General features: G+C 41.5%; 2 protein-coding genes and 1 non-coding gene across 9 annotated transcripts; 2 read left to right on the forward strand and 1 right to left on the reverse strand.

The window, feature by feature from the left end:
• Window positions 1-56,564: 56,564 nt before the first annotated feature.
• On the forward strand, window positions 56,565-120,942 carry LMBRD1 (LMBR1 domain containing 1). Its single transcript, XM_063125007.1, has 16 exons — window positions 56,565-56,671; window positions 60,930-61,106; window positions 66,638-66,698; window positions 74,914-75,011; window positions 76,880-76,947; window positions 79,469-79,557; window positions 80,776-80,849; window positions 95,504-95,629; window positions 96,222-96,374; window positions 99,219-99,283; window positions 100,349-100,451; window positions 102,813-102,917; window positions 105,004-105,153; window positions 106,695-106,773; window positions 116,892-116,983; window positions 117,119-120,942. The coding sequence occupies exons 1-16, from the start codon at window positions 56,606-56,608 to the stop codon at window positions 117,236-117,238; spliced, it is 1,626 nt and encodes a 541-aa protein (XP_062981077.1). The 5' UTR covers window positions 56,565-56,605; the 3' UTR covers window positions 117,239-120,942.
• LOC134398565 (small Cajal body-specific RNA 15) lies at window positions 116,680-116,811 on the forward strand. Its single transcript, XR_010025433.1, has one exon. It is a non-coding gene; the product is annotated as a small Cajal body-specific RNA 15 (non-coding RNA).
• An 80,382-nt stretch (window positions 120,943-201,324) lies between the features above and the next one.
• ADGRB3 (adhesion G protein-coupled receptor B3) lies at window positions 201,325-747,232 on the reverse strand. Of its 7 annotated transcripts, none has more exons than XM_063125008.1 (31): window positions 747,077-747,232; window positions 743,659-744,427; window positions 564,277-564,387; window positions 553,430-553,591; window positions 547,894-548,058; window positions 543,267-543,431; window positions 539,565-539,729; window positions 524,717-524,818; window positions 524,165-524,271; window positions 507,079-507,273; window positions 488,611-488,679; window positions 485,553-485,661; window positions 455,051-455,197; window positions 453,035-453,110; window positions 445,236-445,338; window positions 431,328-431,371; window positions 344,447-344,573; window positions 342,730-342,833; window positions 338,512-338,614; window positions 266,672-266,822; window positions 265,679-265,748; window positions 262,710-262,776; window positions 257,569-257,654; window positions 254,429-254,527; window positions 253,914-254,085; window positions 245,764-245,859; window positions 240,624-240,663; window positions 236,852-237,495; window positions 212,194-212,229; window positions 202,819-202,923; window positions 201,325-202,272 (listed from the first exon to the last, which is right to left on the reverse strand). In XM_063125008.1, exons 2-31 carry the CDS (start codon window positions 744,410-744,412, stop codon window positions 202,081-202,083), a joined length of 4,566 nt encoding a protein of 1,521 aa, XP_062981078.1. In that variant the 5' UTR covers window positions 744,413-744,427; window positions 747,077-747,232; the 3' UTR covers window positions 201,325-202,080. The 7 variants fall into 7 exon arrangements, with proteins under 7 accessions (XP_062981078.1, XP_062981079.1, XP_062981080.1 ...); XM_063125009.1 differs by lacking the exon at window positions 747,077-747,232 and adding an exon at window positions 745,179-745,245; XM_063125010.1 differs by lacking the exon at window positions 564,277-564,387.
• Window positions 747,233-1,153,433: the final 406,201 nt, after the last annotated feature.

Consider the following 1,153,433-nt stretch of genomic DNA (forward strand, 5'->3'; position numbering starts at 1 on the left):
ATTTCATTTAGGGCCTTCTTCCTTTTCCTCTGCAATCTGAAGGCTTTTTTTGAAGGCCAATTTCAGTGGGGCTGTGAATCCATTCTGGGTTCCAGTCATAACCAGACAGACTCCAGAGGAGCTATCCAAAGTGCTGGATTCTTTCCCCAAAATGGGTTCAGCACTGTAGATGGCTACTTTAGAGTTCTGCCTGACATCCAGAATAGATTCACAATCCCACTGAAATTGGAGCCACCGCCATCACTGCTTTTGGGCATGTCTAAGCCTATTGAAACCAATGGATCCAGGTGCAGCCAATTCTGCACATGATACAGCCTGACTCTTTTGTTTATCTGATAGCACCATTAGCATTCCTTGCAGCAAAAACACAAGAAAAAAACCCCTTCGAAATGTGTTTCTTCCCCCCCTTTTCTTTTTTACTATTTAAATTTTATAGAATGTTTGCAGTGACAAAAATATCACATCAACCTAGGAACATTCTCTTGATCTATAACATAGCTAGGTAATATAAAACCTGCAGAATTATGCACACATATATTCTTTTACTTATAAACATATCTAGAAGCACATACATGAGAAAAACTGAGGAAAAAAGGGGATGAGCAATTAACAAATTGTTAGACAATTCTCTGCTATGTTGATCTAAAAATGGAGTCAAAGGTTTTTATGGAGTCCAAATGTCCTGATGATCAGAAGCATTTTTTTTCTTAATCACTAGATTTAATCAGTCCTCTATCCAGTCTTCTGCATAGGGAAGAGTGTAAAATTTTCACTTTTTTGAGAAGTATGTGCTTGGTTGTATCTGCTGTTCAGAAGAACCTCCTAGTTCCTGCCCTTTATAATTATCTTTTGAATAATTTCTTTTTAAAAGAGATGTTATTTTTGCTTTCCATGAGGGAAAACTAATTTATATAGGTTTCATGTTGTCAAATGACTGTTATGGACATTTTCAAATTCAGCATGTATTGGTTTGTTTTAATTATGTAACATTTCAGTAACTTTGCATATTGAAATGGCCTATGGCCATTTAAGCTGAACTGAACTTTATTTTCTTTTTTCCATCCCCTAAACTGAACCTCTAACTCCTGCAGAATCTCAAGGATTTGTGGAGAGAGAAAAGAGAGTCATCAGTCAAACACAATGTGTATCATTTATCAGTGTAACAAAAACACTGGTAGGAGGAAAGTTTACAGGCTAATTTTAATCTTATAAGGCAGCAATAAAAAATATTTCTCAGCTACTTAAAAAAAAAAGATTAATGAATAATGGATTTCCAAGCAGCTAGGCTAAACCACATATACTGGTCAAAAAACCACTAAATTATAACTGATTACTAATAGCTAATTTACATTTTTATTTTGGATTTTTAACCTTTTGTGCTTCAAGTTAAACTAGACACTCCCACTATGAGCAGAATGAGTGAGGCAGTCATTATATTAAACTGAGATGTCTCATTCCTATATCTAGACATTTTTTAAAAGGACAAGCTTTTCTGCCTCTCAAATCATGCAAATGAGAGGGGCAGTGTGTTCCTTTTTTGAACTGCATAAAAAAAAGAATTTAATGTATCTAACAAAATACCTTTGTCCTCTGAACACAATCAATGGTTTCTTCTGAGTCAGTTATAATGAATAAGGAAGCATGATTCTAGCAAAGGACCCCCCCCAAAAAGTAAAAATAAATATTGTTCCCTAATAAAGGATGATATAACCCGATAAATACAAAAATGAGCTCAGAGGTGTGTGTGTGGGGGGGGGATACTGCTGCTATTTCTGTTCCATTGGTGTCATCTGTACTCTTTGCTCACATTAAAGTTGTCTTTATAAGGGAAACTGTATAAGTGACTGTAGTTAGAATAACTAAAATTGGGAAAGAGAAAAAAAGGTGCACTCCAGATAAAGCTAAATTCTGTTTGAGTCCCTCTGGAATAAATGGATTTTAAGAGCATATATGCCTACATTCTATTGCTTTTCTCTGGGGGTGCTTCCAGATAGAGTCTCTGAGTACTATTAATCAAAAGTCATTGTGCAGCTATTACATCTAATCTTCCTTAACATATTTTTTTTCTGTTACAAAAAATGGCAGAAGCAGCAGTGGGAAAACATGGGAGGGCTTCAAATGGAAGATGATGTCGATGCATCCTCCACAAAATTCCATGAATCACGGCAGAGCAATTTCACACTATGGATTGCACTCAAGACATCAGCAGGCCTTTCCCATACATGACACTAACATACACCTAGGGTGGTCATGTGTCCTACTTTACAGAGGACAGTCTTCTATTTGAAGGTCTGTCAGATGACAGTCTTCAGGTTGAAGTCTATTTAAAGGTATGACAAATCTGCCCCCTCACCACATTCTTCAATGCATTCCAGACATGACCAGGCATTTATAGGTAGCAAAACTTGCACTACTACACATTCAACTCTCCTCCCATGACTCATCCCATGACTTTACAAGATACATGCCGGAAGCACCTGGAGCACGCATAGCCAGGTTATCTCAGGGTATTGATGGATGAGTTTGAATTTCCAACTTCTTGATGGGAGTTCCAACACTCCATAAAGAATACTTTTGATACTGAAATCTTGCTTTGCCTTCAAGGGTTTGATGAAGAATAAAGGCTAGACTCTTCCACATTACAGAACCCCAGATGTCCGTCACCTGCATACCGCTTTGGCAAGTTATTCTTACGGTTTAGGTTCCTCATAAACTGGAATAGGGTGTTGATTGAGAAACAGCAGAAGGATCAAAGATTAAACATCTCCTTGTCAAGCACTACAGCTGTGAACAAACTAGCAGCCCCCTGGAGCTGCATTTAAGGTTTTAAAAAGTGCTGGGTGGTCAATTACATTCTCCAGGTGTAATGAGTAGGGGTGTGCACGGACCCCCCGCTCCGCTTCACTTGCAGATCCGCCATTTTTCGGAGCGGGTCGCTCCGCCCCGCCCCCGCTCCGCCCACTTCCGCTCCGCTCCGCCCGGAGCTCCGGATCGGATCCGGAGCTCCGTTTTTGCCCCCCCATAGGCTTGCATTGAAAGCTAAAAAAGTAAACAACTTTTTTTCCGTTGAAGTTAGAAACCTCACGTTTGGCACCATGACACCTCATGGGCGTATACACACACACGCCAAGTTTCAAGGCAATCCCATCATCCCCTGATTTTTGGCGAATTTTTGAAAATCGGGCACCCCATTCACACCCCTTGGGATAGCTCCGTCAATTTGCATGTTACAAACCTCAAACTCGGCACCAGGGCAGCTTATCCATGTGTCCACATGCACGCCAAGTTGCAAGCAAATCCCATCATCCCCTGATTTTTGGCGCGGCTCTACCCTCTAACGCACCTCCCATAACCCTAATTCACACCCCTTTAGATAGCTCCGTCAATTTGCACGTTAGAAACCTCAAACTCAGCACCATGATAGCTTATCCACGTGTCCACATGCACGCCAAGTTTCAAGGCAATCCCATCATCCCCTGATTTTTGGGGAATTTATGAAAATCGGGCACCCCATTCACACCCCTTGGGATAGCTCCGTCAATTTGCATGTTAGAAACCTCAAACTCGGCACCAGGAGAGCTTATCCATGTGTCCACATGCACGCCAAGTTGCAAGCAAATCCCATCATCCCCTGATTTTTGGCATGGCTTAACTCACCCCAAATTGTCCCATTCTACAACTACGTCAATTTGCACGTTAGAAACCTCAAACTCAGCACCATGATAGCTTATCCACGTGTCCACATGCACGCCAAGTTTCAAGGCAATCCCATCATCCCCTGATTTTTGGGGAATTTATGAAAATCGGGCACCCCATTCACACCCCTTGGGATAGCTCCGTCAATTTGCATGTTAGAAACCTCAAACTCGGCACCAGGAGAGCTTATCCATGTGTCCACATGCACGCCAAGTTGCAAGCAAATCCCATCATCCCCTGATTTTTGGCATGGCTTAACTCACCCCAAATTGTCCCATTCTACAACTACGTCAATTTGCACGTTAGAAACCTATCCTTTGGTCCCATGACAGCTTACCCATGTGTCCCCATGGACACCAAGTTTCAAGGCAATCCCATCATCCCCTGATGTTAGGGGAACTTTTGAAATTTGAACACTCCAGTATGTCAGGGATTTAAAGTTGCAATTGCAGACAGCTCAATGGGGCCAGTTCCAAGGCAATCCCAACATGCCACGAGATAACCCTAAATCTTCTGGCACATTTGAAAAAGGGATTATTGAATTTGATAAAGTCTAAGTGAGCGCAGGAAGGACTTCTCCCCTTAGTCAAAGCAAGACACATACACCATCGCTGCAAGGCGGGAAGGGGAGAATTATTATTATTATTATTATTTATTTATATAGCACCATCAATGGAAAGCAGGCAGGCAGCATGCATTGTAGTGCCGCAAGGATGGCTTGAGCACTAACGCATAGCAAACCAACCCATAAGTGGGCGCAAAGTGAGGCAAAGATGGCTGGTTGTTTCTTTCTAAGCCAGCAGTTACGCCTTGAGGGGCACAGAGGAGGACGATTGGGAGCAAACCAGGCACCAGGCGGGCAGAGAGGCAGGCAGAGTAGGCGAGGAGTCAGTCCTGGCAGATGCCCCACCACAGCAGCACCCCGGGGGAGGCGGGCAGGCAGGCAGGCAGGCTGCGGGCATTTCTGGGGGCACAAGGAAGTGATGGCTGGTTTCTAAGCCAGCATTGCAGTTAGTCACGCATTGCAAACGCAAACCATCCCAGCGAGTCGGTCACCGAGGAGGACAGGCTAGCAGAGGGGCAGGCAGAGTGACATGTCATAGATCTAGTATTGGGGAGGAGTCAGTCCCGGCAGATGCCCCAACACAGTAGCACCCTGGGTGGGCATTGGAAAACGCCATCTTGTGGGTCAATACTTCCCCCACCCCATGTCCTGCAGGGTTGCCTGCCTAACCCTTGTGGGGATGGGAGATGGAGAGCTTAGAGTGGCAGTGCCAGCAGCAGCCTTCGGCTTTCCCCTGGAACCAGTCGCCTTGCCCGCCTCTTTCCCCAGCAAGATCGCCTGGTGCTGCCTATGAAGATGCATCTTCATGCTGCTGGTTCCATAATGCCCTGTCGATGAACCCCTGCTTAGGCTGAGTTTGCAGTGGCGACAGACAGCAAAGCGGGGATCCGCTCCCAACTCAAAGTGGTCCCACACGATGCTTGTCTTTCGTTTCTGTGGTGACACCACCAATTGCCCGCCTGAGCTCTCTGGTGTTGCCACAGAAACAGGGGTGTGGGATGAGACTGGGGAGAGAGCCTCGGCCTGCTGCTGCTCCTCCTCAGCCCCCACATCCTGGAGGCCCACCGCCTCCTCCTCCTCCCCCCCCTCCACTGTGCTGAGGACCTCGTCTAGGTCCATCAGCGGGCTCGTGGGCTGAAAGGAGAATGAAGGAGTTGGGGATACTCCTCCTCCTCTAATGGCACTGCTGCCACGTGCCTCTTGCAAACGGGCACTTTTCCCATTCCCACCCTCAAAAAGAGAACGCCGGGCACAAGTTGCAGAAGAGAGTGGCTCTGCCTGCTGCTTGTCCTGCTTCTGTTTTGGAGCAGTCAGCCAAGGAGTTGCCCGTTTGAGTTTCACAGGAGGAGAGGAAGCCCTGCTGGCAGACTGAGCCTTGCTGCTTTCAGCACGCCTGCTTTCTCTTTTCATGATGACTAACAAAATATTAATACTACTAATACTATGTATAAGGTACTACTAAGAATATGTATAAGAAGAATATAATATGTTTAAATGTAGGGAAATGGGACAAGAACAATAAAATATACTACTACTAATATGTATGAGAATATACTACTAAGAATATCTACAAGAATATAATAATATGTTTTAGAATATTACTAATAAATGTAGGGAAATGGGACAAGAAATGGGACAACCACTACTATAAGAAGAACAAAATATGAATACTACTACTAATATGTATGAGAATGTATACTAATAGACTACTAAGACTATGTCAAAGAATATAATAATAATATGTTTAAGAATAGGGAAATGGTGTGCGTATGCTTTCCCCAAAATGCTCAATCTGTGGCTGCCTGTTGAACTTGACAAAAGCAGCCCACTCCGTCGAAGTTACACAGAGAAGAAAAAGAGAATCCAATTTTTTTGGTATATTTGGTATATAGAAGATAGAAGGAAACACAATCAGGATTTAAGAGAGGGGAGGGGGAAAAAGAACCAACCACTACTATAAGAAGAACAAAATATGAATACTAATATAATATGTATGAGAATATATACTAATGGACTATGTGAAAGAATATAATAAAATATGTTTAAGAATATAAATGTAGGGAAATGGGACAAAAAGTGTGTGTATGCTTTCAAAAGAAAGCTTTCACAAAAGCAGAACAGTCAGGCTTTAATACAGGGAAGGGGGGGGGCAACCAACCCAACCACACACTCCAAAATTCAAAAATAAAGTTTATATTAAATCAAAGTAAGGGGAAAACACAGGGCAAACTAAGCTACAAGTCAGAAAGAAGCAAACAAACACACACACGCGCCAAACTAAACCTATATTAAATTAATCTATCTCCAAAGCAGGAGCACTAGCTAAGTAAGTGTTCCCTCCACGAACGCCAACCCACAAAGAGACACAAAACAGAAAGTTCTCAGGGTGGGTCTGCCTTAGTCCCCCCTCCAACGCTGGGATTGGAGGAGGATGCTTTCTGAGGAGATGAATTCTCATCAGGATTGGGAGTTGAATGTGCCTGTCATCGCTTCCAAAAAAATAATAATAATAAAAAAAAAAAACCCAAACCCCGATTTTTAAAAAAATATTGCACGTGAACCACAGCACGCAGAAAGTTGAGAGTGGTCTCAAAATGACCCCCATCCACGACTCTCTGTGCACAAGAATTTTCAGAACGATAGCTTAAACCCCCCCCCAGTTATCCCCGATTCTTTCCCTCAATGCAATCCTATGGGCGAAAAGCCGAAACGGAGCCCCGCGGTTGACCCTATTTTTAAAAAACTTCTAGCCCGCGACCCGTACGATGCAGAAAGTTGAGAGTGGTCTCAAAATGACCCCCATCCACGACTCTCTGTGCACAAGAATTTTCAGAACGATAGCTTAAACCCCCCCCCAGTTATCCCCGATTCTTTCCCTCAATGCAATCCTATGGGCGAAAAGCCGAAACGGAGCCCCGCGGTTGACCCTATTTTTAAAAAACTTCTAGCCCGCGACCCGTACGATGCAGAAAGTTGAGAGTGGTCTCAAAATGACCCCCATCCACGACTCTCTGTGCACAAGAATTTTCAGAACGATAGCTTAAACCCCCCCCCAGTTATCCCCGATTCTTTCCCTCAATGCAATCCTATGGGCGAAAAGCCGAAACGCAGTTTGAGCCCCGCGGTTGCCCCGATTTTTAAAAAAATATTGCACGTGAACCACAGCACGCAGAGAGGTGAGAGTGGTCTCAAAATGACCCCCATCCACGACTCTCTGTGCACAAGAATTTCCAGAACGATAGCTTCAAAAACAACGTAGTTATGCGCGATTATTTGCCGCAATGCAATCCTATGGCGAAATGTTTTCAAGATGGCGACCGGAGCGCTCCGACTGAACTCGGAGCTCCGAAAAATGGTCGCTTCTCTTCGCCTTGCTTCTAGGGGGTCCGCGGTCCGCTCCTACTCCGCCTCTGGGTAAGGCGGAGCAGGCCAATCCGCTACTGCTTCTACGCTCCTAATCGGAGCGGAGCACATCCCTAGTAATGAGTAGTTTGATCCTAAGAGGCAACAAATCTTGGACCCTAAAATGTTCTTCTCAATCTTGAATGTATCAATCTCCAAAGCTTAGTTTTCTGTATTAGTTTGCATCGCATTGACCACTTTAGATATTTTTTAAATAAATAGATATGTTGTAAAGAAACTGTGTGCATATGTGTGATTAGTGGAATTTCAACACTACTTTCGTATCATGTCACTCTAAATCTGATTGAATGTATGGATCCTTGCCACATTTATGATTCCAGGAAGTTTGATTTTTTTTTTTTTAACATTGAGAGGTATTTGCTGAGATGGAGAAGGATGGCAAAGTCATGTTAAACCTACTGATGCCACTACTGAGTTCTACATAATTATCTACTACCGGTTGACTGCAAACATTCTTTGCATTATTGATAGATTGCTTCATTCTTTGCATTTCTGAAGGAGAAGAAAGTAGGAGACAACATTTGGTGGCTCCATCTTTGTTCCCAAAAAGCTACTGAACGTGATGATAAAACTGTCATCCTACTTGCCTGTGAAATCTACTTGCAATTATTATTATTATTATTATTATTATTATTATTATTAAGCAGAAATAAGAAAGTAAGCAAACAAAGTTGACAGGCAATTAAGTGGGAAAGAAGGATATGGTCACAGTACAATCTACTGCCATTCTGATGCATAATTTCTAAACCAAAAGGTACTAGAACTCATATGTGACCAAAGGCTATGATGTACAGCCTATAAACACTACCACCTAATCTGTTTGGGAGTAAGCTGTATGCTTGGCTACTCACAGATGATGATGATGATGATAATAATAATAATAATAATAATAATAATAATAATAATAATAATTCTTAACCACCTCCCTCTGGATCAAGGCGAGGAACAACACCAAATACAAAACACCATAAAATACATTAAACTGATTAAAAACATATAAAACTAATATATTATTAAAAGGCATCTTAAAACTGGGTATGCCTGCCAGAAGAGTTCAATCTTGATGGCGTTCTTAAACTCAGCAAGACTATTAAGTTGGGCGACTCTCTCCCAGCAGGCCTTTCCACAGTCTGGGAGCAGCAGAAGAGAAGGTCCTCTGGGTAACGGCTGCAAGCCTAGTTTTTGCTGACTTCTTCCCAGAGGACCTGAGTGTGCAGGGCGGATTGTATGGGAGAAGGTGATCCTGCAGGTAACTTGGACCCAAACATGTAGGGCAGATGAGAGGAAAGCAACTCTGCACATGCACAGAGGTATCATTTCACAGGCTTGTCAACTTTTTTTTCCAAGCAGGGCTCGCATTTGATAGCTGCATGTCATGCAAAATTTCAACAAGTAAAGTTGCATCCACATGGTCAATTGAATTTCTGCTTCAATGTCATTGAAAGTGCTGGTATTAACATTCATAGCACTAAATGGCTTGGGGCCAAGATATCTGAAGGAACGCCTCTTCTCATATGTATCTGCCTGGACCCTAAGGTCATCCTCCAGGGTCCTTCTCTGGGAGCCCCTGCCGAAGGAAGTGAGGCAGGTAGCTACCAGGAGGAGGGCCTTCTCTGCTGTGGCACCCCAGCTGTGGAATGAGCTCCCTAGAGAGGTTCGCCTGGCACCTACACTATACTCCTTTAGATGCCAGGTAAAGACCCTTTTATTTTCTCAGCATTTTAACAGTCTATCAAATTAATTTTAACTTTGCTCTTTTAAATTTGTATTTTAAATTGGTATTAATTTCTGAATTGTTGCTTGATTTTATCCTGGCTGTGTTTTTATATTGTATTTTATATTATGCTTTTATACTGTTTGTTTTATATTTTGAATGGTTTCCATTGTTTTAATTTTTGTAAACTGCCCAGAGAGCTTCAGCTATTGGGTGGTATAAGAATGCAATAAATAAATAAATAAATAAATAAATAAAATTGAGCTGATACAAATAACAGTTCTGGCATGAGGTGGGGTAGGGGAGACAGCTGGCAAGCCTATACCTTTTGAGTTACTTTCCATGTTCCACAGCTGAGTTCTACCACTGGAAACAGATCTAAAGGCAATGTTCAGGCCGATTCAAATTAGCCCCAGAAGTGCATCCACTTCCCTAATTGGATGGAAATGCATGCAGGGGCCTGCGGATTCCCTGCCTTCCTTTTCTCTATAGCCCAGCCCCAAGCTCCAGCACTCCAGTCAGTGTTGATTCCTTTTCCTATTGCCCTTCCTTCTTCCACTGCAAGCTCGCAGGCACCCTATGACCAATGTTGGATTGGAAAAATGATCAGTAGCCCAGCCTCTCTCGAAAAGCCCCACCCTGGGCTTTGCACTCATTTCACAAGCAACGCGAAGAGTGGGTGGGCCCTTTCCATGGGCTTGACTGCCTTCCCCCTCCCCTGAGTTCCCTGGCAGTTTCGGGCAAATGGGCACTCATAACACCAATAAGGAGACCAACGAGCTAAAAGGCAGCCAACCTAGACTGGACCACTTATTTCTATCACGCAATAGATTCATTATCTGCATCTACTGATCCCTAAACCACATTCTCTCTCTCTCTCACTCACTCAAACACACACACTCACACTCGAGATTCAAGAACATATTGGGCCTGTTCAGACATACTAAGCCATGGTTAGGCTGCTAACCCTTTTGCAGCAAATGGTTAGAGAGCATGTTTAAACCATGGTTAAGTAGCCACCATGGTTAGGAATGGTTCATGTAGCATGCTAAGTCATGGTTCACATGACACACTAAGCCAGAATCTTTAGCTCAAAATGCTTAGCCACCATGGCTTAGCGTGTCATCTGAAGAGGGTCATACTAGACTTTTATCTGTGCTTCTTCTCAACCTCCACAAGTGTCTTATCCACTCCAAAGCAACTTAAAATGCCTAGCCCATACCTATCTCCCACACATGTGAAAGAGTGACTCCTCTCAGAAACCTTTGCTCTGAGAAGAAGAAAAGAGAATTACCTTCAGAGATAGGAAAGTTCTATATTACCTACTTTGAGTGATGAATTCCCACTTTGGACTGGTCTACACAGGTAGCAGACAGAGGTGGTGATAAGGTGGCAGAATTCTGAGGGGGCTGAATGGACAGTATTTAAACTGCAGTGGTGGTGGGGAATCATATATTTTAATGCTTTTCTACTTTTAACACACACACAAACACCAGGAAAAAAGTCCTTCCAAATAGTGGTGTGGTGCTAAATGTTGAAGCTCAGCTGCTCATCATGGCAGTCCCCATAGCCATGTCCCCAAGTAGTGCCCCAAAATTTAGGTGATGTGTTGATCTACATCATCAAATCAGTTCTAGCAGTGTTCATCTCCACCAGGAACAGGTGTTTTTTTTTTGGTAAAGCAAATGGGTCATACTTGCCCATTCAAGACCAAGACCACACCAAATACTTTGCATCATAACAGGGGAAAATATACTGTTTCTAGGAAGATTCATTTCACCCCAGTTACTGTGAGGATTGCAGTGAAGCACTAAGCTCAGAGGGAACAGGGCAGTCTGTGGGGTGGAGGTGGCAGATGACATCAGCATCCCTGCTGATAAAGAGGTGCCTCCCTGTGAGCTCTGGATCCACTACAACACTGCTTCCCAATAGACAGCTAGCAAATCTGGGAGAGGGCTGGACTCAGGCTTCAGCCACTTCGTTTTGCTGCATTTGTACAGGCTAGGTCTTCAATGTATAAATATGTACTCCCAGCAATGAGCAGGTTGGCTGGGTCAGTTCAGTCATGTTTCCTCTGACCCTTTAGCCAGTAGATGGTACGATTATGAGGTTTTTGCCAGCCCACTCCTCTGCTTTTACTTAGCATATAAAGCTTCCCTCCACTACCACGTATCTCCCTGGCAGGAAGGTCTTTACTTTAGGGTGACCATATGAAAAGGAGGACAGGGCTCCTGTATCTTTAACAGTAATGTAGAAAAGGGAATTTCAGCAGGTATCAATTGAAGAGGGTGAAATTCCCTCTTCATCACAACAGTTAAAGCTACACTAGCTATAGTAGAATGGCCAGATACAAAAGAGGGCAGGGCTTCTGCAGCTTTAACTGTTGTGATGAAGAAGGAATTTCAGCTTCTTCAATTGACACCTGCTGAAATTCCCTTTTCTACATTACTGTTAAAGATACAGGAGCCCTGTCCTCCTTTTCATATGGTCACCCTACTTTACTTACTAAAGACCTACATGTCAAGGCCCAGAAGCGAGGCCAGGGGAAAGGACGGCACCCTTAGCTGCAAGTTATGTCAGAGTCCGAAGCCAGTGCTGCTTGTTGTGGCTGCTTCCCTGCTTACACATGGGATAGGACCTTGCTATTTCTATTTTAAGCCTTTCACATCCTGATGAACAACACCCAACACCTTTTCCATGGGGAAACTGCATCCTCTAATGCTCTCATAAGGGCCATTTGAATGTCACAATGTGAGCAGATGGTCCAAATTCAGGGTGGCTTCAGCCATGCATTTCCCAGGTCAGAGAAGTGTGAAGCGTGTGCTCATTCGTAGGGACTGTAAGGGCTAAACTACACGCTACGTTAACTGCATAGCATGCTGCTGATCTTCATCATTTTGTTTATCTTAATATAAGTGTGCAGAGGCTTGATCCAGATTGGGTCCAAACACCCAAGTAGGGGAGGTTTAAACTTTTCCATCCAGCCACACTCTCACCCCAAATGTTCCCCCTTACTGTGGGAATTAACAACAACATCCCTCCATTGGCAGCAAAGAAGTTTTTCTTCTATATAGACCCGAGGTTGGGTGCGTGGGTGGGTGGTGAGCAGCTGGGTGAGAAGGTTTAACCCTACCCTACCCATGCATGGTGGTCCCAATCCAGATCAGGGAGCCCATGCGCGTACACTAAGGAAACAAAATGGTGAGGATCAGCTGCACGCTACATATTTAACATAGCATATAGTTTCCCTTATGGCAATGCAGCTCTCAAATGAGGAACCAGCAGAAATATACAATTCAAAGGTTTGTTTGGGGCATAACGGGAAGCAAACAAAACAATGGCTCATGCCATAGTAAGGGCACGTCCAAAGCCTCCCTTACTTAAAAGCTAAGGGAATTCACTCTTGGGAGAATTCAGAGCTGAAGACAGAGCTGAATTCAGAGCTGAAGACAGAGGGCAAAATGGGAAGACAGGAAGGTTAACGTTGTTTAGCTCCCCCCCCCTCCCCAGTGGGCCTGATCCATAGCTAGGATAGCATAGTGAGGCGGACTGTAAGATGGGAGAGAAGAGGCTGGAGGAAAGCGGGAACTGTGAGTACCTTCAGAAGTGTATGTTCTTTGCTTTTTTTAAAAAAGGAAATCGCAGTCTTAAAGCAGCTTTACCCATTAGGAGTGGCAGAAAAGCATAAGGGCCTGCCTTTTCTGTTTTCTACCACAACTCATAATGGGCAAACTGGGGCCATCAGCCCTAACTGTACCTGAACAACACACCTTCTTATGTCTGGTTGCCTTTGGAGAAGTTATGAGATATGGCAGAAAGTGGAAGTATGATATCATGCTAAACCTTGGAATATGCAAAGTCGCTCTTAATCAAACCTTTTAACATGCTTTATTTTTCTTAACTAAAACAATAATTTAGAAAGGCGCACAATCTAACCAAACATCTGCATCTTTAAGTCCAATTGGTTTTAATGGAGCAGCTAAGCATTGTAAGTGTGAGCTTAAAATCTCTCCCATTCCCATTAATGGGACTCTAAAAAAAGAAAAAAACAGGGGAGGGGGGAGAAGCAGTTTTGCTGGAACTTGTCCTAGATACGTATGTGATTATGTTATGACAGCAGTCTAACCAAATATTTAAGCATTCAGAAATAATAGTGCAGATATGGAAAGAAAGCATTTTCATTCAGAACAAAAGTAAAACAGAATCTTATTGCATCTTTGATCAGGGTGGGGCGGAAAGATTCATTTTCAAGGGGTAATGCTCTCCCAACCTGCTCGCTGAGGTGTGCGTCTGGGAAGGGAAAACATTTTCTTGGCCCAAAAGATACGAACTCTAGTAATATAACCGAAGAAAATATTCCCAACAGAGAGAGTTTCTTAATCCAGTAAAATGCAGAAATGCTACAGTCCCTCATGGGAGCTAGAAGCCTTTAACATTTCAGGATCCCACTAAGACTTTATTTTCTCTCACTATGCACTCATGTTCACATGCACGTTTCAGGTGTTCACAGACCCGTTTCAGTGGGATGGCCCCTATATGGGCAGAGCAAGGCACACACATACACACATGCTCACACTGATGGATATTTCCTTTTCTGTAGAAACACTGAACAAAAACTACCCACAGCCTTGATTACCACTGAATCAGCTCGTACATGTTCAGCCTGGGTTTGCATGCCATTCCCTGTGCATTAAGAACAGGAGGTTTATTTCAAGTCAATGTACCTGTTCTCCCATCACAGAGCTAGCTGTTCAGTCGAACAACAACGCTAAGCGAAAGCTGTACAGCGTAACGAGAAGAAGCCCCAGCACAGAATGACTGCTGTCTAGCTATCAGCACACAATCTATCACACAGTTTATAGAGAGTTCTGTTAACACTGGCAAAACCAGAGGAAAAACCGCCAGCAGAGCACGCAGCCCTTGCGGAGTGTGCAAGGCGTAAATCAGCTGATGGCAAAGGAGAGAGGCTCTTACCTTCAATTTTTATTTATTAAGTTCTCCCCCAGAAGCACAGCAAATGCCTGCACAAAGCTGCTGGAGTTGCTGGAGTCTCTAAAGAGTGGGAGACGGGGGATGCAGCTCTGTCCTTATTAGTCTCACACAGTGTGACCCTCCCACTCAGCAGGCACAGAGCACACAACTGCAAGGCAGGACGGCCCCCAGCTCAGGCGCCTGGGTGTTTGGGTTTGGTGGATTTCTTTGCCCAAAGCAGATGCTAAGAGGTTGCAAATCTGGGAATAATATGAAAAGGGTTCGGTCTGGATCGTCGAAAGCTGTGTTACAGATAAGGCTGCCGGGGGTTTGACTGCATGAATGAAAGGGTGTCTGGTTTCAGCGCACTGGCTCTGAAGTACTGTACATGATACTAGCACAACAGCAGGGGAGTACATCTCCCACCCACCCCACTCCCCGCACATTAAGTGTAGCCACATCTCATTAATTTTATATACTTTATCGTAAATTTAAAATCAACCGGCCAGGGGAATGCACCTATTTATGGCACCGATGCTACAGAGAACAGTGGACGGCTGGTATTTAGCTTGCCTTTTTTAAGCTTGTCATATAAAGCCGGAGTGTTCTTACACTGCAATATCAGCTGTCTGTGATAAAAATTGTGTGACACTCAGCCTTCCTGCTAATTCTCCCTTGAATATGCTAAACTGTGCCTGCTTGCTTGGGCCCTCAGCGTGTTCTCCTGACAGCTTCCAGTGTCGCCTTTAAGCTTTTAACTCGAGGATAAAAGGATAACAAGAAAAAAAGAAAAAAAACACGGATGCAGCATCGACAGGGGAAGAAGAGAGGGCAGGATCTTAGCACACATAATTTATACATCATTTAAATAATTCTTCCTCAAATGTCCCCTTTTGCTATAACCCTGCTCCACAAACAAATACCAGTGACCCTTGACTCTCTCTGGCCCACTCTTTTTTTGTTTTCTGTACACTGCTGAAATTTGGATTGTAAGCTCCTTCGGGCAGGGAACTGGCTTTTTACTTGTTTGCTTTTGCTTATAGTACTTTGGGAAGAAATATGTACTCTGATGGCATTACTTACATAAGTACAGCATCATCATCATCGATTCCCCTTGGATGGCTATGTAAACCCCCTAAGTGATTATTTCTGCTTTCCTAATTTTAATACTTGTTAGCACTTTCGAGTGCAAAGTGCTTCATGTATATTATCTTGTAATCTTTACAACAACCCTGTAAGGTAGGTCAGTATTATCCCCATATTACAGACGGGGTGTGGAGGCTAAGAGAGAGTTGGGAGCTGTCTATACGAACTCAAAGCCCCGTGGTGGCTGTAAATTGGTGCTACTTCAGTTATACGATGCAGATTCACAGACTTACCCCTACTTTCTCAATGGGTGTGAGGTCATTCCGGCTCTTCTACCATCTGACCTTGCTCCTCGGTCAATCTGAGGTGGCATTCCGAGAGGATGGCAACTGGCGATTGGTTGCCGGAAGCCAGGAAGAAGGCAAGGGGCTGGCGGCTCCAGTACCCGGATGACCGTCGAAAACCTGGCGCTCCCTCCTTGGTGTGGGGATTACCAAGTACAACCCTGCAGGAGCAAAACCGCAGGGTTTAGGAGGAATGTGGCGCCAGTGCAGTGCTGTCAAGGCAGCCCTGGCTTACCTGAGGCTACTAAGGGAGTTCACAGCAGAGCTAATGTTTGAACTGGGAACTTCTTGATTCATGGCTCAGTCTCAGGATGGTATCAGACTTCAGGGGATCCTCACACATGGTGCGGACCCTGGTGGTAGCAGTGGTGGTTCTGTGCCAGGCCTCTGACCTGCAGGTCTGGAGTTCCCTGACCCTTCCATTGCTGTCACCTCTCCCCATGAACTGGAAAAGTTTTCCCAATGGACAGCAGCAGCCCTCCTGAATGGGACCCAGGTTGGTGCCTCCTATTAAGAAGGCCATTAGCAGAGAGAGAGAGAGAGAGAGAGAGAGAGAGGGTGGAACAGAATGAGCATTTGCCAGTCCTACGTACACACAAAGCTAAAAAAAGAGGTGATGCCTGTTCTTTAGTGAAGAAAAGAAAACAGCTTTACTGACAATCTTTCATAAAAATGCAGGTACACTGTGTAGTTTCAAGCAGAGTTAGTTCAGTCCATTTCCTTGTGGTCTATAACTCTGGCTGGAGCAAGAGAGAACAAGCCCGTGTACTCCCAGCAATGGAGAAGTTCAGACAGAGAGAGGGGAGGGGAGGAAATGGGAGAAGTAGGAAACCACACTGTCAGCTATAGAGATCCTAAGGCTAGGTATGTCCCCAAATCCCCTTGCATTAACTAACTGCAACACGGCCCCTTTCTCATAACTTGCAGATAAGCTTGCAGTATTCCCAACAGGCATTGGATGGGGCACTGCATTTCTAAGGCAGCAGGTGGCCATTGCAAAGCTGAGCGCAGACTAGGATCCCATTCAGAACTACCACCGCCTGCAGAGATGGCATGGCTGGGGATGGGCCCTTCTGAGCCTGGGGAGCCTGAAGAGCTGCCCGACCATGCTGACTCCTGACACCAGCCCTGCACAGTCTCATAGCCGTTGCATTAGCTCTCATAGGTGGCAATAATATTTTGCTTGTTGCTACTGAAATTAATTTCTATTAGTCAAGTTCAAGGCCAAACTAGACCTGATGCAGGAGATCAATAAGTGGTGAGGTCACCTTTTTACATTTGTTGGGTATGTATTGGTGATGCTGGTTGGGGCTGATGGGGGTTGAAGTCCAAAACACCTGGAGGGCAACAGGTTGGGGTAGGCGGCTCTAGAGAGTAGCGGTCAGGTCTGTGGGGGGTGACTTTAGCAGTGGGAGGAGAAATGAGTAGGGTTGATCAGCGTTTAGGTTTCTGAAGGAGCCTGGGCTATTTCTTTTTAGTAGATTTCACATTGTTTAGTAGTTTTCACTTTGTTTTTACACCAGCTAACTATACAACTTTTGCATGGCTTGAATTTTGAACTGCAGCAATATTCTTTTAGAATTGCATATTTTTCCTGCACATTATATAAAAAAAGTCCTGATAGCATCAGAGAAAAGGTCCACCATTTGTGGAAGACCTGGTTGAGCCTGGGCACCATGTCTTCTAAGATAGACTTGGGCTCTGAGAAATTTGTATGCTGTTATTTCTCAATGGTGTCTGAACAATGTCTTTCCATCTGCACTAAAACACTCAGTTTATTTATTTATTTATTTATTACGCTTATATACCGCCCCACAGCCGAAGCTCTCTGGGCGGTTTACAACAATTAAAAATAATAAACATTAAAAGTATACAAAAATTAAAAAAACATAAAAATAGTATAAAAACAACAGTATCCATTTAAAAACAACAATTCTGGGGTCCATTAAAAGCAAACTTAACGTTGTTAAATGCTGTTTTTACAGATCTTTTCCTACCTTTATGATCCTTGGGCCAACAGCCATAATAGAGGTGAAGGGTAATATCTTTAATGTTTATAAACTCAGGAAAAAGAATTATTAACAAGACCTGAGTTAGGAAGATCATGGATTCCTGTCTTTGCTCCTACCTTTTGTTTTTGGGTAGACACATACTGCCCAATCACAGCCATCCTAAACTCCTGGATTTCTAAATGGTTTTTATGAGGCTGCAATTACGTCCTAACAGGGAAGGCCCCAAAAGGCTTAAAAATGAACCAAGAAGTTCCTTCTCCTGGCCCCCGTCTTTACAACCACACTTGCCTTCCTTCCTGGCATCTGCACGGGAAGGAAGGCAAGTGCAATTTTTCCTGCCCAGTGCCTCTTGAAAAGTTAAACAAAAAACAAAAAATGTGGGGAGGAGGAAAGGAACGAGGCCGTTCCTTCCCCCCCTTTTTAATTTAATGAGCTCTATCTGTGGAGCTCCGCAGATTCATATAAGGAAAAAACCTGGGGGGAAAGGAACGAGGCAGCAGAGGAGGACACGAGAGGGACTGAACACATCTCCTCCCTCTGGCTGCCCCCCCTTGTTTTAATTCTATAAACTCTACCTGCAGAGTGCCGCAGATTCATATAATTAAAAATAAAAATGGGGAAAGGAACGAGGCAGCCAGAGGAGGACACGAGAGGGATTGGAGACGAGCAGCGTCTCCTTCCTCTGGCTGCCCATTCCTCCCCACCCGCCTGCATTTATTTTTATTATTTGTTTCTGCGGAGCTCTGCAGATAGAGATTATAAAATTAAAAAGGGGGGAGGAATGGCCCCCTTCCTCTCCCCCTCCCATTTCCTTTTCTAGAGGCGCAGGGCCGCCTTTGCTGCCAAAAGAGTGGGGGTAAGTGCCTGGCTTTTTAGGGGCGTAGTTTCCAGGTCCCCCCCCCCCCGGCTTCGCAATAGTGGCTGTGTCATGTAGATGACGTGCCTCTACTACGAAGCCACCCCGGGGCAAACCTTTCATGTAGACATGCCCATGGTTTCATTCATTGGCTAAAAGCACTGAAAGGCAGGCTAGTTTTTCACAAAACAGATGGGCAGAATAGTGGCTGCACATTTTGCCTCATATCTTGGGTTCTACAAGTGCTAGAGACTTGCTTGTCTTTTCTTTTTTTCTTTTCTTTTAAAAAGCTGCCCTTTCCTGCAGATGCTATTAAATTCAGTAAACACACGAGATGAAAGTTGGCCAGAAAATCTAGCCATCTAATTTCAAAAGAGGAAATATTATCCAGAAAATTAATTTTAATTTTTGTGAACCGCCCAGAGAGCTCCAGCTATTGGGCGGTATAGAAATGTAATAAATAAATAAATAAATGAATAAATGACAGGATTAGCTAAGGAAGGTGAAAAGGAGATCGGCTTCCTTTGGAAGCCTTGACAGTTAGCTAAAACCACTGTCATAAAATGAATATTACAGATTAGTAGAAAAAGAAAAGACAAATAGTCTAGAAGAATGTCAATTCAGTTAAGCAGCCAAGTACAAAAGCCAAGAAGGCATTTACCCAAATGAAAGGGGCCATGATGGAGAACACATACCCTGGCAAAAAAAAAAAAAAAAAAAGGGGGGGGGAGTTTACAATAAGGTAAGACAAAAATGAATTTGAGAAGCAAATAATTTAAAATCTAAACATTCTTAAGAAAAGTATCTGAACATACAATAGAAGGAGGAAACAAGACAGAGAATCAGAAGAGCCATTAGACAGCAGTGGGGCAAATCCGTATCAGAAGAAAGGGAAACTGTAGAGAAGCAAAATGAAGTTGAAGGCAGACATGATATTTTTAGAGCAGTGGGATAACTGTGAAAGCACTAAGAGTGTTCAGTCCAAGCAGCCCAGAACAGCACACATTAGCTCGGTGAGTTTTCAGCAACAGAAATAAGCTGCACACAACTTCTGAAAGTTGCCAAGAAACTCTGCCTTCAGTCACTAGGGTAGTTCCTTTTAAAAATATAATTTCTTTCTTTTTAACTAACAAAGTGACTAATAGTGGACGTTCATGCAATGAATTGCTTTTCATTCTTTCCCACCCACCCCTTTTTTTTAAAGAAACGCAGGAAGCCCACTTGAAGCATGAGAAGAGGGCATGACAGACAGCAGAATCAGCATTCAGGTCATTTCAGTTACAAAGGCAAGAGGTCCTTGGTCACATCGGAGAGGTTTATTTTTATTCAAGCAAACATGAGTAGAACCCCTGTTCAGACCATGAGCTTCTTTAAATGAGTGATTTATAGCAAGCTCATTACTGGCTACTCACAGATGTTCGTGGATCCTTTTGACGATGTAGCCAGCCTCTGCGTGTCTCTCACTCCTTTTCTCAGTTTCAGCGTCACAAAATCAACCACAGAAAACCCGACTCTTTTGAGGTTGGAAGTGTACAGGCCATGTAGTTGCTGCTCTCTTCCCCATGCAACGTTCCCTTCAGCCAATCAGTGTTGCTTCCACCAGCCCGTACCAAAACCGGCTTAGGTTACACAGACTCTCAAACTGCACTGAATCCACAGTGATCACAAAATGAGGGGTTTTTTTGGTGTGTGTGTGGGAAAAATTTAGGGTAAGAAATGCTGCACCAGCTTCAGAGAGCGAAATGTGTCATCTGACGCGATTGACTTGGGGTGTTGAGTAGAACTGGGGTAAAAGCTCTGTGTAGCTCTGTCACCCCCAGGTGACAGTTGGGGGAAGACCAAAGGCAATTTTTAAAAAAGATGACTATAGTGGTGGGGGCAGAATATGATGGAGGTTGATGAAATTATGAATGATATGAAGAAAAAGAAGATTGAGTTTTGCTTATTAGGGCCACCCAATGAAACTGAACAGACAAAAAGTGGTAGTATTTCAATGTTATCAATGGATCTGGTATCTCAAGTCAAACCAATGGAGTGGCTCTTGTGTCCCATCTTTCTCTTTGCCATAGCCTGGTGAAATGGCTACTGATAGATGATGAGCGAGGGAGGGAGTTGGTTCTGCTATATAGAAGCTGGGGAAGCCAGGGACCAATCACTTGGTCGCTGGCAGAGATGGTGGTAATGGAATCAACAAACCAAGCAGCTAATGAGGGTAGTGATGGAGCAAAACAGCTGCTCGTAATTCACCACCCCAGAGGACATTTGGCCCGGGGAGCCCTCAAATTTGGAGACGGCCCTGTTAGGAATTGTGATCTTGAGTGGGAAAACGCCTGGAAGGAAAAGTTAAGCAGCTGCTTCCCTCCCACACACACACCTATTACTTTTGTTGTTGTTGTTGTTGTTGTTTTAAAAAAGACTCACAACTTGTTTGGGACATACAAATTGGAATAAAGTTGTATACAGCTCTGCCAACTAAAAAGTCCATCAGTCTCTAATGTTACTCTTTCACAAGTTCCTAAGACGGCAGCCAGTAGGAATGTTTTTTGACTAGCATGGCTTGACCTGATAGATGCTGCTTATATTACTTCTGCTTTTTGAGCAATTGTTTCTATGTTCAACAACAACATCAACACAACATCAACAACAAACACATGACATACTTTCTGCAGGAAATTATAGATGACCCCTCCTACAATGGTTACAAATTGCAATGCAGAGAGAAATGGGATATGTCTCTTGCCTAGCAGAGACCAAAACATTCACAAGTAGCAACATGCAACCTGTTTTACTAATGGCAACAAGTTTAAATAAGGTTCAAAGGTGAATTCTTCATGTTCATCTGATAAAGACATTTCACTTATTTCCTCTAAAAGAATAGAATATCAATGGTTAACCAGGTACATTATGATTTACAAGCACGTTTAGGATTGCACTTTTAATGACTCTATGAATTACATTGGAGCAAATCTACAGGTAAGAATCTTCATGCTATTTATTGCTCTTTTTGCAAGTAGTGATTAATCATCTATAGGACAGCATTTAAAAAAGGCTTAGGTTGTGTTGGAGACAAAGCCTCTGGGAAAAGATGAGAATTTTTACAGGAGGAAGCGTTCTGTAACAAAATGTAAAAGTTCCTTCATATAGGTGCAACATCCAATAAGACAGAATAAGTAAACAAAGCTAACAATTCTGTGTTGTCATTTCCTCAAGTAGCAAACTAAAACATAAAACACAATTTAGTTATTTCTCATTTAAAATATTTGAGAATTTCCATATGATAAATGTCACTTTATATGACATTTTAGATCAGTTTATCTCTGGCTCTTAATTGCATCATCGTCATCATCATCATCGAAAATAAGCAAAGTAAATTCATAGAACAAAGGATATATCTCATAAATTACATTCTTATGCTACTTTGCTGCAATAGATTGAATGAAATGTGTCAAATCAAATTATAAATGTCGCTTGTATTCCCAATAGATAATAAAGGTAGACCAATTTCTAGTAAAATTATTATATTGCTAACACAAATAAGGCTGCAATACTAGATATGCTTAGCAGGTTGTAAGTCCCATATAACTCAATTGAACTTACCTCTGAATAGACATGCATAGGATTGAGCTGTAAAGCTGGTAAGTTTATCCATCATTACATGTACATTTTTTATTGTTTAAAAGTTATTTTACTACATCTATACTGCTTTTCATCCAAGAAGCTCAAGGGAATATACATGGTTCCTGCCCCTCCATTTTGTCCTGACAACTGCCATGTGAGGTAGGTGCAGATGAAAGAGAATGACTGGCCCAAGGTCACCCCATGAACTGGCCAAGCAAGGATTTGAACTCAGGTCTTACCAATCTAGTCCAGTACTTTTAGCTACTACACCACACTGTTTTTCCCATTTGGATGATGGAGTTGATGCCACCATGTGCTGCCTTTAATTGGAATGCAACATTCAAACGCATGGCCTTGGGAGCAAACCTGCTTTATTCACATATCCTTTAAAACATATTCAGTTGATTTAACGAAAAGAAATTATTTCTTTACGGGGAGCAGGCAACTGCTGACCAACACTAGGAAAAAGTGGCAGGTTGCACAAATGTGAGTGAGATTTAAAAGGTTGCACAAAAGTGGGAGAGATAGAAAGAGAAGCAGCCCCCTAGTCTGTGAGCTTTTGGAAATGGTATCCCAAATGTTTGATGGTCTGGCCATGTTAGCCTATCACAGGGGTGCAGAACCTCTTTTAGCTGGAAGGCCAAATTCCATTTTGGAAAAACTCTCGGGGGTGGGGGAGCGCATTCCAGTGGCGAGCAAGTCAAAAGGCAGAAGAGGCAGGGCCAAAATACCAAAATTCCAGAATATTTTAGCTTGAAGCTCTTAGCACCAGTAACTAAGGCTTAGAGCATCTCTACATGAGAGGGAAAACCCACACCCTTACCATTTTTTCTTCTTCTAGTTTTTTTTCTGCGTTGACTACGCCTCCTTTGGAAAGTGACCAATGGCAACCATGTGATTTGTAATTGAAAACTTCCCCTCTTGGCAATGCTCCATAAAGTTAAATGAAAAAGTGTCATCTAGTGGCCGGCGGTATTCCATGATAATTTATTATATCTGATCTTTTTTAAAGTGAAATTACTGGGGGAAGGTGGGGGAGACAACGTCATGCAAATGTCTGTGAATGGCTAATCATAAGCATGCGATAAATTGCTCATACAGAGAAACTTGAAAGAGATGTTAGAAGCAAGTGTAAGAGTCACTTTTTTTGTGCAATACTGCTGCCAGACATCATTAGAGCGCCTGCACTCCAGTATGTGAGCGTGGGCCCATTCAGAAGACACCTTAAACCATGGCTTTAACCATGGTGAATAAGGCTTTTTGCTTTATTCACCATAGTTAAAGCTGTGATTTAAGGTGTCTTCTGAACACGGCCTGGTTTTCTGGCTTAACTACTGTGGCTAAAGCCATGGTTTAAGCCATGGTTTAAGGTGTCTTCTGAACAGGGGTGGGAAGAAAGTAGATCTCATGATGTTTGGGATTTCAACTCGTAGAAGCCTCTGCCAGCATGGCCAATGGTCAAGAATGCTGTAGCCTAAAACATCTGAAGATCTAATTTCTGTCCACCTTAGGCCTAGGGTGTACTTTGTAATCATGTGACATACACATCTCTTATTCGACTTACCCTTGCAAGTAACAAGTTCCATGAATTTTATGATTTTCCAGTAGAGAAGCAATATAAACTGCCCAGAGAGCTTCGGCTATTGGGCGGTATAGAAATGTAATAAATAAATAAATAAATAAATAAATAAATAAATAAATAAATAAATAAAATTGTTATTACGTTCTGTATCAAACTCTAGCTTACCTTTTGCCATTTCTAGGAGAAAAGCTTGCCAAACGAACTGCTATTGTTTGAACTACAAAAGAGCTGTAAACCATTCTAACATCGTACATTGTCTTTAAAGCAATCAGACAAAAATTGACAGTGCAGTCCTGTATGTCCACTCAAAAGTAAGTTCCATTGAATTCAATAGGCCTCATGCCCAGGTAAGTGGGTATAAGGCTGTAGCCTCAAAGACCTTAACTTGAAGCAGGATTTGCTGTACCATTTTATGTCTTGGTGCCATCCTCGGATGGAAGAACCCATTTCAGTGGTACTCTTGGCCTTCAATTACATGGGAGTTAACATTTCCACGTGGAAGAAAATCTGAACATTGCTGCGTTCACGTGCTGTAAACTGACCTACTGGCCTACACCCACAGTAGATCAATGCCACAAGTAAGGCTGTTTATATGGCTATTTTGAGGCACCCAGGAACTTGTATACTAATATACTGTGACAGTTACATATATCACATGTCAACTTTGAGGGAAATGTGATTGTTTGGGTCCACTTTCAGTGAGATTAAAATTAGACTATATAAAATCCCTCAACTCCTTTCATTTTATTAAATTATTTGATCTAGTATTCACATGTGAGTTTAATTTACTCCATATTTTGAAAAGAACCCAGAACAATGTTTTTTTGTTTTGTTTTTAACATAAGAAGTGTCATGCTGGATCAGACTGAGGGTCCATCTAGTCCAGCACTCTCCTCACACAGTGGCCAATCAGCTGTCAACCGGGGACCAACAAAGCAGGACATGGTGCAACAGTACCCTCCCACCCATGTCCCCCAGTAACTGGTGCACACAGGTGCCATGCTGGATCAGACCAAGGGTCCATCTAGTCTAGCACTCTCCTCACACAGTGGCCAATCAGCTGTCAACCGGGGACCAACAAAGCAGGACATGGTGCAACAGCACCCTCCCACCCATGTCCCCCAGTAACTGGTGCACACAGGCTTACTGCCTCGGATACTGGAGGTAGCACATCAACATCAGAGCTAATAGAAATTATATTTTAATTTGAACTGTTCCCAGCAGCACAGATTTATTTGGCAATCCTATGGCCTTGGGGAGGGCATCCCAAGGGCCACAGAAAGAGTCAGAACTTCCCCTTCAAGGGCACACAGAGACCCTGCTCAGACAACTCACTAAGCCATGGTGATTGAGCTAAACATTATGGCTTAGTGTGTCATGTGAACCATGACTTAGCATGTCATGTGAACCATTCCTCACCATGGTGGCTACATAATCATGGTTTTAACACACTCACTGACAATTTACTGTAGAACGATTAGTGGCCTGGCTATGGCTTAGCATGTTGTCTGAACAGGTCCAGGAAGAGAGAGTGGTTTGCCCTCAGATTCAAAGATCCAGCTGCAGAACGCTCCCCCCAGCAGCCTTGGAAGCCTTCGAGGCTGTTCCTCCCCTCCCTGATGTCAGAAATGGGACATGCTGGGGGCATGCTAGTGAGCGTGTTGGGAGAGGCTACGGATCTGCAGCTCTCCCAGGCCCCAGGCACCACTTCCAACTGGCTGCAGATCTGGAGTGGACATTAATGGGTAGAACACCTGGATTTTTTGGGAGGTGGGGTTACGCAGAAGGTCCCAGGTTCAACCTTCAACATCTCCAGGTAGAGCTGGAAAACGCCCTGTTTGAAACCCCAAGAGCACCTGCCAGTCAGTGTCAACAATACTGTGCTAGATGGAGCAAGGTCTTGACTCAGTATTAGGCAGCTTCCTAGGTACCCATGTTTTGTAATGGGGAATTTTGAACATGATCAAAGTGCAATTTCTAGGATTATTTGGTGGAGGCCATGAGAGTTAAACTGCGGTACAAAATGAATATAGTTTACATGGGTTCTTAATCCTCCTACTGCTTAAAAAAGGAAGCAGACATAATCTCATTGTGATTAAAGTTCAACTCAGAGGCCACAAATTCACGCAGGATGACTTAAACCCATTTAAATCATTGGGCTTCAGAATGCCTAAAGTTGCTGGAGAGGAGCCAGATCCTACAAATAGGGTTGTTGTTTTTTTTTTGCATGTTTTGACAAGCAAGAATGACAAATGGGATACTTCAGATCAGCCTTAGTGACTTTGTGTCTTTTTCTATCATGACAAAAGCTTATAGAGCAATCAACTGAAAGAAAAGCAGCTGTTTGGGGAGTCTAAAATTCTGTAAGTGATCATCATGGCTGGTGCAGAATATCTAGTTTATAAATGATAAACCCAAGAGCCAGACATGCACCAATTTTCTTACTGTGTCCCATTTCAAAATGAGTCTTAAACATCATTCTTTATTTGCGCCTTTCTTGTGTCCTTTTGAATAGGATTCCAAACAATATCAAGGGACTTATGGCAAAGCTTTTGGCAAAACTTCTCCCTGCTCTATAGAACAGCATCCATCAGTATAAGGCACAAATATTTCAATAGGTGTATTGATCTGCTGCACAGATGATATTAGAGTATAGTAATGGGTAAAGGTACAAAGAAACACGTAAGTTTAGATGTAAAATATCCAGGTCTACAATGCCTGGAACAATATCTCATCAAACCTTTGGAAATATGAGCAAGTTTTCTTGTTTTTCCTTTTATTACCTTAGATGCCTCTGAGGTTTTACCAGCCCAAGCCGTTTTGTGGCCAGGAGCAAAGAACAAGCTGGTGCCCTCCCATTCCATATACAGAAGTCGACTGGACTAGCAGCTGAATCTTACTTCAACATGGGTATGGGACAGTGTCCTCCACTGTACCTGAAGGCAGCAGATTATCTCAGGGGGCTCAGGGTAGGTTGCACAGCACACACCCTTCTGCCCTCCGACACCTTAGTGCTGCTCATGCATCACCCAAAAAGAGGATGCTGATTTGCATAATATCTGCATATTCTAATGCAGGGGCGGCATCAAGGATAGTCATGGTTGGGCACCTGCCAAGGGCCTCCACCCTAACAGGGGTCCACTGACAAGAGTTCATTGGATTTGCTCCTCCTTTTCACCATTGCAACTTGTTTGTGCGCTTCCCTCTCATCCTGGCCCACACGATGGTGGTGGTGAGAAGTAGGAGCAGTAGATGCCTTGGCCTACTTACTCATTGTTCCTTGCGTGTCAAGCAAACAAGAATACCAATAATGAGAAAAAGGTTGAGGAGCAACAGCAGTTGATGAGAAGGTACTTAGAAGGTAGACTCACTGAGGGAGGGGGCCCATGGAAGGTGTCTTCCCCAAGGGCCCTCCAAAACCTGGACCTGCTACTGTTTTAATATATATGTGCAGGTAAAACTGTAGAAACAACTCCCTGCATGTTCATCTCCTCCCCCATACCTGGATGGACCTTAAGATCATCCTCAGCAGTCCATTTCTGGGAGCCTACATCAAAGGAAGTGAGATGGGTAGCTACTAAGAAGAGGGCCTTTTCTGTTGTGGCACCCCAGTTGTGGATTGGTTTCCCAGAGAGGCTCGCCAGGCACCTACATCATACTATTCTTAGTGCCAGGTGAAGACCTTATTTTCCCAGGCATTCTAGTCTTTCAGTTTCTGTTGTTTTAAATCTGTCACTGTCTTTTACACCTTTACACTGCTGCTAGGTTTTATTTGGTTATTTCCCCCCCAATAAGGAAAAAAAAGCTTCACGCTTTTACTTTGCATTTTATCATTTTGCATTTTATGGTTTTAATTGGCATGAGCCACCCAGATAGCTTTGGCTATTGGGTGACAGCAATTAAATAAATAAATAAATAAATAGAAATAAATGGAAATACAGTAGTGGTGAAGACTGCTCAGTCTGCTGCTTAGATGTTAACTGTTGATGGTCAGTTTCAAGGCACTTGTTTCCCCTTCTTATGGACTGGACAACCCTTTAAATAGAGCTGATGTGGGCAACTTCTGGCCTTTCAGATGTGTTGGCCTACAACTCCCATGATTCTTTACTATTGGTTATGCTAGCTAAGGCTGATGAGAATTGTGGGCCAGAACACCTGGAGGGCCATAAGTTACCTACCACTGAAATAGAGGATGCTTTAAAATAGAGGCCGACAGATTAGAGGACTGCCCACTTGAAAGTTGGACACATGGCCACCTTAAGCCCCCAACATCTGCCACCAGAGGCAGCTACTTGACTGTCAGTCCTGGCATTACTATATATTTGTTGATGAAGGCAGAGGAACAAATAAAAGTCATTCTCACAAAGTAGTTGTAGACAAGTATACTTTATTTTTATTTATTTATTTTATTTATTTATTACATTTTTATACCGCCTGTGAAGGACATGGGGCCTTGCTGGCTTGCGGGCTGTACTGGCTCTTTAATTGTATTATTCTTTCTGTTCTGTATCTGTTCTGGTATGTGTTCTGTAGCTATGATGGTATGTTAAGTGGGGGTGGGAGTGTGGAACTCTCGGCGCCGAGACTCCAAGGTCAGATTGAGCCTCTCACCTGCAGGTTATCTCCCTGGTCGTTAGGATGATTGGGTTTAGTTGTGAGAGAGAGGGTGAAGCCCTAACTAGGAGGGGAGGGTTGTTAGGAGCCAGGCAGAGCTGGTGGTTGGTTCAGAGAGGTCATGGGGCCCTAAATTCCAAAGGGGGATAAAAAGGGTATCCTGTTTGGGATGAGCATCTTCTGTTCTGGTTTTGGAGGAAGAACACCCAAGTTAGCATTGGACAGCTGCTCGGAGTAAGCTAGGGTCTTGTGTTTATTTTAAATGTCTGGATTTCCTGAGACAAGGCTAGCCGCTTTTATGGCTGGGGGTGGGTTGTGTGTTTGAAGGTTTTAGATGGAGCCTTGGCTTCTAGTACATTATCCTTTTGTTGTCCTTCCTTTGATTCCCCTCCCTTCCCGTCCTCTTCTTACCCCAATTCACTGCTACCTCTGGCCAAAATCTTACGTGTTTTAGCTGAATGGTATTAAACTTGTTTTGGCCCTTAGCTGAGTGTGTGTGTTTTTATTCCAGGAATCTCTGGCTCATCCCGGTTGGGAAGAGGGCTAGGGTGAGGGGTGGCCGGGGACGACAGGACGTTTGGTCCGGGGCCTACCTTGCAGGAAGGTTGGATTGACTCCAACCTTCATGTACACCACCCAATAGCTGAAGCTCTCTGGGCAGTTCACAAAAATTAAAACCATAATAAAACAACCAACAGGTTAAAAACACAAATACAAAATACAGTATAAAAAGCACAACCAGGATAAAACCATGCAGCAAAATTGATATAAGATTAAAATACAGAGTTAGAACAGTAAAATTTAAATTTAAGTTAAAATTAAGTGCTAAAATACTGAGAGAATAAAAAGGTCTTCTGCCGGTAACGAAAAGAGTACAGTGTAGGCACCAGACGGACCTCTCTGGGCAGCTCATTCCAAAGCCGGGGTGCCACAGCAGAGAAAGCCGTCCTCCTAGTAGCCACCTGCCTCACTTCCTTTGGCAGGGGCTCACGGAGAAGGACCCCTTTATCTGGGAAAAAAAAGACTGTATTATTAAAGGCTCACACTCTTACCAGAAGGCCTTTACTAGGAAGTAAATTGTGTTAAGGTCAATGGGATTTATTTCAAAATCGTGTGTTTAGGACTCACCAAACATGTTGTTACACTGTCTCCTTATTCAAACAATCAAATTTGGAAATCCTTTCTCAAAAGAAGAGCCACAACTTTTCATTCTAACCGAGGAGGAGCTTCTACAGTATACTATTAAGATCTTCTTTTAATTCACATGAACATTCAGATAAATCCCCATTAGAACAGGAGTAATTTATGCAATACAGAAATACAATATGTGCACCCTCTGCTGCCCAAGACATAAAATACCCCTGGCATATACAACAATCCTCCTGTTAGGTAGGGTGACCAACTGTCTGGATTTCCCCGGATTTGTCCTGGTTTTTGTTCTTTCCATGGTGTCAGGGGGGATTTTCTATAATTTTCAATAATGTCCTGGAATGACACACCTTCCCCTTTAAGGCTGCCATTAGCATGGCAGGAGGGAATGACATGTTTTCTTGAGGCACATCATTCCCCCACCCCGAGCTCCAATTGAGGTCTTAAAGGGGAAAGTGGGTCATTCGTGGAAATTATAGAAAAGGCCCCAATTGGAGTGGATGGTGGTGGTGCAGAATGAAATCCTTTCCCCTCCTCCACTCCAATCGGGTTCTTTAAGGTGGAGGGAGAATAACGTACTTTCTGCAGGACTCAGAAAGCTGCTTCTCCACACACACACTAGGTGTCCTCTTTTTTGGTTTCCCAAATATGGTCACCCTACTGTTAGGGTTCTATGTAAGATTTGTTTTCTATTGGATGGTGGTGGTTAGAAGCAACTTTTTTGTTCTATGTAAGATCTGTTTTCTAAGGGGTGGTGGTGGTTAGAAGCAACTTTTTTGTTGCTGCTATGGTGCTCACAGTCCTGAACCTGGCTCAGATATCTTGCAAAGAAAAAGGCTGAAGTCAGGCAAACAGGCCAAACACTACAGTACAGAGGAGGGCTGTGGTGACCTCACTCAGCAACACATTTCTCATAGGGAAGGAAGACACCCAATTTGGGAGTGACTTCCCAGACTCTGTCGTCCTTCCCAAAACGTCTCGCCTTACTGGGAAACAATAAAGAGGCCTGCCACGTAACCCACAAAACTTTATACAGGCAATAAACATCTCTTCCCACCTGAAGAGGGTCCAACCTCTAGAAACTTTGCAAACTAAGCAAGACAATTGTCCTTTCAAGAAGAACGGGAAGCCTTTTCCCAGAACGCTTTGACTTCAGGACCGACCTTCTCTCACCTTCCTTTAGCTCTGCCCATTTTAGTCTGCGGAGTACTCTGGGATCAGCTAGCCTTTCAGTGCCCTCCCCCTCAGAAGAATACTGATTTCTCACAGACTGTGTTTTGTTTACACTTTCAGAGATAAGGCCTGGCGAAAGTTTATTCCCAGCTGGTGAAGAGCCTGTGATGGTCACCTCCTCCACTCCCCGTATAGGCTGGAATGTTTCTGGTTCTGTCTCCTCTGCTTCAGAATCTGTTTCTGATTGATCGCCTGAAACACCTTCCCCCTGCCTAAGGGGAACAGACCTAGTCATGACAGACTGGTAGGTGTTTGGGCTGTTGTGTGTATGTTTCAGCTATAATTACTTTGCAGTTCCTTATGTTCCAACAGTCCCTCTTTACCAGGGCACCTGCCCCAGCAGAACCAGTCCCTTTGTAAGGCTATCCTCCCTACACAATGAAGTTTCTCTTATCCCCATTATCTTTGCATGGTGGTTTGCGCACACCATTTTCGTAGGCTATCATTTAGCTCATGCAGTGACTCCCTGCACTGATGGTTCAAAGAAGTTACCATTTATTTCATTCATTTCTATACCTCCCAATCTTTGAAGCTCTCTGGGCGATTCACAAAAACTAAAACCACAAGGGACAGTGTAAAATATAAAATATGAAAGCTTAAATACACAATATAAAAGTACAACAAGAATAAAACCAAGGAGCCATGCAGAGATTTAAAATACAGATTTAAAATAGAGCTAAAAGACTAGGATGATACAATACTGGGGAAATAAAAAGGTCTTCATCTGGCACCGAAAGGAGTATAATATGGGTGCCAGGCAAACTTCTCTAAGGAGCTCATTCCACAGTTAGGGTGCCACAGCAGACAAGGCCCTCTTCCTGTAGCCACCGACCTCACTTCCTTTGTCAGGGGTTCATAGAGAAGGACCCCTGAGGATAGGGTCTGGGTGGTACATATGGGAGGAGGCAATCCTTCAGATAACCTGGTCCCAACCCATTTAGGGCTTTGAATGTTAACTATGTAGTGCCCATCAACATTTTAGAAATACAGTCATTCTCGTGAACATAGAACTCAAACAAGGCAGACAAGCCATACTCTACGGATGAAATGGGGCTGGGGACCTTTAGCGGCCAAACAGTTAAACAATTTTTAGTTGATTAGTCATATTTTAGGCAATTAAATAAATCTAACCAATTAACTAACTTTCTACACCTAAGGATTATCCCAGGAAAATGGAGGGATCATCCCTGCCTACTCCCAGGATCCCATGTGTGTCGTTTGGATGCACAGGGATGATCCTGGGATGATCCTGGGGAGCGGGGGGGAAGGGCAGGTGTAGAAATGGCCTATGTGGAGATGCCCTCTGATTGAAGAGGTGTCGCTCAAATCTGGTTTAAAGGTAAAGAACCATGAGGAGGAAGAGCAGCAGGGGCCTTGTAGTAGCCCATCCAGAATTAGCACCTGGACAACAGATTGACCAGCAGGCACCCAGCTCACCTAATCAATCTTCTCCACTACGGTGAGATGCATTGTACCTTTATTTAAATCCTTTGATGGTCATGTTTTTTATCTTTTTCAGCAATGCAAAAGTGCCCACCCTAGATTAAGTAGAGCTGTCTCTCTGCTGGTGGAGAGAAGTGCCTGTGGTGGGGAGGAGACTCTATCCACCCTAGTAGCCATGTGCTGTCCACAGAAGTTCCACAAGTGGAGAACTACCACCAGAGAACGCTCCCAAGTGGGGTGCTTTTGGGGCAGGGCACCAGCAGCTTTGGATTCACTGGATCCAAAACTTTGAGGATCCCCCTCCCCCCCACACCAATGTGCCCAGTCTTCAGGCCACTCAGTTTTATGATAGGGGGAAAAGGAGTGGGAGACTCTCTCCCTCTTCTGCTCTAGCACGGGCGACCCAACAGGGGTTGCGATGTACTAGCTCATTCCACTTTGGATTGCTCTGGCCGTTCATTTACTGAGATTAGAAATTGCTTAAAAAGTACACAATAGCAGCTTAAATCAAATTTGTTTTGTGGATTCTTTCCAAGGCTAAGCTATATGTTGCAGCCATCATGGTTAATTTAAATGAATGTACATCTATAAAATTTATTTTTTACAGTTCTAATTATCCTTTACTAATTATGCTCTTTTCTGTTTACTATTTTATTAACAATCGAGTCTTTATCATTCTGTTTCTATTCATAAAATGTTGATAAATGCAAAATGTGCAAGGCCTTTTTGGGAAAAAGAACATTTTTGTAAGCTTTATAACGTTTAAAAATAAAAATCTTTAATAGTATGTATGGTGATGTTTGGTTTCATAACATGCATAATTAATTACCAGTAATGACATTAAGGGAACCATTTTCTCCTGGTGATTTAATATTTATAAATTGCTGATGTGAAATTCAAAAGATTCCAGATCGGCTATATATAAAAATAACTAGTAGTTTTGATTTGTTTAGAAATAATGTATGGGGGAAATATGCATTATACACAATACTGAAAATGAAGCAGTCTTTTTTGTTGTTGCAAATTTAGTGGATTTTCTGCTAATTTTAATTCTTGTTCATTACTAGTTACTAACAACAAATTTACTATTGTAAAATATGTAGAATATGGGACTAATATAAGGCAGTATCCTATTGTGCCCATGACTGCGCAATGGGGATTTTTCAGTTCTACAAGCAACCAGAAAGGAGTGAAAATGCTCATTTCCAGAACGCGGCAGGTGAGCATTGCTCACAGAAGGTAGTTCTGCTGGTCTATTTCGATCCAGAAAAGAGTGTTTCCACTCATTTCCAGGTTTTTATTAGAACTACAAAATCCGTTGCACAATCGTCACTCCTGCTGACACAAAAGAAACCATGGCAGTGCAGTGCAGTGGGTATGGAATACTTATTGAATGACTATTGAGTGTGTGTGTGCAGAAAACTGGGGGACGGGAAGGATGCAATGGAATATCTGGAAATGGACATGGCTGGAAACTTGAACAAGTACAATCCACACTGGAGCAGTTGTTGCAAGTCCCACTAGCTCTTCCTGTTTGTTCTCTATTCCACTTCTTCTCTATCCATTCCAAGTTATTGATGGGATTATTTGGCAATGATCGCTCCTGTTAGAAATGCAATTAGCAGAGAAAAAGGAAAAGGTAAAACAAAATGAGCTTTTACCAGTCCCGTATGCACACAAGGCTATCATAGCACAACAAAGGACACCACACCTTTCTTAAGTGAAGGAAAGGTAAAAAGGCTTTACTCACAAATCTTCTTACATATACAATGCAAGTACAGCATAGAGTTTCAAAAAAGAGTTTGTTCAGTTTATTTTGTGTTCCATTACATTGGTAGGAGCAAACACCAGCAATGGTGGAGGTTGTGGGGGAGGAGCCAAAAGAAGAAATCGCTGGAAACCACATTTTATTATTTATTTATTTATTTATTTATTAAACTTATATACCGCTCCCATAGCCAGGGCTCTCTGGGCGGTTTACATTGTAGGCTATTGAGTTCCTAAGGCTAGCTATGGCCAAAATTCCCATTAACTAACTACAGCATTGCCCCTTCCAATAACTTGCAGATGAGGCTGAAATGTTCCCAGCAGTTATACAATACATTTATTTGGGGATATTATATTGCTTTAAAAGGAGCTTATCTTCAAGCAAGAGGTCTTTCTATTGAAGCCCAAGTGAGGAAAGTAAAAGAACAAGACCTTCTTTTACTGTGACCCTGATTGTCACAGAGTCTCCCTATCCCATCAACACACTCATTTTATTCCCTTTCTGAGGTTGGAATTCCAACCTTGGTGTGGGGAGGGGGAGGAGCCATTGGGGAGGTGTCCATGATGGCCTGCAGGAGCAGGGGTCTGCAATCAGATCTCCTCCTCTGAGGTTGGAGCTCTGTCTAGCCTCAGAGGTGGAAATCCAGTGAATCCTATGGGACCCTGGGACACTGTTAAGGGGCCATGGGATGGCTCTCTAAAATTCAGATTCCTAAACTGAAATATAAATACTAGGGATGGACAAATATGTATTTCCATCATGGTTAACTGATAATTTTGTCACGTTCCTGCTTTTAATCCTCTCAAAATACATACGTATATTGTGTTTTAATTTGTATTAAATGTGCATTTTCTCTCAAAATATGTATTTTTAGATACACATTTTGATATGTTTAAACTGCCCAAAACTGTGTCACAACATTCAGAGGAAGATACCTATATTCTCATCCACAGGTCATTTTGTATAGGAATTAGCAAAGTATGAATTCTCCAAACATCCCTAATAAATATTCAGTTTGAACTGATTTTTAGATCACAGACTGTGGTCCACATATCCTCAAATCAGTGGATTGCTTTAATACAAATTGTACACTGTAATAAAATGTGGTCAAGCACAATGCCATAGAGGTTTGTGCCTTAATTATGAGCTTATGTACAACAAAGCCATGGAATCTAGTCACCAGAGCAGGGCAATCAATAATGTGTTTATGGCTCTGTGGTCTAAATCAATGCTGATGCTGGGTCATCCACAGGATGATCTTCCTGTCCCTTAGAAGGATAAAGATGATTTTCCTGTCCCTTAGAGAGATGCCAATGGCATGCCCTTGGATTTTGATAGTGTTTTTAACAGCACTTTGGCAAACATTTGGGGTGAATGGTTTGGATACAATTAATTTCCACATAAATCCCCCTGCGGCTTTAATTGTAGTACTCTGCAGGACGGACTGTACTATTTAGGCAAAGTGAAGTGGCTGCCTTAAGCAACTTGATTTTGGATTGCATGAAAGGGAAGCAAACGGTTACATATTGTATTTATTATTGTTGTATTTTTATTGTGAGGAAAGGGAAGGAGCCTTTGTGAGATTTTCTAAAACAGCTTCATAGTACTATGCGCCTTCACTTGAGGGAGGAGGCGCCATTTGCTGCTTTGCTCAGATAGGAAAATGTCTTGGGCTGGCCCTGGTACTCTGGTTTAAACCAAATCAGCATGGTCATACAGTTTAATGTTGTGTGCTATATGTTTAAGAAAAGGAATAAAATAAACAAGTCTTCTTAGCCAATGAAAAATTAGTTAATTCCATCAGAAGAACAGCAATTTTAGAAGGCAAAGGACAGACAAATATCTGAGGAGGATAAATCCAGACACATATTGACTTTCCTTTTTTAAAAAATCCCCTGACTTAACCCTCAAGGATTCATCTTTGGCCACAAGATGCCAGAGGAACAGTATCTTCTTCCCATAACTCAAATACTTTTCCTGAAAGGATATCACTAGTAAGAACTGAAAGAGGAGAACATGGGTTCGGTTCCCAATTGAAAACTATCCTGTACGTGCTTCTTTTTTTCTTTTCAAGCACAGAGAGAAAACATGTAACATCATTTTAAAATCTCCAGGCAAATAGGCGTCATGCATTATAAGGACCAGAGAACATCTACCTAGGAGATTATTTGCAAAGTCTGTTAAAAGCCAAATAGGTTCAGAAAGAACATAAACACTTTGGAGCCCCCAGGAACACTTTGACTGGGAAAGAAATCCAAATAGTGCACGCACACGCACACGCACACGCACACGCGCGCGCACACACACACACACACACACACACACACACACACAAAATGCTGTGGTGTTTTGGAACTCTGCAAAAGACAATACTGTAAGTGTAGAGTTGTAAAACAGCAAATAGGATTCCAGATTTAAAATAGTCTGTCATGACTGCAATCCTATGTATGCTACATTGATTCAGTGAGGCTTACATTAAAGCAACCATGCATGGGATGAGCTGACGAACCCATTTCAATATACTTTTCAGTTATTTCATCATAGCCTTCGATTCTCACTTCCTTGCCAAGAGGTAACGTTTCTGCATGTCTGCTATTACTCTGCTTCTACATCTTCAAGTCTGCCAGAGGCAGACGCAAAAACCCATATGGAAACTAAAAGGAAAAAAGAGCAGATGTGTGGGTGGGTGTATATTATGTACTGTGCACGCACAGTGTCTCCTTGCAGGCTGAATGTGCCAAGCCGGTTGCAGAAGCTGTAAATTCTTTACCTTCCAGCTGAAGAGAGGACACTCCCAGTGGCATCGCATATACATTCCGTCTTCACATAGAAAAACTTTGGAAGGTTACATTTCTTTTCCTTTCTAACCTGTGATGTAAGATTTTTGTGGGTAATCCAGAAATTCCATGGCTATATGGTCAGAAAAACAACTCTTCCTCAGCATTGTGCTGTCACAGAAAAGTAGTAACACACAGTGGTCCCGTTCAGAAGACACCTTAAACCACAGCTTTAACCATGGTGGTTAAGCCAGAAAGCTGGGCCGTGTTCAGAAGACACTTTAAACCATGGCCTTTAAAGCCATGGTTTAAGGTGTCTTCTGATCATGGCCCAGCTTTCTGGCTTAACCACCATGGTTAAAGCTGTGGTTTAAGGTGTCTTCTGAATGGGGCCAGTCTGAGTTAAGACTTCCCCTCCATAGTGATTCATGTCTGTGCCATGAATTAACATGTCTGGAGCGTGTTTAGAGGAGGGCAACCAGGATGATCAGGGGTCTGGAAACAAAGCCCTAGAAGAGAGACTGAAAGAACTGGGCAAGTTTAGCCTGGAAAAGAGAAGATTGAGGGGAGACATGATAGCACTCTTCAAATACTTAAAAGGTTGTCACACAGAGGAGGGCCAGGATCTCAATTCTCCCAGAGTGCAGGACACGGAATAACGGGCTCAAGTTAAAGGAAGCCAGATTCCAGCTGGACATCAGGAAAAACTTCCTGACTGTTAGAGCAGTACGACAATGGAATCAGTTACCTAGGGAGGTTGTGGGCTCTCCCACACTAGAGGCATTTAAGAGGCAGCTGGACAACCATCTGTCAGGAATACTTTAGAGTGGATTCCTGCATTGAGCAGGGGGTTGGACTCAATGGCCTTGTAGGTACCTTCCAACTCTGCTATTATATGATTCTTTTTTTTTAATACTATTTTTATTGATTTTCAAGGACAAATACAATAAACACACAGAGTAAAAGAAAACACACAACAACAATATAAATGTTCCCACAGCACCACTATAAAAAAGCATGGGTGTTCATTCCTTCAATAAGCACTTAGTACAGAAAAAGATGCAGGTTAAGTTAGAACCTCTGACCAAAAGGATTCCTGAGTCATTGGGGGTCTAGGTTCGCCAGGATTCATATTAATAAATGTGAAAAAGTCCAACCAGGAGGGAATCTACACGTCGTACTGAAGGCGCATGCATGCGCCCCCAGTACGCCCCCAAAACGATGGTGTAGATTCTGCCTACCTGCAGCCCAGAAGAGACGGAGGAGGTGGCTGGGGAATCCGGCCGCGTCCTTGCTGCCTCCTCCTCCCCGCCGGCCTCCTGCTGCTGGGGTAAGAGCGACCCAGGTCAGAGAGGTCAGCTTGCACTTCCGCCTCCACCGAGCTCTCCAACCCGGGTGGCTCTTTCGCCGGCAGCAGGAGGCCGGTGGGGAGGCGGCGGCGGCAAGGACGCGGCCGGATTCCCCAGCCACCTCCTCCTCTGTCTCTTCTGGGCTGCAGGTAGGCAGAATCTACACCATCGTTTTGGGGGCGTACTGGGGGCGCATGCATGCGTCTTCAGTATGACGTGTAGATTCCCTCCAGTTTTCCACAAATGTGTCTGATGTTATTTCTCCTCTTGCTAACCTGCTATGTTGTGTCAATTTATCATTTAAAGCTAGTTTCCAAATCTTATCAAACCAGCGTTGATGGTCAAAAGGTCTGTCGCTTTTCCAGAATTGGGCAATTTCCCACCTGGCTGCAACCAGCAAATGGGTGACCAAGGCTTTGGGAATAATGTTTCTATTGGCATTCCTAAAAATAGAAAGTAGAGCCAGTGCTGGATCAGTTTCTACTTCAACATGAATAATGTTTGTAATGGTTTGGAAAACCCTTGACCAAATTTTTTTGACCTGTTGACATTCCCACCAAAGATGAATATAAGTGCCAGGAACTGAGCAAACACGCCAACAGAGCAGGGATATATTACCACTAATATGGTGCAGTCTAACAGGGGTGATATACCACCTGTGAGTGATTTTCAGAGTTAGCTCTTTAATTTTTGCTGATATTGTTTTATAGGGCGCTGATTGCCATAAGCTTTTCCATTCACCTTCAGTGAAACTGGTGCACAGATCATGTTCCCAAATCATTTTTAACCCTCCCTTATCTGGGAATTGACAATTCAACATCATGCGATATATATCAGAAGCTCCCCCTTTAACCTTTCTAGAATAAGTCAGGCAAGCTTTCTCAAATATAGTAAGCGAGCGTGGAATGTTATGGAACTGATATAGAGCATTTGCAAAATTTATTTATTTATTTATTTATTACATTTTTATACCGCCCAATAGCCGAAGCTCTCTGGGCGGTTCACAAAAGAGACTATTTTCATTTTTTGAGCCAGCTACAAGGGAGTGGGCTCAGTTTTGCCTCTAGTTGTTGCATTGATATGATTTTTCCTTGTATAGAGATCACGAATATGGAAAAAACCTTTTTCTTCCCAACCTGCAAATTGTCTATACTTGCTATTCTATGATTCTATGATTCTATGATTTACTTAGCTTCCCTTCCTCCTCTCCCAAGAAACTTTTGTGGAACAACATCTCATGTTTGCCTTTCTTTTCTTACTGTGCTCTGTATAGGTCTGGCTCTTCTTCCCCTTTTAGAATAGGACAAAGCATTATTACGATCGGCTGTTACTTCTACCCCTTTTAAGGCAGCCTCTAGCGGAGAAACAATCTAGGTTCCCATGACATACTGATATAAGTAATAGCATCATTGTGAAAACCCAGTGCTAGCGCCAAAATACACATTTTCTATAAAGGTAGGCCCCTATCTACTCCTAGCAATCTTTCTTAGTTAATAGGGAGCAATTCTAACAGAACTAGTGTGAAGCCCATGTTGCCATGGGCTCTAGTAGTCCTACTCATTTCCCGCTTTTTTGCCCCTCAGTCCCCTCACCACAGGAGGGCTAATAAATAATGCAAATGTGGCTCATGCATAGTGAATCCCCCCTCTGAAATTTGCATACAGCCCAGTCCCTTCCTCATGCACCCTGATTGGCTGCCTCCATCCCCTTCCCCCTCCTTTCTGGTGGAGACAGCTAACCGTACGGCTGCACCCAGGGCCCAGAATGGCCCTTCTTGATTAGCCAAGAAGGGATGTCTGCTATCCTGCTGGCAGAGGGGCTACCCTGCCAATTTGGATCAAAGGAAATTAAGTGCCATTGCAGCTCGAGCTTTGAACATTTTTGAACTTTCAAAATTTTCTGCATGTCTACACTGCCCAAACTTCATTTTAAAACAAAAATGAGCAAAATTGGTCTGGTAGATGTCACGTAATAAGCCTTACACTACCATATTCCAACTTTATTATCCCAATTGTGAGGCATATATTATTTCAATAATATTTTTATATTTTCTTTATCTAGTTTAAAGATTGGCTCAGTTTTTGTTACTTTTTTAAAAAACACTTTTATTAAGGAATTTCTGGTCTGTACTGCAGAGTAAAAACTAGGGCTGTGCAAGCCTTGGGGTCAGAAGTCCGAAGCACGGAGGCCATTTGATGGATCTACCATTTTCTTGCACAGACCTAGGCTGGTAGGCCCCCATGCAGTTATCATATGCCCATGGGGGATAAGACTGGAAAACCAAGAGAGTAGTAATTCTGGCATGTATTTACTATAGTTGGTTATCTCAGAGACCAGTGGCTCTGAGCTTGATAAATAAAGGATCAGCAGGTGGGTAACAGCTACTTATTCCTAGTCTTATGTTGGGTTTCATAACTGGAACAAAGTTGGAGTAACTAACCCTGTTTGCCTGATATGGTGCCATAGAAATGATATAGTATGCTTAATATTCCAGGCTTTTTCTTCATCTAGCAGCTTTGCATGTACCACCTGTTCTTCCATATGCTTATAGAGACTTGTTCTCTGGTGCTGAAGTCTGACTTGTGGAGTACAATTGCACTTGTTGTGGATGTTGTCTATCTTCCCAGACTGACCCTATTTTCTGCACAGAAACTTTGTTGTGGTTTCATTTTGCTCTTTTGTTCTTTCTTAAATTGTCCTTTGAGTCCCTCCTCTCTTTGAACCCAGGGACCTTGCATTAAGAGTGCCTTTAAGGCCCCAACTGTAGCACTGGGGGGTGGGAAAGTGTGCTTTCTGGAGGCTTTGGAAAGTGGGCAATTCCCCCGTGCATGCTAATAGCAGCTGCCGTTAAGAGTGCCTGGGGGAAATGTGCACTTCCCAGAGCCTCCAGAAAACATGCTTTCCCAGGGTGCACCCGTGCCTGGGTGCTTGTAGATGCTCACAAGTGCTCAGATATGGGTCCGTGCTCACACTGGGTGCATCTGGTTGGGTCCATGATGGCTGGATGTGAGGGGGTCCACTGCCCTCACAGACCGAACTGGATGCTTCCACCAACCCTACAAGGGGCCTCAGAGCTGGAATAGGATGGAAAAAGGGGTAACTTCCCTTCCCACATCTTAGATTAGGAAGTACATGTGAATCACCCAACTTTCACTTCTGATTTGGAGGGGACAGTCCTGGAGGCAGTCTCCATAGAAACAAAGGACAAAAAGAAGCAACTTTCTACTGCTAAAAACTAGGCCAAAGCCACTTTGTCCTTTTGAGCCACCCAGCACAGCTACAAGCGGAAAAGTCACAGGGATATTAAGATCCATTTGAAGAACCTCTATTCTTCTCCACAATGATTCTCCTCAGCTGGAACCTCAGGACATTCATTTTCATTCAAGCACAGGAAGAAAAAGAAAGCATGATGCCATCTCAACCCACTGGAAATATTGGGGTTGCCCCTAGGTCTTCATACACAAATAGGAAGAATCCACCAAAATGCCAAGACATGCTTGGGAGAATACAGAGAGGCACAAAAATGGATGGATCAAGTCTTGAGATCAAATGATTCTCAGAAGTACTTGGCAATCTTAGTGAATATCTGGCATCTCTTGGACATCAAGGTAATCAAATCTGTTCCCTGTTCTCGACATCCCTTCAGGGATTAATTCATTGTTTTAACCATGCTCAAAAGAAAAGAGATGTGAAAGCAATACTGGATCAAATGAATCTCCACACATGCCTTCAGAGATATTTTCATTGGATATCCTGAAATCTATTTTGGTGGCTCTATTCAGTGGGGATTATCTGGCATCCTTGATCCTCTCAGAGGTCTGCCTTTTTATTTTGATCATGCCCATCCTGAGACTCCCTCTTCATTATCTTTCAACAAAATATACTATAGGAATAGAGCCCTGCGAATTTGTTTAACTTTGGCTCCCAGAGTGTTTATGAAGATTTTGGTAGCCATAGCGGCTTGGCTCTGAATGTGGGCAGGTTTGCCTTCCCTTTCTAGACAAACCTTAAAAAACTCACTAATTCTAGTGTGAGCTCAGGAGGGCATTCAAATTACTATCACTTGCTTTGGAGAATCATGGTGAAGTCATAAACATGGAAAAGAACTCTCTGCTTCTGCAGCAGCAAATAGATCACTTGGAAGTCATCCTAGACATGCTTCAGGACAGAGTGTTCGTTTTCTAGGAGAAGCAACTGAAGGGGACTTCTTTCACCAAGAGTGTCAGATACATATTATCGGCAGATGTGATGGAGTTGGCTCAGCTGCTGAAATGCTGGTATCTTGCCAAGAAGTGGTAGAATGACCAGGTTCCACATCCAATCTGTACAGAGGCTTTTTCTTGATAACCACAGAATCCTTTTAATGATGTATGCTGATCCTTTAGATGAATGCTAATCTTTTAGAATGGGGATCTCATCCTGTGGATGATGTAGCACAAGAAACATGCTCAGCATGCTAGATGTTTAGAAGTATCAACAAATTCAAGCTCTGAGCCATATGACTAGAACTCCAGGCTTTAGAGCTCAAGATCAAGCATGTTTTCGGATACACAGACACAAGATTGCAGAAGAATATATATGTAAACATTTGTGAACATTGTTTATTAGGAAGATTAGCAATGTAATAAATAAATGGATGAATAAAATATTCTAAACAAATAGAATGCATGATGGTACCTGGAGGCTGCTGCACTCAAAGTGGCTTGCAGCCAGTTAAGGTTAATGTGGTGCAGGTATTACATTTCTTACAGGATGGCCTTCAGATTAGGGTGACCACAAGAAAAGGAGGACAGGGCTCTTGTATCTTTAACAGTTGTATTCCAAAGGGAATTTCAGCCAGTATTATTTGTATGCATACAGCAGCTGGTGAAATTCCCTCTTCATCACAACAGTTCAAGCTGCATGAGTTTAGCTAGCGTGACCAGATACAAAAGAGGGCAGAGCTCCTGCAGCTTTAACTGTTGTGATGAAGAGGGAATTTCACCAGGTGCTGCATGCATACAAATGACACCTGCTGAAGTTTCCTTTTCTGTTCAACTGTTAAAGATACATGAGCCCTGTCCTCCTTTTCATATGGTTACCCTACTTCAGACAGGACTTAGTACTAGTACCCTAAAGAAGGAGCCGTCCTCGTTAAGTGGCATTTTGAGGGGTAAGGGCAAGAAATCCTTGTACACTTCCCCATCTTTACTGATTCATGAAATGATTTGCTCTACAAAATTCACCTCTATCTACCTGTTTACTATTCAGATCGTAGCTGACTTCACTAATGTCCCCGGAACCCTTAGCCAAGGATTTGCCTGAAGGAGCTCACTCTCAAAACCTTAGTACCCATTATATCAGTTTATACGGTTTTACAGCAGGAAGTACCTCGTTTGCCCACACACACACATGCATAGTTCATTAGAGCACATGCTTAAACCAGATTCTTCATTTATGACAAATAATAATAATAATAATAATAATAATAATAATAATAATAATAATAATAATTCTTTGGTCTACAGGATACAGCAGTTAGTCCTCCCAACTTTCTGCCCTAATCCCACACAAGGGGTGTGGCATAACTGGTGTTTCTGAAGGGTTTTGAAAGCCTATGTTGACAGGACCCAGGGTCAAGAAAACAGTCTTATTTGTATCATACAGCAGCCCTCCCTGGGCAAGAAGGTTCCATGGCAGAACTGTCCAGGTGGCTAAAAATACACCATTGTGATGTTATCACAACTCATTCATCTATTAGGCAACTATCAACCTTTGCTGGTCACTTTTCTATAGGACAGATCTCTAGAGAACCAGGGCTTCTGTGCATGCTTTTGCAAGACATGTCAAGGTCAAGGTCATCCATGGGAGAACAATTTTGGAGATGGGTAATTCAAATTGTCTTGATGCCTTGGGAAGTGGCCTTAAAGCCTCACATAGAGGAATGGCAATTTATGCATTCTAGAGTTGAAGGCCCTTTCTAAACCATACTGGTGTAGAGGGAGGATCTCATGATATTCTGATTGCGAGATTCTCCCCTTAGTCCAAACGCGTGCGTGACATCCCAGGAGGAAGGAGGGATGTTGCATCCGCCATTTTTTTATTTATTAAACAGAAGATGAGCGCATGTGCCCTCCAACTAAAGGTAACATTAAAAAAAAATGCTCCCACTCCACCCCCGATGGGCACAGAGCGCCTGAAGAGCCCAGTGCCAGTTTCCGGCCTCCTTGCATTTACTCACAAGGAAGCGGGGCTAAGCTGGGATGAGTGCCCACTCATCTCCCACGGTCTCGAGATGATCCTGAGACCGCGGGAAGAACCAGGTTTTCCCCGGGAGTCCCTGTGCGTCATTTAGTTAGTTGTGCAAGGGTCAAGAGGGCTTCTGCTCAGCCAGGCTTAGTTTGTGAGGGTTGACCCTGCCCTTCACAAGGAAGAGGCACATCTCCAGGATTGTCCTCCATTCAGTTTTAAAAATGGAAATTTATGGTGAGTCAATATGTCCGTATTTATTCATGGAAAGAGAACTTGGGGACAGTTCTGTATATAACAAGAACCTTAGACCTTTAAAACATTAAATAGACTGCAAGAATGACTAAGGAAAATGACAGAAAATAATATAAATATCAATATCAACTATATAAAACTAAATCAATACTGCAGCCTGCTAAGTCTTTAGCTACTTGGCTCATTCTGGTAATTCCACTGAGCAGAACTGAGAAAGGTACAGAGAAAAACAAAAAATGTGATACTGTAGCATAGATGGAGTATTTTCATACAAAATGTTAAAAATACGACAGCTCTTCAGCTTAAAAAAAGAGATAGTTAACTGGAAATATGATAGAGGTATATGAAACCATAAAAGCTCTTGAAAACGCTAACAGGGAACAGCTGTTCACTGTTCTACACAAATATAGAACAAGAGGGCACCTGATGGAATTAACAAAATGAGTATATATTTTTTATTTTGGTCACATAACATGCAGCTGATATGAAATATACTGTGCATCTGGATGTGACAATGTCCAATAAAACAAATGAATCATTGAAGGATAGGAATGGATATGGATCCAGAGCCAGAGATTGCTTCTTTGGCAATTCATGAAGAAAATCTTTTAATTATATGATTTACGATGCCAGCAACCCCTTTCCCTGAAAACGCTTGCAAGATTTGTCTTTTCCACTTTTAACTTTCCTTTTTACAAATATGATCATTATAATTATTAGGGCTGCCTTAATGAAATTTCAAAATTAAAGGGTGCTTTTATTCAATGAAGCTGCCGTCAGCTGAATGCAATGGGAATATGAGAATCGTCCATTATGTTCTATGAGCCTTTGAAGTTCTGAAATCCAGAATTCCTGATTTTGATTGGTTACAGCCTTTGATTAGTTCCCCAAATCTGGAAAATAGTAAATAAATGAGTACTTGTCCATAATCATTTGCAGTGTGCAAAGTTGGCACAACAGATGGGAAAAAAGACTACCCTTTTCTCTCCTTGTCTTCTCCTTCAGAAACAAAGCATCAAAGCATGCAATAGATGTACTGCATTCCTGAGCACAGTCTTTGTTCTTCTTTCTCCCCCACCCCTCTTTTTATTGAGCTTAACCAAAAAAGAAAAAGGGAAAAAAAGGGCGGGGGGAAGCAAGGTAGAATCTCGCTGAATATGTTAGGTCTTCCCTTCACAGTGTATGCAAGCCTTTTCACTCTCAAGCCCATAGCTTTTGTCCTAAGGTCACTGAATACTGCCCATGAATGCAGTCCTAAAACTGCATAGTTGAAGGCACAACAGAGCAGAAGCAAGCACCTCTCCATGTATTAGTGTCTTTTCTTTCTCGCAAAACACCACGGTTGTTAGCTCCTGAAGCATTCAGTTCCAAAATTGCAGTAAAATAGAGGAAAAGTAGATCAGGTTGTGTGAAACCAGGTGTTTTTTAAAAGCAAATTTTCCAACTGTGCAAATGCCCTGTCAATCACTCCCCCCTCCCCCCGCCCAAGCCAAACACATTATTTCTCTTTCACGACTGGACAGATTATCACCAACACTAGTAGCACCTTAAACTTAAAGACAGAGTGACAGGGCCATACGAATACCCAGGAAGGACGACAGACCAAGAGGACTACACCACTGGTTCTCACCTAAAGCCCCCAATTGAAACCACTGCAAGGGATCATCAGTGAACTCCAACCCATCATCAGCACAGACACTTCTCTCACAAGCCTTGGGAGGCAGAGCAGTTCTGGCCTACAGACAACCTCCCAACCTGAAGCAGATGCTAACCAGCAATAGCACACAGGACAGAGACACAGACAGAGGGACTAGATCATGCAGTAGACCCAAGTGCCAACTCTGCCCCCACATCTATTCAGGTAACACTGTCACAGGACCCAACAACATCAGTCACACCATCAAGGGGTCTTTCACCTGCATCCTTATATAATTTGTGTTACATGCCATCCCTGACTTTGTCTATTGTTAAGTTCTTAATTCCATTTTTGGGCAAGGTATTGGAGCGTGTGGTGGCCTCCCAACTCCAGGGATTCCTGGATGAGACGGATTATCTTGATCCATTTCAATCTGGCTTCAGGCCTGGTTATGGGACAGAAACAGCTTTGGTCACCTTGGTGGATGATCTTTGCCAGGAACTGGACAGGGGGAGTGTGTCCCTGCTGGACCTCTCAGCGGCATTTGATACCATCAACCATGGTGTCCTTCTGGGCCGCCTTGCTGGGATGGGACTTGGAGGCACTGTTTTACAGTGGCTCCATTCCTTCCTGGATGGACAGAGCCAGAAGGTGGTACTGGGGGACTCCTGATCGACTCCTTGGCCGTTGGCCTATGGAGTCCCTCAGGTTTCTGTTTTGTCCCCCATGCTATTTAACATATACATGAAACCGTTGGGAGAGGTTATCCAGAGTTGTGGGGTGTGGTCTGTATGCTGATGACACCCAACTCTACTACTCCTTTCCACCCAATTCCAAGGAAGCGGTTTCTGTGCTAAACCGGTGTCTGTTGGCAGTAATGGATTGGATGAGGGTGAACAAATTGAAGCTTAAGACAGATAAGACAGAGGTGCTCCTGGTCAGTTGAAAGGCAGATCAGGGAATAGGGATTCAGCTTGTGTTGGATAGGGTTACACTCCCCCTGAAGACACAGGTCCGCAGCTTGGGTGTACTTCTGGATTCAGCCCTAAGCCTGGATGCCCAGGTTTCAGTGGTAGCCAGGAGTGCATTTGCACAGTTAAAACTAGTGCGTCAGCTGTGCCCGTTCCTAGAGATGTCGGACCTGGCCACGGTGACACATGCCTTAGTTACATCCTGTCTGGATTACTGTAACACGCTCTACATGGGGCTGCCTTTAAGGAGTGTTCGGAAACTCCAGCTGGTCGAAAGAGCTGCAGCCAGATTGCTGACAGGGTCTGGTTACAGGGAGCATACAACTCCCCTGTTAAAACAGCTCCACTTGCTTCCAGTCTGTTTCTGGGCACAATTCAAAGTGCTGGTTATGACCTATAAAGCCCTATATGGATCAGGTCCAGGTTATTTGAAAGACCGTATTCTCCCTTATGAGCCTGCCCGTGCTTTAAGATCTTCTGGAGAAGCCCTTCTTTTAGTCTCACCATCTTCACAGGCGTGCCTGGTGGGAACATGGGAGAGGGCCTTCGCGGTGGCTGCTCCAATGCTCTGGAACTCTCTTCCCAGGGAAGCTAGACTGGCTCCCTCCTTGATGGGCTTTCGGAAGCAGGCTAAAGCTTGTTTTTTCCAGCAGGCCTTTGGAGAGTAATTTGGTCCTTCATCTATGTTAATGATTTATAATTTTGTTGTGTATTTTAAACTTTTTTTTTTTTACATTTCTTTCCCTAGGTTTTACAATGTATGTTTTAAACTTTGTAAGACTGCCTTGAGGCCCAGTATTGGGCAAAAGGCGGGATACTACTACTACTACTACTACTAATACACATACACATAACACGTGTCTTTTTTTCACCACTTCTTTCAACTGCACATTATGATTTCCAACTGCATTTTCCCCCACTGCACATTTTATGTCCAACTGCACACTAAAAAAAAACAACCTGTGAGAAACCTAGGAAATTCTGAGAACTGTAGCCTTTCTTCGTTGCAGCCATTGTCTTCTTTGGGGCAGATCTGAGAGAAAGCAACAGCAGTTTCCTCTTCTTCCTGTGCTCTTGTGGTCCTTCTTTATTGACAACATGCTATGAACTTCTTTCTATATATTACAGGCTAATTTGCTACTGGCCTGCTCACTCCAGCAGAGTGGGGCTACTACTGTATGCTTCGCTTATGGCAGGAGTTTGGACCTGATGATCTTTGGGCCATTGTTTTTCATTCTCATGGTTGTGGCCTAGTCCCTTGCCTGCTTTGAGGGAAGGTTCATTCTATAACTTTTTTTTTAACAAGCTGGATGGCTGCAGGTTGCTCACCTCAGATGTACATGTATTACTAATTTAGTGCATGGTCATTGTGACTGATTGAGGCTATTTCCCAGAGTTAGATGCAAAGACAGTCTGATACAAATAGCATTCCATGCAATAATGAACAGATCTTGGCAGACCTAGTAGGATGATTTGTTTGGGATCCCAAAAACTTGTGTTCAGAAGCACACCAATGTGATAAGAATTCACCCTTTAATCTGCTTGCATTATCTGGTGCCATGAGGAAAGCATGCATGTGTTGCCCCCAGTTAGCTAGTTGGGGGTGGAGGGAAGGTGGGATGGTGGTGTTCTGACTGTTGTGTTGGGGGGCAGGAAAACATGCAAGGATCAAGCAATCTTTTCAAACACAATTGTTCTTTATTGCTACATAACACACCTAGCTTATTTATTATTTATTGACTGCATTTCTATACTGCCCAATAATTGAAACTCTCTGGGCGGTTCACTACAGCAAGCAAAACTACAGGAGTTCAAGGAGGCCTCCTGGAACACATAAACCGTGCCCCTTAGCTGAGGCCATAGCTAGACCTAAGGTTTATCCCTGGATCATCCAGGGGTCAAACCTGTTCATCTAGGTGACACACAGGGGATCCAGTGCTCAGGCAGGGGCGAACCCTGGATGATCCCAGGATAAACCTTAGGTCTAGTTGTGGCCTAACACAAATTTTTAACCAATGAGGGGCTATCCTTTCTCAGGGCTTTCTCTGTGTTTTACTGACAGGTTTAAAAATACCAGGTGACTCTGCTTCAAGAACTGTTTCAGGCAGAAAAGAATGACTGCTTCCTTCAGTTAAAAGCTCTGGTAAGTCTACAGGAGATGTGGCAGGAACATTGACTCCAGATTGCTCTGGACGAAATACTTCTACATTTGTCAACTCACTCTGGGAGGAACGCTTTTTCAGTTGATCAACATGGTGATGCCACAACAGCCCATTTGCGCTCTGGACCTTGTATGACACAGTCTCAGTGACTTCACTGGTGGTGAAAGAAACCCACCTTGATCCATGTTCTAGTAAAACTGGTTCTTTTGGTGAAAAGAAATGAAGAGTATGTGCTATGTTCCAGTTTGCCTGTTAAGCCCCCAGCTAAATCTGGATGCAGACAGTCGAGGCAAGTCTTGAGACATTACTCCATTAGTAGCTCGGCAGGACTGACTCCTGTTGCTGAACATGGAGTGACATGTTGAGCGATGAGGAACTTGGCAAGTCCTGTTGGCTGCTCTCCTCCAAAAATCCACTTCCGGTCATCCTTTGTTATCTCCACCATCTGTTCAGCCTGGCCATTTGCTTGAAGTTGACAAGGTACAATGGTGACAGCTTGGATAAGGTTTCTCTCTACAAATTATTTAAAATCAACTGTTGTAAATGCAGACCCTTTGTCAGAGATTATAGTGTCTGACATTCCATGTGTTGTAAGTCATTGATGCAGGATTGTTAATGCTGCAGCTGAAGTTTGTGACTGGACTATGAGCACTTAGAGCCATTTTGAGTAGGAGCCTGCTCCAATCAAAAAGTTGTTCTCCTGGAATGGTCCAAAAAAATCAACGTGGATTCTTAACTAAGGCTTCTTGGTCACTTCCCTTGGGAACAGGGGTGCTTTCAGTGGGTTATGCCAAGTAGCCTGGCATGTACTGCACTCATTGATAGTCTTTTCAATGTCAAGAGTTGATTCCAGGCTACCAGACATAGCTTCTGGCCTATGCTTTCATGTGTACAATTCTTGCATGTGCTGCATGCAGTGTGGCCAAAATGATTTGATGACTGCCTTCTGGAATGATAACACTGTTTCTCCATAAAAGGCATTCTTTATGGGCAGACAACTCACGTTGACAGCTTGTCAATAGTTTGTATTCCTCGGGCAATTTCTTTACTGGCCACCCCCTGAGAATGTAATCTTGCCATTTGATCAGCCTGAGGAAGTACATCTAGGAGAGCATCTGACATCAAAACTTCCACTTGAAGTGGCACATCATATTCTGGGATCTACAGTACAGTGGCAGACAGTTCAGGACATCAGCATTAGATGTTGTTCTTCCTGGCTTGTTGCAAGTGTACAGCCACCAGTGCTGAGTAAAAGGTTCCAGTGTTGCATAGGTGGTGAAATAATTAAAGATGTAGACTTATCTTTAGAAAAGAGTCCTAAAATAGGCTTGCGATCAATACAAATTTCAAAGGCATAGCTATAGGGAAGTTGTGGAACTTCTTGGCTCTCACACTAACAAATGTAGGCTTCTTTGTTAAGTTCCATTCAATGGATGACTTAGTTCTTGAGTAATAAACAGTTGGTGGCAATTTGTATCTAAATTTGACTCCAACACCATAAGGTGTGAAGCATCAGTGCTAAGAAACAGCAGTTTCTGATCACTGTAATGTACTCAGTGATCAGACATCAATAACTTCTTAATGTTCTGGAAAGCATCCTCATGCTTGTGAGTCCAAATCAAAGGAATTCTCTTTCCCAGTAGGTGATGAATTTGCTTTATGGAAGAAAAACATAGTAAAAATTGAGTAGTCCCAGGATAGCTTGAAAACTCCTGCTTTGTTTTTGAGGTAGGTGCATCATGGCTTGCATGGATCTTGTATTTAGTGGGTTGAATACCAGAAACATCAATGTGGTAGCTGAAGAAAGTTACATTTGAAGTCCTGAATTCAGAATTCTCTTTTTGTACTTGAAAACACATTTCTGCAAAATGAGGAAGGACTTACGGTGAAGTCTTTCAGCAAGCTCATGGTCAGGATTCATCAAAGTATAGTTTGATACCTGGAATTGTAGCATGCATGAAACATTGGAAACATTAGAAAATTCCATGGGGCAACAGAAATTCCAAATAAGAAGCACAATTTTGGTGTAGGAAAAGGATAATATAGATTTTATATTAAAAATAAAATAAAATGCGCATCAGAAACCATGTATATGCCCAGCTGGCTGCCCCCTAACTATAAAAAGGTTTTTGAAAATAAGAACACAGAAAGAATGTGCAGTGAGTCCCAGTGGAGCTGTTTCCACTGCCCCTATCATCTGATGTTCTCTGGGTAGTCATTCAGCAGGGCCCTGGGCTTTGGCTCCAAGGCTGAGCCCTAACTGCACCACTGTGTCCTGGTGCTGGCATTGATGGACTTCATCATGATCTTTATTTACAAGTCAATCCTGCAATTTGTCATCTAGGAAACCCGCCCCCCCCAAATTGCAGTATTGAGAGAGATGACACACCTCTGCAATGTAAGAAGAAATCCCTTGCCAAGCAGTTGCTTCCATTTACGAAATTTATGGAATTTAATTCCATATTAATTCCAGGAAGCAGGCTGGATGACATCAGACTCTTCAATATGTCCCAAAGCAGCGATAGGCAATAGGGATGTATCAGGAGTCTACGGGGGGTGATGGTGGTGGAGTCCGATGGACTACCCGGATCCCATTCGCTGAGCCACTGCCACCCACCACATTTGTTTACCAGGTGCTTGTGTGATCCGTGAGCTACCGGCAGTCACCCATCCCCTTAGTGAGCCTCCAGTTTGCAAAAAAAATGGCTGCTTGGGTATTTCCATTAATCTAATGTTATATAAATGGCAGCCGGAATGTTGGATAAGTGGCCATTTTGCAGCTCTCATTTTCATAACGTTAGATATTTGGAAAACATGAGCAACCATTTTTATGCAAAATGGTGGCTCTCTAATGGGAAGGGTGGCCACAAAGCCAGGGCACTCACTGGGCCATCCAGCTGCTTGCTCAGCATAGGAAGCGGGTGTGGGCTGCAGCAGTTCAGTGAACATCCGGCAAAACCAGACCGACGTGAGTCGTCTGATCCTAGGAGGTATCCAGGTACCATCCAGATGCTTTGGACTACAACTACTATAAGCCCCAGCCAGCATTATTGGAGTTGTAGTCCAAAACATCTGGAGAGAACTAGGTTGCCTCCCCCAGCCCCATAGCATCAATTTTAAGCATAGAGTCTGCTCAGCTTCCAAGGTGGAGGTCGTATTATTCACAGTGCTTACTAGTAGTATTTTGAGAGTGGATTCACACTGCCTGTTGATTCTTTAGCTCCAGGAGGGTTCACCTTCATTGTGACAAATGCATTTGTTGTGGTAACCGGAAAACACCAAAGGATCAAATAGGCCTTTCAAACAAAACTGGCATTTACTGCTACAAGGCCCAAAAACACTAACATTGAACCATAGATCCCTTTGGCATACATAAAACTGACCCCATGCTATTTTTCTGCATTGAAATTAACAATACACCCTCTCCTACACCTCTGTAACCCTCCAATATAGGCTTCAGTTGGACGCCTAACAACCCCCATTAGAAGATAGATAATACTTTTGACTGCAAGGAAATTTTTGAAGACATCAGAATAGCAAGTGATATAAAATCCTAAAGATTACTGACAAAGGTAAACTAGGTTTAACATCATGCTCACAGTTAAGAAACTTGTATTTTCGTCACAGAACATATTTCCTCTTAAATTGCTACCCCAAGGAAGCCATCTATGTAATTAGAAAACTTGGCATATTGAACACTGTGTTGTCTCTGACAGAAGGTTCAGCCATTTGGAAGTTATTTAGGATAGTTCTCTTACCATTGTAACAGCTTACTTAGAAGTTTTTGAAATGGGAGATCTAAGATAAAAAATATTCATGTTTAGAAGTAAACTATGAGTCACCTTAGTGTTAGAACTACACCCACTCAATCAAAGAAGTTCCATAACACCGAAAGGAAGCTCAAAACCTGCTTCGATGACACATTGGTCAAACAGAAATTGAAAGGAAAAAAAAATCTATTTATGACCAGAGAATCTGGGGGATGGTCATACGTTTTAAAAGCCCCGCGATAGGTGTGTGGTGGGGCTGCATCAGTTATACAATGCAGCTACCAATTTGCTGCTACGGCAGGGCTTTCCTGCGAAGCTGTGCATTTAAAAAAGTCGGAGACTTAGCCTGACTTTTATGCCGGAACGAGGTCACCATGGCTCTTCCGCCATCTGACCTCACTCCAACATAGAGCTGGGGGTATTCCTTGGCAGAAGGCAACCTCTGATTGGTTGCTGGAAGCTAGACAGAGGGCAAGCCCGGTGAACTGCACAGCTGCCAGAAAGCCCACACTGCCTCCTTTTGTCAGGATTACCCATGCCCGCCCCCCACAGCAGCAAAAGCATGTTTTTTCCCCCCAAAGCAGTGGCAACGAAGCACTGTGAAGGCAGCCCCCTATAAGTTCAAACTGAGATAACAGGTCAAACCCAGAATGTTGTTAGCAACAGATAAAGAGCTGATGTCATTAAGCTGATATTAAACCTTTTCATCTTTGAGGGTATAGATTAGCTGACAATCTCATGTACAACAGCGAAAGTAGTTAAGGGACACAAATTGAATTTGGCATAGTTGGGGTGTTTCTTGGTTTAACCTGCAATATTCAAATCTGTGGTTTTCAACAATAAAGAATAGCCAAGCTCGAGTACAGTTAATTAGGCTGCAATCCTACACCAACCTTGATGGGAGTAAACTCCGTTGAACTCAATAGGACTTGCTTCTGAGCTGACATATCCAGAATTATGCTGTCAAACTCTTATTTGCCAACTATTAGTAGAAGTAGAGCCATTTTAATAGTCTTATTTCTCAATGTTGAATTGCGCACCACTAGGGTGACCATATGAAAAGGAGGACAGGGCACCTGTATCTTTAACAGTTGCATAAAAAGGGGAATTTCAACAGGTGTCATTGGTCTGCATGCAGCATCAGGTGAAATTCCCTCTTCATCACCACAGTTAAAGCTGTAGGAGCTATACTAGAGTGACCAGATACAAAAGAGGGCAGGGCCCCTGCAGCTTTAACTGTTGTAATGAAGAGGGAATTTCACCAGGGGTTGCAGGCATATAAATGACACCTGCTGAAATTCCCTTTTCAATAGAACTGTTAAAGATACAGGAGCTGTTTCATATGTTCACCCTACTCCTGCCCTCAAAATGTGTGTGACTCACACTCCAATGACAAATCCACCACCTATCTAGCAATTTCCCAGCCCTGCATCCACCCAATGTTTTAATCCTATTCTATTATCACCCCCAAAAATGACTGTTCCAAAGAATGGGGGAAAGTAGTGCCCTTTCAAAGCAGCTCCAGTGCTCACTGTATAGCTTTGTTGGTGCTCTATTATTTATCTGTTTAAAGTAATTTTCAGCCACTCGTCAGCCAAAAAGGCTCCCATAGAGTAAGACAGATTGTTCCTGCCTGCAAGCTTACAGTTTAAAAAGTCAGGACTCACAAGGAAAAAGGAATGAGAAGGGAAGAGGGAATAAACCAGCAGTGGGAAATCTACTTTGCTTTTCACTTGGTCTTTAGCTGGAGCCAGGGGCAAATTAGTGGCTGGGGTGAGATTCGTTCTCAGAATTTAGGATGGAAAGTTCCTCTGAGCATATCCTGAGCTAGCTACATGGCAATAACATAATTTGGTGGGACGGTGTAAAAGCTGGAATGGAGCAGAACGGAATAGTCCCTTTGTTTAAGGAAACTATAATAAATAAAAAATAAATAAAGGGGGTGTTCCAGCCTGTTCCATTCCATCTTTTACACCATCCCAACCTATCATATTGAATATGCTCAGAATTAGGAGTTTAAACAGGGCAGGATCAAGCTCACGTAGCTTATCAGTTGTTAGGCTATATCATTCTAGGTTGCAGGCTCCCCATGTCACACACACCATGCATATTTAAAACTAGGCTGCCAGGAAGATTCTTTTCCCTGTGCTATTTTTCTACATGCAGGGAGTTTTTGACGTGAGGAAGTAAGAAGCTTAACACCGCAGTCTGAAATGGGACAGTACCCGTTGAAGGCTGAAAGAGACACATTTACATAGGAAGGGGCGTTGATGCTATCAATCTGGTGCATCTCTTCTATAAAAGCGACTCCGTAGAAGGTAGTGTTCTCAGGATAACAACCAGAAGCAAAGATGGCGATGTTTATGGCTATATCGGACTTGACCGCGGGCTGGTGCTTCTTTAGCGCTGCTTTGCTGGTAGGCGGCTGCAACAACTCATTTGTATGTGAGTTTTCCTCCCGATCCCGACTAGCGGGAATGGCACATTCTACTTTCCTTTCTCGCTCCCTCCACGCTTTACTAAGCTACTTCTTCCCCCTCCTCCCCTCCCGGTACTTGCAGATGCACACACCTGGGAGTGATGAGCCCCGTTGACCTCAATGAAGCCTACTTTGAATAGATATGTGTAGGTTAGCGCAGTGAGAATGCATAACTATGTAGTTAAGTCTGGGTTAAGTAACATTGAACTCAACGGTGTTATCTTATGTATCTGGAACTAAACTCGGAAAGTCTGGCCCTGCCCCGTCCCCATTCTTCACATGATTGTTCTAGGAGCAGCTGCACTTCTCTCTCACTAGCAATCCTATGCAAAATCACTTCGGAGTCAGCCCAACTAGGGCTTTCTTCTGTGCATCGTATCGAACTGAAGTCCTTTCCCCCAACCTAGTGCTCTCCAGATGTCTTGGACTGCAATTCCCACTATTCGTGATCATTGCTCATGTGGCTGGGGCTGATGGGAGCTGAAGTCCAAAGCACCGGAGGCCACCGGTTTGGGGAAAGCACAAGGTCCTTAGATCTTGCTGCGAAGCCTTGTTGTCGCCCACCTTACCGGAAACCTCCAATAGGCCTCCTGCTAACAGGAGGATTCAGCGCCGCCAATTAGAAACCGCTCCAGCCTCGGAATTAACCCACCGAGGCTTGGGAGCCCTACGGAGCTGGGTCTCCTCCTCCTTCATTGGCTCCTTATGCAGCGACGCCAGCCAATCGCGACGCTCCGAGCGCTCGGTAAGTCTTCTGGGTGAGGCTGTTGTTTGGCGGTTGCTACGGCAACGGCCCCGGGGTTGGCCCTCGTTTCGCCGCGCCCCCTCTCTCCCATTAGCTCCTCCCCTTGCGGCGGCGCTGTCGCTGCCGCTCTTCGTGTCTGCGTTGTTGCCGGAAGTTAAGATGGCGGCGTTTACCGCCGAGACGGACCTGGTCACGGGCTGGTGTCTCTTCGGCATCGCTTTACTGGTAGGGGCCGGGCGTCTGCGGCTCTGCTGCTTCCCTTCCTAGGCCGGGCAGCTCCCTTATCTAACTCCCCGCCCCCGCCCCCATTCCTACCCTCATCTGCTACGCGGACAGTAGGCTTCTGCTCCCCAGTTTGGGGGGTTATGGAGAGCGGGAAGGTGGAGGTCTGGCCCAAAGGGCTCCTTCCTATTAATGAAATGGAGTGTGCGTGCGTTCAATCCGATCTGTAGTTGCTTCTAGACTTAAATGCCTGTTGAGCTTGAATGAGACTTTTGCTCTCTAGTAAATGAGCCCAGGAGCACAGCCACAGTGTGTAGGAGGGAGAGGAGCCAAGCTTGTTTCCCTTCGCCCTTACTTTCCTCGAAAGTGTGCGCGCGTGCGTGGGACCCTGTGGGATTCCCACGCAAGGCCAGCGTGTCGTTAACATGGGCTCGTGGTTTAATGGTCTCTTGGCACCTTTCAGCGATCCTGCCACACATCCCGGAGATTAAAGTTAGAATGTGGCTGTTGGGTGGGAGGAGATGGGTCTCCGTTGCGATGCTGAGCTGGATTGCCAACTGGTCTATTATTATTATTATTATTATTTATTTATATAGCACCATCAATGTACATGTTTCTATGCATCACACAGAATAAAGTGCTGTTATTGAACAGTGCATCTTGAAATTGCACATACATTTGCAGTACTACACTGCAACTAGTACATTTCAGAGTAGTTTAGTATAGCCCTCTCCCTTGATATGCTAGTTTACTAAATGAAGAAGAGGTTTCTGAATTAGGGTGCATATATGAGATCTCCAAATGAACATAAGATCTATGCTGGATCAGACCAACAGTCCATTGAGTCCAGCATTCTGTTCACACAGTGGCCAACCAGCTGTCGACCAAGGACTCACAAGCAGGACACGAGTGCAACCACACCCTCCTGCCCATGTTCCTCAGCAACTGATGTACATAGGCTTACAAGTACAATCTTGAAATGGTACCTTCCAGAATTCTGTTACTAAGAATCTATCAGCAGGGAGATTGTATTGTGGAGATGATTTCATGTATAAAATACTGATGAGAAATCTAGAAGACTAAGGGAGACATTTTTCTTCCTCTCTCAAAATACTAGAACCCAGGGTCATCCCATGAAACTGATTGGTGGGAGATCCAGGACAAATAAATGGAAGTACTTCTTCACACAGCGCATAGTTAAATTATGGAACTCACTACCACAAGATGTAGTGATGGCCACTAATTTGGATGGCTTCAAAAGGGGGTTGGATAAATTCCTGGAGGCAAAGGCTATCAATGGCTACTAGCTCTGATGGTTGTGAGCTATCTCCAGTATTCGAGGAAATAAGCCTGTGTGCACCAGTTGCTGGGGAGCATGGGTGGGAGGGTGCTGCTGCACCATGTCCTGCTTGTTCATCCTTGGCCGATGGCTGGTTGGCCACTGTGTGAACAGAATGCTGGACTAGATGGACCCTTGGTCTGATCCAGCATGGCACTTCTTATGTTATTAAGGTACTTAATAGTAGAAAGGGGTTATTTATCAATATATCTATTACTTAAATGGGGCGGTGTGGGAGGAGCAGAAACATTTAAAATTCTCCATACATTGTATATGCTAGATGTATGATATTGTTACTAAATCCAAGCTAAATATGGTTCCCTGGTTCCATACTTTTAGTAGTTAATGCAGTCTAGCATTCCCACTTTGCCTTTCAGCATGCGTTAAAAGACTGGAAATTGTATGTTATTGCCGAAGTGTTTTGGAGATGTTCATTGCTTGTGTGTATTTGGGTGGGTGTGTGTGCCCCTGCCCCCATGATGTAGCCAACATCCATATGTACATCATTTTAGGGGTTACAAGCATAGCCCCTGTGGAAATATGAGTGTGTGAGAAGGTTGAGGAGGCAGGACTAGCTGGAATGATCCTGATCCTCCTCTTCTCTGCCCCCGTCTAGCCTGCACTGAACATCTGCATTGGGATTGATTGCAAGTAACAAACTGTAGTTATATGTTAAGGGGATGTAATCTGCTTTGTAATATTTAGCATATATTAACCTTCAGCATCCCTCAGTATTGACCATGCTGTTTGGCACTTTGGGAGTTGAAGTCCAAAATATCTGGAGGGCGCCAGGTTCGGGATGGCCGATGGCCCTAATTACTGTAGTCCCTCTGAAATTTTAACCATATGATTTGCTTACATTTGATGTTTGTCTTGACTGTGGGAGGCAGTCTCATGTAGTCGACAGAGTGTTGGACTTGACTTGGCCTCATTTCTCCACTGAGTCATGAACCTTACTAGGTACCTTGGACAAGTGGTATTTGTTGTGTCACAGGGTTGTTCATAATTTCTTTTAAAAAATTAACTTATTTTTATTGTAACATTTCAACAAAAGAAAAGAAAAAAGAGGAAAATGTTAGTATTTAGATTGAATATATCAGTTTCCATGCATACTTATGAAGTGTATGTGTGTGTTCAAACACATACTGTACATATATGAAAATATATGTTTCTAAGAACTATACGTCAACTTCAACAAAAGCAAACCAAATATCCAATAATCCTTTTGCAGGGGCATCTCTGCACCACCCATTCAAATTGAAAGTGTTGCAAGGTCTCCAATCCGTTGCATTATGGAAGGTGAACATTTATCCTTCCAATCTTGTAGTATCAGTCTTTTAGCTGTGAGAAGGGCATGAAGAATCCATTTGCCTTGACCATGTGTTAATTTCCAGGAAGCAAGTAGATAGTTTAAAAGAGTATGTACATCAGTAAATATTAAGGTGTGTTCCAATACAAATTTATCCATATAATGACCTCTTAAAATGGAGCAACTACTGGGCATTGCCAAAATTTATGCTTAAAAGGAGCATTAGCTGCATTATGTCTCCAACAACTAGCTGGCTTAGGCAAGCCCTTCTTTAAAAAGTGTTGTAGTGTCTTAATAAACATGAAACAAAAGCTTTTGCTGAATAAGACACAACCTGAGATCTATAGATGTATCGGATACAGACGCCAAGGCGGTGATCCATCAATTAGGGAAAATGGGACAATCCAGTTCCCTATTCTACTCCTGCTTTAGACTCTGTATATCTTGTTTATTCACCAATAATAAGTATTGATAAATGTACATCGTAGATCAATTTCCCTGATCAGCCTTGATTAGTGCTTCCAATAGCGAGGGAGATGCTGAAGGTTTAAAAGCAGCAGGGCCAAACCTAGATACTAATAAATGTTGCAATTGCAAGTATTGCCATTCAGCTATAGTTGGGAAATCAGATTTAGTCCACAAAGTACCGAATGACAAAAACTCATCATCAGCACTCACCATTGATCCAAGGTAAATGCTGCCTTATCTGTCTGTGCCTGTCACAAAAACATTTTCTTACTAATGTTGAAATCAGGATTTCCACATAACATCAATTTAGCATAAGAAAATGGATCAAAATGTAACTGATGTGACATTATCTGCCACATATCTCTAACACCTGTAACGGTGGCAGGAACCCTATCTGTTCTAGTATGCTTAGAACCTAATGCCACTGATTTAGAGAGGTCCAGACAACAAGATTCCAAAGGTGACAAAGGAGAAGAATCTGTACTAAACGCAAAAGACCAAAATTTAATGCAAGTCAACAAGTAAACCTGATGCTATAAAGCAAGATCTGGAAAACCAAATTCACATTCTTTAAATGGAAGCTGCATCCTCTTCAAAGGTAGTTGTGGGGAAGAGGTGCTCCACTGAGCCATGAAACTCATTAGGTAGCCTTGGACATGTGGTATTTGTTGTCACAGGGTTGTTAATAATGAGATGACCCCACATAAGCCATCCTGAAGCCTAGTAGATAAAGCTGGTGTTTGCATTGAATCTATTGATGAATTCCCAAATCAAGAGTTCAGGGAAGCCTGCATGAAGCAATTCTGTTAAGAACCCTATGCTATAATGACATCTTTTTATAGCAAAACCTGCTGGGTTGAGATGGAGAAGTTGCTTAATTTAAAGGCTTACCAGACTTTAAACGATTGAATCTGCAGTGAAATAATGTTCATGTGATCTTCTAACCCAGTACTGCAAATGGAAACATTTGCTATGGAAATCAATCTCTGTCCCGACAAAAAGGAAACTCCCCAAATAAGCAAAAAGTGTCCAAAGGTGCAGAGACCTTTTCCATAGATTGCTTTTATATTGAGAAATAAAATTATGGCAAGACTATGATACCTTGCACCTGAGTTGCAGTAACTTTTCTGTTTTTTTCTTTTTAGGTTATCCTTGCTTTCTGCTGGGTTTATGTCCGCAAATACCAGAGTAGACAGGAAAGTGAAGTAATTTCTACTATAACATCTATTTTTGCTCTGGCAATTGCACTTATTACATCGGCACTCTTACCAGTGGACATTTTTCTTGTTTCTTATGTGAAGTACCAAAATGGTACTTTTAAGGTATGTATTGATTATTCCTTCTTATTACCAATTATGTATCTTTTTTTTTTTTTAACAAAAGTCTTTTTCTGTTCCCGGCTCTGTTGGATGAATTCTTCTGTTAAAAGTACCAAAGCAAGTTACCCAAAAAGTATAGGCACTTGGGCTATAATCCTAAATACACTATGGAGTAAGCTTTATTGAGCAATAAGACTGATGTGTGAGTCAACATGAATAGGATTGTACTGTTGACCAACTAATAAGGAGAAGGCTGCTACTTGTTTCTTCATCTGTATGGCAGTATTAAAACAATGTCTATATATAGAATATGCATTTGCTTAAAAGCTTCTGGTCTCCAGAACAAACTCAAAGAACTTCATCTGATTCCAGCAAAGTTGAATGTCATGTGTTTGTGGAGTGCAAATTAATCAAAATGTTTAATAAAATGTGGATTAAAAGACTAATCAAGCAAGACATTTCCTAATACTGCAGATATTCTAATGTAAAGTGTAGGGATTAAATTTATTTCCTTGGATGTATTTTTGAAAAATGTTTTCCTTCCTTCCTTTGTATATGCCGTTGAAGTTTTAATACTGTTTCTTAAATAAATGAAATGGTTTGTACATTTAAGAGAACAGAGGAAGATGGTCATGCTCAAACTCAAGTGGAAGACAATCCACAAGTGTGGTCTCATTAAAATGTAATATTACCCAATCTCCTCATTTATGGCTAGGAAATCAGAAGCGTCCTGCAGGTGTTGCTCATTCCTTCTCCTTGGGCTTGCACTCTCCTTCCCCCTCTTTGCCCTTGTAAGCATTAACTATTGGGCAGTGTTATGTATGCGCTGGCATAATCATAGTTACTGCTAACACTAGCCTTTTGAACCACAGACTGAAAATAGGAAGCTGATTTTTCTAACTCAGAAGTGCATATTTTTGGCTCCCAGTGCCGCTTGTGATGCTGGGTTGGGGCGCATGTGCACACAGACACCCATGTACGAATATACACATGTGCATGCATGCACACAAACATGTGCGTGAACATCCTAGTAGTCTGTATGAGGATTTCTGGGGAAGGAGTGGAAAGTACAGGTGGCAGGAGATTGTGTACCCTGATCTAATTAATGTTAGTGGTAACTATCATTACACTTGCGTTATGCATAGTAAATATTAACCATAGTTAATGCTAACTAGGGAAGGGGGAGGGAAAGAGTATACAAACCAGAAGATGATAAAAGTGATCCTGTTCAGACAACACGTTAACTACTCCAAACACCAATAAAAGGTGATAATTATCAAATAACCCATTTATTTACAATTTATAAGAATATATAAAACCAACTGATGTGTCTCAAAGTGGTTAACAATCACAATGTTGGGTACTATAATAAGCCATAATATATATCATACATGCAAGAATACAAATCTAATACAGTCCAACAATATTACAGACTTTTATAACATTTAGCACCTGAGACAATACCATCAGAATAATATATGTACAGAAATAGGGTTTCTTCTCATTTTCTATTCTTATCAGCATTGTCAATGTATTGAAAGTGTTTTGAGCTAAACATTACAGCTTAGTGTGTCATGTGAACCATTCCTAACCATGGTGGCTACATGGTTTAAACATGCTTACTAACCATTTGCTGCAAAAGGGTTAGTGGCTTAACCATGGCTTAGCATATCATCTGAACAGGCTTAGTGTGTGTGAGCTTGCAGGGAACTCCTGATCTCCTATCCGTAGTTAGGAGACTTAGTATTGCATCTGATCCAAGCCTATGTGTCAAATAGCATACAGGAATATCTTAAACACTTCAGGAGGAATGCAGTATTGCAAAATATACAGGGTAAAAAAATAGTTGGCAATTTGTTTATTTTTCCAGTCTTGCACAGAGAAGGAATTAAGATAAGGTATGTATATAGAGTTGGAAGCAGAAGTATCAGTTCGTCCTTGATGGTGATTCAACGTTGTTTTTGTGTGTGTATTATCTGGGCTTGGATAAAAACAGAGTTAATGACTTAGCCCCTATTCAGACAACGCGCTGCTACTGTGGTTAAGCATTTTGAGCTAAACATTATGGCTTAGTGTGTTGTATGAACTATGACTTAGCATGTCATGTGAACCATTCTTAACCATGGTGGGTACGTAACCACAGTTTAAACTTGCTCACCAACAATATGCTGTAAAAGAGTTAGCCGCCTAACCATGGCTTAATGTGTTGTATAACAGGTGCAGTAATATTCTGAAAAACAGATAGTGGTACTGCTTGTTGAAAAGGCAGAAATTGAAATGGATATTTCTTTAAAATATTTCTTTACTACGGTTCACCAACATGAGTCCCAGAATGTTGTACACTTGATGTCATAACAATAAAAACACGTTTAAAAAAATTGCAGCTAAAACAGAACTATTGGCAAGATCTTAAAATGTTTAAAACCCAAGGCTGCGATTAGAAAACTGTGGCCCTCCAAATGTTGCTGGACTACCCCATCCCTCGCCATTTTCCAAGTTGGCTGAGGCTGATGGGAGCTGTAGTTCACCGACAAGTAGAGGGCTACAGTGGGCCCCACCCCTGATTTAAAGTATGAGGGAATTAAAAGGGCAAGTATCTCTGTGGAAAGGCCCTGTCTCTCGTTGCCCTGGTACCTTAAATAAAAGTTACATTAATGGTTAAAATTATGCTTTAGAGGATTAACACTTTCAGGCCTGGTTTGCACTTAATGACAAACCCAAAGTATGGGTTGTTGATTTATGGGTTGTTATTACATGCAAACCTTGCACTATGCTTTAACTATGGGTTGTTAACCATGTGCTACCCAGAGTTCACAACCCAACAGAAAACCATGGCTTCTCTTCCTTGGTTATTCATGGTCAACAACCCATAGTAAAACTGTAGTGTAGGGTTCACACATAACCCACAATTCAATAACAACCCATAAGTACTGTGGGTTGTCATTATGTGTGAACCAGGTCATTGTCTTACTAAGTGTTCTCTTTCAAATCCTTAAACCCTACTAGTCAGTTTTGTAAAAAATGAAATGACTTGCTTTCATCTTGTTGTTTTTACTCTTCCCCTCCCCCTAGTAGTTCTTGCAATACAATCTGTTCTCATAAAGTTCCCAGAGAGCTTCGGGAACCGCCCAGAGAGCTTCGGCTATTGGGCGGTGTAGAAATGCAATAAGTAAATAAACGTTGATATTGTAAAATTTGATATAGCTTAAACTGGTTTTGGAGTGATGATGCAGATTGATATGAGTGAGTTTGCTAAGCATGTTTAACAAAACCTCAGACCATGGGTTTCTTCTCCCCCACACCTTCTTACCCTGGTAACCACCCCCTACCCCATTTGAACCACAGTATAAAACTCTAGCAACCAAAGCTAGGAGGGTATTTTATGTGGGAAACTAGTTTTTCTTCCTTGTGTTAGAGCTGTAAACAGAAAGTTTGCTGTTATTGTTCATACAGCGTTTATTTTAAACTGGTATCAAGGAAACTTCCTTTCCATAAGTAAAATACTCTTATTTCTGCTTCTTGTTATGGAGCGTTTTCATTGTGTTACTTCCCTTTTAGTAAGGACACAAATGTTTTTAATGGGGTTTGAGACTATGTTTTGAGATACCTAATGGAAATCATTGAGTTACATAATGGAAAGCATGCCTCCCGTGTCCCCAAGCCTAGGATATTAGAGCTCTATTCTAACTCGTGAGCAATTCTGCTTCCAACACTGGCAATTTTCTTCCTGATGGCTGTAGTGTAATAGTTTCCCTGGCTGAATCAACACAAATTTGTATGGGCACTGTTGTGCCATTATTAAATGCTGTGTTTACCGACTTGACTTGACTTTCAGAACCTGCATTTCTGAGGAGAAAGGACTGTATAACCTTGCTGTAAAGACATGAAGGAACAAAGAACAATGCTATTTATGCATAAATGACACAAGTTAAAAGTAGCTTGTTATTGCCCACTACCATATTAAACGTTTTTAACCTGTTGGTTGTTTATTATGGATTTAATTTTTGTGAACCGCCCAGAGAGCTTCGGCTATTGGGCGGTATAAAAATGCAATAAATAAATAAATAACTACAGAAATTGAGTTTACTCGGCATCCATGCTATGATATTTATAAATGTTGAGGTTGTTTTTGTTTTTCGGGCATCAAGCTGCCTTGTGTATGCTGAGCCATAGAAGTTTGTATACTCCAATGTCTTCTGGTTTACAGGCTGTGGAATGGAGTGGTGTATACTTGACTGTCTCTTCCTGAAGCTTTCTGGCAAGCACAGTAAAGCACTTGATAACAGAAGTGCTCTGGGCAGTCTTGTTCCTGAATGTGTTCTCTAGACATGTGTGCACATTCCAAGACATGCATCCATTAAGGAAACTTTTTAACCTTGGCAGTAGTGCTTCTTGGCAGGGATTACTCAGTGATACCTACACAGGTTTTTTGTTTTCCCCACCCTCTTTTCAGAACAATGAATTTTAACACGAGAATCAAATATAAAATAATTTGGGGAAATCTAGGAGTCTGAGAAGTCTTTACAGAATTCAAAAATGTCAGCTGTGAGTCCATAAATTGCAGAGTAAATCATTGAAAACAATTAAGAAATGGAAAAGAGGTGAAATCTATGCACTGGGTTTGAACGGTGGGGAGATTGGCTAAAGACACTGCTTGGCAGCCAGACTGAGGGTTGAAGTGCACAGATTAGGCCTTAGAAATGCGGGATTGAACTGGGTGGGCTGGGTTTATAGTTATGAGGGACGTTGTGGAGATTGTGGCGAGGTAAATTGGGGCTCTGAGGCTAGTGGAAGAGGAAGAAGGGTTTTGAGGTGAGCTTGCAAGAGCGGAGAGAAGTGAAAGATTGTGCAGTACTTTGGCTATAAGAGTGAGCTGTGCTCAAGACTAGTCCCTGTGACAAAGGAAGAGGTCAGGACAGGGGTAACTTGTAGCTATTTCACACACACACACACACACACACACACACACACACACACACACACACACCAATTTCCAACACCTTGTCCTCCATTTCTCCTGGCCTGTTATTGAGAACTGTATTATTGAGAAATAGCTTGCACTGAGGTAATCTCTCAAGAATTTGTCTTGGTTGCAACTATATTGATGCAAGGACAGGAGAGATCCAGAGGCCCAATGCAGCTCCTGGGTTTTCCCCACCCAGCAAGTTTCCTCTGCTGTTATCTCCAATCAGAGATAAGAGAGTATGCAAAGGCATTTAAACTTTAAATACCCTACTCTTAAATACGCTGCAGAGAGTTGAGCTATATTTTGCAGGCCTGAAAGCTGTTGCACTTGATCGTATTCCTGAGTAGACATACATAGAGTTGATCTGTGTTGTTTGGGCCTGACTGGAAAATGCCTTTAATTTCTTTTGTTCAGGTGATTAATCATGCAGGTTCAACAGCCTATCTATGTGTATGCAAAGTAGCAGAAGCCGATCTCTTTTTCCTTTAAAAATAGCTCCTGTACACAGGATACAAAAATTGCTATTTAATCTATACTTCTGTTTTTTCTCTCCTGTTGACATTTTCAGGACTGGGCTGATGCAAATGTTACAAGACAAATTGAAGACACAGTATTATATGCATACTACAGTGAGTATTGTAGAATAACACACTATGTTCATGCAACGTTATATCCTGCTAGTGTTAAACTTGTGTCGCCACGGGGGCTAGCAGCTTAAGAACAATTGGATACAAATATGTTTCCCTGTTTCCCTTGCGATTGGAACAACTTTACACTTTTAAAATAAATATACTAGAAATAAACCAGCAAAGATAAAAAAAAACCTTTTTAAAAAGATCATTTACCATTTCTTGAAGTTTGTTCGTTTATGTTCTCCTGCTTGTTCACATTATTTCCCCCCCAGGATAATCTTCTTAGATAGGGTTGGTTCTAGAATAGCCCTTCTGTGAACAAGGGTGCTTCAGTTCTCAGAAGGACCCCTTTGTTCACAGAAGAAGTTGCCGCTATGGAGAAAGCCCGCTGTGAGGTTCTTTCGTTCATTTTGAGATGACCAGCAAGACATCCTCTGAAGATATTAAATGTCATCTGGGTGTATATAAGGGAAGGCGGTCTGCTAGGTATCCTGGTTCCAAGTTGTTTAGGGCTTTATAGAATAATAGCATAACCTTCTATGTGGCTCAGTAGCTAATAGGCAGCCAGTGTAGCTCTTTTAACACAGGTGTTATATGAGATTAGCTAGGTGTCTTCGTGAGCACCCTAACTGTTGCATTCTGCACTAGCTGCAGCTGCCAAACCATGCACATGGGTAGCCTCACATAGAGTGCATTGCAGTAATCTAATTGTGAGGTTACCAATGCATGGATAACTGTGGCTAGGCTATCCCTATCCGGCAACAGGCATAGTTGGCGTACCAATTGAAGTTGGTAATGAATGCTTTGGGACACCAAGGCTACCTGCACCTCCAGTGGGAGAGATGGACCAGGAGCACCCCCAAACTGTGGACCTGCTCCTTCAGAGGGAGTAAACCCCATTCAGAACAGGCAAACACCCTAATTCTTTGATCTGGGAACCACCAACTCATAGAGTCTCTGTCTAATTGGGATTCAGCTTCAGTTTATTGGCCCTCATCCAAGCCATAACTGTATCCTTGCACCAGTTCAGAATGTGCACGGCCTCTCCCGATCCAGATGTCACAGAGAAACAGAGCTGGGTATTGTCAGCATACTGGTGACATCTTGCCCCAAATCTTCTGATGACCACTCCCAAAAGCTTCATAAAGATATTAAATAACATTGGGGACTAGATGGTGCCCTGTGGTATCCCACAGTTCAGCTGCCATGGGGCTGAGGTGCAATCATCCAATGCTATTCTCTGGAACTGACCCTGCATGTGGAGTCGAACCACTGAAAAACAGTGCCTCCAACTCATAAAGGCGGTCCAGGGGGATACTGTGGTCAATGCTGTTGAAGGCCTGTGAGAGTTCAAGAAGTAATAACAAGGTTGGACTCTCTCTATCTCTCCAGAAGAAGGTCATCCATTAAGACAACAAAGGCTGATTCTGCCTCAAAACTGGGCATGCTGCTTTTGCTAAACTTCAGAAAAGCTGTCCACACAAACTACAGATTGCATAACAATATTCTTGAAAATTGGCTTTCCTAACATGTGCTCAACATAATGTGCTGAGAGTTGCATCTGGATTTCTGCATCCCTGGTTAAACGTTGATTTTGCTTTGCAAGGGTCTGCATTTTGCCCCCCTGCCAGTTGAAGGATTTAGTTATATAAATGTCCCTTTCTAGTTAAGTAAGTGCAACAAGAGAAGACTTCTTCATTCAAAGATCAGTTCCAATTTGGATGACATGCATTCAACAGAAGCCTAATGTTAGAGCTATGGCTTCCTACTTGAAGTTTTCAACTTCAGTAAATACAAATCTGTTAGGGTTTTCAGAATTTCCAGAAACTGGGGCTACTTTGGACACAGTAACCTCAGATTATTGCTCAAGTAGCACATAAAATGTGTATGTGGAGGAAGTGAAATTGTATATGTGGAGGAAGTGAGGGCTATATATGTTGCTGAGGCAGGATGCTGCTTTCTGGAAATTTGGCATGCCTCGGTGAGATTTGAGGCTTATAAAAATGCTGAGGTACCTTGTGCTGCAATCATCCTTCCTCAGAAGGTGATTCCTTTGGTTCTCTAGCCTTGAACTAACCTGAGAATGACAATGATTTTTATGATTAGTTAAAACGTTTGAGAAAACATTGTACTTCAACGCTGCTGTTTCTGTGAATTTGTGAATGTAGGTATAGTATTGACATATTGGATTAATGTGAAGTATTGTCATGGAATCAAGTTCTTTCATTTTCATTGTCATCTCTCTGACTTTTATCTATTTCACCTAGAATATATTGCATTCGGAATGGGCATCTTGGCTAATAATTTTGCTAGGGTTATAGACTATTAACACACAAATCCCAGTATCTAGTTGAATCCTTTAAGGTTTAATCTTTCCATTTAAAGACCCATGTATTTGGAAGGAATTGTGCAGACAAGTGTGTGTATGTATGTGTGTGTGTATGTGTGTGTGTGTGTGTGAGAGAGAGACTTGTACACTGGGAATGTCACCTAAGTGGAATTTCCCATTTTCATTTTCTAATTCAGACTTACGTGTGTAGAAACAACCACCTGAGTTCACTGTTGGTATATATGCTAATTAAAGTTAGGCAAGGAGTGCCCTGCTGGATCAGACCAAGGGTCCATCTAGTTGAGTGTTCCATTTTGCACAGCTGTCAGTCAAATGCCTCTGTCCCATAAGCATGATATGAAGACAACAGCCCTCCCTTGTTGTACGTTACCTACACCTGGTATTCAGAGGTATAGTGTTTCTGAATATATTTGGTTTCTAATTAGTAAGTTTCCACCTTTAAAGGCAGCCTAGAAATAATTTTAGATAGAAACTAAAATTGTGATATATGCATTTGGTGTTGTTGTTTTTTAAAAAATGCCATATGCTGGCTAGCACCTCAGCCACACACAGGCTTGTGCTGTCAGTGTTCCCACTCTTAACTTGCTGAAAATCCTGAACTAATAGTGTCTGTGGTGAATGGTGAAAGCTGTGTTCTCTTCTTAATCCAGGACCTTAACAGCATGTATAGTTTTACCCTTAAAAGGCAGTCAAAAAGCAATTTTAATGAACTAAATTGTGTGTTATGTAATTTTGGTTTAGATAATGATCAAAAAATAGAAATTAGACAAACAGGTAACTTCTGCTACCCTTGCTGCTTCACCTTCAGTGCTGTGGTAGTAACAGCAGAAAGCAGGCTTTCTGGGGGTGTATTTTGGGGGTGGATCAGGGCAGCCCTAGGAAATGTTAGATTTGAAGCCTCATGTGCAGGGTTTGCTAGCCTTGGAACCTGCATATTTCTAACTACTGTAACACGCTGTAACATGTGGAGCTACCCATGTGTGTGGTTCAGTAGCTGCAGCTAGTACAGAATGCAGCAGCTAGCTCTGCTCATATAAAACCTGTATTGAAAGAACTGCACTGGCTGCCTGTTAGCTACCGAGCCACATACAAGGTAAACATCTTGGGACCAGGATACCTAGCAGACTACCTTCCCTTATATGCACCCGGACGACAACTACAATCCTCAGAGGAGGCCCTGCTGGCTGTTTTGAGACAGAATGCTGCCATGAAGAACCTAGGCGGCGGGCCTTCTCTGTGGTGCCACCCATTCTCTGGAGGACCCTCCGTCATGCGGTTCGGGAAGCGGAAAACATATCTTTTAAATGCCTCTGAAGACATACCTTTTTACATAGGCTTTCCCTGGTTTTTAATGTACCTGGTTTTATATTGCCTTTTAAACTTTTTAAAGTTTTAAATTTATACTTCCTGTATTTTATGGTTTTTAATGGTGCACTACCCAGAGAGCATTGGCTGTTGGGCAATATAAATAAATAATAATATAAATAAATAATAATGGGAGGGAAAATGTAAAAAAAAAAAAAAAGAGTGGGTTGTAGGGAAGAGGCTGACAAAAAAGAAAAAACCCTATCTCTGCTCCGCTGGCATAAGTCTAGTAGGGCTTTTAATTCGGGGTTCTGTGCCATGATGTCAGCATAACCTGATCCCATAGGCATGCTATGTTAATTAAGTTAGACCATACTGGATGGAAAACTGATCCATGGTTGCACCAAAGGCTGCTGGGTGGAAGAAATGTGGATGCTGTCCCTTTTGAAAACTTTGCACATACTGCAGTTGCACTGGTAGAAATGCACAGAACCCTTATATGGAAGAAAGCAATAATGTAGAACAAATAGTCCTTGTATATTCAAAAAGCTGAAGCTTAATTTGGAATAGAAGCCCTATGGCATGCCCAGTAAGCCAAGTCCTCTCATTAGGTGGCAGAAAGTCAATGTTTTCCCATTCTGGGACCTTCCCTGAGTAACCAAATTTGGTATTCTTTAAAATATACAACAATTACATAAGATCAAAGCTAAATTTGGATGATATTCAATGAATTCTAATTTAGCCATGTTTAAGAAAGACAATCTCCCTCATAAACCCATGGACTGCAGAATCTATCAGAGCCATATCTTTTCAAATAATATGTTCTTGTGAGTCTTTAGGCCGAAGAATGGCCTTCAGATTAACAGGAAAAGCATTCCTCTTTATATGATGGGGTGCTGTAAATGTCTAGCATAATGCCATTAGACTGTGAAAGTGAAATGTCCACCCACATATTTTCACTGGTAATATTCAGCTGTTATGAAAAATATATTCATTTGAGACTCTGATGTGCTGAAGTTGGAAGCATGTTAGCTATTGAAAGAATGCAGTACAAATGTGGGAAACTTAAAGTTTCTAGTGGGTATATGAAACCGTTCAATAATAATAATAATATTTTTTGTTACCCGCCTCTCCCTCTGGATCAAGGTGGGGTACAACACAAATGCCAAACACCATAAAATACATATAATTGATGAACCTATACAACTAATATATTATTAAAATACATTATTAAAAAGCGGCACATTATTAAAAGGCATCTTAAAATTCAACATTAAAGCTATAAATACCTCTCCTATTTTGGAAGTATTGATATCCTTTTATTTAGATACAAAGGTAACTGTCTCCATCTTAATGGAAACATTTTGCAGTATATAAACTTGATGCTGTTGCAGAAGCCAGCCTCCAGATGGTGGTAATGATTTAAGTATAAACAGAAAGCATAACTTTCTTCCTATTTTAAATAAGTCAGATTAATGAGGAAGTTCTCATTTGGACATTATATATTGAGCCAAAACCAAAATTTAACAAAATGGCTACTGAAATATGTTAAAAAGAAAAAGGGAGGGTAGGGAGAACACAGCTAAAGATTAAAGCAAATAATTTCCATCATGGATGAACATTGTTCAGCTCTAAGTTCTATTTTTTTTTAATCCAGAATGTCAAATTATTTGTAGTTGGGCTTGCTTTAGTCTGACCACAGTTGACTCCTTCTCCCTACACTTTTCTTATGTTCAAAGAAAGAATCTTGATTTTTAGATGAATCAGAAGGACTCTGGGCTGCATACTAGTTGGTTCTTGGGTCTGCTCTTACATTTTCACTTGATTTCTTGTTTAGGATTATCAGTGGCTGGTTTTATAGATCAAGAAAATGTTGGCAAGCCATTTACAGTCTGTAGGCTGTGTTAGAATATTGGGGAGATTGTTGTTCCTCTTGCCCAAAGATGCGTAAGTTTGACTGGAGGTACAGTGCAGGTTTGGGATCATTTAAGAACAGAAGATGACACAACTGGACTGATACATGGGCACGGAAGGATGTTTGAAGATATGATCTCTAGGGGCAATTTCTGAGAGAAACTATTTTGAACCCTTGGAGAACTCTGCTCCCTGAATTTGGGAGAGCAACCTGCTAATCACATTCTACCCTCTCCTCCCAAGATAGATTTGGAGTTTTTATTTTCCCTAGGCCAGTAGTGGAGAATGTGAGGCCACCCAGATATTGTTGGACTGTAACTTCTTAGAGTCCTCACCAACATAGTAATGGTGAAAGATTATGGGAGTTGCATTTCAAGAGCATCTGGAGAGCCACACATTCCCCATTCCTGCCAGAGGTGAAAACCCCTACTTTACACATTGCCAGGATATGGACTCTGTATTAGAAAAAGGCTAAGATGTGGATAAAGGTGTGCACGATAGATTGACGTAACTTGTGTTTTCATTCTTCCTTTTTGTTTGGACAGACCTGGGACTAGTCAATTGACAACTTCAGTTAGCATTAACCTGCCTATAAAACATCTGCTCTTTGTTTTTGTCTGGGTCTTTTAGCATCGGAAGCTTTGGAAAGCAGAACTTCCAGAAAAGTTCTACTTACAAAATTGAAATTTGCATGGCATCATCCTTATTAAGACTGAATTTGCTAGATTTGCTTTGATGTAACTACTTTGATATGATCACTGAAAGAGATGAGTCTTGTTGACTAACTCGCAGGATCTAATTCTTAAGATTCTAAAGAACCAAAGGATGCTGAAAAATCTGTTATGCATTTTAAAGTTCATGCTAATGTTTCTGTGCCTAATCAAGGTTCCATGTAGCTCATACTCTTGGAGATATGTAGCTTCTTAGACTAATGCTATTTAGATTTACGTTAAGTTCTAATCTTAATACGCATTACATACTATATACCTAATTCTAGCCTAAATACCTACATTATTTTAATTTTTTTTGGCACTTCACAAGTTCTCAAGCACTTCTATTGAATCCCAACAAGCCCTGGCTGAAAATGCTACATGGTGTATGTGGTTTTGGTAAAGTTATACATGCCCTGGAAGTGAACTTGATAGCATAGAACAATGATTGGAGTGCTTAAAGTCTATACTTGTATACTAGAAATGAAAACAAATTGGATTACTTTCTAATGTGCACATTTTCTCCATTCACATTTGATCAGTGGGTTGGAGAACTGTGAGTTGAAATTATTAAGAACTCACTCCAGTCCAGAATTCTGCATGTGCATATGGGTCTTGCTCAGTCATATCAGTTGAGGGACCCAACCCACATTCCACATATAGATCTGGTTCCTGCATTCAAATGAATTGGTGAATTCTTGGTTGTGGGGGAGAACATATATTTATTATTTATTTATTTATTTACATTATTACATTTCTATATAACCGAATAGCTGAAGTTCTCTGTATGGTTCGCAGAACAAAACTTAAAACTGTAAAATACAAAATAAAATAAAACACCTCCATGTGTACTCCAAATAAACAGTCGATGTAGTAAGACATGTGTCTATAGAAATATTCTATAATTGTATGTAGTGTCTGCTTTTTTGACTAGCAGAAGCTTAAATCTTATTGGTAAACCCTCCATTTTATTCTCAAGACTGTTTAGCAAAAGTCTGTTTTGTATGAGGAAAGTATCACTTCTAAAGAACCTTTGGTAGAGATAAGACAAAATGACTGTAGAACAATGCATGCTTTGTTCCATGTATGAACTGCAGGATGATTATATCTGGATTTCTTGTTTGCTTACCAGTGTTTACCTTTATTAAATACACGGCTATGAAATACTTCACACTTGACAAAGACAAGACTGAAGCCTTGTTTTGTCACTTGTAATTTTTCAATAAGAAAATGGAAGTGACTAACATAGCACTGTTTGGGGGGGGGAACTCATCATTCTTGTTGCTTGCTGATAGTATGAAAGGGCTGTTGTGCTAAGTGCTGGTTATAGGGCCACTGCTGTGTAATACAGTTATAGTAGAAAACTGATTTTCTGCTATTAACTGCGTCTCTCACTTAATCGGCACTACACCTGCAATCCTACTGAATTTTTAGTTTCCAAGACTTGTGCACAAAATGGTGTAACAATAAAGAAGACACATAATAACATTATATTACTCATTGAGCACTTCTAAAGCCTTCTTGTTTGTAGCTGTTCATAGCTGTCTCAAAGGTGGGATTTATTCAAGCTTATTGATGGTTCTAGAAGGAAAACTGTATGTATAACAGCACGTGTTGGCATTTATTCCTCGTTATTGCCTCTGCCTCCCTGTGTCCCACTTGCTTACCTTTCCATCTAAATTCAGACTGTAAACTCCTCAGAACGGGTTTTGCCTCCTGGTTATATTAGTCTGTGAAGCACTGTGTATGTTGATGGCACTTGAGAAATAAATCACATGATTTTGTGCCTTTCATAGTGAAGCTAGAGAGCACTACTTTAACAGGGCTTTTAGTTGTCACTCCAATATTGTTTTAATAGAATAATGTTGTAGTAGTAAATGACAGTTAATAGTGCTAATTTCATTCTGAAACTTCTTTCATTCTTCCACTTTAGCACTGTATTCCATCATATTGTTCTGTGTGTTCCTATGGATCCCTTTTGTCTACTTCTACTATGAGGAGAAGGATGAAGATGATGGCAACACATGCTCAGTAAGATGCTTTGCTTGGCTGGATATAGAAGGAATAAAATGATTCTGGTTCCCTTGTTCTCAGTTGAAATAAAACTTCATCAAATGTTGTCATCAAATGTTCTCTGACGCTAAAAGTAAATTGTTCCACCTTGTATAGATTGAAACTGATATTGCCAATTGCACGGACTGAGATCCCCAACCCCACCCCAAGCTGGGATATCTTCATAGGAAGACACACAGCTGCCTTTATATCCGGTCAGAGTATCTGGCCATCTAGTACAGTATTGTCTGCTCTGCCTGGCAGTGGTTCTCCAACCTGGTCATCTTAGCTGAAAATGTCAGGGATTGAATCTGGCACTTTCTGCATACAAAGTGTGTTCTCTGTCATAGACATCTTTCATTCCTCATGACAACTTGCAGGCTTCTTAAATATTTTAAAACAAAAAAATTGAAAACTAAGGTTTCTAGACATCATGTTAATCAGATAGCATTAAATTTCTGCAAGTCTTCCTGAAGGGGTGGGTGGGTGGGAATGGTGTCTCTCTCTAGAGAGGCAATATTGTAGAGGAGTAAATTGACTACTGTCATTTCAAGATGTAATAGAGAGGGGCTAATGCTAGTGAGATCACAAGGAATGGCTGGCAAGGCTTTTTGCTACTCTTGCCAGGCAGCTCTCTCCCTCAACTCCTGCTGAAACAACTCTGTCAGGTTCCGACATCATGACAAGCCACCCTGAAAACAAGCCACCCTAAACAATCCCACTACAACCCCTGGGTTCTCATGAAAAACAGCAGACAGAAAATCAGTGCCAGGTTCAGACTACATGCTAAGCCACCCTTCCACCACCTAGGGTGACAATCCACCATGGCTTGGCATGAAGTGCGAATCCAGTTACTGTCACAGAATAGAAATGAACACTTGCTTTATAAATGCTTGAGTAAGTCTATTTTTGTACACCAAGACCATCATCATCAGTATGTTTATAGCTGTAGAACACTTGTAATCCCTTAGGGTAACTGCTCCTTTTGTCTTTTGGCAAGTGTGCATGTTGAGGCAGAATCGTAGAGGAGAAAAACATTAATGCAGTAATTTTTCATTTTTGCTCTATAATTACAATAATAAAATGCCTTTAAAATGGCTCTTAGAGAGAGCAGCTGTGGCCTCCACATGTGCTTCTCTATAAGCTATGTTTGAAGGTATTTTATCAGTGTAACTGTAAAACAAGAGAAGAATCTACTGTATTAAATCATTCTGGTTGGTCTCTTTGACTTGGCAATGATGCCCGTGGAGCCAGAAAGAGTACCATGTATTTCCCTATTGAGATGGTGGAGATAAACCTATTATCTTGAAATAAAACTATATATAGATGATAAAGCAAGAAGTAGGGCTTAACAGAGCTAGAAACAGAATAAAATCTCTTTGTAGCCGAGGGCATAAAGGTGTATACTGTGGAAACTCATTTTTTATTTTAACTTAAAGAATCTAGAAAGCTATTCGAGTAACGAGTGCTCTCCCTTCACCATTAAATAGTAGGCATCTGCAGTTGAAATGGCTGGACCAATTCTAAAGGAGGTCTTGAGTTTAATGTGCAGAAATGGTGGAAACACAGTAGGAAGAAAATTGATGCCTTTTGATGTTCTAGCTGCATGAAACAGCATGCCTAATGCATATTGGACACTTAAATTGTACAGCTTATGGAAAGTTCAGACTTAAAAGATAATACTAAAATGAACTTCTTGATCTACAGGAAGAAGTCCCAAAATCCTTCTAACAAATTCGAATGTAAACCAATGTTTATTTTGAGGGAATTCAGTCATGTTGAATTAGCAGGAAGATTGTATGTGTCTCTTATGTTTCTCTATATACTTTCTACTTTCAATTTTACAGCAGGTTAAAACTGCATCCAAGTATACACTAGGATTCCTCCTGGTTTGTGCTGTTCTTCTACTAATTGGGTAAGTGGGTATGTGTATATATTAGAATATCACTGTGTGTAGTATTTCAAACCTGCCAAAATGATCAGGTCTCTTTCTCTCTTCCATATATCTACTAATTTAACCAAGTCTTCTTTCTAAAAACACTTGATAATCTTGCTGTTATCTCTCCCTATCTCAGCCTGCTCAGTTCTTCCTGTCTGCTCCTTGCCCAGATTTCTTCCATCGTGCAATTTTCCTTTCTTCCTCTTGCTTCTTGTTTAGTTTATATAAAAGAAATCTGTAAACTCTATTAAATACATATTCCTCCTGTAAGTAAAGATATAGAATAATAAACTGTGTGCATATTAGTCTCTTTATTTGTCACATAAGCAAGTTGCGCCTAGAGTGCTGACTCTTGCTCATATGTCTGCAAATATTGTGTGGCCTTGGAAGCTAGCCCGAACTAGTGGTTGGTGAACCTTGCACCTCCCCCATCGTTGGGGTCTTACCTCTGAGGTCATGTCCTGCAGGAATTTGAGAATAATCCCGTTAGTTTGTTTGTTTGTTTATTTATTTATTTATTTATTACATTTTTATACCGCCCAATAGCCGAAGCTCTCTTGGCGGTTCACAAAAATTAAAACCATAATAAAACAACCAACAGGTTAAAAGCACAAATACAAAATACAGTATAAAAAGCACAACCAGGATAAAAATTTCTATTTCAAAGCTCATTAGAAGATCTGTGGCTTATCTCTATTGTGCTTAATAGCATGGCACAAATGAGTTTCCACCCTCCTCCTGACCTGGGGAGAGAGTGTAGGATACTCATACTCTCATAGAAAAGGGGGAGGGGCTTTACTATAGAGTAATGAATTTTTTCCCTCCCCTTCTCTTACCATTCTTTTTCCTGTTTATTGGGTCATAACGTCTGGCTTTGAGGGTTCTAATTTCTCTCCTAGAACACTTTTAAATACTTAATTTTATTTAGTAAATGATAAATGAAGAAGGAAAATGTAACATCTTTGAAATGGAATTGTAAGAGAACCTTGGGTCTCTTCATAAGAATTTTTGCTTTCTCAGTTTCTTGAAGAATGCCTGAGGCACCTAACCCACTCTTTAACCTAGCTTGCTTGCAAAATGGGAGCTATTAGTATCCAGTGCTGCTGCTCCACTTACACCATTGATGGAGCTTTAGTGTAAGCAATTTCCAGTGCAATGCCAATAGAATACGCCGGCATGACAGATTTACTGGTGAAACCCATCATGCCAGTATGCACTATTGCTGTTGTGCTAGAGGTCACTTATGCTAGAGCTACATCAGTGGTGTAAGCGGAGTGGCAACATTGGGTACTTCCCATTTAGGGTTGTATCTAATGGAGAAAGTGCTTCCACATGCACAAATTGTGGCACCTAGTTTTAACTGATCTTCCATATGAAGCCCACCAGCCCCGCAAACCTGCTTCTGAGGCTTGAGGGGACTCCCCACAACAGAATAGGACATGGAGGACTGCAATAGGTGTAGGGGATTGGCAAGACTCAGTTGTCTTTATTGTGTTGGCCGAACCCAGCTGCACTAACAAACCATGGTTTGTTAACTATGAACAGGGGCTATGGGAGGGGGACCATTTTGCCAGCTGACAGTCAGGGTTAGATACAACCCTCTATTTTTAATTTTAGGGAATACATTTGGCTATATATTCATATAGATAGCATCAAGACTTTAAGTTTTAAAAGCCTATCCTATATATTTCTTGTTAGTTGACAACTAATCTTGAAATGCTTAACTCTGCAATTTTGACAGCAGGGCTCAGATACTGATGTTTTAAGCTTCATCTGATCTCCATGATAGGCTGCAATCCTATACATACTTGCCTTAGAGTAAAGTCCAATGAAAGTAATGGGACATTTAGGATTGTACTGTTACAAAACTTGGTATTACATATACATCCTTATGATATGTTATCTGTTAGTAAATTGCATCAATTTTCTCTCAGGTAACTCTCTAGAATAATTTAGGGCACACACCTATAGATTTTGTGTCATATGGAAATACTTAAACTTCTCCTTGCTATCTACCCCCCCCCCAAAAAAAAAGTCCCTACACGCCTTCCAAATCTGCTCTGGAAGGTCCCCCAAATGAAATTGCTGTGAGCTTCATTTTAACATTTTTTGCTCTTTTTGCATTCTCTTAAATTTGACATGAAATGTATTAACATTCAACTTATCCAAGACTGTATTAGCACTATTAAATAGTTCACATTCTCTGTATTTAGCTAGCTTTTCATAAGCCTTTGATTTGTCATAAGTCATGTGACAAATCACAAGATATTATGGAATCAAGTTTTAAAAATCGTATATTTGGAACAGAGAAATTTCTCCCTGAAATAAAATGAATTGCTTTTCAATTTGGTTCAATTCTCTAGGATTTTTCATTGTAATTTGACTTCAATGCATCACCATCCCAAGTTTATAAGGACATTCATAAAGCTTTATCTGGTATGTTTTGGAAGGTAACTTTCAGAGGATAAAATTTATCTCCCCCACCTTCCCATTACAGAGCCTTTGTTCCATTGGATATTCCCAACAAGAACAATTCAACTGAATGGGAGAAAGTGAAACTTTTATTTGAAGAACTTGGAAGCAGCCGTAAGATATTATTTCTCCTATAAATTGTATCATCAATCAAAGACATTGCCATTGATCTTCCACTGGGGGTACAGAGAGGAAAACAGTGCTTATGACTTTCAGGGGAGGATTTAAGGAGCTTTGAAAATGTTGGGTTAAGGATGGTATCAGCTCATCTGAAATCAGAGAGCAATGTTGCTTGGAGATCTAGATGTTGTAGGGAATGAGGACAAAAATATGAGAGAGAAAGGGAAGGAATGTGGCTTCTCATGTTATCTTTGAATTTAAAAGTTATTCCTAATTCCTTTGCAGACAGGGATCATTTTGTGTTTACTCCAGTTGATTCAGACTCCTTTGAGTAATGCAGGCAACAAATACAAATAAACAATTCTGGATAGAACACTTGAGTGGCACAGAGGTTTGTTTTACAAGTTGGTCTTCTAAGCTTTGTTTTACAAGTTCTTCTTCTAAATATTTATTTATATATTAATTAATTACATTTTTATACTGCCCAATAGTCGAAGCTCTCTGGGCGGTTCACAATATGTCAGTCTTGTAGATTCAGGCTAGATGTATTGAGTTATTTAAAATATTTATATGCTAGCTTTTAGGACATGGCCCCAAGAAGGCAATGTACAACAGAGGGAGAACCGATTGAGATATATTTGAATGGTCTTAACACAGGACTCCAGCATCATAAGAAAGCATCTAGTTACAAGTACTTGGCGGCATAAAAAACAAAAAAGACAGACTGGAAAATCAAATGTTGGTCATATGATAATCTTAAACCAAAAACACTCTGTTGAAAACTGTTGCTGATATTGATTTAAACTTCTAACTCAAAGATGGGGTATCTGTGGCCCTCCAGATGTTGTTGGACTCCTGCTTCCCCAGCCAGCATTACCAAAGGCCTGCAGTGATGGGAATTGTAATCCAAAAACTGGAAGACCACAGGTTCCCCGCCCCTCTATTAAGGTCATGATTATATACTCCTTTTATTTCCCCTATTTCCAGTGTGTTGCACAGTGGTGACACATTTGCGTTGTACGTATCACTTCAATATCTAGGATAATTGATATGTAACTAACTTTCTGTAACTAAGTTTCTGCTTTGATCTATGTGTGTTATATTAGTTTAAGGTGCTTTTTCCCTAAAGATGACCAAAGCAAAATATGAAACTTTGATTTAGTGTTCATAAACGGGCATTTCAGCAAAGCATTTCCTTCTTTTGTCTTACAGATGGTTTGGCTGCTTTATCCTTCTCTATAAGTTCCTTGACCCTTATTGGAATGGTGGCAGCTATTACCTATACAGTAAGCATCCAACCTCTTGCCTTATGTCCATTCTAAGGTTTGCTTCAGTTGTAACCGTCTGCAGTCTTACAGCACCTTAATTCATGCTGAAAGCCAATGCTCTCACTGGTGTTAAGGGATAACAATTGTGACTTAGGCTGCAATAGTATATGTACTTACCTGCATGTGAGTCCCATTGAACTTAGTGATACATGATTCTGAATAGATATGCATAGAAGTGTTCTGTGTATCATGTGTTAGATGTTCTGAGATTTAGGTTGTTCCATAAATAGGACAATATGCATTATTTTTTAGCCTTTAAAAGAAAAGGTCTAGAACAGAGGTGGGCAACCTGTGGCTCTCTAGATGTTTGACTCCAATTCCACTATCCCTGACCACTGGCCATGCTGGTTGGGCTTCACTGGAGTTGGGAGTCAGTAATCATCTAGAGAGCCACAGGTTGTCCATCCCATGTCTAGATTCTGCTATCCTTTTGGCAAGGCTAAATACTTCTCATTTTAAAAACTGTTCGAAACACTTTTCAAAAAATTATGAATTCTTGCAGCATTTTTTTAATATGTTGAGTGCCACTGTGTGGAGACTGTTTAACAGTGCACATTAGGACCTGGGAACCTTCATGGCCATCATACTGATAAACCTAATTTTAATATGAATTTTATGGAAATGTCAACTTTTTAAATATCAGATTTGGCTTTTAAAATTTTAGTTAACACATTAATCTAAATTGGCCTAAATACTTGCTACGTTCATGATTTGAACATTTTTTCGGTTAGTTGACCAGAAGTGGTAGTAAACTACTATTGCAGTTTCTAAAAAGTTAGTATCCTGGCAGAGATGGGTTTTAAAATGAATTGTGCAGATCTGGTGTGTCTTCCTGACTCAACACTGTAGTCAGCAGAAGTTTGATGCCATCTCTAAGTCAATGTGTCAAAGCTGAGGGTATGAAGTGGGATTACTGTTATAGATCTTTCTATCCTGGATATTGAACTTCTCAGCAACTTGGCCCAAGTCCTTTCCTCATTAAAAGCCTTCACTATAGACAGTCCTGTTTTCATTAAAATAATCTTTTAATTCCTGCATAAACAGTTAACAACGATAACTGTTCCTTCCTCAAGAGAAAAGCGATTCAGAGAACTTCATTAGCCTCTTTGGCCATCAGCATTTAGTGTTCTGAATGAGTTGTCCGCTAAAGAAAGACAGTCAGAAAGTGATGATTATGTGCATACTGGCCTACCTTGATAGGACTCTTGTATGTATTATAAATGATACTTACGATACAAAGCACCATGTCCTGCTTTTTTGGTCCCTGATCAATAGCTGGTTGGCCACTGTGTGAACAGATTGCTGGATTAGATGAATCCTTGGTCTGATCCTTCATGACACTTCTTAATATATGTGAAGCACCTAAATACTTATAGTGGACTTTTAAGATGTAGGGTTTACTTGAGCACCTGAGCACATAGGAAAGATCCATTCGGTTAGTGCCACCCATATGGTTATTTAATACATGAGTTCCCCAGCGGCTTGGGAAATGGCTCCTATGGCTCCGTTCACATGTACAATTGTAGAATATATTTTCCTTAAATTTAGGAGGGAGAAGGATAAGCTAAACTTAACATTGATCCTCAAAACATTGATCCTCAAAAGCTCCACAAACCCTAGAGCTCGAACGTATTGTTAGAAGCTGGTTCACAGATGTAGCTTTGTTTAGTATATCATGCATTTAAATGATTAACATATCTTGCATTTAAATGATTTTATATAGCCTTGGGTAAAAAATAGAGCTGATGACAGCTTTTCTGTGTTGCTATTTGAAGTCAAGGTAAAATAGCGTTGCTCTTGCTATGACAGGCAGATTAACCTGAGTTTTTCTTTCTTTTCTCATTTAGTATGGCCTTCAAGGATGAGTATAATTGGCTCTGTAATTTCCCCAAAACATTTCATGAGTGTTACTGTCATGTTTGCATCTCTATGCAAGTGTCATTGTAGTTCACTTGCTCTGATTCTTAATAAAAACATGTAAAAGTAAGGAACAGTGCATTTGAACATATACGCAGCAACTTCTTTGCAAGCCTTGTACATCTGCATTACAACTTGCAACAAAGCAATTAAGATTTCAGGGGGTTTATGTATCTCAAAGCCTTCTACAAGCCACGTCATTTGACATCAGCAAAGTTCAAAATTATTCAACTAGTTACAGCACAGCTCTATTAATGATCACGAGATTTCAAATTACATGGAGAAAATATTGTGTAGTTTTCCTTTGAACCAATGAAGTTTGGGGGAGTACATATGCCTTCTATATAGCTTTGCGATTGCCCAAATCACTAACCAGGCTGCTTTGAATTGATGCTCCTTCTCAGAGGGCTGCTGAAATATTATAGGCAGGAATGGACATCTAATCATATTGTAATTGAATCTTGTGTCTTCTAAGTAAAGTATGACACTGCTTGTAAGCCAGTATGATTTCTGTAATGCACATCTGCTGTTTCAACTGAGCTCCTCAATCTTTGGACTCTAACCTCTTTTGATTATATTATTTCTTCTGTATAGATACATACCTCTTTCTGTCTGTATTCAAATTCCAGGTGGATTATTTCCATTCTTTCTAGAACCTGAAAGCTTTCCTACTTCAAGTGGCTGTTGCTGCCACATGAGAAAACAAAGATAGTGTGAAGTTGAAAATAGCAGGATATTTTACTACTGCTGCATTTATGTAATGTTTTGCCTAGTGCCTAGCATATGAATGCTACAGTGCTTGTCCAGAACTACACTACCAGCAACACACATTTGCTTTTTAATAATTGTTGTTGCTTAAGGCTACATAAGATTAATAATGAGAGCTCCCCGTGCAGACTTGCAATCTAAATAAACACAAGGAGAAGGAAGGTGGAAGAGTGGGGAGAAAAGACAATGAAGATCAATTACTTTCTTTTGTTGAATGAATCTCAACGTTTTGAGAAACTAGCCTTTGTTAAGATGCAGTGACAAGCATTGTGTTTATGAACAGAATAACATTCTGGATGGCAATCTGTTACTCATTCTCTTAAAATAAACAAGATGGGAAACGCTAGGAAAAGTTGTACAGCAGAGATGTTGGAAAGCAGTCCAGGGTAGTTCCTTATAAAAAAAAAATCCAGAGAAGTAGCCTTTTTAGACTATTGCGGCAAAAACAATAGTCTACTTTGTGGCACCTCAAAGACAAATTTATTACTGCATAAGTTTTGCCGTCTACAGCTTGCTTTATGCAGTACATGAAGTGTTACCCTGTCATTGACATGGGTATGTATGCACAGTTGGGCCAGGGGATGAATTGTATACAGGGAGGCTGGAGGGAATTGAAATGCAGGAAGTATAAGTTATAATTGGCCATTTTACCACAAATTATGCAGTCAAGATTTCCACATTTGGAGAAATTGTAGGGATCAGCGCACTCAGAGTACAATGGATGAGTAGGATATATGCAGAAGGCTTAATGAATGCGCAGACAGCAGTTGCAATAAACAGTCCGTTAAGACTTATGGTAAAGGTAAAAAAGAAAACAATAAGCAGCTTTATTCCAAGTAAAAATATACACGCGTCATCTTCTCAGGTACCAAATGCTGGAGAAGCAAAAAAACAAACCTCATTCGAAAGCGAGGAGGTAAGAGATAAGAATGGAGGAGTGAAGGCAGAGCAGATTAGAAAGGGAGTGGTCAAGATATAGGAGCGGAAGAAAGGGCAGAAGCAATTAAGCCAATAAAGGCAAATTAAAGGATGGTTAATCAGGTTAACCCTTTCCAGACAAACAAGCGTTGTTGCCCATTTCCAACACGCCCTGGGAAAACCACCTTCATGATCGTGGTATCTCTCCTGTGGTTGATAACAGATAACCTTGCAGTGGTAAGCAGATGAACGCATGTATATGATTTTAAGGTCAGTGATTGTGTTCTGAGAAGTTGAAGTGTTTTCCCACTAGTTTTTGAATGTTGCCAGTTCTAACGTTCGGCTTGTGTCCATTTATTCTTTTTTATAGCGACTGGCCTGTTTGTCCTAAATAGAGTATAGTGGTATATTGCTGGCAAATGATGACAGTTATATGTGCATGATATTATTAAGTCCTCTTGGGAGTTGGTATCTGAGACTTCCATGTGGTCTGGTTCCTGTGTCTGTATCTCTTTTGGGTGCTCTGTTACTGGTGAATATTCATCTTAAGTTAGGCAACTTAAGCAAGTACAAATGTACCACCCAAGGGTTGTGAGAGTGAAGTGTTATTGCCCAAGACAGGCTGTAGATCATTCATTCATTACATTTTTATACCATCCTGTAGCTAAAGCTCTCTGGGTGGTTCACAACACAATAAAATATAATATAAAACCTTTAACATTAAAAAATGTAAAGCAGTTTGAAAACAAGTTTAAAAATATATACTACCACGACCCAATAGAAAAACTAAAAGGCCCCATCATATGCCATGGAAAGTATCATTGATACATTTGAGTGGTTTTAGCTGGGAATCGTTGGTGACATCAAGTAATGTTTGGTTTTCTCTGTTCCCGAGTAGTTTACTCTTGGGTAACAGTCTGTTCCTGTTCATCTGTGTTTTCACTTTCATTATTGTAGTCTTTAAAATGCCCAATTTAAATCCTTAAGTTGTGAGTCTGTCTAAATTTGAACAAAATGCAGGTGTATCTTAGGGCTTGGCTGTAGGCAATGGATTTTATGGTATGTTCTGGGTGGCAGCTGGAAGCATGTCTGTATGTATAATGATTAGCAGGTTTCTGATACAAGATGCTTCTAATATGTCGTTAGGTAGTTGCGCAATAATATCCAGTCAGCGAACCTTTTGTGTGGATTGGTATAGGCTGAGGTTGATGGTGGGATGAAAGTTTTATTGAAGTCCTGGTGGAAATTCTTCTGGGCTTCCTGTCCATGGGTCCAGATAATAAAGATGTCATCAGTGTACCTTGGGCAGGTAAGGAGCTTTTGCAGGCAGGAGCTGAGATGATGATGTTCTAATTCAACTATGAAGGAGATGTTGGCATACTGTGCGGACGTGCAACTACCCATGGTAGTGCCATTAATCTAAAGATATGTTTTCTCAGAGCTCAAATAACTGTGGGCAAGAACAATGTGGCAGAGTTTGGTGAATGGATATGCAGTAGCATCACCATTGACAATATTTATGATGGCTTCTAGCCAATCTTCATGGGGTATGTTGGTTTAAAGCCCCTCACCAAGTTTATGTATATATCTGTATCATGTATCTGATTAAATGGGCTGTAGTTCATAAAAGCTTGTGCAGTAATAGATTTGTTAGTATTTAAGGTGGCACAAATCTCTTTGCTTTTCCTTCAAAAAGAAAAGGAGACCACGAAACATAAGTAGCCTCTGACGTCTTTATTTTCTGCACAAACTGTTGAAAGAAATGCTGAACAGATTACTCCACATAAGTTACATAGTAGAAGAAACAGGATATATTCATTTTTCTCTGTTATTCTGCTAGAAAGCTAGCATTGACATATTTCAAGATGGGGAAATTATGAACTGCTTGATGATAATATTCATGAAGTATAATCTATAGATATTCAGAAATGGCATCCTTTTCCTACTAGAGGAACTAGTAGCTGGAGTAGCTAGTAACTAGAATAACATTGCTGAGACTATTCCTAAATAGAAACTTCCAGCACATTTAAAGAACTGACACAACTCGCATAAATCAAATGTGAATAAAATCAGAGTCACAACTTTCCCCCATCTGTACTACTTGTGTATTGCGTGTGATTTCACTAGGGGGCAGGAGTAGGCAAGCAAATATACTGTAGGCAAGGTATTGCATCTTAAAATTCTTTTGACTTAGGCTTAGTACTTTTTTTAAAGTCTAAAATGGCATGTTATGCATTATCAAAATTAACAAATGATCCACATTCATTTTAAAACACAACATTTATAGCTAAGAAGTAACTGTGCTTGGAGTTATAGATTTAATTAACAAGTGTCACTTTGACTACCCCGTTTTTGGAAAAATGCATTATTTGGAGCTATTGGTACTTAATTATTATGGCATTTACAAGTGATAGAGCAAAAAGCATAAATATGGCACCTTTAATCAAAACTAAGTGGTAGCTGTTAACATTACCAAACATTATTTATCATGCTCTAAATCGGAAGTTTTCAAGCTAAGTTCACAGTCCAGCTTCCCTCAGGTAGGAATTGGGATGACGAAAGCTCTGTTTCTGTCTGTTGGCATATTTACTCCTTTAAAAACAAATAACATTAGGAACAAAACACAATAGACATGACAATATTAGCTCAGAAAATACAAGTACATCTTACAGCTTAGATGTTAATTCAGTCTATTTTACTACTTGTCATGATATCCATTGTTGCTAATTCTCCAGGTCTATATTGGTTCCATTACTTAATACAGTCTGATTGACTTCTTTACTCTTGGCTGGTAGTCGAGTCTACTTTAGCTCCTTTCCCCTCCTCTCTGAAGGGAAGACCCTGTAATATCTGTCATCAGCTGCTATATACACATATATCCCTTAGATCTTCAATTGTAAGCTTTTTTGAGACCTAATCAGCTGAAAGGTGAAGTATGAATATAATAAATTCTAGGGAGCCCTGAGGCTCTTTTTAGGAAAACCTGAATACTATTACTGACTTCCTCAAAGACAATTTGCCCATGACAACCAATTTTTCACGCAGAGCATAGACCTAGAACACACATTTCACGGAATAACACAGTGAGGCTCAACAGGCCTGGCCAGATCTCTTTTCTATGGTTGTGTTTGAGACTTGCATTTCACAACTGTTTGTGTAGTGACATGAGGCGGGGAGAACTGGTGTTCAAAGAAAAAATGCAGCTTTGGCAGGCTTAACCTTGGATATTAAAGGAGTTCTTTTGATTATTGCTTTGAACTCTGCCAATTCACTAATCTTCGAAACTAATTTGAGTCAATTAATGGTGTCATGAGATATAGCTGTAATTCGCTGATTAATGTCAGTGTATTGAACAAGTGTGGGAGGGACCAATGAATTTTCTTTTTGAGCGAAGGGGGCAGGGAATGTGTCTCTTTTGTATTACGTATATTTTTAATCCCACATTAACACCATGGTTTCAAGGCAGCTTGCAATAAAAGCAAAGTGAAAAACCATAAAAGTAGCAGTGAGAAAAATGAGAGAGAGAGAGAGAGAGCAGCTGCAGGAGCCAATTAAAAATGGCTGGTAAAACCAGTCAAACATCAAAACAATCAAGACAGTTGAATCTCTGTTAAAAGCTATTTGAAGGTATATGAGAACACAATGACCTTCATAGGGTGCTTAAAAAACAGTAATGAAATCTCCAGGTACTTGTGTCAAGGGAAGTGAGTTCCCTTGTTTGACCCACTCTCTGGTTGCCACAGGCTTAGCCCCAGTAGGTGGGAGGAGGTACCCAAAACAGAGCCTCTGAAGCAGTTCTTAGCTGGTGAACAGATTCATATGAAAGAAGGCAGCTCTCTAGATACCTATATCTCAAGCTGCTTAAACGAGTACTGGTGCCTGGAGGCTTACTGGTAGCTGGTATAACTTATAGCACTGATATGATTTGCTTTCTGCAGTCAGTCCCAGGATGTAAAGTCTTACATGTACAGTCAGTCTTAAGATGTAAAAACTTCTGGAAATTTTGAAGCCATGGAAGAATACCATTTTATCCCCAGGAAAATTTGGGGAAAATTGAAAAATAATCAATACTTATGTTTTTGGCTCTCTTTACAGATCTAAAGTCACTGACTAGTAACTCTGCTCTAGATCCTTTTCAATCCGGATTCCGTCCTTTGCATTCCACTGAAACTGCCCTTACTAAGATCACCAATGATCTTCTTACTGCCAAGTCTAAAGGCCTTTATTCCATTCTTATTCTCCTTGATCTAACTGCAGCCTTTGACATGGTTGATCATGATCTTCTCTTAGATTCCCTTCATGACCTTGGACTCCGTGGCTCTGTCTATAATTGGTTTGCCTCCTGTCTAGCGGGTTGCTCTTTCAGCGTGTTGGCTAATGGCAGCTCGTCTTCCTCTTTTCCCCTTTCAGTAGGGGTTCCGCAAGGCTCGGTGCTTGGCCTGTTGCTGTTTTCTTTATACATGTTGCCCTTGGGTAAGCTTATTCAATCTCATGGCCTCCAATATCATCTGTATGCCGATGATACACAATTATATCTTTCATCTCCGGAACTTTCTCCTGATGTTCACGATCGTATCTCAGCATGTCTCTCAGATATCTCAGCCTGGCTGCTTCATCGTCGTCTGAAACTTAATATGGCAAAGACTGAATTGCTTGTTTTTCCGCCTAAACCTTCTCCTCATCTTTCATTCTCTCTCACTGTCAATGATGTTATGCTTACTCCAGTCAAGGAAGCTCGTAGTCTTGGCTTCATATTTGACTCATCGCTCTCCTTTATTCCTCATATTGAGGCAGTAGCTAAATCCTGTCGTTTTTTCCTGTATAATATTGCCAGGATTCACTCATTTCTGTCTTATCTCTTCTGCCAAGACGCTTGTTCATGCACTGGTTATTTCTCGGTTGGACTACTGCAACCTTCTTCTCTCTGGCCTTCCTTCTTCTCACATCAGTCCACTGGTTTCTGTCCACCACTCTGCCGCTAAGATCATCTTCCTGGCTCGCCGCTCTGACCATGTTACTCCGCTTCTGAAATCTCTTCATTGGCTTCCAATTCACTTCCGAATCCAATATAAACTTCTCCTGTTGACCTTCAAAGCTTTTCACGGTCTAGCTCCTTCCTATCTCTCCTCTCTCATCTCACACTATTGCCCTGCTCGTCCTCTTCGCTCCTCTGATGCCATGTTTCTCACCTGCCCAAGGGTCTCTACTTCCCTTGCTCGGCTTCGTCCATTTTCCTCTGCTGCCCCTTACGCCTGGAACGCTCTTCCAGAACATCTGAGATCCACAAGTTCAATCGCAGCTTTTAAAGCTCAGCTGAAAACTTTTCTTTTTCCTAAAGCTTTTAAAACTTGATGTTGTTTGGACTTTACACTGTTAGTTTTACCCTACCCTGTGCCTGTTTACCCTACCCAGTGCCTGTTTACATTCTCTTCCCCTCCTTATTACTTTACTATGATTTTATTAGATTGTAAGCCTATGCGGCAGGGTCTTGCGATTTACTGTTTTACTCTGTACAGCACCATGTACATTGATGGTGCTATATAAATAAATAATAATAATAATAATAATAATAATATCATTCCCCCTACCTGGTGCCCTCCAAATATTTTGGATTTCAGCTCCCATCAGCCCCATCTAGCATGGCCAGTGGTCAAGAATGCTGGATGTTGTAGTTCAAAACATCTGGAGGCACCAGGTTAGGAGAGGCACTTTAGGGACATAAATTATTTCTTTTATAACTTGTTTTGCTCGAAGTTATTATTAAAATAAAAACTTTAAAAAGTAAATTCAGTTAGTGAACTTGTAGTTACTATCTGAATAAAACTGTACTTTTAAATTTAATATATCGAACATGATGATTTTATGAGCAAAGCAAGTTACGCTTAACACATTTTAGGTACCTATTTTATGTTTCACCGGAGTGGTCCCTGAAATATCTGAATCATCCAAGCTAGAAGAAGCAGGATGAACTGGAGGCAGGGGAAGACTGGGGTACAGCATCTGTTCCTGTTTGTAAGGAAGTTTAGGGAAATTCTTAAACCTGTTCCTGAGGTGGAGTTTAGGGGAATCTGGTCTGAAGGAAAAGGAGCTAAAATTTTATTTAACTGAGAAGGGCTCAATTTAGGACTGGTAAGCAACCATATTTAATTTAAGAACCTTTAAGCAATCTCAACCTATTATGTGAAGAGTGACATTTGATTCACTTTTGTAAATAATTTCCATTAATGAACTTCTTATTTTTTGTTCATATCGGAAGGTAGTCTCTAGTGGTACTGTCAAACCCATCTCTATACCATAGGAACCAGGCTACTGAGTATCTTTTAGGCAGAGAGGATTTATTCTAGTGGCAAGAATTAAAAAAAAACATTATAGCTGTGGCGTGGTCTAATTGAGGACTTTATTAAAACTATGGCAGTGAGTTCTATAGACCCAACCCTCAGAATTAATTTAAAAAAGAAAAGAAATATAAGTGCTGTTTCTTCACATCTAGTGGAAGTGGTGGGATAACCTACAGTGTTTCTCACATGTGGGTTTTAAATTAGAATTACATTAATCGACTGCTTCAGCATCTAACCAGAACAAGCCCATAAACACAGGACTTCATAGAACAAAACGCAAGCTGTCAAGAATGCACATTTTCTTCTATATTATTATATGGTGACTCTACTCATGTGTTGGAAAACTGAGCATAACTTAGAGCAGCCCTAAAATACCCTTAATAAAATATACATTAGAACAATACTTTTAATAAGGAATGAAATAAATAAGTATGTTGGGAATCTTGCAGAGAGGATTTAAAAAATATGCCTCTACCCCCATGGCTTCTTTATTTCAAGAAATTTTACATCTCTAGGCTTTCTATAACAGTCTTGTTATTACATAGTTTTTAGAAATGATTTAGTAAGGGGAATAAAGGCTAAATAACAATATATAAACACATTGTCTTGAATGTTTTATTACCATTCTAAAAGAAAATGTTTTATAATCCAAAGCTGTTCAGATTTGTTGTTGTTGAAAAAAACAACTCTCACATTATTTTTTGTTTTCTCTCTAACTAGTCTAATGTCCACGTACTGTACCTGCTGTAGTTTCCACACCTCTTCAAAGACAGCCCTACATATAAAGTAATTGTCAAGGAAAGAACCTAAGCTTCCTTGGGCTACATTTCCCCCACCCCCCCGATCTTTCTTTATTTGGCATAGACCACACATTCTTGTAACAGCAAAGGCATCGTCATCCTCTTTAATGGAGGAATCAGGTGGTGATTAACAAATTGCAACAGGGCCATTAAGAAACATGAGGGACATAGTGGCTTGCTCAGGGGAACACCAAAGTTTGCAGAAGTACATAACTTTTAGAGTATAAAACACAAGTGGGGAGGGGCTATAGCTCAGTGGTAGATCACATGATTTGCCTGCAGAAGGTCTGAGGTTTGATCCCTGGCATCCTCAGTTAGGGCTGAAACTCTGGGGAACTGCTACCAGTAGGTATTGACAATATGGGGCTAGATGGACCAATGGTCTGACGTTCATTAAGGCAGCTTCCTGTGTTCCCCCTCAAAACAGCCAGATGAGGGCTGAGCATGCTCAGTCAGCATAGCATTGAATCTGTTCAGAGGGGAACAGAATGGAGTATCCAAAAAAGAGAGCATGGCTGGCTAGAACAATGGCAGGAGCATTCCACACTACAACTTTTTATTTCAGGTCCCATTTTTCTTTTTTAGTGTTTTGTGTAATTGTTGCTTTTCTAGTTCTGGGACAGGGTAGTAGCTGTGTAGGGCTCTGAAGCCCCTTCCCTTCCCAAGGGAAACTTTATCCAGACCCCTGACTGGATTCTGAGATTGCAGGAGGCTACTTGGAAGCATATCTCAGCTCTTAGGGCTGGGTATTGTGGTGTATTTTGATTTTTTTCTTTCTTTTTTTATGAAGCTTGTTCAAGAAACTGACTTCTGCATCTCGTGTCACATTGTGTATTTCTGTAGAACCGTGGAATACACACAGCCCTGCTTTTAAGTAACTGACATTCTGGTTTACTATTCATGGTAACCTTTTATCTGTTAGAGTGATTACATTCCATTTCACTTTATAACATGAACTGCCAATTTAATTCAGTGTATCAGAGCTAGGAAATACTTCCCTGACTTCCAACTTTTTGTCTTGGTCATCAGGTTGCCTTTTGTTTTTGTGAAACACTATTTTCTTCTATATCGACAAGATAGAATCTATATTGCTGAACATATTCAGATAGGACACATGTTTTATGTTGACACCTTTAGTTTATAGGTACAGGTGAATTTTTCAGATTCCTGCTTGCTGGCCCTCAAGGAATCTGCCAACAAAGATGTGGGTCAATGAAAAAGATTCCTTCTAGTAAAATGTTGCATTCAGAAGGTCAGTAGTGAACTCTAGCTGAAAGACTTTCTCTTGCTTGCTGCATCCTATCGGCTGAAGCCACTGTGGCACTAGAAGTATGACTGCAATCTTACTTAAAGCAATGTGTGGTGTAGTGGCTAAGGTGTTGGACTGGGAATCGGGAGATCCGGGTTCTAGTCCCCACTTGGCCATGGAAACCCACTGGGTGACTTTGGGCCAGTCACAGACTCTCAGCCCAACTTACCTCACAGGGTTGTTGTTGTGAGGATAACATGGAGAGGAGGAGGATTATGTACGCTGCCTTGGGTTCCTTGGAGGAAAAAGGGTGGGATATAAAGGTAATAAATAAATAAATAAAGTGGTACACAGTGGTCGGTCATGATTTTTAATTTTTCTTGTACTTGTGCAAGTCACACTCCTGAGTTGGATTATAAATGTCAGATGGAAAAAATGTCTTATTGGTCAAAAGGTTTAGCTTTGGCTTCCCTTGCTCTCCCTAAAGGTGACCAAACTTTGAGACTCCACATAGTGGATATTCCAAGAGTTGCAATACACCCGCACACAACACACACACACACACACACACACACCACTCTACCTCAACTCTCCAGTCTTTGAGCTGGTATAGATCATATATCTTACAGACATGAGAACATAAGAAGTGCCCTGCTGGATCATACTGAGGGTCCATCTAGTCCAGCACTCTGTTCACACCGTGGCCAACCACTGTCCTGAATCTCCCACTACTCAGCTTCATGAGATGATCCTGAGTTTTAATGTTATGAGGGAGGCAGAAAAATGTCTCCCTATCCACTTTCTCCACACCATGCATAATTTTATATACCTCTACGATGTCTCCCTGTACTCAACCTTTTTCTAAGCTAAAAAGTTGCAAATGTTGTAACCTTTCCTGGTGGGGTGTTTCTTCAGCCCCTTTCATCCTTTTGGCTGCTACCCCCACCCCCCTGCGCATTTTTAGCTCTACATTGTCCTTTCTGAGGTACTGGCCAGAATTGTACCCAGTTTCCAGGTGTCTCATAGATTTGTATGAAGTCATTATAACGATGGCATCATGATCTCCAGCATGGAATTTGCCTTCGTCATAGTAGCTGTTCACTGGATTGATTTCCCCCCCAAGTTGTCTGCATTCCCAAGATCCCTTTCCTGGTTAGTTACTGCCAGGTCAAACTTCATCAGTGTACATGGGATGTTTCCACCCAATTTGCATCACTTTAAGCTTTATTACTTTGAACCACATTTGCTCTTTTTAATGCCTTTTTCTCAAGTTTGAACAAATAGTTTTGGAGCGCTTTACTGTTCCTTCTTGTTTAAAGTACCTTAAATAATGTGGTGTCATCAGAAAATTCCACCTCCCTGCTCATCTCTAACACCAGGCCATTTATAAACAAGTTTAAAAGTACTGGCCCTAATATAGATACTTGGGATTATAAACTGGCTTCTAGAGCTATTAGTATGGTCAAACTTGTATCATTACCTTGGAGAAAGGGTAGCAGGTTGGTGTACATGGGGGCATATTATTTTATACTCTGTATAACCCTGTAAAATAGTATATCTTTAAAAAAGCTAGTCATGGTTGTTCATGACAAAAATAAAAAAATCTACAGTTGGGCAATACTTTTGGGGCCAAGCAGAATGCAGCAAAACTCTGCAAGCTTTCGGGTTCTCCATAAATCTTCATCAGGCTAAATGGTATAAAAAGCAGGGGATGGGGAAAGAAACAGAACAGAACAAAACAAATCAGGTCAAATGTTTTGGCCATGAGGTCTGTACTTTCGACCCAGATTCAAAATGTCCATTTTAAGGGTGAATGAATCAGTCACTAATAGGCATTGCAGGTATCAGATTACGCCTAGCAATGCATTCTGAGACAGAGAAGCAATGCCTGATTTCCATTTCTGAAAACAGAGGGCAGCTGTAACCAGTATGTAATACTCACAATTCATCTTCAGTTAACTTTTCTACTTAGTGCACCACCTAAAATTAATCCCTGGCTTTGCTACTACAAGGACTGTCATGTTTCTCTGTACTTCTGCTCTATGCTGACTTGGGAGCCTGTATGTTTTGTGCAAGGCCAGAGGCAGTTCTGACTTACAGCCAGCCTGTATGTTTTTAGGAATGGAAATCAGCTACTGAGTCTCTGTCCCAGAATTGGCCTAAAGGCCAATTTTCTCCCACCACTCTCCCTAGTATTCAAGTCTTTTACTTTGTTAGGATTTTGTTCATGCACACGGATGTTTGTGTTCCTTTTTGTGGTTTTTAAACAAAGTATTTATTTTTGTACTTGGGAAGCCCTCCTCTACTCCCCCTTCCCCTTGCTCTGCCGTGTGCCGTGTTTGTGGGTGGCTTGGTTTTACTTCCTGGTTTGCACAGGGCCTCCAAATTCCCTATTAGAGGGATGACTAGCCCAGGGCCATTCTGTAACCTTCATGGCTGATGAGATTTGTGCAAAATCCTCCACTACTTTGTCTAGTACCATATTTATTGTATTGCTCTGAGAACTCTACATGGCATTCAGTACGTGGATCCAAGGTACTTTTTGTTTTTTGGTTTTTTTGGTTTACAATAGTCATTTAGAATTGATAGGTTCAATTAATTCCTTGTTGCATTTTTCTCTAGGCTTATGGCATGTCCGCTTTGCCTCTAAACCTAATAAAGGGGACAAGAAATGCTAGTTATGAACGCTTGGAAAACACTGAAGATATTGAGGAAGTTGAGCAAAGCATACAAAGGATTAAATCAAAGGTTTGGTGTTGTTTAAAACATTACTGTTGGCTACTATCATAATTTAGAGATTTTGGACAAGGGACAGTGTATTTGAAAATCTTTAAAATGTATAATATATATTAATATGAGAACTTCCAAAATCTCAGTTTGATTGAAATAGGCCGGTTGCAGTTAATCCTAATCATTAATCACTTGCTACTCCTGCATAGTTCTTTGGATCATCCCTGGTATTCCAAGTGTTGATCATTTTATTACATATACAAATACAGAAGAGTATTAAGCATGTACAGTTTCTGGTGTGGCAGTTAAAACCCTAAGATTTTGAGGGTTTTTTTAAGCCTTGATAACTGGACTGATGCTCTTGAATCGGAAAACTGGTGTCTCTTTAACTTTACCTACTAGAATAAGTTGTTTACCGAGTTGAACCTTTCCTTAAATGACACTGAAATGAAATGAAAGCTAACTGAGTTTTTAAAAATACGGAAAATATGATGCTAAACGAGAGCCTTTTTTGGCTGAGGAGCGGGGTATAAGTATGATAAATAAATAAATAAAAATAAATAAACATGAGATTTTGCACCCTTTTTTTGCTACACTTTCCTCCTGTTAGTGTAAAGATGCCCGGCCTTTACCAAGTCGGGATAGGCGAACGCTGCAACAACTTGAAGATAAGCTAAGAACCCTTCGAAGGAGAGGGCGGCGTCTGGAATACATTGAGAAGAGCTGCTGGACAAGATTCTGTGGAGCCATGAGGCCGCTAAAAGTAAAGGCATTTGCATTTTGTACTGTAGAGAAACGTTTTATACATACCAGTATCTCATAGCATTCATAATTGGTTTAGAGGCAGAAATTTCAGTTATCCTTCACTATATTTCTGCTCTTTTTCTAGTTTAAAGAATATTATGGTTCAGAAATGCTGCTAAAATCACGATGTGGAAAATTCTATTATAGTCTACTAGATAACTGTGACCCACTAGTTCTTAATTCTTACCTGGAAGTAAGTTCTGTTGATTTACTTGAAAACTAGGACCTCCTCAGATATGCTTAGGCATGCAGCCGTTGACAGATGAGCAGTGCCACAGGGTCAGATTCTATTTAATAGCTATATAAACTAACTTGGAAACAGGAGCAAGATTTATGGTTGAAGTTACTGATAAAATTGGACAAATAGTGGATCAAATTAAGATGAGTAGACAGTTGGAGAAATGTGTGAATAGACTTGCACAATGCACAAATAAGCCACAAATTGAATTTAGCGTTTGAAAAACGTCAGGGCATGAGTGTGGAGAAATGGAGGTATGTAGCAGAACATACAAGTGAAAACCTCAAAGCACCAGGAATTTTAAACTTACGTTAAGCAGGGTTGTACTGGAATAGTAATGAAAGTTCACTGTTGCTTCATAGAGGACATGCTGTGTACCCAAAATCCTTTTAGCATGTCTGGCTTATTTGCCACCAGAAAAATGTTCTTTCACCCTAAAGATAACCTCTTCACATCTAAAAGTGTAAAGGTTATATGCAACAGAAGGTGACCTTGCAATATCCGGCTTCTTTTGTTTGAAACAGTGAGATGGAATTCAAATTGCAAAGCTTGCCAGTTTCTATGGCACTGCATAGCTGTCAAGAGCCCTTAGATGTATTTTAGTGTGGAGGTCAGATCCAAGGTATTGACAATACTGGAGCTAATCTTTTTATCAAGTGTTCTGGAAACCTGCAGTGCATGCTGTGATGTACCAACAGATCCTTATAGGCTTGGAATGTACCTTGTGTCCTTTAAGAATTTCTTCTTTACAGCAAATGCAGGGGGTTGGGTTCAGAAACTTCCTCCACAGATGGAAGAGCTCCTTCCATCCAGGGGAAGCTTCTGATCCGGCAGAGGAATCCTGTTGGTTGAAAGGTGAGGAGGCAATCATTGTTAACTTCACCCTACTCTTCAGTCCCCGTGCCCCACCACCGCCACTACCACACACAACTGCATCAGAGGGTTGAGGGACCTTCCAGAACAGTGGCAGAGGTGGCACTAGGAGCTGCGACAGAAGGGCGGAATAGACTCCGCCCACCTCTTTTCCGGAAGTGGGAGCATTCTGAGCTGAAGTCAGTTCAGGGAATGTTCTCTCCAGTGGAGAAGAAGCTGGATCCAGCCCAGAATATTGTGTTAAGAAAAGTGTTAAATAGCCTTTCTAATGATGTGAACTGTCAGAGCCACAACCCCAAGTACTGGTTTCTTAAACGAGAAGATATTAAAAGAACCCAGTTAATATTCTATTGAAAAATAAAGCATAAACTAGTATAGTTGGTTTAAATGAATATATGTCTGCTGTATGTACAGATAACATGCTAGAAATCCGCATTAAATTGCAGTAAAATATGTACTTGCATTTGTTGAAAGTTATGGCTGCTCTGCATGTTATATCAATGTAGGAAAATGCTTTTATGGAAGTAATCCTTGTTTACAAAGGATATTTCCTATGCTATTTTCCTTTTACATGCAACAAACTGAAATTGCATGAATATGCCCTGCATGAGGTTCTCTGCGACTTTTTTGTTTTGTCAACGTTTGCTTTTTAAGCAATGTATAGTAAGTTTGTAAAAGTTAGCGAGAACTAGGAATATTGGTTCCAAATCCACTTCGGCCAGAATGTTCCTACATAAGCAAACACTATATTTCTTGGATAGTGGCAGTCATTCTTAATAGCCATACATACTTGATTATCTGCGGTATGTATGTGTGATTTTTTTTTCCATTTCAACATGGATAGTTGTTTTCTAATTTATAAACAGTTGAGAATAACAATGGGAATATTGACTGCTACTCTGGATATTTTTAGCTCATTAAGAACTACCATTCAAAAATTAACTTGAAAATAGGTATTTCATTGCACATTACTCCTTTAATTCAATCAGTCAATCTTGTAGTCTTAATTGCTCAGAGAAAATTGATTTAAAAAAAATCAGTATTGCCAAGTAGCCAGGCTCTATACCTCCGTCTTTGTGACATGGTCATCTTACTATGTAGATTTGACTTCTAAGATGTGCTTTAGTTGCTTCCTTCCCCATCACCATCTTGGGCCTTTCTTGTTGAAGGTAGGTTCAGACGTACAGTTTCCTCGAATAGATGTTCCCCTGAATTAAAACAAATACCTTACATTGCAAAATTGTTTAAATTAGTGACAAGATATGCAAAGGATTTGTGTGTTTATGTGGACAGAACACTTTTGTGTTTGCCTATTACAGAAGGGATATTTTAGCAATACCCCATTTTATTATTTTATTATTTTGTTTAATTTACTTGCATAATGTCACCTGTACACATTTGTGGAAGATATCTTCCTAGCAATGTGTTTTGTTTATTCTTATTGTGCTTTGCTCCTTCTTACTTGTGAAATTAAAAACAGCTTCTGCTATTGGTGGAGACCGTAGAAATAGACCTATGAAGTAAAATGAAGATGTTTCTTTTTTAATATTATTGAAATGTGAGGAGAAAAATCCCCAACCAAGTTCTTACATTCATCTTATTAAACATGTTACATTACACATTAAGTAGCTCTTGGCTAAGAAACACCAGGAAAACATGTTAATCTGATTTTAAATATCATTTGTTTTTTAGATTGTATGGGGAATATTTTTCATCCTTGTGGCCTTGCTGTTCACAATTTCTCTCTTCTTGTCAAAGTAAGTATATAGTGTATGTTCTATATAATAAGGCATGGCAGCATAACATTATACAACTTCTAAAGTGAAATTCATGCCAAATCTTCATGTGAAGTTGGTTCTGGTTTAACCTAGTTTTCTCCATCAGCTTGTTTCCTGCCCCTCCCTGCCCCCCCTCAAACTCAACATGTGTTGAATTATGTACATAAGCCAGAATTCAGTCAACACTAAGTCACATCATCTTTCTACCCTGTTTTCCTTATTGTAATACATTGAGCTCTGAACAAGCACTTGATTTAATTCATTATGATCTTGTATTTTGAAGTAAAATATTCAGTGTAAAGCATGCACAAACTGATGCTGACATAATAATAAAAAAGTTGAATACCTGTGCACTCCTCTCTTGGCTGAAGAAAGTTCTAGAAAACCATTCCTGCCTTGTTGGTACTGTGGCAGTACTGAAATGCTGAATATGTATAAATGGGAAGCTGTTACTTATGAAAAGAATTTGCAACAAATTATGTCTTTAAAACAGTTGTCAGTGACATAATGAGCATAATTTTGCCTTGTCAGAAATATATGGGATGCTGGTAGAGAAATGTGGGTTGCGATAATACACTGGGACTACAATAGAGGCTCTGAACAGGCAGGGAGAGTGTGGAATGAAAAAATATATGGCTCAGTGACATTTTCTGGTTTCTGGGATTCTTGGAGGTGTTGCTCCTGCAGTTCTCCACACTAATCAGGAATTGAGGTTATATTAAAAAAAAATTGGAAGAGTTCTGACAATATGGCCAGGTAAAATCCAGACTAATGTTTTTCCTTGGTGTCTGTGTTTATGAGAGTATTCTGCAGTTATATAAGCGAGTTAACATGGAACCTACGGTAAGTAGAAGATTGAATCTTCTCCCTTATGCAAGTGAAAAGATAAAATTGGAGTTGTGTTAGATTGGTGTACAGAATGTCTTCTCAACAAAGACATTAAGCTTATATTCGAAGTTCTCTACAATGTAAATATATGTAAAGCGTCTTGTTTTTTTAAAACACACACCAAGAGATAACATTTTATTTCTGAAATCACTACAGCTTGGATAAAGCACTACATTCAGCTGGCATAGATTCTGGATTTATAATCCTGGGAACTAATTTGACCAACCCACTCAATATGCTGTTACCGGTTCTACAAACTGTAAGTAAAAGATAACAGGAGCTGTAAAGACAATGGGGAATCCTAATATGGGGAAATATTAATATGCTTTCACTGAATATGAAAGGACCTGAATTTCTACAATAAAACTCTTGAGTTCATTTTTAAACAAATATAGATGTGTTCCTTAATTTCATACTAAACAACTATGAGTCAATGATGTATGTTGTGGAAGCAGTGGGGCCCGATAAATGAAGTGGTAGATTTTGTTAAAAAACATTAGAAGGAGATTTTTTTTGTAAATTATAAAATGGCCTTAATGAATTCCAGCTGTTTAGAAACAGGGGGCAGAATCTAGTGTTGCGGGAGCAGAATTGCACTTGCACAGCAGGACTTTTTCTTGTTGTGTTACCCCCTGCAGGCCCCATACGTGCCACACCAGTATCTACTCTGGAGTGTCCCCCAGGGGTGCACAGTGGGCTACAGTGGTAGGTGGAATGACCCTTCCTCCTGGTTCTGCTGACAGGTGTAGTTCCATCAGCATTCAGCCCTCATTGGATTTCATGCATGGAGCTCCTTGATAACTCTGACCCTGTTCAGACAACACACTAAGCCATGGTGGTTAAGCGTTTTGAGCTAAACATTATGACTTAGCATGTTGTGTGAACTATTCCTAGCCATAGTGACTACATAACCATGGTTTAAACATGCTCACTAACCATTTACTGCAAAAGAGTTAGTGGTCTAACCATGGCTTAGCATGTTGTCTGACAGGCCCATAAACTCCCAAATTTTCATTTGAAGAGTTGAATAGTTTAGAAGTTCTAGTTTAAAAAATAGAAAAACATGAATGCTTTAAGAATCATGTGTAACCATAAATCCCTTAGAATTGATGGTATTATTTTTAAATGGTTAAAAATTTAAATGAATCCTTTGGTACATACAATAAACAAAAATCTGGCTGAGTTTAGACGTCTTGCTAAATGATATATTTATCTAAACAGACAAACTGTAGTTAATGTTAACTATGTTTGTTTGAAACAAGTCCATGAAGTCATCTTGAAGCAATGGCAATTTGGCAACATGTGGATTATGGACATTCAGTTAGGGAATCTTGAATTTAATCCCCCCCCCCTTATGCTGCTAACATTAGCTTAACCTGAAATCAAACTGAACTAGGGTCTGCAAAAATTTACTGGTTGTGTTAGTTGACAGAACCTTGAACGAAAGTTCTGTCGGATATTCCAAATGACCAGGCAAGTGTTCAACCTGTTTTACATAGATTACTTCCTCATATAAAGGATAACAGCTGGAGGTGCTGTTAGATCTGATCCATGGTTTGGATCAAGCAGGTGTTGATGACACAAAGCACTGTTCAACAGATTAGCTTGATGAATCAGTTACAGCTCCTCATGAATATAAAGCCTTGCCACTGACATCCGTGCCTGAATAACATCTTGACTAGATTACTGAATGTGTTATACCTGGTGTTGCATTTTGAAGACTACTCAAACTTCAATTGGTTTGGAATGCAACAACCAGATTAGTGACGAATTCACTAATTGGACTGTATCTTGCCAGTAGGGTTTTTTTTTAATCCATTTTTTTTCCTGAATGCAAATCAAAGTGTTGGTTTTGATCCGTAAAGCTCTTATGTGGTTTGGAACCAGAGTAATCTGAAAGAGCAAACTTTCCATATAAAACTGTTTGTAGAGGTTTTAATTGGAAGTTCTACTGGTGCCCCACCTTCAGATGTTAGGTGGATGGTGACCAGCGAGAGCGTTCTTTGTGCTGTTGCCCCCTCACGTGAAGAACCCTTTTTGAAGCACACCTACTCCGTCTTTTAGGAAACTGTGTAAGTTTTATTCTCCTAAACTCTATGGATAGTGTAGTTCTTACTCTGTTGCTCTGTTCATCTTGTTGCTCGTTTTTGTTGTATGTAGATTTAATAACTTCATTTTTGATTCTGATTTTACTGTTTGTGAGCCACATTGAGAGCTTTGTACTGAAAGGTGGCATATAAATATTTTAAATCTTTCCTGGTCATGAAGTTTGTATAAAACCATCAAATGGTGCTAACCTTGCTAAACCAAGTTTAATCAAGTGGCGCTCTATAAGCTTTGTAGTACACTCTTGAATATTTCTGAGATAAAGTGCCTTATTTTCAGCTGCTTTTTTGAAGTGTCTTCCAATTCTCAAAGGTGTATGTATCCTCTTGCATGGGCAGACTCTTTCAGCATAAGACATATAACGGCATTGCTCTTTTTGCTTTCATTGCTTCAAGTGCAGTGAAAACAAAATGTTTATAATGATCAGTGTTCATTTTATTATCTTGCTATTTCTGCAGAAAATAGAGAGCAGCATTTCCTGTAATTGGCCATAATAAATATTTTTGCCTTCTAGGTTTTCCCTCTCGATTATATCCTCATTACTACTATCATCATGTACTTCATCTTCACCTCAATGGCAGGAATTCGAAACATGGGTATATGGTTCTTCTGGATAAGGGTAAATATTGATTACATTTATACCTTGCCCTTCTTCCAAGAAACTCATCTTGCTGCTCAAATACTTCCACTTCAGTAAAAAAAATAAAAATGGAAATGCACATAAAATAGAGAAAATGTAAGAATATACAGGGAGCTGAATACTGTGTATAAAACCAAATCAGTCAGATACATACATGGTCCATTTATAAGCAGGCCCAGATTAACACTTCTCTGCACATGAACCTAAAACAAGCAGCAGTCTTTTAGGAACCTAAAGGCTGTGATGATTTGCCACTCCACTCCCTGGCAATAATGTGCCTCCAATATAAAGCCCATGTATGTGCATGGCCAATCTTGCCCTATTTATAATGCTTTATTTCAAAAAGTAGCTATTTCCCCCCTCTTTATGCTGTTTAACTGATGCATTTCATAATGTGCAATTGTTGAGTCATGATTCACCTTCAATGTATTTCATACAGATTCGGTTCATATATCACAACAACCCAGAGGTATTGAAACCCTAGCTTGTTGTGAACCAGGGACACTTAGTCCCTGAGTTATTAACAATGCGTGAACTGGAATTTCTGGGTTGTTGGAGGAGAGACAACCTAGAGTTGTAACCCATGGTTAAACTATTAGCACCATATTGTTACATTCTAATTTAAACTGTTTGCCCACCATGAGTCTCTAGACCTCTGATGGAAACATGTTGTCATACTGTGGAGCTCTTGTTATACTGTAAATGGCTTTGGAATGGAAAAGGATCCATTGTTAAGATTCTTTGGCAGGCTAGATTTATAACATGTAAACATGATGGTATTTTTGCTTGTCCAGTTCAAATTGCCCTTAGCCACATAAATTTCCTGTTTCCTGAAAAGACTCCATCAGTTCTCCCGTTCTGCCTTTTTGTCTGGAACTTCCTCCCAGAACACTTATGTTGAATCAAGTCTCCTCCCTCCTGGCCTTCAGACTGGAGCATGTCCAGAGGAAGGTGACAAAGGTGGTGAGGGGCCTCAAAAACATGTATTTGGGGGAATGATTGAAAGAGTTGGGTAAGTTTAGCCTGGAAAGAGATAATTAGGAAACAATATGATCGCTATATTTAAGCATTTGAAGGGCTGTCACATAGATAATATAGCAAGTTTGTTTTCAGTTGCTCATAGAGGGCAGGACCTGAACCAATGGGTTCAAATTACAAGAAAGAGGCATTTCAAGGAAGAGGCTTTTGTTAGAGAGCCTTTCCTGGTTGTATGAGCTATTCAACAGTGGAACCGATTGCCTCTGGTGGTCTCTTCTTTGTTAGAGGTTTTAATATGGGCTGAATAGGCAAGTAATAGGGATGCGGTCGCAATGGAAAGTTGGACTAGATGACATTTGAAATCCCTTCCAACTCTGTGATTCTATCTTCCATAGAAAATCTGGGAGAAACATTTATTATAATCCTTTGGTGGAGTCCTCATCGCCATGCATACGTATTGAGCTACATAGCACATGCTCTCATTCATCCCTTCCTACAGTTTTCTCTCTCTTACCACCTCTCAAGAAGCCTGAGCCTACCAAGACTGACGTTTTAGTTTTTCAGACTGCGGCTGGAATAACAGCTTCCACTTGGGGCCCAACCTGCCAGTCTCATCCTATCTTGCAACCTCTCAGATACACAAAGCAGTGTAGCGGGAAAGGGACAATCCCTTCCTTGCCAACTCTTACCTACCTAAGGTAAACGTGGGTGCTGTTTGACATGTCTCCACTGCTAATGGGGACATGTCAAACGCACAGAAACACTCATTTCTGGAATGGGCCAAGTCAGCAGAGCTTGCAGAAGAAAGCTCTGCTGACCTGTCCCGATCTGGAAAGAAGCGTTTCTGCTTTTTGAACTGCTAGTTTTCTGTTGTGTGAGAGTTGGGTCCCACTTGCAGAGCAGAATAAGTGCTCCAACAAGATGAAGTATGTTCTTAAAGATTTGCATGCTCCCTTGAGCCTTGGATAGGTGACATAGAAATAGTTTAAGTGAAGGACAGGAATCATGTCAAAAGCATATTTTGGTGGAATTCAAATTTTAATTTCAAGTGTAATTTATGACACATTACTATTTTTTTTACTTTAAGCTGTACAAGATCAGACGGGGGAGGACACGACCACAAGCACTTCTCTTTCTCTGCATGATACTTCTATTGATAGTTCTTCACACCAGCTATATGATCTACAGTTTGGCCCCTCAGTACGTTATGTACGGAAGCCAAAAGTATCTAATTCCGGTAAGATTACTCACGAGTGGGGAAGTGAGGTCTAAAACAAAGTGCATTTTGAAATGTAAATATTCTCTTGTTTTTAGAGGATCTTTACTTATCAGGTAACATCTAGTATCTGAGTGTGTGATACTTGAAATGTTCTAGTTCAACAAATGTGATGCCACAACATCACAGACACCCAGAGGGATATCCCCAACATGCCTGTTGGGCTCTTCCGCTGAAGGAGTCCACATAGAATTGGGAATGGGACTGAAGGAGTCTGACTGCTTCAGCATAGGTCCATTTCACAGTTCAACCCATGCTAACCATTCCATCACTCCAGTGGCTTCCAGCGGCTTTGTAATACAGTTCAGTGACTTGAGCTAGAAGCTGGGTCCATGCTCAAGCTGTGCCATGACTGCTGTGTGTTAGGTTTAATACTGTGCTGCAAATACTATGTCTATAGATGCTTAGCCTAGAAGTCGTTCTGTACATTTTGTGTGAAAAAACAGCACAGAGGGTGAAAAATTCGTAATAGGCATTTTATTCACTGCTTGAATTCGCCACAAAGAGTATCATTAGTCAAAAGTACCTTGCAGGTTTACAAACTGGATTTTTTTAAACATCCCCCCCCCCCTCAGTTAGGACCTTCCTTGTGACCTAGCAAAATGGTATTTTTCATTATTGTGATCACTTTGATGTGAAAGTCTCAAAAAATATCTCTTCCTAATAGTCCTGGGTGATCAAATCCTAGGCTGAGTTTAGGCACAGAGCCAGCTTGTCTGGGACGTCAAGCGGGACAGCCTCAGAACTGGTACAGCCTGCCGCTGCTGACACCAAAAGACACAGCACGTGTCGTCTCTGCAGTTTGCACAGGAAGCAGTGTGTTTCGTGTGCTCAGTTTGTGCGTCCTACTTTGCAGTTGTGAAATGTGATTGTCCATAAGCTGCCCAAGTAACATGTGCTGTGGTTGCATTATCTGTGAGATTTTATGTTACTTTTAATTGAGAATTAATTACTGTTGTATTTGTTATACTTGTGCAACACATATAATTATATCATATGTATGTAAATGTTTAAAAAGCATACCATTTGTGTAGGTTTTTGTACTTTACGTTGTGGAGCATTATTGGCCACTTATAACAATATATATGCAACTATATTGTTTTACTGGAAAAGGAAAGGTCTCAAAGGCACTTTTTTTACTTGCAAATAGTGTCATGCTCAACTTCTATCAGGTATTTTATTTGATTGTCTTCCTTGGTCTCCATTGACCCCAATATCAGATTGATACAGTCATTTTCTCTGTTGATGGAGGTTAATCATGAAATAGCATAAGGATTGTTTACAAAATTGTTTGCACTCCTGATAGTAGGGTGTTGACAGTTTGAAATATAATAATGGTGTAGTTCTTCTAAAAGTACACGCAATCTAAAGAGCTCTTTCACAAGCAAAACTAAGTAGACTGTTCTTGTGGCCTTCATGCTAAAATAAATAATATGTCTGTAGCAATGGTATTCTAACTGCTATATGAAATAATCTTCAATGAATATGTCTTCTTCATGCAGAATAATATGACACTTGATGGACATATGACAAATGTGACCACAAATCTATCAAAAGTCTGCGATGCAGATGCCCCAGAAGGTAAGAGAACCTTATGTTCAACTTCAGTTTTTAGCCAAAATTAAGCTACCTAATATGCTTCTGCCAAAACCAATGAAAGTTTACTTAGCAATACCAAATACAAATTGGAATGTTTATGTCTTGCATAGAAGAGTGCTTTAACATTATTCAGAATGGCCTTGCTACTTGACAGTAGCATCCAGTTGTCAGAACTTACCTTGCAGTCATTATTAAGCTGTACCTTTTTGTTCCCCTTTAATTTGCTTGCAAGAATGTGACTCCTGGTATAGATCAAAGGCCTAAATGAGGCACTTGTCACGTTTTCCAAGATAGAAAGCTAACTTCTGTAATATACAGCAAGTGTTTCTCTGTAAGAAAGTGTATTCTTCTGATGAAGGTGCATAAAGGCTTTCACTCTGAGCCATCACAATTACCTTGAAAAAGGTTACTTACCTAAAGTGTGGAATAAGAAAGAATGACTTATGGGGGGGAAACACAGTGCTCTCCTATATAATAGTATCCAATTGTGCCCCAGCAGTAACGAAGTGCTGGTGTAAACCAACATTTGCACAACATAACTAGCACTTGGCTAGGATAATGGAAAAAGGCAGCTGTTTGTTGCTGGAATTTGTTGCCTCTGCCACCGTAATTCAGCAGAAAACTGCCGCTTTTTGCCATAACTCTAGCAAGCAGTAGCTACATAGGTTTATGGTAGCGCAAAATCATTAACACTAGTGCTGGGGCACAGCTAGATACTTCCCATAATACCTGGCTTATATGAAAAGTAGCCTCATTCTAAAAGGTGATGTTTAATTAAAATATCACTACAGACAACAGGGTTTCTCTCCACATTGACTTCTTCGTTCTTTTCGAAACAACAGCCAGCATTCACAGCAAGATTGCCACTGAGCTTCTGTTTCTAGTTTTGAATTGACAAGTTTTGCTCTGCTCCAGCATATGCGTAGAAGAAATATTTTATATAATACACAATTCTGAACCAATTTGTATAGATTTAGCTGTATGCTGTTTCGCAGACAGTTATCTTGCTTATAATATTGTTGCCATCTGTTGATTGAGAAGCTCTCCTCTCCATTCAATCAGAGGCAGGTTCTATTAGAAAAGGAGTTTGCAAGCTTTGGACTAGAAGGCACCTTGCACTTCCTCTCTAGTATTGAAAGATTTTTAGATCGAAATTGGAAAAAAGTGTTTCATAAACAAATCAGCAAATTTGACTTAATGAAACAGGCTGCAGTCCAAAGTGTGCATATTTGACCCAAAAAGGGCAAGTGTGCCTAGGATTGGGCCCTTCTTAAAAACTATACCTATTCTAACTTACATAGTTTGGGACCACAATACCTGACGGAATGCCTCTGCCGACATGAACCTACCCATACGCTGCGCTCAGCATCTAAGGTCCTCCTCCGAGTGAAGCTTGGAGGATGGCAACAAGGGAGAGGGCCTTTTCAGTGGTGGCCCCCCAATTATGGAATCATTTCCCTGATGAGGCTCGCCTGGTGCCAACATTGTTATCTTTTTGGTGCCAGACCAAGACCTTTTTCTTCTCCCAGGCATTTCACAACATATGCTAAGTTTGTTTGTTTTTTAATGGGCTCCAGAACTGTCGTTGTTTAAAATGGATTCTGTTTTACACTGTTGTTTTTATATTTTTGATGGTTTTAAATTTGTATACTTTTTAATGTTCACTGTTTTAACTTTTGTAAACCGCCCAGAGAGCGTCAGCTATGGGGCGGTATATAAATAAATAGAAATGAGCCTTTGGAGATTAATTTATTACTTTTTTGCACCAGCTTATGAGAAACAATGAAACAGAGATGAGGGAGTCTTTAATAAGTCTGTACTCTGATCCACTTGTAATAAACTGTTTTGGCTATAACTACTTGTACAGCTAGAATTTTCTCTTAAATGCTTTCATTCTTTGCTGTCATATATTTAGCAATCCAATTTAGTGCTTTATTTACATTCTCCTACAACTCCTTATGGGTTTAGATATAAAGAAAGTTATTGGAAATAAAAAGCCACTGCTGACATGATTGCACGAGTTCCAGTTTCTTCAGTAGTTAAAGGAAAGCCTGAGTGAGAGGTTGTTATGGAAACTACATTTCTAAAAATAATCTCTGGAACATAAGAGCCCTGCTGGATCAGACCAAGGCCTATTTACTCCAGTATCCTGATTGCTACAGTGGCCATCTAGATGCCAATGGGAATGTAACCTTCTCACACTGTTTTCCAACAACTTGTATTCAGAGGCATGGCGCCTCTGATCCTTGAGGTAGCACATAGCCATCATGACTAGTAGCCATTGATAGATGGATCAGTGGAGGATAAGACTAATTCCCTATTAACATTGTACTGTAAGAACTACCTTTGTTAGTCTTGAATCTCCCATGATTTAGCTTTATTGGATGTCCCTGGCTTCTGGTTTTATATGAAAGAGGATATTTCATATAAAGTTGGGACTTTAGCATCTTAAGATGGCAGCAGGATGTTGCAGACTTTTGCCAAGCTAGATGGACAAAAGATAAGCCTGAGGAAGAGAGATCCAGTCAGATCTGCAAAGGCAAAAAGAGTATAAACTTCTGGCATAAAATATTTCAGTCCAGTATGGTCTAGTGAGAATTGGAGTACAGGCTGAACTACAATGGTTTCTTTTAATATTATATGTAGTTTTTTTCAGTGCAACATTGATGTATATAATCAGAAGGGAGTCTGTAGCCTAGTATTTATTTATAAGAACATAAGAAGTGTCATGCTGGATCAGACTGAGGGTCCAGCTAGTCCAGCACTCTGTTCACATAGTGGCCAACCAGCTATTCTTTTATTTATTAAAATGTTTCTAACCTGCCCAATAATGGAAGGTCTCACTGTGGGATGTAAGCAGTAAAACAGTGTAACATAAAATCATAAAACTACAGCAAACCCATAAGCCGGTATAAAATCAGCAACAGTAAGTCAAACCAAGCTGTGATCCTAGAGCCACAAACTTGGATGAAAAGACAGGTCTTGACTTGGTGACGAAATGAAGTCAACATTGGGGTCAGCTGGGTCTCCAGGTATTCTATAACTGGGACACCACACCTCTCACATCTCCATGTAATGTACTGCTCTCACAGTGGGATTCAGAGAAAGGCCCCCTCAGCAGATTGTAATAGTTAGGCAGGCTTATACAGGGAGAGGGGCTTCCTCAAATACTGCAGTCCCAGGCCTTTTAGCGCTTTAAATAGCATCAGTAACACCTTGAACTTGGACTGGGAGCGAGTGCATGCCTCTATCATTTCTGTATGTGGCAAGCAGATGTTAATTACGTAGCGATTCTACGAGATTAAGCAGCATAGAAGTACAGTAAATAAAAATAATAATAAATGGCCCCAGTAGCAATCTAGTTCATGCATTCTGCACTAACTGCAGCTTCCTTGTCATCTTCAGAGGCTGCTCGACTTAGAAGTGGTCTGGGAGCATTTGATGCTATAGCATTGTTGAAGCTAAGCAGGTATTGATTGACCTCATAATTTCTTAGGCGGGAACCTCCGAGAGCCCCGTGAGAGTTCCAAATGAAGGGCAGGATAATAATGAATAAAGTAGAAGAGCTTTCTTTGAAACTTTTCCTACCATATGCAAAGCAATCTCTTCTCTGGATATTTACAAACTTTGACATATCTACATGGCACTGCTGCAGGAAAAAGGGGAAAAAACAATGAATTGCTTCTCAGCTTCACTGACCTTTATATTGTTGCAAAGGCTGCTAACAAGCTATATTAGAAATATAAGCCCTTTGGGTCAGTCCCACAAGGCTGTTCCCACTGTGTTCTATATAGGTTTAGCTTTAATTGTGTCATTCTAGGGCACATGCTGTGCCCTCAATTTTATGTTAGATTTCAAGGCAGAAATGTGCAAGAAGTAGTGTAGGAGCCAAGATAGAATTTGCCCATTCATTTTACTTTTCATAATGAGGCACAGATCAATAAAAAAACCGGCCAGTTGCACAAAAAGATATCCTCAAAACTAATGGGCAAACCTTTGTTGCCTCTTGAATCTATCAAGATCAGTCCAAATCTAAGCCTGGTGCAATTTTCAAACTAGCTTGGCACAAGGGTTTTAATAGGCACCTTTCTCAGCATAAGGCTCTTACAGACTGTTATCTACTGACTTTCCACACATGTTTGTGAGGAGGAACACTTGCCTTTAGTATACAAATCTTCATGTATTTAGGATGACATGTTGAATTTTGTTTCGGACATGGGAGAATTGTGGATATTGTTGGATGTAATATGCATTGTAAGAGATTCAGATTTTGATAATGCATGGTTCTTATTATGTTAACCTGTGAACCTGCCTTATACTAGGTCAGATTATTGGTCCATCTGGTTGGCAGTACCTAGTGATACATCTCAGAGATTTGAGGCAATCCATGGCTTGTCTAGTGCCAAAAGAACAAAATAATCTTAGTGTTTGGAATGTTCATTCTTATACATCAAACTTACAGAAACGTTTGGGGGTATAAATAGTCTCCTATTGCATAATGCCCAGCAAATGCCATTGTCACCTAGGGGAAAAGCAAAGACATTGTAAATGAGATACTGAACTAGTGTCGGGTTTCATTATAATGTTTCATGAAGGTCAAACAGGTCCAAGATATCTGCTATAATGTGTTTAGTCAGATTACCATAGAGAGCCATCTGTAGGTCTGTTTGTTGCTCTTTAATTCAGGTGAGCAGCTGGAGGGGTTGCAGATGGTGCTGAAAAATGTGCTGTCCTGATCTACTAATTAAATGTTTTATTTCCTCTTCTCACATAGGGCATAGTAGTTGACTCAGGAGGCAATCTGTTTCACAGCCAAGTTAGATCTCAACCTATATTTTCTCCTTTTCTTAGTCACGTTTATTTATATCCCACCTTTTGAACTCTGGAAAAGGGCTCACTAGGTGGCGTACAACTTTAAAATCATATAATACCAAGAACAATAAAAAGAGGGCAATCAAAACAGAGCAAAAATGCAGGTAAGGATTTAAAACAGTTCAGTGGCTTGGAGAAAAATGCTCTAACCACTCCCCTAAATCATTGGTGAGGTAGGAGACTCCCCACAGTCAGGATGCTGCAACTAAGAAGGCTGAGCCAGTTCAGTACATCAGCTCAGTCATGCCTTGACAGTTCTATAGCAAGGACTGTTGGACCTTATGCCAGCAGCTGATGAAGTAGTTGTGAGATGTTTATCAAAGGACAAGTACATCTTTCAACGATCGTAGGTAATTCCCGTGTTTGATGAGGAGCCAGCTAACATAAATAAGACACTGTCCTGGTTTGCACAGCACACTGGGCTCATCGGGGAGTTTAAACCCTGATAAGCTGGATTTTTAAAATATACAACTGTGGGTCATTCGAGGATTCTTTAACTCTCAAATAACCCATGATGCAAACCTGGCCACCATGGGTTATTTGAGAGTTAAATAATCCTCACATGACCCTAAAATAAGCCACAGTGGCCAAGTTCACAGAACATGGCAAAAAAAGCTGCCAATATTCAAAATTTTGCCTGGCATGCACTGCAGCTCATCAGGATTTAAACAGTCCCAACATGTCATGCTAACCGAGTCACTGAAACCTCCTGAGAAATGGAGTAATGTAGCCTGGGGGCTGATGGGTGGGGGAGCTGGAATTGGGAGCTCAGTATATATATTCAGAATATTAGCCTGACACACACCCCAAAACTTCTGGTATCTCTTTCTCTCTGCATTGAGGAAAACAGTATAACATGGTATACCTCTTTACATGGTATAAAGAGGCATACCACCTCTGATAAGGATTGTGCAATTCAGGGGGAAAGGCGGGATATAAATGTATTATTATTGGTGGTGATGATGATGATGATGATGATGTTTCTTCTCACTGATTCAAATGGGCACTTGCTCAGAGCAGCATTCCCAAAGAAGGGGGTTGGTTGGGGATACCCAGTCTGTTCTTTAGAACTAATTGGGTCTTTGAATTAAACCTAATTGGAATAGATTCCCAAATTCACTCAGTAATTATTGCCACACTAAATCATTTGTCTTCCTAATACTTTTTCTTACATAGAAAGCTGAATAATATACTGGAAAGCTTGAAACATTTTACATAACATTATATACATGAGCAAGTATCGGCCTTGCAGCCTGAGCTCTGTGTTAGAAAAAAGCATTCATTATAGAGAAATTTTGCTTTTGGATTAAGCCTTCAGTTAAGAGCCTTTCCTTTCCAGTATCTGTGTTTTAAGAGGTAAAAAGCATGTGACAGTCTGTCTAAAACAGTCATTTCAGTCTGTTTCCACCATGCATCATTACTGTAAAACGGGGACTTGAGATGATACTACATGCAATATTTTCCTGACTTAGCCCCTATATCAGAATTTACAGGGTGGTTTCACAAGTGTCTCCTAAAAGCAATTGTGAATGTCATCTGCCTGTAAATCAAAATCTATATTTTTAAAAAATGTATTCCATTAAGAAGACTCTAATGACATTTCACACATGGGTTATACCACTCTAAAGCATTGTGTATCACTTACAAAGATCTTCTTAACAGGGCTCTTTGTGGATTTTCCCCCTTTCCTTGTGGCTTCAAAGGAGGCAGCATGTCAGATCATCACTGCCTTGGATTTATTCCAATACTTCAGAGTATATATTTGTTTGATTGTGTGAACTGGCCCATTGAGTTTCTTTTGATGCAACTCTGGCTGGTGAGAACTTAATGGTTTCCCACCACCCTGTTTAAATCTTGCTGGAATTACTGGCTTGGTAGGCCTCAGCTTCTGCTACAGCTGCCTAGTTTCAGAAACATCTGCATCTTTGCCTTCTTATTTGGGATAATATCCTGAGGAATCTGTCACAATCCTCTGTAAGCAATTCAGGTTGTCATATATATACATGGCGTTCCAATACCTAATGGAACGCCTCTCCCGACATGAACCTACCCGTACACTGTGCTCAACATCTAAGGTCCTCCTCCGAGTGCCTACTCCAAGGGAAGCTCGGAGGATGGCAACAAGGGAGAGGGCCTTTTCAGTGGTGGCCCCCCGACTGTGGAATGATCTCCCCGATGAGGCTCGCCTGGCGCCAACATTGTTATCTTTTCGGCGCCAGGTCAAGACTTTTCTCTTCTCCCAGGCATTTTTAACAGCATTTTAACAGCATTTAACAACGTTAAGTTTGTTTTTAATGGACCCCACAATTGTTGTTTTTAAATGGATACTGTTGTTTTTATACTGTTTTTATGTGTGTGTTTGTGTGTTTTTAAATTGTATACTTTTAATGTTTACTATTTTTAAATGTTGTAAACCGCCCAGAGAGCTTCGGCTGTGGGGCGGTATATAAATGTAATTAAATAAATAAATAAATAAATAAATAAATATATATATGTCCTCTTGCATTCATACCCACCAAACAGCACTTTTCATAACACCAAGTTGTGTATATTAAATATATTTTTATTTATTTATTTTCAGTATTTATATACCACTCCCAATTCAAAATTTCGGAGCGGTGTACAAGATAAAATAAAACAGATTAAAAACACATTAAAATAGATTTTTAAAAGAAGCAAAATGCAAATTGAACCATGGCTGGTCATCAAGAGAAAGCTTCCTAGAACAACAACGTTTTCAGGAGGTGCTGAAAGGAATACAAAGTTGGCGCCTGCCTGACCTCCAGAGGCAGGGAATTCCATAGGAGGGGGCTATCACACTGAAGGCTCTTCCCCTGGTTGTCTCCAGTCGGAGAATGGGTCTATGTGGAACCACCAGGAACATGCCCCCAGATGACCTAAGCCACCGGGCAGGCTGGTAGGAGAGAAGGCTCTCTCTCAGGTATCCTGGTCCCAAGTTGTTTAGGGCTTTGTACGCTAGTGCAAGAACCTTAAACCTGGCCCGGTAGCAAATAGGCAGCCAGTGCATTTCCTTCAGCAGAGGAGGGAAAGAGGCATCTCCGGACAACAGCCGAGCTGCAGCATTCTACACTATCTCCAGCTTCTGGAGCAGCTTTAAGGGCAGCCCCACATAGAGCACATTGCAGTAATCCAATCTTGAGGTTTCCAATGGCTGGACCACCGTGGCCAAACTATTCCTGTCCAGGAGAGGCCATAGCTGCTGAACCAGCCGAAGCTGGTAAAAGGCATTCCGAGCCACCGTGGCCACTTGAGCCTCCAGCAACAGAGATGGATCTAAGAGTACCCCCAAACTACAAACCTGATCTTTCAGAGGCAGGGCAACCCCATCCAGAACAGGCAGTGAGCCGATCTCCCAGACTCGAGAACCACTCACCCACAAGGCTTCTGTCTTGCCAGGATTTACTTTCAGTTTATTGGCCCTTTATCCTGGTGAGAGTGAGGAAAATTTGATCCAAGCTGAGATGCAAGCTAGGCAACAGAGAATCTTTTCAGATTATTTTTTCAGGTTTTCCAGGATACTGTTCCATTTAAATCATGCATGACTATTGAGGGTGTTCTGCATTCCCATGGCAACAGCTCCTTGCTCCTTTTTGGATCTCCATTGTTTAAGTAAAGAGAAAAAAATGTAATCAAGTTGAATTTCTCATTGGCTGATTGGTAGGGGAAGATAAAATAAACTGAAATGTCATTGTTTACTGTAACAGATTTCCTGCTGAAACTTGGATGCCCTGAGCTACATAGGCATCTGAAGTTGTGAACAGCCTGTCACTCAGGATACTCTCTTGTGGGAGTGGGTGATCTGTGGGTCTGTTGCATGGCAACAGTTTGTAAGTCTTTGTGAAGCACCAAGGGGGAAAACAATAGCCAAGGTTGGGGGAAACATAGCTGTCAGGTTGAAGCTATAGAAGATGACTGGAGAAAGATGAGCAAGAGGCTAGAAAATAATCCAAGGCTAGGTTAAAGGAAGGCCCATGTTTATTAGGTTTACTTCTATTGATAGACGTTGGGTGCTTAATCGGTTTAAAGCTTTTTCTTCGTATAATGTATGTTATGTTGCAATGTCTTAAAGTACCACCAGAAATAATTCACAGCAATTATGGAGAGCCATTCTAGTTGGAATTTCAGACTTGGACCAGGGAGACCCTGGCTCAAATCCTCTCTCAGCCCTGAAGCTCGCTGGGTGACCTCAGACCAGAGATTCTCAGCCTAACATATCTCAGTGGGTGGGTGAGAATAAAATATTGGGGAGACGATATAAAAATATTGATTTTAGATTCCTGGGTTCCACTCCTCAGTGATGCAGCATGTTGTAGGCCTTCGTGATTGTGCTCTTGCTTTCCCCCTTGTTTGTACCCATGGTGACCCTGAACATTGCCTCGAAAGCGAATTGCTTGCTGTTACTGTGGCAAGCTCTTTCCTGTTCTTTTTAATGGAAGTTTCCTGTGATGAAGCTTGAGATGCTTCCCTTGATCTGTGAACACGAAGCAGAGAAAGGTGGAATTTGCTTGCAACACAAGAGTTCCAAGAATTTGAAGGGATCAGCAGCAGGCTGTGGAGAAAGCAAGGTTTTGGATTTTGATACCAGTTTGGGTGGAGATAAGTTTAATGCAGACAGTGCTGTCAGGCAGTACCGAAAGAATGCTTAACAGTGGGCTACAGGAGATGCTTCTGGCCCAGATGAATCCTGTGTCACTTCAAAAAAATTACAGATCCAGCCAGCAAGCTGTGGTGGCTTGTGAAAGCTAAGGCACAGCAGTCTTACCTGGGATGGGCTGTGGTGGTGGTGGTTGGGGGTGGGGTGGGGGAGAATGGGTATTTTGGTGTTGTCCTGAAAGAGAAATTAAGAGTATTTTGAATATGAGTACAATGGGTTCAATTACAGCACTGTATTTGCTATCATTTCCCCTCACACAAATGGCTTAATTGGAAACAACTGTTTCTATAGGAAAACGTGCACTTCATGTATACAATCTGTAAATAAAGTTCTAAACACTTCTGGAGGACTAAGAAAGTAGAACCAGTGAAGTCAGTTGGTTCTTCTGATACTATCCTCCTAAACTAAATGGCAGAAGAACAAGGTCTTGTCTGTGAGATGTACCTAGGCCTTACTGCTATCTTCCAACAATGTCCAATTTTAAAAAAAAATCAATGAGAAGGGAGGAGTGTCTTTTACAGGATTTATAGGTTGTTGTTTTTTCCCCTTTCAGACCAGTGCACTGTTACCCGAACTTATTTATTCCTTCACAAATTCTGGTTCTTCAGTGCTGCGTATTACTTCGGCAATTGGGCTTTTATCGCAGTGAGTAATCTTATTTGGAGGTCATTATAAATCCAACTTAGTGGTTTAACATAATTGCAATTATCATATAATCTGTTACTTCCATATTCCCTCAACTGATCAAGAATAATGCATTATGCTGATTTGAATTCACAGGTCTTCTTAATCGGATTAATAGTGTCCTGCTGCAAAGGAAAAAAATCTGTCATTGAAGGTGAAGTAGATGAAGATGATTCAGATATAAGTGACGACGAGCCATCGCTCTATTATGGTTGACAGCCCGTACTCCTGAAGGTTGAAGGATGCAATGTAAAACTGTGAAAATGTCATTTTGGTTTGGACTTTATTCTTGGAGAAGTTCACATTTGCCAATGTTGAAAGGGGATAAGTGATGTAAAGCTGAATTGGGAATTTTTGAGCATCTTATTACCCTATGATTAATCAAATATGTACATATGTAACCACAAAAGAGATAATTTTATGCAGGAATGATTAAAAAGTACTATTTTTGAGTATATATTGATGCTGTGAAATCATTTAAGTTAGCTTTCTGTTAAACTTTAGTTTTAAATTACTTTATGCTTTGTTCCCCATGATAAGGTAGAAAAGGCATGTGTCTTACAGGAACCTGAAGCTTACATTTGCCAGTGCTTGTTGATATATAACTATTAGTGAGTAAAAGCACAATACTGTACTGTTCCCTCCCATGTCATACACAACTGTAGTATACTGGGACCAAGACCCAGGCTTACTGGATGCCTTCCCTGTAGAATATAATTGAACTGGGAGATCTCACATATATTTGAACATGTTTCTTCCTATAACTCTGCAATATAGAACATGCTTATTGCAGGGTTAAGGAAATCCTTCCTTCAGGTAAATGTGGGATCTCCAAGTACAGTTCTTAAAATATTCAGTGGGACAGATGCAAGAGAGAATACCCATGCCTTTCTCAACCCTAACATTCATGGGAAGGGGTGGGGTGGAAAAAGTGGTGTAGCCTGTACACACCCACATATTGAATATACCCAAAAGGTTCTCTGTCCAAAGAAGAACATAAACGAAGGTACAGATTCCATTCTTTCTGTAGTTTGGAGATTGCTGTTCCTCCATCGTCTAATCTAGAAGTATGTGTGGATTTTTAAAATATGTTGAGTATTACTCACCAAGATTAGTTATTGTTTGCTTTTTACCATCTCCCAGCTGATTAATACCAAATAAGTTGAAGTGATTTTTTTTAAACAGTTGAAATTTGTATACATTGTCATTTTGTTTAGATGTATAACTAAATGCAATGTCTGCTTAAAATCATGCAAAGATTTTCTGTATCATTTTGTAAAATAAACTAATCAGGAGCTTGACTACATGCAACTCTGAAACATTCTTGTAACCTGAAATCTGATACTTAATTTTAACTCTGGTCTTTGCTGTTTTAGACTTAACTTTCCTCCTTAAATTATTACAGTTAAAACAAATGCTTGTAAATGACAGTTTTCCATGCTGCAGCAATTTTGAGTATTGTCTCAATATTTTGTAAAATAATATTTAAGGTTCATCCTTGCTGCTTAATTATAACGGCATGTGAATTATTTGATTTAACCTGTTCTAGTTTCTGGATTTCCAATTACAGTAGCAATTGTTGTTTATTTTCTCAAAACAATGGTCTGGCCTTCGGGGAGAGAGAAAAATGGGCTAACAGCACCATCCTTTTGGGATGGCCCATATGTCTCCGAACTTGAAGGCTTATGGCCATCCAGTGCAGAGTGAGAGGAGTGGCAGAGGCAATCTCCGCCTCCCTGCTTCTCTCACTCTATACTTTAGCTAGATGGGCTTTTTCACCCATCTAGCTGGGGTGAGTCAGAGGGGGAGGGAAGGATGCTGCAGAGACCTGGGGCTATAGCATAACCCAGCCTCTCCAGAACACTCCCCATCACTAGAATTTCCCCTTTGCCCCCTCTCCAAGGTAGCTTTTGTGATCTCAGAGAAGGAGCCAGCACGGTTCTTTCCACGCCAGTTCTGAGAAGGCAGGGAGCAGGGATTCTGGGCTCTAAGGTCGAAGCGCTGTCTCCAACCTCTGATCCAGGAATCTAAAATATTCTATCCCACCCACCCCAGACGCTGTCTAGGTACCATAGGATTGCTCACTCTGTGTGTGTGTGCGTGTGTGTGTTGGAAGAGGCATATGAAAGGTGTAGCCTCCTTAACTTTAATGTATCTTAGCACATTTCTTATTGCAGCACAGTAAAATTTCATTATTTGCTATTCTGCTTTCCTTATATTACCTCGCTTATCTTCATTGCTTGTCAATGCAGGTAAAATACTTGACCACAGATTAAAGGAAGCTTGTGGTGGTCCTTAAAAACAAATACCTAAAGGCCTGGCTGTGACTTCTGTGTGATTCTACATAATTGGAAATAAAACAATGAGCCATCTTAAAGAAACTGACATTTATTGCATACTTTGCATATCAATGTGTATTTAAAGGGGTTTCAATCATAAAGGCATGCTCTAATATGCAGAGATCTGTATCAGCTCTTGCATACAGACTGGCCCATTCATTTCAGGAAAGGATTTATAAACACGGTTCTTTTAGCATCTTGGGCCTGTCTATTGAAAAGAGCAGGAAGGGTACTTCTGCATCAGAGTTCCTGCATGTGGTATAATTACAATACTTATCTAATGAACTTGCTGACAAAGCTCTTAAAATACTCAATGCCCGTGATTCTTTTTCTATGGTTGACAACCAGGTTGCTGAGCACTTTTTCATTTATTGCCCTGTATAAATCTTAATTGGCATTTATCTGAGCTGTGTTAACAATTGTAAATGGGTCCTTGTTTTTCATTATTTCACTTTGCCACTACATTCTGCTGAAGATAGATTGTGCCCTTTGACATGACCATTAATTTTGGTGCATAGGTATGAGTGCACTCTTGGAGTGCCAGGGAGGAGCACTCTCTCAGTATCCAATATGTCCTTCACATTTCTAAGACGCATAGGGTTCTTCTTTAAGAGCCAAATGGCCATTAATTCTTCTATTCATTCTTTGCTTCCTTGATTCTAAGAGCACTTCAGAATTTGGTTTCACATCACGACGTTGAGGACTTACAGCAGTATTGCCCTGAAATTCATATGTTTCTGTCCTACATTTCACTAGATATATTTCATCAAATATGTTAGTGTCACTCAAGCACTATTTCATTTATTAATGCCAGGCTTTGGGAGATGGTGTCTGTCTTATGAATTTTTTTCTCCCAAACATTTGGCAAAGTAAATCAAGACATGGAAACCTGCTGAAATGTAATCGTAAAGTGCAAGTTGCAAGGAAGTATTTCAAGATTTTAGGCTTTATGTAGAGTATAACCTTCAAGAAGCTTTCTGGCTTAATTAACTTTGCTCATAATGGAGAATGACTGGAAGCCTGCCTCTGTTTCTGTGTGGATGTTCGCATGTCCCGACAGCCTCCGTGGGTTATTTAACCCAAGGTGAGGTTGCGGTGCAAATGTGTGTGCATGTGTGTGTGCCATTTTGTTTAACCCTCACATAACCCATGCTCGCTGGGTTCGATGACATAACAACCCCTGAGAAGCGCATCATTGGTTAAATAACTCACAACAAGTTTGTCATCACAACCTTTGTGTGTGTATATATAAAATGCCATTTTGAAGAATACTGATTCTGTGAGAAATTTATTTCTAGTTCTATTTAAACTTTATACTTGGCTCTGTTACTCTGTACAAACAGTAAGAGCACAGACTTTTTATCCCATGGAGTCTTCCCAGATTTGTTTTTTTTAAAATATATAAAGTGTAATGGTGAATTAAGAGGATGAAGTTCATTTGAAGTTTACATCAAGTGTTCAGAACTGAAAGCTGTTTTGTTAACTACCATTCCTTATCTGTATTTTCACGGGAGATCATGTTAGTGATTTGCTATTCTATTATATGCATATGTCTAAACAATAAATATTTTACATACCTTTTTAGAAGAGTGATTACTACCAACATGCCTGTGTGCTATCTGATGGAGTAGAACTAAGTCATTGGCCTCACCTACGTGCTGCTTTCATACATCAGTTCTTGGACTAGAAGCTATGGGGAAGTAACTTCCAACGCTACTTTATATTTAGAATTTGCCAAAATTCTTCCCCTGGGGACTACTTTATTATTGTATTTATTTGTATCCCACCTTTTCCCAATACTGGGACTCAAGGCAGCTTTACAAAATTGAAACACATACAAAAGTTAGTGCAAAAGTTACTAATAGAAGATGCATTAAGAGGATTTCCTCTTACAGCCATAATAGTGAGAAACATACAGTTCATATGTGGCTTTCAGACTGACTGTATTCTCAGGATTCTAAACTGTTAAATGTTAAGCATTTTCTACTTCAGGGTTGCAGAAGTGTGTCTGAAAATGTGATGGCAAAAAAAAAAAAAAAACCCCTAAGGAAGCATGCATAAAGCATTGATTCCTGACCTTTCAATTCTCTCCCGATTTTGAGGCCATTATATCAATGCTTTCAAGTGTTCACTCGTGTCTCTGTGTAATTTTAAAATAATGCCATTTTTGAATAAGTGCGACATGTCGTGCAGCTGTAGCTTTTAGTTTGATAAATATAGCCAGCTATTGTGTAAATATAGCCAACTGTTGTGTAATATCTGCATATTAAGCACACAAGATGCAAACACTAGTTGCAAAGTTCAAGCTAAGGGGCTTTGTTTTTATGAATTCTGTGTCTTTTGTAACCACAAAGGCCTTTTCAAAGATGATTTAATCATTATTAAATTTATTTAAAACATTTCTTGGCAGAAGCCCTCCCAAGGTGGCTTACAGCAGTAAAATATATAAAAAACTCTGTTTGCTGTATGCATAGTTCACTGGTATAAATATTCTTAGATCAAATATGCTTCATTTTCTTTAGGAGGCAAAGGATGAGAACCAACTTAATATCCTCAAATAAATATCCAATTCATTCCTAGTCTTGTAGCTGTACAAGTCCCTCTGCAATGATTTTGCACCATGTAGTCAAAAGGATGACATGACAGAAATGGGACAAGGACGTGGTGTAAAATGTTGCCCTGAAATGTTGCATTAGCCACCTTTTGTCATGTGTTATTAGTACAAATGTGATAGCATTACCCCTGTGATATGTAAGAAGACTGTTGGAACCAATTGTGTCTGTGAAAATTATGCTGTGAAGGGTGGGGTGGTAAGGAAACTTACAGTGCTTAAAAGCAATTGCCAAGGTAAGGAACAATACTGTCGAACAAAAAACTAACATGACCCCAGAGTATATGTCTAATGAAATAGTACAGTTTTACTAAAAGTTTGCAGCAGCACAAAACTTGGCCACTTTATTGTAATCTGAGAAAACTGATCCAGAAAGAAGAACAGAAAGATAAAATTAATTTGACCTGCCTGGCATTTTTGGTAAAATAGGTATAATAAAAGCACAGCACATTTCTTGATAAAAAGAACCATATAATAGAACATGCCCAAGAGTTTCTACTTCTCCTTCATCATAGAAGCATATCTGTTAATGGGATGGGACTCTTATCATCCCACCCCACTCCTGTCTGTCTAGGAAGACTGCAGCCTATCACCCTACCGCACCCAGGCCTGGGTGTCATCTTTTGAAAAATGGTGTAGTGGTTACAGAGTACCAAAAGGGTAAAAATTAGCTTATTTGCAAGTAATTCTGACTATTTTGCCACCCTGTGGCACTACAGATGCCAACCCATTTTTTTAATTTAAAAATATTTTAGGGGAAGCAGGGGCAACATGTTGCCCACCCCAGTTCTAGCTTTATCATGGGCAAACCATGCCATGGCTACAGTACCTGAGTTAAGTGGCAGAGAGGTAGACATGCACAATTTAGAGTCTGATCTTGCCTTACTGTCTTCTTCTACACACTGAACTGCAGCAGGCCAAGATGGAACTGTGAAACACTCAGTGCCAGTGTGGTGTAGTGGCTAGAGTGTCAGATTGGGAGTCGGGAGATCCGGGTTCTAGTCCCCAGTCAGCCATGAACCCCACCAGGTAACTTTGGGCCAGTCACAGACTCTCAGCCCAACCCACCTCACAGGGTGGTTGCTGTGAGGATTAAAGTGGTGAATAGGAGGATTATGTATGCCGCCTTGGGTTCCTTGCAGGAAAAAAGGCGGGATATAAATGCAATAATAAATAAATACTCCACAGGGAGATGATGACCAATTGCCCGCCACTTCTGCCTCTGACCTTTATGCCAGAAATGAATGGAGCTTTTCTGGAGCAGACCCACATATCTCACCCCTGATACCTTTTGTTAAGTATTTATTTATTTATTACATTTCTATACCGCCCAATAGCCGGAGCTCTCCGGGCGGTTCACAAAAATTAAAAACATTCAAAGTATAAAACAACAGTATAAAACAACAGTATAAAACCATAATATAAAATACAATATAAAAGCTCAACCAGATAAAAACAGCAGCAATGCAAAATTACAAATTTAAAACACCAAGTTAGAATTTATTTATAGACTGTTAAAATTCTGGGAGAATAAAAAGGTCTTCACCTGGCGACTAAAAGCATATAATGTAGGTGCCAAGCGAACCTCCTTAGGAAGCTCATTCCACAGCCGGAGTGCCACAGCAGAGAAGGCCCTCCTCCTGGTAGCCACCTGCCTCACTTCCTTTGGCAGGGGCTCACGGAGAAGGGCCCCTGAGGATGACCTTAGGGTCCGGGCAGTTACATATGGGAGGAGGCGTTCCTTTAGGTAACCTGGCCCCAAGCCGTTTAGGGCTTTAAATGTTAATACCAGCACTTTGAATCGGGCCCGGACCTGGACTGGCAGCCAATGAAGCTGGAAAAGGACTGGTGTAATGTGGTCTCGTCGGCCAGTCCCTGTTAGTAAGCGTGCTGCCCTGTTTTGTACCAGTTGAAGTTTCCGGACCGTTTTCAAAGGCAGCCCCACGTATAACGCATTGCAGTAATCCAAACGAGAGGTTATCAGAGCATGGATAACTGTAGCTAGGCTATCTCTGTCCAGATAAGGGCGCAGTTGGTATATCAGCCTAAGCTGATAAAAGGTGCTCTTTGCCTCTGAGTTCACCTGTGCCTCAAGTGACAGTTCTGGATCCAAGAGCACCCCCAAACTATGGACCCGATCCTTCAGGGGGAATGCAACCCCATCCAGGACAGGGCAAACATCACCTTGCCGGACAGATGAACCACCCGCTAACAGTACCTCCGTCTTGTCTGGATTGAGTCTCAGTTTGTTAGCCCTCATCCAGTCCATTACCGTGCCCAGGCACTGGCTCAGAACAGCCACTGCCTCACCTGGGTTTGATGAAATAGTATTCATGTTCTAGTATTCTAATATTCTAATATCTAATATATCTAACATGATATTCTAATATTCATGTTCTAGTATTCATGTTCTAATGACATAAATGGTGTGCAATTGCCCCCATCCATCTCTAGGCAAAGTCTGTTAGCTGAGGCTATGAGTACCATAATTGGCACTCCAGAAATAAATGGCAGCCATATCTTTTTAGAGCAAGAGAAGGACCGCAGCTTTCTCAATAACCTGTTCCCCAATATACTGTAGCTATGGCATCTAAATCCAGGACAGAGGTGGTGATGGTTTTCCTTTTTAAAGATGAATGAAAGAGCTGCAGGTGTCAAACAGTCTGGTGCCCCAATTTCCTTGGATGTGGAATTTAATACCTGCATTCCCTCCAAATAGGCCTTCTCTAGCAGCGGGCCTAAGGCAGTCCTCTTATACCCCTGAAAATTTGGGGCAGATCTACACTAATGGTTTATAATGTTAAGGAAGGGTTCCGATAACTTATCGAGTCACATGACACTCAGTTTTTAACACTTTATCAACGTTGTATTCTCCTTTATTCTTTCATTTTATTCATTCCGTTGTTACGTTTAAATACCGTTGGAAGTGTTTGTATGTGGCGGTGTACGTCGTAATAGTTTTTGCTGACTGACTTTTGAATCATCGCTTGTCAGCCAATCGCTTTCAAGGGGGCGTGGAAGCTTCGTTTCGGTGCCTGAATCAGAGCACAGAGATAACACTAAATAGGGAGGAGGGAGAATGGAGGAGAAGAGGAAGTGGGCGGAGCATGGAACAAACCAACGCTGGGAACCTCAAATGTACAGCGTGAGAAGACACAGTGTGACTCACCTTAATGAATCAATAACGGGAAGGAGAAAGGCAAGTAGCGTAATAATGACGGTGTGCTCCATTTTAAACCGGTACAACATACTACGTTATCAGAGGAACTATACTACATTATAAACACTGGTGTAGAACTGCCCATGGTTTACTTTATGGGAGAAATACATTTTGAAGCCAATCCAAATACACAAGATAACACTGAATCTCTGATGCTTCAGACTCTTCACTCTAAATTTGGAGCAGCAGTTCCAATGTCGATTGGAATGCAAGCGGTTTTGTTCCAGATGGAACCCCTACACTTTCACCTGGAACTGCTGTATACTAGTTTTGTGTGTGTGTGTGTGTGTGTGTGTGTGTACGGAGCGAATATTTGATCAATAGGGTTGTTTTTATTTGATGCAGCTGCAAAATGTCCTTCAGGGCATATCTGAGGCATAAGGTTAGGACATTCTTTATGTCAAAAACCAAGGAAGTAAAACAACAAAAACAACCCTTAGACAAAACAAAAACAAAAAAAAGATTGAGCTGTGCCTCACTTTGTGCCAATAGTAAAAAAGAAAAATGAGTGAGTGTGAATGCCTTGTTTAGTATAATGTTTAGGGTGACCGTATGAAAAGGAGGACAGGGTTCTTGTATCTTTAACAGTTGCCTAGAAAAGGGAATTTCAGCAGGTGCTATTTGTATGCATGCAGCACCTGGTGAATTTCCTTCTTCATCACAACAGTTAAAGCTGCAGGAGCTGTACTAGAGTGACCAGATACAAAAAAGGGCAGGGCTCCTGCAGCTTTAACTGTTGTGATGAAAAGGGAATTTCACCAGGTGGTGTTTGCATACAAATGACGCCTGCTGAAATTCCCTTGAAATTCTCCACCTTGAAATTTGATCCAGAGCCCCGCTGAGGTGATTCTCTGCTCAATTTCGGAGTGGCTCCCCTTACTCTTCCCTGTCGGATTACCCATCGGAGCCTTATGGCAATACAGGACCAGTACAATGTGAAACTTCTTTGTTGGTCCCAGGCACTCCACCCTCCCCTTCTCAATTTGGGCCTGAAAGACCCAGGAAATGTGTGGGTGCACGGAGAGTAAGCACAATTTGCGATATTGCCCAACGTCATGATGGATCACTGGGCATGTCTGTTAAGGCATCAGCCTTAGCTTCCATTTCCCTGGGTTTGTGGAGCTTGAGCCAACATGAGATAGTCTTAACTCCTAAATCGGCATTTTTTTTTAATCATTGAATTAATTTTAACGTATCCTCTTTCAATGTGCTTCAGTACACATTGCATGTTGTCCTAATGTACATTTCTCTATACTGTAAGGAAATTTATCAAGGTGCTTTTACTGTATTTCTCAATAAACATTTACTGAGATCCAAAGAGGTATTTTGGTGTGGTCAGTGTTTTGTTTTTTAAAAAAACCCACCACCAGCACCAGCACCTTTTTCCTTTGAAAGATATGGGGGGCTGACATATTGCAAACTATTTTGAAAGCTCCCTCACAAAAGTGGATTGCCATGGAGCTTAAGGGGGTAAGCTGGAATTTAGGAAATAAAAGCCCAATGGTCTTTGGATGTTCAGAATTATTCAAATATGTATCACTGAAACTTTTGCCAAATTTGTATTTATGAATGAAATTGGCTCTAGCAGGTACTTTGTATAATCATCTCAGTACTTTATTCCCTTGGGCATGTCTACACCATGCCTTTTCCCTGGGATCGTCCCTGTGCATCCACATGATGCACAGGGGATCCCGGGAGCATAGAATCATAGAATAGTAGATTTGGAAGGGGCCTATAAGGCCATCAAGTCCAACCCCCCACTCTGTGCAGGAACCCACCCTAAAGCATACCTGACAGATGGTTGTCCAGGCAGGGATGATCCCTCCATTTCCCTGGAATTTCTGGGACCACTTTTTCCCAGTTTTTCCCATGATCCTGGGACAATCCCGAGGACTGTAGGCGGTGTGGGCACCCATTCTGGCTTCTTTCCTCCTCCCCTCAAGTAGCAGGGTTCAGCAAAAGGAAGGAGCCAGGATGGAGGGAGTCCAGGGATATCGGGGGTGGGGGGAGTAGGGGGGTACTTGCTTTTTCGCTGGAGTCCAGGTGCGCTCCAGCTCCTATCTTTTCTTTTTTAAAAAAATGGTGGGTGCGACAGCCCTTTTCTCTTTTGTGACACCGCACATCCATTTTAGATGGCCAGGGATGATCCCGGAAGCAGGTAAGTTCAGGATTGTCCCCCCCTCACTCTCTCTACACCCTATGGTGTAGACATGCCCCTTTACTCTAGATAATGTGCATCAATTTTGCATAAATATTGAGTACATTTTTCATTGAAGAAAGCTTTCAAGGGATTTTTTGTGCTTTGTGTTTTAGTAGCATCAATGTAGTTAGAACTATGTACCTTTTATTTATTTGTCCATTCTACTGGGTTCAATGGGATATGCTCCCATGTACATGTGCATAGCATTGCATGCTTGCAGCACAACTCTGATGCACGCCTACTGAGATGTCAGTTCAGTGGAATTACCCCCTCATCAAATATAGGAATACAGCCTTAACTGATTTAATTTTTAACTGAAAATACTTTTCTTGCTATAAATTGAAATGTGGTATTTTGAAGCAATGGATTACTTCAATAATTTCACCTTATGCTTTTGTACACAACATTAGCCACAAGCATAAACCCTTAAAATATATTTAAAGAATATGTAATGATTAGGCTACATAAACATTCTTCAAATTGGCATTTCCATATGTGATTCTTCAAGCTGAATATCCTAATAGTTAAAGGCAGTCATGTTCAAAACAGCTTGCATTAAAATCTTAGCACTGCTATTTTGACTTCTTTCTTTCTGTATAAATTTAATCTAAGTTTAGAAAAGTTGTATTATTCCAACTTGTGAGGAGCTGTGTATGAACCTCTTTTAAAATCCAACTTTCAATAAGTTAGCTAGTGACCTCTGAATATGCTCTTACATTCTGATCAAGGAGAACCATGAAGCAGAGTTGCTATGGTGATGAATTCACGTGGATTTTTGTAGATCTGCTTACAGAAATCAAACCAAATTGCTGTTCTGAAATTGGCTTTCCATGACCATTCACATTGGACAAAGCACAGATGTTTTGAGAAGAAGCTTTACACATTCTTTCCTGTAATACATTTGCTTGGCTAACCTGGAGTGGTTCTTATCACCTGGCATGGCTTCAAAATACAATAGTAACATTTAAAACCTAGTTAATTTAAGATAAATTATGGTGTCTTTTTAAAAACAACAACAACAACAACACATGTCTCTATTATTTTCAGGGGGGAAACAACTCTGTACAGCACCATGTACACTGATGGTGCTATATAAATAAATAATAATAATTACAATAATGGAAGGGATTCCCATCAACCCAGCTGTCTCAATAATACATCAGTCCAGCAAGGCAGTTGGTTCAGAGAGTGTTGATTAACAGAGCAATCCCAAAAAAGATAAGGGAGACGAACTGTAAAGTCCCAAGCCCTGCTGGGCTCATAATGCAAGGCGGAAGATGGGGGCGGCTGAATGGGAAATACGTACAACAGCACACCATTAAGGAAGAGCTTTGGGGAAAGGGGAGGGTTTTGGATCTAGCTGGCCCAAAGACTCACCAGATCCACCACGATACAGCCCCAGAATGCCACTTTATTCCAATACTGCTGTGGAGTGGCAAGGGTGATGAAGCTTTCCATACCAGTGAGGAAGAGGCTTGTGTGGGTGGACCTCTCTGTGCCTGTGCCCCCCTCTCCCTTTCTCTCTGTAGAGAAAGCCCCTGAGATGCTCTCCCACGGACCATTGTATCACAGAATCACCCAAAAGTTCTCTTGCTATGTTCCAAGTGTGTCCAGAGGCTACATATGCCCATTTTTTTTGTATCCATAATAAAACAGTAACATCTTTCAAAGAAATTATCTGACTGGGTGTCCTGCTTCTTCTTGTTGTTTCATTAGTTTTTCAGCTACAACAATATTCCGTATTTGATTATACCAACTGTCTATAGATAAGTCTTTTCTTGACTTCACACTTCTAGGTTTTTTTGTTTTGTTTTTTGCTGCTACAGTCATAAATATTAACATATCTTTATATAGTAAGTCCTTGTTGGGTCCTTCAGAGATTGAAAGTGACATTATTTTTGGATTACATTACCCCTGTTTTCCTAAGTATTTTACTACACTGTTCAAAAATGTTAAGCCACAAATTTTTACTCATTTCACAGTCTCCATATGAAAGAATGAACCAGTGTTTTCACTACAACACTATCATAAAAGTTTTTCACTACTACACCAACATACTGAGGGGGGGGGGTAATCTGCACCAAGCAGGATATTCCACTATGAAAGTGGTATGAAAGCGGTATATAAAAGGCAGGAGCCACACTACTGCTTTCTAGCGGTATTGAAGTGCACTGACAACTGTTGGGGCCCATTGACACATTCCATATACCACTTTCATACCACTTTCATAGTGTTATATCCTGGTTGAATGATCAGTGCACTTCAGTACTACTATAAAGCAATAGTGTAGATTCTGCAGTGCACTTCAGTGCTGCTATAAAGCAGTAGTATGACTTCTTCCTTTTATATACTGTTTTCATACTGCTTTCATAGTGGAATATCCTGCTTGGTGTAGATGAGCCGAGAGAGAGAGAGAGAGAGAGGCTTAATGTTAGAAGACAGAGGTACCATCTCTATACTCTTTTCATGTATTTGTTCCACATTGCTTTCTTTTGTTCAGGGTCTCTTTTCTCCCACTCCCATACTGTCCCCCTAAAACTTCTTGTTGATTTCAAGCCTAATAATTTATAAACATTTGAGATGGGACTAGCAGGAGTTGGAAAGAAGTAAAAAGTGTTCAGATGCAGGGTGCTTTCGGATGAGACTTGTATCGGGCGGTTTTTGAAATAAAGGTGGTGGTGAAGACTGGTACTTCACTTTGCAGCATGTTAGCCTTCCAGTTAATTGTTTTAATTAAAAAAAAAATCTGAAGGGGCAAGGAACTTCATGGGCTCCAAGAGACGTGTCTTCAGCCTATGGGCACCACATTGCAGACCCCAGGATGAGAATGAAAAGTAAGATCATAAGAGCCATGCTAGATCAGACCAAGGGTCCATCTAGTCCTGCATTCTGTTCACATAGTGGCCAACTGTCGACCAGGAACCCACAGGCAGGACAAGGGTACAACATTGCCCTCCTGCCCATGTTCCCAGCAACTGGTCTATATAGGCTTATTGCCTCTGATACTGAAGGCAGCAAATAGCCCTCAGGACTGGTAGGATTATTGCTCCCTTTCACTGGGGATGAATAATGGATTGTGGTGTTGTATTTTTCCAATAAAACCAATTTTTTTCCTGCATAGCGGTATGCAGGAGCACAATAGCAGCATCTATTAGCAGACCACGAGCATTATGACACATAATACTTAAAACATAAGTTAAAGCTAGTGTAGGCAGCCTGCTACCCTACAGATGTTTTGGATTACAGCTCCCAGAATCCCTGACCGTTGGCTGGGGTTGATGGGAATTGTCCAAAATATCAGGGAATGATGACACCCCAGCTTGCCTTCCCCCTTGTTAAAGGATGTGCACACATAGGGGGATGGTTATGGGGGAAAGAAATCACTTCTATGTTTCAGTCCATGGATCCTGTATTATACAGAAGCCTGTAGCCCAATCCAAGTAATTGGTTACAGAAAGACAGCCTGATAATATAAATTTACCTTTGATTTTGATTCTACATGGAATTAAACTACCATTTTAACTTATTAGTAACATATTTGAAGCAGGGGGAAATTCGTTAATTTTCCTTCCGCTTCACCTCTCCTTTGCACATATATTGTAAAGGCTCAACATTTGGACCTTATTTATGTAGGGATGGATTCTGACTTAGTCGTGCTTAGGGAAGAGCCATTGAAATTAATGGGGCATAGTCATGACTAACTTGTCTGGTTTGTTTCAAAGGGGGCTGCTCTAAGCATGACTAGGTCTGGATTCAATCCAATTGATATTAGTGGATTGTATTAAAATGCTTCCATGAATTAAATGGGAAATTATTCTGATACTTTAGAAAAGCGCTATATAGAATTAGCTTGGTAGTCAGAGACAATAATAGTAGAAGTGGAAACTGGCTTCAAACCCTAAATCACTGATTTTCACGTTTATCTTCTGCAAAATGAGAGTTTAAATGGCCTGCCTCATGGTTTCATTTTGAAGATGAATGTTGCAGCAGTTGTGAAGGACTCTTCAGGCTAAAAGAGCTAGACATACAATAAGTGAATGCGGTACTTTAATTCAGTTGCTTGCCCTGACAGTGTTATAAATTTCAGGGTCAAAGCTAAGAAATTACAGATAATATACTTGTTAATATTGACAAACCTAGATGCTGCCTGAATATGGTTCAATTACCTTTTCTCCTTTAAATTGAGGCAACCTGTAAGAGCACAAGAAAGTGACAACCTCTTTGCTGCATCTGTCTTGGCCAGCATTTGTTTCCAACCGTGGCCAGCCAACTTTCTGAGGCCTCACAGCCTGGGCAAGATGGTAATGGCCGTTCCCTCTTTGTCTCCCACATCTAGGATGCAGAGACATTCAGCATCCCAGGCTAAGCATGAGTACACAACACCTTTGGGCAGCAGCCAGCTCTTATGTCCCAATGGGACCCACCATGAAGGACCTCCATTGTTCCAATCAGTGACTAGTAGCTAGGGTGTCCATAAAGAAAGGGAGGACAGGTCTCCTGTCTCTTTAACAGTTGTATTGAAAAGGAAATTTCAGCAGGTGTCATTTGTATATGGGGAACCTGGTGAAATTCCCTCTTCATCACTACAGTTAAAGCTGCAGGCGCCCTGCACTCTTTTAAATCTGGTCACTCTAGCATAGCTCCTGCACTTTAACTGTTGTGATGAAGAGGGACTTTCACCAGGTTCTCCATATATACAAATGACACCTGCTGAAATTCCCTTTTCTATGCAACTGTTAAAGATACAGGAGCCCTGTCCTCCTTTTCATATGGTCACCCTACAAGTAGCTACCTCTGGGACTTCCATTTTAATTTCTCAAAATTCCCACAATCCCCAATGTCAGTAATGTTGTGGGAAATTAAAATGGCAACTACTAACCACTTGGTGCAGTCAGAGTGATGCTGCCTGCCGCTGCCAGGGCTCACCGGCATAAAAGTGGGCACACCAGAGGCATTTTGCTTGGTCTGAAGCATCCTCAAACATATTCTCTCTCTCTCTCTCTCTCTCTCTCTCTCTCTCTCTCTCTCTCTCTCTCTCTCTCTCTCTCACACACACACACACACACACACACACACACACACACACACACCATCTATATAATAGCCAGTTCCCAAGATGTGTTCTTTCTCTCTCATTCTCTTAAAGGCTCCACATTTGACCACACTCTAGGACTTCAACTCCCAAATGCCCCAGCCAACATGGCCAATGGTCAGGAATGCTGGGAGATGTCATCCAAAACATCTGGAGGTCATCGGGTTGAGGAAGGCGCTTCTATATCTATGTATCTAGATTTTAGTTAATATATAACCAAGAAACAGAAAGCAGGGGCAGAAATATGTGGATGAATGTGTGGAGCTTTGTGGGACGGACGCAAGAAATAAGAGACGACACAAGTGCTGGAGTTAAACTGGGCCACTTTTATTCAAGATCTGCAAAGGGGGTTCTCCTCAGGCATCCAGCCAGGCCTGCGTGCAGGCCTTTCTAAGTGAACGGGCGAGCTTTCCTGGTCCAGCAGGTGGCGCTCGGTTTCGCCACCCTGCTGTCCATCCCCAACCAGGGGTAGGGAGACCTTCCCTTGTCACCCCCCAACCCCTGCCCCCACGGGCTCAAGGTGGGGTGAGCGAGGTCGGCCTCAAAGGTGGTCCTTATCCCCCGGCCTGGCCACAGGGCTCAACACCGGGAGCCCTCGGGAGTCACCAATCACTGAAACAGTGCCTTGGAATCTCGCCATTATATTCCCTCTGGATGCCTTCTCTACCTGCCACAGGGGGCGGCAAGCCACTTGCTTAGTCGCTCCCCCCCCATCGCCGTAGGACGCCCTGAAGTCCCCTTTGCAGATCATACAGAAATAAGTCGTTACCAATGTCAGACAGGTGTACGCCGTCCTGTCGATATAGCTCCCTCCGGGCCAGTATAATCGAGGGGTGCCTGATGCTGACATCCCCATGTTTAATCAGATCGCGGAAGATTTCGCCATTGACACGGCGGCGCGCCCTCACCATTGGCTTGATCTCACCAGATCGCCACGCAAACCTGGGCAGGACGCAGGACCAGATTATGACTATGCCAGGCCAAGAGGGCCTGGAGGGGTCAGGCGTCCCCTGATAAAGGTGCCCAACCCCTCCCAGTTCCCAGAGGCCCTGCCAATGCAGGGTGGCCACGTCTCAGGCTTGCCCCGCCCACAAAACCCTCCCCATGCCCAGGCTTTGCCGGGCATGGCAGAATGTGCCTTGCGAACAGATCCTAGCTCAGTTCTCAGTGGCTCTGACACAATTTGATGAAACAAAACAAATGGACTGCAATCTGATACCCAGTGAACAGAAGGTTAAACCTGCACCTCTGACATTGGTTTCCTGTGCTTTATGTGCTGGGTTGCTAAATGCTGGGAGTTTCCTTTAAAAAGGGGAGCATTCAAAAATATGACCCCACCCAACCTCTGCTCCACATACTGAAGATTTACAATCCGTTTGGTATACTGTGTTTAGTAGCTGTCATTTGACTTCTCCCAGCAATAAGGGGGGGGGGGAGTAAATAAACATTAATAAACAGATATCCTGCATATATGAGATCCCAACAAGCCCATGAGTTATCTCAAAGAACCCCTTTGAATTTCATAGCATACAGTGAGTTTTTTCCCACTCATGGGTACAATAAATGCTAATTTCCAGGCTTCTACTAATTAGCTATTATCATAAATTCCCATAATTATGGCCCGAGAGTACTCTTTCATTTTGGAACAAACCTTTTGACCTCAATATAGAGATATGCATTTATCTCTATATTCAATTGTAAATTAACGTGCTGCAGGAACAGGTCGATTCAATTTTAGGATGAGATGTTAAGACCCTTTAGGAACACATCCATCCTTGTCCAGAAGCAAAAAAAGGAGTGTAACTTCCAGTAGAATGTTATGTATTCTATTTCCTCTTTGTGCCAGAAAGCACAATTTCTGTTCATTAGAAATGTTATGTAGTCATTGATGTAAATCCTGTTTTAATGTCTATCATAAAATATATTTAACCTTTCTTTCTTAATTTTTTTTAAAAAATAAATTGGTGCTTATGAGCAAGGCATTAGAAATGAATGACTTCCCCAGGGTTCACTGTGGAGTGACTTGGAAAATAAGTTGAGCTACTAACTACCCCAGAAAATCAGACATCGCTTGGCTCATTTTGCACACCAGTTCAACTCTGGCTCTTAGTAGTAACCTATGCAGCATGCCAGGACACTGAAAAGGAGGAGAGGAAAGAGACATGTAAATGTTCATCAGACGAGCATTTTATTGCAAGCTCGCTACTGCCGACTTATGGATGTGCACGCATCCTTTAGATGTTGTCGTCTGCCTCCTGCGTGCCACCTGCTCCTTTCGCTCCTTTTTCCATTGCAAAATAGACCCCTTTTAATCTGACTTTTTGAAAAAAACAGAATGTGCTACGATCTCCTGCTGTGTGCAGGAAAAGCAGTGTGATTAAAACAGCCCCTGAATGGCCCACGTGGTCTTTGTTTACTTCCTCTTTCCCCTCTGGGCATAAAGAGGAAGTAATGAGGGACAAAAGCCAGTGTGGTGCAGCGGCTAAAGTGTTGGACTAGGAGTTGGGAGATCTGGGTTCCAGCCCCCACTTGGCCATGGAAACCCACTGGGTGACTTTGAGCCAGTCACAGACTCTCAGCCCAGCCTACCTCACAGGGTTGTTGTGGTGAGGATAAAATAGAGAGGAGGAAGAATATGTACGTCACCTTGGGTTTCTTGGAGGAAAAGGTGCAGTAATAAATAAATGTAGTAATAAATAAATAATAAAAAACAGGGGTGGAGAAGTGATGACGCTCCTATTCTCTTTCTCTCTCCTTGTGGATGGATCAGAATGCTACTAGTGATACTATTGTTCCATCCATCACCAGCTCAGCCAAGAAAGTCAGATTTAAAAGGAAGGGGGTTTGGGATGTGTATGCATATCTACTCAGCAGTAAGTCTCACTGAGTCCAGTGGGGCTTGCTCCCTGGTAATTGGGTATAGGATTGGAGGTTAAGCCAGGAGATAGATATATATATATATATATATATATATATATATATATATTCTGGATCAGATTTTTGTCCACAGAACATGAATGCCACTTTAATGCCTTCAATAACAGCATCAGCTAAGGATAGTGTGTCTCCTCTGAATGAATGCTTGGAGGCAGTAATGGGCTGGATAAGGGAAAACAAACTGAAGCTCAATCCAGACAAAACAGAGATGCTTGCTGTCAAGGGCTCTGACCTAGGTTTGGAGGTGTGTCAGCCAGTTCTGGATGGGGCTACACTATCCCTGAAAGACTGTGTTTGCAGTTTGGGGATGCTCCTGGATCTGTCACTCCAAATGACAGCCCAGATAGATGCGACGGCCAGGAGTGCCTACTATCAGCTTCGGCTGATACGCCAGCTGCGCCCCTTCTTAGAGTCAGAAGACCTAAAGACAGTAGTGCACGTGCTGGTAACCTCAAGGCTTGACTTTTGCAATGCGCTCTACATAGGGCTACCATTGTACCTAGTTCGGAAACTTCAACTAGTTCAAAATATGGCAGCCAGGTTGGTTACCGGTACACCTAGGGGTGACTACATTATACCAACATTAAAATCACTCCACTGGCTGCCAATTAGTTTCCGGGCAAAGTACAAAGTGTTGGTCATTACCTTTAAAGCCCTAAATGCTTTGGGTCCAGGTTACTTGCGGGATCGCCTTCTCCCATATAGTCCGTCCCGCACACTCAGGTCCTCTGGGGTGAACTTACTTCAGTCAGCTAAAACTAGGCTGACATCAGTTTCCCAGAGGACCTTTTCTTCTGTCGCCCCCAGATTGTGGAATGGCCTGCCGGAGGAGATTCGTAAAATTAACTCTGTGTGATTTTAAGGCGGCTTTAAAGACTAGCCTTTTCCGGCAGGCCTATCCAGATCAATGTTAAATCATGAATTTTTAAGATGTATTGATTCCTGTTCTAATGTTGTTCCCCGCCTCGATCTAAAAGGAGAGGCGAGTAAGAAATACATTTATTATTATTATTATTATTATTATTATTATTATTATTATTATTATTATTATTATTATTATGGTGGATTCCTGCATTGAGCCGGAGGTTGGACTTGATGGCCTTATAGCCTCCTTGTGACTCTGCTATTCTATGATTCTATGAACACAGTGGTATTGCTGAAAGTATTAAGCCATTTAAACATTATCGATTTCCCCTGTAAATTATTTCTTGTACTGTTATGTTTAGAGCTACACATTTAAGTCCAACACAGGGAAAGATTTCTGATACTGGTGTTCCTCATGCCTTATATTGATTGGTCTAAATTTACAATCGACACCCCAGACAATGATTAGAGGATGGGTCCTTCACACAAACTGCCATCTCAAACTTGGAAATGCTACAAATGGATGACTGTTTGACTCTCTTCACGATAATGCTATTGCATAGGTAGAAGACCGTTTTCCCACCCACCCCACCCCCCGCCGCCGATAATGATAAGCTTCGTAGGTACTTATTCATAGCCTCTATAACTTTTATTTAATTCAGAAGATGGAATGGCAACTTCTCCATTCCCCCTCTTTCAGGAGAAAACCCAACCAGTGTGAACAGTGCCAATTATATACTATAATGCTTGAGACTTTGTCCCAAATTAAAATTTGTGGCCACGGCATTCTAGTTAGTTTTCTGCTCAGTGAACTGAAATAGCTTTTCTTGTTTACTGTTAGCAGGAGTCCAAAGCTGCAAAATAAGTAGGAAGTCTTGTTTTTACTTGGCTGGGGGGAATGGCGGTTGCTGTCTTTTTATGAAATAGACACACACACACACACACATCATGCAGTTGCAAATATTGATTTTTATACCATTGCTTTGCTAGATTCATAACGTTTGTCAATTTTTCTTCTTCTTGACTTAGATATTTACTGGAAGATAACTATCACGGATGAGTTATTATGGTCGCTCTTCCAAGGAAAATAAAAGAGAATTATATCTCTTCTGTAATGACACTCTGTCTTATTCATTTATTTTCCTTACAGGAAAGCAAAGTGTCCAGGATAAACATGAAGGGTGTACTTTAGAGAGAGGTTTTGTACTGACATCTGTCATCTTTGGGCCTGTGAGCGCTGCAAAAAAAACACTTGCTGGTGCAGGCCCAGCTGATCTTCTTCTAAACTCTAATATCCAACTTTTCATCACACTTGGGTAACCCATGGACTTCATTCTGTGTAGACTTTATCTTCTTTCTTCTACCCCATTGCAATGATTTTGTAGTCTGAAGAGCTCTAAACATTCCAACCATGCATTGTATCCAAATTTTTCCTATGCCTTTATTCACTTTGTTGCAGCTGTTCACAAGGGCACACTTCCTTTTTGCATGAGCCATATTAATTTTAAAATATAATTTTAATTTTTAAAATTAATACCCGAAAGAAAAATATCTGGTTCAAATTATCTTGAGAGATGAGAGCTTTAGCACGTAAGGGATTAAAGGCATCATAAGGCAATTAATTCTAAATATTAAAAACAAACAAACCACAATCATAGTACATTTTATCAGTTATGTTTTTCTTATGTATTCCCTTAATTGGGATAGATAATCAAGAAAGGTGGGGTGTAAATGTCTGTTTGCCAAGCTAGTTCCATACTCTGCTCATGAATACAATAAATGGGGCATGGTTAAAAGGCAACAACTTTGCTGATACTGGGATTCATCCTTACTAGGGTTTCTTCTTCTGGAGTCTTTCCATGTTTACGATTGGCACCTTTAGATGGCGTTCATGTGATTTTGAATTGAAACTTCCTCTCTTGACAATACCATTCTGTTCAATGAAATAGTGCCATCTAGTGGTTGAATTATAGCACTGGGGACATCCTCTGATAATATTAAACACTGCATTTTGATTTTTTAAAAAGCAAGATTACTTGGGAAAAGTCTGGGAGACATCCTGAAGGCTAACATCATGTAAAGGACTTCCACGAGTGCCCAATCACTAGAATGCAAGAAATCGCTTGCGTAGAGAAGAACTTGGTGTGCAGGCCTAGCTTGAGGTTAGTCGGGCCCTAGGAAAGCTGCCCTTGGTGGGGCTCCTCAGCACCAACTGCTGCCATGTGTAACTGCTGCCAACTTTCCCTGAGTATTTTGTATTTACTGTTGTTCCCTGCCTCGATCAAAATGGAGAGGCAGGTAAGAAATTATTATTATTATTATTATTATTATTATTATTATTATTATTATTATTATTTATCTGCCTAATCAGTGCTGGAAATAATGCCATTCTTTTGGCTCTGGTGTCTTCTGCCTTGTCTCCCAAATCTTGCCCTGTGATTGATGCTCTGTGCTACCAATTCTTAGACTCCTGCTCAACTGTGCTTCTGAACTGTGTAATGTATCTGACCACCTAACTGTATTTTGACCTCTGCCTGTTATCTTGACCACTCATGCCTTAGTCTGATCCCATGAATCTGACTCCTTGCCTGTGCTTTGTCCTTTGCCTTCAACCTTGACTGCCTCTGCCTTAGCCTGAATCCCATCAGACTGAATCCTCTGTGCTTAAACATTTCTCTGTTTCCTTACCTCAGTGTTTAGTTAGTCCATTTATTCAGAGTCTGCTGCATTCAAAGTCATCCAGTGAACTTCATGGTCACATGGGGACTAGAATCCAGTTCTCTCAAGTCCCATACTGGCTGCTGGGTGTTGTAGTTCAACACACCTGGAAGGCAAGAGCTTGGTGAAGGCTGCTCTAACCACCGCAGTGGCTTTCTGGAGTATACCACATCTGACTTCAGTTGGGGGATCACATTTTTTTATACTGCCCTACATTTTAAAAAATCCCTGCCAACAGAAAACTAGCACAGAATGGGAGAAGATGGGCTTGAACCTTCCTCCACAATGTACTATGGTTTTGCTTATGTATTTGTTTTAACTTGCAGAGAGATTTGACAGAGTTGTGAATCCAGCAACAGCATTTCTCACCTGCAGGCTGAAGTGTTGCAGTCTACTTTACCACTTCAGGATTCTATTGCATCATTATTTGTCGTTACTGGAATTTCTTGTGAATATGCTCAGTTGAAGCAGTTATTGTTAGTTTATGAATAGTACTTAACATTTCCTTCTTTTTGGCTTCTTACAACACATTGTGCAAATATTTCCAGAGATTATTTGCTGTGCCTTACAACTATTTTTACAACGTAGTTATGTTTGCAAAGTGCTTGATGATACTTTGGCGAATTATAGAAAGGGATCATACATTTTTGATGAGGAATGGGCCTTGGGAAATTTGTGTTTCTATATGGCCTTGGGCAAAGTCCTCCTCCTCCTCTACATATTGCTTGCTCTTCTGCATAATAGGATAAACCTTCACTTTCCTGAAATTTCCTGTCTAATCTACGCAGAGCTGCTCCACGGACATGCATCCCAGCCTCCTGAACGTTAGCTGCCCAAAATGGCTGCTAAGCAGTTGTGCTTCCATACAGGAGCCACAATCTGTAAGCCTCTAGTTGTGTGTTCTACCTTGACTATGTGAAGCACAGGGCTGGCGAGGGTTGGTCAAGTGTCTGCTGAGGGCTCACACTCTAGGATTCCTGCCTCCCGGACTTCTTCCCCATCTTTGCCATCACAACCTGGCCAGATCTATACCAAGCAGGCTATGACACTTTGAAAACGTTTTGAGAACCGTATATGGAGTGTGTCCTGGGCCTCAACAGTTGTCACTACTGTTATAAACCGTTTTAAAGCAATAGTGTAGATCCTGCTCTGCTTGTTCATTTGCCTCTTGCCCCGGCCCAGACCACGGTGGTGGTGAGAAGGAGGCATGCTAGATCCTCCTGCCTATTTGCTCTCTGCCTGTTGAGCAAGCAAGTGGTAGTAATGCTGAGAAAGAGAATATCAGTGTAAGAAATAATAAAAAGAGAATAAGGAGCAATAGCAGCTGGTGACAATGCTGATGGGAAGGTAGATTCTCTCAGGGAGAGAAGCACTGAAGGTTCCTGCTGACCTCTGTACCATTTAGTATCTTCATAGAGCTGAAGGTGAATTGAGGCTCACAATTACTTCAAAGGCCTGTTTACCCACAAAACAGAGAGAAACACCTACTGGGAACATTCTACAGGCTCAGCCACTGCAGTCTTCAGCTTGTCCTGTGGGAGCACCTTCAAATAAGCCACTTTTCATATGAAAACTAATGTGGTATAGTCCCTTGGGAAGAGTTTAACAATTCTGCCAGAGTGCCAGTGCATATTTAGACTGACTCTGAGATAGTTTTTTTTTTTTTTTTTTTTAAGAGGGGGCTATACTACCTAGATGATGTGTTAGCTTCTAGAGGAATGCTTTTGTATGGTCAGATCTTGATGACACAATCAATCTGCTTCAACCAATTAATGGTAAGTTCCCAACCAATTAATGGTAAGTTCTAATGGTAGTTCACTGGGGCTAGGTGATAGGATGAAAGCTAGCCAAGTGAACTAAGTGAGCCAAATGACTTGAGGTTGTATTGCACACTTTACCACTGTAGTAAAGTGTCACCTAAATGACACCTGTTTTGCTTGCTAGGGACTCATGGGCCATAGCTAGACCTAAGGTTTATCCCTGGATCGTCCAGGGGTCAAACCTGTTCATCTAGGTGACACACAGGGGATCCAGTGCTCAGGCAGGGGTGAACCCTGGATGATCCCAGGATAAACTTTAGGTCTAGCTGTGGCCATGGTTCCTTAACTACCATGTCTTAGTCTCTTCCTCCATCCCATCCCCTATATAGGAACATAAAAAGAGCCATGCTGCTGTGTGAACTGAATGCTAGACTAGATGGACCTTTGTTCTGATCCAGCATGGCTCTTTCTCTTCCCATACTTGCCACACTCAATTTAGGATTTTTATTTTTCATTTATTTGTTTCATTTATTTTCTGTACTTTTAATTTCTACAGTAACCAGAGTTCTCTACGCAGTGTACAATATCTTAAAACACACACCATACAGTACAAACATTAAATCAAAACAACAAAACCAAGGGCTGATCTACACCAAATAGGATATAACACTTTTAAAACGGTATGAAAACTGTATATGTAATGTGTCCTGGGCCTGAACAGTTGTCATAACCATTATAAACTGTTATAAGCCGTAGTGTAGATCCTGCCCAAGAGAAAAACAGCAGCAAAGAATAAAACCCGTTATGACACCATACAAACCAAAGTAAAATTAGCAGCAGAACAGAATATTGAAGGCACTTAAAACAGTTCTTAATATGCCTAGGAAAATAAAAGATCTTCCCCTGGCTTTAGAAAGACCATAATGTAGGTCCCAGGTCAACCTATCTGGGCATTCTGCAAATGGGAGGCCACTAATGAAAATGCCTTCTCTCTTGTAGCTATTCACCTCCCCTCATTTGGTGGGGGCACCAGAAGAAGGGTGTCAGACAGTGATTTTAATATCCGGGTAGGTGAATATGGAGGAGATGTTCCTTCAGGTAACTTGGGGCCAAGCCATTTAGGACTTTTAAAGGTTAAAACCAGCACTTTGAATTGGGCCTGGAAACAAACTGGCAGCCAGTGCAGATGCAAGATATTCATACTGCTAAATAAAGATTTAGTAGTATGAAGTGTGTGTGTGTGTGTGTGTGTATTTAAAAAATTTAAACTTAATGATGCATTAAGGCTTAGGTTAACCTGTCTGTTTAAAGTGATCCATTCATTTTGAAGAGTAAGAGGTGGTTTTTTTTTTCTTAATCTGAAACGCTTATAAATAGAGGAATTTCACTCTTGTTGGTTCAGTCATGAATCTGAAATTGAGCTTCAGTCTCCTGAACTTGTTGATCCATATATCAAATGCTGGACTTGGAGGTAAAAGTTTATGTCTGAAGTCAAGCTCAGTTAATTGGTACCCATGAGCTGAATCCTAAGCACCTCACAGTCTGTCCTAATATATGATAATAGTGATTAATAAACAAGGTGGCTAGACTAGAAACAGACAAAGGGCATTTAAAACAAAACAAAACAGGTAAAGCATGTGGAGATGCAAGCTGTTTGGAGCTTTCTACAGAAATGATTACACCTGCAATGGGGGTGAATTAGACAAACTAGTGTCTACCTGGGACTGTCTTCAATGCTTCATATTTGTGTTGATCCAAAGCATTATTTCTATAACAAAGTGGTCAAGGTTATTTATGGGCCAAACCTTTGAACCATACTGAAATTGTGAAACAGGATAGATGGATGGATGGATAGATGGATGGATGGATGGATGTAAGTGTAAATAGGGTGACCATATGACTTTGTCTGTGGGTGTCTTTACATTAATGGGAAATTGCATTGCTTACCTGGGACATTTGTGCTTCCTGCTTTTTAGTGCAATTGTTATGGGCTTAATTACATGGACAGAGAGGGGCAACCATGTGGTTTGAATTGAATACTTTCCCTCCGTTCACTTCAATTGAGATAGCACCGTGTAGTGCTGAAGATCCCATGGTGTTTTTTGTTTTGTTTTAGGATGTTACCATTTTAAAAGCGGTTCTTTTCGTGATGGAATTTGCAAGGGTTCCTGTTGGAGACCACCTAGTTGTTCACAATGTCGTTTAAAAGACCCACAAACTTCCATGAGTGGCCAGTCATGAGTGTGTTATCATTTGCTCATTTAGAGAAGCCCTGTGTTTCTGGGAGCCTTTTCAACAGTAGTTGTACACCCCATGCATTGTGGGCTCCATCCCTCTACCCACCTTTTCTCACATACGAGTGGCATCATGACACTTCCTTAACCCACAGGCTTTCTTCGGTAGAACAGTTGAAGATCCTTTGTCAAACTGTTGTTAAGGTTAAGCTCTTTTATCATTCAACTTTTTGATCAGGCAAGAGGTTAAAACCTTTCTTTTACTTCAAGGATTGTACTGGATGAACAGCGGTTGCTGCTTTTATTACCTTGCTTTCTCTGTCTTTATATTATTTTTGACTGCTTTTGCTGCTGCAGATTTGTAGAAATGTTTGTGTGTTTTTATGTTGAAACCATTTGTATACTTTAATTGAAAGGCAATATAAATAAAGCAATTAAAAATAAAACTCTTTTGCAGCTAGGATGTGTTACAACCTTTTTACCACTCAATTATACTTTATTTTCTCTTTTCTTTTGTTTCTTTTTCTGTACCCAGACTTTTCTTTCTTTCTTTCTAACAATATCTGGCTGCTTCTTCAGCCTACATTTTTAAGTTTTCTTTTTCTTTGTTGAATGCACTAACAATGTAGGTGTGGGATAGAAAAGTCATCTCTGCTTTCTCAGCTTCTTAAACATTCAGTCAAAATCTTAATACAGTTATAAAAGCATTGGCTAACTAAAATTAAAAAAAGGACATGTTACCACTGATGGTGACACTAGGCTCTCACGGATTTCTCGGAGGTCCCTCACATGATATTGTCTCCTCTCGCATGCCTTCTGGCCTTCCTTGCACCGCACGAAAAACCAGAAAAAGTCCGGTTGCTGCTCTCTCCTGCTGTGTGTGGGAGAAGCAGCAAGATTACAATTCCTGATTGAATGGGCGTTGTGCTCCTTGTTTACTTCCTGTTTTCAAACAGGAAGTAACTGAGTAACGACAGAGAAGTGACAGTAGCCAGCGTTTCTTCCTAGTTGTGATGGAGCTCTTTATCTAGATTGGGGACATAGGGGGCGGGGCGGGGAGAGATGATAGATTGGGATCTCCTGATAGATCCCTGGATTGAGTTGTTTAACAAGAGCAACATCCCTCCCTCCAATATATACTTGTGCATACAGCTCTCTACAGCATGGCTCACAATGAGCAATAAGTAAAAGGCTCTACGCTCTTGGCCACCATTTTTCACCTGGAGCTGTTTGGTGAATCTGGTGATCCTGGTAAAACAACAACAACAAAGTAGACCCCACAAGCCTGTAGTCTGCCCACAAGTGATCCAGGTTACCCTTAAATATTGTCATTTTATTTATCATTTTTGTAAGAATCCATCCTTTTTCCAAAGAGCTTAGTGATATATATGAGGTCCCCTACATGGTCTCCTGCATAAGTTATGGCAATACACTACACCTGCTTAGCTTCACAGATGGAACTGTAACAGAGGCCTTCACACTAGTCATCCATAATGTTCACTTAAGCAGAGAACTGGGGCGGGTGGGGAGCCCTGGGATGGCTCCGCAGTGGCGCTGTGTCATTTATATGATACAGCAGCCATTGTGAAGACATGCCAGGGCTTTTCCCCAAAGCTCTGAATTTTAAAAGTCAGGGCCTTACCCCAACACTTTTTGGTGGAGCAAGGTGAAGATGGTGTAGCGGAGGAATGGCTGGCTGATGGTGACCCCTGATTGGTCACCATTGGCCAGACAGGAAGGAGGGGGTGGGCCAGCGAGCCGAATGGCTGCCTCTGCACCTTCTCTGGTTTGGGGTGAAGGGCTTGGAAAGCCCCACGAGGTAGGATGAGGAAGCAGCGGAGCATGGGGAGGCAGTGGCTCTTCTTCCCCCTGCCATTAATGGCTACTCCATGTCTCCCCTCCCACTCACTGGAATACTCCATCCTCTTCCAAGATGCAACCTTGGAAGAGAAGTTTCCACAGTGCTATCTGCAATGGGCAGTGGTGATGGAAGAATCCACGTTCAGATTCCCACCACCAAGGTCATAGCTGTGTCTACAGCCTTGCAGGTGGGAATCCCTACCATCTTATGACCCCTCAGAGGCCACCTGAGGTGAGACAGGATTCCTCTGCCACAGAATTAAGTTGGTTTAAAAAAAGAAAGAAAAAAAGAAAGAAATCATGGAGATTGGATGACGCAAATTACATCAATCTGAAGGAAGAATATCTTATTACAGTTTCCACTTCTCCAAGAGATAGGGACAGCTTTTTCAGGGACGATTTCAGAGGCAAGAAGATGGGAGGTGGTGCTTTTATAATATTGTATGTCTATAATATTCAGATTGGCCAGAGTGGGAGGTGGAGGAAACACAGGTGGAGGAAACACGCAAATACACAAACAAGCGCTTCTAGGTTTTATAGCAGCATAAGTGGTCTAAAAGTAAACACACACACACACACACACCAGTATATGGCTGCTTCTTGCCTGCCAAGTTCTCTGGTTAGATTCAAACTGCAAAACTGTTTTTTTTAAACTCCATCTTGGCAGGAGGATGTGACATGTGTTCCAGCTTCTTGGAACATCAAGTGTCTACCAATGCCCACTCTGTACGTATCATTAGTTACAAAGTTCTACAAAAGTTCAGAGATTAGTCCCCTTTTTGGTTTACAGAACAGAACACCATGGTTATGATGGCTCAATCAGAATTGGTCTGTGTGTATCTGATGAATATAACAATAGATAAATAATTCCTTTGCCAAAAACAAATTGTCCATCTTTTTCCCTGCCAATCTAAAACACAATTTGTCAAGATCCTCAAGTTCCTTGAAGATTATAAACTTGCTGTAGAAAGTTAATTAGGAAATTAATAAGTATAGGTTTCTATGTGCCCAGTGTGATTTTTACAGAAAGATACACTTTGAGCTCCATTACACCAGCGATTTAGTGCACTCTCACCATGCCTGGTGTGCGGATTTGCAGCACGGTACTCACATGATGCCATGCCTGTCCTGCTGACACCCTGCCTCTTTCCCAGCCTTTCCTAGAACACCTAAAGTCTGGGTTATTTCCCAAAGCGTGTTTAATGCACCCTTAAGCCTCCATGTAGTGCTGTATTCACACTTTCCATTGTTGGGTGTGCATGCTGTGATGGGAGATTTACTGTTGGTTTGAATGGATTGCATCAGATCCTGGTAGGGAAAAGCGATCACTCCCAGCAGACAGCTCCAAGCCTCAATATAAAACCCAAACCTTGCATCCCAGGCTAGAAAGCGTGTTTTTTTAAATCGTACAATGCCTGAATCTCTGCAGATACAGGATTGTACTCCTTCAATGCCTCCAAAGAGCCAGACTAAAGGGTCATTCCATTTTTGCTGGGCAGAAAGGCAGTCTGGTTGAAGTACTCTGCTGAAGTACTATAAGTATATTTATTTTTAAATCTGATTATTAGAAAAGAAATTAATAAAACATTAGAGCATTTATTTTAACACCATGAAGCCTAAGTTGTATTAAAAACATAATTATTCCTGTAAATAGTTTTCAATATTGTTTTGTAATGTTAAACCACACCTTTCTTGGTCTTGGGGGTAAAAGAAACCACAAAGGCTGGTGAGATACACACTCACACACAAAGAGGTTTAAAGTTCCCTCTTAAAAGGAAGCGCGTGGTGGCAGCATAATAAGAGTGGAGATAGCATCACAGAAGCTGGTGACACCACAGACTCCAATTCCCATCAGCCCCAGTCAGCATGGTCAGTGGTCAGGGTTGATGGGAGTTGGAAACCAAGAGTGGCTGGAGGGCCACAGGACTTCTATCTTGGTGTGATCACTTCTCCCGAGAGATACACTACACTTTGCATACTTTCCTTTGTTACATTCAGTGCTATCTCTTTGGTAATGAATTGTAAGTAAATGTTTAAATATTGTATTTCTACCACACTGGAGAGCTAGTGTAGTGTAGAGGTTGGAGCTAGGGTATTGCTTTGCTTCGGTCCCGACCCTTGAATCTGAGTTGAAGTGGGCCAATTTGGCCTGCCTTGATCCAAATCTGGTTCGGGACTGGAGTGGGCCACCTTGGCCCGAAGCAGCCGAAGTGCTTTGGGCTGATTTGGCCTGATGGCCAGCCACTGCCCCCCACCCACCCACCGTGGGACTTACCTGAAGCCTCCGTTAATGCTGGTGAGACACCCATCCTCCAGGAGAGCCACTCTCACCTGCCATAGATCTACCATTGTAAATTACAGTGTCCAGAAAGGGCAAATTCCAGTCACTATAGTTTACAACAGTAGATCTACAACAGTCAGAGCAACTCTCCTGGAGGACAGGCACTCACCAACACGAGTGGAGGCTTCAAGTAAGTCCTATGGGTAGGGGGCAGCAGCTCGCTGGGTCCGGGTGGCAAGTGGGAGGTTAGGTGTGTTCTGCGTGGGAAACTGCAACAGCTGACCTGGTTCGGATTCAGAACCAAATCCGAAGTGGGCCACAGTGGTTCTGAGGTGCCCCAAGTTGAATCAGGGCTGATTTGGAAGCTTTGAACCAGCTCCAAGGTGAATTGGGGGAGGGACTATGCACTACTCTAATTGGAGCATTAGACTGGGTCTGGGGAGACCTGGATTCTTATCCCTACTCAGTAATGGAGCTCGCTGGGTGACTTTGGGCCAGTCTCTAACCCTTAGCTTAATCTCCATCACAGGGTTGTTGTGAGAATAATATGGAAAGGAGGAAGTCTATGCGAGTCACCTTGGGTTTCTTGAGAAAGGAAAAAAGGTGGAAATACTAATACTAATAATATTATTATCTATTTATGTATACGTAATGCTGTATATAGACTTTGTGAAGCCCCTCAAGCAATTTGTTAACACAGCTAATCAATCAGTGGTCCAAGATCATTAGAAGTCTTCTGATAGAATAGAACATGTATTCTTATCAATAAACCTTCTGCAGCAGAAATTCCAGCTTGATTATTCTGCAAGTCTTCCAACTCTTAGCCCTTCCTAGTAGGCCCCTATTTTCTCATTAAGAATAACAGCTTATAATGGAAATGCCTCCGTTCCTACAAATGATTACTTCTATTTAAAAAACCCTGAAAATCGGAGAGAGACAGAGAGAAATATCTCAGGTTACTGCAGCTACTTTTTCTCCTATTCTCAAGGACTGATATGCTGCAGATAGGCTTCACTGAGCTTATTAAATTCTTCTCTTGTAATTAGAACATTAATATTCCCACTCTGTTATGGCTTTGCACCAATGCTGGTTTTAATTCTTTCCCCTTCCAGTAACATGGCCAAATTAAGAATAATAAAAAAAATTAAGATGAAAATTAATACGCAAAACAGATCAAAGTCTATATTACTATTTATAGACTAGATCATACAATGGATAGATTAGGGGGGTGTTTCTCTGGGTCACTAGGGGCATGCACACACAAAGGGTTTGCCCTGGGGTGGCTTTGCAGTAGCGGCACGTCATCTACATGACGCAGCCGCCATTGTGAAGCCATCTGGGGGCAAACCCTGGAAACTCCACTCCCCAAAAGTCAGGCACTTACCCCGACATTTTTTGCAGTGGAGGCTTGTCATAGATTGGTCGCTATAGGCTGGACAGGGAAGAGGGCGGCCCCACTCCTCTGTAAAAGTAAAAATAAAAAAAAACAACAACCAGGAGGGAGGAGAGGAACGGGGCTGTTCTTCCCCTCCTTTTTATAATGTTATTATCTGCATCTGCGCAGCTGCCTGGGGTAGAATGGGGCCTCAGTAGAGCATAGCTGGGCCAGACAGAATGAGTGGACCACCGGAATGGTTTGCCTACTCCCTTTGAGCGGTTGAGAGGATGTCTCCATTACCTCCCCAAACATGAGGCTTAAGCCTAAACTTTAAACCTTTAAACTTTAAGCCTAAACTTTAAGCCTAAACTTTAAGCCTAAACTTTAAGCCTAAACTTTAACTGCCACTGAGAAATCCACGCAGCCACTTAAAGATCTAAGGACTAGCGATCTGTGATGGGACTTCCTGCAGCCATACTGGTGTCGAGAGGGACCCACCGTCAAGAGCCCTGGAGCAATTCCTCAGACAACAGTGATGGTGAGAAGGAGGAGCAAGGGATGCCACGGCCTCCTTGCTCACTGGCTCTCTGCCCGCCAAGCAAGCAAGTGCAAGTAATGCTGAGAAAAAGAATAAGGAGCAATCACAGCTGGTGACAATGATGGTGAGCAGGTAGACTCACTGAGGGCGTGTCTTGCCCAAGAGCCCTCGAAAACCTAAAGCCTGCACTTTCCTGCAGTTAAAAAGTTAATAGCAGCTGTAGCGGGGTCAGATTGGAACTCTGGTTCTCTCTCTCTCTCTCTGTGTGTGTGTGTGTGTGTGTGTGTAGGAGAGTGTTCACCCATTTCCCATTGACTGTGCTGGCTGGGAATGATGGGAGTTGTATTCCAACACATCTAGAAGGGCATCAGGTTGGGAAAGCTGACTTAGGCAAGTCCCTCAGGGGAATGCCCTTTTAAAGGCACTTTTAGAGTTTCCAACATTTTTGCCTCTTCTAAATAAATAATTTAAAAAAGCAACACGGAGTAGATGAAGGGTGTTGCTTAGCAACCATAATGCTGCAAGCTGGAACGGCTTTGGTGCATTAAATTAAACGAGGGAGCCATGACTGAGGATAGATTCATACAAACCCACAGGTGTGTAGCTCCCCACACATTTAACATGTCATTATAAACCTTTGAAATGTAAATGGGAGAAGCATGCTTTGATCCGGGTGCACGATGAGGCAAGCACGTAAGATAAGTGGTTCGCCGTGACCGAATAGTCAAGGCATAATTCACCATGGTAAAAGGGTTGTGTGAATTGGTTTACTATTTAGCAATGCCATGTGCTGAATGTCAAATATTTTAGTATTGCCTAGGCGAGATGTTGTATAGCTGGTGTTTGTTGTTTTTAGGAATTTTCACTGTTTTATCACTGCATCAGTTTTTACTACATGGGATGTTATTGTTGTAAGACACCTTGGGAGAACTCCTGTCTTGAAAGGGAGCCTAGAAATATTCAAAGTAAATAAAAATGAATAATAATTATACAATTCTATGGTGCGACTACACATAGAATACTGTGTACAATTCTGGTCACCACACCTTAAAAAAATTGTAGAAAAAGTGCAGAAAAGGGCAACTAAAACCATCAAGGGGCTGGAGCATCTCCCCTATGAGGGAAGGTTAGAACAACTGGGATTGTTCAGCTTGGAAAAAAGGAGGCTGAGGGGAGACATGATAGAGCTGTACACAATTATGCGTGGTAAGGAGAATGTGGATCGGGATAATACTTGAACCCAGGGTCATCCCATGAAGCTGTTTGGTGGGAGGTTCAGGACAGATAAAAGGAAGTATTTCTTCACACAGAGCACAGTTAAACTATGGAATTCACAACTACACAAGATGTAGTCATGGTCACCATTTTGGATGGCTTTAAAAGGGGGTTGGATAAATTCCTGGAGGCGAAGGCTATCAATGGCTAATAGTCCTGATGAACATGTGCTACGTCCAGTATCAGAGGCAGTAAACCAGTTGCTGGGGAACATGGGTGGCAATGTGCTGTTGCACCCATGTCCTGGGGAACATGGGCAGGAGTCGCACCTGTGTCATGCTTGTAGGTTTCTGGTTTACAGCTGATTGGCCACTGTGTGAACAGTATGGGTCTAGATAAACCCTTCATCTAATCCAGAATGGCTCTTCTTATGTTCTTATGGAGCATTGTCCACCTGGTTTCACTAAACTGAATAGACTGATGAATGGTTATGCACCAACAAAGTGATGTTTCAAAGATCATGTAGTACTAAGGAAGATGGGTGGGTGAGAGTTCAATCCCATGGAGCTTGCTCCTAGAAACAGATCCAGTTTTTAAGCTTGTTTTTTGGTGGGAGGAGCCTGTTTGTGACACCAAATCCAATAGCAAAGAGAGTCTACCTTTACAGATAGATAGATAGATAGATAGATAGATAGATAGATAGATAGGGCCACTTTGACATCAGAGCATATAAATCATTAAAAGAAAAGCAGAAATAAAACAGACTGCAAGGCCTCAAGGGGGATTTAATGATGGCGATGACCCATTATAATTTTAAGACATGTAAATAATTGCCATGCTCAGTATCATAAGGTTTGTGATCCACCAGGGAGTAAGAATGACTCTCCCCCAGGGCTAGCCCAAGTCATTTTGCTGCCTGAAGCAAAGGACAAGATGGCACCTCTCCCCACTTGATGTAGAATAGTCAACCAGACAAGCAGGCTAAGGTCAGCACATTAGTTTGGTGTGTGTGTGTCATGGCAGGCTGTGTGGTACACACACACATCTGTCCTCCAGCACCTTGACAACATTTCCCACCCAACGTGTTCTGCAACCTGAGGTGACTGTCTCACTCTGCCTAATGGTAGGGTTGGCTCTGCTGCTCCTCTGGGGCTACTTAGACAGACATACCAAATAAAGCGGACATGGAGCCTGGCTCAGTGCAAAGCCTATCCAGTTCCACGAATGTTGCTAAATATATATTTTCTCTACTTTGTCTGCTAGTTCAAGAATGTTGTTGTTCATAATTTGCCCCACTTTTAAGATGATAACAAATACAGCTCCACTGCCCAAAATACACTCACCGTTTTGCCCATGGTGAGTCCATGCTTTAACTTGTGGGAGGGCAGCATCAGAATGGACCTCTGTTCATCTCCATGTACAAAAGCTGTGGAAGGGCTTTCCTGAAGTTTTCCATCAGTGAGTTAGAAGGCAGGAGTTCAAAGCAATTTTTGGAAGCTTTGAAGACATCAATTGCCCTTAATCACGGGGAAAGTCTCAAAATGTGTGTGGGAACTGAAAACATTGGCATAGCTGCCTTTTGCTTTGCTTTTGCTCCTGTAGATGCCACTCTGAGCCTTGGAGAGACACAGAAAGTAGTCAGACTCCTGACTGCTGAGGCACAGCATGGCAGGGATGAGCCCTTGTCCCTCAAGACCTGGAGAAGTGGGCAGGATATTGCCACTCTGGTGGTCACCCAGGTTTTTGGACACTGCATGAAACTAAACAAGAACCTGCTACTCTCCATGTAGGGTGGGCAGGCTCATGGAGAGCACACACATGGGCTGGCTACCAAGACTATCCAAAATTTGTGCACCTCTGCCCAAAATCTAAGTGAAGGAGAATGTGTGGCCTTGTGGATAATGTTTGGGGCTCATTCATGGGAGGGTTGGGTTTAAGTTACCAGGCATATGACAGGATCTTGCAGCATTCCCTACAAGCAGGTCTGTTCTTTAGAGGTACCATAAAGAGAATGGTCGGGAACTTAGTTTTGAGCTTGGAACATCAGGGTGGTAGCAATAGTGAGAAGGAGCAGCAGCAGCAATGGCTTCTAGTGACAACGATGGTGAGAAGGGACACTCACTGAGGGAAGGGATGGCAGTATCATTCTCTGAACTAGTGTAGGGTAAAGTCTTTGCTATGTTATGAGGTGAAAAGACAAGGGGTAAAAAAATGAAAAATTTGGGAAGTGATTCTTTCAGTTACCCAAGGGATCCAAAGGGGGGCGAGAGAGAGGGGGGGGAGAAGGAGAAGGAGCAGCAACACCTCACATTGGGTGTCTGCTTTGAAGTCTCCATATAACTGACTCTCTACAATAGATGTGGGTGTGTGGAGGGGGCAGAAGAAAGACTCCTTCTCTAATTCCTCAGTTTGTGTATTCCATTTGTGGTAGCTGCTCTCTGGGTGTGCTATTAATCACCACCACCACCCCACACACATACCTTGCTCCATACCAGATTCACTATGCACCATTAAATGTCTGAAGCAATAGCCCTGCAGTGATGATTTTCTTTGAAATCCTGCTGAGGAAAGTCAATAGGGCATGTTGGCTTCAATGCAACGCTTTCCCCAAACTTAATTGTACTGTATGGGTGTCAATTTCAGCAAAGTCTTAACCTGGTGCTAAAAAATTAACAATGATGCAATGGAGGCTGGTAGCTCCCATTTTAGTGGGACTGTGAATCCATTCTGGGCATCACTCAGAACCAGCCAGAATTTGAGGTTCAGCACCTTGAACAGCTCCTTTAGAGTTCTGTCTGAAACCCATAATGGATTCATAGCCCCACCGAAACCAGAGATACCAGCCTCCACTGCAATGTTGGCACCAGTGTGGAGAGCATTCCACAATTGAGGAGCAACCACCAAAGAGGTCCTTGTTGCCATCCTCAGAGCCTTAGAGGTAGATCTTAGCATCCAGACAGGTTCATCTGTGTATATCAACAGACTGAGAAGTTTGAACAAGCTTCAAATCTCACTTGGAAGTTAACCCCACTGAACACAGCAGGAGTTACCTCAGAGTAAACATGCATAGGATTGTGCTGGCCATGTGCTAGTGGTTATTGTCCAGTCAGAAATGTGTACAAAATTGTACATCTTCTAGGTGACAGTCAGTATAGGCACTTAACATTCCAGGCAAGGGTTATTTAACACTAGGCAGATATCGAGAAGATGAAATCTGCAGTTTGTTTTAAGTCTCTCTCCTCCACTCCCTGTTTTCTGGTTGTGTTCCTAGAAAGTATCAGGATGTGGCAAGGAGACAGAAGTGGTGGAAGCTTTTCCTGTTCGGAGCCAGTTAAGTCTTTTCCCTCTGGAACAGCTGCCACAATGTATTCCTATCTGATAGAAGATGAAGGAGTTTAATATTCTCTGATCTGTTTGGTAGTCCTTCCTCCTCTGTAATTCTGTATGAGTCACTGTTGTAGGCGGGTTGGCAGGTAATTTGGCTGTTTCTCTACATTGGGAGCAAGTGAGCGACTGAGCCAGCATGATGTGGAGATATGGCAGAATTACCCGCCCTCAGCAGCCTCAGCTTAAAAAGAGGAAATGCAGACCACTAAATGATAGAAAGATGAGGTGGGCCACTTCCTCTGTGGGTGTTTCCTTCGGTAAAGGGTCACACAGGAGACCCCTTTTAAAAATAATAATATTATTATTATTTTGCAGCACACTAGAAGTTCTCCCAAAGTTGCAGCACAACAATTTAGAAATCCCTATTATGAATTATCACAAAAAGAGCTGCAGTTGCTAGGGTGTATTAGAGATCAATTAAGGGTACAATCCTGTGCATGTTTAGGCAGGAAAAAGCCCTATAATTATGCTGGCTGGGGAAGGCTGGAAGCTGTAGGACTTTCTTCTGATGAAACCTGCATAGGACTGCACCCTAAATTGTCATGGTTTCCCCACCCTCAAAGAATCCTGGGAATTGCAGTTTGATGATGGTGCTGAGATGTGTCTTTGTTAGGAATCCCTAGAGCTCCTACCTCCCCTGTGCTATAATACTCAGAGTTCCCTGGAGAGATGGAATAACTGTTAAACTCATTTGAGTGTGTAAAGTAGAGGCATTGTCTTGGAAGGAGGATCTGGCAACCATATAAGGAACAATCAATGAGTATTCAAAACCTGCATTCCCTACCAAAAGCTGGATGAATAGATAGCCTGTTTGCAGCCAGTGTGAGCACCTCATAGCAAGACCTGATGAGGCCTTTTCTTTGGCCCAGTAACAGAAGGAGCAGGCAACAATGAGGTTCAAAACTGAGGGTGTCTCCTCTTTCAAGCAGCCTTTCTCAAGGCTGGCCCTATCAATAGGCACAGGGAGGCAGCTGCCTCAGGCAGCAGATGCTGAGGGGCAGGGAGTAGGTGCAAGGTGTTGGAAGACAGAGCTGTGTGCCAGCAAGTGCTGGTTTCAAGTCTTGGAGGGCCTTGGGTTAACCCTAATCCTTTCAATGGGCCTCCTCCCTCAGTGAGAGTTCCTTCTCACCACCATTGTCTTTAGCTGCTCTTGCTCCTCATCCTCTTTCTCATCATTAACACCACTTGCCATCTTGTCAGGAAGAGACCTATGATCAAGGAAACAAGTGGGCATCTACTGTTCTTCCTTCTCACCACCACCATCATTGTGAGGCAGATGAACAAACAGCTTGGAATAGTGAAGAGGAGGAGCAACTCCAGAGAACTCTTGTCAGTGGAGCCCTCTACAGGTGCACTGACATGCCTACCCTTGATGGCAGCCCTGGAGCCTGCCTTGGTGCCTGTCACCTAGCCTCCTGCTCAGTGTGGTAGAAGATGCTGTCACATTTCCAGTGCTGAAGTAAGATTCAAGTGCCAGATTCAACAGAAGAGGCACCCTCATGTCTTTTGCCTCAGGCAGCAAAGTGTCTCAGGGCGTCCCTGTCCTGTTGCCTGGTCTCATCACACTCTCTTGAGGTTATGAAGGGAGGGAAAGGAGGGTGGCAAAGCCGGGAGGGCTCCTCGTCATCTGTGTTGCGTTTGTGGCTTTGAAGCTCACATCATTCAGACTTCCACAGACTTTCTGCTTGGGATGTTGTTTGGATCCGTCCTAGGGCATAACTAGATGGTGCGATATCCCAGGGATGACACCGGGCTCATCCCTGTGCGTTCACATGAATCACAGGGGATCATGGACGCAGGATCCCTCCCTTGGCCCAGGATATTGCCCTACCCTTTTAGCCAGCTTTTTCCGTGGAGACCGCAGAATGTGTGGCCAGACATTGAGGATTGTCCTGGCTCCTCGTGAATAACCATCGGGGGTGGGGTGGGGTGAGTGGGGATTTTTTTTTTTAAAAAAGAAAACTTACATTTTTCAGTCAAGCACTCATGCACTCCTTCTTTAAAAAATCAAAACAAAATGGCGGGCGTGACATCCTCTTCCTTCTGGGACGTTGTGCGCCACATGTAGACAGAGGGGAAGATCTCACGATAACCATATCGCGAGATCCTCCTCCCTCCGTTGCGCTAGACCCAGTACCCATACCTTTAAGAGTTACATAGACGTGGGAATATTACCAGGTGCTGTCCCCTCCCTCCCCACACAGTGTTGCAGCAATGGGCGATGCTACCTCTGGAAGAATTATTCCTTCAATTTGGCTTTTAGCAGTTCAGGGGTTCTTTCACAGTCCTTTCCAGGGTAGCACACCTGAGGGCAGCAGGCTAGTTTAGGGAAAACAAGGCAAGCTGCAGGGCTGGCATCAAGGGTAGGCATGGTGGGGCATCTGTTGTGGGGCCCACTCACCAGCAAGGCCCACTGACAACACCTTCAGGTAGTGCTAATATCCTCTGGAAAGGCTGCTGGGCTGAAAATGCAATGAGCCTTATTCTTCGCTAGAGGTCACTTTTCATGGGGAAAAATAAGTAACTTTCTGTTGTATTTTGTGTTAGCTGTATAACATCCCTAGACATCATGAAGAGGATGCAAATTAAATACATACACCTTTGGAACGATCTCTCCGACGAGGCTTGCCTGGTGCCAACATTGTTATCTTTTGGGCACCAGGTCAAGACTTTTCTCTTCTCCTGGGGATTTAACAGCATATGTTGAGTTTTGAAATGATAATAATAATATGCTGTTCTCTCTCTTCCCTGTCAAGGAAGCCTCCAGTTCACCTTCCTTTGCCATTTATGTTTGGTATTTGTTGTTTAATATTTATATATAATGGATTGGATCCAGACCTAGTCATTCTTAGAGCAGACCCATTGAAATCAATGGTTCAAGTTAGTCATGGCTAACTTAAGCCCATTCATTTCAATAGGTCCACTCTAAGCATGATTCATGCTTGCAATTCTATGCGCACGTACCTGGGAGTATGGCCCGCTGAACTCAATGGTGCTAACTTCTGAGTAGACCTGCATCCGATTGCTTTATAAGCCTGGTTCCATCCCAATGTCATTGCTGTACATGCTGCTGTAAGAATAACAGAAGTAAAAAAAAAAAAAAGAATAGAAAAAGAAAAGGCTGCCCCAAGGAGCTTACATTCTAAATTGCGAGAAGACCATAAAGAGGTAAGGAAAGGGAGATACAAGGATAGCAAGGTAAAACTGATTTCTGTCACCCTTTTTCTGAATACATCAGTAAAATCTGCAGTGGGGGGAGGGGTCATTGGTAAAAGAAAAAATATGGCTTGTATAGCTTTCTAAAACATAGACTATTATATTATTTCATCCTAGCACTTTTATATTTTCTCTTATGAGCTTTTATGAGGCTGTCCTTCTTTGCGTCTTTCATGTGAGCAATTTTCTGCGTCTCGCATCAGCCACCGATAATCCCAGATGGGGGAAGTTACTTGATTTTCATTCAGCTTAAAGAAAGCACTTTCTTGCCTCTTGTGAGTTGCAGTGAGCTGTAATGAACTATTCTGTGGTTCCAAGGGAGAAGAAGGGACTGTTCATGTGTTAAAAGTGGATTTTTAAATGTTCATAAATGGCAGCTGGAACCCTGGCAAAAATGTCTGAGCCACCCTCGCAGAGAAGTCTATGCATAAAAGCTAGAAGCAATTATGTGACATGCCGCATTGCTCTTATCCAGGAAAATGAAATTAGAGCTTGGGTTTTTCTGAGAAAGTGACATGTCTTAAGAACAAAACACCTTGCTTTCATTTTAATGCTATCTTGTGTTCATCATTTCACACCCACCCAGTGATTGTCTATTTTGTTGCCAAAGACAGTTTTATGTCTTGCATTGAAACTACACTGAATTTGTAGACTCTTATGAGAACTTTCTCTCACATATATGAATGCTTGTTATAAATATATGTAAAACAACCCGTCTGCCAGCAAAGTTTTAAAGTATCGTAAAGGCTTAATCGATACCTTTGGGATGTTACATAACAAGTGTTCCATTTGTAAAGGACTTGAAGGAAGGGGACACTGGTGTATCCTGGTGTCATTATATACTATGAAGATACAAAAATCATTGAAGTGATAGCTGTGGTATTCAAGTTCAGAGAGATACTGCCTGTGACATACGTAGAGTATTGTAGTACCTGTGTTTTATACAGAAATATTTTCATTTGTTGTGGATTTGGCCTGCATTACCCCATCTTTGCTCTGAAGGTTCTTTATTATTTGATCGGTTAAGGGAGCAACCGTAAGATCCCACCAAGGCCAGCTGAGGAGCCATCGGATGTAGCAGAAGTACTGCTCCACCAGGGGAGAGAGAGGTCCATTGGTGGGTTGGCACTTGTGCCCCAGAGACCCTCCAATTCAATTGGGAAACACTCTGCAGGTATAGATGAACCACTGGTGGTATTCCCATTAATGGAGAGACTTGAAACTTGGGTGTACTGGACACATCTAAGAGATGGGCTTGGATCCTCATGATCCAAAACATCCTTGTTCCCCTGAGACACCAACAGAGCATACCCGAAACTACAGCAGCCCCCAAAACGGAGTACCAGTTAATTTCCTTTCTGTTATAGTCAAGGGGAAGGAAAAGACTCAGCAGAACACTGGTGAAGGGGGATGTATTGGATTTTTTTTCGGAAGAATGACGAGGACTCAGGTATGAATTTGCACAGAGTCATATGCAGTGTCTAGTGGCATATATAAACTAATTTGGTAGAGCAGTTGGCATTTTTTAAAATCAAGCTGGAGTTGGTTCTCATAGTTGTATTCGCATACAGTGAAGGCCAGCACTTCTTGTTACCAATACAAGAGTTAAACAATGCACAGTAGTTGCTTTGCATAGTGGTTGTATGGTTGTATCTTCTAGTTGATGAGGATGCTCTTCCTATGCTGTGAGAAACTTACTTTTGTGCCAAGAGAGGTCCGCCTGGCGCCTACACTGTACTCCTTTCGTCACCAGCTGAAGACCTTTTTATTCACTCAGTATTTTAACACTTAATTTTAACTTAAATTTAAATTATACTGTTTTAACTCTGTATTTTAACCTTATATCAATTTTGCTGCGTGGTTTTATCCTGGTTGTGCTTTTTATTCTGTATTTTGTATTTGTGTTTTTAACCTGTTGGTTGTTTTATGATGGTTTTAATTTTTGTGAACCGCCCAGAGAGCTTCGGCTATTGGGCGGTATAAAAATGTAATAAATAAATAAATAAATAAATAAATAAATAAATAAATAAGAGAGAGAAAGGCCTTGGTAAAGAGGGTGAATGGGGAGGCTCTCTCTCTCTCTCTCTCTCTCTCTCTCTCTCTCTCTCTCTCTCTCTCTCTGTGTGTGTGTGTGTGTGTGTGTGTGTGTGTGTGTGTGTGTGTGCACGTGCCTTCTGACAGTTTTCTAACTCAGTAAGCCGTGCTCTATAAAACCCTGAGCAGTTTGGCCTGTTGCCTGTTCTCATCTGAGAGGGGTAAAGTGCACCACCTGCTCAGATAAACAGCCCCAGGATAGTGCCCATCACTTCTTGGGAACCAGAGAGACTGCAGCTGAGAACTGAGGGGCATATGTAAGCTTATCTTTGCTTCTATCTGCATCCATTTTGTATCAACAAACCATCATTCTTTCGCACAAGTGGACTTGAGTCATATTGGTACCTTTGAATCTATTTAGTGTGTGGTCCTGGGTGGACCAGCCCCCCAATTTAAGACGGGAAAAAGCTGCCTCCTGTCCTGGCTGCAGTGGGTTGAACAGGCTATGGCTATGGTGGGTGCTGTGCTGTGTATCTCTCCTCACTGGCTATATGACATTGCTGTACCAGAGCAGAGTTGCTATTGAAACGATGAAGTTCCAAAATTGGATGTAAAACCTCTGTTGGAATATTGAGGGAAGTTGGAGGAATTTCAATAAGATTTGCTTGAGTTCTGTCTGCATTTACAAGACTAAAAATAAAGCAAGAAAAATAAATAAAACTTGATTTTATTTTTCAAAACATGTAGCAGCAAAAGCAAGCATCAAGTGACATTACAGAGAGAACCCAAAGATACCCTGAAAGACAAGAGTAATGGAAATATTGCTTGCTTTAAAGCAACATCTGGCACCCTTTACTCTTGCTTTTGGCAGGTGCTGGGAGAGGACTCTAGAATGTTCTACTTTGGGCTCAACTACACCTGAAGCCCTTTGTGGAGTGGGAAGGGATGATCATGGAGCTTTCCACTTCTGGGATCATCCCTAAGGGGCCACATACCAGCGAGTTGTCCAGGAAGTAAAGAAGGATGTTCCGGGGCACTATTTATTTTTTTTCAAAAAAGAGAGGTGCATCCTGTGCAAAAGTGAGTTGTGTTTTTTTTAAAAACACCCACACACAAACAACAAACTTGGTGCTGGAAGATGCCAAACGCCATTCCAAAGATGGCGAAAATGTCCCCCCCTCACCCCCAATGCCCATGGAGTCCGTCCCCCCAGCTCTGTGCCAGTTTCGTGAGCCCTGCTATTCATTGGGAAGAGGGAGGACCCCAGGAGGGAGAGCCACACTGCCCATGGAGCTTGGGATGGTCTCCAGACAGCAGGAAAAAATGGGAAAAAAGTTGTCCCAGCTATCCCAGGAGAATTGAGTTCTCGTTCCCGGTTCACCCCAGGATCAGCTGTGTGTCACTTGGACGTGCAGGGACGTAAATGGCAGGTGTAGTTTAGGCCTTTTTACTTACAAATCTGTTCTCTTCTTTGAAATTATCTGGAGAGCTCCATATGTGAATTACAGCCTCATACATGCAAGGAATTGGTAGATTGGAGTAGGGATGTGCTCTGCTCCGATTAGAAGTGGAGAATCAGAAGCGAATTGGCCTGCTCCACCTTGCCCAGAGGCGGAGTAGAAGCGGACCGGGGACCTGTAGAAGCACGGTGAAGAGAAGTGGCCATACGCGGAGCGCTTCTCTTTTCGCGGACCGATCCGATCGCCATTTTGAAAAATTTCGCCCATAGGATTGCATTGCGGAAAAGAATAGGGGATAACTGTGTTGTTTTTAAAGCTATCTTTCTGAAACTTCTTGTGCTTAGAGAGTCATGGCTGGGGGTCATTTTGAGCCTACTTTCAGCTCTCTGTGTGCTGCGGTTCGCTTGCTAGAATTTTTGGAAAAATCGGGTAAAACAGCGGGAAAATAACTTTTTCGAAGGGCTGAGGGGCAGAGTCAACTCCCGGTCATGATCACATGATCCCAAAGTTGGAGGAGGGGATAGGCAAAACGGATAACGGGATTCTGGGAACTTCTCTTTCTTAATCTGAACGGACTTTTCCCAGTGTTTTTTTAAAACAGTAGCCCTACCCACCAAATGCACAAACACAACCTGAAATCATATACTAAGCCAATAATAAGAGATAGAAAAAGCACAGCACTGCTACCCACCCTAACTTTGGGGAACAACTGAATAGATGTGGTGCAAGGGGATGAGCTCCCCTAGGTCATGGATGTGCCCTGTGCACTCTCCTGTCCTTGGAGGGCCATCAGAGCCCTCCAAAGGTAAATCAGAGAATGCCTATCATGAGTTGAAGTGATCATTTGCTTCTTAAAGACTTGTACCTAGACAGGATCAGTCAAATTGGCAGATGATTCCCCCTCCTCTTGGGCACGTCCACTCCCCTCTTACTGGTAAAAGACAGATATAGCCTTTTTAAAAAAATTCTTGTTGTTTATTCAGCAACACTGCTGCTTTTAATTCCACCCCTCCTTTATTTATTTATTTATTTATTCCATTTTATATGCATTACTGGCTTTGAAACTATCCTTGGCTCACTTCCTTGTGCCCCCAGAAATGTCTGCTGCCTGCCTGCCTTCCCTCCCTCCTCCCCTGCCCACCTCACAGGGATGGTTTTTGTGTGTATTGCTTTGACTCAGGGGAGAAGTCCTTCCTGTGCTCAAGTTCCAAATCAATTTTTCAAGTGTGGAAGAAGATTCATATTTAGGTTTATCTCTACTCCCCAATTCATGGCATGTTGGGATTTCCTTTGAAATGGGCCCATTGAGCTGTCTGCAGATACTGGGGTGTCCGACTTTCATAAATTCCCCCAAAATCCGGGGATGATGGGATTGGCTTGAAACTTGGCGTCCATGTGGACACATGGGTAAGCTGTCATGGGACCGAAGGTGAGGTTTCTGACATGCAAATTGACGTTGTTGTAAAATGGGACTTGATTTGGGGTTAGTTTAAAGGTTAGAGCCCCGCTAAAAATCAGGGGATGATGGGATTGCCTTGAAACTTGGCGTGCATGTGTATCCCTGGATAAGCTATCATGGTGCCGAGTTTGAGGTTTCTAACATGCAAATTGACGGAGCTATCGAAAGGTGTGTGAATGGGGTGCCCGATTTTCAAAAATTCCCCAAAAATCAGGGGATGATGGGATTGGCTTGAAACTTGGCGTCCATGTGAACACATGGATAAGCTGTCATGGGACCGAAGGTGAGGTTTCTGACATGCAAATTGACGGAGCTATCGAAAGGGGTGTGAATTAGGGTTATGGGTGGTGCGTTAGAGGTTAGAGCCCCGCCAAAAATGAGGGGATGATGGGACTGCCTTGAGTCTTGGCGTGCATGTGTATCCCTGGATAAGCTATCATGGTGCTGAGTTTGAGGTTTCTAACGTGCAAATTGACGGAGCTATGGAAAGGGGTGTGAATGGGGTGCCCAATTTTCAAAAATTCCCCAAAAATCAGGGGATGATGGGATTGGCTTGAAACTTGGCATGTGTGTGTATACCTCCATGAGGTGTCATGGTGCCGAACTTGAGGTTTCTAACTTTAACAGAAAAAAAGTTGTATACTTTTTTAGCTTTCAATGCAAGCCTATGGGGAAAAAACCGGAACTCTGATCCGGAGCTCCGCAGCGGAGCGGACATAGGCAGAGCGGGGGCAGAGCCGCAAATCGCGGATCTGGAAGTGAAGTGGAGCGGGGGGTCCGTGCACACCCCTAGATTGGAGCAACTGAAAGAACAGAAGAAGAAACAGCATTATTTCTCTGTCAACAAATATCTAGTCTGCTCCCTTTTGTTCTACTTACCAAAGTACTGAACTTACCTCAGATCTATAGGGAACAATAATGGAACTTTATGAAATTTTATCAGGTCTATTCTATCTTAAGTGAATGCTGTTGATTTTGAAAAACCACCCGGAATTAACAACTTGTGATATCTCTGGGATTCTATCAGTGCAATTCTGTACAAGTTTATTGAGATATAAATCTTATTGTGTCCAGTGGGCCTTAATCCCAGGTAAGCATATTTAGGATTGCAGTCTAAGCATACTACTACAATCATGCCCAATGAAACCCAGTTGATAAAACAACACCCCAAAACTACACTGATCCCTGAATTTTCAAGTCTCTGGTGCAATAAAGTAGATGAAACTGAGGCCTTAGCTAGACCTAAGGTTTATCCCGGGATCGTCCCAGGGTCATCCCTGCCTGCTCCCGGGATCTCCTGTGTGTTATTTACATGAACAGTGTTGACCCTGTGACGATCCCGGGATAAACCTTAGGTCTAACTAAGGCCTAAATCTTAAAATACATAATAAAGGTTTATTTGAGAAATGTAGTACTTTCCTGTTATCTTTATATATACCCCACATTCAATATGCAGGAGTTTTCAAGCGCTGAGAGCTTTCCTCAGTCAAGGATAAAACTAGTTGAGCCTCCCTAGGCAAAGACTATTCAGGTGAAGTAAAAACGTAGAGAAATGATATTGAGCCCTACTCAACAACATATCTGTGGAAGAAAACATGAACTGTAGAATGTTTGTTTCTGGGTTCAGGTGAGGTTAGTTGATTTGGGCTGCCATTGCCTCCTTTAGGTGTTCCACTAAAATCACACAAGGGTTCTTATTTTAACCTTCACACAACAACCATACTATAAATAAGGGCTTATAAACGGCAATACAGAGGTTTATTCAAATTGTCAGTTGCTAAGACACCAATACATGCTCTTAGCTCTATTGAATTCCTTGCAGTCAGTTACCTGAGCAATAGCATTGTAATTTAATTAATTACTGTCCAGTCACCTACCGCTACGCTTTATCTTATTAAGTTAGGTAACTGTGCTTTCTTAAAAGCTCGGCTACCATTCTGGAGTAGGGAGTTAGTTAACTCAATCTGAATCCTTTTACAATGAGTATCACATTCATTTTTCACCAATAAAGAACTACCAAAGAAGTTGCTGCTGCTGCTGCTTCTTCTTTTTCTTCTTCTTCTTCTTCAAATATCTTTTCTCACTGATATATCTTTGTCTCAGCAAAATAAGGAACCGAGCTTTGTAGAGCTTTTCTAAGGGGAAGCCTTAAATTGCTTAAGTCCTATTCCAGGAAGATACATGAAAAGAATTGCATTTGTTCTTTATAGTTCCACAGGGAAAACCCCCACCCAGAATAGTTTTGCAGGAGTTGCATGGTATAATGTTTGTTATTTAGTGATACAACTGTGCAGCCACTACTAAAGCTCAATGGGATTGGGGAAGGGCCCTAGTTCAGTAATAGAACGCATGTGAGGCATGTGAAAGGTCCCAGGTTTGATCCATATCTCCAGGTAGGGCTGGGAAAAGTCCCCTGTCTGAGGCCATAGCTAGACCTAAGGTTTATCCCTGAATCATCCAGGGGTCAAACTTGTTCATCTCAGTGCCACACAGGGGATCCAGTGCTCAGGAAGGGGCGAACCCTGGATGATCCCAGGATAAACCTTAGGTCTAGCTGTGGCCTGAGACTCTGGAAAATGGCTGCCAGGCAGTGTCAACAAAATTGGGCTAAATGCACCAATGATCTGACTTGGTTAGGGTGCCGTGTAAATGGCTCTGATCTTGGCAAAGGAAGAGTGGCGTTCAAGTGTAATAGATAAACGGGTTGTTGTGTATTGGATGCCTTCAGGCAGGCCTGGTCCACCGGATTCTTCGCAAATGTGAAGGTTCTCTTCACTGGGAAAAAAATGCTGGTTGTTGATGTCCACTCCATTAATAGCTTTATTGTTACAACAACCATCTGGAAATGATGTGTTCCTCTTTAGAACAAGGGGAGGTGATTTGTGTTATTTCCATCTCATGTTCTTCTGTAGATGTATTCAGTTCATAACATACAATGTGCAATAAAGAACTACACAAAGGAGGTCTGATGATTGTTCCAGAGAATGCAGGGTATGCAAGAAGTCCCAGGTTTGATCCCTGGAATCTCCAGGTAAGGTTGGGAACACTGAGCTAGATGGTTTGCTGTAACAGCCTTCCCCAACCCGATGCCTTCCAGATGTTTTGGACTATGACTCCCTGCATCCCTAACTATTGGCCATGCTGGCAGGGGCTGATAGGTGTAGTAGTCCAAAACATCTGGAGGGTATCAGGTTGGGGAAGCTGTTGTAAGGTGGCTTCCTATGTTCCTAAAGTGGCTCGCTACTGAGCAAACTGGTAATCAAAGGATTGTAGCAGTGCTGCCAGACTATCAGTTTCAGATCCTCATCTCGAAATTTATGGCTTATTAATCACCTGTGCAAATGAAAACCCAATCAGAGAGAGAGAGAGAGACTAAGATTTGCTCAAGGCCATTCACTGAGTTTGTGACTAAACAGAGGCTGGACGATGAATCAATGAGTTAGGTGCAAAACTTTCCCATTTATTTCTCTGGATATTTCTGCCTTTGCAAATACATGAATTATGTTGCCCTACTGCGGATTTTGGAATAAAGTTATCTACAAAGGCAAATGTGTGGATTTTTTCAGTGGCAGATGTGTGTGCTTTTGCATTTAAAAGCACACTCAATTACCATTTGACTGCCTGTAAAAAGAGACTTTGGTGCTGTTTGCCAGCAGAGGAAAGCACTTCTCAGTAGTCCTTCATGGGCTCAAGTTGCAAGGGAGAATTAAACCTTTCTATGCCTGGATGCAGTTGCTGGCAAGTGGTCGTGTGGAAGCAGCAGCATTTTAGGAAAACGCCTTAAAAGAAACCTTTCCTCCATTCACCGCTCCTCCCTGTCCTGACCTGATGAAGAACAGCAACCCTAAGCCTCTCTGTCCACTGAGACCAAAGAGATCTCCTCCTTCCCCTGCCCTGCCTTGTAAGCTCCCATATCCCTCTAGTAACAATCTCCCCAATCACAGGGGTCTTTGGGGGCTCATTTACAAACACTGCATTCAACATAGGCCTAATCTACACCAAGCAGGATATTGCACTATGAAAGTGGTATATAAAAGGCAGGAGCCACACTACTGCTTTATAGCGGTATTGAAGTGCACTGACAACTGTTGGGGCCCATTGACACATACCATATATCGCTTTCATACCACTTTCACAGTGCTATGTCCTCCTTGTTGTGGCTCCTGCCTTTTATATACCGTTTTCATAGTAAAATATCCTGCTTGGTGTAGATCAGGCCTTAGAAGGCCCCCAACCTCATTCAGAACCATGATTGGTTTGGATGGGAAACATTATTATTATTATTATTATTATTATTATTATTATTATTATTGCACCCAGATTGTGGAGCCCCCCTTCTTAGAGAGGGTCTGTGGGCTCCCTCTTGTTTAAGCTTCAGGCAAGCCCCTTGGAGCTTTTAATTTCGCCAAGCTTTATGTGTGAGTTAACATTCTGTCTCCCCATTATTATGGTGAATTGTTTTGTCCTGCTCTTAGTTTTAGAGACTCATCACACGGAAAATCCTGTTTGCTTACCGGTTGCTTCTGCGCCCATGCATTTGTCCCTCATTACATCCTCTTTTGAAAGATGAAGTAAACAATGTGCACGTGGGCCATTTTGATCCCATTGCTTCTCCTGCACACACAAGAAATAGCAGCGACTTCGGTCTTTAAAAATAAGTTGGACTTACTGGGGTGTTTTTTGTTGCGCAAAGGCTAGAAGGGGCAGGAGGCGCATGGGAGGCAGATGACGTCATGAGAAGGTCCCACGATAATGCGTGAATTCCCAGTAACGAGCGTGCAATACAATGATTGTCTGATGGAGCTCTTACTATATGGAAGTTTTATGTATTCAGTTCATGTATTTTAGTCTTGAGTTTTATGTATTTTATGAACTTTTGAGTGTCTTCAGATGGATGTTTTTTCATCATGGTTTGGCTACTGGTTTTCCTGTGCAGTTTACACATCGCCTTCGCTGTGCAGTTGTTGTCTTATGTATTCCCCTACTTTTTGCATGATATTTTGCTATGAGGAAAATGTAGTATTTTTTGCAGTCATGCAATGAAACGCTCAGCGTCTCCCTGTGTAATCCTCCCATCGCGCTATGTCCTGCTTTGTGTGGGCGGGTGTTGGGCTGTGCAGCATTGACATCAGGATCAGTTGAGTGTGTCTCCTCCATGCCTCCACTCCTCTGTGATTTCATTCCTGTTTGGCTCCGTATTTTCAGGAATTCCAAACAGATGGGCAATGGGGAGGGAGGTGGTGGTTGCCATGGACATGAGCACATGCAACCCATTAATCCCATCTCCCAGGGTATACTCAAAGGAGAAAAGTGTTATTGTCACTTTTACATGGACAATTTGCACGTGAGGTTGGGGGAGGCAGACCGCTGAAGATGCAGACTTCTGAACTTGCGAAGCATCAGTGTTTAACAATGGGGTGGAGGCTGCACATGCTGCCCAAAAAACGTTTAACCCTTTCTAATCAATCCCCATGCACACACATGGTAGAGATGTGTAACCGCCTTCCACTCAATCTCCTCACCCAGTGTATACACAAATGAGAAAAGTGTTACCGTTGCTTTTACAGGGACATAACTGACTTGCATGGTGTGTGTGTGTGTGGGGGTGGATCTCCAATGACACAGACTTCTGAACTTGTGAGGAAGTGTTTCATTTCATGCTGAGAGAGGGGGAGGGGCTACACCAGAGGGGGGAGACAACCAATGACATCCTGCCAGGCTCCACCCACCCTTGTAAATGGCATATAGCGTTATGGATAAAAAGAAAAACCAGCTGTATAAAGACCCCATTTAAGTCCCGAAAAGAATCCTGAACAGGAAGAAGTGGTAAATCACAGGAGAAAACGGCCATCTGAAAATGGCCTTTGTAAACTGCTTGAATTTATTTCATATAGAGAAACAGGGTAGAAATGTTAAAATAAATGAATAAATAAATAAATAAAACTAGTCTTCCCAGGGGGACAGAAGAATGTTTCCCCAAGTATTATGGGATTAGGGGTGACTGCCATCTTTATTTGCGTTCAAAATAATGGTTTTGGAGCTCAGACCTCCATATCAATCTTATGAACATAAGAACAGCCACAGTGGCCAACCAGCTGCCCACAAGAAACCCACAAGCAGGGTGTGTATGCAGCAGCATCGTCCCACCCATGTTCCCTAGTGACTGCTGTACATAGACATCTTGTCATTTGTTTCTTGGACAAGTTACTTTTCTTTTAGTCTCACCAGTTTGGCTTCTCGGAAATGAATATTTTGGGACCAGCCTTGCCCAACATGGCAGTCCTTTAAAGAATAGGCAACTGTCCCATGGCAGCCATTTTGTGAGAGTGCAAGGCGGGTGACCATCCAAGATGTACACAAAAAGGGAGAAAAGTCTCAGGATGCTATAGGAATTTTTTATTATTAAACTCTGCAGAAATTATTAACAACAAAATTTGTCTTGCCATGGCGACCATCACAAGACAAATTTTGTTCTTAATAATATCAGCAGAATTTATAACGACCCCTGAAGAAGGCCCCAAAAAACAAGAGGCTGAAATGCATCAGGCTTTTCTGTAATATTTTTTCCCTATAGCATCCTGAGACTTTTCTCCCTTTTTGTGTACATTTTGTGAGAGCACCTACAGCAGTCTCTGAAAATTCCAAATGTGCTCACTGTCTCAAAAGGACTAGGGACCCTTGAGATATAGTTTTACTGAGCTTCCTCCACCTTTACCGGTGAAAACCAGTGCTGTGGAACTAGGACAGGGAAACAGACTTTGTAATGATGTCAAAAGTCAAGGCACAAGGTAAGTTGTGTTATGTGTTATGGAATGGGTGGGAACAATTAAGGATTGGGGTGCTGGCTATAATGGCAGCCACATGTTTCTTATCTATATTTCTGTCCATAAAGTTAAATTATCAAATAAACAACCATTTAATCAAGTTTAAAGAACTGTTTTCGCTGATTAACATAAATATCAGTGAAAAATATAAAACACTTTTAACATTTGTGCCTGCTTTGAAGTTATTTTCCCTTGAGGAATGGTATTTATTTACTCTGATCTATATACTAACCATTTACTTGATTTATTATGGAAGTCTTTGACCTAAATTGTTTTAAGGAAGAAAAAGAAGACATGGAAATATTGAACCACTCCATTAGAAGTAAATTGTTCATTCCTGTCTGAAAAACCTTTTTCGATGAAAGGTTACAGATGATGTAATTTTTTTTATGGTTGCAGGCAAAATAAGGACACAATCCTATATTCCAGATCTGCCAGCAGACGGGCTCTAGAATTTGGAGGAAGCCTTGTTACACTGGTAGAACTCAAGATATGCTACCAACGCAACATATATGCTGGACAGACTTCTCACATATACTGATGGAACACTCAACTGGCAGAGCTAGGGTGACCATATGAAAAGGAGGACAGGGCTCCTGTATATTTAACAGTTGTATTGAAAAGGAAATTTCAGCAGGTGTCATTTTTGTATATGGGGAACCTGTGAAATTCCCTCTTCATCACAACAGTTAAAGGTGCAGGAGCTATACTAGAGTGACCAGATTTAAAAGAGGGCAGGGCACCTGCAGCTTTAACTGTTGTGATGAAGAGGGAAATTCACCAGGTTCCCCATATATACAAATGACACCTGCTGAAATTTCCTTTTCAATATAACTGTTAAAGATATAGGAGCCTGTCCTCCTTTTCATGTGGTCATCCTAGCAGAGCCATTCTGCTGGTAGAGGTGGTAAAATGGCTGACTTGGGACCAAGTCTTGTGGGGGACAGGAGTTTCACCTCATAGCTCATATAATATAAGTGTGTTTTGTACTCAAGTATCTGTACCCAAATGGAAAACTATGGGTAAAATCCTTTACGCACCTGGGAATAAGTCCCATTGAACCCAGTTGGACTTATTTTTGAGAAACATATATAAGATTGTAGTATGAGAAGCTGCCCTGCAATTCTATGTTTTCAAGGAATGACTGGAAAGCCTCGTTTTTGGTTTTGTTCTCATGTGTGGTGCCTCTAGGTGCTTTGGCCTGCCCTGATGTTTTATTCAATTGACAATAATACAACCTTAGATATTGGCAGTTGTAATTTTATGTATAATGAAATCCTTTTGGAATGCGTGAAGTTTTTTTTTATATATAATTGTACAATAATAAAATTGAAGAAATGAAGAGGCCATTTAATGCAGTTTACTGATGAGAGGAAAGATCATCTCACCTTTACCCCCTCACCCACCAATCCAAGATCAGCCTGTACTACTAGGGTGACCATATGAAAAGGAGGACAGGGCTCCTGTATCTTTAACAGTTGTATTGAAAAGAGAATTTCAGCAGGGAGGGATCTACACATAGTCGTGAAGGCGCTTGCGTGCGCCTGCAGTGCGCACCAAAACTCCTTGTGTAGATCCTCCCCTATCCTGGCCAGAAGAGGCGGTGGTGGTGGAGGAGGAGGCAGCGGCCCTGCATCGCCCCTTGCGGGGACGAGGCGAAAAGTTTCCGGGCTCGGCTGGGGAATCCGGCGGCGTCCTTGCCGCTGCCCACCTCCCCGCCGGCCTCCTGCTGCCGGTGAAAGAGCCACCCAGGTTGGAGAGCTCGGCGGAAGAAGCCGCCGCCCCGCCTTCTTCCGCCGAGCTCTCCGACCCGGGTGGCTCTTTCACCAGCAGCAGGAGGCCGGCGGGGAGGTGGGCGGTGGTGGCAAGGACGCGGCCGGATTCCCCAGCGGAGCCCAGAAACTTTTTGCCCCGTCCCCGCGAGGGGTGATGCTGGGCCGGCTCCGGCTCCTCCTCCTCCTCCTCCTCCGCCTCTTCTGGCCAGGATAGGGGAGGATCTACACAAGGAGTTTCGGTGCGCACTGCAGGCGCACGCAAGCGCCTTCACGACTATGTGTAGATCCCCTCCCGGTGTCATTTGTATATATGGAGAACCTGGTGAAATTTCCTCTTCATCACAGCAGTTAAAGTTGCAGGTGCCCTGCCCTCTTTTAAATCTGGTCACTCTAGTATAGCTCCTGTACCTTTAACTGTTGTGATGAAGAGGGAATTTCACTAGGTTCTCTATATATACAAATGGCACCTGCTGAAATTCCCTTTCTATGCAACTGTTAAAGATGCAGGAGCCCTGTCCTCCTTTTCATATGGTCAACCTAGCCTGTACAAGCTAGGCCATAGCCTGCCACACACAGGAAATGGGTATGCTGCAAAGCAAATTGCTCCTGGGGATTCATGTGGCAGGTGCAAGCCACATTCTACAAGGGAAAGCCGGTCGTGGTGGGTGAGTAGTGGATAAGCAGAAATCAGGGGAGAATTTGACCTCTAGGATGCTGTTAAATTGCTGATCGTTCAAACTGCAAGAATAAAAAGTTGTGTCATCTTCTTGTTAGAGTTCCAGAGCCATAAATAAGTCAGGCTCTTATGTGACTTGGTGCTTGTTGAGAGCCATTTCAAGAATGCACCAAAGGAAGAAGGAGTGATTATAAATAGTGCAACACAGCAGTGCAGGGAGACATCACTGTTCAAAACATACGTTAGGGTATAGTTACGTGTAAACGCCTAATACTAAACTATGAATATGTTTTAAAGATAATTCACTTCTTTATTAATGACCCATTGGAGTGATAATTCTCCTTTCTGTCTGGCTTTCAGCATATGTTGTATTGATCTATACTGGTTCCGTAAAACAATTTCATTTGTGTTTAATACATGCAGCCTTGAAATGAGATGAACGCTCTGCGGCTGAAATTAAGGTAGATTAAGGGTAGGAGCTACTTCCAAGTTCTTCCTTTATAAAGTGCCAGCTGTGCACCACACTCAATAGTTCAAGCCAAGCCTGTCTAAAAGTAGCAACATAGAACACACAGTTTTTCTTTTTTTCTAGTCTTACACTCATCTTTATTATGCTGGTTTCACCTGCAATGGGAAGGCATTTTGATAGTTTCTAGTTGAATAAGGAGAAATCAGGCATTTAAAAAATGTGTATTGGCTACCCTCTGGGAATTGTGTGGAAGGTTATTTCAGTGCTCAGAGTATCCTGCCAAAGAATTGGTCAGCCAGTTGAAATCCATTTGTAAGATCCAGGCCACCTCACCCTCTCTATACATTTCTTCTTGCAGTTTGCTACCTTTTTAAAGTTGCCAAGTCACATTGATAGGAGAAGCCAAAAGACAGAATCCCCTTTCCCCCAACCTATTATTTATTTGTTTATTTATTGCATTTGTATACCGCCCCATAGCCAAAGCTCTCTGGGCAGTTAACCTAGTGCTCTCCAGATGTTTCAGACTACAACTCCCATCAGTCCAGCCAGCATGGACAATGGCAAGCGATTGTGGGACTTGTAGTACCAACCATTGGACAGCACTAGGTTGAAGGGAAGCTAATTTAGATTCTCTACCTAACAACCTACTTTCTTCTTGTCTCCAGATTTTCAGCTTTGCAGGTCAATGCATTTAGCCACCCTCCCTCTTAACGAAACTCACCACACCTCTTTTCTTCCACCCTGGTATATAGACCATCCTGCTAATTTTCTGCAGAGCTCTCTCTCTCTCATTAGCTCCTTTTTGCCCTACTTCTTGCTCTCTCCCATGACCAGTTCCCCAAGCCATATTCTCCATCTACCCTTCCTTCAGGTTCCTCTTCTCAGTCCATTGCCTAATCTCCACCCGTTCTTTGCCTCTGTGCTCCCTAACAATTAGTTTTCCCCTGCCTGGGACCTCTTCTTAGCCTTCATCATGTCCCTGTGTGAAGTTTTATCCATGCAAACTAATAAATATTCTCTACCCTCAGAGAATTACAGGATATTTGTCATTAAGGGATAAAGGAAAATGAGAGACTTCTGTTATTTCAATAGGTACATTTATTTAAAAATGTAAGTGGGCATGTTGAAGTTATGAGTTACATTTTCATCCCACCCTTCTTATGAAAAGCCCAGGACAGCATGCCTGGTTCTTCGTTCCATTTTATTAACAAAACAATGCTGTGTGGTAGTATAGCCTGTGTGGGAGAGACTGGCCTAAGTTCTCTCAGTGAACTTCATCATGGCTGTGTGGATTAGAACCCTAGTTTACCACTCTAACCAATACACTTCATTAGCTCTGAAATTAGATTTACCAAATTTTCCATTGAAAAATTACTAGTCTAGGGTTTGATTCTGGAAAACTGGACCTTTTTGGCTTTTCAGACCCCAGTACCAGTTACTTGACAGAACACTATTTTATTGGTTGGACCAGTAAAATATTGGCTTGTCTGCAACCAGAGTTGAAATGAAACCACTTTGCATAGTCAAGAACCTTCCAATTTAATTCTGTTTGGGAACACAAGTTGAAAAGGTGACAGTATTCATCTGCTTTCATTTATCTGGCTCCCTAGAAGAACATTAGAGTTTTCTGGCATCTCACCATAAGTACTACATGAACTGTTCTAATTTAAATCTGTTTGAAAAGAGCAAATTGAGGTGGAAGGGTCCTTTTCTGAGTAGATTTAAACCACCATTTTTTACAGGACTTATTTTCATTATATTACATCTGCAAATCTTCCTAAGAGTCCTGCAAAGGTCTGGTATGCATGATTGAATGCGTCCTTATTCCATACCAAACAAATTGAAGTTATTTCAATAGATGGGATGATAACATTTTCAAAGGTCATTTGCAGTACTGCAGTGGAAGGCAATGCTTCCTCTTTTTTCACATTGCCAGTTCAGGAGCAGACTAATCAGGGCACTGTGTATACCGTTGTGTTCCTAAATAAAGTTCTATAAGCAGAATCTTTCTATGAATGTGTTCACCTTGTTTTTATAGGGTTGATCTTTGCTTGTGTGCTAAGATAATAAGGACGCAGATGGCCCTATAATGTTCTGTTTTTGTAGATTGGGTTTGACAGTTGGGGGAAGGCAGAGTAAAATCCACAGTGTTACTAGATTTGAAGAGCATTTAAGCATGGTTAACTTTCTCTGGGATGTGGAAATTAAATCAAGGGTATGTACATGAAGTTTGACACCTTTACATAATATACTACCCATATGAGCCTTGCGTCACAAGATGGATAATCTCAAGTGGTGCCTTTACCTACATTCTAGAAACGTTAATGTCTAGTGTCCACTGATGAAATTACCATCTCTTGCATAACTTGTTTGCTTGTTAATGTTAGCAGAGCTGAGAAAATCAATCAGTCTCATATGGAGCCGAGTCATGGTTGCACACACACCACTTTCCCAAGTAGTGAGAAGTTTTAGGGGAAGCACCTACCTAGGTTTGATTCCTGTTGGAAAGAAGGATCACTGGAGACTTGTATGAGTGTCATCAGATGAGCGTTTTATAGCACACTCATTACTGGCCCTTTACGGATGAAAGTGGGTCCTTTTAATGACGCCGTCTGCTTCCTGCGTGTCTCCCACTCCTTATTTTCTGCGACAAAATAAGACCCAGAAAATCTCTTTTTTTTTAAATTATTGAAGCAAAACTTGCCTCCATTTCCTGCTGAGTGTAGGAAAAGCAGTGATTTACAAAGACTCACTGAATGGGCCACGTGGTCATTGCTGCTTCCTCTTTCTTCCCCGTGTGAAGAAAGAGGAAGCAGCTCATTCCTATTGTGGGACAGAAAAGTGACGGTAGGGAAACACAATTTCCCCCTGTCTGATGACACTCTTAGGGTGTTTTGCAAATGTTTGCATCTATTATACCAGGTGAGCTGGATGGAGGGAAATAGCTTAACACTCTTAGCAGCTGCAAATCCACTGCCCTACATCAGGTTCCCTGTAAGGCACTCAGCACCCCAAGATGCATTTAGCCTTCCAGAGTTGCAACCTAGCTCTCATCCTGCCTCCTTTCTGTGTTAACCTTTCTCTCAGGTAGCACTTTCTCTTTTGTTCCCTTTCAGTCCTAGATTATATCACCTTTAGCTGTGTATTTCTGCACTAGGGCCAGATCCCAGGGCACAGATCCAGTTCCCTGCAGGCTGGGGAAGGGGGCAAAGGCAGTTGTCCCAATGTATTTTAAAAATAAACTTCAGAAGATTTCAGGTGTGCTGAGAAATGAAAAAGGCAAGGTAAGGGAGAAAGAGCAAGAGACCATCTCTGGCACTGCCTGATAAAGGGGTGTGGGGAGAGTGCATGCTGGTATGAGGGAAGCATGGGGGTGTGAAGAGAAATGGGGAAACAGATCCTGGGAGTTGGGAGAGAATGAGTGCTGGGGGGGGGGGGTGACAGGAGAGCAAGTGCTGGTGAAGGGAAAGGGAAGAAACCAGGGAGGTGGAACATCTAGGAGTTTGCAGGGAGCACCATTGGCAAGGGTTGGGACGGAATACCAACTTCTCCCCTTTTGCTTCAAGAGTTCCCAACAAAAGATGCGCCTGGCAATTTCACTACTGACCACTATGGACCGTTAAGGAAGCCTTCTGGCCCTATTGACCTTTTTGTTCGAGCCCCAAACTCTGATCTAGTTTTGCCACAACAGAACAATATCTTCCTTCCACCACCACCCCGTCCCAGATATGAAAGGGCACTTGGTTCAGCTCTGTGAATTTCTTCGAATACCAAAGTTGAGCCCTAGATCAGCCTTTCCCAATCTTGTGCCCTCCAGATGTGTTGGACAGCCAGGTTGAGGGAGGCTGTGTTTGATCGTGATGCAATAATGTGGTCCACCACATGAATAATGGCATGTTCCTCTAAGCATGCACAAAGTACATTCCCTTTCATCCGTCATAGCTTGTTTCTATCCATCTGGAATTAGGGAGCATAGCCTGACTTCCTGGCAGTTCCTCTCCTCCTGAATAACCTCAGCCCCCATCCCCAAACTTCTAGGGCAGTATCCTATGCTGCCCACATGCCAACAGGGCCCAGCGCTGGTGCAATGGGGGAACTAGCAGTTCTTAAAGCAACTGGAAATGAGTGGACACACTTGTTTCTGGAATGGGAATGAGATAGAGGAGCTCCAGAAATGAGCATTACCTCTTGTTTCCAGGGTTGCTTTGGGCAGCATTAACTCTCTGTTGCACTCGCAGTGCGGCCCACTGGCACAACGGAATGAGAGGAAGTCCATCGACAGTATTGGATGCTGCCCCTGTTTCCAGATTATAGGGTATGGGAACCTGGCAAGCCTGAAAACTGGTACCTTTCTCTTAAAATAGGTTAGCCCCTGGGAAAGAGAAGAAACAGATGGGAAGTTGGGAGACAGATAACCTCTAGCTGAGACTTACAGTTAGCCAGAGTTAATGGGCACACTGTATTTGGGTATTTGTTTTCTTATTTTGCCCTCAATCTAATCAGAGCTCAAATATGATGGAATGGGAAAGTTTTAAAGCACCTGAGCTTTAAAAATAAATTACTGCAAGCGCTTGAAAAGATAGAGAAAAGCCACATCAATCACTAGGGTTGGTTATTACCCTGCTACTTCGGACTACGAGGAATTGCTTTTAGGGTTTCTCTTAGGTAGGTGAAATATCCATGCTCATGCTGAATTACACTCCTTAATTGGAAATAGACTATTTTCATTAGCTTTATGAAGGCTGATCAAGGGATCCATTATAGAATAAATTACTTCTCTCCCTTCTGAATATAAAATTTAAACATTTCAGTTTCACCTTCAAATATGTGCACTTCGATCGTAAGCTTGTAACTAATACCCGAATCATATTCCATGACATCTATGTGCTGTTTAAAACAAAAAACAAAACAAAAACAATGTTCTTCTCCCAGAAGTAACATGCTCTTCCCCCACCTTCCCCTTTCAGCCATGTACGGCTGATGATCTGGAGCTATGTGGGCAGCAACAGATTAGCTGTTCTGGGAAATAAAAGGACTGGGAGGGAAGAAGAGATGTGGGGAGGAAAGAAAATAAAGAAGCAACTAAATAGAGAGTTGGGGGATAACTGCATACTACTATTTAAAACAGCAGACCTAAAAGACTAGGATGGTAAAATGCTAAAATACTGGGAAAATAAAAAAGGTCTTTACCTGGCACCAGAAGGAATACAACGTAGGTGCCAGGCAACCCTCTCTAAGGAGCTTATTCCACAGCCAGGGTGCCACAGCAAAAAAGTCTCTTTTCCTGGTAGTCACCTGCCTCACTTCCTTTGGCAGGGGCTCATAGAGAAGGACCCCTGAGGATAATCTTAGGGTCCTGGCAGGTACATACAGAGGAGGCATTCCTTCAGATAACTTGGCTCCAAGCTGTTTAGGGCTTTGAATGTTAATATCATCACTTTGAATCAGGCCCCAACATGAACTGGGAGCCAGTGCAACTGGAAAAGGACTGGCACAATGTGGACTCATTGGCCAGCCCCCCCTCCCCCTATTGCTTCTTTGCATAGACAACTATGTATTAGTTGGTCTGTGCAAAAGGAAGTACCTGAGAATTGCTCAAGGCAGCAAGTTTGGGGTGAAATTAAAGCAGGTTTGGGCCAAATCCAGTTTCAGAGAAGCAGTCTAGTGGTGAAGGGGAAAGAAAAAGGGGTGGGGAAAAATATGCCCCCCACCCCAGCTCAGCATATTGTAGCTTAAAGGTCTTACTCCCAACAGTTAAGTTTTAGGAGAAACGTTTCAATCTTTTAGAATGAGGAAAATACTACACAAAGACCAGGGGGCTGTCTAAACACTCAAAAAGCCCTGGGCTGGGTGCACGGTAGCGTGACATAGATTATACGATGCAGCTGCAATTGCGCACCCACCCAGGAGCTTTCCGGCAAAGCTGCAGAGAAAAAAGTTAGGGACTTACCTCAACTTTTTTCTCCGGAATGAGGCGAGAATGCACAACATGACGACAAGACAGCCCCTTGCCTCGCTCTGGAGTAGCAGTGGAGGTGTGGCCTGGTGGTGCCTGGTGGAAGGCAACCTGTGGTTGGTTGCCTTCCATCAAGAAGAGAGTTGGGGTGCCTTTGGTCCCTGGATGGCTGCCCAGAAATCCAGCGCTCCCTCCTTGGCATTGGGATTACCCGACACCACCCTGGGGGAGGGAAGCTGTAGGGTTTCCGAGGGACAAAATAAACCTGGTGCCATGAAGACGGGGCTGTGAAACCAGGGGACAGACCATCTGAAGAATCCTGAAGGGCCCAATTGGGACCCCAGGCCTGAAGTTCCTCACCCTTGTATTACGGAGGACAAAATTGCCTTCTGGGGGAAGGCAACATTTGGATCTCTTGACACAGGCACTAAATGGTTTGGTGACACCTCTGCTGATGGATTAAAAAAATAAAGATGAGAGATCACTATGCAGAGAAAAATACCTAAACGTAGGAACTAAAGGCCCAGTACAGAAGGGATATCCATGACTGGATCTCCCAATATTTTTTAAAGTAGCCATTTATTTATTAATAAATACATTTCTATATTGCCCAATAGCAGAAACTATGAGGATGAGTGGAATTGGGGGCAATTGGCTTGTGTCAGCAGTACTCAGGGAAAAGATGTTTAACCCATTCCAACCATTTCATTTTCTCAGGTGAAATGTTTTTCCCACCCCAAAGTGCTGATAGGCTTTCTGAGGAAAACACGAGCATGCAATATAGATATTTGGCTTTCTCCCCTCTTCCAAGCAGACAACTAGCAACTTTGATTTCAATTGAAAATATGGCAGGGTGGGAGAGATAAACACTCCTTCCCCCATTGTTACTCTCCTGAGACATTTTTTTAAAAACACACACACATGATTTTAAGTTTTATAAAAGATGTCAGGAGATTTGTTCATCATGGACCTTGCAAATCACATGTAGTTTGGCCATAGGGTCCCACAACACATTACATTTGCACACATAAAAACCCACACTTGGTAATACAAGAATCTCCTCATTAGCCTTTTCTTTGCCCTCCCTCACACATCTGGAAATATGAAAGAACATTACGTACGTATACTCATTGCGTCTGCATTCTCATAATATTTCAACCCTCCACATTATAATATTTTAATTGGGGCTGCCAGTTTAATTGGTATACAAATTAACTAAAGCTGTAATTGATTAATCAGTAGGGAACAGTTTTAATTAGTGAGGGCAAATTTTAATTGGTGAGGCTGAAAGTTAATGGAACAATTGTTTGTTTTTTTGCAGCTATTTTGTTATAGTAGGGAATAAAAAGTATTAAAGATGGTCTTTACGTCCATCAATGAATGCTAGATTTCATTAAATACCACATTTGCCCAAATATTTTAGTGCATTATCCATTGTATAGTGCCTCGTTTCTGTACCTTTTCTTTCCTATGGCTTCTTTTATTGTGTTTTATTTAATCTTAATCTATATGGAGTTATTCACAACTCTGCTGTGTGATTTAATGATACCTCTTTGCTACTGGGCCTCTGCTACAGGAATTGTTTGTGAAACTCAATTGTTAGTGGAAATGCATACATTCTGGAATGCAACCACAACATTTATCTGGAGATAATAGACGTATTTCTACCATGACTGTACCATATGAGTCAGCAATAATTTAGGGCAAAACGTTGGATTCCATGCCTCTGGTTTTTGCGGCACTAATAATCTGTAATCTATCTGAGCTTGCTGCATCTTAATCTTATTTGTTTGTGTGAGGTTCGATAAGAAACATTGATGTGACATGCAGCCTTCCTCAACCTGGAGCCTTCCAAACGTTTTGGAATTCAATTCCCATTAGCCACAGAATCCCTGACCATTAGCCACATGGCTAATGGTCAGGTATTCTGGGAGCTATAGTCCAAACCATCTGGAAAGCCTGTGTTTGGGGAAGACTTAGTTAATGAAGTGAACTGATATTGATAAATATAAAATACTTCCCCCGTCCCTGCTCCCACTTTTTTTGTGTGCTCAGACTCTTCACTGCAATTTGTTAGATGTTCTAGGCTTGCTAAAGGCCTTGCCTGCCAGGGGTGAGGTGGGAAGCAGGAGCTCACCTGTTGTGTTCTTCGCTGCTGAGCAAACACATTCGATGCAGTTGCCACTTATAGTGGAAGCACCAAACAACAACAACAACAACAACAACACACAGCAAAAACCCTTACTGAAAAACAATGGAGCTGTGGTACAACTCCTACCAATGGTGAGTCTTATCTCTGAGAAACTGTCAAGAATTTCTCCTCTCCCTGGAGAAGTTCAGTGAAATTGTACCCCCTCCCCATTTTTCTGCCCACAAATGCAGAACACAATTCCAAGGGGCCACTTGCACAGAGCTGTAGCTTGCATTCAGTTAAGGTGATAGGAAAGTGGTGTAAGGCATTTGTAAGCCATTGCTTGATGTAACACTCACCTGAGCATGCAAAGCTGCCCTATACTGAGTCTGGTCGCTGGTGTATCTAGTCCAGCATTTTCTACGCTTTCTGGCAGGAGCTTTCCAAGATTTCAGGCTCTTGTATCTGCAATCCGTCTTTAATTGGAGGTGCCAGAGACTGACCAGAGGATCTTGTGGATACAAAACATGTGCTCTAGCCCCTACTACTGAATTATGGCCTTTCTGTGATGTACATTCAGTCATCAGATGATATACATGCATACGTTATTTTATTATTTTTATTATTTATCATTACATTTATATCCCTCCTTTTTTCCTCCAAGGAACCCAAGGCGGCTTACGTTATCCTCCTCCTCTTCATTTTACCCTCACAACACCCAGTGAGTTTCCCGGCTGAGTGGGGACTAGAACCCGGATCTCTCGAATCCCAGTCCAAGACTCTATCCACTATACCACACTGGATCCCAATGTTAATCAATGATCTTTCAACTCCCACTAACTGTGCGCACACACATTTTTTAAAAAAGATTGCAGTTTTATAGGTTTGTTTCTCATTCAGTGATGACTATGGCCATGATCAATTTACCTGTTCTCAGTATTCAACAGCCAGCAGAAGGCTGGGGGACAGATTTTCACTGATTCATTGTCAGATTTGGCAGAACTTCATAAGCTAGTCTTGGCCACTTCCCCAATGCTTCCCTGTGAAGAGACAAAAGCAGTAGGAAACATGATTTGCCTGGCTCTCTCCGTCCCTTCCGCCAATCCACTCGATTTAACACCATGAAAAACAAACCTCCTGCCGCGTCGAATGTCAGTTCTCCATTTCTCCACTTATTCCCTTTCCTGGATACAAGTTTTAGTTCAAATGTGGGGGGTGTTTGTCTATACGTTGTTGTTTTAAAAGCCCCGAGGACATAATTATTTCATAATATATGGGCTCCTGATGACCTCATATAATGCACAAATTATACAGGTCACTGTACTCTTGCCAGTCTACTCCAACGGCACGGAGCTTGTTAACAGATTGGACAGAGACCCTGGCTGGCCCTCGTCATTTGAGAGCAGGCCAAGCTGGCCTTAAAACAGCAGGTGGGCCACGGTTAGCATCTTACCTTTTTAGCAATGCTGTCACAGAGCAATAGCATATAGCAACATTTTGGGCTAGGGTTAGGACACCGATCAATTGGCAGTTTAAATATTGTGATCCGGGCTGCTGATCATTTTAGTGTTTCATTAGAGCAGTTAATCAACTTTAAAAAATAGCATAAGTTATAGTTTTGCAAAATTAACCCTTTAATTAACTGGTTATCACTTAAATAGTCAGTTAATACTTCTCCTGCCACCCCCTCATTCTTTCTGATAGGCCCAAATACAGAGAAAGTTAGTTGTCCTTAAGTCCAGTTAAAATAAGGTGAGACAAGTTAGACAGGTTTAATGTAAGTCTCATTAATTATTATTATTATTATTATTATTATTATTATTATTTATATAGCACCATCAATGTACATGGTGCTGTACAGAGTAAAACAGTAAATAGCAAGACCCTGCCGCATAGGCTTACATTCTAATAAAACCATAATAAAACAATAAGGAGGGGAAGAGAATGCAAACAGCCACAGGCACTGGGTAGGGTAAAACTAACAGTATAAAGTCAGAACAAAATCAAGTTTTAAAAGCTTTAGGAAAAAGAAAAGTTTTTAGCTGAGCTTTAAAAGCTGCGGTTGAACTTGTAGTTCTCAAATGTTCCGGAAGAGCGTTCCAGGCATAAGGGGCAGCAGAAGAAAATGGACGAAGCCGGGCAAGGGAAGTAGAGACCCTTGGGCAGGCGAGAAACATGGCATCAGAGGAGCGAAGAGCACGAGCGGGGCAATAGTGTGAGATGAGAGAGGAGAGATAGGAAGGAAGGATTGCCCATGGAATTTAAATACAACCAACTGTCTGTGGTTTGGGTCTTTAGTCTGCAACCTTATATCCATTAAACTCTTAAGTAAGCACCACTGAACTCAGTGGGTTAGATTCAGACTTAGTCACTGGCATTAATGGGACGTTTGTTCTGACTGACTATCAATGGGATTAATGGTGGACAAGGTGCTTGGACAGGTCCGTGCGACCACCTCTGTACTGGATCCTTGCCCCTCTTGGCTAATAAAAGCTAGCAGGGATGGAACAGCAGGCTGGGCCAAGGAAGTGATTAATGCCTCTCTACAAGAGGGAGTGGTCCCAGACCGTCTGAAAGAGGCGGTAGTGAGACCACTCCTGAAGAAAACTTCCTTGGACCCAGAAAATTGTAGTAATTACAGGCCGGTAGCAAATGTTCCATTCCTGGGCAAGGTCCTTGAGCAGATGATTGCGGGCCAGCTCCAGACACTCTTGGATGAGACTGATTATCTGGATCCATTTCAGTTGGGCTTCAGGCCTGGTTTTGGCATGGAAACAGCCTTGGTCGCCCTGTATGATGACCTATGTCGGGAGAAAGACAGGAGAGGGAGTGTGACTCTGTTGATTCTCCTCGACCTCTCAGCAGCTTTCGATACCATTGACCATGGTATCCTTCTGGGACGACTCGCTGGGCTGGGAGTTGGAGGTACTGCTTTGCAGTGGTTCCGCTCTTATTTGGCTGGTCGGATACAGAAGATGGTGCTTGGGGAACATTACTCGGCCCCGTGGACTCTCAAGTATGGGGTCCCGCAGGGGTCGGTTTTGTCCCCCATGTTGTTTAACATTTACATGAAGCTGCTGGGTGCGGTCATCCGGAGCTTTGGAGTGTGCTGTCATCAGTATGCTGACGACACACAGCTCTATTTCTCCTTTTCATCTTCAGCAGGAGAGGCTGTGGATGTGTTGAACCGGTGCCTGGCTGCGACAATGGACTGGATGAGGGCTAATAAACTGAAACTCAATCCAGACAAGACTGAGATGTTGTTAGTAGGTGATTCCGCTGACAGGATGGGGGGTGTTCTACCGGTTCTGGATGGGATTGCACTCACCCTGAAGGAGTAGATTCGTAGCTTGGGGGTTCTTTTAGATCCATCATTGTCACTTGAGGCTCAGGTGACCTCAGTGGCACGGAGTGCCTTCTACAAACTCTGGTTGGTGGCCCAGCTACGCCCCTATCTAGACAGGGATAACCTGGCTTCAGTTGTCCATGCTCTGGTAACCTCCAAGTTAGATTACTGCAATGCACTCTACGTAGGGCTGCCTTTGAAGACAGTTTGGAAGCTGCAGCTCGTGCAAAATGCAGCGGCCAGATTGATTTCGGGAACCAGAAGTTCAGCCATATAACACCTGCTCTGGTCCACTTGCACTGGCTGCCTGTATGTTTCCGAGTCCAATTCAAGGTGCTGGTTTTGACCTATAAAGCCTTACACGGCTTGGGACCACAATACCTGACGGAACGCCTCTCCCGACGTGAATATACCTGGTCACTACGTTCAACATCTAAGCTCCTACTCTGAGAGAGGCTCAGAGTGTGGCAATGAGGGACAGGGCCTTTTCGGTGGTGGCCCGCAGACTATGGAATGATCTCCCTGACGAGGCTCGCCTGGCGCCAATGCTGCTATCTTTCCGGCACCAGGTTAAGACTTTCCTCTTTGCCCAGGCATATGGCGGCACATCTTAATTACCCACATGTTTTAGTTTTTTAACGGTTTTTAATGCTTTATGTGTGTATGTTCTGTGTTTTAGAATTTTAAACTTTGTATACTTGTTTTAATCTTAATTTTAGAATTTCTGTAAACTGCCCAGAGAGCCCTGGCTATGGGAGCGGTATATAAGTGCAATAAATAAATAAATAAAATAAATAAATAATCTTGGTAGGAAGTAGGCCTCAGCTAGACCTAAGGTTTATCCCAGGATTGTCCTGGGGTCATCCCTGTTCACGTAAATGACACACAGGCTATCCCGGGAGCAGGCAGGGACGACTCCGGGATGATCCTTGGATAAACCTTAGGTCTAGCTAAGGCCTAAATCTGGATCCAGCCCAATGGATTTTACATCTGAGTAGACATGCGTAGGACTTTACAGTTAAGGTTTTAAGGGATTTCACTTACACACTAATTCAATAATCATTACAACAAGTTATGAAGTTGGCTAGAGAGTTTGGGCTATTGGGTACTTTAGAAATGTAATTAACTTTTTATAATTGTAGAACATGTTTCCTCCCCTCACAAGCCTTAACCAAGGACTTACTGCCATGAATACTTAAATAATAAATAACAAAATAAATAAATACCTACATATTGCAGGTGGAGAGCTGAGCCTGAGAGACGGCTGGTCCAGTCCAGTTGGGGGGTGGCATACATGAAAGCAGGTTTTTTATATACTTAGCTTTACTTGCTCAAAGAAGAGGAAGATAAAACAACTGCAGTGCTTTGTACGGATGTTAAAAAGCCGCATATAGCCAAGGCTGCTAGATTATCAGTGAAAGCAGTGATAATCTGTTTGAGAAAGGGAAAGTGGGGTGGGGGGCTTGTCCATATATTGGTGTGATTTATTGTTGGATGAGGTAATTTTCACTTGCGTCTCTTTTTGGGTTCCAAGCTATGTGAGGACATTGCTACTTTAAGAGGGCTGTACTTAAATGTATTACTGGTTGAGGTAATTATAGGAGGTAATCTGGCACAAGATGTATTTGCTAATTGGATTTGTTTCCCTACACAGATGACACTATAGTATAATTAGTATAGTATAATTCTAAGTTTTTGTTGGTGTACTATAACTTGGGTCCCGACAGCTGATATTAAAAGTGTCTGACAAAGGTGGATTCAGCAAAACCATATTTATTACATTTATATCCTGCCTTTCTTCCTCCAAGGAACCCAAGGTTAGGGTGACCATATGAAAAGGAGGACAGGGCTCTTGTATCTTTAACAGTGGTATTGAAAAGGGAATTTCTGCAGGTGTCATTTGTACATATGGAGAATCTGATGTAATTTCCTCTTCATCACAACAGTTAAAGCTGCAGGTGCCTTGCCCTCTTTAAATCTGGTCACTCTAGTATAGCTCCTGCACCTTTAACTGTGGTGATGAAGAGGGAATTTCACCAGGTTCTCCATATATACAAATGACACCAGCTGAAATTCCCTTTTGTTTGCAACAGTTAAAAATCCGGGTGCCCTGTCCTCCTTTTCATATGATCACCCTACCCAAGGTGGCTTATATGGTCGTCCTCTTCCTTCCCATTTTATCCTCACAATAGCAACCCTGTGAGACAGGTTGGGCTGAGAGTCTGTGACTCGCCCAAAGTCACCCAGTGAACTTCCATGGCCTAGTGGGGACTAGAACCTTGATCTTCCGACTCTCAGTCCAACATTCCGATCACTACACCACAGTGGATCTCTTATTCCTGTTAAGATGATGAAAACCATAACTCACCCCAAGATGATGAAATAGGAGACCACAGAATGGTCTGAGAACATATGATACTGTTACATTATTAAAGCTAAGTGAGTCTCAAGTGAGACTGCTTAGAGCAGAATAACTGTGTAGGAGTTGCAAGGTATTATTAATAGGGTCTTATTTTGGAATAGGGTACAACACCTTGGATAGCTCCTTTAGAGTTCTGGCTGGTTCTGAATAAAACCCAGAATGGATTCACAGCCCCACCGAAATCGGAGCCATCAGGTTTGATCCATGGTATCTCCAGGTAAGGCTGGAAAGGTCCCCTGTCTGAGACTCTGGAAAATGGCTGCCAGGCAGTGTCAACAAAATTGGGCTAAATGCACCAATGATCTGACTTGGTTAGGGGCACCGTGTAAATGGCTCTGATCTTGGCAAAGGAAGAGTGGCGTTCAAGTGTAATAGATAAATGGGTTGTTATGTATTGGATGCCTTCAGGCAGGTCTGGTCCACCGGATTCTTCACAACTGTGAAGGTTCTCTTCACTGGGGAAAAAATGCTGGTTGTTGATGTCCACTCCGTGAATAGCTTTATTGTTACAACAACCATCTGGAAATGATGTGTTCCTCTTTAGAACAAGGGGAGGTGATTTGCGTTATTTCCATCTCATTTCACAAACATGTTCTTCTGTAGGTGTATTCAATTCATAACAGACAATGTGCAATAAAGAACTACACAAAGGAGTTCTGATGATTGTTCCAGAGAATGCAGCATATGCCATTAGTGCCAGAATGAGGAGGAAACAGGTTATGCTGTCCCGTACATGCTTGCAAAAACATTGCTTACTTTCTTACTCCCCCCACCCTCCTCCTCCTCCTCCTTTAATAATGGTGTGTCCATACATGGACTGGGAAGTTAAGGTAAATAGGGACTTATGGCTCTGGGCCAATTCTATTTATTTTTATTTCTATACTTTCCAGCCTGCACCTCTAGTGTCACATGAGCATTCCCAGCGCAACTTTCAATCTCAAAGGCAATCATTCAAGACAGAGGATATGTTGGATCCCCTCCTTCTGAAGGTGGAGGCAGAGGTCCGTCCTAAAAGGAGGAGATCTGACCTTGGAAACCCCTCCCTCCAGCCACTGGAAACCTACAGTATTCACAGCCCCCAATGGTCCCCAGACACACCTCCAATTCAGTGGCAGCTGACACTGATTTCAATGGGAGGGAATTCAATAAAACAAAGGCCATGGAAGGAGGTGGTGCATGGGAGTGTATGTGGAGAAGCAAACATGCCTCTCCTGCTTCACTTCTGCCCTGCCAGCATGAGCCCAGCAGAGTTTGGGGTATGCCAGTTCATCTGCCTGCACATGTCCCCAGTGCAGTAGGCAGGATTGCTTGGAAGGCTGAAGCTACACATTGTTAATTACGGTAACCTAGGATGACCATATGGGAAGGAGGACCGCCTGGCGCCTACACTGTACTCCTTTCATCGCCAGCTGAAGACCTTTTTATTCTCTCAGTATGTTAAACTTTAATTTAAATTTTACTGTTCTAACTCTGTATTTTACTCTTATATCAATTTTTGCTGCGTGGTTTTATCCTGGTTGTGCTTTTTATACTGTATTTTGTATTTGTGTTTTTAAACTGTTGGTTATTTTATTATGGTTTTAATTTCTGTGGGCGGAATAAAAATGTAATAAATAAATAAATAAATAAATAAATAAATAAATAAATAGGACAGGGCTTCAGTATCTTTAACTGTTGTTTTGAAAAGGGAATTTCAGCAGGTGTCATTTCTATGCATGCAGCACCTGGTGAAATTCCCTCTTCATCACAACAGTTAGGAGTCCTGTTCTCTTTGTAGTTGGTCAAGAGGGCAGGGCTCCTGCAGCTTTAACTGTTGTGATGAAGAGGGAAATTCACTAGATGCTGCATGCATAGAAATCCAGATTGGGACCATTGCATGCTGGAAGGGAGGTCTAAACATCGTCCCCACCCTGCCAGGTGCTTCCGGATCCTCTCCCCACCACCATGCAAGCAGATTTTTTTTTAAAGCCTCCATGGATGTGTGGGGTTTTTAGAGTGGTTGTGGTAGTTCCTATTGTTAATATGCAACTACGGGCTCCATCACACCTATTTTTCCCCTCAGCTTTGTCTGCACGTTTTTTACCTCCATTTCATAAGCGCGTCAAGGGCACTCTCACACGTGGGTTTTCACTTGTTTGCTCTTCCACTTCACCCTACTCCTTCTCCTTCCTCCTCCAGTTCATTGGTTGTGGTACTCTGATGGGCATGGGCTCTTGCTCCTCACTCACTCTGACTTTGTTATCTAGCAATTAAAGGTTTCATCTGGGCTCTGTTTCTGCGGACAATGAGGGTTTTGTGGGGGGAGCACTAAAAAGTCCATTCAACTGCCTAACAAGTCCCTATGATGACTGTGTTGGAGGACGAGAACCGCCTTGCCCTCCCCTTTCACCATCAAGACTTCATTAGCACAAGCCCCCTAACAAAGGGGAAAAAAATGAGAGGGCAAAATAACCCAGACTTTCTCCGCACCAAAATAAAACACAACAACGGTGTGTGTGTGTGTGGGGAAAGGTCGAGATGAATGCAGGACAGGGACGACGTCATGTGAGTACTGTGCTGCAAATCCACTTACCAGGCATGGCGAGTGTGCGATAAATCACTGGTGTGATGGAGCTCATTGCTTTCCTTCTCCTACTGATCTCTAGCAGCTTCTCCATTATACCCTCCTTTATCATGCGCCAAAGGGACCATTTGTGCACTGCAAGAAGTCGAGTCTATTTGCTGGAATCCCCTTCTCATATGACTCCATTATTGTGTCATGTGCAGGGAGGGAGGAATGCGGTGGTCAAGGCAAGTTAAACACACAACCCATAAGGATGGAGCCTTTGGGGCTTGTTGAAGTTTCACCGAAAGGAACAGGTTGTTGACCTTTTGTGGCAAAAACCTCCCCACTGGAATCGGATTCATTTTCGAAAGTTATCGTGTTACAGCTCAAGTAGACTAGCCTGAAATTGAGCCATGTTTTACTCAGACAGCATTGGGGGAACATACCCTTTTTGTGTAATGGAGTGGTTTATAAATCCGTGGTTGGATGCAGATGAGAAATTCATGCTTCATTCACATAGTGATAAGCTATGGCTAGGCTTTCCATGTGTGCACATGCGCTTACCATTTGAATATGCTAGAAATGCTACTGCAGAACCAAAAATGTTATGGAGATTTCAACCGCTGTCAAGGATACTGTGGTAGAAACACAATCAAAACCTGACAAAGACAACCTATGGAAATGTCTTAGCAGGGCCAGTGACAGCCGCCAGCATGCCATTGGTAAAGTACTGTGATAGGCCTCCCACATGCACTCCACCCCACTGCATCAGCCAGCCCTTGCGCCTTTTTTGTATTTTTACCTAGTGGTGGTAATATGTAGGGTGACCATATGGAAAGGAGGACAGGGCTCCTGTATCTTTAATGGTTGTATAGAAAAGGGAATTTCAACAGGTGTCATTTGTAGGCATGCAACACCTGGTGAAACTCCCTCTTCATCACAACAGTTAAAGCTGCAGGAGCTATACTAGAGTGACCAGATACTCCTGCAGCTTTAACTGTGGTGATGAAGAGGAAATTTCACCAGGTTCTCCATATATACAAATGACACCTGCTGAAATTCCCTTTTCCACACAACTGTTAAAGATACAGGAGCCCTGTCCTCCTTTCCATATGGTCCCCCTAGTAATGTGGGGGGCAGTGGCAGCAGCTTCTCCTCCCCCAGTTCTCTTTCTCCTAGCTCTGCTGGCGAAAGGAAGTTCCATGACAGCCAGCCAGTTGTGATATTTTAAAACAGAACTTTTTAATCTCAGGTTTTGATTAGCAGCGATCTGAACCAATCAGAAGCTGCCTTTGTTGGAGGGGCAGGAGACAAAAGTGAGGTGAAGGCATGGCCTTTTCACCACTCCTGTTCCGCTCCTGATGTACCCCCCCCCTGCAAAGGCAGCCTCTTCATGGTTCAGATCGCTGCTAATGGAAAATTAAAGTAGAATTAAAAAATATGTTTTGTAATAGTGGCCCTATTCGGAAGACACCATAAACCATGGCTTTAACCACAGTGGTTAAGCCAGAAAGCCAGGTTGTGTTCTGAAGACACCTTAAACCACGACTTTAGCCATGGTGAATAAAGCAAAAAGCCTTATTCATCATGGTTAAAGCCATGGTTTAAGGTGTCTTCTGCAATGCCTTCTTTTGCCAGGCAGGCTGGCTCAGTGAGCAGGTGGAAAGAGGATGACCAGCTGCCACCACAGCCATAGCAGTAGCAATAGTCTGGCTCTGGTGGCAGCTATAGCAGAGGCAGGGTTGGGTAGGCCTCAACCCTTTTCATTCTCTGGGCCCTTGGCAACGGCCCACCTATCTGACCCCTGATGCTTGGTCTGTATCTTGAGCTACAATGAGATAGAAGGCAGGAGGCCTAGGCGTTGCTTTGTAACACTGTTGGAAAAATAAAAGTGAATGGAATGACTTTGAAAGTGATGGTGTTGCATCAGTGCACACAAGAACTTCTATCTAACATCCCACTGATAATCTGTATCTTCCTGCTATGGCTCTTGTATCAGAGACATTGAAAGTTGAAGTGAATATTCTACATTAGTCATCTCAGACCATGAAGAGCCAAGGAGCAGTGTAGACTTTACTCTTAGCTTGGGACTGGGATAACCTCCTTTTTACTTGATTATGCATTTAATATGAGGACAGATTGGGATCCACTGGTAGATCTTTGGGTGGTTTATAATAGATCTCCAATAGTTCGCCAAGGACTTCTGACTTTAATTAGAGCATGGGCACAGAAACCCTTTGTCACGGCTGGATTCGTGCTAATTGCTCATCTCTTAGCCTCAGTGTTCCTCGTCCCAAAAATAGGCATATTAATGCTCTGCTGGCCAGTTTTAGAATATTGTGTTAGAATTCACATGTAGATATGCTTGTATATATCCCAGTTTATGGCTCGCAGGGTGTGGTAGATAACTGTAACCCCCTCAGCCACTATTTGTGTGTGTGTGTGTGTGGTTCTGGTTGGTAGAACTCAGCATTATAGTAAAAATCAAAATAGACTCTGCAAGATCAAAATCTGCCCACTCTTGATTTAATATATTTCTACCTTGCCTTTTATTAAGCCCTCACAAGGCAGCTTATAATGAAAATGATAAAAACAAAACAATTGACATATCACCTAAGAAAAACACAGCATCAGATAAAATCAAAGGACCAGCAAATAAACAAACAAACGGTAAAAATCTTGGTAGGATAAAAAGCATTTTATGGTCCTTTTAAAGTCTACAAGAAGAAAGGGATGCCAAGCACAATTCTTGGGGGAGGGAATTCCACAAGTGTGGAGCCACCAAGGTGATTGACTTTAGTGGCATGGCCAAGAGCTGAGCCTCCGAGGCTGATCTTAGGGCCCAGGCAAGTTCATATTCTATTGATTCTTTTTAAAGGATTTATAAACTGTACCTTCATCTAAAAATGGATCAGGGTAGTATACATAGAAAATTGAAATCAGTACAACATATCAAATAAAACGTTAACAACTATACAACAAAATTGAGAGGAATAAGAAGTATGCAGCCAGCTGAAAATACAATAATTTAAGATGCCAGGGCAAATAAAATTATTTTAACCTGGCACTGAAAACAATACAAGGCTGCCCCGGCTGTAGAATGAGCTCCCTAAGGAGGTTCGCTTGGCACCTACATTATATGCTTTTAGACGCCAGGTGAAGACCTTTTTATTCTCCCAACATTTTAACAGTCTATAAATACATTTTAACATGGTGTTTTAAATTTGTAATTTTGCATTGCTGCTGTTTTTATCTGGTTGAGCTTTTATATTGTATTTTATATTATGGTTTTATACTGTTGTTTTATACTTTGAATGGTTTTAATTTTTGTGAACCGCCCAGAGAGCACCGGCTATTGGGCGGTAAAGAAATGTAATAAATAAATAAATAAATACCTCCCTCAGGAGGGCAGGCCGAACTCAGGGTACCACCACAGAGAAGCCCCCCTCTTCTGTAAGTATGCAATGCAGTTCTCTCATAGATGGGACATGGAGAATTGCCTTGTCTGACAATCTTAATGAATGGGTAGATTGATATGGTGGATCTCCTCCAGATATGTAGACCTCAAGCCATTTAGGACTCTAGAGGTAAGCAGCAACACCTTGAAATGGGCTCAGTAGTAGGGTGACCATATAAAAAGGAGGACAGGGTTCCTGTATCTTCAACACTTGCATAGAAAAGGCAATTTCAGCCGGTGTCATTTGTATGCATGCAGCACCTAGTGAAATTCCCTCTTCATCACAACAGTTAAAGCTGCAAGAGCCCTGGCCTCTCTTGTATCTGGTCTCTCTAGTATAGCTCCTGCAGCTTTAACTGTTGTGATGAAGAGGGAATTTCACCAGGTGCCGCATGCATACAAGTGACACCTGCTGAAATTCCCTTTTCAATATGAATGTAAAAGATACAGGCACCCTGTCCTCCTTTGCACATGGTCACCCTACCCCAAGCTGCACACCTGCCTCTTCTAGAATGTAGGCAGGCTTTAACCTACACCCAAATTGTTCAGGGCTTTAAAGGTTAGTACCAGAGGTTCAGACTGATCCTGGATACCAACATGTGACCAATGCAAAACTGGTGTGATTTGATCAAACTGCTTAGCTCCCACAAACATTCTAGCAACTGAATTTTGCACTAGCTGAAGTTTGTGGATGGTTTATTACTACATAGAGAGAGCACTGCAGTAGCTTACTCAGGATGTAACCTGTGAATGTAACTGAGATTTGGTCTGCTTCCTTCAGAGAAAATTGCATCTGGTGAAACAGCCTAAATCGGTAAAAGTTATTGCTCCTAGTTCAGTCTACCCGAAACCTGGTACCCTCCAGATAAATTGGATTACAGCTTTCATAATTCCCAGCTAGCATGGCCATGGTGGTTGACAATTATGGGAGTTGTAGTCCAACTAATTTGGAGGACCGCAGTTTGCTGGAGGCTGTCCTAGTTTCTTTAAGTGTTGTGTAACTGTATGCCTCACTGGAATGAAGGGAGAACTCGGGAACAATAGAAAGGAGACATTTTATGAGATGATGCCCCTCCTGCACTAACAAGCCTATTACTGGAACTCCCAGCAAATGGTAATGCCTCATTAGCACTTAATTAGCAACTGTTCCTAGTGAGCAAGTTCAATTAATATCCCTCCATATGCAGCCTCTCCAAGCAACCAACTTCCTGCTAGGACACCTTTGTGTGTACAAGACATGGAGGTTATTATATGTACCAATATCATATGATGAGAGGGGTGTGAACTACTGCTTTCCAATACTCGGGTTTAGTAGCGGGGCTGGTGTCAGGAAATGAAATGATTTCTGCTGCTTCCACCCATTTCCCTCCACCTGGTGATTAGCAGTAATGAAATATGACTGCGAATCTTTATCCTCCTGCTGAAGCTTTTTGTATAAGTGATGCTTAAATAGAGCTTTTGTATTTCCTGGCCTGTGAATGGAATGATAAACTTTTTGTTAACTCAAACTTACATTTTAAAATGTTTCTCAAGGGAAGTGAAATTAGTATTCCAGGATGAATGTCTGCTCTCCATGTTCTCCCCTCAGCTGCTGAATGTTCATGTACATACCCAGACAATCTTCTCAGAATCTGATAAGTGGGCAGTTCACAGAAGGAAAGAAATGGAGACACCCTTAATTCTGTGAAAAATCTGAAAGTTTCCTTCCAAGGAAATGCTTTACAGGGCTATTAGTGGAGCATCAGTTAAAGAGCCTTTGCCCTCACAGCTAGACATAAGGACGAGCTCAAAATCAAAAGGACATTACCTCTTAAGTAGTGTGGTGTGGATAAATTTCAAAGTTTTTTTTTTTAATGCTCAGTTGGAATAGGCTTGTTACCTATAATTTTTTTACTCTGAATATATGCGGTCTTAAATCATTCAGTCAAACACAGGAGATATTTCTCCTCTACTTTTTTTTTTTTTTTGGTCTGAAGAGAAGTCTGACGTTGCTGAAATGCTGCAGGAGACCTACCGTATACATAAACACATAGACAGAAAAACTCTCTCAATTAAAGACTAGAGTTAAGGCTATATAATATTGGCTTGAGCTCCACAAAGCTGGGTAATGGAAAGCAAAGGGCAATGTCTTAATTGATGTGCCCCGTGATCAGTGAAGGTTTTGCATCACAAAGTCCATTCTCCTGCTCAACTGGCATGGCTTGGGCAGGAAGAGCGGTTGTTGTGGGTGAGGAGGAGGGGAATAAAGGCCTCACATGTAGGTACACATGGGCCATGTGAGGCAAAGGGAAGGCCAAGCCTATAAGGCCTTCCCCGCCTGACCATCGGCCTTTCTGGTTTCGGCTCCCTCCCTCCCTTCTTCTAGTATAGGACCCCAGTCGCTCCTTTTGGGGGCTGAGTAGGAATTTTTCCTCCCCATAAATGGTGGGGAGGTTTTTGCCTACTCCATACTGGAGGTATGGAGTAGGCATATTAGGAGGGTGGATAAATAGGTTGATTGGTTGGCAGGTGTGACGTAACAAACCCTTACACTAGGCCTGTCACATAAACCCTTCTCAGGCCAAGCACCACCACTTGAAAACTTGAGGGAGGGTTAATTAAAACCTTACCCCTAGCTATGAGGGAAACAGGTTTAATACAGGATCTGCTCTAAATGTACTGTGGGTATAATCTGGTGTGGGTGTTTAATAACTGTAAGGCAGGTAAATAATGCCAAGCTGACACATGGTATTTGGTAGCTAACAAAATAATAATAAGTTTATTGTTATTTAAAAACTTTAAATAAAAATATAATTCTTCCAATCCTGCCTAATCTAAACTCTCCACACACCAACCACCTCTGTCTCTTTACACCAATCCTAAGTCCCTCGAATCTAAACTCTTCTTACTTTACAAATAAAAAACCACAAGAAAACCAAAAATTAAACAACTCCCCAAACTCCCAACACACTCCTTATATACTCCTCTTCCCCTCTCCTACCTCTTACATCATAAACCACACCCACTCAGTTCTAACATTCCCTACTTACCAGACATACTAATTCCAGACATATACAATATAATCAATTGTGGGGTAATGCCACAGCGAGATATGCGAGAATTGGCTATAGCAGAAAAGGGACGGTGACCACTCTGGCACCTTTGGGTGATTGGCATAGCTGGAGGTCCTGCTCCTTGCTAGTTTTACGGCTCCTGAGTCAGGATATGGTATGCCTTTGGAGATCATCCTGCCTCATCTACTTGAGAGTTTTACAGCTTTGAGTGGGGGTGACGTGGGGTGGTCTCCCCGCACTTTCAAAAGTGTTGTATAAGAGAGGGGGCGGATTTACCCAACTCCTGGCTTATGAGAGTGGCTCGCCTATAATGGCAGGCAAGTGGCCTGAGATAAGGGCATATAGATACCCACACTTTCACATGCAGATCCTGGGAAGGGCTGAATCTCCCTTGTTGTTTAAATAAAGAGGCCCTGGTTTATCCCAAGCTCTGGTGTCTGTGTCTTTGTTCCATGCTTCCTTCTCCACTTGCAATTGAATATTTCTTCTCAAGTGACAGTCACACTCTGAAGAGCATAACTCTATATAAAATAATACTAGATCATAACACTGAACTATTGCTTCAAAGCCTCTCTTCAAATTTCTTTCTCAGCAAAGTTTATGGGGCTGATTATTCCCTTTTTGAGAGCGAGAGCGAGCGAGAGCACAAATATGCTTACTTCTTGAGAAACTGCGAGAGATGCTGAATTGTCCAGGAAAGATATACAAAAAAGGTAGCTCCCTATATAAATTTAACCCAATGAGCTTTACTAGATAAGGTTTTCATGGTGGGCTCACCATTCCTCACTCATGGTTGTTTACAGGCGCTTTAGACATTGCCATCCTCCTCCAGTTTTGCTCCTGTGCTTTTCCAAGCACTTTTGCAGGGGGTGGGGGTGGGGAATGGTTGTGGCAGGGAAGATCTGGTATTTTTTATTGTTGTGAAACAAATTGCAACTCTCCACAGGGTAGTTGTGTTTTTGTGCTTTGATCCACTATACCACAGTGTCACCTAGACGTCACGTAGCAGAAAGGACAGAAAGGCAGGAAAAGAAAATCACTTCGTGTAGAGATCTGATCTTAATTTGCTGAACAATCTGGATGCAGACTCAGTGAGTTAAACAGCCTTGTCCAGAGAAGCTCATTGTCTCCGCAAAGATAAATGCAGTTGTTGCAGAGAATATCTGATGAAGAAGCAGAAGATGCTGCCGTTGACTTTTAACTGAAAGAATATGGTGCAGTTACATTATGACATTGTAACCATGACATTAGCACAATGACCCACCTGCAGTTAGCTTTATTGTGGTCACAGTTACAATATAATGCCAGCAGACTGATTTACAGCACAATCCTATACATTACTTCAGTGGGGCTTATTTCCAGATAAATGGGACTGAGGTTGCAACTTTAGGGACTCAGCTCTTGCACTGAAATAAAAGGAACTTTAAAAATATGTAACTTTGGCTCAGTTGTATTACTCAATGTATATATTTAATGAGAAACACAGAGAACGAGGCACTGCATAAAACTAATTATAAAGAATTAATAGTGGATGGAGCAGAGGAAGCCTGAGATCTGTTTTTATCATAGGAGCACCAAGATGACGGAGGTTATTCCAGATTCTAAAGCAGGGGTGGCCAACTTGTTGTTGGTTTTTGGCCTACAGATCTCATGTTCCTTCACTATGCTGGCTAGGGCTGATGGGAGTTGTAGGCCAAAACATCTGGAGGGTGCCAAGTTGCCCACCTCTGATCCAAAGTAAGAATAATAGTACTGTTTCCAAAAATTGCCTGGTTCCCAAACAATAATAACTAACCCTTTTGACAATGGCTGTGCCACTGTAGGATGGAAACAAGCATTGTGGACCAGGTGCCAAATACAGATCCCCACATTGAAGGTTTTCAGATGGGGGGAAATCACGTTTCCTTACCATCGCTCTTGCTTCCTACCTCTCTTCTGCAACAGGGACGAGCCAAATCACACCGAGAAAGAAAGGGGAAGAAAAGAACAACCCCCATGGCCCATTCAGTATAGTAGGAGAGCGCCCTCTAGTGGGCATTTTACAGTGAACCTTCTCCTGCACATGGCAGGAAATAGCGACAAATGTTGCTATAGCCTAGAAAACTCACATTTTCTGAGTATTATTTTATAATGAAAAAAAATAGTGGAAGGAGCATGAGATGAGTGGGAGACACGCAGAAGGAACACGGTGTTGTCAAATGACCCGCAAACATCTGTAAGTGGCCAGTCACGAGCATGCTATAAATTGCTTGTGTGAAGAAGCTGTATATCTCTAGCGCACACAACAGAACAGCTCCGTAAGGAGCTGCTTCTCCATTCACTTTGGTGGTGGGGAAGCTTCCCATATGCACAGGGGGGACCTCCTGTTGCACCCATGGTTCCACCTAGTGCGTCTCGGTTACATTCACATTATCCAAGCATAGCAGATAATGGAGAAGATTTGGATGTTTTACCTTGCTGACAAAATGTGGAGAGGAGTCACATTAACAGATCATTCATAAGAACATAAGAAGAGCCCTGCTGGATCAGACCGAGGGTCCATCTAGTCCAGCACTCTGTTCACACAGTGGCCAGCCAGCTTCCCACAGGAAATCCATAAGCAGGACACAGGTGCAACAGCATTTCCCCCCCCCCCCCATGTTCCCCAGCAGTTTGTGAATATAGGCTTACTGCCTCTGATACTGGAGGTAGCATAGAGCTATCAGGACTGAGGGTTGTGGGATATTCCATGGTGGAGAAACTGCCACTGGTTAGAAGGTGGGTTGGCTCATTTTCGGTCCCCTCCCCTGTATTAATTAATTTATTTTATTACATTTATATCCCACCCCATAGCCGAAGCTCTCTGGGCGATTTGCAAAAGAAGTGCCACAGCTTTTGTACACCCATTCGGCCTTTAGAATTCCCTGCTGAACCAAAGACACTCCCAACAGCACCCCCCCCCCCCCGTTTTCACCCTCACTATCTGCAAAGTGCTGCCGACAGTATAATGCTGACAGTGGAGCTTTCTGCCACAGCACCAGGGAGGCCTCCACCCCATGGAAACGGAGATCCACAACCTCCAACGGCCCCCTCTGCTCCCTTAGGGCACAATCCTATGGGGATGGCCATAAATCTCTGAATTCAGTGGCTTACGGCCATCCAGTGCAAAGTGGGAGGAGCACTGGAGGCTGTCTTCCCTCCTCCTAACTCTGCATATTCGATAGACTTCATTTCCTCCCCATCTAGCTGGTGCTTTGGGTAGTGGGGTGGAAGGAGGCTGGGGAGGGGCTGGGGATATGGTGTCAGCTGGCTTCCTCTGGCCTCTCCCCTCCTTCCCCACAGTATCCCCCCCTTTCCTTCCTCTCCAAGGTCGCTTTTGTTTGCACTGGCTGTGAGGGGGTGGGAGAGGAGGCGGCAGGGAGCTCAGACATCTGGGTCTGAAGTCAGAGCGGTGTCTCAGATCGTGGATCATGGAATCCGAACTATCCTATGGCCCCCCAGATTCTGTATAGGGGCCATTGTTCTCCTTGTTTAGTACAACTTTCACAAATACAGCCACACCGCTCGACTACATAAGTGTGGAAAGCACGTGGCTTTATCCTGTATAATGAGTAATAAAAATCAGTTCAGCCTTTCAGTGTCTAAAAATAATGGTTAATTTTAACTTTTGTCTCAAATCTATTTCATTAAAATAAAAATAAATTAAAAAAAATATTAAAACATGTAAATAAACACTCCAGTCCACAGATTTCTCCCTCTGAAAGGCATCACTGAATTGGACTTCCCATCTCCTGATGGGGTGGGGGGCAGTAGGGGCAGGCACTCCACAAATGCCACAGCAGACGCACAGTTGTAGACCACTCAATAGTAACCCCCAGGAAGGCAGGGGACAGTATTGGGAGGGGAAATAAATTGGATCCCCATTTCCTCTCTCAAATAGCAGATGGGTGTTATTGAGCAGTAACTGATAGAGCTATGGGCACCTAGCCCCAGCTACTGTGCCTGGAGTTCCTATCCAGCTAGGGGTACGCGTACAGAGGTCTGCTTTCACACATGCATACTACCTAGGTAGATTAGCACACTCTGAGACAGAGTACAGCCTCGTTACTAAATAATTTAGATTTGGTGGTACATAACGCAGCTATTCATAAAATGCTCTCTTCTTCTTCTTCTTCTTCTTCTTCTTCTTCTTCTTCTTCTTCTTCTTCTTCTTCTTCCTCTTCCTCTTCCTCTTCCTCTTCCTCCTCCTCCTCCTCCTCCTCCTCCTCCTCTCTTTCTTGCATTGCACCACATTAAAAAAACACCACACCAAACAAATAGAAACACACTTTTAGTAACCATGGCTGTGTCCCTGAAGGCAGTACATTTTCTGGTTTAACTTTAAGCCAGGCAAATAAATAATTGAGAGCTTTGTAATCTGACATGCTTTTTAGAAAGCCCTACAAATATTGAATTTATTATAAGTACATTAATATATTATGATTATTTTGCAAGAGGAAAGCCAGCACAGTAAATGATTAGTGAAAAGGTAAATGTTGTAACCTTGATGAGTCTCAAGGTTGAATTGCACACATACATTACCAAATGAGCTACTACTGCGTCAGCAATCCATGACTTGAGGATCCAACTTTTCCATTGATAGTGTTATAAGAAGACCCATAACGCTGAGGGTTGAGGCTGGTGCTCTGGTGGTAACTAACAGGTGCAGTGTAGCCCAAGTTATGGCCCTGAAATGGGTAGCAACATGGCGGGAGCATGATACTTAATTATTGAATACTTCAAGAGTGGCATCTCATTGTGTAAGCTGCCTCCACTAAAAAATTGTGTGCACAGTGATGTTATATCTATCATAGCCCATTCACACATGTAAAATCATCGCTGGCTCTTGCAGTTACTGAGAGGTGAACGTGCAGGTGTGAACCAGGAATGACAGGCATCTTCAACAGACTATTCTGTGCACTTGCAGTACGTATGGTGGTGCTTCAGCTGTGAAAGCTATTCTGCTCCATCACCAGCTATGCCAATTGGTAGGACTGGAGTGTCTGTTTCTTAGGGTGGCCTCTAACACATCACCCAAAAAGAAGAAAATGTGTTGCCAAAACAGAGGACAAAAGAGGACACCAATTTGCATAACATCTGCTAATTTATATGCATATATGCAAATTTAGAAATAATTGGTATAATTTAATTAGAAATACAATACAGTGCACCATAATGGAGAAGACTGACTAGATGAACTGTGTGACCTTCTTAATCTACTGCTGTCTAGGTGCTCCCTGTGGATGGGAACCTCAAGGCCCATGATCTCCCTCCTTATTGTTCTTTGTCTACGACCCAGACTTGGATGGGACACCTCTTTCAATAGAGGGCACCATCAAATAGAGGACAGTCCTCTCCCAGATCTCCAAAACAGAAGGCTGTCTTCTGTCAAGTAGGACACTTGCCCCATGCTCCTGTTTCTGCCATTATTCAGTGCTGCTAAAAGATGCCAGAGACAGTAAGCCCAATGGGAACGCAACTGCTGACTTCCATTTGGCTTGCACTGGGAGTAGCGACAATTATAATAAAAGAATTCTCATCTCTCAGGGACCTCAGTGCTGAGGGCCAAATTAGTCTATTTATTACAATTTCAAGCATTTTCTCACTGCCCTCTAGCAAGAAATGATCCCAGAGCAGCTGACAGATCAGTAAAAACAAAAACAAGACACTGTTGCACAGGTTCAGGTCCAGGAACCGAGCCCTAAAATGGAATCACATTTTAGAACTTAGCACCACATTAGATGTGAAGTTTGTTATGTGTTTAGCCCTAGTGTGCATGCTTTTAAAATAATAAAGAGCCAGTGGTATGTGTGTGTATTTGTGTGTGAGCTGGATTGGGACTATGGTGTAAAGAGAAGGGCTTTAAGCCAAAGGTGTTTATCGTGTTGTCTGAACCCAGCCAGAGGCTTAAAGGCCCTCTCCCCACGCTTTGGTTCTGACTGGGCTCCTCCCATGCTATTTATTTATTTATTTATTTATTTATTTATTTAAAAAACAAGCATGCCAGGGCTAACTACATGAGTTTCAAAATACAGTTCTTTTAAGGCAGTGCAGGAGTCAGCTTCTGGACCTGAAAATATGGGACAGTGACTCTTAAAATAAAATAAAAATATGAGGGAAAGTCAAATAGCTATGCAACTCTCTGAGAAGAGTTCAAGAAGTAGGCCTTTCCCAATCTGAGGAAGCGTTAAAAGTAACAAGAACAATTTTCAGAATGACAGACATTTAGGTGACATAAACGGGCAGAGAATTTTACATTTGAGTCAACTTTTCCACTTATCAGCATATTTTCATTGCACCACACAGGCCATTTGGATAATATATTTATTCAGTACTGCTTTCTTTACATACTATAAAATCTGATTCATAATACAAAATATTGGGTAAAAATCTTAAGTCTGTTGGAGGTTAAGAGGTGATTTGCTATGTTCTTAGGTAATGGCCTGATATCCACCCATTGAAAGTTTTAATGAAATATATTCATTTTTTCTTCTAGCGAGTCATGCTATGTACCTCAGTCCTGAAGGAGGCCGTAAATCTTTGTTTGTTATAGAGGAACAAGAAGAAAGTATCCCAGAATTGCATTATATTATGGTCAAACTAAAAGGAGCATTTCTCTCAAGCTCTGTGCATTGAAACTTGCACAGTGTTGATCTAAAAATTGTCTTTCTGCAGCAAGATGGAAAAGCATAAAATTTACATATAATAGAACTAATGCTCTGACAAGTCTAATTTACATTGTATGTTGCCTTCATAGATTAGAAAAAATAGAACAGCTATGCAAACCTATTATTACATTTGAGAAATCATTAGTCTCAAAGGAGTAATAACAGTATGCTATTAACATCCTGAATACATTTTCAGCTTTTGTGTTGTTAAAGAAAACTTTATAAATATGCAAATTTCAGATCAACAAATCCAAAATAAAATGCACTGAAAATACTGATATGTAGACAAAAGTTTATTTACACCATACAACATTTTAAATATTTTATACACAGCTGCAGCAGGAAAAGCTACTCTGAGCCTCCCAGAGAAAACTGCAATAATAAAGATGTGAAATATATTATTCATATAAAAGTGAGATTATTACTTTATTGCATTTAAAGCAATGAAGAATGTAGCTCAACAGACATTCATTTAATGACGACAAAACTTTGCTTTTTTTATATTATAAAGTAAAAAGTGTAGTAATGGCCAAACAGACTGTTATAAACTTTAAAAACTGCATAAATATATACATTGTGCTTCATGGTGAAGTTTTTTGAAAACTAAACCAAATGAAGCTGTTACAACATGAACCGTTGCTTGAGGTTTATCTATAAAGATTTACCTTACAAATCCATTCCACGGGTACTTACAAGACACGATGGTAAGAATTGTACACCTGGGCTCTCCACTAGTTTTGCTAGTGGGAATATATCGTACGAAAAGAAGCCACTGACGTTTGGCACGTAAAGGTGCTGACACGCCTTCGCCACAATGTTCCAATTGGGCATGTCAGTCTTCCCAAGTCTCTGGAGTGTCAGTGCAAACAAAATTGTTCTATATTCTGCTTTCGCTTCAGTTTGTTTCACCTTTCATTAAACCTCCGTTTGAAAATCGCCTTCTTGTACATCTAGAGGCAAGTTCAGACATTTCTCCCATTCTGCTGGTCTTAGTTCTAAGGCATCTTTTGCCTCTGAATCTAATACGTTTATTGTGGTATAATGTTGGTATTCACCTGTGTTTTTGAAACTGTCCCAGGGAGCTTTGCTGACTGCTGTTGGGTTTTCCTGTGAAAATGAGGTGTGGGTCGGGGGAGGAAGAAACAAAAGAAAATTAAACCCTTTTTGCAGTTTGGATCACCCAAGAGATTACATAAAAAGCAGCCATGATGGCTTTAGCTTCAGTTTGTTTCACCTGGTGAGATATATTCCACTGACCAGTCCTATTCAAGTCTGGTGGTTGTATTTTGATTACTAACAGAATATACAATGCATTGCAGTAGTCAAGTCTAGATGTTCCTAGTGCATGGAACTATCCACGTAATAAACCTGGAAGTGGGTTAAGCCATGACATAATGGCTTGTCCAAAGTTATCCAATAAATTCATAGCTGAGCAAGGGTTTTGAACTGATTTCTGCATTCAGCCTCATCCTTCTAGCAACCGAACTTTGTTAATGGTTTTCTACTTCTTGGGTATTTCTCAGTAAAAAATAATAAATATGATCTAATTTTCAGATGGTCTTGCATTAAAAATCATGATTTTCTCAATAATTTTCAAACGATGAGATATTAAAAGTACATAAGAAAATGGAAAAATAATAATAATATACTTACCATACTACCTGATTTTGGTACATCTCGAAATCTGTCTAGTGTCTGAAATTTCTGATTTAATTCCTGAAACAATTCCATGTGCCTCTTCCTCGTATGCATGACCTTCTGCAAAATGGAATATAATTGCTTAATATTTTATAATGAATCATGGCATAGTTTTAAAAGAACCATTATTTCCTCCAACTTAATAAAGCAAATTGAATTTGGCTGGGCTGTCTCTTTCCTATAGACACAAGAAATGGAAATGAATCTCCCGATGCCCTATTTGATCTTTGTAACACAATTCTTGGATATGGAGTGTTGCTTTTTCTCCTCTTTCCTGAATCTCCAAACTGGTAGCTATTGCTTTTGTGATACCACAGATGTGTTATGAATATAGCAGCCACCACTATGGAAGATTTTCCTGGCTTATCACTCAAAACCATTTTTTAAAGAAATGAACTACATGGTGCGTTTTTTAAAACTTTGTTTTCCTTAATATTTAGTAGGTTGAACATGAAATGTTCAACAATCCTATATGTGTCTCATTAGAATGATATTTGTCTGGAATACAGCATCCAGAGTTGCTATTGTGACCTAAAGCCAAATTACTATTGTTTCCATTTCTTGCATTTAGATCCCACTGTTCTTCATAGGAGCTCAAGGGAGCATATATGAACTCCACCCCCCAATTTTACCGTCACAACAATCCTAAAATTAGGACAGTGACTGGGCCAACATCAAGCTGTTAACTTCATGGTTGAATGGGGATTTGAACCTGGGTCTCCCTGGTATCGCAACTCCTAGTCCAATAATCTAACCGCTATGCAACACTAGCTCCTAGTCTATAGTTGTGATCTGATAGCAGTTCTGTGGCTCAGTTCTGCTCTTGTTTACCCATTAGAAAATTCATTTCTATTACTAGTTGTGTGTGGCATATAAAATTGATTGCATTTTTCGGGAGCCATCCAAATTCACAGCACCAGAAGAAGAAGAATTCTCTTGGAAGAGTAGGGGTTTTACTAGTTATTTTGTTCTAGCATTGGAAAAAATAAACAAACACCTACATGTGATATTTTGTGTGATGGAATATATCCAGCCAGCAAATCATGAACAGAACTCATTTTACTATCCAAGTGCAAGTTCATAACGCAAGTAATGCAATAGTATTCTAAGAATCCATAGTAATAACATGTTCATTGATTCAGGCCAGCACCAGGGCAGAACCTCACTCCCTGTGGAGTTGAAGTAAGGAGCATGGCATCTCTGCTTAGTGGGGGGATTGGAGGGAATCCCCCTTTCTTGCCTCAACCTCCTGGGTGAAAATATTTGTATTTTAAATATCTGTTGGTGTGCTAGAACTGAACTATGTTCCTCAAAATTAAAATAACTTGGAAAGTGGTCCTCAACTGCCATGTGGACTGGCCCTGCAAAATTTTGTGGGGAAAACAATGTTATATGAAATCCTCTGTGGAGCCCCGTTTAAATTCCACTTCCAGCTGATAGTGGAAGAGCACTGTCTCAGTAGCATTAAATAGTCCTAGTGCATCATCAGAAGAGTGTTTTATCGCACACTCACTACTGCCCACTTACGGATGTTCGCACATCCTTTAGACGATGTTGTCTGCCTCCCGTGTACCTCCTGTGCTCCTTCCGCTTGTTTTTCCATCACAAAACAGACCCCTTTTAATTCCTTTTTTTTTTAAAAAAAGGAATGTGCTGCCATTTCCTGCTGTGTGCAGGAAAAGTGCCATGATAAAAACAGCCCCTGAATGGGCCACGTGGTTGTTGCTGCTTCCTCTTCTCTCCCCATGTAAAGAGACCGTCGCTATTGTGGGATAGCAGCAGGAAGCCATCGTGACAGTAGGGAAACATGAAAAACCACCTGTCTGATGATGCTCCTAGTGTGGAAGCAGCCACCGATTAGGCTCCATACAGGAGCAGGCCTTGTTAATGCTCTAATGCATTCGATTTTTATGATCCTGTGGAGGACCATAGACATGGAACACTGCAATATTCCTTGAGTAACATTGGGCTACAATGTTGTTGATAGCAGATAAAATCCATTGTGGATAATTGGTATTGGACCTCAAAATATTGAACCGTGAGAGTGTTTCCTCTTGTGATACGTGATAAGTATATGTGTATACATCCATCCACCTTAGAAAACAGAAAGATCAGAGTGCTTTTATTTGCAAATGATATGGTCATATTAAACTTGGCCAGAGGCTGTCACAAAAATCAGATGGACCGGCTGGCTCATTTTAGTCAGAAGTATTAACTTTACTATGGGCAGTATCCACCGGTGTCATTCTACAAACTCAAATAGCACTAGGAGATCTCTGCCAAATGCTTCCATTACACAAGTGGTGGCGCATTACGCTTGTGCAAATGGTTGTGCAACGGCTTGCAGAAGTGTAATGCACAACTGCTTGAGCAACATGTGCAAATGTAACTTTAGTTGGATTCCGCTCTTGCATATGGTTCAGAACCTAGCTTCTGCATTTGGCAAATTGGTCAATTTCTAATAACTCCATTTAACAGGTTAAGGATGCAACCCTACGCTTGTTTAGACAGAACCCCACCCACCCTACAATAACCAGCATTCCCCAGCCAGCAGAGTTGGCTGGGGGATGCTGGAGTTCTTTCTGTCTGAACAGGCATAGAATTGCACCCTAAATCATTTTGTTATTTAAATCATTTTGTTATCCAATTCTTCTTGGAAGGCCCAGTAGAATGCTATTCTTATTAAAGCAAGATGTATTGTAGGATTAGATTAGATTTCTGATGCCTAAAGAAGTGGCGACATGACTTGCAATATGGGCAAGGGAACATAAAAAAGCAATTATAAACCAATTAACCTCAGAAGAATTGTGGGGAGAGAACAGGAAACAGTTCTGCAGGATTCAGTGAGATCCTTCTTGCAAAGCATAAGTCGGGTAAGAGATAGCTGACCTAGATTTATGAAGGGAGCCTCGCATAAGCGACTTTCTGGAGATTTACAAGATATTAATCTTACAGTCGCTAATGCTAGGTAGCAAACTAAGCCCTACGCGCACACACATATTTCAAAAGGCTGGTTCCACTTTCAAAATGATTATTGACAAAAGGAGCCCTATTATAGGAAAGGAGCTTTAGAACAAACACTAGCAAGAACGCAGATTGTGGAAGAAAGCAAATGGATCCCTGTTTTGCAACAGGAATTGCTGCTGGGGGACGATGACCTGATTTGGATCAGGCCCATAGCAGGGAGGAAGGTTAACCCCCTCCTACCCCTATGCTAGGGTCCTAATCTGGATCAGGCCCTCTGCATCTACTGTATAGTAAAAATAATTAAAAAGGTAGCTGCTGGCTATGTCTTTAAAAGTGTCTGTTTTGGCTCTAACTTAACTTAATTTACAGTGCAGATGTATGCATGGCTATGTAGAAGCAAGCCCCATTGACTTCAATGGGACTTACTCCCAGGTAAGAGAGTATAGGATGGTAGCTTTAAGGAAGTTGACAGAAGGGAAGTTCCCTATATCTCCTCCCCTTCAAGTAACCACCAGAAAGTCTTTCTAGAGGGTCAGGGCGGGGTGGGGGTGGGAGGTTCTTGAACAACCTGGCATGGGCGTGGAAGTCTGAAGGGTGGGGGAGCAAGCATGGGATGGCAAGCTTTCCTTAAAGTTACAATCCTTCTGGCTGGGGCATGCTGGGAGTTGTAGGCCTTTCCCCCCATCTAAACATGCATAGGATTGCAGCTTTAAGAGCTCATGTACACCAAACAGGATGTTCCACTATGAAAGTGGCATGAAAGCGGTATATAAAACGCAGGAGCCATACTACTGCTTTATAGTGGTACTGAAGTGCACTGACAACTGTTGGGGCCCATTGACACATACCATATACCACTTTCGTACCACTTTCATAGTGTTATATCCTGCTTGGTGTAGTTGTGTCATGGGCCCCAACAGTTGTCAGTGCACTTCAGTACCACTATAAAGCAGTAGTATGGCTCCTGCGTTTTATATACCGCTTTCATGCCATTTTCATAGTGGAACATCCTGTTTGGTGTAGATGAGCCCTAAGTTAACTGATCTTAGGATCCAAATATGATTTTGGGCCCGTTCCCCAGCAGCCCCACCATATCTCACCCCACCTTGTTCAGGAGGCGTTTTTTTTTTTGTCCCTCCAGAGAGGCTTCTCAGGGGCTGCAGGTGACTGCAGGGAAGGAAAAAGGACAAGAGACTTTCCTTCCATGAACTTCCTTAGGTGAAACCTTCCTCAAAGCCAGTATGCATGTGTGTACTAGATTGGTCAAATAAAATCTCCATGCCAGCCAGTGGAACTCACATTTGTAGAACAAAAGTAGAACAAAGAAGCAGCAATGGGTGAACTTGGCAAAATGTGCATCTATCTTATAAACTATCTTTGTCAGACAATTGAAAATAATTAACAGGATGGCAGATAAAGGAGAACAGAATGTTTTGGACGTGCCCGATATCATCTGTATTTATTATCAGGTGCTAAAATCTGCTCTCTTAATGATAGGAAGGATGTCTTCAAATCAGTTGCCATAGCGAATTTTTTTAAGAAAGAGAACCACACTGAATATCTGACCTTCTAAATGGCACAGTATGACTCACAAGATTTGCTCAGTGCTCTGATTATATAATTTATCCTTATATACTTTAAGAAAAATATATAATTGCCTTCTGGTAGCTTGATTTGGATGTTAATGCGTCACAGTCTTCCTACTTGGTATGCGATTTTATAGAGTTAAGTGGATGCCTTTTTTAAAGTTTATTTTTCTTTAGGTACAGAAGAGAGAAAAAAAATCTGCGTAGTAAGGAGGCTTAATGACTCCAGCATTTGAAATGCTCCAGATAGTACTTGTAATCTCTCTCTGTTTAAAGTGGATAGAATTGCCCTGCGTAGGTGACTGCTCTGAGGGACACTAGGAGGGTGGGAAGGAAGGCAAGGGGAAAATGGGATCATGGCTGCTGGCCCTGACACCCAATGTCTATGCTGTGATGGGGTCGTCTGCACAAAGCATAGATACTAGACATCGCCCTTTCCCAACAGGTGCCCTACAGATGTATTTGACGACAACTCCCATTATCCCCAACCAGATGCTGGGATCAGGAGGTGGGACCTACAGGCAAAATCCAATTATCTCCTCCACCTCCCCACTAATATCTCCTGAATGGTCTACATAGGGATACTGATCCTGGGATCTGTTATTAAAGCTGTTTTGGGAAGGCTCAACCCTAAAAGGATCCTAAAAATGCATAAATAAATACATACAGTCATAGGGCAGAATTGAATTGAAGACAGCATCTTAAAATTCAGCCTTCCCTGACCTGGGGACTTCACCTCTAATTATTGCTAAGGAATGACCAGGTTGTTTATGATTGATGGGAGTTGTAGTCCAAAACATCTGGAGGCACCAGGTCAGGGAAGGCTGCAGTTAGGTGATAGGTAAACCAAAATGAAAGGAATATATGTGGAAAGCTCATCCTTATAAAGGAGTTTGGCTTTTACTAGCCTACCTGTGCTGCTGCCTCAGCTTCCTGGCAATGGTCCCATGTACAGTGGAGCCAGACAGCAACACCCCAAGTAGCTTTATAATAATTAGCCCTGCAGGTAGTTTGCAGTCTGAATTTTGAGGCAGTTGGGGAGCTTTGTCTTTGCCAGGCTAAACTTGTAACTATTGAATATGGGTTCCTCTGCTACTGACCTCACCTGTTAGGCATTCACAACCCCCCCAAATAGCTGCCTTTGGTTTCAGTATAAATGTTTAATGGCTTGTAACATAATGTCTTATGCTACAAGGATGCCACTGCTTACTGACATGAATGGTGGCCAGGCACTAGGATGGAGCTGGCAAAAGTGCCCTGCAGAGGGAAGAGGTCCTTCCATCAACTTTTATCCAATGGAGCTTTTCCAGAGGAGGAGGCAATCTTTGCCCATTCCTCTTCCCCCAGCGATGCCCTGTGTCTCCTGAAAATCCACGCTCGAAGGTTGGGGAACCCTCGGGAACCAGGGGTGGGAGAATCAGCAATGCTTGATCTCACCTAGGTTCTCCGAGCTCTACCTTGAATTTCGGATTTCCTCGCTCCCATTTTTTTTTTAAAAAAATTATATCTGTGTTTCTTTTCCTTTAAACAGGAGAACTCTGTCTTTTGGTATGCATTTTTGAAAGTGCCCACCCAGATGTGCATTTCTCTCTCTCCCCTCTATAGACTAAAGCATGAAAAAAATCAGCATTTTTAAAGTGCACATTTTTCTAGAGTATGCATTTTGTGAACATGAACATAAGCTTGGGAATGAACTGCACTGACAACTGTTGGGGCCCATTGATACGTACCATATACCACTTTCATACCACTTTCATAGTGTTATATTCCGATTGGTGTAGATGTGTCAAGGGTCCCAACAGTTGTCACTGCACTTCAGTACCACTATAAAGCAGTAGTGTAGATCCTGCAGTGCACTTCAACACTGCTATATAAAGCAGTAGTGTGGCTCCTGCCTTTTATATACCACCTTCATAGTGGAATATCCTGCTTGGTGTAGATGAGCCCATTAGCTCAGCGTTAAAGTGGAGATGCATTCTTAAGCTATATGTGATCTAGTATTAAGCACATGTGGTATGTCAATATCATTTCGGGGGGAAAGAAATAGTCACCATCTCTGTAAAATGCATATAGACAGAGTGCCTGATCCCTCCTCTGTTAGTCCACTCCCTCACCTGCATGGAATGCCTTTCTCTTACGTCTACCAGGCAAGTGCTTAAATGCAAGGCCTGATATAAGCTTACTTAAAATGACTGGCAGATTTACAGGGCAATTACAAATAATAATCAGTAATCAGCATTTTGTATATGCACCCTCATCCTCCCTCAATTTAATAGCACCTTCTTGATAATATTAATTAGACTTAATATAAATTAGACTTTACAATATATATTTCTTAGATTTGAAGTATTTATAAGAGCAGTCCGCAAGACAGTACCACGGCTTTTTTTAATCAGGGAAGTGAAAATGGTAAACCAGTTTCTTCTCTCAAATGCACAGAAGCTTGTTCACAGCATATGTGGCGTTATCTAGTGCTCTGGGCCCATTCACATTAATATGAATGATTTTTTAAATTATAGTTAGTACATGCTTCTCAAATGATGATAAAGTGGTCCTAAGTGTATATTGGCTATGCAAACATGGTGAGGTTTCGGCTGCACAAGAGGAACACATAATTAATTATATCAGAACGTTAACTTGCATGAACAGGAAGCTGATGCATAAACCAAGATTCCACAAATCATTAATATTCCACTGAACAGATGAGGGATGCTCTGATCTGAGTAGACGCAGGCACTCCCCCACCTTCTAAACATATTTAGGAACTCCCACTGAAACCAATGGCATCTACTTTCAAGGAGTAGGGTTGGGGTCAGGGTGTAAGGTGCTAATCCTATAAATTTCATGAGTCTCATAGGGATTACCACCCACCCTTTCACAGTCAGAAATTGTGTTTAGATTGAAGCATCACCATCAATGAAATTTCAGATAAAATAAATGAATACACTGACTATATCAACTTTCTGAAAATAAATCAGAATGTACGATTTAAAATGCCCCCAAGGAACTCAACCCCCCCAAAACCAAGTCCTTAGAAGAATGAGAACAGTAGATTGTGGGGAAGAGCCATAGCTCTGTGCTACAGCACACAGTCCAACTGCCTGCCAGGGGCACGTAAAAGATTCAGGGCCAAAGGCCATAGGTAGGGATGTCAATTGCTGGGAAATCTGGCCCTTTGGGGGCTCACTGGATTTCTGCAGCGTCTGCAACTAACCTTGCATTTGCATTTTCTCTGAACCCCGGGGACTATTTGCAAATATATATTTTTGTGTCGGATGTATTTTGCGCAAATCTCTAAAACTGTAACTTGCGCAAATAAAGATTTGCAGAAATTATGGCTGCAATTTGTGCAAATCATACAAATTTGTGCAATTTGTGACTGTAATTTGCGTGAATTAAAAACACCAAAAATCTTCCACTTGAGTCAACTCACTACAGACCAAGTCGGGCCACCTACCAAAAAATGAAATGAACGGGGGGGGGGGGGGGCAGCACGTGAGACAATGAAATTTATCAAGCTCCACTCCCCCAGCCGGATTCCTCTGGCTTCCCTACCTGTAGGACACAAATTTGCATAAAATCTGTATGTACTAATTTGTATCTCTATATGCAGACTTAGAATTAAATATTAGGATTTATTTAAATTTTACAGGAGGCAATGCTAGCCAATTAATTTCTCATTTGAATAATCTTAAATAAAAACAATTAATTTGCACCCTGCCCGAGATCATCCCAAATCAATGGGTGTTTCCCCCCTAAATTAGCTTGCTATGCAGGAGGAGATTTTAAGAGTGAAGCACTCAATGCCTTCTTCCTGGGTTTACAAAATTGTCCCTTTTGCTTTATCTCATATTTGAATTTTTTAAACTTCAAGTTCTTTCCATCCCATTTATGATGAACTTTGCAAATTTCAGTAAGTTCTTCTAAAAATAAATAAAAATGAACTGAACTAAATTCTTACCCATCCCTAGTCTGGGTATTGGGTTAGATGGACCCCAATAGTCTGATGCGGTATACAGGGCAAGCTCATACATTCATATTTTCTCCATACTTTATTACCTAACCCACCTGGTGGCCTGATCCCCACCCACTATGTGTACAATTACTTCCTTGCACATTCACAACAATCCCTTGGATTTCCAGAGGCCTGGAAGACTTCGGAATATTATAACGTGCACAGCACACAGCCACTGATCTCTCTGGAAAGGTCTAGGGTACACAGCTTTGGTCTAGATTGTTACAGCCATGGAAAAATAGATGTTGGTGGCTGGCCATTCGTTGCCCTAGCTGACAATTGCCTACTTCTAGCAGCCAAGGTTTCTTTTATCTCACTGTGCAAATGTTTAAACAGTTAGCATATGTAAACGAGTACTAGAATTTCTCCACCGACCCTCAGAGGGCGCCATAAGAAAGGCAGGAGTCCCAAAACAATGTATAGAGACTGAAACTACCAAGGGTAGGTTGCGGGGAGGGCAAGTGGAAAGATTCCGGTAACCACAGAGTGAGAACAAATGGAACAAGAAAGTGGAGCTGCAGAAATGTTGTTAAAATTCACTAAAGGTATTTTAGTAGTATCTTCTGGAAAAAGGCATATTTAATGCAAAAAGAAGCCATTTCAAAGGAATAGATTTAGCAAAGTACACACCATATAAAGTTTAGCACACAATTAAAACACACTATCTCCTATAAAAGCTGGCTTAAAATATATAAATTCACATTTGTCTAGCTTTAAATCAAATGCCATTTGGATAAGTAGAAATAATATAAGGAAACTTACTTCGAAGTCGAGGTCAGAATAACGTGATTTTCTTCTCTATTAAGCATTAAGGGAAAAACAAAAACAAAATTGCATATTAATATTTGTACATTAAGTTAACAGTACATATTCTTTAACTGAATATTGATATATTAAGAGTTACACCTTTTCAAAAATTTTGAAAGTATTTTCAGTTTAATCTTTGGTGGAAGATTGAATTGGATCAAAACATATTTAGTGTAGACCCATACTTTGAGTAGGCCCATTAAAATCAATTGGACTTACGTTACTCATAACTCTAAGTATGACTAACAAGTCCCATCAATTTCATTGATCTCAAATGCTCTACTCTAAGGATGACTAAGTCTGGATCCAACCCAGTATTGAGTGGAACCAAAGCGGTACTTGATCAGATTTTCCTTGTTCATCAGAGAGGGGACCTACACAAGAAAAGCTCTCCCCTGTAAAACTACTGCTCACATGTGTGCAAAAGCAAATGTTACTTATAGAACTCAAAATCAATCATGTTAGCATGGGCATACATAACTCCTTACATGCATCTTATGAATTTTATAATTGTTCAAGCTTGATTTTGTTTGATGCCTGATTTTTTAAGAAAATATCAGAATACATGAGAATCTCTACCTCTCTATTATGAGGTTAATTAGGGTGACCATATGAAAAGGAGGACGGGGCTCCTGTATCTTTAACAGTTGTATAGAAAAGGGAATTTCAGCAGTGTCATTGCATGCATGCAGCACCTGGTGAAATTCTTTCTTCATCGCAACAGTTAAAGCTGCAAGAGCCCTGCCCTCTTGACCAGATACAAAAGAGAGCAGGGCTCCTGCAGCTTTAACTGTTGTGATGAAGAGGGAATTTCACCAGCTGCTACATGAATGCAAATGACACCTGCTGAAATTCTTTTCTATGCAACTGTTAAAGATACAGAAGGCCCGTCCTCCTTGCCATACGGTCACCCTACATTGTACTGGCCCTCTTCTGACATTTTAGTTCTTTAAGGATTACTCATGCTTTAAAATGTATATACTTGGTTATCATGGAAATTTCAAAGCTTGCTTTCAGGCATATATACTTCCCAACATTTCACAGATGAAAAACTGGTCATATGGGTGGGGCTACAGGAGAGTTTGGCAGCTGAATATTGTGGTCTCGTTGGCAGTAGTGTGGCCAAAACAATCCAGTTCCAAATGTGCAACAAGTATAAAGCAGGAACTAAAGGAAGAAAGGAAAGGAACCTCTCGTGCGAGCACTTGAGTCATTGCTGACTCCTAGAGGGACACCTGCTTTCGCTGACGTTTTCTTGGCAGACTTTGTAGCGGGGTGGTTTGCCATTGCCTTCCCCAGTCGCAGTTAGGGTTTGCCATTGCCTTCCCCAGTCGCAGTTAGGGTTTGCCATTGCCTTCCCCAGTCGCAGTTAGGGTTTGCCATTGCCTTCCCCAGTCGCAGTTACCTTTCCCCCAGCTAGCTGGGTACTCATTTTACCAACCTCGGAAGGATGGCAGGCTGAGTCGACCTGAGCCAGCTGCCTGAGAACCAGCTTCCGCTGGGATCAAACTCAGGCTATGGGGAGAGTTTCAGCTCCAGTAACTGCCACTTACCACTCTGTGCCACACGAGGCTCTAAAAGTGCATGCAATCAAATGTTTCCAGGTGACAAAAGCAATGAGAAAACACAAATGCAACATGGCATGCCAAATACATAAAATATACATACATAAACTATATTTAATAAATATATTTCTTTATTTTTATTGATTACATTTTTATACTGCCCAATAGTGAGGATCTCTGGGCCGTTCACAAATAAAAGCATAAAATACAGCAGGACAAGACACAATATAAAACTTTTAAAAGCACCGCATAAAACCAAAGTAAAACCCGGCAGCACTTACAGCCCAGGGAAAGCATATGTGAAAAGGAGGCATTTCAAAGATATTACATTTTCTGCCTCTCAAACTGCACAAGGGAGGGTTTTCCAGAGGGAGGATGCCACTACAGAGAAGGCCCACCTTCGAGGTTCTTCATGGCAACATTCATTCTGTTAGTTTTGCAATGTCCAGCAAGATAATGGTTTTGGGACAATGGTCCCATTTTACAACTAAGAACACCAAGGCCATAGCTAGACCTAAGGTTTATCCCTGAATCGTCCTTGGGTCAAACCTGTTCATCTAGGTGACACACAGGGGATCCAGTGCTCAGGCAGGGGCGAACCCTGGATGATCCCAGGATAAACCTTAGGTCTAGCTGTGGCCTCTGTCACAGCAATGTGACTATTTGTTTATTTAGATATTTTAACCCCCTAAGGCAGCTTGGGTGACCAGCCCAAGATCACTCATGGAACCCATAGAACACCATTCTTAAGCAGAAACGATAGTTAAGTAACAGTAGAGTGCCTCTATGCATATGCAGAGGGCTTCCACTTCCTTACGGAAAAATTGCTGCCTCTCTCTCCCCCCAACTAGAATTAAAGAAGCAGAACTCACAGAGTGATGTGTATCACCCACACATATTAAAGATCCTACACCCCTCTCTTTAGTAATTAAGCACTGACCCCCACTTCCACTGCCAGCAAATTACAAGAAAACCCATATAGACCCATACCACAGTCCATTTCACAAAATGGCTTCTTTCTTTCCCACCATTTTCTCTCTCCCCCTGCTTTCTTGTTAAAAGCAAACCCAGGAGCTTGCATTTTAAACCCCAGGGCTGAATCCTGGGGACTGTCTACACGCAGGGCAAGTCCCAAGGTGGGTGTGGATCTGTGCCCCGTTGGTTAGACGACATAGGTGCAGGTTTGCAGCCACCACAAGGGTTCCCCACGATGCTGCGTTTTGAAAAAGTCAGGGACTTACTCCAAAATTTTCAAAGGGAGCAACGGCAACCCGGCGCTTCTGCCGTGCACTGTTGCTCTGCGGCGATTCCAGGGCCAATGCAGGGGTGGAGCCTGGTGGAAGGTGACTAGTGACTGGTCGACTTCCACCAGAAAGAGGGCAGGGGTGGCTCCAGGACTCGGATGGCTACCCAGCAACCCTGTGCATCCTCCTTGGCATCAGGATTATCTGATGCCACCCTGGGAGAGGGAAAACACAGGGAAAGCACAGGGTTGAAGAGGGAGGCAGCGCCAACCTGGCGCCATGAAGACAGCCCCCAGGAAGATGGGAATGAAAGTAATTCTAAGTATGACAAGAGTCCATTTCCCTAACTAATATATACCTGCAGTGTTCTACTCACCATGTATTTAGAATCCACGAGGAGGTTGTCCCTTAGCTCATGCTTAGGCAAGATTTCATTCTAAGGACTGAGTTTCCAATGCTCTTCCATATGAAGTTCCAACGAGCTTCCATTCCTGGTTCCATCTCACCACTCACAGTGCAATTTCTAAAATTAGGATTCCTTCCTTCCTTGGAATGTTTTTATTCATCTTGTTCTTTTATCAATAGATATAGGGAGAGGGTGGAAGGCCGAAACTCTTCCAGTTCTCCAGGCCCTTCCCCTGAAAACCTCCTCTACAGCCCTAGCTAGCTTTCTCCTAGCTAGCTTTTTAAACAAACAACTCTCTAGTTTGCATTTAATTGAGGTTTTTTGGTGGGAGGAGGGGGGGGGAGTCAGTATATATAGTGCATTGGTTGAGTTTCCCCCATTGACCACATAAACATAAGAATCAAAGCAAAGAAACTGGCAGAGAGAGAAAGAGAAAGAGAATGCTGGTTCCTTTGCTTTGATTCTTCCGTTTATGTGATCAACAGTTTTTGCAATGACCCAAAACTAAAATGTGTCACACACACACACACACACACACACACACACACACAGAGAGAGAGAGAGAGAGAGAGAGAGAGAGAGAGAGAGAGAGAGAGAGAGAGAGAGAGAGAGAGAGAGAGAGTTTATGGTGCTTTGTGGTGATAGCCTCTTGCTTTAGCTTCCATATATAATGTAAAAAGAGGGGAAAGAAACGGTTGCTTCTTGAAAAGTGGGATGATGACAATGTGTGAGGCCTTGAAAAACATGGCTGTCCTCACCAAATCAGGACAGTTGGAGAGTATAGGCAAACAATGCTTTCATTTATGCAGTCCCATTGACTTCAGTGCTGGGTTTGAATTCCATTCAAAGAGGAATTACACTGTTATATTAGCAATTAATTTTGCTGTCAGAAAGTTAAGAATTCACAATGTGATTCTATGCCGGTTCACTTCAAAGTAAGTCTTACTGAGTTCAATTGGGCTTACTCTTAAGTAAATCTTCAGAGGATCACAGCTTTTGAGTGTCTATTCAAAAGTAAGTCCTATAGAGTTCAATGGGGTTTACTCCCAGGTCAGTGGGATTTCAGCTCTAGTATTAGAAAAGAGGTTTGTTTGTTTTTAAACACACTGGCTGAGTTTGAACTTTTTCACTAACACTGACTGGAACAATGACATCACAAAAAGAAAAGGAAAAAAACCCGAAAAAAGGTTTAAGCATGAAGCATTATATGGTTTTACAAAACAATGATTTTACATAGGTCTACAATATCCTCAAATCAGAATGTCACTCACACCAGATTTGGCGTTATGGCCACAGCAAGAAAATAGCTGTTTCAACAGCTAATTAGACTACTGAAATTGTTATTTTAAAGCCTTCACATGTCTGTCAATTTGTTTTTACTCATTGCCTTGATAACCGTTACTAAATCAAAAGTAGAAGGATGTGGTCTGCTGAAGTCTAGACTTTAGGAAAAGAAACAGAAAGCGGTTGGAATCCTCTTTGCATTTGGCCAGCGTGTCTGCTTAAGAGCAACGGAAGGACTGCGGCACTCTGGATGTCTACGGGCAGAACTGAGCGATTAGGCTTAAGTGCCCACACAACTCCAGGGTCTGCTTAAGCTTTATGTTAAAGATGAGTAACTTACATACTGCACCAACTTCACTGCAGTGCAATACGTTTAGATAAAGGTCACGGCTGGAATGCACCATTTTCTTGGTGCTGTGACTTAGAAAGTGAAGCTAGTAGATTCATTTCAAGTGTTAACAGGATCCATTAGGAAGACACCCATTAAAGCAAAGTAGTCTAATATAGTTGGCCTTTCAAAGTTGCACAGGATGAGACAATGGGCCAGTTCTCCAAAAGACAAACGGATGAGTCGGCAGCTACAAGTCAGAATTGAAAAAAACATTTGCTGTAAGATTGTGATCCAGACTTCCCGAATCTGGGATGGACTACAATTCCCATCATTCCAAGCCACCATGTGCTTGCAGGAACAAACTGGGGGAGGGGGCTTTGCTTGTTGGAACAAACTGGTGGGGGCAGTCCTTGCAGACTTTTTAAATTTCACAACAAGTTATGTGTGTGTGTGTGTGTGTGTGTGTGTGAGTAATGGAACCAAGTGGAGAGACAAGGGCCATGGCTAAACCTGCTGATAGCCTGGGGATTGCCCTGGGATCATCCGTGTGCATTCACATGATGCACAGGGGATCCCGGTAGCAGGCAGGGATGATCCCTCCCTTGCCCCAGGATATCGGTATAGCCTTTTTTCCCTGATTTTTCCAGGGTCTTGGGATAATCCTGAGACTGCGAAACGTGTGGGCGGGCATTGCAGCTTGTCCTGGCTCCTTGCAAGTAACCACGAGGAGCTGGCCCCAATGCTATGCATGCTTAGGCAGAAAAGTCCTACAATTCCCAGCATTCCCCAGCCAGACATGTTGGGAGTTGTAGGAATATTCTCCGTCTAAACATGCTTAGGGTTGCACCCTTTGAGGCTGAGTGCTCCTTCACTTTATCAGCTATATCGATGAGTGATATGGAGCTCTTTAAACACATCCAAAACCAAATTCTAAACAGTATCAAGGCTGTTCCCTCTGTTTCTATCAATGGGCAATGACTGTATGAACATTTGAAGTCTCTTTTCCTATGCTTTATGATCTACAGTAGTTCTTTGGTCACTGTTTACTGCTGCTCTCTATAAACTTCTCAGCAGTGTTACACATTTATGCTCAATTGATACCCACTTTGTTATCTTTTCAGTGCCAAACAAAAATCGTCGTTATTCTCCCAGGCTTTAAAAGTTTTGAATTGTAATCTGGAATCTACTGTTTTAATTGCTGGTCGTCTCATGTGTGTTGATGTGTGATTTTATATTGACTTTATAATTATTTGTTTTTGATGTAAGTTGCTTTGGAAACTGTTTGCCCAAAGGGTGCTATATAAATGTACTAAACAAACAAAAGCCCCCCTTTTCTTGCACAATTGGGTTTGTTTATTTATTAATTACATTTACAATGTAAACAAATTGTCACTTATTTCTGTTGTATAGTGAACTAATTACCAGATATCAGATTCAAGGGCTCCCTAGAAGAGAATTTTTGAGGTATTTGAAGGGGTGTGTAGGAAAACTCAAACCTAGATGTGGTGACTAATTTATTATGAGATACAGTTTTATAGCTTCATAGTGGGAGAAGAGTATCCCTTCCTCTTTCACCTAATTCATTTTATAGAATTTGGGATGTGTCTACTATATACATGTGTGAGAGAAACAAATGTACGATGTTCCGTTTGCCAGAAAATAGATTATTTTTTAATTATATTTTGGAACACGATATGGAATGATGATATACGTCCATCTGCATTGTTCTCTTCGATTTTGTAGTGACTGTACAATTGAGAGTTACACTGCAATCCTATTCATGTCAATGCAGGAGTAAGCCCAACTGAGTCCAATGGGACTTACTCCCAGGTAATTTATTTATTTATTTATTTATTTATTTATTACATTTTTATACTGCCCAATAGCCGAAGCTCTCTGGGCGGTTCACAAAAATTAAAACCACAAAAAACATCCAACAGGTAAGTGAGTGCAGGATTGCAACCTTAATTATCTTTATCTAATGAAATATTAGCTTGTCTGGTTTTCTGTTTTTAAATAAAGATCAACCCCCTCTCCCATGTGTTATGCCTGCAAATACTACTTGCTGGGGAATATGAGGTAGAAGGTGCTGTTGCTTGTGGGTTTCCCATAGGCAGCTGGTTGGCTGCAGTGGGAACAGAATGATGGACTAGAGAGGCTTTTGGGTCTGATACAGCACAGCTCTTCGTATGTCCCTATATCATGTATACAGGACATGTCCCTGGCACGGCACTATCTAGCATTAAGAACAGCATTTGTGGGACTTTGGGTCTATTGTTATGAAACAAAACTTGGGTGAGCCTTGGGCTTGCGTGTTCTGCCTTTCCTTCTCTCTTCTAGCATGACCACAAGGAAATTGGAAACGTTTGCTCTCATTTAATGGACTACAGGTAAGCATTACATCCAAAATTGTGGTGGGTCTTAACTAGGGTTGATTGAAATAAGCCAACTGCTTTATCAATAAACCATAGTTAAGGTTAAACAGAAGTTTAGAGTTTGAACGTTAATATTAAACTGAGGTTAATGGAAAATAGCAGCAAAAGCAGGAGTTCCCAAATGTTTTGGGTTCATGGGCACATTTGAGCAACTGCTGTGGCCACCACCATAAAATGGCTCCCATGGAAGATGAGGCAAGTCACATAATGGCTGCTGTGGGGGTCTGGCTAGTTGAAAGTGAGCTAAAGAGGTGGTGGTGGGGAGAGATATAGAGAGGCTAGACGCTGGGAGGGAGGCGGAAACAGCAAGACAAAGCGGTAGAGGGGAGAGAAAGAGCAAGGTTAGCAAGCAGCTAGAAATGGAGAGAAGGAAGACTAACCTAATATTTTACAATTTTTTTTATTAAAACATATATATTTTTTGGAAGAGGACAGGGAGCGGAGAGCTTTGTGGGTGCTGTTGGAGACCCCTGATATAAAGTTTCCAAAGTCCTCCTCGTGGCTGTTCTGGAGGAGGAGAAAGAAGAGGAGAGTCCACAAACCTAAGGCTTCTTCACGTAATGATAAAATGAAGATGATTTGTCTGAATACAACTGTTGTCTCAGTCAAGAGGTAGAATAAAGGCACTAAACGGAAAATACACGTGTAGTTTAGTTTTAAGGAAATAACTATATGCAGCCTTTGCAAATAAAATACTGAACACTCTTAATGCACTGGGCCAGCGTATTTAATATGCTGTTGGTGATGTGTTCTGATTCAGCCATGCTGGAAGAATTAAAGTAAGAAGGTCTATGTAGGGTGATGTTGGATTCAACCTTTTCATAGCATCTCTGATATACTTTACATCGTGTGAATTCTCAAAAGTGTGTGCATGGATGGATGGATGGATGTGTGTGTTGGTAGTACTGCAGCCATTTGTCAATTCTGAGTTTGGCATCTCTGTGCTATTCAAATTGTGCATGGAAGTAATTAAAATATTTCATGCCAGCTTCTATTTCCAAAGGATCTTGTATAAATAGCGTAACTCATTGTTTCTGAGTGCTGTTATTTTCACAATAAGTAATAGTCTCTGACTGTGGCACAGTAAAGCTGACACTTTCTGCTAAAGCCCTTCACTATTACTTCTTGTTCCAGTAAGCAGTTGGACAACCTTAAGAAATAGTGTCACATATTGCTACAACTGGCTAAAATGTTATATCAACTAGCAAAGAGATAAACTCCACATACAGCTCTATATTTTAGGAGGCTAAGGGCTGCTTTACATGTGACATTTTTCTGCATACAGGGAAAAAGTAGGTCTGCACCAGAGTGCTTTTGCTCCTGTTCTTTATTGTTGCTGGAACAAAGTACTCTGCAAAGTGCCTTTTCCTTCATAGAGTTCAATCATCATTTACAAACTTGTCATTTAGGAAGTACGCTTTAACTATGGGCACAATCCAGCAAGAGTAAAGCACTTTTAAATGCCACTTATTTTCAAACTCTTATTTATTTACTCACTTGCTAACTAACTACTGTATCTCTGAAACTGACTGGGGACCTAAAGTACTAAACTTTGGATGGATCATGCCCAATATTTAGTTGGTGAGCTCATTGCTGCCCCCAAAATCCTGGCAACGGAATAATCTGCTTCCCATATGATGATGATGATGATTTATATAGCAGTCTACCCATAGGCTGTTTAAACCCATGTGTAGTCATGAACAAGCTGGAGCATGCAAGTGTACTGGCTCTCCCTTGCCTGCTTCCACTGAGCTAGCTAAGCAACTCAGGCACGCTCTATCCCTGGATTATTGATCATGACTTCCAAAAGCAGAATTGTGAATTGTTGGGGAAGAGGCAACCCAGAGCTGTAACACATGGTTTGTTTTGGGTTGCAACTCAGGGTTGTCTCTTCCCTGACAATCCACAATTCTGGGTTCAGATGACACAATCAAGAACTGAGGGACAGAGTGCCACCAAGTTGTCTAGCTCCACTTGGCTGTAGTGGGTGGAATGGAGCCACTTGCTTGTGGCTCACTCACAACCCAGGGTTTGAAAAAGCCCTGGGTTGTTGTGCTGTGAGAACTGGGTCAATAACTCGGTGGCAGTAATGCAAGTTGAATGGCTATACATACTCTCGCTATACATTCTCTCACAGACACAAAACAAACAAATAAATTGAGAAAAGTAACAATAAAAAAGAGGTAAAAGAAAGTTCAAAGAGCAATCTAGGTTTGGATAAACCACTGTTCTAAATCTGGAGGAAGCATTAGAAGTGAGTAAACATCAATTAATCAAAGTCATTAGGCATACATTAGGGTGGCTGATGGCTGAGAAGCTGCTTATTAAGAATAATGGGAAGGAATTAAGAAAAGAGTATCTAGGTTGAATGCCAGAGTAAAATATTCCCATTAGTTAATTTGGCTGTGGAACAGATTAATGTGGGCACATATTTAATATTAGGTTGGGCAGGTTCTTTGGGACAGGGGAGAGAGGTAAAATGTAATCTATTCACATTCCTGTGCTGATAGAAGATGACGTGATGGCACTTTTCCATCTCTTCTATTTCTACGTTTATACGACAACGATAAAATCCACATTAAGACTGAAAGCCGCATCCGCTGAAAGTTAAAATTAAAGGAGGAGGAGAAGGAGAAGGAGAAGAAGGTTGTGGTGGTAAAAGCCTGGGGAGATGAACACTGCACCAATAATTCATTTTGAGTCAATTTGGCTTTGAACTAATCATGTAGAACTTTCTCTGTGTAATTCCAGAACAACTTTGAACTCTGCTCACTGGAGGACAAAAATAGAATAGTGCTGAAGGATAATTTTCCTACATCAACCTGCACTAAGCTGCTGGCAGCAGGCAGAAGCAGCTCCCACCCAATGACTAATGCAATCCTTCTCCTTTGGTGAAAAGGGATGAATGCCGCTGTATTCCTTATTCTAATCGGCTACCTGATTAATTACATAAGATACCGCTCAAGATACATTAGGCAGAGCAGGCTATAATTGAAACAAGAGATATAATATTATGGTGAAACTTGTACCCGTGTTTCCATTAATATAAATCCTTATTATCAGGGGTTTATAATTTGCTCTAAGATTAAACTTGACATCCAGGATCCCAGCCGAGGAAAGGATTTCTTTTCCCCTTTACAAAATTAAAGAAATAAAAAAAGAAGTCTACCCTCTTTTGGCATTTTAGAGATTTAAAAGTACACTTGAATAGATGATTTCCTTTTTTCCTGCCTTAAATATCCTTTTATGTGTATATCTCTTTTTCAGAAGCCCAGCTTAAGAGGGCTGAATATAAGATTTGCAGGCTATTAGTCTCTAATATGGGCTAGTCATACAAGAGCGATTTGGTATGAATAAAAATACTACATATGTAATGGAGTCTCTTGAGTGCTGAAAAGTACCAAGCAGTTTTATTGTATCAGCTTACTATATGTCTGAAAAATTATACATGGGTAGATCAACTCAAAATAGTTCTGGGTACTATGTTAGGGACTTCCACGTATCTATTTCAGAAATGACTTACCTGGGTTTTGGTTAGGATGTATGGGGCTGTCTTCACGGCACCGGCCAAACCCCGTGCTATTGTTGGTGCATGGTGGTGGCCAGTTGTCCTTATGAGGGGAGGCAGTGTGGGCTTTCCAGCGGCCATTAGGCTCACTGGACCCACCATTCCCCTTCCTGTGGGTTCCAGCAACCAATGGGAGTTCGTCTTCTGCCTGGGAATGCCCCGGAGTGGTCTGAGCGAGAACAGACTAGTGGAAGAGCCAGGCTGACTTTGCTCTGGCTGGAAAAGTCAGGTTAAGTCCCTGACTATTCAACCACGGATCTTTGTCTCTTTGCCCCAGGGTGGTTTCAAATCTGTGGCTGCATCATATAACTGATGTGGCGTGGATTTGGAGCCACCCTGAGGCAAAGTTAATGGCAAGATAGCCTCTATTTCACTGTGAATGTCTGAAGTCGGTGAATGGTGGTAGTCAGAAAATCAATTTTTGGACATTTCCATAATATTCAAGTGAAATTGTTACATAGATGTGTCAATATTAATCAAATTTTGGATTTTCTCTCAACTTGCCATCATTTGTTCATTCACTTAAGAATGGTTCCCTGAAGTTCTCTTCACAGCTACCATAATTATCTGGTCTTAGCAGATCTTCATATACCCAGGACGCCTCTGCATTTTCTTCCAGATTCTTGCCTTTCTAAAGCTCCCCCATCCACCCACTTCCTTACTTCCACAGAAATGTATCCATCTCCTCCCCTGTAAACACCTTTGTTCTTTCAGGAGATAGCAGGTCTGATTTGAGGCCAGATGCCTCCATATTCCAATACCGTACTGCCTTGGGACGCTGCATTGTTAATAGACTGAATGAGCTTCATGTTCGATTGCAGGATGTGAACAACGGTTCTAATTATCCATACTTGCATTATTATTACTGGGACTGTTTGATTTCACTTTATGGTTCTGATTCCCCCCCCCCCTAAAATGAAACAGGTATTATTTTGGCACTGTAAAGTTGAAGGAGGTTTGGCCCTGATTATACATACAGCTGGGACCTGTGCTGAAACAGCATGGTAGAGGAGTGGCCCAGGCCATGTTTAGGCTTGGCAGGTATCTTACTTTACAGAGGACTGTCCTCTGTTTTGCTGGCAGAGGACAGTGTCCAGTCCATGTCTGGGTTAAAGTCATAGAAGCATAAAAAGGGTGAGCAGGGGCCTTGAAGCTACCCCATCAACAGTGAGCACCCGGACAAGAGACTGAGCAGGCACGCTGGCCACCTAGACAGTCCTCTCCATGATGATGAGATGTATTGTATTTCTGTTATTATTTCTACATTTGTACTTACACATATACATTTGCGTATGGAAATGTTATGCAAATTGGTACCTTCTTTTGTCCCCCTTTTTTGTGATGCATTTCTTCTTTTTTTGGCAATGCGTTACTGGCCACCCTAGTCATGTGTGAGGTAGGGCTGCTACGTGGAGGTCCAATTGCACAGCGGTCCAGTTCTTAAGATCTTTGCTGGCTTATTTGGGTGACGGGAGTGGGGGGAGTCAAACGCACTCTTGCATGATCAGCTGTTCATGTGAAGGGTCTGATTCACACTTGCCTCTATCTGCGTGGCAGAGGGGAGGGGCACAGGCTGCACCTCCGCTTCAACTCTTCATCACCACCAAGGACAAACATACAAACTGGACCCTGCTGCTTCTTAAGACAAGTTTGACCTGATGTTATTTTTGCTCATCTCAATACTAAACCCCTTTGGTAAGTCCTGTTGATTTTTAACAGCATATACATCCAAGCATGTTTGCTTGATCACATTCTTAATATCACAGCATTTTGTTGGGGAGTTTGTTTACACCACACTTTTTGAATGAGCTATTCTTTCTCCCCGAGGACGTCTGTGTGTGATACAAAGCTAGGAGGGAAGATATGTTCTTCCTTCCTTCCTTTTTTCTTTTCCTTTTTGGGTGCATTTTCCTACATCATTAGAAGAAAGAGATGTGCTTAATTTGGAGGTGCCTTGCAACGATCTACACCTTCTCCCAGATGCGTTCCCTCTCCCTTCATCTATTAATCAAAACACCTGGGAAGTCACTGCTTTCTTTCAAAGTAATTTGCTTTAAATAAGAACAGTTGTCTGGATGCACTCTTTCAAAGCACAACCCAGTTCAAAAGGATGCAAAATGATTTTGTCAGGAAAACTGAGCACTTTGAACGGAAGAAGTGCACTCCAAGTGATTTCCTTTGAAGCCGAGGAAGTTGAACCAGCTTCAATCCGTCAAGACATAAAATGGCCAGATGAGAGTGTGTTTGTGAAAAACAAGTGAACGCCAGTGCTGTGATGGCATGCCAGAAGGGCTTCCTAAGATCTCAAGTGCATTATGGTTTATGGGATAATGCAGTATGCTGTTTGTATTACACGCTACTCCTGAAATATGGACTAATTTGCATATGTCCAATGGAATTGCAAACTACCTCCTTGTTCTCACCATCACATGACTTGTTCTCAAACGAATCAAGATGTGCTTGACTACTACTGTTCTCTATGTGATTTCTTTTGGACCTATGGACCATATAGACACTCCTAGACATGGTTGTCAAGTGTAAAGTCTGTACTGCTTTTCTCCTTCTGTGACTGACTCAATATTTGGCTGGTATTAAACAGATGTGTCCACATTTGGACTAGGTGTTTTTAAACAATCATTTGCCTGTGTGAATATCACTTCAACACACTTATCAGTTTTTAAAGAATTACTCACAGGTGTATATTTTTAGACATGGCTGATTAATTTAGCATTTGACTGAGAGCTTCTTTAAACACACATTTTATAGCACGCTTGTGACAGGCCACTCACGGATGTCCGTAGCTCATTTTGACAACGATGTCAGCCTCCTGCGCATCTCCCACTCCATTTCCCCATTTTAGCATCAGAAATTAAGCCACAGAAACCCCAACTCTTTTGAAATGTTGGTATTTGTTGGGATTTCCTGCTCTGTGCAGGTGAAGCTGTGCTATAAAATGCCCACTAGAGGGTGCTGTCCCATTGAACTGTATGGGCCATGTGGTGGCTGCTCTCTTCCTTGTGTAATTTTAGCTTGTTGCAAATGCGGAAGAGAAGCAGGAAGCAGAGCTACGATAAGGAAACATGACCCCCCCATCCTGTCTAAAGGAGCTCTGAGTTGTTGGCAAAACAGTGTATATTGGCAATCTGTAGGTGTCTAGGTTAACCCATGATCCTTCTGTATTCAACAAATGTATACATTTCCTCCCATCAGCTATGTGACGAACAGTTGGTATGTAATATGTGGAGATGGCATGAGCGAAGGTTTTAGCCTTTAGTGACTCACAGAGTAATCCTGTGCTTCCTGGGAGGGCATACCAAGGGCTATCGAATGGTGTGGATTCTCACCTACCCACCCGGCCATTACCACAGCTAGGACCTTTTAGGCTCCTCTTCTGAGGCCACTGTTGCAACCTCGGAAAAGGGTCAGGCAGGGAGGAAATGGTGTGTAATGGTGGGGAGGATGGAGAGCGGAGAGGAGAGATGTGGATATGCTAGACCACAAGCCTCTCCATTGCCAGTCTTACCCACAGCAACATAAGCCCATCTAACTGAAGACTCGTTTTAAGGTGGAATGGGAGGCAAAAATGCCCCCATTGTTCCACCTGCCCGGCCTGGCTCAGGCTCTTGCTGGTCGGTCTTTGGATGGGCAGAAGGCTCTGGACTCAGACTCCTCCATCTAAAGAGCACCAATCGAGTAGGATTGCACTCTCTGGGACTGTTCAGACAACATGCTAAGCCATGGTTAGGCTGCTAACCCTTTTGCAGTAAATGGTTAGTGAGCATGGTTATGCCGTGGTGCGGAATGGTTCACACGACATGCTAAGCCATAACGTTTAGCTCAAAAGGCTTAACCAGTGTGGCATAGCGTGTCATCTGAACAGGTTTTCAGAAACGTAAACAATTTAACTGCAGTTTCTGAACTGAAAAGGTTGCTTTAACTCTATTGACAAGTGGCATCAAATGCACCCTAATATTATAAGCAAAACATTATAAAACATTTTTGGTCAGTCTTCCCAACTCCATGTTCCAGGTATCCCTCAAGCATGACAAGGTATGAATTGCTATGTGGTGTTTCAGGAGACCACCTCAATTCTACCCCTTTTGGAATGACTGGGGGCTCATCTACACCAAGCAGGATATTCCACTATGAAAGTGGTACGAAAGCGGTGCATTTAAAAGGCAGGAGCCACACTACTGCTTTATAGTGGTATTGAAGTGCACTGACAATTGTTGGGGCCCTTGACACATCTACACCAAGCAGGATATAACGCTATGAAAGTGTTATGAAAGTGGTATATGGTATGTGTCAATGGCCCCTGACAGTTGTCAGTGCACTTCAATACCACTATAAAGCAGTAGTGTGGCTCCTGCCTGTTGTATACACTGCTGTCATAGTGGAATGTCCTGCCCGGTGTAGATGAGCCCCGAGACAACTGAAAAGCCATGTGCATAAGGTCTTAAAGTTCAAAGTGACCCCACCAACTTCTGTTTAAAGTCATTATTAATTTGCCGTGCTTGCAGTTGGTTTGCTCCAAACCTGTTCTGTCTATTTAGTATGATACAATTGATATCGGGGTCAATGGTGCCCCATATGTTTATAACCCCCAGGGAAAGGGGTAAATCTTACTTCTGGTTTGATGGGAAGCTCTGATGTCAAAGCCTCTGAAAACACCAAAGCCCTGCTGGTCTAGGGCTGGCAGGGTAGAAGGGAGGGAGCAATGGCATTTCTCCCCCACTCTTTTCCTGTTCCAGATTTAAAAACAAAGCAAACAAAGACAGTTTCCCTCCCATAAGTTTGTAACCGTAACTTTTAAATTACTAGTAACAACAGCAACAAATCTCACAGACCTTGCAACCGTAGCACACACTACCTGAGCAGTCTACACACAATAACAACGTTTCACAACCGCACAGACAGGCAGACAACATGCTTATAGGAAGGACCTTGTTGCTGAAATCTTCTATCATTGCATCATTCACAGAGATGATACCTGGCCCTACTCTGGTGGGTCAGCAACAGGAGGCCCTAACAGTTCTAAGACTGCCTCTATTAGCATATAATTGGAATCTAGGCTAGACAGTGGTTGATAAACTAACACCACATTTTCAACGTTGCAGATGAACTATCGTAACATAACCTTTTCATTTCTGTGCCGCTAGCCAGGGAAGTTGCTAAAACAAAAATCTGACTCTGGTTGGCACTCTGAAAATAAACCAAACAAACAATCCCTGCTGCAAATCTGGAGGTATAAACAGCAGCATCCCCCCCCCAAGAGTTTTTGTTTTCTGACTCTTGTTAGTGATGTACCAGAGAAATGACAGTGATTCTTCTTTGTTCAATGCATAAAGATGAAGCTAGCACACTCAGACAACAAACCCAAGTCTGAAATCAACAATATTATAAAAAGACTAAAGGTGATGTGGATATCTGTGACCAGGTGGACTGCACATACACTTCCAAATGCATTTATTTATTTATGGCATTTGCATATAGCCAAATGTTCTCTGAACAGCTTACAGTAAATATAAAAAACAAACAGAGGCCAATGCAGCATATTTTTCAAATGTAGAACACATTGCATTTTTAAGTGCCTACATCGTTTGGAAGCTGAACGATCCATGATAGGGTGAATATCCCAAAGGATATCTCTTCCCAGTAGAACTGGGTCTAGAGTTGATCAAACCTTGGGTTGAGTCTAGGGATAGAGCCAGCTTGCCTGGAACCTTGGGAGGGGCAGCACCAAAACTAGCGCTCTGCCAAAATCTGTCCTCCCGTTTCCTGAAAGTTTTCTTCCTCTGTGGAAAAGGTTTCTGTTTTTCTGCCTCATTCTCAGGGTGCTTTAGGATTTTTTTGGGGGGGGCATTTCTTTTGGTGGTGTTTTTGAGCATAACCTGTTGTTGCAAGGTGGATGAAGGGGCTATATTTTTTTCTTGCACATTTTTCTATTGCTCTGCAGCATCCCTGGTTTACCTGTGCTTCCTGATCTGAAAAAGGCCCTGGGAGGAGTTACCTCATCATGATGTCTTTTCCTGGGGTTTAATGAAAGCATGGGGAGCTGAGATGTCTGCAGACTGCCAGAGAGATGATTGTACAATGAAAGATGGGACACTCACCCTCCCACACACTCAGCCTAGGGATGGGTGGTCTCACCGCTGTCCGGTCTTTCCAGGCGGTCACCAAGCTGCCTCATGTCCCCCCAACCTGCTTGCCAAGCCCCTGCACATACCTGGACTCGCTTGCCAAGATCCCATGTGCCTGACGAGGGGGAGCTGCCATTTTTTTTTAAATTTACAATATTTATATACCGCTCCCCATTCAAAGTGTCAGAGCAGCAAACAAGATAAAATAGAATAAAAACAGATAAAAACACTCTGAAAGTAGATTTTTAAAAAGAATCAAAGTGCAAAATAAATTGCAGCTGGTCGTTAAAGGAAGGCTTCCTGGAATGACAACATTTTCAGGAGGGGCTGGAAGGAATACAAAGTTGGCGCCTGCCTGACCTCCAGAGGCAGAGAATTCCACAGGAGGGAGGCCACCACGCTGAAGGCTCTTCCCCTGGTGCACTCCCAATCGGAGGATGGGTCTATGTGGAGCATGCCATCGGATGACCTCAGTGACCGGGCAGGTTGACGTTTTGCAGATCGGGCATTTCTGTAAAAGTAATGTTGCACAAATGGCAGCCGTAAATGGCCCCTTTAAGGCCACCATTAGTGGAACAGTACTTTTACGGAAATCCATGAACTGCCATTTTTATGCAAATGGTAGCTAGGTATGCAGAAGGGTGGCAACAGGACTCAGTTGCTGGGCATGCTTCTGCTTGGGAAATGGGTTTGAGAGTGCCCATGGCTCGGCAAGCGGGGTCCAGGAAGTCTTGGGGGAGGGAGTTCTTCAGACTCAGCCACCACTGTGGATTCAGCTGTTTTCTAATGGAAGTAAGTGCAAAAACCCCAGCAGCCCACCCAAGAGAATCTCACCAACATGTTCTTCCTTGGAAAGCATTTCAAATGCAACTTCTTTTCTATTAAATTGAATTAGAATAGCTGAAAAAAAATGCAGAAGGCGTATTTGCCGCAGCACTAGTTAAAACTGTGCCAGGGGCTCCCACTTCTGGCACTAAGAGAAGAAACAGGGGCCATCTCTCTGCAGTCAATACAAGAAACAGGTGGCTTTATGTAACGAGTTTGACTGTCCTCCTCATGAAACTGTGACATGTGGCGATTTTACAGAGGCTGCTCAGGGAGCATGGGCTAATGGCTACGGCTGCAAGATTAATGAGATTTGTTGTTGTTACCGGCAATTTATAATTCATGATTATTGCACTGTTTTGTAACTATTATGATTATGTTATACGTGTGTTAATGTTCCATTCCCTTTAGGTTTTAAAAACAGCGGGATCAGTTAGATCCCACATACTATTTGTGGAAGTTTTGTCCTTTACATCATGGAGTATTATTTACCGCAATGACTCCGACCTATGCCAAAATACAATTGAAATTATTCATATTAATGGTTCAACAACATCTTTAAAAACCCTGGGTTGGATTTGAAGGTGTCGTCTACTTACAGAAAGGCTGTTTTACACCTTGCATTAGAACACTGCATGAGACATGAAACTCAGTCTGATATATTCGGCTGCATGGCCATTGCTATACTTATTATAGCAGTGGTTGTACTCTTCCATTAACACTTACACAAGACTATGCAAGACAGCGCTAACATCTATTTTCCTTCTGCTGATGGTTCTTTGGATCCAGCGCAGTGATTATTATGTTTAGAACAGGATTGAAATGAATTCCAAATGACTCAGATTAGTGCCTTCCTGCCACCACCTCCAAACTCTGTATGTGAGTACAGTTATAGCAATAGGGCAACCAGGATGATCAGAGGTCTAGAAACAAAGCCCTATGAAGAGAGACTGAAAGGACTGGGCATGTTTAGCCTGGAGAAGAGAAGACTAAGGGGAGACTTGATAGCACTCTTCAAATACTTAAAAGGTTGTCACACAGAGGAGGGCCAGGATCTCTTCTCGATCCTCCCAGAGTGCAGGACACGGAATAACGGGCTCAAGTTAAAGGAAGCCAGATTCCGGCTGGACATCAGGAAAAACTTCCTAACTGTTAGAGCAGTGTGACGGTGGAATCAGCTACCTAGGGAGGTTGTGGGCTCTCCCACACTAGAGGCATTCAAGAGGCAGCTGGACAACTATCTGTCAGGGATGCTTTAGGGTGGATTCCTGCATTGAGCAGGGGGTTGGACTCGATGGCCTTGTAGGCCCCTTCCAACTCTGCTATTCTATGAGTCTATGATTCTATAGGCCTATATTTTTTCTGCAATAGGTCTAATTTGGCAAGGTCCATTTGATGCTTGCACTAAAATTACAAGATCAAAGAGGAGCCACTAACAACCCTTCAAATGAATGTTTGAAGTAATATTTGATCACTCCAACTTTATCAGTGTTCTGCCTGTAGGGATGTGAGAATTAGCAAAACCAGAGCTTGCCAAAATTCTCCAAATTCTATTTTGAAGATCATTCCAACTCGACTCTGCATCAGATTGTGAGCTTTGTTCTTTCTTCTCGCATGAAAATCCCTGCCCATTTTTGTGTGTATTTTCCCAATGAAAGCATAAATTGTCTGCGTTTTTGAAATGTACACATTCTTATTCCATTAATTCAAACTAATTTAGGCATTTTTCAAAAAGCATTCATTTTCTCATGGGCATTTTTTCAAATGTATGCATGATGTTAAACACATTTTTATTGATCCATGAATCACATTGCAAACTAGGGGCTGTCTTGATGTTGTCTTTGCCCCAGGGTGGCTCCAAATACGTGCTGCATCGGTTAGATGACGCAGTCACAGATTCGAAGCCACCCCGGGGCAAAGAGGTGAAGATGTGCAGCTTACCCTGACTTTTCCAGCCAGAAAGAGGTTAGCCTGGCTCTTTCGCCAGTCTGTCCTCACTTGGAGCCACTCTGGGGGCATTCCTGGGTGGAAGGCGATCTCCTATTGATCACCAGAAGCCAGCGGAGGGGGTGAGCCCAGTGAGCCTAATGACCGCTGGAAAGCCCGTAAGGACAACTTGCTGCCACCATGCACCAGAGATAGCATGGGGTTTGGTGGTGGAGCATGCCAGCCCGGTGCCGTGAAGACAGTCCCTAGGAAATGTATGGACTTCAGCCGCTGATTGCTCTTGAGTCTGTGTTTGGTTCAGAAGGTGTGAACTGCGTAAAGCCTGGTAAAAAATGATCTGAAACAAATTCATCTGCCTGTTGAAGTGGGAAATATTCTGAAGATAAACTGTCTCCAGAAAAGTCAGAAGTTGATCCGAGTCCCCACAGTAAATGGAAACTAGAAGGTCTATTTGTATTATGGTAGTTTGGTAAGTAATTTCCTAGTTAAACAATTCCCTTAATTGCCTTGGCAGTCTTTCCTCTCTTTTATTATGCTTCCAACAATCATTGGCATTGCATTTTCAGATTTTAAAATTGATGAGCAGAGGCCACAAATCACACAAGTGCCCTTTCCTGACATGACTAATTAATTACATGGAAGTGATGATAAAATGGCAATGTAAATTATGCAGAAAGCTATCATGATAGGAGAGGTTATGATTAGAATGAACATTGGGAACGCATCTTCTTATCATCTGTTCAATGACATGTTCAATGGCAGCTTCTGCCTAATGGAAGCAATTCTCTATCCTGGCTACAGAGAAGAGACCTTTCTGCAGATGAAGTGGACCAATCCATAACGCACGTAAGATGATATGGTTGATCCAAGCCATTTTATGCCAATGAAACAAAATGGGCCAAATTAGTTGAGATGTAAGTATTTCGAGTCTCCTGGCTTGTTGATTAAAATGTCTCATTACTTCTGGGACTACCAGGCCATATAGGTAGAGCAAAGCCATGGCCTGAGAACAGAATAAACTAAGGTGTGCCGGTGCAATTGAAATCTGAAGCAATGGGAAACAGGGTTGCTTCAGATCTCTCTATTTGTGCTGTTTGTTGCTTCCACCATCTTTAATTTTTACAGGATAGTGTCCATGAGCAAGCATAGAAAGGGATGTAATACAGATACAAATATAATGGCAACATTGTAGTTCTACCATGTTTATCTCTGGAAGTCAGGGACTTTTTACTGATGCTAATATGTGAACTGCACAGAATGTATGAAACATGTTTTTGAATATTTGGTGGACAAAAGAGGGAGATGTGGCAATAAAACGACTCCTTCCCTTTAAACCTACTCATGCTGCGTTGTTACTTTTCTCAAAAAGAAAACAAATGGTAAAGTATCAGAGATCAGAAGTCGGACTGTTAGTGAATTCTAGCCAGGCCGATTGTCATCAACTTGGAATCTCACAAGACCATCTGAAGTCCCCCCTTCAAAATGACTTATTTTAAGAAACCAATTAAAGCCTAAGAAATAGTAAAGCTAGACAGTTGCAATTTTTTAACAGTGAAAAGGAAAGGGGAAAAATGGAAAAACAAATTTGGCTATTTCATTAAAAAGTAAGTGCAGCCCCCTGAAGGCGGCATGACTTTGATTCTCCTGAAAATCAGATATTCTTCCGCTGTCTTTGTGGGGCAAGAATGGCCCTACAAAGGTGAGGAGAGGGATTCCTCCAAGCCCGAGACAAGGATGCTTCATCCTAGACCTAGCTGCTACCCCCTATTGAAATGGAAAAGAGCGTATCCAAGCCCTAGGCACCCTGAGCTATGGAACAGCTGGACACACAAAACCCAAATCCCTCACTTTCTGATGTAGTCAGAGCAATGCCTCACTCACTCATTGGCCAATGCCCATCGCCAAACACACCCACTTAGACTTGCCATCACTACCTCGTTTGCTCCCTACAAAATCCTGTTCAGCAGACATCTTGTTGTTTTACTTTTCTTTTCTTATTCTATAACTACTTTTGGACTAAGCCGACTTTCTGAGATCAAGGGGCTTTCTGTACACTCTTAAAGCGCTGTGCACGGTGGCACTGCGTCAGTTCTACAACACAGCAGCCACCTCAAAGCCACTGCGGGGCTTTCCTGCAAAGCTGTGCATATTTAAAGTCAGGGACTTACCCCAACTTTAGGCTGGAGTGTGGTGAACACGGCTCTTCCAGCGTCTAACCTCACTCCAGCGTCAATGCGGAGGTGTTCCCAGGTGGAAGGCAACCCCTGATTGATCGCCAAAAGCCTGGGCAGAGGGTGGGCTGGCAAGCCACATAGCCACTGGGAACCCCATGCCCTCCTGCTGCATCGGCATTAGCCACTGCCACCCTGCAGCAGAGAAAGCTCTGGGTTTTGCTTAATGTGGCAGCAACCCGGTGCTGTCTAGGCTTAAGGTAGACACTCACTCTTGGAAGCCTCTAGCTTCCAAGTTTTCACCCTTACACCTTTGCCTCCCACAATCCTGCCTGACTTTAACACTATAGTGACCTGAGAATACCTGCTCTCCCTGTCTTTGGATTCATCCTGCTTCTTGGAATACTCTGTGCATCTCAGTAGACATGACAATAGCTCATTTCCTCTCCTCCTTTTCACCTTTGCCTTCCCCCACCCTCTCTCCTTCAGCTTGCTGCAGCCCCCTCGAATTTCCCTCCCTCCCCTCTGGGAGAGGTTTTCGTAACATGACTGTGATTGTATCTCTTTATTGCCTTTTAATAAAAACTCTTTTTCTGGGTTAAGTCCCGAAGCCTGAGCTCTGTTTTCCCTTCTGGGAACTCCACAAGGATGATCCACAGCAAAGACCCCAAAGTTATACCTTTGCATAGAGTTACCCATGCTATAAATGGTTGTAGTTTCTGGGCTAACTTTACTAGACTGAGAACAGCCTGTCCTCTGACAGGAATAGATCCAGGGGTCACAGAGAGAAGAGATTCACCTTGAACCCAGTCTAATTTCCTCCAGTTTCTGAAAGGTTTCTCCTTTAACACGGAAACTCCAGTTTCTGGAGAAACTCCAGTTTCTCCTTGAACACGGAAATAGATTTCTTATACAAAGCTTCATGTCTGGAGTAAGCATTTAAGTACCGCACTCTGCCAATTATATATGTACTAGCTGTACCCAGCGTAACATACACCGTTGTAGCATATCTTAAAGTTTATTAATTAAATATCATCGCGGGGGCGCGGGCTGCTTGGAGGCCGCTGATACAGCACCATCTGGCAGACCTGGGGGCAGGGAGGTCAGGGGGAGGGGGAGCAGAGGAACCCTCTCCCCGGGGTTCCTGTCAGCCTTGGGCCACCCGCCCAGCTCTCAGCAGGCAAGCGGCCTCCCACCTGGCCACCAAGGGCCTCGGTCGTGCCTCCCTCATGATCCGGACTCTCTCCCTGGGGTTCCTGTCAGCCTTGGGCCCGCCCGCCCAGCTCACATGAGATTAGGCCGGGGCCTCGGCTCGCAGCAGGCGAGTGGCCTCCCACCTGGCCACCAAGGGCCCCTTCATGGGGGGGGGGAGCGAAGAGGCAGAAAGGGGGTAGGATTACCTTGGAAAGCCCGGAGGAGTCGGGCGAGGGGCTTAGCAACCTGTATCAGCTGACGTTACATGTTACTATTGCTTAGCAACCTGTATCAGCTGAAGCCTTTACGGAAACATACCTAAGTGTTTTATATATAGATAGATGTTTTGGGAAAGGGTGAGTCCTCTCTCCCACACCTCTATTTTCAATCACCCCTTCAAAAGCTGCCTTTAAAAAAAACGCAACTGTGCTTAATGCATAGTTAAACTCCAAGTAGGGAGAAATCAAACTCTAGCTCTCTGCAGGCCCAACAAAAGGAAAGGGGTGTGTTCATTTTAGAGTGCTGCGCAAATTCATGTATTTGCACTGAAGTCCGTGGATTGAACTCTCATCTTGTAGAAAGGGATTCTGGGGGGTGGGGTGGGGTTGATACTTTTTTAGCAAAGAACCTTGAATTCTTCAGAGGCAACTAAATGAACAAGAGGAAGCCACTGAAACGTAGAATGTGTTGTACCCTGACTCAATCCAGAGGGAGTGGCGGGTAACAAATAAATATATTATTATTTATTATTATTAGAATGTTGAAGTCCCAACAATGTTAAGCCAAACTGCATTCTAAAACATGATGGACTCTTTCCTCGTTTTCCCCATTTTCAGTATTACAACAGAGGCATAGACATGGCATTGCACAGCTGATGAAAATGAAATGCATCCAAATCACATCACTAAATGCACCCCTCAATGAGTAATAATAAGGTCCATTTACACAGATACCCAAGCAGTACGGAAGCCACTTCCCCATGGTACAAGCCTATGCCGCTGGTCTATGAATCATAGAGATATAAAAAGAGTCCTGCTGGAGCAGAGCAAAGGCCTAGTATCTAGTCCATCCTCCTGCTTCCCACAGTGGCCAACCAGATTTATCTAGTAAGTCCACAAGCAGGACATGAGGGCAGCAGCCCTTTCCTGCTGTTGCTCACCAACACCTGCCAGTTGAGAGGCATATGCCCCTGAATTTGGTGATGGCATAATAGCCAGTGATGAACTTATACTCCATGAGTTCATATAATTGACTAATCATGTAGATTTGATTGATTCTGTAGGACTCTTTCACCAGTTTAGTGCCCTGCTGGGAGGATGACTAATCCCATTCATGTGGTGGTGGTGGCTTTCACCCATATTGGCCAGCAGCATGTGATTGTACCACGAGGAATCAGCTGACATGCTGCTGCCTCTGTCTTTGGGGAATCAAAGAGCCATGAGTCTCTGTATTCAAAACACCTAGAACAACATGATGCATGCACTTAGTTGCTATACCACTGACCTCCAAAGAACTCATTGATATGGTCGATCCAGTTTCACTTCTTGCTAGTCCTGTGCTATCATCCATCTCTGAAGCCATGAAGTTCTTTACTGCTGTGCGGGGTTCAAAAGGCAAGTTCTGCATGTGTTCCTGGGTAGGGAGATGTTGATCTAAATTCATACTGAACTGGTCCATGACATTGGGGTTCATACTAAACTCAGGATTAACTTTGTAGTGCAAAAGCCTTTCATGAGGCAAAGTCTCCATGCCTAGATTCAACTTGCTGTCATCCTTCAGAGAAGCCTGTGGGTTCATGGAGCCTCTGGGCATGACAATATAGTCACTTTCCATCATTCGGTCCTGAGGGTGGACTACGTCCATATCAGCACCTCTCAGGTTGTCGTCAGTACATAAATAAACAGTCCGCCGCAACTCTGTGTTGTCTTTTTTCAGACACTGATTGGCCAGCTCACTCATGCTCATGGGCATATGCATGCCTCCAGACTGCTGAATGATGACTTTAGAAATTATATTCCCAGGCAATGTCGAGTAGCTCATTCCTTCTGGGTTGGCCGTTTTCTCCTCTTCATCATCATTTAGGGAGATTCTAGAAAGTGTTCCTGTTATTGTCGCTGCTCTGCATGGCCCAATGTCCTTATGGAGAACTGTGAATAAATGAGGAGGAACACATGTTTTAGAAGCTTTGGAGGCAAGAATACCTTCATACCCATTTATGTGGGGCAAGCTTGAAGCCATCCTTCTCCAATCTGGTGCCCTCTAGATATTTTGAATTACAACCCCATAGGAACATATGAAGCCGCCTTATACTGAATCAGATCATTCATCCATCTAGCCCAGTATTGTCAACACTGACTGGCAGCACTGGCTCTCCAGGGTTTCAGGAAGGATACTTTCCTTGCCTTATCTGCAGAAGCTAGGGATCAAACCTGGAACCTTTTGCATGCAAAGCCTGTGCACTATCACACTGACCTATGGCCCCTCCAATGGCCATGCTGGCCGGGACTGAGGCAAATTGTACTCCAAAACATCTGGAGGACACCAAGTTGGGGAAGGCAGCTTTAAACAATATAACACTGCCAATGTACACCAAGGAAAAGTATGATCATTTGGGGTTATGTTGTGAGAGGAAGAGAAATTCCAAAGGATTTGTTGGTTCTAGGATCTGTTCTTTCTGTTGGATAGCCGAAGTTAATAGAGGCCCAGATTGAAGATTTAAAATGTAAAAAAGATATGATGGAATTGATAACGAATTTGCTGACGGCAGCAAGATTGATTGTAGCTAGGAACTGGAAGATTCAAGGGGATTATTGTATTGAAGAATGGTATAAAGAAGTGTGGGATATAGCTATTAACGATAAATTGACTTGTAATATTAAATGGAGAAGAGGTATAGCTAAAACAAATGATTTTGAAGGAATTTGGAAACAGTTCCTAATATTTGTGTTTTCTAAGGGAAGTGGGAAATCACCAGCAGAAGAAAGTATGAGATTTTGGAATCAGGAATGAGATCCTGAGGTGGGGGGTGCACTTGTATGTTAAGTTTGATTATGTTATATAGATATGATATTAATGTTATTCCACATTTATGTAGTATGTTTTTTTTTATTGTAATGGTGTATGTTTAAGTATTGTAGAAAATATTTTTTTTTAAAAAAAAAAAATAGAGGCCCAGATGTTAAGACACGTTTCTCTACATGGAGATAGATATACATGGAGACAAACTCCTCTATTAAGACATATGTGATTGCCTTTCCACTTTCAATTAAACCAGCACTATTTGCCTTGAGGCAAAGGATATGTATGAAAGAGGCTAGGCCATTTCAAGCCTCCTTACAATGCAATGCTTAATGGAAATGGAGAAAATCCATTTTAGAAAATGCGAAGTAGTCATTATGCTGCAGCACACATGTCAAGCCACTTTACCCAGTCTTGTTCTATTAAATCTCTTATTTAAAAAGTCAAATTTAAATCCTTTTATTTTTATATATATCAAGGGCTAATCGTGTCTGCCCTAAAACGGCAACGTAACCCCCACCCCCCCAACCTCAGTTTCTAATCATGAATGCTTCGGAAAGAAATACTACATTTCCTCAATCATTAGGGAGTTGATCTGGATGCTTATGTTCTTAAAATTTACCTAAAAATCACAATACTGTTAAATTACTGAAGAAGGAGGACATAGGGCCTATTATTATAGGCATTATTGTGAAATACAATTAACACATTCTTATAGTCAAACTGGCAAGGCAGTTCTAAATATGTAAAATGGTGAACAACTGATGTCAATGTATCGTTTGCAATGTTGAACTAGCTCATCGATTGGAACAATTCGTGGCCCTACTATGTATTTCTTGACACAACAAGGCACAGGATTAGAATCTGTGGAATAAGCCAATTCCCTCCTTCTTACGCTTTATTAACTCGTTGCTAAAGCAATCTGCTGATCACAAACCTTTTTAGCTAGCACAAACAGAAAGGAACTCTGAACCATTTAAAATTCAGCAGGCTAGAATTCAGTGGGGGCAATTTGCATTTAATTCAGAAGATTTTATAAATATATTTCCATTTGGTGTAGTGTTAACTGTATCTTCAAAAAGATGCGAGTCTATGTATGTGTGTGTAGGTAGGGAAATGGGCAGGGTTTTAACTACTATTCCTATTACATGCAGCTTTTCCAGGGCTGCTTGCTAAATCACCATGATAGTTTAGTTTCATACAATAATGCTAATCCAGTGCATCCTTGCAGACCGAGAAGCTCTGAATCATACTGGCTGGGATGCTCTCTGTAGCTTATGAGAAGTTGTTTCTCAAGCTTGTTATATATAAGGATTAATGAGGAGATTGGGCATTTCTAAGACTATTTCTTTGTCTTGTACCTCAGGGCAAGGTGCTGTCGCTCAGTGGTGGAGTACCTGCTTTTCATTCAGAAGGTCTCCTCTCCAGGTGGGGCATGGGAAAACTATAAAGACTTACATGGCTTGGGACCGCAATACCTGATGGAATGCCTCTCCCGACATGAACCTACCCATACACTATGCTCAACATCTAAGGTCCTCCTCCAAGTGCCTACTCTGAGGGAAGCTTGGAGGATGACAACAACAGAGAGGGCCTTTTCAATGGTGGCCCCCCAATTATGGAATGATCTCCCCAACGAGGCTTGCCTGGCGCCAACATGGTTATCTTTTCGGCACCAGGTTAAGACTTTTCTCTTCTCCCAGGCAGTTAACAACATATGCTGAAGTTTTTTTTTAACTGACCCCAGAATAGTTGTTTTAAATGGATATTGCTGCCGTTTTTATGCCTTTGATGGTTTTAAATTTCTGTATATTTGTTTTTCATGGTCACTGTTTTTAACTTTTGAAAACTGCCCAGAGAGCTTTGGCTATGAGGCGGTATATAAATGTAGCAAATAAGTAAATAAACTCCTTCCTGAAACCCTGGCTGCCCGTCAGTGTCAACAATACTGGGCTAGCTGGACCTATGGTCTGGCTCAGTATAAGGCTCCGTATGCACCCATCTCACGTCCATGAAAATTTCTAGCAACTGAGTTGTTAAATTTTCTCATATTCATTTAGATGAATATGTCTAGTCTTGGTATGAAATATTTATATCCTGCTAAGAAACGTATATATCCATGTTGGTGAAACAACCATTGATATCAAAGGCTTGCAGGAACCTATATCTGCCGCTTTAGTTCAGAATGGCAAAGGTACTTGCATTTTAATTTTTTTCTGCGTTTACAAGCCTTTACACGGTGGTCTGACAGTCTTACCTGATCGACAGGCAATGTCCACATCTTTTTCAAAATCTGTCTGTAACAATAAGAAATAAATGTTAAATAAGATAACCATTATCAGTCACCAGCTGAAGGTCGAACTAGAAGTTGAACAGGTCACAGAGGTGCCACCTCAGCTCTCCTTCCTCATATCTTCTGATACAAACAATGTGTGGCAGGGCATCATTGTACAGCGCACTGCCAAAGCCCTGAAATGAGATATGGGCCAGGAGAAGTACAGTGCTGTGATGCCCTGCCCTGCATGTCTTTGCATTAGATATTATAAAGGAACAGAGGGTCAAGAGGTATGGAGTGGCAGCTACAAGTCTCTCTTATAAAGCCCTGTGCTATAGTAATATTTGCTCAGGTCTGCCTTGATAACTTTTTTTAAAAAGGGGATGACATAAAGTTGGTTCAGAACCTTATTCATACCTAGAGGCTGCCTTGATGGCACCAGGTTGCCGCTGCTTTTGGTGATGGCAGGTAATGCTGATGCAGGAGACAACATGGCTTTCTGGTACCAATTTGGCTTTCTGGGCCTGCCCTCTGCCCGGGCTTCCGGTGACCAATCAGGGGTCACCATCTGCCTGGGAATGCCTCTGCCTTGATGCTGGAGCAAGGTCAGAGAGCAGAAGGCCCATGGTCATCTCACTCTAGCGTAAAAAGTCAGGGTTAGTGCCTTACTTTTAAAATACACCACTTTGTGGGAAAGCCCTGCGGTGGCCACTGCATCATATAACTGATGCAGTGCCACCGCTCAGCCACTACAAGGCTTTTAAAATGTATAGACAGCACCCTAGTTAAAATAAAGTTTGAAGAGTTAAGTCAATTAAGAGTTAAGCCCTTGTTGAGTTCTGTGAACTGAACTGTGGCAAATCTGAGGAATTCAGCCTTGCTCTGCCTGTGGACAAGTCTACCACTTTTGTTGAAAGCAAGAGTTTAAATTCAGATCTCACAATTCAGACTGAATCCCATTTTTGTTGTTGCTGAGGTTAATAGAGGCCAGGTTTTTGACTGAGCTGGACTATGACTTAAATTACCTCCTCCTAAAAGTGGGCTTGCTTTTGGGAATTAAAGTCTGTGGAATTGTTGTCAGGGAATAGTTTGGGAAAGACCCAGTAGTGCGCTACCACTTGTACTACTGATGTTGTGCTAGCAGAAATCAATGCTTGCGCAATGTCAATAGTGCTTACTAGCTTGATGAGTTTCCTGGGAAACCTGTCATGCTACCAAGTGCTACTGATGTTGCACAAGTATTGGTTTCTGCTAGCACAACATCAATAGTGATAGCACACTGCTGGATCCTTCCCTTTCTTACCATCAAAATTATAAAATAGGATTTTAAAATATAACTTCTAAAAAAGAGGTAGCAATAACTTCGGAAGTCAGAAGAACAACCTCTACCATTATTGCTATTAATGCTTTTATGTAAGATTTGCTTAACCGTAACAATGCACAAGCACTGTACAGGACAGCGAATGGAAGACTCCCTTCTGCTCACCTATTTGAGTTTGCACATATAGCTAAAAGCAGTGGTTGCTCCCTTGGGGAGTGTTAGGTAAACATGCAAGAAACCTCAACCATGGGAGCAACCATGGAGGTGGGAGCAACCATATTGCCTGTGGTGTCTAATATGGAATATCCACTATGTTGGGAGAATCTCTTCAGGGTGTCCAATTCCTTACTCTGTGTGCTGGTGCTTATTCAAACTCAAGATTGAGCTGTTAATTGACTGGTTAATTAACCAGTGCCTTTATTCTATTTAGTCCTTACTTCTTCAATATAACCCATTGGATTGATGACTCCATTTACTTCAAATGTAGTTGAAAAAGCCAAGGGTGCTTTCATAGCGCAAGTGAAAGAACTCAGCAGGAGGCATGCTTTGTTAAGCGTGCCACAAGAAAAACCTTACTTATATGATAATACGACGTCCTCCTGTAATTCCATATTTACACAGCCACAAGGATCAGCTATACGAGAATTCCAAGCTCACTGTTGATGCTGGTTCAAAATGTTTCCACATTAAAAATGCCTTCCACATAAGGTATTCCATATAGTCTTAACTTTGTAGGCATAAATATACAGATACACATTTCAAAGCCAACAATTTGGCAAGATCTTCAATGGCATGCTGATGTCTTCACAAGATCTTATTTCAAAGCGCTTCAACTGTTCCATGTGGACTCACCATGTGTGCAAGGCATTATTTACACAGATAATTGGGTTATTACACAAAGCTTGCTTAAAGCAATTTGGCCAATATTAGTGTGGAATTCTAAGGGAGCTGCTGGGATTCGCCAAGTTCCTTTCTACCACAGGCTAGTCAAATGATTCTGCAGAAGATCATCTGTAAACTTGTTTCTTGCAGTCCCTTTCAACACTTCATAATTCTAAAATTTCCCACTGAGCGAATAGGAAAAGCAGGATATAAGTGTGGAGAAGGCTTGAGTTTAAATAGCTTGTTATTTTAAAAATGACCCATTTCTGGTCCAATAACCTAGTTTCTCCATTTCAGAGAAGTGGCCTGTCACATCTCAAATGTCTCTGAGATATACCGGCGGGAATTTTCATTTGATAGCTTACTTCCATTTTCCTTGGTTACAAAAGCATTAATAGCCCATTTCCTAAATACTCCGTGTCTATTGTACTGAACGTATCAACATTCCCTGCCACTTCAGATTAGAAGATTCTCCCTCCCCACTGTCAACCTCCTTCCCTGAGACTACAGGGATAAAAATGGGTTTTATTTCCAGTGGCGCCATCAGGGAACAAGTCCACCCCCCCTGCTCAGTTGAATAAGCAGAAGCCCCCCCACCCATGAAGCAGGGCTGTCTTGCCATATTTAGAAGTGAAACAATACACATTACCATTGAAAGAGCGACACCCCACCCCGCCCCACTGTAAGACCATTATGTCCAAAGCCTAAAATTACCTAACCACACCATTCTTTATTTCCTCTGCAATTTGTCGTACTTTTTGTCCAGTATCATCTATTTAGGAAATAAACAGTTTTCCTTCTTTTTATTGCTGCCTATCTGCTTTCTTCTCCATTAGCCCTAATCTCTCCTCCCAGCCAGTTAACAACATACGCTGAGTTTTTAACTGACCCCAGAATAGTTGTTTTAAATGGATATTGTTGTTTTTATGCCTTTGATGCTTTTACATTTTTGTATATTTGTTTTTAATGTTCACTGTTTTAACCTTTGTAACCCTCCCCCACCCCCCCAGAGAGCTTCAGCTATGGGGGTGGAATATAAAATGTAAATAATTAATTAATTAATTAAGCTCTTTAAAATTAGAAAAGCTCTTTAATATTTGGGGATTGGTTGTAGACTTTGGGCTTCTCCACATGACTGTTTCTTCCTGGAACTGTACTGTTGTTTCTGCTCCCTCTTTCAGTCATGGGCCCTTTACACTGGCTGGTTTTATCCTGGAACTTTCCGTTCCTTCCATTTACACAGAGAGACAGCACCTCTCCAGAGCAGCGGCATTGTTGTGAGCCAAACCTTTTGTAGGAACCTTTGACTCTTGCATTTACCTCTGTGGTTCATGCCTATTTCCCTCCCGCTAGCAGGCTATTGGTCACCTTGTCATGATTGACACAGCCTTGCAGTACAGGCAACGGGCAGCCCAGCCTCACTGTAAAACAACTACCCAGGTGCAAGGGAAATCTCGTGCTCTCAGAGGTAAGGCAAGTGGCAAATTTTGAGGGAGAAGAGGATAAAATGCCTCCCTGCAACAAAGGGAGGTAGATCTGATCTCCCACCGCACCAAGAGCACCCCTTTAAGCTCAGTGGAGCTTATTCCCAAGTAAGTGTGCTGAGGGTTACAGGCTTGCAGTGCGATCTTACTCAGAATTAAGTCCCATTGTGTTCAATGGAGCTTACTCCCAAGTAAGTACTGGCTTTCCTGGGGACTGCGAGGAAACAACACAGTCCCCCCGTCTAAATAACAAGCAGATAGAGGGTTTCTTGGTGGTGCCAAGGAACCCCACGACCCTGGTGGGCAGGCAGAATGGCAGCAACAGGAAACACATTGTGCTCAGCCATCCTTGTTCAGCCCTCCTACTGAACTGCTATGGAGAAACTCTTATTCAGCAATGACTGACCTGACCTGACTGACCTAACTGCAAATGTCGGCGGCAGAATTGCCTGGAATGGGGAGGTGGAAACAGTGCCCCGGTCACAGCCTCCTCAGCGTAACCGCACCTTTCAGTCCCGCCCACATGAAATGACATGGAAACAATACATGGGCTGGCAATGTCAGTCTGATGCCGTGAGCAGGAAAAATACCACATTTCCCCCGGTTTGAAATAAGGCCAGTTAGGCAAGGGGAAATAACGAGGCAGAAACTGTACAATGATGGCATCATGTAAAGCACCCAGAAAATTCCATGCCTGAGGAATGTCGATGTTGAGTACCCAAGCATTATTCCCTTGTGCTCCAGTTGGTTTGGAGGACTTAGCCTCCTCTCAGTAAAACCCACAGATCTTAGAGCTGCCCTTACTCCAGTTCTAGGCTCACAGAAAGGGCTGGTGGCAGCAAATGGGTAAGGGTTCCTGACTGCCCCATTCTGGAGGGAAGTTGGGCTCTTCACAATAAGTATAAGCAGATTCTGCCAAAGTAACTCCTAGTTTTAAGAAATGGGATCAAAAGTAACCAGCAGCATTGCAAAATGGCCAACAATTTCAACTAGGAAATGCCCATGAACTCATCTCAATGAAGCTAGTCTTCGCTGTCTTATTGGTCAATTTTACAGGTCTGAGGTATGGATTACTGAGATAATATATGCAAAGCATTCTGAAAACTTGAAATGTACCCTGTAAATAATGTTCAGGTGGTATTGTTGTTGTTGTTGTCATTATTATTGTTGTTGTTTTTAATAATAACAATAACAACAACAACAACATATTAATAAGATCCAAGGGGGTTCTTTTCTCAGAAATTTTCATTCCATCCAGGGGAGGAGGAAGGCATTCATAATATATACACACAAGAGGTTAAAATTAAAATATAAGTAATGAAATAAAGACAGACTTTTCTCTTTCTTTAAACCTGGACATACATCATTTTGTCTCACTGTATGTGTGCATGAGAACCACCCAAAAATAGCAGTTAAGGATAAAGTAAAAACTAACCATGATTTGAGCATGTCCATTAGGAAATGAGCTTGAAGAATCTGCGTTGATTGGGTCTTGGCAGTTTCTTAAACGACATCTAAATGCATCTTGAACCTGATGGGAGATATCAAGCATTTAGCATATTTCTGTAAAGAAATATAGTCATAGACAAAATTATTAAATTATACTTGCTTTATCTTGATTTTCTCAGTTGGTACAGAGTGGCATTTATGGTGCTATTTGTGATGATACAGTGCAGTTGACTAAATCAAACAAAATACTTAAATGGGGCCACAATTATAGTAGTATGCAGCATAATTCTATATGAGTCTACTCAGAAGTATGTCCCATTGAGTTCAATGGGTATTATTCGCAGGTAAGTGAATGTAGGCTTACAGTAATTGTTTGTTTTGTATAGAATACCCAAATTGCTGGTTTACCACTTCTTAGTTGTAGCCAGCCTTAAATGCAGCCAAACGTAATGAATGTTATGATTAAGACCACTTAGAAGATTAATGGGAAGAAATCCAGGAGGTTTATTTCCATAAAAATGGCCTTGGGTTGTTGGTAACTTAATAAATTCCGAGTTCCACAGCAATGCTAGAAGCGACGCCAACAGTGGACAAACACAATAGCACTACAGCAGTGCGTTAAGAAAAACATCTGCCAAGAAAAATCTGAACCCATTGTTCTCAAAAATCCTTTGGATGAATTGTGAACAATAATATCTTATATATCATGTAATATATAACAATTTTCTGTTATTCTCCCATGCGAGCTGCAAGTTTCCGGCTGCAATCCTAGACTCGGTGGGGTTTACTTCTGACCAAACATAAGATTTTACTGCACATGGATTAAATCTTATCAATGAAGCACTTAATTGCAGATTAAATGTTGCTTCCCCCATAATTGGAAGGGTTTAGACTGAAGAGCACACCTTTATCCTTTATTATCTCCTATCTTTTATTATCTCCTAAAAAGCACCTATACTGAGGTTCTGGTAATTGGAAAAAGTGTTCAAATTGAACTGCTATATCGTGCCTTCCTACACATGTCTACTCAAAAGTAAGCCCAATTGAATTCAGTGGGAGTTACTCCCAAGTAAGTGGATATAGGATTGTATCTTTAATTGGTTAAAAAACAGATCGTCGAACAACTAGCTGAGAGCCCTAATCCATCTGTGATGAAGAGATATGTCACAATGTGCACTGAGGACTGAGTGAAAGAATTTTTGAGATTCTAAAGCACCCGCCAGATGTTTTGGCCATCAGCCTCATCCAGCATGGCCAATGATCAGGAATGATGGGGTTGTATCTGGAGGGCACTAGACTGGGGAAGGCTGCTCTAGAGTCCAGATGTTTTTGCAGAAAACTAGAGCACAATTGCTGCGCTAATACTGGTATTGAGACTTGTTCCTGTTTCACTACTGAGGAGTGAAGCAGACTCTGTGAGTTGCCTCTGGCACCTTTTTGTAGCATGTGGGAAGACCAGTAAAGATGGAGCTGGGAGAGCCTTTTTTTTTGGAAGGGTAATTCCACAGCTGTGATGCCACAACTAAGAAAGTCCTGTCTTGAGTGCCTACCTTCTGTATTTGAAATGGCAGGAGACATAAAGAAGGGCCTCTGAGGTTGATTGTAAGTATTCATAACAGGATATAGAAATTGAACATTTATGCACTTAAAGGTAAAAGAAAACACCCAGCACTTTGAACTGGGCCTGGCAACAAATACAGATGGTACAGTATTAGAGTAATGCACTCCATGCACCTCACTCCAGTTTTGAACCAATGGAAGTTTCAGAATGCTTTTCAAAGGTAGCCCCACACAAAGCACATCACGCCAGTCATAAGGACATAAGAACATAAGAAGTGCCCTGCTGGATGAGACCGAGGGTCCATCTAGCCCAGCACTCTGTTCACGCAGTGGCCAACCAGCCGTCAGCCAGGGACCAACAAAGCAGGACATGGTGCAACAGCACCCTCCCACCCATGTTCCCCAGCAACTGGTGCACACAGGCAAATCTGCATGCTGCTAAGGCATGGATAAGGGTAGCCAAGTCTGACTTCTCCAGGAGAGGTTGCAGAGCAGGAAGCCAGCCGAAGTTGTCAAAAGGCCCTCATAGCCATTGCTGCCTCCTGGGCATCCAACTGGAGTGATGGGTCCTGTAGCACCTACAAGCTGCAAAGCTGATGCTCAATCAAATGAATGCTGTATAAGGCGAGAAGGAGAGAACTGCTGGGCAGTGTTGTTTGTTTGCCAAGCACAGGCAAAAAATTGCCACCCTGCTGTGAATGATCTCCATTATCTGAGCACAGTATTAAAAATTGAAGGAGGTGTGTTTTAAACTCTCCCGTGCAGTTCCTCTTGCTCTTCTCACAGTCAAAGATTCAGTGCTGATGGTATATTCCTTCAAAACATCTTCTTGATTTCCACCCCCACGACAAGAAGCTGCAAGATTGTCTCAGAGGCAGACAGAGCGAGAGAGACAGATGTGCTGAACGTGCCGGTACTAAGGAAGTGGTTTCCTTAGCAACAGTAACCAATTCAAAGCTCTTCTAACTTGCCCTCTCTCCTCACATGTGCTTCCCTCCCTTCCTCCCCCTCCTTTAGGTCCATGCCATTGAGATATGGTGGCGGGAAGGAGGGAGACTGTAGGTTTAGATGCTAAACATAGATTAAAAAGGGGGGGGAGGGGAATGCAGCCTGATAATCATGAAAAGAGAAAAAGGAGGAAACAAATGAATGCTCCTCCCTTTATCACCAATCTTATTTGGTTCAAATTAGGTTCAGAGCAGGCTGTGTTCACATATACCTTCTCTTTCTCTTTCTTCACAGTGTTCGGGTGTAATGTTAAACCACGGTTTAGTGCAGCACGCACACACATAGAAAGGAGCCTGAGCAAAGCCTCAGGATTGCGCACTCTCTTCCTTCCATGCGCCTCGAAGGCCGGATAAACCAGAATTCAGTTCCACTTTAGCAGATTCCTGGCTTGTTGTTACATACAAACCAGGAATTGTGGTTTCAAAATAGTTTGTTTGCCAGCAAAACAACCCAGGGTTTGCTGTCGGCTTGTCGGCAATTGGCTAGAATTTCTTTTAAATCACAATTCCTGGTTGAAAAGACTTCTGGCTTATTCCTCCCCTTCATCACATGAAACAATGAGAGGGGAGGGGTGCATGCCAGTCCGTTGTTTTCTGCAGGTTCCTTTCTGCTCATGCACAGAGCATTAAATTGTGGTTTAGCATTATTTAATCTTGCAAACACAGCCACATACTCTGAATGCAATATACCAGGAGTCCCCAACGCGATGCTGGCAGGCACAATAACACCCATGGGGATCTCCAACACAGTGTCCACAAAGCTCTCCACTCCTTGTCCCCATCAAAAAAAAAAATATTTTTAACAAAATAAAAACTTGTAGAATGTTAAGTTAGTGTTTTTTCCTGTCTGCTTCTAGCCTCTAGTCTTGCTCTTTCTCTCCCCTTCCTCCTAACTTGTAGCTTTGCTATTTCTCTCCTCACCTCTTTGCCTTATTGTTTCTCCTCCTCCCAACCTCTAGCCTTGGTTTTCTATACTTATTGGATTTGCTCTTTCACCCTCACACCTCACTGTTTCTTTCTCCCCTGCCACATCTTTAGCTCATGTTTGACTAGCCAGGCCCCAAGGCAGCCATTGGCCCTGTTCAGAAGACACCTTCATCCAGGATGGTTAAGGCAAGCCTTCACCACTGTGGCTTAAAGTGTCTTTTGAACAGGGCCATTATGTAACTAGACACATCCTTGATGGGAGCCATTTTGAGGTGGTGCCACAGAAGTGTCTCAAATTCCTAAATATGTGTATGGATCCAAAAACGCTGGGGACCCGTGCATTATACTCTAGCACCGAGCAATGTTTAAAAAAGGCAAAGCAAAGAGTGAACACCCTCACAGATTTTGACATTTACGAGGCTGCTCCTTTTGAGATGGTTAGCTTGTCATTTACAATGGCTGACCCTCTCAGAAGTAGCAATCTTCCTCACTAAAAAAGGTAGGTACCCTGTGTTGCTTCTGCACATTTAGGATGTTTCTAATGTTTTATGTATTTTATATCATTGCAATAGTATGAGCAGAGCAAAACAGATATGACTTTTACTCTAAGATGAGATATTATCTGTGACAAGTAATTTGACATTCTGATTTATAGTTTTGGCTTATAGAGACACATTCCATATTTCACATGAATGAATGGTAAATGTGACAAGCTGAAATCATTCTCTGTTAACCCAGCATTGCACACAAGTTGATAAAGTTTTACGAAATTGATGGGCCAACAAAAGCTATTTTCTGGGATTAGTTAAATCAACAGTGTTGGATTTTAGATGGATTTTCCCCCTAGATTCCAGCTGCAATTCTGAACACACATTAATAGAGAGTAAATTTCTACAATTGCACAACATGTGAATTATGTTGTGGCAGGGGGAACACCTTAGTGTGATCAGTTTTACTTGTGAAGTGGTTGATATGGCAACGTTTTCTTCACATATGTGAACAAAAGCTATTTGGTTTTTTAATTGAAAACGTGATACTAAGACCTCAAATCCCTTATTCTCTAGAACATTGCTACTTTATTTATTTACTCATTGCATTTATGTCCCAACTTTTTTTCCTCTTGGAAGGATCCCAGCATGGCTTATATGGTCCAACTCCTCTCCATTTTCCCCCTCACAACAACCCTGTGAAGCTGAAAGTCAGTGACAGCCCAGAGCACCCAGTGAGCTCCATAGCTAAGTAGAAACTAGAATCATAGAATCATAGAATAGCAGAGTTGGAAGGGGCCTACAAGGCCATCGAGTCCAACCCCCTGCTCAATGCAGGAATCCACCCTAAAGCATCCCTGACAGATGGTTGTCCAGCTGCCTCTTGAATGCCTCTAGTGTGGGAGAGCCCACAACCTCCCTAGGGAACTGGTTCCATTGTCGTACTGCTCTAACAGTCAGGAAGTTTTTCCTGATGTCCAGCCGGAATCTGGCTTCCTGTAACTTCAGCCCATTATTCCGTGTCCTGCACTCTGGGAGGATCGAGAAGAGATCCTGGCCCTCCTCTGTGTGACAACCTTTTAAGTATTTGAAGAGTGCTATCATTTCTCCCCTCAATCTTCTCTTCTCCAGGCTAAACATGCCCAGTTCTTTCAGTCTCTCTTCATAGGGCTTCGTTTCCAGACGTTTCTAGAACATACCATATCAATGCCAAGGTGAAAGCCAACATAGTAATATAATTTATCTGCCTTACATGGATCTCCTGAGTCAGTCCAACACTCTAAGAATGATTCCATTTGGTTGCCTCATCTTCTCTCTGTCACAACTACTGGCATCTTCCTGATTCACTTTATTCAAGTGAGCAAAGCTCCAGACATGCATGGCCTTGCATGTGCAAAACTGCCCCTTCTTTGTAGTGAAAGGAAACGCTGGTACATTAGAATCACTGTTATCACGCCACCGCTCACCCACTGCAGTAAGATGCTTCATCTATTATCTGCTGCAATTGGAACAAATTGATTATTTTAGAGAGCAGTAAAATTGTTCTCTCTGAAAGCATCACAAATGGAGCATGGGTGGCCCATGGCTAAAGTATGTTTGGTCTCCCCAAGGATTTGGCTGGTAGTACTTGTCTTCAGTTTGTGGGTTTACCAATGCACCAAACAAAAATCATCATGGGATAAACTTCAGACTGTGATGCATCGCTGTTATTTCAGCTGTGAAGCACTGCTGGAAAAAGCCCCAATCAAGAACAGAAAATTGTTCTGGACTGCATGATGACATTTAGTGGTGCGGATAGACACATGTAAGGCAGATAAATTATATTACTATATTGGCTTTCACCTTGGCATCGATATGGCTTGAAACCACCTGTAGAAACTGAAGTTGCTGGTTTGTTTATTCATTACACTAACCTGTATGCTCCTCTCTTTTTAAAGTGAATCTCTACATGGGCTTTGTTAACCCCAGAATGTTTCCAAGACAGATCCATAAGCAGAATCCCACATTTCTGGTGGCTCTGAAAAAGGTGTACAGACGCATGCTATGTGGGAGTTTGCAGCTCTTTTTGAGTACCAAATGTTGTATCAGATTCTGGCCTGATACTATGTTTCTCACTGCTGGTTTAAATGCCAGAGAGCCACAGATGTTAGAGTTACAGAAGAGCTTTTTGGAACTATTTCAAGGAAGAAAATAAAATGTTTTAACTTGTAGCACTATTTTGGTTCTGTTTGTGCTACATTTTGCACCCAAAATTAATCAGGCACAAAACAGACTTTACTTTAAATCTAGAGCCGTAGGAAATGTCTACACCAGGCGATATCATGGGGATCGTCGTGAGATCATCCCTGTGTGTCCGCATGATGCACAGGGGATCCCGGGAGCACGGAGGGATGATCCCTCCATTTCCCCGGGATATTGCCATACCCTTTTTTCTCGCTTTTTCCCACAGTCTCGGGGCAATCTTGAGGACCGCGAGTGGTGTGGCCAGCTGTCCTGGCTTCTTCCCTCTTCCCTGTGAGTAGTGGGGGACATGGGAGGGAAGGAGCTGGGCTCAGGAGAGTCCAGGGCCATCGGGGGCAGGGGACAGCGGGGTTGGGACTTTTTTCTCTTTTAAAAAAACTTACTTTTGCACTGGAGCGCAGGTGCACTCCAGGTCCTGACTTTTTTAAAAAATAATAATATGGTGGGCGTGACGTCCTCCTTCCTTCCTGGACGTCACACGCTGTGTGTGAATGCAGGGGAGGATCTCGCAATCAGCATATCGCGAGATCCTCCACCCTCCCTCCCAGATTGCCGGGAGGTGCAGACATGCCCCTAGTCAACCGTTCCTTTTCACTGTACAATCAATGCGTGAGCAGAAGGGAGCGCAGTAGCCCCACCCTACTCCTTGCATGTTTCTGTCACATTATACTTGAGGAGGGAGACAGTCTGAAGAGGAGAGCATCCTGTGCCTGTGGAGGCACTCTGTATGATCAAGAACCATGGTTTTCTGACATCCTGGATCATGTGGAGAGCCCTCACGGATAGGGTGAGGCTTTCTTCTTCAATAGAGGGCAATGGAAAAGTGCAAGGATGGAGGTGGGCCTAGAGTGCTCCTTCTCCTTGTGTGTTCATTGTACACTAAAACGTTTTGCCTGAGCAGGGCTTAGATTTAGCAGCATTGTTGTTGTTGTTGTTGTTGTTATTTATTGCATTTATATACCGCCCCACAGCTGAAGCTCTCCCTTCATTTTTACTGTAGAGTAGGCATAGGGCTCCCATCCAGAACTTAAAAGTACCCCAACTCTCCTCATGCTATGGTCAAAATCTGGATTGGACCACCTGCGACTTCTCTAGAATAAAAATGAAAACAAGATGGAGTTGCTAGATATGACTTTAAAGTGATATCTTCTCTGGCCCTCAGTCTTCTCTGGCCTCATCTGTGTTTACCCACCATCCATCTTTTTGACTTTAAATCTGTCTGCTTGCTCTTTGTAATGACACACCGGAGGGGGAGGGGGCATTTTCCTTGGTCTGCTGTCACACCTGTCTGTCTTTAAGACCCCTATTAAGTTGTCTTGCCTTTTATCCCAAATTTTTCCTTGATGTGCAACTGACAATGCAATGCTATAGATCATGGGTGGGCAGACTTCAGGTTTCACAATTCTACTAGAATCACAAGATCCACCAACCAGAACCAGGTGCAAAATGGTGGTTCAGGGGATTCTGTACACTTAGATTTAAGGGCCAGAGTGCCTCTGAGCATATGAATTTGTTTTCATCACCAGAATCAAACTTATTCCTTTCACACACACAAAAATCATACCTGGTTCCCCACCCCCTCCCAAGGTGTCTTCGTTCAAGCCGTCTAATTTAGGTGCAGAGAAAAACCTTTAGCTGTTATTGTTAAACTACTGGGAGGCAGAAACTCTTGCTAATAGACTGCAAATCACCCTGAGAATTCCGAGTAGATCCCAATCTACTTTCTGTTCTGTCCACATGCTATAGATGCCTTCTCAGAAGCAAGCCCCATTGAGTCCAATAAGACTTACTTCCAGGTAAGTGAGTATAGGATTGCAGCCTGAAGTTTGATTGAGCATCCTGTACTGTTGGAAAATGTCATAGTGGTGGGGACACAAAAGGATGAAAGATGCCCTCTGGAAGTGGTTTCTTACCTCCCTTCGGAGAATGCAGTGGACCATGACAATGACGAAGCCCTGCAACGAATCAAACACAGCAAAGAGTATCTGAAATAATATGGATCTCTTGTCGGTCATTGCCAGAACTGCAGACATCCAAGTCAGAGCCAGAAGAGGCAACACAACGCAGGAACTCCAAAGGGATGCCCTAGACAATGGCAGAGAGGAAAGAAAACAGCAACAACGGCATTGTAGAACTGTTGGTGGACAAATGCAAACCCTAACTTCATCTCTATATAAATCTTATTTAAGGATGGCAACTTGTTAGTTAACGTGAAAGCCAATGACAACGATATAGATATATAAAGATTCATATTTTATTTTCTAAATGTTACTCCAATTGAGTTAAAAAGTGTGGTTGCCATTTCTTTTCTTTTTTAAATTAACTATGTCCAGTATTAGTAATCATAACTTTTCATCACTGTAGTTTTTTTTTTCCACATGCACTGTATAAGATTTGTAACAAGAAGATGTAAATGATTAGGACTAACATGGCATTACTGGCGGTGGTGGCTGACAAAGCTGTTGTTGAAACTACTCCACACTTGGCACATTTGAGCGTCAAACCGCTATGAGGCTCACTCATCTGACTGCAAACAAACAGAACACCCACAAAAAAGAACAAAATATTGAATTTTTTGTCACCAAAAAAAGTCGCTACTGAAATTTAGCTTTTTTAAATATGATGTCATGCAAGAAAAAAAAATAGCAAGTAGACTTATTCAGGATGCAATGTTCTAATTTATCACAAAGCTCTATTTGTATCATACATTGTTTGTTTTACATTTTTTAGTATATATATATATTAATGCTATTTGGGGGAGAGAGGCTTCATTTCATGCAATGTCTAATTCTTCCATTTAAGTTTTCCCCCCTCTAAAGGCCCCCCAGTGTCCAGAGATAAATGTCACTTGATAACACAGAAATAAACAAGCATGTGCTAGTGTACAACGCACAAGGTGAAATTCCTCTATTCAGACCATTTAGAAAGCCAATATGCTCATGGTAGCTCAGGGTAGAAGAACAGGAGAAATTGGCAGGGCAGAACAGAATTGCCTTTAATTCATTAACAAGTGAAGTTGGAAAATAATGAAAAATCAAGATGGTTCTGTCATTCTGTCAATGGTATTATGGGAGTGATTATTGGAGCAGATTTGATAATATTGAGTATGCCCCTTCTTTGTTTACCCTGAATTTATGCTAGGCACTGGTCTGGATACAGGGTTTGAAATGTATGGAATTTAATGAAAATATTAATTCAGGCTAGAAAAATAACAGTCTTATTTCACTTTAATAAAACACAGTACACAAGCATTAAGATTCATACATACATATATTGGTACAGAATGCTTTATCACAATGCCCAGCAACCAATTCCATCTCCCTTTCCATACTATAACAAATGCATTGCCTGGGTATTTCCAGCCTTCTATTCAACCTAACAATGTCAGTATTGTCTAAATATATAATGCAAGGATTTTGACCAGCTAGCAGAAGTAACTGCATTTTTACATAACAAAGGAGAAAAACAGTATTTAAGATGAACGTTGTTTTGTTTTCTCAACCAGCCCATGAAATCTTACATTTCCCAAACTACCCATTCTATAAGATAGTCTTTACTTTAAAAGTTAACTGTTAAAGATGGTCTTAACATAGGGTGATCAAATATTCAGAATCAAAAGCCTAGTGTGATGGTCCTGCTACTTCTAGAGCTATGATGACCAACTTCCTTGAAGTACATATCTTTCCCCCAAAATAATTTTGCTCATCTGTTTTGAGATTCACTGACTGACATAGCGAGAGAGGTTTCACGGAAATGATTTTGCTCCACTATTTTTTAAAGTAATTTCTTTAATTAAAAATTATAAATAACCAGAGCTAAAAGTAAGAACAACATCAACATAACATGATAATATTCAATGTTTCATTTTATTTCATACACACACAAAATAGGTTGCTGGAAATAGGAATGATACGTTGTATAAAATAATGTTTGTGCCACTTTTTGGACAAAGGCCCACAAAGCAGCACACAAGAAAATTCAAATACACTTTTTTGTAAAAAAAAGTAGTATGTGTACAGCCCCTGAGAATACAGGTTAGCCTTCCCTGACCTGAGAGATGTTCAAGGTCACGATATATTAAGGAGGTCAAAACCTATGCTAAGCTTTTGATCTCCTTTTGCTGCAACCCTATGCACACTTACCTGGGAGTAAATCTATGTTCAAATCTATCACAACTGAGATCAACTCAGCAAGGACAAGAGAGCAATCCATTCATTTTAATAGAAAACTAAGGCTGCAACCCTTTACCCAGTTCCTTGAGAGTAAGACCCATTCAACTCAATGGGGTTTACTTTTGAATAGACGTGTATAGGATTGCACTGACAGTGGTGATCTGCTTCCTTTTAACATTAGAAAAACAAAATTTGATATATTATCAGAATCATCTAGCGATCCATGCGTGCCAAGTCTTCTTGGGATAGATCCAGAGATCCTGTGGATGGAGTTCTGTTCATGGAATGCTCCATGAACAGAAGAGAGGGAGGGAATTTTTGCCAGATCCCTTTTGTCTCGGCAGCTCCTTCTGTCCACCCAATCTGCTCTTGAACAGCGTGGGTGGTGGTGCAGGAATGGGCAAAACTTGCCTCCTCTTCCCCTTCTGTGACTGGTAGCCTCCACAGGATCCAACTCTAGCCTTGCATATAAGCGCTAGCCTGGTAGTCATAGGCAACTATGAATTCCATGCAGGCAAGTGAGTGGCTTGGTGGAGGAGAGATGGAGCCTCCTTCTCTGTTCCCAGCATCAGAATTCAATGGTCTCTTCCACAAACAGAAGGAACTCTTCCATTCACAGATCCTTCCAATCTAGATCCAAGTCCTTATATGATGAGAAATGCTCCATTTGTGAATGGGCATCTCCCATTGACAGACAAGAATGGGGAACTTCTGCATGCATTGGGAGCACACCCCATGCCTACAGAAAGCAGTAATTATTAATACAGTAATTCCACTATTGTCCAAATATCTTGCTTGCTTAGTGTTATATCCTGATACTTCATAAGTTTCATATTGAATACACCTGGTGGCAACTTGGCCTCCAGATGTTTTGGCTTACAACTCCCATCAGCCCTAGCCAGCATAGCCAATGGTGAGAGATGGTGGGAGTTGTAGGCCAACAATTAAACAGCTGAAATAACATCCATTTTGGCAATTCTAAAAGAGGAATATCTTAACTTGTCGATAAGTCTAAATGTCAATTCTGTACAAAGCCAATCTTGCTTTTACAAAGTCAAAGAATTTAACGTGTTAAATCATTATTCAGGCTTCTGAATGACTTAATACCACTTTATTTGACTTAATACCACTGTACGTGTGTTTTATTATTTTACTATTGCTCAGTCACATTTCGTCAGCATTATGTGACGGCAGTTGTGGTGATGAATAAAATCAGTTAGATTGTTAAATTAAGTAAAAAGGTTCAAAGTGCAATCAAATAAATTCATGTTTGGTGAATATAACTTATATATATATATATATTTAGAGAGAGAGAGAGAGAGAGAGAGAGAGAGAGAATAGAAAGCAAGTCACAGATTTTCAGTAGGCCTGGGAAAAAATCCCAACTTCTGCTTACCCCGCTCTGTGTTTGAGTTTTTTATCTAGGATTCCATCTCTGGAAACAAGTTTATTAAACACCAGAATGCCAATCACCATGTTGACCTGTTGAATGTAAAATAAACAGACAAAAAAACAAAACAGTTGCCCTTTTAGTGACACTGAATGGAAGATACTAATCCCAGCATCCTGAATATAGAGTTTTAAAACCCAGCAACATCAGGTAGGGTACACTGTCTTAGTCACTGGTTGGCCCCTGTGAAAAAGGATCCACCTTCTGAGTGTAAATATTGATACACAATGGTGGTTTGCATGAAAAAGTGAATAAATAAATAAATAAATAAATGTTGCTGTGGATTCACAAGGCCAATGTGAGTAGGATATTTTACATCTGCAATATCATCCTTGGCAATTCTTCACAGGACAGATGTGGTGGTGGTCCATCATCCCATCCAGCTTTTGATGCATATGAGAATGCACACCCATCCATGCATACAGGTGCCAACGCTAAACGTTTGCCTACGTGTGGTACCATTTATTCACAGTGTCTTGATGTATAATACCATCTCTGCATTGGGGCCATACATTGGGATTTTAACCTTAGATTAAAGGGCCATAGCTCAGTGGTAGACCATATGCCCTCCAAGCATAAGGTCCCAGGTTCAGTCCTTGGTGTTTCCAATTAAAAGGATCAGGTTACAAGTGGTGGGAAAGGCCTCTTTGCCTGAGATCCTGAAGAGCTGCTGCCAGTCAGAACAGACAATATTGGGCTGGATGGACCAATGGTCAGACTTGGTATAATCTATTTTGGATAAGGTCAAATGAATGCAATTAATATCCTACCTATTCAGAAAGCTCTAGGCAGGTTACAAAGGTAATGATGAAGACCAAATAGAAACACAACACTTAATGAGTACAAGACAAAGCAGAGATTAAAATAAAGTGATATCCAATCCATTTTAGAGCCGATTTTGATTATTATTATTTTTAAAAACCTCTTTAGTGAAATGCTACTTGCATAAGACCTAATATCTTTAGGCAGCAACGTTGATGCCTATAGAGTTTGGGAGCTTGAAACAACCTTATCTTATTGAGGTGCTGTGTTTTTGTTTTTAATTTCCAGCACTGAACAATAAGCATCATAAATTCCTTTTTGAGGTGGTCTAAATAACTGATCATCCTTCCAAAGATGCTTAACGAAACTTTTCAAACAGGTAAGCACATAAGATGAGCTATGTCGAATCAAACCAAAGGCCTCTCTAGTCCAGCATTCTGTTCACTCAGTGGCTGACAAACTACCTGTATAGAGCCCACAAGGATATTTTCTAGCCCACTTAAAAAACACAAAGTTCCACTTGCCACAAAAAGGTGAATCTCCAGCGATTGCCTCCTTGTTTTATATTTAAACCTAATCAATTGTATTTAGGTCCCAAGTAGGTAGCATCATTTATTCTTTATAACACTGGTCTCAACTGGGGTGTTACTGCCACAGACAAGACTTCCATCACCCAACACCACCCTGCAAGAGCATTGCTGCAGGATTTAGGAAAAACGTGGTTTTAGGAGAAACATGGCATCAACAAGGCGCCTTGAAGGCAGGGCCTTGGTCTGTAACTACAGGAACATCTTTTGAAGGCTATAAAATTTTACTTGGGCTTTGGGCATATAGTCTAATGCTTTTTCTAGAAATTTCTGTCACTGGAGAATGTAAATAGGATTGCAGGCTAAATAAAATGTGTAAATAGCACAATGGAAATTCAGTTATAATACAACAACAACATAATGTTCCCTTACTAAATTGTTGCATATTGTTTTTAAGTGTTTTAATCTTATGTAAACTGCCCAGAGAGCTTCAGCTATGGGAAAGAACTAGCCCTGGTCCAGCTCCTGCTGCATGAAAACCTTTTTGTCATGCAATTATTGGGGTAGCCAGCTTTGCTGCGGGGCTTAGCTGAACTTGTGTTTGCAGGTTTGTAGGAATAAGCAGTGTTCTGCAGTGCAACACAGGAGAAGAAAATAGGGATAGGCACTTGTGGCCCTCCAGATGTTTTGGCCTACAACTCCCATCAGCTCTAGCCACTGAAGCCAATGGTTTTGGATTATGGGAGGGCTATGAGTTAAGAACATAAGAAGAGCTATGCAGATCAGACCAAGGGTCCATCTAGCCCAGCAACAGTGGCCAAGAATCTGTTAACAAGCAACACAGAAGCAGGACCTGGATGCAACAGCACCCTACCACCCATGTTTCCCAGCAACTGGTGTATATAGGCTTACTGCCTCCGATACTGCACTACATATGCACTGTGTGAAGAAGTACGTCCTTTTATCTGTCCTGATTCTCCCACCAATCAGCTTCATGGGATGACCCTGGGTTCTAGTATTATGGGAGAGGGAGAAAAATGTCTCCCTGTCCACATTCTCCACACCATGCCCAAACCTGGTGTACAACATTCAAAGAACGAAATAAAAAAAAAGATGGGAGGAAAAGAAAATAATTTTAAAAAGAAAAAATAGCAGGTTACTTCTACAGGAAAGAAATAGCCTTGTTGATATTTGGTATAGATGTATATGGACTACACAAGCAGTAAAGGGCACAAACAATGCAATCATTACATGCACACACACAATTGTCTGGAGAGCTTCTGGGGCTTTTGTCCAGGTTTAAGTATCACTCTTGATATTAATTCAGGCAAGTAGCTTGATCAAGAGAGTTGATGCTGATGACATTCAAATGACCTAGATCATCTATTTGAAACTATGGGTGTATTTGGTTCTCAGCCAGGATAGCGTATTTTAAAGCCAAAGAAATTATGAGGGTGATATGTGTGCGCGCGCACACACACACACACTTCTGACAAGACATTGATGAAAAGAGGCATTGTTCTCTTTTCTTTGGATTAGTGAAATGTTGGAGATATTAAGGACGATCCCTTCTGTAGTGCCTTTAGTTACAAAGCAATCAGGCAGAGATATAGATTCTTTGGGGCCTGAAAGTGCTTCAGAGCCAATAAACATATGGCGGGTTCAGCACCACGTCAATTCACTTCAAAGGATTAGCCAAACTGGGAGGCAGATCTGCATTCAGTATATTCTGAGGTCGATACACATGCAGTCAGCATTTTGTGGGTGTGTGCGCAGGACAAAGCCGTCAGTATTAAGCAAGTAGGTGCCTGGAAGCTTCTTAAATTAACATTTGTGTGTTTTCACTAGGGCTCATTTTTATGAAGGAAGAGAAAATGCAGACTTGCATGCTTCCCTTGCTTTTCTGAATTTCACCACCACAATCTCTACAAGATAGGTTAATTACAACATGATGCTCATGCTATACTAGTACTCTGGGGCTTTCTCCCTCTCTGTCTTGTCGTCCATGCCACCCTTCATGCTGTCTGATGATCTGCTCCCAACGGGCAGATTTTGAGGATGTGGGGTGGGCCTGCAGGGTGGAGGGGGCATTGCCCCCCCTCCTGGTTTCACTGACAGAACTGCTGCCATCACTGGAATGACACCATTGGATACAATCCAATGATTTCACACCGAATTTGTGTTAATGGAACTGAGTCCATACTAGGACTACAGGCTAACAGAAGTTCAGTAAGCTTGCAAGCCTAAATGTATTTCCTAGGGAGAAAGCCCCATCGAAGGCAGTGAGAGTTACTTGGGAGTAAACATGCACAGAATTGTGCAGTAAACCTGATTTAGGGTGCAATCCTATGTTTAGACAGATAAAAGTCCTACAACTTCCAGCATTCCCCAGCTAGATTGTGCCTTTATTTAGTTTGTGCGAAACCCATGTACAGCAAGGTGGTGCCCTGAACAAATCTTTCCACATCCCTTCACAAAGTGAGGCTTTGGAGAGATGGGAGCAAAGTGTTTCACTCCATTTCTGAATTTGTGCCAGGAGGAGATCACCCGCACACCAATGAGAAACGGCAAGAATGCCGTACCTCTCTCTGGGGAAAGCGATATGATGACTGAAAGCTGCCTTGTTAGCTGGGTGAAATAGAAACACTCTTTCAACAAATGCTTTAAAGGTCCATGGCCCAGGGCTGGTTCACACAAGCAACAGTTATTTTCTTGCTGCAGTTTGGTACTCTGGGACACAAACACATGGAGAAAATGTGTAGTGTGAATTTGCTCCTTACACTGGATAGCTGTAGCAATTCCTACTGCTGTTCTTGTTCAAGTTGTTTTGATCTCAGAAATGGCAGAAACTGGAAAGCCCAACAAGCCATGGGTTCCTAAGGTGGTTTGTTCCATAAAAAAATAAACCACACTGCATGGTTAACAAGCCACCCTGTGGAAAACATGCTGCATTCAGACAACAGGATAATCCATGGTGGGTTAGCATGTTGTGTGAACCCAGCCAGTGAACAAGTGTTATTGCTTTGGGTACTGGCTCTGAGTTCATTCCAGTTTGGTCTCCTATCTTTCTTCCAGGGTGGGTGGGCAAATCCTATTTATTTGACTGAATCTAGAGGAGAGAAGTATTTTAATACACTGACTGATTATGATGTTTCAGCCATAAAATATAATCATCTGGAAGACTTTTGGTTATTGGGAGGGCAAGTCTCTATTAAGGGATAGGCTGGAAGGAACGAAATATATTAGAAGTGAAGAGGGTAAGGTCAGCACCAGAGACCAAGTGGGAGAGAACAGATCAGATGGTTTATTAAGATGGGACTGCTCTTGTAATAAAGCACAATAAAGTATTTCTTGTAAGCATAATGATAGTTTCATAATAAAAGGAACAGTGCAGTTGTCATAGTATTCTGACACAGGTTTTCGTAGAATTTCTTCCTACACAGAAATAAAATTGCATAATCCCTTTGAGTAAATATAAATGCAAAAATTAGACACATACTGAAAGACACAAACACTTTTAAAGGATGCAGTTCTGTACACTTTTACCTGGGAGTAAGTCTCAATGAACTCAATGGGACTTACTTCTGAGTAGACATGCAGAGGATTGCACCATAAGCCTCTGTGTACTCGAATAGATTCAGCAACTTCATCCCATATAGTAAACGCACATGCAAAATCAATCCGTTTTCAATACTTCCAGATTAAAATCAAGAACATGGATGTATTAGTCATTCAGTAATTCAGATAATATATATTACCATGGCTACTTAAAATACTGAAGGTGATTTTAATGTTTACCAGGACAACGGCAGCTGCAGGTCCAACAAAAGCATAGAGGAGCCCTCCTTCAAGAGACAGCCAGCAACTGGAAAGAACATTAGAAAAGAACTAATACAAATTAATAAGGTGTAGCATTTGTCTGTCTGTCTATCTGTCTGTCACGGAGCCTCATTGACTCAATCACTATTGCAGGTATCCATTTTTTAAAGACACTTTCACAACCAATAGAAAGCTAAAATTCAAGATGCAGCTAGGCTAGCTCAGCATGTCCTAATGACCAGCAAAGTCTGAAACTCGGCCATTTTACTTCTCTCCTTTGAAATGGGAGATATGTCTGACCACATAAAACAGGGGCCCACATGGCAGCATAGAGGGTCATGGAATGCTAGCCTGTAGATGTTCTAAAATGGCAGCCAGGAATATGAATATGAATCTGGTACTAGCCACACATGAATGGAACTTCCCTCATCACATGTTTTAACATTCTTAATAGTGGGGGAAGGGAGATGAGTGGGGGAAGGGAGCATCTTTAAATGAGCGCTTTATAGCACGCTCGTGACTAGCCATTCACAAATGTTTGTGGGTCATTTTGACAACACCGTGAGCCTCCCCTGCATCTCCCACTCCATTTCCTGGGTTTAGTGTTAAAAAATAAGCCTCAGAAAACCTGACTCTTTTGAAACATGTCGGGATTGGATGGGATTTCCTGCGGTGGGCAGGAGAAGTTGAGCTATAAGATGCCCACTAGAGGGTGCTGTCCCATTCAACTGTATGGGCCACGTGGTCACTGCTCTCTTCCCTGTGTAATTTCAGCTTGTTTCCAATGCAGAAGTGAAGCAGGAAGCAGAGTGACGGTAAGGAAACATGATTTCCCCCTGTCTGAACGTCCTCCTAGTGGCAGTCAGGAATGTATCTAGGCTTGCAGAATACAACCTGCATTTAAAATGCCAGCATAGAGGCATGGTTGAAATGTATTGCGTGCATTTCTTAATTGAATTAAGAACATTATTGAATTCTGTGTGGAAGAACACCATTTGTTCATTAATAATTTGTATTTTTGAGCTCACCAAACTTTAAAATAAGCTATCCACATTTTATTTTAGGGCTCAATCCTATGCATGTTTAGGCAGAAAAAAGTTCCACAACTCCTAACGTTTCCCAGGGAATGTAGGACTTTTTCTGTCTAAACATGCATAGGATTACATCCTTAGCGTATTTTCATTTAGCAGTTTCCATGTTATAATCTCATGATAAAGAAGAAATCCCCTTACTTTTAGGATTTCTTTCCCCCTTCCTTCCTTCCTTCCTTCCTTCCTGTTTGCTTTGTTTTTTGTGGTGGCTTATTTTAAAATACTTTTCAACTTAAAATTCTAATGCTCATTTCCCACATTCTGTTACATTGTACAGGATACAATGGATCTAAGGATTGTATTCAAAGATGGCCTGAAGAGAAGGCAGCTTGCACAACCAATTCTTCTTCCCCCTTCTCTATCTCCAAATGGATTCGTCCAATATCCCTAACTGAGGCATGAACTGCCTTCCACTTGCACAGCCACTGGGTACAAACCTAAGTATTTATGGCAGATTAACATGTCACCCTATGCATGTCTACTCAGAAGTAAATGCCACTGAGCAATGTGGCTTTCTCTCAGGCAATTGGGTATAAGATTGCAGCCTGAAAGACTCAATTTAAATATTTATTTTCTCTCTTATTGCTTCACTCATAAATCGCTATTCATAATACTTCATGAAGTAGACACCAATTTATTCAACTATACTTGCTAATAAGACATAATGAGGTTAAGGACTTCCACAGAATACATGTAGCACTTTCTCAAAGTGGGGAGCTCTTAATCCTTCTATAGTCCAAGGGCCTCTAGAGAGATGTTGGGTGCCCTCCATGCTCTGGGAACTGTAGTTAATGCACTCCGCCTTTGTGAAAGGAATGGCAGTAAAATGTCAGACTCGAACTCACTTTTCATCTAAGGCATGGAACGTTCCTGGACTTCTGCACCTTGATCCTTCAGCTGGGGCCAGAAGATGAAATGAATATCTGGGTGACTGACCTTTCCTCCAGAGAGCACAAAGGGGATACAGCTGCTTGTCTTACCTCTAAAAGTGCTATTTGCATAGCCCCATCTACCTCTAATAGGACCCTGGGTTGGACCCTGTTTCCATTCTCACTGCCTTCTTTTCTTGGATCTCAAGGGGTATGCAGTGCTCCAAAGCCTCCTGCTTCCAACTTGTGGCATTTTTTCCTACATTAAACCCGCTTTCCATCTTAAATCCCTACTCAGGGAGAAACGAGTGCTCCGATCCCAGTGCATTGGTGCTAATAATGGCTCACTAGTAGTACTTCCAGATGAAGTTTTTATTGTGCAGTCATGGTGGGTGGGGATGTGGTGCATATAAACACCATTGTCTTCAATATGTAACCCTCCCCTGCTTTCCCGCCACTTTCCCCATGCAAAAATATCCATTAAGGAATAGCTGCACAGTGCCTTGTGACAGTTAGGGATAGGACATCATCATCATCATCATCATCATCATCATCATCATCATCATCATCATCATCATCTTTGTTTGTATCCCACCTTCATACTAGGGTGTCCCTGGAAGGACAGGGAGGCAAATCTGGGAAGCCCTTTGTTAGAAACCATAGAAAAGTCCAGACTACCTGCACTAGGGATAAATGTGCCTGAGTTGCATTCTGTGAAGGTGAGGACATTTCTCATTCTGCAGAGAGCAATATACTCTCATATGATTGTTTGCTGCCACTAATGCATATTCCCCCTCAACTGAGCATGTAGATCTATCTCAAATTCATAACACAGGCAAGTATTATTCCACCTTTAAACAACCTCCATCTCAGCACAGATGTGAGAGCTGTAACACTATCCAAACACAGGCAGTGTGATAAAGCGGGATGGAGGAGCCGTCATTGAAAACAAGGTGTATTACTGGTAGATTATTACAGAATAACTTACTAGTTACTGGTTCCGTATCCTTTTGTCTTGGTGAAACCTATTGATATTGCCACCACCAATGCTGGTAAACCTGGAAGAGAAACCCCAGTGATTACTTCCCAGTGCAACTGGTGACATCAGCTCTTGCTTACAAAAGCTCATGCCACAATACATTTGTAAGTCTCCAAGGTGTCACAGAACGCTTTGTGGGCCAGGCTGCTATAGCCTAATATAACCATGATATGAGAATTTAGTCAGTAATCATTGCTTCTGAGAGCCACAATGCCTACTGCTTCTTTTTCTTGGATGTAAAAAACCAAAGCTTATGATATTGATCCAGCCGTCCCCAACCTGGTGCACTTCAGATGTGTTAGACTGCAACTCCTATCATTCCCAGCCACCATGACTACTAGCTGTACTGACTGGGAATTATGGGAATTGGAGTCCCACACATCTGGAAGGCACCAGGTTGGGGAAAAGCCTGTAGTCACCTATCAAGATCACACGGAAAGAGCCCTTTCACCAGCACAACTCAAAAGCACCCTTCTCCTACTAGTAGCTTGTCAATAGCTCTGCTTCCATCCCAGCATGCATCATTATGATGTTGCTAAGTGACCAGTGCATTTGACATAGTATACAATGAAGAAACGGCATGTAGATTTGAAGGATTTCAGTCAGGGTCACCCCCCGCCCCACCTGAAATGCTTTTGTTTTTGTATTACCATACTTTACAGAAAATCTGCTAAAGCCTATAAGTTACGGTGTGATAAACTCTCATAATCAATGGGACATTCATCATCAGCCATATCCTGAAGGAGATCAATAGAATTAAATTATATTCCTGTTTGCCATTCTATAGAAAATCTTCCAGGACTAATATTCGGTTTAGAAACTTTGCAATCTACTACCTGTCAGGATTATTGAAACAAGCATTCATGTTCCAAAGGTTATCCGTGCATGAAACATTAAGCTGAAAACAAAAAAAAAAATCTTAGCTGAGTCATAGGAGCTCACCCCATCCAAGGCATAAAAAGCGTTTCCTTATGAGTCGTGTCCTAATTTTTCCAGTAACAGCCATGTATGACTGCCATGCTTCCGTCAAAACCCAACAAAATGAAGCTAAGAAGAAGAAATGTAAAAATGCAGTGGTCGTGGCACAGATGCCCTGCAGAGAAGAAAGAATGGTTGCATTGAATACTCAGAGACAGTCAAAGGACTGTTAAATTCTAACAGTTTGACTTTTACTACAGAACAAACTCTGCCTTTATACCAGAGAAAGATAAAAGGTAAATGTATCATTATTCTATAGTTCCCCAGCCCAAATGTGGGGAGGGGAGGTAGAGGTCTTCTGATCTGAGTGTGGCCTCCTTTAAAATTACCTATATCTCAAAGCTATTCCTTGCCATACTGGTGGAAATAGTGGCCATGTTCCCACAACTGTGAAGAACATTGAAAATGCAGTGGCCGGCTAACAGTTGGAACAGGATCAGCACAATTTCTAATCCCGACATTTTTCAAGTATGGGAACAGGACCGGAAAAGCATACCTGGCTGATCCGTGGGCAAGAATTTAAACTCAAATGTGCAGAACTCAATACGTGTGAATAATGCTTCACATCACAAGCACCATGCACATGGGAAGATTGCACACATTCCAATCCTCTCTCTGACATGGCATCTTTCAACGTGCAGGGAGATCCTAATTTCAAGAAGTGTTCAAAGATGCAACCCTTCCTTGCACGTGTTTCTGAGTTGGTGCTGTCCCATGCGGACTGTCCCTTTGCTCTGCAGAATGTCTGAACTGGCTTTGGGCTATGACCCCTTTAGTCACAGCCAAAAGGGATGTGCCCCCCATTCTCTGCCCCCCATTCTTTTGACACAACACTGCTTCACGTCTCTTGTGTGAGCGGAGTATGTTTTTGGTTACCTGAAAAGGAACAGGCCAGCTCTATTCAAGTGTTTAGTCTGAGTAGGAAATGTACAGTAATAGCTCAAAGAGCAAGTTTCTTTTTTCCTGCATTTTGGCTATCAAACCTTATGAAACAGAAGCCATAGCACATTTCAGCTTCAGAATAGAATGCACACAAAGTAACAAGCCGAATTGTAAAAAAAAAACACAAACCCACACACACGTTATGCAGACAAATTGAAAGTTTAAATCTGAGCTCTGGGGGAAGATTAAACTTCTTGCTTTATATAGGATTTGGAACAGCTTAGGAAGAATTTCAAGTGATGGGAAGTTCTTTATACATTCACCTGCTATATCTACATTTATTCAAAAGTCCTGTTTAAGCAGCATAGAAACCTCTGCTATTATTTGGATTATTGTTCTTATGCATATCAACTTTTTGCCATTGAAGGGATTCTTCAAACCCATGAACAGAAGACTCCCATGACCTTGTATGGTTTAACTGAACCTGGCTCATACAAGTGAGCTTGACTTTTCGGTGAAAGTAATAAATGATGATCCATCATTTCCCCACTTTACATTCAGTATGGAGAACTAGATACAATATAGTACAATATTACATGGGAAGACACAATAGCACTCTAGCATCCGAAAAACACTGGTAATTTAGAGGAGACACCGCACAGTGTACATTTTCTGGTATGGATCAGTTGTCCACAACATAAGAATGCACATTTACAATTATGAAGAGTCCTTCTCCTTCTCAGTGTTTGGACTTCATGGTAAAACATAGCACGACAAGAACAAACTGCAGCAAGGTTTAGGCTTCATCCTCCTCTTCTGGTTTAGCCTTGAGGAAAATATTGGACGCTTTCACTGCCAGTTTATATTAACCACAGTTTGTCATGACATCTGAAGCAGACAAACTGGGTTTAATTTTAACTATGGTTCATTGGAAACAAGCCAACTTCAAATTATGTGTTATGAAGCTGACTTGTTTAAACAAGCAATAGTTAACATTAACCAGAGTTTAGTGATTGAACAACACATTAACCAGGGCCTAATCTACACCAAGCAGGATACTGCACTATGAAAGTGGTATGAAAGTGGTATATAAAAGGCAGGAGCCACACCAAACAGGATATAGCACAATGAAAGCAGTATATGGTATGTGTCATGGGCCCCAACAGTTGTCAGTACACCAATACTGCTACAAAGCAGTAGTGTGGCTCCTAGTATTTATGTACGCATTCACAAAAGGAGATTTACAATTTATGCAATTACGTATTTGTTTTTAAAAGCAGAAAAGCTCATTTCCCAAACTGCTACTTGTCTTTTAAGTATATGAACTGATGTAGGTGCCTGCAGCATTAGTTTAAGTTCATGACTTCTCGCAACACACAGAGAAGGGGGAATTATTCCTAACCATAATAGGAAAACAATATAAAGGTCAAAGAAAAACTATTAAAGTATTTCGGAATCAACTATATGCAAAACACGCACGTACATGCTCACTCACACACATATATGTGTAACAAACAAATGCTGCAAATTATCTTGATAAGAAATTTAAACATCATCCCCCCCCCCCGAACAGATGGTTGGCAAACAGTCTTGCAAGTTTTTATCAAGCAAATGAAAATGGGGGGCTGAGGCATTAGGTGCCAAAGCTCACACCACTGCAGTTCTAAAATAGCTTCCTTTGGATTCAGCCTTACAGCTTGGATTCAAACATCCCTTTGCATGAGTAGAAGGCACTTCTTCTCACAAAATTTCTGCTGATTCCACCCCTGGCTATAGGGGTTCATCATATGTGTCTGAAATCCCACATCCTTACTGAGGCTTTCTGTTTCCGGATTCTTTGTAGGATTAAGATCGAGTCCTTTACATGGGCGGACAAGTAGTTTGTATCAAGGAAAGTCCTTTCTCAGCAAGTTCTATATATTTCATTTTATAGCCACTGGCTCTGTGATTATAGCACAACGCTGTCATTTCACACTGCCAGTAGATTGGATTAACATCCCCTTATCACATTATCTCTGATCATTTTTGAAGTGGGATGAGGGGCCCTGGAGGTTGATGTCATCATTTAAAGGACCCTCATATTTCCAAGAGCAACCAAACTTGGTTGCACGATATAAGTCACATCTGGAGAAGCTCATAGTCTCCTCCCCCAATGTTCCATCATCTGGAGGTTCTCCCAACCTTCCAAAGCAGCTTTTCCAGGGGTGGGGTGGGATGGATGAGGGTTAACAACATGCAAGGTATAGGGTAGTCCTTTTTGAGCAAGTGTAACTCTGCCTGCATTTGTTTTTTGATCCATTGGTTTTGGAACTGATATGCATACAATTTGAAGGTATAATGAGGATTACAATACCAAACTGATTTGAACAACTAAGGCCTTAGCTAGACCTAAGGTTTATCCTGGGATCGTCCCGGGGTCACCCCTGTTCATGTAAATGACACACAGGGGACCTGGGAGCAGGCAGGGATGACCCCGGGATGATCCCGGGATAAACCTTAGGTCAAGCTAAGTGTCTTGTGACACCTTTAAGATTAACAAATTTATTTTGGCATAAGCTTTCATGGACATAGTCCACTTCGATAGATGTATTTGATGAAGTGGACTGTGTCAACACAAACTTATGCCAGAATAACTTTGTTAACCTTTAATTTACCAAAAGATTCTTTGTTGTTTTTGCTGCAGCTAAAACACCTAGAAAGTGATCTGAGAATCAGACTTTGCTGAATGTTTAGGCATAGCAATTTCTATCTAACATCCCATTTTAATCCCCCTGAAAACAGGGACAAAATTTTAATTGACTTTGGTGATAAGATTTAAGGCCAACATGTATACCTGCAAATACAGGCAATGACAGGCAGGGGGAAAGAGTCTATGGACTAAATTTACTAATTAGATTATTTTCAGAATAAGGAAGAAAAACAGAAAACAGGCCGGCTATAAAAGTCATATGTATACCCCAATGATCTTCAGAAGCAGCCATAGTAGGTAGCCATGGAGCCAAATTTCCCTTTATTACTGTTAATCCTCATATTTAACAGCTCCATAGTGATATCAAATCATCCCTTTCATGTTTTGCTTGACTGGGTGAGATATTGAAATATAAAAGCTTGCCCACATAAAGAGATGATGTTTTGAGAGCCAATCAAGGAAACAAAAATCCTATCGATGTAAGTATATACTTGAACTATTAAGATTATGATGAATAAAAAGATTCCAGCCTTTAGTTCAAACCCAGGGTGCAGATACTTTTGATAACATAAAAGAAAAGTGATGATTTTAAATATATATGATTAAATGTGCATTTCCTGATTTTATCATCCTTAGGGATACTCCTGCATTTGGTGTTGTTATCAGTAATAAAATGAAGATGTGCTCTTCTGAATGAGCATTCTGAGGAAAATTAGTATGTAACTTGACTACAAACATTACAATTTTATATAAACTCAAAATCAAAATATTGCTTATTTAATATGTATACAAATGCACATACACACGTGCGCACGCACACGCAGACACCCACCCACACCCCTTTTGTAGCCTGCTTGTTTCATTCAATAGTTCAAATGATAATATAGCCACAAGCCCGCTGATAAATTGGTTCTGGACCTGCTCTTTTCCCCATGTTCCGTAGAAAGAGACGTTTCTGGCAACGGGTGCTTCTGGACAAGTTTTTGTACAATTGCATTGTCTCATTCACAGAAGTTTATCCAGATATTGTCTTCAGTTTGTTCTCCTCCTGTGTTTTCCCACTGCTGCTTCTTCCATCTTTTTTCTTAACAGGAAAAAAAATCCATTCAGGGAGAAAAGATGGAAGCATAGCACAAGTGCCTTTAGACTTTTAGTGATAAGAGCCCTTTGTCTGGAAGCAACGAACGAATTCCCATACTCTGTGTCTCCCAGAACCTTGGGGATAGTTCCTTCACCTGGATAGCAGGCAGGGTCCAATCATGTAGATCTTTTTCTGGGAGAAGGGCTACCCTGCCCTCCTAGGCTGGAGTGGAGCCGCTTGTAAATTCTAAAAACAATTACTTCGGGGACAACAAGTGCCAATGTGAATGAAACACACAAGATCCAAACAATTAATTGGGACAAGATAGGAAGGAAGTTGCCCAGGAACCCCTTCCTACCTCTCCATACATATGGTGAGGCATACGCCTGGGGCAGGGGAGAATCATGGTCTACTGGAAGACACAGTGGCTGGTGGAATGCTCTCTGGGGGACATAGAGAATGGGAAATCGCAGTCAGAAACTTTCCTTTCTCTTGTGGCTTCCAGAGTGCATAAGATCAGTGCCATCCCAGGGTGGGCCTCCAAATGGGCCAGGATTAGCAGGGTATGAACTCCCTGGAGCGCTACCAAAGGAGCATCGGCAGATAAGGATACATTAGTTTTATAATGTTTTGAGGAGGTATGAAGAATAGATCCACATGGCTGCTTTGCAAGGTTGGTTTTTTTCATGGATAGGGTAGGCAAAAGCTGGGTGCTAAGCATGTGCTGCAATTTCAGTGCATCCAGTCCCCGAAATGTGTAGCCCTTGCGCTGAATGGGGAGGGGTGCAACTGCAGCAGGAGCAGCCTCCACAAGAACATCGCCCCCACCCAAATGAGCCCAGTTTCTCTCTTTACCCTAACTTTAATGTCTCGTTGGGGTGTGTGTGATCTCATATTTTTAACATTGGCATTGCCCACCTGCCCACTTTTGCTTTGGAGTGAGCAAAAAAAGCCAAAGGCGAGGGGTGGAACCAGGAGTTGTGTGTCTGAAAGGATTTATTATTGCTGATGCGTTTTGGACTAAATCCAGTCCTTCATCAAGGCAATCTAAAGGAAATTTTAAAAAAAGAGATATAGTTTTACAAAAGTAGGGAATTGTACAATCATAAACGCTCATACAATATGCCTTAAAACAGTTTTAAAAAGTGATTTTACACTGTTATAAGAGTAAATATTTTTATCTTTGTAATATGAAATATAACTTTTGATTTCACGTTATTTTAAAATATTTTAAAATGTTTTAATTATTTTACATGAATTGTTATATATCTTGGCGTCTCATCACAATGAATTTAGAAACTGTTTTAAGGCATATTTTATGAGCGTTTATGATTGTACAATTCCCTACTTTTGTAAAACTATGTCCTTTTAAAATTTCCTTTAGATTGCCTTGATGAAGGACTGGATGTAATCCGAAATGCGTCGGCAATAATAAATCCTTTCGGACACACAACTCCTGGTTCCACCCCACGCGGTCGGCTTTTTTTGCTCACTCGTTATCTGGAGTTTCCTTTCTCTTTCGGCCATTTTTGCTTTGGCCCTGCTTACTACTGCAACCTTCCCTCCAAGGAAATGCAGCCCTCAGGGAGAAGGTTCCCCCCCTGCTATACACACTTATCTAGACATAAATCCAATTGAAATCAGTGGGGCTTACTTCCGAATAAGCATGGGTAGGACTGCACTATAAGCGTGCTTTTACATTGCAGAGTTTTGCTGTAAAGGAACTCTTGCCCATACAGAGTGTTTTACTGAAAGATCACCTAGGAAACCTACATTGGATGAATAAAAAGCACACTGATTGTGTTCGGGGGGAGGGAAATGCATATATGCACACACACTGCACTGATGCAGAGACAGAATTTATGTTTATACACACACCACTTGAGAAAACCTGCCTTCTTAATTGAGTCAAAATGTTATATTTAAATGAACATGGGATGTGAATTAACCCACAGTATAGGTCTGTACTGAGAAGTGTTACAATGGTTGACTTGGATTTTTCTGGAAAACGGAGAATGATGATGATCTCTCATCACTCAGAAGGAATACGACACAGTGGCCTCCCTTCCCACAATTCTGAGGAAGTTGAATGAGGTATCTGAGACGAAAGCACTTTGCACAGTTAAAGTGGTGCAAAATTCATTGTATTAATAGGTGGTATTGGTTTCTATGTGGCTTCTGCAGACGTAGCATTTAGTGGATCGCATTTCTATTCTCTGGAATGATGTACATGGAAGGCTATGATCCCAACGGGACCCAGAACCTCAGGTTTAGAGTTGCAGGCAGCTTATCCTGCAATATAATAATCTCCTGGCAAAGGACTGTGGTGTGGTATCTTGTTCACAAAGTGATTTCTTTCAGTTTTGTTTTCTTCAAAAACCAAAAGAATGGCACATTTTAGCAGCAATTGTGTTATAATATCTGGAATGTAACACAAGTCAAGGTTTAAAAGAAATGTGTTGTGAAGTGCTTTTCCTCCACAAAATGTCTCCATAACACATACATATGAAGATCCAGATGCCATACACATTCATTCTTTTTCTCATGAACTGCAAGCTTCTCCCAAACTCAGAAGGATGGGACAGAAAAGGGCTGGCAGCTAGGACAATGTCTTTCTGAGAGCATTCCTGCTGTACCTTGTGGCGGCTCTGTCCCCAAGTGGGCAGAAAGTCTTGACTGACAAAGGGCTCAAGACCTGACACAGCAGCAAGGACACACGTGATACATTTCTCTCTAGAGTATACAAAAAGCACAGGGCTTCAGCAGGAAGCCTGGCTTCTAATTACATTATAGACCTGTCAGAGAGCAGAAGTATTGCTCCTTCTGAATGCAGGCAGCCTCGTTTGGTGTTTAGGCAGCAAGCAGACACTCACTCAGTCGGGAGTTTGATTGAACTCGGCAAGATATTTTATTATTCCCCTCATACTCTGACGACATACGTGGTTTACCCTCCTCCCACAATTTTATTATTACAACAACCCTGTGAGGTATGTTAGGCTGAGAAATTGCAACAAATGGGGGACATGAAAGTACACAGCAGCTTGTAAATCTTTTCTGGGAAGATTGAGAAGAGATTGTGGCTGTTGAGTGGTGTAGGACGTAATAAATGAAATGAAATGAAAACATCTCCTTCTCAGTTCCTAAGATTCATGGTAGATATTGACCTAATCTACACCAAGCAGATATTCCACTATGAAAGTGGTATGAAAGCGGTATATAAAAGATATATTTTTATCCCACTTTTCCTTCAAAGAACTCAGGGTAGCACACATAAGGCTCATCTACACCAAGCAGGATATTCCACTATGAAAATGGTATATAAAAGGCAGGATCTACACTACTGCTTTATAGCAGTATTGAAGTGCAATGATAACTGTTGGGCCCAATGACACATACCATATACCACTTTCATACCGCTTCCACAGCATTATATCTTGCTTGGTGTAGATATGTCATGGGAGCCAACAGTTATCACTGCACTTCAGTACCACTATAAAGCAGTAGTGTAGATCCTGCCTTTTATATACCATTTTCATAGTGGAATATCCTGCTTGGTGTGGATGAGCCTTATGTATGCTACCCTGAGTTCTTTGAAGGAAAAGTGGGATAAAAAATACACACACACACACACACACATTTTTTTGAAATAAACATGAAAGAAGTTTCAGGCTGATGAAACTTCTCAGAGAGGTTATCAGCATCAGACAGTCTTTCCTTGAGTCAACCTTCAGTAAGAGATAGAATGGGGTTAAGTGGTGGTCTTGGGTCTCTTTTGGCTTTTTTTTTGTTATGGCTGTTTTGGGGCTTGTGGTCATTTATAGGGCTTTGGCCTCCCACTGCTCTGTTTAGCGCACTCCTCAAGCAACTGTATTGGTCTGCTGGTGGCCCAGCCAAATTGTAAACAAGATGTAGTGAAAAGTTTCCCCATAGTCTCCCTCATAATGAGAAAGAGGGTGTAAAATAGAATGGGAGCCCACATTTGAATGCGACATTTCTCCTTGCATTTTCTAAGTGCTTCCTTGGCCAGGCCTGAAACCCTGGCAAGGTACTGCCAATCTCTGTCGACAATGCTGAGCTAGATGGACCAAGGGTTCGACTCAGTAGCTTCCTTAGGGTCCCCTTGGGGTCCCTTGCACCACACAAAATAGAGGTGCTGATCATCCCTGGCGCTGACCCTAATCTGAGAACAGCTTTGTGAAGTCAGATGATTCATTCTTCTAAAACACCAGCTTTGGCTGCTTCCAAGACTCAGCACACTGGATAACAATATCTAGCATAATTCTGGTTTGGCATGACGTTTACCTTGATTGGCAGGGAAGGGGCGGGGTGGGTGGGGAATGCTTACAGTGCCTTTGTTTAAGACAACCTGACAGTGAAAAGCTCTTTGGGCACTCTTCTTATCCTGCAGACATCACCCGGAGCCAGAGACTGACTTCGGTTTTTAGCCATTGCCATTTGCATGACTTCTCTTTTCAGTGCATCTCTATCTCTGGAAGGCTTAATTGAGCTTTCAGTGTTTAACTTGCATGAATATCTGAGTAACCTGCTTCTCCTCTCTTTAATAAACAATTTGCCTTTGAAGACAGGCGCTTGTGTCAGGTAGCAAATGATTCTGTTCTTTCATGCTTCTGGGAGATGCAGTCAGAGAGAGAGAGAGAGAGAGAGAGAGAGAGAGAGAGAGAGAGAGAGAGAGAGAGAGAGAGAGAGAGAGAGAGAGCGCTGCTGCAGCACAGCTCCAATATATAAATAACGAATAGTGGAAATCCAAAACAGCAGATTCTAAAAGCTTGCCAGGGTGAAGGGGTGGACAGAGATTTTAAATACTATCTCGAATGTTTGTTCATTTTGTATGCCAAGAGATTAAGTCCAACCAGAGAATAGCTTTACATCTCTCCTCATTTCACTCAAGGTGTTTGGACATCTCGCATTTTTACCTCTTCAGGGATTTTGGAATAATAGTATGAGCCAAACTCCAATACTAACAGAGAGATAATATAGGACATTTGGTTATTTTCTTTCCTATTTACTTGTTCTTTCAGCTCACAACAGCACAAAGCATATTTAGAGTCTCAAGAATCAAAGCTAGTAGTAAGGGTTAAAAACCACAACTGTCTTGCTGGTATGACAATTTTTTATGATATCCCTGCTCATGTCTCTTTAGAAACTTGAAGCTGAATTAAGAAAAAGAAAAAAGAAAAGAAAAGAAAATTTAACCCTATAGAAAATAAATGTGCCATGCATTGATATAGCCATTTGATCATCACATCTTTAAAATGGGGAAAGAAAGAAAGAAAGAAAGAAAGAAAGAAAGAAAGAAAGAAAGAGCTTACAGGTAGAGAATTTTGCAAAATTTCCACGTTTGGGGTGAAATTTTAATTTAATTGTCTTTGCAATGCTACAGCATGTAGTACCTTTTGCCCAATTCTGGCAGTGCCTGGAAAAGGAAGCTGTCTTAGCTGGTGGGAATTGAATGCACCAACTAATCTTTTGGGAGAAAGCAAGGGGTGAACGACTTGCTCATAAACCATTCTGCCTGCTTGGTGGCACAGAGGTAAGTTCTTCCTGCTCTCTGGTCCTGCAGTTGCTGATTTAAATCCTCCCACTGCTGCCAGAAGGACAAGGGAGGGACTATAACTCAGTGTTGAAGCACATGTTTGGCATGCAAATGGTCCCACATTCCATCCTTGTCTTCTCCAATTTAATAGGCCCAGGGGCTAGATATGGGAAAGATCTGCTCGACACCTTTGCAGTTGGAGAAACCAATCCTAAACTAAATGAACAAGGAATCTGGCCTGGTATAAGGGCAGCTTCCTATGTTCCACGGAGCACATTCTGACTCCAGAATATGGACTTCATTCCAACTAGTACTTAATCCAAGCAGAATGGCTGGGAATTACACAAAGTGCAAAAGCAAGGAAAATCCCATGGGGGAGTAAAAAATAGCCAAAGGCAAGGGTGGAACCAAGTAATCTTCAAACATAAATATTAGCAAAAGTTTTATTAAAGTGCCAAGGTGATATTTATGTTTGAAGATTACTTGGTTCCACTCTTGCCTTTGGCTATTTTTTACTCCCCTGGGAATTACACAGCCATGGGCCTCTGGCAAGGAAGGCACCCAAGGGTTCCCACGATGAGCATTTACCATGCTTATTCCACCTATGTCAAGTATTCCTTTCAAGAAAACCATGGACAAGCTCAATGGTACCCGTTGGACTTGGATACACAATTGGATTTCAGTGTATATGTACTGATTATATAAGTGATTTTTGGCTAGAGCATGGGCAGTATCCGCCCCTGCTGCTCTGCTTACACAGTGGAGTTAGCGCTAGCATAAACAACCTCTAGCGCTATGCCAATAGAGTAAGCTTGAGTGACGGGATTCCCCAGAAAACTCATTGCACCATCTTATGCTATTGGCATATAACTAGAAGTTGCTTGTGCTAGGATTACATCAATTGTGTAAGTAGAGTGGCTGTGCTGGATACTGCCCCATGAGTTTCTTTATGTATCTTTGTAATATATAGTACCGTTGATTTCTAACAGTAACAATATTCACTTCTCTCACTTGCCAGGGGTTCCATTGACTTTGTCTATGGTTTCCTTGCTATTTGGGGGACCCTCTCTTTTGTTATTGTCATTTCAGGGATCCCTTTCAGTTATCTTGGCTTGACTTGCATCACATACCAAAAAATGTGATGAAGTGGGTCAAGCTGTCCATCTCAAAATCAGGAGTGCAATGAATCATCCACACTTTCTAGATCTAATACTGTATCTTAAACAGTAAAACATTCATTAAGGGAAAACAACAATAACCATCACAGTAGGGAAAACATGTGCAGTCTCTAGATTCCTTCAGATGGAACAGGGAGCCTTCAAGCTCCTCCCTGCCCTTTTAAAGTCAGCCCTACATGTGTCTTTTGAAGGAGGAGGAGGAGGAGGAGGGGGGGAGAGGGAGGGGCGGCAGCAGCAGCCATGTGCACATCCTAACACTTTCCTTGTATGTCTCTGCTAATGCTACTGACTTTGATATCAATGCTATGCTTCATTGTTCTCAATCTCAGACCCCCCACCTGATCCCCTACTTTCCTCTGTAACTAGGGGATTTACAGCCATGCCTAAGGAGGTGCCCCTTCAGTTGGTTTGGACTACAACTCTCATCAATTCCAACCATCTTGGCCAATTGTCAGGGCAGATGGGGATAGTACTCCAAAACATCTTGAGGGCACCAGATTGGGGAAGGCTGGAGGACAGCATCAGGATGCTGAATTCACATTCTCTTTCTCTGAAAGGAAAAGGGAGTTTCCATGTGGCTTTTCTCCGTCCAAAGAAATGTCAACCTCGGCGTCCTGTATTGACTTTCAGAGAACGGACATGCTCTTGAACAACCTCAATTCTTCTCCAACTAGCATTGGTGTTTGGCTCAGGGCTGACCTCTCACCTTCTGAATCACCAGGCTACTGACTGGTATGTCAGAAGAAGAAAGAGAGTCATATCTCAGAAGCCAATTCCAGCAGGGGAGGAAGTGCCATTCAGTTACTTGTTATTGCTCTGACTGCAGGGTTTGGTGTGGCTCAAACTGAAGATAAACCCATTGGGAGGCAGGGGACTCTGCCAGGTTTCCCCCCCTTCCCTTTGACACAAGCTCAAAGAAAAATCTTGGCTTGCTTGATTTTGGGTTACAGAATTAAAATGTTTAGTACAGACTTTTAGAACACCCTTGGTTAAAAACGTTCACTTGAAGAGAGATTTAAAGTGAGCATTATGCGCTCGCCTTCACACTCTTGCTTGGGTAATATTAACAGTCCAGTCTTTCAGGAAACTCATGCAACCTCCCCTTGGGACTTTTGTTCCATTTGAGTTTCTGTTCCTTAAAGTCTCTGTTCATTACTTCAACTGCCAACACTTTTGTCGCATGGGCAAAGATCTGTTTGTTCATTTTCTTATCATGTTGTTTCATGTAGTGAGGGTGAGGTTTTGGCTGCATTTCCAATTACTGTTATATGAATGACTTTTCAGGTTCACACAGAAGAGCTTTATAGCAAAGCCAAATTTCTCAGGCCATTTAGTAGATATGGGGAAAATTTATTCCACAATCTGGATATGGATCTAATTATTACTCTGGATAGGCCTTTCCAGGTCACTCACCAGAGAGGTTGCTTGTTTCTCTTTGGAAAGTGAATGCATTTCTATTATTGTAGATGTATTTTTAGTGTTTAATTTTATGTTATGATGCAGCTTGTGCTGAAGAACAGCACACAAATTCCACAAAATGAACAACCACAACAACATCAATATGTACGTAGTGAGATCTGAATACTTTAAAAAAAGCTTCAAAAGGGTTAGTTTGCCTCCTACTTGGAGATGCATGAGAAATTGCTTTCAGTTCTAGTTGAGAAGATTTACCCAGTTTGCATCACCCAGAACCAAACATGGAGCTGAAGGCAACCTGCGGTCAGCATCCGTACATTTCTGAGCTTACAGTGTGGTTTGAGGAACAACAACAATTTTAAAAAAGCATTTGAAAAATGCTTACATTTGAAAAATGTGCAAGACAAAATACCTTCTTTTGAAAAAAATGCACACAAACACACTTTACTTCATGGGAGAAAATGAGAACATTTTTTTAAAAACCGCACACTAATGTGTAAACATTTTGTACCTTGTACAAAACACTGACAATCTGAAACTTAATCCAGACAAGATGGAGGTACTTTATGTATTTTACCATTTATTCTTGTTCCCCGCCTCGATCAAAATGGAGAGGAGGGTAAGAAATAACATCATCATCATTACTACTACTACTACTACTACTACTACTACTACTACTACTGTGGGTTGGGAAACCAACTACTTAAGATGGAGGTGGCAGCATCCATGGGCCTATAACAAATGCAAGACTGCTTAGACAGATTTCAGTGAGAAGAAGGCTGGCGTTTCAGTGAATGATCAAACCTACAACATTTGACCCCTTATTACTTAAAGCAGCTAGATATCATTGGTTGGGTCTGTCACTTGATCAAGTCATTTATTTTATACACTTAGATCCTATTTCCTTCTTTACTTTCATTCTTTGGAACTCAATGTAATATATAAAACACTGAGTTGCCAAGTGGTGTATCCCATCCATATAATGAGCCGATCTAACCCTGCTTAGCTTCAGCAAAGCTGCTGCATCATATGCCTCCAGACTATGCCATGGGTCTTATGAGAGGCAATACAAAATTACTAGGACAGGAATGAGTCATTGATGAAAGTATTTTTTTTAATATATCTATCAAAGGGCAGAGTGCTCAGTTTTGCTCAATTAATAAGCACTTTCAATGTAGGACACAACCCTTCATGCCTCCTATGTTAAACACTTTAGTCAACAAGGTAAATGTCAACTCCTTCAGAACAAAACGAATGTATGCAGCATGATAACGATGCCCTTGTATTAATCTGCTATGTTTGAAAATGGACACGACTCGGAGGAGCAAGCCCTTAGGGAGAAACCAAAAGAAAAAAAATACCGAGCCACAACTGGGAAGTTAAATACAAATTTAAAAAATAGCACATCCTGCCTGCCTAGATATCCCCATGTTGTGAGGATATCTGTTAATATTAAGCTAGAGAAAATTGGAGATGCAGAAAGGGTCGGGGTCATAATCATACATGATTTTGATACAATGCATGCTAAGAAATAAAGCAAGACTCCTGTCTCTGTCCCAGATACTTCTTTGTAAAATATATAGGTCAGTGGCAATATAATAATGAATAAAAAACATCCCTGCTTCTTGGGATGACTGATTCATTAGCATATTTCTGAAGTCCTGAAAGACATTTGAATGAAGTAGGTTCTACTGCACGTGCAAAATCGGTATGTAAAGTGAGGTTCTATGGGAGCCAGTAGAAATGAGGCAGCCTGGCCATAGTTTTTGCAGAGTTTTCTAGATGATAAATGCATACCACAGATTATTTTGAAAGCCATCTGTCAACATCTGTTTAATTCTTATTTCCTCTTAGATGTGATTGAAGGTCACTGCCATGGTGCAAGTGAAATATGCGCCTAATCAGAAGTTAAGGTGGCCACACAGGCATAAACAGGGGCTGACATAGAGCAGTCCTATGTATGTCTACTAAGAAGACGTCCCATTGGGTTCAATGGAGTGTACTCCCAGGTAAATGGGTATAGGATTGCAACCTTAATCTGTTATCATAAATGGTGTATGAGAAAGAAAACAAGCTCTACAGAATATCAGGATTGCTGCCCCACCCTCTTGAGGAAGTAGACAGAAATCTTTGAATTGAGAAAAGAGAGCTGAAATAAGTGAGATGCCATCATCAGTGAATGAAAATAAGGTTGTATTGCACAGGGGTTACAATCCAATAGGGTAAGCACAGAGCAGCCATGACTATGCACACATAGACCTGGTTCACACATCATTAATGAATTAACCCGTGATTTGCGGGACGTGCAGAGTGTGCGAGCCGTTTGCAGTTTCACTAAACAACCTACAAATGGGTAGGGTTCATTGGGTGTTAGTGTGACGGATGAACCCAGACACACTGTGCTGTTTGTGAATTTAAAAAAACCCTGGAGTTAATCCAGGTGGGCTGTTGTTGGGTCCAGCAGAGCCTCCCAGCTGAAGGAAGGGAGTGGGCTGGAGATTTTCACATCTTCCTCCTCCTCCCCCTGCAGCCCCCAGTGCCAACCCGCACACTGTTCTGGAGGGTCCCCCAACCCTTCAGAGTAGGGGCTACAGGGAGAAAGGGGAATCAGAAAAATAAAAAAAAATCATCCCTTCCTTCCACCCATGGGATCATCAGCTTTGTGGAGTTCTATCCTGGGCAATTCCAGATCCAACAGTTGTCCTTTAAAATAATAATCCAATATCCTTCCAAGCAAGTTTTTGGTGGGGGATAGAAAGACTGAATCCTCAATAGCTTATCCACAGGATTCTGGCTTTTTAAAAGGAGCTGTGACCCACTGAGCTGGGCTGGAGAGTCACATGGGCTTTGAGGCCCCTTGCAATTCTTCTTCATCCATGCAGCTAGGCATATGCACATGAACAACTCTTCCCGCATATATAAACCTTCTAACTGGATCAGGGCAGCAGCCATTTATCAAAGAATGCCACCCTTTCCCCCCACCCACCCCCTAACATTTTTTCAGGAGTCCCTCAAAGCACTCAAGACTGTTTTTGCTTTTAAAGGTAAAATGAAGCAAAGTGCTTTTGACAAGGCAACAGGCATTTTTAAAACAACACACACACACAGCTTCATAATTAAATATTAGGGCTCTAGATGGCTGACAATAGCATATTGGATGTGCGCCATAGCCTAGTTTGAATAATTGAATGAAGGGTTGCTGGCCTGCAAGATTCATAAGGAAAAGAGATGGTTGTATTAACATTTCACATAAACTAAATGCAATTCACATTAGAGTTTAAAACCAAAAGTATTTTCACAGGCTGCTTCTAGAAGGACTAGCCTAGTTGAAAAGTTTGATCCTTTTGAAATTAAGTGATTTTGTTCTTGATGTGACAGAATTGCATCGCAGATGCCAAGAGCTGAGGCCCTGAAGAATGATACAAGGGCACAGTTAACACCTGCAAGAGCAAATAAATATGCCAGGCACTTTAAATGGTTACAATTGATTAGTGGGACTTTTTTGTTTTGGTCCAGGAGATAGACAGACAGATAGATAGATAATCTCACTGCTGATTTTCAGATCTTCAATACTATCTTCAAAAGTCAGAAAAGCAAAGAATTTTGTGATAAGACATAACTGGCAAAATTGGTGTTATTGTGCATGGTCCAGCTAAAGTTGAGCACTTTCCTTTCCCATTGATTTCAATGCAAGAGATTGTGCTTAAATCTTTCCCATCGAAATGAATGGGTCTGAACAGTTCTTAACTTTGGCTGGAATATGGCCATTTTGTTGCATTGAATATTTAATTATTTAGATATGTGTGTCCTATCTTTCAACCATACAATGCCCTTGTATTATTTTCCCTCCTCTTTTCTGATTCCAAATAAGGAGAGGGCTTTCTCAGCGATGGCATCCTGGTTGTAGAATATGCCCTTCCCAGAGAGGCTCGCCTTCCTACATTGTATTCTTTTTGGCTGCAGGTGAAGACCAGCCTTTTTAGCCCTTCCATTTTTTTAAAAAAAATGTGTCAATGTATATTTAGAGCTTTCCACTGCTGCTGGCTTGGTTTTTACTTTGGTTTTATTCTGTTTAAAACTTATATTATAGTTTATGATGTTGTATTTTATGGCTTTCAGTTTTGTTTTGTGAACCACCCAGAGAGCTTAAACTATTGGATGGTAGATAAGCAGACACAGACAGACAGACAGACAGACAGACAAGCTCTCTTTCCCTACGTGTGATTTCTTTTGAAGTGGATAGAAGCTAGATGCAACCGTTTGATAGGGAAATGTATGTGTGTGTTTGGAAAAGATTGGTATTTCAAATGACTTTAGGTATTTAGTTTATCAAAATCTGAATCATCCTTTACAAATCTGAAGAAGGGGCATCAGCATTCTTTTAATTGGCATTCATCTTACATCGGCTGATACCAACTCAAGCCTCCTACTGGATCTTATGAACAGAAATTGTTGCAGTCTGGGGGCGTTTCCGTGGTAATCAAAATGATGGCTAGAAATGGAAAATCAGCAGCAATTTCATTTCTCACTATTAGTGATTAAAATAAGTTGAAGCAGCAGCAATCTGGTTTTATTGCATGGCAGTCTGCCATGGTATAAGATTAAAATAGTGTATTGATTTAAACTGCCCACTTTCCAAATCTTCTAACTAAAGAAGAACCAGTACCATTGACCCGGCAAAGGTCCATTTCAACACATTTTGCATATGTGATCATTGGAAGAACAGCTGTAATAAGAAATTATTCAATATCAGAAGTAATTGTCTGGCTAGCTGGAGCATACAATCTTCTTTGTATTTAACTCTGTTCAGGCCACAGGTGTTCAAGCTTTTCCATACTGTCTCTACTCTGCGGAAAGCCACATCAGCTGCCAGCAATGCCATTCAGTAGCTTACAACAGGATGGCCTCTGTTCAGTGACATAGTGGTCAATTTTGAAGTAGAGGTGCTCATTATGACAGTCCCCATAGCAACAGTAGCACCACTTCTAAATTATACAGCTGAAATAACAAAAACTTGGGGTAACCAGATGCAGATTCATGTGTGGATGCTAGGGATGTCAGAAAAATCTGCACAGGATTCAAATGCGTTCAATTTTCCATAAATCTAACCTGCATATTCTGCAGCGGACTGGCTTTGTCCGAGTTGAGCAGATTCTGCAGACTTGTGTACCAGTATTGCACTTTGGGGAGGGGGGACTGGACTAATTCTCATTATTATCACAATTAAATGAAGTTCTGATTTAAAAATTCAACTCTGTCAATGAACGAAGGACACCGCGAAAGACAGACGTATCAGGTTCAACAAAATCCAGACATCCCTAGTGGAGGGACTTTGAGCTCTGTTCAATTTCGGTACTCAAAACAATTCCTAGGATCTGAGTTCTTTTATTCTTAGGATGTGTCTTTTGCACAAGGCTCCAGTTGATGGATTTCCAGGTTCTAGTAGAAAAAGAAAAGAAAAAAGGTTCTGCAAACCTAAAGACTGCCCACCCCTGGCATATTGGACATTAAAAATGTTCAAGCAGTGGAGAACGCTCCACTAGCTGTGGCCTTGGATACTATCACCCTGACCTTTCAATTGATATGCTGAAACTTGCCCAAACAGATATCGAAGGACAGTAATTCAAGATAATTGGTATTTCTAATACATATTTCAGAAGACAACTATATTAAAAGCAGAAACAGAAACAACAACTGGGGACTGAGTTGAGTCCAGCACAGTGTGAAATTGCGTCTGCTGGTGAAAAAGGTTTTATTTTACTCCCCACTTTAGACAACAGTTCGATGTACCTATAAAAGCCCTTCAGAAAGTCAGGAGCCTGTTGGAACAGAGCTGTATAAGGTGAAATAGTCCGGAAAATTGAATATATAGAAGCACGTTTCACTCATGCAAAGGGGGTGGGGTTAGATCTAATTCATCAGTGGCCAAAACATCTTCAATTGGCCCCTCCCTCAGTGAGTCTACCTTCTCAGTGCCATTGTTACCAGTGCCACTGTCACCCTTGCTTGCTTGACAGGGAGAAAGCCAGTGAAGAAGTAGGCTGTAGTGTCTACTGCTCCTCCTTCTCACTGTCACCATTGGGCCAGAGCAAGAGGCAGGTGAACAAGCAGGTCGCAATTATGAAGATGAGGAGCAAGTCCAGGGAGCTCTTGTCAGTGAGCCCCTGCTGGGGTGCAGCCCCTCAGGAAATGCCTAGTCATGACGACCCTTGACTCCAGCTCTGTGGCAATGTTTTCTTGTTCCTGACCTCAGTTGGTGGGCACTTCCACCAAGTCACCTTCTCCCAGTATGCTGAGAAAGGCCCTTGACTGAGTGAGCAGGCATCGTGCCTGTGAATGTGTTGCTCTGTCCACCTGATGCATACTGGTGACACTAGGACTGTCTGACTGGGTGGGCATTAGGCAGAGCAGTGAGCAAGCAGAGGACAAAGGCCCTGCAGCCTGCCCTGCAACTCCTCACCCCCGCAAGCTAGCCTGTTGCCTCTCGTGCATCCTCACTGCTGAAGGAAGATTCAACTGCCAGGCGAGTTGTGGGGCACTATCTTTTCCTCCATCTCAGTCAGCAAAACACCCTCACTATTCGCAACGTCTATATGCTACCACCAAAATGAGAGACACCATGGCTCTGAATACCATTTTCAGGGAAACAACAGCAAGAGAAAATGATTGCCCTCAGGTTCTCCTTCTGCGCTTTCCCGTGGGCATCTGGTTGGCCACTGTGTGAAACGGGGTGTTGGGCTCTATAGGCCTTTGGTCTGATCCAGCGGTACTTTCCTAATGTTCTCAAAAACAGCCATTTCAGTCATAGCCTAAGTAAGCATTTGAATGCATACATCTCAACTTCAAAGTGAAGCCCAGTGTTTCTTCCGCCCCCGCCCCTGCCCCCCTCAAGAATCACTGCTGTGGAGTCACATAGCAGCCTTTATCTTACCTCCAAATTACAAGTAAGTGTCTATATTTGAAAAGTTGGGCAGAGTACAGATATTCCCTTGCCTTTCAAGGCTTTCTTGGTGCTTTATTGAAGAGATATGGCTGCTTATGTATGTATAAAGGCAAGAGATTCATGCTCAATAGGGAAGCGTGATTTGTGTCCCCTAATAAAGTGTATATGATCATTGCAGGGAGAGGATGTATTTGTCTTGTAGTTGCCCCTTCGCTGATAATTTACCAAAAAGAGAGAACACATTTAAATATCTTCTAATTTAGGACTTTTAAAGCATGCCTGATTTGGCTGGCTGTTTCTTATTTAGACTGCAGTCTCCTTGAAGAAAGACCAATTTCTCTCCTCTGCTGGTACATAGCAACCCGTTCCAGCAACATTCAATACATTTGTGTTATTAATCAGTGATGCTATAAATTAGGCGCTGATGTTAATTTTCGTTTCTCTTCCCTCGGAAGAGAGGGAAGAGAAATAGCAACATTTCCAACAAAGTCGAGGCCACAAGGCATCCACACAATTCCTGACGGTAGGCTTTATACATTATCCAGCCATTGCACACAACTTGCAGACCTTCCTATTTAGGTCTGCAGCATATGTCCAAATGAAGCCTGAATTTTCAATAGGTGCGTGGCTAACTCCATCACTGCCTAACCAATAACTCATTTGGGTTGGGTTTTTTGGGTGTGTGCGCCTCTCATCATTGATTTTTAATCCCCTTCTCCTTAAATATGCTGTTCTTCACCCTACTCCACTCCCCCGAGGCCTTTCCTCATTAATATTCCCTTCCCGATGCATGACAAGCATACCGTCGCAGGAGATAAATTGTTTTCAATCCTTCAAGGTGTTAACACTGTGACAGCTTTATGGTAAGCCCTTGTTACAAATTACTTTGAAAGTAGGGCTGCGGTAACATCTGGACGAGGCTGAGATTGTGCCTACCTCTCTCCCTTCTTTCCATAATTAACCTTGCTATTCTTAGCCACTGGCCACAAATCCCGAGTTGGGGTTCTTCACTGTCTCACGTTGTGCTGAACCAGCTGGCTGCATGATTGTTTCGTGCCCAGATTGCAGTGTTTTATCATCGGCTGATATCACTGTGGATGAATTGTCCCCCCCAACACACACACTTTGGTCTCTCCCAGTACTCTTATGCTGATGACATGCCACTCAGTTAATCAATTGATCTCAGTAACCCGCATTGGCAGAACCATTTCAACACTGCCTTACGAGTCTCCCCACTTTGACTCACAAATCACTTGGATGCTGAAGATGAAACCTTTAATTAAGGAAATTCAAGGTTTTAGCAGATTTGTAGCCGTCTTGCTAGCCACTAAAAGCCGGAATGCATTCTGGCAAAGACAAAATGCTGCACCACACTCTGGGATATATATCAATACCTCGTGTCAATCACTGGGGGGAAATGGGGAAATGAGACACAGCAGCCCACAATGTGATTTGCCAGTGATAGATACAGATGAGAAAAACAGAAGTTAAAAAAAAAAAAGCAAAAGGAAGAAAGAGAGGAGGAAGAGGAGAAGATGGAGATGTCATTGATAGCAGGCTGGGAACACTCTTGTGTAGAAGAGAAGATCAAATTATCAGTGATGAAGCAGATGGTGCTCATATGCTTAGTATCAGAGCAGTCAAGAAAGAGGGAGGATGGGAGGAATCCCATGACTTGGCTTCCCTGGAACCACACTGGTTGCTCTTTCCCTGTGCAAATCTCTTTACCCATTGGCAAGAATGCTGCACAACTCTCCCTTTCCTTGAAGACTTTAAAGAACGGTGAGGAGGGGCTTAGGTGTGGGGAGAAGAGTAAAGGTCTCAGGAGCTTTATTTCCCCAGAGCCCACAATGTGTAGAATTGGGGGGAACAAGTTCTCTTGACCACCTTGGAATTATTAAGCCATTCCAGATACAGTAGAGTCAGCTCTATGATCAACCTAGGGTCCATCTAGCCCAGTATTGCCAACACTGACTGGCAGCAATTCTCCAGGGTTTCAGGCAGAGTTCTTGCCTTGCCTTACCTGGGGCATGTTTACACCCCCCCGGATCCTCCCTGTGCATCCAAATGACACACAGGGGATCCCGGGAGCAGGCAGGGATGATCCCTCCATTTTCCTTGGATAATCCTTAGGTGTAGAAAGGGCCGAAAACCTCAATGAGCTCAGACATTGCATGTTGACCCATCCCTAGTCAGGACCTCTGAAAACAAAAACAGGGATATTGCAACAGAGGCAAACTAGCACACCATGAAGATGGCTTTGCTGATCTTTGACGTTATTTTGATTTCTGTAGTAGTCAAGGCAACTGTTGGATAAAGCCTCAGCAGGAACCATAATATGACCAAAACGGAAACAGCAGAAAAAGACAGAGGATTAGTATCTCGTTCAAAGTGTGCAAATTTAGATTAAAATGGACTTAAGTTGAACCCCTCCCCCAAAAATGTTACCTCAGGAAGCCACAGACAAGAGTGGGCTCTATAGAATAGGTTTTTATTTTCGTACATAGCAGTGTCATGAGAACTGTAGGATTCTCCACCCTTCTCTCCCTGGAGAAAAAATCACAGAAGAATGAAGTTCCTTTTCTTTCTGCTGTGCTATATTTGACTTGGATTTTTCTAAACAGAAAGTGTAACGTGGGTCTTGAAATCGCGTATAAATAAAAAATGCCGATGCACTGGCCATGATCCGAAGAGCCATGGGACGCATTCCATGACACCACTGGGGCCTTTCCATCATGCAGTTGTCACTGTGACTCTGTTCAGAAGACACGCTAAGCCATGGTGGTTAAGCGTTTTGAGCTAAACATTATGGCTTAGCGTGTCATGTGAACCATCACAGGGCATGTCATGCAAGCCATTGCTAACCATGTTGGCCACATAGCCACAGTTTAAACACATTGGCCCTGTTCAGAAGATACCTTAAACCATTGTGGTTAAGGTTTTTTGTTTTGTTTTGTTAACAATGGCTTAGTGTGTTTTCTGAACAGGCCCTATGCATAGTTAATTTCACCTGTGAATTTCCTTTTCCTCTTCTCACATCTGTGAGAAGATTCTTCCTTTCGTGTGCTCTATAGGTGATGTAAAACCATTCTGGCAGGGAACCATCTATTTTGTTCTCTGTACAATACTCAGAATATCATCATCATTATCCTGCAAGGAGTTGAAGATGATGTACATGGTTCTCTCTCACCCGGTTTTAACTTCACAATAGCCCTGTGAGGTAGGTTAGGCTGAGAGAGCATGTGACTGGCCAAAAGTCACCCTGGCCAAAAGTTTTAGGGCTGGGTAGGGATTTGAATCTAGGTCTCCCTGGTTCTAGACTAAGGCTTCAATCAGGACACCACAATGATTGACTACAACACACTGATAGAGTTGTGGCTAAGAGGCTGAACAATGACTTGGGAATTCCCCAGACCAGATTTTGCTTCTGCCAGGTAGCCTTAGGCAAGCCACTTGTAGACTCAGTTTTCCCCATCTTCAATATGTGATCAATAATACAGATTTACCTTACATGACATGCACTGTGAACACTTGAAAGCACTATACAAATGATGATGATGATGATGATGATGATGATGATGATAAAGTGCCAGTAAAAAGCCTCCCTCTAGATCAGAGGGCTAGTGAGGTGACAGTCTGGGGTGTCTGGGAAGTAAATGCACAGTGTTTCAGGTACATCTTAAAATTATGGACTGAACTAGATGTTTCATGGGCGTTTCGTAGCTTGGATCCAGAGATGTCTTGTTTGAGCAGAAAGACACTTGTGCAAAGCTGCCTCACCAAATTCTTTTTTTTTCTTGTCCCTCTGCAGCCCCCATCTCATTCTTTTCTAGGGGATTATTTAACTCTCATGAGTGGCTTTTTGGGGAGGGGGCAGAGAGAGCTGTAATGATGGGAGGGAGCAGAGGATCCAGGAAAATCCTGTTGACCAAGCCAAGTTCTGCTTGTCTGTCCTGGATCCAACCCCACGATTGGATCTCCCCACATCATTTTCTTCCTTAAAGCTGTTGTAGGGATCTCAGTTCAGAACAGGGTTGTAACCTCTTGCCAATGTGCTGTAGCCCCAAAGTAAATCCCCCCCACCCCCTGCCGGCCAGCTATTACCTGCAGAAGAGAAAACATATAGGAACCCATATTGATTTAGTTCAGGATTTGCGGTGTAGAGGAATGTGTTCGACCCTTTCTTCAAGAACACCGTATCCCAATCTAAACCCCCCTGTGGACATTTTTAGGAGAAGAAAATGATGCGGGGAGATCCAGTTTGTCCCTAGGATGCTGAGAGCATAAAGAACAACAGGCAAAATAGGACATTTACACATGTCACAATTTTGACAATTCTTCTGGTGATAAAAAAATACCATGGCCACATACCTGAAAAGTGCAAAATGTCTGTTTGTCAGGCACACGTCAAAGGTTTTTTCCTGCGCTGCCCCCAAACTGTGTCATGTGCTCTTTCAAGAATAACAATTAGCCCCACTCTCTTGGACTTTACAAAAGGTGTAAAGACACATCTTTTCAATTTAGCCTTTTAAAATGTGCATATATTTTTTTTAAAAAAAATGTTGTTGGTTTTTTTTTTTAGTGTTTTCATGTTCTTATTTTATTTAAAACACATTCTGTTGTACACTGCCTTGATGTTGTTAGCAGATAAGGCTGCATATACATCTTTGTAAACTGCCCAGAGAGTTTTGGCTATGGGGCGGTATAGAAATGTAATAAATAATAATAATAATAATAATAATAATAATAATAATAATAATAATAAGAAGTAGTAATAAATAAATAAGTGTTTCAGCAAGGGATAGCTATGGACTTATTCAGCACACTTATAAACCACTATGCAAGGGAACAGACAGGAGAGGACAGAGTCTTCTATTTCAAATAATGTGTGCCACATTGTTCATAATAAAGAAACACTCACTCCCTGGAAGCTCAAAATATACTTGGCAAATCCCTAATTAAAAATAAAAGTTCCCTCTCTCTGCCACCTTTGAATAGTTCTGCATCACCCACTGTTGCAACAGTTGTCAGAGGCTTTATTGAGCACTTAGCAAAGGCATGCTGAATTTTAGTAGTTTACTAGTTTTCACAGCTGCTGACACAGTTGAAATGGAATTAAGGTGCCAGTACCCAATCATTTAAATAGAGGTAGTAAGCCAAGGCATTCTGGGCTTTCATATTGAAACAAAGGGGACCAATTATTGTCATTAGTCAGGGAGGACCAAACAAGAAGCTTAAGTTACAGGGGAGAAAATTAGGTTAAATATTATAGGGTGAGGAACTCTTGGCAACAAAGCTGCCAAGACATATTGTGTATTTGTCCTTACTCTAGTCTTAACATTAATTCTCTCAGCGACAGCTTAGGAAGGATAAAATCAGACGTGATGAAGGATGATTGAGACAGTAACATGCCCAAAGGGAAATTTGGTGCACTAATTACTTAAGCAGCATTCAAGTACTTATGGGTGGTGGCCATGAAAGTCTCTTATGTTCAGATCCTCAAAAAGTTCTCTGCTGGCAGAAGCTCAATTAAGTGCATGAGGTTTATAGTCAAGGAATGCTGGTTTGACAGTCCAAATGCCACATTTTGTAGTTTCTCCCAATTAGAGAAATGTGGGTACTTGTAATGTGGGAATATTGTTGAATCATGGGATTTCCATGAAAATAGAAAAGGGGAAAATGAGGGAGATGAATGCTATAAAATTAAAATGGACTATTTTAAAAACAAAAACAAAAACAAAAACTCTGTCTTAAATGTGTTAATGAAAGGACAGCAAAGTGTAACACACAACATCCTTTGATGTTCGGTAATCCTTAACTCTCTTCTCGGTGTTCAATTTTCTTTTGTCTATCGGTGTTATCTCTTAAATTACATTTGACACATTTGCTTGTACCCTTCTTTGTGTTAAATTAGCTTTAATTTTCCAGTTCTTATTTAATAAAATACGTTAAAAAAATCCTTCAGTGAAAGTGTTTAAAATACAGTCTTCTTTGTTATCACATTCCCCACTTCCCAACCCTTGTTATCCTTTTAGCTTCACTTGCATTACACATGTTATTCCATCAGTACAGCACAACTTTGGTAGACTGAACAAAACAAAGCAAAATTAATTTCTTGAACAAAAAGAACAAGGTAGCTTTAAACATATTTTTTTCCACTACAACCATATTGAAGGCCTAATCCTGCCCATTGCCTACATGTACTTTACTCTGTACAGCACCATGTACATTGATGGTGCTATATAAATAATAATAATAATAATAATAATAATAATAATAATAATAATAATGCACCACTGTGTGTATGCAATCCTCCCACAAGTACAACTCTCTGGGGACAGGAGGGTCCTACCTAGTCCTACTTAGAGTAGATCTTTAATAGGCCTATTCTAAGTAGGACTAACACAGGACAAAACCTTGGATAAAACCTTAAGTTTTATCTCCTACTTGTCTCAATATCTTAGTGTGCAGGAAGACTTAAAATTGGGAAACCCAGGTTTTCCAAGTTCGTTACAAACTATTATACAAAATAAGAATTTATGCAAAAGTTGTTTGTATGAGCTCATCCATCAACCAAACTAATCTTTTTAAAGATACAAAGACTGCGTTCAGACATCATGATAAGCAATGATGGTTTAAATAGTCAACAGTGGGTTATTTAACCCACCATGGGTTATCGTGTTGTGTGGAGGGAGGTTTTTTAACCAACAATTGGTTATCTGGTCGAAATAACCAATGCAAATAACTAACACTGTGCAGAGTTGGTTATTTTAACCACCATTGGTTATTGTGTTGTGTGGAGGGCACTATTGGTTATTTCATCAGCCACAGAGTTGCAAGCCAAAAACAGTCAAAATGGTGGCTGCCACTCTAGTCCAACTGGCAGGATAGATTTTTGGCAGCAATGGCTGATGGGATATTAGTGGGAGGACTGAGGGGGAGAGAAGGCAGGGGATGGGTGAGTCAACTCAGCGTGGACTAACAGTCAATTCAAGCTGATCCTAATCTACACCACAGTTGATTATTATCATGTTCTGTAGGGAGTACCCTCTAGATAAACAACTGTCAAGTTGATTATTACTCCACCATTGACTATCATGTTGTTTGAATTCCGAAGAAGCAGTAACACTGGAGACATCACCCACACTGTTTGTTTAGGTATTCTGCTGTAAGGGTAAAATCAGTCCTAACTGAAAAATAAAATAAATGTAATAAATAGATAGATAAATAAATAAATAAATAAGAGGGGCTGGCATTTGCAGCTGGTAAGTGGGGAAAATAAAGGTGGGAAGGAACTCTTAAGAACCACCCTGAAAGGAATATGCTTCACTCTCAACTGTATGGACAGTAGTTTTGTTCTAATAGTAATTTATTTATTTATTTATTTATTTATTTATTTATTTATTACATTTTTATACCGCCCAATAGCCGAAGCTCTCTGGGCGGTTCACAAAAATTAAAACCACAGTAAAACACCCAACAGTTTAAAACACAATTACGAAATACAGTATAAAAAGCGCAACCAGGATAAAACCACACAGCAAAGTTGATATAGGATTAAAATACAGAGTTAAAACAGTAAAATTTAAATTTAAGTTAAAATTAAGTGTTAAAATACTGAGTGAATAAAAAGGTCTTCAGCTGGCGACGAAAGCAGTACAGTGTAGGCGCCAAGCGGACCTCTCTGGGGAGCTCGTTCCACAACCGGGGTGCCACAGCGGAGAAAGCCCTCCTCCTAGTAGCCACCTGCCTCACTTCCTTTGGCAGGGGCTCATGGAGAAGGCCCCCTGTAGATGATCTTAAGGTCCGGGTAGGTACATATGGGAGGAGGATTGACTATATCTGGATACAACTTCATATACATCAGAGTGTAGGGATTGTATCCAGGCGCTAGTTAATAACTTGTCAAAACAGACTTTACTTCCTTATTAGCAGGTCTGGGTGATCGGTCACGCCACCTGGAGTTTTACTGATGTGTTAGCTTAGGAGCCAAAACATTTGGAAATGACCTAGGAATATAAACACAAAGAGTTCCTTGAATTTTTAGAAGCTGCCCAAGGTCTGTCTGCCTCTTACACTGAATTATAATGGGTTCCTCTCTGCTAATAAGCATCCTTGGTTGTCACATACACAATGAACAAGCAATGGAGCCTGAGCATTGATATATGATTTCAAACAAAGCTAACTGGGTTGTTATGCCAGTCTCAGCAAACAACATTCCCAGAAGGTTAAGGATGACCTCTCATCCTTGTTAGAAGGATTTAGCATTTGAAACTGCAGCAGCCAATCCTGTAGAAAAGTCTTGAAATAGGAGTGCAGTTTTGTTCTAGACTGATTTCTTAAAAAAGAACAGAAAGAAGTTTAATTAAATTTGACTCCAAAAGGGGTAACCCCTGAAAGAGAGATCATATATGGAAGGCTTTGAATCAGGTAAGGCAACTGATCTCATTCAAATTCTAATCAACTAAATGTTTATTCTAAATGCCATTTAGCATTTAATGACTTTGCTTCTCTCTCATCTAATTACCAGACACAAGCATCACTGTGAAGCTGTTTGGTGTCTTTTTCATTGCTGTGTCTAAGAATTTAATCCAGGGAAATCTATTAGCCTTAGTAGAGGAGAGTAGCACCAAAGCATTTCTACCATTATGCTATATTTATCCAAAATAAAACCAATGTTTTTGTTTGTTCATGGTGGCAAAATGCCCAGTAAAACTGATACAAATACATTTCAACAATCCAGCACAATAGCTCTGGCATTAATGCATACTTCCATTATACTGCTGATGGCTCTTTGATTCTTGAGTGACTATTACTGCTTCATCTACTGAAGGCAATAGATAGATTGGTAGTAACAGCTGGTGAATCTAGAGAAGTTGTAGAACCTTCACAAGCTTCCACATATCCAGCTTTCTCCCAATGAAACTGATGCTGACTTTCTTTAGCTCCAAAATACCTTTATTTTGGATGCTAAACCTTAGCATCTTTATAAGTTAGTTGTGTTCTGAAATGGAGAAGGAACCTGGAATTAATCATTAGGCCTCCGGAGAAATGATTATGGATAAGGAAAGGCAATACTGGTTGCAGGGGTCCACAATTTTTGATTGGCCTTGATAGCCACATGGAAAATAGTAGTTGCAGATTACTCTCCCTGCCCCACCCAATGGCAGCAGCAGCTAGGGAAGTCTCTGCTCCACACTTTTCTGCAAGAGAGGGTAGCATGGACTCCGCTGGCTTTGGGTCTTGCTGCATGAAGTTTCCCAGCAGCAGCCATAGAAGCACCCACACCATCCTTTCCTGTATGAAAGAGAAGCACAGAGTGTGCCAGATTTGGCCGTGCTGTGTTGAGGCTAGGGTACAGATGCACGGATTTTTCAAAATCCATTCTATCTGCATTTTGTGGATCATCAGGTACGTTCCGTTCCATCATCTGCTTATTGACAGATTTATTTTTCAATTTCCTGCATTTGCAGAAATTCACATTTGTGCAAATACACAGTCCCCCTACAAAATGTGCAAATCTCCCCCAAATGCGCATTTTCATGCTTTAGGTAAATGTGCATTTTCAGCTCGTTTTTAAAATGTGTTTTTCTACGACTAAATTTGTGTAAAGTTCTGGTAAGTAAAAATAAATAAATGGTCCACATCTCTGTAGAATCCATGCAACTCAGGAAAAGCCTGTCCGCCATGGAATCTGCAGGTTGGATTAACAGAAATCAAAACTATTTGATTCTATTGCAGATATCTGCAACATTCCTAGAGTAAGGATGGGTGAAAATTTGGGGGTGGGCGGGCTGCATTTGAATGTGAGATTACCCAATCTGCATCTCCTGGACCCAAACATCATTTGCAGTGGAAAATCCGTATCTCTCTGCGTTTGCGATGCATTTCACAAAATAAACAAACAAAATGTGTTCAACATGTGCACATTTCAAAAGTGTGTGAGGGAAATGGGTACATTTCTAAAATGCATACGAACAGACTTCACCCAGTGGGTGCATGCATACCAAAAGGCGTATATTTGAAAAATGTGCACAAATTTGTATTTATTTATTTATTTTATTATTTATTTATTGCATTTATATATTGCCCCATAGCCGAAGCTCTCTGGGCGGTTTACAAAGATTTGTAAAAAGAAAAGAAAAACGAAAGAATGAGCCTAGCGGGTCAAGCTTTACAGATTTATCCATCCCTAGTGAAGGCATTCAGCATCTATATGCAGCAATGGCCAAGACCACCCTCTATGCCTCCCTTTCCTGTGGGTAATGGGCTTGGTGGTTCACTGGAAATCCTCTGGGCATGTTGGCCACACAGTTGCCAAGAGACCCCTAGCTTTCTGCCCAAGCTTGGAGCTGGGGAGGAGGTAGGAATCATTCGGCACCAACCAGATGATCCCTACTCACTTGTGCAGCTTCATGCTTGGGAGGAAGGCTTGTTGCTCATCATGCTTGCCATGGCAAACAAAATGGTCAGATCCTTACTGATAGGCTCTGATCCAACAGAATTCATGTAGAGCAGCTGGTTCTACATGAAAATGCCCCCTTTTAAGAGCCTTACTTTTGCATCAGTTGTTTATCAGAGGAGGGGGAGTGGGGAGTCTCCCCCTTCTCCAATGCAGTCCCCTCCCAATTTCCAGATGAGATGATTGGCAGAATTTGGGCATCTGGGCTTTGCCAAAAGGCTTTCATTATACTGTCCTTCCAGGGCTGCTGCATCAGAGGGAGGACTCACAAATACATACAACATGAGTTTGCACAAATGGTTTACCACCTAGATAGGGGTACTTCCATGTGCATAAACCCCCTAGCTGAATCTTGGTGACAATTTTTTCCCCTTCAGCCTCAAAGATCACACCAGTATTCTCAGAAGTTAGGACCTTCTTCACAAGATTTCTTCTCTTGCCCAATGGTTTTGTAAGGAATCCATCTCCTAACATACAGGCCTTAGCTAGATCTACCGGATAATCCTGGATGGAGGAGGGGTGATCTCGCATTGCGATTAATGTGAGATCTTGCCCTCGTTTACATGTAAGGCGCGGCGACCTCTGGAAGAGAGGTGTTGCGCCTGCCATTTTTTATTTTTAAAGAAGATGGAGCGCTCAAATGCTCGTGCGCAAAGGTAAGGCTTTTTTTTAAAAAATAAGTCATTACCCCGCTTGCCCCATCCTACCCCCAATGGGCACAGCACTCCTGAGGAGCACTGCGCGGCTCCGCACAAGGAATTGTGCAGAGCCGGGTAAACCCGCAGAAATGGGCCACACACTCACAGAAAAAGTGTAGGACTGTATCCTGGGGTCAGGGAGGGATGATCCCTCCCTGATCCCGGGATCCAATGTGCATCATGTGGATGCACAGGGACGATCCCGGGGTTCGCCCCGGGATAAGCGCTGGTCTAGCGTATATGAGCAGGCCCCTGGAGCGGCAGATCCTGGGAATCTCATAGCCGTTTCAAGGCTGAAGATGATTGGGCCTACAAATGTGGATGGGATTGAGAACTTAAGTGGTTGTCTGGACTCAACTAAGGCCTTATCCGAGGATCGTCCCAGGGTCATCCCTGTTCATGTAAATGACACACAGGGGATCCGGGAGCAGGCAGGGATGACCCCAGGACGATCTCGGGATAAACCTTAGGTTTAGCTAAGGCTTAAGTACCTTGTGTTGTACCTTGTTCACACAGTAACTGAAAATCATCAAACAAAACTGAGCTAATCGGTGCTCTGGACACATCCACTGACAACAATACATTAACTGAGGAATCCATAAGACAGATCCAAGCAACTTTACCCACCACTTGTCTTGCTAATACATTGCAGCACACTACAAAGGAATCTACCAAAATTACACAAGACCCTGCATCACTCAGAGAAGCTCAGCTGAACGATGCCGAGAAGATGCAGTAGTATAAGAGAAAGAGTGCTTCTTCGCCTCCATCATTGCCACAGAGTAGGCCCGATAGAGGGCTCTAACTTGTGTTTGATCAGACTCCTCATGGGTTTTCCTCTTCTTGTGTTCCAGTCACCTTCCAAATTGCTTCACTGTCCTCAGCTCAGGCATACACCAAGAAGCTGTACAACTTCTCCTCAATAGAATAAGCCACTTGGGGGTGATCATGTTAACTACTTGAGCTAACATTCCATTCAAGAAAGCAATTAAGGCTTCAACAGGAGCCCACCCATAACAGCTGGAAAATCCCCAAGAGCCGTCAGGAATCCATTAGCATCTATTAGTTTCTGGGGACCAACTATTTTAATAGGTACCCTCATCGTTGCATAGAGCTAGAGCTATTGACAGGAAGTGACCCAATCATGAGAAAGCAGTAGGCAAAAAAATTCTCTACTGTCATATCAACATCTTCCTGTCTAGCTGAGAAAACCAAAGTGTGTGTGTGTTAATAGATGTATTGGGCTGATGATACTTTGGGATAGGCACATGGTTGTCAAGGCAGCAATGAAGTTCTGAGCCACTCCAGACAAGATGGTCTCAGCATTGGTATTGAATAACCCTAAGACACTCACTGGGAGCCTCAAACACCAAATCTGACATCATCATCATCATCATCATCATCATCATCATCATCATCATCATCAATATCATCCCACCTTTTACCCAATGCTGGGCCTTAAGGTGGCTTTACAAAATTAAAACATTTACAGTTAAAACCTCCATCATATCATCTCCATCCTATCAGGCAGGGAGGTTGGGTTATTACGCTTAACAGAGAAAATGGCTTTGCTGAAAAAAAGCATTGTCAGTGAACACTATGGAAAACAGAGCCAGAGGAGTAAGTTTGCATCAGTTATCACTAAAATGAAATGCACATTAACATTCATGGTAATACATAGGTAATTTCAGCGGATTATAATGTTGTCACAGGATAATGGTCTCCCACCGCTGGATAAATCTTGAGGAGATTTTGCTTTCAAAGCAAAAGACATTTAGCCTCTGACAAAATACTTAATCCATTAATTAATTTTTACTATTCTAAGTGATTAGTCAAAGACGTAACAAGACTGATGGCTGATGGATGCTGGTGCAGTGGAATTGCACTCCCTGAATATGCCTTTTTGTGACAAGTTGCATTTTGTTTGTCTTGGAAGGCCCAGTCAGGCCCATCACTGCTATCAGCAAAGTTAGATCTAGGCCCTTTGAACACTGATGAAGGTCAGGTAGGAGGAGGGCCACAGCATAGTGTACGAACACACATTTTGCATGTAGAATGTCTCAGGTTCAGTCCTTGGCACCTACAGTTAAAAAGGATCAAGTTGCATATGATAGGGAAAACCTGGTCTGGATCTACACTAGTCTTATAATGTTGCTAGTGTCCGTTTCTAATGTGGTTCTCTGTATCGGTTCTCTGTATCACAGGGCACACTAGCGTTACTTATGTTTAGCTGTAACGGTACTTCAGGGCACACTGTTCAATCCTTTCCATTCTTCCTCTTCTCTGAGAGTAAGCAGAGCTGCTCAGTTTGCTCCGCCCACTTCCTGCCTCCTTCCTAGCCAGCAGTGCAGGGCAATAGTCATAAGTACACACAAACTCCCTCCCAAAACATCTTAACACAAGTCCCAGGGAATAGCCTGAATGCATAGGAGCCGGCCACTTTGCTGAAACTAAGAAGGTCTGGGTCTGGTCAGGGTTTGGATGGGTGACCAAACTGAAAAGTCTTAGCAGCACAGAAGGGGAGGCCTGTTTTTGGCAGCCCCAGCTGTTGGGATTATTTCAAACACACCATTTAAACCCCGCTGGTTAGTTTTGGACTGGTAGCAGAGAACCTTGTTAATTTACCTGCATGGAGCTACAGCGATCCTTTGCTTACCAGGAAGTGATTTGAGCGCTCCTCAGCTCCTTTGCAAAGAGGGGGGAAATGTTTAAAAAAATCATAAAAAATCAATGAATGACCCAATTCGATTCAAATTTGGTATGCTTAAAGCTCTCCCTAATATCTATTACTGTGCTGATTTTGGTGTCTTTATCTTTAAAGCTTATGCAGATGTAAGCATTTGTTTACAATCCTGCTCCTGCCCCCACAGCAGCGGCTTGGAATTAGGGCGAATCTTTTGCAAAAGGAGCACAATTAAGGCAGGATGCATGGGAGTACTTCACAATAAAAGCAGATTTTAAGGTGGAAAACTTCTGAGTCCTTTGCATGCAATTCGCAGTGACTGCACAGTATAACGCTGGTGTGATAAAGCTCCAACTGCTGTAGCAGATAAGATAGCAAATGGGGCGAAGGAAGGAGAACAGGAAGTGGGCGGAGCAAACCCAGCAGCTCTGCTACTCTCAGAGAAGAGGAAGAGGAAAATTACCAGTAGAACGAGGCACATGGATCAGTAGCAGTGCTGCAACTAAGCAACAAGAAAGGGGACAACGAAATAGAACCAGTAAGTACAACTCATTTACAACATTAGAGATACTGGGTCACGTGACGCTGTGCGTCATTTATTTATTTATTTATTTATTACATTTCTTTACCGCCCAATTGCGGAGCTCTCTGGGCGTCATAGTAACCCATTCAAAATGTTAGAATAACATCAGTGTAGATTCCTACTTGGAGAGCAGCTGCCAGTCCGAGTAGGCAATACAGGGCTAGATGTACCTGAAATAAGGGAGCTTCTTATGTTTGGGTGCTAGCTTACACTATGGTCCTTAACGTTTTCCCTGCCATCTGTCTCAAACACTAATATAAATGTCTGCAGAGCTCAGTGCTCAGTCCATCCCATCATAATTTTAATTTTTTAAATGTTTTGCTGGAGCATGAAGAGGAGGGGCCGTAGCTCAGTGGTAGAGCACCTGCATTGCATGCAGAACGTCCTGAGTTCAATCCCCAGCATCTCCAAGTAGGATTCAGGGAGAACCCTGCCTGAAACCTTGAAAAATTGCTGCCAGTCAGTGTCAACACTACTGGGCTAGATGCTGCCAGTCTGACTCAGTAAAAGACAGCTTCCTATGTTCCTAAGACTTACGCTTAGGCTGTACTGTTTTTGTGCTTAGCTTTTTCAATTGACAAGGGAAAACAAACAAGAGCATAAAAACCATGATTAAATATAAATCCATGCATGAGCAATAGGTTGTCATCTCGATCTAGAAAAAGCACTGGCATCTGAACATGGTTCCCTCGCTGGATAAGGAACCTCAAATGCAAAGACGTGCTGTATATGATGGTTCCTGACACTAGAAAACACCATGCAGCATGCATAGGCCTTTCCAGGTGATTGACAATGCTTTGATCATCTACCTGGGAAGAACAGGGCAGGGCAATTCAAAATAACCCCGTTCCTTCAACAGATCACCAGCACTGTCCCTGATGATTTAACAAGGAATCCATGCATCAGCTCTGGCTTCTTCCTAAGTCTAAGGAACTGCGGGTGCTGCAACTATTACAACTGGATCAGCCCCTATATAAAGGTCACTTTTTATTGTGTAATAGCCAGAAGAGTTTTTTTTTTTAGTATATTTGAAAGTATACACAATCCCCACTTTTAGCAGGTTATCACTTTCAGATTTATTTGCCTCTCTTAATTTATAATATATATGGCAGGTCTGAGGAACCTGTGACCCTCCAGATGTTGCTGGAATCCATTTCCGATCACCTGGACATCATGGCCAATGGTCAGGGATAATGGGAGTTATAGTCCAGCAACATCTGGAGGGCCACAGGTTCCCCACCCCTGATATATGGGGTCATTACATTTATCTGCACCCATCCAGGCTACAAGAATGGCATTGACATTCGTTAGGGTTTGGCTTGTTCCTCCACAATACAGGGTTTAAATAAGTTTGTTCTGTGTTTCTCAGCTATGCGATTATGTGATCTATGATAAAGGAGCAACATTTTAAATTATGAACACGTGGTGTTTCTACACTTTGATATTTCTGACCTGTCATATGCAGATGTTATTTATTCTCAGCTGTTGTGGGAACTGATTCATCATTATGAGCCTGATTATAAACACAAAAGCAAAGGGATAGCAGCAGAGACAACAGGGCTGAAAATATTTTGTTTGCTGAAACAAAAATGCTGACAGTTCATCAACGTGGATGTCAGCTGTACGCATAATGTATGAGAAGATGCAGGAATACGCACTGGAATATACAGGACAAAACAAAGGATAAATAGCTGATTATTCTAATGGCTGAACTGAATTGCTCCAGCTAATATTACCAACAGAAATCCTGTACAGATGCTGCTACATGTTCCTCATGGGCAACTCCAAGCAACCCAGCTGCCATGTCTTCCTTGCAACACTTTCTACACCTACCTTTCCCCCCGGGATCATCCCTGTGCATCCAAATGACTCACAGGGGATCTCGGGAGCAGGCAGGGATAATCCCTGCATTTTCCTGGGATAATCCTTAGGTGTAGAAAGGGCTCATGAATCGCACTGTCCTTATGGTTCCCCTCGCCCAACAACAAAGCGAGTGGGACACAATGCCATGTTATGAGGTTGGACCATTCAGAGGAGGCACTGCGGGGAAAACATGGCCACTGAGTTGTGCGGAGGAGCACCATTGCTGACTCTGCAACAACAATGACAACAACAACAATGAAAGGTTTTAGAAAGGAGGAAAAAGAAGGGGGAACCCGCTGCCTCTTTTCAAGCACAGCATTCTGCCTCACCAGAAATTGTTTAATTTTACTCCTGCTGCCCCTTACACTTCCATGGCCTGCAAATGGGCCTACAAATCTGGGACATCATTCTTGCCATAGCACTATCTATTTATTTATTTAGTCTTCGCCTACATTTCTTGTCTCACAGCCTGAAATATGCCATAGCAGCATTATAGCCACAAGAATGAGGGTAGGAAACAAAGAAAGACATTAATCTTAAGGGGGAAGTGTGGTTTACACATGTAGCACAATCAGGCTGTATTGGACTATGACATTGATCATCCCCAGCCACCGTACACTTCTGGAGGGCACCAGGTTGGGGAATGTGATGCTAGAGTATCAGGTGACATCTTTTCAACAGAGCTGACTTGTTTACTGGGGACTGTCTTTGATATTAGAGATGCTGAAAGCTCTAGTCAGAAAACTCTGAGTAATCTAAAACTAATTCCTGAGACGATTTCACTGCTGGGAGCCTAATTTCAAAATATCAGCCAAAGGGGAGAAGCCCATATATAATATGCTCATAACTAATTCATCACAATTTTTTTTAACATTCTGCTGTAAATGTCATAATGTTGAGATGAGTACGAGATGGTGTGAATAGGGGGGGGAGGTGGAATTTCACATAATGTGCTGCATGGAAATGAGGCTGGATAACAGTAACTGCGCTTTCCTCAGCTCGATGATATAACCCATAACCATGCCCTTGGTCTTTGTGGGAATCTTTACACCCTGAAGCACAAGAGTAACCTATGGAAAGACAGGCTGTTTCCTCAGTCTCTTTCTTTTCCATTCTGCCTAATTAGGGAGATCGGAGAAATCCACAACTGATTCAAATAAGTTTGTATTTCTATGAATCTGAATTGTCACCCAGATGGAATTGAGTTAACAAAACCTGTACATCCCCAGGCCTAGTGTGCATGCAATGTGCATTCCATGACAATAAGGAAAGACAGGGAAATCAAGAAATAAGAAGAGGCGGAGGGAAGGTGGAAAGGAAATGGAAGGTTGAAAATGTTAACAATAATAGAGCTACCTTCGTTTTGTTAAAGGAAATGCTCTTTGATAACTTGAGAAAAGGACACTCACACACCTCTAGGAATACTGGTAAGAATTCATCCAGCACTGCTGCAGAGCCTTGATTATTTCAATAAGAGAAGACCAGCAGCATGGCAAGAACAGCTGCAGTCAGTAGCACAGCAGGGATTGGAGTGGGGGATTATCTATAAGGTATATTGCTTGTTAAGGGAGAGAAGAAAGGGGGTATTAAAATTATTACACAGGAGGAGTTGCGCATCGGTTTAAAAAGGTGGTGGTAAAGAGGAAGGGTGTTAAAGCAGGCCTTTCAAAGTGTGACATATTTTACGGATGGTACCAGATTAACCTTTTCTCATCTATCAGTAAGATTGGTTGTGCACCCAGACTGAGGATTGTGGATCCTTAGACAACCTGGTCTGGGAACGGATGGATGACCCTACTCTTTTAATTGTACATAGATTGTCAATTATCTGTAGAACAGGAGTATCCAGGAACTGCAAGATTGCAGGCTTCATTTTTCATGCTTTGATTCCTCACTCATAAAATGGTGGTCATCATATACCAGAATAACAAGACAAATTATTATCTGCAAAGTACTTCTTCATTTAAAAAAATGTTCTCTATGAATTTGAAATATGGATCCAATTCTTACGGGAGTGGACATCCACTGACACAATGGGACTTCTGTTCACATAACAGAACTTCCCTGTTTTTTCCTCCTCCCTGCAGCTTCCTGTGGATATCCAAACTCTGCTCCAGAGTGCTCCTCCATAGTAGATTTGAGGGGTGCATGGCAGAATGAAGGGGGAGTAGGAAATCCGTTCTGCCACTGGTTCCCTTCCACTGGCGGGACAACACTACTGGAAACCACCCTTAATCTTACATGCAAAACCTCTCCAACAAAACTGTTTCATAATAGTGTAACCCCGTTCAGTCAAAGCAAACACTGATTAGTGTGTTGCTTCATCGATAAAAATCCTCAGGGAGATACTAAATATCACAGCCAGAGTTCTGGTTAAAGGAAAACAAAATCAATCCTTTCTTCTTAAAAGGTAAAGGTGGCATGGAAAATTAATTCATTTTCTATGGCACCTGAACATTCGTTAACGTATGGTAACTAAGAGCTGTAACTGAAGAGCCGCAAAGCGAAATCAGGTTCAGGTTTCATAGCAAATCAATAGAAAGTTTCCATTCCAATAATAGATCTCCTGTTGTGTTCTAGGGCTTTGGAGGCCCAAGGAACAAAGGACACAATTACTGTGGGGAACAAACCTGTCACTGTTCCTTGCAATGTGATTGGAATACCCACAATGCCTCAGGTGCCTGTATGCAAATCAACCTGCTCTGGCTTAACTGCTTTCAAAGGTTAGCATGGGAGCCTTGAGAGTATTGTGATGGTTCAGAGAAAAACTGAATGAGAAGAACAACAAAAAATGCAACTGGATATATTATGTCACAAACATTTAATATAAAATGTTATCTTGACTCTTTCGGTATACCCCCCAAACAAGAAAATTGTTTCGATCCTCTGGAATTGACAGGCCTAATGTCTAAAGTAGTGATTTCCAACTCCCATCATTCCTGACCTTAGAATAGTAGAGTTGGAAGGGGCCTATAAGGCCATCGAGTCCAACCCCCTGCTCAATGTAGAAATCCACCCTAAAGCATCCCAAACAGATGGTTGTCCAGCTGCCTCTTGAAGGCTTCTAGTGTGGGAGAGCCCATGACCTCCCTAGGTAATTGGTTCCATGTCATACTGCTCTAACAGTCAGGAAGTTTTTCCTGATGTCCAGCCGGAATCTGGCTTTCTGTAACTTGAGCCCATTATTCTGTGATCATTTGCCATACTGGCTGGGAGTGATGGGAATTTGAGTCTAAATTACAATGGCAGAAGTATCCATGTTTTTTTTAAAAAAGGGAGTTTGTACATGGGTGTCTGCAGGAAGGGACAAGGGGGTGCAATTGCCCTTTCGTGAATGAGCCATAATCTCCAGATTGCCAGCTTTCATTTAAAAAGAAGAAAGTCTCTAACCATTGTAGAACCTGAGATATGAGGCAAAATGTGCAGCCACTATTCTGCCTGTTTGCTTTGTGAGAAACTAGCCTGCTCCTGACTTGCATTGTTTTTAGCCAATAAATGGAGTCATAGGCCATGGCTAGACCAGGCCTATATCCCGGGATCATCCCTGCACATCCAAATGACACACAGGGGATACCGGGAGCAGGCAGGGACGACCCCTCCATTTGCCTGCGATAATCCTTAGGTCTAGCTAAGGCCATAGTGTGTTAATGTTTCTGGGTTTGTTAAGTCTTTTTGGGGGGTCTTTCCTGTTAGTAAATAATTGCAGCCCCATAAAAAAAGGCAATTTAGAAATGCAAAGGGTGTAGCTGGATTTGGGCAGTAGTAGGTCTACCAAAAAAAAAACATTTTTATAATGTGCAACCATACACATAATGAGCAGTTGCAGGACAAATATGCCATTCCAAAAGAACATTGCTGCAGTTCAAAATTCAAGCCATGCAAACGCTGCATTGTTACCTGGTATAAAAGGTGGCTGATAACAATGAGAACACTAGTAAAGTAAGTAGTCCAGGCTCCCCTAGAACCCTAATCTGTCATCAAGCATATCCATTTCTCCTCCCACTGCTAAGATCACTCCCCAGAGACTTGACTGCTACTCTCTAGAGCCGCCTTCCCCAATCTGTTGCACATCAGATGTTTTGGACTTCCAACTCCCTGGCAGCATGGCCAATATTCAGGAATGCTGGGAGTTGTAGTCCAAAACATCTGGAGGGCACCACATTGGGGGAGACTGCTCTAGACGGTGTTCACCAATGTTTCCAAGATGAAGGAAATCATTCCAGGCAAGTCACGTGAAGCTGTCAGTGCTATGAAAAGGGCAATGATGCTATAAAAATAATCGATACAAGATTCTTAAAGATAGCTGTACTGTGTTTGTGCATTTGGTTCCCCCCACCCCCACTTGTTCCTAGGTGTGTGCGTGCTTTAACCCTCACTTCAAATAAAGCTTTGCTGGAGTTCATGACGCTTCTTGAATATAAACTGTTCTGAATTAATGCTATTCAATTCTCAGGATCTTCTACTACCATGTGTAGACTTCTAAATGTCATGGAATATGAGGCTAAGCAACAAAGAGCACATGCAAAGAAAGTGCACAGGTGTGTTGTAGTGGCACATGTTATGCACATGAATTACAACCACAAACTATTCTGCCCAGCAAATTTGCCCACTCTACTTTAAAGCTTACAGAACTAAACAGTGTGAGCTAAAATGATAATTAAAGTATGAAGGTTATTGTTTTCTAGTTTATATTACAGGAATTACACCAGGAGGTTGCTATCATTCAGTAATATTGGCATGGCATGTAAAATTGGTACCAATTTGTACCAATTTGAAGATATATTGTTCCTATCACATTTGTACCCCCAAGATTAACACGGTAGAGTAACACTGTGAAAAAGATCTCAATGTGGGAAGAGGATCAATACTGAGCCCTTTTAGAGCACTAAGGTCAATAGATGATAGGCATCTATGAATACAGCACTTCCAGTGCTGTTCTGTAAACTGACATGGAATCCATTTAAGAGCTCCATCACACCAGCGTTATAGCCTGCTGTCATGGTGCATTGCATACAAAGGACTCAGATGACGCTGTCCATACCCTGCCCTGATCTCACCTCTCTCCCCCCCCCCACACCTTTGCACGGCTTCCAAGTGCAGGGAAGGAACGTTTTTTTCAGCAATGTGCTCGGCCCTCTACATATATTTTTATCCCATCGTACTCAATCCAATGTTCTGAGGGCGGGTGGCATTGCTGATGAAAGGGACGGGGCGTGCCAGGGCAAGGTGTCCCTGTGAAGAATTTATTTTATTTATTTATTTATTTATTACATTTTTATACCGCCCAATAGCCGAAGCTCTCTGGGCGGTTCACAAAAATTAAAATCATCATAAAACAACCAACAAGTTAAAAATACAAATACAAAATACAATATAAAAAGCACAACCAGGATAAAACCACGCAGCAAAATTGATATAAGGTTAAAATACAGAGTTAAAACAGTATAATTTAAATTTAAGTTAAAATTAAGTGTTAAAATACTGAGTGAATAAAAAGGTCTTCAGCGGGCGACGAAAGGAGTACAGTGTAGGCGCCAGGCGGACCTCTCTGGGGAGCTCATTCCACAACCGGGGTGCCACAGCGGAGAAAGAACCAATAGATTGTAAGTGGTGGTACAAATGAGATCTGCGGGGTGGGGGGAAACAGCGATTCTGAGGAGAGGTGTGAAGATGAATGAATGTAAGGCTTTCAAATGCTAAGTAAACAGAGGGGGATAATACAAGGGCAAATGTTCAGGTGTGATGGAGCTCACAGGGCTCATTACTTACACTCGTATAGACTCCTCTGAAGGAGATGACCAATAACCACAGTAAAACAGTATACACATTTGGCACTTGAACAATGATCTTATCTAAAACCCATATAATATCTTTAAAAGGACACACACAAGGAAAAGACAACAAGTTGGACTGGGACTACTATGTATAAAATGCAAAAAAATGAGCAGCAAATTAACGGACCAACGCCATGACAAGCACAAACTCTGCTTTTATGCTCCATCTGTCGCAATACATCTTTTATGACATTATCCACAAGTATGCAAAAGCGTGGCTTTCTGATGTTCTGCCTGAAGTGCTTCATGTTAGGGTACATCTGTAGGATCCGTTGCCTACGTTTATGCAAGTTTCTGAGCACTCTCCCATTCCTTTTCTCCCACGCTGTTCAGAAAACGCCTTTCATTTTTAAAGACACAGCAGCATTTGATTCTATGTTACTCCCATCTCAGCCAGAAAGCCCTTTCAGTTTAAAAGCCCAGAGCAAGGCTAAGGAAATACAGCCCTAAATAAAACCACTCCTTCCATGGGTTTGGAAACAGTCAAGTCCATCTCTCAACCATTCTGGAGAGACGATTGAAACCAATGGGAAAGTGACTGTGTCACAAGTATTTAGACAGCCAGCTATTGAATACCAGCTTGTGTGTCCAAATCTACTACTATGCATGGGCTGTTCTGAATTGCTCCAGTGATGCAAAACAGCCACAAAACTAGGCACTTAACCAGCCATTTAAGAAGAGTATGGTTTCTATGCATCAGCAGAGCGGTGAAAGGCAAGTGCTCAGGTGACTACGGAGAAGAGAAGATTGAGGGGAGACATGATAGCACTCTTCAAATACTTAAAAGGTTGTCACACAGATGAGGGCCAGAATCTCTTCTTGATTCTCCCAGAGTGCAGGACACAGAATAATGGGCTCAAGTTACAGGAAGCCAGATTCTGGCTGGACATCAGAAAAAAACTTCCTGACTGTTAGAGTGGTACAACAATGGAATCAATTGCTTAGGTAGGTCGTGGGCTCTCCCACACTACAGGCATTCAAGAGGCAGCTGGACAACCATCTGTCAGGGATGTTTTAGGGTGGATTTCTGCATTGAGCAGGGGGGTGGACTCGATGGCCTTATAGGCCCCTACCAACTCTGCTATTCTATGATTCTAAGTTTCCTTGAAAAGCAATGCAGGAAGAGGGAGTGGGGAATGAAAATTACCAATATGATGTTCCCAACCTCTGACAGTCCCATGTGTGAAAGCTTGAGTTTAGCCTGGAGAACTTGTTTCCCGTGTGGCCTCATCACAATACACAATCTGTTGATTTACTCAGCTGCAGGAACCACTTCCTTTACTTTAGTAGTAGTATTTTAATTACAAGAACTCCAAAATGGTTCAAGATACCAATCCATTAAAAAGTGGATCAGCTGGAAAGGAAGTAAATGCAACATTGCAAGGTAATTAAAGTATAACTTCATTTCAACTAGTAATCAATAAAAGGTCCCATGACCTGATAAACATAAGGGATGTTTTTGCTCAGCTTCATTGATTTAAATGGAAATCCGGTACCCGCCGATGGCTTTGGCAGGAAAATGGCCATTGCGGGTGGGGAGGAGCAGAATAGGGCACCTTGTGTGTTGCCACACGTATGCCATGTGAGGCAAGGGTGGGGTGAGCCCCTAATGCCAGGCGAGTAGCCTGAGGTAAGGACATTGATTTTTGCACTTTCACATGCAGATCCGGGGAGGGGTGAATCTACCTTATTGGTTAAATAAAGAGGCCCAAGTTTATTCCTAAGCTCTGGTGTTTATGTCTTTATTCTATGCTTCCTTCTCCACTCGCAACTATGTATTAATTGATCTGAGGCACCTCCAAAGGAAAGCACACATTCTTCACGCACCTCCCCAAGTCATTTTCTTTGTAATGGTCTTCCTGTCTATTGATGGCGATAAGGACACTGCCTTAACTAATAAAAAAAGCTGAGGAAAAACTAAATTAATGTGATGGAATTGGCGGACACAGGGCAGGGGACACATGACATAAACAAGAATACGCAGGCTCTACACTAGAAGTTCTCAGGGCAACATACATAACAAAAAACATAAAAGTAATGATAAAACCGATAATAAACACATCAGAAGGTATTGTTTTAAAAACAGCAATAGAAATTCAGTATTTAAAAGAGATAAATAGCTGAGCAGTTCAAAAAATAGAGAACGTTATTTTAAAATTCAGCATGAACCATATTAAAAATAAAACAAGCAGCAGTTAGAATACTCTGTAAATGACTGAGAGAATAAAAAGGCCTTTGCTTAATGCTAAAAAGTCAACAAAGTAGATGCCAGGAAGACCACTCTGGGGAGGGCATTTCATAATTTGGGGGGCATAGTGGAAAAAGGACTGCTCACGAGTATTTCAGTGTTTGTAGGCACTTGGAGCCTTAGATGCCAAACGCAGTGCATGAGCAGAAAAATATGGGAAGAGGTGGTACATTAGATTAGCGGGGACAGAAAGTAGATCTCCAGAGTTTGAAACTTCATCCCTGAGCACTGGCCATGCTGACAGGGAATTCTGGGAGTTGAAGTCCCAAACATCTAGAGGTCCACATCCCTACTTTAGATACTGTGGCTAAGAGCCATGAAGGGCTTTGTAGATTAACACTGACACTTTGAATTGGGCATGGAAATGAACTTGGAGCCAGTGAAGATGGTACAATACTGGTGTTATATGGTTGTAACATCCAGTTCTAGTCAGCAGCCTAGCTGCTATATTTTGTATAACTGAAGTTTCCAGACTGTCTTCAAGGACAGCCCCACATACAACCAATTACAGCATGGATCACTGAAGCCAGGTTATCACTACCCATTGAAGCTTGACTGGTGCCAATGCTACTATCATTTTGGCATTGGGATAAAAGTTGGATATTTACTCAGGCATTATTATACTGGATTTTTTCTCTGTTGTTTTTTATTTATTAATTTATTTAAAATTATTTTCTTTTTAGGCCACCTTTAAGGACCTCTCAATGTGGCTTTTTGTTGTTGTTGCTGCTTTTGATTTGCTTTTATTGTGACCTCATTATATGATGATTGTATTATTTTGTGGCATATTTTGGCTTTTATGCTTGATACCCTAGGATAAAGGGTAGGTTAAAATTATCCTAAAGTAAATAAATAAATATGATCTCTTGGGTTTTGCACCTCTCTGAATGTTGTGGTACAATTCTTCATTGGTTAAATGGATCAAAATAAACACCTAAATACGTATCGTGAGAAAAGATATACATTTAAGTATGTATTAATATGTATAAATAGGTAGATATTAACATGCATATCTAATTTGAGAGCATTTTTTGTTAAATGCACAGATTAATACAGAAATGGAATGAAACATGTAAAGACATGCAAAAGCAACATGGGGGAGGAATAGACAGATTCACCCACCACTAAATAAAGGATGAAGAGAACAGATACTATGAAATAAGGGATAGTACAAGGCACTCAAATATTGAATCCATTCTGAAGGTATATCTGTGTTTTAATGAGATGTTTATAATAATCCTTTGCCTTTTAAGTTGTAGTTCTGTTTTAATATATTGCTTAGAAAAGAGTCGAAGGAACTGCTCTTCTTGAAATAGAGGGGTTGTATCTAATGCTAGTCTACTTAGAGTAGGCTCATTAAAAGGAATGGGACTTAAGTTAGACAAACATACAACCTGAGGTATACCAATATATTTCAGAGATTAACACTGTTAGGAGTACCCAGCCATCACGAGCCAAGTAGGTCACTGATCTGTTCAGTAGATGAGGAAGTAGATCAGAGTGAAGCAGTCTGCCATACACACATGCACACAGACACAGCAAATCTCACAAGCAATCCTTGCAGCTACAGCACATGCTATTTGAGCAGCTTATGTACACTCTCCACATTTCAAAACTGCATGACGAGGACAGGCAAAAGGGTTACATGAATCACATCATGACAGCAGTTTTCTGTTATTGCGTCAACCATAGAGATGATACTTGCCCCTTCTCTTGGTGCCTGTTTTGATGTCCCTGACTATGTCCTTCAACTCAACCAGGTCTACTAGGAGCAGACATTTTGGGGGGACGTTCATACCATCTTGGGTTGTTCAGCTGCCAAACAATGTAGGCATTTAAACAGGCAATGTCCACTCTATTTGGAAAAGCATCATATCACTGGCCACTGTTAGTTTTTATGTTTACTAAAAGCCACTCAGAAAACGTTCTGCTCTTATTTATTCAAATGATGTTTAAATAAATAAATAAATAAATAAATAAATAAATAGTGTTTGGAAGTGTATATAAAGACAATTTGCTCACTGGTGTCTGCACCGCCTTTTATCACAATAATGGGTGTTCACAAGCTTGGATTTGTTGTCTGAGATTGCTATATACGTATGCATTGAAGAAAAGAGAATAATTTCTTTGGTACATAACTGACAAGTACCAAATCTTTTGGAAAACCAAAATATGCTGCTATTCCCATGTATGGATTATTTTTTTCAGTATGCTAACCAGCGTCAAGTTTTTCTTAGCTAGTTCCCTGGCCAGTGACACAGAGGTGAAAATGTTATATGTTGTTATAGTTCATCTGATACCCTATAAATGTGGAGGTACTTTATCATGATATTGAGCTGCTAGGGCATCATAACATATGGTGTTTAGTAATTGCAACATAACCAGAGTTTCATACGGGTTTGACTGGCACATAATGCCTTATTGGACATCTTTCTCTGAGTACCATTAATTGTTCATCAGTTGTAACATTCTTATACTTACAAATCACACATTCTTGGGGCCAAAATTGACTCCAAAAGCCAGATAAGTAAGTTTTGTTCCAAACAATAACTATGATGAAAAACCAATTTTGTAGAGTTACAAGGAAAGGTCAAAATGGATGATGACGATGATGATGAGTGTGTATGTGAAAAATCTAGGTCTGTAAAGGGTTTTTGTAAACTTGGAGGGTACAACTGACCTCTGGCACAGTTTATGGTGATTTTAGGGGAAACAGACAAAATATTATTTTCTTCATCCTCTATGTTCCTTTCTCACATAAAATGGGGAGAACAAGATCTGGGCTAAGCATCTGCAGATATGGTAACTGGTAGGGGTGTGCACGGACCCCCCAATCCGCTTCGTGGCCCGATCCTCTTCGCGCTGCTCCGCCCGTCTCCCGCTCCGCTCCGTGGAGCGAGATCCGGCTTCTCCGCCGTCGCTAAATGGACGGCGGCAGCGGCAGTGACGCAAAATAAGCCAACCCCCCCACCCCCTTACCTGCATCCGTCATGGGCTTCAATTGAGGCCCTCCTCCCTGCTCCCTTACCTGGCGCCGCCGCCGCCACCACCTCATGGATGGCGGCGCCAGATGAGTCCCCCTCCCACCCACTTACCTGCAGGCGAAGCTCCGGATTGAGGCGATCCTCTTCGCCTTGATCCGCAGCCCCCCTGACTCTCTTCGCCTCCGCCTTTTCCGGAATTAGGCCGCCTCGCTCCTGCTTCTCTGAACCGAAGAGAAGTGGAGCACATCCCTAGTAACTAGTATTATAATTACCATTTGATGGGGTCACTTGGACCTTTAACATCCTATGTGGATGTTTTTTCAGTTGTCCAAGTGCTTACAATAGAACTGGCCCCCAAGGACATAAGAATAAAAACATTATTTCTCCCCACTAAATTAAGGAACGAACCCCCTGAAAAACCACATAGTAATTGGTTGAGGACTACCTGAGACATGGAATAGGAAAGACTGCCACAAACATTTTATGACCCCACCCCCCAAGCCACCATGAGGACTATCGTTATTCATTTGACCTCACCTGTCAATGGAGAGGTAAAGAATATTACTGCAAGTCACGGCAAATACACTACTTATGTGCATTTGTATGCACAAGAGGGAACACAATATCCATCAACTTCCCTATCCCACCCTGCACTATAGAGTAGTAATGAATGTTTGAAGCCACCCTCAGTGTGAACGAACACTGCAAAGAGTAGGAAACAGACATTCATTTCTCTTCCTTGCATTACTAGCACCATAGGCTCGTTGGCACACATGGAAGTGACAGGAATGGCTGAAGGTGATCCAGTTCTATGCAGCATGGAATTCAATTCGATCTTTTACACTGGGCCAAGCCTACTGGTGGTTGTAGTTCCTTTTTAACTTGCAGCCATTAACAAATACCTCCTTACAGCTCCCATCTCGTTTGAATCTAACGGCTTCATGAAATATATAACCATAAATATGAAGAGACTTCAAAATTATGTGTGAGGACTTAATTAAACACTGAAAACTACAGGCCTATGATTGGTGGAAACTCAGATGGTGCTAAGCAGTGTTGGGTTGCCAGAGCTACTGTATTCCTTCCAACAAGTTGATCAGAGCCATACAATATCGCTCCTTATGACTCTCCCATATAACAACAGGCAGGATCAAAAGACAGCTGTAAATGCCAAAGTAAGCCCAGAGAGCGGGGGGGAGAGGGAGGGGGAGGGACGGCTGCACCAGTGTTGGTAGTTTTCACTGTGTTTCGAGAATTCCTCTTTATCAAGGGAGAGCAAGGTAGATATAATATGAAAGAATAGTCAAAAACGGACTTACACATCTTAAGAAAACAACAATAAATAAAGTATTAGAACTTAAAAATACCAACAATTATAGAGTATGACTCTTATATGGCACCAATGTTTCAAATACCACAAAACACATCAAAACTCAAAAGTTACTTCTTGATTTCATCCCAAACTTCCAAATGATGCTTAGAACGTCTTTCTTCTAACTCATGCATGGAAGGGGTCATCTCTGCCTGCTCCCGGGATCCCCTGTGTGTCATTTGGATGTACAGGGATGATCCTGGGGCGATCCCAGGATATAGGCCTGGTCTAGCCATGGCTTAAGTCACACGTGAGATACTGTCACACGTGACAATGTGTGAGACACTCATAAATCATATTGCCAGCTTTGCTGCAAATTCCATTATTTGACTCATACACACCTTTGTATGTATAAGGTCCCCAGATTCTACGGCTGCAAAAATCTTGGAAAGGATGGTAGGGAAAGACCTCTGTGTGTGGAATAGGAGGGTTTTGTCAGTCAGAGTAAACAGATGGACTGCTGGCCTAAAGAACTCCAAGGCTGATCTTCATTTATTCAGTCATTTAATGATATTAAGCATTTTATACCCCACCCTTCAAAAGACAGCAGTTACATCTCCTTATAAGCTTTGTGGTTTCTTTCATCCCATGGATTCCTCCTAAAATACAGATCTTCCTTCATGGCTGCTAGGTGGCTAGTGGTGGCTTGAGATCCCAGCCTGTTTCTATACTAGGTGCTCCTAGACACTCAGCAGCCACACACTCCTGCACACTGGTGAGCTAGGAGACCCTGCTTCCTTCTCCACCACAATGATCCCCTCTCCCTCAATTGCCACACAGCAGCAGAAACCCGTTCCCCTCCTGCAAATTATCGCATGAGGTGCTGCTGTAATTCAACCAAGAACATTATTCTTTCATAAACAGTCGATACAGGAGTGCTGCGCTCAGAGAACAGCATACCATGCAGCTATAAAACTATGTGGGCGTCTGTCTGGCCACAGTTGTAAACAGATTGCTGAATTAGCTAGGCATGTGGTCCATCTGATGTAGGAGAGTAATTCCCACTGTGGGAACATAACGCTGGACAGAATGGACCCTTGGCCTGACCTTTTCCAGCAAGATAACCTGTACAGTGTGATGTTAACTCCTTTGGTGAAAAAACAACAAGCAGAAGTAAAGCATTTTGAAATGAATCGGTGAGCTGTTAGCCTAGGTTCAGAAGCCAGTAGAGCTGCTTCCCATGGACTAGCATTACAGGGTTTCACAGGAAGCACCTTCCAAACCTCAGGAACTAGGATTTTGTGAATGGGGGCTGCCCTGATGTGTTGAAACTAAGTGGGGACAGGTAAATGGCTCCAACTAATGAGCATGAGCAGAAAGACATAGCATGTACTGGTTGTGAAAAACTGCCATGAATCTATGTGGCCATCCCCAAGTAGTGAATATCTGAAGTTAAACTTTCCTAAACGAATGTGGAAAACTCTGAACAAGCCTTTGAAACAAAACCCTGCATCGACCCAACACAGGTGCAAAAACGATTTGTTGCAGCAGAGTATTGTTGTTGCAAAATCCATCAAAAGAACTCAGCAGGAATAATATAAAAAAGGTAATTTCATGAACATCTATAATTGTCCATTTTCTATTCTCTGCTGCATTGTGCACCTTTCAGAAATCTCTAAACGTATTACCTAAGCTAGAATAATACTCTAATAGGGATTTATTTTATTTTAGTTGTTTGCTGTTATTTCTGGCTTCTAAATGAAGAACTGTCCATTTGTGCAGTAAAAAGAAACTTTAAAAAAATGATGAGGGAGAAAGAAGATGAAGAGGGCAGGGCTCCTGCAGCTTTAATTGTCGTGATGAGGAGGGAATTTCACCAGGAGCTGTCTGCATACAAATGACACCTGCTGAAATCCCCTTTTCTATACAACTGTTAAAGATACAGGAACCCTGTCCTCCTTTCCATATGGTCACCCTAGCTCAGAGCAAATAGGAGCTTGTGGCATGGAATGGCATGGGGTGAAATATTAACTCTGCCTCAGTGCTTTGGTCCCAAGCCAAATTCTCCCTCCCCCCATCTGTTTTTCACAACAATTTAATAGATGGGGAGGGGCTCCAATCACAGATCCCCAATGACTCTTCTAATCTGGCCCTGACATTGCACACTCAAATCTTATTGTTCTGACAAATGGTTTAATAAAGACTTCATGACATAAAAATATTCTTCTTATATATAAACATACATACTATGTTATTTATGCATGTACCTTTGTATGTAGGAAGAATAATTTTAACTTGCCTTTCAACCATAAAGTACCTAAAGTGGCTTACAAATTACAATGCTAAAACAATAATAATAAAAGATCACAGATAATCTACAATTACCCAGAAATGATTAAGCAACTGTAAAGCATCCATATGACTCCAAAATCCAGAGCTGGGCAATGCAAACCATCACAAAATAGTGGGCAAGCCTGCTGCTACATTTGCCTTTTATGTACATCAACATGCCTAAATTAATAATTCAAAATAGCTCTTGGAGGGGGAAGCAAAGTTGTGACCTGGTCCCTTACATGCAAAAAGTGGCAGTGTACAGCCAAGTGTTCTGTCTAAAGATGCAGTTTTAAGTTCCATGCAGATATACTTCTCAGAACATGATTTGAGAGCCTAATTGTGTGAGTTTATGCTACTGAGAGAGGTAGACCAAGGAACCAAACGCCAGATTTTTCAAAGCATTTTCTTTATCTCTTTCCTTTTTAATGCAGGCTGTTATTTCTCTCATTGGGGAGGCGGGTGCTGCAAGTACCTGCATTTCCCTTGGGGGCAAACAGCAGAAGGGTTGCTTTTGGAGGGCTGGGGACAATTTTGATCAGGAAAACAGCCTAGAGAAAAGGGTTAAAATACTCTAATCCCACTGCTTAGATAAAAAATTATCAGCCCTGCTGCACCTGAATTTCATTTAAAAAGATAATGTCGTGCACAATATGTAGTTTGGTTCTGAGATACCACCTACTCAGGGCTGGCTTGGGACATTTTGCTGCCTGAGTTGAGGAGCAAGATGTCAACCTCTTCTCCCATTCCATATATATAAGGTCACTGACTGGACTGCACAGGGGGTGCAGGATAAGCTTCGTGGCATATGCAGTTTTGCCCTCCAAAAGAAGGGAACCATGAAGAAGGCTCAGGAAAAACAGCCAGGGAGCACTGCTACCCCCCCCCCCCCTCAATACCTGGTGCCAGAGGTGATTGATTCACTCTGCCTAATGGTAGGGCCGGCCCCATTCACACTCATCTAAGTAGTGAACCCAAACTGCAGATAGCGATTTCGACATCTTATGCTGCAAACTCAACAGTAGCCAATGCCAGCCTTTTCTATGCATTTTTGCACACATTCTCGAAAAAAAGATGTACAGTGAAATCCTATACATGTCAATTCAGAAATAAGGCCAATTGAGTTCCATGGGAGGCAAGTATGTTTATGACTACTGCCCTGGAAGATTTACTTTTGCACAAAACACATGCAAGGCACGATACACAAATGAGTTTTCCTCAGGACTTGGTGTGCACAGATGATGCTGGACAAGATCTGCAAATCACGAAAGCCAACCTCCTTGCACATAAGCGGATTAAGTATTCTTTGACTGAACTCAGTTTACAATGGGATTAGAACGGGCTGTGGTTAACCACTAAAATTGAAGGATTTCAGATGAACTGTGTAGGGCTTGATTTCATGTATACCACCTTATTTATTATTTTATTTATTTATTACATTTATAGCCTTTTTTCCTCCAAGGAACCAAGGTGGCGCACATAATCCTCCTCCTCTCCATGTTACAACAACCCTGGGAGGTAGGTTGGGCTGAGAGTCTGTGACTGGCCTAAAGTCACCCAGTGGGTTTCCATGGCTGAGTGGGGACTAGAACCCAGATCTCCCAAGTCCCAGTCCAACACCTTAGCCATTACACTACACCACACTGGCTTAAATTCTTAAATTTGGGTATGGATTGGATCACTCACTAAGAAGCCAATCCATCCCTACCTTTAAAGACATGAAATGTCTGTTGCATAGCCAGGTACTGCATTGCTCTGCAGTGTTGGAAATAGAGGGGCTCAGGGTGGATTTCACCTTATGCTGCCTTCTCATCAGAGTCAGCCTCATAGGCATGGCTGGGCTATCCAGCAAGGTCCCACTGGCAAGAGCCCCCTGGACGTGCTCCACCATTGCAAAATGCTTGTTCACCTGTGTCTCTTTCTGGTCCTGACAAAAGTGATGGTGAGAAGGAGTGGATGCCAGGGCTTTCTTATGTGCTGGCTCTCTGTCTGACAAGCCAGCAGATGGTAGCAATGACGAGAAAGAGGATGAGGAACAACAACAGGAGCTGGTGATAATGGCAGTGAAAAGGTAGACTCCCTGAGGGAGGGAGGTCATGGAGAGTGTCTGGCGCTGCGTCCCACGTCAGCATTCCGCCAATTAAAAGAAATGGCCACACTAGCATGGGAAGAAGCAGCAGAGTTCAGTCCTTCAGTATGGCCACAGATTCCCAGGGTTCTTGAGTGAATTCAATAGCTGGGCAGAGGCAGGATTTCCTATTGCAAATATAATGCCCACTGTATTAAAAGAACAAATGTGTTCATTGCTGAACAAGGGTAGGCCTGGGTACAGGGTATTTACTGAAGTCGCATAGCTACTTTTAAAGCTTCTCATCTTCAGTGCCTTAGAATTCCCTTGCCTTTTTTAAAAATGCATGTTTTATTCATACATAAGCAATAGAAAAATGGTTTAATGACTGCTGGCTAATGAATACAGACATGGAATTCAGATATTTATGGAATTAGTTATTAATTCATTATGCAATTTTAAAAATCTGGGAGGAATATGTTTATATAGCCTCTGAAATGAATTAGCTGCAGGGTGGGCCTTTTAGCTAATGGGAAGCTTCTGTATTCTGTTCTTCAATGATGCTCTGAATTTAACCCATCCCCACCCCAAATCAGGGCAAAAAACAACAACACTGCTTTTCAGGAAGTTGTGAAATGTCACCTAAACAAAAAAACCCTTTTTGTTTTTTCTTCTTTGTGGATATTTCCAAGTTTCTCTGTTATTTTTATTTTTATTATTTATTTATTTATTTATTTATTTATTTATTTATATATAGCACCATCAATGTACATGGTGCTGTACAGAGTAAAACAATAAAATAGCAAGACCCTGCCGCATAGGCTTACATTCTAATAAAATCATAATAAAACAATAAGGAGGGGAAGAGAATGCACCAAACAGGCACAGGGTAGAGTAAAACTAACAGTATAAAAGTCAGAACAAAATCAAGTTTTAAAAGCTTTAGGAAAAAGTAAAGTTTTTAGCTGAGCTTTAAAAGCTGCGGTTGAACTTGTAGTTCTCAAATGTTCTGGAAGAGCGTTCCAGGCATAAGGGGCAGCCGAAGAAAATGGACGAAGCCGAGCAAGGGAAGTAGAGACCCTTGGGCAGGTGAGAAACATGGCATCAGAGGAGCGAAGAGCACGAGCGGGGCAATAGTGAGAGATGAGAGAGGAAAGATAGGAAGGAGCTAGACAGTGAAAAGCTTTGTAGGTCAACAGGAGAAGTTTATATTGGATTCTGAAGTGAATTGGAAGCCAATGAAGAGATTTCAGAAGTGGAGTAACATGGTCAGAGCGGCGAGCCAAGAAGATGATCTTATCAGCAGAGTGGTGAACAGAAACCAACGAACTGATGTGAGAAGAAGGAAGGCCAGTGAGAAGAAGGTTGCAGTAGTCCAACCGAGAAATAACCAATGCATGAACAAGAGTCTTGGCAGAAGAGACAGACAAAACTGTTGCTTCTCCAGTGCCATTTTCATATCCTTCACCTTGTGATTGCAGCCAATTAGGGACCATATAGGGAGTGAGATGTCATGGCATCAGGTAGCCAATAAGATTTAGCTGCACAGCATAGTTGCAGAAAGCAAATGTAACAGAATTTATGTGACAATGGCGGGTGGGATGGAACATCCCATGTTGTCAAACCATCTGGGAGGGTTTGTGCTCCTTATCTTCCCGCACTGTACTATGAGGTAGTTTTATTTCTGGCCCTCAATTGTATAGCTCAGCAAAAGAAGGAGCATCAACTGGTTGCCTTGGCAATGTAGGGATGTACTGTTGTACTGTGCTGCAATAGCAGGCAACAAATCCACCCTAGCAGCTCAGAAGGAAAAGATAAGGACCATCACTTAGTTGCCTTGCTAGCACAGCTATGAATTCCATCCATCTGTGGAGGCACTTTGTCTACCCACAAAGCAGGCAATGGAACTGCCCTTGGAGCAGAGATGAGCGAACAGCCTGTTGCTGATGAGGCCCCTTGAGCATCTTTGATGGTTCCCCCCATGCTTTCAAAGGAGAAAAGGGTCCAACTGATGCCAGCCCACATCACCTGTGATGCCTTCCCCGTATCCCAAGGAGGGAAATGTCCACCCAGAAAGAAGGATGGGGCATCTCTTTCGGGAAAGTGATGCTGGCAGGGTCATTTCCCTACAGGGATCATGAGGTTTGTATTTCAACCCCAGGATTCCTAGCAGCAAAAGGCCTGGGCAGCATCACTTGCCTGAAGAAAGGGCCCCCCTCTAGTCCTCTTCCATCTTTGTTGGAGCCTTCCATCACCTGCCACGCCAGCCCCTTCCCCAAGATAAGTTCTTTTTGTCTTTGGTGAAGGGGGTACAGGGTAGCAGCTAGCAGAGGGATTGGGGTGTGAACACCATTGGGGCAGGAGCTGGACTAAGCAGAGGAGAGCAAAGCATTGTTGCTTTCAATTCTCACCCCTAACTGCCTGTGGGGAGACAGGGAAGTTTGCTCTACACTCTTAGCAATTGCAGGAATACATTGCCTTTTACCCTTCCATACATCTCATTGAGAGTCTCAATGAGACTCATGTATGAACCTGCATTCTGATGTGTATCTAGAGATATAAAATGTCTGGAAATTTTGAAGTCATTGACAAAACCCATTTTTTTCCAAAGGAAAAAATGGACATTTTCAGAAAAATTAAAAATAAGCATTACTATTTTTAGTGCACTTTACAGAACTAAAGTCAGTTTGTTGCTTTAGGACAGGCTTCTACTTGGTGCCCTCCAGATGTTTTTGGTTTCAGCTCCCATTAGCCCCAGGCAGCATAGCCAATGGTCAGGAATGCTGGGTGTTGTAGTCCAAAACTTCTGGCGGGCACCAGGTTGGAGAAGGCTGCTTTAGGAGCATAAATTATATTATGTATAACTTGGTTTGCTCATAAAATTATCACTGAAATTAATTTTTAAAAATAAACTCCGTTTGTTTGTAATTATTGCCTGTATAAATGATACTTCTAAATGTAATATACCAAACACAACAGTTTTATGAGCAAAGGAAATTATACATAATATAATTTATGTTCCTATTGTACGTCTGACCAGAGGGAACTTCAGCAAGTAGTCCTTAAAACATCTAAATCACCCTAAAAGCCAGAAGAAGCAAGAAGAATTAGAGACAGAGGAAGACTGATATACAGCACCTGTTCATGTTAGTAGGGAAGTTCAGGGAACTTCCTTTACCTGTTCCTGTTTGTGGGGTGGAATTTATGGAAATCTGGTCAGAAGGAAAAAGTATTGAGAATTTATTTAGCTAGAAAAGACTCATCTTAGGAATGGTAAGCAAGCATATTTAATTTTAGAACCTTTAAGCAATCTGAACGTATTATTTGAGGAGCGACATTTATTCACTTTTGTAAATAATTTCTTGTTAATCAAATTTTTTTTTGTTCATAATATTTTGCTAAGGTGCCATTTTTTGATTGATTGACTAAATTTCTTCATAAAGCTTCTTTAGGTGCTGCTGTACAGATTAAAACACAATACATTTGCACCCATTCTGTTCTGCTGTATGAATCCATTCCCCATTGTTGGGATGGTTTGGTTCAGTGACACATTACTACTATTCTTTATCAACTTCTGATCATTAGCAGCAAGCAACATGAGGCTTTTTAAAGCAGCAATTATAGTGGTAACACTCAAGCCTGAATTCTGATTGACATGACATAAGAGGTAGGCAGTCAAAGGCAGACACTCAAGAGCCCCTTGAAATACAAGATACATGAAAAGCCAGTGCAAAGAACAACAGATTTAAATTAATCCCACCTTCTTAAAACTCAAGATTCAACAGTGGTATGTTTTCTGACTTGCTGTGTTTAGTCATCCCTGAGAGAGCTCAGACAAAGAGTGTTAAAAGACAACATTTTGATTCTGCGCCCTCACCAAAGTATACATTAGGCTTAGGAAATTTACTCAGGCTCTGATGCTTTGAGAAATTATTTAATAAATACAGTATGTTTGGAGATTTAATCATCATAGGGTAGATAAAAAGTCCTGCTTCAAATTCTATGCAGTTGTTCTTTTTGGAGCCAGATTACATAACTACTTGCTGTTGGTTTACAATTTTATGCCAAACTCAATTGCATTTCCATCCAGCTGCCGGATCCCTTGTGCCAGACACACTTCAGTTTTCATCAGGGGAAAGATCTTAAAATGTGTTCTTTATCCTGGCTTTAAAACTCACTCGCCTGAACTTTCTGACACTACAGAAATTCTATCAGGCTAACAGCTTGAGGGCTTTTTATTATTATTCTTTTTTAAAAAAATTAAAGTTGCCCTACAGGGATCTGAACAATCTGCCTACTACAAGTATTAAGAAGGCCATGATTACTGAAAAAGTTAATGCTTCTTAACATTTACTATTTTCCTTTCACAATTTTTCTTTGGACAGTCACATACTGAGAACGGCACAACAGGACTTCATTATTTGCCTACAATATCCTTCTTTGTCGTACTACTGACAAGTGCAACAGTGGGGTAGGCAAAAACAAACACCCCAGGTGTTGGCCTATACTTTTGACCCTAGCTAAGGGCCAATACGGTATCCCTCATCATACGCCTGGTTCTCCTCCTTCCCCAGATGATAATCTATATAATAATGTACTCCCATCGGCCTTTGCAAATGCCAGCCATACTCATGACCACAGAATAATTTCGGGGTATGTCTTATGGTCCCTCTGTCACAGATGGAATTTCATGTGAGATTTGGAGTGTGAAAATAGCTCTACATGGAGCTGGCCTGGATAACAAAACTGCCCAAGGGTTAGCTCTCTTGTCCTGAATATCTGTGGTGAAATGTGAAGTAGAATGGTCATCTGGATGAGTTCCTGGTCTTGGCAGCACCACTGAAATCTGCTGATGTAATCCTTGGGTTTGAGAGGGATTCATTCCAATACAGGAGCAAAAGTTTGAATAAAATTAATGTGGAAATCACTATCTCTCTCTGACACATTTGTTTCCCATCATTCTCCAAAAAGCTCCAGATAGGGTAGAAGAGAATTATTCCATTTTATTTTCAAAGTGACCCTATGAGTTTGGTTAGGCAGAGAGACTCTGACCAGCCAAGCTTCACACTGAGTGAGGATTTGAACTGTGGTCCTTCATTTCCAATCCAACACACTCTCCATTATATCACCCTGGCCCAAGATGGCATCTTAGCTCAATGTAGAGCACATGTGTTGCATGCAAAAGCTCCCCATTTCAACACCTGGCATTTCCAGTCAAAAGGATCAGATATCAGATGATAAGAGAGTCTTGTGGTGAGGCTCCTGTGGTAGGGTGACCATATGAAAAGGAGGACAGGGCTCCTGTATCTTTAACAGTTGTATTGAAAAAGGAATTTCAGCAGGTGTCATTTGTATATATGGAGAACCTGGTGAAATCTCCTCTTCGTCACACCAGTTAAAGCTGCAGGTGCTCTGCCCTCTTTTAAATCTGGTCACTCTAGTATAGCTTCTGCAGCTTTAACTGTTGTGATGAAGAGGAGATTTCACCAGGTTCCCCATATATACAAATGACACCTGCTGAAATTCCCTTGTCTATACAACTGTTAAAGATACAGGGGCCCTGTCCTCCTTTTCATATGGTCACCCTACCTGTGGCCTCATCCTGGGAAGCTCTCCTGGCCCACTCTTTGGACAGGCTTCAGGTTGCCATCATGGTGGATTTGGCCACTTTTTACTCCAGATCTGCCCAACATCATTTCTGGCTCTGCCCACCATGACCTGTGGCTCCCTATTGTCTTTTTCCATGAGTCAATGGGCCAAGATCCTCCACCCTCAGACCAGAAAATGCTTAGCCAGATGGACCAATGATATAACCCAGTATAAGGCAGCTTCTTATGTTCCTATACTACCACTTTCCACATAAAGATGAAGCTACTTTACAATTAGCTAGTCATCCCTATTTGAAAATGGTGATCTTTGGTGGTGCTTGTGGTGATACGCGTGTGTCTGGGAGAATTCTCCCTACACAGCACAATAAATTTAGCTGAACAAAATTACCCATTAAATAAAACTCGGAGAAAACAGAACTGCTTGCTGCCAAGCTCCCAGAAAGCAGCTGCGACCAGACACTCTTAAGGCCTGAATAATGAACTAGACTGACCACATATCTTCCTCAGCATGACAACTCCATTATCAAGTATTTAGAAATAGTTTTCAGCTACTGCTCCTATACAAATGCCGGCACAAAAAGAGCTGCAAGAGATAGCAAAGACTCTTTGTAGCCTCAGGTGCCCAGCAGTGAAATCTGGCATAGATATGACACACACAAAGCTGTCACAATCTCTATGCTTGATCCTTTCAGCCTTTAAAAAAAATATTCACCAGCAAATCTGTGCCAAACACCAGAATCAGAGAACAGCCCACTTTGACATTTAGGGCTTGCTGTGTAGAATGGTGGAAGGATCCAGGATTTATTTGTCAGAAGTGTTAAAACAGAAGAGGGCAACTATTTTTTAGAGGGAGAAATATTATCCTCATATATCTAACTGGCATATTATTCCAGCTGTTATCTCACAGGCAGAAATTCTAATTGTCTTGACAATGTCCAAACAAAGCCTCGAATATAATCCTGAGAACGAAGAGTAGAAAACAATGATGAAGTTCTGTAAGCACACAACACTCCCTATATTGTTACATCAATGCCCAGATTCTCCATATGTTCACAAAGTTATGCAGACCCACAACTACCGGCAGTCAGAGAGTACAGATGGCACTCAATAGCCTTGCTGTGCTAAATTTGCATTTTTGTGCCATTCACAACTAGCCTTCAGAAAGGATTGTGTCATTCTTAACATGCTTTAGCACTCAGAAAAGTGAATTGTTTGAAGAGATTGATGATCAAAGAATGTTTTCTAAAAACCACTTTCCTTGCAAGTGTTTTTACCTGCCTCTGTGTAATATGGGAACTGTCAGGGGCCATCACTTCTCCGTTAAACAAAACTCCTCTCTCATGCAGCCAGATTGCCAAATAAATGGCCATCCAAAACGGGAATAATTATTTTATCTGCTGTCAATCATGACAGTATTTGCTTTTAAGAATCCTCATTCTTCTAATCTTTCTCTACTTTGCACAAGTTCAGGCACTATATTTCTTGTTGTTAATAGGGGTGCTGACTGAATAGGGGTGAAGCCTTTGTGTAACAAAATCAAAGCAAATTAAGAACATGTGAACCAAGCTATCACAGATATTGGCTGTCATCAGCTGAGATTGTGCCTCTCCTTCATCAGTTTACAGAAATTATTTTCAGCCTGGTCAATCACCATGATTGCCCAGTTCACACATTAGGAACATAGGAATCTGCCTTAGACCATTTGTTCCTCTTGACCAGTGATGTTCACACTTACTGGATGTGGCTTTCCATTGTTTCAGGCGGGGAGCTTTCCTTTCCCTACCTGGAGATGCTTGGGATTGAATCTGGGACCTTCTGCATGCAAAACATCTACTCTACCACTGAGCTATGGCATGGAAGTGCAGACCTAGGAGCAAGGATTATGGCTTATATGGATGAGAAAGGCAATGCCTGAATCAGTGTTTTAGAACAGGTGTGGGCAAAATGTAGATCAGGATTTATCAGGAGATTTCCAAGAGATTTTCAATTGAGTGGCAATGCTTTAACAACAGCAACAACTAAAAAGTTACTTCTCCCTAAATTAGGCTGCTGAAAAAGGAATGCTTGGGGTAATACCAGCAGTACATGCTTGCATGAAAAGACTTGTGAGATTGGTTCTAGTACTAATCACAAATTCCTGAGCTGAGCATGTGCTCAGAGGCATCCTGTTCCTTAATTCTTAGCAAATGGCCACCTGCCTGAGACAACATTTTGCATCTGCATCTCCAATTCACGGACCTCAGGGTGCTAATAAAAAACCCCAATGTAGATCCTGCAAGCCTGAAGTCTGTCCACCCGTTTTAGAACGCTGCTACCTTCTTTAAATACAGAAAGGCATGGTTATTTCAATGGATCAGGGTTTGCTCATTTTTCCTTTACTATTTTTGTTATTCAAACTGGAATCCAACCAAATGTAAAAGCAAGGGATGGGGATGGTGTGATGCCAGGAATAACTTCTTTGAATCATCAACAGATTGCCTGAAACTACTGTAACAGGTGTCTGTGAAAGGATGTGTTATTGATCTTCAGGGTTATAGTGTGGGGGTGATTTCCAGAAGAGAAAAACAATTAAAAATAGGTCCCTGAGAATGCACAGCAACAAATTCCATTTTCAGAATGGCATGTCATGACATGATTCCGAATCCAGGAAGAGTAAACTGCAGTAAAGCATCTCTGCGGCTCACTACAGAGGAGTCTTTGGTAAAGCATTTTCTCTACCAACAAAATTCAGAGATGAATGCCAGGTAGCTAAAATGGCACAATCCATGCACAAGAGGAGGGTGTCAGCACATTCCCTCCCCACTCCCAAGTATGCAGAAGTACAAAAATTATTTAGGAAACCAAAACTTTAAGAGGGGAACCCCCACCCCATCAAGGTTTTCTGAATTCCACTTCAAAGCTTGTTCTGACTCATGTCCATATCAGATTGCAAACTTTTTTTCTTTTCACATAAAACATATTTAAACATATTTCCCCAAATGTACGCATCAATTGTACCCATTTATGAAATTGTACACATTTTCTGATTGTAAGATTGGAAATGTATGGACTTCAATGGCAGATTGTATTTGGGTCCATGTTCAGGTTGGAAGATGCAAACTGGGTTAATTTTGGTAAAAAAACAAACAAATTAATTTCTCATACATCCCTACTGTGGGGGAGGGATGGAAAACTAGGTGGGAGGGAGAATGGAATGGAATGGAGTATCCTGAAAGAAGGCATTAGTGACTGGAACACAGAACAGGTGAACTCCATACTGTAGGTGTTGCACGACTCACACCCATCAGATTTTCAATGTTAAAACTTATACGTATCAAGATGTCCCATCTGCTTCCTACTACTACTAACAACTGAGTTTCAGAAACTATTTATGGGTTGGTTTCATCAAAGATGCTTAGCACTGGGCAGATCACACACATACGGAGAGAGGGGAGAGGGAGGGAGGGAGAAAGAGAGAGAGAGAGAGAGAGATGGTACTGGTCATAGTTTAAACATGGGAGTCAAATAAAAACTGCTTCAAAAAACCATTGACATATTGTAGAAAATTTATCTTCTTGTTGATGAAGTTAAATCCTATTATTTATTTCCAGGAGAAGTTCAACTATTGGGACAGAAAGACCACCTTTCCATCTGTGCTCCTTTTGCATCTGCACGCTCAGTGTCACATGTACAGTCTCTTTAAACATGCTCTGCTACTTTGAATGGAACAAGTTGAGCACCTCTTGCTCCTCCTTTTTCAGCGGGGCTATGAAGGAAATGAACTTCTAGAATTTTAAACCAGAGCTCCTAGAAAGGCAGTAATTTCTATTCAGAGGACATCTAGCTAAGGAATTGGTTGGTAAGGAAAACAGGGGGTCCTTCTCAGGTACCTATTTTCCATTGGTTAGCTGGACACCCTAAGTCCAAAATATCTAAAGCCATCCCAACTATGCAGTAAAGGAGGGAGGGAGGGAGGCTAGCCTTGTTTGCCAGTCTGACTCTGGATCAGGTCACACAGCTGTAAAGAAGAGCACACAGTGTGGTTGGCACTCTTGTGACTGTGAATAAAATACTGACCTAAGGGCAATATGATCTGAAAGGTGATGAATCTAAGGTGTTTCCCTTTACCCCAATTCTCACCCACCTTTGTCTGCTGTAAAAAGTAAAAATAAAAATCATCATCTGTATCCTAATCACATGATGGTGCTCACCTAAGCATAGTTAGAGAAACAAAGTAAAATAAAATATTGGGTTCTATCCAATGTAAGTCCCCTGGACACGACCCATTAAATTTCTCTCTCTCTCGATCAATTGATCGATTGTTATCAAAGGAACTAGATGAAACTCATGGAAAACTACACTCTCCAGAGAGTGAGACAGGACAGAAAAGGGCTGTATATCAGTTGGGAGAGCACACATACTTTGCATGCTGAATGTCCCAGGTTCAACCAAAGGTCAGACTCGGGCCTTAGCTAGACCTAAGGTTTATCCCGGGATCGACCCTGCCTGCTCCCGGGATATCCCGTGTGTCATTTACATGAACAGGGATGACACCGGGACGATCTCAGGATAAACCTTAGGTCTAGGTAAGGCCTTAGTATAAGGCAGCTTCCTATGTTCCTAGGAAAAAGGTACAAGATATTACTGTTGGTGGAGTGATGTAAGGGAGATTTGGAAGAGGAATTGTCAACTAATGGCGAACAGGTCAAATTTGGTCCTTTAATAAGTGCTACTTCCCCCAAGTTCACCATCCTCTTTTGTATGCCAGAAGCAGTAACTTCCATAATGTTCAGCCCGATGACCCAGAGGTGCATGGTCCATGAATCCGCCCTCGCCCAATAGCCTTAAGTAGAGCATAACAAATGCAAAGCTATAATTAGATGGGGATGATACAGTATTCTACATGTGTTGTGACAAGCTACCTTGCATTCTGCCTTTAAGGGATAATGTGTCATGCAAACTCCTTTAAGTCAGCAGGACATACCAGCAGACTGAAGCGTTTGCACAAGAAGAAACAGGGAAGGTGCGACATAATTAGGTACCTCCATCTGCCTTGATGCATTTTTCTGCCATTTATTTTAAATGGTGCAGTCTTGTTGTCTTTGCAAGGGAAAAAATAGGTAAACAGTGTTTTGTTTACTTCAGATGGGTAATGAGTTTTTATTTACATTGCCATTGCTAATGAAGCTGCAGGAGACAGTTTCAGAACATGAAGAAAATGAAATTAATAACACATATAAACACTTTCTATCTCTCTTTCTACATGTAGATGTCCGGGTTTTTATTTTTAGATATCCGTATTTTCTGTCCAACCCAGCTAGATGCAAGAATTGCGTGATATTGCATCAGTCACGCTAAAGGTCAAAGAGATTATTGCTTAATTGATTTAACGACCTGACAGGAGTGATTGATTGTCAATCAAGTTGTAAATTGATAGAGACAGATAATGCTGTGTATATAAGTCTTGTGTAGAAGCATAGCTGTACTCTCCTGTGTGACCATGACGTTCTGTGAGTATAACTGTATGATATTGTAAATATGATCTTGAAGTCTATGCCTCAGTAAAGTATTGCTGAAGAACTTCCTGTTGCTGTCGTTTATGTTTCTGGCTGTATTCCCTTTCTCTGAAATCTGCCAGAAACCGCTGTATGCTCTGCTAATCTCTCTTTGCTTGGAGAGGAATTTTATCAAAGACCCAACAGTAGACACTTCCACACACACATACAACCAATTCCACCATATTATAATCAGGCCAGCACCAATCATTGTCTCAGTGGGGGAAAGCTCACAATGTTTAATGCTAGAATATAATCAAACAAATGATAGTAGCAAGCAGCAAGGTTCAGAGCGTGTCAAAATGCAGTCATTTCTCTTGGTGGCATGGAAAGCAAAAGCAAGCAGCTAATAATAGAGAAAGGGTTCTGTGATATCGGTTGCAATCTAAAGCGCCATGCAGCAAACTCTGTTGCTGAGTGTACCTTTTCTGAAAGCGATGGAACTGAGGCGGCCCTCAGATGTAGGGGAGAAGAAATCAACGGGCATATAAATCCATGCAAGAGACTATCCGTGGTAAGCGGCAACAGCACTGAACAGTAACTATGGGGAAGAAGGAGCCACATCTTCACCGGCCACTGTCGCTGGGAGATAGCGGAGATGAAGGGCAGCAAAGCCAGCCGCAAGCCAAGCACTGCCACATGCTTGCACAGGGCTGCCACACCAGGCTACCAGCCGTACACCACTCTATTCCAAATCCAGTTTAGCTCGTTAGACATAAGCCCATTTACTCCCACCAATTTCAGCGGAATTTTATCAGCTTAAACCCAAATGCTGGGCTTATCCACACTGATGCAACTGTGTGCACTGAAAGTTGATGAGTACCATTGATGAGAGCACAGAACAGCAACACTTCACCATGTGCTTTGGGTCTCCCTCAAGTGTCACCGGTTGTTTTCCAGGTGGAGCTGTAGCCTGTCCACTGCGTCTAACACCAAAGTGCCCTACACTGCCTTTGCCTCCCTAGGTCCAGCATGAACCTTGGTCTCTGGGTATTTCCTCTGGGTCCAGTGAGTTTCCCAGAGACTACAAATATCAGTGCCAAGGTTATCAATTTCCCAGACTGTGCAATATGCCCTGCATAGCTCTTTCTGCATTCTAGAAACATATGTGGCTGATATGGTAGCTGGTATTACTTTCCAGGGTCCCTGGAACATCAGATGAAGCCACTGGTGTCTTTTAGTCTCTGGGTTCCTGGCTGCATTGGCCACAGCCAGAGTTTCCCTCTAGTACCTTCAGACATCATTATTTCAACATAAATGTCAAGAACAAAAATCTCCACAATGGCTTAATTACAGCTAGGTGAGAAATTCATTTCAGTTTGTTTTTGACCAGCATCTACCCAGTTTACACCTCCTGGAACAAAGTGCAATCTGCAGTCTGTACAATTCTGAGATTGCAAAACAATTCACACACCAGAATGTGTTTTCCCAAAATGCATACATTTGAAAAATGCACATAAAAATGCAAACATTTGAAAAATGCATACAAATATACTTTAGTCAATGGGATGTGTACATGCGAAAAATTGATGCATATGTTTGGAAAAATGCATATGAAAATATGCACACTTTTTCATGTGGACAAAAAAACTTGCAGTCTGATACAAACATAAGACAGCGCGGGCTTTGAGGTGGAATTTGGAAAACCTCAATGAACTGGAGTTTTGCTGATTCAGACATTCCTAGGTTTAATGCACTGACTAAACCTTCAACAAGGTTGCCCCACTTTTTTGGGGGGTGGGTGGGCTTACATTCAAGAAAACTGAAATTCTCCCTTCTGTCCTCCAGCAAACTGATCAACCTGCATGACTAAATAAAAAAGATATCCTTCTGGTCACAACGTATCTTCCAGTCTAAACCTCCTTGCAACCCATAACATTTCCCCCTTGCCCATACATAGCCCATCTTTTAAAAGAGCTAAAAATCTATGTGACCTATACTTTTGAAGCCTCAAGCTGAAATATCAGTTCACAGACTGAGAAAGAGAAAATGTCTCTCTGCAAGCAGTGTGCATTTGAAATTTGTAAAAGGTACTTCAGCTTTGAAGAATTCAAGGCAGTTCTGTAGGGCCCCCATTAAAACAACTTAGGCCTCCTCTTCCTGTGGTATCTCAACCTCGTTTCCACTGAAAAAGACAAGCGGTAATTCCGCCTGGTAAAAGTACTGTCTTTCGAAGTCCTTGAAACTTCATCTCAGCTTAATTCACACAGGGAAATTGTATAAACCTAACAGACACACAATTATAATGCCTAAGACATGAGGACTGATGTTTAATATCACCCTCAGCTTTTCCATTGCAAGGGCACCATCATAATTCCCCGCTGACCTTCTAAGATAACTACTTCCACTGCAGTCACTTCCTGCTATCTGGCGAGAACAGCTAATCTACAAGTTCCTCATACATATTAATTACCGGATTCAACTCTAAAAACATGCTTTAAAAAATAACCTGATTCAGTGTTTTAATAATCAAAGGTGGTTATCCAAAGTATCTGTTTGTTGTTTAAAGATATCTGGTAAATGTTCACCATAATGACAAATGTCCTTGGTGTTTGAAAACATGCTTTTCCTAGGATTGGTGATCTGCTTTTGGGGAAAGACTGAAAATGATCTGGAACTACTGGAGGCCTTGTTGATCTTCCGGGGGCAAATCCATGCAATAGTAAATGTCTATGTTAGGTGTTCTGGACATCCCTGGACAGAGCTATTCAGATGATGGTATGAATATAATACCGTATTTCTTCGATTCTAAGACACATTTTCCCCCCTAAATAAACAGCTCTAAAAATGGAGTGCGTTTTAGAATCAATGGCGTCTTAGAATCGAAGCAATATGGTAAGAGGAAAAGAGGAAGCTCCTGCAGCAGCCTCGAGCCATGCGAGCGAGAAGGAGCTGGTTGGGTAAGTGCCTGTTTTTTTGTTAGTCAAATTTATTCGTAAGTCCCATCGATTTCCATGGGACTTACTCGCGTGTCGTTGTCCCCTGGTGCACAGACAAGTAAAGAGCGGGACTGGAGAGTTAAGCGTTTTAGCTCCTTAATCGCGTCTTCTCCTCTCTCCCCCCGCCTGAAAATATTGTTTACTCTTTGTTTCAATGCCCCCTCTTCTTCCCGCGCAAACGGCGGTTTCTCCTCTCACAGAGGGAAAAAAGAAAAGGACACAACCATTAGAAGAAAGCGTGGAGGGGGGAGGGAGGAGGTTGGCTGGGCGGTGAGGGAAGTATTTCTTCGATTCTAAGATGCCCGTTTTTCCCAAATAAACATCTCTAAAAATGGGGTGCGTCTTAGAATCGATGGCATCTTAGAATCGAAGAAATACGGCACACCACAACAATTCCTTTGACAGTTGCTGAAAGCACTACAGCTTCAATCTTGGCAGTTGCTGTAAGCCCACATCTACAATTACCTGGTACAAACACTATATTTGTCCACGTGAGTATGTGTGACCAGTCAGGAATGATCACAGGAACAGAAAGAACATTGTATAGATTTGCTTTAAGAGGTTGCTTTAAAGAAGGGAGCAGAGCACAAAGTTATTGCTGAGACAGTCGAGAGGATCATACGTGCCTTTTTGCAGTACGGGAGGTCAGCTTCTCTAACTACAATCTATGGCAACAGACAGAACATTTGGGGACAAGATGCTCAATAACCCAGGAACGGTTAATTGTGCATCTCTCAAAAACAAACAAACAAACAACCCAGATTTATCTCAATGACAAGGAGTCAGAAGGGACAGCTAATTAAATGCATTAGCAAGAGCCAGCCAAAATATTTGGGAGAGGGTTGCTATAGAACTGTTTCCTGTTTAGCAGGCTGCAGGGAGCCTGATTCTGCTAAGAAACAAGAAATGTGCTCCCATAACACTATCCACCACCCCCTCCCGCCCAGCAAAATCACTGTGGTGTGGTGGCAGGACAGCCGTGGTGGTAATGGGGGGAGGGCAGCACAAATGGCCTTGACTGGCCGCATGTGCTGCCCACTCCTGCTCAAGGGAATGCAATGCAATGGCACTGGTTGATCATATGGAAATGAGGACAGGGCTCCTGTATCTTTAACAGCTGTATAGAAAAGGGGATTTCAGCAGAGGTCAATTGTATGCATGCAACACCTGGTGAAATCCCCTCTTTATCACAACAGTTAAAGCTTCAGGAGCCCTGCCCTCTTTCATATCTGGTCAAGAGGGCAGGGATCCATGCATACAAATGACCAGATACAAAAGGGCAGGGCTCCTGCAGCTTTAACTGTTGAGAATGATACCTGCTGAAATTCCCTTTTCTGTACAACTGTTAAAGATACAGGAGCCGTGTCCTCTTTTCCATATGGTCACCCTTTCTTTATTTTTCCAGGACTATTTTCCTATGAAAGGAGACTATTTTAAAAATAAACCTAACTCTACATTTTGAGGAGGAAGACTGGGGCTATATCTCTCTTTCAAAAATACTTACAAATTGTCACAAATGAAAATTTATTCATTATTTATTAAACTCACATCTTGCCTTTCTGCCAAAGATGGTATAACTGTTCTATTAAAAAAATAGATGCAATGTGAATACAACGCCCCGGCAACTGGTATCCTATATAAGAATTTGGTTCCTGTATTTCACACTCAATCTAAACTTGTCTATACATATTTTATTTACAGTCACCTTTGAAGTCAGGCTAGTTCCAGGCTAAATACTATCAAGTGTATAAATAAGTCATGTAGGGAAATACAAGCATAGATCTAGTTTTAACTCTACATTTTGAATTGTTAAACAAATCCTACTTTAGAAAAGAAAGGCAGCAACACACACACACACACACACACACACACACACACACCCCCAAACATAAAGCTTTGCTGAACTGTGGCCATATATGGCATTCTGGCATAAAATACACGAGGCTGCACAAAGCACAAGGCAGAGGCTGGGATCAGAATATATTCGCTAGGCAGTAAACAAAACTGTTAAAATCAAATTTTGCTAGTAATTAATGAAGACACATGTTGGCATAGAATGTCTTACTCTGTCCTTCATCCATGCAAACTACTTTCTCAGCAATTTGTACTGACGAAGAGTCATTATGGAGAGAGGAAAAAACACCTTTTGGTTGTTTTTTTATGCCGTTGCAAGTTTACTTTGATGTCATGGTGGAGTGAGGAAGAAATATATTGAAACATAGGGTTAAATCTCTTGCAGCTTTCTGCGATGCCTTGAAGTTAACTCTGGAGGAGTCCCTAGCCCTCTAGGAGCTGATCTGAGGGTGTGCGTGCATGCAGGGGTTGGTGATGGAATTGCTTCCTCCCAGTACTGCTGCCAGCACTGCTTCCATCAGCAGAGTGACAGCATCGGATCCAACCCATATAGTGTAAACCTATACAGCCATACGACTCAGAATAAACCCCACTGAGTTCAACAGGGCTTATTCTCAGATCAGCGGGGGTAGCATTGCAACCTTAAACTACTAATGGCAGGACATTAAATTTCAAAATACCTTTGCAGAAGTGGAATAATTAGTATTTACTCACTGCAGGCAAATGCATTACACAGGAGCTGCTGATCACATGAATAGATCAGGAGCATGGGCTTCCTTAATAAGCATACCCAACTGGCTTATACACACATCTAGCTGCTTCCTGCTGGCAAGGTGATGATTAGGTGGGAAAGACCCACACAGTTGGATCCACCCAATGTTCACACACAGTTTCTATGCCATAAGGAAAAGGCACCCACACCTCTGAGTGTGTGAAGGGGGCATAGAATGCTTTGTTTCTAGATATTTACATAAAGTGCTGACTGTTGCATTATGATTAAGAGCTCACATGAATAATCTACTTGGGTGAGCGGTAAAACATGGGAGGAGGAAACTCACCCAGTACCACAGCAGCAATTCTCACCAAATGGGGTTTCAGCTTTCTGACCCCCTCTGTTCACAGAGGTTGGTGCTGGAGAATGCTCCTTCTTCCTGCATTGCATTGCTACTTGTATGCGCTGCTAAATGCACAAAAGCAATGCAAGAACCAGACTTATGGCTTGAGATGCATCTGAATGAAGGCTAAGAAGAGTCATAGTCACCTAAAGAGTCACTACTTTATGACCCACCCACCCCCATAACTGCATAGTCAAAATGTTAGAAGTCAATGAATGCATTTCATTTCTCCTTCTTTGAGAACAATAAAGACACCTCATTGAAGTCAGTGTTAGAATTTCCATTGAGTTTAATGGATTGGAACAGCACTTTCCTTGAGTGTATTCCTGAGAGATATAATGTACTGTGTAAAAATAAAGGTTAGACGGCAACGGGTAAAATTAGTAGCTGCTGTTTCTATAGTATTACGTATATGTATATCCGCCATCAGCCTGAAACACGGTGTAGTTAAGGCCAAAGTACTGATCTTAGCTCTTCAGCTTCAATGGTATGGATACCACAGTCATAAACATTTGCCATGGATCATCCACTGCAATGCAGGATCCTTGCAACTTGGTTGTACTACCAGTGTTGTAATGACACAGTGCTAGATTCACCCTTTTAATTATGGATTTGATAATGGGATCAGATCACTAATCTGGGCTAGATCTACAGAACTGCTTTATAATGGTATTGAAGTGCACTGATAACAGTTGGGGTACATTACACATTACAGCTACCACCTTCATAGTGTTATTTCCTTCTTTTTATTCCACATTATCCAAAATACCGCAACAAATGTCATTGTATGTCATACAAAGTATAAATGAACAAGAGAAATATAGCGTTACCATGTGGTATCATAATGATTTGACACAAGGCTCTGATCATGGATCTCTCTCCTCAATTAATCAATTTGCCAACAACTAGAAATATCTACATGACCAGAAAACAGCAAAATTTAGAACAGGAAGATCAAAGATCAAAAGACTCACACACTAAACCCACATACAATCTTAAACACTGATTTTTTCCTAAACCTTTAAGCCATTGTCCTCTGAAATTTTCATTTGATGCTTGCACAAATGTCTAGCCATGACTCACAGCTTAGTTATCACTCCTTCGACAGGAGTGAATCCTGATCCATAAGCCAGTACCAAAATAAATGAAATTAAGCTAATTTATATGGTAACCTAAAAGAAATACATATAAGTAAGACTTATTGAATTAAATGTAACTGTTGTGTACTAGGTTTAGGATAGGAATGTACATGTCCTACTGTCTAACCCCATGTACTACAAGTCAACTAGATTGAGTCATGTCCAACAGCCATGACCCATTTCATACAAAGGTCCCATTTTTGTCAATATTCAGTACACACCATGTAGACAGAAAGCAACCTGTAAACAGAAGCTGAGTAATGTACGCACAGAACATACCAATTACCACTTATCATGACCAGTTGCATCTAGTTTAGTCTTTATAGCATTCACTTGGCGTTTAGGTCTATTCAAATTTTCAAGTATAATATTCCAACATCTATGTATTTCATATTTGGCTATTGAATGTCAGTATGCTAATAATAAAGACAAAAACATTGTAACACAATCCCATTACCACTACCATAATGAGCAAGAATCTGTGCTTTTGATGTAACATGTCTTTGAACTATTCTAGCTTTGAAATTTACACAAGTTTGCTACAGAAAAACACTAATTATCCAGAGGGAATGATACCAAATGGGAGTGTGGGGTAAGAAAAAATTCCTAGGAAACATGTTGAATCATTTCTTTGGCTCTTAAAAATATTACCAGTAAAACTGTCAATTTTTGCAAAGGTTTTTTCTTTTCTTTTTTTGCTAAAAAGAAAAAGAGAGAGAGAAAGAGAGAGAGAGGGGGGAGGAGAAAAGTACTCAGCTATACAGAAACAGATTGCAATTAAAATATAAAGGCAGTTTAGTCATACCTTATTATGTGTCTGTGTTTGTCCAACCAGTATAAGGATATTTGATGAGATAATCGATAGGCAGAAATTAATTAGAATGATAGACCTCTCAGATCTGATGTATCTGTCCAAGTTAAACACACACACAACAAAAAGTATTCTAAGTGCATTGCATACCAATATTGTAAATTCTTATTAAAAGTAAGTAACCATTAATCTGACAATTCTTTAATAGGACTTTTAAAACCTAAAGGCCTTCTATCAGAGGCCTGAAGTGAACTTTTGAAATCAAGCCTCATTATTTTTATTTGCACTGCACGGGCAAATAATTATTAATTACAGTGTTGCACAAAAAGATGCTCCAACAATGCCAAGGCACTAACCACACACGTATAGGGCTGTTAGTTTGTAGCCCTTAATTATTGTGATATGATATCACAATAATTAAGCCTGCACGATCTAGTTCAATAGCATCCTATGACTGGCTGCAGTTCACTGGGCACTGCATTTGTGCAAGCTTCAGTGGAATAAATGGACCTGATCTTTCTCAAGTAGACTCATCTCAATGTGGCATGCACAGGAGAATTCCTTGGAGGATTTTGCCCATTTTGTGCTAGGAATAAAATGTGGTTTAAATGCTTAACATGAGTGTAATAAAGTTTATATGGAAATTGTTTCTTCAAATGTAAACTCAGGTACTGTTAAGCCTAGTTTAATCCACTAATTAATCATGTTTGACTATTTTTTTTAACAAAATAATTTTGTGTATAGAAGCTAGAATAGAGATAATTCATTTCATTAAAAATAGTGAATTTTGTACAAAATTTAACTTAGAGGGCATCTTCAGGCAACACGCTAAGCCATGGTTAGGCTGCTAACTCTTTTGCAGCAAATGGCTAGTCAGCATGGTTAAACCATGGTTATGTAGCCACCATGGTTAGGGATGGCTTACATGACATGCTAAGTCATGGTTCACATGACATGCTAAGCCATAATGTTTAGCTCAAAATGCTTAACCACCATGGTTTAGCATGTTGTCTGAACAGGGTCAGTGTTAATAGCAGCTCATACCATCTACTAAAAACCATTGTAATTTCTTTTTAGAAGTACAATAGGATACTATTTCTTTTAGAATATGAAAATCTAAAATGTGTCCCTCTGCTACAACCTTACAAAATATAAATACAAATTTGAATTCTATTTGATATGGACAATCATTCTAATGAATGGAAAATCTTTGAAGGATCTTTTTTGTTGAACTTTCATCTTGCCCAGTACCTGTAAAGACTGATGGGAACTTGGGATAATCAGCGGTGCAGAAATTCAAGTATTATGTTTATAGCTTTTGTTTTGGCATGGTGGTTTCAATCCTATTGGTTGCCCAATTGTGTGAAAGGTTAGACTTTAAGAATCTGCACAAATGTTGCCATCTTCCAATCAATGACTCCACTTGTGCATGTTTCTTGAACCCAATCATTGCCAATTCCACTCTGCCACTGAAGCCGCCATACTTCACAATTCAGTTTTCTGGTGGTACTCAGGCCCTTGGAAGTGGCTTTTCAAGGGGCACCAGGGGATGCACAGGAGAGGAAGGAAAGTCCCATTGCACAAGCAACTCTTCACACGTATCAGCATTGATTCAAGCCACTCAGCCACCAATTTGGATGGCTTTAAAAGGGGGTTGGATAAATTCCTGGTGGCGAAGGCTAGGCTACTAACCCTGATGGTTGTGTGCTATCTCCAGTATTCAAGGCAGTAAGCCTGTGTGCACCAGTTGCTGGGGGACATGGGTGGGAGGGTGCAGTTGCACCATGTCCTGCTTTGTTGGTCTCTGGTCGACAGCTGGTTGGCTACCATGTGAACAGAGTGCTGGACTAGATGGATCCTTGGTCTGATCCACATGGCTCTTATTATGTTCTTAAATGTTCCAGAGTTCTTAGCATTAGTAGGTAGTTAAATAATGTAGCTGAAAATGGTGTGTGTGTGTGTGTGTGATCATTCTGAGGTGCTGTCCTTTAGGCAAGAAATAAACTGCAGCCTTTTCTACTGTCTCTTATAGTCCTGTAAAGTAGTAAAGCTTCCCTGAAGGAGAATCTATATCTATTTAGCTAGGGATATTTGCGCCTGTCCCAAAATACATTAGTCTTGAATTGCAAAGAATCTTAATTTTGTGTTAAGAAATCTCTTTTGAAGTAAAATGTGCAGGCAAACTAAGTGTGAAGTGGACATTAGCACTTCAGTGAATTATGAAGCTGCTATGTGATCTATTTTTATTGTGCAAAGGAACAGATTACCATGTCACCTACTCAGCTAATAATCTCAATCCCACACCTCTTCTAACAACAATCACTGTCAAACTTGGTGCATGCTTATTAAGGGAGCTTTAGCTTTATATTTTTTAAAGCCATGGGAGTAATTTCACAGGAGCAGGAAACCAAAATCAATTTGTTACAGGCAGGACCACTGCCATGTTTGTGGGGTACCTTGGGAAGGGATCCCCGAGGGATTCCCAGGCCGCTCTCTCTGCTGCTTTCTCTCCACCCTGTCACTGCCCTGGTTACTGTGCTCCCACCCCAGTTTAACAAGTAGCAGTGGATGCTAGGAAGGGGTACCATTCCCCCCCTTGTTAATATTTAGATGGGTTGAGATCTGGGTTGGGCTGGACAGCATGGATCTGGTCCTCAAAGCAATTTTATCTGCTCCCTGACAATCCTCCTGGATGTTCATCAAAGTGTGATAAATATTTATATTTTAACTGATAAAAAAACCTGTTTTGGATAAGTGTAAGAGACAGATATTCCACCCTTCAAACTTACACCTTTCTTTGAGTTGTATATGGGATGCCCTGTTCATGCCTGCCTGCATGAGCCCCATAACTGTGGAGCCTTTACTGCAAAGTGGTAAGACATTATTATAGCTGTCCACTGAGGAAGGTTGGGGTTAGTTTTGACAAAATAGACTTCCATCTTCTGGGGCACTGCTCAGTAAACAGAATGGCTTGTGAGAATATAGATGCTGTCATTCCCTCTTTTAAAGAAAACTCACTGGGCATAGGAATCCCCTCACCCAATGATATATTTTTTTTAAAAAAAAAATGAGGAGATGGTCAGTTTTGTTCATTTTCCATATTTGTGGATTATTAGCATTAGTATAGAGTAGAATGCACTCAACATTTATTTCCATTTTTTAAACTGACATAGCTGGGTATATGATTTATGGAAATAGCCACTACCAAGTTTGGTACTGACCTGAACCATATTTAGACCCCATCAAATGCTACAAAATGCACCTGGACATTATTCTGTTAAACAATAAGATATGAGGATAGTGGTGTATTACGTTTACTGTTTTCCCTTCCTGTTGTGATTGTGCTTACTACATTCATTTAGATAGCTGTTTGTGAAGGTGATCTCTGAGCCAGTCAATCTCTGGGCCAGTCAATTTCATTTCCACAAGATTATCTCAGAGGATGTATGCACACAATGCAAGATACAGAACCTCGGGCCTGGGTTTTGAATCTGGACCTTCAGGGTTTCCCTTAAGGCTACACTCACTTCCCTTGGACCCACCCTGTTTTCCTCAACCACCTGTCATTAGCCAGCCCCAGCACCCAATTCTAAAAGGCTGAAATGCCTCCCCTAAAGCTTCATTACTGGCAGTAAGAGCTTTAAGATATAAAAAAATATATACTGGTACTTTTGGCCCCATCCCTTTTGTCTTCAGCCAGGCCCACCACTGGAATGTGGCCTCCCTCCAACAGCTTCTACAAAATGGAATTTGGCCCTAGGGCTGAATGAGGTTCTGCATCCCTGACATAGTGACGTTCTTGCATGAACCAAGATCTCTATCTCCTCAAATTCAGCTGAGGAGTGGAAATCCCCATGGGGAATCTCTGTGTGAGATATTCTCTATGCAAAGGTACCCCTGGGGACACTTGGAGAGCATTATGTTAACACAAAACTGAATAGGTGAAGTACCCCAGGACAGAAGTTACCAAGGACCTTTTGAGTGATAAGCAAGAGTGGCATCTGAAAGAAGGGCATTTGAACACTTGTAAGCCAAGGCAAAACAGAAAGCCTGTCATCCTAGTAAGAGTTATTTGCAACTTCCAATGTTTGATTAACAACTTCTGCAAAAGAGTTGTTAGATTTTCTGGGGTTTTAAATAGAAAAGCTTCTTGAATGGCTTCTCAACTCCACATAATTGTACATTTCTACGAAGTACATGCCAGTTACATACCTCCATAGTGCTGCATAGACAACTGCTAGGGTGATCAAAGCCAAGCATGACAGGCCACTGCCTACTATAAGGGTTACTGAGGGAGCACCAGATGATTCCATGATCTGTGGAGTCATAACAAATACCTATCAGATGAAACCACATTCCAGTAACTAAAGCACAAAGCCAAGAGAGAGAGAGAGATGTCAATCTAACTTCATAAATAGATACTTGAGAATCCCCTCAGTGGTACTGGCAACAAGCAACTACTTCCTCCTACTTTAGCTTCACTTTGAACTCCAAATGTCTCTGAGGCCTTGGTACTTACAGAATACTAAGTTGGTATCCCCACAGGCCTTGAATAGTATCCACACTGGCCTACTTTACCCTACCAAAAGAGAGAAATTGAAAAATAAAAAGGCTAGTGACGTTAACAGCTAAATGGGAGTCCATACTAGTTATTGCCATTAAAAAGCAACCAAACTTATCTATCTATCTATCTATCTATCTATCTATCTATCTAATTTTCTACTTGACATATTTGGAAAGTAATGTATGAAACAAATAGTGTGGTTTATTCTGACAAATTAAATGCTGTGTAATTCCTTATTGGAAACACAAGATAAAACTTTCCGACTTTACAGTAACTTTGTTTTAAAGCCAGCATTCATTTCCCTTGTGTCTCTGGATGGATAGAAGAAATACGAATGAAAGAGGAAAAACACAAAATGCATAACACTGTTTGAAAGATACGGTCCTCCGAAACAATCATACTTCTAATGTTTCATATTTATAGGAGATGAAGAATAAATGACCTTGAGGCTGAAAAGCCTTCTTTGGTGACCCCAGAACCCACCCTTCATCCCACCTCTGCCCTCATACATGTGCATTTTCACCAATTTTGTGGGGCCCCAAAATGTACATGGCATTGGCTAATGCTAACAAAACAATTAGACCTAGAAGTTTGCAGTGAGGTGCTGCTTGATTTAGCAGTATGCTGCTGAAAAGTCTCCAGGCTAAAATGTAAACTAAATTTTATCAAGATATGATTTGTCATCCACGCAAGAAAAAATGTATATTTTACTCTAGATTCTAAGTTTATTTCAGCCAAACACTTCTACTTTACTACTAAGAGGATCTCTGACCAGACATTTAAAATCTATTAAGAGCTTCACAGGTGCTTTTAAAACCTATTTAATGGGCAGGATTTTTAAAAACTGTTTAACAGGCAGTAAGCCGTTTGAGTTCTATATTCCTCATTTAATATAGACAAGATTGTCTCTCTTACATGTTAATAGACAGCATAGATTCCCTGTACTGAATAGCCAATGCAGAACTGCAATCTATTTAACTAGAGTAGCTAGGTTCTTCATTCTACTAGCAACAACAATAATAAAAAATCCTTGCCCATTCCTCTAAAAAAACCAAACACACAACCCAACTGCAACACATTTCATTACAGTTGTTAAGTTTTCTCTATAAAAACAGAAGCTGCTAGACATTTGAAACTGACTACCATTTAGTTATATGGCAAAATTGCAATTCATTTCCATAACTAAGAGCTACTAATGGATCATAGAAGAACCAGCCTTTTCTCAACCTGCAACGTTGATACAATTGCTCAATACATACAACTGAAATATTTCTGGAGTTAATGTCGGACACATTAAAAACACATTTCTCCCAGCTTTTGCATTAAACTCAGGGTTTTTACAACCCCCCCTCCTTTGTTACTTACTATTTCTCTAGGTTGCTGAGCCAAAATGGCGAAGGTAGAGAGACGATCACATAAGCATTTCGTATGGGATGCATCGGTAAGCACAGTTTTACATCCCTGGGTGGACCAGGTTCCCAAAGAGTCGTTCCTGCAAGAAGAGAGAGAGGGAGGGAGAGAGACAGAGAGAGAGAGAGGGAGGGAGGGAGAGAGGGGGGGGAAGAAAGAGAGAAAATCGGGATAATTACGGCTGGCGGTCAATTCCGTGAAGAGAAAATGCAGTTTAATTGAGAGCACAGCCTAGTGTGGTTCCCGGACAGAAGAGATCTACTTGTTGTTGAATAGGGCTTAATTTAGATGCATCTCCAGCTGTACAGTAATGCGGGGCGTGGGGGGGGGGGGAGACGGTGAGGGAGGGGGGACAGAAAGCAAAGCAGGCAGCTCTGGTGCGCGCAGTGAGCTGTCCACAGCTCTTGGTGCTGAAACCACAGCCAGCTCTCTGGAAGAGCTCTTCTCTGCTAGCGCAAGGAGCGGAAGCCTTCCCCACTGCCCGCCGCTGCCTAACTGCTCAGATCACTGCAAAAAAAATCCCATCGTGGGGGGAATAAAACAAAAGACCCTTGTGGCTCCCCCCCACTCTTTCATTCCAGCTCAGCCTGGATCTGACTCCACGTTTATGTGAGGCTGTTACCTCTCTCTCTCTCTCTCTCTGGTGTATGCGTGTGTAATTTAAATGCAGATGGCTCTGAAATCTCGGTCTGATTAACAGTGGTTTAGACTAGACGATTCGGGGTCTTCTTTTTCTCCTAGCTAGGTTTTGTTGCTGTTGTAGATGTTTGGTTCGTCTTGTTCATTTTAATGCCCAGCCTTGCGGATTTCACCCTGGGAACCGGCATCAGCGGACGCTTCCTCCTCCAACTCTTCCCGGTATTTTGTTTTTTTGCCTGAGCTCCAGCAGAGGGGCGGGTTTCAACCAGGGGAACCCATCGTCAAAGAGACACCAGTTCGCCCTCCAGACATCACTGTCCAGCTCGCCCTCCGTCCGTCCCCTTTCCCTTTCCGTTGTGGTGGGTGTGGGTGTGGGTGGGTGTGCGAGGGCTTTACAAGCGCGAAGCGATCGTTGGCTGAGTGCCCCTACCACCACCACCACCAACCTTTTCGTAGAATAAAAATAAAATCAACGCCCCTGATTTGATTAGCCATTTACAAAGTACCAAAGCTCCTTTCTCAAATCCTCCCCGGCCGAACAATAAAATGGTACCAACCCACGTTTTCCTTGTGCGGAGAAAAAGAGCAAGGCGAGAGTTGCGGGTGTGTGTGTGCGGGGGGGGGGGGAGAATGAGGAGGGGGAAAGGAATAATTGTATGTTTCGTGTGCATCATCGGGGGAGGGGGTTTGGGGGTCCCTCCTAAAGGAGAACCTCTCGGCTTCCTTGAAGGCAAGACTGCGTTGGCACGTATTTCGGGTCTTGCATATTTGAACACGATTTGTTATTTTCCTCTCCCTCGCGTGCCTTCGCACAAGCTCTTCCTTCCCCGCCCCTTTCCACAACCAGGCTTCATATGCAGCGAGTCTGTGCATTGCTATCTGTGCACTGCTGGCAGCCGGTCTCCTCCCAGCAATAGCAAAGGCTGTCAATTTCACACCCGCACCCGCACCAAGCACTGAAGGGGGAAGAGGGGAGGAGAAACATAATAATTTCACGTTCAGGGTCCATCCCCTTTAAACCCCCTTCGAATCACCTCTTCTGCTTTGGACGTCCCATTTCGTTTCGCAGCGATCACTGTGTGCAGTGAATGGTTCCTGCACACTGGCCTTTTGTGCTTCAAAGTGCCCATCATCCCACCCCCACTGTGAGCTACTTGCCGATCAAACAACCTGCGAGCCTGACGCTTTTGCCACCACCATAAATGTTTGCAAAGCTGATTCATAAACAAAGCTGAGGAAAGCCCCCAAACCTAAGTCCTTAATGATCTCCTTTACGAGCCTGCCCAGCTGTAGCCCCCAAAGTCACACCCACACACAAAACCAGGAACGATTTTCTTAACTTAGATGATGATGATGATGACGATGACAATTATAATAATATTGGAAATATACCTGCTACTGATTAACCACACACATTCATTTCATTTGTTCTCCTGAATCTTGTCTTATTGTGACATCCCATTAAAGCCCAAATGAAATACATTTATCAGAGGCGATTAAATATTAAAGAAGATGGGAGCTTAAGGGAAACTGACATGGCTTTAATACATAAAGGCAGACTTATTATCCATTCTGAGAGTCATTTAATACATTTAGGGTAGACTGGCCATGGAAAAGACTGGGCAGATGCCTGGTGAGTGTTTGGGTTCTCAAATAAATAAGATTTTTGAAGAAGAAACTCTACATTTGAAGAATGGTAGGGAAAATTTCTGGGCAGGTCTGGCTTTTTTTTCCTTTTGTGCAATTATGCAAATGTGTAGAAAGTTAGACCAGCATACTGATAAAATAAGAAGAATAATTAAAGATGCATAATAACGCAAGTAATTAAATTTAACCCAAAACAGTTGCAACAAAATATATTAGTGTAGGGGAAGTGTATTTTTGTTTAAGTATCTAGAAAATCTTGAAATAAAAGAAGTTTTTGCCAAATTCCACATATATTTTACAAAGGAACTGTCTACAATCATAAATAAGCAAACATTATACAATTATACAACAACAAGAGGAAAAATCTGAAGCAAACGAAATGGTTGATAAATTTACTTCAAATTCAACTACTTAATTTTATTTGGTCCTATATCTATGCTTTTTTCCACCTATTCAACACTAAAATTGGTCCTATTTGATTATACAAAGCTTGTGCTAATTTTTCAATAATCTAGGCTTCCAGATTTTGGAATGGCTTAAAGGTCAGTCCCTATACTCTTCAACTCAGTTCCCTTTGAGTCAAGATAATGCAATGACATTACGGTACTTTTGGAGTTTACTCTGAAATACAATTTAAACTTAGGTGCAATTTAAACTTCGCTATTACCTCCATCTAGTTTTGAGCTTTCAAGGTATCTGAATACTTATGATAATTCCACCAGATTGACTCTCTTACCCTTTCCTGCCTGCACGGGAGGCTACCCTCCCATGCTTTCTTTTGTTCTTTGAACTTCCCTGGGGTTCCTCTACTTGAGTCACTGGCTCAGCCTTATAACTCTGACTTGAAACCACAAAAGCAGCCACTCCACTTCAATGTTCTCAGCTGGAGCCATCAGCCACTACAGGAGGCCCATCATAGACTTATGGGGATCAACTTGCCACCCTGACCTATCATTCTAGTCGCATTGCATAGCATTGCAAAGCATGATGCAGCATTTGTTGTGAATTCATTTGCTTTATAGAGACGTCTCTGGACTAAATGCAATCACGTGCATTTGTTTCTGAGCAATTTTGTTTGCTTCTTTTGGAACCAGGATGCAGTCCCAGAATGCATTTTTAAATGCTAGAGTGTATGAAGTGGAATGAAGCACATAAAGAGGAATATCAAAGTGACATAATTACTTGATAAACAAACACAATCTCCCTTAAAGGTGTCCTAAAAACATAAAAGAGGGCAGGATCCAATACACGCTCTGACCATGTCACTCCACTTCTGAAATCTCTTCATTGGCTTCCAACTCACTCCAGAATCCAATATAAACTTCTCCTGCTGACCTTCAAAGCTCTTCACGGTCTAGCTCCTGCCTATCTCTCCTCTCTCATCTCACACTATCGCCCCGCTCGTGCTCTCCGCTCCTCTGATGCCATGCTTCTCGCCTGCCCAAGGACCTCCACTTCCCTTACTTGGCTTCGTCCTTTTTCTTCTGCTGCCCCTTACGCCTGGAACGCTCTTCCAGAACACTTGAGAACTACAAACTCAATCACTGCTTTTAAAACTCAGCTAAAAACTTTTCTTTTCCCTATAGCCTTCAAATATTGAGTTTGTTCTGACTCTATACTGTTAGCTTCACCCTACCCGGTGCCTGTTTACACTTCCCTGTGCCTGTTTGCATTCTCCTCCCGCTTTATTGTTTACTACAACTTATTAGATTGTAAGCCTATGCGGCAGGGTCTTGCTATTTACTGTGTAATCTGTACAGCACCATGTACATTGATGGTGCTATATAAATAATAATAATAATAATAATAATAATAATAACTCAGCTTCCCCTGTTTCTGTTGTGGCAGCCAGACCCACTGTTAGTGCAACAGGAAACTAAAGAAGGGAGCAGAAATGTTCATTTCCAGAATGGGAAGGTCAGCAGAGTTCCCTTCTGTAAGCTCTGCTGACCTGCCCTGTTCTGGAAATTATTTTTTTTAGCTCATTCCTGGTTAATTCAGGATTTGCTAGCATCCAATCACACTAGCAGTGAGTCCTGCTAGTATGTGGGCAGTGTTGGATACTGCCCAATAATTTTAAATAAAGAAATAAACAAATAAAATTCTCTAGTGGTTCCTTTCCCAAGCATTCCTTCTTCTATTCTCCTAAGGCTACATTGAATTATAAAGTGGCATCTGGTACTATTAGATGCTGGACCTCTGCCCAGGTGAAAATTACAGATGCTTCAGCTAAATTTATTTGGCCAGGTTGACCAGTTTCAGGTAGTAGATTGCAATTCTTAGCCAGAACAGACTGGTGTGCATCTTCTTATGTATGTCATCTTTTGCCCAAGGCTAAAGTTAATACAATGCCCAGATGAGGAGGCCTTGATAAGTTGCCTTCCAGACATCATTAATTTTTCTCCTCTACCATGCACAACTGAACTGACACATATACAGGATTGCAATGGCTCAGGTTCATTGGAGGCTGGCCTACTTGTATAATTAAAAAATGCCAAAGAAGTGTGGGTTAAAAATGACAAAAAAGAATGATCCAAGTCTCTGAAAAGACAACAAAGTGTCTTGTGGTGTCTCAAATTTTGGCACAATAATGGCTTCTAACAGCAAATGGGTTTATAAGTTGTATGTATCTCCTTATGTTCAATAACACACAACATATATTTGAAAACTATCCCCATTACCAAAAAAAATATGAACTTCAGGGCCGCCTTTCTACATGATTAGGTTCAACACAATGAATGGACAGTCATCTTCCATTTGTTGCAGACAGTCCCAGCATCTTTCTTAGAGTTTATCCTTCTGTTCTGGGGATATTGCAGGTAGCCAAAACTGGGAATACAAGATTTGTACTCAGACAAATGCTATATCCCCCCTCCCCCCAAGTTACTCATCCTCTTCCTGTTTCTGATCAATCCATTAGCAATTTGACAGTCTGTCTTCACATACCAACAAAAGGACAATAAAATAAAATCATTTAAAAAGACAATATATGCAAAATAGAAGAATAAAAAGATGCAATGCACCCAAAGCCAGAGAGTTCTTGTTTACACATCACTAGACACTCCAATATAAATGAGATTTTGAACATGGGCATATTTAATTTAAAATAAATAAATATTTTGTGGATTTAGAAGTGATCTTATATCTTGAGGGGGGGAATAAGAAGATGAAATGCGATCTAAATTAAGAACTAATAATTTTTTATAAGTTAAGATAAGATAAACCAATCAGAGAAGCACATTCCCTAAAGAAGCAGATTTCAAACTAGTCCCCTCCAGATGTTTTGGATTTCAACTCCCACCAGCTCCAGACAGCATGCCAATGGTACAACATATTTGGAGCTGTAGTTCAAAGCATCTGGATGGCACCAGGTTTATTTCGCTATGGCATGAACCTGTACAAGTAGCCATCTTTCTCAGATTATTGCATGTGGCATTTCTGGTGTTAAAAACTCCTTCCTCTATTTTGTGAAATTTTATTGTTTATGTCCTCAGTGCCTGTGCATTCCCCTGCTACAAAATGCCTACAACATAGAGTGCTCATTCAGCCTTATACTTTCATGAATGTTTACTTTTTATTATTATTATTTTTTTAAAAAAATATTTAGTTCATCTGCTGGCTATGTGCTCTCCTGTTGTGCTAAGTCTGCGCTAGGAACAATCATCCAACTCCATTTGGGGCACACATTTCAGATTGAAATGAGTTCTGGCGCATGAAAATGTTACCTCTGAGCATTTGTATAGTAAGGATTATGCACAGAAATGCTGGCATCAAAACTGATCACAGGTAACCCCCCATGATGCTGCAGCCACATTTCCCTTATTCTGCAGCATACAGTATTTTATAGGTAACGTGACACAATATACCCAGGCATGATTGTTAAGTCTTGTTGAAATATATGGCAGAATTGTCATATTAACTGCAATGCTATTTTGTGTAATTAAAGTAATGATTACTAAGAATGTGCCAGGGCAGTACTGTAAAAACTATTCACGTAGCAATGCACTTATCACATAATGTACACCAATTACCACGTTATTCTCCTCTGAAGAATCCTCACCAATATAAGGGGGGGGGGAGGATTTGTTTATTACTGAGTGGATTGTTATTCCCTTACACTGTTGACTCCTGATCCTAGTTACTAATTTTCTGAGTAATTGCACACCAGTGTGCTTTCAGAATGGAAAGCCTACTCTTGTATGTGTGATGGGCTTACTTGAGCAATACAGGATGGTGGAGGCAGCTCCCACTAGTGTCAGGTTTTTATGTAAATGTATGCACAGGAAGACTGACTACCAAACTTTGGCACTGATTCCACATCTAAAGAAACATCAATGCCATCTTTGATTTCCCCATCAACCACCACTTAGAAGCTATGTGTTAATATGGAGAAAAGACATGGCTTGCTGAGAAAGATGGTTTCTTTCCATCTGTGTTTGGAAAGGACAGGCCAGGAGTCATGCCTCAGAATGGGAGTCTCACTCTTTCAGCCAGAAAAGCAATAACCTCCTTGTTCTCCTTATAAGAATTCAGCTGCGCATCCACAAACCCATCCATTCCGGCTCCTTTTCTCTTCAACTGCTCTGCATTAAACCTTCAACAGAGAGACTGGTCTGCTTATGGCCATTGAAATCAAGAAGAAGCTCAAATAAGCTGAACTGTGCAATCTTATACAAGTCTACTCAAGAAGTAAGTCCCATTGTATTCAATGGGCCTTACTCGCAGCTAAGTTTGTATAGGATTACAGCCTAGCTCTCTGTTGGATTGTGGCCACTGGACTGGATCCTGAGCCCAATTGCAGGGGAATTTGGGAAGGAGGAAAATATATTCATTCCTCAGGCCATAGCAGCTAAGAACATTTTATCTCAAAAGTTCATAGCAAAGCATTTTAAACTCCTGAGTGGCTCATTTGATTAACATCTTTCTTTCACTTTATTTTTTAATTATTATTTTAAGAACAAATATGTGAAAATGAAAATAAGTATTCTGCCATTCAAACACCCACTGAGTTTGTACAGTTTGGATTAGGATCTGCAGATCAAACCAGTTAGTCAGATTACCAATTAAAATATTTCCCCCCTCAAGTATCTAGGAGGATTTGAGCATTTTAGTAACTGTGAATAAACATTCCCCCCCCATACATACACTTGCCTAAATAAATAAATAAATACATAAATACATAAATAAATAAAAACCCCAGAGATTTTCTCTTGCTGATCTCTAAATCAAAAATTAATCCCATTTAATTTTTTTTTTAACAAAGCAAGTGTTCATCTGGGTTAGAAACTAAATTTTAACCCAATGAGATTTGAAGCAGTTCAGAAAATAAACCATGTGTGTGTGTGTAATCCTCTATATGGTTTATCACAGTAATGCTAAAGTAATGCGCATATGTTACTTATTGCACTAGTTCAGTAATAATGCCTGACCAGCCGAGCAAGGTCTTTCTATCAGCTTTGCTAGCTTCTATTTTGTATCAAATTGGTAGATATTTTCTCCTGACGTACAAAAAATTCATGAGGTGTGGATTCTGTATGGATATGGAACGCTGGAAAGGAAGTGACTGATGTTGTATGGATGAGTACAATCTAAATTTATGCTTCTGGCATTTTTCTATCATTTTCCATTCCAGAAGTAAACTGTATCCATGTTGCCTAGTTCAATGATGTTATGAGGCAAAGTCTAAGCATGGATTCTACGTGATGTCACTTTGCGGATCCCAGCAACCATGGCCCAACAAGGCCCTTGTGAGCAGAGGTAAGTGTTTTTTAAAATTTATCCCCCCCCCTGCTCCCCCCACCCTACTCCTGATGGCTGCTGTGCTCCTGAGGAGTGCTGCGCCCCATGCGCAGTTCCTGGCTCCACGCGAGGAATCACGCAGAGCCAGGTCAACGGGCCACATGTTCTGCGGTCTCAGGCTCAGCCCGGGACCGCGGAAAAACCGGGGCCAAAGTGGAGGGCGAGATCCTGGGGCACAGTAAACTGTTGTTTAAGAAACAAGGATAAGCCAAATATACGAGGGCATGAGGATCTTTCTGCTAAATGTTTGTTAGTTTTATATATTGGACTATTAAAAAAGTTTTCTCAGGATGGCGCTCAAACAGTTAAAACAGGTTTTAAATTTACCTTTAAATTTAGGAGCATTTCAGTTCTGAGATGTTTTGCATATTTTACCTTTGATCAGTCTACAAATTTTGGTCATTGGTTTCTCATAATCTTTCATGGTCTCTCATCATGTGCTGCCTTATTAAAGTGCTTATTGCCAGAGACCTAAAATAGAAACGTCAAAAAGTCTTCCTGGAAATTAAAAATTGTGAGTTTGCCAATGACTGGTGAAAGATTGCTGCTGCGGTTAATTTTTTCCAAATGGCAAGGATATTAAAAACCCTACTATGGATTACTTTAAAATTTGGCAGGGTGGGTAAGCCACTAATGTTGCACTTTAGCATAGTATAGGTGGGTATAAATTATAAATAGGCATGCGCAATGCACTGTGGACAGAAAGGATTATGCATTTTATTTCCACATCAGAGATTTCTTACATACTTCATGCTTTCCCCCCATTCTGCTTTTTCAAATATCTTGCCTAATAAAGAGGTCTGGAGAATTTTTGTAATCTTGTGGTTGACCTAATAAAGGTATTACACTAATATGGATTTCAGGATTTTTCTTATTGTCAAAATGGGAACCTTTGTTTTTTGTTTTCATATAGACAGGACCTAAGAATTTATGGCTTGTGGGGCATATTCTCCATGCAGACCACGCAATCTATGCTGCTGTTGTATATGCTACCTACAGCATCAGAGGCAGTATGCCTATGAATACCAGTTACTGGGGAACGTGGGTGGAAGGATCATGTTGCACTCATGCCCTGCTTGTGGGTTCCTGTTTGACAGCTAGGGACTGTCTATGCATCGAAAGCCCCATGGTGTGTGTATGGTGGTGCTGCGTCGGTTATATGACGCAGCATCCACCTCGAAGTCACTGCGGTGCTTTCCTGCAAAGCTCCACATCTAAAAAGTTGGGGACTTACCCTGACTCTTGAGGGTGCAGCGAGATGAACACAGTTTTTCTGCCATCTAACCTCGCTCCAGTGTCAATTAGGAGGCGTTCCCGGGCAGAAGGCGACCCCTTATTGGTTGCTAGAAGCCTGGGCAGAGGTCAGGGGGCAAGCCAGTGAGCCACGTGGCCACCGGAAACCCCACACTCTCCCTTTGCATTGGGATTAGCTGCCACCACTCCACTGTAGAGAAAGCTCGGGTTTTGCTTAATTTGGCAGCATGGCTCTTCTTATGTTCTTATAGAGACACCCTGGCCTTCCTTGGTAAAAAGCTTGCTTAGCAGTGTAGGCAACAATAGAATGAGGACTTTGTGTGTGACCAGTGTGTACATCCTTGTCTGCAATGGAATTTTGCACAGAGTGATATGATGGATCCATCCCTGGCCACTTAATGCCAAACTGCTGGAAGTTGCTTGATCAGAAAATTTGTGGCCTGTTTTTCCACTCTGCTGTGGTATGCTGCTCTCATTTCTCATCCCTTGTTTCCACTGCACATAATCCTTTTTATTGTTAAAAAGAAGTGGTTAACTACAGTGACGGGCTCCTGTACCTTTAACAGTTGTATTGAAAAGGGAATTTCAGAAGGTGTCATTCTTATGCAAGCAGCACCTGGTGAAATTCTCTCTTCATCATAATAGTTAAAGCTGCAGGAGCCTGCCTAGCGTAACCAGATACAAAAGAAGGCAGGGCTCCTGCAAATTTCACCAGATCATTTAATGCAGCCTTACCCAATCTGTTGCCCTCCAGATGTTTTGGACTGCAACTTCCATCATTCCCAGTAAGCAGTCCAACACATCTTGAGGACATCAGGTTGTGGAAGTCTGAACTAATGTACACTGTGCAGTGAATCTCTTTCCTCCAACCTTTGCTCCACAGACAGATTCTGATGGGATGTTTGCAACTCTTTTATGATCCTTTATGATCCTTCACACTAGACAAAGAAAAAAAAGAGAGAGAAAAAGAGAGCTACACCTGAAATAAGGAATCAAACCGACAACACATTGATTGAAATGTACAGTGACTGACTGGGATGGATATGAATTCCTGTGTTTGAAATCTCTCTCTCTCTCTCTCTCTCTCTCTCTCTCATCATTGTGGATTTCCCTGAGTTCAAAACATCCATAAGAAGACTGTGCAGGAATACATGCAGAATTTCAAGAAAGAAATCTATTACATTGTTAAATTACTCTGTCTTTAACATTTGTGCAGGCATTACTGTCTAAGATGATAATCTTCCAACAACCATGTGATTGGTGTCCCATCTACCTTTGCCTTTATGGCCAAAATAGACACAACAGGGGAGATCTATGGTAAGATGTCATGGCAACAGGGGACGGGGGTTAACCCTTTCCTCAGCACTATTTCCATGAGCTGAATATGAGCCAACAGTGCGATATGGCTGCAAGAAAGGCAAATGCTATTTTGGGCTGCATTAATAGAAGTATAGCTTCCAAATCACGTGAGGTACTGGTTCCTCTCTATTCGGCCCTGGTTAGGCCTCATCTAGAGTATTGCATCCAGTTCTGGGCTCCACAATTCAAGATGGACGCAGACAAGCTGGAGCATGTTCAGAGGAGGGCAACCAGGATGATCAGGGGTCTGGAAACAAAGCCCTATGAAGAGAGACTGAAAGAACTGGGCATGTTTAGCCTGGAGAAGAGAAGATTGAGGGGAGACATGATAGCACGCTTCAAATACTTAAAAGGTTGTCACACAGAGGAGGGCCAGGATCTCTTCTTGATCCTCCCAGAGTGCAGGACACGGAATAACAGGCTCAAGTTAAAGGAAGCCAGATTCTGGCTGGACATCAGGAAAAACTTCCTGACTGTTAAAGCAGTACGACAATGGAATCAGTTACCTAGGGAGGTTGTGGGCTCCCCCACACTAGAGGCATTCAAGAGGCATGAATCTGTCAGGGATGCTTTAGGGTGGATTCCTGCATTGAGCAGGGGGTTGGACTCGATGGCCTTGTAGGCCCCTTCCAACTCTGCTATTCTATGATTCTATGATAAACTGCCCCTTCTTAAAACTGCTATAAGCTCCAATGGAGAAATATACAGAAGCAACTGCACTCTGCCCCTGTTTTTTCAGATGACGAAAAGAGAAGGTGACCTTCAAATAGGTGCCAAGAATAAATTATTTTTAAAATTATGTTGTCCAATGCATTTCGATAAAATCTTCTCACGGGTGACACTTGAACATTCTCATGGAACAAAAAGAAATGTTAGGTTGGGTTGAATACTTTGGAAGCACCTTTTTTGCCTCAAGATAGATTTATATGAACATGTTGAGCAACTTGATAAAACTTAAATGTACTTTAGACATCGGCATGAGTGTCACCTCCAATTTTTTATTATTATTTTTTTGCTACTTTTGATGTTCCTCTCCATTTTTTAAAATTTATTTTTGCTTTGGCCTAGAAACTGCAGCATCTGAGGGCGATTTAGATAAGGGAAATAGCATGGCAGGCATGGGTTAACCTACCCACCCACCCACAGCCAGCGCTGGATTAAAATCTATGTAGGTCCTAGGCAGTCTTATATGCTTTTATGGTTCTAAATTTTGTATACCAATTTTGCATGTTCAATGTTTTAATCTTTGTAAACATCCCAGAGAGCTTTGGCTATGGGGCGGTATAGAAAGGTAATAAATAAATAAATAAATAATCATAACAATAACTGTAAGCTGCCCAAAGTAGATCTAATGACAAATGTTTACATTGTATAGGTCCCAAAATCATAGTTCCTGCTCTAGAGCAAGGGTGTTACTATACACCTACCGATCCTGAACTTGTATTCACAGATGAATTTTTATTGTTCACAAGTATGTATGCAGACATATCTGTGGCAGAAATTATCATTGCACAAATAACTGACACATTGGTGGCATGTATTCTAAATGTCAACGTTGCTTTTAGAACGTAACTTGCCATTTTTGAAACAAGCTGTGAAGGAGAACGCTCTTTTACAAAATAGAAATGTATAATCTTAGGTCAACCATGGGAGAGAAACAACTATCTTTATTTTTACCACTGTAAAAATAATGAGGGTTGTTGGGGTGTGTTTTTTTTCTGCAAAAAAAAAAAAAAAAATGAACTTGGAATATACATTTTGTGATTTTGCTTTTTTTAAAAAAAGCTGCAAAGTTAATGTTTAATTTACATTTACTTAAGACATATGATATTTTACTGATATGAGTAAACTGCTAAATCAAACACTAATGTGCTTTAATTGAATAGAACCTTTTTGATGCCCAAAACGTTTTGTAGGCCCTTGATAATTTCATAGGCCCTAAATACTGGGCCTATTGGGATTAGTGACTATAACACAGCCCTGCCCCCATCAATGACTCTTCAGTGAAATTAGCAACCTTTCACAACTGCTTTGAAGTACAGAAAAATATTGGGAGATCTCCCACATCACATCGGTTTGGCTGTTCCTCTGAATTTGTAGGAGTTACTTTCAGGAAGTTGGCATGCTCAGGCTTGCACAGTGAAATGGAACATGTGAAACATTGTCCTTTGAGGGAATACCGTCTCTGTACAGAAATAAATGAATTGCCTCCTTTGTTGTTGTTCAAGTAATTGACATTCGCCTGGGTTCTCCTGATTCGTGGTGGTTTGTGAGAGTGCCATAAAAACACAGAATGCAATTAATTTATATTAGGTTACTTCTTCTGAATTATATTTGGATTATTTAATATATGAAGTTTATTAACCTGAATAAATTTCCTTGCAAACTCAATAATGCTGAATATAAAATGGTGCTTGAGAAAGGCAGGAGGGTAGACATTACCCTCTGGGAAATTGCCCCCAACCCAAAATTGCTAGGAGGCAGGGCCATCTTGATGCGAGACATTTTCTCAAACAAGAAATTATAGTAACAGTTATAGTTTTGACACACTTTTGGCATTGACTGAGGTGGGGTAATCAGTTAGCCCAGCCACTGGGTCCCACTCCTTGTCCCAGGCATGACGGGATAAAAGATGAAAGCTCCAGGTAAAGGACAGGTGGACGTCACAGGCACCCTAACTAGAAGAAAATCTTCATGGAGGAGTGAGTTTTGAATAGGAGTTTAAAAGAGAAAAGGAAGTTGAAGGAGTGGGTTTTGAAAAGCAGTTTAAAAGAGAACATAAGAACTTAAGAAGTGCCCTGATGCTGGATGAGACCAAGGGTCCATCTAGTCCAGCACTCTGTTCACACAGTGGCCAACCAGCCATCAGCCAGGGACCAACAAGCAGGACATGGTGCAACAGCAACCTCCCACCCATGTTCCCCAGCAACTGGTGCACACAGGCTTACTGCCTCGAATATTGGAGATGGCACTAGAAAAGGAAGATGATTGTGAGAGATCCAGAAGCTGAAGGTCTCCCAAAGATTGGAGGGGATAGAGTGGATGTCATCATGGGACACACACCCCACCGCAATTTCCAATCTAAATAGGCTCAAAAACTTTGTCATTCTATTAACTTAGTTATCACAGCAAGGAAAGTATTTCTAGGTTTACTTTATTAATTGGAGGAGGTAGTTTATCAGAAATGTTAGTTCATTCTGCTCACGTAGGAGTCAAATTCTTATTGATTTCTGTGAAACCTAAATTAGGCCACCATAGCAGCTCTGCTGTGTGGCTTTTGCATTAATACTTCTAGCCAGATATGGCAGAATTGCTTGCTTTTGCAAACTGCTGCTGCATTGTTGCATACTTGTTGTATTTTTCCAAAAGGCAAAGGTACTATACCATCACATATTTCCAGTGAAGGACTTAAATGGAATAAAAATGGTGCAGATTGCAGAAGAACTACACCAGTTTTATTTAGAAGCCATCTAGATCAGCCTTCCCTATCCTGGTGCTCTCCAGATGTGTTGGACAAACTCCCAGAATCTCCTGGGAATTGTAGCACAACACATCTGGAGGGCGCAAGGGTGGAGAAGGCTGATCTGTAGCACCCTGCCTAAAGGTTAAATTCATATACAAAATACACTGTAGGCCAATTTCTACTTTCCATTTTGATCTTCACTCTGATTATCAAAATACAAAATATATGGGTACTCTAGGAGGTGTGAACAGTGAACTCACATAGAATAAGAGACGTCTCTTTCAAAAATCTTAAAATGGATAGTGTGATTCTTTCCAGCTTGCCTTCTCACAATTCTTTATAGAGATGTGAACTAAGGGTCAAAATACACTCTGTTAAGTATGTGCTTTAAAGAAAATATTCTTCAGAGTCATGCCTCCATGGAAGGCTTAAATGGACAAGTCTCAAGCCTGGGCATCACCCCCACTCCCCTGGTTCCCGCCCCGCCCTTGGCCCATACCTAAAAATGCCATTGCTTTGAAGTCCCATACCTGGCAGTCCTGCAGGGAACGAAGAAGCAACAGTGTAAAAGGAAAATTCTCCACTTCCTATTTTGATCTGCAGTGAAGCTTTCGACCTTGAGGGGCTGTGAGCAATCACATCTTAAGATTTGGCATTTTAAAGAAAATGTATAGAGAAAGAACTTTTACAGGAACTTTTTTTTTTTTTAGGTCATTCAAAACCTAAAATTTGTTGCCTTTGAATTCTGTATCATGGTGTTCTTGATGCCTAGAGAACTTAAACATCCCTGTTTGCAAAAATCCCAAAGGGACCATTCAGATACCATGGATACTGGTGTAGTTCCACTGTGATCGATAGGGCTACTTGAGTGCAAACCTTGGGGGGGGGGCTTGGAACCAAAAGGCACGGGATAAATGTTTTCATAAACAAATAGAAACAAATTGATAAGTGACCTGATAACTCATACCTAATATTCGTTGCACTAGCAAATAAGTCAGGACATGGAGTGAATTCTTCCAACTGTGATATGTATACCACCAGACCTGAAATTAGATGGACTTAGAGGACCAGCAGCAGCAGTTGGCTTGGTTGAGCATTTCCCAGGGCCCACACACCGGAAGGGGCACATCAGCAAAAAGATGGATCCAGCTGTTCGCTGCCTGCTGCACACTCACCCATTTCCCTCCCTCTGGTGCTTTCTAACCATACTTGCAAACTCACTGAGTTCCTTCTTCCAGCCTTATTTAGAAAAGTCATCTAAAAATGACAAAAGCAGGCGTGACTTCTTAAAATAAAATAAAAATAGGAAGGCCCAAAATTTTGCTAGACCCAAAAAGCGAGAGTGGGTCTAAAGATGCAGAAAAATAGATTTATTCTTTACAAAGAATATTTAACTTTAACTTATATTCCACCTATTGGTTGAAATGGATATGACAGTAGACTCTTTCCCCAATCTACTTATGATGTTTTCATGGCAAGAGCGGTTGTTTCAATACTGTCAGAAGAGCTTGAGAAGCAAGGTTCCTCCCAGGAAAAAAAAAGTGGGGTTATTTTTGGTGTGGAATAAATGCCCAGGTAATCCAAGTGATGTTTGTTTGTGTGTGGGTTCTTTCCTATTGTATCCAAACTAGGGGTGTGGAGGGGAGTGGTGCCAGGTAAGCCCCCCTCCTCTCCCTTACCTGCAGAGCCTGATAAGGGACCAAGGGGGAGGAGGGCTTTACCTGCGTCCGTCCGTGGTCCCTTGGATTCTTCAATTGAGCCTGTGGTTCAACCAGGAAGTCTGGGCCGCAAGTGCGGCCTAGACTTCCTGGTTGAGCCGCGGGCTCAATTGAAGAAGCCGAGGGACCATGGACAGACGCAGGTAAGGGAGAGGAGGGAGGGGGGTTTACCGTGCCCCACCGCTACCCGTGCGGCGATGGCGGCAGAGCGCGGTAAGGGACCAAGGGGGACGGGGGCCTTACCTGCGTCCGTCCGCGGTCCCTCGGCTTCTTCAATTGAGCCTGTGGCTCAACCAGGAAGTCTGGGCCGCAAGTGCGGCCTAGACTTCCTGGTTGAGCCGCGGGCTCAATTGAAGAAGCCGAGGGACCACGGACGGATGCAGGTAAGGGAGAGGAGGGGGGGTTTACCGGGCCCTGCCGCTGTCGCCGCATGGGCGACAGCGGCAGGGCCCGGTAAACCCCACTTACCTTTCTTGCGGAGCTCCGGATCGAGGCAAAGGATCAATCACCTCAATCCTCTTCGCAATGTTCCGCCGGCTCCCCAATCCTCTTCACCTCCGCTTTAAGGGGAGGCGAAGCACCCCGCTCCGCTTCTAATTCGCCGGTCTGATTAGAAGTGGAGCACATCCCTAATCCAAACAAGTTTTTACTTGGGAAAATAGTACAACAAGTTCTGGAAGGAGAAATTTGGAATGTTTGCATGTGAGTATGGGGGAGCTGGATGGTTCTGCCCAACTTGTCCCCCAACAGGTTGTCCCTGTGGTTCTTGTGGCACAAATGCCTACTAAAGCTGCAACCGTTAAGTGACAGCACAATATTTTTTATTCAAGCCATCTTTTAAAATGAGGGTAGGCCACAGATGTTTTGGACTACAGTTCCCATCAGCTCTAGCCAGAATAACCAATGTGGAAGGATCATGGGAGTTGGAGGCTAAAACATCTGGACAGCTACAAAGTGCCCACCCCTGCTTTGAACCATACTAGCATATGGTTTAATCAGCTTCGTGACTCACGGCCACTAGCATAGTTAATTCTTTTCCTCAATGAATGTATTCAGACATGACCTTTTCTGGTGTAATCATCCACTCTAGGGAAGAGCAACCTCTGGCCTTCCAGATTCCAACACCCATAATCCTTGACCATTGACTACGTGAGCTTGAGTTGATGGGAGTTGGGGGGGGATCACAGTGATTTTCTGTAAAAAAGTTCTAGTGATTCAATGCAATTAACTTGAAATTGGCTTAAAGATATGCAGAGGGCAATGTTGCTAAAGATGTAAAGTGGGAAAGGGATGAGGGATGTTTTTGCCCCCAAAGTAAGATGCTGTTTTTTGTTTCCTCTCAAAGAGGAGACCACTTTGCTTCCCCCTTAGCTTTCAGTCCAGAAAAGCTTGCTCTCACTAGATGAGCAAATATTATGTATGTGGGAGCTGCTTCCCAGATGTGAAGCTCTTCAGCCTCTTTGAGGTAAATTGCATCTAACAGCGTGGCAGTGACTCACAAGGTCTCTACTCCATGAAAAATACCTATAACTATATTAGACTGCAGAAATGCTTTCCTCTTTCCCCTAATCATATGCACCAGCTTTCTACATAACGTTCAGGCAGCTGTCTCACACCCCAGCTCTGGAGTCTCAGACATACAGTAAGATTAGGAATTTAAATGAATGGACAGGAGATTTACGCAGTTTTGGTCATTGAATTGGCATGTTCAAGGTACTAGTCACCCTGAGCTCTAAAAACAAAAACTTCCCCAGCGCCTCGTATTGCACAGTTTTCTGCATCAACCACAAACAGGGGCCAATTCAGAACTGTATTAATGTGATAAGATTCTAGAGGAGGATGTAAACCTTTCCCCATTTTACACAGTTTGCTTTTAGAGGCCCTCTGATTTTATTACTCCCAATTCTACGCTTTTTGGATGTATATATATTACAACTTGAGACGCATCCAGAAGGCAGTAGTTTCAGTCGTGGTGGTTCCTAATGCATAACTTTGCATTTTCCTTTGACAGCAGAGCTTTTTAGTGCTCTTTAATGATAGCAAGCTCTAAATCACACACTTGTGAACTGACAAGCTCCAATTTTCTTCAACACTTCCCCCCTCTTTTTTGTCATTTCCGTGGATGCAGCATGGTTTGAGTGGTGATAAATTGGTTCTTGGCGATTTTTTTTATCTCACATATGGTCCAGATGGAACACTCTCTCATCTCTAGAGTCATTTTAATACTTCATATTTGTACTCTTGTCAAGGTTTATTTTTATCATATGCTCTTTAGGATCTGGACTGCCATGTATATTTGCAGCGTGCTTGAGATAAGACGGGCCTTGGTGCATGGAGAGGTCTAATATCTGTGCTGAGGTCCCATAAGGCAATCATGTTTTTTTTTATTATTGAAGGGATCCAGAGGGCAAATAAAATAACCACTGACACTGAACTTACGACTATCTGAGTTTGATCTCAGTTTGAAAAAATATTGTTCATTATCTTTTAAGGAACCTCTGCAGGTGACTAACAGACAGAATGGGAGAGAGAGGGAAAGAAAGGGAGAGATAGGGAGAGAAACAGGAAGCAACTATGCCTTAGCTGGTTAAGCTGGCAGAATCCTCCCACAATGGATCATTTTTAGCCCATATTGGCCCTGTTCAGAAGACACCTTAAACCATAGCTTTAACCTTATTTACCATGGTTAAAGCCAAGGTTTAAGGTGTCTTCTGAACAGGGCCACTGACTTCAATGGGTGAATTAATCACATGCTCATTGAAACATCAGCTTAAAAGATTATAGGCAGCTAGAAATCTGATTAGTCTACTTATTCATCTAGCTAGGGGAGGAGGTCATGAGCACAATAATAATGTTTTTGTGTAGTCATGTCCTCCTGAATGAGTAGATTCCTGTAATATGAAACTAGAAAGCAAATTTCCTGGATGGCAATGATGGGGCCAAAAGTGGCAAAAGGTGCCAGGGTGGTGGTGGAGTACGCTGAAAATGATAAATTTTAACAGCAGCAGCAGATGCAGCAGGAACAACAACAACAACAACACCGTCAAGAGAATATCTTCCCAGAGAACATTAGTTATTGGACAGATTAGAAATGTAATAAATAAATAACTTATTAAAGTTCACTTCAAGGGTTCAAAGTGATTCACATATATTTTCCTGGCTATCTTTATAACAGCCCTGCAATGTAAGTCGGCATTATTATCTCCCAAATTGTTCAGCTCACCCTGTGTTGCCCACCCCCCCGGTCTATGGTAATCATCTCGAAGTTCTGGAGATACAGCCTATGGTAGCTTACTGCACGATATTTGTCAGCCTCTAAGGTAGAGGGGAGTGACTTGTGGGCATAGGCAGTACCATAGGGAGGGGGGAAAGCAGCACCCCTCCCTCAGACAAGTAGCTTGTCCCTCACCCACCCATCTCTGTGGAGATATCTTGAGTTACTTGAAGGAATAGCACTTTTCACACACAAATTGCAACTGAATCATAAACTGAAAATTAAAATATGGCTGCAACCCTAAATATGTTTACTTGAATGCCAATTTGGTGTCCCCCCCACTCCCATATGTTTTTTTTCTCTGGTGCCACCATTGTTTATGAGATTTATTGTGGATGATTTATTGTAAACATAAAGAGTACAGTGGCCACAAAAGAGGGTACTGATTTGCATATGCTAATATATGTGTATAGATGCACATTTAGAAATAATTATTATAATTTAAATAAAAATACAGTACATCTCACCATCGCGTGGAAGAACAATAACCAGGTGACCTGTGTACCTGCTGCTCAGTCTACTTTCCAGGTGCTAATGGCGAAGGGGAACTTCTGATGAGTGTTTACCTTTAAACCAGACCTGGATTGGACAACCAGGTCTGGTTTAAAGAGGTCACCTTTCAAACAGAAGACAGTCCTTTGACAGCCTTTCAAACAGAGGACTGTTCTCTTGAACAGAGGACATATATGGCCGCCCTAAGAGCACCAAGACAACTGGCACTAAGAGATGGGGCTTTCAGGATCAGTGTTTTCCTTCAAGGCATATTTAGCCCCACCACCTCAGTTTTTGCAAATTATGCCTCGCAGAGCTTTTGTTTTCGTTTTTCCACATAACAATTTTTGCAGGTGTCACACTGATTTTTAATCTGTGCATTTCATTCCCTGGTTTATCAAGACAGCCTTACATCTCTCACATTAATATGCTAGAGGCAAATTTATTGATGCTGTGTAGTGTACAATGATCTAATAATATTCCTTCTACCACATCTGTGACATGTGCTTGCCAAACTAATAAGAAGGTTTGAGTTCTAGAAATTTTCTATCAATTACCACGTGCAAAAATGAACATGCTGGAGACTGAGAGGCATCACCTTACATTACCCCCTTCTCATGAGCAATTTTTGTGATACTTTTGGAGGGTACTTTGGAATACCTATGAACTTTTAGGTCCAGATTTCACATTATGAATTTTTAGTTACAGGAGTGCAGGGGGTTAATGTGACTATCAGAATTCTTGGTTCTCATTCCTGCCACTTAGCTTCTGTTATGGCCTTCCTCAATAATTGAGGATGCCTTTTAGACGACAAATAGGCCTTAAAAGCGAGCAAAATTTATTTCTGGTGCATCCATAATGACTTAGGTATTCATTCTTCCTATCATTCTCATTCTCATTGCATTGATTTGCTCTCACATGCAGGATTTCTTACTCAAACACAAATGCCTGTGGCAAAGTGCCGCACCAGGGCTGCACTGGTAACCCTGTACTGGCAGACAAAAGCACAGCAGCAGGAATTTAAACTAAAACACAATATTATCCCTTACTTCTACTATCGGATCATATCTATTATAGCATCATATCACAGCAGAGATAGCAGGAAGAACATAAGGATTCCAAGGGAAAATTATGGACATTGCAAAGGGTTTTAGGATCCTGGGGAAAAAATAAAATAAAATAGTGATGGAAAAATCAGAAATGGAAAACAGCAAATCATTGGTAGATATAAAAAACAAAAGCACGATTCCCCCTGCCCATTTTAAGTAGATTTTCAAAGGCCTCCAAGGTGAATCCAAATGTTACTTCTACGACTGAACAGGAATAGTAGAAGTAATAAAGAATACGTTGTGTGTCCAATGATGTCTTTCCACCAGCAGAACACACATCACTAGCAGTTCAAACTAACCCTCCTTCTGCAGCCCCCTCCAGGCCCTCCAAATCTGCTCCAAAGGATCAGGGGATCCTCCAGAGAAGATTTAGAGGGCCATCTGGAGAGCTGCAGGGGGACGAGGGGAAGGGAAGCTCCTGTGACACAAGTGGAACTCGGCTTGTGTAACTGTCAAGCGTGACCTTGACCCGGGTCATGGTAACTCACCCTCAGATGAAGACCCCCAATATCACAAAGCCCAAAGAACCAATAGGGACCCCAGGCTCTAGTGCTACTCTAGATACCTGCTTCAATGATATTATTTACCTGAAAGTTAATATCATTGAACCTGAGAAGGAATGCATAGGATAGCACAGCATGACAAAAGTCATGGTTCATTTTCTATGTTCAGGAACATCTACTGAAACTTCCTTAATGACTATTGTTTTTTAAAATCCTCTTTCCTCATTTCTTTTCCAATTCTTAATAATCTAAATCTTCTTGACTTTCAATATTTTCAAGTTCAGGCTTTCAATGTCACATCAGGAATGTTCTACATTTTCATACATTTCTCTGCATTTGCAGCACTAACTTGCACTAATGTTCTTGGCTTTGCCTGCTATTTGCTTCACAGTTTGTCAAGCTGCGTTTGGATTTAGGCTGCCCCCTTGCATGCTGGCTTCTTAAATTCCAGGTCAATGGGAGTCAAGCAGACTGTATGCAGCAGTGCAGCCTCAGTTTTCCTTGCCTTTTGAATATCTTGTCTGTTATTTTAAAATCTACTTACTATCTCCCTCTTTCTACTTCTATCTTTGTCCTTCTATCTTCTATGCTATTTCATCTACTGTGATCCACATGTCAACAGTACACCCTTGCCCCTTCCTAGACTTTATTTCTCATCTTTGCAACCTTCACAATTTTGCCTGTGAAATAAGAAATTACAATCTTGACATAAAGGGTGCAATATAAATGTCAATATATTATTCTGGTGTGATCAAACTAAGGGCTCATCTACACCTAGAGCCCTTTCAAGAGAGGGGAAGGATGATCACGAAGTTTTCTGCTTCAGCGATCATCCATCACTAGGCACATGCCAGTGGGTTTGCCTGCAATTTAAGGAGAGCTCTTCTGGGGTGATTTTTTATTTATTACCACCCCTGACTCTTGTGCAAAAGCAGAGTTGCGATTCTGCATAAAGATGGTTTTTTAAAACACACACACACACAGAGTGCTGAAAGACCCTGAGACCCATCCAGAATGTGTCGACAATACTCTCCCCATGGGCTCGCTCCGCAGAGCTGGTTGCCTGTTTGCTGAGCCCTGCTACTCATGAGGAACAGCAACAGCTTTGCAATGGGAGCGCACACCAGTCACGCACCTTGAAATTTTTGCCACGGGGGAAAAAAACAGAACAAAAGCTGTCATCAATATCCCAGGAAAACTAAGCAGTCGCCCCTAGATCACCACTGGATCAGCTGTGCATCAAGTGGCGGAGTAAGTCCGGCTATGGCTAGGACGGGGTTGCACTCTCCCTAAAGGATCGGGTTCATAGTTTGGGGGTGCTCTTGAATCAAGAACTGTCACTTGAAGCACAGGTGAACTCAGTGGCAAAGAACACCTTTTATCAGCTTAGGCTGATATATCAACTATGCCCTTATCTGAACAGAGATAGCCTAGCTACAGTTATCCATGCTCTGATAACCTCTCGTTTGGATGACTGCAATGTGTTATATGTGGGGCTGCCTTTGAAAATGCTTTGGAAACTTCAACTGGTACAAAACAGGGCAGCATGTTTACTAACAGGGACTGGCCAATGAGACCACATTACGCCAGTCCTTTTCCAGCTTCATTGGCTGCCAGTCCAGGTCCGGGCCAGATACAAAGTGCTTGTATTAACATTTAAAGCTCTAAATGGCTTGGGGCCAGGTTATCTGAAGGAATGCTATCTGGATATGTACCTAACCAGACCCTAAGGTCATCCTCAGGGGTCCTTCTCTGTGAGCCCCTGCAAAGGAAGTGAGGCAGGTGGTTACCAGGAGGAGGGCCTTCTCTGCTGTGGCACCCTGGCTGTGGAATGAGCTCCCTAAGGAGGTTCACCTGGCACCTACACTATATTTCAGATGCCAGGTGAAGACCTTTTTATTCTCTCAGCATTTTAACAGTCTATAAACTTAATTTTAACTTTGCTGTTTTAAATTTGTATTTTAAATTTGTATTTCTGCACTGCTGCTGATTTTATCCTGGTTGTGCTTTTATATCATATTTTATATCATGCTTTTATCCTGTTTGTTTTATACTTTGAATGGTTTTAATTTTTGTGAACCACCCAGAGAGCTTTGGCTACTGGGTGGTATAAAATTCAATAAATAAATAAATGAGGACGACCTCGATACTATTCTGGAATAAATGGCTGGTGTGGATTAGGCCCAGGTCATTCAAAAGTTTTAGGAAGAGATTTGTCACTAAACTATAGCATATATAAGTGTTTCTCAACCTGAAGTCACTTAACATGGTGCTAGGACATTAGAACTGACAGCAATAGCAATGCATCAGATTGCAATCCTATGTATACTTACCTAAGAGAAAGCCCCATTGAAGTAAGTGGGACTTTCTAATTAGTAAACATGACTAGCATTGGGCTATGCATATATTTACTTTATTTTTATGAGCAGACCTTTTTGGGATGTCTGCATTTCAGAAATTCCAATCCTATACAATTTGTGTCTGGATGCTTAAATATATGCAAAAAGGTCTTCATTGGGACATGCATGACGAAACTCGGAAATACCTTGGTGATGACTACTAGGGTTTTCTGTTCCTATGGACGTAAAAGATATTATTTAATACTTAGATCAGATGCAATCACCATTTTTAGGTGTACACCTAAGATGTTTTAAAATGGGATTTGGTCATGACCATAATAGCACAATCCTATACATGCCTACTCAATAGTAAATCCCACTGGGTTAGATAACATTTATTCCCAGAAAATTGGATGTAGGATTATAACCCAATATTTGAATCCTATACATGTCTCCTTGGAAGTAAGTCTGATGGGATTCAATGTGATGTACTGCCAGGTAAGAATTTATGGGACTGCAATTTCATTTATTTCAATGGGGTATAGTTGTGGCATTTGCTAAATTATATCTAAAGTGTAGAAATAGTTCTGAGTCTCTTCTTAGAAGCTATGGTTTATGCCCAATGTAAATATTTTTTGTTCAGTGAAATGTATTGTTGTAACCAATGGCCATTACAATAAAAGATATAAATCTCTCTCTCTCTCTCTCTCTCTCTCTCTCTCTCTCTCTCTCTCTCTCTCTCTCTCTCTCTCACACACACACACACACACACACACATGTAAATATGTCACTACACAAATTCCCTTGTGTGTGTTTTTAACTGAGAAAAATAGAATTAAATAACCTAAACAAACTAAAATAAATCTGTCACTAGATTGTCTTTGGCAGGACAAAATAATAATTAAAATTCCTAGTTACCATAATCCTGTTTTTAGACATCAGCATCCAACTGTTCAGATTCTGACCCCAACGTAGGAATGGAAAAAATATTATACATTCCTACATTCCAACATCAAATCTTTAGGAGCCTGGAACAATTACAGAGAAGAGTTTTCTTATCAGAGTGCTCTCCCACCCCACCCTGCAAAAAGCCTTTTGTAAACTCCACCTGTGGCCATCATAAGATGAAGAGGAAGTTAATGGAGAGGTTATTTCTTTCTTCCCATTCTTTCAGATGATTCAGAGAACTGCTAACAGGTTGAATCAAATGTCAGCCAAAATCAATAACCTGGAGGTGAGAGTGTCTATGGACTAAATCAACGTTAGTGGAAGGAACAAAGTGGCCACAGGAGACAGAGTCCACTTAGAAAAACCAACGTCCTCCTCTGGCACTTAAAAGAAATTGCATCCTGCAGTTATGGATAGGTGCCATAGGTTAGGAAGGTTAGAAAATAGCCCATTAGACCCTATTGTCCAATCCCTTAACTGCAACGTGGACCTTTCTTGTTGTTAAAAGCATGTATGAAACATAATAAAACTAGACTGGGATTTCAAAAACTTCAATTGGAACGTAAGTCTGTAACCACTATGTTCAAAATGCTTATTGCTAAGGGATGCTGTCCTGCTCCTAGTTAGGCTGCTGAAATCCCTTCATTGGGATTTTTGCAGCCTTACTATACACATGATTTTAGGCAATGACTAGGATCTGAAGCAGTGTGAGCAGACAGAGTTCTCCTTGCGTAGGTGGGCTTTCCTGTCTACCTTTTCTTTTCACTGCAACCCCACCCCATGCACCACCCAAAAGACACACTTGAGGATTAGAGGACATTCCAGAATGGTGGTCAGTGTAGGGTGGGGCGTGCAGTTGCAGGGGTTAGAGCAAAAGTGGAGATAGAGGCAGGCACTACTGCTTGATAATGGTTTATTTATGACAGTATTGACAACTGCTGAGGCCCATGACACATTCCATATACTGTTTTCAAGCCGCTTTCATATCCTGCTTGGTGTAGATCTGGCTGGCAGAGTCCCCCCTTTCATGAGCAAGAGCTGCAAGTCAGCCAAAATAAGGTGTAAGGTTATGCTGTTACTCTCTGGGCACAACTCTATGCATGTTTAGACACCACATCTTACAATCTGTTTTTATTTTGTTTTGGAGCGCTGTATGTATCATGTACATTACATCGCCTGCATATTGGTTGGTTCATGTTCAGACAGAAAAAAAGTCCTACAATTCCCAGTATGCTTCAGCCAGTCATGCTGCCTGGGGAATTCTGGGAGCTATAGGGGTTTTTTTCTGTCTAAACATCCATAGGGTTGTGCTCTTAATTACTTTATACATAACCACCTTGAATTGAGAAGCAGTCTGCAAGAGCTGGATAAAAAGGGAGATGGACAAACAGGGCAATTTTCTCCAAGACCTCTACAAAGCAAGTGCTCCTGCCCCTGCTCCTGTGTGTCCTCTTGGCCCCTGCCCCAGCTTTGTCATATTATTACTGGAACCCTGCAAATCGTGGGTTGTTGTATCAGCCTGGCACAGGGTGCCCAACATCATATCTGCCCTTAGGACATATAAACCTGCTGGGCATCCCCTGAAGTTTGATGAGCCTGGACCCAGCTACATACACCTGTGGGCCTGTCAGTCCCCTGCGACTACAGCTTCTTGACTTATATTGATTGACTCATGTATGTTATCGTCCCTTTCAGTTTTAAAATCCCAAACACAGGTTTTACTTTCCTCTTCAACCAGAGGGATAGAGAGCTGTTTCACAGTAAAAAATAAATCAGAATCATAGGCATGCACAAGGGTTGTGCCAGGTGTACCCAGGCACACCCTAATGTCTCAAGTAATAAGTGCCAAATTGAGGGGGGCTTTGAGTAGGAGACCAGACACAGTGGTAGCAGTCCTCCAGCTGCCCTCTGGCTGCTCTGCCACCATGCCAAAGAACCGCTGCCTCCAAGAGAGCACCATTGTTCCTGGCAGCGGGAGTGAAAAGGAATCGCTCTGCTGGGAGCCTTTCTGCCAGGTGCCACTCTTCAAAGAGACCAGGAGGAGGGACCCCAAAAGCTAATATCACCTTGTAAGCCCCTCCTGCAGCTACTAATGGCAATGAGAAAGCCCCACCAATGCTACAGTTTGTGGAGTGCCTCCTCGTTCCCACCCCCCTCATCTGCAATGGCCCTCCTGCATCCAGGCAAGCTGATTGTGGAGTATGGCATCTGTGTCTACAGTGTTTAATAAAGAAATGAATAAAAATAATGTCCTTTATGTATTCAATAGTCACCTTAAAATAATAATCCCCGAGTGCATGTCCTAATGAAATGTGCTGTGGAGGCCAATGATCAGAATTGCAGTGAATTTAGAAATTAGCAGCACATGCTAGTGCAGTGCACACTGCCTGATCACTTCTTCCACTTGGCTCATCCTGCCAGCATGTTCATCTAAACAAGCTAGGAAACCTCTAGCACCGGATTGGTTAGTGTTACATTCAAACTGGATTCCTAGCTTTTCATTCTCCTAAAAATGCCAGCTTCTGAAACCTGGATTTGTTCCTGGCTTCTGATTTTTAGCTCACTTGGGAGCAATATGTCAGGAATCCCAGTCTGGACATAACACTACCAAAAAAACACCACTAGAGGTTTCCTGGTTTGCTTAGCCACTCCCACAGGAATAATTGGCCAATTATGGCTTCCCATTAAGTGTGAACTGGACCAGAGAGAGAGAGAGAGAGAGAGAGAGAGATTCACTATCCACCTCATGTACCTGAAGAATTAAGATCTTGCAATAAAAGTCCATATGAGCCAATGCGTTCATCTTTAAGGTGCCACTATAGTTGGTTAATTAGAAAGGCAAAGAAGTTAACATCTCATCAGAACTGTAATTATACAAACTGGCACTTCCCTTAAATGACAATGCCTGCAGTCTACAAGCACACTGAATGTGTGATAAGATCTGAAAAGTGCACACACACCCCAATTTCTACATAGCAACAGTTCCAGATTATAATTTGATAAAGAGAAAAACATTCACTGGAAAAATTGCATAAAAATAAAAGAACAAACTGTTTCATCAACCCTTTTGGTATTTTAGTGGAATGATGTGCAGAGAACATATTGTCATTTGCTTTAAGTTCCAACAAGTGTACGGAAGAACACTTCCCATTTTCCCTCTTAGCTGCTGCTCTGTCTGATGCAGATATGACATGAACACATGGTAGAGTAGGTGGGTGTTGCATACAGTTATCCGTATACAAAAGACAGGTACAGTTTGACACTGCAGTTCTGTTGTCCACAGAGACAATGTGTGCTTGCAAGCTAAGAACTACTTAGGAGGGTGGGATGTAATGCCACCCACACAGGATATTTATCAGCCAGATTTTCATATACTATGTCTCATTTATTTACTTGCATATTATATTTCCACCCAGCCCATTTCCAAGAGCTCAGTATGGCTTTAATTGATTTTTAAAAATAATTAGCAATTTAGAATGCATTCCAAAACTAAAGACATTTAAAACCAATATTCCACAAGAGGAAGGCAGTACAACCCAATTTTAAAGCATGGCTGTTTTTTTTTTTTTTTTAAGCAGCTATTTTATTTTGGCTCAAAAAAGCCTTCCTAAGTAAAAATAGGTTATTGTGTCTGAAAAAATAAAAATAAATTAATAAAAGTTGCAGTATTGGGCTCTGGTAGGCCTCTCTTGGAAGGGAGTTCCATACTTATGGGACTAAGACTTTGGGCCGAGGCGCACTACCGTTAGTGCGCCTCCCCCAGGCTTCCAGACGGCAGAGACGCAGGGAGGACGGAAGCCCTGCGTCGTCCGCCATTTTTTTTGTTTTGTTTAAAGGGGCCGCGTTTGGCCCGAAGACTCCGGAGACGGTAAGTGGCTTTTTGACTTATTTTTTTAAAACGGGGGGGGGGGGGGGGAAGGAAAATGAGTTCCTCTAAAGGTTTGCAGGTCCAAAGCCGCATAGCTCAGTGGCAGAGCACCTGCTTTGCATGCAGGAGGTCCCAGGTTCAATCCCTGGCATCTCCAGGTAGGGCTGGGAAAGAAGAGCTGCTGCCAGTCAGTGTCGACAATACTGGGCCAAAGGTCTAAGTCAGTATAAGGCAGCTTCCTATGTTCCTATGGCTTTATAGATAGTACCTAGAAGCTAAATGACAGCTAGGACAGTGACTGAAAATATTGGTGTTACGTGCTCTTCCAGCCTGCCTCCATCAGAAGATGAGCCACAACACATGAGCTAACTGGAGCTTACAAATGCTCTTTCTCAGCAATGCAATAATGATATCTTTGGCCTGATCCAGACCATCATGTGGTGCAGAGTAAGGGTGTACCTGTCTCCCCCACCCATCATAGACATAAAAGCCAACATGCATGGGCGATTCCCTGAAAAATATCTGCAGAATTGACCCTACGACGGAGTCCCTTGCAGTTTGAAAATTACTTCCATGGCTGGACTTGGCATGCACGGGGATGGCAGAGGCAAAGACAGCATGCTGGGGGAATAGGAAGGAAAGGTGTGCCCTTGCACTGCTTCACAGGAAGGGCTTGGTCAGCTTAAAGATATTGGCCCATAGGGTGTATTACAATCCACCCTATGGGTCAATATATGGTATCCAATGGAATCACTCTACAAACTGAAATAGGGCTAGCAGAGCTCTGATTAATCATTTTATTGCACAAGCGGTTGCACATTATGCTTGTGCAAACGGTTGTGCAAGTATTTGCATAACTGGTGCACAACGGGTTGCACAAGCATAATGCACAAGCGCTTGCACAACCATGCATGTGCAAACACAACTTTAGTTGGATTCTCCTCTTGCACATAGTTTGGAACCTAGTTCTAGCTAGTGGAATGCCATTTGCCTAGCGGAACGGCACAGTTGGATACTACCCATTGTTTCAGTTTGCTGGATAAATGCAGCTAGTCTCAATTACCAAGTGCTTCTGAATTTGGCCCTAATTTTAGAAGAACCATGACAGGTTAATCAATTTAAGAAGTGTTTTCACTTTCTGAAAGACTGTAGAAGAGCTCTTGCTTCCATCACTTCGCTAATTTAGGAAACAAATTACTTAAGATCCTGACAATGGTGACCTACTTTACAAAGCAATTGGGGCATACACTCAGTAGTCAGGCCCTGGTGATAAACTATAAAGGTGCAACCTCTCCATCCAAATATCCAAGCACCATCCTCCACAAAAACTAAGAACACAATCTTTACTGTTTCATGCTGTCATGTTGCAAAAGGCTCCTTATTGCTGAGTGAGTCCCTTTTGCATCTCCCGTTGCAACTTATGGGAGAAAATAGCTAACATTTCTTCTTGTCTTTCATGCAAAGCATTTTTTTCCTAAATGGAAGATGAACTGAAGATAGATGTTTTCAAAAGCAGAATATTCCCGAGAGAAAGATGCTTTATAAAACTCTCACGATAAAAGAATACACAAGCAGAATGCAAACTTGTCTGAGTAGGACCTGTGCAGTGTTTGTAAGTGCAGCCTGCTAAAATACCTAATTATCCATGCAACCAGAATAGTTGTGTTTGATTGCAACCCTTTGCTTGGAACATAAACTATAGTCAGCCTTTAAGGTTTCTTTCTCTAGACTCGGGGGACTATATTTTTGTTTTCTTAAAGTTAAAGTTCTTAGATTCTAAATGTTCCAATGACCTCGTAGAACTTTAACCATATGAAGAAAGCAGTTGACGGTTATTACTAGCAAACATATGGTCCATCTTTAGGTTCTAATCCTCTGCTAACGGGAAACTAAGGAAATTGTTCAAATCAATCAAAAGGTGGTATAAATAGCAACGCTTCTGGGCTGCAATTTGTATACTTTGATTACTTGGCAACAGTGAAACTAGTGACACTTCTGAGTATACATGCTCCCATAGGTTTGGTAAAATTTCCTACCTGTTGGCTGTATGTATAAAAGTGAAACTATACAACACAGCTGTTAGCCCTAATTTGGATTAAAAATAATGATATGCCATTATCATTAATATAAGTGAAACAGAAAATGGCTGAGCATGAACGCCAGAAAAGGACAAATGACCTTGATAAAAGCTTTCATGAAATGTTTTGAAACTATGGCTACTGTCCTCAAATTTCAATCTTAAACTTTTGTGAATGAGTTTAATTTCTAAGGCTGGGTGTGTTCAATAATTTCACCTGGTTAATCATTCACTTACAATGTATTTCAAATTAAGTGATTTGCTTGTCCAGAGCTCTGGACAGCAGCTTGATCACATGTGTGTCCTTCAAACATATTTTTCAGCATGGCAGTTCAAAAGAAAAAGGGATACAATAACAACTTAAAGCAATTCTGGGAGAAAGGAATTACATAGATGTCATTCCATCCCATACCACATTCTGTCCGGTGGTTTATGACAAAGAAGTCATATAATTTTCATGCCCCTGCAGTGGTGTCAAAGATTTGAAAGCTATCTCTTGAAAATGAAAAATAAAGGAGTTTGTTCTTTTAACTGAAAGAGATTGGTCGTTTTAGTGTCAGGATTAAAAATAAGTATTTCTTTCCTACCCCTCTTTACCCCTCTTCCAGTCACACAGAACAGACCACAGAAGAACACTGAACAAACATAGCAGCAAGAAATAGCTAATCAGTATTTATGTATATCACGTACATTTCCTCAAACCTTTGCCTTTAGTTGGTAATGTTAGTTGTGGCATTGTGTGTATGGAAGAAATGCCTGGTGCTACTTCATTTATAATACAGGGCAAAATCGCTCTTTGCAAATGGAATTACTCCGAACGGAAGCCCAGATGAAGGGACTGAAATAAAAGCACTGTGTTTTATTGGGTACTTCATGATCAGGTCTTATAATTTTAGGATGGAGGGAATGAAGGTGAAGAATTAGAAGTAAAAGAAGTCAAAGGATTTTAGCAACTTGGATCTCTAGACGTTTTAATCAGCTGCCAAAGTAAAGGTGGGTGCATTGATAGGCAGCGGACTCTAGCCAACATGGAAATAATAAGCACAAACTGCAGAAACCATTTAGTTCCTTGTTGCAGTTAATCACTTAGGCAAAGGATGGCTGAAGAGGAGCCGTAGTTATCAAAGGATGTGTGAGCACAGGAGGAAGACCATCTGGAGCCAATGAAGGGGCAGATCCTGCCTGCGTGACAAAGATTTGAAAGCTGTCTCTTGAAAGTGAAAAATGAAGGGGTTTGTTCTTCCTTTAACTGAAAGAGATTGGTTGTTTTAGTGACAGGATTTGAAATAAATATTTCTTTCCTACCCCTCTATACCTCTCCTCCAGTCACACAGAACGGATCACAGAAGAACACTGATCAAACGTAACAGCAAGAAATAGCTAATCAGTATTTATGTATATCTTGCACTTCTTTCTCTACAGAACCATTGAGTAGACCAGGATTGTAGAACATCAGCCAAACAGGACATATCCAGCCCTCCAGTGTTCCCTAGGTGACCAAACCTCCTTCTCCAGGTCCCACTCCTTCTCACAAATGCCAATCATGTGGCAGTTTATCAGCTTTTGGACAAAGTTTTCCCCATTCTAAAAGGTTTAAATTGAGGTATGCATGTTTAAATTGAGGTACGCCACCAATTTGCTTCAGAGGCTGAATCTGCCATGATTTGACTTGGGGTGCTTTGGGCCTGGGCTGACTTGCTTTGGATCTGGATCTGAAGCGAGATACAGACCCTCAAAGTGGGTTGGTTGTTGCAGGTTCACGGGCACCCAGAAAAGTTGGTTGGAAGGCCAACTGGGAGTCCATCAGACTCGCTCTCTCCCAAACCCAGAGCCACTGCCCCCATCCACCCACAGATTTAATACCTAATAAGAAACTATAGTAAAGTTATCAACAATTATCCAAGTACTTGCTCCCTTTTTAAGAAAAGTGTTTGGTGCCTCTGAGTTCGTGAAGTAGTAAATAGGCCCATTTAATTGTTTATACAATTGTGAGTAAGGATGAGATATGACTGAGCTAGCTGGGAACATAGGTGTTTCAGTCCTGAGGGACAGTCACATGTGAAATGAAACAAGGGTCTCATGACATCATTTTTAGATATTGCCCATAAAGCAATTTCCCTTCTTGGCTTATAACAATTTCTATAGGAACAAGCAAGAATATTCCAGGAGTGAGCTTACTAGTGCCATATAGTTTGTTTTATCGATTCTGCTACCTGCTGCTGTTTTATTATTATGTTTTATTGAATCTGATTGTTAGCTGCCTTGAAGCTTTGTAAAAAGGTGGGGAGGGACATAAATCCATAAAAATGGGCAGCACAATCCTGTTATGAAACTTTCAGGGATATAGCTTTAATGTGTGTAGCAGCCTTTATTGTAGCCATTGCTCATTTCCATCTACTGTGTCATAATTGTCTTTCACTCCCTCTAGCTTGTCTTGGTCATTCTCCTAAACTGATCAGCTTCCCCAGTCATGTGGAAGCGAACCTGAGTAGAGCTCCCATTCAGAAACAGCAAGGTCTGAACTGAGGGGGAAGGGATGTGATGATATGGGGTGAGGCCAGGGATGGCCATTACTGGGAAATCCTGTCCATTTTTGGCTTGACAGATCCCTGCAGCACCCCCAACTCAGTTTGCATTTCCCAGCCAAGCAGTGGTGTCCTGTTTACAGGTGGGTCATGCCCTAAGCCGGGTTGGCAAGCCAAGCAGTGCAGGTCCTTTCCGTGAAATTACAGTCAGGTATCGCAAAGCAGAAGCGAAGTCAGGTCAGTCCATAGTCTGTTGCCAAGAGGTCGTGGAGCCAAGCGTCAAAGCAGTCAGGGAGTGTCCAGAAAAGCAGTATCAGAAGCGTTGCTGAGGGTCTAGGAATCAGAGTTGTGATGCAGCAGGTCAAGAACCCAAGGAAACAGACAGTTTGCCTTCAGTGAAGTATGCCTGGGCCTGCTGTTAATTAGCACAGCTGGGTGAGCAAGGCCAGGTGTGGTACTTAAATGCTCTCTCCTGCTGTGATTGGCTTTTCTGCTTTCGCTGTTCCAGCCATTTGCTTTTTCTCCACTGCACTGGCTGAATACATCCAGCTCCGTCTCCTGCAACTCAGGGATCTCTGACAAGCAGCCCAATGTGCCAGGCTGCTCTTCTGCCTCCTGCACTTATGAAAGCTCTGGAACGCTGTCGGTCGGGGCCTCCACCCCTTCCTGTGCTTCTTGCTGTGGCACCATGAGCTGGATCTCTTCCTCTTCCTCAGAGGGCTCTTCTTCAAGGTGAGGCATGATAACTGGGTCAGTTCCCAAAACTTGGGAATGGTTGTTGTGCTCCCAAAGCTCGGGAACTTCTCAATTTTTTTTAAAAAAATGTGCTAGCCATGATTTGCACAAAATCATGGATCTAAATATTTGTGTAAATCATGATTTGTGCAAAAATTGTGGCTGTAAATAGTAGGGGTGTGTACTCCACCCCAGAATTATCTGGTAACCGTGAACATCTGCAGAGCATTCAATATTCCAGAGCAGAGATTGGCCGCTTCCAAACCCATCGATTAATATCAAAGTGGAGACGTGCCTATTCAGAGCTTCTAAAGTCTCCAGAATTATCCTGGTGTGTGTGTCTGAATTGAATATCTCCATATTTGGAAGATTCTGAGTGGGGTGAGGGGTAGCTTTGATGTTGACTTCTGTGGCTAACCAATTAGGAACAGCCACAGCACTGTCCCTGACTGTGTTCTCCAATCACAGTGTTCAGGGAAGTGGGAAACACTAACTGGCTGCTGATTCTGGCCATGGCAGGGGGAGAAAGGGACCGTGTTTCTGCTCAGACTCATAGAAGTCAATTATCCACATTTCCACAGTATGAAAGTGCTGCTGGGCTGGCTGGCATCATGACTGATAAAGCTTCTACATCTGAGTCAGGCACAGGCAAACTCTTTATTTCAGTGGCTGGGTGCAGGGGTGGGGTGGGGGGCTCCATCCAATAGATCTGAAGGGCACCAAATTGGAGAGGGGATTTTTTTTAAAAAAAAATCAAGGCATGAATGGATCTGTTTCAAACTTGGCATGCCTAAAGCCCTCTTTAAGAGATATAGGGGGAAAGTGGCATTTTGCCACTGAAAATTAGCACTGCAGTGACCAACCCCACACTTGGGCCCCATACTGCTGAATTTGGTGGCAAATCTCCACTTTTCCCCATTGGGCTAGCAAGCAATAATTACATTGCACAAGCCATGTGGTTTACACTAACACAACATTTTTAGGGCTAGTGATCTCCATTGGATACTACCTATTGTTTTGGTTTTCTCTTGCTCAAAAACTGCAAAAATCTTCCTTGCTATCAAACAGGAGAAACAGTGCTTATTTTCCTATGCAACTTCAAGTCTGAGTAAGAGCATCTGACTTGCTTTTGCTTAAATCCATATCTAGCTGTGGTGATATCCCTGAAATTGCGTCTCTTTCTCCTCTATCCAGACCATGAAGAACAAGCCTAGGAAGGAGAAACCTATGGACTTACTGAAATATATGGTGTAAGGCGAAGAGTTGAACAGCAGAAACAAAGGGCCTGTCAAAAGTTTTCAGAGTCAGAACACTGATGGCCCAGTGTTAGCTAAATCCTGTCGTGCAAGGAGCAATTAATTCCTCTGATGGTAGGAACCTCTTGCCATTCAACAGAAGTAACAGCTTTCCTCAGCCTGAGCAACGAAGTCTAGCTCTAGTGCTGCAGTTAAAGGTTGAGCAATTTACAATCTTGCCATTGTGGATGAAGCAGCAACTGGAATAATTTATGATCAGGGCTAAATCTACCTGCTACTACTCCCCTGATTTCCCCTCCTCTCTCTTCACATAAGCAACTGTTTCAGACAATTTCCCTCCAGGTGGTTTAGCCCTAGATACAGTAAGCATAGTACCATTTATTATTTCTACCAATATTTCCACTCTCTTCAGACCAATTTCTATTACTGATGATCACACTTTACAACTGCTAGCAATTAGCTATTACCTTGGTGTGTGTGTGTTTTTAATCATTAATGTGCTGTTTATGTTTTATTTCAGATCATTAATAAAGATATTAAATAACTTCCAGCCTTGGGACTCATCTCTGAACCATCTCTTTTGATGCCTCCTTTCAGACTTTAATGTTGCTTTTTATTTTTGTAGAGTCTTTTAAAGACATTTTTTGCATGACGTTAATCACAAATAAAGCCAATTATAACATGCAATTGAAAATTTGAAAAGACAGTGAAGCAATTGCTTCATGAAAACCTAAATATATTATGTATGCATTATTCCACACATCCATTAATTTTGCAATTGTATTCAAAAAGCAGCCACATCTGCAAGATGAGATTTAATCTTTATAAATCTTATTGCCTGTGATTCTGTGAGCCTAGATGTAGTTAATTTAAGGTTGCAATCTTATGCAGTTACTTGGGAGTCAATGTCATTGAACTTTCTGGAACTTACTTCAAAGGCAGCACACATAAGATCAGGCTGCACACTGGTTGTAAATGTAATTGCCAAGGTTAACATACTGTACTATAAAAAAATAAAACATTCTAATTTCTCCAGTGAACCAAAGCTTTTCAAAGCTAATTAAAAGGGGCTATAGCCAAGGAAATTTGCAAGAACATAGAAATATTTCATCCATACCTAATCATGTACATCTGTGAAACATGCACTTTAACATTCTGAAAATACGTTTTACAGGCTCTTCTTCTTTCTGTTAGAACTGTGCTATGATTCTGATCCTTGGAGCTTACCAACAATGTATTTTGAGCAGTGGAGTCCAATTTTTAATTTGAACTCGTTTATAAAAAGAGGCCAGTATCTCAGTTATTTTGAGCTATTACTTATTTCCTGTACCAGCTTTCTTGTAATACTGTTTTCTCTCTCTTAATATTGTTCAAAGGTCACTTTCAGTTATGCATTGGAACAAGAGAAAATAGATCTAAAAATTCCATATTCTAAATTTTGCTATTTATTTGAATCGATGTTTCATAATTCATTTATGTATTTACATATTCATAGGCTACCCCATAATATAGGGATCTCTGGGCAGCTGACAGTGAATAAGAAAAGAAACAATTAATGGCTGGCTGCAGGCTGGGAGTTGTAGGCCTTTTTTTCTGTCTAAGCATGCATAGGACTGTGCCCTTATTCACATATGTTCTTATGCCCAGTAAATGGACTTGGAGCACTTGATGCTATAGCACTGCTGAAGTTAATGGTGCATGGGTTGGAGGTCATTTGGAGTCCCACAGAAGACGCTCAGGCTTTCCAAAGAAGAGCAGAACAGAAATAAAATAAATACACTAATCATATAAACAAATCATATTCATTGTATCTATTTAGGTGCCAGGTTAAAATCTTCTTCTTCAAGCAGGCATTTAATCTTTAATCTGTTGCTCTGATAATGGATTTCACTGCTACTTTCTTAACGTTTTAAATATTTTAAACATGTTTTTAACTTTTAATACTGTATTACTTTGAGACTTTTATTGTTGTTGTTTTTTGTTTTTGCCACCCTCTTTGATTTTCCAATTGTAAACTGCCCCGAGGGCATTTGCCAGTTGGGCAGTATAAAAATCTAACAACTTAATAAATAAATATGCCACATACAACACTCCCAAAAATGCATGATTGTTTGTCATACAATTAACTGTGGTTTAGAACATATATTATTTACTATAAGGGTCATAAAATGGGGTATGAAGACTTAAGTTGTTTCAATAGCCTCAGCTGAAAATTGGTACGCATACATAGAACCAGGCAAAAAGACCTGAACTGGATGTGATATCACCCCTTTTATCCTTGTCCATCTTTGGCCACAGAATCCTACACACCTTTGCAATGTGAACCTGGGCAAGTAACAAGACCTGCCAACTTCTGGAGTCAGAATCCCATCACAACAAGAGAGAGACTTCCTGTCAAAGACTACACATGCTGGGACAGGAAGGAATAGCTCACCTTACTGAAGACTCCTGGTCAACAGCTAGAAAGGGTGGAAACTAGGAAGCAGCTTCCATGCTTGGACTGGCCAAACATAGGCATGCGGATGGCATGTGCCCAGGCACACCTTAATATCTTCAGGGCAGACTCCGCTCCCCCCCCCACACACACTGCTCCCATCGGCACCAGTGCGCAGCACTTTCCATAAATAAAGCAGGCACAGCTGCAGGGCCTCCAGTTCCGATCCCTGCCAGCTCCCTAAGGAAAGTCCAGGTCTTAAAGAGGCAGCACACACTGGCCTGCTAGGAAAGTCAGTCAGCGGGCTGGCAGGGTTGGAAGTGGGAGGCTTGTTTCCACGGCCTCCGGAAACAGGCCCCAGCCACTCTGCCCCCTCCCACAATTCTGTTCCTCACACATCCAAGAAAGGTGCAGCCAGCCACTCGAAGCATGCACAATGCCTTGTCTCGCCTCTCCTCCTGACCCTGTCTGCCCACTGTCTCATTCAGCCCTCTGATTCCCAGTGGGAAATACTAGGCTGCACCTTTTACATGTCTGAATGAAAACAGTCAGACTTGTACCGCCAACTTTGCTCCAAGGTAGGAGGTACCATCTGTCCTCATGTTCAGCTAGGCAGTAAGATTCTTACAGCATTGAAAAGTAAGCTTCCATTTAAGATGAGATATATGTACAGGTACAAATTTGTATATCAAAAAAGAGGCAATTTGATGTAAACATCATTCCCACTGACGTTTTCAAGCAGACAGTATTGGTACTCTTCGATTAGTTGAAGTTAATGTGCATGTAAAATGCATCGGCACTTATTATTTTTCTAGATGGCTTGTCATTTCTATAGTGTACTAAGTGGTTTATAATACTTAAAATTCCCAACTGTTCCTAGTCTTAATATAACAAGATGAAGACAAAAGGAATAGAGAAAGAAAAGGGAATAGAAAGATGTAATATCAAAGCTAGGAAAAAGAAGTAAAAAAAAAAAAGGAATCCTGAATTTCAGTTCTAGCACAGAGATAAGGTGGCCCACGTTCATCTAGAGTTTTACTGATGAGAAGAACATTCTTAAAACTTTATACAATATTAATAATGGAAGCCAGGAAAGAGAATAATAAAGGGGGTGTCATGGTGGTTAGAGCAGTGCAACAATGGAACCAATTACCTAGGGAGGTCATGGGCTCTCCCACACCAGAGGCATTCAAGAGGCAGCTAGGTCAGATCTACACTAATGCTTTAAAGCGCTTCAAAGCACTTTATAACAGTTTTGACAATTGTATATGGAGTGTGTCCTGGGCCCCAACAGTTGTCAAAACTTTAAAGCAGTAGTGTAGATCCTGCCCTGGACAGCCATCTCTCAGGGATGGTTTAAGGTGGATTCTTGAATTGAGCAGGTGTTTGGACTTGATGGCCTTATAGGCTTCTTCCAACTCTACTATTCTGTGAAAATTAAGTGTGTTTTGATTTCTGGTTCTTTTCCATCTGTTCATGCCCTATTTTCAATTTCTACTATTTTTCAAGGCACATAAATAAATAAATAAAATTCCCTGGGGGCACACCCTAATGAAATGTGCTGTGCATGCCTATGCTGCTGAAATTCATCCCTTGCCTCATGGCTGAGTTCCCCTATGCCATGTTCACTCTATAGGCCCCCAAAACATAGAGAGTGGCAATTCCAGATTGATACCATCATTAGAAGGCACAGTAGTCATCTTGCAGCATGGGACCATCCTTCCACAAGATCTGCTTTATAGGGTAAGATGCTGATTGAGATGAGTTCAAACATCAGGGCCACCAAGAAAAGTGAAGCTGAAACTGAAAGGCCTTCTAGAAGAACCTTCAGTTGATACCTGGCTTGTGATAGTACAACATCCGCAATTCCTATTTCTTTGTTATAACTAAACTACAGACAACTCCCCTGATGTTTCAGCAATCATGTCCTAACTTGGCTTCAATAGTAGGATTCCTTCCTTGCAGAACGTTCCTCCCTCTCCACAACTTGATTTGGCAAGGGTACCCAGAGGAGGGCCTCCAAAAACGACCAAAGATACATATGGGAGAATATATTCCTTTAGATAATCTGGCTCCAAGATGTTTACAGCTTTAAGGGTCAGCACCAATATCTTGAACTGAGTGAGGAAATGGACTGGAACCCAGTGCATCTAATAAAGCACTGGCATCACATGTTCATATTGGACAATTCCAGTCGGTAGCTAGCAATTCTGTTTTGGACTAACAGAAATTTTCAATCCCATTCATTCAGCAGGATGCCTCTGCTGGATCCCAGTTGTCTCCACGAATGAAAGGTGCCCTTCCATTTGCATAGGTGCAAGTCTGGATCAAATCCTATGTTTTAGCACATATAATAGGGGATCAAGCTGCGTTCTAAGAACACTTGCTAGGAAGTTCCTTCCTTAAAAGAAAACAAGCTCACTTGGTAAATTTTCCATGGGTCAGTTCACACAAATTTTCACCCCGTTTAAAATCAGATGGTAAAATGCTTGAACTGCTGCTTGAAACATCCTGTAAAATTTATGGTTAAATACTTCTCCCACACACACACTAATTACCCTCTTAACCTCTTCTTGTTTGGTGCTGAAGCTCTCCTACACTCCCACCCAGGTAGACAAGAGCAATATATCAACATCCTTGACAGATTGTTGATTTTTCTGAGTGGGAGTCGAAATGAGCGCTGATCTTGGATACTGTTCAGAGCCAAAACTGGAGGTGTTTTTCCTTAAAAACAAAACATTTTTTAAAAAATATTTTATGAGAGAATACAGTGTCAGGCTGGAAGTCGGGAGATCTGGGTTCTAGTCTCCACTTGGCCATGGAAACCCACAGGGTGACTTTGGGCCAGTCCCAGACTCTCAGCCCAACCCGCCTCACAGGGTTGTTGTTGTGAGGATAAAGTGGAGAGGAGGAAGATTATGTACGCCGCCTTGGGTTCCTTGCAGGAAAAAAGGTGGGATATAAATGCAATAATAAATAAATAAAAAATAAAACTGCCAATAGGGAGAAGCAAAATGGGATTTTAAAATGCCCCCTCCCAGCATCCCAATTAATAATAATAAATATCACTTTCATGACAGACTCATGTATGATCCAGTCAGAGTGAAGAACTCCTATGTCCCATTAAGGAAAGCTAAGCGAAGGAAGATAGATGCTTTTGAACTGTGGTGTTGGAGGAAAATTCTGAGAGTGCCTTGGACTGCAAGAAGATCAAACCAGTCCATACTCCAGGAAATAAAGCCAGACTGCTCACTTGAGGGAATGGTATTAAAGGCAAAACTGAAGTACTTTGGCCACATAATGAGAAGACAGGATACCCTGGAGAAGAGGCTGATGCTAGGAAAAGTGGAAGGCAAAAGGAAGAGGGGCCGACCAAGGGCAAGATGGATGGATGATATTCTGGAGGTGACAGACTTGACCTTGGGGGAGCTAGGGGTGGCAACGGCCGACAGAAAGCTCTGGCGTGGGCTGGTCCATGAAGTCACGAAGAGTCGGAAACGACTGAACGAATAAACAACAACAACAAAACAAATGCATAAATGTTTCTTAATGAAACCAATGGGACTTCAAAGTGTGTAATTTTGGCTGAATCCTCCTGTTGTTTTGTCTTATTTTAACCAGGAACTATCACTGGGGATATGTGTATCTTACCATAACAACTAACATTCATATCATTTTTTAAAATAAATATAAGGTCATACGTATGCAATTGCAATTGTTAAATATATATGACAATGAATTAAAACACAAATTCAAGATCTGCGGGGTGGGGGTGGGGGACCTAATGGACAATCTAAAAGTGCTCCTGCCTCAGTCGCTAGAGTCCTTCTCAATTCCTTGGCAGTTAAGAGGTGATTTTTAAAACACTGCATGAAGTATTTGCAAACTACAATAGCTTCCAGGTATGGTTTTACAGAGGCCAGATTAACAGAGGAACACAACTTCCATTATTTCTCAAAACCTTTCATAGTCTCGATAGTAAAACTAAAAACCTTATGGTGAAGACTGAAAGTAGCAACAGTAATCTACCCCTTCAATCCCAGCAGGATGCCACTACAGACATAACAAAGGAGTCACAGTGGATTTCAGGAAATAAATAGAAGGCATGCAGCTTTCCATATATGCTGCCTTTACAACTTCGCTTGGGAAAGCGCAGTGCTTCTGATAACATGCCACCTTCAAACAGATCAATCCCCACTTCAGTAACAGAGCTGAGAAATACAGACGGAGATGTTGAAATTGGAATTGTGCTGAATCAAACCTGATTGGCCCTTCAGCCTGCGTGGCATAGCTAAATATGGCAGGCATGGCTTTCCAACATGTCTAGTGGCCTGATCCCCTGAGCTGCTGCCCCAAGGCAGTGGCTGACATGTGCACCTGCAACTTTCTTTATTTCAAGGATGTAGCTTGCATGGGAGAAGTTCTTGAAGAAATGGCTCATACAGCTCAAGTTGCTTACACTGACCACACAACATGTTTCTCCTTCCCTCTTTATTGTTTACTACAACTTATTAGATTGTAAGCCTATGCGGCAGGGTCTTGCTATTTACTGTGTTATCTGTACAGCACCATGTACATTGATGGTGCTATATAAATAAATAATAATAAAAAAATAATAATAATGTTATTATTATTATTAATAATAATAAGACATCCTCTTCTCACTTAACCTCTGCTGTTAAGGAACGCCACTTTTCCTGTTCTTAGGTTGGAACATGTAGCTGCTGCTCAAAATAGCAATTCTATGATTAATTCCTCCTCCTCCTCCATCATCTTTAACAACTTACCTGTGCCTTGATGCCAAAGCACTGCACAAGTTTCTGCCTCCATCCCACACCATTGGTAGCTGCTGCCAGAGGCCAGCCAACATAGTGACATCAAGACCCAGAGGTGGAATTAAACATGCCATAGCCATTCCTAGTGAACAGTTTTCATTTAATGGGTGTCCAGTGCCCCGTCTGGTCATGTTTCCTGAGATCAGCTCCAGTTGGTTTGGGGCCAGTTTATTTGAAGGAACACCTCCTCCCATATGTACCTGCCCTTCTCCGTGAGCCCCTGCCAAAGGAAGTGAGGCAGGTGGCTACTAGGAGGAGGGCTTTCTCTAGTGTGGTACCCCAGGTGTGGAATGAGCTCCCCAGAGAGGTCCGCCTACACTGTACTCTTTTCGTCACCAGCTGAAGACCTTTTTATTTTCTCAGTATTAGTGGGTCCTAGATACTGAGCTAGATACTGAGCCCTAGATACTGAGCCCTAGATACTGAGCTCCACTTTTTGTCATTGGAGTCAGCTGGGGTGGTGAAGATGAGATCTGTTGGAGGAGCCCTCCCCTGTATCCCTCTGCAAGACATGCATTATGGTGGGACACGGGAGAGGGCTTTCTCTGTTGTGGCACCCTGGTTGTGGAATATCCTCCCCTTGGAGGCCCGACTGGCACTGACACTGGCCCCACAATTCCCCCTGCACCATCATCTGAACCCACTCAATGTTATTTATTTATTTATTTAATTAATTTATATACTGCCCCATAGCTGAAGCTCTCTGAGCAGTTTACAAAAGTTAATGCCATACACATCCTTCCACAAATGGAAGGTCTCCTTCCTTTTGGGAAACAAACTCTGATCCAGGGGAGGTTCTCATTGGAGGGTGATTCCCCTTGTCCCCAGCGCTCCCTCTGTCCCCTGAAAAGCTTCTTTGGAGGGCCAGAGGACCTGCTGGAATAGTGTGGAAGGTGGTGCTGGAAATGGCAAGAATCGCTTCCACCACTTTCTCCAGTGGAGCATCCCTTGAGCAGAGCTCCACTCACAGGAAGTGTCTGGCTCCATTCCATCCTTTCCTACCAGGCTTTGTTCTGCTCCCCTCCAGTCCTGGTTTTAGAATGCATTCCATTTTAATTATAAAGTGGTTTCTTTCTTTTCTGAAAGTTTTTCAAAAAAATAAAAGCTTTATTAGCCACGAAGAGCGATGAATAAAGTGGTAATTCATATACGGGAAAAGGGCTTTGCCTACAACTTGAAGAGGTTATTAAATTGGTGTGGAACTATAAATCTTGTTCTTCTTAACTGAACTTTGCTGTAATGATGGAAAGTCTCCCTCCTAATGGGGCAGGTGAAATACGTCTAAATCAGAGACTCTCTTATTCCACAGATACCTACGTCACCTACACTCAGAAGCTGGATCCTTTGTGGCTTTTACACGTCCTGGAGCTGCCCTGTGATGGTATTTGTTACTCTTTTTTTATCACATCCCTTCCTCCAGTGAGCTGAAGGCAGCATATATTGGTCCTCCCCCTCCATTTTATCATTACAACAATGCTGTGAGAGAAGTTAGCCTGGGAGAAAATGACTGGTCCAAGTGAGCTTCATGGTGAGCTTCATGGCTAAATCTTCATGGACCTTCTCTTCTGCTGCTCCCAGACGGTGGGAGCATTTAAGAAAGCTAAAGACTGATCTATTCCAGCAGGCCTATCCAGGGAATTTCAGGGTGTTTTATGATGTTTTAATAATGTATACTATGTTTTTAATCAGTTTTATGTATTTATATTTATTTATTTATTTAAGGATTTTTATGCCACCATTCAGCCAAAAAAGGCTCTCACAGCGGCTTACAAAAGTATTTCTTGACAGTCTTATACTTATTGTTGTTCCCCACCTCAATCCAAACAGAGAGACGGGTAAGAAATAATAATGTTGTTGTTGTTGTTGTTGTTGTTATTAATTTGAACCTCATCCCCATACCACAAGAGTGAGTATTGCTGCTACGTTTACAGAATTTTATAGCACAGGAGGGGTAAAATGCATAAGAACAGTGGACTGGCTATCTTAAATCCAGATACAGAGATTGCTAGATTCCTGCAACTCCTCCGCTTTCATTGCTCACTAAAGAAGGGACTTTGGAACCAATTCCTTTTGTACAGTTACTATATATTAACACTATCCCTAGGACTGCAATGCATTTATCAACATGGCTGTTGCATAATGCATTTCCCCTTCACATTAAAAATGACAGGCTTTCATAAAAGCCCATTTTACTTAAATGCATGTCATTATATTTAAACAAATGGCTCCTAGAATAAAACGTCTGTGTGTTCTGGTGAGATGCCTGCTCCTTTCTAATAGAACTGAGCATGTAGAACCCCATGTGAATTCATGGATGCATTGAGCAGAATCCAATTAGCTCATCCCACTAACAGTACGGCTTCCCCGGGAAGGGAGAGGATTCCCTCTCTCTGTTGGAGCCACCTGTTTGCCCACAAAATCTGTGCCAGAAGGTTGGGGAACCCTCCAGAGCAGATTTTGGGAGTGTGTGCACGTGCAGAGGCTGCAGGTGAGGGGAGAGGAGGAGACAGTCTCATTATGCAAGAGGAACTCTGCTTGTGATAGGGTGACCATATGGGAAGGAGGACAGGGCTCCTGGATCTTTAACAGTTGCATAGAAAAGGGAATTTCAGCAGGTGCCATTTGTATGCATGCAGCACCTGGTGAAAGTCCCTCTTCATCACAATTAAAGACGCAGGAGCCCTGCCCTCTTTTGTATCTGGTCACTTTAGTATAGCTCCTGCAGCTTTAACTGTTGTGATGAAGAGCTGCTGCCTGCATACAAATGACACCTGCTGAAATCTCCTTTTCTATACCACCGTTAAAGATACAGGAGCCCTGTTCTCCTTTTCATATGGTCACCCTAGCTTGTGACACATAAGAACACTGGTCATACTGGTAGGGATTTGTGGGAGTAGAAATCCAAAACATCTGGAGATCTACCTTCTGCCCACCCCTATTTTAGAATAGGACACTTCCTATAAGCACAATGGGAAATCACAGAATATTTTCTTCCTGCAAGAGGAAGAGGATAAATGCATACAGGTCTTTGGAAACATTCTACTTGTTATTACTTCCTTTATGGCACTAAAGACTAGTTGAGTATGTCAATTTCCAATGTTCATATTTTTATATGAAAAAACACCTTACATTTGACTAATCTACTTTAACTAATCTAGAATTATCCAAAACAACAAGAATGCTGGAAAATGTCACAAAACTTTCTATCAGAACACAGTTGTAACTGTAAATTCCACTGCCAGCTATTCCACTCCAATAAGGGAATTTATTGTTGCCTCTGGGTCTATAATGTACTTGTTTTCCAGATGGGATATTTGGGCTGGCTGACATTGCTAACTGTGACATTAGCTTCAAGGACAATGTTGATTGTTTTGACTGTATAATAACGATCAATGTTCCATTTGCACCAAACCTTTAAATAGCAAAAAACCACTGGCCTGTTTTGTCAGGGGTAAAAGGAGAAAGGTGCATCTCTGTGCTTCTGAGCCCACATGGGAAACAACGTGGCTGAAGAGCTGGGTTTGGCTCTGAGTAATCTGGCTTCAGATCTGACTTTGGCTAAGAGCTCCATCACACCAGCGATTTATCGCACACTCACCGTACCTGGTATGTGGATTTGCAGCACGGTACTCATGTGACATCGTCCCTGTCCTGCACTCATCTCCCCCCTCCCCCCTTGTTGTATTTTATTTTGGAGCAGGGAAAGTCTGGATAATTTCCCCTTCTTGCTTTTTCCTTTGTTAGGGGTGTCTGCTAATGGAGTCTTGCTGATGAAAGGGGAAGGCAGGGTGATTCTCCTTCTCCAGCATGGTTGTCGTAGGGAGTTGTTAGTAGGTTGAATAGACTTTTTAGTGTTCCACTCCCCGTCCCCCATTGCCTGCAGAAACGGAGGCCAGATGAAACCTTTAATTGTTAGATAACAAAGCCAGAGCGAAGGGGGCCGGGGAAGAGCCCACACCCATCAGAAGACCAAAACCAGTGAACTGGAGGAGGAAGGAGAAGGGGAGGGGGAGGCTGGAGTGGAAGAGCAAACAAGTGAAAACCCATGTGAAAGGGACCATATGTGAGGGAGCTCATGAAACAGAGGTAAAAAACGCAGACGTAAACCAGAGGGGAAAAAATAGGTGCGATGGAGCCCAAAGTTAACGTATCTCAGCCTAACCTACAATGCAAGGTTTTTGTGATGCCAAAATACCACTTAGGCTGGCTTTCAATCTTTGACAAATCAACCAATTCATCTATCCATCTGTCTGCTTCCCTATGCTTTAGAACAGGCTTCCCTGACCTTGTGCATTCCAGATGTGTTGGACCAGAACTCCTGTTACCTTTCTGTTAGCAATCACTTGGTAAGTGACCAACTTATATTCACAGACTGTAAGACTCAATCTGGCTTTCTAGTCTCCCCTGCTCCACGCACAGCAAATTGGCTGTCCTACAGGTGAGTTGTCACATAGCAATAGTGAGGGGAATGCAGCCCACAGGCCTTTTCTTGCTTACTCCTAAGGTAAGCACTTAAGCGCTAATGTTTTCTAGATTGCACCCAATGGATCTATTTCTTGTGCTTAGTATCTTACCATAAGCACATTTTAAAAGTATCATAAAGGCTCCCAATTATAATAACATTAGGGATCACAGAAAAAGATCCTAGAAGGTTTCAAATATACATCGAGTCCTTGCTATCCAGGAATATTTATGCATTCTGTAATGTCACCTAAGCATTGTAAATATGAGCTAAGAGGTTATACGGAAAAGGAATACTGAAAAAAAAACACCTCTTTGTTTCATGCAAAGCTTGAAGCGAAGAGATGCATGCATCCTTTTTCTTTCCTTTTGGCATGTCAAAGTTACCAATCCTAAAATCCAAGGGCAAGTAAAGAAGGACAATACGGCTTGGGCACTTCTGAAGCAGTCTGACCCTGAAACACCCCCACAGGCCACATCACAATTACCAGCATATCTCGAGCAGGAGCCAACCTCACAGCCAGATGCTCTTGCTGCTGCTGCTAGACTGAAGCCTTGCCTTTGGGTCTTGAAATGCCAATCAAGACTTATCGTATGACCTTGTCTACTGTCTCTTCCCTTGCTGGAGGTATGGAGGACAAAAAACAAAAGAAAAGTAAGCAGCGCTAGAAGCTTCTGCATCAGGCCCAACTGCTACTGCCTGCCTTTATTTGCTGGAATGCTGAGAAGCCGTACGGCTGAGATCCCTGTATGCTGGCAAGCTGAACATGGCAAACAGAGGTTTTTAATTTTAAAACAAGTCAATCATCTCAAAGAGAGGCATGGAGAAGCTAGCTTACTGTCCCATGGTAGCTTACTGTACCTGTTTGTTTGAGCTTTCCTTTGTAAGCAACCCAAGAATGAAAAATTAAAGAGCCCATTTCCTGGACTTCCATCCAGTGTGTTGTAGAGTTAATAATGCATTGAGTCAGGTAGTAAAATATCACAGCCTAGAAACCAGAATAATAATTTCCCATGCCTTGAATCTCAAGTGGAAGCTTGCTTCACTAGATTTAATTAGCTGATATCAACGAGATCTTTGCCAGTATTAACAGTAAGCACTCCTCTGTTTAAGACAGCAATCCAATGGACTCTTACTTGGGGGTAAGTACCACTTATATCCGCTGGACTTATTTCCAAGTAGGGCCAGGCCTCCTTTGCAGGGATTTGTTCTAAAACAATAATTAGCTCTAAACCAAGAAGACATCTACTGAGTACAGGGAGCTGATATTCCATCCATTGATTAAATGCACAAGGCAATATCTATGAATGAGGCACAAAACAGTGAGAAATTTTCCAGCGACACCCAGTAAGTAAGTAGGGTGACCATACGAAAAGGAGGACAGGGCTCTTGGATCTTTAACAGTTGAATACAAAAGGGAATTTCAGCAGGTGTCATTTGTATGCATGTAGCACCTGGTGAAATTGCCTCTTCATCACAACAGTTAAAGCTGCAGGAGCCCTGCCCTCTTTTGTATCTGGTCACTTTAGTATAGCTCCTGTAGCTTTAACTGTTATGATAAAGAGGTGCTGCATGCATACAAATGACACCTGCTGAAATTCCCTTTTCTGTAAACTGTTAAAGACAGAGGAGCTCTGCCCTCCATTTCATATGGTCACCCTAGCTTGTGACACATAAGAACATAAGGAGAGCAATCCTGGATCAGACCAAGGGTCCATCTAGTCCAGCATTCTGTTCTCACAGTGGCAAACCAACTGCCCTCATGAAACCCACAAGCAGGTATGAGTGCAACACCACCCTCCCACCCATGTTCCCCAGCAACTGGTGCTCCTAGACATACTGCCTCTGATATTGAAGATAACAAAGAGGCATCAGGATTAGTAGCCAATGATAGCCTTTTTCTCCAGGATTTTGTCTAACCCCCTTTTAGAGCCATCCAAATTGGATGACTAACATTGGATTCCACCCACTGTATGTGCACATGTTTGAAAAATAACTTTTCTATGCCCATTCCCTTTCACATTCCTTCAGTCATAGGCACATATCTGCACCCATTCATCCTACTGACATGCAATCTGCATGTACACACATGATTCAAACGTGCTTCTCTAACTGATGGCTTAACTGTTGACTGTCACCTTATCAGCACTGCCTCCTCCCTTCTTTGCTAAGCCATTTCCTGCCCAAAGCATGGAGTCTTATCATCCCTAAGTCTAAGTGCTTTACCTGTTTCAAGACTGAAATGTGAGCAACACAGTGATTATGAGGAGAACTTTGATATTTTATTTCTTTAGAGTTCTGTGTAATGTATCTGGAATCAACAGATACTTTACTAATAATTCCTACACTTCCTTTGCTTCACCACCATTATTAAAGGCCATTATTAGAGATTAACCAGCCATCAATCCAAATTATCTTCATATTAAAGTTAGTTTTTAAATATGGTAGATGATAAACAACTAATCAAAATTCCAAAAATAACTTTTGACCTTTAGTATGCACCAGTTTGAATACCCTGGCTTAATAAATAAATAAATATCAGCTTGGATTCAGAGAAGAATCAGAAGAAGGGGGTTGGCAGAAGACAACTTTCCCACCCTTTCCTCCCTCTGAAATAGTTCTCCTGAGTGTTGGGGAACCCTCCAGAATGAGGTGGGCTGTTGTGCAGAGAGTTGCAGTGAGTTTGGGGATTGTTTATAATTGGATGGAAGCTCCTTCCACTCATGGAACATCAGGTTATTTCCCCAACTAGCCCACTATTGTCTACTCTGAGTCATAGAGGTCTTCCCAGGATCTCAGGAAGAGGTCTTTATCATTACCTACTACCTTTTTTAAAAACACACACAACAACAACTGGTGCCAAGGATTAAATCTCGGACTTTCTCCACTGTAGACCAATTCCCCTCAAGCCTTCGAAGACTTCATTTTCTGTTTTTTTCACTGGAGGAGGCAGTTCTGTGTGCATATTAGACTTACCACCAAGCCCTGGAGTGGAGCTAGAAAGTTTAAGCAAACCATCAGAACTGACATATCTCTAAAAGAATATTGCTTATATCAGCTTTTGTAGATAATAAAAAGGATGCTTTGTATTTGCAGCAGTCTGAAACAGATGACTTTTTAAAAGAACTGATGATGCAAAATGTTTTCTGCTTCTATCTTCCTGAAAGTCTTTGACTCTCTTATGTGCTATCCTTAATATGTCATAGAAGGCCTACAGTAAAAAAAAAAAAGCAATACAAAAGAGGTCAATGAACTGAAATACCATACAATGGAACCACAAGAAGGGTCATCTTCAGTTCAATACAAATAAATACTGATGCACATGTGTGCATTGTTGGCTACTATATGTAGCCAATATGTAACCTTCTTGAGGCTGGTCCAATAATTCATCTCAGTATAACACCTTGGCTTGATCATGAGGACTAATAGTAGCATAAACTGATATATGAAGAATGTATATATATATATATATATATATATATATATATATATATATATACCGAAGACCAAAGATGATTAGTGGGTATAACAACTTCTTTCTGTCTTCCTACATCTCTGGGTGGGTCCTGAAACAAAAACAATGGCATGACTTCTAACTAAGATTCTGTGAATGGAAGGGTCCCTTCCGTTCACAGATGGGAATGACATCCTGTGGGTTATTATGTTAGCAGCAGGTGGGGGAGGTGATTCCCCCCCCCAAAAAAAAACCCCTACCCCTGAAGCACTTCTGATCGTTCTAGAGGACCACTCAAACCTCAGAAGCAGATTTTTTAGGTTTCAAGATGATACAGGAGAAAGGAGAATTAGTGGAAGTCACCGCTATCCTTTCTGTTGATGGGGACATCTTGAGAATAACCCTATGAAGTAGTTTAGGCTGAAACATCATGACTAGCCCAGGATCACCCAGCAAGCTTCATGGCTTCCTCAGTTCTAATCCCACACACTGTCCACAGCACTATACTGATTTTAAATAAATAGCCAACAAATTAATGGAGAAACTAGTAGATCACATCATGCGATGTGCTGGGCTTGACGAATCCAAGGCTGGAGTTAAAATCGCAGGAAGAAACATTAATAATCTCAGATATGCAGATGATATCACTTTGATGGCTGAAAGCGAGGAGGAGCTGAGGAGCCTTATGACGAAGGTGAAAGAAGAAAGTGCAAAAGCCAGGTTGCAGTTAAACCTCAAAAAAACCAAGATTATGGCAACCAGCTTGATTGATAACTGGCAAATAGAGGGAGAAAACGTGGAGGCAGTGAGAGACTTTGTATTTCTGGGCAGAAAGATCACTGCAGACGCTGACTGCAGCCAGGAACTCAGAAGACGTTTACTTCTTGGGAGGAGAGCAATGACAAATCTTGATAAAATAGTTAAGAGCAGAGACACCACACTCACAACAAAGGTCCGCATAGTTAAAGCAATGGTATTCCCCGTAGTAACCTATGGCTGCGAGAACTGGTCCATAAGGAAGGCTAAGCGAAGGAAGATAGATGCTTTTGAACTGTGGTGTTGGAGGAAAATTCTGAGAGTGCCTTGGACTGCAAGAAGATCAAACCAATCCATACTCCAGGAAATAAAGCCAGACTGCTCACTTGAGGGAATGGTATTAAAGGCAAAACTGAAGTACTATGGCCACATAATGAGAAGACAGAACACCCTGGAGAAGATGCTGATGCTAGGGAAAGTGGAAGGCAAAAGGAAGAGGGGCCAACCAAGGGCAAGATGGATGAATGATATTCTGGAGGTGACGGACTCAACCTTGGGGGAGCTAGGGGTGGCGACAGCCGACAGAAAGCTCTAGCGTGGGCTGGTCCATGAAGTCACGAAGAGTCAGAAGCGACTGAACGAATAAACAACAACTAGTAGATAACTATATATACTTGCTCATTCTCTTACTCACTCAAAAAGTATTCCTATGGCAATAAAATAATCTGGATATCTGGATAATCTCCTGTAAAGCAACAAGACTAATTCATATAGTGTGAGCTGCTAAAATTTTTGCAAAAAAAGATAGATATTTATAAAAACATACACCTTAAGGAAATACCAGCAACACAAGCTGCCTTATATTGAGTCAGACCATTGGTTCATCTAGCCCATTAATGTGAATATTGACTGACTGGTAACAGCTCTCCAGAATTCCAAGCATGAATTTTACCAGCCTTACCTGATATGCCAAGGAATGAACCCAAGAACTTTTGCATGCAAAGCATTTGTTCTGCCACTGAGCTATGGTCCCTCCCTAAAGAAGGATCTCATCCAGAGGCAGCAATTGCCAATATGGCAAAGACTGTTAGAAAGTTACAGAGATTTCCACAGCTTGTTCTGTGAAGCATTTATCACATATCTGCTGGTTCAGATTTTCTTGTTTTTGCTCATTGTTGGATCGGTGGGTCAGGCATTGAAGGCCTGAACCTGATTGCATGAGGGGGCACTAAGTGCATAGCCGGAGCCTTGCCTCCCTTACACCTCTACACTTTTGGTTGTTAGTAGTTGCCTGCTGGGTCCTTTCGAGTATTCTTTGGACTTCAGGAATGTGGGCAGTGTTTTATGTATACACCAGTTACTCTGTGTGAGACATGATGTCCAACTCATTCTAGGCAGTGCTTCACAGATTCTATAAAAAAACGAAATACTTTTTCTCAAGATAAATGGCAATTCATGCCTCAGTTGTCTTTTGCCATTATGCACTTCACAATGGCTGCTTTCGGATATCACATTTTCTCATCTTCCAAACCATGGAATGAGGCATACCATGGATTTGGAATGAGCCATGTGTGCACACATTCCCTCCTCCCCTCATGAACTCAGCTTCATAGTATGTTTCCTGGATTGTCAAGCCACAGTTTGCTGTGAGGACTGAAGCAAGACACTCTGGTTTGTGCAATCCCTGCAAAGCAGCATTGCAAACCAGGAGCAGAGAATGTGGTATCTGTGTGCAACCAGTATAAGCAGGCCAAGATACCTGGCAGTCCAAGAATGACTTTGTCATTCTTTCCTGATTTTTTGAGGAAACATTTTCCCTCAGATATGACTAAACCAATGTGAAATAGAAGTCACAGAGATACAATAATAAATATTGAACCCCTTGGCAGTACTTTTGGCTTAACCACTTTTTAAAGTAGAACTGCACTCTAAGCTTTATTAGATTAGCACAGTTTTTTGTGTTTAATTCTCCATAGTATTTGATAATGGACTCAGTTTTCTTTTTAAGGCACCCTGATGACAATTTTGTAGTTGTGCAGTTTTGCCTCATGAAACAGAAAATGAGGGTTGTGATGGACACTTAAGCTGCCTAGACAGAATTGGATTGTATATATTTCCTGCAAAAATAACCATCTATCATCAACTGAAGTTTTTTTTAAAAAAACCCAATATACTAAGAGACAAAAATACGCAGTATATTAAATCATTCCAGTGCTCCAAGCTTGCACTTGTCTCACCTATTTCCTGGTGTGGTTAAAGGCAGGCAATTCCTGTCATGACACTTGCTGACTGTAATTCTTTGAGATTGTGCTCACAGAGGGTTCTCAACATGGTAGCAGAAATACCACATCTTCTGAGAAAACAACACTTCTGTTTCTATGGCAACAGAGCTAGGGCATCACCCTTAAACAATGGGTTGGATCCAGATTTAGTCATAATTAAGTAGACCCATTGAAATGGGTCAGGAAATAATTTTAAATACTATTGATTTCAGTCAGTTTATATCTCATATGAGGATGCTATTGTGCAAGAATATTGTAGACAAGCTTTGTCTTACTAGATCTAGGCCACTGTTTATGTCACACATTCTCTCTTACTTGACCTGGGTAATCTGCCTCTGATAAGAAAAAATATACAGTAGGAAAACAATGAAAAAGTCTGCTCTTCTTACTCTATAAGGCACATCTTGAGATCTGCTGGGAAGGCCCTTTGGAATACCATCACCTAATGAAGTCCAGACTTCCAGAATTTGTAATCGGCCCTTCTAGTGGTGGCTGGAGAATACTCTCACCTAAGAAGTTAGACTTGGAATGACAATGATTAGCTTTCAGCACCAGATGAAAGCAATTCATTTTCAACAAGGCATTTGATTAAGTGCTTGGTCCTATGTATTAGAGCAAGGAAGTTGATGGGTGGTATATATACACTTTTTCATACCAACTTTTTATTAGTTTCATTTGTTTTAATGCTAAATTGTTTATTGTGACCTTTATTTTGTGATAAAGGGTGGAATATTATTTAAATAAATAAATAAATAAATATACACTGAAGGTCAGGGAGGTACTTCATCCACGGAAGCCTGGAGATTGTTAGGGGCTGTCACCACTCTAGCAATGTGCACACTTCCCCAAATCAGGTTTTGACTGTTCTCTTAGGCAAAATATCTGAAGGGTTTTGAGAGGTGCAAAAAAGAGTTTTGATAACAAACATTTTAAGAGGCATTCTGAACTTTCCTATCCCACAGAAGACATTCATGTAATTGTTATTAGAGCAATCCTGTGGGGTCTCAATTCCTGTCCACAGCATTGGATATTTTATTGGGAGCCCAAGGCTGGTGAAAATGCTCACCATCCATAGGGCTAAGTTTTGGGACTATAGATATTGCATTTTGCTTAAAGGAAACATTCAAGACAAATTTAGAGAAGCAGCCAAAGAATTCTGCAGTAACTTAAAATAGTTTTGATAAGAAGGAGACATTTCTTGAAGGACTATTTCATGTTCTACTTTGAGAGCCACATGTGTGGTGGAAGAGGAGTGTATTCCTATCGTAAATTCCATAACAAGGAATCCCTAGCATGTGTTTATGTCTCCCACTAATTCAAGAAATATTCACTCATTTAAAGGATAGATATTTTGGGTAAACAGTTAATGGTTTTATGCATGAATACTTTTATGGGTTTCAGTAAAATTTATTTTATCCCACTGGTTTAGCTAATTTGATTGTCTACTGCAATCATTAGATCTGATTTCAGAATGTGCAACTATTATTTGAATTTTAACTCATTCCCCTTTCCCTTTGAAACAAATACTATTAACATAAAGTCACTCATTTAATATGAAGGTGACCATATCTAATTCTAAATCACTGAGAATAGTTAGCCTATCAGTCATATCATTCAACTGGAAGTTGTGCATTAGTATTGCTATGGACCGTACACCCTAATAATTTATTAAGCATTTCTATAGCAATTCAGAAGGTCCAAAGTGCTTGTCAAACATGATCTTTGTTATCCTTACAGGATGTCCTTTAAGGTAGATCGATATTATACCCATAATGCAAATGGGGGTGGGGGTGTGAGGGTAAGAGATATCTTACCAAGTTCAAGTGAAGCAAAATTTTGGTTCAAAGGCCTTCTGTAACCTAGTTCACGATCTTAGGTCACAATGAGCATCATAAGATGGGGAAAATCGCGTTTCCTTACCATTGCTCCCCCCTGCTTCTGTCCCACAATACTTCTTTCTTCACACAGGGAAAGAAAGAGGAAGTAAACAATGACCATGTGTCCCATTCAGTGGGTGTTTTTATTGCGTCATTTTTCCTGCACACATCTGGAAATATTGGCACATTCCGTTTTTAAAATAATCGGATTTAAAGGGGTCAATTTTCTTGATGGAAAGAAAGGAAGAAGGAGCAGGAGATGCATGGGAGTCAGATGACGTTGTCAAAATGACCCGCAAACATCCATAAGTGGAAGGTAACAAGGATGTGATAAAATGCTCGCCTGATGACACTCAATATCTCTTAAAGTAGTACTGACAGTGCAATCCTATACAAATTGCATTCAATGAGGCTTACTCCTAGGTAGGTGGGTATAGGATTGTAGCCTGAACTATCTAGTACACACACAACAGAAGAGAAAATTTTGTGTGTGTGTGTGTGTGTGTGTTTTAAAAAATATATTATTATGCTAAATGTTATTGATTGCCCTTTTTACTACTCATGTATCATCTTGGAAATTCCAGCACAGATTTCATGGATTACATTACATTAACAGGAAAATATTCTTCAAACTAATATTATATATTTCTGGAAGAATGCATAAAATTTAATAAAAGAAGAAAAATGTGATTTAGTGCTAAACTAAATATACCCTCTCTTGCAAAGTTGGATGCAAAGTTTAAAGGATGACTGAAATGAGAATAGCCAACATCCTTTTAACTTTCAAGTATATTATGAATGTGAGAAAATGTGTGAAATAGAAAACCGGATTTTTAAATATTTGTCACAATGCAGTAAACTCTTGTTATAAAGGCTTGCAATAATGTTTTCTTGTTAATTAATTTCTTGCTATGTACTCCTGTCTGCTGACATAGGTAATCCGCATGCACAGAATGCTTGAAATTTAATAGGTTCCACTGTTTATCCATGAGCGTTATCAGCCCTGTTAAATTGATTTTAATATACAAGCAAATAAAGGTGGTGGTTTCTTCAGGGTTGGGAAGAGGAGAGAGAAGAAAAGTAAAGCAAGCCACTTCGTTCTAGTTGAATTTATATCTTTCAGAATATTAAGAGAGACAGCTGAATGGTTACTCAGTGAGCTTTCTGGCTTTTGGAGATGATTTAAGAGGCTATCAGAAATATTGAGATGCAATTGTTATTAATAAATCAGAGACGGTTGGACTCTTTTGCTTTTGTCACCAAGCAAAATGAGGCTGAATTTTCTGCTTCACAAATTTCAAGCCACCTCATTATTAAGAAAATATGACAAGGGAACCGTAAAGCTGGAATATTTAGCCTGATTGATTCTTTGCACATATAAACTGATAAATGGCGCACACTTGTTATGGCAGGTATTGAGGCCCAAGAGAACAACACTGTTGAGGGGAACACATAAAGGACTACCATAAAAGGCTTAGTACTTCCCAGATATCTATCCTTCAAGCCAGAGATTGGATCTATTTGCATGTTGGTAGTCCAGAGTGCAGAGTCTTACATCACTTTAAACATAATTTGACAGCTCCGTTGAATCCCAAGAAGGGAATTTGCAGAGGGCTACAAGATTGCAGTGTTCAGATTGCCAGGAAAGTGAATTAATATCTGACCACTTTCCATTCTCGTTACAACCGTTGTCATGCAAACGGATTGATAGTGTACTATTTTCCAATTTGCTACCATTTCTATTCTGTAACAGGGAACACATGATATCAAGCTAGCAAATGTTAAAAGTTTAAGCTTTGTAATTGTTCTCTCTCAGAGGAACAAAAAAATGTACAAAAGGGGAAGCAGCAGATCATGTGGAGTTTCTCAGGCAACCAGAAAATGCAGCACTCTTGCGTACCTTCTTGATAATAAATAACAGGTAGGCAAAATGGAATTGTGGTGAAGCATTATTATACCGGAGAGCTGTCTATCATCCCCACATCAAGATTTGGATGAAGAACCTTCTTGGCCTCATGGTCAAAGAACTTAATTGTCAATGAATGAGATGCTAATTTCCATAGGGCTGCAACCAAAGAACCATGAGTGGCAGGTAAGTAGCTGATGGCCCTGTTTTGCAAGTGCTTGCAAAATAGCATGCGCATGAATTCATGGCATGCTATAATAGGTAATTGCTATAGCAAGTGACCACACTTCTTGTGCAAGCTCTTGCAGAAGGCAGAGGATTTAGTTCGACTTTTCTCATGCAGTGTGAAGTGTAAACAACCCCAGGTTTAGGTTTGGGGGGGGGGGCTCTGGGCAAACTGTTCTAGGTGGGCCTAACCAAGATCCTGGCATTTGCTTGAGTATGCGTGAGTGTAAAGAAAAAACCCTTTTGTGAATGCAGGACATTTTCCACATGCAGAAGGAATTCTTTGGATCCCGTTGTATTCGGTATGTGTTCCTAGAGCTATATGAAGCACAAATATACAGCAAATTGTAATGCTCTCAATTGTCTCTTCCTTTTCTGCCATTCCTTCTTTCTTTATTTTCCCCAGCTTAAACCTGTGGTAGTTGAAATTTTGGTTAGGGAAGGAGGATGAGAACCAGGGGAAGAGGTTTGTACCTATGGTTCTCTTATACTTTCCATGATTCTCTTATACCTACATGACCAGCATTACACAAGATTATTCATACCTCAAATGCCAGTGCTAATGGCAGCTTTATGGCAGAATATGGCATACCATGGCATTAAAAATGGGGGCCTGACAGACAAGCCGTGATTTGGGCCACTAACCATTTTGCAGTGTGCAGTTAGTGATGGGAAAATGACCTACACATGACAAACTAAGCCATCATGGTTAGCTCAAAACTTTTAACTGTCCTGGCTTAGCATATTATTATTATTATTATTATTATTATTATTATTATTATTATTATATTTATTATTTTATTAAACTCTATTTAACAAAGCAGTTTAAAAAAGTTAAATATATATATAAAAACATACAAGTCAGACAGCGTTTCTAATAAATACACAAACACGATTTCTGTAGATGCCGAACCAAGCTTTTTTCCTTCAATTTACTGTGGTCAGAGGAAGATTTGTTAAACCGGAGTTGGATGCCACATCTGTACCATTGATGTAATTGAGAAAAGGAGACCATATTTCATTGAATGGGTCATAGCTAAGTTGGCCCGACGAGACTCTGCAGTGGTGGGTTAATTTTTCAGAGCAGGCTATATCCCACACTTTCCCTTTCCATCCAGTGAGTGTAGGGCCCTTCGGATCCTTCCAGTGTTCGGCGATTTCTAAACGAGCTGCCGTAAGGAGGATAAATACCAATTCTTTATGGGTAAGGGAGGGGTTTAGAGCATTGGGCAGGGCCAGCAGGGCCAGGCTTGGTTCTGGCAAGATTATCTGATCAGTGGCCTTAGAAATTATATTGAAGATAGTTTCCCAGAACTGCTTCAGGACCTTACACTTATTATTATTATTATTATTATTATTATTATTATTATTATTATTATTATTATTATATCCTGCCTTTTTTCTCTCCAAGGAACCTAAGGCAGCATACATAAACCTTATTCTCTCCATTTTATCCTCACAACAACCAACCTGTGAGGTAGGTTGGGCTGAGAGTCTGCGACTGGCCCAAAGTCACTCGGTGGGTTTCCATGGCCGAGTGGGGACTAGAACCCGGATCTCCTGACTCCCAGTCCGACACTTTACCCACTACAACACACTGGCATGTTATCTAAAAAGACCCAATATTTTCCCCAGTTTTCATAGTAACTGAACTGCATACCACATGTTATGACATTTTTTCATGTGATACTGACAGATTCTCATGTGCAGTGTTGAGAAGTCCATTCTAGTAACAAGCAGTAAAACCTGCAAGCAAAACCCTATGCATGATCATTTGGAAGCAAGGCTCACTGTGACTCATCCTCCAGCAGTGTTACTTAGAATTGCAGGCTTAAGACATAAGCCCTTAAAATGACAACTGCTGAATGCATCCACATAGCACCACTTATCACAGTAACAACCTATAAGTGAGGGGCTCTGTTAAATTGATCAGAAGTCACTTTGGGCCTGGGAAAAATGACTACAAAGATGCAAGAGCTTCATCTAAAGCATAGGGAGCTAGCAGATTATGAAGGTGAGTTCTGACAGAATGCAAGAAGTAGATGGGTAAGTGATGATAGCTAAATAATTTTTACCATTACAAACAGATTTAAGAAGGAATTCAGTTCCACCCTAAAGGATTCCAGTGGAACACAACTTGCTCATTCTCAGAAAAAAACAAAGAAGTCTTGAAGACTATCATATTTGAGTGTTTCGTTTGATACACGTGGTTTTAAAGCACTACATAGCACCTTGGGGTGAGGAGATAAGAGGCCACCACATCCTCCCATCATTAAGATAGACATGTCAATTTCCTCTGTTTACCCAGTGCTCAAAAAACTTTGCTGGTGTACGTATCTATGTATGTGCATGCACACATAATTTCGAAAGTGTTGGCAGCACCATCATGAAATTGCAATTAGGAAGCCCAGTGAAGAAGATTGGCTCTAATAAAATGACTAGTGTTGCAGCATGGTTTTTCCTCTGCAACCCTGAATCTGCAAGAGGGAACAATTTAAGATGGTTTCAGTGTTATTCGTTGAAGTAAAAAAGCCACAGACTTTGAGCTGCCCATTGTAGAAGACAAGCAGTTGTATCCAATGGTATCTGCCTGCCAGGGGAACAGATCCCCTCTTGTCCTTGTAGATCCCCACATACATACCCCTCAAATCTGCTCAAGAAAGTTGAGGGACTCTCCACAGTAGATTTTGGGTGTGTAGGTGAGGAGAGGAAGGGCAAGTCCCCTTGCATGAGTTGAGGTTCATTTGTATGACACTGAATGTCACCCAGATTTTTCCTAGAAATCAGGGACAGAGTTGAAGAAATGAGGTGGGAAAATGGGATGAAAGTTGGCAGGAAGGTTTATTTGATTTTAGCTGCTTGTTGCTAAAGGGGGGTTACTCTTCAGAGACACAGGGAAATGCAGAGAAGTGCTCAGGCAAAAGCAGGGTTTATATTAAAAATAACTTCAGTTTTTAACAAATATTTAGGGTGAGGCCTCCCAGAATCATGGCTGCCTGAGTTTTTATTCCCAAAGGATCTTATCTTGCATAGTCTGCATTAAAGTTTCTTATGCCCTGGGAAGAGAGAACAAACATTCTTCTGATTCCCTCCACCTCCTACCATAAAGGGTATGAGTTACACGAGTAAAACCAATTTCATTCCTCCAAACATGTGTTGAAACACATGTTTCCTGCACACATGATATGGTTCTGTGAACTCTAAAATTAATTCTAAAAGGCAGGATTCAGCTCTGAACAGTATAATGTGATTCTAGTGGCTAGATAAAAGTGTTGAGACCCAGGAGGTCATTTTGTTTTGTTCTTGTTCTAATCCCGGCTGTATCACTGCTTCACTGTATTTTTTTTTGTGTTTTTCTATTGGCTTCTGGTGACCCAGATTTGAGCATTTAGATATAAGAATAAAGCTCATAAGAAATGAAAGATTGCATGTGTGAAACTTTTTAAAGATAAATAATTATACAAAAGGAGGCGAGAAAGTGTTTGTGAAAAGACATCACCAGCAGTTTACAATATAATTGAAAAATTGAGTACTTATTTAACATAGCAGGTTTCTTCCTCTGCCCTCATAGCAAACTTGATGTAGAAGCATTTAAATGTACATTTTAAAAATAAAGCAATTTGTTCTTTACTGTTATCTAACTTTGTGTTACGAATACTTGCTGTCTGATCTATTGTGATAAACTGTATATTTCAGTATATATCAAGTAACATGGTAAACAGGGGGCGGGGAGAAAGCCCCATATTAATTCATGGTGCTTGGCATTGCTGCAGGCCATAAATCAATCTCTCATGTCTTTCTTTTTGATTAATTTCCCAACAAAACAGAATCCAGCATATGTGTGAGTGTTTTATCCACAAGCTCTGTTCCCTCTCTCTAGCATTAGATATTTCTGGATAACAAAACCATGAGCAACCTGTGATATACCATTTTTATGAGGATTTCACTGATCATTTTTTTTAATGAGGATTTCATGAGTGCTTTCACATGAAACTATGATGTGGTAGTTGAGAATCCAATGTAACTTTTTCAGAGATGATTCCATGAACTGGACCCAATAGAAATTTAGGATCGTGAGCTCACACGGGGATTGTTAGAATCCTCACTTAATGTTTCTTCTTTTAGACCTGTTTCCATATGATCCTTTTATAAATCTAATCTGAGGCTAAAAAATGTTATATTATAAACAGTTTTTTTATGTTTGTGGAAGTGGAAGGCAAAATAATGAGACGAGACAAAAGTATTGGGTTTAAAATAGGGCCACATTTATTAAATTGAGCGAAGGGTGATGGAGGCCTAAACGGGCATCCTGACTAGGCCACTTATAGGCCGTATTGGGATCGGGTGAGCCATTCGTATCCAGATAGGTGGTACTCGTATGTCTCCACCCATCCTGATTCCCCTTTTGGGGTAGGGAGGCCTTCCAATGTCACTCCCACTCACGTTGCAAAACTCTGAGTAAATGAGTAAGGTTGGCCTCAGAGGTAACCCTTATCCCATCATCTGGTGTCACAGGACTCCCAGGTGAGGGCCTCAGGTGTTACCAATCACCTCAATGGTGCCTAAGAATGCTCACCAACCCTAACCTTGCTCCTGATGCCCATACACCTGCCCCCAAGATAAATGTGACCAAATTGTACCAAATTAACCTAATTAATAATCCCTTGCTGTCTAACAATGTGAAGTAGGCGAAAAAACTCCCAATCTAAAATTTATTTAAGAGCAAAAAATTCCTACTTGGCCCCCCGAGGGGCAACCAGCGAACCCACACTGTCTACATGGAGGGAGGGAGGGAGCCGCGCCGAGAAGAGAAGGCTGGGAGGGGCGATCTCCTCTTAAGGAGGGAATCGCAGGCCCCTCACACACAGTGGCACCATGCAGAGGCCGCCAATTGCGCGCCTCCATGCCTCGCCTCACTCGCCCCCACCCGCAACTGCATCACCGCGCCCAGGCTGGGCTGGGCGTGGTCGTAATGCCTTTCTTATTGATAACTGTCCTTTAACAGAAAAGAAACAGGTGTTGGTCATATTGTGGAATAGATCTTAGGCTGAAGTCTCATACTGCATACTTTATCCTGTTCATTGTCTCAGTCTGTTAGAAGTCAATTTTATCAAGGTTTTTATTAAAATATCACTCCACAATGTTATACCTCAGTTCCACATTTGACAGCGGTATCTATTAAGTTTACCCGAAGTGAATGATTTGTGATGTGTTTTATTAATTATGAACATAGAAGAAATAAAATATCTTTCAGGTAAACATCTGCCTCCCCTTCAGAGAGATCTATCATATCATGTTTAATGTTGCTACAGAAAATAGGAGTACCAATTTCACACTGCAGAAATTTAACACCCTGTGTTATTATTGCCTATGAAATGACCTTGAAATCAGTCATGGTGTCTGCACATTATGGACTGGTTTAGATGTAATGCCAAACCCATACTTCCTTTCCACTGCAAAGCATAATGTGTTGTTACATCTGAAACATTAAAGTATGGTTTGGGCTTGTTGAACAAAGCAGAATTGCAATTCTAGTTTGGTGACCAAGTATAAATCATACTTTGCAGATTTAGGTGTAATAGCAAGCTTTAATTCATTGTGATAGGGAGGCAATCAGAGCATGTGAGGCGAGGAGTGAGTGTGCAAGACTCTGGCCTGCTGGCAAAACCCAAAATCATGGTTTGGCCCTACACCTGTGAACTGAACCAATATGACTCATCTCACCTATCACCACAGTTCAGTTTACATGTGTAGGGCCAAACCATGATTTTGGGTTATGCCAGCACGCCAGAGTCTTACACACTCACTCCTCTCCTCGCATGCTCTGATTGCCTTCCTTCTGCCTCTGTGGTGCACCTGCTTTTCCATGAAGCAAAATGTTCCTGTGCACAAGCTTGCTACACAGGTTGGTCTGATTGTATAGTCTCCTGCAGCCCATTACCAGAAATATTTGATGGCAGCAAGGAGACCAATCACATGGTGGGAGACAGATGTGCATACTGAGCCAGCATAGTTGGACCTGAGTAATGCATGGATGAAGAGCTACTCCACAGAGGCTGTTTCAAGCCACCTCTATCCCAGCCATATTGTGACAAGCACCCCTTCCTATATAAGCAGCATCAATTCCAATGGCTGCCCATGGACAGATGAGGTAAGTGCGGTTCTGGACTGGAATCTGGCAAGATGGCGCAAATGAACATTTTGCAGCTTGGATCACCTGCCACAGCATGAAAAGAAGCTTCCATGTGAATATCACATCGCAAGAAGAAGCCTTCCGGTGAACAATATTACCTATTAATTTTGCATTTCAAAATCTGCTTCAAGCTTTAGCATCCCTACTATCAATGGTATTATCCTTTTAAAATTAGGATTATATAAAGTTGACCAATGTCTCCAGCAACCTATTTCAGCTCAAAGGTTGAGCTGCAGGTTTAATGGAAGGCAAGCTATTTATTGTGTTTCTGTCTGGGGCACCAGATGACTTTTCATTATTCCATGACTTCAAAGGTGAACATTTTGTGTATGAATGTGCATCAGGAAGGAAATAGGTTCCTATTCAACCTAATATAGCAGCTCAATAACCCACCTGATGTCATGTATTCCCTTCCCCCTCAAGTGCCCTTATTTGCACATCTTGGAAATCGGTCCCAGATTGGGTTGACCCAGGGCTCTGCTTTTGATGTGCAAGTGTGCAATCTACTTCCGTCGACTAGCAATTGGGGACAAAACACCAAGCCAGCTGATGGGATACATCTTCAACATGAGCCTTGTTAAAATGCAGTGTTCCGTGGATTGTGTGCTATAAGGAGAAGCACAGCATGCAACGTTTGTAGAAATAACTACAGCATATGGGATTTAGAATGTTCTTTTCTTCAATGCTGAAACGTAATGGATTGGTACATATTATCCTCCAGCACAGACAATTCAAATATATGTGTATATTGCATTCTCCTAACTAGCTACAGAAGAAATATCATGTTAAAATCTCATTCAACATTATTCGGAAGATGGTGATAACATTTCTAAAAAAATCATCACAGTGATATGATGCTTTCATTCATATATATATATATATATATATATATATATATATATATATAAAATCTGGCAGTTATTCAAGAGGGTGCCTTTATAGTGAAATTGCTTCACTTGATGCTGCTCATCTGACAGTAATACCTTCTATTTAAATTGCTTAAATCCCAAGATACTTTTGTATTAGACTTACAAAATATGGCCATCCTGCATAAGCTTAACAAAGGATCTTCCAATCATATTAAGTAGTAAGTAGTGTGAACCTTTGCCTTTACTATCCTAAAGAAAATACTCTGACTAGATGGGGATAATAAATCAAAATGTTATTTAATATTTTTTCTTGCCAGATTTAATAGTTTCTTATGGGGGTGGGGGTGTCCAACTCATAGTCCTAGGAATATATTCCTTTTGTCTAACACTAGAGGACATAATCTTGGCCTCTAGTATTTATCTTTCAAAAGGAATTAAATCAGTCTAACCCACATAGAGAATATGAAACGATTTCAAAGAGAGGAGGGGGAGAATTACATGCAAATTGTATCTATTACTCCTGGGAGGCAGTGTAGTCTTAGACTAGATTCAGTGCAATACATCATAAAGCTGAACCACTATATAAAATGAAATATTCATTTAATAGTGATAAGATAAAAAGAAAAGAAAAACTGAATGCATTTTATTTGAATATTTTGGCAGAGCAAAGCAACAAAAATGAACGTGTGTCTTCAAGACATTGGTATAGAAGTCTCACATTTGTTTACTTGTTTAAAACGTTATGCATATTCTGTCAAGGTGTTGAGCAAAAGAGCTATTCTATGAAGTGGTCCTTGTGTCCCAACCTAGAGTTAGAGTAGATATTAATTCTGGGTTGTATCCAGAAAAATGAGGCAAGTGTTTCATTTTTGCATGGTTTACAAAGTAAAACTTTGGCCCTCTAGCTATAACAGAAAGAATGGCGTTTTAGCACTTGAATGGCCAGGGTACAAATTCTTTCACCACTGAAAGTGGGGTTACCCTCAATAGTATGTATACAACAAGTTCAACATCACACTGGGCTGGTCCGCACATCACAATAAACCATGATGAAAATAAGCTACAGTGGGTTGGTGGCTCATTAACCCACATTACTCCCAACAGACATTCGGGTGCTCTGCAGCTCGGCATGGTTTGTTTCCCCTTTAGTCCTCCTGCCTGCTCCTGGCACTTATCCCAGAGCCCTCATGGCTTCGCTAGGTCAGCAGCCTTTTTTTTAATTATTATTGTTGGTACATTTTGTGTGCTGAGGATGTTTTGCTTTTGCCGGCTCCAGGGGGAATCTCTCCCCTCTCCCCGGTCAGATAGCTACCTGCAATAACTTTTGGGAGACATAAGAGTTAAACCCAAGTTTGTTTTTTAAGTCTTTTGCTGCGCCTGCCAGAGAAGTGGCTTTCATTCACCCTCCTTCTCTTTTTTCATCCTCTGCCACCTGCAAAGAGTTCTCCAAGCAATAGGATTAAAAGCCTCCACAAACCCAGGCATGTGATTTCTTGCTTTAAAGCTTCTGAGTGCCCTTGAATAATAATAATAATAATAATAATAATAATAATAATAATAATAATAATAATAATAATAATAATAATTCTTCAAGCCCCCTTGGCTGCTCCTTGCAGCTAGGGACGAGTGATGTTCCTCTTTCATGCAGAACTACTGTATGTGTGTATGTATGATTGACTTACCTCTGGGTTAGCATGAACCACCCAATTCTGGACCATGGCGATTCAGGCGATCCTCCTCCTAAATCACCATGGTCCCAAATGGGGGCCGTAGATAAGTCAATCCCCCATACACACATAACTCTTCTAGGAAGAGGGACGTCTGGGTTCACAAGGGGAAAATGCCGGTCACTGCCCAATGAAGCACTGAATTGGAGGAGGAGATGGATGCAGAGGACACTAAGGAGGGAGAAGGGATGGAGGTGTCAGTAACCCACACTGTTGCCAGGCAGAGTTCAGCAAGAAAGATTGTGAGGAGTGGTTGGTTTTTCACAGCTCTTGCCAGAAGACTCTATAGTCCTTTTGAAGACACCCTGCTGGATCTGAATCTCACAACAAGCCACCCTGAACAATCCAACAGCAAGCAATGGGTTCTGAGGGTGGCTTGTGTGTGGTTAACAAATGCACCATAACATTTGAGCCTATCTTACCATGTAGCTCTAGGGTTTTATTTAAATGAATCATACTTGTTTTGCAAAACTGACTCCCATCCTGAAATCAGGATGGGAGGAGCAAATCTTGATATATATTTATTTTACAAAACAGTGCAAGATTTTTTTTTAAAAAAATGCAACTAATAAGTAGCTTGCTGATTCAGGAACTCATTTGAAATGCGAACTCCTGTATTAAAGAAAAAAACTTTCTTGACTTCTCTGTGCTTCTTAAAATATGCATGTTGCTTGAAACTCTCTCCATGTTGTGATGGCATGCAGTGAAGTGTAAAATTAACAAATACACTGCAGTGCAAAACTGTGCACCATTCAACTTACACATAAATCTTTTATATAAATCTTGTGATAATCCTGACGCTTACATTTTCATTCAAGGCTTCAGCCAATCTAGTTTATCTGCATTCATTTTCTTTTTTAGGCACTTCATTACTGTTAGCTTTATGTCTGATACTGATAAAAAATGAAATAAAATTGCAACTCTGTGTACAATCTCATATTTTAGCATTAAAACACATTATTCAAAATGCTATTATTATTATTATTATTATTATTATTATTATTATTATTATTCGTATGGCACATATTACCATCCTATGGCATGATCTTACCAAAGTGAGGCTTTTTAGGCTGCAATGTTATGTACATTTACTTAGGAGTAAGTCTCAGTGAATCATAGAATAGCAGAGTTGGAAGGGGCCTACAAGGCCATTGAGTCCAACCCCCTGCTCAATGCAGGAATCCATCCTAAAGCATCCCTGACAGATTGTTGTCCAGCTGCCTCTTGAATGCTTCTAGTGCGGGAGAGCCCACAACCTCCCTAGGTAACTGATTCCATTGTCGTACTGCTCTAACAGTCAGGACGTTTTTCCTGATGTCCAGCTGGAATCTGGCTTCCTTTAACTTGAGCCCGTTATTCCGTGTCCTGCACTCTGGGACGATCGAGAAGAGATCCTGGCCCTCCTCTGTGTGACAACCTTTTAAGTATTTGAAGAGTGCTATCATGTCTCCTCTCAATCTTCTCTTCTCCAGGCTAAACATGCCCAGTTCTTTCAGTCTCTCTTCATAGGGCCTTGTTTCCAGACCCCTGATCATCCTGGTTGCCCTCCTCTGAACACGCTCCAGCTTGTCTGCATCCTTCTTGAATTGTGGAGCCCAGAACTGGATGCAATACTCTAGATGAGGCCTAACCAGGGCCGAATAAAGAGGAACCAGTACCTCACGTGATTTGGAAGCTATACTTCTATTAATGCAGCCCAAAATAGCATTTGCCTTTCTTGCAGCCATATCGCACTGTTGGCTCATATTCAGCTTGTGATCTACAACAATTCCAAGATCCTTCTCGTTTGTAGGATTGCTGAGCCAGGTATCCCCCATCTTGTAATTGTGCCTTTGGTTCCTATTTCCTAAATGTAGAACTTGACATTTATCCCTATTAAATTTCATTCTGTTGTTTTCAGCCCAGCACTCCAGCCTATCAAGATCACTTTGAAATTTGTTTCTGTCTTCCAGGGTATTAGCTAGGGATGTGCTCCGCTCCGATTAGGAGCGTAGAAGCAGTAGCGGATTGGCCTGCTCCGCCTTACCCAGAGGCGGAGTAGGAGCGGACCGCGGACCCCCTAGAAGCAAGGCGAAGAGAAGCGACCATTTTTCGGAGCTCCGAGTTCAGTCGGAGCGCTCCGGTCGCCATCTTGAAAACATTTCGCCATAGGATTGCATTGCGGCAAATAATCGCGCATAACTACGTTGTTTTTGAAGCTATCGTTCTGGAAATTCTTGTGCACAGAGAGTCGTGGATGGGGGTCATTTTGAGACCACTCTCACCTCTCTGCGTGCTGTGGTTCACGTGCAATATTTTTTTAAAAATCGGGTCAACCGCGGGGCTCAAACTGCGTTTCGGCTTTTCGCCCATAGGATTGCATTGAGGGAAAGAATCGGGGATAACTGGGGGGGGGTTTAAGCTATCGTTCTGAAAATTCTTGTGCACAGAGAGTCGTGGATGGGGGTCATTTTGAGACCACTCTCAACTTTCTGCGTGCTGTGGTTCACGTGCAATATTTTTTTAAAAATCGGGTCAACCGCAGGGCTCAAACGGCGTTTCGGCTTTTCGCCCATAGGATTGCATTGAGGGAAAGAATCGGGGATAACTGGGGGGGGGTTTAAGCTATCGTTCTGAAAATTCTTGTGCACAGAGAGTCGTGGATGGGGGTCATTTTGAGACCACTCTCAACTTTCTGCGTGCTGTGGTTCACGTGCAATATTTTTTTAAAAATCGGGGTTTGGGTTTTTTTTTATTATTATTATTATTTTTTTGGAAGCGATGACAGGCACATTCAACTCCCAATCCTGATGAGAATTCATCTCCTCAGAAAGCATCCTCCTCCAATCCCAGCGTTGGAGGGGGGACTAAGGCAGACCCACCCTGAGAACTTTCTGTTTTGTGTCTCTTTGTGGGTTGGCGTTCGTGGAGGGAACACTTACTTAGCTAGTGCTCCTGCTTTGGAGATAGATTAATTTAATATAGGTTTAGTTTGGCGCGTGTGTGTGTTTGTTTGCTTCTTTCTGACTTGTAGCTTAGTTTGCCCTGTGTTTTCCCCTTACTTTGATTTAATATAAACTTTATTTTTGAATTTTGGAGTGTGTGGTTGGGTTGGTTGCCCCCCCCTTCCCTGTATTAAAGCCTGACTGTTCTGCTTTTGTGAAAGCTTTCTTTTGAAAGCATACACACACTTTTTGTCCCATTTCCCTACATTTATATTCTTAAACATATTTTATTATATTCTTTCACATAGTCCATTAGTATATATTCTCATACATATTATATTAGTATTCATATTTTGTTCTTCTTATAGTAGTGGTTGGTTCTTTTTCCCCCTCCCCTCTCTTAAATCCTGATTGTGTTTCCTTCTATCTTCTATATACCAAATATACCAAAAAAATTGGATTCTCTTTTTCTTCTCTGTGTAACTTCGACGGAGTGGGCTGCTTTTGTCAAGTTCAACAGGCAGCCACAGATTGAGCATTTTGGGGAAAGCATACGCACACCATTTCCCTATTCTTAAACATATTATTATTATATTCTTTGACATAGTCTTAGTAGTCTATTAGTATACATTCTCATACATATTAGTAGTAGTATTCATATTTTGTTCTTCTTATAGTAGTGGTTGTCCCATTTCTTGTCCCATTTCCCTACATTTATTAGTAATATTCTAAAACATATTATTATATTCTTGTAGATATTCTTAGTAGTATATTCTCATACATATTAGTAGTAGTATATTTTATTGTTCTTGTCCCATTTCCCTACATTTAAACATATTATATTCTTCTTATACATATTCTTAGTAGTACCTTATACATAGTATTAGTAGTATTAATATTTTGTTAGTCATCATGAAAAGAGAAAGCAGGCGTGCTGAAAGCAGCAAGGCTCAGTCTGCCAGCAGGGCTTCCTCTCCTCCTGTGAAACTCAAACGGGCAACTCCTTGGCTGACTGCTCCAAAACAGAAGCAGGACAAGCAGCAGGCAGAGCCACTCTCTTCTGCAACTTGTGCCCGGCGTTCTCTTTTTGAGGGTGGGAATGGGAAAAGTGCCCGTTTGCAAGAGGCACGTGGCAGCAGTGCCATTAGAGGAGGAGGAGTATCCCCAACTCCTTCATTCTCCTTTCAGCCCACGAGCCCGCTGATGGACCTAGACGAGGTCCTCAGCACAGTGGAGGGGGGGGAGGAGGAGGAGGCGGTGGGCCTCCAGGATGTGGGGGCTGAGGAGGAGCAGCAGCAGGCCGAGGCTCTCTCCCCAGTCTCATCCCACACCCCTGTTTCTGTGGCAACACCAGAGAGCTCAGGCGGGCAATTGGTGGTGTCACCACAGAAACGAAAGACAAGCATCGTGTGGGACCACTTTGAGTTGGGAGCGGATCCCCGCTTTGCTGTCTGTCGCCACTGCAAACTCAGCCTAAGCAGGGGTTCATCGACAGGGCATTATGGAACCAGCAGCATGAAGATGCATCTTCATAGGCAGCACCAGGCGATCTTGCTGGGGAAAGAGGCGGGCAAGGCGACTGGTTCCAGGGGAAAGCCGAAGGCTGCTGCTGGCACTGCCACTCTAAGCTCTCCATCTCCCATCCCCACAAGGGTTAGGCAGGCAACCCTGCAGGACATGGGGTGGGGGAAGTATTGACCCACAAGATGGCGTTTTCCAATGCCCACCCAGGGTGCTACTGTGTTGGGGCATCTGCCGGGACTGACTCCTCCCCAATACTAGATCTATGACATGTCACTCTGCCTGCCCCTCTGCTAGCCTGTCCTCCTCGGTGACCGACTCGCTGGGATGGTTTGCGTTTGCAATGCGTGACTAACTGCAATGCTGGCTTAGAAACCAGCCATCACTTCCTTGTGCCCCCAGAAATGCCCGCAGCCTGCCTGCCTGCCTGCCCGCCTCCCCCGGGGTGCTGCTGTGGTGGGGCATCTGCCAGGACTGACTCCTCGCCTACTCTGCCTGCCTCTCTGCCCGCCTGGTGCCTGGTTTGCTCCCAATCGTCCTCCTCTGTGCCCCTCAAGGCGTAACTGCTGGCTTAGAAAGAAACAACCAGCCATCTTTGCCTCACTTTGCGCCCACTTATGGGTTGGTTTGCTATGCGTTAGTGCTCAAGCCATCCTTGCGGCACTACAATGCATGCTGCCTGCCTGCTTTCCATTGATGGTGCTATATAAATAAATAATAATAATAATAATAATTCTCCCCTTCCCGCCTTGCAGCGATGGTGTATGTGTCTTGCTTTGACTCAGGGGAGAAGTCCTTCCTGCGCTCACTTAGACTTTATCAAATTCAATAATCCCTTTTTCAAATGTGCCAGAAGATTTAGGGTTATCTCGTGGCATGTTGGGATTGCCTTGGAACTGGCCCCATTGAGCTGTCTGCAATTGCAACTTTAAATCCCTGACATACTGGAGTGTTCAAATTTCAAAAGTTCCCCTAACATCAGGGGATGATGGGATTGCCTTGAAACTTGGTGTCCATGGGGACACATGGGTAAGCTGTCATGGGACCAAAGGATAGGTTTCTAACGTGCAAATTGACGTAGTTGTAGAATGGGACTTGATTTGGGGTGAGTTAAAAAGTTTAAGCCGCGCCAAAAATCAGGGGATGATGGGATTTGCTTGCAACTTGGCGTGCATGTGGACACATGGATAAGCTCTCCTGGTGCCGAGTTTGAGGTTTCTAACATGCAAATTGACGGAGCTATCCCAAGGGGTGTGAATGGGGTGCCCGATTTTCATAAATTCCCCAAAAATCAGGGGATGATGGGATTGCCTTGAAACTTGGCGTGCATGTGGACACGTGGATAAGCTATCATGGTGCTGAGTTTGAGGTTTCTAACGTGCAAATTGACGTAGTTGTAGAATGGGACAATTTGGGGTGAGTTAAGCCATGCCAAAAATCAGGGGATGATGGGATTTGCTTGCAACTTGGCGTGCATGTGGACACATGGATAAGCTCTCCTGGTGCCGAGTTTGAGGTTTCTAACATGCAAATTGACGGAGCTATCCCAAGGGGTGTGAATGGGGTGCCCGATTTTCATAAATTCCCCAAAAATCAGGGGATGATGGGATTGCCTTGAAACTTGGCGTGCATGTGGACACGTGGATAAGCTATCATGGTGCTGAGTTTGAGGTTTCTAACGTGCAAATTGACGGAGCTATCTAAAGGGGTGTGAATTAGGGTTATGGGAGGTGCGTTAGAGGGTAGAGCCGCGCCAAAAATCAGGGGATGATGGGATTTGCTTGCAACTTGGCGTGCATGTGGACACATGGATAAGCTGCCCTGGTGCCGAGTTTGAGGTTTGTAACATGCAAATTGACGGAGCTATCCCAAGGGGTGTGAATGGGGTGCCCGATTTTCAAAAATTCGCCAAAAATCAGGGGATGATGGGATTGCCTTGAAACTTGGCGTGTGTGTGTATACGCCCATGAGGTGTCATGGTGCCAAACGTGAGGTTTCTAACTTCAACGGAAAAAAAGTTGTTTACTTTTTTAGCTTTCAATGCAAGCCTATGGGGGGGCAAAAACGGAGCTCCGGATCCGATCCGGAGCTCCGAGCGGAGCGGAGCGGAAGTGGGCGGAGCGGGGGCGGGGCGGAGCGACCCGCTCCGAAAAATGGCGGATCTGCAAGTGAAGCGGAGCGGGGGGTCCGTGCACACCCCTAGTATTAGCTATCCCACCCAATTTGGTGTCATCTGCAAATTTGATCAGCGTTCCCTGCACCTCCTCGTCCAAATCATTAATAAAAATGTTGAAGAGCACTGGGCCCAGGACTGAGCCCTGCGGTACTTTACGTTTGAGTAAAGATGCATAGGATCAGGGTGTTAAAGTTGTTTGCTTCAATGGGGGAATCAAAGATATCTCTTTGAGGGTGCAATGCTATACCTGACTTGTGAGGAAAGGGTGGTCACTACGTATTGTGCAGCTGCCCCTCTTGTTTTTCATTGATCTATATTGAGCATGCAGGGTGCTGATCCGGACTGGGATCACTATGGGGAGTGGGGAAGCTTTCCCCTTGAAATTTACCCCATACAAACAGGGCAGGTGAAAATGTGCCAAAGAACAACAGCAGCAGCAGCAACAGTGGCCCCTACTTACACACTGCAAATTAATATGCTTCTTGTTTTGAGGAGCAATGCCTAAGAATTCAAGCTTTTTCACCCACTGTTTTCTTGATGGTTTCAGTAAACTCTGATGCTCTGTAGTCTCATCAAAAGCTGTTTAGAGTGGTTTTGTCTGCAATCTGCTGACAGGGACAAAATTGCCTTGGCCCAGAAGGTGTAATATGCTAAACGAACCTTACACTGCTCCAGTTATTTAAAGCAAACAACCCCCTCCTCAAAATGAACAGCCTTAGGAAAATTCCCTCATAAGAGCACAAAGATATCCCAAGGCAGGGTTGAAGGTAAATGGGATACCCAATGGGGTCTTGTTTGGTAGTAAGAAAAACATTTTGCCTTTCTCCTCCTCTGCTCCAATCGGGTCCTTTAAAGCCACATTTGGAGTGGAGGAGGAGAAAGTATGTCATTCCTCCCCACTACTCCAATTGGGGCCTTTTCTAAAATGTCCAGGAATGGCATTCTTTCCCCATTAAGGCCCAGTTGGAGCAGTGGGTGGGTGGGGAAATGATGCGCCTCTGGAAAGTGCATCATCCCCTGGCCACATTAATGGCAGCCTTAAAGGGGAAAGCATGTCATTCCCTGACATTATAGAAAATTACAGAAAATCCCCCTGACACCCAGGATAGAACAAAAACCAGGACAAATCCTGGGAAATCCCGACAGTTGGTCACCCTACATGGCCTGCTCCACATGATCTGACTAAATGTTACAAAGAGAGAAGGAAGAATCTGAGCTCCACAGGAATCCCACCCTCAAACTATCTGCCAATAGAAGCCCAACTTTGCTGCAAAGAAGCTTGGTTGTGATCTCATTCCCAGCACTGTGATCTCATTCCCAGTTATATGGGGATGCCCACATAACTGTGGTCACGGGTAGGGGGAGGTATGGTGCTAGGGGAGGAACAGGCCAGATGAGGAGAAGAGGGGATAGATTCCTTACAGCTATTCCCTCTTCTGGTTCCTACCCCAACCGGATAGTTCCTGGCGGCCTTATCAGCTTGCTAGGGATTCTGCTGGTGTACCGTCCACCCCGCTGCCCAACAGTCTCCCTGCCTGAGCTGACGGAGGTTGTCTCGGACCTCGTGTTGAGGACCCCCAGGATGGTGGTTCTGGGGGATCTCAACTTCCATGCCGAGGCTGCTGTATCTGGAGCGGCTCAGGACTTCATGGCTGCCATGACAACCATGGGGCTGTCTCAACATGTCATCGGCCCAACACATGCAAAGGGACACACACTTGATCTGGTTTTCTCGACTGGGCAGGAGGATGGTGATCTGGAAGTGGGGGAACTAACATCTACCCCCTTGTCATGGTCAGATCACTTCCTACTGAGGTTTAGACTCTCGGCGGCCTTTCCCCTCTGCAAGGGTGGGGGGCCTATTAAAATGGTCTGCCCCCGGAGGCTAATGGACTCTGATGGATTCCAGAGGGCTCTGGGGGATTTTCCTGCTGATATGGCCGGTGCGCCTGTCGAAGCCCAGGTCGCTCTGTGGAATGCAGAGATGACTCGGGCGGTTGACACGATATTTAAAAGATGCGGTAATTAGACCACTCCTGAAGAAGCCTAATCTGGACCCGGAGGATATTAACAACTACAGGTCAGTGGCTAATATCCCTTTCCTGGGCAAGGTGCTTGAGCGGGTGGTTGCAGGACAACTCCAGGCACTCTTGAATGAAACGGATTATCTAGATCCATTTCAATCGGGTTTCAGGCCTGGTTTTGGAACGGAAACTGCCTTGGTCGCCCTGTGGGATGACCTCTGTCGGGAGAGAGACAGAGGGAGTGCGACCCTGTTGGTTCTCCTGGACCTCTCAGCGGCCTTCGATACCATCGACCATGGTATCCTTCTGGATAGGTTGTCTGAGCTGGGAGTTGGAGGTACTGCGTTGCAGTGGTTCCGCTCCTACTTGGATGGCCGATTCCAGAAGGTGGTGCTGGGGGATTATTGCTCTGTGCTGTGGCTCCTAAGCAATGAGGTTCCGCAGGGCTCTATTTTATCCCCTATGCTGTTTAACATATACCTGAAGCCGCTGGGGGAGGTTATCCAGAGATGTGGACTGAGGTGTCATCAATATGCAGATGATACCCAGCTCTACCTTTCCTTTTCATCAAACCCAGGTGAGGCAGTGGCTGTTCTGAACCAGTGCCTGGGCACGGTAATGGACTGGATGAGGGCTAACAAACTGAGACTCAATCCAGACAAGACGGAGGTACTGTTAGCGGGTGGTTCATTTGTCCGGCGAGGTGATGTTTGCCCTGTCCTGGACGGGGTTGCACTCTCCCTAAAGGATCAGGTCCGTAGTTTGGGGGTGCTCTTGGATCCAGAACTGTCACTTGAGGCACAGGTGAACTCAGTGGCAAAGAGCACCTTTTATCAGCTTAGGCTGATATACCAGCTGCACCCTTATCTGGACAGTGATAGCCTAGCTACAGTTATCCATGCTCTGATAACCTCTCGTTTGGATTACTGCAATGCGTTACACGTGGGGCTGCCTTTGAAAACGGTCCGGAAGCTTCAGCAGGTACAAAACAGGGCAGCCCGTTTACTAACAGGGACTGGCTGGCGAGATCACATTACACCAGTCCTTTTACAACTTCATTGGCTGCCAGTCCAGGTCCGGGCCCGATTCAAAGTGCTGGTATTGACATTTAAAGCCCTAAACGGTTTGGGGCCAGGTTATTTGAAGGAACGCCTCCTCCCATATGTACCTACCCGGACCTTAAGATCATCTACAGGGGCCTTTCTCCATGAGCCCCTGCCAAAGGAAGTGAGGCAGGTGGCTACTAGGAGGAGGGCTTTCTCCGCTGTGGCACCCCGGTTGTGGAATGAGCTCCCCAGAGAGGTCCGCCTGGCGCCTACACTGTACTCCTTTCGTCGCCAGCTGAAGACCTTTTTATTCACTCAGTATTTTAACACTTAATTTTAACTCAAATTTAAATTATACTCTTTTAACTCTGTATTTTAACCTTATATCAATTTTTCTGCGTGGTTTTATCCTGGTTGTGCTTTTTATACTGTATTTTGTATTTGTGCTTTTAACCTGTTGGTTGTTTTATCATGGTTTTAATTTTTGTGAACCGCCCAGAGAGCTTCGGCTATTGGGCGGTATAAAAATGTAATAAATAAATAAATAAATAAATAAATAAATAAATAATAAAATGCACTAATCCAGCAACAGCTATGAGGATGATGCATGACTACTTCCTTTTCTGTGCTTCTTGGACTGCACAGTCAACCCTTAACTTTTTGACAGCAAGGGCAGGAGCACTACATAAAAAGGGCAGGGAAAATGTTCTTCCTGTATTCTAAACCACATATAATTATTCTTCTGCAGAACCTATATGACTATATCTCTGGTCAACATGTGGATTCTACATACTGAATAATGATTATTGTTATACACAAATAAATGGCCTTGTGTGTTAGTTATGAACCAACAAGATTTGTTCTTTTGGCAGATCAGTGCACACAACACAGAATGTGGGCCTTCTCAAGTGGCGTGCTTGGTTACACCGCTAACCTTTTGCAACAAATGGTTAGTGAGCATGTTTAAACCATAATTATGAAGCCACCATGTTTAGGGATAGTTCAGACAACACACTAAGTCATGGTTTACACAACATGTTAAACTATAATGTTTATTTATTTATTGCATTTTATACCACCCAAAAGCCAAAGCTGTGGCTTAGCGTGTGTTGCTATCATTGCTAGAGTATATAAAAAGATTAGCACAACAAATTCTCCTAAAACACATCTCCTTTTTTAATGCAATTAAACATTGCTGAATTTTGCATCTCACCCATAAATAGCATGTCTTCGCTTCTCCACTACTGAAATCTGAAAGGCTACTGCTAAGGAAGGGGGTCTCAATGCTGGTTTGGTGGGCATCACGACTTGTGCCATTGCAACTAAAACAGATCCTTAGGATCAGGCTCCCTCTATGTCACTATATATTTGATTCATTTTCCATAATTTGGCCTTGTAGTGGGGCAAGATAGCTGGGACCGAAATCACGGTGGAAGACCAGGCTATTTCATCATGACTATGACAGCAAGGAGGAACAGGAAGGAAGTGTGATGAGCTGCACTACAAGGAGACCAAGTAAATATGTACTGGATATATGTATGTGTACTGGATGGGTCAAATGGCTGAAAAGACAAAAAAGAACAGCTGGCGCAACCGCTTCATGGGCAGCAAACGGCTGTTGCTACTGTTTTCTTTTGTTTGTGTGTATATGATTACAGCAGTCTGCAAGCAGGATGGAGAATATTGTGTCTGCTTAGCTCATGCATCCAATTCACTGAGATTACCATTAATAAAGGCTGGAATCTGCTTGGCAACAAAGCCAACCTGCCTAATGCTTTTAGCAGATTTTTCAAAATGAAATGCCTACCCATTTGAGGAGGAAAGGTCTAACAGGCTAGGCTGCTCCGACTTTCATCACAATAAGCTTCATGTGTTATCATAAAACTGGGCATGAAAATATCCCATGTTCTGTCCAGAATACTGATGTTTTGGAAGATTAAAAATGCATGAAATTGCATGGCCAGTGGGAAAACATTTTATTATAAAAACAGCATGAAGGATTTGCTGTATTTTAGAGACTATTGCCATTGGATAAATATAATTGCAAGAGGTGGACATTTTTGAAACAATAGTGGCTAGTCTTTAACACAACCCCATGTCAGCCTGTTATGACCTATAAGGTTTATGCTTCAGAAGACAAATAATGCCAGTATGATTTATTATATGAACATATGAATCTGCCTTACACTGAATCAGAGCAGTGGTCCATCTCACTTACTGTCATGTATTCTGAATGGCAGCAGCTCCCCGAGGATTTAGGAAGGGAGCTTTCCTAGTGCTATCTGGGGCCATTTTAACTGGGGATACTGGGGACTATACCTGGAACATTATAGGTGCAAAGCACAAGTGGGGATAGTGAGAATTTAATTTCAGTTCCATTTTGAAAGGAATTTACCAAGATCCGCAAAGTTATCCTATTCGTGGCAAACGAAATCAAATGTGGGATAAAGAGCATCCTCAGATGAGTGTTTCATTGCACGCTCATTACTCCCTACTTACAGATGTTTGTGGGACCTTTTGATGATGTCTTCCACCTCCCATGCATCTCCCACTCCTTCTGGCCTTCTTTCCATCACAAAATAGATCCCTTTAAGTCCTTTTTTTTTTAATGAAATGTGCTGCCATTTCCTGCTTTATGCAGGAAAAATGGTGCGATAAAAACACCCACTGAATGGGCCACATGGTCATTGTTTACTTCCTCTTTCTTCCCCTGTGTGTAGAAAGAGGAAGTATCGTGGGACAGAAGCAGGGGGGGCAAGCGATGGTAAGGAAATGTGATCCCCCCTCCTGTCTGATGACGCTCAATGTGAAACTGATAGATTTGCTCATCTGCAGGCATGAGTAATGTGCCTGAGAGAGTCACCTTTGTAATAAAAGGATAGCAGTCAGATCTCATTGCCCTTGAGGAAGATTTCCAATTGAAACACATTCAATACTCAGTTGCTTTTACTCTGCCAAAAGAAAACTAGAGCACCCACATGTGGCTTCCATCTCCTCTTCTAGATTCAGTTTCTAGATTCAGTCCAAACTTTTTCTTAGATTTCACCATGATCTTCAAACCTGTTCAGACACCTGTATACACAGTGATCAAAATTATAGTGTTGTCACCATCTGGAAAGGGTGTGTGTGATTGGGGCCCATATTTGCCTCTGGCATAGATTGCAGAGAGGCACGTGATTGGACCTTGCAGTCTAAAACAGAGCCATGCTGGATCCAGCCTGGCAGTTATAACACACAGTGTCTGATTTGAACGGAAGAAGCACCAAAGGGATATTTGCTCCTGTGTAAGGTTCCTGAGTACAGCATAAGTCAACAGTGCAGAACTTCAGGCTTCCAGGACAAATCAACCTCAGGCTGGCAAACAAAATCTGGCCGTCTATAATACCTGGAACAGCAGCTTACCATTTAAACATTCACGTACCTCAGCGATGTTGAAACTCTGGCTCCAGGGCCAAATCCAACATGGCTGAGGTCCCAATCTGGCCCTCCTGAGTTCACCCCTTTACCTCAGCTTCCCTGGCTTTTGTGCAATTGCTTCCCCATTCTAAAAGGGTGAAATGCTTCTCCTAAGGCTTAGTTACTGGCAGTAAGAGCCTTAAACTGAAATATGCTGGTATTTTTTAGTATTTCGACCCTGCCCTTTGGGCCAGCCCACCACTGCAATGTGACCCATGAGAGGTTCTCTGAAATGGAATTCAGTTCCCAAATAGTTTCAACACCTCTGGCATAAGTGATTTCCTCTTTCCCTGGCCAAGCTGCTTTTGACACTGTGGTTCAGTGCCAAACAGAGAAAGCAGAGACAGTTTGCCTCAGTGCCAGCTATTTGTGGAAGCCCAGCCTTCCCATACGATCTCCCCTGAACAATGAGATAAGATCAAGTGCAGAAATATAACACGAAAGATCAGGCGAGGGGGGAAAAGAAGATGCCAAATGAAATGGGGCAGAATCAGTGTGAAAGCAAAGTGCAATCCATACTATTGAAATGCAAATAGCAGCTTCAGAGAGGAAAGTTTTACTGGGACTTTGGCTGAAAGAATTAACCTTCTCCTCCCCTTCCCTCCTCCATGGTTCTGAGGCAGCTCAGTCCCCTACCCTGACTAATATTTACACAACAAAATTCTGCATGTTAAATATATTCATGGAATTAATGTCATGTCTAATTTGACACTGAGGAGTGTCCCAAAACATCTGAAGAATAAAACATTATTCACCATTGAATTGCCTCTGAAGGAAACATCCCCCCCCACAACATTTTATTTATTTATTTATTTATTTATTTATTTATTTTAAAAATGTCTAATCTGCCCTTCTTTCTGACAGATTTCAGGGAGGTATAAAATGTTACATATACAATAGAATAATAAAAATCAGTACAATACATAAACCATCATGTGATAATAAAACTGCAAGGCCACAAGACCATAAAAATACCAAGAGCCAAAGCAATTTAAAATGGCCGAGCACATAGAAATCTTTTGACCTGATGCCAAAATTATTGTCATTTTGGCACCAGTAGAGCTTCTTTAGTGAGGGTGTCATTGGGGTGCCAACAGAGAAAAGGCCCTGTCCTCTGTACATACATAGCATGCCCACTCAAAGTACCTGGAGAAGGGCCTCATCTGAAGATTTTAATGTACAGCCAGGATGGTATTGCAAGAGGTGCTCCTTAAAGCCATTTTAAGGCTTAAAGGCAAACACCAGTACCTTGAATTGGGCTCAGAAGAGAATAAACTAATGTAACTCTTTAAGTATTGATTTGACATTGTCTCACATAGCTAAACCAGCCAGAAATCTAACTGCTGAATTCTGAACTAATTGAAGTCTTTGATGCAGCCCTACAATGCTTCACAATAATCCAAATGGGGAGCTTATCAGAGCATAGAGCTGTTCTTGTCCAAGAATGGTCGAAGTTGGCAAACCAACTGAAGCTGGTGCTTTCTGCCAACAAAACCATCTGGGCCTCCAGTGACAATTGTCATGTTTGATCTCCCCCACCATCCTTCCAGCTCTCCTTATTAAAGGGGAAAAAGACTTCAGCCAATGCTCTGTCCAAGGTCTTGAACAATTCTGCCTACTTTTAGCCTAGCCTTCCACACCCTGGTGCTCTTGAGAAGACACATCAGAAAGCTGCTCTCTTCTGAGTCCAGCTAAGCCCAAACCTTCCTGAATATGTCTTTTCTCTGGCCAAACTTCCCTCTGCTTTACCTACTGTAACCTGCCTTGAAGAATGTGATTCTTTCTCATGCTGCTATACCATCCAGCTATGAGGTACCACAATTACAGCTTCCACCCTTAGGAGTTCAGAGCCTAGCTTGCACAGGACAGGATAGGGTTATATAAGTGACTTTATCCTCAAAGTGCCTTGTAAACAACAGCTCTCTGTGGATCTGATATATCAGTTCCAGTCTAGATATAATAGTCCATTCACCACCTAGAAATGTTCTGCTGGATGGCTACTGGAAGATGCAGTGGTAGAGGGAGTGACTTCACCATTGTCACTATCATGAAGTAGTGATAATATACTTGATAATATACTTTTACTTGTGTCTGGTCATATTCATTATGAGACTTGCATCATCTGCATTCTAGTCATTGTCCATATTAAAACTATGCACAGCCTTCTAATGCATAACAAAGAATGCATGGCAAATCCTAGATACAGTTATGAATTCTTGTGATTATGGTTACCTAATGCAAGGGTTCCTATATGAGGAACAATTCACTTAAAGCTTTCACCAGTTTTCTAGCATCAGCAATGAATAATCAAGAACTCTTAACTAGAAAGGGACTGTTTTCTTGCTGGATTTGTCCCAAAGAGACGGCCAAATATGAGCTGCAAAAATAATAAAACTAAAATGTGATTCATTTTTGAAGGATGGGAGAACACCCTAGCTTTGTATGATTTATAAACAGTGGATCAGACTCTCAATATGCCATGTATGGAAAATTTGATGTTATAGAATGGAGGCTAAGTATAAGCATAGGGTGATAGAGACCTAGAAAAATACCCCAGTCCTACTATTATACATCTGTTCAATGGCACAATGCTGCACATTTTATTTAGATTTATAAATCCCAAGTATCCTTCCGTTCCAGCACGCTGGGAGCTTTCACTGTAATTTAAAATCTACAGTATCAGAATACAAATTCTGTAACATAATAAAACAGAGTAAAATACTCCATCATAAATCACTGCTGAGGGGAAAAAAAAGAGGGAGTAATGAATCATAAAACACCCTCAGTTAACGTTATGTCCCTACCTCCCCCCCCCCCCAACAAGAAGTTTAGAGAAAAAGCTAGGGCAAAATGTAAGGGGGGAAAAAGAATCCTTTTCTGACCTCTTGTGGGTGATCGGCTTAAGCTCTGAGGCAGGAGAAAAGCACACACGCCAGCCCCATAAAATGCATAAGCAGCATGCAGTGGCAATAGCCATGTGATAAATTACGGAACCGTAACAAATGGGACTTTGCATCAATCTTTTATGGTCCCACCTACTCTCCGATGACTAATACATCTCCTGGTGAATTGTTTCTATTATTGAAAATCTTTAAGCAGCTTCAAGGAACAGCCATTTTAAAACTACCAGTGAAATATTTCTTTACCTGGAATTTGGAACACTTTCATGCCATAAGTTATTTTATGTCATTTTCATGGATTTCTAAAATATATTACTGAAAGACAGCAGTACTTTGCCTGGGAGGAGGACAGAGGACAGCCAGATGCAGTAGCTTGTACAAGAGCCACTGTAGGGGTTACTTTAGCAGGGAGCTAAGTAGTGCAAGCTCCACACTCAGCAACCCCCTTTCTGTTAAACCAGCACGAACTGTTAAGAACTCTCTTCCTCTTCTTAGGCCTTAGCTAGACCAGGCTATATCCCAGGGCGAACCCCGGGATCATCCCTGTGCGTCCACATGACGCACAGGAGATCCTGGGATCAGGGAGGGATCATCAAGATTCAGGCAGGGTCTTGCTATTTACTGTTTTACTCTGTACAGCACCATGTACATTGATGGTGCTATAGAAATAAATAAATAATAATAATAATAATAATAATAATAATAATAATAATAATAATAATAATAACAACAACTTTGGGCCCAGTTTTTCTGCAATTGGCCCATTGCCGCGGCTTGACCTGGCTCCGCACAATTACTCATGCAGAGCCAGGAGCTGTGCCCATCGGGGTTAGGGTGGGGGGAGCGGGGAAACCAATTTAATCTTTTAAAAAAACTTACCTTCAGCGCACAAGCGCTTGTGCGCTGCCATCACTCTAAAAATTAAAAAATGGTGTGTGTGTGACGCCTCTCTTCCTGAGGTCGTTGCACCTTACATGTAAACGGGGGAGAGATCTCGCGTTAATCCCAACGCGAGATCTCCCCTCCTCTCTCCCGGAACAAAAGGTAGGTCTAGCTAAGGCCTGAATCTCTGGGTATGCTTTAAAAGTAGATGGGTACAGCAGACACAATTGCACGAACGGCTGCTAAATATATACACCAAACAATAGAATCCAACATTTCTTCAGAGTTGGTGGCTTTTTTTCAGCAGCACCCTAAATAGTGATATGGAGTTGTTTTTAACAGCATATGTTTAGCACGTCACAGAGGGGTGGTTTATGAGTCAGTTGTGGCAAAGCAACAATGAGCTCATTAGTTCTTAAGGTAACACAGGATTCTTGGATTTTTTTGTTTAGCAGCTTCATTCAAGGTTAAGTGAGAAACTCCACTTTACAAGAAACACAGCGCTGACACTAAAATGGCAGCCCCATGTCAAGAGAGCTTCGGCTATTGGGCGGTATAAAAATGTAATAAATAAAATAAATAAATAAATAAATAAATAAATAAATTAAATAAATAAGTTCTCCCTTTCCACCTATGTAACATAATGTATTCTGTGTCTTGGTATCATTATGCTATATATTTCCCCAGTCCTACTCCACCTTATTGGCTGCTTCTCTCTAGCTGGGAAATATGCAACATGCAGGGCCGGGCAAAGTTGGTAATAGGCCCGGGCCAGATGGGAAGTGAAGGCCCCATTTCAATATGCTCATTAAGCATTTTTAATCAGTTCTAAATACATGTGAACTAGAACGATTTATAAAAAAAAGGTAATGGCAAGTGATTTTATTCAAGATGTATATAAGACATCACTTCTTCACATTCAGAAATGCTTTACGTGCTTTTCTTTGGGCAAGTTCTTCATCAACAACAGAAAAATCAAGAAACTTTGCCTTGTCAATGTTAGTACTGCTCACTCAGAGGAGAGCTACTTTGTAACAAATCTTTACCAAAGGGTCCCCCTTTGCCTCTACCAGGGCGACTCAGAGTAGCCCCCCTCAAAATCGTAGGCCCATGCCAACTGCCCCCACTGCCCCCCCTCTGCCCAGCCCTGGCAACATGTGGCAAGTTGTACCATATGTTCCAAAGGTTAAATGGGGGACATGCAATGGAGCTCGGATTTCAAGTCTGCCCCATACTTCTTGCCCACAGACGACACTAGCAACAGGCTATTTTTCACATCATCTGTCTAGGGGAAAAGAAAACAGGCATGTATAGAAATTATTTCTGCTTAATCTCATCACTGCACTTAATATCAGTTTCACACTAATTCCCTGATATTGTTTCTAGGATCTTATATTTGAAACTGGAGCACTGAGAATGTATTCTTTTGAGTACCTGATCATTTGTGGGGAAAGACCTCTAATATAAAGGAATAATCATTGTCGTCATGCAGAGCAGAGCATTACAGAGAAGCCTTAATATGCACAGTGTGTATGCATGCTATGTGTCGTATACTAAGATGTGTGTATTCTGGCCTTTCCGTATTGTATTGCACTACATAAAATCTGCAACAAAAGCATGACGGAAGAAATTGCAAATCCTTCCTCAGCTGAATCATTTTCAGGACTTGACTTTGCTCCCTATGACCACAAGTTACTTCTGAGAAGAGGCTTGCAGGACTAACTGTCTCTTGCAGGTACTCACACTGCAAAACATCAAACAACACCCTGTTGCAAACGGGATCTAAAGGATAAAGACCATTCCATTGTAGTAAAGTAGGGTAGTTTACTAGTGTACATACAGAAAGGAGTACAAGGAGAATAAATGCATATTACACTTTCTTCAGACCCAGAATAATGAATAAAAATGTATCCCCTCATAACCGAACTTTTTACAATACAAGCCTGTGCATACATGTGCAAAAGTAAGACCCACTGTATTCCAATGGAGCTTAATGTGATGTTCAACGGCATTATACTGTAAATGTCCTGAAAGATTTTGCTGTTTATGCATTTATTAATATAAGTATTTAAAAGGTTAAAATAATGTTAAACAGTTAAAGCAGATATCTATGCCAGGATGTACTCACTGTGTTTAGATTTACAGGAACTGATGGTAAGGATAAGGAGGGGGAGTGTGTGGCCAGGATGAAAGCTAAGTGCTGATTGGCTGGTTTTGTGGAATGACTGGATTAGCTGGATGAGAGAATGGGAGGAGTTTGCTGACTGTGTGGGTATTGTGTATTGGATTGCTGTGGGAGCTGACCAGAGAGGTTATTGGGTAGAGATAAGGAGGAACTACATGTTTTGTTATTTTGGTGAATTAGTGTGTGGGAAGAAGAACAGAGTAGCCTAGAAGGGGCTGAGTAGGGCAGGTGAACTACTGATGTTATATTTGAAACATTTAAGAGGAATACTGAACTGAAACCATTACGCATTGTGCCTTTGTAACCATCACACTTTTGGAACTGTGGAAACCATTAAGCTTTTGTATATGAACATACTTCTTGTTAATGAATTACATTGCATTTAAACTAGTGTGGTCCTTGAAGTACCTGGAAACGGTGGCAGCGGAAGGGAGATTTGGGGGCTAGGGTACTGAGCTGTATAGTTGTGGGGCCTGAGAAGAGAGAGGTGTGTCACATGGATGGTTGCAATGTTAGCAACCTCCTTGACAACCATACCTTAGCTGGGTCCTTTGATTCAGAAGAGAAATAAAGGAGCAGTATTAGGTGGGGGGTGTCACACCTACTTCCAGGGGAACATGTATAGCTTTGCTGTCTTGCTGGTGGTTCTGATTCAGTGGGGCTGTCAATCCATTCTGGGTTTTAGTCAGAACCAGCCTGAACTCTAAAGGAGCTATCTAAGATGCTGAACCCTATGCCCAAAATAGGTTCAGCACCTTGGATAGCTCCTTTAAAGTTCAGGCTGGTACTGACTAAAATCCAAAATGGATTCACAGCCTCACTGAAACTGGTGCCACCAGCCTCCACTGTTTGCAGCACAAACCTATGCATGTATACTCAGAAGTGTGTCCCACTGTGTTTGACGGAGCTTATTCACTAAGTGTGCTTAGAACTGCAGCCCTTAGCTGACTCACTGAGTTTAATAACAAAAGGGCCAAACAACCCATTGTATTCACTGATGGTTGAAAAAAGTACCACAGTTTTGTACCACGAATCCAAACTATCTAATATGGGAAAAAGAAATGAACACCTCAGTGATGCTTGCAAGATGGATTCCTTTGCAATTTCTTTACAATGACACAGGGAGCTTTGCCTCCTCTCATGGAAGTTAACTAATCATTTATTTGATAAACTCAAGAGAGTTCACTAATAGATATGTTTAAGGTTATCAGTTCTGAAATCAATAACTGAAATCCATCTCATCAACCACAGGAAGTATTAGACTTGATTATTTAAAAGGTTGTCAATGTACTCAGTAATACGTTGCCCAGCAACGAACTCTCTGGTAATGATAGCAGAGACAAGCATTAATCCTGAGGAGTTATCTTGAAATCCATGGTTGTATAAAGATTTCCATGCATATCTATGGATTGTCAGGGACCACATGAGGATAATATGTTTCGAAAAGATCAATACCATAGTAAATGATGGCAGGCAAGTTTGTTAGGTTTCTGATATGTGAGCATTCCTATTGAAAGCAAAAACATGGTTTTGAAATCAGCAATGCAGTGTATCAGCAGCATTATGTACTTAATTCCATGCGTAGCACATTTCCTGCATCACATAATCAGGACATTTTATCTATTGGCTACTCAAACATTTCGATGTGATTTGGATTTTCAAATCCCAAGTAATAGCAGTAAACATCTGTTACTTACGTTTTTGAATCATCCCATAGTGCACAATAGGGATTCAACGTGCCCTGAAAAAAATGAACACCGTGTCAAAATATGTTCTTTATCCACAGAGACAACAAAATACACAGACATTTTTTATGGCAAAAACATCCTCTTGATTAAAAATGAAGAGCTGATTTACAAAGCCACTCATTTTATAGTCCTTACTTAACAAAGTAATATTGGATTTTTATTTTCCTGGGGTAGAAGTATGGAAAACCAGTTCCTTTTCTGATTCAAGCACCCAAAAGTCAATGTCAAATGTTGTCAAAACGTTGTCCATTATATGCAGAACCAATGGGGGTGAGGATGGGAGCATACTCTTTCTCAACGTTTTTGTAAAATGACACAAAATATTGTGACTGAACTTTTATGGGATAATCAGATTTATATCACCTACATGGTGCCAAACTATGCTTGCATTTTAAAACAAATTATACTATTGATTGAACTGGATTGATTAACATGGGTAGCAATTATTACCAGTGAAGATTTTAGATTATGGTATTGAAATGATTGATTTTATAAGTATTGTTAATGTATTTTTACAAGGTTTGATAGTAAATGTAACGTGCAGGTTGAGAACTTGCCATGGCTTTTGGTTATATGCAATAAAGCCATGTTTCATTTCCAAAAATATTGATGACATTAGACAGCAAGTTACTTGTTCACAAGAGATAAAATAAAATGTAAATAAACACAACCTTGTAAATCAGGGTTGCCCAGACTTCAGACTTGTGGCCTCTAGTTTTTTATTAGATCTCCAGGATCTACCAACCGGAAATTGGTGCAAAAGACATATACTTAGAACTAAAGAATTTTGAGCCCAGCATTTATGTTTTGAGTGCCAGAATTTGACTGAGCTCACAGTCCTTTCACACAAACACCCACGCCAGGTTAGTCTAAGTTTTCTTCATTTCAGCAACATAATTTAAGAATATAAGAAGAGCCATGCTGGATCAGACCAAGGTTCCATCTAGTCCAGCACTCTGTTCACAGAGTGGCCAACCAGGGACCCACAAGCGGGACACGGTGCAACAGCACCCTCCCACTCATGTCTCCTAGCAACTGGTGTATATAGGCATACTGCCTCTGATACTGTGGGTAGCACATAGCCATCAGAACGAGTAGCCATTGATAGCCTTCTCCTCCAGGAATTTAACAACACCCCCTCCCCAATCTAAAGCCATCCAAATCCGTGGCTATCACTAGGCATGTGCTCCGCTCCTATTAGAAGCGCAGAAGCAGGAGCGAATTGGCCTGCTCCGCCTTGCCCAGAGGCGGAGTAGAAGCGGACCGTGGACGCCTAGAAGCAAGGCGAAGAGAAGCGGCCATTTTCGGAGCGCTTCTCTTTCCGCGGAGCGCTCCGATCGCCATCTTGAAACATTTCGCCCATAGATAACTGGGTTATTTTTGAAGCTATCGTTCTGAAAATTCTTGTGCTTAGACAGTCGTGGATGGGGGTCATTTTGAGACTACTCTCACTTCTCTGCATCGTGCGGGTTGCGTGCTAAATTTATTAAAAAATCGGGTCAACAAACAGGGACAGCGCGGGTCAAACGGCAGTTTTCACCCATAGGATTGCATTGCGGAAAAGAATCGGGGATAACTGGGTTGTTTTTTAAGCTATCGTTCTGAAAATTCTTGTGCTTAGACAGTCGTGGATGGGGGTCATTTTGAGACTACTCTCAACTTTCTGTGTCCTTTGATTCGGGTGCTATGTTTTTTAAAAAAATCGGGTACATTTACAATACAAACGGTAGGGTAAACCCGGCTGCGGCGCGGCGGGGTTTATTTGAAGCGATGACAGGCACATTCAACTCCCAATCCTGATGAGAATTGATCACCTCATGAAGCATCCTCCAATCCCAGCGTTGGAGGGGGGACTAAGGCAGAGGCACCCTCAGAGCTTTCTGCTTTGTGTCTCTTTGTGGGTTGGCGTTCGTGGAGAGAGGAGTTAGTTATAGGTGCTGCTGCTGTGTTTGGACTTTGGAGATAGATTAGGATTTAGCTTGGCGCGTGTGTGTGTGTTTGTTTGCTTCTTTCTGACTTTTAGCTAAGTTTGCTCTGTGTTTTTCCCTTACTTTGATTTAATATAAACTTTATTTTTAAACTTTGGAGTGTGTGTTTGGTTGGTTGGTTGGTTGTCCCCCCCCCTCCCCTCTCTTAAAGCCTGGCTGTGTTTCATCTTCCTTCCTTCTATATACCAAAAAATACAAAAAAATACCAAAAAAAAATATTCTCTATTTCTTCTCTCTGTTACTTGGACTCTGTGTGTGACTGTGTGAGCATGCTGTGTGTGCAGTGCACTGTTTGTGAAGTGCAACAGCCACTGATTGAGCATTTCAAATCCTGTTTGGGCAAAGCATACACACACTTTTTGTCCCATTTCCCTACATACAGTAGGATTAGACACATGGATTAGCTTTCATGGTGCCAAGTTTGAGGTTTCTAACATGCAAAATGACAGAGCTATGGAAAGGGGTGTGAATGGGGTGCCCGATTTTCATAAATTCCCCAAAAATCAGGGGATGATGGGATTGCCTTGAAACTTGGCGTCCATGTGGACACTTGGATAAGCTATCATGGTGCCGAGTTTGAGATTTCTAACATGCAAATTGACGTAGTTGTAGAATGGGACAATTTGGGGTGAGTTAAGCCGCGCCAAAAATCAGGGGATGATGGGATTGCCTTGAGTCTGGGCGTCCATGTGGACACATGGATAAGCTCTCATGGTGGCGAGTTTGAGGTTTCTAACATGCAAATTGACGGAGCTATCCCAAGGGGTCTGAATGGGGTGCCCGATTTTCAAAAATTCCCCAAAAATCAGGGAATGATGGGATTCCCTTGAAACTTGGCGTGCATGTGTATACGTCCATGAGGTGTCATGGTGCCAAACATGAGGTTTCTAACTTGAACAGAAAAAAAGTTGTTTACTTTTTTAGCTTTCAATGCAAGCCTATGGGGGGGGGAAACGGAGCTCCGATCCGGATCCGGAGCTCCGAGCGGAGCGGAGCGGACATGGGCGGAGCGGGGGCGGGGCGAAGCGGCCCCATCCAAAAATCACGGATCTGGAAGTGAAGCGGAGCGGGGGGTCCGTGCACACCCCTAGCTATCACTACATATGTGATAGTGAGTTCCATAGTTTGACTATGCACTGTGTGAAGAAGTACTTGGTTTAATCTGTCCTGAATCTCCCACTAATCACCTTCATGGGATGACCCCAACTTCTAGTATTATGAAAGAGGGAGAAAAATGTCTCCTGATCCACATTTTTTACACCATGCATATCTTTATACACCTTTACCCTCCTTTTTTCCCCAAGCTAAACAATCCCAGCTGTTGTAAACTTCCCTTGTGGGGAAGATGCTCCGATCCCTTAATCATTTTAGCTGCCCTTTTCTGCCCTTTTCCCAGCTCCGGAATACCATTTTTTAATTTTTGGTGTGGTGATCCCAGGCTGTGTGTCCTTTTGTTGTTGTTAAACAAATCGGAGTCAGACATACTTGCTGATCTATTGCAAATCATCCAAAGTAGTTCCCAATCAGGGCTGGTCTAAGATAATTTTCTGCCTGAGGCAAAAGACAAGATGATGCCCCCTTCCCATTCCATGTGCAGTTGAAGATTATTTCAACACTTGTGATGGGATAGCATCCTTCACCACACCGAGGGAACAGCTCTGTCCTCCATCAGAGGAAAATAGCTGCAATATTAATAAGGAAGAGCCAGGGGGCTGCTACTGCAAGTGCCACCTGAGGCAGTCACCTCACTCTGTTTACTAGCAGGGCCAACTCCAATCCCAATCAACCTTCTGTCCAGTGCAGAATAAATCTCCAGTGCAGAATAAATTCTGCAATTTTGGGCCAACTAGCCATGCCCAAACTGCACTCTAAGTTATTTTTATTTGCTGATTGTTGTTTCCTCTTGCCTCCATTTACTAACAGCCCATTTACTTTACTAAAAGTGTTTCTACCTCAATGCAAACCAGTTTTTTTTTTTAAAGGAATGCTAAAGGAAGTGCTGGTGGATCAAAGGGTTGTCCAAACGGAGCAGCCTGTTGCCTCCTGTTTGACATGAAATAAGCCTCCCTTAGCTGCTGTTATTAAGAAACACTGCAGAAAAGGCACTTGTGTGTAAACAACTCCACACAACGTTCCATTTTTGGCTGTACAGCAGGTCAGTCTGACTCAGACTGCTGAGAACATGCTTGAAAACTTTCCTCAAGACTTTGCAATTGAGCTTTCTTTATTGAATAAACACTAAAGAGCTTTACAAAGAGCTCTGTAGTAGCACTTTCTGATTGGACTAATCAGAATAGGACTATCATGTCAGAGACATGATAGCGGTGTAAAAAATATATGGCTTTAAATGGGGCTTGGATCTATTCATGGAGAAAAAGGCTATCAATGGCTAGTAGTCCTAATGGCTATGTGCTATCTCCAGCATCAGAGGCAATAATCCTGTGTGCACCAGGTGCTGGGGAACATGGATGGGAGGGTGCTTTTTCACTCATGACCTGCTTATAGGCTTCCCAAGGGCCACTGTGTAAACAGAATGCTGGACTAGATGGACTCTTAGTTTTATCCAGCATGGCTCTTCTTACATCTTTATGGAACAGTACAGTACTGATGAGTGTGCCCACTATGATGAGAACTGAATTGGGCCCATAGGTGTATGTCCTAATAGGTGGTTGGCAGTATCAGCTTTAATTATGACCATCACCTGTTTGGGGAAAGGTTCTGATACAATCCCAGCTTCTCTCCTTTAAAATGCTAACAAGGATATCCCTCATTCAAATGTTGCCTTGGCCGTGAACTCTTTAGGACGGCTCTCAGTTTTAGCACCTCCATCTACAATGGAATTATAATAATACTGATCTATCTTGCAGGGTTGCTATAAGGATTCTTGAGAGAATGTGTATGAATCACTTATTTCAAGCATTTATATTAAAACTTCACAGTATTAAGTATGGTGATGATGATGATGATTAACATTGCAAAAGTTGACCAGCTGACAAACTTTAGTGGGTACACACTAACATGGACACGAAATATCTCTCATAATCTGTGGTATTAAAAATCCATCCCTAAAAGTGGCCTAAACATAATTTTAAATAAAACAAAAACCTATTTTAGCAAGTGCTCACTCTCTTATTTTTTGTGGAGACAATAGTTTCTGGAACATTTATTTAAGTCCTCTAATGCTCTTTAGATGAGCTCTTGTTATGTTACACCAATATAACATTCTACTTATGGATTACTTTCTCAGAGACCACTGAGCTTCTGTTTGGCTTTTGGTGTATGCTTTTAAGAATGTTATGATCTAGAATGCTGGCCAAACAAATCCACTGAGGACTCTGGAAAATGAGATGGTATCCACAAGATACGTCTGGACATTAATAAAGTGCTTCAACATACACAGAATCCTTTGCAGAAGCATCTCCTGCTTTATGGAAGAATATACAGTGGGAGAATTTATCTAGGTGGCATTAATTCATTTGGGGAGAACAATCAGTTTAATATATGAAGGGGCTAGTAAAGATTAGTGAGGTGCAGTGAGATATGACTTCTCTTGAGCAACTACTTCTTGAAGTGTCCTTCATGTGGTGACGATTAAAGTGGGCAGCACTATCTATATATAGAACCTTTTACTGAGCATGAATGGATAACGCATCCCAAAAAACCATACAGGGATGTGGCTGAACCTTCCTCAGAGAAGGAGAAGGTTATTCACCAATAAGGAATATTACGTAGGAGGTAGGAGATATTTGGGGCAGCTGAGGTGTACTTCTCTGAGGGAAAGGATGACCTCTCTTTGAAGAATATGGCTAGTAGTGTGAAGCCGAATATTGTATACACTTGGGAGGAAGTAAGGATGTCAAATTAAGCTGGCCTCTTCCTGTTGGAGTGGTTCACACGGATTATCTAGATTCCTTTCAGTCTGGTTTCAGCCCAAGTTTTGCACAAAAGGCACTTTGCTCAATCTGATGGATGGTCAGGGCCGGCGCTACCATTTAGGCCAGTCAGGCAGCCACCTGGGGCGCAGACTTCAGAGGGGCGTAGTACTGCCCTTTAAGAGTCACAGTTTTATACCATACGTGGGACAGGAGCAGTAAGCATTGCAGCGCCCAGGCCTGAAGAGGACACTTCGCTTCCTTCTTTTTCCCTCTCAGCCTTCCCAAAACAGTCGCTAGTTCTGCTGCTGCCACCGCCCCCATGCAGGAGCTTATCGCCAGCATCAAGTTCAACCTGGAGGCTGGAGATCGCGGTGAAGCAACAGCTCGGGGTGCAGCCGCAGCCCTTCTCGGGCATGGACAATACGGTTGTGAGGAGACAAGGGAAGAAGGGAGGGAAGGGAGAGACAAGGCACAGGCTGAACCGTGTGCCGATCCACCACCCTACCAGGCTTGGAAACCACTTTCCTTTCCTTTTAATGATTAATATTATGATTCTCTTCCTTTTGTTCGTTTAGGGCATGATCCTATATTGATTTAGACAGGAAAGAAAGCCCTACTACAGCACCCAGCATGCCCCAGCCAGCATGTTTACTTCTGAGTAGACATGCATTGGGCTGCAGTGGAGGTGGCCCTTTTGTCTCACGCAGCAGGGCTCTTCTTAGGGGTAAGGTTAGAACTAGGCCCAAGAGCTTGTGCTTTTGCGAACTCAGCTTGGCTACTCACTGGTAGCCAAGTTGCCAATATGAGATCCAGTAGCTTTGGCTGGTGCACCAGCTTCAGCCCATCCTGGACAGAGAGATCCTGATACCCAGAGGTAACCATGCCCTAATAACCTCCAGCTGTGAGCTGCCTTGGAACACTTCCATTAGTTCAGAAGGTCCTACGCTGCTATCTGGGAGCAGTTCGGGGGAACACATCTTGATAGTCTTGGAACGTTTCACTGATCACCAATTTGTTTCTCAGCACAATGCAAAGTGCTGGCATTTACCTTTAGAGCACATTGTGGCTTAGGACCTAAGTACTTCAAGGACCACTTTCCCCCACATGTTCCTGCCTGTGCATTAAGACCTTCATCAGAGGCCCTTCTTTGGGTACCACACTTTGTGAAGGTAGGCAGGTGGTAACTGTGAAGAGGGCCTTTTAGGCAATGTCACCCCATTCGAGCATATCACCTTCCTTTATATACACCCAGCTGACCTTTAAGATCATCAGAGGAGGCCTTGCTGGTTATTCCAAAACTAATGTAAAGCTACCATGTAATACCTCGATGGCAAGCCATATTGGTAGTGGCACCCACCCTTTGGAAAAACCTCCATGCAGAAAATATTATATTTTAAATTTTATTTTAATATTTATGTGAATTCCTTAGGAATTTTATTGTACTAAGTAGTACAGAAGTATCAAAAATAAATAAAATAATAAATAAATAACAGGCTCACTGGCACATTCTTTTTATGAGCTTTTGACACCAGGCAATGATTTCCCCCAGGTTTTTAAAGTCATTGAATGGTTTTAACTGATTCCCTCTTGATACGGTTGTTGTTGCTGTTGTTATTCTACTGTTCTCTTTACTTTACTATTTATTTTTTATTATTAAATCAGTTTTAATACTGAAAATACTTGCCAACCTACAAGTATTTTTCACTGAAGCAGCAGGATATAAACGATAACAAGCAATCAATCCTTCAATGGGATAAAATAGAAGGACTCAGCACTCGAGAGAAACCATCGCCTTAACGCATACAATGTATGACAGGACAACCAGGAGACTTGGCACCTTGCAAGGGAAATGCTTTCTGACAGTGAGATGCATATATCCATCACTGGGGATTGGGAGACTCCCAAAGCAGACCTCATTCCTCACACCTTCATCACCCTCTGAAGGAACAGCCATAGCAGAATTGTGCCTTGGATATGAAAGATGAATGATTTGTACAAGAAGGACATTGTGGCTGATCAGTCCACAGCAGGTTTCTTCCAAGTAAACCCACAGGTTTGACAGGTCAGTTATATTATGACTGGTGTTCTTCCATACAGTTATCCCTTCACTCAGATAATATTTATTTCTGTTAAACACAATTCTCACTATGGCTTTTTTTTTTAAAAAAAACCTTCGATGTTCTTAGACCTCTTACATACATCTGATCTTATCAGTCAAATTAAACAATAAAGGAATGATGTAACTAATCACATATCATGGCAAACTGTTATGCATGTAACATGATAAAAGAGTAATTGAATAAAAGTTCAGGATTTTATTTCTTATTCAGTAATTTAATTAAATAATTAGGCTGTTTAATTGGCAGCATGAACACGAGTGCTTTGTGAGCCATTAATGTAGAACATTCCAGGTCTACGGCTGAAGCAAAATTATCTTTACCTTATTAAATAAAGCACAAAGTTCAAAGACAAACTGTGCTGAATGAAGACATTTTAATTACAAAAATTACTATCTAGTCTTAAATTCAGGTAAATTATTGCAAAAGAAAAAGAGGAAATCATTAAGCAAGCAAGAGGGGAGAAAACGATACTGATTAATTAGCAATGGCATTTTCAACCACTGCTTTTAATCTGTCTCTCTTTTACTCTAGCAAAAATAACAAAACTCTGTTATATAAAGACAAAGCATGATCTCAATCCCAAAAGTTTAAATGGCCAGTTGTATTGGAGTGTTGGGACAGCATCAATGTAATTTCATTATAATTGTGTTATTTTGAATCTTTGGAGTGCTTCCAAAATTCCATCACCTGAAGTTCTCTCTAAACTTCTGAGTTTCAAATTATCTGGCCTTGTTTCTGAAGTGGAACTGATGTATTAGGAATTCTCCATGGGTCTGTTGTTTTTTTAATGTCCAAATATAGTACAATGCATTGTGCATGCACATGATTCATTTGTATCTGCCTCCCCTTCTACACCATCAATCTACATTGCAAAAAAGAAATCTTGATATGATTGTATGCATGATAACATCATGATTGTCCCCTTTCCCCCATAGTACAGTGCAGACACACATATCATGAATGAAGATGGGGACACTGAGGGCATGTCTAGATGATGGAATATCCCAGGGATCACCCCGGGATCATCCCTGTGCATCCACATGTCACACAGGGAATGTGTGACATCCACATGTCACACAGGCAGGGAAGATCCCTGCATTTCCCCGGGATATTGCCCTACTCCTTTGTCCCAGTTTTTCTCACAGTCCCAGGGTGACCCCGAGACCACAGGACGTGTGGGCAGCTGTCCCGGTTTGTCCTGGATCCTCGCAAGTAAACGCAAGGAGCCAGAAACCACGCACGGCGCTCCCATCGGGGGGGGGGGAGTGGGAGGTGTTTTTTAAAAAATTACCTTCTTTGCTGGAGTGCTCCTGTGGTAATTTTTTATAAAAAAACCCAAAACAAACAAAAAACAAAGTGGCGGGCACGATGTTCTCTTCATCCCGGGACATCGCATGCCGCATGTAGACTGAGGTGGAGGATCTCGCGATCAGCATATCATGAGATCCTCCCCTTCCACCCCCCTGGTGCAGACTTGCCCAAAGATGCAAATGGTCTGGAGGAATGGAACACTATGGCAAAATTAAAATTTAAAAATTCCCATGGCTACACCATTATTTAGGAGTGGAATGCAAGGCAGAGCGAACCAGAAGAACAGTATAGGAATGGAGGAAATGCTTCCATCTCTATTGTTGATGTGGTTCTGTTCGTATGACCCATTCCTATCACTTACATTGTGACACTGTAAGTGTAAGGGGGTTCTCCAGGTGAAGCTAAGTGTGGTATGCAACGGTGGTGTAGCACCAACTCTAATGATGTTATGCCAGCATAAACTAATTCTTGCGCATTGCCATTTGTGCTTGCTAGAGCAAAGGAAGAAGGTGGCAATTTCCAGCATCACACATTACACAGGGCTGGCAAGCGCTGATCCACCTCTGTTATGAGCTTTCTCTACTTAATAACTTACTGTGAAGTGTGGCATGGAGCCATGAAGAAGCAGTGATTATGGTGCTCAGGTAACATATGAACTGGTTCATAGAGAGCAAATTACAAATGTGGAAGATTTCAATAATGTTCTAGTATCACCTAGATATAGCCTTTGGGCTATATCCTAAAGAATATATATGAAGTTCTAAAGAATATATATGAAGTTTTATTCCAAATTGGTGACCTCCAGATGTTTTGGACTACAACTCCCATGGCCAATAGTCAGGAATCCTGGGAGTTATAGTCCAAAACATTCAGAGGGCATCACATTGGGGAAGGTTGTTCTACTCTACTGGTGTCAAAGAAATTAACTCAAGACTCCATGAAAGGCTGTGTTGATTATATGGAATCTGAAAGATACTAGCCAATAATTTCTGCATGGCTCGACTTTGCCTATAGGAAGTCTCCCGCCCCCTCTACTACTCATGGGCCTGAATACAAAATCAGACTGGCCATTGGCAGAAAATGGAGATTCTGTATTGGGGAAAACACACCCCTTCCAGGAGGATATTGACAAGGCATTTACTTTTCTGTCTTGTCAGCACTTCCTGGCCTTGTGCTAATGGGGTAGTCATGAATATCCTTTACAGAAAGGTGTGGACAAAGCCAAATGACAATCAATGCCCTGCAAGTTTTGCTGCCAGGATCAAGCTAATAAACATTTTAAAGAACTGGCAAAGAAGCAAACGCTATGTCAGTAGATTACTGAAAAGAACAGTAAAATAAACAAGCTTAAAAACACTTCCAAAAATGACTCTCAAAGACATTTATTTAACCTTCCCATGGCCTTGATGCTATTGTGCCATTTTTTTTAATTGCTTATCTGTTGACTCCAACATTGACAGACAGTTTAGTGACGGTGTTTGGACTACATCTTTCTTCTAATCTCAACGTGATGGCCAAAGTCATTACAACCTCTCCCCACCTTCTCACACTCTTGCTTCCTTGCAATTAAACCTTTTACATTACATAAGTATGATCCACTAATAGGTATCAGGGCTAAGCACTTTTTAAGTTTCATTGACTTCAATGGGAAAGTTAAGCATGTGCTTAAATTTCTCCCACTGAAAACTATCCAAAGTGCTTCATGGTGGTTGGATGGTGCTTTTACTGTGTATCCCTAAATGAGCACTCACAAAGCTCTGCCTGTGTATGCCAGCTGGGGTGGGAGGTGTGAGTTTGTCTTAGAGAGCAAGATCTACCTTTTTTCTTGTTTCTTTTTGGTTATGCAGTTTGTTTTTTAATCCTTCCCATTACTTCAAATGGGCAGTAAATTAGTTACACCAGCTTCAGGCTGAGGTGGAGACCAACCTGGAACCTCTTGGTGGTTGAAAGGGCTTTGGTGTGAACAGATTGAAGGTTGCCTTCATCCCATCCCATCCCACCTCTGCCCCAACACTGCTTCCATCCCATTTCAGGGACTAGAGGTGCCTACTGCCAGTAGTAACACTAACAGTGTGTGCCATGGAGCTTTCCTTTAGTGGAACTGCAGCCTCCATTCCCACCAGAGAGCCCCTCCTCGTCTCAACCCAATCACTCTCTGGCAGTCATCTGAGGTGGTTAGTATTGCTCTGTTACTTTTAAAATTAACCATCAGTAATAAGACCAGAATTGAAATGGATACAATTTAACCAAAACCAGTAGATTTCCATGAACCAATTTCTCTCAATACTTCATTGAGATAAATGGTATTTGGGGATTCAGAGTATGGCTTTCTAGGCTCTGTTGTCTACATTACATATAACAGGGGTGTCGAACCTCAGGCTTGAGGGTCAAATCTGGCACTCCAGGGGTCCCAAGCCAGCCCTTGAGGTTTCTATAACAGCCCATGCCCCTTTCCCTAGCCCCACCCCATTTCCCCAACCACCAATCGTTGAGTGGTTCCCAACTTTTGCACAGCGTATTTCTCATTCCAAAAGACTGAAATGTCTCTCCTAAAGCTTAGTTATTGGTAGTTAAGAACTTTAAGCTAAACCATGCTGGCATTTTTAGGTCTGCCCCTTTTGCCTTTGGGCCCTACTAATACGGGAACGTGGTCTCCGAGAGCTTCTCTGAAATGGAATTTGGCCCTTTCAGAATTGCTATATATACCTTCGGGTATACAAACTACTTCCAGATGTTACAAAACGTCAATATGGAAGGCACATCTGCAGTAAATAACATGCAACACCACAGGGCCTTGTGACAATCCTTCATATGTTTTTGTCTACTTTTTTCTTTTCTTTCTTTGCTATGGGAACACAAGCTGGAAAACCAATCCCAGATTCCCAGTGTGTGGAAACTGCCAGTTTATGCAGTGAATACATCGGTTTCAATCAAATTGCATTTTAATCCCTATACAGAATATTCCATGAGAATTATAGGTGAGGCAACCATAAATAACTGATAAAGGACCCCAATAACAACTCAAATCCTGGTGCTCCACCCTGAAGGCCTTATTCTTTAGTGAAGACTTCAGTAAAAGACTTTGGGGATATGAGACTTATCTGCAAAAGCCACAATTTAAGCATGCTACTTTGAGCATGAGGAATTTGTTTGCATATAGCAATCGGTTCCAGATTCTTTGCTCTTCTCACCAAACTTAGGGTTTGCATTAGAATTGAATCACTACCTGATAAGTGCCTAAATTACATCTATATATTACATTGTGCATTTTAAACTTGAGAGATCTTCCAGCATAAATATAATATATGGGTGTAATTTAGGCACTTCTCAGGTAGTGATTTTATTCCCATGGAAAAAGTGGTGAGTGGGCTGCCCCCATTCCCACCTGCTGTCACATGTAAACTTGATATGAATAATATTTTCCTCATACCTTTTTTCTTGTTTGAAGGAGACGAATACTGGGAATCGGGCCTTGTTGCATACAAGCCTTGACAAGGGTATTTGTGTCAAGGCCTGCATGCAATAAGGCTCGATTCCCAGGATTTGTCTCCCTCAAACAAGAAAAAGGTGTGAGGAAAATATTGTTCATATCAAGTTTACATGAGGAGACGTTTCTGTGTAGAGAGCCTGTAAAACACATCACATCATATGTTTTGGGGAGAAGGGACATGCATCAGCTTGTCTACTTTGGGAATTTGATTGCTGTGCCAATTCCAGTTATTCCATATATCAACGAAAAATTGATATAATACAAAAAAGATAAATCTTCACCACATCGTAAAGCCACATGACATAGAAATAGTCTAAGGAACATAGCAAGCTGCATTATATTGTGTCAGATCTTTGGTCCAGCTATCCCAGTATTGCTGACACTTAGGCCACAGCTAGACCTAAGGTTTATCCTGGGATCATCCAGGGTTCGCCCCTGCCTGAGCACTGGATCCCCTGTGTGTCACCTAGATGAACAGGTTTGACCCCTGGATGATCCAGGGATAAACCTTAGGTCTAGCTATGGCTTGACTGACCATGGCGCTCCAGGGTTTCAGCAGGATTCACTCCTAGCCTTGCCTGAAGATGCCAGGGATTGAATCAGGGACTTTCTGCATTCAAAACATGTGTTCTACTACTGAGCTGTATCCATCTTGTATTACAGTTGAGGGCAAAGACTCACCAAATCATGTAAGAGTCTTGCAAATAAATACATAAAAATGTTAGTAAGATTTCAAAATGCAACTTAGGCTAGGAAAATCTAATGTTCAAACAAAGCCATTCTGTTTACTTGTGATTGATTGAAAATGTGCTAACTTCGGCAGCCATGATCTTCGTATAATGGATGTGGTTTTGTACCATAAAATCCAATGTAAGAGGTAAAGTTAATATTGATTTCCCCATGGATCTAAAAACAACACTCCCAAGCCTATATTAGAGGAAAGCAAGGAAAGCAAATAAATTAATAAACAATTTATCCGGAGAATGCATACATGACAAAACAGTTTTTAAAATGTGTATTTTTAAAAAAATCTGCAGATAATTCCAATGAACTTCTATCATGTAAATACTTACATTCGCCAAATGAGCTAACTCTATCTCTAGAAAAGAATCAGATGTTTTGGGCTCAGGCCTTATGGTGACCACAATGATTTTGGAATTGACAATGGTGTAATTTCTGAAAAAGAACAGTTAACAACACAATGGTCATTAAAAACATAATTTGATGGAATCAAACAGAGAGAAATAGTGTGGATATTTTGAAAAGATGCCTAGCTAGACAGGAATTTAAATTAACTCTCTCCCCCCCTCCCCAATACTTCCAACCCACACAATTTATTGTAAATGCAATTGCCCCCGTTATCAGACACGTTAAGGATTAAAGAGAGCCACTGTACTCTTCCAAGTGCCATTCCTTAAGTATGATTCATTGATTAAAAAGACAGATTGACAACACAAACCTTCAGGCAAACCTTTAAACGGCTATACATTCATTTATCTCAAGGTGAACCTCGTAGGCCTGTTCTACACAAAACAAAATATATTTCTTGCAAAGTTCTGGCATGGCTGTTTTGCTGACTGCTAACTGAAAAAGTTAAGATGGATGATAGCAATGAGAGTTTCCTCAGAATCAATTTTTCTGATATACAACCTGAGAGACTTAAACATAATTTTGTTTCATATATGAATGAGCAACTGCTTCGTTCGAAAAATATCTAAGGGGTCAATTCACAAACGACTTACATCGGTGTGGTACCATTGGTTTCCTCTGGGATTCGTATTTGAAAGGCCAGGGCTTGACCTAATGCCCACTGGTATCATTGGAGGAGTTAATATTATCAGGTTTTTGGTCATTGGGTTGGTCCCTTAGGAGTCAATCATCAAACCACTTATACCAGAGCTGGCCCATTTGTGTTAGAGGTGCTTTTGTGTGGAAAGTATTTTAGGATAGCAGCTGTAAAAAGCTATTTTAAAGAGCCTTTGCCTCACATTTTGTCCCTTTTATTGCTTTCTACAGTTTATACCTAAGGGTGCTCTAAGGCAGCAGCTACTCAAGGGCATCATTTCAGGTAACGGTTGGGAATGGGGGGGTCATTAATGAGATTTCAGTAGTTGAGGGGGCAAGATTGAAAGGTCTGGTCTTGGGTATTTTTAAGATTCATTTGCCTAAAGAATAAAATAAACATATATATATATATATATATATATATATATATATATATATATATATAAATCTCTCATCCAAATTTCTCACTTGATGTTGGTGTTCTGATTTACCTGATTTTTGCATGAGGAATTTGCCATTTTTTCTTTATTTACTTTAAATGCTGTTCAAAGCACCATGCATATCCTAGATATATCTTTAGGTTTGGATCAAAGATGTTTTTAAATGGATGTTGTCTTTGTATGCTTTCTGTTTTACTTTTTTAGCATTTTAAATTTTGTATATCGATTTTTAATGTTTTAATCTTTTGTTAACTGCCCAGAGAGCTTTGGCTATGGAGCAGTATACAAATGTAAATAATTATAATTATTTATTTATTTATTACATTTACATACCACCCCATAGCCAAAGCTCTCTGGGCAGTTTACATATGGCCCTTCCCCCTGTCGATAATAAGCTGTTGGCTGTAGCTTTCAGTATCTTCGATATATGTGATTTGTGTTTTTCTCCTTCCCTCTACATCACCAATGCACAAGTGTGCATTGATTAGCAATACAAAAAGTATCTTGATGTAATCCTATCTATCGCTGCATCAAGATTCTTTTAAAGAAATCTAATGAAATTGTATGTATGATTGCATCATGATCCTTTCTGTGGATAAAGGGTTTCTCCCTGCAGAAGGGACAGAGGTCCATCAGAAGCTCTCACTGAAGGAAGGCAATTTTCACTTGTATTTCCCTTTTCCCTGTAGCCCTCAGTCCAACCTCCCACACTGTTTGAGGGTCTCCCCACGCTCCGGAGTAGGTTTTAAGTGGTCATAGGAGGGCTACAGGGGGAAGAATAAAAAATAATCTTTCCCCTTCTTTTGTAGAGTGTTCCACAGTGTTCTATCAGTTTATGTGTGAGCATCATTACTGTGGCAGGGTGGGGGAATTAAAAACCAACTAAAGGAACATCTAAAGCAAACTGTTGTGCTCCAATTTTGCAATTTGAGAAATTTTCCTAGTTAAGTCAGAATTCAGGAGCAGTTGAATTCTGAACGAGCTAGAGCAGCCTTCCTCAACCTGGGGCACTCCAGATGTGTTGGACTGCATCTCCCAGAATGCCCCAGGGGGCATTCTGGGAGTTGTAGTCCAACATATCTGGAGCGCCCCAGGTTGAGGAAGGCTGAGCTAGACGAAGAGTAAATAAATAGAATGGATGTGAAGGAAACCCCATCAGCCTTAAAGTTGGATATCTCATTCATATGAAATCCATAACAATGAGTCAATAATTTGGCTATAAATATAGGTATTCCTTAGGAATAATTGCATATGGTGTGAAATAAGTTGGGAGGGGCCTGACTTCCCTAAATGGTGCCCCCGTAGTTTTTTCAGTGCCAGAGTAGGAAGTGAAATAGGACAGCACTCTATATTATACGCTAGTACAGGCATTTGGCACTCCCATTATTCTTTTCATGCTGCCAATATCGATCTATTGATCTACATGAGGACTGGATTGAAGCTATCAGGGGTGCTCATATAGGCAGCACATCTGACATTTCCAGACTCCTAACTGAAGTGCTCTTATGTCTATTTTGCTGTGCTGGTCATTTTAGAATCCATCAAGATGTTTCCTACAAAACTGAAACACACTGTGAAGAAGTTGCAATGAAACATTCCATATCATGATACAGATCATGTTCAGAAGCAGTATTCAAACTAATACCAATTCTTGTCAGGAGGGGGCACAATAGAAAGGGATGGCAATGGAGAGGGATGGCTATAGCCTTCAAGCACTTCTTGTGGCCTTCTCAGAAGCACCTGTCTATCCATTGCGAGGAATAGGACGCTGGACTATAAAACTTTGGTCTGATCCACCAGGGATCTTCTTACGTAAAGTTGAAGATCCCTATCCTATTGGGTTTTTTTTAAAATGTTTTATCTCTTAGTCTTTCACTGAAACCTGCACCATGTTTTACTAAACTTTAAAACATACACACACAGACCAGAAGACAGGAAGCTGCAGCTCCTACATCATCAGTAGGAACAATGAGATCCGTTACTTTGGTAACATCCACAGAGTATCCCCCTCCCCATAAAACAGGTTTGATAGCAAATATTTGTTGGTTCCCTCCGCAACTGGGGAAATTTCTATTTGTCGTGTCTGAAATGAAATAAGGAGTTGCAGGGGAAAGCAGAGTTTAAAATGCAGAGAAAAGGAGAAGGAAATGTACCTATTTTGGGGGGAAAGTTGTGTGAAAATAATATTTCAGTTTCCAATAGCATCAAAATAGACACAGTAACTCCAAATCTCATGACCCTCTTTGGGTGCCAGTGCTCTGCATCTCACATAGTGCTCCCAAGTCAAGACCTTCCCTATTCAGTAAACACTTTGCAAAGATGACAGTATATTCTTTGTCCTGCCGAATCACTGGATATAAGCTTTGCGGTTATCTTATTTTGAACTAGTTTCCCCTCTTTTCAATAACACTATAAATTAATGCCCCAGAAAGTCAAATAAACATCTGTAGTAAGACATGTTTAATGATAAAAGGCAAATTTTCAGTGCTGTAGATAGAGGCAGTTGTGAAACAACCATTAGTATTATCATGAATTATTGCATCTAAATCTCTATGTGTTGTGTAGAAAGTGTCTTGGAAAGTGACTCAAAAGCATGCCATAAATAGCTGAGTACAAAAGCAGATTGGATGGCAATGCACACAGATTTCTTCCTATATATCATGGGGGTCATAAAATTGTCTGATTAGCCTTTGAAGTTTCCATCAGTTCTGTTCCGTTTCCATAAATGAGTGACTTGGCTGCTTATGTGGCATGTCAAACCTTATGACTGTGTAATGCTTTCTAGCTGAGGCTGCTTTGGATCTCACCTCCTTACGAATCTAGCCCTTTCATCAAAGTACTCAATGTACAATCCCGGTCCTGCTGAGTTTTGGTCTGTTTTTAAATAAAGACTGACATTTTAGTTATTCTGGAAGAGCTTCTGTTTAATGAGCCTCTACTTATTGTTTATGAGTTTGCGAAATGCCTCAAGACACTTCTGGCATCAAACTTATGTTAAACAGGAAACAAGCCTACACTGATTGCAAAAAACAGAACCTGTGGGTTCACTGATGCATTGGTAGGTACAAATTATGCCATGCTTCAATATTCTCAGGATTCATCTAAATTTGTCTTGTTGAAGGGAAATACACAGAGGTGTTGATGAAGGACCCTTGGCTGTCCAGACAGAGAAGTGCATGATAGCATCTAATTCCATGGTTGTTTATGCAGGGAAACCATCAATTACACGTCAGTGAAAGCTTTTCCCGAGTAAGGAAGATGGAGGGGAGAGGTTATGTCAGAGTGAGAGCTAAATAAAGGCAGCATGTGATATTCATTTCAAGTCTGAAATACAGGGAAGTCTAATCCAATTTCTAAATGCAATTATGCCAGTGAGAGGAGTTGCACTAATGAAGGATTTCTTTGTCTATTTACACTTAAAGCATTTCTAGACAGCCTTGCATCAAAGGTGTTCAAGGTAGTTTATAAAAAATGATAACCGTGAAATGTTTTAAAATGCCTGGTTTAATAATAATAATAATTCTGCAAAGTTTATTAAAATGTCTGGTTGAATAATAATAATAACAATAATAATAATAATAATTTTGCATGGTTTTTCAAAATGCCTGGTTTAATAATAATAATAATAATAACAATAATAATTCTGCAAGGTTTTTTAAAATGTCTGGCTGAATAATAATAATAATAATAATAATAATAATAATAATAATAATTTTGCATGGTGGCTAAAAGTCAATGCACTTGACACCAGGTAGAACAACAGCTGCACTCATGGACAAGGGGCTTCCATGAGTCCAATTCTCCTTCCATGAATGGAAACTCCTTTCATTTACAGAGCAAAAAATTAGGAACTAAGGCCATATGAAATAAATATTTATTTTTTATTCTCTTTCTACTCCACTTTTCTCCTCTCAGGTGGTATACCTGGGCTTCCCAGGTTATCCCCTATCCAAACACTGACCAGAGACAGACCTGCTTAGTTCAGAAAGGCTGGTATATCTGTACCTGCACTCCATGTCCTAGGCAGGGTGACCATATGAAAAGGAGGACAGGGCTCCTGTATCTTTAACAGTTGTATTGAAAAGGGAATTTCAGCAGGTGTCATTTGTATACATGGGGAACCTGGTGAAATCTCCTCTTCGTCACACCAGTTAAAGCTGCAGGTGCCCTGCCCTCTTTTAAATCTGGTCACTCTAGTATAGCTCCTGCAGCTTTAACTGCTGTGATGAAGAGGGAAATTCACCAGGTTCCCCATATATACAAATGACACCTGCTGAAATTCCCTTTTCTATGCAACTGTTAAAGATACAGGAGCCCTGTCCTCCTTTTCATATGGTCACCCTATCCTAGGGACCTGAAGTTTGGCTTGGGGTGGAACTACTTTTGCTCAGCAAGCACATTTTCCCCAAAGCAAATCTTCCTTTCCCACTGATTTTCCCCACAAACCTTCCTTTTCCTCATGGGCATCAAAACCTGATCAGGGCAGAAGCAGGGAACAAAATGCTCAAGAGACCAGGGATGTAGGAGAGAGATATTTGGTGGCCATTAAAGGATGTAACACTCTTTCCTGCCCATCCATTCTTACTCCCTTTCCCAGGATATGAAGCATCTCATACCCTACCTGGCACTTGATATGAAACCCTCACCAGAGGAAACAGACAGAGAAGAATACAGCCTACAGGACTTCACGGGTATTGCCTTGCTCCTTACTCTACCCGGCTTCTACTTCATGTTCACCCCCCTGGGGTTCCACAGCTGTGAGTGCCTGGTGCCTGGCATGTCTTGTGCAGCTGAACCATACAGCAAATACATCGGGGAGGAATGCTGCTGCTCATGGGGATATGCTCCCATATGCTTAGGAAATTAAGGAGCCTTCATATTGAATAGATCAACTGAGCTGAGATGCATGAAGATATTTTATAGATTTTCACCATTTCCTCTTACTATTCTTGTATAGATATAGCCATTGACATGGTTGACATGATCACTGCTGCTGTTTTGCCTCCGTGGCTTGCCGCATGTGCCAGGAAGTTCTTGCATAGTAAAGCCACAGCCATGGCTTGTTGTGTCATCTGAACCTGGGTGGCGGGTTTGCGCAAGCATTGAACAACCCTTGCATAACCTTAGAACATGCTCTGGGTTGTTTAATCCTCACACACGTCCTGCTGCCAGGGTTTGGACCACATGACAAGCCATAGCTTGAATATTCAAAATGGCCACCTGCATGGACCTACACCCTACCATGACTTAAAATAAGCCATGGAGAGCTGTTTGATCAAGTGATCTGGTGCCTTGCTGAAGTGCTCATGTTACATTGATGGTGGAATGTTCCAAATCTAAACACCTGTATAATTTTACAACTCCTCATCAGCTTACCTTTTCTTGAGGCTAATGCTTCATTTTCAGCTAAGACTTATTTTATACTGAGGTTACGGCTAGTGGAAATTAGATGGAAAACAGTGGAATTTACTTAGATGCCACCCTGATCAGAATTGCAACATGTGTGTAAGATGAAGTGTCCACTCAAATAAGGAACACTTTTGTGATTTATCAGTAAAAATAATAAGGATAGCTTTTGAGGGATTGCCAGCTTCAGAAGGATGGCTGTGTGGGAATTCTATAAAACCCTCAAGTCAGGAGCCAGTTAATTTCCTAACTTAGGCCTATCCTGGGATCGTCCCGGGGTCATCCCTGTTCATGTAAATGACACACAGGATATCCCGGGAGCAGGCAGGGATGACCCTGGGGAAATCCTGGGATAAACCTTAGGTCTAGCTAAGGCCTTAGTTAACTCAGTAGTGCCAAGAACAGTGTATGCACAGTGGCATTCCTTCACCACTAAATAACCACAACCAGCCCCTGCCACTGACTTCCTGGGACTGATTAAAATTAGATCACTGACCAAAGTGTCTTTTTTCATCTGACTAGCTTACACACATCTCAAGCATCTGGGCTGATACATTTGTTTGTCTAATTCTTTCTTTCATTCTCATTCTCTCTCTCCCATTCTCTCTTACACACTCTTTCTTTCTTTCTCTCCCTCCCTCCCTCCCTGCACCTCTTAACCATTCTTGTCAGCTCCTTTCTCATTACCCATTTATGGGCCAAAAAGGTAACATTGCTCAGCACCTGATGAACGCCTCCCTCCCATCACCTGCCACTGCCTTCTACAACTGTTCCCACAAAGACTCCCTTGTCCTCTCGCCTCCCAAGCCACTTCCCTAGATGCTCCAGTGTCTGTTGTCTCACCCTGTTTCTTGCACCCCACCTGTCTCTGGCTCTCTGTTGCCCACTCTCCTCAGACTGGTGCTGATCCCAAAGAGGAGTGGAGAGGCAAGCAGGAGAGAGTTCTGTTAGTGAAGAGGGACAGTGGAGCTGTGGTGGGCAGCTTGGGGGCAGGGGCAGGAAAAGCATATGATGCACTGGATCTGGTTCCCAGGCCAAGTGGGCCATCCTGGCTCTAGGCAGAACTCTCAGACTGCATAAAATGCATCATTATTGCTGTCCACGTTCACCTCAAAACAACCACCCAGGGAGCTTCGGCTATTGGGCGGTATAAAAATGCAACAACAACAACAACAACAACAACCTAAAAGCAAATTCGTGAAGTAATATGGATCACACTGTCTCCGAGAGTCATCACTTACCTTAAGGTGGGCAAAATAAGTTCTAAATTTTTGTATAGTACAGCTCCAAGCACAAATACGGTGGATTCATCTAGTTCTAAAATGAAAAGAGGAGAGCAAGAGAGAGAAAGAAGACAACATGTACATTAAATGTGCTGCCTTTTCAAGCCGTTCCAACTTAGTCAGCACACAGTACGTGGAATGGTATTTATCATCGTGGAAGAAGTTTTATCTTTAAGGAAATCATCATTGCAACATGAAATATATTTCCCCACATTCTGTCATAAAAATGTAATATGATATATTAAGGGAGAGAAGAAGAAAAAAAGCTCTATACAATTGGAACATCTCACAAGATTTAGAGCGCTCAGAAGACTGGCTGTTTTGTGAGATTCATCATTCGCTGCTAAACTGTGCCAGCAATTCATGATATATTTTGCCTTGATTATGAAAGATCCAGGGGAGTTATTTTTAGAGGGCTCCCCTCAACCCCGCCCCACTTTAACACTGAAGAAGGCAGACTCTCCACTACAGCAATTTGGCATTCTAATTGTCTAATTCTGGGATCGCAAACCAATGCATTTGTCCTTCCAGAAAGTCACTTGAGTAACAAGCCTCTACACTAATTCAGGAGATGTTGTAATGCTGTTTCACACATTATGAAAGAGGAAACCCAGGTTTGACAGAGATTGACATTCACGCTTTACTTCTTTAGGTGTATGCACCTAAAAAACCCAACAACATAGGGCATGATCCATTCACATTTGGAGAGGGTGGAACTATAGAGCTATAGGAGCCCTCACCCTTCCTTTCCTTCTCCCAGCTGACCCCCAAGGATGGGTGCATCAGGGAGTCCAGATCCAGTGGAGGCTGGAGGCTCCAATTTTGGTGGGTCTGAGAATCCATTCTGGGTTCCAGTCAGAACCAGCCAGAACTGTCAAGGAACTATCCAATGTGTTGGAATAATATCCCCAACATAGATCCAGCTCTTAGGATAACTCCTTGACGATTCTGGTTGGTTCTGATTGAAACCCAGAATGGATTTACAGCCCCACTGAAATCGGGGCCACCAGCCTCCATTGTTGAGATCTCTGCATTACTTTACATTGGGAGGTTGTTGTATGGCCACTGCATAGCACAGATCCACCCTGTTTTCTCCCCAGAGGCCTGGGGAGTCAGCTTGCTGATCCGCATGCACCCATGTCCTGACCCGGGGATCACCCAGGAATTGGGAGAGGGGAGGAATGGAGCGCTGCGGCAATCACTCTTAACATGCAGAGTTGTGCTTTGTGAAGAAGTGGGTTGTTCCTAGACTGTGTGAAGATGCCCACAGATTATAGCTGCAATGCAGTTCTGATCTCCTGACGTTGCTCGTGGTGCATGCACAAAAGGGCAGGGCCAGTCCCTCAGGCTCCCCCTCTGCCCTTGACTCCTCTTGCTGCACTGATTTCACAACAGTTTGGTCTGCTTGGAAACATAAATGCCAGCATGCACCTTAAAAGCTGTAGGAACTATTCTGGGGGACAATGAGAAGGTTGCAGTTACACCTCTCTCATCACTTTATAGTAGGGTAGCAGTGCGGATGCTTTTTGCAGTTGGGCACTGGATTGCTCCTTTGCCCCTGCCTGGCCTCCCGTGGTCTGGATGACATCAGGGGCCATGGAGATAACAGCGTGGATTCCCTCCAGGAGGGTTCCTTTGGTGGTGGGGTTGTATGCTAGGTACCACCCCCTGGAGGAAACCCGAAGGTTCTCCATACCAGACTGGACAGCCTAACACAGAGACCTGGTATGTTATAATGAGAGAAATCTGGCTGCAGATGGAAATCATTATGGTTTCCTCATCGTCAACCTCCTCTTCCACTTGACAAAATTAATTTGTATGGAAGAAGCCACTCTAAACTTGGATTTTTGGTGATCCAAAATACTGATAAAACAAACTTACGTTCACACAACTCAGTGATCCCATACTTTTCCCAGTGTGACTTATGTGAGTGTCCTAATAAGCTATAAGGATGGGATGCTTTTTAGTTTTTACCTGTTGACATAGGGGTGAAGATGTTTTTGGGAATGACAACCCTGTCTTCTGAGTTTCGTGCCCAGTCGACCATCCCTTTCCTTCCTTTCATGGGAAAATTGATGTCCGTTAGCACTGATGCAGCAGGAAGCTTCTGAATGCTAGCCACTATTAAGAAAAAAAAAGCATACAAAAATGAAGTCAAACAGAACTCATTTTACCCTTTACAGAAGTATTATTAAGTGAAGATCATACTAGGAAAATTAAATATGACTCAACATTTCAACTATGAGAAAAAGTAGTTAATAAAAAGGGTTTGTAGGCACATATCTATAATAATAAAAGAGGATGTGTCCATGAAGCCTGCAGTAACATCTTACGCCTCCAGGGATAGGACTTCCCTAACTAGCACATGGCTTTGCAATCCATAGAGTATCAAACCAGGGGAGATTAGTAGGCCAAGGGATAGAGTTATATGCTTGCTCCCCCCCACTCCTGTGGGGCAGCCTACCCTCTGGGGAATGGAGTAGGGATGGGAGCATCAGCTAAATTTCCCCCCAAATATTCAGTAGCTCACTTTGACTCGCTCCTATTTTCCTTCCCCCCACCCCTGTTTTTCAGCTCATTCAAAGAGGCTAAGTACATACTTTCCTCACATTGACTGAAGCGTGAAAATGCATTTTTTTAAAAAAACAAACACATTTTTTCCAAATGTGATCACAAATTTAGGAATATGCAGACATTTCTTGAAAAGAAGTGTTCCTACTCATGTTTGTGTTTGAGAATGGGGCACGTTCAAATGATATGCAAACAGAAACAAAGTTCTTATAGCAAGAATGGTCAGACCCTTCCCTCAGGGGGAGCTATAGTGGTGCACCTGGCAAGGGCCATGCTTAAGGGAACCAGTGGACATGGTGTCACTCAGTTGGGGTGGGCCAATATGTTCAACTCTACTAGGTGATAACACTGCTCGAAGGCTTTGCTGTGTCCAACTAAGGGCTATTTCAGCCTGTGTGAAGCTGAATTCTGTTTCCTAGGTTGAAATTTATTTATTTATTTATTTATTACATTTTTATACCGCCCAATAGCCGAAGCTCTCTGGGCGGTTCACAAAAAGAAGAGAACACGTGCAGGGCAATCCTATACATGTCGACTCAGAAGGAAGCCCCATTCAATGGGGCTTACTCCCAGGAAAGTGTGAATAAGATTGAAGCCTTGGACTGAGAAGACAACAAGCTTCTGCATGATTTATAGCTAGATTGTGGATGAATGTGATGGCCTTGATTCTCTCGCTTGTCAGCTAGATTCACTATCTTAATAGGGATTATTAACTCTGTTGGCTCATGCCCTGAAATTCACATGGAAGGACATAGTGGAACTGTGTCTACAGAGCATATTCTGAACTGATTAAAAATGACAGAACTAGGAAGAGGATGTTGTGAATTGCTCAGGGAGATATAACTTCTAGAACCAGACTAATAAAGCAATAACAATGCCGCTATCCCTTGCATAGGCATAATAAGATTTGAAAACAAGCCCCATTAAGTAGATTGACATATTAGCAGCCCGGAGTCTGCTACTGGACAAAGCAAAAACAGAACGAGTATCTCACAAGCCACTTTCCATTACTCTCACCATGAAATGTAATTATTACCATTTTATTACTCTTTTTGCTTAGCACCCTTAGCAAGCAGAACGTTATGGAAACATTATTTCATTATATTCACAATGACCCTTTCAATCAGGGAGCTGATAATCCCATTTTACAAATGGGAAAGTGAGAAGCTGAAAGCATGTGAATTGTCCAAGACTATTATTAATAATTTTATTATTCATTATAATACATCATCAATGTCTATTATCAATGGATATTATATAGAACCATCAGTGATGGTACATCCATGAATAAGCTGGGATATAAACTCAAGTTTTCCGAGGTTCATAGGACTACACTGGCTCACTAATTATAATTATATGGAATATTAAAAGTATTTTTACTTCTTTTTTTTAACAGTGCAATCATATACCTATTTACTTTGAGGTAAGTCCCAATGGCCCAGTTGAGATGTAACACTTAGCCATATATTTTTTTGAACCACGGTTTGTTGAACTAGCCAAGATTTAGCTCAGAGACATTGTGTTTTGCTTAATGCCTCATCTGCCAATGCCAAGCAACTACCACAAAGCCCTTTGCCTTGCCAAAAGTCTGGGCGAGGCAACACTATGTCACCAACTCTCTTTCCATTGGCCCATAGCAGAAACAGGGTGGGGAACACAGAGATATTCAGCTGCTCTTGGCACCCCCCCACCCCCCAAGCAATAAATATTTCTGAAGCTTTTCACCTTTCCCTCCATTGCTAAACAAACCCACTAAGGCTAGTTCTCTATGTTAACCCTTTCCCCCCACCCCTCATGAATAAAACCACTTCTTTCTGTCAACCTTCTGCCTGCACCCCCTTGACTGTTTTATGCAATCTGGTAGCAGCCTATGGTGGCTCTTGCTTCCTACAAAGGTGACAAGTCAGGAGTAGAAGGTTATGTAAAATGTTGTCCCTGTGTATGTTCAACCACCCAGCATTGGCTCTGCTAGCTCCCTTGCTCCCTCACAGCTTTAGTAATCCAATCCTTCCGCAAACTATACAAAAGGAATTTTCCCACATGTTTCCATCATATCACCCTGCAAACTCAGATGCCTCTTCCCATGGAACTGTTGCAGGCAATCCTCTTGGAGCTGTGAATAAGCATTCGTCTCTCTAAAAGAAAGCTGTGAGGAAAGAATTCTCTCCTGATGTGGCATTCCAAATGACCCATTCCTCTCCACCACCACTAACCCTTCCCAGGGCATTACTAGATGAGGCCTTAGCGCGCCTTCTGACCTAGTTTCCCTGCTGTGCGTCCAGATGACGCACAGGGGAATCCGGAGGCAGGCCGTGCTGAGGCCTCCTCCAACGCGCCATAAGTGAATGCGCTTATGGCGCGCCTTTTCCCCAGCTCCAGCCTCAGGCCGGAGCTGGGGAACGTCTAGGGACTTCCGTGGCTTTTTGCGGCTCCTTGCTTACTCGTGAGGAGCCGTGAAAAGCCGCGGACCTGCCTGGCACAGCGCTCATACGAGCGCTGTGCCCATCGGCCCGGGGGGGGGGGAAGAGAGGGGAGGGATTGCCTGGGCAAGCGCAGCTCGGCTGCTTGCTCAGGCGGTGCGTGGCGCGATCACACCCGCCCTCCCCCCTTGCCACCCACCCTGCCATCCTTCGCCCCCCCCATACAACCCCCCCCAAAAAACACTCACCGTCTCCGGAGTCTTCGGGCCGCACCCGGCCCCTTTAAGCAAAAAAAAAAAAAAATGGCGGACCCCGCAGGGACGCGACGTCCCTGCGCGTCTGACGTGTGGAAGCCTGGTGGAGGCGCGCAAACGGTAGCCCGCCTTGGCCCCGCCTCCCTGCCGGCGTAAGCCGTCTAGCAAGGCCCCCAGTACATCTGAACCAAACACAGCACCCAACGTCCTGTGAGCCAACCCAGAGCATATCTACACTACAAGTGTATGGGGGGAAGATCATGGACTTACTGGCTTCCGCGATCCTCCCTGGGTGTCTAGACAGCTGCATGACATCACTGGACGGATGTCGCGGCTGGCATTGTTTTAAACAACAACAAGATGAGTGCACTCGCGTGCCAGTGCCAAAGGTGGTGGTGGGGGAATGATCCTGCTCCCCACTGCCAATGGGCACGGACTGCCGCCATGCAGCTCCATGCCCATTTTTCGGTCCCTGCTACTCGCGGGGAGGACAGGACAATCCGGGAGCAGTGGCCACACAGCCCATGTTCCTCAGGATGGTCCTAGATCTGCAGAAAAGTCAGGTTTTCCGTGGTTTCTGGCATCTCGGGGTAAGTCCTTGCTAGTCCTGGGTTGCCCCAGGATCCCCTGTGCATCAGATGGACACACAGGGACAATCCAAGGACTACCCTGGGATATAGGCATGGTGTAGACATGCCCCCAGACTCCAACCCCTTCCGCAAACCATCTGACTCCATCTGTGTTCACTCTTTCAATAAAAAAAAATGCTGCCCAGGGTATTCTGTATATAGACAGGATATAAATTGAATAAATAATTAAATAAATACACACACCCTTTATTACAAAAGCTTTGTGTGTGAGCAATTTCAACTGTTTGTATAGCTTGCTAAGAGCGACCGTTTGCTTCTAAGATCCATCCATCATTAGATATGTCTAAATGCACCTGGGCTCCCATTAATCCCATCTTCCAGACTGCTGTGGAGATTGTCAGCTGGGCTGGAGAAGGAGAGCTCATCAACAAGGAGGTGGCTGGCGCAAGGAGCTTTTTGCCAGGCAGTGTGAGGAGGTTGGACAATGTCAGTGAAAGTGCAAGTGAGAATCTCTTAGCCAAGTGAGAGGTTTTATTTTTAAACCACTCTTCCCTTGCATTTCTGCAGGCAGGCAGGCAGTGAAGATGGAGCAATTGGCGGATTAAGCCAAGGTACCAAGATTGAACATAATGATAAATCACAGTTAGTGCAAGCTGAGATTCACAAAACAACCTCAATGCTCTGGTGCATACATCATGAACAAGACAATGTATTGGTGCATGCTGCCTGACCACTCCCCCTGCAAGTGGGGTTAGCTAAATAACCGAAGGATCCTTGGTCCCTGGGTTGTTCAACATTGCATCTGAACCTTGCCCTCTGACTTGTTTCTCTCCTGAGAAGCCAGAGAGAAGGGAGAGGGACAAGCCAAAGATCTAGATTTGGATGAAATGCTGATTAGCCGCTTCTGCTTGCAGTATGAGCAATTACACCAGCACATTGCCTCTTTAACAATTTGTGGGTTATTGTGACATGCAAACTGGGCCAATCTGTGGTTTATGATTCTGGTTTCCGGTTTCCAAACAAACCATGATTAATGAGCTTCATCAGGTTTAGAAGTAAAAACAAATGGGAGTAAAGCTAAACAAACCATTGTTTAGTGTTATATCTGAACTAGGCCACTATATTCAAACAGTATCAAAACTGGGGGTGGTCCCTAGCAACTGTGTTTAGCGGAGGATGCAATACTAAACACAGCTACTGGTGAGTAAGCTCCAATGAACACAGTCGGACTTTCTTTTGAGTAAACACGCACAGGATTGTGCTGTTAATTTTCTAAATCCAGCAAGCCCTCACAGTCAAGTTTTAAATGAGCTGTATGCAAACACATACCGGCATATCATGGCTCCAAATGCAATTATGTGGTATTTTTTAAAAAATGAAAATGCACACCCACCTTTTTATTATCATTACTACAGGGGTGGGAAACACCAGAAATAATAGCAGCCTCACGTTGAAAGAGGTAAGCTGAGATTTTAGTTACTCATTTCCCCCCTCCCCCCTGATTTGTATTGCAGTTGTTATCTAGAAATCATGTTTTATTGTGGCTTTAGCAATCTGGGTATGATTCCATGGCAACACTGCCAGTTTCAAGTAAGATTCAGACTACTTCTAAGCCTCTGACAGGCCTGTGCGGCATTATTCACATTCACAGAGATGATAAACAATCTGTTCAGGGCTCCATTTCTAATGTGAGCCAGGGTGATAATTGTTTCTTGCACACTGCTTTTTTCTAATCATTTTACAACAAGGGTAATAGAGTTCATGCCATTTGCACATTGCATCTATAGACAAGGATGTGCATAACCAATTTACTGCAAGTGCCCTGGAGAGGGGTAAAAGCGAAAGACAACAGGGACATCTCCAAAAGCAGTCACAACAGCAAAATTATGGCATAAACCATTTGGCCTCTCATAAGTGGATTTCATTTTAAAGGAAATTGTAATTCAAATCAAGAGACAAGGAGAATTAAGATGTTAACAATATTAGCTTTACGGAATCTATTGCTTGACAACTGGCTCTTAGTTCCAAATTAACCTGATTATGTATTATAGCAAGCTTGCAGTTCAGGCTCTTTCAGGCTTTCACTATTATATTTAGGTTTACTGGATCAACTCACATTCCAATAGGTTGCACTTGATCACAAATATCCCAGCCTCTCCCAGACAGCCCCCATCTCAAGAAGTATTTACATCTTTCCTTTGTTGAAGGGGGCATTAAGAAAAGCATGATGCTTATGCATAGTGGCATGATCAGGGTTTGGGGAAGGGACTGCACCCACATGCAGGTAAGGGATTGCATCACATAAGCAGCACCAAGCCACTACCTGGATTCAAGGAACAGGACAGTGTTGGCATCTAGCATTTAAGACCCAATGGTGGCCACAAGGACATGTAGCAGCAACAGAAAACCAGGAAGTAATGGTTCCATAAGAACTGGGAGTATTGGTTGTGGACATGCATCAGCCAAAAGACTGGAGTCACCCTGGCTGCATGCTGCTTCCTTCATCCCATGGCTCTCGGGAGCACCAACAACAATGGACCAGATGGGATGCTTAGGATTGTCATCAGAGTGCCTGCCTGGTTGCCAGAAGACTCTTTCAATTACTCTGGAGGAGGGGTTTACTTGGTAGAAGGAAGATCCAGCTATAGCCCATGAAGAAGCAGATCCAGCTGCAAGTGATGAATCAGGGACAGGATGAAGAATTTTAGGGGAAATCCCTAAGGGGGGGGGGATTCCAAAACAACCAAAGGAGATGAGCATGTTCAATGGGCATAGAATGCTGACTGATTCTGAGTGGTGTGTGTGTGTGTGTGCGTGAATGGAATAGAGTGGCTGGAACCTAGGAGTATTTCAGAGTAGGAGTATTTCAGTCACCACTAGTATGGCCTAACTCATTTCCAGTTGTATCAATTTATGAATGTATCCCCAAAGTGGTTGATCCATCTCCATTCAACCAACTTTTTGTAAATGCACGTCTCTTTGCTGGTCTGCACTGGTTTTCTGGTGGATCGTATTACTATGCATATAATTCAGGAAAATTTCCCCATATTCATTGTAATTTATTTTCTTTTTAGTAATTTGTTGCAATATACCTTTCTATGGGCAAATGTATAAATAAAAACGCTTTTATTTTGTTTATTTATTTTATTATTTTACTTTTCTATGTAATTATTTATTTATCTAATTTTTGCTTAGTGATTTTACTTGCATACATAAAACCTTTACTTTAAAATGTAGAACAATATGAAAAAGGGCGATCTTAAGGGGAAGGAATAGGTTAGGGGGAGGGAAAGGTTTACTGTTCCTTTTGAAAAATAAAAATAATTTCTAATAAATTCTTAACAGCAACAACAACACCATATTGATTTATTCACATACTGTAATAAGGATACCATCAGTTATCTGGAAGTAGTTACTAAGGAAGTAACTTCATAGTTGGAAAAATATATAGGAATGCCACTCTTCATCCTATATATTTGAAAACAACCTGTTTATTTCACACACACCCAGGGCAGATTACAATGCGTTTCTCTCTACATATGCATGTGGAGGAATATTCAGAGTGTAATGTTATGATAGAATGAAAAGTCCATAAAGCTCTCAGAGAAGAGATTCACAGTTTGGGGTCTTAAATTCCAGCTGACTCACAAAGTAACATTTTCTGTATGTATTATCCCTTGTATTCATCTGTGGAGGAAAAATGGCACACATAATCTGCCCTAAGCATAACAAATAAAATTGAATTAATTCCCTTTCAGTGAGCAACACTAGGCCTTGTGTGTATTTAAATTCATATAAAGCAGAGATTCAATCACTTACTGTAATACCCACATTGCAAAATGAAACAATATTAACATACAGTGATGTTATAGTACCGTAAGCATATTAGCTAAAATGGTGTTAGTTCTGATTTTATACTGCATCTCTGAATTGTAAAAACATTGCATATTTAAAAGGAGAAACTGAGTAAGAGTCGTATTTCAAATAGGATACGATTTATTATTTTGTGAAAGACTGGCACAACTTAGTCCTAGGACTTATAAAAAGATTTCACTAGTTTTCATTATTTATTCAAGAACAGAAGTAATGAGTTTGCTTTGCACATATGGAATGGAACAATCACTTTGTATTAAGTATTCACAACAAACATTTATATGGGAATACCTATCTAAATGAGAGACATAAAATAGCTAAAGATGGTATCTTTAATTAAAACTTTAGTTATTTCATATCTGCTGTAAGCTTTGGAATCAAGTTAGGGGTTTTAAATTGCCCTTTTCCAGGGGAAAAGAGAATAACAAAGATTTGGTGTGATCTCAATTTCTATATATCCAGATATCGTTCCTTGAAACCTGTTTTGATTCAGAACAAAATAAAATATTGGGGGAAATTATCATAGCTGCAATACAGTTCAGTCCAACTGAGTCACCTTTTGGAGCCTCCAAATCAGTCCCAGTTCAACTCGGGGTGCTTTGGGGCTTGGCTGCCTTACTTTGGCACCGAAGCCGAAGTGAGATTTGGGCCCCCTCCAAAGAGGGTCAATCTTTGGAGGGGTTCCTGAATTCCAGGAAAGCTGGGTGTAAGGCCGACCAGGAGTCCATTGACTTCCCGCTCACTCCTCCTACAAGCTCTCTTTGGAATAGATCTATGGTAGAAAACAAGGGGAAATGGCCCTTTATGGCCACTGTAGTTTAACAGCCATAGATCTATTAAAAAAAGAGAGGCCTTGTGATCTTACCTTTAAATCGCACCTCAGGTTTTAAGCAGGAAGATGTACAGCAAGTTAAGTCCCAGTGGCAACAGTGACAGGAGGTGACTGGGGAGGGAGGGGAGGGCGGGGGGGAGAGGAAGGTGAGTCCAATGGACTCACAGACAGCCTCATGCCAGCTTTCACTCACATGTGTGTGGGGGGAGCAGTCTACCACTACCCTGAATCAGTCTCAGGGCTTCAGGCTGGAGTGCCTCAGCTGACCCAGTACCACCTCAGATTCAGGCCCAGGAAGACCAAATCAGCCCGCCCCGCTCAGATTCAGGGATTCAGCCCTAGGCAGTGCACTGCTTTAGTTCCAAATCCACTTCAAATACAAAAGTCAGATAATTTAGATTTTTGGAAAATTCCAAATCTGGGGAGATATTTTGGTCAGCAGAAAATGGTGGCGCTGATTACAGTGGGGCTTTGAATCCCACTCTAGGTTCCAGTCAGAACCAGCCAGAACTTCAAATGAGTCATCCAAGTTCCTGAACCTATTTGGGGAATAGCTTTTCCACCCTGGATAGCTCCTTTAGAGTGCAGGCTGGTTCTAAGGCCTTTTCTATACCTAAGGGTGTAGAGGGAGGGAGGGGGGAGGATCACGGACTTACCTGCTTCCACAATCCTCCCTGGGCATCCAAACAGAAGCGCAACATCCCGGAAGAGAAGAGGGAAGTCAAGCCTGCCATTTTTTTTTAAAAAAGGCAGGAGCTGGAGCGTAATTGCACTCCAGTGAAAAGTTTTTTTAAAAAAAAGCCCCAACCCTGCTCCCCCCTTTGATGTCCCTGGATTCCCCCAGCCCGGCTCCTTCCATCTGCTAACCCCTGCTACTCGCAGAGAGGAGGGAAGAAGCCGGGATGGGCACTCACACCAACCATGGTCCTCAGGATCATCCCAGGACCATGGGTAACATTGGGATAACTGCAGAAGCAGTTATCCCAGGTAAATGGAAGGGTCATCCCTGCCTGCTCCCAGGATCCCCTATGTGTCATTTGGACGCACAGGGAGGACTCAGGGACAACCCCGGGGGAAAAGGTTGGTGTAGACATGGTCTAAGAATGGATTTGGTTCAGCACCTTGGATAGCCCCTTTATTCAGGCTAGTTCTGACTAAAACCCAGAATGGATTCCCAGCCTCCCTGAACTCGAAGCCACCAGACTCCCCTGATTTTGATTAGCAAATGTCAGAATTAACCCTGTAGCTACTGAAATGCAGAAATAAGTTTCTGCATGTTGGTCCATTGCAGGGGTAGAAGGAAGGGAATTCATATTCAGCAACTGGCTGGTGAGGATTCTTTTTAGCTCCTGTGGGAAGGGGGGATCTTGTATGGTGTGTGTGTGTGTGTGTGTGTGTGTGTGAGTGAGAGCGAGCGAGAGAGAGAGAGCGCTACTGTATCTTGACACCTTGATGCGGTGGAAACTCTGAAGCCTACAATCTCCCCACCACATCACCTATGAAACCGGAGGAGGAGGACTAGTAAACTAAGGCCACAGCTAGACCTAAGGTTTATCCTGGGATCATCCAGGGTTCACCCCTGCCTGAGCACTGGATCCCCTGTGTGTCACCTAGATGAACAGGTTTGACCCCTGGATGATCCAGGGATAAACCTTAGGTCTAGCTATGGCCTTAGACATCTCTGATAGTACCTCCCCAAGTTCCTTGTTTGGGGGAGCAGAAGAGAGGAGGAGTTCAGATGCTGTCTTTGTTTGAACTCTTTCCCCCTCACCACTCCAATTCATCCCCAGAGCAATCAGTCTTTGCAGTCCCAGCATTTTCATGGTTTGAAGGAAGAGTACACAGAGGGCAAAATTAAACCTGCTAGATAGCTCCTAAGATAGGGCTTCATTTGTAAATCGCAAATGTAACTTTAATTACATCATATTACCTACTGGTGAGAGAATTATGGAGCTGGCTCCTCTGAGAGCCTATTTGCACAATCACTGGGCTCGTGATGGGCTCTTTAAAATGAACTTTTAATTGCATGGGGCCAACTTACCATCAAATTTCATGTGCAATGGAACGCACCATGGCAACAATCCTAAGCAAACCTACCAGGAAGGAAGTCTCCTTGAATTTCTGAATGTTTAGTATGATTACAATCATATCATGCTGAATATAAACATCTTAAAACATGGTGTTACATTGAAAAAGGATGTGTGCGTGCATAAAGTTTATGGCATAACAAATCTGTTGAAGTGGAATCTAATATTTCTGCTAAGAAGTAAGTTCCACTGAATTCAATGAAACTTCCTGCCAGGAAAGTGTGCTTAGGACTGCAGGCTTAGTGTTTAAAATGCCACAAGATTCTGTTGGTTTTTTGGTTTTTTGGCACAAGAGCTATCCTCCTGGAAGTCTTTAATTCCTGAATGTCTTCATGATCTCTGTTTTCTTCCTTGTTCCTTCAGATATTTGTGTTCAGCAAAAATCAATTGGTCATAAAACCATTGGGCAGTATCCAGTGCTGCCCCTGCACTGGAGCTGATTGTATAATAATAATAATAATAATAATAATAATAATAATAATAATAATAATAATAATAATAATTCAGCAGGATCCACTGCTGGTGCAACATGAAGCAAGTGTTTCCTGGGACAACCTAGAGGTAGGCAAAACTTGAGTTTGCCGAAGTTCTCCAAATTCCATCTCGAAGCACATTCTGACTCAAGTCCATATCAGACTGCAAGCTCTGTTTTCTCTTTTAGCATGAAGATCTGTCTGAATTTTCATCCATATTTTCCAAAATGTACACATCAATTGTGCACCTCTTTGAGATGTATACATTCTTCTCCCAATGATTAAAGCATATTTGTGCACAATTTCCGAAAGTACATATTTTTCATGTGCATTTTTCCAATACGCGCATGTTCACAGACACATTTTGGAGGGTCCATGGATCACATTACAAACGTGGAAATGCCCAAACTTCAACTGTAGTGCGAACATCAACTGTCTCTGAGTCTGTGTCCAGTCTGAAAGCTGCAAACTAGATAAATTCTGATCAAAAATGAACTAAAACAAATTTCTCATAAATCCCCAAAGCAACCCTAGAAATGAGCTGAAATACTCATTTTGGAATAGGACAGCAAGCCGTGCTGACATGTTCTGTTCCAGAAACAAGTGTTTTGGCTCATTTCCAGTTGTTTTAGCTAGCACTAGCTTCCCATTGCACCACCAGTGGGACCCAGAGGTATGTGGGCAGCATTGGATGCTGGCCATTTGATTGATTGGATCTGGACTTAGTGGCATTACGTTTCTATTGAACTCAATGGGACCTCACTTAACCATGACTAAGCTTTCTCACTGATTTCAGTGGGACTGAATAATAACTGTAATTAAAATAGAAATGCAATACATCTCACCATAGTGGAGAAGACTGATTGGATGGCCTGTGTATCTGCTCAGTCTGCTGTCTGGGTGCTCACTGTTGATGGGCAACTTCAAAGCCCCTTACGTGCTCTCCTGCCTTATGGCTCTTTATATTTAAACCAGACATGGACTGAACAGCCCTTCAAAGAGTGGATGCTTTCAGATAGAAGACTGCCCCCTGCCTACTCTCCAAACTAGGGGACTGTCCTCTGTAAAGTAGGACACTTGGCCACCTCACTGTCTTTCTCCCCATCTCATTCTTCTTCACGTGTGAGGCCCTGTAAATCAGGTCTGAGTTGTCCCAACCTCTGAGTTATTTTTATATCATCATCATCTTTGAAAAATTCTTGAATGATTTTTGCCTCTAAAATAGCCATCTATTTCAGAAACTAAGAAAAGAAAAATCACAGCTGGAAAAATGCATTTAAAATCTGTATTCCTCCACAGTAGGTTCTCTAGTCTTTTACTGAATACAAAAGATCAGTTCATTCAACTCACCTGTGATGTACAGAGAGCAAGAGTCTCTTTAGCAAATAATCAAAGCAGCAGATGGATCCAATAATGGATAATAATCATAACAGAGATTTGCCTTGTATTCATAAAAAAACCAAGCCTTTCTATTTAAGGAATTCTAATCTTATTTATGTATTTTATTTCTAAATTATGCTCTGCCACATTACTCTTTCAGGGCTGAAAGTTTTAAGTAATAATGACAGCAAAAATTAAAATGTTCACAAATTTTCACTAAAACAATAGAATAATCTTCCCTCTATTTGCAAAGTGCAGAGTTGAATGCAATCCATATGCAGCCAAAATAGGAACATCTATGCACAAGAGGGATGTATCAGCTGGCGTGGAGGTACCCCAGGATTTCCAGAAGTACAAAAAAAATATCTTTTTGGGGGGGGAATTGTAAGCTGGAGGAACATCATCACAGTCTAAGGAGATCTGAGTGTGCTCAGGTGGTCCAGATACTGAATGAGTTAGAAAAGTATCAAGTGGAAGGAAAGGGAATTGACTGACTTGCTGGAAGTGACTGGCAAGAGGAGGGTGTGGCCAGAGCAGCCCCAAAAGCTTAAATATACCACTGATTAGCTGGCCAGTGGGCATGAGAGATTGTGTGCGAGAGAGAAAGCAGGCAGTGCATCGTGGGGATAGGGTAAAGGACAAAGAAAAGAATTAGTGGGAGGTCGACAGTGACCTCTCCGCACCTCTTTCCCTGTTGAGCTTCACTCCACTTGTCTCCTTTTTCCTCTTCCAAGAGAAACCGAATGAAAGACCAGGTTCAGGGACTGTGCTGAGGAAGCGTGGCTTACGACAGACCCATGGTGCAGTTAGTATTGCAGGACAGAGCTAGAAATGGAGCTAAGCCTGGTTACTTCTCAAGTTGCAGCAATGGTTAACCTACTTAAATTGCCCCCTGCCAGGTCAAATCTAGCACTTTGATGTGCAGGTGGTAGGGTTGCACTTTTAAATGTTCAAAAACTAAAAATAAATACATTTTACAAACCAAGTAAGATCTGTGTGAGAGCTGGGACACTTGTTTTATACATTTGTTACACCCCTCGGCCATAGGCTGAGGTAACAGACACACACATTATATATGTGGCCACATTTGCATGAAACTTTTCACTAGCTCTTAAAAATAAAACAAACAAAAGCAACTGGAGAGCCTGACATTTCAGTGGAGGAATAAAAGGAAGGGGATACTTAACCCCTTTCCTCACCAGACATTCTCCTCCTGATCCATTTACGCATATCGACTTATTGAGCCTGTTCAGCCATATTAAGCCATGGTTAGGCCGCTAACCCTTTTGCAGTAAATGAGTAGTGAGCATGTTTAAACTGTGGTTATGTTGCCATCATGGTTAGGAATGGTTCACATGACACACTAAGCCATAATGTTTAGTTCAAAATGCTTAACCACTATTGCTTAGCGTGTCATCTGAACTGGGTCAATGTCATGGCCCCAACCTTGAACAATAGCCAAGGTATGGAGACAGAGGACGATGAGCCAATCGAATCCAAGGCCATCATACTGTCTGCTGGAAAACAACCAGGATGTTGAAACGAAATAAGGCTGATCACTGTTGGACTATGGAGCAGGATCCAAGCACACATGGGTGCTTTTAGTAACAACACTTTTTTTAAAAATGGGTAAAGTTATACACCCCTGTGGGTAATATAGAGTACGGGCCTAAGACTGCAATCTTATACAAACTTCCTGCGTGTAAGTCCCACTGAAGGAAATGGGGCTTACTTCAGAGTAGTAATTCTGCTACAGGATTGTGCTGTAAGCTTTCTTTCATTACACACACTCAGAATGAATTTCTTTGACAAACTTGCAGTCTCTAAATTGATGTGAGACCACGAGGGGGCAGGAAAAGCTAAAAATGAATTTGTAGGCTAGCAAAATGTAATAGTGCAACATTAAAAATTGATCTTTCTGGAGGATGCTCGAGACATTTGCCTTCTCTCCAGGCTCTGCAATTCTGCGACCTGTTTGTTTGTTGGCAGTTAAGAGGAGTTTTGTATTACTGTTCATCATTCTCTGTGCTGTCTCTACTTACATGCATGCACTATATTGCTTTTAGAAGTACAAAAAAATAAGATGAAACATTTTGTAGTAAGGATGTGAATGTTTTCTAGCGTTAACATTCCTTGTTTCATATGTGTTTTTACTGTACAATGGCTTGCCATGCAGCATGTGATTCATTAATGGGTGGGGCGAGTATTACAAACAAATGTGTACCTCTTTAACAGTCCCCCCCCAAGTTTGGCCATTTGGGGAGGGGGATTTGACAGGTATAAACACATTTAAGGTAGTGTGGCCATATGGAAAGGAGGACAGGCTCCTGTATCTTTAACAGTTGTATAGAAAAGGGAATTTCAGAGGGTGCCATGTGAAATTCCCTCTTCATCACTACAGTTAAAGCTGCAGGAACCCTGCCCTCTTTTGTATGTGGTCACTCTAGTGTAGCTAGTGCAGCTTTAACTGTTGTGCTGAAGAGGGAATTTCACCAGGGTAGGATCTACACTACTGCTTATAATGGTTATGACAACTGTTCAGGCCCAGGATATATTACATATACTGTTTTCGTACCGTTTTTAAAGTGTTACATCCTGCTTGGTGTAGATTGGTGAGGCATGCATACAAATGACACATGATGAAATTCCCTTTTCTATGCAACTGTTAAAGATACAGGAGCCCTGTCCTCCTTCTCATATGGTCACGCTATTTAAGGGGAGGGGGAATATCCAGAGTTTTATTTAATCCAGACATTTATGCACAGACAAAGTAGATGCTGAAAATGTGATTTCAATGCACATTAGCAAACAGCAATAGTTTTTAAAGAAGGGTTTTTTTAAAAAAAATCCGCAATGACTTATACAGCCAGTTGTTTGCATAGCGTGGCATTTTTTAAAAAGGCTTTTGAGCAGAGTAATCTCATCCATGTTTACTCAGAAGTAAATCTCATTGCACTCAATGGGGCTTACAGGTAAGTGTACATACGTTGCACATTAGCATGTTCTTCAGTTCACAGTAACAGGACTGGAAAAGAGTGCTTACAATGTCGATCAAATTTTAAAAATGCTGTTGAAGTATCCATAGATTGGGAAACAATGGCTGCAAAGAGGCATGGAAAATGTGTACAACAATGGAAGACAGGAGTTCTTATGTGTGTGTTTTTGCATAAAATTGAACATTATAAAAAATGTAAATGTAGCACCAATTATTAATTCATGTAACTAATTCATGTAACTTTCCACAGCTTTCTTTATGACCCCAAATACATTTTATTTGTCCTTAGAACTTGGGGAAACAAATTGCATTTGTGCTTTACAGTGCAGTCCTATGCACATCTACTCAGAGGTAAGTCCCACTGAGTTCAATAGAACTTACTCTCGGGGAAGTATGTAAAGCTAAAATCCTACACCTATTTACCTGGGAATAAGCCCCATTGAACTCAATGGTATTTACTTCTGAGTAGACATCTGTAGGATTGCAGCTTTAGAAACATTGTGATGCCCACTAACAGCTTTAGCTTTATTTTTCATTATTTATATTTAAATTTATGAGATGCGTTACTGATTCAAGGCCCCTCAATAGCTTAACAATGCTAGGTTAACTATTTCAATTTATGCCATTATCAACTGTTACACATCCAGAACAGTGAGTTCTGGCAGTGGGCTGAATAAACAATTGAGCCGGATATACGTATTTTCCATGGACCAAAATATTCCACTGGAAAAATGCATTGCTTAAAAATCTCACATGTGACATGATGAAAAATATTCAAATAAACAGTGGTACAGACAGTGTAAGAAAGATTTTCAGCCTCCCCCCCCCCCCCCCAACACACATACACACACACCGCCCCATCCCTAGCTTACTCAATTCATGGAAATCAGAGGGGGAGGGAAAGTAATTTAGCCAAGCATAAACGTTTGGAAAGCCCTGGTAAACATCCATTACAAACAAACAATGAAAGCTTTGTTATCTCAAATAAGGAGATTATCTTAAAAGATCAAAGCCATTAAAATTGTTGTCTCAGGGGAAGATTTAGTGATCTAAAAATGGTAGGAGAACCATGGTTACAATTTATGTTCCAGACATTGCCACTGCATATTTGCTTAATTCACTTCAGTCGCTGAGAATCTCTCCATCTTCCCACCCCAGCTTTTATGGATATAATTGTGATTACAATTCATCTCTCATTAATGTTCTGCACAAGGCGACCTCTTTACATCTCGGCAATGGCTTTCCATGGCCTGACAATGTATTATGAAAAAAGCACAATCTCTTCCAAAGCTCACAAACATAAGGTACAAAAAACAAAAATTCCCTGTTACTCATTAGTACTGTAGTGATTTATGTGATAGCATTTGAACAGGGAAGGGATAACGGCAGGCGATTTTCTGCTTAGAGAGAGAGAGAGAGACTAGAATATTATGCATATTTACCCAGAAGTTAAAGTAAGTCCTGGTGTATTAAATACAGCTTATTCCCAAAAAACTCTGCATATAATTGCAAGAAGTTTGCAACCTCAATCTTTGAGACCTAATGGGTTGGAAGATCCAAGTGCAAACTCATCAGAGCCTTAGGAAATAATAAGGGCAGGAATAAGGAGTTCTCATAAAATGGCCACGTTTTAAAATTTTGATTTAAAAACATAAGAGTCATGCTGGATCAGACTGGGGCTTAACTGTTTCAGCACTATGTTCCTACAGTAGCCAACTAGATGCAGGTGGAAAGTCTACCAACAGGACATTAATGCAATAGCATCTTCCTGCTGCCTAGTAACTCGTATAGAGTAGCATGCTGTCTCTGATACTGGAGGTAATACATACTTATTTATCATTTATTAATTTTTTACATTTCTATATTGCCCAATAGCCGAAGCTATAGCATCAGCAGGCTGGCCCAAGGCAAGAAGCTACTACCACCCTCATTCCCAACTATGACAAGCTCACCCAACATCTCATGAGACTTCAGTCAGCCCTTGCAAGACTTTGGCTGGGTCTCATATGGCTTCGAATGAGCAGAGACGTACACTGGGAGGGTGGCTGCTCAAGAGAGCTATACTAGCTGTTCTCTTGCTGCAGCAAATGCCACAGTAGATGAGTAACTGGCAGGGCTCTTCTGGCAAGGGTAAGGGGGCACTGAGGCATAATTTACCACTCTTCCCTCTCTGCCACCTGAATCCTTTGCCCCAGGGCTCATCTACGCCCAAGCAGGATATTCCACTATGAAAGCAGTATATAAAAGGCAGGAGCCACACCAAGCAGCATATAGCAGTATTAAAGCAGTACATAGTATGGCCTTTGCTAGACCAGCCTATATCCCGGGGTGATACCCGGGATTGTCCCTGTGCGTCCAGATGACACACATGGGAACCTGGGCTCAGGCAGGGATCAACCCTCCCTGGCCCCCGGATATAGGCCTACCCTTTGGCCCTGCTTTTCCCCATGGTCTGAGCCTGAGACCGCAAACGTGTGGCCCGTTTCCATGGCTTTCCCCGGCTCTGCACCCATCGGGGCTAGGGTGGGGGGAGCGGGGAAATCAAGGTTGTTGTTTTTTTTTAAAAAACCTTACCTTGCTGGTTGTCCTCTCATGCGCAGCTGGCCCTTTAAAAGTTTTTTTAAAAATGGCAGGCGCGATGGCTCTCTTCTTGAGCTCGTAGCACCTTGCGTCTAAACTAGGGCGAGATCTCACGTTATTCACAACGCGAAGTCTCCCCTCCTCTCCCCCAGATTTTCAGGTAGGTCTAGCAAAGGCCTATGTCTCAATGGGCCCCAACAGTTGTCAGTGCACATTAGTGTGGCTCCTGCCTTTTATATACCGCTTCTATAGTGGAATATCCTGCCTGGTGTATATGAGCCCCCAGTCTGTCTAATAAGAAGGCTGGCCCTGACCATCAGTAGCCCTTGTCAGCCTTATCCTCCATAAATTGATCTCACCTCCTTTTAAGCCATTCAAGTTGGTGGCCATCATTAACTCTTATCTCAATTAAATTTATTAAATTCTTATCCCATCCTTTCCCCCAAATAACTCTAGGTGGCATACATAATTCTGCCAGACACCATTTTATCCTCACAACAATGCTGGGAGGTAGGTCACTTTGAAAGACCGTGACTAATTCAGCAAGTTTCATAGCTGCGTGGGAATTTGAACCTGGGTCTTCCAGTCCAAGTCCAATATTTTATCCACCTGCTGTGGTGGTGTGGGCCGCTATTGTACCTTACCATCTAGCAGAAAGTAATAGAATCAGGTTGTTAGTACCATGACAGATTCTGCATGATACCATTTGATCCTCAGTATTAATGTTATATTAAACAAGATGTGTATATAATACAATACAGTCATAATACAGTACCATGAAATCATATTAAAATGCTTTAAAGGCATTTAAGTGGGGGCAAGAAAGGAAAATATAGAAAAAGGATCAACACTGAATTATCAAAAAGGACCTGAAAATGGGGATGGGGTGGGGAATCAGGTGTCACTTAAAAGGAGAAGGGGGAAAGTGGCTATTGTAAGGAAGCAAAATGTTATGGTGAGGCAAAAACTTCTAAATGGAGATATGTTAGTGGGATATCCATATAATGAAAATGGCTGTACAGTCATTCACTAAGTTCAGGTTCCAGGAACAAGTCTCAAAATATAACCAGGACCTTCATCACAGCCACCTTGCGTCTATATGTGTGTGTCTAATTTCATAGTCCTCATAGCATTGGTCAGCATGACAAAGTCAGACTATGGCCACAGCTAGACCTAAGGATTATCCTGGGATCATCCAGGGTTCGCCCCTGCCTGAGCACTGGATCCCCTGTGTGTCACCTAGATGAACAGGGTTGACCCCTGGATGATCCAGGGATAAACCTTAGGTCTAGCTATGGCCTAAGAAAAAGATGGACTTTCCTTAACCAAATTGTGCTATTGATAAAGAACGGCATCCTTAAGCCATGGTTAATACTTGAGTTTTAATGACTTGATTTTATTAGAATGTAGAGAGTTTATTAGAATGTAAGCCTATGCGGCAGGGTCTTGCTATTTATTGTTTTACTCTGTACAGCACCATGTACATTAATGGTGCTATATAAATAAATAATAATAATAATAATAATAATAATAATAATGGAAAGAATTTAGTCAAGGATGACTTTTAATTCTGAAAAATTACCCAGCAGTACAAATATACATGGCAGCATTTATTCTTCATCAGCTCCCCTTGCTAAAAAGCCTTTAAAGAAATTCATTGGGAAAGGTCTGTAAACGGGAAAGTGGCAGTCCTGTCCTGTGCCTGTTGCTGTTGTTTTATTTTGGGCATGCATGCTATTCTTCATCTTCTTCAAGCAAGGTTAAAGCATTTTGTCAGCAATATAAACATACTTCTTATTCTTTTCCAGCCTCACTAAACTGTCAGTTTATCGGAAGCTGATTGATGTGGAGCTGTCTGCCATCTGGATCCACTTGCTCCTAAATAGGAACCTGCTGAGTTTCAAAGGAAATCTCTGACCAGAAGTGATTCTCTCTATAATGCAGAATACCAAGCAAAAGGGGAGCATTATAGCCATGGCCAACTTCTCAAGCCTAGTCCTAGTTCTTGTTTCACACACAGAGATAAAGGGCGTTTACTCAACACCCGGCCATCTTATTTGCCAATAATTTAGTTTGAAACCTTTCCAGGAATACCTATGTCAAAGTTGCCAGATTGCAACCTGGAGATCGACACTGTCCCTTTAAATTGCCTGCTGCAGTGGGAGGTGATGTAGTTGTATCTGACATAATGGCTGTTTATGCCGCATAGAAAAATCCTTTGTGGCTCTTCTTCACCTCTTAATTTGGAATTAACAAAGCACTTACTTCAGTACTAGGAATTAGTGAGAATTTAAGTCCTTTTGGTTTTTTAGATGATGAAGAAGAATTGAGTAAACTTCGCAAATTTCTTTATATTTTGGATGGAAAGAAGTTGATTTTTTTTTTAAAAAAAATGGAACTGACAGATTTCTGACAAACTTCCTGACTGTTAGAGCAGTACGACAATGGAATCAGTTACCTAGGGAGGTTGTGGGCTCTCCCACATTAGAGGCATTCAAGAGGCAGCTGGACAACCATCTGTCAGGGATGCTTTAGGGTGGATTCCTGCATTGAGCAGGGGGTTGGACTCGATGGCCTTGTAGGCCCCTTCCAACTCTGCTATCTATGATTCTATGATTTGTCCCACTTGGCTTTGAAAGCTTACTTCATACAAGTTTTGGTTTAAAACCCTGTGTATTCAGCCAGGTCATGGTGCTGAATTAGAGAAGCCACCTCTTCCTTTCTGACAGGCTCCTCATCCTTAACAGCTATATAGCAGACAGCTACAAAACTCTGGGAACAGCTGTGCCTACTGAATTGGCCAGTGCATATGGGTGTACCCAAATCCACAAATTTCTTCATATTTGGCATGCAATGGACCTTTTCATATTTGTATTCTGCAGTCCTAATGATGCAGAATTGTTTTTAAAATTTAGGTGTTGGGAAAAGCAAAGCTTACAGCCCAACTCAGAATATAGTTCCATTGGCTGCAGTTGAATTACATGGTTTGAGCTCATTGCTGCCCTTTTCTGAGTTGCCAAACCATCAGCGGTAAAGTAATGGCCTTCTGTGGTGCTGCATGTTTGGAATTTTCTTCCAGGTGGGTTTGCCAGGTATTCTCTTTTTGGTGCTCTCTTTTTGGTGCCAGCTGAAAATCTTTTAATTTGGACAGACATTTTATATCTGCTCATTTTACATTCTTATGCTGAAATTTTATAGCTTCTCCATTTTATTATGTTACTGTCTGACCGTGCAATTCTGCACATGACTACTCAGAAGCTAGTCCCATTGCATTCAATGAGGCTTACTCCCAGCAAATTCGGTGTAGGATTGCAGCCTTACTATGATATCCTCTACACACTTACATGGGAGCAAATTTCATTGAACTCAGTGGGAATTACTTCTGAATAGACATGCATTTCATGTCTCATAGGATTGCAGCTTTATATATTTTTATATTTGTGTTTATATTATTTGTGAGTCACTCTGACAACTTTGGCTAAAGAATGGCCAATGCAACACTCAAAATTATGGCTGAGTAATAAATTATAGGTTTTGAACTGGGTATTAAATTATAAGTTGGGGCAGACTATTTTAGACAGGATTATGATTTTCTTTGAGTCACAAACAGTATTAATAATATTTAATAGTTATGCTTTGTGTACAATTGATTTGTGTGTTGTTGTTGTTTTGGTTCAGAAATACTTCCGTGAAATAGCTCTGCCACCCCCACTCCATTTTGCATGTCTGCTGTATTCTCATGCCATTTTGGGGGCCATCTTGCATCATTATGTAGGCAGAATACAAATATGGAAAGGTCATTCTAGAATTTTTGAGTCAGTTACGAGTCGTGATTCAGCCAGCTTTCCAAGAATAAAACATTCCCACTGCAGCAAGACAATCAAAAAGCAAAATTGCATTTTGTCACCTTTATCCAGCACAGCTTGATTAAAGTAATGCTTCTTAATGAATAAGGTGTTACAAGGTAAAGGAGAAATTTTGAGCCTTATATTGTTCTGCTCCTCCCTTTCATGTTGTATAAGGGTTAGCAATATGAGGAATTTGTAAATAATATTTTTAGAGTTCTAAATAGGCTTTTCATCCCCAAATCCCCAAACATTTATGTGGCACTTGATTAGAAACAAAAATAAATAATGAATAACTGCACTCTAGCAGCAATAGTTCAAAAATATTTCCAAACCCAACAATAAGGGCTAGTATAAAGATATCTCTCTATTTGATCTAACTCCAAAGCAATGAAATGAGAGCAATATCAGATTGTTGTTATGTAATGGCATGCAGTCAGGCCCTATCCTTATCTAAACTCCACCTGCAATATATTTCTAAGTTATTTCAATCGTTGTGTTATTATGGAACATAAATGGAAAAGAGGAAGATTCCACTTCCATGATAATGGAAACATCCTCAAAAGATGATGACGATCATCAAGGGAGAAGGGGATCTTTTTGTACATGGGCTATGACAACAAACTGTTTGTGCAGCTTAGCAAAATAAAAATAAAAAATAATACATACCAGCAGCCACATAAAACATTAAGACACAGAAAAGAAATAGGAGCTAACCATAAGCGAATCAGGGTAGAAATTTTGTACAAGCATCAAACATTGATGCAGCTAGCGACATAAAATAATACTTAAGCATATGATTGTTTGCTCGACAAAAGGAGAATCATAGAATAGTAGAGTTGGAAGGGGCCTATAAGGCCGTTGATTCCAACCCCCTGCTCAATGCAGGAATCCACCTTAAACAGGATGACCATATGAAATAGGGTGACCATAGGTTTCAATATGAAAAGGAGAACAGGGCTGCTGTATCTTGAACAGTTGTATTGAAAAGGGAATTTCTGCAGCTATCATTTGTATATATGGAGAACCTGGTGAAATTTCCTCTTCATCACGACAGTTAAAGCTGCAGGTGCCCTGCCGTCTTTTAAATCTGGTCACTCTAGTATAGCTCCTGCAGCTTTAACTGTTGTGATGAAGAGGGAATTTCACCAGGTTCAAATGACACCTGCTGACATTCCCTTTCCTATGCAACTGCAGGAGCCCTGTCCTCCTTTTCATATGGTCACCCTACCTTAAAGCATCCCTGACAGATGGTTGTCCAGCTGCCTCTTGAAGGCCTCTAGTGTGGGAGAGCCCACAAACTCCCTAGGTAACTGATTCCACTGTCGTACTGCTCTAACAGTCAGGAAGTTTTTCCTGATGTCCAGCCAGAATCTGGCTTCCTGTAACTTGAGCCCATTATTCCGTGTCCTGTGCTCTAGCAAGATTGAGTAGAAATCCTGGCTCTCCTCTGTGTGACAAACCTTCAAGTATTAGAAGAGTGTTATCATGTCTCCCCTGAGTCTTCTCTTCTCAAGGCTAAACAGGCCCAATTCTCTCAGTCTCTCCTCATAGGGCTTTGTTTTCAGACCCCTAATCATCCTTGTTGCCTTCCTCTGAACCCCTCCAGCTTGTCTGCATCCTTCTTGAAGTGTGGTGCCCAGAACTGGACACAATACTCAAGATGAGGCCTAACCAGTGCCGAATAGAGGGGAACCAGTACCTCGTGCGATTCAGAAGCTATACTTCTATTAATGCAGCCCGAATTGCATTTGCTTGCACTGTTGGCTCATATTCAGCTTGTGATCTACATCAATTCTAATATCCTTCTCACTTGTAGTATTGCTGAGCCACGTATCCCCCATCTTGTAACTCTGCATTTAGTTTCTTTTTCCTAGGTGTAGGACTTGGCATTTATCCCTATTAACTTTCATTATGTTGTTTTCAGCCCAGCACTCCAGCCTATCAAAATCACTTTGAAGTTTTCTTCTGTCTTCCAGCTATCCCACCCAATTTTGTGTCATCTGCAAATCTGATAAGGATTCCCTGCACCTCCTTGTCCAAATCATTAATAAAAATGTTGAAGAGCACTGGGCCCAGGACTGAGCCCTGCAGCACCCCATTCATTACTTCCCCCCAGTTTGAGAAGGTACCACTGATAAGCACGATTCCATAGCCAACTTTGGATCCACCTAATAGCTGTTCTATCTAGCCCACTTTTAGCTAGTTTGTTAATCAGAATATCATGGGGTATTTTATCAAAAGCTTTGCTGAAGACAAGACATATTATGTCCACAGCATTCTCACAGTCCACAAGGGTGGTTACCTGATCAAAAACTAAGATCAAATTAGTCTGGCAGGATTTGTTCTTGACAAATCCATGCTGGCTTCTAGTAATCACTGCATTGTTTTCAAGATGCTTACAGATTGACTTCTTTATAATCTGCTCAAAAAAAAATTCCCAGGGATTGATGTCAGATTAACTGGTCTAAAGTTCCCAGGTTCCTCCTTTTTGTCCTTTTTGAAGATAGGAAAGCTAATTATTGAATGCCCTTGTGATCATCTCCTTGTACCAAAAGAAAAGTAACTAATGTAGAACTATTTTCAACACTGTATTCAGAAAACAATCATTTGAAAAGGGGTGAGGGATCAGGGTTCCGTCTTCCAGTAGCTCATTCCAGCTATCTACTTCTTTTCCACCTCCCCCTACATGCTACAGCTGTATGCAAACTTTGCAAGTGCTGTGATTTATGCACTTGCAAACATCTTACAGTATGTGAATAAGGGCTGTAGCCTTCTTGTTAAGCAAGTCATATCGAAACCAAATATGCTCCCCTGCCCTTATTTATCAGTGCCTGTATGTATATTCTGGGTCCTTATTCCTGATAAATTACTACCTGTTTTGTTTTGGGGAAGATATTTGGCCTTCAGAAGTTAAGGTTGTAAACCTATGCACACTTATTTGGGAGAATATCCCATTGAACTCTGTCAGGCATTTCTGCTATGGAGAAATAGCATTTCTGTTATTCTGTGGAGGGGAACTGAATTATGTATTCTATGGTTGTATGGTTGTTTTCTATGTATTCTATGGTTGTAGTTTACTGGTAATGGCACTGGAGTCTCTAAATAGAGAAATATTGGGGCTTTAATTAGGGTGACCATATGAAAAGGAGCACAGGGCTCCTGTATCTTTAACAATTGCATAGAAAAGGGAATTTCAGCAGGTGTCATTTGTATATATGGAGAACCTGGTGAAATTTCCTCTTCATCACAACAGTTAAAGCTGCAGAAGCTATACTGCAGCTATACTGTGACCAGATTTAAAAGAGGGCAGGGCAGCTTTAACTGTTGTGATGAAGAGGGAATTTCACCAGGTTCTCCATATACACAAATGACACCTGCTGAAATTCCCTTTTCAATACAACTGTAAAAGATACAGGAGCTCTGTCCTCCTTTTCATATGGAGGGGATCTGCACATCGCTCCCAGAGCGCTTCTATGCGACTCCAGTGCACCCCAAAAACGATAGTCTGACTTCCCTGTAAAAGAAACGATGAAGAGCCATCCATGCTGCTGCCGCCGCCGAGGAGAGCTCTCCGCCGGCGAGGAGAGCTCGGCAAAAGAAGGCGGGGTAGAGAGCTTCTTCCGCTCTTCACCACGCCTTCTTTTGCCGAGCTCTCCTCACCGGCGGAGAGCTCTCCTTGTCGTCATCGGCGGCATGGACAGCTCTTCGTCGTTTCTTTTACAGGGAAGTCAGACTATCGTTTTCGGGGTGCACTGGAGTCGCATAGAAGCGCTCTGGGTGTGACGTGCAGATCCCCCCATGGTCACCCTAGCTTTAACATGTATGAGAAGTATGCCATAATGCTACATTTTTTAAGTGTGTGGGGAAAGTGCAAATGTTCAGTTTTGAAAGCAAAGCATTCTGAATATATGTTCAGAGACACTTCATTGTTAATTACCCATTGTTTTTGCTTAGGAATTCTAGCCACAAATTCCGTGACAGTTCACTTACTGCTGTGCCTCATTGTTTTTCAGCTATAAAATGGGACCAATGCCCTTTAAATGAGATGCTTGCAATCTACTGCCTAGATGTGTATTTTATGTGTACGTCTTGCCATGTTGCATGTGGCTTGCCCCACTCCTTTTATCCTCTAGAGCCATCTGTTGACATGCACTTTTAGTACCTGCTCTCTACTTGATTCTAGATTTATTTATTAATTAATTACATTTATATACTGCCCCATAGCCGAAGCTCTCTGGGCGGTTTACAAAAGTTTAAAACAGTAAACACTAAAAGTATACAAAATTTAAAACCATCAAAAACATAAAAACAACAGATTGTGCTGGCCCCAAAATTGTCCAGCAAGCCACAGCATTCTTGATCCAGCTTCCATGTACAGCCTAAGGTGACCATATGAAAAGGAGGACAGGGCTCCTGTATCTTTAACAGGAATGTAGAAAAGGGAATTTCAGCAGGTGTCAATTGAAGAGGGTGAAATTCCCTCTTCATCACAACAGTTAAAGCTGCAGGAGCCCTGCCCTCTTTTGCATCTGGCCACTCTACTATAGCTAGTGTAGCTTTAACTGTTGTGATGAAGAAGGAAGTTCACTCTCTTCAATTGACACCTGCTTGCAATTCCCTTTTCTACAGTCCTGTTAAAGATACAGGAGCCTTGTCCTCCTTTTCATATGGTCACCCTAGCGCCTCACTCATTTATTTACAGACCATTCTCCTCTTTTTCATCTGTGAAATGGTGGAGCGTATGATATTTTGGGCTGGGATCCTAGGCAGATGTACTTCTGAATGAGCATCATTATCTACTTCTGCTTCTTCGATCCAACTTTACCGAAATTACCCAGAGTAGCAACAATTGGGCTGCAAGGCTCCTAAAACCAGTTTTAAACCTCACCGTGTATGCCTCCAGGTTTGTTTGTTTTTAAGCATAAGTGTAAGTAACTGACATAGCAATAACGTCGCTGCTACGTTTTCAGATATTCTGTGAATTCACACTCTTTTCCTACCAGCAGATGTTGTGAATATGCACATTAAATGTATCAGCACTTTGGCTACAGCTGTATAAACAAGCATCTTCTCAACTCTCTTTCTCCCGCCCCACCCCAAGCTTTTATTTTTTTTCTGTCCAGAGAAGCAGCTTCTCACCTCTTGTTATTCTGTCTTAATCAGTACTTTCACAACTCTCTTTGCCTCAGAATTGATTTTGCCGACCTTCTGAAAATTATGAAAAGTGTTTTTCAGTGCCAATTCTGCTCTTGCTGAATGACCTCTGATTGGTAGGTATAAGAGCAGCAGCCTCCAGCTCTTTCAGCACCAATGAAGCATTTTATATGATTGGACTTGTTGCTGTGTGCGGTATCTTTAACAGATGTTTCCTCTCCTTTTGTTTAACCTCTCCAATTCTCTGGCAATACTTATTGATTCTGTTAACCTCAAACATCCATTCAAGGACGTTCAAGTCCCAATCCAGCAGCTCCTTCTGTGTGTAGGATTGCCAAAACACAGATGGAGAGGCTGTGTCACCAACACCTTCTTCATTCACTTCACTGCTGCAAACTGTTCATCTTGGCTAGGGTGACCATATGGAAAGGAGGACAGGGCTCCTGTATCTTTAACAGTTGTATAGAAAAGGGAACTTCAGCAGGTGTCATTTGTGTGCATGCAGCACCAGCTGAAATTCCCTCTTCCTCACAACAGTTAAAGCTGCAGGAGCAGATACAAAAGAGGGCAGGGCTCCTGCAGCTTTAACTTTTGTGAGGAAGAGGGAATTTCAGCTGGTGCTGCATGCACACAAATGGGACATTGCCTTTTCTATACAACTGTTAAAGATACAGGAGTCCTGTCCTCCTTTCCATATGGTCACCCTAACATTGGCACCCCCACTGCATGCATGGAGATCTCCTCTATCTTAAAATGAATATGGTAGGTTACTAAAGCCCTATTCAGGCATTCTGTACCTGAATAGAGTAAAAATGCAATGAGAGGGACTGTTCCAGCCCTGCCCCTCTGCTTGGTCACATCCATCACCTTCTACTCATTGAGGGTGACTTCTGTAACTGTGGAGGCTCTCCATGTGAGCCAGAGCACTAAGAAAGCCAGCATTCTGGGCTATGTTGGGAGCTTCCATGGATACAGCAAACTTTCCTGTTCAGATGGTTGTCCTTCAGAGTCATCCCTCAATGTTCCAAAGAAGTGGGGCAGGCCTTTAGGTACAGAATACCTGAACAGGGCATCAGTGTAACCTAATTGAAAACAGCAATAATAAACCCAGATATCCAACAAAAGAAAGTGAAAACAAGTGTCAGTTTTGAGGCTGTGATTATGAAAAAAGGCCATCATTATTGCTGCAAATCACACTGGCAGGGCCAAGCCTACCTTGAGGCCACATGAGGTAATCGCCTCAGGGGACACACGTTGGGAGGCAGCAGCTAGGTGTCAGAGGAGAGAGTTGTCCCACAGCCTTCCCTGTGCCCTGTAAACTAGCTGTGTGTGGTGGTGAAAGACATAGCTCCATTGTCAGTGCTGAACTATGATTCAACTGCCAGCCCAATCAGCTTTTACCCATGGAATGGGAAGGGGACACCATCATCTTTGTCTCAGTTAGAAAAATATCTTGGGCCAGCCCTGCATGCTGGCTGCATATCCACCTCCCCAAATAATGGTTCCCACAAATGGCCCTTCCATGAAGTCTTCTGGAGGGAGATTTGAATGTTCAGGTACATAGGTCCAGTTTGCATCATCACCAGCTGGGGACACTGTATGCTTGGTTCCCACTCATAGATCATAGAATCATAGAATGGCAGAGTTGGAAGGGGCCTACAAGGCCATCGAGTCCAACGCCCTGCTCAATACATGTCAACAGGCCAGTAAGTGAACTCCATGCTTCTCACATATATGGCAAAACATGCAACACTATGTGTAGGTGTGAGAGCTCTGTGGCCATGTACAAAACACACATGCTGCTTGCAATGGGCCATAAAGCAACAGAGTACTATTCATTTCAAACGTCTAGCTAGGAGCTTTTGCCTGGCTATAGACTAGCTTCTTTGTTGACTTCAGTAACCTGGAGGGGACTGCTGGAGTCAGAAGGAACAGCATGCTTCAGCCTGAGGAGAGATTTTCCCTTCTGTTTCTTTTTCCATTTAAAGAAAGTCCATATGTTAATTTTTATGTCATGCAGTAGCAGAGAAGTATTTCTTACAGCCTTCCCCAACCTGGTGCCTTCCAGATGGGTTGAACTGCTACTCCCATTATTCCAAGTCAGTGTGGTCATGCTGGCTGAGAATGCTGGGAGTTGCAGTCCAACACATCTGGAGGGCACCAGGTTGGGGAAGGCTGTAATAAATCATACCTATTTATTTTATGTATTTTTATGTTATGAAATTATGCCCTGCCCTTCAATGTAAAAACATTTTCAGGGCAACTTATAGAAATCATGACAGAAACAACAGTAAAATTAAATAGATATTAAAGAAATTGACTCAACAATGGCTAAACAACAGAATAAATGCAACAGTTAAATCTGAAATGGCAGTCCTGTTATAAACTTTGTGAGGGGGAGGGTTGTGGGGTGGGTGGGATGAAGAGCTCTGCATGTAATAATTTAGCACCTTAAAGTCACATTTAGAATAGCACTAAGGGTGTACGATGTGTAAATTATTCCAGTCCAGCAGTGGGAGCTTTGACTCAGCCACATCCACACCTGAGATGTGATAATTAACCTTTGATTGATATTAGTGTGGAAATAGGGATCTTATTTAAACCATAACATCTCTGAATTAAAGGATCCTTTTATGTTAATGTTTTTAAACTAATGTGTGTTTCTAAAGCTGCAAATGTAGCTCTTGCACAGGAAACCACCCATTTACATTCATTGATGGGAATGCAAAGGCATAAGTATGATACCATAAAACTAAAAACCAACCAAAGTAGCCGTATAGTTACTGTTTAATATTGTGCATGCCCTGCTTAACTAGAGACCACTACATATATTGAATCAGATGGCTACTTCTTAGAGATCACTACATATAATGAATGGTAACAGTTGACTACTACTTAGAGTAGACACTGTTTATGCTGTCTATTTGATTTATTCATAGATGTCAAAATAGATATGCACCAACGGATGATATCCAATGTTGTGCAAGCAGACATCTACTTGTGCAATGGGACTTCCCCTCACCTTGTCCCCCTGCACCCCAAAAATCTGTTCCAGTTGATCTCCCAACCCTCCAAAGCAGATTAGGAATGATGCAAAAGTAACTTCAGGGCAAGATTCTCTGTTGCAGTTGCTTATAAAGGTGTGCCTATGTTGCATAATTCCTTGCCTGGGTTCTAATCAGCATAGGGTAAAATTAGAGATTAGAGTGACTACTTTACTTCCTAAGAACCACAATCCCTTTATCAGACATATCTATCAGGAATATTAGATAGATAGATAGAATACTAATAGCAAAAGTTAGGTTTGTAAGTGAGGGTGGCTCTCAATTTTACTTCTCACACAAATGTTGTTCATACAATGCATACTTGCAATTTTTCAACATAGCAAATATATGATAAAATAAATTCCTATTTCTTACCTACATTTCCAGTCATTAAGTATGAATTCTGAAAGTCCATCATCCCCATTCCAACAATGTGTATAAAATCTTCGATCACCTGCATTAGTTCTATTGAGCCTGGATAGATCTAAAAGAAATGAAGGTCAGACAAACAATAACCACAAGAGCTCAAAAAAGCAATGGAAATTCGATAACACACTCTTCCAGCATAACAACGTTAATACAACCTGGAACTGTTGTCAGTATTTAAATTATAATTGATTACAAAACACCTTTTTTGGTCTTTAGAATAGGTGTGAGCAGAAGGTAGATCTCCAGATGTGCCAGATTTCAACTCCCAGAAGCCTCTGCCAGCATGGCTAATGGTCAGGAACACTAGGAGAGTTGAAGTCCAACACATCTGGAGATCTACTTTCTGCACCACCACTCACCCACCCACCCTGCTTTAGAATAAAACATATAAATCCAAGCAGCAAGACAGCTTTGCTTTGGTCTGTGAATAATAGATTTTAGTTACTGTGAGATTGGGGCAAGGGAAGAAAGGGCTAACCACTCCTCTCCATGTGCCGCACTCCCTCAACCATAAAATCCTCCCTCTCCCATCTTATTCATTGTTAAAATAAAAAGATGAAACCAAAGATAGTACCTTTAGCGTCACGTCTAGTTTGGCCTTGACATATATTCACTTTAAACCTGCAGAGATTTTGCTGACAGTAGGAGGTGGGGAAAGATTTCAAACCAGTGTCTTGCCCTATCTGAAGACTGAAGTTGTTACAAATTGTTCCCACTCCATTTTTGGATCACTTCCATGCCACCCTGCATCAATGGGTACCATTGCACTCATGTCCTGCTTGAGGATCTCTCATCAACAGCTGGTGTGGCAGCCGCCATTGTAAAGCCAAACAGGGGCAAACCCTGGAAACGCCACTCCAAAAAAGTTGGGCACTTATCCTGACTTTTTTTTTGGACAGCGGAGCCCATGGCACCCCCTGATTGGTCACCATGGGCGACCCTGTGCCTGTAAAAGTTAAAACACACACACAATGGGGCCGTTTGTCCCCCTCTTTTTATTTTTTTATTATCTGTATCTGCACAGATACAGATAATAAAAATAAAAAGAAATGGATGAGAAGGAACGGGCAGCCAGAAGGAGTAGAGGTGATTCACCCCGAGTTCCTGCCCTCCCCGTGTTCTCCTCTGGCTGTCTCATTCCTTCATCCCCATTTTTTAAAAATTATCTGTATCTCCTCAGCTGCAAAGATACAGATAATATATTTTTTTTAAAAAAAAAGTGGGTGAGGAATGGCCCTGTTCCTCTCCACCCCGCCCCCTGGTTTGTTTGCTTTTTACTTTTACAGAGTGGGAAAGTTTGCACTTGCATTCCTTCCTGTGTAGATGAAACACAAGGAAGAAACACAAGTGTGGGAGCGCCATAAAGAAGGGGCTTGGTCTGATCCAGCATGGCTTTAGTTATGTTCTAAGGAGGAATCATGAAGATCACCTCAAGCATCCCCTTCAGAATTCTACTAAGCGCTCATCTGGATTCAACCCACTGAGCAGCAAGGCATTCTAAATTCAATGGAAGGGTTTGGTGAAAGTCCTTAGGCCAAGTTCATCATCTCAGAAGACATAAAATATGCATGTGTGGTTTATAACGGACAATGAATATTTCACCTAATCTAAACAATGGCAACTTGTGGAAAGTGAGCTGATTCCAGCTAAGCAATTTCATTCTGTTTTCTTTCAAGCACTCTAAATTAAATATGTGCAAACTGAGGAGAGTCGGATCCTGTTTTCTTTCCAGTGTGTGACATGATTTCCTTTTGCTCTGCAGATTGTGACTATGTGCAGCTTTGAGTCTGAGGAAGAGAGTGTTTTCCATGGTCTGTTGTGTTGGGGGGAAAAACCCTGACTTTTCCTCACAAATTTTATTGATTTATTTTGAAGCTCATGGTCTTTCCTTATACCCAGTAATAGCTCTCAGGGCAGCTTACAACAAAGCAAGAATAAAAAGATAAATATACAGACATTACCACAAAATTAAGAAAGAGCATCAGGAATAAAATGCTCAAGAGCACCTAGTCTTGACTGAGTCAACGCCTTGACTGAATTATTTCAAACTGATATAAATGCAGATCATCTCAGTTGTGAAGAGTGTGAGTGCAAACAAATGTGCGCGTGCGCACACACACACAAAACATGTGCATAATTGATTGCAACCTGATCTTTTGTTGATACTTGGTATTGTATATGAATATATTTCTACTAAAACTGAAGAAAACAGAGGTACACCTGGCAAATGTAATTTCATGGACGAGAGGTTGGATCCAGCCAACTCATTGCGCCTGCAGAACAGATAACACTGGCGGAACAGAATTTTTTCATCCTCCCTGTACACCCCCACACACACGCGCCCTCCAGAACTCCTCCAAAGGATCCCCCATATAACCTGAAGCACTGGCCCAGTTTGCATGTCACAAAAGCCCCACTTTTAAAAAAGGAGTCTGACACAGCTCAATCACTGGTGTTTAACTCATCTTGCCAGCAAGAGTGAATAAAGAATCCAGGGACACTGTGTTCCTGGGTTGTTTAGAGTGACATATGAACCTGGAACTCTGGCTTTTCTCTCCTGATTCCAATTCTGGCTTGAGAAGTCAAGAACCTTCCAAGTCTGGCTTGTCAGGGAAGATACGGGCTTTAGCTAGACCTAAGGTTTATCCCAGGATTGTCCCAGGGTCATCCCTATTCATGTAAATGACACACAGGATATCCCGGGAGCAGGCAGGGATGACCCCGGGATGACCCCGGGATAAACTTTAGGTCTAGCTAAGGCAATAAGCTGGAGTTCCAGGTTTGAACAACACATTGAACATCACATTAAGCCACTACTGCTGACAGGAGAAGCCAAGCAGGAGCAATTGAGTCATGTGAACAAACAATGGCTTATTCACAGTAACCCAGGCCTCTGGCATGTGAACTGGGCTAGTAACTTTTATATTTTCACTTAACCAATAAAAATAAGTAATGTTATTGGCCAGGGATGGCAAATGTCAACAGTGAATCTACACAGATTTACCTGCTGTGCGTCTTCCCATTTCTCTTTGTTCTCTTCATCCAGAAGGTTGCTAACTATTTGAAAGAAGTTCTGAAAATTCAAGAAGACAATCAGTTTCTATAAGAAGTCTCCATAGCATGCAACACAATAAAAGTTGAGTAGTATGTATGATGCAGCCTTATGTAAACTTTGTAGCCCAAACCTGGTCAGGAGTCTCCCTAGTCAAGAAAAAGTATTTACTTTTATGAGCTTTCACCTGATAAATAATAGAAACGTTACTACTACTGGTTTACACCTGATGATAATCAGATGTACTGGCCGCTGATATTTTATTCAATAGCTCTTTTGCGTTCTATTAGTTGTTGCAATTATCTTAACGTTAGTATGTGAGCATCTGTGGTTATAGATATGCTCAGCTGAGCTAGATTTACTAGGAAGCATGCCATTTATGGGTGGCTGGTTTGTTTGTTTTTGTTTTTTTAGATTTATGGGTTCAACTACATACATTTCAAAATGTGTATATTCCGAAAGAATATGACGCCACTTGTAGAGTTATTAGAGTCTTTATCAGGAAATCCTACATCATTTCCTGCCCACTCTGATTTGGTGGCTTTCAGAATATAGTTGCAGTGTTGTGATTGTAAAATAGCTAAAAATCAGCATGCCCTATACAAGCACAGATCTCAGCTCTTTCATAGTTGACAATATAAAACGTGTGGCTTCTGCGGTTTGCAAGCTCCCAGTACTTGTTTCTAATCTAAGGCATCCCCCTACTGGGACTCACTTTTCTGTACTTTTTGCATTTGCAAAATTGTCATGTTCTATAGACCACATGATGCATATTCAACTGTTATTTTTTATAACAGGTATTTTTTATAACGGGTGCCGCAGGGCTCAGTCCTGGGCCCAGTGCTCTTCAACATTTTTATTAATGATTTGGACGAGGAGGTGCAGGGAACGCTGATCAAATTTGCAGATGACACCAAATTGGGTGGGATAGCTAATACCCTGGAAGACAGAAACAAACTTCAAAGTGATCTTGATAGGCTGGAGTGCTGGGCTGAAAACAACAGAATGAAATTTAATAGGGATAAATGCCAAGTTCTACATTTAGGGAATAGAAACCAAATGCACAGTTACAAGATGGGGGACACTTGGCTCAGCAATACTACAAATGAGAAAGATCTTGGAATTGTTGTAGATCACAAGCTGAATATGAGCCAACAGTGCGATATGGCTGCAAGAAAGGCAAATGCTATTTTGGGCTGCATTAATAGAAGTATAGCTTCCAAATCACGTGAGGTACTGGTTCCTCTCTATTCGGCCCTGGTTAGGCCTCATCTAGAGTATTGCGTCCAGTTCTGGGCTCCACAATTCAAGAAGGACGCAGACAAGCTGGAGCATGTTCAGAAGAGGGCAACGAGGATGATCAGAGGTCTAGAAACAAAGCCCTATGAAGAGAGACTGAAAGAACTGGGCATGTTTAGCCTGGAGAAGAGAAGATTGAGGGGAGACATGATAGCACTCTTCAAATACTTAAAAGGTTGTCACACAGAGGAGGGCCAGGATCTCTTCTCGATTCTCCCAGAGTGCAGGACACGGAATAACGGGCTCAAGTTAAAGGAAGCCAGATTCCGGCTGGACATCAGGAAAAACTTCCTGACTGTTAGAGCAGTGCGACAGTGGAATCAGCTACCTAGGGAGGTTGTGGGCTCTCCCACACTAGAGGCATTCAAGAGGCAGCTGGACAACCATCTGTCAGGGATGCTTTAGGGTGGATTCCTGCATTGAGCAGGGGGTTGGACTCGATGGCCTTGTAGGCCCCTTCCAACTCTGCTATTCTATGATTCTATGATTCTATGATTCTATTTTATTTTATTTTAGTCAAAATACCATACAACCATTTTTTAATGTGGAAGAAATCATGTCCAAAAATCAAATCCATGCCCTCAAAGGGATATCTGGACATTAAAGTTTTGAACAACAGCCCCTCCCCTGAACACCACATATAAATGTTCTATGTTATGGGGCATGAAGGTCTCCTGTAATGGGGGAAATGACAAAAATCTACTAGGAATGTCAAAGCCTTTGAGTACCCCTAAGTAGTTCTTTGGATCTCTGGCACATTCCCAGAAGAAAAGTCCAAATATTGTTTCTTAGTGGGTGTGATGTTCAGATGCCTTAAATGTAAATATTTATTATTATTATTATTATTATTATTATTATTATTATTATTATTATTATTTTATTTATATAGCACCAACAATGTACTTGGTGCTGTACAAAATATACAAATAAACAGTGATATCCTGCCTAGAGGCTTACAATCTAAAATCACATTAAAACATACGAAGGGTGGGGGGAGGTGTTCACAAAGCAGAAATAAGAGAAAAATCATGGTAATAAGAACAGTAAATCAAGCTAAAATACCAAAAGCTATTGAAAACAAATGAGTTTTCAAATGCGTTTTAAAATCTACAATAGAACTCATGGTATGTAGTTGCTCTAGAAGAGCATTCCAAACAAATGGGGCAGCCAGAGAGAATGGGCAAAGCCAGGCAAGAGATAAAAACTCTTGGGCGGGAGAGCAACATAACATTTGAAGAACGGAGGGTACGAGGGGGATGGTAAAGTGAAATGAGAGAAGAAAGATAAGAAGGTGCAAGACCATGACACGCTTTGAATGTCAGCAAAAGAAGCTTATACTGAATTCTATATGGGATATTTGTAAAGTTATTGTCTATATTATGCATGCTGGAATATATATGTCTTTAAAAGGTTTTAAAATGCATCCAGTTCCAGGAAGTAAGTAGGCCTAACTGTACTTACAGTTTGTATTTACAGGTCAAGTAAGTATGGAACAGAAGAAGGGGGAGTGAATGCCTGAGGGCATGGCTAGATGGGGCGATATCCTGGAGATCACCCTAGGATTGTCCCTGTGCATCCACATGATGCACAGTGCATCCACATGATGCACAGGGCATCCACATGATGCACAGTGCATCCACATGATGCACAGGGCATCCTGGGAGCAGGGTGGGATGATTCCTCCCTTTTCCCAGGATATTGCCCTACCCTTCCATCCCACTTTTTCCTGCAGTCTCTGGATGATCCCAAGGCCACGGGACATGTGGCCCTCCGTTGCGGTTTCCCCCCGGCTCCTTGAAAGTAAAAGCAAGGAGCCAGGAACTGGGCACAGAGCATGAAGCTCCTTAGGAGTTCTGTGCCCATTGGGGGTGGGGTGGGGTGAGCACAAGTGTTTTTTTTTTAAAAAAAACCTCATGGTTCTGTTTGAGCACTTGTGCGCTCCTTTTCCTTAAAAAAAATCCAAAATGGCGGCCACGATGTCGCGTGCCACATGTACATGAGGGGGACGATCTCATGATGATAAAATCATGAGATCATCTCCCTACACCCCCCTCGTTTAGCCATGCCCTGAGTGCCGATTGGATGGCGGCAGAGGAGTGCTCGGATTGGCTGGCAGAGTGGGAGGAGCTGGAGAAATGTGTTCTATGTATATATAATCTGAGCTGACAGGAGTTGGGAGGAGAAAAAGAGATAGATGAGGGGAGAAAAGAGACATATGAGAAGAGTGAAGGAATATATGAGAGTGTATGAGAAAAAGGAATATATGAGAGGGGGTAAAGGGATTTATGAGAGGGTAGGAGAAGAGATTGTTGGATTGTAGAGTGTGAAGAGATTGAGAGGCAGATACTGGATAGGATGGATTGGTGTGAGATATTGTGTTAGGAAAATAGATATTAAAATAAAGATCAGTAGTATTCTATAGTGAAACCTATTAAGAGAGAACTTACTGAAACCAATACGCATTGAACCCTTGTAACCATAGGCACTGCACTTGAGGAAACCATTAAGCTTATTACATGCAAGTACTTATGTTAATAAATTCCAATTAATTAAAACAACTGGTGTGGGCTGTGGAAGAGTGCCTGAGGAGGGTACAGTTAATGGTGGCAGCAGAATGGGAAACTGAGGGCTGGGTTCCCGGGCTGTGGAGCTGTGGGGGCCTAAAAGAGTAAAGGCGAGACAGGAGCAGCAGCCTCACAAGTGTGATCAGCACAGCCCCGAGTGCGAGTGGCATAGATAGTCCTGTCAGGTAGCCTGTGGGTGGCACAGGTGAAGGCAAGATGTCACAGTGGGAAATGTGCAGGCTTAAACTTGAATGAATTCACATCTACCAGATTTTTCAAGTAAAAGAGCTATATTTCTAGAAACTGTCACTCAAAATAAAAATGTCTGTGCCATGCCAGAATAGCCCAAACATGTGTATTTAGTTACATGGGCTAGAGATGGGGGTAATTATTGTAATTGTGGGGTGGGGGCTCAGAAATAAACTTCCAGTGTGGAATTCCTGAGACCATTACGAGCTGAGCTCTGAAACCCTACAGAGTTCAGACTTTCTCAATGCCAGCCCTCTCCGTTGGCCATAGCTGCCCTCTTCTCTTTCCTACTCAGTGGCACAGGGTAGTGGTGGTGGAAGGGAAGGTAGTTCTAAGGCAGTGGTGGACAAGTTGTGGTCCTTCTGATATATCTCACATCATTGCCTATTCTGGCAAGGCTGATAGGACCTGCTTCTGACTGAGTATATGGAGAGTATATATCACATTGGGCTGTACGGTTGTCAACTGCTTGAAGAATTTTTAATTGTTATATGCTTTTAATCAGTGAATCACATGATTAAATCAGTTCACATATTAGCAAAACCTCAACACAGGTGCCTGTCTGCGAGACTGAGAAAAGTGAGAGTTCTCTTGCAAGTTATTAAGCAAAAGCTACAACACTGTTAAAGGAATGGTCAACTTTAATGTTTTGCTTTTTAGTTCATATTGTGTAACTTCTCCAGCACCAAAAATGGTTTACAAAGGTAAATAATTGCCTCCTTAAATCTCTGCTTCAAACTTTTTTTTTTAAAAAAAAACCCATCTCCAACAAATAAAATTGCCCTCCATTTATGAACTAAAGCTATTCTGCACAATCCTATGTATCTTTACTCAGAAGTATGCCTCAATGAGTTCAATGGTACTTACAGCCACATAAGTATACTTAGGAGTGCTGCCATGCAGACTAATTCCTATGCATGTTTACTCAAAAGCAAGTGGTTCAATGGTGCTTACTCAAGAGTTAGCACATCACATCTTACTTCCAAGTAAGTGGATACAATATGTAATGCTAAAATAATATGAACACTTACCTGAAAATAAGCCTAACTGAATACAGTAAGACTTCTTTTTTGAATAGCCATGAATAGAATTGTACTGCTAGCAATCCTATTCAATCTACCAGCTTCACCAGTGAAAGATCCCTGCCTAGCAAAAACCAGTACACACATTTGGGGTGGGGGAGAGAAGAAATTGAAATAAAAGAATAATTTTATTCTTAATCTCAAATATTTTGACCTCAAGCTCTTACTTTCTGTATTTCATTATCTTCCTCGTTGGAATATCTCTAAGTGAATCACATATCAGACACTTAGAATCAGACCAGACAGCTTTTAAATAACACATTTTCTTCCAATCTGAGTGCTTCTCAGAAGGTTCTTTCAAAATTCCTTCTAGCATAGTGCCACTTTTATCTTTATCTGTAAAAGCGGCACTCAGCTCAGATATCAATCCTTTTTCTTTTTTCCTTCACTTTTCAGTAATCCAGGTTTATTTGTAGTCTCTCAATTATCTTGCTACTTTTTTGCATTTTAACACAGAGGCCTTCAGCTTGGCCCAAGGTCAAGAAGGAGTCAGATCGAACTGTGTTTTCCACTGTGCTCTAACCAGAACTGAGCACAAAGGGTTGGATCTAGGCTTAGTCGTGCTTAGGTAGACCCACTATCATCAATGGGACTTTAGTCATGACTAACTTAAGTCCCATTGTTTTCAATGGGTCAACTACTGAAGTATGATTAAGCCTGGATCTACCCCCAATATTTCTTTTGTTCTATTCATCTTTTTTAAAAAATGAACATGGATGTTGCTAGATATCATTGACGGCTGAATAAGTCACATGGGAATCTGGGTTACTTCCTTAAGACTGCAAAGCAATGTGGAATGGAAAAGATTTGCAGGAAATAAGTGGATAAGGGGAGTACTTAACTCTTTGCCCACCTGCCTCTCTCCTCTGCAACTTTTCCCCAGGGTTACTTTTTTTTTTAAGTTTCCCTGTAACATAACAAACATAAAACCAGATATCCAGCCAGAGAGAAAGCAGCTGAAGGGAGAAGTTATGGGGGAAAGAGATGAGGATGGGAAGAATTAAGTGCCCCCCACCTTATGCTCGTGATGCTTAAACTAGGGTTTAATTCTTCAAAAAGTATGGCAGGCTGACATTCGAAGAATAAAATAATTGTTTACATGCCAAAATAAATCCAAATTTATGAAGACAGGACATAGTCTGGTCATCTCTTGTCTAGACCCTTTGTTGGCTATGTCACACTGGAGATTGTCAAACCTCTAATAAATTTGAGCTCAGATTCTGAACATTCCTCAGAGATTAGAACGCTTCCCTTGTGCATTGTGCAAAGGGATATTAATAATACCAACATTGCTATCTTTCATATTTTCACATCTCCACATGGGAGAAAGCAATTTACATAACTCAAAGAATTTGCCATACCAATTAAAGTCTCTACTCACATCACCCAAAACCAAAACAACCCCACCACAAGCAAACATAGATAGGTCCTCTGCACACTTGATCGTATGCGAGCCACTCTGGACAAATCTAACTCTGATTGGGATAATGTCCCGTCTAGCTGTGGCCACTGAAGCACTCATCTCATCTCAGTCAAGATAGACCTTCTGTGCCTCCTGGACTCTGCTGTGAAGCCAACTCCCTCAGGATCTTCCCTCCATCCACGGCCACATGCCCTCAGCCTTTCTATCAGGCAGCAGCAGACTGAGAGAAATGGAGCAAGGCTACTTTGTTGGCTCGGCAGGGAAGCCAGCAACTTTTGGCTTCTCCTGACTTTGAAATCTTTGCGCTCCAGCTGGCCATTATAAGATGTTTGAAATGAAGAACAAGTGGCTAAGTTTGCTTTCCCCCACCCTCTTCTCTCCCAATCCCTTTTGTGTTATGCTTTTCAGATAGTATGCCTAAGGTGTGGGACTATAGAAACATAAGAACATGAGAAGAGCCATGCTGGAACAGACCAAGGGTCCATCTAGCCCAGCATTCTGTTTACAACCAGCTGCTCACGGGAAACCAAAAAGTAAGCCTCGAGTGCAACAGCGCACACACCCCATCCATGTTGCGTAGTATCTGGTGTACATTGGCACACTGCCTCAGATACTGGAGGTAGTCCATAGCCACCACCAGGACTAGTAACCATTGATAGCCTTCTCCTCCAAAAATGTATCTAACCCCCTTTTAAAGCCATCCAAATTGGTGGCCATCATCATGTCTTGTGGTAGTGAATTCCATAGTTTGACTATGCGCTGTGTGAAGAAGTACTTCCATTTATCTGTCCTGAATCTCCCACAAATCAGCCTCATGAAATGACCCCGGGTTCTAGCATTATGAGAGAGGGAGATCTAATCTTATCTCTGTAAACCACTCAGGGAGCCTTTTTTTAGCTAAAGAGTGGGTTAAATATGTTTCAAACAAACCTCCCTTTCTCTCCCCATTGGTGGTATTTGCCTGTGTACACATTATTCCTTCTGCTAAAATTGTGATGGAAGAACGAACTGTCAACAGACAAAGTTAACTAATTAATAACAAAACACACCGGGCCTAACCAGGAGAAGGAAAAGTCCAAAGAAGGCAACAACAACAACAACAAGCTAGCCCAATAGCCATCAGGACAAGCATTAAAAATAACTTCTAGTCCCAGAAATAGTGACTAGGGATGCACTGCCAGCCTATCCCAGTTGGCATGGGAACATGTCATTTTATAGGCCCAGCAGGCACCATACACTCCAAAGTCCTGCAACACCCCATGCCCAGTCCTAGGCAGGATCTACGCTACTGCTTTATAAGGGTTTATAACAGTAGTGACAACTGTTTAGGCCCAGGACACACTGCATTTACAGTTTTCAAAACGTTTTCAAAGTGTTATATCCTGCTTGGTGTAGATCTGGCCCTATATTTTGGTGGTTTAGGCCTGAAGCCTTTGCTGTTACAAGGCAGAGACCCATGGGATATTCACGCCACCACAGCCATTCCTCCCCCCCTCTCCATAGGTTTTAGCTAAGGGAATGGAGCTGGTCCTTCTGGTGAGTGCTTATATAGCTATTTCATGCTCAGAAATAGGTATCAAAGGCATAAGCCATTTTTAAACATGGGGGGGGGGAAGCAGAAAAAAAAGGAAACTGAGTCTGACCATTGTTCCATCTAGCCCAATATTATCTATACCTGGTGTGGGCAACAGGTAGCTTGCGAACTACGCATACCCCCCAGCCTATGAAGTGGCCCCTGCTGCTGGGCTTCTGAAATTTGGTGGTGTGGTAGCAGCAGCAGCAATAAATGAATAAATAAAATGTTAAAAAATGGCAGGTTGCTTCCAAATTTCATCAGCAAATTGCTACAGAGACTTGAAAGGGACTTTAACTTGAAAACAGGTGAAATGTGTTCCTTCTACAATTGGCTGATCTTTTTGACGCCACTGCACCTCCAAATTTTGGCTCTGTGGTAGCAGTATGGTCTGGGGGTGGGAAGAAGGGGGCAGTAGCCCCAAGGCTGCTCACCTGCTCTGATTGGCAGTGGGTTTCAGACAGAGTATTTCCCAGCCCTACCTGGAGATGGCAAGTATTGAACCTGGGAGCTTCTATATGCAAAGAAGGCGCTCTCCCACTCGGCTATGGTGCTTCTCTGAAGTTCCTACCTTGCCTTTCAGTGGCATCATGGGTATGGGGTGTGGTAGGGGAGAACTTAATTAGAACATTTCTGAGTTCAAATACTGACAGATTATTACACAGACTAAGTAGAAACTGAACAGAAACAGCGGGGGGGATTCCTGATACCTGATCCAATATTCAGTGAGGGCCGTGAAAACTCTCGATTGCGTTTAGGAAAGTGATGAGTCAGATCCCCAAGATGTATGCCAGCCAATGTGTGATGCATCCCTCTAATATCCTTCACTGCATTGCTGGAACTGCAGTAATATATAGCCCATTATACAACAGAGTGTGAAAACAAGATGAGAAGGAACTTAACCTACAATATTCTTCCCACGGGGGAGAATTTAATTTCTATCATTCTTTCCTTCCCAGCACCTCTGGAAGCCTACAAGGTTACAAGGCTAACACAGACATCACCAAAAATGTGTCCATGCTTCTAAAAGGTTAATTAAAGGCCACAAAGCGAGGCTTCATGTTAAAAAAAAGTCTCAGAGGTTTTAATGATTTTAATATAGCTATAAATGTCTCATTAGCACAATCCAAAACATCTAAAAACTATGTAATTTTGGAAACCAACCTGATATTAAAAAGCAGAGTTAGTGGTGCTTTTATGACTCATATTTGTTTTGGTCCATGGGCCACTCATATGCTCAAATGTTGATGCTGTTTCCCTTCCTATTAAGCACATTGCAGCACCAAGGACAGCCATTGTACAAAACAAACATCCTAGTCTAGACAATCTCCTATTGAGGTAGTGGGATTATCCCACTCAACAGGCCTGACCCTCCTCCCCACCCTCTGGATATCCACACATGAATGTCTGTAGAAGGCCCACACAGATAGGGCAGCATCCAATGGGGCTGCTCTGCTGAGATTGTGGGACCTACTGCATGTGCGATGGGCCTTTCGCGCTTCTAAAACAGTCCTGAACAGCCTCCTTAATTTCTTTTTCTTTTCTCCCTCTTCCCTCCCCATCCCCTTTTCCTTGTGTTTCATGTCTTTTTTTTAGAATGTCAGCCTGAGGGCAGGGGCTGTCTCCTTTACTGATCAATTGTAAGCCACTCTGGGAGCCTTTTTGGCTGAGGTGCAGGATAAAAATACTCTAAATAAAATAAATAATAAAGAAAAATAATACTCATGTCCAGATTGGAATAGATCAGCAGAGCTCTCTTCTGCGGGCTCCGCTGATCTGCCACATTCTGGAAACAAGCATTTCTGCTCGTTTCAGGTTGTTTTCAGAACCACTAAACCCCTACTGTACAAGTGGTGAGTCCTGTAAGAACACAGGTACAATAGGATGCTACCCATAAGCTCCCACTTTGTTATCATATATTGTGCATTTTTGTTTTGCTTTTATTATTTCTTTGTAAATCACTTTGAACTACTTACAGTTGCATGAAGCAACTCATGTAATAGACTAAACCAACATGCATATGCTCAAATCATATAGTCATTTCTTCAAATTTTCCTTCCCAAACTTTTCAGCAGTTGACCTGCGTGTGTCAGATTTTCTGCATACAGCCCCCCTGCAAACATCACATCCATGCATGAAATCTGATTAACCTGGAGGCAAGGCAGCCACATTCAATGGTTGCATGTAATCAGGTTGCCTGCCACATATAGGTTCTCTTTGGCTGCTAAAGTTCCAGTACACACACTGTATTCTGCTGTCTGCAAGACTTTTTCATTCATTTCAGTCGGGGGGCTGCTCTGTGCACCAAAACGATGCACATGGGTGGACTTGCACCATTAGTGGGGTGCTCTATCTGCTTGCAGAAAACTAATAGAGCCTGCATCAAAAGCTGTGCATTATGTTATTTCAATAGAGGTGTTTTATATTTTGCTCCTAAGTTCCCACAGGCAATATAGGGGAAATAACACAGGTCTCCAGAATGACCAAAGTGCAAGGGTCTTCCCAAAGAAAAGGCTGAATTACGGAACAATTCTATGCATATCTATTCAGAAGTAAGTCTCACTGAGTTCAGTGAGACTTACTGCCAGGTAAGGATGTCAGAGAGAAATCCACAACAGAATCAAATGAGTTCTTTTCACGAGTCCCACTGATTCTGCGGACTTGCAGGCCATTTTTGCGTGTGTGTTGGCCTCTGCCATGTCAAGGGTTGGTCACATCATCGCCATGCATGTTGTAATGGAGTGCATATACATGGTAAGACTGAGTATCAAGGTCTCCCAGTCTCAAATATTTGCCCACACCACAAATAAGTGAAAGCCAACATGGCACACAATCTGTAATATGTGCCATTGACCCCATAGCGTATCAGATGTCTCTTCACACATGGAGAGGACACTAAAATACTTAACATGGTTCATATATATCCCAATGCTACACTGTACCTCCCTGCACATGTACAAAGACTGCAGACATATCACACATCCAACATAGTGTAATGATGTTGCATCTATCAGTTGTTCCAGAGCCTGTTTAAATACCCAGGACTGTTATGTAGGAATCTCCTGGATTCTGGGTCCAGTTCAGAATTTGAGTTAGAATCCAGATGACAGATTCTGATCTCTCCTGCCAAAATCTACCAGGGGCACAACAGGGTGGTGCCATCTATTTCTAAATGTCTATATAACGTTGGCAGAGTTTGAAACTTTGTCAGACTCACATAATTGAGAAGCAAAAGTGCTGGAATGAATTTGAACTTTGTAAATAGTCTGGGAAATGCATATAAGGAAAAACTGAGGACTACAGGTGAGATCATATCTATGCATGTATTGAAATAGACATACAAATTGACCCTTTTTTGTCAAATTCAAACAGTCCCTCGCCTGTACTTTTACCTTTATTTTTGCATATGGATTTCATGTTCAAGAATATTAACTGCGGATGGATTACGACAATGTCAAATGTCATCCTGAGAATACACTTGGCAGGGGAAAGGAATATGTAAACTTGTCTCATAGTTCAGGTTGTTCCTTTTTAAGATATCTGATTGGCATTCACTGTGCTTTAATGCTTTGCATAGAATGAAAGCTTTGAGCAACTCTATATAAAAGTGAATGGAAGAAAAGCTGCATGACTTTGGTAAAACAAGGAGATATGTATTCAAATCTGTTTAAGGCATTGCTTATACATTCATAAATTTGGCACCAGTATAGAGATCTTTAGGATTCCTGTAACTGCTTTGAGTAATAGCTAATCTGGCTTGGATTCTAAATTTCCCTTCCACAAAAAGAAGGGCTCCTTCTGTTCAGAGAAGGTTTTTGATTCATTGGAAGTTCCTGCCAGTGAAAGGGGGAGAGGTGAATTTTCTTTATTCTCCCTCCCTCCTCCCTCCCCACCCCCCTGCATCGCCCTCTGCCACCTCCTTCACTGCCCTAGAGGTTCTCCAAACTCTCTAGAGCTTGGGACTCAGGAGATCTGGGTTTATTAAGCTCACTGGATGACTTTGGGCCAGTCACTGACTCACAGCCTAACCTACTTCACAGGATTGTTGTGATGATAAACTGGAGAGGGCTCCTTGGAAGATGAAATAAATAATTAAATAAATAAATAAATATGACATTCATATGCAAATATGTGCTGATGAAGCTGGATAAAAATCAAAGCATAATTGAACATCTTGGTTGACTTTAACCAGCATTCTTCACTTTACCATGAATCATAAATAAAGTCTGTGCAGCAGGTGACAGAACCAGCTTACATCCTGAGTCAATTTACAACAACATCTGTTTCCTCTCTAGTTTCATTTTATGCCTCCAATATAAGGAAATGCTTGGAAATATTCATGACAGAGCAGTGACACCAATTTAAAACATTTAATTATGGGCTGGTATGAATTGTATGTGAAATATTTGACAATAGGGTACAGTGGGCCACTGCAAAGCCAACACTGCAAACTGCTTTAAACTGTATCATAGAATCATAGAATAGCAGAGTTGGAAGGGGCCTACAAGGCCAATGAGTCCAACCCCCTGCTCAATGCAGGAATCCACCCTAAAGCATCCCTGACAGATGGTTGTCCAGGTGCCTCTTGAATACCTCTAGTGTGGGAGAGCCCACAACCTCCCTAGGTAACTGATTCCATTGCCGTACTGCTCTAACAGTCAGGAAGTTTCTCCTGATGTCCAGCTGGAATCTGGCTTTGTTTAACTTGAGCCCGTTATTCTGTGTCCTGCACTCTGGGAGGATTGAGAAGAGATCCTGGCCCTCCTCTGTGTGACAACCTTTTAAGTATTTGAAGAGTGCTATCATGTCTCCCCTCAATCTTCTCTTCTCCAGGCTAAACATGCCCAGTTCTTTCAGTATCTCTTCATAGGGCTTTGTTTCCAGATCCCTGATCATCCTGGTTGCCCTTCTCTGAACACACTCCAGCTTGTCTGCGTACTTCTTGAATTGTGGTGCCCAGAACTGGATGCAATAATCTAGATGAGGCCTAACCAGGGCCGAATAGAGAGGAACCAGTACCTCACGTGATTTGGAAGCTATACTTCTATTAATGCAGCCCAAAATAGCATTTGCCTTTCTTTCTGCCATATCACACTGTTGGCTCATATTCAGCTTGTGATCTACAACAATTCCAAGATCCTTCTCGTTTGTAGGATTGCTGAGCCAAGTATCCCCCATCTTGTAACTGTGCATTCGGTTTCTATTTCCTAAATGTAGAACTTGGCATTTATCCCTATTAAATTTCATTCTGTTGTTTTCAGCCCAGCACTCCAGCCTATCAAGATCACTTTGAAGTTTGTTTCTGTCTTCCAGGGTATTAGCTATCCCACCCAATTTTGTGTCATCTGCAAATTTTGATAAGCGTTCCCTGCACCTCCTCGTCCAAATCATTAATAAAAATGTTGAAGAGCACTGGGCCCAGGACTGAGCCCTGCGGTACGCCGCTCGTTGCCTCTCCCCAGTTTGAGAAGGTTCCATTGATAAGTACTCTTTGAGTCCGATTCTGTAGCCAACTGTGAATCCACCTAATAATTGTTTCATCTAGCCCACTTTTAGCTAGTTTGTTAATCAGAATGTCATGTGGTACTTTGTCAAAAGCTTTGCTGAAGTCAAGATGTATGACATCCACAGCATTCCCACAGTCCACAAGGGAGGTTACCCTATCAAAAAATGAGATCAAATTAGTCTGACAGGATTTGTTCCTGACAAATCCATGTTGGCTTCTAGTAATCACTGCATTGATTTCAAGGTATTTACAGATTGACTTCTTTATAGTCTGCTCCAGATTTTTCCAAGGGATGGATGTCGGACTGACTGGTCTGTAGTTCCCAGGTTCCTCCTTTTTGCCCTTTTTGAAGATAGGGACAACGTTAGCCCTCCTCCAGTCGTCCGGCACCTCACCCGTCTTCCATGATTTTGCAAAGATAACAGAGAGCGGTTCTGAGAGTTCTTCCGCTAGCTCCTTCATTACTCGAGGATGCAGTTCATCGGGCCCCGGAGATTTGAACTCATTCAAGGAAATTAGGTGTTCTTTGACCATTTGTTTATCAATCTCAAACTGCAATCCTGCCGCCTCAACTTCTGCTTCACTTTTTCCAGGGGGGTCATAGACCCGCTTTTGGGAGAAGACTGAGCCAAAGTAGGAATTGAGCACTTCAGCCTTTTCTTTGTCATCTGTTATCAATTTGCCATCCTCATTAAGCAGTTGAACCATTTCTTTCCTCTCTCTTTTACTACTCACTTGTCTGAAGAAAGCCTTTTTATTGCTTTTAGCATCTCTCGCTAATCTCAGCTCATTCTCAGCTTTAGCCTTCCTGACGCCATTTCAGCACTTCTGTGCCACTTGTCTGTACTCTTCTTTTGTAGCCTGGCCTTCCTTCCATTTCCTATATGTATCCTTTTTTGTTTTCAGGTCATCTCTAAGCTTTTTGTGGACCCACATTGGTTTCCTCTGTTGTCTTCTATCTTTTCTCCTTGTTGGAATTGTTTGTAATTGTGCCTTTAAAATTTCCTTTTTTAAATACTCCCACCCACCCTGCACTTCTTTTCTCATTAGGCTCACTTGCCATGGGACCTTACTTATCATAGTTCTGAGTTTATTAAAATCAGCTTTCCTAAAATCCAGAGTACATGTATGGCTACACTCCACTTTTGTCTCCTTTATAATCAATAATTCAAGTATGATGTGGTCACTTTCCCCCAGAGTTCCCGTAACTGCCACTTTATCCACTAAGTCATCCCTATTGGTCAATATCAAGTCAAGGATTGCCGATCCTCTAGTTCCTTCCTCCACTTTCTGTAGGAGAAAGTTATCACCCACACATGTCAGGAATTTCTTGGAAGGGCCGCTTCCAAGATCCTGAGTTAATCTGGAGCATCAGTTGTCTTTCAGGTTGTAGAAAACTGAAGTGAGGAATTGTGATTAAAGAAGGGGGCAATCCTCAGTTATGATAGATAGGTGAGAATTTTGTTTTCAGGCTGGTTCTGATTAGAATTTACCAAAAAATTGCAAAGTGCTCCATATTCAGGACAAAAAACAGTGAATGTGGTAGAAACCAAAACGGATAGATTTGTCCATCCAGACCTAGGGCTTTGAGAGCTTTGCTCTTAAAAGTCTAGGTTTGAATCCTTGTATATTCAATCATATTAGTGCTGGATTAAGTCTGCCACCTCTTTATTTTTGACAGGTTCCTCATCTTTAACAGCTTTATGGCAGTCAGGTACAACATGCTGGGAATATCTCTACCTATTGAATTTGGCGGGTGCAGATGGGTGAGAATTTCATTTCAGTTTGTTTTTGATTAGAATTTACCCAAATTCACAAGGTTCTTCATATTCTGCAGAAAAAGAACTTGAAATTTAAGAGATTCATATGCACAAGTCAGCCAAATGGAGAGATGCACTTATCATTACCTGCAACCCCCATCAAATCATGCTAAAGCAATAAGCAGTGCTACACCTGCCTTGGGGCACCATAATTAAAGGCAGAGGTGTTTCTCTTAAAGAGCAGATCAAATGTTTAAAACAAGGTGGTATGAGAGTAGGGCTGCTGGAGAAATTTGACTAAAATGAGTTCAGATTCATAAGAATCTGATCTGCGGAGTCTGCTGCAGTCTGGCCTCCTCAGGCCATGCAATTTCTGTGGACTTTTGGTTCTTTTTCTTTTTACTTTCCCAAAATTTAACCAGGTTTATTTATAGGAAAATATGCACGTTTCTGCTGAGACTGCAAAATATACACAGGGAAAAGTTGAATGGAATAGGGGACAACATGCTAAATGTTACCTACTAACATAAATTACATACATTGTTCTGAATACTGTTAAGGAATTATTTGCATATTTTTCTCAACAATGAATTTTTTTTTTTGGAATCCGTCTGTGAACGGATACTGGAACAAACGACACTGCACAATCTACAAAACACATTTGGGATGGATTTCACAAAATCTGGGCATCCCTACATGTGAGAGGCTTTATTGCACATGACAAAAAACTCTGAATGGTAGTAATTCAAGATGAAATCTGAAATGATAGGCCTTAGCTAGACCTAAGGTTTATCCCGGGATTGTCCTGGGGTCATCACTGTTCATGTAAATGACACACAGGATATCCCAGGAGCAGGCAGGGATGATCCCGGGATAAACCTTAGGTCTAGCTAAGGCCATAGAATATAGTCAAATAATTTCCATTCTGAAGTGTTCTGGATGGACATGTAAAACGGTGGGGTTTTTTTAGTTCTTATCTCAGGCTGACAAGCAATAAAGACCAACACAGAAAACACAGAAAAATGCAGTCTGTATGTACAGGGTTCTTAACTTGCATAACATCCACCTCAATAACAGTTGCATTACCACCTTTTCATTAAAATTATTTATTGCCCTGACCAACAGTGGCATAATCTTCTTAACAGAATCAAGTGTTTTTGAGAAGCTTAATGAAATTTAAGACAACAGAATTTCTGCCCTTCTCGCCATCTGACATAGGCTGTTTCTACACCTGCCTTTCCCCCCTGAATCGTCCCGGGATCGTCCCTGTGCATCCAAATGACCCACAGGGGATCCCGGGAGCAGGCAGGGATGATCCCTCCATTTTCCTGAAGGGGAAATTTTAGATTTTAGATTTTGATGCAGGCAAGTGTGCTCAGGACAGATTACCCTGGTGTGCCTCTTGGTTTGTGATCATGTTACCCAGAGTGGCATTTTTAAAGAATGAAAAGAACTAGCTTCTTCTCAGTCTGTATCTGATTATAGAGTTGTCTTAAAGCAACCTTTGTTCTATTTTCTTTAACACTAATTAGGAAGTGGCTTTATCAGATAGAAGTACCAAGAATATATGGTTTAAAATTAATGATGTTGTCATTGTTATGTTTGCTTTTGTTGCAGTTTAACTGCTTGATACAAAGACTTTCTGAATCAGCACATTTGTTTAGAAGGTGCAATTGGAAAGTACAACCAGCTATCTCTCAGCTCAGTGACACAGAACAATTAATTATGCTGGTGTTGCAACAAATGGTGTTTCTACTGCAGAAGGTACTTTACTGCTAGCTAAAGGGTGTTAATTTTCTCATATCAAATATTATCTGTGAGTGAGAATGAAATGGTTATGCCTTTCATTCCAGTAGCCATTCACAATATAGTTTAGAAACTGATTGGGCTCTTTGGAAGACATAGCTAGCAGACTAATTAGTGTCATGACTCCCTCTCCCCTCCCCCTTCAATTAGACATTTATGCTATATTGATAAGCAAAAGAACTTAATTGACAACATGGAGCTGGGAGAACTAGATCCCCAACTCGACACAGCTACCTCCTACACCAGTGGTCCCCAACCATTTTGGCACCAGGGACTGTTTTCGTGGAAGACCATTTTTCCACAGACCCAGGGGGTGGGTGGGTGTTGAGGGGTTAAGGAGGCGCCAAGACCGCCCCTTTCCTTGCCAGCCGCAGCCACCCTCCCTCCCTCTTCCTCCCACCAAGCATCAGCCCAAGCTGCAACCTGCTCCGTATTCGGAGTGCCGACGGCTCCGTGTGCCTCCAGCTCATCCATGTGCAAGGCCCGCTCCTGCCTGCAAGCGGCGGCCAGGTTCGTGCCCGCCTGGTCCCCGAGAGGGAGGAGTGGAGCTGCGGCAGCCTCCCCACCCCTGTCGCCACACCCGGAAGCCACTCTCCCACAGCGGCTGTGAGAGATGCTGGAGCAGGTGGGCAGGTGTGGCTTTGCTTTGGCTGGGTGGGCGCCCAGCCGAAGCGAAGCCAGGACGCTGAGGTGGGGGAGGGCGGCTTCGGAACGGCACGCCCGGCAGTCGCTCTCCCAGAGCAGCTTCCAGCCGGGCGCACTGTTCCAAAGCCGCCCACCCCCACCTAAGCGTCCTGGCTTCGCTTCGGCTGGGCAGGCGAGACGGCGCCCCATGCCCAGGTACGCTGGGGTGGGGCTGGGTGGGTGAAAGCAGCTCACCTGCGCGGCCCAGTTCCTAACAGGCCACAGACCAGTACCAGTCCACGGACCGGGGGTTGGGGACCCCTGTTCTACACCACACTGTTAGACCATTGGCCGATTTAGCTCAATAGAATCTATTCTGAGTGCAGCTTCTCTTCAGGCAGTGGCCTTGCTCCCTGAGATCCTTTTAAACGCAGATGGCAGGGACTGAAACTGGGACATTTTGCAGCCAAAGTCTGAGCTCTACCACTGCTAGGCGCCCTTCCCATACTGTTCTACTACTGCCATTTCACATACCTGGACCCCATCCGATGCAGGGATGTAACTTGCTCTTTTAAATGTATCTGTAACGTTTCTGAGAATTTCCACAGAAACCAAGAGGTCCCCTGCATAAAAATTCTTCCTCTGAGTTAAATCCAGAAGGGTCTTGGTCACTTGGGACATTCCTTCACCAGCCAGTGTCCTCTGTCCTTTTGCAAGATGCTCTTTAATCTATGAAAATAAAAACAGCAAGATAAAATATTAGAACCTACACATTCGAAGGTGTCACCACCACATAAACTGAACAGATACTATGAGAATATTCTATAGTAATGGGAACAATTAGCAATTTAACTATGCTGTAGATTTGCAGCCAATGCCTGCTTGCATTGGCTGCCTGTATGTTTCCAAGCCCGATTCAAGGTGCTGGTTTTAACCTATAAAGCCTTACACGGCTTGGGACCACAATACCTGATGGAACGCCTCTCCCGACATGAACCTACCCATACACTGCGCTCAACATCTAAGGTCCTCCTCCGAGTGCCTACTCCGAGGGAAGCTCGGAGGATGGCAACAAGGGAGAGGGCCTTTTCAGTGGTGGCCCCCCAATTATGGAACAATCTCCCCGACGAGGCTCAACTAGCATTAACATTGTTATCTTTTCGGCACCAGGTCAAGACTTTTCTCTTCTCCCAGGCATTTAACAGCATATATTGAGTTTAACCCAGAATAGTTGTTTTAAATGGATATTGCATGTAATCTGTTTTTATGCTTTATATGTTTTTAAATTTTGTATATCGGTTTTTAATATTCAGTGTTTTAATCTTTGTAAACCATCCAGAGAGCTTTGGCTATGAGGAAGTATATAATAATAATAATAATAATAATAATAATAATAATAATAATAATAATAATACATTTGCAGTTTAGCTATGATGTAGATTTTACATAGCTGTTTTAATCTTTATAAACTGCCCAGAGAGCTTCGGCTATGGGGTAGTATATAAATATGATAAATAATAACAACAACAACAACAACAATAATATGTCATGGCACACATTTCGGGGAAAATAACACAACTAGTTAGAAAAGGGCTTCTTAGCAATTCTCACAGAAATATGCTTGGCCAGAATGATGCCAGAATGAATTGAAAAATCTGGAGACATATTATTAAAACCAACAACAACAGCTGCAGTCTTTCTACTTAGCTTTCATATATATTTTCTATGGAAACTTCAGACATGTTACACTGCTAAACTACATAAATAACCACATTTTGAGAGCAATCTACATTCCATTCAAGTCACTAGCAAAACATGGATTTATAGGTCCTTTTGTATTTTGATGCCTAAGAGATAAGCACTTCTCTGTGAAAAAGAGTATCACAATAGAATGTAACTGTTTTGGGCTCATTATGTTTTTGAGCAATTTACCGCTAAAGAAGAGCAACTGATAGGTTCAAAACATGCTGAAACTTATTTTGGCACAGCATGATAAGCTCTCTTTTGCACAGATGATTTTGTCGGATGTAAAGTCCCACTTCATTCCATGTAAGTTACAAATGAATGTATATATGACTTGTGCATATAAACATGAGAGTCTATTACTGAGATGAGCAACTTGTGGCCTTCCAGTTGTTTTGGCCTTTAACATGCATGCTTATTATGATTTGCACATCATACCGCATTTGCACATAATATTTATTTATTTATTGCAAATAAATTATTGCATTACCTAATACTAAGCCATAGTTTATTTTAACCATATTTGTTGCTTTAGCCATGAATTGTCTTGCGGATGAGCAATCAAACCACAACTGGTTTTCCCTATTTCAAGTTTGTTTTTCTCCTGCCCATTTTGCCAACCTTTGGAATGGTTTTGTTTTCAGGCTGCCCTTGCCTTTGATCCACAGCATGACAAACCATGGTTTAAACAAACCAGACTTCAGAAGCCAAACCCCTCCCCCAATAGGTTCTATTTGTGCTTTACAGCTGATTACGAAACCAGGATTTGTTTGTGGGCTGATCATCCAAACTCACAATGACTGAGTTTGGTTGATCATTGGAGGAAAACAAGCCGCTGTGGCTTCTCTTCCTCATTGATTGTTCACACCTGGCCAATGACAAACCAGATTTCAACAAACCACACTATGGCTTAACTCTATCTGTGAACCAAGCCACAGTTTATGAGCCACAAAATGTGAAATAAAGCAGTTTAGGCAGTATTCAGTTTCCATCTCACTCTTGCAAGCGACACAGGAGACATATAAACTGAAAATTGCCTTTCAGTACTTAGTGAATATTGATTTAGCATTCATAGTGACCTATTTTGTAAAAACACAAAATAAAGTTGAAATCTAAAGCTGAGTAAACAGCCACTTCTTTTCCAGTTACTATAGTTACTGAAAACCAAAGCCAGATAATAATAGTATTAAAAGTCTCTAAGGAATTACCACACTCATGAATTGTGAACAGTGTCACATGAATTGTGTATAATGTCCCTTTACTTCCTTTGTTCCTTTCAGGGTATTACCTGCAAAGAAAATTTGGTATGAATTCGTTACATAGGGTAACCATATGAAAAGGAGGACAGGGCTCCTGTATCTTTAACCATTGTATTGAAAAGGGAATTTCAGTAGGTGTCATTTGTATATATGGAGAACTTAGTGAAATTTCCTCTTCATCACAACAGTTAAAGCTGCAGGTGCACTGCCCTCTTTTAAATCTGGTCACTCTAGTATAGCTCCTGCAGCTTTAACTGTTGTGATGAAGAGGGAATTTCAGCAGGTTCTTCACATATACAAATGACCCCTGCTGAAATTCCCTTGTCTATACAACTGTTAAAGATACAGGAGCCCTGTCCTCCTTTTCATATGGTCACCCTATGTTAGACCTGAAGACCCTGGGGCCAAACTACATGTGATGCAAAGTGCATCAGTAGAAGTTGTGTGTCTCACATAAAAATTCTAAATAGTGAACGGGTGGGGCAAACAAGATGGGGACCACAATGAGAAGAAAGGGGGGTTTATTCCATCCAGCCTGCGGGAGTCCTGTAGAAAGTCCCACACTTCCAGTTTGCTGGGGGTGGTGGGCTCCAAAAGGGGTTTGTTCCTGAGCCAAACATCAGATGTGGGGAGAGGTTGACAGGGCAATAAAATGAGAGTAAATACCCATGTGCTGTGTTCCAATTCTGATCAACCCCCACCCACCCCTCGAAACCAAAGAGACAGTGCGGTAAACAGACAATTTTAGTGATACATTCAGTAAGACATATTGTTTGACCTTAACCAATGCCCCTCCAAAGCAAAATGAAAGGATGACCTAGGAGCAGTAAATAACTTAGAAACTGAAGATCTCAGGACACTTTTAAGAAGAGGTGTAATTTATTAGTGCTGTGCTGAAGCCTGCCCCCATCCCCCTATTTTCAGCAACCTTTTCTCTCCCTGTGAAAGAGGCATTGTTTTTTCTTCCTTTGTCATGGGGAGAGGGAGAACTCCTGGGCTGCCGGAAGTGCCGGGGGTGTTTTTCAAATAATAATAATAATAATAATAATAATAATAATAATAATAATAATAATAATAATAGAAAGAAGACCTCTCAAAACTTCGTACATTTAAAAAGGTACGTGGAAACCCTGCCTGCCTCCCCAAGGAGAAGATTCCCTGAAATTTTCACTTCTCCCAGACTCTTTCACCAGAGTTTTCATTCCACCCCCCAAGCCCACGAAATGCCAAAAATGGAATAATCGAAATTTTCATCACAGCCCCACTATTTATGTGCAAAATATTTTTGATTTTTTGATTTTGCTTTGTTTGACACCTGATAAAGTCTTGGAGAAAATTCATCCGAAATTGGATGCATTGGCTGCCTATACGTTTCCGAGCCCAATTCAAGGTGTTGGTTTTAACCTATAAAGCCCTACACGGCTTGGGACCACAATACCTGATGGAACACCTCTCCCGACATGAACCTACCCATACACTGCGCTCAACATCTAAGGTCCTCCTCCGAGTGCCTACTCCGAGGGAAGCTTGGAGGATGGCAACAAGGGAGAGGGCCTTTTCGGTGGTGGCCCCCCAATTATGGAATGATCTCCCCGACGAGGCTCAACTAGCATTAACATTGTTATCTTTTCGGCACCAGGTCAAGACTTTTCTCTTCTCCCAGACATTTAACAGCATTTAACAACGCTAAGTTTGTTTTTTAATGGACTCCCAGAACTGTTGTTTTTAAATGGATACTGTTGTTTTTATACTGTTGTTTTTATTTTTTGTATACATTTAATGTTTACTGTTTTTAACTTTTGTAAACCGCCCAGAGAGCTTCGGCTATGGGCGGTATATAAATGTAACAAACAAATATATAAATAAAATACAGAACAGTGGCATTTTACCTTGTTTGGATTCATACTGTCACTGAGATTCCACTGTGGCCTGCACATGAGCTTCCAACAGGCATCTCACTGGCCATTGTTGAAGACAGAAGCCTGGATCTCTGGTCTGATCCCGCAAAGTCAGTCTTATTTATCTATTTATTACATTTTTATCCAGCTGCCCTTCCAAGGACCACCATACCTGGTTCTCTCTTCTCCACATTTTACCATCCCAACAGCCCTGTGAGTTATGTTAGGCTGAGTGAAAGTAAGCATCCATGGCCACCATTGAGCTTCATGGGTGGGTTCATCTAGCTATGAGTCCTGCCAGTTCCGATCACTTCTCTCTGTCTGGGTCATTTCCAGTTGGCCTGGGAGGGCAGGAGCAGTGCCAGTTTCACGTTTTGGAGTGTTCATGGGCAAGAAACACCCAATGGGCCCCTTCTCCAGTGAGTCTACCATTTTCTCCCCATTGTCACTAGTTGCTACTGCTCCTCATCCTCTTTATTTTCATTGCAACCACTTGCTTGCTTGACAGGTAGAAAGACAGTGAACAAACGGGCAGTGGCAACTACTGGTTCTCCTTTCCACCACCACTGTTGTCCGGGCTAGAGCAAGAGGCAGGTGAAAAAGCAGGTTGTAATGGTGAAAAGGAGGAGAAACTCCAGGTTTTTTTTGTCAGTGAACCCTCCTAAGATGTGGGCCCTTGGCTGGTGCCCAACCATGCCTACCCTTGACACGGACCCATAGAAGAACCCTGCAGTGGCAAAGTCTACTCCTGCTTGAGGTGCCTAGAGACCATCAAGGTGGGGTCTTGTTAAGGGGTGTTGCTGGAGGCAACACTTTGTTTTGGATAAAATGCATTTTTGCTGCTATTTGGAGTGTGGTTTTGTATTTCTCTCACTCTGCCTCAGTATGAATTATGAGTGGATTATTTCTTTGTAGTGTATATTTATTCACGAGATGTTTGATTAGTCTATTAATATTCAAATGGCCATTTAAATGTTCTTATGTCCTGTAATTTTGGGTGAACTATCTTGAAAAGTTGCTGTAGTAACTTCCCGTTTAATTGTGTTCCACAGGCAGTTGATAACATTTCCCTTTAAACAAGCATTTGTTGTTGATTAACATTTATCAAATTATTGCTAGTTTGGGTTCTTTGTTTCTTTGTCTTTGCTGCTGCCTTTAGATGGTTGTTAATGTGGTTTAATTACTGGTTATTGTTTTTATGCTTATTATATTTTGAAAGCTTCTTTGAGAAGCTCTTTGTTTGGAGGAGTAGTGTGGGGTATATGTTTCTTAAATAATATAATAATATATCATGTAAACATTTCTGATATTGTGTCGTAAGCTGTTTTGCAATGGAAAAAAGTTTGCCATGGAAAAAAAGCATACAAATAAATGGATGATGATGATGATGATGTTCAGTGGAGATTTGAACTCAGGGCTCCCCAGTCCTAACCACTATACCACACTAGCTCTTTTTAGAGAACAATAGATTTAACATTTTTACAGCAGAACACCAGCTTGTATGTTCTTGTGAAATGAGGGGCAGGATACAGATGAGGGTAAACAGCAAGTCCAGGGGGTAAATGAAAGTGGGCTGGCATGAAGCAGGGCCAAGGATGGTGAAAATGGGGCACAGTTTGGAATTGGGAAGGGTACTGGGTTAGCATTCACCTACCCATTGGCGATGGCCTATTGTTACGACCATCTTTCTTCTGCATTTTACAGAACTTTGTGGGCACGTCCTTAGCCACTATTTAAGCACCATAGCCACTATTTAAACATTTTATTTATTTATTTATTTATTTATTTATTTATTTATTTATAATATTTATATACTGTTCCCCATTGAAAAATTTCAAAGAGGTGTACAAGATAAAATGAAAATAAAAACAGAATAAAACAGTTAAAACAAAATTTTAAAGAAGCAAAAACAGAGATTCAAGCCTGCATATTAAGGAAAGGCTTCTTGGAATAAAGATGTTTTCAGGAGGCGCCGAAAGGAGTACAAGGTCGGAGCCTGCCTGACCTCACAGGAGGGGGCGCCACCACGCTGAAGGCTCTTCCCCTGGTGGATTCCAATTGGAGGATGGATCTAGGTGGAACCACCAGGAGCAGGCCCTCGGATGATCTCAGTGACCAGGCAGGTTGGTAAGGAAGAAGGCGCTCTCTCAGGTATCCTGGTCCCAAGTTGTTTAGGGCTTTGAACACAAGTACAAGAACCTTAAACCTGGCCCAGTAGCGAATAGGCAGCCAGTGCAGTTCCCTCAGTAGAGGAGTTACATGCTGGAAAGGGGCAGCTGCAGACAGCAGCCGAGCTGCAGCATTCTACACTAGCTCCAGCTTCTGGAGCAGCTTCAAGGGCAGCCCCACATAGAGCGCGTTGCCGTAAGCCAATCCTGAGGTTACCAATGCCTGTACCACCGTGGCCAAGCTATCCCTGTCCAGGAGAGGCCGTAGTTGGTGAACCAACCAAAGATGGTAAAAGGCACTCTGAGCCGTGGTGGCTACTTGAGCATCCAATGACAGAAATGGGTCTAAGAGCACCCCCAAACTACGAACCTGTTCTTTCAGAGGCAGGGCAATCCCATCCAGAACAGGCAATGAGCCTGTCTCCCAGACTCAGGAACCACTCACCCACAGGGCTTCCGTCTTGCCAGGATTCAATCTCAGTTTATTGGCCCTCATCCAGCCCATTACTGAGTCTAGGCACTGGTCCAGGACCTGCACAGCCTCACCTGATTCAGTTGTCACAGGGAGATAGAGCTGCGTGTCATCAGCGTATTGATGGCATTTAGCTCCAAATCCCCTAATGACCGCTCCCAGTGGCTTCATATAGATGTTAAATAACATTGGGGACAAGATGGTGCCCTGCGGCACTCCATAGCTCAATTGCCAAGAGGCCGAGGACTGGTCACCCAATGCTACTCTCTGAAAACGACCCTTGCAGGAGGGTAGTAATGCCGTGAGTTCAAATCTCACCAGGAAATGGTCCGACCATGACAATGGGGTTACTTGGACACCCCCAACCTTCAGACTATCCATCTCACAGCTTGGAACAAAAACCAAATCAAGGGTATGCCCTGCTTCATGTGTTGGGCCAATGACAAACTGAGACAGCCCCATGGTTGTCATGGAGGCCATAAAGTCCCGAGTACGTTGATATTAACCAAACAAAATTATATGTTTTGCAGCTAGTCACTGATAGACTCAGGGATCTATTCTTAACTCTCGTTAATGGAGGACAGGGCTTTACCTTTAGCAGTTGCATAGAAGAGTATGACCTGCCACGTTGTAAGCTACCAATTTCTCTCTTGTAGGCCTAACAGGCTTGTCTTCTACTGCATCTATTTACCCTAACTGTTCTGCTTTAGTGCCAAAATAGCACAGTATGTGGGAACAAATAATGCTGAATTTTAAACTCTTTAGTAAGATAGATGGATGGATGAGAAGCTTTCTTCATGAAATATAGCACTTTGATATAGAAAGCTGCACTGTGCCCTCACAAAATTCTAAACAGTTTTGGGAAATGGATTTGTGAATATTTTATGATCTAATATCATAGAATGCTTACCAGCCCTTTCTGCTTTGGAAGCTGTTTTATGGATGTGACTGCTAATGCACAATGTTTTATGTCCTTGTTGCCACTGCCAGTTAGCAAGCATAGCTCAACAGGTGCATCAACTCCAAAAGCTCACCTGCCCCCGTAGTTTTAAGGCCTAAGCACACATGATGTTGAATGGATTGCCTGCAGCATAATGTGAGATTTTAAAAAACATGTTGTTGTTGTTGTTGTTGTTGTTGTTATTATTATTATTCTCCTCCTCCTCCTCTTCCTCATCATCATCATCTTTCTTTTCTCACTCTCTGAAACCGACCCCGTAGGTAGGACCGGAACCACTGTAACACAGTGCCTCCGATGCCCATCCCACAGAGTCGATCCAGGATGATATCATGGTCGATGGTATCAAAAGCCGCCGAGAGATCGAGCAGGATTAACAGGGTTGCATTCCCCCTGTCCCTCTCTCGATAAAGGTCATCCATCAGGGCGACCAAGGCTGATTCAGTCGCGTAACTAGATTGGAACCCAGACTGGAATGGGTCTAGATAATCAGTATCCTCCAAGTGTGACTGCAGTTGCTCCACCACAACCCTCTCAAGTACCTTCCCTAAAAAAGGGGTGTTTGCAACTGGGTGGTAGTTGCCTAATACTATCGGGTCCAGGGTGGGCGGTAGTTTTATGTCCTTGTTGCCACTGCCAGTTAGCAAGCATAGCTCAACAGGTGCATCAACTCCAAAAGCTCACCTGCCCCCGTAGTTTTAAGGCCTAAGCACACATGATGTTGAATGGATTGCCTGCAGCATAATGTGAGATTTTAAAAAACATGTTGTTGTTGTTGTTTTGTTATTATTATTATTATTATTATTATTATTATTATTATTATTAATATTATTCTCCTCCTCCTCCTCCTCCTCTTCCTCCTCATCATCATCTTTCTTTTGCTACTCTCTGAAAACGAGAGTAGCATCATCATCATCATCTTCCTCATCATCATCATCTTTCTTTTCTCACTCATGGCAGTTTTTCTACATGGACATGATGGACTTTGCCATGTCATGCTGCCTTTTATTGATTCAGAAATTCCGTGACTGTTGAACATGTTTTAAATATGATTCCTTTCTGGACGTTGGTGTAGATCAGTGGATGTATTTTGTTAGGCCCAGTTTATGAAGTTTTTTTGTAGTTTTTGATGTGATGCCGGTGACTGATGTGACTAACAGAATAATTGTGACCTTTTCCTGATGCCATAGTACTTTAACTTTGATAGCCAGTGGTGTATATTTTTCTCTCTTTTCCTTTTCTACATTTTTGTCATTAGGTATCGATATGTCAATGAGGTGAGTGTGTATTTCTCTCTTTTTTGTCTATAACTTTTATGTCTGGTCAATTGCAAGGTATTCTCTTGTCCGTATTGTCCCAGTATATTTTATGATCTACATTTTCTAAGATTGTTTCAGGTGAGTATGTATAGTATGGTGTTGTTTGTTTGATGAGGTTGAATTTGATGGCCAGTTGTTGGTGAATTATTTTTGCAGCTGTATTGTGTCTGTATAGTCCATTCCTGCCAAAATTTTACATTTTCCTATTACATGGTCTATTGTTTCTTGGAATTTATGCCATTTTCTACATGAATCTGTTGTTGTTACACTGTTATATTTTATGATGTACTTTTGGTAGTTCTTGCTTGCTATGATTTGATCCTGTATGACTATTAGGAATCTTTCTATTTCAGGAAATATCTCGCCCTTCCTGAGCCATTTGTACAATTATTCTTTTCTATTTGTGGGTTCATTATTTATTTATTTATTACATTTTTATACCGCCCAATAGCCGAAGCTCTCTGGGCAGTTCACAAAAATTATTATTATTATTATTATTATTATTATTATTATTATTATTATTATTTATATACCGCCCCATAGCCGCAGTTCTCTGGGGGGTTGTAATGCTTCCTGTGTAGTGCTTTTTGTGCCCATTTTTCTTTTTTCTCTGCGAGTGTGAGTGGTCATGTTTGGTCTTCATTTGGTAGTGCTAGGTTGAATGGGGTATAATTTTTATCTGCTTTTACTGTGGCTTTATGAATGGGGTGTGTTTTTAGTGTGAAAGAATTCTCTGAGTTATTTTATCTGTTTTGCGTGAATTGTGTCAATGTCCAGCACACCTTTTTCTCCTTTTTCATGCTGATTGTTATTCTTTCAATGCATGAATTGGAATGGAGCATGCAGTGTTATTGTTATTATTGATATTATTAGTAGTAGTAGTATAAGTGAGCTCAGGCTGCGTCTGTCCATTTTGAATCTGAAGAAACTGAACTGGAGCATGCAGGGACGGGAGGTTGAATCCTTCTCCACTGTGGTCCTGATAAAAATGGCCCCTTCCCTGCAATCAACAAGAGAAAAAGAAGCTCTCAACAGCTCCAATGAGAGCCTTTTAATTCTGTAGCTAATTTGCAATGTGGGAGTGATTTTTTATCAGGATTGCACCGAGGGAGGGAAAGGTCAAACCTTCCTTTACAGCATTTATATGATTTTTTTTAAAAGTGTTGCCTTTTAATACTTCAATTATCTATGATTAATTCTGCTGACACTGGAAAGTTGTGTGAAGAATTTGCCTGCTGCTGTTGTTTAACCATAGGGCATATCTTTAAGATGTTGCATTTTTCTCTCTCTATAAAATAACTTGTCATAGGGAAAGAATGAGGGTTCTGAAAGGCTTAGGTTGGTTTGTTTTTTAACAAAATATTTTGTGACAGACATAATATAGCCTGGAGTTAAATCTGATGAGTCTTCTTATTCAGGGAACTAAGGCTTGGGGTTATACACACTGAGTGCCCTTCAAATGAACTCTATCTTTTACATTGTGCCATTAGCCACTTTCAAATAAAGACTAATTATAGTCAGATCATAGAATCATAGAATCATAGAATAGCAGAGTTGGAAGGGGTCTACAAGGCCATCCAGTCCAACCCCCTGCTCAATGCAGGAATCCACCCTAAAGCATCCCTAACAGATGGTTGTCCAGCTGCCTCTTGAAGGCCTCTAGTGTGGGAGAGCCCACAACCTCCCTAGGTAACTGATTCCACTGTCGTACTGTTCTAACAGTCAGGAAGATTTTCCTGATGTCCAGCTGGAATCTGGCTTCGTTTAACTTGAGCCCGTTATTCCGTGTCTTGTACTCTGGGGGGATCAAGAAGAGATCCTGGCCCTCCTCTGTGTGACAACCTTTTAAGTATTTGAAGAGTGCTATCATGTCTCCCCTCAATCTTCTCTTCTCCAGGCTAAACATGCCCAGTTCTTTCAGTCTCTCTTCATAGGGCTTTGTTTCCAGACCCCTGATCATCCTGGTTGCCCTTCTCTGAATACGCTCCAGCTTGTCTGCATCCTTCTTGCATTGTGGAGCCCAGAACTGGACGCAATACTCTAGATGAGGCCTAACCAGGGCCGAATAGAGAGGAACCAGTACCTCACATGATTTGGAAGCTATACTTCTATTAATGCAGCCCAAAATAGCATTTGCCTTTCTTGCAGCCATATCACACTGTTGGCTCATATTCAGCTTGCGATCTACAACAATTCCAAGATCCTTCTCGTTTGTAGTATTGCTGAGCCAAGTATCCCCCATCTTGTAACTGTGCCTTTGGTTTCTATTTCCTAAATGTAGAACTTGGCATTTATCTCCAGCCTATCAAGATCACTTTGAAGTTTGTTTCTGTCTTCCAGGGTATTAGCTATCCCACCCAATTTTGTGTCATCTGCAAATTTGATAAGCGTTCCCTGCACCTCCTCATCCAAATCATTAATAAAAATGTTGAAGAGCACTGGGCCCAGGACTGAGCCCTGTGGTACCCCACTCGTTTCCTCTCCCCAGTTTGAGAAGGTTCCATTGATAAGTACTCTTTGAGTCCGATTCTGTAGCCTATCTGTAGCCAGATAGATGATAGATAGCAGCAGGAATAAGAAAATCTGTCAGTTTTGCTTTCTCCCACATTTGAACTTTCTTTAAATATGAAGAACTTTGTGGATTTTAGTAAATTCTTATTAAAAATGAACTGAAACTAAAGCGGTTAAATTCAGTAGGTACAGTTATTTCCAGCATGGAGAGGACCATGTTGTACCTGCTGCCATGTAGCTATTAAAGATGGATGAGCAGTCCATCAGAAAACAGAGGTGACAACTCTAATTAAACACTAACATGGTTGAATACACAGGGATTCAAACTCATACTCTCATACGCAAAACTCTCAGAGCTCTTGGCCTTGATAGACGAACCTGCATTGAGCAGGGGGTTGGACTCGATGGCATTATAGGCCCCTTCCAACTCTATGATTCTATGAACCTGTCAATTTTGGTTTCTTCCACATTCAAACATTTTAAATCTCAAGTTCTTTTTGTACCATATAGGGAGAACTTTGCATATTTTGGTAAATTCTTATCAAACCCAAACTGAACTGAAATTCTTACCCATCCCTAGATAGCAGCAATTACTCAAATCTGAGAAACCAGAGGATAGTGGGATGTGAACTTTTCAGTGGCCAGAGGGTGCAATCTCTGACTGCCGGGATGCTAACTCTTGACTGGTTCTTTTAAGCCAAGAGGTCTGAGGGACACTTTTGCCCCGATACCCTACTCTTGGTTTTTTTTAAAGAGTTAGTGCCAAAAATGTATTTTACCCCTTCTGGAACTCCATAGCCATTATAGACATAACCCCTCCTTTTTTTTTTAATGTATTTTGGTAAATTTTGGGCCCATGGGCTATGTGTTGCCTATCCCTGCTTTAATCTCTTCATTAGAGGATAACACCTAGAGAAAGATGCTATAACATGGGATTAACAATGTTGTTGTTGTTGTTGTTATTACAGTGTGCACAACATTTTACAGGGTAAAAGAGGACTGATTGCTGCTTCAAATATCATACAATCTACATGGCTATTGTGTTGACATGTTGACACTAGTGTTTCTTGCAGCAAACACATAAAATGTAGACAAAAGAGTTTTGTCCTTCAACACCCCTGTACACAAGCCTGGTTAAAGCATCACTATTTGAAGCTTGTACAAGACAAATATATTGCCGTACCCTTTTTCACAGTGTGGAGCCACTGTAAAAAAAATTTTTTAAATAAAATCCAGGGCTGATAGGTTTTGTTCTGAATCAAACCACTGGCATTGAATTAATGGACAATGCTTTGTTTCCCTTCCACCTTGGGGCAACACCAGACATTAGCTCGATTATAAGATCTCTTGATTCTTCTTCTTCTTCTATACTTCAAAGCACCCACGGGGACCTGATAACTGGATCAGGAAAGTGGGGTGGAATTTAACCTTTTCTCCTTCCAGAGGGTGCAATATGAGTCTCTGTATTCCAGACAGACAGCTAAGCTAATAGCATTGGGATGAGCCAAGACTGTTTCCTAATCAAATTAACACATCTTTATTGTTGGATTGAGTTAAAGAAAAAGATGCTGTGAGTTCGGAGTTCTCCAATTAGAGTTCTCATACACCTTCAGGACTAATTTCACCATTTCACCATCTTCATTTTTCTCACCAGAGTACAAAAAGAATAAAATATCATCCAAACCAACCACAGTAACTGTTTTTACACTATCCAAATTAAATAATGAAAATCTGCCTACACTATTTTTATGATAGCACAATCTGATTTCTCCTAGGGGTGTATATTCCCCCCTCCCCATCTACAGTCCTAATATGTATCTTTGTGCAGTTGGTGGTGCTTGGCACACTTTGCTTGGGAAGCACTTTCTTTAAAGATCCAGTATTCTTTGTAAAGGCACCAAGAAGATACAGATAAACAGCTGTTGGCACAGCAAAAGGCAGCGATAAGATTAAGAGTTTAAATATATGGATATGATAATGTGCTACAGCTGCTGCTTACTGAATGCCTAGCTAAGTTCCTGAAGCAGGTAAACTATCAAAGACTCTTGCCCACAAAATCGTATGTTACAAACACTGCTATCCTTTAGAATTCCACAGGACTTGATCCTTGTTTATACACACAAGGCTTAAATTGACTTTGACCCTCTTTCCCGTGGATGCCTGATTATTATTAATGCAGAAAAGAGAGCAGAAGAGAGACACCTATCATATGAATGGCCATTCTACTCAATGGAGTTTGTGCATTTCCATTATAAGCTGATTGAAACAAGAACAACGTTAGGTCTGAAAACACTCTTCCTAATCTACACCAAGCAGAATATTGCACTATGAAAGCGGTATATGGTCTGTGTCAATGGGCCCCAACAGTAGTCAGTGCACTTCAATACTGCTATAAAGCAGCAGTGTGGTTCCTGCTTTTTATACACCGCTTTAATTGTATAATATCCTGCTTGGTATAGATCAGGCCTTAGTTGCTTTTGCAGTTACCCTGGAACAGAGAAGACAGCACATTAAGTACTTGGGAGGTGGGTTGGGAGTGTCTTAGTACTGGGTGATGAATGCTTTTAAAAAGAAGTATTCAACTGCAAGTTTACAAATTGGTCCTCATTTAAGCCCCATGGGGTGTGAAGAGGAGGGTTTTGGAGCAAAGGCCAGTGGCAAAAATAAGGGGCTTTTGTTGGGAAGTGGAAGACTATAATTCCAAACTAGAATCCATTTAAAATAAAATAAAAAAAATTACAGCTGACTCCTATAATAAACTGTCTAGGGGAAGGAATAAATTTTGCAAGAGGAAGTCTTTCATTCCCAGCACTGGAACACTCATTTCAGTGAGTGGGAGAGAGGGAGAGAGAGACTGGATGATATGCGGCCCTTGTAATATAATTTGGAAAAAATTGAAATCAGCTCTAATGAGCTGCAGCTGAAGCAAATCATTATTCACCTCAGAGTTCTTTTGATCAAATTACATTTCATCTCAGGATTTGCAATAATGCGAGGGAAGAGTGGAAGCAAAATTATGGCCTGAACTTGTAAGGAGCACAGCAATCCTGGTTATAGGATAATATATATTTGTTGCCTTCATGGTTCTCAGCCTGTGAGGCTGAGGCCTTAGCTAGACCTAAGGTTTATCCCAGGATCGTCCCGGGGTCATCCCTGTTTATGTAAATGACACACAGGGGATCCCAGCAGCAGGCAGGGATGACCCTGGGACAAACCTTAGGTCTAGGCTAAGGCCTCCGATACTCCTTCAACTGAGAAGAGTTTTCTAGTCCACAGAAATGCTGTGCGCAATCCTGCCCTCCCAGATTTTCAGGAATTCACAGATTCCTTTCTCATTTCCTTTCCGATTTCATAGGGATGTGGACATAGCGGGCCAGTTATGATATAACATCTCTGGGTTAATAGTTAATCCATTACTAAGCCACAAATGACCTATCAGCCGTGTGCCCCCACTTGCTTTGCCGCCTCCCCTCACATGCTGGTTTCAGTCCTATGACCCTAGCCTTTTTTTATTTAACCCCCCCCCCCCATTAGATCTGAAATAGGGAGCTATGATTTAAACCATAGTGGTAGATAGTGGTAAACCAACATGAAACCACTGTTCCCTGTTTCGGATGTTGTGGGGCACTGTGGTTTAAAGAGTCCAGGTTTACTGTGCTGAAACTGGTGTGTGAGTGGAGGAGTGAAAGAGGAACTCACAGTCCTAATGCTTCTTCCAGGCTTCTTAAACCATGGTTTTGGAAGTGGGGAATATTATATCCCTAAAAGCTCAATATCTATGTTTCTTGCCTTACAAGATAAATTCCAAAAATTTGGAAGAAGAAGAAGAAGAAGAAGAAGAAGAAATAAAAAAGGTAATTAATAAATGTTTCCTAGTGCTACTTTCAAGTGCTTGATGCCAACAGAGAATGTAAACTGGAATTTTATTCTCCATTCATCTCTTGTAGGTTATTCAGCCAGTAAATTGACACATGGCTGGTGAATGCTCCCCAGTTGCTACAAAAAATAATAATAGCATATCCAGTTAAGGATGAAATTCTACTCATACTGCCTACAAAATTGTTAATTTTTTTTGGCAGAAGCTGAGGCAGTAGTAGGCAATATGATGAAATGTTCAACAAGATTTAGATTTTGTGAGAGTAGGGTGACCATATGAAAAGGAGGACAGGGTTCCTGTCTCTTTAACAGTTGTATAGAAAAGGGTATTTCAGCAGGTGTCATTTGTATGCATGCAGCACCTGTTGAATTTCCCTCTTCATCACAACAGTTAAAGCTGCAGGAGCTCTGCCCTCTTTTGTATCTGGTCACTCTAGAATAGCCTCTGGGGATGCCTTCCACACTTCAACCTCACTGCCGGCCTTGGTTGTGTGATACATTGAGCTTGTGATAGTGGCAAAGAAGTAGTCCAACACATATCTGTTTTACCCCCTTTCTGAGAACGGTTTAATGAGCCTGTACTCATGGTGGTCTTGTGAAAGATGAAATAATACCAGGAAAATACATCTTGGGGATGAAAACAAGGGGACTCCTGTCTATGAGAAATGTAGCATGGACTTACTTACTTTCTTATTTAAACTACTTACAGTATATACCGCTTAATATTTATAAACTGCTTTTTGCACTAACAGGCACTAATGCAATCCTTACAAGAAAAGAGACCAAAAGTACATTTATATTGGAGGAAAATTAGCTTGCATGTCATTACAGTTTGTAAAAAGAAGAAGAAGGGGGGAAAGTCTTTTTAATGCATTCAGCACTTCTACATACAAAGCTAGCTACTATTTCTCATTTTGTAATCTCCTCTGGTAATTTTACGCTGTCCTAGCTGTGCCCCAGCCGAAGTGGAACGTTTGAACAGAGAAAGACACGTCAGTGCCACTGATTTATGAGCACGGTTTTAAAGTGCTGAAAGAGTTATAAAATGCCCTACTGTAGCTCCAGTAAATCTAATTTATTCACGACCACGTTCCCCAATAAACCTAAATATGTTCTTTGCCTTCCACTCCCTATAAACATTTTATAAAGGGAATCATGAGAAGAAGTAAGGCAGAAATTGTGCAGTGCTTTTGAATAGTTACAGGAACTCTGATGGCGGTTAAAAAGAAAAAGAAAAGATAGGAGGCAAATAAACAGCATCTATTTGGTTTTATGTTCTTCATTTCTCCAGTCATATTTCTTTTCCTTTTACATCAGAAGGCCTGAAGGCTGGAGAGCAAACAGTTAATCCCATTAAGGCCCTGGTGTTTAGCAATGAATAAATGGAGCAAGTACTAAAGCTGGCTTTGCACCTACTGAATGCTGCAAGTATCTGTACTCATTTGATATGCATCGAGCAAAGCTAGGTTGTTCCCAGAAGGCCACTCCATGAAGACTGAGAGAGCAGCGTCTGCTAGTGGTGCCTGTGAGTCACAAAGAACAGAGAGAGAGAGAGAGAGACATTTATGGAACAGAAGCAACAGTCAGTGTCAAAGAAACATGTTCCAAATAATTCTGTATTCTTTTCAAGCATGTACACACACACACACACACAAATATAATTTCATGCAAGGAAGCATTAGCAGTCATTCAGGCTTCGCTGCAATGCTTGACCTTTAAAGCATTCTTTAATTTAAAAGTGTGCCACAATTTCCAGCAAACTGCCTCAACTGTAGACTGCATCAATTACTGTCATTACCGTTTAATTCACGGGGGCGGTGGGTGGGGAGGGAAGTGTGTAACATACAGAATAAACACATTTAGTTAGGATTGGGGGAAACTAGATGAAAAGTCAGTCACAAAAATATATAAGGGTGGGGGAAACCTGATATATCATGCAGGCTGAATATAAAACAAACCCAACGGTACCTGTAGCATTAAGAGGACACCGATTGAACGCCAGATCCCCTGCAGGGGTCCTTTTCCAGACCATCGATATCAAATAATCCTCAGGACATATTTCATAAGGTGCTGTAATTGAAAAAACGTGGAAGATGAATATAGGTATCGACAAATGTACATGCATATGTATTCAATTGAAACTGCAGCCTTAATCCTACTCATTAAGAGTTCGTCCTCATTTGCTTTTGGCACTGAAATCTAGGAATGCTTCCACTCTGATGCTGACATGGCTCAACTACCTACGATTTTCCTAAACTAACATTGGGGATTTTAAGAACAAAGAGTCCTGCAGCATCTTAAAAACTAACAAGCAGCCTGTGGAGCACTGGGAATTCTTAACAGGGACAATAACATCATCTACCACTGTCCCTGTTCCCCCTGGGCTGAGCTGCAATCCTCATTGTGGTTGGAAGGAAATAGGTTTTCCCAGCAACAATATACTGTTGTGAGCTATCCCTGTTCTAATGCAAAGTATTTTGAGGGTGGCCTGGTGTTGAATGGGCAATTAAGATAGGGTGACCATATGAAAAGGAGGACAGGGCTCCTGTATCTTTAAAGTTGTATAGAAAAGGGAATTTCAGGAAGTGTCATTTGAATGCATGCAGCACCTGGTGATATTTTGTCTTCACCATAACAGTTAAAGCTGCAGGCGTCCTGCCCTCTTGACCAGATACAAAAGAGAGGAGGGCACCTGCAGCTTTAACTATTGCGATTAAGTGCGAATTTCACCAGATGCTGTACGCATACAAATGACACTTGCTGAAAATCCCTTTTCTCTACAACTGTTAAAGATACAGGAGCCCTGTCCTCCTTTTCATATGGTCGCCCTAATTAAGAAGATCCATTCGCTTTACAAAAGGCCTGCTCCTAATGGAGAGGAAAACTGTGAGAACTGGTATTTTGATATAAATCACCACCAGTATTATGGGTACTGTCATGATGACTGCCTGCATTTCAAAGTTTACCCCTGTACCACTGGTAATAAATGTTATGATGGAGTGAACTTTGGCGGATTAGAGGAGTTCACTTCACCAGACAGTAGCCCATGAAAGCCTGTGCAAGGATAAATTGGTTAGTATATTACAGGATGCTTGGAGTCCTTCCAGAGGAAGTATTAGAGTGACCATATGGAAAGGAGGACAGGGTTCCTGTATCTTTTACAGTTGTATCAGAAAGGAAATTTCAGCAGGTGTCATTTGTATGCATGCAGCACCTGCTGAAATGTCCTGTTCATCACAACAGTTAAAGCTGCAGGAGGCCTGCCCTCTTTTGCATCTGAATTTTCTCCTTGGGGATAGGGGACAGCATTTCCACAGACCTTTTAAAAGTGTAGCTGGTTGTTTAGGGGTCTTTTTTTCTATTCTTTTATTTTTATTTAAACAACTACCACCCAGCACTTGGAGGAGCCTGGCAGTTCTTCACAAATGCCTATTGGATATGATGTGCCCTCTCCCTCTCCAATAGGCATTCAGGAAGAACTCCTGGGTTCCTGCAAGTGCTTGGGGTGTTTTTTTTTAAATTAAAAAAATAGAAAGAAAACCCCTCAAAACTTCCTACAATTAAAAGGTAGGTAGACACCCTGTCTCCTCCACACAACAGGAAAAAAATCTCCAAAATTGTTACCTCTCCCAGCCTCTTTTGCCAGAATTTTTGTTTCCCCACCCCACACACAAACTGCAAAAAAATAGAATAGAAATTTTTGGCACAGCACTAGTTTTTCCTAGGGCTGTGCAATGCTCAGTTCCAGATCCAAATCCTGAGGTGAAGCAGGCTGATTCAGACCTCTTTGGTTCATATTGGGATTGGGTCCAAATCGGACCGAAGTGGGGCGGAGTGGGTTGGATTGTGCCCAAAGCACTTTGGAGTGCTTCAGCTTGATCCAGGACAATGGTGAGCTGTTCCCCCTCTCCACCTGTCATTCTGCCAAGACTTACCTGACCTGTCCGCTTGTGCCCGGCAGCCTCATGTCTTGCATGAGAGCCACCATTAGAAGGCACTATGTCTTGTATGAGAGCCATCATTTCTAAGGATGATGGGGTCTCTCTGCTATTATAGATCTACTGTTGCAAACAATGGTGGCTCTAAAGGGCTGTTTCCAGGAGTGGCCCTTTATGGCTGCTGTCATTTGCAATGGTAGATAAAATCGTGTTCACATTTGGGTTTGCAAGCCAGATCATGTTCACTACTTTTCCAAATACGAACAAAAGTTTCATATATCCATGCTAGAGATGAATGTGGCTATCCATCTGGAAGCTTTTACCTAGGAATTTTGGGAAATGTGTGGGAGCTAAAGACCTCTTTCAGGGCTTCTTTGGGAAACACAAATGCTACAGTGATTTAAACCAAGCATAGGTTTGTAATGTAAATATTACTAATTCTATCAAACCCCCCCCCCCTTTTAATAAACTGGATAGCTAACACAGGCATACTGGGTGGAAAAACAAGGAAAGGGAGAGGAAATCTCTCCCTTTTATACAGCAAAACCTTGCATTTTTATAAAGAAGCCCTGCCCTCTATGCTGGTAAGGATGGAAAGCCATGTCAGCATGCTGCTTTTATGCTGCTAGCCAACAATGGTGGTAGAGGGAGTAGTGAGGAGCACCAAGGTCTCAGCTGGACAGGACTCAGCGAAAGGACTGGGTTTAAATGATGCACAGCTGAGGGTATGCAACCTCTGAACCCAACTCCCACCTATCTGTTCCTTTAAACAGTGCCTGAGACAAGCCACTGCCATGACTTCAGGGCCCAAGGCAGGAGAGAGAGGAGCAAGCTCTGCCTGACCCAGGAAGACCCCTTGAAAATACCTATCCAGAACTGCATTGTGGGAAAAGCAGATAGGTGGACACACATGGAGGGGGAAACAGCCAGCAGGAAAAAAGCTAAGCATCAACCCACCAGCCACCCACTCCTTTGCTTAAAATTGTAGCTTCTAGGACTGCATTTCATTTCACAAAAGAACAAACACAGTTGGGGCTTAATGACATGTATTGCATGTACTTGCTTTTTAAATGATATTTTAAAAGTAATTCATTTGGCACATTCAAGCAGTGAGTGTGTGTGTGTGTGTACACACATACAAATCATGTGTTCTTCTGTTGCAACTTTACTGGGCAACCGTTTTGCTATTTGTTCATTTTTAAGAGAAACGACCATGGCTAGCCTAGTTTGACCATTTGTTTCTTATCATACGGTTATTAACAGAGCAGGCTTCATGGAAATGAGCAAGACCTGTCACAGGATCAACTGAGTGCCTCAACAGATGACAAAAACGTCCCTGCAGATGTTTCAGCGATGCTGATACGAAGCACATAAAATAGGTTGCTAAATATGCTTCAGCATCAACACTCTCGAATCGTAAGTCAAGAAAGCTGACAGTGCCAGAAGAGCAAGAATACGCCTTAATGGCAAGCATTTAAGCAAGGGAATGCTTTTCACTTCCTGCCATAGAAGGAAATATTCTGAAGTGTTGAGAGAAAGAACTCTATGTTCTGTAGGGGTTCAGCCTCAGTGCTTTCTCTTAGGCCATGGCAAGACCAGGTCTATATCCCAGGATTGTCCTGGGATCATCCCTGTGCATCCAAATGACACACAGGGGATTCTGGGAGCAGGCAGGGACGACCCCTCCATTTGCCTGGGATAATCCTTAGGTCTAGCTAAGGCCTTATACTGACATTAGAGTATGAGTATGACTGCAGATAGTTCTTTAAATGTCAAGGGGCATGTCTAGACCAGGGGGCTGGAGGGGGAGGATCTCACAATATGGTGATCATGAGATCCTCCCCCACCCAGTCGACACACGACGTGCGATATCCTGGGAGGACAGAGGACGTCATGGCCGCCATTTTGGATTGATTTTTTTTACTCAAGTTGAGTGCTCGAGCACTCCTTCAAAAAGGTAAGTATTTTTTTTTAAAAAAAAAATTTTTTTACTCCCGCTCTCCCCCACCCCACCCCCAATGGGCACAGAGCTCCTGAAGAGCTCCGTGCCCCATGCCCAGGTCCTCACAGCTACTCGCAAGGAGCCAGGATGAAAACAGGATGCCTGGCCACACCTCCCGTGGTCTCGGGATCATCCTGGGACCGCAGGAAGAGCCGGGATTAAAGTGTAGGGCCATATCCCAGGGAAAGGGAGGGATCATCCCTCCCTGCTCGTAGGATCCCTGTGCATCATGTGGATGCCCAGGGATGATCCCTGGGATATCGCCCCATCTAGCCATGCCCAAGGATTGTTTTAACCTGGATGATGTGGAACTAAACTTTGTATGGTTTGATACATATTTTTTTCTTTTTAAACCATACCTTAGGAATGAATATGTGCACAGGGAGTGTTGTGTGCATAATCAGGCTTCAGGCTCAGAAATTGTTTGTCAAAGGGCTAATAATAATAATAATAATAATAATAATAATAATAATAATAATAATAATAATATCCCGCCTTTTTCCCAGTACTGGGAAAGTTGCCCACTGCCCGTGATTAGGAACATAGAAAGCTCATTTATACTAATTCAAACTATTTGTCCATTTGTTGTCACCAGTGCAAGCTCTAGCCTCTGGGGTCTCAGGCAAAAGTCTTTCCCATCAGCATGCATTGAACTTGAGAGGCCAGGGGTTGAAGCCGGAAATGTCTACATGCAAAGCATAGATCTACTGCTGAAGAGCACATTGCTGCATTTATTTTCTCATAGGCACAGTAATTTGAAAGAAGAGGGGTAAATGTGTCACATGATCCCCCTCCATATTGTAGAAGATCTTGTGGAAAACATAGTACTTTTTTATGCTTTGCTTACCACTAAACAGCTAGGTAAGGCCATAATCAGAAACTTGAGCCAGGATATCATGAAGACTCGATCTACTGATTGAGGCAGACTCTAGAACTGCCTGTGTGCAACAACATGAACACCATAACTACCGGCACAGCTGCATGTACGTATATATTGGATATATTGTGCTGGGTTTGTACACACATTGGCAGAGCCACATGTAGCAGCCATATGAATACACACATTGTCATCTCATTTAGTTGATAAGATATAGGAATAAAATAGTTTCTAAGTATTGCATAAGCATAAAACACACAAGGAAGAAACGGTAATAGGCTGACAGATACACATCCTTTTATTTATTTATTTATTTATTTCATTTATATACACAGCACAAGCAATAATAAAATACAATACCAAGCACAAGACATATGAAAACAATACTATTAAAACTCTAATAATTCATCAAATCCGACCATCAGCAAGATAAAACATAAGTCTCAAATGTCTCAACAAAACAGGGTTACTAACGAGACCTGATGAACATACACCCCACACACAATGATTTCTATACCAAGGGTGGCACAACTGAGAAGGCCCTTCCTTATTCAGATCACCACTCCCCAGACATTGTCCATAAGCAAAGATCTCCAAGGCTGGGCTGATACATACTAAGAGAGCCGCTCCAACAAGTACTTGGACCCTGAGCCATTTAGGGTCTTGTAAATCAATTGCTGCCACTTGATCCTCCAGTAACAATGCTTGATCCAGGGGTACCCTTAAGCTGTGCTCCTGCTCCTTCACAGGGTGTGCAGCCCCATCTAGAACAGGACATCTCCCTACTTCCTGGACCTGGGAACTGCGCACCAACAGCACCTCCATTTTGTCTCAGTCTATTGGCCCTCACCCAGCCCATTAACTGCCTCCAGATACTGGTCCAGCCCCAGCCCCATCTCACCTGATGCAGATGGAATGAAGATATAGAGCTGGGGGTCATCTGCATCATGAAGGCACCTCACCACAGAGCTCTGAATGAACATCTCCCAGTGGCTTCATATTTCTGTTCGCAAAAGCTTCAGTTGCTGTTTTTGCTAGATTTTATTTTCACATGTACAGCTGCCATACAGTAACCCCAACCAGTAGAGATGTCTTGAAATCATGCCTGTCTTTTCACCCATAAGTTATTTGGTCATGGGCTGATCCTGAAGGGAGTTGCTGAGTAGCTACTTACTAGGCCCCCCGATCAATGCAGCCACCCTACTTGCTGCCAGTGCAATATTATAGGAGGCAGCAGAATACGGAGGAGGAGTTGAGAAAAAGGCAGGATTGCCAGTGGCTATGCAAGTTCCAGAATGTGTAGGGAAGGATAAGAGAGCACAGGCTTGAGCCATGAGGGATTCAAGTGTCCATACTGTTCACCTGGGCCTTGGACTATTAAATGGCCACTCTTGATTGTCTGAACAGTTAGGAGGAAAGGAAGTATCTTCTAAAGAAGTCATGTCATGAAGTATCTTGCATGGGCCAGAATGTTGGGTTTAGATGTCGGGGACCCAGGTTCAGGTATCTCTTCAACTATGAAGCCTGCTAGATAGCAATGGGTAAGTCACATTCTCTTGCCCTACACTAGGCCTGGCCCTACCATTAGGCACAATGAGAAGTCTACCTCAGGCTGCTGATTTTGGGTGTCATGAAAGGACAGCAAATGTTTAGTTATTTACCTTATTGATATTATTCTATTTTTACTGCCAGGGAGGAGGGAAAGTGCTTGTGGGATTTTATATACTTATTTGTCTGTTTGTTTATGTGTAATACTTATATACTGCCTATTATAATAAAATATTTACGCAGTTCACATATAAATATTAAAAATTACATTTAAATACAGTATAAAAACAATGCCAATACAACAGCAATGGAAAACCATACAAGGGACAGTAATATGGAGCAATGTGTGATTAATTGCAATGAATTACAAGCCAGAGAAAGCCTGAGGGAACAAGCCCAACACAAGATACAGGGTGTCATACCCTGTCCCACAGACGAAGGGTTTCCTGGTGAGTGAGATTGTGCTTTTATGGATCATGGTGACTCCCCCTCCCCACCTGGCTGGCCCCTTGGCCTGGGCTTGTGTTGCCCCGAGTAACCAGGTAGGCAAAACTGGGTCATGCCTACACCACTCAGCTACACCAGGTCTTAGTGATGCTGCCAGGTCAGCTCCCTCATCCATGATCATATCAAGGATGAGTGAGATCTTGTTACGAACTGATCTTCTGCTTGAACTGTCCAAATAATTGGCTGGTCTTGTGGATTACGTACCTTAACTTGGATTCGAGGTACCATTTGTTGCTCTGCTTCAGGCAGAAAGGTATCTTGGGATGACCCTGGCTGAGAATAGAAGTCAGCCGGAGCTTTTCTGATAGGACAAAGAATTAATCAAATTGTCACCCAAGCTCTTGTGTCTGCAAGGAACCTCTAAACCAAGGCCACTGAGTCTTAGAATGTTTTCCCCTACATGCCATAATAATTATGGTTATACATGTTTTTGCTTTATAGATGCTACTCATAATTTATACTGCTAGAAATGTAATCAAATATTAATATTATGAAGCCCAAGTTGTGTATGTTAATAATAAAACAGAAAGATCACAATACAAAAAAGTGCATTCGTGGGGCAGAATTTCATAGCTGGATCTTTATTTTATGTACAGATAAAATGTTGCCTGTCTCTGTGCTCACAGCACCAGTGTCGTACAAGATGATCTGAGAAGGTTGTTTTTACTGGAATATGGGGCTTATATTTATATAAAAATAAATAAATGATGTTCCCAATACATGTGCTATACAGTTCCACATGCATGTATTGGTTTAGTTCCAGGGGCAATGAAATATTGAAAGGGCTTTCCTTCCCAAAATGTAAACTGTAGGTTTTCATTAGTATAGAGCAGAATTAAGGCAAATGATTAATAGGTTTCATATATGATGGTGTGATGTATGATATACATCTGAAGAGATGTAAATGTGATAGGTATGAACTAGGAAAAAATGTTTTCCTGGGTGGTTTTTTGGAGATGTGGTTAGATCCAAGGGCAATAGCATTTAATGAAAGCCCCACTATTCCAGATGTGCCACTGCCACGAAAGATACATTGGAACAACACTTCAGATGCTGTTGAAAAGTATATGCCAGCAGAATGGCCAAAACAGGGTGGAGTACATTGGCAGGGCCCACTTCTTCCAGGTCTTATACTCGATTAAGCTCTGTCGACATCACAGTTTTATGCTGGTGCAAAGAATTTCCCTCCCACTGACTTTAAGGGGAGGGAGGAATTAAAACAATCCATCCATGTGTCGACAGTTATCATGGCAGAGCACAGGATATGGCGTAACTCAGTTCTCAATCATGTTATACTACCACCCCACAACAGGAGAGCATAGCTCAGATGATAGGGGATGTGGCATGGGACTCTGTCTGGCCCCATGTTGTATATAGCTTACAAGGGACAACTCTGGAGAGGGGGATGATACAGAAAGGGCACTTTTCACAGACAGTCTGTCCCCAGAACAGAGACAGGGACTTGAGCACACTGTTAACACTTCTCTGCCTAGAACCTTACTGGTACTTTGCATTGGATTCCAGATAAAAACACCCAACTCCACTCCAGTGGTTAGGGATGCCACACAGGTAAGTGAGGGACGGGAGAGGAGGCTGCCATGGCGGTTTCCCATGTCCACCTCACCCCCTTTGATGCATGTTAATACTGTATCATCAGAACGGTTTCACTTGAGAGCACCCTTGCCTCCCAACAGGGAAGTGTTTCCAATGCAGAGCGAGCAGCTAAGCACCCCATATGCAGCTGAGCTCTCTCTTGGCCAAAGCCAGGCATACTGCTCCAACCATTGCCACTGCTGGCCAAACATTCATGAGCACTTCTGCCTCGCAGCATCGCTCCCTGGATGCACAGAACAGAGCAGGCTGTTGCCGCACACATGGGGGCCCACTGGAACCCCCATGGGGGTAAGGGTGACATGGACTCATGGGCCCTACAGTCTACCCCTCCCCACCAGGTGCAGGAAGGCTGAGGCATGGCCACTGGCTGAGCATTCGGGCTGCTCCATTCCCTCTTGTCTCGCACGCCCTCAAAAAGCATGGCTGGCACTGGGGTATGTCACTGTGTGGCTCTCAGCATGACCCGCTGCTCCTCCTCCTTCCAAGCTGGCTCCAGCCAGCCTGAGTGTCGAGGCAGGCCATGGGCTCTTCAGAGTCGCAGCAAGGAAGATGACAAGAGTGGGGTGAAGGCAGGTTCCCCCAGGCAGCAGCGGCACGGCGAGTGGCAGTGCTCTCCTGTTGCAGCAAGGGGAATAAGGGAAGAAAAGGTTGTCAATGGATACTTCACCTGGGCAGAGCTGTACAATCCACCTCAGTGAGCCCACCCCTGCTATCCCTTCCCACCCTCTTGTCTGCCCCTGTGTGCTGCTTGTTGCAGGCCATGGGTCTTTCCACCCACTCCCAGAGCATGACATCCTAGGAGTCAGGCTGGGCACTCTGTGGCATTCCCGATGCTCACACTCCTGGTGAAAGGCCAATTTCTCAGCCTTCTGCCAGCAGCATAGCTGGGCCAAAGAGGGCTCATGGCCCCTCTGGGCCATTCTGACATGGACCTCCTCCTAGTGTGGAGCTCCCCATCAGCATGGGTAGGTGTGGGCTTCCCCACCAGCACACTCACCTTGGCCCAGCAATCTAGTGCCCACCGCCACTCACTCTGGCTGCCCCTTGGCTACTGCATGCTTACCTCCAGTCCCTGGAGAGGTTTCTGGTGGCACATTTCTGGACCGTGATGTCATACGAATCTTGGCCGTGGTGCTGGCTCCTCTTCAGAAACCGCTGGAACTTGGGAGCATCCTATCCCAAATAATCCCAGCCAATACCAGTGTGCATGTATGTGTGCCCCCCCACATCAAATGCTATTTGAACCAATGCCCCTGGAAGCATGTGTGCCTCCAGTACATTCCAGAACTGTACTGGTCATCCACCTTTCAGTTAACAATGGCTACTGGGAATGAGAGAAAAAATCCCTCTGTAGATTTGAATCAGTGGCCTCCTGAACCTTTTTTTCTGCCTGCTTTGGAGACTGCACTGGTGCTGGGTTACATGCCTTTCTCCCACAGGGGGAAGTGGAGGTAAAATGTTTTGCCCATGATGGGATTTGAACCAGCCACCTCTTCAGTGTATTTGTGGCTCTGGGCTTCCTTGGCTGTGACTGCGGGTGCTGCCTCATTCCCTGTGTTTCTCTTATGCTGGGGTGTGGCAATGTGACAGTGACAGACGCAACTGCAGAACGGTCTGCACAGAATGGCTATCTCTGTATCTGTGTGGCATGTGGGCTGTGCAAGTGTTTCCAGGGACGCTGGGGCATGTCTGCTGTTTTTACACCATTGTTGCATTTCGCAGTGTTGTGCTTTTCCCCTCCCCTCCCAGTCTTAAGCATGCATTGAATATGCAGCGACATATTTCCAGCACAATGTGTGTATAGGATTGCTTTCTTAATCAATGTGAAAATCCTCAACTATAATGGATGTGTCAACATGTGTGTCATTCTGAATTACATCTTAAATTGTTTATTTATACCCCATTTTTCCACAGTCAGGAGCTCAAGGCATTAATGTCATCTGTCGTTGCAATTCCCATAATCTAGATTGAATCAAGGCGGTAGACAAAATCAGACATCATCAGCTGCTATCTACCATCTGTTCGTAAAATATTTTATTAACAGCAGGTGGCAACCTTGGAAAATTGGATTTGTTAGAGGCATTTACTAGCTGTGAGAAATATTTTCTGCATTGATACTGGTTCATCCAAATGTCTTCTTCTTGTTATGTCATACCAAAATCCTATACTTTATAAAACCGTACCCTTTCCACCCATTTAAAATAACTGTTTCTTCATAACTACTGCAGACGTAGTGGCTGTGATGGTTCAAACAATTCACTGAGAGGGCATATTCATCAACATTACTATTAATTTCCTACTTGAAATAATCTGACTGTGTCAAGATTAGGCCTGTTCTCCCTAGTGAGGAGAAAAGGATTGCCAGGGATGGGTGGCGGGGTCAATCAGACTCAGAATCTAAAGAATAAGGACCAGAAATTTACCAGCCAACACAGGAAGCAGGTGAGGAGATTCTTCAAGACTACTTAGGAGTCATGAATGAATCTTCCCAGCAGCTTATCTGCTAGAATGCAGATGGCCCAGAGACCATTCCCCACCCCCTCCTGGGAACTCAGCCTCCGTTTGAAAGGAAGGGGACATTGGAGTTGACAGATCCCAGAGTCCATCACAGGGACAGGAAGGTGGAGTTGAGAGAGGTGGGAGATGGTCTCAAGAAAGACCCTCCCTGGTGAAAAGTGTCTGTTGGAATGTTTGGAACACTCCTGCTTGAGTTGAAGGCAACTGCCTAGTCTAACTAAGCTTAGAGCAGAGCTCCTAGCGTTCACACACCCTTCAGGTGAGAAGAGATGTTTGTTTGTTGAATAAAGATTTATGTATTACACAGAAGACACTTTTATTGTCTTGCACTGGCAGAGGGGCTTGGAATCATGACAGGCAGTGACTAGATAACAGTAAAGAATATGCACACCTGTGACCCCCAGCTAGATTTTCTGGAGGGCCATGATTGACAATTGAGGTCTATATCCAACTGGTGCTCTTCTGCTGATGGAAGATTTATCTAGCTGAAATTTCCACCAGCAGAATGGGAGAGTGATTTTTGGTGAATCCCCTCCCCCTTGTCCCCTCCTTCCGTAGCTTTCCCCACACTGTTCTGACATGCCCCCTAACTTTCAGAACAGGTTTTTGGGAGGGATGGGGGTGGGGGCTGCATGTGGAGGGGGAAATAACCAAAAATGCTCTCTCTCTGTTCAAGCAGATGCCTCTGTTTGATGAAAGAGCTTTCTATCAGCAGAGGGACACCAGCCCTTTGTAAGGTGTAGAGGGTCTATACCCCAACTTTTACTTCCCCTGCTCTAAGTGGCTTGCCAATTGGCCCTATTGCTTCAGGTGATACTTGGCTCAAACTCCTCCTTCTCCCCTGGACTGACAACTGTGATAGTAAATGGTACAATTTGAGGTGTGTGTGTGTGTGTGTGTGTGTGTGACTTTGGTACTAGGGCCTCCCCAGTTTCTGACTCCTTCCGTACAGCTTCTGGATAACTGTTTTGTGGAGTTCTTTTCTCTCTAGTACTTTCCTGTGACAGGAAAATATTATGTACAAATGGATATGCGTTGCATAGGGTTTGAAAGAGCGGCTTTGCCTACCCAGCTTGCTCAAACTAACCAGCAAAATTTGTCTTGTTGTTATTGTTGCTTCAAATATCTAAGTCTCCATGCAATATCACAACTCCTATTGGTTTCAAAATGAAGCATTCAGGGGTTGCTGTTTAAGAACGTATAATCCAATCTCTGTCCTCCTTTTCCTGGAATTCTGTGGGGAGAAGGAGCACAGGATTCATTTCTTGATTATGTTTCACTGAAATTACATTGGAATTGATATTCCACTGAAATTACATTGAAATGTTGCTGCTCTCCTTTTTGAAATGCTGATATTATGGTTTGAAAAAAACACTGTTGTTCTGTTTTCTGTCCACTGTGAGCTGCTGTTGTGGAGATGCTGCATACAAATGTAATAATTAACACAATGAGGATGCTCTTTCCCTGTATGTGTACATCTCTCTCTCTCTCTCTCTCTCTCTCTCTCTCTCTCTCTCTCTCTCTCTCACACACACACACACACACACACACACACACACACACACACACAGAATAATTTCCAAAGGTCTCAAACATACTCTATTTGTTCTCACTCCATTGTGCACAGGCATACAAACCCATCCATTATGAGCAATGGGAAGTCTACATCAACCTCCTATATCCCCCCTTCAACTTCACATTCCACACACATCTGGTCCCCAAATAAGCTCCATGGCCAGGCTAGAAGGAGCAGCCCTGAGAACTGCATGCAGGTACCACCTGTGGTAAGCCACCGGAGCTTTATGTTGGGAGTGTTTGCTGGTCCAGGAAGCTCTGAAGTGGCTCCGCCCACCCTTGTTGGCTCCTTCTAACCTGGAAGAACCAGAAGGGCTTCCAAGACAGGCTATCCACTGTGTCGGACTGTTTGATGACTGCCTAATGTTTAGCACAAACATTCTAGAACTCTATTTGACCAACTGGAAGGGGAGGGTTAGATAGCAAACAGCACTGGACACAGTCTCCACATTCTCTGTAATCCACAGCTTGGTTATGTACTCATAAACATGGACCAAGAATAAGGATTAAAGAAACAAAACTCTGTTTCTCAACAGGGCTATGCAGATCCCTCCTCAAACAGAGGCCCCAAGCTCACATTGGGAAGGATGATACCAAATGAAATTAACCCACATGACAGATTTCAGAGAAGGGAACAGGAAATCTTGAAATACAAAGACCCCGGGCCAAAGCTATCCAATTATGCTGGAATAACAACAAATCTGCTTTAGTAACTTGTTTTTTATAAAATCATGTTTTATCATTAATATTTTGCTGGCAGTTTTATTTTATCTCAGTGGCGTACATGATTATGGAAAATAGAAAGATATAAGAAGGGGAAAAATCAGGAAGGATAACTTTGATAGTGGTGGGCCAAAGTACATAAGAATTAAAGGAACGAAGTCCTAATTTGCTATTTCCAGGGATTGAAAGAGCAATATTCGCCAATTAATTTTGCACAGTTATTATTTCAAATGATTTAGCTTAAACTCGTCCTTACTATGTCTGCCAATCAAAACACTCCATAGTTACCTATGAGCACAAACTAGCCAAAGTTAAGCAGGTTTGAGTTCTTGCAATGGAAGATTTAAGCACCTATTTCAGTTCTATTGAAATCAATGAGGCGAGCAGAGCAATCCTGTGGTAGAGGGAGAGGGAGGAATCCAGGCAGAAGATCTGCCTTTTGCCTTGCAGGATGGAAATTGTGTAGTGGCACCAGTTTTCCTCTCTTTATTTATGGATTTACTGGCTCTCCTTCTGTGCCCACGGAATACCTCCTTTTTGTGCTCTCTGTTGGAGAAGCACTGGCAGTCAACCGATTCTGCAGCCTCACACAGAAGTCTTGCATGGTTGGATCTCCCTTTCTTCAGGTGGACCTCTCTATCTCTGACCTCAGGGGAGAAGATCTGAAAAGTCCTATGACTCCTGGGATGCCCTCCCAGGGACCATTGAATTGCAGCCTTAAAAGTGCTTTGGCTGGATAGCAGTCTTACTTTTTTAAAAACCAGATTTATTTCATAGTTTGTATTGTATATTTTACAGGTGAGGAACCAAACATGTGTCAATGCTTGGTATGCAAAAGGTCTCAACTTTAATCCCTGGCATTCACCGGTAAAAGAATCAGGTAGGAAGTGATTGGAAAAAGCTTTCTGCCCAATATCCTGGAGAGATGCTTCTAGTAAGAATAGATGAAGTTGTACAACATGGATGTGGTATAAAGCAATTTCCTTTGTTCTAAGGATGTCAAAAATCTGCAGAACGATTGCCATTCACATCTAAATGCTCACAATTCTTGAAATTTTTTATGAATGGCCCCAAATAGTTGTACACCTTGTCACTTTCACACCATCACATTCAGGTGACTGTCAACATTATTTCAATATGGCTGTCAACATTTACCACATTTTGGGCATTCACTGTAACGTAACACTGCAATTCTGACAAGGTTTTGCCTCAATAGGAGAATACCCATGCATTTCATGTCACCTTAACTCCAACTACTTTAACTTAACTTGGCTATGGAACAAGCTACTTTGGAACATTACAATTAACTTTTTGTATCAAACTGAAACTAAATTCATGAATTAATATGATACATCCAATAATGTAGGATTGGATTTTATATTAATGTTGTTGTTTGTTTCTGACAGATTCTATGTAACAGTTGCATTATTCTTAAATGTGGACCCTAAAAGTGGTTGGATTCATCTTGAAACTCACAATGTATTGTATACTCTAAACATAGTGCCTGCTTCTTACCTGGGCATCGCTGTTCACTACACCGTCTAACTTCCTCTCCCGCACCTTCACATTGCTGCCCAGTAACAGCTGCTCCTTGACATATCCTTATTCTCTTCTCCCAGCCTCCGTCACATGACTTGGAACACCCGCTCCAGTGGCCCCAGTGATTCCATTGACCGTTAGCTGCTTTGAAGAACATAATAGTCAGGAAGGGCACCAACAAACTGTATGATACCAACAAATGTGCAAAAAGAACAATTTCAAAGTGGTAGAGCTACACATGTAAAGAAAGGAATATGGGCATAGACCTGATCCAGCCAAAGTTAATCACACATAACTGTGGCGTTACACCCCACAAGTCAATTCCAAATGTATGTCTGGTTTGTAAGTCTGTGGTTTTTAGAATGTTGGCCTGAGTGGGCGGAGTTAGAATGTCTTGGGAGGGGGAGGAGTAATATATAAGGGAATGACTGAGGGGATGGAGAGATCTTTTCAAGAAAGCTTTTCAGGGAGACTTATTAGGTACTCTTAGAGTCTGTAGTGCTCTCTGTGTTTAGGGTACTTAAGTTCTGGGAAATCTGAGAGTCAGTGTAGTGAGTGGTGTCTTTAGAGTGTGGTGTGCACATAGTGGATGTATATTAATCAATACTGAGAATAAAGAAAGTTCAAGAGTGATTGTGTGAGAAAAAGGAAAGCGCGTATGTGAATGAGTGACAGGATTGTATGAAAGGTTTCAAAAAGGTTTTTAAATGTTGTTATTTGAAACAAAGCTTATGAACTTTTAAAAATAAATTTTGATTGTTTTGTTTTTAAACTACCACAAAAGTCCCACATGTCTGTTTGGCATTTATCATCTTAAGTTTACACATTTAACACCCACTCTGACAATCATTCACCTAAGCAGATATAACTCACAGCGCATTATTACATATATTGAAATCCTTCTCCATTTTAAACCCCTTTCTCCACATAGTTTGGAGGAAGGTGGTTCTTATCCCTTGCCTCAGGCGTATCAAGCGGTGGTGCTTAGCTTGAGCAGGGAGTAGCCTCGGCCGGGTCTGGTGTTCAGAGCCTGTGTCGCCCCATAATAAGTGGTGGCAGCCGTGAGGTCTGGTGTTCAGAGCCTGTGTCGTGGCAATAACTCCCTTTGAATTCAATGGGAGAGGGTTAAACATGGGGTTAAAGCTACCACTGAAATAAATGGGAATTCAATATGCTTAACTTTGTCTATACTGTGTGCACTATATCTGTTAAAATAATAATAAAAAAATTAAATCAGGCCACAAGTAAGTAAGGCCACAATTCTATACACACTTACCTGTGAGTAAATCCCACTCAACTCAATAAAACTTACTTCTAGGTAGGCATGCTTAGGATTGTACTGTAAGTATGTTTAGATAGTAACTACATGTTTACAGGCTGAAATGTATAGAAACATAATATTTTAAATAGCCATCACGTTCTTTTCATTTAAACTGTTATTCTAACATTTGAGTGTATTGTTTGCACTGTTTTCTTTTCTTTATATCCATCACTTTATGTTTTGTTCTGCTCTTTTATGCTTTTCTCAGTATGCTTTTCATTAACACCACTGTATTGTATAACTAACTCAATGCAGTTATTCATATCAAAAAGGCTAAGAAAAAATCCCTATAATCTGTTTATAATAGTCGAAAGAATTACTGTTTGCAGCTTTTGCCTCATTGTGCAGATAAATCTGGATTATTTTAACCTTTAAACATCTCCCAAGGATTTTTTTTAATGTTTCCTAATAGGTTTAACATTGAAAGTAAATCTATGGAAGAATCATGGCTTTCATATAAAGAGGTCTTTGTGCCATATGATCTTACAGTCATATTCTCAAGAACTGCATGCTGGATTTCCCCTTCATTAGAATTACTTACAGGCAACTCCCATATTTATTTATTTCATATATTCATAACCTGCTCTGAATCCTGAAGGTTTCCCAGAGTGGTTAAAATAAATATAATATATAAGTAGCATATGATGGCATATAATGGGGCATTTATGTCAGTCATCTAAAGAGATCTAGTATTTTATTGAAACTGTTTGCAAAATTGTTTAAAATTTTGGATATTTAAATTTTATGCTGTATTTTTAATGCTGCATTTTATAGTCTTATGAATTGTTGTAAACCACCAAGAGACCTTCAGCTATTACATACAATCCTGTGTAATTTATGCTTCATGGAAGGTTAAAGGTGCCTCTTCGCATGATTAAAAGTGCCCTTTGGAGTTCATTCCCTCACTGTGAAAATTCCTTTAAAAAGGCACTGACCCATCTCACCTCTGACAGCAAGGGGACCTGAAGAAACACCCAGGCAGGCTGTTCAGCTCTCAGGCAGGTTCATGTAGGAGCAAGCACTCCTTGGGGTACCCTGGTCTTAAGCCACATATGGCTTTAGAGGCTAAGAAGTCCAGAACTTTGAACTGTGCCCAGAAACAGTCCAGGAGCCAGTGCAACTGCTTTAACATTGGTGAGGTACAGTCCAAACACTTGGTCCCAGTCAATAGTCTAACTTTAGTATTTTGCACCACCTACAGTTTCTGAACAGTTTTCAAAGGCAGCCCTGTGTTTTCCAAAGGCAACCCCATGATTACAATACATTACAGTAATTCAAATCATGTGTTACCAGAACACGATTGAGTGTGCCCAGGATATCTCCATCCATAAGGTGTCCAAGCTGATAAAGATTTATCACCACAAGGAGTTAAGCAGCCATAATTAAGCATTTTCAATTTTCACTTAATGCTTACAGCTCACAATGAAACTAATGGAACTTAAAGCATTCTTAATGTTGATCTATATTATTTCTTCCCAAAAGCTTTAGGACTGTTCACATATGAGACATGCCCTAAAGAGGAATAAGGGATAGCTTCTCTTTACAGGAAGAACTCATGTCAGTTTACCAGTATAAACAAGCTTACATAACAAAGGACGTTAGAAACAGCATCATAGTTGGAATGGGGGGACCTGGGTTCAAATCCCCACTTGGCCATGAAGCTCACCAGGTGAGCTTGGACCTGTCTCTCAGCCTAAACCACCTCACAGGTTTGTTGTGGGGATAACATTTAGACCTTTGGTAGGGGGATGGAGGTAACACTGTATGTACATAACATTGGGCCCCTTGGAAAGAAAGGAATATCTTGAAGGAAGATTAACATATCCTTTAATGCACTGTGAAATCCTTCCACCACCACCACAACAGCTCATTTTTTAATCCTGGTGAGGATCTGAAGGCTATCTGAAGGAACACCTCCTCCCATATGTACCTTCCTGAGGATATATACTTATCCTCAGGGGTTCTTCACCATGAGCCCCTGCCAAAGGAAGTGAGGCAGTTGGCTACCAGGAGGGGGGCCTTCTCTGCTGTGGTGCCCCAGCTGTGGAATGAGCTCCCGAAGGAGGTTCGCCTGGCACCTACACTGTATTCTTTTAGATGCCTTTGTATTCTCTCGGCATTTTAACAGTCTATAAACTTAATTTTAACTTTGCTGTTTTAAATTTGTATTTTAAATTTTTATTTCTGCACTGCTGCTGATTTTATCCTGGTTGCGCTTTTATATTGTATCTTATATCATGCTTTTATACTGTTTGTTTTATACTTTGAATGGTTTTAATTTTTGTGAACTGCCCAGAGAGCTTTGGCTATTGGGCGGTATAGAAATGCAATCAATCAATCAATCACATCTGACGTACCTGTACATTCGGGGTTGTAACACTCCCTGCTCTCAGCCCATGGACCTCGGCACTCGGAGCCTCCATGCGCAGCTGCCGTGCACTGCCGACTCCTCTGCTGTGTGCCATTGGAACAGGTCACCGAGCACTGACTCCAAGCACTCCACTCCTGCCACTGCCCATCAACTATGCACAAAATAGAAATCAATTCCATGTTACAATCCAGAAGAGTTCCCTGGTTGTTTCATAGAAGACCCTTAATTTCATGCTGACCAATAAAGCCTGTATTGGAAAATAACTGTACTTGCATGTTTATTGTTTTATTTTGCTGTATTTTAATATAATTCTTTCTGTATGCTGCCCAGAAAACCTCGGTTTGGGGGGCGGCATAGAAACACAGTAAAACGAAATTTTAAAATATTGTTCAAGTCAATGATTTCAGCAAAAAACATTGGGATGCACTATCTTCTGGGAGTATTGACAGCCTATCAAAGAGACCAATGAGCTCTCCTCCCTCCCCCCTCCCTCCAGTATACACATAGCTTGCAGCATGCCTGCCATTGTGCAGAATGTCTGGGCAGGAGTCATACAGTGACCCAGGTGCTGGGGAGGAGAGGAATGAAAACATTGGTTTCCCTTTCTTTATAATAGGTGCAGTTAAGGTGGGGGAGCAAGAAGGCCCATTGAGTTCCGAGTCTCTCAATTCTGGCACCACCCTTGCCAGAATAAGCCATAATTCAAAACATGCACACAATCAAATTGGCTGCATAGGAGAAAATTATTCTTTAGTTCTAGGGCACTATCAGCTTGAAGGAAGTTCCAGCTGAACTCAGAGGAAGTTAGTTTAGAGCAAACATGCATAGAATTGGATATATGTCTGTGAGTTCTTCCCTGTTTCTTCCCTATCACTTTAACTTAGCAGCATGGATCCTGCATTTAAAAGATGATCCATTTCTCTGCTGGATAAATAGCATTCACAGTACATTGGGGTGGGGGGAGTCTCCTGTTTCTTTTTCTGTTGCAAAATTTCCTGATCATATTTATTGTTGATGATGAGACCCCTCTCCTAGGAAACCTTAGTCCTGAAACTGCAACAGATGCATGGAAAATGGGTAGAAGTTGCCAGCTGCCCTTGGGCACCACCCTGGTAGAACTGTGGGGCCTCCCTCCTTTAGTGCCTGCCAGGGATGATGTCCCAACCTACCTCACCAGCCATATGTCCCACAACAGCAGGCGCTTTAAAAGTAAGCTGGAATCTCTAAGCACAGCACTTGTGGCATGATTAACCGATTCACACCAATATCGTAGCTGCAAGTGGCACAGGCATGAATATGAGACAAAATCATGCCTTCTCTACATCACTGCTTGATCCCTAGCTCAGTATACTAGAGGCAGAACCACCCCAAGATACAGGAGGCTGTATATGTGCTGCAGCGCAGAGTGGCACTATTTCATACCTAGGACCTAAACTGTGGCTGACTTGCCAAAATAGGACACCTGACCACCACTGATTTGCAGCATGTTGCTTCGAGATCCTACTTCTCGCACTAGTACCTGAAGTCAGCCCTTTTACATGCTGATCCAGCATGATACATGCACAGACCTGACAGAAATGGCGGTGATATTCGAAGCCCAGCAGCCTCAGGATCCTCTAAGCAGTCCCAGAGTCTATCCAGTTTGTTAGCTATGCTATGCTTTTTGATATTTCTTTTAAAAAGGGGATTGCTATGGCATGTCAGGACAGATGAACAACAGATTCAAACTGTCAAGAATAAGTCACTGCTTTGGGTGCAACCATGCAAAGCACAGTTGATGTTGCATTGGCCTGCATTCTTGCAAAAGTAGTATGTCAGCTGCACTGAAATTGATGGAACTTACTTCCATGTAATGTGTTTTAGCTCCACAACCCAAAGCACATTTATGACAGACTAAGCCACACTGGTCATAGTGAAACGTGCTTCTGAGTAAGCATGCATAGGATTGTGTTGCACGGCTCATTTGCCAGGTATAACATGGTTTCCCCCCCATTTACACAGTGGGGGTGGTGGGGGAGGAGAATGTTAAATGCATCTGATGGTGAAGAAAAACACTAGACAAACATTTCTAGCACAGGATACAACAAGTGAGTCATTAAGTATCATGGCAACAATATGAAATTCTGTATTAACACCAAGATCAAGAGCAATTGCCTGTTGTCCATATAGTATAGCGCATTCTTCACATGCAAAATGGACAGCCAGGTTTGGATAAATGGGAAGCCTATGCACATGCAGTTTTGCTGAGAAGAGGATTGTGGGAGACACAAAACAACCACACAGTTACATAACCCCTATCTGTCTCCTATTACCATCCTTGGAATTTTACTTTTATTTTAAAGCATCAGAAAATTGACAGTGTGTACCAACACCTGAATATTTGATTGTGGGTATATACTTTTTACCAGAAATCCTTATAAAGTCTCAGAACACTGCTGTCTGCAGAAGATTAGGAAAGACTTTCATCTTGATCGAGTATTAAACTGGAGAAGCTTCTTCAAATATGGATACCCACTAAATCTGCTTTTACTGAGGCCCATATACAAAGGTGAAGTCTTATAGAAACTGAATTTCATTTCTCCCAGTTCAAATCCATTTGCAGTATGATATTATAAGGAACATGACAGACCAAATAAAGATCAGAGTGTGATGTTTTTATGAAATATGTTTATGTATTGTGAAATTCACTGACATGGTTAGTGGATTACCTAACATTTCCTAGCTACTGTTGTCCTTGGACCACACTGTGGTCTTTATCTTTGATTTGTGCCTCCTCCTCCTGTACTTGCTAAATGGCTCTGGTGGCATTCTGTTGCGGCAATATGTAAGTATGCCTTAAAGCACATTGTGATTAGCAGCCCAATTGTAAATATGTCCTTTTTTTCTTTCTACTTTTGCTTTTACTAGCTATTAGTAGAAAAATCATTGGAGTAATAAAACATGGATGTGGAGTCTTCTCTTTAATACCCTGACAGCCAAAGCAACACTAATAGCTGCCAAAGCATTCACTTAAAGGATTACATAGTTAGCCTTTGGTCATCATGTTGGAAATCCAAAGTCAAGGCCAGAAGAACTGCTTCTACCCCAGTAACCATGCATTGCACCCAAATATATTGAATGTTTAACATATATATGTCTGGATAACATTGATATTAAAATTATCTTAGGATAATATTGGTCAATATCAGAAAGGAAAAGAATGCACCATATACCATGATTTTCAAAAGTCTGACTAACGCTAGTGGAATTGTGTGTTTGTTCAAGATCTACCTACCCACTAGCCTCTTCTGCCACATCATTGCAAACACTCACAACTCCTCAACCTCCACAAATGCAGCGGGATCTATAGAGCAGAAGGGGGTCCTTTGATTTCTGCCTGTTCCCCCACTGAGCTGCCTTCTCCGTGCCACATTCCTGGTCCTCCTGTGATTGGTTGTATAGGGGTACAAGGGGCTGCAGAAAAAAGGAAGTGGGACAACCACATTGCAAGAACAGAACTCTGCTCCTGCTGCTCTGCGTCCCACACAGGGTTTCTGGTTCACCATTTGGTAATTAGTTGCACATACATCCGATGTACACATTATATGTTGTTTTTAGTAGCTAGGATTTGAAGAGCAGCTTTACACGAATGTTTGGGGATGCTTGATTTTGATCCCCCAACCTTTGAACAGAAAACCCTCTCCGGTTTTCAAAAACTGCTTTAGAATATCCCCTTCTTTTAAAAGCAAGCCAGCAAGCCAACAAACCCTTGGCATGTGGATTTGGGGAAGGGCTTCTCTTTGAAGAAACACAAGCCTTAAACCCCCTTCAGTGGATCCCCTCTTTATCTCTCTTAGCTTAATGGATAAGAATCCCAACTGCATATTAGACCTAGCGATGGGGTGAGAATACAAGCAGGCAAGTTTGACGATGCAAGTACTCCTGCTCTCGAATTATTGTGAGCAGAACTGAGGCAGGCACCGCTCATGTCAGATCCATGCCTTGATTCTGCTGCACGTCTAGCCCTTGGCCAGCTGCTGGACCCTCCCCAATAACCCTAAAAACACACACCCTTAGATTGGAAAAGGGGGAAGGGTCGCAGCAAGCGGAAGGCTGGAATGAAGAATGGCAGGTGCCGGAGATTTGCCTGTGTGGCAGCAAGTGACACATAGGGTGTCTTTTTCCACAGGGGAATCATGGACTGAACTATCAGCCCATGATTCTCCAAACTCTGGGGCCCTCCAGTCTTACTGGGAGCCTTGCACCAGCAGCTACCCCTTACCCCTTTCTGAAGGCGGTTTTTAAACAAAAATGTCTTAGGGGAAGGAGACTGGCTAGCAGCTGGCAAAAGGCTGGTATTTGTGCCCTTTGAGCATTGGGTTGAATGGTCAGAGGGCTCCCTCAAGGATTTCCAAGCATTCGCTTTTAACGCCTGAGGGGCATAAATGGTTTGTAGGGCAAGGCTGCTCAGCCATTTCTAACCGGTCCAATGAGTGTCTCCAGAATACTGCAGTCGTGCATCTTGCTTGTAGATTTTAGGCTCAAATGGCACAAAACCACAAAGGAAACCACAAAGGAACTACACTGAAAAAATGAACGTGTAAGTAGCAAACCATTATTCTCTATATGCTCACCAGGACAAAGAGCAATATTGCAAGGCTTATGCTGTGTTTCGGGTCCATCACATGATCTTCCCCCATATTGGGGAGGTATACATGACCTTGTTCTAGTTCTTTGGCCTCGACCACATGTGAATGAGCACAAACTCCAAGGTGACCACTCCTCCCAAACTCCATGTACTGTAATAAAGCAAAGAGGCTTTAACAAGAAAAGAACATGAGTAACCAAGTGGGTTTAAAACAAACATAGTAAAATGGTAAGAGGCCAGCATCAGTGAAAAGAAAAAGGAAGAAAAGCATTTCCACCATTCACAAATACCAATTAATGTGTTTAGAGTGCTGTAAAATTTGGTAAATGAATGTTATTTCAAACGCTGATCACCAATCCAGGCTTATGACAGCAATCTTACAATCTTACCCTAGCCATAATTATTTTATTTATTTATTTTTAAAAAAGCAAATGCAATCAGTGGGACTTACAAGTTTATAGATATGGACAAAATCACAGCCCCTGAACCCCGTCCAGAGATCTATGTGTGCTCTAAAGCACATATATAGCTCTTGTGTGTGCAATATTCTCCAGTCATTCAATGCACAAAGGTAACGTGGACAAATTTGTGTCTTTCACTGAAATGAATGGTGCTCCAATATTGTTAGAGAGCTCCAGGGCTGTTTTGGAACCTCCCAGTCCTGAGATGGATTGCTGGAGCAGGGTGTAAATGCTCCCCAAAGGGGGAAAATGGTAACAAAGGTTACTGTAATGTAGCTCTAAATTTGTGATCATATGTCAGCCCAATTTCAAGTCACATGTATTATTTGATGTGACAAATACACAACAAATTTGTTATCATCAGGTGAATGATAGGTATAGCTCATGGAGACAGTGAGACAGTGAGTTATACCCGTCAACTGCCCAATATCTCTTACAGATTGTTTATCACACACTTTACAGAATTTACCTTGGGATTACTGATCCCGGTCCAATTTTGACTATGAGAACTGGGGGAAGGCGGGTGAGTCAAGAAAGCATACAAGAATGGATTTTTTAATGCAAGGTTTTTATAACAGTTCAAAACATTTCACCTTGGCTCTTATCTGACCTAGTTCAAATACTTTATTTTTCATTTTACTGCACTTCTTAATAAAATTGCAGGCATTTTACTCAAATAAGGAGCACTTCTGCTATTATTCTAAATTAGGAGACATCATAAACATTAAACTTCATATGCATATATTCATAGACATTTATATACCGAGACATTATTTATTAAAACAATGGGGATAGTTGAGAAAACATGAGCCATATGTCCTACTGAAATCATTTGGTGGACACAGGTATGTGTAAGCACAATTTCAATGGGACACTATGGCCCAGTTCTCACTCAGGTGGAAAAGCGCTGTCTGGCTTGTAGTCCTTCAAACTGCAAGGGAGAACTCATGAGTGAATGCTCCTCTCTCTCTCTCTCTCTCTCTCTCCTCTGCATGGAAAACTGGTTGCCAAGGTTAAAGTTTCTAGCCTTTCTCCCCGATTGGCTAGTTTTCTCTGTGCAGGGATTATTTTTATATATGTTGTCATGTGGGCATGATTAAATCACGTGAGCTTCCACCTACAGTTGCTACAGTCCAGGTTAAAGTTCACCACCCCATGAGAACTAAGCCCCCAAAAGCAGGCCCACCATTCTTTTCAGCCTTGCCCAAGCTGGTGCCCTCCAAATATTTTGGACTTCAACTCCCAAAAGTCCCAACCAGCAAAGGGCAATAGTCAGAGGTAATGGGAGCTATAGTACAAAATAACCGTTGGGGAACCAGCTAGGGATAGGTTGATCCTTTGGTTTGTGACTCATTATTAGAAAGAAAAAGCTAGCAAAGTCTCCACGAAAATCTTTTCTTCTCCTGCCCTTTTTACCTCACTCAACCCATTATTATTATTAATATCACCAACTAAAAGGGCCATGTTCTAAATACAATGGGTGAATTCCAAGGTTGTGTGGGCAGACTTCCACCTGTGCAAGGGGAGTTCCCCCCCCCCCCCGCCCCTCAGGTCTTCTGCATGCCCCACATCTGTTCTGGAAGATGGCCATGCACCCCTGAACCATTCTTGTTGCTCACCAAGATGTTGCTCACCACCCTTCCATTTCCACAATGGTTGCAAGGTAGTGTGTGTGTGTGTGTGTGTGTGTGTGTGTGTGTGTGTGTGTGAGAGAGAGAGAGAGAGAGAGAGAGAGAGAGAGAGAGAGAGAGAGAGAGAGAGAGAGAACATCTATTGGTGGTGATGCAGAGTGAGAGATAGGGAGGAATGAGTTGGCTGGCTTAGGAGATGGTGGCGGCGAAAAGGTGTTTGCCTTCTGTGAAATAGTTTCTGGTGCTGAAAACTGTGGGTGTTCAAAGGCATTGTTTAGTGCATTGGGGCTCAGACCCCACCTCTGCCTTGTGCTCAATCTTTTGGGCAGGTTACTTGCACTTTGCGAGTAGTCACACCTCCCATGACACGGCCATTTTGTGGGGGTCCAAGGCAGTTTTTCAAACTGCCAGATGTTGTCTACCCCTGCTCTAGACAAACGCTTCCTTCTTTTGTACTAGTACATCGGTTCTACACATAGTTAATTTCATTGGCTCTGGAGAAGAGAAGGATTTTTTTTTTAATCCTGATAAGAGCAATTAAGTGAGTGGTGTTTGGATGCCAGCTAGGCTTCAGTGTGTAGGTGCTGCTGAAATGAATGAAGAAAAGATAGTTTTGCAGACTGTGGAATCTGGAAATTTTGAAGAAGGGTAGAAGAAAATCTTTCTGACAAGAAGCAAATGCATATTTATTATTTACATTTTCTTTTCCTCAGTGAGAATGGTTGTCAGTTATTGACTTACATACCCAATGGCCAAAATAATCTCTATAATTAACTACATGGAACTCCTGAATCCTGTACAAAATATGTTGACATTTGTCTTAAGGACTAGAACCAATGAGTGGAAATTGTAGAGAAACAGATTTTGGTTTAACATTAGGGGAAATTTCCTAACACTGAGAGCTGTTCAGCAGTGGAACAGATTGCCTGGGGAGATGGTGGGTTCTCTTTTGCTGAAGGTATTTCAGCAGCGGCTGGAGGGCCACCTATCAGGGATGCTGTAGCTGCACCCTGGAGTGCAGAGTGTGCAATGAGCAGGGGGTTGGACTAGATGATCACTGAGGTACCTTCCAACTCTGATTTTATGATTCTAAGTGTCTGTTCTAAGACATTTGGCACCAGCTCTGTCAAGGACCCTGTGCTTCATGACTGAAAGCAGTGGTGCATCCTTTTCTACCCTTTGTGGCCTCATAGGCTGACCCAACTCTGCTCTGAAGTCACATGGGCAGTGTTCAGTTAAAACAAAGTCTGTGTAGTCTTTTGACAAAATGAGATCCAAGTTCTACACAAAGGGAAGACAAATGCTGCATTACAAAGGGGAGACTGGTCTAACGTTCATGGCATTAACTCCAAGTGGACCAACTTGAATATTTTAGCAGTTACTGGAGCATCAAATCAGGCAAGAACAAAAAGTAAGTGAACAGGGTTAAAAGCAATTAGGATCTATCTGGGAAAATGCACCAGGAATAAAAATTGCACTTTCTAATTACTGTAAAGCCCAAAGCTTTCTCTTGAAAGTGAGACAATTGCTATATCTCTATATCAATCAAGCAATCTATATTTAATGTTTCCTCCACAAATATCAGCACAAAAAGCCTTAGGATTCTATTTTGTTGGTTTTGTGCATCAGTTCTTTGATTCACTGATAATTGGAGTGCATGAAGACTTATGGACTTAACCCTTATACAATACCTTCATCTATAGATACTCAATCTCGTGAAAGCTAATTTCTTACTTAAATTATATAGCCCATTCCAACAAGTGCCTTGAACTTCAATATAGGAATTTATGCGTGGCTGCAAGCGTGTTGTCCTTTGGAAGGCAACAATTCACAGGTCAGGAGCCAGCTTCCAGAGCACAGGAGCCCTCCTCCTATCCCTTCCTCTCCCCTTGCACGAGTGGTTTCCCCACCCCCTTAACCACAGTTAACTCTACCAGGACCTAGGCCCAACATAACACAGCAGTTCTGGTCCTTGTTGAATGCCTTCCCCCAGCTAGTTACTATTAACGGTGGCTAAGGTGAATGCTGACATTTCTCTTAACCATGGTTAAGTGAGAGGGAGAAATTTGCCCTATGAGTGGAGAGGGGGGCAGGCAGTGAGAGAAGGAACACATGTTCCCAATGCTGGCTCTTCATTTCTTAAGCATGCTTAGCAAGTAGTCGTTGTGATCCCTGCATCAGCCTTAACTGTTTCCATATGCACATTTTGCCATTCTCATAAGTGGGAGCTGAACAGAGATTTCCCAAGGCAAGAAATGCTAGCAGACATTGGCTGATGGGGGGCATTGGTGTTATCATAAAGGATTCATGAATATTATACCTACTACTTTTAGGTGCACTTCTATACACACTTACCTTTGATTCTATGCAGAGGAGATTATTTCTGAATAGACACAATAGGAATGCACTGTTAAGGTGGAAGTATATAACTACTTGCCATCAAATACATCTTAGGGTGCAATCCTATGCATCTTTAGACAGACAAAAAATCCTAAAACTCCCAGCATTCCCCAGCCAGGACTCCACTTTTAATGTATCAATGTATGGGTGGATGGGTGGGTTTTGTTTTGTTTTGGGATGGGGCAGAATAATACTAAGAGAAAGATTAAAAAAACCCAGAGGTGTCCTGAGAACTCGATTATGGGGTGGTGTTATAAATACTGAAGAAGAAGAAGAACCCCCCCAAAACAGGGAAATGGCAGCACTTTACCTACACTCTGCCCAATTTTCTGCTCGCATAGTGTTGTGCGGTAAGTCAGCATGTGTGGAAGGGCATCACACAGCCAGCAAATCAGAGCTGGGCTGTCATAGACTCATATTTTCTCATGGTGACTACTATGCCCAGAGTGGTGTTGTGAATGAGACCTTTGTAAAAGCATCACTGACATTCCCAAGGTTACCCAAAGCCGCATTGGAGGCAGTAGATTCAGAGTTCTTATCCTCAGCCTTATTTAAAGAGGGCTGAGTGGGAAACCTGCATTGTCAGAAATCAGACGAGTGGCATGTCACTGATTATAATCAAGTGGCAAACTTCATCTACCCCAGAAGCAAAGGCAAAGAGTGCTTCGTTGTCCCGTGGCCTTTTAATATTTTAATTACCTCAGCTACAGATTAACCTGGTGGCCATGTAAACCAATAAGAGATGAAAACACATAATGGGCCCATTATTCCAAAATAAGTGTGGCAAGACTGATATGAGAGGCTTTTCCTATAAAATGTTGGAACGCAAAATATACTCCCACAGCTCACTGACAGCTCCAAAAGCAGGTATACACAATAACGCTTTAACAGATGACTAATCATTGCACTCGCTTATCCCATTTTAAGTGCCTGTGCACTAGCCACATCGTTAAATGGTGGTGTTTCAAGTGCTTAGCATTAAACAAGTTCAATAACATCCACAATTTCATTTATTGGCTGCTAACACTACCTGGACAGAGGGCAGTGTTATTGCAAACCCTTGATTCTCTTAAAGGGCCGCTGCAGTGTGTCCCGTAAGGTGATACACAAGTTCTGGTTCGCACCTGCGACCCTTGACCACAAGTAACTGAACATGAACTCCACTGGGCCCACTCTTCCACACCAGATTCACCTGTATTCAAGACAATAAACAAACATGAATACGGCAATGAGTATTAATATAGATTTGTAATATAGACATGCAAGTATCACTTAGAAATAATAATAATAATTCTGAAAAGTAAAAGTTCATTGAAATAAAGCACCTATGGGGAAAGTATGCAGTAAAATAAAAGTATGCAGTAAAATAAAAAATAAAAACACTCTAAAAAAGTAAAAATAATAATCATAGAACACGTGGCAATAAAAAAATAAACAAACTTGATATGATGCCAGAATTTGCCATTTTAGTTTAATCCTTTTCATTATTCTAGAAATTATACTAGAGTTGTGTAAAAATGGCTTCTTTACCTTATTTGTAGGCAGAGAAATTGGGGGTGGAGGACCATTTCTACAAAAGTTTCTTAGGGGCAGGGCTCATCGTTAGCAGTGGTAGTAATGCAACCATCTCTCTCCCCCCCCCCCCGCAAATTAGGGGTTTTTTGGGTTTTTTTTTTTTTGCTGCTGCTGCTGCTGCTGCCAATGACAGCAGCAGAAACTGTGTGGGCAGCCTGGCCACCATTTTACATCGTCCACAATATCTTGGAACTCACACCATTCCAGGGCACCGTGGAGGGAATGCTGGAACATTGTCAGAGAAAATTCTGAAAAGTGGACTTGTTTTTTTTAGGAACATGAGAAAAAGAAAAAAGAAAAACCATAGAAATTGTCTCAGAAAAATGTTTTCTGAGAAATGTTGGCTCCCTCTGAATTATACTGTTTCTGGACCCTATAGCAACAAAGAAACCTTGGCCTAATCTACACCAAGTAGGATATTCCACTATGAAAGTAGTATGAAAGCAGTATATCAAAGGCAGGAGCAACACTACTGCTTTATAGTGGTATTGAATTGCACTGACAACTGTTGGGGCCGAGGGGATCTACACTACTGCTTTTAAAGTGCTTTAAAGCACTTTGAAAACGTTTTGAAAACTGTATATGCAGTGTGTCCTGGGCCTCAACAGTTGTCAAAACTGTTATAAAGCGCTTTAAAGCAGTAGTGTAGATCGTGCCCTATTGTCACATACCATATACCGCTATATCTTGCTTGGTGTGGCTTCTGCCTTTTATATACCACTTTCATACTGCTTGGTGTAGATTAGGCCCTAGTTTAGATCTCAGAAGTATAGATGAATTATAATATATCAGAATGAAAGTGGGAAGCTAGCATTTTTTGTATGCAATGTGTGTTTCTTCTTTCAATCTATGCCCCTTTTGTTTCTCCTATTGAGAAAAGCTCCAGAGATTTAAGAGCTGAGAGAGGAATCCTAAACTCTGAAGGATGATGGCTGAAGGGAGCAAAGATGGATGGTGTGGCCCTCTAACGGCCCCTGCAGCAGTATGGTGCACTGCTGTGAGAGATTCCACTACCCCAGAGGCCTCTGCTGCAGACAGTTACCACCCATGTGGTTGCAACCTGGGTGAGAAGCTGTTGTAGTCAATTGGGTGGGGAATTGGAAATACACAGATCCACCACACCACCACCACCCACCTACCCCTACTGCCCTGGCAGATGCAAGCCAGTGGGACTGGGAAGGAGTCAGTAGATCCACCACTGTGCTCCTCCCCTGTCCATTTAGGATAGCTCTGCTCACCTTCTTAATGCTGCCCTGTGCATCATAAAGAAACAATGGTTCCTTCCTATAGTGATGCAAAATCCTGGATAAACACCAGGGTAAAAAACAAAAACAAAAAGTCACTTTTCCTTATTGCCTCTGTTATGAAGGGTTGTCCTCATATTCTACAGAAGATCATATAATATACATCTTTCCACCTTGCTTCTGCAGTAACGTGAGGAGGAAGTGTTCATTTCACACCTTGAGTGTGATCTCGTAGGTCCATTTGCCACATTCAAATAAGTATGAAAAAAGAGACTTGCTCTTGTGCTATGTAGGATAAAGAATCTCTTATGGTGTTGTCCAAAAATTAAGATTTTTATTAAAAAGGTTCAAAAAAGCTCAACATTTCGGATGCCAAGATCCTTCATCAGGAGAAAACATTTATACTCTTTCTGTAGAGCTTTTTTGAACCTTTTGGACAATACCATAAGAGACTCTTTATCCTACATAGCACCAGAGCCAGTCTCTCTTTTCATACTAGATAGTGGTGCTTTTTCTCCTTTTTTTCCACATCTACATTCAGATGAATACAGAGGTGAGAGCAGATGGGGAGTGGTGTGACCCATGCTTCTGCTTTTCCAACTTCTGTGTAATGCCTGAACTGGACCAATATATAAGGCAGTTTGCAATTTCCATTTCACTCTCCCAATGTTCTGTCACACTCTAGAGTGACCAAGAAATAGAACTGAGGATGGTTCTATCTAGAAAGGGGCAGATTCAGTAGTTTGGATCACCCCAGGCAGAAGTCAGAATTAACCCACTCCCCTTCTCATATAAAGTAAATGTTTGCCACTCATACCAAGGGGGAAATGAAGCATTGTACCTTAATGGAAACATTGAGACTTGTCCACTAGCCCTGACATTGGGTGCCCTGGCCCACATCAACAAGGATCCCATAAGGTGAATGTGTGTGTGTGTGTGTGTGCACATGAGTGAAATATGTCTGCACAGAGGAACCCCAAAAGTCCGTCTAGTGCAGAAGAATCCCTTCCCAGCCACTAGCCCTGTTTTAATGATGGGACATTGCTAATTGTTGATATTTCTTTAGTAGGTTGATGGGGAGAGACTTGTAAAGTTATGATCTATTCTTTGATGTGGTCAACAGGGACTTGTCTCATATTTACCGCTTCGTAGAACTGGATGAATAATTCAGAATGAATAATTTATCCAACTCATTTAACAGTTATTGTCTCCTGAAACGTATTTCGAAGTGGCTAGCAATTTTATCAAATGTATTTTTAGCCCTGAATATACTGGTCTTAGCATTTTTTTATTTTTCTTCATTACTTAAGCATTAGTTTCCTCTCATCACCCTTAATGTTTGGGCACAGAAGACTGCCCTCAATTGCACTGGAAGCTGCCTTTGATACCTACTCAGAGTCAGAGCATCAGTCCATCTAGAGCAGCCTTTCTCAACCTTGTGCCCAGCAGCTGTTTTGTACTACAACTCCCATCACCCTATGGGCCACATTGGGTGAGGCTGATAGAAATTGTAGTCCAAAACATATGCAGCTCACCAGACTGGGGAAGGCTGCCCTAGAATGGCCGTCTGCAGCTGCCCTAGGTTTCAGCCTAGGGTCTTTCCAGCCTGGGGACTTGTGGCCATTGGCAAGCAAAGGAGATGCTCCACCCACTGGGATACAACCCTTTGGTCATTTCATCTGTGAAAGGACAGAAAGCATGCATGCACTTGCCCTCCCTTTGCACATAAATAATTGCAGCCTTAAAAGTACTAAATGCACACTGGATGGAGAAGAAATTAGTGAGGCTTCAGTCCCATTGAAATCAATAAACCAATGTCAGTCATGAGTGACAGGGTTTCAACTGGGTTAAAGCATCATCAACTTCCTTTGGATACAATCCTATGCTAAAGAACTTGCTGCAGTATAATCATCTAGACTTCAGTTCCCAGTTGTTTAGTTTCCTTTGCACTCCTTGACACTCACTTTTGACTTTGAGCATCATCAGATGAGTATTTTATAGCACGCCCATTACTGGCCACTCACGGTTTTTCGCAGGTCCTTTTGACGACGCCGTCCGCCTCCTGCGCAGCTCCCACTCCTTCTGGTCTTTTTTCCATCATAAAATAAGACAGAGAAAATCTGTTTTTTGGGGGCTATAGCGAAACTTGCTGCCATTTCCTCCTTTGTTCAGGAGAAGGAACGCAATAAAAATGGCCACTGAATGGGCCACGTGATCGTTGCTGCTTCCTCTTTCTTCCCCATGTGAAGAAAGAGAAAGGTGTTGGTCCCTATTGTGGGTCAGCAGCAGGAGGCAAAGCGACGGTAGGAAAATGCAATTTCCTCCCCCCCCCATCTGATGACGCTCTTTGTCAAGGAAGTTTAAAGGAAAGATCAACAGGTATCAAGAGTCAATTTGTTCTTCCTTATGTAAATTAGCTCAATACAACGAATGCAAATGATCATTTATCCCGCAAAGAGCTAGTGACAGTATTAAATAGTAATTTATTTATTCAGTAATAATATATTATGATTCTTGAAACATTCACTTTTAAGGGGGCAGTTTTTGCAATTTGGTTATCGAAAGGGAGAAAGCATACAATATATTAGAGGATTTTCCAATGATTGGTTGTGACAAGCACTGAAGAATAGGTTGGGTGGAATGCAACTAATGCATCTAAATAGAAGATGGCAGTCAGTATCTATAGGTACAGAAGCCATTTTGATTAAAAGCAGGGAGAGGGGGAAGATATATCAAATTGGCACTGAATTCGAAGTCATCAGAATGCTTCTTGAAGTTGCCCTAGTTGTCATGCTTCAGGTTCCAACAGCTTCCCCAGGGTCTTCCAAACGTTACATTTCTGAGGGGTTGTTGTGGATACAACTCCATGCCTTCTGAATAGCTTTTGGGGTGGGGTGGGGGGGCTGACAAGCTGCCATTGGGAGAAGAGAGCAGGAAGTCCACTTCCATCAACCCCATGGAACTTACCTAAATCTGGATCCAACCCATTGGTTTATTATTGAACAATCCAAGGCTCTCATTTGATCTCTTAGGGTATTATCTTAAACACGCTTATTAGGGATTAAGTCCCCACTGCACACCATGGAACTAAGTAAACCTGCATATGATTGCACTGTAAAACTCTTTGAATTGCCATACAAATAACAGCTATGCATGTTTAAACAAAAGGAGGTCCCACAGCGTTCACATGGGCTTGCTTTCAGGTAAGTGTAATATGGCCTTGGTGGAAAACATGTTCCATGAGACTGCAACCTAAGGGATCATCTTCCCTCCCAGTACTAGCTCCAGGGTTTGAAGGGCCTTGGGCAAGGAGTCATCCTCACTGGGGGCCCTCCCTCAGTGACTCTACCTTCTCACCTCCATTGTCATCAGCTGCTATTGCTTGTCATCCTTTTCCTGATCACTGCTGCTACTTGCTTGCTTGTTTGATAGGCAGAGAGCAAGTAGGCAGAGGCATTTAGTGCTGTTCCTTCTCATAACCACTGTTTTGTAGGCCAACGCAAGAGGCAGGTGAACAAGCAGGAGCAATTCCAGGAGCTTCTTGCCAGTGGGCCCCTGCTGGGATGTATGCCCCTGGCAGGGGCCCAACCAAGCCTACCCTTAAAGCCAATCCTGCTCTCTCCTCTGTTCCATAAAAATCTCTACGTTCTGTCAAGAGCACCAAGTCCATATGAAAGGACCATAGAGATGTCTGCTACAAGACAAAAACTCATTGGGGTTGTTTTTTTTTATGATGTATATAAAACCTCCAAAGTGCTACCCTGATATCAGCAATACCTGGACAAGTCCCATAATTTCAGTGGGACTTATGTACAAATAACTAGCTGCCGTCTTAATTTGCAGAGCACTTAATGTGTTCAAGGTAATGCTTCCCACCCCTGAAAGGCTCAGCAGAGCCCAGACATTTCTGTAGGCACTGTAGGGTCAGGCTGGCATTTAATACTGGCTTGTACTAAACCAGTAGTAGGACATTCTTTTTTGTCTTACATAGAAGTACGTTTTTTGTTTTCTCATGGGTGTAGTTCTTGAAACCTTGTTACTCGCCTGAAGCACTGAGAATGGGTAAGGATATAAATAAAAAAATAAAATTACATTAAAATGGTAGCCAACACATGATTTATTAACTGAAATAGCTCATGAATTCATGTAACACTTACCTGCATTATCATTCTAAAATCCATAATACCTAAAGAGAGGACAATTTGGAGGAAAGCGTAACTCATAGTTGGAGGGAAATAGACATTCATGCTGCAGTCATGTGCTGTTAGGGCCAATGGACATGACACCTGGCTTGCAATAAGCTGTGGGCTGACTTTGACCCATGGTGAAGTGATCATCTGCTTCCTTCACCATGCATCCAGCTCCCTGGTTTAGCCATGGACTGCCAACATCTTTCCCACCCCCATCCCCCATCTGGCTGATCATGCACTGAAAGGGAAATAAGATGCATGGAGATGGTGAAAGGAGATGGCTCTTTCATGATGAGCCAAAATCAATCCACATCTCTGTACAAGCAGAGGTCATGTCACCTTGCCCTTACTTGTGCTTCTACATACTTGTCTCACAGGTGCTTCTACTTTCAGAAGGGCTTCTCCATTCCCTTCAATGGATTGAGGGGAGTATGTGTGTACAGAACTGGCCCTCCATTTCCGCTGAGTGAAGGGAACAGTGTGCAGTACAAAAGCTGTGTGCACACTGGAGGAATGCACAAGCTACTCTGGATTGAAGTGCTTGACTTCACTGGTGTAAAGCAGCCATAAAAGGGCACATGAGTGCAGCACAACAATTGGTTGTTGTTTTTCCTCAAAATATTTGCGTAACTTGCATTGCCTGCAATAATGCACACACATAGCCCCACCACCACCACACAAACACACACTCCCCACCCCCAATTCTATTCTTTTTTCAATTTCAATAACTCTGAAATTTGTGAGGGGGAGGAGGTGTTCATGGGCATTACAGCAAATCCATTATTCTGAACAATTTTGACAATTTCTCATGAATAACTGTATGACATGACCCACAACCAAGGTTTTATTATCTAGAGTTTTTTATTAGTCTGTCCTTACGTAAAGGAAAATAAACTAGAGATATCTTCGAATCAAAGAAACAAATAAATGTCATTTCCAAAACGCTGCTTATCAATCTTATTAATTTCCGAGAGTGTACAGTAAAACTATGATGCATGTTAGAAGATCCTAATGATTTTACTGAAGTAGATACATTAATTTTACCACACACACACAAAAAGAAAAGTAAAGCTGCACAGTGATCCACAGACACAATGGTCAGTATGAAAAGAAAACTATGATGAAAAGAAGAAGAGATGGATTGGATATTAGTACCTATGTGGGGGGGAAAAGCACAATATTTTGTAAAATGAATTCTCTTACAGTATGCAAGCTACACATTGTTTGCTCAGTATTTGGGAAGCGGGTTTTGTATGAAAAAGCAGAGATAAGACACGTGACATCAAGTCAGGATTTTGGAAAGCCTTGGGCAGGGGGATTTAAATATTCACTTCCTTTCACAGTTTCCCCCATAATCCCATATTTTACAATGAAGAGAGGGTGCGTTTAAAATGCAGTTTTCGAAGGACCAAAGTAAGTGCGCTGAAGTATATGCTCAAGCACTGTTTGATCTGCAAACTGCACATACAAGAACTGTGACAGCAATATGGCACCCCTTTTATGGTAATTCTTTGGAACTAGGCAGTAGACTAAGAAGCACAGGGGTCACAAGAAGCAGACATCATAAACCTGCTGAAATTGTCAAAGTAGCAGTTGTATTACAAAAATATATATGCAACTAATTCAGCTGTAGATAGGGCATTGATCAAACCAAAGTTAAACACTCTTAGGCCCTTTAATTTAGCATAGAATATTTTGAAGCACAGATTTAATTCTCCCACTGAAACCAATGAGTTTAAACAGGTTATAACTTGGCAGGATCAACTCTGATAACTGAGCTTTACAGTCTTAAACCATCATGCAGAGAGCCCCCTTAGGTATGCATTTTTAGAATGTGATGTGAGTGTATCAAAGGTGAGGTTTGTGATGTGGCATCAATTCACATTTTGAGTGGGGCCCTCTATACACAAAAGCCCTACAGCATGGCAGCCATTTCAGTGCATTGTGATACCGCACTGCAGGGGCACATGAGTGAATGGTGCCTAACCACATCTGTAGGGCTGATCACATTTGGTATTTTTCAAAGAACCAGCACCCTAACACACAAGAGGAAACCAATTCCATGGCAAGATTCACATGCCCATGTGGTCGCATTACTCATAGGCATGCTCCTGTAGTGTGCGTTTGCACTATACTGAAGCATCTCCCATTCTGTGAAACAAAAACAAAAAAACAAAAAATGCTAAAATGTGCCATTTCCAGATTGTGGCCTTATTGACAAGAGTCCCACACTGATTTTTCCTATGATGTTTTGGGTGAATTTACTAATGTGTATAGGAGTGTGCTATATCTACCCTTGGGAAAGCAGCCTGTACAGTGACTACATGAAACCTAGCTTCATAAATGCAGGGTGTTGTAATTTAGTTGTTTTGTATCTTCAGTATACAGAAAAAAGAGATAGGCTTTAGCTAAACCTAAGGTTTATCCTGGGATCATCTCGGGGTCATCCCTGTTCATGTAAATGACACACAGGATATCCCGGGACCAGGCAGGGACGACCCCGGGATGATCCTGGGATAAACCTTAGGTCTAGTTAAGGCCATACTTTAGAACACACAGTGTACCATTGAAACACAAATGGTAAGTTCAGACATTGCACTATTTAGGTGATACGTAAAGTATTACTTAATAACCTGAAATTGTAAAAAATTCTGTCAGTCACTCTCCATATTCAGGTTTCTTTATTTAATTTCTAAACCACCCAGTAGCAGAAGCTCTCTGGGAAGTTCACATTAGGGATGCCTGATAATAGCCAATTCCGTGAGAATTGATATCAAGGAGGACAGTGACGTGGCAGGGGAGGGCAATTTCAGAGTGGTGGTGGTGGGTCACATCCCCTTGGACACCCCCCCCCCCCCCCCGGGTAAGCCTGCAATTGCCTCCACCCAAATTCAGTGGTGCGGTGGCAAAAACACCAGCCAAAAATTGGCAGTTTACTGCTGAAGTATGGCAGAAGACTGCTGATTTTATGGTGTGTTTTTGTGAATGTCAGTGTTAGAGCAGGGACATCAGGGTGGGTGCATGTTGTCTACCCTTGTGATATGGCTGTCACATGACCTAGCACATGTTGGTTATAGTTTAAAGGCTGATGAGGATTCACCTCTGCCTTAGAATGCAGTATTAAGATGTTGGGGTTTGCCAAAACGATATCTTAAGAAGCAGAATGTATTCCTAGATGGCATTTATACAGTTTGCTCCACCATACTTTCACCTATTCATGGAATACCATGGAATAAGTGGCTTGATGCTTGCACCCTTAACAGTAAAGAAATATGGTGTACTCAAATCGGTCATTTAATCCTAGATAAACTTGCTTCGATGGATATATTGTGGAAGATGGAGATTGAGGACTGCAATCCTAGACTGAGCAGTAAATTTGGAGAGTAATCCTCATTAAAATTAAAAGTGGCACTGAGCTTGCAGAAATGGCATTGGACTCTTCGTTTGTACAGTGTAATTGCTATTCATAAATGTTGACATTTAGTGGCTAATGTTTTATGGTATCATGGTGATGTATTTGGCTGGATTCACTTGCTAGTTTTCAAGTGCTTTTGCTGGTATAGGCATGTGCAGCTATGTGTGCACAGTCCAAGGGCAATGGGTGCAAAAGCATTTTCCCATCTGCATTGCAATGCAATGGAAAAGTACAGCCCTATGCATGCTTAACAAAACTTATGAGAGCTGTATTGAATGCCTGCCACCCAAATGCACATCTCAGTGCAAACACACATCCAGATGAACATTTGAATATAGTCTAAACTTGCAGTGTACGTATCTTCCTACCCGGATCAGGATGATGTATGATATACACATTCCTAGGAGTAAGTTTTATTGAATAGAGTTGTACTTACTTTAGAGTAAACATGCACAGGGTTGTGCAGTAAGTGCAGATTGCTCCAAAAATGGTCAACCTGACCGTATCAAAGGAGCCAATATTAAAGAGAAAAATATCTCTTGGAAGTTAAACTGATCTAAACACACACAAACACACTTTTCTTTAATAGTCTTTTTACAGCCAGTTGAATTTAGTAGCAGAAAAATTGAGAAAATTAACTTAGATTTCTCTACTCAGCCGTTCAATAGGACTTACTCCCAGGTAAAGGTGTAACAGACTGCAGATTAAAGGTATGAAATGCCAAATGCATGCATGTGAAGTTCATATCATTATTAATGTACCTGATCCAGATGTTCTATTTCCCAATTCAGTAAACAGTTGTACAGAACAGCTACTCTGAGGAGTGGCAGCCCACCCTCCCATCCAAAGAAAAATGCCAGCAAGTTCCATTGCAACAGATACCAGACCCTCATTACTGTCTTGTCCCAGCTAACTGGCGGTGCAAGTAGGGGGGGGAGAGATGGTGCTGTTCAGCCCCCCAAAATTGGTCCCTGGGACTGCCATTTTGGCCCTACTCTATAATTTGTCTACACAATTTCTGGACCTCTTATCTCCTTCCTTAACATTGTTTTGTTGGAAACATAATTATTATGTATATTTAATATATGGAACTTTTATTTTCCTTCTAAACATACATGTGTGTATTTTGGTGTGGCTTTCCTTAAACTTTTACATTAAAGATGACTTTCATATTAAAGGAAATATTAGTTTATATATTTTTTTGATTTCTGATTAACTAGATTTACATTTGATAATGTGATGGATTTTTTTTTAAAAAAATACAGTCTTTTAATTCTCAGCTACTTTAATTTATGGACTTTCACTGGTGATAAAAAATAATAATAAGAAGAAATGGCTTTAAAAAGTATCAGCTTAGAAAACTGACAAATATGCAGCAAAAGATTATGGAGACATGCAGTGGCTTTTGCTAAAATTAAACACAGTAAGTAGAAAAATGTAACTAATGTATTACCAGTTTGTGCCATAAATTTAGCAGCATCAGCTTGCTCCTGAGGGACACTTTTCTCATGAACAGATCGAGGTCGCTGACTTTTAATTGTATGATCTCCCATCATTCCAAATTCTAAAGACAGAATAAAGGTTTATGAAAGCTTGTGCGTAGACATTTCTCAAAAAGTTACATACCATCTCATGCAATATGTCTGTGAAAAACACACACACACACCTGAAGAGGGCACTGGTAAAACTTCAGACCATGGCATTTAACATCAGCTTAGTTTGCTAGGCTTTTTTAAAAAAATAAAATAAAATAATAATAATAAAAAAGAAGAAGCTTAAATCTGTATTTGGAGAGAGGTTTAAACCAGAACCTTATTTCAGAATATTAAAAAAAATATAAACATTTCAGTATTGTGACACATACTAAAAAGCAGCTGCGGGACAAAATCAGTTGTTTAAACTGGAGACATTGCATTCAGAATATTTTGAAACAGTGCAAACCACACCAGAAAACTACCACTACTGCATTCAGTGTTGATGTTCTATATGACAGAATCCTAACGTTTCCTGTGGAGATTAATAGTTTTCCTGCTCATCATTCAGACTGATGGACTGGCAAGCAGGCTTTCATGAAAACAGTGCCAATGTCACGTAATGAAGTGGCTCATAAAATGCTTAATGATAAGCTGCATGCAACAGCAGCTGTGCCTGTTACTTTTATTGCTTCAGAAAACTCTCCGTTACAAAGAGCATGGAAGGCCCTGGGCTTTCTCCTGCTGTTGATTCTAAAGCAGAAGTCTCCTTTGATTTTAATAGGGAAAATCTATGTTAAAAACTCCCATGTGGGAATCGTGAGACGCTATTTAAAATAAAACACAGCTCTGCTGATAATTCTCTCCACTGCCTGTGGCAAATCACTTAACCTCTTACAGCTTGCGCCTAAGATCTGCTATGTTTATGACTGGGTGACTCCACACCTACAGCAGGACAGCATCACCGGACACGGCATCATTTCAGGAAGGGAGACAGGTATGCCGTCACACTTAGCAGCGGGGTGCCAGCCACAAGGTCCAATGATGGATGCTATCAATGGCATACATGTAGACCTTGAGTCTCAGGAGCATGACGGGCTGCTGTAGTGGTTGAGGTCATTGCAGTAGGTGTGGTTCATGTGAAAATTCCAATAGCAAACATCTTTGGCCTTAGCTAGACCTAAGGTTTATCCTGGGGTCGTCCCTGCTTGCTCCCAGGATATCCTGTGTGTCATTTACTTGAACAGGGACGACCCCTCAGGTCTAGCTAAGGCCTTTGTCTCGTTCTCAAGCTCTGTCTTATGAGCTTGCACACATTTATGGTGGTTTCCAGGCAAACACCTCAGGAGTGTGTGCGTTTGTGTGTGTGGACATCTGGTCATGTTGCCAGGTTCAATTCAGGTATGAATGGCTGGATGCCATCTGTAAAAACTGGAGCCTCCATTTGAAATTTATATGCATGCTGAGTGCTGACCAGTGCAGTTTGTATATTAGCAACACTTTTGCAGGCCGTAGGGTTATCAGACCGTAGCAGCTGTCATATAACTCACACTTTAAGTTGCAAGTTCTCTAAGAAAACATCCCCCCCACCAAATGAGGGTGTTTATGAACCTAACAGCAGCCCCCACAGTCTCTCTTCCGGTCTGATTTTTCTGAATTAGTATAACTTTCTGTAAATATGCATATAATGGTTCCATTTTAAATTAAATATATTAATTGTCTACTTAAGAATAGCCACACTTTTTTTTCATCTTAAAGAGAATATATATATTTTAAATCTAATTAATAAAATTTGTTTATGAATTTTACACAAGTTCTAGAAACTAAACTATTTAACAGAGATATTTAATATCTATCTACTCCTCATATACATATCTTTATCTTTGCAAAGCTTTCCATCGCCTGCATCTCTCATGATGGAAGAGTAGGAATATTTTTGTTGTTCTTAGAACACTTACTGGGAACTACAGTGAAAATCTGAAATTAAATGCATTAAGTAAATATGGAATCAAACCTATCTGCTCCAATCAGCGTGTCAACAAATGGTGACCCATCAAGCCCCGTGAAGCCTGCCAGACAGTACAGGTTGCCGGTTTGGGGAGGTCCAATGGGCAGGATGCTGTCAGTGACCCCCTTTCTCTGAGTGCATCCACCTCCTCCTTATTACCACTGTTGTCGCTGCCCATTTTTCCTCCCCCCATCTGGGCATAAAGCATGAATAACTGATCACTACTTCGCTTTTATCTCTTCTCTCACTGGTGGCTCACTTGGAGAGGGCAGGGGGTTATGCAGCTTGAACAAAGGTGGTGGTGGGGATAACAGGAGGCTCCAGGGACTGAAGAACTCTTGCCCTACCAGTTCAGGGGCTTTGGAGAGGGCCTAGTAAAGCTGGCCACTCACATCAGCCCAGCCAGAAGCCACTCTCTACCAGGTGCTGGACAGCTCTCTGTTTGTAATCCTAGCAGTGAAATTAAGGGGATCACAGAATCCCTGGTAGGGGCGTAGCTCTGTCAACCCTACTCAGTCCTAGAACTTGGGATCTCCTCAGAGCAGGAAGCAGCAGAAATCTCCAACAACCCCCTCTGTGGAATCCACAATTACTGCAAAGACTTCAGTCCCCGACATCCAAGACAAGGACCAGAGATCTCCCTCCTGATTGCCTGGACTCCCAGCCAATGGACACCCCACCCACTCTTGCCTTGCCAACCCCAGAAGCAGAGGAGGTGGCTAGCTGCATGAGCCTTCATGTGAGACTCCTCAGTAGGAAGGGACATTTGTGTAGGCACCTGCCTGGATCAGGGCCTGGCTAAGAACCTGAAAGTGAAGAGTCTCCAGATCCTTTTTCAGTTCTAGACCATTGCTGAAGGAACAACTTCACTTCCTTGGAGTTCTATGTGCAGGTGAGTTACCTGCAAGTCTTCCCAGAACTGGGGAAACAGACACTCACCAGTGGTACTTAGCTGTTGCAAAACCAGCATTTTAATTGTTTAGGTAGAGCAACTAGGAATTGGGAGCTGGTTCTTCCTTGAACACCACCTGCTTGCCACTTGACAAGGCTACCATTTTCAGAATGAAAGACTGCAAAACTGAGATTGCTTTGCTAGAGGAAGGGCTTCCAGAGGCATTGAAGGAAAATATGGTTGTTTTAGTCCATGTTTAGTCATGTAGAACAATCCCTGAAGAAAGTAAGCCTTCTAGCAGCACAACCTATTATGTGAGTTTAGTTGGACCTCCTCTCAAGAAAGGGTCCATAGGATTGAATCTAACAACCTTAAAGTAGTAATGAATCTCTAGTCCAGCTTTCCCTAACTGTTGCCCTCTAGATGTTTTGGACTACAACCCTGAGGATTCATGAAAATTAGCCATGTTGGCTGGGGCTGATTGGAGATGAAGTCCAAAACATCTGGAGTGCATCAGGTTGTGGAAGGCTTCTCTGTCCTGATTGCACTGCTATGGCCTTGAGTTCTACTTCTTGCAAGAGCCAAAGAGAAACAGGTAAAACCCAACTCATATGCTATCTTACAAGTATTAAGCGACAACACTTCTCATGGAAAAATAGCTGGGCTTGATTATATTTTGCTACCTACCAATATAGTGCTACCAATGATATTAAGGAATACATACTGAAGAGGAAATAATTTATACAATGTGTAGCATGAAGAAATCTCCTGTATTGGTGGGTTTAGAATGTCAAAGTAGACTGAAACCAATGACTTGATCTGAACTAGATCAGTGATGTTATTGGTAAACCAGAGGGCATAACAATATGATCTGAAGATGCGTGGACATGTAACATCCATATTGTAATACATAAGTCTATCTCACAGAGAGAGAGAGAGAGAGAGAGAGAGAGAGAGAGAGAGAGAGAACGCAACTCTACAGGTCCTACTGGGTGTTAATGCACCTGAAACTTTGGGTGACGGTACTGAATTATGTAAAGAGTCCCAGTGAATGCCAGCTGGCTGAAGCTCCAGACCCTATAGCTTAATGAAAACAGTCTTGCAATCTTTGTTTACTTAAGTGTAAAGGTCCCACCTCTGGTGTAACATCACAATGAGACCAAATGGGTTGGCCTATGAATTGTTCCATGATACATCCCCCCAGAACCTTTTCTTGATAGGTGCAATTAGTTGCAGATGGCTGGAGCTGGATCAGGGCCAAAATATTTAGCAATAAGGCATTCAAAACAAAATGTATTCCATTTCCCCAAAAGCACCTTGCAAAAGTGGGACTAGAGGGGTATTGTTAAAAGAACAGGTATCCCTATTATGCATGTGGATGTAGCTATATATTTCTCTTCGTTGTGGACCAGAGAAGTGTATTTAACAGAACTCTTGGTTTCTTTTGAAAAAAAATTCAGCTAAGACTCAGTTGTGCTGTGATATATCTGATCTGAGTGACAGGGGATGAGGAGGAAGCAATGCCTGTATAGAAACTGCTAATTCTTTCATATGTTGCCCACAGCAGCATATACATGAACATTTCCCAGCCAAAGATCTGCAATATGATCTGTCTGGAAAAATCTGCAGTTAAACATATATTATGCTATCAATGCTGAAAACATAGAAGTTGCCTTTCTGTATTTGAAGATACAGGAATTTGTCACTTTTTAACGCATGATTCCTTTCTCAACATTTCCTAATGTTGTTCTGTCACACCGAGTGAAACAGCACGGGGTGTCCAGCATCATTTGCAGTTACTTCATGCTATTTTCTCAGTTTTCTCTCAATAGGTGTTTTAGTCACACCCACATCTGGCTGGTATAATTTTGTTTTCATCACTAGATGGCAGGATGTGCCTTAACTTAAACTGCAAATGTGTGCAGTCAGAATGAAAATCTAGCTACTTCCTTTCCACCCACACTTCCCATTTAATGTTCCAGCAAATCAAGACAAAAAATATTACTAGAATATTCTCCTGAGCAGAGCTTCAGTGAAAACAGAATCCTAAGATTAAATTACTTAACAAAGGATGAAGAAAAGATGGCAATTCTAAGTGTCCCTGCCTGTGATCGAGGACATGCTATGCTAAATTAACTGGATTGAATGGCTAGATGTGGCAAAGCATATCACTGTTCATTCCTACTTCTGATCACTGTCCATTCCTACTTCAGAGTAAACTCTGTATAGAAACTGACATAGCCCACACCCTCTCCCCTTAGCCTTGGAGGACAAAGCCCCAAGTGAAAGGAACGGGGAAGGCTCGACTTATAGAAGGGCATCACAAGGTTTCTACCTCCTTAGGACATAGAACCCTCTACTATCCAGAGGAGGCCACACTGCAATTCTCAGATTCTGAGGATTCCAGCCATGAAGATACCAAAATGTGACAGCCACTTCCATGTCATGAGAACATAAGAAGAGCCATGCTGGATCAGACCAAGGGTCCATCTAGTCCAGCACTCCGTCAAGACAGTGGCCAACAGCTGTCAAGAAGGAACCCACAAGCAGGACACAATACAACAGCACCCTCCCACCCATGTTCCCCAGCCACTGGTGTATATAGGCTTACTGCCTCTGATACTGGAGGAAGCACATAGCCATAAGGACTAGTAGCCATTGATCGTCTTCTCCTCCAGGAATTTATCCAACCCCCTTTTAAAAGCATCCAAATTGGTGGCCATCACTACATCTTGTGGTAGTGAATTCCATACTTGAACTATGCTTTATCTGTTTTGAATCTCACACCAATAAGCTTCATGGGTCCTAGTATTATGAGAGAGGAAGAAAAAACCTCCCTCTGCATAATTTTGTACACCTGTAACATGTCTCCCTTTAGCCTCCTTTTTTCCAAGCTAAATAATCCCATCTGTTGTAACCTTCCCTCATAGAGGAGATGCTCCTCCCCCTTCACAGAATCATAGAATAGCAGAGTTGGAAGGGTCCTACAAGGCCATCGAGTCCAACCCTCTGCTCAATGCAGGAATCCACCCTAAAGCATCCCTGACAGATGGTTGTCCAGGTGCCTCTTGAATACCTCTAGTGTGGGAGAGCCCACAACCTCCCTAGGTAACTGATTCCATTGTCGTACTGCTCTAACAGTCAGGAAGTTTTTCCTGATGTCCAGCCGGAATCTGGCTTCCTTTAACTTGAGCCTGTTATTCCGTGTCCTGCACTCTGGGAGGATCAAGAAGAGATCCTGGCCCTCCTCTGTGTGACAACCTTTTAAGTATTTGAAGAGTGCTATCATGCCTCCCCTCAATCTTCTCTTCTCCAGGCTAAACATGCCCAGTTCTTTCAGTCTCTCTTCATAGGGCTTTGTTTCCAGACCCCTGATCATCCTGGTTGCCCTTCTCTGAACACGCTCCAGCTTGTCTGCATCCTTCTTGAATTGTGGAACCCAGAACTGGACACAATACTCTAGATGAGGTCTAACCAGGCCAAATAGAGAGGAACCAGTACCTCATGTGATTTGGAAGCTATATTAATGCAGCATAAAATAGCATTTGCCTTTCTTGCAGCCATATTGCACTGTTGGCTCATATTCAGCTTGTGATCTACAACAATTCCAAGATTATTGCTGAGCCAAGTATCCCCCATCTCGTAACTGTGCATTTGGTTTCTATTTCCTAAATGTAGAACTTGGCATTTATCCCTATTAAATTTCTTTCTGTTATTTTCAGCCCAGCACTCCAGCCTATCAAGATCACTTTGAAGTTTGTTTCTGTCTTCCAGGGTATTAGCTATCCCACCCAATTTTGTGTCATCTGCAAATTTGATCAGCGTTCCCTGCACCTCCTCATCCAAATCATTAATAAAAATGTTGAAGAGCACTGGACCCAGGACTGAGCCCTGCGGCACCCCACTCGTTGCCTCTCCCCAGTTTGAGACGGTTGCCTCTGATAAGCACTCTTTGAGTCCGATTCTGTAGCCAACTGTGAATCCACCTAATAGTTGTTCCATCTAGCCCACTTTTAGCTAGTTTGTTAATCAGAATATCATGGGGCACTTTGTCAAAAGCTTTGCTGAAGTCAAGATATATGATGTCCACAGCATTCCCACAGTCCACAAGGGAGGTTACCCGATCAAAAAATGAGATCAAATTAGTCTGACAGGATTGTTCCTGACAAATCCATGTTGGCTTCTAGTAATCACTGCATTGATTTCAAGGTGTTTACAGACTGACTTCTTTATAATCTGCTCCAGAATTTTCCCAGGGATGGATGTCAGACTGACTTGATCATTGTAGTTGCCCCTTTCTGCACTTCCCCCCCCCCACCTCACATGTGTTGTCACAGCCTGAGGCTTTCAAAATAGACCAGGCCCTTTTAAGAGAGAAGGCCTCCATCAGTAGGGAGGTGGAGCTGAGCAGTCTAAAGGAAACCATACTGATGGCTCATTCATGATCTACTGCTTGTTGCTTTCTAGCCCCAACATTACTTGGAGATCTCTGTGCTGCTGCTCTAATTTCTGTCTCTTGAATTCTCCTGACTCAGAATCCTCTGAACTTGACTTACCCAAAGTCCTCACTGTGAACTAGACTTCATAGTATCCAATGACACTAGGCCCTCACTACTGAAACAGAACAGAAACATGCAAGGGAACATTTTGGCTTCATATGTAAACTTCCCTAGGAAATTCCTCAGCATGAAGGAAAAATACTAAAAAAGAGGAAAACATGTCAAAACCATACACCGTCATTATTGTTTTCCCCACTGAGCACAACTGTCGGATTACCAAAAGGTCCATGGATAATGCTACAGAGATCAAGTCAAGTGTAGAGTAATGGCTAATACTTTGCCTTTAGAGCCAGGAAGACCCTAGTTCAGATCTCACCCCACAGCAATCAAGTCTGCTAGATTGCCTTAAAGAAGCCACTAACTCTCTGCCTCAGCCCCACCTCCCGCATCATGAAGATAATAATAATGGCCTACCTTCCAGAGCTGTTGTAATTATTGTTGGGCTGCTATGTGTTGTGCTTTAAACATTAGAAAGAGGTAAAACAAATTACAATTACAATGAATTCTGCTGGCATTGTGGAAATTTCCCCCTTAATTCACAGGGCAGTGGGATTTGGGTTCTATACACCCAAGACAAACATTAAAAGTTTATTTTCTGTGATGATGGGATAATCGTGGAGCACTAATTTTGCCTGAATACATCTGGAGCTGTTTGGAGCTGTTTGCAGCTTGGGGTGTGTGATTTTCATTGGCATTGTTGCTGAGAAGACAAGAACTAAACTTCTCCAATGGAAATCCCCCCCCCCCCAATTAAGGCTGCAGTCACTAAAGGAAAAACTTAAAGAGGTCGTCAGGACCAAAAGACTGGCAAAGGTGTGCATAATTCTGAGCTAGTCACAGTCAGTGTTAGGTATTAGGGGTGTGAACGGACCCCCGCTCCGCTTCACTTCCAGATCCGCGATTTGCGAATCGGGCCACTTTGCTCCCCCCCCCGCTCCGCCCATGCCCGCTCTACTCCGCTGCGGAGCTCCGGATCCGGATCGGAGCTCTGTTTCCCCCCCCATAGGCTTGCATTAAGCTTAAAAAGTATACAACTTTTTTTCTGTGAAAGTTAGAAACCTCACGTTTGGCACCATGACACCTCATGGAGGTATACACACGCACGCCAAGACTCAAGGCAGTCCCATCATCCCCTGTTTTTTGGGGAATTTATGAAAATCGGGCACCCCATTCACACCCCTTTCGATAGCTCCGTCAATTTGCACGTTAAAAAACTCAAACTCACCACCATGATAGCTTATCCAGGGATACACACGCATGCCCAGACTCAAGGCAGTCCCATCATCCTCTGTTTTTTGGCGGGGCTTAAACCTGCAGACATCTCAATGGGGCCATTTCAAAGGAAATCCCAACATGCCATGAATTGGGGAGTAGAGATAAACCTATATGAATTTTCTTCCACACTTGAAAAATGGATTTGGAACTTCCAAAACTCCAAGTGAGTGCAGGAAGGACTTCTCCCCTGAGTCAAAGCCAGACACACACAACATCCCTGCGAGGCGGGCAGGGGAGGAGAGAGGGAAGGAAGGCAGGCAGGCAGCAGACATTTCTGGGGGCATAAGGAAGTGAGCCAAGGATAAGCCAGTAATGCATATAAATGGAATAAATAAATAAATAAACAAAGGAGGGGTGGAATTAAAAGCAGCAGTGTTGCTGAATAAACAACAAGAAGAACTTTTTAAAAAGACTGTCTTTTACCAGCAATAGGGGAACGTGCCCAGGGGAGGGGGAAGCAGCTGCCAGTTCAACTCATGAAAGCCATTGCTTCACCACGAGAGCTCTGAGGAGTAGAACTCTCACTTCAACTCATGATAGGCATTGCTCCACTGGGTTACTCTCTTTTGAGGGCTCTGATTGCCCTCCAAGTACAGGAGAGAGTGGGGGCACGTCCACATGGGATGCCCTAGGGGAGCTCATCCCCTTGCACCACGTCTTTTCAGTTGTTCCCCAAAGTTAGGGTGGGTAGCAGTGCTGTGTTTCTATCTCTTATTATTGGCTTAGTATATGATTTCAGGTTGTGTTTGTGCATTTGGTGGGGCTACTGTTTTAAAAAACACTGGGAAAAGTCCGTTCAGACTAAGAAAGAGAAGTTCCCAGAATCCCAAGTTACCCATTTTGCCTATCCCCTCCTCCAACTTTGGGATCATGTGATCATGACCAGGAGTTGATTCTGCCCCTCAGCCCTTCGGAAAAGGTATTTTCCCGCCGTTTTTTTAAAAAATTCTAGCATACGAACTGCAGCACGCAGAGAGCTGCGAGTAGGCTCAAAATGACCCCCATCCACGACTCTCCAAGCACAAGAATTTTCAGAAAAATAACTTCAAAAACAACACAGTTATCCCCCTTTCTTTTCCGCAATGCAATCCTATGGGCGAAATGTTTCAAGATGGCGATCGGATCGGACCGCGGAAACCGGAGCGCTCTGAAAATGGGCGCTTCTCTTCGCCTTGTTTCTAGGGGTCTGCGGTCCGCTTCTACTCCGCCTCTGGGCAAGGCGGAGCAGGCCAATTCGCTCCTGCTTCTGCGCTTCTAATCGGAGTGGAGCACATGCCTATTAGGTATATTGCTCTGCAAGCAGGCAAAGAGCCAAAGCTTTGTTTACTTGGCAAATTTAGGATCCCGCCCTTGAATAATGCAGGTTATTGTTTGATGATATGGTATAGTATAATCACTAGATTACCGTGTGTTTCACCAGCAGGCAGTGAGTCCAATCCACTGCTCAATGCAGGAATCCACATTAAAGCATTCAGCTGCCTCTTGAATGCCTCTAGCATGGGAGAGCCCATGACCTCCCTAGTTCATTGGTTTCATTGTTGTACTGCTCTAACAGGATGTTTTTCCTGATGTCCAGCTGAAAACTGGCTTCCTGTAACTTGAGCCCATTATTCCGTGCCCTGCACTCTGGCCCTCCTCTGTGTGACAACCTTTCAAGTATTTGAACAGTGCTATCATGACTCCCCTGAGTCTTCTCTTCTCAAGGATAAACATGCCCAGTTCTCTCAGCCTCTCCTCATAGGGCTTTGTTTCCAGACCCCTGATCATCCTCATTTCCCTCCTATGAACCTCCTCCAGGTTGTCTGTAGTGTTGGGCTGAAATCTGCCTGGGCCCATGAGGGTTTGCCCCCGGATAGCTTCGCAATGGCGGCTGCATCATGTAGATGATGTGCCACTACTGCGAAGCAACCCCAAGGCAAACCTTTCATGTAGATATGCCCATGGTGATTATCAGAAAGAGATTTATATGTGAGCTTTTAAGGAAATTGGTCCCTTACCATATCCCAAATTCTAATCATACTTTACTATCCTTAAGCTTAAATTATTATTATTATTATTATTATTATTATTATTATTATTATTATTATTTACATTTGTATACCGCCCCATGGCCGAAGCTCTCTGGGTGGTTTACATAGGATAAAAACACTTAAAAACAATATACAAAAAATTAAAATCACAAAAACATACAACTTCATATTTGGTCAATCAGAGTGCAGCATCAAAATAATTGTCACATACTGCTTTCACCAACTGAACTTCCACAATCAAAACATTGACTTTCCCAATCTGTTGGCTTTTACTAGAGTGATTTTAAGCATACCTGTGTCAAACTCCCAATTCAAAGACTGCAAGTCTTACCGGCCTGATTGATAAGAGTCCTCTGTCCGACTTCTCAGCTTTAGGTTGCAGACTTATCTACTGCAATACAAACTAAACTAAATTCAAACTAAACGCAACACTAGCCTGCTGGCCAAGGACTATATCATTCCTGTTCAGGGCAAGCGTATCGCTGATATGAGATACATGTTCAGTAGCAGTAACAACTGAAACACCATAACATTATCTACTGGGCTGCATTTTGCATGCATACATTATATAGAGGTACTATGGATGAAAGCAATGTCTACAATTTTACAGCTGCAATCCAAAATACACTTAACAGGGAGTAAGTCCTATTGAGCTCAGTGGGACTTCTGAATAAATGCACACAGGGTTGTGCTGTAAAAGCTCAATCCTGCACAAGCTTAAATTAGTTTTTGGCATTGATTTCAATGGATCTACTCTAAGTAAGACTAAGCTGGATCCAACCAATGAATCTTATTTTTCCATGTAAAACATGTCTTGACTACTCTGACATTTACCACAAAAGTCTCCATAAGATGTACAAATGATTAAAAAGACTTCTCTGTTCCAGTTATGGCTTGGTGTTGCTACAGTACTTTCACAGAAGATGTTCTGAGATATATATTTCTGGTGATTCAGATCCAATTAATGTACCTTTTTATTTTTAAAAAGTTAATCCTGAATTATGGTGCTTTTATCATTTTTCTATTAGAATTTAACACACTGTACTTCTTAATGCGCTTTTTGCAAATTAAAATTGTAGACATGATATTGTAAGACTTTAATCCTCCTTCCTCCTTTCTATACATTTATTCTATATTAAGTAATTTATTCTTTGTTATTGTTACTTTGCAATGTGGCCATTACAATAAACTGTATTAATATGAAATTAGTTTCCATATGCTGTTTCGCTTTATTTAATATATGCATCCTGATCCAGATTTGAAAGGGAGGCACAGCTTGATGAGGATCTGTACAAGCAAGTGCTGCATGCACAATTTCCCAGCCCAATCTAGAAGCCAGATCTGAACACACAGTGCCATCAAATAATCTGTGCTAATGCTGATGCTCTTTAGAAGTATGGACCAGGACTCTGGACTTGGTTCCTTTTGTTCCCCCCAAAATCTATTCAGTACAATCAGTGCTTATCTGAGGGGGTTAAAGTAGGTTAAAGTTGGGTCAGTGGGCACTATGGCACTTTGAGAGAGTGTTGTCGGCACTCTCACAAAATGGTTGCCACAGGGGTTTGCCCATTCATAAAATGGCTGCCATGGTGGGCATGGCCAGTCACAAAACACTCATTTCTCAGATGGCAAATTAGTGAGCTTAAAAGAAAAGTTAACTTGTCCAAGAACCTAACTAGGAGACAAATGTGGGGTTTGAGCTCCAAAACAAAAAGCTACTCTTTTGAACCCTAATCAAGATGGCGTTTGAGGGCAATTGTATGATTTGCAGTATGCCTTCCTCCCAGTTCAACCACCTTGTTGTTGTTGTTTTTTTAAAAAAACTTTTAAGAAATATGATAATAATAATGAGGGTGAGGGAACACAGCATGTGTCAAGCATATGTTGGCACTCATGGAAACAACGGCGGAAACCCCAGGACTAGAGCAGTAAGGGAGCAATCAAAAAAAGCTATTCATATTTCAACAGGTATTGATGTATCAATGCTGCTGGTCATAGGAAAGACTCAGCATGGGAATATTTTAAAAACAGTCCCTCTATGGTTAAAAGAAAAAGAAAAAGGTAAGTGTGCTAAATGCATGCAGTGAAAAAAGAGATGCAAGGCTCAGCTAAAAGAATGGTGGTGGTGGTGGTGAGACTGTAAAACCAGGCATGGGGAATGTGTGGCAGTCCAGATATTGTTGGACTGCAATTCACAGCAACCCTAGCCTGGCATAAGCAATGGTGATGGGAGCTGCAGTCCAACTGCAGCTGGGATTCACACATTCCCCACCCCTGGTATAAGGGACTCTCTATTTAGTTGTAAGTTAACATGATTTAGTAGTCACCTCTTTCACCATTGTTTAGGAAATGTATGAGGAAATATCAACTGGATTCGATGATGATGATGATTGAAACCAGCCTTTCTTTCCTACTGATTTCAGTCACCTTGATTTAACTCTATCCACCCCATAAGAAGTGGCAATAGGACCCCAATGGAGACCCGCTGCTGTTGGGATTCAAGGGGTAAGATAGGGTAATGAAATAAAGCAAATGGTTTCCTCTGCATTCAGTCTGGGATTCCATTATTTTTAATAACTCCATTACAATGAAAATGTAATTTACAGGCCAAGTCCTTGCTTAGATTTTCTACAGCAACCTTCCCAACCTGGTGCCCTAAAGATGTGTTGGACTACATCTCCCATAATCGCAAGCCAGGATGGTCTTTGGGAGTTGTAGTCCAACACATCTGAAAGGCACCAGGTTGCAGAAAGTTGATCTAGAGGAACATGTCACACACATGCACGCACACACACACACACACGCACACACACAAACAATCACATTTCCCCTCCATTGTATATTGCGGGTTTGAACGATCAGTTATTTTTATATTTTGTAAGCCTCTTTGTGCATTTTTTTTTATTTTTTTTATTTTTTTTATTAAATTCTTATTATTAAACAATATACAACAAACACAAAAACAACAAATAAAATCACTTAATACATAAACATAAAATTGCCTTAATATCGTATATTCAAATTTAACCTATTAAACATATTTATACTAAACATAACAGTGCTCCCCCCACCACGGGATCTCATTCCTGTTTCCAAAAACTCATAGTTTCATCTGTTGGTGGTTTCCCACTTCCTTTAAAGAACACAAACTCTAGGAACTTTTTCCATATACCCTCAAAATCGTTCGTTTTTACTATGCCTCTTTTCATTTTAATATTACATGTCAATTTATCATTTATAGCAATGTCCCACACTTCTTTATACCATTCTTCAATACAATAGTCTCCTTGAATCTTCCAGTTCCTAGCTACAATCAACCTCGCAGCCGTCAGCAGGTTAGTTATCAGTTCTTTCGCTTCTTTATTACATTTAAGTTCTTCTTGCAGTGAGAGTAATGCAATCCTTGGTGTAACCTCTACTTTAAATCCCACAATCTGCTCAATCTCAAAGAACACCATCTTCCACAACTTTTGCACATGTTTACAATCCCACCACATATGTAAATACGTTCCTTTTTCACCACAACCCCTCCAACAGTCTGCTGAAAGCTGCTTATTAATCTTATTTAATCTGACCGGAGTTAAGTACCACCTCCATACAAGTTTATAGTAATTCTCCTTTATTCTTACTGACATATTTCTCAACACTCTCTGTCTCCATAGTCCTTCCCATCCCTGCTGTCCTATTTGTATCTTCAAATCGGTCTCCCAAACCACTTTCCCAACACTATCCAACACTCCTTTCTCAGCTAATATATTGTATAGTTGACTCATTAACCCTTTTGTCCCTATATTTTGTCCCTTGTCCATCTCTTTTTTCCCCGATTAATTCCTCAAATTTCGTCCTCTCTCCACACTCTCCATTTTCTCTTACCCAATTTTTAGTCCATTGTTCCAATTGCCCATAGTTTAACCACGTTAGTTTCAAATCTTTTAAAACTTCTTCCATCCTCTCTCTTGTATTCATCCCCCTTAACCATTCTCTTAATTTCATTTTATTTTTTTCTTTTAAAACTTTACTTAGTCTATTCTTTAAATTTTCAGGAAAATTCTTTAGCATTATCTCCGGTGTTAAGGAGGAATTACCTGAAAGCATCTCCTTTTTATATTTATTCCAAAGTTCCCAATGGAACTTCAAAAAGTGATTATCTAAATCATTAAGCCATTTTTTTTGTGCAATTTTTTTTGAATGGGAAAAGCAAGTAAATAAATAATATTAATTTGAAGGTATAGGACACAAAATGTACATTAACTATTTCAAAATTACTAACAACCATATTTGTGAAATAAAGTTTTCAAAAGGGATGGACGAATCAAGTCTATTTTTAGCCTGTGTCATAGGAACACAGGAAGCTGCCCTATACTGAGTCATACCATTGGTCCATCTAGCCCAGTATTGTTGGCACTGACTGGCAGCAGCTCTCCAGGGTTTCAGGCAGGAGTTTTTCTTGCCATGCCTGGAGACGCTAGGAGTTGAAACTGGGACCTTCTATACGCCAAGCATGTGCTCTACCACTGATCTATGTCCCATCTCCTGATCTACAGTTCCTGTGTCAGTTTTGCATGTGTTCAATCATAAGTGTGTTCTGTCTCATTTCTGCATCAGGCTATGATTAGCATTTATTTTTTAATGCAATTTCCCTAAAATGTACATTTTGTACGCAGATTTATGCCACTTAAAAACGTGGACTGAACTAAATTTTCCCCCATTCCTAGTCTGCACAAAGATGCAATTATGAATCAAACTCTCCCCTAAATATAGTTGCCTGCTTAAAATAACCTGTACCACATGATTAAGCTCATCCCAGGTTTCTAAAGAAATGTCCCCTAAATTTCAGTCCCCTAAATTCCATTACAATATTTCTAACAGTTCTGCTGTGGCACCAGCATGCTCAATGAACTTCATTTCACTTGTCTGATCTCTGATAACACATAGCTCTTAAATTTATACCCCCAGAGTTCCAGCTGTTTCTTTCCCAAGAGCATAATTATCTATGTATCCACCAAAGACATGGATACAAGAAACATCACACATCAACATATGCAAACCACTTCTTAAATCTCAGAGTGAATATGGTTTGACCTAAGGTAAAACATATGGAACCGAATGACAGCAGATGTCTGGGATTTTAGTCACAGAACATCTATTTTCCTTCCTACTTTGACCTAATGAGCAGCCCTAATTCCTTAGACAGTCACAGTTGAGAACAATTTTTGTACAGATATTTATAGAGAGACCACAGATTAAAAGGAGCAGTGGGGAGCAAGTCTGCACCTAGTGGCCTCTACTTGCATCAACTTCCACTGGAGCTAGAAACCTGTGTGATCAGGATTCCAGCTCCTGTAGAGATCTATAATTGTAGGCTTCACACTCAGTCTGCTGACATTGGATTCAGGGGGTGGAGGAGCAGTGAAACCTTGGGTTGGGGCTGTGGCACAGCCCCAGGGCCCCTTTCAACATGGGATCTGATCAATGCATAATTGGGGCTTACAATAACCTGTTCTCAGCATTTCTTCCCTTTATCACACTCCTATAAGCTCAAGATTTCATTACACCAATAAATATCCAGAGCAAGGTGAAATATGCAGGTGAAGAGGAGGAGCCAGGCAAATGGTGTCTGGTTCCATTCTCAGCAGGAGAAAGCAAATTCTTTGTGTTCTAAAACACACAAACCAAACCCCATGGGCTTCATCAGGAACAGGGAGCAGATTGAGCTCTATTTGTGAGTGCCATGGCTCATAATGTTATTATTATTATTATTACTTATGTATTTATATAGCACCATCTATGTACATGGTGCTGTACAGAGTAAAACAGTAAATAGCAAGACCCTGCCGCATAGGCTTACATTCTATTAAAATCATAGTAAAGCGATAAGGAGGGGAAGAGAATGCAAACAGGCACAGGGTAGGGTAAACAGGCACAGGGTAGGGTAAAACTAACAGTATAAAGTCCAAACAGCATCAAGTTGTAAAAGCTTTAGGAGAAAGAAAAGTTTTTAGCTGAGCTTTAAAAGCTGCGATTGAACTTGTGGATCTCAGATGTTCTGGAAGAGCGTTCCAGGCATAAGGGGCAGCAGAAGAGAATGGACGAAGCCGAGCAATGTGCTCCTCAACATAAATATCATGAACAACTGGGTAGGGGAGGCATCCCACAAATTCAGCAAAGCTAGGTGAGGATCAATGCTGACTTGGAGTGCATGTGCTTAACTGTTGGCATGGTTCATTCTGCCTGCTCACTGGACTCAAGAGTAACCCAGCTGGAATGCATTAAAACGATATACTGCTCAATTGCAAATTGCCTTTACATCTGGGCCAGTACATGGGGCTACACTGTGGCAGTGATGGCAGTGAGAGGAAAGAGCTTAATTTCCCACCATCATTGTGTCTGCACAGCATAGGCCAACAGAGCTCCTTTGAATAGTCAAGGGCTTATGCGGTACAGGGCCAATATGTCAGCAGTCAGAATACTTAGAGGCCTGTTGTAATCAAATTACATTACATTTTTTTTCCAGATAGAATTGTTCACATCTACTCTGACTGATTGGGAAGACAAAGGTTTGACCGAATCAGAGATGGATGTTGCCATGACGCCATGAGGTTATGGACATTACAGTTTATGCAGCCAGATGATGTTGACACACTGCTTGGAGGACTGAATCCTACCACCTGTTCTTTAGAACATTGCGCCTTCTAGCTAATGAAGCCTGCCAGGGAAGAGCTTTCAATATCAATATCAGAAGTGGGCAAGGCCTCATTAAAGAATGTCTGTGTATACACAGTAATTGTAGGCCAACTGGCCAGCCTTACGGGTGGATGAGCTGGGGGATTGCCCAGGGCAGGAAGTTGAGGGGGGCACCAAGCTGAGTTGAGAGGGGTGTCCAGATGAACTTTGCAACTGTGTTTTTTAAGTGTACTGTCTATAGCAAGGCAGGGTGGCAAAAGGCACGTATCTGTAGCCTTTCTTCCAAGGTTACAGAGGTTGTATCTAAAGAACAAGCTGAATAAATAGCCTTTGTTCAATCTGAGATATGAAGCAAAATGTTTAGCACCTATTTCACCCATTTGTTTTGTGAGAAACTTGCCTGTTTCCACCTTTTATTATTCTTAGTCAATGAATGAAGTCATAGCTTTCATTTCATTTTCACTCATTTTCAGCCCCATAGCTGAAGATCTTTGGCCAGTTCACAAAAACTAAACCCATTAAAATACATTATACAAAGTACAAAAACCATTTACACAAAAAACATATAAACAGCTAACACATACAGACAACATATATCTAAAAACAAAACAAAAATGGAAATCATTTTGTGGAGAAGGAACTTCCTGGTTCAGTTTTACAGCACAATCATAAGAACATAAGAACTGCCACGCTGGATCAGACGGAGGGTCCATCTAGTCCAGCACTCTGTTCACATAGTGGCCAGCCAGCTGTTGGCCAAGGAACAACACAGCAGGACACAGTGCAACAGCACCCTCCCACCCACGTTCCCCAGCAACTGGTGCATATAGGCTTACTGCCTCGAATACTGGAGATAGCACATAGCCATCAGGGCTAGTAGCCATTGGTAGCCTTTTCCTCCAGGAATTTATCCAACCACCTTTTAAAGCCATTCAAATTGGTGTCCATCGCTATGTCTTGTGGTAGTGAAGTCCATAATTTAACTATGTGCTGTGTCAAGAAGTACTTCCTTGTATTGGTTCTGAATTTCCTACCAATCAGCTTCATGGGATGACCCCAGGTTCTAGTATTTTGAGAGAGGGAGAAAAATATCTCCTGATTCACATTCTCCACATCATGCATAATTTTGTACGCCTCTATCATGTCTCCCCTAAGACTCCTTTTTTCCAAGCTAAACGATCTCAGCTGTTGTAACCTCCCATCACAGGGGAGATGCTTCAGCCCCTTAATCATTTTAGTTTCCCTTTTCTGCACTTTTCCCTTTTCCAGCTCTACAATATCTTTTCTTTAGGTGTGGTGACCAGAACTGTACATAGTATTCTAAGTGTGGTCACACCATAGATTAGCAAAAATCTATGGATAGTTCATCTAAAAATTCTTGTCTCATCCTTTTATTTACTGTGGAAAATGTGTCAATATCTGTGGTTTGTGTTAACATTTCATAAATTAAGGGAGTGTAAAGCGTATACGTACTATTGATTCACAAAGCAAAACCTTTGGTTTCATGTGGACGTGATGTTGTTTTCCTTTGTGTCTACAGAATGCTGATCAGTTTAGATCTATTGGCACTGCTGTTTCTCAGCAACAATTTCTTAAAAGAACAGAGAATTGACAGCTAATATTGGTCCCTACACAAAATGCAGAAGAATCTAACTACTGCTGTTTAAAGCTACCAGACTGAATAAAAGGTTGTTGTGTACCTTACTGCTACCCACTTCTTTGGGATTATCTAATTGGAAAAAAGCAAAAATTCTTTATAGCATAATCAAAATAATTATCTAGGAGATACTATAAATCAATGGAGTGGTAGATTAGAATAAAATCCTCCCTAACTACAGCATATGGATTTCTCCTTTGTTAGATGTGTGACAGCAGCAGAGCCAAAAATAGTGTTTCCAACTTCCACCCAGGTGTAGAAAAGTCAAGTGCTGTTGGATTTGATTAGGCAGAGTAATGGGTCACAGCACAGCTATTCTCAGGGAGGAGACAGATTATTTATTTCTACATTTAGTTGATTTTACCAAAAATATCAAAACAAATGCAATGTCTGGACCACTGGACTATCAAAGGAAAGGTTGAAGGTTTGGTATTTGTGTGGAAATTGTTATTAATGGAATGCATTCTTCCTTCATTCCATGAGACAAGACTTTCCTCTCTTTTTCTTTTCAGAATGTGGTTCTTTACTGGTCCCTTCTATCATCTCTGGGGCATTCCAAGACTCCCCCACCCCACCCGCCATTTTTCCATGTTGCCTCCATTTTCTCCATGTTGCCATTATCTAAAATATTCTGCATGTGCAGAAATGTTAACATGGCAGCCTTTGAAATGGAGAGAGAAGTGGGGGTGGCAACTCCAGGCAAGCGGAGAGCAAAGGAATAAGGCAACAAGCCACTCATCCACTCAAATCCCACAGACCCAAACCATATGAACATAAGAACAGTCATGCTGGATCAGACCAAGGGTCCATCTAGTCCAGCATTCTGTTCACACAGTGGACAACCAGCTGTCGACCAGGGACCAACAAAGCAGGACATGGTGCAACTGCACCCTCCCACCCATGTTCCCCAGCAACTGGTGCACACAGGCTTCTGCCTTGGAACCTGGAGGTAGCACATAGCCATCAAGATTAGTAGCCATTGATAGCCTTTTCCGGGAATTTATCCAACTGCCATTTTAAGCCATCCAAATTGGTGGCCATCACTACATCTTGTGGTAGCGAATTACATAGTTAGACTATGTGCTCTGTGAAGAACTACTTCCTGAATCTCCCACAAATCAGTTTCTTGTGATGGCCCTGGGTTCTTATGGGAGAGGGAGAAAAATGTCTCCCTATCCATTTTCCACACCATGGATAATTTTGTACATCTCTGTCATGTCTCCCCTTACCATCCTTTTTTTCCAAGCTGAACATTTGTAATCTTCCCTCAGAGGGGAGATGCTCCAGCCCCTTGGTCATTTTAGTTCCCCTTTTCTGCACTTTTTCCAGCTCTACAATATATTTTCTTTAGGTGTGGTGACCAGAACTGTACACAGTCTTCTTAAGTGTGGTCGCACCATAGATTTATATAAAGGCAATATGATACTGGCAGTTTTATTCTCAATTCCTTTTCTAATTATCCTTATAACATGGAATTTCCCTTGTTTACAACGGCCACAAATCCTGCTTCCCCACATCCCACATTTTCCTGGCATTTTGATAATGTTTGCACTGTTGTATCGGCATGCTGGGCTGACAATGGGCACTATCCCATACTGCAGCTGTGCCTCTGCTAGTTCTGTTGTGCTCATAGCACAGCAGGGACTAGTAGTTCCTAAAACAAGCATAGAAATGAGCAGCAACACTCATTTCCACAACAGGTCATAGAATCATAGAATAGTAGAGTTGGAAAGGGCCTATAAGGCCATCGAGTCCAACCCCCTGCTCAATGCAGGAATCCACTCAACTGATGTTGAGTGGTGCTCCCTGACCTGTACAGGTTTTGTGATATCTGTCCCGTGTGTGTTTTGTGGATTGTGCAAATAATTCTGTAACAAAGTTTGCAACGATTTACTTAACTTATGTTAGTACATAACATTTAGCATATTGTCTCTCATTTCATTCATCTTTTCCCTTGTATATTTTCCAGTGTGGCATGTATCTCGGTAGAAATGTGCATATTTTCCTGTGAATGAATTTGCATAAATTTTACGAAAGCAAAACAAAACAAAAATCCAGATGTTTGCAGACTTGGGAGGGTGGTCTGCAGCGGATTCCACAGGTCGGATTCTAAGAAATCAGAACTCATATTAGTCCGAATTGAATTTCTCCTGCATCCCTATTGACCTACCCTGTTCCAGAAATGTTAATTGCTGCTCATTTTCATTTTTGTTGTGCCAGAGATCCATTCCACTAGCACAGGGATTTTATAGGATACAGTCCATTTTTTCTCTCATGCTGGTGTAATTAAAATGTCTAATGACTTCAAATGTCAGCCATAAAAGATCATACTACAATAAATCAGTCATGTTGCTTCTGTTATGGTTTTTCTTTTAGAATCATGTTTTGTAGGATATGTGTGTGTGTGTGTGTGTGTGTGTGTGTGTGTGTGTGTGTGTGTCTGCCAATGTGTCTGTATATACAGTAAGCCTCATCTCCAGCAGTTGAGATCTCATACTGCAAGTATTAGGATTTCAGTCATGGGAAGTTCTGACATTGGGTTTTTGTATACCTTTGCAGCTGTTTTTAGTTCCATTGATATCAACTGTACTGGAGATAATTTATTATATTTGCCTCAAATCTGTCACCAGTTTAACCTGTTTTGCTCCACTGTCCTAATCTAGAGTAAATGTCCTGAAATATGTACTACAGTGTTTATATTTCCCAGTGTTATAAATCCCAGCAGCCCATTCATTACTGGGTGGTGCAGAAAAAAAAAGTGAATATGATCTCATTGTATATAAATGATAACTTTCCTTAGTTCTCAGAATCTATGTAAGCTTCTGACGACAGTGAAAAAATATATTCTGGTGCAAGCGAAAACCTGATTTGAGAATTTCAATAGCCAACTGTAGATAATATGCATCTGATTTCTTAGTGGAAATATGAAAAATTGTATACAATACACAGTAGAGAGCAGACTTTAATAAACTTTTGCCAATAATATAATAGGCATACACAAATGCAAATCTTCTTGCAGTCAAAAATAAGTGCCTAAAAAAGGAGTTAATCTCCTCTCCCACTCACTGGAGATATTGCAGGCAGTAAACGGTGCTTCTAATAATTATGGAGACTATGAAATGCCTCTGACGAATGCAAGCAGTTCTGACCAAGAAATTTTTGAATGGGAGTGCGGGAGAGAATGCTAAACACAGAACTAAAAGAGTATTTCACAATACGAGATTGAACGGCACTTAAAAGGGGTAGCTGGATCCTCCTGTAGACAACACAGGCTCCAGGATTTTGAGGGCCCTTGGCCAAGTCACCCTCAATGGCCCCCTCCCTCAGTGAGTCTATCTTCTCCCCACCGTCATTGTCATCCTCTTTCTCATCATTGCTACTACCTGCTTGCTTGACATGCACAGAGCTCGTGACCAGGTGGGCAGTGACATCTGCTTCTCCTCCTTTTCACCACCACCACTCCAAAGCAAATGGGGTTGAACAATGGTGCAATGGTGAAGAGGAAGAGCAACTCCAGCGGACCCCTGTACATGGGCCCCTGCTGGGATGTGGGCTCCTGACAGGTGCCCAACCATGCCTACCCGTGAAGACAACCTTATTTATTTATTTATTTATTTATTTATTTTATTACATTTATATACTGCCCCACAGCAGTATGTAAACCGCTCTCTGGGCGGTTTACAACAATTTAAAATGGTAAACATTAAAAGTATACAAAATTTAAAAACCATCAAAAACATAAAAACAGTATAAAAACAACAGTATCCATTTAAAAACAACAATTCTGGGGTCCATTAAAAACAAACTTAACATTGTTAAATGCTGTTAAAATGCCTGGGAGAAGAGAAAAGTTTTGACCTGGCGCCGAAAAGATAACAATGTTGGCGCCAGGTGAGCCTCATCGGGGAGATCATTCCACAGTCGGGGGGCAACCACCGAAAAGGCCCTCTCCCTTGTTGCCATCCTCCGAGCTTCCCTCGGAGTAGGCACTCGGAGGAGGACCTTAGATGTTGAGTGCATTGTATGGGTAGGTTCATGTCGGGAAAGGCGTTCCATCAGGTATTGTGGTCCCAAGCCATATAGGGCTTTATAGGTTAAAGCCAGCACCTTGAACTGGGCTTGGAAACATATAGGCAGCCAATGCAAGTGGGCCAGAATCTGTGTTATATGCTCAAACCTCCCTGTTCCAGCTATCAATCTTGCCTGTAGGTTTGTCCCACTTAGCTATTGACAGTGTTATCCAACACTAGAGAGACTGAACCACATAGATGGTTTTTTAAGGGATAATACTGTAAGGGTCTATCATTTGTGTCACCATTTTCTCCTCAATCTGAAAGGCCCTTCATAGCTGCACACAGCAAGTGAGGGCTTCTCTACAGTGCTGACAGCAGTTCTAGTGACTCCTGGTACACAACTACAAGGGAAAGTGTGTGTTCCCATGCCACCCCAAATTAACCAGATGGACTCTTGCACAAATCCAGGAAGTCTATACTGGGTTCCCTGCACTGTTACCATTGTAAACAATGTTGCAATGTGATACCTCCAGTATCCAAGGCAGTAAACCTGTGTGCAGTCCAGGTCCGGGCCCGATTCAAAGTGCTGGTATTAACATTTAAACCTCTAAACAGCTTGGGGCCAGGCTATCGGAAGGAACGCCTCCTCCCATATGTGCCTGCCCGCCCAGACCTTAAGATCATCCACAGGGGTCCTTCTTCACGAGCCCTGCCAAAGGAAGTGAGGCAGGTGGCTACCAGGAGGATGGCTTTCTCTGCTGTGGCACCCCAGCTGTGGAATGAGCTCCTTAATGAGGTTCGCTTGGTACCTACATTATATTCTTTTAGATGACAAGTGAAGACCTTTCTATTTTCTCAGTATTTTAATAGTCTATAAATTAATTTTAACTTGGTGTTTTAAATTTGTATTTTAAATTCATATTTTTGCATTGCTGCTGTTTTTATCTGGTTTAGCTTTTTTATTGTATTTTCTATTATGGCAGCTGAAACTCTCCCCACGGCCTGAGTTCGATCCCAGCGGAAGCTGGTTCTCAGGCAGCTGGCTCAGGTCGACTCAGCCTTCCATCCTCCCGAGGTCGGTAAAACGAGTACCCAGCTTGCTGGGGGAAAGGTAACAACGGCCGGGGAAGGCAACGGCAAACCACCCCGCTATAAGGCCTGCCAAGAAAACGTCAGCGAAAGCTGGCGTCCCTCCAAGAGTCAGTAATGATTCAGTGCTTGCATGAGAGGTTCCTTTCCTTTCCTTTATACTTGAATTGTCTTAATTTTGTAAACCGCCCAGAGAGCTTCGACTATTGGGCGGTATAGAAATGCAATAAATAAATAAATAAATATGCACCAGTTGCTGGGGAACATGGGTGGGAGGGGGCTGTTGCACCGCGTCCTGCTTGTGGTTCCCTGGTCAACAGCTGGTTGGCGACTGTGTAAACAGGGTGCTGGACTAGATGGACCCTTGGTCTGATCCCGCATGGTTCTTATTTATTTATTTATATATTACATTTTTATACCGCCCAATAACCGAAGCTCTCTGGGCGGTTCACAAAAATTAAAACCATCATAAAACAACCAACAGGTTAAAAACACAAATACAAAATACAGTATAAAAAGCACAACCAGGATAAAAACACGCAGCAAAATTGATATAAGGTTAAAATACAGAGTTAAAACAGTATAATTTAAATTTAAGTTAAAATTAAGTGTTAAAATACTGAGTGAATAAAAAGGTCTTCAGCTGGCGACGAAAGGAGTACAGTGTAGGCGTCAGGCGGACCTCTCTGGGGAGCTCATTCCACAACCGGGGTGCCACAGCGGAGAAAGCCCTCCTCCTAGTAGCCACCTGCCTCACTTCCTTTGGCAGGGGCTCACGGAGATGATCTTAAGGTCTGGGCATGTACATATGGGAGGAGGCGTTCCTTCAAATAACCTGGCCCCAAACCGTTTAGGGCTTTAAATGTCAATACCAGCACTTTGAATTGGGCCCAGACCTGGACTGGCAGCCAATGAAGTTGTAAAAGGACTGGCATAATGTGATCTCGGGGCCCAGAGGTTCTTCTTATGTTCTTATGTAGACATCTGGGCACAAGATGTATATCCTTGTATATATAATCTTTCTTAGTTGTATTGTTCACCTCTCATTAGGATCTGTGGCTAAGAAAGTATGTGGGGAGAAGATGGCCCTCTCTTTCTTGTGTCCCACTGTCTCTCCTCAATTCATACTTAAAAGAATGAGTAAACTGTGCAGACCTTGCATGACAAAGTTTTGCCTGGAATGAGTGACTCAGATCAATGCCGAAACAATAAAGCCAAATGAAAAATGGCTCAGAGTAAACCCAGAGTGACCTTTCTCAAATTAACCAGGTAATGTAGATAAATGCAGGTTACTGGTGATTACCAAGTGCTGACAGCTCTAGAGCCCCTCGGCTGGATAAAAAGGAGTTACACACAAGAAGAATAAGTTTCCTTCCCTCGCCAAAAGACTTCATATGTGAGCTGTTTGCAAAGAGGACCAAAAAGAGAGACCCATTAGCTAGAAAGTACTCTAGTCAGTCCACTGTATAAAATGGTTTCTTTTGAACCACTCACATTTTAGATTGTAGCTAGGTCTTCTGTTTTTGTTTTGTTTTTATTCGGGAAAACCATTCGGGCTTTACATAGCATTGTCTTATCTTGTCCCACAGTTAGTTAATTGGAATTAAATAACTTTTTTAAAAAATGTATGCTTTTATAAAAACTTACAGATATGTTTTGTGTGTCTTCCATCAATAAATGTGTGTATGAATTCATGTATATGAGGCGTGTGTGTGTGTGTGTGTGCGCGCGTGACCACTCAGAGGGGTATTATGTGGTTAGGGTACATCCCTGCAAGAAGCTGAAATTAAGTACACATGAATGCAATAATATCCTCCATGGAATATTTTAATGCTCATGTACCTCGGGGCCCAGAGTGAGGGGGTGGAACTCCCTCCCAGTTTTTGTGTGTCACTAGTAGAGCATCACAAATCCAGGGATACCTCACACATCGATGTATCATAGAACTGACCACAGTTTTACTATATGAAGTCCTGGAAGACTGCTAAGAAAGTAGGAAAATGAGACATCATTATTTCCCTCCTTCAAGATGGTGGTGGTGGTATCCCAAATTGTTAAGGTACTTCCCAGAGAGCTAGAAAGCCAAAAATTGATGCAACATGTATTCAAAGATTTCTTCTTCTTCTTCTTCTTCTTCTTCTTCTTCTTCTTCTTCTTCTTCTTCTTCTTCTTCTTCTTCATGCATGTCTCTTGTATCTAACAGTCAAAACCTGGATCGTGACATTTACCTCAATATAACAAATGTGGATGTAGTCTCCAGAAGAGAATAATCCAAGACACATGGGAAATGGAATGTTAGCATGTGGAATTTCTCCTGTCTCTTCAAACACTTAAGTTAACATTGGCCTGGGGAAGAAGTGATTTCCACTAGCAACTCAAGGAACGTGCATCTATGCTTTCAGAATTCACACACACGTATGTGCATTCATTCTAACCTTCTTGCTTTGATTCACACAGCTGATGCCATTTGCAAGCAAATCATAAATCTATTTCTGTGATATTCATTCTCAAAACTTTCTGCACGTCCTCTCATCTCAATGTTTGCCCCCAAAAGCACTACATTGCAGCCACCATGGCAGGATCTACACTACTGCTTATAACGGTTTATAATGGTTATGACAACTGTTCAGGCCCAGGACACATTACATATACCATTTTCATTCCGTTTTAGAAGTGTTATATCCTGCTTGGTGTAGATCGGCCCCATGACAGGGAGCATGTGTGCACCACCACCAGCAGGCCTCAGCTGCCCACAAAAGGACAATGTTGGATCCTATCCATAGCGTACCAAGTCCAAATACAGAATAGCTTGTTTTTCCTCACACGTATTGGGTGGGATTTTTTAAAAAACCTATTTAATAATTTTCAAAATTGATGGTATGTTTTTTTCAGTATCCATACACCTATTCCATTGCCTCCGCAGCATCAGGAGGACAACAATTGCTGGTATACAAACCATCCTTGCACGGTCAATTTCATCTTCCACTGTAGTTCTACTTGCTCTATGAATTGCAATTTTGAAAAGTCCCCTAACCTGTCCCTCAGCCCACTCCTCATATATGCATGTCACTGTGTAAGACTGAAGTATCCATTCCTGGACCAACTGGGTGTGCGTGTGTCATCTTCCTCCCCACTCTACAAAATCAAGCTTCCTACAAGCCAGCAAGAATCCCCAACATTGACAGGTCGGCATAAACCTCCATCCTCCCCTCTGTCATGTCTATTTTCCTACTGTTCTTAAATATCTTGCTAAATAAAATTTTAAAATCTGACATGTAGAATGCCATAAATGCAAAGAGAAAAACCCTCCCAGAGATAAAGCCAATTGAAATGGTCAGAAAACAGACAGAACCCACTCACCCCTAAGCTACAGAGACCAGTTATGGCAAAAGGTGGAAAAAATGTCTACCCTTTCAAAACAACAACTGTAATAGAATCATAGAATAGTCGAGTTGGAAGGGGCCTATAAGGCCATTGAGTCCAACCCCCTGCTCATTGCAGGAATTTACTTTAAAGCATACCTGACAGGTGGCTGTCCAGCTGCCTCTTGAATGCCTCTAGTGTGGGAGAGCCCACAATCTCCCTAGGTAACTGGTTCCATTGTCGTACTTCTCCAGATTGCTTGCTTCAAGATGGTGGATGGGCTGCTGAGCTGAAGAAAATAGCATTTCCCCAGAACAGGGACAAAACAACATTGATAATCTCTTGTCTTCTCTTAGAGGTTTTGTGTCTTGGGGTGGGATGGGGGACATTTCCAAATTCTACTGGAGATTATCACAGTGGCTATTATTGCATTCCATCATTAATTGATCTGCTTGCCCTCTGTTGTTATGCTTGTTAAAATAACAGGTACAGCACACAAAACCCAGCAACGCCATTTTAATTCTCCAAGCAATTATAGAATGCCGAACGTACACATCAGCATTAGCATTCTGTGGTTCCTCCTACTATGATTGTTTTGTTTAGGGAGGTCTGCAGCAAAATTGTTTTGCGCTGTTCTTCTTCTGCCTGCATATTTTCATACGCCTGTTTAACTATCAAATACATAATTCCATGGTTCCTACATAATAATTAATGCACCTCTGCAAGCTGTATTCAAAGCCGGATGACTGGTTAAGCCAGTGCAGTAATTTGAACGGGGTGCTTCCAAGTGGGAAACCCAAGTTTTTTACATCACAGCTCACCAACAAAGCAGGCTGAGTGACCTGCGAAATGGCACTGTCTCCTAAGTTAACCTATTTCACAGGGGTATACCATGATATATCACATATACTATTATTTATCAAGCAATTAAAATATGATAGGGGGAATTTCCAAAAAACAAACAAAAAACCTGCCCGTCATTGCTACTCTGCATAAGTTTAACAGATGCTCCCAACCTCTGTGAGAATGAATGCTCTTACATTGACCCTAAACTTTTGCTTTCTTTCCATCTTGCTCTTCTTTTTGTCATGCAGACTTAATAAGATTGACTTTTAGTTCTCTTTTCCTTATCTAATCTCAAATGTTTTCGTCCCCATCTCTGTACAATGAGCTACTTTTATCTTCATACACTAGTTCCATTTCTCTCTTTAAGCTATCATATTCAAAGATTTGCTCCACAGATAAACCTTTCTGTTACTGTAGTTTGATGATGGGTATAGACAACTATAGGGAAAATTGAAGAACTCTAACTAATACCTGTTCCAATAAGCACTTGTAAGAACTTCTCCTTTCCATGATTTTTAAAAATAAATAAAAAACAGCCACTTTCAATATTGTACACCTGCTTATCTCACCTGAAAAACTTCAAAGATTTGTGAGAGAAATACTGAACTGTAAGTCTTTTGTATATATTATGCTTCCAATAAAGGTTATACACAATTCCAGGCAAAATTATACATAAAAAATGAGCTGTATGTGCTACACTATTCATATCCATACGCCAAAGCCAAATGAAATCCAAGAAAAGAAACTTACCAGATATTACTTATGAAACTACAATCCAAAATCTGCAACCCCCAAACCATATTCAATTTCAGGCCCATTCACCTTAATAAGTCTACTCTTGATAAGTTGTAGATTGCTGCCAGAAACACATTTCAGGTAGACGTTTGAATAACAATAGGGGGGAAAGAAAATCTATCCCAATGAAATAGTAACAAGAAGATACTCATGGTAATATGTAGGCATGTTATATGATGGTGGTGTTGGTGCTGGTGCTGGTGTTGGTGATAATGATGATGATGACGATGATCATAGAAACAGAATAGTAGAGTGGGAAGGGGCCCACAAGGCCATCGAGTCCAACCCCCTGCTCAATGCAGGAATCCTCCTTAAAGCATTCCTGACAGATGGTTGTCCAGTTGCCTCTTGAAGGCCTCTAGTGTGGGAGAGCCCACAACCTCTCTAGGTAACTGCTTGCATTGTCATACTGCTCTAACAGTCAGGAAGTTTTTCCTAATGTCCAGCCAAAATCTGGCTTCCTGTAACTTGAGCCCATTATTTTGTGTCCTGCACTCTGGGAGGATCGAGAAGAGATCCTGGCCCTCCTCTGTGTGACAACCTTTCAAGTATTTGAAGAGTGCTATCATGTCTCCCCTAAGTCTTCTCTTCTCCAGGCTAAACATTTTCTATCATCATCATCATGATGATAGAAAAGCATGGAATTACTTGGAGCCATGAGAAAAGATAAAGTGTGTATGCATAGAATATAATATGTGGGAAACTCCACAAATCTACCTAGTGAGACAGGATTAAAGTTCAGTGCACTATAAACAAAATTCTCTGGCTTTGTGATTTGTGTTATAAATACTAGTCTGGAACATTAAGGCCCATCTACATAAAAGCTTACTCTCCTGCTTTGATATTTCAGTGCTAAACCCTGGCAGAAGCAGAAATGATGTCATACAAAAGGACTTTAGGTCACCTGCTTTGAATGATCCAGAGTACAATATCTGTGCTGGTCATAGAATGGTGGCACAGAAAGATGGTGGAGCAGCAAATGCAGGCCCATTGTCATGTGGGAACTAGATGTGCTGAAAAAGCATAATTGCAGGCACTCTCAAATGCTTTGTGAAGATGTACTTTTAGAACTGGCAACATTCTAAGCAATTACTGGGAAATAAGCAAGAAGCAATTATTGGGGACTGGCAATAACAAAATGACCCATGTACAGCTCCCTCCTGGCGACTTTTTAGATGCGAAGAGAGCTGCTGTCAGACACACTCACCCAACGCACAAACACTAACCTTCATAAAGCCTGTGTATGTTAACTTATCTACATCTTTTACTTTCAAGTACAGAGTCTGGATTGCTTAAGGCAGTAAAATCAATTCATCATAAATAATAAATTAAGCCAAGTTGTAATGCAATTTAGATATTTATGACCCAATTCTGTCCTACACTGTCTTCAGTGGATTTAGAGCTGAGGGCTATAGTGGGCCAAGCCCTATTTTGTTACTTATGTTTATGCTCTAAGCTGGAATGTCTATATTTACGAGATTTTTTCTTTTCTTTTCTTTTTTTGCATATGTACATTTGTAAAGAAAACCCAATGTCACTACAGTTAGTTTTGGTGCCGGAACGATAAGATTAAAAGATATCAGAGAAGCTGCATATTTTAAAGTGGGGTGGTCCCATATACCTTGTTGTTACACCCTCCATCACAACTACATGTGACAAGGAAAGGGAGCTTCCCATACTGATAAGGAAGTGCAAAACAGAGGAAACCTGTAGTGGAAAAAAATCATAACCACTTCCCTGCATTTGGATGTGAAGACATTTCTAAAAGGATTTGTGGTTGTGGTTGGTGCTGCTGCTGCTGCTGTAGTAAAAACAAATGTCATACATGGAAAGTGGCTTTAATGAGGTCCTAGTTTTCTTGATTTTTCACAGTGCAGCATATAGCTTGTCATTTTTCACTGCAGTATTTTTTCCAGATGGTGGCAGCAACCATCTCAAATGAAAACTCTTCTCAAATGCTGCCACCTAATGGCTAAAATCAGCAAACCACTCAGACAATCCAAATCAAAAGTCAAAACTAAAAGACAGAAAGAGCAGATAGCAGGCATAAACTTCTGCAATTATTAGTCACCAAAAAGGCCATGCCTGTAATTTTTAAGACTGCTACTAATTATGACCACTTTTAACACGTACAGGTGTAAATATAGTTAAACTGCTTCTAGAATCAATGTTTCAAGATGAGAAATAATTGATTTAAGTTATTGATTCAAATTATAATACTGAACCCACAAAATATCAAAGGCTGTAACCAGTTCTTCATAACCATTAACATAAATTACATTGCTCTAGCATAAGCAACCTCTAACACAATGCCAATAATGCTTACTGGTGTGACAGGCTTCCCAGGGAAGCCTCTTGCACTAGCAAGCACTATTGGTGTTGTGCTAGAGGTTATTTGCGAAAGTGCAACTTAATTTATGTTAGCTGGAATATAGCACTGGATACTGCCCTTGATATTTTGTCTGTTCAGTATTATCATACTTTGACTCAATTATGGCTTATCTTATTATTGCTTAGCTACCTGCCTTGTCCCATGGATCTGAAAGCAATACACATCTTGCACCCTGCACTTATGTAACCTAAGAGCTTCTCTAAACAAACAATTTACTGCAAACTCATGATTAACTATTCATGGAAGTTTGTGGGTCCATTACATGACGTTCTCAAAATCCAGGATATCTCCTGCAATATCACATGGTAATCGTGCTTTTAAAAAGATCAGAAATAATGTGGTATTTAATTTATCACTGGGATAGCGTGGGATCTCCCCAGTGTGTAAAGTGAGTGTGCCGCTATAATTCTAACACTAGATGGTGTTGTCTCATTAAACACAATGGAGCCTTTCTGAGAAGGGAAGTTTTCAATCGAAAATCATGTGGTCACGTGTAAAGGAGTGTGTCGTGAAGGTGGAAAGACTGCAAAGAAAAAAAGCCCCGGTAGGGCTGTAGGATTTCTCCTATGTGTAGAGAAGCTCTAAGGTGATGAGTTGATATGACCTAGCTCTATGACAGTTTCACACATTTTATTTATTAAAATATGTATATCCTGCATCAGAAAACAAGGCTGCCATTTCTGTCTCTGAAAAATCTACATACCTTTGTTGTTTCTCAGTAAATAGACCTGATCCCTGGACAATGTCTTTTTACTTTTGGTAGAAACATTCAATTCTTTCCCTGCCCCCTTTTACTCTTTGTGATGACCCTTGAGTGTTGTTAACATGAGATGGGGAGGGGGGAAGCTTACCTGCTCAGTTTTCAGTCCACCCCTAGGCTCTGCTGTCTACAAAACACAGAAAAACCCAGGAACCTTCACAACAGGATTTTTTTTATTATTGCAATACATGAGAAAATAGTGACTTCTGAGGAGCTGCCTAGCACATTGCCTCAGTGCCAAATCCTGCACTAAAAAACAGAGGGAGAAGCTCCATCCAGACCTCCAGGTGGAAAGAGAAAACAAAACTTGAAGGCTCTCTTAAAGCTACATACACGTATACATATTACAACTCCAGCTAGCCCATAATGAGTTGCTCTGTTGCTAAAATCATCTTCACAGCCCTATTCAACTGTATTTCCATATATATATATATATATATATATATATATATATATATATATATACATACATACATACATACATACATACATACACATACCATCAGAAGACTAACTAATGCTAGACTACACTACAAGGTTGTTATATACAACTACTCTAACTCCTTCCCTTCAGTAAAATGAATATAAGAGTAGGTTACTTTGCAGGGCTGGTGTAATGCACACTGGCTCAATCTCCTGCAATATGGGTATAATAATCACAGACTTAAATGCAAATGTTTGCAAACTGAGAAAAATATATAATATCTCAGTCAGAAACAGGCTCAGTCCTATGATAAATAGCACCCTGGGTGAGGAGTGCCTTTGGTGCTCCCCTCACCTGAGATTGGCCTCATCTACACGAAGCAGGATATTCCACTATGAAAGTGGTATATAAAAGGCAGGAGCCACACTACTGCTTTATAGTGGTACTGAAGTGCACTGACAACTGTTGGGACCCATGACATGTCTACACCAAACAGGATATCACTATGAAAGTGGTAAATGGCATGTGTCAATGGCCCCCGACAGTTGTCAGTGCACTTCAATACCTCTATAAAGCAGTAATGTGGCTCCTCCCTTTAATATACCACTTTCATACCACTTTCATAGAGGAATATCCTGCTTGGTGTAGATGAGCCCGTAGTCCGTTTTGCAGAGCCACCTGGAAGATTTATGGGTCTGGTACAGGTGTGACGTCCATCAAGAACAACATTGCTCAAAACCTTGATTTCTCAGCCATTGTGCTACCGTTTGCACAAACCAGGGCTCAAATAACCACATTTTGAGCATTGGCCGTGCACAATGTAACATTGCAGAACTTGGCATTGAGCAGGGGGTTGGACTCGATGGCCTTGTAGGCCCCTTCCAACTCTGCTATTCTATGATTCTATCACAAGTTTTACTTACAATATTTTTCTGTTTTGTAGCAGTTCCTATCTTTTGGTAAGCATTGTTTATTTTAAAACATCCATTATTTTTATCTTTAAAATACTAAATATTATAAACAAAGTGAAATTTAAAATGTTTTAAGGATATTTTAATCATGTATGCTATGTTTTTAATCAGTTTTTAATGTGTTTTATATTCACTGTTGTTTCCCGTCTCAATCCAAGTGGAGAGGCTGGTAATAATAATAATAATAATAATAATAATAATAATAATAATAATAATAATAATAATAATAATAATAATAATAATATAATTATAGGAATTGAGCTGCCCTCCTACAGCTCAAAGCATCATCATCATCTGCTTATAGAGTTTACAATAGTTGGAAGTTCTATGTGATAGAAAACTTTGCCTCAAAGCTGTGTCCCACTGATTTTTACCTAAAGCAAATGACATCAAAGTACAAACTGAAAAGAAGGATATTTTAAAGCTAATGGAAGGAAAATCATTTTTATAGTTCATACCCGACCAACCTGTAGAACCCTGAAAGAAAGGTTACAGACACCTGCATTTTCCACCCAAGCTCACTGCAGACAGTACGTTCAAAAAGCACAGCCACTGAGCTCAGCTTGGTGCATCCCTCAGCTGAGCTTGGCATCCAGCTCGCCCATCCCTAAGGCCGGCTCTGTTGAGGAAATCATGAACTCCTGTCTTTGCTGTTCCCCTTTATTTTTGGAGAGGCACACTCCTGCCCGTCCACAGCTGCACTAAAGTCCTGGATTTCTAAATTGCTTTTTTATGGATCAGCAAACAGTTCCCACCAGGGAAGACCCCACCACCCAAAGAATAGGTTTAGAAATAAACCAAGAAGTACCTTCAACCACAAAATGATTGACATTTTTGTTTTGTTTTTAGATATACATTGTCTCTCTGTCTGTTATCTATTTGTATGTTTTTTGTGTAGATGGGGTTTTTTTTAAAAAAATTGCATAATGTATTTTAATAGTTTTAATTTTCATGAACCAGACAAAGATCTTCAGCTATGGGGCAGTAAAATATATAATAAACGAATGAAAGTAAAATGAAAGAATCATTGCTATGACTTCATTCATTGACTAAGAATAATAAAAGGTGGAAATAGGCAAGTTTCACACAAAATAAATGGATGAAATAGGTGCTAAACATTTTGCTTCATATCTCAGATTGAACAAAGGCTCTTTATTCAGGTTGTGCTTTAGAATGAGAGAGAAAGAGAAATCTGTAAATCTGAGGATTATCTTGTGGGTGTTAGATCCCTTCACATGATGGATCAATATTTTGCAATGGAAATTGCAGCTGCAGACCCCCATTATGGATTGGGCCCATAGTGTGGAGGAAGGCTTAAAGCTCCTTACCTCTGCACAGTAGGGTCCTGTATTTGCCTCCTTGTGCCTACTCTAGAGTAAAAACATCTTGCCTGTTTTGGCAATATGATTGGTAATGGCATCATTTCAAACCACATGACTATGTGATTCCAGCGCCTGTATTTTTATGTATCTGAAGTGATTAATTTGGAAAGATGAAAGGAATAGTTTTAAACATGTGCTTTGGGACAGCTCCTGTATTCAAATATTTTCAAGTCAAAATTAACAAAAAATAAACTTTCATGATGTAGAAGCTCAGGCTTTTTGTCCCACAATTTTAATGGAGCTTCAGCTTTTGGATTCTTTGTGGGATTAAGATCAGCCCTTTACATCAGCTTCCCTTCCCCCCTTTTATCACATTTATCTGCAAATTTTATATGATTCATTATACAGCCACTAGGTGGGGCTGTTGTTATACAGCGCCACTTCCTCTTTCACAGACAAATTCAGATTAATTAAACGCCGATCTTTTTGTTAGCTCATTATTTCCATTTCAAATTAAGCCATGGAAATGCTCAGAAATACAAGAGAGGCACTGGAGGTTAACGACGTCATGTCAAGGACCCACAAACTTCCATGAATAACCAATCTCAGTCACAGGATAAAAGCCCCATGTGGAGAATCTCGTAGAGTCTAAACTTCGGCAGATATAATTGCAGTCAAAATGTGAAAGCTGGCCTCCTGCTGCAGCCTTTCTCTGTGGTCCTAAAGTCCTGCAGCTGCCATAATAATAATAATCTTTGTGCGTTGAAGTGTGGGAGGCCTGCTGCCAAAGCAAGGTAACTTATAGGGTGAGGCCATCTCCTTGTTGTGTAATAACCACATCCATACACTTCAAAGCCCACTTCAGCATGGTTGGCAGGGAAATGTGTCCCACCACACCACACCCCAGTGGCAACCATATCCTGCTTGTCAGATTTGAATCAGGAGTTAAGCATGCCAACATTTGAGAAAACAGAATAATGGAAAACATCCAGTATATAGAGAAACATCTTAATTAACACTATAACCACATGGGTGTGCTGTGCTCTCTCTGATATCTTCTGATTCTCTTTCAACTAGGGCTACTCAGTTCATATACTGCAGGGTGGAGTCTTCACTTCACACATTATGGAAAACACATATTGCCCGACATGGAAATCATCTCTGTGTAGGTAATCCGTCATGTGTGAAAGTATATTTTTGCCTGACTTCTCTTTAACTCTCCCAATCCTTTCTTATATGCTCCCATACCATGGTTATGATTACAAAACTAATGGAAAATGCACATCAAAGCAGATAGATTTGTTTTTAAAAGTGTAGTTGAAAACTTTTGGCTCCAATTCAGAGCTGTTATATGTGCTCAGTCCTTTTGCCATTAAGGGGATTAAGAACGCATAACTCAACAACTGCAACTTCAATAGATAATGAAGTACAAACTAAGTGAAATGGAAATATTTTATACATTGCAAGGGTCCTCTAAATCATTCCATTACACTGAACTGTAAATATTGCGATCTCCAGATCCAATTTCAGCATTTTATGTTTAAATCTGAAAATGGTTGGTTTTTTGGTTTGTTTTTTTTAAAAAAATGAAAGTAAGCAATCACTTTAAAAAAGCATCCTCAAGTCATGCTGTGTTCCACAGATTTAAGGGTGGAAAACCTGCTCTGAACACTGGATGATGTCTGCTGTCTGACTGCATATTCATCTCATCAAACGGAGGCACTAGTTTACAAGTTCATCAGACCATTGCCTTGGGATGCCAGTTATAAAGCAATGAAAGGTGACTGCTTAAATGTCACCAAATGATGGGTTTAAATGGGGAAACACGCCAAAGAAGCATAGGAAAAAAGGGAAAAGAAAGATTGTTGCCTCCAGAAAAAGATTAATAGTTTTGCTAGGTTCTAGTTCATATAGAGAACAGAACCTTATCATTAGAACTTCATTCAAACCTGAATCCTTCGATGTGTGTGCTTCTCATGGAAAAGTAGAACGGAAAAAATGGCAGTGCTCTGTATGAAAATCTTTTGATGCTCCACAAGCAATTCAGATATATATTTACCTTTTGTATTCCTAGTTAATACTGAATACTTTTTAAAATATAATCATCATCATCATCATCATCATCATCATCATCATCATCATGTTGTGTCTGTTAAAACTGTTCTTGGCTCAGCTGCAACTGCTTTCTATCTCTTTCAGATCCAGTGTCAGGGGCTTATGGGAGCCCTCAGCAAGCGGCCCAGGGGGCAAGTTTGCAAGGGACAAGCAGAGGCAAGCATCCCAATCCTCTGAAGAGAAGTGTTGTCTTCCTTTCAATCAAAGCTGTTTATAGGAGCAACACAAGAACTTTAGAACATCTGCTAGAACATTCTGTTTCCAACATTGGCCAGACAGACCGCTCCTGGCTGCTCACAAGTGGGACCTAGAGGCGATGACCTTTCCCTTATCTAATATTCAAAAACAACAAAGGGATTGATCCAGATTTAGCCATACTTTGAATAGACCCATTGAAAACAATGGGACTTAAGACAGTCATTAATAACTTAAATCTCATTGATTTCACTGGGGCAGTTCTTAAGTATGACTAGGGCAGTATCCTATGCTGGCTGCATGCTGCCGAAACTACCACTAGCACAATGGAAAGCTAGCAGATCCTGCAGCAATTGAAAACAAGTGAAATGCGTATTTCCAGAATGAGGCAAGTCTGCAGAGCTTGGAGAAGTTGCTTAGCTGACCTGTCCTAATGTGGAAAGGAGCATTTCTGCACATTTCCTGGATTACTGTTGGAAGTGCTAGTTTCTGTGCACAAGCAGTGGTTCCCACAAGTGCAGTAGAACCAGTGGGAGTCCAGCAGCGGTATTGGATACTGCCCACACTGTGCATCCAACTCAAAGGGTCTTGTGGCACCTTAAAAAACACATACATGTATTTTTGCATAAGTCAGCCTTCACCCAACATGGTGTCCTCTAGATGAGTGGGGCTGTAACTCCCATAATCCCCATCTAGCTATACTGTCTGGGGATTATGGAAGCTGTAATCCCACACATTTGAAGGTGCCAGTTTGGGGAAGCCTAGCACAAACTTGCATGGATTACCATCCTATCACTGCACATGGCAATTCTGTTAATCTATGATGGTTCATAACCATTGATAGACCTGTCCTCCATGAATTTGTCTGATCCTTGGTTAGGCCCTTTTTCCACCTGTGTCAAAAAGTATGCTGTGTCTTCTGAAGAGACAGATACTACTGCAAAGAATGGAAGCAGGAGCAATGATGAGCAATAGAAAAGTACATTGCGATCAAGGGTAGTGATTATATTGTACTGTAAAAAACTCCCAAGGCCTCCACGAAAAAAGCCTACAATCTGGAATAGTTTCCAAGTGCATGAAGACAAGGAAAATGTACATCTCATGTGCATCACTACTTCCTTTTATTCTGTGCGATGGATGATTACAGGAATATCATGAATTGGGTTGGATTAAACCCTAATGGATTAATTTCAGACGCAGTTGGAGAGTTTGGATAATTGCTGCTGTGGGTGCCATGCCATTGCTCATACCTGTAAATCAGAGTTGAGCAACCTTTCTATTTCTTCCTCTTTAAATATGATCATCTGTGAAGTTGTTGTCAAATGCATCTCTCAGACGCCTCTTTATATAAGAATGGCAGAGTTTTGTAGAGGCAAACTCACTTCAGCCAAAAGTGATTCAAACAATGCCAGTCAGGCTAAAGACATGGCCAGGGAGTGTGAACTTAAATTCCCACAGTAATTAGACCATTTCCAGATGCATGCAATGGAACTTAGAAACTGCAATAATGTTAGACTTTACTGTACCACTCAAATTACAATTAATGTAAATTTGGGTGCTTTTATTGAGGAATCAAATTGAAAACCAGATCAAACCATTAATTGTTCATGCAAAAGACACTTAAACATTATTTAAAAGTCTTTGCTGAAACTGGAAATGCCACATTTTGAGCAGTGCCTGTGCACTATGCAACACAGCAGAACTATCACAGTTTTTACTTACTTTTTTTGTAGCAGTTCCTATTGGGAAGCATTCTTTATTTTAGAATATACGTTATTCTAAAGAAAAGTTATAAATAAAAAGGGTATCCAGCTGACCTCTTACAGCTAACGCTTTATTTTATTATTATTTATATAGTACTTAAGGAGTTTATAGTATTTGAAGTGCTAAGTGCTCAAAGTAAAGCTGTGTTCCACTGATTTTTATCTAGCACAAATAACATCAAAGTGGCAATCGAAAAAGAAACATACTTTAAAGCTAACTGAAGGATGATCATTTTGTGGTTAGTACCCAAACAACGTGTAGAGCCTTGAAACTAAAGTTACAGACCCATTTTCCCCCACCCTAGCTCTCTGCAGACAATACATTCAGAGTGCCATCACACAAGGGAAAACTGTATTGCTTACCATTGCTTCTCCGCCCATGTGTTTGTCCCTCATTACTTACTCTTTTGAAAGAGGAAGTAAACAACTTGCACGTGGCCGATTCAGTGGGTCATTTTGAGCATGCTGCTTCTGCACCCAGCAGGAGATAGTGGCAACTTCTGGCTTTTAAAATAAGTCAAACTTACTGGGGTGTTTTTGTTTTTGTTTTGGTGACATGAAGAAGGCTAGAAGGAGCGGGAGGCACATGGGAGGCAGATGATGTCACAAGAGAGACCTGCAAAAATCCGTGATTGCTCAGTAACGAGTGTGCAATAAAATACTCATCTGATGGAGCTTGCAAAAAGCACAGCCACTTATCTGAGCTTGGCACCCCCCTCAGCTCAGCCTGGTCCCCTTCAGCTTGTTGCCTCAGGTGATGGCTGCACTCACCCACCCTTGAGGCCACCCCTGGACTAGCCCAAGATAGCCCAGTAACTTTTGCGGCTGAGCAAGTGTAGTGAGTTCGTCACTAAACAGAAATATGGACTTCACAGAGTTCCAAAATGCTTCTAAGAGACCTGTGTAACCTAACACTGTGAATAGATTTTAGCAGGCTTTTGCTGACAAGAGTAGGCCTATTTCCCTGGATGGGCCTCTCATAGTTATGTCACCCTTTTCTCATAGAGTCTTATCTCAAGAGTGGAGAGATGTCAGCTTCTGAAAGAGAAATAGGCAGGAATCTGCCAGAGGAACCTATAAGAGCCAATCTATGGGCTTAGTATTTTGGTCTCACTTCAGCGGGCAAAGTACACAGTCAGCCTGGAGAACTTCTGTGGCTCAAAGAGATGGCTTCTGTCTATCGTGCAACCCCTGATAGACACCCATCTAAGAGAGCTTGATTAGTTGGAAAGTATGAGCTTTCTTTGCATGTATATATTCTGCATCCATTTTCTATCAATAAACTGTAACCTTTTTGCACAAGTGTTTTGTTTCATCTTGGTAACCAAAAGACCCTGGTTGATGACTTGGACTTCGCAGAACCAGAACCCAGATCTAACACAGCAAGGATTTAAATTAGGGCTGTGCTCCACCCCATTTTGGGTCGTAGGAGCGGGAGCCGAGCGATCTGCTTTGCCTCCGCCAAAGGCGGAGGTGAAGTGGGTTGGGGGGCAATGGAGTGATGCAGAGTGGTTCTTTCATTTGCAGAGTGCTCCGCGTGCTTTCAGGGCTCCGCCCACCATTTTGGATTTTTTCCACCATAGGATTGCATTGGGTGAAAAATCACCTATAATGTCTTTGTTTTTAAAGCTAGATCCCTGAAAATTACTGTGCTTAGACATTGATGATTGGGGGTCATTTTTGCCAATTTTCAGAATTTTTCGTAGTACAGTTTGCTTGTAATTAATTTTTATTGAATGGGTAAAGTGGGAGGGGGAAACCTATTTTTTAATGTTGATTGACAGGATCATCTCCCAATCATGATAAGTGATCAGCCTATGTGAAGCATCTTCCAATCCCAATGTTGGACTTTTCTTTCTTTGTCTTTGGCTTGGACTTTTTTCAGTTTGTAGTGGATTGGTGAAGCAGTAGCCCCAGCAAACTCACACACACAACCTTAAATAATATACAACATAAAATAACAGATAGGCAACACAGCACTGCAAGCACCATAACCTTGCTGAACAACTGAATAGATGTGGTGCAAGTGGATGATGTGCTATACGACATGTGGATGTGCCCAGTGCCCAGTGCCCTTGAGGGTCATCAGAACCCTCCAAAGGGGAACCAGTGGAAGGAAGCCAATGAGTTGCACAAGCTGATGTGTGATGTGGCTTCTCAAAGGCACGTACCTAGACAGGACCGGCTGAATGACTGATGGCACAGTCCACTGTTCCACTGGGCACGTCTGCTATCCCCTTACTGGTAATAAAGTCAGACAGCGTTTTTGTTCTAATTCTTCTTGATGTTGTGATTATTAGTATTATTATTATTAAAATTATTGACTGGGCATACCCTGGAGTGTGTGAACTGTGACAGAGGTGTGTGTGTGGGGGGGGGTTCATCATGAAAAACCAACACATTATAGCACTTTGAAATGAATGGATGGCATGAAAGAAACTAAATTTTTAGAAGTATTGCAACCCAAGCATGGCAACTCAAGGTCTGAGTTGTTTATCCCATGAACAGCTATGTGCTGTACGCTTACCCAGTTTAATAATTTTCTATCTTGAAGTTCATTTTTGACGTGGTTACCTGAGAGGAAGATTCTGATTTAGGTTTAACTTTAAAAATTCACCAAAAATCAGGGTATGATCAGATTTCCTTCAAAATGGGCATGAATAAGGATCTATGTGGAAGCTCTCCTAGTGCCATGTTGCATGTGTGTATCTGGAAAAATGATGGAGATACATGCATTTCTGTAAATGGGGGGAAATCTTTTAAAAATTCACCAAAAATCCGGGCATGATCCGATTTCCTTCAGAGTAGCCATGCCTAAGGATCTATTTAGAAACTCTCCTGGTGCCCATTTTCATGTTTCTAACTTAAACACTAAAAAAGTTATAGGCATTTGACATTTTCAATGCAAGTCTATGGGGGAGGGGAAACACGGAGCTCTGGATCCAGATCCGGATATGCCGCGGACCGGACTGGAGGCGGATCGTCCCAAAGTGGAGCGGACCCAATCTGAAAGTTGCGGATCGGGATCCAGAGCTGATCAGGGGGTCCATGCACAGCCCTAATTTAAATCCAGGGTTGCTTCCAGATGAGGCTTTGATTACACTGGCCTTATCTTCACCTACTGGCCTTTCTCAAGGGAGGAGGGGTGGCTGCGAGTTTTCCCACTTGCTTGATCACCACTCATGGGGCACATGTGAGGGACATTTCTGGCGAGTAAAGGAGAACCATTGCGGGAGAGCGCCTGTCCCTGGTGGCGCTTCCGCATGTGGATCAGGAGAAGTGGGTGGGGATATGCAGATGATGTGGCTATGGGCCTTTTTTTATGAATCGGGAAGGATGCGCATGAACGCAAAATCACAGCTATGCATGCGGTGGATAGGAGGTCCAGCAATTATGCGATGCTGCACAGAGATCTGGTGTGTTTTTTTAAAAAAAAAAAAAAATACACACAGGACCACAACACGCTGATAGCCAATCAAAAACTGTGCCAAAAGTGGCAAACGGTCCACTCCCGCACACCTCTGAAACCGCTGGACATGCCCCTGATGGTGGGTTGGCTGTTTGCTGAGCTGGGAGCTTGCTCTGAACAGCAACAGCTTCGTGATAGGGGTGGGGGGTGGGGGCATCAATCATGGTCATTTTTATGCTGCGTGTTTTGTTTTTTTTTGTTTCTGATGGTTTTAAAATTTTGTATACTTTTTTTTAATGTTCACTTTTTTAAATTTTTGTAAACCACCCAGAGAGCTTCGGCTATGGGGCGGTATATAAATGTAATAAATAAATAAATAAATAAATTGTAGCAAGATAGCTGGAAGAACCGCTACAAAACCAGTCAGCAATATTCCTGAATAACTGAGGGGTCAACCTGAGATCACAGCAGGATCAGCTATGCATCATGTGGCTAGGTAGGGACAAGTTCGATATTCTCCTGGAATAAACAGCTGTTCTAGACCTGGCCATTGTCACCCTGCCTAGTTCACAGGGTTTGGGGTTTTTTTACGGGAAGCTCTTTACAATGTCATCTTCCACTCAAAACCATCCTGTGTTTTTCCACCGCTTCTTCTGTCTTTTCTCTTAAAATCTATTAAGACAGAAAAGACAGACTAGTTGCACTATGGCTTTTCGTTAGTTCTGCTGGAAGCTCTTCAGGTCTCCCTGATCTACATCCAACACTCCAAGAACTACATCACACTAGTATGATGGGTCTGATATGGGCAAAATTAAGTACTTTTAGATCCTATAAGTTTCACTCAGAGGATCATCAGGCTAGGGGGAGGAATCACAGTTCCCTACCATTGCTCCCCCGCCCACCCCCCACCCCGGCTTTGGTCACAGAATATGTTGTCTTTCTCACGGAGAAGAAAAAGGAAGTAAACAAAGACCACATGGCCCATTCAGTTCGCATTTTTAGCACGTCTCTTTTCCTGCACACAGCAGGAGATCACGGCAAGTTTCACTTCTAAGAATAAATCGGACTTACCGTGGTCTTATTTTGTGACGGAAGGAAGGCCAGAAGGAGCGGGAGACTCATGGGAGGCAGATGGCATCGTCAAAAGGACCCACAAAAAAATGTAAGTGGGCAGTAACAAGAGTGTGATAAAACACTCGCCAGTGTTTCAAATCTGTGTTTGAATCTCTCCCATTGAAATTAGTGGGACTCAGGTGCTTAAGCTTTCTCTGAATCAGCCAACCTATCCCCCACGCCCCTTTCCCCCTACCAGATTTATGGACCTATAGCTCTTGGGAAAACTGTATTTCCCTGGCATGCTCACATAGCAGGGTGTCACATACCAGAGAGGGAGGAAGGACCTCCCTCCCACTTGCTGCTACCAGTGCAGGTTCAAGGTTTCCCTTGGCCTTCAGTGTCCATCCCACCAACTTGAGCAGATTCACCACCTCCTCAGTTGAGCCCCGGGTGCTGATTCACTTGCTCTATTCCTCTGGACCCAATTTATACAACTGGCAGGAAGGGAGAGCACAAGGCAAATGAAGGATGCTGCTCTGTCTCTCACTCTAGCCACTGTTTGCATGTGGGACAAGAAGGAGGAAGAGGAGCAGCAAAGCCAGGAGGCTCTGAGAATTGGCAGTGTCCTACCACTAAAGCTGGTCTTTGTTGCTGCTAGCCTCAGCGTGCCAGCCTGGCAAGTCAGGCTGGGGCGGGGGCACGGGTTTGTGAACTGGGAGGTTGGAGTAGGGTGGATTTCAATTACATTGGAAATAAGTCAAGCTATTTCCCAATTTAGCGTGTTGGGGGGAATAACTTGGCTTATTTTTAAGCCGCTCTGATTCAAGTTGGAATGGGGAAGTTTACCCATCGCTACAAACTATCAAGTTAAAAGGGCCAGGAAGGAATGTTAACAACAACAACAACAACAACACATACTTTCCTTAAAACAGCAAGATTGCACTATTAGCAATACATATTTTCCATCTAAGGAAACAAGAAGAAAAAAATCCCTCTTCAGCCTCCGTGCAATGACAATGAACCTCCCTTCCTATTCCTGCCATCCTTGAGAATGCCTGATGGCATTCATACTGCCATCCTCTTGCCATTCATACAGGCATCCCCCTTCTCAATATCACGTAACATGAAATACTTGACAATATGAAATAAAGAAATATCAGATTCGACAACCTGTCAGCTAAAGAGCAGTAATTTTTCAATTGAGTTTCCGTTAGAAAAACCACCAGATGTGAGTACATAGGGAAAAAAATTGGTATAATGTTTGAGCATTCTTAGCCGTGTCTGAACTACACCAACCAACTGGCAAATATGAAGTGCTATAATACTTCAGATTAGCTTGTTCTTCAAACAAAGAATTTATAAGGTTCACATATATAAAGCGCCCTGTTCACCAAAACAGAAGAAAGAAGAATTCAGATTAAACAAACTGGATTTATTTATTTATTTTCCTGTGAATCTAAAACAGGTTCCATCTCATTTGCAATATTTATGAACTGAGCTGTCAATTTGCTTTTGCTATGCAAATGTTGTTTACTTTTTGTCTCTGCTGCTCTACGGTTCTCTGTATCACCACACACTAAACTTTTAAAATTAGCCTTTGAAGCCTTAGAACAAATGCTAAACATGTTTTCCATGCTAGAAGCCCCAACACTCTTGGCTGATAATTTTTGTTGCTAATGTGGATTTTTTTGAAGTGCAGTTGAAAGTTCTTTCTGTAAATCAAACATCAAAACTGTAACGTATATTATCTTTTTGCATCTTTGATCAAATGCTTGAATATACAAAGAAAACCAACAATCTGTCAAACAAATTCAATTTAGCAGCCATCTGTATGATTGCAGGTACTTATTATCAACATTTCAAATATAGTTATTCACTAGCAGAAAACAGGGGAGGGCGAGTCTTCTTCCACTGCCATCCTATTAATGTCTACTCTAAAAGTAAGTCCCATCAAGTTCAGTGGGGCTTATTCCCAGCAAAGTATATTTAGGATTGCCGCTTTACTCTTGTAAACATGGGCTAGACTACAACTTGCATGAACAAAATAAGCAGAATAATAAAATGTCATGCTTTCTAATGTACTTCAGCAAATGCTTATATTCATTCCCCAGGGAACTGAAGTTTTGCTATTAAACCATCTATAGCTTGCAGAATATAAAATATTTAGGCAGCTGTTATACTTTGCACATGAGCAGTTGTATACATTAACATTGTCCCAAAGGCTCCAAAGTGAGCATTAAGGCACATGACCATCTCCAGTGTGGTAACTGCTGTGTGTGCCCACGTAATTTGGCAAGCAAAAGTAGTCTCTGTGTGGCTGGTTGCAGATCACACATGCAGAGCTCTGTGCAATCTAAGGTCAGTGTTGTCCATACTATTATAAATGGCCCTTTTTCACTGTAACAGTGGTTTGCAAATCCCTGCAGAATTCTATGTGGACAACCAGCAGGCATATGGCAGCCTTTGCTTGGGTACTGGTGAGTGAGCACAGTGGTTATCACAGTGCAAGTTGTCTTGTGACTTAGCTCTGCTCAAAGCGAGTTCCATATGCGTTGAGGCTTCCCCAGTTACCTCAAGAAAAACTATGCTCGTGCATACATGAGCACAAAAGAGAATGTCTTGCCACTGCTAACATGGAGGCATGGCTGATGTGTATCAGAGTCCCAGAGCTTTGTACAGAGGCCTAATAATGGGTGCAATCTTATTAAAATGAACTGTGTTTGATTAATGTTAAAACCATAGAGCCATGGTGAATCAGACCAAAGATCCATCTAGTCAAACATTCTGTTCACACAATGGCCAACCAACTCCCTGTGGGAAGCCCACAAGTAGGACATGAGCATAATAGCACCATTCTGCTGATGCTCCCCCGCAACTGACATACATAAGCATACTGCCTCTGGATTCTGGAGGTAGCATATGGCCATCAGACGTAGTGACACTGAGAGTGTTATCCTCCATGAACATGGACTGAGTGCACACTCTCTAGTGTTATTTTGTGTTTGTTTGAGAAATGTGTTTATCTTTCTTTGGGTTGTGCATGGTATTCCTAGGGCCAGTCCATACATCCCATCAACTTCTACATGGAGGAGCTTCATGGGTACAGTTGTATGGAGGAAGTAATGTCTGAGCAGGCATCGCCATATTGACAGATGTTGCATCTGGCAGTGATTCGCATGAGCAGACTACCTGCAAAATGTGCTACAATGCTCCATCAAATGTTCTACCAGAAAGCAATACTATTTAAGACGGTGGTGACATTTCACATTACTTCTTCCATTTGGCTACCACAGTTGTCACCAACCCGGTGACCTCCAGATGTGTTTGGCTGCAACTCCCATCACCCCCAGCCAGCATAGGAACTTGCCAATTGCTCTTTCACTCTGACTGAACTGCAGGATTCCATTTATGGAGAAATTATGAAGGATGAAAGAACGGAAAAATCTAGTTAAAATTCCAGGATGCAGAAACGCAGCTGCAAAAAATATTCCTGAAAAAGTCAGGTTTTCACCCTTTTGTGGTATGTCTCAGATTCCCTTTGTGCAGGACATATTCTCACAGTGCTTTACAGTGGCACACTTGGCAGGCACTATCTCTATTGGATAAATGTTTCCAGAATCTTGACATCCATGGGTCTTATCTCAGCTACATCCTTTGCAATATGGTGCTATTTTACTGCACTATGGTGCAAGAATATGATGGTTATTCATAGATTTTGCACTTGATTCAGGAAAATGCTGTGTGGCATCACAGCCAGAGGGAACCCAGTAGATCCCCAACCACACTGCATGCATGGAGGGAGGAAGGAGAGACAGACAGAATGGAAAAATTGTGAATATATAGAGACACCCAATTCCTTTACAACAACTCTCTCATTGCCTTTTGCTGTTTCCTCCCACAAAGAAGTAACAGATGTGAGGCACAAATAAAATGCCGGATATAAATCTTATATATTGTAATTCTCACATCATTTTCTCATGTACCTTTAGACATGAGTGTTACCTTTAAGAGCACACCAGTTATCATGAATAGATTTACATTAGACACAAGGCACATAAAAGTACTTTGTTCCGATCAAATCAATTCACTCAGGCACATTTGTTTTCCACGGCCTAACACTGTGAGCAGCCATTTTCAGTTCTGGAAGGAGCCATCACAAAATGCTCACTCAAACACTAAGGAACAATGGGGATGCAAAGAAAGTAGATTCGCAAATATTGAATTTTAGTACTGACAGCATTTCAAAAAGGGAGAGTATGAAATGAAAATCAAACATTAAAAGGATTCCCATTTTCCAAATGAAAAGGCTGGCACCTGGGCAAGGCCTAGATGAGTCCAGTAGGAGCCCAGTGGGCACCCTTTAGAAGGGTGGAGCATAAATACAAGAACTGTCTATCACTGAAATAATGGATGGGATGTGAAGGCAGACAAGGGATTACATTTCTGGCAAACAACTCAAAATAGAAATTAAAAAGTCCATGTCATTTAAAAAATGTGGTGAATTGGCACTCCTAAAGATCAGTTGCAAATGACTCGCAATGGATTATAGTGTTTTGACCCCTATGCCTTTGAATTTCTTTTACATTCATGCCTTCTAGAAACATTTACACTCAAATGTGCCAGAAGAAACAAGCTGTCTTTTCAGAAAGTAGAAACTGGATTGCAGACCAGAGTCTCCTCCAGTCACCGTCTTTCCTTCATGCATTATTTGTAGTTCGAAATGAATAATTTGGGGGTGTACACTTTTCTCAAACAACCACCTCCAGGCAAATACCAGCCATGCAAACTTCCACCCTAGCAGGCTTCAGAAGCTGAGAGGCTTTAAAGGGCTAGTGAAGAAATGTTGCAGGAAGTCATAGCTTGCTGCAGTAGAACCCTGTACTTGGACTGATTCATAAAAGTAAAGAAAGCAGCATTTTACGAAATAAATAAGCTGTGTAATTGAATCTTAATTGCTCCATGCACTAGTGTGCAGTCACTTTAGATGAGTCATTTTGCTTTGCTTTGTTAATATAAATGAGTGATTCAACGGTGGCTTGCACCACTGTAGTACCATTAAAGCCACCTGCATTCATAACATTATGTATATGTTTCAAAAAGCACTGAGAAAATGTTAATAGCTTTGAGGGTTTCCTAATAAAATGCTGAAAGGGTTAGGTGGATGGGAGAGGATGGGTAACGTTGGGCCTGGACATTAGCAAATGTCATGTTTAAGCTGTGGAGAGGCAATATGAGCTCACTTGAGTATTCAATACTATTCAGCACCATCGATAGGGTCTTTCAAAGATGTCTGGCTCCCCATATTAATAAAGTGGGACCGGGAAAGAGCAAGAGTTCTAGTGTAATGGCGGGACTAAGGTACACTGGAAAACCATGATTTTAACACCCCTTCCCAAAACAGCATCAAACAGTAAAGAAACAGGGTTGCAGTGGTTGTCCCAGGGCCAGCAATCCCTGAATATGCCAACCTGTAATAAAACAACAGTGACAAATGCTGTAGAGACATTTATCCAGCAGTATGTCCATGTCGTATATGGAAATACGTTTTTGAAACAGGAGGTATTTAATCACCGAATGGTTATTTAGGCTTGTTCAACAGAGGGGAGATGACAGAGGAAAGGGATGGAAATGGAGGAAAGGGTACAGATGGGAAGAATTTTGCTGGGGGGAAGTGTAGTTTGTGTCAAATGGCTGAGAAACCAGCTCCATCTGACTCATCCATTCCCAGAATTCCTCGGTTTGGCTTCTCTATTCCTAACAGCTGATCTACTGTAAGAACTACTATGTAACTTTAAGAATTGGAGCTTGCTTGTTTTCCTTTCCCCTCAACCACGCTTTCCCCCTTTTGTGTCACTTCTTTTAGATTGTAAGCCTGCAGGCAGGGACTTATCTTGTATTTATTGGTCTTATGTAAGCCACTCTAGGAACCTTTGGGGCTGAAGAGCGGGACAAAAATGCTTAAAATAAATAAACAAGAACATGACCCCAAATACTTAACTTAGCTAACTATTTATGTCCCTGTTGTTACCCTGTCATATTTTTTCCAGTTAGCAGTAACTGGCAATGTATACCTCTTTCATACTGCATTATTCCACAGTGTTTTATTCATTATGAACAAGTGGGGCCCAATGCCAATGCATCCTATATCAATTTAGGATATATGATTTATTTGCTTCTTAAACTGTGAAGTGTTGTTTTTCCCTGAGTGTTCTAGTTTACAGTAAAGCTTTTCTTGTAAAATCTCTTACCAGTAGCATGTAATTATTCTTGTCCCATTAAAGTGGTATTTTCTACCATTTGAGATTTAACTACCAGATATTTGTTAGGCTTTGTGTTCCTTTTAGTTACCCTCATAACTTCATTTTATTAGAAAACATGATTTGTATTTAAGACGTCCAGCTAAACTCCGCCACACACACACATACACACACAGAGTGAATGATCAACAATTAGTTTAGCAGTTGATGTGTATCACAAACTGACTAAATTCTGTGTTCTGCCATTTATTACAAGATGGTATCATATAATTAACATTTTAAAATATCCATTTGTTCATAATGCAGATTGTCAGCCTACTCTGTCTCTCATTTCTAGACTTGAGCTATTAGCATCAACAGGTGTTGCATCTACGCTTCCTGGAAAAAAAATATATCAAAAAACATAATGTAACATAACATATCCTTCCACCAACGAAGACATTTATATTCAAATAGGCTTTTGGTGTCTAAACTGATTTGCTGCTGAAATAGTTTTCAATCTGGTGGGTGGTCTTATTCTTCCCCTACCCCTGAATTATTGATGTGTTTTTATTTGATAAGTTTTAATGGTTTCATTATGACTTTGTTATTTTGTCTGTATTTTATTGTTCAGCGCCATTTTTAATGGAAAGGTGGGATATAAATAAACAAATAAAATTATATTTACTGTACAATATTTAATCTAAGATCGGGCAAATGTGTCATTGTTGTTGATTTTGTTGTTGTTGTTGCTGCTGTTGTTGTTACCTTAATTAATAACGTTATGTATTGCTTACCATATTTTTTTTTAAAAAAATTCTAAGTTGTTTTCAAAGGAAGTTTAAAATACAGTCAAATACAAAAAATATAATTAAAAGGCATGTATATAAATCATATATATAAACATTATATAAAACATTTATATAAGCATTACTTAAAACATTTATATAAACATTATAAAAGATTACAAACCATTAAAACAAAGTACTCAAAACATCATAGCTAACAGACAACGTGGTCACCACACTCACTCTGAGAAGCCCTGGGTAAAGAGATGGGTCTTTAATTGGCACCTAAAGGACGTCGCAGTTGATTCTTCCCAAATATTAGAGGGCATGGCATTCCTTAAGATGGGTGCCACCACAGAGAAGGCTCACTTCCAGGTTGCTGCAAGACTGCAATCTGCAAGGTCACTGTACCACCAGCAAAGCATCCTCTAATTATCTTAATGGTTGCATAGGTCTATATCGGGGAAGGTGATCTGCCAGGTCACATTGTCCCAAGCTGTTCAAGGCTTTTTATGCCAACAACAAGTCCTTGTACTTGGCTTGGTAGCTCATAGGTAGCCAATGCAGTTGCTTCAACATTGGTATATGTGCATGGCCAGGTACCCCATGCAGTTCCTGGCTACCTCATTTTGCACCAACTACTGCTTCCAAACTAAAGCACAAGGGTAGTCCTGCATAAAGCACATTACAGTAATCTAAACGTGAGATTACAGTGGTCATTATGTCTATATGGTCAGACTCATATGTAGCAAGAATGTACTAGTGTACACATGCATTATGATACTAAGTCCCACCTTCTCTCATCTTCTTTTCTTATGTTAATTCAACAGTCTAATTGAGTTCAAATTTGCACCTTTGTGATGTGCAGATAATATTTTTTAGGCTTTGTGTATCAATAAACTGATTCATTTCGGCTAAAATCTTCAGTGGCCTTATACAGTGATCGCACCTTAGCCTCTGACCCACTGGGTTACAAATTTGCAAATCTGTATTCACATTAAACCACCAATTTAATATCTCTAAACGTAATTCAAGACATACTGTTTTCATGTTGAAGTATCTATGGATTCAGCCGTGAGCCTGGATGCCCAGGTTTCGGCAGTGGCCAGGAGTACATTTGCACAGTTAAAGCTAGTGCGGCTGCTGCGCCCATTCCTAGAGATGTTGGACCTGGCGACGGTGACACATGCCTTAGTTACATCCCGATTGGATTACTGTAATGCTTTCTACGTAGGGCTGCCTTTGAAGAGTGTTCGGAAACTCCAGCTGGTTCAAAGAGCTGCAGCCAGATTGTTGACTGGGGCTGGTTACAGGGAATATACAACTCCCCTGTTAAAACAGCTCCACCGGCTTCCAGTCTGTTTCCGGGCACAATTCAAAGTGCTGGTTATGACCTATAAAGCCCTATATGGCTCGGGTCCAGGTTATTTGAAAGAATGTATTCTCCCTCATGAGCCTGCCCGTGCTTTGAGATCTTCTGGAGAAGCCCTTCTTTCAGTGCCACCATCTTCACAGGCGCACTTGGTGGGAACATGGGAGAGGGCCTTCTCGGTGGCTGCTCCAGTGCTCTGGAACTCTCTTCCCGGGGAAGCTAGGCTGGCTCCCTCCTTGATGGGCTTTTGGAAGCAGGCTAAAACTTTTTTGTTCCAGCAGGCCTTTGGAGAATAATCTGGCCCTCCATCTATGTTAATGTCTTATAATTTTGTTGTGTATTTTAAACATGTATGGTTTTGGTTCCCCACCCCCATCCATGTTTTAAACTTTGTAAGGCCGCCTTGAGGCCCAGCATTGGGCAAAAGGTGGGATACAAATATAATAATAATAATAATAATAATAATAATAATAATAATAATAATATATCAAAAGTTACAGAAATACCAGGTTAAATTACGCGTAGTGTTTTATCTGCATATTCATATATTGCAGTGAAACAGTTTAATTGGAAACAAGCATTTATCCGTTTTTTGGTGATTGAGTGACTCAAGGGACTGGCCATATTACATCTTCAAAAGGTTAATTTAAGTCTGGTTGAGGTCAGTAACATAAAAGGGAAAGGACCCAATTAAGTAAAAGGGTTGGTTCAGTCATAAACTATATTGATATGATTTAGGGTAAAAATATACATAGTGCATTGATGATCTCGATCTAAATTTATTCTGACCAAGAAAAGCTTTGAGGTGTTATTCTATATGAAATATATTAGTTCAATCTACAATTTATTTTAAAAAGCCCAGCAGCACTGTAAAACTGCATAAAAATACCAAGGAGAAAAGTAAATAAAAGAAGCAAATCAGTAAGAAACTTTATGAAAACTTACCAAGCAATAGGTCAGGGGTCCCCCAGCTTTGGGGGGCCTGTGGGCACATTTTGAAATCTGAGAAGACGCTGTGGGCACCACCACAAGATGACAGCCATGGGGCCTAATTAGTCACAGAAGACAAGTTACTTGCTCAGGAAGTGAGTATAAGTCACATGGTGGGCCTGAACCCCAAATACCAAGCCACATATTTGACCCCACATAACACAACCAAGTGGACATTTCCTTGAAGGAAAGCTGCAGAGCTGAGACAAGTACATTGCCTAAGAAACTGAGTACAAGGCAGAGGGTGGTGCTGAACTACAAATGCCAAACCACATAATTGATGGTAATACTAAAAAATAAATAAATCCCATTCACAGACAGACACCCAGGCAGCAATTGTCTTTGCCCAACACCAATGAAAACATTCCACATCAGTCTCACACCCTGGAAGCAACCCACACAAGCACCCAGGCACCACACACATTCATCCCCTCAACAACAAAAACAACAATAGGCAAAACTCCTACCTACACAAACAATAAAAAAAACCCTGACAACATCGCTCCAGGATGCTCCTTCCAAATCTTCCAGCCTTCCTAAGTTTACCAGACAGCAGAGGGTCTCTAATCTTAAAGGCAGTTTGGTTGGGTCCTCTGGCTCCACCTGCACTGGCCTCTGCTTTTTGTTTTGTATGGGGCCAGAGGCATTCTGGGAAATAGAAAGGAAGATGTCTGGGTTGTTGGAAGCCAGAGCTTTCCTCCAAAAGGTTAAAAAAAATTAGAGGGATAGGAGGCCTCCCCAAGGCACGTCTTGGCCCTGTTGGGGACACAGCAATAAGTTCTGGTCCCTTTTTGTCCAGATACCAGAACAGAGACTCTTTCCCTTAGAGGCCTTTCCCAGTTCCACTTTTCTCTTTAACCTTAGGGGCCTTCCCCAAATTAGTGTGCTCCAGATGTTTTGGACTTCAACTCCCAACAATTCTAGCTAGCTTGGCCAATGTCCAGGAACGCTGAGAGTTTTAGTTAAAAACATCTGAGGGGCCTCCAGATTGGCAAAGTCTAAGCTACGGGTTTTTCCCACCAGGAGGCTATGATAAGCAACACTGCCACTTTTCACAGCTCCCCCATAGGGACAGCCAATCAGTGCTTGCTGACTCTCGCCAGAGGCGGCCTATGGCTTGTTTGAGCAACAAGTGACTCCATCAGCGCTGCTGCCTTCTCTGCTTCGCCTCCCCATGGCTCTTTGTCGTCATGGATCTGGCTTCAATTCTTTCTGCATCTTTCTTCATCTTCCCCTTTCCCCTTCCTATCCATTGCTCTCAGATGGATTCTTCTGCAAATCATCTGGGTGCAACATTGATACTTGCTCTAGCCACCAATTTTGGCTTGCTTGGGCCTTATTTGCATTATTTCTTCATAAGGTGAAGATTTCAGCTCCTAAACTGCACTCATGCAAGCAACTGTGCGCAACAGCCACATATTTGGGTATCAGTTAAGGTTGTGCACAATCCCATCCCTTTATTTGTGAGCATATCTCTACTCTCCCATATAGCGGTCTTGGAAATACATGGACTTCCAGTGATTGGTTTCAATGAACCTCTCTGCAGACCTCAATCATCATGCATGATGTTTTGAAAAACAAAAGCCAGTGGCAGGATGCCCAAATATGTTCACATGTACTTAGTGGATTGAGTCCAAGTAAAGTTTCCCATTGTGATCCACATTGCTACACAGCAGACATCCCATTGAGATTAATGGATGTGTGCTATGACCTGAAATTGGCTTAGAGCTACATCATCTTCTCAAATGGGGAATATGTCTAAGCATTAGAATCCCACTGAGAGTCAGACTCATGCTGTTGTGTTATTGTTTGAAATGTACAGCCTAGAAGATTTGGGAGGGACCCTTTCTCTATTCCTCACTGCTGTGCCTGAGCTTGCACATCTTGTCATAGTTTCCCCCAATCTTTTTTGTTTGGAGGAAAACAAAGTTATTATTTCTCATACACACTGCAAACCAGGAACATTTATCTAAAAATGCAGTTACACGATGTTTGCACTCCAGTCTCCAAATCCCAGTGTTTTTCACAGTTAGTTCTGCGAATTCTCCCAGGCAGGGGCTCTATAGAATCTCAGGCCAGATCTACACCAAGCAGGAGATATCACTTTGAAAGCAATTTGAAAATGGTATATGGAGTGTATCATGGGCAGTGCACTTCAATACCGTTATAAAGCAGTAGTGTAGATCCTTGTACCCTCTAAATGTTTTGGACTAGAACTCCCATAAGCCCCAGTTAGCATGGCCAATGGTCAGGGGCTATGGAAGCTGTCATTGAAAACATCTGGAAAGCAGCAGGTTGCTTATCCCTGATCTAGATTGTGGGTTTTCCAATGATCCTATACTGGCCAAAGAAAGCAAATGCCTCACTGTGCTTGCAAGCAAGCCAACAAACACAGAGAGAAATCCTGTGTGTTTTTTCTTCATTAAACAGGTACAATATAGAATTATTACTAACCATTCACTGATTTGGAATAGTGATATAGAGTTTATCTACATGAGGCAGTATCTACTTTTGGTTTTGTCACTGAATTGAAATCCAAGCAATACACAAAGAGCATTTCCTGCATTCCCACTACATAACATCTAGGTAGCACCGTGGAATAGTGGAATAGTACAATTACACAAGCGGAAAAATGCTTTCTTTGGTTTTTACAAATAATACTACATTTTCTCTATTCTAAAAAAACCCTGCTAAAAGTGCTGTTTAAAAACAGAAGCAAAACTGGAGGGCCATGATGTTGTCTAAGAAACCCATAAACAACCATGAGTAGGGAATGTTGAGCACACAATACATGCTTCATGTTGAAAAGTTCATGTTGTACAGCATGGAAAGAGTATACTTTTAAGGTAATAAAAACAAAATCACGTTTTTAGCCTCCAAGGAGCAAGAAGGGGGGGGGAACATAACTGAACTTGGAGACAAAGTTTTGAGGATGCTGATAGCTTCAATATTACAACGGATATGTTGGATGATTCAAATATTAGGTCTTCCCCTCGACCCTTGCACATAATCATTAACCACCCTAAATATTAAGAAGAAAAAAAACTCCAGCATAGGACTTGTTATTGCTAGGAAGAAAAAAATATTAGCAAGGTGGAACACATCACTGTGAACTTGTTCTTTCCCAAACTGATTAATTAAAACAATTGTTTACAAGCTAATTAACCTTGATAATGACCATCCAAAAGTATACAAAGTTCCTAAGCAATTATTTTTTAAAAAAAATGAAGAGGAAGGTGAAGGGAGAGAATAAATATGGGCAATAAGACATTTGTTCCGGACGGAGTTTCCTCAAGATAATTGAGGTCCCATAATATTTCCCCCAGTAACCACACATTAGCTACCAGGCATTCTGCATAAGACTCAGTGCTACCAGTATCCCTTGGTGGGTAGGTACAGTGCCCTTGTACCTACCCACCATGTCTCTAATGTGTTTATTTTTTTTCACATTGCAGGCTGGTGGTACAGTAACATGAAAAAGAAGAAATGAAAGGAAGACAACGTTGTGTGGCACTATTAGGGTACAGAAAGGAACACACCTGCCTTTCTGATTACCAGCATCCTACACCCTGTCGGATAAACCAATTTCTTGCACTACCCAACAGAACTGATTCACTTGAGCTTAATAGGACACCAAGAACTATATTGCCATCAATTACTATGGCTAGAATCCCCTCACTGCTCGTGGAATACATTATATTTCACTGGCAGGTTTTGAGGAGTCATCCCAGGCAACCAGAGGGCAAAGTGAGCTTTTAAGTAAAATACTGGCAAGATAGGGTAGTATAAAAAGAAAATATTATGACGTTGTATTTCTGGCTAAACGTTCTATCTTGCATTTCAAACTTTAGGTGCTAACACTTATATTTCAGGCGCCAGGTCAAGACTTTTCTCTTCACCCACGCATTTAACAGCATTTAACAATACCAAGGGCCTTGCTAGACCTGCTGGGATAAGCCGGCAGGGAGGCGAGGCGACGGCGCGCTAACATTAGCGCGCTCCACCCCGCCTCCTAGACGGCTGATGCGCAGGGACTGTGGAAGCCCTGCAGCGTTGGCCATTTTTTTGGGGTTGTTAAAGGGGCCACGTGCGGCCCGAAGACTCCGGAGAAGGTAAGCCAGTTTTTTTACTTAACCCCCCCGGTCCTGATCCCTTCCCATGGCTCCTGCCCACTCTTTCCCGTCCCTCCCTCCCTCTCCCTCCATGTGTCCCGTGTCGCCAGTCCTCCCTCTCCCTCTGTGTGTCCCGTGTCGCCCATCCTCCCTCTCCCTCCGTGTGTCCCGTGTCGCCCATCCTCACTCTCCCCCCCCGGGATCCTCCCAGCCCGATGGGCAGAGCGCTGAGTGCTGTGCCCAGTCTGTGGGTTTTTGCGGCTACTCGCGTAAGCGAGTAGCCGCAAAAAACCATGGCCCTTGCTAGGCGTTCTGCAGCCCCGGCCTCAGGCCGGGGCTGCAGAAAAGGTGCGCCATAAGCGACTTCGCTTATGGCGCGTTAGAGGAGGCTTCAGTGAGGCCTGGGCCCGGATTCCCCTGTGCGTCATCTGGACGCACAGCAGGGAAACTGGGTCTCAAAGTGCGCTAAGGCCTCGTCTAGCAAGGCCCCAAGTTTGTTTTCTAACGGACCCCAAAACTGTTGCTTTTAAATGGATAATGTTGTTTTTATGCTGCTGTTTTTATGTTTCTGATGGTTTTTAAATTTTGTATACTTTTAATGTTTACTGTTTTTAACTTTTGTAAACCGCCCAGAGAGCTTTGGCTATGGAGTGGTATATAAATGTCATAAATAAATAAATAAAATAAATCATATTCCATTTGATTTCCTGATTCCATAGGAACCATAATCACAGTGTAGATTTAGTCACAAAGTGGTGCTGGACCAGAGGGAATGGAACTAAAGGGCCCCCATATCCTTTGTTTGGGATCTTCCCTCTTATAGAAAGTTGGCTCAGAAAACAGAGATTGTTGACAGTATAAGAAACCAAAGAGACTCCTTCAGACTCACTCAGGCCTTAGCTAGACCTAAGGTTTATCCTGGGATCGTCCCAGGGTCATCCCTGTTCATGTAAATGACACACAGGGGATCCCGGCAGCAGGCAGGTACGACTCTGGGGCGATCCCGGATAAACCTTAGGTCTAGCTAAGGCCTCAGTTGTCCTAGTTATTTCCTTTCTAAAGCAATACACTGGGAACTTTTATCAGTAATTTTTCTTCCTTCGCATAGACTCTAGACATAGAGGAGCCTTGACTAATGCAAAGAAGGTGGCTACAAAGCAGGGCTGATGTCAAGGGCAGGCAGGGTAAGGCACCTGCCAAGGGCCCACACCCCAGCAGGAGCCAACTGAGAAGAACCTAATGGAGGTCCTCCTCCTCTTCGCGATCACAACCTGTGTGTTCCCCTGTCTCTTGCTCTAGCCCAGGCAACAGTGGTGGTGACAAGGAGGAGGAGGAGATGCCACTGCCTTCTTCCTTACTTGCTCTCTGCCTGTCAAGAAGCAACTGGTAGCAATGATGAAAAAGAGAATGAGGAGAGATCAGAGCTGGTGACAATGATGGTGAGAAGGTAGATTCACTGAAGAAGGAGTCCATTCAGGAAGTTTTGCCTAAGGATTCTCAAAAGCCAGCACTGCTGGAAAGAATGCTGAAGATCCATCATTAGAGATCCTAAGGGCTTAAGCGACAAACTAAACATTCTTGTAATCACCCTTAACTGAGCTATGCATACTGTAATTGGCTTCTTTTCTTAAGCATAAGTGTATGTGGCCCCAATTCAGGCAAGAACCATGGTGCTCCAGGAGAGGGGATTTAAGCTTTCTCCCCACCTACTTTTATCCCCAAATTCCACCATCCCCATATCAACCAGTTCCAATGCATATACATCATGTCAAACTTATTGACCAAATCAAACATGTTTGATTTGTTTGATATGTTTGATGTGATGTATGTGTACTGGAAATATTTTCTTCCTCTGTAATTTGGCATGCACAGTCAACTGTGCCTTGTTCATTTATACACATGTTCATAAACCACTATAAAATTATTTATTGCATATAATATTTGGTTAAGTACAGTACAGCTCTGTACAGTCCCTTGCAACTCGTATGTTTTTGTTCAGCTGTAATGGTCTTTTCTGTCTTTTGGGGTTTTGTAGTGCTTTAATAGTAGGGATCAAAAGCAAAAAAAGTGGGGGTCATTGAGACCACAGTGCACAAGAAGGGGGGAATTTAACTTCCCTTCCCATTTGCAATCCCATCAAAAATCATTCCCCCCCCAACACACACACAATGCATTGTGATTAGTTCCAGTTGGTGACAATGGAAGTCTCCCCACCCACCCACACATGGCTAATAGCCATGTGTGTGGGTGGATTTTCATCAGGATGGGGACTGACAAGCTAACCCCCCCTCCCCCAGTATGCTATGATCCCAATTAAAATGCCTGCCGCGCCTGCTTTTAAATGAGGGGGAAATCTGACAAGGTCGCGAATGAATCATTTAGTTTCATGTCTAGTTTGGCCCCAAGTCTTAACACCATTTAGAGCGTCTTCTTTTTAAGTTACAACAAAGCAACACCAAGAAGTAAATCTGAACTGGATACATTTCAAACCCTTTTTACACACTATAAAAGAAAAGCCGGGTATCAGAGTTCGTACCTGAACATTTCTGAATAACACAAATGCTTTAATTATACATTCTTGAGAGTACACTAACTCAGTTGGTGGTCTGGTAACAATGGCTTCCCAGCAAGAGCAAAAAAACTGAGAATGCTGAGCTACTTTTTCTGTGTCCTATTTTTAGACAGACTAAGCAATGTGCCAGGGATGCTCACTGAAACTTACGCGCATCCTGGGACCCTAGTAGGCCTTTTCGATCCAAGCAGATAGAAAATAAATTTCTGTTTAACTGTATTCCTTTATTCAAGAAACCCAGAATGTTGTCAAATTCAAGGCATTGGATATCTTTCCAAATAGAAGCACAAGTACTTGCCTGAATACATTCATTTAAAACAAACAAGCAAGACTTTATTTTGTTGTTGTTTTTTATGAGAAATGAAAATGTTAAAACCTAAATATAAAAACATTCATTCTATTTAAATAGAGAGTCAGAGAGAGGGGGGAGAGAGAGGGAGGAGAATTATAATCACAATTATGATTATGAGAGAGAGGGGGGAAAGAGGGAGGGAGAAGAGTATAATAATTATAAAGTGAAGAGTTTAAATGCTGATAATATACATTCTATTAAATTAATATTTTTATCACCTCACTGAACAATGCATAGGGCATTGCCGATCATATTTGTCACTTGAGATGTAGGGTTGTATGCAATGGTGACTTTGCCTTAGTAGAAAGGGACTTCTGTCTGTGGAAATTGGGCCACCCAGTTTTCAAAATGATCCTTCCCTCCCCACTTAAGACCACACCTGAGAAACTGCTCCTGAGGGTTGGGATGCTTCCAGAACACAGCGGGAGATGCCATGGAGGCTTGCAGTAGGTGCGAGAAAGCAGTGAATATTGGATGCCCCATCCATAAACACTTATGCTAAGGCAAAACCATCACTGGATACAATCCGTAACTTTCATTCTTAGCATGTCAGGCCTTAGCTAGACCTAAAGGTTATCCCAGGCAAATGGAAGGGTCGTCCCTGCCTGTTCCCAGGAGCCCCTGCGTGTCATTTGGATGCACAGGGACGATTCCAGGATGATCCCGGGATATAGGCCTGGTCTAGCCATGGCCTCAGTCAATTGGGCCTAGAGAGAAGTAATTCTGATTATTCTACATGCTGAAAGCCAATGGCTTTCCAAATTAATGTCAAATGAGTAAGGCATTAATTCACTTCCTCAGTAAATTGGTTATCTTGTCTTTGACAGCTTGCATTGTTCTACTGCATAATGCTGCAGGCAATAAAGTTTTTAGAATAAGGTGGGGGAGAGACTATTTTCACAATTATAATATGCATAAGCAGCAGCATAGCAGAAAGGGTATTTCAAAAGGATGCCAAAGCTGATTTTTTGGAGCTAGACCGAGAACAAGTAGATTTTATTGAGGTTTCAAATAGAAGTGTGTGTGTGTGTGTGTGTGTGTGTGTGTGTGTAAATGCACTATTCAGTTTCAATGCATTTATTTAATATCAATGAAATAGAATTATTGGTAGAGGCTGAGGGTTATTGCTGGCAAGCAATTGATGGTTTCTCTTTCCCCAAAACAAATCAACCTTGCTAAAAAATGGTGATAGGTGACATTAGCACTATTTTCCCAATTAGCACATGATTAACATTCTGCATATATTGCCTGAAATGTTGTCAACGTTATGCACTCCAAATACGTCAAGGATTTGTAGCCCTTTTTACTAAATGACTTTAGTCATTGGGATATATGTCCTTCTCATTACATCCTCTGCTACTAAAAATATCACAGTGTTGGGAATTGAATGATCCAACTGCAGATTTCAATAAATGAAGGCATGGTGCAGGCTAAAGAGCATAAAGAAGCTTTCCTGCAGAAAACAGGTTTATGGGGCTGTTTTATTTGAAATATTGTCATATATCAAGGTTTTCAATAAAAAATAAGCTAACAGTGAGTCAGCACAGCAATGTAACATTAATGAGAAACTCTGAAAAATGAATGAACAGAATTTTCCGTAGAGGATTACAGCACAATAAGATAACGCAAAAGGGGTGGGTGGGAGTTAAGTGTAGCGTTAGATTAAGGCATGGCGTTTGGACACCTTAAGCAACAAAATACAAAGAAATTAGGAACTGAGCAATTCTTCTCCTCAGTCATCTGCAGAGTACTCAGGGTGAGCTGCAGCTTTGTGCCCTCTGGTAGGCCTCACTGACGTTGATGAGCCTCCAGCTGTGGGCTTGCCTAGCGGCAATGATGGACAGCTACAAACTGCCATATTCAAATTTCTCACAATGCTTCTGATATGGTACCACTCCTGGGCATTACAAGGAATTTAAAATGGTGTCTCACAGAGTCAGCTGCCTTGCACAGGAGGTCCAGGACAGGTCTTAAAGTTGATAGGCCCTGCCAGATGCTTGTCCTGGCAGCTGCCTGATTATTATGCTGGGCCTGACACTGCCAGTAACTTTCAGATATAGTGATTAGTGTAGGGTGGCCACATGTTTTCTTTTACAGAGGACAGTCCTGTATTTGAAGGGCTGCCAGAGGACAGTCCTCCGTGTTGAAAGCATCCTCTATTTGAAGGGTTGTGCAGTACAGGCCCGGTTTAAAGTTAAAGAACCATCAGGAAAAAAAGCTGGGCCTTGAAGTAGCCCAATGTCAGCACCTGGACAGCAGACTGAGGAAGGTATGCAGGTCACCAGGACACAGTCTTCTACACTATGGTGAGATATGCTGTATTTCTATTTAAATTAAAATTATTTTTCCTAAATTTGCATCTACACAAATCAATTAGCCTATATACACGGTATGCAAATTAGTGTTCTCTTTTATTTTGATTTTTTGGTGTGGTTTTTTGGGGGGGGGGTTGGGTTTTTTTTTTTTGGTGATTCACAAGTGGTCACCCAACTGCCCAGAGCGTTTTGGCTATTGGGCGGTATAAAAATGTAATAAATAAATAAATATAAATTATCAGAGTAGGACCAGGGAGACTAAAGTCACTGCGTGGAGCAGCATGCTATACTAAATAGGCCTTTGGCTTGATCTGGCATGGCTCGTCTTACATTGCTTTGTTTCATGGTCTTCACCCTGCCATGCCCTTATATACACTTATAATTGGAGATTTTTATTGCTTTTGATTGCTACTTCACATCACTGATAGTATTTGTTTCCAGCAGAGTAGCGCTAACACTCAGACAACTACTGGCAAACACTTGCACACACAGTCCCATAGTGACTGGGTTCATACAACATGACAACCCACACTCAAGGCTGAGTATGGATTGAGTGTGAGTTGTCGTTGAACAAACAGGTGTTGTTAAAGCATGGGTTGTTGTGTTGCGTGAACTCAGCCAACTTGGTATAACCACAAACAATCCACAATTTACAACCCAACAACAAACCAAAGGTTCTCTTTGTCAGTTGTTCATGGTTAACAACCCACAATTTGTTAGCAAGGGGCTTCATACAAAGTGGGCTTCATCCACAATTTACACAACAACCCACCATTCAGAAACAACTTGCACTCAACTCATACTCAACCCTGAATATTATTGTCATGTTGTGTGAACCCAATGTGATGTTAGTGCACTGGCCATTTTATTCTACCACTTTCTAACATGTGCAGTGGCCCAACTGTTCAGGTCTTAATACTATGCTGTCATTTAAAGACAAGAGGGTTAGTGAATATGATATCTATGCAGACATCCCGGTGTGTGAGTGCTTGCAAAATGCATTGTAAGCATTAAGAACCTCATGGGGCTTTGGAGTGAGGTGCTTGAATATATGGAAATGTACGCCATCCCTTATGTACATTTACTTGGGAACACCTTCTACTACAATCAATGGGACTTTCTTCTAACCAAAGCTGGATAGGACCAGGCTGTTACACATTTAATCCTATGTTATACACCTAGGAGACATTACCTGACTGGAAATAAGAGAAAATTAAGACCCTCGTAAAACTAAGCAGAGGAGAAATTTCAAAGTAATCACACTGGAGTTTCGGTGTGTTGTTGTTGGTGGTGGTGGTGGGTTTTTTGCATTCTCATTAGATCTTTGCTAGCATAATGTGTGCTGCAGGATGGCAAAATTCAAACAGTATATTGAGGAGATCTTTCCCTCTTGAACTTAAACACATACCAAAGCATAACACTGTTACTTTTTAAAGAGATTAACCAAAGCATCTTTGAGCTATATTTCAAAATATATATTTAATATATTTAATTTTGTCCTATTATTTCAGCTGAATAATGCATTTGTTGCTTCTTCCAAAGAATGTTTTGTAGCAAATACAGTACTGAGGAAAACCCAACATAAGACAGGCAGAACCCATCTTCCCAACATCATTTTATACATAAAGTATAAAGGATAATAAGGATTAAGAATTACAAAATAGGCTAATACAAAGTAACACAAATGCTTACATGCTCGTATATAAAAATAACCTTTCCTATACTTCTATTATCTCTAATAGAAACACTGCAACAATTTATGCTACATTTAGGATGCAATCCTATGCATGCTGGTTGGGGAATGCTGGGGGTTGTAGGACTTTCCTCAGTCTAAACATGCATAGGATTGTGCCCTTAAAGGATTAAATGAACCATAGCAAGTCAAAGTGATAAATGTGGCCTAAAATGTGGTTCCTAAAATGTGGTTCCAAAGCACGGCTATTACATTCTGAAAACAAATCATGCAGCATTGGCATCAATGTAAAGTTGATGCAATAAAAATGAATGTAAATAGCCACAGATATTTTGTGTGAAAGATATTCTGTGAGTGAACACTAACACATATGGATATCTGAACTTACAATACCCTAAAAGCCGAAGCACAAAATCACTCTGAAAGACAGATAGATGGATGGATGGATTGAGGGGGGAGGGGAGAGAGAGAGAGAAAGAGAGAGAGAGAGAGAGAGAGAGAGAGGTGTTGGTGAATAAAGGATGAAATCATAACGCTTCCTTGGCTGCATACCTACCAAAATGTGGTTGCTTACAGCTGTGTGGTTGTTTACAGCTTAGATTTTTCAGAGAATCAAAAGGTGGGCATCATATAGCTATCACTGACTTTAGGATGTACAGTCATCTCTCTCTCTCTCTCTCTCTCTCTCTCTCTCTCTCTCTCTCTCTCTCTCTCTCTCTCTGTAATGCTTCAAAACCCTGCAGGACATATTTGGCCAAAGAACCCAATAGGACAAAAGTAATGAGCATGTACATCATTGGCAACAATGTCCCTGTTATATTTCCTGTGGTTCTCTAAGACTGGAGATATACACTAGTTGTTAAGAGAGCTGAAGATGGTGTGATAGAAGTATTGTTGACTGTGGAGTACTGTTACATAACTGCTCAGCTCAGAGCTTGCAGAATCCCATCTTTACCCAGGTCTTTCACATTTTGACTTAAGGCTCTGGGATATAATTGACCAAGTTTCTGTTTGAAAAGACTTACTCACAGCATTATCTACAGCGTTTTAGATGGCTGGTTGAAACATACTGTTTCTTCCATGAAAGCCAAGAGAACCCAACAGCAGTAGTCACTGTCTCCAAATCAAGAAGACTGTTTGAATCACAACTACCCCACAGATTTGCATCCCATGGGCAATTTCTCTCTAGCACAAATTGGAACACTTACACATTCTGCAATAAGGGAAGAAAATACCAGCAACTCGATAGCACTGTCATTTTTTGAGGCTGTGTGTGTGTTAAAAAGAAGGATCCTACCAGGCTTTTATGTTAACAAATTACAACAAAGGCTGGGTTGACATATACAGATCAAAGTTGGAATTTTTTGCTCGACTGTAGTTTGAAGTGCCTAGCATATTGCTGAGCCTATACAATAAACAACAATAAGAATCAGCTAAGGGGAAAGGTGTGTCTGCAGTGATTCCTTTAGACAACTGTGTTGAGATTGGGAGAGTATAAATTATTAATAGAGCAACACATGGTGCTGAATCAATACAAGCCCTGCATTTGCTTCTAAAAAAAGATTTTTGATATCCATCTAGATCTGGCACTGTTATAAAACAAAAGACAGACAGCAAGTAAGAGCTGGGTTCCTTCAGGCTCAAAGCTAGTCACTGTATATTAAAAAGAGAGAAAGTGATGTCTTCTCTGAACATCCTACAAATGCAAGCAAATGAATCTTGAAAAGCAAAAGGATGATAAGCACTGGGTTAATTCCAAATATGTCAACAACTATGAATCAAACGCTAAAACAAAACAACCACCAGCAGCAACTTCTAATGCAACAGTATACGAGGGCCAAAACAGAAATTAGTTTAAATGCGTCTCTAGCATGGGCCCCATCCAGATCAGGACCTTAGTGTGAGGGTAGGGAACTTTTAAGATCTGGATTGGACCCTCATCTACTCTAGAGTGAAAGTGGGGGGAAAGCTGCTAGATACAAATTGACAATTCAATTCCTTGCAGGTCTATTCAGAAGTAAGTCCCACCGAGTTCAATGGTGCTTACTCCAAGGGAAGTGTATATAGGATTACAACCTGAAAATAATGTCTGTTTGGGCCCTCTTTGCAGCTCATAATATGCCAATATATGTATGTGTGTATGTATTCTAGGACTTTATTTTATACTGTTTTTTATTCTTACGTCTCATGGTATATGAACCCCCCCTTTCCCCCATGCTAGTCATGCTAGACCCCTTTTTTAAAAAACAAAAACAAAGCACCAAACTTTTATATAAGCAGTTTCTCTTGTGCCTTATTCAAATAATTTGTATATTCTTGTGTCACTTGGCCAGACTGAAACACTACAAGGAGATGGCATTGGGGAACTTGTTCGTGATGACAATGGTGATGTAAATAACCAAGCCTGGAAATAAGTCAAAGTTCGTTGCTATGGGCATGGTGTTCCAATGGACCTCTGATTCCTCAGGGGACTAAGGTACACAATGCACCTTCTCCTCCTACAAACATAAGTACCCCCCTCATTTCCCTCTCTCTTCACAAGCCATGAGAACTTGTACTAAGTTGGAAAGAGTGCCTAGCTAAGCCCTAGTGATTCTTCCCCTGCCTGCTCTGGAACAAACTACTGGTCAGCCCAGTCAATCATCACTGGAAGTCATGGCATGCATTGTTGACAGACCCATCTCACGGCCATTCAGCACTTCCCCTGTCGTCCAGATGGAGGCCATAGCCAGAGGAAATGCACTGTGAATTACAGGTAGAGGTAGGGGGTTTGCAGAACATCAGCTATGGTAGCACATGCTGCCAGCACATGATATGAAAGACTTCTGCTTGAGACCCAGGAGAGACTCCATGAGGACAGGGCTAGATGGACAAATAGGCTGACCTGGTATAAACCCGCTTCTTATGTCTCCCCAACATCAAATTTCTGGGAAGAAAAAAAAAAAGCTTTAAATACATATCAGTTGGTTGCAGCCTGCTACTATTTTCCATTTTGCTTGTTCATTTGAGTAGAGAATCTTGGTTTTTCACAGTCTGCAGATCACAGCAGTCAGACTAAGAACTGCAAACTTGTGTTTCACCTGACTTCCACTTTAAAAATCCTCTCACAAATGCCTTTGTAGCCTCCTGTGTTTGATTATGGTTCTGAACAGACATTTAATTTTTATCAATCATGGTAGATGACAATCCGCAGTATTTTCTTATTTGATCTCCAACAGGTCTCAATGACGACCTCTTCTTTTACTGTGGAGACAAATCAAAGATCTGTCCACTGATACTTACAATGGCCTCTTATTAAGTGAGCTATAAATGTTGAAGAATGTGCTTGCACTTCATCTGCACTGCAGACGATGTAACCAGGAGGGAAAGGATTTAGCTTATGTCAATAAAGTAAAGTGACTTGACAGCTTTCAGTTTGTAGAGCCAACTGAATTTTCAGAGGGAGATACTTTCTTGTATTTAACAAAATATTCATGACTTTTTCTGTCAAAGTTGATCACAGCAGAAATATAACAAGATATTCATAAAATAAATAAACACGTTGTAAACATCTACAACAGGTGAAATTGAATAAAAACATCAGAGGCTCTGTTCTTAACAGTTTTGTTATTGACCTCTGGGTTGGTTCCACAGAAATTTTCAATAGGGAAGAAAATCAGGAGTTCTTCGTCATTTGACTTACTTATTTGCACAAGTAGACTCAATGGATCAATTTATGTGCAGTTATTCTGCCAAGTAAATCTTAGGAAGCCAGTCCTCGGTTGAATCACAGGCCTAATCTACACCTACAGCCCTTTCACAATGGAGAAGGGGTGATTGCGACTTTTTTCACTTCCGCGATCGGCATTCATGGGGCACACGCGAGTAACGTTTTCCTGAATGACAGTGCCGTTGCGGGAACGTATGTGCCCTGTTACGGAGGTTCTACATGTGTATTGGTAGAAGTGGGTGGGGCTAGGCAGATGAGTAAGGGGCACAGGATTTTAAGTACTCCTGAACTCAACACAGATACACAGCAACACATAGGGGGATAGGAACTCTGATGAATATGTGCTCCTGAGCAGAGACATGTTTAAAACAAAACAAAACAACCTTCGGTGGTGAAACACACCAATACCCATGTACAAGTCCCTCACAGCTGATTGGCTGTTTGCTGAGCCCAGAACATGTGGCGAACAGCAACGGCCTCTCAAAAGGGGGGACACACCAAACATTCTTTGCAATGGAAGTGAGAAAGCCAGAAAAAACATGGCAAATGCAATCAGGGATATTCTGGTAAAACTGAGAGGAGGAGCAGAGATCACCATGGGAGCAGGTGAATGTCATGTGGCCCGTTAGTGACGACTACGATACAATCCTGCAATAAACGGCTGGTGTAGACTCCCCCCAAATGTGCATATTATGACAGTCTTATGTGTAGTAGTGGTTAAAACGCAGCCCCCAAAGCTTGCATTTAGAAATCAAGATACATTCACTGCAACAACAAATATACCTTGAAAATCCCAGTTTATAACAGTCTATAAAACAGGGCCTGAAAGGATTACATGACTGAGTTCACACAACACGACAACCCACTTTGAAGGTTGAGTGTGGACTGTTGTTGAACCATGGGCTGTGGTGTTGTGTGAACCCAGCCATGCTAATAAACCATGGTTTGTTAACCATGAACAACCCACAGATCACAACCCAACAACCATGTGTTTTCTTTGTAGGTTGTTTGCAGTTAACAAGCCATGGTTTGTTAGTGCATCTGGGTTCACACAACACTATGACCCATGGTTCAACAATAGCCTGGTTCAGTAGCAACCCACACTCAACCCATATGCAACCATGACTATGGGTTGTCAAGATGTATAAACCCAGCCCATGTGTAGATTAGATAGCCAAAAATATGCTACAGTGAGGCTAAATTATGAATTCTCACCATGTATAATTTCTGTTTCATGTATAACATATTTTTTGGCTAAGATGCAGGGAAGGACCATGTGCATATAATACAGAATCATACACACAGCCAGAATTTTGTTTGCTGTTTCACTGCAAGCCAGAGAAACTACTTTATAAACTGTTTCTCTCTCATTCAGTTGGCACTACTACAGTGAAAATAGCAAGCAAAGTTCCAACTGTGCAAATGGTTTTCTCCCTGTGGGATCCAGCCATGTTGTTCATTTGGTGACACTGTAGGAAAAAAATGGAGATAATGAAACTGGTATGTTTCTATACAGAAGCTCTTATGATAATGATATGCATTAGATATTAAGACCCTGATCAAAGACAGATGGACAAAAATACTTGTTCATTCACCAAAACAGCCGAGGTGGGCTAGGATTGAGGTTAAGTTGAGGGGCAGAGCGAAAGAAACTGTTTAATTCTTTCGCTGCCGGCCATTTGTTCAAAATAACGTTTTCCAGCTCCTGTATTCCAATGGGAATAAATGTTTTATGGAAGCCCCATGTCTTTTATTCCCCATGAGGAGAAAAGCAGCTTGGCAGGGGATTTTTCTGCGCAAACAAATGGCTAGCAGGGCAAAGGTTGCGTAATCCCTTCCCTGTCCCCAATTCTCTACACGGCTTCGAAACCACACAAATCTGATTTGCATTGAAGGGGGAGGGGAGAAGTCAGGAAAACAAACAAACATGGAACTACTCAAATTGTGCACTTTGGCCCCAAGATCCTTTCCCCAACAAATTAGATTCTAACTTTTCAACTTGAGCAGAGATTATCGATCAGAAGCTAACAGCAGTTATCAGCAGTTCCAGTAAACTATGGGGGGATGGGGTGGGGGGAAATCAATAAAGTTCAGCTCACTGGCAAGCTGGTATACCTGCCTGTGACACTGGCGTACTGTCTTGCAACACCACTGCAGCATGTGCGAGGCTGTGCTGACAGAGCAGCCATTCTGAGTTCTCACACCAGTCACATTTTCGCAATTACATAATTAATGAAGTGTAACTATTGAAGTGGCCTTCAGTGGGCAGCAGAGGATCAGAATGTTCAGAGGCAGGCTGCTGAACAGCAGAGTGAAGACAGGAGTGAGCCACCATGTAGGCAAAAGACACCCTTGTTTTCTCTGAACTGCATCCTGTATGGGCCTTTCAGATGGACCATCCTAGATGACAGTTCCATCAACAAATTAAGACTTGTGCCCCGACACCCTGATGGGGATTTTTAACGCATGATTTTTAACAGGGCATGGCGGACGGGGGAAGAACGGGGACAGGGCATGGCAAGTGGGGGGGAAGAAGAACGGGGGTGGGCATGGCGAGCGTGGGGAGGACGGGCAAGTGAGTGGGCAGGGGGGCATCAGACATTGTGGGGGGGAAATCAGGGGCAAAGGGAGTGGGGAACCTTTTTTTTTTTTAAAAAAAACTACTTACTTTTTCCTTGGTGCGCTCCCACGCACATAGCCCTTTAAGACAAAAAAAAACTGGAGCACGCGACGGGGCTTCCCCTTGCCGCGTCGCGTGTTTACATCTAGCTAGGGGCGACAGCGTGCGCTAGCTGCAGCGCGGCCTCACCCCGACTCCCGACCGGATTATCTGGTAGGTCTAGCAAGGCCCTAAGAGAATGTATTTATTTATTTATTTATTTATTACATTTTTATACTGCCCAATAGCTGAAGCTCTCTGGGCGGTTCACGAAAATTAAAACCATAATAAAACAACCAAAAGTCTAAAAAGGGGAAGGTGTTATCTCTGTGGTCAATGCAATGGCAGAACATTGTAGCAATGATGAGCTTCATACAACCATTAGGTCTGCGCAACTGATGCAGCTGTGAAAGATGGTGATTGTGCATACGATGGTCAAGTAGCGTGCAAGTTCTATGGTTGCAAGTCCAATTGAATTTAGCAAGACCACCCTGGAGTACATTGGGTGTGGAATGCAGCTTACATTGAACAAATATAGTTAGTTGTTCATGTTTCCTTGTTTCGATTCCACATTCTTTTCAAAGAGTGGGAGAAGACAGGCATGCCATATAAAGAGGGCTCGCTGTGAACATGCCTCCAGAACTGAAAAGAGCAGTCAAGCATGTGAGCCACAGCTCCCTCCCTCTGCTGCTTTGTAGTTCACAACTGCCTCCTCCTGGGCCAGCTGGCGAAAAATAAGAAAGCCCCCTGCAGAAAGGAGTCTGACTAAAGGCACCTGGCTGCAGGCTGCTTTAACTTTCCCCAGATGGAGCCGAAGCAGGACGTGGAGAGGAAATGAGGGTGGGGCCAGGGAAGGGCAAGATGGGCAGATTGGACATGCATTCAGGTTGTGGGGATCCTTGTCTTTCAGGTCAGCTGTGCAGATGGGCTGGCGCTGCATCTGAAGAATGTATGGTGAGTCCGCTTTGTAAATGTCTGCCTACTTTGTGTATTCGGAAGAGACATCTTTTGAGATGTTCACACTGTCATCAATTGTTTTGCTTTCAAACAATATAGGGTTACATTAAACAGTTGAGGTTCACTATATTTAAATAATAATCATCTTGGCCACCATTTGATCACCTATTTGGAAGAGTTTTTTTAAAAAAACCTTCTTCAATTTTGCTGCGTTGCCGTGTTTGTTTACAGCATCTATCACAGCTGGTGCTATGGGCTTTTCTACATGAGGCATTTATCACGCACATGTCATTCCCTACTCATAGTTGTTTATGGGTTCTTTAGATATCATCATGACTCTCCAGTTTCCCTTCTGTATCTAACCAGCACTTTGGTGAGCTGTTTTAAACAAGGGAAAGTGCAGCTTGCAATTGTGAAAGTGAAAGAAGTGCAATTTCCTTTTGTGTATTTGTGCTATTTTGCTATACAGTTATGTAGCAGAAAAGCAGGAAATGAAACAATCCTCATGTAGTGCTTGGATCTCAATTCTGCGATGAAACCAAGAGTTGATACAGCTGATTAACAACAAATTAATGGTCTCATGTAGAAAAGCTTTGAGTCTCCAACAGTTGAATACCATGGGCCTTGCTAGACCTACCGGATAATCTGTCTGGGAGGAGGGGCAACGGCGCGCTACAGCTAGCGCGCGTCGTCACCCTCTTCCAGACGTCAACATGCGACGGGGCAAGGGAAAGCCCCATCGCGTGCTCCGCGTTTCCCCCCCTTAAAGGGCCATGTGCGCAGGAGCGCACCGCTGAAACAGGTAAGTCTTTTTTTAAAAAAATAAAGGGTTCCCCGCTCCCCCTGTCCCTGATTTCCCCCCACAATGTCTGATGCCTCCCTGCCCGCTCGCTCGCTCACCCGTCCTCCCCCCGTCCACCATGCCTTGACCCCCATCCCCTTCTCCCCTTCTTCTCCCCATCCCCGCTTGCCATGCCTTGACCCCCATCCCCTTCTTCTCCCCGTCCCCGCTTGCCATGCCTTGACCCCATCCCCCTTCTTCTCCCCACCCCCTCCACCATGCCTTGTCCCCCGTCCCCGTTCTTCTCCCCATCCCCTCCGCCATGCCTTGACCCCCATCCCCCTTCTTCTCCCCACGCCCTCCACCATGCCTTGTCCCCCATCCCCGTTTTTCTCCCCACCCCCCTCCGCCATGCCTTGTCTCCCATCCCCGTTCTTCTCCCCACCCCCTCCACCATGCCTTGTCCCCCGTCCCCGTTCTTCTCCCCACCCTCTCCACCATGCCTTGTCCCCCATCCCCGTTCTTCTCCCCACCCCCTCCGCCATGCCTTGTCCCCCGTCCCTGTTTTTCTCCCCACCCCCCTCCGCCATGCCTTATCCCCCATCCCCGTTCTTGTTCCCACCCCCCTCCGCCATGCCTTGTCCCTGCGGAAAAGCCGAGCCATAAGCGAATCCGCTTATCCTGGGTTAAGGGAGGTCTTAGCTCAGCCTGACCCCGGAATCCCCTGTGCAAAATCTGGATGCACAGGAGGGAGACCGGGCCTCACACCGCGCTAACGCCTCGTCTAGCAACGGCCCATGTTAACCCATTGTATAGTTAACCCTTGGCTTCTTGTCCCATCCACCCAACCCTGGATGGCAGATGATCTAACAAACCACGATTTGTTTTCTCAATCTGTGGGAAGTTTCTTCCCCTCCTTCTTTGCTTGCTCCCCTCCTGTATCCCAAATGCCATTGCAGCACTACAGTACTGGCATGTAGATCAGCTTTTTTTTAACTGCTCATGCTCACTGCCTCTCTAGCCTGGTGAAACAACTCATGAACAACCTATGATTCTGGGTTCACACATAATGACAACCCATGGTTTAAACAACCCAGAGTTCACAGTTCAAAACAAACTATGGGTTTTCTTTCTTGGTTGATCATGGTTAACAAACCATGGTGTTCACACATCACAACAACACAGAATTCAACAAACCAAAAAATGGGTGGTGATGATAATGATGATGATGTGTAAAGCATGCCAAAGTACAGATGACCATCTTCTTTAGCAGTTATTTATAATCCTACTTTTTGTGGATATAAAGTAGTTAGGCTTATTTTTTGTTTTTGTTTTTAAAGGAATTGCTATAATATCCCCTGCAAAAGTTCATCAAGCACTGAAGGCTGATCAGATCATTTCATTATCAGAATTAATGTAGTTTCCTAGCAACCACTTGGTTCATGACAGTTCCTTTCCTCCTGCATGTCTCAAATGTCATATTGAACTAAAAGCTGCAGGTTTGGTTGGACAGATGTAGGAATGTAACAATCCCAACATAGGCTACTTACCCACTGATGAAAAACAAAGCACATTTCTATGAAATTATTATATTTGCTTCATGCTGCATTTGTAACATTTCTCTTAACTTTTTTGTGTTAAGATGACAGTGAAGGACAAAGTCTTTGCAATGCTCAGGAATATCAAATGCTGGTCATGGAAATGTCAAAAATAATAACTCAACATCAAACAGTTACAAAATTGGGCCCAGCCTTCTCTATTCCGCTGGTCTAAAGAACAGTTTTGCTAAGTGTTATTTAATGGTGACACACAACTAAAGCTGAACAGAACATACAAAAATAAAAGCTTTGGTGCTGTTGTTGTTTTTATAAAAATCCCATCCAGCACTATTGCTTTGAAGGACAAAGTTTGAATACTTTAAATACAGCTGTTTTATAGATTTCATCTAACAGATTACATTGTTGCATTTTGTTTTAGTCCCTTCCTGGGCAGTTTTGTTCCAGCTAACTAAACTACTGACCAAGCATAATGAAAATGGTGGACATACTGAGCAAAGTTCTAGCATTACCTCTGATCTCCGCCCACCCAAATGTAGGCAATCTTAAATTACTTATGCTTTTCTACCAAACATGGTTTTTTTTATATTCATTGTTCTCCTCACACGCATGCACACACACCACTGTTTCAAATCCACTGTGATTGTTCTAATGTATCCAATTCAAAGTAGCTCACAGAATATAGTGGGACAAATACGATTTCACATTAAACCATGTTTTAACTTATAGACTCCAGATTCAAATGAATGAGCATTTTCTTTTTCTGCAAATTTCTCTACTCTTAACATGCCACTTGACATAATGAGTCATCATGCCAGTGCCTAGCAGGAGAGAAACATCTTTCTGAAAATACCCATTACTGCTTTTCTACCTTATTGCAATATGAGCGTAAACCCATACCGAAGCAAGCATTTCATGTGGGTGTTTTGTTTTTTTACCTCCTTTGGTAGAAATTGTTTCTGCCTTTCCTTCTTCCTCTCCATCTGCCCCCTTCCCAATACCCACTCACCAAGGATATGTCTGCACCAGCTGTTTCCCCCAATCTACAGCTCATCCTAGAAAAGTCACCACCTCATAATTTTTTAAAATTTAAAATATTTATCCTTCATGTTTCATGGGCAATCCAAAGTGATTTATACCACATTTCAAAACATAATGACAATAAAGCACCAGCATCTAGCTAGTATAACAGAGATATACAAAGCAATACACAAACAGCTATAATCTGAAGATTCACATTAAAACCTTGCTGAAACACAAAGCTCTTCCAGACACTCCAGAATACCTGCAACATTGCTTATTGGGCCATAGCTAGACCTAAGGTTTATCCCTGGATCGTCCAGGGGTCAAACCTGTTCATTTAGGTGACACACAGGGGATCCAGTGCTCAGGCAGGGGCGAACCCTGGATGATCCCAGGATTAACCTTAGGTCTAGCTGTGGCCTTGGTCTAAATTACAGTGAGAGACTATTCCACTGATTCTGGAGCTGGGCTTTTCCAGAATAATGATGATGATAATGATAATGATAATAATACTACTTAAAACATGCTGAATTGTCAGGAAATTCCTGAATCTGTAAAAGACAGCATGACTTGGCAATGCCCGTCGTATCCATCTAGAAAAAACACCATGAGCGAGAAAGAGATAATGATAATTTCTTACCCCACCTCTCCTTATGGATCGAGGCAGGGAACAACATTAAATAGAAAAATACCATTAAATGCATAAGACCGATTAAAAACATATAAAACCGCCCAGAGAGCTTCGGCTATTGGGCGGTATAAAAATGTAATAAATAAATAAATAAATAAATCTGATAAAATATTAAAATAACAATCGGACATCCTAAAATTCAGTTGGATAGGCCTGCCGGAAGAGATCAGTCTTTATGATTTTCTTAAACTCAGAAAGACTACTAAGTTGACGAACCTTTCCCAGCAATATATGTGATGGACATGTAAGTCTGGAAAGTAAGCCTTTGCTGATCTGGTGCCATCCAAATGTGTTGTACTACAGCTCCCAGCATCTCCCTGCTAGAGGATGCTGGGAATTGAGGTCCAATGCATCTACAGGGCACCAGGTTAGGGATGACTGCTCTAAGACATGCAGTGTCTAGAGCAGGGGTGGGCAACCTCAGGCAAAATCTGCCCCTCCTGGAATCCCAATATCCCCCCCCCCCGGCTTCCCCATGTGGCTATGCCTCCCCACCCCCACCTCCATCCTCAACCATTTTCCTCCCAAATACTGATTGTTCTGTGGGTTCCTGTGTTCCTGTCTCTCCTAAGGCTTTGGTAAACTTTGATCTACAATACGTTGGAACTTTTATTTATTTATTGGTAGTTTGGGCGTCCCACCTTTGGCCTTGCCCACCACTGGAATGCAGTCCCCAAAAGCTTCTGTGAAATTGAATTCAGCCCTCAGTGGTTCCCTACCTAGAGAGAGAGCATCCACACGGTTCCTGGGTGCCGATGTAACTGGTGTACTAGAAGACCTGATTATGCAAAACCTGTACCTTCCCTACAATGGAAACCTTTAAAAATATGTTCATTCTTCTTCACAGAAGCCTGCCAAACTCTGACTTTCAATATGTAAATACTGCAAGGGAGCTGCTTGTCTTCTGTGTATAAAACCTTGATCAAGACTCCGTCTATCTTCATCTGTGAATGATTTAGCACCTGGTTCACCTTTAACTTATTGCATATTACAAAGGCAGCTTCTTTCTACCTGTGCTTCATGCCAAGATTAATTCTTCTTAAGGTGGCCACCCAAAAAGAGGAGAAAAAAGGACACAGATTTGTTCAAAATGTGCATATATAAGTGATATATAAATACTATTAATCAGTGAATAAATAAAATAGTTCATTTATATGTATAGAGGCAAATTTAGAAATAATTTAAATAGAAATAGAAGACATCTCACCAGTGCTAAATAGCTAAAGGGCTTGGGGTCAGGAAAACTGAAGGACCGCCACCTCTTACTTAAGCCTGCCCATAAATTCAGATCTTCATCGGAGGTGCTGTTGCATGTCCCACTACATAAGACAGGGTCTTTTCTGTAGCAGCACCTCAACTGTGAAACTCTCTCCTAAGGGAATTCACCACTTGCTTCATCCCTATTGAGTTTTAGGCCAGACCAACACCAGCAGGATATAACACTTTGAAGATATTTTGAAAACAGTATATAGATTGTGTCTTGGGTACCAATAGTTGTCAAAACCATTATAAACCACTATAAAGCAGTAGTGTAGATCCTGCCCAAAATAGACAGTAAAAACTGTTATGTTTTGCCAGGCCTTTGGCTTTTAAAATTGTGTTTGGTATGTTTTTAAAGAATGCACTTTTTAATGTTGTGATTTTATTGGATTTTATCATACAGTGCTTTGTGGACAGAAGAAATGATATAAAAATACTATTAAATACTATAAATAAAAATAGTGGGGAAAGCTGTGTGCCTACTCAGTCAGCTATCGAGGTGCTGTTGATGGGCCACTTCAACAAGCTTTTCCTTCTAATTGGTCTTTATCTTTAAACCAGTCTTGAACTGGACAGCCCTTCAAATAGAATATCCCTTCAAATAAAGAGCTGTCCTTTGTAAAATAGGACACCTGGCCACTCTAATTCTTCTCTACACCAGGTCACCAAGAGCAATCATGTTTGCATGGTATTCTACCATTATTACATTTAACAGCATTTAACAACGTTAAGTTTGTTTTTAATGGACCCTAGAATTATTGTTTTTAAATGGATACTGTTGTTTTTATACTGTTGTTTTTATGTTTTTGATGGTTTTAAAATTTTGTATACTTTTTAGTGTTTACCATTTTTAACTGTTGTAAACCGCCCAGAGAGCTTTGGCTGTGGGGCGGTATATAAATGTAATAAATAAATAAATAAAATAAAATAAATAAGAGAGATTCTGACTTAAGTGGTAATTTAAGCATTGGCCTTAATATTCACCCCCCCTACTTGTACAATATTCTTGTAAAATTTGGCACTGTCAACACAGAGTGTGTGTTTTTTCATATAAAGATAATGGCAAATTATATTTTTGTTATCATTAGTTCAGCCACAATATATGAAATACTTACCTGCATGCTCCAATACACTTTACTCTCCTGCCATCTGTAATCTCTGGTTCTTAAATAAACCTGTAGAGGTAGCTGCTTTTGCTAATAAGATTTAGCTACTGCCTTGGAAGAATAAATTCCTGCAAGGGTATTTGCTTTTGTCCTTATAAACTGCCATGTCAAATGCATATTCACTTTTAAACTGATAAGTTCTCTTGGATGGTTTCACACATGGGCAAAAGAATGTAATATTGGGAAAGAAATGTTCATGGCACACTAGTATAAACATTGCAGAGTAAAAAAAAAAGCAATTTGCAGTTTCTGCTCTGAGGAGGGATGGGGCTTCATGATTAGCTTTCTAAATTAAGTGGTGGGTCGTGTTCATAACATTTAGGAGCTTTAAGTTTCTGTGAGGAAAAGAAAAAGGGAGGTGAATAAAACCGTTGTCGTTGCCAGACAACAAATTAAGCGCTGGTTCTGCTTTTCTGATGCAGAAAGTACTTCTGTGAAGTGGGAAAACTTCATGTAGTTCAATTCAGGTTACAATTGCACATGTCTATTCTATTAGAGGATGGGTGGTGAAATTGTGGCCCTCCAGATGTTGCTGGGGCTGCTGGGAGCTGGAGTCCAACAACAGCAGTAGGGTCACATGTTCCCCATCACTGCATTAGAACAAAGGAACATACTTAGACCACAGCTAGACCTAAGGTTTATCCTGGGATCATCCAGGGTTCGTCCCTGCCTGAGCACTGGATCCCCTGTGTGTCACCTAGATGAACAGGTTTGACCCCTGGATGATCCAGGGATAAACTTTAGGTCTAGCTATGGCCTCAGAGTGCTGCTGGATCAGTCCAAGGGCTCACCTAGTTCAGTGTTCTGTTTCCAGCACTGGCTAGTCAGATGCCTCTGTGAAGCCCGCACAGAGGGCATAAAGCCAACAGCACTGCCCTTTTGTCGGTAGCATTGGGTGCAACGATATTTAGTGCACATGCACTAATAAGACATGTCCAATTGTGACTTTTCTGTCACAAAAAGAAGCAGTTTTCATATCCCCCCCCCCCCAAATACAGAAAAGGCTTTCCATGAAGGGAAAGAGTAACATTAGAAACAGCAACCCTGAGAATATTGCTCCAAGTTTTAAAAGCTTAGAACTGTATTTATCACTGAGTTAAGCATCTTAAATGAAGAAGCTGTAAGAGGTTTGTTGAAAATATTTAGATAAAATGAAAAAGAAACCACTCTGTCTCAAGCAAGGCAGAAAGAGATTTAAAAGAACTTCTGAGGCAAAACCATTCAGGGGGAGCCCAATGGACTTCTGAAATTGTACATCAAAGGGAACAGCTTGACCCATTTTGTTTGTTCTTTAATAAACTCTTTTTCTCCAGCTCTCCTCTCCCAACAAAGGTTTTTGGACATCAGGTTTTAGGATTTGTCCAATTCAAACTAAAGAAGTGCAAGAACAGCAAAAACAGAATGCTCCTGCAGTAGAGAATGACCGGATGAGATAAGCACTCCTTTGCCCCCCTCCCACATTGCCTGCTTTGTTCAACTGAACCAATGCCCTCTCTAGCTTGATGTTCTGCATTTCATTGCATTATATAACAGCTTGCCATCTCTCCTTTTGTTCTTTTTTCTTCATATGGTACTTTAAGATTATCTTTTCCACTACAAGTTATCTCCATGTACTGTGCAGCTACAGAGGAAGAGAAAAAGGTATTCAAACTGGTGTAGCATAACAGCTAGAGCCATGAGCTGGCAAGACCCACAGTCCGCCATCTGCAACTTGGAAATCATCATCATCATCATCATCATCATCATCATCCTCAGAGGTTGCTGTGGGAGCTTCTGAGATAATGTATACAAAGCATTTGGAATGCTTGAAATGTGCTATTGAAATGCTAAGCATTTCTGTTAGTATGCAGTTGCTATATATTTCTTTGTGAGCGGTGTAGCAGAGACAGGGTTCACAGAGATGAGGTACCAGCACTTTTGGTTAGCAGGATGCTGAGGCAATTTGACATCACCCCATGGGATTCCCTGTTCTCAATGAGCTTAGCTGCAATCCTCACAGTAGCCAAGAAGAAATGAATTTTTGCAGCAACAATACGGTGTTCCCTGTTGTAATGCAAAGAGTTTCAGGGTGTCCTGGTCTTTGACGGGCAATTAAGACCCACTCATTTTGCAAAAGATGTGCTCCTGGTGGAGATAAGACTGCTTGAACTGGGGGCTGACTATACAGGTTAAAAACCCTGTGGTGGCTGCATGGTGGTGTTGCGTTGGTTATACGATGCAGCAGTCACCTTGCAGCCACTGCACGGCTTTCCTGTGAAGCTGCACAGTAGAAAAGTCTAGAATTTACCCTGACTTTTCCTGCCAGAGCAAGGAGAATACAGCTCTTCCACCGTCTCTTCCACCATCTCACCACACTGGGGGGGTTTCCCGGACAGAAGGTGTCCTACCACTGGTCCTGGGCAAGGAAGAGGAGGCAGGCCCAGTGAGCTGAATGGCTGCCAGAAAGCCCATGCTGCCTCCTGCATCGGGATTACCCGACACCACCCACAATAACAAAAGCATGGGCATTATCAGGAAGCGGGGGCAAACCAGTGCTGTTAAGGCAGCCCTGTGGTTTGTTGCAACAGATGCATTTTTGGCCTCTTCTTGGGGAGGAGCTACGGGGCTGTCATGATGAACACCTACACTTCAAAACTGACCACTATACCACCATTATTGTTTAAGTAAAGGGAGGAGCGATTTGACTTGTCAGTGAATATTGTTATATGCTCCTCACATCTCCAAGTTGTTATGATGTCCAGGAGGTGGGTTAATTTTAAAAATTTTCATGATGGGGTGAGGGGCACTGTTACCTTTAAAGATATTCATTCCCAAGGGCATTGTGACTTTAATACCACAGGGTACTTCACACAGATACTTCTGCAGAGATGCGCATGGGAAGACCTCCTCCTCCAGATGTTTGTGCTATATGCACAGATGCCTGGAGCAGAGCTACTTGGTGCACATGGTGCCATCCAGGGACAGAGCTAGTCAGCACACTCCCCCCTCATAGATTCTGCTACTCTATAATTGGAATGCATAAATATGGTACCTGTTGATCAAGCAAGGCTTAGCTGGGACTGGTAGGTCTTTATCATTTTTTCTGCCTAGAAGCATCCAACCATCAACCTTGGGAATCAATTTGGAAGGTTCTTCACTGAGTGGCTCTATTAGCTAGTGTGATGTAGTGGCTAAGGTGTTGGACTGAGATCCAGGAGATCTGGGTTCTAGTCCCCACTCAGCCATGTTAATCCACTGGGTGACTTTGGGCCAGTCACAGACTCTCAGCCCAACTTACCTCACAGGGTTGTTGTTGTGAAGGTAACATGGAGAAGAGGAGGATTATGTATGTCACCTTGGGTTCCTTGGAGGAAAAAAGGCAGGATGTAAATGTAATAAATAAATAAATAAATAAAAAATAAAAAAATATTAAGTGATTCACCACATGGGGCAAAGGTCAGCAGTTTCTGGCAGTTTGCTGAGAGGCTGCAGATATGCAATGCAGCACAAGTGGCAGTAGTTACCAGCTCCTGACCCCCAGGAATGGGTTGAGGCTGAGAAAGTTGCCAAGCTTCTGCTTCCAGTTGCAGTAAGGCTTGCGGGGGGGCCAGGGGGGACACACCTCACCTACCTCATCTTTAAAATTCATAGACTAAAATTAATCTGCTGTCATTCCTATAATTATCAATGCCCCCCCCTCCAGCAGATGCTATTTGCATTTTTAAAATTTGTATGTTAAATCTGAAGCCACATTTAATGTCAGGTTTATTTTAGCCATCAGGGAAATAGAAAAGGGGGCAGGTCCATCACTGCAGTATGGTTCATGACTTAGCGAAATTAGTGAAAGCTCCACTAATTTCAGCGGGTCTGACTTCAATGTCAAATATGCCAAGTGCATGGCAAGATACCTTGCAGCCACAGACATGTTTATATATCCCCTAAACTCATAATATGGCAACCTATTCGTATTCCTAACAGCAAATGTAATATATGGGTATATTATGTCTTATCAGACATGCACTAAAAAGCAACCCCTGTGGAAGAAAGAGAAGCCAAATAAACCTTTGATGCAATGTCTAATTATTTATTATTTTAGCCAGAGGGAACAACTTGGCATAATCTCCTTTGCAAATAGGTCTTAAGAAAATGGATATCACATTACATCCTCCACCTGCAACTAAAATGATTGATGAGCTAAACTCAGATCCATTTAGAGTTCTTCGTTGCAACTGATGACAGTCCTAAAAAGGTGAAAACTACATAAATACCAACCTAGTGGATTGCACCATTTAACTCAAATGATCTTTAGATTGAAAAATCAATCTTCCAGGAACCCTCTTCAGGCAGTCTCCTGAAAATTTTCTCTCTCTCCTTCAGACCACAGAACAAGGAAGTCTGTATTACCGTATTACAAGAATGAAGAGAACTGCTGAGAAATGTATTGCAATGGCCCCCTGCCAATGAAATTTTACAATAATAAAAAAAGCACAGCTCAATTCTCTTTGCATACACCTTCCCAATGATTGTTAAATTATGACGGTTGGTTAGTGAATGATACTCATGTTAAAGGGTCCATCAAATGATGGCCATCAATACAACAGATCATGCTGCTTGGATAATTTTTTCCCCTCATTTACAATTCTAAAAATACATGTGTGATGTGATTTTAATATTTCTTTATTACATTTTATTTCTTTATCACCTTTAATATTTCGTTATGATTTTCATTTCTTTATCACTGTTGTATCCTAAGAAGCTGATGCGACCGACCCATTTTATCCTGCCATTTTTTCATGGCAGAACAGCAAAATGAACTTTTTTTTTTCTGATTCAAGTCCATACTCTATCCATTCTACCATATTGGCTCTTCTTTGGAATACATTATAACTTTTATATAATTAGTTTCTGCCTAATGTTTCGAACAGACAAATGTGTGTGGTATGAATTTCTTCAATATACTAATGACTACTTCTCACTAGAACACATTAATGAATTTTCCTAACTTTTATTGATTCCTGCTCTTTTGAAAGTATGTTTCAAATTTTCTGAAGGCCAATGAAGCTAGAGTAGCCATTTATCCTAATTGTTGTGGGCTGTTCAGGTTAAAAGTCTGGTTCTGTCTCATGTCTGGTTAAATTGAATGGATGGCCAGAAGTTAAAGAGCATGCAAGTGCATGTACATTCTTGAACTTTTGTTTTTAGCACAGCCCCTGGAGCCTGCTCCTGCACCATAACCAAAACACAGACACCTGTAACGAAAAGCAAGGAAAGAAAATGGGCAGTGGTACCTACAGCAGGTACAGCACATCTGGGCTAATCACACATAACGGCAGCAAATTTCAGGTTAATTAACCCATGATTTGCCACAGAGCATGCTGGTTTCCACAGCCTTTTCAACCCCACCCCAATCAGGGGTTGCTATGTGAGATACAAACTTGGACCCTAAACAACCCACAGTTAGTCTGACTACTAATTGATGTGGTTCACACGACACAGCATGGCTCATCATAGGTTATTTAACCCAAGACAAGCTGTGGAGTCTGCAGCTGACACTTTGCATGTTCAACCCGTTTGGGGAGTGTCCTGTCATGTGAACGCAGTGTGTGCGGGTTTTGCAAAAGTTAAACAACCTTTGCCATGGGCATTGTTACAACAGGTACTCTGGGCATTGCTTTCTATAACAATATACAATCAATATACAATTCAGACTAAAGGTCTGCACTTAGAGAAATCTTTTACTTTGTTATTATATATACTTTATATTATAAATATATATCTCCATGTAAATCTGTTTATACTAATATTCTACTGGGCAGGAAATTTCCAGTAGGATGGTTTGGAATGCATGCAGTATGCTGCATACAGTATGAAGTAGGAAAGTGTTCTATCCTAAACAAAAGAGTACGCTATTTACATGGTGTCATTCAGATGGCGAAAATAATATAAAGAAAATATAAGAAATCAGATCCTATATTATCTCAACCAGAGCTCAAAGGAGGCTTTAGAAAAGTGGAGCAGGAGGAGGTACGATGATTTAGCTTCAAATTAGGCCAGCTTCAGTGAATTATATTGGCTGAAAAGAAACGGAATGGTTTTCACTCTGACTGTGAAGCTGAAGATGATAATTATAGTAGCATACTTGGAAGTAGGAAGGAAGGAAGAAGGAAATGAGGGGAATGTTCCTGAATAGTAGCACGCGAAATACATATGTCTTAGTGATGCTTCAAGTAAGGTTCCTTGGAAATTAAAGAAAGGGATAGTTTAAGATGATAAATTGCTCCTCCCAATCATAGAGCTTGAGAGATGAAGCCAACAAACTTGAAAGGAGAAAATGGTGGCCCCAATGGCAGCCTGAGCTAATGGTCAGACAGAGCAATAAATAAAGGAGGAGACACAAGCAAAGGGTACGGCAAGAATGCATGAGTGAAAGGTCCAGGGAGGAAGCTGAAGAGGAAGGAAGTGAAAGCATCACTCATGGGAGCTAACTGTGAAAATCAATAATGAAAAAATAATACTCAAAATGAGAAAAATACAGGTCTATAACGGCAGAACTATTATCTACTTTATGTAAATAGGAACGTTTCTATTTGCATCTAGATCAGAAGAATAAGTCACACATCTCATTAAGCTTGAAATGGTCCTAAGTAGTCTTTATCATACAAAGAGCAAATTTACTAAAAGGAAGGACTATGAGAAGTGGTAATTAAAAAGAAAGGTAAATCCAGCCCTATAATTTCTGGATTTCTGTTTGAATTATAAAAATGACTCTGCACAGTAGCTGGCATAGTTTTAGAACTCAGGGTGAATTTTGGGTTTAGTTTTTTTTTTTTTTTTAAAGAACAAATCAAAATATAGAAGGCTGGTGGGGGTAGGGAGAGAAAGTCCCTTTTTAATGTTGTCATTAATTCTGTAAGCACTATTCTTGTACTCCTGGAGAGTTCATTATGAGCTAGTTTAGCTTAATTAGATATTAACATTTGCTGTACCATTTGCAGTCCCTAATAATCCTTAACAGTGATGCTGCCGACTTTTATGCACTGTGGATCAGACATTGGCAGATCTTTCTTATCTTGAAGTGTCCACAAGAACTTTCGCTTAAGTGTAATCCAATGTTAGTAAGAGCTGATTAATTGGGCTTTATTGTTAAAATATGACTACCCCCAAAAGCATTTTCAATTTTAATGAATCCAGTGAGTTCTGAACCTTACAGAAAATTAAATTATTAAAGCTGATACCACTTTTCTGTTCCAAAATGTACTGTTTAATCCTTTGTATGTATACCTATCTATGTATTAATCTGCTGCAGGCAATTTAGTTGCTCCTTTATTAATAATTATTAATGTTAATACCATTGTTAAGTGTAATAAAAGCTGCCATAATCAGATGACGTTTTCACATTCTAGTCTTTTGCTACTATGACTTGGGTGGGGAAATAACCCTAGAAACTGGTGACAAAAAAACAAAACAAAACTATGAACAGAATCTACTTAGGGTTGAATAGTTTCAACACCAAAATATATTACATTACAAAATGATACAGACCATCAGGATAGAGCCATAAAATACAAGATTCAGGAATGTTTTCCTGCATGCTGGTACATGCAGGCAAACAAATCTTGTTGTCCATTTCCAGGGTCAAGAATGAAACTGATCATCTTTAAACGTGGTCAACAACTACTTATCACCTGTGCCTTTATTTAAGCAATACAGAAGTTTATTCTTACTCACCTACTTCCCCAACAAAAAAGAAAGAATTTCAGGAATCAAATATCAATGAATGAGCCTAGGGCACATGCCAGTTGCAGCTGTGATCCAGACTCAGTCATACCTAGAGTAAGACTGGGTTCAGACAAGGCTGTGAGTTATCATGTCATGTGCTAGGATTTTTTTTAACACACAGTGAGTTATTTCGCCCAAAATAATCCATGCAAATAACCAACAATGTGCAAAGTGGGTTATTTAAACCACCATTGGTTAACATGTCAGGTGGAGGGCATCGTTGGTTATTTATGTCAGCTACAGAGACGCTAGAGCAGAATGGTCAAAATAGTGGCTGCTGCTTTACTCAAACTGACAATACTCTATTTTTGGCAGCAAGCGATGATGGGATACAAGTGGAAGGAGGAGAGAGGGTGAGGAGCAAGTTAGTGGATCGATAATCCACTCACAGCTGCTTATAACCAACTCACGGTTGGTTATTTCTCTGATCATGTGAGGAGTACCCACAAAATAACCAACTATGAGTTGACTATTAAACCACCATTGACTATCATGGCATCTGAATGTGGCCACTATTTCTTAAAATCAGTGGGTGGTAAGTTAGTCAGTATAACTAAAGTTCAACTAATTTCAATTGATTTCAGAATTTGTGGGTTACCATGGTTTGATCTGCAGCAGTAGCCTTCAACTTTGCCACTCACTTTGTCACCTGTCACAAGTAAGAACCATATTCAGGAGACCAACTAGGAAAGGTTTTATAAAGTAAATCAGTTGATTCTTGTTTGCTCCACCCCCTTTTGATTTTGGCCTTTAAAGCCATAAACATTTTGGGAACAGGATACAGCCATAATATCCTACCCACACTAAGATCTTCTTCAGAGGTCTTACTCGTGTAACCACGAGTGCAATCAATTAGATTCGTGGATATTTTAGGTAGGAGCCCATGATAATTTATATTAATTAATTAAATTAATTACATATGTATCTCACCTTTTTTTATCCTGCAAGGAACCCAAGACAGCTTATGCGATCCTCCTCTCCATTTTGGAGTCAGTGTGGTGTAATGGTTAGAGTGTTGGTCTGGGAGTCGGGAGATCTGGGTTCAAGTTCCCACTGGGCCATGGAAGCTCACAGGGTGAGTTTGGGCCAGTCACTGACTCTTAGTCCAACCTACTTCACAGGGTTGTTGTTGTTGTGAGGATAAAATGGAGTCGGGAAGAATTTTGCACACTGCCTTAGGTTCCTTGGAGGAAAAAGGGCAAAATAGAAATGCAATAGGTAAATATATATGAATAAATAAATATTATTCTCACAACAACCCTGTGAAGTTAGGCTGAGAGCCATTGACGACCACAGTCACCCAGTGAGCTTCATGGCTGAGTGGGGACTAGAACCTGGATCTCCCAAGTCCCAGCACAACACTCTGGCCACCACACTGACTCTCAACTGGAACTCTACTCCAATAGAGGTCTGTAAGGCCCTATCTTTGCAAGCCTTCAAAGGGTATTGAAGACCATTGTTCCAAGCTGCTTTTTCTTAATAAGTATACTTTGCTGCTGGCTGTTGATCTGGTGCTGAATTATTTTATGCATTTTAATGAGGTGGGTGGTGCTATTTATGGCTATTGCTGCTCTGCTGCACTATTATTGTTGATGCTTATTGCTGTATATTATGCTGGTTTCAAATTATGTTTGAAGTTTAATAGAAGGTTTGTTTTTATTTCTGACAGTATTGCCCTAAAAGGTGGGGTAAAAATATTGGCTTAACATAAGCATGTGTGGACAGGCATGCTAGTAAAAACATTTTATTGGCTACTACTACTTGTGAATATAGAATCATAGAATAGTAGAGTTGTAAGGGGCCTAAGGCCATCGAGTCCAAGCCCTTGCTCAATGCAGGAATCCACCTTAAAGCATCCCTGACAGGCAGTTGTCCAGCTGCCTCTTGAATGGCTCTAGTGTGGGAGAGACCACAACCTCTCTAGGAAATTGGCTCCATTGTCATACTGCTCTAACAGTCAGGAAGTTTTTCCTGAAGTCCAGCCGGAATCTGGCTTCCTGTAACTTGAGCCCATTATTCTGTGTCCTCCACTCTGGGATGATGGAGAAGAGAGGCCCTCCTCTGTGTGACAACCTTTCAAGTATTTGTAGAGTGCTGTCATGTCTGCCCCCCACCCCAGACTTCTCTTTTCCAGGCTAAACATGCCCAGTTCTTTCAGTCTCTCCTCATAGAACTTTAAATATATTTGCATGCTTGTTCACAAAGGATGGTTCAAGATGCACACAGACATGTTCAGCTATGGCACTTCTTATTTTAGAAATTAACTCCTCAGTTTTGTAGCCACCTGGTTCTTCCTAGCAGAGCTGCCATCTCTTCAACTTTAAGTAGGAATCACCCAGCATATTAAGCATTATCTCCTATTCTCTCACCACTGAAAGTGATCTCCTGTGATATTAGCATGCCCAAATCACTGATGCCTGATTAATCTCACCATGTTTTTTCAATGTTTTCTGCACAGAGGCCACCACCATATTTGCTTACATATTTTCAATTGCTTGTGCAGAAGCGTATGACACATAACATTAGAAATTATCACTCGGGCCACAGAGCTAATTCAGACAAGGACAGCAGCTACCGAACAGCAGCTTCTCAGGAAATGAGGTATAATTTTGCCTATTTCAGATGGCAAAAGCAAATGTTTTCCTTTTCAAAGAACCATTCACAGGCAAATGACATTTGTGCTTGGATTCGGTCATAGAAATTTGTAGAACTGGGAATTGCATATTATGACAACAATTCTTAGTTACCATAGTTATTCCTTATATTCATCTTTCTTTTCTATAATTATGATCATGATTTGTCTTTCTGTACACTGGTTCATGCTTTGTGTATCTTATATTTAAACTAATTTTGTTTGACTTTCCCTATGAAAATGGCCATTGCATGCACAATTCAAGACATAACTTGAAGCATTTGGATTTAAATGTTTTAACCACCAGTACTTCAAAAAGACTTAAAACAAGGTATTTCATTTGAAACTGGATTACAGCTTAAACTAGCCCATTTGCAGTCAAGACATTACTTCCTTACAATTAGTAGAGTTCTAATGTAGCCAACAGAACTAGGTGGTGTATGATTCCACTATTGTACACGGAGTCCATCAATCTTGATGCCTTTAATCTTCAGTGGTATCAATTCTTCTGATCTGATAAATGATCCAATACTTTGTGACTACATGAAATTAACAATACTTTCAAGTACCCAATATAAATTCCTTTATGATACACTAAGCAAATGCACACCCCTGCATTTGTGGCAGTGATGTGCAGGAATTGGCTGTATTAGATACAGCCAATTAGATACAGCCAATAGAGCACTCTGGCACCTTTTGGTGATTGGCATATCCGGAGGACCTGCTCCTCGGGGGCTCTGTGGCTCACATGTCAGGATATGGTATGCCTTTGTAGACCCTCCTGTCTTCACCTAATCGCTGTCCCTAATGGCAGTGGGCAGGGGTGTCGTAGGACAGACTCCCCACACTTACAAAGTGTCACATAAGTAAGGAGCCGGATTTTCCGACTCCTTGCTTTGGAGAGTGGCTCACCCATAAGCCAGGCAAGTGGCCTGAGATAAGGACTTAATTCCCACACTTTCACATGCAGATCCAGGGAGGGATGAATCTATCTAAATATTAATAAAGAGGCCCTAGTTTAATCCAAGCTCTTGTGTCTGAGTCTTTATTCTATGCTTCTGGTTCCTCTTGCAACTGCTGTACATATGTCAAAGATATGTACTATTTACATAAATACATTTTCTTTCTGTTTACTTTCTCGCTGGCCAAACAAATCGTAGTATTAGTATTTCAGGGAATTTGCTAATCTTAAAATCTTTTTCTTCAGTTTTGAATAGATCCGAATGCTATTTTTAATAGAAATATATCTCTTAGTTAATTCTCTCAAACTTTTCATATTCAGAAGTCATAGGATCCAATCTACAGATCATTAAAGTCAACAGGAGGTTTTTCATCATGCCCCATATGAGCAGTCATTATGCAACTGATTAAATCGTCAGCATTAGAGTGAAAAATATACTGTATGCTAATCTTGTCCTTTTGTGCAGCACATATTAAGTTTTAATATGCTCCAGAGGTTACTACTAAAACTACAATAATTATACGTAAAACTTGACTTTGCATTTCCATTTATAATGTGTTATTAACCACAAAACAACTTCTCTATGAGAATCTTTTTTAAGAAACAAAAGGTGTACATTATTAAACAAAACATTTTCCCCACAAAAACTAGTAGTTAATAAATTTATGATAGGAGTACTCTAAAATGTCCTCAGCCCAAATATTAAGCCTCAGTCATATAGATAGCAGGTTGTAACCAGTAAGGCTAACGGTGCCTAATATTTATTACTGAGGCTTACACAGAAAGCCTACTTGCTAAAGTAGGCTTGAAGCAACTGCCTCCAGTTCTTAACTGTGTTGTTTTCTAATTGTTCTAAAACACTTAAGTAACTGCTTTCAGAATATTCTTGCTGCCATTGTGTAGTTTGCTTTGTTTCCGAATTGTGATCAGAGAAGTAATAGAAATAACACAAACCTTATCAATTCATGTTAGAAACCACATTTCATATATGTTGATGTAAAGTTTGACTATTTTCCATGTTACATTTCTAATTTTTATGACCAACTATATACCCACTGATCAAGAAGCTAACAATTTCTTCCTTTAATTTACTGACTATCGCTGTGGAATCCAGCATGTAAAAAAGTGGATCGTATTCTGAGGGTCCCGAAATTCAGTTTGCCAGACTTCTCTTTTCAAACCTGTATGGTACCCAGCTCTGCCTTACCCCGTTGCCCCTTCCATTCTTACATAAGCTATGAATTATTAATACCTGGTGCAAAATCAGTAATATATTCACAATCCTTGCAGTGTTCTACATTCCATGGAAAATCCTTTGTGATTCAAGTGACATTTTTTTAAAGGTGAGAGTCTAAAGTTAGATACTTTAATCTATATTTAAACACTAGGCTAGGCTAGAGGTTTCTTAAACAGTTCTGCTAGACTCACAGACCCCAGTGAGATCAATGCACTTTGAGAATCTGAGCCTGAAGTTTGAAAAGTGATTCCCAGTGGCACTTCATATTCCAGATATAGATCTGAAATGAAGAGGAACTCGGGGATATGGAGATTCTTTAAAAATATGAAACACTCATTTATCATTAAAGTAGCACTAATAAAATTAATTTGGGTATGGTATTGGCAGGTAAATTGTAAACTGAAGCAGAGAGTTCAGCACTGGTCTTTTGTTATTGCTCAAGAAAAGTGACTGATTCAAGTAGTGAGAAGCCCTTGAATATTAAAAGATGTACGGTAGAAAAATCTTTCACAGGTACTATTTTAGTCATTAAACCCAGAAAAAATCCTAGAGGAGTCTACTTGCAGGGTAGACCATCCCAGGTAATATAAGTAGAAGGCATAGAGGGAAGAAAATACAGGATTTTGCTGTACGCCCTGCTAGAACTGGAGACAAAGAGCTCATCTACACCAAGCAGGATATTCCACTATGAAAGCTGTATATAAAAGGCAGGAGCCACACTACTGCTTTATAGTGATATTGAAGTGCACTGCAAGATCTACACTACTGCTTTATAGTGGTACTGAAGTGCACTGACAACTGTTGGGGCCCATTGACACATCTACACCAAGCAGGATACAGCACAATGAATGCTGTATGAAAGCAGTATATGGTATGTGTCGTGGGTCCCAACAGTTGTCAGTGCACTTCAATACCACTATAAAGCAGTAGTGTGGCTCCTGCCTTTTATATACCGCTTTCATAGTGGAATATCCTGTTTGGTATAGATGAGCCCAAACAGTCAAACTACACATTACATTAATTGTTTAGCATGCAGCTGTACCTTTCTGTATTTATTTGAAAGTATGAATGTGGCACGCCAATCTGGATTGGGTGCTACCTGTTATAAGTAATATGTAGCTTGGCTGCCAGACAATACAGTGGTCCAGTCCTTTAGCCCTTGAAAGCTTCAAGCCTTGTTTATCATTTTTGAAGACTCCAGTGCACAAAACAAGACACAGCTAACAAAACTGAACCACAATGATAAGCAAGGAAGAGCATGGGGAAAAAATAGAAGAGAAAGAACTACACAAACTAGGTTCTTTTTACATATATCCCTGTAATTCGGCAGCTTTCCTAAAATGGTTGCACTTCTGAGATTACTTTTCTCTCCCTCCACTTGACAGTAGGGGTGTCACATCTGAACATGAGGGGGCTTTGGGCTTCGTCCATTAGCACACAACAAACGGAAAGTTCCCTTTTCAGTAGGAATATCTATTTTATGTTTCTGTTCAGACTTTCCACATATAGTGGCTATTTTCAATGTTGCATACAGTGTTAGGCCTATATGAAGAGCCCTGGCAGCAGCCATTTTCACAGTGGCTTAGAACTTCAGCTTTAAAAGTAGAATTTGTACAATAGCCGAAGCAAAACACCAAAGCCGATACAGCTAGCTCCTCTTTCAACCACTGCATTTATACATTTCTTTAGCATTAACCAATTAGCGACCTTACTTCCAAGATTTTGTTGGATTTTCAGTTCATGACTCTCATTGTATTCTAGGGGCACGGGCTCAAAAGAGTTGAATATTTATTTCTTGCAATAAAAGAATATGACTCTGCCACCAAATGTACTGTGCTACTCTTGCGTGGAACCTCTCAGAGTTTGCCCACTCCCTGTTGTACCGGAGGAAATGTGAACTAAGCGCTTTGTCTTCTGTGAGGCCTGAAAGACCTGACTCATCTTCAGGGGCAGCAATTAACTGAACAGCCCCATCCCTGTAGCCAAACCATCCTAGACTGAAATTCCACACCTGAGATCTGAAGCCCTAAGTGATCCCTTCAGTGGGCTGCACATCCTCCTCGTCCTCCTCCGCCTCCTCTGCCCACTCCTGCCTCCTCCTTGCCTGCTTATCACACAGATGCAGAGCCTCAGACGCATGGCATGTGCCACAACCCTTCCCAGACTCCTCACATACTACATTTTGCAGACAGTGATGTATACCAAATTACCTGTCATAGGTGCCTCACCTGTCACAGGAGAGAACTTACTGATGACTATTGTCAAACAGTATGAATGTAATGTGTATTTTTTGTTAAGAATACACCGTATTTCATAGGAGTGATATTCTTAATTATCTGTGTATGCTGACTGTCAGTGATCAGCAACAGACGTGACTAGTTGAGTGAATGTGTTATGAGATAACTAGGAGTAATGGAATGTATTCTTCGAATTGAAGGGAGGCTGCCACAAGTGGGTAGGTTGGGTGCTGGAAGCACAGATCTGTTTAGCAGAGATACTTTCAACTAGGTATTACTGGTGTCAATACAGTACTATATGGATAATAGTAGTATGACCAAGTCTGAAAGTAAGAATAAGGTAACTGACATTGCAAGAGTTATAAGACACAAAGCTTAGATCTGGTTGCCTGGAGAGAGATCTTGGAAGAATGAGACACCTACCAAACATGATTACTTATGTTCTGCAAACCATGCTGCCAAACAGGTAACTATAAGATCTTAATGATGACTGACTGCCTTGTTGGTTGAGAGGCATAGAACTTTAATTTTACAAAGGAATATGGTAGCCACAATTTCTATTATGCTTCTAATCATCTTAATTGCATTGTATGTAATTATGTGTTTTGCTTGTTTTATCATTGTGTAAATTTGTTTTTCTCTAATACTGTATGAGCAATAAATGTATATTTTATGGTAGAACTTTGTGTTACTTGGCATGAGAGAACTTTTAGGGACCACAACCCATATCTATTCTCGATGCCCAGAACACTAGCTGGATTCAGAAATCTGTCACTGAGTCGGGTCTGTCTTGGAAGCCGTTGCATTATCTCTTGATTTGGTGAATCTCAGATACACTGGTTCAAGTCTGGGAAGCAAGCTAGTAAGATGGAGTGGGAAGGAGTTACCTGTCTCACTATGAAAAGGAAAAGACTGGATACACCATTAACTGGTATTTCATAACATACAGAAACAGAGTTTAAAGAATATGCATTCCAGCATGAATATGCATTCCAGCATGAATATGCATGAATATGCTGGAATATGCATTCCAGCAAACATACAAGATTAGAACTTGTATGGTTGCTACCCTGGTGTTGCTACGTGTTGAGCCTCCAGAGCAGCCCACGTAGGCAACCCATTGGCTCACTGTCATCTGGAAGGCAGTAAAAGTTTCCAGGTTAGTCTGGGACTTTGCCTGGGCAGCACTATCAGCTGTGCTTGCCTAGTGATAAGAATATGGGATCTAGGGAACCTTAACCTGGGCTGTACTCTGCCTTGGGAAGGGGTTTACTTGTGGCTTGGTGGGAAGAGCAATGTCAGATGCGACCTTTTGCCACTTGTTCACTCACCAGTGATGGTGACATTGCAGCTGACCATGCTTTTTAAGAAAATCCAGTGTACTATCAATGGGGAATCAGGCATGGGGAAAGTGGAATCACATCCTCTGGCTTTACCCTTGATCTCAAAGCATTGATCAGATCTTTTGATCAGAACTTACACTTTTAGGCTCTGCACACATGTGCAACTTCTACATGTGAACATAATGTTGGACAGATTAGGTGAGGCCAGCAGGTTAAGCTTGAAGGTCCCACCCACTGCTCTGTACCAGGCCTAAACCTGGTCCTCAAACTGTCTCACCATGTCTATCGGAATTATTTGAATACATCAGGAGATAAGAATAGATGGATAAATAATTTTCTTCGGCTGCCCCTTACGCCTGGAACGCTCTTCCAGAACATTTGAGAACTACGAGTTCAATCGCAGCTTTTAAAGCTCAGCTAAAAACTTTTGTTTTTCCTAAAGCTTTTAAAACTTGATTTTGTTCTGACTTTTATACTGTTAGTTTTACTCTACCCTGTGCCTGTTTGGTGCATTCTCTTCCCCTCCTTATTGTTTTATTATGATTTTATTAGAATGTAAGCCTATGCGGCAGGTTCTTGCTATTTTATTGTTTTACTCTGTACAGCACCATGTACATTGATGGTGCTATATAAAATAATAATAATAATAATAATAATAATAATAATAATAATAATAATAATAATAATAATAATTTAGATAGATATGGGTAATAACCTGTTTTGCTTCCATGTCCCTAAAAAGCCTGTCCCGCTGATTGGAATTCTCTCCTATAACATGTATTACAAATAATTTTGAGCTGCTTTTTGCCTTAAGCTACAAAATGAAGCACAAAACATAATGAAGTCTAAATTAGTTACATTAATTTCTAATGTCAAATGAGAATCTTTCATCACATTAATCCAGGAGGTAGAAGTTTACATGTAAATATTGCCAACCCTCATTTACTAAGTGTAGCAGTTAAGTGTGTGTGGCAGGCAAAATAAACTTAGAACTGGAGCCACATTTTCTACAAAGAAATTAGATTGTACTGCCTTTCTGGAAGATTTCCTTTAATAAAACAAGTTTAAACGGGTTACTATATCCTATTAGCTCACTAGCCCAGGGGCCTTATAAAGTTTGACTTAATTTGATCTCTGAATGGAGCTCTTTAATCTCAGATATGTGTTTAGTCACAGAGGAAAGCAGAATAATTTCTCTCTGATTAGAAACTTGAAATTTTTCTCACACACACACACACACAGCCCAATATACTTTAGCAGACCGTGCACCAAGCTGAGCTTTCAACATTGTGGATTAGAGGATGCTTTGTTTTGTAGGTGAGATTTTTCATTGTCATTGTGGATAACGTTCTTGCAGTTTTGTTCTTCTCCCATTCTTTTCAATTACTTCTGCTAATTCAAGCAAGGTGGTTTATTTAACACTGACATTAGAGGCCAAATCTCACACTTGCTGAAATCAATGAACACATTCCCTTTAGTTCAATGGATTGCCATCTGTCACAACAATGTAAATGGTCCAAAATCAACTAGAAAACACCACAGGCAATATCCACATTATAATATTTACTGCAGCAAACTTTTTTTATATCATGCAAATAGGAATTTATTTTCAGGACTAGAACAGAACAGAATCTATAGGTCTTTCACACAAAATTCTACCCATGGTTATTCCAAGCTTTGGAAAAAGTTCTTTTGTTAGTACAATAAATTATCTCCCTCTGTCTTTGCAGCATTGCCTGTTGATCTTTGCCTTGTTTTAGCTAAATGTCAGGCCTTGGGTATCCTGCCACTGACACCCAAAGGGGTAGTGGCCATGGTCAGATTCTCTCAACATGCTTTTTCAGGATATATAATATCACCACCCTCCCAACAAAGATGGACGTGAAAGTACTGTATTTAGCCATTCAGAGTGGAATTTAGCACCAGTGGAAGAAGATTTTGTACCACCTGAAGAGGAGTTTGCACTGGGAGTTTCATTCTCTTTTTCAGGGGCTGTGCATGTAAGTGAACATCTGTCAACAAAGGGGAAGTGGGAGTCAGTCTAGGCTGTTACTTTGTTGTGGATGAAGGACTGAAGTGGATAAGAAGAGCCTGTTTCATCTCTTCTGAGGGAAAGCAAGAGGTTCTTGATGTGAGGCCTGTAGATAGCCAATTCAGCTTGATTGTAGCTCTAAGGGAACCTTACGTCATACCTCCTCTTCACACCAACTTTAAAATCACTTCACTGGCTGCCAATTAGTTTCTGGGTGAAGTATAAAGTGTTGGTTATTTCCTTTAAAGCCGTACATGGTTTGGGTCCAGGTTACCTGTGGGATCGCCTTCTCCCATACAATCCACCCCGTGCACTCAGGTCCTCTTGGGAGACTTTACTACAATCAGCCAAAACTAGGCTGACAACTGTTACCCAGAGGACCTTCTCTTCTGCCACTCCCAAACTGTGGAATGGCCTGCAGGGAGAGATTCATCAATTTAATAGACTTTTCAAATTCAAGAAGGCTATAAAGATTGATCTCTTCTGGCAGGCTTACCCAGATGAATTTTAAACCTAAGAATTTTAAGATGTTGTGATTGTTATTTTAATATTGTATCGGCTTTATATGCTCTTTTAACCAGTTTTATGTATGGTTGTATTTAATGTTGTTCCCCACCTCGATCCAGAGGGAGAAGCGGGTAAGAAATAAATTTATTATTATTATTATTATTATTATTATTATTATTATTATTATTATTATTATTAGTTTTAGGCAATAGCTGACACAAGCAATGTAGTTTCAAGGCTGATCTTAAAATGAGGGATGACCTGTTTGTGGTGTACATGCCAGATCCCACTTAAATAGCAAACATTGGGAAATTGAAGTCTTAGCATGGTAAGCTAGTATCAAAGCAGACGTTACACCAAAGGCATAGCAAGCAACTGCATCTTTTGTTCTTTTTTACTTTAGTATTCAATTCAATTCAATGTACCTTTATTGGCATAAAACAACCACAAACCATACAAAAACATCATGACATCCTCCAGACAAACTAGTACTCTTACATTGTGCAATTCAGCCAGCTAGTATAGTAGACAGTACTAATCTCCCTGCTGACTATTCCACCATGCCTCTGGGCGTAGTTCCCAGTCTTTGATAGGTCATTACATAATGGGCAAATAGTGCAACATTTTCAAGCATCCCCCCCCTTCCGCAGATAATAGGGTCCTTAGAGTGTCTGCCCCCACGGATCCTTGACAATTTAATAAGGTCTTTTCCAGATATCTCTGCCGTCGGGATACGGGGAGGGGGCAGTGTAAAAATATATGTTCATGAGTCTCAATGCAACTCCCACTACATAAACATAACCTGGCTGAAGATGGTATACCTCTAAACCTCCCTGTTAGTAATAAATCTTCAACCTTGGCCGTGGCTCTCTCCCGAAATGGGGGAGGATCTCCTACCCAGCAGGAATTGATAGTAGAGGAGTACAGCGTTTATGTTAATAATAACACTCTGACTGAGCTGTGTAAAGAATTGCCCTTGTGTTTGGATGAAGGTTGCACTCCAGTCCAGAGTCTGGTGGAAAACCCAACAGGGAGGCCAGCTCAAGATCCAATTCTGGAATTTCAATCTGAAAGCAATGATTTAGCTCAAGGAGCAATCAGAGCCTTTAAGGAGTTACTGAGGGCAGATCAACTATCTATTACTATGAATCTGGATCAAGTTAAGCTGGATACCATAGGTAACATTAAGGATTTGCCATCCCCTCCTGAGTCCATAGGGGAGTCCTTGACTGGTGGGCTGTCTCGAATTATAGTGGATAGATCAGATATAGATATCATTCAGAACGTAGCACAACATTTAACACCTATGTCATCGTTACCAAGGGACCTGGAGGGATCAGCTCCAGGAATGGCAATGGTATCTATTCATCACTCAAAATCTATATGCTTGTCAGAACTGCCTGACTCGACATCTGTCAGCAATATAATGGGTTTATCTAGCTGCTCCGGTTTTAACTCATTCACCTTGTGTATGCCTTTAGAAATTGAGTTTTTGTCACAAGGTAAAAATTGACTTGTGGGGCGACCTGTGGCAACTACCCCACCTCATAAGCCCCTGAGAATTATTTCATGGAACATCGCAGGCTGGGCCAAGAAAAAAAAAGATAAGGAGTTTTTGGAATATATTAAAACTTTTGACATAATGGTATTGCAAGAGATGTGGGCCCAGAAGCAGATATGTATTGCAGGGTACAATGTATATTCTAGTCAAGCATCAAGATCTAGTTCTAAGGGGCGCCCATCAGTGGGCTTGGCTAGGTGTGTTACCAAACATCTTAAATCGAGACAAATGGAGATAATCTCGAGCTCCTGTAAAGTTCAGGCTACATCTATAGCTTTGTTGGATGTTCAACTAGTTTGTTTAAATGTGTATGTCCCATCACCCCTTAACACTAACCAGCGATCCCAATATTGGGAAGACCGCCGAGTCTGTATTGAGGATCTAGAAAGTAAATACCCGGTAGCAGAATTGGTTATTATGGGGGATATGAATGCTAGGACGGGGCACTCTGGGCAGGTTTACTCTAGTAAGCAAGGGGGTGGTATCTAAATTGGGACCTTAGCATTGCAAATAGGATCACTATTTGGCAGTGTAAATTACAAACATGGGATCCCCCCCATGAATCAGAACTGCATTAGGAGGGGAAGAATTAAAGCCCCCATTCCATGTTAGAGTCCTGATCTGGATCATGGGCCCCACACTTACACTACAGTAAAAAAAGTACAAAAATATAGCTGCTTGCTACATTTTTAATATCATGTCTGTTTTGGCCCCAAACTTTCCCTCCAGACCGGAGTGGAAATGCCACACAGTTATTTAAAGTCAATGAAGTTGTGGGTTGTTGTGGGTTGTCACAGCTCCTTGCATCCACCTTGTCATTCCAATTTTCTCTGCAAGGTCTCTGCTCACACCATTTGACATTATGTCATGCAGGTAATTTCACAGTACAATGAATGAGAAGAATGTCTACAACTGAATCAAGCCACAGAGTTTGGGTGCTTCCAGATGGAAGGCTCCTAACACTACCAATCAAAAGACACTGTTCAGGTACTCTTTCTTTCCCCTTTTAATGGCTTCCCTGTGGAATGAAACAAGATGAAAGAAGCAGTGTGAAAACACATGAACCGCCCAGAGAGCTCCGGCTATTGAGCGGTATAGAAATGTAATAAATAAATAAAATAAATAAATGAGCGTTGCAAATGGAGGACAATCATCTCAATATATTCACCTCACCCCCCTGTAAAATTATCTTAATGAAGTAGAGGAATTGCACTGTAAAATCCTCTTTGGAAGCACCCATCATCTTGTTGAGAAAGTTACAGGTGTACAATTTCCATAAATTTGCAGAAAAGTAAGTTAAAGTGGGATGACAAGAGGGGAAAAAAAATAACCTAGATTCATCCTGACATAGCATGTGCCTGAAAGCATACAGTACTTACTTGGATTAGCAGTGAAAGGACAGTTTCCTAATCCTAGGCAATATGCATACATAGATTTTAGTACTTTAAGAATAAGGCAGCAATAGGAAATGAGCAAAGTCAGCGAAATACTGAATTTTAAAATGACTTACATTGCACAGAAGGAAAAATAAACTTATTTTAATATATACCGGAATTATTCAGTAGCATTGAAGAGATCATAATGCATACTCTTCCTCATCCATAACCAGGTTTTTATCCTTAATCTTATTTTGTTGGACTTATAAAACATACTACGAAATAAAATCAAGTAGATTCTACATCTTTACATAAAAGGGACAAATCTGATATTATTTTTTTAAATAAAGTTCTACTAGAAATACCCGCGTTTTATAATTAGCCTTATACCAATAAATAGGGCAAATTTACAGGTTTGTGTTCTAACATATTAAAGACTTCTGTAAGATGATGACATAAGTTCAGAAAGGATGCAAACAAGTTGGAGAGGGTCAGATGAGGGCAACAAGGATGATCAGGGGTCTGGAAACAAAGCCCTATGAGGAGAGACTGAAAGAACTGGGCATTAGAAGAGAAGACTGAGGGGAGACATGATAGCACTCCTCAAATACTTGAAAGGTTATCACACAGAGGAGGGCCAGGATCTCTTCTCGATCCTCCCAGAGTGCAGGACACGGAATAACGGGCTCAAGTTAAAGGAAACCAGATTCCGGCTAGACATCAGGAAAAACTTCCTGACTATTAGAGCAGTACTACAATGGAACCAATTACCTAGGGAGGTTGTGGGCTCTCCCACACTGGACATAGCTGGACAGCCATCTGTCAGGGATGCCTTAAGGTGGATTCCTGCAATGAGCAGGGGTTGGACTCGATGGCCTTGTAGGCCCCTTCCAACTCTGCTATTCTATGATTCTATGATTCTATGAATTCTATGAAGCCTGACATCCAAGTACTAAATGAGAGACAGAAGTCAACAGGAAATTTCCAGAAACAAGTTATTTGATCTTCACCATCAAGACTTAAAAAGATCAGCTCATAAAAAACAATTTCACAAAATAGCCATTTTTAAATCAGTTCAGATCAAGACTGGGGATGAACAGATTTTATTAAATTCGTCCCATCTGTGTTTCACATACTGTCAAGCAAATTTTGTTCTGTCATTTGCTCATTCAGTTTTAGTTTTTTTTAACTAGACTGTTGTTTTACTTGTACTTATTTGCATGTGCCTTGCTACAAATCCACCATGTCCACGGAATCTTTGTGACTCAGAAAAAGCAGATCCACTGTGGAGCCTCCAGGTCACATTCATGGAAATCTCAACTCGTTTGAATTCAATTGAGATTTCTTCAATATCCCTAATCCAGACTTAATCATACTTCCAGTAGTTTATCATGGCTGAGTTCCATTGATTTCAATGGGTCTTCTTAAAGCATGACATATTAAGGCAGTATCCAATGGGGCGCTTATGCCACTGCCAATTCCCTTCCACAAGTGGTGGGACCTGTTGATTCTGTGTGTGTGTGAGACCCACCACTTACACAAGGGAGATTAAGCACTTTCCAGAAGAAACCCCCATATGGGCAGAAACTCTTGTTTCTGGAAACAGGCAGCTCAGTGAAGCTCTGCTGGCCTGTCTTCTTCCAGAAACAAGTGTTTCCACTTGTTTTGGCTTGCCCCCAGAAGCTCCAAATCTCCCTTGCATAAGTGGTTGTGCTGCCTGTGGAAGGGAATCTATGGGGTGCAGGAGACTTGCCAGGGAGCACAAGCAGCCCATTGGATACTGCAGTAAGTCTCAATCAAGCCCAGTATGTATACCATATTCTCTTGACATATATACTTTATAAAATGCTTCCACTGATTTCCCTAGTATAAACTGTAATCTTGTTATGTAATCATTTTCTGGGGATTCCCCCCCTCATGCACTTTGATGTTCTTGCTGTAAAACTAATCCCATAGTTTTACACTGATTTTGTAGGGAGAGGAGGGGAGGGGGGGGAAAGAATCAGTTTACGTTGCTCTCAGGACAGCTATGTTATTTCATTTGCAAACATTCAGAGTGTGGAGTCTATACCATTACATTTCCCATGAAGTATTATTAAGGTATTGTAGAAACATGTCACTCCACACAACAGAAATTAGATAACTGAAGTTCAGGCTGTTTTGGCACTTCTAAAATGAAATGACAATGTGGTAGCTTTGAAATGAGAAAGACATTCTTTAGGATGACAGAAATGCCTTGTTGGTTTGTTGCCTTTCCTTTTTTGTCTTTACTACTACAAAAAAATCAATATTATCCTAATTAAAAATCTAAATGCTTTCTTAGCTTTTATCCATGCTAACAGGGTTGGGTGGTGGTAGTCAAACTAGTCATTTTTCTTTCTTTCTTTTTAGCAAAGTCTCTCAATGCTTTGCAATAGGGCAATTTTGAATTTGTAAGCAGCTGTATAAATCTATATAGAGCAATAAACTATATAATATGGGGTCACATAGAAAGGCCATACCGAACTATTTTTGGCATTTTGTTTTGTTCCATTAAATGGTAGATTTTTTTTGGCAAAACGTGTGATAAAATGGCTGCTTGTGCCCACCCAATGACACCTTCATTGTGGACCTTGAATGAAAGTGATGAAGTATAGTCATTTAAAGTAGAAGGCAAAGTGCCACTTTTTAAAATTTAGAAGTCAGCTTAAATCACTACATTTCATTCAATTCCCATGGACCTGCACCAAATCCCCCTTAGCTGATTAATTACATCAAGCTCACAAACTGTAATCTTATTAATGTAACATAGTGTTTATTTACTGCACCACAAACTGTGACCTGTTGTCTGCAAAAGCAATCAATAAATGTTGGCAGAGAACAATTCAGACTGGTCTATGTAAATAACTACCAAACTGTTGTCAATGAAGATTCATTCATATTCCTAGAAAATTGTAGGAAGCTAATAGTCATTACCATGATCCAGCTACAATGAATGGGTTACATCCAAAGGTGGCTTTCTGCTCCTGGCAAGAGCTTCAGCAGGTTTCCTCAATTCCCACCACCCCTGCTCATTCCCCCCATCTAAAAACTGTTCACAAGGCCTGAAGTCCCCTCCAGAACAGTATGGACTGCAACAGAGCAGAGGTTTGCAGTGAGTAGGTGGGATCAGTGAAAATCGGTTGCCCTGCCTTACATAAGCAGAAGCATTTCCCACTAGTGGAAAATACCTTTGCATACAGAAAAGGGACAGGGCCTTTTCGGTGGTGGCCCCCAGACTATGGAACGATCTTTCTGACGAGGCTCGCCTGGCACCAACACTGCTATCTTTCCGGCGCCAGATTAAGACTTTCCTCTTTGCCCAGGCATATGGCGGCACATCTTAATCACCCACATGTTTAGTTTTTTAATGGTTTTTAATGCTTTATGTGTGTATGTTCTGTGTTTTAAAAATTTAAATTTTGTATACTTGTTTTTATCTCAATTTTAGAATTTCTGTAAACCGCTCAGAGAGCTTTGGCTATGGGGGCGGTATATAAGTGAAATAAATAAATAAATAAATATAAATAAAATACAGTCCTATGACCGCACATGAAGACATATACTCTTCACCATTCACAGAAAGACTTTCTGCAGCAAGACTCATAATCCATGCACAAACTGTCCTGTTTCTGAACTTCTCACATTATGTGTGTATATGGAGCATCATCAGATGAGTGTTTTACTGTACGCTTGTTACTAGCCACTCACAGTTTTTTGCGGGTCCTTTTGACATTGCCATCTGCCTCCCATGCATCTCCTGCTCTTTCTGGTCTTCTTTCCGCAACAAAAAAAGACCTTGATAAATCCATTTTTTTTTAATTTGGAAGTGAAACTTGCTGCCATTTCCTGCTGTGTGCAGGAAAAGCAGGATGATAAAAATGTCCACTAAATGGGCCACGTGGTCTTTGCTGCTTCCTCTTTCTCATGTGAAGAAAGAGGAAGTTCCTCCTGCCCTGCTCCAAACCTCTAACAACGTTTCTGAAATTATTATACACATCATGCATATCTAAGAAAAACCATCATCTGAATTTATTCTGCCTTACCTTTAGGTACAAATAAATAGTATTCCCATGTGATATGACATGATTTCCCAAAGGTTCCAGCTCATATTTGCAATTTTCCTTGTCACTCAAAATTACCATCCTAGTTTTAAAGACAAACTTGTGCACAGAAGCTTACAATTTATACCATTCGAGTATAGTGGTGTGTGTGTGTGTGTAAGTGTGAGTTAGAGAGTATAGGAGGGGGCATTGCTCAAAGTATGAAGTAGGAATTTCCCTCCCCTCCCCTCCCCAACAGTTCCCAATATTCCTTGCATTCCACTGACAATTTAACATATATTACACACGGACATTACGTGTGGTGCTTCCAACTATGTTAGGTCACTGCTGACACTATTCAGTGCAAGGATACATTTCCTCCCAGTTCATCAAGGGGGCCTCTGTAATGTTCAGATAATGTCTAAATAGGCCCTTAACCTTTGGGGAAATGTTGTGAATCTACACCAGTACAAATAACCTTGGAGATATATCATAGCTGGTAAAAAGCTATCCAATAAGGATGGGAGAAGCAGTGAGGCTTACGCTTGTCAAGGTTCTCCAAGTTTTACCTTGAAGCTCAATCTGCCTCACTTGTTCCGTTCCCAACTGTGAGCTTTTATTGCTCTTGTTCAAATGGGAAATGTGTGTATTTAGGTGCACGTTTTAAAAGCTGTACCCAGATGTGTACTTTCCTCCCCATTGACGAAAGTGTGAAAAATGCACATTTCTTTTCAGAACGTGTGTATGTAAAATGCTGATTTTCTTAAAGTACGCATTTTGTGAACACGATCACATGCTCAGGAATATGCAAGCTTTGCCCCCAAAATGCATTCACATTCATGTTTGGAGTTGTGAATGGGGCAAATTCTGGAGTTAAACAAACAGAAACAAAATTCTTTTGCATCCTTATTATCAAATATAAAAGAACCTTAGGTAAAATTTCAACATTGTATTCCCTTTTCTTAACTATTCCCTTCTCAGTATCACATACATTTTTAATATCCTTGTAAAACAAAGACCAATAATTTAATAGCAATAAATAATAAATAGCTTCACCAGTATAACTATACATATCAAGAATATACTTATTAAAATTACATATAGTTCTGCCTAGAGTGCAAAAGACCATAGCTAATGCATTATGGATATTATCATGCATTTTTGAAAACATTCATAAACTGTGAAGATGTACTAATTTGGTGTTCAACTCATCTCAAATATTATACTACAATATTTTGTTTAAAATGTTCTGTCCAGGTATGTTGTACATTATGTTTCTGGAATTATTTTTATTGCTAAACAAATATCTATTAAACTTATTAAAAATGCATCTACAAAATTGTATTCTTCAGTGTATCAGGTGCATTATTTGATTCATACCTCACACATTACCTTAGAGTCAAAAGTCACTCCTTCATGCCATGGAACTATATGCAACCAATGCATAAATAAATACTTAAGGGGCACTGCAATATGCAGAGATTTGCAGAAAAGATCAGAGCAGAGAATGGAAATCTAAATGAGTATAATTAGATTTGAGATCATAAGAGTGACTGCTGCTATAGCTGCTCCACTCAGTGCCCCTGTACTGAACACTGACCAATTGATAAATAAATCTACATTAAATAAATAAATAAATATGATGTCTTCAGCCCTGGTGGAACCTCTAGAATCCTGCTTTTGCCCTATCATGCTGGGAGTTGCCATCATGTATCATTGCTCTGCTGCCTAATTAGTACAAATGCTTTTCAAAATTGGCTTTAATTTTTCCCTGTTGTTTACTGTATTTCTGTTTTCATTTTTTATTCTTTTTAAAACAACTGTTTGTAGGATAAAAGCTGAAGAGGAGAACTGTTCATTGAATGGCTTCCATGTATGGCAATTATACTTACCATATACTTACACTTCTTAAAATGTATAATTCCCTACAATTAAATATATGTTTCACAACAACAGTTAACTAATTGTTTTTTTCCTAATATAAAATCTGTTGACGATTAAAGCAGTTGTTCTAATAACAAAAACTTATGAATGATAATAACACGTTTTGAGCAGCAATAAGCTGCTGTTCTAACCAGCAATAAAATGTTGTCTTAGGCCACAGCTAGACCTAAAGTTTATCCTGGGATCATGCAGGGTTCACCCCTGCCTGAGCACTGGATCCTCTGTGTGTCACCTAGGTGAACAGGTTTGACCCCTGGATGATCCAGGGATAAACCTTAGGTCTAGCTATGGCCTTAGTAAAGTTAATTAATGCTTTTAAATAACTTGACTCATGCTAGATCTTGGTCAGTTGACCAAACCTTATTTGCCCAGTCAAATGATATAGGATATATTCTCAGTTCTAAAGATGTTGATCAAGAAAAGAGTTGTAACTAATTCCAGCTATTTCTGTTTGCATCCAACTAGGCCACAAGACTGGGAAAATCGCTTCCACCTGAGGACCTGCACATGTCTAGTTCCACTTCATGCCCAGAGTTGAACTGCAGGAGACTAAAAGGAGAGGCATCCAGGTACCATTTAAAATTCTCCTTCAATGCTATTGTGTCATGTTGCTGTGCTCTGTTAAACAGAGTCTGTGTTCTAACTAGAAAGGTAGCTGAATTTCAGTGGTGCATGAAATAATCCATCTCTGCAGTTTGTAAAGCACTTAGAGCTCCTTTGGGATAGAAAGCACTTTAAAATGTAAGACGTTGTTATTTCTTATGTGTTTAACTTGTCAAGTCATTTCACTTTCTCTTGATTCAAATAACTGCCTTAAAATAATTTCTTCAGTGAAGCCCATTACGGTTAATTCCTTTGAATGGAAATATCCCCCCATTGGTTCTCCTCATTGACAACTAGTTCCCTGTACCCCGTTTGCCACCCTTCTTAAAGGTGTGTGGGACATCTCTTAATGTAAATATTGGTGCCTAAAGGCAAACTAATGAAATTCTGACCTTGGAAAGTATTTTAGTTTTTCATTTTATTCATCTGAATGAATGTGCAGTCAGAGTGACAGTGAGTACATCTAGGAATGTTTTATTCTGCTTTTAATTTAATTGCTACAGCTTTTCTCTAGCAGTTTTCACAAATATCTGAACCGGGTGCGTGCTGTTTTTGATGCCAATCCTAAAAAAGCTCCCCATAGTTTCAAGTAGATTCACGGTGTAATTAAACCTTGGTACAGACTCTAGGCAGAACTACCCACAAATAAACCCCATTACAGGAGGCTGTGACTGAGAGCTGAACTGCATAAGACATGTGAGATGTGTGAACAGTCTCCTATGCCCTGATGGTTCAGATCCAAGTCCTATCTAGTCCACCATCCTGTTCCTCACAGTTGCCAGCCAGATGTATCTGGGAAGTCCACAAACAGGCCTTGAAGACAATAGCCCTCTCCTGCTGTTTTTTCCTCAGCAACTGATGATTAGGAGTCATGGTACCTCAGAACCTGAAGTAGCCACCATGACTAGTAGCTATTGGTAGCCTTATTTTCCATGAATTTGTCTATTCTCCCATTAAAGGAATCTAAGATGGTGGCAGTCACCACATCTTGTAGCAGTGAATTCCACAAGTTTATTACGCATTGTATGCAGAAGTACTTATTTTTGGCTGTCCTGAATCTCTCACCAATAAGATTCATTTGATGGCCCTGTGTTCTAGTGTTAGAGGAAGAGAGAAAAATCTCTCTATCCACTTTCTCCACACCATGCATAACTGTTTAAACCTCAAAACACTTTTAAGTCATTATACACTTTTTAAAAATTAAAGGCGGTTGCCCTTTTTGCAGCTTTGTAACATCCTTTTTGAACTGTACTCATATTCCAACTGTGGTTGCATTTGCACCATAGTTTTGTATGTAAACATTTTAGTAGTCTTTTTTTTTTTTACTTGAAATACATCAGTAGTGGCTCTGGATTTGATCAGTTCAGCAGCAAGGGCAGGCTGTTTTTCTGATCAAAATCTCCCACAACTGCTTTTCTTCCAGGAAGAAGAAAGATTTGGGACTTCTGAAGAGATTTCTGTGTGTCACTGCAAGACACAGATTTTAGAACGTGTTATGACATCCATGTCAATACTAGGATCACTAATATATGCCTCTGTCACAGATCCAGAATGTTCTGACCCTTGTGTGGAAAGGAGATCAGGCCAAATCCCCCCTCCTCTCTTTTTTGCCTTTCCCTTAGTCATATCTTTCCGCTGCCACCAGGTGGAAGTATTTATTTTTCCTAGCTGTTTACACTAAACCGTCTTAAAACCCTCTGGGCTTGGCTTCTAGGCACGGGATGGATAATCCAATAATAAATGAGTCCACAGAGTTTAAGCAACGGCATTGTAAATGTTTACTAAAGTTCTTGTTATTATTATAAAAAAGTTCTAACATCTGAATGGTTACAACACAGAGACACAAAACAAACCATAAGAGCAAAGGGGTAAGGAAATAACCAGAATTAAACTTATCCAGCTAATCTTAACTAGACTGCTCCTGCTTTATCCAAGTTCTTCCCAGCAATTTTGTACTGTTTTCACAAGCGACTTTCTCTCCCTCCCCCAACCATCTTACCAACTCTCTTTTTGGCTTCATGTTTTTATATGTTAAGGCTAGCCTGTGCCCTGTAACTCTGGCCAATCATGAAAGCTCACCTTTATCCTAAATTGAGTCCTTGCCTTTCTTCTGACCTCTTTTCTAGGAATTAATGCAAAATCATGCTTCTTATAAACTTCAAACATACATTTCTTTCTGTTGAGGTCTTTTTGTACCCCAGTAAAAACAAAAGCCCTTTTCAAGCTCCTTATCTTGCTGACCTCTTGCTGAACCACCTGTTCTCTTGCTTGCTTTGCAGATCCGATGGCAGTGAGGCCACCTTTGGCTTTCTGAACTTTTGATACTTTGGTTCAGCACACAAAGAAATGAAATCAACCCCATAACATCCAAACTCTCTCTCTCTCTCTCTCTCTCTCTCTCTCTCTCTGATAGTTCTGTTCCTTCATATCCTCACACTCTGGAAAAACAACAACCATTAATTCACTGAAGTCATAACCTAAGAGTCATATAAAATGTATAAAATCACAAATGCAGTTACTTATAAATTCAAGGGGGATAAAAAATGAATGAGCCTATGCCTTATGAGAATGTTTTTCTTCATTTTGTAGGTAAAATGTTTCATAAAAATCAGCAAGAATAATTTTGCCACATTATTTATTTGATCATTAGAAAGCTATGTCTCTGTTGCAGTGAAAAGCAATTGGAATGATGTGATTTATTGATGAAGGCTACAATCTGGCTTCCAGCAGGATACACAAATATCTTGTTAATATCTATGGACCTTTTACATGTATCAAAAGATGAAGGCTTGCAGTCATACTGATCTTCGCAAAAAGAAGCCTTTTTTTAATTAAGACATTCATTCATTCATTCATAATCTTTGTTTTCTCAGAAGCTTATTTTTTTAATGAACCCTGAAGTTTAATTATGGTGAATATAACTTTTATGCTATTGTTTATAACTGTACACAAGGGGACACTCACCTGTAATATCCAAAAGCATCAGTTGAATAAGTTAAACCCAGGTATTTTATTTTAACTCTAGCCCTATAAGGGCATTCAAACCCTGCTTACTTTATCAAATGAATGTAGAGCAGGCCCATCTGTGAGGGAAGTAGGCCCACATTGCATAGCATTTCCCCCTGATGACACAAACTTGATGTAAACCCACCTCAGGCATCTGCACGTATGGTGTGAATATCTGCATAAGGGAGGCCTACAATGCAGTGTGGTCCTGCTTCTTGCTCGCATGATAAGGTAAGTGGGGTTTTGAGCACTCAAATAAGTCTTTCTGTGTGTAGGGGTTTAAGCAAGACACTTAATGTCACTTAAAGGTATTTTTGGGGAGTAGAGTTGTCTCTAATTCTGTCCATTCGCAGTCCTCTGATACTTTATGAATTACTTATCTCCCATTAATAAGGCTTAACATGGAGTATTAACCTCCTATACATTCCTAATTAGTTTTTAATGAATTTTAGTTTCCTTGTAAGAAAAAGAGCTAGCTGACTAACTACCACAAATTTAATCTCCATTACTGAAGCATAAGACAATCACCCTTGGGGATGCATGTCCTTGAACTTTTCATGTTAAACCGGCAGCATTATAAAATGACTCAAATAAATGAAAATGCACCTATGCTTATCCCATCAGCTTTGATTATGTAATGAAGTCTGAACTATATATACACTTAGCTAATAATGAAAACATACAAGCCCATCTTCAGTACAAGGATGTGAAAGGTGATATTCATATGCAACTAGAAGCTCCAAATCCAGTGCAATTAATCCCACTGAAAGCAATGGGTCTTGTTAGCTACAACTAAATTGTTCTGTTGGTTTCAGTGGGATTCAGACAGGATTAACTTTAGCTGGAACAAGCCTTGGAGGCTTCTGAAAGCCATGCACATCTTTCTATTTAAATTATTCCACATCTTTTATGTTGTCAAATACATGTTTGCCACTGACTGTACAGGTAGCAGGGATGAAGCCAGTTCCAGTTCCCTTGCACATGTATCCTTACATGTACAGTTGTAAACTTGGATACACAATCCAAAGAAAGTTAGGCCAGATCTACACCAAGCACACTTTGAAAATGGTTTGAAAAGTGTATAGGGAGTGTGTCCTGGTCCCAAACAGTTGTCACTACTGTTATAAACGATTTTGAAGCAGTAGTGTAGATCCTGCCTTAGTCTCACTTGAGTCCTGTTGAAATGAATGGGATTTCAGTTGTTTCTACTAACTTGCTCAACTAATTTCAAAGATATTTAAATGTAACTGAATTTGGAACATTAAGAATATAAGAAGTGCCATGCTGGATCAGACCGAGGGTCCATCTAGTCCAGCACTCTGTTCACTCAGTGGCCAACCAGCTGTTGATCAGGGACCAACAAAGCAGCACATGATGCAACAGCACCTTCCCACCCATGTTCCCCAGCAACTGGTGCACACAGTTTTACTGCCTCGGATACTGGATACTCAGAATATTATGCATAAAACATGTGAACCAACAAAGCAGATACGTAGCAATAGGAATGACATACAAATTGCTGAGATTCTATAGGCTTGTTGGGCTCATTTTAGCATTTACATAACTGTTTCTATGCCAGGATCATAACATGCTTTAAAATATGTAAATAATATCCTGTCATCTTTTGAGATGTCTCTGATTATTATCATAATTAAAAAGTGCACAATTAACTTATCTGCATGTTTAATACTGTGCTATGTATATGTTACCAGATGCAAACAGTTTCAACTTTGTTCTCCCAAGCTGTCCCATGTCTTCACAATACCAAAAACAACTCTGATAAGAACCCCACTGTTATCCAGTAGCTAAATGTCAGGTCCACTGCTTCATTCTGTTCCACTAAACATACATGCCTTGTTTGTTATTGAATCTAAAGATAATGGACACAGATGTGCACAAAAAGGAAGAACCCCCTTTCCATCTTACGTACCCCTATAATCACAAAAAACTAGAACTTTGCAATTTTCTGCTATTTGACCTGCTCAAAAGAGAAACAAACACTGACTGCATTCTTACCTGCCAACTGCAAATTAAAGGCATTACAGATACAAATAAATTATAAGCAAGCGGGGGGAAATGTAGTAAAATTTAAAGAAAGCTTGTTACTAGAACAGCCCTGTTACTGATAAGCTACTGCCCAATGTGCTAGATTTAAGACACAGCACTCAATAATAATTAATAAAACTCACTCTACAAATGAGTTAACCAAAGTCTTTCAATTCATGGCAGATATAACTTCTCCCAGAGATATCAACAATTATCCAGACTCTACCAGCCTTCCCAACCAATCAGCAAAATTCATAAGAACATGAGAAGAGTGAAAGGCCTATGTAGCCCAGCATTCTTTTTCCCACAGTGGCCAACCTGATGCCCCTGAGAAGCCCACAAGCAAGGATATGAGTAAACTGGCCCTCTCCAAATGTTGGTCCCTGGGAACCGGTATTGAGAGCCAGGCTACCTCTGATTCTGTCGGTAGCATATAGCCATCATGACTCATAACCATTGATAGCCTTCTCCTCCATGACTTTATCCATTCCTGTTTAAAACCACCTTGGCTTCTTGCCATTACATCTTAAAGAAATGTATTTCATAGTTTAACTATGGCCTAATCTACACCAAACAGGATATAGCAGTATGAAAGTGGTATATGGCATGTGTCAATGGGCCCCAACAGTTGTTAATGCACTTCAATACTATAAAGCAGTAGTGTGGCCCCTGCCTTTTATATGCTGCTTTCATAATGCTTTCATAGTGCATTATCCTTCTTGGTGTAGATTAGGCTGGGCTGGGTGAAGAAATACTTAATTTTGTCTCTTGTAAATTTCCCACCATTAAGCTTCATTGCAGGATCTATGTGAGATGGATAAAAATGTATCTCTATCAATGTTCTCCGCACCATGCATAATTTTACAAACCTCTATCATGCCCCCTCCCCAGGTCACCTTTTTTCCAAACGAAAATGTCCCAAATGTTGAAAACTTTATCAGTGAAGAATTTCTCTAGACCCCTGATCATTTTGGTTGCTCTTTTCTGCACCTTTTGCAGTTGCTCTACAATATTCATTTTGAGATGCTGGAACTAGAATTGTACACATTATTCCAAGTGCTGTTGCACCATTGATTTTATAATGATTTCTAGCACGGAATTCTCCCTTTAAGAACAGCCACATATTGGATAGTTTCATTCAGCTGTCCACTGCCACTCCAAACTCCCTTTCATGATCAGTCACTTCCAGCTGAAATCCTATCAGTGCATATATGAAGTTGGGGGTTTTTTTTGTCCCAACATGCATCACTTTTCATTTATTTACAGTGAATTATATTTTGATTTGTAATGACCAGTTTGGAGAGATTCTTATCACGTTGAATAATTTGGTGTCCAAAGTAAATCCAGCCACCTCACTGGTGCTCACTTCAAACCCCAAATCACTGATGAGCAAGTTAGATTAGTTAAGACCCTATACAGATCCATGAAGGGGGACATCTCTTATATCCCAACACTGTGTGAACTGTCCATTTATTCCTACACTCTACTTCCTATTCTTTATCCAGTTACCAGTCCATAAGAAGACCTTTTCTTTTAACTCATTATTGTTAAGTTTACACAGGAGTGTTTGGTAAGAGGGCTTTGCCAAAAGCTTTTAAAAAGTCCAAGTACACAATGTATAATGGATCAACCCTATTCACATGCTCCATCTTCAGGCACTTTGCAGTACAAAATGACATATTCCATGTGTTGCAATTGTCCTGGAGTTTGTGTTAGCAATAGCAATGAACTGTCTAATGGCCTTTTCTAATCCCAATAAACCAAAACACAATGCACATAATATTAGGCAGAACATGGGTCTTTGGAAACACTTGGAACAAATGCAAAATGATGTTTCTTTCCATCAGAATAATGGAAAGGAAATGTGACAGGTATCTAGAGCTGATAAATGAAAAGTTTCAAACTACCAGTTTATACCAGATGAGTCTTTGCCCAGCCTCAGTCACAGGATTTTACAGGGAGGGGATTCAGACTACATCATCTTCTACTCACAACCCTTCCATGTTTTCCTACCACTTCTTCCATCTTTCTGCTTACTGCAGAAAATTCATTAAGAGTCATTGTGGTATAGTGGCTATAGTGGGAGTCAGGAGATCTGGGTTCTAGTCCCCACTCGACCATGGAAACCCACTGGGTGACTTTGGGCCAGTCACAGACTCTCAGCCCAACCTACCTCACAGGGTTGTTGTTGTGAGGATAACATGGACACCACCTTGGGTTCCTTGGATGAAAAAAGTCAGGATATAAATGCAATAATAATAATAATGGAGAAAAAAGATGGAAAAAGCTGGTCAATGTCTTCTAACTGGTAGTGCTGGAGCTCCTCATTTGCAATCAGCCTTATTTAGCTCCTAATGAATTGTAAGCTACACCGAGTATGTGAGAAAAGCAGGACATTTTTCCTCCTATAAATAAACCAATACATCCAAAAACCTGGGCCATCGCACAGGTTGATTGTTTGAAATGTTATTTTTAAAAATCATTTAAAATTTATAGTGATTGATTGGAGGCAATATTGGACTTCCTCCAAAATTTGAGCTATTAAGGGTTTACTAATTCAATCCCTTGTACAGCTGAGATGAATTGGTGAGTTTTATACCAGTTTCTCTAAGATTTGTATCCTAAATCTGCAGTGAAAGCCCAGACAGTTTCAACTTTGTTCTCCCAAGCTGTCCTGTGTCTTCAGAATACCAAAAACAACTCTGATAAGAACCCCACTGTTATCCAGAAACTAAATGTCAGGTCCACTGCTTCATTCTGTTCCACTAAACAGAAATGCCTTGTATGTTATTGAATCTAAAGCATGTTATGATCCTGGCATACAGCTATGTAAATGCCCAACAAGCCTATAGAATCTCAGCAATTTGTATGCCATTCCTATTGCTACATATCTGCTTTGTTGGTTCACATGTGTATGCATAATATTCTGAGTATCTAAAGATAATGGACACAGATGTGCACAAAAAAGGAAGTAAAAAATCCTTTCAATTGCCCCCTTTCCATGCAATTGTCTCTGTCCGAGATGTCTTAACTGGGGGTGAGGATGGGGAGGCCTTTACTGTTTGTATCTGGTAAAAAATACATAGCACAGTACTAAACATGCAGATAAGTTAATTGTACACATTTTAATTACGATAATAATCAGAGACGTCTCAAAAGATGACAGGATATAGCTATTGTCAAACAATTGGGAGTAAACTTCTTCTGGATCTACTGCCCACTCCTGCCTTATGCCAGTCAGTCGTTCTGTATTTATTGTTACAATCGTAAATCACAACAGGGAACAAGCAAATGAAGGGGGAGAACAGTAATTACAACAAAACTAAATATTCACAATAACAATAAAAGATCCGACATATCTGTCGTACTGCTGAGAAAGTAGAAAATTGCCTTGACCTTCATAACTTCACTCCTTATGCAATATTGCAGTCAAAATCAAAACTGTTATGAGTGATGCTGCATGGCCTGGCTCCGATAAACTACATATTCCGCCAGTTCTCTGCATCAGAACATTTCCCAGTATTTAGGAAAATAAATGTGAGGCTAATAGTTCTGTGAATACTTGAGAAGGAACTACTGGCTTGTGCCCATAGGGAAAGTCTTCCAGACCTCTGACCCACAGTTACAAAATAGCTTCTTAGGGGACACTCCTGGACACAATGAGAGGAAGCCCTGGAATGAACTCGCTCATGAGCAGCACCTCCCAAAGATCAGGAGCAGATGATCTTAGGGAGTAGGAGTTCAGACTGCTTATTTATTTATTATTTATTTATTTATTTATTACATTTTTATACCGCCCAATAGCCGAAACTCTCTGGGCGGTTCACAAAAATTAAAACCATCATAAAACAACCAACAGGTTAAAAACACAAATACAAAATACAGTATAAAAAGCACAACCAGGATAAAACCACGAAGCAAAATTGATATAAGGTTAAAATACAGAGTTAAAACAGTATAATTTAAATTTAAGTTAAAATTAAGTGTTAAAATACTGAGTGAATAAAAAAGTCTTCAGCTGGCGACGAAAGGAGTACAGTGTAGGCGCCAGGCGGACCTCTCTGGGGAGCTCATTTCACAACGGGGGTGCCACAGCGGAGAAAGCCCTCCTTCTAGTAGCCACCTGCCTCACTTCCTTTGGCAGGGGCTCACGGAGAAGAGCCCCTGTAGATGATCTTAAGGTCTGGGTAGGTACATATGGGAGGAGGCATTCCTTCAAATAACCTGGCCCCAAACCGTTTAGGGCTTTAAATGTCAATACCAGCACTTTGAATCGGGCCCAGACCTGGACTGGCAGCCAATGAAGTTGTAAAAGGACTGGCGTAATGCGATCTCGCCAGCCAGTCCCTGCTAGTAAACGGGGTAATGCATATCCATGGTGAAATATTAAGTACTGACTGTTATGTATTAGGAATGACTGGCATTACAAAATATTTTGATGTTAAATGTGGGTGGTAAAAATCAAAGAAATATTTGCACTCCCAGATGACATTTGGAGAATATTTGCCATCAAAATTGCAAAAAAAATTGTAGAGAATTGGCAGGGCGGGGCACAGGGGAGGGACAGAGACTCAAATGAGCTCCATATCATATTCCACATCTTGTTTTTATCATTATAGAATTAACGTGTTAAAACTCTTCCACCACATAAAAACACCATACACGAACTCTCATCACACTAAATCCCCCCAAAGGAGCAATGCTCTTCAAGCCCCTTCTCCTCACTTCTGTCTATAAAGTAGACTTCCCACAGTACTCTAACCTGGAGGCTGATTTACATTTGTTCTCTGGTAATTGACTGATTAGAAGATATACAGGAGGCTTGGTTATTATGATCATCATCATTTTTTTAAAAAGAATGCACTGAAATAATTGCCAGCAAAGAAAACGTTCTGCGAGAATAGTTGTGCTTAAACAAGATGTATAATTACTATACCAGCACAATTAAGGTGCCAGAAGCACAACCCGGATTCCCCATGGAGAACACTTCCTCATCCTAGTGGTGCCATGGGGACATCTACATGTGTCACTGCTCATTAGAAGAAGAAGGTGTTGTGCATAGTCGAGATACTAGCCATTAAGCGATATCTGAAATAAGTCTGTTAACTCTGCAATCCTGCAGTCATGCAGCTCTTTTTATTGCGGCAAAACATGTTGAATTACTGTTTGGTTTGACATTATATCCAACATGATTATTTTTATTGCCCACAACCCACAGCACTATATGTAAGTTTTAATACATTTTTAATAATCTTGCACAATCCTCAATAGATGCCACTGGAGAATCTTAACTACCCTATTTTTTTCAAGCCTGCAGCGGCAGTGAAATTATTATTTCCGCAAAAAAAAAAGAAAGAAACCATGCTAACTTACTGTAGTGATTAAAGTGCAATGATTTATTATACTTTTTACTATACTACTTTTCTCCCTGACTGTTGCAGCTATATTAGCCAAATTCACATTATTACAAAACCATATCATGATGCAGTCATTTTAAAGCACTTTCATTCAGCACTAAAGTATTTCACTAATATGGATATAACCGTGCCAATAACATTTAAATACTGAGAACTGTCGAGTTTTGCCAAGTGGTAGAATAATGCCTAAACACAATAAGCTGCCAACACATACTTTTCATTGGATATTCTACAATCTTTTCAGATTTTTAGAGGCCATTGTAAAATGTATCTTAGACTTTATGAGGCTCTTCAGTTCTTTAATCTTTAAGGTATGCTCTGACTACAATTCTTGTTGGATGAAACTTTAATGATTAAAACTTCTTCTTCTTCTTCTTCTTCTTCTTCTTCTTCTTCTTCTTCGCTATAAAGACTAATCTATTCTGGCAGGCCTATCCAATGGAATTTTAGGATGTTTTTTAGGATGTTTTAATGATATATACTATGTTTTTAATTCAGTTTTAAGTATTTTATCCTTATTGTTGTTCCACACCTCAATCCAAATGGAGAGGTGGATAAGAAATAAAATTATTATTATTATTATTATTATTATTATAACTCAAGACATCTCTTATCTAGAGCTAGCAGTAGATTTTAAAATATTGAGCAAGTACTACAACATATCAACTGGTGAATTTGATCCCACCCCCTTTTAAAAGAAAAAATCTACAGCATAAATGCCATTTATTCATATAATCTGGACACATTTTTATTTTGTTTTTAGAAGCTTGTAAAAACTATTTATAAAATGCATCCCACCTTTGTTCAAATTATTAAGTTTTGGAATTTTTGTTTACCTCTAAGATTTTTGTTTACCTCTAAGATTGTTGTTCTACACCTCAATCCAAATGGAGAGGTGGATAAGAAATAAAATTATTATTGTGAACTGCCCAGAGAGCTCCGGCTATTGGGCGGTATAGAAATGTAATAAATAAATAAATAAATAAAGATGCAAACTGAGATTTTTCACAGACTACTCAAGGCATGATCCATTGATTTGCTCACAGAGCATTCATCTCTCATGGCAACTGGTGAGGAAGCTCACTAGGCAAACACTGGCTATGGTTTGGTGATATAGGAGAGAAGGGCATTCACACTCTTATGTTTCAGTCAGACGCAGTCCTTGAAGATATGGAACTCTTAAAAAGATCCCCCTAGTCTGGCAGTAGAACACTGTCAGTTGCATCCTGGGATACTTGTATTTTTCCTTAACTGCATGGTTGCTCTCCCGAGTCCTGAAACTGAGCCCACATCTCTTGGGACCGAATCTGTAGTTCTGTCCAGGGTGCTGAACCTGCTATGTCCCAGACCCTTTTCAGTCAGCTGCCTTACCCCATATCACCTTAGTTGGACCATCACCTAGAACAGATGATGGAATCAGGGATGTAACAGGACAGTGTCAATGGGGTGAGGCTACAATGGGTGAATCAACACTATAATACATTTTAACTATATTAAGTCATTCTGCATCTATATCTGATCTTTTGAGATAGCTGCTGACATTATTTCAAAATCATTATGGCAAAACAATAATTGCAATTGATAAAACAACAACAACATTGGATTGCATCTAATTCTGCTCTAGCGCAAGAACATATTTCTGCGAGAATTACCTGTTATCTCCTTCCCACTGCAAGTGCTCTGCTTGCTCAAACTGCCCCCACTCAGTTTCCCCTGATCCCCTATGCCCCTGCATATTCTGTCCCCATTCCAGGCCTTTCCAGTGACACCTGACCCTTATGAGAGGCTTTGGGGGTGGGTGCAGAGGGTGGGCTGCAATATGAGGGGAAAAGTACAGAGAATTTGCCTGGCTTGAGCTTCCTTGCGTGAGCAGGAGCATGGGATGCAATCCATAGTTTTTAAGGAATTCCACTGTCAAAATATCCAGTCTGCCAGGTGTATAACATGACTACACCCCCCCATAATTGCAAGGATTTCAGAATAATTTTATAAGGTGTGTTGTTATGTGGGGCTAAACAGAACTGTCAGCCAAGCAGAACAGAACTTCTTTAAAATTCTTTCCTAGTTAACTGATATTCCTTCAGCTAAGAAGATACTCCTTCCTTTGTTAGCAACTTTACATTTGGAGGAAATAGAATTATTCATGACCTACTCTTCAGCCTGTAGTTAATTTTATTCATATCATATTCTGCTGTGCACACACACACACACACACACACACACACACACACACACAGAGAGAGAGAGAGAGAGAGAGAGAGAGAGAGATCTTGAAAGCTCAGGTTTTATGCTTCACTCTGCTACCTTCTTAGAAGTCAAAGGGGAGATTATTGGCATCCTCATCCATGAATTAATTAAGCCGAAATAATTGTTCTGAACTTGATTTCATCATTTTAATACCAATAATACAAGAGATATAATCCTAATTCAATAGAGCCATGTTGATTTAAGGCATTTATTTGGTGTAAGTGGGCTATGGACTGAACAGCCCTCTGATGGTCAATAACAATAATTCAATAATTGTGCATTGTTTCAAGATTTGTTACAGAAACCTATAAAGTAGGCCATGAATATTACTTTCATATTTCAGCACTGGGACTGAGAAAATGAAAGTTGGCATGAGGCAAGTTCATGGCTCATCTTGCGAGCGGAGAAGGAAGTTTCAGAAATAAACACACAGACAACAGAGTATGGGATTAAATAGGGCCTCTTTATTTATGCATGAAGATTCTCCCCTCCATGGATCTGTGCGTGAGCATGCGGGAATCAATCTTAACTCTTCAGGCAACTAGCCTGACCCCAGGTGAGCCACTCTGCTGAAACAGGGGGTCGGATAAGCCGGCCCCCCTCCCAACCACACTTATCAACCTGCATCATCTCCACTCGGGCTGCACAGGCGAGTAGATGAGACAAGAAGGTCCCCAAAGGCAAACCATATCTTGGCACGCGAGCTGCGTGGCTCACGAGGAGCAGGTCTCTGGATTGCCAATCACCATAAAGGTGCCAGAGTGCTCACCGTCCCTATCCTGACTACTCAAAATTCCCGCACAACCCTGCCATTATAATCCACCTAGTTATTCTCCAAGTCTAAAGATCAGCTCCAGTATAGAATAGGCGAAAACCTGCACCTTGCTAAATGGCAGGGAAAATTCCTACTCAGCCCTTTCTCCAAAGAAGATGACTGGTTATTCCTATACTAGTTTATAGGGAGGGAGGGTGGGCCGAAAACGAAAGAGGCCGAGTGCCTCATGGGGGTGAGCCTTTATAACCTTGGCTCCACCCCCACCTCATGAGGCAGAACACGTGCAGCTCATGCTGCATTTCTTTCTGCCTCCCTCCCGCCCGCAAAAACCGGCCACCGGCCAAACTGTTCCTGCTGGGCGGTGAACGGACATGTCAGCTCACTGTGTCAGCCACACAAGCTCTCTCTGTCTCAATGGGAGTAAGACAGCACAAGTGGATTGTACATAGTGGTGTGTAGATCATGATTCACAAACATTTTGAGTGATAAACACCTGTAGTCACCCATAATAGTCATAATTAAAACAAGTGCCTTGTTTACCATAGTAAACAAATACATACCGAGTCCCTAGCTATGGATATACGAAATGAAATAAAACTGGGAGGCATATAGTTGCTGGCATTACATCAATTTTACTAGTATAATTCTGAAAAACTGGTATTATACATTGTCATTCTTCCATCTAGTGAGCAGTTCAGGACAACAGAAAAAAGGGGGGCGTAATGATGGTAGAGATTCTGGCTCACAGAGAGTTGAATCCTGCATTCTTGTCCCCTCCCTAGCTCTGGAAATTGAGGATCCCCCATTGTACAACATGGTACAAACTGATCCAAACCATTATCAAGCAAAGTACAAAAACTCCTGACTTTCAGCAATAGACAAACTCAGGCATTAAAACATGCTTATAAATACTAATAATCCCAGAACTGATCTAAGAAATAGCAACTCATCATACTAAAAAAAAAGTTAAGTCTAAACTGATATTTATATTACCATACAACTATACTGTTCTCCATAAGCCATATAAATTAATTTAAGGAGAGTTCATTTTGGTTTTATTAATTCAAGTTCCACCCTTGTTCAAACCTTTTCGCTGGCCAAATATTGTTCTGTCATTGACATATAAGGCCTGTTCAGACAACACACTAAGCCATTGTTAGGCTGCTAACCCTTTTACAGTAAATGGTTAGTAAGCATGTTTAAACTATGTTTATGTAGAAAATATGGTTAGGAATAGTTCACGTGACATGCTAAGTCATAGTTCACTTTACATGCTAAGCCACAATGTTCAGCTCAAAATTCTTAACCACTGTGGCTTAGTGTGTCATCTGAACAGCACCATATAGAATTCAGATTTTGCTTACCAATCCTATATTTTGCATCCTGGAAGATCTCATGTGTGTAGAGCTATAACACTGAAAGTCCATGCTCTGCTTCCACATTGAACTATTTAATAACTCTTGAGGGCCCTTCTGTAAATCTCCCTGCCCACATAGGTGAGGTGAATGATAACCAGAGATATACATACATTTATTAGTTTCTAGTGTTTTGCAATATATAAACTGCAGCTAACATATTTAAATGGATCTATTTACTATTTAATAGTTTGTAGTTATTTGTTTTAGTTTCATTTACTGAACCTTTAAGGTATTGCTTTTATTCACTTATTTCCTGTTATTCCTATTCACTATCCCCCATTTGATCTCAAAAATGTGTGTGGTATGTGTGTGTGGGATCATTCTTGTGATCCGCCTTGATGTTGTCTTTGGCTCCAATCTACACTAATTTCAAAAGAGTTAAGTCAACGTAAATACAAAGTCTACTGTCTTTGGTGGATTCTACTGTGTGGCTTTTGCAATGCACCTCCCACACAAAAGGGTTCTAGCCTTAACTGAATACAAACTATTAATGACAAAGTTAAGGACGAAGAAATGTACAAAATTTAATACAATTCACGTAGGTTAAAATTAATAATGCTTTTTTGTAGGAGCACTTGTATTACTGAATTTTAAACCAAATGAGTTGCTAAAAAAGTGCTGTCTTTCAAGTGGCCAGATGCATTTTGACAAGAAAGTCATCTTCAGTGGCCAAACATTCTGGCATATATAAAACATACAAATACAAAGGGTATTAATTAGTGCTTTAGAAGGAAAAGGGGAAGAAAAATATTAGTATATACAGCACATTATATTTACACCTACCCAGGCTTGTACGTACAGGAAAGTTTTATCAAATGGGGCTGACTGCTTTATATCATTCTCATGTAAAGTCATAAGTATAAACACTAAAATACATAATTAAAAAATCCAATTATAACATTACTATTTTAGTGTGTACATTCACATATAGAAAAACAAGTAAAAACTACTTACAGTAGCAAGTCAAACCTCAACTGTAGCATACAATCTAACCAAGAAGTCATAGTGTAAGGAATCTTGAAAGAAACTCAGTGTATATGGCTAGCCAGCCTAGTAATAATCATTAACAACAGCTGTGCTGTCAAATTAGCGAAAGAAAGAAACTTTAAAGAGCTATTCCACAGTTATAGATACAGTTTAATCCTTTCTTGATGCACCAGCCAATGCACAATTATACTTCTCACAATTATAGAGGCTCCTGAATTTTCCTATAAACAGATTCACTCTGAAATAAGGACTGGATTAAGCCTTTGTCTGTATTATGACATTATGTATAGATTGTGACAAATTCTTCTATCACTTTCTATTCCTAGATTTAAACAAAATAAAAGATTAGGTACCTTTGCCTGACTTTCACTGATTCTCTTTCCCAATACATTCAGCCCTTTGAGCTACTTCCCACATTGTTCTAAAGTGTCCTCTGACAGGATGTGCAGGGGGCTGTAGTGGGGAGGACATGGTAGCAAAGTCCTGGGGCATCCAATTGCATGACTCTGGATCCCGTGAACTGCAATTATTCCTGCAGTCAAGAATAATGATGACGAATGACCATTTTGTTCACTTTGGTTGTACAAAACTACCTGCAGAACTTTCCTGTAACATAGTATATAAGACAAACACTATTTGAGAAACAATTTCATTTCAATTAAAAAAAGAAGATTCCCAAATCACAGCTTTTTGATACAGCACAACTTTATTCAAACAAGTACACCTTTTATGTAGTTGTAAGCTGCAATGAGGTGTAGAACTGACCTGCAGCACATCTGGATTTGGACCAACATCCAGTTCTCAATACAAGATCCAATTTAATTCTTCAGCCTATTTGAAGGTGAACAACTTTTTTCAGGCTTATAATTAACTTTGGTTCAAAGCTAAAATATCAGTTTTGTGTGATAATGGATTAGAGAGCAGACTTTAAGTGACCTACCTTGAAAATCCAATAAATGACAAAGACCTTTACTGGATTGCAGTGATTACCTCCTTTCTTTTACTTCTTATTTATTTATTGCATTTTTATACACATAGCCGAAGCTCTCTGGGCGGTTCACAAAAATTAAAACCATTCAAAGTATAAAACAAACAGCTTTTCACTGTCTAGCTCCTTCCTATCTCTCCTCTCTCATCTCACACTATTGCCCTGCTTGTCCTCTTCGCTCCTCTGATGGCATGTTTCTCACCTGCCCAAGGGTCTCTACTTCCCTTGCCCGGCTTTGTCCATTTTCTTCCGCTGCCCCTTACGCCTGGAACGCTCTTCCAGAACATTTGAGAACTACAAGTTCAATCGCAGCTTTTAAAGCTCAGCTAAAAACCATTCTCTTTCCTAAAGCTTTTAAAACTTGATTTTGCTCTGACTTTATACTGTTAGTTTTACCCTACCCTGTGCCTGTTTGGTGCATTCTCTTCCCCTCCTTTTGTTTTATTATGATTTTATTAGAATGTAAGCCTATGCGTCAGGGTCTTGATATTTACTGTTTTACTCTGAACAGCACCATGTACATTGATGGTGCTATATAAATAAATAAATAAATAAATAAATAAATAAATAATAATAATAATATAAAAACGTGATATAAAATACAATATTCCTTAACAGTCAAAAAACCTCCAAAATAGTCATGGTCTACAATGCATACTTATGTAGAAGTATGTTTAGCTGGAAAAAAGTGACTTACTTCCAAGTAAACTTTATGTGTGACCCTTTGAAACCAAATTAGACCCACTGCTAATAAGACACTGAGTATGTGCATGTTTAGACAGAAAAAAGTCCTACAACTCCCAGTATCCCTCCAGCCAGCCATGGCCTGGGGTGCCTTCTCCCGTACAATCCGCCCCGCACACTCAGGTCCTCTGGGAAGAATTTACTCCAGCCAACAAAAACAAGGCTGAACTATTACCCAGAGGACCTTTTCTTCTGCCACTCCCAGTTTGTGGAATGGCTTGCTGGGAGAGATTCGTCAACTTAGCAGTCTTCCAGAATTTAAGAAGGCCATAAAGATTGATCTCTTCCAGCAGGCCGACCCAGTTGAATTTTAAGATGCCTTTTAATAATTTGCTGCTTTTAATAATGAATTAGTTTTAATTAGTTATATGTATTTTATTGTGTTTGTATTTGTGTTGTACCCCGCCTCGGTCCAGAGGGAGAGGCGGGTAACAAATAAATTTATTATTATTAATATTATTATTATACCGGGAACTGTATGACTGTTGTTGTTTTTCCTGGCTAAGCATGCACAGGACTGCATCTTCAAGATGCAAAAATGAGGCACTACCCGTATTGTGTTAATGATACATTTGAATGTGTCACGTTTGGTTTGGCTTGCCTGTCAGTTTAATTCAGTCTGAGGAACTGAATCATTCTGTTGCAAAAACCACAAAAAAGAACCAGCAGAAGGGTCTGAAATCTTTTGATATTTCCTGAAAATGCTAGGTACACTCAAGCGTTACTTATGTGCAGTCACAAGTTTAGCTCCTTTCTTAATGGTGCCTGAAGAGCTTGTAAAGCTTTAAAGATTTCTCCAAAATACTTTCATCAAGTAAGGGATAACGCTTGACATATTTTGCCTGTTGCCCTTCTGCTTGGCATATGTGTTGTCTTGCAAACAGCTAAAAATGAGGATACAATAGAAAGTCTTCTGAGCAAGGCTTGGGCCTTTCTCCTTCTCTGTTTCTTCTTTTTGAGCCACAGTGCCAGCAGCTGGATGCTGGCCCTAAGTCAAGTTCAGCCTAATGGCTCCATGTTGCCTTTTGCATTGTACTACTAGGGGTTTCTGACGAATTACGTTCCCCTTCCTATGGCTTCCAGATTGCCTATTAGTCAAAACAGTATAAATTGCACTGCATGTGGCTAATATACCACCTGCACTTCTGCAATTGCAACCCTAGCTGTGAAATGATTCATCATGTTTTGTAAACATTGCCTTTATGAGAGGCTACCTTTGAGGCAAATCCATTCTATTAAAGTAATAGCCTTTTACCAAGTGGAGAACAAGGGACGATCCAGCCAAAGTTCAACACTTTTAACTTCCGTTAATTTCAAGTGGCGCTCTCTTGCAATTGAAACTCACGACTTTTATTGTGTTTAACTTTCACTGGATTGTTCTGCATACTAACAAATGATTGCCTCTTTCTTGTTGTTTCTATGAGACATAAATATACTCAAATTTACATTTTCAACAACAACACAATGCATAGGGATGGGGGCAGGGAAGGAAAAAAAGACACAAAACCAAATTCTTTCCCCAAAACCTGCTTGGCTTAATTGCGTTGTTCTACATCTAATAATACAAAATGTATCATTCTTGTGATACAATACCTAGAAGGAAGGTAGAAAGAAGACTGCTAGAAAGAAGACTTTCTGGTGCTTTTTTTTTTTTAAATCAAACCACAGCATTCTGGGAAACAGTAGATAAAGGTTCTCCTACAAACAACCTTCAAATCCTGGTTTCCAATCAAGGTTTGTAGGAAACCTTTAGCAGCCTTGGAAATGGCGGAGATGGACAAGCTGACAGACATTAAGCACCAAAGTCTTGCTTCATGTCAAGCAATGAACACAACTATAAAAGTGGGGAGGGGGAGGGGAGTGCAGCAGACTCTGACACACCATCCTAAACAACTTACTCAGAGGTTCCTGCACTGAGCAGGGGATTTGACTCGATGGCCTTATAGGCCCCTTCCAGGTCAACTATTCTATAATTCTATGATATTTTCCACTGAGTTCCATGGAACTTACTCACAGCCTAAAAAACTGAAATTGCAGCATCTTCAGGAATCATACATTCTCATTCTGTATTTTCTTCATTACTGTTATCCATGTGGAAAAAATCAGCATGACCAGTTGTAATGGTATTTGTTATTAACTAGCTGAGATGGCAGCAGCTCTCAACTATTTGGATTTCATTTTAGATTTAATTATTGCAATAAATAAATGATCTACACTGCAAGTTAAATGAATTGCTATTCTATTAATAGGCAAAACTCCCCCTCCCTTGTCCCAAATGATTTATAATAATTTCTGCAACTCACAAGTTTATAGAAAGAGCAAACTGGGAAGCAAATGCAGATCAGAAGTTGCAGATCAGATACATCATTGAAATGCTTCAGATCATCCATAGATCAGTAGAAGTGTGTTAGTTTATTTATGAATCTTCTCTTTTCTAAGTAACCCTAAAATCAAGAACTACTCCTGAGAGCTGGATTAGCCAATATAAATTCATTAGAACCTCCAAGAGAGAGTTCTCCCCCAACGATATATTACTCAAAAGATTTGGAGACCCTTTTACATATAAAAACATGACAATCACAAAGCTATTTTTCCAATTATAAAATTATTAGAAACAGTGGTAAATGAGTTGGAGTAGCATACCAATGGTATTGCAGGAGTTCCAGAAAAACATCTATTTCTGTTTTATCGACTATTCTAAAGCCTTTGACTGTGTGGATCATAACAAACTGTGGTAAGTTCTTGGTGGTATGGGGATACCAAGTCATCTTGTCTGCCTCCTGAGGAATCTGTATAACGAACAAGTAGCAACGGTAAGAACAGACCACGGAACAACGGACTGGTTTAAGATTGGGAAAGGAGTACGGCAGGGTTGTATACTCTCACCATATCTATTTAATTTGTATGGAGAACACATCATGCGACGTGCTGGGCTTGACGAATCCAAGGCTGGAGTTAAAATTGCAGGAAGAAACATTAACAACCTCAGATATGCAGATGACACCACTTTGATGGCTGAAAGCGAGGAGGAGCTGAGGAGCCTTATGACAAAGGTGAAAGAAGAAAGTGCAAAAGCCGGGCTGCAGTTAAACCTCAAAAAAACCAAGATTATGGCAACTAGCTTGATTGATAACTGGCAAATAGAGGGAAAAAACGTGGAGGCAGTGACAGACTTTGTATTTCTGGGCGCAAAGATTATTGCAGACGCTGACTGCAGCCAGGAAATCAGAAGACGTTTACTTCTTGGGAGGAGAGCAATGACAAATCTTGATAAAATAGTTAAGAGCAGAGACACCACACTGACAACAAAGGTCCGCATAGTTAAAGCAATGGTATTCCCCATAGTAACCTATGGCTGCGAGAGCTGGACCATAAGGAAAGCTGAGCGAAGGAAGATAGATGCTTTTGAACTGTGGTGTTGGAGGAAAATTCTGAGAGTGCCGTGGACTGCAAGAAGATCAAATCAGTCCATACTCCAGGAAATAAAGCCAGACTGCTCACTTGAGAGAATGGTATTAAAGGCAAAACTGAAGTCCTTTGGCCACATAATGAGAAGACAGGATACCCTGGAGAAGAGGCTGATGCTAGGGAAAGTGGAAGGCAAAAGGAAGAGGGGCCGACCAAGGGCAAGATGGATGGATGATATTCTGGAGGTGACAGACTTGACCTTGGGGAAGCTGGGGGTGGCGACAGCCGACAGAAAGCTCTGGCGTGGGCTGGTCCATGAAGTCACGAAGAGTCGGAAACGACTGAACGAATAAACAACAACAAACAAAAATGTAAAACTCTCTGTAAAAGAGTTCTCAGAGGAGAGTAATAGTGTGAATTCATAGAATCATAGAATAGCAGAGTTGGAAGGGGCCTACAAGGCCATCGAGTCCAACCCCCTGCTCATTGCAGGAATCCACCTTAAGGCATCCCTGACAGATGGCTGTCCAGCTATGTCCAGTGTGGGAGAGCCCATGACCTCCCTAGGTCATTGGGTCCATTGTTGTACTGCTCTAACAGTCAGGAAGTTTTTCCTGATGCCCAGCTGGAATCTGGCTTCCTGTAACTTGAGCCCATTATTCCATGTCCTGCACTCTGGGAGGATCGAGAAGAGATCCGGGCACTCCTCTGTATGACAACCTCTCTCTCTGTTCCAGTCAGTCTGCTTTATAGAGGTATTGAAGTGCACTGCAGGATCTACACTACTGCTTTATAGAGGTAGTGAAGTACACTGACAACTGTTGGGGCCCACTGAATTGAAGTCAGAGGCATCACCTATGAACATCTTATTTGGTTCAACATAAAGCTTTTGTGTCCTTATATGTCCTTATGAGCTTTTGTGAATAGGACACAGTACATCTTTCACATGTGCTTCATAGTACATTTGAAAATTGAATTGTAAATCAATTTTCTTGTTCTGTTTGTATTCAGAAATCTCCTGCGAGATTATCCCATACTGTCCAGCAGATGTTCTCGTAACACCTAGGCCTGAAAAGATCAAATAGACAGTGCAGAGCAAGCCCCCCCCCCCCCCGGTTTTTTAAAAAATACCCCTTACCTTGCCGCAGTCTTCGGGCCACCCGCGGCCCCTTTAAACAAAAAAACAAAAAAAAAATGGCGGACGCTGCAGGGCTTGCGTCCTCCCTGCGACTCCACCGTCTGGAAGCCTGGGCGAGGCGCGCTAACATTAGCGCGCCTTGGCCCCGCTTCCCTGCCGGCGTAAGCCGGCAGGTCTAGCAAAGCCCTAAATCATACCTAGAGCAAACCCCTTGAAAATAAATGAGGCTTAAGTTAGACATGATTAAATTAAGTCTGATTTATTTTACTGGGTCTGCTCTAGTAAGACTAAGGATGTAGCCCATTATTAAACACAATCTAAGCAGAGTCTCAGCAAAAGCGTTAGTAAAATTAAAAGCAGTAGTATGTAGGAATCTGACTTCTTAAAAATATAGATGTGTCAAAAAAGAAAAGAAGAAAAAAACCCAAACAATTTTAAGTGAGATTGTGGTCTTTTAAACTATCAGTTTCCCCTGCTTATTATTTTAAAATTTAAATTAAAGCTTTACATAATTTTTCACCATTCCGATCTTTAATGAGTGAGACCTCCCTCTTCCACTGTCACTGACCTTCTCTCCCTCCTCCTTATAGTTTTCTTAGGTTCATTAACTCTCATGGGCTGCTTCTCTCTAAAGGGACAAGAAGATGGAATACAACAGACAGAGCGTGGGAAGCAACTTATTTGCTTGAGTTCTCTCCTGGATGGCTCCAAGACTCCCATTCAAAGCACTTTTTCTGCCTTTGTCTCCTCTCATAATAAGCCAAAAATCTCCCTGTCTGCATAGAAAGGCTGGAGATCATTTTATGCAGACTGTATGCTTACTTTTCTTCTTATTTTTTTTAAAAAAAACTCCGCACAGGTATTATTAATTCAATTCCATTGAATTAGCTCCATTGACTATTTACTTATTAAACTTATATGCTGCTTTTTCAATAAAATATTGCTCAAAATGATTAAACAAAAAAAAATACAAGGTGAAATATAAAATTATATGTAAAACATAAAAGCAGATAAAATAGATATAAACAGCACCTATCAATTCATACCTACTTCAGCAATCAAATCAACTTAAAAGTCAAAGGTCTGTCTGAAAAACAAAGTCTTTGCCTGCCAGTAGAAGGTAATAAAGATAGCCTGGAAGGGTGTTCTAGAACCTGGGGGTTGCCACCAAGAAGGTCCTTTCTCAAATTGCTGCCAGATTTGAGTACAGATGGTGGTGAAATAGAGAGGAGAATCATAAGGGAGAATGAGGTCTTCAAATAGCTTGGGTCCATGTCATATAGTGCTTTGTTTGCTTGTTTGCTGCCTTTTTATCCCACTTTTCAGACAATTGTCTCCCAAAGTGGATCACATCAATAAAGAGAGAGACAGCTTATCGATTATAACCAGCACTTGAATGGTGACCAGAAACAGACTGATAGCCAGTGAAGCTTCCTATAAGCAGCCCTGGTCAATAGTCTAGCTAGCTGCAGCATTCTGGATCAGCTGAGACAGGCCCAGGTAAGGTATGTCACAACAGTCCAAACAGGATGTAAGTAACGCATGTCACCATAGCCAGATCTAACAACTTAAGGAATGGGTGCAGTTTCTGCACTACCCCGAGGCATCCAGGTTCAGGGCTGAATCCAGGAGTACACCCAAATGGTGAACATGCATATTCAAGAGCAGTGTAGCCCTGTTCAAGACAGGCTGAATCTCTATTGAAATGTTTTTTAATGGCACCTCACTGTCAAACTGGCATACATAATAATTACAAAACATTTTCTTGTAATAATTTTAACTGTTTCCAGATCATCTGAGAATCTAGTTAAGGAATGGGAAACAAGAATGGGGAAAGTGGAGCTTATCTAAGACATTTGGAATGTAACTAATTCATAAACTTTTTGTAAAGCAAGAGTAAGTAATTGTGTCAAGGTGCATACATTTTTATTAGCTGCTGCCAATCACATGCAAAGCAATATCAGTGGAGTTAAGAAGCATAGCCTTTTTGGCTCTGTTTAATTGGGACTCCTTTTCTGGTGGAATTTACCAATACTCACCCATGCTTCTTCTAGCGCTGCACAGCTATGAGTAGATGAGACAGGAAGATCCCCAAAGGCAAACCATATCCTGACACAAGAGCTGAACAGCCCCCAAGGAGCAGGACCTCTGAATTGCAAATCACCATAAAGATGCCAGAGTCTTCAACATCCCTATTCTAAACTCATGAGATTCCACCACTACCCTGGCACTCACCGATTGACTTATGTATACTCCAGTGCTAATCAGTTTAGTCCAGTATGAAGTAGGCAAAAACCTGTATGCTAGATAATCCCATACTGGTTATTATGGAGGGAGACTGGGGCCGAGAATGAAAGAGGCTGAGGCCTTAGCTAGACCTACCTGAAAGTCCGGGGGAGAGGAGGGGAGATGTCACATTGGGATTAACACGAGATCTCGCCCTCGTTTACACATAAGGCACGACGACCTCAGGAAGAGAGGCGTTGCGCTGCCATTTTTATTTTTAAAGGAGACGGAGCACACGGACTCTCGTGCGCAAAGGTACGTTTTTTAAAAAAAATTAACTACTTTCCCCGCTCCCCCCACCCTACCCCGATGGGCACAGCGCTCCTGAGGAGCACTGCGCCCTGGCTCCATGCAAGTAATCACGCGGAGCCGGGTAAACCCACGGAAATGGGCCACACACTCTGTGGTCTCGGGTTCAGCCAGAGACCACGGAAAAAGCGGGCCCAAAGTGTAGGGCTGGATCCCGGGATCCCTTGTGCGTCACGTGGACGTACAGGGATGATTCTGGGGTTCGCCCCAGGATATAGCTAGGTCTAGCTAAGGCCTGAGATCTACTCTGGGCCAACCTTTATAGGCTTGGCCCTGCCTTCTCCTGCAGCTACACGTGTGCTTGACATGTGACGTGTCTATCTGGCTCATTTCTGCCTGCAAGCTGTTTTGGGCAGTTGTGAGCATGTGAAAAAATTCTCATCTAATGAATCTTACTATGTCCCTCCTTCCAATTACTTCTGAAGCCAACATTTTTCCCCACAAGGATAGCCAGTGAATAAATCAACAAAACAGATCAAATTGGATGACAAAATATTAACTTTTTAATATATAGCAATGAAGATAACTATCCAGTCATACAGTTACCACAACAAAAGCAAAAATATCCCTTTCTCCAGTGCAAGAAAAAGCCACTCAAGGATAATCAGGGAAGACAAGACTATTCTGTCTTCAGAAAGACATACACTGTGTCACATCTTTATTGCATGACATCAGAGAAGCAATAACAAAGCCAAACCACCCCATCGTGAGTCTAAGATTTTTCTGACATCCCAGGAAAAATAGGTTCTGCCTAATTTAATAATTCTCAAAACAAAATATCCTGCAGTATTTTATAGAACATGACCTTGCCTCACTTGTTCACATTCTCCTTTAATAGCCATCTCCTGTATGAAGGTTGTGCTGCCTAAGGGCTTAGACACTCAAATTTACATTAAAAAGAACAACATACACCACTTTTGAGCCCATCTTAACATTACACAACAACCTAATCCAAAACTGCACAATAACATATTAATGTATGCATCTGCACACAAATTAGAAGACTGAGAACATTCCACAGATTCAGCTACAAAGGGTTTAAGCATTCATGCATGCATAAAATTACTCTGCATGCCAGAAAACAACTGAAGATAACTTTGCTACCTCTTTAGAAAAAATGTATATTGCAGAAACAAGGTTCAAGGTAGAATACACAAGGGCTTCTAAATGCCCCTTTGGTATGCTTCCGTGCCCCGAATCATGACATGTAGTGTATTTATTTATTTTATTATTTATTTGTTTGTTTTTACATTTCTATACCACCCAATGGCCGGAATTCTCTGGCTAGTTCACAAAACTTTGCTACGTAGCTGCAAAAACCTGGCTCTTTTTCTATTATCACAGTATCTCCACCACTTCTCCCCAATTCTCTTCCACACTTTATTTTTTTTTAGAATAATGATGGGCAGCTTCCTAAACCTGGGGTACCAGAATGTCTGGGGGTCATATCATTCTGAGTTACAATGCTCTTGGCAAAACTGGAAGAGTAGGGGAGATGATAGGGGGGCTGAGTCTTCTTACTTTTCTCTTCCAAACAAGTTTGCTCATCCAGGGTCAGTAGCTTCCTCTACTCTACTCCAAGCCTGACAGCTATTAAGCACACTCAAAAGTAGAGGATTTGCTGCTGAGCTACAACAATCCTTGCTAATGATGGTTGGAAGCTATTCAGTGACATCACACAGGGGGAAATCGTGTTTCCTTACCGTCGCTTCTCCGAGCCACTTCTGTCCCTCATTACTTCCTCATTCTTCCTAGCCAGGAAAGAGGAAGTAAACAAAGACCATGTGACCCATTCAGGGGCCATTTTTATCATGACACTTTTCCTGCACAAAGCAGGAAATCATGGCACATTCCATTTTTAAAAAAGTTGGATTTTTTGGGGCGGGGGGGTCTATTTTGCGATGGAAAAATGAGTGGAAGGAGTGTGCAGCGTGCGGGAGGCAGATATCATTGTCTAAAGGACGCATGCACATCTATAAGTGGGCAGTAGCGAGTGTGCAATAAAACGCTCTTCTGATGATACTCAATGCCAAGGCATCTCTGATATTACTTGGTCCTTTTCTTGTGGAACATCAATAATAACACAGGGCTTTGGCTTCCCAATTCCTGCTTTAAATAGAGGCATCTTTCCAACAAGCGCTATATGGAAGTTGTTAAGGAGGACACCTCACTTCCAAAATTTCTAGAAGGGTAGCCTTGTTAATCTGTTGCAGCAAATATACAACAACAAGGAGACAGGGCTTATGAAAGCTTAGGGCTACAAGACTCTGTTTTTTGCTCTTCTAAAAACCCCTCAGCTTAGCTTGATCCTGAATCTGGCACTTTTGCTTAGCAGTAAGAACTAAATGAAGACATACAAATGTTCACTTGCACTAGGTTTAGAATGGTAAAATTACTGCACTGCAAAGCTGTCCAACCATGAATAAGCACCTACAAACACTACTTCAGACAGCAAAGGTCCTAATTCCTCTCTGTGTGTGTGTGCTTCTATTGATGTAATTTCCCCTTAGGCTTCTTCCCATCTCTTTCCCTCTCCCCCCCCCCCCCCCCGCGCTGTTCCCTCTCCTGCTTTCTTGACCATGCCTTCACTTTGCCTGAGGGGAAAATATCCAAGAACTTTTTTCTTTCTGGTCAAGTTTGAATCCTGCCCTAATTCACTAAATTTATTCAAGAAGTAGCCGGAGAATGAGAGCAGCCGGGTAAAAAATGCTTAACTCAAGTGTCAGAAGAATAAACATAATAATTGTTCTACATATACATATTTATAGGTGCTTTGTTGATGTCTAGCTGTGGCTGAGGAATGGATGTAGGTGAGCTGAATCCAGATCAGACTGAAGAACTAAAGCCCAGCAATTGTTAACTTGCAAGGATTGGGACTGGGATTGGGACTCCTACCACTATTGGGGTCCAAGTCTTCCTTGAGCTCTCATATTTGTAACCATGAGATGTTTCTTGATAAATTACTGTTAACAATTTCTGATAGCAATCAGGTCATTGGTTTTATTTGAAGTGATGTGAGGTGCTATGAAATTTTGGTCTGTGGTATTTGAACTATAATTTACTCTTACAACTCATACAACTTGTTGTCTAATTGTCTGAGTGAGGAATATGTATGTGTGAATTGGCCCTAGGACAAGACTGGATTCATCACGACTGGATAAAAAGAATAAAAAATAGCTTGTACCTGTCCTTTAGTACTTACTCTGTAGTAGCTTAATAGTCTCTCTCTCTCTCTCTCTCTCTCTCTCTCTCTCTCTCTCTCTCTCTCTCTCTGTTCTTGGCTGTGGGCACATTGAAAATGTGAGAAACTGCCCTGGGCACCATCATAAAATGGCTGCCATTGGAGGCAGGGGCAGGGCACCTTTGTGGGCATCAAGAAAGGACTCTGGGGACTCCTGATCATATGCATTTCATTCATTATACTTTCATTCCCAAAACAAATATTCCCATTTTCAACAATGTTGCCATTTTTCTGGTCATAACGTTTAGCATAGCAGATTAGTTTTGACACCATTTCACTGTCCCAGATTCTTGAATACTAATCATATATTTCTTCTTTCTTATTTTTTCTCCTCCTCCTCCTGCTCCTCTAATCTTTCTTTCTTATCATGGTAATCAGTTTTTAGGATTGCAGCGGGTAATAAATACAAGATCAATTTCAAGTCAACTTCTTCAATGATACTTCAGGGAGAACTTTGCTATTAGCTTTTAGGCTGAATCGTATTAGAGTGTGAATTTCTAGAATTTAGCATCAGTTTCAAAAACCTTACAAAATGTGTGTGAGGGAACGCAAGCAGAAGAAATAGAGAAGTGGTGACATGAATTGTAAATAATTCCAAATTGAAAAGGGGAAATTTCTTGCATCAGGATGTGAATATTTTCCTATCAACCATCTCAAAATGTATTTGAATGCATTTTTTTTAAAGGAAGAGGGTGTGTGCGTATTATAAGATGTAGCAGGCCTGTAGGCAGATTTAGCTTGCATGATTGGTTCTTACACAGCAGATCATTCTGGGTCTTGTTGACCTTGGCAGCTTTATGGGGGTCATATGAGCACAGATGAACTGTTCTTGAGCAATTTCAACAGTGTATTAGGCTCAAAAAGAGGCTTCAGTATTTTGCATGCATATACTTTCCTTGTCAATTCCCCACCCCCACCCCTCAATAAACACGTTTTAGGTGCATTAAGAAAATATCCAGCCCTCTTAAGCTCTATGTCTCACCATTCTCTCAGCACAATGTCAAGACAGCATATACTCAACTTCGTGGTGTTTGTTTTGGGAGATTTCATCTTCCAGTGTATTGGCATTACACATCCTGCAGTTTCCTAACATAAGCTTTATTTCTGAGGAGGTTCACATTAATTATCCTCATCTTGGCATGTGATCATCCATTGCATGCCTCTTTCCCTCTTACCTGAGGGATACAAGCAGCAGAAATCACAGAGGTAATAGACTTCAGGAAGCAAAGTGATGGTAACACCATGAGAGGAGACCTATTTCCCAATTAATTCAAACAGTTTCTGTTCACTACCCACTGATTAAATCTGTTGCTTTTTGGCTGAGAACCATTTAAATGGAATATTTCTATCTTCCATGCTGTTCTTCAAGATGAGCAAGCTAAAAAAACAAAACACACACACCCCGAAACCAAAAACCTAATTTCCGACAGGAAAGCAATTGTGCCAGTAATGAAACATGATTTTCAGAGTGCTGACAGTCATGTGCATAACAGACAGGATTTAAGCACACATGAGTTGCTATACAGGAGTTTATACCAAGAGAAACAGCTGTTTTGCAAATGAGATGAAGCTCCTAGCTAGATCAAGAATGTATCTCCAACAAAAAGGAAGAGAAAAAGTAGACACAGCTTGTCATGTCACACATTGCTTCCAGGGTGAGAGAATCTGCCTCTGTCAAAAGCCTGTTTTCCATATAATCATTAAAGGTACATCCTGAGCCCTGCCCTAGACTGTATTTCATCATCCGAAAGGAAAATGCTTTTGCTAGTGCCTTCCATTTTAAGCAACCAGAAATTGTAGATTTGACTCTACCTAAGTAATCAATAGATGTGCCAGTGTAGCAGTTAGAGTGTCAGACTAGGGCCGTAGATAGACCTAAGGTTTATCCCAGGATCATCCCAGGTTCGTCCCTGCTTGAGCGCTGGATGCCCTGTGTGGCACTTAGATGATCAGGTTTGACCCCAGGACAATCCTGGGATAAACCTTACGTCTAGCTATGGCCTAGGATTTGGGGAATTCAAGTTCAAATGAAGCTCATTGGGTGTCCTTGTACTGGGCCAGTCACTGAGAGATGTGAGGATAAAGTGAGAGATGGGTGGAGAACTACGTGGAGCTCCTAGAAGGAAGGTGGCATATCAATAAAATAAACAGAATATGCAGTTGCAAAAGTTTGAAGTTAAGGGTCTTTGCAAGATTAAAGCACCATCTGGGAGCAAAGTCTTAGGGCCTTACTAGACGAGGCCTTAGCGCGCCTTCTGACCCGGTTTCCCTGCTGTGCGTCCAGATGACGCACAGGGGAATCCGGAGGCAGGCCGCAGTGAGGCCTCCTTCAACGCGCCATAAGCGAATGCGCTTATGGTGCGCTTTTTCCCCAGCTCCGGCCTCAGGCCGGAGCTGGGGAACGTCTAGCGGCTTCCGCGGCTTTTCGCAGCTCCTCGCTTACTCGCGAGGAGCCGCGAAAAGCCACGGACCTGCCTGGCACAGCACTCATAGGAGCGCTGTGCCCATCGGCGGGGGGGGGGGTAGAGAGGGGAGGGTGAAGCATGGCAGGGTGGGTGGCACGGGGGAGGGTGGGTGAGATTGCGCCGCGCGCCGCCCGAGCAAGCAGCCGAGCGGCGCTTGCCCGGCGGGGGGCAAGCGCCGCTCGGCTGCTTGCTCGGGCGGCGCGCAGCACAATCTCACCCACCCTCCCCCGTGCCACCCAACCTGCCATCCTTCGCCCCCCCCCCCCCCCGTTTTTTTAAAAGAAGTTTAAAAACCCCTTACCTTGTCCGCCGTCTTCGGGCCACACGCGGCCCCTTTAAACAAAAACAAAAAATGGCGGACGACGCAGGGCTTGCGTCCTCCCTGCATCTCCGCCGTCTGGAAGCCCGGGGGAGGCGCGCTAACGTTAGCGCGCCTCGGCCACGCCTCCCTGCCAGCGTAAGCCGGCAGGTCTAATAAGGCCCTTAGAGACAAATGACCAAATGCACCTAATACTGTAATATACATAGTCAGGTGGGGTGAATATTTAGTGCTCACTGTATAACTGCTATATTCCTTGAGCTTAGCGCTATAGACATGATGCAAGTCATGTGTGTACTAGGAATATCTTTAAACATAGGCAGCTCAATTCTACGGCAGGCATTGCTATACTAGATCTAATATCAATGTAATTAGTTGAGGCCCTATGCTTCCCCAACAGCAAAGTCACAAGCAAAAGAACAGCATGGTGGAAAAGTCAATGAAGGAACAATAACCATTTCTACAGTGTCTCTAACAGTTTCATCCTTACTGGACCTGTTCAGACAACACACAAAGCCATGGTTAGGCCACGCCCCCTTTGCAGCAAATGTTTAGTGAGAGTGTTTAAACCGTGGTTATCTAACCACCGTGGTTAGGAATGGTTCACTTAACAGGCTAAGTCATAGTTCACATGACACTCAGAGTCATAAAGTTTAGGCTTGGCTTAGCATGTCATCTGAATAAGGTTGACGTCTGTAACGTTTGGAAATCCACCATGTTTCCTAGCTTTTCTAGCATACTAGACTCTTAGATGACTTCTTTTTATTTTCCTGGTTCCCTGTATAATTTTACACTGATGTCACTCGTTGACAACCTATATTATCCATGCATAGAATACACTAATCAACATATAGCACCAGCAGAATTACCATAATGACATCTGAGAACCCAGTCCGGCTCCCTCCCCCACACAATACACAAACATTATCACTGGAAGAACCCACCACACTTTCCCCCATGAGAAAATCCCATGCACCAATTAGGAGGTTTCCATATAGAACCCATAGGTCACAATTTCCCAGGAGAAGGATCTGGTTCCTGCTGCAGTACCAAGAATAACACAAACAGCACAGATAACTCAGCACATGACAAATTTCTATGGTGTCAGTGTGAGAGGAACAAGCTTTCTGCAAGGTGGAGTGATAGAGGTAAAAACAGACATGATGACAAGATCACAGGAGACAACACCCAAGCTAGGCTGGTAACTCAGGGGGGAAGAGTGATGGCATGAGAAACAGGAGGTGTGAGGTGAATTCCACATGCCTGGGAGATGCAAATGTGGCCTCCACAAGGCAAGTCCTTTTGGGGAGTCATGTCAATTATTCGTGCATCCATCTAAAACAATACTTGTAGATGGAAAATGGAGGAGCATCAGGATTCAAATTCAGTCTTTCTACTCCTCAAGAGAAATATCCTAGCCATAGAAAAGGGCCAAGGAGAGGCCCATGTTGGGGCCTTTGTCATTGTCTCTCAGGGTCTAGGACATATGCGTCTCTCTTATGCAACTCTTGGGGTTCCCAGCCATATAGCTCATGACTGAAGGAACTGTAGCACAGAAAAACAACAATGCCCAAAGGGTATGAAGGCAACAATAAACAAAGTAAAGAGGAAAGCCATTTCTGCAAGGAATAGGACTGAATGCTGATTGATGAAGTGATGAAGCCATTTATTATTACACTGCAATTTATGTTGGAGATTAAAGCTGCAATCTGCACATTAGTTATGCTATTGAAATCCTATTGAAGTTCAGCGGGATATTAGAAGCCTATGCAGTTTTGCAGACAAAATATGATCCTCTTTTACTCCTCCTTGAATATATGCAGCATATCCTAGCCACAGAGCTTTGAGAACTGTATTTTGAAACACTGGAGGCAACACATTTGTGTTGTCCTGTTCAGGAACATTCTTCAGTTAGGACAATTATTTTGCTTAGTCTGACCCCTGGATGGGGTCTTCTTTGCTTCAGTTCCCTGCAGCTGCTGATGTCACAGAGGCACCATGAGTCTCTGAAGTAATCCCAAAAATTGTTTACCCTTCCAGCTCTGCTGTCAGAGATATTTCTTCCGTCTTTTACTCTGGATTAGCATGTCTAATATGTGTATAATTAATTAGGGCCTCCTTCACTCATATTAGGCATCACCCCAAAGGAGTAGTCCTGTTCCTGGATGAGACAGTGTTCGGGGAGGGGGAGAGCATTTACAGGCTTCTGTTTTTAAATCCTGATTCCAGATGTATTGCTTATGTTTGTTTATTTAAAAAGAAGTATTACACTGATAGATTTTTAATAATGTTATTATTAAAATCTGGCCAAATCAAAAGCCACGCTGTATAATTACTTCAGGGCTAAACATCACATGAATTCTTACATGATTGCCGCATCTATATTGCACTCCCCCACCACAATTTGAAACATCAGGGCTTTTAATTTCTTTAGATATCTTCATGACTGTATTTATAGAGCCTTATGTACTCTGCATATTAGTGCTCTAAAAATGTAACAATAATTTAAAAGATATATAGGCTTCCTTAAATGACAATGACCTCTCAAGGTGGCTTACAAATATAGTACAATAAATTATAAAACTCAGTAAAATAATGCAATGTAGGGAACAATGCTATGTTCCCTGCGAGTCTGGCTGAAGGGCTGTTGAATGCTGCAGGCATCTCTCTCTCTCTCTCTCTCTCTCTCTCTCTCTCTCTGCCAGTGGAAAAGAACGTTTACAGCCAAAAGTCCTTCTGGATAGTGGCAGAACATTCCACTGCTGTGACTGTCCCACCAGTGGAGCTGAAAGTGAGGTGGTTCAGGGACATGTTGGGGACAGCTAAGGATCCACAGAATCCTAGGGCTCATCTACACCAAGCAGATATTCCACTATGTAAGTGGTATGAAAGCGGTATATAAAATGCAGGAGCCACACTACTGCTTTATAGTGGTATTGAAGTGCACTGACAATTGTTGGGCACCATTGACACATACCATATACCACTTTCATACCACTTTCATAGTGTTATATCTTTCATAGTGTACTTGCCTGCAAGATCATGCAGAGCAAGTACAAGGCCCCATCGACACTGAGGGAGGGGGCTGTGGGACACATTCTGGGACTTCCTCCCAGCGTCTCCGTCCCCTCCCTGCCTCAATGAGGCCTTGTACTTTGCCTGTAAGATCGTGCAGAGCAAGTACAAGGCCCCATCGACGCTGAGGGAGGGGGCTGTGGGACACATTCTGGGACTTCCTGGAAGCGTCCCCCCCCCCACTCCCTGCCTAGGCCGAGGGGAAGAAGAAGAAGAAGAAGTAGAAGAAGAAGAAGAAGAAGAAGAAGAAGAAGAAGAAGAAGAAGAAGAAGAAAGCTGCAAGTAAGCAGGAGAAGAAGCAATTAGGGTGCACTGACAATTAGCAATTGAAGTGCACTGACAATTGTTGGGCACCATTGACACATACCATATACCACTTTCATACCACTTTCATAGTGTTATATCCTGCTTGATGTAGTTGTGTCATGGGCCACACCAGTTGTCAGTGCACTTCATTACCACTATAAAGCAGTAGTGTGGCTTCTGCCTTTTATATACCGCTTTCATACCACTTTCATAGTGGAATATCCTGCTTGGTGTAGATGAGCCCCTAGTCTCCCTTGTTACCTGACACAACCCCAAACAGAACTGGAGTAGCTATTTCCCTTCCATTGGAGATAATAGGGGGGGAGGGTGAAAAACCTAGCCATCCCCACGGCTGCCACAAGCTGGCAGGGCCTAGGAAATGGTGCTAGCTCTGGCACAGATCTCCCTACCACCAACACTAGTAGGATTGCTTTGATAAACTTGTCACAAAAACAGAAGAAACAGAGAGATACCACATTTCTTCGATTGTAAGACGCCATCGATTGTAAGACGCACATTAATTTCAGTACCACCAACAGAAAAAAAACCCTAAGAAACACCCGCGATTCTAAGACGCACCCCATTTTTAGAGATGTTTATATGGGGAAAAAAGTGTGTCTTAGAATCGAAGAAATAGGGTATCTTTTAAAATGTTCTTCAGCACAGCTAAAACAAAACCATCAAAATCTCACTGACTAATAACATATATGAAAAAGTCATTCTTAATAATACAGCTCAGCCAAAACCAGTCTATAACAAACGGGTCAAGGACAACCATCTGTCAGGGATGCTTTAGGGTGGATTCCTGCATTGAGCAGGGGGTTGGACTCGATGGCCTTGTAGGCCCCTTCCAACTCTGCTATTCTATGATTCTATGATTCTATGACCTTAGGTTGTCCCTGATGGAGCCAACCACATATCCCTTGGGAAGGGGTTCACAAGTTCCCTAAGCTACCCATACACATACCAATGAAAAGGCCCTGTCTCTTCTGCCCACCAACCAATAATTCTCTCATTAACCATTTCCCCATTAATGTATATCATTGTAATACTGTGATATTTCCATTGCAATAATAGGATTTTGCAATGTAAGATATAGAAACTCTGAAGCCAACTGGCCATAATGCCTGTTGAACATTGCATATGCTGATTTGTACATGTTAATTTTAAAACAGGATTATTAGAAGAAATACTGATTTGTATAGGTAAATAAAATTCCCTTTACTATGTATTACTTTGCTGTTGTATAAATGTTGCTGTTGCTGCTGTTGTTGTTATTTTGCTTTTGCTAAATGAACAAGCTAAATTCTTTAGGGCATTATATCTGCTAATGGTAATTTTAATCATGCCAACTCAGTAAATTATATTATGAATTTACAATATTTCCATGTCTTTGTAGATTCCAGAGGCTTTGCAAGAATGACTTTGCATTGGGTTGAATGGTGGATGGATTTTGAATAACTGTATCACTTTGTCCTTTTAAAGAAAGGTGGAAATATTGTACATATAACGGTTGCAAATTATGACCTGCAGTATATGCTTTAAGGTAGCTGGAAGAACAGGAAGGCCAGGCCTGATGAACCGAATGGCTCCCAGAAAGCCTGCCATGGTGATTTCCAGCCCACACCCCGCAGCAGCGATACTGCTGGGGTTTACAAGGAAAGAGCGGCAAAGCAGTGCCATGAAGGTACCTCCCTGGACAATGTCAAAAACACTGTAATATTTTCCCCCTGTTGAATGGTTTTTGTTATGTTTGGTCATTTTGTTTTGGTAACCAATATTTGATACCAAGATCTAGCGAATTAACAACAACAACAACAACAACAACAACAACAACAAAATCAATAAGTTAAATAGTCTGAATTCTGATACTATAGTTTAGTTTTACAAATATTTCTAAAATGTAAAGTACTGTCCTGCATTGGCTTCAGTGGCCTCTGAGTGAAGGGGCCAAGAAAGAAGCAAAATAATGAAGCAGGTAAAGGTTTTACCACACAGGTTTCAGTCCTGTGGACTCAGGCTAAGACAGGAGTTGTCAAGATAGCAGGCAAAGGTCAAACCACAGTTAGGCAGTCAAATACATTACACAGTCTAGAAACAGAATCAAGATGGTGTCCAAGGTCCATAAATCAAGCACTGTAGCTGATAGAACAATATTGTTCCATCACTTGTGAGGCAGACACTGAAGGCTTTGAGCACCAGAGCCTGCTGAGCCCCACGCAGAGCCCAGCTGCAGTACATTACAGCTCTCTGGTCAGAGTCCTAAACATGGGGAGTCACTTTCTCCTGAGGAGTTTTTTCTTTGCAAGTGAGCGTGAGAACTCTACTGGCTTGTCACTTGAGGTGCTGATGCACCTGGGGGCCAGGATATTGCCCAGTCTCTGCCTCAGAGTTCCCTCCCTCTGATGGAGATGTACCTGCAGCCATATGCCCCACAGGCCCAGGCGCCCCCTTGTCTAATGAGAATGACTGTTCTGGGATACCCTTGGTTTCTGGGAGCTCAGGACTGCTCCACTGGGGCAAAGAGTGCAAAGATACTCACTACAAACTTTGGAATATGACACAGCAGGATACATGTAATTAGCTGAGTTTGGAGAAACACACTAAAGCATTTCCCCGCTAAGCTGAGGCCCTTTAGCATCAAAAAGAGGCGTTTCTAAAAGAGTTAAGGTGAGCTCAATTAATGAGCCACAACTCTTTGCCCTCTATGGTGTTTCCAGTCCAGAACCCACACCTGCAATTTTCACAGCCCAAAAGTGATCTGTTGAAACGAATGCATCAAATAGAAACAAAGAAATTGATTGCACACAATCACAAATAAATGTTGTAAAATCTTTCTTAAGGTATCCTCAGGAACATATCTGGCTTCGAAAACAGAATATTAACATGTGTCATGCATCTCATAAAACAAGTTCTTGCCTATAAAAGCTTAAGACAAAACAAATGTGTTATAAAGCAATCTAAAGTCATGGGGGAAGTTTCACAGATGATCTGTAATATCCCAAGCAATTCTGGGTTACTGTGGAGAGTGGGATTTTGCTGAGCTTTTTAACAGGCGGATTTTTCTTTTTACTCTTTCTTACTATTGAAACCAATAGGAGTGAGATTTACTACCTAGTTAATGATCAGGAGTGGGGTTGAATCAGGGGTCTGACATGGCTTTGGATCTGATGGATTCAAGGCTGCCCCTGCTCACCCCAACATACTCCGGAATGTCCCAAATTCAGTCCTGTTGCCAGCAGGAACGCCACCTGCTTTATTCCTATGCCCAAAGAAGATTTCCAAGGACATAGCAAGGATCTCTGGTGGAGCTCCTGTCTTCTGGCAGAGCAGTACTTCCATTCCATCCTAACCCCCTCAGTTCACTTTTGAAAGAGGTAACAATTGCTCTCCTCATCTTTAAGTTGTTTTTGTGATAACAGACAAATGCAGAAGCATCTAGAAAACACAGATTATAGGGATGCTAAAGGCTTGATGAAAGTGTTTCCAGTTTCTTATTTTGCAAAATGTTAACCATTATTACTTTTTGTTGCCACACAGTGTGTGTGTCTCTGAAATATGCAATAGATGTTTCTGTTCACATTTTGAAAGGATGTTATCATCTAATGACTGACAGCATTACATCAGGGTCTGACCTTGCTTCCACTTTACTAATGAAGTTTCCTACCTGAAAGAGAAATTAAGGGATGAGTGTTATACTGCTTCTTTTCTTAGCACACAAGTGTACTTTGAAACATTTCTCCAAATAGGCACATTTTAGTTCCAAGGACAAAAGAGGAAAGGTTGTTGGAGCTGGGGGGGGGGAGGGAATATATTTCTTATCTGATGAGATGAGTGCTTTGCCTGAGTGGTGAATGGTGTGCATATGGTGAGATGCTAACGCAACTGCAGAAATATTTTGAAAGTGACAAATGACAATTTGCTATAGCCAAAAATATAAAGTTATCAGGAATGCTTTAAGCATCCAATTAATTTGTGAATGGGGGTCTAAATCAATCATATTGTATTATTGCAAAACAATAACTAGCATTGGCATTTTCACCCTCAGATTTATTCTTACTGTACTATGATAAGGGCATATCTGTCTACTTATTTACCATGGATAATATGTGCTGGTTTGCCACATCTGTAACGTGCATCTGACCTGCTTGTGCTTTGCTCTGTCGGGCATTTTTGACCTGTATCTGATCGGCACCATCTGCACTGATCTATGTTTGACCTATACCATCTGCACACACAAGATGTCAGAATCAAGTGTGTGGTGTAATGTTGTGTTCAAAAACGCACTGAAGAAATGGCAGTCATGCTAAAACTCGTGTTGCTTCAAAAATAGGGTGACCATCTGGAAAGGAGGACAGGGATCCTGTATCTTTTAACAGTTGTATAAAAAAGGAAATTTCAGGTTTTATTTTTATGCATGCTGCACCTGGTGAAATTCCATCTTCATCATCACAGTTAAAGCTCCAGAAGCCCTGCCCTCTTGATGAGATATAAAATTCCCTTTTCTATACAACTGTTAAAAGATACAGGAGCCCGGTCCTCCTTTTCAGATGGTCACTCTATAAAACATCTCTCCATCTTGGGTGTTTCCTTTAGTTCAAAAGGCAAGCTAAAGCTGTGCAGTAATTTTGTATCCCTTAATTACGATTGGTGCAACTGTACAAACTGAGCCCTGATACTTTCATGACAAATAATAAATCATCACACATGAATAGCCAATTGAGAATTGGGGGTCATCTATACCAAGCAGGATATTGCACTATGAAAGCGGTAGATAAAAGGCAGGAGCCACACTACTGCTTTATAGCGGTATTGAAGTGCACTGACAACTGTTGGGGCCCATTGACACATGCCATATACCGCTTTCATAGTGTTATATCCTGCTTAGTGTAGATGTGTTATGGGCCCCAACAGCTGTCAGTGCACTTCAGTACAACTATAAAGCAGTAGTGTGGCTCCTGCCTTTTATATACTGCTTTCATAGTGGAATATCCTGCTTGGTGTAGATGAGCCCTTGGTATTTAGGGAGACATCTCTCTTTTAGTCTGAAATTGTGAGTTTGTTGATTCAGAATAAAACCTCCAAATTAAAAACACAGGAGCCCAAATGTTGATGGTTCCAAAGAACAACCCCACAACTCTAGTCAAGCCCACAAACCTTAGTATCCTGCAGTAGCTTCTTTATAACCTTCATAAACACTGTCAGTGAGGCACACTGTATAGGCAATTTGAAATATTACACAGCTAATTAGGGTGGGGTAGGTATATTCAAGACATGGACTTTATCAGTGAGCTGTATGCAAAAATACATTAGTGGTTTTGCTACATTTTAATTGGTAGAAACAACAACCCACACACAGTAGAAAAAAAGCTCTCAAGTGCGCAACTGCCATATTTTTTTGTCAGGCAGAGTTTGCATGTGATTAATTCTACCTGACTTAAGAAGCAGCTTTTTAATTAATATTTTGTATCAATTACACTGCTATGACACAATGGTAGAAGCTTACTGGTTAAATAAAATTATGTCCTTTAGATTAGCAAATTTTCAAGGAATGGCAAAAAATTTATTGGATTAATGAATCATATCATGGCCCATCAGAAACCTAATTTCTCTGTACATAAAGAACCCTGGGAAAAGAAAAGAAATCTTCCATACATTACATATTGGCTAAGCTTTTCCATGAGTTTTATTAATATCGTAATGAATCCAATGTCCTGGGGGTAGCATTAAACAGTTTTTAAGTCAAGCCGTGAAACTATCACTCAGTTGTAAGCCAGATAAGCTTGCGCTGAAGTAAATGAGACTGTGATTGAATAGAAGCACCTTTTGATTTCCTAAGTAATGATTTCACTCTTTGGTGACACCTTTATTATTGAACTGGTAACTAAACGTCTGAGGCTTTTGCACATCCTAATGGTGCCTAGCAGCATCATAAGCTGGGAGATGCAGGTGGAGTTTTAAATAGAACATCTCCCCATGTGTTGGTTTACCGATTTTTTAAGAGGTACTGTTAACTGGGAATGTTTCTGAATCACATTTCCCCCAGTTCAAACAGGAAATGAATGGAGTAGCTTCCTAGGAGCAGAAAACCAATTCCTCCCAGCAGGACTGAAGTGGGAGAAAAAGGAAGTAGGGCAATTTGGAAGGACATTGGATCTTTCAAAGTTAGAAAAGGAAGAGAGGGGATGCTTAGGCCAGACTCAATTATATCTGCCTGAAAAGGAATGGGGTGGCCTCTTACTGTACCTTCAGCACTGCTTCTTCCTAGTGCTTTCCTATCAGGCTGCAGTCTGGGTTCAAATGGTGTTTTCCCTATTCCGTTTCACTCCACTCCAAGGTGACTTCTATCATCAACTCAGGTTACATCTGGGCAGGATCTGTACTACTGCTTTATAATGGTAATGAGTGACAACTGTTTGGGCCCAGGACTCATTCCATATACTGTTTTCAAAGTGTTATATCCTGCTTGGTGTAGAACTGATCCTGCATTATATTAGAGATGGTTCACACTTTCCATTTTGAAAGTGGGTATTTTGTTTTCATTTATTTATTTAAAATATTTCTTGACCACTTTTCAAGGAAGAGGTCAGGGGGTGGAAGCAGCACGCAGAATGGCTACTGGAAACTAGGGGTGTGCACGGACCCCCCGCTCCGCCCTGCGGGCCGATCCGAAAATTTCGGATCGGCCCGTGCCGCTCCGCCTATACTCCGCTCCTCGTCGCCGCGGAGCTCCGGCTCCGAATTGGAGCTCCGCAGTGGAGGGGAGTGGTGCCAGGTAAGGCCGGGACAGGAGGGGGGGGTTACCGGGCCCTGCCGCCGTCGCCGCCCGTGCGGCGACGGCAGCAGAGCCCGGTAAGGGACCAAGGGAGAGGGGGGCCTTACCTGCCTCCATCCGCAGTCCGTCGGCTTCTTCAATTGAGCCCGCGGTTCAGCCAGGAAGTCTGGGCCGCAAGTGCTGCACCCGGTAACCCCCCCGCCCTCCTCTCCCGGCCTTACCTGGCATGACTCCCCTCCACTGTGGAGCTCCGATTCGGAGCCGGAGCTCTGTGGCGAAGAGGAGCGGAGTGGTACGGAGCGGGCCGATCCGAAATTTTCGGATCGGCCCGCGGGGCGGAGCGGGGGGTCCATGCACACCCCTACTACCGGAAACCCCACACTTTCTCTGAATCAGGATTAGATGGCACCACCCTGCAACAGAGGATCTGTCAGAGATGCTTTAGGGTGGATTCCTGGATTGAGCAGGGGGTTGGACTTGATGGCCTTGTAGGCCCCTTCCAACTCTGCTATTCTATGATTCTATGATTCTAAGTGTGCAGTTTCCTTAAATGCAGCAGCAACCTGGCGCCATCTAGGCAGCCCCATGGAAGTACTGACTGGAAAAGGATCAGGTTTCAGTTTACATGTTTCTTGCAAGGAAATACAGTCATTCAGAACTGATGCCACAGCATATACAAGAGTGACCAGATACAAAAGAGGCAGGGCTCCTGCAGCTTTAACTGTTGTGATGAAGAGAAAATTTCACCAGGTGCTGCATTGCATACAAAGGACACCTGCTGAAATTCCCTTTTCTACACAACTGTTAAAAGATACAGGAGCCCTGCCCTCCTTTTTCAAACGGTCATTCTAAATATAATGCATGATAACCATGGTGTGTGTGTACCTTGTATCACCTTAAAAACAGGGGTGCAGCAGAATCTTAAGTATGTCTACTCAAAACTAAGACTGACTGAGGTCAATAGGGCTAACTCTGAGGTAAATGTGCATAGGATTTCAGCCTGAAAAAGAAGGGAGGTTGTAGAGAAGGTGATACAGATGAAGGCATTGTAGAAATAGGATAGTGCATTACTATGCTTGACTTCTGAAGTTTTAAAATGTGTAATTTTATTAAGTCTGTTTCTTTCAGATGTCAACAACATGCAGTAATGATAGGATCTGAATTAGCATTTGAAATAACAATGTTGAAGTGTTCTCTTTTTTGGTTTCCAAAATATGGTCAACTTAGGAGTACCTCCTGTATGTACCTCCTTCTACCACAGGTCACTTGGGAAAGCATGGCTGAAACTCTTGATGCTTTCCAATTTCTACTCATTCCCCCCCCCCCCAACAAGAAATATTTTATGGCTAATAGCAGTAAGGGCTGATTTCTTTCTGCTATACTTTGTACTGACATATTTTAAGCTTTTTAAAAACAACAACAAACTGCTTGTGATTTTAAATTGTGTTTTGCATCTTATTTTGTTTATGTATTTATTGCTGGTACTTCTTTTGGAAATTATTATTGGTACTTGTTTTATTGCGATTGCCATTCACTTGGCAGAGAACATGGCACAAAACCTTGAAATAAAAATAAAAACAAAACAAAACTGAACAGCCTGAGTAACCAGCTTATAGCTTAGCCTGCAGTGAGTAATAAAGGCATCCAAAACCTTTGTAGACAAAACTATATTTCCTCCAAACCCATGGTAGTGTGGATTTATTCATGTACCGCACATTCAATGATCTACCATTGAAAAGGTTAGCAGATAAATGGCAATATACTGTAATAACAACATAGTTTAAAATAAACAATCTTTATTACACTCCTTATGAGGCCTCGCCGTTCAATCACTAAGAGCTTATTCTGAGATGGAAGCAAGCCAGCCCTTTTGTCTTTTACGAATAGCTTTGCTAACTCCCATACCAGTTCCTTTTAAAATATTAATTCCAGTTTAAATTTCACTTATGGACTAAAGCCAATTTTGCTTGTTTGCAGACCATAAAAAACCAGAAGTCAACTTAAGTGTCAGGTCAAAGACAACAGAAATGCAAAAAGACAAAAATTAGTGGGGTTTGTTTTGGCTCAGGAGAAAAATCTGTCATTAAAAGAATGGATTTCTCAAAACTGAAAATCTCAGTGAAGAAGCACAGGCTTTATGTGTAGAAGGTCATTCTTTGGGTCTCAGGAATATTTGCGATCAGTTACCACAATCTATATTTTATTTAATTAAAAAGAGCCATGGGCAGGAGTGCAGTTTGGATTGGGGTTGTGGTTCTAGGGCATAGGGGGTTAACCCTTTCCCTCATGTTCTTGCCCTGCTGTAAATACTCCTTCAAAGCTGCTTTTAGCTACTGAGGGGGGAAAGACAGGTACAGTCATTACTCCACTACCCACCCCCACCCCAATGGCTAATAGCAGCTGCAGAAGGAGGGATTTTAACAGGTTTTAGTTTAGAAAACGTTTAGAAAATATGTGAAGCAAAGTTCAGTTCTGCAAAGCTTAATCTCCGTGAGCCCCTGCCAAAGGAAGTGAGGCAGGTGGCTACTAGGAGGAGGGCTTTCTCTGCTGTGGCACCCCGGCTGTGGAATGAGCTCCCCAGAGAGGTCCTACACTGTACTTCTTTCATCGCCAGCTGAAGACCTTTTTATTTTCTCAGTATTTTAACACCTAATTTAACTTAAATTTAAACTTTGATGTTTTAATCTCATATTTTAACCTATATTAATTTTTGCTGTGTGGTTTTATTCTGGTTGTGTTTTTTATATTTAATTTTGTATTTGTGTTTTAATTTTTTTTATGCTCTTCATGGTTTCAATTTTTGTGGACCGCCCAGAGAGCTTCGGCAATAAATAAATAAATAATCAATCTCTCTTGAAGATGGGTAATGATATTATTTCCCAGAAAATCACAATGAGGGAATAAATTCTACCTGCAGGAAGGGCAGGGTGCTATTATATAACAAGCATGGCTAGCCCATTTGGATGCTACTGCAGTGTAGGCACTGAGATAGAGTTAGGATATTCATAATTTTATGAAATCCATCCCATGGGTGTTTCATGGATTGTTCAGTGTCATTCATTCTGGTGTCCATTCACAGATAGATTCAATCCCCCCCTCAGGTTATACGGAAAAATACTTAAATAATTCCGTAAGAAAGTTTGCAACAATTTACAGTGTGGTGTAGTGGCTGAAGTGTTGGACTGGGAGTCTGGAGTTCTGGGTTCTAGTCCTCACTCAGCCATGGAAACCCACTGGGTGACTTTGGGCCAGTCACAGACTCTCAGCCCAACCTACCTAACAGGGTTGTTGTGAGAATAAAATGGAGAGGAGGATTATGTACACCGCCTTCGGTTCCTTGGAGGAAAAAAAAAGGCAGGCTATAAATGCAAATAATAATAATAATAATAATAATAATAATAATAATAATAATAATAGCATTGTCCCCCATTCCATTCAACTTATTTTCCAGCATGACATATGTTGCAGGAGAAACTTGCATATTTTCCTACGAATAAATTTGTGCAAATTTTTGGGAAATAAAAATAAAAATCTGAAACCCCACAGACTTCACACTGCCTTTGGAGGCTGCTCTGCAGCAAATTCTGCAGGTTGGATTCTTAGAAATCCAAACTCATTTTAGTCTGTCTCAAATTTCTCCAGCATCCCTAGATGGAGCATAATAAATGAAATTAGTGAGAACTGCTGATGGGCATGTGGGACACTGTGGTCATCAGAGTCCATATTAGACTGACTGGGGGTAGGAGAGGGGAAAGTATACATTTCTTTCAAACTGAGCACATTGAAGTTTGTGGACATGATCAATCCAATGCGTACATGCAGTTTCTGTGCATACAAGTATTTTGTCACTCACTTCAAAGGCAGTGATTTCTTTTAAACAAATGGCACTGAAAGGGAGGGATCTATGGAGTGTCACTAAAATTAACGGAGAAGCTAAAATACAACTGCGTTCCACATGCAAATTACAGGGGCTCTGAACCAGAGCATTTTATTTTAGAAACCCCTTTTTCCAGCAGCAGCAGAACTACTTTCCATCAAAACAGTTTTTGTCACTCTGATATTTAACAAGTTTCCATACATGAGATTATTCATTAAACAAAACAAAAAACAAACCAACAAAAAGGAATCAGAGGGCCCTATTTGTTGCAGATGTAGAACTAGAGCATGTGCTAGCACTTTCAGCTTTTGGGCAATAGCCTTCCCTTCAAAAAAAACAATGTTTTGTTTTTTTCTTAAAATGGGTTTATACAAAATATAGTGTTCACTCCCAGCAATCCTTCCACAATACATCATCTCATCAGAGTGATAGAGGAACAGAAAAGGATTAGTCTGGCTGCCTTGAACTCCTTTCAGATGAGTTTAGTTAGAAAAACCCTACCTATGTAGATAGATATTTTTTTAAATAGGATCATACTAATAAAAGAACTAGAAAAAACTAAGAGGAAAAAATGTGAAACAAGTGCAGTTTAAAGAACATCGAACAGCAAGTTGAAAAACCTGTGATGTATAATTAGCAAGGCCTTGGGGAACACACGTATCTAAAGACCATGTAGCACAATAATAATTTCCGTTACTAGCTGATCATGTTTTTTTATATTATCTTGTAAGTGTAGCAATGATTCTTTCAGAAAACAAACATTATTTGGGTGTTGGCAATCTTCATTATTAGGTATAACAGAACTGTCTCTTGGGGAAACTACCAGTAATCCAGGAGATCTTGCTAAGGAAACAAATAAAAATGGTGATGCAATGTTGGTTTGGTACCTCCAGTGCTCTCAGTCACTGAATAGAACTGAATCACCATTTATTTGTTAGAGAACTGCAAAGCTCATAAATAGGAAACTGTTTTTTAGTCAGTGGAGCATTATGCAATATACTGTATTTTTGCTATTTTTACCTTTGTTCAACGACAAAAGAAATGCAACTGCTGATGTTATTATCAGCAGACACATCTAATATAAGCTTTACATTTAAGAAAGACTTATAATGGTAATGGCCATCCATGCATTATCTTTCCTAATCCCCCATCACTCATCATGAAGCAAGATTCAATTTCCCCCCAAACACATCCTTTTTCATGAAAAATGCATGTTAGAGCTCACATTTCATCCTAGAAACATCCAAGGGTATCTCTCTGAAAATTAAACTTAGATTTATATGCAGAAAAAGCATTGCAGCCTAATGTAACTGTCAGCCCCTAGTCGCCTCCTTTGATTTGAAATAATTTGCCCCTCAAACAGCTCTTTCTGCTATCAGCATTGACCTCATAGTCTTCTTCAGAGAGAAGAAGCGGCAAGATAAGACATGATCTCCAACTCTCATCACTCTGAATTTTCTTGTCACAGAAATGCACATTTTTCATCTTCTTTATCATCAATGCCCACTACGTCCTTTGGTAACCCTCACCCTTTCCCATCATTCGGTCTCCAAATGCCCTTTCTCTCTACTTATTTCTTCCCTTATATTATAAAAAACTCACTTTTCTTCGGCCGATTCCCTTTGGAAAAATCTGCTTTAATATTCTCTCTAAAAACAGGATTGATAGTAACCTGTCCTGTATTGCCTCCTAACTTTGGGTAGTTTCAGATGACCAAGTACCATGTGGTTACCATTTAGAATCTCATAGTATGCTGCTGCATCCACACAGGAGGCTGGTTCTTCACAGTGAAAGAACACTTCCCACTTATGGAAATCACTCTGCAGAGGGGTTCACCTGATGCCTATGGTGTTCTCTTCTCGGTATCAGGCAAAAAACTGTCTTATCTCCCAGTCATTTTAGAGACCTAGTTCTAGGTTTTTATGGCTGTTTCATCAATTCCGGTGCTGCTTCCTGTTTTGTACCATATTGTATTTTATTATTTTCCATATTGTACAGTATTTTATATTTTAGACTTTTAAGTCTTTGGCATTTTAGGGTGCAATCCTACGGATTGTGCTCTGGGTACTTGTAAGCCCCTAAACTCAGGGACTTATGAGGATCCAATGTGTTAGGATCAGGCCCAGTCTTCCTAGTGTGGATGCCAAATAGGATATTCGGTTCATATAATATTCGGTTCCTTATGGTCATACAAAAATGAGCTTTTACAATAAATGTGTACAATGGCATTCACTCTTTGGCCTGTGGACTACAAGTCCTGGTGGTTTCTAATTTTTATTTTCTGTTTCTAACACAAAGACATTTTATTTAGCTATGCACTCTAGATCAGCTCTAAATCTTGTAGCACTGTAGTGCAGAAGGAATAATTGGTTTGAGACTGCCTGAAACAAAAATATATCTCAAGAAGCAGCAGGAATAGGAAATGAATATTATACACACAAGGCAAGTTAGTAGAATTCACAAGCTTTCATTTCCCCCAAATGCAAGATAACATACAAAGCAGGCCTTAGCTTTAGCTTAGTGTAACATTTCCTTCTTCCCGATGACAGAAAAAGTCTGAATAGGGGAGTTAAAATAGGTTGTAGAGATTAACAGTTTGATCTATGCATGTTTACAAGAGTAGCCTTCTCTCCTACTTGGGGATTTTGTCAAATCTGTTCCATCTGCATTTTGTGGATTGTCAGGTGCTTTTTGTGCCGTTGTTTGCTCTTTGATGGAATTGGATTTTTTCCAATTTCCTGAATTTGCAAATTTGCATTTGCACAAATTCTCCACAAAATATGCAAACCCCCACAAAATGTGCATTTCATGCTTTAGCCAATGGGGAAAATGCACATTTTTATTTTACATGTTTCTATGACTAAATTTGCAAAAAAATTCTGGAAAGTAAACAAACAAACCCTGGTTCACAAGTCCTTAGAATCTACGCAATCTTAGACTTTAGAAACTCAGTTCGCTGCAGAATCTGCAGTTTGCAGTCATAGAAATCCGAACTCATTATATTCCATTGCAGATTTCTCCAACAACCCTATTCCTTTAGATCATTTTCTATTTGAATAGAAGACCGTCAGGGGACAGTCTTCTTCAATTGTTCAGTCCAAATGCATTTTAAAGATAGTTGCCTATCAACACTTAGAACCAGGGCAGCAGACTGAGCAGGCAAATGGGTCATCTGGCCACTGTTTTTCCCACTGTTAGTGACATGTATAGAATTCATACTATTTCTATATTTAGATCTATAATTTGACAATTTGATAATTATAACTCTGACATGTGCAAATTTTAGGCAAAACTATGTCTTCTTTTTGGCAACGTACCTTTTTTATTGTTTGAGCCTTTTTCATATTGTTGTCTTTTGATATTTGATTTGGTATTGTTTTTGTTACATATAATTATATTGTTGGCTGCTTTGGCCTTCATTTTGAAGGGAAAAGATGGAAACAAATAGATGATATTGATAAAGTTGATGAGCAAGGTGATTTACTCTTAGGTAAGTGCATATAGGATTGCAGCCTCAATGTTGTAAAACATTTTGGAACCAAGTCTGGTGAAGGGCAGTGGATAAATATTTTAATTAAATAAATAAATCACACCAATGAAAAAAATAGGACAATTTCTGAGACGATCTACGATTTTGAATCCTTGCAGGTTGGCAAAAACAACCTTTGGTCATTTAGCTGAGAAAGTTGGCCTGTAATTTCTACCCATGGAATTGACTGACCTGTGCTGCCAATGAGCAGCTCAACGAATTCCACTCTGCTGGAATCTTATTTATTTATTTTATTTATTTATTGTATTTTTATACCGCCCAATAGCCAAAGCTCCCTGGGCAGTTCACATCTTAGCAATGTTCTCACAGGGAATCCCATGTGTGGGTTTTAGTATTTTCTGCTAATTAAATAAGTGACAGAATTGTGACAGCCTGTCTTGCAAGTGTCAAATAATTAAGTTTGGATTGGAAATACAGCAGCTAGTCTTTGTCTGGGACTTTACAGGCACTCGCGAGTGGAGAAGGAAGCATGGAATAAACACATGAACACCAGAGTTTGGGATAAACTAGGGCCTCTTTATTTAAACAATAAGGGATATTCAACCCTTCCTGGATCTGCATGTGAAAAGTGCAGGAATCTATATGTCCTTACCTCAGGCAACTTGTCTGGCATTACGGACTAGCCACTCTCCTAAGCCAGTAGTCGGGTAAACCCGGCCTCTCTCTTATACGACACTTTGAGAGTGTGGGGAGACCACCCCATATCATCCCCACTCAAAGCCATAGAACTCTGAGTAGATGAGGCAGGAGGATCTCCAAAGGCATACCATAACTTGACATGGTAGCCGTAAAACTCACGAGGAGCAGGAGCTCCGGACATGCCAATCACTGAAAGTTGCCAAAGTGGTCACCATCCCTATCCTGTTATAACAAATTCCCACAAATTCCCACTTAGGAACTTACTACATTTGAACAAGGAACTAAAACTGCTTTTTTGAACTGCCCTGAGGAAGGACCCAGCTTTTGGAGTCCGAAACGCGTAGGCTTATTTGAGGCTTATCTGAATAGAATATTCTGAGAAAGGCATATTTGAATAAATATTCTTCAAGAACTCCTTTTTCAGTTCCACCCCTTGCCGTTTGGCTGTCTTTGCACACTCCTATGGGGTTCTCCCTCTTCCCAATCTCTGAAAGGTGCCAGAGTGGTCACCATCCCTATCCTGTTATACCAAATGCCTGCACATCCCGCCAACAAATCAACCTATTTACCCACCTAATAAAATCTCCAGTATGAAGTAGGCAAAAACCTCCCCACCAACAATGGGAAGGAAAAATTCTTACTCAGCCCTCCCTCCAGAGTGAGTGAATGGCTAAGTTCTGTACTAGAAAAATCCGAGAGGCCGAGTCCTGGGCGGGACTAGCCTTTATAGGCTTGACCCTGCCCCTGCCTCACGTGGCCCATGTGTGCTTACACGTGAGGCCTTTATTCCCCTCCTCCCCACTGCAACTGCCACCCATGCTGTACCGGCTGAGTGGGCATAATGGACTTAACTACAAATATTGAAAATTCTACCAGTTTTCCATGGATACAAGCTATTGTAGGCCTTGGAAGTTTTTTTATGAGAAATCAGAAGAACTATTCATATGTGTGGCCAGTGACTGTGACATATCTAAGGTAGCCTGCGTAAAGCAAACTACCCAAAATTCTTGCACTGGTTATGTGATACTGCTTTTACAACCTTATTTCACTGCCAAAGAGCCTCGTGTGGCGCAGAGCGGTAAAGCAGCAGTTTCTGCAGCCGAAACTCTCCCCACGGCCTGAGTTCGATCCCAGCGGGAGCTGGTTCTCAGGCAGCCGGCTCGGGTCAACTCAGCCTTCCATCCTCCCGAGGTCGGTAAAATGAGCACCCAGTTAGCTGGGGGAAAGGTAATAATGGCCGGGGAAGGCAATGGCAAACCACCCCGCTATAAGGCCTGCCAAGAAAACGTCAGCGAAAGCTGGCGTCCCTCCAAGAGTCAGCAATGACTCAGTGCTTGCACGAGAGGTTCCTTTCCTTTCCTTCACTGCCAAAAGGCTTCCATGAGAAAGAGTCCCTAATATCTCTAAGTCATGAGGTCTTGAGGTACCTATGAAATTCAACAGAATCACACATCAGTACCCTTGAGGTAATGAACTTTTATATGCAAGCTGTTATCATTATACAGCTATTTAAACCTAATGATACAACAGTGATTGATTGATTTGGATTGTAATATATTTAATGGAGACACCTTTAAGTGATTTACAGGCTGACCCTATGCATGTTTACTCAGAAGTTAGCCACACTGGGTTCAGTAGGGCTTATTTTCAAGTGATTGTGCATAGGATTACAGCCTTCGAGGTTTCTCAATTTTGTCATTTTGTTTCTTGGCAGCAACATCTTCCATTGCTGTAATTTGAGCAGGAAGTAGAATGAATTATTTCAACTTTCACTATTTGCTTTTATCAAAGAGAGTTTGCAGCAGCACCTATTTCAGGCACTTCTATCTCAGTGCTAGACATGTTATCACCATCTATTTCAATAGGCCTCCTGTGTGCATACTACATACACAGGGGGGGGGGAGGAATATGTTCAATTGTCACATCTGGTGATCTATATGTAGTTGTCATGCTTTTCCTATACTGAAGTCAGGTTTCTAATGTTTGAAGCAGCCCTAAGATTCTAGCAACTTCTCCAAAATCAAGAAACCTTAATAAGGTGCCATTCTTTGTACAGCATTAGTGGTATTATTGTACTGTCTTCTGTTAATCTACAGTTCCTATTAACAGTACAAAAGGTGTCCCAATTAAACCGACCTTCCCAATTAAGATTGCAGTATTAACAACAACACCGATAATCTGACAAAGAGGAGGCAGAGAGCTATAGTCTGAACCTCTGGGGATTTTCCTGGAAAAGACTTAGTAGTTGTCTGATAACAGCAAGGCTAAAGATAAGACAAAGCTGCTTGAGACCTAGACGCTGTATATGTCACCAGTGAATCAACTCACCCATTGGTTCCCTTGCTTATAAACATGAGATTGCAGACAGCATCACTAGGATCAAAATATGCAAAGATCCTTCTGAGGCAAGAACAAAAGGGTTGAAATGATGGATGCTTTCGATGGTCTGTTTTGTGCTCTCCACTAGTCAAGGGACAGTGAGAGCTGGGTCTAAAATAAGGCTATAGGAGTGGTTGCCTGGGGTACATAATTGAGCAAGGTGCTATTGCGATGGGCTGTGATGGTTGCTAGTTTTTCATTCACCTCCAGCAGGCACGTCTCTCAGATCCAAGTTACTTCCACAAACAGAAAGACCATTTTCCATTCACAGTGCAGCAGGTCTGGATCCAAACCATGCTTGTTTGCTTTTAATAGAAGATTTGAGACTTGCATTCCAAAGTAGTACAGGCCAGATTTACCATTACAGGCCTTAGCTAGACCTACCTTATAATCCAGGATGGAGGAGGGAAGATCTTGTGTTGTGTTTAATGCGAGGTCCCTACTCCGTTTACATGTGAGGCACGACGACCTCAGAAAGAGAGGTGTTGCACCCGCCATCTTTTTTTAAAAGGAGAAGCAGCATTCAAACACTCGTACGCTGAAGGTAAGTGTTTTTTAAAAATTAATTTAGTTTCCCTGCTCCCCCCACCCTAGCCCCGATGGGTGCAGCACTCTTGAGGAGCGCTTTGCCCCATGCACTGCTCTCGGCACCACGGCAAGTGGGCCCAAAGGGGAGGGCTCTATCCCGGAGCAAGGGAGGGATCATCCCTTGGATGCACAGGGATGATCCCGGGGTTCGTCCCGTGATAAAGCTCGGTCTAGCTAAGGCCTCAGTAAGAAGAGCATAACTTCAGCTTATGTGAACACAGTGATACTCAAACTTTGCAACAAAAATAAAAAACAAATAAAGACAAAAGACTTTCAATTTTATAGCTGTTGTTATATATTTTATATTTTGCACTTTCTTGTGGTTGTATTGCATTTTATTGTTTAGGACACAATCCTATGCATGTTTAGACAGAAAAAAGTCCTACAATTCCAAGCATGCCACAAGCCTAGCTGACTGAAGAGATGCATGGAGTTGCAGTTTTTCTGCTGTCTAAACATGCATAGGAGTGTGTCCTAAAAGAATTGTGCCCTTTGTTTTATCAAATATAGCCAGAGAACTTGGATTGAAAACATAATAAATGAATAAACAAACAAACACCAACTATGATCTTGACCTTTATCTATCTCTGAGTGTACTATAAATCAGTGCACATGGCTAAAATTCATACATACATATAAAAGTCTTCCATTATTTTCACCTGGATCCTATATGATCCTTTTATCTCCTAAAAGGATTTTTTTTGGTGCAAAATTTATTGACTCTGCAATTTTGCTATTGACTTGCATGCTTTTAGAGAAAATTAAATTGCGCTAAAGCCTCTGTGCCATGCAGTTTTTCATACAGAGTACTTTATAATTTAGGAAGATTATTGGTGTGCTATTTTATCTACTTTACCCATTTTCAAGTCTCATCTCATACGCAGTATTAATAGACTTTTAAAATGCTGGCTATTAAAACAAAGGGGGGAGAGTGAAAAAATTCTTTCACAGACAGATACATGTGCAACAATGCAATAGAATTGTTCCTAAACAATTTAGGAACAATTCTAAAATGCATGATCTGTAATCTTATCTCTGGGCCAAGTTCCACCTTCTGTCATGCACATTTCTCTCTCTTAGAAATAAGCAGGAGCCATCAGCAATGTGCAAGAGTTATCTGGTATTTGTTTAATACGTAACATTTGTTGAGGCATCAAGGGCAGTAGGAGATAATTTGTGCTCATAAAAAAAATGAGAAACAGATCCTTTCTCTGTCAACACAGTTGCACCCCCAAGAAAGGAAGAGGATACTTTCGTTTAGGGAAGATGAGCATGTCATTATTTTGGAGTGAGACCTCTAGCAAAATCTTCACAGTGTGATGGTCATAACAGTTTTGACTGATGAAATGCTATGAGCTGCTGCACAAGAAAACAAGAATTTGGAACAAGGCACAATGATTACTCTGCCACCAGTGGCCACAGTCCAACAGGCCAGGTTTTTTTTTTAATGTGCAGTTGGACACAAAATGTGCAGTTGGGGAAAAATGTGCAGTCGGAAATCTGATAATGTGCAGTTGAAAAAAGTGGTGAAAAAATAAGACACCTGTTATGCATATGTGTTTATTAAGAACTTAACAATAGAATCAGGGATGATATGTAAAACAAATTATATATGGATGCAGGTGAAAGAGCCCTTGATGGTGTAACTGATGTTGTCTGAATAGATGTGGGGGGAGACAGTGTTGCCTGAATAGATGTGGGGGCAGAGTTGGCACTTGGGTCTATTGCATTGTCTGGTCCCTCTGTCTGTGTCTCTGTCCTGTGTACTATTGCTGGTTAGCATCTGCTTCAGGTTGGGAGGTTGTCTATAGGCCAGGACTGGTCTGCCTCCCAAGGCTTGTGAGAGAGAAGTGCCAGTGTTGATGATGGGTTGGAGTTCACTGATGATCCATTGCAGTGTTTTCAATTTGAGGCTGTAGGTGACAACCAGTGGTGTAACACAGTGTCTAACTCTGTGTTGAAGTTAACACAATACCATTACCTGAAACATTGTGAGTGGTCTCCAAATACTGCCTTGGCACAGTAATAAGGGTCTATGCAACTATACTGCAAAAACATCCTTCCCAGTGTGTCCCAGACAGCATAGCATCAAACAAAGAAGCTGGGTGGGATGCAACACTTAAGATCAGTGTTGATGCATTCCTAAAATGAGATAACCCAAAGCTCAAATTATACTGGAAGTCAAATTCTTTGTTTTAGAAAGCCTTTTCTCTAATTCCAGGTATGTGAAGGCTGGCAGTGGTGACTCAGTAGTAAGGAAGAGGGAATGTGCTCTTGCAATAAAGTTATACTCTTGTTATTTGTATCTTCAATAGCTGTGCTCGATATATTAATAGCCTATTGCAATAGAAATGGCTTATGACCACACCCAGCGCAGCCTGGGCGTGGAGAGGCTATTGTGGGTGGGTGTAGGAGACAAGGCGGGGAGGCATGCCCTCCCCCTCTTTGAAACACAGCTTCCTTCCTCCCTCCCTGTAGGCAGTGTGGGCCTGCTGGACGTCCTTTCAGGGGCTGAGTAGGAACTTTTTACTCAAAATCTTTCATTGATTATGAGGTTTTTTCCACCTACTTCACACTATGGGACAGGTAGGGAGAAATAATTAGGTTAATTTGCAGTGTTAACGATTTGGTCGCATTTGCTGATAGGCAGGTATGTGCAGGCAGCTTGAGCGGGTTAGGGTCAGTGAGCATTCAGAGGCACTGTTGTGGTGATGGGTAATGCCTGAGGCATCCCAGCTGCGAGCCCCATGGAGTTTGAGCTTACCTTTGAGGCCAACCTTCCTCACCCACTCGGAGCCCTGCAGCATGGGGGGGGGGGGGTGACATTAAAGGCCTGAGTGATGGCGAACGTTGAGGTGCCACTCTCAGACCATGAATGTCTTGCCTGATAAAACAATGGCATGAGACCAGAGTAGAGAAAATGCCCGCTTAGGTTTACCCTTTCTGCAGATCTATTAATAAATGTGGCCCTGTTTAAATTCCAATGTTGTGTCCGCCTTGTTATTTCCCACACTCTACATTCCCCACAAATTGCTTTTCTGCCCAAGGAGATATACAAACAAAACAGGCACACACATAATTAAATAAAATTTTAAAACACTACATAATGAAACAGTTTAATAAATACTGTATTACAACAGTTGGTTGGATCCAGACTTACTCATACCTAGAGCAGACCTCTTGAAAATAAATGAGCCCCCTTTCTACAGATCTTTTAATAAATGTGGGCCTGTTTAAAGCCCAACTTTGTGTCTGCCTCCTTATTTCCCACACTCCACATTCCCACAACTGAAGCATAGCAGGATGGATATGGTCTTTAAAGGCCAGCCACAGAAATTCATCTCTCTGCAGCCAACAAAGACTCGCTTCCTAGGATAAGGAGGATAAGGTTTCAGTAACTGCTGGTCTTGATGGCTATATGCTACTTCCAGTAGCAGAGGCAGTATGATTATGTTCACCAGTTGCTGGGGAACACAAATGAGGCAGGATCTACACTATTGCTTTAAAACAGTTTATAACAGTATTGACAACTGCTGGGGCCCATGACACACTCCATGTACAATTTTCAAAAAGTTTTAGAAGTGTTAAATCCTGCTTGGTGTAGATCCGGCCTGGGAGGGTGCTATTTCACTCATGTCCTACTTATGGGTTTCCTGTAGGCAGCTGGTTGAACAGAATGCTAGACTAGATGGACCATGGTCTGATCCAACATGGCTCATGTCCTTAAGCAGAGTACTTTTCTCCTCAAACAGACCCCAGAGAGACAATAACTGTGGAAGCATGGGGTCTCTATTCCTTTTGGATGGGGGTCTTTTCTGCTGGATTGCTGATATTGTTTTATGATAAATATTGAGGATTTTGCTTAATATATTTTACGTACTTTATGATCTATGCTTAAAGAATAAATTATTATGGAATTGTGCATACTATAATGCAACACTCTCAAAAATTTAGATGTAATTAAATTAATCATATTTCATGTCTTAACTTTTTTTCATTTCTTTTTTCTCCTTGCCAAGTTATGATCAATAGCCTCTTCTGTTTTGGAAGCTGTATTTCATCCAAAGAATGACATCATGCTTTTCTGTGCTGTTAGACTTCTCTTTCCAACTTCTTCACATAATCCTGCTCCACTACTGTTTCTACTTGTTACCTCTAATGTATCTCTGAAAATAGTGAGTTAAAAAACCTTGGGAGAGTTAAATATACAGAGTAAGATTAATAAAGTGTATAATTGCCAAATTAATCCATTTTTGAGGTGAAATAGCATGCCCATTATCCTTTAATCATCTAGAAATAAGCGTCTAGAAATTTTCTGAACCTCTACAGAGGACTTTTTCAATTCCTTAAGTATGCTTCATGGGTGAAGATAATCTAGAGTGAAAAGGCTGGCAAATGTAACATTTCAAAGCTTTTATTGTGGCAAAATCAAGTTCCCTAGAATTTTTGCATAACTAATAGCATCTCCTACATTCATCACTTAAATCTAATATATTCCAATCTGAATAATTCCAGTACATTGGTGGGGGAGATTATGACTTTGCTTTTTAATTTTTTTTCATAGTTTTATTGATCTTTCAGGAAAAAAACATAGATACCTACAAACAGAAAAGGAACATTACGACACCAGCAACAACAATGATGACAGTACTGAGGCTGCAAACCTAGGCACACTTACCTGAGAGTAAAATCTGCTGAATTCAATGGCAACTAAGTACTATTCCCTGCCCTGCAACCAAAGCATAAAACTGTAAAATAATTTAATAAATTTTACATCACCAATGTGTTTCTCTTCACTCTTTATAACATACAAATAACTTTGTACTTCTCAAGTTTACAGCATTATATATACATCTACATATCTTCGAAAAGAGACCTATTTTCAAGTAATGTACTTTTCTTCTGAAGCCCTTGAGTTGTCTGTTAACTTTTCCATAACTATAATTTACATGCCTTTTTTGTATCTGTAGGAACCTGAATCCATCCCCCGCCACCTCAATAGTAGGCTCCACATAATATTGCTACTAATAACAAATGAATTAAAAAATAACTGTAAATACAAAATCCCACATCTTTCAAAGCACATTTCAAAAAGATTCATTTGTGGGAGAATATCGTGGCCAGTAATCATAGAATCATAGAATAGTAGAGTTGGAAGGGGCCTATAAGGCCATCGAGTCCAACTCCCCGCTCGATGCTGGAATCCACCCTAAAGCATCCCTGACAGATGGTTGCCCAGCTGCCTCTTGAATGCCTCTAGTGTGGGAGAGCCCACAACCTCCCTAGGTAACTGGTTCCATTGTCATAGTGCTCTAACAGTCAGGAAGTTTTTCCTGATGTCCGCCTGGCGGAGAGGTCCCAGAGAGGTCCGCCTGGCGCCTACACTGTACTCCTTTCGTCGCCAGCTGAAGACCTTTTTATTCACTCAGTATTTTAACACTTAATTTTAACTTAAATTTAAATTATACTGTTTTAACTCTGTATTTTAACCTTATATCAATTTTGCTGCATGGTTTTATCCTGGTTGTGCTTTTTATATTGTATTTTGTATTTGTATTTTTAACTTGTTGGTTGTTTTATGATGATTTTAATTTTTGTGAACCGCCCAGAGAGCTTCGGCTATTGGGCGGTATAAAAATGTAATAAATAAATAAATAAATAAATAAATGATGTCCAGCTGGAATCTGGCTTCCTGTAACTTGAGCCCATGAATCCGTGTTCTGCACTCTGGGATGATTGAGAAGAGATCCTGGCCCTCCTCTGTGTGACAACCTTTCAAGTATTTGAAGAGTGCCATCATGTCTCTCCTCAATCTCCTCTTCTCCAGGCTAAACATGCCCAGTTGATTCAGTCTCTTTTCATAGGGCTTTTAACCTTTTTAATCTTTTTTTCTGGTCAAAAGAGGAGTGGGGTGGGGTGGAAAGAGCTTAAAAGAGTCTTTCTCATATTTCCCCCCCAAAAGCCTTATTAACCTTTTTATATATGCGTTGAGTCTTCCCAGATGTTATATATCATCTGCTCAAAACCTTATACTTTGCATTTATAGTACTGATAGATATTTTCCAGCAAATATTCTACATAAATTGTTCCATGTGAGTGGCCTTTTAATGGCTTTTGTTTTTCTTATGAATGTTGCTCCACAAACCTTCTAAATATTGTCTGAGCAGAATGTGATGTTTGCTCATAGCAAATTATTCAGAAAACCTGTTTGCTACAAAAGGAGAACAAGACAGTCAGAAGCAAAACATTTGTCTTAGTCCTTAGGCACTTCCTTCTTTGAAAATAATTGTCACTAGATTCAATGGGACTTACTTTTAAGAAAACATGTTACTGGTGATGTTGTATGTTTGTTTGTTTGTTTTTAAAAATTATAAACAAATTTAATAATTAATAAGTTATAATGTACACAAGTTTATTTTTGTGATCAAGGCTTTGTAGCTGTGTTGGTCCAGAGGAACAAACTGAGGCAGAGGAAAATTGTCCCTTTCTCTCAATCTATCTCTGTATGTTTCACTGACCCTGTTCAGATGGCACGCTAAGTCATGGTGATTAAGCATTTAAAGCTAAATAGTATAGCTTAGCGTGTTGTGTGAACCATGACTTACTATGTCATGGGAACCATTCCTAACTATATTAGCTACATAACCATGGTTTAAACATGCTTACTAAGCATTTTCTGCAAAGAGCTTAGTGGCCTAACCATGGCTTAGCATGTTGTCTAAACAGGCCCACTGAAGAACTTGTTTAAAAATGTTCCATGTTTTCACAAACTATCTATTTGTGAAAAACGTAGCATGGCAACAGTTTTACAACAATTAAAAAAAAGAAAATTATGCAGGAATATACCCCTATAAGGTCAGCATAACATTCCTCCAATGAGTTTGTGACATTTCACAGTCCCAACCATTCCAAAGTAAGCAAGTAATTGATGGCACAGCAATTCCTAGGACCAGTCATTAAAGATTGAGGCCAGTTCTACACCAAGCAGGATGTAACACTTAAAAAGCCATTTGAAAATGGTATATGGAATGTGCCAATGGGACCCAACAGTTGTCGGTGCACTTCAATACCATTATAAAGCAGTAGTGTGGATCCTGCCCTAGTTGATCCAATAAAAGATACAATTTTGCATTCTCAACATTGTGCTGGAATTAATAATGGATTAAAAGTTGAAATGCCTCTCCTAAGGTTTAGTTACTAGTAGCACGAGCTTTAAGTTAAAATACATGGTTATTTGGCCCTGCCCTTTGTCTTTGCCCCCACTCTTTGCTGGAATGCAGTCCCCCAAGAGCTCTGAAAACAGTCCTTGGGTTGAAAGATGTTCAACACCTCTGGCTTAATGCAACATGGGTCATAAGACAAATGGATACCTATTACATGAAAATACAATTATACACAATAAAAATGAATGAGAATAGTGCCTCTTTCTCAAAGTTCAAAGTGTAATACCAAGCTCCATGCTCTTACTCTAATTTGTATGCTGATCTATTATTATTATTATTATTATTATTAGTAGTAGTAGTAGTAGTAGTAGTATTCTACTATCCATAAGCATCAAAAGACTTCGCACTTTTCAAAACATTTGCCAACAATTAAGAATGCCAAAATGTAGTCAACTTTCATAAGCTGATTAACACTACAATCCTATGCATGTCTGCTCAGATGTAAGCCTCATTGAATTCAATTGAGCTGACTTCTTAGGATTACAACCCAAGTACATGTTAGGACAGAAAGCCAGCAGTTAAATTTGTCACTAAATTTTTCAGTGTCAGTACTTGGTTTATTCTGACCTCTGAGCAGCAGAACTCCATGCAGCGACCATTCCTAGTTCTGAATTCCTTGAAATGCCAGGAACTGAACCTAGAACTAGAGATATTTGAGAAATCTGCACTTTGCAAATTCCTACTCAAAAGGACCTGATCCACACCACAAGGAGTAATGTATGGCTTAAACTTAGCTATATAACAGATTATTGCACTTCTTTGAACACAATTTAAACAACTGAAATATGTACTTACACAAATGTTGACCCAGTTTGCATAACATGTTGGAGGTCACCTTAGGCTGTTTAAGCCACAGTGAGCTGCAGCAAATGCTGGGCATGATTTCAATATGCAACCTCCGATCAGGGTTGACATGTCATGTGAACCCAGCCATCAGTGGTTATGCAAGGGTTGAACAACCTTCAGCTTCTTGTAGCATTATGTCATGGTTAAACAACAAGCCAAAGGTTATGTGATGTTTGTTTAACTCTTGCATAACCCCTGATGGCTGGGTTCAAATGTCACAACAGCCCCAATATTAGAAACATGTCTGGCATGCACTGTGGCTTCAATATTTATTTATTTATTTATTTATTACATTTTTCTACCGCCCAATAGCCGAAGCTCTCTGGGTGGTTCACAAAAATTAAAATCATGAAGAGCATAAAAATAACAATAGTTTGTTGAAAAACTTATCATTGCCTGCCATCTGCTTGAGGGAAAGCTTTACAAAATAAAATCATGTTTTTACCTACTAGTGGAAATTGTCCAGAGTGAAAATAAGGTGGGCATCATTTGAGAAGAGACACATGGAAGAATTATTCAAATATACTTACTTTTAATAGCGAATAGTTATGTGACTATGTATACTTTTTATAGTAAAAAATATAATTTACTCCTAATTGTGTGTCGTAGTGTTCTGTACATATCTAAGGATCAAAAATAAAGAATAAAGAATGATCTGCTATTTTGTGGTATTTCAAAGAAAGCTGTATTTTAAAGAAATGCCAGCCCCAGACCAACTCACCTTGCCACCTGAAGTGAGAACATGCACTACTTCACACTCCTTCCTGCTTCTGCCCTTGCTGGTTGTGGGGCTGTCGTGAGAGGTCAGCCACATCCCAAGAGAGTTCACTCAAACTCGGCCAAGGTCAGCTGATCTTTTGCAAGGTCCAGCTGTGGCTGCAGTAAATATGCGGGAGGGGGGAGGCAATGGGAGGGCAGGCAGACTGCTGCTCCACAGGGCCCCACCACCAAATGCTACAGCAAAAAAAATTGGCTGGCAGGGCTCCCCAGACCTACCTGTTGGAGGTGACAGGGCAATGGCAGCTAGCCTTCCTGGTGGGGGTGTGGAGCAGCGCAATTTGCCACTTCTCCCACTCCAGCACCTCATACAGGCTCAAAAGTCTCATTATAGTCGAGCCAGCCCTAAGCAGTACAATTAGAGCAAAATGTCCCAGAATACTACTTTTTATGGTACTGGGCGGGTGGGTGGGTGGAGGGTTAGGCAATCAAAAATATAGTCCATTCTACCACTGAGGGACTTGACCATCTCATATATATATAGAGAGAGAGAGAGGGGATTTGCCAGATTAGTGTGGTCTATTTTTTTATTTTATTTTTTAGGAATACTCATAAAATATAAGGTTAGATTGAGGCATCCTTCTAATACAGATACATGTCATTTTACATGCCACTAAGCACAACTGGGATGAACAGAATGTTTCAGGTGTTGTTTTTTTAATTTAATTTTATTTATTTATTTATTTATTTATTTATTACACTTCTATACCGCCCAATAGCCGAAGCTCTCTGGGCGGTTCACAAAAATTAAAACCATAATAAAACAACCAACATGTTAAAAGCACAATTACAAAATACAGTATAAAAAGCACAACCAGGATAAAACCACGCAACAAGTAAATGTTATAGGAATTTACTTTGATCACATCATTTAACTGATGAAATTTGTCAAAAATGCAGCTAGGTGCAATCCAGCCACTGTTTACACACACTTAAAATCTCAATAGTTGAGATAACTGTGTGTGTAGAATCGTAGAATAGCAGAACTGGAAGGGGCCTACAAAGCCATTGATTCCAACCCCCTGCTCAGTGCAGGAATCCAGCTTAAAGTGTACCTGACAATAGTAAGTGGACTACAGCCAACAGTAAATAGATTTTTCAAATTATAAATCACGCTTTCACAGACTGTTAATCTGACAATTAGTCAATCATAGGTAGCCTATGCTACTCCAGAAAGATAGTCCAATTCAGATTTGCTACATAAAATTATGCAGCTCATCAATTGAAACAATAAGGGTTAAACTCCTCTGACATAACATGCAATAAACTCAAGGATGGCAATGATATCAAAATCTTTCAACAAGTCTCTTCTGTTCTGAATCATTGGTCTTTTCAGAAGAGCTTGTCTCAAGGACAGCAAGCAATACTGACAGTTCAGATTTTTCATTTCAGTTGAGCTGCCCCTCTATGGGTCATCTCTACAGGATGCTGCACAATTAAGCAAAAACCTATAGAACAATTATCCATATATAGTACCATTTACAACAGGTAGCCCATTACACTGTCCTCTCTCCTAAAACGGATCATTTCCCCATCTTTACTTATCATTACATTTCAAAATGCTTTTTTAAATTTTTACATATGATATCTTGGACACATCTGGTCATAGAAAGGAGGAAAGGAGATTTCAGTATACAATTTCATTAAAAGGTTGCAATGTTTTTTGGTAGATATTGTATCCTGTAAAGATAATTTTGTTGTCAAAGTGTATATATATATATATTTATGCCTACAAGTGTCTATATCAATGGTCCACCAGCATTCCATTTATCATGGGAAAACTGTCACTTTCCAGTATCAGCTCTCCCATCATTTCATAGCCTCACAAGCATGGTTCTTTAGACATGAATGCCAAATATTTTAGATCCTCTGCTTTATAGAACTTATTTCCCTTTTTTAAAACCACCCAAAGAAAATATATTTTAAATACATTTCCATCTTTTTAAATGGCAAGTTCTTATATGGTGAAATGATACTTTTTAGATTATTATTATTATTATTGACTTCTTAGATGCTTTTCTTAAAAAATACTCATGTCAATGTACAATAAAATTAAAACATACAAAATTAAAAGCAGCTACAACAATTATCCATTATAATACAACCACCCCATAAATCTACTAAAACATCAGTGACCACCATAAATAAGTCTATTGATATATTAGCCCACCATATGTCATATTTTCCCACTTCCATTGTCCTAATCATTTCCTTTGTCTCTCGTTTAAATCACAGTTAATTTATCCCTTTCCCATTCACAGTCTTCCCTCCCTGTCTCCACATTTTAATATGAAAGCCCTTATTATTATCGTAACCCCTTGAGCTAGCATATAAACTTTCTTTTCTTTTCTTTCTTTTTTTGCTGTCTTATCTTTTCTCTGCAAGTCTTAACTGATCCTGAATATTTTTGTTTGGCTGCCTCCCCTCCTTCGAATTTCCAGGGTAGGATTCAGCAGAGATTTCTTATCATGTCTCTCAATGCCAGGAGCTATTGCAGCCATAGTAGAGCTTGGCTGAGATACCACAAGTAAGAAACAGGCATGTAGCATGATTTCCCCCCTCACTTCTATACATGGCAGATAATCTTATATATTTCTTTCCTGTTGGAGATTTCAATGGGAAAGCATTTAGAAAATCAATAATAATAATCCCTTAACAGTTTTAATACTTACCTTACACAAAAGCAGAATACATTGGGTTAAATCCAACATCACAGTAGCAGATGTCTGCCAGTACAACATGACTTTCTCCCTCTCTCCACACACCCTGCAGCCCTCCACACTGCCTGAAAATGTGCTCAAGAGGCTTTCCCAGATCTCTGGAGCAGATTTGGGGATGCATGGGAGGCTGCATGGGGGAGGGGAAATTGCCCCATCTTGGTTCTGCTGATCAAAGCTGTTAGCAGAATGACACCATTGGATTCAACCCTCAAGGTTAGTATGTTAACAAACTTAATTATCCATTTTGGTACCACTGAGCAAGGCCAAAATACACTAGGGCATTCTCCTGGACAATCTTAATATTAAAAAAAATTAACAAAGTAAAAACAGAATTATAAAAATGGAAATACCATAACTCTAGATCTTCTAAAGTTTAAGTCTATTCAAAATAATCATGCTATGTTTGTTTGTTTTTCCTTTGGCATTACTTGTTGCAAGTTATCACCGCTTGAGTGTAAACTTGCTGAACCATTTCACTGTTTGCATATCCTACACATGTAGGGCCAAACTAGACAAACTAGTGATCAATTTTGCACTTTCTCTATTGGGCTAATAGTACCTTTGTAGGACTGGGGTTTTCATTGGGAAAATAGTTTAGGGGAGAAATGGTTTATTCTTCTTCCAACAAGCACCAATGTTCCTGATCTAAATAAACTCTTTAAACTATAAATAGACAGGAGATCTGTCATAGACTAACCATTTTCAGAAAAGTATCAATTATTTATCCAATTACTCTCTTGTGATATGAACCCAAATGGAATCAGTGAAGTGCAAGAAAGGGTTTTGCACTGGGTCTTGCACTTGCATAAATCCCACTGAACACATGAGATCCATTGTCATCCAAATCAAGATGAATGGGAATGCACATCTTCATCCAAGTCTGTAGGAGTAATGTGTATTGCACTGATTGGGTTGTATGTGCACATGTACAGTGCAATCCTATATATTTCTATTCAGAATAAGCCTCGCTGAGTTCAGTGGGTCTTACTCCAAGATAACTGTGTATAGGATTGCAGCTTAAATCTCACTGATTCAAACTCACAATCAGTACCTGTTGGTCAGCTTACCCACATAGAATGGGTTTCTGTACCAACTTACATGCACGAAAGATGGATGTATAGATCTGTTAGATGGAATAGCTTCTGTGTGCACCCAGAAACATATGTCTCACAGACGCAACAATACAAAAATTGAAAATCCTGAAGAAGGAGGTTGAATCCTTTAGCTTATAAGTAGTTGTAGTTCTGTGGTAACTATCATAATAATAAATTGAAAAACGTACCTACACTCTATGCAGATATTATGGGCTAAATCCAATGTTGCAAGTGCAGAAGCAAGCATAGAATAAAGACACAGACACTGGAGCTTGCGAATAATCTAGGGCCTCTTTATTTAACAATAAGGTAGCTTCACCCCTCCCTGGATCAGCATGTGAAGGTGCAGGAATCAATGTCCTTCCTTCAGGCCACTTGCCTGGCATTATGGGTGATCCACTCTCCAAAGCCAGTTGGGTAAACCTGGGCCCTTCCTTCAGTGACACTTCTTAAGTGTGGGGAGACTGTCCCATGTCACCCCCACCCAAAGACTCACAGCGCAGAGTAGGTGAGGCAGGATGGTTTCCAAACACAAACCATATCCTGACATGGGAGCCACACAGCCCCCTAGGAGCAGGTCCTCCAGGCATGCTAATCACCAAAAGGTGCCAGAGTGTTCACCACCCCTATTCTAATATAGCAAATTCCCGCACATCCTTCCACTGGAGGATATTATGGGCTAAATCCAATGTAATGTGAGTAGACTTCTACTTGTGCAACTGGAGTTTCCCTTCCCCTCCTGCCTCCTGCAGCCCCCATCCCAAAATCTCCAGAGGGTTCCCCAACTCCCCATGGGCTACAGGGGGAGGGAGGGAAAATTTAATCCAGTAGCCATGCCCATTTAACTAACAATTTTAATCGGAAATGTAATTCCCTACTACATTTCCATTCAAAATTGTTACATTAAAAACAAGAAAGCATAAAAGTGTAATTGCTACTATATTCATAAATCACTAATGTATAGTTTGTAAATTTGCACTTTCCTACTTGTATAATGGCTTACTCCACCTTGTTTTATATTTATTGTTAACAGTAAATACAAATAATGCCCAGTGGAATACTACTGTGACCTTTATTTTATTGCAATTAATGTAGACTTACAGAGGAACAGCTAAACTTCAGTTTGAAATTTAAAGAGCCACAACAACTTTGAATGTGGATGCTTTGATAGAGCCCGTGGAGTATGACTGAATAAGCTTAATAAAAATTAATTCCCCTGGAAGAAAGAAGTCTTCTCTGAATAAATTACTTTCTGTATATTGAAATGTTAAACAGATCATTCTAGTACAAATTAAAACTGAAAACTGAGCACTGCAATGCTGATATTTCTGGATGATAATATTAAAAATAACTTGGGAGAATATAAAAGTAATTCAAAAACTCAATACAAAAGAAATGAAGAAATACTTTTTATAGATTACTGTACTGTCATTCAATATGTGCAATTGCCTAAGGAATTCAATGGCAGTTCTATGCACATGTTATAAAACTGTATATGTGAACTGGGAACTAAATGAAGCCACCATTTTCTTATTTAGTCATTGCAACATTTTTACATTCTTTCGAAGGAATCAACTTGAGCTTTTTCCAACTTACCTAAAATGTTGCAACCTTGAATGCACTACAGTTAACTCTACTAGCCCAAAAGAATTATGCAGCAGCTCTTATCATACTCAGGCTATAGTGACAAGACAAGCAAAAACTGAATAGTCATTGAGGTCACTGGTGGTTACAGCCATTCCTGTTTGCTCACCTTTGAGAAAAATCAGGCATAAGGGATAGGGCTTTTTCAGTGGTGGCAACATGCTTTGCAGTCCTTCAGAAGAGCCCTAAATACAACTGATTCTCACTGACCTTTGATGAGTTTTATGAAGCTGCATGATGAAAAATGTTTTAGTGATTTAGTTGATTTTAGTCCAATTGTTTGGCTTATTATTATTATTAAGTTATTAATTGGATTTCAGTTGTGTAGAGGGCTCTTTTGTCTTATAGGTAACCTATAAGCATTGTTAGATGATTGATAGACAGACAGACAAATAGATACTGGAAAGGTAACCAGTATGTTTTTGAGCAGGGAGCCAATTTCATTCTAAGCTATACCACAAAAGAAGTATGCAAAAATACAGTGAATCACTTTTTACTAAAAACCTAATTATAATCTCTTGTAGGGCAAGCTTTTTGGTTCATGATCAAACACATGATTCCAATGCCCTGTACAAGAGACACTTAAGATAAGAATGCAAAGTTGTTATTAAATCTGAGAAGCCCTTATCAATTGATAAAGAAATAATTAAAATATTCATATGTTGCATTCCTAACAGCCTATTAATAAATATATGTAATATTTCTCCATGTAGTGATTTATAAATTTAATAGATCATCCCTAAATATTCACATTTATGGCAGCATTGAATTAAATTGACTATTCATTCTCTTTTCTGTTCTTAGTAAAATCATATTGAATTAATGGTGATTAAACTTATTCCATAAATCTGCTGCATTTTCCTGTAGTCAGCATAAAGAAATGCTCACTCAAATTTTTGAACATTCTGTCAATGAAATAATGGCCAATAGTAAACAGCTGCAGGGACGCCAAGACTTTAGAAGTATTTTTTCACTCTGAGAAACAACGATGAGAGGAAACATAATGTGGTATCCAATTAACCCCTCCTGCCAAAAGAACAGCTTCTGTCAGTAAAAGTGTGTGTGTGTGTGTGTGTGTGTGTGTGTGTGTGTGTGTGTGTGTGTGTGATTGCCCCTCATCCTGCAGATCCCAACCACACTCAATATCTGCCCCAGAGGGATCCTCTGGAACAGATTTTGTGGAACACAGAGGGCTGCAGGGATGAAGATAGGAGGGGAAAGTCCCATTGCATGATCAAATGTCAACTGATGTAATGTTGGAATTCAGCCATAGGCCAGGATCTATGCTTGGCTAGGATCACACAAAAGGGTGGGGGGGAATAAAGCAGAAATAAGTTGCTGAAGCAGCACAGGGGGTTCAAACAACAACTATCTGATGGAGTGCCTCTCCTTGTATGAACATACCCATACCCTCTAATGAACATCTGAGGCTCTCTTCCAGGTTCCTCTTCCAAGGGAAGTTTGGAGAATGGGGAGAAGGAAGAGGGCCTATTCAGTGGTAGCCCCGATTGTGGAATGCTCTCCCCAGTTAGGCTTGCCTGGGGCCAACACTGCCATCTTTTTGGCACCAGGTTAAAACTTTTCTCTATTCCCAGGCATTTGATGGCACATAACAGGCTCTTTAATGCATCAGTTGAATACTTGATGGTTGTCACTAATGTTTTAGTTGTTTTATGAGGTAGTTGTATTTTAGTGGATGTTTTAAATTTTGTAAGTATTAATTTTGTTGCAAGTTGGCTTGAGTATCTTGAGAAACATAAATGATGATGATAACAATAATAATAACAATAGTTCTGCATGCCTTGCTCCATATATGGGATTCCCCTACTGCCCAATCCCCTCACTATGACAGTTCTGCTCTTATTCACAGAGAGCTGTGCTTACACTGGAACTACAAACATACAAAGGACAGATTGGTTGATGCCCTAGCAAATTTATTGTGACATAAGCTTTTGTGAACTAAAGCCCACTTCACCAGATGCCCATCATCGCTCTGTAGAAGTGAAGTGCTGAAGAGGATTAGAGGATTTTATTTAATAAATCAAAAACATGGAATAGAACTAGACCTTACTCATGACTCAAAACAGGAATTTTGCTTTTAAAAAACTTTCTTACAATATCCACAGTTCTGTTCTGACCATGTCATGCTATTCAAAATAGATTTAATAAATGTACATCAGTTATTGTTTGTCAGGTATTGCAAGTAATACAGTAGCACACCTAAGAATTTTGTCTCTTCCGCCTCTGATCTACCTGCATCTGCACAGATGTACCAGGACTACATTCTTTCCCCCACCTCTTTTTTGAAAGATGAAATTCCACCAATCAGTTGCTGCCAAAGAGCAACAAAGGAGAGGAGAGGGGCCTTCCCACCTTACCTTTCATCACAAGGAAGCAATAGTGGAAGTAGCCCTGCTGCAGTCAGTGATACACAGACTAGCTGGAGCTGAACTGCTCAGTGAAAGAGCAGTCCATAAACAAATTTAGTTTAGCAGGCTCATAAATAAAAAGGGAACTTACATCAAATTAAATGAATGATTAAATTTATCCTGGGTTCATTCCTGTTCATGTAAATGACACACAGGATATCCCAGGAGCAGGCAGGGACGATCCCAGGATAAACCTTAGGTCTAGCTAAGGCCTTGGATTTTGCCCCTACTGAGTAATGTGAACATATATGTTATGTACATAAACATAATGGGTTGGCTCCAATTCTGCTGATTGAACTAATGTCCTCAGAGGAACTGGGGCAAGGGCAACTATCCTTCCCCCTCATGCACCCACAAAATCACCTCTGGCAGCTGGAGAATCCCTCCAAAGCAGATTTTTGGGTGGCCCTGAGGGCTGCATGGAGGAGGAGAGAGTGACAAAGTCCTGTTGTGGCGGTGGACGTATGTTAGCATGATGTGGCACTTAACCCAGTGCACTTATCATAGAATCATAGAATAGCAGAGTTGGAAGGGGTCTACAAGGCCATCGAGTCCAACCCCCTGCTCAATGCAGGAATCCACCCTAAAGCATCCCTGACAGATGGTTGTCCAGCTGCCTCTTGAATGCCTTTAGTGTGGGAGAGCCCACAACCTCCCTAGGTAACTGATTCCACTGTCGTACTGCTCTAACAGTCAGGAAGTTTTTCCTGATGTCCAGCTGGAATCTGGCGTCCTTTAACTTGAGCCCGTTATTCTGTGTCCTGCACTCTGGGAGGATCGAGAAGAGATCCTGGCCCTCCTCTGTGTGACAGCCTTTTAAGTAATTGAAGAGTGCTATCATATCAATCCTTAAATTATCTATTGTATATTTCTGAAATCCCTGTAAAAACATATATATATATATATACGCACACACACACACACACACACACACACTGGACAGAACAGTACACTTTTCATTAAAACTTGAATTTTATAAGTTGATAAAATACACTGCAATATATTCAAGTTTTATTAATAAAATTCAAATATACAAAATACACAATTATGACAAGGTATATTTCTTCAGGTTCTAAACTCATATAAAATAAACCTATTTACTTCAGTGAACAAGATAGAATTAATGTTTTATTATCTGGAAAAGTATATGGAAGCTTTGTGTTAATGTGGTATAACATCATGAGATCATTATTAATGAAAAATAGAATTCAGTGCAAATAATATACAATTAAAAATGAAACTGAGGTTCGTTTGCTACAGGCTAGTACTTCCATGTTTTAAAACATGCAATAAAACCCATTTTTTACCAGCTCTCCCTCTCTATTCTGCTAGGTACATTACCATCAGCACTGAGTCACAATTTCCACCTACCTTAAAAAAGAAAAGAAAAAGGTAGAAACATGTCTTTAGCAAACATAATTGTCACCCACACATCTTCATTTCCTAAGTATCCTGTGGCTTAGTTGGAATGGATGTTGAGAGAGGCAAATACAAGAGGAATGGCATCTTTTTGCAATTAAAATTTAATTGCTCCCCAAATACAGCGGCTGAGAAATGACACTATAAATGCTTTTGCTGCATGGCCTCTCCATTCAATGAATGACTGCTCCATCTAAAGCTCTGTGGGGGTGATAAGCCCCAATTTGCCAAAGTGTGTTAGCTGTCAGACTAGCTCAGAAAACTTTCCACTTAGGTCTGACTTCTTCTGGTATATGAATACTCAGGCCTTAGCTAGACCTAAGGTTTATCCCGGGGTCATCCTGGGGTCATCCCTGCCTGCTCCCAGGATATCCTGTGTGTCATTTACATGAACAGGGATGACCCCGGGACAATCCCGGGATAAACCTTCAGTCTAGCTAAGGCCTCAGATTGCCAGATGTCCTTCTCTCTGAAAGATATGCTTTGCTTTGAAGAAATTTCCATTTGCCTTATATCCACATATGACAACTTAACGGATTATTTTGGGTGCATACACAATGCTCCAAAGAATTGGTATCAGAGCTCTTGAGTACGACTTTATAAAATTTTAAACTATAAAATGCAAGAAGGCTGGGAAGCAATAATCTTACTCTCAGGAGCTTCATCTACACTGTGGAATTCCAAATACTACCAAACCACTTTCCAATGTTTTTCCCAATGAGAGTAAAACTCCTAAAACTTGTATTTGTGGTAACTTCCATTTAACTTCAATTATAAGCTAACAAAGAAACCAAGCAGCCCCATTAGTCACAGTCTCCATCAATCCCAGGACTATCTTAATGCATCCATCACAAACACAACCAACAAGCTGTCTGTAAATCCACCCACCCACCTCCAATTGTGTTAAACAGAAAACTGGCCTGCCAGCTGTTGCTTTTCTATGAAAACTGGCCTTTAGGGAATGATGAGGGTGGAAGAAAGACTGTGGTTTTCCTGTTGCCATCAGGAATGGGTTAAAGCCCGCAACTGTTCCCAAAAACAATTACAGCCTTCAAATGCTAATGGGTTCCCACATCTCTCAGACACTTTCTGCGGTTTAATTGTCTTAACAGTCAGCTTCAAGCATCACAATTTGGGGGGAAATTTCTTATTCTAAGGGACATTAATTAGCTGTAAATGATGTTAAATACCATCCCTGCCGTTACAAGGGCTTCTATGGGATCTTTACAAGAAACAAGCATTTGAGTAATTTAAAATCGCTTTGTAGTCTTCTTCCCCAGCTGTAGAGTATATATGGAAAAATACTGACCTGCTGGAAATCAAAATAAGTCTTACTCCCTTACTGTTTTACTCTAAATATGTCCCTTCCCCACCTGTCCTCCCCCTCAACAGAGGCCACTAAGTTGCACCCTCCTTTAGTCTGAATCTAGCTAAGCTATTCTCCCCCTGCCCCCAACCCTAAGAGTATCTTTGGCAGCACAGCAGTTTGAGCAGCATCAGCTTTTCTTCTCCCACACCACTCAGCCTTGGCTGCCCTTAAAGAAAATCCTCACAGAACAACGTGTCAATTTTGCATTCCTTTACAAAGGCAACTTCTATTAGGGAGACCGGGAGCTTGGCTCTGCCTTCCCATAGACAGAGAGCTTTGTGACCATGTAGAAACCAGGGAGAGAGAAAACATTTCCTGCATTAATTCCTCTCTCTTCAGCCGAGAGCTATGCCTGGATATGGGAGAAAATTCTCTCTTCCTCATCTCAAACACACACGCACACACACACACACACACACTGGTTCCAAATGCCCAACTTAACTTTACAGAGAAGACCTAGCCTTCTCTTTTGTGATTTTTTGTTAATCATATTACATAAAATAAATCTATGCACCATATCATTTTACATTTTAGCATTTTCTATAATCATATCTCTGAATAACAACATTTCTACATTTACGTTCCTAATTCCATACTGCTAACATTTCACTCTATGTAGCTTTCAGATCCCGGTGTTTGTTTCCCCCAAGGTTTTAGTACATCTACATTCTCTTTCACTTTGCACCTTTCCATGAGCAGTCAGGGTTAAAAGGCATGAGAAAAGAGAGAAGTGACTGAATGACTCTTAAAAATGTGATTACATAGGTGGCACCTAAGAAGTGTCTTGGTGATAGTCTCAAGGTCTTCTGTGACCCAGGTGTCTGCTTCTTTTAAAAGGAAAAGAAAAGAAAAGAATGCAGCAACCAATGCTATTAAAATACAACCTCCATATCACCATATTTCATTTTGAGACCACCACCTCTTTTGGAACTTTTCCTGCCTGGGGGTAAATAGAAGTAGCAGCTGGTCTTCTTGTGAGTCTCTCTGCGGACTAAACATTAACTTTCTGAATTTCTCCACTGTGTGTGCTGCCTAAAACCTGACCTAGGGTTACAAAATCACCCTACGTACAGATCACCAAACTTCCATAATACAGACTTCCTTACTTCAACATCCCTCAAAGTATATTTCACAAGGAGCTTTATTTTAAAACTTTTTTCTTCCTGGCAACACTAATCTAATGCTGATGGTAGGTACTAAAGTTTGAACCTTTATCCTGTTATACCAACAATATTTAAGCTACGGACTTGAATGTAGTTCAGATTGTTTTCTCCACCCCTCAGCCTCTGGGATCATGAGGGCCAATCTGGACCTTTTGAACTTTGTTCAGGTTACCCACATGCCTTTGGAAATATCTTCCTTGCAAAGCCAAAGCAACAGGATCACAGTGAATAAGCATATGGTAGCTGGGTGGTTGCAAGAAGAACAAGAGAGACAATAACTTTGCTCCCAACCTGTCAGCATTATTCTAAGCAGGCCTGAGAACAAAACCAGATGTCCTCAGTAAAATATTAGGAAACTCTTTAATGGAATATATATATATATATATATATATATGCTTTGATATCAGATTAAATAAGGAAAAAAATTAAATCCTCCCACTTGGAAGGAATCCAGAGGATGAGTGTCTGTAGACCTTCAGAAATCCTTTCATGCAGGCAGCTGGTGTGGAGTGCAACTCAGACTTACATATCAGTGGAATCAAGAACCAGAAAGGACTGTAAGACAACTGAGCCCTCCTGAAGACGAGCACCTACCTTCCTTCGGTGGCCTCTTGGCTTCCCTGGTGAGATTGCAGACTTGGGTGGTTTGCAGCTCTTGGGTGAGGCAGCCTTCCGTCTGCTCATTGAGTGGCAGGACTACATTATTGAGCAACACCAGGGAATGGTCGTCTCCCCCCCATTCTCCCAAATGCTGGGGGCAGGTGCATTTTGTATACATGATTCCACAGGACTCGGTTCTCCCGTTCTCAGATTTCAAGCAGCTCTCCAGCCAAGTGCATAATACATGGCAACCAAACTGGCTTGTGCTCACCTTGTTCAACACCAAAAATTCAAAGAAAGATTTCTGATCATCTTCCTTTTTGTATAATCCTATGAAATTGAAGGGGTAGACCCGGCGTATCTGAATGAAATTCTTGTCATATTGAAGAAATACAAAAGCATTCTTCGAATCACACAGCTGCATTATAGAATGATTATTCTTTAAGAGATCCTTAATTTTTTCATGGGAAAAATGATCAAATTGATAAGCCAGCAGGGAAAAGTTAGAGCAGGTGAAGTCCTTTTTGGAAAATTTCAGGTAAATACTATATTTGGTTGGATCTGGGTTTTCCAGTGTCCAAGTGCAGTTTGTAAAGTTTTTGGGAAACATTTCGCTTACAGAATATGATCCATAAATGACCCCCTTCACCAGCGTTGAACACCAGAAGTCTTGGGCAGCATTAAATCCAAACATAACCAGTAGATAGGTGGAAAATATATAAATCAGCAAATTACGAACAGCCTTCATCCTATGTCATTTGGCCTACAGAGAAGGAAAGGAAAGGAAATGCAGATCGAATGCAATGAAAATCAAACTCCTTCCAAAATTTCAGCCAGATGTTTTCAAGATTCCAGTCAGAATGTGTATATATCCCCCCCCCTTAAAGGACAGGTAATTTTTTTCTTAAATTATAACATAAGTAAATGTTAGATGCTGTGTGAACAGTGCCACCATGTGGCCAGCCCAGCTGTCAAATTCTCCATATCCAAAATTTTAAAAATAACATTTGTTACGTTATTAATTGGAATGCCTCCTCTTGTTTAGCACATATTCAGCTTGGCAGGACCTGATACTTTTAACCAAATTAAAGTCCAATTGTATTTATTTGACAGATCACAAAAGGAATATTAATTTATTTTAAAGCAAAAGAGCATTTCCATATAATAATTTCACATGCAAGAGGAAAAAAACTGGGAACAGCTGTTGTTATGCAATATCTTTTCTATTTGGTTTTAGAAATAATTCTGGTGAATTACAGTCATGATTTTAAAAGATGCACAAATTATTATTTACTACAGATGTGACATTATCTCACATATGGCTGCAACCCATTGAAGTAGCAACCTGGTTATATGAAAATTCCACTTAAAAAGAAAATTTGGGGAGAAACATCAAGATTCAGCAACCTATTAATACATTGGAAGTATATCTTCAGAAGAAATATAGCTAGTTGAATGGCAGGAACTTTTTTCTGGCTATCAGCAGAACTAAAAATCAGAATTTTGAATACTACCATTTTTGTGTGGTTCAGCCTTCTGGGAAGTGGATCTCTAATCCATGTAACCAAAGGTGGGGCTAGGCAGAATTTCTGTTCTACAACTTCCCACTGAAATAGACCTGGATTCAGTATCATGGTTGTATCTTGCCATTTGCTTCTGGAGTTGCTTTTTTTTTAATGGGATAGTTGATGAAAGAAATTGCCACCTCTTGTCTTTACCAGTTCCATCTCAAAATGCAGCAGTTGCATTCGTCCATTAGTCCTCTCTGTACCTACAACCTCTACTTGCTTATAATATTTCACATTTTCAGCATTAATATTCATTAAGTTGTTTAGCCTTTAGCAATCTTTGTACTCTACATTAGGAAGATACATGATAAAAGCAATGCCAACTTAATATTTAAAATGATGTGATGTCGTTGCCACTGGTAGCCTTTTCCATTGTTTGTGTAGAGACAAACATATAAAGAGTTACTGAGTTTTTGACACTAGTGTCTCTCGCTCTCTCTGGCTTTTTCATCTCCGCTCTGAATGACCAGGCATCTCCCACCCCCAATTGCGTAATGCTGAACAAATCAGAGGATTCAGTTTCCTCAAAGAGATTTTGTGCTTCCCAGATTATAAATTGCAGGCTCTAAACATTGAGAGGGGGAAGCAACATTGACTGTTAATTCTCTTTAAATCTGTAGTTTTAAGGAGAGATAGAGAAAGGTGGGGAGGAGGAGTGAAGGTATAGTAGTGGCAAATCATCAGCTCCCCAAGGAACTGCCCAAGCCATTAGATTTTTCTCTTTGCTGAACATCATAAACAACAAGAAATGGCTTCTTTGCAAAACTAGGCTGAGATCAGTCATTTTAAGGCTGAGAAGTGAGAAACTTGTTTATGGGTAAATCCTGCAAATAATTATCTACTCTTTACAAATGTTGCTGGAGCACTTTGCAGGCATTGCAGCTCTGCGCAGTATTATTCGGGAGGGTCTAAGGCATTGAAAGACAATGTGCCATAGAAGCACTAAATTAGGAATTCCGCCAGTGAAAGTGGATCTATCTTAACATTGGAAGGGAGTGAATTTGTGTTGTTTAAGACAATAATGAAAGCCTGAGGAAATTTACATCCCAGGAAAAAAAAGAACGACGTGCAAACGTCTGCAGAGCTAGGCTGCTCTTCATTAAGAAGCTTGGTCAAGGGGACAGCGTTTTGTCTTCTCTGTTTGAATAGGAAAGAGGCAATCCATCCTCCGTCAACATTAGGGAAATCTTTCGGACACACAGGATAAGATAAGAGAGGAGAGTATTTCGGGTGCCGATGTAGCAGATGCCAATGCTGAGAAGTTCTTGCTCGTATCAGAAGCAGAGGGCTCAGAAGGAGCTAGGGGTAGATGGGGGGGTGGGGAGGCTGCTTTTGAAATACTGATCCCAAAAGATCTACGGTTGCCCATCGGGGACTAAATCTTTTCCCATCGAAAAGCATCCTGCATCCTTCCTCCCATCCTCCCCCCACCCCACACTCCTAGGTGACACTGTAGTTTAATCGAACCTAGACGGCGCCATCACTCCACTGATCAGCTCCACAACAGAAGACCCACAGACTTCCCTTAAACTTCCTATTAACCTCAGAATCCCCCCTCTTCCTCCCCTCTCAATAAAATTACCCCGATCGTGCACCGACCTCCTTAGGGAGGGAAGATTCTTCGAGCGTTTTGTCTGGCAATGATTTGCCCACTGGCCAAGGAGACTTCTCTAACTTTCCGATAGCCCAAGTAGCACCGGATGCAGGGTCCCGTCGGATGGCGTGTCGTGTCGTGCCTCTCCCACCTGCCCGCCCCCCGCCGCTCTCCTCCAGCAACAGCCTAACCTTCCTGCCCGCCACCCTAAGTTGAATACCCTTCCCCACCTCTCACGCACGAGCCTTACCTTCCACTCCGAAAGCAGGCAGGCTATTTCTCTAAGAAGATCCTAGCACGACAGACACACGTCCCAAAAACAGGCACGGAGAGATTCCCCTTCTGGCGGAAGCACCGTTGCCCATTTTCCTCGGCTCGCATTCAAAATCAAAGCAGAAGAGGAGCGCGGGTGGCTGGGGGGGATTAAACCGCAGAAGAGGAGGTGGAGGCTCAGCACAAGCAAAGGGTTGCTTCCAGATCCACAAAATCCAACCAAACGTAAAAGGGGGGGGGGAGGGGGAGAAAAAGCCCCAAACCAGAAAGGAAGGAAGAAAGAAAGAACGAAAGAAAGAAAGAAACTGACTGACTGCAGGAAAGAAGGGGGTGGGGGATAAAATGGACCTGGCTTAACAGCAGAGGTTTTCTTGTTTTGTTTTACTTGAAAATAAAGTCTAACCCAACAGCAAAGACAGACCAGGCGAAAGAGATGAGACGAACTCAAAGAGATCCGGCTGCCCTATTGCAGATTTGTTGGCGGGCTTTGGCTCTTGGTGGTTGTTGTCAATCTGCTTGCTCTCGTTCCTCTCCTCCTCCTCCTCCTCTTCCTCTTCCTCCCTCCCCCGGGCTCTCCAGTACCTGAGGGAAGGACAGCGACTGAGGCAGTGGGTGTCAATATCTCTATCTCTATCCTTGGCCAAGGCTGTCGAACGCTGAGGGAAGAGGCAGGACTCCGCGAAAGAACGAGGGAAGGGAGAGTGAGGAGGCTCTGGGTGAGCGCGGGAAGAGCGAGTGTGTGTGTGTGTGAGTTTGTGTGTGCGCGCGCCTCTGTGTGTATGTGTGTGTGTGTGTGCGTGCGTGCGCGCGTGTGGGAGAAAGAACGGGGATGTGTGTGTGTGCGCTCTAGTGTGCGCCTTGTCCCTTCTCCTGTGTGTGTGTGTGTGTGTGTGTGTGCGCGCGCGCGCGCGCGTGTGTGTGAGAGAGTGCACGCTGCTCTCTCGCGCTCTCCCCTGTGGCAAGTGCGCCCTGCGCTCGCCAGCACGCGCGCGGGCTCGAGCGCCTCGCTCCTCTCCTTTCCCCCTCCTCGAAAAGCGCAGGCTCTAAGCGCAAGCACCGCGCGCTGTGCTACAGTGGCCTCTCCGCGCCTTTTCCCACTGTGCCCGCGTGCTGTGTGTGTGTGTGTTTGAGAGAGAGAGAGAGAGAGAGAGAGAGAGAGAGTGCGCGAGGCAGGCTTCCCTCTCGGCTCCGGCAAGTGGGCCCGCCGCCGCGGTGCGAGGTTGTACGTCACAGCTACTCAATCCCAAGCACGTCTCCCCTCTCCTCCCCTCCCCTGCCCACAACAACCCGGTCTTTTTCTGCGTCTGGGAGGTTTTTCCAGCTTCGGTTCCCACACCAATGTGGCTGGCTGTGAGAGAAACTCGGAGGCTGAGCAAGAGAAGGGGCGCGCGCAGGAAAGAGGAGCAAGCGCAGCCTTTGATCTCTCCCCCCCCCCCCTTCCTCCCTCCACTCCCGCCTTCGGTCTTCGCTTTTAAAGCGTGAAGCCCTCTGTCGCAGCCCCAAGAGCTGTCAGTTCGCTACCGCGATGCAGATTTAAATGATCTGGCGCTCCAAGGGAAAACATCACAGCTCTCCGCTTTCAAAGTGCCGCCTTCCACTGTCGGGAACAATAGCAATTTTCTCAGCGAGGCTGCAATTAACACCTTGTTTATTCTCTTTGCCCAAAATCTAGGGGTTCTCTGGTTTAGGACTGTGGTTGCATTTTCATGGCTGGAGAGAGATGCAATCAGCCTGCAATAGCAAGTGATTCCGGAAGCCTGTGATTCTCTCTCTCTCTCTCTCTCTCTCTCTCTCTCTCTCTCTCTCTCTCTCTCTCTCTCTCTCTCTCCTCCCCAAGTTAACGTCAGTAGGAGGGCGAAAGGATTTGAAAGGGGATCATTTTTACACTGTTTTCTCTGCCTGCTCGTGGCGAAAGGAGCTTCGGCTGCTTTCATTTCTTTGTCGCGATAGGGGAATGCCTGGTGGCGTAAATTTGCAGTCAGATGTTTGGTGCGTGCGTGTGGTTTGGGGTTTGTTGGGGGGGATTGTTTTGTTGTTGTTGTTGTTGTTTTAAAAAAATCATCTTCCCTTTTGCGCTGGAACGTTTTAAGACCAATGACAGAAAATTGAATGACTATCTGAAAGTAAGATTAGCCCATCCAGAATAATTTCTGAAAGGAAAAGGAACGCAACTGAATGACAATAGACATGAATGGGCTTTTAAAAAAATACATCAGAACTGCAGTGCAGAAGAAAGAGAAGGCAGGTCAGCTGTAACTGAGCCATGGTCGTTGTCAGTAGGATATAAGGAACCCAGAGGGATGCTCAACGATGGTGTGTGTGTGTTTGTGTCAGAAAGAGAGAGAGAAATGGGATGAGGAAGAAGGAGTGGGCTACACTGAAGAAATAACAAGGACTGGTCTAAGGAAGGGTTAGAATGAGGACCAAAAATGTAGTAGTGGTGTCCAAAGTCCAATAGTTGTGTCCAGAGCTGAATTATAGTCCCTGTAATGGAAACAAATTGAAAAGCAAAATGACAGTGGAATCACAGTGTCCAGAGAAAGAATGATGTGGGATGATATTGTCTAGGTGAAAATGATGGTATGGAATGATACTGTGTCCAGATTAGATGTGTCGATGTGATGGCAGAGTAGAATGGAAGTGGAACAGCATGAAAAGTAAATTGACAGTTAAATAACAGGGTCCAGAGTGCAGCAGTATGACAGTGCCCAGTGTGACACAACAAAATGGGTATTCCCAAAGAGGAATGGCAATAGGCATACTAGGGCAGCAGAACAACCAGGACAGGGACTCCAAGTGGAATGACAGTGGAGCCAGGGGTGGGGGTGGATATTATCAAGGCTCTTGGAGGCAAAGCACAGAGATGTGGCTGCTGAATAGAATGGGGGGATGGGAGTAAGCCAGAATAATAAATGCCCCATGTGGAGTGAATGCAGTCACTCAGAGGCAGCTCTGGGAAATGGTTGCAAAGAAAGAGTATATCGAGGTGAGCTGGATGAGAAAGTGGAGTTTACTGGTAGCACAGTAGGCAAGCTGAGTGACAAGAGGGGAGAATATGGAAAATAAGCTGAATGACAAGGGATCAGATGGAATTAAAAGTGGAGCTGCTGCCTTGTGGGGAAGAAGATGGTGGGCTGATACAGAGAAAGCTATGACTGAATTGAATGGGGCAGATTGAAAGAGGAGGGGGAAGGTCACAGTCAGAACAAATATCACACAGGCTGACATCAGAACATTGAGCAGGAGACTCTAGGAATGACCCTACAAATCTGTACTGGGGCAGTTAGAATGGTGATAAGTATTCAAAGATTGTTCACTGGGGAAGAATGAAATTCAGCAGGTTGCCTGTGTAGAGCCAGTCATCATTTTAATGGTTAAAGAAATACTTGAACTCTTCAACCTTGGAGAACATTGGTGGGAGATGACAAAGACCAACTGGGGGGATTATAAAAGTGGCTGTGAGGAATTGGAGGGATTACTGGAGAGGCCCATGGGGCCATGATGGAATTTTAAAAGAGTCTCTGTCGAGTGAATGTGTAGATAGTGAAGGAGGAATATTTGAAGTATAAATTGATTTGTCATGAGGGTCTCTATGCAAGCCAGAACAAGGATTGTTCAGCATACAGGAGGCTCTCCTCTTCAGATTCTCATCCTTCATGAGTTGAGGGTGGCAAATGTAATATGGGAGAGGGGCAGGGCTGGAGTGCTCCTGCTCTTAACACAGTGATTTTAGTCCTTTTATGAACAGGTGTTTAAGGCCCTTTCTACACCTAAGGATTATCTCAGGAAAATGGAGGGATCGGCCCTGCATACTCCCAGGATCCCCTGTGTGTCATTTGCATGCACAGGGATGATCCCTGGAGAAAAGGCAGGTGTAGAAATGGCCTAAATGTTAGTTTATTGGAGAAGGTAATGTGTAAGCTTGTGGAAAGAGTGTACTGTGTGTACTCAAGAAGGAATATCCTGTTGTAGAATGCAATTAAACATCAGTGGAAGTTACATAGCTATCATTGTAAAAACATAATAATGATCACAGACTGCCACAATCAAGGTAGGCCTCATGGAATATGTAAGTCATTAAATGCCATCCTTTCTATTAGCAAATACTTAATGCACAAATCAATTCCAGCAGTATGTGACATAAGTGGTTCAGGTTTTCTTGTTACTCGTTGCACCAAGAGGAGCATGTTTAGTTATCACTTCAGTCCAAGCTGTGAAGCACTATATCTACAGAACACTAACAGATCAAAACACACAAATAAAAACAAAATCTACAATTACTGACTGGCAAAAGAGCCAGTCTGGTGTAGTGGTTAGAGTGTTGGACTAAGACTTGGGAGATCCATATTCTAGCCCCCATTCAACCACGAAACTCACTGGGTCAGTCACTGACTTTCACCCCAACCTACTTCAGAGGGTTCTTTTGAAAATAAAGTAGAGAGGAGGAAGACCATGTAGGTCACTGTGGGTTCCTTTATTTATTTATTTATTTATTTATTTATAATAGATAAAGCTACAGAAATTTATTCGTTTTATTATTATTTTTATCTCTCTTTTCATCCAGGATGCACCACTCATAAACATTTTATCCTTGCAATAATCCTATGAGGTTCATTAGGCTGAGAGAATGGCCTTAGCTAGACCTAAGGTTTATCCCGGGATCGTCCCGGGGTCATCCCTGTTCATGTAAATGACACACAGGGGATCCCTGGAGCAGGCAGGGACGGTCTAGCTAAGGCCACAGTGACAGGCCCAAGATCACATAGTGAACTTCATGGCTGAGTGAAGGGTGGAGACCAGATATGCTAGGTGTAATACTCCATCCATTACTACACCACACTGGAATAACTAATGTAAACTAACAAGAAATGAGAGTATCTTACTGAACACTCCTAAAGAGACCATAAAGAGCATTATACTATTGAATGTTATTCCTCCATTCTTGTTTTCTAAACATTGTGTTTCTCCTTCGGGAACTGGCATTTCACTGTGGTGACTAAACCCTGGGCACTTGTCACTCCACTCAACTCTGTATCAATCCATTCATTTGCTAGGGCTAAAACCTTCACCTTCAATGGCACTTTTCTTCAAGCCTTTCCATTTCTTCTTCTTAAAAGCTTCTAAGTCACCTGGTGCCTTCCAGATGTTTTGGACTACAACTCCCATCAGCCCCAGCAGTCAGGCACCACGAGAGTTGTAGTCTAAACCATCTAGAGCATAGGTTCTCAACAAGGGGGGAATTCCCCCCAGGGGGATTTTAGGGTTCGGGGGGGGGGAATTGAGACCACTATTCAGCAAAGTATGATATCCTGTAGATTATGTCTTCCTACACATGTTATTAAAAATGTCCCAGAAAAGTGTCATGTCGTCTGCAAAAGCCAGGCCTTTACTCTCTTTTCCCTCCCTCCCTTGCAATTCTAGAAGTTTCAAGCTTCCCATTTAAAAGGTCAATGCAAAGCATGGGAGCTGAGAATGTAAAAGGGGCCATGCTTTACGTTACCCCTTTAAATGGGACTAATATAGAAAAAAATAAAAGATTTTCAATATTATATGCATATTATTTGGAATGCACCTTTTGAGTTAGACTATCTTGGGAAGGGGGAATTATATTCTGAACAATGGTGAAAGGGGGGACTGGAGTAAAAATGGTTAAGAACCACTGATCTAGAGTGTGCTTGGTAGGGGAAGGCTGCCCTGGATCCACCTGCTGCTCTCTAAAGTTACTCAGCCTTCCCTTTTTCTTGCAGTACAATTTTGAATCCTGTATTTAACAGCCCATTCACACTTGTCACTTGCTTTCTATTCATTATATTTGTTTTCAATCATCATGCAGATGTATCCATTACTATAAATGGGCATTTGGCCATGTGTAATTTATTTAGAATTTCCCTTTTCATATCCTTGCCCATTTAGTTCAGGCTGGCTGTTGCAAGACAGGCAATGAAACAAAATAACGTGGGCAGGAGAGAGGGAAGGAGTAATTGTGAGAATGGACGTGTTGTATAATTTCTTCAAATACTAGCAGCTTTTTTGGTGAAGTTGAAAGAAGCAGTTTCCCTTCTCCCCTGCTCCTCTGTTGCTGTTTCTATCTGAATATCCATGTATGTGTTGAGCTATTCACCAGCCAGTGTTTTTAGTTGTTGGAGAAAAAGTTTGCATTTAACAGCATTTAACAACATATGCTAAGTTTGTTTGTTTTTAATGGACCCCAGAACTGTTGTTGATTAAATGGATACTGTTGTTTTATACTGTTGTTTTTATATTTTTGATGGTTTTAAATTTTGTATACTTTTTAATGTTCACTTTTTAAACTTTTGTAAACCGTCCAGAGAGCTTCGGCTGTGGGGCGGTATATAAATTTAATAAATAAGTAAATAAATAAATATTAACCAACACTACTCACCTAGCATGGGAATTATTTTGTAGCTTGCTTGACTTTGCTAAATTCTGCACAGGGAACTCAGCATTTACCGAGGGCTTTGCTAAAACTGGCAATGCCACTCGCTTTAAACTACATTTGGTTAGCTGCAGGATGCATTTTTGTTGATTGAAAGAATGTCAGAGGAAAGATACATTAACATTCCAGAGAGCTCATAAACCAATTATTTTTGTAATCATAACTAGGGATGTGCTCCGCTCCGATTAGGAGCGTAGAAGCAGTAGCGGATTGGCCTGCTCCGCCTTACCCAGAGGCGGAGTAGGAGCGGACCGCGGACCCCCTAGAAGCAAGGCGAAGAGAAGCGACCATTTTTCGGAGCTCCGAGTTCAGGCGGAGCGCTCCGGTCGCCATCTTGAAAACATTTCGCCATAGGATTGCATTGCGGCAAATAATCGCGCATAACTACGTTGTTTTTGAAGCTATCGTTCTGGAAATTCTTGTGCACAGAGAGTCGTGGATGGGGGTCATTTTGAGACCACTCTCACCTCTCTGCGTGCTGTGGTTCACGTGCAATATTTTTTTAAAAATCGGGTCAACCGCGCGGCTCAAACTGCGTTTCGGCTTTTCGCCCATAGGATTGCATTGAGGGAAAGAATCGGGGATAACTGGGGGGGGGGGTTTAAGCTATCGTTCTGAAAATTCTTGTGCACAGAGAGTCGTGGATGGGGGTCATTTTGAGACCACTCTCAACTCCACCGCCACCTTTGGTTTAATAGAAGAGTTGGCAATTACAAATTCATATTCCAAAAAGCATGAAAATTGTGCATTAAGCCATTTGCCTTAATGTCAGTACCATGCAGGTATGTTCTTCAGCAGGGATGGCAACTGGTGCTCCCTTCAAGATGTTTCGGCCTACATCTCCCATCGGCTCCAGCTGGCGAGGGATGATGAGAGGTATAGGCTAAAACATCTGGAGGGCTACAAGTTGCCCACTCCTTTTCCACAGCCTCACATATTCTGCTTGCTCACAACTGAGCGTCCATGCACCTGCACTTTCCTTTGGTCTTTCAATTCCAATTCTCTTCCACTGAAAGGTAAGGAGTAGGGCTGTGCACTGCCTCAGATCTGAACGCCGAATCTGAAGCGGATTAGGGTGGTTCGGACCCATCCGAACTGGATCCGAGGCTGTTCAGGCGAAGGCCGAGGTGGCCCGAAGCCAAAGCCAATTGGCCTACTTCCGGGATTCAGTGTCGTGGCAGTGGAAGCCACTGGCTGCAAGCCGCCGCCACCACCGGTGGACGGCAGTCACAGGTAAGTGAGGAAGGGGCTTACCTGGTGCCTCTGCCATCTGCAGCGGTGGACGGCGGAGGCACCAGGTAAGTGGGGAGAGTTTTCTGGGTGCCAGCTGTGCAGCCTGGCTGTGCAGCCAGCACCCAGAAAACTCCAAGTCGCCTTGGAGGGCCCAAATTTTGCCTAGGCTTCAGTGCCGAGGCATGTCGGGAACCCCCGAGGCAGCCTTGAGGCAGATTGGGGCTGCTTCGGGGGCACCGGATTGGCCTCCGAGGCAGATTGGGGGGGTCCCTGCACAGCCCTAGTAAGGAGTCCTCTGCCTCCTCAAGTCATTCTTTCTAGGGATGTGCTCCGCTCCGATTAGGAGCGTAGAAGCAGTAGCGGATTGGCCTGCTCCGCCTTACCCAGAGGCGGAGTAGGAGCGGACCGCGGACCCCCTAGAAGCAAGGCGAAGAGAAGCGACCATTTTTCGGAGCTCCGAGTTCAGTCGGAGCGCTCCGGTCGCCATCTTGAAAACATTTCGCCATAGGATTGCATTGTGGCAAATAATCGCGCATAACTACGTTGTTTTTGAAGCTATCATTCTGGAAATTCTTGTGCACAGAGAGTCGTGGATGGGGGTCATTTTGAGACCACTCTCACCTCTCTGCGTGCTGTGGTTCACGTGCAATATTTTTTTAAAAATCGGGTCAACCGCGCGGCTCAAACTGCGTTTCGGCTTTTCGCCCATAGGATTGCATTGAGGGAAAGAATCGGGGATAACTGGGGGGGGGGTTTAAGCTATCATTCTGAAAATTCTTGTGCACAGAGAGTCGTGGATGGGGGTCATTTTGAGACCACTCTCAACTTTCTGCGTGCTGTGGTTCACGTGCAATATTTTTTTTAAAATCGGGGTTTGGGTTTTTTTTATTTTTTTTTTATTTTTTTGGAAGCGATGACAGGCACATTCAACTCCCAATCCTGATGAGAATTGATCTCCTCAGAAAGCATCCTCCTCCAATCCCAGCGTTGGAGGGGGGACTAAGGCAGACCCACCCTGAGAACTTTCTGTTTTGTGTCTCTTTGTGGGTTGGCGTTCGTGGAGGGAACACTTAGTTAGTTAGTGCTCCTGCTTTGGACTTTGGAGATAGATTAGGATAGGTTTAGTTTGGCGCGTGTGTGTGTTTGTTTGCTTCTTTCTGACTTGTAGCTTAGTTTGCCCTGTGTTTTCCCCTTACTTTGATTTAATATAAACTTTATTTTTGAATTTTGGAGTGTGTGGTTGGGTTGGTTGCCCCCCCCTTCCCTGTATTAAAGCCTGACTGTTCTGCTTTTGTGAAAGCTTTCTTTTGAAAGCATACACACACTTTTTGTCCCATTTCCCTACATTTATATTCTTAAACATATTTTATTATATTCTTTCACATAGTCCATTAGTATATATTCTCATACATATTATATTAGTATTCATATTTTGTTCTTCTTATAGTAGTGGTTGGTTCTTTTTCCCCCTCCCCTCTCTTAAATCCTGATTGTGTTTCCTTCTATCTTCTATATACCAAATATACCAAAAAAATTGGATTCTCTTTTTCTTCTCTGTGTAAATTGGACAGAGTGGGCTGCTTTTGTCAAGTTCAACAGGCAGCCACAGATTGAGCATTTTGGGGAAAGCATACGCACACCATTTCCCTATTCTTAAACATATTATATTATATTCTTTGACATAGTCTTAGTAGTCTATTAGTATACATTCTCATACATATTAGTAGTAGTATTCATATTTTGTTCTTGTTATAGTAGTGGTTGTCCCATTTCTTGTCCCATTTCCCTACATTTATTAGTAATATTCTTAAACATATTATTATATTCTTGTAGATATTCTTAGTAGTATATATATATATATATATATATATATTAGTATATTCTCATACATATTAGTAGTAGTATATTTTATTGTTCTTGTCCCATTTCCCTACATTTAAACATATTATATTCTTCTTATACATATTCTTAGTAGTACCTTATACATAGTATTAGTAGTATTAATATTTTGTTAGTCATCATGAAAAGAGGAAGCAGGCGTGCTGAAAGCAGCAAGGCTCAGTCTGCCAGCAGTAAGCAGGCTTCCTCTCCTCCTGTGAAACTCAAACGGGCAACTCCTTGGCTGACTGCTCCAAAACAGAAGCAGGACAAGCAGCAGGCAGAGCCACTCTCTTCTGCAACTTGTGCCCGGCGTTCTCTTTTTGAGGGTGGGAATGGGAAAAGTGCCCGTTTGCAAGAGGCACGTGGCAGCAGTGCCATTAGAGGAGGAGGAGTATCCCCAACTCCTTCATTCTCCTTTCAGCCCACGAGCCCGCTGATGGACCTAGACGAGGTCCTCAGCACAGTGGAGGGGGGGGAGGAGGAGGAGGCGGTGGGCCTCCAGGATGTGGGGGCTGAGGAGGAGCAGCAGCAGGCCGAGGCTCTCTCCCCAGTCTCATCCCACACCCCTGTTTCTGTGGCAACACCAGAGAGCTCAGGCGGGCAATTGGTGGTGTCACCACGGAAACGAAAGACAAGCATCGTGTGGGACCACTTTGAGTTGGGAGCGGATCCCCGCTTTGCTGTCTGTCGCCACTGCAAACTCAGCCTAAGCAGGGGTTCATCGACAGGGCATTATGGAACCAGCAGCATGAAGATGCATCTTCATAGGCAGCACCAGGCGATCTTGCTGGGGAAAGAGGTGGGCAAGGCGACTGGTTCCAGGGGAAAGCCGAAGGCTGCTGCTGGCACTGCCACTCTAAGCTCTCCATCTCCCATCCCCACAAGGGTTAGGCAGGCAACCCTGCAGGACATGGGGTGGGGGAAGTATTGACCCACAAGATGGCGTTTTCCAATGCCCACCCAGGGTGCTACTGTGTTGGGGCATCTGCCGGGACTGACTCCTCCCCAATACTAGATCTATGACATGTCACTCTGCCTGCCCCTCTGCTAGCCTGTCCTCCTCGGTGACCGACTCGCTGGGATGGTTTGCGTTTGCAATGCGTGACTAACTGCAATGCTGGCTTAGAAACCAGCCATCACTTCCTTGTGCCCCCAGAAATGCCCGCAGCCTGCCTGCCTGCCTGCCCGCCTGCCCGCCTCCCCCGGGGTGCTGCTGTGGTGGGGCATCTGCCAGGACTGACTCCTCGCCTACTCTGCCTGCCTCTCTGCCCGCCTGGTGCCTGGTTTGCTCCCAATCGTCCTCCTCTGTGCCCCTCAAGGCGTAACTGCTGGCTTAGAAAGAAAGAACCAGCCATCTTTGCCTCACTTTGCGCCCACTTATGGGTTGGTTTGCTATGCGTTAGTGCTCAAGCCATCCTTGCGGCACTACAATGCATGCTGCCTGCCTGCTTTCCCTCCCTTCTCCCCTTCCCGCCTTGCAGCGATGGTGTATGTGTCTTGCTTTGACTAAGGGGAGAAGTCCTTCCTGCGCTCACTTAGACTTTATCAAATTCAATAATCCCTTTTTCAAATGTGCAAGAAGATTTAGGGTTATCTCGTGGCATGTTGGGATTGCCTTGGAACTGGCCCCATTGAGCTGCCTGCAATTGCAACTTTAAATCCCTGACATACTGGAGTGTTCAAATTTCAAAAGTTCCCCTAACATCAGGGGATGATGGGATTGCCTTGAAACTTGGTGTCCATGGGGACACATGGGTAAGCTGTCATGGGACCAAAGGATAGGTTTCTAACGTGCAAATTGACGTAGTTGTAGAATGGGACTTGATTTGGGGTGAGTTAAAAAGTTTAAGCCGCGCCAAAAATCAGGGGATGATTGGATTTGCTTGCAACTTGGCATGCATGTGGACACATGGATAAGCTCTCATGGTGCCGAGTTTGAGGTTTCTAACATGCAAATTGACGGAGCTATCCCAAGGGGTGTGAATGGGGTGCCCGATTTTCATAAATTCCCCAAAAATCAGGGGATGATGGGATTGCCTTGCAACTTGGCTTCCATGTGGACACGTGGATAAGCTATCATGGTGCCGACTTTGGGGTTTCAAACATGCAAATTGACGTAGTTGTAGAATGGGACAATTTGGGGTGAGTTAAGCCATGCCAAAAATCAGGGGATGATGGGATTTGCTTGCAACTTGGCGTGCATGTGGACACATGGATAAGCTCTCATGGTGCCGAGTTTGAGGTTTCTAACATGCAAATTGACGGAGCTATCCCAAGGGGTGTGAATGGGGTGCCCGATTTTCATAAATTCCCCAAAAATCAGGGGATGATGGGATTGCCTTGAAACTTGGCGTGCATGTGGACACGTGGATAAGCTATCATGGTGCTGAGTTTGAGGTTTCTAACGTGCAAATTGACGGAGCTATCTAAAGGGGTGTGAATTAGGGTTATGGGAGGTGCGTTAGAGGGTAGAGCCGCGCCAAAAATCAGGGGATGATGGGATTTGCTTGCAACTTGGCGTGCATGTGGACACATGGATAAGCTGCCCTGGTGCCGAGTTTGAGGTTTCTAACATGCAAATTGACGGAGCTATCCCAAGGGGTGTGAATGGGGTGCCCGATTTTCAAAAATTCGCCAAAAATCAGGGGATGATGGGATTGCCTTGAAACTTGGCGTGTGTGTGTATACGCCCATGAGGTGTCATGGTGCCAAACGTGAGGTTTCTAACTTCAACGGAAAAAAAGTTGTTTACTTTTTTAGCTTTCAATGCAACCCTATGGGGGGCAAAAACGGAGCTCCGGATCCGGATCCGGAGCTCCGAGCGGAGCGGAGCGGAAGTGGGCGGAGCGGGGGCGGAGCGGAGCGACCCGCTCCGGAAAATGGCGGATCTGCAAGTGAAGCGGAGCGGGGGGTCCGTGCACACCCCTAATCATAACGGTTTGGTATTTTTTTAAAAAGGAGATTTTATTGTTGCAATTATACACTGCATGAATTCTGATCAGTAATGTTACTGATCATAACCACTTTTGACCAAAGGAACTAAAGAGGAGAACATTGTTCACTTGTCCTCAGTAGGTAGAAATTCTGGTGTATAAAAGTTGTAGTTCACATCTGCTGTTACAAATGAACAGCTGGCAATAAGATCTACTCTCCAAGAATTCCACTGACTTCTACTGGTAAACAAATTCATTGCAAGATGTTAGTTACCATATATTTGGATATTTGGCAGATTCACCTTCACTATAACCATGTTCAGAAGCCAGGTTTAAATATTATTTATTTATTATATTTATTTGTATCTTGCCTTTTGCTCAATGCTGGGCCTCAAGGCGGCATTACAAAATTTAAAATATATACATTTAAAACCTATGAATAGAAATATACAGAAGTTAAAATATATTAAATATGTTCCAAGATTAAAACATTTAAACAATTAAAATACCTGACAATTTTAAAAGTCCTTGGCATAGATGGAGGCCCAGATTATTCGCCGAAGGCTTGCCGGAACTAGAAAGTTTTTGCCTGCCTCTGAAAGCACATCAAGGAGGGAGCCAGTCTAGCTTCCCTGGGAAGAGAGTTCCAGAGCACTGGGGCAGCCACCAAGAAGGCCTTCTCCCATGTTCCCACCAGGCACGCCTGTGATGGTGGTGGGACTGAGAGAAGGGCTTTCCCTGAAGATCTTAAAGCATGGGCAGGGTCATAAGGGAGAATACGGCCTTTCAGATAACCTGGACCTGAACTGTATAGGGCTTTATAGATTGTGACCTCTATCCACAGAGCTGGGTTCTCTGTTTTTGTGATTCCTTGTTTCCCGAGGCTTTATAGAAAACACTTTTCCTTTACTACTCATTTGTCATAAGCCAATATCTGAGGAAAGATTTGGCTGCTTGCGTAAGGAAGGATGATAAATTTATTTCCTTGGTTGCTATCTTTTTAGGGGAGGCTTTATATAGTTACTTGCAGGTCATGTAATGGATTATAGATGCATAGAATAAATACGTTCGCTAATAACCCTCTCAGCCATCAAAATTAACTCAAAACCCATTATGTAACTGAGGACGTCAGAACACTGCCTAGCCAATTAGCTTTGGCTACATGTTGATACCACAAAACCAATTGAGGGTAATGCTTTATGGATCTGCATTGCTCTCTGAATGGGTGGACACTTCATCTTCTTTTGGAGCAATCCCCGAAAAATTGCTGAGAAAGCATGACATATCTTAAAGTATAGGTAGGGAAGAATTAGATTATGGGGACTGCAGGGATGATTGATTTTTTCATTGCTAGACAAGAAGGAATGGTCTTGGGCTAAATAATTCAGTTGAGACGGTTTAGTTATGAAGAAGAGCATAGCCCCTTTTATGCAATCCTAAACTGGGTATAGATAACACAAAGAGAAGGGATGTGCTGCCTTCTACACATGAAGGCAAACTTTCTGAAGAGGAGAGCCTTCTGTATATGTTGAGGATCCCCATGCATTCCACACATTCTGAATAATATGACTGTAAAATAATGACAGAGATGGGAAAAAATGCAAATGCTTTTAGCTGTACTTTATAGAGCCTGTTCAGACAACACGCTAAGCCACAGTGGTTCAGCTAAACATCCTGGCTTAGCGTGTCATGTGAACCATAACTTAGTGTGTCATGTGAACCATTCCGAATCATGGTGGCTACATAACCACAGTTTAAACACACTCACTAAATATTTACTGCAAAAGGGTTAGCAGCCTAAACTTGGCTTAGCATGTTGTCTGAACAGGCCCATAGATGGTTTCTTTGAGATCATTTAGATAATATTTTAATATGATTGTAATGTTTTGATACTTGTAGCCAAAGCAAATGTAATAAATGTAATAGTAAAAAGAGAAAAAGGAAGGGATACATTTTGCACTGCAGAAAGGTTTGCAAAAAGCGCTTTCCCTCTGGTTCAGTTCTAGGTTCTTATAGGATGCAATGCTTAGCCTTATACATGGGCTCAGTGACAGACCTTGCCACATTTTAAAAACAGCAGATTGGCAGCTAAGTTATCCTGCATACTATTTGAATCTGCCGCCAGGGCTCTACGATTCCCATTATAGAAGAGCACTCCAATACTACCATAATTCAAAGTACTGGCTATCTCATTATTTTGAAGGTCTTTAGCTTAGTTTATTACATGTTGATTTGACATCATCATAAATTAACATATTGTTACTGAATGTGCTCTTCTACATAGGTGTACAAACTTTCACACATTCTCAAGCTATGCATTTTTAAAAGGTTCTTTGGCAATAGGGCATCTTTGGCAAGGCATAACCCATTATCCACACACATACACACAAGCTGCTTCAAATGGATGATGCATTAAATACAAGCAAGAATTTAAAATGTAACTCATTACTATGGGGAAGTAACTTGGTAGAGTGATTGTAATTACAATACAAGCATATGAATCAATAAGAACCTTCAGCACTGTGGAAAGAACTGTATTATGGGGAAATTAGCTTAGTTCTCTTGGAGGCTGAATCTGTAGCTTAAACTAGGAGCTCCATCACACCTACTTTTTTATTCAGTTTTCATCTGCGGTTTCTCCTTCCGTTTCCTTAGTGAGTTGAGCACTGGGCACTTTCACGTCTGTGCGTTGTTGTGCTCTTTCAGCTCATGTATCTTTTCACCTGGAGCGCTACTATGCTGGCAAAATCTCCCGCCCTGCCCCCTACGTTCTCCTTTCCTCTGCAGTTATTTTTTTTTAATTATTTTTATTTCTGAGCAAATACAATAGTACAGCAGCCTGAAACTGCACAATTCTGGTAAAACAACACACTACACTTTCCCCTAAGATCATATTAAATAAACTCCAAGGAAGGGAGGCCATTTATAGGAAGCAGGAGGGAGCACATGGGCCAAGACTGTTGCTGCCCGTTAGCTTGAGAAAGGTTTACAGAAGAGGAGGAGTGAATGTTTGTTTTGCTCATTTCAAAGGGTGGGCAGATGAACAGTCATTTTAACTAATTTCTTTTGTAAAGGTGTTCAGGTCCCCTCCTTTGCTCCAAGGTAGCCAAAATGCTTACATCCGTGTAATTTTTAAAGGTGACATGATCAAACTTGGCATGGTGATAAAAGAACACACAATGCTTTCCCTAGGATCCTGAGTTGGAGGACTGAAAGTATGATGGACCAACTCAGTGAACTACAAGGGAGGAGGACCAAACATGCACTGTCTTGCTCCATTTCTAAAAAAAGCAAATCTTTAACTGTGAAGCTTCACAGGGTGAACCACCACTACCTCTATCCCAGTGCATTTTCCACATTTCTTTTAAGGTGAAAATGTACCCCTGGTCATGCCTAGTTCAGATAAGAACATAGAGTTAAATAGGACCTCTCTCCCTCCCCCTTCATGGTTGAGTGGAGAACCGCCCTGCCCTCCTCTTTTGTTAGGGAACGAGGGTGCAAGAAATTGCTGATGTGATGGAGCTCTAACGTGGGCACAAAAGAGACGAGGGGCCGATCTACACCAAGCATGATATAACACTTTTAAAACAGAATGAAACTGTATATGTAATGTGTCCTGGGCCTGAACAGTTGTAATAACCCTTATAAACCATTATAAGCAGTAGTGTAGATCCTGTCAAGCTCTGGTGCTTAAAGAATTCTTATAATTTTTTTTTATTTGTATCCAAAAGTGCTCAACGTTTCAGACAGGGAGTCCTTCATCAGGAGCTATAACAATTCAAAAATAAACACGTTAAAATAGAAAAGAGGAAAGAGGAACAACACCCAGAAACTAAGTTACATTCTTTTAAAAAATTGTTTTGTGAACCACAACTATTCTTGTATATAAGATTTGTTGTTAACAGAAAAGTAAAAGCACAGGATATCCACAGACTGCCTGTGCTAATATAGGATGGACATTTCACTGTGAGAGGTCAAAGAGATGGGGATGAGCTAAACCAGAGTACCTAGAACTCTTGGAAAAGGAAGAGAAAGGATTGCAAACTGTACCCTCTTAGCTTAAATGTCTAATCATTAATTACAAGGGGGACCTGCAACATAATGTTGCAGTATATCCTCACCTCTTAACAGGAACATTCCTGCTCAGCATTCCAGCTAGATAGCCAGTCAGTCATGCTGTCCTCCATGATCTATAACCCGTAAGGTGCTCAAGCAGAGTGTTCCATTGTGACCCCTCCCCCATTTTTTTCAGTTTTCTTTCCCAGCTCTTCCAATATTTTGAGCATGCCCATGCCTCATTTTGTGGGGACACCTGTGGGTGTGGGTGTTGTTGTTGTGTATGTTTTTAAAAATGTTTGTTTATATTTCTGCAAAGCTCAAGAATCCCTGAAGCATAGTGATATCTCCATCTTGTTTCTCATTTGGCCCATTTTGTCTTCATTCCTGTCAGCACTCACCACCTGAGTTTGCTATTAGAGGGACTGATGATTTACCTATGTGCCTGTTTAGAAAACATTAGTTCGTGCTGGGATAACAAACTTTATTGTGGTTATCAGACCAATCACAGAAGAAGTACAATCCAGCCAAAGTTAAGTACTGGTTTCAATCGGAGTGTTAGGCAAGTGATCTTCCATTGAAATGGCTGAGACTTAAATGTGTTTAATTTTAGCTGGATTGTGTCAACATTTTGGATCCACCCTTATATCATTTATATTCAGATCATCAACACTTGGTAGTGTTTGATGTATTCTTTCCATATGGAGATGAATTGGATGACCAATATTGTACACAAATGACCTTTATGCACTGGGAAAAGCCTAGAAATAAGATTTAAATCTGAAAAATTGTCGTTCAGAATATTTTTCATCTTGGCAACTTTGTTCTTCTGTACAAACAGAGTCATTTCATTAAACAACCACACATCGCTCCTCTGTTACAGTATTTAGGTTTACACCTCCAGAAAAGTGTGAGTGTAAGCCATTGCAAAATACAGAAATAAGAAGATGCTAAATACAGAAATAAGCATCTCACCATCGTGCATTTACATGTCACCAGGAGGAAAACAATGAGCACAATCCAGTGAAAGATACATAGTTCTAAATCCCATAGAGTAGAATCCAGCTCCAAAATCAACTCTGAAAGGGCACGGGGAGTTTGCTACCTTGGAGGATAAATGGGCTCACAACCCCTGTCCTGACCCCCTAGGAAAAAGGAAAGAATACAAATGTATAAAATAAAAATGATATTCCCATAAATGGAGTAGTTTTTCGATGAGTAAACTGGCAATGCGGGAAGACAAAGCTGCTGTGAAAATCGGGGCATGGAATCACCTCATCGGAGCTTTGCCCTGAATTTCGGAGAGGAGCAGACCCACTCTGCACACCCCTAATGGTTGACATCAACAGGGGGAAAAAACTTATTTGTATTAAATAATAAGTAGTGGGTGCACTTCCAGTATCAGAGGCAGTAAGCCTATGTATACCATTTGCTGGGGAACATGGGTGGGAGGCTGCTGTTGCACTTGTGTCCTGCTTTTGGGTTTCTGATCAACAGCTGGTTGGCCGTTGTGAAAACAGAGTGCTGGAATAGATGGACCCTTAGTCTGATCCAGGATTGGTCTTCTTATGTTCTTATGTTCACAGTTAAGTCCCATTTTCAGTGGAAAATAAGTAGGGATGTGCTCCGCTCCGATTAGGAGCGTAGAAGCAGTAGCGGATTGGCCTGCTCCGCCTTACCCAGAGGCGGAGTAGGAGCGGACCGTGGACCCCCTAGAAGCAAGGCGAAGAGAAGCGACCATTTTTCGGAGCTCCGAGTTCAGGCGGAGCGCTCCGGTCGCCATCTTGAAAACATTTCGCCATAGGATTGCATTGCGGCAAATAATCGCGCATAACTACGTTGTTTTTGAAGCTATCGCTCTGGAAATTCTTGTGCTCAGAGAGTCGTGGATGGGGGTCATTTTGAGACCACTCTCACCTCTCTGCGTTGTCCGTGTCGCGTGCTATATTTTTTTGAAAATCGGGTCAACCGCGCGGCTCAAACTGCGTTTCGGCTTTTCGCCCATAGGATTGCATTGAGGGAAAGAATCGGGGATAACTGGGGGGGGGGTTTAAGCTATCGTTCTGAAAATTCTTGTGCACAGAGAGTCGTGGATGGGGGTCATTTTGAGACTACTCTCAACTTTCTGCGTGCTGTGGTTCACGTGCAATGTTTTTGTGAAAATCGGGTCAACCGCACGGCTCAAACTGCGTTTTCGGCTTTTCGCCCATAGGATTGCATTGAGGGAAAGAATCGGGGATAACTGGGGGGGGGGGGTTAAGCTATCATTCTGAAAATTCTTGTGCACAGAGAGTCGTGGATGGGGGTCATTTTGAGACCACTCTCAACTTTCTGCATCGTACGGGTCGCGGGCTAGAAGTTTTTAAAAAATCGGCGGGAAAAATACCTTTTTCAAAGGGCTGAGGGGCAGAGTCAGCTCCCGGTCATGATGATCCCAAAGTTGGAGGAGGGCATAGGCAAAACAGGTAACTTGGGATTCTGGGAAACTTCTCTTTCTTCATCTGAACGGGCTTTTCCCCGTGTTTTTTAACACAGTAGCCCCACCAAATGCACAAACACAACCTGAAATCATATACTAAGCCAAAAATAAGAGATAGAAACACAGCACTGCTCCCCACCCTAACCTTGGGGAACAACTGAATCGATGTGGTGCAAGGGGATGAGCTCCCCTAGGGCATCTCATCGTGGACGTGCCCCCACTCTCTCCTGCACTGGAAGGCCATAGAGCCTTCCAAAGAGAGTAAAACGGTGGAGCAATGCCTATCATGAGTTGAAGTGAATGGTCACTTTTCAGTGGTGGAGCAATGCCTGTTCTGAGTCGAAGTGAGCGTTTTACTTCTTCTCGGAGCTGTTGGTGGCTGTCAGTGTCTTGAACTGGCAGCTACTTCCCCCTCCCCCGGGCACATCCCCCTATTGCTGGTAAAAGACAGATATAGCCTTTTTAAAAAAATTCTTCTTGCTGTTTATTGAGCAACACTGCTGCTTTGAATTCCACCCCTCCTTTGTTTATTGATTGATTTATTCCATTTTATATGCATTACTGGTTTATCCTTGGCTCACTTCCTTATGCCCCCAGAAATGCCAGCTGCCTGCCTGCCTGCCTTCCCTCCCTCCTCCCCTGCCCACCTCGCAGGGATGTTGTGTGTGGGGTGCCCGATTTTCAAAAATTCGCCAAAAATCAGGGGATGATGGGATTGCTTTGAAACTTGGCATGCGTGTGTATATCCCCATGAGGTGTCATGGTGCCAAACATGAGGTTTCTAACTTGAACAGAAAAAAAGTTGTATAATTTTTTAGCTTTCAATGCAAGCCTATGGGGGGGGGGAAACGGAGCTCCGGATCCGGATCCGGAGCTCCGGGCGGAGCGGAGCGGAAGTGGGCGGAGCGGGGGCGGGGCGGAGCGGCCCGATCCGGAAAATGGCGGATCTGCAAGTGAAGCGGAGCGGGGGTTCCGTGCACACCCCTAAAAATAAGCATATGAAAATGGCAATGCTTTCATTTGGAGGGATGACACCTGTTTGTTAATGTATTTTTTATGCATACTATCACTTCCATTATTATTTTTTTACTCTTGCTGTTAAATAGAAAGCTATGTACTTTCCTTCCCCCCCCCTTAGAATTGGCCATTAATAATACTTGTTGATTTCAATGGAACAATGAGCGCTCAGCACTTTGGAAATTAAATTGTGGAATACTTCCCTGGTTTTTAGCTCTGAAAGAGTTGCATGTTGCCATCTTCATGAATGTATACTGTTCAGAAAACTGAACTCCTTCCTTTTTATTCCATCTTTGGTAAATTATCTTCCAGAACACAAGCATGGTATCTTTAGCATTGTATGTGTTACTTTAATTGATTCAATATATTTTATGAGAATTCATAAAGTGATTCCCAGGAGACTGGTTTTTTTATTATTATTATTACATGCTCCATATTTGGAAAATGTTTAACTCAGCATTCTCCATCCCACAGAAGAATATTTTGCTATGCTGAGTGTACAACCAATAGCCTATAAAGGTGAACAAAATTACTTTGGAAATGGAAAAAGGGACAAGGAAAATAAGATAAATTCTATAATCTGAGTTAGTCACAAGCCTCAAGATATTCGTTCCTACACAGAATGGTGCCTTGCTCTGACAAGGCACTATCTTTCATATAGCAATAATGAACAAAGAGGTGAATGGAGTCAGGCAATATGGAAATACAGAAATAGTTTTAGATTTCAACCATAAGAAAAGCATTATAGATAAGAAAAAATGTAGAATTTAGAATTGGTGTTAGCACTTAATGTGGCATATGTTTGGCATGATGTTTGCCACTGTGAACACATTAAAGCATGCTATGGACACCTGCCAGGAAACCATGGCCAAGCATGACTTTTTGGCAAATGTCCACTATGTGTCTCCCATGTCATTAGATATACATGTCTTTTTTCATAGTCATTATGATTGTGACTGAATTCAACATATATTGTGGGTTGATGGGTGGGTGGATGAGTAAACCGAAGCAGAGAAAAACACTTCCATTGGCAAAATATTCATTAAATGCCAAGCATTTACTGATGCTTTTTCTTATACGGTTATCTTTCCTTGGTTAGTTAAGTCCTAGCTGATCAAAGGAAGTTCTTCCTTTTACACAAGAACTCTTTGGAAAGCCTTTTTAATCAGCAAGGAAACTTATTTTCATCTTTCTTTAAATAGGTTTTTAAAATTCTGTATCACAAGTAGTTTAACATATACAAGTGAAATATAGGGAATTGGTTCTTTGTTCCCTCCTTTTAAGTGACTTTTGCTTTCTTTGGACACTGGGGCTCTGCTCTTGAACACACTGCTTTCTAGTTCATCCAAAGGTTGTTGAGCTAGATGAACTAATCAATGAATGAAAGGCAATTATGTCCTGTGTTCTACAAGCAATTATTTCCAGCACTCAGAGCAGAATTTCAGAATAACCCCTTGAGGTCTATGATATCTATGTTTCAGTATTTCACTTTTTGCTGTTGACTGTTTGATCTACTGTATCAAGGTGCCATAAAATAAATTTGCCCACCTGTTCATTACAGTGCACTCTACAGTCTTGAGGCTCAACCAGCTTCTCTTGGCCGTAATGCAGATTGAAGCTGGAGATGAATGGTTTGCAGTCAGTAGGTGGATGCCATGGGCTTAATCTTTACAACATTGACTAAAGAACAGTTATACAGAGATGGATAATATAAAATAGAGCCACTGTTTTCCCGTTAATTATCTAAATGCACCCAAATCCTCTTTATACTAAGAGGAGGACTGATTTTTTTAGAATACCCTTTCATCTCTGATATTATTAATCTTCTCTAAAATGTTGCCTTGTCATTAATCAAACTGAAGTATAATAAATACAAGAAAACAACAACCCTCTGTGAGTTTGGCTTACTTCAACAGAACCTGAGAATTTAATCATTAACACAGAATCTTTGTCTGTTCCTCTTTTGCCTTCATTTTGTTTATAAACTGTACAAGTGGCATTATGTATCTGATGTTGAGTGTTCTTGAAATGCCAGGTCGCAAAGTATAAATACAAGAGATGGAAATTGCTCTTTTTTAAAATAAAATGAAATAGCCATATTGGCCTGGTTCACTTGTAATGACAACCCAGAGTATAGGCTGTCATTGAATCATGGGTTGTTGTTGAGTTATCACTATGCACAAAACCTGTACTATGATTTAACTATGGGTTGTTAGCCATGAAAGCAACCCAAGAATAGAACTCATGATGTGTTGGTTTTGGGAACCCTCAGGTTGTTTGTGGTTAGCAACCCATCATTAAACCATCATTCATCATGATTCATGATTCAACAACCCACAATTCAATGACAACCCATACTCAAACCATATTCTGGGTTCTTGTTATATGCAAACAATGTCAATGAAGATCCTGTATAAGGTTTAATTCAAAGAATCTCAAAATGTATTGTGGGTGTGTGCCCATGAGTCTCATTTGTCACAATAAGGATTTATCTGAGGATGGCTAGCAACAGCAGATCCCAAGTATAGGCTTGATAATTCACACTGACCCAGTTCAGCTGTACATTTCCTGGCTTGCTAAACCATAAATTATCAATTGGGAATGAGCATCAGTATTGAACTCTTTCTCCACACCCTTACCCACCTCCCTTCAAATGCTGGTTCTGACATGCCAGTCCTGATTACCTTATCTCCCATTACATCTGAAATGGGAACTTTTGTTCAATATCAGTTTAGTATCAAGAATCTGAAACTGGGGTTTGAACTAACCAGGTATAAGCTAACCAGGATTGGTTGATAGTGAAGGAAGAGACAAGGAGAGAGTAGGAAGTTTGTGGCCATGTGTAGACCAGCTGTTTAGCCAGCTGTTGAGAATATACTGCTCGGGAGCATTTGGTGTGCTTTGGTCTAGAATCAAGAGTGAATACCTACTATGGATGATAATAAATTTTGTTCAATTTGAGGAAAGAACACTTTAATTCCTGCCCATGCCAAAAACACCATGATGGTGCCTGAAGAAGCTTAAAGCGAAACGGGTTTATTAAGCCGGCAGCCTGTTAACAAGTTTCTTACTAAGCATCTCACAACTATAAACAACTTTTGTTTAATTAAGTAAAAAAAAGTTTTCTATCAAGCGTCTCACAACTATAAACTATTTTTGTTTAACTGTGACTTTTGTTTAAATGTTTTATTGTTTATCAAGCGTCCCACAATTATAAACTTCTTTTGTGTGGTTGGAGCACTAAATATTATGTGCCTGATATTGTTAACAGTCTTCTGTTATATTGTAAATATATTGTGGTACAATTTTGACATTATATAAAATGTTTCTTTAAACTGTTTACCCCATTTCTGTTTATTATTCAATATTGCACTTTGTATGCTGGTTAGCTCCACTTTATGTTGTTTATTTCAACTGATGCCTTCTATATTGTATAATTATAGGTCTTACAGGGGCTACATGAATGCAGTCTCCACTTCTGAATTTGGCCAAGAATTGGGTGCACAATACCAGTTTGCATATGCAGTTCCTTTATCCATCTAGAGATATGTGCAGTTAAGCCTATGAGATCAGTTTTGAGAGAGGAAAGTCCACTGTTGGTCAAGAAATCATTGTCTCCCCAAGGGGAAAAATGTACAGGAATTTCCTGCTGTCCCACTCGGAAGTATGTTTGCAATCAAAAATGTAAAATAGCTAATCCTGGGCACTCTAGCAAATTAACAAGCTATTGTACTTTGTTTGATTTGCCACCTGCTGTGTCACTAAGGCATGGCAATAGAAAATAATAAGATGGCAGCCATTTGCACTTGAGGACTCCCAAAGGATAGATTCTGCAATGGTGCAGAATCAATAGTGAAGTATATTTCTTCACCGCTCTTTCCAGAAGATCACTTTTATTACCCAACAAAAAGGGCCCTTAAAATCAGCTATATTACTATTCCTGTGAAAGTCGTTGATCTTACAACAGATGCATTAGAGCAGGCTAGTTGTGACCAGTATAGGAAATGTATGGTATACAGGCAGTAGCCATAATCATAGTCATCTTGGGCAAATAGTGGCATAAGCATAGGCTTCTCACCAGGAATTGCTGAGTCATCACTGGAATACCCGGCTGAGTAAAATCCTCGATGGGGCAAATGGTAATGTCTATGTGTTACTTGAAGATGAACCAAGACACTCTAATTAAAATGTTATAATAGGATACTTTTCAAGATACTCTAAATAACATTTCCTTTGTGCTGAATGTGGATTAGTTTCCTGCCAGGGTTATCCCTGTCATTTGAATACATTTGTGAAAACCAGCACCTCTCTTCAAATGGGCTAGTAGCTTTTGAAGACAGCTGTCCAAGGGTGGGCCCCACCCCGGGCCATTTTGGTTGCTTTTTTGGAGGGGAGGGAATGAACTGAATATTTTCACTAGAAGGACCATAGCTCAGTGGTAGAGCACATGTTTGACATGCAGAAGTTCCTGGGTTCAATCCCTGTCAGCTCCAAGGAGGGGTGGGAAATAATCCTGCCTGAAACTCTGTAGAGTCACTGCCAGTCAGTGTAGTGTAGATAATACTGAATTACATAGACCAATGGTCTGATGCAGTAGAGGACAGTTTCATACGTTCCTCTAATGGTTACCATGCATGAGGTTGTAATTCTGTAGGTTTTTGAAAAAGGGAAGGGATATGGAGAATAACAGGATGATTATCACTTTTCTGTTCAACTGAAGACAGATACTAATATATCTGACTGTTATGTATATCATGGGGAATTGTTATGGATGAGCTAGGAGCTACTTCCAATGATCCAATATGTAGTAGAAGGATTAACTAAGAGGGAAGTGAGCCTCCACTCTTCCACTACTTTAGCCTTCCGCCATAGGGTGGCCTCCAGATATTTTTGGCTTCAATTTACAATTGGTCCCAGCCAACATGGCCAATGGTTGTAGCTGTAGTCCCAAATATCTGGAGGTGGCACTAGTTCCTATGTCCATCTTCTTCTCCTGTCAATAGTAGCACATTCTGCCCAACAACATAAGGGAAAGGCCAGTGAGGCAGTAGCAACAGTCTCTCCAACTGCCCTGTCCTGGGCACCTGGCAATTCTCATACAAAGGGAAGCCATTTTTAGGGTTTTAAAAAAACACCTTCCATTCATTCTGATACCATGCCTCACAGATTGCTCCCTTTTATTTTTGGCAGGGGTCCTGTAGTTTTCAAAGTTGTCAGGCAGGTTGAAATTCAAGAGGTGACATTTTCCCACCATTGAGTTAACAGCCACGGAGAGAATTCCATCTTGAATTTTCTGCCTAGCTGTTAAGGGCCCAGAAGATTTGCCAGGAAAAGGTGGCAATCCTTCTCATTATAATCTTATAGCCAAAACACAAATTATATTAGCTAGCCTTTTCTTCTAAACGTATTTGGCCTTTTTGATTTACTGTCGACACATCATCAGTTGGTGCTAATCTGCACTGTGGGAATCAAATGGAAATCAGCTGAAATCCTAAGAAAAGGCATTCACATATGACCAATATTTCACTAAAATAATACAATATGTAGTCATTTCATTAAGGAAATTAAAGCTTTAAACAAAAAACATTACAGTAAATTAGTTTATCCTTTAACCTAATGTATTGGTTATACCGCAACATTGCTTCTGTTTTAGTACTCATAGCAAAACTCCCACTGAATGACACATTTTTTATATGATCAAGCAGATACAGTATCTTTATTTGAAGCCTCGAAAACCTTCGAATCAAATGATTACCTCTGCCCACAGTTGTTCCCATACCACTCTTGATAATGCCCACAGTTTTCACTCACCTGATTAAGAGTGGAATGCATGATTATTACATAGTACACTAGTGACACTCTGCCTCATCCTTGTGGGAAATGGTGGTGGATATACCACGGAGCGGTGTGGGAGTCACCATGGGAGAGCAACTACCCTTCCATTGCAGGTATAGTATAAATTGGGCCAAAGTTTCATTGGTTTCCCCCCTAATTTTTTAAAGTAGAGACACAGTTTGCACATCACAGCGGCAATTTCTGGTTTAGCCCAGAAATTGTAGGGACAAGTAGAGTGTGCAAGCCAAATGGTCATCGTTTCTGCTTTTAATGAATAACTTGGAACACCCCTTTCCTGGATTCTTTCATGATGTGTGAACCCAGACACCCTGTTGTTTATATACGAAACAATGCAGACTCAACCCAACAATTGCCACTGAACAACCCAGGAATTGCGGCTATGATGAGTGAACCAGGTCAAATTGTCCTCCTAATTTGGGTTGAATAGCTGACAATGGCCTAGAATTTTGGTGGTTCACACAACAACTCCAGCCAGCAGCCCTTTACCATTTCTCCCAGTAAAGCCTTCTATAAACATGGTAAGGCCACTGTGGCCAATTACTACATCCTAAATGCTTTAGTCCTCTCTCATGTCACCACTGGTGGGAGAATATACATTAGTTCTCCCTACTCTCAAGCAGGGTTGCCACCTTTTTTTTCCAGCAAGGCCCTTGTGCCTTTAATAATTCATAGAACTTATCAAGTGAAAATCTTCCTGCTACATAGTGTCTATGCTGAAAGAAAGTTCACCTGTTGGATTTCTGCCTGTTAGGCAGCTGTTGCAGACACTGCAGCCTCTCCAGAAAAAAGAAATGGCAACCCAATCAAGGGTGCTTTAAAAGTAGAATATCTTGTATTGGCATACAATGTTGGATTAGATGATCCTGTGATGCTATTAGCGCAGTACATATGTAAACTATTTTTAGTACGATGTGAATGATGCGTATAAATATACCTTGAAAAGATGATACGTAAATGGCTTTCAATGTACAGTTTTAAGAGAACACCATCTGTTAAGTAGCTGTTTTAAAAAGTATAGAAAAAAGGTAATGTTTAAATGGGACCAAACAAATCCTAATCCAAAATGTCTAAGGTAATGACTCACTAAATGATGATTCACATTCAGTAGTTTGACATTAGTTACCTCTTACCATCTCAGTTACTAATGCAATGGCAAATGGAATGTGGTGGAGAAGACTGAGGAGGGTTAGAGTGGGAAATTCAATGAATGGGATGAAGAGTTGCATTGTCAGGAAGCTCATTGATGGAAGCCATGGAGGCCAAGTCATCAGAGCATATAATGTCTATACTGCATCAGCTGCCTTGGCTGCTGTTTTGTTTTCAGGCACAACGTAAAGTGCTGGTGATAACCTTTAAAGCCATAAGTGGTTTGGAATCAGGTCTTTTAAAGGAATGAACTTGCCAGGCATCAAAATTGGCCTCAGAGTTCTTGCTCATAGGACCACCATAAAAAGAGATCAGATTGGGGAACTCTAGAAACAGGGCCTTTTCAGTGGTGATACTATATTTGTGTAATTTCCTCATTAAAATAAAAAATAAAAGTCAATTTAAAAGCCAGTTAAGTATGGACCATATGGAGGTACATATGACCCATACTTTACTAGACTTTAAATGTATCTTGAAGACTTTTTTAAATTTCAAGCTGCTTGAAATTCATATTCATTAAACAAAAAAACTACAGTTTACAAAACAGCATTAAGGACTTAGATCTTTCAAGCAAGCACCAAAAAGCAGGGAAATTGGGAGTGAAGGCTCACAAGCCTGTAACGCCACATCCTCCCTAAGGAGGCAGAAAGTGCAAGTGAAATTCTCATTCTCCCAAAGCAGATATAAACCATGAGGACAGGATGGAGAATAGGATATTCAGAGGTGACTGTGGGGTTGTGGAAAACTGATGACGAACAATTTAGGGCCGCCTACTTCTCTTTTTTTTGTTTAGAGCAGCCCTTCCCCAACCTGGTGCCCTGACACTGCAAGTCAGGGCACCAAAATTGTTGTTTGTAAATGGATACTGTTGTTTTATACTGATGTTTTTGATGGTTTTTAAATTTTGTATGCTTTTTAATGTTTACCATTTTTAACTGTTGTAAACCACCCAGAGTGCTTCTGCTGTGGGGTGGTATATAAATGTAATAAATAAATAAATAAATAAATAAATAAATAAATAAATAAATAAATAAAATAAGTCAGTATGTCCCAGCATGATTTTATGGAAAGTGTTCTTTGCCAAACAAACTTTATAACATTTTTATACCACACTATGGAGTTTCCCATAACTACATACATAGTCTAGTTTTTGTTTTATTTTAAGCACTGTGCAATACTATTAAAGCTACACACTTTGAATGAATTAGCAAGTAGCTAGTAGATATAACTCCACAAATAGTTGCTAATGATAAATCATTGCTGGATTGGAGTGAAAATACACAGTCTAGTTCTAAAGCCAGTCAATGTTGACTAAGTGATCTCAAGAATGATGCAACATCACAGCTGCTAAAGACTAGATGGATGTGGAATTGTAAATAATAATGTGGACCAGGAAATTAAACAATGGATTTAGAAGGATTGATTCATAAGCTGCTGTTCCAGTGGTATGTGTATGCACGTGCTCTCTCTCTTTCTCACACACATGAAAAGCAAACATGATCGCATATCAAACAATATTTGAGAGCAGATGTTGAAGATCCTGTCTGTGACACAGAGTTTTTGGCTGGAAATTACACCAAGGAATTTCAAATACAAACCTTTTATTTTAAGGTTTGTATTTGTTCAAAGCACATATTCTTCCAACCATGTTAATTTTAAAGCATAGCAATTTCAAGTAGTTTTTAAAATTTGAAAAAATTATTTACTTTATTCCTTCATTCATTCATTAAAGTGTTTTATTTATGTTACAAACAAACCCAATTACAAAGATGCCATAGTTACATTCCAGTTGGACTACTGTAACATGCTCTATATGGTGCTGCCTTTGAAAACCTTTTAGAAACTTCAGTTGGTCTAGAACTCTACAACCAGGGTGTTGACTGGGGCTGGTTACAGGGAGCACACGACTCCCTTGTTACAGCAGCTTCACTAGCTATCAGTCTGTTTCCCAGAAGGATTCAAAGTGCTGGTTTTGATCTATAAAGACCTATGTGGCTAGGGACCAGGCTACCTGAAAGACAACCTTCTCACTTATGAGCCTGCCCAGTCCTTAAGATCTACTGGAGAGGCCCTTCTTTCAAGGCCACCAACATCAGAGGCACATTTAGTGGTGACTCGAGAGAGGGGGTTTTTGGTGGCTGCTCCCAGGCTGTGGAACTCCCTCCCATGGGACACTAGAGTCCCTCCCTCTACAGACAGCAGGCACAGACTGCTTTATTCAAGAAAGCCTTTTACCTATAAGTGGCTGTGCAGGTTGGTTGTTATTTTATTGTGGAAGTGAAGGGTGAGAAATAATGAGACGAGACACAGGAATGGGATTAAATATGGGCCATATTTATTAAAAGAGCTGCAAAAGGGGGAAAGGCCTAAGTGAGCATCATCTATTGGCCACTTATGAGGCCATTGTTGGGATCAGGCGAGGCAATCACTGCACGTCCAGTAGCGCTTGTTCATTCGCCACCAGACGGGCTTCCCCCTCCTGGGGTAGGGAGGCCTTCTGGTGTCAAACCCCCCTCAGGTCACAAGGCTCTGAGTGGTTTGTGGAATTGGCCTCAAAGGTAACCCTTATGCCGCCCGCTGGTGCCACTGGGCTCCCAGTGGTTGGCCCGCAGGGATTACCTATCACCACAACAGTGCCTGTGAATGCTCACCAATGTACACCTCGCACAAGAAGCTCGCTCCTATCCGCCTACCCAACAAATGTGACCAAATTGAGAACCAAATCAACCTAATTATACAACCTGCCTGTCTTACAGTGTGAAGTAGGTGAAAAAACTCATAACCAAGTTAGATTATGAGCAAAAAATTCCTACTTGGTCTCCTAAAAGATGACCAGCGAACCCACACTGTCTACAGGGAAGGGAGGGAGGGAGCCTCACAGTGAAAGAGGCAGCTGGGAGGGGTAAGTCTGCTTTTATATTTGATAAATCCCCTCCCAGTGTGAGTGGCACCAAAAACAGAGGCAGCCAATGGCTGACCACCACGTCTTGTCATGCCACCTTCACCCGCTATTAGCCTTTCCACGCCTAAGCTTTGCTGGGCATGGGTATAAGGCATTTCTGTAATTGTTACATTTTTATTAGTCAGCCTGCATTTGGATTACTGTGTCATGTTCTGGGCTCCTCATTTTGAGAAAGACACTAACAAGCTGGAGTGCATTCAGAGAAGAACAACCAGGGTGGAGAGGGGTCTGGAAACCAAGTACTACGATGAACAGCTGAACAGCTGGTTTTGTTTAACCTGGAGGGAAAAAATGTTAATAGGAGATATGATAGCAGCATTCAAATAACTGAATGGTTGTCATGTAGAAGATGGAGCTGACTTATTCTTTGTTGCTCCCAAGGGCAAGATTAGAACCAATGGGTGGAAATTGCAGGGGAGCAGATTTCAACTTAACATTAGGAGTCATTTCCTAACCCTGAGAGCTGTTCAGCAGTGGAACAGATTGCCTCAGGAGATGATGGGTTTTCAGGAGACGGTGGGAGGTATTTCAGCAGCTGGAGGGCCACCTATCAGAAATGCTGTAGCTGCACCTTGGAGGTCAGACTGGAGGATCTCTGAGATCCCTTCCAAATATATGATTCTGTGATCATATTGTTTTCACGAACTAACTGGATCATGTATATTAACTGATGAAAACACACACACCTTGTAATTGACTAAAAAGTGTCCCTGACTAATTGGACTTCTACTTCAAACTTCACTTGCTTACCCACTGAGGCAAATTTGGAAACAGATTATTCCTATTCACAACCTAGGCCTTAGCTAGACCTAAGGTTTATCCTGGGATCATCCCGGGGTCATCCCTGTTCATTTAAATGACACACAGGGGATCCCGCGAGCAGGCAGGGACTACCCCGGGAAAATCCCAGGATAAACCTTAGGTCTAGCTAAGGCCTTAGTCTATCAGGATGATGCCATGGAACATGGAAGGAGAATAAAAGCAACAAAACAGCAGATAGGCAAAGATCATGCCATGAGGAAAGAAGAGTGCCAGACCTCAAAGTGCATTCAGAGTTACTAAGGGATGGGCTGTAACTTGATTACACTAGATTTTCTCTTTCTCGTATTTCCTCTTGCCACCTATATACCTTATTGGTGAAATAGCTACAGGCTGCCTCTATGTTTTAAAAACCCCACAAAAGCTCTTTCTGGCTATACAGTGCAGAAGAGATACAGATTCTTTTCAGAAGAAATGAAAAATTGAACCAAATGTGATTCATCCAGTGTGAATTTTCATTCATTCCAAAAGGAATGCACAGAAGTATGAATGGGTAAATTCTTTGTTACTCCTGTTTCTGTTGGTAATCTTTGGTTGTGGATAGTTTTTTTTAGCTTATTTTTTCAACACTAGCCCATCCCCCCCAAACCCCAACATACCCTCCCTACTTTCCAGTTACAGAGCTGATGGTACAAGACATATAACATTAAGCCTCCACACCATTTCCCTTTATTTCTCTCTCATCGCCATTCCCTTCTGGTCACTAATGTGTGTTGAATTCTGTCTTAATATGTAAGAATTTTTTTAGCTTTCATATCTGCTTATTTGCCTATTATGATAAGAGAGAATTATTATTATTATTATTATTATTATTATTATTATTATTATTATTATTTGCGTTTGTACCCATCCACACAATTCAGGGAGGATGTACCTGCCCCTAGAAGCAGTAGTGGCTAAAAAGGTGACTTTGGCAGCGGCTGCCATTCCATACACAGCTGGTGGTTCCAATATCAGTGGACGTGAGAGAGGAACCTTCAACAAAGGTACATAACCCAAACAAGAAAGGACCATGAAGAGTGGATTATTGAGCTGGTATAATTCTTTATAAATGTAATGCATAATAAAGATAATGCTGTATAGTTGCACCATTAATTGTGAAATACGTATGTGATGCTGTGTGAATAAAACACCCAATTGGCTTCACCACTCAATACATCATATATAGAAATAATCAAGCATAATTCTGTCTGAATTAGCTATGGCACTTTAATTGTCATACATTGAAGATAGGAACAATAGTGTATACAATATTGTCGACACCATTAATTCATGAAAGGTAACAGTAATGGTCAATAAAGATAATGACAATGGTTGATAACAACAAAAGTGTATATGATATTATTCACCCAATTAATTCATGAAAGATTACAACAATGGTCACTAAAGATAACGACAATGGACAAGACAACAATTCCAGAATCTATTGTCATTTCTGTGCTTTGGCAGTAGAAAGCCATTGTAAATGTGACTACCTATCTACCTGTGGAGAATACTGGTTCAGGATGTATAATGCTGGAGTGCCTCCATCCAACCTTTGCTTGCTCTTAGTTTTCTCTTCCAAGAAGAAAGCTGCCTCCATCCAGTAACTGTGATTCCAGCAACTAGATTACTCAGTGGCATATGTTTTCACCAGAAGATTTAACATGCACAAAGTTTGCTTTTGGTTTCGAGATCCTATTTCAGATTGTCACCGTCATATAACTCAAGGATATAATTTTACCTGAACACACTGTGCTATAATGCCTTTTGAACCTTCTTTTTCTTTTCATCCCATTGTGTTCATCTTCACTTTAAAAAAAAACCAAACAACTTTCAGAACATGAAGTCCCTTAGAAAGAAGCCTATAATGAAGAAGTCCAATTACACCAGAGTTATTTATTAAATGAAGATGGCTAAAGATGAATAAGAAGGCTATCCATAGTGTATCTTTCACAGGATGAGCAAATTATATTCATGGTTCAGTGTAATTCATTCACTGGTTTATGGATCACAAAGTCCTTCAGGCAGTGTGACAAATCCACATAAAGTCCTTGAGTGATAGAGTCTGCATTTTGTAGATGCGTTAAAAAATATTCCCCACGTAGCTCCCTGTGGCTAAGCATCTGAGAAATCTCAAGAGTGTAATATTATTCCAGCTAAAGTTGGCAGTAATTTACACCCAATGAATTGGTTCCACATCTGCCTATTTCAAATTATTTGAGAGAGAAACAAGGCTTTGAGCTGAATGCATTTACCTTTGGTCAAATGGTGCTTTTTATAAGAGATTTGCCATTACAAATGAAGATTGCGTGTAGATAAACTGACTACTTCAACCACTTTCCCACCTACCCATCTCATGTTGTAATTTACAGATTGTGAGGATTTAACTCCAGACTGAGAACTCTTTCTGCTGCTCACCAGTGCCTTACACAGCACAAAGCAACACTAGAAAATGGCTTTTTGTGATCTTTTCATGACTTCCATACTGAACCTAATTATTTCTCCTGATATTTGCTTGCAGGCTTGTTTCTGTGTTTATGGCCTTAGCTAGACCTAAGGTTTATCCCGGGATTGTCCCGGGGTCATCCCTGCCTGCTTCCGGGATCCCCTGTGTGTCATTTACATGACCCCAGGACAATCCCAGGATAAACCTTAGGTCTAGCTGAGGCCCCAGTCTATGTGAGCAAATGAGTGCCTGTGTAGGTTGGAATGCCTTGCTTACTTTTGCTGTTGGACCCACCCACTGCATGAATGGGGCTCCTGAAAGCTTGTCCTCATGTTCAAAAAGGTTCCTATCCCCAGCTTAACAATTTCAGGAACCACTGTTGAAGTTGTTTCCAGAAGCTGGGACTGTTAGAAGAAAACACAATGTTTACAACATTTTCTTTTTTACTTCTTTTAATAGAAATATGTTAGGTTAATATTAGCCTTACATATAAAAGTATGCATTTAAAATCTATTTTAAATTGCTAACAATGTGGCTTAAAAGTGTCCTTTACTTATTAATCAACTTGGGTTGTAATCCTGTGCACACTTACTTGGGACTTAGTCCCATTGAAATTGATGGGACTTACTTCTTCGTAAACATACACAGGTCTGAGCTGCTTTAATTCATTTGTCACCTAATGCAAGCCATTAAAGATTGCAGTTGCTACATCAATTAAAAGGAATGAAAAAACCAATGTTTTAGGTCAGTTTCCTCCACTTTAATGCAATCTAGATGTTTTGGAGTACAACCCCCAGCCCATGCTGGCTGGGACTGATAGGTGTTGAAGTCCAAAACAACTAGTGGGTACCAAGTTGTGGATCTTATTTAAGATTATTATTGGTTTTATTTTGGGTAACTTTCAGATGATTTTGAGACTCTTTGCTAGTTGATAGTTTTTTGCTCCTTTTTGCACCTAAAAGATGCTGTGAAGATACCCCCTGGATTACATTCAGCTTGTTTACGTATAAAGGAGAGGAACCACAGCTCATGGAGTGTGTTCACAGGAGGGCAATGAGGATGACGACGGGTCAGGCCCTATGAGGAGACACTGAAAGAACTGGGCATGTTTAGCCTGGAGAAGAGAAGATTGTGGGGAGACATGATAGCACTCTTCAAATACTTGAAAGGTTGTCACACAGAGGAGGGCCAGGATCTCTTCTCAATCATCCCAGAGTGCAGGACACGGAATAATAGGCTCAAGATACAGGAAGCCAGATTCCAGCTGGATATCAGGAAAAACTTCCTGTTAGAGCAGTACGACGATGGAACCATTTGCCTAGGGAGGTTGTGGGCTCTCCCACACTAGAGGCATTCAAGAGGCAGCTGGACAGCCATTTGTCAGGAATGCTTTAAGGTGGATTCCTGCACTGAGCAGTGGGTTGGACTCGATGGCCTTATAGGCCCTTTCCAACTCTATTATTCTATGATTCTATGGCCATGGCTAAATGAAGGCTTATCCTGGGGATCACCGCAGGATTATCCCTGTGCATCCAGATGATGCACAGGGGATCCTGGGGGCAGGGAGGGATGATCCCCCCATTTCCCTTGGATTTTGCCCTACCCTTCTAGCTTGTTTTTTCCACAGTCCCAGGCTGATTCCAAGAGCATGGAACGTGTGGCCGGGCTCCTTGCGAGTAACCGCGATAGGCTCTGTGTTTAAAAAAACACTTACAATTTGTGCACAAGCGCTCCATCTCCTTTAAAAGAAAAAAAATAGAGGCAGCGATGACACGCGCTGTGTGTAAACCAGGGCGATGATCTCGCGGTCATAAAATTGCGAGATCGCCTCCCTCCGACCCCCTCATCTAGCTGAGGCCTATGATTCATTTGCAGAGCACATGCTTTGTACGCAGAAGGTCCCAGTTCCTGGCATCTCCAATTAAATAATAATAATAAAAACTCTGCCTGAAATATAAGAGCACTTTCAGCTCATCTCAAGGTAATACTGTATATTGCCTAAACACTTCATGTTACAGAACACCAGGTTATATTTTGGATAGTGTTTTCTGTGGTTTCAGGGTTAATTGTTACATTTTCACTAAGTAGCAAGTTGCTGGCCAGATTAATTCTATATACAAATAATATATACCTACAAGGTTACATATTAATAGTATGAAGGACTACTGAATTATCAAAGTACTTGTGGAATATCATTCCCCAAAAGCTGCTTATTTCTTTTCCCTTTCCCCCCTTTTTTTAATAAAAAGAAGAAATGGGTATGGTACAAATGATTACTCTTGATTTGCTTCAGACATCCCGAATATATATTTTCCCTGTTCTAGCAATAATTTGGTTTTTTAAAAGGATTTTTTCTTCAAATGTTTTGATGGTTCTAAAGGCACAATTTGCATAAATTCAGGCATCCTTGAGTTGCAATATGTATGACCCATTTTACTAGGGTATTATGTCTGTGTTGTTCTATTTTACCATTAATATGCATAATTATAATTGGAAGTTTGGGTAACATTAAAGGGGGGGGGAACTTAATGTTGAAAACCAGCTCCAACAAGAAGCAAACCTTTGAAGTTTAAAATATTTATATTAAAAATAGTCACAATTATAAGAAGCATAGAAAATCATGGAAAGGAACATATTTCTATAATGGATCTGGATATGAATTTTTGGATGGGCCACTATTCTCGTTTGCTCACATTACAGTGCAATCCTTAACCTGTCTACTCAGAAGTAAGTCAATTGTTTTAAATGAGACTAGATAAGTAGTTATATGATTGCAGCACTTACATTGGCCTAATCGAAACCAAACAGAATATTGCACTATGAAAGTGGTATATAAAAGGCAGGAGCCACACTACTGCTTTATAGTGGTATTGAAGTGCACTGAAAACTGTTGGGGCTCATTGACCCATACCATATTCCACTTTCATACCTCTATATCCTGCTTGGTGTGGCTCCTGCCTTTTATATACCGCTTTCACAGTGGAATATCCTGCTTGGTATAGATTAGGCCATTGTTATCTCCTTGCAGCACTTACATTGTTATCTCCCCAACTTCCCCATCAATCCTCTTGATGGTATCCCAGGGGATTTTGCTGCAAAACCTGTTTTGTTTTCTGCCAAGCCCCTTGTCCCCATTCCAACTATGATTGTGGTCACTGTTGGAGCCATTTTCAGAAATCCTAGTTCCAAAAATTATGTAAATAATTTTGTACCAAAGAACACAAATTCCATGCCCAGAATACAGAATTCACATTAAAATATGTTTTTCCCCATAATATTTTACATAATTTTCTTGGCATCATTTTTTGGCCTCCTTTTGTTCATGCTGTGATTTTGTTTCCTCCAACAAGGGCTGTGCAAAACAAATGCCATTTTTACTAAATTCTGATTATTTATTAAATTTGTGTCCCTTTCATTTACTTGTCTTTAATTTCTGAGGTTTGTGAATTGCCACGATGCAAAACACTTAGGGGCGCATGTTTGTGTATGTAGAAAAAAGCATCTGTAACCTGTGTATAATCTCTGTCTCAAGTCACAGGACTTTGGGAGAAATTTTTAATGTCAAAATGTCTGTCTATCTATTAGATAGTTAGATGATAGGTAGATTCAAATCGATCATACTTTCTATATACACACACATATTTTAAGCTTGTTAAAATTATTGGATTCCCCATTTTTTCTTGTTAAAGAGATACTAGAAGTGAGGAGAGACACTTCTCCCTCCAGGGCAGGATCTACACTACTGATTATAATAGTTTATAATGGTTTTGACAACTGTTCAAGCCCAAGACACATTACATATACAGTTTTCAAAACATTTTAAAAGTGTTGTATCCTGCTTAGTGTAGATCGGGCCCAGGAACAGGTGCATTACAGTAGTCTAGCCTGACCATTATGAGGATAGCTGGATCTTTATTTTTATTGTGGTTTATTATATAATAGTACACTGTCTTGGAAATTTTACTGACAACCTGCTATTCTTTTAGAGAACCATGGCTCTAAAAATAAACATGCAAAGAGTGACAAATTCCTTTTTCCCTTTGGCAAATGTTTCATGTATCAAATATTTGTAGGCACAATATTTACAGCAAAGCAAAACTTTCTGCCCACTGCTGGTTAATCCCTTTTCACAATTATCCATGTTCCTTATGCTAAACAGATTATTAGCCTGATAAACAATCAAAATTGAAGGGAAAAAAGACAATGTTGGAATGTTCTCCATTTGAAAAAGCAAACTGCTAAAAACAATTTTAAATGGGGAGCAACATCTGATCGTTCATTCTGTTTTGGGGGCGCTATAACCAAAAACTCATTCCGCCTCCTCTCTTCTGTGATAGATGAAGCATATGGAGTTGCAAATGCTCAGAGATCCAGCACTGAAATGCAATATCTATTTTTCAAGCAAGGTTTAGAACAGTTTCACACCATTACTTTCAAGGGTTATGAGTCTATTACATGTCCATTAGGGCACTTACCAAAGACAAATCAAAGAATTATATCTGCAATATATGCCCGTAATGGGTGAGAACTCCACAAGAAGTTCCAGATGGTGAATGAGTGAAAAAAACTGTGTGTGGGGGGGAGAGATGGCAAACATTGGATTTTGAACATATGGGAACATTCAATAGCTGCAGAACATATCAGTCTACCAGTGACCATTTGACATGATATAATCACATGTCCTTGCAATAGCACAAGCAGGAAAATCACAGAAGCTCAGCAGTTAAGGTAGTTCTAGGTCAAAATGTTCTCAGCCCAGTGATTAAAACAGTAATTCATTAAATGAATTTTTGATCACATCCAGTCACCATATTTACATTTCTGAACACTGATTTAAAATCTCTGGAGTCTTCATATTAAGGATTCCACAAATAGTATCACTGACTGTTCACTGATACAGATAACTGCCCATCTATTTCCATCCTATCTCTGATAACAAAGGCTGTTCTCCATGATATGTGAAGATGGATTTCTCATAATTCCTGGGTTTCTGATCTTTCCTTCAACCAACACAAGGCATAATGTTGGGACTAGAAATTGCTCTTTAGACAAAAGTCATGGACATCCAGCGAAATATCCGGTTCTGTGCATTCATTTGTCAGTCTTTGACACTAGAGTCACTCATGCATACTTGATGGACTGTTCTGAGAATGTACATGTAAATAACCAATATGGCATAACGGTTGCTGACTACATTAAAAAAATAGTAAGGTGCCAAACAACAACTAAAATGAACTGTTAAAAGTCTAGTTGAAGTCTGGATTCTTGACAATCTTCCTTGTGAGTCTGAACTGTAGAGAAGACATTTTATAGAATGGAAAATGAACCAACTTTCTTTTCAAGGTATATCAATGCTTGAATATGCACACATTCTCCATCTTAGTGCCTCTTGACTTTTTGGAAGTTCAGCCTTAGCTTTAATGTTTTCAACCTAATTTCTAATGTAATTAACACACTTGAAACTCTTAAGAAAAATAACATAACTCTTAGGAATGAATAGTGTGTGTGTGTGTGTGTGTGTGTGTTTGAAGAATGAAAACTCTTTAATTTTAAAATTGTGGCAATCGAGTGGAGAACACTTGCTTTTTATTAGAGGCTGCTTCAAAATGAAAAGCAAGAGAAGCAGTCATGAGGGAGCGAAACATGTTCTCATGAAATGGAATTATAGATATTCTGGCCTCATCCACAAGTTGTCTCAATCAGAGGCCACTTGAAACAGCTTTTGTGTGATAGCCTAGGATGACTATGGCCCTTTCTACACCTAAGGATTATCCCAGGAAAATGGAGGGATCATCCCTGCCTGCTCCCGGGATCCCTTGTATGCCATTTGGACATACAAGGGTGATCCTGGGATGATCCTGGGGGAAAAAGGCAGGTGTAGAAATGGCCTCTGTGTCCTCTTTTACAGGGAACAGTCCTCTCCTTGTAGGGCTGCCAGAGGACTGTCCTCTAGGTGGAAGATGTCCTCAGTTTGTAGGGTTGTCAGTTCCAAGTCCAGTTTAAGGGGAAAAACCCTCAGAAGAAGGAGCTGGGCCTTCAATATGCCCATCAACAGCATCTGGACAGCAGACAGAGCAAAGCACACAGGATGCCTAGTCACAGTCTTCCACCCTCTGGTGGGATGTACTGTATTTTTAAATTGTACTCATTCGTTCTAAATTTGCATCTATAGATATACATTTATACATAAAAATTAGCATATACAAATCAGTGTCCTCTTTTTTGTGATGTATTTTGTGTGTGTGTGTGTGTGAGAGAGAGAGAGAGAGAGAGCGAGAGAGAGAGAGAGAGAGAGAGAGAGAGAGAGAGAGAGAGAGAGAGAGAGGCTAGATCTACACTACTGCTTTATAGCAGTATTGAAGTGCATTGATAACTGTTGGGGCACAATCCACATTCCATACACCAATTTCATAGTGTTATTTCCAGCTTATTGTGCCACATTCATAATGATTTGACATGAGACGTAGATTTGATGCAAGGTGTAGAGACAGAACTCCTGTGGGTAGGATTTTAGATGGGGAAATGGGAAGTTTTTGATATTGCCTCAGAGTTTCTTTTAACACAGCCTGCTGGATACCTACATGTAATTTTACTGGATGTGTTAGCTCTTATGATGTTGGTAAGCTTCTGTCTTCCATGTGGACGATTATAGTCAAACTGCAGGTGAGAGGCAACGGAATACATGGAATGTACACAAATTCCAAATCACTAGCTTCACCCCTGCCACTTAAGATGTTTTCCTTACACTTGGACATCTTTCACAGTGGAGATGCATCACTCTTTCCCCATTGCTCATTGGTTTCCACTGACCCATTCAAGATTGAAAACCCAATTGACTCAGCTATCTTTTTCGAGGAAAAAGCACTGAGAAAACAAACAAAATCCTTCAAGTTTTGCACATATTTAATAAACTCTGGCATTCTCTGTTTTCCACAATCTGCATTTTATAAATTAACAATATTCTTAAGGGATATTCTTAAATGCGTGGAAAAACATTGTACAAGTCAGACCTATTTTGATTCATATAAGCGGCGTTGTATAAACAGAAGACTGATGCTTTGTACAGACAAGAGGAATTAATGAAAACACATTTCTTATCTAACACCAAAGAAAACACCAGCTCTAGAATATTTGCAAATTGTGACTATTGTCATTTTGCAATGATAAAGGATGAAACACTGCTACAAAACAGGCTTAGCCAATTAAACAAATATATAAATAAGCAAATAAATCAATTAAGCAAATAACAAAAGAGAACATTTTCTCTTGCATGGAAGTGACAAATGGTAATTATTGTTTACATGGTTCCTGATACACTTTTCTCCCTTATGAGTGATTGTTTTGAGTTGCATTTAAATGGCCTACAAGATATCAAAATTACATTGTAAGAATTTCTCCCCTGAAGAAATGTACCATATAAGAAAAGATAAACAAGTAAAGGAAAATAATGTGACTTTTCAGTATTTTGTTCTAACGCAGGGAAGGAAAAAACCTACTCTGTTGATAATAGTATTGTCTTGATATTACTTTTGATATTGTAGTTGCTCAGTTCAAACTTACCTCAGAGAGTATTACTTCCTATTTGAGAATTGCTGCATAATATCCCATAATGCAACATTCATTTTCTTTAGTTCACAAAATGTAAAGGCAGAAATGACTACACATTTTTGCAATCCTCTCATTCCTCACCCCCACCCCGTGAAGTGCCAGAAAAAGGAAATGTGAGAAAGCTGAAAAGGGTTTCAGGGTGGATCCCAAAATGTCAAGTGATACCAGAATAGGGAGTTTCTGTAAAAACGTCAGAATTACAACTGCCAGTGTAAGGATGTCCTTGTTATCTCTAAATGCACCATGGGTAGGTGGAAAGTTTTGTATTACAGTGGGCAAAGACCTGTTGACGTCAAGGAGTTTATGTTGGAGGTTCTAGTTAAGGTATATAATTGCTGTTACTGGGCATGTCTCAGGGCCTCACAACTGGCCCGGATGTTAATGTTGAGGTGAGAACTTTGGAGTTGCATCTTATAGGGGTGGCGATAACCTTCTCTGATGCCATACAGAGTAAAGGTGGGCCAAAATTTGCTCCTCGCTTTGGTAGGTGTGTTAATTCTGCATGAAATTTGGGGTGGGTGGGTTCTTTAGCATTTGGAGAACCTCAGAGAATTTGGGGGAGTGCTTACCCCAATTAACTTGATTAAGTGTCAAGATTTTTAAATTTATTGTTAAACTATAAAAACAAAATGTGCCACACAGCTGCCAAGCCTGACAGTTCCTGGAATGCCCATTGGAGAATGCAAAGTTAATGTCTGCAATCATTGAGGCCTTGGGCAAGAGACTCCCCCTCAGTAAGTCACCACCATTGCCAGCTCCTATTGCTCCTCTTCCTCACATTGCTATCACTTGCTTGCTTGACGGGTAGAGAGCCACTGAGCAAGTGCTGTTCCTCCTCCTCACCACCCTTGTCTGGGCCAGAGCAAGAGACAGGCGAACAAAGAGGTTGCATGGTGAAGAGGAGGAACAATTCCAGATAATTCTTGTCAGGGAGGCCCAGCTGGAATGTGGGCCCATGGCAGGTGACCAGCCATGCTTACTCTTGTCACCTGCACTGTTTGCAATAAACCCTCTGCAGGATTATAAAAGGAAAATACTTGAGGTAATAAGAACAAAAAAGAAGCCTGTGAAATAGTTTCACCTCAGAGTTCCAGAGGGAAAAGAGGGGAAAAGCAAGAAGAGGGCTATATCCAATATTAGTCTAACTTAAATCCCCTATGGGTTCCACACAGTTCTGGTGGAGTTTTGCTGTTAGACTACCATTCCTTCAACCACTCAACTTGGAGAAAGGATGTAAGTTCTCGCGGAAGGTGGCTATCTTCTTGGAGTGGTGCTTCTGACAGGGCAGGTGGGGTTAATGTTTTCCCCTGGCTGACTTCTACCTACTTTGGGAGTCCCCTCCTATTGGGGTTTGGCTGCAATATCATCTCTTTTCTCCCCCTGTTCTGTTAGAGAAAGGAGACTTTATTTCTGTTGGGGCTGGAAGTAGGGATTGGTGAATCTGTCCACTTTGTGGTCTCCTGTATTTTGAATTTTTAAAATATCATGTTCTTTCTCTCCCAGGTGTGAACATTGCGAAGGATGGTAAATTCTTATAAAAAAACAAATTGAAACTAAATGCTCACCCAACTGCACCATCCAAATTCAATAGGTTTCCCAGCATGGAGAAGTTCATGTTGCACCTGCCTGTTTCTGAATAGGGGTGTGCACGGACCCCCCACTCCGCTTCACTTCCAGATCCACGATTTTCGGATCAGGCCACTTCGCTCCACCCCCGCTCTGCCCATGTCCGCTCCGCTCCGCTCGGAGCTCCGGATCCGGATCGGAGCTCCGTTTCCCCCCCATAGGCTTGCATTAAGCTAAAAAAGTATACAACTTTTTTTCTGTGAAAGTTAGAAACCTCAAGTTTGGCACCATGACACCTCATGGAGGTATACACACGCACGCCAAGATTCAAGGCAATCCCATCATCCCCTGATTTTTGGGGAATTTATGAAAATCGGGCACCCCATTCACACCCCTTTCGATAGCTCCGTCAATTTGCATGTTAGAAACCTCAACCTCGCCACAATGACAGCTTATCCAGGGATACACATGCACGCCAAGACTCAAGGCAGTCCCATCATCCCCTGATTTTGGGGGAATTTATGAAAATCCAACACCCCATTCATACCCCTTTCGATAGCTCCGTCAATTTGCACGTTAGAAACCTGAAACTCACCACCATGACAGCTTATCCAGGGATACACATGCACGACAAGACTCAAGGCAGTACCATCATCCCCTGATTTTGGGGGAATTTATGAAAATCGGGCACCCCATTCACACCCCAAATCTCAAACTCGCCACATTGATAGCTTATCCAGGGATACAGATGCATGCCCAGACTCAAGGGAGTCCCATCATCCCCTGTTTTTTGGCGGGGCTTAAACCTGCAGATATCTCAATGGGGCCATTTCAAAGGAAATCCCAACATGCCATGAATTGGGGAGTATGAATCTTCTTCCACACTTGAAAAATGGATTTGGAACTTCCAAAACTCCAAGTGAGCGCAGGAAGGACTTCTCCCCTGAGTCAAGCCAGACACACACAACATCCCTGCAAGGCGGGCAGGGGAGGAGAGAGGGAAGGCAGGCAGGCAGGCAGCAGACATTTCTGGGGCATAAGGAAGTGAGCCAAGGATAAGCCAGTAATGCATATAAAATGGAATAAATAAATAAATAAACAAAGGAGGGGTGGAATTAAAAGCAGCAGTGTTGCTGAATAATAAACAACAAGAAGAACTTTTTAAAAAAGGCTATATCTGTCTTTTACCAGCAATAGGGGGACTTGCCCAGGGGAGGGGGAAGCAGCAGCTGCCGTTTTGACTGGTCAACCAGTCTTTTAAGAAGCAAGGCTGTCAGTTCAACTCATGAAAGCCATTGCTTCACCACAACAGCTCTGAGGAGTAAACGCTCACTTAAACTCATGATAGGCATTGCTCCACCGGGTTACTCTCTTTGGAAGGCTCTGATGGCCTTCCAAGTACAGGAGAGAGTGAGGGCACGTCCACATGAGATGCCCTAGGGGAGCTCATCCCCTTGCACCACATCTTTTCAGTTGTTCCCCAAAGTTAGGGTGGGTAGCAGTGCTGTGTTTCTATCTCTTATTATTGGCTTAGTATATGATTTCACAGGTTGTGTTTGTGCATTTGGTGGGGCTACTGTGTTAAAAAACACTGGGAAAAGTCCGTTCAGACTAAGAAAGAGAAGTTCCCAGAATCCCAAGTTACCCGTTTTGCCTATCCCCTCCTCCAACTTTGGGATCATGTGATCATGACCGGGAGTTGACTCTGCCCCTCAGCCCTTCGGAAAAGGTATTTTTCCCGTCGTTTTTTTAAAAAATTCTAGCGCGCGACCTGCACCACACAGAGAGCTGAGAGTGGTCTCAAAATGTCCCCATCCACGACTCTCCAAGCACAAGAATTTTCAGAAAGATAGCTTCAAAAACAACACAGTTATCCCCCTTTCTTTTCCGCAATGCAATCCTATGGGCGAAATGTTTCAAGATGGCGAAAGAAGTGGAACGCGGAAACCGGAGAGCTCCGAAAATGGGCGCTTCTCTTCACCTTGCTTCTAGGGGTCCACGGTCCGCTTCTACTCCGCCTCTGGGCAAGGCGGAGCAGGCCAATTCGCTCCTGCTTCTGCCCTTCTAATCGGAGCGGAGCACATGCCTATTTCTGAACTTTGAAAAAGTATCTGGAGTCTTCACATTAAGGATTCCATGAATAGTGACCTTGACCGTTCACTGATACAGAAAAGCACTTAACTATTTCCATCCTATCTCTGCTACAAAGGCTGTTCTTCATGATATGTGAAGATGGATTCCTGATCATTCCTGGGTTTCTGATCTTTTCTTCAAGCAGCACCAGAAACAATAGTGGAACCAGTTATTCTTTAGACAATATTGAAGGACATCCAGCATAATGTCTGAACATTTCCCCTCTCCATTTCTGTGCATTCATTTGTTAATCTTTGACAGTAGAATCACTCATGCATACTTGCTGGATTGTTGTGAGAATTAGGAATGGATGAAACTGTCACTTTTGCTTTTCTCCTGCCTTCACCTTTTTAAAATCTCAAGTTCTTTCTCTACCAAATATGAAGGACTTTGCACATTTTAGTAAATTCTTATCAAAAATGAATTGAAACAAAATTCTCACCAGCCAAACCCAAGAGGTGCAGCTATTCCCAGCATGGAGAGAGGAACATAATGTACCTGTCTGCCATACAACTGTTCACGATGAGGGGCCTGTCAGAAAAAATAAGGTGGTAGCCCCAATAAAGATACAAAACAGGAGCAAAGATCATTCTCAGGTGCCTGGAAAAACGTTTTACCAATAAATTTTTTTTTCTAGGCACCTGAGGATATCTTCTCTCTGTTTTTGTGACATATTAGTGCCTTCCTGTCTTGCTGTTTCCTCAACCCTAACAAAGCACAAACATGGTTGAACAGGCAAGGATTCACACTCTGGTTTTTAAGGACTGGGTAGTCAAAGTACTGGGTCCAGATGGACAAATCAGCCTATTTTGGTTTCTCCTACATGTGATATTTTCTTCTTCTTAATCTTAAATTATTATGGTAATTTCCTGAAAATGAAGAACTTTGCACACTTTGGTAATTTCTTATCAAAACTGAACTGAAACAAAATGGTCATCCATCTCTAGTCACACCTTTCCTTCCAGCTCTCCTCTGGTGGCAGCTGTCTGGTTCACAATAGGCATCAGCTATGAAGTGGTGCAGTGGCCGCAAGAGAGTCTGGGTGTCAACAGCTGGTGTGTGTGTGTGAAGCATCTGGAGGATGTTGCTTCTCTTGAAACAGGTTGCAATCCGGAACAGGCATATTTATTTATTTATTTATTTATTTATTTATTACATTTTTATACCACCCAATAGCCGAAGCTCTCGAATAGTCGAAGACTATCAACCCAATAGTCTTCTTGAAATCACTTTGGCCCACACAACTTTCTTTGGATTGCATCCCAGATCCACATGCACATTATACCTCAGTACACTGAGTGCTGGCTGCAATCCCATTTACTTCAAGGCACTGTATGTCTTGCAGTATAGTGCTTGCAGTTAAGAGACCTTTTTTGACCTCAAGGGCTCCAGTATCTTTTTTCAGTGCCCTAACTTTAACCCATTGTTCCCCAATCAAATGTCCTCCAGATGTTTTGGACTTCAACTCCCATCAGCCTCAGCCAGCATGGCTAATCTTCAGGAATGCTAGGAGTTATAATCTAAAACATCTGGAGAGCACCAGGTTGGGGACGGCTCCATAATCATATCCCTTCTGTTCCTCACTGTAGCCAAACTAGGTTTGAATGGATGGAAACCATAATAAAGATTTCCCCTTACTTTTAACTATCCAGTTTTGGTTAGCTTGATTGAACTAGAATGGTCAATTCGTTTTACTACATATTTTTTGACCTGGTGGCTTTGTCGAGCATTGGAAGAAAAAAGAATGAACTATGAGGTTATTGAAAATAAAAATGACACGCAAAAATTAACAGGGACCCTAGATAGACATTGATATATGGGGGTGGTGAAGATGAAAATGAGATGATTTCATTAGCGGTTTGATTTCTCTTCTAAAACTAATAGGGGAGTGGGAACCCTCCCAGGCCTGTTATTGTGACATGCTTTGCTGTTATCAGCCCAAGAAATAAACAATTGTTTAAGGAAATGGGTGATGATAGTTGTACTCTGTGCTTTCTCCGATGCAGTCATGCAGGACTAATTTCCTGGCTGTGTCTGAATGTCTATAAAGCTGCTCTCTAACTGCTGCTGACAATGAGCCAGTGACTGGAAAAAGGAATCTTAAATACAGTCACATCTCCTGACTGTTAAAATCCTTTTCACAAAGCATGTTGATCTAATGTACTGTAGTAATATATATATATATATATATATATATATATATATATATATATCAGAAGCACTAGTAGAAAAAAAAGTTTTAATACTTGTTACTTCCTACAGTAGTTGCTAGGTAACCAAACACTCTTTAAATAGATCTTCGTTACCAACCTTGCATTATTGACTCTTTCCCCCCATCAAAAGGAGCTGCTGTTTGTTTCAGAATTTTAAAGTACACAATTTTGCAATACATAATTGAAGAAATACTTTTTTGTCCAGGGGAAAAATAGTGATGTGAAGATCTAAATGTGACGCAGCTGTCTATGACTATGATCCTATTTTGAATAGGTCAACAGGAAGGTCAACAGTAAAACCAAGTAATACTTTTGCATCAAGTGACAAGCAGAACATCCTTACTTGCCTCTTTAATCTACAGTGCCCTAGTCAGCAACCAGCTGTGATAAGAACCATGTGAAGAGATGTGTGTGAAACCTAAACAGGTACATTGGCATTTCCACCTGTAACTCCATCCCTCAATAAATAAAATCAGTTATTTTGCTCCACAAAGAATGGAAGAGTGGAAAGAACAAACAAAAACATCTGACTGCATGGCTTTAATGCTATTCATAGATTAGTCTAGACATTTATGAATGTTGTCATCAACAGAAGGACGCAAGAGCCTTAAATTCATTGAGATCTAAGTTTATCACTGAGATAAAATGCAATGCTTGAAGGAAGACGGATAATCTGCATCCAGGCACAAGTATGCAATGCTGTACTTCACACTGAGACGCAAATGAAAGCTTGGACACTCTGAGTTCGGCGAAGCAGAAGGTTTTACCAGCTCTTAGAAAATGGTGATCTTTGAAAAGATATGCAGGCAAGCAGACCACATAGTCTAAAACTGGCCTTTAAAACATCAGGCTGCCGAACTGATGTACTCCCCTCTCCAAGTGACTGCTGTATGATGGCCTCTCCTACACTTTGGTGGCAATGTCTCGCTCTACTCAAGGAGCTAATTTTTGGTAAAATAATTACTATTAGAACAAATTCTTGGGCTCAAGGTGGGGATAGTACTAATAGGTATTTGGCAATCAATATTTCCATTTTTATTTCTGCTTTTCAGGTCCTATTGGAAAAAAATTGTATTTCGGGCATAAAAAAGGTTTTTTTTAATCTGTATAATTCCCCCCCACACACTGATGAAGACTTTGTGGGTCGAAACGTGTTTGGGATCATTGTTTGTTGTATGTTTGTGGACCATTCTGTTAAAATTTTAAATGTATATATTTGTTTTACGATTAAATGTATTTTCTATGGACACATGATTTCATTTCAACAGGCATAGCTCCACTTGAATTTGTCACTTTGTTTCTAACCAGTTTCCTTAAACCTATTTTGTTCTTTGGTTTGTTTTTGGTTTAAGATAACACTCTTTTATCAGATTTGCTCAGCTCAAGTCCATCAGAAATGGTGGTGGAGATAAGAGAAGGTTTTCTTCTCTCACAGAGGCGGCGGCCATACTATAACAAGTACCTCCACCAATCAACTTCAGAAGCAGGGTAGTTTCAGCCCTGACTTCAGCAACTTTTGCTCTCTTTCCCTCCCTATTTATTTATTTAAGATAACGAAAGTAAATAGCAGCATCCCATTTCTGACATTCATACTATCTAATGTGCAGTGGCCCTTTTCCCCTTCATTGAAGTTGTTCTTTGAAGAACGAGCATCACATTTCATAGAGCAGCAGCTGTGACTGGGGGAGTTCCATCATCTCTTTTACATATAAAACTGGACTCTACTGCACATTCAGCATGTTGACACTGAGGTTCATACAGAAGACAAGATTACCTTCATGGGGATATCTGTTTGAAAAGGTATGTTTTTATTAGATGATGTAAAACCAGTAGGGTTGGCACCTGCCTAATCCAGAGAGTGAGCCCTGTGATACTAAAGGCGCTATTCTGAGTCATGATGGACTGGGCCTCTGAAATCTTCAGCAGCATCCGCAGGGTACAAGGAAAACAGCACACACATAAAGAGATTTGCTTGTGTGCTTCAGTTTGTTCCCAGATTTCACTTCCACATTGAAGAGAGAGGCATTGCTTGCCTCTCTCTATGCACATGTAAAGCTGTCTCTTCATTGTCGTGAATGCAGAAGTACTTGTGGGTGGGTAAGCTCCCACAAGAAATTGCTCAGTTGTCCTGGTGGTACAGAGAACATGAAACAGAGGACTATCTAACAAACACTCTAGTTTGACAAATCTCACTGACTGGGGCCTTAGCTAGACCTAAGGTTTATCCCTGGGTCGTCCCGGGGTCGTCCCTGCCTGCTCCCGGGATATCCTGTGTGTCATTTACATGAACAGGGATGACCCCGGGACGATCCCGGAATAAACCTTAGGTCTAGCTAAGGCCTGGGATAGTTGTTACTAAGTAAGACACTATTTGTGCCAATAGGAAGTATGCACTGATGTGTTTAGGTTTATTTGTCAGCAATGAGAAGTGGCCTACATGGATCCAAGAAAAGTAATCTGAATGTGTTTTGGAAATTGGATGTGAAAAGGGTTTGAATTTTAAAGCTGGGCCTGTAATAGGTGTGAAATTCCAGTCTTTCTAGGGATGCTGCAGATTAATTGTTAGTGGATAAAAAGAGCTAGTTTTTCCATGCAAACTCTCTTGTATTAAACCTGTATTCATGTTCCAAACATTCTGGAGTGATTTGATTTATTACTGAATTTTTAAAATCTATTTTTCATTACAATGTCTAATTGTTTAAGATAGCTGAGCAATTGGTCAGACTGATGGCACTATGCTTTTGAGAGTGGCATCTGAGTAGCTCTACTATGTAGTGCAGCCTAGTTTGCCTGGGAGGAATTCTAGAGAAAACTAGACACCTGAAGGCCTTCATAATCTTACAACATTCCTGAGGTTTCCAAATTACCCAGCTCAAAAGAAATGTTGAAGGTGGCAACAATACATGACCAGCCTGGCTGACAAATTGAAAAGACTAGTAAAGTTTCAAAGTTTGGTGGCAGCAGACTTAGTGACTGGTCCATTGGGAATATGACATTTGCATTTCTCAACTTCAGCTGCTGAAATTTACAGAAATTCTCTCACACCTCTACTGTTGCTTCAGTTGTGAAAACAGGTGTCAAGTTTTTGGAGGTGAGATATGTATATATATATGATTATTAAATATACAGTGGGCCATTCAAACAAGGGGACACAGTTTTATGGAAACATCTCTTAAACAAAGCAATAAAAAAGAGCCCCATCCTTCTTTGTCTCCAGAACCAGGCTAATGAAACATTTTTTCTCCTTATTGTTGTGGATGACCCAGTGCAGAGTGAAGTTACAGCAGTTCTCTGCTCCCTTTCCATCATGGAATGGGACCAAGGGATATTGTGTCAAGCTACCAATTTATTTTGTCAAGGGATTCTCCCATAACTACTTATATCCATTTCCTCAAAATTGTACATTAGTTGAGTGACATGGGAGAAAGTCCTATGCAAAAACAGAAGCTGTTCTTATGTTAGTATTCCACCTCTAAACATGACAAACTGTGATAAGCAGTGACACCATTTTTTTCAGCTAGGATGGATAGAGGAGTGACATGCCGCAAGGTCCAAATGTTTGCTTTTAGATAAATTTCAAAGATACTGTATAGATAAGCAGCATATGTTACAAGCACTTCTAGTTGTTTTCTTTATTATTCCAGATAGTAACTATAGCAATAAGATTAACACAAGCTGAACAGTTACCACCTTTTTTTAAAGCAAAGGTGTTTATGCCAGTAGCATACATAACTAGTAGGGCTGTGCAAATACAGGCCTCAGATTCAAATAATAGAATCACAATGGCCGTTTCCTGATGGATCTGCCCTTTTAATTCACAGCCCTAGGCCTCCATAAAGAAGGAACAGCCTACAAATCCCAGCATGCACTGACTGGGAGGGCTGAACCTACCGGAGGCCAGGGACAGTGGGCACTTATGTCCTCTCTGCCACCACCACAGCAATCACCCACTCACAAATGTGATCGCTCCCTCACCACCACAATCAGTCGCCCGCCGCCATCATCTCCCACTTCCTGATGCAATCCAGGACACAACAGCTACCTGCTTCCCCTGAGACCTACTTAATTATAAGAGAGGTCCAGAACCTTAGGCCCCAGGGGCCAAATCTGGCCCTCCGGGGCTCTCCAGATGGCCATGCCCTCTGCCCCTGAACCCAACTCATTTCCAACAACCATTTGGTGTTTTTCTGCATTTTGTGCAGTTTTTTTTAACCACATCCTGAAAGGTTGAAATGTTTCTCCTAAGGCTTAGTTACTGGTCATAAGAGTGCAGTCCTATGGGTTAAACTCTTGAGAGACAGAGGGCTCTGAGTTTGGAGCCCCTTGCCTATCCTATGCTCTGCTGGCAAGAGCTGGGCAAGACTGGAGGAGGACAGAGGTAATTGTCCCTCCATTCCTATGTTGGAATCACAAAAAGCAGCCAGGCAGGCCTCTAAGGCAGAGCTTTCCAAACTTTTCATGTTGGTAACACACTTTTTAGACACGCATCATTTCGCGACACAGTAATTCGATTTTACTAGCAAACCGGAGGTTAAACTAACCCCTTATAAGAGATACGGACACATACATAAATTGTAATAACGAAATGTATGGGGACACAACATATCTCATGAAAACCTTTCATTTATATATTTTTTAAATATATGATTTGCAAGATAATAACATACATTTCCAAGACTTTTCACATTGAACCAATTTTGTCGAGCGGCAGTTGAGACGGTGTTCTATCAAAAAACTGGACCCATGGAATTTCTCAAATACGTCACTTCAGGTGCAGCCGCGTCACCGGAAGTGATGTGGAATCAGCTGTTTTGACCCGATTATGCATACTGTGCATGCGCAGTACCTGTATTATCCCTTGACTGTGGTGTGCATACACGGATACGACGGAAGGGGAATATACTAGTGCACCATACTAATCGGCACCTTTGCTGCGTAAAAATGCATGCAAGTTGGTATTGCTTATTTCACATAGACTCAGGTTTCTCGTTATGTTTGCATGACACACCTACACACTGCAGCTAACACACTAACGTGTCGCGACACACAGTTTGGAAAGCTCTGCTCTAAGTAGTCGCCTTGTCAGACCTCTCGCCCCAAGCCAACAGGTTCGGAATCTGCAATTAAGAAGCCCTGCTCGGTCAAAAGCAGCGCATGGGGAATATGTCTTTAAACAATCTAGATAATTTAACAGACAGGACACTTTCTTAAAATGAATCTTATCCCTGGAGCTACATGTTCCCATGATCATCCTGTCACAGTCCACACAGTTGGGCAAGTATCACGAAGGATCCGGGCAGCCACTGTGGGATCTGAATAGTTGGAAAAAGTCAGTTGTCTCGGGATACTTTCTGCACCCCTGATTGGACACTCTGTTGTCCAGCCAGGAACATGGGCAACTGCCATTTTGCCATGTGCTTACTATAGTCCAGTGTTGTATGGACTTTGTTAAGTCCATCCCCATTTGTATTTTCTGGATAGTTAAGTGTCTTTTGTTCCATCATCCACTCGTTGACGGAATTTGATTTTTTAGAGGGATGTATGAGAATTTTGTTCCACTTGCACAAGTGCTCATTAGTGCTAATGTGCATTAGTGTAAGTGTGAATTTATGCAAATCTCTCCCCCCACCCAAAGTAAAAAACCAGTCTTTAAGTCCATGGAAACTGCACAACACAGAAAAAGCCAGCCTGCTGTGGAATCTTCAGGTTCTATTCATAGAAAATCAAACTCATTTGAATCTGTTGTGGATTTCTCCAGCATCCTTACTATAGACAAACATTTCCAAGAAGTCTCCATGGTGTCAGTGATTCTCCCCTGCCCTCCCCTCAAATTATTTATTTACAATATTTATATACTGCCCAATAACCAAGGTTCTCTGGGTGGCTTACATTAAAATTTGAAACCATAAAAAGAATTGAAATGCAAACAAGAAAGGGAGAGGGCCTTTTCAGTGGTGGCCCCCCAATTATGGAATGATCTCCCCAATGAGGCTCGCCGGGTGCCAACATTGTTATCTTTTCGGTGCCAGGTCAAGACTTTTCTCTTTCCCCAGGCATTTAACAGCATTTAACAACGCTAAGTTTGTTTGTTTTTTAACGGACCCCAGAACTGTTGTTTTTTAAATGGATACCATTGTTTTTATACTATTTATGTTTTTGATGGTTTTAAATTTTGTATACTTTTTAATGTTCACTGTTTCTAACTTTTGTAAACCGTCCAGAGAGCTTCAGCTATGGGGCGGTATATAAATGTAATAAATCAAATCAATCAAATCAAAGCAGAATATGCCCACACTAAGCCTAGTTCTGAATTACATTTGTGTGCGTGCGTGCGTGTATGATAACAGTGAGTTCTTTTTGAAAGATTCCCTTTTGTTATCTGAAAGCAGAGCATGGTGTCAAAGTTTTCCTACATTTTCAAAAATGTAAATGTTAAATGTACTCAAAGGCTTTAATTGGCAATACTTGCATTAAAAGAATACTAGTCCAAATTTATTGATTACAGCATAATCCGATATGTCTACTCAAAAGTAAGTTTCACTGAATTCAATGGAGCTGACTTCCAAGTAATTAGGAATAGGACTGCAGCTTCAATATGGCTGTTAGAATTTGTACTTAATACGTAATCCTATAGTCCATGTTTATCCTCTGGGAGCTTCTTCACTTCTAATTTTATTCTTTTTAAAACCATAATGGAATACAGCGATGCCACTAATTAGGCTGGAAAAGCTATCCAGATCTTTATTTGATATTGCTTACATTTTGTAATCTCGTAAAATTGAATAACTACTCATCAGAAGTCACCACGCTTTAGTCACACTGTTATTTTCCGCCCACTCCGAGTCCAAAGTCTTTTTGAATCAGCAGCAGAAATCAAAATGCCCAAATCAGTGGAGCTGTGAACATTTCAAGATGTGGACAGCGACAACCGTAAGATGCATGAATGCTTGGTGAACATTAGGAAATCTGTCACTAAATAGCAATCAGCAGTGACACATCGAAACAGAATAGGAATTCAAATGTTAGCTTCCTTTCAAGCATGAAACTTGAAAAAACTGTGATTCCATTTCTTTACGCAGGATTAAATGTATTAAAATAAGTGTACTTAAAAAGAAATCCTTTCTTGATAAAAACATAAGACAGCTCAAATGTGCTAGTCCAAAACACTTCTAAAAATAGCACCATTGTTTTTCCAGCCAAAGTGATTTTTGCTTATAACCCAAGCAATAAAAAACCCCAAAGCAACAAAGCAACTAAAGCTGAGACAAAATGGGGTGTGTGTGTGTGTGTGTGTGTGTGTGTGTGTGTGTGTGTGTGTGTGTTTAATCAATGTTTTTCACTCCTCTCCTCAAAGCATTTTCCTTTGGGGTTAAATTGGGTGCTCAAAGGGACATGTATTCATGTCGGTGTGTGTGTGTGTGTGTGTGTGAATAGATCTCCATTGCTGAGGCAAAAGGCTCAGTGCTCTATAGACTATCCTTAATGTTAGAAGTCAGGGGGAAGCTGTTTCCCCACCAAGTGACCAGAAGAGACTGAAAGGCATACATCCTTGCTGCTAGACCCTCCCCTTCCTGGTCATCTGCTGGGTCATTGTTTCACGTGGATTTTGTCTGACTTCTTTCTCTCAAACAGACAGCAAGGAGATCCCTAGCAAGAGAGCCTCCTGGTAGCCATAAAAATGCTCCTGTACCAAATTGGGGCTTCCCAATAGGTCTGTTGCTGCCTTTACTCTTTGGGCCTAGGGACAAAGGGGGAGAATTGGTTGTTGACACAGATTCTGGAACGTGGTCAGATAGGTTGTTGGGGGGCCCAGCTGGAATGTCCACTAGGGTAGTTACTTTGTATTAAGTAGTCTTAGAAGAATATATTTGCAGATTCCCAACTATGCTGGAATTTCCTGTGGAGTCCAAGGAGTCCATCTTCCTTGGGTCCTAGTCAGGTGGGATCCTGGTTTAGTCATAAAGTGCTCTCTTGAAGTTAAAGTTTAATATTATTTATTTATTTATTTATTTATTTATTACATTTCTATACCGCCCAATAGCCGGAGCTCTCTGGGTGGTAATACTGACGATAAGTAAGTAATAAGGAAGTAATACTGATGATAAGGGAAAATGTGCTATTCTAAGGATTGGCAAATTTGCCAGTTTCATGTAAGGATGTCAGGGAAATCTACAACAGTTCACATTTTTATGAATACAATTCCTCAGTGGAACAGCTCTCTTCCTGTTGGGTGGAGTCCAAGGACTTGTGGACCATTTTCTTAACCGTTGGGAATTTAGGGAACATTTTATCATAGAAAAATATGCAAATATATAAGACAAAAATACTAAAGCGTGATGTGCATCCCACTGAAAATAATTTGAATTCACATGTGTATCTAGGATTGTTCCAGTCTTTCCATTCTACATTGAAACGCCACAGCAAGATACAGAGCGTCTCTGTTCCTAAGACAATGCAGTTGCCTCAGCAATAGGACATTTCTTCTCCTACTTTCTCTGTGCCTAATTAATGAACAGTTTATCAAGAGTACATTTTACAATGTTGTTGCAGCATTTCTTTGTACAATTTCTACCTTTTTAAACTACATAGCCTATTGGACGAGGAAGAATTGTGTCCTTACAGCTTGCCATTAGTATTATTCAGGGACTGTTTATAGTTGGAAATAAGAGTAGAATACATTTTTGCATTTCGGTAGTATATAAGCTACAAGACCACCCAGCACCATCTGTTTTAAACCAGGTTTTCTTTGAATGCCATTGATCCCAGCCAGTCAGGGATCATGTAGAGAATGCAATGATGTCACTGTGCCATGTAGCTTATCAGATTTGTCTAAATAACAGCATCACTACTGGCCAGTAAAGCCTATGGTTTGCCCTCGGTTTAAACTGCTGAATGTTACACCCTTTTTCTTCTTGTTCATTTCCAAATAGAGAACTTACCCAAGTCAAGCAGTTCAGGGTTTGAAATTATTCTAAGCTATACCAGAACTCCACAGTAACCAATGAGAAGTGAAGACACACAAAAAATAAGGCCTCCAGTCAATAAAGTGTTACTGAACATATGCAGTTCAACCCCATTTTTCCTTCCAGTGGCTTAAACAGTCAGCACTGGAGCACCAACGTAGGGTGAAAGGGGAAAAAAAACTCAGCAAAAAGGTACTGTAAGACCCTCATTTAACTAACAACAAATAATTGTGCGTGAAATTCGGTGCAACTCTTTTCTCCCCGCTCCACAAATCTGTTGCCTTGACACAAATCTAAAACCAGGATGCTAATCTACATAACAATTATGATAGTACTAAACACATCCCAGTAATTGAGTTGTCAACTTATACAAAAGAGGAGAAAAATACCTTTTTAAAGATTTTCAGAGACCAGACACAGTATAAATCTGTGCAGACAACAGGCATTTTTTTTTTTATTTTTTTTGGATTGCCCCTGCTAAGATCAAGGAGAAAATCTCAAGGCCTTACTCATTCGTATCTGGCTTCTAATCGTGGCACTAATGCCTCATAATCAAAGGAAACATAGACTGTTGACAGATTTAATCAATAGAGTATAATTTCTTTCATCCATTTCTAGGATGAGAATGTCAACAAAGATCATAAATGCAGAAACTAAGGTCCAAGTAGCTTGTATAAAGTAATTGTTTTGAGAAGGTGGGTTTTTCGATTTCAGACTTCAATTGTTTGTTGGCCCCTCAAGTCGTCTTCTGTCTCTCAGGTTTACAGAGAGAAAAAACAGCAGACAAAACCAGCTTATAGCAACAGTACTATAAAACACGGGCGAGTTTTAAAAATTCACAAGACTTTTATGGCATACGGTAAAAATATTTCCTTCTTGTGGGTTTTATGCATTGTAAAGAACTCTTGTGTATTGTCATGATGGTTTCCCAAGATTGCTCACCTATGTTCTGGAATATTAAATACTTCCAAACAACTCATGAAAGCACTGGCTAATACCTAAGTAAGACAGAAAGGGGAACATCTAGCAGCTGTAAAAATAAGATATTGTCCTTCAGAGTAAATGTAGAAATTGTGTTCTGTTTCGGTGAGACAAATATTAAAAAGCAGGACATCAAAGCAGATCCTTCATTCTTCCCCTTCATCCAAACCATGCTAACTTGTCAGTAGTCACATCTCCCTTGTCATCCAGAGTTCTCTAGCTACCTTGTAATTCACTGGTGGGCAATACATGGGTGATGGACTGCATGCAGCCCTCAGCTCCTGGTTTCAACCCCTGTAGTGGTGGCAAACAAAATGGTGGTTTGGTGCCAAATCAAAATGGTGATTTGATGCAGCAACAGCAATGGAGGCTTGAAAGAGACAAATTGAGCCAGAAAATAAGCCATGTTTATTCCTTTTAAGGCTCTGTTTCAGTTTGCCAAAAAAATATATATCTGGCATTAATGGCCTTTTTTGGGTCACCGCTGTGGTGCCAAATTTCAGTGACTGTGGCAGGAGTACAGTCTGGGGGAGGGCGTTCAGTGGGCGGAAAGTGATCCCTGCAAGTTGCCCACCCCTGAATGCAGAAAGTTTTCCTTTCAGACAATGATGATATTAAGCATAGTCTGCTTTGGGGGCATTACCTGGAGGCAGCGTGACCTGGAGAAAATAGAACATTGTGAGAAGAATTCTTGCTTAATAAGGTTCATAAGGTCTTATACCGGGTAAAACCGCAGAGAACAAGATGGAAAATTTCAGTTGAACTGTAGAGGTAAACAATATGTCAACAAATATGAGTACATATGAATAGGTGGCATTGAAAGAGTACAATAGCCAATCAGAGTACAGTAACTGCTCACATTATATACCATGATCAAGTGGAAAATTATAAAACTAAAGAGAAGACAATGAGTGGGATCACTCTTGGCAGGGGGTAGCTGTGTTGGTATTATGCACTATGTTTCATCTGTTTTCTTTTTTCTGTTTTAAATTTTGTCAACAAGTACCATGGTATTATTTTCTTTCCATAATTGTTTTAAATATATTTTCTTTTTGTTAAGAAATGTTTTAAAATATAATCAATGAGCATGTGTTTATAAAGTAACTGTGTTGCCTTTGTATGACTTAGGCCATAGCTAGACCTAAGGTTTATCCCTGGATCATCCTGGGGTCAAACCTGTTCATCTAGGTGACACACAGGGCTTTGCTAGACCTACTGGGTGTTCCGTCGTTGAGGAGCGGTGAAAGCGGCTTTTCCCGTTCAGCCGTGACGCCTCATCATCCACACCTGCCTTCGATTTGTGGTGGAAGTTTGCGCCGGTTGTGCTGCTGCCGCTGCGAGCACGGTTGCGCGGCCACACCGGCCTGATTGCCGCGGCTTTTTTTTCTGCTCGGCGCACAGTTTGCGCAAGTCTGAAAGACCGCAAACTTGCGCAGCCGTCAGCGATGCCGCCGCCGGCCCCAGCCCCGGCGGCGGCGGCGGCAGTGCCAGTGCCAGCTGAAGTGCTGCTGGTGCTGTTGAGGGTCAACATTGATGCGGTCACTTCCTGATGGGGGTCATGGCGGGTGTAATATGACCCGAGGTCAATCGTCTGCATGGGCACTCTGTGCCTACATCTCCCATCATGCCTCTGAGGTGTCAGCGCCGATGACCGCCTCTGTGCCCTCTGCCCCATCCCAAGGAGCCAACCCACATCTGACCGTAGCCATGGCAGCAGCCCACAAACAGCTCTGCCTCTGCCAGCCTGGTACACCCACCGCGAGGAGTCACCAACTCCCCATGAAGGCGGACTGTGGGATGCCTGGCTTTCCGAAAACTGACCCACGCAGAGGTTGCAGTAGAAAAAAGAGGCGCACATGCCCCAGCAGCACACCAGCCACTTTTCCGGTCCTCCGGTCCTGCGCAAATTGTCACTGTGGAAATTAAAAAAAAGCCGCTCTGCCGCGTTGCCCCAGCTGGCGGGCTGGGCGCAAATGGCGGAGGTGGCTTGACCGAAGCCGCTGGCCACTCCCCTTAGCACGCCTTTTCCTGACCAGTGCAGACCGCAGTGACCTCACATCCTCCCACACGTACTCTGAATTAGGGCGGGCTGGCAGGAAAAGGCGCACTAGAACTCACTTTTTTAAAGACGGGAGAAAGAGGCTTTACAGCAGGATAACGACAGATTCTCGTGAACGTCATCTGGAAGCCTCGATGCTACAGCCTCGTCTAGTAACGCCCACAGAGGATCCAGTGCTCAGGCAGGGGCGAACCCTGGATGATCCCAGCATAAACCTTAGGTCTAGCTGTGGCCTGAGTCCTTCTTAGGCCTTTGCTAGACCTAAGTGAAAATCTGGGGTAGAGGTGGGGAGACCTTGCGTTATGAGATCTCGCCCTCATTTACACGTGAGTAGCAACAAGCTCAAGAAGAGAGCTGTAGCCAGCCAGCCATTTTTTAAGAAAAACTTTTAAAGGGCCGGCTGCACGAGAGGACAAGCGGCAAGGTAAGTGGTTTTTTTTTTAAAAAAAAAAACCCAACAAACTTGATTTCCCTGCTCCCCTCACCCTAGCCCCAATGGGGGCAGCGCTCCTGAGCGCGGCTCCCGGCTATGCGTAAGTAATTACGTGGAGCCGGGAAAAGCTGTGGAAACGGGCCACACGCTCACGGTCTTGGGCTGAGCCTGTGAGAAAAAGCGGGCCCAAAGTGTAAGGCTTTATCCTAGGGCCAGGGAGGGATCTCTGGACGCACAGGGGCGAGCCCAGGTATCAGCCCGGGATAACCCCTGGTCTAGCAAAGGCCTTAGTGTCAAGACAACCACATCTTTCTGAACCCAGATATAGACTGAAAGTAAGGGCCTGCTTCCAGTAAGCAAGGGGGCTGCTTAATTAGATTTATTAAATTTCTCCCTTACACCTCTGTTTTTATTAAAAATATACTTCAATAGATTTATGAAACCCATAACCCACTGAAGAACATTTACCAACTGGAAAAATACACATATGTCTTTGGAATTACAAATTTATGCATTGTGTGGAGAATGTGGATAGGGAGACATTTTCCTCCATCTCCTATAATACTACAACCCTGGGGTCATCCCATGATGCTGATTGGTGTGAGACTCAGGACAGATAAAGGAAGTGCCTTTTCACATAGCACATAGTTAAACTAAGCAATTTGCTACCACAAGATGAGGTGATGGCCACCAATTTGGATGGCTTATAAAGGGGTTGGATAAATTCCAGGAGGAGACTATCAGTGGTTAATAGTCCTGATGGCTATGTGCTACCTCCAGTATTAGAAACAGTAAGATTATATGCACCAGTTGCTGAGGAACATGGGTGGGAGGTTGCTATTGCACCGTGTCTTGCTTGTGGGTCCCTGGTTGACAGCTGTGTGAAATGAGTGCTGGACTAGATGGTCTCTTGATCTGATCCAGCATGGCTTTTTATGTTGTTATGTTCTTAAGTGTGTGTGTGTGTGTGTGTGAGAGAGAGAGAGATGTGGATTTTAAGGAAAAAATTCACATTAGCTGGTGGCCCTAATGTGAGTGCCTCAGCAGCAGGCAAGGGTCACCAGGCTTGTGGCTTGATATTACTTAGGCAATGGCACTGCTGTTTGTAAGAACCAGCATCTATAAATGATGGCTGCCAGGATATCCTTGACTATGCACACTGCAGCGTAATTCTTCATATAAAAACTGTGGCCCATACAAATGACACCTCCAAATGAGGATTGCCTGGGTTTTAACCTGGTGGTAGCACCTCATGCATGTACGGCCTACTGATGACTGTGAGTGGAGCCTAACAACAACTTTGTGTTTGCCTTCCTTCGCAGAATTCCATCCATTAACACAAATGAGTAATGCAGGTTGGATCTGGACTTTGTGTAGCCTAAATTTAGTAAAACTAATACCATAGCAGAGTGGCCAATCAAGTTTCAAGTGAAATAAATGTATCTTTAGAATATTAACCACTGAACAGAAGGAATGTCTCATGCCATATGTAACAGATTACTTGCATTAAATTGTCATTTTTAATAATGCTTTCCAGTACTTCATTTCAGCCTGTAGCTTGCAAGAGCACTTTATAATCCCCTTAAGAGAGAGACAGGGGAGTACTTAGCACCCAAATATTGCAGAAAATAAGTCCCTTTACTTGAGGCAAGTAAAATAGACTTACTCATTTTTCAAAAGGGCTTTGGCTTTTTAATTAAGCTACTTTCTTTTCTTTTTGTGTCATGTTTCTTTTTCTGATCACTATAGAAAGGTCAACACAGATATTGCTAGAGACGATGTCGCTGACAGCTACTACTATTTCATGTCCAAATTTTGATTTTAATAGTGATTTTGCACTGTTCTTCAGCAATTAGATTCCTTTAACAGAGGACGTCTATCAAAATGTTAACAAGAATAGTAGTTAATTTGTCAGATTTATTGAAACCAAATACTTTTACAAGTTCCATCATAAATCTAGGTCAAGTAGCAAGAGCCCTACCTTATTTCCCATAAACCAGTCACTTTATTGCAGGCAAAATGGCAGAGTGAACAAGAACTCTGTCTCATCATCTTCCTGCACATAAGTGGAATTGCAAAACTGTATTGTTGAAGTCTGATTTATATATGGATATTATACTGCATCTGTACTGCTCTTATAAATAAGAAGAGAGAAAAAAAACCTTATGGAAAACCTTGTAGCAGGTTCATATAGCTATTTGCTCAGTTAAAAGGACTTATAAGCTTCCAACAAAAGAAAGAGGCAGAACCCTGAGGGGAAATGTCTTGAGGGACAGGAACTACAATTAGGGTTGTGCAAACTTCAGTTTTGGATTCAGAATTCCAAAGCATTGGCAGCCATTTTATGTAGAATCTGCTATTTTGAGCACAACCCTAATATGAAAGAGCCTACAACTCCCAGCTTGCATTGCCAGGGAGGGAGGGACTTACCAGGGCTTTTACGGCAGTGATTGTGTGCAAGATCATTTCTGTGCACTTTTGGGAGCCCAGCATTTACAAGCAGTGGGGAGAAATGAGTGGCTCTCAGGGGAAGTGGGTGGCTGTGGGGACATACAGCAAGCCATCCAAGAACTTGTGCATCCCAGATTGTGTGGCGGGTGGGCGGGTGAGTGAGAAGTTGTGGCAGTGGTGGCAAGGCCATGAGTGCCTGCCACTCCTGAACTGTTAAAGCAGTATGACAATGGAACCAATTGCCTAGGGAGGTAGTGGGCTCTCCCAAAGTAGAGGCATTCAAGAGGCAGCTGGACAACCAACTGTGAGGTATGCTTAAAGGTGGATTCCTGCATTGAGCAGGGGGTTGGACCCAATGGCCTATAGGCCCCTTCAAACTCTATGATCCTATGTCCCCAGTAAATTCACGCTCCCTCTCAGGGCCATCCTGGGAGTTGTAGAATCTTTCCTCGCTTCGCACTAGGGTTGTGCACAAAATTCTACATAAAATGGTTGTTAGTTCTTCAGAATTCTGAAGCTGAAGCTTGCACAGCCCTAATTACACTTCCAAGAACCTCAGGCAGAAAAATAAAACTCCATGCATCCTAGGGTCTTTTCCTCAGAGGAACCGGTGTACAGAGCACTGGTTTTACATCGCAGATCCATGGTCATTTTTGTTTTATCATGACCATGGATCTGCTTGTTTTATCAAAATTATATCCTGCCTTTCCACCAAAAATGGCACTCAAGGTGGTTAACAATAATAAAATACAGACCAAAAACAAAATCTTAATTAAAATATAACTTAAAAAAACAAATCAATTAAAACACAATTAAAAATACAACAATAAATGAAAGAGACAGCAACCAAGCAATTAAATCCCCTTCAGCAACAAACCAGCTGGCATGACAAAGACCTGCTTGAATAGTCCGTCCCAAGCAGGAAAAGATACTCTGCTGTCTTCTGGGATTGCCTATCATTGCCTCTTCCTCCTCCTGCCCCAGGATAAGTTTCTTGGTCAGGAGCTACACTACTGTTTTACAATGGTATTGAAATGCACTGACAACTGTTAGGGCCCACATACCGTTTTCAAACTGATTTCAAAGGGCATGTCTACATGACTCGTTATCCCGGGGATCATCCCAGGATCATCCCTGTGCGTCCGCATGATGCACAGGGGATCCCGGGGGCAGGGTGGGATGATCAGGACAGCTTTACTCCTGACTTTTCCCGAGATCTCGAGATCGTCCCAAGACTGTGGGACGTTTGGGCGGGCATCCCGGTTTCTTTCTGGCTCCTTGCGAGTAAAAGCAAGGAGCTCCTCAGGAGCTCTGTGCCCATCGGGGGTGACAGGGGGGAGGGGGATTTTAACTTTTGTAAACTGCCCAGAGAGCTTCAGCTATGGGGTGGTTAATATATATATATATATATATATATATATATATATATATATATATATATATCCTACCATTATCACAGGAGCACTAGTGTGCTCGTTTTCGATTAAAAAAAAAAACAAAATGGGGGGCACGATGTCCTGTTCCTCCCGGGATGTCGCGCACCGTGTGTGGACTGAGGGGGAGGATCTCGCGAACACCGCTGGCTCCGATTCTCAAATAAATGAGGAAAACCCACATTGTTTCAAGGGGAGCAGTCTTCTGGTGAACTGCTTGCTCTTTCTTTCTTTCTTTCTTTCTTTCTTTCTTTCTTTCTTTTTTGGGGGGGATGCATTTTAATCTCCACTTACAAGTTTCCAGAGCACTTTCGACTTTGTTCTCTTACAACTCAGCAAATGAGGAAGGAAAAACTAATTAGACATTTTTAGGATGTCAGTATATTAAGATTCAGCTTTTTGTTTAGCACAGATGATATAAATTCAGCTATTGTTAGCTATTAAGCAATGCATGGCAATGTTCTAAGCCTAATGGCTCAATTGAGTGCAAACTTAAATCATGGAATTGAATCACTTTCAATTAAACCTTAGAGCTAATAATTAACATTTTCTAAAATTAACCCCCCCCCCCAAAAAAAAGTGCTGCTATGTGTCAAATCTACATTTGAGGACTCTCATTCCAAACAATGGTGTCTGTGATGGAGATATTCTGAATTGAAGTTCCATAGTAAATTACATTTAACCATTGGGCAAAATTCCACATAGTATAAAATATTCCAAAAATGGCAATTATTTCTTGTATCACTGCCCAGACTATACTACTTTAGTGTCTTATCATGAATGCTCTCCCTGCTGGTTCTGGGTATGAGATCTGTACATTTTTTAAAAAATAAAATAAAATAATAAAATAAAGCTTTTGAAAGAGTGATAATGACATCTTTTGAGCCATCCATGCATTCTCTTTGCCCTGGCTAGCACACACTCTTTTCTGCTCCCCTGCAGATTTCATTGTGCCTTTCCCCTCCTTAATTCTTCCTCAAACAATTACAGCTTCTTCTTATTTCTTAAGATTGTCAATGAATACCTCTTCTTATTTCTTAACAGTCAATGAGTGTCTCTTTGGAACATTTCATATTCTTTTGTGAATGACAGAAAGGCATATCGGTAGAAGACCTGTTGAATTCGGCATGATGACGGTGCTCAAAATACTGTCTAGTGGCCACATATCAAATACAAACCTCACCAAGATGTGGTCTCTGGAGAGAGGGTTTGTGGATAAGATAGTCCTGCTGGATGATTGCGGTTAGCTGGTTTGGAGGCTCCGTTAGATATCTGATACTACAGATTGACCGCCACAGCCTAAATGCTTAACCTACAGCTAGGAATATATTAGATTATATATTGATTTCTTATTCATCAGTGATTGTACCAGCTAAAACAGTATGAGTAATAATATATCAAGCTATTTTAAAGCATTGGTGGCATATTCTGGCTGTCTTTATGATTCAACACTTCCAGTATGCACAGCAAATGCTGAAATGAGTTCAGAGAAAAGAATTATGATTTACTTCATATTATGCCAAGTTTGTTGATTTTATTCTGAATACATCACGTCCATTAAAAGAGAGCTTATTCACACTGTGGTTTCTGAGTGCCATCTGAGATGCCAAATACCAATCCTCTTCTTTCTCCTCCTCCTCCTCAGATACCACTACTACTCCTCAGATGCCAATACTTCTACTACTACTACTACTGAATGATCTGGACCTAAGCCTGTGCCTAGAACTTTTAAAATTGTCATTTTAAATGTTTAAATTGGAATATGTTTAATATACTTTTAACTTTTGTAATCTCTATAGGTTTTTAATGTATATGTTTTAAATTTTGTAATGCTGCCTTGAGGCCCAGCATTGGGCAAAAGGTGGGATATAAATAAATAAATAAATAAATAATAATAGCTGCTCTTCCATTAGCACAAGAGGGATGAGTGTCCAACAACCCCCACCCACCCAGCTGTAGACACCACACCATACCCAAGGGCTTCTCAATTTTCAGGGCTGCACATGGAAGGGGGAGTTGGTAACTCTGCCTCCGGGTTGCCCCCACCATTATGCAGGGTCAAGCACCTGCATCAGGTGGCAAAGCAGGAAAAAGTGGGGAATTGTGCCACTCTCCCCACCGTGACCCTGCCAGGAGGGCCGCTGCTTCTTCAACCATGGCGGCCAAAGTTCCAGCCACCGTCCACCCAGCCTATCCACCTGGCCAGCCCTCCCTCTCTTGCTTGAGCAGCCAGCTGACCACTGCTGCCTTGTGCCCCAGCTACCTGTGAGCTATTGTGAGCAGCCCTGGCCTGCCTCTCAGAGGAGTTTACAAGAACTCCCACATTAATTGGGGCACAATTAGGGCACAAGCCTGTGATACATGGGATAGAAAGCAGGAGGAGCAGCCATTCAAGCAGGAGTGAGGGACCAGCTGAGCTTGCTGGCCGAGAAAGTAAAGGAAACGCCAGCCAAGCAGGGAGGGAGGAAAGCAGGCAGTGCTGGCAAGAACAGCAAGTGGGTGGGTTAGTAGGTGGAAGGTAGGGGCTGGCACTGCCCCCTCACCTTAAGCGGCAAGTTTCCTTGGGCTGGGCCTGCTCTCTCTGCTCCATTCACAATAGCACAGTTAGGATCCAAAGTCATAATAGTAATAATACTTCTTGTTGGCAATGTTAGTGTTTTAAGGATTATATTGGTAGTTTTTGTGATATTATGATTGATTGTTCACCACCATTGTGCCACAATTAATCCCAAATGGGATGAAGGATGTTACACACACACACACACACACACACACACACACACACACACACATTAAATTCACTTTGGAAATAAGAGCCATCTTCCAAATTCTAACTGAAAAACCAAATTTGGAGCAATGACCTGGACCACCTTATTCCTGATGGGATAAAAGCACATGCACACAAGGGCACTTTAGGGCCCACTCAAGAGCACTTTAGGAAGGCATTGAGAAGAGGTGCTACACCACCACTTCTGATGGTTATCAACGGGTAATAGTCAGCAGTTAGGAGAGAAGGAACTCTTTTGAACCAGCCCTAAAATAGGTATGATTTGCTTATATGTGAGTTCTGAAGCTCAGGTTGCTGTGGGACTTGCTCATTAAATTGACTTTAGAAGACTTCTATAATATCACACTAACCTCCACATTGATAACTGTGTTGGGGAGGGGGAATCCACATGGGACAGTGCTGAACTTATTAGTTCAGTGAGTATCTGAGCTGCCCTCCATTGACCAGGAACAAATGGGGCAAAGCTTAGCTTGCGTTAATGAATATTTGGGGGAATGAAGGGAGAAGTGCATTGAAGCATGTTAGGGATGAATGGTTATGAAATTCTTCCCATTTGACTTTCTCCCTGGATTTTGTGCGTTCTGAGTTTAGCTGATCTTGCTTGTGGAGTTTAGCAGATCTTGTTTCTTATTTTCAGCTTGCACCTTTTCCCCCTCCCCTTATGTTTGCACAGGAGCACACAAACACACATGGATTAAACCACAGTGTAAAAGGCATGCTGGTGTAACTGCACAATTACATCAAGATTATTATTTTTTTGCACCACAATGTAGTCAGCACATATAAGTAGGGTGACCATATTGGAAAGGAGGACAGGGCTCCTGTATCTTTAACAGTTGTATAGCAAAGGGAATTTCAGCAGGTGTCCTTTGTATGCATGCAGCACCTGGTGAAATCCCCTCTTTATCACAACAGTTAAAGCTGCAGGAGCCCTACTCTCTTGCCCAGTTTCACAACATCCAGACATCCCTAGATTGGACCATACCTGGACTGGACTGCCCTCTGTCAGCTCTCCAAAATAGAGGACTGTACTCTATAAAGTAGGACACCTGACCACCCTAGAGTTGCGAGCAGCAATGGTTTGGTTGTATGAAGAATTTGGATTACTGATATGCCAAACTTTTGTCAGGTCCCAGATCATTTCAAGACCAAATTGTGTTTCTATTCTGAATGGCCAATTTAGAATTGGGTAATCCAGCTCTTTTGAATAAGCTGCACAAGTTGTGTAACTGCACCTATGTGGTTCCCATAACCAAATCAAGGCATGCTACTAAAGATAGTTTTATGCCATTCCTAGATTCTAAATAAACGCTCCAGTGATAATGCAAAGATTAAGCACTAATCCCAGAACACCCACATTTCACCTTGAAATGTGGTAGTTAGATCTTACAGCTTGATAGTGGTGGGAAAGTGAAGATCTATCTAATTAAATTCTGAAAACCCAAATGCAATATTACACTTAAGGCAGGGGAGAAAATACCTGAGGATAAGTACAGAAGTGACAGCGTGGAGAAAAATAGTTGACCCCCGAATAATGAGCTGAGAAATCATTAAACACATTTGAGGCTTGCTAAGAAATTAAATAACTGGTATTTAATTGTTAAGTTGTTTTTTTTTTAAAAAACACACACACCAAACTTCTAATATTTTTAATGCAGCAGTTGAATAAAAAGAGGAGGGGGAAACCCTGGTTTTCAAACTGTTTCTATAGTTCCTCATCTTTAAAACAAAACGATGAAATGTTTAGAGGAGAAAAGGTGACCTGTTTAAATGTCGAGAAATTGCACGTTTAATTAGATATCTTGTTTTGACATATATGGAGAATCACCAGATGACAGGGTTATTTTCTTTTTGTGAATGTCATTAGAAGAGTACTTTTCTACATTATTCAGCTATATAAAAGAATGCTTGTTGTTAGACAGGAATCTTTAAACCTGTGATCTCCTCCATTAATAGGACCACTTCCAATATAAACCGCTGTTTTTTCACACAGAAGGGAAGTGAAACGTCACCTTTTCGGTATTTCATTATGACGTATCATTCACCTATTCATGGTGTAGCAAAGTTATTAGAGACCACAAGGGAGGTGTGATGTTCTTTGCCTTTCTTTCTGTCCATATCTGTTTAATATCAAATGTATCATCAATAAAGTATTAAGTGGATCCATTTGTAGCTTTATATCACTTTGGCTAATCCCGAATCTATTTTGATAAAGATGCTGACAAGGTCAGGACCCCAATCAACACAAAGGCAAAGCCAAGCTTCTTGTGTTTTGCCCTGGTGCAGCAAGGTAATTTTAATCCCGGGATTTAATGGTCTTATGGAGGGGCCTTTTCGGAGAGCCATGTGTATTACTTCATGTGTATTACTTCATGTGTATTCGGAGAGCCATGTGTATTACTTCAGTCGTGAAGCACAAAATCAGTATTTCTCTACGCACCTTCCTCCAAGCTACAATCCATGCTTAAAAACGCTTCTACATTTCTGATGTGTTAGAACGACAACAGCAGAAACAAAACTTCTTCTTCTTCTTCTTCTTCTTCTTCTTCTTCTTCTTCTTCTTCTTCTTCTTCTTCTTCTTGTTTTAAAATGATAATACTCCGAGTATGTGCGTTTTGCATTTTAAACTCACTTTAATGATGAAACCCCTCATGACAACAAAAACAAAATTGAGTTTGCTTTTGCTGCAGTGATTGCTGCATCGTCTGTGGTGGTGTCCCCTGCGCTGTGGGATCTTTTACTTCGGCCTTAAGGTCTAGCTGCACCACAGGGGGCAAATAACAAGCTATTCATCACTAATCCCCTAACTTTGATCAACAGGAAGCAAAACAACAACAACTGGATCTGGAGGAGGAGAAAATGTGAGGACAACACAAAAAATACTGGACCACAACAATTTGATACTGTCATCTGGAAGCTCTGTAAACAGTGAATAAACAAAGTGAGTGAAATGTCAGAGGAGCCGCCCTTGCACTTGTTCCTCTAACTCAGTGGTTCCCAATTAGCTAAGTACTGCGGACCCTTTGTTTTTCAAATGCCAAGCCATGGACCCCCTACTTTTGAAAAAAAAATTGTTATCTCTATGGTAGTTACCTGTGTGAAGCAATTTTTTTTTTTTGAGAAAATAAGGGGTAGCTGTTAAGTATATGAAAAGAAATACTTGTTTAGTCATTAAAATTGTGTGTGTATGGCTATCTCAGGGTTAAACAAAGAAAGTCTATCTGTGGGCAATTACCTTGAGATAGAGGCTGTTCTGGGAACCTTGCCAAGATTCTAAGTTAGCCTCATCACAGCTGTATGTAATGTAGATAAGAATTGTGTAGATCTGTATATAGTTTCTCACTTGTGTAAAATAGAACTGATCACTGCTTACAGATCACTGCTCTATAATCACTGCTCTCTGTGTATGCCTCAGTGTGCTGATCTGAACTGATCTGAATTGAACTGCACAGAAGCCTGAAGGAAATAAACCAGCTCTGCTGTATAAGACCTGCGTGATGTGTGTTTGTTTCTGAGCACAAACAGAGTTCCAAAAAGAGAAAAGTTCTGGCAATAACCCAACAAAGGTTATGGGCCCAGTCCAGTCCAGTCCAGGAAGCCTACGCCAGCCTAACCCAGGCAGAATTACCAGAACTTGGTGGGAACGGTGCAGTATCAGAACCAGGAGTCTGCTAAAACAGAAAACTGTTGATGAAGGAAGACATCAAGCTAAAGCCAGTGCTGCAAAGTGAAGAATAATCTCAGTCGGCTGACTCTGAGGAGGACTCTGAGCAGGAGGACGGTGAGATACCAATTCCTAAAGCAGAGGGAATGGCAGGAGCTAATATGTCTGGTTTGCATCAATTGTTGGAAAAGCTGAATGACTCTAACTATGCATTATGGTCTTACAAAATGCAAATGTATCTGATTCAAGCTGAACTGTGGTATGTAGTCACAGAGGATCCACCAGATAGAGCAGATCCACAGAATGCTAAATGGTTTAAGGACGATGCAAAAGCAATGGCAGTTATTGCATTAGCTGTGGAAGACTCTCAAATTTCCTTCATTCAGTTTTTGAATACATCAAAAGAGTGCTGGAATGCGCTACAAGCTGTATATCAAAGAGAAACAGCGGGCAGTAAAGTAATTCTAACCCGGAAACTGTATGGAATGAAGCTGAAACCAGGGGAGTCTATGTCAAACCATTTGAAAAGCATGAGAGAAATCTTCAATCAACTCAGGGCACGAGGGATGGAGTTTACAACTATACACCAAGTCTATGTGATTTTGTCAAGTCTTGATTCATCGTACGACGCGGTTGTCACCATGATGGAAAGTCAAGAAGAGAAAAATTTAACCCTCGAGTATGTAGCTGGAAAACTACTAGAAACCTATGAAAGAAGACAAGCTTCAAAACAACAGAGCTTTAAACATCCTGTGGCTGAATTTCAACAAAGCCATAAATCTTCTGACGTGGTGGCTGCATTAAAGGCAAGGAAATGCTTTAACTGTGGTTCCACAGAACACTTAAGGCGGGATTGCAACAACAAGAAGAAAAAGCAATCGACAGCAAAGTGGAGAGAAGAAAACAACATGAATGAAGCTGAATCAACAAAGAAGTGTCTTCTAGCAAGAGTCAAAGAGACAATGAATCCTTGGTTTTTGGACTCTGGGGCTTCAATAAGTATAGCAAAAGACAAACTTTCATTTGTAACCTTGGAAACTTCTACTTCAGAGCAAAAGTGTGTTACCCTTGCAAATAGAACAAAAATCCAGATATGTGGTGTGAGTAATGTATATTTTGATTGTCTAAGAGTTGAACTACAAAGTGTTTTATATGTACCAGAATTAGAAACAAACCTTCTAAGTGTGTTTCAATTAACAGAAATGAGGTATGAGATTTGTTTTACTGAAGAAAATTGTACTATAAAACAGGGAAACAAGGTGTGTGTGCAAAGAATAATGAAAGAATCTTTGTATGTAATTAATACTTGTACAGAAAATGAAGTTGTAGCCAGCAAAGTCACAACAAAAACAATAGCCAATTGCAAACCACACCAAGAGTGCATCCATTTAACTCATAAAAGGTTTGGTCACGCTAACTATAAAACAATTTCTAAGATTCCAGAATTGTGTGAAGGGGTGAAAATCAAACCATGTTCTAACTATCTAGAATGTAATGTATGCAGTGAAACCAAGTGTCATAAGTCAAACATTCCAAAACATAGTGAGAGAACAACAAAAAGAATTTTTGAATTAATACATGCAGATCTTGCAGGTCCTTTTGAGACAAGTCAAAGAGGAAACAGATTTTTCTTGTCTATTGTTGATGATTACAGTAGATTTAGATTTGTGTATGTGTTAAAACAGAAGAGTGAAACTTTTGGAAAGTTTAAAGCCTTTGTTAAGTAGAGTAAAAATAGATTTAAAGAACCTATAGCTAATCTAAGAACAGACCGGGGAGGTGAATTTCTTAGCAACCAATTTAAAAAATTCCTCAGTGATGAGGGTATACAACATGACCTTACTGCTCCATATTCACCATTTCAAAATGGAGTTGCAGAAAAGAAAAACAGAACCTTGCAGAACATGTTAAGAGCTCTATTGAAAGAGTCAGGATTGTCTAACCTGTTCTGGGCAGAAGCTTTGTCCACCTCAAATTATTTGTTAAACAAGCTTTACCACTCTGTACATGAAAAAACCCCATATGAAATGTTTTACAAAAGAAAACCTAGAGTGTCACATATAAGGGTTTTTAGAAGTAAATGTTTTGCTCATGTTCAGAAAGAAAACAGACCAGGAAAGCTAGCTCAAAGAGGTTTCGAATGTAAACTGTTGGGATATGATACACAAACAAAAGGCTATCGTTTGTGGTCTCCATATCACAAAAGTGTAATTGTGAGCAGAGATGTAGTTTTTCATGAACAAATGCAAGAAACAAAACAGTATATAAGTTTGCCTGTAGAACAGAAAGCTGTAGAAACAGAAGAAATTCCTGAACAATCTCAGCAAGAGAGAGAGGGAGAAGAAACTGTAAAAGAGGAAACTATGCCTGTAACTATGCCAAGACGATCAGAAAGAGAACGCAAAGCTCCAATTCGTTATTCAGATGAATACCAAAGCAAACAGGTTTCTCATAGAGCTTTACTAATAGCCTATGAACCTACTTCATTTAAGGAAATTCAGGAAATGAAACCTACAGAAGCTCAGGGCTGGCATGAAGCAATGTCAGAGGAAATCAGAGCAATAGAAAAAAATGAAACGTGAAAGCTAGTACCTTTACCTGAAAGTCGTAAAGCCATTACCTGTAAATGGGTATTCAAAGTAAAACAAAATGAGAAAAGACAGGTGGAACGTTACAGAGCAAGATTGGTAGCAAGAGGATTTGCTCAAAAATATCTAATAGATTTTGAAGAAGTTTATGCACCTACAACAAAATACTCAAATATAAAACTTTTGTTAAAAATTGCAGCAGAAAAACAATTGAATGTATTTCATTTTGACATCAAAACAGCTTTCTTATATGGAGATTTAACAGAAGAAATTTACATGACTCAACCAAAAAGTTTTGTTAAAAATCCAGAGTTAGTTTGTAAATTGAAAAAATCCATATATGGTTTGAAGCAAGCAGCAAAGTGTTAGAATAAGAAACTAAATAATGTATTGATCAAAATAGGTTTTAAACAAAGCAAAGCTGATCATTGTTTGTACACAAAACAGGATAGTTCAAATGTAGTGTATTTGCTGATTTATATAGATGATTTGTTACTGGTTTTTAATGAAGAAGAACAGAAAAACACATTTGTAAACCAGCTACAAAGACATTTTGAGTTAAAAGACCTTGGTTCAGTGAAAAGTTATTTGAGAATGCAAATTTCAAAAGATTCTAACACAAGGTCATTTCTGATTGAACAAAGTGGCAAAATTAAAAAATTGCTAGAAGAACACAGCATAGAGAATTGTAAAATTGTTGCCACTCCTATGGTCACTGATTTTCAAAATCAGACAGACAGTACTGAAATAGAAGACATACAGAAATATCAGAGTGTGATTAGAAGTTTACTTTATCTAGCAAACCTAAGTAGACCAGATATTACATTTGCTGTAAATCTTTTAAGCAGAAAAATGACAAAACCTTCTGTAACTGATTGGACAGCTATAAAACGTGTATTGAGATATCTAAAAAGTACAATCAATCACAAATTAGAAATATCTACACACAAAGATAGAAATTTCTGTGTTTATGCAGATGCTGACTAAGCTAACGCAATTGATAGAAAGTCTACCAGTAGAGCAGCATTCTTTTACAATCAATCCTTGATTGATTGGTATACAAAAAAACAAAATTGTGTAGCAACCTCTAGTGCAGAAGCAGAATATATCAGTTTATCTCTAGCTTGTAATGAGATTGAGTGGTATAAACAATTATTTGCTGATCTAAAGTTAGAAATTGAGACACCAGTAACCATATTTGAAGATAATCAAGCATGTATTAGTATGGCTACATCTGAAAAGTGTAAACCAAGAACTAAACATGTAGATGTTCGTTATTCTCATGTGAAAGATATAATTCAGAAAAGCTAGATTAAGCTTGAATATTGTCCATCTGAAATGATGTTGGCTGATTTATTCACAAAGCCTGTATCAATGGTAAAACACAAAGAGATGCTTTTAAAGCTAGGTCTCAGATTGTAACACAATTTAAACAACATGCGCAAGAAGAGGACTGTTAAGTATATGAAAAGAAATACTTGCTTAGTCATTAAAATTGTGTGTGTATGGCTATCTCAGGGTTAAACAAAGAAAGTCTATCTGTGGGCAATTACCTTGAGATAGAGGCTGTTCTGGGAACCTTGCCAAGATTCTAAGTTAGCCTCATCACAGCTGTATGTAATGTAGATAAGAATTGTGTAGATCTGTATATAGTTTCTCACTTGTGTAAAATAGAACTGATCACTGCTTACAGATCACTGCTCTATAATCACTGCTCTCTGTGTATGCCTCAGTGTGCTGATCTGAACTGATCTGAATTGAACTGCACAGAAGCCTGAAGGAAATAAACCAGCTCTGCTGTATAAGACCTGCGTGATGTGTGTTTGTTTCTGAGCACAAACAGAGTTCCAAAAAAAGAAAAGTTCTAACAATAACCCAACAGTAGCCCCTAATAAGCAAAGGATTTTAGGTATACTAAAAAAAACCAATTTGTGATATTGATGATATTACCACGCAAAAATGACAATGATTTAGTTAGGAATATAAAGACGAATTTAATTTTACTAATGTCTAGTTTACAATTGAACAAATTATGACATGTCTAGCAGCTACTAAACCTAAATGTGATGGGAGAAATCATGCCTCTTTTTGTCCTGAACAATCCTTTCCACATCTGGTTCAATATTTCCTACTTTTAATCTCAAATCTGGATCAACATCGAGCCGATTTCTATGCTTGTTCTTCATATGACAAAATGTCGAAAATGTTTGTTCCCAAAGATATGTGGAACAAAAGGGAACTAGATGTTTCAAAGCTTTCTCACCTAACTTCTCATAATCAGAAAAAAACTTCACCCAGAATTGGTCCAGTCTGTATTCTTTGAAAAATGATTTCAGTGAACCAGCACAAGTTATGTCAACAAGTGCATCTTGTTCTTCCACAGACAGAGTTGTTAGTTGTACATCACCACGTTCAAAAGGATTCCTTCTCCATGTGTTTTCAGGATTAGGTGCAGGGAAGTAATCTCTGAAGCTAGTTGCTAAATCACGCAGGTGCTTTTGCGCATGACATCACCGCCGAAGCAAACAGAGTGCGGGAGACGGCGTATTTTCTTTTATTAAAATGCAGACCTTGCAGAGCTAATAGGTGAATGGTGCCACATACCCCCTTGGTGGGTTATGCGGACCACCAATTGGGAACCACTGCTCTAGCCTAATGCTATCTTTGGCTCTCCTCATCTCTCTGCTGTATTCTTACACAGGGGTGATACTTGTTTCATTCTGGTTATCATTGGATGGTGTTGGCATATTGGGATAACGTATTTTCAATATATGTGTAGCCCATGAAGGATAATACTCCCATCTAGGAGATCTGGGTAGTTATGCTTAATTATGCCAACTTCCTGAAGGAACAACAGCTTGTGTTTTGAGGACACCTTTGGAGACTCTCCGCTTGGAGCCGCAGCCATCTGAGGTAAGGTGGGAGGTGACCAGAGAGACAGCCTTCTCAGTGGTGACAGCCTACGCATTGAATTCCCTCCTCAGAGAAGCTCACATGACACCATCATTTTTATCTTTTTGTTGCCAGGCAAAGGTGCTTTCACTTTCCCAAGCCTTTTAATGTATTTTAATTGTATTCATTATTTTAATGCATTGTTTATATTGAATTAGTATTTTATCTTCTTTTTGTAAACTGCTCTGAAAATTATGCCAAAGGGCAGTATATAGATTTTAAAAAATAAAGTAACTAAAAATAAAGCCAACTCCTCTGGTTTCAAAAGTATGTTATGACACGGCATCAGAAACTGCTCTTCCAAGAAAAAAAGTCAAGCATTTCTACTGAGTGACTGCCAGGCCATATGTACAAACCTAAGCAGCTCCTTGGATCCTCAGCTTGGTTTCCTAGCAACTGGCATATATATATATATATATATATATATATTGTAAAAGATAACCTAATATTGCAATTCTATGCATGTTTACTCAGAAGTAAGTCCCAATGTGTTCTGTGGGACTTACTCCCAGGAAAGTTTGGCTTGATTGCAGCAAAACAGTTCTGATCTTCTATTTATAGTTTTCTAACTTCAATACTGAATCTTATTTTAAGAAGATGAAAGTTCAGGATTTCAAGGTTATAAATTTGATGGAGGAAATAATCAAAAATCATAATAGATACCTACATAAAGGAGATACATTTTTTCAAGCCAGAGCGCAAGAAGGAAACAGTATTTCACCTCTTTAAAACATAAGTTTATACTTTAAATACTATTTATCATCTCTGAAGACAACAAAACTGTTTGTCCTAGCTTTCGTCTATAAAGACCAGATGTGTATGGAACAAGGACTCAAAGGGATGCAGCGCCAGCACTATTTTATTAGCAGGGACACAGCTATCATTTACAAGCCTTCTTAAAACTCCCTTTTTCCTCTGAGCTTAGCTGCAATCTTCACAGTAGTTGGAGGAAAAATGAATTTGCCCAGCAACAATATATGTTTCCCTGTTGTAATGCAAAGTATTTGGGGGAGGGACTTGGTCTTGAAGGGGCAATTAAGACCCATTCACTTTGCAAAAGACCTGCTCCAGGTGGAGATGAAAACTGCTAGAATGGGTATGTTGATGTGGAGCAACATGGATGCCTGCATTTTTAGCCTCTCCTTTGGGGCGTGGATATGAGGACTGTCATGATGAATGCCTACACTTCCAAACTGACTACTACACACTGATAAAGACTCTACAGCTTAGGCCCAAGTTTAGGAAGAAACCACTCCTCTTTTATTTCCCTCCAAGTGCCCATGGAGATGTTTTCATGGTGGCAGTCTCAATATTTCTCCTGGAGACCACAGGCATACGCAGCACATCCCATTAGGGTGTGATCAAAGGAAATTTTATTTATTTATTTTTTAAAGGCGAACATTTATTGAATACCCAATCACAAAGGACATTATTTTTATTCATTTATTTATAAAGCACTGCAGACAGTGATGCCCTACTCTGCGTTCGGCTTGCCTGACCATGCGAGGGCCATTGCAGGTGAGGGGGGAGAATGAGGAGATACTCCTCAAGTCTCAGCATTGGTGGGGCTTTGTGGTGACACTGGCTGGAGGAGGGTCTTACGAGGCAATATGGGCCTTCAGGGCCCCTCCTCCTAGCCTCTTTGAAATGTGGCTCCTGACAGAGAAGCTCCCAGCAGAATGATTCCTTTTTGTTCTTGCTGCCAGGAGCAACAGTGTTCTCTCAGAGGCAGCAATTCTTCAGCACAGCAGCAAAGCAGCCAGAGGGCAGTGGATCCCTACTCAATGACCCCCTCAATGTAGCGCTTATTGCTTGAGACATTAGGTTGTGCCTGGGCACACCCAGCACACACCATTGCATACACCTATGCTGGAGAAATGACTAATAAACTATGTAAGACTCTCCATTTGTGCAGGGTTTTGGAAATAGAATCAAGCCCTTTTAAACTACCCATGGTTTTAGCCATTTAATTGGATTTTTATTACATTTTCCAGAAATTTTATTTTTAATCTAGTGTTACCAATAATGCATTTGATCCAGATTTAATTGTAAGAGTAGACTCATTGAAATCAGGTTAGGACTAACTTAAGTCTCATTAGGTTAAATGGGTCTCCTCTAAGTCTGGATCCAACCCAACATAACCATTTCGCTGATAAAAGCAATTCCATCAGAAGAACTAGGAGGGGCGATCCCTCCTGCAGCCTCCTGTGCACTCTAAAACGATCTGGTCTGGAGGGCTAAGTAACTCCCACTCCTAAACAGACTTTCAGATGGTGCAGGGGGCCACAAGGAAGGAGGAGAGAGGGGGGAAACTTCCATTGCTCTAGCAGACATCTGCTAGCATGATGTTGGCTTTAACCCAATTAATTTGTATGATGGTGCATAATTTCAAATGAATAAACAATTGCCATCTTGGTATTTGAATGATAAGGAATAGAGACAGGATGAAAGTTTGGAAATTTTATTTATTTATTTATTACATTTGTATACTGCCCAATAGCCGAAGCTCTCTGGGCGGTTCACAAATATTAAAAACATTCAAAGTATAAAACAACAATATAAAACCATAATATAAAATACAATATAAAAGCTCAACCAGATAAAAACAGCAGCAATGCAAAATTACAAATTTAAAACACCAAGTTAAAATTTATTTATAGACTGTTAAAATGCTGGGAGAATAAAAAGGTCTTCACCTGGCGACTAAAAGCATATAATGTAGGTGCCAAGTGAACCTCCTTAGGGAGCTCATTCCACAGCCGGGGTGCCACAGCAGAGAAGGCCCTCCTCCTGGTAGCCACCTGCCTCACTTCCTTTGGCAGGGGCTCACGGAGAAGGACCCCTGAAGATGACCTTAGGGTCCAGGCAGGTACATTTGGGAGGAGGCGTTCCTACAGATAGCCTGGCCCCAAGCCATTTACGGCTTTAAATGTTAATACCAGCACTTTGAATCCAGCCCGGACCTGGACTGGCAGCCAGTGAAGCTGGAAAAGGACTGGCGTGATGTGGTCTCGTCGGCCAGTCCCTGTTAGTAACCGTGCTGCCCTGTTTTGTACCAGTTGAAGTTTCCGGACCGTTTTCAAAGGCAGCCCCACGTATAATGCATTGCAGTAATCCAAACGAGAGGTTATCAGAGCATGGATAACTGTAGCTAGGCTATCTCTGTCCAGATAAGGGCGCAGTTGGTATATCAGCCTAAGCTGATAAAAGGTGCTCTTTGCCACTGAGTTCACCTGTGCCTCAAGTGACAGTTCTGGATCGAAGAGCACCCCCAAACTATGGACCCGATCCTTTAGGGAGAGTGCAACCCCGTCCAGGACAGAGCAAACATCACCTCGCAATGTTCACTTCTCCACTCATGCTTTAATTGTGATTGCTCATATTATTTGTCATAAAACTTACTGCCAGGCAGGCAGGTTGTCTGAATTGGGCACTCATGTTACACAAACATGAGAAGAACCTGAAGTTCTTTGGATCCCACCATCTAGGCAAGATCTATGTGTCTCCATAATCTTTCAGCAGTGCACAATAAGCAATGCAAGTTGCTTGTGCATTTGATCAATTCCAGAACAACAATATTTACAATTCCAATATCAAACTGCTTGTTGATGAAGATGAATCAAGTGCCAGCAGAAATAAACAATATTCTCAAAGTGAAAACATCTCTTAACCCTAAAACAGACAAGGAAGGACTCAAAGTGGTGGTAAATTAGAATTTTTTTAGAAAGTGTTTAAAATCACTGCAACTTTATTTGTGTGGGAGGCATGATTTAATTTCATTTTTTTAAAAAGTGAACTGAAACATTCCTACCTTTCCAACAAACAATGATGGCTGGATCTCACAGGTAATAAGAAGTAATTTGGAAAATATAGAACAGGGGTGGGAAAAGAAAAGGAAAGGAAAGGAAAGGAAAGGAAAGGAAAAGGTTTTGGTTAACACAGAGCTGTAATATGTCTCAGGGCCTTGCTAGACGAGGTCTTAGCGCGCTGTGAGGCCTGGTTTCCCTGCTGTGCGTCCAGATGACGCACAGGGGAATCTGGGGTCAGGCCGTGCAGAAACCTCCCTTACGCGCCATAAGCGAAGTCGCTTATGCCGCGCCTTTTCCGCAGCCCCGGCCTCAGGCTGGGGCTGCGGAACGTCTAGCAAGGTCCGTGGCTTTTTGCAGCTACTCGCTTACGAGTAGCCTGGAAAAGCCACGGACTGGGCATAGCGCTCATACAAGCGCTGTGCCCATCGAGCCGCGGGGGGATCCCGGGGGGGAGAGAGGGGGGGAAAAGCCGCACATTGGGGATGGCACGGGGCGAGGGACGGACAGCCGGGGATGGCACGGGGCGAGGGACGGATAGCCAGAGATGGGATGGGGGGGAGGGAAGGACAGCCAGGGACGGGATGAGGGGGAGGGAAGGACAGCCGGGGATGGGATGGGGGGAGGGAAGGACAGCTGGGGACAGGATGGGGGGGAGGGACGGACAGCCGGGGACGGGATGGGGGCAAGGGAATGATCATTTTTTTAAAAAACCCCACTTACCTTCTTTGGAGTCTTCGGGGCGCACGTGGCCCCTTCAAAAAAAAAAAAAAAAAAAATGGCAGACGCTGCAGGGCTTCCGGAGTCCCTGCACATCGTAAAGTTAGCGCGCCGTCGCCCCGCCTCCCTGCCGGCTTATCCGGCATGGCCTAGTAAGGCCCTCAATTAAGTTGCAATCCAAACACACTTACCTAGGAGTATGCATGATTGAATTTAGCCAGACTGACTTCTGAGCAAACATACATAGGAATGCACTGTTAATCTGTGTTACTTTTGAATGTGTAAAATGCTATCATTGGCTACTAGTCACAATCACTGTATTCTACCTCCAGAATCACAAGCAGAGTGCCTTTGTAAAGCAGTTTCTGAGGAATATGAGGGGGAGGGTGCTATTGCCCTCACATGCTGTTTGTGAGCTTCCCATTGGGTAATCAGGCTTGCCACTGTAGTAACAGAATACCGGATTGGTGAGACTTTTGGTCTGATCCAACAAGGGCTCCTCTTACGTTCTTATGAAGCAAACAGGCAGAACCAAAATAGCTTACATTTAATATCATTCTGGATTAAACTAGAATTCATTTGTTTCCTTTGCAGATGGTTACCTGCCCATTCACTAGTTTGTTTCTCCACACACCCACTGTGTGGGAATGAAATAAGTGAGAGTAAACGAAAGCATCAACACATAGAGAAACATAAACACATTCGGCACATTAGGGTGATTCACATATTTTAAGAGTATGTTGCATTCTGCAGACTAGTGAAGTTTCAAATGAGGAATGAAAACACACACATAAAGTTAACATATTAAACCTGACAACATTGGTTTTGAAAAATTAACAATTTTTCAATAGTGACCCTTATGCTTTATAATATGCTATATAATTAGTATAATAACCTCCCCAGCAGTAAAGTAAGTATCACAAATCGTATTGCTTTATAGAGCATTTCTATTACTGCAGTTAATGTGGGTTCTGGGAGTAGAATCCAATATATAGTTGAGACAGAAACTTGCCACAAGAAGACTGCTACAACGGTGAACCAATCATGATTATTCTGCTTAAGTCTCAAAAGATCTTGTTCAAACCCTTTCAAAAAAGTGTCTTATTCATAGAATATTTTGTCCAATTTGGGGTTGTCAATAAAGTTGGATTTTGCTAAACATTTCAGAAATGTTCTGAAACAAAGGGATTATTCGATCTTGAAAAATGCTGGCTCTGATAATATTGATGGCTGGACAGTTGAAGTCTGCTACACTCCAGATAAGTCTGGAGAACAATTAACACAATGTCCAATGCAGAGGTATAATAATAAAAAACTCTTAACATGCTAGCTATCTGCATATTGTCACTTGTGCACTGTTACCCCTGAAAATAGTGAAGAATATTTGTGTATGCAATATGCAATCAAAGTGAGAGGGAAATGCCTTCAGTTTGAAGGAGTATCTTATGTGTGTGAGTTTTAGTTGCTTTCTGGGTTGCTTGCTTTAGAGACGTATACTCACATGGCTTCTCAGATGGTTACTGCACTCATCTATTTATATAATGCATATATTTCTGATCCCAAATCAGCATTTTTTTCAGAACATAGCAAGTCACATTCAGTAAAGAATATTTGTGCCATGTTTCATTATGCATACGGTATGGGAAAATAGTATTGCATGTAGGAGTGCAAAAATATTTTCTATTTATTTATTCAATTGAAGAACATCAGCAATTTACTTCATTTGGAGGATATGATTCTCTTTGTTGCCAGTGGAGGATGTCGGCTTCAATGTCATGGGACAGTGAATCTGCTCAGAACCAATCAGAACTCCAAGGAGCTATCCAAGATGCTGAACTCTAAAGGATTGCTCATTTAGAGTTCTGACAAACCCAGAGCCGATTCACCCCTGACATCAGAGCCACCAGCCTTCACTATTTATTTCTAAGCCTCCTACCCAAAAGCAATAGAATCCAGGCATGCACAACATTTGGACCTGCAAACTGAACAGATCCCAAACAGGGACTTGCTACACTTCCTAGACTGCAAAGACAAGAGGCCTGTCAAGCACTTGGCCAATCACAATACATGACTGGCGGGCTGCATTTGGCTTGGTGGATCACAAATTGTGCAGGCCTACAAAAAACAAAGTCCCTCCACCCCTTGAATTAAAGCTTTGACTAGGAAGGAGTTTCACTATGGGAAAGTGAAAGACGTCTGCAGTGAAAACACTTTGTAGGCTGTGAAAGGGGCTGAAGTAACTTCCCTATGAGGAAAGTTTAGAACATCTGGGCAAGTGAGGGGAGATATGATAGAGGTGGCTACCAGTCTTAACGGCTACATGTTACCTCCAGTATCAGAAGCAGTGTGTTTCTGTATACCAGTTGCTGGGAAAAACAAGTAGGAGGTTGCTATTTTACTAATGTGCTATTTGTGGGCTTCACACAGCCAGCTGGATGGCTACTGCGTGAACAGAATGCTAGCCTAGATAGACTCTTGGTCTGATTCAGCCTGGCTCTATTTATGTTCTTAATTGCTGCAATGAAAACAGTACCAGTTCAAGGCAAAACATATTTCTTGGCCACCACCTGTCGTGCTTCCAAAATGTGTGGGATGAAAATGAAATGTAAAGATTTCTTTGTGGACAGAGTCTGAAATGTGTTTGTTATCTCCCTTGCCCTATACACACTTTTTAAATATCCCCGGGTCAAAACACACACACACACACACACACACACACACACACACACACACACACACTATGTATGTATGTATATATATATATATATATATATATATATATATATATATATATATTTTCCTTAGGGCTAGACCATATTCTTAGGGCTAGACCAGCTACTTGATAATCACCAAATATACACTTCTAACTAGACCGATGTACATGTGGCCTCTCGAAATTCTCCACCCTATTTCTGGGTGGAGAAATTGGGGGGACAAATTCACTGAATTTCTCCAGTGGGAGGAGAAATTCTCCAACAATTTCTCACAGGCATCACTATTGGCAAGGGTTGTAGAACAACTTATTTCTTTTTTTTTATTGTGTTTTTGGTTTTTCTGCACTGCTACTGCAAGTAGCAACAGCATCAAATGTGTTGGCAAACCTGGCCCTCCTTTTGCATCCTCCGCAATGCCCCACATGCCTACCATCACCCCAGGGCATGGAAGGAGGTAGGAAAGGGAACGCAGCCATCACAAAATAAAAAAATGGTGAAGAAAATTATTTCTAGTGGGTAAGAAAAGAAAAATTGTAGGGATTTTCTGATAAATATGTTTTCTGAGAGATTTTGGTTCAGCTCTAGTTATCATTCTTCAGCACCTTCCTCCATAGCAGGTGGGAGGGGGGCAAAGTTACATCCAGATCCAGGGAAAGGGTGGTGCTAATGCTGTGCCAAAATCTGCCCTCCAATTTCTTGAAAGTTTTCTTTCCCCATGAAAGGGGCTTCCATTTTTCTCTCATTCTCAGATGTGTACAAATTTATTTTGAATTGTATTCATGGTCTAATCACTGTGAGGTGGCTGAGGGTACTGTGTGTATTTTACACTTCTCACCATTGCTCCATAGTCTCCCAGGCTGCCTGCCCTTCCTAATGTAAAACGAGCTTGTGGGAGGAATAAAACTCCAGGATGTCTTCCCCTGGGCAGTAAGTGTGGAAGGCGAGGAGACTACAGGCTGCCATAGAGATGATTATACAATGAAATCCAGGACACTCACACACTCCTCAGCCACTTCATAAGTAAGGTAAGCACAAGAACCTTGGATCAAACTCATGAGAACTTCCTTTGAATTTCTTTTATATCAAATTGCGTGAGAATGGTTGAAAAATATGTGGGAGAATGTTTTGACACAGCACAGATCATATACAAATTTGATGCAACCAATATGAATTCATCAGTAGCAAGAGGTAGACATGGCCTTGGAGACATAATAAATGGCAGGAATGAGGAAACTTTCCATAATGTCTAATAAATATTCATAGTAAGAATCAAGAAAACATTGATACAGTCTTTTTGCATGTTCAATGTGATCAATTTACTTCAAACATCCTAGTAATCTTTACAATGACCGGGTTGATTATTTCCATATTACTCTGATTTTAAGAGATAATACATTGCCTAAGGCTACCTGGTGAATTTGTTGCACTTCATGGATGAGGAGCAACCTGAACTGGGGTTGTCCTGGCTCACAGGTCTCACTCAAAACAAATATGCCATACTGCATATGCTATCAATCTAATGCAGTACTCTCAACAATTCTTTATAATTGAATAGTTAGCATACTCTTATGCAACTCATGGGGTATGTCTACACCAGGGGAGGGAAAGGGGGAAGATTTTGTGCTATGCTGATCATGAGATCCTCCCCTTTGTCCACACATGGCACGCGACATCCAGGAAGGAAGGAGGACTTCACACCCACCATTTTCTTTTCTTTTACTGAAGATGAGTGCACATGCGCTCCAACGAAAAAATCAGTTAAAAAAAACAACCAAACCTGTTCCTGCTCCCCACCCCTGATGGGCTTGGAGTACCTGAAGAGCTCCATGCCCCATGCCCACACCTCCCACAGTCTTGGGACAATCCCGAGACCGTGGGAAATATTGGGCTAAAAGCCGTCCTGGTTATCCTGGGGAAATGGAGCAATCTTCCCTTCCTGCCCTCGGGATCCCCTGTGTGTCGTGTGGACACATACTGGGATGATCCCGGGACTATCCCCGGAATAAGGCATGGTCTAGACATGCCCATGAACTTTCACAAGGATGTTCCAAAAAGGCTGCAATCCTATTCATATTTATTTATTTATTTATTTATTTATTACACTTATATACCGCTCCCATAGCCAGGGCTCTCTGGGCGGTTTACAGAAATTCTAAAATTAAGATAAAAACGAGTATACAAAATTTAAAATTCTAAAACACAGAACATACATATCCGTCAGTGTATTAGTGGGAATTATTTCTGAGTAGTGATGTATAGGATTGTGCTGCAAATGAGGTAGACTCATCTAAGCTGCATTACTTAAAAATGTAGAAGATCAGAGTTAGATGTTTGACCCAAGCAGCTTGGAGAAAAACTATTGTGCCACTAGCAACAACTTTCTAGAATTATTCTGCTTCCAATTTATTCTATTATATTTATACCTTTTGTGTTAGTGCTGGTTATAAGAAACCACAAGTAAAGACAAGGTAGCCGAACTGGACATACAGTCTGACAGAGAAACAAAGATAATAAGAAAATGAAGAGCAAATACAGGAAACTGGACAAAAGCATTTGAAATTTCTGGTATCAATTCAGGAAGAGCTGAAGAGGCCAGATGAGGTCAGAACAGGTTATATGGGAGAGCAAGCTGAAAAACACAAGCAAAAGGAAAAAACATAGTTTCAAAATTGCATTAATAACCTCATAATTCTATTTTGCTTCAAGCATTCTTCTGGACCTGTAAAAATAGTAACAGAATGGATTTATTAATTGAACATATGATATATATTCAAGGTTTACTCATTACAGACATCCATCTTTTAAAGAAAGTTCTACCTAGATGTGCCAAAATTGTAGGAAGGTGACGAATTCTCTCTCATTAGAATTAGAACCTTAAGTGAATGTTGCTCAGGAAGTCATTTGAAACAGAAGAATACTTATGACCCAAGAGATTATTTAATTTTAAAATATTGATGTTCTCTGCTTAAACAAGTGACATTTTTCTAGGAAAGAACATTAAGAGCCTTATTCATCAATATTTGACTCGACTGCCTGCATTTCTATTTCTATGAGCACTCAATATGGATGTATAGGTGAGTTAGCAATAATGCAAAATTATACTTGGAATGCCAGCCAGTTTACTGGAATCTGGAATGGGAGAGGGAGGGGGAAGCAATACTGTTTAGGTTCATAATGAACAAATACTGAAATGCCCACCAAATGGTAAGAATGTGTATTGATACATACAGATGCCCTGTAGCTGAGATCTACACTCATCTTCCAAGAGAGTCATAATAGTACATGCACTGCTATGTCATGTATTCCACAACTATGGGGACTCTTCTGTAGTGAAGGCTCCTCAGGAAATGCTAATCATAGGCTGAAACTTGTCCCATCATAATGCTCACCTTTGGAGCGAGCCTGGATCAATGTATTACAAATTTGCTATGAAGTTTGGAATTGCTTCAGAGCATGTGCAGTCAGCATCTAGACAATGCCATTTCTGTGCATGCACTGATTTGGTTTGTTTAACCGTTGGATGAGGAGACTTCACTAGGAGACGGTGAATTCTGTGGATTCATCTTCCATATACAATGATTGACGAGTAAACATCACATCATGGAGGCAGGCCATGCCAAAACAACCAATTAGGAAAGCCCAATTCCTATCCAGCCAGAACAGCTTGGGCTGCACACGTGTCTTTTATGCGAGCAGTCTTAGGCCTGGGCAGAGCTGAGCCTATAAAAACTGGCCCTCAGCCTCTTTTGATTTCTGGCTGAGAGGAGATGAGAGAAGAGATATCAGCGGAGTGAGAGAGTGAATGTGTGGCCACAAGGCTTTCGACTCAGTGACCACACACCACATCAGGGATCATTGAGCGTCTTAAGCTTGAAGGCTTGGCTCCTTGCCTAATGGTTTGGTCTTGCCTTCCCCTCCATCCACGGCGTTCCATTGAGCACTGGCATAGCCTTCCCCGGTGTCATCTGGAGTGGCTTCAGCTGCAGTTGGCTCCCTCCTCTGGCGGGTTGTGTGGGAATTTCATGAGATCAGAATAGGGATGGTGAGCACTCTGGCACCTTTATGGTGACTGGCAATCCAGAGCCCCCTGCTCCACGGGGGCTCTGCAGCTCTCATGTCAGGATCTGGTTTGCCTTTGGAGACCTTCCTGTCTCATCTACTTGAAGCTGTGAAGCACTGAGTGTGGGTGATGCAGGTCTGTCCCCCCATACGTTGAAGTGTAGATTGGAAAAGGGGGCCAGGTTAACTTGACCACTGTGTTTAACTGAGAGGCTTGCTCTTATTGGTAGGCTAGTTGCCTGGAGTAAGAATGGTTAAGTTTCCCACACTTCCACGCACAGATCCAGGGAGGGGAGAATTTCCCTAATTAAATAAAGAGGCCCTAATTTATCCCAAGCTCTGGTGCCTGTGTTTTGTTTCATGGGTTCATTCTCCACTCACAAGGGTATATAACGTGGTAACACATGTTATCATGCTGGATCTTATGCTTGGAGCCAGAATGGAGTCTCCCACATAAGGTAGACAGCAGGAATCAATCCTTTCAAGTTGTCAGTTTAAGGATCAGCAACCTGCACAGTACAGTGGATGATGGTGTTACTTAATTGCATATTCCATTGCAAAGGGAACCTTTCAATCTAATCTATTATCTTTCCACGTCTCAGAGAACTAGGCATGAGCCAGAGCAGGGATTCACAACTTTAGGTCCTCAGATATTGTTGGATTACAACTCCTTTATCCTTAACCGTTGGTCATGCTGGCTAGGGATGATGGGTATTGTAATCCAACAACATCTGGGAACTAAAACTTGGCAACCCCTGTGCCAGATCTTTCTATCTAATTTTAAACATACTTCCCAAGTCATCCTTCATATCTATCAGTCTTTCATTTAACTTTGAGATAAATTCTCAAGAGCGACGCCCCATCATGTACAGGTCTTCAGATTGAAAATATATTACCAGCATATTTTAATATACATTGTTTGTATATATTTGTGGGATTTTGTCTCTGGTCTTAGCTAGACCTAAGGATTATCCCAGGCAAATGAAGGGGTCGTCCCTGCCTGCTCCCAGGATCCCCTGTGTGTCATTTGGATGCATAGGGATGATCCCGGGACAATCCCGGGATATAGGCCTGGTCTAGCCATGGCCTCTGTTATCATCTGATGTCATAAGTGAAAATAAAACCCCAAATACGACCTCTCCTTGCATAAGATGGCACAGCTCTTGGCATGATATTCCCTCTCTGCTTTTCAAGTATTCATTGTTCCTCATGATGTCTTGGACCTATACTCCAATCCTCAGCATGTTACTGTGGAGTTAAATTGCCAAGTGGGAAATACATCCAAATAATATAATCAGGAGTGGGATGTTAAATTCTCTGTGGCAACGTAAACATTTCATCCAAACCATGCAATAGACTGTCTTTTTTCCTAAGTGTAAGCCGCTCTGAGAGCCTTTTTTGGCTGAGGAGTGGGGTATAAGTATGATAAATAAATAAATATAAATAAATAGAAGCATGATAATGGGCTCTTTGACCAACCCAGCATGGTGTTTTTAAAGTCTTATACATGTGGTGAAAATTCTGCAATGGTAAATAAGTTAAACATGAACACACTTCACATGACATTTTTCATCAAAGTCACATACTTAGTAAATCCATACACTATATAAGCTCTTTACAGTGGCTCTAACAATAAAACATTTGTTCTAGGGTTTTCAGAATAACACTATTCTTTTCATTATTATTTTTAGTTTCTTATTTTAACAACAACAACAACCCAGAAAAGGTGATCTATTACAGACATTACAGCATTAAACAGATCATATCTTAAAATGTCAAGTAAAACGTCTCCATATGATAACAGTTTGTAAATAATATATCTGAATGCATATTTGGCCTAGATTCTTCTTATTAAATTTTAATGGCTTTTCATAACAAAGCACAGTAATGAAAATAATACCTATCTGGAAAAAAAATTGGAATTTGGAAACATCTATTGTTTTGTTATAAAATATGAATATATATATATATATATATATATATATATATATATATAACTTTTTAATGTAAAAATAAATAAAAAGTAGCTGTATCTTCAAATTGCCATAAATACAAAAGTATGTTTGGGGTGGCGTGAGGTGGGGGGAATTCATGCAATTCCCCTCAACCTTTCTAACTATTTTGGCAAACAAAATGCCACCAATCTAGGTCACAATCATGCAAATACTTGCATAAATGAGTGGTATTACTGCAAATCTCTCACTCTTATGAGACTAGATGTTCACAGTCAGAATACACTGAGGCTTAAAAATACTAAACACATTTATGTGGGACTATTATTGAGGAAGCAAGCCCAGAACTGTGCTGTGGGAACCAAAATAATTAGGAGCAATGCTTATATACCCAACACATTTCTCCCCACAGACCTCGAAATCAGGGACACTGAGCTGGAGTACACATGGCAAGCAGTATAAATGAAAATAAATGAGAAAAATTAACAAAATGAATGTAGGATTAGAAATGGCTTCTGTTCTATCACAGACAAGAGGACCTCCTCGGGGCATTATTGTTGTCACTCCCAAAATAATGTTATCTCTTGAAGGATCTGTAAGTAAGGTTGGGACAAGGATACCTGAGAGAGTGCCTTCTCCCTTACCAACCTGACCAGTCACTGAGGTTATCAGAGGGCATGCTTCTGGTGGTTCCACATGGACCTATGGCCCAGTTGGAATCCACCAGGAGAACAGCCTTTAGCATGGTGGCCCCTTCTCTTTGGAACTCCCTGCCCCTGGAGGTCAGGCAAGCCCCAACAATAGGCTGCTTCTGGCGCCTCCTGAAAACAACTCTGTTTCGAGAAGCCTTCCTTAACTCAACTGACTAGCCACGGTTTTTACTAGTCCTTTTGTTTTTAAATTGAACAATTTTAATTGGCTTTTAAAATCTCTTTTCTTTTTACTGTTTATACCTATGTGCACTGCTCCGGAATCTATTTTAGATATGGAGCGGTATAAATATTGTAAATTAATATTGTAAATAAAAAAACAATTCAGCTCTGGACACTCACAAGTCTAGCTGAGTGGGGTAATGGACACTGAGTTGGTAGGAGGAAATTGAAAGAGAGGCCTCTGTGTTTGCATGCAGCATTGCTGAAGGGGATGTATTGTTCTCCTCCATCTTTCTCACATAAACAGTGTTGCAGCTATGTAATTTTAGACCCTGGACTGGTCTTTATGGGGTCCCCTTTAGATGGACATGTGTTTACTTCAGTTGTGAAACACAAAGCTAACATTTCTCTTCACCCTCCTCCAACCACCATTCCACGCTTTACAACTGCTTCTGCATTCCTTCATGGTTAGTACAACGGGAAACAAAAATGTTTGCCTCATTTCCTATGAACATGTGCAGTTTTGTATTTTAAATTCACTCTTGACATCACCAAGGATAAAAGGCAGTTTGTGTCTGCTGTCCTGATACCTTCATCTCCTGCTGTTCTCTAGGTGGTTGTATGAATTTCCCCATGGGCTGTGGTGGCCCTGGACTTTGAACCAAAAGTTCAGCCCTAAGTGCACAAGTGCACACACACACATACAAGCATACATAGAATTCTGAGAAGAGAGTGGCCCCATTCAGACAACATGCTAAACCATGCTGCTTAACCACAGAATGATTAATGGAATGCAATTAACCTCAATGCATTCCATTAACGATTTTGTGGTTCAGCAGCATGGTATAGCGTGTTGTCTGAACGGGGCCAATATGTTTCCCTCCTCAATCCCACTTTTTGCTCTGGGCTGGACACGCCAGATTTCAACAAACCACTCCATGGTTTACTGTTACGTGCAAACCAAGCCTATATGTTAGAACATCAGCTCTCTCCATAGTTCCTGTTCTTATGAACATCATAAACACACACTCCAGGCACCAGAGGGAAATATGGCAGGAGAGAAAATAACCTGTTGAGGGAAATGAACTCGCTTTCATTTTCACATTGGTAGAAGGAAGCTTCCCAAGTAGAAGAGCAATGCCGTGTGGATGATGAGCCTGGCAGATGTTCTCCACATCTCTGATGAGGATGAGGATGCCTAAAATTGCAAGGTTCAGTAATGTTGTTTTATGTGAGGCAGGGTTGGCCACCTAAAGGTATATTCCCTTTAAATCAGTACCTAGCACCAAATGATGAATTTCTGGATGGTGAAATTTTAAAAAATGACCTCTTTGCAGAAGACTCAGAGTTAGTATATCCAAATAAAATCATTACTTTTAATGCATTGTTTATCTTTCCTCCTCCCTCTTTAACACACACACACACACACAGCAATCAATATCCCATCAACCCCTTCCTTGCAGCACATAAGCTGCACTTCCTATTGATCTCCCTCTCTACCTAAATCCTAAAATTATAAACATGAGGAAACAAAGAACAAATAAGAGAAGAGATGGAGTACAGAGTGATACTAGTAAATCCTTTTCCCTCTAACAACATATCCTCATGTACTTTGAGATATTTGCTCCACATTTTTCCAAGGTATCTAGGTACCCACATCTATGGCACGTTGACTTCTAACTTCTCATGTACTGCTACATTGAGCATGTCCTGCTGCCACTTATTCATGTCTGGAGGAATTCTTGACTTCCAGGCCATCAATACAAATATTTGGGCTGTTAGCAGCACTTTTAAGAGTACTGTATCACCATGATGCTTAGATATAGCCCAATATGTTGGAATATAATTTCTAGCGTTATTCTACAACATAGACATTGCTTTTCTACCAATATGTTTGGTTATCTAACCCTACTTTAGCAAATCTTTAATGAAGCCAATATACACTTTCTTTTGCTGAATTGATTTCAGATGTAAATCCAAGGAGGAGGAGCAAAGAAACTGAAGAGCTGCTTCCTATGTCAATTGTTTAGGAAGGATATACGTGCCAGACTCCATTTTATGGGGTCACTCAAGAGGCTACCCTGACAGGATAGCCTGCACAGATAAAATTGTACAATCAGATAATCTTGTATATATTCTTAGTATCACCAGTTAGCCCATCCCAATTGCTGTATTGTCATATTGTTCAGGGTGGAGACATTTATTCTAATTAATTCAATATCCAGAGAGCACATTAAAGGATTCCAGTACTAGAAGCCATTTTGGAATTGAGCATTCTGGGTCATGAGAAGAACTTTATCTGCGTGGAGGGGAATGCCCCCTATACCCTCCTCCCACCTTACTGCACAAGGCAACAACAAACGGAATGGAAAACTAAGATATTTGCTTTGCGAGAATAGCTCACAAAATATGGAACGTTACGATCTTAGAAAAAATTACCGCTGCTGTGCATGTCAAACCTGATTTTATAAAACAATTACTAGATTTATTTCTCACTGGAACTCTTTTAAATAATATTGAAATAATAGATTCAAACACAACAATGTTAAAACACAAATACAGTCTATAATGTGGTTAGGCATCTGCTAAGAAATAATGCATAATGCTGTACTGTATTTTTGGTTGTCATTTTGTTTTATTTACTTAGTCATTCAGTATTGTATTGCATTTGACAAGTTTTGGGATATTTGGACTTGGTATGTCCTTTATCCTATCTGTTTTTCTTTCCTTTCTTTCTTTTTTAATTATACTTTTTAAAATTTCCAAAATAAAAATGAAGGAGCTGAACATACTTCCATACACCAGATGGGGGTGGATGGGTGGAGAGATCTCCATGGCAGGAAATCTTTTTTCCTTAACAAATAATGTATCATCCACTGGCTGACACAGTTGCAAATAAATGCATCAAGCTATAAATATGGTCCAATCCGTGACAATCCAACCTTCACAAATCCAGCCTAATTGGGATACAGTTGCTAAGACCATTTGCAGTCTAAAACTTCAACTATTGTTCTGGCAACTGCATTAAGCAATGGCATTGGTCTCTAAGTTTGCACCTAAGGGTGTAACCACCTAGTTTAGAAATTAGTAAACTACACTAATGTTAGTAAACCAGAAGCCACACACAGATGCCTTTACTTCCAAGCCAACTGAGGCCAGCAGCATCTACTCCCTTTTGTGACAAAAGAAATTTAACAGTTATGTCATGGGATTTGGTTTCACGGTCCTGAAGTCCAACAGTGATCCAGAGATAGAAAATGAGATGCTAGTGGACCTGACTCAGGAGCCACTGGTCCAAAGCACCAACAAAGGATCCCAAGGTTGAAACTCCTCAGCCTGGATCCTTGGGGACTGCAGACCTCAAGCCCATCTCCATCAATTGCAGCATCCCCACCTCCAAGAGCATAGCATTCTGCCAAGCCAGGGTACCAATGCAAGGAGTGTGTCTAGCTTGAGCTCATAGGGGGACGATGGGTTTTAGGCACCAGGCCTCTTAAGGCACTCCTCAGCAAGGGGATGAGACTGCTCCCAAGGAGCCTGCTCCCTGGGCTCTGCCTTGGTCCTGAAAGACCTAATGCTGACCTGCCTTGTTTTCAGGAATCTTAATCTTGACTGAATTCTGCCTGTCTACTGCTTGCTCAACAGATTTGCACTCTCCTGACCCGCGCATGGGTTCTGCTTTATCTGGACAGGCAAAAATGGCCTCTCAAAATCTCTATTCTGTTTGTGGGCAGATGAATTCACTGAATTTCTCCAGGAGAAGGAGTCATTTTCCAGAAATTGCTCGCCACTCGCAATGGTTGTAGCATAGCTTCTTTCTACAGGTTGCCAGAAACATGTTTGTCCAATGAAAGACAGAGCACCCATGCACATTTCTTTGCCGCCTCATAAAGAAGGTAAGGACAAGAACCTGAACCCAACCAATGAGAATTTCTCTGAAATTTTCTTCTCCTTTGAATTTCTTTTCGGAAGCAGTTTCTTTTCTATCAGACTGAATGAGAATGGTTGAAAAAAATGTGGAAGAAATTTTTGGCACAGCACTACTCGTCAGTAGCTTTGCACAATTTTGGAATGAGCTATGAAGAACAATGAAAAGTAATGTCTAGAAATAACAGCACTCACAGCCATTCTGAGCTATATACATGATATGTAGGTCCTTGAAAAGGATTAGGCATGCATCATTGGCTCCAAGCGGAACAATTTTGTGGCAATGAAAAATCTGAGGAACCACCTGGAATAGGACTAGAGGGGTGGGATGGGGGAGAATGTGATCTGTTTTGCAATTTGGAAAGGTGCAATGTATTGAAGAAGGAAAATAGATGCTTATGTTGAAATGTAAATAATAAATACCAAAGGGTAGGATCAAATCTGAACAAATCTGAACAATGTCATTGAGAATGGTTATGGGTGGCAAGCAGTTTGAATACTATGGACTGTAGACTTGGAAAATCCTTTGTCTAAACTCTCATCTCATTTTTTTCACTCCTTTTATATCTTTGTTTCTCAAAATATTTCTTAACACTTCTATCCTGGGAACAGTTTATCTTTTTATTTAAATAATGGTAAATTAATCATGTAACAAGAAGCCAGGAAAGAAGAGTGTTTTTGCCGGGGAGTTAAAAATGGGAGGGCTAAATCTCTTTTAACCACTATGCCGCACCAACTCTCTAATATAGTATGTAACATATGGAAACTGCATTTTTTCATGGTAGTCCCTAGAAAACTCAGTGACTGATGTCCACACATGCCCCCCCCCATTCTTGCTAAAAGCCTATAAGTTGTACACTGTCACTCACCACTCACCATAAGAATAACATGATATGAACTCTGCCCTCTGGAGTGTGGCCACTAGAAAACATCTATAGTGTTAATTCCAGAAAGGCCAAAAAGCTTTAAACATTTCAATTTCTAAATCACTACTGGCTGTTTTCAGACTAACATAGGTCCCATTGAAACCAATCACTTTAGCCACATAAGTGGGCCTTCTCGAATTCTCTTCTATGTGTGATCTGGGAGATGGAATGTGTGACAAACTTTAAACATTTCTTGAAGACTCTACTATTTGCTCAGGATTTCCCTGATGTGTAATTGTACTGCTCTGTAGTGTTGTTGTTGTTGTTGTTTTTATTATGTTTTATTGTTTTTGATATTGGCTTTTATACTGTATTTTGTGTATTACTTATGATATTTAACTAAATAAATAAATAAATGACGTGGGTTAAATCTCATTCATTTCAATGGGAACTAAATGCCACTTAGCTTTGTATGATCCAACCCGTAGTGCAGATTCAAGATATTTAAAACAAACTGATTCCAGTGTGACATGTGAAAACATGCCTATCAAATGTATAATAAGACAACTACAAACAGGAAGTTAAGAAGCAGGGGCTGATGACTTCACTTAGATGCACAAATTACCTTGAAAATAACAACTTTTCTTCACATTAATCTTCCTGCCCTTTCTAAACGGTTTACAGCCATACAAGTACCATCATTTTAAACTTTCCCCATGTGTCGTAACATTCAGATACAGGCAGAGGGACCAGTCTGATCCACCAGATGCTGAGTTCAGTGGGTGTTAGATTGGCCACATTAGGCAGAAATTACATATAATTCAACTGCAAATGATAGAGTGGGAAAACAAAATGGAGAAGCCATTGAAAATAAGAGAAGGGATGAATATGGATATAATGGCACTACCTCATGAGTAAAGATTGAGCCCACAGGGCTATTTTTAAAATGTATAAAACACAGTTTCTGATATATTATTTTTTATGGATCTCTGAGGTAAGCTAACTGTTAAAAATCACTTAAGTTACTTGCTGCATTATGCAAGCCTTTTACAAGAGAGAATATGCATGGGCATAAAACAATCACATTTTATTACATATGCCCAGCAGCTGTATGAGTAATCAGTCACTACATGAAAAACCAGCAATAAATATTGATGGTAATTGGCAATAAATCTCAGTTGGTAGAGGTTCGACTCAATTTGATTGATACTTGATTTTTGTCCTGCGAAACCAATCACTGTCATAATAGCATTCAAACAGTATATCTTCTTTGGGGGGTCATTTTCATTTGCAGGATTGTCATCTGATGTGTCAATTCAATTTATAAATAGAGATTAATAATTTTGTTTAGATGAAGCAGGTTTTATTTCTGTCCTAAGAACCAAAATCAAGATAATTATTTGGAATAGAAATGTTTGTTTTCACGATAAATTTCTAATTCTCTCTCTCTCTCTCTCTCTCTCTTTCTCTCTCTCTTTCTCTCTCTCTGTGTGTGTGTATGTGTCTCTCTCTCTCAGTAGCAATTTCAGAAAAGAGAAAGCATAATAATAATAATAATAATAATAATAATAATAATAATAATAATAATAATAATACCAGCCATACCCCATACCTAAAAGTCTTTGGGTGTTCTTGATGACAAGCCTAAGTTTGCCACACATAGAATACAAAAGGGAAATTCAAACATAGTAATTTAAAGTGCATAAACATCTACACACTTACATGCCACCAGAGTTGGATATTATTCGGGACTGGTAAGGCCTCATCTTGGGTACTGCGTCCAGTCTTGGGCACCACACTTCAAGAAGTATGCAGATAAGGAGGGGTTCAGAGAAGGGCAACAAGGATTATTAGGAATCTGGAGACAAAGAATGGGGCATGTTTAGCCTTGAGAAGGAAAGACTGAGGGGAGACATGCTAACACTCTTCAAGTACTTGAAAGGTTGTCACACAGAGGAGGGACAGGATCTCTTCTTGATCATCTCAGAGTGCAGGTCACGGAATAATGGGCTCAAGTTACAGGAAGCCAGATTCTGGATGGACATCAGGAAAAGCTTCCTGACTGTTAGAGCAGTACGACAATGGAACCCATCACCTAGGGAGGTCGTGGGCTGTCCCACACTAGAGTAGGCTACCCTCTGGAAAATTCCGGAAACCTCCTGGGAGATCTGGGGGTCCAGAGGAACCGGAGTTAGGGCCCAAAATACCGGAGTTTTGGTTACTGGGCCCGCAGCAACCCTAACCCCAGCTTACCGGGCCTAAGTTTCCCTGGCAAGTGGCGGCCGCCATCTTGAATCTTGCCCGAACTCACGTGAGATCTCAGCAGCTGGCTGGGAACTCTCCTGATACCCAACCAACAGCTGATTTCTCGTGTGAGTTCGGGCGAGATTCAAGATGGCCGCCACGAGGGGTGGGCAGAGAGCAAGGTGAGTGGTTGGGGGCTGCGTGCAGGAACTTCCAGCAATGCAGCCTCCAGCACACACACACACACAGCACTGAAGAAGAAGAAGGAAGAAGCAGCAGCAAGCAGCAGGAGGAGGAGAAGAAGAAAGAGAAGAAGTGAGTAGGAGGTAAGACTGAGGTGTGTGTGTGTGTGTGTGTGTGTGTCTGAGAGAGAGAGAGAGAGAGAGGGTGGGAGAGAATGAATGTATTGGTGCATGGGGTGCATGGGGTCTTTGAGTGAATGCATGTGTGCATACATGTGTGTTTTTGGAATGAGTGATGTTGAGTCTGTGTGTGTGTGTGCACGCACACGTGTTCTGGCAGTGTGAGTGTATTGATGTCTGAATGGGATGCCTGGTAGTTAACAGTGGCTGACAATTGTTCATCCTTCTTAAAGAAACATTTAAAAAAATAACAGGGTTGCTATCATCATCATCATCATCATCATCATCATCATCATCATCATCTCTCTCTCTTGCTTGTGGTGGTTTTTCTGGATGAACATGATGGGCTTTGCCAAGTCATGCTGTCTTTTACTGATTCAGAAATGTCCTGACTATTGAACATGTTTTAAGTATGACTGCTTTCTGGATGTTGCCGTGCATGTATTTTGGTAGGCCTAATTTCTGAAGGTTTTCTGTAAAAACAACAATGATGTCATGCTGGTCACTGATGTGACTAACAAATAATTGTAAGTTTTTCCTGTTGCCATAGTTCTTTAACTTCCATAGCCAGTGGTGTATATTTTTCTCTCTTTTCTTCTTCTTTTTCTGCAACATTTTTGTCATTAGGTATTGCAATTTCAATGTAGGTGTGTTTTTCTCGGTTGTTTTTGACTGTTATGTCTGGTTGAAGTTGAAACAAGCTAAGAGGTGGTAACCTTTAGTCCATTTTGTTCCATGGCTAACATTTACAGGCTAATAGTAGTTTATACTCTTTCTGAATGCTTGGTTGTTTGGTTGTTGTATACTTGTCACCTGCTTCATTTGTTCAGTGGTAGCAGTATGCAGTAAGGTGATGGGGAAACTGTGTTAAATGTTAGGAAAGGTTAGACTATGGTCATCTATTGAAGGATTTGCAGTCAGAAAAGATATTTGAGGGAAGGGAAGACTGTATCACACACAGGGCTCATCTACACCAAGCAGGATATTCCACATTGAAAGCGGTAGAGAAAAGCCAGGAGCCACACTACTGCTTTATAGCAGTATTGAAGTGTACTGACAACTGTTGGGGTCCATGACACATACCATAAACCACTTTCATACCACTTTCATAGTGTTATATCCTGCTTGGTGTAGATGTGTCATGGGCCCCAACAGTTGTCAGTGCACTTCAGTACCACTATAAAGCAGTAGTGTAGATCCTGCAGTGCAGTTCAATACCTCAAAGGCAGGAGCCACAAGTAATAGTGTGGCTCCTGGCTTTTCTCTACCGCTTTCATAGTGGAATACCCTGCTTGGTGTAGCTGAGCACACAGTATAGCAAAAGCGTCAATGTACAGCAAAAGCTACAGAAGTAGGAATGAGTGAAGTTAATTTCAGATACATTGAATGTCTCACTTATACTTTATTCCAGTGATTTTAACATTAAGATGTTATGTAGAACAGGTTTGTCTTAATTGTGTGCTGCGAAATTAGACCTGTGACCAAGGCCATGTTTGGGTGGGCACACCCCTTTGGGGGCTGGATATGTTGGTGAGCACGCCCCCTTGGGGGCTGCACATGTTGGTGGGCACCCCCCCCCCATGAGGCAGCCATGTTGTCCTCCTTTTTGGTTTCCAAAATATGGTCACCCTACACTAGAGACATTCAAGAGACAGCTGGACAGCCATCTGTCAGGCATTCTTTAATGTTGATTCCTGCATTGAGCAGGAGGTTGGGCTTCATGGCCTTATAGGCCCCTTACAACTCTACTATTCTATGATTCTGTTTGTCAGGGGCCAGGCTCAGCTCCAAAGTTATAGACCAGAGACAGCCCCCAGAAAAGATCCTAGGCAAGGCCCCAAGTTGATGCATGTCCAAAGCCAGGCAACAACCAGGTAATCCCAATTCCTGCTTCCTAGATGAACAAATAGGGAAGCAGTCAAGGAGATCCAGCTTCAGATGTATCGGACAATCAGGCAGACAGAACAGCTTGGCATGATGAGTCAGATGAAATGCAGCTTGGGGAACAAAGTCCACAGCCTGAAAGACTGACTATTTTGGAAATTCAGAAAGGCTTATTATATAGTCCCAGCATCCAATCAGGCTGCACTTGTATAAAACAGGTGGAACTGAAGATACTAACATGAACAAGGCCAGAAAATACAGATGGAGGGTTGGTTACTTACAGAACTATTCATATTGCACATTATATTGTATTTCAGTTTTATTCACAAGCCTGCACACTTTCATATCTTGCACATCTGGGATCCCATTATGTTTCCAAGTTTAAACATGCACAAAAGAATGTGCATCCTGGATTCCCATCCTCTATTGAAACAAGTGGGGAAGTGGGCATGAAAACTGAATGATGGAACAGATTCCTTGATGCAACATGCACTTTCATCTGCCTGTAAAAATCCCAGGCCAGATCTACGTACACCAAGCAGGATATAACACTTTGAAAATGGTTTGAAAAGTGTATATGTAATGTGTCCTGGGCTCAAACAGTTGTCAAAACTTTTATACACCGCTATAAAGAGTAGTGTAGATCCTGCCCCAATAAGCACTGTGTGATCAACCCTTGAGGCCAACATTCAACCACTAAAAGGTACTATATTCAATTAACAAAGAACCTTTTGGTTCAACATGTTATGTTAAGTGTTGTCCATGTTCACTCAAGCTCCAACATGTTGGGAAATAGCTGTTATGGACCATGCCCGTATTTACGCAATATGAATACAGCACAATATTTTATGCCACAGCTATTGGCAGCTTTCTAATTAACGTGGATGGCTGTCACTTGCAGAGTGGTGGACCTAAGGCCTAGATTAATCTGTTCACTGGAATAGATTAGGGATGTCATTGGCATCCAGTTGGTACATAATGCTTGATGGTTTCTTGGAGCTCAGCCTCTCAGATGCCAGTACATGGATCCCCACGCTTACCCAACTCAACATGTTGAGTTGCTCTTGTTCCCCACCTCGATTAGAATGGAGAGGCAGGTAAGAATTATTATTATTATTATTATTATTATTATTATTATTATTATTATTTGTAGTCAGGCAAATGCGAAAATCCCCACACCCTCACCAAGCTGCTATTTTGTGTAGAAGCAGCAGCTTCTACTGCTGACTTTTACACTTGTAATTTTGTATAAATGCCCTTTTTAAGGTCACCATTTGTGCAAAATCGGCCTTGATGTAAAAGGTCAACCTGCCACATTTACGCAAAATGGCAGCTCAGAGAGGGAGAGAGAGGCTAGTGGGATTCTGGCAAGCGGTGCATGAGGTGGGCTGAGGTGAGTTTGCCCATCCCTAGAATAAACACATACAGTCTACGCAACTGAAACTATCATGCAACTGAAGATATCGTTCCATTTTACAACTGGCAACCATACATACAACAAAGGTCTAAGGTTAGGGCATCACCGTTATATTTCAAACTGTTCCTACTGCACTATTTATTTTAGATCTGAATCAGAATGTCTCACCTCTCTGTGATATAATGCCTAGGTAATAATTGTATCACTTTCCATAAGCAGGATATTAATGGCGGAACTTTTGTCCAGTTCAACTAGGCTTGCTAATGTCACTCTCAATATTTCTTTCTATTTTCAAGTGCTATTCAAGTGTTGTTCAATTATAACTTATTTTGCTGTGTGATTAAAATGTTGAGTATTCAAACTGGCATCAGTTCAAACATCACAGTTCATTAAATTACTCTGGAGACTCCTGGGCTGCAGTCAGAGAGGCCCATGTGGTAAAATGAAATGTTCTATTCATCAAATTGTACCCTGCTGTGCTATTCATTTGGTAATAAAAACTTTATTTTCTCCACTTGTGTCCTCTCTTATTAATGAGATAAAAAGCATAGTCAGGTAACTGATTTGTATGAGTACATGAATAATCAATCACTGACATGCAACATAGAGGTACCACAGCCAAGCAAGCCAGAGGAAGGAGGGGAGAAAAGAGAGACCCGTATTTAATTTCTCAGGGCTCAGGAGTTGACAGTATACATTGAGCAGTGGAGGCTAGAAGCTCAGATTTTGGTGGGGCTGTGAATCCATTATGAGTCAGAACCAACCAGAACTCTAAAGGAGATAGCCAAACTGCTGAACCCATTTTGGGGATAGGATTCAGCTCCTTTAGAGTCCTTGCTAGTTCTGATTGAAACCCAGGATAGATTCACAGCCCTGAAAATGGAGGCACCAGCCTCCATTGGTGTTAAGTATGGTTACTTTTCTTCATATGTACTGGTACATTGTCTACCTTTTTCTTCATATGCACTGAATAAATTCATTAAAATTAAATATATGGAGAAAAATTATGGCAATATATAGATGTTTAAATTCAGTGGCTTTGGTATAACTTGTTTTAATCAATTTTGGGGAACTGGGAGGCAATCTATATAAATAAAAATGTAAATGTTCGTTCGAAACAGATGTTATATCTCTGAAAGTTCTTCACCGATTGCTTTGAAATTTTGACACAACGTTGCATTCGAATATGCGAGCGTTGTTATGTAACTATGTTCTATATGGGGACAAAAGTTTGTCTTAAAATCGAAGAAATAGGCCTCCTCAAAACCAGTCCTGCTGATCATTGTGACATCGCCAACCAGTAGGCCAATCCACTGCCTCTGCCTTCTCTCCTATTTGCATGTTCTCTCCTATTTGCTCTTATAGGTCATTGTGACATTGCCAACCAGTAGGCCAATCCACTGCCTCTGCCTCCTCTCCTATTTGCATGTTTTCTCACAATTGGCTGAGTGAATATAGATGTCACACCTGTGACAGTTACACGTTCTGAAGAAAGGTAACTGCCAGGAGTTTCCGCTAACCCTCTCACCGTAAAAACATCTTTTTTAAAAAACCAAACAATCTGCTTTACTTCATCCAAATAATGCCTCGCAGAAGATCACACTTAGGTCGTCGTACTCGCAGAGCGGAAGCACTGCGACGAGAAATTGCAAATCAGACTGAGGAAGAACGGGCATCAGCAAACAAGAAAAAAATAAAAAGAATGCCTCAAATACGTGCCAAGGAACCAGCCAAGCAACGTTCAGCCAGACTTGAGGATGCACGGTTGCGAGCACGGCAATCGCGTTCTACAGCTTCAGATCTGCTTTGTTCTCAACAGAATGAACGCGACAGGCTGAGAGTGGCTGAAAGACGTCAACGAGAAACAGCACATCAGCGTCAAACACGACTCCGTAAACAATCACACGATTACAATCGCCTTGCATTCCGGTACAACCCAGCTGATGATTATAGTTTGAGGCGGCATGTTCTCAGCGGCACTATGACTGAAGTGTGTCCTTATTGCAAGGCTCTTAAATTTAATGGAGAAACAAAAGGAATGTGTTGCGCTGCTGGAAAAATTAAACTGCCTCAACTTGGAGAACCACCAGAGCCATTACAAACTTTGCTTGCCGGATATACCGCAGAATCAAAGCATTTCCTATCTAATATCAGGAAATACAACTCATGCTTCCAAATGACGTCGTTTGGCGCAGAAATAATCACAGCTCCATTTATGCCAACTTTCAAAGTCAAAGGACAAATTTATCATAAAGCCGGCTCCTTCCTTCCGTTTCAAGATAGTCAACATAAATTCCTACAAATGTATTTCATTGGTGATGGCAATGATGAATTGAATGCACGCTGCGGAATTTATAAAAAGGTCCATCGTTTCAAAACTGCAACAGCTACTTCATGAAAAAAACAATTTAGTACATTTGTTCAAAACAGCAATTGACATGATGCCATCTGATACACACAAGATGGTTATTCATGCTGACAAAACGCCTGCTGGAGAACATGTGCGAAGCTTCAATGCTCCAACTATAGACAAAGTGGCAATTGTTATAGTCGGAGATCAATCTTGACAGGACCTTTCAAAGGTGAAGATGTCCTCATTCCTCGCATTCCTATGATTCCAACAGATATGCCATTTCAATTTAAGAGATTGCAATTCCCAATTTATTTATTTATTTATTTATTTATTTATTATTACATTTTTATACCGCCCAATAGCCAAAGCTCTCTGGGCGGTTCACAAAAATTAAAACCACAAAAAACATCCAACAGGTTAAAAACACAATTACGAAATACAGTATAAAAAGTATACGAAATACAATTCGATTGGCGTTTGCAATCACCATCAACAAAGCTCAGGGCCAATCTTTAGAATTGTGCAGTTTAGATCTAGACACAGACTGCTTCTCACATGGACAATTATATGTTGCGTGTTCTAGAGTCGGCAAACCAGACAATCTCTATATCTACACAGACAATGGAACAACTAAAAATATTGTATATCCACAAGCATTGTGAAATTAAACATATTAGAAACATCCGCTTTGTCTTTTCTTTCTTTTCAATTTAACCAGACTGAGCCACAGCAACGCGTGGCAGGGTACAGCTAGTAGAATAAAATAAAACCCTGGGCTCAATATTCACAAATCCTAAGGAAGTGTATGAACATAGATATTCTTGTGCTATTGTGCTTTCTTATTTTATTAACAATAATCTATCTCTAGCAATCTACTTAAAATTAGCAAATAATATTACCCAGAATTCACACACACACACACACTGCAATGCATTGCACTCCTCAACACAAAGGCATGTGAATGTGTGAAATGTGATAAGAAGTCTATTTTTGACATTGCATTTCTGGTTCTAAAAGCATGAAAATCTCTCTCTCTTTCTCTCTCTCTCTCTCTCTCTCTCTCTGTGTGTGAATTCTGAGTAATATTATTTGCATGTGTATGGGTATACCTACACTCATCATATTAGATATCATAAGTTGGATCCAGAACTAGGTGTGTGCAACTGGGCTGGACAAAGCAGACTTCCCTGCCTGCCCCCTTGTAGTCACAGCAACCCCTCCATCCCCTTGAAAGTCCTGCACAGGGAGTTGCGGGACCTTGGTGAATGGAGAAACTGTGGTGCGTGGGGGTGGGGGTGTAGGAGTCAAAGCATCTTCTATAAATGGAGCTTGTCTGTCCAAAGAAGGCAGATCCTTGATCCAATCACAGGTAAGTTAGTTTTTGGAAATCAACCTCGATCAAGAAGGTTGCTTGAAAAATTAAAATTTCTGATTAATAATAATAATAATAATAATAATAATAATAATAATAATAATAATGTATTTATTTATTACCCGTCTCTCCCCTTGAATCGAGGTGGGGAAGAACATTAATACAACAACACAGTATAAATCAAATGCATAAAACTAATTAAAAGAGCGTATAAAACCAGTACAATATTAAAATAACTATCAAGGCATCTTAAAATTCTTAGGTTTAACATTCATCTGGGTTGGCCTGCCGGAAGAGACTAGTCTTTATAGCTATCTTAAACTTGGAATGAGTGTTAAGTTGACGTATCTCCTCCGGCAGGCCATTCCACAGTCTGGTGGCAACAGAAGAAAAGGTCCTCTGGGTAACACTTGTCAGCCTAGTTTTGGCTGTCTGGAGTAGGTTCTCCCCAGAGGATCTGAGTGTGTGGGGCGGATCGTACAGGAGAAGGTGATCCCATAGGTAACCTGGACCCAAACCATGTAGGGCTTTAAAGATAAAGACCAACACTTCGTACTTTGCCCGGAAACATATCTCAGATTTTTCTTCTGTTGTCCTAACCTATGCGTATGGTTTTAAAATACTTTCCAATACAGCCTGTATTCTCAGAAAATCTGCAAAAGGTCGTAAGGGTCATAGTAGTGCTGAAAATTCAAGCCCAGCTCAGCACTGGTGTAAGAAAAAACTGCCAGTGGTTGTGTTGCTAATCTTGGAGGACAGATGTAATTCACAACTAGTTTAGGGGCTCTTTTAGGGAAAGGACAGAGAAGATCTCTTTGGCTATTGTCAGGGGAGAAGCTTGGCAGTTGTACTCAGCAGGGAAAAAAAAAACCCTAAGAGGATAAGAAGAGCCCTGCTGGAGCAGATCAAAGGTCTATCTGCTTGTATTGGATTTGGTTTCTGAAGAATGAGGAGTCAGGTGTGAATTTTCAGATTTTAGTGGCAAAAGTATATTAATTTGCTAGAGTAGTTGGCAACTTTATGAACTTAGGGTTGGTTCTCATAGCCATACAGTGAAGGCCATGCTTCATGCTACTATGAAAGTTAAATAATGCACACTAGTCACTCTTCACAGTGTGAACATTCTAGCTGATCAGAATGCTTCTTCTGCTGTGAGGAACTTATTTTATTGCCAAAAGAGAAAGGTCTTGGTAAAGGGATGGAGGGCAGTATGCGTGTGTTCAGACAGTTTGAACCAGGTGATGAGACCAGCCCTATAAAATCCTGAACAGATTGGCCTTTTACCTGTTCTTGTCTGATAGAGCCACCTGCTCAGATAACCATGCTCTTGGGACAGCGCCCATTGCTTCTTTGGGTATCGGGATAACTGAACTTAGGGCCTTCCTAGATGTGGGTTTAGCTCGGTGCGAGGCCCGGGCTCCCTGCTGTGCATGCAGATGATGCACAGGGGATCCCGGGGTCAGGCCAGGCTAAACCCTCCCTTGGCCTGGCATAACCGGCACCACTTTTAGGCCGGTTTTTCTGCAGCCCCGGGCTGAGAACGGGGCTGCGGAAAGTCTAGCAGGTTCTGCGGCTTTTCCCGGCTGCTTGCTTATTCATGAGTAGCCTGGAGAAGCCAAGCGCTGTGCCCATCGGGCCGGGGGTGAGGGAATCGCGGGGTGGTAGTGATGGGGGCCAGGGGGAAAGAGCGGACCCAGCAGGAGAGATGGGGGGAAGAGTGGAGCCAGGGTGGGGAGATTGCGGCGGGAGGAGGGGGCATCAGACCTGTCGAGCAGGTGAGGCGACCGGGCGAGCAAACGGGCGAGGAGAGCAAGCGGGCAAGTGGGCGGGCGGGCAAACGGGGGGACGGACTGGTGATTGGCAAGCGGAGATGGCATCAGACATTGTGGGGGGGAATCGGGGGCAGGGGGAGCGGGGAACCCTTTATTTTTTTAAAAAAAACACTTACCTTTTCGTTGGTGCGCTCCTATGCACGTGGCCCCTTTAAGATATTTTAAAATGGGTGACGCGACGGGGCTTTCCTTTCCCCGTCGCGTCTGAAGTCTGGATAGGCGCGACGGCCCATGCTAATTGTAGCATGGGCTCGCCGAGCCTGAAGGCCAGATTCAAAGGTAGGTCTAGCAAGGCCCTAAGAGTTGTGTGGGTAAGCTTCTTTGCATTTATCATATCTGAACACATTTCCCATCAATAAACCATCATTATTTCACACAAGTGGAGAATCACATTGGCACCTTCAAATCTGTTTAGTGTTGTGGGTCCTGGTTGGACCAAGCCCCAGATTGAAGACGCAAGTCTAGATTCTGTTCCCACAATACTTTATCCAATCTCTATGGGAAGCCTACAAGTTACCTAACAGCACCCTCCCACTTGTGTTTCTCAGCAAATGGTATTCAGTAGTTTACTGCCTCTGATACTGGAAGAACTATCTAGTTATCGTGACTAGTAGCCATTGATAGCATTATCCTCCATGAATGTATTTGATCTCCCCTTAAAGCTGTCCAAGCTGGTGTCCATGGGCTCATCTACACCTATGAGCCTTCTCAAATGGGGGGGATCTCAGGCTTTCCGCTTCCGGGATCCTCCCCCAGCATCCAAATGCCAACGCAATGTCCTGAAAGCCAAGAGGGATGTTCTGGCACAGCATTTTTGTTTGTTTTTTGGACGAAGGAGCCGGTTGCGCAATTGCCCCAATCCTCCGAAAAAGTAAATAACCCCCCCCCCCCAAAAACACCACCCTTAAAAATTTGTGCCAGAATGTTCCGGCAGCCATCCTGGAGATGGTGAAATTGCTCCTCCCACCCTGATAGGCATGGAGTCATCATGTGCAGCTCTGGGCCCATTTAAAGAGCCCTGCTACTCAGAGGGAGGAGGGAGGACCTGGGAGCCCATGCTACACTGACCACAGTCCTCAGGGTTGTCCTGGGACTGTAGGAAAAACTGGGATAAAAGTAGTCCATTTTATCCCAGGGAAAGTGAGTGGTGGTCCTGAGTTGAGCATGGATCCCCTGCGTGTCATTTGGATGCACAGGGACAACCTTGAGCTGACCCCAGGTTAAATGGATGGTGTAGACATGCTCCAGCACTACATAGTGTGGTAGCAAATTCCATGCACTGTGTGAAGAATTACTTCCTTTCTTCTGTCCTGAATCTCCCACCATTCGTCTTCACTGATGATTCATTGTTTTAGTATTATGAGAGTGGGATGCTTTTACTCTTACAGAATGGCAGTTTGGGAGCTTAAGTGAAAACTGTACAACAGCAGGTAAAGCACATTGATAGGATTGGTCTGTTATATGCACACGTTCCTCAGCCATTTACTTAGGGATGCTTATCAGACAGGCTTTAAGAAATAATCCTTTAAATTAAAGCTGTGTACCATAAAAATTTGGTAGGCCTACCTGATTGATACACAGGATGTGTACAGCACACCTTGATTAGAGAAATACTAAGAAGTGAGTAAAATAGCAAACTGCATTTAAAGTAGCCACTATACTGGTAATGGAGCTTGTTATGAAATATCAGAGAAGTAGAGAAATCAAAGATGAAAAATTAATCTTTACAAATTCTGCTCATAAATATAAACTTTTTCTATTACAAATATGCAAGGGGCTGAAAGAAAATGGAATGGAAAATATTTTTAATGCAATATGTTACCATGACTGTAAGCAGGCAAAATTCCAAATGAAACTAAATAGGTGGATTGGATTGACAGGGGTGTGAGGGAATTTGCACAATATTACAATAGGGATGGTGAGCAGTCTGGCACCTTTTGGTGATTGGCATATCTGGAGGTACTGCTCCTCAGGGGCTGTGCAGCTCTCGTGTCAGGTTATGGTTTGCCTTTGGAGACCTTCCTGATTCACCTACTTGGAGCTGTGCAGCACTGAGTGGGGATGACGCAGGCCAGTCTCCCCACACTTTCAAAGTGTCTCATAAGAGAGGGGCCGGGTTTACACAACTCCTGGCTTTGGAGAGTGGCTCACCCATAATGGCAGGCTAGGTGCCTGAAGAAAGGATACAATAGATTCCCACACTTTCACATGCAGATCCAGGGAGGGGTAAAGTTCCCTTTTTGAACTAAGGGCCCCTAGTTTATCCCAAGCTCTGGTGTCCGTGTCTTTATTCTATGCTTCCTTCTCCACTCACAAGCAGCTACCCTGCATCCATACCAAATGCTACTACTGAAATTCCGTTTCATTTCAAAAGCAGCTTCAAGAGTGCTTGGGAAGCAAAGGGAAGCATCACTTCAAAAGCACAATGTACAAACTACAAGGGCTTAATGAACCCTAAGTTTTACTGGAAATAAATGCCATGAATGTCTCCAATGCTTTTTTTATTATTTTTAAGTGACTTAACCTAATTCCAGTGGTAGAAAATTCTACAAACTGATAGTTGAAAGATAACACCTGAGGTGTGCTAAGCTCATTGAGTTACTTCCACGTCTGGCTTTGTATAAAAAGTGCAACAAATTGAGCCAGATTTTCTTCTTGTATTTCTTCGCTGCATTCATTTACTCGGAATGGAAGCATTTAACTTTTCAGGTTGATCCTATAAAAGAAGGCAATCCTCCAACTTTCTGCCAGCAGAAGGTCTCTTAAAATCTCAAAAGCTTAAATTCTTTCCCAAAGCAAATACAAGTTCCTACTTTATATCTCAGTGTGTCTTCTTGACCAGGAACACCTAATTGTAAGTGCATCCTATTGCCTGGCATAAAACTCAATTTATGCTCCTTAGCAAATGCTTGAGAAAATTATTCAATTTTCCAATTGGAAAAGAACCCTCTCCCAATCAAATTATTATATAGTATGCGTTGTTTCCACATGGCCCCAGGTTCAGATCATTAATTCGCTACACTAATCTTAACATCCTAAAATGATATTTCCCTTGGTAAGGACATGGCGAAAAGAGCAGGGGATACGTGGTCATAGACATTTTTAGGGTTGAATGCAAGAGCTAAGTGAGTTAACCAGAGTTGCTAAGAGGGACAGTTAGAAGTTACATCCAGCAGGCCATTGCTGGGATGTGAACAAACCTCAACAGCAAAGATAGATGGTTGACTGGCAATGGGCAGAATGAAGTTGAAGATAATGTGGCCCATATCCCTTTTCAAGAACAAGGTAAAAGTATTGTCACTTTTCTGCTGAATTAACTGCTTGACATCAGTGTGCACTTTCTCTTTGGGCGGCGCACCTAGGAGGGAAAAAATAAAGCAGGATATTTGCAATTAGTGCTGCTAATAGGTTGAAGCCTGTTTTTTTCCCCCGTCACACGATGGAGGGCTACTTTTCAGCTCATTGATTTGTGAATTAGTTGGAAAATTTCTGTGGAAAGCAACAGTAGTTATTCAATTCATTCCCTGCACGGTGCAATAATTGTTTTTTTTACCCAACCTCTACATTTTCAAATTCACACACAGGGATTTAGTTAATGATTCTTATTAGTCTACTCAGCCTTTTGTTACCTGGTGCAAAATGTGCCTCAGAATGAATATCAATAAGAAATACCTAAATGTGCTTTGAACATTTACACCTATCTGTGATGGGCACTCATGGAATTATTATTGATTCGTTCCGATAAAAGGGAGCCTTCCAATTTAACCATTTTCTAAACAACCAAGTATAACCTACTTCTTCTTAAAACAATTGCTAGTAATTTTACTTACAACATAAGCCTATTTCACAGTCCTCAGTGGGGCTTATTTCCTAGTTAGGGTGGCAGCCTAAGTGATCTGGAGCAAATCAGGCTATTGAAATTTTTAAAAGTTATTTCATTTTCCAACCCCATGATGTGGTGTTACAGAAGAACTAGGAGAAAGATGATGAAAAAGTGAATAGCAAAGGCCTGAATATTAAACTATTCCTTCTCTGTAGGATAACCATACATAGCTGCTTAAAATCAGGAGTAGGGCCAGGTGGCTGTGTTGTGGCAGGAAGACCTTGCCTGAAGAAGGTCGCACAAACAGGCATTAAAAAACTGATAAATGGGTCATGCAGTCTGAAACAGAACAGGAGGAGCTTTGGGAGTCAGAGGAAGACTGTATCCAAGAGCTGGAAATGGTTGTGAGTGTATTTGGCTTGGTGGACGTTTAGGGAATTTTGCCTGAGGTAAAGGAAGTCATTAAGAGGCGTGTAGTAGTAACAGCATCTCTTGAGTCCTTAAGAATGGTCAACAAGCAGTCTTTTGAACCAACCAACCAACCCCCAAGTAAATATTAGTATTCCTTTATGTACAAAATATCCCTATAATAAATTGTCTTGTTTAAGAGTCCATCTTGTCTCGACTGGTGGTGCCCATCTCACGCCTAAGCTACACCTAGTTACTAGAAGGTTTTTAAGTATTTTCAGAGAATTGTTGATGGCAGAAAAGGGTGAGCTTGTGGAACTCTGAATTATAGTGGCAGAAAGTTTCTTAGGCCCTGAAATAGAAGCATTTGCTAAAAATAAGGAACTCCTTAGGTGGGATTTCCCAGTGAAAGAGCACTTTCCCTACAGGAGCTGGTAGTGCTAGGGAGACGAAGTTACCAAGCGTAACACCACTTGCAGTTTTGTTTTTAAAGTGACACGATTGCTGTAGATGATGGCAGTGCAGGGAGAGAAATCTATCGTACATGGGATTTCTTCTCCTGAGCTGTCATTACCTATGGAGATAATGACAATAACGTCTTCCTTAATAACTTACACAAGATATTTTATCTGAATGGTTTTCTTGGGGTACATTTGACCCTAGTATCAGATTGATAAAAGTCAGTTTTTTCTATCGGTGGTGAGTTAAACCTAAAGCTGACTGTTATCCTGGAAAATCCACCCTAACCCAGGGGAAAATCTTGAGTGAGGTCAGGTGGGTAGGGTTTAGAGCACTACTATCACTTTGAGGGATCAGTTATTTTTAACCAGAATTGCTCATGTTTTTAAAATTAACTCTCATTCTTTTAATGCAGGTGGTCATTTCACACACACACACACACACACACACACAAGGAAAAAATGACAATTTCTCTCCAAAATCATGGGTGGGTTAAAGAAATGCTCTTGGTAGGGCAATGTATTCATTGGGCCCACCCTGACTACACCTCTGGGTGTCTGTCAAGCTCATGATAGGCCACAATGATCCATTGGGGCCTGAGGTGATGGCCCCACTCTACCTAAATGTAGGGCTACCCCTCTTGGCGAGCATCTTTGTAACTTGCGTAAATTCTCCTAACTGTTTACATGGAACTGAGGAAAGGAAGAGGTGATTATAAGCTGATGGGTTGTATTGGGCTTAGTGGTTCATAAACTGTGTGGGTCTGAAGCTGCCCTTTAATTTTCTCTCATTTTAAAGGCCATATTAGCTCTACTTAGTTGCCAGACTTCCATAGTTTATCCCTTTGTGAAGCTCTCATTGCACCTAGAGGCCAGCTAATTTGTTTCACCCTCTGCCACTAGTATTGAAACCACTAGTATTGATGCCAGACTTCAACAACATGAGAAACTAGAAAGAATGGAGAGTCCACCTTCTAAGTTGAGTCTAGAGATGCTATTGTTAATGAAAAGGAAATTGGGAAGAAAAATAGGGGCTGTCCATAACTCCAATAGCAGCATCAGTGGTAAAGATATTGGAGAAATCTGCAACAGATTTACAGGAGTTCAGATTTCTGTGAATCTGACCTAATGATTCCACAGCAGACCAGCTTTTTTCAAGTCATGTGGTTTCTGCAGACCTGTTGTTGTTATTGTTGTTACTGGGTGTGTGTGGAGGTGGATTTGCACAAATTAGTGCAAATGCACATTTGCAAAAAAATGAAATTCTTGTATAAAAAATCAGATTCAATTAATCAGCAGGCAGCAGAATGAAAGAGGCCTGATGATCCACGAAACACAGATGGAATGGATTTGACCACACCTGTACATCCCTAGCTGGGGTTAAGAAATAATCCATCCCCCATTTTCTTAAAAGTAAGCTATTCATTCAATGGATGACTTTCTAAATATTAGAGGAATGGCAATCTCCCTGGAACAGTGAAGGATGCAAAGAGTGGGGTACTTAGAATGAAGATAGTAAATATCAACTTTAAAATTGATGTCTAGGTAATGACAAACTAGAATGAATACTCCATTCCCTCCACCCTTCTGTGTTTCCTTTTTCTCTGAGGCCTTCAGACCCCTAGTCCTCTATTAGGGGGGTCTGATTTGATGGATTCCAAACCTCTTTTGAACCAATATGTTTATGATTGGAACCTGATCACCCTTTGAGCAATGTAATTGGGACCTTAATAATGGTTTTGATTGCTCAGAAAGGTTTCTTTGATCACAATGATTTCTCACTTCCTTGTGCTAGGTGTCCACAGAAGTAAGGTAGTTATACCTACTGAGCCACCAGCAACATTTAAACCCATAAAAAGTGGGCTTCTATGTAATCAATGTTGCCCTCCCTTCAAACATTGTGTTATTTAACAAAACAGATTTCATAGAAATCTGACCGACCACAGCCTAAGGTTGTATAGATGAGCCACAATGGATATGTATTAAATTGGATTCGTTCAAATGAGTCAGGTCTATGTTGTGTTATTTTGTCAGTGGAAGAGCTGCATTAAACACTGGAACGGAATCATAAATGCTTTTCAGAAGGCAACCCAGACCTGCTGTTATCGTTTCATAACCGTCTCTGCCAAGCCGGTAGGTATGCAATCAGAAGTGACCTGGCTTTCCAAAATCTTTTATTTGAAAGCTGATCAGCCAAAGATTTAGTTTGAGGAACAAAAGGGCAAAGAAGACCATTTTGCTGCTGGAATGCTTTGAAGTGGAAGCAGTGTGCTAATTGGACAAAAAAACAAGTTGACAAAATTTTACACTCGAGTAACTGAAAATAGGCCCTTATTGCATGTCACTGGGATGCCTGCAAGTTCCTGACATTGATAATTGCTGACAGTCCAATGACATATAAATTAATGGTATAAAGGCAAAGAAGCAATAAAATCAAACTGACGAGAGATGGTTTATATTAAGCGTTCTCTGATACCCTGTTATTCTGCATTGGTTTTCTCATCACTAGCATTATTCAGAGTACTCTCGTGGCACTAATTTCATGGACATACCTCCTTACCCTTACAATGTTAGTCTCACACACTGAATATGGATTTAGGGTTTACTAGATATTATCTGGCAATGCTGGCTCCAGGATTTGGAAAGCCCTTGGACAAGATACTCACAGGTGGACACTTCAACTCAGGGGTAGGCAATCTTTTTGGACCATGGGCACATTTGGCATTTGAGAAACTGTTTTTGGCACCACCAGGTATAGCAATGGATAAGTCACCTGATCAAAAGACTAGGAACAAGGCAGAGGTGGGGTCTGAACCCCAACACAGTAAATGAATCCTTTGAAACCACTGTTTTCAGCTCCAGCCGAAACATATTTCACACCAACCCAACTGCTGGTACGAAAATGTGTTGATTAAAAAATCAAATGTGTTGATTAAAAAAAACTCTGGGAGGCGTTGGGCACCTTGCTGAGTACCAAGAACGTGTCCTCTGATAAAGGAGGGATAGGGCACTTTGGGGGCACCTTGGTTTCCATGGGCACTGTGAAGGAAGGCTAGGTTCCCCCCACCTCCCTGCAAGGTAGGCTCTGGTCCAATCATCTGATTGCATAGACACCCACCTGTTGTGGCCCAAACATTACTAAGATGCTTTCTATGCTCCAACCCATCTTTATTGATAGAAAGGAATTCACATTGCAATGGAGAGAAGATGTACCTCTATTATTATTATTATTATTATTATTATTATTATTATTATTATTATTATAACCCCATACCAAGATGGTATTAGCCAGCCTTTCAGAGAATAAGCACACACACAACAGGCAAAGACTGAAGCAGTTTTATTAAAAACACTAAAACTAACATGTAAGGCCTCAGTCAAAGTCACACTTAGTATGCAGACAAGGGAAGGCAGGGAAAGGGTGGGAAGGAAAGAAGCTTGAGGTCATTTAGCAGCAATTAAAACATTAATCCACCATAAACCACACCTCAAAGGCAACTGGTCATTCCCTGGATTGTCCAGGCACTAAAACATACAAAACCTTTCTAAAACTGAGCTATTACTTGGCCCAGCGGGGATCTCCCACTCTACACAAGTGTAGTCCCAGGGAAGATGGCTGCCCCCCGGTTGCGCACTCCTTTATCCCTTTTTGGGCCTGTCAGTACCATGACCCATTCTAATCAATCCCAAGCCCCACTCGGGCCTCCGGTTTCCCCTTCCCTTTGGACAGGGGCCCTTCACACCAGGCCGCTTTCCCCACAGCTGAAACTAGACAACACCTTGGGCACCTTGCTGAGCACTGGTGGCCTTGGGCTGAGCTGATAACTCCCCAGGTTATGTTTTCGGGGAAGAGTGCTCGGCTCAGCAAACTGTTTTTTCTAAGATGGTCCTTGAGAGCTGTTCTCATAAACTCCCTCCTCCCTGCCAAGAGGCAAGAACAAGACCTCAGCCATCTTAGCCAGTCTTCACAGGCACCATGTTGCCTTCTCATACTCAGACAATGCTCCCTCCCCCCCTCAAGGAAGAACTCTCCCCTTCCTATACTGCATTACAACTGAAAGTGTTTGCCAGCCTCTGGTGCTAGCCATCCCCTACCTTATGAAAGGTGATTGTTCTCCATGTTTTCACTTTCTCTGATGGGTTGTCTCCATGTGTGCCAGGAAATGTTTCCGCATAAAATATGTAAGGGAATTTATTCCTACAGCACAAAGAGAAGAAATAATTTTGTTTATTAGGAGTGGTCCACAGATTGGGCACAACAAGCCTTTATTTGCCCGGGACAGTGGCTTACATGGCGTGTTGATCTCATCCCATCCCATCTCATAATCATGTGTTACATTCAGGAGAAATTGCTGCTCCCTCAACAAGATGGACAACAGGAAAGAAACAGAGGTGAAAATATTACTACTCCTGGAGCAACATTGCCCATGCACATGGGGAGAGATATGGAACAGCCCAAAGGTAGGATGCATGCTTCCCTTGTGGCCATGGCCGGCATCAAGGGTAGGGATTAGCAGGCCCTTCCTCCACCCAATTATTTGCTAGCTCTGCAGTTCAGTGTTTGTTGTGGAAATGTTGATAAACGGGCTGTCATTCAACATGTGCATTGTCTCTTCATCAGGTTGCAGGTGCAAATTCTTAGACCTTTCCTGGAAAAGTACTGGAATAGCGGCAAGCTGTCATATGCATAATACTAGTAGGGAAGTTGGGAGGCTAGTAAAGATGCAACATGTGATTGCAGTGAAACCTCTAGAGAATTTTAGGGTGGGACAGATGATTTTTCAGTGGTGAGGCTGGTTCTCCAACTGGAGTAATCATCCAACCAGCTACCACAATTCCATCAGGCTGCAGCAGGGGCAGAGAAAGAGAGTGGGGATCTGCTGAGAAACCAGCTTCATTGGGCATTGCCTCTCCCTCAGCTGTCATCCATCAGGCTGCACTTGAGGGAGGGATAGGAAACAAACCTTCCCCAACCTTTTACCACTTTCTCCTTTGAGCTGTTCCATCATTGCATTATATAACTATCTGCAGCTCTTATCTTATAACTCACTCTCTCTCTCTCTCTCTCTCTCTCTCTCTCTCTCTCTCTCCCCCTCTCTCTCTCTCTCTCTCTCTGAGAGGCTTCATTATATCACCAACATGATATTACACTAACTTGTTAGAGCATACCAGTCAGAATGCCCCTCTCATCACTGCACCCTTAAGGCTGCCCATCACCCTGTAGCAAGAAGAGCTGTACAATTTTCTTCTTGTCCAGCTCCTACCTACAGATTCCTAAGTGGGGACTCGCAATCATGCCAATTGGTTGAGAATTCCAGGATTGATTCTACTGTGTCTTAACAAATTTGTGTATTTCTTCAAGGGTGGCTTTCAAAAGCTACCGCTCACTGTTCTTTCTCCTTTCGGAGTTCTCCAATTGTCAGTTCTGATGTTGCTCATCCAGAGAGTGAAGTTTCATTTTGAGAAAACAGGTCAGAGCAAGTGGAACCTACTCTGAGGGGGTTGAGTTCTACTTTTCAGCATTGGGACTTGCCAATTCTTGAAGAACAATCGTGAGCAATCATTTCAGCACAAGCAACCCTAAGCCATGTTACCTTGGCACATGACTACTACTGGCCACTTCACACATTCCCTCAGGAAAAGGCACTTCTGAATAACAAGAAGAAATCATAATGTATGATGATCCTAGGTCAGGAATACACAACCTCTTTGGTCCTGAGAGTTGCATCAGGAGGTGCCATACATATGCTCATTCTCTCTCTCTCTCCCTCCCTCTCCCACACAAGAATCTCTCTTGCTACCACTAGCAAGGAAACCTCTTCCTTAACTTCAATTTCTGTGGAGAGATTGGAGATAAGAAAAGGATTCCCTTGTTAGAAACAAGGAAAACCCTGGCAGCAGCACTGCTATGATTTTTACAGCAGGAGGTTTCAGATGCAGGGGGGTCCATCTGGCTGCATGTGGCCTATGGATGATGCATTTTGCTTCTAGGACACCTCTGTCCCAGATACTTTGCTTGTATATGGTATTTACTTTATGGCCAGGATCCAAGGTAGGGGCCATAGCTAGTGGCAAAGCATCTGCTTGGCATGCAGAAGGTCTCAGGTAGATTTGATCCCCAGCACCCCCAGGGTTGAGAACAAATCCTGCCTGTAATCCTGGAGAGCTGCTGCCAATTAGTGTTGGCAATACTGGATTAGATGGGCCAATGGTCTGACTCACTGTCAGGAAGCTTCCTATCTTCCAAAGAACTCTATTTATTTATTTATTCATTTAGAATATTTATATACCGCTCCCCATTGAAAAATTTCAGAGCGGTGTACAAGATAAAATGAAAATAAAAACAGAATAAAACAGTTAAAACCAATTTTATAAGAAGCAAATACCGGGTTTCAAGGCTGCATATTAAGGAAAGGCTTCCTGGAATAAAGTTGTTTTTAGGAGGCGCTAAAAGGAGTACAAGGTTGGCGCCTGCTTGACCTCCAGAGGCAGGGAATCCTATAGGAGAGAAGCCACCATGCTGAAGGCTCTTCCCCTGGTGGACTCCAATCGGAGGATGGGTCTATGTGGAACCACCAGGAGCAGACCCTCAGATGACCTCAGTGACCAGGCAGGTTGGTAAGGGAGAAGGTGCTCTCTCAGGTATCCTGGTCCCAAATTGTTTAGGGCTTTGTATACAAGTACAAGAACCTTAAACCTGGCCCGGTAGCAAATAGGCAGCTATATGTGACTAGCTTTGCCCGCCTTGGGCTTGAGTTTCTTGAATAGCAGCATTCCATGTTGCATGGCAAACCACTGTAAAGAGAGAATTCATGTGCATAGAAAAGAACAAAGTCAACAATTTCACTTCACATGCATAAAATGCAAGCCTGTGCAACAAAGCTCTTTGGATCACAACCTATACTGCTATATACATTATATATTATTGCCATGGCCAACTGAATTTATTAACATGGCTGAACTTAAACCATGGCGGACACCTGTGTGACACCTGCGTATGGCTTAAACGAAAAGCAAGCAAGACAGAAATAGTCTGTATAAGTACAAACTCTACCCCCTGACCTAACTGGGTCTCAGTGAAATACTGAGAATTTATCTAAACCAACACCAGATTATTTTAAAATATACTATTTGGTTTGGGATTAGCTACTCCAAAAAAGAAGATTAATCAGATATATCATCAACAGGGTCTGTTGTCCAACACAGACAAGTTTGACCGGGTGGCCTTAATTAACCCCATTTTACAAAAGAATATATTTTGAACTGATTAGGGTAACCTAAATGGCTACAGCTCATACTGAGGGTTGAAAGGAAGGTGAGGAAGAAGCACTTGTAGTAAAGAAACCACAAGTCCCAAGCACCTCAAGTATTAATAGCCACTTGCTTTGAATGGCAAACCAGACTGTTTAGTTGCAAGAACATATGGTATCATGCAAACGACTAAAATCGAATGATTAAGCAGGCAGGAGGAACATTGAGATGCAAAGCACAAAGCTTGTAGCCTTTTTGAAATCAAAGATGAGCACTCATTCTAAAAGCTAATGAAATCAGAAGATTCTCTTTCTTTCTTTTCCCCCCGAGAGCAACAGATAGAACTTCAGGATGCTGAATATGCCCTGATTACCTCAATTAATTGTAATGTGTGTGCATTACTAGTATCTCCCCAGCAAGATAGGAATCTACTAGCAAAAGCAGGCCATAGCAAAGTTGTGCAGATGGAGAGATGGATAAAAAAAGAGAGCAGATTCACATTTATGATGGAGTCCTGCTATGGCTAGGATCTCCACCAGGGTGCCCACTAAAATCCTTGCCACTCCTGATTTTAATTTTATTTCTTAAGATTTTTCTTTACTTTCTTTATTTTTATTCTTTCTACAAAAATGTTTTATTTGGGTTCAAAAAAGTGGCTTTGTTTTGGAGCTCTGCCTTGCATAGTTCTTGGACATGTTACTTTTCTTTTAGTCTCCCCAGATTGGCTTCTGGGAAATGAGTGATCTGTGAATGGGCATACCCATCATGGCAGACATTTTATGAATGGTATGGTGGCAGCCATTTTGTGAGAGCATCCATGACATTGTCTCAAATTTCCAAATATTCTCACTACCCCAAAAAGGTTGGAGACCCCCTAGGGACAGGTTCATCCTCTTCCTGTCTCTATCTTCACCTCCATTGACTTCTGATCATCACCTAGGTTATTTATCCTCACAAATAATTTGCTAGTCCCTGACTTCCCTCCCCTCTATCCCCCATCTCTGATCTTGCCCTGGTTAATGAAGTTTCTAAGCCCTTTGGGAAGAGGATATTTCATTTCCATGCCTACCACAAACTTATATATCAGTGTGAAGTCATTGTACAATTGCGTCATGCAAAAGTGCCAATGCGATACAATATACAAGCCTTCCCTCCAAACACAGCTTTCCCATTGTCATGATGGCTCATTTTTTGAGCAATAATGATAGAACACATGGTTGTTCCTTTTCCAAATGACCATGACAACACACTGTCAGTCTTTGTTGAACTAGATTACTCCTGGTTCTCCAAAAGCCCAGACTACAATGTTAAAATAGCATGTGGTGCGGAAGCAAATGTTCCAGTTTTTAGCAATGTGCTTTTGTTCAGTCTGTCTCACACAGCATAGCATAGCATTTTTACTCTGTAGTGTGTTTTTTTTAAAAAAAGAGCTCAATGTTCTCCATATTAACTACATTAATATCTATGAAGACATCTGTCAATAGAATAGTATTTTCATAAAAGCACTTGATGTTGAAAAGATGTTTAGTTGAACTGTGAAGAATAAGTTCTTTTTTAAAAAGAAGAAACATTCCTCTGTGTAATTGCTATGTTGGAAGAAACTTTCATGGTGATTTGTAGACCAAATTGTTAAGTTGTAGGAAAGGAAAGCTCTTTGGGGATATATTTTCTGAAGCTGGTTTGTATCTTAAAGACTCCCCTGCCCTCCATTTTCCCCACCCTCTAATTCCCAATTTGTGCAATTTCTTCTTAAACATCCTTGTGCTTGGGGCAACTAGAATCCCTGCTAGAAATCAATTCCACATGCAGATAGTTCTTATTCAAGCAGTTTTTAATGATATTCTTCCTAATTTTTCTTTTCCTCTAATCTCCTTTTATTACTTTTAGTTACACTCCATTGTACCCGTGGGTAGGTAAAATAAGTTCAGTGTGTGTGTGTTTGTATTACAGACTTTACCACCCATGGCTACCATAGTGTGTGTGTGTGTGTATGTGCATAGATGCTTAGACCTAATAGGCATTGCACTTGAGGGGATTCGGCACTCCCATTAACTGGGGAATTATATTTAAATGCCATGCTTTCCAACTGGGATAATGAGGAGGACCAGAGAAAATGGCTGGCTGTTCCTTCCAACACTCCTGCCATGGCTCTTTCTCTTCTACCTCCCAGATACTCCCACTCAGTACCATCAGGGCCTTGAGTTAGTGAAATGTGAAAACCTATTTAGAAAGTTGACCACAGCCCACCTGTAATTGCCCATTTCTGGTCTCTTGGGCCTAATCGACACCTAGCAGGATATTGCACTATGAAAGCAGTGAATGCGGTATTTAAAAGGCAGGAGCCCCACCAAGCAGGATATAGTGGTATGGAAGTGGTATATGGGTCAATGGGCCCCAACAGCTGTCAGTGCACTTCAATACCGCTATAAAGCAGTAGTGTGGCTCCTGCCTTTTATATACCACTTTCATACCGCTTTTATAGTGGAATATCCTGCTTGGTGTAGATTAGGCCTTAGCCTTTCCATTCAGCAGTTATCAGTGCACTTCAATACTGCTATAAAACAGTAGTGTAGATCTAGCCTGGGTTTAGTTACTATTAAAAATAGTTATGAATCACCTTTCAGCTCCCAAGGGAACCCAAGGAGGTATACAATTTTCAAAACAATAATACATTTCAAAAGCACCAATTGAAAGCAAAACAGGACAATCTAAAAACAACAATAACAACAAAACAAATCAGAGAGCAAGCTTAAAGACCAACCAAAGCCACTTGGAACAAAATAAGATTTTATAACCAGTCCACAGCTAGGCTACACATACAACAGTGCCTCTGATGAAGACTGTACATTTTGGCAGGCTCAGACAGAAGGAGGCAGCTCTTGAGAGAACCTAGACCCAAACCATTTAGGGCTTTATAGGTGAAAATCAGCATTTGCTCAGAAACAAACTGTAAGTCAGTGGTGTTGGTATAAGGCCAGTGTCATGTGGTCTATCAAGTGCATACCAGGCAATAGTCTGGCTGAAACACTTTGCACCAGCTGTAATTTCTGACCACCCTTCAAGGGCAGCCCCACACAGAGTGCATTGCAATAATCTAAATGAGAGGTGAGTAAGGCCTTAGCTAGACAACGGGTTAGATGACGCACAGGGGATCCCGGGCTCAGGCAGGGGTCAACCTTCCCTTGCCCTGGGGTAATGTGCTCCACTTGTAGTCCGGTATTTCCCGCGGTCTCGGGCGAGTGTGTGGGCTGTTCTGCGGCTTCTCCTGGCTTCAGCAATTACTTGTGAAGAGCCGGGAGAAGCTGCGCATGGGGCACAGTGCTCCCCAGGAGTGCTGTGCCCATCAGGGCCAGGGTGGGGAGAGACATCGGGGCCAGGGGGGAGAGATTGGGGCCAGAGTGGGGAGAGAGAGATCAGAGCCGGGGGGGAAGAGATCGGGGCTAGGGTGGGGAGAGAGATCGGGGTTGGGGGGGGAAGAGATCAGGGCCAGGGTGGGGAGAGAGATCAGGGCCAGGGAGGGGAGAGATTGGGGCCAGGTGGGGAGAGAGATCGGCGACAGGGTGGGGGAAGTGATCGGGGCCAGGGGGAGAGAGATTGGGGCCAGGGGGGATCGGCGCTGGGGGGGATCGGGGCTGGGAGGGATCGGGGAAGTTTTTCTTTTTTAAAAAAATGTACCGTTTGCTGCTGCCCCTTGGAAAAAGAAAAAAATGGCGGGCGCGATGGCTCTCTACTAGAGTCGCCTCGTCTGATGTCAAGATGAGGGCGGGATCTCGTGTTATTTACAACGCGAGATCACCCCTCCTCACGCCCGGATTTCATGGTAAGTCTAGCAAAGGCCTAAGACATGGGTCACTGTAGCAAGATCTGTGTTCCCCAGGAAAGGCTGCAGCTGGTGACAAGTGAAAGCTGGGCAAAGCATTGCTGGCTGCAGAAACTACCTGCCCCTCCAGGAGCAATGCTGAATTACCTCTAAGCTGAGTCTGATCTTTCAGAGGAATGCAACTCCATCCAGAACACACTGTACTCCCAATCTCTGTCTTATTTGAATTGATTCTCAATTTGTTAATCTAAATTCAATCCATCACAGCATCCTAGATTGTTCAGGACTTTTACAGCTTTCTTGGGCATCAGTTGAAAAAGTGTGATAGAGCTAGGTACCAACAGCACCAGATTTAGCACCAGAATTCTGGATAATACTCTCAGTTACTGCATACAGATGTTTAAAAGTATGGGGGGAAACTAGAGCCCTGAGGAACATCTTAGGTCAATAGCCACGGCATTCAGCATTATTCATAAAGCACCACCTTCTAGGGTCTTCCAGCTAGATAGGACTGGAACCACTGCAATCCACTGCCCCAAATCCCTTTCTAGCAAAATATCCCAGAATGATGCCAGAGTTGATGGCATTGAATGCTGCTGAGAGGTCCAGCAGAACCAATAAGGACATATTCCCCTTGTCTAGTTATTTCTTTCCCAGAACTGGGACTGAAGCCATATCGGAAAGGATCAAAATGAAGAATTTTATCCAAGAAAGCCTGAAGTTGTGTTGCCACCATTCATTCTAGGATATTAAACTAGACTAAAAACTGGCCAGTAATGATCAAGGGTGCTGGGATCCAACAACGGTCTCTTCAGCAGTGGTCTTGCTCTCTGCAAAGTAGTACTTACAATCAACACCACCTAGTTAGCCAGTCCCGCTCTGACAACTCTCATTAATCTCTCACCACAAGATTGAATTTGGAACCCGATTTAGCAATTCAGATAATGGCCTGATTCTTTCCATGAAGCTGAATGGTGGGAGATTCAGGACAGATAAAAGGAAGTATGTCTTCACACAGCACGTAGAGAAACTATGGAATTTGCTACCACAAGATGTAGTGATGGCCACCAATTTGGATGGCTTTAAAAATGGGTTAGACAAATTCCTGGAGAAGGCTATCAATGGCTGCTAGTTCTGATGGCTATATGCTACCTCCAGTATCAGAGACAGTTTGCCTATGTACAACAAGTGCTGGGGAGCATGGGTGGGAGGGTGCTGTTGCAGTCGTGTCCTGCTTGTGAATTCCTGGTAAACAGGTGGCTGTCCACTGTGTGAACAGAATGCTTAGCCTGATAGACCCTTGGTCTGATCTAGCAGGGCTCTTCTGATGTTCTCTTGTTCTTCTGTAGATTAGTTTGGAGGCTGTTTGACTCAGGCACTGAACCAAAGTTGAGATTTGCAAATCCAAGGCTTTGTGCCTCCCATGGACTATCACGGGAAATAATAATAATAATAATAATAATAATAATAATAATAATAATAATAAATGGCCATTTTTTAAGAAGCAGGGTATTGATGAGATAGTTGCCCCTTTTTAGAGGATTATGTCTGAAAAGTTTCAGATCAATAGGTGCAGAGCAGCCTTTAAATTTTAAGAGTAGCACAATAAATAAATAAAATATCCTGACATGCATATCCCCATATGTGGAACATTCTTCTGAAAACGATAGATCATCTATAGGTGGACTAAACACAAAACCTTAAAAGTTTCAAAGATGAGTGGAAAGGGTATAAGTGATTCATTTTCCCTTCCCTCCCTCCTTTTTTTTGGGGGGGGATTTATAAACAGGGGTATCTCCAGGCAGGTTTCAGAAGAATAGGTGCTGGGGCTAGGAAGGTATGATAATTGAAAACCAGTTTGAGGCTTTTAAAAATATAGTGAAGTGTGATGGTGTTGGAACGAAATATTTGTCACTGCAGGAACAAGCCTGAGAGAAGGAATGATTTAATAACCGAGAAGCAGATAGGAAGGGTTTTGAAATCATGCACAGACAGAACTTGAAGCCACCTCACCCCAGAACCTCTGATTTCCTACTTGCTTGTTACAGAACAATTTAGAAACTGAGAAAATGAAGCAAAAAACCCACAGTTTTAGATAACTCACAATTCCTCTCTCAAAGCACAATGACTGGTAAAACATGACAAGGTGGACCTGCAAACACAGAATTTGGTATTTATTTATTTATTATTATTATTATTATTTATTTATATAGCACCATCAATGTACATGGTGCATTTATTTTACAAATAAAAGCCTATTTTTGAGCTCTGATTGTAGTATCTATTTAAAGCCAAGCAAGGGACACCTATGAATATTTATTTTATTTATTTATTACATTTATATATTTATATATTTATTTATTTAAAACATTTATATCCTGCCCTATATCAATAAGATCTCAGGGTGGCGTACAGATAAAAGCATACAGCATAAAAACAGCAAATATACACAGCTTAAAAGAAATTAAACCATAAACCAAGTTAAAATGATATATAATTTAAAAGCAGTAAAACTACTAAAATAGTTAAGACAATGTGCCTAGTAAATTCAACCATTAAAAGCTTTGTTAAAAAGCCATGTTTTCACTTGGCGCCGGAATAAAATCAGCTTTGGCGCCAGTCAGGCCTCCAAAGGGAGGGCATTCCACAGTCGGGGTGCCACAACAGAGAAAGCCCTCTCCCTTGTACCAACATAGTGAATGTGTTGTGCTGGTGGGATGCGGAGAAGGGCTCCTCCAACAGATCTCAAGTCTCGGGCAGGCATACATAAGGAGAGGCGCTCCCTCAAGTATCGAGGTCCCAAGCCGTTTAGGGCTTTAAACGTCATTACCAACACCTTGAATTCTGACCGGAAGCGTATAGGCAGCCAGTGCAATTCCTTTAAGACTGGTGTTATGTGGTCTCTGTAAGATGTACCCGCCAGCAGTCTAGCTGCTGCATTTTGCACTATCTGCAACTTCTAAGTCGTCTTCAAGGGCAGCCCCACATAGAGTGCATTACAGTAGTCTAATTGGGAAGTTACCAGTGCATGCACTACTGTGGCTAGGTATACTGCCCCATAGCCAAAGCTCTCTGGGTGGTTTACAAAAGTTAAAAACAGTGAACATTAAAAAGTATACAAAATTTAAAATCAGCAAAACCATAAAAACAACAATATAAAAACAACAGTATCCATTTACAGTATTTCATCATCATCGTCATCATCATCATCATCATCATCATCATCATCATCAAAACATGAAGTCTTAATGGTCCCCATCTTCATTGTGTGGTCATTCTGCATTACAGTATTTCTGAGTTTGACAGAGAACACTCATTTAATGCCTCTGCTACCCTCTCCTGTAATATCAGCACTGAAACTATGGCCCAGCACAGAAACAGTTTGTGACACTGCCATATACTAGTGATACACTGAGTATCACTCTAGTGTAGTGATGAGTGACCGCCTTCTCTAACACACACACACACACACACACACAGAGAGAGAGAGAGAGAGAGAGAGAGAGAGAGAGAGAGAGTTGTTGCAAGGTTAACATGGATTAACCCTATTAAAAATCAGCTACAAATGACTTAAATATTTCATCTACCTGGATGACATCCAACACAGCTGGCGAAAAGGATCTTATACACATATTTTAAAAAAGTATTTCCTTAGTTTTAACAGATATATTTTCTTCTCATGTGCATATTTTTGATCATCTCTATTTAGCCCCATGATAGATATACAAAGCTTCAGGGGTGAACAAGCTTGCTGTGGATCTGCACAGCCACCATGTTCGGGACAGACAAGCAGAGTTTTATAGTAAGCTGAGACTAGAGCAAGTTATTCTTTCTGTCTCAAGGTGAAATTGGCTGTGCTGACTGCCGATTGGCCGGCTTCTCATTCCTGCCTCCTTATGGGGCCATGTGGAATACTGGCTGACTCACTCTTGTGAAACCATGCAATGCCAAGGGGGAAAAAAGCCAAAGCCAAAGGTGTAAAAAAAGAAGAAGCAAAAAAAAAGCATGTCTCTTACATTCTAACAAATTACCCTGAGGAAGGACCTAATGGTCCGAAACATGTCGAAGTTCTTTTATTGTATTAAACATCTTTGTTTCCTACCCCTTTGCCTTTGGCTTCTTTCATTCTTGGGTCATTTCTTGTGGGCTTTGCCTTTTTCCTCTTTGGTTTCTTGTGAAGCTACACCAATTTACCCAGAGATTAAAAGAAAATGTCTAAAAACCTCAAAATGGGTTAACTACAGGTGGAAAGAGAACTCCAAATAAACATTGAAATGAATAAAAGTATAAAATAAGGACCCCAAGCCTTTGATGGTGTTTTTATTTGTGTTGTACCCCGCCTCGATCCAGAGGGAGAGGCGGGTAACTATTATTATTATTATTATTATTATGAAACATGGCTGTGGGGCCCAAAATCCATACTGGAATTAGACCAGGGCACGATCTACACGACTGCTTTATAATGGTTTATAACGGTATTGACAACTGTTGGGGCCCAGGACACACTCCATATACCGTTTTCAAAATGATTTCAAAGTGTTATATTCTGCTTGGTGTAGATCTAGCCCTGATATATGTGTCAAGAGAAGAGTGAGAGTAGAGTGGGAGTGTAGGAGGAAGCTGCCACGGAAAATCCTGCACCAACTCCTCTCTGCCTCAGGCCTTAATTCTTCAACTTATTTATTCATTTATTTATTGCATTTCTATTCCGCCCAATAGCCAAAGCTCTCTTTCCATCTCCTCCTCCCTCTGACACATGTCTTGTGATTTCTATCTTCTGTAAGAGTTCCTACCAATTAAACAAATAAATTATAGCTGTTTTTAATATTCTACACCTGTTATGAAAAGTTGAATTTTCCGGTCACTCTGTTGTCTTATACCAGGGGCATCAAATCTCTTTCAGCCTGAGCACCAAATTCAATTCAGAGAAGCTCTCAGGGGGGACATTCCAGTGGTGGGCGTGGTTGAAGGCAAAAGGGGTGGAGCCCAAATACCAGCTTGATTTAGCTTAAAGCTATTACTGCCAGAAAGTCATGCCTTATTACAGGTACTTCAACCTTTTAGAATAGGGGAAAGCTAAGCTGGAAAACCACTAAATAATGAGCAGTCAGGTAAAAGGGGAGTGACCAGGAAAATGTGCCCTGCTGACTGAGGCTGGACATCCCCATTTTTTTATTTTTTTTATTTATTACATTTATATACTTTCCCTTAGCCGAAGCTCTCTAGGCGGTTTACAAAAGTTAAAAACTGAACATTAAAAAGTATACAAAATCTAAACCATCAAAAATATAAAAACAGTATAAAACAACAGTATCCGTTTAAACAACAGTTCCGGGGTCCATTAAAAACAAACAAACTTAGCATATGTTGTTAAATGCTGTTAACTGCCAGGGAGATAAGTCTTGACCTGGAGCCGAAAAGATAACAATGTTGATGCCAGGCGAGCCTCATTGGAGAGATCATTCCATAATTGGGGGGCCACCACTGAAAAGGCCCTCTCCCTTGTTGCCATCCTCCGAGCTTCCCTCGGATTAGGGACTCAGAGGAGGACCTTAGATGTTCAGCACAGTGTACGGGTAGGTTCATCCAGAGGGAGAGGGGTAACAAATAAATTATTATTATTATTATTATTATTATTATTATTATTATTATTATTATTATTATCTTGTCTAAAGTTTGTTGCACCTTGAAAATCCACGTTTTACTAGACAAAGTTGATTCCCCCCTCCAATGATGCCCCCAGTTGTAAGGCACCCTGTGTTGTTGCATGCATTGCTTTTATCTTAAACCATTGTGGAGATATCATCTTTTATCAGATTCAATAAAAAAGTGCCATCAGCAGTGTGTTAACACATAATGCTAATTAAATTGCACCAAATTACTCAGCAGTAGTTCAGACAGATTTTTAAAAAACCAGGTAGAAAGCACTAATTACCCAACCATGACATATTTCTAAGTCTAATGGGAAATGTATGCGTTGTTGAACTTGCATTGCTTCACCTTACAATAGTTGCTTTTCAGGAGGTTAGATAAATCTCAGCACCAGTGTAAGGAGAAAGGGAGAGACTGCAAATTGCAATTAATCTAAAGCCTCTTATTTTTGCAATTAAGTGAAGTAAGTAGATGAGGGGGCTATTTCCATTCATCTTTGCCTGCCTGTGCCTTGGATTCTTCTAGGCTGGAGACAGATTTCTGTGCCAATCCCCCTGAAACCTGAAGGGAGTGTGAAGAAAGGATCACTATTTGTGGTGTGTACACTCATCCAAAATTTACTTCTGGTAAACAGATCTTTGTACTATTTCACCTACAAAACATATTTGACTCAGGGCTAAATGGTTCCCACCCACCTATTTTGTGACTTCATTCATAAGCTGCCAAAGTGTGGATGTGAGTTGGGGTGGGGGCAAATTTTGAGGACAAAATGGCACCTAGAATTGTGAAGAGGTGGGCATACTGACACTCTACCCACCTCTTCACAATTGCAAGGTGCCATTTTTATTTCCCTCACAATGCTACATCACAATGTCATATTTTTATGGAATGGCATTCTAGGGGGTGGGAATGCTTATTTTTATTTATTTATTTATTTGTTACATATTTATACAACTCAATAGCTGAAGCTCTCTGGGTGGTTCACCAAAATTAAAATCATGAAGAGCATAAAAACAACCAACAATCTAAAAACACAAATACAAAATACAATATAAAAAGTAGGGGTGTGCACGGACCCCCCACTCCGCTTCTCTTCCAGATCTGCGATTTGCAGATTGGGCTGCTTCGCTCCGCCCCCGCTCCGCCTATGTCCGCTCCGCTCCGCTGCGAAGCTCCGGATCCGGATCGGAGCTCCGTTTCCCCCCCATAGGCTTGCATTAATAAGTTTAATGCATTAAAGGCTTGCATTAATAAGCACAATAAGTTTCAGAAAGATAGCTTCAAAAACAACACAGTTATCCCCAATTCTTTTCCGCAATGCAATCCTATGGGCGAAATTTTTCAAAATGGCGATCGGATCGCTCCGCGTAAGGAGAAGCGCTCCGCCAATGGTCGCTTCTCTTCGCCTTGCTTCTACGGGTCCCTGGTCTGCTTCTACTCCGCCTCTGGGCAAGGCGGAGCAGGCCAATTCGCTTCTGATTCGCCGCTTCTAATCGGAGCGGAGCACATCCCTAATAAAAAGCACAACCAGGATAAAACTACACAGCAAAAATTGATATAGGTTAAAATATGGAATTAAAACAGCAAAGTTTAAAATGTAAGTTAATAGGTGTTAAAATACTGAGAAAATAAAGGTCTTCAGCTGGCAATGGAAGGAATACAGTGTAGGTGCCAGCCGAACTCTCTGGGGAGCTCGTTCCACAGCCGGGGTGCCACAGCAGAGAAAGACCTCCTCCTACCACTCAGAATGACACTGGCCCAGTTTGCCTGTTTAAACCATGGTGTGTGCTGGTGCATGCCAAATGCAGTTTTCATAATTAGTTGGCTGGGCACTGGTTGTTGTGCCATCCAGTCCCAAGCAGTATGGCTTACTGGAGCAAGAAACAACCCTCAAATAATCCAACAACAACCCATGGTTGTTGCCGTCTCCAACAAGCCATGCTGGCTAGGTTCAGATAACACAACAAGCTGTTCCCAGGCAGATGATAAGGCAAATGATGCCCAGGATGCTCAATGTCTTAAACAAGTACTGTGGCTTGATAAAATGTCAGTGATCATGTGAACCAAGTCACTCAAGCCTTAGCTAGACCTAAGTTTTATCCCGGGATCATCCCTGTTCATGTAAATGACACAGGGGATCCCTGGAGCAGGCAGGGACGACCCCGGGATGATCCCGGGATAAACCTTAGGTCTAGCTAAGGCCTCAATTGTGACGTAGCATCTTTCCAGGGCATGCCGGGGTAAGCAAATTAGCAGCTGCCAGCAGCAAGGACCTGAGAGGAGTGCTTGTCAGTTTTGTTCCTCCTCCTTCAAATTAACTTTCCAGCTGCTGAGATCCTGAAGAGGAAAAGAATTTTTTCTCCTCCTTTGCATGCTTCCACGCAATTCAGCTGAAAGTTCTGAGATGAGAACTTTTGGCACTGCTTGGGCAGAGGTGGGGGACAGGAGACCCAAAGAAAGATAGCTATATACAACAAGAATTCATAAAAACAAAATGCAACAGATGTGCTGAACAAAGCCATACTTTTCATTATGCTCTAAAATCATTATGAAGATTTGAAAAAAAAATGTTTACTTAAAGTGACCTTGGAAAACTTTTGATAATGCATTGAACCACTTATACCACTTGTAAATGTGGCCTACATAGGGCTGTCCTTGAACACTATTCAGAGATCAGATTGCCAAATCCACAATTTTACAGATGGGTACGTCTAGTATGAATAAGTATTAATATTTAATTTAAAGACGAATGTCATGCTTTTACAAGCTTTGTTCTCGACGGCAAAATATAGTACCTTTACAGTAATTTTCATGGTTCGCTTTACGACAGTCCCATGCAGTAGGTCACTATAATTCTCTTTCTCTTTTCTTTTTCTTTTACAAAGATGGAACTGAGGAAGGAACTTAAAAGTTTCCCTAAGGCTATACAATGACTTCATGGTTGTGGAACGAGCTCCCCAGAGAGGTCCGCCTGGCGCCTACACTGTACTGCTTTCGTCGCCAGCTGAAGACCTTTTTATTCACTCAGTATTTTAACACTTAATTTTAACTTAAATTTAAATTTTACTGTTTTAACTCTGTATTTTAATCTTATATCAATTTTGCTGTGTGGTTTTATCCTGGTTGCGCTTTTTATACTGTATTTCGTAATTGTGTTTTTAACCTGTTGGGTGTTTTATTGTGGTTTTAATTTTTGTGAACCGCCCAGAGAGCTTCGGCTATTGGGCGGTATAAAAATGTAATAAATAAATAAATAAATAAATAAATAGCAGAGGAAGGATTTGAACCCAGGTCTCTCAAATCCAAAACCCATTCTCTCTATCCTGCACCACATGATTTTCATTTTAAAAGTGGATAAAAGTATTTTAAAAGATCTGGGGCATCTCCACGATCTTCTTGTTGATTCTAACCCAGACAATCCCCACAGCAACTATCTTTCTTCTTCATCTACATAAGAGGAGCTTCAGTGAGGTCGACTTCATTACCTTTATATAAACAACATCAAAGTACAGGACCAATGTCAAGAGTAGGCATGGTCAGGCACCTGCTCAGGGCCCACTGACAAAAGCCCACTGGAATTGCTCTTCCTCTTTACCATGGCAACGTGCTTATTCACTTGCCTCTCACCCTGACCCAGACAATGGAGGTGGTGCCACTGCCTACTTGCTCACTGGCTCTTTGCCTGTCAAGTAAGGGAAAGAGGATGCAGAGCAATTGCAACTGGTGACAAAACTGGGCAGACTCACGGAGGGAGAGGGCCCAGTGAGGGTGTCTTGCCCAAGGGCCCTCAAAAGCCTGGAGCCGCAGTCACTCATACTTTACATTTCTAGCGTAAATCACAAGGAGGAGCTGACAACCCAACCAAAGGTGTTATGGTATAGATTGATCCTGAATGGACAAGCAGTATGACATAACCTGGTGTCATTCACCTGTATGCAGCTGGTGGAAGCAGGAGTGAACCGGAATGTGCAGAGGGAGGATAGAATTGAAAGCTCCATTAATTGAAGCTACATCAACACAACCACAAATCCAAAAAGTTATTCTCTGATATGCATGAAGATTGAAGGAACTGAGTATGTTTAGCCTTAAGAAGAGAAGACTGAGGGAGGCTATGAGTACCTAAACGGTTGTCAGAAGAAGCCTGCAAAATACTGTATGACATGAAAAAACAGGCTTAAGTTACAGGAAGGCAGATTCTGGTGAACCTCAAGGGGAGGGGGAAATCCTTAATAGTGAGAACCATAGAATGAACTACTTAGGGCTCTCAGTCATTGGAGGTATTCAAGCAGAGACTGGACTGTCACCTCTCAGAGACACTTTAAACTAGATTCCTGCACTGAGCAGGAGTTGGATTTGATGGCCTAAATGGCCCTTTCCAGCTCCATGATTCCATAAAATTTGCCGTATTCACATGATCAGCAAGGGTTGTTTCTCCCATCCCTGCAAGTGCCTTGTGTGCACCCAGCATTTCTTTAATTACCTGTGTTGGATCATGGTTTGCCATGTCGTCCAAACGTGGCATGATGGGTGTGGCTTCTAACCCACCCCACAACCTCTACTACCAGCCATGGGTTGGGGGCTGAGTTAGAAGCCACACCCCACCACGCCGCACACTGGGTTCAAATGACACAGCAACCGCAGCACAGAGTAGGTAATGAAGCAAAACGGCAGGTGCACACACAGGGATGGGGGAAGCAGGCTGTACTGCGTAGTTTCCCCTGCTGATCTTGTGAGCCCAGGCATTGTCTGAGCAGCCCCTGCAATGTACCGATTCCTAGTGGGAGGGGTGGTGGAGAGAGGGGAATGCAACTTCCTTGTGCTTCTTTTGGCTCAACTTTCCTATTGCTACCAGCAGGCAGTGCCAGCAGTAGGATTTTCAGGGCCCTGGGGCAAGACACCCACAATGGCACACACCCTCCTCAGCGAGAACCTTCTGGATTTCTTAAAGTGAACACATCGCTATTCTGCCAGATGCTGAGGGGGCTGTCTGTGCATTTTCAGTGCCAAGCAGCTTGCCAACACCGTTACACAGCAGGCCAGGCCTCTTCCTTTTCAGGCAGCAGCAATGTTTTCTTTAACTTCCCCAAACACAGAACTTTAATTAGAGAATAAAATAGTCAATGATTGGGGTCACAACAACTTTTGTCATAGCAGGAGATGAAATGTAAAGGGAACTGGAGAAGCTTCATTTGTTATACACATAATCTTAATTGTTGCTTTTAGACTGTATTTAATTTTATTTTAAATATATGGCTCTGTACTGTGTAGGCACCATAAGCACTGATACTCCATGAGTCATCCCAACACAGAGTAAGAGGAAGTAGACAAAGGTCACATACTTGTTTAAATTCACCATATTTTCACTACGGCAAATAAAACCATTCATTCGAATAATGGGGGCATCTCAATGCACTACCCACACCCCAAATATAGAACATCAGATGGCCAATGATTTCAAATGCTAAACTATTTTTTTCCAGAGAGGTTAAATGAAATATCGGAAAGTGCAAATAAGACCCCAAAGGTTCAAAATTCCTTGCTTCCATTTTAATACTGCAGTGAAATACATATTCTATCCCTTCCAATCTTGCCAAGGCGTAGCTTTTTAACATCTTCTTCTGGGTCTCAAATATGGTACCAGTTCTTCCTCAGGAAAATATTGCCATAGTGCAGGGGTGGGGAACCACAGGCCTGCAGGCCAAATCCAGGCTTTTTGGGGCCCCAATCCAGACGTCTGCACCCCTTTTCCTGGCCACACCCCTTTTTTGATTGCTGATCATTTTTTTTTGTTTCCAGTCCCCCCCCCCATTATAAAAAGATAGAAATTCCTCCCCTAAACCTTAGCAACTGGCAGTAAGAGCTTTAAGATAAAATATGCTGGCATTTTTAGTATTTTGGCCCCATCGCTTTTGCCCACTACTGGAATGCAGCCCCCAAGACCTCAATGGAATAGAATTCAGCCTTTGGGCTGAAAGAGGTTCCTCACCCCTGCACTATGGAAACAGGTTCCCACCTCTGATATAGTGGCACTGGGAGAGTTATGTCTATTAATTATAGAGTTTACCTTCTATACATCGCACACATAATAGTATCTTATTCTGTGTGACTGAAGATGTCAGGCTAATCAAGCTGTCATCCTATAGCTGTATGAATGCTTTGCATATCTGATCATATCTGTGACCCAGCTGTAAGGTGTAGAATGGTTCTCTTACATGTCTTTGAGTTGGATTGGGCTCTTCATGATAATTATACCTCACACAGTGCATCTCTTTCAGTGCAAACAATGGGTTTTCAAACATTCTCTGTCCAAAGAAAAGATAACAACCATCTGTTTATTTTCAGAGAATTCCTTCACTCAACTTGAGGAAATCTACACTCCAGTTAAGACTTTTACAATATAATAATTGCAGTTGCATTCAATGGTTTTGTGCGCACAGAAAGTGCTCCCTTTGGTGTAATGTGGGGCATCTGATTTTTGATGATCACTCCTGTTTAGCGCATCCCTCTGTGCCGTATGCCATACAGTTGTGGAGCCTTCCTCAACCCTGAGAAGCATCTCTGAGGAAACTAAAAAGGGCTGCCAAGTGGGTAAGGCAGAACAGTGCCCTGCTTTGCACAAATGGAAGTGCTTCCTGTGGGCACATGGCTACTATTGGATACAAACTTAGAGTTTTAGGTAAGCATGAATACTTCGTACGTTTGTTTTACAAATAGTAAGGGATCTGATTGACTGATTGATTGATTGATTCTACACTTCCTCCATGGGAACTCAGGAATGCAGACACATGATTCCCACCCCCATTTTATCCTCACACTCACACAAAAAAGGTATTCCTCTATGAGGCAAGATTGGCTTGTGACTGGCCTAAGCCTGGCTAGACTGCAGTTTTGTAGTGGTGATAAAGTATTTGGAAGAGATTGGCTTAGCTAAACTGGGACTGGCTAGACTGTTCTGAAGTTTAGGGATGTTGGCTGCCATTGGCCGAGCTGTTGACAGGAGAAGCAGAAAGGCCTTGGGAACAGGGTTAGTAGTAATGTGGTCCTACGGAAGGAGGAGCCAGGACTGTGAGAAAGCACCAGGCCAAGAGAAATTGAGCGCTCTGGAGGAAAAGGGATTGAGAGAGCTCCACCCTAGCAAGAGGCAGAGTACACAGGCCACTTGAACAAGAAGTAGGGTACACACATAAGCAAGGCAGAGGTTCTCACATTGAATGAAATAAGCAACCAACATTTGAACACGAGGCCTCCAGTATAACTTTATTTTACAAGTAGAGTTTCCTCGCTGAAATAAGCAGAGAAATTGTCTATAATCAGATACAGCATGAACTCTCTCCCCTACCCACAAACTATAAATTGACTGTACACCTACCTCCACATGTCAGCTTTGCTTACCCACTTCCAGTTGTCACCAGCCTACACAATGTTTTATGAATACTGCTTTTTGGCATGCATGTCAGCATGGATGAATAACCCCTTTGATTAATGGGAAAAGGATGCTAAGTAAACACACATTTCTTAATGTAGTTTTGAATAAATAAAAAAGAACCAGATACTTGGAATCTCTTCACCTGTTAAGAATTTCCTAGCTATTAAATCTGCATGCTTTTTGTCTTCTTTAATTTTACTCTACATCTGGTAATGTAGTTCTTATGCAGAGCCTTGATAGACTTCAAACACTTTACTTAGTGCTGATTTAGCCATACACGTATTTAATTGCATCTAAAGCTTGTGATGTCCCCGTTGTTTCAGACTTGTCTCTGAAATGTGACAGTAATATTGTTGAGGAATGCCTTTCTTTCATTAGTTAATACATTTTATGGGGGAATAACTGATTGTCATTTCAAGTGATTGTTTCACTTAGAATGTTAAATGGCTGACGTGTATTGCTTTCATGTATCTACTATTCAACCTATGGAGGGCATGTTTCAGGAAGGTCTTTAAACTTGGGGGAGGGGGAGAGAAAATGAAACTCTATCTTTTATAAAAAAGGAAGGCTTGAAGTTTAAAGTTTTCAAAATGTATTCTAGTTTATTTCCATTATGATCTTGCCACCGTACACGCCATCTAAAGGAAGACAATAATTTCTCAAGGAAATTATTACTGTCAGTTTTGTGATAGGTATTAAGAGATGCTCCAGTGAAGGCTGCATCTGTTGTATAATCAGATTTTTTAATTTAAGACTTACGAAGCTGCCCCCAGTTATATATGTGCTTATTTCCCAAGACAATCAGTGGGAATGATATGGCTCAGGTCTAAGAACATAAGAAGAGCCATACTGGATGATGGATCAGACCAAGGGTCCATCTAGACCAGCATTCTGTTCAGACAAGGGCCAACCAGCTGCCTGTGGGAAACCCCAAGCAGGACGTGAGTGAACTAGCCCCTTCCTACTGATGTTCTCAAGCAACTGCAGTGGCATACTGCCTCTGATATGGGAAATAATATAATAGCTGCCAGGACCCGTAGCGTTATCTTTTACAAATTGTCTAATCCTCTTTTAAAGATATCCATGTTGGTAACCATTTTGTGGTAGCGAATTCCATAGTATATGTAGATCAACAGCACAGCCTTCAATATAAAAAGCCATATATGTATATCAAAGCCTTGCACTTTCAGTCCCTGATTTAGTTTTGTTGTCTGTCTTCATTCCTAAAAATGTTCCTCATTTATTATTAGTCAGCCTCTTCCAGTGTGGCCTTCCATGCCAGAGGCACCCCACCTCCTTTCTCCCCATTGCCCAGCTGATCCACTGGTAAGCTTTCCACCACCGAGCACTGAAAAATGGTGCCTTTCTCAGGGTTTAGTGGGGTAAGCTCTTATCCCCGATCAGCAGGTGGCTAAAAGTTATTTGGCTGTGACGTCTGAAACGAGATACTATTTCTTGTACATGTGCATGCATGGTAATGTTTTTTAAAGTGAGAAGTTCTGAAGGGGATCCAATCACCATCATTTCAGCTAATTAAGAGCCCTGTTGCTTAAAAACAACAACTAGGGTTTGATTGATAGCATTAGCATTTCTGTAAAAATTATGTAAACATTTCCCTGGTAGTGAGGCTATAGAATATCTTGGCTGCCTATGGTACAGACAAATGTTATGGACCAGCCTTCCCCAACTTGGGCCCCTTCAGATATTTTGGACTAGAACTCTCATTATCCTCGTTTCAATATGGGCAATGCCAAGCTGGCCATGCATGACGGGAGTTTGAGTCTAACATCTCTGGAGGACACCAGTTTGAGTGTGACTGGCAGAGAAAAAACTCACATATATTTTGCAACCTAGATGTTAAGAAATCATAGAATCATAGAATAGCAGAGTTGGAAGAGGCCTACAAGGCCATCAAGTCCAACCCCCTGCTCAATGCAGACATGCCATAAATGTAGACATGACAGCTAATGTAAAAATTTGAGTCTCTTTGTAATAGTTGAGTTAGCTTGGCATAAAGGGAATATAAGCCTTTTATTTGTAGTGATATCCTGAGAAACCCAAAGAGCTTTCTATTCATTACAATTTCGCACCTCCTTTTCTTGATTCCACCCAGCCCACCTTGTATTTAGTCATCGATTAAATATAAATGTCTTATCTCTTAAAGATATTTGGGCCCCGTGTGACAGCACTGATTTCATCTGCTGGGAATGAAATATAAAGAGGGATGTTATCAGCACATCTCTAAGTAGAGTACATGGTTGCTCATTGGGACTAGGCCTTCTCTCAGAGTCGTTCCAGCAATGAAGAAACAGAAGGCTAAAAACATGCATTAAACTCTATAATTATTGTGGTTTTTCACCACTCTCCTACCAACTTTTTACTAGTCAGTACTTCAAAACCACTACACCAGGAGATCCGGGTTCTAGTCTCCACTCGACCATTAAGCTCACGGCATGATTTTGGGCCAGTCACTGACTCTCAGGGCTAATCTACACTTGCAGCCCTTTCGCAACGGAAGAGCCCTGCTCCTGAAGGTTCCCCGCTTCTGCGATCGCCCCTCACAGGGCACATGCAACTGATCTACTGCAATTAGAGGAGTGTCACAGATGGGTACAGGATTTTTTAAAATCACTTATGAGGGATGCACACCAGTGCAGTTACACAGCAACACATGGGGAATATGAACTGTGTCAAATATGTATTCCTGCAGAGATAAGTTTTTTTTAAAAAAAAAAAAATACTAGGTGCTAAAATACGGTGATACCTATGCACATGCCCCTCATAGCTAATTGGCTGTCCATTGAGCCTGGAACTCATGGCAAACAGCAACAATCTTGCAAAGGGGTGGGAGCACACCACAAATGTTCTTCACAATGGATGCGAGAGAACCGGAAAAAAACATGACAAAAGCAGTCAGGGATATTCTGGTATAAGTGGGAAGGAGAGCCGAGATCACCATGGGAGCAGATGAACGACATGTGGCTCATTAGTGACGACTATGATACAATCCTGCAATAAACAGCTGGTGTAGTTTCCCCTTCAGTCTAACCTACCTCACAGGGTTGTTAGGAGGATAAAATGGAGATGAAGAGGATCATGTAAGCCCCCTTGGGTTCCTTAAAAGAGGGGAAATGTGGGATATAAATGTAATAATAAATAAAAAATAAATATGCTGGCAGTAGTAATTATTCAAGAATGGAAATCTTTCAAGTTCATTTCCCACTTCCATGCTGGTTCTGTGTGGATTTGTTTTATGGGTGGGTGGGGAGTACCTATTTCTGTGTGCATTTTTAATTAATTGATTATTAACAGATGCATGCCCCCATTGACTAAAGTGGAACACATCACAAGCATGGAAACGTACAGATTTCTGTCTGCTAATTGCATCTGTTTCTGCATTTAGTTCCAGGAGGTGCAGATTGGGTAAGTCTGTAAACACACACACACACACACACACACACCAAAAATCAAAATCAAAATACCAACCTTGACAGAGCCAATTTCTCACCCATTCCTAATGGCAATGAAATATCAGATCACTGCTGGTCTATCAGATATAATAGCCTCTATTGCAACTTCTTTTAAGATTATGCCATCATAAATAAGAGAAAAAGGGCTCTTTTTGTCATTCTCTTCTCTTCCCTCTGGGGAAGGCAATGGCAAACCACCCTGCTACAAAGTCTGCCAAGAAAACGTCAGCGAAAGCAGGCGTCCCTCTAAGAGTCAGTAATGACACAAGTGCTTGCACGAGAGGTTCCTTTCCTTTCCTTTTCTACTTCCTAGTGAGATCATTATCCAAAGGAATAATAATAACTTCCCTTTCCCATTACTTCAGAATTCCTATCAATTCAGAATTGCCCCCCTCCCTCCCTCCCTTTCTCTGTGTAGCCTTGTCTGCCTTTGAATAGTACCATACTTCTATCACACCTGCCTGACACAAGCAATCGCTGTGTGATATATACCAATACTGAGCAGGTAAACGTAGTCAAGTGTAGGAAGAAGTCCAGATGGCACCACCCCCACATGTTCCTCCTCACTGACACCTGCAGCATACAGTTGGAGGCACATGAAGCATCTTGGGAAAGGACTCTCCACCCTTCATGTGTACATGCTCATAGAAGAGAGTGAACAGAGACTACATAGCCTGTGCCTAGTCCCACCAGTATCCTGATGATGCATAGGCTGGTGGAGGAACCAAGAAGGTCTGAAGTAGTCTCTGGCCTTAGCTAGACCTAAGGTTTATCCTGGGATCGTCCCTGGGTTGTCCCTGCCTGATCCCTGGATACCCTGTGTGTCATTTAGCTGCACAGGGATGACCCCGGGACGATCCCTGGATGAACCTTAGGTCTAGCTAAGGCCTCTGTTCGGGAACAAAATGCTGCTGTCCCCTAAATATGAACTCATGTAGACGTACCCTGAACTGGAGACAACTCTGTGCCTAATTTTTGGGATACCATACATGACCCTGGAGTAGCTGTCTAAAGAACTATTGTTGTGCAGACCATGCAGAATAGGAGCAGATCACAATGGTTGCATACACATTAGTGCCAACAGAGACCAGTGAAACTGTGTGAAGTACAGATATAAAGTTTTTGCATTGTGCACTCCCTTTTAAAAGCAACAGTGGCTTCAAATGAGTTTCAATTTGTACGAATCTGACCTGCAGATCCCGCAGTGGACCAGCTTTCTTCTGAATCATGTGGATTCTGGTTTTTCAAGCTTTGTGCGAATTGACATTAGGTAAGGGAAAGGTGGGAGAGATGTTTGAAATTGTGCCAATTGAAACTTCGACCATATCTCAAGATCCCGGTTGCCCTATCAGCCCACCCTCCAAACTGTTGGTGCTGCTGTTGAATGCCAGGTCAATCCACAATAAAACAATCACTATCCATGACTTGAACGTGGATGAAAGGGCTGACCTGGTGTGCATTACTGAGACCTGGGTGGATGAGCTGCGCAGACTAGATCTGTCTCAGCTCTGTCCATCTGGATACTGGTGCTGCACCAGTCTAGATTGTAGGGGGGGGGGAGTTGCCATCATCCATAAAGATTCCATCTTCCTCACAAGGAAACCCATCCATCCTAGCACCAGTTTCGAGGGTTTGTATCTTGTGAAATTTAGTTTGCTGGTAACAGATCCTCCCTGCAGGGGTAGGGGACCAATTTAGATGGTCCTTCCCTGGAGACTTCTGGAATCCGAAGGATTCCTGAATGCTCTGGGGGATTTTCTGGCTGATAGAGCTGGTGATTCGGTCAAGGCCTTGATCTCACTATGAAATGGTAAGATGGGAAAGGCCATTGATACAATCATTCCCAAGTGTCCACTCCGGTGTTGTAGAACCTGTAATTCCCCTTGGTTTACAGAAGATCTACTGGAAATGGAACAGGCTGGACAACAGCTAGAGTGCAGGTGGTGCAGGTCTTGGAGCGAGTAGAGTAAAAGATCAGCAAAAACTCTTCGGTGTGCCTATTCTGTGGCAGTGAGGATGGCAAAAGGAATCTTACTTTGCCTCCATTATCTCATACTTGAGATGTCACCCAGCAGAATTGGGTTTGGCTTTCCACACTATGGTGAGGTACGTTGTATTTCTATTTAAATTATAATAGTAATTTGTAAATCTGCATCTATTACTATGATTAGCATATGTAAATGTTACGCAAATCAGTGTCCTCTTTTGTCCCCTTTTTTTGTTAATGCCTGAGTTTCTCCTCTGCCCTTCCTGTGGCTTCCTTGAGCTTCTTTGAATAGTGACACAAGAATAAAGATATTCCACACAGGCTCTGTTATAAGGATATTTGAATATAATCTGGGGGGGTGGGGTTAGTGTTGTTTCCAGCTCAGCAGAGCAAATCATCACTCTCAGTTTCTGAACTTTCTGAGAACAGCACGAGATGGCACTTACGGCAAGAAAGTGCATAACAGAACGCAAGATCGAAGTATGAAAAGAGGGGGATGAATCAGTGATTTATAAGAGATTATAAATGTTTTATCATCCGTCACATTGCAATGGTGCATTAACCCTGTTACATTTCACATCTCAAGAATGATCTGACAATTAGTTAGAGGTTTCTCATTTATGCATTCGATATATGACCAGGCTGCATCTGGAGGCTGAATTTCTCAAATAATCATCCTTAATTTAAGCAACTCCCCAGATCTTTTTTAAAAATAGAGTCATCATGAATGCATATTCAGAAAGTCATTTCTGAGCAATAAAGATTTAGCTTTTATTTAAAGGAATATCACTGATATATTGAAATTACTTTATGACAACTGAGTTTAATTATGATGGTAGCATCTTTTATTTTATGTCCTTTATTATGCATTTGTTTTTAAACCAGAGGGCACACACAAGACAAAGTTAATGTTATTGTTTAGCTTTACTTATTTATTATAGTTTTACAACAACCAGAACTGTAGTGAAGATTTTAATCAGAGTTAGGAACTGGGATCACATGCCAAGTTACTTTAATGGGAGGAATGGTTGGGACAGGGCTGCCACAAACATTTTTTTTTTGGGGGGGGGGGGAAATGGAAAAGAAACAATGGACTATGCTTTTACCACTCTGATCCTGGAAGCTAAATGGTAGTTCAAACATATAAAGGGGTATACAATCAGAAAAAAGTGTTCTTGACAATGTGCTTTGCCAAGCTGAGTTATGATTTTAATCCATCTTTCTAACTAGGTGATAGTATTTATCCTGGATTCTATGAGAAATAAATAAAAAGATGAAATTTTGAGTAGGGACCAGTTACAACATCTACTTTTTCACATTCAGATTGGTCAACTAATCCATTATTTGATAGTATGTGGGAATGGGTACACACACGGAGCATGATCCAACCAAAGTTAAGCACATTTGATTTCAGAGGGGGAGGTTTAATCATGTACTTAAATTCCCATTCAAGTAAATCAGAATTAAATGTTGTTACCTTTGGCTCTCTGATGCCCAGTAGACATGTCTTGCTTTCCGTCAATATGTACTCTTATGTTTTCTATAGATTGAAAGACATTTTTCCCATATTCAAAATGGCTTTACATACTATGACAAAATGAGACTGGCTTGGTATATTTTTTCAGGTCAAAAGAAATTCGCAGTTGCAGGCAATGATTGAACCTAGTACTTCCAATATGAAATCCTAACTCATATACCCAAACCCTCTTTCAATCTGGCAAGATGGATGGCTTTTAAAAAAGTAAAAATCCTCAAAAGACACAATCTATTCAAGGCATTTCCCCCGGTATATCTGGTGCTCACATGTAAAGGAGCGGAGAACAGATTTTATCATTTAGAAGGCCTATTTATCAGATGGCTATTCAAAGAGAGCTTCATGTACACTGTAAGCTCAAGGTTTATAGAGGCTAGTTGAGTGGTAAATACATTAATTAGAGGTTCTGTTTGTGTGTTTGCCATGTCATTGTGTTTTATACTATAATACATAAGCGAGTGGGGAAAATATGGTATGGGGAAAATATAAACCCTTTATATTGCAAAGTAGCCCTTTACATTGCTGTTTTTGTGAAGTTTATTCACTAATAAGCCTACCTTAGTCTAAGTACTCAAAGTAGGTTACATACATCTTTACAGTTTACAGTACAAGTGTGTGGGTGCTCTGGCTAAGTGTCCCGCCTATTTGTGAGTGTGTGTGTGTGTGTGTGTGTGTGTTATTTTTAGATGTTTCATATCATGCCATGCTGCTACGTTGCTTCATCATAGCATCTGACTTATCTACAGCTCTGAAGAAATCTCATGTTAACCTTTATAAACACCTAGAGTGAGCAATTCTGTCTTGTTGCAGGGCACAGGGCACAGTGGTGGGAGTAAGCATCATTTAAAAGGACAACCAGATTTTGTGACACCAAGTTTTAATACACCTCCTGGAACATAGGAAGCTGCCTGATAGTGAGTCAGCATTGGTCCATCTAGACCAAGGTGCTTTCCATAGGATTGGCCCCTAAATTTGCATAAAATTCAGGAAATAATAAAGAAAAGGTCCACAATGCTACTGAATTTGTGCTGCAGAATCTGTGGGTCAGATCCATGGAAAACCAGACTCATTTGATTCCATTGCAGATTTCCCGAAGATGCCAGGGATTGAACCTGGGAGCATCTGCATGCAAAGCAAGGGCTGTACCACTGAACCATGAATCAGAAATAATGTGGAAAATGGAAGACAAAGGGCCTGTTCAGACAACAAGCTATGCCATGGTTAGGCCGCTAACCCTTTTGCAGAAAATGGTTAGTGGGTGTGTTTAAGCCATGTTTATGTTGCCACCATGGTTAGGAATGTTTCACGCCACATGCTAAGTCATGTTTCACATGACACAGTAAGCCAAAATTTTAAGCTCAAAATGCTTAACCACCATGGTGCTTAGTGTGTTGTCTGAACAGGGAAATAGAATCACTAAGCTTTTGTTCATTCAAGCCTTTCTTTTTCTTAATGAAACATGGGGCTTGTCTAGATGGGCACTTTTCCCTGCGGTAGCTTTGGAGTAGCAGCAGGTGATCTACATGATGCAGCCACCACTCGGAAGCAATCCAGGGGCAAAGTTCCAAAGCTCCACTCTGAAAAAGTCGGCCACTTGCCCCAACTTTAAGCTTGGAGTGAGACTCCCCGCCTCTGTGGAGACTTGTTAATTTTTTAAAAAAACAAATAAAGTTTTTTTTCATATATTCTTTGTGGGAGGGAGCACCCCATTCCTCCCCGCTTTGTCTCCCCCATTTAGCTGTAAATGCATTCCTTCGGATTTACAGCTTTAAAAAGAAAGAAAAAAGAACTGAACAATTTGAAAACAAACAAACCCATGGAAGAGGGGGCATGGATGTTCCTAGGCGCCCACAAATTGCCACATCTGTGCTCAGGTGGGTGGGCGCCGTGGCAATGGAGCCTCCCGCAAGGCCCACAAGTGCACTCCTTCCACTGTAGACAGTCAGAAGGAGTGTCAAAGTGCTGCCTCGCTGCCTCATGCCACCTCATGCTGCAGATCCGACATTGTGAAGATGAGGGCTAGGAGAGCAAATCCTTGTGCCACGTTGATATAAAATTCTGGTTCACCCCATAATATGCCAGGTTAACACAATGCTGTGATATAGACTGGCCCTGTCAATTGTTAAACAGCACTTGTGGAGGGGCCATAGTTCAATAGTAGAGCATATGCTTTGCACAAGTAAGGTCACAGTTTCAATCCCTATCTCCATTTTTGTTCCCAGGATCCCAGGTGGTAGACCTGGAAAGATCACTCTCTTGAAGAATTGTTCCCGGGCAGAGGAAACCATACTACATGAACCAAAGTTCTCATTGAGCTAAAACAGCTCCACATATTTTTCTTGTATTGTAAAGATTTATTCAGTCTTCTAAAAAATGCAAATATTTCACAGAAATCACACATCACAGTATGCTGAATATTCCATTCCATTTCACAACTGCTCTAGTCTTATTTTCCCAACAAATAATCAAATAATGCCTATTTACTAGAAAAGAAGTACACAATTGTCTACCACCTTGAATAGAGATATAAGGAGTTTGACAGATACAGCAAATTTGTAAAGTCTGTTTTTTCCATTCTTCCATACTGTTCTTTCCCCCATTCTCTGATATCAGGCATTTAAGACCAATGTGCCACACAGATCTAGTACATTTTTTTTCTTTGCTAATTTCTTTTTACATGAAGCTATATATAGCTTAAGGTCTGAACCACTATTAATGGCTCTTGTCTTGTAAGTTGTGTTCATGATGCCTATCAAGAATCAATGAATTTCATAGACTCATGTCCAATTTATTTTTAAGCCCCTCCTGATCCAAGCATGCATGTGCACAGCAGTCGGGAATGACTGCAGGAGTGTAGTCCTATCAGATCATTGTACCAGTCAACAGCTTAGAAGGGGACAGGGGAAAGGGGAATTAATTCCAGTTGTACTTTCTACTGAACTGTTGCAATTTGCAGAGTTACTGGTTTTCTGACATGCACACAACCTCAACATTACATCATGGAAGGAACCCACGCCCAGCACCTGTTTGCTCCTTTGGTCCTTCACCCAAATGGGGATCCACAAGCAGAAGTTTGTTCCATGTGACTGTGATCATTTGTTGGTTTGTGGTAACTTGTAATATGTTCAAAGGCAGGTGAAAAACAAGTGAGTGAACAAGCGGAACAGGTGGAAAGCATCTTGCATAATAGGAAGTCACTGCTGATGATTTTGTAGTAAAGAAGATGAGGTACGAAGCTGATAAAATAGCTGGTGTTCTACCCTATTTATATTGTGAATGTATAACATTAGTCAATGAAACAGGATATATTTATCTGAATGCATTGTAAGTGCAGAGAGTATTTAGTAAGATTTAACTGTGAGACTTCCCATAGCTTCACTGCTATATATTTTTGCCATGTTTCTCATAAAAGAATCACGTATTAATGAGTAAAGATAAGTGTATTCAGAAATAACTAACTGATGGCCAAAACAGTTAATTTACCTAAAACATTAATCAATGTTTTATTTAATTTCAGCTAGGCAGGGGATCAATATTCCAGCAGGTCCCTCAGGAGAGCCCGGATAGTTTCATTGTAATGTAGAAATTTCAACAGGAAAAATATGGTTGCTACTAATACCTGTGGAAGATGAAGGTGATATGATTTTACTAATAGGGAAAAGGGGACAGAAAAGCTCTAGCTGCACATAAGTGTACTTTTATTTGGCCAACTGCATTTTTAATTAGGATCTCTTTCAGTGATCTAATTTTTAATTAGTGATCTCTTTCTTTACCACAGCCAAGTGCAATTCTGCCACACCCAGCACAGCCTGGTCATGGGGAAGCCTTTGAGGTCAGGGGAGAGAGAAGAGACTGCCCACCAGTCACTGGCTGAGCACAGTATAGTGCCACTAGGCAGGGAGGTGTCTAAATGTGTATAAAAGAGAACTCACCCTTCCCAGCCTCCTCTTTGTTTGTGCAGTTCCCTCTCCCACTCTCTCCCTGTAGGCAATGTGAGCTTGCTGGTTGCCATTAGGAGGCAGAGTAGGAATTTTTTACTCATGTTCTGAATTGCTCATGAGGTTTTTCACCTACTTCAATCTGCAAGACAGCTAGGGAGTATTAAATAGGTTGATTTGTTGATTCACAATTTGGTCACATTTGTGTATAGGCAGCTAGGTACGGGCATTCCAGAGTGGGATTTAGGATTGGTGAGCATTCACAGGCACTGTTAGGGTGACTGGTAAGTTCTGAAGCTCTCAGCTTTGAGCCCTGCGGCCTGAGTCGGGGTGATACCAGAAGGTTTCCCTACCCCACTATGGGTAGGCCTGTGGGGAGGATGAATGCTGCAGCATTAACCCACGGGCCATAAATGGCTCACCCAACTTAGATGGCCCTGTTTCAAGGCTTAATAGATGCTCTAATAGATCACCCCTTTGCAGATCTTAAATAAATGTGGCCCTGTTTAAATCCAACTATCTCTTATTTATTAACCTACACATCACAGTTTTATTCATTGGTCTAGAGTTTCTCTGGCCAGATCTACACCTTGTGTCAAATTATTATGAATGTGGAATAAAAAGCATGGGAAAAATACTTTGAAAGCAGTATATGGAATGTGGATTGTGCCCCAGCAGTTATCGGTGCACTTCAATACTGCTATAAAGCAGTAGTGTAGATCTAACCTCTGTTGCACAGTAGGGTAAGCTGCCTCTGTCCTATTTTCCTCTCTTACTGCTGCCTCCTGCTCCACATCACAGGGCTTTCCTGAGGGTCCTCATGATCCTCAGGCAAGATTTTTGGGGAGCACGGAAGGGCTGCAGTATGGAGAAGGCTGTGGGGATTTCCCCTTGTACAAGTGCCGTTCTTCGAGTGCTGCATCACATGCTATCCTTTTTTTCCCATTGTCATTTAAGGGTAGAGAGAACTGGAGGAACAGACATTCTCCATGATATAGAAGCTTGTGCCAAATGGTATGTTTATTAAGTCCAGTCCCCTTCCCCACAAAACAGGTTTTCACCTGTGATCAACTCTAGAAAGGAGAATTTGGAATGCATCTATGAGATTACTCCAACTTGAAATGCCCAGGCAGCTCAATCCTATATGTATTTACTCAGAAATAAAGCCCCGAGATTTCAATGGGATTGATTTCCAAGTAAATATGCACAGAATCAGTATATTGGGGTACTGTATCGAACAACATTGACAAGATACCTTCTCAGAGGTACCTTTTCTTCTGCCGCTCCCAGTTTACCTTTTAATAATGTGCTGCTTTTTATAATGTATTAATTTTAAATGTTTTAATTAGTTATATGATGTTTGCATTCTTGTTGTACCCCACCTCAATCCAGAGGGAGAGGCGGGTAACAATTATTATTATTATTATTATTATTATTATTATTATTCAGTCAACAAGATAGGGAATGAAGAGAAGGCTGGTAAGCACAGGCACAAGAAGTCAATAAGGCTCCATTATTCGATTCCTCTAAATTCAGTATACATATAAACTCACACCAGGCCAATAGCCAATTGTTTCTCCAGGCTGGTTCAGATACTACATGACATGGTTGTACAACCTCATTTTGTTCATCTGATCCAGTTCTTCGTTATTCAGCAGCGAAGCAGTAATAACGGGAAATGTATTTTGAGTTGGTAACTAAAAATGACCTCCATCTTGTCCCATTAAGTTTCTTCAGAGAAGCTAAACAGGCATCAATTTGTCCTTCTTGCTTAGTTTTCATTTACTGTTCTCCTTAATACCAAATGCACCATGCCCAAAGGCTGCATTTTCTAAGCCAGTGATTTAGAATTCAGCTCCCTGCAGTTTTTCAGAGGAACTTCAGCTTTATTATCCATCCCACAAAAAGGAGCAAGGAACCCAACCAAGAAATTAAACAGGGAATCCAACGCCTATTGCAGTCAGTCAATAGGCATACTATTGTTTGAATCAGTGAAGAGGAGGAACTACTCTATATTATGCAGAGGTACATTCATAGTTATTGACTTCTTGCAAAATGGTTTTCGGTGTTTGCTGGTAGTCATTGTTGAGAGCTAAGATTTAAGTGGGCTGTTGTAGATTTTAAAAACTCTACCCCCATGCAAGCTATTTTTAGGTCTTATTGCATCTTATACTTAGGGTGACCATATGAAAAGGAGGACAGGGCTCCTGTATCTTTAACAGTAATGTAGAAAAGGGAATTTCAGCAGGTGTCTATTGAAGAGGATGAAATTCCCTCTTCATCACAACAGTTAAAGCTGCAGAAGCCCTGCCCTCTTTTGTATCTGGTCACTCTACTATAGCTAGTGTAGCTTTAACTGTTGTGATGAAGAGGGAATTTCACCCTCTTCAATTGACACCTGCTGAAATTCCCTTTTCTACATTACTGTTAAAGATACAGGAGCCCTGTCCTCCTTTTCATATGGTCACCCTACTTATACTGAGCTGGTGTTTGTTCTTGGTAAAGTAGGATAGCTGGTCACTCTATGGGATGCATACATTTTGTGTCTCATATTTTTACATCCAGTTTACATATGTCAATATTGCTTGCATGTTCAGGTTAACTATGTTTTTTATGCATGCTGAAAGCATACAAAACTAATTGCAAATGCAAACACAGAAAACTGGCAAACTATTTGAATGAGAAGTAACAAGCAGACAAGTCTGACTTGGAAATACCCACACTCTTGCTACCTATGGACCTTTTTTGGGAAAGAAGTCCCCATTAGAAGCCATTGGTTTGTGATATTGTGTTGTCTTGGTATTGAAAACTAATTCTCACAGGCCTAAAGGCTGTTTCACAGTAAGTTTCAAGAAACAATTACAGTGAGCAGGCAGAGTAAATCTAGGTTCACTTTACAACCATTAGTGAAGTCTCTGTGACTCCGTGCCGTGCCAACCTAATTGAACTTATGTCAGAAGTTTGCATTGGGTTTTACAACTTTGCAGTTAAAACAAAAAGCTTTCCAGAAAAGGTTTCCTCATTTACCATCAATCATCCCAATTTCAAAAGGGAAAGCATTGTAATACAGAGCAGCCATCAAATGCTATGCTTATACAGATATATACAAGTGAGAAGTAAAACGATGAGAGAATGCAATATGACACATACATTAATGGTAGTTTTAAAAGCCTTTTCAAGCCTTTATACTGAATATTTATGTCTGAATGCTTCTGCATGAGTTGGGATGCTGCACAAGTTACAATGGGATGTATTGGGAGTGCCAATGTAAACGTTATGCATTGAAGGGAAGGGGGTCAGCCATGCCACCATTATCCAAAAAAAGAAATATACTGAAAAGAACGACTGAAGTGCCCATTGAAGACAATGGAAACTACCTGAAGGTGTACCAGAAATAATGGGAGACATCAATGGTAATAGACATGACAGGGCTTCATTGAAATAAATGCAAGCTACAAAAGCAGCGTGAAATGGGTCCTTAGAGAGAGTAGAATAGGCCACAAGGACAGAACATGCTAACAAGGGACGAGGAGAAATGGTGTAGGAAAGCAGTGACAAACCTCGAAAGAGTGAAATGACGGCTCCCAGGTATGCCATATCAGTCCCAGACATGTCACTCCTGTCCCAGAGTTAAGTAAACAAAGACAAATACATTCCAGCTGCAAGTGCTGAAGCATAGGCAATCTGTTCATAAACATATTTACATACAAGGAAATCCTACTGATCCTCTAGTGTTTTGTGTGTGTGTGATTTTTGTGGTCAAAACCATACAACGACTCCTCACTGTGTATACCCCAAGTGTGTTGTTTTGACTCATAATATTTGGGTGTCCTGTCACCATGAACTCATTCTGAATTCACTGGGGTGGGTGGGGAAGTTCTCTGAATTGGCTGAATTAATTTTGTGTGGTTCCCACAAGCATTGTTTTAGATGTTCTGCTTTAAGCAGGCATTAATTAAGACTTTGTGAGTGGACATGACAGTTTTTGATGACACTTTATATCAGGACTTTGAAACAAAACCAATGAAATTCATTTATAAAGTGAGTGAGCCAAATTCATAGTTGTATAGAAGTGGCAACAGGCATTAATTTATATCCAGGTAGCATTTAGAAATATAGGTGTGGGTGGCATTCACAAATCTATTGCAAAATGGAATCTTCTAGCAACCTGGAGCCTGTTTTTTGTGTGTGGATAAAATAAATTTTAAGATTGTGAGATCCTCCCCCTCACACACCCATCCCAGGAGGAAGAGGTTGTCACGCCCACCATGTTGGGTTTTTTTCCCCTTGAAGATGGGCGCATGAGCGCTTCATCGAAAAAGTGAGGTTTTTTTTTAAAAAAAATACCCTGCTCCCCCCTCCCCCCAATGGGCACAGAGCTCCTAAAGAGCTCTGTGCCCCATTCGTAGCTCCTTGTATTTACTCACGGTGACCCACACATCCTGCAGTCTTCAGATTGTCCCCAAAACATGGGAAAAGCTGGGATTAAAGCCATCTTGGCTATCCTGGGGAAAGGAAGGGATCATTCCTCCCTGCCCCCGGGATCCCCTGTGTATCGTGTTGACGCACAGGGATGATTGCAGGGCGATCCCCGGGATAATGAGTCGTGTACACATGCCCATTGAGAGAGAGAGAGAGAGAGAGAGAGAGAGAGAGAGAGAGAGAGGGAGAGGTCCCTGTGGCTGTAACTAGACTTGGGAAAAGCCTTCCATTGGAGCCAATGGCACACTTTCCTTATGCTAATTGCAGTGTGTGGAGAGAAGAAATGCTGGTGATGGGGTTGCAGTTGGGGAACTCCCTCCTCACTCCAGCCTCACAGCAATTTTTGAAGCCTAATTACAGGGGTTGGGGTTGGGAGAGTCACAGCTGGGGAGCAAAGTATTAACTATTCCCTCCTGAGCTGTGATTCCCCTCCAAATCACCCATGCCATTGGAGGCCTTTTCCAAGCCTAACTGCTGCAAAAAGGACAAGTTGAGGAAGGGAAGCTGCAGACTGGATGGGGTAGGGGACTCTTACAGCTAGACATGATAACACTCTTCAAATACTTAAAAGGTTGTCACACAGAGGAGGGCCAGGGTCTCTTCTCGATCATCCCAGAGTGCAGGACACGGACTAAAGGGCTCAAGTTATAGGACGGCAGATTCTGGCTGGACATTGGGGAAAACTTCCTGACCATTAGAGCAGTTGACAATGGAACCCATGACCTAGGGAGATAGTGGGCTCTCCCACACTAGGGGCATTCAAGAGGCAGCTGGACAAGCATCTGTCAGGGATGCTTTAGGGTGGATTCCTGCATTGAACAGGGGGTTGGACTTCATGGCATTATAGACCCTGTTCTATGATTCTATGATTACATTAATTCATGGTTTTATGAAACCATATGAACCCTATAATAGTCTTTAGGCTTGGAGGATCTAGATAGTTTTTACCGATTTGCGAATCAGCAAAACCCAAGTTTGGGGGGTGGGGGAGCCTGACAGCCAATGTACCGGTAAGGTTTCTTGTGAGGCTCCTGGACTGGGAAGCCGAAAGTATAATTATCTCAATTAAATGGGCATGAATCTTTAACGAAAATGTTTATGACTCTCAGCTGATGGTGGTGAAGATTTGGTGGTCTCTTTGAAAGCATAGTTTGTATACTGAGTGGGGAAAACAGCGCAGCCTGGGGGCTCAGCAAATCAGTTTGTCAGAGCGAAAGTGAATGGGACTGTTATTGTTGGATCTCTTCCAACGACAGCTGAGTTAAAATCGCTGTGATATATCACTCCTTATCTGTGTGGAGCAAGTAATCTATATAAATAAAAATGAAAAAGACCGTTCGTTACTGTCGTTATATCTCCGAAAGTTCTTTACCGATTGCTTTGAAATTTTGACACAGCGTTGCGTTCGAATACGCGAGCGTTGTTATGTAACTATGTTCTCTATGGGGTCAAAGGTTTGTCTTAAAATCGAAGAAACAGGCCTCCTCAAAACCAGTCCTGCTGATCATTGTGACATCACCAACCAGTAGGCCAATCCGCTGCCTCTGCCTCCTCTCCTATTTGCATGTACTCTCGCAATTGGCTGAGTGAATATAGATGTCACACCTGTGACAGTTACACGTTCTGAAGAAAGGTAACTGCCAGGAGTTTCCAGTAACCTCCTCACCGTAAAAACATGCTTTTATATCTCCGAAAGTTCTTCACCGATTGCTTTGAAATTTTGACACAGCGTTGCGTTCGAATACGCGAGCGTTGTTATGTAACTATGTTCTCTATGGGGTCAAAGGTTTGTCTTAAAATCGAAGAAATAGGCCTCCTCAAAACCAGTCCTGCTGATCATTGTGACATCACCAACCAGTAGGCCAATCCGCTCCCTCTGCCTCCTCTCCTATTTGCATGTACTCTCGCAATTGGCTGAGTGAATATAGATGTCACACCTGTGACAGTTACACGTTCAGAAGAAAGGTAACTGCCATGAGTTTCCACTAACCTCCTCAACGTAAAAAAAACCCTTTTTTAAAAACCAAACAAACTGCTTTACTTCATCCAAATAATGCCTCGCAGAAGATCACACTTAGGTCGTCGTACTCGCGGAGCGGAAGCACTGCAACAAGAAATTGCAAATCAGACTCAGGAAGAACGGGCTTCAGCAAATGAGAAAAAAAGAAAAAAATGGCTCAAATACGTGCCAAGGAATCAACCAAGCAACGTTCAGCCATACTTGAGGATGCACGGTTGCGAGCACGGCAAACGCGTACTACAGCTACAGATCTACTTTGTTCTCAACATAATGAACGCGAAAGGCTGAGAGGGGCTGAAAGACGTCAACGAGAAACAGCACATCAGCGTCAAACACGACTCCGTGGTAAACAATCACACGATTACAATCGCCTTGCATTCCGGTACAACCCAGCTGATGATTATAGTTTGAGGAGGCATGTTCTCAGCGGCACTATGACTGAAGTGTGTGCTTATTGCAAGGCTCTTAAATTTAATGGAGAAACAAAAGGAATGTGTTGTGCTGCTGGAAAAATTAAACTGCCTCAACTTGGAGAACCACCAGAGCCATTACAAACTTTGCTTGCCGGATATACCACAGAATCAAAGCATTTCCTATCTAACATCAGGAAATACAACTCATGCTTCCAAATGACGTCGTTCGGCGCAGAAATCATCACAGCTCCCTTTATGCCAACTTTCAAAGTCAAAGGACAAATTTATCATAAAGCCGGCTCCTTCCTTCCGTTTCAAGATAGTCAACATAGATTCCTACAAATGTATTTCATTGGTGATGGCAATGATGAATTGAATGCACGCTGCGGAATTTATACCGGCATAAAAAGGTCCATTTGCAACAGCTACTTCATGAAAAAAACAATTTAGTACATTTGTTCAAAACAGCAATTGACATGATGCCATCTGATACACACAAGATTGTTATTCATGCTGACAAAATGCCTGCTGGAGAACATGTGCGAAGATTCAATGCTCCAACTATAGACGAAGTGGCAATTGTTATAGTCGGAGATCAATCTTGACAGGACCTTTCAAAGGTGAAGATGTCCTCATTCCTCACATTCCTATGATTCCAACAGATATGCCATTTCAATTTAAGAGATTGCAATTCCCAATTCGATTGGCGTTTGCAATCACCATCAACAAAGCTCAGGGCCAATCTTTAGAATTGTGCAGTTTAGATCTAGACACAGATTGCTTCTCACATGGACAATTATATGTTGCCTGTTCTAGAGTCGGCAAACCAGACAATCTCTATATCTACACAGACAATGGAACAACTAAAGATATTGTATATCCACAAGCATTGTGAAATTAAACATATTAGAAACATCCTCTTTGTCTTTTCTTTCTTTTCAATTTAACCAGACTGAGCCACAGCAACGCGTGGCAGGGTACAGCTAGTTGGTAATAAATCTAACAACCAGGAAGCAGTGAGAGAGAGAAGTTAGTTTACTTTGACGGAATGGGAAGCTGCTTTGATCTTTGCCCGGAACATTAAACAACTGATTTATGCCTTATGCCGAACATTAGAAAACCAAAAAAGAAAGTGGAAAAGGCTATTTGGCAAAGACGCAAACACCCCTCAAATCATAATATCGGTCGGCTTGGGAAATTGTCTGTGTCTTCAGAGGAAGACTCAGACTGCGGAGACAAAATGGTGACAAAAGCTGGCAAGCAGCCAGCTACCATGGACAAAATTAAGAGCTTCATAATAGCTAACAACGCCACCCTTTTCAAAAAAATGGATGAACATGCGGAAAAGGCAGAGAAAAGAATGGATGAGTTAGCTGGCAAGATTGTTCAAAATGACAAGAGCATAAAGACACTGGAAGCAGGAGTAAATTTACTGGAGAAACGTCAGGAGTTATTTGAAAACAGATGTAACTTGGAGTTTGAAACTCAAGAGAAAAGATTGATCCAATTAGAAGACCAGAATCGATGATCTACGCTTTGAATCAAAAATTTTGTTGAAATATCAGGAGAGGACTTGAGAAAAGTATTTTTGCGTTGGTTTAAAGAAGTTATGGTTGGGTGGGAGGGAGGGGTTTGAAGGGTTTTTATGTTTTTATGTATGTGAATTTGAGTTGCAGAACACATGGGATTGGAAGGATCATCAAAAGGCTGAATATTGATAAGAAAATAAAAATATCAACGCTCAATGTTAAAGGTCTGGGGGCAGTCGTGAAAAGGAGGAGAATTGAACAAATGTTAAATAGAGAAGGATCTGATATTATTTTCCTGCAAGAAACGCACCAGGGAAAGGAAGGGGTAAATGAAATACGCATGAAATGGTCAGTTTATTATGAAAAGTCACTGGGGACTTAAAAAAACAAAACGGAGTGGCTATATTGATTTCAAAAAGAAGTAGATTTATTTTAGATACTATAAAAAAGGATGATAATGGTAGATATCTTATAATAAAGGGTCAAATTGAAGGCAAAGCGTATACGTTAGTTAATGTTTATGCCCTTAATGAGAGACATAGAGAGTTTTATATAGAATTATTTAAAGAAATAGAAGAATTTAAGGAGGGATATGCTATTTTAGCTGGAGATTTTAATATGGTTGTGGATAATAGATTGGATAGGTCAAACCCCACTAGTGCTGAAAAGAGAAATAATATTACTATATTGAATAAATTGGTAAAAGAAAAAGATTTTGTGGATTGTTGGCGTTTACTTAGTCGGGCGGGCCCTGGCTTTTAGACCCATACGTGTTCTAGGATAGATCACATTTTTGTTTCAAAAGGGTTTGCAACTAAGGTCTGTAAAATGGAAACGGGGGTAATTAAAGTAACAGATCACGCATTGCTAAGTTTAGAATTTACAGTTAGGAAGGATTATAAAGAAGCGTTTAGGTGGAAAATGAATACAAAGATATTGAAATATAATAAAGTGGTAGAAAAAATGCAGAGGGAATTGTCAGAGACTTGGGAAATTAATGAAAAGGGAGGAACGGCAAGGGCAGTTGTTTGGGATACCATGAAGGCGGTAACAAGAGGGATTTGTATTAGAGAAATGTGCAATCTAAAGAGGCAACAAGTGGCATTGCAGGAAAAGTTAGAGGAATTTGGAGAAAGGTTATTGGCAATTTAAAAATAAGCATAAATTAATAGAAATACAAGCAAAGAAAAAAGAATTAGAGAATATAAATTTAGAGGAAGTTCAGAAAAATTTAATTTATATGAAACGAGAGTACTTTGAAAATAGCAATAAAAATTCTAGATTGCTAGCTAGACTTGCACAAAAGGAAAAAGCTAGGAATGGGATAGGAATATTGAAAGATAAACAAGGGAATTATTGTCATATAACGAAGGGTAAAATAAAAAAATTTCAAGAATTTTATCAAGAATTATATAAGGAAAAGGATACTCAAAAAAAGAAGTTGGAAGTTTATATAGAAAAGTATATAAAGAAGGGAATAAAAATAGAACATAAAGAGTTAATGGAGAGGGTAATAAGTCAAAGAGAAATTGAAGAGGTTATTGAGAATTTGAAAGTGGGTAAATCACCTGGGGTAGACGGTTTAGGACCGGAATATTATAAAGTTTTTAAAACGTTTTTAGTACCGGAATTATTGAAGTTGTATAACGCCATATTGGAAGGAGAGAGGACACCAGAATCATGGGAACATTCATTGATAATTTTAATTCCAAAACCAGATAAGGATTTGACTGTCCCCGATTCATATAGACCTATCTCATTAATAAATAAAGATGCTAAAATTTTCTCAACTATTTTAGCAGAACGGTTAAATAAATTTATAGCTGAATACATAGGGGAAGACCAATGTGGATTTGTAGCAGGTAGACAAATGCATAATTTAGTGGGAAGAGTTTTAAATGTAATACAGGTGATAAAAAAGTCTAAGATTAAAGCGGGAATTTTGGCATTGGATATTTTTAAGGCTTTCGATTGTGTGAGCTGGCAGGCACTAAAGATGGTTTTAAATAAAATGGGATTTGGAAATAAATTTAAAGCTACAATAGAACAGTTATACTCTCAAAATACAGCCGTAGTGGTAGTGAATGACAGAGTTACGGATAAGATACGACTAGCCAGAGGGACAAGACAAGGATGTCCACTCTCGCCTGTCCTGTTTGTAATGGTTATGGAATTATTGGCAAATGCAATAAGAGATGATGGGGAGATAGAAGGAATAGGTGGTATTAAAAAAATAAAATTGATATGTTTGTGGACGATACTTTGCTAACTATTAAAAATCCAATAAGAAAGATGGAAAGAATTAAACAGCAATTGAGAGAAAAATTTCAGAATTAGAGATAAAAAGTTGGCGAAATGTCATAAACAATTATTGTAATGGGGATAAGAAAGCGAGGGTAAATAAGAATAAATGGTATTTAAGCCAAAAAAAGGGAGGATTGGGTCTCCCAAATATTAACATATATTATGTAGCTAATAGGTTAAGACATATTGTGGAAGCAATTATAGGAATAGGAGATTTAGATTGGATGGAGGATAAAACTACAAGTAATATAGCGATGAAGTTTGAAAATGTATTTTTTAGGGAAGGAGGAAAAAAATGGGGTGAAAGTATAGGTAATCCGCTCTTGAGGTTTCACTGGGAAATTTGGAGTAAATATAAAGGGGAGTTGCTCTCGAGCAGCTCCCCTTTATCAACGGTAATAATGTTAAAGAATTTCCCGGAGGAATTAAAGAGTAGATTAAGTAAAGTTTTAATAGAAAAAAATAAAATGAAATTAAGGGGATGGTTAAGAGAAATGAATACAAGAGAGGACTTGGAAGAGGTTTTAAAAGATAAAAAATTAACTTGGCTAAATTATTGGCAATTAGAACAGTGGACCAAAAATTGGGTAAGAGAAAATAGAGATTGCAGAGAGTTGTCGAAGTTTGAGGAATTAATAGTTAAAAAAGAAAATGATAAGGGAAAAAGAACAGCGACAAAAGGGTTAATGAGTGAAATATATAGAATATTGTTGGAGAACGGGTCGATGGATAGTTCAGGAAAAATGGTTTGGGAGACAGATTTGAATGTACAAATAGGACAACACAGCTGGGATGGACTATGGAAACAAAGAGCGTTGAGAAATATGTCAGTGAGAATAAAAGAGAATTACTTTAAAATTATATGGAGGTGGTACCTAACCCCGGTCAGATTAAATAAGATAAATAATCAGCACTCAGCAAATTGTTGGAGAGGATGTGGGGGGAAAGGAACATATTTACATATGTGGTGGGAATGCAAATATGTACAAAAATTGTGGAAGATGGTGTTTTTGGAGATTGAAGAAATTGTGGGAATGAAGATAGAACGAACACCAAAAGTTGCATTACTGTCACTATTTGAAGATTTAAAATGTAAAAAAGAAATCAAGGAATTGATAACGAATTTGCTGACTGCAGCAAGATTGATTGTAGCTAGGAACTGGAAGATTCAAGGGGATTATGGTATTGAAGAATGGTACAAAGAAGTATGGGATATAGCTATTAATGATAAATTGACAAGTAATATTAAATGGAGAAGAGGTAAAGTTAAAACAAATTATTTTGAAGGAATCTGGAAACAGTTCCTATTATTTGTGTTTTCTAAGGGAAGTGGGAAACCACCAGCAGAAGAAAGTATGAGATTTTGGAATCAGGAATAAGATCCCGAGGTGGGGGGTGCACTTGTATGTTAAGTTTGATTATGTTATATAGATATGATATTAATGTTACTCAACATTTATGTAGTATGTTGTTTTCTTTAATTGTAATGGTGTATTTTTAAGTATTGTAAAAATAATAATAATAATAAAAAAACCCAAGTTTGCGGAACTGCTTGAAGGACATTCTGACTCGGGTCTGACTCAGATTGTGAGCTATATGTTGTTATTATTTTCTGCATGACAATCCATGTGTATTATTCCAAATGTATACATCAATCATGTACACCTCTGAAATGTACACATTTTTCTCCCATTGATTAAAGCATATATATAAATGCCTCCTGTAGAAAGCTCTTTGTGTCCATTTTTTAAATTGTTTCACGAAGATACATATCATAAAAGCATTACATAATGACATTACATCCAAGGGGAAAGAAAAAAAGGGGGAGAAGGGGAGAGGAAGGAGAGAAAAAAAGAAAAAAGAGAAAGCTCTTGAATACAAGTGAAGAGCAGTTTCTCATGTGCATCCACATTCTGTGCAAGGAGCTAGGCCTTAAAGCTTTCAAACATTCCTTAAAAGGCTAGCACACGGATAGCCCCCTATACTTTATCACTTCAGTAGATAGATAAAAATGTACATGTATGGATGCTCTCCTAGGTTCAAATACTGCCTACAAATGGAAAATGAGAATGTCATGGAGAAGGCTAAGTTAGAATATTTCCCTCTGCTGAGCTGACTTTCCACATTCTGGGAGTATTCATCATTTGAGGGAGGAGGGATACAAACATGGATCCCCCCATCTGCAGTCTGATGTGATAGTCCCAGGAAGACAACATATTGTAGGATTTAAAAAAGGCTTTGGACTCATTCTTACTCTGCAGTGAAGTCTGCATTTACTGGGAACGCCATGTATGCATCAGAATACTCAAGGACCTATGGACTGGGCTGGTACAGTCCAATACCAGAAAATCATAATTTCTTTTTCTGAACTATCTCTTTAGAATGAAAACAGTGCAGTTAAGAAAATAACATTCCATGCAGTTGATATTCGGTTGAAATGTTATTCTGTTCATTTTGCAAGTCTTGGAGAAAATGTACTAAAAGAAATGCTTAAGAAAAGAATATTTGGAATGCTAGAGGTGATTCATTTGCAACTGCCTAGCAAAGCACTAATTTACTGTCCATCAGTCAATCCCTTTCTACCCAGAAGGCAAGGTCTTATGTAAACGTTACCCCCGCTCCCACAAAAAAACAAGCAACCCCCCACCAAACTAGCTTTTTTATTACTCACTTTGAAGACCATGCACTTCCATCTGCACAGGTTGGTTACTACTATGAAGGACAATCCATTCTCCATCCCTGCCCACTCATTCTAACCCCAGGCACCTAACAGAGGATGTCAAAGCCATCTGGCTAGTTAATTCATTCATCAGGCCTTCAGCAATTTCTGTGCAGTCTTGTCTGTGATTAAGGATCTGATACAGAAAAGGAGTTAAGCAAATGCAGGGAGGAATAAGACATTAAATACTCCTTATCTCCAGTGCCATTACTCATCATTCAACTTCTCCAACAATGTGCAAGGATGGTAGAAGGGGACCTTAGGGGGTTTCTATTCAGCTCACTGGCTTTTTGTCAGACCTTAGAAAACAGAAATCAAACTTTGCAATAGCCAAGAACTGTAAAACGTCACTGCCTTTCCTGATAGGGTTCTTAAAGTTTATACCTTATGTGACATAATGGAACGGCCAATGCAATAACATGGCTTAGTTTAAAGATTTTGAATGGGCAAAACAAATTTCAAAGGAAATGATTCCAGTTTAACCTTACAAGGCAGCTGAGGGGTTTCAATATTATTACACTGCGCACAGTCGTGAGCAGTATAGTTAAGGATGATCAGTAAAAAAAGCATTCCATCATGTTAAAAGACATTATTGGGAGGTGGGTCATTTTAGCATCCTAAAATGGAAAATATTTCACCAATCTTTCTGAAACGGAGACCTGCCAGAAAGAAATGCTGGTTTTACATACCCTGCACGTTTCAAGAAGATTGGTGAAGTATTCAGGGGAGGGTGGTAGTTCAAAGTATTAAAGTAGGAAAAACCTCTGTGACTCAAAATGGTTTTTTTCTACTTCCGGGTTGGCGACCATTTTTTTGCTCACGAAATGCTCTGAATTGGGACCCTTACCTTCCAATTCATTGATAGGATCATCTTCCCCTGTCCTTCTCATTGGTGGAATGAGGTTTCTATTTTTAAAATTCGCTTCCATTTTTAAATTCTTCCCCCCATTACAGTCAATAGAGGCCTCATAGCGCAGCGCATGCGCCTCAGAGCTTACCCGGAGGGAGGGGGAGAAGGGAGGGAGACTGTTGGAAAGGCCTCCGCCTGGTCGAGCGTGCTTGGCTCAGCTCTTTCCGTGTGCTGCACAGGGGGAGTCTTTCGTGATGCTCAGAGCTGTGAGCCACCACCGCCTTTCCAGGCTCGGCAAGGGAGAAGAATCGGACGCAGGAGACGGGCCAGGCAGGGCCAAGCCAGGTCCTGGAGACCCCTTCGTATTAGCTGGATTACCTGAGAGAGTGAATGTGGCTGCCGCCGCCCCTCCTTCCCTTTAAGTGCGGCCGGGCAGTTGGCCCGAGACTGCAGCACATTGCATCACTTGCAATGATGGGAGTTGTAGTCCAACACCTTTGGAGGGCAGCAGGTTGGGGAAGGGCTGCTCTAAACAAAAGAAGAGAAGTAGGTGGCTCTAAGTTGTTCATCATCAGTTTTCCACAACCCCACAGTCACCTCTGCATATCCTATTCTCCATCCTGTCCTCATGGTTTATCTGCTTTGGGAGAATGAGAATTTCACTGGTACTTTCTGCCTCCTTAGAGAGGATGTGGCGTTAAGGCTTGTGAGCCTTAACTCCCAATTTCCCTGCTTTTTGGTGCTTGGTTGAAAACTGTACAGCCTTAACGTAGTTTTGTAAACCGTAGGTTTTTTGTTTATTGAATTATATTTTGCCTTCCTTTTAAAACTTAGAAACAAGTAACCCTGCACCACTCACAGACAACTTCTCTCCACAGATTCTTACCAGCTTCGCTTCCTAGAATGCCTTTGGAGTAATATCACATTACACCATGGGACTTTCAAAAAATGTTTTAAAAGTATGATGAAAAGTGGAAAATACTTGGCCACTTCATAAGTTTAAGGCAAGCAACAAACACTTCCCTGACCAAATAATGCCAAATTTTCTCTTCCCCTCCCACAAGAAATCAGTCGAAAATCAGCCCCCATTTTCACAGGAGAATAATATTTTGGGGAAGGGTGGGATAATGAGTCCACTTTTATCATACTGCAAATTAGACTCAGATAATGAGTAGGGTACCCAGTAAAGTTTATGGATGAATATGATTTTGAATCTCCCTAGTTCAAGCCTAACATGCTATCAGTTAGACTGCAAGTTCTATAAGGGACTTCTCAGGTGAGTCATCGTCCCATAGGTAGCTCAGTTAGCTAATGTGCACATGCGTTAAATTAAGGAGGAGAGGAAGGTAAAAAAGGTCCTCCATATGAAACAGAGTTATTTACTACACTAAGCTGTCAATCAGCACTGCTAAATTCAAAATAAAGCCTAAATAAAATACTTTAATCATGCCAACTTTTCCTTTTATTTTTATTTTCATTGAGTTGCTTCATGGCAGACAATGACTCGCTACATAAGCCTAGGAGCCTTAATGAGAGAGAGAGAGAGAGAGAGAGTGAGAGAGAGAGGGGGGGGGAGGGAGAGGGAAGATGAATCCACAAGCAATAGATGGCTACATAATTGTGATGTATGGCAGGGGTGGGCAATCTGTGGCCCTCCAGGTATTTTGGCCTACAATACCCGTCAGCCCTAGCCAGTGTAACCAATGGGAAGGGATGTTGGGAGTTTTAGGCCAAAAGAACTGTAGAGCCACAAGTTGCCCACCTCTGATTTATGAGATAAAAAGCCAGAAAGCTCATCCAGAACACTTCATCTTACTTCATAAACTGACCTTGAGTTGGCACATTGATGATCATTGCAGTCACATCAAAAAGATATGGAAACATTAGGACAAGCAGAGAAAGATTCTGTCTAAAAAGCGTTTATGCCCATTTCTTCATTTTGATTTCTAGCTTGCCCTATCCCAAGAGCTCACACTAGGTTCCTGCAATAACACAGAGACAAGACAGATCACTGCCCTCAAAGGGCTTACAATCTAACAGCCAAAAATTATATATCTCTGGAAGCTGTAGCACACTGGAAAGCCTGATTTTGTGCCACTGCACTCACCTAAAATCGTACTGCATGTAAAATCCAGGACAGAGTTGTGCCTGAGCTTAAGGTTGGAAGAAGGCCAAGCAAAATGGCACATTTGGGAAAGTCATTGGTGGCCTCACTTATTCAAAGCCCTAGAGTAGTTCAACAGCATTTCTGCACTGTCACAATATGCTCAAATTGGACATCAAAGGTGGGGATATCAAAACAAAAGAAGCTGCTTTATAGTGTATCAGACCATTGATCCATCTATCTCAGTATTAACTACACTGGCCGGCAGCAAGAGCTCAGGGTTTCAGCTCTACCTGAAAATGACAGGGATGGGAACCTTTTGCATATAAAGCACAGGATCTACCTTTAAGTGACAACCCTTCTCTTTAAAGGAATGGTACATGTTGCAGACATCCGTAAGAAATTATTATTTCTCACAAGCAACACATTCTCATCTGCCCCAAGCTATTTATACATGGGTGTATATATAGTAAAAACAAAATGATTTTAATTGTGCCTAATCTGACTAGATACTGGAAATAGCAAGCTAATTGAAAAATGCAACAATTAATGAAATGACAAGCCATGCTACTTTAGGCAAGAGTTCTTGCATTTTTGTAACATAAATTCTTCAATAAATGAAATATTTTATATTTTGCTGGTAGCTTCAGGCCTTTGTAACAGAGGGAATGCAGATACAAAGGCATACTTTAGTGAACATATTAAAATCACGTCGTTATAAAAGCAACACATGCACTTCATCAATTACATGCAAGATAATGTTTCCCTCAAGCAGCCTCATTCTAATTTTATTTATATTCTGCCCTTTTTTCCAAATAGTTCAGGATAAATTAATGTTATCTGATTCTTGTGAGGTAACTTTGATTGAAAGAGAGTAACTTATTCAAAGTGATCCAGTTGGATTCCGGATTTTTGAATCCAGACTCCCTGAGCTCAACACAACTACCCTCATTTCTGGCTGATGGTGTGGGGGAAGGATTACAAATAGCTGGGGGACATTTGCAGGAGAGAATCAGTGGGCAGGGGAGGTTTAAAGCAAGGGTGGACAATCTTTCTTCTGTCAAGGGTCACATTCCCTTATGGGCAATCTGTTGGGGGCCTCCTGGCATCAGTGAGTGGGTCGAAAGCCAGAGGTAGGCGTGGCTAGAAGCAAAAGTGGGTGAGCTGCCCTTTTCTCTCCCTGCCACCCCTTTTCTCTCTATCTCTCCCTCTTCCTTCTGAGGGAAGGAAGAGGGAACTGCCAGGGAAGGATAGTCCACTCTTGCCAGAGGATCTTTTAAAATTAGGCTGAGGGTGGGATGCAAATCCATGCCCCCCCCCCGGGTTTAAAGCAATTCCTCCTGCCCATTGATTCTTCCCTACCTGGTCCCCTTATCCCTACATTTGAACGTTGAGGCAAACATCAACACAATATCTCACTCCCACATTTATCCTGTAAAATGTGTTGACTTTTCAGTGAAACCCATGGGGCATGAGAGCCACTGAGGGCCTGTCCTTCCCATGCTGCCAGGGTAGTGTGAGGCCACATGAGCCTGAAAACATGCAGGAGCAGCCTGTTCTGCAGGTCCTTCCCAAGCCAGCATTAACCCAGATAGTTTATTATTTTTTTGCTGTACCAAGTCCACGATGTGCATGCTTTGATATTTTCAGGTTTATATATATTCTCCTAGAGGATGGGGGGAAGGCAGAAAAAAAAAGAAGTTGCACATTTAATTGTACATCACTGCAAAAAAGAAAAAGAAAAAAGAGAGCAACTTAAAATAGAGCCGTCATTTTCCTTCTGAAAACAAGCACTGTTTTCCCAGTGGAAGAGACCTGTTTTCCCTCACCCGAAACACAGCGCTTCCATGTTTTCCTCCTCCTGTGAATCCTAATGATGAGATGGGACAGGGTGAGAGCTGTAATTTGCATCTTCTTACACTTCTACCATACTCTTGCCCCCAGGAGAAACTGGAAACCTGGGCCAATATTAATGATATAATTGAGGGCCTAGGCAACTCCAAAATGAACTAACGTTCTGCTGCTTGGGCAGTAATATTACTCCTCGTTAAGATACTGTGGAGGGTCATCTCACATTCAATTACATATTCCTAGCAACTGTTTTCCAGGCAATGTACACATCTTAGACAAGGTGGAGGGGAGAGAGAAACTGGTTTTCCCTCTGGTATTCACTTCTGCCCTCTCTGCATACAATAATGCCAACTAGCCGAGAGACCGTTTTAAGTGATGTGTTGGTCAGCGGGACGTCGTACTGCTGCTTTGAGAAAATGATGAATGATTTGGAGCTCTTGATGCAAGATACAGCAGAAATAAAGGACACAAGTCCCGAAGGCACATTGGAGGAAGTATCTGTGAAAGCTTAGAAACAGCAACAGAGATTTCTGTAATAAACTCAATATCAATAAAGATCTCTGGATCTTCAGAGGGCATAGCATTAATCTTCCTCCTTCCCATTCCGGAATACAAAGTTAAAGTTGCCTTTTTTGCCTCCCTTCCCCTGCTATTGGGAAAGGAGGCAGGTTTGGAAGAAAGATGGTAACAGTCGGATGGGTTATTGCTTATTATTCTGGCTGCGTTTTCACACGTTTTCGTGTTTCCAGTGTGTTTATCAGTATGTTTCTCTCTAAGTCAATAAAATAAATTACTGGTGCATGCATGGCACTTTAGATAACAGCACAAGGCCAGATAGCATGCATGAGGTAGAAAAGAAAATAAGGCAACAGAACACCACTTGGACAAGCCCCCTTTTTTGAAATCCAGTACTGTCCATTTGGTTTAGAAGGTCAAGGGTTTATGTGGGGTGGGACTATTAATAAATAGGATTTGCCCCATACATTTTTCTGCCTGAAACAAAGTACAAGGTGATGCCTCTGAGGCAGTGGGCTAGTTTGGCGGGGTGGGGGGAATGAACCTATGTGGCATACAGTGCTTTGCCCTCCAAAAGAGGGGTGCACCTGGGAACCTTGGAGGAACAACCTGGGGGGCTACTGCTGCCCCCAAGAGCTGCCACCTGAGGTGGTCCCCTCACTCTGCCTAATGGAAGGGCCAGTCCTAAAGATACACATTCAAAAAATACTAAGGCCACAGCTAGACCTAAGGTTTATCCCTGGATTGTCCAGGGGTCAAACCTGTTCATCTAGGTGACACACAGAGGATCCAGTGCTCAGGCAGTGGTGAACCCTGGATGACCCCAGGATAAACCTTAGGTCTAGCTGTGGCCTAAGTGCTTGCACCAGCTTTATTGAGACATATTTATCATCCACACAAGAAAACGTGACAGGATGCCATTTTATGGACCCTGGGCAATGTCATTTAGCAAGATATAATCTCTCTGATGCTTTTAAAGTAATCAGTAGCTCACTGGATCACAGCCGCAATACACAGCTTTCCCTCCCCACCCTGAACAATTCACCTTATTCTAATTGCCTTTTCTCATCTGTGATTCAGTGCCTGTAAGCTAAACTTTCACACTCAAAAAGAATGTTACCATAGGAATAGAACACAATTTAAATGATGCCACATGCTGGCTGCTGCAGCACAGATGGATTGTGTGTTGGGTATATGCATGCACTAGCTATATAAACTGGGTGATGGTAAAGACAGAATGGACCAAGGTAAACAGGGCAGAGGCTGCTCTGTGATGAATTTGGGCCTGTGCAGTAGCCTCCAGTGGCCAACACAAAGCAATGGCCCATTTCACATGATCGGCAGGCAGTTAACATGCCACGGTGGCTTGTTAACTATGCGGCACGTGCTGGTCACATTCCAGGGACTTTTGCATAACTATCCTCTGCAGCACGGCTTGTTATGTCATGCGAAACCGGTCAGGGTGGCTTGTTGCTGTGGGTAACAAGCCACCCAGAACTCTACAACTGCCCATGTGAACCCAGTGAATGAATGGTTCAGAGGCCCATGCTGCTTGCTGAAGGTCACAGGCAATCTAGTTAAGGGCTCTGCTGTGCACCATGGTGAGGTCGAATCAACCAGTTGGCATCCAATATGAGAACAGATTTTATATTGGAGGAGTTCTATTCTGAATGGTTTCCATACACCACAATGTCTCTGTGGGTTCTCAGTCAGCCTTTGTTTCTTCCCAACTTATTAGGGATGGAGGAAACAAATATGTTTGGGTCACATTTTAGGGAAAACATACCTATTTTTGCACTTTCAAAACAAGACACAAAGCTAACTCAGTTATCGTTTGAAATTTGCACTTCTCCAATTTTTTAATGGAATTCTCCAGTCCAAAATCATTTAGAAAAAAATGTATATATTAGGGGAAAGTGCACACAGAAAGGTGTGCAATGGTGAAAATAACTCTCAAAAGGGCAATCTATCAGAAAAATGGATTGCAAACTTGTACACTAAGAGCAGTATGATATTTGTAGTTTTATCCTCATAATTCCTTCCTAATTATGCCTAAAATGGAGTTTGCCTTTTTTTTACAGCAGCTGCACACCAGGTGGACACTTTCATCAAGCTGTCCTCCACAACCCCAAAATCTTTTTCTTTGTCAGTCACTGGTAGCTCAGTTCTCATCAGGTTGTACTTGAACTTGGGGTTTTTTGCCCCAACATGCATCACTTTACACTTGCTTACATTGAACTGCATCTGCCATTTGGATGTCCATTCTCTCAGTTTGGAGAGATCTCTTTGGACTTCCTTATGATCCCTCTTGGTTTGGGATTTGTGGAATGTGGGAATGTTTAATGGGATCTCAGAATTTGTATCCTGTGGAAATGGTATGAGCAGAATCCAACAGGAGAGCTTTCCCCTTCCAAAGCTTGTGCTCCATCTCACAAGAAAGGCCATGACAATTGGTGCTGACTCATTCCACCCATTAACTTCTCTTCTCCCTTCCTCCCCAATGCTCCCTTGTTTTAAAGCCCTCCATGGGATTTTATTCAACCTCTGTCTATCTGCAAATTTTCATAGCTCTCTTTCCTGCACACACCCTTTATTCCATTGTCATATTCAGCCCAAACAAAATGCAAGCACAAAATATCCATTACACAAATTCACAAACAATCCTCTCCAGAAGCTATTGGTATTGCCCGAGTTTTCTATTTCCTGGTTATGTATAATAATTTGTCCAGCTCATAATCTGTCCCTGTATTATAAATTAAGCACCATATCCCTAAGACATCCTTCTCTGGTCAAAATGTTATGAGTTTCTGAATATTAGAAGTAAAGTTGACTAGGCTCTCAAACAAACCTCTTCACAGGCACAAGCCACAAAGGGTATCATTTGGTAATCCCCTTTCTCTTAATTAAATTTTCATTGATTGATGTGAACTATGTGATTAGGCCAACCAACCAAGCAGCCTTTGGTTTGATGGGCAGCTGCTCTGCTTGGGTCAGTTCTCCTGACTCTTTCTGAAAGGGGGTACACCCAACAAAGCCAGTCAAATTGGACAGTTCAAAATTATATTCTCCAACAGATGCTGCTTATTTCACCCTTGTATTTTATGACATAATTACCAGCCCTGAAAAGGGTTTTTTGGGGGGGGGGCTGGCTGTCAACTACTAACTGCCCCAGCAGTTGTCCATAATGTTGGCAGTTTTGGAGATGCCACAACTTTTGTAAGACGTCCAGGTAGTCAAACCTTTGGTACTTTATGGCATAAGTATTTAGACAGGGGCTTTTGGCCTATCCAGATTACAAGGTGGGAGAGAACCCTTGGAAAACAGGGGAATCTTTTCTGAACACTCACTGAGAAAGCTCAAAATATCAAGCTGAGAGGATTCTGCCCACCATCCCTAATCCAAACAACAGGTTCTTTTCCCAGCTGCATGTGGGCAGCTACTCACAAAGCAAAGTGACCCCCCCCCCCAAGTATCTGGGGTGTTTTTGGAAGTAGTGATCAAGTTGCTCTAAGGATAGCTTGTTGTCAATTCTCTCATGGTTTTGACACTTAAGGCTCTGGCAGTAGCTAAGCAAGGATCTCTGGGGTGTGTTGTTTCATAGCGCAGACATTCTTTGCAGGAATCAGCAGAAGATGGATTTATTTGGTTCAGTTCCTCTGTTCATCCATTCCAGAAGCTTTTATCTCTTTAGCTACTTGAGAGAAGCAGTTATCAGAATGTTCCAATTCCTAATTTTTCAAGCTGTTATTCAGCCATTTGGTTGCAGTTGTTGTCTCCTTGTTCTTCATATTAGAAATGACAAAACATTAGACTGAACTTTAAAAAATATGCTAAATATATGCAGCAATGGTTTCCCCACACACAGTGAGGATTTTAACCACACAGGCATAGTACAGTTTCAGTGGCTAGACTGAAATGACAGAGCAAAATAGTTCCAAAGGAACCATTACAATCTACCTAGTCAATCATCCATAAACCAAGATGACTTTATTCAGTTTAGAGCCAGTTGTTTTTGACTTGTTTAAAAATCCGTCAACCCTACATTCCCCAAATTATGGCTGATGTTTGCCATACACCGAATCATCCCCACCTACCTCGGCACACCAGTTAATAGGCTTGAGACTTTTCAGTTCACAAAAGGGAAGTCATGAGTCTCGTGTGAGTTCAGTGTTTGCATTTTTATTGCTCACATGTGTAGATCACTTGTGTGAGCAGTTTGCAAAGTGACAGGCGACGTGATAGTTGCAGAACAATAATAATGCTAAGTGCTTATTTATTAGAGTGTTCAGTCTTGAAACTCTGGGGAGAGGATGCCATCTCAGAAAATTATACATATTAGAGGTACATTGGTGGTGATTTAGTAATAAGTGCTTAATGGATATTTTTTAAAAAAATGATGCTTCATGAAGAAATCTATCTATCTATCTATCTATCTATCTATCTATCTATCTATCTCCAAAATTCGCAATCGGACAATGCTTTGATTAGGATCAACTAAATCGTCATAACAGAACTCAGAAGCTTGCATAATCTTTTGTGATTTTTTGGTTGGTCCTAATAAAGATGCTGCCAAACTGTGGATTTAAAAAAAGTGTACATTGCCTTCTGTGACAGCGAATATCAGCGAATTTAGTTATTTATTACATTTTGATACCAGCCAGTAGCCAAAGGGCAGATCACAAAACACTTATATTAGTTTTAAAACTTTAAAAAGTTCTGTGCCAAATTAGGGCATTGTTTTTTAAGCTGAACGTATTTGTGAAAAATTCAGCAGCTTGAGCTTAACATTGTAACAAGAGATAATTTCTCTGTGTCAAAATAAATGACGCAGCAGGTGGGGCAGCTGGGGCGGATTGGGATGGCAGATTGCCAAGAGAGAGAGGGAGAGAGCACAGCCTCATGGGCAGTTAGGACTTGTCAGTTGGAACTTGTCCATTGGAGAGTATTCAATTAATCTGATGGAGGGAAAGTGGTGAATCCTTTCTAAACTTGTCTTAATTCAAGTATTTTTAATGTCGGTATTGGTAACACAGAAGGAGAGGGTGCATACTAGCCCTGCTACCCCCACTGTCACGTTTGACACCCTCTACTCCTGGAGGGCAACTTTGTGAAGAGGAGAGCCACTTGCTTTCATGGAGATTCTCCGTGTGATTACGAAGACTGGAAAATCAGCATGTTCTGTGAGTTGATCTATATTTTCCCTCTGTAAACCCTGGGCCGGTGCTACCATAGGGGCCACTCAGGCGGCCGCCTAGAGCACCAAGCTAAGAGGGGTGCCGGGTGCTGCAGCATTCACGCGCATTGTTGGCTGTGAGCCAGGCCAGCCCAGCCCGAGGATTCAGCTGGGCCTGGGTGGGTGAGATGGCGCCCCACGCCCGCCCAGCTGAACCGAAGCCAGGGACACTGGTGGAGGCGGTGGCTCTACGTTTGGACTTCTGCCTGGAAGCCGCCCTCCCAGAGCGGGAGGCCGCCACCAGAGGAAGAAGAAAAAGCACGTGGCAAGCTCGACCCTGGCCCCAGCCAGCCTCTGCCTTACTCCCGAGGAAAGGGCACTGGGTCGCCTCACCTCTCTCCTCAAACAGGCCGTGATGTCCAGGCAGGCAGGTGGGGATCTCCCTTCCCCCAGGAAAGCTAGGGACTTGTGGACTCCTCGCAAGGCAAACTCTCCTGCTTCCCAATCTGGTGTGCGTGGATCAACGGGACTTGCATCCGAGAAAGCATTGCACCAGGAGCCACCAGTGTGGCCCGATCCGCCTATGCCTCCTTACTCAGAAGCCTTATTCCCCCGAGTAAACGTGCGGAGGGGATCGGGCTGCATAGCGGGCTGCATAGCGGGTTGCATAGCGGGTTGCATAGCGGGTTGCATTCGCACGGAAGTAAATCCCGGTGAATTCCAGATGGCTCGGTCCCAAATCAAAGTGAGCCAGTCCCAGCTCTCCTCTCGGCACACACGTTCAGACTTTCATGCAATTTGGGTGTGTGTGTGCAAGTAGCTCGCCTTGCCTAGGGCGCAAAATAGTCTGGCACCGTCCCTGTGTAAACCCTGGCTATTTGCCAACAAATAGATAAGCATGATTTTAGAGAGTCTTTCCTCACAGACCTCTCTTGCAATGCCTTACCTTTGACTCTGCTTACTGTGTGCATATTGATAAAACTCAAGGGTGCTCTCAGCCCATCCAGGGAAATATGGTAAACTGGTTGTGGTAGCAGTGATACTACCTGAGCAGTCTTTGGGTATAATTAGTTATTTATTACTATAGAAGACTGCCTAAGTTATAAGGAGGTAGCTGTACATCACACCATATAAAAACATTTGGATCAGGTGGAAATCTGATTCAAATTTTTTTGTGAACCGCCCAGAGAGCTTCGGTTATTGGGCAGTATAAAAATGTAATAAATAAATAAATAAATCTTTCATTTTGATGACCTACCCTGTAGGTTTGGATTGCTGGTCAGTTAACCAGTCATATATTGCAATTAAACTGGTTAACTGACCACAAACAAGGGGTACTTGAGGGTTTTGATCTTTGCAAGTTCCTATAGACTGGGGCCATAGCTAGACCTAAGGTTTATCCCTGGATCGTCCAGGGGTCAAACCTGTTCATCTAGGTGACACACAGGGGATCCAGTGCTCAGGCAGGGGCGAACCCTGGATGATCCCAGGATAAACCTTAGGTCTAGCTGTGGCCTGGGACTAATCTGCAGGCCAGAACTGAGTTATTCACCTGTTTGTGTACTTCCCATCTGTTCTGATGCAGGTCTTTCAACTAAAAACAAAAGTATCAAACTTTGTTTGAACCTATGTAGTTTGAGAGAAAATATGCTCTATAATACATATTGAGATGTGAATTTCCATGCTGTTGTTTGAAAAAATGACATAATGGATTTATGGGTCAACACATGTAAAAGTGTCATGGATTAGAAACAGACTGCTTCGCCCATCATAAGAACATACGAAGAGCCCTGCTGGATTAGACCAAGGGTCCATCTAGTCCAGTACTCTGTTCACACAGTGGCCAACCAGCTGTTGACCAGGAACCCACAAGCAGGACACAGCGCAACAGCACCCTCCCACCCATGTTCCCCAGCAACTGGTGTATATAGGCTTACTCCCTCTGATACAGGAGGTACCACATCTTTGCTTGGTACCTCCATTAACAAACATTTAGTTTAGGGGTGGGGGAATTGTGGCCGTCCAGATGTTGTTGCGGCCCAACTCTCATTGACCCCAGACAGCATGGGCAATAGTAATGAGAGGCCAGCAACAACTGGAGAGATGTGGGTTCCCCATTCCTGATTTGATGCAAATACACACATAGGCACACATACCCAGAGACAGTGTACTAAAATGAGTGATACGAAAAACAAAATCAATGATACTTCAGTTATAAGGCTGAGCAGAGCTTTGAAAATCCTCCTAAGCACTCAACAGATGCTACTAAGTGTTAAGAAAGAGCCTGTAAACATGATAACAGCATGAAGTGCAGTCTGTTCTTCAGTTGCACAAGGCAAACTCAGCCCTTGGAATTTAAATGACTTTGTCATCCTGACTTCCTTCTTGTTTTAGGTAAAATTTATGTATTATGAAACCATAAAGACCACTGTTTAGACTTCAGATTGTTGTACAGTTTTCACAAAGCAAGGAAGGCGGCACCACGGTGCAAGAGCATACAGTTTTAAAGATGACTGTTACTATGAAAAGAAATGAACTGCAGAGAATATGGTAATAATAGATGCTGCAGCGGTAGAATGAACAAACGCAAAAGGCACCATCCTTCAGGGTGTTCTCTGTTGCAAACCCCAGAGAAAATGGGAGCAAACTATGCATTGCTGCATTGGATACAAATTGAGGGGCTGCTTGAATGCAACCACACCCAGAAAGGGAAATGTTTTGCACCATATGAGATGGGTTGATTGAACTGTGATAGTGTGCAATTAATCCTCCTGCAAGGTGACGATGCACATTGTTTTATTTATTTTATTTGACCCTACTTCATGACCCAACTCTACAAGGTGACTTGCAAATCTACTTATTAAAATAAATTAAAACAATGTGAAGAATTTCAAATGTCAGATGAGCTGTCAAAAATAAATAAATGGAAAAAAAGATGGCAGCTGAGACTGAAGTAAGGATGGGCAAAACTGTCCATCTTGGTTTTGTGCAGGTTCTCATTTTTCCCATCTTAAATTCATTTTGGTCCTATTCTGTATGAATGTGTGATTCTTTTAAACAGCATACACAAAAATGCACACACATTTTCATGCACACTTCTCCTAAGATATGCATTTTCGTGCATATTTTTTTGCTAATGTCCTTTTTTTTTTTTGCAAACTATTTCCCCTATTTTAATGTGTTTCTGTGCGTAATTCTCACCATTTTGCATATTTTGGTGCACTTTTCCCTAGTGTTCTGAGCACTTTTCCATAACGTCTGCATTTTTGTGTGCATCTTTTTTTTAAGTAGAAAACTTTATCACGAAATTGAGGAAAGTGTAATTTTGGCTTCAACTGCGTTCTGAATTGCTTATTGGTTTTAGAGACGCGAATTTGGTAAATTTTCATAAAAATCATGGTGGAAATAATTTCTCACCCATGCCTAAACTAAAGCAAGCATTTCGCCAAACAAAGAAAACAGTACATTCTACAACTTTGGCACCACTGATGAAAAAGTGTGCATGTGCTACACTAGATCATTCCTTTAAATACTGTTGTCTACCAGACAGTATCTAAAACTTGGGGATATCTGGCACTGGGATTAACAGGTTATATTTGTTTGGATGCTTTTCAGTGGAACAATATAGATCGGTTCCATGTTAAATCAAGATTTATGCTTGATTCATCCTCACCACCACCACCATAGGACCATCTCCTACCACCTACATAAGAAGAGCCATGCTGGATCAGATCAAGGGTCCATCTATCAGGAATCATCTATCAATCAGCTGTCAACCAGGGACCCATAAGCAGGACATGGTGCAACCGCACCCTCCCACTGATGTTCCCCAGCAGCTGGTGCACATAGGCTTGCTGCCTCTGGGAATGACCTGTACAACTATGCAGGAAAGAAAAGGAAACTTCAGAACCTGCTCCAGATGGACTTTTCCAATGGCCTGTGGGAAGGATTCTGATCCTGAGCCCAGTAGGAAGGATCCTGATGACATTATATGCTTTGATCTAGATTTATTGTGGTTTTGGAAATGTATTTTGATTTTACTTCAAAGTCTCTTTAGAAGGATTTGTATCCTTAAAGGTGGGATATAAACAATTTTAATAAATAAATATTCCTAAATTCGCAAACATCAAGAGTCTGGAAAATGGATGAAGTACAAGATTCTGGTATGCTCTGAACTTACTTTTAGTCTCAGAATCAAGGATGATTGTCCACTATATTGTGCACCTTCTGAAAATGCTTCTTCTTCTGAAAGTTCTGCCCCTGAAAATGGTCTCATGAAATTGCCCCATCACTATAGTTTCTTTTCTTCAGACCCATGCTACAGCAGGTTCTAGAGACAAAAACTTATAAATGTCATATAAAAATCATAGTTTAATGTCACCCTTTCATTTAATATTTTACAACGTTGTCTTGGTGCTGATATGTAGGGTTCAGTCCTGTTCATGTTATAGCTGGCAGTAAACTCCATTGACTTCAGTAGTACATACGTTTGAGTAAACATGCTTAGGAAACAGAGTGTTCTGTTAGACAGGTGGAGCAAGAGAGGCTGCAGTTGTAAAATCTTCAATGAGAACTGCATTGCAAATTAATGAATAAATTACTTATTTGATCTCATTCATCCCATAATGAAATCACCATCCAGTAGGATCCTTGGGTAACTAGACCACTGGGGATAATAATAATAATAATAATAATAATAATAATAATAATAATAATAATAATAATAATACCCCACCTATGTACAAAATACCCTCAGTGGCATACAAAGTTAAAACAAGATAAACAAAATTTTAAAAATCAATAAAACATCATAGGGAGCATTAAAATATTAAGAAAAAACAATTTAAAAAGATAAAACCATCAATAAAACCATACAGCCTAAAAAACAATGTATAAAGGTCAGCAATAAGATCCTAAAAACGAAAGGCCTGCTGGAATAAGAGAGACTTTAATGCCTGTTTAAAGACATTCAAAGAAATCAGCAGACACATTTCAACAGGCAGGTCATTCCATAGGAGCAGCAAAGGAAAAGGTCCCCTGATATATCACTTAACCACAAGAGTGATGGCCATGGAGTCCTCTTGAATATGACATCAAATCCTCAGTATGCTCAAATCCTCAAAGAGGCTTCAACATTTTTGTAGGAATGAAGGCCTTGAGATGCCCACATTTTACCCATAATAATACAAAGGGAGTTGTGTGTGAGTGTGAGTATTTTAATAAAACCTCTATTACTTATTGGTGTTAAATGGGCTTTCTAAAACCACAGATTATCCCCCCTTCAACTAATAGGCGTTAGAATGGCAAGCAGAGTCATTTAGATTGAAATCACTTATCTGCTATCCCCATTTGCTCTGCTGTTCTCTTTTGCTCTTTCCTTATTCTCTGGATTTTCTTTGTGGTATTTGGTGGAAAAGCAAAACATTTCAAATGAAGAAAGATCAGTCTTTACCCTTTCATGGAAAATCAATACCTTTTGTGGTTTCTTCAGCTTACTTAGACTTTGTCAAATGTTGAATATGCCCCAGAAAGCCCTTCCGGTGTTCATCAATTATTGTTTTACTCCAAGCACAATAAGAACTAAAATATGCTTTTTACTTGACAAATGAAAGAAGAAAAGTTTGGCACTTTATTATGGTGCACTTAAGATGGGAATGCTTCAGGGTGTATTGGGGGGGGGGAGTGGGAGGTTTGTCAGCAATTTTGTAAAGCATCACATGGTTGCACAGATTCGAAGTCCATTTGGAAATAGACGAGAGGGGGAAAACACTATTGATTTCTCAACTATGCAATACTGTGTTTCTGGTGTAAAAGCTTCTATAGCGAGGTGACATTTCATTTAGAGCACCACTTAGTTGGTAAATAATTTCTCATCGTTCTCAGGCTGCAATCTTAGACACGCTTGCTAAGGGGGTAGGTCATATTGAACTCACTGGGATGTAATCCTCAATGCAATCCTAAGCACAATTACTCAGAATAAACACTTAGTAAATTTAATCAGGGCCACACTAGATGTGAGCACACAAGTGCAAAACTACAGGTTTTTCCCTTCTAGTTTAGGAATGTTAGGGGGGAGGTCTGTTGAATCCCTTTTAGACTCAAAATCACACCCTAAATTGGAAGAGGGAAATAAAATATATGTAAATACTGTCCCCCAAGTGGAATAGCAAGTGGGGAGGAGGGATTTTGAGTGGGAAATGGCTGGAAAAGAAATAGTCACAAACAAATTCTTCCTCCATTCAAACTGTTCGTATCTGCTTTTCTTTAAAAGGAAACTTTTGCATGTGTAATGTCCAGTTTATTTCTCTTTCTCCTCCTCCTGAGTTATTCATCTGAATGGAAATGTCAGGCTGGTATGCGTCTGTGCCCTGACCCTATGTAGGTAGCGCTCTGATCTGGATCATGTAATGTAGTTTGACAGACATCTGAACCAATCAAACATTAGGTAAGCAACTAGGGACAGATCTACACTAAGCAGGATAAAACACTTTGAAAATGTCTTGAAAACGATACATGGAGTGTGTCCTGGGCCCCAACAGTTGTCAAAAGTGTTATAAACTGTTTTAAAGCAGTAGTGTAGATCCTGCCTAGGCCTCAGTGACGGGCCATGAATTACTGGGCATAGATTTAGTTTCCAGCATCTCCAGCTAAAGGATTTTATGTAGAAGGGGTGGGGTGGGGATGGAGGTGGGGAGAGAACTCTGCCCAAGACTTTAGAGAACCACTGACCATCAGATTGGACAATATTGAGTTAAATGGTTCAATAGTCTAATTCAATGCAGGGTTGTTTCAGAGGTGTTTGATTCCTGATTTGACAGAATTGTAGCACACTTGCACAAATCAGCAATAGAATGCCGAAACAGAAATGAGAAGAAATTAATGGTGAGATGCCTAATACTGCTTCTTCAAGTAGTCTCTTGTCAATGGACATGAAAGAGGATGCTCCACCCGAGTTTAACTGTTCTTCCTGTGTTTCGATTTTGGACTTAGTGATTTGTGAGAGGAGGGAGGAGGTATGTGGCTGATGACTCATAGCTGTGATATTTTCTCCTGTGACTCAAAATAAATCTGAGCTCAAACTCCAGGTTTTTCTTACCCAGTCTTCTTTTAATGAGCACATTTCAACTATATTGAATTTTAGCTTACTGCAGCTCTGTGTAAACACTTGAGAGCTAATGAATACAGAAAGTAGAAGAAGTTACTTAAACCTGAAAGGGTAGCAGGGATGTAACATTTTCTGTGTCTATTTTGTCAGGAAGCCACTTCCATAAGACTTTTAATATAATTTCATAAATTATATATAAAAAGAATATTTTAACTTTTAAAACTTAGCAGTTCAGTTAGCCACAAAATGTTGAGCCTATAGTGACCATTTGTAAAAAGGATAACTTTGCTAGCTTACTTGCCATACCAGCGACAGAAGATTTTCTCAGTATTTTCTGTCCTGAGGGAGACAGGTGCATTTTCAACAAGGCATTTACAGTGCAATCCTGTATATGTCTATTCAAAAGACAGCCTGTCTATTCAAAAGACTGACTTCAATGGCCCTTACTCCCATCTTGGAAAAGTAGCAGCTCTACAAGTAGGCCAAGGGTTACTTCAAAATCAGACATTATTTATTCAAACATTCGCTTGCATTGTAATCTTTCTACTTTCTTTGCCCACTTTGGTCATAATCCAAGGGAGCACATGGACATTACTTACACAAATGCCTGAAATTTTCAGAATTTACTTATTTATTTACCATATACTTCCAAACTGTTTTAAGCTCCCTTGAGATGTACATCATTTTTTCTAAATTCCTTGGGAAAGGCCATATCCAAGTTGCAAGTAGAAATGTACAAATTTTGTTTAACCGGTTCTGTGCATTTTTCATGGATTGTCAGGCATTTTTCATTCTATCAGCCCCAGCCAGCATGATCAATAGTTAGGAATGCTGGGAGTTGTGGTAAAAACCATCTAGACAGTGCCAGGTTGGGCAAGGTTGCTTTTAAAGTTATTCTCTAGCAGCTACCCCCAACCAACCCACCAAATACACAGGCGGGCAAGAGAGAAACTAGTCCACTCTGTACATTCCCCAGTGAAGGCAAAAAGCAGGGTTTGGGGCAAGGGGGTGGAGGTGAGAGCAGCAATGGCTGGGAAGCTTTAAACATCCCCTTCCCACAAATTCTTCCCGCACTCCTAATTTCAGCCTGGGATCTTATAGGGATTTAGTAACAACATTAAGAAAAAAAGTCTGCATACAGCTTGATTTGATTTGATTTGATTTATTACATTTATATACTACCCCATAGCTGAAGCTCTCTGGGCAGTTTACAAAAGTTAAAAACATTGAACTTTAAAAAGTATACAAAATTTAAAACCATCAAAAACATAAACAGTATAAAAACAATGGTAAGTGGAAAGTGCTAGCCCTAACAAGTCATGATGGAATATTTAAAAAATACTATTATCCATACCTGGAAAGTATAGGTGATTGCCAGCAGAAATCAGCTGGCATCTGGGCTTGCCTGGCTCCCTAATCCTGAGTCAGGGGGAAAGGGCTCTAAGAGCTTTATCACACCAGCGTTGTACTGTGCGAGTACTGTTAATTGCATGCAAAGGAGTCCGAAGTTTTCCACCTTATAATCTGCTTTGATTGTGAAGTACTCCCATGCATCCTGCTTTAATTATGCTTCAAAGGGAAAAGATTCGCCATATTTAGCCCCTGTTTTTTGAGCGTATCTTCCAAGCCGCCGCTGGGGCGCAGGAGGAGGATTTTTAAAAAAGCCTACATCTGCGTAAGCTTTAAAGATAAAGACACCAAAATTGGCACATTAATAGATATTATGGAGAGCTTTAAGCATACCAAATTTGAATTGAATTGGGTCTTCTGTTGATTTTTTAATAATTTTTTAAAATAATTTTTTTATTATTATTTATTACATTTCTATACCGCCCAATAGCCAAAGCTCTCTGGGCGGTTCACAAAGGTTTTTTTTACATTTCCCCCCTTAAACTCACTTCCTGGTATGCAAAGGATCGCTGTCGCTGGGTAGCAAAACAACAACAGCCGTGAAAGCTTAGCCCTACGGGGATAATCCGAGGGAAGCAGGTACGTGTGAGAAAGCTCTAAGAGGCTGAAGAAGAGAGGCTGCCCAGGGCACTGCTCTAGCCTCGATCCTCTAAAACAGCTGTGCTTTGCCTTCAAGAAGGCAGTCACAAGCCAGGCCCTGTGTCTCCATCTTGCTCCTTCCCTGAAACCGGAGGAGGTGACAGCGCTTCAGCAAGACTAACTGTTAACCCTTGCCATACCTTGCCGAGGCTGCCTTGTCTTGGTGTGCCCTCCTGGTAAAGCTGGCTCTGCCAGCAACTGGGGTGGCAAGCTCCAGGTGGCTTGCCCCCTGTCTCCCCCTGGCGCTGCCACGGATTTCAGAGCTGAAGTATCTGCTACACAAAGGAAAAGTTGAGGTGTGGCAGATCCTTCCTGCAGACTGAGGCTAAGTGTAAGTCAGCAGTGGTTCTGTAGCTGAACATCAATGCACTGGAAAGGCATCTTGTGTGCAAAAGTTGGAATAACTGGACATCAATTAGTATTTGATCTTTTAATAATATTACTGGGATTTGCTAAGGATATTGTAGGAAAAATGATTTGGAACTGCTTGTGCATTTGCTAGTAGCAGCTAAAATGGAATTCACTTCTAAATGGAAATTAATACATGCCCCTTTACTGCATGACTGGATTATCAAATTATAAAATCTTATGGAAATGGTTAAATTAACCAATCCACTGTTTAAGTTAAATTAACCAATCCACTGTTTAAGATATTTTAGATCCCCCCCACAACACTTTAATTTTAACTTTGAGTGTCTTAAATAGAGATCTTCAGCCAAATACTTAATAGTTTGCAAGGAATTCTTGAAATTCAGTCTCTATACTTCCTTGGCCTGATGGCTACCCCTTTCGAATGCAGAAGGCTGCTTAATTCCAGGTCAGACTATTTGTCCATCTATCCCATTATTGTCTGATAATGGCTCTCCAGGGGCTCAGGCTTTTCCCATCACCTGCTACCTGATCCTTTTAACTGGTGATGCTAAGGACTGAATCTGGGGCTTTGTGCATGCAAAGCATGTGCTCTACCACTGAACTATGTTCCCTCTCCAAGCCTACTGCTGAAAGCACAGAGACACCCCCGAGCCTTTTTTTCACGACCCCCCCTTCCAAACAAAGAAACATAAAAAATTAAGAAAATATGTGAATCTCAGTTATGTCCTGGATATATGAGCATTTTATAGCACACTCATGACTGGCCACTTACGGATGTTTGCCACGATGGCTGTCAACCTCCCATTCCATTTCCCAGTTTTATGGATAAAAAACAAACCTCAGAAAACTTGACTCTTCTGGGATATATCAATATTTGTTGGCAAATATGTGCAGGCAAAGTTGTGTTATAAAATGCCCACTAGAGGGTGTGACGCTGTACAAGCCATGTGGTCGCTGCTCTCTTCCTCATGCAATTACAGCTCATTGAGAATGTGGAAGAGAAGCAGGAAGCAGAGCCATGGTAAAGGAATGGGATTTCCCGTCTTCTGAAGGAGGTCATGGTAACATGTATAATTCTTAATGCACCTTTGCTATGTACTATAGTAAGGACATTTACTCAGAAGCAGGTCCCATTGATTTCATCTTAGTTCCATGTATCTGAAAGCTAGTATAGTACAGTGCTTGGAATCCCCTGGATCTAATCTTGCCTGTGCTTAATAGGTGATCTGAAGCCAGGTGCTGGGGAACATGGGTAGTGGGGTGCTCTTGCAGTCATGTCCTTCTCATGGGTTCCTGATTGGCAGCTGTTTGGCCACTTGGTCTGATCCAGCAGGGCTCTTCTTATATTCTTATGCAAAAGGTTCTCTCTCTCAGCCTCAGTTCCTTATAAGCAATATGGAGATAATGACACAGCCTTTATAGTTATACTGCAATCCAGAGGACATATTATACATATTAGCATAAGAGGATGCCATATGTGAAGCATTTCGAACACTCAAAAGCATTATATAAATGTTTGCTGATGATGAACTGGATTACTTAGGATTTGAGTGAGGTTTGCATTCCTCTTTGAATTGAACAGACTTTTTTAAAATTTCAAAGAGCCATAGCAAGAGCCCCTGTACCATCTGACTATCAACAAACCCAGGCTATGGAAATGATTGTACTGTTAAAAAAGTCATGATCCAGCTAAGGCTTCAATGAGCTAGTGAGCTTACCATTTCCAAGACATTAGACTCCAATGTGCCCACTCCCATTGAGAATGCTGCTCTGTGGTGCAAAATAAACTGTTGCCTTCCTGGTCCTCACATCTAAATCTCTGTCATCCCTCATTTCTTTGAGGGCAGCAAAATGCCTGTGAACTCAGGACACTTGAAGTGCATCAATAACTCATACTTTTGAAAGGCAACTGTGACTTCTGAGATAGGTATGAAAAGGTTTAAAGTGCTAGATCTTTAGCTAGACTTCTGACCTCAAACTTGCTGGATGTAAGGAAATGTCAAACACCCATAAAAAGAAAACTCTGGCAAACCATCCCCTCTGTACCTTGTAACTGTGTTTGCACAGTTCAAAGGGGCAAGATCTTGACTGTGTGTCACTGTAAGCTCCTTTCCAAGAAAACATTTTGCTATGAACAAGTGTTCTACAGCAATGAAGATGAAAACTCATGTTTTCATTGTCAACTCCCTCACCTAAAGGGTGGACAGCTCTGGCTATCAAAATAAAAGAAAAACTCCCCAGAGGCATAGTCCTTAATAAGGGTTTGTCTAATTTGCATAATTGTTGGAGATGTAACACACCTAATGCTTCATTTATTCATATGTTTTGGCAGTGCCCAATAGTTGCCCCCTTTGGGAGGAGGTCATAATAAGGATAAACTTTGTATTGAAACAGCCTTTAATATGGAATGATGTGCATGTCCTCCTAAACTACATACCGGCTTCTTGGAAGTTAGCGCATGGTCAGCACAAATGGATTTTTCAGAGCCCTTGTGACAGCGAAAAGACATATTATGTTGGAAGGATAAATGTTCTCTTCCCATAAAGCAAGGTACTGAGGATTTAACAACACTATCAACATTTGAATGGGTGGTATATAGGCACCACTTGTGAGTAGATAAATAAATGTATATTTGGTCTGCTTTTCTTGAAACTTATGCATAACTCCACCCCCCCTTTTTAAGAATTGAATATTTAATGAAAAAAATGACATTCCTGTGCATGTAATTTTTGTTCTTTTTAATTTCACAATTAGTGTTCTGTTCTGTTCTGTTAAATTCACAGTAAAGGGGTAAAAAACTAAAACAACAACAACAACAACAACAACAACAACAACAACAACAACCCTTTCTCACCCCAAGGTGAGAAAATAAGAGAACAACTCTCCAGCTGCCTGGTCCTGGTTTAGATAATGAGCACTTCTGTGGACCCATCACTAAGCCTAGCAGAGCCATCAAAATGATGCTGTGGAGGTTTTTCAAATCACAGAGAGCTTGATCGGTAGAGCACCTAAGCAGTGCATGATTCAGTGCCAGCCTTTTAGAAATCTTGGGACCAGATGCATTAAAAAAAATGAAATCCTCACCACCACTGAAACCAATCTAGAAGCCGTTATGCACACCACACACACACACACACACACATGAGACACACATCTGAGACACACACAACTCTTGCAAGCAATACTGGATGAAGCAATAGGAGAGTTCTCTTCCTCCAGCCTCCCGCCCCCTTCCAAGCTACTGAGCAACCTAACTGGGAAGGCGTTACTCTCACAGATAGCGATGTTTCTAAAATTCTCTGAGCATCTGATTTGGGAACAGGAATTGCCCATTATGCTGTATGTTCGTCTTGTTGGTTTTAAAATAAATCCTAATTTTGGACAAATGCTGCACATGAACACTTTGCCACAGTTTTCAGTTCTTTTTCATTTTCCTTCCGCTCCTCCTGCCCATGCTCTTTATAATATTCATTTGTGCATTTACAGAACTGCAAATGAATGAATGAATAAATAAATCTTGGTATGATTGGTTGTATCAAGTTTTTTTTGTGTGTGTGGTTTTTACTAATACACATGTGTGCTCTGGTTTGTGTGTGTATGAAGATGCAAATAAGCTTTTCCACACCTTATTTCCACATGCTGCACTCCAATGTTCTTTGGTAAAATAGATCAGCTATAGGGAATGCAAAACCTCAATTTGCTGGAAAGTATATGTACAACTTGTTTTGCATCAGCGAGCCGAGCCATGGGCGGTTCCCTGAATTCTGGGAACTTTTTTTGTGCATTTTGGGGGGAATTTCTGAGCAATCTGGGCAAATTACATCCAACTTTGCACACAGTCATGCACATTCAACTGTAATTTGTACAAATCGCTCAGAAAGTTGTGCAAATTGCAGAAACCACCCCACATGTGCAAAATTCCTAGAAAATCTTCTTACTGGCCTGACTTGATGCAGACAGAGTCAGGTGCTGCAGCAGGAACCGAAACAAAGTCCAGCAAACTGATCCTAGGAAAGCCCTTTGAATTCCACCCCCCAAATGACATCCCTTCTGACAGCCATCCAGCTCCAAAGTAGTGGTGAAGATGGAACTAATGAAAGCATAGAATACCATACCATATCCCTATTGCCTAAAGAACATGTATATTAAGGGCATTCTGTACCCCCTCCCTCCACATAAGGAAGAGACTTTGTGACCTTGGAGCATAAGGGACACCTTATGATGTCTCATATGAAAAATGGGTCATTTTTAATCAAAAAAGCATACAACACATCCATCCTGATTGGACACATCAAATGGAGAAATTCACCCATATCATTTAACCTTAGCAAAGTTTATGAAAAGAAACCAGGCAATACCTGTCAAACTGCATGAGGTCAATTGTCAAGTAGTCAGCATAAATAAGCCATTTCTTACCCTTATACCTCAAAACGGACACAGAACTATCCTCAATCCAACCTCACTTAGACTGACAAGTTTCAGATCACTCATCATTTTCTGAGTAGAATCGGTAGAATTGCATTCTGCCACTATAACCAGAAATTTCTGTTTATAATGGCAGAATGTAATTTATCTGACTCACCCTTACAGTGACGTAGGGCCACAACTATGTTCCTATAAAACATTTCCATTTTGACCTTATCGGTCAGCATTACATTATAACTGTTGGGTCATTTTAGTCTGCTTTAATCTGGATATTGATTATTAGCTGCTTTGGGTATTTTAAGTGGAAAGTTTGGACAATTGACAATTAGATCAATAATAAATAATAGCACATCCTGATTGGCTGCATGGTGCCATGCCATTGTGTTCACTATGTAATCCCTAATTGACTGAGATCAGGCAATAACAAACTTCTTGCTGTTGAAAGAAATGGCACTTAAGCACCAGTAGATTGGATAAGCTATGGCAAACTTGGAAAATTATGTTTAAATTATGGAAGATAGGGGGATTTCTCCAACCATTTTCAGCTCACTTGGCCTTACCATTAGGCAGAATTAGGGAGGTGCCTCAAACAGCTAATTTAAAGTGTCATAAATGGAACGAATGGCTAGTTACTTAATTTAATTTAATTATAATTTTTCTCCCTGGAAGGGGGAGAAGTGTTTGTGGAATTGTTTGTGGAATTGTTCTTTTGGTCTCAGGTACCAAAAGAATATGGTTGGCCTTGGGTACTATATGCCTTGACATGTGGGGCAGTGGGGGGTGGGGTGGGGTGCGGATGGCATTTGTTGCTCCACCTCAGGCAGTAAAGCACCTTGGGACAGTCCTGTTCCCAAATAGCCACTTCAATTTCAAAAATAATTTTTCATGAAAATCCACTACAGCACTATAACTGACCAGCTAGTGCAGATAATGGTTCTCAAAGGATAAAGAGGTGGCCAAAGTTGCTTGAGAAAATAAAATTCCAAAGTTCAGATAAAGAAGTCTTAAAGGAGACAGTGAAGAATGATCTCCCTGAAAGCTATTTTCAGGTTTAGCGTGAACACAGCTGATGTGAAAGAAAGTACATGTTGTTAGTGTGGAGGACTGTCTGTATAGCTATGTAAACAAGAGGGACAAGTTGTAATTTTGTTCTTTTTCTGAACCTAAATGTTAATGGTTCATCTGGGACTTTGACAAAGGCACAGGGTGACTTGCTTAAGGGGTGGATATGGCTCTCATAAGACCAAGTTGTAAGTACTGCTTTGCAAGCTAGGTAAGGGTGCTTTGATTTATCCCACTCTGAACTGCTGAGGGTGTCCTCAAGGTTACCTAAGCAATGCAACTTCTCCACCTCTTCCTTGAGTCTTAAATTAATCTGTTTGCTGGTATTAGGTTTTCAACATTTCACCACTGGGTTGTTTGCAGATAACTGTACTGTGTCTCATGCAAAATTCAGATAACCAGTGTCTGTTCTAAAAGATTTTAAAAGGGAAAAATTATTTCATCTGTTGTGCCCCCCAGTACTGATATGGCTTGCCAATCAAGGCATCACCCTCTTCCTATGACTGCAAGTGAGGGACAGACTTTCCCTAATTTCCATTAATCAATTAAAAGCAGGCTTAAAGTCTAACTCCGAAAGAAATCTCGGTGAAGCTCTTGGAGGCCATGTTCCAATGGTGGGTGGGGCCAAAGGCAAAAAGGGCAAAGCCAAAATACCAGTGTATTTTAGCTTAAAGCTCTTACTGCCAGTAACTTTAGAAGAGAGATTTCAACATTTCAGAAGGAGGGGGGGACCACTGCTTAAAAAGTCAGCAAACCACCAAACAATCATCAGTAGGGTATAAAGGGACTGGTAATCTGTGTGTGACCAAGAGGACTTGATTGAGACCCCAGGTGGGCTAGATTTGGCCCATAGGCCTGAGGTTCCAAACTCCTGAATTAAACAGAAATTAGTATTACTATTGTCCCAGTTTGGAACCAAGAGCCAATTCATCTCTTCCACCTTTATAAAACCACAGAGGTACTTCTAAGGCTGTTTTCCTAGAATGATTTACCTGAGAGAAAGCCTAACTGAGAATAATAGAATTCCTTTCTGAGTAAATAAGCAAAGAATTGTGCTTGCACAAGTAAAAGCCCAGAAGACTTTGCCATTGGCCTTCTGTTCTACAAGCCAGACAGAGAAGCATGAGAAAACAATATGATTTTTCTCTTATGGAGGAAGAAGCTATTGCTTATCCATTAAAATATATGCATGTTTACACTTGATTATCGTCTAGTATGGCCAGTCAAGTGCAATGCACAGACCTATTTTTTCATGAATTATGAGGGTAGAGAACATGAATGCTAAGAAGAGGAATAGTACTCCCTCTTCACTGCATAACGTTAGTCAACAAGGAGAAATTTTATTCCAGCAACCATTTCCTTCTTTCTATGTTTTTTTCTCCTTCAGCAGACAACAATGATGATATCCTATAAGTATGCAGATAAGAGTCCATTGGATTAAACCAAGGTCCATCTAGTCTAGCATTTTCTTTATAACAGCAGTTAGTTAGATATCTCTTCAAATTTACAAGTAGGAATGTGACACAGGTCTATTAAACAGGTGCAACACAGAAAGGTCTATGATATGGCATGGGGGGCAGGGATGCTTGGGAGCAGGTGTGCATACTTGTACATGTCCTGTTCTGCACAGAACTATAATGTCTGGAAGAGCCTACATACTGTATGTACAAAAGCTTCCACATTCACCTGGAGAGCACCTATGAGAACAGCCTGGACGGATGTAGTCTCTTTCAGACATTATACTGAATGTGCATGAGGGTGAGACCATCAGCCATAAGTGGACACAATCCCTCTGACTAGGGCCAGCCCTATAATTAAGCAGCAGGAAATGGATGCAAGCAGGTGGTTTGGGCTGGGAAGAGCGGTAAAAAGGGCTTGCTGTTGCTTGGTCAGTCACTATCTCCCTCCTTCCCCCCCTCCCCCAGCTGTCAGCATTGACCTTCTGCCCCAGCCATGGGACTCCTGGCTGGGAGACTTGGCCAAAATATTCCATTAGTTTGGCAGAGTCTCCCAGCCAGCAGATGAAGGGAGGAGCAGCCACTGCCCTGCAACAGCAGGAAGTGGAGAGCCATGAGTGGGCATCCCACCAATGCAACATATACGCTATGACGGGACAAGGGAGAGGGCTTTCTCTGTTGTGGCACCCCGACTGTGGAATGCCCTCCCCTTGGTGGCCCGATTGGCACCAACATTGATTGCATTTCGACGCCAAGTAAAAACATGGCTTTTAAACAAAGCCTTTGATGGTTAAACTCACTGGCACATTGTTTTAACTGTTTTTATTGCTTTTAAATTATATATTGTTTTAACTTGGATCATGGTTTAATTGGTTTTTAACTGTGTATATTTATTGTTTTATACTGTATGTTTTTATCTGTATGCCACTCTGAGATCGTAATGATATAGGGTGGGATATAATAATAATTATTATTATTATTATTATTATTTATTTATATAGCACCATCAATGTACATGGTGCTGTACAGATTGCACAGTAAATAGCAAGACCCTGCCACATAGGCTTACAATCTAATAAAGTTGTAGTAAACAATAAGGAGGGAAAGAGAATGCAAACAGGCACAGGGAAGTGTAAACAGGCACCGGGTAGGGTGAAGCTAACAGTATAGAGTCAGAACAAACTCAATATTTAAAAGCTATAGGGAAAAGAAAAGTTTTTAGCTGAGTTTTAAAAGCTGTGATTGAGTTGGTAGTTCTCAAGTGTTCTGGAAGAGCGTTCCAGGCGTAAGGGGCAGCAGAAGAAAAAGGACGAAGCCGAGTAAGGGAAGTGGAGGTCCTTGGGCAGGCGAGAAACATGGCATCAGAGGAGCGGAGAGCACGAGCGGGGCAATAGTGTGAGATGAGAGAGGAGAGATATAAATGTTTTAAATAAATAAATGAGCTGGGACTCCCCACCACAGCATGAGAGGGCTAGGGTAGAGGAGGCCAAGAGTGGGGATCTGCCAGAGAAACTGAAGTGGAGCCATTCCAGATCTGCTGATGCCACTACTTCAGAAGGGGGGTCCCCCCGAGGATGTGGCCAAGGCTCTGCCCCACTGAGGAGGAAGAGTGGCAAGGGAAGGAAGGAGAATCAGGGAGACCACGCCTGAGCAGAGTTGGCCTTCCGCCTGCATTTGATGCATGTATGGAGTTCCTCGCTCTTGCATGGGCGCTTGCAGCTGGGAGGCAGAGGTGTTTGGTGGGGGCAGGGACAGAGAGCCCCAGCTCCCTTAAAACCCCTTCTGCCACATCACCACCCCCTTTCACCAGCATGCCAGCCGTTGTAAAGGCCACTGACTTCAAGTGTTTGGAGCGCTCTGAAAGTGCTCTGAAAAAGCACTCTGAAAACCTCTGCCACCTTATGAGAGCAGGGAAGTGGCAGGGGGGAAGCACAGGAAGAAGAAGTGGGGTGGATGGGGGTGGCAGCAGTGCTGACTCACTTGAGGCTGCAACTTAGATTGGGCTGAGCCTGCCCTGGCCCCGGCCCTTCTATGGACATCCAGATAAATGTTAAAATTAGAGCTGTGTGCAAGGAGCCTCTCAGATTCTCTACCCTATTTGTGAACAGAGAAATTGTGGAAACAATTTCACTGAATTTCTCCAGAGGGAAGAGGAAGTCTCCACAGTTTTTCACAGGCAGGAATCGCTATTGGCAGAGATTGTCACACAGCTTCTTTCTGGTTTAGTAAGGGTTTTGTGGGGGAGGGGATTGTACTGAAACAACATCAGCTTTGTAGGTAACCCAGCCCCCATTTTGCATCCTCCACAACTCAGGTGTGAAAGGGTGGACAGTGTTGTGTCTAGCTCCAGGGAAGAGGTGGATCTAGTGCTGAGCCAAAATCTATCCTCCAATTTCCTGAAAAGTTTCTTCCCCCATGAGAGAGGCTTCCATTGTTCTACCTCATTCTTAAGGTGTTTTATAATTCATTGTTGTGATGTTTTGAGCTTAGCTAATTACTGCTAGCCTTTCAAGCTACCTTTGCCTCCTTAGCTGAGAAGGCCCAATGAGAGGAATTACATCATGATGCCTTTCCCTGGGCTTTAATTGAAGTGTGGGAAGCTGAGGAGGGTAGTAATGAAAAATAGGGCACTCATGCACACTCCTCAGCCACCTCCTAAGTAAAATAAGCACAAGAACCCCAAACCTGATCCTTGAAAATTTCTCTGAAATTTCTTCACCACTGAATTTCTTTTCGAAAAGAATTTATTTTCTATCAAATGGAATGAGGATAGTTGAAAAATTTGGGAATATTTTTTTGGGAGAAGTTTTTTTGGGGGGGGCACAACACTACTTAAAATATTAATTCTTTGTACCATACATAAAATGTCTTGAGCCTAAATTATTGTCTCAATTCCATCTTTCAATACAGCTCAATTCTCCAGTGTTCCAGAAGGTTTGCAACCAAGGAAGCACACACCGAATTGCAGCCCAAAAACATTCCCTTTATTGTTTTATCAGCAAGTGAAGTTAAAATAACAAGATGACAATATTGAGGAGAGTTCCCAATAGCTGAAATAATGATCTTAAAATCTTAGATGCTCCAAACCCAACAAGGCTTTCAAAACATACACTTGCATTTCCTGGCTGTTGACTCCATTTATTTTAGCGTGTTATACTATTAGTCTAATAGCTTGACCTGAAATAATATATTATTATTGTTGAACAGAGAAACTTGAGTTTATGGTTCTAATTTATTTTAAAGTTCATTTCCCCCTTCAGTTTGAGCATTATGCATGTATGTGTGTGTGTATATATGAAAAAAATCTACATACAAGCAGTAGGAAATGAAAAGCTGTTTTAGACTGACCACAATTCAAGAATACTGATTTGTGATGCCCTTTGATTTTTAGATGGCATAAGTTTAAGCTAGAAATTTTGGCTTTGATATAGAGCACTTTAAGACAACTTGATTAAACCTTTATGCTAGTATCCTACTTACTGCAGGTTTCATTATCCATTTCTCTTCTTTTTCAACCTAGAAATGTCTTCACTACTTATATACTTCCTCTGAGCCTCTCTGAGTTTTTTTTTAAAAAAACCATTGATATGCATATCTAAAGAGTATTCATATGCAAAGTTGTGCCTTGAAATCTATTTTGAGTTTTGCACTAACATCCATCTGCGTAATGTTTAAATGCTTATATATATTTTTTAGATTGAGAGATGTGACAAACAGAAGCAAGTGTACAGCCTGAAGGCAGTAATATGCTCCAATCAAATAATGTCATTATTTGGGCATTCCACTAGAATTCCCCCTGAGATACTTTTCCATTTGTTAAAAAAGAAAGTATATACCTAATTCACAATGTTCCAGAGCCCTAGGTGTATTTTGGTATCTTTCCACTCCTCCCTCCTCAAATAAGTAGAAAGGTCAAGATGGAGTTTCAACTTAAAATAGAGAATTGGGTCATAACATGCACACAAGTTTTCACTGTGATATCTCAATTCTTAAAAGAGATATTGCATGATAGTGGCTTGGATCCAAAAGTGTCTTATGCAAGCAGAAAGACATTTCAGATCAGATTTGTTTATTTGAAGATAGTCATCACAAAACAAACATTTAACAAAAGAACGGCACTTTTGCTTGTGCAGGGTAGTTCCTCTGAATTCTGTCAGTTCCAACAACTGGCTACAACCCCTGTATCCATCCAATCTCCATTCCCACCCTCAGGAGTGGTTTGGCAATGCCCACTCCCAGCAATGCCCACTCCCAGCAATGCCCACTGACTGAACCTGAACCAAGACCACCAGTGACAGACTGAGAAATGACGTGGTGACCTCAGAACAACAACAAAAAATCCCAGTAAAAGAACACCGTGAAAAAAACACAGTTTCGAGGGTAGAAGCCCAATGCGGCTACAATTTTATTTATTTATTTATTTATTTATTTATTTATTATTTATTTATTACATTTTTATACCGCCCAATAGCCGAAGCTCTCTGGGCGATTCATCATATGAACTGTCTGCATCATATAAACAATGCAGTGCCACTGCACAGCCACAATGAGATATACAGACTGTATAGATGCTCCCTACTTCTATGCATTCAATCCAGGGCTTTTTTCAGCCCACCCCCACCCCCTGAAAAAGGTGTGTGTGTATGAGTATGTGGGAAGGGCTGCTATTCAAACATAAATTGAGCATTGAAAACTTGTACAAAAATTACATTTTGAAATTTCACTTTTATCAGTTTTTGTGAAGAATTTTTATCTGTGATAATTATAGTGACTTAAAAGTTGAATATGACAACTCAAAAATTCACATATTCGATTACATTGATTTGAACTAGTGAGGTGGGATGGTCAGAAACATTGCAGGAAGATGTGTAAGAGGTAATTTCTCTGAGCTCTCAGATGAGTTTCTTAATCACTAGACGTATATGCTCAAATCACTCAGGTAAGGACTGATTCAGGTTGGGGGAGGGAACTGCTCCCCAGCTTGCTGTACTGCCAGTGAGTGCCAGTGCTCTGTGGCGAGACCTTCACCCCAGTCCAATTCTTGTCACCTATAGTCACCCAGGACTAGGAGGTGGTAGAATGTGGATAGGAATGTACATTGAAATGCACATCACATTGCAAGTAATGGAATACAGATGTGCACTGCATCCCTTTCAGTGGGATGTATAGTACTTAGTTTACTATGCATGACTCTGGGCTACATGCTCCCTCCTACACCCCTAACTCCATGCTCCCCAGTGATGGGAAGGGCCTGTCAGCCCCCTTGAAACCTGAGGCCTGTATGGCCTGGCTGGAGCTCCCCGTTGTCCTCTGTGTCCGCTCTGAGGTGTGCTGCCAAAAATGGGGGCGACTGCCCGTCCGCGGCCTCAAAGTGGTGGGGAGGTGGGCCTGGCGTTGCTGCCTGTGCCTTGCCTCCCTCCATGTCTTCGTTGGTCGGTGGCAGCAGGCCTTGCTGCTCCTCGCTGTGTTTCCTTGCTCGCGTGCTGTGCCACTGAGAGCCGCGGCTGCTGCAAATCACAGCAGGGAGAAGACAGTGTCGGGCGTTGCCTTGAAGGCCGCGCCCACGTGACTCGCTCTCCAACAGCTCCGAGCACGCTGCCATGCTCAAAGCAGAGACTCACGCTGAAAAGGGTGCCGTGAGGGGCAACTCGGGTTTTATACCCGTGCTGTCTCCTCTCCCAAGCAGTGGCACCATGTGGGATGAGCCAATAGGCTTGTCCCCCGCCGTGTCTCCCTGCCCCCACCCGCAACGGCTCCTCCTCCCTTCCTCCTCCCTCCCAATCCCCTTTCCTTTTGTGTCATGTCTTTTAGATTGTAAGCCTGTAGGCAGGGACTGTCAAGAAATACTTTTGTAAGCCACCGTGAGAGCCTTTTTTGGCTGAATGGTGGGATAAAAAATGCTTAAATAAATAAATAAACGGCCTCCGCACGCCCATGTTCCAGGGCGTGCTGGGAAGGCATTTCAGAGGGAGGCAGGGAAATTAAGATTACGCATAACGTGGAGAACATGGATAGGGAGATATTTTTCTCCCTCTCTCATAAGACTAGAACCTCGGGTCATCCAGTGAAGCTCATTGGTGGGAGATTCAGGACAGATAAAAGGCAGTACTTCTTCACACAACACATAGTTAACTCTGGAATTCACTACCACAAGATGTAGCAATGGCCACCCATTTAAGAGGGGTTAGATAAATTTCTGGAGGAGAAGGCTATTAATGGCTACTGGTCCTGATGGCTATATGCTACCTCCAGTATCAGGCAGTATGCCTATAGGCAACAGTTGCTGGGGAACATGGGTGGGAGGGTGCTGTTGCATTCATGTCCTGCTTGTGGGTTCCCAGTCGAGAGCTAGTTGACCACTGTGAACAGAGTGCTGGACTAGATGGGCCCTTGGTCTGATCCAGCATGACTCTTCTGATAATCGTATGTTCTGAATGAAATAAGTCCCCACCCAAATTTCAGGTCTGCACTAGTCTTAGCTCCAACTGGCAGTTTTAAAGGGGATCAGAAATGCATTGGACACACCTGTAAGTTTGGGATGTGCAAAAGCTACTAGAAGAATTCCATCTGTAATTCAATTTTCCTGTCCCCTATCTTTCCCCAGCAATGGATTTTCACAGAAAATCTGTTGCCAGAATTGCAGAATACCTTACTCAGAAGTCCCACTGAATTCAATGAGGCTTAATTGGGAGTAAGCATACACAGGATTGCTGCCTGAAAGAAACACTCCCCAAAAGGAAGGTAATGGCTGAATGAAGCCAGATTATTTTATTTTCATGTATTCAAAAGCTATACTATGTGCCTGAAATTGGAACAGAAATCACATTTTCTTGTCAGGAATCTATATTTGAATTAGATGTTTTCATTGTTGTTTATTGTTGTTGTTATTATTGTTACTGGGATTGACACTCACAAAATCCAATTCAAATCTGTTGACAAGATAGGGGTGAGAGGAATGGGAGTTGTTAGCATTGACTGAGATTGACCACAAAACTGTTATACATTAAAAGAAAAAAAAATCCAAACACCAGTTTTCAGATTTAACCATTCCATATTAGCTGCAAGGACTGGTTCAAAGGCTAATACAGCCTCCTCTTTCGGCAGGTCCTACAATTTATGCAACAGCCACCAAAGCTGTCATTATTGCCTTATGTAAAACCTGGCAGGAACATATAGAGCTCCTGGTTGTTTATTCTGTACCGCCAAAGGTGCGCTGTACCACTAGGGAGAAAAAAAAATCATCACTTAGGATGGCTTAGTATAAAAGCTGTGTGGAAGGTCACAGTCAAAATTAAGGCAATCTGCAACTGACCACCCACACAGGAAAAGTAACAGATGAGGCCTTCCTTATGATTCACAAGACATTATGGAAAATGTGTTCGTTCCACGTTTACACCCACGTCGGCTCTCTTCTGACAGACACATTAAAGCAAAAATAAACCAAATAAAAGTGTTGCAGAATGAGCTGTGACAAGGTTTCCCCCTCCCTTTCCAGACATGGCGGTGGGGGGGGTGGAATGGAAATTATGCTCAGCAATGGTATTTAGGAGGCATGAAGTTTAATTTGTCATTTCTCTTTGAGATGCTTCTGACTATGCACAGCAGAGCAGTGTGAAGAAGATGAGTATCCAGTTGAATTTAGCTCGCTTGTGGAAACAACAAACTCCTGCAGATTTGAAATATCTCCTGGTAAAAGACTATTTACTGTGAAAAATTAACATACTTAATTTGGGAATATTTTATACCATGAAAGCCAGACACTAGGATATGATATCATTATATTAACCTTAATTATATTTTTCACACAGAGATCTGCCCAAGGATAGTGCTGCTTCCTTCCCTTTTCCCAGCTCGTCTTGATGAGCCCACATTGTATAAAAGTGACTGGTTTTAAAAAGACGAAAGGGTATGGAAAGTTTTTTTCTTTTTTCTTTTGAAAAATATTCTTCAGAGGGTTGTATAGAATTTGCTGCCGTCTGTTTTAAGATACCTCTGAGGGAGCCTGTTTGCAAGCTAGAAATAAACAAAACATGTTCATATAGTCTTCCACTTAAATTTTATTTTCCTTTAAGATGCAAGTTATTTGTCTTTTATGGCAAGTGCTGTTATCTAGAAGCGCTCAGTGGGAGGGGCGGGGAATGGAAGAAGAGAGGCTGGTTGGAGAAGTTAGGAGGCAAAACAAGCTTCTCAGCATGAAGTCTTCCACCAGATGTCACTCAGTTCTGAAGGATTCAGAAAGCAGCTTCAGGGTAGGGACGGCCAAATGAATGATGTCTGAGATTGACAGGATTTTCTGAACATCACCTTGCCACTTGCCTCATGCCTGATTTGAGACCACTGCTCAGTCTGCACAAATGGGAAACTTTTGAACAAGGGATCTGGACAAGTTTCCCCAAAATTGCACAAATTTCCTATTGTGGACATAGAAAGAAGTGAGGAAACAACGACACAGATACCAGAGCTTGCGTATAGCTAGGGCCTCTTTATTTAGTTTATACTTGGAAAATGGCTCAACAGATTCGCCTGAACCTTAGTAGTATAGTAGAAGTCATTTGGAGGATGGACTGTGCCAATTTTGACGTAGAATGATTATGAAATGGCATATTTACAGGAAGTTAAAGTTTGATGAGCGACTAACAGGAATTGTCTGTTTTCTTTCTCATAGACTTTGCTGAGGTTAAAAATTATACAGGATTTTTGTTGTGTCAGGTGAGGGGGAAGGTCAGTAGATGTTGTGCCTAAGTAGCAGTGTAACATGATTGTAGTGGTAATTCCCACCTGGCTCATATCCTATAGGAGTTCATAAGGTCTGTCCCCAGGCATGCTCAGAATGATGAGCATGGGAGTGAGTGCGGCTGTTTACCAGGAAGATGGGATAAAAGAGGAGGAAGGATTGGAGGGGAGGAGGAAGCTATGTCAGTTACATTTTGGTGGTTTGGAGAGAGTAAGGCTTGGGGAGGGGAAAATGGAGCTATGGCATGAATTCTACTTTAAATATATTAGGTTTTCTTTTAACACACACACACCCTACTAGAAATGTGCACAAATGACCTTTCAAAATTCTCCACTCTATTTGGTGTAGAAAAATGGGTGAGACAATTTCACTAAATTCTTTGAAGATACCAGACATTTTTTAAGAGCAGTGCTAAATTTTCTCAAAATAATAATAATCCATGTTAAAATATGCAGCACATTCGTTAGATTAAGTGCCTTTAAAAAAAATAGAGGTTAAAGTGCCTCTATGTGAATTCTTACCCTACTAAATAATGAGTAATTTCTTATTAATTATGGTCTTCCTTCCTCTCTTTTTCCACTGAATTTCTCATTTTCGATTTCATGTTTGCCTAATCAAAAAATCAAATGCAATCAACAACCCCCCCTTTTATTATGTTACATGTTTGGTGAAGAGCTTTCCATGTTCGTTCAAACTCCAAGGTGCTGGGGAAGTTAGAGCCGTTAAGGGCCATGCTCTTAACAGACACATTATTCAGGCAATATGGATACAGTATGGTATCCTGGCTACCTTGGAGGTACAAGTGCAAAAGCAAGGAAAACCCTGTTTTGAAGATTGCCTGGTTCTACCTTTGCCTTTGGCTTCTTTTTACTCCTACCTTGGAGCTATACAGGGCTGGATGAACAAGGGATATTAACGATTGTTGAGATTCTCTGAACTCCGCCTTGAAGCTTGGATTGCTGTGCTCCTGTGTTCAATTGAGATTTGTTTCTTGTTCAAGGGAAATGTGTGCATTTTGAACAGGGAAAATGGATTTATTTTTATTTATTTTTTAAAAAAGGGCACACTGAAATGCACCCCTTCCATAGATTAAAGTGCGAAAATGCATATTTTTCAAAGTATGCATTTTTTGAACTTGAACACAAGCTGGGAAAATGCAAGCTTTCCCCCCAAAACAAGTGCCTGTGTTAATTTTCAGAGGTGCAAACGGGGCAAATTTGAGTGAAAATGAACCAAACAAAAGTTGGTTTGGTTACAGAGCATGGTAACAGAGGCAGAGTGGTTGGCCTCAGTCCTATATTTGTATGCACAATGGCATAAACACATGGAGTCTATGCAAGTGAAGCTATCATGGAACTGAAACTCTCACTACTCTACATGGAAGGGTACCCAGCAAGAACCCTTCCACACAGAGTAAAAGAGTTGAAGGGGACCCTTTTATTGCAGAAGATATCAAGAGTGTGAATTCCTGGGAAGAATTTCAGATATAGCCGTTTATTGACTTTAATAAGTGAGAACTGAGTGAAGCTATTATGAACAGTTTATGCTTCGGTGTACAAAGACCCCAGGTATTTTATAAGTGACAGATCTGCAGAGTATCTATGAATGAAAATGACCCCAGGTAGCTGAACATTATTTGTGCTGCAGGTATATAAACAGCCAAATAATGAAATGAAACCCACAATGGACATTCAGCATACTTGATACGAGGGATTTTCTGATGAGAATGACAAGCAAAGTTTTCCCAGATTCATGTGACACAGCCAAGGTTTTAAAGAAATATTAAGGTATATCCGATCCATAATTCATGTGTTTGGTGTATAAATTACCGTATTTCTTCGATTGTAAGACGCCATTGATTGTAAGACGCACACTAATTTCAGTACCACCAACAGAAAAAAAACCCGCTAAAACATACCCGCGATTCTAATACGTACCCCATTTTTAGAGATGTTTATATAGGGGGGGAAAAGTGTGTCTTAGAATCGAAGAAATAGGGTAGAACAAATTATACAATAATGTTTGCCTACAAGAATAATGAATGTATATATAATTGAATAGAGTAGTTGGGAAGAAAAACCTACTTCCCCCCTGTAATCAATTCTAAGATATCTGTGATAAGTTGCTATGGCTTGTCTAAGGGTGGTTCTACAGGGCCGGATCTACACTACTGCTTTAAAGTGCTTTATAACAATTTTATAGCGCTTTAAAGCAGTTAAAGCGCTTTATAACTGTTATAAAGCGCTTTAAAGCAGTAATGTAGATCCTGCCCAGGTATTGCCTAAGGTCTCAACCATGCCCCATTTAAGTGGGTGAAAAATGCAACCGATGACAATCACATCACCTTGTCCATTGGTTTTGTTTTGGGCCTAGACAAGCTCTTCCCACATAGTAGGTCTCCTTGTCTACAGCCCAATGTTTGTGGCTAAAATACAGGCTGGTTATTGGATGCCTGTTAGCTCTGCCCTCCCTCCCCATCCCTGGAAAATCAAACACCATCACTACCTTGTGGGCCAAGAAAAGACAGACCGCTGAGCACCTATCACCTCCTCAGTGGAGCTGTTTGTAGGGGAGGGACATATTGCCTGTCTGCATTCCAAGGACAGGCAAAATGGTTGGGATCACCCTGTGGCTGACTCAGGCCATAGCTAGACCTAAGGTTTATCCCTGGATCGTCCAGGGGTCAAACCTGTTCATCTAGGTGACACACAGGGGATCCAGTGCTCAGGCAGGGGTGAACCCTGGATGATCCCAGGATAAACTTTAGGTCTAGCTGTGGCCTCAGGCTCTCCTTTTCTTTTTGATTGAGTTTGAACTGCCCATTAGGTCTTTTGCACAGTCTGGGTGATTTTTTTGTATTCTGGTCCTCTGCCTGTGTTGTATACATGACGGGCCATCCCATGTGGATGAAAGACACTGAGATCATTTCCCAGGGAGGGCCCCTGTGTGGGAGGGCTCACTGATGTAGCTTAATGTCATATAGATCCCCCCCATTGCTTATATCTAAATACATATTACAACATATTCAGGCATACACTTGTTGAGTAACTAACCAAAACGTCTAGACTATTTAATTATTATTTAATTGTGATGTAATCTAGTCTGCAAGCCATATTAACATACTTTAACCTTAATGCATTCCATTAACCATTTTGTGGTTAAGCAGCATGGTTTAGTGTGTTGTCTGAATGGGGCCAATATGAACTATCCTGGAATCAAATTAGAGACAAGCCAGTATAAATATATTTTAAACAAACAATCCTTACAGCCATCCTCTATCTATCTAGTTCAAAAGGTATTTGCTCAGACATAAATCCCACTGAGTTCATTGGAACATATTTCCTAGAATTGCTATGTATGTATGCATGTATTCTATAAACTTATTCATTGCTTTACTACTACTCTGTGACTTCTAATATTATAGCCTTTATAACATCTGTGGATGAGTGATGATATCGTGGCAAGGCCCTTTGCTCTCTTGGGAGCGATTCCCTAAACAGTGATCGGTGGCTGCTTCTTTTTTTAAGCAGTCTGACAAAGCCTAAACACGTTCTAGGAATATTGGAATGAGGGATGGGTTGGGCAGGAGGGGAAATTTACTAAGGAAGAGCTTCTTTCAGTTTCTTTTCTAAAAACAAACAAAGCAAAGCACCCTATCAGTTATGTTAATATTACATAATAGGAAACAGATTTCTCTAGTTAGCCCTACCTAGGCATTTACGTCACACATTCAAAGAACTTGTGGTCAGAGAAGTAAGTTTCACCCACTGGACCCACAGCAACATTTGTTATCTATGCCCTCCAGACATCTGCACATTCAGCAGAAGGTCTGAAAAGGAGCGTTACACAGGTAGCCTCCTCCAAGATTCAGGAGCACTCCCATTCAGACCTGCCACCACATTGATGGATCTCAGGTTGGTGGAGCCTATGGGGAAGTGATGTTGAGGGTGAGGTCAGTATGTGCAGCCCTGCTCTCCTATCACAAGTTCTTGGTTAATAACTTCCATGGGTGCAAATATCATGATTGTTGACCTTCCAATATTTAGGCTGCATCATGGCAGCATATTGCAGCCAAAGGCATGTCTACACCAGCCATTAAATCTGGGCTGGTCTCATGTGGGTCCCTGTGCATCTCATGGACCATGGGTGGTGTGGCCGCCTCTCCCACCTCTTCCTTTCCTCCCCATGAATAGCAGGGCTTGGAAAATGGGGGCAGAGCTGTATGGGGAGGCTCCGTGCCCTTTGAGGGGAGCAGGTTCAGTTTTTTTAAAAAAAACACACACCACGTACTTTGCACTGGAGTGCAATTGCGCTCTCATCTCCATTGAAAGAAAGAAAAATGGCAGCCATGATGTCCCTCTTTCCTTCTGGGACAATGTGTGGCTGTCAAGACGCTGGGGGAGGATTGCGGAAGCAGCTAAGTCCATGATTCTTCTGCTCCCTACACTATGGTGTAGACGTGCTCTATAACTCTGTATTGATTCACTCCTGAAATCCTGATAAATAATTTAATAAAATACAAGACAGCACACAAAAAACTATATACCTTAAAAATATAGCAAAAAAATAATGCAATTGCTGATGAAATATAGATATATAACTATGTTGAGTTGAATCCAGACCTGGAGCATCATCAGATGGGGGGAAGCCCCTTGTTCATTCCTCCTCCACTTTTATCCCATGATACTTCCTCTTTCTTCACATGGGGGAAGGAGGAGGAAGTAAACAATGACCACGTGGCCCATTCAGTGGGCGTTTTTATTAGGCATGTGCTCTGCTCCGATTAGAAGCGTAGAAGCAGGAGCGAATTGGCCAGCTCTGCCTTGCCCAGAGGCGGAGTAGAAGCGGACCGAGGACCCCTAGAAGCAAGGCGAAGAGAAGCGCCAATTTTCGGAGCGCTTCTCTTTACGCGGACCGATCCGATCGCCATTTTGAAACATTTCGCCCATAGGATTGCATTGTGGAAAAGAAAAGGGGATAACTGTGTTGTTTTTGAAGCTATCTTTCTGAAACTTCTTGTGCTTAGGGAGTCATGGCTGGGGGTCATTTTGAGCCTACTCTCAGCTCTCTGCGTGGTGCGGTTCGCTTGCTAGAATTTTTTAAAAAACCGGCGGGAAAAATACCTTTTCCGAAGGGCTGAGGGGCAGAGTCAACTCCCGGTCATGATCACATGATCCCAAAGTTGGAGGAGGGGATAGGCAAAATAGGTAACTTGGGATTCTGGGAACTTCTCTTTCTTAGTCTGAACGGACTTTTCCCAGTGTTTTTTAAAGCAGTAGCCCCACCAAATGCACAAACACAACCTGAAATCATATACTAAGCCAATAATAAGAGAGCACTGCTACCCACCCTAACTTTGGGGAACAACTGAAAAGATGTGGTGCAAGGGGATGAGCTCCCCTAGGGCATCCCATGTGGACGTGCCCTCACTCTCTCCTGTACTTGGAGGGCCATCAGAGCCCTCCAAAGAGAGTAACCCGGTGGAGCAATGCCTATTAGGGGTGTGCACGGACCCCCCGCTCCGCTTCACTTGCAGATCCGCCATTTTCCGGATCGGGCCGCTCCGCCCCGCCCCCGCTCCGCCCACTTCCGCTCCGCTCCACCCGGAGCTCCGGATCCGGATCCGGAGCTCCGTTTCCCCCCCCATAGGCTTGCATTGAAAGCTAAAAAATTATACAACTTTTTTTCTGTTCAAGTTAGAAACCTCATGTTTGGCACCATGACACCTCATGGGGATATACACACGCATGCCAAGTTTCAAAGCAATCCCATCATCCCCTGATTTTTGGTGAATTTTTGAAAATCGGGCACCCCACACACAACATCCCTGCGAGGTGGGCAGGGGAGGAGGGAGGGAAGGCAGGCAGGCATGCAGCTGGCATTTCTGGGGGCATAAGGAAGTGAGCCAAGGATAAGCCAGTAATGCATATAAAATGGAATAAATCAATCAATAAACAAAGGAGGGGTGGAATTAAAAGCAGCAGTGTTGCTCAATAAACAACAAGAAGAACTTTTTTTAAAAGGCTATATCTGTCTTTTACCAGCAATAGGGGGACGTGCCCGGGGGAGGGGGAAGTAGCTGCCAGTTCAAGACACTGACAGCCACAGCTCCGAGAAGAAGTAAAACGCTCACTTCGACTCAGAACAGGCATTGCTCCACCACTGAAAAGTGACCATTCACTTCAACTCATGATAGGCATTGCTCCACCGTTTTACTCTCTTTGGAAGGCTCTATGGCCTTCCAGTGCAGGAGAGAGTGGGGGCACGTCCACGATGAGATGCCCTAGGGGAGCTCATCCCCTTGCACCACATCGATTCAGTTGTTCCCCAAGGTTAGGGTGGGGAGCAGTGCTGTGTTTCTATCTCTTATTCTTGGCTTAGTATATGATTTCAGGTTGTGTTTGTGCATTTGGTGGGGCTACTGTGTTAAAAAACACGGGGAAAAGCCCGTTCAGATGAAGAAAGAGAAGTTTCCCAGAATCCCAAGTTACCTGTTTTGCCTATGCCCTCCTCCAACTTTGGGATCATCATGACCGGGAGCTGACTCTGCCCCTCAGCCCTTTGAAAAAGGTATTTTTCCCGCCGATTTTTTAAAAACTTCTAGCCCGCGACCCGTACGATGCAGAAAGTTGAGAGTGGTCTCAAAATGACCCCCATCCACGACTCTCTGTGCACAAGAATTTTCAGAACGATAGCTTAACCCCCCCCCCCAGTTATCCCCGATTCTTTCCCTCAATGCAATCCTATGGGCGAAAAGCCGAAAACGCAGTTTGAGCCGCGCGGTTGACCCGATTTTCACAAAAACATTGCACGTGAACCACAGCACGCAGAAAGTTGAGAGTAGTCTCAAAATGACCCCCATCCACGACTCTCTGTGCACAAGAATTTTCAGAACGATAGCTTAAACCCCCCCCCAGTTATCCCCGATTCTTTCCCTCAATGCAATCCTATGGGCGAAAAGCCGAAACACAGTTTGAGCCGCGCGGTTGACCCGATTTTCAAAAAAATATAGCACGCGACACGGACAACGCAGAGAGGTGAGAGTGGTCTCAAAATGACCCCCATCCACGACTCTCTGAGCACAAGAATTTCCAGAGCGATAGCTTCAAAAACAACGTAGTTATGCGCGATTATTTGCCGCAATGCAATCCTATGGCAAAATGTTTTCAAGATGGCAACCGGAGCGCTCCGCCTGAACTCGGAGCTCCGAAAAATGGTCGCTTCTCTTCGCCTTGCTTCTAGGTGGTCCACGGTCCGCTCCCACTCCGCCTCTGGGTAAGGCGGAGCAGGCCAATCCGCTACTGCTTCTATGCTCCTAATCGGAGCGGAGCACATCCCTAATGCCTATCATGAGTTGAAGTGAGAGCGTTGCTTCTTAAGACTGGGTCAGAGCCCTCCAAAGTAGCGTGGTGAAGCAATGCCTTTCATGAGTTGAAGTGAGAGCTTTGCTTCTTAAAAGACTGGTTCTTAGACAGGACCAGTTAAATTGGCTGATGATTCCCCCTCCCCTGGGCAAGTCCCCCTCTTACTGGTAAAAGACAGATATAGCCTTTTTTTAAAAGTTCTTCTTGTTGTTTATTCAGCAACACTGCTGCTTTTAATTCCACCCCTCCTTCGTTTATTTATTTATTTATTTATTCCATTTTATATGCATTACTGGCTTATTCTTGGCTCACTTCCTTATGCCCCCAGAAATATCTGCTGCCTGCCTGCCTTCCCTCCCTCCTCCCCTGCCCGCCTCGCAGGGATGGTTTGTGTCTGGCTTTGACTCAGGGGAGAAGTCCTTCCTGCGCTCACTTGGAGTTTTGGAAGTTCCAAATCCATTTTTCAAGTGTGGAAGAAGATTCATACTCCCCAATTCATGGCATGTTGGGATTTCCTTTGAAATGGCCCCATTGAGCTGTCTGCAGGTTTAAGCCCCGCCAAAAATCAGGGGATGATGGGATTGCCTTGTACCTTGGCATGATTGTGGGTCTAGATGGCATCTGTGAGTGTGCCCACTTCCCTTTTTTTATCTGTCCAAATGTCAGAGAACAGTCCACGTCTGCAAATGGGGTGCCCGATTTTCATAAATTCCCCAAAAATCAGGGGATGATGGGACTGCCTTGAGTCTTGGCATGCATGTGTATCCCTGGATAAGCTGTCATAGTGGTGAGTTTGAGGTTTCTAACATGCAAATTGATGGAGCTATCGAAAGGGGTGTGAATGGGGTGCCCGATTTTCATAAATTCCCCCAAAATCAGGAGATGATGGGACTGCCTTGAGTCTTGGCATGCATGTGTATCCCTGGATAAGCTGTCATGGTGGTGAGATTGAGGTTTCTAACTTGCAAATTGACGGAGCTATCGAAAGGGGTGTGAATGGGGTGTTGGATTTTCATAAATTCCCCAAAAATCAGGGGATGATGGGACTGCCTTGAGTCTTGGCGTGCATGTGTATCCCTGGATAAGCTGTCATGGTGGCGAGTTTGAGGTTTCTAACTTGCAAATTGACGGAGCTATCGAAAGGGGTGTGAATGGGGTGCCCGGTTTTCATAAATTCCCCAAAAATCAGGGGATGATGGGATTGCCTTGAGTCTTGGCGTGCTTGTGTATACCTCCATGAGGTGTCATGGTGCCAAACTTGAGGTTTCTAACTTTCACAGAAAAAAAGTTGTATACTTTTTTAGCTTAATGCAAGCCTGGGGGGGGGGAAACGGAGCTCCGATCCGGATCCGGAGCTCTGCAGCAGAGCGGAGCGGACATAGGCAGAGCGGGGGTGGAGCGAAGCAGCCTGATCCACAAATCGTGGATCTGGAAGAGAAGCGGAGCGGGGGGTCCGTGGACACCCCTAGTTTTTATCATGCTGCTTTTCTTGCACACAGCAGGAAATGGCGGCACATTTTGCTTAAAAAAAATCAACTTTACCAGGGTCTTATTTGTTGTAGAAAGAAGACCAGAAGGAGTGAGAGATGTGTGGGAGGTGGACAGCATCATCAAAAGAACCCATGAAAAACCGTAAGTGGCCTCTAAAGAGTGTACAATAAAACACTTCTCTGATGACGCTCTTAGTGTAGACCTCTTGATATCAATAGGAGTTGTTAATCATTACTGATCTTACTGATTTCAGTGGGTCTACACCAAGTATGACTAAGTCTGGATCCAATTTATTAAGGCTCAAGTCCTATACACATTTACCTGGGAATGAGTTCCATTGAACTCTGGTGATTAATTTTGAGTACACATGTATAGGATTGCCCTGTAAAAAGTGCTTATTATATAAACAATTAAAACAATTACTCATTCATGTCAAGAAAGAAGTATAATGGAAATCATTATTTGATAACAGAATGAGAGGGAAGAATATGCATTAACTTTTACATAAAAAGAGTTGTTTTTAATTATTGGAATCAATCCATTGAGTACAAAGCTCTCTAAATTCCGTCTCTACCTTATAACCATGTTTTAAATCAGTTGTTTGAAAAATATTCTGTTGAAAACAGGAATAAAGCTATTGACTATGATCCAGCAGTTGGACCTGCCCCATAACTGCTTTTTCGAATACCCAAAATTCAAAAAGCAATTTCTGGATCGGTGCTCCACTTTCCCCCCCCCCCCATAGGCTTGCATTGAAATACAAAAAATACAACTTTTTTTCTGTTAAAGTTAGAAAACTCAAGTTCGGCACCATAACACCTCATGGACGTATACACACGCATGCCAAGACTCAAGCCAATCCAAGCCCCCCCTGATTTTTGGGGAATTTATGAAAATCGGACACCCCATTTTCAGACATGGACTGTTCTCCAACATTTTGACAAATAAAAAAAATTGAAGCGGGCACCCTCACAGATGCCATCTAGATCCACATTCATGCCAAGACTCAAGCAAATCCCATCAACCAATGATTTTTGGCAGGGCTTTAACCTCTAACACACTACCCATAACCCCAATTCACACCCCTTTCGATATCTCCGTCAATTTTCATGTTAGAAACCTCAAACTCGGCACCATGATAGATTATCCATGGATACACATGCATGCCGAGACTCAAGCCAATCCCATCATCCCCTGATGTTAGGGGAATTTATGAAATCGGACACCCTATTTTCAGACATGGACTGTTCTCCAACATTTTGACAGATAAAAAAAATTGAAGCAGGCACCCTCACAGATGCCATCTAGATCCACATTAATGCCAAGACTCAAGCAAATCCCATCATCCCCTGATTTTTGGCAGGGCTTTAACTTCTAACGCACCACCCATAACCCCAATTCACACCCCTTTCGATATCCCCGTCAATTTTCACATTAGAAACCTCAAACTCGGCACCATGATAGCTTATCCATGGATACACATGCATGCCAAGACTCAAGCCAATCCCATCATCTCCTGATTTTGGGGGAATTTATGAAAATCGGACACCCCAGTATCTCAGGGATTTAAAGCTGCAGACAGCTCAATCGGGCCATTTCAAAGGAAATCCCAACATGCCATGAATTGGGGAGTAGAGATAAACCTAAATATGAATCTTCTTCCACACTTGAAAAATGTATTTGGAACTTCCAAAAGTCTCCCAATTAGTGTAGTGACGGGTAGGGGGAGATATGGTGTTGTGAGGAGGACGTGCCAGGTAAGGGGAACGCGGCCCAGACAATTAATGGCTGTGCCATGTTCCGGTCCTCCTTGCACCCGCAGGTCTGTTGGTTGCTCTATCAGCCAGCCCTCGGGCCTCCAGATGCTGCTTTTAAATGCCAGATCGGTGCATAATAAGACCTCCCTCATCCATGACTTAATTGTGGATGAGGCAGCCGATCTGGCATGTATAACCGAGACCTGGGTGGGTGAGCAGGGAGGAGTCAGTCTCTCCCAGCTATGCCCACCGGGGTACTTGGTTCAGCATCAGGGTAGACCTGAGGGCCGGGGAGGGGGGGTTGCTGTGGTCTATAGGAATTCTATCTCCCTCTGCAGGCTCCCTGTCCATGTGACTACTGGTCTGGAGTGTTTGCACCTTGTGTTGGGTCAGCGGGACAGATTAGGGATTCTGTTGGTGTACCGCCCACCCTGCTGCTCAACAGACTCCCTAGGTGAGCTGACGGAGGTGGTCTCGGCTGCAATGCTGAGATCCCCCAGACTGTTGGTTGTGGGGGATGTCAACATTCATGCCGAGGGTGCCTTATCCGGGGCGGCTCAGGATTTCATGGTCTCCATGACAACCATGGGACTGTCCCAACATGTCATCGGCCCAACACATGTAGCGGGGCACACTCTTGACCTGGTTTTCACAACTGGACACGGAGATGGTGATCTGGAAGTGGGGGACCTTACATCAGTCCCTTTGTCATGGTCGGATCACTGCTTGCTGAGGTTTAGACTTACAGCAGCTTTTCCCCTCTGCAAGGGTGGGGGACCTATTAAGATGGTCCGCCCCCGGAGACTAATGGATCCAGATGGTTTCCAAAGGGCTCTGGGGAGTTTTCCGGCTGATAGGGCTGGCTCTCCTGTCGAAACCCTGGTTGATCTGTGGAATGCAGAAATGACCCGGGCAGTTGACAGGATTGCTCCCGAGCGCCCTCTCCTGAGTAGAGCTCGTACGGCTCCGTGGTATACCCCAGAGCTGAGAGCGATGAAACAAAATAGGAGAAGGCTTGAGGGCAGGTAGAGACGAACTCCTAGTGGATGCAATCAAATATTGGTAAGTGCCTATAGTAAGGCATATTCAGGGGCACTGAGGGCAGCAAAAAAACAATACTTTGCTGCCACTATTAAATCTTCAATTTGCCGCCCAGCGGAGCTTTTTAGAGTTGTCCGGGGGCTATTACATACTGGTCCCAAGGACACGGTAGAATCATCTGAGGCCCGCTGTAATGAATTTGCTAGGCACTTCCAGAATAAAATCTTTTGCATCCGCCAGGACTTAGACTCCAGTGTTATAGCAGGTGAATCTAGTGAGGTGTCCAGAGTACAGTCTTGTCCTGTAATCTTGGATGAGTTTCAGTTGGTACAGCTCGAGGATGTGGACAAGGTGCTTGGACAGGTCCGCGCAACCACCTCTGTACTGGATCCTTGCCCCTCTTGGCTAATAAAAGCTAGTAGGGATGGAACAGCCGGCTGGGCCAAGGAGGTGATTAATGCCTCTCTACGAGAGGGAGTGGTCCCAGACCGTCTGAAAGAGGCGGTAGTGAGACCACTCCTGAAGAAAACTTCCTTGGACCCGGAAAATCTTAGTAACTACAGGCCGGTAGCAAATGTTCCATTCCTGGGCAAGGTCCTTGAGCGGGTGGTGGCGGGCCAGCTCCAGACACTCTTGGATGAGACTGATTATCTGGATCCATTTCAGTCGGGTTTCAGGCCCGGCTTTGGCACGGAAACAGCCTTGGTCGCCCTGTATGATGACCTATGTCGGGAGAAGGACAGGGGGAGTGTGACTTTGTTGATTCTCCTTGATCTCTCAGTGGCTTTCGATACCATCGACCATGGTATCCTTCTGGAATGTCTGGCTGAGTTGGGAGTGGGGGGCACTGCATTGCAGTGGTTCCGCTCCTACTTAGCAGGACGGCTCCAGAAGGTGGTGCTTGGGGGACATTGCTTGGCCCCGTGGACTCTTCAGTATGGAGTTCCGCAGGGATCGGTCTTGTCCCCCATGCTGTTTAACATGTACATGAAACCGTTGGGTGCGGTCATCCGGAGTTTTGGAGTGCGCTGTCATCAGTACGCTGACGACACGCAGCTCTACTGCTCCTTTTCATCCTCATCAGGTGTGGCTGTGGATGTGCTGAACCGGTGCTTGGCTGCGACAATGGACTGGATGAGGGCTAATAAACTGAAGCTCAATCCAGACAAGACTGAGATGCTGCTGGTGGGTGGTTCCTCTGATCGGATGGGGGGTGTTCAACCGGTTCTGGATGGGGTTGCACTCCCCCTGAAGGAGCAGGTTCGTAACTTGGGGGTTCTCCTAGAACCATCTTTGTCACTTGAGGCTCAGGTGGCCTCGGTGGCACGGAGTGCTTTCTACCAACTTCGGTTGGTGGCCCAGCTACGCCCCTATCTGGACAGGGATAACCTAGCTTCAGTTGTCCATACTCTGGTAACTTCCAAATTAGATTACTGCAATGCCCTCTACATGGGGCTGCCTTTGAAGACGGTCCGGAAGCTGCAGCTTGTGCAAAATGCGGCGGCCAGATTGATAGCTGGAACAGGGAGGTTTGAGCATGTAACACCGATTCTGGCCCGCTTGCATTGGCTGCCTATATGTTTCCGAGCCCAATTCAAGGTGCTGGTCTTAACCTATAAAGCCCTACATGGCTTGGGACCACAATACCTGATGGAACGCCTCTCCCGACATGAACCTACCTGTACACTGCGCTCAACATCTAAGGTCCTCCTCCGAGTGCCTACTCCAAGGGAAGCTCGGAGGATGGCAACAAGGGAGAGGGCCTTTTCAGTGGTTGCCCCCCGACTGTGGAATGATCTCCCCGATGAGGCTCGCCTGGCGCCAACATTGTTATCTTTTCGGCGCCAGGTCAAGACTTTTCTCTTCTCCCAGGCATTTTTAACAGCATTTTAACAGCATTTAACAATGTTAAGTTTGTTTTTAATGGACCCCACAATTGTTGTTTTTAAATGGATACTGTTGTTTTTATACTGTTTTTATGTGTGTGTTGTTGTTGTTTTTAAATTGTATACTTTTAATGTTTACTATTTTTAAATGTTGTAAACCGCCCAGAGAGCTTTGGCTGTGGGGCGGTATATAAATGTAATTAAATAAATAAATAAATAAATAAATAAGTGAGCGCAGGAAGGACTTATCCCCTGAGTCAAAGCAAGACACAAACCATCCCTGCGAGGCGGGCAGGGGAGGAGGGAGGGAAGGCAGGCAGGCAGCAGACATTTCTGGGGGCACAAGGAAGTGAGCCAAGGATAGTTTCAAAGCCAGTAATGCAAACCATCCCTGTGAGGTGGGAGCAGCACAGAGAGATGCCTTTTCTTTTGCATCCCATAACTACTAGGAGGCTAGGAGTATAAGAGTAAAGCTTTGTGATCCTTGCTTCAAAGTTGATTGACTGCACTGTGATCACAGCCATTACTAAACAACAAAATAATAATGTTAATAATAGCAGTACTAATTAATATTAATAGCAATAATAACAACAACAACAACAATAAGGAGTTGAACCACAATGAAAGCCTGCCTGACTTCACTTAAGAGGAAAAGCCAGGAGAGCTTGGGCTATGGGGTGTAAATATAAAATGGAATAAATAAATAAATAAATAAATAAATAAATAAATAAACAAAGGAGGGGTAGAATTAAAAGCAGCAGTGTTGCTGAATAAACAACAGGAAGAATTTTTTTTAAAAGGCTTTATCTGTCTTTTACCAGTAAGAGGGAAGTGGATGTGCCCAGGGGGAGGGGGAATTGTGCCAATTTGACTGTCCCTGTCTAGGGACCACTCTTTAAGAAGCAAACTTTCACTTCAACTCATGATAGGCATTGGCAATAGCTTGCTTCTCCACTGGTTTACCTTTGGAGGGCTCTGATGACCCTCCAGGGCAGGACACAGTGTCTGTGCACTGGGCACGTCCTCATGCCCTAGGGAGCTCATCCCCTTGCACCACATCTATTCAGTTGTTCCCCAAGGTTAGGGTGGGTAGCAGTGCTGTGTTTCCTATCTGTTATTTATTTGCTTAGTATATGATTTTAGGTTGTGTTTGTGCATTTGGTGGGGCTACTGTTTTAAAAAAACACTGGGAAAAGTCCGTTCAGAGTAGAAAGAGAAGTTTCCCAGAATCCCAAGTTACCCATTTTGCCTTTCCCATCCTCCAACTTTGGGATCATGTGATCATGACCGGGAGTTGACTCTGCCCCTCAGCACTTTGAAAAGGTACCTTTTCCCTGTTTTTTTACATTTTTAAAAAAAATTCTAGCAAGCGAACCACAGCACGCAGAGAGCTGAGAGTAGGCTCAAAATGACCCCCAGCCATGACTCTCTAAGCACAAAAAGTTTCAGAAAGATAGCTTAAAAAACAATACAGTTATCCCCTATTCTTTTCCACAATGCAATCCTATGGGCGAAATGTTTCAAAATGGAGATCGGAGCGCTCCGCGGAAAGAGAAGCGCTCCGCCTATGGGCACTTCTCTTCGCCTTGCTTCTAAGGGTCTGCGGTCTGCTTCTACTCCACCTCTGGGCAAGGCAGAGCAGGCCAATTCGCTTCTGATTCTCCAATTCTAATCGGAGCGGAGCACATCCCTAGTAAAAATACCATGGGATTTTTTTTAATGAGAAAATTAAATATGGTGCAGGTCTGATAGTTGCTACATTATGCTACTGTAATTCTTTTGTTCTCTGAGATAGCGATGATCAAGTATTTTGAATTTGACTTTGGTCCTGCCCACTACTGAAATATAGCCTCACAAGAGCTTCTCCAAAACTGAATTTGGCCCTTGGGTTGAAAGAGATTTGATACCCCTGGTGTGTATCATGAGAAGTGGCACCTCTCTATCCTACCACCTTCAATAGCACGCTCATGACTGGCCTCTCACGGAAGTTTGTGGGTCATTTTGATGATGTCATGAACCTCCTGCATGTCTCCTGTTACTTTTCCCAGTTTATCTGTTCAAAAATAAGCCTCAAACACCTGATTCTACTGAAATATTTTGGGATATTTCAGGATTCCTTGCCGTGCGTAGTCAAAGTTTTGCTATAAAATGCCCACTAGAGGATCCTTTCCCATTGAGCTATGTGGGCTGGGAGGTTTGAAATTACAGGCCACGTGGGCCTAATCTACACCAAGCAGGATATTGCATCTTGAAAGTGATATGAAAGCAGTAAATAAAAGGCAGGAGCCACACCAAGCAGGATATAGTGGAATATGGTATGGGTCTATGGACCCCAACAGTGGTCAGTGCACTTCAATACCACTATAAAGCAGTAGTGTGGCTTCTGCCTTTTATATACTGCTTTCATAGTGCAATATCCTTCTTCGTGTAGATTAGGCCATGGTCGCTGCCATGTAATTCAGCATAAGTTCAAATGCGGAAAGAAGCAGGAAACAGAGCGACGGTAAGGAAACATGATTTCCCCCTGTCTGAAAGTCCTCTGTGCTTCAAAAGGATTTGCTGGAAAAAATGTAAATATCTTTTGACTGTGTGTAATAGGTATAATTTCTCTACTTCTCTTCGAAAAGTTTCACAGCTGAGCAAGTGTCAACTTTGACAGACCGTCCAGGGAAGGAATTGATATCTTCATCTCTTTATCTTTTCCATGCTCATGTTGCTTCCCTGTCTGCAGCTTTCCATTATTGATGAGGAAAGTCAGCCCCACAAAATGGCGATTATGGTGGATCAGCCCAGGCCTGGGGTTACCTTAGGAAGACTGCGTGGGATTGGCTCGCTTTTATTTATTTATTTATTGTGTCAAGAAAACTTAGTGATTCTAACATTGTTTACTGTGCCAGGTGTCATGTCCAATCTTTGTCAAAGAGAATCTTAGAGCCGTTGGTGGAGAAAGAAAGATTCCTTCCATTGTCTATCCCTTTTTAGCTGCCAGCAACAAGCTTAGTTTACCACCTTATAAATAACTGCTCAAACTGTATTTGGAATTTCTTCATAAAAAGCAACAGTCCAAAAAGAAGTGGTGAGGGTGGGAACAGAGGCAAAGAAACATGACCTACTTTAACTCTTAAGGCAATGAAAAACTTCTGAAAATACTTCAGGAAGTTTCCTACCGCCACCTGTCCCCCAACAAATTGTTATTGAAATTGCCAAACTTTAGCCTAGCCTGCATTGTATGCTGTTCTTCAAACACCTTCTAAAGCCTATGCTGTGAAAGATCAAAAGAGTTGGGTTTTTTCTGCAGAGACACAGTGCTTCCTTAATTTTCATTTCGCTGTGAAGATTTGTAGGTACTTTCAGTGTTTTCACTTGATATGTGCAATATCAAGCACAGGTAAAAGTAGCTGTAAAGGTGAACGTTAATGACAGTAAAATGCCATTTACTTGGTTAGTTACAGAAACATTTCCGTCCCTTCTTTCTGTTGTAACATAACCTCCAAGGCAGCTAACAGCGAGATGAAAAATGCCATTTTAAGCAGACCAAGGCCTTAGCTAGTCCTAAGGTTTATCCTGGGATCGTCCTGCCTGCTCCCGGGATCCCCTGTGTGTCATTTACATGAACAGGGATGACCCCGGGACGATCCCGGGATAAACCTTAGGTCTAGCTAAGGCCTAAGAAGCAGATTGAAAACCCAAATTATTCTGAACTGTTTGAATTGGCCAACACTTGAAGCTAGTGGCATTTCTTTCCAGTTTAAGAAAGAGGTACTTGAAACTTTTCTCTCTTATAACTATTAAGAAATTGTCAGCTCAATGAAAAAATGGGTCAAAAAATTTTATTTTTAATTTTGGTTTAAAAAACAATGAAGGCCCACTTCACAAGCTATACTGGTGGCACGGTTGCTGTTGAGAAGGTAGATTATATGGATACCTTTCTGCATGGGAAATATTTTGCTTTAGAAAATGATCCCTCTGTTTGGAAAGCATTTCAGCTGCACAGCTCAAACTATGTAGGAGTTGCTTCACACAAATGGTTTCTCAAATAGAAAGGCATCCATGCTTATACTGGCACAGCTGAAACTGAGAATATAAGAAGTGTCATAGGACTTGGTTTCATAGAAATCAATAGAGATAAACTGCCTAAAACGTAATACTTCCACTTGGGTTGTATGGTGTTTCAGTGTTTCGTAGAGATTCATTTTCAAAGTAAGTTGTACACATTTCCCCAAACAATTTTACAGTCAGAATATTTTCATAATTACATCCAAACAGAAAGTCTTACATCAGCAAGGACAAATCCAAGAAGAATAGCAGACTTAGGGACAACTTCACACTGCATTAAATATGTCATATGAAGTTCTGATTTTTTTGTTTTTGTTTTTGCTTACTTAGAGCATCTTTACATTAAGGGACTGTTGTGCTTCCTTGTTCTTTGGTGTGATTGATATAGGCTGCATTACATGGGAGAGAGAGAGATGACAAGATGGAACCTCCTGCTGTTTCCTGGGTTTCCTTCAAACGGCAGACACATTTGACTCAAGGGATCACCTCCCTCCCTACCTGGCATGTGTGCAAAGGAGTGGAGCCAGGGGGGGTTCTTGTTCTCTTCTGCTGTAAGTCTTCAACCCTCTGCACACTTAATTGTGAGTAAACCCTATTGAACACAATGGGACTTACTTCTGAGTAGCACAAACCAACAGAAAGAAGAAAAATACTTTAAAAGAATCATTTTGGATTTAAATTCAGCACAACTGTAATCTAGTTTTGTTCTTGTGGCCTTATAGAACCCTCTATGTCCCTGTACCACACTTACTTGGGAGTAAGCCCCATTGGACTTAAAGGTGTGTTCTTGATGGGGTAGGGATTCAGATTTGTTATTATTATTATTATTTATTTATTTATTTATTTATTTATATAGCACCATCAATGCACATGGTGCTGTACAGAGTAAAACAGTAAATAGCAAGGCCCTGCCGCATAGGCTTACATTCTAATAAAATCATAGTAAAGCAATAAGGAGGGGAAGAGAATGGAAACAGGCACTGGGTAGGGTAAACAGGCACAGGGTAGGGTAAAACTAACAGTATAACAGTATAACTAACAGTCTAAAGTCTGAGCAATATCAAGTTTTAAAAGCTTTAGGAAAAAGAAAAGTTTTTAGCTGAGCTTTAAAAGCTGTGATTGAAGTTGTAGATCTCAAATGTTCTGGGAGAGCATTCCAGGCGTAAGGGGCAGCAGAAGAGAATGGACGAAGCCGAGCAAGGGAAGTAGAGACCCTTGGGCAGGCGAGAAACATGGCATCAGAGGAGCGAACAGCACGAGCGGGGCAATAGTTTGAGATGAGAGAGGAGAGATAGGGCGGAGCTAGACCATGGAAAGCTTTGAAGGTCAACAGGAGAAGTTTATATTGGATTCTGAAGTGAATTGGAAGCCAATGAAGAGATTTCAGCAGTGGAGTAACATGGTCAGAGTGGCGAGCCAAGAAGATGATCTTAGCGGCAGCGTGGTGGACAGAAACCAACGGACTGATGTGAGAAGAGGAAGGCCAGAGAGAAGAAGGTTGCTGTAGTCCAATCGAGAAATAACCAGTGCATGAACAAGCGTCTTGGCAGAAGAGACAGACAGAAATGATCGAATCCTGGCAATATTATACAGGAAAAAGCGACAGGATTTGGCTACTGCCTCAATATGAGGAATAAAGGAGAGCGAGGAATCAAATATAAAGCCAAGACTACGAGCTTCCTTGACCGGAGTAAGCGTAACATCATTGACAGTAAGAGAGAATGAGAGATGAGGAGAAGGTTTAGGAGGAAAAACAAGCAGTTCAGTCTTTGCCATATTAAGTTTCAAACGACGATGAAGCAGCCAGGCTGAGATATCTGAAAGACATGCCGAGATACGCTCGTGAACATCAGGAGAAAGTTCCGGAGATGAAAGGTATAATTGTGTATCATCGGCATACAGATGATATTGGAGGCCATGAGATTGAATAAGATTACCCAAGGGCAGCATGTATAAAGAAAACAACAACGGGCCAAGCACCGAGCCTTGCGGAACCCCTACTGAAAGGGGAAAAGAGGAAGACGAGTTGCCGTTAGCCAACACGCTGAAGGAGCGACCCGCTAGATAGGAGGCAAACCAGTTATAGACAGAGCCACAAAGACCAAGGTCATGAAGGGAGTCTAAGAGAAGATCATGATCAACCGTGTCAAAGGCTGCGGTTAGATCAAGGAGAATAAGAACGGAATAAAGGCCTTTAGACTTGGCAGTAAGAAGATCGTTGGTGATCTTAGTAAGGGCTGTTTCAATGGAATGCAAAGGACGGAATCCGGATTGAAAAGGATCCAGAGCAGAGTTACTAGAAAGAAAGTCAAGACAACGAGAGTAGACCACACGCTCCAGGATCTTTGAAACAAAAGGCAACAGAGAGACAGGTCGGTAGTTAGACAGAGATAGCCTGTCAAGAGTAGGTTTCTTGAGAATGGGAGAGACTGTAGCATGTTTAAAAGCAGAGGGAAATGAACCAGAGGACAGAGAAAAATTAATAATATGAAGCAAGGAAGGAAGGATAGCAGGAATAAGATTTATAAAGACGCAAGAAGGAATCGGATCACGAGAACAAGTGGAAGGCTTCGAAGAGCGCAGTATTGTAGACAGTTCATCAGCTGAGACCGAAGGAAATGCAGAGAAATTTGCAGGAGGAACCGACAGATGAGGAACAGGAACTGGAAGAGGAGCAGAGCTGGCCAGATCAGAGCGAATAGTTTGGATTTTAGCATTGAAAAAAGAGGCAAAGTTGTTAGCAGACAGAGAGGTGGGGAGAGATGGTGGATTAGGCTTCAGAAGAGAATTGAAGGACGCGAAGAGCCGCTGAGGATGCCTAGCATTTGACTGGATCAGCGTTGAGTAGTACTGCTGTTTGGCCAGTGAAATGGCAGAAGAGAAAGAGGAGAGTACAAATTTGTAATGGACAAAGTCCGCCCAGTCCCTGGTCTTACGCCAAAGGTGTTCAGCTGCCCGGGAACAAGAGCGAAGGTAGCGGAGGAAAGAGGTGAGCCATGGTTGGGGTTGGGAAGGGCGAACTATCCGAGTTGTAGAAGGAGCAAGATTACCAAGAGTTGAAGATAAGGAGGAATTAAAGGAGGAGACAGCTGAGTCCAAGGAGACAGCCGAAAAGACAGAAGTAAGAGAGGAGGCTAGAGACTGCGAAAAAGCCTCGTAGTTGATAGATTGCAAGTCACGGCAAGTGCGAGAAGCGGGACGAGAAGGAGGAGGATTATGAGTAATATTGAAAGAAACTAGATGATGATCTGACAAAGGAAAGTCAGCAGTAGAAAAGTCTGAATTTGAATTTGGAAAAACTCTTGATGGCCATATTCCAGTGGTAGGCAGCAAATGGCCATTAAAGGCAAAATGGGGCATGGCATACTAGCATAATTTAGCTTGAAGCTCTTATTGCCAGTAACTAAAACTTAGACATTTCAACCTTTTAGAATGGGGGTGGGGGAATGCACAAAACCATGAAAAATGAAATGTTTTGCAGTTGGAGGGAAAGGGGCATGGTCATCTGGGGAACTTCAGAGGGCTGGATTAGGAACCCTGGAGGTTTAGTAGGACCCCCTATGTAAGTCTGATTTTCTGCAACCTCAGGGTGACCATATGGAAAGAAGGACAGGACTCCTGTATCTTTAACAGTTGTATCAAAAAGGTTGTTTCAGCAGGTGTCATTTGTATGCATGCAGCACCTGGTGAAACTCCCTCTTCATCACAACTGTTAAAGCTGCAGGAGCCCTGCCCTCTTGAGCAGTTACAGAAGAGGTTTTGGCTGCACCCATTGATGCAGGCAACCCACTGGAAGGTTTGCATGCAGGAATATAACCATTGGGCTGAAAAATTCTCCAGTCCTGCTCTAGGTGGCCAGTCAATTAAAAAAAAACACTTTTGATTGATTAAGATTGTGTCCCCATTAATCAGGCAATACATTTACAGTGCAATCATATACATATTTTCTTGGAAAGCAAGCTAAATCAAAAAAATTAGGCCACCTTTCAGGGTAGAACCCTCTCAAGGTGGCACACACACAAAGTATATACAATTCTTTAAAAGTTAGAAAACATATTTCAATAAAATCAGTAAAAACCAATTGCCAATTAAAACCAATAAAACAAAAAATCCATTGAATTCAATGGGACCTAGTTCCAGATAAGTGTGTAATATAGAATTGCAAGATATGATGATCACCATGTTGAAAGAGGCATTTTCTTCTCTTGAAGACACAGTAGGAAACGCCTCTTCTAAGATGATGGCTGCTGTGTTGCATTCATAATTCAACTAAAAGCAACACATGCTTTATTTAAAAAAATAAATCATTTTCAAATGTACACAACCTTAAAGTGCCATCTTATACATGTCTACTCAGAAGAAAGTGGTGCTGGATTCAATAGGACTTACTCCAGGTAAGCTTGAACAGGATTTCAGCCTTAATTGATTAACTCAGCAAAACAAATATGATTAATCGATCCAGTTTCCTTTAATGGGTTGGCAGCCCTACTTCTTGTAGCCAAGTCTAGACATATTGTCAGATACACCTGATAAGTCAGGTCTTCCTGGCAAAAGCTCATGGCATAATAAATGCATCTGTCTTTAAGGTGCCATGGGAGTTTGATTGTTGTTGTTTTTACGACTATCGCTGTTGATCAGTCCCAGAAAAATACTTACAATGCTGTTATCGGAAACATATTTTCCCCCCAGGTATTCTGCCGTGGTTTCAATTTAGCTCCTAAACCCTACATCATTGGAACACTCAGCAAGTGTCACACAGTCATAAAGTGCATGATGCCACAGGCTCCCAACAGCTGTACGCTCTCTAATAGCATTCATTACCTCAGGACAGCAGGCCTGTTGCTTACAGATCGGAGATGAGCTTTCATTTCTTACCATCTGAAAACCCGGCAGGTTACACTGACGGCAGCCACTCACTCGCTCACCTACTTGAGCAAAATACTGCAGTTAGGGTCCGCACAAAGCAATATACGTTTGCTGACCTGAAGCTCTCATAACAATGTTTGGAAACCTGGCTGCCTTACCTTGATATCTATTTTCTGTACTTTAAAAAAATAATCCACAATTACTGACCCTGGAACACACCTTAACTGAACTGAAACAGATGAGTCATCATAGCCTCAGAAATTAGATGTACAGTTTACAAACCTTTCGAACTTCGGGCTTTGTAAAAAAATGATATCTTTCCACAATTACTCCCTCTTTACCTTTATAGAGGGAAGGAGCTGGGACAGGGGGAGTCCAGGGCCATCGGGTGTGGGGTGGGGAGCAGGTTCAGGAGATTTTTTGGGTGGTTTATTTTATTTTTCACTGAAGCACATGTGCGCTCCAGCTCCTTTTACTTGAAAAAAAAAATGGCACCCAGAACACACACGCCGTCTCTTCTCCCGTCCAGGACATCGCGTGGCTGTGTAGACACAGGGTAACAATCCCGGAAGTAGGTAAGTCTGGGTTGCCCCCTCTCTGCCCTCTACACCTGCATCTAAAGCAGGAAAACCATGAGTGGGCAGTGGCGAGAATGTGATAAAAGACTCGTTTGATGAACCCCTAAGAATGGAGAAAGAAGGAATTCAGAAATATTGTAGAGGAAAAGTCCAGCAGATTCTCACAACTGAGTGAATGAATGAATGAATAAAACTTTATTGAATAAGTTTTCCGACCATTTCAAAAGATCACGTCATCGTTAAAAACATACAGGCATTAATTAAAATTTACAATTTAAAACAATATACAGTTCCTATATGATATACCATTTAAGACTAACAGTTAAACCCCTTGTGTTGTGAGATTTAATAAAATCTACTTATTAAGCCATTTTTCTAATTCTTTTTTCCTTATACTGGCTGCTTTGAGAGCAAAAAGGGCAACCCTCTGAGTCACCAAATAATTAGAACCACGTAGGAGGAAGGACAATTTATCCTTCACTGTCCAGTTTCTCATGCGTATTAAAAACATAGATAGATTTCTCTACATTTTGAATACATTCAACATTCAAGTAAATAGTGAGCGAGATCTTCAATACCAGGAATGTGACATATACATAATCTGTCTTTCGATGGGATGCCTAGAAATCTACCCTGTAGCATCATTGTATCCATCAGCTCGAGACGAAGCCGAGTAAAGGCTACTCGATGGACCCGTTTCACATTGAAGAACAGGTATTTTTCTTCTTTAAAATGGACTTTAGATGTTGCTAGCCATTTCATGGCCCTTGAATTTGCCACTGTGGCTATATCACTCTGACTTCTAATATCTGAGATCCTGAGTTTAACAGCATTTCTTATGTTAGTATTGGGGGTGCTGATTGCCAGCAGACTGAAACCAGAGCTTGGTAACATCTTTATAAATTTATACAGCCAGGAGGTTTCCAAGGTTTTAGCCATCTGCTCGAGAAGATACTTCTTGGGCAGCCTGGCCTCGTTCATCAAAACTAACTTAAACCAATAATTGAATAGCCCACAATGTATTTGATCTAAGACTGCCATAATACTGACTTCTGATCTAAGCACGTGTGCTGGACAGGTTAGAGCAACCCCTAACATCGTACGTACCGGGTTGTCTATAATTTATGAGCCTGTTCAAGGATTTTGCATAAACTGCTGCCTTTAACTCACTTCTTTTTAACTGTGGTGCCCATGCTCCTGTGGAAGTGAAAGTTAATCCAAGATAGATAAATGAATCCACCTGGTCAATTTCATTAGAGTTCAAAAACCACTTTTATTGCTGCTTTTTCTTACCAAAGATCAGGACTTTTGATTTCTTGCAATTAATCACTAGGTCATTTTCCCTGCAGTATGAACAAAATTTTCTCAGAAGCCTCTGCAGTCCAACCTGAGTGGTGGAAGCCAAAATCATGTCATCCGCATAGAGGAGAATGTTCACTACTTTGTCCAAAACCCTTGGCATATGAAACTCTTGCCTGTGTAGTGTTGAAACTATGTCGTTAATATAAAAGTGAAAGAGAAATGGCGCAAGAATGCAGCCCTGGCGAACTCCTTTGCTTGTGGGGATCTCATTTGTTAGAGCTTGGTTTACCCCGGTTCTAACCTTTAAACGAGTGTCTGTATAAAGGATCTTTACCAGAAAAAGGAGTCTCCTATCAATGTTTGTTTTAGCCAGTTTATCCCAGAGAAGACTTCTATTAATTGAATCAAAGGCAGCACTTAAATCGATAAACGCTGTGAAGAGCTGCCCACCCTTTGCGGTATATGCTAGATATCAAGTGAGATAGGGTGAAACAATTATCAATGACTGACCTTCCTTGCCTAAAACCTGCCTGCTCTTCTACCAAAATGGCATTTTGTTCTGCCCACTCCTCTAATTTTTCATGTAAAAATCTAGCATAGATTTTTGCAGGAATATCTATTAAACTAATGGGTCTGTAATTACTAGGATCTCTCCTATCACCTTTTTTAAATAGGGGAATTATTATGCTAAGTTTCCATCCAGTAGGGATACAACCAGTATTGCTTATATGAGTGAAAAGGCCTGCAAGGACAGAGGCCCACCACACAACTGAGTGAATCTGGGGGAAATCAAAACTAAAACTAAGGCTATGTATCTCAGTCCGGGTGGATGGGAATGTCATCAACAGATGGACAATTAACTGGAATTTCACCTACACATCCAATCTCTCCAAAGCCCTTTCTGCTATGCCAGAAGCCCAGCTGCCAAAAATCACATGCATGTCAGAAATGTTAAGTATTTATAAATCCCAGATTTCTTCTTTCTGAAAGTCTCACATGAGAATGAGGTATCAAGTGAAATTAGATGATAATGTCTGCTGATTAGATGCTGGTAATTATTTTTGACTGGCTGGATAATCATTCTGAGTGGCGTTAATCTGTTGTCACATTACACATTGTCTAGGGGACAAGATTGTCTTCAGAGTGGGCCAAATAGTTTTCACTCACTGATTAGTTGCCAGCGCCTTGGGGGTGGAAGAGTTAGCAGTCTACACCCAAATTACGAGATAACATTTCTAATCAAACAGTGGCACTTACTTATTATGCCATTAACCCACTTAAGATAGATGTGTTCCTAGGTTTTGCTGAACACATTTACTCATGGTATTTCAGTGAAAACCTGTACAACCTCTGGTTCTGCTTGAAATAAACATTTCCAATATCTTTTAGAACAGCCAGGGACAAATAAAGTGGCCAGAAACACAGGAGGACACATTCTGAAATGATAAAGAATTGGGAGGAGCCTCAGAGGTCTGGTAGTCTAAGTCCCTGGACAATGCAGGGTCTGCAATGCTGGATGTAACTACAGCACACTTGTCAGGTGGTCATTCAGCCTCCGCTTAAATACCTACAGAAAAGGAGAGGCCACCCCTGCTCCACATCATTGCAAAACACCTTGGACAGTTCCTTTAGAGTTCTTTCTGGTTCTGACTGAAACCCAGAGTGGATTCACTGCTCCACTGACATTAGAACCACCAGCCTCCACTGATCCACATAGTAATTACAAGGAAATATTGGCAGGTACAGCTTGTCATGCAGGGCATGGGGACGACGACAAAAAAAGTGCATTTTCTAGAATTCAAGACAGGTATTAAAACAGCATGAAAAATCCTCTTTCCTTTTGGTAATCTTAACTAGTAATAAATAATAATAATAATAATAATAACCTCTCCATTGTGCCAAAGCCCTCTTTCACAATGTGGATTTTCAAACCAGTTTCAGAATTTGTCTCCTTCACATGTTCAAAATCCCAGAATTGGTGGTTAGGGTTGTCCATTGTTTTCTTTTACTAACTCTTGCTTTTTTGCCACCTAAGAAGTCAGCAGGGAAAGGTTTTCCTTGCACTTCTTGCATAGTAACAATAAAACGTGGCTCACAGCGATAGAAGGATGCACACAGAAGCTCCAATATGAAAATAAAAATAAAACCTTAGAAATCGATGCCCAACATCACCAGGGGCAGCACAAAGTGGTGGTGGTTGTTTTCACGCCCAGAATATAAGACTGTCGCACTTCTAAATACCTGGGAAGCTGACGTGTACATACTGCTACATGGCACTCCATTTGTCCTTTCAATCAAGATGAAACTCAGCACCAGTCTCAGCTCCTGCAGCACTGCAAGCACAGATTAAGTGACTGAGGAGGCGGAATTGAGAGGAGCCTACACATGCACAAACAAAAGAGCTAAAACTTAATGGACTAGATAAAGCTAATCAGTACATTTCTGCTCAAATAACTAAGCAAATCAGGTGACAGTAGATAATTTGGCTGACTACACCAGGAGGAAAAAAATATCACTCAGCGACTTTAACTATTTAAAATAGTCTCTCTTCCATCTAAAATAATTCCTAAAGCAGCTTACAAACAACAACAACAACAACAACAATGAAACATTAAAAACAGCTACAAGCAAGGACTAAAAAAGAACAGAAATAACCAGCAGAAGTCGATGGCAAATATCCCACGTCTTTTTAAAAGGGTTTTTATTATTTATTTATTTAAAGTAGATCTCATCTTTCTGCATACAGTGGACTGGATCCAAAGTAAGGCTGCACTTCTGAGTAGATATATCTTAGAGTGCATTGTGAGTTACTCACACTTAGGTCCCCTTGCAATAATTGTGACTAACTTTATTTGGATTCAATTAGGGATGTCCAGATTTTATGAAATCCATCCTGCGTATGTTCTGTCGATTGTGTGGTGTCGTTCATTCCATTATCCATTCACAAGTGGATTCAAATATTTTCTTTTTTTCTGCTATGCGGAAAAAAGTTTAATGACCTCAGCAGATTACCCCTGTTCTGTGAAAAGCTTTTACGTACTGATTTATAGGTGGTAGAGTTTTAGAGATTTTTTTTCCTGCTATGCAGAAAAATTTACAAATAATTCCACAAGAAAGTTTACAGCAATTAACATACTTTATGTTAGTATGCAGCATTTAGAATATTGTCCACCATCCCATTCGACTTTTCCTCGCATATATTTTCCAGCATGGCATATGTCTTAGCAGAAATAAACAATGGAGAAAAACAATGCTCTGCAGAGTTGAGTAGTCACACAACTATTGGTTAACATGTTGTATGTCGGACTCTGTGGACTATTTTGCCATGTTGAGTTGACTATTTTGGCTGCCTACAGCAGTGGTTCCCAAACTTTTTCAGGTCACCGCCCCCTTGGTTCCACAAACTCATGCCCAGTGCCCCCTACCCTACACTATAAAAATAATTATTCAGAATAGCGGTTTTCAACGACAATTAATTGAATATTTATTCAAAATCCAATTACATTCTTTTAGTTTATTCAATTAAACATAATTGATGAACTTGATCCAGTGATATCATCTTTTCAAAGTCTGATAGACATTTAGCAAGAATATTAGATATCACATTTAGTAACTAGGGTAGAGTACCTCACTATTCTGTAAATTCTTAATGTGATGGATGGGCTTGATGAAATGATACCAGTGTCCCAATGTCTGGTTTAAAGTCACTTAACATGAGTCTTAAATACCACGTTTAGTAATCTGGAGTCGATTTCTTTGCTTGGAGAGAAGTAGGCAGACCACACTAAAACCACATTCCACCAAATATGATGTTGGAAATGCAACCAGGAGCTTCTGAACCACTCTCCATAGTGTAGGATAGAAATTTCCTTCTGTAACCAAAACTCCTGGTACAGAAAAGACCACCTGCCGCCCCTTTGCCTCTGAGCACCCCCCTGCCACCCCCTTGCCTCTTAATGTTCCCCTATGCAATCCCAACGCCCCCTATGCAATCCCAACGCCCCCCTATGCAATCCCAATGCCCCCAAGGGGGCAGTACCACCCACTTTGAGAACCCCTGGCCTACAGAGTCCTCTGGCAAGAGCGACCAAAGCAGCAGTTGCCACTCTAGTTCAGTCAGCAGAACTTGCAATGGCTGATGGGATACCAGTGGTAGGAGTGGGGTGGAGAGAGGATGGGGAATGGGTCAATCAAACACACAGTTGACTAATAGTCAACTCGATGCTGGGGTTAATCCATGGTTAATTATAATCATGTTGTGTGGGGAGAACCCCCTCGATAATCAACCCTGGAGTTGACTATTAACCCACCATTGACTATTGTATTGTCCAAACGCAGCCAGTGCAACCTTGGATTCCACAGGTTAGGTTCTTAGAAATCCAAACTCAGTTTGGTCCGCATCAAATTTCTCCAGCATCTCTAGATCCAACCCAAGATATTCAATGTGGCTTACAGTCCATCAATCAATCAATCAATCAATCAAACCAATGGTGAATAAAATAACATGAATACCAATCATTTCAAATATGAATAGCAGAAGAATAAAACAATATTCAGAGAAATAATATAGCTAAAACCCTTCATTGCCCATCTCAAGCAGGCACTGAGAGGTCCAGGTGCTATCTTTTATATACAACCGCTACACTCCCCCAAAAGAAGGACCTTTACAGTACATTGATGGTGCTATATAAATAAATAAATAAATAAATAAATAAATAAATAATAATAATAATAATAATAATAATAATTAAGTGGGTGAGGAGGCAGAATTGAGAGTTGTTGAGGTTTGCATTAGTGAGGTATATTTGAGATACTACAATCCCAGACTGTTTAGGGCTTTAACAGTGCAATCCTGAGCAAATTTACTCAGAGCTCAATCCCATTTTTGATGGGACTGACCCCCTAGCACTTTGTTTAGAACTGCAGCCTATAGGTCAACCACATCCAGAGCAGGTCAAACACCTAGCCCAAGGAGATCAACTCTGCTGACATGTCTGTCTCATCCAGATTAAACTTCTTTCCACTCATCCAGTCCAAACACTAAAATCCCAGACTCCTGCTTGGAACCGCCTCAGCCACCATACCTGAATGAGATAAAAAGAAGCAGCAGAGATAGGTATCTTCAGCATATAGATTGGCCCAAACCTCAGATCCTTGGGTAACCTCCCACAGTGCTTTAGAATGTCTTTATGTAGACAGTTTGTGCTATTAATTTCTTACACTTCAATGGTCTATGTTCACATTCGGCAACTTCATCACTGAAATAAATCCAAACACTCTTTGGTAATGGAATGCTAGGATTGTCAGGCCACAGCTAGACCTAAGGTTTATCCTGGGATCATCCAGAGTTCGCCCCTGCCTGAGCACTGGATCCCCTGTGTGTCACCTAGATGAACAGGTTTGACCCCTGGACGATCCAGGGATAAACCTTAGGTCTAGCTATGGTCCAGCAGCAGCAACAACAACCAGGCCAAACTCTACCACCTATAAATCAGCACATAAAGCTTTTCACAGCACAGGGGTAAATAATATAATCTGCTGAGGTCATCAAACTGCTCTTAAAAGGCATAGTTAGAGAGACTTGTATTGGGAACCAGAGTTTGCAAAGATACTAGTGGGCTACATATCCTCAGATCATTTTCTTTCTCTAAGAATGGTGCTGTGGCTCAACTCCTGCTCTGGAAAGTGCCTTCTAACCTAGAATTGTTTCCCTCCAATCCTAGATATGTCAGCTTGCTTTACCGCTGAGAGAAAGGCATTCTGTACATGCTAGCAGCTAGAGATATCTCTTTATTTCAAGCACTGAACAGGTTCTACTTCTAATTAAAGACCAAATCAGAAGTGCTGCATCTTTGCATTTTATGTGCAGTTCTTTAAAAATGCATATAGCATCAGCTAGAGTGGTGATAGTCAGATCAGAGCAGTCACAGAGGGGGAATTTAACCTTTTCTTCCCTTGCTGTGGTCCTAAGGAAAACCCCTCCTCTGAAGCTAGTATTTGCATCGGGGGCGAAATCCCCCACTGGAGCCAATGGGAGATTTCCCTTCAAACAAACATTAGCTTCAGAAAATCTGTGTAAATCATGTGCAAATCTATGAAACAGATATAGGCACAGGAACATGGGTTGGTAAAAAGTTGGAGAGCTCAGCTAGATGGCAGACAGAAATTCAGCTAATCCAGCTTGCCACAATTGAGAAGCAGTGATTGAAAACACACAACCTGTAACAGTTGGATTTCTCCAACCCACTTGAAGATATGGATAGCAGAAAGTGGTGTCCCTAGTTCTATAACTGATCAAACCAACAAGCCTTTTCTTGCTATAAATGCAAACCTGAAGCAAGGTGGTTTGGGATTAATAGATGATAATGTCATTCATAATGGGGGAAGCATCACTTATGAAGAAACAACACTTTAATATTTAATCCACATTAGACTGGGCTGCTATTACACTTGCAGAAATAATAAGGCACTTTAGAACTACTTGTTTACCTTGGAAGATAGATCAGGGTTAAACACAGATGTCAGAATAGATAATTTCAACAGATGCTCTATTGAAATTCACTGATGTGGAACAGTGTATCTGTGAAAAGAGGTCTCTTGACGAGAACGTGCTTAAAACTGGGACCAAATGAATATAGATGTCCAATTTTATCTTATTTCCACACATAATCAGAAATTTGTGCAAGCTATGAAGTGGCAAAGATCTCCTTAGGACCTGAGAGGCAGGCCCAGACTACTGCTTCCCTCTCAATAAAGAACTCCATGTAATTAGATTAAGGCCTTACCTAGACCTAAGGTTTATCCCGGGATCGTCCTGGGGTCATCCCTGTTCATGTAAATGACACACAGGAGATCCCGGGACCAGGCAGGGATGACCCCGGGACGACCCCAGGATAAACGTTACGTCTAGCTAAGGCCTAAATTTGCCTCTTGGACCTCTGGCATAGCTCCTCTGCCTTCAGTAAGAACATAATTGGCAGAGTTGCAACAACAAGTGAAGTACTGCTTCCTATTCTGAGGAAATAAAGCTGCTAATATATTCCCATCAGGAATATCAACTTCGCCTTGTAACCCTGACAGTAGGGGAGAAATTAATTTGGATTGCATTATAAAACAAATTTCCCTAAGCTTGCACTTTTTGAACCAATATGGAAACAGAGTAAATTATCCTTCAAAATTCAAATTTTGAATTAAATTTCAAATTTTAATTTAATTCAAATTTTTTTCAAATTTTGCAATTAAAACAATGCATACAAAACTGCATATAGTAGGGGAAATGCACATATATCCAGGAAAATAAGTTCAAATATACATTTTATTAAAATTGCTTTCAATGCATATGAAAGGCAAAATTGTGTAAAAATGCATGTATGAGGAGAAATGCACACTTAAAGTATATGGGAATTTTCATATGAACTTAAAAAAAAAATCTCAGAGTTCAAATTGAACTGTACTTGAAGCTGGAAACAATTCTCAACATTTGAGATGAACTAATCTTAAGACTGGGGGGGGGGGTGATGAGAAAACGACATGGACAGATTTATCCATCCTCACCTGTCACACACTTTGAAAACAGTCAACTGGTTCAACATACAAATCATACCTAGAAGTAACATGAATCACTACCGGAGAAGCAAGGCACCTTTGCCATCAAGGAGGACAAATGCTACCTGCCTCCTATTATTTTCCTCTCTCCAATGGGTTATAGCTTTTGAAGACAACCCACAGGTTTCCAATTATACCACTAACAAAACAACTCAGCATGGTCAGTAACTAGAGTTCCCTCAACACAGGAGTAGGGATGAGTGAGAAATTAATTTGCTAGTCTTGACTAGAATTTATCTAATTCACACCACCTGGCACTGAATGACAAACCTGTGCTCTGAAATCTGTTCATTTCTGAGCTTGCAATGAGATTTAAACAACAAAAAATACATTTAAAAAAGTAAACGTTTGAAAAATGCACATGAAAAGATGTGTACATTTGAGAAAAGGGCACAAACACGTTTTACTCAATCTGTGGAAAAATGTGTCCAGTTGAAAAATGTGCACAATTGTTGGAAACATTTGGCAAAATGTGCATGAAAACACGAACATTTTCACTCAACTTTTGCTTTGCGAAGCATGCAATCCAATACAGATATGAGGTGGAATGGACTTTCAGGGGAATATCCCTACAAAGGAGCTGTATTTTAGGCTGCAGTCATGCTTCTGTAGCTTCACAGAAAACCCATTAGCAAGGATGGAGAGAGGGTGTTAATTTAATTTGGAATATATATATATATACTTAACTAAAACCACAAATTTCTCCATAGAACTTGAGGTTTATTGTTTTTTAAAAAAATTGAATATGAGTGAAAGCAAAACTGACCATTTTGTCCATTTGATTGCTTAGCTCTTATTATTATTATTATTATTTATTTATATAGCACCATCAATGTACATGGTGCTGTACAGAGTAAAACAGTAAATAGCAAGACCCTGCCGCATAGGCTTACATTCTAATAAAATCATAATAAAACAATAAGGAGGGGAAGAGAATGCAAACAGGCACAGGGTAGGGTAAACAGGCACTGGGTAGGGTAAAACTAACAGTATAAAGTCAGAACAAAATCAAGTTTTAAAAGCTTTAGGAAAAAGAAAAGTTTTTAGCTGAGCTTTAAAAGCTGCGGTTGAACTTGTAGTTCTCAAATGTTCTGGAAGAGCGTTCCAGGCATAAGGGGCAGCAGAAGAAAATGGACGAAGCCAAGCAAGGGAAGTAGAGACCCTTGGGCAGGCGAGAAACATGGCATCAGAGGAGCGAAGAGCACGAGCGGGGCAATAGTGTGAGATGAGAGAGGAGAGCTAGGAAGGAGCTAGACCGTGGAAAGCTTTGAAGGTCAACAGGAGAAGTTTATATTGGATTCTGAAGTGAATTGGAAGCTAATGAAGAGATTTCACCAGTGGAGTAACATGGTCAGAGCGGCGAGCCAAGAAGATGATCTTAGCAGCAGAGTGGTGAACAGAAACCAACGGACTGATGTGAGAAGAAGGAAGGCCAGTGAGAAGAAGGTTGCAGTAGTCCAACCGAGAAATAACCAATGCATGAACAAGAGTCTTGGCAGAAGAGACAGACAAAAATGATCGAATCCTGGCAATGTTATACAGGAAAAAACGACAGGATTTAGCTACTGCCTCAATATGAGGAATAAAGGAGAGCGAGGAATCAAATATAAAGCCAAGACTACGAGCTTCCTTGACTGGAGTAAGTGTAACATCATTGACAGTAAGAGAGAATGAGAGATGAGGAGAAGGTTTAGGAGGAAAAACAAGCAATTCAGTCTTTGCCATATTAAGTTTCAAACGACGATGAAGCAACCAAGCTGAGATATCTGAGAGACATGCCGAGATACGATCGTGAACATCAGGAGAAAGATCCGGAGAAGAAAGATATAATTGTGTATCATCGCTTTGAATCCCTGTGTATTCAACCATGTTTGTGGTTCTGAATTAGGGTTGCCACCTCTTTCTTTCTGACAGGTTCCTCATCTTTAACGGCTGCATGGCAGGAAGATACGATTATGTATTCTCCATGCTAGGAATAGCTGTACTTAACAAATTTTGCTGGAGCAGATGGGTGAAAATTTTGTTCAGTTCATTGTTTGATACCAAAATCCACAAATTTCTTCATAACCAGGGTGGCAAGTATTTGAGATCTAAAAAAAAAACGTGGGAGAAAGCAAAACTGATAGCCTTATCCATCCCTAATAGATTCCGGCTGTGCAAATCTTCCATTTCACACACACACACAAACATACACACCAGAGTCAGGAATCTTCATTTTGAAGAAACAAAGAGGTATTTATAGAAATCTGTTAAACTCATGAAGAAGAAGAAAAGTTAAGGAGTCTGGTGCTAAAGTATTATTTATTTATTTATTTATTTATTTTTATTTATTACATTTTTATACCACCCAATAGCCGAAGCTCTCTGGGTGGTTCACAAAAATTAAAAACATAATAAAATAATCAACAGGTTAAAAACAGAAATACAAAATACAGTATAAAAAGCAAAACCATGCAGCAAAACTGATATACGGTAAGATTAAAATACAGAGTTAGAACAGTAAAATTTAAATTTAAGTTAAAATTAAGTGTTTAAATACTGAAAGAATAAAAAGGTCTTCAGCTGGCGATGAAAAGAGTACAGTGTAGGCGCCAGGCGGACCTCTCTGAGGAGCTCATTCCACAGCCAGGGTGCCACAGTGGAGAAAGCCCTCCTCCTAGTAGCCACCTATTGGCAGCATCATATACTATTAAAGCTTAATAATATGAAAGGATTCTGAATTGAAACCTCTATGAGCCAAGAGTTGCTTCTCATATGTATCATTGCTTTTCAAATTTTAGACAGGAGTAATGTTCTGATGAGAAATAACTGTTACAAATTGCAGCACAGTGATATAGAGATATAAAGTGGCTCAGTACCTGTATCAATTTGAATATAATTTTACTTGCACTGCAAATTGGATTCTCTTCCTGTCACTCACTAAATAATCTAGTAAAAGGAGAAAGTGTGTGTTTAATCCCTCCTCCCATGTTGTACTGCTTGCTAAGAGGCCAATGAAATGACATCCGTGTTGATCTTAAGGTGTAATGGACACATACATGGAAGACTGACACCTGTCAGATATTGATATAATTTTATATTGATATCTAAACAATCTTTGGGAATTGCAAAATTCTTTGCCACAGTGATTTCCTTGTAGTAGGGAGTTCCGTAAGTACAGTCAATGGCTCTGGGAGCATCATGACTAAGCCTCTCCATTTCAGGCAGAATTTGCTGATCCAGAAAGTCCACATCCAAGGTACACAACCTTTTCAGCCCCAAGGGCTGCTTCGGATTGGTAAGGAATGCATGTGTGTGTGCGCACACGAGTACACACATACACATAGAAGACGAGGACAAAACTTTTGAGAAACAAATTGCCAGTGTTTCAAGGAAGTGTGATGTAGTAGTGATGGGGGACTTCAATTACCCTGATATCTGTTGGGAGACCATTACTGCCAAAAGCGGCCCTTCCAAGAAATTCCTGACATGTATGGGTGATAACTTTCTCCTACAGAAAGTGGTGGAAGGAACTAGACGGTCGGCAATCCTTGACTTGTTATTGACCAATAGGGATGACTTAGTGGATAAAGTGGCAGTTACGGGAACTCTGGGGGAAAGTGACCACGTCATACTTGAATTCTTGATTATGAAGGAGACAAAAGTCGAGCATAGCCATACACGTACTCTGGATTTTAGGAAAGCTGATTTTAATAAACTCAGAACTATGATAAGTAAGGTCCCGTGGCAAGGGAGCCTAATGAGAAAAGGAGTGCAGGATGGGTAGGAGTATTTAAAAAATGAAATTTTAAAGGCACAGTTACAAACAATTCCAACAAGGAGAAAAGATAGAAGACAACAGAGGAAACCAATGTGGCTCCACAAAAAGCTTAGAGATGACCTGAAAACAAAAAGGGATACATATAGGAAGTGGAAGGAAGGCCAGGCTACAAAAGAAGAGTACAGGCAAGTGGCGCAGAAGTGCCGAAATGGCGTCTAGAAGGCTAAAGCTGTGAATGAGCTGAGATTAGCGAGGGATGCTAAAAGCAATAAAAAGGCTTTCTTCAGATACGTGAGTAGTAAAAGACAGAGGAAAGAAATGGTGGTTCAACTGCTTAATGAGGATGGCAAATTGATAACAGACGACAAAGAAAAGGCTGAAGTGCTCAATTCCTACTTTGCCTCGGTCTTCTCCCAAAAGCGGGTCTATGACCCCCCTGGAAAAAGTGAAGCAGAAGTTGAGGGGGCAGGATTGCAGTTTGAGATTGATAAACAAATGGTCAAAGAACACCTAATTTCCTTGAATGAGATCTCCAGGGCCCGATGAACTGCATCCAAGAGTAATGAAGGAGCTAGCAGAAGAACTCTCAGAACCTTTGTCTATTATCTTTGCAAAATCATGGAAGACGGGTGAGGTGCCGGACGACTGGAGGAGGGCTAACGTTGTCCCTATCTTCAAAAAGGGCAAAAAGGAGGAACCTGGGAACTACAGACCAGTCAGTCTGACATCCATCCCTTGGAAAATTCTGGAGCAGATTATAAAGAAGTCAATCTGTAAACACCTTGAAATCAATGCAGTGATTACTAGAAGCCAACATGGATTTGTCAAGAACAAATCCTGTCAGACTAATTTGATCTCATTTTTTGATAGGATAACCTCCCTTGTGGACTGTGGGAATGCTGTGGACGTCATATATCTTGACTTCAGCAAAGCTTTTGACAAAGTACCACATGACATTCTGATTAACAAACTAGCTAAAAGTGGGCTAGATGGAACAACTATTAGGTGGATCCACAGCTGGCTACAGAATCGGACTCAAAGAGTACTTATCAATGGAACCTTCTCAAACTGGGGAGAGGCAACGAGTGGGGTGCCGCAGGGCTCAGTCCTGGGCCCAGTGCTCTTCAACATTTTTATTAATGATTTGGACGAGGAGATGCAGGGAACGCTGATCAAATTTGCAGATGACACCAAATTGGGTGGGATAGCTAATACCCTGGAAGACAGAAACAAACTTCAAAGTGATCTTGATAGGCTGGAGTGCTGGGCTGAAAACAACAGAATGAAATTTAACAGGGATAAATGCCAAGTTCTACATTTAGGGAATAGAAACCAAATGCACAGTTACAAGATGGGGGACACTTGGCTCAGCAATACTACAAACAAGAAAGATCTTGGAATTGTTGTAGATCGCGAGCTGAATATGAGCCAACAGTGCGATATGGCTGCAAGAAAGGCAAATGCTATTTTGGGCTGCATTAATAGAAGTATAGCTTCCAAATCACGTGAGGTACTGGTTCCTCTCTATTCGGCCCTGGTTAGGCCTCATCTAGAGTATTGTGTCCAGTTCTGGGCTCCACAATTCAAGAAGGACGCAGACAAGCTGGAGCGTGTTCAGAAGAGGGCAACCAGGATGATCAGAGGTCTAGAAACAAAGCCCTATGAAGAGAGACTGAAATAACTGGGCATGTTTATCCTGGAGAAGAGAAGATTGAGGGGAGACATGATAGCACTCTTCAAATACTTAAAAGGTTGTCACACAGAGGAGGGCCAGGATCTCTTCTCGATCCTCCCAGAGTGCAGGACACGGAATAACGGGCTCAAGTTAAAGGAAGCCAGATTCCGGCTGGACATCAGGAAAAACTTCCTAACTGTTAGAGCAGTGCGACGGTGGAATTAGTTACCTAGGGAGTTTGTGGGCTATCCCACACTAGAGGCATTCAAGAGGCAGCTGGACAAGCATCTGTCAGGGATGCTTCAGGGTGGATTCCTGCATTGAGCAGGGGGTTGCACTCGATTGCCTTGTAGGCCCCTTCCAACTCTGCTATTCTATGATTCTATGATTCTATGATATACATGCTGGTATATTCATATGCAACTCATAGATATAGTACTCATTCTCACCCCCTAGCACACAAGCACCACATCACTCATGGCACTGGGGTGAGGCTGAATTTGATTTTGTTCTGAAATAAGTGGTGTTGCTTCCTGATTTGGGTGCAAACAGCTGGGCTTTATTCTAATCCAATCTCATAAAAGGTGAGTGAGTCATCTCCTGATTATTATTTTTACTGGAAAGCAATAGGCAAAGAAGGAGAGGTTGTACATTTGATTGGTGTAAAGCTGTATCATTTCCCCCTGTGGATGGGAAACAAGCGTGGGTGGTGGGTGGGTGGGAATTCTGAACATCTCACCTTGTTTCACCCTAACTGATTTAATAAAGGTGTGTATGGACTACCTGTAGCACTTCAGGCTCAGTGTGAGAGCCCACATGATTTAATGTTCTTTTTTGTCAATAAAATTAAATAAAAATGGCTCCACATACAGTCAAACTTCTTCTTTTTTAATTATTCCAGTGTAAGTGTATGTGCCCCTGCTTTGGATCAAAAACATGAGCTCCAGGACAGGAGGATTACACCTATTCCACCACAATTTTTTCCCTGAAATCCACCCCCCACAAAAATGTCTCTACTGGAGTCAATGAAAGCCCCCACTGGAATTAAAGATAAGCCTCAGGTACATCCTATGCAATTAATGTAATGTGTTGTTTTGGCTTGAATAAAACCAGATGTCAGGGGGAAGGATCTAACCTTGGGCATGTCTAGACCAGGCAGGTGGAGGGGGAGGATCTTGTGATATGCTGATTGTGAGATCCTCCCCCTCAGTCTACACGTGGCATGCGACGTCCGGGGAGGAAGAGGACATCACACCCGCCAATTGTTTTATTGAAAGGGAGTGCAGGAGCGCTCCAGTGAAAAAGGTTTGCTTTTAAAAACAAAACAAAACAAACTCCCACTCCCCCCACCTGACCCCCGATGGGCACGGAGCTCCTGAGGAGCTCCATGCCTCATGCCCTGTTCCTGGCTCCTCAGGGTTACTCGTGAGGAGCCAGGACGAAACCGGGATAGCAACCCACACCTCCTGCGGTCTTGGGATCATCCCGAGACCGCGGGAAAAATTGAGATAAAAGTGGTGCCCGTTATCCCGGGGAAAGGGAGGGATCATCCCTCCCTGCCCCAGGATCGCCTGTGCAGAGAGAGAGGGGGGGACATTCAATCGTGAAAACCCCCACCTGTAGTCTTAAGTGATACAACCCCTAACAGCAAACTGGGCCCTAGCTACTCTTTCTGGCATAATATGCTTTATTATTATTATTATTTATTTATATAGCACCATCAATGTACATATGCTTCAGAAACAATAGCTCTAATTTCTAATAAGTCCATTCTGCAGCAGTGAGAGGTGTTAGTTTTAGCAACTATGTGAATGCCTGTTGAAAAATGTAAGATATGTGTTCTCAGGTATGACATTTTAGAGGCAGAATTATTTTTTATTTTTTTCTGCCCTTTCTGAGCATTTTAATTATGAGCAAATATTAACAGACAGGCAGAAATATATGCCTCTTTGTGGCAGAAAGAAACCAGTGTTTTGGAACGTCATTAGTGCTAATAAAACCAGTTGAATGTAAAATAGGGTGTTTAAAAAAACTCCTCACAGCAATTAGCCTTTCTTTTTAACTCAAATGTTTTAGTGTAGATTTTTAGCTAATCAAGATGGGAAATTGAAATAGAGTGTGTAAAAAAAATATTTATGACTAATATTGTAAACAAGTGATGTGGATAGTACTGTACCTGCTTTAGTGCTTTAATAAAATAAGCAGTGAAATCAACATTGCATCCATTTAGGTGTAATTGTACAAATTGCTAGCTAATCAGACTGAGAAAATTGAACAAGAGCTTGGGAGAACAATGCTATATGTGTTATTAACTTAGAGCGCTTAGCTATTTAATGCATTTCTCAGATAACACCATGGAATGGATTTTGTTATATATAAAAAAAGGAGATTGATTTGTGCCTTATATTGAAAGAGAGGACTCAATATTCTTTTTAGTTAACCAGTGTAAATTGGGAGTAATGAAAACCCCACAGAATTACAGGCAACATAATATTAGTGTCAGGCATGGATGAATAAATAAAAATCATTGCCTTTACTGTTTTCTGTTGGGTTGATCCATAAGCATTTCATTAAAAATGTAAAACTGGACAAATACATAAAATTCACTGAAATAAATAGCTCAGTTTATCAAGCTGGCTGTAGTCAGCAGCTCGATGTTTTTTGACATCCTCAACACAGCAGGGACTTAACTAGAGCTGTGGAAGCCTGGCTCAAAGGCTTGTGAACTTTTCAAGAAGTTCAAAACAAAATAGCTTGAAAATTCATAAGACGGGGGGATTGACTCGCTGCTTCTCTCCTGCAAATTCTGTTTTATTGAAGGTTTTACATGCTGTGGTGCAGTGCACTCGTGTGTGAACTATCTAGCCTTTTGGATATAAACCTGATGGATTTGGAGTTTTTCAAGAAAGTATGGTACAAAGCAAAGTTTTCCCATACAAAACAGGTAGGGTGGCCAGGTGCAATAGAGAACAGGGTTCTGGATCCATCAGTAGTTATGGAGAACAGGGGATTTTGGCCATTTGTCCAGGCAGGATGCTTCTGAAATGAGAAAAAGCTGCTCTGGAATGGTGAAGGCAGAGGAAATTCACCCTTTTATGGATCTTGAAGATAGTTGTCATTATAACAGCATGTAGTTCCCCCATTCTGAGGGGTAGTTAGTTCAAACTCAAACTAAGAGGACACTAACTAAAAGGTTAAAGCATGATTTGAGAGAAGAAATCGGATTTAGTCAGGGGAAAGCGTTCAGAGGAAATGAGATGCAAGCTTGGGGTAGCTAACAGAATTTGAGCAGGATACAGCAAGCTGGCCTTTTTGGAAACTGAATCCAGATTAGCACTGCGTCAAATTTTTCCATCTAATTATTTTCAACTATTCATTGTGGGGAGGGAAGAAAAGGACTTGCATCCAAAAACTGTGGGAAGGTGTGAGAATTTTGCAGAAATTTCTCATTGAGCAGTGCTTCAGTGCTTAACCTAATGTAAGGAGGGACTGAGGGGCGTGCACGTGATCTTTATTTTACAAGTTTTGACCTGGGCAGGATCTACACTACTGTTTTACAATGGTTTATCATGGTATTGACAACTGTTGGGGCCCATGACACACTCCATATACAGTTTTCAAGGCACTTTCAAAGTGTTATATCCTGCTTGGTGTAGATCTGGCCTGCTTCCTGACACAACTCCCCCCACCCCTGAGGACTTAACCAAGACTTCCTCCCTTGGGGCTTTCCAGTGCTGCTGAATGCAAAAAAAAAGTTTCTTCTTCTTCTTCTTCTTCTTCTTCTTCTTCTTCTTCTTCTTCTTCTTCTTCTTCTTCTTCTTCTTCTTCTTCTTCTTCTTCTTCTGAGTTTTAACAATAACAAAACAAAACCAACAATGCTTTCCTCAGCTTTCAGGCATTCATCAGATAGCAGCACTGGAAAACTCACGGTTAAGTCTTCAAGGGGGCTTTCAGAAAGCTTGCCTAAGACTGAGTCCAGTTCCTCGAATCTGCAGTTGATTGTTCTACAGACATCATTCTAATACTAGAATACTATCTGCCTGTGATGGCACATTTCGGTCAGGCTTGCATGGGTGATCTGGGGGTTCACATTTTAAGTTTGGTTTGCATTTTAATTTTGCATTTTTAATCAATATGTAAACTGAACCTTCATTATCATTCTATATCTGAATTCTGCAAATTTCCCCAACTAAAAATGCATATACTAATGTGTATATTAGTGAAAACAACATTAAAACTGCATTATATTAGGCAAAAATGCATGGATATTAGGGGAAATTGCATACAAAAATGCATGTATTAGGAGAAATGGGCACAAATTTTTATGCAAACTTTTTTAAAAAAAACTCAACTCAACTGAACTTAGGAAATCATGTTATATGACCCAGTCAAAATTAAGCACATTTAAGTTCCTTTGATTTCAATGACAGAGTTAAGCAGTACACACTAATGTGTGATCTCATCCTTTGCAATTTTGGGGGGAAGCACAGAAAAGGAAGCACTGAAGTTTTCTCTTTTACTACCTTCTCCTTGTAATATTTTGAAACAACTATGATTCTTGGAATAGAGTTCATATATAAAATGTTTTTTGAGAGAGAGAGATTGTCATACCACACAGCATCAGTTTAGGAAAAGTTACAGAAAAGAGTTCATAACAATAGGACCAAAGATTTTTAGAGTTATGTGACCTTACAATGGGTATGTTCAATCTGCAGATTGTTCTAAGTTGTGGCTTTACATATCTTATTAATTTCTTCCTTAATGTTTTAAAGAGCACTAGTACTGTATATATCATGAGATATTTAATTATGCCACCACCAAAACCAGAGAATATCCTTTTTTGAAAACCAAATTCTGGAGGAATTAACTCCATGCCTTACAACAATAGAAGAGTGTGAGACCATCTGAATAGAGAGCAAGAACTCAGAGAAAGTCACCTTCTCATTTAGTGCTCATTAGCATCTGGTCTTGCCCCAGCTATTGTACAAGCTAATTGAATTGTTTAATTTGTGAGCAAGGTTGTTTTAGCTGTTGTTTCCATCTCTCAATATTGAATGATACTTAACTCCCATAAGAGTAATTTAAACTGAAAGTTTATCTTTCCTTTGCATGGAGTATGAGCCCAGCCGCCTTCTAATGAGTAAATAAACCATTCAGCACTTTAATCGTTGTTGTTGTACACCTTGAAAGTGCTATGTAAACTACATAAACACTTCTATGCTCTGCTACATATGTCACTTTCATTTTCTACAGTAGCTACTTACTTAGATTGGCATCTAAGTTACAAAACTAAAAAAAATCCATTTCCTTTCAGCTGGCATGAACAAGCCATTAACATCAGGTGTCTCTGAATACTAAAAAGCTGGTGTGATTAAGATGAACCCTATTAAAAAACAACAACAATGGGGAAGTGGGATTCTGATACTCACTTGATCACTGTGTCGAAAGCTGAAAATGGTGTTGCTGATGGTGTATGCTACATTTGTAGCATTGTTATCAAGGGGATTTTTCCTTACTTCTGTTTAGCTCTCATATGTGATTTTATTTCTGCATCCACAAGCCAAAACAGATTAATGGCTTTCTAAAGGTGCATTATTAAGTGAAGAGCAGCGATAAAACACCCAGTAAAATACCGCTAATTAGTGTTCATTAGGAAGCAACAGTGATGGACTGAACAAATAATAGCTAAAGAAAAAAAATTACAAGGTGTCGTTCTTTGATTAACACTGATACTGTCACAGGTTAAGCCATTAATGTTTACTTTACAATTTTCTTTATTTTTACCTAGATCGTATTTCCCCTGAAAACGTGACACCTTGTAAATTAAGTAGCTACCCTTATTCTGCACCTTTGGAACAAAATCCATAGCACTTTAACTACACCAGCCTGTCAAGATCTTTGCATGCTGCCGAGAAGCAGTTGAAATGATAATAACATATCTGAGATTCAATTAAATGAAGCATAGTACATCGTGACAGATTAGGAAATCATCTACCTTATTTGGGAAACTATATAAAAAATAACTTCCAAGATCAGATTTTTCTCAAAAGGGATCTTTAGTCAAGTTTTTACATGGTCATGGGCTCAGAATTGATTCTTATTGTTTATAAAGGAAACACAGGCCATAGCTAGACCTAAGGTTTATCCCTGGATCATCCAGGGGTCAAACCTGTTCATCTAGGTGACACACAGGGGATCCAGTGCTCAGGCAGGGGCGAACCCTGGATGATCCCAGGATAAACCTTAGGTCTAGCTGTGGCCACAGTCATTCTTTGGAAAAGCTACAACACATAAGGATGCTGTCCAAAATCTCATTAAATTAACGGAGCTTACCTCTGAGTATACACATTGGATTTTTCTGCAATTCACATATAGCACGATCCCACCAAATCAAAGCCCCTTTCTAATCCACTGATTTCAATGGATTTTCAGATGGGGGGGAGAGAGAATCACATCTCCTTACCATTGCTCTGCTTCCTGCTTCTCATGCTCCAGCAAAAATTAAAAGTTTAAAAAAGCCCCTCTCCCCACCCCACCCCCCAATGGCCCTGGACTCCCCCCTTCCCTCTGATTACTCATGGGGAAGTGGGAAGAAGCCAGGATGGGCACCCACATCTAAAGAAGCTCATAAGCACCTTCTTAAAATTTCCCAATTGAAATCAGAAGTGTTTGTCCATTCTTTATATTTCGCTTGAGTATCTGTCATAGACAATTTCGAGTTAGAATTCTGCTTGCCTGGAACATGACACCATTGAAAAATCCCATTGTGCAAATTCACATGTAAATTTTGCATTTCCTTCTCCCTAGCCCTACAATGTTGAGATATCATTGTTATAAGCCAACGTGTTCACATTTTTGTTGCCATTTTAGAGTTATTTTATCTTTATAATACTATAGCACACATTCTTTGAAAGTTAATTTCTATGGAAACCCTGCCACAGGTATAACGAAAGGCTTTCTGTGTCAAACACAACAAGCCAAGCTTTCTAGCTGCAGAAGGCAGTAACGCTGCACCAATTACGCTTGGCTGAAAAACCCTCCTGCGTGAAGGTTGTTCGGACATCAGCAAGGAGTGCTGAGATTCAGTGTGTGAAGTGCTTCAGTTCTTTATAACCATTGTGCATAGGGACTTCATCACTGGGTGATTAATAATTTTGGGGTATAACTGAATACAATTAGTATGCAAAAGAACAGCCAGTGATGCCTAAGCCTTAATTCACAAATATTAGAATCCCTTGACTTGATCTTTTAGCCAATGGATCTGCCCATTTCTTAATGTCTACAATGGGAAGGAAGAGTGGGAGAGAATATAACAAGGAAAGCCTTTAAAATATAGTAGTGTCTGTAACTCCTATGCCATTGCTCATTAATAAATATAGCAGAGTTTGGTAACTCTTGACTACGTCAGTTCTAATTATTTATAAAGTCAATATTTGATTGTGTGTCACATTGTCTTTAAAAGCTCTCTAAGGAAAAGAGCTCAGTGTTCTCATTGTGACCCAGACCAAATGCACAGAGCATGAATAAATGTCTAGTGCAGGCAGCTTGCTCATATACCAAAATATTAACATCTACTGCTTGTTAGTAGATGCAAGAAATTCAGTAGTGAAATCTATGTCCATCAGTGGAAATGGACCTAATACAAATCAACCCACGAATTCCTTTTTTTCGAGTAATATCTGCAATGGAAAGGACATGAGAGAATATAAGGACAATTATGGGATGAGTCCAGGGTTGAGGGGCAGGAAGAAACTCACCCATCATTTTAATGGGACTAAATTGGCTTAAACCCAAATACACTAGGGGCCTGTCTGTATGTGGAGAAAGCCTCACATCGGCTGCAAATCTGTGCTGCTTTCCCATGGAGCATTTATTTGCAAAAAAAGAGAGCTTAAGTCAGGATCTCCCCTCCCCCCCCCACTGCTCAATGAGGACTGAGCATGATAAGTGGGCATGGAATGTTGGGAGGGGGGATGGAAAACCAGGGGAGGGGGAACAGAATGGAGTATCCTGGAAAATAGCAGGGTTCTACCTTTCCATGAACAAGAGCACAATACTGCAACTTTTTGGTTTTTGTTGTTTGCAGATCCCACTTGTGTATTAGGACTGGATTATAAATAACATATGCTAATGATTTGTCTGATCAGAATAATTGTCCCATTTGAATAATGGGACAAATTTAATCATGAAGAAGTTTCTGCTCCTTACAATATGTTTCCTAGTAACCGTGGGCTTCAGACTGCAGTAATTATTCTTGCAAAGGCTAGCCCAAGACATTTTGGTGTCTTAGGCCTTTGCTAGACCAGGGGTTATCCCGGGCTGATACCCGGGATCGCCCCTTGCATCCAAATGACGCACAAGGGATTCTGCGCTCAGGAAGGGATCATCCCTCCTTGGCCCTGGGATAAAGCCCTACACTTTGGGCCCGCTTTTTCTCGCAGTCTCGGGCTGATCCTAGACCGCAAGCGTGTGGCCCATTTCCGTGGCTTTTCCCAGCTCCGCGCCATTACTTGCGCATAGCTAGGAGCCACGCACAGGGTGCAGTTCTCCACAGGAGCACTGCACCCATTGGGGCTAGGGTGGGGGGAGCAGGGAAATCAAGGGTTGTTTTTTTTTAAAAAAGAAACCACTTACCTTGCTGCTCGTCCTCTCGTGCAGCTGGCCCTTTAAAAGGGCATCTGATGGCTCTCTTCTTGAGCTCGTCATGACTCGTGTGTAAACGAGGGCAAGATCTTGCATTATTTACACTTAGGCCTAGCAAAGGCCTTAGCTGGAGCAGGAAACATTGTCTCTCACCACCACCCAACTCAAAGTGTGTTGGACCCAAGAACAGTCTACTCATTTTGGCATTTGAGGCAGAATCTGGCATGAGTGTCTCTCTGCCTCCTTGGAAGTAAAAAATACAACAACCACAACCACAACCACAACCACAACCACAACCACAACCACAACAATAATAATAATAATAATAATAATAATAATAATAATAATAATATCTTACCTGTCTCTCCATTTTGATCGAGGCAGGGAACAGCAGTAAGTATTAAATACATAAAATAATGCTAAACAAAGATCTTTTTAAACATAAGGCCATTAATTGGTTCTTAATACACCGCATGTACTTTTGGTTTCATTACAGAACTGAGATCCGAGCACTACCAGAGGAGCATTTCCTTTCCTGCTTTTCTGCTACATAACCTATAGGTGGCACTGTGGCATTGCAGAACAATGCAAATACACAAGAGGAAATCATGTTTTCTTTTGTTGTAACAATTGCTCTAAACAAAAACTTGCAGAAAATGCTGCTTATACACAGAAATGAAACTGGAGGGTCATGACTTTGTCTAAGGAACCCATATACAACAGATAAAGAGGGAAGGCAAATGCATGCCTCATGTAGAAAAGACCTAAGTAACTAACAATTGTCTGCCCTGTCATGACACTAAGAATCAACTGCCACTAAGAATCACAGACCCCATGTGATTTATTTATTTATTTAGAATATTTATATACCGCTCCCCATTGAAAAATTTCGGAGCGGTGTACAAGGTAAAATGAAAATAAAAACAGAATAAAAACAGTTACAACAAAATTTAAAAGAAGCAATAACAGTAATCCAAGGCTGCATGTTAAAGAAAGGCTTCTTGGAATAAAGATGTTTTCAGGAGGTGCCGAAAGGAGTACAAGGTTGGCGCCTGTCTGACCTCCAGAGGCAGGGAATTCCACAGGAGGGGCGCCACCACGCTGAAGGCTCTTCCCCTGGTGGATTCCAATCGGAGGATGGATCTAGGTGGAACCACCAGGAGCAGGCCCTCGGATGACCTCAGTGACCGGGCAGGTTGGTAAGGGAGAAGGCGCTCTCTCAGGTATCCTGGTCCCAAGTTGTTTAGGGCTTTGTACATCATGTGATGGTAGGCCTGGCCATGATTCTGAGATTTACAAAGATATGCATTCACATATTTTGGCACGTCTTCAGAAAGCTTTGACCAGGCTTAATTTAAGGAAGGAGATTGAAAGTTCAACAAGATCCATATGTGTGAAAGTTTGCTGAATATTAAAATATTTAATCATGAAAGGTGGAGCATAAAATAAATAAATAAATAAATAAATAAATAAACAAGCCTATTTTTACTGAAGTGATACACCTGCCTGGCCTGTACCACTTCAAATGCATGTGGGGGCTCATATGATTTAAGACATTTTAATACCAAAAATAAAATAAATAAATCCTTTCACACAAAGATTATTTATTTATTCATTTGTGACATTTCTATCCCACTGATTATAATAAATTCTCTTAGTTGTCATTTTTGTGGAGCAACACTTTTTTAAACAGGTGAACAATAAATGAATTTGAGTTGAGGAGAAGCTATCCAAATCCACACCATTCAATTCTATCTATGTTTACTCTGAAGTAAGTCCCTCTGTGTTCACTAGGGTTTATTCCTTAGTGTGTTTAGGATTGGAATGTTACATTGTTTATAAAAAATATTGCCAGGCACATGAGCAAGTTAGAAAACAGCAGCATGTTTAAATAGCATTTTAAAAACCATTTGTAGATGATTAAGTATGGGAAAGGGATCTGATAAGCATATTTAATATATTTGCAGATATAATGAAGGCAAGGAATGCAGAATTTGAATTTCATTAAGGCTGTTATGCTATAGAATTATTATTATTATTATTATTATTATTATTATTATTATTATTATTTAAAAATGGTTAAAATTGAATTAATGCCAACTAAATAAAAACACAGTAGCAGACACAGAGCTCAATTGGCAAAATTATTTATGGTCCGTAACTGTACCTCTGTATATTGTGACACACTGTTGGGCTTCACAAATTAAGCAGAGTAAAAGTAGGTGTGTGTGTGGACCCCCTGCCTATAGAGACCAATAAATGGCTGCAGTGATAGCAACTTCTAGATGACCTCTCAAACTGCCCTTTTCTTCCCAAATAAAATTTGGGAACAGGAAGCCACTGCAGTCAGCTTTTTCAAAAGACTTCACAACTGAGTTTTTACATGCTCATCACAAAAGCACTGAATGTCCTGCAGATTGTATTGTGCCTTCTCTGACAAGAGCTGCAGAGCAAATCAGTGCTCTGGGTAAGTGAGGGTTGAGTCTGTTTGATAATGAAGACCTCTGAACCCAATTGTAACACCTCGAAGATGATGCCATTAGATTGTGCAACAGCAGAAACAACTCAGAGCAGATTACAATACAGATTTGTCATAAACTCCTGGATATATTCCTCCTGGGGCTTGTGATCTTCAGGGTCAAGTGGTGCTCCATCTCTCTCAGATCCAGTGACTGACAACAGATTCAGCATTGCTATTTCTGACATGGTTCAGCCTGCCCAGGTGCCCCTGAAAGCATCTGGGGGCTAATTATTTGAAAGTGTTCCCATGTCAGAATTTTCCACAAATGAAGAGCTTACATGTCAGGGAGAATGCCAGCCAACTAGCCTTGTCCTTGACATGCTAGCTTTACATACACAGGGTGATTATAAAAGTTGATGTTTTCATGCAGGTGTTTAAATAGATTCTGACTGAGGTGATAACAAGCCTATGAGCACTGGACTATTTTATTTGTTCTTTATTATAAAACATTATTTATAACCATTTTGTCTTGGAACACTCAATGCAATTTACAAAAAAAATTAAGTCATGTGCTCCTCTCGAATGTTGAATTGTTTCTTTTTTAAAAAAATATGGTATAGAAGAAATGTTTTTTTAAAATAGCAAAAAAAAAAAGTTAAAAACATAAGATTTATAACAATCTTTAACTAAGTTCATGGGGGTGTTTATGTGCAACAAAATCAATAAAATTATTTAATTGATTTAAAAGAGAAGCACTGGACTCAAGTCAAGGTGGAATATCTGGATGAATTTGTCCTAATGCAGGATTTGTTTGTTGGCTGGTGAGGGAACAGCACTCCTCATTTTCTAAAAGTGTTAACTAGAGCTGTGAGCAAGGGGCCTCTCAACATTCTCCACCCCATTTGTGGGTAGAGAAATTGAGGGGGGATTTCACAAATTTCTCCAGGTGGAGAAGAAATTCTCCAACAATTTCTCACAGGTAGGCATCACCATTGGCAAGGGTTGTAGAACAGCGTGTATCTTTTCTTCGCCCCCCCCCCTTTGAAGGTGTTTTAGGGTTTTTCCTTTCCTTTTCTTTTTTTGCACTGCCACTGCAAATGGCAACAGCATCAACTGTGTTGTTAGCCTCCCCCCCCTCCATTTTTCATCCTCCACAATGCCCCATCTACCTAGTATCACTCCAGTACATTGAGGGGAAGGAATGCAGCCATCACAAGAAATATGGTGGATACAATGTGGAGAAAATTCTGAAAAATGTCCTTTTATTTCTAAGGGGTAAGTAAGGAAAAAAAAGCCCAGGAATTTGCTGATAGTTTTCTTTCCCCATGAAAGGGACTTACATTTTTCTGCCTCATTCTCAGGACATTTTATAATTTATTTTGAATGTGTGTTGTTGGTGTTCAAGTGATTATCTAATGACTTTGAGGTAGCTGAGGGTACTGTCTCTTTTTCTTTCTGTTACACATCACACCATTGCTCTATACTCTCCCAGGCTGCCTGTACTTCCCGATCTGAAAAGGCCAGATGAGAGGAATAAATTCATGATATCTTCCCCTGGGCAGGAAGCCAAGAAGGCTAAAGGCTGTCAGAGAGATGACTGTACAGTGAAAGACAGGACACTCACACACACGCCTCAGTCATCTCATAAGTAAGGAAAGCAAAGAACCCTGAACCAAATGCATGAGAATTTCTCCAAAATTTCTTCTCCTTTGAATTTCTTTTCAAAAGCGATTTGTTTTGTTTCAAATTGAATGAGAACAGTTGGAATTCTGAGGAGAATTTGTTTTTTGACACAGCAGTAGTGTTAACCACTAGGAGCTTGAACTAGAAATCCCTTTTCATATTCAGCTTGGCCATTAACCCACTGGATGACCTTAGCCAAACCACTTTCAGGCTCACTCCTCACTCCCACTCCACAATATGTAATGCTCAGTATTTTTCATTTCCTTCCTTTCTCTTATGTGTCCTTTACCCCTGCCATAAGTGGACTATATAAATGGGACCATAAAGGCCAGAGTGCTTGAGTTCTTGTAGCAGTGTTGGTTCTGATGGATAAGTAAGACATTCCTTTCATTAGAAACCTGAGAACAGACCTACACCAAGCAGGATATAACACTTAGAATGTGGTTTGAAAATGATGTATGGAATGCGTCCTGGGACCCAACAGTTGTCAATACTGTTATAAACCATTATAAAGCAGTAGTATAGATACTGCCCAGGTGCAAAGGAATACAGAGGTTGTTGTACCTAAAATAGTTGTATAGATTAGAGGATTCGAGCAGGCGCAACTTGTCAAGCAGAGGTTTTAAAATGCTATGCTCTCTTTTGTAACTTTTAAGGTACAGGACCCAGGTCTTCCTCTGCATTTGGTTACTCTGTTTCCAATGCAGGAAAATAATACAAATTCAGTGTCTATCAAAGTTTGTCTAGAGATCAGTTATTTTTCACCATTATCTATATTCACACACATGCATACACACATATAAGGGGTGTGCAAAGTGGGTCTTCTCTGCCTTGAAATTTGAGCCAGAGCTCCATTGAAGCGATTCTCTGCCCCGATATCGGAGTGGCTTCCCTTACTCCGCCCTGTCACATTACCTGTCAGAGAACCACCTGTTTTTGGATAACTGCTCTAGTCAATGGAAAATAATCAAATGCTTACAGCTCCCTCATTTTTAAAGATAAAGAGATGAAACTTGGCACAGTGATAGCTCTTAAGGAGGGCTTTAGGCATGCCAAGTTTGTAGAAGATCCATTCATGCCTTGATTTTTAAAGGAAATTTTAATCTTTCCCCCTTAAATCGTTATCCCTCTTAAACACACACACACACATGTTAATCCATCCCTGCACATTTATGGAGGCAGCTTTTATCCTTTACTTTGCTGATGCAGAGCTCTACTCCTGCTGGTGGAAGTTTTTACTCTAGCCTTCTCCAACCTGGTGCCCTCCAGATCTATTGGACAGAGCTTCCCCTTCTCCTGCACTGGAAGCCCAACCAGCCAACAGGAGTAAAAGTTTAACTGAAATAAAGAGCCTGCCTGTGCCTGTCTCAGGTGTAGAAGCTTTCTCACTCACGATGCCAGCCAGCCCAGCAGCATTTTCACACTGTGGAAATGTGGATGATTGACTTCTATGAGTCCAAGCAGAAACACACTCCCTGCCCCCTGTAGCCAGAATCAGCAGCCAGGTAGTGTTTCCCACTCCCCAAACAATGTGATTGGAGGAGAACATGGTCATGGACAGTGTTGTGGCAATTCCTAATTGGTTAGCCACAGATGTAAATATCAAAACTACGCCTCACCCCACTCAGTGTCTTCCAAATATGGAGATATTCAATTGAGACACACACACACACAGCACTGACACCTGTAAAACAGTTCGATAATTTTGGAGACATTAGAAGTTCTGATTGGGCACGTCTTTGCTCTGGTATTAATCGATGGGTTTGGAAGTGGCCAATCTCCGTTTGGAAGATCAAATGCTCCACAGATGTTCATGGTTGCCAGATAATTCTGGGGCAGAGTGCACACCCCTAATATATATGTTCAACTAAGGCGTAAATGCTATGTAAACTCCACCACAAACCTTATGACACAACAGAGTACTGTGGGCTTTTCTACAGGAGGCTTTTAACCCAGATTCTTTGTGAGATTAAGATCAGCTCCTTTACCCAAGCCTCCCTGGAGTTTTTCTTTCTCTGCCTTTCTATATGTTCCACTTTACAACCACTATGCGGTGCTGTGGTATAGCAGAATTGTGCAAATGCACCAGGGTCTCATGCCACCATTCACAGAAATACCAGACTTCCCTTGTTAAAAAAATAAAAAAAGAAATATAAATGCTACAATGGTTGCAAAGCATGGGAGGATTATGACTTTGTGTAAAGCACCTGCAAACTACCATGAGTGAGGAATCATGAACGCACAATAAATGTCTGGTGTAGAAAGGCTCTGTAACTTCCTTTTTGCCCCAACGTTCAGCTCCCAGAATCTGTAACTTAAACTATGTTTTCATTCAAGTTCTTGATGTGCATAATCATTACTGTTCAAATGGATACATTGGTGTGTGTTTTTAAAAATACTCTTTTTATAGATTTTCAAGTAAGGACAAATACAATAAACACAGAGAGTAAAAGAAAACACTCAACAACAATACAAATGTTCCCACAGCACCACTATAAAAAAGCATGGGTGTTCATACCATCAATAAGCACTTAGTAAATAAGAAATCTTAAACAAATCTATACTTTCTGGTACAGAAAAAGATGCATGTTAAGTTAGAACCTCTGACCAAAAGGATCTTTTTAACTGCTGAATACATAGCCATAGGGAACACTAAGAACACTAAAAAATGGTGAGTGTAGTTTGATGGCATAAAAAGTAGGGGTGTGCACGGACCCCCTGCTCTGCTTCTCTTCCAGATCCGTGATTTGCAGATCGGGCCACTCCGCTCCGCCCCCGCTCCGCCTATGTCTGCTCCGCTCCGCTGCGGAGCTCCGGATCCGGATCGGAGCTCCGTTTTCCCCCCTCATAGGCTTGCATTGAAAGCTAAAAAAGTATACAACTTTTTTTCTGTTAAAGTTAGAAACCTCAAGTTTGGCACCATGACACCTCATGGACGTATACACACGCACGCCAAGTTTCAAGCCAATCCCATCATCCCCTGATTTTTGGGGAATTTTTGAAAATCGGGCACCCCATTCACACCCCTTTCGATAGCTCCGTCAATTTGCACATTAGAAACCTCAAACTCGGCACCATGATAGCTTATCCAGGGATACACATGTACGCCAAGACTCAAGGCAATCCCATCATCCCCTGATTTTTGGCGGGGCTTAAACCTTTTAACTCACCCCAAATCAAGTCCCATTTTACAACTATGTCAATTTGCACGTCAGAAACCTCACCTTCGGTACCATGATAGCTAATTCACGTGTCCACACGGAATCCAAGTTTCAAGCCAATCCCATCATCCCCTGATTTTTGGGGAATTTTTGAAAACCGGGCAGCCCATTCACACCCCTTTCGATAGCTCCATCAATTTGCATGTTAGAAACCTCAAAGTCAGCACCATGATAGCTTATCCAGGGATAGACATGCATGCCAAGACTCAAGGCAATCCCATCATCTCCTGATTTTTGGCGGGGCTCTAACCTTTTAACTCACCCCAAATCAAGTCCCATTTTACACCCCTTTCGATAGCTCCATCAATTTGCATGTCAGAAACCTCACCTTCGATCCCATGACAGCTTACCCATGTGTCCACATAGACGCCAAGTTTCAAGCCAATCCCATCATCCCCAGATTTTTGGGGAATTTATGAATGTCGGACACCCCAGTATCTGCAGACAGCTCAATGGGCCCATTTCAAAGGAAATCCCAACATGCCATGAATTGGGGAATAGAGATAAACCTAAATATGAATCTTCTTCCACACTTGAAAAATGTATTTGGAACTTCCAAAAGTCTAAGTGAGCACAGGAAGGACTTATCCCCTGAGTCAAAGCAAGACACACAAAAACCAAACTATCCCTGCGAGGTGGGCAGGGGAGGAGGGAGGGAAGGCAGGCAGGCAGCAGACATTTCTGGGGGCACAAGGAAGTGAGCCAAGGATAGTTTCAAAGCCAGTAATGCATATAAAATGGAATAAATAAATAAATAAATAAATAAATAAATAAATAAACAAAGGAGGGGTGGAATTAAAAGCAGCAGTGTTGCTGAATAAACAACAAGAAGAATTTTTTTAAAAAAGGCTATATCTGTCTTTTACCAGTAAGAGGGGAGTGGACGTGCCCAAGAGGAGGGGGAATCATCTGCCAATTTGACTGGTCCTGTCTAGGTACCAGTCTTTAAGAAGCAAACGATCACTTCAACTCATGATAGGCATTCACTCCAGTGATTTACCTTTGGAGGGCTCTGATGGCCCTCCAAGGACAGGAGAGTGCACAGGGCACGTCCTTGCCCTAGGGGAGCCCATCCCCTTGCACCACATATATTCAGTTGTTCCCCAAAGTTAGGGTGGGTAGCAGTGCTGTGCTTTTTCTATCTCTTATTATTGGCTTAGTATATGATTTCAGGTTGTGTTTGTGCATTTGGTGGGACTACTGTTTTAAAAAACACTGGGAAAAGTCCATTCAGACTAAGAAAGAGAAGTTTCCCAGAATCCCAAGTTACCTGTTTTGCCTATCCCCTCCTCCAACTTTGGGATCATGTGATCATGACTGGGAGTTGACTCTGCCCCTCAGCCCTTCGGAAAAGGTATTTTCCCGCTGTTTTACCCGATTTTTCCAAAAATTCTAGCAAGCGAACCGCAGCATGCAGAGAGCTGAGAGTAGGCTCAAAATGACCCCCAGCCATGACTCTCTAAGCACAAGAAGTTTCAGAAAGATAGCTTAAAAAACAACACAGTTATCCCCTATTCTTTTCCACAATGCAGTCCTATGGGCAAAATTTTTCAAAATGGCGATCGGATCGGTCAGCGAAAAGAGAAGCGCTCCACGTATGGCCGCTTCTCTTCGCCGTGCTTCTACGGGTCCCTGGTCCGCTTCTACTCCACCTCTGGGCAAGGCGGAGCAGGCCAATTCGCTTTTGATTCTCCGCTTCTAATCGGAGCGGAGCACATCCCTAATAAAAAGTAAGTATTTCTCCTTCCCCTTTGCAAGCAATCCTATACATACAGGAAACTGTGGAGGTGAATTATATAAATCCCGACAGATATCAAAAATCAGGAGTCTGCTGAAGCTTTAGGAAGGTAGATCAGCACAAATTGACAGGCTTGATGTTTTCCCCCTTTGTTTAAAGCCAATTAGTGAAAGCTAGGAAAAGGCAGCATTAAATGAAGGAGAGAAATGTACATAAATATTCCATGATAGGTCTTGGCAAGGTTCCCCCCCTCAGTATTTATAGCCTCTGGATGGGTAGTGGATTTTTAAAATGTCCGATAATATGACAATTTCAGCTAGCAAAATAAATTAGCGTAGAATCTGAAATTCTTTTTAGTCCAGCAAAAGTTATGAGCATTGATCAATGAAAGAAAGAATGTTTTCATGGAGAACAAAGAATGTCAGAAAAAAATAGTGTGCAGTTGCACCCTTGGGGGTTGTCCATACTGCTGTTTACACCACTGTAAATGTGCACTTTAGAATTTTTGGACAGATGTTGCAGTTGCAACTGTGAAGCCATCCAGGGGCAAACCCTGGAAAATCCGATCCAAAAAAGTCGGGCACTTGCCCTGACTTTTTTGGCAGCAGAGGGGGCTCCACGGCTGTAAAAAAGGAACAAAAACAGAAAAACCTTCCCCCTTTTTAATTTTATGCTCTAAACCTGCAGAGCTCTGCAAACACAAATATAAATTTGGGAGGATCAGGCAACCCCCAATCTGAATATGTGGAAGTCTTTAGATTGGGCTGTTTAAATTTTTAAAAGGGGGGGAGGGATGGCCCCGTTCCTTTCCTCCCCCCTAGTTTCTTTTTTTTAAAAAAAAAACTTTTTTGAGGCGCCGCGCAAATTTTTTTGCTGTTTTTTGTAACCTCTTGCCTGATGAAGAGATCTGGAGGTCTGTAATAGTGGAGCTCACCCTATTTCATGATCTTACAGTTGGGCCTACTAAAGGTATTCATCTAATATGGATTTTGGGATTTTCCTTTTGGCCAACATGGCTACCTTTGTTTCGTTTTGTTTTGAAATGGACAATCATATTATTCTTTTTATTATGCATTGATTTTCACTTTTTGTCAGCCATCTTGGAGACCTGATGTCGGACAGAAAGGCAGGATATCAATGTAGCATTTATTAAATGCAAAACAAAATTAAAGTCCAGTGCAATGACAAATGTAATGAAAAAGAAAGCTGGGTTTTTATTTTATTTTATTGTGCCAGTGTCGATTTGCCAGAGGTCAAATCTGTGTGCAGATAGTTGAGTATATGCTAGTCCTGCCAAAAAGTGCTTGCAACTCAAGGCCATTCATACATGCAGTCACCTGGGTAAACTTAACGTCCTCTGGGGCCAGCAGGATCATGGCAGTCCATCATATATCTAAATCTCAAGGAATTTCTAAATGGATCATGTATCATACCATGCACAGATGCTTCATAGGCATGATCTCTACCACTCATTTTGAGAGGCAACAATCACTCATTATAAGCCTCCATTTGTAGGAGTATAATGTATGTACGCAGATACCATTTCAGTGTAATGTCAAATGGCATATTAGTAGCAGGAGGGTGAGATCCTACAACCTCACCACATGTAGACCATAACACATTTAGCAAATGTGTAAAAAAACCTTCAACTCATAGATCAGGTGTGGGCATCTTGTGGTCCTCCAGATATTTTGCCTACAACTCCCAACAGTTAGCCAGCATGACAAATGGTGAGGGATGATGGAAAGTTGTAGGCCAAAATATCATTGCCCACCCCTGACATAGACCAAAACTATGAACCTATGCATGTCTCCTCAGAAGGAAGTCTCACTGGGTTCAACGGGTCTTAGTCCTAATTGAGCACAGGATTGTATTCCAATAGAGTGAAGAAGAGAGTCAATTGAAAGGGAGGTCTGATGAGTTCCCAGTCTGTGAGCAACCTGGCTCCCTGCATTTTTCAGTTTTGTAGCCAACTATAATAGCTTTCATTTTTAAAGGTGACGTTCTACATTAAAATGTGGATATCAAATACGCTAAACTGTGATGCTTCAATTAAAGGTGACCTTATCTTTAATGAAAAGGACTTTAAAATAAATTTCCGTAGGCTTCCCCCCCCCTTTTTTTTTACACAAGATATACTGCATGTTTTTGGTCTTTCTCCCACATTTTAATTGGTTTTGCTTTGAGTCCTGTTAATGGGCATGGCCAGAAAAATCGTGTCCTGTGAATATCTTTCTGAATGTTTTCCATCCATAACAATTATTTTGAGCATACATCACTTATTTTAAAAATGAAATATTTCTATCTCTAGTCCGTCAGTCCCCAACACACACACACACACACACACACACACACACACACACACGCTCCCGCTTGCATCCTTGCTGGCCATCCCTGAATCATTCATCCAAAGTCAAATAGAAGATGTCTCCCTGAGAATACTCTGATTAATTTTTGATCTAGGGTAGAATTTATGGTCCTCAGGCATGGAGAGTTGTCAAAAGGTATGAAGTAGGAAAGAAAATCTCCAGAAAAATCAGGGATGGGGATATATGAAGGCAGCACTTTAACAGATTCCCTAAGGGGCAAACAATAGCAATTTCAAGGCGTTCAATCTGGGTAAAAATGAATTCATACGTGGGGGAGGAGGGAATGTTCTTGTGGTGGCTTTACCCTAAATGCATTTGCTTAATCATCTCTTCTGACCTTCAAATGTGTACAGGCCAGAGCTGGAGCCAGTTGCTGTTGCCATGCACATACCCTTGAAAACACACTTCTGAAAACTCTCAGGGGGTGAAGGATCTTGGAGGGGGGAAGGCTAGGGAGCGAGAAGAAAGCAAACGTGGAAGCAGAAGAATAGCAGGCGCAGAAAAAGTTATGCATTCCCTACCCTCCTGGCTGCTCCTCAACTGAAAAATCACCCTGACTCCGCTTTGCAGCATCGTGAGCCATGTAAGCCCAAGGGGAGCTCTTTGATTTGGGTAGAATGGATGCGTATGTAGGGTGACCATATCGAAAGGAGGACAGTTAAAACTGCAGGAGCCCTGCCCTCTTTTGTATCTGGTCACTCTTAACTGTTGTGATGAAGAGGGAATTTCACCAGGTGCTGCATGCATACAAATGGCACCTGCTGAAATTCCCTTGTCTTTCAGCATGGGGTGGGGGGACAAGATTCACAGCAAGTTTCCAAAGCCTGATGCATGATAACACTGCAAAAAGGAATGTATTTTAAAATAATTAGCTGTGGTTACTTTTTTGCCTCATAACAGACATGGCAGTATTAACAGGACAGGTGAAACTGCTACTTCTGTTTAAGCCACTTAATGTTGACCCCAAAAAAACTCTTTCCTGGGTATAATCACATATGGTCTAAAGTACAGAAGAGGAGGAGGGTGTCTCTGCCCTTCCTAAATGTTGAAACTGTCTTAATATGGAAAAGGAGAGGACAGGAAAATAGTGGACTATATGAGTAACATTGTTAATTCTTCAGCAGTTCTCAGCCTCTGCCAACATTTTCTGTTTCCTCAGCAAGCCACATAGGTCACAATCCCTGTAAAAATGAATGTACGTGCCTAGCATTAAGCATATTTATATCTGTCTTTGAAGTCAATGCCTGAAGACAGGCAATCTGGGTGTTATTTTTTTTCCACGGACGTCCAGGCAGTGTGAGATATTGGTGTTTGTGTTGTGTGCATTCCTCCCATTTTTGCTTCTGCTTAACAGGTTTTGCAGGGTTTCACATTGTTTCAAGAACTTGCAAAACCTGTTTTGTTAAAGCAGGGGGTTCCAACTTTTGAGGACAGGTGAACACATTTGGGAATTAGAGGAACTGTTGCGTAGGGTGACCATATGGAAAGGAGGACAGGGCTCCTGTATCTTTAACAGTTGTATAGAAAAGGGAATTTCGCCAGGTGCTATTTGTATGCATATACAAAAAATAAAAATGAAAATGAAAAATCCCTTTTTCATCACAACAGTTAAAGCTGCAGGAGCCCTGCCCCCTTTTGTATCTGGTCACTGATGTCTTTAACCAATAACTTCCACAATTTGACAAGGTGAATAACTGTTTATCAACTAACAAATAGAAAGGAAAGTGAAACTAAACCAAACTAATTGCTTTGCCTCTAAGGAGCTATGTCAAAATTACTGAGCTGTATCATTAGGAAGCATCCCCAAATAAATAATAAATATAAAAATGCTAAGAACACTAAGTGACCCTGTTCAGGCAACACACTAAGCTACAGTGGTTAAGCATTTTGAGCAAAACACTATGGTTAGCATACCATGTGAACTAGGGTGACCATATGAAAAGGAGGACAGGCCTCCTGTATCTTTAACAGTGGCATAGAAAAGGGAATTTCAGCAGGTGTGATTTGTATATATGGAGAACCTGGTGAAATTTCCTCTTCATCACAACAGTTAAAGCTGCAGGTGCCCTGCCCTCCTTTAAATCTGGTCACTCTAGTATAGTTCCTGCACCTTTAACTGTGGTTGTGAAGAGGGAATTTCCCCAGGTTCTCCATATATACAAATGACACCTGCTGAAATTCCCTTTTCTATGCAACTGTTAAAGATGCAGGAGCCCTGTCCTCCTTTTCATATGGTCACCCTAATGTGAACCATGGCTTAGCATGTCATGTGATCATTCCCAACCATGGTGGCTACATAACCATGGTTTAAACATGCTCACTAATCATTTAATATAAAAGGGCTAGTGACCTAACCATGGCTTAGTGTGTTGTCTGAAGAGGCCCATTTCTAATGGTAACACTAAAGCTTTAGCTAGCTTGACATTACAGAAATCCATTTTAACAGGGCAACACTCCATTTTGAGAGTCAACAAAGCTACTGACCCATACCCAGTGCTGCACTACCGGTTATGTAAATGATGTTATGCTGTCATAAACTGGCTCTAGAGCAATGCCAGGTTACCTTGGAAAATTCGTTGTGCCATCAAGCACTGTTGCTGTTGTGCTCGAGAGAGTTCATGATAGTAATTTACATTAGAGTAGTAGTGCAGTGTTGAATACTGCCCATTGGGTATAATGGCTGGAATGTTGGGATGGGATTGGCGAGATGCAGGTTCTCATCCCAACTCAGTCATGAAGCTCACTAGGTGACTTTGGGCCAGTCACTGAGTCTTAGGCTAACCTACCTCACAGGGTTGTTGTGAGGATAAAATGGAGAGGAGAAGGTTCATGTAAATCACCCTGAGTTCCTAGGAGGGGAAAAGGCAGGATATACATGTAATAATAGGAAATAATTCAATAATAAATAATTTTACATATACAAAATATTGCCTGTCACATAAAAAAGAAAACTGTTTCCGCTTTCCATCATGCCCAGCACAACTGCCCAATTGACCAATCCTAATTCTCTGGGGGAACTGCTTACGCTATCACAGGAAGAGGTAAATTAGAAATTCAGCCCTTCCTAAATTGACTAATGGTTTGACATTTGGAGTCATTAATCCTAATCAACTGGAACAGAAAAATCATCTTAGAATAGGGGTTTCTGACACATTCTTCAAAAGCCTTGCCTATGACTTATAATATATTGATTGGTCCATGTCACAAAGGGTGGAACGTGACTCTTTCCTTTATCCTGAAAAAAAAAATCCCTATTCCAAGGTAGATATGAAGTAGCTTGAGATCTTCTTTTAGAGATTCTGCTGCTATGACTTAAATTCTTGTTTTGTACTTTCTCGGGTTTTTTACAAAACGGGCTTGAAACAACGGAGCTTGGCCATCATCATTCCAAAGCTTGAAAATAGCTTTGGAGAATCTTTTTTTGACACTGAAAACTCTGTAGTTAACACAAGAATGGGCTCTAACTTGTGGACTGGAGACATTTTAAGAATATTTTCCTTTACTGTGTGAATTCTAACTAGGGTGGCCGTATGACCTACTTTATATAGGACAATCCTATATTTGAAGGCTTCCTCTATTCGAAAGCCTGTCCAGTCCAAGTCTGGTTTAAACATAAAGAACTATCAGACAAGGGACAATAGGCCTCAAAGCTGCCAACAACAGCTAGCAGATGGACAGCAGATTGAGCAGGCAGACAGATCTACTGGTGACCATCTTCCCCACTATGGGAGATGTATTAAATTGCAGTCATTATTTCTAGATCAGCATATATATCTATAATTAAGTATATACACATGTTATGCAATTGTATGTTCTCTTTTGTCTTCATTTTGTGATATCATTTCCTCCTCTTTGATGATGCGTAAATACCCACCCTCATTCCCAAAGAATAAACCATTTAAAATAATAATTGTACTAATGTACCTCCAGATATGAACTTTCTGCTCCTACATATATACCGAAATGCTCTGTTTGTTTTTTCTAGTACTGGTAAGCAAATATTTTGATTTAAAAATATTTTGATTTTACAGGAGAAACTGAGGAGAAAACTCTAAATACATAGAGGGCATTGAAAATGAAATGGTTAAGGCCTATTGAAATGGTGGCAAGCATGAACCACAGTTTTTGTTGTTTTCGAATTTTTAACAACAAAACAACTAAGGACACAAAACTAGGAGGCTGGTAAAATAACAGCAACCCTACTTTTTCCCCACAAGTTTTAATTATCGAAAATTGCCCAAGCAGAACAAGTTCCCCCAAAATGGCTGATCCTCTAGATTCCTCCACAGACTGAAACAACATGGCCAATAAACATGACAATGTATCAGTAACCAAATAGTCTGTAACCCCATTTGGTATTTCCTGCCTAATTATTATATGCTGAACATTAGGAGCATTTGTTTGAAGAACAAGTATATATCAATTCGATTTTGCTATATTTAAACCCTTTCTTCCTTATTCAGCAGAGTACATACCCTTATATAGTATCTTAGGGTTATTAGGTCAAAATTAGCAGTCCAAACTGAACATCTTTCTGGGTTTTAACATATTAACCTCTTGCCTCTAAAGTCACATTTGAGAATTCCAAACGCATAACAAATTGTCCCATTGGATAGGGTTGTGACTGGCATTTTTCTACGGTGACTCCCCAGCCATGACTGCAGAATATTTTCAATCTTATTTCTGAGTCACAGCTTCACTTAAAGATTTGTATGCATGAAATCTGAAGAGAGCCTAAGTGAGATTGTGGGCCATGGTGGCATGTGTTTTGACTCCCTGAACTTCTGTACAAAGGTTATAGACTCTGTGTGTTCTTTATTGTGCTTTTCACTACTTTGTTATGTGATGCTAGTGTGATGCCTGTGATATGACTAATGGAATAATTGTAACTTTTCCCTGTAGCCATAGATCTATAACTTCCCTAGTCAGTGGTGTATATTTTTCTCTCTTTTCCTCTTCCTTTTCTGCAGCATTTTTGTCCTTAGGTATTGCTAGGTCAATGAGGTAGATGTGTTTTTCTTTTTTGTTTATGGCTGTTAGGTCTGGTCAATTGCAAAGCATTGTCTTGTTCAGAATTGTTCTGTCCCAGCAAGATAATATGTGAGTGTATAGTGTGGCTTGGCTTGACTTGTTTGAGTGTTTCTGGATCTCTTAGGCTCTGAAAGCATCTTTCTGAAGAGCACCTGCTGGTTGCATGATCCATGAGGACAGGTTCTCGTGAGTGCATAGTTCTCCTTGACAGAAGAACCTTGCACTTGCTAGAGTAACGTGAACAGATGTGAAGAGGCTGCAATCCTATATTCATTTAACTGGGAGTAAGCTTTATTGAAATCAGTGGGACTTACTTCTGAGGTTTCTGTGGGCAGGTTTCTTTGGGTCCCTTATTGGGATTTCTGTTCTCTGCACACTGAGGTAGTGTAAATTCAGGAGATATTTGGATAAAAGGAAGGAAAGATCCTTGTCTAGCATTGTGATAATGGGCATCTGTTCTGGCCTTTCTTTGTATTGCTATGGACCTTGCTCTTGTTTACATGGGTAATGAACCAGAGATATAATGACACATTTTTAGATTAGTTTCTCAATGTTAAACCAGAAGTTGAAACAAGGTGCTAGTGAGAAGTGACTGCAACAAGCCTTTAGTCCATTTTGTTCCATGGCTAATGTTTGTAGATTATTGTATTTTATACTCTTTCTGAATGCTAGGTTGCTAGTTTGTTGCACTAGATTTTACTGCACTTGTCAAATGCTTCATTTGTTCAGTGGGAGCAGTATGCTGAATCTGTGAGTATGGATATGAGAAAGGTGATGGGGAAAGAGTGTTAAATGTTAGGAAAGGTGAGATTATGAACATCCAGTGAAGAATTTGTGTCAACAGTTGAGTTTTTAGGGGGTACTCCCCACACAACATGTTCTAACTCCATCATTGTGTGACTGTGGGCTACCATGGAATTGAATAAAATCTATTGTGATTTTGATTGACAGTTCATCCACCCTATCTCTTCCCCTGGTCCTCCCAATGGTATCCCATCAGCCATTGCTGCAAAAAAACAAACCCAGCTGCTCTCATAGAGTGGCACTCCCTCCTTTCTCCTCTTTTGCCAGAGAACTCTGTAGCCAGTGGAAAAAGTCAACTCAACACAATGGAAGACTCCACGGAGTCTAACACACAACACAATGGTTGTGCAGAAACTCTCTTCTTCACAGTGTGGATATTCTTCATGGAGTGTTTTCCAAAGAAACTCCACCGTTGTGTGGAGTTTTCCCACCAGACAAGACATTTCTCAACAGTGGTGTAAAAACTCTAATGTGGAGTTCTAAAACCACTTTTAAGAAACGTGTTGTCTCAACTGAGCCTGTATCACACATGGTGTAGCAAAAGCTTCAAAGTACAGCAAAAGCTGCAAAAGTAGAAGTGAGTGAAGTTAATTTCCGATACATTGAATATCTCACTTGTTTTTTATTTCAGTGATTTTAACATTAAGATGTTATATAGAACAGGTTTGTCTTAATTGTGTGTTGTGAAATCAGACATGGGACCAGGCCTTTGGGGCTAGACACACACACCCCTTTGGGGCTGGACATGTTGCTGAGCATTCCCCCATCGAGGGGCATGTTGTCCTCCTTTTTGGTTTCCAAAGTATGCTCACCCTAAAAAACTAATTGTGGCAGTTGAGATATTCCTACTAAAAACTATGTTCCCTTTTTTAATTGCAAATGAAGCTGCATGGGCCACATTTTATCAGCAAGGAACACCTAAAGTATCCAAAATACCTTGGCAGAGCTTGGATGAAGATAAAAAGTTGTGAACTTTGTTTGACCATGTCCAGTCATTATATCAAGGACAAATGTTTCAGAGTCTGCATTTCTGTGATGTATGGTTTTCTTCTCTGCCCCCTCCCTCATCCGCCAAATAAATTATCTTCATTCAAAATAAATGTAAATATAAGAACAAGCTGTAACATTAGTTGGTAATTTAATTCTCCTTCACTGTGTCCTTGAAACTTCTCACAAAGCACTGCAATCGTTTAGAGTGACTTAATGCATAAAGTATCAAAGCATGGAGAGATTTCAATAGTTTTTCAAAATTAGATAGGCATTGATTTTAACTGTTTTCTTCCTTTCCTTTATTAACATCTTCCTCGGTATACAAAAGGAATTCTGATGTAAGACAGATGTCTGATTGAGATGTTTGTCGTTAAATAGTTGGCATTGTTCTTTGTCATATGCTTGAAGAGGACAGAATTATTACACACCATTAAATAGAAAATTAAGAATGTATCAGACTAATTTAGTTTCCATTAGGATGGGAAAAACGAGTTTAACTTCCTGACCCTGCTGAAATATGCAACCCAAGCCTCTCGCTATAGAAATGATTCAAATGAAACAAACCTGAATTATATTGAAAATATATGACTAGCTGACTGGATTTGTTATGATATCTGCAGCAGTTACGTCATATGCAATGGTCTTGATCCCACATTTATTACAGAGACAAAAGAGGCTTTTGTTTTAATGGGTCTCTCATTTCAGTAAGTATCGAAAGGTTTGACCCAAATATGATGCAACATTTATGAGCAGAAAGGGGCACGTCTTCCATGTAATACAGGCTATGAATATATGATGAATGTAATGAAAATGTTGCATTTCTATGGAGAAGGTCAGAAGGTTTCTCCATAAATAATGCAATACAATATAGGGAAGGAGCATTGTGAAGTTCTTGTGAGAGACAGTACCTGGTGCATTACTAATATTTTATCTTTCTAAAACCAGATGAAGTTAATTGCTGCAGGTTTGTCTCCCCATTCCCCTTTCTGCCCCATAGTTCAGACAGCATTCAGTGTCTGCTGAGCACATTTTGTCCTTGATGGGCTGTTTTTGTAGTCTCCTCCTTAGGGCCCTGTTTTCCTAAAGATATTTTTGGGGGTACTTCTGCAAACATTGTGTTTCACCACCCCCCGCACCCCACCCCAAGCTTGCTGATACTCCTTGGGCATGGGTGGTGCCATTTTGTCTACATAAGCAAAGACACTCACAGCTTGAACTCTAGAAATAAGGGGATGATGATGATGATAGTCCAGGCTGTTCTTGTTCCCCTGGTTGGTTGGCAACTCTTGTTTGAGCAGGGTTTCCAAGGGTTACAGCACAGAACTTCTGCATATTTATTTTCTTCATCTTCATGACTAACACAAACAGAATTATGAAAAATCACACAGATTTATTTAAATATACCTAGTCTGCATTATTTATGTACACATTGTAGAACTTGGATTTTCTTGGCATTAACTATTGAATTGGATTTAAGAAAGTATTGCCTACACAAGAGAGCTTTTCTGTTCCTCTTTCCAATGGCAATGCCTACAGGAAACCCCTCCCAAAGTGCAGGAAAGTCTCTGGAGTGGCTGTGTGTTTGTGTGTGTGTGTGTGGAGTTGAATGGGCTGCAGCTAAGGAAAGGGAGAGGGAATCTCTCTCTCTTTTTTCTTTGCTGATTTCACTCCGAGGGAATCTACACGCCGTTGTGAGGGCGCTTGCATGCGCCCCCAGTGCGCCCTCACAACGACTGTCCCACCAGACAAGACATTTCTCAACAGTGGTGTAAAAACTCTAATGTGGAGTTCTAAAACCACTTTTAAGAAATGTGTTGTCTGAACTGAGCCTGTATCACACATGGTGTTGCAAAAGCTTCAAAGTACAGCAAAAGCTGCAAAAGTAGAAGTGAGTGAAGTTAATTTCCGATACATTGAATATCTCACTTGTTTTTCTCAGTAATGATGAGGGAGAAAGGTCATTTCCAGGATAAACACCTATACTGATTGTGTCAGTATAGGAGTTCTATTTTGTGGTGGAAGTAGTAAAGCCACCAATTGAATGAGCTTCTGTGATGTCATGGAAAGACCATGAACATTTTCTAGTAGCTAAGGAAATTCAACTGTCAACAACAGAATGTTTGCAAGGATTCTAGTTGCTTATGGAAGGGGAAATGACGTTTTCTCTAATTTTCTCTGAAGAAAACTTTCAAAAAGGCATCTATGTGGGAGGGTTGGAAATTTCTGTAGTCTCAGAGACAGGAGTAGCAACTGGAATTGAAGAAGTCCCAAAGTGGTAAACAACCTTATGGGGACAAGCAATGCATAGGCAGGAATGGGCAGTTGACTCAGAAATGTAAATCTATTGTAAAGGAAGTCAGGTGCTTTGTAATCTATCAAATAATACTATCACCGCAAGATAGCGAGTCCCCAACCAAGATGAGCATGCAATAACCATTGTAATATCCTTTTATAGAGCAAATGCCATGTTAAGTTGGTACATAGCGTTAAATATCAATAGTATCATTCCTCTTCATATCGCTGTGCATTTAAACAGCAGAGATACCGCAAAGATTGCTTTTGTTATACTTGGTATGTTCTTGTCAGTGTTGATCCCATCTAAATTTTCTCAACTACAGTTGTATTATTGGTTTCTCATACTGAGCGAGCTCATTGTGAGAAGTTCTGCATTCTGAAATGGCTTGCCAGGGCTTCATATGTCGTATCCATCTTTGCCTCAGTTGGTAATGAAACACTAGTTTTTATATTTCTTCCCCTCCCTGGTGACACTTACCTTTGTGAATAGTGAAATGGAAGCACAGAGTGGCCCTAGCTTTGGCAGGTGAGAGGTTGGTTGAAGTATGAGGGGGGAAACAACAAGTATCAGATATCAGTCAGAAGAAGAACATTGCATTCCACATGTGGCTATAAATGTTAATCTCAAATGGGAAAGAAACAGAGCGGGTTTATTGGCAGGCATTTATTTCAAGTGGCACAGAAATCTGCTCTTAACACTCTCTGCAAATGCATGGAGGCAGCTGAGATCCTTTTTATATATAACAAGGTTTCACTTTTTATGTCTTGTATAATTCCTGATTGTTTTTCTACCTTGTTGCTAGTGCCACAGCAATCACAATAGGCCATTAAGAGATGCATAAAGTGTCTTCCCCCCCCCCGCCTTTCCCCCCTTTCTTTTGCTATTGCAAAGTTCTTGCAGTGAAAACAAAAATCTGCATGACTTAAGATTTATTCTTTCTTGCATTTGCTATGATTGTCTATTGCAGGGGTTCACAAAGTGTGGTGTCCTCAAACACTCTGTGGTGGCCCCCAGGCCCCAGGAAAAAAAAACTACACATAGGCTCACTTCCTCTGGTAGCAGAGGAAGTAAGCCTATGTACAACAGTTGCTGGGGAACATGGGCAGGAGAGTGCTGTTGCATTTGTGTCCTGCTTGGGGGTTCTTTGTTGACAGCTGGCCACTGTGTGAATAGAGTGCTGGACTAGATGGACCCTTCGTCTGATCCAGCAGGGCTCTTCTTATGTTCTAACCACACACAAACAAAATAAAAAAATTAAAATGCTCTAGTGTCAGGATCAAGCTTGTTCTACTTAGTATGGGGGGAAGGGGTTCAGGAGATCAATCAGAAGGAGGAGGAGGAGGAGGAGGAGTAAGAAGACTAGAAATTTACCAGCCAAGACAGGAAGCAGGGGAGGAAATCATAGAAAATTCTTCAGGAGTCAAGGGGGAATCTTCCCAGGAACTTAATGGAGAGAATTCCAGTGACTCAGAGCCCATCCTCCCTGGTCCCTGCAAACTCAGCTTCTGTCAGGAAGGGGGGGGGACTTCAGAGGTGACAGATCCTAGAGTCTGCCTCAGGGTCAAGCAGGTGGAGTTGTGAGCAGTTGAGAGAGGCAGTCTACCAAGGTAGCCACACACCAAATACTTCTTGAGAAAGATAATTCCTGCGCTAAAGCAGCTCTTGGACTCTGTGGGAAACTCTCCCTTTTAGCTAAAAGGGCAACTGCCTAGCTTAGTTAGCTTAATCAAGCTTAGAGGAAAGCTGCTAGCATTCTCAGTTCCTTCAGGTGTGAAGAGATGTTTATTTGCTGAATAAGTGTGTGGATTACATGGCAGACTTCTTTATTATCTTGCATCTCAGTGGGAGGGCTTAGAATCACGACATCTAGGGTTGAAAAGGTTGTGAGCCCTTGGTCTATTGGATACTGTTATACATTTAGGTCCAGTTCTTCAGCTATGCACATGGCTGCAATTCTGTTAATATGAATGGAGTCATATACTAACATCTGCAGGATGTTGTAGGTAATAACCACAATCCAGCACAAACGTTTTAGCAGGCTTAAGACAATTGCTTAAATGCACCACTATTTGCTTGCCAGATTATACCAATAAATCTAGCTAATGGTATGTTGTTTTCTTACTACTTCTGATCCATGTTGAAAGGAAAGTAGGGGGATTTCCCTGAGAACTTTTTTTGATCTAGTTGAAACCTTTGCTTTCCCCAAAATTCTCCAGATGTTTTGCCTGAGTGGGAACCATCCAATTCGCCCCATTTCTTTAGGTCAGGGTGGAACCTCAGGCTGGGATCCTGAATCTGCCCCCTCTTGGGTCCTGATAAACCCTGCTAAATTCTCCAGATGGCCATGCCCCTTTCTCCAAAGCATTGATAGTTTAGTGGTTTCCTCAGTTTTGTGCTGTTTTCCCCATTCTAAAAGGGGAACTGAGTGAGGAGTTGGTAATTTCTGTGTTTTCGGCTCCACTGCCTTTTGCCTCGGGCTCTGCCATCCCTCTTTGCCTCCACCCCACCCACCCCCACTGGAATTTGGCCCCTGGGAAATTCTCTGGAGCTGAATTTGGCCCTTAGGCCAAAGTCTTTCCTTACCCCAGCTTCAGGTGAAACACTGGCTATGTAGAAATCTGCAGTACCACCCTGAGAATTATTCGCTAATCTTATCAAAACTCTTTTTTGATTCCCTCAGCTTTTTTGTCTGAGTTGGAGTTTCTAAATTTACCTTGAAGTTTTGATGTAAACAGAATTTGGAGGAAAGTGCCAACAAAGGCTAAGCTAATTCTATAATATATTTAATTGATTTCATCTCTCTCACCTTACATGAGAAACATCTTCTAGTTGGGACTTAATATGGTTTATGCCCAAACCCCATGAATACTTACATTCATGGGATTTACTTCTGTGTAGATGTGCAGAGGATTATGCTATTTAGTTCATGCACAAAATGATAACAACATCTTGATTCTATGGAAGTTTATCAGTCAAGCAGGATCTCAATACCTTGACTACACTGTTAATGTTGAAGACTGTTTATTGTAGGATAGGTTTTATCCCACAGGTTAGCCCATAGATTTTATCCTATGGGCTAACATTTTGGTCAAGACTCTAAAAAATATTATCTTGTTGAGTGTGGACTCAATCTATATATTATACTTTCCATTGCTGATACTGAAAAGCATTATATAAACTAGAACCAAACCTAATAATAAAAGTATTTACAGCCATCAAATGCCAATTATTTGAGAGACCCAGTCTGTACAATATGATACTGTCTTGTATGTTTTCATAATTTAAGCAAATCTCAGTTCAAGCTAATCCATAATGAAAAAGACACTTTCCTTAATCTCTACATAACTGGGCAACTTGCCCATATGCTGTCAAAGTAGACGTGCCCAACCTGACAATGTTTATGTCCAAACACACAAAGTTGTGTGTGTGTGTTTTCAGTACTGAGATATTGATCATATAGCACCAGTACAAAGATGTCACCTAAGGAATTAGCTTTATAGATTGCCTTTCCCCCCATTTATGGGGTTTTTACTCAGTTCATTCCTACAGCAGGTTTCTCTGGGCATTCAGCCCAATTTATTTATGTTTTATATATTATGTACAGCACCCCCAGGTCTGGTTTTCTGATTTTGTGAAGGTGCTTGATAAATGTTTTCATTATTGATGTTATGCGTCAAGGCAAGAGGCTTTGAACTAATGTAGTAAACATCACAAATGTAGAAAGAAGAGAGGAAATGATGGCACTAAGTTATCACCAGATTCAGGAACAAGATTCAGCCTTTTATCTACTCTGCCTCTTTACCTAAGCTTATCAAACAGAAGCACTTACACTCAGTATGCTTGAAGGCACAGGAAGCAGCAGACAGAATAAAGAGTGCAGTTACCTGGGCCAAGTCCTGATGGCTGTACCAAGAAGCCATGGACAGAGATAGGGATCAAAGGGCTGGTCAGGAGAACAGTTGCATAAAACAAGACTTTTTTTATAGGGCCAGTTCAGACAACACACTAAGCCATGGTTAGGCTGTTAACCCTTTTGCAGCAAATGATTAGTGAGCATGTTTAAACCATGGTTATGTAGCCACCATGGTTAGGAATAGTTCACACGACAGGCTTAGCCATAATGTTTAGCTCAAAATGTTTAACCACCATGCCTTAGTGTGTTTTCTGAACAGGGTCATTGAGATTTTGGCCATTGACCAACTAGCGGGCATTCAATATCATCCATGACTTGATATAACTTGCTACCCAATTGCATCCACATTTGGAATGGTAGATCCCATTGGCAGCTATTACACTAGCTCTATAGTGCATGTAGTTCCTTCTGTTGGCCTGAGAGCCTACCTGGAGGTGCAAGTAGAAATGAAGGAACCAACCTGGTGATGGTGCAGAACAGTGTTAAAATCTGGAACAGTCTTACTGCTGTAACACTAGAAATTAAAGCTTACTTTGTTGTTTCAGGTAATTACTTAGGACAAAGTATTACTCATCCCAAATCTAAAAAAATTACTTGCCTATCTCTGTGCACCACTGTTGTAATGTTGTGGCTGTGCGACCACAATGTCATGTCATGAACTGTGGAGGTGGCATAATAATGCCAGTGGGATCTATCATAGGGTGACCATATGAAAAGGAGGACAGGGCTCCTGTATCTTTAACAGTTGCATAGAAAAGGGAATTTCAGCAGGCGTCATTTGTATATATGGAGAACATGGTGAAATTCCCTCCTCATAACAATAATTAAAGTGCAGGAGTTATACTAGAGTGACCAGATTTAAAAGAGGGCAGGGCACCAGCAGCTTTCACTGTTGTGATAAAGAGGAAATTTCTCCAGGTTCTCCATATATACAAATGACACCTACTGAAATTCCCTTTTCAATACAACTGTTAAAGAGACAGGAGCCATGTCCTCCTTTTCATATGGTCACCTTAATCTATCATTCAAAATGTGAATGCACTTGTGTAGCAACTCTGGGGAGTGAACTAAATACAGGCCATTACAATACATTTTCATCATATAATGGATGAGCTTGTTGTGACAACCTCTTTTATTGGAAGAAAGCTGTTAACCATTTGCTGTGCCTGAAGGTAAGTACGGCTATTGCTTAAAATGCTGGTCTCTTTAAACTGAACAAAATGCATCTGGGCCAACATAGGTGTAGGTGAAAGTGACCTTCTTTAGTATTACTGGGGTGATTAATGACAGAGCTCTATTGTGACTTTCTCACTCAGTTGGTGTTGTATTAGCTGAGACTCTCATAATAAGACAGTGCTTTATTCCCAGTAGTTGATGATGTATATGAATTGTGTGACTGAAAATCTCTAGTCAAATTGTTTTACTTACTCCGTACAACTTTTTCAAGCAAACAGATGTGCTGTTTTACTGACTTCAAGAAAACAAAACAGATTTATGCCAGCTGTGGATAGAACTTCTTTCCATTACTCCTGCATTTCTGTTTTTCTCATTTAAGTTATCAGTAAAGCAAACATATTGACTTAATAACAGCTTTAACCACCCCTGAACAAAAACCAGTTTAGGGCTTTGACACAAGGGAATCTGTACTGGAAATGGCTAATCTTTCCTGTTAGAAACTTGAAATTTGGCACACTGAAATGTCTGTCTGTACATTGTACCAGAAAAAAATAAAAACACAAAACTTTGGGTTTTAAGTATTTTAAAAGAATTTAATAAAAAACCTGGGCTTACACCTACAACTCCTAGCATGCCTTGGGCGAGAGGCCAGACTTACTGGCCTTTGACAGCCATTGTGAGTGCACAGGCAGCTGGCCACTGCGTGCCTTTCACAACCCAGACTCCTAAGGTCAGTCTCGAGCAGTCAACCCAATTCCACATAAAAGGAAACAATCTGAGAGTGAGAGAGGAAAAAAAGAAACCAAGGCCATAGCTAGACCTAAGGTTTATCCCTGGATCGTCCAGGGGTCAAACCTGTTCATCTAGGTGACACACAGGGGATCCAGTGCTCAGGAAGGGGCAAACCCTGGATGATCCCAGGATAAACCTTAGGTCTAGCTGTGGCCCAAGTCTGAGTCCACAATAGCAAGGATTCACAGGCAAGTGCATGTGCTATAAGTCTTTTAGTTTTTCTTGCCAGCTCTGTCCACACACCCTCAATGTAATGCACGGTTATATGCATGTAAGTACCATTGAATTCAGTATTGAAGGTTCACTAGGAGTCAGTCAATCCAGGTGCATCTTCCTCTCTCACCCCCAGTCTCCCAATAGTCGGTACATGAGGGTGCTATTACATACAGGGACCAAGTTGGGTTGCCCTCTTCTCCTCATGCTCAACCCTCTCTCAAGGTACCAAAGTGTGTTTGCACATACTTCTTGCCTGTACTATGTGGCATTTAATCAGCACCATGGGAGTGTTTTGCTCTCCAAGTGTTAGAGAGCTTCTACTTCAGTCTCTAGTAGTGTTGTAGCGGAACCAAGGCTTATGAGATTGAAGCACCAGGACTTTTTGATAGCAGGGAAAATGACATCATCTGCCACCTCCTCAGGCTTTTCTCTTCCATCTGAGCTTAGGTGCAATCCTCAGAGTAGCTGGGGGGGGATTAATTTTCCAAGAAGAACTACATTGTTGTGAGCTAGCCCTGGGGTGGCTTTGTCTTGATTGGGCTATTAAGACTCATTGTCGTTCCAAGTGATCTGCTCCTTGTGGAGAATGAAATGAAAAATTCTAGAACTCATTTGTTGATATGGATCAACACAGCTGCCTGCATCTTTTGACTCTCCTTAGGGCTGCAGCTCATCACGATGAGCTCATGCACTTCAAGATTTAGCATTACACCACCAGTCCCCATATTGGTGAAGTGTTACATCTTCTTAAATTTTTCCTATGATATGGGCAGGCTGTTGCCAAAAAAGCCACTGAAAGCAAAGAAGCTCAGAAGGAATCCATTCATGTACAAGGCCAAGACAAGAACAAAGTTTGAGACTCTTCTCCTTAAATCTATTTTCCCAATTTTCAGAAGCCTTTGTTATACTTGTTCAATTTGTCATGCATGTCACACAATTAATCCTATGGCTTCTTCCAAAAGCCTCTTACCATACTTGGTGTAACCTCTCATGGTTTATCTTTTAGGCTCCTACATATTTAAGTCTTCACATAAGATCAATTTCTGTCATGCTGCCAACAATAAATCATTCTTACTTGCATGTAGTTTTCTCTCCCTGTCGCTCATTTACTGTGAGATTATTAGAAGTGGGGAATGCCCTTCTGAGTATTTGAAAACACCTAGCATTTGACGATGAAATACTACCACTTCCGCTGCTACCAATAGTAATCAGTATTTCCTCTAGTTTGAGATCATAGATCTATTAAAAAAGAGCCCCTGTGATGTTACCTTTAAATTTTTGTAAACTGCCCAGAGAGCTTTGGCTATTGGGAGATATAAAAATAAATAAATAAGTGAAAGCTCAGCTCTCAGAGAGGAGGATGCATGCAGAGCAAGGTAAATCCTGATTGTGGTGACTCCGGGTTTGGGGAGGGGGGTGTCCAATGGACTCCCAGTCAGCCTTGTGCCCAGATTTTCTGGGTGCAAGCCACATGGCTGGCACCCAGGAACCTGCTTTGGGAGGACCAAATTTCACTTTGGCTTCAGTGCTGAATGAGGTGGCCAAGCCCCAAAGCATCCTGAGTCAAATCGGGGCCGTTTCTAGACCCCTCACCATCCTGAGTGCCCTCCTCTGGACGTTTTCATTTTGATGATTTCATACTCAGGACTGGAGTGCTCCAGATGTGCTCCAGATGTGGCCTAAACAGTACATAACAGAGTGGACCTATTACATCTCTTATGATGGGACAATATGCGTCTGCTAATGCAGCCTAAAATTGCATAAGCTTTTAGCAGCCTCATACTGGCTCACTTTCAGTTTCGGATCAAGTAAGACACCTAGATCTTTTTCAAAGGTACTGCTGCCAAGCCAGGTTTTCCCCATCCTATTCCTCTGCCTTTTATTCTTCGTACCCAAACACAGGACCTAGTTAAGCCATGTAGTCTAGTAAAATTGTCTTCAGGATACATTTCACCTTAACATGTCTTAGTAGCGGTCTAGTGATTTGAAGTTTTAATTTACTGTTTTATTATCCAGCAGCAATGGCAGTTGTAATATATAACCTTAACATCTTTAAATACAGGAATCAGATCAATAAAACCCAGTGCTGCCAAAATTGTAATTTTAACAAAACAATCAACACGAAAGCCCTTTTGGAGGCTACTGTACTATTACTTATGCTAATTAATTACAATAATTATTTCTTATTAGTTTCACTTTCTTAACCCTGGAGCCATGAAATACTCTATGCTAATTGTTGTTCAGTGGTACTCTTTTCATTTGCAAGTCTTCTAAAAAGTTAGAATTCAACTTCCTTTAAATTCAAATGGATATGTTCAGGGGAGCTGGATCTATATTAAGAGTCATAAAGGCTCTATTTCCTTGACCTAAATGAGGGCAATCCATATATTGGGATACTCTTCACAGTGAACTAAAATCAACGTGGTAGAAGTCATATGGAGAAACAAGTGATCCAGTTTGATGACTCATACTGGGTCTTGAAAACAACTAATAAAAATGAAAACTTCAGGTTCAGCAGCATTATAGAGCCTAGAACATACACCCCTTTCAGATAGTATTACTATGTTACATTAACACATGGTAGTGAGAGGATTGTCATGGTGGCAGGCTTTCCCTAAGCTCTGAGAAGACCTCCACACATACAACTTTATGCCCTTTCAGAACTTACAAATAATATGTGTAGGTTAGGGGTCATGGAATCATAGAATAGTAGAGCTGGAAGAGGCCTATAAGGCCATCTAGTCCAACCTCCTGCTCAATGCAGGAATTCACCTTAAAGCATACCTGATAGATGGCTGTCTAGCTGTCTCTTGAATACCTCTAGTGTGGGAGAGCCCACAACCTCCCTAGGTAATTGGTTCCATTGTCATGCTGCTCTAAGATCCAGGAAGTTTTTCCTGATTTCCAGCTGGAATCTCACTTCCTGAACTTGAGCCCATTATTCTGTGTCCTGCATTCTGGGATGATCAAGAAGAGATCTTTGCCCTCATCTGTGTGACAACCTTTCAAGTGCTTGAAGAGTGCTCATGCCTCCCCTCAATCTTCTCTTCTCCAGGCTAAACATGCCCAGTTCTTTCAGTCTCTCCTCATTGGATTTTGTTTCCAGACCCATGATCATCCTCATTGCCCTCCTCTGAACCCCCTCCAGCTTGTCTGTATCTTCCTTGAAGTGTGGTGCCTGGAACTGGACACAATATTCAAGATGAGGCCTAACCATTGCCAAATTGAGAGGAACCAGTACCTTGTGCAATTTGGAAGCTATACTTCTATTAATGAAGCCCAAAATAGCATTTCCTTTTTTTGTAGCCACATCACACTGTTGGCTCATATTCAGCTTGTGAGCTACAACAATTCCAAGATCCTTCTTACTTGTAGTATTGCTGAGCCAAATATCCCCCATCTTGTAACTGTGCATTTGGTTTCTTTTTCCTAGGGTCAGAGTGTACCACAATGATGCTGCAATCCTAAACACACACTGGACTCAGTGTGATCTCTGTCAGTTTATCTGGGGTCAGCTTGGTTCAGGGGTTTGCCTGAAGGATGTGTACTTTTGACCTACCTGATGGGATCTCCCTCCAGTTTTTGGTTGAAGTGAGCTCCCTTGGACTTTATTTTTCCCCAAGATTAACCCATGGGTCAGTGTGCGTAGCAGACTGCAAACATGAAGACTAGTCATGTGGATTTTTCATTCAGACAGTGGGGCCAACTAACTCCACCATGCAATTCTGGCACTGCTACACCATTATTATCCATTTATTTCTTACCTACTCTGCACTGGAAGCTACAGTATTCAGTTATCTGCCAACTTGAATTGTGCTTGGAAGCATAGAAAGCCACCTTATACTAAGGCCTTAGCTAGACCTAAGGTTTATCCCGGGATCATCCCGCGGTCATCCCTGCCTGCTCCCGAGATCCCCTGTGTGTCACTTACATGAACAGGGATGACCTTGGGACGATCCCGGGATAAACCTTAGGTCTAGGTAAGGCCCAAGTCAAATAACTAGTTCATATAGCTCAGAAATGTCTACACCAGAGGTGTTGAATGACTTTCAGCCCAAGGGCCAAATCCCATTTTGGAAGCGCCCTTGAGGCACATTCCAATGGAGGTCTAGCCCAAAGGCAAAGGGGGCAGGGCCAAAAATATCAGCATATTGCATCTTAAAGCTCTCACAGCTAGTAATTATGCCTTAGGAGAGATATTTCCATCTTTTAGAATGGGGAAAAGCTACACAAAAGATAGGAAAACACCTATCTTTTGGGAAAGGGACCGTGGCCACAGGAAGGGTGTGTGGCCATCTGAGGAACCACTGAGGGCTGGATTGGGACTCCAAGCCTGAGGTTCTGCACACACTGACAGCAGCTCCTGGGATTCCAGGCAGGGGTCTTTCCCAACCCTGCTTGGAGGGTATGTTAGACAAATTCTTCGCCCCAGTGACGGGATCCAATCAGCCCCTAAGCACGACTCCACACTTCAGCGACAGAGGGTTCAAAAGCGCTTTATTGATTATTAATCAAAGTCTGGTCTCTTGAAGGTGAGCAGTCAGACAAAGAGTCAGGGAATTCGGTACAGCATTTGTAGCCTGCAAAGGGCAGTGCCTAGTAACAGCATGAACCAATCAGAACATAACACTGGGGCATAACGGTCTTCTTAATCTTTGCTAAACAACCCCGTTATTCAACTGTAAACTAACCTTCAAGTTGGAGCCAGAGACTCTTGTTTTTGGTAGATAAGACAGACACAAGAGGACACCCTTGCTTGCTACATAATGGCTACTTCATAGTTTCCTTTTTAAAATGGAGTCACTTATGCTAACAGGGACAGGGATTGAACCTGGGGCCTTTGGGATACAAAGCATGTGGGCTTTGTACCACTGGGCTATGATCCTTCCTCCTAAAAGTTTCAGCTGTGCTCCAAGAACTCATTCATCATGCCTTGATTTTTAAAGGATTTTTAAAAATAAATTTCCCCACTCCAGACTTCTCCAACCTGGTGCCCTCCAGATCTGTTGGAGGGAACCCCCCACTTGCACCCAGACACTGAAATGGAGAGCCTACCTGTGCCTGACTCAGGTGCAGAAGCTTTCTCACTCACCATGCTAACCAGCCAGCCCAGCAGCACTTTCACACTGTGGAAATGTGGATGATTTACTTCTATGAGTCCAAGCAGAAACAAGCTCCCCCCCTCTCTCCCTTCCCCCATGGCCAGAATCAGCAGTCAGTTAGTGTTTCCCACTCCCCCAAACACTGTGATTGGAGGAGAACATGGTCACCGACAGTACTGTGGCTATTCCTAATTGGTTAGCTACAGAAGTCATTATTAAAGCTACCCCTTACCCCGCTCAGCATCTTCCAAATATGGAGATATTCAATTTACACACACACACACACACACACACACACACACACAGAGAGAGAGAGAGAGAGAGAGAGAGAGAGAGAGAGAGAGAAGGATAATTCCAGAGACTTTAGAAGCTCTGATTGTGCATGTCTCCACTCTGATATTAATCAATGGCTTTGGAAGTGGCCAATCTCTGCTCTGGAAAATCAAATGCTCCATGGATGTTTGCAGTTTGCAGATAATTCTGGGGTGGAGTGCACACCCCTAATATTTACCTCAAGCTTTTTTTGTGTCTGCAGTCTTATTCATGTGCACATGTGCAGCCTCATGTATAGTATACAACATGGAACAAATCTTGATACAATCATGTCTAATCATTTATAACTTTTTGGCTCTGTTTTATCAACACAAGTGCATATGATCCTTGCTAAAAAGAATATTGATTGAGACATATGAAAGATTGCTGGTTTTGTTTGGTTTTGCACTGATTTATCAATGTGCATGAGTACATCAGCAATACAGAGGGAGAACACATGCAGAAACTGGGGAAAGTGAAAGCTGCAGCACTGGGCATGCATAATATTAAATATTTAGATTTTTCTTTTAATGGACAGGGGAGAATTCCTAATATATTGGCTCATTTCAGAAACAAGATCAGTAATTCAAGACTAGTAATTTCCAAACTCTAAAATCCAGGGAGAAATTCAGGTAAGATTCTTTTCCCCCGAAGCATCCTGAATTTTAATATATTCATTTATTTTTTAGAAACTTGCTGAGTCTTCCCTATAAAATATATGTGCTTTATCTCTTAGAATCAAATATGAATCATATTCTATAAACCGCTCTACTGGGGTTTTTTTTTTAAAAAAAAAATGTTACAAAGAACAGTGGTTACTGTTCATGTCTGCCAAGCAATGCCCCAACATAGAGACCTTAGCAAACAGAGCTCAGTGGCTTTCCTTTTCTACTGAAACAACTGGAACTCACATGGGTGCAGTAGCTGGAAATTATTGGGATATGTAGCAGGTATCAGTTACCTTCTCCTTAATAGTGAGTTTTGCTGTGCAGGGCTAGGGATCAGTCCAAGTGAAAGTCCAAATTTCATGAGAGAAAAGTTGTGACCACTTATGAGGTAAGTTACCAGAGCACATTTACTTGTAAGACTCCCTGACACTGGACACTGGGATACAAACTCCAGATCAGGCTAGATATGGGGGGAAGATGTGAAGCTGAGTACCTGGGGGTCAATAACAACACACCAACTTTCAGGCCTCACACTAAACTGCTAATAGACTGTCTGTCCTTACTTAGACAGAGAGCAACCATCCGCCTCCCCAAAACATGTCATTTCTCAGAACTACTGTTGCCACTAACAAAGCAAATCTCTTTCAATGTGCAACCGCCATGAATATGTGCAGCCACATTTAATGATCATTTTGAGAACTAATGGCCTAGAATAGCACATTTGCAAGAGAGAATGACTTAAAGGGTGATTGAGTTCTTGACGTTCCTGGTTGATGCTAATCCATTTTCTTTTTCATAAGACTTCCGGAAAAGCAAGTGTGTGTGTGTGGGGGGGGGTACTCAGGATCCAAGAAAATCCACAGTCATGGTGCTGCTCTACAGGCAGTCTAGAGAGCTGTCAGGATGAGGAGTAGGAGGCATAAGTTCCCTCAGGGGAATCTGGCAAGCGACATGCATGTAGAACCTGGGACAATGGATGTGTAGGATATTTCCTCCAAGCAGTAGCTTCTTGCCTGTGAAGTAGAAAAAGGCCTGTTCTAAATTGGCATGTATTTCCAGTTTGCTGGGTCAGGACATAATGAACTAGTTACAGGAACTCTGTAGGTGGTATTGTAGGCAAATACATACATCAGAATATTTAGAATCAGGATGAAAATGATTATCCATTGTTTTGTGTAGAAAGAAATAGTTTTGAGGCCCCACGCATCTGAAGTAATAGTTTCTTTCTCTTATTTCATCACATTTTCTGCTCTTGAACAATGGTCCTTTCTATACTTAAACACTAAGAAAAATGTAACACTTGTTTCTCAAAGTTGTAAATTTAACTACAGTGTAAAAATGCATCCAAAATAAGAAGACATAGGTGACAAAGTGTATAGCTGAATTTGCAAATCAAAACGTATGAGGGAAGAACTGATATCCATGGGTCAGAAAATAATGGAATTTAGAGAAGTATTCAAGCATCAAAGGGATTTAAAAAAAAAGCAGGATAAGGTTGTGCCAAGCAGCTCCACCCCACAACATCATATGACCATTTAGCTCCTCCCTTAGCTATCTGTGCACTGAGCACAAATGCCTGCAGAGAAGATGCTTTCACAGGGTGTTGGGGTTTTGATTTGCATGGAAGCCTCTATGCTTACAGCTATCTGCATGAAGGCCTCCTCCTTGCTACTTTGCATGGTCTTGTCCTGCTCATGTGTTCAAGTAAATTGTTTATCTAATGCCTGAATAGGGCTTAAGAAATTCATAAATCATGGTAGCAATAATCAACTGGCCCAGAGTCTCACATGCATGTGGAGCTCCCACTGCCAGCTTTGGTAACCCAAAGCTCCCTACAATTCCCAATCCATCTGTTACTGATCCATGCCACTTGTTACTTTTTACTAATAATTCTGTTCTATTTCCATTACAATCCTCTGAAATTACATATCGAACATGTACTTCAATACATGTTTAAATGCTATTTTCTCTCAAGAGTATTTGATGCATATTGTGATAGGTTTAAACTACCATGAACTGGGTTGCAAGATTTGGAGAAGTGCAAAATCTGGTGGACCTCAGAGCTGAAGGAAGACACACTCTGGCCTGTGTCAAAGCTGGGGGACAAAGAGGTGCTGGGAGGCTGCTCACCCTGCCTCTCAGGAAGAACACTATGGCAAGAAGGAGACCATCCTGACCCCATCCACGACCTGTGAAGATGCATCTGCTCCATTGCTTGCTTTCCTTTCCCTTTTCCTTCCCATAGTAAGCCTATAGTCAGGAACCATCTTATCTTCTAATACTTTTGCAGTGTTTAGAAAATTGTAGACAATTCATAATGACGGTGATAACATCTTCATTGTTGCTTTTGTGTAGGAATTTGCAAAGTTCATATTCCTCAAGCATCCCTAAATACTTACAGAGCAGGGCAGAATCTACACTACTGCTTTAAAATGGTTTATAACAGTAGTGACAACTGTTGGGATCCAGGACACACGCCATATACAGTTTTCAAAAGGTTTTGAAAGTGTCATATCCTGCTTATTGTAGATCTGGCCCAGGACTTTTAGTTTTTATAGCAATAGCAATGGGGAAGATACCAGTGTGTGTGTGTGTATGTATGTATGTATGTATGTATGTATATATATATATATATATATATATATATATATATATATTTCTCTTGGTGACATGGGAATGATTTTAATTAATATAATTGATTCATCACAGTAGTGTTTGAGAATATAGGGCACACATTACCTTTTATGGAAGTTGCACTGAAAGTTGGAGAAATTTGCCATCTAGACGTTTTCGATCTAAGCTGAGGTTCTACTGGACCGCGAGCAAGACCATTCAGGTAAGACCTTTTTGAAATGAACGGAGGCTAATCTGTTTGGCTATTTTCAGGCAAACCCCTCCCCCACAAAACAAAAACACAACAACCCAGGAGCATCCTCTCCCATTCTGGCTGCTGCCTTTGACACTTTTCTTGGTTTCATTTCAATAGTGTGCTAATTCTCAGAAATGTGCACCACACATCCATATACTGGCTTCTTTAATGACAATTGAGACACCAGCTAGGGCATGGCATCACAAACCTAACATGGTAATTATGGAGAGAACCCATGAATTATTTATTTTGAAAGCAAGCAGTAGGTGGTTAGTTTTGCTATGAAAACCCGAAAGTAAATAGTGCTTATAATGAATAGCTAGCAGTCATTAGTTATGGTACATGAGCAGTAATTATACCTTTAGTAAAGCCTTCTCCACGGGCTTATAGAATCAGACAGCTTCCTTGGGTGCTGTTTTCACCCACACTGTCCCTTTGTCTTTTTTTTAAAAAAAATAATACTAATACATTTTACTCACCATGCCCCACTGATTTGGTGAAAACTGCAGAATCATCTAGGCATTCTAATGGTATGAAATTGCAGAGTTCTTTCATTGTATTCCCCCCCCCACCCTAGAATAAAACATTTTGCACTTACCATTGAGCTTGCTTTGCATTTTGTTAACTTCCTCTGTTTTCCCTAGGTGCTGAAATAGTGTGTGTGAGGGGGTGAACCTTTAGCAAATGTAGACCCAGGCCTAGGGATGCACATAACATTTGCATACCATACCGCCTGGCCCACCCATTAATTTGTGGGAAATGGATAAGCCAGAAGATGTAGGAGAAGGATGGACTACAGAGTGACAGTCCTTATAAAGGACTTAACAAGTAGATGGCCATCCTTTCCTCCCAAGCAGGACTTTGCGCTTCTATGATGGCTTTATTATAGCCAAGCTAGCTCCTTCCTATCTTTCCTCTCTCATCTCACACTATTCCCCCGCTCGTGCTCTTCGCTCCTCTGATGCCATGTTTCTCACCTGCCCAAGGGTCTCTACTTCCCTTGCTCGGCTTCGTCCATTTTCTTCAGCTGCCCCTTACTCCTGGAACGCTCTTCCAGAACATTTGAGAACTACAAATTCAATCGCAGCTTTTAAAGCTCAGCTAAAAACTTTTCTTTTTCCTAAAGCTTTTAAAACTTGATTTTGTTCTGACTTTTATACTGTTAGTTTTACTCTATCCTGTGCCTGTTTGGTGCATTTTCTTCCCCTCCTTATTGTTTTATTATGATTTTATTAGAATGTAAGCCTATGCGGCAGGGTCTTGCTATTTACTGTTTTACTCTGTACAGCACCATGTACATTGATGGTGCTATATAAATAAATAAATAAATAAATAAATAATAATAATAATAATAATAATAATACAAAGCTGTTGGTTATCATAAAAGACATTTACTTTCTTTTGCCACCGTATCATTTTCTGTATATGGAGAATGTCCTTAAGAACAACAACAGAATGCAGAAATGAAACATGAAATGGGCCTATGAAACTCTTTAACATGTTTTTTTACACAACAACAGCAACAACCTTTTTATCATCCCATTTCAGTTTTAGTGAACTTGTATCCTTGTATGGGGTTTGCAAAGCTCAGCCCATGACTCATGAAGCAAATCTTTCTTGTGCACAAATACACCAAAGGAACATTTCAAGACATTTGCCCAGTGTGCCATAGCTCTGTCTGTGTGAAAAATATCTCCACACCCAGTCCTATATCATTTGACAGATCGTTTATTCATTATGGTATTGTTTCCAATGAGGTGTGGATTATGCGTGGATTGTACAGGCAGCTGACATACTTAAACAGTTGTTTTTGACTATGAGTTTTAGGGGTAATTCTGGTCAAACATGCATTGACTGTATGTGCCAATCCATGCATTCAGCCAGGCCAATGCTAACATAATGTGGTATAGGAACAATTAGATAATTTGTGAATTGCCCCAAAAGAGCGGACATGCATTACCAAAAAAGCTGCAACTTCCAAGTCATCTTCAAGGGCAGCCCCATGTAGAGTGCATTGCAGTAGTCTAATCGGGAAGTTACCAGTGCATGCACTACTGTGGCTAGACTGTCCCTGTCCAGGAAAGGCTGTAGCTTGCGGATCAGCCGAAGCTGACCCCAAGTACTCCGTGCCACAGAGTCCACCTGGGCCTCCAGTGACAATGATGGATCAAGGAGTACTCCCAAGCTATGCACCTGCTCCTTCAGAGGGAGAACAGCCCCATCCAGAACAGGTTGCTTACCCAATTCCTGGACTCAGGAACCACCAACCCACAGAGCTTCCGTCTTATCAGGATTCAGCTTCAGTTCATTGACCCTCATTACAGCCTCCAGGCACTGGTCCAGCACTTTCACTGAATATAATTATAATTTAAATAGAAATATAATACATCTTGCCATGGCATGGGAGACCAGGTGACCTGTGTGCCTTGCTCAGCTGCTGGCCAGATGCTGTTGATGGGTCACCTCAAAGTCCAGATCTTCTTTTTGATGGTTCTTTATCTTTATACCTGACTTGGGCTGAACTATGAGCCTCGTGTGGCACAGAGCGGTAAAGCAGCAGTTTCTGCAGCTGAAACTCTCCCCACGGCCTGAGTTCGATCCCAGCGGAAGTTGGTTTCAGGCAGCCGGCTCGGGTCGACTCAGCCTTCCATCCTCCCGAGGTCGGTAAAATGAGTACCCAGCTAGCTGGGGGAAATGTAATCACGGCCGGGGAAGGCAACGGCAAACCACCCCGCTATAAGGCCTGCTAAGAAAACGTCAGTGAAAGCTGCCGTCCCTCCAAGAGTCAGTAATGACTCAGTGCTTGCACGAGAGGTTCCTTTCCTTTCCCTTCCTGGGCTGAACAGCTCTTAAAATAGAGGACCTCTTCAAATATAGGACTGTCTTCTGCAAAAGAGGCCACAAGGCCACCCTATCCTGTGCAGATAACATGCAAGGGAACATATGAGGATACAGCCACACTCAAAAGCCCAGTTTCCTACCTTTTCAGTGAGGTGTGAGCCAAGCTTCCAGTCAACCATCCATTAACAACACATGGTTGTTTTGCATTACGGTGGGCAATGGCACTCTTCGCAGTATGCTATTTCAGCATCCCCAAGCTGTTATGAACTAGTTGAACACACATCTGTTTGCATCACTGGTGATAAGATGCTTCCAATAACACACATTACTCCCTCAACCCCCCCTCCCCCAAACCCATTAGAGGCTGCTTATTTTAGTCAAGTGTTCATTGTCAGAGCTGCTCTGCAAATTATCTATGCAACAAGGTTCTCCAACCAAGTTAAGTGGCAGTTTGGTTCATTGTTTCCATTCCCTCCCCAAAACCACTAAGGCTATATTATCCTACCAAGTAAGAGGCCTTTCATTAACTCAAAGAATTTAGGCATTGTCCTGTATAGTATTGTCCTTCGAAGACAATGGCATACTACTTTTGTTTATGCCTCTTGGGCATCTCTCTTGCCAATATCCTGTATCTGTTTTTTGTTTAGAAATTTCTGGCTAGAAGAGAGTTTGATTTGTTTTAGTGCACTTGCAAAAACATCTGTAGGAAAACCTTAGCCTTGTGCTTTATGTTTAATATCCCAGAATGTCTGCAAGCAGAGATGTTGGCTTTATTTCTTGTTAATAATCTTCCAGTTTTTTCACTGTAAATAGCACAGGCGTTTTATGAGAATGGTATTTTTAACCCAAATGTTTGTCTTATTATCTATAACTCCCATAACTCCTTGGATTTGTGCAGTACTGTTGGTCCATAAATGGCTTTCCTATGTAGTAATGAAATACACACTTAAAATTTTAATACATCCCGAGAGTCCATCTATATTTGTACTATCAAGTGAGAGTATTATCTATACACAAAAATCAGCATGAGTAGATTAGAAGCATGCAAGCAATTAAAAAAAACACCTATATAGTTGTCCAATATTTCTATCACCTGGCTTTACAATATTTAAACAATAAATGTGCTTTGGAGAGCTGGCAGGTTTTAATTGCTATGTTAATATGCAGACAAAAGCTTAAGGAATAATTCACTGGGATCCTCAGTTTGAGAAATATAGCCCTGTACTTACATTTATTTATTTATTTATTTATTACATTTCTATACCGCCCAATAGCCGCAGCTCTCTGGGCGGTTCACAAAAATTAAAACCATTCATAATATAAAACAACAGTATAAAACCATAATATAAAATACATTAAAAAAGCTCAACCAGATAAAAAAAGCAACAATGCAAAATTACAAATTTAAAACACCATGTTAAAATGGTGTTGTTTTTGTGAACCGCCCAGAGAGCTTCGGCTATTGGGCGGTATAAAAATGTAATAAATAAATAAATAAATAAATAAATAAAATGTATTTATAGATTGTTAAAATGTTGGGAGAATAAAAAGGTCTTCACCTGGCGTCTAAAAGCATATAATGTAGGTGCCAAGCGAACCTCCTTAGGGAGCTCATTCCACAGCCCGGGTGCCACAGCAGAGAAGGCCCTCCTCCTGGTAGCCACCTGCCTCACTTCCTTTGGCAGGGGCTCACGGAGAAGGACCCCTGAAGATGACCTTAGGGTCCGGGCAGGTACATATGGGAGGAGGCGTTCCTTCAGATAACCTGGCCCCAAGCCGTTTAGGGCTTTAAATGTTAATACCAGCACTTTGAATCGGGCCCGGACCTGGACTGGCAGCCAATGAAGCTGGAAAAGGACTGGCGTAATGTGGTCTCGTCGACCAGTCCCTGTTAGTAAGCGTGCTGCCCTGTTTTGTACCAGTTGAAGTTTCCGGACCGTTTTCAAAGGCAGCCCCACGTATAACGCATTGCAGTAATCCAAACGAGAGGTTATCAGAGCATGGATAACTGTAGCTAGGCTATCTCTGTCCAGATAAGGGCGCAGTTGGTATATCAGCCTAAGCTGATAAAAGGTGCTCTTTGCCTCTGAGTTCACCTGTGCCTCAAGTGACAGTTCTGGATCCAAGAGCACCCCCAAACTACGGACCCGATCCTTCAGGGGGAGTGCAACCCCGTCCAGGACAGGGCAAACATCACCTCGCCAGACAGATGAACCACCCGCTAACAGTACCTCCGTCTTGTCTGGATTGAGTTTCAGTTTATTAGCCCTCATCCAGTCCATTACCGTGCCCAGGCACTGGTTCAGAACAGCCACTGCCTCACCTGGGTTTGATGAAAAGGAAAGGTAGAGCTGGGTATCATCCGCATATTGATGACACCTCAGTCCACATCTCCGGATAACCTCCCCCAGCGGCTTCATGTATATGTTAAGCAGCATAGGAGATAAGATAGAGCCCTGTGGAACCCCATGGCTTAGAAGCCACGGCACAGAGCAATAATTCCCCAGCACCACCTTCTGGAATCGGCCATCCAAGTAGGAGCGGAACCACTGCAACGCAGTACCTCCAACTCCCAGCTCAGACAACCTATCCAGAAGGATACCATGGTCGATGGTATCGAAGGCCGCTGAGAGGTCCAGGAGAACCAACAGGGTCGCACTCCCCCTGTCTCTCTCCCGGCAGAGGTCATCCCACAGGGCGACCAAGGCAGTTTCCATTCCAAAACCAGGCCTGAAGCCCGATTGAAATGGATCTAGATAATCCGTTTCATTCAAGAGTGCCTGGAGTTGTCCTGCAACCACCCGCTCAAGCACCTTGCCCAGGAAGGGGATATTAGCCACCGGCCTGTAGTTGTTAACATCCTCCAGGTCCAGGTTAGGCTTCTTCAGGAGTGGTCTAATCACTGCCTCTTTTAAAGAGGCCGGCACCACTCCCTCTCTCAAGGAGGCATTTACAACCTCCTGGACCCAGCCGGCGATCCCCTCCTTATTTGATGTAATGAGCCAAGAGGGTCAAAGGTCAAGGACACAGGTGGTCGACTGGACTTGGCCAAGCACCTTGTCCACATCCTCGGGCCTCACTAACTGAAACTCATCCAATAAAACTGAACCAGACGGCACTCTGAATGCCTCTACTAGTGGAGCTGCATTAAGTGTGGTGTCCAATTCATGACGAATCTGAGCGACTTTATCTTCAAAGTGCCGTGCAAACTCGTCACAGCGTGCTACCGAGGGTACCTGATAACTTCCTCAGTAGCATGTTGATTTTCAAGTGCACACCACAGAAAAATATGATGATCTGTTTTTTGGAGTGTTCAGCAAAGACACCTTTCTTTTTCTTTCTTTTTTGAGAGGGCACTAAACTCAACAACAAGGGAAGACATAGCTCATTGTAAATATAAATATTTCTACTGAGGGTGATCTGATTTGAACCTGCCTATCTTTGGGATAGTGTACTGGCCGTAGTTCAGTGGAACAGCACCTGCTTTAAATGCAGAAGATCCCAGGTTCAATACCTGGCATATCCAGGGAGGCCCTATGTGGAACTCAGGAGAGCAGCTGCCAGCTAATGTTGACTATACTGAGCTTGATGGACCAAAGGTCTGATGCCATAAAGCACGGTCTTATTTGTATAAAGGTCGAAGATCTCCAGGGACACCTCAGATCAGAAGAAATTACGGAAAGGAACATGAAATGAATTTGGAAGCTATGCAGTGCATCCCTGTACGTGTTTACTTCTATATTTCGGACAGCTTTACCTCATCTTATCACCAAGGCCTAAAGTTGGCATTCAATTATAAACACAGAAGTACAATATAAGAGCAATTTTAAAACAACAACAACAACTTTGAATCCCATTAAGGCATTAGAACCTGTCCCCTCCCCCAGCAAAAAGCATATAAAACACCAACAACCCCCAAAATAATTAAAACCCATTCAATGTACAAGAGAACAGATCAGACATCTCTTGGTGCCTAAGAGATAATCAGGAAGACACCATGTGCACATATCAAGGAATGGAGATCCATAATTTGCAGGGCAGCTAGAGAAAATGCCTGTCTTCAGTAGCCACCTCATCATGGAAGGTGGGGGCATTTACAGTGCAATCCTATACATACAGTATGTACTCAGAAGTAACGCTCATTGACTTATTCCCAGGTATGTGGATATAGGATTGCTGCCACAGAGATCAGTGGGTTGCAACTGCCTTTAGTGTAAATAAAACATTTATTTACCACATTGACATTCCCCTGAGAGGTCAGGGTGGCATTCACAAAATTCCCATTCATGATCTCAGACTGTAGGGATGTGCGTGAAAGATAACGACTTGCCCAAGATGACTTAATAAGCTTCTTGGCTGAGCAGGGATTGAACCCAGATATTTTGGTCCTAGTGGCGCAGGAACCAGTCTACCTGAAAGACTGCCTTTACTTTGCTGTTTTAAATTTGTATTTTAAATCTGTGTGAACTTCTGCATTGCTGCTCGATTTTATCCTGGTTGTGTTTTTACATTGTATTTTATGTTATGCTTTTATACTGTTCATTTTATATTTTGAATGGTGTCCATGGTTTTAATTTTTGTGAATCGCCCAGAGAGCTTTGGCTAGTGGGCGGTATAAAAATGCAACAAATAAATAAATAAATAAATAAATATGAGCCTACCTGGTACATGAGACCTTCAGGACAGGCATTTCTCTCTGTACTACCACTTTCAGAGGTACATTGGGTGGTAACGTGAAAGAGGGCCTTTTCAAGGGCTGCTCCTAAGCTGTGGAACTTCCTGCCAAAGGAGACTGGCAATGCTCTTTCCTCCTGCTGTCACCTGTAACTGCTGAACTTTCCAACTAAGATTGTAGTGCCTGAATTTGCTTTCCTTTTCCCCCTCCTCCTCCTCCTCCTCCTCCTCCCTCCCAATCCCCTTTCCTTTTGTGTCATGTCTTGGTGTAGGCGCCTACACTGTACTGCTTTCGTCGCCAGCTGAAGACCTTTTTGTTCGCTCGGTATTTTAACACTTAATTTTAACTTAAATTTGAATTTTACTGTTTTAACTCTGTATTTTAATCTTATAATCAACTTTGCTGTGTGGTTTTGTTCTGGTTACGCTTTTTATGCTGTATTTCGTGGTTGTGTTTTTAACCTGTTGGATGTTTTTTGTGGTTTTGATTTTTGTGAACCGCCTAGAGAGCTTCGGCTATTGGGCGGTATAAAAATGTAATAAATAAATAAATAAATAAATAAATGTCTTTTAGATTGTAAGCCTGTGGGCAGGGACTGTCAAGAAATACTTTTGTAAGCCGCCGTGAGAGCCTTTTTTGGCTGAATGGCGGCATAAAAATCCTTAAATAAATAAAAAATAAATAAAAATTGTCCTTCTGCCAACTGGAAAATACCTTTTAGGTGGGCCTTCAGTGTGTAAGTCTGTAGGGTTGGATGCTGTTTCCATTCTGCTGTTATTGCATTTTTAATTTTTGTGAACTGCCCAGAGTGCTTTGGTGATTGGGTGGTATAAAAAACAAAACAAAACAAAATAATTATGTCGTTTTAATGCATTTGTTTCATTATTATTTTAAATCGTTGCATTGATGCCATTTTCCTTGATAGAAAGAGTGGGCTACAAAGAAAATAAATAAATAAACAAACTCCCATCATTCCTGGCTGGGACTGGTGGGAGCTGAAGTCCAACATTTTCAGTAGGGCCTCGGGTTCCCTACTATTTATGGTACTATCTACTTCATTTCAATGGGTCGTTCATTTCATTCATTTCTTATGTTGCTATACTGCCCAATAGCCAAAGTTCCCTGAGTGGTTTGCAAAGATTAAAACCATAAAACACAATATAATAACATCATATAAAACCATTTGCATACAAACATGGGTGATGTCCAGCTATGGCTCAGATGGAGCAGAGGAAACGTAAATACAGATCAGCAGGGCATAATGCCATTCAAGTGAACCTTCAAATTCCAGGCTCAAACTACTAATTAATTGTGCTTTGCTTTGATATCATTGTATAATTACCTATTTCCTTTGGCATCTTCCATTTCAAATTAGCTACCTACAATTGCGAATTTCACTTTCCCAACTATAATAGCCTGACTCCTTTATAAGTGACTTGATTCCATTGTTCACAATGAAGTTGCAAGGTGGGGTTTTGGGGTGGATGGGGACAGAGATGGGACTATGGCAGGGAGTCAGGGACAGAAAAAGTTAATTCCCATTTTCCACACCCCATGCTGCAAGGACTGGTCAGAGTTCCAGCCTGGCTATTTGCATAGCAAAATCCTTGCAGTTAATGGCATTCATGCAGTTAACATGAGGTCTAATTTGGCCCTGATTTAATTCTTCTGATTGTTTTGTTAAAGAAATCTGAAAAGCCCCTTCTGAACCCCTTAGAAGACCCCATTTTAGTATGAATAAAAGTCATGCACACAGTTGTCCTGGCCCCCACCTTTGTGTCACCTCATGGAGAATAATAAAGTGCCTAGTCTTCACTTCTGGCTCAAGGTTGCCCTAAACCCTTCGCCCCACATCTGTCCAGCCAATCTGACATGAGGGAAAGGTTGTAACTCAGCAAAACATATCAGAGAAAACGCCTTGGAGCTGGAAGCAAGTTTTCATATTTTCCAGACATAGAGGCATCTTCAAGCTTTATCAATGGGACCCCCACCTCAAGGGGCACCGAAGAGGCTCTCACAGCTGGCTGGAGCCATTCTTGGTTGACCTCGGCAGGGGTCTTATCAAAGTCACAAGAAGTTACGTACCGGAGGTGGGGGGGGGGTTGCAGTTGACACAACATGAGACATTGTTCTATGTAGAAAAGTTAGTTTATGTAAACTGTAGAAAATATGTAATCAATAGAAATGGGAGGAGGGACTCTTGTATAACGCATGGAGGGGTTTTGGAATGTTATAAATGTATGTGGATGGGGATGGTAGGCAGAGAGTCTCTGCCATCAGTTTGTACGAGGTAAGAGCTGTCTCCTATGCACATAGATTAAAATAAAGGAGTTTCTGTGCTTGGACCGGTTGTGAAGTGGTTCCTTTCCTATCAGGTTGGGGAATTTCCCTAACAGTCTGGAGTCAGAAGTGGGATCCAAGAGGGGGGTGCGCCAGCCCGGGGAGCGGGACCAGGACAAGGTGAGTGTATATTGCATTGTTCTTGCCCACGCTGTCTGGTTCCTCGGCACGCCGCAACCAGATCCCGTACCCACCCCAACCTGGGGTGGGAGGGAGAACCAAGCGTGGCACCCATTACGAGATCTCTGGATGAAGGTGAGTAATACTACTCTTTGTCATTCTGCCCAGCTCCTGGGGTGCTGCAGGTGGACTCACTCACCCCATCTCCTTCCACGTTCCCCCTTCCTGCCACTCCGGAAACAGAGGCTCTTTCCTGGGGGAGGAGATGTCCTCTCAGAAATTTGGTGATGCCTAGGTGAGGGACCTCAAATTGTTTGAGGAGGTCCCTCAGAAATCCCCGGGGAAGTTTGGCCTTTTGGGTTTTTCCCTCTCCCCCTCCCAAGGAAGAGGAGGGGACCATTGATCAACAACAGCCCTAATGTGACCCAATACGTGGAAAGATGGACTTTCTGCATCAGTGAGCAGCCTGCCAAGGATTATCTGCTTCCAACCCAGCAAGCTCAGTCCAGCTCTGCTTCCCTCACTTTCTACGAGGTAATGGGCTTTTCTCCTGTGTGCACAGTAAATAAAGAGTCCTGGATCGGTTGTGAAGTCGTCCCTTTCCTACCAGGTTAGGGGAATTTCCATAACTGTTTGGCACTTTTTCTTGATTTTTCTGTTCCTTTCTGTGGGAAGGGATCTTTCCCCGATGTCTAGTTCTATTAATGTAGAGCAGAAAATATGATGCTAAATGTTCCAAGTCAAAGCAGCAGAGGTTTGATTTATCAGCAGATATTTTTTTGTCAGAAATTGCAGGAAAAAATGGTGATAAATAGTAAATCTGGCTTAGAGGATAGATCAACCAATTATATATGAAGTGCAAACGGAGAGCTTTGCAAATATAAGTAAATTAAACAGATATTACATTTAACGGTTTAATTCCCCAAGTGTCATGCCTTTAGGCCTTGCCCTTTGAAATAGTGTAATTTCCACTGCGATATTTTAAATAACCATTATGTCTAAAAGCTACTAACTTTACTTTCCTTAACTGCCAGACAACTAGGGGTTAATGTATTTCTTTTTTTAAAAAAAATCACTCTTCTTTCCTTGCTTGTCTTGGTACAACATTTTATACTACTAACGTAGTAGACTGAAAAGTGTTTGCCTGCAGCATACAACCTTGTTTTCAGGTGTTTTTTGTCTTGGAAAGTGTAAAATGGATTGTACTACTGATGCATTGGTTCAATTGTTTTGTTAAGAATTTTGTATTTAAGAGAAATGAATTGACACCTTGAGAGAGGAAACCCTTCACAATATGGGATGAGTTGATTTTTGATGATGCCTTATCAATTCAAAAATTCTCTCTCTCTCTCTCTCTCCCTCCCTCCCTCCCTTTCTCTCTCTCTCCCTTTCTCTCTCCCCCGCCCCTCTCTCTTGGATAAAACACATCTAAGAAAATTATTAGAGAGGCCAGAGAGTGAGGTGAAGTCAAGCAGGTCAGTGCCAGGATATGAGCTTGCATGGGGAAAATGAGCCAATGTGGCTCTGAGAGTGCTCTAGGTGGGATACAGACCTTGTGGGTCCTTCTTCTCCCCTGCTTCTTACTAGGATGGGCTTTCCCACCAATTTCTTTGGGTGCCATGAAGGCAGGGCTGATGTCCAAGGGTGGGCATGGTCAGGCTTCTGCTGAGGACCCACACACCAGTAGGGGAGCACAACAGGAATCCCTGAACTTGTTCCTCCTCTTCATTATTGCAACCTACTTATTCACCTTCCTTTTCCTCTGGCCCAGACAACGGTGGAGGTGAGCAGCAGGAGCAGTAGATGCTGCTGCCTCCTTGCTCACTGGCTCTCTACCTATAAAACAAGCAAATGGTAGCAATGATGAGAAAGAGGTTGAGGAGCAATAGCAGCTGGTGACAATGGCACTGAGAAGATAGACTTACTAGGAGAGGAGGAGTGTGTCTTGCCAAAGGTCCCTCCAAAACGTGAAGGCAGCACTGCATGAAGGCAGAGCATTTACTGGAATAGTAGGAATAATAGAAACCATTTCCACTTCTGAGATCCACTTCAGGATTTGCGCAAAGTGGAGTAACACTCAGTGGTGTGGAACAGGGCAGTTCCACCCATTCTTAAATCAACAAAGTCGAATGTAGCATTTCAGTATTGTTTGAATAATGCCACTATCTCTTTTATCTTGCTGGACAAAGTCTTGTTATGTAATGCCAAAGCACCAGAAGACCTTTGCTTTTTCTACAGGGCAACTCCTAAAATGTGAATGGCATGCAGACTAGAAAGGAACAGCACAGTAGAATTGCACAGTAAGTCAATCCCAATTATTCCCTCCACCATCCAGCAAAATAATGTAGATGGTCACCTCAATCATACATGGGAAATCTGTTTGGAGAAGCAGGTTTCTGCCTATGTAGCTAATGCAGATTCAGATGTCTATCTAGCTGTCCATCCCAAACCCAATAATCATCCAGACCTCTCTGAAGGCATCCTTTGATGGAAAGATGGATATAGATTCCTATTGAGGACCACTGGTTTCCCCCCAGAGATGGCTACCCATACCACAGTTGGATCCTGGCAGACAACACTCTGTAACTTTTTTGATTTTAGTTGTTTGGTCTCAAATATGCCCAGAAGTCAAGCTCTTGGTAGGAAGAACCAGTTTGCAAGGTTCAGCACGGCTCAAATTATAGTAAGGAATCATCATTGATCAGTGACTTCAGCTATAAATAAAATTGCGGTTAAAAGTTCTTCCACAATGGAGAGAATTGCTGGAGAAAAGTTGTTTTCAAGTCCAGCATCAAGGGTCAGCATAGTCAGGCACCTACCAAGACTCATTCCCCAGGAGGGGGCCCCTTGCCAAGTTATCCCTGGAGTCTCCTGCAGTAACTCCTCCTCCTTAGTGTTACTGCCTTTCCAAATGTCCCCCCAGAGGGAAGAGTAAAGGTTAGGAGAAGGAGGAGCAGTAAACTCCACATGCCTTGTCCTCTTCCTCTGGGGTGGTGGTGAAGATTGAGCACAGAAGGAGAGGCAAGTAAATGGATAGTGAAAACAGTGGTGGTGGTGGTGAGGAGGAAGATGCACTCAGCAATAGGGCCCCACTGAGACTATCTTGCCCATAAACGTAGACCTAGCATTGATTTTTCTGCTGCTCCAAATATTACTCTTATATGTCCTCCTATCTCTGGAAAAGCCATATATCTAATCCGGTTTGATTGACACAGTACCATTCACTCTGGGACCATATTTTTTGTAGGGTCATGCTGGATACTTCCCATGGAACACTTTAGTTTGAACCACTTGTGCTCTCTGTCAAATCCATGTACTTCTGCTTTCAATTGCTAAATATTGAACATACCATCATTTAATGACATCCAAAGAGTCTTGCAAGTGATGGGAGCTATAACACAACCACCCTCAACATGGTCTTTATTTTGTCCTGTCTGTTTTTGTCCTCTCTATTTTTCACTATTAATCTCAATTTGTCCTAATTTGATGATGTCATCTTGGGACAGTTTCTCTCCCCACTGTTCTCTTTTTACAGTCAATGCATAAAAAAGCTTATTTATTGCAGAGTGGGTTCACAGTTCCCTTGCCACTCAGCCATTTGCAAAGTTGCTTGAAATTTATAAACTAGTATGTTGTGGGCAACATTCTTTAAGCTGTGAGAATTGCTTTATGTTGCCTCAAGAGAATGTAGTTAATAATCCAGAGCTTAGTTGAATAATTTCAACTGTGAAATAATTTCAACATGGTAAACTTAAGAGAGAGGTTTCCCTTATCGATTGTCTTTAGGGCTCTATTCATAAAATAATTATATATCATTTTAATAGATCCTTTCAGTGGTGTGTGAGTGTGTGGGAGAGAAAGAAGATATATATTTTCATTAGTAAATATAATCATACTGATGTTGTGAAAATGCCCATAACAGGAATTTGAGATCTATCTCTTTGCCCAAAGCAGTAGATTTTGGTGAAACGTCCAGCTACTCATTTGAATTCCATAGATCTATTGTTTGAATCCCTACTTCACTCTTCCTCTGAGTCTATAACCTCATGTCTTGAGTGTGGGGACCCAACCCTGAGTTCATGACAGCACCTAATTTTATGTTAGGGAAACATCTGAAATTGCTGTAGTGTGAAAACCTGCAAAGCCACCACATTAAAGAAAACCTTTCAGATCTAGAATTTCAGTAAGTGGCTTTGAGATAGAGGCTGTTTCAGAAAAAAATATCTCTCCCACTAGTTACAGCTCACTTTTTTTGCAGTGATGAACATCTGATATGAGCAAAGCTGTGGAAGTAGATTCTACATATCTTTTCACTTTCATGATTTTTTAACACTTCTTTTTTAATATGAGTTGTCTTCTATTTGTCTGCTATGGGTTTGCATTGAACTTAGTTTTTTTTTTAATTGATTGCAAAGTGCATGATGCTCTTTTGTTGAAATCCCTGTATTATTATTGTTATTGCCTACAGTAAAGACCAGTTCTTCCTCTCTAGCAGTGTCTATACAGTAGGAAGGTGTTTTGAAGTAGGGGGACAGATTTTTAAATACTCAGACATGAATCCTGACGTCTGAAAAACCAGGAAGACAAGGAAAAACCAGGATTTGCCCTTGCAGGTAACAAATGCAATTTATTTAAAGATGCCTGCAATAGCTGAACTCAATAAGGAAAGCTAATGAGGCAATATCTACAAGAAAGCCGGCATTTACCATATTTAGCTAAATTCTCAGTTTTCTCACAACATTGATTCTTGTACTTAAGTGTTCAGTTTTAATAGAAACACAAACTACTGGTTTATTGTTCCTTTCAAAAACAAAACAAAAACCTTCTTGAATATTGCAGCTTACTAAGTCAGACAGAATCAAAACACTTACACTCTTTGATGGATTCTTAACTACTTTTTGTGATCAAAATAACATTGCCATTTTCTTCTTATGTTCCATGAGTTTCAGGGTATTGATATTTACCATTTACCCTATTGGATAGATGATCTCAGAGCCTTTCTTCCATCCTTCCATCCTAAGCCCTAAGGCAAAAGCTGGGTAGGGTAGGAAGAAAGGCTGGGAAGGGGGGGTTAGCCTCCAAAGATGCATTTATGTTGGACAAGGCTCTGATCCTTCAGCCTCTGAGCCATCTAATGCAATCAATCTTGCTGTGGGTGGGAACTGAGAGGCTTTTAGATATGGCAGATCCATGGCCTCTTTCCTCCACACCTTGGCCCGCTCCCCAGCACACCCATGCCCTCCCCTCCCATCATAAATGAAAACAAGGAAGTTAAGGAAACACGTAAAAATGCAATTTTATATACTAAAATATAATATTAAAAAAAAACATACACAGAGCATTTCATAAGTACAATAATACAACAAGACAATCAGAATGCTAGACAGAAAATGCTCAATAAACTTGATCCATTTGGTCAGATGCTTTTCGACCCTTGGTCTTCCTCAATGACCAGTTTGCCAAGCTGATTAGTACCGTGGGCTATTTTCTCCTGGGGCTGACTTAAAAGTTCCAAAAATTAAACGAAATCAGATGTCAATCCCCACAATATATGGTATGAGTCCAAATATTCAAAGGAAGCCCATGGAAGGTATTCCAAACAGCCACTGCTCACAAGCACGATAATGCTGAGATACCCCACACTGAATTATAGGGCTTATTTTCAGAATTGAGTTGTGATTACCCAATTGTTTAGGCACCCCATTCAATTCAAGAGAAGAATTCGATCCAGAAGGGCTAAGGAACATGCATGAAGATCTACTTTATTATTTACTATTATATATTACATTTAGAATCCCATCTTTCCTCCAAGTGCCACTTGTATGTACCACTTGTTTTAGTTGAAGTGGATGGGGGCAGCCCCTGTAGCAAGAGCAAACATCACATGCATATTGAATATGTGTCTGGTTTGGAGGATGTTTAGATACTGTAGTTCACAAGCCTTATTAAGAAAAGACATTCACTTATTTTCAAAAACTAGGGAGAATAGTTATCAGGGCAGGGCAGTGATTACAGCTGTCATTTTTTACAGCTGATTTTTTAGTCAGAGCTGCTCTTGGACTGCTTCCTTGCTCAACCATCACTGTGATTCCAGATCACCAATCTTGAAAAAAATATTTATTGGATTATTTCTTTGAGAGAGGAGAAGTTTACAGATTGGGACATGTACGGATAGGAAGATAGCATTCAATGTATATATATTCCAAGAATTCATGAGCAGAAATCTTGTTAGTTTTGCTTTCTATTTCTGGCTGGTGTTTATGATGGCCTTTTTATTCATTCAGCCTAGTGAACCTGCTTCCGATTTTATTTCCTGACTCTGCATCTTAGATAGGAGCCACCAAGGTAGCGTTTTGTTGAGCATTTTCTGAAAATTGAAGTGTGTGATGTGCGTATTGCTTTTGTCTAGGATGACAGCAATATCCTCTTGAGAATCCCAATGAGCTACTGAGTTTTTACTTCCCTTGTCTCTCCTTAGGGCTTTTAAAAATAATGGCATTATGCTGGCTACTCTCCAGACCTCACAGATTTCTCTTGATCTGTTTTGAAGTATATGAACCTATTTGCCAAAGCATCTTCAGTTTCTGTTTATACTTACTTATCCCTTCTTGGACAGAAATTGGTTTGGTCACAGCCCTGTCAATGTTAAAAGCCATTTACCTTTTAATATCCATGTATAGTGCAAGGTTTTCATAGCATCTCCTAATCATCCATCTCCATAAATCTGATTTCTGATGCATTCAAATATCTACTCTAATCTTTTAAAAGGACATGGCAAACAATTATTCAATGGATCTGCTCTATCTTACTCCTTTCTATGGGTTGGAAAGTGACATTAATACATGCATCAGTGCCCTGCCCTGGAGCAGGCACTAACTTTTCATAATAGTCATGATCCAAATGACAAGTCTACTAAAAAGAGGCCAATAAATGCTTTCCACGTTAAGGTTTCAAGAGGTGAACTTTTCTTCTTTTCTTAACCATTTTAATAGCTGGGGAACATAGGTGGGAGGGTGTTGTTGCATTCATATGCTGCTTGTCCGTTCCTCATTGACAGCTTGGTGGGCCGATGTGTGAACAGAATGCTGGACTAGATGGCTTCTTGGTCTGATCCAACATGGCTTTTCTTATGTTCTTAATTCATTTTCTTTACTGAAGGCTTAATTTTCTACAGGTGGCCATTTTGTGGAGTTCCAAGAGGAGATGAATGAATAAACTAATGGAAATATAAATGAAAGCTCTAAACAGTAATTTCTGGAATTCAGTGCTGGGATGAGATGTAGGGGTGAGTTGACAAAAGACACCAATAAGGCTCCTCTTCTATAAAACTGCTGAGATGGGCCAGATTTTTTTAGTCAGAGCTGCTCTTGGACTGCTTCCCTGCTCAACCATCACTGTGATTCCAGATCACCAATCTTGAAAAAAAATATTGGTTTATTTCTTTGATTGATTTTTACCCCACCTTTCTATCAAGGAAATGATACTCTAGAAATGCATCTGGGTAAAATACATTGGCAATGTACACAATTCATAGTTGTGGGAAATTGTCTACATTACTCATTCTTCCCAAGAGCTGCCAAATATATTATAACTTTAAATTGGACATCTCTTACTAATATCACAAATTAATTAGCAATTGTATCCTAGGGTATAAAAACAGTAGGTAGTATCCAATGTTGATCCTATTTAGAGTTAGACCCTTTGAAATGAAATCCAATGTTAGTCTTACTTAGAGTGGGTCTACTTTCTAAGTAAGACTAACATTGGTTACTGCCGTGTAACTTTGTCTCCCCCCCCCTCCCAATAAATGCAAAGGTATGATAAATTTCCTTGCATTATTCAGGGGGGGAAATGTCATAAAAAGTGGGACCTGACCCTTTAAAATCTATGTTGAAAAGAAATGAAAGGTGAAGAGGAGTGAATCTGAAGAAGGAACACAAGCTACCATGTTTTGACAATTATTTAAACACACCCTGCATTTTATTCTGTCTCTATCTCTTGCTAAGAAGAAGTCGGTTTGATTTGTTCCTATTTCAATTGTGAACGGTATAGGAAAAACGTCAAATTTACAAAAGATAAAATTCATTTGGTGGGTATACAATCATTCATCTTAATTATGTTGGACATGTTCGCCATTATATAATGAACTTCCCAGGAGTATAAGAACTTGCAGGCTGCCTTCTACGAGAACATGTCATTGAAAGAGACTGTCTAGTGAAGTCCTCTGAGGTAGCTAATGGTATATTCAAACTATCATGAAAAATAAAGAGTAATGGTTTGTATGTATCAAGAGCAGGAAAATAACATACCATCATGTCCAATAACCATAGCTCTTAATGCCATTTTTTCTTGACAGCTTTGCAAGTACTGTCGAATATAGGAGACATCCGCACAAAGATGCCCAACTGCCCTGATGGTATGTGATCATGGCCCCACTTTTTCTACTTTTTTTTTGCTGTTGTAGTCTATTGGAGTTTGTCACTGAATATTATGGAAGTTGAGTCATGACACTATGTATAGCTATTTCTAAAGATGAGCAAATTTCTGTTTGTTTGGAAAACTACAACAACATCCTTGAGCCCGAGTGCTTGCAGAGGAATGGAAAACAGCAAGTGGATTAGAAAATAAGAAGTGCCATGTTGGATCAGGTCAAGGGTCCATCTAGTCCAGCATTCTGTTCACACAGTGGCCAACCAGCTGTCAACTGGAAACCCACAAGCAGGATATGAGTGCAACAGAATCCTCCTGCCCATGTTCCCCAGCAACTGGTGTACTGCCTCTGATATAGGAGGTAGCATATAGCCATCAGGACCAGTAGCCATTGGTAGCCTTCTCTTCTAGGAAATAAGTTTGACCCCGCCCCCATAACCCCCTAGTGCCCCTCTCACCCCTTCCCTTCTCCCAAGGCAAGGCAGGGGACAAGGGTGGTGTGAACAAAGTCTTTATTTCCCTCTCTCTGCTGTCCTGTTTCCAGTGCCTAGCTTTTAACTGCCGTGCCCCAGGTGCAAGGAGCATTGGGAAATGTTATTACCCAGGGCTTGGATTCTTAAAATATCGTTGTCAAACATTTTGATGGTGGCTCAGTGGCAATATTTAGGTGTTTACTACAGATGTCTGTTGTTTGAGTAGTTAAGTTGCTGTGGAACTATGCTTCACTGCCTTGCATACTGATATACAATTCCCTGTTCAGGCTCAAACAAATGAGAAAGCCCTCCTGCCAATTGGCAAGGGAAGCTAACTGTACGCAGTGCTGATTGGCTGGTTCTTGTGATCTCACAACTCTCCTTTATCTCTGGAGCGGTTTTGCTGTTCTTCTTAAATGAAGTTTTCTTCTTTTAAAAAAGAAACTAAAATGACAAATGACTACTTAAATGAAAAGAATTTTATGCTGCATCTTAAAACAATAAAAAGGCAGACAGCCCATTTTTGTGAACCGCTCAGAGAGCTTCGGCTATTGGGCGGTATAAAAATGTAATAAATAAATAAATTTAAAAAGTTTTGGGAAGAGAAAGACAGATTACTAAGATCAGCATTTGAATCTTGTAGTAAGTAATGTGTTGAATGCATTTGGGAAGATGGGGAAGAAAAGCAACAAGGCAAGTACTGTTTAAGGATACATCTGTACAACAGGCCCCCCCACCCCGGTATACTTGTAAATGTGCACAACAGTCTCAATTTTATTGGGGTAGAAGCCCCAAAATGTTACACTTCTGGACTTCAAATGCCAATTGGACCTTGCCCCAATCTCAAGCACTGTCTGTGCTCCAGTATATGTCTGAAGCTCCTATATAGGTGTGTTTTCCCATTCATTTATATTCATAGTTTTCCCTGTTCACTCCACACAACTGAACAGAGACCCTCTTGCAATCTGTGGAGCTTCATGAGCTCATCAGAGTTTTCCCTTTCCTGTGACTGCCCTGGACATGGCCATTCCCTAGTTGAATTTCTATTCTGTGGGTTAGATCCAGGCTTACTCATGATTAGAGTAGACCCATTGAAATTGATGGGACATGTTAGTCAGGACTAACTTAAGTCCCATTGATTTCAATGGCTTATCACTAAGTACCACTATGCCTGGATCCAACCCCCATATCTCATCCGTAATTATGAAAGCACACAAAAGTTGTATTAATTTCTGTACTTGAGTTGAGCCAGGGCCTTGCTAGATGATGAGGTAGCCTGGGCTGGCCCCTGTATGTCCAGATGACGCACAGGGGATCCTGGGCTCAGGAAGGGGTAACCCTCCCTTGGCGCGGGATAACTGGCACCCATTGTGGCCCGGTATTTCCCACGGTCTCGGGCTGAGCCCAAGACCACGGGCATGTAGGGTGTTCAGCCACTTTTCCCGGCAACCGCATTTACTCGTGAGTAGCTGGGTAAAGCGACACACAGCACTCCGCAGCAGTGCCGTGGCCATCAGGGCAGGGTGGGGAGATGTGGGGAGGCAAATGGAGCCAGGGGAGGATGGGGGGATCAGAGATCGTAGGCGGGTGGGCGGGAATTGGAGATCATGGGCTGGGGGGGATCGTGGCTGGGGGGGGAATCAGGGGCAGGGGGGAGCGGGGAACCCTTTTTTTAAAAAAAACCCAACAACCTACCTTTATCGTTGGTGCGCTCCTGCGCACATGGTCCCTTTAAGATTCCAAACAAATGGCTGACGCGACAGGGCTTTCTTTTACCCTGTCGCGTCAACGTGTGTATAGGAGCGACAGCCCATGCTACTTCTAGTGCGGGCTGGCCCCTCCACACGCCTGGATTTTAAGGTAGGTCTTGCAAGGCCCCAGAGGCATGTGAACTTTAGCTTCATCCCACGTACCTGTTTCCCTCGAATTATCCCCTATAGCACTAAGCTGTCGCCATTGTTGTTGTTGCTATCGGGCGGCTAGATCCTTTGCCTACCAGGAAATGGGTTTAAGAAGGGAAATGTAAAAAAATCATAAAAAATCAATGGATGACCCAATCTGATTCAGATTTGGAATGCTTAAAGCTCTCCTTAATATTTATTACTGTGCCAATTTTGATGTCTTTCTCTTTAAAGCTTACGCAGATGTAAGCATTTGTTTATTTTTTCTTCAAATCCTGCTCCTGCACCCCAGTGGCCACTCGGAAAACAACAAATGATACGCTCGAAAACAAGTAGCAAAATACGGTGAGGCTTTTGCCTTTGAAGCAAAATTAAAGCAGGATGCATGGGAGTACTTCACAGTCAAAGCAGATTATAAGCTGGAAAACTTCGGAGTCCTTTGCACGCAATTCGCAGTGATTGCACAGTAAAATGCTGGTATGATAAAGCTAGTTATCTCCAATTTGTTATTTCACTCTCTACAAAATTTTCAGTTACAGGAAAACAAGTCACAACTAATTAATTCTACCTTGAATATAATGTGTGTATTATCTTTGAAAATTGTTTTGATGATTCATAGTTCTTATTAAAAGTTCAAAAAGCTTCTACAGCCTTGGATTACATGTTTCTTGTTATTACCTACTAGTGAGCCAAGTGCTACAATAGGAATTAACAGTCAGCTACACAGTCTTTTTCTAAGTATCCTGGAATAAGCTGTTCTTTTATTAGCATTTATGCTTTGGCAAGCACATGATTTATTGCATTGACACATGTTCATTTATACATAGTACTATTATTCTAGTTTTTGTGTACTGTGCTGCCTCTTCCTCATCCTGCAATGATGGAAAGGGTTTCTCTTAATGCCTAATTGTCAAGGAGAAGAGTTGAGTTGAGGTTGGAAATTTAATAGCATCCACACCTGGAATAAAGAGGCAAGAACATTTGTCATCAAGTTAACGGAGGTCAAAACTTTTATTTATATTTAACATAACAAGGAGACCTGCAACAATTACTCAAAATTCTAATTCTAAGACAATGGCCGCCTTACACCGAGGGATGCTGGAGAAATTTCAGGCAGAAATTTCTAAGAGCCTGACCTGCAGAATCCACTATGGACTGGCCTCTCTAGGCTGTGCAGTGTCCATTGACTTCTGGAGTTCTGCTAGGACATATGCCATGCTGTAAAATAAATGCCAGGAAAATGGAATGAGGAACAATACACTAAATGTAATGGGATGATACAGAATTGCCCAATAGCAAAGGAATTTTCTATGCCCAATTTTAATCTATTAATGCTGATTTTTATCTTCGCTTGTCATCACTTTAGGGGCCATGTTCCAAGGTGTGTGTGGGGGTCAAAATTTGTTCAATTTGCATTTTACTGGGAACCCTACACAATCAGCACACTTCCTATATGCAAACTTCCACCCTTTGTTATTCACACTTCTTCAAATTTTTATGATGCAGTTCAGTCAAAAAACTTGTGCATAAATTTGTATATTAGAAGAATCTATGTGTATACTAATGAAAGTAATGTACAAAAGCCCATCGTATTAGAGAAAATGCATATCAAAATGTGCATGGCTTTCTTCTTTTTAAAATCGCAAACTGATGTAGAAACGGGACACAATGAATTTAAGATTGGAAAGGGAAATGGCTTCCCCTAGGAGTATTACAATGCCCAGCAGGGCCTTGGAAATGTCAGAGCTCTCCGACCTTGGAGTGCTGCAGTGTAGCAATGGGATTGCCCTGTTAATGTTAAGTGTTTTTGCTTTAAATTGTAAGAATGTTCATAGCTGTTAAGTGTACGATTTTTGTTGTTAGCTTCAAAAACGAAAGGTGGGGTATAAATGTCTTACTAAAAATATTAAATAACTAGGAGATCTTGCAGTTTTTTGAACATACGATCTTCACCTGACCCTGGGAGATTAAACCCTTTGTAAAGACAGAAAAGGGAATGGAAATCCATTTTAATTCTGGTTCTGTCAGACTTGATTTGCCCTTGACTAAAGTTATTTAAGCTTTCTAAAACACATGCAGCACCAGGGTATATGCTGCTACATCTGATCAACTGTGAGAAGGTTCATTGGGCCCAGGTTTTCCCCACTGTATTTTTTTAAAAAATAAATAAATAAGCATATACTTACTTAGCTGTCCTTCACAAAAAATGTTGGGAAGAATAATGGATTAATATTTGTATTGTGCCTTGGAGACATATATTATTAATAGAGGCATACCAGAACAATGGGCATAGGTATATATTAAAAAGTCTGTGAATACCACATCACCTGCAAAAACAAAATACAATACATTGTGCTTAGGAATAGAATATAGTTAAAAGGTTCAAACACTAAAGTGTGAAAGGCAGAAATGGAGCCGTTTAGGGCTGTCTAGAGGTAATAACTAGGAATGATGGGATTAATCAGGGCAAACAAAAGTCTTGAAGGTGCATGCAAGCTGTTATGTTCCTTTGTTCCTTTTGGGCTATCTAGTAAACTATTAAAAAGGGTTTAGGAGGAGAAATTACAAAAGGCTGGATGGAAATAGGTGATTAAAAAATAGATAAGACAAAGCAAGAAAACATAGTATGGAAAGAATTCAGACAGTACTGTCTATAGTAAATATGGTATCTTGACCACTGAAGTAAAACAGGTCATACAAAGATGTAAACTTAGGCCAGATCTACACCAAGCAGGATATTGCACTATGAAAGCAGTAAATAAAAGGCAGGAGCCACACTTTTATTATTTATTTATTTAGAATATTTATATACCATTCCCCATTGAAAATTTTTGGAGCGGTGTACAAGATAAAATGAAAATAAAAACAGAATAAAACAGTTAAAACAAAATTTAAAAGAAGCAAAAACAGAGATTCAAAGCTGCATATTAAGGAAAGACTTCCTGGAATAAAGATTTTTTCAGGAGGCACTGAAAGGAGTACAAGGTTGGAGCCTGCCTGACCTCCAGAGGCAGGGAATTCCATAGGAGGGGAGCCACCACGCTGAAGGCTCTTCCCCTGGTGGACTCCAATCGGAGGATGGATCTATGTGGAACCACCAGGAGCAGAGCCACGGATGACCTCAGTGACTGGGCAGGTTTGTAGGGGAGAAGGCGGTCTCTCAGGTGTCCTGGTCCCAAGTTGTAGGGCTTTATACACAAGTACAAGAATGCTTTAGCAGTATTGAAGTGCACTGAAAACTGCTGGGGCCCATTGACACATACCACGTACCACTTTCATATCCCTTTCATACCACTTTCATACCGCTATATCCTGCTTGGTGTGGCTCCTGCCTCTTATGTACCACTTTCTTACCGCTTTCATAGTGCAGTATCCTGCTTGGATATAGATTAGGCCTCAGTTTCATTTAGCCTTTATGGCTACAAACCTCAAACTGAACAAAATATGCAATATGACACAAATCAGCCTTTTTACTGGGAGATAAAAAGGTAGCTAACATAACACAATGTGGGGAGGAAATCAAATGAAGTCCCATTGATACAACCACTTCCATCAGCAGAACTGAGAGGGAGGATTTCACCTCCCTACTGCAGCCCAACCTCCATACCCTCAAAATTTGGTCCGGAGAGTTGTGGGCACCATATTTTGTGGTAGTGACTTTCATAAATTTTATAAGTTCTGCCTTAGACAAGTCACTCTCCCTGTGCCTTACTTCTTCCATCTGCAAAATAATAAATAAAATACATTATAAGGCAGGGGCATGAGAACAATGGGTACATCTATTGGATTTCCCCTCTCTGTGCATCCTGGTGACTCCAAAATTTGTTCTGGAGAGTTGGGGGATACTCTGGAGAATTTTTTGGGGACACACACAGAGGCTGTGGGATGGGGGGAAGTACAGGAAAGAAAAGTCTGTTGTATGAGCAGGAGTCTGCTTATGAGATGTTGGATGTAACCCAACATTGTAAAAGCACCTTTCATGTGATATGTTATGTAAATTGCTGCAAACTGAGGACAGATAACTTGAAATAATGCAAACACCACCCATTTTAGGACATGTTCACCAGTCTGTTGGATAAAGCAAATGCAAGGTTGGCTGTTTTCCATGGAGAAAACAGCACCATGTGTACAGCACCATGTACATTGATGGTGCTATATAATTGATGGTGCTATATAAATAATAATAATAATAATAATAATAATAATAATAATAATAATAATAATAATAGAAAGGCTTAGCCCATGTCCCTGAAGGTTATCCCACTCTTGCAACCTCCTAATGTATTTCTTTTCTTATTTGGTACATTTATATCTGGCTTTTCTCCCAAGGAGCTCAAGGCAGAATATTTGGGGTGCTTAAATAATTTCCTATTCAGGCATTGACCAGAGCCAGCCTTGCTGTGTGTGTCTGTGTATAAGAGACAGGGGGTGATTAAGGATTATTCTCCTTCTCATCTGAAAATCCTCCCTTAGCCTGCCATTGCTGTGATTTGTCAAACACAGAATAGGGAACCCCTTCCTCCAGACATCACATCACATGTTGCTCTGACTTATTAAAACTCCACACATAAGGAAGGAGAATGAATTGTGATTGATTCCAGTTAGAACAGGTTCCTGATGTATAAATTAGCTGTTCTGCATGTGAATTTTGGGAACAGTTGTGAAATGCCATGTATGATAGCTATAAATTTGGTGAATACCCAGCATTAATTGAATTTGCCAGACAACATTCATTACATTCTTCGTTTAAAGTATGCATGAGCCTGAACTACATAATCTAGTGCCAGGTCATGAATTTCGTGACATGAAACATGGCAAAATCACAGCGCTTATAATTTAAATTATGCACAAACCAATCACCATGCCATAATTTTCTTTGTGCACCAAGTCATCTAATTTTCCACCCTACAGAAATGATGATAGTTTTTCTCTAATTTTATTTTTGTCATCTAACAATGTTACAGACCATGCAAGCATTCTCTTTATGATATTTGCTTTTATCTAGATCAATGACTGGATTTATTGGATACGTTTGAATGCTAAAGGTTCAGAGCAACAACAAAAACAGAAAGTCTACCAAAGCCTCTCCTCTAGGCCATTTTTGCCCCAGGGCATAGCCTCAAGTCAATGAAAGCTGAATTTTTCAAGATTTTAAAAGTGAATATTTCAGTATTGTAATAATGTTCTATTTAAAGTCAATAACCTTTTAGAACAGGCTTTCAAATAGAAGATGGAGAAAAAGGAACTGAGCTAGAAGAATAGTATACATTCCAGCAATATTAATTAACTTACTTTAATCAATGTCTCTGTACTGCCAGCTAATATTACCACCACCACTAAAGCAACATCCTATGTTGCTCTGCCTAGGTTTTGTTGGGGTGGTGATGACAGGTACAAAGTAGTTCAGATCCTTGGCTGCTAAGTAGTACTTAAGTATGAGCATTAGGAGGTCCTCAGTAACTGCACTACCATAAGTGTTGTACTGATAGAAGTTAGTGAAATCCATATGATACCTCATTCCACAAATATGGACACTGAACTGGAGTTGGGGTAAAATGCAAGTTTTATCCAACTTTCCAAAAAGGCAGTTTTTCATCCAACTCCTTGCAAGTTGCTAAATTCAATTTGCTTCCCCAAAATTATCTGCAAAACCAGCCATTGTAAATGTAAATGTCAGATATTTTCCATAAACTTAAAGAAACAAGAAGCTTGCATACTCCAGCAGCAATGTAAAGATTGCAGTACTCTGTCACATGTTCTTCCAGTTGAAGGGATGCCCTTCAATGGGGAAGCAAAACTGCTGGGATACCAGAAACCCTTGCAATAACCGTTGTTATTCCATTATGTGTGAATAACAATACTATGGATGTTGAATGTAACACAAGAACACCCTTATCTAAAGAGAGCCACAATCCATACAGTTGCACATATGGAAAACGGTTCATCTCTTTAAACTGCTCAGAGAGCTTCAGCTATGGCGCACTATCGAAATGCTAATAATGCTAATAATGCTAATGCTAATAATAATAAACACAGCTGTATATGCAGGGATCTCTCTTCAAATGTTCTAATGCACATACAGCAGGAGCAAAACCTGCTACCCCTCTACTTTCATTATCTCCTGTTTTGACTATCGGAAAATGGTTTTACATTTTTTTGAAATCAATACATTTTGAAGACCTTATTTCTACCTAATGGATATCACCCAATGGCTCTGATACCAATGTACACATAGGGATTCACCCCACGTACCTGTTTCCCTCGAATTATCCCCTTCAGCGCTAAGCTGTCGGCATTGTTGTTGTTGTTGCTAAATCACACCCCGGGCGGCAGTGCTCCTAAGATCCTTTGCAAAGGGTATAAGGGGGAAATGTAAAAAAAAAATCATTAAAAAATCAGCGGATGACCCAATCCGATTCAAATTTGGTATGCTTAAAGCTCTCCTTAATATCTATTACTATGCCAATTTTGATGTCTTTATCTTTAAAGCTTACACAGATGTAAGCATTTGTTTAATTTTTCTTTAAACATATCAATTCCTGCTCCTGCTCCAGTGGCCACTCGGAAAACAACAAATGATTCGCTCGAAAACTAGTAGCAAAATAGGGCAGGTCTTTTCCCTTTATAGCACAATTAAAGCAGGATGCATGGGAGTACTCACAGTCAAAGCAGATGGAAAACTTCAGAGTACTTCACAATAAAAGCAGATTATAATCTGGAAAACTTTTGAGTCCTTTGCATGCAATTCACAGTGATTGCGCAGTATAATGCTGGTGTCATAAAGCTCACAGAGTTCTGCATTCTTGAATTTGTCTATTGCCTTCTATGAGTGGGGGAAGGCAAAAGGAAGCTCTTGCCTGTATAAAGCATTGGGTCATGCCCATTAAGTTTGTGATCAGTGTGTTAGAGTTGTTAAGATCACATTATTATTAACAGCACCAGAGGGAACCAATCTGGCACAAGAATTATTTGCATGTAAATGTAAAAGCTGTAAAATAACCAACACACTCTTTTGCTATTTAGATTTGAGCATAGAATTGTTTGAAATTAACATGCTAATTTATAATGAATAATAATAGTTTAGTATTTGCTTTTTGCTTTTTTTTTTTTTAAGAGAGCTTTCCATCTGGACTGGAAAGCTGCATGTCAAGTTGCATACTAAGGGATTCTGCCCACCCACCACCCCAAAAGAGTATAAACCTTTGAAAAATAAACTTAACTGTGGAAATGCTGACTGACTTTTATCTTTCTAAATGGCCAAGAGAAATTGGGAGGCAAGATATTCTAAAAGCTTTCTGGCATTAAGAAAAGAAAAGAAAGAATTTGCATGACTCCCAGGACTGGCCAGGCTTCACTGAGATTTTGAAGAGGAGCAGCAGGTCACTGATTTCCTTAGAGAGTACTGGTCACATTGCTGAAAGTGGGAAGTTTGTGGGGGAAAAGAGAATGCAGTAGGAGAAAGCCTAACTACTCAGAAGTAAGCCCCTCTAAATTCAATGGGACCCCACCCCCCACCCCAATATAGAAGGGTAACTCCAGGAACAAAACTCTACTTTGGGGGAGTGAAAGATTGCCTAACACTATTATTAGGGAAGCAAGGGTTCTGCTATTTATGAACTGTTCTGGACAAGGTTGCCAACCCTCTGTATCTACTTCTAGTTTCATCACAGAATTAAGATAAGATCTGTACACAAACAGCTTTTCCTTTCCTTTCCTGCCTTTCCATAATTTCTGCTACACAGCCTCTAGCTGGTTCTGTGGTATAATACTATCACACGGAATGATACAATTACCCTAATGGGGACTTGCACTTTGTTTCAGGATAAAAATAATAATATTGCATTTTCCCCACTCCAAATAACCCCCCTAAAAGTGTTCTTAAAAAACAGAAGCAAAAACTGAACGCACCTGTAAACCACATTGAGTGAGGAATGACGAGGACACAATATAAGCCTCATGTAAAAAAGCCCTAGAATCAGACAGTGGACAATATTTGAGGGGAAATGCCCTGTACTTTTCCTAGCTGTCTATCCTGCAGATATGTGCACATTGGATTGCAGGTTTTGTTATTTGTTTGGGGAGACTTGCAAATATGTAGGGAAATATCCAGATTACAAAGGGTTACAGATGACCCAAATCAAATACCCATAGAAGAAGCTTTCAGGGCTGAAGCTAGAAACCATAAGGGGTGCATGAAGCTGCCTCACGGGGGTGGGGTGCATGTTGCAGCAGCATCTGCCTGGGCAGTTTACAGTGTAATTCTCTATGACTTGGGACCAGAGTACCAGAAAGACCACCTATATAGGCCTACCTGGGTTTTAAGAACTTTGGGGGAGCACCTTCTCTTGAGCCAGATCTACACCTTGTGTCAAGTCATTACGAATGTGTAATAAAAAGCAGGAAATAACACTATGGCAGTGGTATATGGAATGTGGCCTGTGCCCCAACAGTTATCAATGCACTTTAATACTAATATAAACCAGTTGTGTAGCTCAAGCCTTGGTCTTACTGCCAACAGAGGCACATTTGGTGATAATGCAAGAAGGGAATTTCAGCAGGTGTCATTTGCATTCAGGCAGTACCTGGTGAAATTCCCTCTTCATCGTAACAGTTAAAGCAGCAGGAGCCCTGCCCTCTTTAGTGAGAGTGACCAGATACAAAAGAGGGCAAGGCTCTTGAAGCTTTAACTGTTGTGATGAAGAGGGAATTTCACCAGGTGCTGCATGCATACAAATGACATCTGCTGAAATCCCCCCCTCACCGCAACAGCTAAAGCTGCAGGAGCCCTGCCTTTTTTGTAGAGTGACCAGATAGCAGGGCATGCTCAAGCCTAATGAGCTGGACAGATTTGTGTACAGAACCAACTTATTCTGAATTTTGTGAAAAGCACAAATTAAAACACTACAAAGAAACAGACAGCTAATTAAAAAAAACATTTCAGCAGCAGACTTGCTTCCATGCCAATGGCGTGCCTTAAAAAAATGTCTTTTCCTGCTAGTGGAAGGATAGCAAACAAGGGGCCAACCAAGCCTCCCTCAGCAGGGACTTTCAGAGCCTGAGAGCAGCCACTGAGAAGGCCCATTTTCAATAAAACTGTTAAAAGTACAGGAGCCATGTCCTCCTTTGCATATGGTCACCCTACAACAGACCATATGACAAATTGAACACCATTTCCTCCCAGACCTTCTTCTCTGGGTCAGCATGTTAAATGAAAGTCTGAGCATGCCTGGTCATCTTACAACACACCATGTTCCCAAAAACCAATTCTTCAGTGTGAACCCCTTACTCTTGATGAACCTTTCAGTGAGTGCTATAGAGTAACCAATATAGCCAAGTGTCTTGTTGATTGGTTGTTTTTTTCTGTTTTACTCAGTCCAATTTTCTTGATTGTTTATTGCAATGTTGTGTGTGTTCACCATCCAGATCTAACCCCTTCTTTGTTCCTGGCTGTTTGCGGGGAGGGGTAACAGTTGAACTACCAGGTGGATCCCTGCCATGGCTGGGGTTATGCAGTGAAACTAAATTACAATTCCCAGGGGATTCTGAAAATATGCAGGTGGGAGGCCACATCAATACACATATGTCACACTAGAAGCCAAATTTTGGGGAAACAGATGAGTTGTTTCAAGAATGTTCGTAACTGTGGCCTTAGCTAGACCTAAGGATTATCCCAGGCAAATGGAGAGGTCATCCCAGCCTGCTCCCAGTATCCCCTGTGTGTCATTTGGATGTACAGGGATGATCCCAGGATGATCCCGGGATATAGGCCTGGTCTAGCCATGGCCTAACTACTAAGTTGATTCCAAATCACCAACCACCAGTTTTGGTGAATTTCTGATAGTGGTAACGTTCATTAGTAGGCAACATTAATCACAGATACTGTGCTAGGGCTGAGATGTTTTCAGGTACAAGAAGCTGAGATTCTGTTATATTGTGTTGATGAGGCTTTCTCACTTTGATATTTGTTGCTGGCATTGCAGTTGTGCAATGGCAGAAGATATTTCCCACTGGTACAGAAAATGTTATTGATTTTTATCAGGGGACTACACTTTAAAAAACAACCCATGCAACTCTCTTATTAATAAACACATTCAGTCAAGACACTCTAGTTATTTATGATGTCCTAACAGCATAACCTCAATATTCTCTGGGTTGGAATCGCAAAAATGGATTTTTATGAAAAGGTTCATGTAAAGCCAGGGACAGGTCATTAGATTTTACTCTGCATTCCAAATCATAGTCAGGTTTAGAAAATTTAATCGATTTCAAAGTCTGGAGCATTAGATACACAACAAATGTGTCCACTTCTCTGTTGCATACAGTGCAAGTAGTTAACTCACATTGACACATGAACAAAGGCTAAAAGAACTGGAGTCACAGGGCCTGTTCAGACCACACGCTAAGCTATGGTTAGGCAGATAACCCCTTTGCAGCAAATGGTTAGAGAACATGTTTAAACCGTGGTTATGTAGTCACCATGATTAGGAATGGTTCACATGGCATGCTAAGTCATGGTTCATATGGCATGCTAAGCCATAATGTTTAGCTCAAAATGCTTAGCCACTTTGGCTTAGAGTGTCATCTGAACAGGGTCACAGAGAATGTGTACATTATGTACATATGTATGTGCACACAAAGTGGTAAAGGAGGGAAGAACTTCCAAGGGTCACTGAAGATATATATTATTTTCCAGGTTCAGTTCAAGGTGCTTGAGTTGACTTATAAAGCCCTATAGGGCTTGGGATCACAGTACCTGAAGGAACATCTGTTCCCTCATTAGTGTGGTGTAGTGGCTAAAGTGGGAGTTGGGAGATCTGGGTTCAAGTCTCCTTGGACATGGAAACCCACTGGATGACTTTGGGCCTGTCATAGTCTCTCAGCCCAACCTACCTCACAGGGATATTGTTGTGAGGATAAAATGGAGAAGAGGAAGAGGATCATGTATGCCGCCTTGGGCTCCTTGGAGGAAGAAAGGCGGGACATAAATGCAATAAATATAACAACAACAACAACAACAACAACAACAACTACCTGAAGAGAGTGGTGAGTGAGTGGTGACCAGGGAGAAGGGATTATGGGTTGTGGCACTCTGGAACTCACGCTGCAGGACATCTTTCCTGGTATCTATAATGCTACTTTTAGATTTGATTTTTTTAAACTGCCATCTTTGATGCTTTATTTCTATCTTTGTATCATTGCATTTATGTTTTATTTGTAAACCATCCCCAAGTTTCTTTTAAGGTGCCTTCAAAGAGGTTTACTGATCCTATGTATGTTTCCTTAAAAATATGATACATCAATAAATCAGATCAAGTTGGAAGTGTTCCGTGGGGCTTATTCCTTGAGAATATTTAGGATTGTGGCTTTAGTTTCAAAGAAGGTTTTTAATCGGCTGATGGATAATTTTGTTTATTACATGGCAGACTTGGCAGTCTTGTTTCCAGAATGACGCTTTTTGTTTTGAGTAGTGTACTACGCTGCCTTGAAAAACTAGCTGCATGTAAATGCAATTGAGAAGCAGGAAATCTCGCTGCACCTTCTATTCACTAAATGGAACCAAACTTTTGTTCCCTTTGTTTCAACCCATCCTGAATCCAGCCTCTGAGCAATCAAACCCTTCATAGGGCTCATCTACAAGCAGGATATTCCACTATGAAAGTGGTACGAAAGCGGTATATAAAAGGCAGGAGCCACACTACTGCTTTATAGTGATATTGAAGTACGCTGACAACTGGTGGGGCCCACGACACAACTACACCAAGCAGGATATAACACTATGAAAGTGTTATGAAAGCGATATATGGTATGTGTCAAGGGGCAGTTGTCAGTGCACTTCAATACCACTATAAAGCAGTAGTGTGGCTCCTGCCTTTTGTATTTGTACCACTTTCATAGTGGAATATCTGCTTGGTGTAGATGAGCCCATGGTCTTTCTGTGAAACCCTGTAACTAGGATGGATGAATCGCCCCATTCACCACCGCTCACCCCAGCCACTTAACCGCCCCTGTCCAATGTGCTAGGTCCACAAGCTGTGATTTTGCTTAAAAATGGCAGCTTATCTATTTCTGTAACTCATCATTTGTGTAAAATGATGGCCATATATAGCACCATTTATGCAAAATTACAGGCTATTTAAATAATTAGCTGAACTGCAAAATGGCAGCTCATAGACAAGCAGGGATCCCTGGACTTGCCTGTGCATACTGTTTTCTGGGGGCAAGCCGGTGGGAAAATGCCAAGCTCAAGCACCAAATGGACTCCCATGACATCACTACCTATAAGTGACTTGAAGTTTGGGTAGTCATTCATATTTTGCTTGGACATACTTCACACTGGTGTATTTGGCTCTTAGAATGATTCCAGTCTCTGATTGACTTTCATCACCAGTCTTTGTGATTCTTTACTACCATGAGTCTCTATTTTACTTTGGTGCCAAGCACATGCTTTCCTGGCTGGGGTTTACCTTACTTTCCTATTGAACTGTCTTATTTTGTTGCATTGACGAAGACAAAATGCTGTACCAACTCTGGTAGGGTGCCCATTTAGTCCCAGAATACAATCTAGCCATGGTCAGGGAGACAGTTTGGCATGTGTGGCGACCTTTCCATGTGAGTTGTCAGCTCTGGATCTAAGAGAAGTGGTTAAGAAGGAAGGTTTCATGTAGCACTCAAATCTTTGAAATTATTGGAAACTCTAGATCTATTTTTAAGCAAAATTGTGGTGGTTCCAGCATCCTTAACAATGACTTAGGCCTTAGCTAGACCTAAGGTTTATCCCTGGGTCATCCCTGTTCATGTAAATGACACACAGGATATCCCAGGAGCAGGCAGGGAAGCCCCCAGGACGATCCCGGGATAAACCTTAGATCTAGCTAAGGCCCAAGCCTCTGTTCAATCTCCCCAAGTTCATGAGAGTACCAGGAAATCAATAGTCAGTACTCTGGCCTAATCTACACCAATCAGGATATAGCAGTATGAAGGCAGTATGAAAGTGGTATATAAAAGGCAGGAGCCACACCAATCAGGATATAGCGGTATGAAAGTGGTATGAAAGCGGTATGTGTCAATGGGCCCCAACAGTTGTCAGTGCACTTCAATGCCACTATAAATCAGTAGTGTGGCTACTGCCTTTTATATATCTTTCATAGTGAAATATCCTGCTTGGTGTAGATTAGGCCTCTGTTTGGATCTATCCATTATTTGGCTCTTGTGGTACTGAACGTGCCCACACAGTTTGAGGTTAATGTCCCGTTTTTGTAATTTGGCACTGAGTTGAGAAACATGAGGGTTTCTCAATGCCCACAGCACTTTTATAGCCTTTTGCAACCAATCTGGGAGTGATGCCCATTGGGTTTCCCTTGCTGTATTTCTTTTCCATTAGAACATGCTAGAACCAATACACCATCTCATGTACTAGGGGAGGGGGTCTACTAATCAAGCCATTGTTCTCTGATGTAACAATGGTGCATATGAGTTGTTTGAGAACAACCTTTGTAAACAAAACAAAATGCAACCAATCTTGTATTGTTTTGAATCTAACAAGAGTGTGTGGGCTAATTCCCCCAACTAAGGCCAGATCTACACCAAGCAGGATATGACACTTTGAAAATGGTTTGAAAACTGTATACGGAGTGTGTCCTGGGCCCCAACAGTTGTCACTACTGTTATAAATTGTTTTAAAGCAGTAGTGTAGATCCTGCCTTAGAGGAGATAGCTATTCCCCATTTTAATAACAACACAGTGCATACAGTATGTACTCTAGGTGCACACCTTGATTAAAGCCCCCCCCACCTAGACCCACATTGCTTATTATACATGTACACATGCTAGTGGCATGTGCATGTGAATGAGGATGCATAGCACCAAAGTTGTGTGCATGGATTCCTAGGCAGATGAGGCTGCACAAAAGTAGGGGGGAAATCCATGATTTTTTAATTAAGCAACTACACATAAGAAACCTCTTTCAAAAAACCTGTAGTGCAACACTGGATGAAAGAATCAGAAGGGAAAGGGGGGTAGAATGGCTTGGATTTAGTCCTAGCTCTCTTCCCCTCCTCAGCAAGTAGTTGACTGGCACAATGTCTGTTTTTCCGAAAAAGCTATATGCATACAGTTGGATTGGACTATTATTCATACAAAAATAAATAAACTCTGTTTCTTCTAATACAAATATTAAGATCTTCCAAAAGACTTGAGAAAAAAGTTGATCTGATATTAATTCCCAACAATGTGGTAAATACTGGGAGAAAAGGCATGTTTTATGTGAGTGAAATGATGAAATAAAAATAAAATTCATAATGAATGCGGAACTCAATCTGTAGGTTGTAATATGATTACAAAGCTTGCTGCTGGTGCACACTGTTTAGCATAACTGTCAATCATGGTTAAACTGAGATTCACAAATTGAAAAGTAGTTCTGCACAGGTCAGAAACAAGTAGGGAAGACTCTACAATGCTCGGCTCATTACCAGCTCCATTTCTCAAAATCTCATTTATTCGAACATACATTCATTTCATGCAGTTTTACTTCTCCATAACAGATGAATGAATTCATTGCACACAATATTGATCACAATGCACTTTAGAATACGTGCTTTGCTGACTGTATAAACTGGAACTGTTATTTGCATATGCACTTTGGTCCTGAATAGTGCTGTGCCAGTTTTGTCAGATACAACCAAGAGACAGTGTGCTATGAATGGACATCTACTCTTTCCTTCCTTATAACAATATAATTAGTGCATTGCCAATGCATTACTTAATATCTCTGTCACAACTTATCATTGTATGAACTGTTGGCATTGGTCAGGATTCACATCATGCTGATAAGGGTTTGGGCATCTCCCACTGGGAGATCCCTATAAGGGTTCCTGGGGTGTTACTACAAGGCCCCAGTTTAGCTCGGGAGGTGGCATGTCTGTCCCTGTTCGCAGGGTACAGGATGGGCCCTTGTTAGCAGTTTGTGCTGTGATGGTCCCAGAACTATGGCCACTCCCATCAATATTATCCCAACATGCTGACCTTTGCCATGAACCCCACAAGACACTGTAAACGGTAACCAATAAACATTGTGGCCATTCATAACCCACTTCTACTCTGAAGCACAATCAAGCAGATGTGAATGCAAGGAAGGAAACATCCTCATGCCAATGCTACAAGGATATTTTCTCTAGAAACAGCAAAATGTTGAGAACATCTTTACTGTCCAAGTGCCAGCATCCATTAGAGACACTAAGATCCATTCCAAGGTTTGCTTTCAGTATAATATATGGCTAACAAACCCAGAGAGATTAAGAAAATAATGAGACTGCAATTAGGGATTTGTTCAGTTCACAAATCACTCAAAAATGCTCCGTTTGCAACCCCAAATGCCAATGCAAATAGGAATGCTTATTCTTCGAAAATGTTCACATATTTCTAAAGTTGCCTGTGCAAAAAAGCCCACTTTCTAAAAATGTTTCCCTTTGAAAATGCGCAACTTCAAAAAATGCAGAGTTTAAAGTATGCATTTAATTTCAAAAAATGTGCAACTTGGAATTGCTGTGAAATACTTTTCTGTTGGTGCTGAAAACTGTGAATTCAAGGTAGTTGTTTAGTATATTGGGGTTCAGACCTCATCTCTGTCTTGTACTCAGTCCTTTGGGCAGGTGTCTTGTCCTTTGCCACATCTCCCATGCAGCCATTTTGTGGTGGTGCGCAGAACAGTTTCCCAAAATACCAAATGTGCCCACGGCCCAAAAAGGTTGCCTACTCCTGTTCCAGTCTCCTGTTTTAAGTCCCTTTGGTACTTAAAAATCATTATACTCTGAGGATATAATCTGAGTATTGTGCAGGGAGAATTAATACAAAAAGAATATACACACGCAAATGAATTAAATTTAAGATTATGAACAAATGTTTATTAATATTTTGGTGTGGCATTCATCCAGCTGTCTCCTTGCCTTTTGCTACCCCTTGAAACCTGCTCTTCATTTGTTTTTCTGCTGCTGGACAGACTTCTTTGATGTACTTGCCCATTCATCTGGTAGGTCTCTGGCAATCCTCCATACATTCTCCACAAAACTGCTTCAGACAAACAGGTTGTATGATTTATGGCAGATGGTGACAGGTCTATCATTTCCTTCACTGTTGTTACTACCATGATGTTACTATGTGTAAACATCACTTCTCCATCATTAAATTGCCATCTTGAGAGAACACAGTTTCCCCTGTAGTTCATAATATTGCACTGATTCTTGGCAAGGTCTGACATGACAGGGAGATGTTACAGGCATGTTGATAGTACAATTGTTCTAACATATGGAATCACCTGGCCTAATCCATGACCATTGCCTGCTTGGTTTGGACAACGACCGACATTATGCATCCTGCAGTGTTCTTCACTGCTGAGCACCAGCCAATATCCATCGTTCCTCCCACAGGCACAAGAAGTTCCAGTAGTCATTGCCATGTTCACAAGGTTGGGTTGCTCTATTGTATGCAGAAATAGAATCCGAAGTGAAGACACCAAACTGCGAAATTGGGCCGAGGTGTCAGTGCACTAAGTATAGCAAGTGTGGAAAGCGGATTGTCCAGTGCTGGACACCCCCAAATGCCTATATTGTTAATCCTTGTTTCCTCCTGCATTTTTTTTCATGCCATATGAACCCTTCTACTGGATGCAGTTCTACTGTTCAGTGTCTCTTATGATGTGCCAAGAAAAAAAGAAATCAGGAATTTATGTCTAAATGAAAAGGCATCACCATTACTGTACTAGACAGAGGGCAAGATTCATAACCAGAAATGCCTTGATGGTGAAACATATTGTGGTGCCCTACAGCTTGGAAAAGTTTGAAAAGAACAACAACAACAGCATAAGCTAGGGATAGACATATGACACTTAAGGAGTACCACTGAGCCACTGACTGCCATGCTAGATGCAACAGGGGTTTGAGGAAAGAATTGTACTAATGGAAACAGAACTTGTTGACAGTCTACTCTGAAGAAAGAGAAGGTTGGGCCACTCACTTCCACCCACAGTGGACCTCCTCTCAAACTAGTGATGACTAATGGTATAATGGGTGGTTTATTGTCCTGGAAACAGCTTCACTCTATGAAGCAGAAGTTGGTGATACGGCTCACTAGGAAAACTGCAAGCAGCTGCTGTATGACTCTTGACAAGGGGTGGGGAAGGGAATTCTCACCCATAATTTAAGGAAGGGGGGGGCAGAAAGTAGATCTTCAGATTGTTTGGTATTCAACCCCCAGCATTCCTGATCATTGGCCATGCTGGCCGGGGCTTCTTGGAGTTGAAGTTCAAAACATCTGGAGATATAACTTCTGCCCACTCCTGTTTTAAGGAACCAAGATGTGGCAATGGAGGTGGAGGTACCATAGCCAGCAACATGCAATGACATGGTTTCTGCCCGCAAAGTCTTCCTTGCTGATACTAGCAGCCCACGCCAGGATGATGATCCAGCCAGCAACTATATGCTTGCACAGTCCTGGCTGCAGCGCCCTCTTCTGCCACCACCATCTTGTGGCTCTAAAACATTTGGGAAGGAATTCCTTTCCACACTTGATTGCTCCACAGCAGCCACTGGACAGTTCACATAGCCAAGCATCTCAGCAGCAGCAGCGGCTGCCCTTATGCATTTTGAGCAGAGGGGATTTTTTTGCGGGAAAGGTGGGGTTAGACTCTATCATATCCTACTTATGCTGTTACTAGAGAAGCTATCTGTACCCTGTTTTCACTTGTTTCTTTTGTTCTTTTGTTATTGTTTCTGCATGGATAGGCCCTTATTTGGGCAAAAGGCAGGATACTACTACTACTACTAATAATAATAATAATAATAATAATTTTAAAACTTATTTAGGCCACTTTGAGGTAAATCCTCTTCAAGTTATTTTACAAGGTAAATTTTCAAAACAATAAAATATGAATTACAATGAACTTAAACAACAGTGTAAACATTTAAAATAACAGCAAGAGTAAAAAAAATTACAAAATAAAATTTGTTATCCATTAATTTAAAAGCAGACTGGAATATCCAGTCAAGATATGGCCATGCAAATATCTACAAAGATAAAACCACCACAGAAAAGGCCCTGTCCCTTGCGCCTGCCAACCGAATAGATCTTACCAGCAGGCACATGAGCAAGGCCTCTGTGGACAATCTTAGGTTCTGGGCAGTTTCTGTAGGTTCAGGCTGTCTTTCAAATAACTGGTCCCAAGTCAGGTAGAGCTTTAAAGGCTGTCACACTCACAAGTATGGGTGGCATATCCAGCTAGCTGGATATTTAACCTTGGTAACAGCTGGTGGGTAATGCAGGCACTGAAGGAGGTAAGAGGCTACCCAGACGAACACCCTGAGGTGTTCATCTGAGTGGCCCTTGGGCCATACAGGCTTCAGCACACTGAACATTGACCAGTTCAGATCAAATGAAGCCACCTTTTTGGTAGCAAAGGGATAGGAACATGAGAACATAGGAAGAGCTGTGCTGGATCAGACCAAGGGTCCATTACGTCCAAGATTCTGTTCACTCAACAGGACCCTCCCACCCATGTTCCCCAGCAACTTGTGTAGAGAGACATAGTACCTCTGAAACTGGAGGTCACACATATCAGGACAAGTAGCCATTGGTAGCCGCCTTCTCCAGGAATTTGTCCAATCCCCTTTTAAAGCCAGCCAAACTGGTGGGCATCACTATGACTTGTGGCATATTTTGACAATTAATTTATCTGGTACCTCAAGCCAGGGTAATCTCACCCTGATGGAGATTAACAGCCCAGAGAGCTTTGGCTATTGGGCGGTATAAAAATGTAATAAATAAATAAATGATGGGGCACTGTCAGGCATCTCTTGAGCTTAGATGGTGCTTGCACATATCCAATGGATTATTTTTTGCCTTGTTGCAGATCCTTGTTATAAGTTAATAAAAGTTGAAGCTCTGGTGTGTCTTTACTCTGGTGATGGGGGCAATCAGCACTCCATGAAAATTGCTGGAATTGCTGCCTCAGGAACTCATGTATGGATCATCCTTAATATATTTTTTTACATGACCTTTCATTGTCAAAAGTGTTATTAAAAATACCAATGATCATTATTAACATTGGAAGTTTTAAATTTTCAGCAACTGGACTAATATGCACCAGTCATGGTTTTAGATGGGAATCATTCATAACATTTTAATGCACTGTCTGAAATGACTGCTTTGGAATATAGAGTACATTAGGATTAAAAGTCCCTTTCCATAGTGTGGTTCTAGAGGACACTTATTAACATTGCCCAAAGCAGATAACCTGTTAAATAACCTTATCCCTTCCACATCAACAATGCAGGTAAATGATGACTGCTGTGGACACGATCTTTGCTTAGTATGGTCATAATGATGAATTCCTATGAGGAGGTTTCTATTAAGCAAAGTTTGGGGAGAAGCAGAATTGATTCAGATTATTATTTAAGATCAGGTCTGCATGATTTATTAAACGATTTCCCAGTTTTTCACATTCCCGGGAAATACTGCTTCACATCCCACATTTTTTGCTTTCTGAATTAAACACAGTTGCTGAGGGGAATTGTTAAAAAACTATTATTAAGGTAGCATCTGAATTATACTGCATTATGCTGCATCAGTGAGACGAATCCAAAGAGTAAGCGATTTGTGGCTGGAAGATTGTGGCTGGAAGATTGCACCCTTAACCTTGAGACCTCCTAAATTAGTTCTGCAGTACTTAAAGAATGATACATATGTGCTATGATAAAAATACTGAAATATTAACCAAGGTGATTTCCTCAGTGCTGACTGAATATAAATTGAAATTCCCAGCTAAGCATCCTTTCCTTGTGTGCATCTTTTAAATATCTGGCATGTAACTTTATGAAGTAATTTGGGCCTATGAGTCACTCACTGCTAAGCCTGGCTTTTTCGGGTACCTTATTATATATTCTGCAGCCAAATCCCAACTATTAATAGATTTACAGGTTTTTTTATTGATTTAGAACCTGAGTGTAGAGTCAGCAAGATGATATCTTCATTAGGTGGTACTAGTAAAGATGTCGCTGCAAACTTTCGTGTTTCACAGACCTCTTATTCAGGCAAATCCAATTTATAGCACCAAAAGATGCCATAAGCTATTGTGTGTCTAGTATGTTTTAAAAGAATGAAAGTTTGGCTACAGCAAGCTTTACAACAGCAGCAGCAGCTGCAGCAACAACAACACCCTTATCTTCATCTCCTACTTAGCAAAGAGCTCCATCTGACGAGTGTTTTATTGCATGCTCATTACTGGGCACTCACGGAGTTTGCTCAGGTCCCTCCCATGATGTCGTCTGCCTCCCGCACGGCTTCCGTCCCTTCTGGCCTTCCTTGCACAACAACAACAAAAACCCCTCATTAAGTCCGATGTTTTTTTAAACTCAGAATCGCTGCTCTCTCCTGCTGTGTGCAGGAGAAGCAGTGCCATTTGAACAGCGGACTCAGTGGGCCTCGTGCTCGTTCTGTACTTCCTCTTTTGAAAGAGGAAGTAACTGAGCAACAAAACCACCAGCTGAGAAGTGAAGGTAGGGAGCTGTTTAATCCCCAGTGTGATGGAGCTCAAAGTTTGTTTTGCTAACTAAAAGACCTAAACAGTGTGATGAGTAGATTAATTTCCTATTGTTTTAGTTTACATGGATAGCCTACAATCTGAGAAACCATACAAGCTGCCTACTTGTAGCTAGGAGAAAATCTACTTAGGGCACAATCCTATGCATATTTAGACAAAAAAGTCCTACAATTCCCAGCATGCCCCAGGATTGTGCCCTTAAGCGGCTATGGTGGCTGGGGCACATTGGGAATTCAAGGACCTTTTTTCTGTATGCATAGGATTGTGCCCTTAAGCAGTCAAATCTCCATTTTGTCTAAGTTTTATTGATCATATAAAAATTCATCCCGCCTTCACGTGATAGGAAGACTCATCCTATTCTGCTAAATGTGTGGATTGTAAAACCTAACATCCTTTTGAGATTTATATAAAATGAGATTTTTATAAAATGTTAAATAGTAGTAAGCATAATAAGAGTAGTAAGAGGATTGCTAATTAGACTTCTGCCAAGCACAAGAATGATGGGCAAACACTCTTTACTGCAACTCAGGCCATAGCTAGACCTAAGGTTTATCCCAGGATTGTCCTGGGGTCAAACCTGTTCATCTAAGTGCCACACAGGACATCCAGTGCTCAGGCAGGGATGAACCCAGGATGATCCTGGGATAAACCTTAGGTCTAGCTACGGCCTCAGAATCGGGCATGTTCTATGAGCCCAGTTGAATGAAAACTCAGAAGAAAGCTTTTGAGTCGTGGTGAAATTTCAGTGGAGTACTCCTTGGGAATGTGGTGTGGTTAGAACCATACACATCGCTCACTGGGCGTTTTCATGGGTGTTTACAAGCCGACCAGTTTGACATGTAGCCATGAAAGAAATCAACATCTGTGCAGACACAAAGGTGGTGGATCATTGGCTACTTAGTCATACCAGCCATGTGGACTGTGCAGGTGCAAACAAGATAAATTAACTCATAATTCTCATTTTAGTTACAAACATATTACAGTTTTGGTACATCAGAATCAGAGGCCATTATATGTATGAGATTTACAAACAGGTGTGGTTTGTATAACAGATAGGGAAATTATGAATGCCATCACTACTCTAGATATGAAATCTGCCTTATTAGTAAGAAAATAGATAAATACATTTTTTATCAATTTAAATATAAGTTTAACTTGTTAGTAACACTAAAGCTCGTAGTTACCAAATGTTTTCATTCCAAATGCCTACAGTCTGGGTGTTTGTTAACTCTTGTCTAATAGTGCAAACTTTGAAAGAACATTGCTCATAATTACCAAATGAATAAACTTAATCTCAAGATATATGCTTGGTAAACAACTTGCAATGAAAAGTTAGCCTGACGAGTACACAAAGTAGGCAACATCATTTCCACTTATATTTTGGGATGAATGTGACCATCATGATCAAGGCTTACTGGGTGCCAGCAGCATGTCTATTTAACAAGTATTGCACTCCAGTTCAGCATGAAGTTAAACAAGAACCTGAACTAAAATTTACACAGGAGATATGCTGGGGTATTATATTGTAAAACAACAACAACATACCATCAAGTGAGTTTCCTTTTGTGTTTGTGATTGCTTTCCAATGAGGTTGCTATTTTTTTTCTGTAGGCATTAATTTCTGAAACACCTTTTTTTCAATGGTCCATCAAAGTTAGGGGCTACTATCAGCCATAGCTGTTAATCATGCCACAGGAGAAGCCAGGACCAGTTTTTTCAAGGGTTAGAAGGTGGGATGGCAAAGAGAAATGCCATAAGGCTCAAACGGGATTCTCACTGCCTAGTTAGGCAGGGACAGTGAGTAACAAATAACAATACAAAGTCAGTGAAATGCAAATTAAAAGTACAATACCAATACATTAAAGATGTTCAAAAATCCATTATTATTCTTGCGTAGTTGATAGAAATATAGACCAGGAGCCAGAGAGGGCAAATGTGTTTGGAAAATGTCTCAGTGTACGAGTGGGGGCATGGGGTGTGTGTGATTTTTTTTCTTTCTAATGGGAGTCCATCACAACCCATGGGGAGCTGTTTCATGGGGTGTTCAGGGAAGCTTCTGAGAGTGCATAGAAATGGTCAGCTCAAATACCACTGCATTGCCCTAGAACAGCCTTCCTCAACCTGGGGCGCTCCAGATGTGTTGGACTGCATCTCCCAGAATGCCCCAGCCTGGCTGGGGCATTCTGGGAGTTGTAGTCCAACACATCTGGAGCGCCCCAGGATGAGAAAGGCTGCCCTAGAACATCACATGTGGTGCTTTGGATCCTGACCAAAGTTTACTTTGTGCAAAAGTCATTTCTGTAAAATTGAGAGGCATTTGTTACTTAGCTGAATTCTTCCAAATGGCTGCAATGGAGATGTGTGGTTAGGAAAGCAACATTAGAGAATGCAATTAAAGAACACTTTCTCCTAAACTATTATTTCTTCTGTGAGATAATGGCAAGCAAAAGATTGGATTAGCCTCTATAAGCAAGTACTGGTATAGCTTCCTCTGAAGATAAGTTGACCCCTTGCAATGAATACATCTACATTTTGTCAGATGACATATTAAAATGGGACAGGAACAACAGGACATTCTGATCTATAGGGCTTTTACATTTTAAAAACTGCAAAATGCTCTCAGGGATTTAGGCAGGTCAAAAGGACACATTTCTAATCTTGGCAAAGGAAGAGGAAAGGAAGAGGATCATCATAATTATGTGAAAGAGAAACTTTGCTCGATGTCGGAAGAAGTAGATTACTACTCTTAAAATGTCAACACATTTCAAAGTATTTATTTCTAAGAATTAACTTTAACTAAATTAAAGCCAATTTGTCTTTTTTGCTTCAAAACAGAATGTGGCTCTTAAGGTCCCAATTCTAAACTCTGGGTTGGATCCAGATTTACGTGCCTGCAACTGGGCTTGTGGACATGGGATTCCCCCCTCCCTTCATTCAAGAGCCCCTCCACACCCCTGAAAATCGTACACAGATGATCAGGGGACCTTGCTGAATGGGGGTGAACTGTCGGCGAGGAGAGGGGGAGGGGTAATGCGAGGAGACGCCTTCCATGAGAACCTGAAGGCAGATCCTGAATTCAACCTGGAGTCAAGTCTGTGAGCTAGAGGGGATTACATGCATGATTCTCAAGTGTGTCCGGGTTTTTCCTTTTCTTTTTAGAAATTGGCTCCCTAGAAAATGAAATTGCTTCATGTAGTCCTGAAAAGCTGGAAACCAATATCACATAATAGTTTACAAAAACACGATCTGAGGAATGCCTGGTTTAAATATCCTGTGCATGAACTCGTTAGGTAGCTTTTGGCAATCCATTATCTCTCTGTGTTGGCTTCACATCCAAAACAGCAATAATAGCTCATTAGGGATAATGTTGAATGTTAGAATTGAGTGAGGTTTGAATCCCTGCCATGCCTTTCTTCATGCATTCACTAAAATCATGGAGTGAATAGGACCTCACCTAGATGGTGAGATGCCTTGACTGTGCTGTCCCCTGCCATAGCCTCACCCTTGACACTTCCATGTGGACGAGGATATCTGAAAAGAGATGCCTATGTGGGCACAGTTGAACATGCATAGGCAGTCTGTGCATTTGAGATTCACAATCATGCACGGGTCCTAGGTGCCTTTTCAGAGCTCAATGCACAGACGCCAAGGGCAAGGGGCAGTTGACATGGTAACGTCAGGGCTGGTCCTAGTGGGGTGCGGCCCCACTCCTTCCACAAATTTGGTGTACGCTTGGAGAAACATGCGAAAGGGGCTTTGAAAACCAACTCAGTGTAGAAAAACCTCCACCAGTTTTAAGGAGAGCCAGCCGCCCTCTGAAGTTCAGCTTAGCTCACCATTAGCTTACTGGCATTCAGCCATCCCTGTTTCATCTCTGCCAACTCCCCACCCACACCCACACTTTCCTTAGCTTACCTTGTGAGAGGAGAGGAGAGGAGAGGAGAGGAGAGGAGAGGAGAGGAGAGGAGTCCTTAGCAACTACGGGGCTGTTTTCCCAACGACTCATTGGCACCGCGAACCCCCAAAACTCTATGATTGCGCTCCTGTGGGTTGACTCCATGCCAAGGAGTGAATGCAGGGTTTGCATCAGAGGATCCACCACCATGCCTATGTGCCACCATGCCCATGCACTGCCATGCAACTGGGCACAGCTGCACAACTATGTGCCCCTCGACATTTTTTTAACCTTTCCTCACTTTATTTCCCCCCCTCTTTCCTTCTCCCCATGCTGGAGAAGCACAGAGGCATTCCTGCAGCCATTCAGCTTGCTGGCGTACACCCTCCCCCCTGTCTGGGTAGATGGTGACCAATCAGGGGTCGCCATCTGCTCGGCTATGCCCCTCCCCCCCCGCAACTCCAGAGAGGTGACAGATGCACCATCGTCACCTTGCTGCAGAGAAAAATGTTGGGATAAGTCCCTGACTTTTTTATTTCGGAGCTTCAGGGAAAAGCTGTTGTTTATATTATTCTGTGTCATATAAACAACACAGTGCCACTGCAGAGCCACCGTGGGGCTTTCCCCTCATATAGATGCCCCCTAGGGAAGGTTGGGGATGGTGGATGCATTCATTGTATTTCCTTCTTCTCAATCTTTCATACTTCACTTCTTCTTTTTAAAGCAAGGAGGCCCATCCAGCTGATTGAGAATTATGCTTATGTCATATCTATGCAGACTATCCTGGAGACAATGTGTTGATTCATAAAAATAGTGCAATCCTCATTCTAATCCATTATCAGGCTTTGGCCAAGCTCAGGCTGTAGCGTCCAAGGCCAGCTGGAGGGGCCTGAATTGCAGCACAGGCAGAGAAGATCTAAGATGCCAGTGGGATGTGACATGACCTGTGATAGGGTGGTCAGGTTCTGGAGAAAGCAGACAAGGAATGGGGGCTGGCTGAAGGAAGCAATATAGTAACATGGTCATTATCCATAGTAGTAACAGTAATATTAATTAATTAAAACAGTTTGGGTATTGCTGTCAAAGACAGAGACAAATAGCATGAATGAAATATCTTGTACCATTCCCAAAGCTTCTGCTTTTTGATCTCAAAGCCGTTCAAAGACTTGTTACCTTGGTGACCTTTTAGGGCAGCATTTGACACAGAATCTCTGAAGAGGGACCCTGCTCTTCTGCATCGAGACCCTAGATTCCACACACCCCTCTTACTTCTCAATTGCTGGGATATTGTACAACTGAAGAAAGTAGACAAAATCATGAAGAACAGCTGTTGTATTCAGATGCTGCTGTAAGAAACTTGAATACATGTTTAAATTGATTCTGGTAGACCAGAAAGATGTTGATTAGTGGGGAGGGGGATCCTAACAAGGCTAACACTGGAATAGTTTGGGACAGAACCAATTCAGTGTTATCAAGAAAAGACATATGCACATTTTACATGAAGCTGTTAGCTGTAATTGCACACTAGTTTTTAGTATCTTCATTTGTCCCTTAAGAAGGTGGCATGTATACTTTTAAAATCAAATCAGAGGACTGTCCTGTGAAGTGGAGAGGATCTGCCACTGAGCTGGCAGTCTTCCTTTTTAGGTCCTTTGTATCCCAGCTGCCAGACATTTCACTCATGAAAGTGTGTTGGCATATACTGCTAGCTCTGTTAATGGGAAGTAGGGAACTAGACAGTTTCTGGCATTGGATGCACAACAATCATCTGCACACTTCAAAGGGATGAGACATTAGTTTTTGCTGGAAGTTGGACAAAAAGGTGCACACAAATGCTAGTATTTAAGAGGCCATAACTCCATTGAGGAATAGGGCACCTAAAATATAACTGTCCCAGGCTAGTGTGAAGGAAAGCCTTTGTCCTATCTTCTGTAAGGAAGGCCTTTCCAAGGGAGGACTTGACATAGGATCCAGCCAAGACAACTTGCCTGCTTCAGCTTTTTGCCTCTTGACAAACTGCACTCTAATGATCTCCTATCCCAATGTTGAGAAAGAAAAGTAGGGATGGACGAATCTGGCAGTTTTACTTCTCCCACATTCAACTTCTTTAAAAACTCAATTCTTTCTCTCCTGAATAAGAAGAACTTTGAGAAGGTTGGTAAATTCTTATCAAAACTGAACTGAAATTCTCAACCATCCTAGTGAGAAGCAGCTTCTCCCTATTTTTTCCACCTATGGTGGAAACCATCCTCTTGAGCCACCCAGTCTTATGAAAGTCCTGCTTCCTCACATTTCCCTACCCCATCCTTACTTCTGGCTCCTTGCACAATTTCATGGTTTCTCCATGTCTATGTTTGACTCTCCATCTAAATTTATGATCCTCCCACAAAAGTAAAACAGAACAACCCACTCAACATCCATGAGTAAGCCAAATCACCCACAATGGACTGAATCAAGTCGGGTCATGCCTCAAGGAAGGCAAAGGATATCCCAGACTCTGGTCAACTGAAGTTAAAATTAAAACAAAACAACAAAAACAAAAACAAACCTTCCCAGCATCCCTTAACTTTATAGCAGGTGGATGGATCCTGATTGGGTCAGCCCTAATGCAAACGAGAAATATATGACACTCTATAAGTGTTGCGTGGTGAGATCTTACATGACTATGATCATACCTGCCCAGCCCATAGACAGGTATGTTGTACTTAACATGGGAAGGAGGTGGGGCATGTGCAGAAAGCATCGGTGCAAAAATTATCTGTATCACATTCTACATTTTGTGCACATTTCCCCTGCGTCCCAGGAAAGAACTCTGCTGCAATGCTTGCTTTCCTCTTATTACCACATTCTTTTCCCTTCATTATCACGTATATTAGATTGTAAGTCTGTGGTGAGTGATTGTCCTGCCTTTTCATATCTTAATGCTTAGACAGTTAGGCACTTACAATAATAATAATAATAATAATAATAATAATAATAATAATAATAATGACACACAGGTTGATATTTCACAAATATTTATACGTGTAAAAATCAGCAGATGAATGCAAAAATGGAATGAAACAGATTAATGGGTGAACACATGCCAAAGTGACATAATCTGGAAATGGACTTATTCTCCCTCCCCTACCTTTGGTCTGATCTAGCAGGGTGCATCTTGTGTTTGTATGGGATTTATTTTCTCAAATCTGCTAGGAACTGAAATGCCAATAGATAAAATGCCTATTTAAAATACCTATTTAAAGGGCACAGTCATATGCATGTCTAGACAGAAAAAAAACCCATTACATCTCCCAGCGTTCCCCAGCCAGCCATGCTGAGAGTTGTAGGACTTTTTCTGTCTAAACATGCATAGGATTCCAATAATAATAATAATAATAATAATAATAATAATAATAATAATAATAATAATAATTCTTACCCACTTCTCCCTTTGGATTGAAGCTGGGAATAACATTAGTACAATACAGTATAAATCAGATACATAAAATTAATTAAAAGAGCATATAAAATCAATACAGCATCAAAATAACAGCCAACAGATCTTAAAAATTCTTGGTTTAACATTTATAAATGGCTGAAATGATAGTAGCACAGAAATATACAGCTTCTAAGGGTGCAATCCTGGGCATGTTTAGAAAGAAAAAAGCCCTAAACTCTCAGCATGCCCTGGATATGCTGGGAATTGTAGGACTTTTTCTATCTAAACATGTGACGGGTTATACCCTAAGTCTCTCTCTCTTTCTTTCTCTCCCACTACACATACACGTGCGCGTGTGCACACACACACACACACACTTTTCCCTATTAGCTTGAGGTGTTTGCATGCCTACCTTCCATTTTTTATCTTGTTTACCAAAAAAAAAGAAGAAAAATTATACATGTTTTGCAGACGCAATTAAGTCATTTACACACCATACCCCTCAACTTCTAAAAACCGAAATGTTATATTGATTCTTGCCATGCCATGAATGAATGAATATTCAGCCAACTGTGTACTTAAATGCCAAGGAATGGTCTTATTGTAAATCAGAGCTTTGATGAATGCTTCTTCAGACAAGTTTAAAAAAATACTTCCCTTCCTGTGACTAGAATAGAGATTGCTATTCCTTTTGTTAGGTACTTGAAAACAATAGCAAAAGACAAATACAAAGTTTTCATGCAGTATTGTTTTTTCTTGAAGAGCTTTTCAAGTAACTTACTTAAATCCAATGTATCTCACCTTCCAAAGCTGTCAAAATTTAAATTGTCTTTCTTAATGTAAGAAAAGAAAAGAAAAGGGGAAAAAAACCTGCATGTTCTTGAGCATTCATCATTAGTCCTTGGTGGATTGCATGCTACACTTGTATATATTATATGCATGGATGTTGTTGGCTTATCCATCAGTTATCCAATAATTTCATTCTGTTTACCCCAATGTGTCTTCATACCCAGGATTTTCTTTTAAAGTCTTCCCCCCATCCTTTGTTGTTTCCAGTCAGCATTTTGTCATATTACAAGAACCTATTTGTAATGAGTAGGTCAAATCTGTCAAGTGTGTTTTATCATGTGCTTTATTTTTGGCAGTTAAGGCTTTCAGTTATATTTGCTACAGAGCTTTGCACCCAATTTATCATTTTGCAAATTGCCTGTAAGTAGTTGCAAATTTGCAAGCATTGGATTAAATGCATTTCCTCCTTGAACAGCTTAGGGTGCTTTCATAAGTATCATGCTAAATGAAATGGGTTGCACTGATCCCAACTACAGGATGATTTGATTGGTGCTACATGCAAACATCTTCTAGTAACTCACTACTAGCATGTTCTTTAAGTAAAGGTCTTTAGACAGAGAGACTCAGTGGTTAGCTCATAAACTTTGCATGCAGAAGGTTTTTGCTTCAGCCCCAAGTTAGAAGATTAAGTGATTTTGGAAAACCTTGAAATCCTCATGAGATGCTGCCACTCATGAGTTGAAAGCACTGGGCTAGATTGCTGATCTAAGAAGATTCCTATGACCACTTCTAAACTGATGTATGAAAGACCCACATTGGCAAGGTCTGTTGGTAGCAATATGTAAATTGTTATCCGATCATATTGTGCAGTAGTCTGGCTCACTTGAACTCAGGCTGTGGTCTTTTCATTCAGGTATGAGATATTATGAACTACTTTGTCTCTTTAGGCTAGTCCATTTATAGAAACAATGAACACAATAGGCAGTATCTAGAACATGAGTCATATGCAGTTACTAGCATATGGCATAAACCAGGTTAGATTGATGTCCAGTCCTGGCAACACCAATCCCAAAGAAAGACTAAGAGAGGAAGCAGGTTTAGCAAGTAGGCTTGAGCTGATGGCAATGGGAAATCAAGGCACAGGCAGTGGGTGCATGTCCCTTCCAAGATCAAGAACTGTGGACTGGAAAACAAAGAGCATGTAGAGAAAAATCTCTTCTGTACCTTGGACAGGGGCAGATGTACACTTCAGCTTCTTTAAATTAGCGTTTTATAGCACGCTCATGACTGGCCACTCACGGATGATCGTGGGTCATTTTGATGACACAGTGATCTTCCTGTGTGTTTCCCGCTCCATTTTCCGAGTTTTAGCGGTTTTTTAAAAAAGGCTTAGAAAACCTGATTCTTCTGAAAAATGTTGGTATTGATTGATATTTCCTGCCTTGTGCAGGAGAAGTTGTGCTATAAAATGGCCACTAACTGCATTGAGGCTGTACAAGCCACGTGGTCGCTGCTCTCTTCCTTGTGTAATTGCAGCTCATTGCAGAAGCAGAAGAAATGCAGGAGGCAGAGCCACAGTAAGGGAACACAATCCCCCCACCCCGTCCCTGCTCATTGTGTCAAATAATTACAATCCCATCATGGTAGTGCTATATCCCTCTTGCACGTTTATACCTCGTAGGACACACAAGTAGGCTGATCTAAAGCATTTTCACTGTTTAGGGCATTCAAGCATATGTTTTCTCATTATATTAAATTAATGTCTTTTGTTCAGTGCTTGGCAAGGTATGTTCTAAATGTCACATACTTCAAGCAGGGATTACATTTGCATCTTAGGCTAGAGAATTCTTTGAGTGCCCAACAAAAAGTGAAATTGTTCACAGGTCCTAGCGAGTTTAAGGAAACCTAAGGAGAAGCAAGCATTTGAAGTATTGGGTGAAACAAATGGTTTCACTCTAATGAAGGAGGGTTAATGTAAACAGGAAGAACAGAGTAAAATGTTGAAATTTTGGTGCAGAATACATTTGTCTTTGAAGTACAGGGAGCTTTAAAGTGATACAGGGAAAGTTTAAAAACATTGCTTGAACAAAGAAAATGTGTCACAAATTTTCAGTTCATAAAAAATTCAGCACAGGTGAAACAAGAAGCAAAATATTGATAAAAAGAAATCGTATTATGAAGAGGAAGGATGCAAGTAATTGCTATCTTAAGAGGTGACATGCTGCACATTATAACTCATAACCCAAGTTTATTTATTTATTTTACTAATGCACAGCAATTATTATTTTTCTATTCAGAATACCTCTGTTGAATTGTTTGAACATTTCCCCACTTACCTGCCGTGAGTCAAGAATGTGTCTATGGTGTTGTAAAATGAAGTTATTTCTGGCTTGTACCTCAAGTGGTCCATGAGGTGTTTCACCTGCTATCCCGATGACCTTGCTCAAGGCCAGAATCTGCTTTCAAATTCTTGTTGTTGGTGTCCAAAAAGTGTGATAAGTAACAGTCAATTTTACTAGATAGTAGACTATCTACAGCTTTCTTTATGAGGCTCAGTATGGGTAGCTAAGGTTAATGATTTTGCAAAAAGGAAATAAAGAGGAGACACAAACAGAATCCAATTATAGAATTCACTTTAGGATAGGTTCCAGATGGAACAAGGCATGGGGGGAGAGGGGAGGTGACTGAGAGAAGTCTATAAGAGAAGTCGGCCAGGTTTTTTTTGAGTGGGAACAATATGCAAACAGATAATGTCCATATATAAACCTTTCTCTTGATGATGCAGATTGATCTGTTTGCACTGAACATGGCTCTGGATTGTGTTCCAGGCACATGTTTAAACAGAGGGCTGTCTGGTATTACAGGGACATCCTATGTGTCCTATATATCTGTTTATATAGAGGCCAATCTGATTATATTAGAGCTTGTGAGATTATTTGGAGCATGTTGTTCCACTTATATATCAACTTCACTGACTGCTGGTCCATTTCTGGGTCTCATTGAAAGTGCTGGCTATCATCTCTAAATCTCTCAATTTCTTGGAACTACGATACTTAAAGTTCATTCTCCTCCTGTAGCATCTTGCCTGACCCATGCGATCAGCAGGATAAGTCCTGTTGCTCTTATCTGAGGCAATATTGGCAGGAACATGGAGGAGGGCCTACTCAGCACTGGCACCTCAGATTGTGGAAGACCTTCCCTCAGGAGATCAACTCAGACATGTCTTTGTCCGTTTCAGTGGCACTTGTGTATTAGAACATCTCCATGGGGCATAGAGAAAAGGTAGGGAAATTAATGTAACAAATAAATACATAAATAATAGAGTAAAGACTTGACCTGTTGGCCTTTCTATTTTTCTGATGCCCAAAAGCAACAATATAAACCCAGACAACAGAATAGAATGTGCATTCAGTGTGCAGAGTGTGCCTGGCATGGCATCTCCTTTTCACTAGAGCATAATGTGCTCTAATGAATTCCTGTTCTCTGCCAAATAGCAATACAGATTTGCATGAAAGCTTTTATAAAACGTATACGAGGTTACCTTAGTGTTCATCCTTTCCCTCCAAAGTAAACCCATGCCCCATGGAGATGTTTTAGTACGCCAGCACCACTTGCTTTTTTCATCCAACCATACATACTGTGCCAAAGGCGTCCCCCTTCTCCAAAAATAAGAAAAGGCCAAATGCTTCAGCCTAGCACTAGGCTCCAGCTGCAAGCCATCTGCCACTTCAAATCTGGGACATAACAGTTAAACTATTTTGACTAATATTTGTGTACGCTTTCAGATATATCTATCTATCTATCTATCTATCTATCTATCTATCTATCTATCTATCTATCTATCTATCGTCTGACAGCCTTCTCCCATTGGGTGATTCTTGAGAGCAGGGCATTTCCCACACTACCCAGCTGCTGACCACAGCCCTACCTACACTTCAAGTGGTGGCAATGTGTATGCAGCTTTAAGAAATATGCTGGGACCCCTGCCACCTCCTCTTATAATGGTTGGGACCCTTGCCCATGAAAATGAGTGGATTTCACTCCCCAACAAAATGGCCCCAAATGACTTTGGATAAGTGTGTGTGTAAGGGGGGGGAGGGTATTAAGCCGATCTGTGCATCTGTTCAGCCTGATGTCTCTAGAGTCATTGACAACAAATGCTGTAACCTTTGTCTGCGGCTTTTGTTGGAGCTGTGCATGGGACAAATCATGGTATCTGCAAGAATTCGGCCCGTTTCTTGTAAACTAGAGGATAGCCATACGTGGTCCTTTTAAAATTGGGGGTGGATGGGTTATACATAGCAATGCATCATTGTTTGAAGGTTATTTTATTATTTTTTAGTTTTTTCCACCAGACAGAATATATTTTCCTTCTCTAGTATGAAGACTAACATCTCCTAGGTTGTAATGTCGTCTTTAACAGAGCAAACAGGTGTTCTTCTTTCACAGCAAGGCTATCCACTTTCCCTTCATTACATTTATGTGGTTATCAAGCTACTAAAAGAGAACTGAGGCTACAAAAACCACGGGGGTATGGGGATGGGTGGGAATCATGCTGCAAACATTATTTATATCTCTATGCAGTCTAAGTATGGGTAACTGGAAGCTGACACGCTGTTCAGGGTTACAGCTACAAATTGGAACATAACCTCATCAATATATGGAAGTCTGGTCTGATTTGCAGGGTTTAATATCATAAAAAGTGTTCTGAACACACTAGCCATGATAGGAATTACAACCCGCTGTAACTAATCATGAGTGAAACGTGTTTTTTTTAATAAAAGAACTTCTGCAACTCACCCAAGAACACATTCTTTCTTAAGTGAATTTCACTTGCATTTTCTTCGTTTTTTTCCCAAGTTTCCAATTAGCACTGACATCGGAGGAACCTCTGCTGTCCCCCTGACATCTGGAAAATGGATGTCCCCCTGGCACTGACTGAAATTACACATGCAGATTGACTGCAGACTATGCACTATGGCAAACCTAAAGTGTAGGGATGGGACGCAGGCTGCATTACAGATGAAGCTATTGTGATGACTGTAAAAAGCTCCTGGCTTCAACAGAGGTGCCTCAGCTTCACCCCGCTGGCATTGGGATCCAAATCCAGTCACAGATAGTCTCTGCCATGCTGTAAAGTGCAGTCTTATTTTGCTCAGCATCCTCCAAGTAGATTGAAATCCCGCATAAAAAAATTTACATTCAGCAATATCTGAGGGAAAACAGGCATTGTTAACATCGATGGACCAGTGGGATATATTTCATAGTCTAGTTCTCCACCACAGCCTTACCTAATAAAACCCACTTCAGAGAACAATGTGACAGAAGTTTAGATAGACAGTAAGATGGACTATATATGTAGATGGCTTCCTTGAGATGGTTGTGCCCATCAGTTTAGACGGATGACTCCTATGTCAATGGGGCAGTAAATCCGCTCTGGCTTTCAGTCAGAACCAGTCAGAACTCTAAAGGAGCTCTCCAGCACCAAATGGGCTCAGCACCTTGGATAGCTTCTTTAGAATTCTGATTGGTTTCGACTGAAACCCAGAGTGGATTCGCCACTCCACTGACAGAGAAGACACCAGCTTCCACTGGTGTCCATGCTGGAAGCATACGCCATGCATACTAATTTGCCCTGTTGTTCATGTTATGGACAACAGACTCTCCCAACACCTTCTGAGATATGCACAGGGAGCTGCAGGGGGAGGCAGAATTCATTTTGCAAGCAGTATCCACTCAGCTGGGAGAAGCACACCATCAGATACTACCCAAGGAAAGCACAGAATGCCTTGCCCTCTAAAAGCTGGTAGTTGATGAAGAGTAGGGAAAGGATTCAATAAGTCACTTTGCTCCCCCCGCCAAACACACACACATACACACAATTGTGGGGAGAGAGAGATCATTCCAACCGTTTATAGACCTCTGAAGCAACATCATTTAGCAAGCCCTCCAAGAACACAAGATTTGAGAGACCTTGAATACATGTGGATATGCACTCCAAAATTACCATTAATGTTTTCAAAAGACGTTACAGGTCCATTTGCTTTGGGAAAGCATTTGAGTAGATCTTCCCAAACAATGCTACTAACTGCATTGCAAACTGAGCTGACAGGTCTGAGCCAATGGCTACTTTTTCCCCTGTGGGGAAGGCAGATGAGAAATCGTTCAGGTTACATATGCTATGGTACGACCCTAGCTTGCTAATGTAAGTGTGACATCTCTTCTTTTAGAGCAATCGTTAAGCCTAAGTAGTGTTAGAGACTTAATTCATTTCCCATTATCCCTACAATTTTGAACCTCTATCTTTCTTCTTTGATTACTTTCTTCTGTTCCACCCACCTCTTAGTTTCAGCTGTGCCATTAAACCAACTCTCGTCATTTCATCTCCCACAATTCTTTCTTCATTTCTAAATTTTCTGTCCTTTCCTCCCTTCATATGTTAATATCTCAAGATGTCTATTACCTTTAATTAGTGTGTCCTGCTCTTTTTCATGCTTCTCCTCCCTCTCCATAACTAAAAGTTGAACCCTAATAGCTTCTTTGTCCTTTCTCATCAAATGCACTCCTGAAGAATACCAGTTATTATTCTATAGGCATTTTATACAAATAGAATATGTTTGACCATTGGAATACAACTATATTACAAATTATAAGATGCTACTTAGGAGGAAAAAGTGCTCAGGGGGAGTATAGAAATGAAAATGGTTAGTGCTCAAGGACCCTTAAATGGAATAGCAAACATATAATTTTTAGCTTACTTTTAAATTCCAACGCATATTGAAAATTATAGTTAATAGCAGGAAGCCAGTTCATAGCTGATGGGCACAGTACCAAAAAGGCCCAACTCCTGCTGTTTCAAGTGCTACAAATTATATTCAGGGCATATTAAATAGGCAGTCAAATCAAAGCATTGTTGTCTCTGGGATTATGGAAGACAAAAACTTCAGTAAAATTTTACGGTTCTATTAAACATGAAAATCTGATAGCATGGCAGGACTTCATGTGAAGCCTATGCTCACTCACCAAAAGCTCACCAATGCTCATTCACCAAAAGCTCACCAATGCTCGCTCTCCAAGAGTTCCACCCATTCCATTCAGCATGGTTATTAATGGTGAACAAATACTGGAGCTAAATTTTCTCCACACTTCCTTTCCCCAGCAGAGAAAGATAAAAGAGCTTGGAGGGGATGAATTAGCAAGAGTTTGTCCCTGTGTATGTCCTTGGTTATCATAGATGGCCTCCCATCCAACAGCCAGAGTTCAGCAAAGACCTTTCCTGACTTTCCAAGAACGAAACTGCATATGCAGATTCAGGCCAAGGGAAAGGGACACATGCCAGTGCATTAGTGTGTATGATCTGCAGTCAGTGGGCTCATCTACACCAAGCAGGATATTGCACTATGAAAGCAGTATATAAAAGGCAGGAGCCACACTACTGCTTTATAACAGTATTGAAGTATTCTGACAACTGTTGGGGCCATCGACCCATACCATATACTGCTTTCATACCACTATATCCTGCTTGGTGTGGCTCCTGCCTTTTATATACCACTTTCATAGTGTAATATACTGCTTGGTCCTGGAGTCAATTCCAGGCATGTTCCAGTAGTTTTTAGAAAGACTTCTTCCTGAAACCTTTGAGTGCCACTGGTGCAGTGCAGACAGTACTGAAGTAGATGGACCAATGGTCTGACTCTGTATATGGCAGCTTCCTAAGAAACAGAGCAGCAGTGCTAGAAAATGCTCCATAAATACCTGGACCCTCTGTGCTTTCTTCAGGCACCAAAGTGCTATTGAAACAGTCCATATCACAGCATGTCTGCGAGGTCAGAGTAGTATAGAATGAGGCAACATTGATATGGTATTGCTTGATGCTCTAGCATACGTTGCTAGCTTTCTCTGTCTGTTTGGGGGTGGGGGAGAATTGGATACATCTCCAGCTATGGCAGCCCAAGTCATAGGTTTGTGTATGCTGCAGCATAAAATGATATGAACCATCATACACATATTGCTGGTTATGCTTTCACTGGCCACAGCTAGACCTAAGGTTTATCCTGGGATCATCCAGGGTTTGCCTGTGTGTCACCTAGATGAACAGGTTTGACCCCTGGACGATCCAGGAAAAAACCTTAGGTCTAGCTATGGCTACTGTTGAATCCAAACTAACTTTTGGCCATAAAAACGCAGCCCATCTATTGGACTGTATATATGGTTAAATAATGCTTTTGTAGCTGCTGCATTAGTGTTCAATCAATAGGTTACAATGGGAGCTTTTCAGATAAAAGAAAATTACCACCTAGAAATTTCAATAACACCACTAGCACACTCGATCTGGAAAGTCTAACTCAAATTAACAAAAACATGTTGTCCTGGAAGACAGAGCAGCAATTTTTTGACAGGTTTTCTTACATCGACACAAAGATTTGAAACAGAAAAGGTTTAGAATGGCTCAGTAGATTTAAACGATACAGTGTTATATATTATTAGTACAAGAAAATTCTGCAGTGAAGTAATTGTCTGAATGAAGCAGACCAAAACAGGGACATATTATTTTGTTCTGTAATTGTCAGGCTCAGTGGGATGGGCCTAAGAAGAGAAAAGTAATCTGAACGGTTCTGCCTTTGCGTATTCACATTCCTACTTTTTAGTGGAATAGAATTCAGGTATTCATTTTGAAGCTTTTATTAATTGCTCAGGAAGAAAGAAAACATTTTCAAAAGGCACAGCATGAGGCATTTCTGTAATCTACGAATTATCAATACAATGCAGCATTTTGTCAACCACAGGATGATTGAGGTAGGGGGTCGGGGGAGAAGTAGTGTGTGTCGGGGGGGGGAGAGGGGGGGAGAGGGGGGAGAACAATTTCTCAACTACTGCATTTCTGTTCTTCTCATATGAAGGAGGGCATTCTGTTCCAGGAAGGTTCCAAACTAGATTTTTTTAAAAAAAAAAAAAAAGATGGAAAATTATATAACACTTGTTCCAATATGAGAGGAAACCTACCATTGGTTCACTACAACTTCAGGTAGTAGAAGGATCTGAGGTGCATGCTGGTGCATATGACCAAGTAGTCTAGGCTGAATGTTCTTCTGGCCATGGGAAGGATAGAAATTCTCCAGGTAAGATGAATACTACTCAGGGATGTCAAAAAGTAGTATTGCAAGCCAAGCAAATCCACCATAAGGCTTAACTATTCTACAAGACCAAATAATTGTCCTTGGCCACATCCTGGATCCTTTACTCCATAAATGGAAATAGATGAAAGAACATCCGGGTAGGGATGCCCCCTTATGCCCCCTCAAGTGATTGAATCAAGATCCCAAGAGCCTTGCAGAACATCCTGTGTGCCAAAGTGACCCCCTACTGTCAGAATCCAGTACAGGCCTTGTTGCTTGCCTGAACGAAAGTGGCAAAGGCAGTGATGGGGTTTTCTTGTGGCTTTACTTGATGGAATATTGAGGAAGGCTTTTATGGAGGCAATGGAGGCTAAAGGATTGTCCTCACATAGGCTGCTGAACGTGGAGCAAAGGATGCAACAAAGAAGAAACTACTTCTTTGTTGATTTGTGTGAAATGGGAGCTGAATGTGAGATACTGTCTTCATAGAATCATAGAATAGTAGGGTTGGAAGGGACCTATAAGGCCATCGAGTCCAACCCCCTGCTCAATGCAGGAATCCACCCTAAAGCATACCTGACAGATGGTTGTCCAGCTGCCTCTTGAATGCCTCTAGTGTGGGAGAGACCACAACCTCCCTAGGTAACTGGTTCCATTGTCGTATTGCTCTAACAGGCAGTTGGAGGACAGTCCCAAGTAGCATGCTCAGTAACCAGAAAGGCAAGCTGAATTCACCAGGTCTATAACCTGCCCACTCCTGTCAGCTGATGACATGTTGATTCTTTCTAACTATGTAGCCCCCAAATTGGACGGCAGACTTGGGACTGACTGCACTGAGGAGCTCTCTACTCTAACTTCTTCAGAAATAATGTTCAGCTCTTCTTTTCTTCTTCTGTGGAGTGAGGCATGGGGAGGGAGAAGACTGTCTCTTTCCAGCTGGGTTTAAGGCCCTTGTTCTCTCTCTCTCTCTCTCTCTCTCTCTCTCTCTCTCTCTCTCTCTCTCTCTCTCGTTGTGCACTTTTCAGTTTCTTGAAGCAGCTGAGAAAGTTCTGCCTTCTTTAATCAAGGCAAGACTTATGGATCTAGGGACATGTCTAGCTCCTAAGGAAATGCTTGTAGGTGCAATCAATCAATATGCTCATGATTCTGCTCAGACACACATCTGCATTCCCCTGAAATGTTGTAGCACCAAGCCAGCATTAACTCTGGGTTGTCCACTGTACTCCTTTGCTTCCAAATGTTCTCTTCCTAGGAGTCCCAAGAAACAGTGATGCCAAGTGACCCTCTATGCTTCTGGCTTTCTTCAGGGCCACAGTGACTACAAACATGAATGCAAAGTTCTACCTCAATAATTTCTTTCCCTTAGAGCTTATCTGTTGAGGCTATGTATTTGAAAAGATGTAAAAGAAGCATGCAGCTTATCCAAAGTGACAGCTCCCACCATGAATAATACTGCAGATGCAAAGCAGGGTCATCAAGTTTTAAAACCACACAAGCATCTTTATAGACATGTTAGAGTTTGTTGCTCCAGGCCATTAACAAAAGCTGCTCTTTGGTCCTAACCTATGAGGAAGACTTATTGGTTTGAACTCAGTATAAGAAGCAGGGAGAATATGCAGTAGTCCTATTGATTATTACTATATGTGGCACATGATTATTTATTTCTTTGACATAAGCAACAGTCAGGCAATGCTAGAAGAATATAAATAGGGTGCACTCAATCACATCCAATATTTATAATAATTTAGGTATTGGTTATGGAAGTGGGCTAAGATCAGAAAGGGCCACATTGTGTAAAATTAATATACATACATATTTGTTACAGACTATTAACTAGCCATCTCATTTTATTTATTTATTAGATTTGTATACTGCCCAATTGGTCAATGCCCTTGTGAATACTACAATTTTATGATTGTAGCTTACAAACATAAAACCGAACAACAAGAGCAACCACAGCAAAAGCAAAGTAACAACAAAAATACGGAAATACGATATCAAAATTATATAATATTGGATATTAAAAATATTTAAAATATTTAAAACATTCACAAGCCAGCAGTAAAATCAACAACCAAGCAACCACTTGGAGATTAAAAGCCTGCTTAAAAAGAAAGGTCTTAACCTGGTGTCCAAACATATACAGTGGCCTGGTTCAGACGACACGCTAAACCATGCTGCTTAATCAGAAAATGGTTAAGGGAATTCCCTTAACCATTCTGTGGTTAAGTAGCATGGTTTAGCGAGTTCTCTGAACCAGGCCATTGAAGGCCCTGGGTAGATCTCCCTGGGAAGGGTATTCCACAGATAAGGGGCCACTACAGAGAATCTGAAACAGTGCCATGCTGTTGTTGTTGGGTTATCTTTTAATGGGTGCTGGTGCCAACATTAGATCCACAATTACTCAGTTGATCACAGCTTTGTTTGAAGTTCAGAGTAAGATTTCTCCAAATCACATCTACAAAGGGACATCTAATCATTGCTTCTCCCCCAAAGTGATCCAGGTTTCCTAGTTGTGCTTCTTCAAAATTTTGGCTCAAAGTATCAGAAAAAATAGCCACTGCATTCATTGTCTCATCCCAGTCACCTCTCATGTGATTAGGAAGGTCCATCCAAGTTGTTTCTATTCTATACAATACAGGTGCTGGTTTAGTAAAATCCCAATGTGGATTTTACTTATTTCTGAGAGACATTCAGTCTTGCTTGACTATATCCATTATCTCCACTCCTTCCCCTGGATAATATGCTACATAGCATATTACGGCTCCTCCACAATTGATGAACTCCAAAATAATTGAGATTATACAAAGGTCTATCTCAATTATGGTGGAGTTCATGAGTTTGTGGAGGATCTATACTATGGCACGTAACATATTATCCTGGGAAGAAGTGGTCGAACAAGGATGAATGTCGCATGGAAATAAGTAAAGTCCACTTTGAGCTAAACCTAGGATGCTAAGTGACCTCTTTCTTAATCATTTCCTAGAAATTGGTCTGACTTTCTTTTGACCCTGCTCATTTGTGCTAGATGAAATGTTCTCCACCAAATTGTTTTAGTCAACCACCAGAAATCTAGTTATTTACCGTACTATATCCAGGCCAACATCTTGATGGCCTCGGGTCTGTGCCCTGAGGCCCCGGGCTCCTGAATTGGCACTCCTTCCAGCATCTGCATGGGAAGGAGCGCCAATTTGGAGTTGCCACTGCCTCCACTGGCAGAACCAAAGAGAGGGGAGGAACAAGGCAGCTGGCTCTCCTCCCTCTGAGCTCACTTTGGCTGCCCCGTTCCTCTCCCCCCACCATTTTAAAAAAATCTTTAGATACAAAGATTCACATCTAAAGATTAAAAAACAAACCAGGAGGGAGAGGAACGGGTCAGCCAGAGCAAGCTCAGAGGGAGGAGAGCCAGCTGCCCTGTTCCTCTCCCCCCTCCCTGGTGCTTGTCCTGGCTGCGGCAGCTGACTCCCAGCTGTCCTGTTCCTCCTGTTTCTTTAAAATGTATTAGTGTGGCCCGGAGCTCCCCACCCCTTTCCCCCTTTAATTTTTTTTCCCCCTTAAAAAGGCACCGCAGAGGTGCGGAGCCTGGCTCTGAGCTAAAAAAAAGTCTGGGTAAGTACCTGACTTTTTTAGCGCAGAGTTTTGGGGCTTTGCCCCTGGATCCCTTCAGGGTGGTGGCTGTATCATGGAGATCACTTGCCACCACTCTGAAGCTATCCCGGGGTAAAGCGCCCATGTAGACAAGCCTCTGGTTATGCAGTTTTAGGATTATCAATATGTGAGAGATTAACAATGCAAGGCAGATCCATGTTAACGTCAATGGAAGCCTAGTCTTGCCCTTGGATCAAATATTCCAAAACTGGATCTGCACCACATGTCATTTCCTAGTGCACACCATTCAGCATGGGTCATGTGGCCGGCTGTATTGATTTCCCCCTGCTGGAGCTGCATCATTTCGCCAATGACATAGTATGCATGTAGTATCTTTGGGATGTGATTATAATGCAAGGTATCAACAAGGTGGACCCCATTCAACTGACCAGAGTCTTCTTTTGTGTGCAGATCAGGATGTGAATGCCTATCTTGAACTAATAGTTGTGCATGACAAAAGGTGGATCAGGCACATTGTTTTAATAGAACACCAATAGAGTTTTCCTGTCTCTTTGGTTTTACTCAATTTACTCAGTTCAATCTACCTTAGTCTTATTTTATTCACTCTGTCAGGCATCTTTCCAAACTCAGTGGCAAACTATAAATATGATAAACAAAACTTGAGCCTTAAATTTAGCAATTTAAACATGTTTGTAAAATCTGTTAGTACAAACCCACTCTAGATTTTTCCTTGGAACATATCTTCACAGCAGAATCATAAACCCTGAGAGTCGCATTCTTTTATTACAGAAATGCTGAACGTCTCTGGAAGGCTGCAGCGCTAATGGGCACCAAGATAGTCAAGACACTCTTGACTGCAAACAAATATGTCACAAAATACTATGATTGACTGCATGATTTTGTTCACTCTGCACTGTCTTGTTTTATATGGAGCAAATGTATCGATTAACACTTCTATCAGTTTTTTAGAAAGTCCTTTCCCACCCCCACTCCCCAATACCACATGCCCACTTATGAGAAATCCCTGTGGAGATGCTGGGATGTGTGGTCATTTTAGCCATCATAGAAGAGGGGGGGGAAAGGGGGGAGTTTCAAGTAACTAATGAACTACTGCAAGGAAATATAACTTGAAACATGCTCAAACATAAACCGAGCCAGTGCAGCACACAGCTAGAGAACATATTTCTAGGAGGACTACTAAGTTTTACTGGGGCTTTATTTGGTCATTTAAAAAAGAAAGAAAAAAAGTATGTGTGTGTGTGCGGGGTTCAAATTTGCCATTGTTTATATGCTGCTTTGAAAGAATTTTCTTTCTAATACAGCCTTCTCCCACACTGAAGGTAGGGGCTGTGCTGTTGTTGTTTTGCTTTTGAGGGGAGTCAGTGATTTTTTATTTTTAATGGACTATAATTACCTTTCTCCCCTTCTTGCTTTTTAAATGTCCAAAGATGGGCCTGTGCTCTCTCTCTCTCTCTCTCTCTCTCTCTCTCTCTCTCTCTCTCTCTCTCTCTCTCTCTCTCTCTCTCTGGGCATGTTTACACCATGCCTTTTCCCCAGGAATGTCCCTGGATCATCCCTGTGCATCCACATGACGCACAGGGGATCCTGGGAGGGGGCAGATCAATCTCTCCATTTCCCTGGGATTTCAGGAACTACTTTTTCATGTTTTCTCCCACAATCCTTGGTGGATCCCAAGGACCACAGATGGTGTGGGTGCCTGTCCCGGCTTCTTCCCTTCTGCCTGCGAGTAGCAGGAATCAGCAGAGGGAAGGAGCCAGGCTGCGGGGAGTCCAGGGACATCAGCGGGGAGAGTGATGCCCCCCCTTTTTTTACTTACTTTTTCACTGGAGTGCAAGTGTGCTCCAGCTCCTGTCTTTTTTTCTTTTTAAAAATGTTGGGTGTGACAGGCGTCATGTCCCTTTTCCCTTCTGGGACATCATGCTCCTGGTTTAGATGGCCAGGGATGATCCCGGAAGCAGGTAAGTCCGGGATTGTCCCAACTCCCTCTCTCTACACTCTATAGTGTAAACATGCCCCCTCTCTCTGAGAAATAGACTGTAGCCAAGCAGGATATTGCACTATAAAAGTGGTATGAAAGTGGTATATAAAAGGCAGGAGCCACACTAAGCAGGATATTGCACTATGAAAGCAGTATAAAAGCAGTATATAAAAGGCAGGAGTCATACTAAGCAGGATATTGCACTATGAAAGTAGTATATGGTACGTGTCAATGGGCCCCAACAATTGTCAGTGCACTTCAATACCACTATAATGTAGTAGTGTGGCTCCTGCTTTTTATACACTGCTTTCATATCACTTTCGTAGTGCAATATTTTGCTTGGTGTAGATTAGGCCCCTGTCTCTTGCAAGTGGGGAAGAGATTTACACAACATGTTTACAGATTCCTATAGCTCGGCCGTATGGTTACATAGGGAAAGCCCTACAGTTGACAAATTGATATTGGGAGCAGTGGCCATTTGGATGTGAACAAATATTCTTGCTCCAGGAAAAGCTATCAAACCTGAAAGGTTGTACTAGAAGCAAGTGAACTGGGCAACCAATAAGGACAGCTGCAAGGATGGCAAAGTTGACATTCCCAGATTTTCATTCCTGGATGCAGTAGAAGGAACAGAACCACCCAGGAAGAGGTAGCCCAGTTGGATGTTACTGAAGTGACTCACAATACAGCCAGCCAAAGCATCAGCTGCAGATTCATGCAGAGTAACAGGACTGGTTAAAAACATTTGTGCTAATTTGCCAATGCACTAAAATTATTTATGCCTGCATACAACAAATCAATGCATTTGGTTTGAAAAAGAAGGGCAAAGAATTTTTGGATTTCTAATTTGGTTCAATCCCAATATATTACTTTTGCTGTCTAAAAAAATAGATTGAATTTGAAGGATTTCTTTTCAAATTTTTAAAATCATAGAGTGGTATCTAAGCTTGGTTAAGCAAGTAAAATACATTGTTAATACCAACTAATTCATTTTTCCTTGTTCGAAGAATTATGGTGACATTTCTAAATGCTTCACAAAACACCGGAGGTCAAATTGGCACAAAACTGCCACAGTAATGTTGGCTTTGGAAGATAGATATTCTACTCCCTAGTTCCTTGTTAAAGTTTATATTTGGCAAAATGCTTTGCTGGTGTAAATCCATTTACTTTGGTAAAGTTATACCATCAGGGAATTTAGCCTACTTTGAACAGCATTTATATATGTGTGTCTAGAGCCAGTATATTCTGGCTGACCGTAGGGCATTTTGAAAATTGTAAGAAATAACACAGAATAAAATGTATTTGCTGGTGTAAATGCTACAATTCCATCAGGCTTAGCTGTGACTTACACTAGGTGATACTGTGAATCATTGTTATTATTTTTAGGGCTTTCTGAATTTTTTTTTACAAAACCCACCCTAAGTGGGATGTGCAGACATTTGCCTGATAATTTGCCTTTTAAGAACACTGTCTTAACACTGTTTATTTCAGGACAGAACTAGACACTCCCTTAAAAATTGTAGCTGCCAGCAAAAATGGCAGCCTTGTGTTTCATTTCTATTCTGACTTTTTGTTGTGTTATGATAATGCCACACATTTTCCCACTCCAATAAAACTGGCTGCTACAAGTGGGGGTGGGAAAACAATGTGAGATGTGGAATATGGCTGTAAGCTGCCCTGAGGGCATGTATTAGTTGGGCAGTATATACCTCTAATTGGTTGTTAAAATGGCTGAGCCAAACATTTCCCTGTTGGGACTCATAGGCCCTTTCTACACCTAAAGATTATCCCAGGAAAAAGGAGGGATCATCCCTGCCTGTTCCCGGGATCCCCTGTGTGTCATTTGCATACATACGGATGATCCTGGGATGATCCCAGGATAAAAGGCTGGTGTAGACATGCCCATAGCCTTGGATAGTACTATGCTGAACCACCATGGCTTAACGTGTTGTCTGAAAAGGGTCACTGACTGGAACATACCAGCCAGAAACTTCGGCTGCCAGGCCCCTAGTACAACAAATATTAAAGTCCACATAGATATCAGAAGATAATTTTGTTATCCACTTTAAAAAAGCAAAACAAAAACAAATCAAAACATTCCCCAGATGTGGGGATGTGCTTACAAGCACAACTTCAGTGCATCAGAGCTCTCCAGATTCCACCTTGTAGCTCATTCCATCTTGTGTCTGTATCAGACTGCAGTCTTTGTTTTTGTTTCCCCCCCCCAAAAAAAAACAATTCTTGCATATTTCCCTGAGTATTTCTCAGCCTTAAAGCATGTTTGTGTGCATTTTCCAAGAGTACCCATTTTTTTCATGTGCATGTATGTACCCTGCTGAACACATTTTGGGAGTCTGCAAATCACATTCAAGTCTGTGTTTGGTCTGAAAAGTATAAACTGAGGCCATAGCTAGACCTAAGGTTTATCCCTGGATCATCCAGGGGTCAAACCTGTTCATCTAGGTGACACACAGGGGATCCAGTGCTCAGGCAGGGGTGAACCCTGGATGATCCCAAGATAAACCTTAGGTCTAGCTGTGGCCTGAGTAAATTCTGATCAAAACCAAACTGAAACAAATTTCTCATACATTCCTAGCTAGATGCTATTAAATTAAATGGAATCTTCAGGTAGACTTTAGGATTGGGGAAGAGTCCATAATGTTAATCTGCTAAACACAGGGAGAAATTCAGTATATCTGTAAAGTAAATCTCTTTCCAAAAGCCAACACCCACAGCTCTTTAGCAGTTATTTAATGTCACATGGACAGACGTTAGCCAAGAAACAGTTCTAAGCCACTTTCTGCTTAGCAAAATGACAGCTAACTCGGGCTAGTTCTGCCATTTTTAAAAGCAGTTTTTCTCTTTTCAAATTATGTTTTCAACCAATGTTGCACTGAAGTCTCAATAACATTAATAGGAATTATGTATGTACCTCAAAAGGGGAGAGTAGGATCTTCAGGGAGCCAAAAGAGAGCCTGTTCTGAGCAATCGTTCCTTGACTGATCTGTGCTCAGTGCAGTGTAAACTATCAAAGAAAGTCTGGGATCAAAAACAAGATAAGAGATTTATGACTATTAAATACCCTACTCAACTAATCCTACGACCCTTCCAGATGCCATATAGCTGTCATCTTTTTTGAAGTCATGAAATACATGTTGATTGTGTGGATCTGCAAACAAAGCTATGTAAAATAGCATGTTAATTCAAGTTGTTAGCATTGCCTTTGATATTACTAGTGTTGTAGATGTGTTGTTTCCTCACCCTTTTATTTAAAAAAAATAAAGGTAAGCTCTGTTCTTCTTGATTTTCTAACTTCACCATAAATGCTTTCAGATGACACATTACAGAGGACATATGACTGGCCAGACTTTTCGTTTAGTATTCCATCCAAGGGAAATAGCTAGCACTGAGAAAATGGAAGTTAATGTAAAGTGTTTTATTGGCTGACCTCTAGGCTTGGGCTAGGTTTTGGGATCATAGAGCTAATGAATAGATCTCTAAAAGTTTCAGAGGTCTAGTTTTTAAATGTTTCCAAGGTTGGAGGTTCATCCAAACCCAGGGACATAGAAGATCCATATGAGCCACCTATTTACTTACTTAATACATTTTTGTGTTGCTCAATGGCCAAAGCTCTCTGATCCACAAAAACTCCAAAATACAATATGATTATATATATATATATATATATATATATATATATATATATAATTTCAAACAAAACAAAATAAAAGTAAAAGCCAGAGTAAAAACCAGCAACAGCGTAAAGATCTAGAAACACAACAACACATTTCAAAGCAGCAACCCAGATGACAATCCATTTGGGTGGTGGAAGTGTGGTTATATGTCCCTCCCCACTATCGCACACCTAAAGCATGGATGGTGAATTGGAAGTGGCATAAGTCAACAGTAGGGTTGCTTGAGAAATTTAATCATTATGAATTCTAAATTCCTATGTGAATTCCACCTCCCAGTCTAATGTGCAGATTAGAACTTAATTATCTACTGGCTTTCACAATTTCTGAATATTCCAACTCAGTTCTTAGCTCCAAAACTACATAACAAAATACATTTTTAAAAGCAAATTTTGAAAGAAAATACAATTCAGTTAAATAGTTGCAGAAATACGTATTTAAACACAAAACTTTGAGCAGAATTTTTCTCAAAGAAGTAATTAATCATATTTATAGATTAATACAGAAACAGAATAGAATTATGCGTAAACACAGGCAAAAGTGACATGGATTAGGTATAGACTGATTCACCTATCTCTAGTCAACAAGGTTGTTGGTACAGCTATATCATGCCATAGAGTGTGGCCTGTATTGTTAAATGCCTTTCCTGTGCTCCTACATGCTCTGTTGTTCAGAAGACTGGAAGGAAAACCGAGACTTTGGGGGATGCTTATGTACTGTAGTGGGCAGTTAGAGTGGCATTCTTTCAGACGTCAGTTCTTGTGGCTCACATTCCACAACTGCCCTAAAGTAATATGTGAAATGGGCTCCTCATATAGTCATCATTGTGAATCCGTTGACCCTGTTCAGATGACACGTTAAGCCATGGTGCTTAAGGATTTTAAGCTAAACATTATGGCTTAGCGTGTCGTGTGAACCATGACTTAGCACATTGTGTGAACCATTCCTAACCATGGTGGTTACATGACCACAGTTTAAACATGCTCACTAACCATTTGCTGCAAAGGGGTTAGCAGCCTAACCATGGCTTAGTGTGTTGTCTGAACAGGCCCACTGTGGCCTAACTTGGTTGTTTGTTCAATAAATTTGGACTTCCTGAAAGGCTTAGATATTAACCTATATTTTGGTCTCTGAACTGGGTCTGAAAGTTCTCTCTCTCTTTCTCTCTCTTTATGTTCTATTCTCATTCTCATTATACTCCCCACGCCTCTCCCAAGCTGTAACCTTCATTGCCCTTGGCATGCTTGGCCCATTGCTAGAAGAGGGTTTAGCCTAGTGCGAGGCCTGGGCTCCCTGCTGTGCGTGCAGACAACGCACAGGGGATCCCGGGGCCAGGCTAGGCTAAACTCTCCCTTGACCCGGGATAACCGGATCCACTTATGGCCTGTTTTTTCCGCAGCCCCGGGCTCAGCCCGGGGCTGTGGAAGATCTAGTTAGTTCCATGGCTTTTCCTGGCTGCTCTCTTACTAGCTCCACGCTGTGCCCATCGGGCTGGGGGGGGGAGATCATGGACAGGGGGGCGGAGGGGGCATCAGATTTGGCGAGTGGGCAAGCGAGTGGGGGGTGGACAGGTGAGTGGTGGGGTGGACATGGCAAGTGGGGGGTGGACATGGTGAGCAGGGGATGGACATGGCAAGTGGGGGGTGGACGGGCGAGCAAGCGAGTGAGGGGGTGAGCGAGCGAGGGGGTGAGTGGGGGGTGAGCGGACGGATGGGCGAGCGAGGGGGCGAGCAGGGGGCCATCATACATTGTGTGTGGGGTAAATTAGGGGCAGGGGGAGCGGGTTTTAAAAAACCAAGGACTTACCTTTTCGTTGGTGCATTCCTGCGCACATGGCCCTTTAAGGTTTTTTTGAAATGCAGGATGCGACAGGGCTTTCCTTTCCCCATCGTGTCTTACGTGTAGAAAAGGGCGACAGCCCACGCTAGCTGCAGCGCGGCCTCACTCCTTCTCCTCTCCGCATTAACTGGTAGGTCTAGCAAGGCCCTTGGTTTCCTTGTTCTGTTTGGATCATGCAGTTGCTCTCACTATACAGACTAATACCCTTGCCTTCAGAAACCTTCCAAAATCTATTGATGTATGCTGTATATGGAGAATAGAAGAATGGCAACAGGAAACAGGTCTCCTATGGATCATAGCTATGTGCTGCTTAGCTGGGAAAGCACTTGGGTATCTTAACTTCCATAGTGTAAGAAAGATGGAACCACCAGCATCAGTATCACCTCCTAGTACAAAATCTTAAACCTTTGCTTACTTTGGAGTTTGCTTCTGAAGTAGTTACATGAGTAAAATGCCATCAAACATGAATTGATGTGGGGCTACTGAAATACATGGCATTGGACCTTTGCTAGACCTGGATAGAGGGCATTAAGCACTGATGGCTTAATGAGGTTATGAAGAGTGATCCAAATTGCTGGGATGGTACTGTAATTGTATGCAGGGTCATCCAGACAGAAGTCCCACTGTGTTCAATGTGGCTTTCTCTATAGGAAGTGTGTTTAGGATAAACATATGTGGGAGATGAAAGTAAATAGCACTTTGCAGGGAAGTTAAGATTTTTTTTTTTACTTTTACTGTAATTAAATGTGAGTCCTTCCAATCATGTTTATCGTAGTTGTGATGCATTAGTCAGAATGCAAAGGCGATTTTGAGATTCTGCAAAGACATCCAGTACTTTCGACACTTAAAGTGAAGCAAGCAAGTCTCAAAATACTTCGATGATTAATTCAGCAAAGCCCCACATCGTTTACATTGCAGAAGTAATGATAAAGATGCAAAACAAGTAGTATTATGGAAATGAATAAAACTTGCACAAGGGTCACTGCCAAGTACTCTTAACTCAGTGATTGCTATTCCACATGGTGAGGCACAAATGAGGTAGCACAAATATTTAGTTTAGAGTTACATGGAGTAAAATTCACAGGCTACCTATTACAGATAAGCTTCAGTTGGCAAGGTGCACAACATAATCTGAAAATGCATTCTCTCCTTGGATGCAGAGACTGAGTGTGTTAGGGTGGCCACGTACACAGAGCCATAAAAGAGGAAATACATCCCCAAAACAGAAGACAAAAGAGGACACTTTTGGCTCTGCGTGTAGAATCTCTATGGATACAGGAGTCTCTCCTCTTCAGACAGTAGCCCTCCATGAGCTCAGGGCAACAAATGCAATGAGGTAGGGTGGAGTGGGGTGGGGGTGGAGTGCTCTCTTTCCTCATTCTCTTGCTCTGTTCAGTTTCAGAACACTTGGATAGCTGATTAATTGCATTGTTTTAATTGTTACATTTATAGTTGATTTTATGCCATTATATTTTATGTTCACCACTTTGATGCTTTTGTGGTATATAAATCTGAATAATACTAATAATACAAACGCTAAAACTAATAATAGGGCTAAAGTGTAACCATATGTGGCTGAACATAATTCCAGTGCTTCACACAATCAGAAGCCCTGATCGTGCAGGGCTCTTGAGAGGGATGTCCAGATTTTTGTGAAAGCCATCCTGTGTGTGTGTTTTGTGGATTGTGTGATACCATTCATAGATGGATTTGAATTTCCTTCCCTCCCTCCTTCCCCATTATGCAGAAAAATGCACAAATAATTCTGTAAGAGGGTTTGCGACAATTCACATGCTTTAATGTTAGTATTTAACATTTAGCATAATGTCCCCCATTCCATTCAATTTTCCCTGTGTATATTTTCCAGTCTCAACAGAACCTTTTGTAATTTTGGCAAAGTAAAAAGAAAAAAAGGTCCAAAAGTTTTCCAGGATGGCAAATGTCTCAGCAGAAATGTGTGGATTTTCTTATGAATACGTTTGTGTAAATGTTGGGTTAATAATAATAAAAAAAGACCCGAATGTCTATGGATGCTGCACGGCCTGAGAAGGCCCGTCTGCAGCAGATTTCACATTTTCTTACAAATCTGAACTCGTTTTAATTCATCTTGAATTTCCCCAGCATCCTTAGCTCCTGATCATGTGGAACATTTCAGGCAAATGCAGTAATGGTTTCTCTGCAGACCTTCCCCATCAACATGGTGATTAGTGTGAATGCATTTTCAGTGCAAGATATAACCCAATTTGCGCATTTGATAAAGCATGTTATTTAAACAAACAAAGAGGGGAAAGTGCTTCAGATTCGCCCCTCTCCTTTATCACTGTCATTGTGCTGAATGCATAGAGGGCGACTATGTAAAGTGGAGAGGCTCCTCTGTCCATGGGAGATCGCCAAGTGAGCCAGAATGCTGATGGTGTGAAGAGTCCCCATGGACGAAAGATGCTCTTCGCTTCAGAGAATCATTTCCTATATGTATTCAGGGCAAAGAGAGCTTCAACAGAGGGGACAGGGCTAGCACACGTTTGAACAACACACTCTATTGAATTCCTGAATAGGGCTAACGAATCCATCTAGAATGAGGCTTGGTTCCTGTACATCCATTTTCTAACAGATAGGAACAATAAGAATCAGGTCTCTCATACTGTGTTGGCACAAGCGCCCCAATCCCCTCATTTCCTTTTCCTGCCAGATGGAAAGGAAGAGCAGGGATCATTGTGTTTGTGCTACATTCTGTTGTCACAGAGGTAGTGTGAAACCCTGATCCTTCTGCTTTCTTCACTTATGAATTCAGGCCATTATATTTGTATAAGGGGCTGGAGCATCTCCTCTACGAGGGAAGGCTACATCAATTGGGATTGTTTAGCTTGGAAAAAAGAAGACTAAGGGGATACATGATAGAGGTGTACAAAATTATGCATGGTGTGAAGAATGTGGATAGGGAGACATTTTTCTCCCTCTCTCAAAATACTAGGACCCAGGGTCATCCATGAAGCTGATTGGTGGGAGATCCAGGACAAATGAAAGGAAGTACTTCTTATGGAATTCACTGCCACAGGATGTGATGATGGCCACCAATCTGGATGGCTTCAAAATGGGGTTGGATAAATTCCTGGAGGCAAAGGCTATCAATGGCTACTAGCCCTGATGGTTGTGTGCTGTCTCCAGTATTCAAGGCAATACGCCTGTGTCCACCAGTTGCCAGGGAACATGGGTGGGAGGGTGCTGTTGCACCATGTCCTGCTTGTTCATCCCTGGCCGATGGCTGGTTGGCCACTGTGTGAACAGAGTGCTGGACTAGATGGTCCTTGGTCTGATCCAGCATGGCTCTTCTTATGTTCTTAAGAACATAGCATGCCCCAGACGTGGTGGTGATACATTAAGAAACAGTAAAATTACAATAACTGAAACATTCCAAGTCATCTTTGTGATGGAATCGCTCAGCTTGACTCAGCGATTCCCCGGCCGGAGATGGGGGGTCTGACTCAGCCAGCCTAGACACACGCCCCTTCACTGCCACTTGTTAACCCTTTGTAGTCTAGGTTCTCAAGGAAACAACACCATACTCCAGAGATAGGGAGCAAACACTTTTATTCTTCACACTACAAACTTCCCTAAGGGTCCACACATTAAGGTAAACACGTAAGAGGTTTTGGGGGAAAACACGGACAAAGGAATGACACACTTAGGACAGCAGGGACTGATACCTTCCCCTCCCCCTTTACATGCTTAAGCCAATTAAATTCACACTCTCTCCACACTTTACCACCCACCAGCCTTAACTCTGGCAAGGTCCCTTGCCCACTTGTACCCAAACCTAGACTAAAACATAACAAACATTTAACTCTGTGATTCAACCTCTTTGTTGCTCACTCCGACTCAGCTTTACGCCACTCGAACTAAGACTCCTTCCCTCAGCGGCTGCATGGAGCCTCTGCCAGCCAGCCAGCCAACCCGGCCTGGATGCTCTGACTCACCATGCACACACTGGACTCCTGACACCCACAGGAAAGAGACCAGACCCTTGGGTGCCTAGGCTTTTTATCCCTTTCTGGGACCCCACAGCAATCCACACCTCTCCCGAAGGGAGGGGGGAATGCTCCCAGACATTGCACAGCTGCAACTTGTTACTTTCCCCCTGGTACCAGCCCGGGGAGGCATTATCAGATGCCAGGTGCTTCTCACCCAGCGCAGCCTTGGCATTTAACTTGCTACCCACTTTTCGGACACAAAGAAACCCCTCTCCCTTGGATGAAGCAAAAGATGTTCTCTTAAAGGAACCATGGGTTCAGCCCATGATAATCTTTACAACCATTATGTGAGGTAGGTTAGGCTGAGAGAAAGTTACAAGGACCAAGGCCAACCAGAGAGCTGTAGATTTTTGTTTTTGATGACTAGGGATATGAACTCAGGTGTCTCCGGTCCACTCTGAAGTTCCACCCACCAACCCACTTCCCAGACCTTTACAGAGAAAGTAAGCTTCCAGACTTATGCATTGGTCATCAGCATTTTGTTTTTTTAAAAAAATACTTTCTTAAATTAAATATAAATTTCTATTTACACTCTGTGTGTGACAGATTGGCAGTGCAAAGCTGAAATGAACCCATAGTTCTTCTTAAAACCTAAATGTGGAATAATCCAGTGCCAGTAGCAGGCAACAAATTGTAACACAGTAGTAGTTTTCAATCCAGATGAACTGATACAAATTTATATTACCTGCCTTACCATTTGGTTCCTTCTTTCCATGATGCCCCTGTAATGAATGCCTAAGCTAATGATATCTAATTTCCTGTAGGGGCATTCTTCCTAAACAATGATTTAGATGAATACAGACTGAAACAAACACATAAAGAATGCTAATTTTGTGTTCCCGTGAAACAAAGTACTGAACGCCGAGAAGTTGATGTTACTGGAGTACTTGGAAATCAGCTACAGTTTTATCAGTTTTCTTTATGAATATAATCCTCAATATTTCCTAAGTGGTACATTGGGTGACACATACTGTTTGCTCTGAAACATTTCACACATGAAAATAGCGACACATTTGTACTAATACCCCAAGGAACACTTCCCAGTGCCAAGACTTCTCCTATCCCATTGCACATTGCTAAAGGCTTGACTCGGTCTACTGTTGGGTGTTGCTGTAGATTTCACACACACACACACACTCACATACCTTGAGAGGGGAATCCTCAATGGAAATGTCAAATGTCAGAACAAAAGGACTATGAAATTGAATTTCTAAGCTAATATAATCAATCATAAGGCTGATGGTGCTAATATCAATCAAAGTGTATTTGTAAATTCACAGAAAATGTTCTAAAATACATACATACATGTCACGGTGTACAAATACAGTGAAAGAAATCAATACAATTGGATTTTCAGCTCAAATGGTCATACATAGGAAAGACTAATTTGGGGTTATCAAGAGTTTTGTTTTAACCTATTCAGTATTAATATTTTCTTGGCATACATTTGTGAGTGCCTTTCATTTATACACTGTAGTGACCTTAGAAGATGAAGTAGAATTATCAGGAAAAAATGAAGGCCGGATAAGGATTTTACAAATGCTTGAGTAAAATCGTCAGAGCGACTGCCTTCCTTCAGTGGAAGACAGACTGGTCTCTGAATATGCAAGCAACATTCTCCGATCCAAAATGTATAGGAATCTGGGGAAATGAGGTCCATAAATCCACTCAGTCCCCAGGTTGCTTCATCTTGCACAAGCAGTATTTATGCAGCAAATATCCATTGATCTTTCTAACCTTGGCAGTTTTACAGAACTCATATTTTCCTGTAGAACCAACTGTTCTTGAACAATTCATGCAACGTATATTCACTTTTCATCCAACATAAGTAATATGTACTGCACAAAGAAGATGAACCTAGAGGTCAACTGTCAGCAGAGCAATAATACTGTGGCATAGGATAGTGTCTCCTAAGAATGGATGAGAATTTCATTTTCAGTTCAGTTTTGATAAGAATTTACCAAAATCCACAAAGTTCTGCATATTTGAGGGGAAAAGAACTTGAGATTTTTAAAAACAAACAAACAAGGGGGAAACTAAAAATGACAGATTAGTCCATCCAGGCAAAGGACTTTGAGTGCTTTGCTCTTAAAAGCCTGCTTGAATCCCTGCACATTCAACCATGTTGCTACCTCTTTTTTCCTAACATGTTCATCTTCTTTAAGAGCTACTGTACATGGCCAGCAGGTATATCATGGTCTTCCCCATGCTGAGAACTGCTATACCTATTGAATTTGCCTGATACAAATGGGTCAGTAGAGTGACCATATGAAAAGGAGGATGGGGCATCTTTAACAGTAGCATTCAAAAGGGAATTTCAGCAGCTGTAATTTGTATGCATGCAGCACCTGGTGAAATTGCCTCTTCATCACAACAGTTAAAGCTGAAGGAGCCCTGCTCTCTTGATCAAATACTAAAGAGGGTAGGGCTCCTGCATCCTTAACTATTATGATGCAGAGGGGATTTCACTAGGTGCTGGAAGCATAGAAATGGCACCAGCTGAAATTCCCTTTTCTATGCAACTTTTGAAGATGCAGGAGCCCCATCGTCCTTTTCATATGGTCACCCTATGGGTGAGAATTTCATTTTAGATTTTATTTTTTAAAAAATAAGTATTTACCAAAATGTACAAAGTCCTACATTTTTGGGAGAGAGAGAAAAAAATAGAGATTTTAACAATGCAAAAGCAGGAAGAAGCAAAACTGACAGACTCACCAATCCCAAGTATTTCCTAATTCTGTTTCTCGTCAAGTAGCTTCTTTAAAAATAATTAGCATACAGGAAACTTTCACTACTAGTCTAAGTGAAAGTTTTAATTTTATTACTACTGCAGATGAATGTTTAATTTTATTACTACTTCCCAGTTGCTGAAAATGATTTTGTAGGGTGACCATAATAAAAGGACGACAGGGCTCCTGTATCTTTAGCAGTTGTATTGAAAAGGAAATTTCAGCAGATGTTTTTCATATATATGGGGAACCTGAGGAAATTCCCTCTTCATCACAATAGTTAAAGCTGCAGGTGCCCTGCCCTCTTTTAAATCTGGTCACAGTATAGTTGCAGTATAGCTCCTGCAGTTTTAACTGTTGTGATGAAGAGGAAATTTCACCAGTTGCAACATGCATACAAATGACACCTGCTGAAATTTCCTTTTCTATACAACTGTATTTTCTATACAGGAGCCTTATCCTCCTTTTCATATGGTCACCCTAGATTTTGATTATCTGCAAGATGGTCCCAGCCATTGGGTTGTCCTGGAAGACACTTACCAGATATAAAAAATAGCTACATGCTTCCAGTATCTATTTGGGCTTAAAATAAGGAAGATCAATGTACAAATGGGTCTTTGAACAAAATGTTGCATTGTATTCTCAGTCCCTGACAGAATTGTTTAGGGTTCCAGACAGTTATGGCCTTCTCAGAATGCACACAGGGCAATTTCATTTTACTGGAATTATTTACCTCATTTATATGCCACCTGATTAATAATGTCCTCAGGGAGGCTAACAATAAAAGTTGTAAAAACATTAAAACAATCATGTAAGCCCTGAAAATCAAATAGAATAAAACCAGCTACAGTACATGCTAGCTAAACAAAGAGCTATAGATGACAAACAGCTAAAACACTGAGGATCTTAAAATGATCCTTAACTGCCTGGGAAAATAACATAGCAGCAGCTAAGCCTCTTCAGGAGGGGGGAATTTCACAACCAGGATGCCACCACTGAAAAGGTCCTTTCTGAAGGCAAGTGTATAAGCCTTTCTCAGATATGGAGGAATAAATTACTCTAACAGCCTCTTTAAAAACAAAAAGACATGTGTTGGTCAATTGTGTGGGGTGGGGAGCCAACTTTTATTTACAGTCTTTGTGGCATTTTGGTTGATCCTAATAAAGGTATTGCTGAACTATGGATTTAACAAAAACCTCTTCATCATGCTGCTTCACCCTGGAGATTTGATAGTGCATCCTATATTGTACAAAGTAAATATTATGGGTTGGATCCAAATTTGCTCATACTTAGAAGAGATCCATTGAAATTAATGATACTTAAGTTATTCATGACTAACAAGTCTCATTGATTTTGATGGCATTATCCAAAGTATGACTAAGTCTGGATCCATATACAAATATTTGAATGAGAGATTCCTAGTGAAGTTTCCCCATTAAACTCTGTCTACACTAATTAGGTTTCTATGATAACTTTTATCAGAAAAAAGAGGTAGTCAAGCAACTTTTCTTTTCCCCTGTGCTACATGCTAAGAACATTTGATTGGATTATTAATAATTATATATTCAATTGATGGATAAGACAGTTTCTGTAGATAGCATGTAGCCTTCAGTATTCAGTATAGAGGCAAGTCAAGTTGAACCACCTTGAAGTGAGAAATCTGTCTCATATTAGAATCAAAATATGTGTTCATGGTTGTGAGTTAAGTCACTTTTCATTGGGCTGCATGGGCATCATCCAAAGAGATGATGCATCCAAAATTTAGGGACAGTGTAGTGGGACAGTGCCCTCTATTGGGCATTTAATAGTGAATGGCAGGAAATAGCGACAAATGTTGCTATAGCCTAGAAAAGTCGCCTTTACTGAGTATCAGTGTATAATGAAAAAATAGCAGAAGGAGCGGGAGACCAGCGGGAGATAAGCAAGAGGAACAAGGCATCATCAAAATGATCCGCGAAGATCCATGAGGGGCCAGTTGCAAGTGTGTGATAACACTTGTCTGAAGAAGCTCAGAATCTTAGCAAATGTGCCAGTGTGTCTCTGTAGTAGATCCTTAACTCTTCTTACCTAGTGGTGCATCTCTGAAATTGCTTTTGAAATTCGGTTTCATTTTTGCTGATGGACTGTTCTGCTGCTGGGAGTGAAATCCTGACCCCAGCGAACAGAAGGGAATTTTCCATTGCAAGCTTCCATTTCTGTTACCTGTGTGGAATATCAGCACAGAGAGAGAGAAGAACGAGATATACCATGCTGATTATCCACAGAAATTGGAACATGCATGTCACAATTTTTTTTCATTGTGAAAACCCACACTGGCTTCAATGGAGGGGCCTTTCTTACTGAAAAATTGAGGTTTGAACATTGTTTTTAATCATCAATATCTTCACAAGATAAAATAAGCTGTCAGGGACTGAGAAATCTGGCCAAAATATTGAAATCAATCTAACAAATATGCCTGTCCAAGATAAAACTTTTCTACTGCAAACAGGGAACTCAATAGTAGAAGGATTTGGCCCCTTATACACTATGCTCTCCCTCTTTCTTGGTGTAGTTCAAAATTATGCATATTTATACATATCTATAGTGGATTCACCGCTATGATTACTATGATAATATTAATTTGCTAACAAATGGCATCACCAATAATTTAAAGGGAAGAATACTATCACATTTACATTAATTAGAAAGAAAATTTCTGTTTCAGAAGCAAATGTCAATTGTCACAGCAATACTTAATTCCATTTTAATTAGCTTTGAGCCATTAAAAAAACAACTTCAAGATCGCAAAAATATTGTTGTCTAACTTAATTTTAGAATTCTTACCTAAAGCTCAGCTATTTCATTTAATCAGTCTTTCCCCCCTGGTATTTGATTAAAGACCTAAATTGATCATTGCAGTTCTTCAAACTAATTTGTGTTAGGTATTTTTTAATTTAACAAACTTAGAAGTTTGGGGGCACAAGAACTACTCCTACACATCACAAAACAGGGGAGAAGTCAGCACATTATATTTAAAAGTCTCTAGAGAAGTCGCTGGGGTGGGGTGGGGGACATCACATCCTGCAATAGCAATGTTATCTGTAATGCAGAAGGTAAATTTAAATTTAACGTAAGGGTAAGAGAGTAGCCCAAACCGGTAGGGGGTGGGAAGGACAGGGCATGATTCATCACTAGGGATGCATGTGCAACTTGCAAGGCATTCCTACTTGGAGGCAACTAGCCATGGAAAGAAGCAAATCTGATGAATCTGCGATTACCAGGTGTATACAGGCCTCCCATATCACGTAAAGAGTATTTCATGCCACATGTAGTCAGCCAAGGGCTTTCTGGGAACAGAAGAAAAAGAAGGGAAATCGGCTCCTTTCAGCCTATATGGATTTTCTTTACATTATTAAAGCAGGCATTCTAGAGATATATGTGCTAGCTTTCACTGCCCTCCTATAAATGTGTGTGGCCCTGATTCAGATTGGTATCATGGTGCTGCAGGAGAGGAGGAATGAAGCTCCACACCATCATCATCATCATCATCATCATCATTATTATTATTATTATTATTATTATTATTATGCAAAATCCCCACACACACACACTTTGGGAATTAAAGAGGGGAATCTAATGATTCCAATGGATACATTTTTTATTTTTTTACTCACCTTGGATGGGGTGGGGGTGGGTTGGACTTTCATGAAGAAATATGGGGTAGGGGAAGCTTAAATCCTCTTCTCTTGAAGCACCATAGTCCTGGGCCAGATCTACGCCAAGCAGGATGTAACACTTTGAAAGTGGTTTGAAAACGGTATGTGGAGTGTGTCCTGGGCCTCAACCGTTGTCACTACTGTTATAAACCATTTTAAAGCAGGAGTGTAGATTGGGGCTGCATGTGCTTACAGGAGAGTAGAGAAAATGAGCATGATCAGCCCAACTATGCAGGCTTTAATGAACATTTAGTTTGGCTCTTAGTCATTTGGGCCTTGTAGTTGCTCTAGTCCCTTTGAGTTGCAGAGGGAAATCAAAATGTAAAGAGCACCCACTCTTTCACATGACGGTCTTTACAGTACATCAGTCAACACTTAGGGATGGACATATCAGCCTATTTTCAGTGCATGCTAACCTTGCTTTCAGAAGGTGATTCTGGTCTATTCCCTCATTAATGCTTTTAAAACATTAAAAATTAGAAATATTAAAGTTCAATATTGCATTACTTTGATACTTTTTTCTGTTGCGTATTTTGTTTGATTATTTCGTTGTTGATTGTTTTGTTTTTTGTGGGGGAGATCTTTTATGATTGTAAACCACAAAAGGGCATTTTTTAAAAAAATCTATATGGATATTCATGTATAAATATGTAGTTTATAAATGTATTTTAACTAAATGTACATTTTCTGAACATTATTAAGTGAATTTCGTTGCATTTTTGAGCTGAGAAATGCACCACAAAATTCAGAAAAGCGCAAAATTGAAAAGATAATTACATTCTGATACTCACATTAATCCATCAGGTGCAGATTAGGTAATTCTGCATTGGTTTTCACATAGATCAAAGTCCTCAAGCATCTGTATCAACACCTATTTTCTAAGCATTGGCATCATTTGACTAGAATGGCTTGAAGAAAAGACAGTTTTACAGCTTTTGCAAGATATAAAGGTTAGGGTCTAAACAAAACAACAATGCAAACAGTTTCATTGGGAGTTTTATTGTATAAGTCTAGCATGTTTAGTTGCAATTTCTGTTCAACTTTGTAGTCAGAACCCTTCCATAAAAAATACAAAAGTACTAGTAATCTGTTTTTATGGCCAATAGATGCTTGAATCTCAAGATTGATCTTGTGACATTCAGTTTTTTCTTTTCTTTTTTCCTTTTCATCTTCTTCTACCAACTCTGAATCCAGGTTTGGGGGGGAAGTAATTTTCCTATCTTTGCTTACTTCCCCAGAGCAAACCTGTAGTACCTGCATGTGATGTATGAAGTACAGGCACATCAAGATGAATGTGGCCATTCCCGTTAAACGGGCCACTGTTTGCTCTGCAGAAATAAGACTTATGACTCATGCTGGATGATGTATATATTTCTGTGACATCTTGTAAGCACAGTCCATTAGAAATGATTTCCATCACAATACAGTAGGGTCCAAAATGGATCTGTATTTTTTTCAGAGAACACAACTAAGAAAAACACCAAGCGAAGGGGGTATTCTGTTCCATCCAGCTTGTGTCAGCAATAATCTTAATCAAACTCTTTTCCTTTTCCCACTGCCCCAAACACCTGAATATCAAGTGGGACGCTTCCAACATTTGTGGCTTATTGCTACAGCACGAGGTCTAAAAATAAGGACAGTCTATCAGTGTCAGGACATGAAAAATTGTGTTTTGCCAAGAGTGTATAAGAACTGAGAGCCTGACTAATGCTTTACAGTAAAGTGTTCCCCACCACATATGCCCAACCTTCCATTTATTCTTTACATTGCATAAGGTTGGCAGCGTTACTTCCCTAATAATTTGTCTCTTTCTTCAACTCCTGTGATAAATGACAGAAGAATTTTTTTTAAAAAAAAAAAATGTTTACATACTTTGATTAAGCAAATGCTGAAAAAGCACAAAAGAGTGTTTTAGGAGAATATTACTTTGATATATTTGCCAGCTGGTGGTTGCACTCGGCAATTTTCTTTTTCTTTTTGTTCTTTGCTTTCAATTAGAAACAAATAACTTTGAGTTCACGTAGCAAAGTTTACATTTACATTTGCCCTGGATTTTTAGCTATAAAGTTTATTTCTTTCTTTATTTTTTAAAAAAACCACCCTCAAAATATATCTCAACTAGGAAATACAACAGATAGCTGAGTCGTACTGGCTGCAACAATATTTAGTTCGCTAACATAGAAAGAAACGACCATTCATTTGGAAGATGACATGTTCCCTCCTTGCGCATGTGCATGAAGAGCAAGTAAGATCCTAGTCTCACCACCATCAGAGGTGGGGCAGGTGGTGGCTGTCGAGAAGTCTTTGGTGGTGGTGACCTACCTTTGGAATACCTTTCCCAGAGAAGTTCTCCTAGCACTGAGTTTGATACACTTTCGACACTAGTGAAACCCTTTTCATTTCCCCAAGCCTTTAATGTGCTCTTATTGTACTTCTGTCCTGTGTTGGCTTTTGTACACCTGGACATTTATTTCTATTTTTAGTGTTTATGGTTCAGTTTGCTCCCACTGGTGGGAGTGTTCCACTCTGCCCAGGGAACTCAGTTCCATTCACACTTCCACTCCAAAGGAAGGGGGCATTTTTCACCGATTGCCTCTTCCTCTTGTGGCTTCTTCCTTTCAAACTTCTCCCCTGAAGGGTTGGGGAGCTCTCAAGAACAGTGCATGGGGGCAGAAATTGGGGATTAGCAAAAATGTCCTCCCACATTCCACCAGTGGGATCCTCCACTGGATCTCATTTTTTCCTGTGAATAGAAGGAGCCCTTCTGTTTGTGGAAGCTACTCACAATCCAAGACATTGCTTATATGATTTTAATAAAATACATATAGTAAACCACTCTGAGAATGTTATTGAAGAGTGGGATGCTTAGTTACATATAACAAATAAGTAAAATAATAAACACATGGAATATATTTCATCTCATTTTATTAAATACTAGCTGTACCCTGCCACGCGTTGCTGTGGCTCAGTCTGGTTAAATTGAAAAGAAAGAAAAGACAAAGTGGATGTTTCTAATATGTTTAATTTCACAATGCTTGTGGATATACAATATTTTTAGTTGTTCCATTGTCTGTGTAGATATAGAGATTGTCTGGTTTGCCGACTCTAGAACACGCAACGTATAATTGTCCATGTGAGAAGCAATCTGTGTCTAGATCTAAACCGCACAATTCTAAAGATTGGCCCTGAGCTTTGTTGATGGTGATTGCAAATGCCAATCGAACTGGGAATTGCAATCTCTTAAATTGAAATGGCATATCTGTTGGAATCATAGGAATGCAAGGAATGAGGACATCTTCACCTTTGAAAGGTCCTGTCAAGATTGTTCCTTCTATGACGTTGCTCAGTAATTTTTTTACTGCAAGCTGCGTGCCATTGCAAAGTTTTGTGAGAGAACATGCAAATAGGAGAGGAGGCAGAGGCAGTGGATTGGCCTACTGTTTGGTTTTTTAAAAAGGATATTTTTATGGTGAGGAGGTTAGTGGAAACTCCTGGCAGTTACCTTTCTTCAGAACGTGTAACTGTCACAGGTATGACATCTATATTCACTCAGCCAATTGTGAGAGAACATGCAAACAGGAGAGGAGGCAGAGGCAGTGGATTGGCCTACTGGTTGGCGATGTCACAATGACCTATAAGAGCAAATAGGAGAGAACATGCAAATAGGAGAGAAGGCAGAGACAGTGGATTGGTCTACTGGTTGGCGATGTCACAATGACCTATAAGAGCAAATAGGAGAGAACATGCAAATAGGAGAGGAGGCAGAGGCAGTGGATTGGCCTACTGGTTGGTGATGTCACAATGATCAGCAGGACTGGTTTTGAGGAGGCCTATTTCTTCGATTTTAAGACAAACCTTTGACCCCATAGAGAACATAGTTAAATAACAACGCTCACGTATTCGAACGCAACGCTGTGTCAAAATTTCAAAGCAATTGGTGAAGAACTTTCGGAGATATAAAAGCATGTTTTTACGGTGAGGAGGTTACTGGAAACTCCTGGCAGTTACCTTTCTTCAGAACGTGTAACTGTCACAGGTGTGACATCTATATTCACTCAGCCAATTGCGAGAGTACATGCAAATAGGAGAGGAGGCAGAGGCAGCGGATTGGCCTACTGGTTGGTGATGTCACAATGATCAGCAGGACTGGTTTTGAGGAGGCCTATTTCTTCAATTTTAAGACAAACCTTTGACCCCATAGAGAACATAGTTACATAACAGCGCTCGCGTATTTGAACGCAACGCTGTGTCAAAATTTCAAAGCAATCGGTGAAGAACTTTCGGAGATATAACGACAGTAACGAACGGTCTTTTTCATTTTTATTTATATAGATTTGGTTACTTATACATTGGGTTGGCTGCAGACTAACCACACCATTCTGTGCTTCTTTAATTGGAAGGGACTCCCCTCAAAGGGCTTTGCTCTCTAGTAAGTATGTTTAGGTTAGCAGCCTATGTTAGTTGCACCTAGTTCCTATTGAAATTACAGTTAAATTACGTCACAACTAACTTAGAATTGATTCTTTATCAATTTCATTTTGGGCAGAAAAAATAAAGTGTAGTGGAGATTATATCAAGTAGCTAAAAATGAGGATCATGTTCTTTAAGAAGCAGAGGTGGAACAGATAATTTGTTTAGATGTATGCTTGCTTACTGCCAAAACATTATCTATATAAACAGGTAAATACAATAATGTTCTGGTTCAGTGTAATTAAACACCACAATCTTGTGTGTATAGGGTGCAAGTATAAAATGAGTACCATGTTTCACAATAAACACATTTAAGTATAGATCCAATCCAGATTTTTAAACATAAGATATTTTCCATCAAAGGGGTTGCAATCTCTCACTGTTATCCAATTATATCAACCTGTACATGGAAACATCTAGTATTCATGGAAAGCTGCATACGGAAAGCTGGGATAATATATTAGGATGACGGAATGGTAGTTTATAGCCCAGCAACCTAAAATATAATTCTGTTACTTTTGACAAATCTTTCTATGGAAGGCAAGACTAATCTGCGTCTGAAAGAATCACCATCAATTACTATATCAGGGCCAAGTTTCAAAGAATTCACAAAATTAACTCTTCTTGCCTAAGGAGGTGTATTTAATAACAATAATTTGTAGCCCACTCTTCAGACCAAAAGGCTCCAGGAGCAGCCTCCATAAAATCAATAAAAACAAGGCAATCCTTGCCTGTGGAGTTACCCTCTAAAGGACACCACACACAAGTAAAAATGGATGTGGGTTGGGGGAGAAGATTTGGGTTCTTTTAGATAGAAGCTCCCCAAACCACATAACAAACTACTTTTGAGTCACTTGGGCCGGAGCTAGACCTAAGGTTTATCCAAGGATTGTCCTGGGGTCAATCTAAGGGTTCATCTAAGGGCTCATCTATACCAAGCAGATATTCCACTATTAAAGTGGTATTAAAGCGGTAAATAAAAGGCAGGAACCACACTGCTGCTTTATAGTGGTATTGAAGTGCACTGACAACTGTTGGTCCCCATTGACACATGCCATATAGTGCTTTCATACCACTTTCATAGTGCCATATCCTGCTTGGTGTAGATAAGCCCTAAGTGACACACAGGGCATCCAGCACTCAGGCAGGGATGAACCCTGGATGATCCTGGGATAAACCTTAGGTCTAGCTACGGCCATAGTTATTTCTGGGGTGGGAAAGAAAATTAGAAAGAGGATGTTCAAAGGCTGTGATATGACATGGGATTTGCCATACGAACAAAAATAAAAATGCCACTTGGCCACAGCAGACTCTAGGATATTGTATGTTCCTACTTTCTTTTCTTTCTTTCTTTTTAGGACCATTGAGTGTGCAGTGCACTGTTCCCCTGGCAAGTCAAACATGGCATAATAACATTATTTCTAATTTTGTTTCCCACCCCCAGAAATAACTGTATGACTCATTTTATTTTCATTAAGCAATGTCACGAATTTCAACTAGTTAAGCTCGAGAGAGAAAGTCATGGAGAGTTGCCAAATTTCTTCAGTACTTGAAAAAGTACTAGAAGATATCACATATTAAGCCGCATCATCATCTTCCCATTTTCTTATTTCAATTTGCCACAATGACATTTTAATGCTTTTGTTTCTATTTAAAAGCCTTATTGAGTAAAGCACAGTTCTTTCCTAAAATGTCAGTAAATAAATGAAATTGACTGTCAAGAGTTAATGCCTTCTCACTTCACATCCTTGTGTTATTAATTATATGAGATGAGGAATAAATTAGAACCTATGTTGTTTATGTGTATAATAAAAACGAAAGATTGACTACGGCAGACAGATAAAACTATTTGTCAGAGCCTTGAGCCTTGTACAGAGCTAAAAATAAATAAATAAAATAAGATAATTTTTCATCCAAGACAGCTGTGGTCTAGGTAAGATAAGGGAAAAGTTTTAGTCTGTACTTAGAAACCATTCTTAAAAACCTTTAAATGAGATTTTTAAAAGTAAAGTAACATGGTGTTTCCAATATATACCCACTTTGATATATTGAATTTTTATACCAGTGATATAATCTTCAATTAAATTTATTTCTATTAAATGTATTTCCACTGGTTTAAATGGTATAATGGTGTATAATCTGTCTCTCCCTTCCCTTCCTCACCCACCCCCAATGAGAAAAATATATATTCCCATTACAAAAATGTCAACTTGCATCTATCGCTTCTTGCATCACCTTTTTGAATGTAAATTTTTGGGCCTTTGGGGAAGGAAGGGGAAGGAGGAGGAATGGGAGGAGAAAGGTGGTTTGAACTCTAAAACAACTTAGGGCTCATCTACACCAAGCAGGATATTCCAGTGTGAAAGCAGTATGAAAGCGGTATATAAAAGGCAGGAGTCACACTATTGCTTTATTGTGATATTCAAGTGCCCCCATTTTCCCGGTAAGTTGGCCCTCAGCTCTGGTTGCTCCGGTCAGCCTTATTACCCCAGAGGAGTCCGGACTTTTTCAGTGGGAATGATCAGCCTATCTTAGGGGACCTGAGGAAAGCTAGGTAGAAACTTGAAATTTGGCACACTGATATGTTTGGCTATACAATGTACTAAACAAATGAAAACATGAAATTTTGGATTTAAAATGTTTTTTAAGAAATTAATAAAAAAAAACACACCCTAGGCTTATGCCTACAACTCAGGCCAAGGCATGATGGGAGATGTAGGCTTTTCATGTAAAAAAAAAGTGGTTTATCACAAAGCTGTAATTTAAAATACAGTTCTTATTAACAGAATTTTCCATTTATTCTAATAAAACATTTTATTAATTCAACCAAACTAAAAAACCAACCAACCTAAAGATGAATAATTTGCATAGAAATTTATTATATATAAAATAAATGTTATAAACGTTATTCATGGACCCAAGCAATGCCTAGCATATCAGGAACACATGGGGTAGGTGTGCTTGCCACTCTGACACGGGCAATTGCTCCAGCAACTTTTCTGCATTCCTAGCTCTGAAGCTGGAGAGGACCTGGGAAAGGCAGAAAGTGTCTAGAACAATGGATTTAGAGGAACTGTAGGAGATGAAGACACCTTCTCTCGTGCCCTATATCAAAGAGGAGCCTTCAATCTTAAATTTAGCCCATCAGAAACAATTGAGGGATAGGAGTAAGTTAGGTTACAATAGTCAGGATGAATGTGTTTTCAGTGTATTAATTAATGTACTTAGGTTTAGTTTCAGGAGGGAATGGGGACTAACATATTGTGCCAAAAACTTAATGAAAAAGGAGGGATTTGAAGGAAGAGACAGGGGTGGCATTATGTAGATGAACTGAAACAGATAAGGGTAAGCCAGGGGTTAGAGCTGATGGGGGTTATAGACCCAAACATCTGGAGGGCTACGAATTGCCCTCCCATGGTATAAGGGGTAGCAAGGGAGAATAGCGAGAGTAATTTAAGGGAATAGCAGAGTCACAGATGACGGTGGCTGGTAGAGCTGGAGAAGCAAAGATTTGGGTAAAGGGCAATTAAGCTGTTAGGACAGGGAGATAAGAGTGGGGCAAGACCACAGAGGACTTTGGAGATAAGAATAGGGAGTTTGTGTTGGAGTAGTGGCAGTGATGATGATGATGTTGATAAACCAAGGGGGAAATGCTATCCTTGTGTTATGTAGTATAAGGTAACTTTCACATATTCTGAAGCTGAAATCATGGATATATTTCCTAGGAAGTAAGTTCTACTAATCATAGTGGGACTTGACACTTGAGTCAATAGGCTTAGGATCTGGCTGCCTTAGGATCTGACAATTGCCATACAATATTCTTTGGACAGGAGGAGAGTAATGGCAATATAAGGCAAAAGTGGAGTGCAAGCTCTGATTACTGATGGCAGGAAAAGCCTAATCGTTTTTAATGAGGCCATCAAGAAGGCCGGATATGCTCACTAATTAAGGACAAACATTTCTTGATCAAAAGATTCATAGCTTACATTTTTCTTTCTGGTTTACAGAGCAATCTTCTGACACCGTTTTAGGCCTCTCATTATAGCAGTATTGAAACAGATGGAGTTCATCTGAGAACCCTGCCCCCAAGTGAGGCACTGAAGAACCCCTAAGCTATCCATATGCTCTCAAAAACTAGTCAGAGTTCTCTTGGGTGAGCTAAGCTGTTGGTACTGCCACCGTTTTTTGCAGTCTCTATGCAGTTTTTCTTTTTGTTTTGCTCGCCTGATTTGCATTCACTCATTTTCCTAGAAGGCATTTCAGATTGTATGATGCATCTGGCTTGCAATCTCCTAGAAGGCAGGCATGTGTGATACTAGCACTTATTTCAAATAATTATCTTTCAAATGGCCCATAACTACATGGGACTGTACATTTCGTTGAAGCAGTATATTCACATTTGGACTGTGGTTAGTATTTGTGTTTTTGTGCAGTTAAAAATATTTGGAGGGAATCTGCACTATCACCCTTCAGCTTTGCTCATTTAATGGAGTTATAGGGAGTGCAAAGCAGTGCTGTTGGAACTAGCAGTGTGCTAAGATCTGCCCTCCACTAATAGAGATGTGTACCAGCCACAAGATTTGAACCAGATCCTGATTCACCACTTAAGAAAGTACTTAGATTCTGCTCAGACCTATTTAGAAGCTGTCCACATCACATCAGATACTGAACCCAAGCCAACATTAATCTGAGGCTTTGTGTCATGGGAAATTCAAAAATGTCTTCCCTCCATTCTTTGTAAGAATTGTATGCACATTGCAGGCATAGTAGCCCCTTAGGAGAGGATTACGTCTGCCCAATTTGAAAAAAAGAAAAGAAAAGCTACTATGCCCTTTTATATTTTGATTTGTTTAAAAAAAGTACTGCTGATAACTTTTTTTAAAAATCTTGAAACTTATAGGGATAGTTTTCCCTTCTAGGAGGGTCATATCTGCCAAGTTTCAGATGGCTGCCAGAGCAGTAAGATGTTTGTCCTTCACAGGGTGGGGCCTCCTCATTTGGTCTGCTGTTGCTGTCACTCCAAGCTTCTCATATACTGTAGTGGATGTATATTGTGATGTCAGCAATCTAGACAGGTGTGTGAGAGAGAGAGAGTGAGAAAAAGTATGCTAGTGAGTTAGAAATGTGCATTCAATGCACAAAGGTGAATGCCATGGCACGTGAATGCAATTATGCAGTATCCTTTCCCCGTTCTTGATTCTCAGAGGCTAGACCATTGTATTAAATGGAGTAAAAGGAAATTGAATCAATTTCCTTCACAATGTGAGCTGCCAGGCCTGGTACTACAGAAAGGCAGGGAATCTAACAGGGGACTGACCTACACACCCACCCATAAATTCCTCTCTCATATATAAAAGCAATATGAAGGTTGGGGGGGAATCAATCTTCCAGGCCAGCAAACTGTACAAAACCATGAACACCACCCAAAAAGAGACACATGACCTGTAAGTAACATCTGGCAGAACAAAGGAGCCTCCAGAATTTACCGCTCCCTTAGTAATGGCGGGTGCTAAAAATATTTTGAACCAATACCATGCTTAGCAGTAGACTTGCTTTCTGTTTGAAAATATGACTGTACTGTATGGCTAACATTAGCATTTTATAGCAAGCTCTTTACTGGCCACTTACAGATGTTTGCAGGCCTTTTTGATGACAACGACATCTGTCCCCTATGAGTCTCCTGCTCCTTCTGCTGTATTTTCCACGACAGAATATGAAGCGGAAAATCCATGTTTTTTATTGAAGTGAAACTTGCCAGCATTTCCTGCTGTGTACAGAAAAAGCAGCATGATGAAAATACCCACTGAATGGGCCACATGGTAATTGCTGCTTCCACTTTCTTCCCCAGGTAACTGGGCAGCAACAGAGGGCAAAAACAAATATTACTTAAATCTGTATCTAACAGCTATGGATGGGTTTTTTCTTCATTTTTTTTTTTTTTACTCTAGGCATAGGGGGTCAAATCCAGATTGGGTGTTGAGGGGCTTTTGAGATCTAAATTGGTCCCCTGTACTTACTCTACAGTAACAGTGAGGGTGGAAGGACGTAACTGCTGGATATAGATTTAAAGTAATTTGTTTGGCCCTGAGTGAGAGATCTAAGTGGATCTTTTCATTTGCGTTTATGATGCCATTCCTATGATATCGTGACTTGCTATTTCAGACAGAGTATGGACCTTTGCTAAATAGTGCATATTTATAAATAAATATGCGAGGGAAAGGGTCTATGAGAGGAAAAATATGTGTACATATATTATTGAAAATAACATACAAAAAAGCATTGCTTGGGGAAAAACACATATTAGAAAAACATGCGTATTAAAAAGTGTATATTAGGTGAAATGTGCACAGAAATGCATATATTTTTCTCACAGACTTTTTTTTAAAAAAAAAATCATACGGGACAAAAAAACCCTTAAGATTGGGAAAATGAGAAATGTAGTGAAATCAAAATGGACAGAGTTGTCCATCCCAAAGTTGATACCTCCCTCTTGTTTTCTTAGCTGCCCAACTGCCATTTGCCTTTGGAAGTGCTGATGTTTCTATCCATGTGGGTGTTCCCTTCAAGTCAAGTGAGAAAAATGTTCAGAGTGGTGGGGTGGGGAGTTTTAAAACCAAGCCTTGCTTGGGGAGGTCACTGTGTAAAAGGGAAATGGCAGAAACTACCTAAAGGAAAGAACACTGGCACCCCATCTAGCAAGGTTATTTAATGAAGCATGGACAGATAAATGTAGATGACTAAGGACAGAATTAGGGCATAAAGCCTATAATGCATAAAATAGCTCTCTACTTTTAATATAATTTGTCCCAGTAAAAAGTAAAGGACAAACAGTATTTGGCATTAATTTTAATACTCCAAACAACTTTTACATCATTTCAGGAAAGCATATGAAGTATCAAAGAGAGATTATAAGAGTTACGTTGAAGCAACTTATAATATATGTGGTGGGTTTTTTTGTTTTTTGTTTTTTTAAACTGTAACAAAAGACAATCTGTGGTTTGAAATTACGAAATTACTTTGGTGTAGGAATGCAAGAGCTTAGCCTCACTCCTATCATAATCAGATCACAAATTGCAATCAACCTTTGCTAGCACTCGAAAATGGTCTCTCCACTATTTTCTTTTTAGATCCTCATTTGTTTGATTTTTGTGTGTGCACATGCATTAGGGGTGGGAGCAGGATGAAGTGTGTGTGTGTGGGGGGGATGCAGCACAATGCCTAGGCAACCACATCACATTCCTGTTTGCTCTCCATCCATAATGCCAGAATGATGGGATCTGCAGAAACCATTCTTGCATCCTACTACCTATAGCTTTCCCGTGGATTTACTCATCTGACAGCCAGCCAGAATGCTTCAGCAGGAATAATAGGAATCTTCCGTGTCACCCAAGACCAATGAATCAACGCACCATGAAGAACTTCGGCAGCGGGCCTTTTCTGTGGTGGCACCGACCCTCTGGAGGACTCTCCCTTGTGCAGTTCGGGAGGCAGAAAACATAACGTCTTTTAAACATCTCCTGAAGACATTCATTTTTACACAGGCTTTCCCTGGTCTTTAATGTAGCTGGTTTTATATTGCCTTTTAAACTTTTTAATGTTGTTAATTTATACTTTTATTTTATGGTTTTTAATTGCGCACACTGATGGGCAATATAAAAATGTAATAAATAAATAAATAAATAAAATAAAAGAGTTTTAAACCCACATATAATAAAGAAGGCACCCACTTAATGAAGATTTTTCACAGCACTATGTGAATTGCACTAGACCCAAGAGCCTTGGAGAAATTACTTACAATGATGCTTGGGAAAGTATTCGACTTTAATAAAGTCACTGGTTTGAGTGGGCCATCCCACAATGAAAATAAGTATTGCAAATAGGTAAAACTCTAATTATAATCACATTATTTGTGATTGATTCTTGTCAACATCTTGCTTTGATCCTTTTTTGGTCATCAGCTTAATACCCATGGCATGATCCAACCAGAATTAAGTAGTTATGGGTTCATTGATTACCATTTTAAAAAGTTAATTCTTTTTTCCATAGGAATTAATAAGACTATGGTAGCAATGTCATTGAACTGTGCTTTTAAAACTTAATGATATTTATTGAGATGCCAAAGGACTAAGGAAAAGTATGTCAGTATTATATTTGAAGACTTTGTATCATCAGCATATTATACAAATTTATTATTATTATTATTATTATTTATTTATTTATATAGCACCATCAGTGTACATTTAATCTATTTTTTTCTGCTGCAATAACCTCCCACTGTAACTCAGAATTCTGCAGATTCTTAGCACTTCAGGGAAAACAAAAACAAATCCCTAACCCATCTATCCCATGGTCTTTAGTTTGGTTTCTATGTGGAAGATGCAATTCTGAGCTCTTTCAGAAGTTCTGATTACATTTCACTGCCCCATGTCAGTTTTGCATATGTTCAATCACATGTCTGTTCCACGCCATTTTCTGCAATTAAAAAACAAAACAAAACTTTAGCCAGGAACCACGTCACAAAATTTAGAGTACTGTGCAGGCTGAAGGACAACTATATTCCTACCCAACCAGGAAATATGAATTAGGTCGGTTCACTTAAAAATGAGAATCAAAAGAAATTCACTAAAATACAATGGAATCAAACAATGGCCCTTCATACTACCATTTCCCTGCTCTAAGCACACGGCCAACTTAACCACTGGCTGGCATGTTCTGGACTTAAAGCTGTTCTGAAAGGAGCTACTTTTGTACCTACTGTACAGTACAAATGTATGTGTGTGTGTGTGAGAGAGAGAGAGAGAGAGAGAGAGAGAGGAGACACAAATTCAAAATAAATTCAGGTTTGGCACAAAGTTCCATAGCTGTAGCATAACCATGGTAACCACCAAAATGTCTCCTTGTTTCCTGAACATGGTGCCTGAAGAGCGTCGGCTAATGGGTAGTATAGAAATATAATGAATGGATCTTAGATTTTGCAGCAGTGGTATCTTATATATGTTGGCCCCAGCTATTAGAGCACTATCCTATGGTCTCTCGACAATGTCTGAGGGGTCATATGCTGTGGATTAACACTAACAACAATTCCTCCCTTCCCAGGAAGCTCTGCAACAGCTTCCTTTCATTCTGACTTTGGGAGAAGAGGAAATGGGCAAGTTGGGGGTAGGCAAATGGATGAGAAGGGGAAAGGTCATGACTCCACTGGATCCACAAGTCTTTCAGTTCCTGTCCCTGTGCCCAGCAGAGTGACTCAGCTAGATGAGGCCTTTGTAATGAGAAATGCAGTTAAGGCAGATGGAGAAGCAAAAATAGCCCCCATTGCTCATTCCACCCTGCCAGCAACAACACCAGTGGCCAGGGCACTGGATACTTGGAAGCCTCCAATCTCAGAGAGTTTCTCTACAAAAGCAATTTATTGCATGCTCATGATTCGCCACTCATGGAAATTTGCTAGTCCTTTACATGACTCCAGCAACCTCCAGGACTTCTCCCATGCTTTCCCCTGGTAATCTCACTTTTATATATATATATAAAATGCAGTATTTAAAATAATCACAGGACTAATTCTGCAGAGGGGAAGCATTCAATTACAAATTATGTGGTCGTTGTTAGTCACCATCTAAAGGAGCCCATAGTGGACTTGGAAAGACTGGGGGCAGGGGAAGCCTGGTAAGGGTGCAGGTTTTTCCTTAAGTAGAGATGCCCAGAGACCTTTATTGTTTGAGCAGCAAACACAAAAGATTGTACCTTTACTGTGCTACAGTGTTTTAAAAGGTCTGCTTTTATGCATATTTAAAAGGGAAACTATGATATAGAAGCAAAATCTGAATTAATTTAGTAAACTGGTTTTATTTTTATTTTCTTTATTGTACAAACAAAAATAGGTAACTAATCCATACAAACCAATTTTACACAGACTGGGACATGCAGTACAATTACAGGTGGCTTCTTCAATTTCATCTTCTTTTTCCTCTTCTCCTTGTTCTCTCATTTATATCCCACCTGATCCCTCTTACAAAGAACCCAACTTGGCTTACATGGTCCTCCTCCTTTCCATTTTATCCTCACAACAACCCTATGAGGTAGGTTGGGCTGAGAGTCAGTGTCTGGCCCAAAGTCACCCACTGAAGTTCATGGTTGAGTGGGGACAAGAACCTGGACCTCCTGAATCCCAGTCCAACACTCTAACCACTACACCACATTGGGCCTGTTCAGAAGACACGTTAAACCCTGCTGCTTAAGCAGCAGGGTTTAGGGTGTCATGTAGGGCGACCATGTGAGAAGGAGGACAGGGCTCCTGTATCTTTAACAGTTGCATAGAAAAGGGAATTTCAGCAGGTGTCATTTGTATATATGGAGAACCTGGTGAAATTTCCTCTTCATCACAGCAGTTAAAGCTGCAGGAGCTATACTAGAGTGACCAGATTTAAAAGAGGGCAGGGCACTTGCAGCTTTTACTGTTGTGATGAACAGGGAATTTCACCAGCTTCTCCATATATACAAATGACACCTGCTGAAATTCCCTTTTCAATACAACTGTTAAAGATACAGGAGCCCTGTCCTCCTTTTCATATGGTCACGCTAGTGTCATGTGCGATGCGTTTTCCTAAACCCTGCTCACTCACTTACCACAGTTGGACCATCTGCTGCAGGGTTAGCAGCTCTAACCATGGCTTAAACAGTTATTGCTGTTGTTGCATTTATATCCAACCTTTTTCCCTCCATGGAACCCAAGGCAGCATACATAATCCTCCTCCTCTCCATTTTATCCTCACAACTACAACCCAGTGAGGTGGGTTGGGCTGAGAGTCTGTGACTGCCCCAAAGTCACCCAGTGGGTTTCCATGACAAAGTGAGGAATAGAACCCGGACCTCCCGACTCCCAGTCTGACACTTTAGCTACCATACTACACTGGCCCGTTCAGACAACACGCTAAACCACGCTGCTTAACCACAAATTGGTTAATGGAATTCTGTTAACCATTTTGTGGTTAAGCAGCATGGTTTAGCGTGTTGTCTGAATGGGGCCACGGTTGTGTACTACAGCATGGCTTGTGGTTAGTGCTAACACCAGAGAACCCCAGTTTCGCTAAACACAGGCCTGGTTCAGATAACATGTTAAACCATGCAGCTTAACCACAAAATGGCATTCCCGTAACCATTTTGTGGTTAAGCAGCATGGTTTAGTGTGCTGTCTGAACCAGGCCACAGAGCCATAAGTGTTGTCGGAACAGGCCCATTGGCTAGAATTATCTGGAAGTAAGATCGGTTACTTTGAATGCAATTTACTCCCACTTTGTTTTACTTTAAGGAACATTTACAATTTTTTTTCCACAATACAAAGTGTTTCTTATCTCCACTATTGTATTCAATATTAAGTTTCCTCTTTTGTTATTTTATTTGTGTTATTTCTAACGTTTATGCATTGCTTTGTAGTTGAAACAACAGGAAATCAGAATAAAAAGAAAGATATACAGTTTTAAAATAGATGTAAATTCAGCTTTAAAAAATAATAATGAAAGGCTAGCAACAGATCAGTAAAAAAAAAGATGCCAAAAATATTAAAAGCTATATTATTTTATAAGGATTTTTATTGAGGTCAGCTGCTTCACATAAAATGTTTTAACCTGTCTTCCAAAGGACACCTATGAGGTAACTAGGACATGCTCATCAAGATAAAATTCCAGTGGGCAGCTGCTGCAACTCTCCACCCTCAACCCCTTGTTCTGTGCTCCAGCAAATCCTATTTCAATGAAAGCAGGGCCACAGAGCATGTTTTCATCCTTGGATAGAAAGAGATTAATATATGGAAGAAGCTGCTTCTTAATATACACAAGGCCCAGGCAAATCGTTCTTTCTCTCTCAGTCTGATCTTTACTAATTGACACATTTGTGTCTCCCAGGGATAGGGGTGTGTGAACAAGGTAATAAACAGAGCAATCCTAACGTTGTGGTGATAGTGAGATTCCATGATGGAGAAATCACAGCCCAATTTTTCACACATCCCCATCCCCAAGCCTTAAAAGAAAATGCTCCCATTGATTTTTTGAGGTGGGGAAATAAGAACACCAACTCCAGGGCTGGCTAGGGTGGCCATATGGAAAGGAGAACAGGGCTCCTGTATCTGTAACAGTTGAATAGAAAAAGGAATTTCAGCAGGTGTCATTTGAAAGCAAGCAGCACCTGGTGAAATTTCCTCTTCATCACAACTGTTAAAGCTGCAGGTTCCCTGTCCTCCTTTCCATATGATCACTCCAGGGCTGGCATACATTTCAGCCTTTCTACGGGAATGTATCAGTTTGGCCATGTGCCTTCTTTTACAGAGGATAGTCTTCTATTTGAAGGGCTTCCAGAGGACACCCCTCTGTGTTGAAGGTGTCTTCTATTTTGAGGGTTGTCCAAGGTCTGGTTTAAAACTAAAAAAAACATCAACAGCACTTGGGCATCAGACTGAGCAAGGCACACAAGTCACCTGGTTACCTTCTTCCACACTCTGGTGAGATTATTGTATTTCTATTTAAATTATAATAATTATTTCTACATATGCCAACTGTATGAAAATTGGTGTCCTCTTTTGTCCGCTTTTTTGGTGATACATGTCCTCTTCTTAGGTGATATATGAATAATACTGTGGGCCTTTTCAGACAACATGCTAAGCCATGGTTAGGCCACTAACCCTTTTGCAGCAAATGGTTTGTGAGCATGTTTAAACCATGGTTGTGTAGCCACCATGGTTAGGAATGGTTCACACGATGTGCTAAGACATGGTTCACATGACACACTAAGCCATAACATTTTGTTCCAAAAGCTTAATCACCATGGCTTAGTGTATCATTGGAATAGGGTCATAATAATAATTTCAAACTATCTGTCACCATTCTGATTCGTTCCATAGAATGCATGTTCTTTCCTGGGTAGAATCTGTTCTCCTATCTGGGTATAACATTAAGTGAAGTGTTTGCATAGTGGTGAATATTTCAAGATTAGGATTTGTTAACCAGTTCTTTTAAGGGTGTATCAGAGGACACTGGAGGAATGCTTGAGCACTTTGATCATAAATTCTGTATATCTGTTTCAGATTTGAAATGAGCACCTTAAGGAATACCACAGATGTATATCAAAATAAACAATTTCCAGCTGGGAAGCGTATATATTTATCTGTGTGCACATATATTATGTATGTGCTCCCCCCCCCCATTTGTTTTGTTATAGTCTGGTCAGGTTCACATTATTGGAATTGCTAAAACTGACAGCTCTAACAATGAAATAAGATGCATAGCATCTGCGAATGGTTTTTCTTAAAGAGTTCTCAGTGAAGATTGGTTGATGATCTCCAGGCAGCTCTGCTCAGTCTCCTTAGTTTCTCATCATTATTATTTAATATAGCTAAAAGATAATAGGTTAATTTACCCACCTCCCTCTAAAAGCCTGTAGACACATTAGAATCAATATGCTTAGATGAGAAACTTGGTATGTTAGATAACTGGTTGTATGGTAGAAAATAAATGATTTCCCATTAAAAGCAACACATTTGTGGGGGGGACATCATGTTTGCTAGTAGCATGTGTGTGTGTGTGTGTGTGTGTGTGTGTGTGTATTATGTGGAATAGTTCAAGCAATACAAATTAAGTCATACAGTAAAACCCAAAAGGAAGGGAAAAGCAGAATCATAGAGAAAGTCTATTTTAGGATATTGGATACCAAATTTTGATCTTCTAGGAACATTATAGGCATTATAGATAGAATCATATTGCAGTACTGACTAAACGAGCATACCACTTTTTATTCATCGTGAATGCTTTCTGCACAGGGGAAATTCTGAATTCTCCAAGGAAGGGATGGGGATAATTGAAAACAGAGGGCACACAGTGGTCCATAAGTAAGAAACCCACAAATCTCCTGAAGGACAGGTGTTGTGAATTGCCCATTTCAACTATTGGGCAGTATAGAAATGAAATAAATAAATGAATGAATGATAAATAAAACACATAACTAGTTGCAGTGGTTTTCATGTGGATAGGAGTCCTCAGATTTTGGGGATAGGAGAATGATTTGCTTGTCTTTCCCTTCCCAGTGGGGTGTGTTTGTTTGTTTGTTTTGGGGCAATGGCACACACTCTAGAGGTTTCCCCATGCAAGGAACTTGCAAAGTTTCAAAAGGATAAGTGCAAGGGCAGTTATGATGATTAAAAACCAGTTTAAGGATTGCTGTTGTTTTTACAGTGAAGCCTGGTGGTATAGGAAGAACGCCGATCTCATGGTCCCATCCTTACACACACACACCTCAAAAACACAGTGATCGGAGTCCCTGGTAAAACATGCCCCAGGATTACAAAGTCAACTTCTCAATCACTCCACCAAATGTCCTCCCTGACCCCACTCATAATTAGCATTTCGAGAAATGAAATATGTTACTTTGATGGGAGATCTACACCCAGCAGGATATAGCACTATGAAAGCAGTATGAAAGCAGTATATGGCATGTGTCAATGGGCCCCAACATTTGTCAGTGCACTTCAATACTGCTATAAAGCAGTAGTGTGGCTCCTGCTTCTTATATAGTGCTTTCATACTGCTTCCATAGTGTTATATCCTGCTTGGTGCAGATCTGCCCAAAATGTCTGTGGCCAGATCTGCACCAAGCAGGATATAGCACTATGGAAGTAGTATATGGAGGCAGGATCTACGCTATTGTTTATAGCGGCATTGAAACACACTGACAACTGTTGGGGCACATGACACGTGCCATATACTGCTTTTATACCACTTTCATAGTGCTACATCCTGTTTGGTGTAAATGTGCATTGGGTCCCAAGTATTGTCAGTGCACTTCAATACCACTATAAAGCAAAAGTGTAGATCCTGCCTGTGTCTTCAAAGCATGAGATGGTAATGTAGCTTCGTTGAGGTCTGGCTCCATTTCTGGTCACCTCAGAGGGAGGCCTTAGCTAGACCTAAGGTTTATCCTGGGGTCGTCCCTGCCTGCTCCTGGGATATCCTGTGTGTCATTTACATGAACAGGGATGACCCTGGGATGATCCCGGGATAAACCTTAGGTCTAGCTAAGACCGGAAGCTCATTTCACTTCAGGCAGCACCAGCCCAGAACTGACCTGAAGCAACCCAATCCAGCACACTGCTTCCTCTTTGAAATGCTTAGATTTTTACCACTCAAGAAAGGAAGCTCAGAAATCAGTGGGTTCACATCTCATTTGGACACAGGTCTTCCAGTTGTGCAGGCTGTGTGTTTGAGTTGGCTTTATTTTATTATTATTAATATCAAAATAATGGTGCATTTTGTATAACTGCAGGAATTTAAATAAAACAATATTAAGTTGAGTCTTTGAACTAAATCATCACAAACCTTCTTTATGCTGTCATTTTATACAACACACTAGTTGTTCTAAACACAAAGATGTTGAATAGCACAAGGCAGAGCTGTGACTTTGATTTAAATTCATCCTACTCCGAAGGTGAAAGGAGCAATTTATTAAGCTCCAACTACAAAGCTGTTAGGGATTCAAGTTAGAAAATGACACATCTTAAGACTGAGTTGATTATGCTGGACACCTTAGATGATGAATAAATTGGCGTTTGGAATTATCAATTTGTTCTGACATTGCTCCTAAAAGCTCTAGAACATACGTTCATAGCTTTTGATCTTGTTAGGAGGTAAATAATTTCTGGAACAATTTGCCAGACTAAATGGAACAAGTTTTAAAAGTGAAATAACTTGTTCGTTGTTTTCTCTGTTTACCAGGCAAGACAAGCATGGCATTTATTACGGCGTGCCATCTCTTTCAGAGGAAAAAAAAGGTAGCAGTTAGATATAAGAATATAGGGAAGCTGCTTTATACTGCGCCCGACCATTGCTCCATCCAGCCCAGTGTTGTCAACACTGATGGGCAGCTGCTCTCCAGGGCTTCAACCAGGAATTTTTTCAGCCCTACCTGGAGATTCCAGGAATTGGATTTGGGACCTTCGGTATGCAAAGCATGTGCTTACCACTGAGCCACGCCCCCTCCCAGGTATACAAAAACTGGAAGGAGAACACCTTTATAGAGCAGTACCTTTATAGACAGAGCTCGCCTCCCTCCCCCAGTTGATATTCACAGGATAGCTGGGAATGGTATCAGCCATCATAAAGTATGTTCTCCTTCCTCAAGAGAATAATTCTCCTGTGCTGCTGGTGCGAGAGCAGCTGTCACACACACAGAAGTTTTTTATTGTGTCTTAGCAAGTTGCCATTATACACAAAGAGAAGGTGTCAATTGGTCCTACTTTTTTTCAATTACTTGTACAAAATTAACATATAGCTGCATATTGCTTGGAATAAACTTCGTATTGAATAAAAAGTTTAGCATTATCAAGATATTTCTGTACTCTGAATCATTGTAGACTGATATTTTTGTTTGTTTGTTTGTTTTAATGGTTTTTAATGCTTTATATGTGCATGTTCTGTGTTTTAGAATTGTAAATTTTGTATACTTGTTTTAATCTTAATTTTAGAATTTCTGTAAACCGCCCAGAGAGCCCTGGCTATGGGAGCGGTATATAAGTGCAATAAATAAATAAATAAATATCTTTATAGTCTGTTTTATAGTTTTTCGTTAATCATAGTTGGACTGACCAGTCTGTAATTAGAGATGTTGTATTTGCCTTATCTGAATATTAGTAGAACAATGGCAATTTCCCTTGTGGCCAGAATGTTCTGGTGCTCAATTTATGTCAATGGGACTTACTCCAAGGATTGCAACCTAAGTTTTATTTGGGGAATATCTATTATATTATTTAGTGCTGTGCCCCCAAAAATCAATTGTTCAATTTTTGGCATTTGGGGTGGGGGGTGGCGGGAAGGGGGGGAGAAATGAAACTTCTCAAGAAAGAGTCTGGGAAGTTGGGAATTTTGAATAAATTTGGAGAGGCGGTCAGGATTTCTGCTTACCTTTTTAAGTGTAGGCAATGGCTGAGAAGTCTTCTATGTTGTTGTTGTTGTTGTTGTTGTTAACTTTAAAAACACTGTCTACACTTTGAACAGCCCAGGACTCTATGGAGAAGCTTATCCAGCCTGGCAGCTCTTTCCGAACTTCCATGAGAACACATTACCTCACCCTCTCCGATAGACATTCAGAAAGTGCTCCTGGGCTTAAGAAGCTTCTCTGCAAAGCAAGAGTAAATGGGGCTTTTAGAGCTTTAGAAAGCTCTGTTCCTCCTTGCAACAACACAGAGCAAGCGAGATCAGAGTTTTTCTAAAGCTCCAAAACTCCCATTTGTTTTTGTTTGCTCGGGACTCTTTGCAAAGAAGCTTCTGCAAGCTGTCTGTTGGAGAGGGCATGGTCACGTGGTCTCATAGGAGTGCTACGTCACTTTAAAGAGTCTCATGCTGGGGGCATTTTTCAAGTAAAAAAATAAATAAATAAATACAAAGAAGATCCTTCAAAGAAGACCCCAAAATTAAAAGCTATGTAAAAACTCAGGCCAGATCTACACCAAGCAGGATGTGACACTTTGAAAACGGTTTGAAAACTGTATACGGAGTGTATCCTGGGCCCAAACAATTGTCACTACTGTTATAAACCATTTTAAAGCAGTAGTGTAGATCCTGCCCCAGTCCCCTTCCCCAAGGCATTTTAAAAAAAAATTCTCCCCCTCCCAAGAATCCCCAAAATTGGGAACAGGATTTGGCACAGCACTAGTACTCCCTATTGATAACTGTGGAGGCTCATTCATTTAATCCAAAACAAAATATTAAAAATGAAAGCATCCCATTTGGTTTCAATTAATACAAATACAAATTAATCTGAAACAGGTAATTTCAAATTAAAGAAATATGCTTTCAAATTTCTCTTGTATAGTTATTTCCATTTGGATGTATTTCACTTGAAAATGGTTGTGTTTTGCAAGACATTGCATTGTTTGCTCCTTGGCAGTTGGAAAAAGTGAAACAATGGGCCTTGCTAGACCTACCAGGTAATCCGGTGGGGAGTAGGGGTGAGGCTGCGCTGCAGCTAGCGCGGGCTGTCGCCCCCAGCTAGATGTAACACGTGACGGGGTAAGGGAAAGCCCCGTCGTGTCAGCCATTTTTTAAAAAAATTAAAGGGCCATGTGCGCAGGAGCGCACCAACGAGAAGGTAAGACTTTTTTTAAAAAAAATAAAGGGTTCCCCTCTCCCCCTGCCCCCAATTTCCCCAATGTCTGATGCCCCCACTCGCCCGTTCGCTTGTCCGCTCGCCCCCCCCACTCGCCCGTCCACTCGCCTGCTTGCTTGCCCGTCTACTCGGCCCCCCCGGCCCCCATCACTCCCCCCTGCGATTCCCTCACCCCCGGCCTGATGGGCACAGCACTCCATAGTTATCCTGGCTACTCGTGAGTAAGCGAGCAGCCGAGAAAAGCCACGGATCCTGCTAGAATTTCTCAGCCCGTTCTCAGCCCGGGCTCAAAATTGGATCCGGTTATCTCAGGCCAAGGGAGGGTTTAGCCCAGCCTGACCCTGGGATCCCCTGTGCGTCATCTGCACACACAGCAGGGAGCCCGGGCCTCACACCGGGCTAAACCCTCATCTAGGAAGGCCCTATGTCTCAATGTTGGGAGAAGAAAGAAGACACACAGGGCAGAAGCCGTTCACTAGCGGAGCTGTTCACCAATTCAGTTCTGCAAGTGGCCCCTCCTGCTTGCTGAATGATGACTTTGTTCTTCCTGGGGTAAGTCCCCCCCCCAAAAAAAACCCTGAAATACTCATTTCTGGAAGGGGCCAAGTTGACAGAGCTCCTTCATAAGAACAGAAGAAGTGCCATGCTGGATCAGACCAAGGGTCCATCTAGTCCAGCACTCTGTTCACACAGTGGCTAACAAGCCATCAGCCAGAGATGAACAAGCAGAAAATGGTGCAACTGCACCCTCCCACCCATGTTCTACAGCAAATGGTGCACACAGGCTTATTGCCTTGAATACTGGAGACAGCACACAACCATCAGGGCTAGTAGCCGTTGGTAGCCTTCGCCTCCAGGAATTTATCCAACCCTCTTTTGAAGCCATCCAGATTGGTGGCCATCACTACATCCTATGGTAGTGAGTTCCATTATTTAACAATGTGCTGTGTGAAGAAGTACTCCCTTTTTATTTGTCCTGGATCTCCCACCAATCGGTTTCATGGGATGACCCTGGGTTCTAATATTTTGAGAGAGGGAGAAAAATGTCTCCCTGTCCACATTCTCCATACCATGCATAATTTTGTACCCCTCTATCATGTCCCCCCTTAGCCTCCTTTTTTCCAAGATACACAATCCCAGTTGATGTAACCTTCCCTCACAGGGGAGATGCTCAGCCCCTTGATCATTTTAGTTACCATTTTCTGCACTTTTTCCAGCTCTATAGTATCCTTTTTTAGGTGTGGTGACCAGAACTGGACACAGTATTCTTAGTGTGGTCACACCATCGATTTGTATAAGGGTAGTACGATACTGGCGGTTTTATCCTCAATTCCTTTTCTTGTAATGCCAAACGTGGAGTTTGCCTTCTTTACAGCGGCCGCACACTTGGTGGACATTTTCATCGAGCTGTCCACCACAGCCCTAAGATACTAGCTCTGCTGAGCTTCGCCCTTTTAGAAATAAGTATTTCCATTTTTTTCAGGTTGACCCAGAAATACTAGATTGCCATTCCGCAAGCACTTTGAGCCATTTGCGGAATGGAATTGGCGGAGCTGTGCATGTGCGCAAGGGCAGCGTGGGATTCTGCTGACAATCAACTCTAAAATGGACAGAGGAGTTCTCAATGTGCACCAGGACTGCATTTGTCAAGTCTCTCATCTCACCCTTTCCAGAACCGCTACTGTGGAGCTAGAGGTGGCCTGAAAGGTCAAATGCCAGGCTCTCCCTGTGTCATGCTTTTTGATGTGGCAGGTAGGTGCGGGGTGGAGAGACGGGGCAAGTTTTTATGGGAAAAGGAATATCTGTCTTTTCCTCCTTCTGTGCCCTTCCTATTTCTCTCAAGCAGCAGCTACCCAAACATGTCCCAGGCCAGCTGCTTTTCACACTGAATATACAGATACAGCTCCTCTGCTCCCTTCTCCCCTTTGCTCTCTTGAACAACAACAACCAAATGAACTCAGGCTTTCCCACCTACTCAACTCCCCCAGTGGAATTTCCTGCACTCCATGAACACAACTCTAGAATTAAGATGGGGCGGGGGGAATCCCCCAATCCCCCAGACACTGGTGCTATAGAGGACAACATACATAATCAGAACTTAAGATCTAGGGAGATCCCAATTCAAATCCACACTCACCTGTCAAGCTCACTGAATTACCTCCGTCAGTATTCTCTTTCAGCTTAACCTACCCACAGGATAGAATAAAAAGGGGAATCAGATAGACCAAACTACAGATATATTCTGTCTGCTTAATGCTGCTCTACACCTTAGAACTTTCTATACATGGGGAAGGGGGAGGAAAGATTCAAAAGCCACATAGACTATGCCTGCATGCTGTGGTTCTGCATCTGGAATCTCTACAAATGGGACAAGGGGACTCATGATTCAATTGCCTGATCAGTGTGGTTAGGGTTAGGAGGAGGTGCAAGAGGAGAAGCAACTCCCAGTACCCAAAACATCAACCTTGCAAATGTTACTGAGGGAGAGGGAGTAGCTAATTGTCTGGCTGTGATTTGGTTGGCAGCCATATGGTCAAGGAAGCTCGTAGTCTTGGCTTTATATTTGACTCCTCGCTCTCCTTTACTCCTCACATCGAGGCAGTAGCTAAATCCTGTCGTTTCTTCCTATATAATATTGCCAGGATTCGACCATTTTTGTCTGTCTCTTCTGCCAAGACTCTCGTTCACGCACTGGTTATCTCTCGGCTGGACTACTGCAACCTTCTTCTCTCTGGCCTTCCTTCGTCCCACATCAGTCCGCTGGTCTCTGTCCACCACTCTGCCGCTAAGATCATCTTCCTGGCCCGCCGCTCTGACCATGTCACTCCACTTCTGAAATCTCTTCATTGGCTTCCAATTCACTCCAGAATCCAATATAAACTTCTCCTGCTGACCTTCAATGCTCTTCACGGTCTAGCTCCTGCCTATCTCTCCTCTCTCATCTCACACTATCGCCCCGCTCGGGCTCTCCGCTCCTCTGATGCCATGCTTCTCGCCTGCCCAAGGACCTCCACTTCCCTTACTCGGCTTCGTCCTTTTTCTTCTGCTGCCCCTTACGCCTGGAACGCTCTTCCAGAACACTTGAGAAATACAAACTCAATCACTGCTTTTAAAACTCAGCTAAAAACTTTTCTTTTCCCTATAGCCTTCAAATATTGAGTTTGTTCTGACTCTATACTGTTAGCTTTACCCTACCCGGTGCCTGTTTACACTTCCCTGTGCCTGTTTGCATTCTCCTTCCCTCTTTATTGTTTACTACAACTTATTAGATTGTAAGCCTATGCGGCAGGGTCTTGCTATGTACTGTGTTATCTGTACAGCACCATGTACATTGATGGTGCTATATAAATAAATAAATAATAATAATAATAATAATAATAATAATAATAATAATAATAATAACATTTAGCTTGGCCCTTACAGTTTTGTCCAATATGGCCACCAATACCAACCTATTCCATTTACCTTGTCCAAAATATAATAGACAGTTTGCTTGTAGTTGTCTTTATTACTGCCAGCAAGGACACCATCAATCCGTGTTCATTTCTGTTTCTCTTACTTCTAATTTTATTGATTGTTGTCGTTTACTTTCTACATTCTCTTGGATGTAGCTGTTGTCTTTACCTTTTAACTAGGATTGATCATTGCCCAATTTAACCATTTTTAATGTGGAATTTAGGACTTTGAGTCTATCTACTAAACAATTAAATAATTCCTATTTCATCACAGTTGTGTGTGTGTGTGTATGTTGTGTGTGTACACATGCTGAAAAACATCCTCCAATTAGTTTTGCTAGTGATTACCTCTGTGAATAGGAGACTCTGAATAATGATTTTTCTCCATTTCTTTCTCTCTCTCTCCTTATGGTATTTCCCAATGCCTCTTAGAAGAACAAGGAAGTTAGCTTATTTTGTAACAAAGCATAATAGTAAAATCTCAGCTGCTTTTTAACAAGTTCAGTAATTTCAGTCATATCAGAGGATCCATGAGCCAGAAATAGACAGGGACAGGATCTACCCTACTGCTTTAAATCGGTTTAGAACAGTAGAGACAACTGTTGGGGTCCAGGACACATTTCATATACAGTTTACAAAATGTTTTTAAAGGATCATCTCCTGCTTGGTGTAGATCTGGCCAGGGTTTCACCTTAAGCTTTTGCATTGCCCTGGTGAACTCCAGTAATTAATTGAAATACTGCCCAAATAAGGGAATGATTCTAAGGGAAAGAATGACTTGAGGAGGCAGAGGACTCCTTACTAGGGCTGTGCAGGGACCCCCCCCAATCTGCCTCGGAGGCCGATCCGGTGCCCCCGAAGCAGCCCCAATCTGCCTCAAGGCTGCCTCGGGGGTTCCCGACCTGCCTCGGCATTGAAGCCTAGGCAAAATTCGGGCCCTCCAAGGTGACTTGGAGTTTTCTGGGTGCTGGCTGCACAGCCAGGCTGCACAGCTGGCACCCAGAAAACTCTCCCCACTTACCTGGTGCCTCTGCCGTCCACCGCTGCAGATGGCAGAGGCACCAGGTAAGCCCCTTCCTCACTTACCTGTGTCCGCCGTCCACCGGTGGTGGCGGTGGCTTGCAGCCAGTGGCTTCCACTGCCACGATGCTGAATCCCGGAAGTAGGCCAATTGGCTTTGGCTTCGGGCCACCTCGACCTTCGCCTGAACAGCCTCGGATCCAGTTCGGATGGGTCCGAACCACCCTAATCCGCTTCAGATTCGGCGTTCAGATCTGAGGCAGTGCACAGCCCTACTCCTTACCTTTCAGTGGAAGAGAATTGGAATTGAAAGACCAAAGGAAAGTGCAGGTGCATGGACGCTCAGTTGTGAGCAAGCAGAATATGTGAGGCTGTAGAAAAGGAGTGGGCAACTTGTAGCCCTCCAGATGTTTTAGCCTATACCTCTCATCATCCCTCGCCAGCTGGAGCCGATGGGAGATGTAGGCCGAAACATCTTGGAGGGAGCACCAATTGCCATCCCTGCTGAAGAACATACCTGCATGGCACTGACATTAAGGCAAATGGCTTAATGCACAATTTTCATGCTTTTTGGAATATGAATTTGTAATTGCCAACTCTTCTATTAAACCAAAGGTGGCGGTGGGTTTTTCATACCACAGGTGTTTAAAAAAGGAGAAGATAGACAGCAGCAAGAACATCTTTGGCAGTGGAACATCAAAGGGAGAAGGAGGGCCATGCAAAAACATTACTCACCCCCAACTCCACAAACGGTGCCCTGGTGCTGTCATTGCCAGCCTGAGAAAACTGAGTCTTTAAACAAAATGGAAGTACTTAGGTAGTTTTTCAGAGCCAATCTGAAAGCCTGGAAAAATTACATACCTACCACCTCTGCCAGTTCTTAGCCAAAAATAAAAAATAAATGTGTTAGCCTCTAGCCTCTAAAAAGAACTCCACTGCTTTCTTTAACCTGAACTCCTGCAGGTGTGAAAGCTTTTCCCTCTCTTCTTTTTTGTGATGTGCCAGGTAACAGCACACCAACCTGGAGATTCACCCATGCTTCTCAGACTTTCAAACCACTACAGAATCTTCCTGTTCTGTACAATTTTTGAAAGCATTTATTTAGTTGAATTATTTTCTGGTTCAGTACTGATTTCATCTTAAATGTAGAAAGTTGGTGCATCTGTGTTTTTAATTTACAACACAATCCTATGCATGTCTACTCAGAAGTAAGTCTTATTGGGAGCAATGGGGCTCACTTCCTGGTAAGTTGGTATAGGATTGCCCTGTAAGTCTTGGATGTGTTGTCTTTGGTATGCCTGAAGGACTGAGATGGGATCAAATTTAAATGAGGGAAGAAGTAACATTTCTTTCCACTTTTGTTTAAGATTACATTCACTTTAAGGCTTAAATACTGTGATTTATAGAAATAAGTCATTATTTCAGATGTATTTATTGTATGCATAAATATTCCATACGTAGCTTCACATAGGAGATTCCACCAATCAAACTGCTGCTACTGTTTCTACTGCTATCATTATTATCACTACTGAGCATTTATATATCACTTTCGAGTGTTCAGTGTGCTCTACTTACGTTAAGATCAGTTTCCCCCAGCTCCTGCAAAAGCAAAACATTAGCTGATTAAAACATATATACAATAATTTGAGACATATAGACATATAAACATATATACAATAATTTGAGACCTAAACCACATTAAACCATTCACCCAGTCCCAAATGTGACTTTAAATACAGACATCTATTAAATCTAGCGATTCAAGTCATAACTGAGTGGATTTTTCATGCGCAGATGAATAAGTGGGCATTTCAACATGCAGCAGAAAACCTGTTCATTTTCATTCCCATCCTGTCAACGCAAAGAAAACTAGGTAAGCAAATGGCCCATGTACTAGCATTTGGCTGGTGTGACGCTATTAAGAGCCCCCAGTAAAAATGATCTACGTAAATCTCACAAAAGCACTGTTGTAAGTAGGGAATGAAGGAGTGCCTCTCTGTGTGTGTATTAGGGCTGTGTAAGAATTTTATTTTTGCTCACAAAAAATGTGAATATTCCCCAAACACAATCACGAGCATGACCACATATATGTCAAAAATGTTTGCAAGGTTCCGGACACGTGCTTGCATTCAATTTGCACAACTTTGCAAATTTGATTCTGCACAAATTTCTTAATTTGTTCAAGTTTCCCCTTGCAGACTGAAAGTCCCACTTTAGTCTATGTAAGACAACTGCACACATTAGGAAATTTGTGCAAATTTTACATCCAATTGGTCTTTGATTTGCACAAATTTTCCTGTTCACCCAGAGTGAGCAGCTATTGCAAACCCGAACAAGAATTGGGCACAAGACAAGTGCTGAGATGATGTTTGAAGGATCCTCGTGATCTCAAACATCACTTGTGCATCCGTACCCAGTGTGTGTTCATGTGTGTGTGCTAGAGATGCTGGCGAATTCAAGACAGACTAAAATGAGTTTGGATTTCTAAGAATTCAACCGCTTGGAATCTGCAGAATTCTGGACATTTTTTAGTTTCCCAAAATTTATACAAATTCATTTGCAGGAAAATATGCACGTTTCCGCTGAGACACATGCCGTGCTGGAAAATATACGTGTGGAAAAGTCAAATGAAATGGGGTACAATACACAAAATGTTACATACCAACATAAATGGTGTAAATCGTTGCAAACTTTCTTATGGAATTCTTTCCTTTCCTCCCTACATAACGGGGTGGGGGAATTGAACCTGTCTGTGAGCAGAATGAATGACATTGCACAATCCATGAAATACACGTTGGTTAGATTTTACAAAATCCAGACATCTCTAAACACACACACACACACACACCTACCTAGTTACATTCAAATAAAAATGATATCCTCAAGCCAAATGATGAAGACATGTAGGCAAAGAAGGGAGCACAAAGAGGGCATCAGCACCGTGTGTCTGTTGTGACAGGGCAAGTGACAACTCCGAAGCCGCCAGCCCAGATGCCTGAACATTCTGCCAAGCAGCCAGAAACATTTGCTGAAGAGAAATATCTTCACAGTTTGACATCTGCGACTGCTGTATAAAGATAAGGGGGATAAGCACTGTAATGAGCTGGAATATAGGGTATGGCAATCCATTAAATGATGAAGGTGCTTTCTTCTCTCGATTCAATTAAAATAGTCAGAGCTGGGAAAATAGAAGACAGAATCCCAGATGAGACACATGGGCTTCTCGTTGTGGAATTGACACTTCCCTGAGAATTTTGTTTCTTTCAGACCCGATAGTATAGTGGCTTTACACTCACAGAGTTGGATCTTTGCTTTAAAGATGCTACCAACACTCCCAACAAAATTTTGCATTCACCGAACTTCAATCCAATTTATTGAAACATTATGTGAATGCATATACATATTTTTCAATCTCTGCTGTTTTAGGACTGAAGAAGACTCCTCTCCACTCAGAACTGATAATAGGCCTGTTCAGATGGCTCCCCTCACACGCTCGCCAGTTTTTTATGTAGATGAGAAGTCCCGTCCTTCATTCACACAAAACTTCATGCTCACAGTTCCACATGCAACCCCACAATTAGCTTAAGAGAACAGTAATAAGTGAGTAACACTAAAAATCTTTGGTCTGGAAGCACCTCCCTCTCCAAATTTGTATGCTGCCACCATTGCATTTCATTAACATAGTGGAAATTCATATCCCACCTTGCATTTGAATGGAAATATGAATTACCATGAATCCATAACCATACAGTCAGTCTCCATATAAAACAATCTGTGACATGTAAGTCACACGTCATTGCAGCACCCCACCAGTCTCCCTTAAATAGTATAAAAATCTTGACCAACTCTCCTTAATTGAAAGATTTATGACCCCCTTTCAGTTAGAGTAATAAATTCTATCAAGCTAAGTGTAAATCACAGTCGCTACCCAACAGAAACAGCAAGAGGAAAAAGGGGAGATAAGCTCATAGAACCATTAAACAACATGGCAACTCCTGCTCCTCAGCCTTTATGCACTCTTGCTTAAAGACCGAAACAGAGGGAAAGTAACAATTGAATCCTATGCATGTCTGCTCAGGCGTAAGTCCCCCTGAGTTCAACGAGGGCATATCTCTAGGTAAATGTGTATAGCAGTGGGATTGTTGCCTAAAACCTAACTGGGGTGGGAATAAGTGCCTTTGATTGAAATTACAGCTCAAACATGCTGTTCTAGATAAGTGGTCTTACCCTTGTAACCTATTATAAAATGGACCTCATCTACACAAACAGCACACAAAGTGTTAAACTTCTTGGGTTGTTGAGTTTGTTCTGACTCTATACTGTTAGCCTCACCCTACCCGGTGCCTGTTTACACTTCCCTGTGCCTGTTTGCATTCTCTTTCCCTCCTTATTGTTTATTACAACTTTATTAGATTGTAAGCCTATGCGGCAGGGTCTTGCTCTTTACTGTGTAATCTGTACAGCACCATGTACATTGATGGTGCTATATGAATAAATAATAATAATAATAATAATAGTAGCCCTACAGATTGCAGCTGAAGTGTCTACAGGAGGGGTACTGTGTGACTGTTGGTACAATCCTATACGTGTCTACTGAGAGAGAAGCCTCATTGAGTTCAAAGTTAAGTGTAGGATTCCAGCCCGAGTGTTCCTCAGATCAAAAGCTTCTTGCTCTTTTATTTTACATATTTATTTGATATAACATCACAGGGAAAATGTCACAGGGGTCAAAGACATCTGAAATCAAAGCAATTGTCAACAACCATAATGAAAGTTAGCAAAGCCCAGCAGTTAATAGAACATCAAGAGGGCCCTTAAAAGCTGCAAACAGATTAAACAAGGCTAAAAGCACTAAGTTGGCTTCCCTCAACCTGCTGCCTTCCAGATATGTTGGGCTACAGTTCCCAGCCAGCCATGCTGGTATCAGGACTATGGGAATTCAGGAGGAGGGATTTAAGCTTTCCCAACTCCTCTTTCCCCCCTCAAAGTTCCACCACTCCTACTAGTGGTTAAAAAACAAAGCACACATATCTGTAGTGATTCCAATGGGGATGGTCGGTCTTCTTCTTCGTCTTCGTCTCCGCCTCCGTCTCCAACTTCAATCCCCCTTCTCAAATCACCATGGCCCCAATCTGAATTGCATTTACACTCCAGTAAATAAGCCGCTCACACAAATCCCTGCTATGTGTGATTAGCAGAACATTTAATTTGGCCCTTAGGCTGTCCTTCTCCTAAGCTTTGTGTGTGAGGTGAGCTTTTTGGAGGGTAGGGGAGTGTTCAAACATTTAGCTGCAAGACTGCTACCTACAGTTTGAAGTGACACAGTCCTGGACCAATATGAAAACATCAGCACTACATACATGGAAGCTAAAAGTGTTATACAATAATAATTTTAGATCTGTTTTATTATTGGTTGTATTGTTGTTTTCTTTTATTATTTGCATTACCCTGAAAGCTTCAGCTTTAGGGCAATTCATATATTGAACGAATGCATGAATGAATATATTTTTAAAAAATCATTAAAAGGAAGCGCCTGTCTGACAGTAAAGATCAAGGTGGGATGTAATAAAATAGGAGGTCACTCAGGCGTAAGAACGTATGAAGAGTCCTGTTGACTTAGACCAAAGGCCTATTTAATCCAGCATTCTGAACACACAGTGTCCCACCAGCTGCCTGTGGAAACCCCCAAGTAGGACAGGAATGAAACAGGCACCCTACTGCTCAAGTTCCCCAGCAACTGGTACACAGAGCCATACTGTTTCCATACTGTCCAGCAGCCATTGATAACTTTATTCTCTCCATGAATTTGTTTGTTTGTTTTTGTATTTATTTATTTAGAGTGTTTTTATACCGCACCTCAGCCAAAAGGCTCTCGGAGTGGCTTACAATATATCAATAAAGAAGACAGTCCCTACCCTCAGGTTTACATTCTAAAAAAAGACATGACACACAAGGAAAAGTGTATGGGGAGGGAAGAGGGAGAAAATAAAAAGAAATTAAGGAGACTGCTTAGGCTGGTGGGAAGGCCCTGCTCTGTCCTCTCATCTCCCAATGGAGGGGCAAACCAACAGCTCCTTCTTCCCCACAAGGTGAAGATGTTAGCCCTGTGGGGGGGGGGTCCAACTGAAGCAGGCTGTGATGGTGATATTCCTCTTTTAAAGCCATCCAAGCTGGAGGCCAACACTACATCTTGTAATAGTGATGTACATAGTTTAACTCTGTGAAGAAGCACTTCCTTTTATCTATTCTGAATCTCCCACCACTCAGCTTCATGGGATGGCTCTGGGTTCTAATATTATGAGAGATACGCTTTCTGCACACTGTGCATAATTTTATACTTCTATAATGCCTCCCCTCATTCACCTTTTTTTCTAAGCTAAACAGTCCCAGATGTTGTAACCTTTTCTCTTTAAGGAGTTGCTCCATCCTCTTTGGGTTGTCCTTTTCTGCATTTTTTTTTCATCTCTACAATATCCTTTTGGAGCTGCAGCATCCACATTGTACATAGTATTCCAAGCATGATTGCACTTAATTCATTTTGTTATTATGCCGGAATTTACCCTTTTCACAGCAGCCACACACTGGCTCAACATTTTCATCAAGCTATCTACCGCAACCCTAGATCTTCTTCTTGGTCAGTCACTGCCAGCTTGGACCCTATTGGTGTATTCAAGAGGGTGGTGGTGTTGCATCAACGTGCATCACCACACACTTGCTTACATTGAACATCACTTGCCATTTTAATGCCCATGCTCCCAGTTTGGAGAGGTCCTTTTGGAGCTTTTCAAAACCCTTTTTGTTTCAACCACCCTAAATACTTTGATATCATCCCCAAACACCTCTCTGCCCACTCAGGCACCAGATAGTTAGGACAAAATAAGGCAAGATTGGTATTTGAAATTATGCCCTGAAAGCTAGTACAGACTGTGGAATAGTTATGAAATATGGTGTCAGTGACTCATCCCACCAGAAAGAGAGCAAACTGCTTCCTTCTGCACTGAAAATAGTCTTCCAGTACAACCTGAAGTAGTTAAATAATTAAAGTTATGACTTGCACATCCATTATGAGGACTCGCACAGGAGAGATTCCAGTGGATTGTTATGTCAAATATTTAATGGACATTGGTGTAATCTGCTTGCATTTAAAGAAAAAATGACAATGCATAGGTCACACTGATATGTTGAAATGATTGTCAGCTATTTTGGTGAAAAGCGTGATACATAATAAAAAATCAGGGTACATAAACTTTTTGAGGTCAGTCTTCAAAATGAAAATGGCAGACTGACCTTTTCCTTTGGCAGCACTAATGAGCATCATCCTAACAACACAGTGTGAGAAACTATGTGAAAAAGCACTGTGCAGCAAAATACTATGCACGTCTACTGAATTACTCCCATTGGGTTCTATTGGACTTACTCCCAGGTAAGTGTGTATATGATTGCATCCTTAAATTAGTATGTTTTTTCTTTTTAATACTTTTATGTATGGTTTCAGGGTACAATCCTATACCCATTTACCTGGGCATAAGCTCTATTGAATGCAATGGGGCTTACTTCTGAATAGGCATGCATAGAATTGGACTGTTGCTTGAGATGTAACTGTTGCACAAGACCAGAATGTATTTTGTATTTCTTAAAGCGCTCATCTCAATTCACTGAGGAATGTTGAAATACATGAGAAGGAGATTTGTAATACAGTGAAGCAAAGGATAAAAAGGGGACTTTTTCATACAGAAAATTGTGCAAAGTAGAGCTGCTCTGGGACTCAATAATTTGCCCAGCTTGATGTTTTAGAAGTTGCATAAAGAGAATACCATATTTTCTTGCAGACCTTCAAGAGAAGAAGTGATATTAATTCATCATTTCCTTTGTAACCAAGCAGAATTCAACAGTTGCTCTGGATGCCACACACTAATGGCGATTGTTGGTTTGTAGTGAGATCATTATTGCAGAAATCATGGGACTTTCAAAAATTGCTAGAAGGAATATTAGGCAGAATTTGAAGAGAAAGAAAAATACCATTATGTAAACCAATAGAAGAAGCTGTATTTCGTTATCAAAGAGCTACACAGGAGCAGCCATCACACAAAAAGAAAGAGGATATTGAAAAGAAAGAGAGAGAGAGAGAGAGAGAGAGAGAGAACTCTTAGAGCTTGTTGGGTTTCCAGTATGTGCAGTCGTTGTGATCCAACACCCGGAAATAATGAGGCAAGATATATAAATGTTGAATGAAACAAAGGCCACAAGAGATTTAACAAGAGATTTGCAAATGGTCTTAGCAGGGTATTGCCCGGGGTGAACCTAACACAGTTCTCATCTGAGCCCAGGAACAGCCCACTACCTGTCCCCATTGTCCATATCATCAGGTGTTAAGGGGTGACTTCTGCATCCAGAGCAGATTGTAAGCCTATGCGGCAGGGTCTTGCTATTTACTGTTTTACTCTGTACAGCACCATGTACATTGATGGTGCTATATAAATAAATAATAATAATAATAATAACCTCATGATCCATGACGTGAAGGCCTTTGCTAGACCTGAAAATCTGGGGGAGAGGAGGGGAGACCTTGTGCTGTGAATAATGCGAGATCTCGCCCTCATTTACACGTAAGGTGCGACGGACTCAAGAAGAGAGGCATCGCGCCTGCCATTTTTTATTTTTTAAAGGGCTGATCTCACGATCACTGGAGCGACTAAAGGTAGGGATTTTTTTTTTTAAAAAAAAAATGATTTCCCCACTCCCCCCCACCCTAACCCTGATGGGTGCAGCTCCCAGCAAGCAATCGCGCAGAGCTGGGGAAAGCTGTGGAAACGGGCCACACGCTCGTGGTCTCAAGACTGCAGGGAAAATTGAGCCCAAAGTGTAGGGCTTTATCCTGGGGCCAAGGAGGAATGATCCCTCCCTGAGCCCGGGATCCCCTGTGCGTCATCTGGATGCACAGGGGCGATCTCGGGTATCAGCCCGGGATAATCGCTGGTCTAGCTAAGGCCTAAGTGTGTTACCCACTTAGGCCCCAAGGGAGGATCCTTCCCTGCCCCACAGCCCACGATCAGAGGTGGCGTGCCCCACAGCCACCCTTGTACCTCAAAGACATCTTCAGGTGCACACCAATCCCTGACCCAAGGTAGAGCTTTAAAGGTGATAACCAACACTTTATACTTTGCCTGGAAACTAATTGGCATCCAGTGTAGTGATTTTAAAGCTGGTGTAAGATGGTCACCCCTAGATGTACCGGTGACCACTAGATGTACTTGGCCCACAAGTGACCAGCAATGGCTGCACAGAAACGAATGATTGGGGTGAGTAAAGGTGCTAGTCAACTAGCAAGTCAGTGCATCCAAAGGCAAGTGTGGCTAGCTTGGATCCATCCCTTGATGCCAACATCCCTACATTGACAGGTTTGCCCCCATCCTAAGGGGACCACCTCACCTACCGATCCTGGTCAATGAGATGAGGATTAAATGAGCTTAGTGCAAATTACAATGGGACTGAAGAATAGCCCTGTTCAGATAGTAATTACACATGCAGAGGAAGATCCAGCCTATTGGTCCCACCCTCTGACCTCTATGCATTTAGCCAGAAGTCTGAACAGAGCCTACATGTGTACAACATTACAAGTATACATGTACAAGCTCTGTTCAGGGATGCTATAAAATTCTTTTTGCAAGTTTCCCAACTGTGGAGGAAACTTTGCTTTTGTGCAGAGCCCTTGTATGCAGACATCGGCTCTTCAGATGATTGTTCAGAGGCCAGGAAAGGAGACAGCAGAGACAAGGCCTAGTTACTAGAAGTAAAAACTTTAAGCTAAAACATGCTGGTATTTTGGCCCCACCCTTTTGGCTCCACCCCTTTTGCCCCACCCACTTCTGGAATGCAGCCCCCCCTCCCCTGAGAGTATCTCTGAAATAGAATTCAGCTGGGCTAAAAATGGTTCATCACTTCTACTTTAGGCAATATAAAGCTAATAGTCTAAGCTTTGGCCATGAGTTTTGGGTGAAAATTAATGTTTTGAATGTCTTCCCCAATCTGATTTTCTGAACTATAGTGATCCAGTAAAAGTGACTCGATTCTGTAGCAGCTTGGTTGGGTAGATCTCTTTGAGAAAGGAGACCTAAATTTGAATATTCTGTTGGGGTGTGATAGTTGCTTCTCCCCACACCCTTTTTTTTGGGGGGGGGGGGGAGAGGCCTGTAAACTGATTGCACACAAGTCCAGTTTGTGAAATCATCTTGAAATTGAAAGTCCCTAGCTTTCTTTACATGATACAGTGGACATGAGGGTGGTGGTGCTTCCTTCTAGAGATGCATGAACATTCATGCTGTATGATCTGAAAGGGACTGAGACTTGCAAACATACCACGCGAACACTCGCAAATGGTTCCGGGCTTTGCAAGCACTGGATTCAAAAGCTGGCAAAGACATGAAGGAGCTTGATAAGTGCTGTATTCAACCTGCTCCCTTTCTCCTGCTCAGGACTCCCAGGACCCTAGTGGAACGTCTTTCCCTGCCGTTCACTTGGATGACGTCTCACAATCCCTAGGAGAAAACTTCATAAATTGAATAAATACACAGGGAGATGGGGTGTGACCATGTGGCTGGCCCTGCCCTGACATCCTATACAGCTATAGAGGCATTCCCTCAGTGTCACAGATTCAGCATAATGTCTGCAAAAGGTTGTTTAACTGGACATGTGCAGGCATTCTACCCAATGAGTCCCAATGCACAACTGCAACTATGCACATTCAACTGACTTCCTGCAGAATGTGTGGATGTTGTGGGGCCAGTGGCATGTCCCACTCCCCCTTCTCTGTGCAGTTGTCTCACATGTGGAGTGCAAGTGGACAGGGCTATTGTTGTATATGACTATCCTTGGAGTAGGGCCATGGTATATTAACCTTGTGTACTGAAGACATTTTTCCTAGTCTTGTGAACTGCCCAGAGAGCTCCGGCTATTGGGCGGTATAGAAATGTAATAAATAAATAAATAAATAAATAAATAAATAGTCTTCATGGGTCAGGATAGTACTGAAACAGGCCAGTCTCCAAGGTTAAACATTAGAAAAGACAATAAGTTTGAGCAAAATTTCAAAGTGATCCCCTACTCCATGTTACTACTCTAGCTATTCTTTGGAAGTATTGGCTGCGTTCCTAATTCAGTCCATTGAAAACACATTACGCTCTGCAATGAATTATTGGTATTGCATTGTATCAATCAATTTCACACACTGCAAAATGTGTGACATGCTCTAATATAAAGTAATAATAACTGGCTTTGTGAACTTCTATATCCCTCAAACAGTAAACAAATGTCACTTCCCAAATACTACAGATTCCTTCACATTGACTATACTTGTACAATACATACAATTCATTTAGAATTAGCACTGGCTGACTCTGCACTTAAAATGTAGCACTCACAATTGTTCAAAGACCACAGGAAGTCAAATTCATACCCGCACAGTTGGGGAAATGCAGTGTGTGTGTGTGTGTGTGTTTGGTCATTTTCTTTATTTTTGCTTGTTTTTTCAAAGGTTTATTTGTGCAATTCCTATTTGGTACACCCAGGATTTTCTTTCCCCTTGGTGAAATTGCACAGGATTTTGAAGGTGGATTGGGTGCCTCCTGACTAGGTGAGGCTGCCTTTGAAGTGTGGTCCCAATCCTGCAAAACTTCAAGGGTTTATAAGTAATGGCAGCTATATGATCCCATTTTGCCACACAACTCTATAGGCAAGCAAAATCACCCACATTGTCAGACAGATAACACAATAGCCTACAGTGGGTTAAATAAGTCCTAATGCAGACCATGTGGGTTATAAGAGTGGGTTATTTCAGACAAATGATCCATCATGGGTTAAACAAATTCCTGACAGATGACATGATAATCCATGATGGATTATCATGTCATCCAAACCCAGTTGGCTGCTCCTTTCCAGAGGGTAGAGTATATTTTGCAGTGTTGTTTTCAACCCCACACCCACCCACACATGTATAGTTGCACACACACTTTTTGATGGCGTGTTATAATTACCTTTGTATTTTCTTGCAATTTCAGTGATCTAGCAAACTGCAAGTAAAATCAACATGGATGCCTATTTTTTTTAAATCTAGATTCTAGAGCTAAAGCCTAGTACAAGGAAGAAACACACCCACCCACCCCAGCCATAATTTCAGTTCTCCAATTTGCTTACCACAACTTTTCATGTGAGTTTATAGAAGGCACAAGACTTTTACGGTTAATATTCAGTTGTATCATAGTTATTTCCAAAGGAATGTTAGGGAATATCTTCAAAGTGTCATTCTGTCCTAGGGCTACTGTCATTGCATTATGATTTATGAATCAAGGCAAATTTTGCATCTAATTTCAGTCCCCGTCATTCACAAAGACATGAGAAGGAATTCATAGTTTAGCGTGACTTTCAACTTTTGTTATTCTTTGCCATTCTTGCCAACACAGCAGCATTTGCAGGTTGAAAGGCAGCTGATGCTCATTGAGAATGGTCGAAGAATCACAAATAGCTATAGTGCTTTAAATATCATTTTCCTCTAAGTTCATTTGACTGCAAAAGGAATTAAATTGGCCTTTGGTAATTCTGATCAGCTGGTATCACTGACCTTTTCAATGTATCTTGTCTGGAGTTAAGAAGAAAATGGGGTGGTGGTGGGGAATCAAATGTATAATGAGAACTGGCATATTATGACATTTAATATTGGAACAGAACACTATATACAAGTTTGCTTATAATTAAATGAAAATATATATTGTCACTTCTTCTGTTTTTCCTAGGTTTATCTAGTATTTTGTGGGCTGAACTGAAATGTATGCATACGTGGGTGGGTGGGTGCATGGGATACATTTCATGAAATTCACACACACACACACACACACACACACACACACACACAGAGTGTGTGTGTGTTCTTTTGGTGATGGGGTCTGCAAACAGCGACAAAGATATTTACAGAATGTTGGGCCAATCCAGGACATTTTGCTGCCTGTGAAGATTGCACCCCATTCCTATTCCATATATAGCAATCAGATGGACTAGTAGTTGAAATTATTTCAAAATGGAGAATTGGATAGTGCCCTTCACTACACCTGCAGGAGCAGTATAGTTTAAATGGCTCAGGTCGGGTTGTGTGGCATACTTAGTTCGCTCCTCCAACAGAGGGGAACAACCAGGGGGTCCAGGAGAAACAGCTGGAAGGATGCCCCCACTTCCTCCTGGCATCCACGAGCTGAGACAATCATATCACTCTGCCTAAAGATAGGGCTAGCACTGGCGGAATGGCTTTCTCCCAGGTCCCCATTCAAAGTGAGTGTAACAATTCCTGCTCGCACTTTGAATTGGCTTCATGATGCTGTCATGCAGCCAAAAGTGATTGGTTATGTAGCATTATGGTATCATCAGATTCACAGGGTGATTCCTGATTGGCTGAGATAATATTCCATGCAATGCATGGGGGTTGCACTGGAACAGCAACTCACAGGTGTTGCAAGTTGTAGAGGACAGGTGCAGAAAACTAAACATTTAGTCCCCTGGGAGGACCCCCTACCATGCTTAATTGTGTGTGATAGGGCAGTACTAATTAAAACCCATTTGCTAAATTGATAGTTTAGGATGTTGGGAAAGTTTGCATTAGAAAAGAACATTTCTCCTGAGCCCTAAAATGATACAATCCCAAGAATGACAGTGTGCTGATAATAAACACCTGGGAACAAAATAAGGTTTTAGATTGGATGGTGGACATCCAGCACATCTGACATTAGAAAGAAATAGTTGAGAGAACTGACACAAATAGAGAAGATATTCACCAAATAAAAGACTGTTTGGGCCAGATCTACACCAAGCAGGATGTAACTCTATGAAAGTGGTTTGAAAACAGTATATGGAATATCTCATGGGCCCCAACTGTTGTCAATCCACTTCAATACCATTTATAAAGCAGCAGTGTAGATCCTGCCTTGGTCAGGTGGTCTGATCACAGAGTTCACATCCATCAATGAAATCTTCAATAAGATGTATGATTTAAACTATGGAATTCGCTACCACCATTTGAATGGCTTTAAAAGCAGGTTGCATAAATTCCTGGAAGGGAAGGCTATTAACAGCTGTTAGTCCTAATGGCTTTACTACCTCCAGTATCGGAGTATGCCTACACACCAGTTGCTGGGGGACATCGGTGGGAAGGTGCTATTGCATTCATGTCCTGCTTGTGGGTTCCCGTGGGCAGTTGGTTGGCCACTGTGTGAACAGAATGCTGGAGTATATGGCTCTTCTTATGTTGTTAAGGGTTAGACAAATTTCTTGAGATGAAGGCTATTGATGTCTACTAGCCCTGATGGCTATATGATGCCTCCAGTATCAGATGCACTATGTCTATTTACATCAGCTGCTGAGGAACATGGGTGGGAAGGTGCTGTTGCAGCCACATACTGCTTGTGGGTTTCCAGTGGACAGCTGTGTGAATAGAATGCTGGACTAGATGGTCTGGTCTGGCATGGCTCTTCTTAAGTTTTTATGTTTTAGACTTCACATTAAAGAACTTTTGCATATATGTTACAAAGTAGCTAGCTTTGGTGTGTGTGTGTGTGCATATCTGCATTGGAGTGTGCATCTAGAAGATAAGTAGGCATCTAACCATTTCATCATCAGTGTTGTATTTATGACTAAGTGCTTTTACATCATAAATGGCAATATTATGATGTTATCCTCCAATTAAAAGAGAATCCACAAATAAAAGGCTGAAATCATTTGAGATGCACAGGCCGTTCTCTCACTGTATTGTTGAATGAAGTATTTGTTCAGAACAGCAAGAACAATTAGATCCATTACATTATAAAGCACATGAAAATGTTTTTTAAAAAAAGATTAGAAGAACAAAAACTCTTCAACGTAGCCTCAATCCAGAGCCTTATATACTAGAGCTGAGCACAAGTGACCTCTCAAAATTCTCCACCCTATTTGTGGGCAGAGAAATGGTGGGTGGGGGCAATTTCACCAAATTTCTCCAGGAGGAGGAGAATTTCTCCCACAATTTCTTCCAGGTGGGTGTCACCATTGGCAAGCGTTGTACAACAGCTCCTTTCAAATATATTTTCCTACGGGTCTTGGGGATTTCTGAACTCCCACTGCAACAGCATCAACTGTGTTGGCAGCCTGGCCCCTGTTTTGCATCCTCCAAAATACCCCATGTACCTAACATCATTCTAGGGCATGGCAGGGGATGGGGAAGGGAATGCATCTCTCTCTCTCTCTCTCTCTCTCTCTCTCACACACACACACACACACACAGTGAAGAAAATTTGGAGAAAATTCTACAAAACATCCTTTTACTTCTAGGGGCTAAGAAAAGAAAAATCTTAGAAAAAACTTAGACAGATCTAAGTTGAATAACATTTTCAAACATCAGAAAGATACAGGGCTGCTTTATCCCATAATAATATAGTACACCATACAAGACATCTAGCATGTAAGAATGAGCATAATAAATTTTTTACATAAAATTGAAATTCATTCTGTTGTCATAAAAGGCATATTTTTCATGCCGTGGGTTAGTTTTTGATTTAGTGTGAGGCAGTTAATTTTCAATCACCTTCACAAATCTCCTGCAATATGCTTTGTGAATCGCAGGTGTGAATGTTTCTAGCACAAGCAATTAGTACCTTGCCTGACATCTTCTTCTCACCTCTACCCTTCTCATTAAAGAGAATGCCATGTAAATGGAGTGTTGTATTAAAATCTTCGATACCAGTAATACAGCAAAAAAAGAAAAGAAAAAAGGAGGATCCAGAATTCTAAGAGTTTTAGCATATTCAGGATATTCAGGGTGCTTTAAGGAGATGGCCAGAAAATCTGACTCCATATCTGTAACACCTGTAGGACAGGGTCTGCACCAATGGGAGAAACCGTACTTGCCCATCTCACCTGAACTCTAAATTTCTACGGCTTTATCTTTCATGGTTTAACACTTCTAGACCTAGGAGGCTGTATGCCACACACCCACCTCAGTCAAGAGGGCTTCCCAGAATGACTTCAAGAAGTGGAGGAAAAGAAAATGAAAGGAGCGTAATAATTCTTTGTGTGCCATCATGCTACAGTTTCAGCATAATCACACAGACCTTCTGCCAAGATCAAGACAAGAATATCAGATCTTTATTGAACGGGGAATGACCAATCATGTGATGAGATAGTGTTAAGGAGGTTGCACTTCTATTAGGGCTTCCTTGTTGTAGGTGACATGGGATTTATACAATTTTAAATCCACTTTCCTGGGATAGTAAGCTCCACTGAACTCAGCAAAACTTTCTTCTGAGTAGATATGTATAAGATCGTTTTCTTAGACATATGATTGCCTGATCTATATAGCACCTCTACATGAACCCTTTTCTTTTAGATTGTAAGCCTATGCGGCAGGGTCTTGCTATTTACTGTGTTATCTGTACAGCACCATGTACATTGATGGTGCTATATAAATAAATAATAATAATAATAATAATTTTCTGTTAACTCTGGGACAAAGTCATAAATGGTACAGTCTTTGCTTGGATAACCTATTTTGTTTATATTTCAGTAACCCAGGAAACTGATATTACCCTGAAAGATTTATACAGTAATTCTTATAAACAAAACCACAGATGTTTAACTAGATACTTTCATTTCCATTAAATAGTATTTCCAAGGGTGTCTTTATATCGAGGGGGAATCATGTTGCATACCCGGGGCATTTGTCCTTCCTGGGTTTTGGCGTAATTATTATGGGTTGCATTACATGGACAGAGAGAGGTGACCATGCTCCTCTCCATTCACTGCCATTGAGATAGCACCATCTAGTGGCAGATGATCCCACTTTTTCCCAGCTATTACCACTTTAAAAGTGAGTGTAAAGTGCACATTTTCCAAATATGATTACAAGTTTGCAAGCAGGGCAAGATCAAATGATTTGTGAACTGAAACAAAATTCACATACAGCCCTTAGTCAGGACACAGTTCTCATGAAAAGAAATCTGGGTTGAGAGCTGAATTCAACGCTTTTAGGGCACAAATCTATGGGTTGTGCTCCCAGTAGGAAGAGAACTCTAAGTTCGGAGGCGTCAGCCTATACTATTCCCCATGGGCAAAAGCCAAGCAGTGCAAGAGGATGATGGAGATGATCTCACCTCTGTTAGTTCCTCTATTTAAAATAGCAAAAGCAGCTAGTTGGGCCTTACCTTTTGGTTGGCAGGGAGGAGGCTACACAGTTCTGCCTCGGCTGGCTTCTCCCCTCCCTTCCCCCTGCCCACCCTGTTTTCTCCCTCTTTGACTTCTCTTACAATGTTGCAGTTAGCCAGCAGTAGATTCAAGGCCTTGACCCTCGTGAAAGCTAATGGAGGAGGAGGAAATATTTCTATCCTCTTTGATAAACCTATTTTGGCAACAGTATTCATCAAGTAACGATACACCTAGAATGAACATCTGTCAAAAATATATGGAAGTACATTCATCCCTCCAGTGAAAGAATCTTTAATTAAATCTCAGGCCATAGTAGTGTTTTTCATATAGGCCACTGATGAAGACAAAAAGTCAAACTGCATTTGACCCATTTGTAATTTTTAATAGTTTTTAGTTTACATATACATATCGCTGTAGGTGTCCTTTTATAGTAGTGTAACATTTTAACATCAGGGTTTATAGGCTTTACAATTCTGTTTTTATTCTATATATTATGAAACATCTGTTGTGGATACAGTGTTTTTAATATGTGCACTTTTTAACATTAAATCATTTTCATCGTAAATATTTTTCTACCTTAACTTTGGGTGAACCCTTGTTGGGTTCGGATGTCACAACAAGCCGCATCAACATGGTCTTTGCTCCTCCAGCTCCACCACCTTCCATCATCCAGATGTCCCTCAATAGACTCTGCCCTTTTACTCTTGCTTGGAACTGCCTCCCAGAATGTCTACATGATGCCACCTCTCTTACATCCTTAAATCCCTCCTCAAAATCCATATGTTCTATGCAATCTTTGGAACAAGTTTCCATGCTGTATTGAAACTAAGCCTGTTGCTAAGCCTAAGCACATGTATCTGAAACACACACACACACGACACATCTTATATTGTAAGCTCCTGAGAGCAGCAATCTGCCTTCTTACACTCAATAAAATACCATACACAACAGAACAGCAACAACACCTCTGATGAGCTGCCATACATGACTGATGGGTAGTATTCAGCTTGGTATGCCACAAGCTACGCAAACATGCATTATAGGGTACATATGAAGTACATATGGTGTTCACAGAAATGATATCCATGCAGCAAAGCAGTCTTCTGATTTGACTTGAGTCTATAGTCTCAAATTGAGTTGGATCATAATATTCATTGGCACTTGACACTCTTCAAGTTATGAGTGGTTTGCTGTTGTAGGCATCTGTTTCAACAATAATAACATCTTATTATCAAACAGGAGGAAATGGGTTGGTTTCCCCCCCTCCCCCTTGATTGTTCTTTTAAAATGTGTTTCTTATGGATCTTGAGTCCAAATCTGGTCAAACGAAAACAACTGGCATATGGAATGGTCTACAGATGGCCCAGCAGGGGACACAAGGCTGCACATATCTGGCGGGGAGTTGCTTCATTTTGGACTTGCTCTGTAGCCAGGTTTTGTAGGGGGAAATGTTGCAGGCAGAAACCAAGAATATATAAGCCAGATCTACTGTCAGCAATTGTAATTCTTGTCAATAAGAGGCCATGTAATCGAGCCAAAGCTACTGTTCTTACTTTTTACTTTCTGATATGGAGTCATGATCATATTGCCTTCCATTACCAACAACTGGAAACTCTTAGGGAAATATTATTTTGGCTGGAAGCTGAGGTACACAGATGGTACCACCAGCTGTGTGCACTCAATTTCTTGTTGGCCATCTGATACTATTGGGTCTTTTGCATTTCATGTAATACTAACACAGTGGGGGAAACAGAAATAGGAAATGCACTTGATCCGATTGCAAACCATGTATCAATTTATCTCAAAGGAAGACTAGGATCTACACCACGGCAGCCACCAGCACCATATTTTGCAAGACTTTCTTTAAGTTGTGAATGATGAAAACCATTGTTCAGTGGTAGAGCACATCCTTTCAATGCATAACATACTATATTCAATCCCCAACATCCCCAGTTAAATGATCAAGTAGCAGATGATGCAAAACACCTCTGCCAGAGACCTTGGAAAGTTGCTGCTTGTCAGACTTCATATGTCCAATAGGCATGTGTTGTAAGGTTGGCTTGGATGAAGTAGGATTTCCAAGAGGTTGGGGAATATTTACTATTTTTATTCATTACATATATATCCTGCCCTATCCTCCAAGGAGCCCAAAGCAGCACACGTGACCCTCCTCCTCTCTATTTTAACCTCACAACAATCCTGTGAGGATTGTTAGGCTGAGGATCAATGATTGGCCCAGAGTCACCCAGTGAACTTCATGGATAAATGGGGACTGGATCCTGGGTGGTGGTTTGTTTTGATTGCTGCTTCTGCTGTTTTATTATTATCATTTCTGAATTATTTCTGTAGTGTTCCATGTAGTTAACATTTTAATTAATGGCATTGAAATTTTCTCAAAAAACTAAAGAAAGAAATAAGAAAGACACTAGAGACTATTTAAGAATGGACTCATGGATTTGTGGTGCAATGACAGTGGCTAAGGATGCCTGAAAAACAAAAAAAGTATTGTCAGTAGACAGGGGAAATGCCTAGTTGTAAGGAAGCATATAAAAGAATAACAGCTGCTTGAGTAGCCTACTGACTTCAGAGGATATGGTAAAAGCAAGTATCAGAACGTCAACATGCTTTATGTAGTCCCCCCTTGACATTTTGCTTTAGTCTCTAGGCCTCTTGAGTTCCTTTTTATTCTTCTCTTACCGTCCCCTCCTCTTCCTCTCCTCCCCTCTTTCCTTGATATTGCTTTACCTTTTGATCTCTCTCTTCTGTTTGCGCTTTCTCTACTATTTTTATCTCTACATTGTGTGTGATAAGGTGAATTTGGGAGGGTGAGAAGGAGGAACGCTATGGTAGTGAATATTCAAAAATGTTAATAAGGTTTAAGCAAAGAAAAGATTTAATTAAAAATTAAATATTTGCATTCAGTCATGCGGTTGGACCATCGCTCTTGTGAATCTGTTTAATTTACTCCCCCTTTTTCTTAAAATTAAATTTAAACACATCACATCTCTCCTAACGTTTTTGCACAGAACTCAATTGGTAGGATCATTTGTGACTTTTTTCTCTCCTTTGCATCAAATGAGTACACACACACACACACACACATATGTTGAGCTATTATCATATTTGCATGCATTACAAAAAAAGAAAGGAAAAGTGATGTTGATCATACTAAGGGCCTTACTAGACGAGGCCTTAGCGTGTCTTCTGACCCGGTTTCCCTGCTGTGCGTCCAGATGACACACAGGGGAATCCGGAGGCAGGCCGTGCTGAGGCCTCCTTCAACGCGCCATAAGCGAATGCGCTTATGGCGTGCTTTTTCCCCAGCTCCGGCCTCAGGCTGGAGCTGGGGAACGTCTAGCGACTTCCGCGGCTTTTCACGGCTCCGCGTGGAGCCGCGAAAAGCTGCGGACCTGCCTGGCACAGCACTCATAGGAGCGCTGTGCCCATCGGCGGGGGGGGGGAAGAGAGGGGAGGGCGAAGGATGGCAGGGTGGGTGGCAAGGGGGGAGGGCGAGTGAGATCGCGCCGCCGCCGCCTGAGCAAGCAGCCGAGCGGTACTTGCCCGGGCAATGCCTGGCAAATGCCGCTTGGCTGCTTGCTCAGGCAGCGCGCGGCACGATCTCACCCGCCCTCCCCCGTGCCATCCACCCTGCCATCCTTCGCCCCCCCCCCGTTTTTTAAAAAAAAGTTAAAAAAAACCTTACCTTGTCCGCCGTCTTCGGGCCACACGCGGCCCCTTTAAACAAAAACAAAAAATGGCGGACGATGCAGGGCTTGCGTCCTCCCTGTGTCTCCGCCGTCTGGAAGCCCGGGGGAGGCGCACTAACGTTAGTGTGCCTCAGCCCCGCCTCCCTGCTGGCGTAAGCCGGCAGGTCTAGTAAGGCCCTAATTTTTATTTATTTATTTATTACATTTTTATACCGCCCAATAGCTGAAGCTCTCTGGGCGGTTCACAAAAATTAAAACCACAAAAAACATTCAAAAGGTTAAAAACACAATTACGAAATACAGTATAAAAAGCGCAACCAGGATAAAACCACACAGCAAAGTTGATTATAAGATTAAAATACAAAGTTAAAACAGTCAAATTTAAATTTAAGTTAAAATTATGTGTTAAAATACTGAGTGAATAAAAAGGTCTTTAGCTGGCGACGAAAGCAGTACAGTGTAGGTGCCAGGCGGACCTCTCTGGGGAGCTCGTTCCACAACCGGGGTGCCACAGCGGAGAAAGCCCTAAGAGTATTTGAGGCAAATCTACTTAGCTTTTCACCCACAGATTCAGTTTTATAGAATTTCCTTCGCATATTGAAACACAGCTGAAGTGAAATATGCTACTTAAAACAGTCCTGCTGCTCCCCAAGCTAACTGACTGCAGACAGTACTTAGCACAAGTCAAAAACAATGAAAGTAAAACATTCCTTAGCACAGTTTGGCCCCATTTTGAATATTACATTAGCACCATGAGATCTGTTTTTCTGTGGGTTCTTATCATGGTGCTGTTGTAATGTTTCAAACATGGGTGTAGAATATATGGCCTTCCAGTTTGCACTCCAACTTCCATCAGCTCCGGCCAGCATGGCCAATGTTCAGGAATGATGGGAGTTGTAATTCAACAACAGCTGGAGGGCCACAAGTTTTCTTGTTTTAAAGGCACACATCTACATGGGAAGGCAAAGTATGTGGGTCTTTAAAGTGAAATTGTTGCTCCCTAGATCCCAAATAGAATGAGCACCTTTGAATGCAAATGCAAGCTCCTGAAATTGTGAACATTTCCTAAGAATTATGCTCCTGCACATGTATGGAGCTGGCCACAGGATATGTTTGCATGATTTGAGAGCAGAAATAAAATTATCATACATCCCCAAAGCCCACACCATTCAGGAGAATCCCTCACTCTCTGAAGAGATTACTGTTATTACTATTCTGCCTTTTCCTCAATACTTTACAAATTGAAACATGTATAGTTAAAACAGATAGAGATATACAAAAATTAAAAATAATTAAACATACTTCAATATTATTTAAAAAAAACATTTAAAATACGAATATATTTTTTTTAAAATCCAATATATAAACAGCGCATAAACAGAGGTCCAGACTACCCCCCAAAGGCCAAATGGAACAGAAAATGTTTAGCCTTCCTCTGGAAACACACCAGGGAGGGAGCCAGTCTAGCTTCCCTGGGAAAGGAGTTCCAGAGTCCTGGGGCAGCCACTGAGAAGGCCATCTCCCGACTCCCGTATTCCCACCAGATAGTGAGGCCTCTTTTGGAAAGTACAGAGTTGCAGTGGAGTGGGTGGGAGGAGAGAAAGATTAGTTGTGTGAGATGCCTTGTGGTTGCACAGCCACTGCTGAATACAGCTTGCTGAATTTGAATGTATATTTTGAGATGAAACACAGATAAATGCAAAAATGGTACATATGGAATTATGGGGTAAACATGCATAAGTGGCAAGAACCAAAAAAAGACATTCACCCATCCCTAATTTGCTCCAACCACAATATTGCAGGCCTTTAACCATGCGGCAAAACTGTGGGATTAATCCAATAGAAAGACACCTTCCATGACACTGCTGTAACATTTAGATGGTAAGTCAGAGGCAGCTTGGTCTGGACCAGAATTCACTGCAATATCTTTTTTGTCCACATTCCCAACAAGATTCAATTCATTTTTATGTAACCCAAACTTTTAAAAGACTTGTCCTAATGTTTTTAATTAATCAATTTCTTAAACAAAAGAAACCTTTCTGGGCAAACATGACACCTTTTCCCAAACCTTT

The sequence above is a fragment of the Elgaria multicarinata genome, chromosome 4 (assembly GCF_023053635.1).
Source record: "Elgaria multicarinata webbii isolate HBS135686 ecotype San Diego chromosome 4, rElgMul1.1.pri, whole genome shotgun sequence".
In the NCBI taxonomy this organism is placed as follows: Eukaryota; Metazoa; Chordata; class Lepidosauria; order Squamata; family Anguidae; genus Elgaria; species Elgaria multicarinata.

Excerpts from the sequence above, each read along its gene's own strand:
- ADGRB3 (XM_063125008.1), bottom strand. The coding sequence starts at position 744,412 with ATGAAGGCTGTTCGTAATTTGCTGATTTATATATTTTCCACCTATCTA. Across the intron at positions 524,819-539,564 it reads TAGTGAACAGCGATGCCCAG|CACCTTATGAAATATGTCCT; the intron begins GTAAGAAGCAGG and ends TTTCAATTACAG. Across the intron at positions 265,749-266,671 it reads CTTTTTATGCCTTGGATGGG|GTTTACCAGCATTGGTGGTG; the intron begins GTGAGCTCCTAT and ends TTTCTCTTCCAG.
- LMBRD1 (XM_063125007.1), top strand. The coding sequence starts at position 56,606 with ATGGCGGCGTTTACCGCCGAGACGGACCTGGTCACGGGCTGGTGTCTC. Across the intron at positions 75,012-76,879 it reads ATGATGGCAACACATGCTCA|CAGGTTAAAACTGCATCCAA; the intron begins GTAAGATGCTTT and ends TCAATTTTACAG. Across the intron at positions 100,452-102,812 it reads TGTTACCGGTTCTACAAACT|GTTTTCCCTCTCGATTATAT; the intron begins GTAAGTAAAAGA and ends TTTGCCTTCTAG.